The sequence below is a fragment of the Tursiops truncatus genome, chromosome 4 (genome assembly GCF_011762595.2).
Source record: "Tursiops truncatus isolate mTurTru1 chromosome 4, mTurTru1.mat.Y, whole genome shotgun sequence".
Taxonomy (NCBI): domain Eukaryota; kingdom Metazoa; phylum Chordata; class Mammalia; order Artiodactyla; family Delphinidae; genus Tursiops; species Tursiops truncatus.
Window position 1 is genome coordinate 90,163,494 of NC_047037.1, and position 1,153,433 is coordinate 91,316,926.

Below are 1,153,433 nucleotides of genomic sequence, written 5' to 3' on the forward strand. Positions count from 1 at the left end.
ATTATTCACGACTTCTCTCTGCTTTGCCTGTGCCTCTTGATTGCTTGTATTCTTGAGATTATTAGCAAAACTATATCATGGATAAAACCTTTTATTCCTGTGTCTTTGAGTCTGATTTGACAATCCTATCTTTTATGTCGGCTCCATCTATAATTTTCCCTTTTTGTAATTCCATGTCAGTTATGCTTGTTTTTTTTCCTTAAATGTTTGGAAGAATTTACCAGTGAAGTCATATGGGACGGCATAGTATTTTATGGAAAGCTATGGACTTTTCCTATGGTGGAAGATATCACAGAGGCCCCTTCTTGACAAGACAGTAGGTAGGTGACCCCTTATGAGATGCCTCCATCTTCGTTCCAGTCTGCTGGGCAGATGACTAGAATTAAATCCAGCATAACCTCATTTGAGAAGTGCTGGGCCTGATAAGGGAAGAAAAAGATTATATACTGAAGGTGCTACAAGAAGTAGTATGTACCAGGTTTGGATTTTTGAGGGTGCTTTATCCAGGGGGCCAGGATATAAGACTAGAAAAATAAGAACGTGTTTATTAAGGGACACTTTATTGGGACACAGGATTTATCATCCTAGCAAGAACCCCAGGAGATGGGACAAATTCACTGATAGGCTAACCCTTAGAAGTCTGATATAGTTATGGCCAACACAGTGAAATGGAAATGCCCAATTTGTCCTGGATAATGATAGGACATTCAATGAAAAGGCTGAGGGAAGTGGTTATACTGGACTGGATATATTAGGAACCTAGAAAACCCAGCACATGATTTTGTTCCAAAGCAGAGCCCAGAAGACACATGATTCAAAAGGTTGCCAGGGATGTGCTTGTAAAAGGGTACGAGCATCATGGGTTCAGTGGGGGCTCTCCTCTTTAGAACAGGGCTGATTGCAGGTGAGGTGGTAACAGAGGTGGGCTTGTTAATGTCATTGGGGGTGAGGGGCGCTGAAGTAATAGCGGACTGGTGCTTAACTACCGAAAGTCAGGCTGCCATAATCACTGTAACAACTGGTGAAGTGGGAGGGACAGTCAAGGGGGCTTGACCCTCAGGGTGTTTGGGAGATGATTAATTGAACATAACACCCCTACAGCCAAAATAAAAGGGCAAGTGACAAGAATGCTGCTTAATATCTATAACCGGTAAGGCAAAAATGGAAAAGGATGAGGCCGAGGACATTGTTCCCAGTGAAACCTCATGCTCCCTTGTTCACTCCCTAGATCTGAGGCAATTTTCAGATTCGGAACCCACAGATGGAAGAGGGGGCTGGGTCCCTAGGAGGAAGAACCCTGCTATACAGTGGCATGAATATACTGTGATGAATCACCAAGTTCTTCCCTAAACGGACATGTGACCAGTTACTAGGGTGACATTGATACCTGGAAATCCAAAGCAGCATCACGGCCCCCTGTTAAAGTGCGGGCTCCTGGGGACTACTTGGTCCTGGCTGTCGTACTGGCTAAAATCTGCTTCACAAAGGACACACTGAGTCTGTGGACCCACAAGTGGTCACGCCCACAGTACCTTAATGTGTTCTTAGAAACGATTGCAACATACACATAAAGCCTTTTGGAAACCTCTGAAATTTCTCCTCATCCCAGCCAAAATAGGAAATCAAAAACATTTGGCCAGGGTGGGGATGGGGGGAGGTGGAGATCATTGGTGGGCCCCATCATTTCTCCATTTACTTTGCCAGTTTGGGCTTTGAAGAAACTGGAGAGAATGGCTGTAGACTACTGCAGGTATAACCTTGTATGAGCCCTGACTGCAGCTGCTGGGCAGATGTGGTTATCATCGGTGACAGAGATTAAGAAAAGTTCATACTAGGTACCTAGTATGTGTCATTGATCTGGTGAATGTATACTTTTCAATCCCAATCAGGAAAGAGGATCAGAAAGAGTTGGCTACATTATAGCTATGACCAGGAATGTACTTGAAGGTCAGTGAGAGGGCAACTCTTTCTAATAAGCAGAGCTGTGAGTGGTGTACCTGATCATCTGCTTTGTGTAGAGAACTGGTTCTAGGTGAGAATGTGTACTTCACTGGCCAGTGGCTAATGGCTGAGGCATCTGTTCAGGGACTTGGACGGAAAAAGTACTCGATAATTGGAGCCAAGGAAGTCTGGTGTAGAGGTATGTGGATGGGCCTATGGGAGTGGACACAGAGTGTGAAGATTTTTGTTTCACACAGTAACATCCACCAGAAAGCAACCATTATGAAAGGGGCACTTAGCAACCAAATAAACAAAATGTTTTGACAGTCAGGCCTTGTCATCAGACACCCCGAACCGGCATGATAGGCACATGAACGGAGTAGCTACAGTGGCAGAGCTGGAAGTTATGTTTGGGCTCAACACATGGACTCTCACTTACCAAGGCTGATCTAGCTACTGTGGCCTCTGAATGTCCAGCCTGTCAGCCACAGAGACCGTCAATAAGTCCTCAACATGGCACTGTTCCTCAAGGAGACTAACTGGTCACCTGGTGACAAGTTAACTATAACAGGCCTCTCCCATCTGGGAATAGCTATTAATTTGTCCTCACAGGGATAGAACCTAGTGCAGGTATGGGTTTGTCTTTCCTACCCGCAGAGCCTCAGCCAGCACCACTATAAAGGACTTACATAGTATCAGACCACTTGATGGTGATGAAGGTGCAAGAGTAGGCCCATGACCATGAGATCCCCTGGTCTTATCACATACTCCACTACCTACAGCCTGATACATGCAGCCAGCCTCGTGGAATGCTGGAACAATCTTCTAAAGGCACAGCTAAAGTATGAGCTTCGAGGCAACATTCTGAAAGGTTGGGATGTTATCCTTCAGGATACAGTGTATTCATTAAACCAGAGACCTCTATGGTGCTGCGTCCCCAGTAGGAGGATTATGAGAGTCAAATGGGATGGCAGAGGAGTGGCCTCATTTACAACACTCCCAATGACTTCTTTCTGGAAGCATGCATGCTTCCTGCCCTGCAACTCTACCCTCTCTAAGCTGAGGCCCTGGTTCCCAAAGTGGGGATACTCTTTCCAGGGGCTATGGTAAGGGTCCCATTGAGCTACAAGAAATAACTGCCATTAGGGCACTTTATACTCCTTGTGCCCAGGGGTATGCAGGTGAGGAGTCACCATATTCACGTGATGAGCAGGTCGGGCTGCTTGTACAAAATGGCACAGGGAGGCATGTGTGTGGATTCCAGGTGAGGCACTTGGTGCCTCCTGTTCCTGCCTTGCGCTACTGTAACTGTGAACAGACACACGTGGCAAACCCAACCTAAGAAGGGCGTGGTCACTAAAAGTTCAGACCCTTAGATGTGATGAAAATTCGCATCACATCATCAGGTAAACTGCCAAGAACTGCTGAGACGATTGGTAAATGTGATGGGAACCCAAAATGGATAGTGGAGGAAGGAGAGGATGAGGACCACTTGAAGCTCTGAGATCAACTGCCAAGAGAGGGGATGTAGTTCATCTCGCTAATGTTACTACCTCCTTCTTCTAAGTTTCCCCCAGGAAGATAGGCCCACAGGGACCACGGAGGCCTCGCTCCCTGAGCTCGGCAGCACAAGGCGTGGACTACAGAGCCATGGAAGTACATTACCCAGATCTATTGCAGACAGTAGCATACCTGAGGGCCTCAGCTGCTCTCTGGATCCATTATTTTCATGCTTAGGCTACATTTCCCATGGGTCGTTTCCATTGGAACAACCACTGAGCAGGTATCCTAACGCACGCCTATTCCTGTGAGGTAGGAACTCCTTTGGGAGGCAAGTTCTGACCTTAAACCTTCCTGGAATTATGCTGCAGTCTGGGACCCTTGCCACTCAACCCTCCTTCCTTCTCTCTTTCTTTCAAAGGGGTCAGACATGTTAGGCAGTCTGAAGACTCTACTCCTCTGGCTTCCTCTCTATTTCAACCCTTACAGGCATTTCCCCAAGTACATCTCTTGTAAATCTAATTCCATATTTGCATGTGCTTCTTGGAGGACCTGAACTAACAAATTTGGACTTGGTTCTGGCAGGTAGTTACTTGAGGATCAGCTTCATGTTACTGAGGCTTGTTTTTTGAGCAAGTCTAGATTTTATTGTCACGCTAGTTTAGCCCTACTTATGTAAGATGTAGCCTTCCTGGTGTGGAGTTCTCTGTGAGGACACCCCACTATGGCTGGATGGAAGTTAAATGTTTCCCACTCTTGTGCTTGTTTTGGGAATTGTTCAGTGTGCAGCAGTGGCACAGAGGGATCCGTATGCAAATTTCTGGAAATTTTTTCTCTGCATACCTTCTTTCTTGCTGATACTCTGCCCTGAAATTCAAGACACTTGTCCCACTCGATACTAACCCTTGTCTCCTCAAGTCAGCAGGACTGCTTTGCTCCGTTCAAGCTCCTCCTCCTGCAACGAGGTCCAGAGTGCTTAAACCCAGAAAGGCATGACAATGGTAGGGTCACCTTGTTCCACCTGCTTTGTGATCAGTCCTTTGCTGCCAGTTGTCCCATGTCTGAAAAGCTGCTTCACACAACTATTTTCCTAGCTTCTTGAAACACTGATAGCTAACCTTTTTGTAAAGTTTCTAATATATGTATTTGGAGGTATAAATTTCCCATAAGCATTTGCTTTCACAGCATGCCACGAAGTTTTGATATGTTGTATTTTCATTAGAATTCATTTAAAAATATTTTCTAAATTCCACTGTGATTTATAGGTTGACTCAGGGGTCATTAGGGGTATGTTCCTTACATTACGACCATTTGGGAAATTTTTTATCTTTATATAATTGATTTCTGATTTCATACTCTTACAGAATTTTAATCTTTTGAAATTTGTTCTGACCATTTGTGATCAATCATATGGTCAGTTTTGGTAAATGTCCTGGGTATACCTTAAAAGAGTATGTATTCTGAAATGTTTGGATGTAATGTTTTATATTATGTCTTACTCATATGCAGTGTGCCAATACATAGCAAATAGTAGGAGCTCGATCCATATATACATACTTTTTTATAAATTTATTAATTAATTTATTTTTGGCTGTGTTGGGTCTTTTTTCCGGTGCGTGGGCTTCTCATTGCGGTGGCTTCTCTTGTTGCGGAGCACAGGCTTTAGGCGCGCGGGCTTCAGTAGTTGTGGCTCGTGGGCTCTAGAGCGCAGGCTCAATAGTTGTGGCCCATGGGCTTAGTTGCTCTGCGGCATGTGGGATCTTCCCGGACCAGGGCTCGAACCCGTGTCCCCTGCATTGGCAGGTGGATTCTTAGCTACTGCATCACCAGGGAAGCCCTCGATCCATATTAAATAACTCAAAAGTTTATTCCTACTGGTGGCAGTTCCAGACCAAACAAGTGAGGATGATAATGACATCACATGGATGTAGGCAGAGAGAAAATTATTTCTGGTAAAATGTAACTTCAAAAGAGGAACCCCAAGTCAAAATGTGCAGTTTCCCCCCTGCCTCCCCGATTCCAGCCAATATTAATGCCAACCCTTTAGGTTATGGAAATTATTCCAACATTTTTCCTTCCTGTGTTTCTACCAATTTTTCCTTTGTTGGTTGTAAGCTCTGTATCACTAGTCTATGTGACAGTAGAAAACAATATCTTAGGAAAAATTAATGACACTGATTTATAAAGCTAATAGAAATATAAGAAATGATTAATTTTATTTCTCCAAACAATTCATGATTACTTCTGAGATTACATGAGTTTAGAAGATATCTAATATTGCTATCCAATGGTAAAATGTTTCAAGTAGAATAATTTAAAAATTTTCCAAGTTCTAGGGTCACTTTCTATTTCTTGTAAGTGTCACTCAAGGTTAAAACTGTTAACATACAGCTTCTAGGAAATACATTTAACCTTCCTATTTAACCCTTCTGCCAGCCTTGATCTGGACGATGAAATTTTGATGATAGAAAGAAGAGAGAATATGGATTTAGACAAGGCTAACAACACATTCTCTAGGCTTATGAGATGCCTCCTGTGCACTGTCTCCCATCTCTTCCACTTCCGATTCCAGCCGCAGCTTTGGTTAACAGCTCTGGGCAGGTTTCATCCCGCTCTGTGCTGTCAGTGCCTCATCTCAGGGTCGCGTCAAGAATCTAGCTTCCTGTCCTAAAGCTTCTCTGTTGCAGCACATGTGATGCTGTAGTACCAGTGAGGGTCTCCTCAGGGGGCAGTTAATGCCCCATGGGAGCAGCCCTCAGCACACAGGTGATAGCTGCTGAGAGAGAAATCCTTCTTCTTTTCGTCCCTCAGGCAGACTGTTCTGAGCCAAAGTTTGTTAAGAATCCTGGGAAGGCTCTGCACTAAGTAGCCATGAACGCTAGTGGACCACTCAATAACACTACCTTGTTTTGTCTGGACTTTCCCTTTTCCGCCTGTTCACTCCCCTCTGTCTCATTCCTGTTCCCTGGGATCACATTCCCAAATAGAATGTGTCTACCTTTGTTTCAGGCTCTACTTTCAAGAATAACCCAGATTAAGACCGTAGGTAAATAGGTTGTTGGTAGACTAAATAATACAGGAATATAATTTCCCTTGACTCTGCACATGCTATAAGGAAACACTTAAGGGAGCACAGTTCATGGTAAGTTCGATGATTTTCCATCCTTTTCCTTTTTGAAAGTTCATCATCGATCCTGATGCCTGAATGCCTGAAGAAAGAAGTTGGTACAAATTAGCTTGTAATTGAATAGGCAAATTTCTTTGTGATGACAGCTCTAACTGTTTTTTCTTTGTGAGGCAGCCCTCAGCTATTTGATTGGATATTTCAATCTAATAAGGAGAAACCCTCAGTCTACTTAATGAGGTAAAGCTTTTCGTTGCTTTGGAAACAACCATATCACATTTCTTATTGTCTTTGGTAAAAAGCTGGAGCTTTTACTGCTGTAATCCTTTTTGCTAAGACACTCAGACATACCTTAAACACTTAAAAATTACTGGAATACTGTCAGGACTTTCTTATTCATGAAAAACTGAAGAAGTATCTTGAAAGATTTAGAGGTTATTAGGAATAAATTAAGGTTGCCCACATGCCAGCCCTGAGAAAAATGTTATCAGTTATAATTTTTTACTCATTTAAGGTACTGAAGACACTACAGAGAACAAGATTGGTTAAATCCCCCTCCGTCTTCACCAGAACTTATATTCTACTGGTGCGGAAAGTGAGACAGTAAGGAAATTAAATAATTAAAATACATAGCATTGGGCTTCCCTGGTGGTGCAGTGGTTGAGAGTCCGCCTACCGATGCAGGGGACGCGGGTTCGTGCCCCGGTCCGGGAAGATCCCACATGCCGCGGAGCGGCTGGGCCCATGAGCCATGGCCGCTGAGCCTGCGCGTCCGGAGCCTGTGCTCCGCAACGGGAGAGGCCACGGCAGTGTGAGGCCCGCGTACCACAAAAAAACAAAAACAAAAAGAACCCCATAGCATTTCAAATAAAGGCTACATATAAAAATAAATTGGGGATGGGGGAATGAACTCGCAAGTTTTTTGTTTTGTTTAATTTCTAGGTCTCATTGAGAAAATGACGTTTGAACAAAGACTTGAGGAGGAGAAAAGAGTCAGTCATGTGGATGTCTGGGGGAGAACCATTCAGGAAGTGAGAAAAGCCATCCCAAAAGCCCTGAGATGGAAAGATGCCAGTGTGGTTTGCGAGATGTGAGCATTAGAGATGAGGTTAGAAAGGGCATGGGGCAAGGAGGAAAGGAGGCAGTGGCAGATCATGTGAGAGAGGGGTTCTCGATGGATGTAGGGCCATACTATGCACCGAGGGGATATTTTGAAAAACTGGGAGGACATTTTGGTATTACTATGATTGGGGTGGTACTATGGGCTTTAATGGGTAGGCAACATTTATGCGCAAAGTACAGTAATGTTCGGGACAGTTCCACCCAACAGAGTATTTTTCCACATTTGTGTGTCTTTAAAATGCCCTGCTGCGCATTCGTGTAGATGTATGCTAACTTCTAAATTCCATTCATGGTAAGCTAGGTTATTGGGATCCACTCCCCATTGAAAACAAGTAAACGTCCTGGATAAAATATAGTTGATCAATTTTGGAAAGCTTTTGCTAATAATTTTTCAAATATTTTTCTGCCCCAGTCTCTCTCTCCTTGCTTTTCAGGAGTTCAGTTTCATGTATGTTAGGCCATTTGATGCTGTTCCATCAGTCACTGATGCTTTATTTAAAATATTTTTTTCTCAGTGCACTTATATTCGGATGATTTCTAGCAACCTGTCTTCAAGTTTAATGATGCTTTCATGACTGTGTCCAACCTACTGATAACCTATCAAATAATTTCAGATATTATATTTTTCAGCTGTAGGATTTCCATCTCATAAAAAAATATTACCCGTATCTCTCTCGAAATTCTCTACTTCTTCACATATTACATCTTGTTTTAGTAAGATTCCTTAACATGTTTATCATGGCTAAAGACCTTGTCTATTAATTGCAGGATCTGTACTGATTTATGTTTCTATTGATTTATGAGAAAGGTGACACTGCAGGGCAGTGGGAAAAGAATAGTCTTTCAAGAAGAGCACCTGGGTCAGCGGGATAGCTATATGAAAAAAAAATTAACACTTAACTGCACACCATACTCCAAAATCAATCCTACATGGTTAGTAGATTTAAAGATTCAAAGAAAAACATTATGTTTTATTTTTAATTAATTTTTTTTTTTAATTTATGGCATGTGGGATCTTAATTACCTGACTAGGAGTCGAACCCTTGCCCTCTGCAGTGGAAGTGTGGAGTCCTAACCACTGGACCACCAGGGAAGTCCCCCAAACATTATGTTTTTAGATGGTAAAACAGGAGAAGGTCCTTGTAGGCAATGGTTTCTTAGGATAGCAAAGGTACTAACCATAAAAGAAGATTGAAAAGTTAGACTTCAATAAAAATTTAAAATTTACAGTCATTAAAATTTAACAATGAGATGGTTAAAATGCAAGTCACAGATTAGGAAAAGTGTTTGTTTGTTTGCTGTACTCATAAATGAAAATGGACTCACTTTAAATCAAACAGAAAAAGACAACCTCACCAAAAATGGAATAAAGAACCAAAAGGCATTTTACTAAAGGGCATATTCAAAGGACTAATAATTACATGAAAAGGTGCTTTTTTTCATTAGTCATCAAGAAGTGTAAACTGAAACCACACAACCACCAAATGTTGGTGAGGGTGTGGAGCAATGAAAAGTCTCACACGCTGCGGGTGGGAGTGTAAATTTGGACAATTGTTTGGCACTGTCAACTACAGCTAACCATAAACGTAACCTATGTTGGAGCTATTCTACTTTTAGGTATATATCCCAAGAGAAATATGTATCTATGTGATACATATATAGCTTTAGATACACATAATATGCTGATTAGTATAGTAATGTTCACAACAGTATTATTTGCAATAGCTGCAAACCTGGAAATAACATGAATATTCAGGATCAGTGTAAGAGACCAGCCACAAAAGACATATGACTCCATTTTTATGAACTATCTAGAATAGGCAAATCTATAGAGACAAAAAATAGATTAGTGGTTGCTTAGGGCTGGAGAGGATGCAGGGTAGGGGAGTGACAGCTAAAGAATATGGAGTTGTCCTGAGGTGATGAAAATGTTCTAAAACAGACTGTGCCTGTCAATGGTTGCACTTACCTGTGAATATACTAAAGAAACATTAAACTGTACATTTTAAATGGATGAAAATTGTATGGTATAGGAATTATACCTTAATATAGCTGAAATTTAAAAAATAACAGTATAAACGATAAACTGCAGCATATTCACACAATTAAATGCCATACAGCATATAATAAAATACAAACCTGTTACATGCAACAGTGGATGAATCTCAAATGTAATATGGAAAGAAAATACTACAGAATATTTACTGAATAATTCATTTCATGTGAAATTAAAGAAAAGACAAAACTAATCTTTTGATTATGGTTATATTTGGGGAGAAGTTGCCCTTGACTGAGCATGCTCTATTTCTTGATCTGGGTGGCAGCTGCAAGGTTATGTTTGTGTTAGTCTTTGAAAGTTTATTGAACTGTTTATTTACAGTTTCACCACATTTTTGGATTTTGTAATTCAACAAAAGTTTATTAAGAAAAATTTTTTAGAAATCCAGTTCAGTAAGTTGTCCTATTAATATGCATTGAAAAGCTGGACTAGAAGAATACAGAAACATTTTGATAGTTCATTTTTGTGGGTTGGGAGTATGCTGAATTTTAATTTTTGTCCATATGCTTTTCTGTATTTTCCAAATTACCAGAGTGGACATAAATATATTACATCTATCAGTAGAAAAAATGCTATATAAATACAATTGTCTGAGATCTTGTATTGTTTATACTCATTTAATCACAGTGTGAGGACTTTGGTTTTTGCTCCCAGATAGGAAGGGATTGTCATTTTAGAGTGAAGGAGGGTGTGGCTGCTTGTCTGGGGATATCCTGGCAGCCCTCCTGACTGCCAGGAACTCAACGGCCACTCAGCAGAGAAGAGCAGAGGTGCAGGTGTAGGGGCCCAAAAGATGGTAAACTAAGCCTCAGTAGGTGGCGCCCAGTAAGCCCGGTTGGGTCGTGGTCCTCCTGGAACCTGAGTCTTTACTGCAGAACTGTGGTTGGACCAGAGACTTAAGCTCTAGCCTCCGTGCTGGGTAAACTGAAAGACTGTAATCTAATCATAGTAATCCCCATGTTTTTGTAAAGCCCGAAGCTAAGAGCGGTTTTTTTTTCCTTACATTTTTATGAGGTTGTTAAAAAAAAAAAAAGAAAAATAAGCGACAGAGGCGACTGTTCCTGCCCTGCAAATACTAAAATATTTGCTATCTGGCTTTTTACAGAAAAAGTCTGTCAACTCCTTGATTAAGAAACTCTAGGCTGAAAAATTTTAAGGTATTTAAAAATGTTACCTGGGTAAGCTGTTGTTGGCGAGAAGGCCCGTGTGGAATGAGCCTGCCCGGGCATTTTCGGTCAGTGGTCACGAGCTGTAGTACTGCCCAGGCTCGTCAGAAAGTAAGTCAGAATCCACTAAGCAGAGTGTGAAAGCTCACCTCTGGAGAATCCAGCCTGCACGGGAATGGCCAGGCACCAGCGGCCTCACGCAACGTGCTCTTCCTGGCAGAGGGCTCCAAAGGGTAAGCGAAGCTCCGTGCAGCCCGCAGCGGATCGCAGAGGAGGGGGCGGGGTTCAACTGGGAAAGCAGCGTCGTCACTCCTGGAGAAGACAGCGGAGCCCCCTTGGGAGCTTTCTCTTCTCTCCTCTGCTCCAGGCAGCCGAAGTGACTGCGAGGTCTGCCCCACCTCTGTTAACTTTTGGAGAAGCGCCGCGTGGGCGTGGCTGCCACCTAGCGCCTGCGCAGTGGTCGCTCGCAGGGTCCTCCCACCGCGCAGGCTCGGCGGGTCCGTCCGCGCTAGGAGGAGTACGACCCTGCTTCGGTACCCGAGGGAGGAGGAAAGCAGGGCGGAAGGACATGTACAGTGTGTTTTGCTGAACAGTTTGAGAGTGAGTTGTGGACGTCATAACCCTTCACCCTTAAATGTTACCAATATTTGATCTGCGCGGCAGACCATTTCATTTAATTCAGCCTAATATCGCAGTACTGTCCCCTGAGAATAAGGGATTCTTCTACATCAAGGTTTATCAACTGTGGCGCTTTTGATTTTGGCGTGCAGTCTCTTTGTAGTGAGGGGAGTGGGGCTGTCGTGGGCATTGTACAGTGTTCAGTAGCACTCCTGGCCTTCACACGCTGCTGGATGCCAGTCGCACCCGGCCCTCCCCTCCCCAACTTGTGACAACCCAAAATGTTTTCAGACATTATCACGTGGGTGTGGGGAGGGCGGGGCAGAGCAAAATCGCCCCAACTGCGGACTACTGGCCTATAGGATCAGTGCTGTGTCTTTAGGAAATGTATCCCTAGGCTTTTCAGACCTGGGGAGGCGGAATGCAGTAAACGTTGTTACATTACTCTAAGTTAATATATAGTCCATATTAGAATTTCCTCCATTGTCCCCCCACGCCACCCCAAATCCTTGCTTACCCTGTTGTTGTCTGTAGAATAAAAATCCAGGATATAACAAGGATCACGTGTCGATTTTAGTCATAAAGTCTCTTGAGCTTCCTTCAGTTTAGACTACTTCCTCAGCCTTTTTTGCTGATTTTTTTTTTTTTTTCTGGCATTGACTTTTTTGGGAAAGTTCAGACCAGTGGTTTAACAGAATGCCCTTCAATTTGGGTACTCAAATTGGTCCTCGTTGAAAGATTGACGTTGAATTTTTTGGCTTTTCTGGCTGGAATTCCACTTAGGTGATGTTATATCCGATGTTTTCTGTTTCACAGACCTATTTAGCTGTTCTAACAACATTTAATTTTCAAAAGCCCATTTATTTCGCAGTGATTTGAGATACCACTTTTATCACATACATAAATTTCCACATTGTACGTGGCTCTACATCTATATTTACTATTTTTTTCTATTGATCTGATTGTCTACTCAAGTGCTAATATTATACTGTTTTAATTATAGAAACTGTATAATATGTTCTAGTATCTGGTAGAGCTAGGCCTGCCTTATTGCTGTTTTCTTATTTTGATTTCCTGTTTTGGGGGAAATAATCTTGCTTATTTATTTTTTCCATGTAAACTACAGAAACTAGCTGTGTAAAAAACACTTTGAAAATTGGCATTAATTTATGATTTTGCATTATTCAATTGAGGAGCAAGGTTTATTTTTCCTTTTATTCAAGTCACAGTTTTCTATCTTTCAGGAAAGCTTTAAAGTTTTTCTCATACAGGTTTTGCACAGTTCCTATAACATTTACTCCTAGGATATTTTTTCATTTTTGTTGGTAATGTAAATGGGGTCATCTCTTCTATTTTCCCCTATAATCACTTATTGCTTAAACATATGAAGACATCGATTTCTACATGTAATTTTGTATCTCGCTCTCATATTGAATTTCCTATTGCTTCTAGTTTTGCATTGATTCTATTGGCATCTCTATTTATGCTTTTATATAATTGCAGTGATTATTCATTTTAAAGCTCAAATTGCCCATCTTTGGCTTCTGTGTTCATTTGATAACTGCAAATGTCTTGATAGCTTCCTTGCTTTTGGATACTTTAAAGAGTCCCAGTCTCGTATTGGAACAGTCTCATTTACTGCTCCAGACCTAGAATCAGCCATTTCTCAAAGGAGACTTCATTGCTTTCAGTGAAAATGGTATTTGTTGACCACAGTCTGTGCATGTAGGATGTTCATGGCTAAAAGGCTTGTTGTTACTTCTCAGACATTTTAATACAGATCTAGGAAATATGTGGTTTTTCAAAGAAAAATAAATCATAACTTTGTGCTGATACTCCAATTCTAATGAAAGGTTATAGAATTTTTTACTTATTTAATTTTATAGAATCTCTTTTCTGCTGAAAAGCATGGTTCCTAATAATGTTAACATAATTGCTTATTTACTTTTCCCCATAATATATGTTAGTTTCAAAATAACAGAACCAAAGTTATAATGAATTTATAAAAGTGCTAAATGCAGTTTGATACAACTAAGTTTATTTGTTTCAGGTTGTTTTCAAATCTAGGTTGCTTAATTAAAAAGAAAATTAAGTCCAAAGTAGGGAGAAAAAAAAAAACAAGTCTTAAATATTTCTAACTTTTTGAGGATAATGTCTATCTCATTTTCTCTCATTTTTATTGATACAAATATTTAAATCTATGAATCTTTTTCTAAACACTCTTTAGCAGTATCCTGTAAACTCTGATATCATGTTTTCATTATTTGTTTCTAGAAAATTTCATTATCAGTTGTTATTTTTTCCTTGAGTCAAGCTAAGTTTAATAGAAACATTTTAAATTTCAAAGTGGGAAGATTTTCTTATGTTTTGATTGTTATGGATTCATACTTTTATCATCTTGTTGATGGAGAATATTATTTGTACTTTTCTTTATGTAATTTATTGAAGTATAGATGTCTCTGTAATTATGGAATCAATTATTATAAATGGTTTTTGGTACCATTTTTGGTCTTGGACCAAGGGAGGTATACTAAAGTCTGCTATTATTTATGTATTTCTAGTCTCTTTGAGTCTCCCGTAGTTTCTGCTAAATGAAAGAAGCTACTGTGTTATTTGCTGCATATTTTATAAATATTTTATTTTCACTGTGAATTGTAGCATTTAGCATTTGTAAAGTGCTCTTTGACTTGTTAATAGGTTTGGGCCTAAATTCTACTTAGTTGGATTTCAAAATCTCAATTCTTTCTTTGTATTTTCTTGGTATACCTTTGTGCATCCTTTCATTGTTAGCATTTCTGAATTGTTTTAGGTGTGTCTTTGTCTTTTATGTGCAGCAAAGAGTTGGGTTTTGCTTTGGAATCAACTGTTTTGTCCATTTAGTAGGGGGGTTAAGCCCTCTGTTGGTAGATACGTTTGGTTTCAGTAGCTCATCTTTATTATATGTAAGATGTAGCATATAATATTTGATGATGGTAAGTGCTATTGAGGAAGATAAAGGAGGGGGAGGAGAGTAGGAAATGCTAGGGGGGAGTTTTCTATTTTAAGTAAGGGGTCAGGGAGAGCCTCAGCGAGAAAGTGACTTTCGCACAAACTCTTGAAGTAGGTGAAGGAATGAGTCGTTTGGATAAGTGGGCTAAGACTTACCCTGACTGAGAGAACTGCAAGGCCCTGAGGCACAAGATTACTTGGTGTGTTTTCAGAGAACAGCAAGGAGGCTGGTGTGACTGGAGCGCTGTGTGCAGGAGAATAGTAGGAGACAGGCCAGAGGGGATAAAGTCGAGGGTATCAGATAGAGCCCTCAGTCTCAGGGAGGGAAAGGACTATCCCTTGACGAGGAATTTTAGTGCCACATGTTGAAATAATATTACTTCTGCCATTCCACAGTCATAAACTAATAACTCTGTGAGAATGCATTAGTAACTCTGGGAATTCCAGCCTAGGTGGGAGAAAGAAGCCAGTCTTATGGGTTTTATATTTTGGGGTGCAACTCAAATTATGCATGAAATAGTTTAATCTCTGCTGGTTTTGAAGGTTGGATTATGAAACACCTTCCAATGCAGTGGAAATGATCCTTGAATATATTCCTCAAATCTCTGATGTTACAGTTTCTACTTTATATTCTACCCCCAAACTCATCAGATATAGCTTCACAACTGCAGCTTTTTGCTGTTTAGCTGAAGGCGTGAATTTACAGGGGAAAACTTTATTGAAACATAGCAATGAAATGTATCTTGACTAATAAATGTTTAAAAAGCAGAAAAACATTAAAATTCTATACAGAGATGCTTGACCAAAGGCGAGCACACAGTTTTTTGAATTCTTTTAAAAAATATTCAGCTTAAAACAGTTTGTTCTTTTTATAAAGAAATACGTTGTTTTAACAGAAAACTGTATGACAGAGAAGGTAGAATGAAATGAGTGCATCTATGAGGGAAGGGTTAAGGGTGAATTAAGTCTGTAATCCAGGAAAACAATGTTTAAGATTCCAGTGGATGGGAACAGAGAAGGGACAAACTTTCAATACATGCAGGATTACTTCTTCCTTGTCTTTTTGTGTTTCATTTTGCTGCACTTTAATTTTCTTTCCTCTTTTTTTTCCTCCTTCACCTTTTTTTTTTTTTTCTTAAGCTAAACTGTCAGTGAAATGCTGTCTGAATAAGTCACAACTCATAGAAAACTGAACAGTGCATTGTAAAATAGGACAGAAAACAAAAGACTTCATCTGAGAGCTGAGATCATCGCGTTGGGGTACACAGACCCAGTGCAGCAATTCAACAGTGTTTCTTAGAGCCTGAGACAGTTTCCACAATTCTTGGTGTGCTATTGCCCCCTGCTGTTCTTGTGGAAGCACTGACAACAGAAATAGGTTTTCAAAACGTTTCATGTTTTAGTCTAATTTAGCGTGTCATCAGAGAAAATTAGACGAAGCAGTTCAAATATTTAAAACAATAATTTAAGGAATTGTTTTCTAAAAAGCTGAATATCAGAGAAATCCCAAAGCATCTTCCCTACTCCCCAATAGATCAAAAAGAAATGTATGATTCTGTTATTTGGCTAATGAATCTAGTTTCCTTTTTAAGTTGCTGAAGAGAGCAAAGCACAAGGCAATTGAGGTAGCTCGGAGAAAAAGTGGTGAAGTAAGCAGGGAAAATGGAGGGCAAAATGTGCAAAAGGAGGGGGTAATGAGTAATTTACATACAGCGAGGGTAAAGCAGTTCAGTCCTGAACAGATCATTCGCATTCCTCTGAGGGTGTTGGATAGAAACTGTTTTGTCTCCACAGAAGAGGGTGGGTGGGTCATTTGCGAACCTTCAGGTCTTCTGCCTCCTTGTTCTTGGGTTTGGTCATGAAAACTTCTCAGAACCATTATGATGTGAATTGGGGCCCCTGAAGCAGAGTAGAAGCATATAATCCTTGGAGCTAATTTCCTGATTTACTCTGCAATTTCTAAAGAGGTCTGGGCTGTCTACTGGATGAAAGTTAGCCCATGTGCAAATATGTGTGTTTGAGCATAGGAGTTTCATGTTATTTTTTCCAGGTTTCATAACTCTAGCAACCATGGGCTGCTAGTTCCTGCATGCCAGTTCTTCCAGTGGGATTAGGTAATTAGGTGCCAGGATCCCCTCCACTCAGTAAAAGCAATTTAAAAACTAGGGGCCTTGTTTCAGCATTTTGTTTTTGCTTAGACTCTTTCTCCATGAGGAACATGACTAGAGAAGAATCTTTTAATATTTAGAAAATCACATGCATATTTATATACGAAATTACATCCTGTTATGCTAAACCTAGAAATCCAGCCTGAACTACTGTTGAAAGATTTAGTTTTGGCTGTAAATACCACTAAGAATGTCGTTTCTAACTTCTGAAGTCCCCACCTCAAAGGCACGAATGATGAATTCTAAGATAAAAATTTGAGAAAACATTTACATCATTTATTTCAGATAACAATAAGCTGATTCCTTAATACTTGAGGTAGTTACGTTCACAGTGTTGGTTTTAGTGCTTACAGAATTTTGTTTCTCCTGTGTGATATTTTACTGTTTACTTACTCACTTAAATGTGTATTTTCCACTATGGCAGATGTTAAAGATATGGTGAAAAATATGATAGACTCTGCCTTTAAGCTTTTTATAGTAGTTTAGCAAAATGTAGACCAACAGTATGATAATCACATAAGAAGGAGCCAAGAGTAGAAAAATAATTTCCCATTCCTTTTCACTTTATCATTTTATTCCCTTTCATTCCGTTCCATGTCATTCCATTTCTTCTCTTTACTATTTTATTTTATTTGTATTCATTTTGTTTAAATTACAAATCAGGAAAGCTGATTGTCCTTTTAATTTATCTTTGCACAACCCCTAGTACTCCAGCACTTTATACAAAGTTTGCATGTATTTGTAATAAATATCTGCTGAATGAAATACGAGCACTTACTGGTTGCCTTAGTACTATCCTGTGCCTATGTAAACTAGATGCACATTTGGTTTCAACAGAGGAAAAGAGTGAAATTAAGGGGAATTTATCTAGACCTAGATGGAAGTATTAGAAATATATTTTTTGTATTCAAACTCTAAGGGGTAATAAGAAACTTTTTAAATGAGAAAAACTAAACACAAAAATTCCACCATGTAAGTACTTGAATCTTTTTTTTTTAAAACATCTTTATTGGAGTATAATTGCTTTACAATGGTGTGTTAGTTTCTGCTTTATAACAAAGTGATCAGCTATACATATACATATATCCTCATATCCCCTCCCTCTTGAGCCTCCGTCCCACCGTCCCTATTCCACCCCTCTAGGTGGTCACAAAGCACCGAGCTGATCTCCCTGTGCTATGTGGCTGCTTCCCACTAGCTATCTGTTTTACATTTGGTAGTGTATATATGTCCATGCCACTCTCTCACTTCGTCCCAGCTTACCCTTGCCCCTTCCGTGTCCTCAAGTCCATTCTCTACGTCTGCGTCTTTATTCCTGTCCTGCCACTAGGTTCATCAGAACCATTTAAAAAAAAAAATTCCATATATATGTGTGAGCATGCGGTATTTGTTTTTCTCTTTCTGACTTACTTCACTCTGTATGACACACTCTAGGTGACTACAAATAATTCAATTTCATTTCTTCTTATGGCTGAGTAATATTCCATTGTATAGATGTGCCACATCTTCTTTATTCATTCATGGACACTTAGGTTGCTTCCATGTCCTGGCTATTGTAAATAGAGCTGCAATGAACATTGTGGTACATGACTCTTTTTGAATTATGGTTTTCTCAGGGTATATGCCCAGTAGTGGGATTGCTGGGTTGTATGGTAGTTCTATTTTTAGTTTTTTAAGGAACCTCCATACTGTTCTCCATAGTGGCCGTATCAATTTAAGTTCCCACCAACAGTGCAAGAGGGTCCCCTTCTCTCCACGCCCTCTCCAGCATTTATTGTTTGTAGATTTTTTGATGATGGCCATTCTGACTGGTGTGAGGTGATACCTCATTGTAGTTTTGATTTGCATTTCTCTAGTGATTAGTGATGTTGAGCATCCTTTCATGTGTTTGTTGGCAATCTGTATATCTTCTTTTGATAAATGTCTCTTTAGGTCTTCTGCCCATTTTTGGATTGGGTTGTTTGTTTTTTTGATATTGAGCTGCATGAGCTGCTTGTAAATTTTGGAGATTAATCCTTTGTCAGTTGCTTCATTTGCAAATATTTTCTCCCATTCTGAGGGTTGTCTTTTCATCTTGTTTTCGTCTTTTCCTTTGCTGAGCAAAAGCTTTTAAGTTTCATTAGGTCCCATTTGTTTATTTTTGTTTTTATTTCCATTTCTCTAGGAGGTGGGTCAAAAAGGATCTTGCTGTGATTTATGTCATAGAGTGTTCTGCCTATGTTTTCCTCTAAGAGTTTGACAGTGTCTGGCCTTACATTTAGGTCTTTAATCCATTTTGAGTTTATTTTTGTGTATGGTGTTAGGGAGTGTTCTAATTTCATTCTTTTACATGTAGCTGTCCAGTTTTCCCAGCACCACTTACTGAAGAGGCTGTCTCTTCTCCATGGTATATTCTTGCCTCCTTTATCAAAAATAAGGTGACCATATGTGCATGGGTTTATCTCTGGGCTTCTATTCTGTTCCACTGATCTCCCACGTTCCCTTAAATAGAAAAAGGTGCTAAATGTCTCTTCATAGCCTATTTGGCCATAGTTGTCCCACCTACAGTTTTAAAAACAGACTGAACTTGATCTTCTGAAATCCTTCCTTGAACTGCAGCTCATTCTGTTAAAGAAGTCCTGGGAGAGAGGTCCTATTGGTATTGTTGATAGTCCCTAAAAGGTGAGGATGGTAACTGGGATGAAGGCAGCTGGGAGGGGTCTTCAGCAAACGGAGGGCTGTTGGGAAACTGGGCAGAGGCACATCTGGTCAACAAGATACCAGCTCCTTTGATGAGAGCTAGCAGAATGCCACCCATTGCGGCTGACCCAACCATGGCCACTGGTCCATTTCTTGCTGCCAGGATGGCTCCTGTTAAGGCACCACTCGTGATGCAGTTCCAGGGGTCTTCTTTCCCTCTGACGTGAACCATACTGCAGTCAATCATGGAAAACAGACCTCCCCAAACTGCAAAGCTACCTCCCAACTGCAGAGCCCTGGTTCTAATAGCTGTCAGATTCCCTCATAGTCTGTGGTTTACTCCCACCCGAGAATTGCGAAAACCTTTGCTTGAAAGATCCCACCACCTATGGCTCCCATCGTAAAGACCCCATCACAGTCGTCCACATTGCGCCAGGGGCAAGGCTTGTGCCGTATACTCCTCCATCTTGACTCTGCCACTCCTGAATCTCTTTTTAATGATTATCGTAAGTTGCCAAAACATATGAATTTTCAACATTTCTGCCTGTGCGATTCTTATCAGATCTGAGTACATGCAACCTACTGAAGATTTGGTAGAAACCTGAAGATAGGTAGCGAGCAATGATGATGCCTGTTTTTCAAAAGGAAGCTGAAACTTATTTTCTTTTTGAATCAAGAACTAACTTATCAGTGTTTCACTGTACAAAATTCATAGTATATTGGAACATGCTTTTTGCCACCTTAATGGTGTAACCCAAATTGTCTGCTCCTATTTAATTGTTCTACTTAAATTGTATTGAATGCCAGTATCTAAGAAAACTGTCAGCATAAATGGTTCCAGAATTTCATTGGGTTACTGAGAAGTGGATCTTCTCTGCAAGTATACTATGTTATACTATAGAGTATTCTATATATGTAGTTTTCTTATATAGTATCTATATGTAGTTGTCCTATGAAGTTATCTATATCTAGTAATGCAGTATTCCATTAATGTCTAATATTTGAGAACATTTACAATATGAATGGAACTTAATCTAAGAGACATTCAACTAACTTTTTTTTCTTTTTACATTTCAATACTGGATATTAATACTGGATTATTAATAATACTGGATATTAATAAGAAAGATAGTCAAAATAATTATGATCAATATTATGTCAAAAATAATAAATGCTTGGTGTTAGTCTACATACAATTCAGATTTTGGTGTAAAGTTCTTTGGTTGCAAGAAGGAATATTTAGTTTATTTCACTAATAGAAATATCTTCTAACGCTAGATGGCCTCTTGGTATTTCTTCTGCTGTTGATTTTTAGCATCGTTATCTGTGATTACATGAATGGAGTTGAGTGGGGAGGTACTCATCATGTTTATTCCAAATAAGACTATGTAACGGATTGCTATAGTAGTAATGAGGTAGACAGGCAATGCAACTGCCTGATATTTTTGAGGCCAATAGGTTAAGCCTAAGGTGTTCAACCAAGATTCAGGAATAAAAGGCCACATGAGATATAGTGTGCACCAAAATTGGGAGCTTAACAGCAAAGCAAGCCATAGATCGCTCTTTCTGGAAATGGCAAGGGTGACTTTTCCACCACTTTTTCTGTGGCTGTAGACAATCTTGGGCCTGTCTTGCTGGCAGCTCGGCCTCCTGAGTGCCGAGTGCCCTGCAGGAGGAGAAATTGAGGGAAAGGCCAGGGCGTCCCCCGCTGGGGTGCAGGCGCACCACCTTCGTACCGGGCCGGAGGGTGCAAGCTGTAGAGTAGGTTTATGTTCTTCTTTCTTTCCCGTCTCAAGTCCCATGGACTCCACCTAGAAAGTTTGGAACTGTTTTCTGGTAAGTGGTCGTGTGGAAATTAGTATGGAAGAAGCTCACAGGGTTCAACAAATAGTTGACAGGAACTGTAGTTTAAATAGCGTAAAGGCTTCTTTTAATTTTAGTATTTTGTGACTCTTCTTCACATCAGGCATTGCCTAAAAGCATGTTTAAAAAAAAGCGCCAGCTTCTGAGTTTCATATGTGCGGTGGCTTCATGTCTAGTCAATCGTCACAAGGCATTTTATAAGTGCTTCATTGCATATGGTGCTGGGCTAGGTGCTGATGAGGGAGAACAGCACAGACTGTGTTCCATCCTCGAGTTATTTATAATAGAATGTGAGAGGAATAAAAAGAAGTCCGAAAGCACAGAATTAGAAGAAAAAGTAAGGTAGATAGCGTCTTGCTTCTATTTCAGTGAAGTGTCTTTGGGGAGGCTTGGTTAGTATAGGGTGGAGTGGTTGAAACTGTTGAAGGTACAGACCTTCTCAAATTATCCACCAAAAAGTTGGAATTCATGAATATAGATCCCCCTCTGTACAGGAAGCAATCTGCCTGTCTCTGTCCCTATCTCTGTGTTGCTTTGAAACCCAGATCTCTGTCTGGATGGCTGAAAACAATGGAAATTATTAGAGCTCCTCATAATTGATCACTCTTGCCAAAGCCATATTGATAGATATGGTTGGGATTTAGGACAAAAACAATAGCCCACATGACTTGGAAAATGAAAATAAATGTGCTGCTGAGATGCTGAAAATATATCATTAAATAGCCTAAGAGGTATAGGAAATAATTTATGTATGTTTTAGGCTGGTCAGTATGAGGTTTGTATTTTAGATGGTCTCTTCTCTCAATTCAAATTGCCTTAGGCTTCTGGCTTTTTAAAAATATTTTGTATTCATGAACACTTCTTTTATAATTGATGGGGATGTTTGCTTATGGCCCAACTCTAATTTGTAAGCTGGAAAGTTCATTTATTTATTCATTCCACATCTATTATGTATTTACTGTGTGCCAGATATGATGATAGTGATTGGGCTTTACGTTAATTATAAAGCATACTTAAAACTTTGTGAGCTCTATTTACCTAAATTCCAAGAAATCATGTTCAGAGAACAAATCAAGGCAAGAACAAGTGGGTCTGTTACATTTTGTCTAGATCTCTATTGTAGCGGTTGTCACACTTTCCTTTTTTACATTAATTTTGCCTGCTGGAATGAGAGCAGAGCATGGTCTGGATTTGATCATCATTGTGTTCTCAGCCTCTGACACAAAACGTGAAACATAATAGAGACCCAACAAGGGAGGTTTGGATGAATTTAAAGCACCACATACACAAACATAACATTGTTCTTTCTGAAGACATTTTTATTTTCACTGGGTGTCAAGGCCGTTTCACACTGGAATATCTTCCTCTAGGAAGAAGCAACATCTTTTCGTAAAAACCCTTGTTATCTAAATATCTTTCTTCCAGAATTAGACTGAACATTGATCTGAAGCACTTTGGCTTGACTTTGATCTGAAGCACTAAGATTCCCTCTTAGTGGAATCTGATTAAAATCATTTTTGTTATAATTAAGGTCTTCAGGTTCCAAGTGAGTATTTGCTCGACATTTATGAGAACAGTTACTTTATATTAATCAATAATATTTTTCAATTTGCCTGGTAGGTAAAAATCAGGCTTTAGAGAAGCAGTTCTTATTTGGGAGATGCTGACGATGAGCTTTCTGAGGAACCCTTCTCGTTCATCTAGCATTTGTTGCTTTCTGTGTTTTCAGTGGGTTTATGTCCACCTAAATACATTTCAGAAGTGCTTTGAGTATGAAACAGTGCAGAAAGGAGACAGCAATCATATGCCGCCAGAGGATTATGTAATTCACACGAAATTCTTGATGATTCCCATTTAGGGTGGGAGTTAATGGTAGTACTTCGGAGTAAAATCCCTGATGCTACGTTTCTTAGATCTCATATGGGTCTGATGGGATTGTCACTTACCATTGAGTAAATTGTGCACTGTACAAAGAAACTGATCTAAGGTGCACACTGTTTATATCATAGACTTATCAATTTGAATATTTATTGAGACAATTTTATGGCAGAGGGCAGTCAAGTTTCTTGTTCAGATAAAATTAGTATATTATGATACATTTTCTGGCAAATGGAAGTAAAATGTCTTGAGGAAGAGGTACCTTGTTTTTTTTGTTTGCACAAATGCTCTGTATGGGCTAGTGGTGGCCTGAACTTGGACAAGTTACATAACTCCTTTGGCCTTCAAGTGAAGATGTTAATGCCTACCTCACTAAATTGGTTGACAGTGTTAGACATGTCTGGCATATGGTCAGCATTCAAGAAATGCTTTTGAATGAATATGAAAGCACTGAGCTTAATGTATGTGGTAAAGGTTTGATAAGTTGCAGCTCACTTTTGCCTTGAATAAGGGGAATTTTAGAGGGATTAAGTATATGTGTAAATATATGTATTTGAACTTTTGAACTTAAGTGTTTCACATTTTACACTTATTACTATGTGGTATTACCTTGGATATCCATACTGAGATGTTTGGGGTCCTTCTTTATTTTCCTGAGGGGTATGCATCCAGCATAAAGAAAATTATGATAATGTGACCCATTGAAAGGAAAATAGTGTCTCGTAGTTGAGTTTCTTTTGGAATCCCAAAATACTGGTATCCTAGGTTTAGAAGGGTCTGTTTGAATTTCCCTTGATTTATCAAATACGTATTAGTCAGTTATTACATGGGAGTATCTCTGCTATGCACTAGGGCTGTAAAGATAACCAAGATACTCTTGTCAAGTAGTTGCAAGTCTTTGCATGAACATTTCCAGGGACAATTCACAATTACTAACTTGATTTTTAGGAATCTCTTTTAAGACAAATCAAAATTTGTCTTCCTGTAACTTTCATTTATTGGTGTTAGCTTTACTCTTTGGGGCACAAAAAATAAGTCTGATTCTGTGATAGAAAGGTCCTTCTTACTTATTAAGGTAATTAAGGTTTTTCAGAAACTTCTGTTCTTCAAGTTAAACATCACTGTATAAATCTGCTGTTTCTCAAGCCTCTTCTCTCTCTTGCTCCCATTAGTGCCTTCCAGGTCATCTACTTACCTCTAAAGGTGTGGTAGCCACTGGGTATTCAGGGCTCCAGATGTATACCGACCACGGCAGGATACAGTAGTATGATCACTTCCAGCATTCCAGATTCTGTCCCTCAAATCTCTCTGAGTGTTCATTTTGTACTGTATTAAAAAGTATTATATTTATTTTGCACAAGTTACCATGTAAAGTATTTTTGGGAAAAGGATAAGTGACCTCCTTAATTTCTTGAGGAGCTCTTCATATACTGTATCCGACATTCCAAATGGAAACTATAATGAGGCTACCTTGCTAGAGTTCTGGGTTATTGAATTACGATTTGGAAGTCATTTTTGGTCCAGTTGGTTAAAGCCACTGTAATTCATACATTTTCTGACAGCTAAGAGGTGACTGACTAGCAGAGGAAGGACTTCTATAGTTTTGCACAATCCATTTCTAGAAATTATTATCTCATTTAAACATTATGTTTCTTTTTGATGAACAAAGAATATGACAGGGAAAGAATTGTTCTACTTATAACTCTAAGCACTTACTAAAAAAACTTAATATCTTCTTAACATTTTTATTTAAGTTAACAAATGTGTGGAACTCTCTTTATACCAGGTGTACTCTGACTCAGTGTTTGGGACAAGTAGCCCTGCCTAGCAGAGTGCCAGAAGATGACAGTTATAACTTAGCCACAATTTATAGGTGTGTGCACTGCTTTGCTTTGTTCCTTTTAGTAGAAGGAAAGGACAAAGAGATGCAGTAATTAATTGGAAGATGGGAACAGGGAAGAGAACTATGCTTAAATAAATGCGGAGTGTTTGGCAGTAGTGTGGGTTAGAATTAGATGGGTAGAGTGTTAGTTTCTTAGGGCTGCCATGACAAATTACCACAAACTTTGTGGCTTAAAACAACAGAAATTTGTTCTCTCTTAGGAGCTCAGAAGTCCAAAATCAAAGTGTTGGTGAGGCCATGCTCCCTCTGAAGGCTCCACAGAAGAATCCTTCCTTGCTCCCTCCGAGCTTTGGTGGCTCCCGGCAATCCTTGGCATTCCTTGGCACGTAGATGCATCACTTCAGTCTGTCTGTGTTTTCACATGACTTTCTTTCCTGTGTCTCCTCTTGTCTCTTTGTCCAGATCTCTTTCTCTTATAAAGGCACCAGTCATTGCATTAGGGCCCAACCTAATCCAGCAGAACCTCATCTTAACTTGATGACCTGTAAAGATGCTATTTCCAAATAAAGTCATATTTACAGGTACTGGGGGTTTGGATTTGAACATATCTTTCTGGGGAACACAATTTAACCAACAACAGGTGAGACGGTACTAAATCATGGAACACTTTAAATGACAGGTAGAATAGTTGGGGTTTTATTTATAAGCCAGTGGAATCACTGGACAATTTAAGCAAGGGTGCTGATAAGATACTTATGACAGGAAGGTCTGGCAGCAGGCATTATGCTTCAGTATACTGAACTGAAGATGACGTTTAGAGGCTAGGTTATTAATGAGGAGTATGTTGCAATGTTCCAGGAATAACATGAACAAAAATTTATAGAGGAAGATGAGGAAGAGTGTATTTTCCAAAGGTGGCTCCAACAGTGTCTGTCATACCACTTGCTCTTCTGCAACGAGACCTCCTTACACCTTCATCAATAGTTGGTGTCTGTTTCTCTATCCGTGAACTTGGGCAGAGCCAGTGACTACTTTGACCAATAGAATAGGGTGAAAGTGACACCACGTACCAGTTATATGCAAAGACTTTTCTTGGCCCAGCAGCTTTAACTCCCTTACCTCTTGGAAGATAGTCATGATGTAGGAGGTGTGACTCCCCTGAGACCACTGTGCTGTGGTGTGTCTCAATTTGGTGCTTCTAAGCCATATGGAGAGGCCCTAGAGGTAGGGCCAGGGCTGGGGTGAGGCAAGTGGGTTTTCTAGGGTGCAAAATTTAAGGAGACATTCGCTCTCAGGTGTACTTGCATAATTCTGAGAGTGAGCACCTCCTTAAATTTTGCACTCTGGGAGATTCACTCTTAAGAAGGCACTCATTCTCAGGGGTCAGTAAGTACTGGGGCAGCACTTGAGAATTAGTGCCCCCTTAAATTTTGTGGCCAAGGCACCTCTTCTTGCCTTACCCTAGTCCTCGCCCTTCCTGGAGGATGACATACAAAATGGAGAGAGAGAGGAGAGAGGAGAGAGGGGAGAGAGAGGAGAGAGAGGGGAGAGAGAGGAGAGAGAGGAGGGAAGAATGGGCCAGTAAGGAGCTTGAGAGGGAGAGAGAGAAAGAATAAAGCAAGAGTGGTGCAAGACATTTAAGTGAGGAGACCATCTTGAATATTGATCTTCTGGCCTTAGCTACCAGCTGGATCAGGTAGATGAGATGAACCACTCAGCTGAGTCCTCCTTAATTCCTGATCCACAGAATCGTGAGTGAGTTTTTTATACAGCAATATATTACCCAAAGCACTCTTGCCAATATTATGTAGGACTGAGAGTTGACTGAGAAATACCAGGTAGCTGTATATTTACTCAATTCTGATGGAGCAAAATATGTTTGATTGCTGCTTAGGGAGAAGGGATGAAGAAGGTGATGTAGAGAGATTATAGTCACTGGCAGCCTAGGAAATAGAATTTAAAGCTTTGCTTCTTCAACGCTCTGCTTAAACTACATACCCGTACAACTTTTAATGTTTGAAGTTGGCCAGAACAAAAAGATATACACACTCACAGTTTGAGTCTTTATAGAAACAAAGTCTGTTTTGATCTGACATGTAGAGGGTTGTGAAATTCTCATTTTTAAAGCAGATGGTCTGGATTCTTATGCTAAATGAATACAATTGTCCTTGGATCTCATTAACCCTCATATGGGATGGAGGGAACTCTGTATAGTTATTTCTTCTTGGCTTTGTCTGAACAAATCAAACTTTGAAATGAAAGGTTTAGTTTTTACAAAGGCTGAATTTACTAATTCTTTTATTGAGTACCTCTGTTTCATGGTAATTTACACATTCTTTCAAATGGTTGTTGGCACATTTATTTATTTTCCTTTGAAGTATTTTCTAGCTACTTGTAAACAAAGCTGAGAGAAAAAGCAAATTTGGAAAAAAAATTAAGGGACTGTTTGGCAGAGGAGTTGTATTACACATAAAATTAAATATGATGGATATATATTTTAATATTTATTTATTTATTTATTTTTGGCTGTGTTGGGTTGTTGGGTCTTTGTTGCTGCGCACGGCTTTCTCTAGTTGCGGCGAGCAGTGTCTACTCTGTTGCGGTGCGCGGGCTTCTCATTGTGGTGGCTTCTCTTGTTGTGGAGCACGTGCTCTAGGGCGCGCGGGCTTCAGTAGTTGTGGCACATGGGCACAGTAGTTGTGGCTCATGGGCTCAGTAGCTGTGGCTCGCGGGCTCTAGAGTGCAGGCTCAGTAGTTGTGGTGCACGGGCTCTGCGGCATGTGGGATCTTCCTGGACCAGGGACTGAACCCGTGTCCCCTGCCTTGGCAGGCGGACTCTTAAGGACTGTGCCACCAGGGAAGTCCCTGATGGATATTTTTAGAATCCTTCAGTTCATTTTATAGGTTTCTCTGCTTGCTCCTACAAGTGGGCAGTGAGTAAAGATTTCCTGACCCATTATTCATTTCAACAAGGTGTTAGACATTTTTATGACCTCCTAGAGTACTTTATAGTCTGTACTACACAATTTGGCACCTAATTATATTCTGTGTTGTATTGTTCATTATTATATCATTGTATGATTCTTGTTCCCTCAAGTAGATTATATGATCTTAAAAGGCAGGGACCATATCTTATACTGCTATATTTGTATTACATCTAGTATAGTGCTGGTCATGGTATCCACTTGGGAGAATTTAATTGATAGAAGTATATTAAGTAATTTTAGTCCCTCAAAGCTCAGTGAATGTGTCTGTGGAGCATTTGTCATGGCTCTGGACTTAAGGGCAGAGATAGGCAAGTTACTTTTCCTTTCTCCAGGGAATTTGTCATCAAGTGGAAGTACCAAGGTGAAGGATTGCTTTGACTGATGAAGTGACTTCTCCTTTTTTCCTTTAGTGTCAGACCAGGGCAGTTGAAAAGCAGAGAGGCATGCGCCATTGTGCTACCATTATCATTTTGATATAGATGATGGTTGACGTTTTTTCCTCTTCATTTCTTCGTTGGACAAGCCAGCTAATGGTGTCTGACCTGGGGAGGGATGGGTATCTTTTTTGGCTGAGCAACTATAGGCTAAGTGGGTTGGCAGCCTTTACCTTTCTCTTGTTTTGAGTGAGCATGCTGTTTCTCCGGGCATTAGATCTACATTATTATTTTTTTTTATTGTGGTAAAATGTAGGTAACCCCAAATTTACCATGTTAATCATTCTTTTTTAAAATTTTTATTGAAATATAGTTGATTTACAATGTGTTAGTTTCAGGTGATTCAGTTTTTACATATTTATGTATATGTATACACATATATATGTATCCTTTTTTAGATTCTTTTCCATTATAGGTTGAGTATATTGAGTATAGTTCCCTATACTTCAAGGTAGGTCCTTGTTGATTATCTATTTCATATATATTAGTGTGTATATTTTAATCCCAAACTCCTAATTTATCCCTCCCCGGTCTTCCCCTTCGGTAACCATAAATTTGCTTTCTATGTCTGTGAGTCTATTTCTGTTTTATAAATAAGTTCATTTGTATCATTTTTTTTAGATTCCACTTGTAAGCAGTGTCACATGATATTTGTCTTTCTCTGTCTGACTTCGCTTAGTATGATCATCTCTAGGTCCATCCATGTTGCTGCAAATGGCATTATTTCATTCTTTTTTATGGCTGAGTAATACTCATTTTAAACATTTTAACCATTCTTAAGTAGACAGTTAAGTAGCAGTAAATATATTCACATTGTTATGCAGCCATCGCCAATATCTATCTCCAGAACTTTATCATCTAAAATTGAAACTCTGTACCCACTAAACAGTTACTGCCCATTTTCCTTTTCCCAAGCCCCTGGCAACTACCATTCTACTTTCTGTCTCTATGAATTTGATAACTAGGTACCTCTTACAGGTGGAATCATAATGTTATTTGTCCTTTTGTGTTTGGCTTATTTCACTTAACATAATCTTTAAGGTTCATCCATATTGTAGCATGAATCAGAATTCCATTCCTTTTTAGGGGTGAATAATATTCTATTGTATGTATATATAACATTTGTTTGTCCATTCATCCATTGGTGGACATTTGGTTGCTTCCACCTTCTGGCTAGTGTGAATAATGCTCCTATGAACATGGGTGTACAAATATAGATCATTATTATGAGCACCAATACTGATTTAACGCTCATGGTGAGCAAAATATCCTTATCACCCATTAAACTATCTGGAAGAATCAACATGTCTCTGGAATTTCATAACTTGAATTCAGAGACTTAAGTACTCATAGGAAAATGTGGCTTGACAATATTTTTTAGATTAGGACTGTGACCAGTACTTGCATTCAGTGAGTATGTCTTGTTTATTTATCCTTCAAAATGCTTTTTGTCTCCATCTTTCTACTTGTCACTGCTCCAAGGTATGTCTTCATTGCCATGAAGTAGGTGTACTGCAGTCACATCCTAACCAGTTTGTCTAACTTTTCTCCCCTTTCCAGTTTTTCTTATAAAGTACTGCTTTGGTCATTTTACTTTATTGAACAAAAACTTTCAGTCCCCGTCATTGTACAGGACAAAGCTTGAACTTGTTTGAAGGACTTTTGTAACCTGCTACCAGCTTACCTTTCAAGTCTTACTTCTTTTTCCTTATACAAACTCTACTCAGAGTCAAAATTGTCTTCTCATTCCCCCCTGGAAAAATCATCATTATTTTGACTTTTGCTGTTGATTCCACCATGTAGAAACTTTTTCATGCTGCCTTCAAGTGTTAAGTCAAACCTCAGTGTCACTGCTAATTCTTTTTAAAATAGACACATTTGAAAATGATTGCTTGCTCTTTTGAATATTTGTACACTCACCATAAGATTAATCATATTAATGTTTTTGTGGTAGCTAAATTTTTTGAGTTCTCCGGCTTGGCCTAGGGCTTTAGTTGCATTATTTCATTTCACCTTTATAGCAACATGTGAAGTATATACTATTATTATCCATTACGCAGATGATAAACTTGAGGCTTTGAGACACTCACTTGTCCCAAATCACACAAATAGTAAGTGGCAAATCTAGGGCTTGATCACAGGTTTTCTGCTGCTAAAGCATCATTTTAAACATACTGTCTTAATTAGATTATAGACCTGTAGGTGAATAGGGTATTTGCTGCTAATGGTGTCTTCCATAGGGACTGCCTGTGGAGGTCAAAGTCAAAAAAAGACTGCCCATTGAGTGGAAACTTTTTTTTCTTTTTAACTAGCTCACTGTGGATGAGCTTAGCATGATTTTTCAACTGGTTACTTTCTACTGTTTCTTTAAGACCAGGAAGGCTTCCTGACTGCTCACCTCTGATTAGGTATCCTTCTGAGGCACTTCCTTCTATCAGAGTACATGCCACACTGTATTTATCTGCTACATGTTTGTCTCCTCAACAGCATCTTTGCTTGAATTCCTAGTACCTAGAACAATATCCAGCACGTATGCGCAGTAAATGCTTATTAAATGAATTAACTGCATTTGTGACCATGATCCATACAAGGAGTTGGTTTCTAAATGCGTTGCTGTTGTAGAGTTGAGTAATACCCAAGTCCAATGAAGGGTATATCCTCAAGGAGGCATAATGGGAATATAAATGAAAACTGTAATTTATTTTTATTTTTATTTATTTATTTTTTTGCGGTACGCGGGCCTCTCACTGTTGTGGCCTCTCCCGTTGCGGAGCACAGGCTCCGGACGCGCAGGCTCAGCGGCCATGGCTCACGGGCCCAGCCGCTCCGCGGCATGTGGGATCTTCCCGGACCGGGGCACGAACGCGTGTACCCTGCATCGGCAGGCGGACTCTCAACCACTGCGCCACCAGGGAAGCCCTGTAATTTATTTAATTGTACTGCAACTTACATTACGTGGTATAATGGTATTTGTGGTCACTTATAACAAAGGCTGATTGATTGGAAGGAGTTGACATCTATATTAAAAGAAGAGAGATCCTGAGTTTTAAAGGCATGGGTGTATTTGGTCTGTAGGTAATTTGGGAGCAGATATAGTTTAATGTTTTGTATAATATTCTTTAAAATTAGCCAGTTATTTCTGGATATATGCTGTACACATAACCTTCTGATTAATAATTGGATTTCTCAAATACCTTGATACTCAAAACCAAATCCATAGAGAGTAGATATTAATATTTTGGTCACTGAGAAAAAGTATATTCCCCACAAAAATAGCAGATGATTTTTTATATTTAATTATTTACGAGTCTACTAACGGTGTCTTAAAAAAATTGAAGCAGAAAAGCATAAGACGTTAGACAATGGTGATGTTACTAAAAAAATTTCCCCGGAGTTCTTGCCTGAGAAGCCAACAAAACTCTTCATTTCTCTCTACAGATAGGTACAGCGGCATCTGGCACAATGCTTTGCACACAGTAGACCTGCAACAAATACTTTTTAATTTTTCAGTTCAGTAGACTACAGTAATCTAAAGCAACATTTGTCTATCATTTTTCCTTCATGACACACATGATACATGTTGCTTCAGCCTTCTAATGCATCTCTATATGTCTACTGAAGTTTGTTTCATGTATACCAGCTGTAACTGCACTTTCTCTCTCGTGAAGCATATGGAATGTGCATGAGAATACATTATTGTAGAGGTAATAACAGTAATAGTGATGATGATGATGATACAAGTAGAATATTTCAAGCATCAATCTGATCACTGTTTTGTTTATAACCTTGCAGTAGCTTCTCGTTGCCCAGTGTCAGCCCCTAAACTTTTGTTTGGGACACAGGGCTTAGCATGGTGGTGGTATCAGCTGCAGCTGAGTGCTTGTGCCCCTGTAGGATGCAGATTCACTTTGGCAAAGGCCACCAGGCCCCAACCACATTCCAGACCATAGAACTATCTGAAAAATAACTGAAGAGAAGCAGGAATAACAACTTGGTATTCAGTGTGAGCTCAGCTTGTTTCCTAGTCAGACAGCGGGTATATATAGATTCTTGGGTGCTCAGGGATTGTGAACTACTCTCGGGAAATCTCAAAGAGGCAATTTGATATGAAGCAGCTTCCACCTCGGGACCTTACTGAGGATTTGCTAAAAATGGAACGACAGAATGTCCTGCTGTGAGGTTAGAGGGACCTCACAACAAGGATAGAGTTATCTGACTTTGATGGGTTTTTGAGTACCACGCTACCACTTCCCAGTTCTTTGGCAACTTAATTCTGAGAAAAACTCAGCTTTTCTATGTAACAGAATTTTAATTTTCATTGGATTTGAGGCATTAAAAAATTTTTTTTTGTCCCTTATAAACTAGTTTATGGTACTTCCTGAAGGATTCCCAAGGCAATTTAGAGCAACTGAGTCATTGATGGACTATCCTTTAATATCCTAAGGGTAAAGTAGTAAATAATTAATTGATTTTTTTTTTTTTTACTCACATTATGGTATAATGGAAAGAGAGACTAGTTTCAAATCCTGGTTTTACAGTTTACATGCTATAGGACATTGGGCAATGCAGTTCATTCGTTCATTTTTTTATACAGGAGATTATGGATTTCTTACTTTGTGTCAGACACAGTATTAAAGCCCTGAAGAGAGAAGTCAAATATAGAAATGATCTCTGTATTTACAGAGATTTTAGTCTACTGGGGGAGACTGGCAAGTAAACCAGCGATTTCATGAGTGTACCATGGAAGTATGTAGAATTGTAGTGTTGTGTGGAACTGAAACCAAGGCGAGTGTGAACTGAGAATGGGGGAGGGCATTAGGGAAGGCTTCTCAGGGAAAGCCATACTTAAGCTGAGTCTTAAAGCCAAGTACAATTTAGTTGAATACAGATATAGAAAGAACATTCTAGCAGCCTGAGCAAAGCTAACAGGGAAGCACGAAATAAGATATATTTACAGATCAGTATTAACTGTTCAGTATTACTGATATGAAAGTTTCATCTTGAGGAGACAAAGGAGATAAATTTAGACAAATGTTTACATTTCCTTTTCTCTAAAATGAAAATAACTATGTCTACCTCGTGGAGTTGTTGTAAGCACTCAGTAAAGCAGCATACGTAGAGTACCTAGCACGTAGGTGCTCAAAAATCTTAGCTCCTTTTTTCTCCACCATATACCCTCCCCTGCCCTTCCTCACTTACGATGTTGCTAAGTGGAAAAAAACCCCTAATGATGGTTAGGTTATCAGTTTGGAAATTATGGCTGCATTTGGAAAGTGGAGGAAGAGTCAAGAGCTTTAGAACTCTGTTCTTTTTCTGACCTGGACTGCAGAATGTTGAATTGAATGGGGGCAGTCCTTGGCAGCAACAGTACTTTATTCTGACACTGCACAGTTTCCTGTGTCATCACAATTGGTATGTGAGGAGGGCACTGGTTCCTAAAGGGCACTGTATTCTTGGTCTGTCTGTTTGATTTGCTGAGTTCAGCACTGAGCACCGGTCATGTGCGCTGGAGTGCCTGGAACAAACCTGGGAATGATGTTGCCTATGTTCTCTTTTCTTTCACCATTTTGAAGTTTCTGGATGTGTTGCAGGGAGCTCAGTTTTTAAGTATGCATTTTTTTCTGGGTAACAGGTCCATAATTTCTGTGATCCAGTAAATGTTAAGGATCACTGCTTTTGAGGATTTTTGGTCTACAGTTTGATATTTCTTTCAAGGAGCTTTGCCTCAAGTACTGGGTTGGATTCTGATAAGAGTTACCTAGTCTGGAGAGATTTTATTCATTCTACCATTTACTGTTAATAAGAAATTGTTGTTTATACTCAAATGTAGTTTTCCCAAATGTTTGTCATTTGCGAATATCTTTCATGATTTTTGTCATACCCAGATACCTTCTGTTCTATATATTTACTCAATATTTTCTTTAAATTTCCAACCTTTAAAAAACTTACATGAATTTAGCCTCATTCTAAGCAATAATACTTATGAATTCATGGACTTGGTATGCTAGTTACAGTTTTCCAATACATATTCAGACAAATGTTAAAATAAAAAATGATCTAATCTACCATCTAATACAGGAATCAACAAACACAGTCAAGTCTATTCATTTATGAATCGTCTATGGCTGCTTTTGACCTATAACAGCAGAGCAGTTGAGACAGAGACAGAATGGCCCGCAATGACTAGCATATTTATTATTTAGCTCTTTAAGAAAACTTTGCCAACCTCTGACCTAAAATTGTCTGCATACCATCAATACAACACAAAGCACACTCTGTAAAACATTACTGTAGTGCAGTTTTGCCGAGAGAGTGTGCGTTAAATCTTTAATCACATTTTTTTCCAGAACCAGCAAATACTTTACCTTTTTATTCTGGAACTGAAATATTTAATTATAAATAACTTATGTTCTGAGACTCCTGGTGACAAGTCTGTTTGAGACCCAAAGAAAAACATAGACATTAAGGATAATTTGTATATTTTTAAAAGGGAATATTTGCCTATAAAAATACCTGATAGTACAAAAATGCATAAAGTGAGAAGTAAAAATTTCCCTGCAAGGAAACTCTAATCTTACCCACTAAAAACAACATTCGTTATATTTCCTCCTAGTCATTTTCTTTGCATATTCAAGATTAAAGACTTTTTTTTTGCGGTACGCGGGCCTCTCGCTGTTGTGGCCTCTCCCGTTGCGGAGCACAGGCTCCGGACGCGCAGGCTCAGCGGCCATGGCTCACGGGCCCAGCCGCTCCGCGGCATGTGGACCGGGGCACGAACGCGTGTCCCCTGCATCGGCAGGCGGACTCTCAACCACTGCGCCACCAGGGAAGCCCCTAAAGACTTTTTTTCTTTCTTTAAAATATAGCTTCTTTTTTTTAATGAAAAAATATGATATCGATATTGCAGGCTTTTTATAACTTAGATATATTTCTGTTTAGAAATTTAAGTAATATGGCTAAAATTATAAATTGTTTAATATTACTTCAGAGTGTTTCTTAAGAGCTTTGTTGATATATAATTTACATATTGTGAAATTCACTCATTTTAAGTGCACCATTCAATGATTTTTAATAAATTTGCAGAGTTGTGCAGCCATCAGCACAGTCCAATTTTAGAACATTTTCATCATCCCCAAAAGATTCTTCACGCCCATTTGCAGTCAGTCTGTTCCTACCCCCAGCCCCAGGCAACCACTAATCTACTTTCTGTTTGTATAGATATGTCTTTTCTGGATATTTTACATAAATGGAATCATATATTATATGATCTTTTGTGTCTGGCTTCTTTCACTTAGCATTTCAAAGTGATTTTAAGGTAAAAGATGAAGGAATTGTTCAAATAGCCCCAGGAATCTTCATTCTTTTGTATAGGATGCTTTAGCTGCAGTCAGTATTTTGCTTTCTTTTCTTTGGAAATTAGTCTTTGAGACATGCAGTGATACAAGTACCAGGTAACTTCTGCAGTTCCTAAAATCCACAGCTTCCCAAACTTCTGTGTACACTTGGAACAGTGGTTATTTGTGCAGCACTCTGGAGTGATAGAAGAGGCCGCTCATTGCTGGTGGCAGCAGGTCCTTGCCTGGCCACTTAGAGGGGAACAAGATCTTGGCACAGCTGTATCAAATGTACACCATCCCAGTGTGCTGTGCCAGGTGGACCAGGAAGTTCTCCTGCAAGTCTTCCAGCTTTGATGTAACAAAAACTTCGAAGTATTCTTATGAATGTGCTATGTGGATCCAGCCCCAAGAGTCCTTTTCTCAGCCTCCGTCCTATGCCCTTTCCTATGTAATGACGATGGCTTAAAGCCAGTTAACAGACAGTCAAAATCAGTGAGAAACTGATTTATTTTTCTTTATCATATCAGCAGGTACAGATTTACCTATTTCTTTTTAACAGAATTTCAATGCTTTGATGTCACACTTTATTTATTCAGTTTATTATTTAGTCTCTTCTTTTTTATTATTGCAAGCAGTGGTAAATGTCACATTGTGATTTGCATATTTTTGCCTTCTCCTCAAGTGTCAGTTGGATAAATTTCTACAAGTAGACTCGCTGGATCACGGGCTGTGCACATGCCTGTGGCACATGCCGCGGGACAGCTAAGCCTGGGCGCCACAACTACTGAGCTCACGTGCCTCAACGAGAGAGCCCGTGTGCTGCAAACTACAGAGCCCACGCGCTCTGGAGCCTGCATGCCACAACTAGAGAGAGAAAAACCTGCACGTCACAACTAGAGAGAAGCCTGTGTACCGCAACGAAAGATGCCACAACTAAGACCCGACACAGCCAAAAAAATAAAGAAAATAGATACAGAAAATAAATAACAAGTGGTCGCCTACTGGATCTCTGGAAATCTACTTTTGCACTATAATAAAATAATCCCAGGGTATAGTTTCAAGTTATAAGACAATGATACTCTGAGTTTCAAGGAGGGAAAAAAAAATGAAAAAGGATATTTCTAAGTGGGTGTAGAAACATTTCCAAAATTAAATAGTAATGAATTAAACTCTTCAAGTCACAGTGTACTGTGGGATCAGGAAGCAGTTGTGGGTCAACTTCAGAATTCTGGTATTTTCGTTGGAATTTCTTGGCAGTGACTCCCACTTAAAGGTTTATAGTGAATATAATATACTATTTCTACTGATCAAAGAAAGTTACTTGGTGTCAGACAGCAACTTGGGAGCCAGAGTGTTTACTATTTCTTAATGAGCTCTGGCTCATGGTTCTCATCTTTTTAAGAGGGAGGAATGTAACTCGGAATGCACAGAGTCAAACCATGAGCATTTTGGCAGATGTGGAGATGCAGCACAGCTGGAGAAGAACTCCCTTCTTTGAAATCTCATATCTCAAGTGCTACATCAATTTTTAAGCTTTTTCCGCTGCCAGTTCAGATTTTAATATGAGCAGGAACTGGGGGATGTTTATTGATACAGTCAAGGAAACATCAGTATCTGTTCACTGGTTGCCCTCTTCTGTCTGTACAAGTAATTTGTGAGGACAGTGGGTGAGGGGCAATGAGGGAGGAGAATGAGGTGCTCTGTTGTTGCTGGATTGGCAGGAAGCGTGGCAGCAGGGACAGCTGGGATAGTAATTTATCCTATGGCATGATCTTCACCTCCTGAATCAGAAGCCCTGTGGTTAATCAGGGGGACACAAGGCACTGATAATTATTCTTTTAAAAATGCTTTTTATTTTTCGTTATAAAGTTGTACATGTTCAGTACATAAAATACAGGAAGTAAAGGAAAAATTGGTGAAGATGTTGCTTTGTGCAGCTGCCAGCTTTCTATCTTTAATATATCATTTTTCTTCTGGTCCAATATGACTTGAATAAAGACCTCAATTCCCCCAGGCAACAAAATATAGTTCTTCAATAGCAGTCAGCAAACATATATCACATTGCAACCACCAAATCAGGAACTGGACTACTGCTGAAAATACAAAGGCAACAGAGATTTGGTTCCTTACACACAGATCCTAATGAGTAGTGTAAATGATGAACAATTAAACTAACTGATGAAGCTTGAGAAATGACAATATAACCGGAGGCTCAATGAGTCTGTATAAATAAGAGAAGAAGAGTACAAGTGGCATGGGTCACTAACTGGTTGACTTGATGTGTTCTCCGCGCCTTGGCTTCTTTCCCTGTGAAATGAAGGGTCTGGACCAGGTGATATGTAGAGTGAGCAACTTGTTCTGATCTGCCTGGGACTTTTTCCAGACTGAAAGTCCCAGGTCCCAGGAACTCCTTAGTCCCAATTTTAAAACTCAAAGTCCCTTGTCTTAGTAGCCTCAAAGTCCTGGGCAAACAGAGAGTCGGTCAATCTATTTATAGGGTTCCTTCTAATTTTCATGTTTATGATTTGTTAAAAAAACAAAATTCAACTGAGTAAATTTTAAAGATCTTATTGGTTTTATTCAGTGATTCATGAATTGGGCAGCATCCCAATTCTAGCAGATAGAAAGGAGCTCTGAGAAGCTGTACAAAAGGAAAGACGTTTATAGACAGAAGGGAGCAGGAACAAGGAAGTTATACTAGGCACAAAAGTAGGTTGGTTATCCCAAGGATACGTTTCTTGAGGGGATGGTAGGGGTCTCTCAGGCAGCTGACCTAGCTAGGGCTGATCAGGTGATTCCTGATTGACTGGTTTAAGATTCCATTTCTGGGAGAGCCAAAGCTGTAGTTAAGTCCTGGTTTGGTGACGTGGGGCTTAACATAAGCAACTCTATATTGGGCCTGTTGTCTTGATTTTAACAGATGGTATATTGAGAAAGAATATTTGGCAAAGTGAGAAAGAATATTTGCCAAAGTTTATGATATGACCAAGTGTTAAGATGCTTAGGTTGAAATGCTGTATGTACATTAACAATACTACTGTTTATGGGAAAATGGGTTTTATGATATTTATGGGGAGATGGGTTTTATTCTTCTGAGAAAATATCTCACAAATAAGTATCTGCAAACACTTTGTAGAGTCAAGAGTTTTCTGCAAGCCGCTGCCTTGGTTGTGATTCTCAGTTGAGTCCTCTAGGGGTCTGGTGTATACAAACAGCACTGGCTTTGTAGTCAGGCAATTTTTGCTCTTTTATTTACTAGCCATGAGAGCTGATGAAAACTCTTTTGTGATGTAGTTTCTTCATTTTTAATATATGAATAATAATAGCTACCTTGCAAAGTTGTTAGGAGAATCACAGAGTATATTAGTAAGTAGTAAGTGCTCAGCAGATGTTTGTTTTGTTTTCCTGAACAGTTTGCTTTCTATTGTTTTTAAATTAATGGGAACTGGATCCAAATTAGGACAAAAAAAAAAAATCTGAGAAAGATGCTTTTTACAGGAGCTTACCCTAAAATAATTGCGTATATAAATACATACGTGTGTGTATACATATGAATACATATATGTATACTTAAATATATAGATGTGTGTATACATATGAATACATACACAGAAGTATACTTAAATATATATTTTCCATTAATGTTGCCCAAGAAAGCCAAAGCATGTTCTAAGTGTTATTACTGAAAATTAGGATCCAGCTTAGGTCATAGAGTCTTACAAACCCCATTTAACTGTTGAAACTAACTGTTTTAATGCAGTGATTTTACTTGTTCAATATCCATTAAGTTTAATTATTTATTTGAATTTTAATAGCAAAAAAGAAAGCTACAATTCTACAGGCAATACCTTGTTGAATGCTGATGCATAGGTTACTCTCACAAGGATAATTTTAAATTTAAAAGAAATATTTAAAGTCAAAATTCTTAAATATATACCATAAATGATGACTAATAAGTGATAATAGCTTTTAATTTATTCTAGTATGCATATATTAGAAAAACTACTGTGGGGAGTAATGGTCTAAAGAAAAAATAAGGCACACATAAAGGAAAAAAAAGCCTGATGTCATAATGCATCTGAAAAAAAAAAAAACTGTAAAAACTCAAAGGTTTGTTATACATGTTTACTGGTGACTTTAAGGGCAAGTGGGCCCAGCTCCTTGAGATGTATAACTATTCAGTAACAAGTCAGAGTGTTATTAGCCTGTTCTAGATAGTGAATAATATAATTCCTCCCCTCAGCTCTACATTTATACATTTCTTAGCTAAGAGACAAGTGTCAGTGTGTATTTCATAAGCCCAGGCTATTTTAAGTGTCTCCATTTTCATTTTTCTGTATAGACAAAAATGTTGGCTTCCAAAAACATAGCCTTAAATATTGAATTACCTAGTTCTAGTTCAGTTACCAAAATGCGGTTGTATACCCACCGTGTGCATGGGAACCATGCTAGGTTCTGGGAGGAGTGATGATAAGTCAACTCACTAGCAAACAAACAAACAGTAGGCATATTTCTTGCCTTCTAAGAGTTAACAGTTTTGCTGGGGAGGCACAATTTCACAAAATAAAATAAGCAGTTTAGTTAGGATTGTTTAAATATGAGTTTTTGAAATGTTTTCCCCCAAAGTTAAAAAAATAGGATCAGTGCCAGAGTGGCCAGTTCCAAAGTGATGTTCTAAAACTTCAGAAGTTTCCTTGGAGTGGCAGAAACTTTCCAGGAAGTGAAGCAGTTTATAAATAGTTTCAGATCTTTGGGGAAATATACAGAGAAACTGACAGAAAATGAATCCATGGAGATTTGACACCTAACAAGACCCACCTAAGCAAGATCTAAAAATAAAACTGAATGGAGTTGTCCAAGGATTATGTACCTCTTATCAGAGACATTCATGCAAAACTTTAGGTTAGGCGGTGACAGGATTACAACCACAACAAGAAAGTGAGATACAGTTAGTGAAATTCTAAAGTGCTCTCTTAGGCTGAGTCAACCTTAAGAAAGAACACCCCCGTTTTTGATAACAGATGAAGAAAGGCTATGGAGGAGACATTCTGGTAAGGCAGAGATTTCTGTAACAAACACAATAAAGATGACATTTCTAATGTATGGGCATGGGCTTTATTTGCAGTGTTACAACTGTTTTTTGATCAAATGTGTTGTGCAGGATTTGTGGCATAATAGGCATCAAGGGAAAAGGTTTGGATATTTTTAGAGAACTGTACCTTCAGTATGTCTCAACAGTGTGATTGAGGGCTTTCAGGGAAAGCTTCCCATCTCCAATTAACTCTCACACTTAGGAATAAAAAGTTCCATTATTAGCAGTTTCTCTATGGTGAACATCATCCTTTCCTTGTCTCTTTTTGAAGGTGGAAGAATTGCCGAGAATGGCAGCACTTTCTTTCCTTCACACTTCAGATCAATACGTGTTAGGTCACTTTCCTGTTTGATGAGAGAGATGGGAAAGCTTGAGAATGAAAGGAAGTGGGTATGGAAGGGGGCGGGGAGAGCAGAGGCCACGGAATCAGAGTCAGAGTCCTGAAAGACAATCGTGTTGGTTTACCAATGGTTTCTGGGCTCTACTGAATGAAACATGGATTTGTGTACAATGACTTGAGAGTTAAGGGATCTTTATGTAGGAAATAACCTTCTGTCCTATCTCACTGGTATATTGTTAGGATAGAAGTAATAATGAAATAATAATAAACAACTTTTAAAATTCTCTGAGCATTGCTGAAGAATATGATTATAATATTGTGATAGTGGATAAGTTATCAGTAGTCAACTTCCATGCAAATCTGGGTCAAAGAAAATTTAACCACAGGGGGAAGAAAATAAATCCATGAGACTGCCTTTAGCAAGGTCACAGAGCAAGATACTTTCCAGCCCTGAGAACCCGCGATTTCCTTCCTGTTTCTTTTCATCTTTATCTGTTCTGTATTCCACTATTTTATGTCCCTTCTCCCACCCTTTGCCTTTCTCAGTAAGGATATTTTCTTTTCGAGACCTGAGGATATTGCCACTGTTTTGGTTATTGCTTTTGCACTTGTGTAGCAGCTTTTAAATTCCCATCTTCTTTAGCAGCTGCAGCCAGACAAACATATGAGTCAGTGGGAGGGGTTTAGAGGAGCTGGCTCAGTTCTCCAGGGAGCAGTAACCTTTTGGCAGTCCAACAGACACACATTTAAAGTCCAATGACTGCAAAAGCTCTCTCTGTACATGTGATAGCAACTGCAGCTTTCCCAAGCTCTACCAAGAGTTTTTTCAGAGGGAATCAGGTTTCTGCCTATAGAGAGAGACATTCCTGAAGGCTTAACTCTGACCTCAGCTAAAATCTGAAGACAGCTGGGAAGTGATAGGGCTGTGGGGGGGGGGGGGGGGGGATGAAATTTGGGGATATGAATGTGAAAAGGTCTTATTAAATGTTCTCATTAGGTTTTGTTGCCGTGTACCCTATACTCCAAATAGCGAATCAAAACTAATCTTTCCTTTTTCAGTAGTTCAGAGTACCAAGATATTTCTCTTTACAGTGTTCACATAAGTGATTCTCAAAGTGTGGTTTCCGATCTGGTTATCCTTGAGGGCCTCCTGGAGGGGTGTGCATTTTCAGCTCAATCTTTTTCACCTGTTTATCCTCTGACAATGACAGTGGTCCACAGACTAAGATGTTCCTGTGAGTGAAGCTTCTACTTTGCTAATTGCTTATATTTGATTAAAAACAAAACTGCCAGTTTGATCCACTTAATATTAAGAAGAAAATAAAGATAGGAGTGGGTTGTTGATTCCTACAAGAAACCAGTAAATGATTTCTTTCTCTCTTTCCTTACATTGTACTTCCTGTATCTTTTGCTTTCTTCTTCATTGTTTATCATAAAATGAAAACAATAAGAGGATCTTGTGTAAAAGGGATGAATCATGGAAGATTTTTTCTTTGTGGCGAGTAGGAACAATTGGTTCTTTTGCTAACTGAAAATTCAGACAGTACTTTCCTTGATATGCATTTTGCTAAGATGAAGTTTCACAATAAAGTCTGTTTACACTGAAAAAGGCAACAGAATAGTATCTTAGTTAACATAGAAGAAAGTGATGATTAGAGGCCAGTTGGAAAGCCAAAGCCACAGTCTCAATGAGGCTGGAAAGTTTTACTTGATGACCCAAGGTACCAGTTGGGGTTCTTGGTTTCAAATAACAGAGAACCTCTGTCTAACATAGGCAGAAAAATAATTTGTTGGAAGGATATTGGGTTTCTCACAAATTGGCTAGAGGGCTAGAGATCGAATTCAGAAAGAGACTGGGAACCAAGGGAGGATGAACAGCTGAGGACATAGCTGAGATCCCTCCACTGCTTAGAATCTGTCACTATTCCTGTTACTATTGACATTGATGCCCCTTGGCATTTACCACCACACCACTGGCCACTGCCCTCTGCTCTGGGGGTCAGGAATATTTCCTGGCAACTCGAGCAACTTGACATCTCTCTCTCAAGAATCAAAGAGCCAGGTGGCGCAGTGGTTGGGAATCCGCCTGCCAATACAGGGGACACGGGTTCAAGCCCTGGTCCGGGAAGATACCACATGCTGCGGAGCAGCTAAGCCCGTGCACCATGGCTACTGAGCCTGCGCTTTAGAGCCCGCGAGCCACAACTACTGAAGCCCATGCACCTAGAGCCGGTGCTCAGCAACAAGAGAAGCCACCACGATGAGAAGCCTGCACACCTCAATGAAGAGTAGCCCCCGCTCTCCTCAACTAAAGCCCGTGCACAGCAACGAAGACCCAATGCAGACAAAAATAAATAAATTTTAAAAAATAAAATAAAATATAATAATAATAAAAAGAATCAAAGGGCCAGTCAAGAGCACCTAATTGGCTGAGTTCAGGTCATGTGTGTTTGTCCAAACACCTAGGGATGGTGCCTGATGCAGGGGTGTGTGTGTGGGGGCGAGCAGGAGATGAGGAGGTGGACCTTTTCATTTTCAACTCAATTTTATCTATCTATTCATCTCCCAACAATGACAAGAAGCCCCCTCCCCTTGCTTACCCTGTTGGAGGTGAAGATATCCACCTTTCTTGCAGTACTTCGTATATCGGCTTTACTGCATTGTTTTATTTATAATTGACACGTCTGCTTTCCCTTACTAGACCTAATTTATGGAGAAGGATTGAGTTATGTGTTTAGCCTCATCATCTAGAGTGCCTAACAAGTATTAGGAACTTAAAACATATTAGTTGAATAAATTATGTTTAGTTATATCACAGGGAAGGCTAATACAATGAAAACATATGAAATAATAATAGCAAACAAGTACTAATGAAGCACTTGTTATATACTGACCGTTCTCTCATTTCATCCTTATAACAGTCCTGTGAAATAGTTTCTATTCTTTTCTTCATTTTATGCATGAGAGACCAAGGCTCAGGTTAACTAACTTGTTCTAGTTTATATAACTGAAACTGACAGAGCAGGGATTTCAGATTCAGGGCAGTCCGACTTCATTAGAACTGTACTGCCCCCTGGAGGTAAATCAGAGAGAAGAGGAAAAGGGGTCCAAGTCTCAGAGAAGAGAGATCTCTAGTTTGCTATTCTCTGTTCTTAGATGTTCACCTAGGATGGATGGCATTTATTTGATGGTAGACGAGTCAGGCAAGAGAGTTTTATGTTTACTGATATAAATGAGGTCCTTTTTTGAATTTGATATTGTCCTAAAGAAACTGGTGTTTCATCATAACTTGATTAATAAAGCATTCCTTATTTATGGAATTCTTAGCTCTGTGTTTCCCTCATAATATAAGCAAATAAAATAAGTATAAAATCCACATAAATGTAGATTATTCAAATCAGAATTTACAAATTTTGTATCTCACATCAAAATCTTTGTTTTATTTAGTTAACAAAAGCCATATTTTACCCTAAAACAAGAATTTTGAGTATTTTTTCTTCTTATCTTTAGAAGTACATCTTTAGGAAATGTACTAAAATCACGACTGTCTGCTTTTGAAAAGAATTCTTGCCTAAATATGAGTAAGAAAATAGCAGTAATCCAGATATTTTTATTGGCATAAATGTATATATTTTTATTTTTATGGTGAGTTGTATCTGAGAGAGAGCATATACCTTCTTTTATCAGAAATGATGAAAACATGGGATTGCTCCTTGGGAAACATTAAAAGCAGATTTTCTTCATGATAGTTAAGAAGACAGAATAGAGTGAATTTAAATGTGATTGCTTTGTATTTGGATAACCAGTTGCTAAAGCAAGGATATATTCTGTTATATCGTCATTTTATTCCTGGTACTTGAGGCATTATAGAAACGTGCAGAACTCATACTTGTAATTGCATTCTTATACATGTCTTCTTGTATAGATAGCTCTGTTACTCCGGAAGGCTAATTACTAGTGTGGATTTACTCAACTTGTAAGTTTCAAGTAAATGGACAAGTAGTAAATGCAGACATAGAGGAATAATTTGAATTTAAGTAGGCTTGTGGGAAAGACTTTGTAGGCTATGGAAGATTGAGTATATTTGTGTTAGAGGGAAGAGAGAGGAGAGGGAAGGAAGGAGTAAAGGTAGGAAAGAGGCAGGAGATTGTTTATGAAGATGTTAACTAAAGAGTGGAAGGAAAAAGATCAGATTCAGTAATGGAGAGATTGGCGGTGGAAGGAAGAGTAATATAGCCAGAGAAAGGAAATGCAAAGATCATAACCTTGAAGGGGGGTGGTTCTAAAAGATGATAGGATGCAGAGTGGCTGAAGTGGATCACAGTTGTAGTTGTTTGACATTGAGAAGGTCATGGAAGATGGGATGACAGATGTGGGGCTGTAGAAGATTTTCTCTTGGGTGCTAAAGTTTTTAAATAACTTGGGAATGCCCTGGAGGTCACCAGATGATAGTGGTAAAGATAAAGGAAAGTACACAAATGCTCAAGTATGCCTCAGAAACTGTGCTGAGAGCTGGTGATGGGCAATTGTGGGGAAGCCGCAGTGGAGATTATGTAATGCTAGCTCCTCCAGCCCACTGAATCCAGAGGCGCGGAAGAGAGCAACATCTACTGGAGAGAAACCTGGGGGTGAGCATCAGACAGAAAAATTGAGATTTCCAATCAGGTTAGGAGAAAGTACATCTGTTTTTGGCTTTGGCTTTAATTATTAACACACTCTTAATGAGATACAACCATGTGGTAGACATCATGCTGGATGTTGGGAATTCAGAGGTTTAAAACAGTGTGTCATCATGAAGAGGGTGGATTTTGAAGCTAGCCTCAGTTGGCTTTCAAATCTGACACCATCACCACTATCTCTGTGGCCCTGTGGAGTTCTTAGCTTACCTGAGACTTTGATTCCTCTTCTGTAAAATAAAGATATTGATAACTTATCTTGCAGCATTGTTGTGAGGATAAAATAAATTGTAAATAAAAGTTCTATCATTGCGTGGCCTTGCAGTTGCTATCATCATTATTATTGTTGTTGTTGTTATTATTTTGGTGTCTAATCTGATTGGTTGGGGCAGATGACATGCACATAACCATCAGCTGGTAGGAAGACTGAGGCTAACTAACCCCTGACAGTCTTATTTGGGAACTCTGGCAGTGGGTTAAAGTTTAATGAGCCCTAGGCCAGGCAATTTTGATGAGATAAGATAAGGAGGTAGAACACACGAGGACCACATTAACAGCACTGCCATATGTGTAGTGATCATGGATGCAGACCCAGAAGAAACAACACTTGCCTCAGAAATCAGAGAAACCATCTGTCTGGGTTTCAGTTTCTTCATTTACTGAGAATATAGACTTCCCTTCTTTCTGTTTGGTTGTTGTGAAGATGACGAGATAAGTGCGTTGACAGCTGTGAGTGGTGTGTATCTGAAAGGTTTTGTTGTTTATGAATTTTTGTGGACAGAATTTCCAGTGGCTGCTGTCCCCACCATCCTTACAAGACCTAGAGAAAATGGAGAAAATACCCTCCACAGGAGATTAAACCAAGAGTAAAAAAAAAAAATTTCTCCTCAGTGCAATTGAAACATTTGTGAATCATATGATAGGGAAAAGACAGAAAAATGTTGTAGCATGTAAATGTTGAAAAATGTAGGCGTGATCATTCTTGGTAGCTTCTAGAGTTGTCGTCAGTCATTAGAAAATGTTTTGCTTAGTAATCAATACTGTAATACGATGAAATGTGACATTTCTCCAAGCCATTCTTGGATCCTTAAAAGGAAAAAAAAAAACTTCCATTGTTTATGTGGAAGACTATCAGAAAGTGAGGATTTCTCGCCCACTGATATTTCTATCCAGACTTGTGTGACCCTTCCCTTTAACTGATCAGCCATCTCTATCACATATTCTTCCTCCCCCCTGCCTGTCTGTTGTCTGGATGGAGCAGGTTCTGCTCATCGGACTCAGCTTTGTGTTTCATTTGGCGTCCAAATGATTGGTTGGATCTAAAATATTTAAGAGCTAGCCAGTTTAAACTATGGTAACAATAGGTAAAAGTGAGTAAGTATAAGGGATTGATTCCTCAGCAAATGCCACCCATTTAAGACCAGATGAAAGAGGTTAACGTTCATAATAATAATGGCTAATATGTTGTGAATGCATCTTTTAACCAGTTTAAAATCCTCATCGCGACACGCTGAGCTTGTTATTACTACCCGATTTTAAAGGTGAGGGCATTGAAGGAGGAGAATAAAGTCACCTGCCCAAGGACTCCATTTAATCAGTGGCAGAGTTGGGACTGGAAACCTGATAGTATAGCTTTAAGCACTAGGATGCATCATCTTTTCAGGTTTGAAAGACTTAGAGAAGAAGTGTTAAAATGGAAAAAAATCAGTCAATCAATCCATCCATCAAAGGCCTGGAAAGGATTATAGTTGGTTATCAAATTTTAGAATGTGAGGAATAAGAGCACTTTTTGAAATGTGAGAGGTAAATTTAGCACAATAATTGGAAATGTGTTTCATAAATTTATGCAATTTAGTAACCCAAGAAACGATTTATACTGAAAACCTCCTCTCTTTAAAAAACCTCTGATGAAATAGATGTACATTTGAGTATCTTTTAGGGCATACATCCTCTAATCTTTAGGCTTATTTCAGGGAAAACATTAGGCTCTTTGCCTTTTATTCTCATGGTGCTGTTTACAGAACCGTAGTACTGGGCTGTGGGAAACGTTTTGTGTTCTGACTTATGAGAACTAACTTCCTTCTGTGGGTTTGACTTTATTCTCATGTCTTTGTCTCCACGGGGAACTGTCTTACAGTTTTTCAACATCAGCCTGACAACAATGAATGGAACAGTGACATGGTGGCTGGCAAGAGGCAAGAGGCTCAGGTTTCCAATAGTTTGTATAATAACTGAATTTATGTAATTTATGAAATACTCTAAAGAGGAACTTTTTATTATGAAATTAACAAGGTAGATTTTCAGATTCTTAAATCTGTCTTTGAAAAAATTATCCTGTTCTAATTTGTTGAAATGTAGCCCTTGAATCTTTCTTTCAAAAATATGTGTACTGTCTTGAGTGTTATTTGCACTTGTGAATTTTTATGAGATTTTCATTTCAAATTGTTAAATGGAGTGATTACTTCTATTTTTTTAACTTTTAGTTTTTAAAAGTTATTTCAATTTATTTTCTCTATATTTTTTTTTAATATTTATTTATTTGTCTGCACCGGGTCTCAGTTGCGGCATGAGGGGTGTTTTTGTTTTTTAATTGTGGCACGAGGGATCTTCATTGCAGCATGCAGGATCTTTAGTTGCGGCATGTGGGATCTTTTAGTTGCAGCATGCGGGATCTTTTATTTGCAGTGTGCAAGCTCTTTTAGTTGCAGCGTGAGGGATCTAGTTCTCTGACCAGGGATTGAACCTCGGCCCCCTGCATTGGGAGCACGGAGTCTTAACCATTGGACCACCAGGGAAGTCCCTAAATGTTTTAAAGAAACTTAAGATTTAAAAATATATTTGCAGAGCCAGAGCTATGGTGTATTATTATTTTGTAAAATATTTTAGCAAAAAATTGCTAAATTTTTGCAAAGAAGGAATGAGATCATTCAGTAGACTTGTAGAGACATGGTTAACTCTCAATGCAGTTACTCCTGTGTCTTTCCTGCTCTATTTGCCAATAACAAGAATTGAGTTTTTTGGATCCTGTGGTTTGGAAATAACAAATTACGCATTCCACATACTCTTTATTGAGGTATACTATGTGAGACAAATGGTGTGATGTTCTGTTTGGAGACCAGAAAGCTGAGATGTTCTAGGGGCAGTGGGCATTCCTAGGCGGCGTGTGGGGAAGTAGGATAGTGTGGTGATAAGTAGGATAGTGTGGTGATAAGGTGATGGTTCCCAGAGGCCACGGGAGTTGGACTGGTGGCCTGGCCCAAGGGAGATACCCTGGCCTCTGGGTCACGGCTCTCTAACCCTCTGGGTTTATATGCTGCATTCGCTCAGGCACATTTCATGCTCACGTGAGAGGAAAACACCCTCACTGGTGCATTAAGGCACAAAGAGGCTTTCACAAATGCTGTCTCTGTTAGTTTCTGAAGGGGCTTTTCAGCTGTCACCATGACCCCTGCTGGACTAAACATATGTTTAAAACATGTGGAGGAATGGTCAGGTTGAGAGGCTCTGTTGCCACTTGGTATTATTCCTGGCTCTCTTTTCCAGTCGACTTGCCAACATTCTAATTGTGTGGGGCTTGCAGCTGCCACAGTCATACTAGTCTCAGTTTGGTGTTTCCAAGCTCCTGAAGGTTCCCCCACTTCTGCCAGAAGTCCTTCCAGTTGTTACCACCCTGATTGCTTTCAAGTTCAGAGGCAAAGCAGGGGGGTGGGGGTCAGTCTGTCTGTCTCTCTCTGTCCTCTTGTGCTCTAGATCATGTTCTGGCTTCTTCTTATTTACATGCCATATATTCATGGAGAGCAGCTCTGTTACCTTGCTTGTATGCAGCCTCCACAGGGCTCTGTGAAGAACACTTCATGAATGGCTTAAATATCACTCACCAATGTCTTTCTAGTCCCCTCTGTTGTTTCTTGCTAAAAGGGTATCTGGGTTAACTTAAATGCTTCTATAGCAGGATCTCTTTCCTCTGTGTCAATGCAGTTATTAACGGATCATAAGTAGATCAGTTGTGATATTTAATTGTGGCAGCTTTTCATAAAAGATTTACCCTGTTTATTCAAATGATCCCCTCCATTTCCTGCTGGCTCTGCTACCTAAATGTAGTGGTCCAGATTGGTCAGGTACTATTTACTTTAGTAAAACAATGGATGTGACAAATATTTCAGTTGGTCCAAATGAAATCTCATTAAAGAGTCTGTAATGTAATTGATTCTGATGTTTTTGAATAGCAGCACTGAAGGAAAGGAGAGAAAGGGGGATTGGAAGACAATTGACATTTGTCTCCCCCAGGAGCCATGTTTAGATCTTTATAAGCATTTTCCCATTTAATCCTGGCAAAAGCCCTTTCATCTAGTTAGTTTACTCCTATTTGAAAAATGGGGAAACTGAGGCTCAGAGGGTTGAATATCATATTCTAGGATACATACGTATCTAGTAAGTGGTAGAAATAATTTCAAATCCTGGTGGGTTTGATGCCAAAGTCAGTGTTCTTTCACTTGAGTATACTGCACCCAAGGTTGCTTCACACTTACTTTGGTAAGTGTATAAATGTATATGTGGAAGTCTCCTTACCTGTCCTGTTACCATCTGTGAAGACTGCCTGCCAAAATTATTACCTGCTTTATGAGATGTAAATATAAATTAATGAGGCTCATTTAAATAATGTCCTTCCCCTATTTGTGCCAAACGAGAGCTGTCCCCACATATCACGTACCTCAGGAGGTTATGAAATCATACCAAAGCCAGTCCTGGTTAGTGGCATTTTAGCAATCTCTCTTTGGGAATCGTGCAGTGCAATTAGCTTTGAACAGTGTAAGGGCCAGCTTTCTCTCAGAGATTTGTAGAAAGGAGCTGAGATGGGCCAGACCTCTGAGGGACTTCATGTTTGCCACCCTCAGTGTCCCTGTGCAGTCGCAGAAAATGTTTTCTTTTGAGAGCAGGGTGGGTTACAGTGAGATGGGGTCTTGAAGAGATGTTTGGAATGTCTGCTGTGGGGAATTAACCAGTGTCACAGGGCAGTAGTGCTGAGGGTCTAGCCTGTAATTCAGAGACAACATGTTTGGTTTATTCTAGGAGCGCTAGATGGTTAGACTGATAAATATGTAGAGGGAGTATGGAAAAAGGAGCCACGGCAGTGAGGATGATGGCAGGGTGTGGAGGATATGAAGCACTCTGGGCTCTGGTTCTAGGGAGGAAACTGAAACCATAGGAGGGGTGTTGTTAAACAAGAGGATGGGATAAACATCCCAAGTGAGAAATGATGTGAGTATAAAGCAGACACTTAACAGGCACAGGGCTGGAAGAATGCCTGCCTTTCATCTGCTGCTGTGAGTATATGTGGTGGGGAGGGGACAGAGGTCACCTGACCAAGCTGAGAGACTTCAAAATAGTATTTTTAAAGGGTTGTAGCTATTCTTTGTTTATAATTTCAGACTAATGTAGAATGCCACTTTGACTATAATTTAAAAAATTCTACTAATTCTAGTGATATCTTTTGCATGATAAAAGCAAATAAAATCAATTTGTAGCTAATTGCAAAATTTATTTTCAGTTTCAAATGTACAGTGGTAAATCAAAGTTGATAAGAAACCCGTGATCTGAGGTCTTCCAGATTTTTTTATTCCATAGGTTCCAGGCCCAGGCTTCCAGTTTTTAAGTTGAGAACAGAAATTGGTTTCCATATTCTGAGATAGAACACATGAAAGTCTTTAGTTCAAGGAAGTTCAGCTTGTAATCAAGTTTATAATGACTATATACAGTCTTGGTAGGTGAAATGAGCCATAGATTTGTCTTTTAGAAAACAACTGCATTTACATTAGAGAGAATTTCAAAGATAAACTAGCATGAAATTTCATGAATATTGTCTTTCTTTATATAAACTGAACCCTACATACAATAGTGAAATCTTCTGGTATAAATTTACAATCTGTATATTCTGATAAGTTGAAGATTTTCTAAATGTCACAAAATTGTCATAAGAAATATCATCGAAATTGCATTTCACAAAAGCTCTCGTTTGTTAGTTCTACTGAATAATTTATATGTTTTGGAAATGGCGTGTGTTAATTTTTATGAAAAGTAATAATGTGATTTATTTGAAAGTTCTGTTTTTTCTGAGAATAAATCAATGCTTCTTAATCAGTCGTCTAATCTGCAAGCATTGTAGGTATAAATCAGGTTACAAATTAAGTCAGAAATCTAAGTTTAGACACAGATTGATTTTGATTTTGATTCCACTTGCCTTCAAGTGAAATAACCTGGACCCAATAAAATTCTCTCCATTGATTTCCAGAAGTGGCATTTGGGGTAGCCTCATGGTATTAATGTGCTTGTTATGGCCCGGTATTTGTACTCAGCTGTGGTAGTAGAGTAAGTTTAAATTGATAAGATTGGGTAAATAGCATTCTTCAGATGTTCTGGATGACAGCATATCTAATGTAATTGCATTTGTCTGCCAGTTTCTATGTGTTAGAGCACAAAAGATTTTGATCCATGAATAATTTCAATAAAGAAATTCAACTCACTTCCTTCTATAGTATACTACAAATTATAAATTTTCATTACAACTATTCAATCACTTGAGAAAAGAATGCATTTTAAATCAGGTTCCATGCCAAATATCTCATTTATGGAACTGTGCTGCTTAACACTGGTCAAATTGATTACTTCGATGAATGTTGAAAATCTCAGTTGGAAACATTAAAACCATCTTTATTAGTTCTAGGATCTAGTAATACATCTACTTGTGTAATGTTAGGAGCTACTAATAGACCAGCTTGTAAGTGAGAGAATATCTATTTGCTTAATTGTGGTGAATTATCGGGATATGATTACGTAGGCCTGGGTGCTGAAATATGACTAAAACATTCATGAATGCTATCAGCTCCTTTAGGAAGCTAATAAATATGCCCATTAGATAGTCTTATGAGATATTGTGGGCTTTAAGGCCTGATCATAATGGTTGATTTATGCCTGTGTAGCTACTTTTATTACAAGATCATGAAAGGCTATGCAGTCATTCGCTAACTGATCACCACAATCCCTTTATGAGTGAAATGGCTGGTATTTATTGTTCCTGCAGTATCTGGTCACTTTTCAAGAGGCTAACATTTTAATCAATCTCTTTTGGTTCCAGTAACTTCATAATTTGAATATATGATACTGAATTGAACTATTATGTTTAGAAACTCATTTATGTTTCACTTTAAAAGATAGCTAATTTTTTCAAAAGTTTTATTCCTACCTCCATGCAGTCTCTCCTTACTTTTTTATATTAAATTTAACTCTGTAGCTTTGATAAGGTTTTCTGGATTCTGTCATGAAGAATCAGAATTGTGATTGGAACTGACCTTTAAAGTTTCAGGTTCTGACTCCAAGCCTCAATCCACTCTGGGCGTCTCTGAAAGATGGGCGTTGGGCCAGGATCATAAGTGTTTTCCCTGGAGTTTGTAGCAAGAAAGCCCTGATTTGAGTCTCTACCTAGTGAACCTGGTGGGGTTATTGCAAATTTTTTGAGATCAGCTTTTCAATTAAGAGACAGCTTGAGTGATTATGGTTTTATTTTTATACCGAGGTAGAACTTCTTTTGCAGTGACCTTAGGAATTAATAGAGTATGTAGCTTCTACTATTTTGACACTTTTAATGACTGATCTGTTCTTTACTTTTCCATATTCTGTGGTAAATATTTCTATTTCTAATTTCTTCAATCCCAAAATAATGACATGGTTTCCGGAGGTCTTGCAGATCACTCTCATCCGTATTTTCTCCTGATATCCACAGTTGTCTTAAATTGTTGTTGCCAGAATTGCACATGCTGGTGAAAAACTGTCATAGCTAACCTTTTTTTTTTTTCCTAAAGTAGGCATTGTACTAAGTAGTTTATATGCATTATGTATCTTAAAAAGTTAAGCATTTTATTTTAAGGTAATTATAGATTTTATCACAAATAGTTGTAAAAAATGATGCAGAGAGATCACATGTATCCTTTACTCCGTTTTTCCCAGTGGTAATATATTCCAAAATTATAATATGTTATCATAACCAGGAAGTTGACATTGATGCGATTAATCTGTCTTTTCAGATTTCCCCAGTTTTATTTATCCTTTGTGTTGGTGTATTGAGCTCTATACAGTTGTATCAATGGCGTATGTCCACCAGTCCAGAGATGGGATATCCATCACCTGAAAGATCCCTTGTGTTGTCCCTTATGCAGACACATCCCCTTCCTTCCTGCTTCCCCTCCCCAACCCCATCCTTAACTCCTGGCAACCACTAATCTGTTCTCCGTTTCTCTAATTTTGTCATTTCATGAACGTTGTATAAATGTAATCCTAACAGGTATGCAAACTTTTGGAGACTGGCTCTTTTTGTTGTTTTTTTTTACCAAGTAAAGTTATCTGGATAAACATTCAAACTATTGTATGTATATAGGGTTTGTTCTTTTTTATTGCTAAGGAGTATTATATAGTACGGATGTACCACAATTTGTTTATCCATTAACCTGTTAAAAGACATCTGGATAGCTTCCAGTTTTAGGCTATTAGAACATGAACAATCGTGTACAGGTTTTTTTGTGTGAGCATGCATTTTCTCTGCGATAAATGCCCAAGAATGCAATTGCTATTGTGTAGTAATTGTATGTTTAGTTTTCGAAGAAACTGCCAAACAGTTTTTTCAGAGTTTCGTACCAGCAATGTATGAGTGATCTAGTTTCTCCATATCCTTGCCTGTATTTGGTGTTGAGGTACTTTTTAAAACATTTTAGCTATTCTGATAGGTGTGTACTATCTCACTGCCAAGATGACAGAGTAAGAAGACTCCCGAGTTCATCGCCTACAGGCACACCAGAATTACAACTCTTTACAGAGCAATTATTGATGAGAAGTATTAACATGCATTTTTTTTAAATGGCTAATGATTTGAATATTTTTTCTTGAGTTCTTTGTGATTTGTGTATCCTTTTCAGTGAAACGTCTGTACATGTCTTTTGCCTATTTTCTAAATGGATTGTTTGTTGTTTTGTTTGAGAATTCTTTATATATTCTACTAGTCCTTTGTTGGTTTGGAAAATTTCCTCTCAGTCTCTATTTTGTCTTTTCAGTCTTTTAACAGGGTCTTTTGCAGAGCAAGAATTCTTAATTTTGATGAAGTTCAATTTTCAATTTTTCCTTTTATAGGTTATGCTTTTGGTGCTCAGTCTAAGAACTCTTTGCCTGGCTGTAGTTCCAGATGATTTTTCTCTGTTTTTTTCCCCTGGAAAGTTTTATAGCTTTCTATTTTATGTTTAAATACATGATATATTTTAGTTGATTTTGGATAAGGTGTGTGGTTTAGGTTGAGATTCAGGTTTTTTTTTTTCCACCTAGGGACGTCCAGTTGCTCCAGACCATTTGTTTAAAAGGCTATTTATTCTTCCTTCACTGAGTTGCTTTTGCACCATTGGAAAAATCAATTGAATGTATTTATGTGGGTCTATTTGTGGGGTCTCTGTTCATTCCATATATCTATTTTCTGTCACTTCACCAGTACCACACTCTCTTGATTATGTAGACGTACTGTATATAATTAGGTAGAGTGATTATTCTCACTTTATTTTTCTATTCAAAATTGTTTTAGTTAGACAAGAGTGGCCAAGATGACAGAGTAAGAAGACTCCGAGTTCATCTTGGAATTACAACTCTTTACAGAACAATTATTGATGAGAATGACCTGAAGACTAGCAGAAAAAAATTTCAGAACTAAAGATATAAAGAATGAGCCACAGTGAGATGGGCAGGAGGGGCGGAGACGTGGTACAGTCGAGACCCATACCGCAGGGTAGGTGACCCACAAGTGGGAGGATAATCACAATTTCTGAGGTTCTTTCCAAGGATCAAGGGGTCCAAACCCCACACTGGGCTCCCCAGTCCAGGGGTCCTGCATCAGGAAGATGAGCCCCAAGAATTTCTGGCTTTGAATGGCATTGGGGCTTGTGTATGTGAGACCCAGAGGGCTGTGGGGTTCAGAGACTCCACTCTTAAAGGTCACATGCAAAAGCTCACATCCTTTGGCACCCTGCGCCAACAGAGTACTTTGAAAGTAGCCTGGGTCAGACTCACTTGCTTATCTTGGAGAAGCCTCCCAGAAGTGAGAAGGCCATGTAACCAGCAGAAGGCCACTGGGATTCCCTCCAGAGACAAAGATACTACTGGCAGCAGCCATTTTGGGGAGCTCGTTCTACCACGAGAACACTAGTGCTGGCAAATGCCATTTTGGAGTCCTCCCTCTAGAATGTTAGTGCTGGGACACAGCCGTGGCCACCAGACAGTGGGCACCAATCCACCACATCCTGAGCAGCCAGTTGTACCGGGACGTGACCCCTCCCACCAGCAGCTGGCACCAGCCCCAGGTCCCCTGGCCTCACAACCAGCCACCATGGGACCCAGCTTCAGCCACCAGTGGACTGGCACCAGCTCTGGAATCCCCCAGCCCCACAGCCAGCTGCTTTGGGACCCTGGGCCCATAGCCAGCCCACTGGGACCTGGCCCTGCCTGAGAGTGGGCCAGCACCAGCCCTGGGAAGCCCTGGTCCAGGCATCCAGCTGCCCCAGGACCCCATAGGCCTGAAGTTAGAAGGCTGGCACCAGTCCCAGGATGTTCAAGGCTCTGGCCCTGCCCACCAGTGGGCCAGCACCAGCCTCAGGACTCACCGGATCCCACAGCCAGCTGCCAAGGGGCACTGGCCCTGGGACCCCCCCAAGGCGCCTCAGCCAGTCATGCCAGGACCCATCCCCATCCACCAGTGGGCTAGCATCAATCCTGGGAGTCCTGAGGCCATGTAGCCAGCCGCTCCAGGACTCAGCCTTGCCCTAGAAACAAAAGTCCAGGACTCAATGGCTTTGCAGGTGAGTTCTACCAATCATTTAGAGAAGAGTTAACACCAGTCTTTCTCAAACTATTCCAAAAAATTTGCAGGGGAAGGAATGCTTCTGAACTCATTCTGTGAGGCCGGCATCACCTTGATACCAAAACCAGACAAAGATATTACAAAAAAAGAAAATTAATGAGATGATGGATGTTCACTAAACTTATTGTGTTAATCATTTCATGATGCATGTAATTCATATCATGCAGTACACCTTAAGCTTACACAGTGCTGTATGTCAGTTGTATCTCAATAACACTGGAAAAGTTGTTCTAGTTATTCTAGGTCCTGTATCTTTCCATAAAATATAAAAATAAGCTTGTCTATGTATGTACAACACCTCTATGAGATTTTGATAGGAATGTTTTAAATCTATAAATTGTTTTAGTTTTTCTTCATCAGAGAGTTTCTTTATTTTTTCCATATACCTGAAGGATAGTTTCACTGGTCATAGAATCTATAGTTGACCATTCTTTTCTTTCAGCATTTGAAAAAAGTTGTGCCACTTTCTTCTGGTCTCCAAAGCTTCATATAAAAAATCTGCTGTTATTCAAATTAGTTTTCCTTGTACATGTGTTGTTTCTCTCTGGCTGATTTTAAGATTTTCTGTTTGTCTTTAGTTTTCAGAAGTTTAATTATGGTGTATCTTGGATTAAATTTCTTTGGATTTATTTTATTTGGGGTTTGCTCAACCTCTTGAATCTGTCGCTTTATGTCCTTTGCCAAATTTGGGAAGTTTTTTGTCATTATTTCTTCAAGCACTTTTTTAGCCCTACTCTCTCCTAGTCTTCTGAGACTTTAATGATACAAGGTGTTGGGTTTTTTGCTGTTTATCCCTCAGATCCCTCTCGCTCCCTCCCTCCCCTCTCCCTCCTTCTCTTTCTCTCTCTCTCTCTCTCTCTCTCTGTTGTTCAGGATGGTATAAATTCCATTGATCACTGAGCTTATCCTCTGTTGTCTCCACTATACCGTTGAGCCCATTCATGAGAGTCCATTCTCCACACCACCACCCCCCATTGTATTTCTCAGTTCTGTTTTTTTGGTTTGGTCATTATTATTATTATTTTACAAATTCTGTTATTTGCTGCAACTTTTACATTTTTCATTTGTTTTAAGAGAATTTGTAATTGCTTGTTGAAGTATTTTTTTCAGTCATTTTTGGGCATTTTTATGTTTTTTATATTCAGTTTCTCTATATTTTTATCTTTTTTTTTAAATTGTAGTTTGTTGAAGTATTTTTATGATGGTTTCTTTAAAATTATTGTCAGATAATTCTAACATCTAATTTACTTTGTTGTTTATATCAGTTGATTGTTTTTTTCTCCTTCAAGTTGTCATTTTCCTAGTTCTTTGTATGAGAAGTGATTTTCCTTCTTTCCTTCCTTCCTTCTTTTCTTCTTTTTTTTCTGTATTCTGACAATCTTGGTTATTATGTCATGAGACTCTGGGTCTCAATTAAATCTTTATTTTAGTAAGCAGTCATCCTGTTTAGATTTAGCTTGCAGGTCCTGGCCTACTTTCTGGGTTGTGATTCCAGTGGAGGTTTAACTTTAAGACCTTTGTGGTGCTATTTTCATCTGTTTATTGTCTGGTGCTGCCTGAACTTATAATGGTGCTTCCTGAAGCTGCAGGGAGCTTCCCCAGTCCAGACTTGATGGTTCCTCTAGATGGCAATAGGGAGTCACATGGTTCATGGGGGTGACAAGCACTTCTTAGGCCAGGCACTTGTGGTTGCCCCTGTTGGTACTGTCTGGAGAAAGAGATTCTCTAGCCTGTGGAGACTAAGAGGCTTCCTGAGCTGGGCCACTTGATGTGGTGGGATTCCACCTTGCCAGTGGTGTCTGGTGACTCTCGGTGGGGGAGGGTAGTCTCAGGCCCAGCAGAGGAGAGTGCTTTGTCTGGCCTTTTATTTTCAGTGGGGTTTCTGACCAGTCTCCACTGCCAGTTATTGCTGAGCTCACTTAGTGTTGTCATTGGGATCCTATTTGATCTGGGGGGAAAAAATCACCTTCTGTTGATACGTTGGAAATGCCAGGTCTGGGTTGCCTTCTTTTGTTGAGTTGGATGTCATGTCATAGGTTCTGTAATCAGTCTATCTTCCTCTTTCCACATTTCAGGTTTCTCTTTCTCTTGCATCATTTCTAGAGTTATGTTTCTTCTTAGTGGGGAGAAGCAAACAGAAATGAGCCCATGCCATCTTATTTAGTATGTACTATTTATTTTAATTCTAGTGACTGCCCAGTGCCACAGGAATAATTGCCTCCCTGCTGCTGCCTGCCCAATAAGGTGTTTTTTCAGTAATTGCCGTTTTAGCTGTCAACATGTTTTGAAATCTTAAGAGAATTTTATTTTTATATTAATTTATAGTCTAGTAAAAATTAAAATCATACATTTGGGAAGACTGTAGTTAATGTTGTTTTCAGGGACTATCTTCTTTTTTTTTTCTTGTCTTCCTCAATGATACAATAGCCACTCTTGAAATTTTCTCTAAGATAAAGCCAAACCTCATAGTTTCTGGAATTATTATACCTCTTTAAGAAATTTGCTTGTATTCCATCATTTGAGATCCTTAAAAACTATATGAATTCTGTATCTTTTGCTTTGGGGTATAATATTAATATAGGGACTTGCATCATTTAGATATACTCTTATTTCATTACCTATCTCTCTTTCTTTAATCGTTCCAGACTATTCCCCCATCTGATTGTGTTTTACAAGGGTTTCAATATTATCATTCATTTCATTGGTGAAAATGGAAGAAGCACAGGAGTTGAATAGATCTGTGGTCTTTATCTGTTAATATTGCACCATTTTCTCCAGAAAGGAGCCTATCCATTCTTAGGCCTTCATTTGTTCTGAATACATGTTTTGTTCTTTATCACATTCTCTATCAATTTTCTTTGATCTTCACTCTGAACTTTCTTTTTTTCTGGGTCCTACAAGTCTTAACAGTTCTTCTAAATAAAGAAAATTGGTCACTGTCATTACATAAGAAATATGGTTAAATTTTTCTCAACTGTCAAAGTAATACTATTATATGTAGACAGTACATTTCATTATGTGCTGTCCATCATATGCAATGATAAAAATGATGTATTATTATCCCATGAGAATGGAGTCCCTTTCTTTGGATAGCTCTGTGTGTGTGTGTTTGTGTATGTGTTAAAGGAATTTGCTTTTATCCATTTATATGATTTTAACATATAAATGATGTGTGTATGTGTCAAAGGATTTTGCTTTTATCCATTTATATGATTTTATCCTTTTTTTCCTTTGAAATCATGGCCATGTTTTTGATATAGCTGTCAGGTGTAGGGGTACAATTAGACTAGGGAACTAGTCATATGAAATTTGAACTCATGACATGAGCCTCAAAGCAGTGCCTGGATTGAGCTAGCTGGATACTAAATTATAGTATGCAGAATTTTTGTCAACTGAGTGGGCTTTACAGTCGGGTTAAGAAGTTCCTTTTGCCATGCATAGGAGATTATTTCAGTTTTTGAGTACTATACTCAGTATTTTGTTCTACCTATTCATACATGGTCATGAAAGAGCTATTCATTATCCATGACTAACTTACTAGATGAAACTTATTTTGCTGATCATTCTTATTTTTAGACAAATCCTATAGCCCAAGATTATTTCTCCTCCTTATTTTCCATGTAAATAAACATACCTCCCCTATTTTTAATATTATTTTATATCTCCTTCCATTTCTCTGGATAGTAACTGTCCTGTCTAATGTGAGGAATTATCTTACCCTCAGACCAGAGAAGGCAGCAAGTAGATGCTGTAGTTAAGTGTATGGCTTTGTAATCAGACTGCATCCTAACTTCACAACTGAGTAGCTTAGCTTTGTGACTTTGGACAAGTCAATTAAAGTTCTTAAAACCTCAGAACAAACTGAAAAGGCGATGGTTTATTTTTTACAGTTCCAACAGTTAAATTGCTCTAATTATAGATGAGTCTTTTATCTGTTCTGAGGTCTACCCATAGGCCTCATCCAGTGGTGTTTCTCTCTCCTTTCTTCCTTCCACCCCTCCCTTCCTCCCTTCTTCCCTTCCTTCTTCCCTTCCTTCCTTATTGTTTTTAATTGATATATAATTTAGATACCACAAAATTAACCTGCTTAAAAGTGAACAGTTAATGGTTTTTGGTACATTCAGAAGGTTGTACAACCATCACCATTATCTAATTCCAGAACGTTTTCATCACCCCAGAAGAAATCCTGTGTTCATTAACATTAACTCTCTGTCTCCCCTCCCCCGGCAACCACTAATCTACTTTCTGTTTCTATGGATTTGCCTATTCTGGATAGTTCATATAATGGAATCATAACATATATGGCCTTTTGTGTCTGGCTTCTTTCACTTAGCATGATGTTTTCAAGGTTTATCCATATTCTAGCATGTATCATACTTCATTCCTTTTTGTATTCCATTGTATGGAATAGATGTACCATATTTTTTTTTTTTTGCGGTATGCGGGCCTCTCACTGTTGTGGCCTCTCCCGTTGCGGAGCACAGGCTCCAGATGCACAGGCTCAGCGGCCATGGCTCACAGGCCCAGCCGCTCCGCGGCTCGTGGGATCTTCCCGGAATGGGGCACGAACCCGTGTTCCCTGCATCGGCAGGCGGACTCTCAACCACTGCGCCACCAGGGAAGCCCCCATATTTTATTTATCCATTCATCAGCTGGATATTTGGGTGGTTTCCACTTTTTGGCTTTTTGCTGCTATAAACATTCATGTATAGGTTTTTGTATGCATATATGTGTTCGTATATGTTTTAAGTCTCTCAATTATGTATCTGGTGGAATTACTGAGTCATCTGATAAATCTATGCTTAGCTTTTTAAGGAACTAACAAACTGTTTTCCAAAGCGGTTGCACTATTTTACACTCCCAGCAGTGTATAAGGTTCTGATTTTTCTCTACATCCTCACCAACACTTACAATTTTTTTATAGTCATCTTTGTGAGTGAAGTGGTGTCTCATTGTGGTTTTGATTTGCATTTCCCTAATGACTTCAAGCTCATCTCCCACCTTTTCTAAATATATTACACTGTTAACTCAGTAAAAACTTGTCTACCTGTGTCTTTTTTTAATCTCTTTTGTTTCCTATACCTAGAATGCCCTTATCTGTACTTCTTTTGATATCACTTGTCATCCTCAAAGACTCATGGTTAAATCAACACTTTATCCATGAAATAACTACTCCATATAAAAGTGACCTTGCAGGGCTTCCCTGGTGGCGCAGTGGTTGAGAGTCTGCCTGCCGATGCAGGGGACGTGGGTTCGTGCCCCGGTCCAGGAGGATCCTGCATGCTGTGGAGTGGCTGGGCCCGTGAGCCATGGCCGCTGAGCCTGCGCATCCGGAGCCTGTGCTCCGCAATGGGAAAGGCCACAACAGTGAGAGGCCCGCGTACTGCAAAAAACAAAAACAAAAACAAAAACAAACAAACAAAAAAAAGTGACCTTGCAATTATTTAAACCTCCATAACACTCAATGCTTCCTTTATTATAATTATTTTACCATTTATCATAATTTTATAGTGGTATTGTACCTCTGCATAACAGATTTTAATTTATTTAAGATAAAGGATAGTGTCTACAATTTTGGTTTTCTCTAAAGTGACAATATGTATTTTCTATATCATAGACAATCATATATTAGTGAATTGAACTGATAATCCTGCAACTCTCTCCTTTCCTTTTGTGTTCCACAGTAGTTTGGGCTCTTAATAGTTCCTGTCTGCCTTAATTTGATAAAATTCTAACCAATTTGCCTGACTCTGTTTTCAGTCTGAATCAGTCTATATATTGTGTGATGATAATTTTACAACCCAGGACAAATCATGTCTTTTTGTTCCAAACACACTGTTGCCTTCTACATAAGATCCAGTTGTTTGGTTAATACGGCACCCAAGACCCTCCTGCCTCTTCTCCTATCTACTCAGTGCCTAAACTTTATGCATTCATCTTGATTCCCTAAATAAGCTCTTTGGTGTCACGGTACACATAGGAATAACATTAGTAAGTCACCCTGGGGTAGCTGCGCACAACTACTTCTGACAGTGGTAATTGGCCTGTGGTCTCTGGCTACTCAGTGTTCACCCAATTGTCTTGAGAGTTGAGGGGAATTTATTTAAACACTGCCAAACCCATTTATGACACATCTTGGCAGAAGCTTTGTACCACGCTTTTGTACACTTTGACTTTTGCTCATGTTGTCTCCTTTCCTGGGAAACTTTGTCCTTCACCAATTCCATGTGCCCTCCATCCCCTCCTCCCAACGTGGCTTCTGTTGTCAAAATGTATGCCTGTCTTTCAAGGCCTGACTCTGATGTTGCCTCAAAACTTTTTTTTTTGATGTCTTCTTCTAAAACCAATTTGTTTTGTTTTCCCCATAACATTTTATTTTGCATTTTCTGTAAAACTACAAATAATCTTTCTGATATCAGTTAATTTTTGATAGCTTTCCTTCTTTCAGCCTCATATGGTTGAAAATTTTTTATTTGCACTCCAATCACTATTTAATCCACTCAACTTTTTAAATCTTCCTTAGCAGATAAGGCGTAGCCTACACATATAAAACATGGAACAAACATTTTTGAGTTGAATTGTTGGGTATCTAATAAGAGTAATATGTTATGTTATATGTACAACAATTACATTGGCAGTGTTTCTAGTCGTTTCTTTTTAAAAAGAAATTAATCTTGATTTTGCTATATCATTTTTTTCAAAATCATTAGGTCAGTGGTTCTCTAACTTTAGTGTACGTAGAATAACCTGGAAGGCTTGTTAAAACCCAGACCGCTAGGCTCCAATCCCACGGTTTCTGATTTAATAGGTGTGGGGTAGTATCCAACATTAGCATTTCTAACAAGTTTGCTTGTGATGCTGATGCTGTTGATCAAGGGGTTACATTTGAAAAATTGTGCTTTAGGCTACAGATATACTTTTTTATGCTTCAGGAGGCCTTGTAAAAATATATCATTTTAGAAGGATTTTTTTTTTTTTTTTTTTTTTTTGCATAGGTGTGACAAGACAGAAGTGTTGCGGGATACATTAAAACCAGAGGTTAGGCTTTCTAACCTCAACCGTGTTTGGTTGGGCTTATAAATAGGAAATAATAATGTTCCTTTGGGATTTACTCTCTTGCAGATATATTGGATCTCTCAAACTATAGATGGACAGTGCTGTGTCAGAGATTGTTCTCTTTGTGGGCCAGGGATCAAGAAACATTCTTGGAGCCTCTGTATTTTGCTTAGTATCTCCTAGAAGCCAGAGGTCACCAAGTCTACACTATTTGTGTTCAAATTCTAGAGGAGAGAGAGGAGAAGGGCCAGGTTCATTGCTGGACCTTGTTGCCGTCTTGAAAACGGGTGATTCTAGCAAATGTGTGGCATAGAGAAGAGTAGAACTATGAGTGAGAGAGAGATGCATGTTCCTGGCGCCACATGGTGTCCATGTTAGGCCCTATGAAGGGTATTTTTCCCAATAAAGAATAGTCCGTTATTAAAGGCAGTGGCATTTTAATTACGTTGTGAGTTTACCAGGGCTTGTGGGCAATACTGTGAAGCTGGCCATCATTTATAACACTGTTTATGGGATAATTCTGAGCTCCAAGTAGCCAATTTGCAAATCAACTTAGAGAACACAACCTATCTCCAAACTGGGAACTGCTTGTATTGCAATTTCTAGAGCGTATTTGTTCTACTCATTTCCCCAAATGGTTCATCTGTATATGGCAGGGCAATAATACGAGCAGGTGCTTAGTCTGTACAGAGGAATTGACAATTTCTTATACCTAGACATTGTTTCTTCACATAGAGTGGAGACAAGGATATAACATCCTTCTTAAGGTAGTTGCAAATTTTAGCTCTGAATCAAAGAAAGGCTAAAGGCTAGTTCTGGATCAAAGAAAGGCTAAAGGCTACATCTGTATAGTTGCCAACACTCCAGTGTGGTAAGTATCCTAAAGCCATTGTGTCAGTAGTGGCCACTCTGGGCATGTTTGGCTGGTGGGCAGGCTGAGGAAGACCCTGAGGAAGGAAGGACCAGGACTAAAAGATAGCACTGGCTTTGACACGTAGCACTTGTCCAAAAATAGTGGCCAAGAGGGTTGTGCATGTTTATTTTACCAAATTGTGTGTTAAGTTGATTGTACGGTGTCAATAATAATAGCTAGGTGAGCGGTTTCGAGCAAGGGATTGTGGTAATCTCTTGTCACCAGATGGGTTCTCCAAGAGGCCAACTCTGAGCCAGAGATGGACACGTAGAATGTTTATGAGGGTGGGCTCTTAGGATCAGTATCTATAGGAAAAATGTAGGGAAGCAGGGCTGGACTGAGGGAAAAGTTGGGCTGTAGTGCAGTCACCACAAAGCCTCCCTTGGCCACCCCTGCTCTGAGGGTGGGAGAATTTCCCTGGCTTGGGCCAGTGGCACTGGTTTCTATCCTCTTGCATCCACCAGTCTTTGGATACAAACCGCCCTTTCAGGAAGAGGGTGTGACTTTGGCTCAGGAAATTCCCAGAGAGGGCTGACCGTGTCTGTCATCAGTGGGGGAAATGCATCCTTTGGTCCTGAAGGGGGGGTCTGGGTGGCAAAGCAGGGCATCCATGACATCTATTTGGGAGGAAGGAAAAGGAGCTGGTAATACAAGGAATAAGAGGTCCATGGTCTCAATTGAATAGGCTGTTACAGGGCTGTGTGCACAGTGGAAGGAACTGGAATACTATAATATGACCCTGATTTATTGATTTATTGTTATTTCTTATAATAGCCCTAAATGTAGATATTAATAACTCTACTTTACGGAAGGACACTCACAAGAAAAGGTCGCTTCCCCACAGCCAGATGGATGATAAGCGCCTGAAGCGGAATCCAACTCAGTTTCTTCCCAAAGCTCCTGCTCCTTTGATTCTGTTTCCTGAACACACTCAGGAAGTTGTCACACAGATTTTCAGAGCCAGGGCAAATCCTGGACTGGCCTCAGACTGGATGAACACAGGCTGGGGGATCACTCCCGAGTGCTAGGCTTAGGGCAAGAGGGTTCCTGACAATTAGCAGCAGAGGCCTTGGTTGGAGTTTAGCTCACAGAGGAACAGAGCTGGGGGAGGAGCGATGACAAATCAGAGACCCAAACTCAGTGTTTCCACCTCAGAATGAGGGAGTCCACTGACTGAAATGCGATGGTTTATTACTGTTGAAGCAGGCTTTCAAATTAAACTCACACTACACTGAGCTGTGTGAAGGAATGATAGCTTTATTTTCTGTAGATTTGATCTTCTTTAAGAACCTCCTATCTAGTTAGTGAGGAGGGTGGAAGTAAAACACCCAGATCTAGTCATTCTAATCCAATGATTTATACAGGCTCTTAAGGTAACTCAGAATCTTTTAGATCAAACCCTAATCTTTAAGATTTTTACCCACCACCACCCTCATATTTTCTTTTCAGACGATATATACATAGAGGTGGACGTGACTTGGCCCAGTGGTGCCAGGGAGGAATGGTGGGGACCCAGGAACCATGAGCAGGTCCCAGTACTGCTTCCTCTCCTTTGGAAGCAGTTTCCCTTATCTGCCCCTGAGGTCAGCTCAGGTCAAGTTGAGGTCTCTTCCCTCTGGCTCAGTCACATTCCCAAGGACTTCCCTGAAGACTCAGCCTCCCCTTGCCTTTGACAGCCCTGTGGGCCTGCCTGAAATCTGCTTGCAACTGATTTGATTCCCAACTGTGGTCTTTCCTGCTGCTTCCAACCTCGGCCATCTGACCTTTCTTGCCAGTCATGGTATCAGCTACCTTCTGCATCCCTCCACGCTGCATGTGGAAACCTCTACCTACTGTTCATGTCCTCAGGAACAGGAAGCCTCCAGACAGTTAGGTGCAGACCTGTCTCTGACCAACAACGACACCCTACCTCTTCACATTGGAATGGCCACCCAATGCTAATCTGAGCATGGCTGGTTAAATCATTACCTCACCATCTCAGATAGACATAGGGTCAAAGCATGCTGACTTTTGGCTTGACCCTTTCTTAACCATGCCTCCTGCACTGGCTGAAAAGGAGGGCAGGGCAGACAGTTGCTCTGTTCCTTTCTTCCTCTCACCAACTCCCCAGTGCGGCAGTGACAAGCTCTCATATTCCTTCTCCTGATTCCTAAAAACTTCTTTCAATGTTCTCGTTTTTGGAGCAATGATGGTGGAATTGCTGTTGGGGAACAGGGAGAAGATCAAAAGCACATTGGTTTAATATTGCCAAATAGTTTTTTCTATCGGCTATGACACATGCAATGAATCGTCTTTGTACTCTTTCTTAGCACCCAATTGTCTGTGCAATGCATCCCCACTGGTATTTGCCTTAACTTCTACTGACTTATCGTGCCTCAGAATTAAATATTTCGCCAAAGTGGAGGAAAGAGCCTTTCTAAAACTTTGCATTTAGTTAAACTGCTGAATTCAATAATTTAAAAAATCCTTTGGTTGCTTGACTGTGTGGTCAAAATAATAATAAAAAAAAGCTGCAGTTAAATTTCTCAGAAATTGAAATAGTCATACACTAAGCCATTTCTTATATGATAATAATGGGTACTTTTAAGCCCATGGCATATGATCAGAAGTCTAAGAGGTCAAAAGAGCAATTTTAAATCATTAATATTAAAGACTTCTTCAGTCATTCAATTTCCTTTAAAAATCTCATCAGTATGTAGTTGACTTTCATTCCCTGCTGATAGACCATTTCTTACATTTGACAGCTTCACAGTGCTTTTACCAGTCTCACATTCTGAAGTGCTGTGTAGTTGGCAGTTTTGGTACTCAGTGTCATCCGTGGACCAGCAGACCTGGCATCACCTGGAGCTGGTTAGAAATGCAGAATCCCAGCACAACCCAGACCTACTGAATCTGAAGTTTAACAAAGTCCCTAGTTGACTTGTGTGCACATTACTGTCTGAGACGCACTGGGCAGCAACACTGGTGAAAACCCTCTAAAGAGACATCATAATTCACTCAGTGTGTTTTTGTAAACCATTTATAAAAAATAATAAAGTGGAACCAAACCATCTCTTTGCACTCTGGCTCATAGAATGTTATTTTTCAAATCTGTGCCCACTTTTTCCCCTAATCTAAGTAGAGACAGCTGTTCACTTGGTGCACCTGGGTTACGCCTGTTCCAGGTTCAGTTAGGTTTCTGCATCAGTCAAGCCAGCTGAGAGCAGCTGTGGCTTCAAGTCAGCAGTTCTTCAGGCCACCTGTTGCAACAAATGACATTAGAACACTCCCAGGCAATCCTGTCTCTAGGTCTTTCCTCCTCCATCCCCCAGTAACAGTCCATAGTAATTGAAAGCAACATAAATTACTAGTCAAAAGTAAATCTCTCTGAAGAAAAGCAGCTGTGTTTTATGGAAGGGACCTAATTTTACTGAGTAGTTTTCTTCCTCCCCATCAGTTAAAACCACAGGAGAGAGAGGAGTGGGAGGATGGGTTATAAAATTCCCTCATAATCCCACCAGGAAAGGCCTCTACAGCCAAAGAAAAATGAAGATCTAAACAAAGATCCTGCTAATATAGGCCAAACCCAGAAGTGTCAGGGTAATTGAGGATAAGAGTTTCTTTGTTCTCCCTTCCCACTCTCTGCTATTTTCTCCTGTTTCATTCCTCCATTTAGCTTTATCCTCAACAATTGCCCTACCTTTTTAGCATTCCAAGAATACCTCTAAGTATCTGTCTCTTCCTGTATACACCCACCCCTTCCTGCTCAATATTCTTTTGTAACTTGGTTAACTCAGCAGATAGACTGATGTAGAGTCATGCCCATAGCTCCGTTCTTTGGTAACAGGGGAGCAGAGCCCATAAACAGGCACAGTCTGGCATGGAGCAGAGTTTAGGGAGGAAAGAGGACAGTAAGGGCACGGAATCCAGCGTGCCTGGTGATAGGTGTAAGCTATTGGCCTTTGTTAGGAAGGTCCAGCAATGGTTATAAATAAAGATGATAATAATGGCTGCATTTAACACCCATGTCATGTTCATTTACTTATTACAGAGCTTTGAGGCAGATATTGTTACTATCACCATCGTCACTGCTTTAGGAAACCAAGGCTCTAAGAAATTAAAAAGAAATCCACAGTTAGTAAACTGTGGTATCAGGATTCACACCCAGGTTTGATTCCCAAGTCACTGCTCTTGCTACAAGGGCCTGCTTCCCTTATGGGTGTCTTAGCAGATGGGCACGGCATGAACACAGACATGTCTGACAACAAGACAATACATGGATATGCAGCCAGGTAGCCATATGGTGGGCATAAGGAAAGTCTGGTTGGAAGTAACAGAACATCTGCTATGGGCCTGGGGTTCGTGGGCAGGATCTAAATGCTGAAAATATGGTTAAAAACCTAGTAGGATCTAGTCTTAGGAGAATGAAGCTTCTTGGCAGTTATCAATTGTAGGCTCTCTATCTGAGTAGAAGTAATTATCTGGAATAGAACGTGGGGGCTGAGTCCTAGCAGCCACTTACTAAGGAGAACTAGGGACAAGGATAAAGTGGGAAAACAAGGACATGAAAAAAGTATGTTTCATTTTCACTTGAGATGTGGATCTGTGAATTGTGGAATTCCCTCTGAGTACAGAACTGGTGCTAGAACAGGATTATAGTGGAATCTGAAGGTGGGGATTTAGAAAAAGAGGGGACGTTTTCTGGGGCTTCCCTTTGTGGTAGTAGGAATTTCAGTGGAAATTATAAAAATAAAACTCAGGGACGCTATGGTGGAACAGAATGTTGTATGAAGGTGTTATGCTCCCGGTCTCTGAGACTTTGGCAAGCATTCCCCTGCTTACAGGGCATTTAATGGCTTCTGTCGGCAGTTCTTCTCTCTTACTGTGGCCCCAAGGTCCTCTGTAATGTGCCCTCTGTCTGGTTCTCTGACCTCCTCTTTAACAATTTCTCATTCACTCACTGTTCTCTGTCAGGGTTGCTCAAAGGAAGTGCTGGTATTTTGGGTGGAAACTTTCTTTCTGGAGCAGTCTCCTTCAGGTTGTGCTCGATATTGAGTGTCCTTGGCCCCTGTTCATGAAATAGCAGCAACACCCCCATACTATCATGTGACAATCAAAAGTGCTCGCACACATTTGTGGCACTCCAGTGAAGACTCGCTCTGTGGTTTTCTGGCATGCTCTCATTTTAACATGCCAAGCTTGTTCTCATCTCAGGGCTGTCATGTTTGCCTTGGATCTTCCTCCCATGACGTTTCATATTACTTCTCATTTTTCAGTTTCCATATCACTATCTCCAAGAGCATTTCCCAGCCCTCATTCTGAGCATTTAACATGGTATGAAATTACTTTCTTTTCTTTGCTTCTTTCTCTTTTCCCTTCCTCTCACTAGAATGTAATCTTTGTGAGAACGGGACCTTGTACTTCACATTCACTAGGTACATTGGCACACTGAGGAGTGCCTGGGGCATAATAGGTCCTCAAGTATTTTTTTATTTTATGAATTAAAAAAAAATTTGAGCATTATGAATGAAGGGACAGATGATCACTTTCCAACATCCTGTATAAGAGATTTTTGCATTGCATAGAAAATTGGGTTCCTTATCAACTGTAAGATTCTATTGCATTCTTTTCTATAGCTTCTGGAGTATTCGAAGGAGAAGAAATTCTTCTTGGTGAGCGTCTAATCTCCTGTTTGCATTATTTACCTGAAGATAAATATGACTGTATAGTTAACAGCATAATTAAATCCCCCTCTTGGAAAAGACATTTTATATGATAGAAGGGATCTTCACCTCATCAAGATTAAACTGCAGAACATAGATTCATAAATATGACCTCCAAATACTGAACATACCCTAGTCTTTCCAAGATGACTGGGAAGATAATGGAATTAGTAGAGAGTCCTGAGCAAGCTTCTTGATATCAAAAAAAAAAAAAAGAAAACTCAAGAAGCCATTCATCCATTTTTTTTTAACATCTTTATTGGAGTATAATTGCTTTACAATGGTGTGTTAGTTTCTGCTTTATAACAAAGTGAATCAGTTATACATATACATATATCTCCATATCTCTTCCCTCTTGCGTCTCCCTCCTTCCCACCCTCCCTATCCCACCCCTCTAGGTGGTCACAAAGCACGGAGCTGATCTCCCTGTGCTATGCGGCTGCTTCCCACTAGCTATCTATTTTACGTTTGGTAGTGTATATATGTCCATGCCACTCTCTCACTTTGTCCCAGCTTACCCTTCCCCTTTTCATCCATTTTTGTTGCATATTCCCTCGATTCTCGGCATTCTCATGGGCACTGGGGGAATGGTAATTTGGGGGATCATTTCATCCAGCTGTCAGCGAAATCAAGAATGGCCCCAGAGGAGGTTTATTTGGTTTAAAACACTTTCGTCCTCTTACAACCCAGGCATAGAGGGAACTGGAGTCTGGTTGGTACACTAGTACCATTGTTTCCAGGTATCGCACAGCCTGTTTCCAACCCAGACCCCAGGAGTTCTTTGAAGGTAGATAGCTCCAGTCTTCTGAGAAGAGCATGGCTGAGGTTGCTTTATATTTGTTCACTATTTTCAGTTCATATACACAGTTCATATCCTCTTCCTGGGTCAAACTGGACCTCGTTTCAGAAATCTAACACTTCGTGGTCCTAGAACTTATACCCCTACTGTGCTGGTCTTTCCAGATACTTTTAGATCCACCCCTACCCTTCCCTGTTGTCTTCTGTACCAAAGGGTTGACTCTTACTGACATCTCCCAGATCTCTTGCCAACTAGCTTCAGTTAGATTAGGCCAATGTGAAGCACTGGAGCAGACTCTGGAGGGCAGGAAGAGGGAGCAACTGGAGTGTTTCCCTTTTCTCCCTGCCTCAGTGCCCAGCACTGGCTGTGTCTCCTCTGTGGTTCTAGCTCTTACTGATGACCTCTACCCTGAGCTCCATTTATACCATCTGTGATGGTCAACTTTATGTCCACTTGCCTAAGCTATGATATCAAATGCTAGATGTTGCAGTGAAGGTTTCTGTGGATGTGATTATCAAATGCTAGATGTTGCAGTGAATGTTTCTGTGGATGTGATTAACATTTACCGTCAGTTGACTTCGGGTAAAGCAGATTACCCTCCAAAATGTGAATGGGCCTCATCCAATCAGTTGAAGGCCGTAAGAGCAAAACCTGAGGTTTCCCAAAGGAGAAGCAATGCTGCCTCGAGGTTGCAACATCATATCTTACCTCAGTTTCTGGCTGTCAGCCATCCTTACAAATTTCTGACTTGCCAGCCCCTGCAATCACAGGAACTGATTCCTTAAATCTTTCTCTCTCTCTCTCCCCCTCTCACTCCTCTCTCTCCCTTTTCCTCCCCATCCTCCCCTGCCCCCATTGGTTCTGTTTCTCAGGAGAACCCTGACTAATACACCACTTCTTCCCATTGTCTTTCCAGCCTTGAGGGTGACAGTGACTTCCTATAATTTTTTATCTCTGGAACTGCCTCACTAGCTCCTAAAAGCTCTTTAGTGCTTCCAGCTCCTTTGTGAACCAGTTCCCTGCATTTAGTTCTCTCTATTGAACTACAATATGGGTGTTGTCTTCCTAACTGAATTCAGCTTTATCCCAAGGCAGATTTTTAAGTCACTCAAAACCTAATCTGCCCTTCTCTTAGGAGGACAGGTAGGAGGCCTGTTCCTTTAGCACTTAAATAAAAAGGGATAGCACTCAAGAAAACCTTATGAAAAGGAGGAGACTATATTACTGTGCCATTCTCTGTTCCTGTCTAGTTAAGAAGTAACAGTTGTAAAATAACAAAATAATGTCATTTGCAGCAACATGGATGAACCTAGAGATTGTCATACTGAGTGAAGTAAGTCAGACAGAGAAGGACAAATATGATACCGCTTACATGCGGAATCTAAAACAATGGTACAAATGAACTTATTTACAAAACAGAAATAGAGTCACAGATGTAGAAAACAAACTTATGGTTATGGGGGGGAAGCAGGGGGAGGGATAAATTGGGAGATTGGGATTGACATATACACACTACTATATATAAAATAAATAATTAATAAGGACCTACTGTATATCATCGGGAACTCTACTCAATACTCTGTAATGGCCTATATGGGAAAAGAATCTAAAAAAAGAGTGGATATATGTATATGTATAACTGATTCACTTTGCTGTACACCTGAAACTAACACAACATTGTAAATCAACTATACTTCAATAAAAATTAAAAAAGAAAAAGAAGTAACAGTTGTGGAAGAGAAAACAATTGTTGGGTGGAGCACCCCTGTGTGGCTTTGGGTATGGACGTCAGCTAGGGTGGGGAGAGGGAGGTTAGGTGAGTGGAGCTGTGACAGAGTGAGAGAGGGGGAGGGTAGAACTGAGTAGATGGGATCTGTGTGAAGGAGTGGCACTGGGTGTCTGTGTGAGTGTGAGTGAGTAGGACTCAGTTTGTGAGCTTGTATGGAAGTGGGACTTTGCGTGCGTGCGTGTGCGTGTGTAACCGGGTGTGTGTGCCCATGTGTGTGGGACTGTAAGGAGTGTGGGTGAGTGCATGTGACTGGGGTTGGGTATTACTGTAGAGGAGTGCATGGGACTGAGTGTGAGTGTACTTGTGCTATGGACTGAATGTCTGTGTCCCCCGAAAACTCATATGTTGAAACCTAACCCCCAGTGTGACAGTATTAGGAGGTGGGGCCTTTGGAAGGTGCTTATCTTCCATGAAATGAGTGAGATTAGTGTCCTTATAAATAATAATATTAGCACCCTTATAATCTCATGAATGGGATTAGTGCCCTTATAAAGAGACTCCAGAGAGCTCCCTTGTCCTTTCACCATGTGAGGATACAGCAAACATACACCATCTGTGAACCAGGAAGAGGGCCCTCACCAGACACCAGATCTGCTGGCGTCTTGATCTCGGACTTGCAGCATATAGAACTGTGAGAAAGAAATGTTTGTTGTTATTGTCACCTAGCTTATGGTATTTTGATATAGGAGTCCGAACAGACTAAGGCAACTTATATGTGGGATGGGGAAGGTCTGTGTGAGAATATAATTATTGTAGAGTAAATCAAGGAGAGGAATAATAAAAGAATCATGAGAACAGGAGGGCAGGGTGAGAGAACTGGTCAGCCTCTACCCAGCAGCATAAACACGTGGACTCTATCAGGCTAGAAACCAGACACCTGGGGAGCAGACGTGACATGCAAGCTAGAGGGAGAGACCTTCTCAGATGCTTCTTGATAGAGCGTGGACTAAATGCAAGGTGTAGACCCCTCAGTGCTCATGTGGAGACAAGGTAGATGATTGAAGGCCCAGTGAGGTGAGAGGCAAAGTCTTGACAAAAGAATTAAATTTAGTTAATTGAGATTTTAATTTTATCTCTCGTCACCTCTGGTATCCATCAAAACTTGAAAACGTTTATTCATCACAGAGATCCCAACACACACATCAAAGAGGTTTAATGAGGCAGACTGGTGTTGGCAGTCTCCTCTTTCCTTCCATCTCTGAGCAGTGTACATCCTATTATTTTCTGTGCCACCCCCGCCCTGTTCTCTTTCTTTCAGCCTCACTTATGTTATAGAATTAATTTCTTACAGTTAAAAATGAGAGATCATTGCTCTTAGATAAGTAAACAAATGAAGAGATTAAATCGCAAGTGTGGATCATACCTACATGTCAGGATTGTTTGCAGTAAGTTATAAAAAGGTTACTTAGAGGGAAGGTTTGTCTTTCCTATGCAATAAATAACCAAAATATTGGTATGGCTGCTAGATAATGTTTCCATTGGAAACAAGGAATATAATATATAATAATCTCTAGATGATAAATCAAAAGTTTATTAGCTAAGTTCCATGAACTAACTATTCTAAGAACCCCCTGAAATCCTATTCAAAATCTGAATTTGCATTTTTCTGGATGGAGCATCCACAGTGTGCATTAAAGTCTCAGAGGGAGACTCTGACCTCCCGAGGTCATGCACTACTGTTTCAGAGATTACCTCCCCCACAGACTTTGAGTTCCTGCGGGACTTCTTAGTGATTGCACTAAAGCTGCTCCTGCTTCTTTGGCTAGAGCTGGTTCTGCCGGGGCCTTGACCTTCAGTGGGTTGCTGTTATAGAATCTTTTGCAATCCCTAGAGTCAACATCAAAGGGAGAGAAAAGGAGAGGGAGTTCGCCATTTATTCACATTAAAAGCAGTATAAATAAATTCAGTTTATCTGTATATATAATAATTTTTTTGTTGTATCAGTTTCCATGGCAACTAGTTCTTTAAAATATTCTCCTCATTTAGAACTTAGGTTTTTTCATTCAATACCTTGTTCCAGGTATTGGCATACCGATAATTTTGCTCATATTAGATAATATTCTTTCAATATTCTTCTCTTTCTCTTTGACTATTTCTTTTTTTTTTTTTCCCTGTGTTGCAATTTACGAAGAGGGAGTTGCATCTATTTTAGTAGTATATGTAGGGGTAAATCCCGATTTGTGGGACCTCAAGTTTATACAGTTTTGGGCCCTTCTTTAAGAAAAAGAATAAATATTATGCATACAGCAATGCTAGGGACTTTCTCTGGGCTTTGGGCAGGTGAGGGGCCCTGAAGCTTAGGCATCACCTAAGGCATCATTGGCATCACCCCATGCGAATGCGTGCATGTGAGGAACAAACCTGTTTAACTTTTTAATGTTGGGGTAAGGGGTTAACTTTGGCCATTTTGTTTAAGTACACCATTAAGAAGAGCTACCTGGCCAAATCATTTATTCAACGTTAGCTTGAGGGACTTATACAAATTTAGACTATGCATGAAATCTATAAGACTCCAAGTACCATAAGCACTCTAGTACCAAATGGGCAGTTCAAGGGAGAGTTGGTTCAGTTTACAAGTTCAAAATAAGAGGGAAAACTAACTCTGGAAACTTGTTCCCTTGAGATGCTCAGAGAAGTGTCCTGGTTTAGAAAGCAAAAAAAAAACACAGAAAGGAAGCTTTATTCTAAAAGCTGGGTTTGTCTTTAGGAGGAGGGTTGCTTCATACTCCTTGGCTCTGAATAAATTAGTAATGAATGCTATCATGAAACTATCAGTGGGGCTTAGTTGTTTCAGAAATAATTGTGAATGGGATGACAAAGAGAAAACGAGTGAATGAGAGAGATTGGAATGAATTACATAGACATAAAATTTTATATACAGACAAATGCTGGTGTGAGCATACAAACAAAATTTCCAAATGTGCCATTAATAATTTCATTTTCTAATTAATTTGTAGGCTGCTAAGGATTCTGAATTTATTGAAGAAATATCTGATTGCAGCAAAATAAAAAAGCTTGCTTGGCTTTGGGAAGCAGCAGGCTTAGGAGAAAAAATTGTACAGGAATTCTTACTATAAGGTCAAGGTGAAAACATCGCATTTTTTCTACTGCTTCACTGCATAATCTAAAGATGTCTGGAAAGGAGCCAATCAATTAAAAATATAGCTGGAGGGAACTGTTCAGGGAGAAGGCTTGTGGCAGTAGCAGTCCATGAAAACATTCCCTTTCTCTTTCTCTCTTTGCAATTGAAAAATAAACTTTGATTATCCCTTTATCAAAGAAGGGTATTCAATTGCCAGTGAAATGTGGAAATTGCATCTCCTGAACAGCATAGTACCCAATTATTCTTACAGAAAATAATTTTATTTTTCTGTTACATACTTTAAAAAACCATAATGTCTCCTTGGGTGTGATTATTATTTTTGTGTGTACAAATAACCCTGTTTAGAATAATATTTAAAACTGCCGTGGATTTTTTGAGGGTTTCTGGATTAAGACATTGAGTAGATAATTAAAGTAAAATGTTAATAGAAATAATTCTCAAAGGTGGTCCTCACCCAGGAGTCTTTTAAAACTTAAAACGTATCATACGTTTCTTGTTGCTCTGCATACATACGTGTGTGTGTGTGTGTGTGTGTGTGTGTGTGTGTGTGTGTGTGTGTGTGTGTGTATGTTTATATACCTTGTGGGAAGACGTGGGTTTAATCAGTATAATTTCTGTGGTAGTCATTAACAAAATTCTATCAGTATATCTGTCTCTTCACCTTTTGGGTTCACAGTAGGATTGAATTCCATAATTCCATGGTCCTCTTACACCTGGGTTTGGATCATGTGACCAGTTCTAGCTAAATATTTACGAGCAAAGGTGACATTTGTTACTCTGGCCGATTGCAAGTCTCACTAGATCTCTCTTTTGCTCTGTGACGTTTGAAATGATGGCTGTTCTATGAGTCTGGGTTTCTGAATGACTAAGGTCAGCAGCACCCCTGGTTGACCTATTATGGACATATTCCATGAATAAGAAGGAAAGCTTTCCTGTTTAAGTCATCAAAACTTGGGGTTATTTGATATTGCAGCATACACTAGACTATTCAGACTTCTACAGGCTGACAATAGGGCACATCTGGGGACAGTTTACCCAAAGTATTATTCTGGTGACTCAGGTTGGAGAAAACAAATCCCTGGAGCTGCCATCTCTAGAAATAAAGGGCAATTGCTTCAATTTTTACAGATTCCAGTTTGTTTTCTGACTAGGACTCCAAAGGGTTTGTTGCACTATACAGTTTTTTAGAAATTTAAAGCTAAAACTTGGAAAATCCATTTTTTCCTCTAGAGCTGTTTCATGGACTGTTTTCAGTAGTAGAGACCAGATCCCACTGTCTTGGATACACCATAAGCATTGCTAGTTTTTCTTTGCAAAGGTGAAGCTTCCAGTAACTATAATCTTGATTTATAATATACATTAATACAATGCAAAAATTGATACTTTGTGGGGGGTCTCTCATTAAGCACATTTTATTGATTGCAGAGTTTTACAGCCAAAGGTGTTATAGAGAATGTTGGGGGATGCCTAAAAATGCTGAATTTGTTGGCAGAATCTAGATTAATCTTAATTTCCAACAGAATGTTACTTTTCTGGGGGCAGGAGCCAAATGTTGTATTGTTTTAGCCAACCTTCTTGAAAGATTAGCCTATAATTTCTTTCGCTGTTTTCTGACATTTTTACTCACTGTCGTAAAGTTTTAGTCACCATCTCCACACCAGGCCTGCTCTGGAAAAGGTCTGTACTTTACTCCAAATCACCAAGATCCTTGGACACACTGCACACTTATTATTTTGATCTCTCTGCAGCCTTCAAAACTGACCAATCACTTCCTTCTTGAACCTCTTCCCTCCCTTCCTTCCTTGACTCCACTCTAGCTTGGAGGTTTTATTTGTCTCCATCTTAAAGTTCTGTTGAGGGCACAGGAGCTATATTGAAAATATTCACCTGCTGATGCTTTGATTAAGATCCTCTACGGGGCTCCTACATTCAGCAAATCAAACAGAATCCATAATCTTCCCCTTTCCAAGCATCTCCACCTCAGAGTCTGTTCTTTCTTTTGTGTTTCTGTTCTTGATGAATGAAACTTCCATCTGTTGAGCTATTAAACCAGGAACATGGGATTCATTATTGGTCATCCATATATGTGTTAAAACCCCATTGTTTCGACTGCCTACATATGTCTTGAATTTATGTTTCCTGCTATATCCTTGTTAAAGCTGTCATATTTCTCTTTGTCTTTTTTTTATGAATTAATATAGTAGCTTCCTAATCAGTTCACTTTCCTCTTGTCTAAGCTTTCTGATTTATCTTCCACAGGCAAGTCAGAATGATCTCTCTAAAGACAAATCAGAACATTTCATTCCTTTGAGCAAAACCAATCAGTGGTTCTCCACTGATTTAAAATTATACTGTAAACTCTTTTGTACAGCACATAATGACCCTTAGAATGGTTAGCTCCCTGAATTTTTATTTATTGCTCGTCTCTCTTTTTTTTTTTTTTTTTTTTTTTTTTTTGTGGTACACGGGCCTTTCACTGTTGTGGCCTCTGCCGTTGTGGAGCACAGGCTCCGGACGCGCAGGCTCAGTAGCCATGGCTCACGGGCCCAGCCGCTGCGCGGCATGTGGGATCTTCCCGGACTGGGGCATGAACCCGTGTCCCCTGCATCGGCAGGCGGACTCTCAACCACTGCGCCACCAGGGAAGCCCTGCTTGTCTCTTTTATGTGTGCTCTAGAACGATGGAATTTTTTAGGTCTCCAAATACCTATATCTTATTTTACCTTTCAACCAGTTTGTTCCTTCTGCTTAGAATAGAATGACCAGTTGTCCCGGTGTGCCTGAAATTTACCTGGTTTTAGCCCTGAAAGTCTCCCCTATCCCAGGCAACCCCTCATTCCCAGGCGAACAGGGTTGGTTTATCACTCTAGCTCAGAATGTCTCTCTCCCTTTAGTTTTCCTGCCTTGTTCTTCAAGAGTCTGATTAAGTTGACTTTTTCTAAAATCCTATTCCAATCCCATTTTCCCTCCAGGCTGAAATGTATCTGTTTATGCCGCAGGGAAAGGAATTGCCATATTCTGCTTTAATCTGGTCCTGCTATACTTTGTACTCTTTGAAGGGAGTTGCTCTGTTTTGTTCATTTCTACATCTCCTCGTGTCATACACATCTAGCATAGTGTTTAGCACGTGGAAAGCTGCTGACAACTATTAGTTGTATGGTATTAGGAAAACCCAGGGCTTCTATCTTAATGTTATTCAACAAGTATCATAAATACTTTGCTGATTAAATTAGTCTGGTATTTCCAAATGTTTCTGTTGTTTTCACCTTGAAATAAAATGTTTCATTTTTACTCATCTAATTTACTGTCATTATTTAACTCAAAAGTAATGATGATTTTTCTTGTTCTTTTAGTAAGTCTCCTCACACGTTTAACACGCATTTGAATATCTCCCCACTGTTGCTTCTGTCCTAGAATATTTAGAGATGTTTGGAATACTTAAGATTGTTTTCAAAAAGGATTTCTTACATCACCCAATGATGTCCAGAAATTTACCAGATGCTGTGAAATGCTAGGTATAAACCCAGGAAGTTAGACTTCTGTTCTCCAGAAGTTTACAATCCACATGGTAAAGCAAGCATGTAGAATTGAGTAGAGAATATTTTCTTAAAGATTTATTTTAGCACATGGGCCTGAGAACTAGAGTTCCAATTACAGATGTACAATCTAATGACCTGAGCATCCCTTCCTATAATGTATAAAATGTGCAGTTGGTAGAGATAGTTTGAGAGGGGGTATTGCTTAGGGAAAAAAACCCGTCTACCTCCTGTGTTTCTCCTTTACCCCCACCCTACTGTTACACTCAGGACACTCTGGTCACAAAATGTGTGGCTTTTTCCCCCACCAGGAAGTTGTCTGTGATACCAGCTGGGTGTCCTACAGTTTATTCAATTCTGACACTATCTACCTGGAGATAGCATCAGATCCCACAGGTTAAGAGCTCTGTCCCACAAGACCACTCCCACCTCACTTCGGTTACCAATTGCAAGTACAGGTTGTCACCTGTGCTTCTGATCCCTAGGCTATATATCTGAGGCTCCCATGACTTTCTTTTTGGGTTTGATTAATTTTAACTGAGCAGTTCTCAGAACTTAGGAAAGCAGTTACTTATGCTTACCAGTTTATTAAAGGATATGATCAAAGACACAGATGAACTGGGAGGATCCCAAGCACAGAAGCTTCTTTCCCATGGAGTTGGGGTGCATCACCCTCCAGGTCTGTGTTCACCAACCTGGAAGCTCCCTGATTCCCATACTACCGGATTTTATGGAGGCTTCCTCATGTAGACCTGATTAGTTATTAACTCCATTTCCAGCTCTTCTCCCCTCCTAGAGACTGAGGGGCGGGGCCGAAGATTCCAAGTTTCTAATCATGGTTTGGTCTTTCCAGTGACGGTCCACATCCAGGAGCCATTCAGGAGCCCATACAGTCTCCTCATTAGAACAAAAGACACTCCTTTCACCCAGGAAATTATGAGTTTCAGGAGTCCCATGTCAGGGTCACAGACCAAATATTAGAACAAGAGATGTTCCTAGAGCTCTTATTACTTAGGAAGTTACAAAGGGTTTTTAGGAGCTCTGTGCAGGAACTGGGGACAGACACCAATGTATGTATTTTCTATTATCTCACAGGTATTTGACTTGTTAGTTGCCAAATAAAACCACAAAAAGGGCATAGTATTATTTGAAACACAAAACAGAATCTTTCCCTTTTACTTTTATTGATTTGTTTTCAATTTTAGCTATCCTGTTTTTAATTTTAAAGAGTTTTTTTGTCTCCCATTGTTCCTTTTCAATAGCACTCTGTTCTTTGTTATTGATGTAAACTGATTTCTCAGAGTATGTTAGTGATAGGTTTTTTTTTTTTTAATGCTTTATTATACCCTGTATTGCCTTTATTCCTTCTGTATTCCTATTTTGTCCTGTTCATTTTTCCCATTAGGGGATTCTTTCAAACACTGGTGATAACTTGGCTGTCCATTCATATTAAGAGTGAGGCGATAGAAAGTTAATTGGAAGCCTTGGGTCGGAGGGATTTATCTGCTGATGATTTACTGTAGGGTAATCTGAGGGCTCAGCCTTTTCATTAGGGGCCCTTAAACTTGTGGTCTTTTCTTTGGGACTGTTTGATTTTTTTTTCCTGGGGGATGAAACCTTTTATATCTTGCCCTGGGGTCGGGATTTAAGCCCAGCTTCTGGCATTCTAGAATCAGGGAGGAGGAAACTCTACTTCTTCGGTCCTGTCGTCAGCTCCATATTCCTACCTCCCTCCTCCCCCACAGTTGTGTCTGGTGTCTTAAGTCTGGGGCCTTCAGCTTCAATTTCTCCAGAGAATAAACCTCTCACCTTTAGGGAGGTGGTAGTGGTAGGGGCTTGGTAGGGAGAGGAGTAACCACAAATCCGTGAAGGGAGGTTAGGAGAAGACTATGGATCTAACCTCTTTACACATAGATTTTCCTTTTAGTTTGTCTCTTCAGTCACTATAAGTATGATAGAGTGTGTTGTTGGTGACATAAGGCACTACTTCTATAGAACACAGCCCATGGATGAACTGGAAACTAGCCTTCTTTAGGCATTCTAGAAAAATCACATTGCAAAATTACCTAATCACTTAAAAAATATTCTGTGCAGGAAATTTCTTTTTTTTTTACTACTTTTTGAAGGGTGGGTTTCATGTAAAATAAAGATACAACAATAAAAGCCTTAACATTTTCAAAGGACCAGTTTTCTACTTAATCCACCCCCTCTTTTTTTGATGTCAGCTATTACTAAGAAGTGAAGTCTTTTTTTTTTTTCTTTCCATATAGATATAAAAAACAAACCTTTCAATCTCCAGGTTTTGTTGATTTTGTTTCTTCATTTTCTCACTTTCTATTGCTTGTACTCTGATCAAACCACCCTCACTGTTCCCTGATTCTGATGAAAATGGCAAATACTTTCCACTCCTTCACTGCAGCCTTTCTTGGCTTATTCCAACCCATTCTCCACATTGCCACCATAATGGTATAAAAACAAGCATTATCATAATCCTACAGCAGAGATTCTTAACCTGAAATCATCCATGGTTGATGACTTTAGAAGTCTGTGAGTCCTTTGAATTATAGGCAAAAAATTGTGTTTATGATTATTTTATTTCAGGGGAGAAGCATTGGTATTTTATCATATCCTATACCCTCAACTATTAAAAACCACTTCACAGAGAATTAAGATGATGAGTAATGATGAGAATAACTGATGATCTCAAAACACACATCCATGAAGAGTCTCCATTATTTCTCTGGAAGTGTGTTTACTAGAAATCCAAACAGCATATGTAATTGATTGCTATTCTTTTCTCCCCATACAATGGTAGCAAAAGAATGACTGTTAGTGAAGTGTCTGTCAAAGTGAGTCACAAATATGTTCATTAGAAAACAGTCTGTTAAAATGGATCAGGTATAAATATATTTTGCATACCACAAAAGAAGCCTAAATTAAGGAAAGCTGTGGAAGAGACGACAGCCGTTTTTCAATTACATATGACCAGTGTGGCATTTCTTAATACCTTAGTAATTCAAAGGTCTGGAAATGCCATACCTGACTTTGTAATTTGGAGTCATTGCTTTTTTAAATTAATTAATTAATTTATTTATTTATTTTGCGGTATGCAGGCCTCTCACTGTTGTGGCCTCTCCCGTTGCGGAGCGCAGGTTCCGGACGCGCAGGCTCAGCGGCCATGGCTCATGAGTCCAGCCGCTCCGCGGCATGTGGGATCTTCCCGGACCGGGGCACGAAGCCGTGTCCCCTGCATCGGCAGGCGGACTCTCAACCACTGCACCACCAGGGAAGCCCTGGAGTCATTGCTTTTAACACGGGCAGTGAGTCTAGAAATTCCTACCCTGCTCAGAACAATCATGCTTTGACTTTTCCCTATTTGTGCAGTTACCGAGATTGCACCTCATCGAACACTTTTTTGTTTATGCACATGAATATTTACTGGGAAATAGACGTGAGCATTAAGAAAAAAGTCATCCAGCTTCCTTGACTTCATCAGGTTGTTTGTGGAGAGGCTCTTTCACAAACATACAAGCTACAAATCAAAGGGATGTGACACCTTTTTATATTATCAGGCAACATGGTGAAGAAAAAAATGAAATGGAGTTTGTGAACTTTATTACTCAGGGTGACAAGTTAATATGTGGGTGATGGTGTGCTGCTCCCAAGTGGGATTCGTTGCATCCTCAGCGCTGCTTAAAATGTCTAGAGAGGGAAGTTTCTGCGCCGTCGACAGACTCGTTGGCTCTCCTGAGGATGTTAGATTGGAAACGTATAAGTCCACAATCGTTTGCAGGTGATAAAGTGTGTGAAGTGGAGAGCTGGGAGAGACTGTGTTTGCGTGAAGAATTTTAATGAGTTAAAGTTTCTTTTCTTATTATTAATTTTGGCATAGGGAGGCAATGAGATAAGGAAGTCATCAATCTTACAGATGTCTTTTTCCCTACAAAAGGCATGGTTGATTTTGTACAAGCACCATAAAGCAGGAAACCAAAAAACAGAATCAAATCAAACATGATTTTATAGTTATCATTCCTAAGAATGGCTGCACTCCCACTGACGTATATCTTAGATAGGAGAATGATAGTGGAAGTCCTAGTTTGTGCACCGAGGGGCTATGCATTTGGAGGGGATGTGCTTGTTGGATATGACAGGCTTGCTCCAAGAAGCATCACTGGGTCTGCTCCCAGACCTACTCATGATTCAAGGCTGTGAGTCTTCTCTTTGCACATAAGACAGGTGAGTTATATTACTTGCTGGGTTAAAAAGGAGGGCAGGAGATGAGTTACCTGAAACCATCTGACTCATTATTATCCCCTCAGTACTAACATGATGTCAGAAGAGGATCACTGAATCAACTAGAACTAAAGCATTCTTTTTAATCTCTGTGTTGGGGGCTTGTCTGTCCTGCTGTGCTAGACTGTTCAGGTGGAAACCAGATAAACTCAAATCACTTGTCTGATTAAATGGGCCCACTGTTTCAATCATAGCGCAAATAAATGGTGTTTCTGTGTCAGTTTCCACATGTATACTTTGGAGTAAACTGTTATATTGTCATCTCATGTTTTCTAGAGGCGACTTAGAAGTATTGGAAAACTGTTTTGAAATCCTAATTAGAGCCTAACATTGACGCTCACATTATTTTTCCTTTTTATGTGGGCATTCTCAGTTTAAATAGCTTTATATTTTTACTTTTTCATTTAAAAAATGTAAAATAATTTATTTTGCTCTCTTTGGGGATGCTAAAATAGGATCATTGAAAGGACACTTATAGTTGTCCGCTTGGCCCAGAATTCCTGCCTTTTTCTGAGATGGCACTAAAACAATTGATCTAAAATAACACAGTAATTCCCAGATTAGACCTTCATCCATTAAAAAAAATTACTTAGCTATGAAAGATCAGAACTTGTACTTGCTGTCTACCATTCCGTTATTAAATCAGTGAGCATAATGGCCTTAAAAGGAACATTCAGTTGAATCCAAAGAAACGTTATTTGAGGTCCTATTATATGTCAAACCTTGTGAAGCGCATTGGGGAGGAAAAGGCAAGTATTATACCATTTATGAAAGTAAGTAAAGATATTAACAAACAATTCTAACACAATGTGATAAGTACTATGAAAGGGAATTTGGTTGTGTGATTTCAGTGTCAGTAGATTTCTAATTCAGTTAGTCTCATCTGCCAAAGAAAATATTTTTGTAGTGAGGAAATGCTACTTCTGTTCACCACTGGAAATAACTGTTTATCACACTATCATTTACTTGGATAATTTTACTAGGCATTGCCTTACAGATGATATTGAGGGAGAATAAAACTGTTTTCGGCAGACCCACCTTTGGCTTATAAACTATGATACTTATACTGTTTAGTGCATGGTGCATATGTGGCTTCCTGCCCATCTGGTCTTTTGTTGAAGGACTAAATAATTGGATCTAGGACTAAAACAAGTCCTCACTGTGATTAATTTTATTACTGTCTTCCTTGGGCCATTTTTTCCAAATAAGAATATTTACTGAGCATAAACTTAATTGCTTCAGAGGTTTTCAGAAAAGTATTATGGTCATGCCCTTGATTTGCTCCTTATCCCATGGATGAATTTTAATTGACCTTTTTTCCTTAGCGAGTGTTTCAGTTTCATTTTTTATGACTTAGAAAAAAGAATCAGTTGCATATGCCAATCCAGGAAGTCCCTGAATTTAAAAACTCTGAATGAAGGGCAAGAAAGGAAGAATCAGGATGCCCTGTGATCCTCTCTGTGTGTCTAATGCCTGTCTTCTTCATGTCTGCCAACACCCAAAGCCCTGTACAAAGACTCCACATTCACCTTCCTGTCGCCCACAAGGAGTCTCCCTGGCTCTTCACCCTCTTGCTTTTACAGGTTGACTTCCCCTTGCCATTGTGTGCATCAGGGTCTGACTCCCTTAGTGCTGTCTGGAAACCCTATATGGCCTGACCTCTTATCTCTGGCACTTGCACTGGCTCAGCTCTCTCTTGGTAACTGTGGACACGAGTGCCCTGCCCCCTTGCCCAACTCCTTAATGACATAAACTGGAAACCAATGTATGTGCTATCGCTAAAATCAATCAAAGCATAGTGACCTAACCGAAAGAACATGGTCACCCCAAAGGGAGTGGCCACAGGGCAGGAGGCCTTGGATATAGAGAAGAAACTCACTTTGGGATACTGGAAGCTTTCTGTGAATGGATACAACTTGTGTCCAGGGGGCCTTGGGTGAAGGCTGGTGAATAACGTGAAATTATAGGAGTTGTATGACCTTAATAAGTAATACTATTTAACCTGAGTTTTTTATACAGATTCCAATTGCACAGTGTCCTAAGGCTGTCTAAGTTTAGCAGAATGATTTCTCCTAAGTAAATCGCCTTACTCTTCTGAGCAGAGCCCAGGTAGCCTGGTTATCTTAACTGAAAAACTGAGAGTTCTCTTGTCTCCTTGGGGGATATTTGAAAATACATAAGGCAAAATTATATCATCTTAACTACACTATGAGTTCAAAAGCATTCAGTCAGCCCCAACAGATTTTCCTTTGCCTTGGAGAACTGGAATAATCATAAGTGCAGACAAAATGAGGTTTCTCTCACAGGCAGTCTTGTGAGTCCATCCTGGATCTTTGGGAATTCTTTTCAGTTTCTCTGGGGAGCTAAATTAAATTTCTGCAGTGAGGCCAGTGGGGGGCACCAAATAATCATGATCGATAGAGTGGTTAGGCTGAGCGGTTGTGGGAGGTTCAAGCATCAGGCCTGTGAAGCCTCTGTGTCTGTTTTGAACGTTTTGGGCAGAAAGTGTATTGAAGTCTCTGTGTTACTGAATCATCGTCGAAGCAGGAGCTGACACCCCAGCTTAAGTGGCCCAAACTGTGCTCAGCTAACGAGGACGCAGAAGTTGGCAGGATCTGTGGTAGCAAACATTCTTAGAAAGCCTCTGTACTCCTTACACCCTTTTCTTCTTTCACTAATCAGAGTTAAACTGTAGGAAGAATTGAGAAGCAAAGTTTGCCATGTCCTTAAAAAGGACTGGGATGGGTCTTTCTTGATCTTTCTCTCTGAGGCAGAGAAATCACTGGCAGGTTTCCAGCTTTAATACTTCTGGATACGTTGCTGAAACGTCACTTTGGTCTTCAGGAAAGGGGGATACATTATCACATTTTAAAATTCATCTTTACCTTTGGCTATTTGAGAAAAGTCTGCTTCCTTCCCTTCGGCAGGATTTCTAAGTTGAAGACAACTTTCAGAAGTATTCCACCATAATTTTGTAATTTATCTCATATGGAAAAGTCATGCTTCCTGTTATTGGTACTTGTTACCCTTTGTGATCTGTAGTTTCCTTACATTTCCTTATTTGTAGTGGATTAATTGAGGGCAAGGGGCTAGGATGAGGGCAGAGAAGTTGGAATTTCCTCTGTTCAATTGAGGAGGATACCGGTATGCCTACTCTGTTCTTTGCCAATACTTGATGGGTTCCAGCTCTTGCAAAATACGTTTGAATGCCAAAAGTTGTTAGTTATGATCATGCGAAGTTTAACACACACTTAAGCCCTGGACTCTCATTTGTCACCTCAGTTCTCCTTTTTGACTTTCTGTATGGTTTAGGGGTATATATTTCAAAGTGGCCCTTGACTGTCTCTTTTTGTAAGGTAAAATCTGTGCTTATTTTCTTTCCCAGTATGGAGTACATGACAAGTAAACCGATGTGTGCAGAACAATTCTGACTTGGGGAGACAGACACTGTGAGGATCCTTATAGCTACAGGCCCCTTTATATGTCCACATTTTAACTTAGTGTTTAGGAACTTGGACTCTGGAGCCAGACTGCATTTAGGCTCTGCCTGTTACTACCTGTATGACCTTGGCAAGGTGCTCAGCCTCTCCGTGCTTCAGTTTCCACATTTGTAAAGTGGGGTAATGACAGTATCATAGGGTTATTACAAAAATTAAATGAGAATTAAATTACATATAAAGCAGTTAGAATAGAACCCCTTATATAGTGTTTCATAAATACATGCTAAATAAATGTTAAAAGGCAATGTAAAACCTGTTACTCTAGTCCTACAGACTTTATTTCTCCAGAGAAATTCCCCATCAGGTGATTTTTATATGGGCAGATATTGACTTGGGTGTCTCATGTACATGTACCTGGTACTCCCTGGCTGGAGGTTTAGGACTCTCCCGCTATCTCTTATGCACATAGAAACCTTTGAGAGAGAAGAAATGGAACAGCCAAAATCTTGTACAAAGATCCTGTTACAACTGACTCCTCAACATAATTTATTTAACAAACATTTATATAGCACTTACTATGTGCCACACAGTGTTTTAAACCCTGTCCAAATATTAACTTATTTAATCTTCATTATAACACAAGAATACTTGTTGAATTTCAATTAAGTGACGTGGGAAAATCCTGTATCCCAGTGTCCAACATGATAATCCTTCAGCAAATGTTTGTTGAGCGGATGAATACCTGAGAGTGACTCGATCAATCAGTCTATCTTGTTTGCTATCAAAAAGCAAACAATACACCAGGATGTTATATTAAGTGGCCTAACGTGTTCTCAGAGACTGGAAACAGTTGAGACTCTTCTTCCACAGATAAATTCAATTTGTACTGAAGGGACTAAAGTAGTCTAAATGTTCCTGTTGCTTTCTCAGTATTCACTCACTTATTATTTTAATGTTAAGTTTAGCTGTTTAGATGTCGTAGAATAGATAAAGTCTTTGGTGACTTGTAGACTCTTACACTCAACTATATTGACAGTTGAACATACCATTATAAATTTTCATTTTAATCGTTATTTTGGATTTTGAGCAGAAAGTATTATGGTTCTGTTTGAAACACTAAGATTTGCCAATTTTTCTGCACTCTTTAAATTGCATCCTTTATTTTTATTCTAATCTAGGAAAACATATTTACATCATACTTCTTAATTTGTCACTATTCTGAGAAGATAAGCAAATAAGTACTTAATATTTTATAATGCTTTATCATAGTTGAATATATCCACACATTAAGCCTGAGGAATAAATTACCTTAAAAATAAATATGTCAGATCTATTCAAACACCCATTTGGGAACACTTGAGAGGTAAATGCCAGTTTTTTATGAGGTACAGTACATATTTTTATTCAGCATGTTATTGCTCCAGTCAATTGTAGACTCTTTTTATAGTCACCAAATTTGTTGCATTTAGTCTTAAATTATACTTGTTGAAGCATGGTTAACAGGACAGAAAAGAATCAATGTAATAACAACCTAAGACTTCAATAGTGTCTTGTCCGTCTCTCTTTTCTCTTGCTCTCTCTCTTGCTCCCTTCGTCTCTAGCTACTAATTGAAATATTTATCTCTTCCTAACTATGACAAGAATCTGGTGAAATGGGATTTAAAATTTTTTATGGAGCTATTGAGATGTGGCAACTGAAGGGCATTTGGAAAAGTGGGTAAATTTGCATGAGGACTTTGGTGGTTATGAAGTGGAGAGGAAAGATCAAATCTGCAGCCTTTTATCTCTGAGATTAAATGTTATTGATACTGCTGGGGTAGACATGGGTGATTGTGGGCAAGTCCTGGATTAGGGGAAGTCAACAAGTCTAAAATCACAATGTTGGCGAAAATTACAGTTGGGGAGTGTATTGCTCTTGTACCTCCAACCATTGGTCAGAGGTAGAAGGTGGGTTGCAGTTGAAGAATTGTCAGTTGGTAAAAACTGTCCCAATCCAGCCAAGTGACGGTCAGGCTTGAAGCCAGGTGGCTGTTCAAATTACTCTAAGAATTCCAGTCCAATTTGGACACCTTTGTTTGCGTGTAGTTCTAAGATGGGGGAAGGGGGCGGTCTCCTCACTGCATGTTGAAGGTTTATTGAGGTGAGGACACAGTGAGGAAAAGAGGATATCATTGGAAAGTCTAGATTTCAGCTGTGAACTGAAGCCTCACATTTGGCAGTAGGGACTTTGCATTATGGACTTTGGTATTATTCAAAGAATATATAATTTAAATTCCGACAAGCTTTTAACACATTTTCTTCAAAGTAATGCCTACAGATTAGTCCTTTACTTCCCCTTCTTAGACTGGGGCTGTGACTGAAATATCAGATGGGAATAGGATCATAAATTTCTGTTATAGTTGGACCTAGATCAACAGGAGGACCTATGGGTAAGTAGAAGCAGAGTTACGGATGGATTCTGGAGCCTGCTTGCTGACATACGCTTGTGGCTGTGACTTTGTAAGTTTAGTTTTTAATCTGCTGTCAACTAGCACAATATCATAAATAGCGTAAGGGAATAAACATTTAATCTTATGAGGAAGGCTCCATTGACCTGAACCTTTCTCTGAATAACTTGACAAAAGATCTCATTCTCCATGATGTGAGAGAAGTCTACCAGTTGCACTGTTTTGCTGCATAAAGTATATTCGAGTTTAAATTAGTGGCATATAAAGTTATCATCTTGCTTGAACAAAAGTCATATTAAATTGAGCATGTTTTTATTCCCCCCCCAAAATTAAATTTTTAGACATTTTTTCAGTTGGAAATTTATTGAGTTAATAGAAAATAAGTTACACAGCCTTCCAAGGAATATATTACACGGTTTTGCATTTTGGTTTTCTTTGGCATTGTGTGGTTTTTAGAAAATCTTGCAAGTTAAATATATTAGGGTAGAAATTGAAAGAAAATAACCAGAGATAACAACAGTAAGTTTGCAGATAAATATTTCTGTAAATAAATGTTCACTGCAATATTATTTATATATATAGTCTGGAACTACCAAAGTCTCTAACAATAAATATATTGTTATAAAAACTGTGACCTTTCCATTAATGGACTATTAGATAGACATTAAAAATATTTTTGAAGAAGTTTTAAAAGCACATTTTTTTTTTAATGTAAGAAAAAATACAACAACAACAAACCCAGAAAACCAACTTTATATACAAGAGAATTTTGGTTTGTAAAGACCAACTCATGAATGGGCATAAGGCAAAGTATCATATTTAATCCTCTTAGGAGCACAATGAGACTGTTATGGGCAGCTCAGAAAATGCCACTGTCAAGGACTGATTCCCTGGATGAATAGTTTTTGGAGATCATTTTGAAGTTGAAAATCATAGGTCAACAGTTTGAAATTTTGTACTGGAAGAAATTAAATATGCAAATATAGTGGATGTAATTGATTTTAAGAGTATGTTTCTTTGGATGAGGTGCATTAACTGCTGTTGTTCAGACTGGTTCGTAAAGTATAAACTGGCCAAGTGGGTTTAGGCATTAAAATACCCAACAATGACTGGTTCCCTCTGTAGCCTTGGCTAGAGCTTTAACACCTTAAGGCTCCCCTGAAATGAACTGCTTTACCGTGATGAAATAGAACAGTCTCTTTGATAGAACTTACATTCCAGTCATGGTGGTTTTCCCATGAGGACTCCAAAGAGGAGGTGATCTTCTCCCAAAGCAGAACGAAGAGTCCCAACATGCTTGGAGTCCAAGGTTTCTAGGACCTGCCTTTGCCATTTTTCTTCACTTATTGCCACCCTCCCATCATCTACACTGACATCTAAAGGGTTAAAGAATGGTGTTGCTTGTTGCGCTAACAGTCTTCACTTATGATTTTAGGGACTGAGGTAAGCACCAGCAGTAAAGTGTTTGTGCTTAGATGCCAATTTTCTCCTAAGAATCATTATTATGTTATGTTGCCAATGCATGCAAATGTTTTTTAATACAGAGGAGAATTGGGCTTTGGTTCTTTACTTGAGAATGATACCTAAACATTGGTTGGTAACTTCATTTAGCGTATGAGTAAAATTAAAACATAGAGAAGACCGTAATTTGTCTAAAATCCTGTCTACTTGTGACAGACAGAGTCAGGATTTCACCCAGCTCTGTCTAGCCTTTGGTTATTTCAGTAATGGGATCACAGATAGTTTTTCTGCTTTTTATAAAAAAATTGTTTTCCTCTGTATTTTCTAAACCTTAGATGGTGGTATTGCTTTTATAATTAAGTGATAAATATTATGAAAGCAGAGATAAAACATTTTAACATAACCTGAAGAAGTGGGAAAGAAGAGATTTTTCCTATTAATTAGAAACATGTTCCTGTTTCTCTTTTCCATCCTGGACTATTTGCTGTGATTGCACCTGACATAGTCTGAAATGACCTGAAGACAGATAGAAACAATGTGTGCTCTACAAGCCTGGAAATATATACCTCAACCTAGTTTTATTAATGCCTGTGTGATCAAATTGTGCAAAAATTAGTGTATATTATTAGGTAAAGTTATTCAAGTGCTATTTCTTAATAAAAATACAGAACAATAAAAACAGTTCATAAGATATTCTTTATTAGTTACCACTTGCTTTCTTTCAGTTCCACCAGCATTCTGTTTAACTGTAGAAACTTGAATATATACAAATCTGCATGGATATAATTCTTAGTCCTTTTTGGGCTAGGTGTGCTTGCCCCCAGGAAAGAAACAGAATTTTTGGAATTCATTTTTATTCATGAAGGTGCTCTCTTTAGACTTCTGAGAGAAGAGCTGCTGGGCAGATGAGTTAAATGTTACTCCTGTCTGGCATGTCTGCCCATCAAGACTAGCTGATACAGTGTACTATAATGACCCTTCTATAGTCAGAACTGACACTGGCACTAACAAAAAGGATTTGGGACAAAGAACTGTGTTCACCTGCAAATCAGCTTCAAGTTTCACCACAAGCTTTGCTTTTTGTGTTACCTATTCTGCTTAAGCACTTATTTGTATCTCTATAAATTAAATGCTACTTTAATACTTAAGGACTTTATCCTAGGTCGAGGAGGGGACAGTTTGGATCATACTGTTTTGGCAGGTAAGCTCTTTGATAGGGAAAACTATGTGGCTCGATCATTTAAGAGCTAAAAGTCACTAAATCTGGAACTACTGAAATTTTAAAGTATCTGTTGGAATGTCTCCTATTTGAGCCATGTTTGTAAATGAACTTATTCAAAGGCATTTCAAAAGCAAGTACGTTAAAAAATTCATTTGATTCTGAGAGTTATATAAAACTTCAAGTACTTTATTAAAAACCCTAAAAATTGAATGATTGAAGATTGTTAACAGAAGACTGGGCAGTGAAAACAAATTGGGAGTTGGAGAAATGGAGTGGTATTCAGATACACAGCTAATTTAGACTATCTCCAGGGCAGGGCTTAAATAACTGAAAATTCGAATGGACTTCTGAAGGATAGCCTGTTTGTGTTTGAGTCTTACATTACAGGATGTTCAGCTTTAAAGAGTGTTTAAGAGTATGGTTCCAAGGAGCTTGAGGGCCCACAGCTGCAGTGAATCCTGGCATAAGCCAATAACAAACTTTCAGAATGACAAGAATTCTTCTGAAACTGTTAGTTCTTCTCAAGGAATAGCAAAACACTCAGCTTTGAGACTCTCTTACCAATGCCCATTAGGTTTAGAGCAATAGCTAGATGATAATTAACCTAGTAGCTCTCTCAGTAATTTTATATTTAGGTGATCAATGTCAATATATATCTGCATGGTTTCAGTTCTTTTGTGTGTACCTGCTTTGTACCAAATTGAGGCAGCCCTGGCGCTTTGGGATGATTGAATTGGACTGCTAGGGGGAGGCTCCCTTCTGACTCACCCCAAGAATACTGGTGACTCCCCCCAAGAATACTGGTGACTCCCATGGCCTCAGTATCCCAGGAAGAAGTGAATGAAACAGCTAAACAGAAAATCCGTGGTGATTACATCTAGGGATTATTTAATGCTGGTAAATAGAATATTTCATAGAGATTGCAACTGATCAAGGAGGGTAACTTTTTCCTCTGTGAATGCAACCTGAAAATTCTATCAAAGCAAGAGTGAGATAAAAATCCTCCTACTGACAGGACTTATGGTAGATAAGGAATGTAATACAGCAGAAAAGAAAAACAGGCTCACAGTGGATATTAGGCAGAGCTGAGAGAAATTTTCTCAGATAATAAACACTTGCAGTCAGGATTTTGCAGGGTGTTTGGGAAGAAAACAATGCCACAGAAATGCATTTGAGGGAGACCATGTTGAAATGTTGAATTTTGCCATTTGTAATAAAGAGAACAAAAGTTACTTTTGAATTGTATTGAAAACATTGATGTTAAAAAGTGACCACTCCAATAGATATTTGTGGAAGGAATAATCAGTGTCAAATGCAGATAAGGTCTACAGGTGAAAAGAATTAGATGACTAACAGGGACCAGAAGCCAAACCAGAATAGTGCTGAGTCATTTCCTCTGGCTTCGGGATTCCACAGGAGGGAAGAGCTGGATGCTTAGCGCAGGAAAAGGCTGCAGGTAAGTGAGCATAGGGTGCCTGTTTGAGGATGAGTGAAGCCTAGTTTTAGTATCAGTAATGAAGCATTTGTTATTAAAACAAAACAAAACAAAACAAAACTCCTGTTAAATTAATTAAGCAAAGAGGCTGTTAGACTGAGGTGTCTCCACTGCCGGGACCCATGTGATCAAACCAGAATCTAAGCCTGTAAATGCCCTGAGGTTACCAAATCAAAACATGCCTTTCCCGTGGCTCCTGTTGGTGGAGCACCCCGAACCACTTTTGTTTGGCGTTGCCCGATTCCAGTTGTGTTTCTGTGTGTTGAGATAGGACATATCAAGCCTGACTTTAGGGGAGGAAGAGGGGAAGCCCAGTGAGGTCTAGTTTATTCATTCAGTGAATGAACTGAATTTTAAATGTATACATTTTTTCTTCTCTAATCTATAGGGTGCGTTTTATCATTCTCCATTTTTGTTTATCTTTATAAAATATTTGTTTAATCTCCCCCAGATGTTATTACACATAAGTAACTGAATTAGTGAAACTTCTGCTGACAGTTGCAGTCAGGATTCTCTGCCTAGAGGGTAGAGTGGATGAATAAACATTTTTATAGAATGATTCCAGAAAAACTTTCATTTCTATTGACGTGAGTTTGCCTACAAGTTATCATTATTTGCAGATTAATAAGACAGTTTAGAAGCTTCTTATCAATTTTGTCAAGATGTAATTCTTTATCCAACTAAGGAGGGATTGTTAGCACATAAGTAACATTCCAAGAGTGTGTCTTGCCCATTATAGTAAGTCAAATACGTATTCAGTTGGTGTTACAAACAAGATCTAAATTCAAGAGGATTTTATGTCCTTCTTCAGTTGAAGGTATAACGCAAAGTAAATTAAGGTTCTGTATAATTTATTGGATTTTTAAAAGCTTTGTGCACTTTTCCTAACAATGCCTTGAGGCATTAACAATAAAATTAAGCATCTGCATCTCCTTACTACAATAATGATATATTCAAAAGGAAATTAGGAACATGCAAATGAAGCAAGATGCCTAGTTACCCTTGGAATACTGAAGGGTGCATTAAAGATATATACTGATTTTCATGCGGAAGGGTGAAAATCTTTCTTGTGTTCTCTTTTTATATTCTCTTCACTTCTCTTGATAAAGCAGCCTCTTTTTGATAAATATTCCACCTGTTCAAAGTTAAAACGCACTATCAGGGCTGCTTCTTTTCTTTCAGGTGGTACCACCTCCTTCTCTTCCTTCCCAGGAAGGCAGGTTGGTGCAGGAGGACGCTGTGTTCTCACAGTGGGGGTGGGAATTAGTGGATTGAGGATGGGAGGAGGGTCTGTTCCAGCCAGTCCTCTGGGTCAAGGTGTCTTGTCCTGCTTGTTCATGGGCCTCTGTCACTGACACGTCTGGTACTGTTCTCTCAACACCAGTAGTGCCGTGGGCTCTAAACTATCGGGCTGCTCCCGATCATTGCTTTCTTCCCCACATCTGCTTTTCTGAGCCCTAGATCCCTGAGGTTTGGCAGTGAGTCCCATTTAACCTCAGCTGGACAGCTGGCCCCTCTGCTCCCTTCCTCAGGGTTACTCCCTTTCACTGTGCTGCTCCACCAGGTCAACCCACCAGCCAGTGACACCAGCTGTTCCCTCTGGGACAGAGGGGGCTTCTGGATCACTTACATGTCACACCTAGGCCCTGGAGAATGTGGGGTACTGTCTCAGGTTCTCTATCTAAGCATGCCATCAGCCATTTTATTCCACCGTAGTCACCCCAGATTGGCATGGCTGATTTTGAGGGATTGATTGCCTCCCAGAGTTCCAGATAGCACTTGGCTTCCCCTTTAATTAATCTGGGGTAACCAATCTGTCCCTCTTGACCTGAGGCCTGATTCAGATCTGTAGGTTTCTGTAACCTCTCCTTCCCACTGCTCTTTCCCCCTTATTTTCCCCTGTGAAGAAGGAGCCATTCTTATGTGGGAAATATAAGGAGGAAAAAAATAGGTGATCAATTGCCTGTAATCTTGAGTCAAATGCATGTCTCACTCCTAGCTCTTCAGTGCTTGGTGTGTGCTGGGGAATCAAATCCCTTGACTCCTGTGAGTGCAGATGTACAGCCAGGGGCTGTGTTAGCCGGTACTTGGTAGGGAGAGGAGAAGGAACACAAGGCACGGGAGGAGGACGTGTTGCAGAAATCTCTGTTAATAACTTAGTGTCAGCGATGATCCGGGATGCAGCATGGTTGTCATCTAGGAGTATGGATTTGCTCTCACTCACTGTGTTCATCTCCTCAGCTGAAAAATGAAACTAGCTTAATAATTTTTGTTTGCTTTTTGCCTTTAACCCCTTTTAGTGAGAATAAAATAGGAACCAATAGATAAATTTCATTTTTACAGTATTCTTATACAGCAACGATATTAGTTTGCTAGGACTGCCATAACAAAATTACCACAGACTGTATGGCTTAAACAACAGAATATGTTTTCCCATAGTTCTGGAGGCTGGAAGTTCAAGATAAAGGTGTCCGTTACTTTGGTACCTTCTGAGTCCACTCTCCTTGGCTTGCAGATGGCTACCTTCTCCCTTGTGTCTTCACTGGTCTTTCCTCTGTGTACAGCATCCCCAGTGTTTCTTCATCTTCTTATAAGGACACTAGTCATATAGGATTAGGGCCCTGCTTAATGGCCTCATTTTATTTTATTTTTAAAATTTGTTTATTTTTGAAATTTATTTTATTTATTTTTTATACAGCAGGTCCTTATTAGTCATCCATTTTATACACATCAGTGTATACATGTGAATCCCAATCGCCCAATACACCACACCACAACCCCCACCTCTCGCTGCTTTCCCACTTTGGTGTCCATATGTTTTTTCTCTACTTCTGTGTCTCAATTTCTGCCCTGCAAACCAGTTCATCTGTACCATTTTTCTAGGTTCCACATACATGCGTTAATATACGATATTTGTTTTTCTCTTTCTGACTTACTTCACTCCATATGACAGTCTCTAGATGCATCCACGTCTCAACAAATGACCCAATTTCGTTCCTTTTTATGGCCGAGTAATATTCCATTGTATATCTGTGCCACATCTTCTTTATCCATTCGTCTGTCGATGGGCATTTAGGTTGCTTCCATGACCTGGCTATTGTAAATAGTGCTGCAGTGAACATTGGGGTGCATGTGTCTTTTTGAATTATGGATTTCTCTGGGTATATGCCCAGTAGTGGGATTGCTGGGTCATATGGTAATTCTATTTTTAGTTTTTTAAGGAACCTCCATACTGTTCTGCATAGTGGCTGTATCAATTTACATTCCCACCAACAGTACAAGAGGGTTCCTTTTTCTCCACACCCTCTCCAGCATTTGTTGTTTGTAGATTTTCTGATGATGCCCATTCTAACTGGTGTGAGGTGATACCTCATTGTAGTTTTGATTTGCATTTCTCTAATAATTAGGGATGTTGAGCAGCTTTTCATGTGCTTCTTGGCCATCTGTATGTCTTCTTTGGAGAAATGTCTATTTAGGTCTTCTGCCCATCTTTTGATTGGGTTTTTTTTTTTTTTTAATATTGAGCTGTATGAGCTGTTTGTGTATTTTGGAGATTACTCCTTTGTCCATTGATTCGTTTGCAAATATTTTCTCCCATTCTGAGGGTTGTCCTTTTGTCTTGTTTGTAGTTTGCTTTGCAAAAGCTTTGAAGTTTCATTAGGTCCCATTTGTTTATTTTTGTTTTTATTTCCATTGCTCAAGGAGGTGGATCAAAAAAGATCTTGCTGTGATTTATGTCAAAGAGTGTTCTTCCTATGTTTTACTCTAAGAGTTTTATAGTGTCGGGCCTTACATTTAGGTCTCTAATCCATTTTGAGTTTATTTTTGTGTATAGTGTTAGGGAGTGTTCTAATTTCATTCTTTTACATGTAGCTGTCCAGTTTTCCCAGCACCACTTATTGAAGAGGCTGTCTTTTCTCCATTGTATATCCTTGCCTCCTTTGTCATGCATTAGTAGACCATAGGTGCGTTGGTTTATCTCTGGGCTTTCTATCCTGTTGCATCAATCTATGTTTCTCTTTTTGTGCCAGTACCATTTTGTCTTGATTAATGTAACTTTGTAGTATAGTCTGAAGTCAGGGAGTCTGATTCCTCCAGCTCTGTTTTTTTCCCTCAAGACTGCTTTGGCTATCTGGGGTCTTTTGTGTCTCCATACAAATTTTAAGATTTTTTGTTCTAGTTCTGTAAAAAATGCCACTGGTAATTTGATAGGGATTACGTTGAATCTGTAGATGGCTTTGGATAGTATAGTCATTTTCGCAATACTGATTCTTCCAATCCAAGAACATGGTATATCTCTCCATCTGTTTGTGTCATCTTTGATTTCTTTCATCAGTGTCTTATAGTTTTCTGAGAACAGGTTTTTAACCTCCTTAGGTAGGTTTATTCCTAGGTATTTTATTCTTTTTTTTTTTTTTGCAATGATGAATGGGATTGTTTCCTTAATTTCTCTTTCTGATCTTTTGTTCTTAGTGTATAGGAATGCAAGAGATTTCTGTGCATTAATTTTGTATCCTGCAACTTTACCAAATTCATTGATTAGCTCTAGTAGTTTTCTGGTGGCATCTTTAGGATTCTCTATGTATAGTATCATGTCATGTGCAGACAGTGACAGTTTTACTTCTTCTTTTCCAATTTATATTCCTTTTTCTTCTCTGATTGTCGTGGCTAGGAATTCCAAAACTATGTTGAGTAATAGTGGTGAGAGTGGACATCCTTGTCTTGTTTCTGATCTTAGAGGAAATGCTTTCAGTTTTTCACCATTGAGAATGATGTTTGCTGTGGGTTTGTCATATATGGCCTTTATTATGTTGAGGTAGGTTCCCTCTGTGCCCACTTTCTGGAGAGTTTTTTTCATAAATGGGTGTTGAATTTTGTCAGAAGCTTTTTCTGCATCTATTGAGATGATCATATGGTTTTTATTCTTCAGTTTGTTACTGTGGTGTATCACATTGATTGATTTGCGTATATTGAAGAATCCTTGTATCCCTGGGATAAATCCCACTTGATCGTGGTGTATGATCCTTTTAATGTGTTGTTGGATTCTGTTTGCTAGTATTTTGTTGAGGATTTTTGCATCTTTATTTATCAGTGACATTGGTGTGTAATTTTCTTTTTTTGTAGTATCTTTGTCTGGTTTTGGTATCAGGGTGATGGTGGCCTCATAGAATGAGTTTGGGAGTGTTCCGTGTTCCTTCCTCTGCAATTTTTTGGAAGAGTTTGAGAAGGATGGCTGTTAACTCTTCTCTAAATGTTTGATAGAATTCACCTGTGAAGCCATCTGGTTCTGGACTTTTGTTTGTTGGAAGATTTTAAATCACATTTTCAATTTCATTACTTGTGATTGGTTTGTTCATATTTTCTATTTCTTCCTGGTTCAGTCTTGGAAAGTTATACCTTTCTAAGAAATTGCCCATTTCTTCCAGGTTGTCCATTTAATTGGCATAGAGTTGCTTGTAGTAGTCTCTTATGATGCTTTGTATTTCTGCAGTGTCCAATGTAAGTTCTTGTTTTTCATTTCTAATTTTATTGATTTCAGTCTTCTCCCTCTTGATGAGTCTGGCTAAAGGTTTATCAATTTTATTTATCTTCTGAAAGAACCAGCTTTTAGTTTTATTGATCTTTGCTATTGTTTTCATTGTTTCTATTTCATTTATTTCTGCTCTGATCTTATGATTTCTTTCCTTCTGCTAACTTTGGGGTTTGTTTGTTCTTCTCTCTCTAATTCCTTTAGGCGTAACGTTAGATGGTTTATATGAGATTTTTCTTGTTTCCTGAGGTAGGCTTGTATTGCTGTAAACTTCCCTCTTAGAACTGCTTTTGCTGCATCCCATAGGCTTTGGGTCGTCATGTTTTCGTAGTTATTTGTCTCTAGGTATTTTTTGATTTCCTTTTTGATTTCTTCAGTGATCTCTTGGTTATTTAGTACTGTATTGTTTATCCTCCATGTGTTTGTGATTTTTTTCCCTGTAATTGATTTCTAATCTCATAGCATTGTGGTCGGAAAAGATGCTTGATATGATTTCAGTTTTCTTAAATTTACCGAGGGTTGATTTGTGACCCAAGGTGTGATCTATCACAGAATTTTCTGTGTGCACTTGAAAAGAAGGTGTAATCTACTGTTTTTGGATGGAATGTCCTATAAATATCAATGAAATCTATCTGATCTGTTGTGTCATTTAAAGCTTGTGTTTCCTTATTAATTTTCTGTCTGGATGATCTGTCCATTGATGTAAGTGAGGTGTTAAAGTTCCCCACTATTATTGTGTTACTGTCGATTTCCTCTTTTATAGCTGTTAGCAGTTCCCTTATGTATTAAAGTGCTCCTATGTTGGGTGCATATATATTTATAATTGTTATATCTTCTTCTTGGGTTGATCCCTTGGTCATTGTGTAGTGTCCTTCTTTGTCTCTTGTAACATCTTTATTTTAAAGTCTATTTTATTTGATATGAGTATTGCTACTCCAGCTTTCTTTTGATTTCCATTTGCATGGAATATCTTTTTCCATCCCGTCACTTTCAGTCTGTATGTGTCCCTAGGTCTGAAGTGGGTCTCTTGTAGACAGCATATATATGGGTCTTGTGTTTGTAGCCATTCAGTGAGCCTGTGTCTTTTGGTTGGAGCATTTAATCCATTCACGTTTAAGGTAATTATCGATATGTATGTTCCTGTTACCATTTTCTTAATTGTTTCAGGTTTGTTTTTGTAGGTCCTTTTCTTCTCTTGTGTTTCCCACTTAGAGAAGTTCCTTTAGCATTTGTTGTAAAGCTGGTTTTGTGGTGCTGAATTCTCTTAGCTTTTGCTTGTCTGTAAAGCTTTTGATTTCTCCATCAAATCTGAATGAGATCCTTGCCAGGTAGAGTAATCTTGGTTGTAGCTTCTTGCCTTTCATCACTTTTCATCACTAACTATAGCATGCCACTCTCTTCTGGCTTGTAGAGTTTCTACTGAGAAATCAGCTGTTAACCTTATGGGAGTTCCCTTGTATGTTATTTGTCGATTTTCCCTTGTTGTTTTCCATAATTCTTCTTTCTCTTTAATTTTTGTCAGTTTGGTTACTGTGTGTCTTGTCATGTTTTTCCCAGGGTTTATCTGCCTGGGACTCTCTGTGCTTCCTGGATTTGGGTGGCTGTTTCCTTTCCCATGTTAGGGACGTTTTTGAGTGTAATCTCTTCAAATATTTTCTCTGGTCCTTTCTCTCTCTCTTTTCCTTCTGGGACCCCTATAATGCAAATGTTGTGTTTAATGTTGTCCCAGAGGTCTCTTAGGCTGTCTTCATTTCTTTTCATTCTTTTTTCTTCTGTTCCGTGGCAGTGAATTCCACCATTCTGTCTTCCAGGTCACTTATCTGTTCTTCTGCCTCAGTTATTCTGGTACTGGTTACTTCTAGTGTATTTTCCATTTCAGTTATTGTATTGTTCATCTCTCTTTGATTGTTCTTTAATTCTTCTAGGTGTTTGTGTTTAATTCTTCTAGGTCTTTGTTAAACATTTCTTGTATCTTCTCGATCTTTGCCTCCATTCTTTTTCCAAGGTCCTGGATCATCTTCACTATCATTATTCTGAATTCTTTTTCTGGAAGGTTGCCTATCTCCCCTTCATTAAGTTGTTTCTCTGGGGTTTTGTCTTGTTCCTTCATCTGATACATAGTCTCTGCTTTTTCATTTTGTCTGTCTTTCTGTGAATGTGGTTTTCCTTCCACAGGCAGCAGAATTGTAGTTCTTCTTGCTTCTGCTGTCTGCCTTCTGGTGGATGAGGCTATCTAAGAGGTTTGTGCAAGCCTCCTGATGGGAGGGACTGGTGGTGGGTAGAGCTGGGTGTTGCTCTGGTGGGCAGAGCTCTTTAAAACTTTAATCCACTTCTCTGCTGATGGGTGGGGCTGGGTTCCCTCCCTGTTGTTTGTTTGGCCTGAGGCGACCCAGTACTGGAGCCTACCTGGCTCTTTGGTGGGGCTAATGGCAGACTCTGGGAGTGCTCACACAAAGGAATACTTCCCAGGACTTCTGCTGCCAGTGTCCTTGTCCCCACGGTGAGCCGCAGCCACCCCCCGCCCCTGCAGGAGACCCTCCAACACTAGTAGGTAGGTCTGGTTCAGTCTCCACTGGGGTCACTGCTCCTTCCCCTGAGGCCTGATATGCACACTGCTTTGTGTGTGCCCTGAAAGAGTGGAGTCTCTGTTTCCCCCAGTCCTGTCGAAGTCCTGCAATCAAATCCCATTAGCCTTCAAAGTTGACTCTCCAGGAATTCCTCCTCCCGTTGCTGGACCTCCAGACTGGGAAGCCTGACATGGGGCTCAGAACCTTCACTCCAGTGGGGGGACTTCTGTGGTATAAGTGTTCTCCTGTTTGTGAGTCACCCATCAAGTGGTTATAGGATTTGATTTTATTGTGATTTCGCCCCTCCTGCCATCTTGTTGCAGCTTCTCCTTTGTCTTTGGATGTGGGGTATCTTTTTGGTGAGTTCCAGTGTGTTCCTGTCGATGATTGTTCAGCAGTTAGTTGTGATTCTGGTGTCGCAAGAGGGAATGAGCATGTGTCCTTCTACTCCACCATCTTTTTTTTTTCTATTTTTCTTTGCGGTACACGGGCCTTCCACTGCTGTGGCCTCTCCCGTCGCGGAACACAGGCTCCGGACGCGCAGGCTCAGCGGCCATGGCTCACGGGCCCAGCCGCTCCGCGGCATGTGGGATCTTCCTGGACCGGGGCATGAACCCGTGTCCCCTGCATCGGCAGGCAGCACTCTGCCATCTTGAACCAATCTCCAATGGCCTCATTTTACATTAATCACTTCTGTAAAGAGCTTGTCTCTATATACAGTTACATTCTGAAGTAATGGGAGTTGGGACTTCAGCATTTGAATTTTGGGCTGGAAACAGCTCAGCGCATAAGAGCAACTGTATTCTAGGGAATTCAAAGTACTTTTAAATCAAAATCATTACTGAAACAAATGTTTGTACTATCACTACTTTTCAGACAATAATATGCAAGAGTCGGGAGTGGTTTATCAGAGGTTCCAAAGCTCATGAGAGAAAGTGAGAACTTCATTTAATCCACTTAGAATGAATGGAATATATGCTTTTGCAATTTTATTTTGTTCTTTTAATTACGTAAATAATACCTTAAAATGTGCTAGGTGGGGAAATTTCAAACTGTACAGAGAAATGTGGAGTTGCTATCTACTTTATATTGTCTCCCTTTCCCCCAGAAGTTAAATACTGTTAATATTTTAATATCTTTTCATCCAGAAAAATGATATTTATACGCAAACACATTGTGAAGATGTTTAAATTTTGATTTTGATTTTACGAAGTGTGATAATACCCTAAGTGTTGTTGTCTGGCTTGCTTTTGTCACTTAGCATGATGACTTGGAGTTCTTTCTATGTTAGTATAAGGCAAGGTTTCTCAACCTTGGCACTATCATTTGGGACTGGATAATTCTTTGTTTGGGGGAGAGGTGTCCTGTGCATTGTAGAATGTTTAGCAATATCCCTGACCTCTACTCATTGGATGCTAGTAGCACCCCCACCCCTTCTATTTGTATCAACCAAAAATGTCCCTCGCTGTTCATTGCCAAAACTGTTCCCGGCTTGAAAAACCACTCGTGTAGAGATTTCCGTAATTTTTAGAAACTGCTATGCAGTATCCAGAGTATGGGTCACGCCATAGTTTATTTACCTCTCCTCCTGTTGTTGGACATTTAGAATATTTCCGTTTTATTACCATTAGGAGTAACACTGAACTGACCATCCTTGTGTGTGACTCTTTGTTACACGTACTAACATTACTTTAGATGAAAATACCTGGAAATTTAATTGCTGGGTCAAGGATAATGCACGTTTTGTATTTTGATAGATGCTGTCAAATTATCCTTCAAAACCTTTGTTTAGTTTACATTTCCAAAAGTGAGTGTTCTTTCCTTTACCTTGCCGACACTGAATAGTATCAAACCTTTTATTTTTCGTTAGTGTGACTAAAAATTTGTATCTTGTTATATTTCCCTAATGACTAAAAGTTGAGCATCTGTGTACTTTATTTCCAATTTTGTGATCTGTTCAATTTTCTTACACTCTACCTTTTTTTTTTTTTTTTTTTTTTGCGGTACGCGGGCCTCTCACTGCTGTGGCCTCTCCCGTTGCGGAGCACAGGCTCCAGACGTGCAGGCTCAGTGGCCATGGCTCACAGGCCCAGCCGCTCCGCAGCATGTGGGATCCTCCTGGACCAGGGCACAAACCCGTGTCCCCTGCATCAGCAGGTGGACCCTCAACCACTGCGCCAACCGGGAAGCCCTACCCTCTACCATTTTTATGGATGATTTGATATGTAGGAGTTCTTCATATGTATTCTGACTCCTAATCCTTCTACTGCTACATACATTGCAAACATTTTCTCCTAATCTGTTACCTGTTTTCTAACTTTGTTAACACAGCGTTTTATGATCATGCATTTAAATTTTTATACAGTTAAGCATTTGAATCTGATTTCAGAAAGCACTCCAAACCTCTATTGCATAATACTTTATATTTTTATTCTTCTTTATGTATTTTTATCTTGCTTCACATTTTACCATTTAGATCTTTAATTGTCTAATCTATTTTTTGTAAATATTTTTATATGGGGTATTTTCATTATTCTTTTTTTAAAGTATATTTTATTTATTTATAAATTTATGTATCTATTTATTTTTGGCTGCGTTGGGTCTTTGTTGCTGCCCACGGGCTTTCTCCAGTTGCGGCGAGCGGGGGCTACTCTTTGTTGCGGTGAGTGGGCTTAGTAGTTGTGACACGCGGGCTCTAGAGTGTGGGCTTCGGTAGTTGTGGTGCACGGGCTTAGTTGCTCTGCGGCATGTGGGATCTTCCCGGACCAGGGCTGGAACCCGTGTCCCCTGCATTGGCAGGTGGATTCTTAACCACTGATCAACCAGGGAAATCTCTTTTCATTATTCTTGAACCAAGCATTTACATAAACAAGGTTGAAGCTGTATGATCAATTTTTATTTGGGATGTTCTGTCCAATACAAATGTGATGATAGAAAACAAATGAAATTTGCATTTCTATCCATATTAAAATTATTTACAGATCTCCTATCTCTCTTTTATGTAGAGAATTCATGGCACTTAGGGCAGGTGAATTTCTGAGTGTTGTTCCCATTGCTCTCCTGTTCACTGTTTGGCTACAAGTGGATGGAGTAGAGCAGTCTCTGAGGGGGGAGCAGAGGAGCGGGACTGTGATGATTCATAACTAGTGGCTCCTTTCCGGAGAGCAGGATCACCATCTGTATGAGGCCTTTGAATTCCTTCTCCATTTTGCTCTGGGCTAGCCCCCCTGTGAAATGTATGTCACGCAACAGATAGGTCTCTTTTCATTCCCTGGGTTGGTTAATCTGGATGACTTCCAAAGGTGCAGGATCGTCACATATTGAAGAGCATATTGTTTTTGGATTGCAAACCAAGAGGATGAGGTGAGGCCTGGGAGGGCCCCGCTAGGAGGCAGGAATTTGAAAAGGTTCTTGAAAAGAAGCAGCCCGGAGCCCGAAGTTCTAGCAGAGTCAGAAGAAGTCAGTGGTTTCTTTACATCTCATTACCAATTCTGCCCTCACACTGGATGAGTTCAAACCCTTTCATATTCACTGCAGATTAATTAAACTTTGTACTCAGGGAGGAGAACAATGAAGGAAGTAAAAAAGAGTCTCAAAGAATATAACATTAGTGAGACTGTACATGAAAAAGGACAAAATAAAAATGTAAGTGGGCAGTGACATCTGTTTCCTCCTCTGACCCCATGTCCTACCAACCCCACATCTTCTCACTCAGCTCCAGCTACCAGCACCTCCTTGTTGCTCCGTGAATACACCAGAGTGAGCCACTTTGGAAGGGGCAGTCTGACCCCCAATATTCCGGGCCTGCTTACTCACTTTCTTCAGTCTCGGCACACAGGGAGCCTATTAGTGAGACCGCTGAGTCCTGTCTATAAAGTAACACCTCTCTGGTCACCTTATCTGGGTTTGTCTTTCTCTGCAGCATGTCATACCTTTGCTGGGCTGTATACTTAGTTACAATGTGCACATTCCCTTATGCACATGCATTACTGTCTGCTTCCCCCACTGGAATGTAAGTGCCTCATCTTTAGTACCTAGAACAAGTACCTGGTGCTCAATGTATTTTTCTGCTGAAGGAATGACTAGATTGAGGTTACTCAGCTAAGATGTGGGGAAGGGAAGACATCAAGTACCATCCTCTGATTCCTAATTCCATCCTTCTTAGGAGCCCTGAGATATTGCATTTAAAATGAATATGTCATTTAGGGATGAGGTAAATGTACTTTTAGTGTATATTTTGTGTGTATCTTGTACTGTGCATCTAACTTGTGGCAGTTTAAAGGGCATGCTAAATTTGCTGAAATAAATGCTGTCGTCAGTAACTTTGGAATTTTGTGAGATCAGAAAGCAGAAACTAGGGGATGCAGTGTTACTATGATAGATTTCCCTGGTCCGTGGCTAGCCTGCACCTCTCTATGAGGCCATCCGTGAAAATCTTTCTATTTCAGGCTCAGTAAGGTGCACTATTAGAGATTTATCCTTTTGTGAATAATGGAATCAATAAAAGATTAGAAGGATGTTCCTTGAAAACTAACAAATACTTTTTCTTCTGTACTACCTGTTTCCCAATAATTATGAATAGTATCTCCTCACCTTCACATATTGTTATGTGAAAAATAGAATCAACTGTACACATTGTATATCTGCAGATGGTCAAATAAAACCTCTGAATCTTGCTTTCCTGTTTTGTGTATTTTGATAGAATGTTTGAATCTTTTTACCATATAAAGGAAGAAAAATGAAGTAAATAGAGAGTATTATATTGAAATCAAATTCATTTCCAAATCCTGTCTTAAAATTGTTGTTCTCAGTGAGCTTATCCTGAGCCTGTCAACCAGTGGAGCTTTCCTACCTTGGAACAAGGAAGTACTTTGGACTTTCCTGAAAACACTTGCTGGCTTTATATTTTAATAAATTATATACATGTCCCATTTGCTCAGTGCAGTTGTGATTTTAAAATTTATAGCTGCTTGGGATAGGCCTTTTAAAAATTTAAAATAAATGTTGAAAATGTCAGTTTCATAATAAGATAAAGTAGGATTTTTTTTCATTTGGTTATATTTAGGGCACCATGAATGTTTATCTAGAATAAGGAATATAATTTAACATTCATCAAACTATATTACTAAATTCTGAGAAATGAGATTGCCCTTTGCCCTCAAATGATTCTGGTGAAAAAAACATTAAAATAAATATCTGGAATACATGTGAGAAATCACAAAAAGAAAAATAATGAGCAAAATTACATTCTTAATTCCCATACTTAAGCATTGTGCTTTTTCTAAGAGTTCTCACTGCAGAACTATGGCACAAAAGGAGGGCAAACATATGCAGAAAGACAAATTAATAGAAATTTTCTATTAATTTTTCTGCCCGTTCTCTCAGGCAGGAGAGAAGTGGAAATATCTCTAAAGAAACGCAATGAGAAAAGAGAATGCAATTACCAAATTTACCAAGCTGAATATTTAAGCTTTATGAAAAATCTAATGTTTCCAGCTTATATATGCACTGGAAACATGATAGCTAGAACTGTCCCATTCCATAATATCTACTCTTATTAAATGGTATAAAGAGTAAAGTAAGAATTAACTTGGATTATTTAATAAATAGTCTCATCTCTAATAGTGAGTTGTTTGCATTTTTTCTTGAAATCTTTTGCCTATTTTTGAACAATTCATCGTTTGCTTTATTATCAGTTATGACAGGATCATCAGCTACAGGCTTCCTTCTGCAGGGATGTTACTCAGGAATAGGTTAACTGATGCTTTCTTGGAAACTTTATTCCAGGCAGGATTTGTAATGCTGTGGCTCTTTGGTTCAGCCTAAATCTCATCTGTTTAATAGTTTTACTGACCAAATGAGATACTTCTGGAGATTCATTGAGAGCCTGTCCGTTCAGTGGGAATCCTTAGATATAACAGCATTGCTTACATGGCGGATCCAGAAGACACCACTCATTTGTTGATGACTGTGAAATGAAGTAGAAATGGTTTCCAGTGAATGTAAGATGAGAGCTAGGGCTAGAGATGATATTTGCAGAAAACAGTGCCCGTAAAACTGTCAGAAAAATAAAATTTCCTTTGAAGAAAAGCAAACAAAAAAAGCAAACAAAAAAGCAAACAAAAAAAACCAACTTTCTACCTAAGCCCAACTTACATGACTTATGTGGTGGTGGTCATTTTCAAGGCAGTATTCCCTCCCTCCTCCCCCATAGGTAGCAACTAGGTATTTGGATAGGCAGTAGAGCATAAGTATTTATTTCTGAAAGATATATAGGAAAGAATGACTTTGAAACTAGAATGATTTTCTCTTTCTCTTTCCTTTCTAAATATTCATACACTTGCTCTTCCCTCTGCCAGGCACACGGTGTTGGATATCACCCTATTAACAAGGATAATACCAGGATTGCACACTTCTTTCTGTGTGTCATTCTTTTATAGGGCATTGACTCTGGAAATCATCTCCAACAATTACTACTGTTAGTTATATAGTATGACAGAGACCCTTAGACTATTATCCTTCCATGGCATTTTCATTACAAGTCCCATTAAAATGTGATTTATTGTTTCAAGTACCCCATACTTTATGCGGAATCGCTGTTCAAGGCTGATATAAGCCACTCCATAGCTTTCTTTTTTGATCTATTAAACAAAACAAAGGCTCTACTGTCCAAAATCTGTGTATATGTCATAGTAAAATAATGCCTATTGAGTCTTTAAAAGAAACTAAACTTCTACATGAGACTGCCTTTAATGGGAGCTGCTGCTGACTTATTGTATTACTGTTGGCATTAACCAACACAGCTACATGCTCTCAGGCCTTTCCCCCCCAGGTCTAAGTGCTTCTGTAGAATGTAAGTTGTTTCAGGACAGGAGCTACATCTTTTGAAGGTGCCATTTAAATTTATCGTATTTAATATCCATGGATGCAAAGTATTAAGTGATGATGAATGTGATGAAGATGAGTCTAGGTTTTCTTTAACTCTAATTTATTGTAAGAATCATAACACCAGTGCTTTTAGTCTCAAAGGTCCCCCTGCCTCGTAGATAATTTTATAAACTGTCTCAGAACTTCTTCCTTTGCCCTGATTAGTTTCTGCATGTGTATGCAGTGGACCACCAGGCTCAGTGTCTTGAGACAGGACAGAGCTTGGCAGGGACTTAATGTAGAAAAGAAGTTCTCAAAGTGCTGGATTTCCTCCAGCCCCTTTCAGGAGACCAGGCTCTCAGGCTGTGTAACTGAGTGGGCCTGTGGAGTCTCTAGGTTTCCACCTACCTCGGTTCCTGCTTGTTGCTGGTGGATGATGAGGAACCCAGCTCCTGGCCCAAAACCTCTGTGTGATTTGTTTTAAGCCTGACCGTAGGAAATAACAAAGCCCGCCAAGCGAAGCTGCCTTCCTCACACCAGGCTTGGTGCAAAGCTGATGTATTTGCAGTGTCTGGAGGGAATAGCAGCTGAGGACTCCAGCCCCCTGGCTGGCCATGCTCTCGAGTATTTCTGCATTCCTAGACCAGGCACCTCCATTTGGAGGTCTCTTTATTGGGGGCCTTTGGCAGAAGCCTTTCTCAGGTGCCTCTGCAGAGACCTCCTTGTCTAGGGAAGGGCGGAAGCTTGAAGACACTTTTTCTCCATCTGACCCTGTACTTAGTACTTTTTCATTCCTAACCCTTCCCTCTCCCCTCTTTCTGGCCCTCAGGTCCATAAAAACCTCAAGAGTCTTTTATTTTGAACTCTCTTGGCAGTGAGCTGATTCCCATCTGGGCTTATTCACCAGACCCTGACCTAGGGCTGATCCACGGGGAAAAGTGGTCCAGTGAGGGAGCTGCCACTTCCCCTATTTGACCTCTTGCTTATGCTGTCACAGTAAATTATTAAAGGCTTGACTGTTTCATTTTGGCTTGTTATCTTAATTGACCACTCTAACACCACTCAGCTCAACTCAGCTCAGCCCTTGACAGTCGATATTACTTTCATGTAGCATTGTCTCACCTTACCCAATTTCACATCTGAATTTTAAACATCAGAATTTGAACCAGAAGTCTAACCATTGAACCATATCTTGGAGTAGTGTACAGAGGGGGGAATCCACTCTTGACCATTACTAGGACAACTGGTTTTATAGGTGAAGCCAGTCATTAAGACTCACTCAGGAACTGTCTTCCTTCATCTGTCTGCCATGGTTTACCTTATCTGCAATGTAGATAGAAATTTTAACCAGTAATATCTTTAATTAAATAATAATGAACATTTATTGAATGAACACTTTGTGGCATACACTGTGCTGGGCATATAGTGATAAAAAAATCTCACAAGTTCTATATAAAATATTGGAGCAAAATGTGGGTGGGTAATGCTTAAAAGCAGATGAGTAGAGCTTCGTGTTTGCGGATCATTTTTTACAATAGCAAGGTGCTGACTAGTTGTTGGTGGATGTGGAGATGAGTAGGTGGCTAGCAAAGATGGGGTGGCTAGCAAAATTCAGGTATCGCTATCCTGGCCATGTAGGATGGAGAGCAGGGCATGGTACTAATTTCACCATGTCACTGAAATGTCAGATGGGAAACAAATCAGATTAGACATATAAATGGAAACAATATTGTAGGTATCAGGGAAGGTCCTTGTAGTTGAAGAGCTGTGTATAGTAATATCCAGTCATCCTGCCTAATCCCATAAACAGACTCTAACCCTAAAGCATCCACCTCAACCCTGTACATACAACCAGAGGCTGGTAGGCAAGGCAGTGAGGTTGCTAATTTATCTATTGATCTGATGAAAATTGGCATATAAACTGGGCCAGGAGGAGGGCATCAATCACTCTAGTTGTACAAGCTAGTAAGTGGAAGAGAAATTTGAGCAGATATTGAAAGATCATTTATCACTGGCCCATCTGTTGAGTGAAAAGGTTATGGACCTTAAATATATTGAAATACAAGGACTTCTGCTTCCTGTTTTGAGGTAGAAAGTTGAAAAAGACCATCGATTCCACTGTGAATGAGAACAATCCGATAAACTTGAATAGCAAAGAGCTAAAGAATTACAAGTGAATTAAAGTCAAGAAAGGAATCATGATCCTTCCTAGCAGCAAAGGACCCATGACTGCTTTTTTCCCTGGGGAACAGCAGAAAGCGGCACCAACTCACCTCAAATTGGACAGGAAGAAACCAGATGAACTTCTAATAAACATTTAACAATGCCTGTTGGATTAGACCCCAAGGAGCCCTGGTCAGAGAGCAAAGCCATGTCTACCTCCCAGTTCTTGCCACTGAGAGTAGAGGCAGCATGCTGAAGGATGGGAGCAAAGTAGGAGAGCTAAGAAATTCCCCTGAGGCACACAGTGTCTTTTAGCATATAGGGCAGGTGCATGGCCTAGAGGCTGGAGGCAGGGCCAGAGAGCTGAGAGAAGCCCCTTTGGCATACCAGGAATTTACTGATTACAACATGGTGGCACACTGAAGTCTAGGGGACTAGATAGGGGAAGGATAGTAGGGCGAAGGGAAAGGATAGTAGGGCGGAGAAAGATTTTCATGGTTTGGGATGGGAGAGCAGAGGGACTCCACAGAGGTCTTAAAAGCTGTTGGATAGATTATAAAGCATAGAGGGACCTTTGAAGCATTGCTTGTGTTCAGATCACAATCCGTGATCTTGCCTGATACAGGAAGAAGCAATATCTGAATAGCCTCATGTCAATGAAAGAAATTTAATTTGTAATCAATCACCAGAAAACGCCAGGACCATATATTTTCAATGATGAATCTTATCAAACATCTAAGGAAGAGAACTATTGATCTTACATAAACTTCTTCAAAATAAAGAGGAAGAGAAAACACTTCCTAACTTGTGTTTTGAGCATTTCCCTGATACCAAAACCTGAGAAGGACATTTCAGGATAAGGAGACTACAGATGAGTATCCCTCATGAGCACAGACACAGAAATCTTCAGTACAATATTAGCAAATAAGTCTAATAATATATAAAATGTATTCCACTAAAATATGCTGTGGCCATTTATTTAAACCAAGGTAAATATTACTGTGTTACTGTAAACTAGTTTCAAAATGATTACCATAACAAAAACTCTTCATGATAATAGAAATGCCTTTCAGGTAGAACTACAAAACCAGTTGCTGAATGAGATTTTTAACATGTTAAAGTTAGGCTGCTGCCTTAATGCTGGCAAATGTTTGAATAGTTTGAATTAGTGTCACTTTAGAACCAACCTTCCTCCCTTCCTTCCTTCCTTCCTTCCTTCCTTCCTTCCCCCCATCCCCCTTTCCTTCCTTCCCCCATCCCCCCTTCCTTCCTCCCTCCCTCTCACCCTCCCTCCCTCCCTCCCTTCCTTCCTTCCTCCCTCCCACCCTATCTGTCTATCTACATCTATCATCTATCTAGTGAGCATTATTCAGTTTTCTTGAATCATGTTCTTGTTATCTACTGACAAGTTTTAGTAGGCTTTGTCTTCCTACATTAGTGCTTCCTAGAATGTGTTGATCCTTAATTCTATGACCTTACAGGGAGGCCTTGCAGAGCCTTATTGGTCCAGGTATGTGTGATGCTAGTATAGTGGACTACTTTGGAGCCTGCCTCAGTTGGTATGTTCCCCAAACTTACTGCTTTGATTTCAGACACTTTAAGAATGTGGATCTTAACTACAGGTATTCTTGAAGAGATAAACATAGATTACGTAGTGTGTTATAAAGCAAACATCCATCATTAAAGCAGCTGCTCAAAAATATTTTCTCTGTGCCATTTTCTCCTTTTCTCTTCTTCCTTTTCCCCACTTACCTGTTTGTCTTTCTGCTTTTCTGTCAGTCTGCCTCTCTACCCATTTACCACTCCATTCATTCTCACTTTCTTTCCGTGCATTCATGTTTATTTACCCTACACATTTTCTTTTCCCTCTCCTTTTCTTTAGTTGAGATATCTATAACTATGTTAGACCTGCGCGGTCTCCTAGGAGTTTCGACTCGCCCAGGAAACAACAAGAGTCGGAAGTCGATGCAAAACGCAAGAGGTTTATTGAAGGCCGGTGCACCGGGGTTCCTTGGTCCTCACGCAGGAGGTCGAAGAAGGAACCCTTTTGGGCGCGAATATGTCAGTTTTATAGGTTCCCACTTCCCCGTATGTAAATTATAGATTTGGTTGTGTTCTCCTGCTGATTGGTCCCGGCTTAGGCTCGGACCAGAGAGGGAACTTGTCCCCAGCTGCCTGATTGGTCTTTGACAGACACCTTTTTTACATTTTGTTATCTCCCTCCTTCTCGGAAGGGGGCCGGACATCCTGGAAATTCACCCATTGTCTAAGAAGCCCCTATTGTCTGGAGAGTTCTTAATCATTAGCTGGAACAATGTCCCTCGAGTCCCACAACTATATATCTCCCTATAGAGAGAGTGTGTATATCTCTCTCTACACACACACACACACACACACACACACACACACACACACAAGCAGCCCTCTGTATCTGCTGGTTCTGCATCTGTGGATTCAACCAACTGCTAAAAAGCTAAAAAGCAAAATTTGAATTTATCTGCCAGCAACTATTTACATATCATTTACATTAAATTTACAACTAGTTACATAACATTTACACTGTATTAGGTATTATAAGTAATCCAGAGATAACTTTAAGTATATGGGAAGATGTGCATAGGTTATCTGCAAACCGTATGCCATTTCATATAAGGGACTTGAGCATCCTGGGACTTGGGTATCTGTGGAGGTCCTGGAACCCACCCCCCAGAGATACCAAAGGATGCCCCCCCACCTCTCTCTATATATGAAAACATTCCCAATATGAAAACTTCTATGTCTTTTGCAGCACCCTTGGAAGTTTAATATAGTTTATGCTGTATTTTCTTTTTGACTTTTCCTTTCCTCCTTTCTTTTCCTCTTTTCCCTTCTTCTCCCTACCTTCTCTCTTTGCCTCTTCTTTTTGCGGGGATAAACATCCTGGAATTCTGGTAAGCAAAAATTTCCAGCTAATTACATTTCATTTCTCTAAGAGAGGTATTTATTATATGGTGTGTGCTGTTTCATCAGCTTATTTAACCATCGATTTTTTTTTGAGGGGACATTTTGTGGAAATAATTTTATATGGAAAAAAATTGGGACACTCTGCTCTATTTTAATAAATTCATTCTCTTTTTTTGCTTTTAAGGTATTTTTCAATAATAAAAGCAAAGTAAGTGCTCATTATAAATGACAATTTTACAAATGTATAAAGTTAAAGAGTTACAGTTCTCTTACATTTCAACTAAAGGGGTGCTCCATGAGGGGAGGGACCATGTCTGTCTGATTCACTGTTTTATCCTTTCATCCAGCACATTGCTGGGTACTGAGTAGGCCCTGAATAAATATGTGTTGCATTTTATAAATTTGTACACACATATAATGCATATCTGTTAATCAGAAGCTAAAATATATTTGCAACTATTCTGCATTTAAATGTCATATAGTTCTTATTCAGTGACTCACAATGAATTCATAGTCAGTCTATGTAATGTGAAAGTCCCTGCCTAACAGCAGATGTAATCCAAGGCTTTAGACTGCATAAATTATTGCAAGAATTTATGAATATATTCTCAGAAGCAATGGGCTGCTCAGAATCCCCCTCCCCATAAAATAGATTCCCTAATGTAGGGACCCAGGATTCTATTTTCTGCAACAGTCTTAAGTGCACCTATTTCTCTGCATCATTCATGCCACAGGCAGTGAAGAATATTAGAGACTTTGAAATCACAGACCTGAATAATTGCTCTTCTGTCTATAGGGGGAATCAGTGTTGGCAGCTGCCTTCTAATTTAAAACCACATTACCCTGTATACTGTCTGTGACAGGTCATAATTTACATTTATTTTGATAACTAGTTCTTTAAATTTGAAAATAAATTCATGGAAGCTATTAAATGTTCGAATAGCATGGAAGAGAATACAATAAAAACAAGTCTAGAGACCCCTACCCACCTAGCCCACCCTTTCCAGAGGCAAATGCTCTAACAGTTTCCTTCCAAAATTTTTTTGATCACAGATTTAGCTTCCAAGATTGTTTTCTGGGAGAGAGTTAAACAGAGACATACAGAGAAAACACATAACAGGAGATCATTAAAAAAAAGAAGAAAAAAGAAAATGGAGCCCTCTAGTTTCCATATATCAAGTTGGGAAATAGAGATTAAAATACATACACTCATTTGTACTCCAGGCCTCCTGCTTTCTGTATTCTCCATGGGGATGTTGAGAATCCCAGCCTATCTTTTGTGAATGAGAACTCATGGGATGGGTGGTTTCTTGTCTGTTGCCCTGGTGGTCTGTCATTTGATCACCCCTCCAGAGACTGAGTCATGTTAAAAAAAATTCCGGGCTTCCCTGGTGGCGCAGTGGTTGGGAGTCCGCCTGCCGATTCAGGGGACGCGGGTTCGTGCCCCGGTCCGGGAGGATCCCGCGTGCCGCGGAGTGGCTGGTTCCGTGAGCCATGGTCGCTGAGCCTGCGCGTCCGGAGCCTGTGCTCTGCAACGGGAGAGGCCACAATGGTGAGAGGCCCGCGTACCGCAAAAAAAAAAAAAAAAAAAAATTCCCTACCTCACTGGTAACTGTCTTGTTTCATATGGATAAAGGATGTTCTCAGTATGATAATGGCAGGTGGGGTGATACAGATTTGGAACTGGACAAGTGTGTGTGTGTGCTTTCTTTAAACGAGTGGTTCACAATGGAAGCAATTTTGTCTCTCCAGGGGCATTTGGCAATGTGTCTGGAAACATTGTTGATTGTCATGACGGGGTGGGTGAGTACTGCTGGCACCCAGTGGGTAGAGGCCAGGGATGCTGCAACATCCTACGAGGCATAGGACAGCCTCTCACAGCACAGAATTATCTGGTCCAGAATGCAATACTGCTAAGGTTGAGGAACTCTAAATTAGCTGTTTTGCCATTTGTTCTTTTGGGGACAATGATTTTCATTCGGAGAAACAACTCAAAATAAGCAATAACGTCAACAGCAATAAAATCCTATGCAGTTTTCCACTGGGTTTACAGTTCAGGTTCTTGAACCTTGGAACATAATGGAAGAATTTGGGGTCTTACTAGTTCATCCAGAAAATACTTTTTTCATAGCATTATCTACCCTTAGCCTTTTCTCTTTCTCTCTTTCTAAATAACCTTTCTGATTATATTGCCAATGGGAAAAAAGCAACATATTGCAGGGAGATGAAACTTGAATAGCAGGGAATAATATCAAATAAATATTCTATATCTGTTTGAAAAATACTAAAAAAATAGATAGCAAGCCCCATGTTCATTTTCCTTTGCTGAGTTTTATTACCAGCTATTCTTTATCTGGTTGTGACCAGAATCTTTACACAGATACCCTCTTTCAGTTAAGTGGTGCTATATAAATCCCTTTCAGGGGGTGAAGCCTGACAACTGTGTTCTGGTGGGTTAATTATATTTAATCTGCTCATTTCTGAATGTCATCACAGATTAAAGCATGTGAAAAATTAAATAATGTGAGATTGCATTGACTCTGGGTTAGAAGATTCTTGACCCATAGTAAATCCTGCCTTTGCTTCATTTTGGAGCATTTTGTTGGCATAGAGGAAAATGTGAAATATTGAACACTTAAAGTTGTCTTAATGAAGGGAATTAGATTGTTGGATCTGCAGTAAGGTGGTTTAGAGGGTGTGGAATACATCCCCTTGAGTTGTTGATGAGGAAGTGGAGACTCCAACAGGTAAGTGGCTTGGCCTGGGTCACAGGTCATGGTGATCCTGAGGCTAGAGTCCAGCCCCGCCCTCCCCCCCCCCCCCCAATCTGAGTCCACTGCTCTTTTGGCACTATTTCTGTGCAGGAGTTCATAATTATCACCCTGTGACCAGAGCTGCCCAAAGTGAAATATGCCAAGGTCAGACCATAATATCTTGTATGTGTTCATCACTTTAGATTATTCAGGCTACTTTCACATATATTATCTCATGTCAGAAACAACCTTATTACATAAATAGAACAAGAACTATCTCAGTTGATCAGAAGAAATAGAGATGTTAAGTAACTTATGTGAAGTTAAATAACAATAAGAAATAGACGCAGATGTCCCAGTTCAGGACTCTCCTCTCCAGTTCCCTGCAGGTTTACTGTAGAGGTAAACAGTTCTGCACTGGTGTAAAAATAGCTGCTCTCTATTGGTTGCTTACTGTGTGTCTGGTACTGTGCGAAGTGTATGCATCAGCCCATTTATCCCACACAATAGCTCTAAGAGGTTGGTATGATTTTTAATATTATTTGTGTGATGAATAAACTGAGGTTTAGTGAGGTTTTGTAACCTGCTTAAGTTTGCACTATCAGTAAGTTTAGACTAAGATCTGTTCCAATCCAGAGTCCATACGTTAACAATTATACTGTTCTACCAGCATTGTTCAGTATGGTTTTTCTATGGCTATTTTGTGACCAGTACAATTTCTTGATTGGAATAGCTATTGCACATCTAATTTTATGCATTGATATTCTGATTTTTAAAAAAAAATAGACTTTTTCACCCTTATTTGTAGCTGATGTTGGGGAGAATGGAGACAATAGGTTAAGGTAATTTTCTCTCTTTCTCCTCCGTATTTACCCAATAGCTCCTATCCGATTTTCCTCCCTCAGCATACCTGCATTTACACATTCGATCTAACCTACCCACTGCAGATAGAGCAGGCTTTCTAGGAAAGAAATCTGGTTGTGTCACTACTTAGGAGCCTTTAATGGATCACCCATAACGTAAAACACAAGATATTCTAAGATCTGTTCCCTGCTTTATAATGCAATTTTATCTCTTGCCAATCTACCACAGACTCTGCTCTAGCCATCCTGAAGTTTGGTAGTTTCCCAGTGACACATGCTGCTTCATGTGTGTGCATTTTCCTGTTCTTCAGATGACATCTCCACACTGCTACCTGCTTCCTTCCCAGCCCCAATCTGGCCCTTATTTAATTCTTTTTGTTTAAAACTCCCTTCAAGAATATTGCTTCTGAGCTCCCAAAACAGTCAAAACATGGTTCTATCATGGCCCCTATCACTGTCATTGATAACTGACTTTCCTTCTCGACTATTTTATGAGCTATTTGGTAGAAGGCACCATTTTTTATGTGTCTTTATTTCCCCAATGCTTAGCTCAGTTCCTGGCATATAATGGCAAGCCAATAAAGTTGAATGAGCATGGTAATATCACAAGAATTTGGGGATTGAGTAGATATGGAAAGTAAAGGAGAGAGAAGAGTGAAAGATGATTCCAAGATATCTCCTTTGGGTAACTGGGAAGATCTTTATGATATTAACTGGAACAGGAGACTTAAGAGAACGATAATGAATCTGGTTGTGAGAAGGGAAGTTGGTAAACTTGGGTTTGCTCATGACCAAAGAATAGCAATCTTCAACCAACTAAATAATATGTAACTAGCAGAGTAGTTAGAAATTTAGGTTTTGGGACAAAAAGCTTGAAAAGGCTCTGTTATCCTTTGTAACTGTAAAATAAATAGACCTTAAGTTCCTCTTCAATGCATGTGTTTATGCAAATGAAAGAGTGGGCTGACTTCCTTGCTCAGACTGCAGGTTTTCTTCTATTACCTTTTTGATATTGCTCATGCAGAAGTAGAAATTGACTCTACACTTATGAGCAACTGTTCTGCAGCAAGTGAGTACACTTTATGAGTTTGGCTGAAATGGAATGCTGTGTACAAATGGAATGTTTTTTGGTAGCTAAATGGCTCTTAATAACATTGTGTAAATATCATTCATTGAATTAGCGAACTAGGAGTAGTTTGCTTTAAGATGCTTATGCCTTTAGTTTATAAGCCTTATTATTTAAGCAGAAAATTTGTTTATGCAACTGGACTTTCTATTCTCAAAGTCTGAGTTGGGGACCCAGTGTAGACTGGAAACGAAGAACAGAGAATAGAGTCCTGTGGTGAATAAACTCGCTTTGTAAGAATTATACAGATAAAGCAGAAGGGCAGATAGTATACAGTTAGTGATTTTGCTTTTTCTGGAATGGACCTGCCTAGTTACTTCACTACTATTTTATCTCCGACATGCATGCATACCTTTTGGCAAAGTGTAGCCATTATGATTTTTAGTTCCACAAGGATTTTGAAAATACAGAATGCCTCTCTGGCAGAGGGGCTAGTTAGCAGAACTTAGAATTCTCTTAACAGAGAACTTACTGTGCATGCAGTTTAAATAGAAGAAAGGTAAGCTCATTGCTGGGAAGTAGAACTCTGTCAGGCAAGTGCTGGACAGCAACAATATTTTTGCTTTCCCAGGTCTTCCTGGGAGCACTTCACTGAGAAATCACATATGAGTATTCTGAAGTAGGGCATGTGTCTGTTGTGGGCTGAATCATGTCCTTGCCACAAGTTATCTGTTGAAGTCCTGACTTTCAAAATGTGACTGTGTTTGGAGATAGGGTGGTTACAGAGGGAATTAGGTTAAAATAAGGTCCTTAGGGTGGGCTTTAATCCGATAGAAGAGGACATTTGGACACAGACACACATAGAAGGAAGATTGTGTAAAGATACAGGGTGGAGCCAAGGAGAGAGGCCTGGAACAGATCCCTCCCTCACAGCCCTCACAAGGGTTCAAACTGAAGACAGTTTCACCTTGAACTCCTAGTCTCCAGAACTGTGAGAAGATAAGTTTGTCTTGTTGAAGCCACCCAGTGGTACCTTGTTGTGGTAGCCCTAGCACACTAAAACAGGGTCTTCTCATCTTTGTATCCTCAGGCCTTAGTGTGTGGCCCGGGATATAGGAAGTTCTCAATAAGCATATTTGTATCAAAGGAGTAGAAAAAGGTCATTCTGGTCTTTGTAAAAGGATTAGCACAACTTGGAGGAATGTGCATAATCCACAAGCTATTATCCATTTAAAAAAATTCACCAATCAGCCAACAGATACCACAGCTTTAGGTGTTTGGTCTTATAGTGGGTCCTGTGTGTTGGTTGTGCTCAGAAGAGTGGGCATCAGCCCTGCTTTCAAAGAGCTCATTGCCTGGGTTTCTTCATCCTGGAAAAGACTTAATGAACAGTCTCATGGTAGCCTCATCTGCAAAGGTGGTCCTCCCTCTTTACTCCCTAGCTCTGTCTGTATCAATAATGGTACTTTTTTTTGGTGGTGTGGGGGTCATCAGTCATTTAAATTATAGCCCCATAAACACATACATTCAAATTTTCCTGCCAGTAGGTAGAGAAGTAGGCTGGCATAATTGGGGATTGTTTTTGGCCTGGGTTCCAGGCCAATGATCAAATGATCATTAGTGTCCACTGGGATGTAAGTATCCACTATACATTTGTCAGTATCATTTTAGTGTTCTTTATTTAGACTTGCAGCAAAAGAGAATATTTACCCTGTGCATGAACTTTAACTGAATTTTCTATGGAGTTGAATCGAGCATGAAATACACAAGGCTGAGTTTAAGTTGGACCGAAAATCTTTTCTCACTTTGAGAGCTGGTAAATTCTCTCTAGCCATCCCTGGATACATCGACATTTCAGTCCTGCTTTCTGGGAATGAGAATTATTCTTCAGTGCAACATTCTCTATGTAGCACATATTTTGGTGACCCTTTATAGCTGCTGCAACAACCCAAGGCAGTGAATGTAATTGTGCTGAGGCATACTACCTCCTTGTTTTCATCAGTGTTCCTCTTTTGATCCACTTTCTCCTGTTCTTTTCTTACGAATGTTGTGTGTAGAGTGGGTAGATGTTGAGAGGGCTTGGAACTTCTTAATGGCTTTACAATTTCCCAACTTACCTGTTTCTTAACTCTGTTCTTTCTTTGTGTCTCTGTGACTCTTATCCTAAGCATATTCACTGAAGGATGTTCTCTGCTCCGTGCCCTGCTGCTGTGTGTCCTGGCACTGCCACTTCTCCACACTGCCATTCCAGCCCCCCGTTTTGGGAGTTTAGCCTTGTCTGCTTCATCATCAGCCGTTTCCTTTCCTTGTATGCTCTGCATTTCCTTTCTTTGTGTTGCCTGATACCACACTCTGTTTACATTCTCTGGACTTGCCTGCCCTCTAACATATGATTTCGCTCACTCTAGAGGCCTGGGCATTGGATAACTGGTTTCACATACTCTGTGGTCCCACTTATTTACTTGTTTCTTTTATAAGTAAAACAGAAGCTTATCTTTTGCTTAGGCAACTTCACTCTTGAAATGGGAAAAGATCTACTTTGTGGCAGCACCTGCCAGGAAAATTATCTTCTCAACCCACAAAAAAAAAAAAACCTTTTATGGTGTTCCCACATTTTCAAGAATACCTATGGTTGATAGATATCAAATCACACAGAAGATTAATCTAACATGTTTCTAGACCTGCATTTTCCAATGTGTGTTCCCAGAAGCATTAGTTCTGTAATTTTTTTCCTTAAAAATTATAATCACAGATAATCTCATGTCATTTTCCTCTCTCATTCACCTCACTCCTGATCCATGAACACAGAGACTATGCCCATCTTGTTCTGATGAATGCATAGTACCTAACACAGAGCCTGGTGAGTAATAAATATGCAATAAAAGCTCATTACATGAGAATTCATACATAAAGAAATGAACAATAGCCCTGTGAAGTACACAGGCTTTTCAAAGAGGCCAAGATTATTTGCTAATATCACACACCTGTTAAATGATGAGCAAACTAGAGTTTAAGCCTTTGTGATTGAAAGTTTAGGGTCCAATCATGTTCATTGATTGGCTGTCTCCCTCTCCTGCCACGTACTTCTGTTGAGAAAATTACTAAATAATGGGGAAAAAGCTGAGAATAGTCATGGAGCATGAACTGCACAAATAATAGATAAATTTGTTATTTTTTGTACATGAGAAATGAGCAGACCAAATATAATGTCTGTGAAGTATGTAAAAAACAGATTGGAGAAGGCCTTGAATGTTAGGGTAAAAAAATCCAAACTTTATTTGGGAGGTAATGATCTGCCTTTGAAGGTTTCGGAACAGAGAAATGGTATTTATAAAACAGAACTTTGCAGTGAAGAATGTGAGGATGTTGTTTCAAAGGGGAATGGAAGGGATGTCCACTGAGGGATATACTGCTGTTTGATTATGTGGTTGGTCACATCATATCCTTCTTGTTCTTGGTGTTAAAATGATGAAAGAAGGAGAGTCCAGAACAAGAAGAGCATGATCCCTATTCTTCTAGTCCTCTTGTGACTTCCTAAGGTTGTCTCATAACCTCTCTGGGTTTTTCCAGCCAGTCAGGTAAACAGTTCATACTGGATAATCTCTTAGCTTCTCGTTCTAGCACTGGTGAAAGTGCTAAGCACATAGCATGCACTAAAGAAATATTTATTTGTTAAATGAATTAGTGAAGAAGTGAATGAATCTGACTATGACTATGTGATACATTTTCCACCTTTTAATATTTATAGTTCCTTGCAGAAGTCATGAAATTTCAGAAAAGTACGAAGAAGGAAACAAAAGTCACACATAACCCCATCATCCTGAGACAACCATGATGAACATTCTCATGCATCTCCCTTCCATCCTTCTTTCTCTGTCTTATTTCTTCCACCGTACCTTTGTAAAAATGTTTGTTATGAATTTCTTGGGGGTGATTAATATATTCTCTATGTGAAACATTTGGAAACTCCAAGAAGAAGAAAATATTTCTTTAGAATAAAAAAATGTATATAATCACAGTAATATGTCCCTTTTGCCCCCACCAGGATGCTGCGGGTGGTGGGAGCTAGTCACAGAGCTCTCACCGCTGCCCCTCACTGCTGACCACATGCCCCGTCTCTCCATCACAATGTGCCTGAGAGGCCCATTGAAGGAGGCGACAAGTACACCTAACCATCTGCCTTTCCCTAAGATGTCACCAAACCCTGCATCTTCTTTTTTCTCAATCACTTCAAGCCTCCCAAGCCTGCCAGTCCATCTTGCAGCCCAAGACCCTTATTCTCATGGATTAAATGTGACTACATTCGCTGATAAGCCACAGTCTCCCTCCCTTCCCAGCTCTTCCATTGCACGTTCTGCAATCATGGAGTGTGTACAAATCAGGAGAGACTAGGTTTTACTGTGGTGACAAATCAAACACACATACACGCAGACACACACACTCACACCCAGAAACACCACTGGCCCTCACAAAACAAAAGCTCATTTCTCACTTAATCTTTATGGTCAACATTGGTTGGCAAGGAGTCCATTCTACATAGTCACCCAGAGAAGCAGCTGACAGAGGCTCCAGTCTCTTATCAAAAACATCTGGCAATAAAGCCTTCTTGGCGGCCTCAGAAGAGTAAGAGTGAAATGAGAGAATTGCACATGGGCTTTTCACTGCCTCAGCCCAAAAGTAACATGGGTCATGTCTCACATTTCTTTGCCAGAAATATTCAGATGTCCCTGCTTAAGTAGAATGGGGTTGAGAAGTCCTGTCTTCCAAGTGGCTGAAAGGGGAGGTGAATGATATTTTTGATCACCAGTAAAAACTATCTCAGTCTGTAATTTAAAAAAAAATACCCCATCTTCAATCTCTTCTCTTAAATTTCTCTTCAACTTCTTGTACTAAGAGAATCTGGCTTTTCCTAAAGCTTTTTCTCCTGTACCCCATATACTCCTGGACTTGCAGGCAAAGTAATGTATTCTTTGCTCACTGTTTATTCTTCCAGAATGTGGCTCTCCCTTGCTTTCCTTGCTTCTTCCCACAAATCTCAGTTCCTTTAAAACACATGCCGTCTGACCGGACCATCTGATACCCTTCCTTGTTGCAGCCATCCGCTGTCCTCTGGTCACCTTGCCTCCCGTTCTCCCTCCCACCTGTCCCACTCTCCCTCCCCACACCTCCCACACACAAACACAGGTTCATGGAAGATTTTAGCACTTTCTCTACTTTGGTTTACTGTATTTTTCTCCTTTATGGATTCTGTCATCAAGCTTGGTGATTTCAGTATCCACAAGGATAATTCATTCTGTGCCTTATTCTTGACTGCTTCATCCCCAACTGTTTTGTCTTTTCCTCACCTCTGACATCTATTTTCTTTTCTTTTCTTTTCTTTTTTTTTTGTGGTATGCGGGCCTCTCACTGTTGTGGCCTCTCCCGTTGCGGAGCACAGGCTCTGGACGCACAGGCTCAGCGGCCATGGCTCACGGGCCCAGCCACTCCGCGGCATGTGGGATCTTCCTGGACCGGGGCACGAACCCATGTCCCCCACATCAGCAGGCGGACTGTCAGCCACTGCGCCACCAGGGAAGCCCTGACATCTATTTTCTTGATCACACTCTAGGCCTTTGCTTCCCAAACCTCAATTTTGTGCATCTTATTTCCTGGACGTCGCTTTGTTTTTCCATTTCAATCCCCTTGTTATGGGCTGAATTGTGTTCCTCTAAAGTGCTGACTCTGAAGTCCCAATCCCCAGTACTCAGAATCTGACAGTATTTGGAGATAGGTCTACAAAGGTGATTACAGAGGTGATTAAGTGTAAATGAGGTCATTAAGGTGGGACTAATTCAATAGACTGGTGTTCTTATAAGAAGAGGAAATTTGGACACAAACACACAGAGGGAAGACCCTGAGAAGATACAGGGAGAGAGGATGGTGATCTATAAGTTAAAGAGAGGAGACTTCGTAGAAACCTTGATCTTGTACTTTCAGCCTCCAGAATTGTGAGAAAATAAATTTCTCTTGTTTTAGTTACTCAGTCTGTGGTATTTAGTTATGGTAGCCCATGTTGACTAACATAGCTCGCTGATAGCACCGTGCTCTCACATCTTTCCTCAGATCAGATTTCATGGCCCCACGTCATAATCATGGCCTCTCTACACCTTTGTTTTTGTGGTGCCTCATCTTTTTGTTATATTTTATAAGTTCTGCTTGGACTTATAATTGGACTCTGATTAGATCCCGCTCTCCACTTGGATAAAGCCCGTGGCCAAACAGCTGAGCACGGCTAAAGGAAAACAACACTCATTCAGTACCTGTGGGAGCATCTCACATTCAACATTTACTCTCTTCTTCCCAAGAAGACTGTTTTTTTTGTTTTTTTGTTTTTGTTTTTTTTGCGGTACACGGGCCTCTCACTGTTGTGGCCTCTCCCATTGCGGAGCACAGGCTCCGGACGCACAGGCTCAGCGGCCATGGCTCACGGGCCCAGCCTCTCTGCAGCATGTGGGATCTTCCTGGACCGGGGCACGAACCCGCGTCCCCTGCATCGACAGGCGGACTCTCAACCACTGCGCCACCAGGGAAGCCCCGAGAAGACTGTTTTACAGCATCAGGTTAGTCCTCATACTTGCACTCCCCTTTACAGTCTCAGCCAATGATCTGCCTCGTGATTTAGGGCCAGAATAGTGGTAACCAAAACAGTACCGCCGATCCTCCCTCAGCAAGTATACCAGCTTCACATACTCTGTAGTCTTATCTGTGAAAATGGGTTCCTGCAACTGTCCCCTTTCTCTCCTGCATCAATGCCCTTCCCTCCTTTCTGCAGGATCATTCCTATCAGCATGTCTGTATGCCCTAATACTTTATTACAGTAGGCTTTGCTGGTTTGTGGTTACAAGCCCTGAAATCTTAATGTACAGAACAGTGATTTATTTCTTGCTTATACAGCATTAAGCAGGTACTGGATGACTCTTTAGAGCAGCTCTCCCCTATGAGAGTGACACAGGGATTCTGGTTCCTTCAACTTGTGAGGTCAATACATGGCCCTAGGGTCCCCATGGCCAGGAAAAGAGAGTGGAAGGTGGCATAAACAGAGTTGGAAAAAGAAGCTTTGAAGAACAACATATAAATTTTTTTTTAAGGGAAAGCTGTTTTAGAGATAAACATTTAAAAATCCAAGATATTTTAAATTTAACTGTTTACTATCCACTATGTGAGATTTCACCTACCACTGATAAATAAAATAAGGATGATGATCTCCTTTGCATGCAGTAGACACATGAATGGGATTTTCTCTTTCATTGTGCGTGTGTGTGTGTGTGTGTGTGTGTGTGTGTGTGTGTGTGTGTTCTCCATAGAATCTATAGCAGTATACTCATCTTATTCTTGGGAGAGCAAAGGTGATTTCATTCAGTAAATATGCAATTGAGAGGGAGGGATTATTCATCTGGGTTAAATTTTCTTTTCAGACTCTGCAGAATCAGGCATAAAAATCATCTGAATTCATGTATGAAAGGAAACTATTTGCTGTCCATATTGTCAGAGTGAGGGCAATGTATTTGTTTATGCTTGTGCATACCTGCTTGGGGTTTTTAATAGGCATTCATGTCACTCCAGACTAACCTTTGGTTTTAAGAACCCAGCTGCATGTTTATAAATATGTCCTTCAAAATTGACAGAACTAACAAAGAAGCATATGGTATATGATTTCCTTTTGTTACATAATAAACCACTCCAGAACTTACTGGCTTAAGACACTTGTTTATTTTGTTCATGATTCTGTGGGTTCGTTTGTTCTTTTGGTCTCACTGGACTAAGTTACGTGTCTGCAAGCAGTTGTCTTTCAGCTAGGTAGCTCTGCTTCTGAGGGTTGGCTGGCTGTAGACTGGGTGGCAGTGGAGATGGCTAAGCCAGCGTCTCTCATCTGCCTGCAGTACAGCCCAGGTGTGTTCACACAGAAGTAGGCAGGATCCCAAGAAAGAGTGGAAGAATGTAGGGCGCTTCGACTCAAGGCATGGAACTGATACACTCTCAGCTCTGCCACATTCTATTGGCCAGACAAAGCACAATGTCAGGCCGTATTCAAGGAGTGACGGAATAGATTCCAACTTTTTTGTGGCAAGAGCTGCAAAGTCAAATGCAAACGGATATAGGAAAAGGAAGAGAAATGATTTATGGCCACTTAGTAACCTACCGCATCGGACAGGCACTTGAGAAGTGCAGCACGAGATCTTTGAAATCTGTTCCTTCACCTAGTACTAGCCAGCGAGGAAAACAAAGGTCAGAAATAAGTGTTTGAAAACAAGGCTTCCTAAATATTTCTCCATTGCTTGCCCAGTTCTGCTGTCACTATTAAATACAGAACTTTAAGAAAATAGTCATTCTTTTAAAACTAAAAGCTTCAGTTTTTGAGCTCATTTATTTTCCTGTGGAAATAGTTTTTCTGAACGAGGAAGTGTGTTGACTGCACTGAGAAGGACCAACATCTTGTCCCCATGGTAACAAAATTTTGAATTCTCCAAGTGTTCGCCACGTGGTGTTTTGAAACCCAATAGCCACATAGTACTGCATTATATAACGTGACGACGGAATCTACACACACTGCACGTACAGGGACAGTGAGTGGGCTCATAGGTGCAATTTGGTATCAGATCAGAATTATGGCCTATGAAATAATAAGAATATGGTTATATTGCTGAAAATAATAATAATAAAAGTAATCTTTCTTGTAGGAGATACTTGGATAACTCTGTTATCTTAGAAAAGTACTCCTTTCAGCAACATAGGAATAGACTGCATTTTAACGCTTTTAAGTACATTGTAGGCATCAAGCTTACATGCTCATGTGCAAATACACAGGAACATACACACACATGTGCATGTGCATAACTGTTGAGCTCTGAATTTAAACAAAAGTGCAGCAACTGTAACAGGCCTGCTATTAGTTACTGGAGTATTTGAAATGATGACTCTTGTCCTGACTTACTATATTCTTTTAAAGAAGATGTTTAAGAAGTATAATGTCTGAGTCATAAGATATTTGTGTGGGTGGTTGCTTTTCCATGGTAATTGTTCACTCTCCTAAACCCCTATCTTAGTAAGTGTCACTAGGGCTTTTAAAAATTAGAATTTAGATTCAAATCAAGCTATATCTCTATGTAGTGATTTGGGGTATATAAATGATAGATTTAATATCTGTGTCTATGACTTTTGTTAAGCTGCATAGGAACCATGAAAGAACAGATTTCTGCTCACTGTGGTAGCTGAATGGCTGCTGTTGCTGCTAGGACTGTAAAGCAATTTTCTATTGTAAAACCCATGGTAATAGAATGCAGGAAAGGTGGATTCCTAGGGGGATTGAGGAGGGGATGCATGTGGGATGTTTTTGAATGAGTCACTGGACAGGATTGGAAGCATTCTTCAGATTAGAGATAAGAACTAGTGCTTGGAAAAGCAGACATGGGCTTTGAACTGAGAAGAGAGAGGTCTTCGGGACCCTAGGAGGGATCCTGGGATGATGTCTTCCATCTGAAGGGGATACAGAAAGTTTGGAACCTAGATCCTGATACTAACTGCAAATAGTAGGTTAATAAGACAGGCCTGTCATCAGCTGGTGTAATGATTAAAGAACTCAATGGAAGCAACATGTTTTAAAAACTGTAAAGCAATGCACGAAGCTCTTTCCTCTTCACTGGGGGCCCACAGAGGGAGAAGTGAGTTAGAAGGTAGGTGGAGTGTTAAAAAAGAAAACACTGTTGATATGCACTTTCCTTCCCCAAACTGCAGAAGGGCCGGCTCCCATAGGGCTTGGAAATACAGGTCTGAAGAGGGAATACTGAGTGGAAGAAGGGGGATCTATGTACCTTCTCAGTGTGCCTCTCAGGTCACTTGGCAACTGGATGTTGGTTATCTTAGGAGAGGGAGTTTATGCTCAGGAAAGATCTCCCTTGTACTTGCATTCCTTGGGTCCTCATTTGTAATCCATCCTACATAATCTTCTGAGTTTCTATCCACCATATGTCATTTATTTGTCTATCCACCATATGTCATTTATCCACCATTTATTCCTCACAATCACTCTAGGATGAATATATTTATGGGTTGCCCTCCCCAAATTCAAAAATCCAGAAAGCTCTAAATTGGAAAGTTCTTTTTGTAATTTTGGTGACAACACCTAACTTGAACTGCCAGAAAACTGTTAATAAATTTTATTTTTCTCATCTAGTAGATTACTGATACTTCATTTTTCTGAAGGAATATCAATATGTTTGCTTACTAATTGCTGTCCCAAACATTGTGAGTCTGGGACATTATAAAAAATCCTGAAATCTGATCCCAAGGATATCAGGTAAGAGACTGCGGACATGTATTATCTCTAGACTAAAGATTGAAACTGAGGTCCAATGAGGCTAACTGCTTGGTTTAAGGTCACATAACCAGGAAACAATGGATTTCAACTCAGGTATATTGGAATGGTGGTTTCTTTTTCAACCAAACTGTAACCAGTTTCAGTGAATTCTTTGTTTTTGAGTCAGAGAGTTATTTTGATGCACCACTTTTAAAAGAATAATGAAAAATGTCTTTGAGAGCTGCAGCCTTAGGCAAGCACTCACCATCGATCCATCACTCACATTGTAAAGACGGAGAAACCTTCCATTGTTCTTTTAGCTTGCAGAAGCCTGTTCATTCCATACGCCTTTCTCTCTAGCATTAGTCCCTGGATGACGTACTGGCTTCCTGTCATCTTAAGCTGAATATCTTCTTAGCAACACAAATAAAACATGGTGAGGACAAAGCAAGTTCCAAACACAATCCCTGGGCCCTCAGTATGTGAAATCTAAACCTTGTGATCATTGTCAGTCTTTCCAGACCTCGTTCTTCATCTCAGTCTGTTTCTATGTTCTCTTTTCTTCGTTTTACACACTCCATGAAAGAGGGTTATACGATGCCATCTCTACTCTTTACCTGCTTCCTTTTAAAGGGCTGAGTTTTCCTTTTCTCCCAATCATTTGCCAATTTTGGTAGATCAGGTGATTTAGTTGATTTAGTGGTGCATAGTCAGGATTCCATGATTATGGTTGTATTTATTTTAGAAATGGAAAAGTGTGTGAGGCAGATGTCATCTGTCTTAGTCAGCTTGGGCCGCTGTAACAAAATACAATAGACTGGATGGTTTAAACCACAGACATTTTTCACAGTTCTGGCTGCTGGGAAGACCGGTATCAAGGTGCCCGAAGATTTGGCTCTTGGTGAGGATCTTCTTCCTGGTTTGCCTTAGTCCCAGGGCCATCTTCTCGCTGTGCTCATGTGGTGGAGAGACAGAGAGAGCTCTGGTCTCTCTCTTTTTCTTATAAGGACACTAATCCTGTCATGGGGCCCCCACCCTCATGACCTCATCTCCAAAGGTCCCACCTCCAAATACCATTACACTGGACTTAACGGCTTCAACATATGAATTTGGGGGGACACAATTCAGTTCATAAAATCATCTATTTACTATAACACATTCTTTTAATATTTAAAAATTCTACATAAATGTATACATAGCATTGGATTGGTAAGCAAAATGTTAGATTCTGGTTCCTGCTTTGCTATTGGAAGAAAAAAAAAACACCTTAATACAATATACCCCAGTTAAAATAATTTTGTCAAGTCTGAACACTATGTTACATGTATAACAGAGCAACACAAAAGTAATAATATCTCTAAAGTATACTACAAAGACTTTTTTGTAACTTCACTTTTTCTTACTAGTTAGTGATTTATCCATCTTTTCTGAATTGCTACAAGTAAACATTTTCCTAGTTTCACAGATTTTGGAGTCATTTTTTCAGCTTCTGCTCAATGGATATTTCTATGGTAGATAATAATTGCCTTTTGATCTCCCCCTCTCTATCTCTCTCTCTCTTTTTTTTTTTGGCCACGCTGTGTGGCTTGCAGGATCTTAGTTCCCTGACTTGAACCTGGGCCTCAGCAAAGCTCCAAGTCCTAACCCCTGGACCACCAGGGAATTCTCTGCTCTCGTTTTCTTTTGCTCCCTTTTTAGGTAGCTCTGACTTTGCTCTTTTGGGGGAGAATTGATAGTGATAGCGCAGTGGCTATAAGTGTTTAAAAACAAGTGAGATGAAAGTCCTATATTTTCAGAATATAATTTCTATACAATTTGCAGTTTCAAAATTGAACATTGACATGATCCCCTTTCTAAAACAAAAAAAGGTATAAAATTCCCAGTGCATGTGTTTAAAAAAATTCTTTCATTTCATAGCTGGCAAAAATCATGCCAGATATTTAATTTTTTTTTTTTTGCTAAAAGACTGTTCTAAAGTAGCCCTGACTAAAAAAAAAAAAAAAAAAAAGTGGTTCTGAAGAACCTAGGGGCAGGACAGGAATAAAGACAAGAATGGACTTGAGGACATGGGGAGGGGGAAGGGTAAGCTGGGACGAAGTGAGAGAGTGGCATGGACTTATATATACTACCAAATGTAAAATAGATAGCTTGTGGGAAGCAGCTGCTTCCCAGGGAGATCAGCTGGGTGCTTTGTGACCACCTAGAGGGGTGGGATAGGGAGGGTGGGAGGGAGACGCAAGAGGGAGGGGATATGGGGATATATGTATACATATAGCTTTGTCGTACAGCAGAAACTAACACAACATTGTAAAGCAGTTATACTCCAATAAAGATGTTAAAAAAATAAATAAATAAAGTAGCCCTGAATATGTCTTTTCAAAGTGTATAAAGAAATAAAACTGTCATCTATTGGGGTTCGGTGTGACTTTGTCCTTTGTCTTTTCTGTCACACTAGCCTGCAATCGTTTGCTTTAGCTTGGCCCACTTTTCAGAGATGTGATTGTGTGGGTTTCAGGGCACTGTCAGCTCTCCTTTCCCCAGATGCTGTGGGCCAGCTCGAGGCCTCCGGACACCTCTGACAGAGGCAAGTCCCAAAGTCGATAACTCTGAAGAGGCTGCTGATCCCAGGACGGATGACAAGATGTGCTGAGCCTTTGGGACAGACATGGCAGGACGTTACTATTAAAAGACATACCTGCTGCTGAAGGAGGGGAGGGAAGCAGATGTGAGGGCAAGATTCAGGTGACAACCTGGGCACTGCAGAGATACAGGAGGTTATGGAGGAGGGAGAAACGTAAGTTGGCATCTGGCAGTATGTGCAGAGGCGAGACCTGAGTGTGGGCAGTGGAAATGGCAGCTTTCAAAGATTTCTGACCTTCTGCCTGCCAACTTGGAATTAGATTTCTTGATGGAGGGGGAGGAGGAGGGAAGGGGTGAAAAAGGCAGATGCCAAGAGAGATTATTGACCTGGCAACCAGACAAAAGGCTACTGTGGCTGGCACCCAAGGCAGAGAAGGGCAGAGTGGTGTAGCTCATAGGTGTAATCCAAAGGGCTGAGTGCCAGAGTTTCAGCTGCTAGAGAGTAGCCTGAGGTGGCCTCTTCTGTTGACAGGAGAAAATAATCAGTACAGCAATAAAAGAAAGAAAAGTGAAATTTAATATCTTTGGATAATTTTTAGGGTTGGCATTCAGAAGTGTATTCAGCTACCTTTATCCTATCTGAGAAGCATAACCTCTTGCAGCCAGATTGATAATGCTTAAAAAAAACAAAAATCCCAGTAATACTGCTGCCACCTTTCCAATTCCAAGACCGAGGTGGTATGATTTGACTACCGGCTTCTCATTCCCCAGCAGTGAATATTAAGTGACTTTTCCAAATGTTGACCCAGAAAAATATTTTCTTGGAGACAGGACTCACTGATTCCATTGGAATACAGTTTTGTTGCCACATAAATCAGGAAACTTTAAATGTAGCTTCATAGTTCCCAGGTTTTGCTCTCAGCTCTCACTGAGCATTTCTGTCTCACCCTCCTATATCACTGTGTGCCACTAGATGTCACTGTTACCCGTGCCTTTGGGTGACAGAAACAGAGCAATCCGTCTGCCGTTTTGTGCAGGGGGAAGAATCTTCAGAAGTGGAGGATAATGCTATGTGGATTTCAATACAAAGACCTCTTTACTTGGCATTTTTCATTGAAAAACAGACACTCTGTATATTGTGTTATTTGGTTGCTATTTCCCTTTGTGCTTTTGAAAAGGAGAAAATGAATTAAGTGCAGTTCTTCCCACAAATGCACCTTCCCCTATATCCTTACTAATTCTTAATTCTCCCTTAATATATAGTTTTCAGCTTTATAATATGAGGACTATTCGTTAGCAGATTTGGAAAATTGCTGTTATTCTGTCTAACCTTGTTTTTTCCCTTTAGAACACTTCCACAGTAGTGACACTATACTGGTTCACTTGTCCTTTGTCTATCACCCCAAGTTGACTGTTAGCTCCCCAAGAAAAAGTGCTGTATCTTTTTTACTCATTGATATACTCCCTAGCATCTAGCACAGTAACTTGCATGTAATAATGCTAAAATAAATGATGGTTTGATGAATGAATACTTGAGAAGAAACAGGTGCTATATAATGTCATTGTGAAGAGAGAGAACTGTCTAGGGCCTGACTTCCCTGAGTGCAGATCCTTTCCCAGGTGTGTGACTTGCCTAAGTCATTATTCATTCTGTGCTCAAGTCCTTCACTTGTAAAATGAGGGTGATAATAGTAACAACCACATAAGGTGGTTTTGAGGATGAAGTATTTTTTAATGTTTTAATATATGTCAACATTCCTGGCACAGAGCAAGGACGAGGTATTAGCTAGAGGAGGTAGAAGCAGATCATTGTCATGCGGACCTACAGAAAGAGAGCTGGGTGAGGGAGGGATCCTGTCTGTGGAGTTGACAACCTCAGGCCAGAGGGCTGCACCCAGGGCAGGGGAGGGGACAGGGAGCAGTTGCTCAATCAGAGAGAAAGCCTGGAGCAGGAGGCAATCTGCATTCTGTACGAAAGATAGCTCCAGGAAGGGTGCTGTCAAGTGGAGGTGCCATGAAAGGCAACGCAGCCATTGCCAGATTTTGCCTGCCGCCTGCAGGAACTGTCTGTCGTTGGCAGGGACCAAACTGCTCCTGATTTTGGCAGGGATTCATGAAGCTGATAATTTGGAGTTTGTTTTTCTCAATGAAAAAAAAAAACTTGAATTAACGATCTTAAAAGAGGAGAAATGTGCATGCTTGCTGACCTGTGGTTTGCAAATTGCTTATAATTCTATTACTGTCTGCCACCAAAATATCTCAGCCTGACAAGATCAGAACTACTGTCATCCTTTTACATTTAATTTTAATGTACACGAAATAATGTTCTTCTGCTCCATTTCTTCCAGTTCTTTTCTTCTCCTCCCGTTCATTTTTCCTTATCATTTCAAAGTTACTTCTCTCAGCAATGTCATCTTCTTCTGCTGTAATGTGCTTCACCTTTATACATCTAATAAACGCATTATTTTCAAGTTTATGTCCTCTGTGGTCACACTTATAGGCTGTAGAATTGAACTTAGAAAAAAATAATAAGCTGACTTTGTAACAGAGATGATTTCGCTCTTGTTAACAATCATTTTGGCTGGCATTTCTTTATTTTGGAAACCTTTATTTTGAATTTAATTTAGAAATTCAGGGGGCACTAGAGTGCACATGAATGACTCTTTCTTCCTCCCCTCCTTTCTGCCTCTCTTTCCCCACATCTCTTTCCTTCTTTCCTTTTCCATGCCTTTACAATACACCTATAACATGAAGAAAATTTTTAAAATTTTATGGCTATTGGTTTGTATCTTTTCTAGACCTTAGATTTATTACTAACAGATTTTTAAACAGTTTTCTATACAAAAATGTTTGCTTTGACACAAGACCTTGCACTGGGGAATAACTTTACTATAAATATGCAATGTACAGCTTTAGGGATAGGCGTTTGGTTTCTTTTTCAGCTCAACAAGTAAGCATTTACTAGCCACCACATTTAGAGACCTAACACTATCCTGGATGAATCATAAACCTGCTCTAATTTGGTAATTCTTTATGTACTTGCACGGGAGCTACAGATATTTTATCATAATACATTGCCTTCATAATTATTCTGCTTTGGAATACAGAAACACCCAGTGCTCTGATTTCTTCTTTCTGGTAAATTTGTCTCCCATTTCAACTCTAACCTCTTCCCAAAGAGGTTGCCTCTTAATTCCATTACTAATATCACATGTTGAAAGTTCGAACAGACTTTTGCTAATTCACTTTTTCCCCAAGAGATGATGGCTACTATTCTTTTGAATTATTGCATCCATTTTAGAAAAGGAACTAATTATTCTTTATTTAACGAAGACTATCCTGTGACTGATATAGTTAGATTCATGTGAAAATGCATAAGTGGTAGTGAGGATATCATTTTCTCCAACAAAATGTAATTTCAAAAGTAATTTAAATGGAACATAAAGAAGTACTCATGACTTTGGTTGCTTTTATAGCTAATGCAGATATCTTACTTCTACCACTGATATTCCTGAGTGCCTTCTACTTAGCAGGTTCTCAGTAAATATTTCTTGATATTAACAGTTTTCCAATCCTGAATTTTGTGATAGCTCTTGAAAGCTTTACATAGTGTTTAGAAAATATGAGATCCATAAATGTGGATATGGGTATAGGTATCCATATCTATGGATCTCATATTATCTAGGTGATATTATAGCTGGTGACCTGGATAATTGTGTGTTGATATGACCCCAAAAGACTCTAGTGCCATGTACACTCCTCTTCCTACTGCATAAGTATCCCTTTATGTGCCCTGGCTTGCATTCCTTCCTTCAATTACAGACAAAACTTTGCCTCTTTCAAGGCACATGCTTGGCTATAGGAAGTTTTGTGACAGTTAAGAATTTACTTCTGAATTTTCTGCATTACAGATTCCACTTCAGTGCACTAAAACTGGCTGCAATTAAAACAATGTGTATCATACATTCTGTGTATGCTACCCATTTGAGCGTGATGCTTGGAAGATAACAATTTTTCCCCGTCATTGACTTTGGTGAGCCTCATTGCTGCTGTGAAAGCAAAATACCCTACACATGAAAGCAGAAAAGAGGACTCTAGATAGAAACCTGGCATGGGAGTAGTGATGGCCACTGCCTCCATTGTTGTTTCATTGATTTTCCTTCATTCACGATCTTTAAACAAGCGTTTATTAATTACGTAATATCAATCAAGGCTTCTTCCTGGGGCTTTGTTTTCCCTTCACATCTGCTTTTTCGTTTTTGTTTTTGGCCATGCGGCTTGTGGGATCTTTGTTCCCTGACCAGGGACCGAACCGGGGGCCCCTGGCAGTGAGAGTGCCAAGTCCTAACCACTGGGCCACTAGGGAATTCCCATATCTGCTTTTTCTTTAAATAACTTTTATTTTACAATTTAAGCAGGATTTTGTTTGATGTGGGCCATGTTGTTTACATGATGAGCAGTTATAGTTAGAGTGGATTTCACTGGTTGCTAAGAAAATGGGTTAAGCTGCCAGGTGGGATACCATTCAGGGTCTAGTTATCATAGTTGTGGGAAGTTAACTGCAACACCCCTCCTTTTGGATCTTCCAGTTAGTTGGTGTTCATTTGACACCAGATTTGATCAGTTCCTAAAGGTGCGCTGGACCTGGACTTGATGCTCCACCTGGTTATTCGCAACTTCATTGTAATGTGAGATGTCTGCTTTGCTCCTAACTCTATGCTCTTATGATTCGGAGAGAAATCTCCAGAATTACTGTCAACTTCTAGTTGTATATGATAGAAACTTTTGAAACCTGATGCAGGCTCCTGACGTATTTGTTTTCCTTAGGCAAATTACCATTTCAGAATAATATGCATCATCTAGAAAGTGTATCATAATTAGATGTAAAGTATATATTGAAGCTTCCAGATGACTCATGGAATATGTTTTGTTGATGCTTACAGACTAGCTTATGCTACTCTTCAGGACTGTATAAGACTGGGACCAACAGGTAGTACTTCAGTCCTTTGGTAATAAGGGCATTCATTAATCAAGAAACCATTATTTCTGAACAAAGATACTTCTAATATATTAAAACACTCTGCCAATTCTCTTATGCTCTCTCTTCAATATTCTGTTGCAGAAAATGTCAAGTCACCTAGCTTCAGCTCTGCTTTTCTTTTGTTTGCTCTGGCTGACCACTGTGTTCTCCTTATTCCTTTGAGAGGGAAACATGCTGACACACGTGTGAGTATAAAGTGAGATGCTGACTCTAGAGTTACATCTAATCACCATAGTATTAGGAGAGTTTTGGCCCGCAGTCCCAAGCTTCTGACAGTGGCAGGACGCTGAATCTACTGGAATATAAATTCCAGTGAGATTTACACCAGAGCTATGCTTCTCAAACTTTAATGTGCATATGGACCACCTGGAACCTTTCGAAAATGTGGATTCTAATTTAATAGGCTCGGGATGAGGCCCAGGATTCTGCTTTGTTACAAGTTCAGCACTTGAACCAGGCCTAGAGGAGCAGAACCCTTTTGATTTTCAGTATAGGCCCTAAGTGTTATGGGCCAGATAAAATTGATATTCTTAGATTTCCATGCAGAGGAATTGAACTCAAAGAGAAGGCCTTATCACTGACATTCTCATGCTGAATGGACCCACTCAGAATTCTCAATCCAGAATTCTGGGAGTACTGAACTATTCATTCTAAAGACTACTGAACTTGTACCGTGCCTGAAATTAGTTTACAGTTTCTAACGTCTTATAGAGTTGTTGTACAGAGACAACAGAATGGGTGAATGGGACAAGTAGATTATCCGGAGTCAGAAATTCTGAGTTTGAACCCAGTTTTGCCTCTACTTGGTTCCTTGAGTTTGAACAAGTCATACATCCTCTTTCAGTTTCCATTTTCTTGTGCCTAAATTGGCAATAGCAAAGTATAACTTTATAGGTTTGCTTTGATATCAAGTTGAGAATATATATAAAGGTGTTTTGTAAATATCAGGTACTATGCAAACATTATTTGAGGAGCTTGTAACCTAGCGATGATGATTTACATTCACATCAGAACACTTGTGTTTCCTGAGATCCTTTTTTTTTTTTTTTTTTGCGGTACACGGGCCTCTCACTGTTGTGGCCCCTCCCGCTGCGGAGCACAGGCTCCGGACGCGCAGGCTCAGCAGCCATGGCTCACGGGCCCAGCCGCTCCGCGGCATGTGGGATCTTCCTGGACCGGGGCACGAACCTGTGTCCCCTGTATCGGCAGGCGGACTCCCAACCACTGCACCACCAGGGAAGCCCCTGAGATCCTTTTGTTGTTTGTTTATTAGCAGCGAACATTCTGACTGAGAACACAGGTATTTCATTGTTTCCTCTGGGTGTCATTTGTATACAGTCATTGGTCATAATTCTGTAGTAAAAAATCCTTTATTTTGTCCCTTAAAATGCCAGTGTTGTCATTAACACCCCATTATGTTTTGGGGAAGGAGAAGTGATGGGTAGCATGTATAAAAGTTGGTATAGAATTCTGCTTGGAAGAACTAATTAGTGTTCTGTGGCAGTCATGGATGGTGTACTGGGTTACCCACAACTTTTGAGAATTGCTTAATCATCACAGAGATATGCTTGCTCTGAGGAGAATATACCGTGCTCATCACCTAGGGAAGAAGTCGGCCTGCAGGCAGCTTGCATTTTAATTGATTTCTTTTTTTTTTTTTTTTTTTTTTTTTGGTACGCGGGCCTCTCACTGTTGTGGCCTCTCCCATTGCGGAGCACAGGCTCCGGACGTGCAGGCTCAACGGCCATGGCTCACGGGCCTAGCCGCTCCGCGGCATGTGGGATCTTCCCGGACCAGGGCACGAACCCGCGTCCCCTGCATCAGCAGGCGGACTCTCAACCACTGCACCACCAGGGAAGCCCTTAATTGATTTCTTGATGAGCATTGACTTTATTAAATTTTAGACAAAATGCCCTATGGCATCTGTCAGTGATAAGTGACAGGAAAGACATTAAAAGTTCAGTGAACACTTAGGAATTCTTTATCAGCAGGAATGTATTGAATGCCCCTGGATGAGAATAATAATGCTTGCATTTATAACTTACAAGTCATTTCCACAAATTTTATTTATGACACAATTTTCATTGGGTCTATTCCCTTTTCTGATATAAAAATCAACTTTGTGGTGCTTTCATTCATCATTATGTTACAGACGCAGCACAGTTTCCATTTCAGGGAGATATAATGTATCTTTGAGGGAGGAAGGGAGAAGTGGAAGGAGGAAGGATGGATGGAAGGAAGGAAGGAAGGAGGCAGGGAAGGAGGGAAGGAAGGGAAGGGAGGGAAAGGAGGGAGGGAGGGAGGAAAGGGAATGGTAAACACAAAAGTGTTATTTTTTGTTTTGCTTTGACTTTCCAGAAAACCTGCTCTGAGTTAATGCCCAAGAAAAGAAGAAATGGCTTTGGACAATTAAATATGTGAGACATGGTGTCAGGTTTTTTGGAGTTGATATCTCAGTTTGTCAAAACGTGCATCTTTGCAGGAACTAAAGAGTTCAGTAGCTGCTTTGGTGTGTGTTTTAGCTTGATTTAGTCCCACTTTCCGCTTTTCTTTCTAGACTCTCTCTGATTTTTGTTTTCATCCTTAGCCATGTCTTTTCATTCCTGTCGTTCTCTTCTATAATTAGAATACTCTAAGGATTTGTCATTAAAGTTTAAGGTATACTAAACATCCAAAGTCTTTCTTTTAAGATAGTGCTGTGAATAAGGTAGATGACACTTCCCAAGGACATCTTATTTAGAGGGTCCTTCTGTTGCTGAGGAGGCCTCATCCAGGACTACCAGACTCATCATTTCGACACACAGACCTGTTGTTGAGTAGGTGGTACCTGGGTGAGGCTCCATTCATTGCAGCCTGCTTCTGCAGAGCCTGCTTTGGCTCAGACCCCTGTAGGTGTTGCATTCATTGGAAGACTAGTTCAGAATAAGTAGAGAACGGCCAGTAAGAATTTCTGAAAGTTTTGAATTAAGGGATGTTTAGAGAAGATTGAACTTTAGATTTTCAGAAGTATAAATGACATCGTATCTGATCTGACTAGTAAATATGCGTCTTTACACGCAGAAGTTAGAAATAATGAAATGAAACGATCTTCTATTAACTGGTAAATAAACAGAACTTTTCTAAATGTTTGTTGCTTGTATTCAACCATTTATATATAATATAATTTATGTTTAATCACATCCAAAGCCTTGCCAAGTAGTAGTCCCACAGGAATTACTCTAATGAATACACGAGCATCTCTTGTATTGAGCATATTAATTGCTTATATGCAAATGATTTTAAGTACTTGAAAAGTTTACCTTAAGAAGGATAAACATTATCTTTGTAATCTTGTATATGATATTCATTTGCTTAGCAAGCCCTTTTCTGATGGATTAAATAAAAGCAAACTTTACAATCAGCTGGATACAAATTATCCTGAGTTTGGAAAAACAAATTAGTGAGGTTTTATGATCTTAAGTTCCAGACCTCTCTGCCACCTGATTCAATATAGGACAATAATATACCATAAATTGATATGAATGACTCGTAATTTTACAATGACTTCCAGTCTTTATTTTTCTCTACTAATTTTTAGATGAATCCCTAGGTAATTCTGAGAGATAGAATTTGCATTAGTATTTGGGAATTAGACATCGGGCAACTCAGTTTGCCTATATGAGTGGCAGCACCTTCATTCTCTTGGCATTTACATGAATGAATCTTCCAGTACCTTTGTTGTCCAAAGACATCCTTGATAATATTTCTCTAGGGTCTTAATATATCATGCATCTATTTGAGGTGTTAGTTCTTAAGTACAAAAAGTAGAATCGTATCTCAGAGTTGGCAGGACCTTTAAGATTAGCTTGTAAAAAGTACTCTGATGCACAAATCATAATTTCCAGAAAATCTTTTATTTGGAAAGTTCCCCTAGTGCAATGAGAGGAGTTTTCCATATGTAGATCCAGGCAAATAGTCACATGCACCCTAATTAATCATAATCATACACATATACATTCATAGCAGTCAGATGATAAAATAATTTATTGTTAGAGCCAAGTAAACGTATCATAATTAATTCGAACCACACACATATCGGTCCCTATACCTGAGAAATAGGACTTTGATCATAGGATCATTAGTTGATGTAAGAGAAAGAGGGTAGGAGATCCTTTTAGAATCCATCTGAAAAATTTCAAGAATCTGTATAAAATTCTCCTAATCCGATTCTGATTTCTGTTTTTCAAATCTGCAGATATGTGACCTTCTTCCTATGGATTTACTTGCCAGGACATATCTTTATCCCAGGGAAGTTTAGATAATTGGCATGTTTCCTGAAGTGTGCTCTGGATAATACTGGTTAAGCAAAATATTTATAAGTAGGCCTTGTAATCTTTTTACAAGTAAATTAAAGGAATTCTGGGTACATTTATTTATTTATTGAACAAATGTCTATTACTTATTATGTGGTGAACACAGTGCAAGATGCTGTCAATATAATGTTGAGCAAAATGGACATGATTGCTGCCTCATGTTGTTTATGATCTAGAAGGAAAACAGACATTGATTGCCATGGTCTGAATGTTAGTATCCCCCCCCCCCCCCCAATTCATAAGTTGAAATCCTGATGTCCAATGTGATAGTATTAGAAGGTGAAGCCTTTAGGAAGTGATTTAGGTCATGAGAGTAGAGCCCTTATAAATGAGGTTGGTGCTCTTATAAAAGAGACCTCATAGAGCTTCCTGTCCCCTTCTACCATGTGAGGACACAGCAAGAAGACACCAGCTCTGAACTAGAAAGGGGTCCTCATCTGACCGTGTTGGCACCTTGATCTTAGACTTCCACCCTCCAGAACTGTGGGAAATAAATTTCTGTTGTTTATAAGCCACCCAGTCTGTATTGTTAAAGCAGCCCAAATGGAGTAGGACATTAATCAACTAATTACACAAATATATCTAACTGAGATAATTCTAATGAATAAAAAGTATAGGACATTATAGCAGACTATTTTAGGAGGTCTTGTTTAGTTCTGGAGTATCTGGGGGCCAGAGAAGGCTTCTCAGGAGAAGAGGGAAGTCAGCAATGCAGAAATGGAGCAGCATGCACAAAGGACTTGGGATAAACAGAAACATGATGTTTGAGAAATTTAAAGACGGTCTTTGTAACAGAAGCACACACAGGGAGGTTACAAGGTAAACAGAAGCCAGAATGAGCAAAGCATCAATGATTTTTTTTTTTAAAGACCATTTTTGAGGGAGAGTGGCATGATCAGATTTTCATTTTTAAAGTAACACTTTGATTACAGTTGGACATTAGAGTAAAAGGGGGTGGTATGAACTGAATTGTGACCCTCCAAATTTATATGTTTGAAGCCCTAACTTCTAATGTGACTGTATGTGGAGATAGGGCCTATAAGGAAATAATAAAGGTTAAGTACTTGAAGTCATAAGTATGGGGCCTTAATCTTATAGAACTGGGGTCTCTATAAGAAGAGGAAGAAGCAACAGAGCTCTTTCTTCCTCTCAGCCTGTGCACAGAGAAGAGGCCATGTGAGGAGTAAGAAGTGGCCCTACAGTAAGAGGGTGGCCATTTGCAAGCCAGGAAGAGGCGCCTTGATCATGAACTTCCAACCTCCATAACTGTGAGAAAAAAAGTTTCTGTTGTTTAAGTCACACAGTCTATGGCATTTTGTTATGGCAGCCCAGGCAGACTGATACTAACAGGTGGCAAGAATGGACATGAAGTACTGGGTAGGGAACCACAGCAGTAGTTCCGATAAGAGATAATGTAGTACGTACTACAATGGGAACGGCAGACATTGAGAAAAGTGTACAGAAGTGAGAGCCTTTTTGTAAGTAGAGGTGATGGGATTTGGTGTTGGGTTGTGTGTATAGGATGAGAGAAAGTGGTATTGAGCTTGCTGATTTGCACCACTAGATGAATGACTTGCACACTTTAGGCATCACCTGAGAAGATCAGGTTTGGGGATATAACCCATATGTTCAGTTTTTGACACATGAGGGCTTAGATGCCTTTGGATATGTCGAAGGGGCAGATGAGTGGAGCTTAGAGAGAAATTAAACAATGTTCAACAGGTTCTGTTACTACATGACTTCTCAGAACTTTTAGTGTGTTTAACTATGTATGTATGTGAATTGTGACTCTCCAGGACAGGGTGATGGGTTCTTGCACTTTTCCAAACTTGGACCTCTTTTCTGAATGGAGAAGATCACAGGACTTCTGTAGACTCTATCTGGTAATTGCTGGTCTATCAGCACCTTTTTAATCATTCTCCTTCCTCTGATTTTATTTAATAGAACATGCTTTGGACACATGATGGCCAGTGTACTTGCAAGTTGTGAGAATAGGTGGAGAAGGACTCAAGACAGGAAATTCATAGTCTCTCACAGTTCCTCAGTGAACATTGCCAGTGTCTTTTAGAGCACCTGTCAGGAGCTGAGCTGAATGCCACACATGCAGTGGGGGGAACAGCCTCTGCTTTCAGGTCATTCCTGGATACGGTATTCAGGTAGAGTGAATGAGCAACGCCTCGCTCAGGAGGTCCTTGCCTTCCTGACTCTCTCTCAGGGTAATACCGCTCCTGGGCTTGAATCCTATCTTGTAAACTTAGGAACTTAGGATATGTCTCCCTTGGGTTGGCCTATACCAAGTTTTCAAAGTTATTGCCTAGAGGTTCAAGTCAATTGAGCATTAGGGTCTTAGAATTTAGATAAAGATAATTATGTAAATTATAATGAATCCTCCTTAGTGTTTTGGCATATATAATATGATACAGTATACAGCATTCAACAACTGGCTTTTCCATTCAACATATATTGTGGAAGTTTATTCGTCTAACTATGTGTAAAAATGTTTTTTAAGCTACTGTGTACTATTCTGTAGTATGAATGTATCAAAATATATCATTTAGCCATTCAGTTATATTCAGCTAGATTAAAAAACAAAAACAAAAAAACACTGTGCACCAGGTAGTATTAGTGGGAGATATAGGAAGAGGAAGATTAAATACATGAATTGAATGATTCTGCCTGTTCTTTGCCGAAAGATTACATGGACTACTAAAAGTTTAATTTATTCATATGAATTACCTTCTCTTCATGCTCATTTTGAGAAATAAATTACCAGCTAAACAAATCTCTAGAAAAACCCTTTGTGCCAGGTTTTTTTTTTTTTTTTTTTTTGCGGTACGCGGGCCTCTCACTGTTGTGGCCTCTCCCGTTGCAGAGTACAGGCTCCAGACGCGCAGGCTCAGTGGCCATGGCTCACGGGCCCAGCCGCTCCATGGCATGTGGGATCTTCCTGGACCGGGGCATGAACCCGTGTCCCCTGCATCGGCAGGCGGACTCTCAGCCACTGCGCCACCAGGGAAGCCCTGTGCCAGGTTTTATTCCCACTGTCAAATCCTCCATAACACTTTTCTTGTGGTTGCAAAAAGTATGATCTCTCACTTTTTTAATGCTTCCTCTGCACTCCAGTTAAATGGCTTGGGACCTTGTATTCCAGTTATTTGTGATAGCTTATTAAGGCACACAGCCTCCTTTGTGTTCCCCAGAATGCCTTGCTCTTAGGGCTTCTGTAGAGGTGTTTTGGTTTGAATTTTGAATTAAACTCGATTACTTATTCAGTTCTGGTTATTAAGTGACCAATGTGTTCTTGAGCTTCATTTGCACCATTATATTCCAGAGGGACAGTTTTTAAGAAATTATGAGTTGGAATGTTAATAGTGATTTAAACACTTCCCAAAGTAGACCTATTAGTTATCTGTGCTTCTAATGCCCCTTTCCACCTTACTATGCCATTGTCTACATGAAGTACAGCAGCAGAATAATTGCTAACTAGCTGAAGATCTTGAACTCAATTTACCAATTGCTGCAAAGTAGAAAAAAAATTACATGAGCCATACTTTCCATTATGAAATATTCATAGAAATGAGTTTCAACCTGTGTTACAATAAAATGTTCATAAGACTTTTAAGAAGACAAAGACACACGTTTACTGTTGGGATAACTAGATTCAAATCTTTTATTCCTCAATTTGGTAAAAAAAAAGGGGTAGTTTGGGATAATTTAAGTGTAGTGTTGTCAGGTAGATGGATACTTGCTTATTTCCAGGAAAACTTTCCATTGCTATGAAGTTTTCATGGATAATTATAATTTTCAGCATCTCCCTGTGGCAAAATAAAACAGTTGGAGGTATATCTAAGTATGTGCTCATACCTTACTACCATAATATATTTAATAGCAACTTAAATCACCTTCATTTGGGGGGAGCTCAAAAATACTATCTAAGATTGTTTGCTGTCCAAGTGAAGATCATAGTCAAGGAATAATAACATTGCTCAGAGTTTAGGAATTTCTCCGCAGAGATAGAAGTGGGAAGTCAGAGTATCTGCTAAGAATTAATAAGCTCTAATAGGATGAGAAGAGTCTCTCCCATTTTTTTTCATACTGCTTCACTTACTGACTCTAAGCAGCTGTGGAGAGAATGTCAGTCCCCTGTCACTTTAGGTGGCAAGTGTAGCATCAGCCTAGTGTATTGACCTACAGACTCTTTGCCTCTATCAATTTTTCTGTTGGCATTGTGGAACTGACCGTTCTGGGCAGGACTACTACTGAGCTGCTCTTCTGAAATGTCAAAGATATTATTGACTGGAACTCTTGCATTTTTTGACAATAATAAGTTCCTTGACAGGACATCTGGACTCTAGCTTGTCTATTTACACTATAGGGAGAAGGAAATTATCTATGTTGTGTCTGCAGAATTCTGGAATCAGCAGCCATTTTTTTGGAATTCCTAATGTGATAGCCTCGAATTATACAACATGCACTGATAATACGGTGGTCACCATGACTTGGAGTATAAATCGTCAGTAGGAAGCAATGTTAGTATTATGCTGAAGCCAGAGGAAAGAGGAGAAGTTTGCAGCATATACAGAGCTGGCTTGAGGTTATAAGAACCCAAGTTCTTCTAAGTTTTAATCTGACATATTCTGACCTTCTTCAATTCAGTCTTTTATTGTTAAAGCATTCTTTTATAAATAACAGGCAATGGGTGGCAGGCTGTGTCTTCTTACTCTTTTGCATATAACTACTGGTACTGAGTTGTGGGTGTTTTGGTCACACCGTATGTATTCAGGGCTACTGCTTTTGCTGGTGATTGCAGCAACTGTTCAGATAATTGCAGTTATCTCTATATGATCCCTTCTATGATTAAAAACATTAATATGTGAATGTAATTCTAGAGAGAACTGTCCTTATAGCTTATTATCAATTTTCAGCACACGGTTATGCAAATCTAGGACTTCATAAATGTCACTTTCTGCTAATGATTTGCAGTTTGGTGAGAAGTTTTAGCTTTTTAGATGGACTAAAAGAATATATAGAATTTTAAATTTGTGAGAAATACAGTGTCAGTGAAGTACCTAATTGAGAGGCTGATCTTTTCTGAGAGAGAGAAAAAAATGTTACCTTTTTGTTTCTGTCTACTTAAAAACGAGGTTAACATCCCCTCATTTCTTTCTCAAGCCTTTCTCAGGATGGAGACGCCATCTGTGTCACATGCCTCGAAGTGAGAAAGCATTGTAGAAGAGTTGCAGCTTTTTGTTATCCCAGTGGTATAAAACACCAATTTTCTGGGATAAAGTATAAGTTCAAAGAAAATAGAATTTACTAGCATGTCAGTTTTGGACATTCTGTGAGTGTCCAGCAAGGAAGGCTGTGAATTGCTTCTGTCATTATGACTGACATAAGCTCTTCAAGCTGTTGACAGCCTGCAGTTCTTCTTACTGACTTTCAAAGAATTATTGACATTATTATGCACCAACTCTCCTGTTAATGCAACAGTAAATGATAAAATATAAATTTGATTTCAAATAAAATCTCACACTTAAAAATTAAACCTCTGAAGATCTATATTTATTGTCATTCAGTGGCCATTTGATTGTATCAGGGTGTTGCACTTGAATTCAGTTTCAAACAAGTTTTAAAATCTGAGGTAACTTCCTGGGATGTCCACATGCTTGAACTGGATTGGGCCAACATTGTGTTGTTAATTAATCCCTCTGGAAAAATTGCATCTGGCTTATGCTTTTACTCTGCAAAAGCAATTATATTTTGAATTATGCTGTAAACTAGCCTTACCAAATTCTTTCTATGCCTTAGCTAGTTGTATTCTGATATGCTGCAAAATCGTTTGTATTCTAATAAAGGTACCCTGATTTATCATTCTTTTATAAGCCAAGATCTCAGATAGTGACACTTATTTATTATAGTGTTTAATGCTGAATTCCACCTTTTGATTAAAGGCTTAGTCTACTAAAATGGGGTTTGGTTTAAATTCCAGTTAACCTTTTGCTTCCTCTGTGCTATTTAGGTGCATAGTATTATTTCACCTTGATAAGAGAGTGCAATTTTATCCTTTAGTTTTTCACTGAAACCAACTATATTTATTAAGCTAGTTTGAATCTCCTAACTCCAGCTATACTGCTGGGATGAGTAAACTGATCATTGTAAAATAAAATAAATGATTCCATTTACAAATTTTAAAAAAAATATTTCCTTATAATATTTTTAGAACTATGAGTAAAATATTTTTTGATAAAAGTGAATATGAGTCACATTTTTATAAACTTGGATGAACTTCATATGACTCTAGCTTTGGTTAACACCACCTATTCTGAAATATTTAATAGTAAATTATATTCAATTTAATTCAACAAGGCACTTGAGGCCTTTGTAGTATAAAGTTGAATAGCATCTCCTGACTTTGAAGAACTCAGTAACCAGCAGGGAAGACAAGCACATGAAGAGTTAGCATGTTGTGTGATATGCTCTGAGGGAGTAGTGTGTATGAAGTAGTGCACAACACTGATAATGGGGCATCTGATGTGGGACCACAAGGGAAGGCTTCCCAGGAGAGGTAGAGCATTTGAACTAGGTCAGAGTAAGAGTACGTCAGGCATATGAAAGGATGGGGATGCAATATCCAGGATGAGAGGGTAGCATAAGCAAAGGCCCAAATCAGTGAAAGTGTATCGTGGATTTAGAAAGTTTGAGTTGTGCAAAATGAAAGGTTCCTGGTAAGTGTATATGGAGCAGGGGAGATGGAATAGAAAGGTGGGAATAGGAGGGGTAGGAGATTAGGATATAAAGGGTTAGATAGCCACAGGATATTTTTATGCAGGCTAAAATGTTAAAATGTTTTACTTTAAATTGTTTTTAGAAGTATCAGATAATGTGCATAAAGACAAAGACGCTCTTTCTCCACCTCTGACACTTGTGCTGTCAGCCATTCCCGTTAGGATGAAGGCCAGAGTTGTAAGGTGCTGTGAGAGATAGGATGGAAGTCCAGATTCAGTACAATTTAGGAATAATTATTTTTCATAGTAGCTGGCTTCTTTAGACATCTTGGACTACAAAATTAGTTGAAGATGAATCAGCACAACTGCTGTAAGTTTGCCCCTTTTCTAATAGGGCTCAAAGGTAAAACCGTACACTAAGACCATGCCTCACCAAAGACTTTTTCCTACCCAGTCCCAGGACTAAGGTCCCATTCTAGAGACTTCTTGACTCCATGACGAGGGGTTAAGAGAAAGTTCCAAACATCCAACCCTCCCCACCTCTGAACTCAGATCATCACCAACACAATTGACCCTGAATCCACCAGGACAAATCTTACGGCTTCTATCTCTTCCTGATCTGTCAGACAATAAGAGGGCCCCTAGACTATCAGTCATCCTTTAGCTCCAGTGTTCTCCATAAGGCTTTGTAGAATCTTATGCTCCCTTTTCCCACCTATCTCCAACTCCTGAAATATTTTTGTTGTGCTTTCTAAAAATCATTATCTAGCATCACCAAATAGTATATCAATATATGTGACTACTCTCTTATTGAGACATTCAGATTACCTTTTTTGAGCTAATGGAAGCCTGTTCTTTCACATGCGTACCCCCCTGGCCCTTAAGACACTACTTCCCCTTTAGCTCTTTCAGCTATTGATAGTTTTTCTCTCACAGATATCATACTCTTGAACCTGAAGAGGAATTTTATGTCACCTGATTATATCACCCACTTTCTATTATTTTTCTGTCATCTCAATCTCTGGATTGTTCCTGTTCCTTTTTCATAGATTTTAGCACCTGGTTACTTGATGCTTTTGCCAACACCATTCCTACCTTAATTCTGCTTGGGTTCAGCTTCACTGATGATCCTTTCAACATTCTATCCTCCAGTGATTTTGTCCTTTACCCTGTTTCAGCTCTCACTCATATGGTGTTTCTCTAGACCCTATCATTATCAGTGATTACAGCCCTTCTAATATGTTAATTTCATTCATTCCACTCTCTTACCAGGCTTGAATTCTGTGAGCAATCATTATAGATGCTTCTTGCACACATGCTCAATTCTTTTCTTCCTTTCTCACTTCATTGAACTTACTTGGAAAGAGCACAACTCTAGTTAAAAGAGCTCTTTGACTACTCAGTGCTTGCCCCTGTCCACTGATTGGAGAAAAATACCTAAACATGCTGATTGGTCCTACTTTAAATTCATGGCCATGAGCATCAATTTTTTTATTTTAATGCTGCCTGGCAATCGTGATGAATTTTTGTAGACTACCATGGGCTCTCCTAAACTACTATTTCATATTCTCCCCTCTTTCCTCAAACCTCCCAAACCTTGCCCTCCATCTCCTATCTCAGTTAATGACATTGGTTCCTACTTCACTGAGAAAATTGAAATGCCAAAATAAAAACTTCTAAGGACTCCCACAGCTGCATCCAGTCACCTGTCAGCTTTTGCATTCATATTCTTATGCCTTTGTGCTTAAATCTGGGCTCCTATCTAACACTATCCTAACAGATTTCATTCTTGCTCCCCTATTTGATTATCTTTCCACTTAGTTTCTCAAAGATAGCACTTCAGCAGTAATCCACTGTTAACATCTAAGTTGACATCTTAAAAATATTGGCTTTTCTGACTCAAGAATATGGTTTATCTATTTATTTGGGTTTTCTTTAATTTCTCTTAGCAACATTTTCTAGTTTTCAGTGTATAGGTACTGTATATATTTTTTTGTCATTTATTCCTAAGTATTTCTTTTATATATTTTGTATTATAAATGGCATTATTTTCAATTACCAACTGTTTATTGCTAATATACAGAGATAAAATTGACTTTTGCATATCGATCTTGAATCCTATGTGACCTTGCTAAATTCACTTGTTAGTTTTAGTGGTTTTTTTTTTTTAAGATTTCATCGAATTTTCCGAGAACATGATCATGTCATCTGTGAATAGTCAGTTTTACTTCTTTTAAAAAAATACGGATGCATTTTATTTAATTTTCTTGAAGAATTACGTGGAGTAGAACCTCCAGTGTAATGTCGAACAGAAGAGATGGGGGCAGACATCCTGGTCTTACTCATGATCTTAGTTTGAGAAAAGCAAGCTGTCTTTCATTATTTGGTATGTTGTTATGTATGTGGTATATTGTTAGATATAGATGTTTTGTAGATGCTCTTTATGAAGTTGAAAAAGTTCCCTTCTATTCCTAGTTTTGTGAGAATTTTTGTCAAGAATGGATATTTTGTCAAATGCTTTCTTGTCTATTGAATTGATCATATGATTTTTCCATTTTGGTTTGTTGCTGTGATGAATTACATTGACTTTTGAATGATTAAATCAACATTGCATTACTGTGATAAATCTCTTTTGGTTATGATATTACTCTTTTTATAGATTGCTGGATTTAATTTACTAAAATTGTGTTAAGAATTATTTCTGTTTGTATAAGGGACATTGATTTGCCATTTTCTTTTCTGGTAATGTCTTTGTCTGCTTTGGTGTCAATATAAGGCTGGCCTCGTAGAATGAGTTGGGAAGTATTGCCTGTCCTTCAATTTTATGAAACATTGAAAAAAAGTGGTATTATTTCTTTCTTAAATATTTGGAAGAATTCATCAGTGAAGCCATCTGGTCCTGTAGTATTCTTTGGGGAAAGGTTTTTGACAAATTCAATTTCTTTAAGAGATATAGTACTATTCAGAATATTTATTTCTTAAGTGAGATTTAGTGGTTAGTCTTTTAAGGAACTTTCATTTAATCCAAGTTGATGAGTTTATTGGCATAAAATTTTTCATAATATTACCATATTGTGCTTGTAACAATAAAATTTGTAGTTTGTTACTTCATTTATTCCTGATATTGGTACTTTGTTTCTTCTCTCTTTTCCTTGGTCAGTATAGCTAGGTCTATTAATTTTATTGATCTCAAAGAATCAGTTTTTGTTTCATTGATATTCTCTATTGTTTTTCTGTTTTATACTTTATTGATTTATGCTCTGGTTTTTATTATATCCTTTCTTTCGGTTGCTTTATGTTCATTTTGCTCCTTATTTTCTAGATTCTTAGGTGAAGCTGAGGTCACTGATTTGACATCTTTCTTCTTTTCTAATTTGGGCATTTAGGGCTATAAGTTTCTAAATACTGTTTTAGTGGCATCTCACAAATTTTTATATGTTGTGTTTTCACTCATTCTAGAATACTTTCTAATTTTCCTTTTGATTTCTTCTTTCACCTTTGAGTCATTTAGAAGTGTTATTCAATTTCCAAGTGTTTAGGATATTTCCAGATATATTTTTGCTATTAATCTCTAATTTAATTCCATTGTGATCAGAGAACATGCCTTGTATAAATAAAATTCTTTTAAGTTTATTGAGACTCAATTTATTTACTCTGGTAAATAGGCCATATACACTTGAAAAGATTGTGTATTCTGCAGCTGTAAGGTGGTGTGTTCTCTAAATGTAAATTTGGTCCAATTGATTGATACTGTTATTCAAACCTACTATATCTTTACTGATTTTGAGTCTCGTTGTTCCATCAGTCATTGGCAGGGCATTGGATTCTCTGACTGTAATTGTGGATTTATCTAGTTTTCCTCAGAGTTCTATCAGTATTTGCTTTAGCATTTTAAAGCTTTTTTTTTCATTATGGCACAAAACTTAGGATTTTTAGGTCCTATTGATGAATGGACCCATTTATCATTATGAAATGACCTTCTTTAACTCAGGCAATATTCTGTGCTTTGAAATCCAGTTTGTCTGATAACAATATAGCTAGTCCTGTTTTCTTTTGATTTAGTGTTTGCAACAATTTTTTTCTATCCTTTCACTTTTAAGCTTTTTGTTTCTTTATATCTCTTGTAGGCACCATGTAATTGGGTCTTTTTTCTTGTCAAATCTGAAAATATCTGCTTTTTTATTAGGGTATTTAGATCATTTATATTTAATATGAGACCCACACCCACAATTTGCTACACCTGCAGTCTTCTCTTACGTTTAATAACTCCATTTTCCTTTCTCCAGGCCAAAAAAAAAAAAAAAAGGAAAGAAAACATAGGCTTAGAATTATACCTGACTCTTCTTTTTCTCTCATAATCCCCATCCAATCTGTTAGGACATGCTATTAGTTCTACCTTAAAACTATATTCATTATCTAACATCATTTTCACTAATGCCACCTCGTTCTGAGCCAACATCATCTTTCACTTGGATTAATGCAGAAGCTATTCACTTTGTTCTCTGCTTCTTCCCTTTTCTCCTCCTCAAGACAGCAGCTAGAGTGTTGCCTTGAAAGTGTAAATTAGATCATGCCATGCTGCTCAAAACCCTGCAATCATTTCCTACTTCACTCAGAATAAAGGCTAATATCCTTCTAATATCAACCAAGGTCTCAAATAATCTGTCCCCTCATACTCTCTGCCCTCATCTTATACTGTTCTTTTATTCACTTCCTCTATGTCAGCTATACTAGTCTCCTTGTTATTCCTTGAGCATGCTGTGCCCTTTCTTCCCTTAGAACCTTTAAACTGGCAGTTTCTTTTGCTGGGAACACCCTTTCTCTGATATCCCCCTTAGCTCCTTTAACTCTTTGCTCATATCTTATATTCTCATTGAAGTCAATCCTAATAACATATTAAAAATTTCAAACTGCCCCACTTCCCAAACCCAGCATACTTGATTCTTTAACCTCTTCAACTTCTTTATTATGCTTGTCATATTGTAACATATTAATTTCATTTCTTATTAGTTTATTTTTATTATCTCTCTCACCTTACTAGGATTTAAACTCCACAAGGCAGGGATCTTTGTCTGTTTTGTCCACTGATATATTCTAAGCATCTGTAAGAGCACATGCACCTAAGAATGATTAGTTGAACTAAATAAATAAAAATGTTTTTGTATTTTGATGTTACCACTTTGTTATGGGAATGTTAGAATAATCCTGTTAAAAGAGCTGATTCAAAATCCACTTACTGCCACCACTGCTAATAGGTTATGTCTCTTGTCCTGTTTCAAGCATGAGCTATGTATACTTGGCTACAGAGTTTGTGTCTTATGCTACAGGTAGTAGGGATGCATACATTTTTTTTTTTTTTAGCAGTTGTACTATAAGACATGACCTGTTTTAGAAAAATGAAAAGTAGCCATGTGAAAAAGGGGTTTTGATGAGAAAGTACTGCTAGCAGAAAAATCACTTAAAAGAGACTATTGTGTAAATCTGTTTCAGGGATATTGAGGTACGTGAGTATCTCTCAGTGTGCCTTGCTCTCTAGTATCTCACATGCTATTCCCTCTCCTTGACATACTCTTCAAAACCATGTATCTGCATCTGACTCCTTCAAGAAAAATCAGTTTTTTCTTCTCCAAGTTTCTAAAGTATTTAACATGCTGTATCTAATTGATTACGCATCTGTTTTCACAACTATACTTTGATATCTGCTTTTTCAAATTTAATTTTTGTGAGCCCAGTAACAAGCATGTTGTTTGGTGCAATGTATATAGTAAAGTGTTCAATAAATTATTTTGAGATGATTGAACACGGTGATGAGAAAGTGAGTGGCAGTGACAATGAGCATGGAGAAGTGTGCATGTATGTGTGGCAGAGGGAGTTAATCAGTTATAAGTGAGCCGTGAAGGAGATAGAGAATCTAGGATATCATTTAGATTTATGCCTTGTCCTTTGGATAAATATTTGATTCACCAAGGACACTAGGTGCTATGGTAGAAAAAAATACTGTATGTAGTCTTCTTTTGGAGACATTTGGAAAATATCCCTGAAATGTATTATGTGCTTTCTAACTTATAAAAGAAAATATGATGGGGTCCAAGTCCGATTCAAATAATTGTTGGAAAAAAGTGCTTTTTCCAGTATTGGGTTACCCTTAATTGAGCACAATATTGTACATTCACTGACAATGTAGCCACATTTACAGTCATTAATATCTTTTGAAAATGTCTGGCTACAATATTGGTAAGCATTTGTATAAAAGAATTCTAAAGCAGCAGTGTGATAGCTTGGGTGCTAGCATATATTTGAATGAGTCACACGTGGTTCTAAAGATGCTGACTGAGAATAATTGATCTGGTGGAAATCTAGATATCAGTTCAATTTGGTGGGTGCTAGTCTGGGACATGGAGAGTCCAATACAGAGTAATAATGTAAAATTAAGAAAGAGTGGGCATTCTCCTCGATGGTAATCTGGTTCATTGTAGGATGGATAAAAAGGGTAGCCTCCAAACACAAAGTTTCTGCCTTGAGTTGAATCAGTCAAATTCCACATCCACAGTGAAATTCTAGAAGAACATCCTCAAATGAGAAATAAGGGACGAATATATTCAGATTCATTCATTTTATTTGTTGTCATTAGGTGTCTTGAATGTGTCAATGAGAGAAGTATTTGAATTGAAACAGGTTCTTATAAATCTCTGTTGATTTAAATACATAGCATATATGAATTAATATTAGATCAGTCTCAGGAATTATGGGTAGAGTGTGTGCTGGTTTCTGTAAAAAGGAATACATTAGAAAAAGGTATTTGGAGATATTTTCCACAATTGTGTTCTATGGAAATGGGGTTAAGCATCTCCTTATACTGCTGTTATGAAGATGAAAGAAAATAAAGGAAATATCTTTGAAGAAGAAAGAGTACTGTCCCTATATATGTGGGTGTAGGAACATTTCTGTTCTTCTCTGTGTACCAGGAAGCTTCCATTTCTGCTTGTTTCTTCCTGTATCCACCTCCATGAGAGAAAACTATTCAGTGAGTTATGTTTACAAGTGGGCAGATGACTGCGTTAAAAATTAGGTAGTTATGTTCTATTCTCTCCTATATAGCTGGGCAGACTGGTGGATTCAGTCATTCTTGCTATTTCTTGTCTTTTACTTTCTTTTATTCTCACCACCTCTGTGAATACTGAGGAGGGGGTAAGTGAGCCAGGGCTCATGCTGTAAATCCAGCTGACTCTTTTGATTCCATTTCTGCACAAGCATGTAGATCCATGTAGACTGTCATCTTTCTAGGCAGTGTGTCATACAGGCTGCTAGCCAAGAATAGGGACGTTGTTGTTTCAATGCCCTGAGATTTCCTTCCCTAGGAAACTGGAGGAGGCAGACAGCACTGTTGTCATTGGTTTTAACAAGTACAGCATACCTTTCCTATTCCCATACCTTTCCTATTCAGGGTTCCTAGGCAACCCTGAAAATAGGGCTATTTGCTTGGAGCAGGAGGGCCAACTCCAAAAGCATTACTTCCTACCCAGACAAAGATTTAGTTTCATAGAGTGGACATCAAGGGCAAGCTATTTAGTTCAGCTCTTACAAGGAAATTCTGGATTGAATTATTGGGCCCTTATCTTGTTACAGAAGGCAGTCTGGGGGAATGTTTAGAACATAGGCTCTGGATTCAAATCCTGCATTCAGATCTGAGATTTGCCGCATATTAGCTGTTTGAGTCAGTTTATCTTTGACTCTCTTGGACTCAGTTTTCTTTTATGAAAAATGGAGATAAGAGTAGAACCTTTCTTATAATAAGGTTTGCTTTGAAGGTCGTATAAGTTAATGCACATAAAATGCTTAGAGTGAGTCCTGACACACAGTAGATGATTAAAAATTTTAGTCATTATCATCATTTCTGATTTATTACAACAACTATACTTTGGTTCTTATTTGTTACTCCTTGTATGTGTAATTCCCTTGGGGATGCCTTGGAAAGAATGGGTGATTGACAAGAATTTCTGGTGCTCTGGAAGTATTATCTATCTCAATTGAATAACTTCTAACTCAGTTCCTAAAAGAATAAGTCATTTCTATTAGTCAGCAGACTGAAGGCTACATTTCTGAAGTTTAGCACAATGCCTGGCAAATGGTCAGTGTACAATAAATACCTGGGATAAAGGAGTGACCTAGAACCCTCTCTGTTTATGGGGGAGCGAGTCATGACACAGAGAAGTGAGAGATTAGTTGAAGGCCACACAGCTAGGTACCAACAGGCCAAGATACGAAGCTACCTGTTCTGATGAATCTCAGTCTATTACTTTTAAAATTGTTTCCATTGCTGCTTCTTTTTTTTTTTTTTAACATCTTTATTGGGGTATAACTGCTTTACAATGGTGTATTAGTTTCTGCTTTATAACGAAGTAAATCAGTTATACATATACATATATTCCCATATCTCTTCCCCCTTGCGTCTCCCTCCCTCCCACCCTCCCTATCCCATCCCTCCAGGCGGTCACAAAGCACCGAACCGACATCCCTGTGCCATGCGGCTGCTTCCCACTAGCTGTCTACCTTACGTTTGGTAGTGTATATATGTCCATGCCTCTCTCTGGCCCTATCACAGCTCACCCTTCCCCCTCCCCGTATCCTCAAGTCCGTTCTCCAGTAGGTCTGTGTCTTTATTCCTGTGTTACCCCTAGGTTCTTCATGACATTTTTTTCCCCTTAAATTCCATATATATATGTTAGCATACGGTATTTGTCTTTCTCTTTCTGACTTACTTCACTCTGTATGACAGACTCTAGGTCTATCCACCTCATTACAAATAGCTCAATTTCGTTTCTTTTTATGGCTGAGTAATATTCCATTGTATATATGTGCCACATCTTCTTTATCCATTCATCCCATGATGGGCACTTAGGTTGTTTCCGTCTCCAGGCTATTGTAAATAGAGCTGCAATGAAAATTTTGGTACATAACTCTTTTTGAATTTTGGTTTTCTTAGGGTATATGCCCAGTAGTGGGATTGCTGGGTCATATGGTAGTTCTATTTGTAGTTTTTTAAGGAACCTCCATACTGTTCTCCATAGTGGCTGAACCAATTCACATTCCCACCAGCAGTACAAGAGTGTTCCCTTTCCTCCACACCCTCTCCAGCATTTATTGTTTCTAGATTTTTTGATGATGGCCATTCTGACCCGTGTGAGATGATATCTCATTGTAGTTTTGATTAGCATTTCTCTAATGATTAATGATGTTGAGCATTCTTTCATGTGTTTGTTGGCAATCTGTATATCTTCTTTTGATAAATGTCTCTTTAGGTCTTCTGCCCATTTTTGGATTGGGTTGTTTGTTTTTCTGTTACTGAGCTGCTTGTAAATTTTGGAAATTAATCCTTTGTCAGTTGCTTCATTTGCATATATTTTCTCCCATTGTGAGGGTTGTCTTTTGGTCTTGTTTATGGTTTCCTTTGCTGTACAAAAGCTTTTAAGTTTCATTAGGTCCCATTTGTTTATTTTTGTTTTTATTTCCATTTCTCTAGGAGGTGGATCAAAAACGATCATGCTGTGATTTATGTCATAGAGTGTTCTTCCTATGTTTTCCTCTAAGAGTTTTATAGTGCCTGGCCTTACATTTAGGTCTTTAATCCATTTTGAGTTTATTTTTGTGTATGGTGTTAGGGAGTGTTCTAATTTCATTCTTTTACATGTAGCTGTCCAGTTTTCCCAGCACCACTTATTGAAGAGGCTGTCTTTTATCCATTGTATATTCTTGCCTCCTTTATCAAAAATAAGGTGACCATAGGTGCGTGGGTTTATCTCTGGGCTTCCTATCCTGTTGCATTGATCTATATTTCTTTTTTTGTGCCAGTACTGTACTGTCTTGATTACTGTAGCTTTGTAGTATAGTCTGAAGTCAGGGAGTCTGATTCCTCCAGCTCCGTTTTTCTTTCCAGGATTGCTTTGGCTATTTGGGGTCTTTTGTGTTTCCATGCAAATTGTGAAATTTTTGTTCTAGTTTTGTGAAAAATGCCATTGGTAGTTTGATAGGGATTGCATTAAATCTGTAGATTGCTTTGGGTAGTATAGCCATTTTCACAATGTTGATTCTTCCAGTCAAAGATCATGGTATATCTCTCCATCTGTTTGTATGATCTTTAATTTCTTTCATCAGTGTCTGATAGTTTTCTACATACAGGTCTTTTGTCTCCTTAGGTAGGTTTATTCCTAGGTATTTTATTTTTTTGTTGCAATGGTAAATGAGAGTGTTTCCTTAATTTATCTTTCAGATTTTTCATCCTCAGTGTATAGGAATGCAAGAGATGTCTGTGCATTAATTTTGTATCCTGCTACTTTACCAAATTCATTGATTAGCTCTAGTAGTTTTCTGGTAGCATCTTTAGGATTCTCTTTGTATAGTATCATGTCATCTGCAAACAGTGACAGTTTTACTTCTTCTTTTGCAATTTGGATTTCTTTTATTTCTTTTTCTTCTCTGACTACCATGTCTAAAACTTCCAAAACTGTTGAATAATAGTGATGAGAGTGGGCAACCTTGTCTTGTTCCTGATCTTAGTGGAAATGGTTTCAGGTTTTCACCATTGAGAACAATGTTGACTGTGGGTTTGTCATATATGGCCTTTATTTTATATATATATATATATATATATATATATTTATGTATTTACATCTTTATTGGAGTGTAATTGCTTTACAATGGTGTGTTAGTTTCTGCTTTATAACAAAGTGAATCAGTTATACACATACATATGTTGCTGTATCTCTTCCCTCTTGCGTCTCCCTCCCTCCCACCCTCCCTATCCCACCCCTCCAGGCGGTCACAAAGCACCGAGCTGATCTCCCTGTGCTATGTGGCTGCTTCCCACTAGCTATCTACCTTATGTTTGGTAGTGTATATATGTCCATACGTCTCTCTTGCTTTGTCACAGCTTACCCTTCCCCCTCCCCATATCCTCAAGTCCATTCTCTACTAGGTCTGTGTCTTTATTCCCGTCTTACCCCTAGGTTCTTCATGACCTTTTTTTTTTTTCTTAAATTCCATATATATATGTGTTAGCATACAGTATTTGTCTTTCTCTTTCTGACTTACTTCACTCTGTATGACAGACTCTAGGTCTATCCACCTCATTACAAATAGCTCAGTTTCGTTTCTTTTTATGGTTGAGTAATATTCCATTGTATATATGTGCCACATCTTCTTTATCCATTCATCCAATGATGGACACTTAGGTTGTTTCCATCTCCGGGCTATTGTAAATAGAGCTGCAATGAACATTTTGGTACAGTCCTTTATTATATTGAGGCACGTTCCCTCTATGTCTACTTTCTGGAGAGTTTTTATCATAGATGGTGTTGAATTTTGTCAAAAGCTTTTTCTGCATCTATTGAGATGATCATATGTTTTTTATCCTTCAATTTGTTAATATGGTGTATCACACTGATTGATTTGCATATGTTGAAGAATCCTTGCCTCCTGGGATAAACCCCACTTGATCATGGTGTATGATCCTTTTAATGTGCTGTTGGATTCTGTTTGCTAGTATTTTGTTGAGGATTTTTGCATCTATGTTCATCAGTGATATTGGTTTGTAATTTTCTTTTTTTGTAGTATCTTTGTCTGGTTTTGGTATCAGGATGATGGTGGCCTCATAGAATGAGTTTGGGAGTGTTCCTTCCTCTGAAATTTTTTGGAAGAGTTTGAAAAGCATGGTTGTTAGCTCTTCTCTAAATGTGTGATAGAATTCACCTGTGAAGCCATCTGGTGCTGGACTTTTGTTTGTTGGAAGATTTTTAAACACAGTTTCAATTTCATTACTTGTAATTGGTCTGTTCATATTTTCTATTTCTTCCTCGTTCAGTCTTGGAAGTTTATACCTTTCTAAGAAGTTGTCCACTTCTTCCAGGTTGTCCATTTTATTGGCATAGGGTTGCTTGTAGTAGTCTCTTATGATGCTTTGTATTTCTGCAGTGCCCGTTGTAACTTTTCCTTTTTCATTTCTAATTCTATTGATTTGAGTGTTCTCCCTTTTTTTCTCGATGAGTCTGGCTAAAGGTTTATCAATTTTGTTTATCTTCTCAAAGAACCAGCTTTTGGTTTTATTGATCTTTGCTATTGTTTTCTTTGCTTCTATTTCATTTATTTCTGCTCTGATTTCAACTTCTGCCCTCTCAATATGGTGAGTTAAGCAAGGGAATTAGATCAATAAATCTAAGACAGTATGATTAGCATAATAGTGGAGCTAAGTTCAAGGTACTGTGGAAGCATAAAGATTCTGAAGAGGAAATGATTCTTGGACCACAGATAATGGACTACAGCACTGTGTAGAAACGTTGCTGAGTTGGATATACTGTAGTGTCTTCTGGGGTGATTATCTTAAGTACCTTGAAGCTAATACTGTATCTTTAAATATTTGCATGCAAATGATTCAAGTATCTGCATAGGGCAGATTTAATACCATCTTTTAAAAGTACTCAAAGTGAGTTTAGAAGAGGGAGATCGAGTTTGGAAAGGCCTGAATTTCGATCTTTGGTTCTTTACGTGGAGGCCACCTAGCACAGGTGGCAGAGGGCAGGGTGAAAAGCTTGGTATTTGGAGCCAGTCTTCCTGGGATCAAGGGTCAGCTCTGATATTTACTGACTTTGTGCCCTTAGACAAATTAATCCATAAATCTTACTTCCTTTTCTTCATTTGAACAAATGTGGATGAAAATAGTATATACGTTTATAGGGTTGTGATAAAAGTTAAATGAATTTATTCTTATAATTTAGGCCAGTTTAGAGCAGTTTCTGACACATAAGGGCTCAATAAGTGATAACAGTTACTATTATTATTACTATATAACAATTATTATAATTACTATATTATTGTTATTATTATTATGCATTATAACAAAAACAAATATTAAGATTTTTAACCCAACATTCTTCATGGCCATTTGAAAACAAACAAACAAAACAAGTAAATGCTATATTACCTGACTACATTTCTTCACCTTCTAGACCACTGGTGAAGGGCTGGTTAGAATGGAGTTGGGTCACTCGAAGGGGTGTGTCTCATTGGATGCTCGTGTTGTAGGAGAGGACTGGGTTGCACTATTACAATACATTTTTCATGACAATAACAAATGGATAAAGATTCCAGAAGTAGCTGGCAAGAGTTGAGCTTAAATACACAGGTCACTGGATATATTTCTGATGACTCTGTTGATTGGAGTCAACTGTGAAAGGGCCTGCCTACTCCTTTGAAGTGAATTTGGATTTTAATAAAAAAAAAAATCCAACTAGTATTGCTACCGACCCTCCTGGGTTGGGCCCCAACAAGGGTGCTTCTGCCGGGTGTGTTGTTTGAGTCAATAGGAGATGCAGTTCGGTTCAGAAGCAAAGGATGGAGAGGTGCCTGCGAGCCCTTCTCTAGAGCCCACTGTTCCCTCTGCCTCCCGCAAACCAGGCCATGGGCGGAGCTGCTTTGTAGGAATCTTTCAGCAGGGAGGGGGTAGAGTTGTGGGTCAGTTGCACCTGCGCCGCTCATGCTCTGGATCGCAGTAGAGGCACAGTGCCTCTGCGCATGCCCCGCCGACGCTATCTTGAATTGAGGTGTCGTGGTGTCCCGATTTCCATGAGGAACTCCGGTCTGAAGCGCTGGGTTCGAGGCCTCTCTGCCCGCAGCATCCTGCGAGCAAGTGAAACTAGACTAAGCATAAAGGGGAAAACAAAAAAAAAAAGCTATACTTTACTTTATTACCCAGATTCTATTTTTATTTCCTGGGAATTGTTAATGGGCTCTGCCAGTGATGTTATGGGATAGATTTGTTATGACTTGGATGAAGAGAAGGGAGTAAGAGAATTACAAACTGGATCTTTATGGAGCAGATATCAATAATCTACATGTAGTGAATTTCATCTGGATATAAGTCTGTGAGGAAAAAATAAGGGTGCAGGTTGCTGCTGAAGATTGGAGAAACCCAGTGAAGAAAATATTATGTGCTTTAGTGTTTTACAGAGATTGAATCTATCAATTACCAGCAACATATTTTACCTAATTTCCTTGATATGCAGTTTCCTCATCTGTAAAATGGGTGCAGTATTTCCTGCTTTCAAGGTTGTTATGAGGAATAAATGTACTAAAGCATGCAATATAGGACAAGAGAAATTCCTATTAAGTATCAGATCTTTTCCACAATCTGGGAATTCTAGATAATTTTTTACTGACATCTGGAAGGAAAGCTGCTCTAGGAAAGTAGGAACGGATTACTACTGGAAGATGCTCCTTCCTTCTGACCTTCCCCTGTGCTTTCTGTAATTCCACATCTGGTAAGCTAGGCTTCCCATCTCTCTAGATAATAAAGTTCTCCTTTTCTTGCCTAATGCATCCTTCTAGAAAATATTAGGGTAGAGAGTGTGTAGTACTAGAATTCCCAAAGCGGTTTAACTTATCTCTTTTTATATGTAGCTTTTAAAAAGGGTAAATATTAAATCACTGAATTTGATTTTCAATGAGGAGGAGGAAAAAAAGAAACAAATAGAAGCACACAGAGAGGAGGAGAAGAACTTAATAGTCTCTGAATTGCAGCCTCTGCTGATGCAGGCAAATGGTGGCTGCCGATGTGCCGTGTGTTTTGCGGAGTCCTGCAGCGCTACCAGCCATTATCGACCTCAATATTTAATAGGCATTTGTACAGAAACACCACATGAGTATGAGAGATGTTAATTGTTCATAACACTTTAATTTTTTTTTTTTAATTTAGCAGGCTGTTAGTCATTAAATAAAGAATGCTGTTTGGCTAAGTTGAGATTTTAATGTTCAGCTCTTAATTTTTCTGAGATAGTTTTTCTGTGAACAGTTTGTAATAAATACTTTGTATTTGCACCATGCCTCACTCCAAAGAGATCAAAGTCCTGATCAGAAACTTCTTGAGACCTGGGAAGGATTCCAGGCTCTTATGTACTTTGCTCAGCTCTCATGGAAATGCTGCTCCTAGCAGTGGGTCTGACCTGTGGGGAAACCGTCTCTTTTATGTACCATCAGCTTCTTGAAGTTCTTCTCAGTTACTTATCCCTTCTGGCAAACATCTCAAATCCTGAGGTTCACTGCCCATCTAGTTCTAGTACAATCATTGAATGATTGTTTTTTTTCATGTTTTTGTTACAATTTCACTTAAAAATCAGTTTTAGTTTAAAGAGAGTTATGCAAAATATCTGTACAAAAGCACTAAATAAAACAATTTCTAGTAACCTGTTAGGGTTACAGCAGGAGAAGTGATACCTGAAGGTAAACAGTGACAGAATGTATTTTAATAGAGAAATCTTACATAATCTGAGACTTTTCTGATCATTCATAGTATATATAGTCATGTTCTATACTTCTGTGTTCTTTTAATGAGACATGCTATCCTGCATGCTTTTAATGTGTTTCGAACCATTCTTTTCACTGCTGTGAAGGCTTATTCTTTTTTTGTCTGTTCAAAAGTTACTTCCTCTGAGAAGTTTTTCCATACCTGACCATAGGCTCAATTTGTTATTATTTACTCCAGCCTAAATGTTTCCTCAAGTCTAGTAGCCTAAATGTTTCCTCAAGTCTAGTATCCATGGCACTGTAAATATCTGTATACATGTTTATCTCTCTCTCTGTGCTATGAACCCTTTGGAGAGAGATCATCTGTCTTACTGTTTTCTGAATGTTTACTGTCTAACACAGTGCTGCACACATATAAAGTGTTCAGAAATATTTTTAGAATGAATGATTTCTGTAAATTACCAAAAAATTTTACAAAATTTAAAACTACAACAGATGTTCCATTTCAAATAGGCTCCTCTCTGCTTACACCAAATTAGCGTCACTTCAGGAGACTTTCTATTGTTGGTGCGTTAAAAACAATTAAATCATTTCCTTTATTGACCTTAAGTGAGTATTTGAGAAAGAAATAGGAAAAAGGAAATAACCTGTAGTCTTAAATGAAGATTAGATAAAAAAAAATTATGGAATTAACTTTCTAAAATGAATTTGCTTTGTTAAGTGAAAAACTCTGTGTATTTAAACAGAAAGGAAAATGCCTGCCTATGAAAGGCAACAAGGTGGTGCAATTTCTGGAAACTTCCACAGATATATTAAATGTAATTATTTGCAGTTTCATCCCTAAAGCAATATAGTCACTTGTTTGCTCTTGTGTGTTAAATTCAGCTCTTCATTTTTTATCTCATTTGTCTGCTTGAATTTCATAGCACAGTCTAATCTTCAAGAGAATGTGGGTGTAACTTTCTCATTCTTTCTTACTCTGTAGAAGCTTGAGTCAGTTTTTCAACAAAATAGTTCAGTGAATTGCTGTAGGCCACAGAGCAAGTAAATTGTAATGAAGGGAAGCAACTTCAGGTCTCTCACTTTCCTGGATTCCCATTCTACTCTATGAAGATTAAAATGTTCTATCCTTAGACCACATATTTCATAATGATCTGTAAAGGAGTATAGAGTTTCTAAGGTAGTATGACCCTCCATAAAGAAATAAAGATCTATATAAATAATAGGGCCTTAATACAACAAATCTGGAATGAAGAGCTTTTTTTTTTTTTTTTTTTTTGCTGTACGCGGGCCTCTCACTGTTGTGGCCTCTCCTGCCGCGGAGCACAGGCTCCGCGCAGGCTCAGCGGCCATGGCTCACGGGCCTAGCCGCTCCGCGGCATGTGGGATCTTCCTGGACCGGGGCACGAACCCGTGTCCCCTGCATCGGCAGGTGGACTCTCAACCACTGTGCCACCAGGGAAGCCCAAGAATAACTATATTTTTTTCATTTTTTCAGTATCCTATAATGAGCATATATTGCTGCAGAATTTTTTCAAAAAGGAATCTTGAAAGATACCAACTTATAGGTTAATAATTTTCTATTCAGATTTTACTGCAGAAAGTTACTTTTCAGGGTAGATTCAATACATGATAGAGTGTTGTTATAAATGATATCTTGCTGCATAGTGTCCTAGAAAATGCAAATGGATCTCATTTGATGATCACGGGCTGTTCATCAGAGTAACTTTAGTAACTAGAGAGAAGCTTTTAAAGAATATTCCTGCCTGGGACTCATCTCGGTCCTGTTGCATAGGTACATCTGGGAATGTGGATGTAGAATCCAGTATAAATATATTTTGTAACCCTTTCTCCAGGTAATTCAGATACATATCACTGATTATGCTTTGCTACTTTGGTTATAAATAAAGAGACTAAATCTTGAATCAAGCTTAAAGAGGAGAGGTGAGGTTGGATGAGTAGGGAACATTTAGCTTCTGGTGGAAAGGATAAGTGAGGTGCTCAGAGCTCTCTGAATAGGGAGATAATCATCGAAACATCTTTAAAAACCTGCCAGTTACAACAGATATAGAATAATAGTTGGTGACTTACTACTTTCTTAAACTCCAGAACTGAGGGTGGGCAGAAGAGGAATAAATAGATATTTTTTTAAATTGGAATTATGACTTGAGATATTTAAATCATTTATAAGCCTATGCATATCTAAATTGGCAGCCTGATTTAATCAATATTTCTATTCTTTAGCAGTACCATACACCCAGCTCAGGAAATTCCTATTACCCTCTCCCATTTTATATAATACTATTTCCACTATTCTTATCTAGTTTTTATATCACAGAAATTTTTGTTACTTTTTAGAATCAGTGTTTGTTCAAATTGACCATAAAATCTGGCAATTTATTTGCTCATCTTGGTTTCTTTCAAACCATTTTTTCCTTTATTCAAATTATTTCTTATGAAAATATAGTGGCTCATTGTGAGAATGCGAGTGGGATTCTGAATTTTCTCAGACTTTGACTTTTAAAATGTGTGAATTTTACCCTCATTCTTGAATATACAAAACAAAATATGAGCAGATATCAGCAAGATGGAAGAATAGGTCTATGCTCTCATTCCCCCATAGAAACACTGATTTAACAATGAGATACAAACCAGAATACCTTTATGAGACTTCCAGAGTCCAGTTAAGAAGTTGTAGAACCCCAGGTGAGCCCGAAGCTGAGAACTGCTCCATTGAAACAGATAAGAGCAATTTCACTTTACACACATCAACCTCTCCTTCAGGCCAGCACAGCTCAATGTCAGCAGGGAATGCTCTGGCTCACCACTTCTACTTTGGGGGAAAGAGGAGCATGGAACATGTGTACCAATGTTCCAGGATTTTGGAGGGCTGCACAAAGGACTGGTGTCTGTCTTACCTCACTTAGAGAGTTAAGAGGACCAGGATAGTTTGAATGCTAGGGTTGACTGAAAGGTTGGTTCAGTGGGGAAAAGCATACAACTTGAGGATTCTTTCTCAGAGGGAAGAAGAAGAGTGCAGTGTGTTTCTGGCAGTCCAGCTTTTCAGAGATACCTCAAGAGACTGGTATCTGTCTTTACTGACTCAGGGTGCTGATAAGGAGTTGGCATACTCTGGATGTCTGGTGGCTTTATCTTGCTGCTCAAGATCCAGAGAACATGCAGTTCCACAGACAGATACCAGAGGGAGCAAGAGATTACAAGCACCTGAAAAAGAAACTGGCAAACCTCACTAATTGAGAAATTTTATGCACAGGCCCAGAGAAACTGCTTCCCAAAATGGTTCAGAGGCCCCCACAATCTGTAGATGGATAGACTGGTGAGGGTCTCTCCCTGCACAAAGTCAGTCTATAAAGACAAAGAGAAGGCTGTTTTTCAAATGTGTGGATGTTAACATAAAGCTACAAGACACATAAACAAACAGGGAAACATGGCCCAATTAAAGAAACAAAGTATATCTCTAGAAGCCAACCCTAATGAAATGGAGATAAATGAGTTATCTGACAAAGGATTAAAAATAATCCTAATAAAGATGCTCTATGAACTCAAGAAAACAGTGCATGAACAAAATGAGAATATCAACAATGAGATGGAACTTATAAAAAAGAACCAAACAGAAATTTTGGAGCTGAAGAATACAATAACCGAGCTGACAAATGCACTAGAGGGGTTCTACAGCAGACTTATCATGAAGAAGAAAAATCAGCAAACTTGAAAATAGGTCATTTGAAATTATCTAGTCAGAGGAAGAAAAAGAAAAAAAAAGTGAAAATGAGTGAAGAAGGCCCAAGGGACATATGAGGTACCACCAAATGGACCAATATATGCATTATGGGAGATGCAAAAAGAGAAGAGAGAGAGAGAAAGGGGCAGAAGGCTTATGTAAAGAAATAATGGGCAAAAGCTTCTCAAATCTGAGGAAGAAGATGGACATACAGATTCAAGAAGCCCAGCAGAACCCAACTAGTATGAACTCAAAGAAATCCACAGTGAAACACCTTATAATTAAAGTGTCAAAAATTAAAGACAATTTTGAAAGCAGCAAGGGAAAAGCTACTTAGCATATACAAGGTAGCTCTTAGAAGAAAATTTCTCAGCAGAAACTTTGCAGGCCAAAAGGGAGTGGGATGATATATCCAATCAGTGGATTTTTTGGCAGATATCTTGTAGGTCATAAGGCAGTGGGATACCATGTTCAAAGGGATGAAAAAAACCCCTACCAAACAAGAATAGTATAGCCAGCAAAAGTATCTTTCAAAAATTAAGTATAAATAAAGACTTCCCTAGATAAACAAAAGCTGAGAGTTCATCAGCAGTAGGCCTGACTTAAAAAATTGCTAAAGAAGTCCTTCAGGTTGAAACAAAAGGACACTAAACAGCAATGCTAATCATATGAAAGTTTGAGGCTTTCTGGTAAAGGTAAATATATAGACAAATACAGAATACTGTAATACTGTAATGATGGTGTGTAAATCACTTTTAAATATGGTATGGAAGTTAGAAGACAAAAACTATAAAAAAGTAACTAGCTATAAAATATGCAATACTTTGTTATTCATTTCATAAATTACATATTTTATATTGTATATCTAAATGAGTAACAAAGTGTGGGAGAGAGAAGTGAAAGTGTAGAATTTTTGTATGCATTTGAAGTTAAGTTATTATTAGCCTAAAATAGATCATTATAACTATAAGGTGTTTTATGTAACCCTTATGGCAACCACACATAAAATATCTATATAAGATATAAAAGAAATTGAAAAAGGAATCAAAACATGTCACTACAAAAAAAAAATCAATGAAATACAAAGGAAGGCAGCAAGAGAAGTAAAGAGGGACCAAAAATGCTACAAGATAGAAAGAAATTGACAAAATGGCAATGAGTTTTCACCTATCAGTAACTACTTTAAACATGAATGGATTAAATGCCCCAATCAAAAGACATAGAATGGCTAAATGGATTTAAAAAAAAAAACAAGATTCAACTATATACTGTCTACAAGAGACTCACTTTAGACTTATGAACACACATAGGCTGCAAGTAAAAGGATGGATTTTTCCATGCATGTGATAACTAAAAGACAGCTGAGATGGATATACTTACATCAGACAAAATAGACTTAATATAAGAAACACTGTCAAAAGAGACAAAGAAGTACATTACATAATGATAAAAAAATCAATTCACCAGGAAGATATAGCAATTATAAAAGTATATGTACTCAACATCAGAGAACCCAAATATATAAACAATGGCTAAACTGAAGGGAAAAATAGACAGCAACACAATAATAGTGGGGATTTCAATATCTCACTTTAAAAATAGATAGGACAGGGCTTCCCTGGTGGCGCAGTGGTTGAGAGTCCGCCTGCCGATGCAGGGGACACGGGTTCGTGCCCCGGTCCGGGAAGATCCCACATGCCGCGGAGCGGCTGGACCCGTGAGCCATGCCCGCTGAGCCTGCGCGTCGGAGCCTGTGCTCCACAACGGGAGAGGCCACCACAACAGTGAGAGGCCCGCGTCAGTAAAAATACAGAGGACTTGAACAACATTCTAGACCAAATAGACCTGAAAGACATGTATAAAACATTCCAACAGCATCAGAATACCCATTCTCTTCAACTGCACATGGAACATTCTCCAGGATAGATCACATGTTGAGTCATAAAAGGAGACTAAACAGATTTAAGATGGAAATCATACAAAGTATAATTTCTGACCACAATGGAATAAAATTAGAAATTAATGGCAGAAGGAAAATTTTAAATTATATGAAATTAAATAACACAGTCTTTTTTTCAATATTTTTTAATTGACGTATAGTTGATTTACAATGTTTTGTTAATTCCTGCTGTATAGCAAAGTGATAGTTTTATATATATATATATATGTATACATACACATTCATTTTTTAAAATTCTTTTCCATTGTGGTTTATCATAGGATATTAAATATAGTTCTCTGTGCTATACAGTAGGGCCTTGTTGTTTATATTCCATTCTATATATAAAAGCTTACATCTGCTAACCCCAATCTCCCATGCCATCCCTCTCCCAACCCCCTCCCTGTTGACAGCCACCAGTCTGTTCTCTATGTCCATGATTTTGTTTCTGTTTCATAGATAGGTTCATTTGAAACAACACAATCTTGAACAACCAATGAATCAAAGAAGAAATCAAAAGGGAAATTAGAAAATATCTGTAGACAAATGAAAATGAAAACATAACATACTAAAACTAAAGGGAGGCAGCAAAAGCAGAACTAAGAGGGAAGCTTATAGTGATACTTGCCTACATGAAAAAGAAGAAAGATAAAAAATAAACAAAATAGCTTTATACCTCAAAGAGCTAGAAAGAGAAGAACAAACTAAAATTATAAAAAGGAAGAAAATATTAAGATTAAAGTAAAAATAAATGAAATATAAGAGAGAAATACAATAGGAAAAAGTGAAGAAACTAAGGAAGACAGTTCAAGATGGTGACATAGGAAGATCATGAACTCACCTCCTCCCATAGACACATTGAATCTACAGCTACATATAGAACAAATCCCTCTGAAAAAGACGTAAAAACTATCTAAACAGCTCCTTCACGTCAAAGAAAAGGGTCATATTGAGGCAAGTAGGAGTGGCAAAGACACAATCTCACCTTAAACCCTGGTGCGGCAACCCACAATTGGGAGGGAACTCACAAATTTGGAGTATCTCCCTAAAGAGTGCAGTGTTCACACCCCACATCAGGCACCCCTACTCTTCAGGTTTGCCACACATCTAAAGGCCTGTGGAGGTCCTTCCAGGGAATGTAGGCTGGGGACTCCATCTTTGTGCTCTGTCTCTGCCTTGTGGCAGCTTGCTAATACCTCCCAGAAAGGAGCTTATCCACTCCTCTGGAGCCCTGAGTTTTGTAACTGTTGCCCAAGGGACACTTCCAGATTGTCTGGTCTGGAGACCAGTGGGGTTTATGGCTGTGGTACCATGGGATTGTGTATGTTTGCATACTTTACAAGCCGTTGCCTGAGGGTCTGGTTTCCAGTCACCTGAAACTAGGTGCTGACTGAGATCCCTTTCTTTGGAGCACTAACAGGTCTTGGCACATCTTCAACAACTAGGAGCTAATAAAAATAAAATGGGCTGCTTGGATAATCACAAAGGTTTGAGACACAACCAAGAACTGAGACAAAGTTGAACAATATGGTTTATTCTCTATATGAGGGCACACGTCAACTCTGCAAGAGGTAGTTGTTTCACCTAATACGTAGAAATAAACAAAGAAGAGTCAAGCAAAATGAGGAAGTAGAGGAATATGTTCCAAATGAAAGAACAAGATAAAACCTCAGGAAAATACCTTAATGAAATGGGAATAAGTATTATTTACCTAATAAACAGTTCAAACTAATGTTTATAGAGATGTTCACCAAACTTGGGAGAAGAATGTATAACTGCAGCGAGAACTTCAACAAAAAGATAGAAAATATAAGAAAATACCAAACAGAAGCCACAGGGCTGAAGAATAAAGGAACTACTTTCAGCTGAAAAGAAAGGGCACTAATTAGTAATAAGAAAACACATGAAAGTGTAAAGCTCACTGGTAAAAATAAATATATAGTAAAGGTAGATTAATCACTTACAACGCTAGTATGAAGGTTAAGAGACAAAAGAAGTAAAAATAATTTTACTTACAATAATTAGTTAAGGGATACATGAGATAAAGAGATGTAAAATGTGACATCAAAAACATAAAACCTGAGGAGGAACCAAGATTTTGGAGTAGAAGGACGTGCTGTCACTCCCTCTTGTGAGAACACCAGAATCACAACTAGCTGCTGGACAGTCATTGACAGGAAGGCACTGGAACTCACCAAAAAAGATACCCCACATCCAAAGACAAAGGACAAGCCACAGTGAGATGGTAGGAGGGGCGCAATAACAGTAAAATCAAATCCCATAACTGCTGGGTGGGTGACTCAGACTGGAGAACACTTATACCACAGAAGTCCACCCACTGGAGTGAAGGTTCTGAGCCCCACATCAGGCTTCCCAACCAGGGGGTCCGGCAACGGGAGGACGAATTCCTAGAGAATCAGACTTTGAAGCCTAGTGGGAATTGATTACAGGACTTTGACAGGACTGGAGGAAACAGAGACTCCACTCTTGGAGGGCACACACAAAGTAGTGCGTGCATCGGGACCCAGGGGAAGGAGCAGTGACCCCAGGGGAGACTGAACTAGACCTACCTGCTAGTGTTGGAGGGTCTCCTGTAGAGGCGGGGGATGGCTGTGGCTCACCGTGGGGACAAGGACACTGGCAGCAGAAGTTCTGGGAAGTACTCCTTGGCGTGAGTCATCCCAGAGTCTGTCATTACCCACCAAAGCACCAAGGTAGGCTCCAGTGTTGGGTTGCCTCAGGCCAAACAACCAACAGGGAGGGAACCCAGCCCCATCCATCAACAGTCAAGTGGATTAAAGTTTTACTGAGCTCTGCCCACCAGAGCAACACCCAGCTCTACCCACCACCAGTCCCTCCCATCAGGAAACTTCCACAGGCCTCTTAGATAGCCTCATCCACCAGAAGGCAGACAGCAGAAGCAAGAAGAACTACAATCCTGCAGCCTGTGGAACAAAAACCACATTCCCAGAAAGGTAGACAAGATGAAAAGGCAGAGGACTATGTACCAGATGAAGCAACAAGATAAAACCCCAGAAAAACAATTAAATGAAGTGGAGATAGGCAACCTTCCAGAAAAAGAAATCAGAGTAATGATAGTGAAGATGATCCAGGACCTTGGAAAAAGAATGGAGGCAAAGATCAAGAAGATGCAAGAAATGTTTAACAAAGACCTAGAGGAATTAAAGAACAAACAGAGATGAACAATACAATAACTGAAATGAAAAATACACTGGAAGGAATCAATAGCAGAATAACTGAGGCAAGAAGAATGGATAAGTGACCTGGAAGACAGAATGGTGGAATTCACAGCTGCAGAACAGAATGAAGAAAAAAGAATGAAAAGAAATGAAGACAGCCTAAGAGACCTCTGGGACAACATTAAACGCAACAACATTCACATTATAGGGGTCCCAGAAGTAGGAACATGGATACAAAACACTGACAAAACACAATGATCCAAAACCTATGGGATGCAGCAAAAGCAGTTCTAAGAGGGAAGTTTATAGCTATACAAGCCTACCTCAAGAAACAAGAAAAATCTCAAACAATCTAACCTTACACCTAAAGAAACTAGAGAAAGAAGAACAAACAAAACCCAAAGTTAGCAGAAGGAAAGAAATCATAAAAATCAGAGCAGAAATAAATGAAATAGAAACAAAGAAAACAATAGCAAAGATCAATAAAACTAAAAGCTGGTTCTTTGAGAAGATAAACAAAATTGATAAAGCATTAGCCAGACTCATCAAGAAAAAGGGGGAGAGGGAGAGGACTCAAATCAATAAAATTAGAAATGAAAAAGGAAAGTTACAACAGACACCACAGAAATAAAGAGCATCCTAAGAGACTACTACAAGCAACTCTATGCCAATAAAATGGACAACCTGGAAGAAAAGGACAAATTCTTAGAAAGATATAACTTTCCAAGACTGAACCAGGAAGAATTAGAAAATATGAACAGACCAACCCCAACTAATGAAATTGAAACTATGTTTAAAAATCTTCCAACAAGCAAAAGTCCAGAACCAGATGGCTTCACAGGTGAATTCTATCAAACATTTAGAGAAGAGCTAACACCCATCTTTCTCAAACTCTTCCAAAAAATTTTGCGGAGGAAGGAACACTCCCAAACTTATTCTATGAGGTCACCATCACCCTGATACCAAAACCATACAAAGATACTACAAAAAAAGAGAATTACAGACCAATATCACTGATGAATATAGATGCAAAAATCCTCAACAAAATACTAGCAAACAGAATCCAATGACACATTAAAAGTATCATACACCATGATCAAGTGGGATTTATCCCAGGGATGCAAGGATTCTTCAATATACATAAATCAATCAATGTGATACACCATATTACCAAAATGAAGAGTAAAAACCATATGATCATCTCAATAGATGGAGAAAAAGCTTTTGACAGAATTCAACACCTGTGTATGATAAAAAACTCACCAGAAAGTGGGCATAGAGGGAACCTACCTCAACATAATAAAGGCCATATATGACAAACCCACAGCAAACATTATTCTCAATGGTGAAAAACTGAAAGCATTTCCTCTAAGATCAGGAACAAGGTAAGGATGTCCACTCTTACCAGTATTATTCAACATAGTTTTGGAAGTCCTGGCCATGGCAATCAGAGAAGAACAGGAAATAAAAGGAATACAAATTGGAAAAGAAGAGGTAAAACTGTCACTGTTTGCAGAGGACATGACACTATATATAGAGAACCCTAAAGATGCCACCAGAAAACTACTCGAGATAATCAATGAATTTGGTAAAGTTACAGGATACAAAATTAATGCATAGAAATCTCTTGTATTCCTATACACTAATGATGAAAAATCTGAAGGATAAATTAAGGAAACACTCCCATTTACCACTGCAACAAAAAGAATAAAGTACCTAGGAATAAACCTACCTAGGGAGACAAAAGACCTGTATGCAGAACACTATAAGACACTGAAGAAAGAAATTAAAGATGATACCAACAGATGGAGAGATATACCATGTTCTTGGATTGTAAGAATTGACATTGTGAAAATGACTATACTACCCAAAGCAATCTACAGATTCAATGCAATCCCTATCAAATTACCAACAGCATTTTTTATGGAACTTGAACAAAAAATCTTAAAATTTGTATGGAGACACAAAATACCCTGAATAGCCAAAGCAGTCTTGAGGGAAAAAAACGGAGCTGGAGGAATCAGACTCCCTGACTTCAGACTACACTACAAAGCTACAGTAATCAAGACAATATGGTACTGGCACAAAAACAGAAACATAGATCAATGGAACAAGATAGAAAGCCCAGATATGAACCCACGCACCTATGGTCAAGTAATCTATGACAAAGGAGGCAAGGATATACAATGGAGAAAAGACAGTCTCTTCAGTAAGTGGTGCTGGGAAAACTGGACAGCTACATGTAAAAGAATGAAATGAGGACACTCCCTAACACCATACACAAAATTAAACTCAAAATGGATTAGAGACCTAAATGTAAGACCGGACACTATAAAACTCTTAGAGGAAAACATAGGAAGAACACTCTTTGACATAAATCACAGCAAGATCTTTTTTGATCCACCTCCTAGAGTAATGGAAATAAAAACAAAAATAAACAAATGGGACCTAATGAAACTTCAAAGGTTTTGCACAGCAAAGGACACCATAAACAAGACAAAAAGAGAGCCCTCAGAATGGGAGAAAATATTTGCAAACGAATCAACGGACAAAGGATTAATGTCCAAAATATATAAACAGCTCATGCAGCTCAATATTAAAGAAACAAACAACCTAATCCAAAAATGGGCAGAAGACCTAAACAGACATTTTTCCAAAGAAGACATATAGATGGCCAAGAAGGACATGAAAAGCTGTTCAACATCACTAATTATTAGAGAAATGCAAATCAAAAGTACAGTGAGGTATCACCTCACACCAGTTAGATTGGGCATCATCAGAAAATCTAGAAACAACAAATGCTGGAGAGGGTGTGGAGAAAAGGGAACTCTCTTGCACTGTTGGTGGGAATGTAAATTGTTACAGCCAGTATGGAGAACAGTATGGAGGTTCCTTAAAAAACTACAAATAGAATTACCGTATGACCCAGCAATGCCACTACTGGATATATACCCAGAGGAAAACCATAATTCAAAAAGACACATGCACCCCAATGTTTATTGCAGCACTATTTACAATAGCCAGGACATGGAAGCAACCTAAATGCCCATCAGCAGATGAATGGATAAAGAAAATGTGGTACATATATACAATGGAATATTACTCAGCCATAAAAAGGAATGAAATTGAGTCATTTGTTGAGACGTGGATGGATCTAGAGACTGTCATACAGAGTGAAGTAAGTCAGAAAGAGAAAAACAAATATTGTATATTAATGCATGTATGTGGAACCTAGAAAAATGGTACAGATGAACCGCTTTGCAGGGCAGAAGTTGAGACACAGATGTAGAGAACAAATGTATGGGCACCAAGGGGAGAAAACCACGGTGGGGTAGGGATGGTGGTGTGCTGAATTGGGCGATTGGGATTGACATGTATACAGTGATGTGTATAAAATTGATGACAAATAAGAACCTGCTGTATAAAAAATAAATAAAAGAAAATTTAAAAATTAAAAAAAAATAAATTTCCCCTCTTAATAAAAGAAAAACATAAAACTTGGGAAGGGTGGTGGGAGTAAAAACATAGAATTTTAGAATGTGTTCAAACTTATGTTGTTATCAGCTTAAAATAGGCTATTATATATATGTGTTCTATGTAAAGCTCATCGTAACCACAAAGCAAAAACCTATTGTAGATACACAAAAGATATAATGGAACAGGATAGAATGCCCAGAGATAAACCCACGACAAAGGAGGCAACAGTATACAATGGAGAAAAGACAGCCTCTTCAATAAGTGGTGCTGGGAAAACTGGACAGCTACATGTAAAAGAATGAAATTAGAACACTACCTAATACTATACACAAAAATAAACTCCAAATGGATTAGAGACCTAAATGTAAGACCAGACACTATAAAACTGTTAAAGGAAAACATAGGAAAAACACTCTTTGACATAAAGCACAGCAAGATCTTTTTTGATTCACCTCCTAGAGAAATGGAAATAAATAAAAAGTAAACAAATGGGACTTAATTAAAAACTTTCCCACAGTAAAGGAAACCATAAACAAGATAAAAAGACAGCCCTCAGAATGGGAGAAAATATTTGCAAATGAAACAACCGACAAAGGATTAATCTCCAAAATATACAAACAGCTCGTGGAGCTCAATATCAAAAAAACCAACAATCCAGTTAAAAAATGGGTGGATGGGGCTTCCCTTGTGGTGCAGTGGTTGAGAGTCTGCCTGCCGATGCAGGGCACACGGGTGCGTGCCCCGGTCTGGGAAGATCCCACATGCCGCGGAGTGGCTGGGCCTGTGAGCCATGGCCGCTGAGCCTGTGTGTCTGGAGCCTGTGGTCCGTAACGGGAGTGGCCACAACAATGAGAGGCCTGCGTACCGCAAAAAGAAAAAAAAAAAAAGGGTGGACAACCTAAATAGACTTTTCACCAAGGAAGACATACAGATGACCAAGAGGCACATGAAAAGATGCTCAACATCACTAATTATTAGAGAAATGCAAATCAAAACTACAATGAGATATTACCTCATGCCGGTCAGAATGGCCATTATCAAAAAATCTAGAAACAATAAATGCTGGAAAGTGTGTGGTGAAAAGGGAACTCTCCTGCATTGTTGGTGGGAATGTAAATTGATACAACCACTATGAAAAACAGTATGGAGGTTCCTTAAAAAACTAAAAGTAGAACTACCATATGACCCAGCAGTCCTATGGACCTAGAGTCTGTCATACAGAGTGAAGCAAGTCAGAAAGAGGAAAACAAATACCGTATGCTAACGCATATATACAGAATCTTAAAAAAAGAAAAAAATGGCACTGAAAAAACCTAATTGCAGGGCAGGAATGGAATAAAGATGTAGACATAGAGAATGGACTTGAGGACACGGGGTGGGAGGGGGAAGCTAGGGTGTAGTGAGAGTAGCAGCGACATATATACACTACTGAATGTAAAATAGTTGGCTGGTGGGAAGCAGCAGCATAGCACAGGGAGACGGGCTTGGTGCTTTGCGATGACCTAGAGGGGTGGGATAGGGAGGATGGGAGGGAGACGCAAGAGGGAGGGGATATGGAGACATGTGTATGCATATGGCTGATTCACTTTGTTGTACAACAGAAACTAACACAGTATTGTGAAGCAATTATACTCCAATAAAAATCTATTTTAAAATAAAGGTGATGAGAAAGGAATCTAAGCATAACACTAAAGAAAGACATCAAACCACAATTGAAGAGAGCAAGAAAAGAAGAAAGTAACAGAGAGGAACTACTAAACAGCCAAAAAACAATTAACAAAATGACAATACGTACATACCTATCAATAATTACTTTAAATGTAAATGAAATAAATTGTCCAATCAAAAGACAGAATGGCTGAATGGCTGAAAAAACAAGACCCATCCATGTACGCCTACCAGAGACTCACTTCATATGTAAGGACACACACAGACTAAAGGTGAAGGGATGGAAAAAGATATTCCATATAAATGGAAATCAAAGGAACGCTGGGGTAGCTATTTTATATCAGACAAAACAGTTTTTAAAATAAAGACTGTATCAAAAGATAAAGTTCTAGAAGTGGAACTATTATGTGATCCAGGTATCCCACTTCTGGGTATTTATCCAAAATAATTGAAATCAGGATTTTGAAGATATTTGCACTTCCATGTTCATTGCCTCATTACTCCCAATAGCTGAGAGGTGGAAATGACCTGAATGTTCATTGATACCTGAATAAATAAATAAAGTGTGATATATACATATAATGGAATATTTTTTAGCCATAAAAAAGAAATAAATTCTGTCATGCCAAAATATTGATGAACCTTGAGGACATTATGCTAAGTGAAATAAGTCAGTAACACAAGGACAACTACTGTATGATTCCACTTATTTGATGTTCTCTAAAGCATCTTAGTAGAAGCAGAGAGTAGAATGGTGGTTGCCAGGGATGTGGGGGAGGAGGGAATGGAGAGCTGCTGTTCAGTGGGCTTTGAGTTCCAGTCGTGCAAGATATAGAAGTTCTGGAGATCTGCTATATAACATTGTGTTTATAGTTAGCAATACTGCGCTGTACAACTAAATTTTTCAGAACAGAATAGATCTCATGTTGTGTAGGGCTTTTTTGGCTGCAATTTTAAAAAAAGAGAAAATTGAATTCAGTAATACATAAACTATGTTAACATGTATAAGAAGTATGGTTTATTCTGAGGTAGCAATGTTGATTTAACATTTGAAAACCTCAGTCACTGCATTGACCAAATTAACCTAATCAAGGAGAAAAGCCCTGATTATCTCATTAGAAAACCAAAAAGTTTGATAAAATTAAACACATATTCATGGAACAAAATTTCAGTAAGCCAGAAATGGAAGGGAACTTTCTCAATCTGAAAAGAATATCTATAAACATTTAAATAGAATATTTAATAGATTTAATAGAGTACTTAACAGTTAATATTGAATGCTTTGCTTCTTAAAGTATGAAATGAGACAAGAATATTATCACTTCATTATACTGGTGGTCCTAATCTGTACAATAGTGCAAAATGAACTTTATTATTCACGTATCTATATAATATTAATATTTCATGAATATTGAAAATATAGATTAAAACAGCTATTATCTGCAAATGACATGGTGTGTGTATATAGAAAATTCCAAAAGAATTCACTAAGAACATTAGAATTAATAAGTGAATTTGGCAGTTTTCCTGAATAGAAAAGTAGATATAAAAACTGTTTCTGTATACTAGGAACAATATTTAAAATAGTATGAAGTATTAAATACCTAAAAACAAGTACAATAAAAGATGTACTAGACCTTTCCTCTGAACATACAAATGCATTTTAGAAAAAAAATTTAAAGACCATAATAAATGGAACAATATAAAGTGTTTATGGACCAGAAGACTCACCATTGTTAAGATGTCAATTTCCCCTAAACTAATCTGTAAATTCAAAGCAGTATTGACCAAAATCCCAATAGTTTTTTCTGAAATTTTCATGCTGTTACAAAGAACATAAAATAGCAAGAGCCAACATGATCTTGAAAGAGAAGAAAATAGTTTGAAGGACTTCTATTGCCACACAGCAGTATTTAACACAAAACTACAATTATCAAGGTAGTGCAGTATTGGTGTAAGGATAGAAAATAAATTTGAAAAATTTTGATAAATTTATACATTCGTGTAATCTAGACTCTGATCTCCTGATCAAAATATAAAATTTTTTTATCTTCCCAGAAAGTTTTGCCTTGTTGCTTTCCAATAAATCCTCACCCCTTCCTCAGAGTAAATCACTGTTATGATTTTTATGACCATAGATTATTTTTTCTGTCCTTGAACATTATAAAAATGAAACAGTGAGTACTCTTTTGTGTCTGACTTCTTTCACTCAAAACAGTATGAGAGTTTCATTCATGCTGTTGAGTTTCTGTTTTGTTTTTTATTGCTGAGAACTATGAATATAGCATAATTTGTTTTTTTCATTATCCTTTAGATGGGTATTTGGGCTCTTTCCAGTTTTGGCCGATACGAATAAAACTGCTATGTAAATTTATGTATAAGTCATTTCATGGGCATATGTTTTAATTTTTCTTGGACTTGCCTAGGAATTTCTAGGGCATGGGTAAAGCATGTGTTTAAGTTTATAAGAAATTGCCAAATGGTGTAGTTTTTTTTTTTTTTTTCCTGCAAGGTGGTTATACCATTTTGCCTTCCCATCCACAAATTTTGAGAGTTTTATTTATCCCACGTCCTTGCCAATGTTTGGTTTTCTCAGTCTTTTAAATAATTGTTTTGAGTATGCAATTCTTTATCTGATGACTGATAATGATTAGTACATTTTTATGTGCTTTTTTGGCCTGGAAATGGCTGATATATATATATATATATATATATATATATATATACTTTTGTGAAAAATATTTTCAAGTTAATTGCCTTTTTATTTTTCATTTGGTTGGTGTTTTTCTTATTGATTTTTAGAAGTGCTTTATATATTCTACATATGAGTCCTTTGATATCTATGTTACAAATATTTCTTCCAACCTTTGTATTGCCTATATATTTTAAAACATTTTAAAGTAAACATATGTCAAGGATTATTATTCAACATATGAATGAAGTAACCAGTAAGAATTTTTAACTGGTTCATATGAGAATTTGAGTTATAAAGATTCATAATCTCTACTAAAGAAAATTAACTTACATTGTTATGAATAGGGATTATTTTGTTGCTAGTAATCCTTTGCATGGCTATCAGTTTTCTACAACTTAATCACTACAATGTAGAGTTATAAAATTTCCCAGTCAATAGAAAGTTAATGAAAGGTGCATGCTCCTATAGAATCAGATAATTAGAGGGTTCTCTAGGCAATGCCTAGCACTCCACTGAAAGGATACCAAGTACACTCTTTTAACTATTTCCAAGTTGTGGGGTATTTTTTTCCCCAAAATATTCCTTCCTCTAATCACCTGTGACTATGAATAATCTCTAAAGCTTATTCTTGATCACAAAAATGTCTAGTTCATTAGATCTTGTTTGATTCCTTACTAAGATGCATCAATAGTGTTAATCAATTATATATGTCTTCTTGCATTTTCTTGGCAAATCTTGAGGCATACAGTATAGACCAGCAACTAAGTCTAAAGAATTTACTTTAGCCTAAAATATTTATAAGGATTTTTGGATTGGAATTTTTATATCCTTTCTGATTACTTCACTTAATATGATAATCTCTAGGTCCATTCATGTTGCTGCAAATGGCATTATTTCATTCTTTTTCATGGCTGAGTAATACTCCATTGTATATATATTCCACATCTTTTTTATCCATTCATCTGTCAGTGGACGTTTAGGTTGCTTCCATGTCTTGGCTATTCTAAATAGTGCTGCTGTGAACATTGGGGTGCATATATCTTTTCAAATTAGAGTTTTCTCTGGATATATGCCCAGGAGTGGGATTGTCGGATCATATGGTAAGTCTATTTTCAGTTTTTTTAAGGAACCTCCATACTGTTCTCCATAGTGGCTGCACCAATTTACCTTCCCACATATAGTGTAGGAGGGTTTCCTTTGTTCCACACTCTTTCCAGCATTTGTTATTTGTAGACTTTTTGATGACGGCCATTCTGACTGGTGTGAGGTGATATCTTGTAATTTTGAGTTGCATTTCTCTAATAATTAGCAATATTGAGCATCTTTTCATGTGCTTTTTGGCCATCTGTTTGTTTCCTTTGGAGAAATGTCTATTTAGGTCTTCTGCCCATTTTTTGATTGGGTTGTTTGTTTGTTTTGATATTAAGCTGTATGAGCTGTTCGACACATGTAAAAATTTTTTATTTTATGTATTTAATATTTTTGATGCTAACTTCTATTTCTCAGAGAAAACTAAATGGTAGATAATTGAGAACTTTCTGTAACATAGAAGAAGTTTTAACAGTACCAAAGTGCATGAATAAAGGAAAAAACCTTATATTCCTTTACACCTTCTTATGCCAAGTGATCAATCTTCCAGTAATCAGTCCTTCATAGAAATCATCTCCCATAGAAATCAATGGGTAATTACCTATTTATTAACTCAAGATGATATTAGTATAAGTTATTATGGTACCTAAAGATCTTGAAAATTAAGGTCTAGCTGACACACTCGAAAACCTAGTTACTATTGGTATAAAAATGATCAAACTTATGATTCGATTTAATTGAACAAAATTTTATATAAACATTATTTTAAAGATTAAGCATTAATCTGAGTCATCTGAGAAACAGAAGACAAGATGGCATTGGTCATTCATGAGCTTCATTGGGAGATTTCCCTATGTGAGGGAAAATGAGAAGGGAGCTGGAGGAGGCTGGGCGAGCATCTGATTGTGATCTGTCTGACCCCTGTGAAGGAGAAAAGGAAAGAAGGAAGGAAGAAAGAAAGCCTTAGATTGCAGTGCCGTTTTATGAATGTTTTGGCAAGGCCAGTGTAGAGTCTCTGTGCCAAAATAGTCTGTCAGAGGAGTCCCAAGTCACTGGAGTGTGCTTGCCATAACATCCTTTTGCACTAAGTCACTGGTTGGGAGCAGCTCAGTGGAAGCATGCCCTTGGCCAGGATACAGTGATGTATTCAAAGCATAGCAGCTGGGGGTGTCAGTCAGTTGTAGTCACTACAGTTGGAAATTTGAGTGGTACTTTTTTTTATGACTGTCATAGTCTATCCCTTACATCACACAGATCTGCTTCTCCATACAAGTTCAGGGATCAGCTTCTCCATGATTCCTACGGGCTTATCTTTCTTTCTTTTTTTTTTTTTTTTTTTTTTTTTTTTGGCGGTATGCGGGCCTCTCACTGTTGTGGCCTCTCCCGTTGCGGAGCACAGGCTCCGGACGCACAGGCTCAGCGGCCATGGCTCACGGGCCCAGCCGCTCCGCGGCATGTGGGATCCTCCCGGACCGGGGCACGAACCCATGTCCCCTGCATTGGCAGGCGGACTCTCAACCACTGCGCCACCAGGGAAGCCCCGGGCTTATCTTTCTGAGAGGAAACTTAGCAGATTAGTGAGATAAGCTACAGCTTTAATAATTGCAGTTGATATTGGGGCTAAAACCATTCTCATCTTTTACCATTTCCACTCTCCATTCCAAATTCCTCTCACCCTCTGCTAATGCCGTGTTGGGTCTTAGTAGCTTACCTGGTGGTGTGACCCAAATCTTCCTTTCAGAGGGCTCTGAAACTCTGGGAATTATTTCCAGGCCAGAGTTGCTGCTTATGTTCATTTCTTGCTACAGTGGACAAAAGAGTACCAGTTGCCATCCAAGTGGATCACCTGGGTTCTACATGTATTCTTCCCTTTCCGTATTGTGCAAAACCATCTCTACTCCTCCTGTCGATCATGGTTAATTACCCTGGACAATATGGTAGTAACTCCTTGACTGCTGATCCCTGGACACAACAATTCCAAAGTGCCTAGCAGCAGCTCTAACTTATAGTTCCTTGGAACCTTTGCTCTGTCCACTGGCAAGATTATGTCCCTGTGCTCTCAGTTGTTAGCTTCATATATTTTGAAGTTGTATTATTAGATGTATATATCATTAGAATTTTTTTTTCTCGATAAATTGACCTTTATCCCTACAAAATGAGCTTTTTTTCTCTGGCAACACTTCTTGTTTTAAAGTCTACTTTGTATATTCATATGGCTACTTCCATTTTCTTATGATTATTTTATCTTTTCTCTACCTTTTAATCTATTTGTATCTTTAAATTTAAAGTATGTCTCTTGCAAACATCATTCAGTTGGTTCTTGACTTTTTAATCCAGTGTGACAATGTGTGACTAATACTTGGAATATTTTGTCTATTTACATTTAACATAGATATCAGTATGATTTTGGTGTAAGTCTATCATCATATTATTTATTTTCTGTTTAAACCATCCGTTCTTTGTTACTTAGACTGAATTTCCTGCTTGAAATTTTTAAGAATTTTATTCCAGATATTGTGCATAAAAAGTAGAGATTGAAGTGTCATATTGTTCGTTATGTAGTTTAGAGAGCTGAATTCCTTTCTTGTGTTGAGCTGAGGCTAGGTCACAGCTTTTATTAGATTGAGTTCATTCCCTTTAAATCTCATAAATATGTGAGCTGGGAGTCCGTTGGCTGCAGCTTCAAATATGTTGGTTAGTCTTTGGATTCTATACCTGTATGACTCAGCAGTCCGGTCACCGTGAGAATGCATGGATTATGTTTCTATTCCTTTCTCCACTGAAGCTGTCTTTGCAGAATTTTAAGGATAGAGTTGGTGGAGAGAATTGTCAGGCTCAGCGATTTGCTCTTGTACTTGGGACTTTTCTATACTCCAGTTCAGTCTACACTATCATTCAGGGCTTGTCTGACCTCTCCCGTTCCCACGTAATTGTTTCATCTTTAGCATCTCTCTCCTTAGTCAGCTGTACCTAGACCATATACCCACCTCCAGGTATGGAGGCTGTCAGCTTATCAAGACTCCTTTGTCACATTGAAAATATGACTTTTATTTTGTTAGGTTTTTTTCTGGTTGTTACCACTAGGATCAAGGTCTTTTTCATCCCATACATTTTATCCAGAAGCAGAAGTCTTTTGCTCTCTCTTGAAAGGTCAGCTGTGTATTATATTCTATCTGATGTTTGAGCTGGAGATTTTTTAGGCCATCTTATTTCTCCATCTTGTTGAAATACGAACAGAAACCATAAGTTTAGCTTTACATTATGACTATTAGAGGGATGATGTATTAGTGGTTTAAAACACTGATGTGCGTTAGAATTTTTTGAAGCCTATAAAAATATAGATACCTTGATCTTAAAATAGATGATTCAGATTCACTCACTTCATGGGGAAAACCCAAAGGAATATATGTTTTCCAAAGGCTCCTCAAACTTACTTTGATGCAAACAGAAGTTTGAAAAGAAAATGATAAATGAATGGTGCCCTGAAAGTCTGTGATATTTATCTATATTTTATCCCTAGTGCCCAGCACAGAGCTAGTGAGTGCTCGGTTTATGTTTGTTGAATGGGTGAATGCATTCATTATGGCATCTTGGTTTTCTACCTAAATCAGTTGTGAGATGATTTAGACATTTTAGACATTATTTCAGTAAGTAAAACTATAGCCATATGAGCAAAGACTGAATCAATTTACTGCTTTTGAGAAGGTTACCAATGTCCTCCTTGTTGCTTAATATATTGGACACTTTTCCTTATATATTGTATTTGAGCTCACTTTAGAGTTTGACACTATTTTCTTCCTGAAATAAAAATATTTCCTTGCCTTTATTTTTTTAATTAATTAATTTTTTAACATCTTTATTGGAGTATAATTGCTTTACAATGGTGTGTTAGTTTCTGCTTTATAACAAAGTGAATCAGTTATACATATACATATGTTCCCATATCTCTTCTCTCTTGCGTCTCCCTCCCTCCCACCCTCCCTATCCCACCCCTCCAGGTGGTCACAAAGCACTGAGCTGATCTCCCTGTGTCCTTGTCTTTATATTTTCTGGTTTCTCCCTACCTGTTGGTCTCTTCATTAGAATTTATAATTCTGGTTTCCTCCTACTAAATCTAGGGCTTCTAACATGATTTTTTTTTTTTTTTTTTAGGGCTTCTAACATGCTTTTTGAAACTTACCATAGTTGCCTCAGTTATCTCAAGATGGGTACAACAAAATTCTTATAGATGAGGAATTCGCTATCAATGCATGAGTCTGTGTGTGTGTGTGTGTGTGTGCGTGTGTGTGTGTGTGTGTGTGTGTGTGTGCGCGCGTGCACATACACACGCATGTATTCCCTATCAAGGATAAATATTTATTAAGTTTTCTTTACTGTGCTAGATACTGGGAATACAAAGAACCTTAAGATACCACCTCTGTACTTAAGGAGCTTGTAAATCAAATAAGTAATGATATTATTGTAATTCTGAAAGAGTTCTGAGAACACTGCCCCAAGATATGAAACACAGGTTGGTTCCTCCTCGAAGACTTTAAATGTCCTTCTCTTCACCTTCTCTTTTTATTTTCTTGGAAATTTCTTTTAAGGACTTCACTGTCTTCAAGTATATGTACATGAGAATTTGTGATAGGAGGAGATGGGGGAGAGCAGTGAGGAGGAAAGGTAAGAGGGAAGGAAGGATGGTCTCTAGGCATGTGGCTTTCTGCTTCCTTATTATAAACAAGCATGAACGGAATAAAGACACACTATAGTATTTTAACTTTCTAAAGTGTCCTTAAAACTTCCTCCAATTTTATTTTCACAACATTACATTTTACTGAAGGGGAAACTGGATCAGGGGATGTCCATATGCCTAGACACCTCCATCCTTCAGCCCTCAAAGCACATTTCATCTACAGTATCAATTTGATCCTAAACACAGTCCTCTGAGTTTGTTGCTCATAAAACAGGGAGCAGCAGTAGAATGAACCATGTTTGAAAGGGAAAATAACCCAACCCAGCTGAATTTAAATCTCTGCTCATCCATTTGCTAGCTGTGTGACTTCCAGTTAACCTCCATGAGCCTATTTATCTATTAAATATGAATAAAAATTCCTACCAATAGAGTTTTGTGGCTGACCTCATGCTTTCTAAATGTTGGTTAATTTTCCCTTTTGTCTGAATTTACTTTTGTTCCTGGAGATCAGTTCTTCCAAAGACAGGTTTTTTTGTTTTGTTTTGTTTTTTTCTTTTCACCGCAAAAGACAGTAATCTGTCTGTAATCTGCATTTGAGAAGGTAAACACGAACTGCATCTGGCTGTTACTAGTCTGGTAGAGCCCGTATCCCTTTCTCTCACATGAAACAAAGTCTCAGTGAACACTTTATCCTATGCAAGGTTTACTTTTTAATAGCACAGCAACACCCTAGATGGAATAATCTCTTGTAAATAGAAAAAAAAGAAAAGAAAAAGAGGACCTGGAAGTTGTTATGTGCCATGTGTGTAGCTGCACAATTTCTAATCTAGTAAGAATTCAAATGTAACAATTAATGTCACATCTCACTTCATTCAGATTAGTCTAAAGCTTATCTGCCTCAGGCAGTAATAATTGGGACTCAGTAAAAGATGCTAGAGCAGATGGATGTATACAGTTCCCAATTAAACTCTTCTTTGTTAAACTTTGTATTCTTTCATGATTTATTGAACTGACTTCAGCTCTCCATCACCTACACAACTGCTGTGTGTGTTTAGCACAACCGGACGACTTTGGTTACTTTCTTAGGTAAGGAAGGGCTTTGTTTAAATAGAGAGTCCCATTTTACCTTAATGAGATAGTTGTAGAAAAGATGGCATTTCCTTTTGTAGCTGGAATAAAACGAGAAGGAGAAAAAAGGCAGCTGATGTTTACTGAGCATTGGGAATGCCCTATAGGCATTTTGAATAAATGTACTCTGGGGCAATGCTTTGTATGTATTGTTGCATTTAATCCTCATAACCATACTGTGAGGAAGAGGTTGTTTCTTGTTCACTCACCATTTTGTTGATGAGAAAACGGAAACTGGCATGAGTCCGAATCAGCAAGCTTATAAGATCATATCATCAAGGGAAAGAAAGGTAAGAGAGATTTTACAAATGAGAATGTTGAGAATGTTAAGAATAAAAACATCTGGTTTTATTAAAAGAGGAACATAGAGCATATACATGTATATATGAATCAAAATTAATCTTTTGAAAATTCGAGGAGTCTCTTCTGCATGTGAATAGCATCACTGTGTGAAGCATGTAACAAACGTGTGTAGATGTCACACAGCCAGACACTGTACTAGGCATTGGCAGTTTAGTGGTGGAAAAGACCGCCTCTATTTTTGCTTTCATAGAAAAAATGAACACAGATATTCATGTAATTCCAGTTAATGCTTACCCATTGTTCACTAAGAAGATGAGAGCTTTGTCTCCTTGAGTAGTCTGAGGTGATTAACAAGGCAGTAAGGATGCACTACTGTGGGAAGTGCAAAAGAACTCTAAAAAGAAGGTGGGAAAAAGGCAGGTGCTATCTCACCTCATAAGTCCTAGTTCCTGAGAAGGACTATGGAATAGAGTGAGAGATGGGTCAGGTGTTTCAGTATCTTGTTAAAAACAGCAGGGTCTAAAAGAGTTTAGGATTCCTCAGAAAGTGGAATGTCTTTCTGTGCAACTGTATTTGCTCCCAAGAAATTACTGTTCTTCTTGGCACTTTAATAAGGCAGTTTAGCTAGTCAAAAGCAAGTAACACTTGCTAACCATGTATTTCTTGTATCTCATGACGAGGAGACACTTAACTTTCTTAAAAACAGTGCATTTGATATGTCATTCTACATACACAGATTCAAAAATTTTGTGTTGCAACACGAATTCTCCAAATACCATAATTTGAGTTAAGCCAAAAATAAGTTAATCATTGATAGCTTAAGTGTAATGTTAATGGCGTATCTTTTGTTTCCAGAATTTAAAAATAGTTGGTTATATTTTCAAGATACAGTGAAAGATGTAAATTCAGGAGTAAACATAGGATGTGAGATGTGAGTTTATGATAAAGTTTGGTGTAGAAATTAATGGACAGTCCAACAAAAGCATCTCAAAAACAAGCAGGAAAAGAGTAATAAAGGAAAAATAAAATCAGGGATTAGTCCGCATATTTGGGCAAAATATGAAGCAATATTCAAAACATTATTAGACTGTCGGGTTTATCTAATTAATAGGAATGTTGGAAAGGCTCAGATATCACAAAAATGATCAAAGGGTCAGAAAAAAGGAGCTATAGAGAAAACTTTAATTAGAAATATAACGAGAACAAACCCCTCATTACCACACCTCATATCACAAATTTGAATATAACACAGTCACATGACTCCCCAAAGAAAACTTCACAATAAAATTATAAAATTTTTAGCGTATAAAGTAATAGTTCTATCCCCTACATTAGCACTGAAATTGGGCTTGGAAAGAGAAAGATAAGAGCAGACTTAATAACTCTTTATAATAGTTCTTTATGTGGTGAACCAACAAATTGTGGAAGCAATGTAAGAAGATGCATGATTTGTGATAATGGCGGTGAACTCTTCTAAAACTTCGGAAACTATTCTAATTCCAGTTCTTTGTAGCACATGGATATATCATAAAACATGTGTGTGATTCCTCATTTATACATGGGGATTATACTTGGTTTATTCATTTAATAAAGCATTAGTGGGTTAAATTAACATGCTTTCAGAAAAGGGATTTGAAAAATTAAAGTTACAGAGTAAAGTTTCTACCTATAAAATAGTCAAATGATAGAGTGGATCAGAGAAGATGGTTGTTGTGATGCCAAGAGTAGGAGGAAATTATTTTAGTTTTGACTCTAGAAAGTTAAGAGGTTCTTACCACAAGAAGTTAAGACCTCGTGCCCCTCAGAGACCTGAAATTTTGCCTTTTAGGTTTTATGGAAGTGCCATGTGTTAATTCAGTGGCTTGAATTCTAATCTAGGTTCTCAGGTGTGGGAATTCTAATAAAGGCCGCAAATGAACTTCTTATTATGCTGCCCGGGCTTACATAATAGTTTCTAGACACACCCTTCCTCTTATCTGCAAAAGTCTCTCTTATTTGCAGAAGTCTATGGAATGAGGACTAGGGTACAAATACAGTCTACTGAAAACGTGAAAATGTGCAGTTCTCTATTATTGCTGTTAAAAGAATCCATAAATTTTCAAACGTTGTACTCTCTCTGAAGTACAGCTTTCCATTTGGAAATAAATACAGGTTTATTTCTTCGGGTATTCAGGAAGCACACAACTTTCATTGAACAATGAAAAATGTTTTAGGAATATGGAAACTTAATATTATACTGTAATGGTATATAATAGAATTTATATTTTTTAAATGTGTGTGTGTGTGTGATATCCACATTCAATTTCCTAGCCAATTTTAGAAGTGTATCTATCTCAGGTAGGGATTAAGAATGCCAGAAGAGGAAATCAAAGAGAGTGAATTAATATTCAGTTTCTGACACTATACAGATAGAAGTTTACAGAAGACAATAGACTTAAAAGCCTGGCTTTGGTAAAACAGAGGATTTTCTACATTCTTTTATTTCTTCATGAAGCATAACATGAGTGAGGCTGATGAAACTGGACTGCAGTTCCATTTTCAGGTGGTCCTTATCAAGCAGGGGCAGAGAGAGAGAGGGAGAGAAAAACTGCTGCTTGTCTTGGTAGTTTGTGGGGAGAGGAAGGCAGAGGAGAGGACAGAGAGGAGAGTGAGTAGATGAGGAATAAGGGCTCTTACTATCTGCCTAAATTGAAAAAAAAAAAAAAAAAAGAGTTGACTTGATATATTCACATGGGTATGCGGGGCCTGAGTCCATTCAGGCTGGTCATGCTTCCCTGGCAAGACTGAATGGAAGCCTTTGAGCCTCTATCCCTCAGATACTTCCAGCTTGGCATGGAGTGGTTATGCATATCTTTGCTGTAAGGCAGCTAGGTAGATGGTCTGCACGGCGTTCTGGGATCCCAGAATTTCTCCAATGAAGTGATGAAGAGATGTTGAAATTGCTGGCAGGTAGCAGAGACCAGGGATCAAGACAGAGTGGCCACCATAGGTAAGGACTTTGAGACTGGGTGAAAAGTCCTTATGGGTCCTAGCAGTGGTGCCAGCATGTCACCCCAAAAGCCTGGTCCAGCCACCTGCCCATCAGCAGTCACCAATCTGGGGAGGAGACTACTCCATATATGCTGTATAAGAGAATATAGAGATCCAGGTGATACCTCATGGATCTGAGGAATGAATCTCTCCACCATCCTTTCATGTGTCCTTCACCTACTTCTATGAGGACAAGGTCAAACCCCCTCACACACTCATATAAACTTGAGAGGACTAAGGGGGTAAATCTGAAAGACTGGACATTTACCTTAAAAGACTAAATTCTGTGAAAGAGGCAAATTTTAAAAAGCCCTAATAGGAAGTTGAACTTTGGAAAGACTGAATAAGGGTTGTTGAAACAAGAAGAGGCAGAAATACTTTAACTGACCAGTTGAAAAAAAAAAAAAAATCTTCCTACCCATGGTTAGAGGTTGTGAAAAAAATAAATGCAGATTTAAAGAATTTAAGAAGCTATTTTCTTTGTGCAGCTCAATCACAGTGAGTAAATATTAAAATATTCACAGAGTTTAGAAAAATAATGGAGTTTGAGGATTAAAATGTTGGTGTTTCTCTTGGGAAAATGATAATTTCAACCGATACAAATATTTTGAATTAAGGAAAATGACTTTACTATTACCTCAGTGGAATTACCTCCAGAGTAGCCAACTTTGATGCAACAGAATCTGACTTGAAATAGGAAGTCCTGGTTTGAAAAATTCATTAGCATTATTACCTGTGTCACTTCAGGTAATAAGTCGATTAATTTCTCTGAGCCTCAGTTTCTTCACCCATGAAATACATAACGCTAACCTCGCAGAGTTGTGATAAATCTCTCATATATGATCATGCATATGACTTGTAGTGCAGACCTGAGCCAAAGCCAAAGCCTGCGTGCTGCCTGTTTGGTGTATGAAGTTATAGTGGGAAATGGCCTTGCCCATTTCTTTACCTGCCCTATCCATGGCTGTTTCACACTACAAAGTTAGAGTTGAGTAGCTGTGACAGAGACTGTACTCTGAGCAGGTGCTGTTGTTTTTATCATGTTAACCCCTTTGCTCTGAGTCCAAGCTCATATAATTGCATTTTGGTAAATATATATATTTTTAAAGCCTTCATTCTGGAGAAAACTATTCTTTCATTCAAAAGTATGTTTCTCATTGTAAGTTAACCAATTGGCAACAGGTTTATAAAGCAGCCTATTCAGAATTTGGTTACATTTTCTCTCTTTGCCAAGGCCTGATCTCCCCAACTGAGCTGATACAATTAAACTTCTGAGTCTAAAAATCTAAGGACCACCTGTTCCTCTGCAGCCACAATGAGCCATTCCCTGCCCAGCATCATCACTGAGATCAGGAGCCTGCTACTTTACCACACTTATCACAGGATAGCCATAAATTTTTGCCTCCTTATGTGAACATGAAATCAAAAGATAAATTACTTTCAAAAAAGACACAGTATATCCGCTTTGATATTTTTCCTTTTTCTTTTCTCCAGTGTTTATCCTCACATGGACCATCTGTCACCTGCTGCAGGGCAAAACCTACTGAGAACAACAGGCGGCTATTCTGTGAAAGGTAACCTTGGGTAGATTTGCCATGATGCTAATAATAATTTCAAATGCTAGTTTATTATTAAATGAAGCCTGATTTCTAAAAAATAAAATTAGTGATACAACATCCAGTGATGGGAACGTAACATGCTTGGGTTAATTATGTCACTCTTTAGGTAAAAAGTTAGTTGTTAACAGCTAAGCACCTGCCATGTGTTAAAACATAAGAGGCTTTAGATTCCTTTCTGGAAATAAAACGTTTTTGAAATTGAGATGCTGTAATTTTGCCAAATGCTGATGAAACCCCAAAAGGTAATTATGTCAGCCTGAGAAGACTATGATGGTGAAAATAAGATTAAAAAAAGAATTGTGGGTTTTCAGCCATAACCAGCAGACAATTTTAATTTTGGAAGTGAACGTCACTGTGCTTGGACATAGTTTAAATTTTTTCCTCCCTACCAACTGTTCCCCTCATTTGCCTGAAAACCTTCCAGTTCCCTCTCACCTTCTTTTCTCTCTTTTCCTTCTTTTCTTCCTCTCTGGACTCTTCTCTGCTTCTCACCCCTCCCATGGCCACAAATGCTCTTAACAAAACTTAGAATAATATAGAAACCTGTGCTCTTTCAACAGTGATGGGAAAGCAAAGGGTTTTCTTAGTGCATCACCTTTGCTTCTTCTTTACACATTAAAAAAGTATCGAGCATTCCCCACAAGTCCAATTCAAGGAATCTGTTCTACAGATAGACTTTCACCAGGGTGCAAAGTTCTATTATGAAAATGTTCATTGCAGCCTGAGGATGGAAAGAAAAAGAGAAGCTGAGCCCAGCAGAGAGCTGGAACGACAGGAGCAGTGGGAACAGGAGAGCCCAGGAGCTGGGAGCAGCACTAATAATGGAGCAAGGTTCAGGAACAGCGTGGGAGAGAAGAGCCAGCAGTGCGGGCTCCCCGCTTCTTCTTGGTCCCCAGTGGGCTTTGTGCCAGGCAGGTATCCCTGCAGGCTGCATGGCAGTGGTGACAGACGCAGCTGAGCAGTGCCAGCTGCCTTACAGGAGCCTCCCCACTGCGTGGATTCTAAAATGCTTCCACATCCAAGATTAGCCAGTGCCCTAACTGGAAGGATTGAATTGAGGGATGGGAAACTTTGGCATTTCCAAGTGGCATAGCCAGTGGGGAGAAAACTCAATCCTTAAAAACCACAGAATGAAAATGGGTCTTTACATAGAATTTGTTTTTGAATAGTGACCATTTTCTGATCATTTTTTCAGTAAAAAAAAAGTGAGCCTTTTTTCCTCAGATCTTGTCAAATTTTATACCAGTGGTAGTTGTTAGTGAACACACTGCTACTGGGAGCCATCTTCTGTTTGTCCATACTCCAGGCTAGCATGACATAAAACATCTGGCAATTTGAAATGTGCATTAAAACATTTAAAGGAATATAATTGACTGTAGTGTAAACAAAACATACTAGTACATGGATAGACCAAGATATTTCTTTCTGAAGCATCATTTAAAGACAACTTAGAGACTAGAGGTTTATCAGGTACAGTAACTATTTTCACTGTTGTCCAGCCCATTTCAGAAAGTCAGATTTGATGGTAAAATTTTACTCATTTTGCCTGTGAGTATTATCTCACAGGTTCCTAGTGAGGTCAAGATTAAAAGTTTGAAATAGTTTTTCAGCCACTTAATAACCTCTAAAAGAGGTCTACTATGGGTGACTCATTCTTCAAAGCAGTATACTAAGACCTTGTGAAGAGGATATTATTTCATGTGTTTTGGGTTAAATTGTCCCACCTTCCCTCTGAAATTCATATGTTGAGGCCCTAACCACCAGTACCTCAGAATGCGACTGTATTGAGAGACAGGGCCTTTAATGAGGCTATTGATTTTATTTATTTATTTTTTTTTTAAATTGAAGTTTAGTTGATTTATAATGTGTTAGTTTCAGGTGTACAGCAAAGTGATTCACATATATATGTATATATATACATATATATATATTCTTTTTTCAGATTTTTTTTTTGCATTATAAGTTAGTACAAGATATTGAATATAGTTCCCTGTGCTACATAGTAGGTCCTTGTTGTTGAGGCAGCTAATTTAAAATAAGACCATTAGGGTGAGCCTTAATCCAATCTGGCTGGTATCCTTTATAAGAGGAAATTTGGACACATGAGAGAGACATCAGGGATGCACTTGCACAAAGAAAAGGACATGTTGGGATACAGCAAGAGAGCAGCCATCTGCAAGCCAAGGAGAGAGGCCTCAGGAGAAACCAAACCTGCCAACACTTTGATTTTGAACTTCCAGCCTCTAGAACTGTGAGAAAGTACCTCTCTGTTGCTTAAGCCACCTACCCAGTATGTGGTATTTTATTATGGTAGGTGGAGTAAACTAATACAGTGTGTCACAAACAGACTTTATACAGCGTAAACTGTACAAATTTCATTGTTTTAACTCAGTATCATAGCTGTAGAGAATCTCTTTTTATTTTGTTGGTGAGGCATTAGTAATGAGCCCAAAGTATCCTAGAAAAGTACTGGGTACATCTGAGGGTACTTTTCATTGACAGCGTATTAATGAAAGATGCCAGAGAGAAGGAGAGCATTAGGCTGCCAAAGGTATTTATTGTAATAAACTTTGTAGGATGGGTCATGTGGCATGATGAATCCTCAATTGTTTGGCCTGGAGCAAGAGAAAAACAACTTAGGAACAGGCAGTGCCAGGACTAGGGAAACCTTCTCAGCAGAGGGTTTGCCTGTGAGGATGGTGGCAGGAATCCGATTTGGGATCCAAGTTGATGCAGCAAATTTGTTCTCCATCTGGACTTGAATTGATATCCTGAGATTCAAATCAGGTGGTGGGGGCCCCTCAGCCTGAGTTTCCCTGCAGTAGTGCCATGGAGACAGGTGGATGGGGATTGTGTGGTTTCCGGAGTGTGGGAGTCCATCTGGGTTGAAGCAGGATTCCAGCCAGCTGTTGGCAGGAGGGACAGAGGGTCCAACTCCTAGGGAAAGTAGGCTTGTTTTAGAACCCTGTTAGGATTGTTGAAACTGAGAAGACAGATCCAATCCTAGTCAGAAAACTGGCATATAAGTCAGCGCTTGAAACAGTTTTCCATTCGGGTGGAGAAAGCAATAGCTCTGTAGGCACAAAAGCATCTTGGAACTCACACCTGTTACAGGGCTGACAGTTATTGCAGACCCTAATCCAAAATTATACAGTCAAGTTTGTTCATTTGGTTTGGGCGTGGAGAGGACAGTATGAGAAACAACACAGGCGATCTGAAATGACATGCATGGTGGAATCTTAAGAAATGTTTTGAATGGTGCTGACAACTCAAAAGATACTGGAAGCACAAGCAAAGAAGATAATTATCAAAGAAGATAATTTTTACTGGCAGGCAAGTAAAGCAGTTCAGGGATGATTACTTCACTCTTTAATTTATTAATCTATTCTTCAAAGAGTTCATGGTGTTCTGTTGCCCTGAAGGACAAACAGCTCAACATATTCAATTTCATAAGAATAGTGCAGATGAGCAAAAAGCAAGCTAATCATCTACTTTATATAGAAAGCAAGTGTTTGAGAATGTCTTTAAATCCATACTCCTTACTCCCTATATCCCACATCAGGAGCAGCTATGGCATGTATAATTAATATAATGATAATTCTAAGTAATTGATAAAATGTGAAATTTGGTTATATTGTACATAAGAAGGCAGAGAAAAAATTTGCTATTTAATGAGTTGCTTTAAGAGTCTATACTGGGACTTCCCTGGTGGCTCAGTGGTTAAGAATCTGCCTGCCAAGGCAGGGGACATGGGTTTGAGCCGTGGTCCAGGAAGATCCCACCTGCTGCTGCGGAGCAACTAAACTAAGCCTGCGCGCCACAACTACTGAAGCCTGTGCACCTAGAGCCCGTGCTCCGCAGCAAGAGAGGCCACCACAAGGAGAGGCCTACACAACGAAGAGTAGCCCCAGCTCACCACTAGAGAGGGCCCACGCGCAGCAACATAGACTCAATGCAGCCAAAGATAAATAAATAAAATAAATAAATTTATTTAAAAAAGAGGCTATACTAACATTGTAAATATCTTTTGAAATTCTGTTTTTACAAATTTTTTTTTTTTTGCGGTACGCGGGCCTCTCACTGTCGCGGCCTCTCGCGCAGGCCCAGCGGCCATGGCTCATGGGCCCAGCAGCTCCACGGCATGTGGGATCTTCCTGGATCGGGGCACGAACCCATGTCCCTTGCATCAGCAGGCGGACTCTCAACCACTGCGCCACCAGGGAAGCCCCGTTTTTACAAATTTTAATCTTTAATTTGTGTTATATAATATCAGATCCCATTCATGCTTTGCAAATGTGAATTCTCTGTGGTAACTCAATTACAAACATTTCCATACAGGTACAAATATAAGTGATTTAGCAGATGTAACAAGTTTTCATTCATAATGTATATGTGGGTATGAATATTTATATGCAGGTATATCCATTGTGTGATTACAGTGTACTGAGAGGAATGGATTTCTGCACATCATGATAATTATCATTAGTGTGTGCTTACTAGTTGTCAGACATTGTATTAAATGATTTTACAAACGTTAACTCTTTTAATACTCAGAAAACTTCTTTGTAGCAAATGCTCTTATCCTGATTTTACAGATAAGGAAACGGAGAGCTAACAAGTGGTTAAACTGCCTAGGGCCCTAGACTTGGAGGGTGGTGAAACTGGAATTCGGGCCAAAGTCTTATCTGGTAGGCATTGATGCTCTGAACCTCTCTGCTACATTACTGTACAAATTAACTTAAGTATTCACGGATGAAGCCACAGTTGTACAGTCAGTTTATACAGAAGCCAGTTGGCTTTGGGTAGAGGAAAGACCGCTGCTTCACTGTCACCATCCTTGACACTGCTCGAAACATCTGTGCCTCTTATTTCCACATGGTTGGGCAAGACTGAGGAGTTATTTTATATTTTATAAAACTTGCAGATGAATAACTCTTTCAATTCCATATTTTGATGCCGTGGTATCTAATATGTGGGAAAGTAAGTTATGACATTTCTTAATACTTTCTAATTATATCTAATTCAACAGCAGATAGTATGATGGAAAGAAGAGCATTTCACTATAGGCAATGCTATTCACTTAACCTCTATCTCATTTTGCCCCATCTGCAAAATAAAGGGATGGATTCAGGTTCCTTTTATCCTTAAAACTTTTATTCTAAGCATCTAATTCATTTCTAGTCAAATTATATTTTTTAGAAATAATACAAAACACGAAATTAATATTCACTGAGCTGTTTTTGTACTCCAAGGAGTGCAAACACATATATACACTCACAAATTTATTCACTTGTTTAGTTACCTAAGGTACTTTGTATAGTACTTTGTATAGTAAAACTGCATAGCATGTGATATTCTATGCATTTTATAGAAAAAGCATATTAGGACTTAGAAGTCATTTAACTTTCTAAAGATTTCAATCATAAGATGTAAACTAGGTATTTAAAACCAAGTTTATCAGACTCCAAAGCCAATGTACTTCTGTTTAATAACTAATCTTCAGTTTAATTGGGAAAGTAACTTGTTTAGAACACACTGTGTATTAGGTTAGGCAAGGATATGCAGTGTAACAAATTAGAACATGCAGTAACAGTGATGTAATATGGAATTTTTTTTTTTTTTTTGGCCGCATGGCATGGCTTGTGGGATCTTAGTTCCTGGACCAGGGATAGGGATTGAACCCAGGCTCTCCACAGTGAAAGTGCTGAGTCCTGACCACTGGACCACTGGGGAATTCCCTGTTTCTTATTCATGTGAAATTTAGCAGCAGGTCTCAAATGGTTTCAGAAGAGAGTGGGCAGAGGATATATACCCACCCTTAACTTCTGACTAGAATTTACGTGTATGAATTCCATTTACATACTGCTAGACGGACTAATCATACAGCCCTGACCTAATAGCAAGGGCAATTTGGAAATGTGGTTTTCTTGCATTTTCAGAAGAAAAATGAAATGAGATTTCATGAACCCACAGCATTGGTTCTGCCTGTGCTGTATCTCCACCACTGGTCATGGTGCAAATAACTGAAGGACTGCTACATTATCTTTTATTATTATGCTTATAGACAGAAAGAGGGTAACACAGAGCTTATGTCTTCCTGATAGTAGTATTCTTTATTTAGAAATTTCCAGAAAACTGTAATACAGTGGGACATCAAAGCCTTCCTCTTGATATAGGAGTTCCACAATTGCTTTATCATGTTTCCCATCTTCATCATTTCCCTCCAGTGTCTCTCACAGGGTCCAGGCATCTGTACTTGTGGCAGGGATGTTGAAATGTGGCTGTAGTGATTATGGATGATTAATGGGTGAAGATACTAATATTTTATCACCTGCTTGAGAAGCCTCTCAATGGAGGTAAATATTTAGAAAGACACCACTGAAATTTTGAAACATTGTAACAGTGTGAGTTTTATGGTCTACTACCTTCTCTCAGTCTCAACTTAACTATATTAAAAAAGAAGGCATGTTTCATCCACGACGGTTTAAGCTATTTCTGAGCAAAGGCCTGACCTTTCTGCTGAAACAGAATTCACAAATGTAGACAATCTCAGGCAATGATGCCTAGAGCAGTTTAGATGAGAAGGCTGAACAGGAGCACTTCTAGTCTGTGTATTCCTTGACTCAAGTGCCCTTTGCTGCTTGCCGGGGAGCTTGGGGAGGGCAAGATGACATTTTGGTGGTGCAGCATGACCTAGACCTGTGATTCTCAACCTTTCCACGTTTAAGATTCCCATTTAAATGTCAAACTTTTCAGAATCCCCAAAGACACTAGTTGTATTTTTTTGAATCAATTGCCAAAGAATTTTAAGATAATGAAGGAACTACAAAACAATGAGGAACTACCAAACAATGCTAATTCCGTTGAACTCAGTAGTAGTTTTAAATGCATTCATATTTTATTAATTACAATGCATATATCTGAAAGATAGTCAAAGAAATGCAAGACAGATTTATGTAGTCAATCAACTATTCTTCGTGCACTGTGGACTTGAAGATGCTTTGCAGTAACTCTGAGGACCACTGGTTGGGAAGCCTTGAATTTGGCTGAAGCATGGGTCCTTGTGGTGCCAAATGCAGTTCTGAGCTTCACAGTAACACTGCATGTTACTTGTATATATTTGACATATACAGGTACTTTGAACAGTTTTAATTATTTAAAAGTAAACACCTGATTATGAATATTCCACATTTCAGTAGAAAGTTAGGATGTGCAGAATGTATATGTGTACATGTGTGTTTGAATATTTATCCATTCATTTGCTGTTCTAGGCATTGAGGAAAGTGGTGAACATAAACAATAAAAGCCAAGACTTATATAGTGGTTAATATCTATAAAATATATATTTGTTATTGTATATTTTAAAGTGTATCAGTCCTGTTATTAACTGTATTTTCCAGGTGAGGAAACCAAGACATGGAGACATTAAGCAATGTGCCCAGGACTCTAATTCTAGTGTTTAGTCCTCAAATCTGTGCTCTTAATCTTTATACTGTGTGGCCTTTCAAAATCGTTACTATCCTATGTCTCATGGACCTTATATTCCATTGGGTGAAAAAGAAAATAACCAAGTAAAAAATTAAGAAGCGTAATTAATGCATATACAAGCTCTGTGATAGAGTGAGTGCTGGGCATCTGTTTTCTATAGGAGTGTATAGGGAAAGCCTCATTGAAGAGATGACATTGTAATATTTAAATAAGGATATGTTCAACTTCTCCCTTCTCAACCAGACCATCACCATCAAAACCTCTCTTTTCTTCTTAGGGAACCAATTGCAAATACAGTGCTTGTGAAGTCATAATTTGTAGCATCTACAGAATGATTAGATTACTGGCTTAGACATATCTTTCCAACATAATTTCATTATATATTTAGCTCTTTGTATGCATAGGTAATCTGTGGGTTGATCAACTCTGCCAACAGAGGTCCTATATTAAAAATTCTAAGGAATTGCTTTTTGCTTGTGATTTTTTTTTTTTTTTTTTTTTGGCCACCGCCACGCGGCATGCAGGATCCTTAGTTCCCAGACCAGGGACCGAACCCGTGCCCCCTGCAGTGGAAGCATGGAATCTTAACCACTAGGACTGCCAGGGAAGTCCCTTGTTTGGGATTTTATTGCAAAATTGTATTATACTGACTCATTTGCCATTCTTCTGTTTCTATACACCACTTCTTACAAGAACTCTGAGCATAAGTTATGCTAAGAAGTTGACTTAAAAGAAAATAGCATCTAATAAATTTAAGCCAGCAGCACATCAGGGTGACCTGCTACCTCAGCCATGCTGCCAAGCTCCTTATATTTTGAATTTCTTTCACCTTGTTCCATTAACTGGAACTTTGAAAAGTAAGGTCATGAGTGTTAGGAGCACCTCAGAGGCAGGCTCCATCTCATCTGCACTGTTCCTCTGTATTCTTATGTCCTTGTTTTGACCCACGAGGTCTGCTTCCCACATTTGTGGTACCCACTGGTGGCTTGTTATCTATATGCATCCATTGCTCTATGCTGTCGGCTCACTTTTGCTCTGAAATACATAGGAGACACACACACACACGCCTCTAACCTTTGTGGAGAATGTGAAACCTCTCTCCTCTAAGTAACTGTCCCCAGTATTTGTCTCCCCACAGAAAATCTCTGTCTCTGCTTCTATATATGTTTTGAAACACTCAAGACTCTATTCTCTTTGAAGAGTTCCCTTCCTGGTTCATCTGTTCAGCTTTCCTGACTCCTGTTAAATTTCACATGCGATTCTGCATCTTTTTGGGGAGACCTAGAATGATGAAGCTGTCAGTTTGCTCTTGTGTATGATTTCAGAAAATTTTCCGACATTTCCTTGGAACACATTGTGGATATTCGTTCAGTGCATTTCTCTAAGTTCTGAGGGGGTCAAAGTAGTTGATGCAGTCTTGTTACCCTCATGAATTTTTTCTATTAGCTTAATAATCAATATCCAATATTAGCCTATCTCTCCCTTTCCATATTTTTTTTTCTTTAGGAAATATCTATTGTATGCCTGTTCTGTGACTTGTACCTTGCAAACTGCTGTGGGATGTAGTTTTGAAAAATTCATAATCCTTTATCCTCAAGTTAATAATTTTTACACCATGAGAGAATTAATATAAAAAATTGTGTGTGTGAATATGCAACATATACATGTAATTCCCAATAATAATAATGGCATTGTTTTATTGACTGCTTATGATGTACCTGCTCTACTCCAAGCTTTTAACCTGTATTAATCCATTTAATTTTCATAATAACCCAATGAGCTAGGTATTTTATTATACCAAAATTTTAGATGAGAAAACTGCTGCCCAAGGATTTCAGCAGCAGTTCTGGGTACCTCAGTAAGTAGAGTTGCTGGGAGTCCAGTCAAGACACACTCAATCTGGAGCTCGTTTCCGGTATGTTGTATGCATTAAAGTGTTCAATGCAATCATTAATTTCTTAATACCCTACTTTACCACTGCTTCCTGATGAATCTTCTAAGACAAAAGCTTACAGGTTGTATTTTCCTACTTCAATCCTTTTGGTGGCTGTCCCTACAGGTTCACATGTGCCATTTAACACTCTCCATTAACCAGGTACTATGATAAACATCTCATTGATGAATCAATCACATTGGTTAACCTCTGTCTTCTACATGCTCATTCTCATTTTGTACCATTTTCCAAGTGGTCTCCTTTCCACATGAGATATCTTCTTGCCTCTCCACCAATCAGTTCAACACATATATTTCCTTCAATGACAGTTTGAGACCAAGCTCTTCCATTCCTTGCTAAATTCCCAAAGCAAGTATAGTTTGAAAACGTTCTAGTGTGTTGTAATACACACTACACTTTATTTTCTAGTAACTTTTGTATGTCTTTTTTTAAAACAACCAGATATGATTCTTCACCGGTAGAGGTCACATATTTTGCTCTTTTTTTTTTTTACTCTTTTTTTTAAACCTCCACAGTGACTAGAATATATTTGATGATGACTAGCTCCTTCTTGATTGACAACTTTTTGAAGAATAAGAAATTATAATGTGATTTAAGGCACTTCCTCAATGTGGAAAGTATGTTTCCAGAAAAGAGTTAAAGATTCAGGTCAATGCTGTTCATGTAAGTGATAATTGTAGCACATGCAATATTATATAAATTATTCCCCAGAATTTTAAGACTCTCTGCCCTTTGACTACAACACAGTGTAAACCAAAGTGCTCGCCTGACTTATTGGTATTACTTAAATGCTGTTTAAACACATGCATGGTTTGATCTTGTCACCCGTGGAACAGGCAGAATAGAGATAGCAGGGAGAAGAGGCAAGTGGAAGCTGCATAGGATGTTGTTTCCCCAGTAATCTTCCTGTTTCTTTTGTCCTTGATTCTGTGGAAAGGACTGCTAGAGCAGGTGGTAGGACATGCTTTTATTACTATTCAGAATTTGAAATGGGTGAGCAGGCTTTTGATATGGTGCTTTGGGTATTCCTGCTTTTTCTCAATGGATGAACTATCTCTGTTTCAAATTCTACTTTCTTTATAAATTACAGTTTAAAATGTCTACCAAGAATCACAGAGTTAGTAGGTGTACACAAGCCCCTAATAAATAATTATAGTGTATGGTATGTCACTGAGTTAGGGAAGGCTGTCTTACTTTCTGATGTAACTCATAATGAACTAGTCACTGAATATAACAATATAATAAAAGATTGGATTGTATGGAATTGAACAATACTTTTAATTGTAGTCCCTAGGCATTCATACCAATTGTTGCTCATATATTTTTTGAAAATATAGTGGCAAATAGCAATCATCGTATTTCATAGGAGAAGTTGCACATCAACTGCATACTTCAATTTGTAATATTTCATTCATATGGACTACAGAGAAGTTGACATTTCTATTATAGACAGTGTTTTAGAGCATTAACAGAACCATAATAATTGGCCACCAGACAAAATCTTCAATGCCAAGCCTAACCTTGGGGCAGTTTTTAAGCAATTATTGTTGTGAAGTCAAACCACTTTGTAGTATTTATTTTACAAAGTACTGTATGCTGAAATAGACCAGGGAAATATGACTTCATTTTCAATATGTTTTAAAAAGATTTCTAGCTTTGGGGCTTGAAAACACATTTTCTTTTAAATGTAGAGGATTCATAACTCCCCATCAAAATAAAAGCAATCAGAACCTACCAGCTTTAATACATAAATATCCTTTACATATTTTAGGCTTATATACTTAAGGATAATTACTCTTATCTGAATACAACTTTAGTGAATTCATAAAGAAGACTTGGGGTTTATGCTGTTGTATAGAAGATTAAAAAGTATTATTATGAAGGCTCTAGTAAGTAGCTTTTGGGGCAATATGAATATTCAAAATTGTGCTAAATATGCAACAAAATGTATCTGAAATATCCTGTTGCATATACAATAGGGACTTACTCTGCAAGAAAGGAAATCCCTTTGAATATTTTACAGCAATATATATTTTTGCAAATTATTTTACAATCATATGTTTTTCTTCAGACACGCTGGCTAGAAATGGTGCTGTTTTAAATTGGAAGGAATAGAAAGAGGAAAAGAAAGGCATATATACAGATGGAGTCACAACCTCTCAGATGAAGATAGCTCCACACAAGGAAACCTTCTCCCCTTGCTCATTTACTGTTAGTTTACTTAGAGGAGCTCAAGAATTTTGTCAGAATTCCTATCTTCTTGGACAGTATTTGATCTCCTTGGGCCTCCGTGGAGTTGAAACTATAAGGCTGATTACCATCAGAGAGCTGAATGTACCCCGGGGAACAGAGAGAACTGGGGGATATGGTGTAGTTGGAGCTCTCAAATGAGTGGCAGTCTGATTTGAATAACATGTTAGTGCATGGCGAGACTAAGGTTGTCAAACTAGCTAGAGCCAGGGTTATTTGAGTACTTGTGTCTCCTACTTAGTACTGCCACTTGCTTGGCTGACTCACAACACAGACCCATTTCATCAGTGTGGTGTATATAAGAGCTTGACTGGAAATGGTGGTTATGCCCCCTCAGAGGGTATCATCACCTGTGACTGAGGATATCCAGGTAGTCATGTTGCAGTGGTGTGTGCCTGATTCCTGAGCAGCACTAGATAGACATAGTCCTAGAGTTTTATTATTATTATTACTGTTTATTACAGTTAGCTTGTCAAATCAAGTGCATTTATTTTTATGTCTTCTTGATTACAAAGGCTGTATTTTTAGATGATGTACATTTGCAGGTCTAAAAGAAGGAATTTCTAAATTTAATGTTAAATGTAGCATTAACTTTGAATTTAACGTTTGAAAGCCTAAACAAAGGAATTTATAAAAGCAGTACAAAAACTCCATACCTGGGTTCTAAAATTAAAATATTTCTTAAAGACTGGCCTCAGCTCACTGATGTCTGCTTTCTGTTTCAATTAGCCATTATGAGCCATTATGAAAAATACTAACACTAACATTCATATATTCCTATTTCAAACATGTGCTGTTAATGGTTGATATAAGTTACAGGGGCACTGACTTTTGTGAATTATTCCATTGTTAATGTACCAGACAGTAGTTTAAGAACGTGGGTTTTGGGGACGTGTTGCCTAGGTTCACATTCCAGCTATAATACGTACAAACTAGATGACCATGGGCAATTTACTTAACCTCCTGTGCTAGTTTCCTCATCTGTAAAATGGGAATAATAATATAATAATAGTACCTTTATCATAGGGTTGTTGTGAAGACTACATTACATATGTACTTCTTAGAACAGTAAAACAGTGTCTGGCACAAAGTAAGTCCTATATATAGGCATTAGCCACTAGTATTATTGCATGCCTTCAGATATCTAATGAAACATTTCTCTCAAAGTTTCCATGTGCTCAAATTTTTATAATAGCAGAAATTCTTCTCAACTTTGACATTTATTTTGTATTGGGTTTCATGACTGAAACAGGAATCCTCCTATACTGCTGCTAGGACTGGACTATAAATTAGTGTGATCACTTTGGAAAAATACTTAATAGTATCTCTTAAAGCTGATCTTTTGCATAACTTATGACCCAGCAATTTCACTCCTTAGTGAAATTGGATAGGGGTATCCAGCAGAAAAGTGTGTGTGTGTGTGTGTGTGTGTGTGTGTGTGCGCGCATGCACACACACACACCAATGGACATACAAATGAATATTCATAGCATCATTATTCATTATGATCCTAAACTGGAAAAACATAAATGTCCACTGAACAGTAGTATAGATAAATAAGGGTGTTATAGTCATACAATGAAATACTGTTTAAAAATGGAAATGAAGGAACTACCATCACAGCCAACAACAGGGATGAATTTCACAATTATAATATTGCTGGGAAGGTCAGAAACAAAAATGTCTATACTATGTAATTTCGTTGATAAAAAATTGTATCAAATAGTGAAAACTAAGTTGTAGTGTTAGAAGTCAGGATAGTGGTTTCCTCTGAGGAGATGGGAAAGCATGTGGTTGGGAGTGGCCATGAAGGGAGGGCTTTTGCAGGGTTAGCAATATTCTTTGTTGACCTAGTGATAGTTACACAGGAACTGGTTTTGTGATAACTCACTGATCTGTACATTTGTATGTTTTTGCACTTTTCATTATGTATTTTATATATCGTAATACAAAACAGTTTTGGTGTTTTTTTCAACATCTTTATTAGAGTATAATTGCTTTACAATGGTGTGTTAGTTTCTGCTTTGTAACAAAGTGAATCAGTTATATATATACATATATCCCCATATCCCCTCCCTCTTGCGTCTCCCTCCCACCCTCCCTATCCCACCCCTCTAGGTGGTCACAAAGCACCCAGCTGATCTCCCTGTGCTACGCGGCTGCTTCCTACTAGCTGTTTTACATTTGGTAGTGTATATATGTCCGTGCCACTCTCTCACTTCGTCCCACCTTACCCTTCCCCCTCCCCGTGTCCTCAAGTCCATTTTCTACATCTGTGTCTTTATTCCTGTCCTGCCCCTAGGTTCTTCAGACTTTTTTTTTTTAGATTCCATATATATGTGTTAGCATACAATATTTGTTTTTCTCTTTCTGACTTACTTCACTCTGTATGACAGATTCTAGGTTCATCCACCTCACTACAATTAACTCAACTTTGTTTCTTTTATGGCTGAGGAATATTCCATTGTATTTCTGTGCCACATCTTCTTTATCCATTCATCTGTCAATGGACACTTAGGTTGCTTCCATGTCCTGGCTATTGTAAATAGAGCTGCAATGAACACTGTGGTACATGACTCTTTTTGAATTATGGTTTCCTCAGGGTATATGCCCAGTAGTGGGATTGCTGGGTCGTATGGTAGTTCTATTTTTAGTTTCTTAAGGAACCTCCATACTGTTCTCCATAGTGGCTGTATCAATTTACATTCCCAGCAACAGTGCAAGAGGGTTCCCTTTTCTCCACACCCTCTCCAGCATTTACTGGTTGTAAACTTTTTTTTTTTTTTTGGTGGTACACGGGCCTCTCACTGTTGTGGCCTCTGCCGTTGTGGAGCACCGGTTCTGGATGCCCAGGCTCAGCAGCCATGGCTCACGGGCCCAGCCGCTCTGCAGCATGTGGGATCTTCCCGGACCGGGGCACGAACCCACGTCCCCTGCATCGGCAGTCGGACTCTCAACCACTGCACCACCAGGGAAGCCCTGGTTGTAAACTTTTTGATGATGGCCATTCTGACTAGCGTGAGGTGAAACCTCATTGCAGTTTTGATTTGCATTTCTCTAATGGCTAGTGATGTTGAGGATCCTTTCTTGTGTTTGTTGCCCATCTGTATATCGTCTTTGCAGAAATGTCTGTTTAGGTCTTCTGCCCATTTTTGGATTGGGTTGTTTGTGTTTTTTGATATTGAGCTGCATGAGCTGCTTGTAAATTTTGGAGGTTCATCCTTTGTCAGTTGCTTCGTTTGCAAATACTTTCTCCCATTCTGAGGGTTGTCTTTTCATCTTATTTATGGTTTCCTTTTCTGTTCAAAAGCTTTTAAGTTTCATTAGGTCCCATTTGTTTGTTTTTGTTTTTATTTCCATTTCTCTAGGAGGTGCATCAAACAGGATCTTGGTGTGATTTATGTCACAGAGTGTTCTGCCTATGTTTTCCTCTAAGAGTTTTATAGTGTCTGGCCTTCCATTTAGATCTTTAATCCATTTTGAGTTTACTTTTGTGTCTGGTTTTAGGGAGTGTTCTAATTTCATTCTTTTACATGTAGCTGTCCAGTTTTCCCAGCACCACTTATTGAAGAAGCTGTCTTTTCTCCATTGTATATTCTTGCCTCCTTTATCAAAAATAAGGTGACCATATGTGCGTGGGTTTATCTCTGGGCTTTCTATCCTTTCCCATTGATCTATGTTTCTGTTTTTGTTCCAGTCAAAACAGTTTTAAAAAGTGAATAGCTATACTGGCCACAAGCATGGATCTTTCGGTGTGTGTATGGCGAGTTTACATACTTAACTGTATAAGAGATTTGCAACTAAAAGACCAAAAGTGCAGTAACCAAAATCATGAACTGAAATTTTATGTGTGCATACCCATGAATACTTTAAATTTTAATGTTGCCTCCTGTTCCATAAGTCTCAATGCCAAATCAGTCTACTTTTCTCTTTTCATCATTCTAAGATTTAAACAGGCATTCTTAGAATGGCTGGTTCACACCAAGCTGTTGAAGAGGCTGCTATTGAGAAAGGAGCTGAATACAATTGCCTAGGCTTTTTAGCAGACAAGAGCACAATCAAGGCAGTTTTTCTCCTGTGCTGGCACGACTGGCACCATGTCAGGGGCCCTAGCCCTCTAAAAAGAGCCTTCAGAGCAAATTTAGTCACGGTTGTTTGTCACTAGCCTATCTGAAAACTGCTGAACCTTAAAGATGTTCTGCATATTCATTAGTGATCACTGTGGCAATCAGGACTTCTAAGACAATCATGCAGATGAATGAATACCTTCCACTGATGTTTTTTGGCACAATGCACTGTCCATGAAATTACAAATAAAAGCATTCCAGAAACAGTTGCACAATTTTTTCTAGACCCCAGCTATTCTGTTATCCTAAAGGTCTGAGCATGATGCATTCATGCTAATCATTTGTCTCTTGGAAAACATACCCTTCCTCCCCCCCCCCCCCCCCACCGCCGCCTCTTGTATTACTGACAGCACATTCACAGAGGTGTTTAGGTGGATGCAGGTTATAGGTTTTTTCTTTTTCTGTTCTTTGATCTCTTTGGCTTCTCTTAGTGAGAAATTAGCTTCTGGATGATGAAGAGTAGTTTTTAATTTGGGGGACATTTTGTAAGCTTAGTAAGGTTTGAGATATAAGTCTTTGCATTCCAGTAGCAATGCTAATCTACTAACAATGAATTTATATACATTAAATATTTAAGCCCGATTTAAAAAAATGAGCTTTGGGACAGTTGAAAAAATATTTGAATGGGCTGTCACAAAGGAGGGAAATGTTTTTTACCTGGAAGTCTTAGGAAATAGGATTTATTCTCATCTACCTGGGATAATATAAGTGGAACACAGACTAGACGACCTGAAAATGGTTTCTTCTAAGCAGTTTAACTTATTTTTCATTAGGGTGAGAGCATACGGAGGACTTTCGACACATTTGGGGCGGTTTATTTCTGGATTATAATGTTTCGCCATTTGTCATTAGCACTAGATGAAGATGAATTGTGACTCTTAGAAAACCATTACAGCTCATTACTTTAAGCCAGTGTTTTCCAGATATTCCTGATGACAAATTTTAATTTGGGTGTTTGTGAAATAACATTTGTCTGGGCCCCTCCTGAATCTGAATCTCCAGAGGAAGCCCTAGAACTTATTATTCATGTAACAAGCAACTCAAGAGATTCTTCCGTTCGAACATGAAGGGGAAACATGATTTATAATTGAATCTTCAGATTGGGATATTAAGGACATCAAGGGAATATTATTTAACTATTCATCTATATATGAAAAAGGGATAGGATAAGAAGAGATATTACACAAAAAAAGCAAAAGTAAATTTCAAAATTTTATTTTATTACAAATTGGCTTAATAATAATGAATAACGTGTAGTTTCTTTTATAGTGAGGGCCTGCATATGTGGCAAATGACTTTTTAGAAGATTTTACCATTTATAAAATATAAAGTCAGATATATTCATCCGTTTAGTCCTCTCAAAACCTTGTGATATGTGTGTTACTATGATCAATCTCAGTTTCTAAATGTCAGTGGAAGATCACAGAGGTTAAATGACTTGATCTTGTATCTCTTGCAAAGTTAAATCTCATCTAATTTTAGAACAATTCATATTGAAATTGCTTTTCTACTCATGACTTTGCAAGCAGCTAAGATTCTGAATGCCCTGGGTTACATTTTTCCTACCAAACTTCTTTTCATGGAGTAGCCTAAAGAAAACAACCTCTTGAAATAAAAATCTTCTATCTGAAGTGAAATATCCCACCATGATTTTTCCTTTTATAGCAGAATTTTTTTGGAGCTGCTATTTTTGTACTAGAATCTGTTGGTGATATTATTCTACCCAAAGTTCTCTAAGAAATTATTTGTTTTTGTCTTCCAGGTAGAATAAATATTCTTTTCTATCTTATTATTTCATTTAAAGGCCAAAAGTATACGCAACTTCTCTTTAGAAAGCTAAAGTTGACAGCACGTGAATCACACAATAAAGCTAATCTTTCTATTAGCTGTTCTGTAAGTTAGCAGTAAACTCATTGCTAGTGCAGGAGCAGGATTTTGGTATAGCAAAGAAAAACAGTGAAGTGCTACAGCAGACATCCTAACAGAGAATCTTCCCTTTTAAAAGGAGCACAGAATTAAAAAATCACCAAGTACTCAGGGAAATTCATTGCCATGAAAGAGAGACAACAAAGGTGATAAACAGAAGAACTTAAACCCAAAGAAACAGAGCTGTTAGAATAAGGATTTCCTATTAGAGCAAATTATATTTTAGCAACAGGGAGTTGCAAGAGGATATTGATACCTAAAAAGTAATCAATTATTTTACATGGAAAATAAAAATTGGTTAGTCAAACAACAGCAAAATAGATGAACTAAGTATAACAGAATGAGCCCTGAAGCTGATAAGTGAATTTACATACTAAAAAAAATATATATGAACTGAGGAATTCTTACAGAATCCAGAACAAAAAAAAGAGATGAAACGTATTAAAGGTAAGGTAATCTCCTGTCTCAAACTTCACATTCTAAAAGATTCAGAAGAAGAGAGTGGAGTGGAGGTAATTAATAACATTAAATGAAAGAACTGTCAAAAATTTCTTAGAATTGGGAAAAGTTCTGTCTTCAGGTTGAAGAAAGCTATCAGAGCACCACCCATCCTAATGAAATTTAGAAGGACAAAGACAAAACCCGAAAAGCTTCCAGAGAAGGAAAGTAGAAGAGATTGTTTACTAGGAAATAATGGTCAAATTGAAATTAGATTCACCTCAAAGTTCACTAGGTTAAATAGATGCAAGAAGATAATGGGAAAGTACATTTGAGGTAAATAACTTTGTATAATTCTTTATCTGATCATTCAGTTGTGTGAGAGAAAGAGGGTTGGTTTGTACATAGAATGGTTCAGAGAATGTATCACTTATAGACAAGGTTGAATTACTGTTGGATGTTCTCCTGCAAGAAGACAAATATGGATCCAAGAGGAAGAATAAGGATACTAAAGCACTGATAAGCAACTAAATTAGTCAAAACTATTATAAATCCTAAATAAATATTGACTGTAACTATTTTTTCTAAAATTATTTATAATTAAAAATTTCCAGGTTATATCAACAAGGCAAATGGGATGGTGAAGAAAAGCATAAACATGCTACAGTTCTTAACTTTTAGTGAGAAAATTTGTTTATGCCATTTTTAGAAACAGTAGAATTACAATTCATTATAAAGGAGTAGTTTAAAAATTAAAGTTACTACTAGAAGAAGAGAAAATAGATGTTTTACCCATTAGTAAAAATAAAAGATACAAACAAAAGTTGATTGATTCAATAAAAGGCAAGAAAGGGGGAGTACAAATATTTAAAAACCTGGTAAAGAGAAAACAATACATAGGTTCACAGAAAAAACATATAAACATAGATGCAAAATTTTTAAATAAAATATTTATAAATATCAAGCAGTGCATTGAAATTAAAATATATCATGAACATCCAGTGTTTACCCCAGAAATATAACAAATGTTTCAGCAACACAGAGTCTGTCAATGCAATACACAATAGTGACATACTAGAGGGTACGAAAAACTTTTTAAATAAAACTTAAATTCATTCTTTAACAAACAAGGACTAGAAAGGTTGTTATCATTATCTTGAAGGTGTTTTACAAAAATCTATAAAAATACATATCCCATTAAATGGTACTTTCAGGATTCCCATTGAAAAGAGGGACAATAAAGAAGGTCCGTTATTACTGTATCTATTTAACAGGGCGCCAGAGGCCTGGTCAATGAAACAATAACAACAACAATGTAACCGGATAACCTACAGAAGATGATTGTCACATAGACAATCCAAGAGAATCAGCTGACAAACTATCAGAACCCAAGCTTGTTCAACAAGGTGGCTAGATAAAATATCAACATACAAAAGTAATTACTTTCATATATGTGAACTTAACAAACTAGGGAATACAGAGTTAATAATCCAAATAAAAATAGCTAATAGCAACAACAAATACACAAACCATAAAGCACTTAAGAAGAAAGCCAGCAAGTCTGTCCACGGAACTCAGGATTAAAATTTTAAAATATCTAAAATGTTATTTAAGGAGTTTTATTAGAAGAGCTGCAAAAATGGAGAGAGAGAAAATTTTATGGGTGAGGAAATTTATCATTTTAAATATTTCAGTTGCCATAAGGCAAATCTGTAATCTAGATCTGTAATTTAAATTCACACCATTCAAAATCAATAGATTTTTTCCAATGAACTTGAGAAGCTGATGGCAATTTATAAGTAAAAGTAAATGTGAAAAAATAGCCAAGACGATATTGAAAGAAAAGCAATGGTGGAAGCTTGCCCTAATAAAGTGTTAAAAATTATAGTAATTAAGTAGGAATTAAGTAATTATTAATTGAAAAAGATATTAGCAAATAGGTAAATGGAGTAAAGAGCCCAGAAGTGTTTACTTCTCTCTTCCTTTCTTCGAATTTGACATAAATTGTAAAGGAGACATTTTAAGTCAGTATGGAGAATGGGTTATTCAGTAAATAAGATAAAAGTTGGTGTGTGTTCTACAAAATTTTTAAGATATGATTTCTTACTCATACAACTCATAAGATAAATGAAAAATAGATTAAATATATTCATGTGAAAGTAAATTATAAAACTATTAGAAGACAATATAGAAGAATGTATATTTGATCTTTAGGTTGGAGAAACCTTTCTAAAATAAGTAGCCAAACTTATGAAGGAAAAATTGAAGAAATTGACATTACAATTAAAATTTAAATACAGCAAGAGACACGTTAATATTTAGAATACACAGAAAGCTACACAAATCAATAAGGAAAAGATAAATAGCCTTATAGGAAAAATGGAGGAAATACTTGTATAAGTAATTCATAGAAGATGAGAAAAAAAGCTCATTTTCAGTGGTAATAGGTATATTCCTACATTGCTATTGGAATTTTTATGGATTTGTGTTTGTATGTGTAGTGTATATAAAATACTATGTACTTTTACATACACATTAAAGTATATGGTATTTTACATATATATTATTATATATTATGTTTAATAGTTATACATAAATGTGATAAAAGGAGGAGGAAGGATGCACACTCAACTGATAATGTTGGGTACCTCTGGGGATGAGACTGAAATTTAAGTTAGTTATCAACATTTTCTTTAATCTCACATCTTAATTTTGCACAGGGAGAATATGTGTTATGTGTGTTTGAAATTATTTTAATCAATTTATATATAAGGTATTAAAAAAGGTAAAATGAGAAGTTCACATAAATATTTTTTCTAAATTCTAAGCTCTAGATATTAGTAACTGAAGCCAGTTCATATAACAACCAAGCACTCTAACCAATGTTCATTTTGGAAAAACAATTACAACCATTTAACTAAGTTATCACTAATAAGGCACCAAAGTTTTTATACTTTACATGGGTGTCCAACAGCACCTAAGTCTCATCTACTAGCTAACCCTCTCTTTTTTGTCCCTTGCAGAATTTGACAAGATTAATGTTAAACTTCCAGGCCACATTGACATTTTCTAGAGTTTGTATTTCAAAGCATGTACATATTCATAGGGATAAATCTATAACTTCCTAAAACATTATTGTCATTTGTTGAGAGCAATACAAGCAGATATTTAATTCCACTTTGGGAAGATTTTTTAAAAGCATTTTTGAAAGTGAATTCATAGCTTTACTTTAGAAGTCAGGGAAATGTTATTACAATATTTGTAGCACAGAGATGCAAGAATATTCAAAATGTGCTGTAATTTAGAAGTGATCAAATTATGATAGAAAAAAAGCCTCATTTTGGTATCAGACAATGATGATAACACAGTCTGAAAACGATTTCCTAAAGATTCATTTCCAGAAGAGAATTGATGGAAATGGAGCCTTGATATCCATAATTTATCACCTTGTACAGAAAACAGACCCACAGCACAACCAGGAAGGTGATGAAATATAGCCACCCCATTCTTCTATGTTTCAATGGCTCACTTATTTATTTGGTAGAAAGCTTTTTACACAGAGAGAGAAGACTTGTTCAAGGATTAATATAAAGAATAGAATTTCTTAAAAGAGAAAGCTGCCACAGAGTAATGGTATGCGTAGACAAATAATATAATCAGAAGCACTTCAGCTGTTAATCCTATTGACAAGCCCTGCATTCATGCAATTAGCTTAATTTTTCTTGCAGAGAAAATGGTTTTCCTGGCTTCTCTTTCTAGTCACCCTCATAACCTTTATACTTAAAAACCCAGGATTTATCTAGAGTCCAAAATTTAAGGTAAAAAACATTGATTAAATTTAGTTTTACTTTTAAACCTTCATTAATTTGAAAACTTCTGTCCCTAATTAACTATGCAAATTTTTTCATCATCATGCAATTCTTTTAAGTTGTTTTCACATATTCTACATTATACACATTTAAGAAAAAGTATGGCAGCATCTGCCATAACAGATCTATCGTAAGACATGTTAAAAAGCTGTAGATGTAAGTGAAAATGGCAGTTGACTAGGCAGGTAGATGACTGTTAGGAAAATAGAATAACATGATTGTTTTTCTCAGAAGGACACTTGACCCTGCACTTCCTGGTAGACAAGGATGAAAGGAAAACAAGCAGGTGTATAATCATCAGAGTCTTTTAAAAAGAATGACTCGGATTTTCCGTATTAAAAAAAAAATCCTTGTACAGAATTTTAAGAGAAAAATCAGTGAATCATTATATGAAAGAAAATGAATAGAAGTTTTCAACCAAGATTTAAACATTATTTTTACCTGTTGTTATACTAATGATTGCCAGAAGCTAATATTTTCTTTTTAAATTTTTCCCTCTTAAATGATTAAACATTTTCTCTCTTTTTACCTTTTTCTAATAGTAAGTGATACAGACTTGTTTTTGAAACATGGAAAGCAAAAACAAATTAAATCTCTCATAGTACTTCCGTAAAGCCAGAGTCACTCCCAACTTTTTGGAATATTGTATTCCAGGCTTCTTTGATATACATTTTATGTAATGGGAAATATAATGAATATTTTTGTACCCTTTCTTATTAATATTATATCATATGCAGTTCACAATATGTAAAAACCTTTGTAAAATCTTTATATAAGTATATAGGGATTGGATTTAATCATTTCCTAAAGCTGAATATTTATGTTGTGTCCACCATTTTACTAGTAATAAACAATGCAATAATATGTGGTGTTGACATAAATTTTCTTTTAAATTTAATTTCATAAAACAGACCTTCAAAAGTAGAATCACTTAGTCATAGGTTTTGGATGCTTTTCAAGCAACTAATAACTGGGTTGTTCTTCATAAAAATTGTATCAGTTTAGACTATTATCAGTTGTGGTTGGGAGTGCCTAGCTTCGATGCACCATTTCCAGAACTGGATGTTCTTATTTTTTAATCATTGTTTATTTTATCAATTAAAATTGGATTCTATTGATTTAATTTGCATGTAAATGATTCTTAGTGATGTTAAACATTTATTCAGATGTTTATTATACATTTATTTTTGCTATTTCTTCAACTACTTACTCAACTGTTATTTTTCCAAAACAGATAGGAGGGTCTTTCATTTTTACTTATTTATTAATTTGCATCAGTTCTTTACATAAGAATAATGATTTGTCATATTATAAAATTTTTATGTTGTGATTTTAATCTCCATATTATTGTAGATATATTGTTTAAACTTCTGTATTTGACCTTTACAGTACTTTTTTTCCAGAGTAATCAACTCAGTTACTGTATGATTTCTTCATTTTTAAGTACGTTAAACCTTTCTTTGTGATTTATATCAATTTTTGTGAGTAGTTCATAGATACAGATAAGATGGTTTTTTCTCCATGAAGTAAATGATTTTTCTTAATTTGGTTTAGGGTCTAAAAAATTATCTGATGTGGATATTGGATGACTAATTTAATTACATTAAAATTGTGTTATGTAACAGTGTAGACTGGTATTTTTTCTGGCATCTGTTTTATTTTTAAAGCAAAAATATAAATAAAATATATTTTTAATAAAATATTTTTAATAATGTTTTCTAAAAATAGGTTAATAGTTCAATGTTTATGGGTAAGCAGCAATATATATGAAGTTATAACTGTCAGCTGGTTTACTTTTATTTATTTTTGTCAAATTTTAAATAAAAACTGTTTTTCTTTGTAGTTCACAGTCTGACCTCAGGTCTGTTAAAGGCACAGTTCTGAGTGAGAAGTAGCATGTTGCTTTCTAAAGACTGAAGGCTGTATTACATGTTAATGGGTTTTATCTGCATTTAATTTTCATATATCAGTGTTTTCAGAAATTAGAATTTTAAAAATATTCTGTTGACAAATGAACACCTTTAAAATGAGACTCCAACACTGCTATCCAAAATATATGAAACATTCCAGAAAAAAGTACCTTAAGTATAATTATGCTATCTTTGACAGCAGCTGAGTGGAAATTTGTCGGCATTTGAGTTATGAAGTGTCGGTGATTAGTTTTGGATGAGAACAACATTATAGGCTCTGAACTCTTAAGGTCAATAAATGTTTAAAAACAAATTTGGAGTAATTATGTTTTTGCCTTGCATGCCCCTGTTACTTTAAGTGGAGTTGTAAGCTTAACACACCTGAGGGTCTTGCTCGAGTTGAATGCTTATTGTAATATTTAAAGGTTCCTGCAATTTTCACAAGGGCTTAAAGAAATTACTTTATAAAAAAAGGAATCCTGTATTTCTTTCTTTTTCACAGTAGGTATGTTTTTATTTATTTTTATTATTTTCGAGAATGAATAATTCAATTCTAGATTATTGATGGTAGTAGTCCACAAAGAAAAATCAACTAATTGTGTGTTTTTAAAAAGATTTTGCTCAGGAATCAGTTAGGCAACACTGGCCCCACCCATGCTTTCTCCAATTAAAACATCTCAGCGGTACTACCAGAGGGAAAAATGCCTATATAGTCCTAAAAGCAGACAGTAAAATGAAACACATGTACCCAGAGTTTGCACTGAGGAAAGAGAAAGAAAGATGAGTGAAATGTTTATATTCCTTTCTGTTCAAAGCAAGTTTTATTTGTTAACCTGCAGCTTGTTCAGAGATACTAGTTAAGTTCTAGCTTTTTGCATACAGGAAATGTGACTTTGTATTGTATTCTTATTACAAAGTTATAAGGTGATAAAACTTTTAAAATTAAATTTTATTGAGGTAAAATAAATACATAACATTATATAAGTTTCAGGTGTACAACATTATGATTTGATATCTGTATTCACTACAACTTTGTTGTAGTGATCATCACCAAAAGTCTAGTTACCATCTATCACCATATGCTTGACCTCCTTCATCCATTTCACCCACTTCGTAACCCCCTTCCTTTCTGGTAACCACCAACCTGTACTCTGTGTCTATGAGTTTGTTTTTGTTTTGTTTCATTTGTTGTTGTTGTTCTCCTTTTTTTTAGATTCTACATATGAGTGAAATTATATAGTTTTTGTTTTTCATCTTTTGACTTATTTCACTTAACATAATACCTTCAAGGTCCATCTATGTCATCGCAAATGGCAAGATTTCATTCTTTTTTATGGCTGAGTAGTTTATTATGTATATATAGCTCATCTTCTTTATTCATTCATCTGTCAGTGGACACTTAGATTGTTTTCATATCTTGGCTATTGTAAATAATGTTGCTATGAACATCGGGGTATATATATCTTTTCAAATTAAGTGTTTTTGTTTCTTTGCATAAATACCCAGACATAGAATAGCTCCATACTGTTTTCCATTAGTGGCTGCACCAATTTACATTCCTACCAACGTTGTATGAGGGTTTCCTTTTCTCCGTATCCTCGCCAACATTTGTTATTTGTTGTCTTTTTGATAATAGCCATTCTGACAGGTGTGAGGTGATATCACTGTGGTTTTGATTTGCATCTCCATAAAACTTATGTTGAACATCTTTTAGTGTCTGTTGGCCACCTGTATGTCTTCTTTGGAAAAATGTCTATTCAGATCTTCTCCTCATTTTTTAATCAGAGTTTTTTTTTTGTTGTTGTTAAATTGTATGAGGGTTTTTTTTTTTTTGTATGAGTTCTTTATATATTTTGGATATTAACCCTTTTGTTGGATGTGTGATTTGCAAAAACCTATATTCAGTAGGTAGCCATTTCGTTTTGATGATGGTTTATCCTTTGCTGTGTTTTTTAGTTTGATGTAGTCCCATTTGTTTATTTTTGCTCCTGCTTCCCTTGCCTTTGGAATCAGATCCACAAAAACATCGCTAAGATCTATGTCAGTGAGGTTACCGCCTATGTTTTCCTCTAGGAGTTTTATAGTTTCAGGTCTTACACTCAAGTCTTTAATTCATTTTGAGTTAATTTTTGTTTATGGTGTAACGGTGGTCTAATTTCATTCTTTTGCATGTGACTGTCCAGTTTTCCCAACACCATTTATTGAAGAGACTCTTCTTTCTCCATTGTATGTTCTTGGCTCCTTTGTTGTAAATTAATTGTTCATATATGTATGGGTTTTGCCATCACCTGTATTTCTAAAACTTTTCATAAAGACTTGCAGTATTGTTGATGATTTGGGTATTATAGATACCATGTTAGATGAGAGAGGGAGAGAGCATTTTAAGCATTTTAATGTAACAAGATATACGACGGGAAGATAATTCTATTGGAAGTTAAAAGACTATTAATTGGTTCAGTGACCTAGACAAGTTATTTTAACTCTCTGTGCCTTACTATATTTATGCGTAAACTTGGGGTATTTTGTAGAGGAGCACTAAATCCTCTTTATAGCATTAAAATCAGAAAAAAATGTATAGATTTCAAATACATATTCTTAAGATACAAGACTTAAGATATCATTACACTTTGAATTTTGGAGGCATGTAAGCATAGACATCTCAGTCTTCTTTTAATAGTATGTGTGGCAGATCATATTTACCAAAATGGTTGCAATAAGTTCTCTTATTCTACCTACACTTCTTATGATATATTATAGGCATTTCTCCCACTGAAATGTTGGGGCAAAGGAGGAAGGTTGTCTGTGTTACCTTTCCTTGAATTTGGGCATGCCTTTGACTAAGGCAAGAGTCATACTATGTGACTTCCAAAGATAGGCCATAAAAGGCAATACAGCTTGTTCTTTGAACACAATCACCATGCTGTGAGGAGATGAAGAGACCATATGGATTGGCCATATGTAGGTGTTCTGACTGATAACCCTAGCCAAGGGCCCAGCTAATAGCCAACATTAACCTCAAGGCACCTGAGTGACCAAAGCATCATATGATTTCATCCCCCAGCCTTTGAGTCTTCCCAGCTGAGACTCCGGACATTGTGGAGCAGAGGCAAGCCGTCACTTCTGTGCCCTGTCCAAATTTCTGATGCACAGAAATTGTGAGATATAATAAATATCCATAAGGTGTTGGAGTAATTTTTGCTCAGCAACAAAAAGCCAGAACAGATTTGGGTGCTGGAAATGAGCAGCTAAACAATTAAAACAGGTGGCTTTGGCTTTCGATGGCAGATGGAAGCTGGAAGGACTTTGAGAAGACTGTCAAGGGCAGCCTAAAGGACCCTAAAGAATGAGTTAGTGGACACCTAAAAGCCACAGGGAGGCTACTGGTGAAGCCTTAAAGGAAAGTAAGAAAAATGTTATTAGAGACTAGCGGTAAAGGAACCATGGTTATATAGTGGCAAAAAGTTTGGTGACATTGACACTTACAGTATATGGAAAATAGTATATGTATCTAATGAATTCCATGATCTAGTTAAAGAACTTTCCAGGGAGAATGTTGAAAGTGTCACTGAACTTCTTGGCACCCATGATAAAATATGAAAACAGGGAGATAAGCTAAAAAACAAACTGTTAAAAATAAAGGAGCCAGGAAACACATGTAAAAACAAAACTGTTTTTCATTCCCACCTCTCCAAATGGAAAATTATTCTAAAATTAAGAAAAGGCTTCCTAATATATGTCAAATCCACGTCATTGTCAGGAAAACATGGTCTAAAGAAAAAGCCAGGAATATGACTGTATAATCTTTTTTTTGAGACCTCAGAAAGATTTAAGGTGGTGCTTCGTCGACTCTTTTAGACAGACTAAAGCCTCTCTAAGGACCTTATGGGTGTACCTTATAGATCTCTGTTAAGTAATAAGGCTTCAAGATTCTTACATTTGTTGAACCATAGCAGTGTTTCAAGGAAGACTAGGTAGAGGAGCTCATCCAGAAGAGATTTGTGGTTAATGACTTTTGCCTAATGAAGTGAATGAACACCAAAAAATGTCGTAGAACATCTCAAGGAATTTTTAATTTCATGGAGGCACCACCAGCTTGGACTGAAAGGGACAGAGCGTACAAGTAAAAGAGACTTCCAGTCCCTTTCCCCACAAGTTTTACTAACAAGGCACATCTTGAGAAAATTACTCAGCTGCAAACATGAGCTGATTTATACATAAAAGGAAAGATAATTCATAAGGCAGAACAAAGAGTCACGGAGAATCGTTCCTAGGGGCAGTAATTAAGGAACTGGCGATATATGTTAGGATGGATTTCAGAATTGCTGTCAACTTGTGACTGCTATGTGCCTCCTGCTTTTCCCCTTTTTGAATGTTTGTCCTGTCCACTGTCGCTGCCTGAGTCATTTGTAGGAAAGACGCTGCTCTGATAATCTGTTAATGCCTAACTTGTCTCCTAATGTCATAAGTCTCCAGCTGGAAAGGAAGGGTGCTTAAGGAGCTGTAGTCGAAGAATCTCAGCTAAGGAGCCCCATCTGCTTGATTTAGATGATTCTCATGGACTTTGAGCTGTTGCTGTAATGTAATGAGACTTTGTAGTCTTGATGGTGAGAATGGAGGTGGTTTGTATGTTTGAGAGAGAGTCGACTGTAGCAGATTGTATTTTCCATGTTGGCAGCAACAATAATATCACCTGCCCTTTATGCTTTTCTTATAATGTGATGTTGACACTCTTCCTTAGAGTCTGGGTGGACCTATGACTATGGTAGAAGTGAAGCTATATGACTTCTGAATCTAAACAGCAAATGGTGATAGAGCTTCTGCCTGCTCTTCCTGGGATACTTACTCTTAGAACCCTCTCACTATGCTCTAAGGAAACAGAAAAACCGTGAGAGATTACTGCTAAGTATTTTGGCAGATAACCCTAATAAACCCACAGCTGAGGTCCAAGTCAGTAGTTAGCAACAACCTTCAGAAATGTGAATGAATGAGCTATTAGATGATTTTGTCCTCCAGCCATTCAGTTACTTCAGCCTTCAAGTCTTCTCAGCTGAGACCTCGAACGTCATAAAAAAGACACAAGTTGTTCCCCCTGTGCCCTGGTCAAATACCTGACCCAAAGAAACCATAAGAGGTAATGGAATGATTATTATAGTTTTAAGCCACAAGTTTGGGGGGATTTGTTGTACAGTTGTAGATAACTGGAACACTATCATTTATTTAAATGATTCTTGGAAACAAATTATATCTTTGTACTCATACTCCTTATACACATGAGCTACATCATGGAGTTTACAATCCAGTACCTTTAAAGGTAACAATTACACAATCAAAATGTATCTTTTGAGTGAATTTCAATACTTATTAGAGCATATATTCTGAACAATGTTCATATAACACTGAAATAGAGTTTAGTACATTTTTTTCTTGGGAAGTATCTTAATCTATTCATTCACCAAACTCTTTTTGAGCACCTACTATATTACAGACACTGCATTAAGTTCTGGGGATACAGAGATGGATTAGACTCCAGTCTTATCCTTAGGGAACTCATAAAGCTTTCTCAAACTGGAAAATTTCTCTCTAGTTATCAGAATACTGTGACTTTTTGATCCAGAGTTTATTTTTCTGATGAATCAAATTTATATTTTCTTACTAGTTATAACCTGTTCTTATCCATTTTTCTGAGGAGAGCTTTTCTCGGATTGCCCAGTATGTGAAGATTTGGAAATGTTGGTTCTTCATTTTTTGTTTCATCTCAGTTAGGATAGCACAATTTATTCATTTTTTGATTTGGTCATTCAAAATATGTTAATTGAACACCTACTATACATTATGTCAGATTACTAAGGATAAAGTAGTAAACCAAATTAATAGTCTCTCTGTCCCAGAACTCAGTCTAGTGGGGGATGTAGACACGTAAGTAATTACAGTACGGTGCTATGGTAGGACAGGATACAGTGATCTCATGGATGCGGGCACCTCATTCATTTGGGGGTGAAGGAATCCTTTCTGGAGAATGCTACTCCCATGATCTTAAAGCGTTTTCTGATTGCCAGGTTTTATAGAGTTGCCTCCATCTCTTCCATTCTTAACTATCCTGTTTCCCAGGATCTTAAAGATACACAGTTGTAACATTTTTATACTGGCACTTTCTTCGGAACCAGCTCCTCTGACTCATAATTAGCAAATAATTATAGACATTTACTCTTACTACACACAGATTTAGCCTAGGCTTTAACTCTAATAGTTACAAGATCTCAGCAAGAAATATAGAGATGGAGGCCCATTTGCCATAGGTCTAAATATTTAGAAGTTATAAATCAAGCCAACAGACTGGTAGATAAAATATATTCTATCCTCCTTCTTTGACAAATATACTTTTATAATTGCCTGGAAGGCCAGCTTCAAATTTGAATTATTGGACTGCCCCATCCACATCTTCTGCAAAAAGCCATCCTTGACTATACCTAAGCTCATATCAGTTGATATAACCTTAGGAGTATAGACCCTTGGAAGTGCTTGTGCAGGCCCTGAAAGAAGGCTGGGTCAATTGGAGAGGACATAGTAGGATCCTAGGTATAAAGAGAGTGGCCCAAAATTGGGGGCATGTATCTGGTTGGGCCTAGTCCCATGGCCCCATAGACTCCTCCCCTTGTATGCTGGGAGCGAGTGGGGGAGGGCAAGAGCAATGTCCTCTTTCCCTGCTCTAGGGTGGTATGCATTACCTAAAAGGCCATACCTAAGTTATATTCCAATGGTGATGAGACTGAGCTTTATATTCGTCAACTTTTATAAAAGGAAACTGAACTGACTACACCTCACATTGGTCTAGGAGGCAAGTACATGACCAGAGAAAGAAGTGTTGATGGGAAAATGTTCCCAGCAATTAGTTCTGAGTGAGTGATAGTTAAGGATAGCCTGATAGTCTACTTCTCTTTTCCTGGGACTCCATGTCCACTGAGGAGTGAGGAGATTTCTTGAGGTATGTTGCTTTGCCTTAGTTTTCTACCAGACCTGCTGAGTCTTTAAAAAGTTAAGTCTGCAGTTGAGGACTTAGCAGTAAGAGGGTATCAGCTCCTTACACATTCTCACAGTTGCTCAGGGAACAAAGGGCTCAGGAAATCATCTCAGGAGAGGAGCAAAGACAGAGTAGATAATACTTACAGATATGAAAGATAGTTCTAGATGTTTGCATCTAAACTGCATAAAATCACATCTGCAGGCATATAGTGTACCAGTAATAAATTGTCTTGACAAGCAGTTGTTTATTATAAATTTAGCAACTTTTTATTCAGATGCCTTTGGTTTCATTAAATTAAACATTAAGATAGGAATCCATAGCTGAAGATAAATATTCCAGTGTGAATCTTATGGGTGTAAAATAAATTTAATGTTTTTACATTTCTATTAGCATATTTTAAGACCTGCCTCGGGAAAGTGCTTGCTTGGCAGCGAGCTGAGCTCAGTGTAACTTTTGATTTTAAGATCATTTTAGGGGCATGCCAGAGTCGAGCACGAAACTGTTCAAAAGACTATGAGTGAAGGGAGATTTCTTCCTTGAGTTTTGGGGACTTTCTGGTAGCTCAGGATTTTCTAATGTGACCCTCGTGGATGCCCTGAGAAACAGGAAACAGTGTCAGTAGAGGCCAGGATGGGAGCGACAACAATAACGCAGTATGTTTTCAACTAGAGAGTTGTCACCGTTGTCCTGCTCGGGGGATGGAGTTTCAACCACTGCTCCACAGTACCAGTTAGCTCCCACCTTGGGTATATATGAAGGCTGAGTGAGGAACCTGGGCATCTGCCTCCACCTGGCTGTAAAAGTCAGCTCCTCTCCTTGCCCTGCCGAGTGGTTTCAGAAACCCAGCTAATGCAGGAGACAAATAAGATAAAGTGTTTCATAACGTAACATCTACAATGTCCAGGTTTCAATAAAAAATGACGCCTTATTTGAAGAACAGGGAGGATCTCAAACTGAAATGAAAAAGATAACCAATAGATGCCAACACCAGGCAAAGAGAGATATAATAATTATCTGAAAAAGGGTTTAAGCAACCATCATGAAAATACCTCAATGAACAGTTATTAACTTGCTCGAAGAAAAAAAGTTTCAGCAAAGAAATCAAAAAGTCTCAGGAAGAAATAGAAGATATAAAGAAGAATCCAGTGGAAATTTTAGAACTAAAAAATATAGTAACCAAAATTTTAAAAAAGCTAATGAATTGGCTCAACAGCAGAATGGTGGGAAAAGACAAAGGAATCAGTGAACTTGATGACAGAACGATAGAAATTGCCCAATGTGGAAAAAGACGAGAAAAGAGACTGAAAAAAAATTAGCACAGCCTCAGAGATCTGTAGAACTAAAACAAAAACTCGAATATTTGTGTTATCAGAGTCCTTGCTGTGTGGTATTGATGGAGAGATAGACACAGAGATCAATGCAGCAGAATAGAGAACCCAGAAATATGCCCACAAATGTATACCCAACTGATTTTTGACAAAAGTGCAAAAGAAATTCAGTGGAGGAAGGGTAGCTGGAGCAGCTGGATATCCATTAAAAAAAAAAAAAAGAACCTTGATTTATGTCTCATACCTTCACATCTTACACAAACGTCAACTCAAAGTGGATCACAGACTTAAATTGAAAATGTAAAATTATAACATTCTTAGAAAAAATATAGAAAAATTTTAAGCTCTACAGTTAGTCAAAGAGTTCTTAAAATTGACATTAAAAGTACCATCCATAAAAGGAAAAATTGATAACTTGAACCTCATCAAAATGAAAACCTTTATTCTGCCAAAAAAAAAAAAAAACTGTTGATAGGATGAAAAGATAAGCTACAGACTGGGAGAAAATATTTACCAACCATATATCCATCAGAGAATTAGTATGTAGAATATATAAAGCACCCTCAAAACTCAATAGTAAAACAAACACTCAATTAGATAATGGGCAAGAGACAAACATTTCTCTGAAGAGGATATACAGATGGCATATAATCACATAAAAAGGATGTTCATCATCATTAGCTATTAGTGAAATGGATATTAACATCATGAGATATCACTGTGCACCTATCAGAATGTCTAAAAATGACTAAAATAAAGACAGTGACAACACATAGTACAGACAAGAATGTAGAAAAATTCGCTCATACACTGCTGGTGGGAATGTAAAATGGTACAGCTACTCCAGAGAAGAGTTTGGCAGTTTCTTAAAAAAAACTAAACATGCAACTACCATACAACCCAGAAGTTGTTCTTTTGGGCATTCATCCTGAAGAACTGAAAACTTGTATTCACACAAAAACCTGTACATGGATTATACAGGGATTTAATTCTCTTAATTCTTTTTTTTTCTCTAATTTTTCTAATAACTTAAAAAAATTTTTTTATTGGCATATGGTTGCTTTACAATGTTGTGTTAGCCTCCACTGCACAACAAAATGAATCAGCCATACACATACAGATATCCCCTTCCTTTTGGACTTCCCTCCCATTTAGGTTACCACAGTGCATTAGGTAGAGCTCCCTGTGCTATACAGTATGTTCCATTCAGTTGTCTATTTTATACATAGTATCAATAATGTATATGTGTCAATCCCTGTCTCCCAATTCCTCCCTCCCCACCCCTTTCCCCCTTGGTATCTATACATTTGTTCTCTACATCTATGTCTCTATTTTTGCTTTGAAAATAAGATTATCTATACCGTTTTTCTAGATTCCACATATATGTGTTATTGTACGATATTTGCTTTTCTCTTTCTGACTTACTTCATTCTGTATGGCACTCTCTAGGTCCATCCACATCTCTACAAATGACCCAATTTTAGTTCTCTTAATTCTTAAGAGGGGAGTGGTTAAACTCTAGTACCATAGATTACGACTCAGCAATAAAAAGAAACAAACTATTAATATACTCAACAACTTATATGAATCTCCAGAGAACTGTACTGAGTGAAAAAAGGCAATCCAAAAATGTTACATACTATATGATTCCATTTCTGTAATATTCTTGAAATGTCAACATTATAAAAATGGAGCCCAGATTAATGGTTGCCAGGTCAAAAGGAGGGGATATGTGGCTCTAAAAGGCAGCATGAAGGATCCTTGTGGTGATGGAAATATTTTATATCTTGACTGTATCAATGTCCATATCCTGGTTGTAATTCTGTACTATAGTTATGCAAGACGTTACCATTGGAGAAAGTTGGGTAAATGGTACATGGGATCTCGCCGTATTATTTCTTACAACAGTATATAAATCCATAATTATTTTAAAATAAAAAGTGTAACTAAAGAAAACCAAAATGTAAATCGTGTCCTTTCCTTGCTCAGATCCTCCAATTGTTTCCTGTAACTCTTAGAATAAAATGTATACTCCTTTCCATGGCTACAAAGTCCCAAAATACATAGTTACTGCTTACGTCTCCCCTCTCCTTGCTCTTCTTCTAACATACCAAGTTGTCCTCAGGGCCATTGTGTTTGCTGTTCCTTCTGCCTAACACACACTTCTCCCTGTTTTCCCAATAGTCAACTTCCTTACTTAATTCAGAGCTCTGCTCAAAAGTTAATTCTTCAGAGATGCCTCATCTAGCACCCTCTTTAAAGAAGAACCCTTCCGCCATCCTCACTAAGTCTCTTTCTCTGTCGGTCTGTCTCTCTCTTTCTCTCTCATTCTCTTTTCTCTACATACTATCTATAATTGCTCAAAGTTCAATATGTTATAAACTAATTTATAATCTGTTTCAGACCAAATCTTTGCATGGTTATGTTTTCCTTATAGAAGTAAAATATTGTAGAAAATGCTGAGGTCCTCTTTGACCATGAAAACTAAATGTGTGTCTTTTCCCTACTCCTCTGTTAGATGTGTTTATTGTCAGATGTTTTTCTATGGACTAATATATACAAGCTCCATGTAGATTGTAAGTGTTGTGTTTTATTGATATCCTCATATACTACACATTATTTTGCAAGTTGCTTTTTTCAGTGATACATTTTGGAAATGGGTCCATGGTAGTATCTACAGATATAATTGGTATTCCATGGTATGTGTCCCATGTTTTATTCAGCAATTTTATTTATCCTATTAAAGAACAGACTTTTCCCTAAAATTTTATTTGTTGTTTAAAACAACAATTAACTAAACATCTTTTACATGTCTCCTTGGGCATATTTGTGATAACTAGTTTGTTATTTAATTTCCTACATAGTACAATGACTGGTAATGTGAATTTCAATTTTAAGATATATGAATGTTTCTTGCTATTTTTGTTGTTGATTTCTAATTTTTTCTAATAGGATCAGTGAATAAGCCTTGTGAGACTTATACCAATTTTTTGAAACTTGTCATCTTTATAGCCTGATAGAAAATCATTTTTTTTGTTGTGTAAGTGTGCTTAAAAAAGAATCTGTTCTTTTTCATGCAACTCCTCATGGGGTGTGTGTGTGTGTGTGTGTGTGTGTGTGTGTGTGTGTGTGTAGTAGATCAAACTTTTAAAGTGTGGCATTAAAATCCTCTGTACTAATATGCTTTTCTATTTTATCTGTTGATTTCTGAGATGTGTTATATTCTCCTACTGTGAACTATGGATTTATCCATTTTCCTTGGAAGTATCAGTTCTTCCTTTATAAGTTTTGTACTTCTGTTGTTAGATGCTTAAAATTTATGATTAGATTGTTGTGTTATCAGTATGTCATGAACTGCTTGAAAACTCTTTCAAAGCTTTTGCTTTGAATTCTCTTTTGTGTGCTATTGCCAATGCAGATTTATTTTGCTAGCATTTACCTTTATTTTCAACTTTCTTGTGTCCTTTTTATAAAATGTGCATCATTTAAAAATAGAATATGGTTAATTAGTTTGTTTTAACAAATTTGAAAATGTCTTCCAAAAGATGAGCTAATTGAAACACAGTTATATTTACTGTGTCCACTGAAACCTGATGTCTTGCTTTGTGTTTTCTCTTCACCATGGTATCTCTTTCTAAATTGAAAATGCTACTGCTATTTCTATGCTTTTAATGTTTCCATTGTGACTTTAGCAGGTGTTAGAACTTATACTTTCAAAAACAAAGATTTAAATTATTGAACATCTATATATACCCTAAAAGACGTAAACAAAGATGTGTTTGCATCATTTAATTTCCACTTCTGTGCTCCACCCTCACCTCAGGCACCTCTTCCCTTCCCCCACATACACATATGTGTTAAATGTTTTAATAATCAGTACCTATTTAAACTTTACAGTAACGCTGAGTAATTAATTTACTGTTACTTTCTGAATTCCAATAATTCCTCCTGGCTTCATCTTTCTACTTTCTGTGGTACCTTCTTTGGTAATTCTTTTACAAAATACCTCTCCGGGACACATATTGTGAGCCCTTATAGATCTGAAATCTCCTTATGTTAGTCCCACTTTTGAATAATAGTTTGTCTGTTATAGAATTCTAGGGTATGAGGTGACTTGGAAGCTGGTCTCTGGGCACAGGTTGCTATGGGCCCTGCCAGGGCTCTGGAGCATATGCTCTCGCCTAGACTTTCCACCCAAGGGGGACACTCTCCTTTCTCTCTGTGTAGAGGTGTGTGCCTGTGGAGGGTGTGTATAGTGCATGGGTGGTGTATGCTTGAGGATCTGTCTCTCCTGGCTGATTGAACATTGAATACACTTAAAGTGTTCGGTGTTGCTGCAGTGAAAAATGGGAGGAACAGAGCTGCTCAACCATCACCCTAAAGCTGTTGGACGTTACTTTCCTATGTGCTTTCCAGTCGAGGATGACAGTGCTACCTCACCCATAGATGCCGTGGTTATTTTGCTATAGTGCATATGTAATTGAGCTTCATACTCTTCCAGCTGATCACCTATAAGACAGCTTTTCAGTATGAACTCTTGAAGACAGGGGTGTGTCTTAGTCCCTTTCAGGCTGCTACAACAAAAGTACATAAACTAGGTGGCTTATGAACAGCATTCACTTCTCGCAGTTATAGAGAAGCTGAGAAGTACGAGATCATGGTGAGAAGTACTTCCTGGACTGCTGTCTTTTCACTGTAACCTCATGAGACCCAAGAGGTGAGGGATCTCTCTGGGGTCTCTTTTATAAGGTCACTAATCCCATTCATGAGGGCTCCGCGTTCATGACCTAATCACCTCTCAAATTATCTAACTCTTAATACCATCATTTTGGGGGCTAGTGTTTCAACATATGAATTTGGGGTAGTGCAAACACCCAGACCATAGCAGGGTGTCATCAGTAGCTGTGAGTCACCAGGCCCTAATGGGTCCTGAACCTCATTAGGTGAATGATTTAATGCCCTAACCTAACTCATTCTCTTTGTATCTTATGCTTCCCTAGTTTATCTTTTCTTCAGGCTACTGCATTATCATTTGACACCACTTAGCCCTTTGCTCCTCTTGTCACTGAACCCTACTACCTTCTTCTGCCTTACATTGGAGGATTGGTGGAAGAGGAAGAATCTATAGAAAGATGATATTTATCGAAATCATCAAGAGGAGATACTTATCGAAATCATCAAGAGGAGAATGGGGAATGTAATTACCACTGGTGTGTAGTGATTGTGGATACTTTTTTTGCTTCTTTGTCTGTTCATGCATTTAGTAAGTATTTACTGAGGATTTGCTGTTGCCAACCACAGTTTCAGGTGCTGCAGATAAATTATGGACAAAGTGCAGGTGATGAATGTGGTCTTGGAGTTTTGTATGCTATTGGTAAAGACAGAGGTAGTTGTTTGAATCAGACACTTTTTGTGATAGTCTACCAAATCACAGTTACAGTTTCTGGATTCAGATTTATCGGTGCATATTTGTTTTTCATTAACTTTTTGCATTCATTTTCCTTTGATTCACTATTGCTGTGTGATGTGGGGAATCCATAAATCTTTGAGAAATAGCTGCTCTATTAGTAGTAATTCATCCATTCTCCAAAGTGACCAATTAAAAACATAAGAGTGATTGTGTCAATGTATTGCTCAACACCTTTTAACGGTTTCTTATCGTTATCAGGGTAAAGTAAAATCTTTGATGCGGCTTCCAAATCTGGCGTGATCTGACATCTGCCTACTTCTCCCTCTGCCTCATGCCATGCTTTTACCTCCTCTTGGCTGTCTCCATTCTGGTTTTCTCTCAGTTCTCAAACTTTCAACACATCAATCCACTCTGGGGCCTGTTAGCCTGAATAGTTTTCCTTCTCCCACAACTAGTTCCCAGCTGCTTTCCCTATTAATTCTCTTCATCTTTCAAAATTAGCTCATATATCCAATGAATCATTCTATAAAGCTCCAATTAGTCAAATCTATTAAACGCTCCCATAATACCCTGTTCTGCTTCACAATGCTTATCACACTAAAATGAATAATTAGTTGCTTTTTTTTTTTTCCTACATGTAAACTGTAAATTCTGTGCAGGCAGGGACTATACCCATCTGGATCATTGTTTTATTTTTAGAACTTAGCATAGGTAACAATACATTATAGATACTCAGAAATATTTTTTGGTAAACTAATTCAATTTTTAAGTTGACCTGGTGTATGCAAAACACACTTTGTGTATTAAAGTCATGAAATAAAGCTTCTGTAGATGGTGGATTCAGTAATGTTTTCTCTTGGATGGGAACACAAGAGGAGTATAACTTCAGAGAACTGATGAAATGCACATTAGGGTATGCTCTTGGATGAGAGATGAAATGAATTTTGAGGAGGAGAAGTTCTTTTGTATTTCTTTTTTTTTTTTTTTTTTTTTTTTTTGCGGTACGCGGGCCTCTCACTGTTGTGGTGGCCTCTCCCGTTGCGGAGCACAGGCTCCGGACGCGCAGGCTCAGCGGCCATGGCTCACGGGCCCAGCCGCTCCGCGGCATGTGGGATCCTCCCAGACCGGGGCACGAACCCGTGTCCCCTGCATCGGCAGACGGACTCTCAACCACTGCGCCACCAGGGAAGCCCTCTTTTGTATTTCTTGAGTTTTCTGATATTGACTTGCCTAAATTGAACTACAATATAAACCAAGGGTCCACTCAGCTTTTGTTCTTTTTTCATTTTGTTTTTCTTTCAAAAAGCCCTCTGGACATCTATCAAAACTACAAAGTGGAAATTGGTTAACTTCATTTAACACCATATCCTGCTGCAAAGGCCTCACATCAAGGCACTTGCCATTTTACGTTCTTCTTATTTTAATAGTTTTCCCAACTTGAAAAACTTAAGAGTTGTAGATAGCTAAAGGCTCCCGTTGTAAATCCCTCGAAGATTCAATTCTATGAAGATATTAAAACCCCAGCGTTTCAGCAGCCAAAGGAATACAAACTTTCTCTGATTCCTCATCGCGAGACTGATGAAATCACACTGATGAAATTAGGAGGGCTTTGGCAACACACATTGAAAGCAACATCTCTGGTGCTTTAACAGTAGAATTCCTTTGCCTTGGCTGACAGTATATATGTGTCTCTAGTCTCTAGCTGTAATTTTAAATTTAAAAGGCATTAAAAGTTTTCTGCTTTTCACTCAAATTTCACAAGAAAAAGACAGGAAACCGTAAGGTAATTTCCTCATAGGAAACAATATTATTAAAGGACACATTATTGTTGCTTTGATATACTTATATTTTGTTCATGAATATGAAAGCTTGTGGAGTTTGCAATTTATATAACTAGTTAATGAAAGCATAAACTTTACAAGTGGGATTTTTAAGAGATTTTAAAATAAAATATACACATTTTGATACATGCCACAGATACTGCACCAGGAAACTATTCTTGTTTTATTGATGACGTCCCCTTCTTTGGTGTTTGATAGATTTCCTACTAGAAGCAAGCTTGTTTTGTTGAATTGTTTGTCCAAAAGTGTGACACTAGACATTTTGACAATAAAAATAAGAGTAGTTTTTATAAACAACTGTAAATACTTTTTTCTATTCTATATTTGTTTGCAATTAGTGTTGCTTTAGATTTCTGTAGGGAATGTATTATCTGCTCAATATTTAGCACTCGATTTTTAAAAAGATATGTTCTGTATATCCTAGCATAAATGAGGCTTGATATAACTTGTCATGGTCAGCTAGCTCAGAAACCTTTTCATTTCAAATGCTGACTTGGGGAGGTAGTGTCAGGAACTACTTAATGACCTAAAGAAATTACAGAAAGAGGTTAGCAATTATATTCACAATGTAAGATCTATATAGCTCTTTATTTTTTAAACTGACCTCTAACTCAAGGCAGAAACTTAAGTCCTCTGTGATAGCCTGCAGACAGTACTTCCGTCTGTTGGTGCTCCTTCAGCTGAATTAGCATTCCAGTGTTGTCTGTTTTCAGTTTTGTGACTGTGGCATTTGGAACTTTGTGTAATTTAATTGTCAAAACTTGACCATTTCTTTAATTTGTTATTGGGCAGTTCATCAGGGAGTTTTATAAAGTATTATCATGAAAGAAGTTATAGCTCTGCAGGAATTCTTCTGAAGCTGGATTCCATTCAGGAATACAAATGTTGTACATTTAACCAAATAATGGAAAACATCCTTGCATAGGGTAAATAGTAAATAGTTGCTAGGTAAATAGTAACTCCCCTGGACCAAGCTCTGTGATAGGTACTTAAGGGGCATGGTCTTCAATTCTCCCGACCACCCTAAAACATGGCTATAATACAGAAACAGTCTCCATTTTACATGTGAGAAACTGAGGCATTGATTTCTTCGGTAGCTTACCTACAGTCACCTAGCTAGTAAGCAGAAGAGCCTAGAATTCAGCTGGCGGGTCATTCAGTGGTGATATAGATGACCCCACCCGCTCCACACACACCCCGCTCATATCTTTCGGCCTCCAATTTTATACTTATTTTTACCATACAGTAGTAGAATTTCTTCTCCCCTCATCACAGATGTTTGGTTTATTGCATTATGTAGCCCACATGTGAACCATTTCTTAGATGTCACATTGAAGAGTTTTGTTCCTTGGAATCATACTAAGAACTTTAACTGACATTTAAAAGTACTTTCATCATCATTTTTTATACAAAAGAGGCCAAAGAATCTTTTGTTATAAACTCTTTTAAGTCTTTGTTTCCAGATCAGTGAGTATAAATTCCAGACAAATATGCCGTGGTAGGCATAATAATGGCCCTCCAAAGATGTCCGTGTCCTGTGAATGAATGTTAGGTTATATGGGAAAAGGGACTTTGTAGATGTTATTAAGCTAAGGAACTTCAGACTGGGAGATTATTCGTGGATTATCTGAGTGGGCACAACATAACCACAAAGATCTTTAAAAGAAGAAAAGGCAGTTGGAAGTGGTGGTCAGAGGCAGAGAGAGAGATTGGATGATGATGCTATCCAGCTGGCTTTGAAGGTGGAAGAAGGAACCATGAGTCAGGGTTTGCAGGTGGCCTTTAGAAGCTGGAAAAGGCAAGGAAATTGGTTCTTCTTTAGAGCCTTGAAAAGAAATGCAGCCTATTGCCCCTTTGATTTTACATTCAGTAAGGCCCATTTTGGACTTTTGACCTTCAGAACTGTAGCATAATGAATTTGTGTTGCTTTAAGTAATTTGTTATAGCAGTAATAGGAAACTAACACAGATGCTATTGATTTAACTTTAATTTTAGATGTGAAATCAAACGTAGATTGCCTTTTCTCCTCAGTGGGAGCCCAGAAATTCTACGTAGAAGGTGGTTAAGGCCAGTAATGTGACTGAAATGGGGAGCTGGGAGACTTGTATCGACAACAAGTCTTCACATGACAAATCATTTTTCTTTGTAAAAAATAAAGGTACTATTTCTTTTTCTTATTTATTTCTTTATTCATTTATTTTTACTTTGATTTTACTTTACTAGCTTTTTGATTTGGAGGAAACTAAAATCACACTTGGGTTTCCCCTTGTCTAAAGGGTGTTTTGAAGATAAACTTTGGCAATGTATCATCCCCCACTAGAGTAGTGTAAAGAAAAGAACGTTGCCTGCTGTTCCAGTTCTTCAAGGATCAAGCCCTTCGTCACTGCAGTTACCCACCAACATTATACCCTGAGGGGAATTCAGGATGGAGAAAACCAGGAGGCATTCTGTGCTTTGGATACTGGCCCTAGACAGTTCAGACGTATATTTAGATACAGTAAGTCCCCTACATACGAATGACTTCCGTTCCGAGAGCAAATTCAAAAGTTCAGTCTGCTCGTGAATCCAACAAACTTAGCCTAGGTACCCAACTAACACAATCGGCTATATAGTACTGTACTGTAATAGGTTTATAATACTTTTCACACAAATAATACATTCAAAAAACACAAAAACTAAAGAAAACCTTTTTAATCTTACAGTACAGTATCTTGAAAAGTACCATAATCCAGTACAACAGCTGGCATACAGGGGCTGGCATGGAGTGAACAGGCAAGAAGAGTTACTGACTGGAAGAGGGAGAGGAGGTGGGAGATAGTACTGTACTCCTGTACTCTATACAGTACTGTACAGTGAAGTACACAAAAGCACAACCACTTGCAGAGGATGCACGCATGTGACACTGTACACCAGACACGTGAACTAACTTACTTGACTGGACATGCGAATTCATGTTTGCATCTTTGAAAGTTCACAACTTGAAGGTTCGTGTGTAGGAGACTTACTGTATAGATAATTTCAATGACCCCAGATTTTTGCATCTTCCCACGCATAGATAGAAAAGCACTAAAACCATTAACTTGAGATGTCTGTTCTTTTGGATTAGAAGTAATCATTTGATGTTCGACTACATGTCTTTTCCCAGCAAAAAAAGTTCGTATATATCCTGGCTCCTACCTTACCTCTTCAGAGCAGTTCCTTGGATCTACTGAGAGGCTGTCTCCTGGGCTGTAGTCCTCAGTTAAGGTCCCTGAATAAAACTTAACTTGAAACTTTTAGGTTGTGCATTTTTCTTTCAATTGACAGTAGTTAGTACATGGTAGGTTCTCAAAAATTGATAGTACTTTTGAAAAGCGTGTCCTGTTTCCAGCCAGACTCCAGGACTGTTGGGAGTGTGTGGAGAGGCAGTCCTTGATTAAACACTTTGTGAACTTTGAAGTACTCTGCCTGGAGCTCTCCCTTGTTTACACTGTCAATAAAATGGATGCAAGATGTTGAAATGCACATGCGTGGGAAAAATGACGCCTATTTTCGTGATCAAAAGGTCACTTTCAGTTGTTCTCTGCCCCTTCAGCAATTCTGTCCTCAATAGCTAGACCTGGGAAGGTTTTCTCTGACTTTCTTGCCAATCTCACTGTGCCCTCAGCCAGGCCCTGGGCACTGCTTCCCTGTCATCCGGGAAAGCAGGTGAGAGGCTTTTCAGTTGCAGTCCTTCCACGAGAGTCCCAACCACCCCATAGTTAAAAAAAAAAAGCTACCCCTCACTGAATCTCAACTGAAACTCATTTTTATACAGAGCAGTAGAAAGAACATCAGCTGTGGATTCTGATAGACCAAAGTTTGCATCCGAGCTTTCTCACGAATTCGCAGTATAGCCTTGGGTAGACTGTCAACATCTCTGAATATTAGTATCTAATCCATAACATGTGAATAATAATGCCTACCTTGCAGGGTCTCTGCAGTATTGAATTGAGATAATGTATATATAATGGGTCTAGGACAGGGCCTTGACTTTAGTGGGCATCCAAAAATGGCCAATAATTTGCAGTAGTGTTGAGGGCATTTGAGGCACTAGAGACAGTTGAGTTAGTTTTCAGCTTTTAAAAATATTTCTCTAGAGCCTCCTTTTACTAATTCCATGTAAGTTTGAAGGGTGAAAGTGAAAAATAATTTAGAATTAGCAATGTATTCTTTCAACCTTAAAATATACATTTTTACTTTTTTTTTTTTTTTTTTTTAATGGCGTGATGGAGATAAAAGAGGCAAGAGTTTGTAGGACTGGTCTGCATTGCCTGAAAGGCTAAGACTGTCTTGTCAAGCACATCTGCATTGTTAATGACTGTTTCAATTTGCCTTGTTCACATAATGGTTTTCTTTAATGTGAGATTAACTTCAATAAAAGCCTTTTGTGGCTATGTTCATTCTTCGACTTTCCCTTTAATTGTTCTCTGTGCATTTCTTTTGCATTAGCAGCAATTTATTTGTGCCTACTACTGCAGTTAGAACTAAGCTGAACTAATGCAACTTCTTACGCTGAATTTTAGCTATGAGTCTTTTTTCTGGATAGTTTAAAAATTTAATCCATTATTAAGCTAGTGAAAGTAAAACCCTGTAAAAATTCTTACGATGATTATAACTGACATGGCTCCTTTCCTAGACTTGAAAGGATTAAACTCAGCATCTGTGGTATTGATTGTATAAGATTCTTCATTTTCTCTCTCTCGTAAGAAAGGAAAATTTCCCAGGCAAGAGAAAATGCACTACAGTGTTGTCCAAGCCTCTCTTACTGATTGTGGTTCAGAATTGTGCAGTATTGACTACATTGATTTAAAGTCTTATGGACAATGAATACTCATAATTCTGTGTCTGAATGAGAGAGGGAGAGAAAGTGGGTCACTGAAGATTGCTGAAGCTGCCGATTAGTGACACTGTTCATTACTTTCTGTAAAGAAAGGCAGGTAAGACCTTCAGGGCTCTGATGATGGAATTCACAAGGCTTTGGGGTAGCTCTAAACAAAGTAATTACTTATATGTAGCTGCTGCTTTATTCCAGAAAGACAGTAGATGCTTAGGGACCATGAGGAGGGGAAACTAAAATACAAAATATAAAATCAGGAGAGCAGAATGTTCTCAAGTTTGGAGGAAGAAGAAGTGGTGTCATTATGAAGAGATGGACCCGCCAAAGCCTGCAGCATCTGTCTTCAGCTTCTGGAGTATGTAGTAGGCCCTCCAAGTGGGCACACAATTATGGAAATATGTGGACCTGTGCTTATAACATTGCAATGGGGGTGGGTAACATCTAGAAGGTATTTTTAGTTTGCTGGCATAAATAAGTCCATACACCATGTCTGTTTTAATTTATATCATCTATGCTTCTTCAGTTAAGGAGTAATTCCCTTATGCTTTATGACAGGAGATGTATAGACTTTTCCAACTTGTTGAGCTGTCGTATTTCTTGAGGTCCTGTTTAAACAAAATAAGATATAGAGGAAAGAAACAAGGTGAGATTTCTCAGTTGGAAAGAACCTAATTCAGAACCCTTGTTTTGCATTTGGGGAAGTCTGTGTCCTGCAGTAGTGAAGTGATTTATCAGAGAGGAAATAAGGTGAGTGGCAGAGCCACATTAGAGCTCAGGCTTATGCATCTAATATCCAATCCTTTTCACTGCACTCATTGGAAAAACTTCAAAGTAATCATTATAGAAATTCCTATGATGTGTTGAAAAACAAAAGGTGGTTATTGAATAGTTACTGTGTTTCAGACACTGTTCTCAGTGAATATAATAAAGATCCCTGCCTTCCTGGAGCTTATCCTAGTGGGAAGAGATACACGATGAACAAATAAGCACAGAAGTACAGTGGATGTCAGATCGTGATAAGTGCTGCGGAGAATAATAAATCAGGAAAGCAATGAAGGGAAGTGATATTTGAGCAAAATCTGAGCAAAGTGAAGAGGCGCCTTTTAAGCCTTTGGGGAAGAATATTTCAGAGGGAACAACAATGTTCCTGAAGAAAGAATGTACTTGATGAGCTTGAGAACTTGCAAGGAGACCAGAGTGGCTGGGCAGAGTGAATGAGAGAGAGAGTGGAAAGAGGTGAGGTCAGAGCTAACACAGGGATGGAATACACAGGGCTTTTAAGGCAATCTTAAGGATTTTTGGCTTGGAGGAATAAGATTATCAGTTTCATGTGTCAACTTGGCTAGGCTATAGTACCTAGGTATTTAAGCAAACACTAATTTAGATGTTGTAGAAGTATTTTGTAGATGTATTAGCACCTATAATCTTGATTTTAAAGCAGTTTGTCCTCAATGTGGTAGACTTCATCCAATCAAATGAAAGTCCATAAGAACAAAACCTGAGGTTTCCTAGAGAAGAAGAAATTCAGCCTCATGACTTCAACATCAACTCCTGCCTGAGTTTCTAGCCTGCTAGACTGCCCTCTCTAGACTTCAGACTTGCCAGCCTGCACAATCACCTGAGCCAATTGCTTAAAGAAATCTCTTTATTTTGTTCCAGTTCTCTGTACAATTTGTCCTGTTTTATTGATTCAGTTTCTCTGGAGAACCCTGACAGATACAAGTGAGATGGGAAACTATTTTAGGGTTTTGACCAGAGAAGAAATATGATCTTTCTTAGGTTGAGAATAAGCTGCAGAGGTTCAAGAGTGGATGCAGGGTGACCAGTTAAGTCTATTGCAATAACTCAAGTGAGAGATGATGGTAGCTTTGCACTAAGATAGTAGCAATTGAAGTGGTAAAAAATGGCAGATTCTGAATATATTTTGAAGGTAGAGTCAACAGAATTTGCTGATGGGTTAATGGGGAGTATGAAAGAAGGAAGAATCAAAGTTACTCCAGGTTTTTTGGCCACAAGTAGAACAATGAGGTTGCCATGCACTAAACTGGGGAAGATTTAGGGAAGATCAATTTTCGTGAAGGGAGGAGATCAGAATTCAGTTTATACCTGGTACATTTGAGATTCCCATTAGACATCTAAGTGTGGGTGGGGAGTAAGCAGTTGGACATAACAGTCTAGAGTTTAGTGAGAGAGATCTGGACAGGAGGTATAGGTTTTTTGTTTGTTTTGTTTTGTTTTTTGGCTGTGCCACGCAGCATGCGGGATCTTAGTTCTCTGACCAGGGATCAAACCTGTGCTCCTTGCATTGGAAGCGTGGAGTCTTAACCACTGGACTTCCAGGGAAGTCCCAGGAAGTATAATTTATAGCATCAAAAATAGTTGATATTTTAAGAAATGTGTATAGATAGAAAAGGAGAGAATATTTAGGGCCTTGAGCCCTGGGTACTCGAACATTAGAAACATGGGAGATGGAGATGAAATGGCGAAGAGACTGAGACAAGGCAGCTAGTGTGATGGGAGGAGAACAAGAAAGAGGAAAAGAAGTGAAAAGAAGTGAAGTGGCTGAGAAAATGTCAACTATGACAAATGCTGTTTATAGAATAATTGAAAATTGATTATTTGATTTAACAATGCTGACCTTCACCAGAGCCATTTTGGTGTAGTGGAAACAAAAGTCTGATTGGAAAGGAAGAAAGGAGAGAAGGTAGACAGGGAGGATAGCTGTATGCTTTTAGGAGTTTTCCTATTGGAAAGAGTGTTTTCCAGAAGGGGTTGTGAGGTCTAGATGCCTTAAAAAAAGATGCAAATAAAACGTTGAATTTCTATGCTCATGTGAATGATGTAGTGAAGAAAGAAATTGGTCACAGGGAAAAGGGGAGCATTGTGGAACTATGTCCCTGAGGATACGAGTGGGGAAGGGAGCTAGTGCATCCGTGGAAGCTCCTCATAGAGGAGCTAAGTAAGGCAGTTCCTCTATAGCAATGGGAGAGAAGGCAGTGTGTACAAGGGTTCAATTGCAGGCATGTTGATAGCTGTGGAAATGGCAGCATGCAAAAAACCACTTCTGATGGCCTTGCTCTTCTGAATAACAGAAAATAAGACCATGAGCTGAAAATGAGCACACATAAGGAGGAGCTAGGATTTGAGGAATGAGAAGACTGATACGGTCATCCAGGGGTGGAAAGGAAAAAGATTAAGAAAATGTGGTGCATAAAAGGGTAGTTTAGGCTTCTTGTCAGGGACACACAGCTCTGGGCTTCTGTCTTTACTATTGATTATGCATATGGAAAAGAGTTAGATTTTTCTTTAAATTGACGTTTTAATTTTTTGTGTGTGTTTTTGGCTGATTAGTAAGAAAGTAGCAAATTGAAGTCAGAATTAGAATGAATTCTGGTAAATGAGACTAAAGGTGGATTTTCCTTAGACTTGTTATACCTCTAAAAATTGCGTTAATCTAACAAATGCCACTAAAACTTTATGGTCATATCTTTGAATCGAATATGATACAATTAAACCTCAATATGGCAATTAGGATATGTTCCAATCCCCAAGCCAGAAGCTGGGTGAGGAGAAAACCAATATCACTAAGGATATGAGAAGATATTAAGTCTCATCCAGGCTTACGGTTGGGAAAATGCTATTTGATATAATTACATCTAAAACTATATTTCTGAGAACAGTTGTATTGAGAATTTTTATACTCATATACATAAACAAGAATGTAGAAGGTTTGGGAAAAATGTATCCTTAACCGTCGTATTTCCCCTGATGTGATATTGATACTCTCAAACATGAGAGTCATCAAAAAACATGATTTGACAGCTGCCTTTGAAGATAACTCTTCCTTTAGTACCTTGCCAGACTTCCTCTCCTCTAAAATATTCAGTCCTCTTAAAAAAAAAAAAAAAGGGTAATGTCTAGTTCTTTTTGACACTTGGGAAATGATAATAGAAGCTTTGCATAGTTTTACTTAGAATTCATGCCTATGCAATTCCAAATAAAAGCTGTTGAAACAAATAAGAAAAACAGTCTAAGAACAAAGATATATGAATTCAGACAGAATAATCTAAGAAAATAGAGTTTTCTCTTTAAAAATCTCATTTTAACAATGCTAAGAAAACTAAACTCCTTTAAAAGTTATCATTGGTGTTTATTTAAACAATTTTCTCTGAGCTGAAGATACACCCTTGAGGTGAAAATATTTTTCTTTGCCAAAACCTTGAGGAAGTTATAATTGACTAATAATTCTCTGCTTTGAGAAAAACACAACCATCAATATCAGGAGCATGTGTAATCTTTTTTTTTGGAGTATAGTTGCTTTACAATGTTGTGTTAGTTTCTACTGTACAGCAAAGTGAATCAGCTATATGTATACATATATCCCCTCTTTTCTGGATTTCCTTCCCATGTAGGTCACTGCAGAGCATTGAGTTCCCTGTGCTTTACAGTAGGTTCTCATTAGTTATCTATTTTATACATAGTATCAATAGTGTATATATGTCAATCCCCATCTCCCAATTCATCCCACCTCCTCCTTCCCCCTTGGTATCCGTACGTTTGTTCTCTACGTTTGTGTCTCTATTTATGCTTTGCAAATAAGATCATCTATGCCATTTTTTAGATTCCACATATATGCGTTAGTGTACGATATTTTTCTCTTTCTGACTTACTTCACTCTGTATGACAGTCTCTAAGTCCAACCACTTCTCTACAGATGACCCAATTTTGTTCCTTTTAATGGCTGAGTAATATTCCATTGTATATATGTACCACATCTTCTTTATCCATTCCTCTGTTGATGGACATTTAGGTTGCTTCCATGTTCTGGCTATTGTAAATAGAGCTGCAATGATGAACATTGGGGTGCATGTGTCTTTTTGAATTATGGTTTTCTCTGGGTATATGCCCAGGAGTGGGATTGCTGGGTGGTATGGTATTTCTATTTTTAGTTTTTTAAGGACCCTCCATACTGTTCTCCATAGTGGTTATATCAATTTACATTCCCACCAACAGTGCAAGAGGGTCCCCTTCTCTCCATGCCCTCTCCAGCATTTATTGTTTGTAGATTTTTTGATGATGGCCATTCTGACTGGTGTGAGGTGATACCTCATTGTAGTTTTGATTTGCATTTCTCTAGTGATTAGTGATGTTGAGCATCCTTTCATGTGTTTGTTGGCAGTCTGTATGTCTTCTTTGTAGAAATGTCTATTTAGGTCTTCTGCCCATTATTTGATTGGGTTGTTTGTTTTTTCGATATTGAGCTGCATGAGCTTTTTGTGAATTTTGGAGATTAATCCCTTGTCAGTTGCTTCGTTTGCAAATATTTTCTCCCATTCTGAGGGTTGTCTTTTCATCTTGTTTATGGTTTCCTTATATTACAACTTTCATTGTAAAATAGTGGATTGACTTTTAACTAAATTTTAGGACACTATTATTTTGGAGTCCTTTCTTTATTGCATTCTTTCTGGAAGAAAAACTCATAGTTCCACTTTGATGAGTAGGGCTTATGTTATGTTTTGCTTCAGAGAGAGTGATCTTTCATAGAGTATGGTGGCTGTGGAGAGATGTTGTTTAGATCTTTCTTCCGGTAAGAACTTACTATTCATCTGAAAGAAGTACAGTTAACTGACAGCTTCTAGTTTTGCCACCATCAGGATACACCTCAGCTTTCAGGCCAAGGTAGTGGTTTCCCTAGGCAGTCCCTGATCCACGAGTGTGCAGGTTGGAGGTACTGGGCCTGTTCATTTCTGCCCAACATGGGACTCCACTTAAGGGTACTTATTGGTCTGAAGCTCCAGATTCATTGCTCTGGGTTGGCTATGACTTTTTCAGATATGCATTGAAGTCTGAAATCTTTCCATGACCAGTTCAGCTTCCCTGTCTTTTAGCTTTACAGGCCTGAATCCCTCTATACCTCCACAAATTCCTCACACTCCTAACTCTCAGTGTTTGCTTCTCATTGGACTCAACTGACATAGTAACATCCCCCTAAGATATTCAATATATGCTTGTTGAACATCTCCCATCCCATATGTCAAGTAATGTGCTAGATGCTGGGAATACAAACATCGTTTAAACATAACTTTTCATCCGAAGCAGCTCACAAGCTGACTGAGGAGAGAGCACCATAAATAAGAAATGCAAGGGAGCCAGCATAAGCATGGATCGATAACTATGGAGTTTTGTTTTTCAATTGCTGCAAAACAAATCTCCACAGACTTAGCAAACTTAAAACAGCATCCGGTTCTATCAGTTAGATATCTGGGCAGGCATATTTGGATTCTCTGCTTAGGGTCTCACAAGGCCAAAAATCAAGGTGTCAGCCAGTCTGGGCTCTTATATGGAGGGTCTAGGGAATAATCCACTTTCAGGTCCATTCAAGTTTCTGGCAGAATCTAGTTCCTTATGGTTGTAGTACTGAAGTTCCTGTTTCCTTGTTGGCTGTCAGTCACGGGCCTCTCCTGTATTCCTCATCATGTGGCCCCTTCCATCTTCAGGTCAGCGATGGTCTATTGAATCCTTCTCAGTCTTGGAATCTTTCTAACTTCCTCTTCTGCTACCAGGCAGAGAAAACTCTGCCTTTAAAGGGCTCATATATCCTACCTGGATAATCTCCCCTTTGATTAACTCATGGTCAACTAATTAGTAATCTTAATTACATCTGTAAAATCCCTTTTATTAATTGACACAATTAGAACTTGAATGAATTCTCATCACATTCATGGTCCTGGGAATTGGACAGAAAAATCTTGGGGGACTATTTTAGGGTTCTACTACCACAGGAGTGTAGAGGAAGGGTTCATCATAGTGAAGCGAGGAATAGAAAACTTCCAGGGTGAGATGATGGCTGAGCTGAATTTTTAAAGAGTAATAATAAGGTCAAATGGGGCAATTTTAGCCAAGAATTGAAGATTTGAAGTAGTATATTATGAGCCAGCATACATAAGTAGGACTGTTGCTTAAGAACACTGGTCCAAAGTTCCAAGAAACTAAGCTTCGGAATTAGGTTTTATTGTTGGAAAACCATCGTAGGGTGTTAAGCAGGTGTTTGGCATGTGTGTTAAAGAATGACTTGGCAGCATTATAGACAGGAAATATTAAAGTGTAATACTGGAGCCAGAGTGATCAACTAGAAGCTGTGAAAATTGTCCATCTGAGACAGTGATTGTCTGAATCAGAACATTGGTAGTGAGATGGGGAAGAGAAGGACTTTCATAATTTAGGAGGTAAATTTTGTAGCACTCAGTGATGGACTGCATGTAGAAAATGCCAGAGGCAAAGCAGTCTAGGATGACTTTTGGTTTAGGTTACAGTAAGTGGAGCTTGTCTAAATTGATTAGCATAAGAGCAGGGCATGCTGACTGAAGGGAGGCGGGAGCGGTGGGATGATGAATTCAGTATTTGAAATGTTGAATCTGAAAGAGTTGTGGAGCATCCACATCATCACCTTTTCTCTCTCTCCTGGATCAGTACAAAACATGCTCTTCTAATTCCCATTAAAAATAAAACAAGAAGTCCTCCCTGAATCTCTCATAGCCCTCTTGCTACCAGCTTATACTTTTTCCTGCTCTTCCAGTAGCTAAACTTATTTCACATATCTCCTTGCATTCACTTTCTTTTTACTTTTCAGCTCTTCTCCAGTTTTGCTTCCCACCCAACCGCTCTATCAAAACTGCTTTTTCGGGGCTTCCCTGGTGGCGCAGTGGTTGAGAGTCCGCCTGCCGATGTAGATGTAGGGGACATGGGTTCGTGCCCCGGTCCGGGAAGATCCCACATGCCGCAGAGCGGCTAGGCCCGTGAGCCATGGCTGCTGAGCCTGCGCGTCCGGAGCCTGTGCTCCGCAACGGGAGAGGCCACAACATGAGAGGCCTGCGTACCGCAAAAAAAAACCCAACAAAAACCAAAAAACTGCTTTTTCAAGGTCAGAGGTGGCTTTCGCGTTGCCAAACCAAATGGACATTTTTGTCTCCTCAGTTTACTCAATGCCCCAGCAGTATTTGATGTAGTTGACCTGCTACTTAAATCCACAAATTGACTTAGCAGTACCAACTGCAGGCCTAGAGAGTGAGAAATAGTAATCACACATGAAGTTCATCACAGCAAAATGAAAATAATACTGAAATGAATAATGCAAGCCATTTATTTAAGACATGTTCTCATTGTGTTTTCTATTCAGCAAGTTAAAATAGTAGACTGGGCAGTTCAAAATTGCATGTTTCAAAATTGTTTTTTTCTTCCTTAAAGAATATCTTCTTACATCAAAAGCTAAAGCCTTTGCCTATGCTTTGATCTTGTCCCCTCACAGGTCTTCTTACATAGGCCTGAAGAGGTAAAAAACTTTACCAAGATTTAAAAACAAGCAGGTAACAAAAAATGTTAACAAGATTTCAGAGGCAAAGGGAGAGGTGAGATTGAAACTGGTTTTGAGGCTAAGCCATCCACTTTTTTCATTATTCCACAGCTTTCATTTTCACTTTTCATTTCACCTTAAACTTCACGTAAAATACCAAATTTCTATTCATTTATTTAAGTTATTATGAAATATTATAGACATGTAGAATTTTATAAAAGATATGTGCATGGAACATGCATGTTCTCACTATCTATTTAAGAAATAAATAATTTAAAAAATAATTAAATCATGTTTACTTCCCAGTAAAGGAAACCATTAATTCAGTTTTAATGTTTATCAATTTACTCAATGATAAATTGAGTAAATCATCTATTTCTTTATATTTTTGCCCAATATATATATATCCCTATATAGTATGTAGTTTCGTTTTGCATATTTTCATTTCTGTATAAATGGAGTCATTGAGTATGTAGGTTTTTGTCCCAAATATTTGTGATTTATCCGTATTGAATATTCACTTGCTGTGAATTCATTTTCATTGTTGTTTAATATTTTAATGTATGATTATGTCAGAATTCATTAGCCTGTTCTTTTGATAGACATTAAGTTGTTAATTAATTTGCTGTTATTTTTTGACATATCTACTTATGAATATGTGTGATCGTTTATCTGGTTATATACTTATAAGTATGCCTTCTGAGTAGTAGGTATAATCTCTTCAGAATTGCTAGATAATGCTAATTGCTCTAAAAGTAGTTGCCTTTATTGGTGGAATGTAAAATTCTCATTTATTATTCTTGCCAAAGCAGTATTTTCAGAGATGTGAAGTAATATCTAAAGTTGGTTTTCATTTTTACCTCCTTCTTTCCTAACTTGGTTGAACATCTATTTGTATTTAAAATTTATTAGTTGATTTTTCTTTTCTTTCAATGGCCTGTTTGTATCTTGTGACATTTTACATTGGATTTGTGTTCTTTTTCCTTATTGGTTTTCATGAGTCCTTCATATATTTGGGCAAATAAATGTGGTAGGCATTATTACATCCTTACTTAATATCCATGTACTCTTTTTTGTTACTAACAACTGATTTTGTCTGTGGCAGTAATGAGCCCAACTGAAAATATTCCATTTCCCAATCACCATTGCAGTGACAGGTAGCCGTTTGATACAGTTCTCATAGATGAGGTGTCAGTGGAAATGTAAGAGAAGGGCTTTCCCATTCAGAAGAAAACGCAAAGCCTCCGAACCTGAAAGCAATATGCTCTCTGCCTTTTGCCTTTTTCTTCCAAATGGATGTGAGGCCTTTAACGATACAGATGTCTTGAAGCCATGAGACCACAGCATGAGGATATATGTCCTGATAATGGTGAGAAGAAAGGTGGAAATGCCTAGATCTCTGATGGTATCTTTGAGTCAATCGCAAACGCTTCTACCTTCAAACTTCTTGTTGCACAAGACTAATGTGTTTAAGCAACTGGTATAGTGTTGTATTTTGGCTTTGTTTTTTGTTTTAATTCACCATATGTTTTGCAAATATTTCCTTTCTGTGAATTTCTTCTTTTTTTTTTTTTTAACAAGATAGATGTTGGGGGTAGGGGTTTATTAATTAATTATTTATTTTTGCTGTGTTGCGTCTTCATTTCTGTGCGAGGGCTTTCTCTAGTTGTGGCGAGCGGGGGCCACTCTTCATTGCAGTGCGTGGGCCTCTCACTATCGCGGCCTCTCTTCTTGCGGAGCACAGGCTCCAGACGCCCAGGCTCAGTAGTTGTGGCTCATGGGCCTAGTTGCTCTGCGGCATGTGGGATCCTCCCAGACCAGGGCTCGAACCCGTGTCCCCTGCATTAGCAGGCAGATACTCAACCACTGTGCCACCAGGGAAGCCCCTCTGTGAATTTCTTTTGACACTTCATGTCTCTTAAAAAGTGTTTTAAACTTTAGCATGGTAGGTTTTTTGTTAGATATTCTTTACCACATTGAGGAAGTTTCCCTCTGTTTCTAGTTTACTGAGAGTTTTTGTCATGAATGGTTGTTGAGTTCTGTCAAATGCTTTTTCTGCATCTATTGATATGATCATGTGATTTCTTTTTCTGTTTATGTGATGGATTACATTAATTGATTTTCTCATGTTGAACCAGCCTTATATACCTGAGATAAATTTTACTTGGCTGTGGTATATAATTTTTTTGTACTTTTTTGGATTTGACTTGCTAATATTTTGTTGAGGATTTTTACATCTGTATTCATGAGAGGAATTGGCCAGTAGTTTTCTTTTCTTGGAATGACTGTGTCTGGTTTTGGTATTCGGGTAATTCTGGCCTCATAAAATGAGTTAGAAAATATTCTCTCTGCTTCTATCCTCTGAAAGACATTGTAGAGAATTGTATTTATTTCCTTAGATGTTTGCTAGAATTCACCAGTGAATCCATCTGGGCCTGGTGCTTTCTACTTTGGAATATTATTAATTGTTGATTCAATTTCTAAAATAGATTTTCTAGAGTTTTTAATCACAAATGAATGATGGGGTTTTTGCCAGAGTCATCTTCTGCATTTATCGAGATGTAGTTTTCTTATCTATTATTTTGTTAATTACATTAATATATTTTTTAATGTTAAACATTCTGCTTCTCTGTGCTTAATGAGTTGACTTGATAATATTTTACTTAGAATGTCTGTATCCATCTCCGTCAAAAATATTGGGCTAAAATTTAATCTTGTGTTGGCGTCTATGTCTAATTTTTTTTTTTTTTTTGTGGTACGTGGGCCTCTCACTGTTGTGGCCTCTCCCATTGCAGAGCACAGGCTCCGGACGCACAGGCTCAGTGGCCATGGCTCATGGGCCCAGCTGCTCCACAGCATGTGGGATCTTCCCGGACCGGGGCACGAACCCATGTCCCCTGCATCAGCAGGTGGACTGTCAACCACTGCGCCACCAGGGAAGCCCTGTGTCTAATTTTTTAATCAAAATTTTCTCACCACATAAAATATATTGTAGAGTAGCGTATCTATTTTTCTTCCATGGGAGAGTGCACTTTGGTAGAGTGGACCACTGTTCTTTTCTATGAGAATATTATTTACACTCTTGCCTGTTATCATTTGATTAGCACTGTCTCCTCATGGGAGTATTCTTTGTTCATTAGCATAGTGATTGGACATATGATTTATATAAGAAATAATTATGCTTTTACTTGATAATCCAAGTGTCTGAAAAACTCTTAGCTTTAAATCTTGCTTCTTCCTTTTTTTTCTTTTAACATCTTTATTGGAGTATAATTGCTTTACAATGGTGTGTAAGTTTCTGCTTTATAACAAAGTGAATCAGCTATACATATACATATATCCCCATATCTCCTCCCTCTTGCGTCTCCCTCCCATCCTCCCTATCCCACCCCTCTAGGTGGTCACAAAGCACTGAGCTGATCTCACTGTGCTGTGTAGCTGCTTTCCACTAGCTATCTGTTTTACATTTGGTAGTGTATATGTTCATGCCACTATCTCACTTCGTCTCAGCTTACCCTTCCCCATCCCTGTGTCCTCAAGTCCATTCTCTATGTCTGCGTCTTTATTCCTGTCTTGTTCCTAGGTTCTTCAGAACCATTTTCTTTTCTTTTTTTTAGATTCCATATATATGTGTTAGCATACGGTATTTGTTTTTCTCTTTCTGACTTACTTCACTCTGCATGACAGACTCTAGGTCCATCTACCTCACTACAAATAGTTCAATTTCATTTCTTTTTATGATTGAGTAATATTCCATTGTATATATGTGCTACATCTTCTTTATCCATTCATCTGTCAGTGGACACTTAGGTTGCTTCCATGTCCTGGCTATTGTAAATAGACCTACAATGAACATTGTGGTACATGACTCTTTTTGAATTATGGTTTTCTCAGGGTATATGCCCATTAGTGGGATTGCTGGGTCGTATGGTAGTTCTATTTTTAGTTTTTTAAGGAACCTCCCTACTGTTCTCCATAGTGGCTATATCAATTTACCTTTCCACCAACAGTGCAAGAGGGTTTCCTTTTCTCCATACCCTCTCCAGCATTTATTGTTTGTTGATTTTTTTGATGATGGCCATTCTGACTGGTGTGAGGTGATACCTCATTGTAGTTTTGATTTGCATTTTTCTAATGATTAGTGATGTTGAGCATCCTTTCATGTGTTTGTTGGCAATCTGTGTATCTTCTTTGGAGAAATGTCTATTTGGGTCTTCTGCCCATTTTTGGATTGGGTGGTTTGTTTTTTTGATATTGAGCTGCATGAGCTGCTTGTATATTTTGGAGATTAATCCTTTGTCAGTTGCTTTGCTTGCATATATTTTCTCCCATTCTGAGGGTTGTCTTTTGGTCTTGTTTATGGTTTCTTTTGCTGTGCAAAAGCTTTTAAGTTTCATTAGGTCCCATTTGTTTATTTTTGTTTTTATTTCCATTTCTCTAGGAGGTGGGTCAAACAGGATCTTGCTGTGATTTATGTCATAGAGTGTTCTGCCTGTGTTTTCCTCTAAGAGTTTAACAGTGTCTGGCCTTACATTTAGGTCTTAAATCCATTCTGAGTTTATTTTTGTGTATGGTGTTAGGGAGTGTTCTAATTTCATTCTTTTACATGTAGCTGTCCAGTTTTCCCAGCACCACTTATTGAAGAGGCTGTCCTTTCTCCATTGTATATTCTTGCCTCCTTTATCAAAAATAAGGTGGCCATAGGTGCGTGGGTTTATCTCTGGGCTTTCTATCCTGTTCCATTGATCTATATTTCTTTTTTTGTGCCAGTACCATATTGTCTTGATTACTGTAGCTTTGTAATATAGTCTGAAGTCAGGGAGCCAGATTCCTCCAGCTCCGTTTTTCTTTCTCAAGATTGGTTTGGCTATTTGGGGTCTTTTGTGTTTCCATACAAGTTGTGAAATTTTTTGTTCTAATTCTGTGAAAAATGCCATTGGTAGTTTGATAGGGATTGCATTGAGTCTGTACATTGCTTTGGGGGTAGTAGAGTCATTTTCACAATGTTGATTCTTCCAATCCAAAATCTTGCTTCTTCTTCATGTACTCTTCCTTCTTTTAGTGCTGTAAGTTGGTGTTTTTACACTTGATCACTCAATGCTTTTAAAAATGCATAACCTAAAAGCTGAGAGTTATGTTTTATTTGGTGGGACTTTCTGAGGACTTCAAGCAGGTCTGAGGGACTGCTCTGAAGATGTAAGGGAGGAGCCAGGATATAAAGGAGTTTTTGCAACAAAGACCAGGTAGTCGGAACATCTAAAGATTACTGTTGAAGAAAACCAGACATCTCAAGTTATTGAATTTAGTGCTTCTCTATGTATGGGAACATGCAAAAATACGGGCTCATTGAAATCATTCCTTTGATATGCACCTCAGATACCTGGGGCCAGTATCCTGTGCTTTCTCATCCTGAGTCTCGTCAGGGGTGGCTGTAATATGGTAGCTTGATGGCTGCAACACCCTTGGTTTGTTTACTGATATGACAGGTAACATTTTTTCCTTCACACTTTTAAACTATCTCTAATATTTGCCATAACTTTGTCTTTCTATACTGTACTTTAGGAAATTACATTAGATCATTCTTTAGTTCAGTTAACTAATTCTTTCTTTTCCTGTGTCTGATCTGCCCTTTTTCCTATACTTTATGTTTCTAATTGCAATGAAATATATTATATTTAATTTCTAAACTAGTGTTTGGTTCCTGTTCTAAATATGTCTGTTCTCTTTTTATACTATATTATTATTATTATTTTTTATTTTTTTAACATCTTTATTGGAGTATAATTGCTTTACAATGGTATGTTAGTTTCAGCTTCACAACAAAATGAATCAGTTATATATATACATATATTCCCATATCTCTTCCCGCTTGCGTCTCCCTCCCTCCCACCCTCCCTATCCCACCCCTCCAGGCGGTCACAAAGCACCGAGCTGATCTCCCTGTGCTATGCGGCTGCTTCCCACTAGCTAACTACCTTACTTTTGGTAGTGTATATATGTCCATGCCTCTTTATCGCTTTGTCACCGTTTACACTTCCCCCTCCCCATAGCCTCAAGTCCATTCTCTAGTAAGTCTGTGTCTTTATTCCTGTTTCACCCCTAGGTTTTTCATGACATTTTTTTTTTTTTAAATTCCATATATATGTGTTAGCATACGGTATTTGTCTCTCTCTTTCTGACTTACTTCACTCTGTATGACAGACTCTAGGTCTATCCACCTCATTACAAATAGCTCAATTTCGTCTCTTTTTATGGCTGAGTAATATTCCATTGTATATATGTGCCACATCTTCTTTATCCATTCATCCGATGATGGACACTTAGGTTGTTTCCATCTCTGGGCTATTGTAAATAGAGCTGCAATGAACATTTTGGTACATGACTCTTTTTGAATTATGGTTTTCTCAGGGTATATGCCCAGTAGTGGGATTGCTGGGTCATATGGTAGTTCTATTTGTAGCTTTTTAAGGAACCTCCATGCTGTTCTCCACAGTGGCTGTATCAATTTACATTCCCACCAACAGTGTAAGAGGGTTCCCTTTTCTCCACACCCTCTCCAGCATTTATTGTTTCTAGATCTTTTGATGATAGCCATTCTGACTGGTGTGAGATGATATCTCATTGTAGTTTTGATTTGCATTTCTCTCATGATTAGTGATGTTGAGCATTCTTTCATGTGTTTGTTGGCACTCTGTATATCTTCTTTGGAGAAATGTCTATTTAGGTCTTCTGCCCATTTTTGGATTGGGTTGTTTGTTTTTTTGTTATTAAGCTGCATGAGCTGCTTATAAATTTTGGAGATCAATCCTTTGTCAGTTGCTTCATTTGCAAATATTTTCTCCCATTCTGAGGGTTGTCTTTTGGTCTTCTTTATGGTTTCCTTTGCTGCGCAAAAGCTTTTAAGTTTCATTAGGTCCCATTTGTTTACTCTTGTTTTTATTTCCATTACTCTAGGAGGTGGGTCAGAAAGAATCTTGCTGTGATTTATGTCATAGAGTGTTCTGCCTATGTTTTCCTCTAAGAGTTTGATAGTTTCTGGCCTTACATTTAGGTCTTTAATCCATTTTGAGCTTATTTTTGTGTATGGTGTTAGGGAGTGATCTAACTTCATACTTTTACATGTAGCTGTCCAGTTTTCCCAGCACCACTTATTGAATAGGCTGTCCTTTCTCCACGGTACATTTCTGCCTCCTTTGTCAAAGATAAGGTGACCATATGTGCGTGGGTTTATCTTTGGGCTTTCTATCCTGTTCCATTGATCTATCTTTCTGTTTTTGTGCCAGTACCATACCGTTTTGATAACTGTAGCTTTGTAGTATAGTCTGAAGTCTGGGAGCCTGATTCCTCCAGTTCCTTCTTTCGTTCTCAAGATTGCTTTGGCTATTCAGGGTCTTTTGTGTTTCCATACAAATTGCAAAATTTTTTGTTCTAGTTCTGTGAAAAATGCCAGTGGTAGTTTGATAGGGATTGCATTGAATCTGTAGATTGCTTTCGGTAGTAGAGTCATTTTCACAATGTTGATTCTTCCAATCCAAGAACATGGTATCTCTCTCCATCTATTTGTATCATCTTTAATTTCTTTCATCAGTGTCTTATAATTTTCTGCATACAGATCTTTTGTCTCCTTAGGTAGGTTTATTCCTAGATATTTTATTCTTTTTGTTGCAATGGTAAATGGGAGTGTTTTCTTGATTTCACTTTCAGATTTTTCCTCATTAGTATATAGGAATGCCAGAGATTTCTGTGCATTAATTTTGTATCCTGCCACTTTACCAAATTCATTGATTAGCTCTAGTAGTTTTCTGGTAGCATCTTTAGGGTTCTCTATGTATAGGATCATGTCATCTGCAAACAGTGACAGCTTTACTTCTTCTTTTCCGATTTGGATTCCTTTTATTTCCTTTTCTTCTCTGATTGCTGTGGCTAAAACTTCCAAAACTATGTTGAATAAGAGTGGTGAGAGTGGGCAACCTTGTCTTGTTCCTGATCTTAGTGGAAATGCTTTCAATTTTTCACCATTGAGGATGATGTTTGCTGTGGGTTTGTCATATATGGCCTTTATTATGTTGAGGAAAGTTCCCTCTATGCCTACTTTCTGCAGGGTTTTTATCATAAATGGGTGTTGAATTTTGTCGAAAGCTTTCTCTGCATCTATTGAGATGATCATATGGTTTTTCTCCTTCAGTTTGTTAATATGGTTTATCACATTGATAGATTTGCGTATATTGAAGAATCCTTGCATTCCTGGAATAAACCCCACTTGATCATGGTGTATGATCCTTTTAATGTGCTGTTGGATTCTATTTGCTAGTATTTTGTTGAGGATTTTTGCATCTATGTTCATCAGTGATATTGGCCTGTAGTTTTCTTTCTTTGTGACATCCTTGTCTGGTTTTGGTATCAAGGTGATGGTGGCCTCGTAGAAGGAGTTTGGGAGTGTTCCTCCCTCTGCTATATTTTGGAAGAGTTTGAGAAGGATAGGTGTTAGCTCTTCTCTAAATGTTTGATAGAATTCGCCTGTGAAGCCATCTGGTCCTGGGCTTTTCTTTCTTGGAAGATTTTTAATCACAGTTTCAATTTCAGTGCTTGTGATTGGTCTGTTCATATTTTCTATTTCTTCCTGATTCAGTCTTGGCAGGTTGTGCATTTCTAAGAATTTGTCCATTTCTTCCAGATTGTCCATTTTATTGGCATAGAGTTGCTTGTAGTAATCTCTCATGATCTCTTTTATTTCTGCAGTGTCAGTTGTTACCTCTCCTTTTTCATTTCTAATTCTATTGATTTGAGTCTTCTCCCTTTTTTTCTTAATGAGTCTGGCTAGTGGTTTATCTATTTTGTTTATCTTCTGAAAGAACCAGCTTTTAGTTTTATTGATCTTTGCTATTGTTTCCTTCATTTCTTTTTCATTTATTTCTGATCTGATTTTTATGATTTCTTTCCTTCTGCTAGCTTTGGGGTTTTCTTGTTCTTCTTTCTCTAATTGCTTGAGGTGCAAGGTTAGGTTGTTTATTCGAGATGTTTCCTGCTTCTTAAGGTGGGCTTGTATTGCTATAAACTTCCCCCTTAGAACTGCTTTTGCTGCATCCCACAGGTTTTGGGTCATTGTGTCTCCATTGTCATTTGTTTCTAGGTACTTTTTGATTTCCTCTTTGATTTCTTCAGTGATCACTTCATTATTAAGTAGTGTATTGTTTAGCCTCCATGTGTTTGTATTTTTTACAGATCTTTTCCTGTAATTGATATCTAGTCTCATGGCGTTGTGGTCAGAAAAGATACTTGATACAATTTCAATTTTCTTAAATTTACCAAGGCTTGATTTGTGACCCAAGATATGATCTATCCTGGAGAATGTTCCATGAGCACTTGAGAAAAATGTGTATTCTGTTGTTTTTGGATGGAATGTCCTATAAATATCAATTAACTCCATCTCGTTTAATGTATCATTTAAAGCTTGTGTTTCCTTATTTATTTTCATTTTGGATGATCTGTCCATTGGTGAAAGTGGGGTGTTAAAGTCCCCTACTATGAATGTGTTACTGTCGATTTCCCCTTTTATGGTTGTCAGTATTTGCCTTATGTATTGAGGTGCACCTATGTTGGGTGCATAAATATTTACAATTGTTATATCTTCCTCTTGGATCGATCCCTTGATCATTATGTAGTGTCCTTCTTTGTCTCTTCTAATAGTCTTTGTTTTAAAGTCTATTTTGTCTGATATGAGAATTGCTACTCCAGCTTTCTTTTGGTTTCCATTTGCATGAAATACCTTTTTCCATCCCCTTACTTTCAGTCTGTATGTGTCTCTAGGTCTGAAGTGGGTCTCTTGTAGACAGCAAATATATGGGTCTTGTTTTTGTATCCATTCAGCCAATCTGTGTCTTTTGGTGGGAGCATTTAGTCCATTTACATTTAAGGTAATTATCGATATGTGTGTTCCTATTCCCATTTTCTTAATTGTTTTGGGTTCGTTATTGTAGGTCCTTTCCTTCTTTTGTGTTTCTTGCCTAGAGAAGTTCCTTTAGCAGTTGTTGTAGAGCTGGTTTGGTGGTGCTGAATTCTCTCAGCTTTTGCTTGTCTGTAAAGGTTTTAATTTCTCCATCAAATCTGAATGAGATCCTTGCTGGGTAGAGTAATCTTGGTTGCAGGTTTTTCTCCTTCAACACTTTCAATATGTCCTGCCACTCCCTTCTGGCTTGCAGAGTTTCTGCTGAAAGATCAGCTGTTAACCTTATGGGGATTCCCTTGTGTGTTATTTGTTGTTTTTCCCTTGCTGCTTTTAATATGTTTTCTTTGTATTTAATTTTTGACAATTTGATTAATATGTGTCTTGGCGTATTTCTCCTTGGATTTATCCTGTATGGGACTCTCTGTGCTTCCTGGACTTGATTAACAATTTCTTTTCCCATATTAGGGAAGTTTTCAACTATAATCTCTTCAAATATTTTCTCAGTCCCTTTCTTTTTCTCTTCTTCTTCTGGAACCCCTATAATTCGAATGTTGGTGCGTTTAATGTTGTCCCAGAGGTCTCTGAGACTGTCCTCAGTTCTTTTCATTCTTTTTTCTTTATTCTGCTCTGCAGTAGTTATTTCCACTATTTTATCTTCCAGGTCACTTATCCGTTCTTCTGCCTCAGTTATTCTGCTATTGATCCCATCTAGAGTACTTTTAATTTCATTTATTGTGTTGTTCATCATTGCTTGCTTCATCTTTAGTTCTTCTAGGTCCTTGTTAACTGATTCTTGCAATTTGTCCATTCTATTGTCCATTCTATCTCCAAGATTTCGGATCAACCTTACTATCATTATTCTGAATTCTTTTTCAGGTAGACTGCCTATTTCCTCTTCATTTGTTAGGTCTGGTGGGTTTTTATCTTGCTCCTTCATCTGCTGTGTGTTTTTCTGTCTTTTCATTTTGCTTATCTTACTGTGTTTGGGGTCTCCTTTTTTGCAGGCTGAAGGTTCGTAGTTCCTGTTGTTTTTTGTGTCTGTCCCCAGTGGCTAAGGTTGGTTCAGTGGGTTGTGTAGGCTTCCTGGTGGAGGGTACTAGTGCCTGTGTTCTGGTGTATGAGCCTGGATCTTGTCTTTCTGGTGGGCAGGTCCACGTCTGGTGGTGTGTTTTGGGGTGCCTGTAGACTTATTATGATTTTGGGCAGCCTCTCTGCTAATGGGTGGGGTTGTGTTCCTGTCTTGCTAGTTGTTTGGCATAGGATGTCCAGCACTGTAGCTTGCTGGTCGTTGAGTGAAGCTGGTGCTGGCGTTGAGATGGAGATCTCTCGGAGATTTTTGCTGTTTGATATTATGTGCAGCTGGGAGGCCTCTTGTGGACCAGTGTCCTGAAGTTGGCTCTCCCACCTCAGAGGCACAGCACTGACTCCTGGCTGCAGCCCCAAGAGCCTTTCATCCACAGGGCTCCTTAATTTGGGATGATTCGTTGTCTATTCAGGTATTCCACAGATGCAGGGTATATCAGGTTGATTGTGGAGCTTTAATCCGCTGCTTCTGAGGCTGCTGGGAGAGATTTCCTTTTCTCTTCTTTGTTCTCACAGTTCCCAGGGGCTCAGCTTTGGATTTGGCCCCGCCTGTGCGTGTAGGTCTCCGGAGGGCGTCTGTTCTTTGCTCAGAAAGGACGGGGTTACAGGAGCCGCTGATTCGGAGGCTCTGGCTCACCCAGGCCGGGGGGTAGGGAGGGTCTCGGAGTGCGGGGCGGGCCTGCAGCGGCAGAGGCCGGCGTGACGCTGCAGCCTGAGGCGCGCCGTGCGCTCTCCCGGGGGAGCTGTCCCTGGATCCCGGGACCCTGGCAGTGGCGGGCTGCACAGGCTCCCCGGAAGGGCGTGTGGCTAGTGACCTGTGTTCGCACACAGGCCTCCTGGCGGCGGCAGCAGCGGCCTTAGCATCCCATGTCCGTCTCTGGGCTCCGCACTCTTAGCCGCGGCTCGCGCCCGTCCCTGGAGCTCTCTCAAGCAGCGTTCTTAATCCCCTCTCCTCGTGCACCAGGAAACAAAGAGGGACGTAAAAGTCTCTTGCCTCTCCGGGAGGTCCAGACCCCTCCCCGGACTCTCTCCCGGCCAGCCGCAGCGCACCAACGCCCTGCAGGCTGTGTTCACGCCGCCAACCTCAGTCCTCTCCCGGCGCTCCGACAAAAGCCGGAGCCTCAGCTCCCAGTCCCGCCCGCCCTGGTGGGCGAGCAGACAAGCCTCTCGGCTGGTGAGTGCCGGTCGGCCCGATCCTCTGCGCTGGAATCTGTCCGCTTTGCCCTCCGCACCCCTGTTGCTGTGCTCTCCTCCGCGGCTCCCAAGCTCCCCCACTCCACCTCCCGAAGTCTCCACCCGCGAAGGGGCTTCCTAGTGTGTGGACACTTTTCCTCCTTCACAGCTCTCTCCCGCTGGTGCAGGACCCGTCCCTATCCTTTTGTCTCTGTTTAGTTTTTTCTTTTGCCCTAACCAGGTACGTGGGGGGTTCCTTGCCTTTTGGGAGGTCTGAGGTCTTCTGCCAGCGTTCAGTAGGTGTTCTGTAGGAGTTGTTCCACGCGTAGATGTATTTCTGGTGTATCTGTGGAGAGGAAGGTGATCTCCGCGTCTTACTCTTCTGCCATCTTCCCGGAAGTCCCCTATACTATATTATTATAATTCATGTTTTCAACTATCTTTTATGTCTATCATTTTAAGCATAATTATTTTATGATAATTTTTATGATAGCTTAAATATTTGACACCCTTGAGTTCTAAACCTGTTATGATTGTTTCTGCTTACTCATGGTTGTTAATTTCCTCATGTGTTTTGAAACCGTGGGTTGTGAGCAAATGTTTGAAGAGTTGCTGTTATCCAGGATAATCCTATACCACCTGTTTTTTAGATTGCCTTTCCTTTCTTTAAATAAACTCCTAGGGTGCTTAAACACAGGGGCAATTTTAACTGAATTTCTCAGCTTAGTTTTCCTGGATCATGTGGACAGAGTAAATTCACACACAAACTCACATAAAATCAGGCTCTTGGTTATAATTACAAGGAAAGGTTTTTTTTTTGTTTTGGTTTGGTTTTTTTTGTGGTATGTGGGCCTCTCCCTGTTGTGGCCTCTCCTGTTTCGGAGCACAGGCTCCGGACGCACAGGCTCAACAGCCATGGCTCACAGGCCTAGCCGCTCCGCAGCATGTGGGATCTTCCTGGACCGGGGCACGAACCCGTGTCCCCTGCATCGGCAGGAGGACTCTCAACCACTGCGCCACCAGGAAGCCCAAGGAAAGGTTTTTTTAGTCCGCAATTAGAGTGAAGACCAACCCAAATATATTTTGTTAGCTTCCTTCTTTTTTAGTCAAACTGTCTACTGAGAATGTAGTCCTTTGTGTTTTGTGCTACAGTCTAAATCAGCAATATTTACTTTGTGGGTTCAAGACAGAATGTCTTGTCCTCTGGGTGGCTATTAGAATGCAAGGCAATAAGTAACACAGAATGTAAATGCCCCATGGTAGCCACAGGTTAAGTGCCCACTTCCAACACAGGTTTTCAACATATTTTTCTTTTTAAGCTTATGGAGTTTCCATTATTTTCTGGCAGAGTGAAATATGCATTGAAAACTATTGTTAAAATTTATTCATTATGTTTCCTTTCTTTATGGGGGACGTTTTTGAGGTTGTCTCATATAAATTATCCCAGAAATAATAGTTTTCTTTCATTCTTAAACTCTTTGCATTCTGAATTCCTGCCCTCACCTCAGTTCTTGTAAATTTTCTTAAAACTCTCATAAATATCAATGTAATGACCTTCTCTGAATACTCACCAGCTCATGATTTCTCCTTGACTTTTCCCTTGCATTTCTGACCTCTTTTCTTATGCACTTCTTGTAATAGTACTACTCTTTCCTAAATTGCCTACAATCTAAACTTCAAAATTATATAACATTGTGATATCACCATTTTTGTCTCATAAAGAACAATAATCAAAATTAAGTTTTGCAATTTAATATGAAAAGGATGCCTTATACACATTAAATTCTCATTACTTTCTGCATTGGCCTAGGATTGCATAACTAGTGAGTGGTGGGAACAGAACTTATAAATAAATATATAGCTCTTCTAAAATCTAAGTCCTTTGTACTTTAAACATGCTTATTCCATTATATTATACTTCTATTGGCTTTGAAATTTTCTCTCTGAGACTGTCTTCTAACAGAACGTCAAAGACAGTGTTCAGCTCCCTTCCAGGGTGTGTTTACATATAGCTGTACTAAACTCCATCATGCTCACTCTGCATATATGGGAAAGTTCTTTTCAGACGCAGAGTTACAGAGTTATAGTTAGAGTACTAAATTACACTCAGAACCCCATTGGAACTGATACACTGTGTTAAATATAGAATATGAATTATATCATGATTAGAGAAACTCTGGTATTTTTTACTTCTAAAGAAGATGTCGTAAGTACTGAGAGTTATATCCATGTGGATGTTTAAAGTTGCTATTACTACATGATTTTAATTAATTTTGCAGAATATGCATATCAGTGAATTACTATTTTTTTATTTCAGCACAATTGGAAATTAAAAAATAACTGATAAAAACTAAGTCAGAAAAAGTGACATTCTCACATCTGTGGAGACATTGTTTCCAACTGTTGGCATGTATCTCCAAGTAATTCATTGACTTTAGACTCTAAGATCTTTTCCTCATTTTAGGTGGCTCCTAAAAATTTGCTTTGTTTAATCTGATGTTTCTCAAATAAAATTGCATATATCCATTGCCAGGGAATGTTTGATAATTCACATATCCTAAAATATTGGAAACATTGAAATTTGGCTTTTTATTTCAATATGGCTTTGTCAATTTAAGAATATTCTGGATTACCCAAAGATCAGATTAAAACTGAGTATTCCCAAATGATTTTAGTTGTTAATTTAGTATTATTTTTGTGATTTTATTCAGCATAAGTGGTTACCATAATTGATAATGTATTAAGCATATCCGCAATTATCTTTTAATGTATTGAGCATATCCACAGTTATCTTAGCTTCTCTTAATGTTAAAATGATTACTATCTGTCACTATATTCACATTTGAATTTTTGTCATAAGGATCTACTTTGGATCCTTATATCAAAAGTGTGATATCTGACACAATTTTCATGTTTGACTTTTTAACAGTTACAGATGAATTTATAGTTATACATTTCTATTGAAAACATTTTCATACATTGAAACTTTAAATTATTAAGCTACATAAAAACTGGGATCTGATATTATGAAAGAACTTTGAGGTAGAGTAATGTACCACTTGTAGTGGACTGAGAAGAGGAAAACAGAGGTTGACTTAAAATGCAAATGTAATGTTTGCACCTAGTAAAGGTAAAGTGATATCACAAAGGAACACAAGCCATATGATAGTTTAAATAGACAAAAGTGGCAAGGAGTTTGTGCCATCACACCACCACTAGATTGCTGAAACTCAGCTAACTTCCACTACAGCATTCAGTACCATATTTATATTGTGAATTTTAATATAGCTTCAACAAAATATCATTCATCCCGTTAATGCTGTCACTCTGAATTTTTATTTTCTTAAATTTTTTAGTATTTGATATAAATGCTTGGTTTTATGATTGGGAGAGTATTAAGCACATGAGAGATTTATACTGTTGTATGTTTGTATGTATTTAAGCAAGTTAAAAATAATTTATTAATTCACTGCTGGTCCATAATATATCTTTTCTTTTATATGGATCTCTCCTTTTCTCTCGGTGGAGGCATTGGCTTTAACCCTAATCATTCACACGACAGTTTTAAAGGAAAAAACAAACACATTCTAAAGACCTACTATGATCTATTTTTGAAATGCTATGATAGGTTTCCCAGTTTCAGAATTTAGAGCAATTCATCATCACAGATAGTTGATCAAAGTTTGGAGCAATGATCTGCTGGAAAATGTTAGGAAAAATATAAAGCTAACCCTTGAACTCTGAAACTGTTTTGAAATACTTAATTATCAGTCCACTCTATGTAGGTAACACATTTCCTCATTGATGTACAATTGAGAGCAAATTGAAACAAGCTTGAAAATAGCTAGAAATTAAGTAGATTGATCTAATATAGATAATTTAACCATCTCCTCAAGGAGAGTAAAAAGCAATACAAATTTTGGGGTCTCTACTTATCAACATTTAGTTGTTTTATTTATTCTTTGTTTCATGGAGTTCTGGTAATTTACCACTGATCTTTAGGCCAGTGATCCACTTTTGCCATGAGATAATAGGAAGTGATAGAGGTTAAGAAGATCCCCAACTACGCAGCTTTCTCCCTTAGTGGATTTGGGACGCTCGAGTTTCTTCCCATGATTTTTCAATTACACTTTCACAACTGCTTAAATTCTTGTACTGGAAATAGAAATGAGTAATGTAGCTCTCTAGTTAGACTATTCATCTGATGCCAGGTTTTCACTAACGATAACTCAGTGACTCTTGGCAGAAGTTTCACAGTGGGCCTAAGATGCTCCATTTGGTGCACAAATCCATATAGTTAGTATTTATAACATTAGTGTCACCTGCTCTTAAACAGTACTTCCCTTTTCTTCCCTACCATCCCTCTCATTCCCTGCTCCTCCCAACGCGTACCACAAATCCACTCTCCAGCTCTAGGTTCGAAAGGTACTGAATATTTAGTTCAAATGGTGAAATTAAGTTACCATTATCTCTCTTTTTCCCTATACCTCACTGATGAGGACTACTGGAGCTTGAGAGGCAGGTACTTGTCAGAGATATGGAAAGTATTTATGAACTTAGAGATGTGTCCGTGGAATTCTTCGCCTGCAGTTACAAAGGAGATATTTAGAAAGGCTCCTATCACAACAATTATGCAGAAAAAAGTCTAGTCAAGTGTCTTGTGTATTCAGAGGAATTTTCTAGTATTTGATTGTGCTGTCCTCTGAATAACTTAAATGCTCTGGTTGAATAAGTAAATTGGCTAGTGTTTGATTCTTAAGGTTGGATTTTTAGATATATTCCTTTTTTTTGGTTTAACTGAAAACAGTCACTCGAGAACAGTGGCGTCTCACTTTGAAAGAAGGTTGGATCCTTGCTTCTTCAGACACAAAACATTTTATGGGATTTTTGCAATTTTTCAAAATGTTTGAAAGATCTCTACCTGCAATATCTTAAAAGGCCACAAGTTGACAATATTGTTCCATGGAGGTCAGTTTCCATTACTGATGTTCCTTTTTTCACTGTTTCTGTCAGTCCAAATTTCTTTCTCTGCCTCTTTTCCTCTATCTGCCTGGGCCTGTCTTTCTTTCACTTTCTTTGCATTTTTTTCTCTGTGTTTCTCCCCGCAAAACTCCTGTTTCTTTATTGTTTTTTACTTTCTCACATTCCTTTTTTTAAAAATATTTATTTATTTTTTATTTTATTTATTTATTTATTTTCACCACTCCATGCAGCATGCTGGATCTTAGTTCCCTGACCAGGGATTGAACCCGTGTCCCCTGCAGCGGAAGTGTGGAGTCTTAACCACTGGACTGCCAAGGAAGTCTCACTTTCTCATACTCCTTTAACTGTCTATAATGTAGAACTATATTTTAATATAAATATATGTGTACATATTTATTTAACACATGCACATAGAAGTTTGAACAATTTAAAATAGCACCACATGTCAAGTAAAAAATTATTGCTAGTTTTTTTTCTATTGAGACAATATCTTGGGACTGCACATTCTATTCACATTTTCATTTGATGAGGAATTAACTCATGTCTACTAACATTGATCTCTCATCACCTCCTGAGTTTTGCTACCAATATTATTGTTTTCAATTATTCTGTTTACTAAAATACTTAAATCTTTATTTTTTTGTTTCATCAACTTCAGAACTATTTCAAAATACATCACTATGAAATAGGACAAAATTAAGACTCCCTTATCACTATCTACCCCTCACAACCCTCACTATTCACTTTTGTATACCATATCATTTCTTATATATTTTTCAGTTTGTAACATTTATGTTCTATTAAGTGAGTAATTAATAGAATTCAGTTAAAATTTAATTTAAAATGCTTTGCTTATAGGTTGGTTTTAAAAATGGCAAATGAATAAAGGGCTCCTATAATTTAATGATTTTATATATATATATATATATATATATATATATATATATATATATATATATATATAATCTACTACAGGATTAAATATTCTGAATAGATCTACAGAGAATGTGTGTAATCCTATATCATTTCAAAGAGAATGAGAATCTTGCAAGAGACAGGTCAGTGGATATTCAAATACATGTTCAAAATCAAGTCATAATGAAAGATAAGCTCCAGAATGAGAGAATATACTTGCAAATCACAAATCTGGTAAAGCACTTATGTCTGAAATATATGGAGCTCACTCAAAGCTCAATAGTAATAAGCCAAACAACCCAGTTTTAAAAATGAGCAAATAAGTAGTCAATTCACAAAAGAGCATACTGCGATGGAAATGAGCATATGAAAAATTGCTCCATGTTACTGGCCATTAGGAAAATGCAAATTAAAACCACAAGGAGATGCCACTACATACACAGTAAAATGACTGAAAAACAAAACAAAACGAAATAAAGCAAACATGGTAATCTAAAGTGCTGACAAGAATGTGGGGTAGCTGCAGTGTTCACACTTCATTAGTAGGAAAGCAAAATAGCACAGCTACTTTGGAAAACAGTCTGGCAGTTTCTTATAAATCACATATACAGTTATTATGACCCAACAGTCCCATTCTTAGGTATTTGCCCTAGAGAAACAAAAGTACCAATATGTTCATTGCAGCTCTATTTACAATAGCCCAGAGATGGAAACAACCTAAGTGTCCATCATCGGATGAATGGATAAAGAAGATGTGGCACATATATACAATGGAATATTACTCAGCCATAAAAAGAGACGAAATTGAGCTATTTGTAATGAGGTGGATAGACCTAGAGTCTGTCATACAGAGTGAAGTAAGTCAGAAAGAGAGAGACAAATACCATATGCTAACACATATATATGGAATTTAAGAAAAAAAAATGTCATGAAAAACCTAGGGGTGAAACAGGAATAAAGACACAGACTTACTAGAGAATGGACTTGAGGCTATGGGGAGGGGGAAGGGTAAACGGTGACAAAGTGATAAAGAGGCATGGACATATATACACTACCAAACGTAAGGTAGATAGCTAGTGGGAAGCAGCCGCATAGCACAGGGAGATCAGCTCGGTGCTTTGTGACCGCCTGGAGGGGTGGGATAGGGAGGGTGGGAGGGAGGGAGACGCAAGCGGGAAGAGATATGGGAACATATGTATATATATAACTGATTCATTTTGTTGTGAAGCTGAAACTAACATACCATTGTAAAGCAATTATACTCCAATAAAGATGTTTAAAAAAAAAAAAAAAACTTATGTGCACACAAAACCTGTTGACAAACGTTTATAGCAGCTCTTTTCTTTTGCCCAAACCTAGAAATAATCCAGAGTTTTTCAATGAGTGAATAGATGAGCTATGGCACATTGAAATACTGGAATACTCCTCAGCAGTGAAAAGGAATGAACTGTTGATACACACATCAACACAGATGGATCTTGAAGGCATTATGCTGTGTTAAAGAAGCCAGTTTCAAAAGTTACATACATACTGTATGATTGCATTTATATGACATCCTGGAAAAGGCAAAACTATCTAATGATCAAAAGATCAGTTGTTGCCAAAGGTTAGGCATAGGGAGATAGTGCAACTACAGAGGGGCAGCATTATAGAGATTTGGGGGTTGAGAGAACTGTTTTGTATCCTGATGGTAGTGGTATTAACATGTGTTAATACTCAAAGAACTGTACGTGGACAAGAAGCCAATTTTACTCTGTTAAAAAATAAAGTAAAGTAAAATAAATCGTACCATATATTAGTTTCTTCAGATCTGGAGCACAACTTTCTTTTCCAACATTTTCCCATAATTTTCTATTGCCTTTTAAATTTTTACCTTAAAGTAAAGTTAAAATAAAATATAACTATATAATACTGCAAATATCTTCCAGTTTCTTAATAATATTATGTGTTATGTGGGATTTATTTTTTTCTTGAAAGCAGTTGTTGGGTCCTTGGCTTTAAAAATGTCTAATTTTGACTGAATACTTGATATGTGTCTGTATTATGGTCCAGAATCTCTTTACTTTTACACTCCTGAGTCAGTTGTGTTGTTTGCTGGATTTCAAGTCTTCTTTCTCAGAATACTTTTTAAAATTCCTAGGTTACCTCTTTAATTTTTTTTTTTTTTTGAGAAAAGGTGCATAAGAGGTAAGAAATATATTTCTTACCTCTTACATTTCTTTCCATGTCTGAAAATATATTTTGCTTTCATGCTTGATAATAGTTAGGCTAGGTATAGAAATCAACATTCCTTGTAGATAGTGTTGCTGATAACAAGTCTGTTATCAATCTGATTGTCTTAATTTGAGTTCCTCATCAAAGCAGAATGTAAGAGAAAGGCTTGGGTACAGGTAGTTTATTTCAGTGTCAATCCAAAGTATGAGAAGTGAGAGAAGGGGGAGAGTGAGATTGGTAAGGAAGAGAATTCAATACAAGGGTACTTTCTCAAGGGAGCTACTGAGGGCAACAGGGCTCAATTCCTGTAGTATCTCCTGAAAAATGTACATAATATTGCCCCGATTTTTCCACCTGCAGAACAGGAGGCTGGAGACTTAATATGCAGGCTATCACTCCTCATTGGTTGTTTCTTTCTAGGTGCATTAAGTTTCCCCTTACCACTGCCACTTGTTCTGTCAATTCTTCCAATTTCTTACAATGTTAGAGAAGATTTTGAGGCAGCATACAAAAGGATGCACTCTTGATGTGCGATGCTGTCGGCATTAGATAACTTTGATCCCACATAGAACTGTCTACTGCAGCTGAGAATGAAATCGCATGTGGATTGATGGGATGTGACCAGTGCACCAGAGTTCTCTGGTCCACTCCTTGCACTATAAAGATTTCCTTATGTTCCACATTAAGTCCACTCTGTTTCTGATGCTTCAAGGTGATGAGCAGCTGGAATCTTTATAAGATTTCATATTTAGTGTCTTTTTGAAACAAACTATAGTCCCCAGTGCAACCACTGCTTCCAAGACTGTGATGGATATTCATTATCTCTTTCCTCTAGGACTCATTCTAGATTTTTCTCATCTTTGGCCAGCACTTCAGCTGGTCTAAACTGCTTGCTTGGTGATATAACCAAAAGCTTAATCTCTGAAAAGTCAGTGTGATTACCCAGAACTTCTTCCCTAATTGCCGATTATCTAATGCTGGATAATAAGCCACTGCAAAATTTAGTGGCTTCAAATAACAATGCCTTATTATCTCTATGGTTCTTTGTGTTGACCAGGCTTAGCTGGGTGGTTCTTCCTTGGGATCTCACCTATGGCTTCAGTCAGATAGAGGCTGGTGCTAGCATCATCAGAAGACTCAACTGACCTGGATGTTCAAGATGGCTAAAACACATGGCTAGTAGTTACTGATTGTTGTCTGGATGTTCAGGTGGGGTTGTTGATTGGAGCATCTACATATTGCCTTTCCATATGTCTTAAGCATCTCATATATGGCAGCTGAGTTTCAAAAGTAAGTTTTCCAAGAGACGGGAAGTGGAAACTGCCAATTTCCTGAGGCCATGACCTGGAACCCCCGGCATTGTGTAGCTTGCACTATATTTTATTAGTCAAAGCAATCACAGAGCCTACCCAAATCTTAAGGGGTTGGCCATAAACCCTACTCTTGGTGAGAGGACTGTCTTTTTCATAGAAATAACCCATGTTTGCAACTAAGTAATTTTCTTAGGCTGATTCTTGTGTAGATGTCCAAAGACAGATTTTCATTTCATTTTGTCCTGTTTCTCTCCCTTTCAGTCCAAGCTGATAGCATTCTTTTAAAATCTTTGTGGACTTCCTGTGTATCAAATTATAGTCCAGTGCTTTAGATCAGTGGTTCTGAGATGAAGATGATCTCCTCTCCGCCAGGTGTCATTTAGAAGGTCTGGAAACAATTTTTATTGTCAAGAATGCAAGGAGGTATAAAACAGATAACTAATAAGAACCTGCTGTAAAAACAAAATAAAATTCAAAAAGAATACAAGGATGGATACTACTGGCAACTACGTGGTAGAGGCCAGGGATGCTGCTATACATCGCACAGTGCCTGGACAAGAGAACAACCTCCTCCTGCCCCCTTAAACAAAGAACTATCTGGCATAAAATGTTAGTAGTGCCAACGTACAGATACTTGCTTTAGACAACAGCCACACTCATAACTCTTTTGGGGACAGGTCTTCTCTACCTTTGGTCCCCTGTGGGACAATGTCTTTAAGATTATTAGAAGCCTTTATGTTTTACCACAGAGGGTCTACAAGGCCCTTTGTCTGAAATTGTCTTTCAGTTACCGTCTTAGCTCTTTCTGAGGTTTATCAAGGAACTTACACTCGGACATGATTTGATCTTTGCTTTTAAGAAATTCACACCATAAGAATCTTTTCTGGAGGGACTGGAGATAAAAAAAAAGTCTTATTTTTGATCCCCCAAAGCTTGACCCTTTATGTTTAAGTTCTGCTAAAAAAAACACTTAAAGATTTTCTCCTTTATTTTATTTCTCTCTTCTTCTATTTTATCACAGGCAGCTGAAAGAAGCCAGTTGAGGTTTGGAAGTTTGCCTTCAAATCTCCCCAGGCATCCACAATTCCACTGGGGACTCTTTCTAGTTTCCTCATTAATGCAGGTGACAGTGTTGCCAAATTGTCTACCACTACATAAAAAATGCCCTTTTTCTTTGGCCTCCAATAACATTTTCCTCACTGTATTCAAACCTTCACTAACAACTTCCTCGCGGTCCTTTCAGGTTTCCCTAACAGTCTTCTGAAGACTTTTCCAGCTTCTGCCGATTGAGTAGTCAGCAGGAAGCTAATGCCAGGAAGGTTTAGGGTTTACTTCTTCTTAGTAGTAAAGGTTACCTTGCTCCTGTCAGGCTCTGGTTGCCGAAACTGCTCACTCATTGTTGTCACCAGGCATGTGAGCACCAAAATTTTAGTTCATGTTTCTCCAAACTAAGTCTGAGTAAAGGACTTGGGTGCAGGCCAGTTTATTTGCAGTGAGATCCCAGGAAACAGGGTTGAGGAAGGAGAGAAGTGAGACAAAGATGAAGGAAAAAGTAATCTTAAGGTGCATTAATGAGGTCACTACTGTGGTACACAGGGGCTTGAGTCTGCTAAGATCTTTTGAGAGTCACATATAATGCCACCAGAATTAGCCTCTGGAAATACAGGGAGCTGGATCATTTATTTACCAGCTCCTCTGCTGGTAAGGTTGCTCCTGGGTATAACTCTCTTATACTCTGGAATGTGCTTGTGCCTGAGCACAGGAGCTCCTGTGGGCTTGGAGAAGGCTTGGGGGCAGAAAGAGAAAAGACACACAATGTGTGTTTCAGTTGGGATGCTGTCTCTGTGAGATGTGTCCCAGTTCCCATGGAATATACTCTCCAGATGCAACTGAAATCAGACTCAGGCAGTGGGCTGTGATGTAACTGGGGGGCGGGGGCACTGGAAACATCTGCTGCCCTGAAACTTGTTACTTGCGAGCACATCTTATTTTTCTTTCTGGAAGCTTTTAGCATTTTGTCTTCATCCTAGGTATTTTAGAATTTCATAATTATGTGTCTAGGTGTAGCTCTTTTAAAATTCATTATGTTTGGCACTGGTGACCCCTTTAAGTAGGAAGCCTCATATCTATTTTTAACTCTGGGATTTTGAATTCCTACATAATTTTCTTTCCTCCATTTTATTCTTTCTTTCTGAAACTTTTATTTGTTAGCAATTGGATCTTTTGTATTTTCCCTCTTTGTCTTTTTGCTATATGTTGTAGGAAGTTTCTTTAACTTTATCAGCCAGCCTTTCCACTGAACTTTCAATTTCAGTAATAATATGTTTAATTTCCCATTCTTTCCCTATTATCTGTGTTTTCTCCAGGATCCAGGATCAGTGATTTGGCTTGTTCTTCTTTTTTTTTTTTTTTTTTTTTTTTTTGGTACGCGGGCCTCTCACTGTTGTGGCCTCTCCCGTTGCGGAGCGCAGGCTCAGCGGCCATGGTTCACGGGCCCAGCCGCTCTGTGGCATGTGGGATCTTCCCGGACCGGGGCACGAACCCGCGTCCCCTGCATCAGCAGGCGGACTGTCAACCACTGCGCCACCAGGGAAGCCCAGGCTTGTTCTTCTTGATACTTTTCTTTGTACTGATGATTTTTCCCAACTGTCTCATGATAATTAGGTTTCCATTCATCTTTGTGAATAAAATACAATATTGATTAACTTAAGTTGCTAGAATAAGTTCCTTCTGCTGTAGATTTGTTTTTTATCAAACCATCATTTTCCTTATCCTGGAGGGCAGGGCTCAATGTGTGTGTGTGTGTGTGTGTGTGTGTGTGTGTGTGTGTGTGTGTGTGTGTGTGGTATTATTGGCAATGCACAAGTTTCATTTTAAGGTATGGAGATGAGAAGATGAGAAGCAGGCAGGTATACTGCCCTCAGGATACCCCCAGAGAAAGTAAGGACAGCTTTAATCTGGGCACAAAATCCCACACATGGAACACTTGCTGTTTCCAAGCAACTGATTCAATTTCTTTAGAAAACAGTCCTCTGGTTTATACTCATTGAACATTCAAGACCTATCATTCACCATTCACGCGGGAATGGGGGTTTGCTGGGGGGAGCCAAGTTGCAGTGCTGTGGACAGCTTTTTAATTATTTCCTTTGATTGCTTCTCCATAGTTCTTTCTTACTCTCTAGGCCTGCCAATTTTTAGCTTCAGCCTTCTCAGTTTCTCTAAAAGAACAGTTTCTACAATTGCTGACACTTGTTCCTCTCTTCACATTCTGAACCCTGGCTTCAGCTGTCCTGCATAGTTTATCTGCCATCACATCTGCTCTATGGATGACCTCTCCACTCCAAACCTTACTGTGGTTATGGATGCCCTTTATAACACTTTGAGAGCTTGGAAAGGAAAGTACATGTTCTCAGTCTGTCATTTTATCCTGGAGTCTAGAAATCTTTCTCTTTTCCATTTTATTTATTTAATAAAGCTTTATTTTTTCTAGTAACAATTTAAAAGTCAATGCAGGAAATATTTTATATATATATATATATTTCCTTCTAAAAAATAAAAATTTTCTTTTATGTAGAATTTGACAGTATCAGTAGAGGAGGGCAGCCAACCCAATAGCTGCACATTCCAGATGCAAAATGTCTTCCCAAATGGTTATTAGCTCTTTTAAAGAAAGGGGTACAGCCTTCTTGTTGATTGCTTCTCAGCCACTCTTTCCTGAGTGCTGCCCCTTTCACCACTGCCCCACTCACTAAAGGTGCTGCCCTAAGCAGCAGTGCTTTTCCTGCATTTGACCTTGGCGGCTTATCCCGGTGACCTCTCTTTGACACAAGGTGGGAACTGCGGCATCAGTAACCCTTCTCTGGGTATTCAGTATTGGATGGTCCTTGATAGCCACATTTTCCACTGTGTCTACAAAAGTGATAGCTAGTTGGGATGGTGGGGTGGATGGGAAACTGAGAGTCAGCAAGTATGAGAGAAAGAAATAAAACAAACTGGCAGAAAGAAGAGGTTAAAAGAATCCTGTTCGGTTCAGAGGCTTGCTGAGCTCTCTGCCCTTGTGTTGTATATTACGTCCTTGTAGCCTAGGTTTCTTATTTGGCTAGAGTGGGTTTCTACAGCTTGAGACACACGCATGCAAAATTTGAATCAATACACCTTCCTTCCAGTGAACTGCAAAGGACATCAAGTGATCAGTTGTTTCTAGTGAATGCTATTCCAAGTTTCTTCCAATGACATTTGACACTTCATGAAGCCAAGCATTAAAAGGGTTCCACAATCTTAATGATTTTAAACTATCCACAACAGTTTAAAAATGATTACTCTAAGATAATCTTCATAGATGCCTTTCAGGAGAAATACATGGATGCCTGAGGCCTTGAGGCAGAGGAAGTTGACAGGCTTGGGGTAATGAACTTTGGGTACAGCTGGGCCAAGTCTTATAGTTGTGACTGGGAGAGTTAGGGGAGAATGGAGTCAAAAGAAATGTCAGGAGTGCCAGGAGCTAAAGGCAAATTGGAGACTGTTCTAACTCTGAAAATAAATGAAATATTGGTAGGAATTGGGAGTGGGAGAATTCACAAATAGAAACCTCCACGAAGTTTGCATTATATTATTTCTCATTTAGGATCAAACTCTGCCCTCTGGTCCCTTTAATAGGGGAAACTTCTAAAAGTGTCAGTGTGACTAACCATTTTCTGAAGACTGAGCAAGCTTTAGGGCCAACTGTGAATTAAGAACAACAGTAACACATAGTCTGAACATTACAAAAGCAATATGATACAAGTTATACTGAAGGCTTTGAAGACTCTAAAATATTTCAAGAGAGATCACTTCAGGTTACGGAGAATATAGATGTGCAAAATATCAACTCCTGAGGGAATTTTCATGTGTTTGTGTTCTCAGAAATGTATACTCCCCTGAGAATTGTTATAAACATACATATAAATATTAGGCACCAAATGAAACAGCTCCTCTTTTTGTCTGAATACTTTAAAACTACACTTAAAATAAAGGAAAACGAGGGCCAAGGCCCCAGCTAAGCTTTCCTTTCTGCAGGCTCTCCGTTCTCCATTTCCTACACCATATTTCAGACCAATATCATTTTCCCTTAGACTGTTTATACTAAAAATGATGGAAAGCACCTATTATATGTCAGTTGTTCTCTCAACAATGCTATCATATATATATAGATGGATATTATTATTCCCACTTAGAACTGAGGAAATAGGTCAGAGAAGTTAAGCATTGCCCAAGGTCACCCAGCTAGTAAGTGGTAGAAACCTTTGGCCCCTGAGTCTGTCCCCCTAACTACTACATGTTCATAATCCATAGTCTCCAAGTGCTATTTCAGGCAACACCTGTCCTCGGCTGCCTGGTTGGTAAATTTTCCCAACCCACAGACCAAGCTGAAAGGGTGGGTGCTCAGGTTTGTATCAAGTAACCTCCTTCCACTGCACATAAGAGGTTCAACCAGGAATGTATATCTCACAAACAATGCTGATCAACTCATATCCAGAAAATTTGGAATTAGAACAATAGAAGAGCCAGTTAGCCAAAGGGAGCTACAGTTAGAGATCTTAAGATGGGGTAGGTTTACTGCACTGCTGTGCCAAAGCCATGTGCAAAATGCAGTTGTGGAAGGGCAGAAACTGAGGGTAAACAGAGGAATGCACTCTGCACCACAAGGAATCTCTTGACTTTAGGAATTTTGCTCATCTTTCAAAAAGATTGTAGCTATTTACACTTTCTGCAACTGTCTGAGAGTTCCCTTACCTTCATAAAAACCAGGCTGTCCATCATTTTTGTTGTTGTTGTTTATGCTAATTGTTTGGTCAAAATGGTGTTGTTTTTATTTCCGTGTTTGAGATTAATGGTGAGTTGAATATCTTCTACTATATTTTCCTATTTTCTTAACCATTCCTATTTCTTATTTTGTGAATTTTCTATTTACATTTTTTGCCAGTGTTTCTATTGTTTTTTCTATTGATTTTTCTCCCCCCCAGTTTTGAGAAACAGTCGATGTATAACTTTGTATTCATTTAAAGTGTACAACATAATGATTTGATTTATGTATACATTGAAAAATGATTACCACAGTAAGTTTAGTTAACATCCCTCACCTTACCTAGTTACAGGTTTCTTTTTTCCTTATGATGCGAACTTTTAAGATCTACTCTCAGCAACTTTCTTTTTTTCCCCCACATCTTTATTGGAGTATAATTGCTTTATAATGTTGTGTTAGTTTCTGCTGTACAACACAGTGAATCTGCTATATGTATACATATATCCCCATATCCCCTCCCTCTTGAGCCTCCCTCCCACCCCCCCTATCCCACCCCTCTAGGTGGTCACAAAGCACGAGCTGATCTCCCTGTGCTATGCAGCTGCTTCCCACTAGCTGTCTATTTTACATTTGGTAGTGTATATATGTCAATGCTAGTCTCTCACGTCAGAAACTTTCAAATATACAAATCAGTATGTTAACTATGGTCACCATGCTGTATATTATACCCCCAGAACTTATTTATCTTATAACTGGGAATCTGTACACTTTCATCCATTTCCTCCAGTGATACATAAGAGTTCCTGGTTTATTAACAACATTGTAATTTTTTTATGTCATGTTTTACATATGTTTTTTCCTAGCTTGTTTACACTTAGTTGATTCCTTTGCCTCTTGTTTTGTCCCTTCTGGTATCACTACTGGAGTGCTCTTTCCAAAATCCAAATATAACCATGAGTCTCTCCTGTTCTAAAAATGTTCAGTAGCTCTCCATCACTTACCAATTAAATTGTAAAGGCAGTGGATTGGCATACAAAGCTCTTCACTGCCTGATTGCTACCTCTCTGATGGCTTCCTTCTCTATGTAACTCCAATAATACTTATTTTTAACATTTAGTGTTATAAAACTTATACATGTTGAGTTAAATCATTCTATATATCTTACTACTAAATGAGTCTTCTGTCTTTCCTTCCTACTCCTTGTTTCTACTCCCTAGGAACAATTTTTTTAATGCTTTTCATTGTTCCTTTCTATGTTTCCTCGAATGTTTATAAATACATTCTTATCCTTCCTTTTTTTAAAAAAAATATTTTTACATATAGCATATTTACTTTCAACTCTGAAAGATGAGAATTGTGCTTTGTTATATATCCCCTGTGCCACTGTGCACTTCCCCTCCCTCCAATACAGTTAAGTGGTAATTTTGTTCTGATCAGTATTGCTTGTTCTTGCATTACTATGGACGTGTACATATTATTTACAGCTGAGCCATTTTGTTTTCATGAAGTTAAGTAGTCTCAATTTTTATTTGCTTAATTTTCTGAATATTCGTCACAAGTTCATTTACAAACACTTTGTTAGAAATCTCAGTCTCTTTTCAGTATGTTTAAACATCTCAGTATATCTCTTGATCTCATTTCTTTTTCCTTAGAGGTATCCCTTTGGAGCTTTCTGACTCCCTGCTCCAGTATGTACTGATTGTTCTGCAGGCCTACGGCACATCTGTTCTCCTGGGATTGTTACTGAACACAGGTTCATGTGCACCATGCACAGTGAGGCCACACAAACAGAAATGTTGGAGTTTGGAGCAGAGAAAGGTTTACTGCAGGGCCATTCAGGATGACGGGTGGCTCATGCCCCCAAAACTGCCAGACTCCTGGAGGGGTTTCAGCTAAGCACTTTTAAAGGCAAGGTGAGGGAGGGGTGTGGTTAGTTGTTGCAAACTTCTTGAGGTCAGAATCCTTTGTTCTTGTAACTTTCTACTGAAGGTCAGCTCATGATGTTCTTGTAAACCTCCAACAAGACAAATGTTATTCTCTGTTCTGCAACTTTTTATCTCTATATAAATGGATTCTTTTAAAGGTCAGAGCCCTGAGAATAGGCTATCCTATATATTTCAGGCTGTAGGCAACATTCTTTTACAAAAGGTGCAGAGCCGGCATGACTAAGCACAGGCAACAAAGTACAAGGGTTAAAGTAAAAGGAACAGATCTAATATGGAGTCAGATTTGTTTTTCCCTATTATAGGATCTACCTTTACCATCATCATTTGGATTCCCTCTCCTGTGTTGAATCCCTTGCTTTCTTGATCCTGCATCTTCTCTCTTGGTTTATTTTTCTTTAGTCAGTGAAGTGGATTTGCAGTTGTTTCCCAGGATATGGTGCAAGATGGCTAAACTTTTCCACATCTTATATATCTGAAATATCTTAATCCTATCATCATGGTTGATATTGTGGCTAAGTATAGAATACTAAGTTGGAAATTATTTTCCTTCAAATAGTTTTCTAGATTCCTAAAACATTTTGAAAGCTGGGTGTCATTTTTATTTCCTTTCTTTTGTATGTGACCTGTTTCTTTCTCTCTGGGTACATCAGTGTCTTTTCTTTGTTGCCAGTTTCCTGAGACATTGTGATATGTGTCTTGATGTGAACTCTTTTCAAACCATATTGTATGGGAGTTCTCTGTGAGTACTTTTAACCTGGACTCTCTTGTTCTTTTATTCTAGTGAATCAGTTGGAATCATGAATAGACATTTTCTTGAAACTCCCCTCTCTACATAAAAAACTCCTATTTACATTGCAAATTGAAATTTAAAAATTGCATTCATTGGGATATCTGACAACCCTCCCACCTCAAAAACAAATACAAAGCAAAGCAAAACACCACCACCAACAACCCAGGGCTATTATTCTCCCTTGTGCATGTACCTATTACTCCCTTTTGTTGTAATGTTTTTTATTGTTTATTTTTCTGCTCAGACAATAAGCAGTTTGAGGGTAGAGACTGTATTTTAAAAATAAATAATTAAAAAGTGTATCCCTAATTCTTTTACATATTTGTCTTATTGAAAGAAATTCAATATTTTTGAGAAAAAGGAAATGCCTATTATACAACAGTAAGTACTACAAAAAAGAAAAGCAGAGACTGTTCTACTTCTTAGTGGAGTGGGTAAGCAGCACTGATGCTGAGGGCAGCCAAGTGGGCTGTTTGTAAGCAGCTGCTGGGGTCCTGCTGCTGGATTAAAAGAGCAGAGGTTTACTGGCTTCTATTTGCATTAAGTTGAGTGCAACGGAGATGGAAATCTGATTTCCTGAGGAGAATGTCTTTCTGGTGACACTAGCAGGAAGCCAGCCCTTTCCATCAAAGTGGCTAGGTTATCAAAGGACATAAATAGCTCCTTATATAAGCTGTGAGTGAAAGAAAAGCAAAGTGAAACTTGGAGACTAAAGGCAGGCTATCTAGAGGAATTAGCAAAAAAGCTAGTGAGTTCGTACAATAAATGCTTTGTTTCAGGAGTAATTGCTTATTAGTAGTGTCGGAATTCTACTATATATGTTTAAGGGGCTTAATCCATACCTGTTATTCTCCCACAAGCAATGCATGTATATTACCTCCAAAGAAATCTTCAGTTTTTTGAATTATATAACTTATTTACAAAACCTAGAAAGGAATTGTGCCTCATTCCAAGTGATACCTACATATTAAGTGATGACTAAACTAGTATTCAGGCTGGGATTCACAGTACTTGAGTCAGCATGTTTGTTCTCCTTAACAGTAAGAAAAAAAAAGGGGGAGGGGGATGTGAAAAAATAGTGACATCAGTAATTAAATAATACATTTATATTTTATCAAGCAACTCAAGAATAAGCTCAATGAGTGATTAAAAATAAAAGGTTTACAAATAAATTAATTGAATCATTTTATTGAAAAACACGCAACAATGCATAAGAATGGCCACAAACAAGTATCTTTAGAATATCACAGTTTATAAAGCACTTACACATATATTGTCTCACTCAACCCTTATTGTTTAAATAATGTCTCAGTGATATAGATTGTATTATTATCCCCCTTTCACTGATTATAAACTAAACTCAGAGACATTAAGTGTTTTTCCATGTTCATGCAACCAGTAAATTGTAACACTGGATCCAATTACTTTTCTAAGTCTTTTCTACTAAATCATTGCCAAGGTATAATTTGTGATGGTTTAGTTAATTCTAATATGCTGTCTCTGATTGAATAGTAAAAACAGTTTATATTGCAGAGAGCTGTAACCCACATAGATTCCCTCCTCTAACTCCTCCTGTTTTTACCTTTCCTTTTCTGAATCAACCACTTCTGAGTAAACCTGGCATTGGAACTCCCCATAGCAGTTCCTTCCCCACAAAGATCTTTAAGCTTGGGTGTGGGAAGTGCATTCTAGGAACTAGAGACGTAGGTTATACCACTGAAGTTAGTGGCACAGTATTTCTGGGCTATGTGTTTGTGCATCAGTGTGTAGATTAGTTCCTCCTGTGGATTGTAAGGGGGAAGAAACAAGATTTTCTAAACCAGCAACGGAAGAAAAAGAAAGGGGGAGAAGTAAAAATATAGAACTATATTTATTAGGAAGTTGGATCCATTCAAATTTCTGAACACTTTGGAGCATGCAAAAATCATGTTTTTTCTTTTTTCCCTTTCTTTTCTTCTCTCTTTTCCCCTTCCTTCCTTCCTTCCTTCCTTCCTTTTTTCCTTCTTTTACAATAAGAACATATTCCAGTTTTAATCTGGTAACTTTTATATTTAATGAATTTACAAAATAGAGATTAATCATTAAACTATAACAGGAAATAGATCTAAAGTGGAGAGAAACCTCCCCTTTAATTTTCTTCTCCGTTTTCTGGTCTCTGCTGCGTCTTCATTGATTAGTTTGCTTTGCTTGTGATAAGTGAGTTGTTTCCTTTAAAATTAAATTGACTGTCAATACTGGAGATAGATATAAGTTACAAGATATTTTAAGATAAAAATCAAATTGATTGTTAAAAAAAGAGAATGTGTCTTAGAAATTTGCTTGGGGAGAGGGCATGGAGGTGGGTGAGCCAGGTGTTCCTACTGTGAATCTTGTCGTCACTTGTGCCACGTGTGAGAGGGGAACACATGCTGACTTTTTTTTAATGTCAATGTCATTATTAGATAAAATAACAGTTTTATTTTGGCCTTTTACATAAATACTTCCATGTAACACAAATTAAATGACTCCTTTAATTTTCTCCAAATCTAATAGCATATGGCACATTAATATATGTCAGCTGATACGTTATTCAGATGATTTGCAGTGTATAGTATATGGTGTATGTATGCGTGCATGCGTGTGTGTGTTTCTGAATGTCCCCACAGTCTGCCTCCTTGTTTTTTATACATGCTGCGCTTGGTTTATTCTTCCCTGCAGGGAATAATGAGTGAGAAAATTACAGGAGAGACATTAAACAGCTGTTTGGGTTAAATTTTCTTAGCCTAATTGGCAGAATATGACCAGTCTCACAACATGCAGAAGACGAGGTGTTGAGCGAAGAAAAGTCTGGAGGAATGTGTGGATATTTTGCATTTCTAGTTTGTAAATACAGTGGGTCACATATTATTACAGTTGGTCTGCTTACAGCAGCTTCCAGGTGTGGCTGTAGAAGGATGTGCTTATTAGAGACCAATTAGAGTAGAGAAGAGATCTTAACCCCTCCTGTTATTGCTCCTGGGTTCTTAGGTTGCAGTACTGATAAATTAGTCGACAAACCTAAGATTCTTAGAGGCATACCCCACAGAATATCTACAGGCTTTGAGACTCCTAGAGTGACTGTATCATTTCCCTAGCATTGCCTCTATTTTCACATAAGAAAAGACAAAGGCCTCCCCAAATTACTTGCCTAAGGTCCAAATTTAACCCACGTCTTATAACACCAAGCATCAAAGTTTTCTTATTGAATTATTTGAAACATAGCTGTGAAGAATTCAAGACTGTGTGCTCTCTTACAGAAGGGTGAGGTTTTTATTGTGATATTTTAATACTCATCGTAAGAGTGAAAAAGAATGGTCTGCTGATGTCTTATGTGTGTGCAACCTCCTGAAAACTCCAGTTTCCAAGGGCTCCTGAAATATTTCAGGGTAGAGTATGGAATGGAGGTTAAGAACACAGACTTTACAGTCAGACTGCCCGAGTTTATGACCTTAGAAAAATGCATTTTCTCCCTCTCTCTATCTTCTCATTTGTAAAATGTGGAGAATAATAATTCATTCTTCATAGTTGAAAAACATTGCTTTGTACACACCTCATAGTTGAAAGGCAGTCTGAGTAGTACTTAGAAATATGGACTTTGGAACCATCTACTGGGATTAAATCCAGGCTTCTCCACTTGTTACCTCTGTGACCTTGGGCAAGTCACTCAACATTTCAGTGCCTCAGTTTTTTCACGTGTGAAATGAGAATAAAAATAGTATCTATTTCATGAGTGGTTGAGCATAAGAAGTGAGGCGTGAGTCAAATCTTTTTTCCCCCACTTTTATTAAGATATAATAATTGACGTATAATACTGTATTAGTTTAAGGTATATAACATGATGATTTGATATATGTATATATTGCAAAATGATTAATACAAGATTAATTCATATCCATCATCTCACATAGTTACAGTTTTTTTTCCTTGTGATGAGAACTTTTAAGGTCTACTCTCTTAGCTATATTCAAATATATAATACACTATTGCTAACTATAGTCACCACATGTACATTGCATCCCCTGACTTTAGTTATCTTGCAACTGGTGACTTGTACCTTTTGACCACCTTCATCTTATTCCCCCAACTCCAACGCCCTCCTCTGGCAACCACAAATCTGATCTGTTTCTATGAGGTTTTTTTTTTTTAGATTCCACATATAAGTGAAATCATACAGCATTTGTCTTTCTCTGTTTGAATATTTCAGTTAGCGTAATACCCTCAGGGTCCATCCGAGTTGTTGCAAATGGTAGGATTTTCTCCTTTTATATGGCCAAATAGTATTTCATTGTATGCAGGTATACCTTGTTTTATTGGGCTTCGAAGATACTGTGTTTTTCACAAATTGGAGGTTTGTGGCAACCCTGCATTGAGCTAGTCTACTGGCACCATTTTCCCAACAGCATTTGCTCATTTCATGTCTCTGTGTCACATATTGGTAATTTTCAAAACATTTCAAACTTTTCACTATTATTATAAAGGCATACGTCATTTTATTGCACTTCACTTTATTGTGCTTTACAGATACTGCATTTTTTACAAAATCAAGGTTTGGGGCAACTCAGCATTGTCAGATGATAGTTAGCATTTTTAAGCAATAAAGTATTCTTAATTAAGGTATGTATATTGCTTTTTAAAAACAGAATGCTAGGGCTTCCCTGGTGGCGCAGTGGTTGAGAGTCCGCCTGCCGATGCAGGGGACGCGGGTTCGTGCCCCGGTCCGGGAAGATCCCACATGCCACGGAGCGGCTGGGCCTGTGAGCCATGGCCGCTGAGCCTGTGCTTCCGGAGCCTGTGCTCCGCAACGGGAGAGGCCACAACAGTGAGAGGCCCGCGTACCGCAAAAAAAAAAAAAAAAACAGAATGCTATTGCTCAGTTAATAGACTACAATGTAAACATAACTTTTATATGCACTAGTAAACCAAGAAAAAAAAAATTCATGTGACTCACTTTATTGCGATATTTCCCTTATTGTGGATCTGGAACCAAACCTGCAATATCTCCATGGTATGCCTGTATATACACCAGTATTTCTTTATCCATTCGTCTATCAGTGGACACTTAAGTTTTTTCTATATCTTGGTTATTGTAAATAATGCTGTAATGAACATGTAATGAACATAAGTGATTGAGCCAAAACTCTTATAATAGCCCCTGGCACATTGATGCTCAATGATTATTAGCTGTTTCTGTTAAGTATTTATTCATAGAATGACCATATAATTTATCATCCACTTTGGGACACTTTTGGTGGTTGAAAGGGAATACTATGAATAATTATGCAGGAACAATAGAAATTAACAAGACCTGTCCCATAGTAAACAGAAATGTACCCTTTTTACTGAGCCGTAAGTAAAGAGCCCTGGTGTCATCTTGGGATTCTTAGACTATTTCTAAGTAGCAAGTGTATCCTGTTTGCCTTTCTCCAGGTCTTCGGCTCACTAAGAAGGAAGCTGCTCTTTGAGATGGATTCTGGCATCCTTTCAGCTTCCTTACTTTTCAGCAGCTTGGTGTCTATTGCCATTTATGGTCTTCTCTTCCATGTGGCTTCAATAATTGACCATGTGCTCCACATTTTCTTTATAATAAAACCATTTTTTACATAGTAGTGTATATATATGTCAATCCTAATCTCCCAATTTGTCCTACATATATATATATATACACACTACTACGTATAAAAGAAAATTCATCCCATATATATACACTACTATGTATAAATAGGTAACTAATGAGAACCTGCTGTATAGCACAGGGGACTCCACTCAATGCTCTGTGATGACCTAAATGGGAAAGAAATCTAAAAGAGTGGATATACGTATACGTATAACTGATTCACTTTGCTGTACAGACGAAACTAACAAACATTGTAAAGCAACCATACTCCAATAAAAATTAATTAAAAAAAAAAACCCAATGAACTTAGAAAAAAAACTCACAGCCAAATCCTAAATCAGTTTATTCTTCCATATTTCTCTTCCTCCTTCAAAAATATAATAACTTTCAAGGATATCAGAAGTGAGGGCAAAATAATACAACTTGCATTTGTGGTGTCCCCCTCCATCTGCCATCGCCAGGACAGTCCTCAGACGGATCACCAGTGGAGGAGTGGGAGAGCATAAAGTGAAGACAGCACGCGTGCACAAGCTCCACACGGAGCTCTGAGTCCCGTTAGACTGTTTCACCATTTTAAGGGTAGAAGAGTCAGTGGGGGGTGTGGGTCTTATACACAGGGAAAAGGTCACAGATTTGATAGTGCATCTGGAGGTTCATTTTACTCTCCCCTGGATGTTGGCAGTATCAAAAGTTATATCAAATTAATTTTGATCAGATTAACCACTTAAAAATACTCATGTGTTTGACTTCAGAAAAGAGAGAAAAACAAGGCAGCACAAGTAATAGACAACTCTTTTGTGAGCCGATAATCGAAATGAAGTTTTATTTTAGTTTTTACATATTTTAAATAAATTGGAAAGTTATGCTCCATCCTGCTAAGTTCTAGGGGAGTGGTACTTGTCCAGAGGTGCTTCCAGATTTTACCGTCACAGGGTGATGAGCTTAGTCAGAGGGCTGAGTTAAGTACTGAGGATTCTAAAGTGGGCCTAGCACCCAGCTGTTTCTCATTTTGGGGTTTTTGTCACATGCAGGTCTTTGCATTGGGTGTCCTGTACCCCATGAGCCCTTATTATGCTTTTCTTTTTCTTCTAGTTTAGGAGATAAAAGTTCCCATTTATCTTATGAATCTTGTTCAAGATTTACCTTCTCTGTGAAATCTTCTTAACTCTAAAAAGCTGGAATTAGACATGTCCCAATTGATCTTCAGCTTTACATCTATGATAACATCTATTATGATTGATGACTGATGCTGGCTTACCTGCCTATCTTCTGTTACGAGTCTTTGAAATTTTTGGAAAAGGGGCTGAGTCATCAGTGTCCAGTGCATTACAAGGTTCTAGTAGAGACACCTCAGAACTTTCTCCAAATTGAACAGAACTTCGATCATAATGTGATGAGTTAGAGATGCCTAGGGCCTGGTTCACATGATTAGATTAGTAAGTGTATAAGGTTACCCAGAAATTCTTGGTTAACTGGTTGGTGTATGCTTTGGTCCTCCTATATGTTTTTCAAAGTATTGACTGAGGACCATATGAAATAATTGTCGGGGTAGGTTTTTTCTCCCTTATCCCAGAACAGAGGAATCAGAATAACCAGAGATGAGTCCTGGAATTCTGCATTTTATCAAGACCCTCAGGAAATTCTTATGATAAACAATATTGGGAACCAACACAATATAGATAGTAACTTTCTCATACTTAAAAAAATACACTGAATGACATCATTATTAATAATAATAATGGCTAAGTTTTATTGAGTATTTATTAGGTACTTAATAATAGTAGTAAGATCTGTTACTATACTGTAATTTCACAGGTGTAATATTATGAGGATTATGAATTAATAGACATGTCTGAAAGACACTGCACAGCCATGAAGTACAATTATCCCTTTATGTCCATGAGATCATAGAGTGATTTAGTAGCAGAATTGAAAATTGAATCCAGGAAACTCATTTTTCTTTCACCAATGCTTAATAGAGTGACTTCCATGAATAAAGAGAAAATGTAATATTTAATACCCAGCCCCAATATTATCTCATTTTTTATTGCTTTTCCCTTATTCTATGAGTCCTCCTTATATAAGTGACCAGCTACTCATGGCTTCTCATCCTTCTATATTTACTGTGAAGAAGAAATGTATTTTCATGGTTTCAAAAAATCAGAATTCTTTGTCATTAACATACTCTCATCACAGGCACTTGCATTGCCTGATTGACTTATTCATTAATGAGTGAACCTACCAATGGTAATGAACCAACCAATTCATGATGGTGAAACTGTCAAACCACTGAAGAGCTAGAACATTGACAATAGCTTTCATTTACTTATGTGCTCCTCCCTTTATTGTATTTCCATATCTTAATTTTGTCTTTCTCTTAATTTTTTTCAATAGTTTTATCCTAATGTATATGCCTAAATAAGAAATTATTTAATTTTAATTATTTAAAAATCCAACAAAATTATAACAGTCTCATAAAGCATCTTATTTAATTAATATTAATGTACTGTATTTTATCCCTATTATTGTGGGTGCTATAGTTCTTTTATTTTTGCTGCAGGATTACATTGTGTTATTTGAGTATACCAAAATTTTAATTCCATTCTCCCTGCAATAGGCATTTTTAATGTTTATAGTTTTGTTTTATTACATACACTGTTTCCATGAATATACATGTATTTATCTCCTGGTGCATAAGTACACCAGAGTTTCTTGTACATACTTAGGAGCAGAAGTGTTTGGTCATAGGATATACATATTTTCAAATTTACCTAATAATACCACACCACTTTCTGCCAGCAACACATAAGAGACCTTGTTTGTTTTACCTGTTTATCTTAGTAATGTCTAATTTTAATCAGGATCTCTAATCTTTCCCAAAATTGTACAAGAAAATTGAAAAACTTTAACTCCAATCATTCTTCTCCATATTACATTTTATTATTATTTATATTTTTTGTAATTTTCTCAGGTATCTCTTCTATGTTACTAATTCATAGTGGCAGTACAGGGTACTAATGAAGAGCATAGACTCCCCAGGTTCAAATTCTGGGTCTCCTATTTGCCAGCTGTGATTTCTTAGGCAAGTTGCTTAGTCTACTTTGGCCTGGTTTCTCCATCTGTTAGGGAGGATATTATACGAACTATCCCATAGATTTGTTATGAGAATTAAACTAATTGATATATATAAAAACACTTTTAAAGAATTTCTGGTACATAGAAATACATTAGCTATCACTTCTTCATATTTTATTTGCTCCTAAATTTTTATCCTCAGATTAGTAATTATTGTTAGTTTTTTAACAATTAATGCTTGATTAGATTTATTCATGCTTGCTCATTTCTTTGCCTACCACTGCTTCTTGCATCCTACTCCTGCCTTTATTAACATAAATTTCTAACCTTCTTCTTGAATTATGTCTTCTAATCATTTCTTTAATAAATACATGTGAGTGGTAAGTTTTTAAAATCTGAAAATGTTTTTCTTTTTTGAATTGTAGTTTAGCTAAGCATAGAATTTTAGTTTGAATATTTTAACTCAGCAGTAGGAAGAGTCATTGTCTCCTTCCTCTATTACTACTAATGAGCAGTATTCTAACAGTCTTTTTGTTTGCTTGCAGATGACCTGTCTTTTTTCTTTGGGTGCTCTTAAGATGTTTTCTTTGTTTTAGTGTCTGGTTATTTCAAAATATTATGTTTTATATGTATTCTTAAATATGACTCTATGTTTTCCATTAACTGTGGTTTATCTTCAGCCATTATGTTTTTTCCCCCACAAACTAGTTTATTATATATTTCCTGTAACATAACAAAGCATAGAGTTGAATGATATTAGTAGTTGAGGAAACTGAAGCCCAGAGATTAAATGCTTTTTCTAACAGCAGAACTAATTTAAAAACATTGTGTCTAACATTAATCAATAGATGAGTAACTTAGTAATCATGATAATAATAATTATTATCACAGAAATGAACTCACTTTTTCTGAGCAAAAAAAAGCCTATGGTTTATCTTTATGTTACAAAATGCCAAGCCAGACAGAAGGGGTATTTGAAAAGTGAGATTATCCTGAAAAAACAGATCTATTTTACTATTTTAAAATAGCAAAAAACAGAGCTATTTTACTACTAATGGCAGCAGCATGCTGGAGTTATCTGGGGGAGAGATTGGTTCCAGTGGCAGATTGTGGAGAGGATTTGGGAGGTCCTAGGAGGGAAGTCTAGCAGCTCTCTCTAAGTTTTGTGTCTGAAGACTGGCTAGAGTTCTGTTGATGTTAGTTAATGATTCTACTTTAGGCATTCAAATGATTGCCCTCTGCAGTAGGCTGAATGATGGTTCCCAAAAAGATATGTGCATACCCTAATCCCCAGAACCTATCAACATTACCTGTTACATCAAAAGACATGATTAAGTTAAGAATTTTGAAAGGAGGAGCGAAGCCTGGATGATCCAGGTGAGTTCTAAATGCAATCACATGTATTAGTATAAGTGAGAGGCAGAGGGAGTTTTGAGACAAGAGGGTAGGGCTGGGTGACTACAGAGTGATGTGGCCACAAGGCAAGGAATGCCTGGATCCACCAGAAACTGAAAGAAGCAAGGAATGGATTCTCCCTTGGAGTCTTCAAAGGGAGAATGGCCCTGGTGGACATCTTGATATCAGACTTCTGAACTTCAGAACCGTGAAATAATACATTTCTATCATTTGAAGCCACCAAGTTTGAGGCAATTTGTTATGGCAGCCATAGGAAACTAATACAACCCCTATCAGAGACATTATGTATTAAATACTTTTGGGGCCAGGGTTTTGCTTATAGGTGGAATGTTTGTGTTTCCCCCCCCACCCTATCATATGTCGCAACCCTAACTCCCAGTGTGGAGATGGAACCTTTGGGAGGTGATTAGGTTATGAGAGTACACTCCTCATGAGTGGGATTCTTACCCTTATGAAACCCCAGAGAGTTCCCTTGTCTCTTCTGCCATGTGAGGTTACAGAGAGACGACAGCCATGTATGAACCGGAAAGTGGCCCTCATCAGAAACCAGATCTGCTGGCACCTTCACCTTAGACTTCTCAGCCTCCAGAACCATGAGAAATAAATGTTTGCTTAAGCCATCCAGTCTGATATTTTTGTTGTAGTAGCCTGAATGGAATAAGTTCCTATTTCTTCTGTAATTTTCCAATGTTTCACCATTACTGTTGGTATTACTGCTGCAGTCTGGCACTGCTGAACTTAGAGAATGGGATAGAATATCGAATGGGGAGAATCCACAACCAGGGAGCTTGACAGTAGGTCTGATATACGGAGACTAGGTTGGCGTAGACAGAGGCGTCTCTCACCCACATACACACAAGGACAAAAAGGGCTATTCTATTGAGCAGCTATAAGTTGTGTTTAAAAGATGAGCTGATTTTGGAAATAGGGTAGGGTCATAGGTAAGAGGAATGGAACACAGGTCAGCACAGATACATTTGTTCTGTATTTTACACAAGGTCTTGGCCACTTTTAATTGACTCAGTCTTGTGTTCGGAGACTCATATATCAGAGCCATCCTACAAGGCACTTCTCAGACTCTCACAGTTATATTAGGAGAAGAAAATGTCAGCTTAAACTGGGGAGGTGGGTACATGAGTGTTATTGAATGATTTTTTGTGTCATATAGATTTTATAAATAATCGTATGTGTCTCCCGATTATATAATTTTTAAATGTTCTCTACTAGCCAAGGAGTTATAATCGAAATTGACAGTATTCCTTTCAGAAAAATAGCCCATGCCCTTCACTAGATTGCTGTGTATGCAGCATCTGTTTGTATGGTGTTTGCCAGCAAGTTTAAACAAATAATGTTGAATGATAGTATCCTCCATCCTCCATCACTGCAGACCCCAGATGTGGATTGGCACTTTCACTTCAGTCTCTGATGTTGGAAGATCTCCCTGGCCCAGTTCTGCAGTTATTAGGACAAGATCCCAGATTGACTTAAAGTGATCATCATGCGGAACTGTTCGCAAACCACGAGCATGATTTACCTACCTATGCAGGATGGTTTCATGGGGATGTTGCACTGATTTTCTAGAAGGGTAGTATTGTATCTTGGTCATGATACATGCAGTAAGCCACTCTGGAGTAAATACGCATGATTAAATGTGACTTTACTCATCACACTTTAAGTATGAAATAAAACTAACAAACACTATGGCACATAGTAGGTGTTCCATACATGGCCATTCATTTTGACAGCATTGGCGAAAGTCTATGTCAGGGGCCCAGACTATTTTCAGAGTGGAAAGGCCATAAACAACCTGTAGAACACTGGCATTTTTCTCTGAGGTGTGACTAAGAAAGCGTAGTATGAATATATATGGGTTCCGCATACCTTCCATAGGGAAGCTTCTGGATTGAGGCATAGATGTGGTGAGACATATCAAAGTGTCACTGGAGGCATCAATTCACCCCACTTTTAATGTTCAAATCTTTTCCAGCATCCCCACTGAGTGGTTATCCACTCTATATATGAACAACTTCACAATAGGGATCTCACCATCCATATTTCCACTGGTGGAGAGTTCAGTCTTTAAGGTCCAGCTAAAAACAGTCCCTCTTGTGAAGCTTTACCTGACTGCTGTTCTATTCTGTACTCACATAACACATATAAAGAACATTTTTTACATTGTATATTAGGTATTGAATATTTGTCTATTTCTTCCACTAAACTGCAACACCAACATGTCTTATTTACTTTATTCACCTCTGTATCTCAACTTTTCCCATTTAGTACCTAGTACATAGTAGGTACTCCATGAGTATCTTTAAAGTTTCTATGCATTTTTTTAATAGATTTTTATTGGAGTATAATTGCTTCACAGTACTGTGCTAGTTTCTGTTGTACACCAAAGTGAATCAGCCATATGCATACATATGTCCCCATATCCCGTCCCTCTTGAACCTCCCTCCCACCCTCCCTATCCCACCCCTCTAGGTCATCGCAAAGCACCGAGCTGGTCTCCCTGTGCTATGCTGCGGCTTCCCACTAGCTATTTTATATCAGTAGTGTATATATGTCGATACTACTCTCACTTCACCCCAGCTTCCCCCTCCCACCCCGTGTCCTCAAGTCCATTCTCTATGTCTACATCTTTATTCCTGCCCTGCAACTAGGTTCATCAGTACCAATTTTTTTTTTTTTTAGATTCCACATATATGCATTAGCATATGGTATTTGTTTTTGTCTTTCTGACTTACTTCACTCTGTATGACATCTACCTCACTACAAATAACTCAATTTTGTTTCTTTTTATGGCTGAGTAATATTCCATTGTATATATGTGCCACATCTTCTTTATCCATTCATCTATAGATGGACATTTAGGTTGCTTCCATGCCCTGGCTATTGTAAATAGTGCTGCAATGAACATTGTGGTACATGTCTTTTTTGAATTATGGTTTTCTCAGGGTATACACCCAGTAGTGGGACTGCTGGGTCATATGGTAGTTCTATTTTTAGTTTTTTAAGGAACCTCCATACTGTTTTCCATAGTGGTTGTTCTTTTTATTAGATGAAAAATGATAACATTTAAATTAGCCTGTCCTACTAAATATAGAGTACAATTAAATAGTTAATTGTATTCTGTACTCTGACACATTTCACAGAGGTAAATCTCTTGAGGAAAAGTGTCTGTAAATGAAATTGGGAATTGAACCATAACTGCATATTTTCCAAGTTGCTAGATCTCTACTTTTAATAAATTGTCAGTGATTCTTATTAGAGTTTTATCTGATCCATGACAAAATAGGAAACAATCTTTAAGCAAATATTTAATGCACTGTGGGGTATGCTATATTTAAAATAACCCTGCTATGAATCCTTTCATAAACTTGAAATAATGTAATATAAATAATTACTGCAAATTGTAGCTTCAGAACTTTTTCGGCTGTGGGATATAATAGCAAAATGAACAGCATTTACTCTTTTTTTTGTCAGAACTAACTTGAAACATTTTCTTGCAATGATTGATATATTGAGGACACTGAAACTCTATTCAATATTTTAGAAATTTCTAACTTTATATCATAGAGCCTTCACTTATTGAAAATAGTTTTTTTGTGTTTCCCTGTTTTTCTTCTTGAGGGCAACATATCAAATTGGATGATTCAAAGCTCAGGTTGAAAAGTTCTGTACTTATCAAACATCTCTTGTCTCTCGGTTATTTTCTTTCCTTTTTTTTTCCTCTTTTAAATTCTCTTCCAGATTCAATACCAAATGTGATGCCATTAAAGGGATATTCTCTAAATAATTTTTAGAGAATCAAAGCAGGCAATTCTGTTGAAGTATTAGCTTCTCCTGATACTTAAAATGTGAAATATCAATGTGTCTTACATTGTCCTTTGAAGAAAGAAATACTTGAATATCAAATAAAGAATGATTTAGTAAATTCTACATGAATACAATCAATGTTAATTAGCAGATAATACTTAAAATGACTTAAAAATATGAACACTAACGTTAGCTCTTGGAGCAACAGTAAAAGATGACTCATTAAAATTAATCCTCAGAAAAGCTGTTTTTGTGCAAGCTGTTCCTCTACACGTATGAAATATAGGAAACATTGCTTCCTAGCTAAAATTTAATAAAATGGTCAAAGAAACGTCTTTCTGTGAAAGGGTAAGCTCTTAGGCTGTTTAGGTTAAAAAAAACCAAGGAGATGAACTCACTGCTGCTGCCGCTTCTCGTCAAAATTTCATTGAAATGAGTATAGGTCTCTTATCAAAATAAACATGAGATGAATTGCAGGGTTCACGGTCAATTTCCTTGCTGTTGGAGGTGCTGTTGGTTTTTCCTGTAGCTGTAAATGATGCTGAAAGAATGCAGACCAGAAGCTAATGAATTCTATGTCGAGTAGTCACAGAAGCAAGCAAGCTTTCACTGTCACCCTATTCACGGAGAGATTTTTTTTTTTTTTAAAGCTATTGATACAGAAGAGTCTATAGAATTCATAATGTTCAAGTCTGGAAGGCAAAATCTATGTTTTTGAGTATTACAGGCTCTAGTTTCTGTATCTGTGTTTCATTTGAAGATGTTAGAAATTATAAAGAGGGGGTGCCTTTTAGGTAAGCTAACACTAGTGCTACGTTACATTTAGGTGTATTTGCTTAAGCACAGATCCACTGGTGGAAGCTCAAGTGATTTATCACTCAGTAAAAGTATGCAGTAACAGCTTTTATTCTGAATGTACTGCTGCAAGATGTGAAACAAAGGAAACAAAACTTAATTTATCTTTTTAAGGGGGGGAGGACATCCTTATTTGCCACAAAGAATGAAACCTAAAATATTAAGCAACCTGTCTCAAAAAGGACTCAAAGCTCCAAACAGCCTTTAGTCAAGTAATTGTTCAATATGTAACCATGCCTCTGTGACTCTTTTGTAAAGGGTCACAATAACTCAAACGATTTGATCAAATTTCTTTGTGCACTCATCTTAGAAACAGAAACTAAAAATTGCTTCAAATATTTTTTTTTTTTTTAAGATTTAATTTTATTTATTTTCGTCTGCGTTGGGTCTTCGTTGCTGCACGCGGGCTTTCTCTAGTTGTGGTGAGTGGCGGCTACTCTTCGTTGCGGTGCGCGGGCTTCTCATTGCGGTGGCTTCTCTTGCTGTGGAGCATGGGCTCTAGGCGTGTGGGCTTCAGTAGTTGTGGCGCGTGGGCTTCAGTAGTTGTGGCTTGCGGGCTCTAGAGCGCAGGCTCAGTAGTTGTGGCGCGCAGGCTTAGTTGCTCTGTGGCATGGGGGATCATCCCGGACCAGGGCTCAAACCCATGTCCCCTGCATTGGCAGGCGGATTCTTAACCACTGCACCACCAGCGAAGTCCCCAAATATGTTATTTTTGGATACTTTAAACAAAGCCACAGACATATTTCATTTGGTGGTCATAACATGCCTAAGAGAATAGCTATTTGTATTTGGCAGGGGGCGGGGGGGGGGGGGTGCTTCTTTAAATGCATTGAATTTAGTGTATTTGCATATGGAAAAATTGAAGAGGAAGGGAGAAAAGAGAGTTCCACACAAATGTCAGTACTATGTACTGTATTAAGTCGCAATTCAACTTTAATTTCTATTTTAGTTTTCTTTTTCCAGTTAATTATATGTAGAGCCAACTGGGTACAAGGTACTGCAGGGGACGTAAAATAGGAAGAAGATGGTCCTGCCTTTGAGAACTTTGTGATCTAATTGGGAAGAGAAGAGTCATGCAGAATTTACTTTTTTGCTTGGTGTAAAAACATAAAGCTGGGCAGATGGTTTATAGGAATACTGGTGGGTGTTGTAATGACCACCAATTCACCAACCCCATTCGTTTTTTTGTTTTTTTAAATATTTATTTATTTGGTTGCACCAGGTCTTAGTTGTGGCAGGCAGGCTCCTTAGTTGTGGCATGGGAGCTCTTAGTTGCAGCATGTATGTGGGATTTAGTTCCCTTACCAGGGATCGAGCCCGGGCCCCCTGCATTGGGAGTGTGGAGTCTTAACCACTGCACCTCCAAACATTAAAAACCAAATGGGGAAGTGTCCCCATTTGGTTTTTAATGTTTGGAAAATCATTAGGCAAAGTGCACATGAGATTAATATAATAACCAGCATTTTGAAATATTAGTTGTGTGAATCTTAATTTACTCTTTTTTAAAAAAAATTGAAGTATGGTTGATTTACAATATTGTGTTAGTTTCAGGTGTACAGCATAGTGATTCAGTATTTTGCAGATTATATTCCATTATAGGTTGTTAAAAGATAATGGGTATAATTATCAGTGCTATACACTAAATCCTTGTTGCTTATCTATTTTATATATAGCAGTTTGTATCTGTCAACCCCATACCCCTAATTTGTATCCCCCTTCCCTCTCCCCTTTGGTAACCACAAGTTTGTGGGTTTGTTTCTGTTTTGCATATACATTCATTTGTATTATTTTTTAGATTCCACATATAAGTGATATCATATAGTATTTGTCTTTCTCTGTCTGACTTATTTCACTAAGCATAGTATTCTCTAGGTGCATCCACATTGCTGCAAATGGCAGTAAAGTACTTGTCAACACCGCTGGAAGAAAGATGAATGCTGTCTCTATATTTTTAGATTGATTTTGGTATAAGTAATGAGATGGCAAAATTTTAAACAAACATAAGTTACTAAAATGCATTACAGCTGAGAATATTATTTCTAAAAACTAATTTTTGAGTTAAGCACACTCGTTGGTATGTGTTCTTCTTTTTTAATTAATAGGTTGAAAACAAATATCCATAAGGTCATTTATTTGAGCATTTATTGACCATCTGCTGCTTTCGGAAGACTGTTAAAAAAGCAGAAAACAAATAAGATAGGTTGCAATTGCGTATGTATACATTCTACAAATGCTTACAAAACTAATTAGATGTCTAATGATAATGACTCATGAGTTTGCAACAAGAGATAATCTATTTCCAACACGTTTCCTCTGATTACTTGTAAGGAATAGTCAGTGTAACATTAAGGACAGCAGCAGCAACTTATGTATACATATACTACCTAGGTTTATTTCTAGGGACTGGATGTCAAGTTATCCAGCACTAATGATTGTGGTCGGTGAGGTTTGAATAACCCAGGAAAGTTCTAAAAAACTAAGGGAATTCATTTACCTTAACCAACACGATGGCTAAATGCACAGGCAAAATTTCCAGGACTTGTATGAAAGAAGATTCAAGTCTCATAGTAATAATAGTTGATAATGTAGAAAAATGCTTTGACTACAATGGAAGAAGTAGGTAGGTATCATTGGTTTCCTATTATATTCTTGCTTAGATTTTTGGCTTGTTTGCAAGAGTAGTTTTTGGGTTGAGGTGGATTTTATTTACAGAGTTGGAGTTTTTTGAGATGAAAAAATTGGTCTGAAAGGAAAGTACATATTTGATGCCAGGAGAACAAAAATAAAAAAATAAAAAGAAAGAAAAATATCAGTTCTAGTTCACGCTAGTCCTTTTTCTATTATTTTATGCACATGCCACTAAAATAAATTTAATTTCTTTTTCTTTAGACATAATTATTGAATATTCATAGATACTTTATTTGTTGAGTTTATTTGCCCTGTAAGATTATTTATTATTGAAAATGTTTTGAAATCAGCTCATTGTGGTCTATGAACTGCCTGCTTTGTAATGTAAAAAGCCACCATATTGGTCAAACCATATTGGTTTTAGTGTATGTATACATTTGAATGACTCATGAAATAATGTGGAATTTTAATTCTTTTACAGTTAATATCATAATGCCTCAAAAATTATCTTTGAATTATAGGACATAAATATATTCTTTTATATTTTCTTACAAAACTGCTGAAGTTTTGCTTTTCACATTTAAGTCATGAATTCACGTGATTTGATTTGTGTGTAGAAAACCATCACCATAAATTAAAGACAACATTTCCTCAGTGATCTGAAATGCCACCTCTCTCATTTGTTGTTTCCATTTATATATGGATCTGCTTCTGGACTCTCTAGTTCCTTCCATCAAGCAATTTGGTTTTCCTTTAACGTACATCATATTGTCTTAATTCATCTGGCATTATACTAAGCTCTGTTTTTGCTGAGGGCAAGTCTGCCCGCCTTTTTCTTTTTAAGTGTTTTGGGTATACTTGGCTCTTTGCTCTTCTGTGAACATTTTAGAATCAGCTTATCAAAATTTACAGCAAATCCTGTGGTGATTTTGACTGAGATTGCACTTAATCTTTGGGTCAGTTGGGAGAGAATTGATATTTTAAAAAATGCCTCTTCATCACACATATGACATATGTTTTCGTCACTTTATCATCTGGGATTTTTTTATATTTGTATAATTTTCTCTGTCTGGGTTGTGAAACAATGTTTGTTAGATATATTCTAGGAAACTTACAGTATTTTTGGCCATTGTAAATGTTATTTTTACAAGGCTTTTCCCAGTTTGTTGATGGGATATAAAAATGTACATAATTATTGTATATTAATCTTATAACCAACCACTTGACTGTTTTCTCATCAATTCCTACAAACTTTGGATTTTTTTTCATTTTCTTGATTGTACAATATTATCTATGAGTAATGAGTTTTGTCTCTTCCTTTCAAATCGTTAATCCCTTATTCTTTGTCAAGCCTGATGCTACTAGTTAGACATTCTCACTAAATGTTGAATTGAAGCAGTTGAATCTTTGTCAAATTTGACTTCGAAAGAGATGCCTCTTAAATTTCACCCTTAACAGTAACATTTGCAATATGTTTTTATTAGACTTATCAGGTTAAGTAAGTTCATTTCTCTTGCTATTTTGCTTAGAGTTTTTATCCTAAAGGAGTGTCTATCTTTCCTGTTTTAACTATCTTTATTGAATCTATATATCACGGTTAAAACTTTAAGACCAGTGTACCATTCTCATTGATTCGGGCAATATGCACCTGTCCTTATTTTCCATTATTTGGAAGACTTTGTATAAATTAGAAAGATTTTATCATTGAAAGTATATTAGAAATTGCATGGTAAATCACCCAAACCTGGAATATTGGTCTTTTTATTTATTGATTAATTTTTATAATAATTCTAGGACTCTTCAGACTTTGTACTTTGTCTTGAGTTTTCAGTTCTGTTTTTTTATGAATTTGTCAATTTTAGCTGAGTTTATAAGTTTATTGACAAGCCTCTCTTTTATTCTCTCTTCTCTCTCTTTCTAGTGCTAGCAAACTAAATTTGGATCCTCTTACCTGTGCACAGTAAAGCCAATCTGCTGACACCAAGTTGTAAAAAAAAAAGGGGGGGCAACATTTATTGTGAGCCCAAACAAGGAGTATGGGTGGCTAATGCCCAAAAAACCCAAAGTCTCCTATGGCTTTCAGTGAAGGATTTTTAAAGACAAGGTGAGGGAGAGGGTCACAGGATGCTTGATCAGCTCATGGACATCCTTCTCATTGGTGGTGAAGTAACTTGGTGATGTTTCAGGAATCTCAATCATCAACCTTCTGTTTCCAATTTGCCTGAGATCTACATGCTGGTGGTCAGCAGTTAACTTCTTCCACCTGATGGGAATTCTAGTATCTGCAAAACAAAACAAGGATATGGCTCAGGATATTATCTGTAGCCTTTGAGGGGGAACTAAAGTTTCTTGACTTGTTTTGTGGCTAAACTATTATTATTTTGTCTTGCTTCACTGTTTTCCTTTATTTCTACATTTTCTCATTTCTCTGGTTAAATTACTTGCTCTTTAGAACTTGGAAAAGGCCTAGGAAGCTAAAACTTTTCTACAAAGAAGCGTGGAGGACACAGGAGGGTTGTGTCCTTGGGAAGATCCCCACAAGGTCCTGCTCAGTTTAACTATGACTCCAACTAGAATTTATTAGATCCATATTGCAATAAGTGAGTCACATGAATTTTTTGGTTTCCCAATGCATATAAAAGTTATGTTTACACTGTAATCTATTAGATGTGTAAAGCATAATATCTTAAAAAAAATGTACATACCTTAACTGAAAAAATACTTTATTGTTAAAAAAATGCTAACCGTTATCTGAGCCTTCAGCAAGTTGTAATCTTTTTGCAATAGTAACATCAAAGATCACTGACCACAGATGACTATGATGAATATAATAATAATGAAAAAGTTTGAAATATTGCAAGAATTACCAAAATGTGACACAGAGATATGAAGTGAGCAAATGCTGTTGGAAAAATGATGCCCATAGACTTGTTCAATGCAGGGTTGCCACAAACCTTAAATTTGTAAAAAATGCAATATCTGTGAAGCACAGTAAAGCAAAGCACAATAAAACAAGGTATGCCTGTATATATTTCATTTTTTATATTTTCTATCCCATTCTATTGCACTTCTTTCATTTCAACAATTACATTTTTCATATCTAGAAATTCCATTTAATTGCTTTTCTAGAATTGCCTGATCATTTCTGAAAATCTCTTGAGGCTTGTTCCATTTCTGAATTTATCATTTTTTAAAATACATTTTCCATTTTATTTTTTGCACTTGACATTTCCACTCTCTTAAGGTTTTTGGTATATTAAACCTTTTTTGTTTGTTTGTTTCTGCTGCCTCACTCAGGAAGCATCTGCTTAATGATATTAGAAACTTACACTTGATTGATCTTAATCTGAGAATACCACGGGCTTAAATTGTGAATGCTTTCCTTCACCTTTTGTTTCTGAAGAGAGCCCTGGGGGACCATAGATTTAGGACTCCATTAGTCTCTTAAGTGTCAGCTTTAAATTCTTCATTTGGTTGCTGGCCCAATGTTTAATGTAGTACAATTACAGTCATATTATGGGTACCTGCTCTTAAGGGGTATGTTTCTCCCACTTGATTGCCTCTCACTGCTTGCACATTCAACTCGTAGTTTGTTCCTTCTGAGGGAGGGATGACAGACTTCCCTGCTCCTTGCAAGCACTGCATGCATTGAGAACTATGTTATCCATTATCTAGTTGATTTATTGTAGGAGAATCTCTCAGAGAATTCAGTCTGCCGCACTGCCAGATGGAGAACCCTCACACTTACTCTTGGAGGATGGTTGAACTAGTACAGAATTCCTTCAGCTCTTTGACGATGTCATGTCATTATTTCCTAGCATTTATTTTTTGCTAATGAAAATTTTTCTGCCAATGTGATTATTATTTTTTGGTAAGTAACCAACTTTTCTTTCTGGTAACTTTTAAAATTTATATTTTATTATGCCATTTCAAATGTAGACTTAAATTCCAGCTTGGTAATTGGAAGTCCTTTGGATTTGAGGTCTCTTTTCCTTCTTTACTTTGGGAAAAAACAGTCAGCCATAATATCTTCTAATATTGCTTCTCTTCCACTTTTTTTTGAGGGGGTGGATAAATTCCTATTCAAGCTGTCTTGGAGACTTTCAGTTATTCTCCATGTCTAGAAACTCTCTCTCCTTCTCCCTCCCTTCCTCTCTCCCTTCCTCCCTTTGTTTTTCTTTCTTTTTAAATATTTTTTACCCTCTGCCCGTGTTCATAGTGAATATCACTCTCTTCAAATTTAATAATTCATTAACTCAAAAGTATTATATCTGACCTATTGTTTTAATTTCAGTAAACATATTGTCAATTTCAAAAAAAAAAGTGTTGATTGGTTTACTTTCATTTCTACCAGTTCATGTTTTATAATATCTGTTTTAAAAGTGTTTGGTTTTTTTTGGTTTGTTTGTTATTTGTAGCATTATTTATCTTCATGTATTTTGGAGTTTTACTTTGCACAGTGTCTTCAATGAGATATTGTATTTTCTCTCTTGCTCTTGTCCTTGGCTAGTAGTTTTATGGCTGCCACCACATGGCTTCTGGATCGTCTTCCCCTAAGGGGGTCTCACTTCAGCAATTACGAGTTTTTTTGCTGTGAGGGCTCTTGGAGAGTTTCATAGACAGTGCGACCTGTCCAGTGCGTGGCTTGGTTTAGGATCCAGTTTTAAAGCTGTGACCTTCCTTCTTAAGTTGGTAGCTTTATGTAAGCTATTCCCACATTCAGTTTTTGTTACTGAACACAAGTTTGTGTGCTTGATGCACAGTGAGACCAGACAGTAGCAAAACGTTGGAGTTTGGAGCAGAGAAATGTTTATTGCAGGTCAAAGCAAGGAGAAGGGAGGCGGGTGGGCTCATGCTCCCCAAACCCCTGAATTCCGCGAAGAGTTTCAGCAAAGCATTTTTAAAGGCCAGGTGAGGGAAGTGGGTATTGCAGGGTATGTGATCATCTTGTACACAGTTCTCTGATTTGTTGATGTTGAAGTAACAGGGCAGTTAACATTATCAGTCCTTGGGTGCCAGTAAGTCCGGGGAACTACATACTCATCATCATCAAGTATAGTAAGTCCCCTACATACAAACGAGTTCCGTTCCGAAAGTGCGTTCGTAAGTCCAATTTGTTCATTAAGTCCAACAAAGTTAGCCTAGGTGCCCAACTAACACAATCGGCTATATAGTACTGTACTGTAATAGGTTTATAATACTTTTCACACAAATAATACGTAAAAAGCAAACAAACACAAAAAATAAACATTTTTAATCTTATAGTACAGTACCTTGAAAAGTACAGTAGTACTGTACAACAGCTGGCATACAGGGTCTGGCATCTAGTGAACAGTCAAGAAGAGTTATTGACTGGCGGAAGGAGAGGAGGTGGGAGATGGTAGAGCTGAAGGATCGTGAGCAATAGGAGACGGAGGGCAAGCTGCAGTTTCACTCACACCTGACGTTGATGACACAGGTTCTGGTTCCTTGCTGGATTCAATTCTATCTACCCTCTTGAAAAACCGATGCAGTGATGTCTGGGTAGTAGCTCTTTTTTTCTCATGATAGTTGACACGGTAGCCCTGGATTGCATTTGGAACGGCTGCTGCACCCTTCCTGTACCTCTCCACATTCGGGTCCTGTGCCTCAAAAACTAACAGTGCCTCCTCAAATAAAAAAAATTTCCTTGGGGCTTCCCTGGTGGCGCAGTGGTTGAGAGTCCGCCTGCCGATGCAGGGGACACGGGTTCGTGCCCCGGTCTGGGAGGATCCCACATGCCGTGGAGCGGCTGGGCCCGTGAGCCATGGCCGCTGAGCCTGCGCGTCCCTAGCCTGTGCTCCACAAAGGGAGAGGCCACGACAGTGAGAGGCCCACATACCGAAAAAAAAAAAAAATTCCTTGCCATTTCCTGCATTGTGAATCTTTTCGGTTCTTCAGTTACTTCTTCTTCCTCTTGTCTCTCTTTATCCTGTCTCTGGGCCTCCAATTCCATCAGATCTTCATTAGGAAGCTCTTCGTGTTGCACAGCAACAGTACTGTACAGTAAAGTACACAAAAGAACAACCACTTGTAGAGGATGCATGGACATCCTCTTCAAGTTCACAACTTGAAGGTTTGTATGTAGGGGACTTACTGTAGATAATTTCTTCCATTTGGTGGTGGTTTTTAGCCTCTGAAAAACTCAGGAAATATGCATGAGATATTATCCGCGTACTTCACAGAGGAACTAAAGCAGAGGATTTGGGGGAGGGATCTGTCCCAGGAAGGCACTAGAGGGTCCTGCTGAGTTACATTTTCTGGAGCAGTTTATCAGCCTCCTTTTAGGCACCAAGAAGGCCAGTCCTGGCTCATTTCTAAGCGATAAACCTGGTTAAGGTTTCCCCTCTTACCTTGGCCACCTTATGCCCTGGTGCTTCTTCCTGCTACTGGACTCAGAGCAAGGAGACCAGCAGCTTGAGGACTACTTGCCTCTTGATGTTCGTCTTCCATTTCCTGTTCACAAAAATATTTTCTTAATATCTGTGAAGGCATTTGGATTTAGTTATAGTTGATTTAAACATGTATATCCTAGGCCATGTATAAACCATTTTTATAGGAATCTTTAATGCTTATTTTTATGATACATAATAAAATTATTTTGAAAGTGATGAAAATTAATTGACTGTACTTGCTGTTCAGTAAAAGTTTAAATTGCGTACTACTTTTTAAAAAAATATTTCAAATTCTCTTTTTTCAATGTAATATCCCCTAGAGATATCTCATTATATGTCCTTGGATAACTTTATTTCGTGTGTTATCTAAATACTGCAATATGATATAGTGAAAGCAAAAAAGATTTTATTGTCAGGCAGAAGTAGGTTCCTATCTGAATTTCAATAGCCAAGGGATTGAGGAAGTTTCTAAACTGTGTTTTCTTTCTAAAAACAAAACATCATTTCAAATATGAAAGAGGAATTAGATCAACATGCAATATAATTCTTATTCAGCCTTATTTCATAAAAAGACACAAAATACTGTACTTGGCATGCAGGTCTTCATTTATTTATTCATCTTGTGGTCATGGCAGGAATCACTAGTTAAACTTTGTAATTTCCATCTGAGCCAAGATCCAGCTGCAAAATTCTCCACAAAGAGCACCTACCAGTTGATAAGGGATGACACTGTAGAAAACTGATAGGTGATTTTAGCTCTAAACCTATACCTTTCACCTTTTTCCTAATATGCTGCTTTTATTTATTGCTGATATGCATCTAGCAAATAAATGTATTCAAAAGTCCAGGGAAATGTTAATATCTCACATGGTTTAATTTCAGATGTGTCACTTTTCTTAAACAGATTAGGCTACAGAATAAGCCATTTTACAGAACGTATTCTATTCTAGTGGCAATAATTATCAAGTGGTAGAAAAGGATATGGATAAGAAATGGCTCATAAGAATAGTAGTTTAGCATAAAAGCACTTGACAGAGCATATTCTACAGGCTGTGAATAGGTGTTGCCAGAAAAAAGTTTTTCATGAGAAAATAATTTTATGATAAAAGTTTGCATTTAATGATGTTGAGGATATTTTTTTTTCCCTGACAAGAACTCCCAAGAAGAGGAAATAGTATTATTTTCCCAAAGTACTTGGCCATGGAACACTTTTTCCTAGGGTTTTAAAGGCTGATATGCCCCCTATGTTGTTCTAGACAGTCCTTTCTGACTTCTGGGCAGTCATTCTTACTAGGTTCTGCCTGGTCCATACCAGTTGCTCAGTATTTTTAAATCACATTATGCAGAATATATTTTAGAAAATGCTATTTGAAAGGTTGTGTCACTGATGAGTTAAATGTTATATAGGATTTTAATATATTATTATATTAAAATCATATTATAATGGAGACATTTATTTGTCTATTTTAAATTGTTTCAGATTTGTTATTTTTTTGCAAAATAAATTTAACTTTGTATATTGATTGCTATGTGACATATAAAGTGCTGTTCTAGGCATTATATTTGTAAAACACATTTATATGAAACACAAGTAATTCATATCCAGTAAAAAATTTTGGAAAACACAGATAAAGAAGAACTTAAAAATTAAAATATCATTTGGGATACTTCCCCCTATTCCTTTTGATAAGTACAGCTAAAACCCTGGACATTAAATGTTAAACAAACATAAGAAAACTCTGAAAGGTGGAAAGAGGAAGGCAGATGACCCAGGAATTTTGAGACCCAAGAAACAATATAGTGATGAACTCCTTGGGTGTTCTTCTTGCCTCATATATCCCAGACTTGGAGCTGAAGAAGCAAGCAACCTGAAACATCAAGGGCAGAGACATAATTAAGGATCCAAAAAAAGCAATCTCACGACTTTTCCTCTAAAGAATACCCCTCTTTCAAAAGTCATCAGTGAATTCTGTATTGCAAAATTCAACTCTTACATAGTGCATTAGTTTCCCATTGCTGTTGTAACAAATTACCAGAAAATTAGTGGCTTATAACAACATAAATTTATTATCTTACAGTCCTAGAGGCCAGAAGTCTGAAATGAATCTGCAGGGCCACATTCCTTCTCTCTAGGGGAGGATCCAATTGCTGGTGTCTTCCAGCTTCTACAGGTCATTGGTATTCCTTGGTTTATCTCTGTTTATCACCTCTTCCTCTTCACATCTCCTTCCCCAACTCTGACCCTTCTGCCTCCCTTTTGTAAGGACCCTTGTGATTGCATTGGCTTTGCCCAGATAATAATACAGTAAAATTTCCCATCTCAGGATCCTTAACTTAATCACACCTGCAAAGTCACTTTTGCCCTTTGTGAAGGTATCATATTCACAGTTTCTGAGGATTAATGCCCAAACATTTTTTGGGGGGGCATTATTTTACCTACCAAATATGGCTTTCCTTGAATTCCCTGGCTCTATACTGCCCTGATTTATATTTCTTAAATAAGTGGCCATTTTTTCTCAATTTCCTTTCCAGGATTTTATTCTCTACTCTTTCCTTAATTATTGGGTCTTTTCAGGTTCTCTTCTTAGCCCTATCTCCTCCTGGGCAATTTAGATCATCCTCTATGTGAATCCTAAAGATCTCTATATTTCTGACTCTGTTATTGAAATTTCATACAAATGACACAACACCTCAGATATAGCCTATCTCAAACTGAAATCAGTTTTGTACCATCAAAGGTGAACCATTTTGCACCCTTAGTGACTGCCACCTCTATGCACTCTTTGCCTAAATCAAAGAGGAATTATCCTTGATTCCTCTATCTGCCTCATATCCCCAAATCAATTAGTCCACAAACCACATAGGTTTGATTCCTCTATAAATATCCACATGCACAGCCACTCCCCAATTTAGGTTCCTTCGTCTTTTTTTCATATTTTGGCAACAGGTTCCCAAACGGTCTTCTATCCAAGTTTGTTTCCTTCTAATTTGTTCTCCACATTGCAGCCTATGATATTCCTGTTTAAAACCGTCCAACGACTTCTCAGTGATGTTAGGATAGAGGTGAGACCACGTGCTCAACTTGGTGTCAAAACTCCTATATAGTGAGTTCACTGGCTTTCTCTCTAGTCTCATCTCTCATTGTATTATTTTACTTCTTTACAGGCACTAATAATATCTCTTTCTCTCTCCTTTGGCCTCTACCAGCTGTCTTTCCTCCTGAGCCTCCTATATGCTGTTTATGCTATTTCTTCTGTCTGAAAGATATTTTTCTCTCCTGTCACCTAGCTAACTGTTACTTTCTTTTCAGTTTTCCAACTCTTCCTGGAAGCATTTTCTGGCCCTGACTTCAGGTCAAATGTATTTTTTTAAAGGCTCCTGTAACACTAGTACTCCTTTGACGTGCATTGTAACAAAATAGCTTCAACCGAGGAGGTCAACGGAAGACCTGGACCAGTTATCTCCATCCCACAATAGTAAGCAAAGAATTGCAAACTACCACTTGAGGCTTAAGCACAAAGCAAAGTTTATTTAAGCATAGATACACTCTCAGAGAGGGGGAGAGAGAGCGAGAGAGAGAGTGGGCTGTTTCTGAGAGCAGGCAGTTTCAGCGTAGTGAAGCAAGCCCAAAGCAAAATTTATCGAAGCAAAGGTACACTCAGAGAGAGAGAGAGAGAGAGCGCGAGCGGGCGGCTCTTTTCGCGAAATGAAAACAACCTTCCTGTACAGGCTTAAGGGCTCTATTAAGGAGCATTTTGCAGGGAAGCAGGGGTGCGTGACAGGGGATCGTTATTTCATTGACCGTCTGGAGCTATGGCACAAGTTTACTGCTGCACATGCTCTCACCTTTGAATCGCTAAGAAACGCCCACGGGGGCGGGGAGGGCAAAACCACATGTAGATTTTATTATAATGATGGTATAATGAGTTTGGGTTTACTATAGGTTCTACGCCTGTCTGGTCTGGGCATGCGCAGCCCGGGGACGTTCCCTTGTGTTACTGTGCCCCTCTTTATCAGGATAAGCTGCCCACTACACAACCATAGTTTCGCCTGTTGTGAGTGGGGTCAGGGGAGAGTCCCCAGATGGTTGGGTGTGACTTGATTGCTTGCTCTTGTCTTTCTCGCCACTGTCACCTTCTTGCTGCAGATATCTAACTACCTAACACTTGTACATTGTTTCAGGTTACCCTCATGCCCTTTCATAACTGCCCATCATCAGCAGTAGACTGTACACACTGTGAGGGCAGACATACAGAGTTTGTATTAGGCATTCATTAATTATCTGATGAAAGAAGAAGTAAAAAATTACAATATTTTATGAAATACTAATTGTGTGTGAGGGATTGTAAATCTTCTTTGGAAAATAGAAACGTGCTTGAGTGTAAAATCTCATGTTTTCTTAAAAAGAGAGGAAGAGAGAAAAAGAACGAAGATAATCTTTAATATCTCTTGAGATAAAGTATTAATGCAAATGTTTCATTGATGGATTGACATTTTTGATATTTTTAACATTGAGAGCTTTAACTGTTTACTGTCTTTATCAAGGAACTTTACTGTGATAAGATATAAACAAAATCCCATGTTGTTTTTAGAACTGACAAACCTAATTTGGAATTGCCAACTATGTAATTGTGACTACCTGTAAAATGGGGATGAAACACTTGCTGAATTTAATTTTAGAAGGCTTCAAAAAGAAACTAGGGCTTCCCTGGTGGCGCAGTGGTTGAGAGTCCGCCTGCCGATGCAGGGTACGCGGGTTCGTGCCCCGGTCCGGGAAGATCCCACATGCCGCGGAGTGGCTGGGCCCGTGAGCCATGGCCGCTGAGCCTGCGCGTCCGGAACCTGTGCTCCGCAACGGGAGAGGCCACAGCAGTGAGAGGCCCGCGTACCGCAAAAAAAAAAAAAAAAAGAAACTAGTTTATTTGGGGTCCTAAGGATTGCAACTTGGGGAAAAAAATGAGAGCATGTTCCTGGAAAGAGAAAGAGTCAGGGGCCAATAAAGACAAAAAGCCACAAGGTTGTTAAAGTTGCCTGGATAATTGTGGTCAACTCTGACACAAGTTGGGAAATATTTGGCCTTAAGGAATTATGAGTTATTTTGGGATAAGGGCCCGATAACTATGAGTTTCTGGCAGATATTCTGGATGCCTTTGTTAGGACAGTAGTGGTCAAAAGGTCCAATTCTATCCAGGCATAAAGGACTTGTATGATAGTCACACTTCCTGAGTGGCCTCCCTGCTCCATTTTCGAGAGCTCTATTAGCAATACTCCATTTTGAGAGTCCTTTCATAAGACAAAATACCATTGGTTCTTACAATAATTAGAAAAAGTTAAGGTTCAGAATTTGCATCTTCATTTCAATAGTATCCTTTTCTGTAAGTCTTAAACACATCTTAAATTGGACTTTTAAATTTTATGAGATAAATAGAGTTCTAAATTGTATGAAAGCACTCTGTATGTTAAAACTGCTAAGGTCTGAACATCTGTGTTCTTTGGTGCCCTATTTCCTTTGATTTGAAGTTTGAAATGAAAGATATTAAGTTCAAATGCAAAACAAAAAGCTACAAAAAATATGCTCCAACATAAAAACTGTTCCAAAAGAGTAATCATTCTTGAAACTCTGTAACTGTTTTGCAGATGATTTATTCACTTCCCTTCTCTAATCACAGGTTTTTCTGTACAGTCACAGAGTTAAGATTGTTTCCTTGAGGCGAGAAAGAAATGCAGAGGTCCTGACAAATAAGAGGTTGCCTTGGGGAAAGGAACTACAGTAAACACTCAGAAGTTCTTTCCTTAACAAGAAAACCTTTCAAAGTAAACATAAAAAGTGGTGTGGGTTACTGACTTTTAACCACATAACTTAACATTTAATCTTTTATAATCTGGTCGTTTACAAAATGCTTCATATATGTTAAATATGTGGACTAAGAATGCCACCCACCATATCAGCAAACAAAGGATGTTGTGGCCCTCAAGTCATCAGCCACTGCAGCTTCCCCCCACGGTGAGCCCTGAGGGGACTCAGGATGGGAAAGAAGAGGATACTGGCCCTAGATAGCTGAGGTGCACATCAAGGGAATGATTTCATTGAGCCCAGACTCTTGCATCTTCCCATACATAGAAAAGGGCTAAATTCATTAACTTAACGTGTCTTTTTTTTTTTTTTTAAGTTAACAGTGATCTTTCGATGTTCTAACTACCTGGTTTTTGTTGTAAAAACTCCTATATATCCAGGGCCCTCCCTTACTTCTGCGGAGCAGTCCCTCAGAGCTACCTGAGGGGCTGTCTTCTGGACTTAAGTCCTCAGAGTCCATTGAATAAAACATAATTCTCAACTTATAGGTTGTGCATTTTTTTCCAGTTGACAAATAATTGTTCCTAATAATACTACTCCACTGTAGATGAAGATTATTCAATATTAAAATTTTATTTATAAATACACAGAGTCATTCAGGTTTGAGAAAGTCACTAAGTAAATGTAACAAAGAGCTATAGAAAGGAATCCAGGATACTAAGGCATCTTTAAAATAAAAGAAATAATAAAGACCAGCTTAGTGGAGGAAAAGGCATTTTAGTTTTAATTAAAATCTGTATTACCAATGTTGGGCAAGTAATTTACGTTTCTAAAAGTCAGTTTACTTATCTGTAAAAGAGGTTTCTTCCTGGGGAAGCAGCGAGGATGCCTCTTTCAGTTTGTAGAGTAGTCCCTCATTATCCAGAGGGGATCGTTTCCAGGACCCTCACAGATACCAATGTCTGAGGATGCTCATGTCCCTTATGTAAAATGGTGCAGTATTTGCACCTACACACATCCTCCAGTATACTTTAAATCAGCTCTAGATTACTTATAATTTCCAATGCAGTGTAAATGCTCTGTAAATAGTCATAAATACAATGTAAATGCTATGTAAGTAGTTGCTGGTATGCAGCAAATCCAAGTTCTTTTTGGAACGTTCTGGAATTTTTTTTTAAATATTTTCCATCCCCGGTTTGTTGAATCCATGGATGTGGAACTGGTGGATACGGAAAGATGACTGTATTCCATTTTTCTGACATATTTTGAGTTAAAATATCAGGGGGAGAAGAAATGGGGGTAGGGTTTCTCTGTGAGAGGCAGTAAACATTTGCTAGATTCCAATGGTAATAATCAATTACATCAGTTCCCACATGTTTGTTTTTAACAGTTGTTAAAACAACAAAGTTAGTTAACCCATATTAACAATTGTGTATACCCTCAAGTCTATCTACAGCTCATCTTCAAAATCTGGAATAACTGGATCTGTGTTTATTGTGCATGTAAACAGGTGCTGGAAGGGGAAAAAATAATTACTGCTATGGAGGGATACTAAATAGAAAATAAATGCTTAGAGAGATCTGAGACGTTTTAAAAAATAACAGAAATTAAAGCAAGTTCCATTTGATGATATTTGAGTTAAATATCAAAGTTTTTTCATAGTTTGAAATCCTCAGGACAAATCTCTTTAAAATGTCATGGATGACAGGTTTGTAAAACTGTGTGAACCCATCATCCTCTCGAAATGTTAAACAGTGATGGTTCTAAAGAAAGTAAATGCAATTCTCTTGAATTTAATAGGAAATTTTGGCGGTGGTTTTTTTAACTTAATGTACCACCACATAGAGGTCGAAAATTCTTAAAGTGAAAGGAAATAAAGAATTATGCCAGTTTATCTCTTAAAAGAGAATTAACTGGTATATGAAGAAAGATGTAAAAGATGGATGAATGAAGAATTAGATACTTAACTGTGGTCAGAAATATTGAGAAAAAGAACTGAAGATTGAACCAAGCGTGAATAGCTGTAGATATTCACAGTTTCTCAGGCTGTGTATTGCTGTTGTAAAACATGAATAATTATGTGATCACTTATTTGGCAGCTATGAAACCAGTGCATTCTTTAACCTAAGATCATAGAAAAAGAATAAGAAAAAACATTTTCAGATTTTTATCATAATCAGACCTCTCTAGTTCCATATTTCTCTGAGGTTTTCCTTCTTTTCTAATTGTGTTCGGAACTTTTGATTTTGGACTGTGGAACACATTGAAAATTTTAACATATGTTTTCTCTTACTCTTTTCTTCAAGAATAGTCTTAGAGATGTTTTCAAACCACATAAATCAAAGACCTTGAATAAAATCTATCTCACACCTTCTCTTTGATCCTATTTCCTTTGCCCTCAAATGCTCTGTCCATTTCAGAAAGTAAATGGGGTTTCAACTTTGCATTGTTCTTTTCCAATATGACTTTCAAAGACATTAAAATAATCCTTTCCACTTCACTAAAAGTGATTGTGCCCTGGGTTTTTTTTCCCCCTTTCTCAGTTATTAAACACCCCGAATCATTACATTTTTTGTGTGTTGATCTTAATTTGGGATATAGCCTCACTTATGAAATTAGTGAAAATCCTAAACTTTTTAGGGAATAAGGAATAAAGATTCCAGCCTTGAAGGGCATTGAGGTTTTCAGCATCATAACAATTTCTAACTTCTTAATTTACTGTAGTTAATTAAATCATCAACTAGACATATCCTGTTTATTGCTCTTTTGGATTAAATTAAAGCAGAAAGGAAATACAACCTAATTGGCCCTAGATAAGTTGTTACTGTTACTACAACAGTTCTCTTGGAATTCAGTAATCATAATTATGTGACTCTTAATTAGATAATTATTGTTGTGCAGTTTTTCTTGACTTAAGGGGGGAAATTCATTGGCATAATCAGCCATATCATGCTGTGTCAGAAACTTTAAATCAGAAAAAATGTTAGAGTAAGTTGTAGAGTGCTTTATTATTTATAGGAGTATAATCCCCTAGGCAACTAACAGAGGAAAAGTCTGAAAATACTCCTTGCTTGAATATTTGTTCTTTTGCGTAGTTGCCAAAGTATTGCTCTGATTTGTCAGAGTAAGACTAATGGAGGAAAGACAAGTCATCGTGCATGGGTGATTTTTCATCAAAGTAGACACCTGATAAAAGAGGCTCATGGATTTTTGGTTCTTTCAAGAATACATTTTGAATAAAATTTGAATAAATTTTTGTGTTAGCCCATCAGAGATTGAGTTTAGCCATTTCGTTTCTACTTTTCATATACAAACAAATCAAAGAAGGAGGAGAAATGAAGTGTTTCTACCATAACACATTATATGCATTCCTAGAAATTTACATATTCTGCAAAAGAGAAGAATGTGAATTTTGAGAAAAGTAGAGTTAATTAAAATAAAAATTTCTAACCAAAATGCTAACAAAAACAATGATAGGTATTTTAAGAGATAACTTGAACAAACCAGAAAGGCAGTTCAACATGGATAGAGGATACCGCAGTTACAGAGTAGAATGACTTATGGCATCAATAGAGTAGATAGAAGTGGATCTCTTAGCCAATATAGCTTTCATTGAGATGGTCACAGAGGAAGAGCAACCTGCTCTGATGTTGGATCTGGCAAAGCTGAAATACTGCCTCTTGGGAGATCTGGGTTTAGGCGGCATTTGATTTTTTTACCGATAGAATTAATGAACCAGCTTTACAGTCCTCCTGGTTTTTTCATCAATGAATTAAACACATTTTTTCTCAACTTTATTCTAACTCAGCTTTTTAAATTTTGAAAATTGTAGCTTGATTGCTTTGGAGGTTACACCAGAGATTTCCAAGTAAATACATTCCAGAGCCATTTTTTTTTTTTTTTTGCGGTATGCGGGCCTCTCACTGCTGTGGCCTCTCCCGTTGCGGAGCACAGGCTCCGGACGCGCAGGCTCAGTGGCCATGGCTCACGGGCCCAGCCGTGCTGCGGCATGTGGGATCTTCCCGAACAGGGGCACAAACCTGCGTCCCCGCATCGGCAGGCGGGCTCTCAACCACTGCGCCACCAGGGAAGCCCTGGAAGTTATTCTTAATTTGCCACCAATGTATGTGAATTTGGTTTTATGGCCTATTTGATGGTCTTTATCAGGCAGAGACCTATCCTGTTGGGTGAGAGATGACAGAAAATTTTGTTTGTTGGTTTCCTTGTTTATTCAAGAATACATCAGCCTTCCACTGAAAAGGTTAAGAACATTTCGACATGCAGTTTTGTGAGCTTTTGTTCTCCATGTTTATTTTAAGTTATGACTAATGGTATAGAACTAAAGCTACAAGCTGTGTGTCTGTGTCTGTAATTGCAAAAAAGTCTTTATCTCTCATTTTGTGTTAGAAATATTCTCTTACTTCTGGAAAAATAAGTAAATTAATTAGATATAAAATCTTGTAAATTAAGGAGTTCTATATTGATTGGTTTATAAATAAGGTTTATAAAAGTCTAATATAAAGGAACATACAATTTCCTAGAGAATTAAAGACACTAAATATCTAATGCTTTAAATATGGAACCCTTAAAAAACAAAAAATACCAAAAGAACACTTTTCACTGAAAATGCCAGTTTAAAAGCATTTAAAAAAAATACACAAGAATCCCGACTTCCATAATTAAAACAAATTTTTAGACAATTCTGACTAGTTTGAAAATGTTTTTTCACCTACCTCAGTTACTTTATTTTTTTAATTGAAATATAGTTGATTTACAATATTAAATTAGTTTCAGATGTACAACATAGTGATTCAACATTTTTATATATTCTGTTCCACTTAAAGCTATAAAATAATGGCTATATTTCTCTGTGCTGTACAATATACCCTTGTTATTTATTTATTTCATACATAATAGTTTGAATCTCTTAATCCTTACCCTATCTTGCCCCTCCCCCTTCTTTCTCCCCACTGGTAACCACCAGTTTGATCTCTATATCTGTGAGTCTGTTTCTGTTTTGTTATATTCATTCATTTTATTTTTTAGATTGCACATATAAAGGATTACATAGAGTATTTGTCGTTCTCTGTCTGACTTATTTTATGAAGGATAATGCCCTCCAGGTCCATCCACATTGTTGCAAATGGCAGAATTTCATTATTTTTTATGGTTGAGTAATATTCCTCTGTGTGTGTGTGTGTGTGTGTGTGTGTGTGTGTGTGTGTGTGCGTGCATGTGTGTGTACACCACATCTTCCTTAGCCATCTGCTGATACAAGTTTAGATTGCTTTCATATTTTGGCTATTGTAAATAATGCTACTGTGAACACTGGGGTACATGTGTCTTCACGAATTAGTGTTTTTGGTTTTTTTTGGATTTATAAACAGGAGTGGAATTGCTGGAACATATGGTGATTCTAAGCTTAGTTCTTTGAGGAAGCTCCATACTGTTTTCTAAAGGGGCTGCACCAATTTACATTTCCACCAACAGTGTATTAGTGTTCTCTTTTCTCCATATCTTTGCCAACATTTGTTATTTGCAGTCCTTTTGATGATAGCCATTCAGAAAGGTGCGAGGTGATATATCATTGTGGTTTTGATTGGCATTTCTCTGAATAGCAATGTTGAACATCCTTGCATGTGCCTGTTGGCCATCTGTATGTCTTCTTTGGGAAAATGTCTATTCAGGTATTCTGCCCATTTTTTTAATCAGGCTGTTTTTTTTTTTTTTTTAATATTGAGTTGCATGAGCTATTTATAAATTTTGGATATTAACTCCTGGTTAGTTATATCATTTACAATCATTTTCTACCATTCAGTAAGTCTTTTCATTTTGTCAGTGGTTTCCTTTGCTGTGCAAAAGCTTTTAAGCTTAATTAGGTCTCATTTGTTTATTTTGTCTTTTGCTTCTTTTGCCTTAGGAGACAGATCCAAAAACATATTGCTATGATTTATGTCAAAGAGTGTTCTGCCTATGTTCTCCTCTAGCAGTTTTATGTTTTCTGCTCTTACATTTAGGTCTTTACTCCATTTTGAGTTTATTTTTGTAGATGGTATGAGAAAATGTACTAATTTCATTTTTTAACACGTAGCTGTCCAGTTTTCCTAGCACCATGCATTGAAGATACTGTCTTCTCTCCATTGTATATTCTTCCATACAAATTGTGAAAATTTTTGTTCTAATTCTGTGAAATATGCCACTGGTATAAAGAATAAAATATAAAGAATATTTTATTTTATTTTATTTTATTCTTTTATTAAGAATAAAATATCTAGGAATAAACCTACCTAAGGAGGTAAAAGACCTATACTCGGAAAACTGTAAGACATTGATGAAAGAAATCAAAGATGACATAAACAGATGGAGAGATGTACTATGTTCTTGGATGGGAAGAATCAATATTCTGAAAATGACTATACTACCCAAAGCAATCTACAGATTCAATGCAATCCCAATCAAATTACCAATGGCATTTTTCACAGAATTAGAACAAAAAATTTTACAATTTGTATGGAAACACAAAAGACCCCAAATAACCAAAGCAATCTTGAGAAAGAAAAACGGAGCTGGAGGAATCAGGCTCCCTGACTTCAGACTATACTACAAAGCTACAGTGATCAGACAGTGTGGTACTGGCACAAAAACAGAAATATAGATCAACGGAACAGGATAGAAAGCCCAGAGATAAACCCACACACATCTGGCCACCTAATCTATGACAAAGTAGACAAGAATATACAATGGAGAAAAGACAGTCTCTTCAATAAGTGGTGCTGGGAAAACTGGACAGCTACATGTAAAAGAATGAAATTAGAACACTCCCTAACACCATACACAAAAATAAACTCAAAATGGATTAAAGACCTAAATGTAGGACTGGGCACTATAAAACTCTTAGAGGAAAACATAGGAAGAGCACTCTTTGACATAAATCACAGCAAGATCTTTTTGGACCCACCTCCAACAGTAATGAAAATAAAAAGAAAAATAAACAAATGGGACATAATGAAACTTAAAAGCTTTTGCATAGCAAAGAAAACCATAAATGAGACAAAAAGACAACCCTCAGAATGGGAGAAAATATTTGCAAATGAAAAAACTGACAAGGGATTAATCTCCAAAATATACAAACATCTCATGAAGCTCAATATCAAAAAAACAAACATGGGCTTCCCTGGTGGCGCAGTGGTTTGAGAGTCCGCCTGCCGATGCAGGGGACACGGGTTCGTGCCCTGGTCCGGGAAGATCCCACATGCCACGGAGCGGCTGGGCCCGTGAGCCATGGCTGCTGAGCCTGCACGTCCGGAGCCTGTGCTCTGCAACGGGAGAGGCCACAACAGTGAGAGGCCCGCGTACCACAAAAAAATAAATAAAAAATAAAAATAAATAAATAAAGTCTATTTTGTCTGATATGAGTACAGTATGTCCCCTACATACACCTTCAGAGATGCAAACATGTGTTTGCATGTCCAGTCATGTAAATTAGTTCACGTGTCTGGTGTACGTTGTCACGTGCGTGCGTTCTCTACAAGTGGTTGTGATTTTGTGTACTTTGCTGTATAGTACTGTATAGAGTACAGTAGTATAGCATCTTTATTTCAAGCTCAGGATGTCCAGGAGCAAGCGTAAAAGCAGCAGTATATACTGATTATGTTAGTTGGGTACCTAGGCTACCTTTGTTGGACTTACGAACAAATTGGGCTTCTGAACACTCTCTCAGAACTGAACTCGTTCGTATGTAGGGGACTTACTGTATTGCTACTCCACTTTCTTGTCGTTTGCATTTGCATGAAATATTTTTTCATCTTCGAACACTTTCATTTTTTGTGTGTCTTTAGCTCTGAAGTGAGTGTCTTGTAAGCAGCATATAGATAGGTCTTGATTATTTTATCCGATCAGCCAACCAATGTCTTTTGATTGGAGCATTTAGTCCATTGACATTTAATGTAATTATTGATTGGTATGTGCTTATTGCCATTTTATTACTTGTTTTCTGGTTGTTTTCTGTTCTTTCCTTCTTTCTGTTTCTTTCTTTGTGATTTGATGGTTTTCTTTAGTAGTATGCTTGTGATTCTTTCTTTCTAGTTTTTGTGTATCTATTGTAGGTTTTTGATTTGTGTTTACTGTGGGGTTCGTGTATGCAGATCTATAACTATATCTATTTGTTTTAAACTGGCAGTCATTTACATTCAAGCAGATTCTAAAAGAGCTACATTTTCTACTCCCCTTGAGGTAAAATTTTGATGTCATATTTTACATCTTCACGTTTATAACTTTACTGATTATTATAGTTATACTTGATCTTATAGTTTTTTCTCTTTTAATATTTACACTAGCTTATTTAAGTGGTTGATCCTCAGCCTTACTATATATTTGCCTTTAATAGTGGGAATTTTCCTTTACTACAGATACTTACTGTTATATCCCCTTCCTTTCCAGTTAGAAAAGACCATTGAGGGTTGGTTTAGTATTTATGAACTAATTTAGTTTTTGCTTGTCTAAGTAGTTCTTTATCTCTCCTTCAATTCTAAAAGATAATCTTTCAGGGTAGAGTATCCTAGGTTGCAGGTTTTTTTCCAGGACTTTGAATATATCTTGCCACTCCCTCCTGGCCTGCAAAGTTTTTGCAGAAAAATCAGTGTATAGCCTTATGGGGGTTCCTGGGTATATGACTCTTTGTTTTTCCCTTGCTGTCCTTAGAATACTCTCTTTATCTTTAACTTTTGCCATTTTAATTATGATATGTCCTGGTTTGGGTCTGTTTGGGTTCATCTTGTTAGGGACCTTCTGTGCTTCCTGGACCTGGTTATTAGTTTCCATCTTCAGATTCAGGATGTTTTCAGCCATAATTTTATCAAATACATTTTCTACTCCTTTCTTCCTCTCTTCTTCTGAGACCCCTATAATGCGAATGTTGGTATGCTTGATGTTGCCTCTTAGGTCCCTTAAACTGTTATCTTTTTAAAATTTGTTTTTCCTTTTGCTGTTCTGGTTTGGTGATTTCCAGTATTCTGTCTTCCAGATCACTATTCATTCTTCTGAATCACCTAGCCTGCTATTATTTCCTTCTAGTGTGTTTTTCATTTCAGTTATTTTATTCTTCAGTTCCGACTGGCTCTTTTTTAAAAAATATTTTTTAGTTCTTTGTTAAAATTCTTACTGTGTTCATCTATTCTTGTCCCAAGTCAGTTAGCATTCTCACTACTAATGCTTTGAACCCTTTATCTGGAAAATTGTTTATTTATGTTCATTAGTTGTTTTTTCAGGGCCTTTGTTTTGTTCTTTCAATTGAAACAAATTTCCTCTGTCTTCTCATTTTGCTTAACTTTCGCTGTCTCTATGAAATTAGGTGAAACAGTTTCCTATTCCAGTCTTGAAGGGGTGTCCTCGTATGGGAGCATCCTTATATAGTCTGTGTGTACCCAGTGGCTTTGGTGCGAGAGCTGGATCTGATGTGAGCATGCGTCATATCTTTCCCCAGGGTTTGCTGGCAGGTATCACCTTGGTAGGAGGTGGGGCTGAGGATGGAGAGGATAGGACCAGAGTCAAGTGTAAGCCAGGCCTTCTCCTCTACTCAGTGTGCCCAGTGGCCAGCACCACCCTATTGGGGGTGGGCTCTAAGTTGCTGGAGCAGAAGCCATGAGGGTCAGCCCTGAGGTGGCTGTGTTCCCTTTAAAATTTGTGTTCTTCCCACTCCCAGCACTGGCTGCCTTGTCCCAGAGGGGAGCAGTGCTGGATCAATAAGGGCTGTTGCAGGTGCTTGGGGTGGGTCTGGGGATGAGCTCTGGTGGCCCCAGCTACAGTCAGAGCCCAGAACTGCTTTTGATGGCTGCCTCCTTAGGCGCTGTAATGGCTGCCCCTACACTGTTCAGAAACTGATCCGTGTCTGTGCTGGTCCCGCCCCTCACAGTGGAGCTCTCTCCTTGACGGTGGCAGTGCTTACTCCAGTGTGGAGCTGCATCGTGAAACAAGCAGGGCCAGAGTAGGCCCTTGGCTGAGGCCGGGGCGCCCATTGGGCGGTCATGGGAAACTGGCCAGCATCCCACGCAGTTTCAGTCTACCTCTGCTCTATTTTAGGAGTAAGCAAGCATATGTGTTCCTCCTGAGTGGAGTCCAGGCTTCCCCCAGCCCTTCTGTTAGTCCTACCAGCTCTAACCAGCCAAGGGGACTTGTCTTCATGGTGTTGGACCCCAGGGCCATGTGCGCAATCTGTTGCTCAAACCGTTCACTCTGTAGGGAGGTTCTCTGCCCATGTAATCCCCCTCCTCTTTTGAGTACCCTCCCTGTGGTGCAGGTCCCAACCTGATCACTTCTCTTACCTTTCCCCATTCTTTGTGGTTCTTTCTTATAGCCTTGATTGTGTAAGAGTCTTTCTGCCAGTCTCCAGTTAGTTTTTACTGAAAATTGCTCCATGTACAGATGCATTTTTGTTGTGTTCCTGGGGAGAGGTTAATTCCGTGTCCTCCTACTCCACCATCTTGATCTATCTCCTTTGGGTTTGACAGTTTTGGTTTTAAAACAGCTATATGCATTTACCTTGTCTTATCTGTGTGATTTTTATTTAAACTTCCTAAACATATTATATACATTCTATACTTCTGGTATATCAATCAGATAAATAACATCATTCCCACAAAATGTTTAAGAATTTTAGGGGACAGAGATCAAGATGGCAAAATTGGAGGACGTGGACTCACCTCTTCCCACAAATGCATAAAAAAAGTATATCTACATGAGGAACAGTTCTCACAGAATACCTGCTGAAAGCTGGCAAAAACACTCACATAACCAAAATTGCAACAAAGATCATCACATAACTGAGCAGAACAAAAGAAAAGAAAAGGAAAGAAAAAGGAATCAGTACATGGCCTGCACCTCTGTGAGGGAGCTGTGAAAGAGAAAATGTTCCCTCACCCTCGGAACTCCCTTCATTGGCTAGAGGATTGGCCAAGACAGAAAGGGAGCTTCAGAGGCTCAGAGGAGAGTGCAGCACCTGGATTGCGGCAGGCAGAACAGAGAGAGACCAGTGCAGAGGGTCTTGGCCACCTGCCTGCAGTCCCCAGCCTGAGATGTGCGTCTGCTGGTGTGTACGGGGGCTGGGAGCTGAAACTCGGGCTTCAGAGCACAGACTCAGGGAGGGGACTGGGGTTGGCTGCATGGAGACAACCTGAAGGGGCTGGAGTGTGGTCTGAGCTGCAATGGGGGCGTCCGCAGGACTGAGCCTAGGTCTGCTATAGGAGCCCGATTTTTAACACAAGTGCTGAAGGGAGGCGTGGACCCCAGACATAGCGGCCTCATTCTCGGTGTACTCACAGGAGGCATGGCTCCACCTCTGCGAGACCTCTACGGGAGCACACAGGCACCGGCGGGTTGCCCACACATGGAGAGGCTGAAATCTGAGCCATCTCCTAGTGGCTGTGCTGCCCCCGGATTTACGTGCTGCCAGCAGCTTTGTAAGCTCAGTGCCTGTGGGACATCTGAGCAGATTACTGGTGCCCCCGTGGCAGGGGCAGAGCCGGGGTTAGCAGCTGTGGGCTTTGCGGGAGTACGCATGTGGAGGCAGGGCTGGGGTGTGGTCTGATTCTGTAGCTCCTGGCAGGGGGTCCAGGTGCATGACTGTGGCGGTCCTGGTACCTGACTTCAGCAGATCTGTGCCAACAAATCTGCACTGGTGGCTGTGTGAGCACAGTGCCTGAAGGACACCTGGGCTGATTGCCTGCATTCCCATGGTTGAAGTGGGGCCAGGGGCAGTGCCAACAACAGTGTACTTTGTGAGCCCACACAACTGGGGGTAGGCGACACCATAGAGTGCACTTCCTGGTGGACAGCTCCTGTGGAGGAATACCCAATGGTTCCTCTCCCAGCAGAAGTGTTCCAGTCCTGCCTGCCTCACACCACAGCTCAGAAATGGCTCTGGGGGCTTCTGCTCCAACAATCAGGGAGCAGACCCTGCACTCGACGGGGCTGTGACAGCCACAGAGCAAAGAGGAGGCCCCACTCAACATCCAGTGCAAGCTCTGGTCATCACAACACTGGTCACACCCCTTATCAAAGGGGTGATGGCCAGCACACACTGAGGAAAGACATGACGGGCATCCATACTGAAAACAACCCTTATACCAACAATATTAATTTGAACAGACTGATCGCTAGAAGTGAAATAGAATCTGTAATTTAAAAAACTCCCTGCAAAGAAAAGTCTCAAGATCAGATGTCTTCACTGGGGAATTCTATCAAACATACAAAGAAGAACTTATACCAATTCTTCTCAAACTCTTCCAAAAGATTGAAAAGGGATGAACACTTCCAAAGTCATTCTATGAAGCTGCCATCACCCTGATATCAAAACAAGACAGGCAGTACCAAAAAAGAAAATTGTGGGCCGATATTGATGAATATAGATGCAAAAATTCTCAACAAAATATTAGCAAACTGAATCCAGCAACGCATAAAAAAGATCATACACTACGACCAAGTTGGATTCATCCCAGGGTCACAAGGATATTTCAACATACGCAAATCAATCGATGTGATATACCACATCGACTAAAGAAAAGACAGAAAACACATGATCATCTCGATAGGTGCAGAAAAAACACTTGATAAATTCAACATCCATTCATGATAAAAACTTCAAAGTGGTTATGGAGGGAACTTATCTCATCATAATAAAAGCTATTTATGACAAACCCACAGCCAACATAATACTCAATGGTGAAAATGAAAGCCTTCCCACTAAAATCTGGAACAAGACAAGGATGCCCACTCACACTAGTTCTATTCAACATAGTATTGGAAGTCCTAGCTACAGCAGACAAACAAGGAAAAGAAATAAAAAGTATCCAAATTGGAAGGGAAGAGGTAAAATTGTCCTTATACACAGATAACATGATACTATATATAGAAAACCCTAAAGGTGCCACACAAAACTACTAGAACTGATAAATGAATTCAGCAAGGTAGCAGGATACAAGATTAACATACAGAAATCTGTTGCATTCCATTACACTAGCAATGAAATATCAGAAAAAGAAAGTTAAAAAAAAGTCCAGTTTAAAATCGCATCAAAAAATACTTAGGGGACTTCCCTGGTGGCACAGTGGTTAAGAATCCACCTGCCAATGCAGGCAACACAGGTTTGATCCCTGCTCCAGGAAGGTCCCACATGCCGTGGAGCAACTACTAAGCCTGTGCACCACAACTACTGAGCCCATGTGCTACAGCTACTGAAGCTGCACGCCTAGAGCCCATGCTCCACAACAAGAGAAGCCACAGCAATGAGAGGCCTGCACACCACAATGAAGAGTAGCCCCCTCACCGCAACTGGAGAAAGCCCGCATGCAGCAACAAATACCCAATGCAGCCAAAAATAAATAAATAAAATATATAAATGTATAAAAAAATACTTAGGAATAAACCTGACCAAGGAGGTGAAAGACTATAATGCTGAGAAGTATTAAACATTAATAAAGGAAATTGAAAATGATTCAAAGAAATAGGACGATATCCCATGCTCTTGGATTGGAAGAATTAATATAGTTAAAATGGCCATACTGACCAAAGCAATCTACAGATTTAATGTGAGTCCTATCAAAGTAACTGTGACATTTTTCACAGAACTAGAACAAATTATTCTAAAATTTATATGGAGCCACGAAAGACCCAGAATTGCCAAAGCAATCCTGAGTAAAAAGAACAAAGCTGGAAGCATAACCCTTTCAGACTTCAGACAATACTACAAAGCTACAGTAGTCAAAAGAGCATAGTACTGGCACAAAAACAGACATATAGATCAATAGAACATAATAGAGAGCCCAGAAATGAACCCACATACCTAAGGTCAATTAATCTTTGACGAAGGAGGCAAGCATATCCAGTGGAGAAAAGACAGTCTCTTCAGCAAGTGGCATTGGCAAAGCTGGACAGCTGCATGTTAATCAGTGAAGTTAGAACATTCCCTCACATCCTACACAAAAATAAATTCAAAATGGCTTAAAGACATGACATCATAAAACTCCTAGAGAGAACATAGGCAAAACATTCTCTGACATAAATCATAGCAATGTTTTCTTAGGTTAGTCCCCCAAGGCAATAGAAATAAAAGCAAAGATAAACAAATGGGACCTAATCAAACTTATAAGCTTTTGCACAGCAAAGAAAACCATAAACAAAATGAAAAGACAACCTACAGACTGGGAAGGAATATTTGCAAACGATGCAACCAACAGGGCTTAATTTCCAGAATATACAAACAGCTCATACAAGTCAACAACAAAAAACAAACAACCCAATCAATAAATAGGCAGAAAACCTAAACAGATATTTCTTCAAAGAAGACATACAGATGGCCAATAGGCACATGAAAAAATGTTCAACATGGCTAATTATTAGAGAAGTTCAAATCAAGATCACAATGAGGTTTAACTTCACACCAGTCAGAATGGCTATTATTAAAAGTCTACAGTTATGCTGGAGAGGGTGTGGAGAAAAAGGAACCCTCCTACACTGTTGGTGGGAATGTAAATTGGTGCAACCACTATGGAAAACAGTATGGAGGTTCCTTAAAAACTAAAAATAGAGTTGCTGTATGATCCTGCAATACCACTCCTGGGTACATATCCAGAGAAAATTCTAATTCTAAAAGATACATGCACCCCAGTGTTCATAGCAGCATTATTTACAATAGCCAAGACATGGAAGTAACCTAAATGTCCATTGACAGATGAATGGATAAGGAAGATGTGGTATATATACACGATGGAATGCTACTCAGCTATAAAAAAAATGAAATAATGCCATTTGTAGCAACATGGATGGACCTACAGATTATCATATTAAGTGAAGTAAGTCAAACGGAGAAAGACAAATATCCTATGATATCACTTATTTGTGGAATCTAAAATATGATACAAATAAACTTACTTACAAAATGGAAACAGACTCACAGACACAGAAAAATTTATGTTTACCAAAGGGTAACAGGGGAGGAATAAATTAGAAGTTTGAGATTAGCTGATACAAACTACTCTGTATAAAATAAACTGTATAGTACCAGGAACTGTACTTAATATCCTGTAATAAAGCATAATGGAAAAGAATAGGAGAAAGAAATACATATGTATAACTGAATCTCTTTGCTGTACACCAGAAACTAATACAACATTGTAAGTCAACTATACTTCAATAAAAAAGAATTTTAGAAAAATATATTCTTTAAATTAAATACTAATTTCAATACTAATTTCAAATACTAATTTTTATATCAATAGTAATTATCTTCTGGATGCAACAGCTGAAAATATAATTTTTCAGGATTTTAGTTATTTTTAAAATATCAGATTTATATTTTCTTGTCATTAATTGATAGTTCTTCAGACTTGAATAATTTCTAAGCAAGATAAAATACTGAAAAATTGGTCATCATGCATGGTTTTACTATATATATATACATTGTTTTAATATATAATGCATATTTAATATAATATATGTGTATTTTACATATATAATATATATTCCTGTGTTTTTTAATTTGATATGTTATAGAGTTGCTGTACCTTTGTGTGAGAATACTGTGATATGCCATTCAGATCTTCTTTTAGGAATAAAATGTTTATTCATCTAGGAGCAGAGAGTGCTAATAAAAGAAGACCCTTATCCCATTTGGAGGAGTGCCCCAGTTAAAGAAACCTGACTTGCCCTTGGTCACATCTTCCAGAGGCAGCTTATATTCAATGACTAATCAAACATGGGCGTAAGAAGGTCCCTTTTATCAATTTGGATATCTCTCAATGGCTATCCCAGTCCTGAGATGTGTGGTCACCTGTGGCCTTCGTAATACTTGCATCCCAGCTCTACTTCTCCCCCTGCTCAGTACTGCTTCCTTCCCCCTATTTCCACAGGTCTTGATCCTAAAAGCACTCCTTGATAATTGTTGTGCATGCTCATCTCCATTTCACATTCTCATATTCTTTTCCTTTATGCATTGTTACAGGTTATTGAATATAGTTCCCTGTACTATACAGTAAGACCTTGTTGTTTATTTTACATAGAGTAGTTTGTATCTGCTAACCTCCAGCTTCTAATCTATTCCTCCCCCACCCCCTTTCCCCTTTGGTCACCATAAATTTGTTTTCTATGTCTGCTTCTGGGGAATCCAGACTAGGGCACTTCGGGTCTATCTATATACCTACCTACTTGTTATCTTTATCTTCATTATCTATCGATCTATCGATCTAGCTATCCATCCATCCACTCTAAGAAAGTGTAAAAAGGATGTGTGCACCTACAAAATTTTTGATATACCAAATGCTTGTAACAGTTCTCATTACCTATTCTCTAGTTCTCTGAAATAAAAATCAGTTATTTCCTTCCAAGTTGTAATGTGCATGAGTGATTACGGGTCTGTGAGCAATAGTGCCAAATTTTTTGACTGTATATTTAAGATTATGAGATGTGTTTTTGTTTATCAAGAAAAAATATGAGCTAATTGGTCTTATAGAAACATGTGCTGATGTAGAACAGGCTGTACCTCGGTAAATCTTGAGAATGTAACAGAGAATTTTACCGAGGAAACTGCAGTCAGTGATGTGAGGATGATACTTGGCAGAAACTTCTGAAAACAGTGTAGACAGAATTCTTTGGCACCTAAGCAACAATTCAGGAAGGATGACCAATGTTAATTACAACTAAACAAACCTTTCTTATTTACCAGTCTCTGTCAAAGGAGGGCTATTGAGCAGTATTTATTTTTCAAAAGACAGAAAATAGATGCAGTTGGCCGAGGCTCCAACTCTGATTTATTTATTACCCTTTTGCACATATCATATAAATTCAGAACTTTATGACTATCACCATTTTTATTGGAATCACTAGCAGTAGCTTTATAATTTCTATTAACCCAAGTTTCTTCATGACATGATCTCTGTTTATCACTGCTGCTTCATCTCTTGTGCTCTTCTTTCTGTCACACCCTGCCACCAACCCCACAAACCACCAATGTCACTTCTGTTGGTAAAATACTCTGTGCTCTTGCTTCAATACAGTCAAGTGGTTAAGAGGGTAGACCCTGCATTCGGTCCAGCCCTACATGTTTTCTGCCACTTCCAAACTGTGTGTCTACAGTAAGTTACTTTCCCACCTTGTGCCTCAGTTTCCTCAACTGAGAACAATGTTAGTACCTCACTTGGATGTGGAAAGGTTAAGTGGAGAGTGCTTGGTTCATAGGAGCTTACATACTGTTTGGTGCTGTGCTATTTGGTAGAAATTACATATTCTTGTTTAGGGGCTGTTCTGTTCCGTTTTGCTCTCCAAACCTATTACTGTGATTGGGAGTATAGTAAATGTGTGTGCTTAAACATCTCAAGTTCTACTTTATGAATATGTATGATATGTATGAATATGTATGATAAAAGGAATTCATTTTGATAGAGTACTTGCACATGTAGATTACTGCGTAACTGTTGAGAAATTAATGAAAATTTTATTTAAAATGTTCCTGTTGCCTGGAGACAACACAGATGCTTGAAAGTATCTCTACAAATTTTGCATTGAACAACTGAGGTTTATGTGTGGATTTGTTTCTTCCTATAAAAAAAATTAGATGTGTAGAAGGCCCCAAGAAAAGTCTCTTTCCTTTTACCTTGACTGGTTCACTACAGGGAGAACATTCTGGAATTCTCTGGTAATCAGGCTTAGGTGTGATTCAAGAAGAGGGGCTGACCTGTGTGAGGAGACTGAAATGCTAGTTCACATTCAGTTCCTCACTCTGGCTGTTATTACCACTAACGGAATTGCTGTGTGCCCAGCCCAGCTGCTGTGTCCGTATCTCTCACAAACTGCAGAAAGGCTGCAGGAAGTCTTTAGAAAAGTAGATATTTGTTTTTCCAGGGATTAATGGCACCCTTCTTTGTCTAAGTAATGGATCTTACATGGTATATTTTAAACTTACTGAGCATTACTTAATTCCTATGATGCATGCCAACAATGTGATTAAAGCTGATTTGCACTAGATCATTTGTCAGATTACTTGGTTACCAGTTAGCCTCCCCAGGTACAAATTTCCACTTCTAAGCACTAAAAATAGCATCTTTACAGAATCCTCAAAAATGCACACTGTAAACCAGTTGCCACATCCAAAAATGAAATTATTCAAGTATTTTATTTGCAACTGAATGTTTGACCGTTGTGGGAAATAGCAACGTAACAAATATGGGGAAATGTTTCGGACGTAATTTTTGCTCTTTTGACACTTAATTTGCTGTCATACATTGACTTCAAAACCCTCAGAATCCCAAAGTATTCCCTTCATTTGTTTGTTTTCCTTGATTCCATGTTAGCTTTCCCTGACTTCCCACAGACACTGCATTCTATTCACTTTTCTTCACATCTAAATTTTTATTTTCCTAATTCCTGTGGGAAAAAGTGAACAAACCAACATAGCATGCATCAGTTAACCAAAAGACCACCCAAATGTGATTATATATACCTATAAATATATAAAGCCCAAGACTAGCGTTTGTTTTTTTCTGCTCACTCAGCAAATCAGTCAATATATCCTCATATTGATTATTTTCTTGTCATTCTTTCTCTACTGTCTTGGTCTGGGCCTCATCGTTCCCTGCCCATGTTATTGCAATAGCTTTGTAACAGGTCCCTCCGTCTCTGGTTTATCCCCTCACTAGGTTCTTCTATTCAGCATGGCCAGTATAATTCTCCACTTTCATCATGTCATTTTTTTGCTTAAAACCTGACTATGCCTATTATTTATTTATCATAATGAAACTTTTCAACCCTTCTAACTTAAAGTCAGATACTGAGTTCTGGCCAGCAGAGTGTGGCCAGAGTGCCCATCTCCATGCCTGGACCACAAGACCTTCCACACTACATGCTTCCTCTCTTCCATCATCTGTTGACTGAATGTAGGCAATCCAGTGGAGAACTTGGAGGTGATAGGGGACGGAAGAACCAATAAAAGAGTAGGGTCTTTGAATAACTTCATGGTGCAGAGCTTCTTGCCCCCAAATCCCACTCTTGCCATTGGACTCTTATGTAAACCAGAAAGAAAATTCCATTGTGTGAAGACAGTGAAGTTGTTTGGGGTATTTGTTGAAGCAGGTTATCCTAATATGTATCAATTTTGCAATAACAGTGTTATCAGTGCAAATCAAGATTAATGAACTTGCTGGGAGGTTATTATTTGGATTTGGGACTTTTTGTGCACAGTTTTTTCATTAGTTCTTTCTATATGGCTTTTGAATATAATTGTCTTTTAACTTTTATAATTCTTTAAGCAAGTAATTTTTAATACTGTTTTAGAGCATTCGAAAATGTCTGTTCATTTGTTCATTCGTTCATGGATGCAACAAACATTTATTTAGCATCTATTTTGTCCTAGGAACAAAGAAGAAGAGAAAAAAAGTTATCTTCAATATACTTTTAAAAAGTTAATGGTATATTACAGTCTTATCCTGAGCCCATTTACTACTTAATTTTTACACTCAGTGTAAAACCTCAACATTACCACTCTTCTCAGGGTTCCAAGGGATTAGAATCATTTTCAGTTCTTATCTGAGACACTCAGAATTGTTCTGTTGCCTGATTCTTCCTAGGGTTTGATGGTAATGGAAGAGTTTTTGTTTGTTTGTTTTTCATTATTCCTTCTGAAGGAAAAATTCTCTTTTACTGAATTCCCACCCTTGTACAAAATCAGTATAGGTTTTCTTTTGCAAGCACCCATTACTTTAGGCATTCCTTTTCATGGCTTGAGAACTTTGATGGCAATACCTTAGTAAAGAAATCACCTCCCATCACTCCTAGAAGCTGAGTTTTTGTTGGGTAACTAGATCTAGGGACAGAAGAAGGAAATCACATCTTCTGACATGGTCCAGGACTGAAAGAGTGTGTCATTCTTGGCCAATTCTTTTTCAACCATTCTTCTCTCTGCCATCTGATAAAGTCTATCTTGTATCTGAGGGCTTAAAAATGACATTTACTAGCTCCCCACTATGGAATTCACATTTTGGACAAGTACAGGGATGTCAAGAGGGTCTTGACACTTTATTTCAAAATCTTGTTTTGCTTCCCAATAGCACCAGTGGCTTATTCTTTGCATTTCCTGCTATAGGAAAATATATATGCCAAGAGCTTTAGATTTGACTCCTGGGTTACTTAAAATGCCGAATTAACAGGTGAGCTTGGTCAATGTCATTCTCAGGTGTGTGTAAGAGCGTTAAACAATCCCTGATAATATCTTTCATAACCTTTCTGAGTGAGTAGAGGTTGAGGCATGTCAAGAAAGGTCAAGAAAGGGGAGAGGGAGGTTAAAAAGAAGCCTGATATTTGGTTTCTGAGCCTGGCTCTGGAACCAGATCTAACATATATACACTACCAAACATAAAATAGATAGCTAGTGGGAAGCAGCCACATAGCACAGGGAGATCAGCTCGGTGCTTTGTGACCACCTAGAGGGGTGGCATAGGGAGGGAGGGAGGGAGGGAGATGCCAGAGGGAAGAGATATGGGAACATATGTATGTGTATAACTGATTCACTTTGTTATAAAGCAGAAACTAACACACCATTGTAAAGCAATTATACTCCAATAAAGATGTTAAAAAACAGAACAAAAACAAAAATAAAAGCTCTAGGGACCAGTGCCAGCAACCGTAGAGACCATGCTGCTAACCTTCTTTGTTTTTCCTATACATTAGTGGGCTCAATAAAATGATGACACTTCACGTTGTATTGTCATTGCCTGTCATTGTCATTTGTTTGTCTTCCATGTTTGAAGGAAAGGACCATGTGTTACCTTTGAATCTTGAAACAAACACATTCAATAAAGTTTTGGTGGCTAAGGGAGTGAATAAGTGAAGTGACCTCTACATTTGACCATCATTGTAGTATAATAGGATGATGTAATTGAACTATAGACTTGATCACGTATGAATCCTGTGCTCCCATTTAGGCTTTTTACAGAATAAGGGTGGAAAAGGAAGAAATTAGTAGCAAGAAAGAGGAATGAAGGGCAGGGTAGTGTAGATGGGGAGGAATGGGTGAAAGTTAATCATTAGAGAACAGAAGAGATTGAAAGGTGAGAGGAAATAAGATTTATAGATGGAGATAGAGAGAGAGCTATGGAAGAGATGAACATGTTGGTGGAATCAGCCAGTAAGCATCCAGGATTATAGTCAAGTAGTTCTCTGACCCACCAAACAGCATGTTGGGAAGATGGAGTACAGTAAACCATGGAGTTTCTCAGAGGGAAGCTGTTGCATAGATAAGAGAGTCCGATTATTCCATATTATTATTTTCCTTTCATGTTGGGAGGATGTACCAGTAACAGTTGGAGTCTCCTTTCAGCCAAATAGCTCCCATATGCTACATAATTCTGCTGCTGATTAAAATCCTATGGAAGATTCAGGCTGTATCTGGAACAATAGCAGGCTGAATTCGATTTATCAGCCTTCAGGGGAAGAAAAGATAATCAAATTTCCCCCTTCAGCAACTTTGGGACCATGCCATTTGCAGAGATGACAATGGATGTGAGTTGTACACTTTCTGTTTGTACACCTGCTTCCTGTTAATCACAAGTTCCTGGCATTTTGTGATATATTTTTCCCTATTGATATCTTATGGGCTTTGTCATTTAAAGGCAAGGGCATTTCTGTAAAAACTGTTACTGAAACATGTATGAAAAATTAGGGAGACCAGTAGGGAGACAGAGTTGTGGATGATGTGAAGAAAAACAGTCTTTAGTCAGAGAAATCTGGGTTTCAGTATGCTTTTTAACGTTTTAGTATGTGACCTGGACAAGTGATTTAAGTCCTCTGAACTTTGATTCCCTTATCTGTAAAATGGGGATAATGACATTTACATCAGATGATTATTTTATGGATTAAATTACATAATTTATGTTTGGCTGTGCATTCTGGAAAAATCTAGGTAGTGAGAATTGCAAAGAACTCTCGGCTCGAAAACACCATTCAAACCCCGGCCCTCAGAGACTTGGCCAAACTTTAACATGGCTTCTAGCAGCCTAAGACCTCGTGTCCCTGGGACAACGAGCCCCCTTTGGAGTTCTTGTTTTGAAAAGCTCAGGGATGTCAGAAGAATTTACTGTTTGTTCTAGCCAACACCAGGTCTCTTCTTAGAGCATCTACTAAGAAAGTCTTGCAATTGTGAATCCTTCCTCTGAACCTTTAAGATGTAGATGTATCTTCCATAACTCAGAAGTGTCTTTCTCAAGGACCTGAAAAACATTCCTTTGAAATGTAATAATCAGGAAGGCCAGGGGCTCTATCTCCTACACTCTGGGAAGATAGGATCCTAACTTTAAGAATTGCCAGGTAGCAGAGTCAGCTGGCTGGCCTAATCATGTTTACACCAATCAGCCCTTGGTAATTTTGAGTCCCTGCTCGCTTCCCTTTTCTACACCGTCATTCTGCCTTTAAAATCCCAGTCACCACTGTGCAAATCAGAATGGAGCTCAGCTCTTTCCCCTACTGTCAGTATTTACTGAATAAAATCTGTTATCACTCTAACTAATGTCTGGCTTTGTTTCTCTTTGGAAGTAAAAGCTGGCTTTGTGGTAACACCTACCAAACCTCTGCCCCCAGGTCTCTTTTAATGGGATGTGTGTGTGTGTGTGTGTGTGTGTGTGTGTTTTCCGAAGGAGAGAGTGAAGTTCAGTCTTGTCAGGAAAGGTCATGGGAAGAAATTGGGAAAATGTGAGAAGGCTGTTGTGTGTTTCCTGACTGTCTCTGGGGAATAGGCTTGAGGGTTAGTTTCTTCTCATACATTTTTCAAAGGCCAGAAATATAACTTAAACAGCTTTCATTATTTTAGCTTAAACCAAAATGGAATTTAAGGTGGATCCAGCTTAGGGCGAGGTGGGATGCAGATATTTAAAGGATGAAATTAGGGCTCTATTTCTTCCTCTAGATTATGCTGTTCAGTAAAATGCTCTGTGTTTACAGAAATGTTTTATATCTAAACTGTCCAATATGATAGCCTCTGTGACTATTAAGCACTTGAAGTGTGGCTAATAGCAACTGAGGAAATGAATGTGTTAACTTAATTTTAATGACTTCAAGTGTAAAGCCACATGTGGCCGGTGGCTGCTCTGGTGTAGGGCACAGCTCTAAATCATGCTCTGCTTGCCTCTTCTTGGCTTTATTCTCAGGCTGTCTCCATGTGGTGTCAGTGGCTCCTGGAAACTGCAGAATTAGTTGGTCCTCAAATAATACGACCTCACAGAAGGAGAGAAAACCATCTCTTCTTCAGCAGCCTTATCCATCCCTGAGAAGGATTCGAATTGGCCTTGTTGAGGTAAGTCATGATGTGCAGGAGGGTGGACACTCATGGTCCACCCTGAGTCACATCCTGTTGTGGGCCATTCAGTTCACTGTCTTCCAGAATTGCTTCGAGTTTGAGAGAAATAGTTATCAAGTAGTGGTTAAAGGCAAAGTAGACCAACTTTTTGAGACAGGGCAAAAGTAGTGGTACCTTGTGGCCTTGGTGACAGAGTGCTGCACGTTGTTGAGGAATGGAGCATTTCTTCTTCATCACAGAGAGGATTTGGCACCTGAAGTCCTGGTCAGACAGCAGCAGAAACCGTACAATTTATAAAGCAGTGTCGTCAAAACAACGACAGCAGCATCCAATACGCATTCAAGGAATCTTATGTACAGAGAGCAATAAAAAGGTAGGAGAGTAAAACACAGTAAGAGCATGACAGGTGTTATGTGGCCCCTGCTTCATGAGCACATGACAAACACTCTTCAGGAATGCTCAGAACACTAGAGGGGATCTGATAGGCATCCGGAATACCTGTGAGTAAAGGTGGGAGTTAAATACAGGAAATAAGGCTTTACTATTAATGTGACAATAGCTGTGTTCAAGGGCTGGTAATGCTGAAGTATTTGAATTACATATTTAAGCACTTGGAACTATTAGGTGCTCAAATTTTACCTGCCAGTACCAGTGTATGCACGTACACAAACACAGCCTACATTCATTCCTCCTTGAATAAGTACACAGTTTTTCTGTGCTTTATCGAAGTTGGTGGTATGAAGAGACATGCTAGAGTTAACTTCAGGATTTAGCATATCCTTTAGAACTCTGAGGGTTCATTTTCTGAAACCATAAGAGTTAGAAAAATCCAGTGTTGAGAATGTTGGAAGCAAATCTATAGACCAGGACTAACATTCAGCATTGTACAACATATAGCCATATCTTCTATTAAAATATAAAATGATTTTGGATGGACCTGTTATATATAGCAACTTTCCTGAGTCTCTCAAGTTTCCTCCTACCCCTTATTGCTTAAGGCATTTCTGCCTCTTGCCACAATCCAGCAATGGAAGGGTTGAGTCTCAACACGGGCAGGGGCCTCCGGGACCAAGGCACTCTAAACCAGCTTATGTTCACATTTGTTAGTGGTCTTGCCATTCATTTTCTCTAAAATCCCAATTGCTAAGCACCATCTTTGGCTCCACAGGAAAACCCACAATGACCATTCATGTTCCACTAGCGTTTTATTTTGCTTGTGTTTATTCATCCACCTAAGTTGTTACTGATTTGCTGATTACATAACTTTTACATCCTCTTGTGATCAAACAGTAATGGAAATTTTAAGATATGTTGCCTCGTTTTAGGGAAGCTATAAAGTCTTTGCTTTATATCAGATGAATATATTAAGAAAAAGGTGTTAAAATTTGATTTTGTAATGATAGAATGCACAGAATCTGAAAAGAAATGTTGCAAGTATGCCAGGAGACTAAGTCTTTTCTAAAGAAAACTGCCATTGGTAGCTGTAAGTTAGATAGTCATGATTAAAGATTTATGAGTGCATAGGGGGCACAAGCAACTGGGACGAAAACTGTGATCCATAGGCGCCATCACTTCCAATATAATCGCCTCAAGTCCTTGCCTTACAGGTGAACACGTGGTTCACCGGTAGAGAAATCTGTGTCCTGACTGGCTGAGGGTGCTCATTTTCTGTCAGGAATTCATATGCCAATGGTTTGGGCTTTCCTTCAGGAAATGAATATTCACCTTCTTTACCACAAAACCAATTTCTCTCCATGGTTTTATCTTTATGATATATAAATCGGTATCTTGTCAAATACACACACACACACACACTTTGCATTCTAGTTATTGGCATACATAGGTTGATTTAGTTAGGTTATGATAAAATTGTTTATGGAGATTTCTGTGGAGGCTAAGTGATTGAAAAGTTGGGAAAAAGCTGTGGCCTTAATTCAAGGCAGTTTGGATCAATAATTCTGAAGGCAAAACTGTAGCTATTAATAAGCCTAAAACCTTGAGGGAAACAGAATTTTTCAGCTTTAGGCCATAGGGAATAAGAACACATTGTTCTGCAGTGTTTTTATGGTTTAAATTTTTGAGAGCTTCTGCAGTATAAGTCTCAACTCTTTTGCCGGGTGATAAACTCATCATGCTAGAGATGAAGCAATGAGTTCAGATAGGATTTGACTTCTTTAAACCATTTTCCCTTTTTGCTCAAATATGGATCAAAACCTAGAGAGGTGACTCTTGTTTCCTCTGCCTCATTACCCTAAAACTGTGAAGAAACTTCTGAGTTTGTAAATTCCAAATGTGAATATCTCAGAGGTCAAATTTCTCTAACTCAAAATCATGTCACAGAACAATAATACATGAGCCAGCAACTCAGATCTATGTTTCTTTAGTTAGATTTGTTTACTGAGGAACATTATGGCAACGGCTATGACTTCTGAAAGTCCAACCTCAGCATTTGAGAGCATTTAATATTTAATCAAGTGGCAGAGCAGCAAACTCATTTTGAGTAAGATATTAAAAAGAAGAAAGAAATGTCATATGTCATCAGCTGGAATAATTTAACTTGCAAATCAGATGTTGGCAAGAGCTGGTTGACAGCAGATGGCTCAACTCTTCTGTGTTTGACTCCAAACCTATCCTTTCCCATTTTGCATTGGAAATCTAATTAAAAGCCTTTTTATCACCATCAGATTAATTATAAACATGCCTTTTTATCTGGTAGGAAATTGACCTGTGCTTAACAAATTTCCCCCAAAACCCTCTATTTTCCAAGATTTTCAAGAAGAATTTTTTTCCAAGCTTATTTATTCAGACTAAATGCACCTAATCTTTATAGGTTAAATCCCATGAGCTACTACTTAGGCCAAATATGAGTTACTTATTTACTATTTAGGACATAAACTGATATTAACTTAAGAGTACTTGCTAATTTAATTTCTTTACTTCTAGTTAATTTGATGAAATTCATTGAAAGACAACTTTCTTCCAAGTAAATAATTTGCCATGGCAAACAGAATCTTATAAAGCTTAATTTTAAAGTCTTTTATCATATGGTGGTGCAATTAATATCAGAAAAAAGGACGTGTTTCATTAACTTGTCTGTCACTCCATGAGTTTATGATGTGAGAACTGACACTTCTGTGCCATCTGTTTGTATATGACCATAATAGAAGCCGTACATGCCAGCGGACTGAAGTATTTTCATAGAGTAAATCCACAGGTATGGGCTCAACATTTCAATAAGTGTTAGATTATTCCCCACACATAATTTTGTCATTATTAGACTAATTCTTGTAGTAATGCATAAATTTTGAAAAAGCTAGTGCTATAAAAATGGGCAGGAATGAGTATATTTCCTCAATATACAAAGGAACTGTGTATTTCAGTGGTTAAAATAAAAGAGAGAAAGTGATGATCTGGCTTTTACTTAGGATGTAGAAAGCTGGAAAGAGCATCATTACTACCCTTACAATGAAAAAGAGAGATAATCTGCAAATTAATAGTTGTCCTTGAATTTATCAGAGAGCTGAGGTTGTAGAGCAGTCAACTAACTCAAAATCTAAAGAAAAACATTCTTCTGGAAGGAGAAGCAAAATATGAGCAATTTCTTTCCTGGGGTAAATGCTAAACCCCACGCAAGCTGTTCATGAGAATTCAGCTAAAATTTCTGACGAGTTACTTCAGACTGTGGACCGGCATGAGTGTATAGACTCTCTTGGGAGCTGCAGTCACAAGGAGAAATTGCCCATATGTACACGATCTTCTCCACAGACTATGTATGTACTTATAAGAGAGATTAGGGGCTGGGTTGGAGACCTGAGAAAGCCTCTATTTTGGTGAAGGTATGGGAGAGGAGAACAACAGCTCTTGTGGAAAAGGTGTAAAGCCTCACCTAGAACCTTCTCTCTTACCTTCTTTATGGGGTAAAAGCTTAAGCTGATGTGGGAAGGACAGCAGATATTGTCACCCTCAGGCCAGAAGTGAACATGCATTGCAATTAGGTGAAGGAAATAACAAAACACCATCTGCCCTTAGGGGAGGGACAGAAAAACACCCTGAGCCTAGACCACTTAGAGCTCTACCTTTGGGGGAGGAGTATGACCACAAAAAAGGCCTCATATCCAAGATCTGGACACACAGTGCCTTCCTCAGATTGAGGTTGAACCAGAACAACAGAAAATGATTCCCTGTTCCCCCTCTTCCATTCTTCTTTATCAGGCTGGCAAGTGACCCATAGCAGTTGTCATATGTATAATGCTGGGAGAAGGGCAAAGTGAAGAGAGAGATCTTTTCTCAGGCACAAAGGAAAAACCTAAAACTGAGAGGCGAGCAGCCCTTGAGAAAAAATCTTCTGAAAAAGTATTCCTCACTCTAAGTACAAGTTAAAACAAGAGAATTTTGTGGTGCCCTGAGGGTAACCATAGAAGCCAAAATAACAACAACAACAAAAAAAGACTCAGCTCAATTCCTGACTAGACTGACACAAACTCTTATAATCCAAAGAGAAAAAGCATGCCTATTTCCAGGCATAAATACTATTTACAGTCATCTCTACTCTTCCACACAAGATATTCAGCTTTCAGCTAAAATGCAGAGCATACAAAGAAGCAAGGGGGAAAAAAAGCAACAATACACTGTCAAGAGACAAAACAATCAACAGAACCAGATCAAATATGATTCATATTTTAGATTTAAAATAGCTGAATAATGTGACAAAGATTCTGGAGGAAAAAGTGGACAATATGCATGAATAGATATGGAATCTCAGCTGAGAGATGGAAACTATGATAAAGAACCAAATGGAAATGGAAGAAATTAAAAGCATGGTTATCGAAGAGATGAATGCCTTTGATGAATTTATCAGTACAATCAATACAGTAAAAAAAAAAAAAAAAAAACAGTAAAGTTGGAGATAGGTCAAGGGAAGTTTTCCAAACTGACAAGCATGAAACAAAAAACCATAACGGTTCTTCTAAGACCTAAGGGACAATAGTAAATGGTATAAAATAAATGGAATTGGAATCATAGAGAAGAGAGACTGAGCAGAAGAAATGTTTGAATAGATAATGACCAAGAATTTTTCAAAAGCAGTAAATTATAAGAACTATAGATCTATGAAGCTCAGAGAATACCATACTTCCAAACACACCTAGAAACATAACTGTTCAAACTTCTGGAACCTGAAGATAAAGAGAAAATCTTGAAGGCTGCCAGATAAAAAGTGTACATTGTATACAAAGAAACAAAAATAAGGATTGGAACAGACTTCTTATCATGAACTATGAAATCTAGAGACAAGGGAGTAACATCTTAAAGTGCTGGAACAACAACAACAAAACCCGTCAGCCCAGATTTCATACTCAAAAGAAAATATTTTATAGACTTGAAGGAGAAATAAATACTTGCAGAAAAAAACAAGAACTAAGAGAATTCCTTACAAGCATATCTATTATTTATTCCTTAAAGGAAGTTCTTCAAAAATAAGGACTAAGATACCAGACAATAACTAGGATCTACACAAAGAAAGAGTGCTGGAAATGGCATTCATGAAGGAAAATTTAAAATTTAGTTTTCTTATTTTGAATTTCTGTAAAGATAGCTATGAAAAGCAAACATTATATCAAAGTATTACATGTTTATGGTATATATAAAGTAAAATGCATGCCAATAATAGCACAAAGGATAGGAAAGGAATTTAAATTACAATGTTATAAGTTCCTTATAGTGCATGATTAATTAAATGTGAATATTGTAAACTCTACGGCAGTCATTAGGATGTGTAAAACTTTTAAATAATAACCCCAAATTGGAGATGTTAGTAGATTTAAAACCAATCATTTAAATAATTACATTAAATTTAAACTGTGAAAATATACCAAATAAAAATTAGAGATTTTCAGATTGGATAAAAAAGTAGCACCCAACTGTGTCCTGACAACAAGATCTATTTTAAATATAATGAAATAGATTAAAGTAAAAATATGAAAATAATATAGTGTGGAACCATTAATCAAAAGAAAACTAAAGTGTCTATATTAATGTCAGACAAAGTGGACTTCAGAATAAGGAATAGTACTAGGACAGTATTCATAGTGATAAAAGGGACAATTCAATAAAAGAATAGTAATCTTAAATATGTATGCACCTAACAACAGAGCTTAAAGTATATGAAATAAAACAGACAGAACTGATAAGAAAAATAAATCTACAAGTAGAGTTAGAGACTTCAACTTTAAGTGTTAGATTAAACAAATAGAAAGTTGGTAAGGAAACAGAGGATTTCAACAACACTATTTACCAAATGGATCTGTTAGATACATAAAAAACACTTCAAATCACAGCAGTAGAATATATGTTTTTCGCAAGAGCATATGGAACTTTCACCAAGATAGATATTATTCAAGATAGACCAATAAAGAATCAAAATCATTTAAGGTTTGGTCTCAAATCAAATGGGATTTAAACTAGAAACCAGCAACAGTAAGATATCTGAAAGATTTCCAAATATTTGAAAATAAACACTTCAAAATAGCCCACGGTTCAAAGAGAATGTCACAAGGGAAATTCAAGCATGTTTTGAATCAAATGAAAATAAAAGTTCTATGTGTCAAAATTTGTGGGATGTAGCTAAAGAAGTTTAGAGTTAAATTTATAGCTTTTAATGCTTTTTATTTGAAAAGCAAAATTTTATTTTTTTTAATTTATTTTTAAAATTAATTAATATTTATTGGAGTACAGTTGCTTTACAAGGATTTTTTTCCTATTATAGATTGTTTATTATTTGTCGACAACATTTATGAAGACCATTATAAAATTTTGTTGAAATACAGTAAGGAAGATCTAAATACATGGTGAGCTATAACTTGTTCATGGATAGGAAGAGTTAGTATCATTAAGATGTTAATTCCTCCAAAATGGTCCTATGGATTACATGTAATTTCATCCAGACTCCCTATGGGGATTTTCATGGAATTGGACAAGTGAATTCTACATTTATATGGAAATGCAAAGAGCTAAGATGATCCTGAACAAAAGCAAAACAGAACTTTCCCTACCAGACATCATGATGTAGTCACAAAATGGAATAGTATACAGCAAAGAAAATGAACAAACCACAGATAATATGCATCAATATGCATGAATCTCAAAAAATATTAACATTGAGCCAAAACAAAAAAAGCCACAGATACGTAAAATATTCCAGTTTACACATTTAGAAAACAGGCAAGTGGAGCTATATTTCTTAGGGATACATACACATGAGATGAAACAATGAGGAAAAGCACAGGGATTATTAATAAAATCCAGAGAAATAGCTACAAGGGACTGATAATAATTAATTAAGTTAGGTGGTGAATACACAGGTGTTCATTTTATTATTCAAAGTGTCTTCTTAGACATTATTCTCTTTGAGTATATTTTATAATAAAACAGTTTAAAAGATGGAATGCTCAGAAAATAGTGAGTCATGTTGAAACCCTAAACAAAGAATGTATTAAATTTTGCCATGCTTTTTTAGAATAGTTTAACAAAACAACCATAACTGAAAGGGAACAGGAGGGGTCCCTCAAAAGTAATGTGGTCCAAAGTTTAAACCTCCAATTTTTTTAACATCTTTATTGGAGTATAATTGCTTTACAATGTTGTGTTAGTTTCTGCTGTATAACAGTGAGTCAGCTATATGTATACATATATCCCCATATTCCCTCCCTCTTGCGCCTCCCTCCCACCCTCCCTATCCCACCCCTCTAGGTGGTCACAAAGCACCCAGCTGATCTCCCTGTGCTACGCGGCTGCTTCCTACTAGCTGTTTTACATTTGGTAGTGTATATATGTCCGTGCCACTCTCTCACTTCGTCCCACCTTACCCTTCCCCCTCCCCGTGTCCTCAAATCCATTCTCTACATCTGCATCTTTATTACTGCCCTGCAACTAGGTTGATCAGAACTATTTTTTTTTTTTTTAGATTCCATGTATATGTTTAGCATACGGTATTTGTTTTTCTCTTTCTGACTGACTTCACTCTGTACGACAGACTCTAGGTCCATCCACCTCACTACAAATAACTCAATTTTGTTTCTTTTTATGTCTGAGTAATATTCCATTGTATATATGGGCCACATCTTTATCCATTCATCTGTCAATGGACACTTAGGTTGCTGAAAAGCGAAGTTTTAAATCAACAATTTAAGATTCCACTTCAGGAGACTAGAAAAAAAAAAAAAGAGAAAATTAAGCCCAAAGCAAATATCATAGAAGAAATAATAACAGAGCAGAAGGCAATGAAATTAAAAACAGAAACATATGAGAGAAAAGCATAGTAAGCAAAAGCCAGTTTCTTGAAAATGACAGTAAAATTGATGAACCTTTAGTCAGATTAACCAAGTAAAATGAGAGACAACACAAATTGTAAATATTGGAATGAAAAGGGGTACGTTACCCCAAACCTTGTAGACATTAAAAGAATAAGCAGAGACTACTGTAAAGAATTCAGTGCACGTGAGTTCAACAATTTATATAAAATGGACAAATTTCTTGAATGATAAAAACTGCCAACGATCACTCAAGAAGAATAACCTGAATGGATCTATAGATCTCTGTAGATTTCTATCCATATTTAGAATACATCCACAACGTTTAAACAACCTACCCTTTGCTCCAGAGAAAGACACTGTCTCTCTCCTCCATGGCTGTTCACTATAAAAACATTCTTGAAAGATAGTATGGAACAAAGACAGTAAGTTCCTCTGCTTATAAGATGTGAATAAATGCAAGAGACCCATGGAGAATTGTCTCCTAACTGGATTGAGATGACTTAGGGATCGTTGAAATTCTGTAGACTCTGGTTCTCCTTATATCTTATGTGTAGCTCTTCAGAAGTTCCAAATGAGAAACTGAGAGCCTGGGAATTTTCTAGGTCCCCTGTTTTTTCGATGGTCTTGAACAACAATTTCTCTCTCCTTAGCAGTGGAAGATTACAGAAAAATTCATCCTGCATTTCACTGGTTTTGTATCTTTTGTCCCATGAGATTATTCAAAGCTCTTTTGACTTCTCTGCCCCTTAACAGAAGTCATGAGACTCCTGGGTCAGAGTCAAAGGACAGTTTCTTTTAGCAGTGTGTCATAGCACAATTTTCTAGTTTTAGTTTTCCACACCCTATCACTCAGATGTGGACACAACGAGCGTCAGTTGACACCTGCACACACAGAGGGGTGTGTAGTCCCTTGACTTAATTCTTGACATTTAGTCTCACTCCAAGAATTGCCTGAGAGAAGAAATGGCCAACAGATTGTCTGCTCACCTCTCTGTGGTTCCAGTGTCTCTGTGATTTTGGCTCCTCGAATTCTGGAAGCTTCAGCCAGTCTCTAATGCCTTAAATCAAAAGCTTCTTTATTTTCCTTTTACCTGGCTCTTCTACTTTTTCCTGAGAGGACTACTGGTTTCTGCAAGTAATTCCACCTTAGCTGCTTGCAAGATTCTTCAATTTAGTCACACTTCAAATTATATTACATATTAGTTTCTTGTTTGTTTTCCGTCTTTCTTAGGACTATAAGCTCTGTGAAATCAGTTTACTTTGGTTAATTCTTCAGTGAATCCCCAGTGCCTTGAAAAGCACATGGCAACTGGTAAGCATTCAGTAATATTAAGTAAGTAGACAGCTGGACTCATTTAGGTGAAAAATGATAAAATCACAATTTAAAAAGTTTCTAGCTGGATGTCTGCTGACATATCTAATCATTTCTACTTCTACATATATCTCTGTTAGTACATATTTTCTCAGTGAAAATAGCTCACATTTTAGCATATAAATTTATTAATGCACAGATATGTCTTTAGCTCTAACCAGGGGGAGATACATAAATGTTCTGTGAGTTTAGACATAGTTACCTTTTTCTCTGTGACCTAAAAGAAGGTGTACATAGAGATTATTTTGTGCACACATCCTGTTTCTTCTCCTTGTAGAGTTTTTCAACTCTCTGCAGCTTCATGCCTGCTGTCTTCTTCCTTTGATCAAAATTACACTCATTTTGGATCCAGTTAAAAAGTCACCTTTTATAAAAAGTCTTCTGAGACTTTTTCATGGTAACTCAATTATTCTCATCTCCATGCTCCCACAGCTCTGCATGCATTTATCTGTTACAGCCCTTATTATACCATCTTTTAGTTAATTGCTTACATGGCCCGGGTTCCTACCTGATTACTGAACTCCTTTCGTAAATGTCTTTGTGTCCTTAGTACCTAGCACATGGTCCGGCACATAGAAGTGTTTTAGAAAATGTTGCTTGGATGCTTTAGTAAATTTAAAATGCTATCTTAGGAATATGCACATTTAAAAAAGACAACAAAATGAAACTAATTTTGGAATTTTGACTAGCAATCAGCTGTGTATGGAAGCCACTGAAGGAAGGGGAGGCCTTCCCAGAGCCACTTGACTCTATTATTCTGTTTATTCATGAACTTACACACTTTAAATCCTTTTTCCACAAGTTATATTTTTGGAATCAGCTTTGATTTGCGGGGAGGGGAGGCTATAGGGTGTCATCTATACGGTATAATTTTAAGAGAACCAGCAAGATTTTCCTCTCTCTATTTGTGTTAGGAATTCCACATATAGTAATCTACTGCCTTGTTTTAGCTCTGCAATCATGCTGTAGACTCATCTTTAAAAATACTTTTACGTAGGGACATATATCAACTTATTAAGTAGATAGTTTCTCTTTGTGATAGAAGAAATCTGGTCTGGTGATACCATGCACATCTGGAGAGGGGTATGAATAACAGAAAGGGTAGAACACAGATAGCAAGGTTGACAAATGGGGAAACCAAAGACCACTGGTGAATTATTGGCACCTTTGTAAAAAATTTAATCTTCCCTCGAGTTGCTATTTTTATATTGTATTTTCCTACTCTACCAAAATAATGCAAATAGTGCTCTGTCTCCTTAAGTGTTTATTTAGTAGACTGTTATATGTCTCAGATGTTGAAAAAAGTTTGGGTTTGTTTTGAAAAGCATATGAAGGCCATTTAGTATGAGAACAAATGTACAGAGACATGAAAATATCCCAATATTTTCTGTTTCTGACTTAACTATTCAAATCACATGTGAAAATAGGTATTTTATCCTATTTTTGCTCTTTACCACCAAACGTTAAGAATTATAATAGCTTTAATGCAAATCTATTTTGGTTTGCTTTTTATAGGTTAATGGCAGTTTAAGTATCTTGGACCATGAGTACTTCTGTTTGGCATGACGTTGCTCTATACTTGCAAAAGAATTTGCTTTTGTAAATAGACTGCTGTGTCTCTCACCGGCAATATTTAGAGGCTGTAGATACAGGTAAAAGGATGGTGATGGTAGGCTTATTTAAGTTGGCCACGACCAAAATCAATATCTGTAAACCTTTTATCGACATGTGCTTACAATATAGAACCATGTGTTGCATGTATATGATATGATTAAAGAATCCTTAGCTTCTGTGAAAAAACATACCTATATTTTTGCGTTGAAGAGTTTATCTACATAATGAGATGTCACCTCACACCTGTTAAGATGCCTATTACAACAACAACAAAAAAGGTAACAAGTGTTGAGAAATTGGAACCCTTGTGCACTGTTGGTGGGAATATAAAATGATGTAGCCACTATGGAAAATAGTATGGAGGGTTCTCAAAAAATCACAAATAGACTACCATCTGAACCAGCAACCCCTTTTCTGGGTATATAGCCAAAAGAATGGAAATTAAATCTGGAAGAGATATCTGCACTCCCATGTTCATTGCAGCATTATTCACAATAGCTAAGACATGGAAACAACCCAAATGGCCAAACTGATAAAGAAAATGTGGTAAGCACACAAAATTTTTTGAAGAGTGTAGATGTCGTATTAAGTGTTCTTAACAAACACACATACACACACACATACACAAAAGCAGAAGGACACAAAACTTTTGGAGGTGATGGATATGTTTATTACCTTAATTGTTGTGATGGTATCACAGGTTCTGCCTATGTTCAAACTCATCAAATTATGTACATTAAATACATGCAGTTTTTTTGTATATTAATTATACCTCATTAAAGCTGTGGGGAAAAGAAGAAAGAACATGCTTAAAAAAGTTTAACAGTGGAACGGTAGAACTAACCATGCAGAGGATGTAGGTTACAGCTAAGCCGAGGGCCTTTGTTAGTTCCCCTGTCCTCCTGGTGATATATGGGACTTGAGCTCACCTCATTCCTTATCCAGTCTCTTTACTTTCTCTTTTTTCTTCGGAGTACTTAGGAGCTCACAGCCCTCACTTGCAGGAGGCAGAAGGGTGTAGGGGTTGAAGCACAAACTCCAGACTTTGGCTCTTCATAACTATGTAACGTTGGGCAGGGAACCAATCCTCAGATTCTGTGTAGTTATGTGTGAACATGAGGTTTAAAAACAATGCCTACCTATGAGGTTGTGGTGAGGGTTTAATTAGATAATACACAAAGCACAGTGCTGGAAGACAACAAATATTTAATAAATAATAGTTGCCATTATTATTATGGTTAATGTAATAATATTTCCCCCCTCCTCATACTTCCAAAAAGGATGGAAAATTAGCACTTCAGTCACCTAGAGGAAAAGTTATGGTGGATTAGGGGAAGAGCCTCTTTTCACTCTCTGTTCACTCCTACCCATGGATGAAAGACTAGGAAAGTTTATGTTAGGAACATTCAATTCCTAATGTGCCCAGTCCAACTCCTTCTTACTTTTTAGAGCCTGTTTGCCCACAGGGCCTTAAATTCTGGTACTTTCTCCACCAAGTCTGCCTCTTGCTTGCTGTTGTCCAGCTATGCCAGTGTCTAATTTAGGATGAAGTGTAAACAAGCTCATTTAACTGCAGATCTTGAGCCACATTCTGCAGTCAGCTTTATCAGTAGTAAGTGTGATAATTTTATCTCCTTCTGTCTGACTTTCCTCCCTCTGTTATGAAGTTGAACATGGAAAGTGAAAGGGTTATTTACTTGCTCCCTTACTCCCCCAGGTTTTCATTTTCTAAATTATTGCTGTGTCTTTGGTGCTATTAACTGGAGTTATCATTGTGGAATTTCTTTACAATTTGAGCCTTAGGCATTATTCCCCCACCTGCTGGCTGCCCCCTTGCCAGGCAATAGCCATTGCCCCTGTTGGACTGCTTCCACAAATGCCTTTGGCCCTGGTCCCATCACAGCTGCAGGCTGATGTGGGAGATGGTGCTGCCTTAGACACTTTCTCAGTGTTTGCCACCGCCCCTTCCACTGTTGCCATCACAGAGATATGGCCGCCTGATGTGGCCAGCATCCGGAAGGCACATTCCACACAGTTTAGGAAACAGTATCTTTTAGTGCCAGGCCCCATGGACTGGCCCTGGGAGCTCTCTTCTGCAAACGAAGTAAGACACTTCTCCAAATATTCAGGATATGTGCCGTGTTTAATCTGCCTACACTGTGAGGATGGTTGCTTTTCCATTCCCATGTAGATTGCCTCCTTGTTGAATATACAGATTTCCTCCTTAGAAGCACTCCCATTATTGTGTATCAACACTTAATCCTTCTCTTTTAGGGATCTTCTCCTCTATAGTGAGAAAAACTCTCCTCTCAAGGTTTGGCTGACAGCTGCTGAAATGAATACCTGGTCAGAGATTGTGTGGCCAGAAGCAAAAGCATATTGTCAGTCATGCAGGAATTTCCTGGCCTATGTTCTATGCAAACAGCTGCTGCATTTTCAGTTTTTAACTTGGCAGGCCTTATTTTAAATATGCATTGCCAAAAATTATGGCTCATTTACTGTACTTTCCTTCTCCCAATTGGAAAAGAAGGGTCAAATAGAGAGCTAAAGTGGGGTCGATATGGAGTTGAGCCTCTAGTAAATGACAATATTTACTTATCAGCATCAGATGTTTTGGGGGTATTCGTGTGGTCTGTTCCATTTATGTATGTATATATGTGTGTGTGTGTGTATATATATATATATACACACACACACATAATATATATATCTTATGTATATAGTATATATATATATATATAAAATGTGTGTATGTATGTATGTATTTATGAAGCAAATCAGCCGTAGGTTTTTACAGAGTAGACAACCATGAAATTAACGGTTTGTGATGGTTTCCTAATGCCTACGGAGATTTCTGGTCTAGTAAAACATGATCTTTTACAACCCTGAAATAGTGTTTATTTCCGTTACTAAAATTTCTTATATCAGGTCTTACTCTTACAACTATTCCCCACCAGTTGATTTTCATGTCTTGTTAAAAAAATAAGGGAGAGAATTTGTGATACTTGGGACTCAAAAGTCCCCATCCTTTTTTATTGTCTCATTTTTGATAACTGTAACTGCTGTGGACATAGTTCTGGTGGTCTGCATTACTGAACCTCTTTTCTATGCCACAGCCTCTCCCTTCCAGTGCACTTTCCATATTACTGTTGGTGATACAGATCAAAATGTAAATCTGACCATGTCACGCTCCCCTGTGTTCAAACTCTTGCCAGTTTCTAATTTCCTACTGAATAAATCTCCTACTCTTTATCTTAGCATAAAGGGAAGACCCTTCAATATCTAATGTGAAACTCTTTCCAGACTTCTACCTTGGAGCTCTTCTTTCTAGCTTCTTCCCTACTTCTTCCTCTTCCATTCCTTCCCTGGTAACCATAATTCTAATTAAGTACTCTTTTGGAACATATCATGCACTGCCATGCCTCTGAGAATTTCTTCATGATATTCACATCGAATGTTACCTCTAGATTCCTTTGTCTCCCTTGTCTGCTTGGAGAATTTATACCCATCCTTCAGGACCCAACACAACCAATACCTTGTTATGAACTCCTCATGTTAATTGTACAGTATTTCTTTGTTTGCACGTTTGTCTAACCAACTAGTTGTAAGCTCTTCAAGTGTGGAGATAGTACTTTATTAAGTTTCTTCCTGAGATTTATGCCCATTGTATTGGAGCAGGAGGAAGAGAAAAACAGATGTCTACCTCCTTGTACAAGTGCCTGCAAAGACATCATTTCCTCTTTCTGTTTGTCATCACAGCAGGTCTAAATTATTGTCTAAGGGCCCAACATGTGTGGGTGTTGGTAGCCTCAACTGGCCCTACTGTTGCGGCATTCAGACCTAAGCAGCTCCCTCAGGTATCGTTAGCTCTTGAGAGATGCTGCCTCATCTTCTGGCTGGTGGTGTCTTGCTCATGTTCTTTTCCTCTGAGGCTAAGCTCTGCCCTGCATTAGTTGGTCCATGACTAGCCTGGAGGCTCCAATCTTATCTTCCCCCTATGGCTCAATTGTGTGGACTAAAGGCAATGTCTGCTTTACTCTGAAGAGCTGGTACTCCATGCAGCTTCCTGGCCTCCTTTCACCTTGGCTGATTTCCCAGGCCCTTTCTCCTCAGTACAAATAAATGAACTCAGTTTACCCTCATAACAATCCTATGCAGTATATACTATTATTAACCCAGTTTTACAGAAGAGGAAACTGGAACAGAGACACAAAGTCAAAAGAACCAGGATTCAAACCCAAGCAGACACCAGAGTCGTGGCGCCAGACTCCATGCTCTTAACCAGTGTACTGCAGTCTTTATATTAAACATTGTGCTTAAAACGGGAGATAATTAATATATGCTTATTGCCTATAACATGACAGTTAATTATATATATGATGTATATGAAATGTATATATTCAATGAATCATTGAATCCTCCCACCAAATGTGAGAAAATGGTGGAACCATGATTGAAATTCTGGTTTTATCACTCTAAAGTAAATGATTTTTTCACTTAATACAATTTTTTTTATAGTTTGTATGCCAAAAGTAGTTTTTGAAGATCTTTTTTAAAAGTAAATTTATTTTATTTATTTATTTTTGGCTGCGTTGGGTCTTCGTTGCTGCATGTGGGCTTTCTCTGGTTGTGGTGAGTGGGGGCTACTCTTCGTTGCAGTGCGCAGGCTTCTCATTGCGGTGGCTCCTTTTGTTGCAGAACATGGGCTCTAGGCGCACGGGCTTCAGTAGTTGAGGCTTGCAGGCTCTAGAGCACAGGTTCAGTAGTTGTGGTGCATGGGCTTAGTTGCTCCGCGTCATGTGGGATCTTCCCGGACTAGGGCTCGAACCCATGTCCCCTGCACTGGCGGGCGGATTCTTAACCACTGGACCACCAGGGAAGCCCTGAAGATTTATTTTTAAAGGAGCGGTAACTTCCCCATTTTATAGAAGTATTCATAACAAAGGTAGCTATAGTAAGGATAGTGAACAATCTTAGGACCTGAAAGGTTTTCGTGTGCATTGACATTTTGTCTTTTTTTTCAGCCCATAGTATCAAATAGCCTGGCTTTTTTCTTTTTTTTTTTAAAGGTAGACTGAATGAAAGCATCAGTTTTTATTCCAGTGACTCAGTCCCCATTGTTTGAAGTAGATTAGAATGGATAAGTTGAGCTCTGTATGTTGTGCACCTCAATTATCCACAGAGACAGGCTGTCAAGTTTACTGTGGAAGTTCTTGGTGTTGCAGGTATGAATGTTTATCTGTTTGTGCCATGTCATCATAACTAGGTTTTTGCCTTTTAAATAGACCATCAGATTAACACATTAAAGCAACATCCCTGATTCTCATGGAACATTTGAATTATGTACAGCAGTATGTGTTTTAATCATTTATTTTAATCATGTTCCTCACCCTGCAGCTTAAAATGAAATATATTGAAATCAAAATATGTAGCATCAAATCACTCTAATTATTTCAGATAGATTACACTTGTTAGTACCTAAATGGAGAGGTGCTTTTGTAAATTTTTGCATTTCTGTTTGTTTGTGAGGCCCTCTCCTTTAAAAAATTTTTTTTCTACTAAAAATTTGTTAGGTTGCAACGTCAGTTGACACTATAATGTTTCTTTTTTCTTTTATGTTTGGATACTGGTTTTCCAGACTAACTGGCTTTCCTGGGAACTGTGACTCTGGCTACAACATGAAGACTGAAAGCTTTCCTTTCTGTACTTCTAGAGGAGACTTCAGTGCACTCATGGAGAGAGAGACAAGGACCAGACTTTTGACATAACTGGCTTTGGCCCTGTGAATGAATGTTTCCTGAGCATTGGAAAGCTGGTGGCAAGATACGAGAACCACAAATGGGCTATGGGGAAATGCATTCAATGAAGCAAAAATCTCTAAAAAGATGATTTTGCATATCCAATGCATTTCCAACACATGGCAGATAATCTTAGCTTCTGCTATGACTTATAAGCCCAAATAAGGCAGTTCTTTGAGTTCTCTGGCACATTTGCAAGCGATGGCTTTCCTTGAATGAATATTGTGGCGGTGGATTCATTGGCTGTGTAAAAACAAACTGCTCATTCCTTATCTATGCTGAAAGGTCATCTGGCTTGTGTATCAGGTGCCACCTCAGGGATGTCAGCCAGTATCCTGTGGTGCATTCAGCCCAGTCATTGTGCCCTGTCAGAGAGGCAGTCATAGAGTTCCATTTGTACAGAGGTACAAAGATAGAGACAAGCTGTATTGGCTTTTTCTTCTTTTTTTTAAAATTAATTTTTATTGGAGTATAGTTGATTTACAATATTGTGTTAGTTTCAGCTGTACAGCAAAGTGAGTCAGTTATACATATATACACTCATTTTTAGAATCTTTTCCCACAGAGGTCATTACAGAGTATTGAGTAGAGTTCCCTGTGCTATACAGTAAGTTCTTATTAGTTATCTATTAATATTTTATATATAGTAGTGTGTATATGTCAATCCCAATCTCCCAATTTATCCCTCCCCCTTCCCCCTTGCTAATACATAAGTGTCTTTTCTACACCTGTGACTCTATTTCTGTTTTGCAAATAGGTTCATTTGTACCATTTTTTTAGATTCAACATATAAGTGATATCGTATGATATTTGTCTTTCTCTGTCTGACTTACTTCACTTGGTATTACAATCTCTAGGTCCATCCATGTCTCTGCAAATGGCAGTATTTTGTTCTTTTTCATGGCTGAGTAATATTTCATTGTATATATGTCCTACATCTTCTTTCTCCATTCATCCGTGGATGGACATTTAGGTTGCTTCCGTGTCCTGGTTATTGTAAATAGTGCTGCAATGAACATTGGGGTGCATGTATCTTTTCGAATTATGATTTCCTCTGGATACATGCCCAGGAGTAGGATTGCTGGACCATATGGGAGCTCTATTTTTAGTTTCTAAAGGAACCTCTGTAGCGGCTGTACCAATTACATTCCCACCAATAGTGTAGAAGGGTAACCTTTTCTCCACAACCTCTCCAGCATTTACTGTTTGTAGATTTTTTTTTAACATCTTTATTGGAGTATAATAGCTTTACAATGATGTGTTAGTTTCTGCTTTATAACAAAGTGAATCAGTTATACATATACATATATCCCCATATCTCCTCCCTCTTGCATCTCCCTCCCCCGCTGCCTATCCCACCCTTCTAGGTGGTCACAAAGCACCGGGCTGATCTCCCTGTGCTATGCAGCTGCTTCCCACTAGCTATCGGTTTTACATTTGGTAGTGTATATATGTCCATGCCACTCTCTCACTTTGTCCCAGCTTACCCTTCCCCCTCCCCATGTCCTCAAGACCATTCTCTAGTAGGTCTGCATCTTTATTCCCGGCCTGCCCCTAGGTTCTTCATGACCATTTTTATCTTTTTAAGATTCCATATATATGTGTTAGCATACGGTATTTGTTTTTCTCTTTCTGACTTACTTCACTTTGTATGACAGACTCTAGGTCCATCCACCTCACTACAAATAACTCAATATTGTTTCCTTTTATGGCTGAGTAATATTCCATTGTATATATGTGCCACATCTTCTTTATCCATTCATCCGATCATGGGCACTTAGGTTGTTTCCATGTCCTGGCTATTGTAAATAGAGCTACAATGAACATTGTGGTACATGACCCTTTTTGAATTATGGTCTTCTTGGGGTATATGCCCAGTAGTGGGATTGCTGGGTCATATGGTAGTTCTATTTTTAGTTTTTAAAGGAACCTCCATACTGTTCTCCATAGTGGCTGTATCAATTTACACTCCCACCAACAGTGCAAGAGGGTTCCCTTTTCTCCACACCCTCTCCAGCATTTATTGTTTGTGGATTTTTTGATGATGGCCATTCTGACCGGTGTGAGATGATACCTCATTGTAGTTTTGATTTGCATTTCTATAATGATTAGTGATGTTGAGCATCCTTTCATGTGTTTGTTGGCAATCTGTATATCTTCTTTGGAGAAATGCCTGTTTAGGTCTTCTGCCCATTTTTGTATTGGGTTTTTTTTTTTTTTTTTTTTTTTGATGTTGAGCTGCATGAGCTGCTTGTAAATTTTGGAGATTAATCCTTTGTCAGTTGCTTCATTTGCAAATATTTTCTCCCATGCTAAGGGTTGTCTTTTGGTCTTGTTTATGGTTTCCTTTGCTGTGCAAAAGCTTTTAAGTTTCATTAGGTCCCATTTGTTTATTTTGGTTTTTAATTCCATTTCTCTAGTAGTTGGGTAAAACAGGATCTTGCTGTGATTTATGTCATAGAGTGTTCTGCCTATATTTTCTTCTAAGAGTGTGATAGTGTGTGGCCTTACATTTAGGTCTTTAATCCATTTTGAGTTTGTTTTTGTGTATGGTGTTAGTGAGTGTTCTAATTTCATTCTTTTACATGTAGCTGTCCAGTTTTTCCAGCACCACTTACTGAAGAGGCTGTCTTTTGTCCATTATATATTCTTGCCTCTTTTATCAAAGATAAGGTGACCATATGTGTGTGGGTTTATCTCTGGGCTTTCTATCCTGTTCCATTGGTCTATATTTCTGTTTTTGTGCCACTACCATACTATCTAGATTACTGTAGCTTTGTGGTATAGTCTGAAGTCTGGGAGCCTGATTTCTCTAGCTCCATATTTCTTTCTCAAGATTGCTTTGGCTATTCAGGGTCTTTTGTGTTTCCATACAAATTGTGAAAATTTTTGTTCTAATTCTGTGAAAAATGCCATTAGTGGTTTGATAGGGATTGCACTGAATCTATAGATTGCTTTGGGTAGTATAGTCATTTTCACAATATTGATTCTTCCAATCCAAGAACATGGTATATCTCTCCATCTATTTGTATCATTTTTAATTTATTTCATCAGTGTCTTATAATTTTCTGCATACAGATCTTTTGTCCCCTTAGGTAGGTTTATTCCTAGGTATTTTATTCTTTTTGTTGCAGTGGTAAATGGGAGTGTTTTCTTAATTTCTCATTCAGATTTTTCATCATTAGTGTATAGAAATGCAAGAGATTTCTGTACATTAATTTTGTATCCTGCTTCTTTATCAAATCCATTGATTAGCTCTAATAGTTTTCTGGTAGCATCTTTAGGATTCTCTATGTATAATATCATGTCATCTGCAAACAGTGACAGCTTTACTTCTTCTTTTCCAGTTTGGATTCCTTTTATTTCTTTTTCTTCTCTGATTGCTGTGGCTAAAACTTGCAAAACAATGTTGAATAATAGTGGTGAGAGCGGGCAACTGTCTTGTTCCTGATCTTAGTGGAAATGGTTTCAGGTTTCATCATTGAGGATGATGTTGGCTGTGGGTTTGTCATATATGGCCTTTATTATGTTGAAGTAGGTTCCCTCTAAGCCTACTTTCTGGAGGGTTTTTATCATAAATTGGTGTTGAATTTTGTCAAAAGCTTTCTCTGCATCTATTGAGATGATCATATGGTTTTTCTCATTCAGTTAGTTAATATGGTGTATCACGTTGATTGATTTGTGATTATTGAAGAATCCTTGCATCCCTGGGATAAACCCCACTTGATCATAGTGTGTGATGCTTTTAATGTGCTGTTGGATTCTGTTTGCTAGTATTTTGTTGAGAATTTTTGCATCTATGTTCATCAGTGGTACTGGCCTGTAGTTTTCTTTCTTTGTGACATCCTTGTCTGGTTTTGGTATCAGGGTGATGGTGGCCTCGTAGCATGAGTTTTGGAGTGTTCCTCCCTCTGCTATATTTTGGAAGAGTTTGAGAAGGTTAGGTGTTAGCTCTTCTCTAATGTTTGATAGAATTCACCTGTGAAGCCATCCGGTCCTGGGCTTTTGTTTGTTGGAAGATTTTTAATCACAGTTTCAATTTCAGTGCTTGGGATTGGTCTGTTTATATTTTCTATTTCTTCCTGGTTCATCTTGGAAGGTTGTGCTTTTCTAAGAGTTTGTCCATTTCTTCCAGGTTGTCCATTTTATTGGCATATAGTTGCATGTAGTAATCTCTCAGGATCCTTTGTATTTTTGCAGTGTCAGTTGTTACTTCTCCTTTTTCATTTCTAATCGTATTGATTTAAGTCTTCTCCTTTTTTCTTTATGAGTCTGGCTACTGGCTTATCAACTTTGTTTATCTTCTCAAAGAAGCAGCTTTTAGTTTTATTGATCTTTGCTATTGTTTCCTTCATTCCTTTTTCATTTATTTCTGATCTGATCTTTATGATTTCTATGATTGCTAACTTTGGGGGTTTTTTGTTCTTCTTTCTCTAATTGCTTTAGGTATAAGGTTAGGTTGTTTGTTTGAGATGTTTCTTGTTTCTTAAGGCAGGATTGTATTGCTATGGACTTCCCTCTTAGAACTGCTTTTGCTGCATCCCATAGGTTTTGGGTCGTTGTGTTTTCATTGTCGTTTGTTTCTAGGTAGTTTTTTATTTCTCCTTTGATTTCTTCAGTGATCTCTTGGTTATTAAGTAGTATATTATGTAGCCTCCATGTTTTTGTATTTTTTACATGTTTTTTTCCTGTAATTGACATCTAGTCTCATAGCATTGTGGTCAGAAAATATACTTGATATGATTTCAGTTTTCTTAAATTTATTGAGGCTTGTTTTGTAACCCAAGATATGATCTATCATGGAGAGTGTTACATGAGCACTTGAGAAGAAAGTGTGTTCTGTTGTTTTGGGATGGAATGTCCTATAAATATCAATTAAGTCCATCTTGTTTAATGTGTCATTTAAAGCTTGTGTTTCCTTATTTATTTTCATTTTGGATGATATGTCCATTGGTGCAATTGGGGTGTTAAAGTCCCCTACTATGATTGTGTTACTGTTGATTTCCCCTTTTATGGCTGTTAGCATTTGCCTTATGTATTGAGGTGCTCCTATGTTGGGTGCATAAATATTTACAATTGTTATATCTTCTTCTTAGATTGATCCCTTGATCATTATGTAATGTCCTTCTTTGTCTCTTGAAGTAGTCTATTTTAAAGTCTACTTTGTCTGATATGAGAATTGCTACTCCAGCTTTCTTTTGATTTCCCTTTGCATGGAATACCTTTTCCATCCCCTCACTTACAGTCTGTATGTGTCCCTAGGTCTGAAGTGGGTCTCTTTTAGACAGCATATATACGGGTCTTGTGTTTGTATCCATTCAGCCAGTCTGTGTCTTTTGGTTGGATCATTTAATCCATTTACATTTAAGGTAATTATCGATATGTTTGTTCCTATGACCATTTTCTTAATCGTTTTAGGTTTGTTATTGTAGGTCTTTTCCTTCTCTTGTGTTTCCTGCCTAGAGCAGTTCCTTTAGCATTTGTTGTAAAGCTGGTTTAGTGGTGCTGAATTCTCTTAGCTTTTGCTTGTCTGTAAAGCTTTTAATTACTCCATCAAATCTGAATGAGATCCTTGCTGGGTAGTGTAATCTTGGTTGCAGGTTTTTCCCTTTCATCACTTTAAATATGTCCTGCCACTCCCTTCAGGCCTGCAGAGTTTCTGCTGACAGATCAGCTGTTATCCTTATGGGGATTCCCTTGTATGTTATTTGTTGTTTTTCCCTTGCTGGTTTTAATATTTTTTCTTTGTATTTAATTTCTGATAGTTTGATTAATATGTGTCTTGGTGTGTTTCTTCATGGATTTATCCTGTATGGGACTCTATGTGCTTCCTGGACTTGTTTGACTATTTCCTTTCCCATATTAGGGAAGTTTTCAACTATAATTTCTTCAAATATTTTCTCAGTCCCTTTCTTTCTCTCTTCTTCTTCTGGGCCCCATATAATTCGAATGTTGGTGCGTTTAATGTTGTCCCAGAGGTCTCTGAGACTGTCCTCAGTTCTTTTCATTCTTTTTTCTTTATCCTGCTCTGTGGTAGTTATTTCCACTATTTTATCTTCCAGGTCACTTATACGTTCTGCCTCAGTTATTCTGCTATTGATTCTTTCTAGAGAATTTTTAATTTCATTTATTGTGTTGTTCATCATTGTTTGTTTGCTCTTTAGTTCTTCTAGGTTCTTGTTAAACGTGTCTTGTATTTTCTCCATTCTATTTCCAAGATTTTGGATCATCTTTACTCTCATTATTCTGAATTCTTTTTCAGGTAGACTGCCTCTTTCCTCTTCGCTTGCTTGGTCTGATGGGTTTTTACCTTGCTTCTTCATCTGCTCTCTGTTTCTCTGCCTTCTCATTTTGCTTAACCTACTGTGTTTGGGGTTTCCTTTTTGCAGGCTGCAGGTTCATAGTCCCTGTTGTTTTTGGTGTCTGTCCCCAGTGGCTAAGGTTGGTTCAGTGGGTTGTGTAGGCTTCCTGGTGTAGGGGACTAGTGCCTGTGTTCTGGTGGATGAGGCTAGATCTTGTCTTTCTGGTGGGCAGGTCCGGTGGTGTGTTTTGGGGTGTCTGTGACCTTATGATTTTAGGCAGCCTCTGTGCTAATGGGTGGGTTTGTGCTCCTGTCTTGGTAGTTGTTTGGCACAGCGTGTCCAGCACTGGAGCTTGCTGGTCACTGAGTGGAGCTGGGTCTTGGCGTTGAGATGGAGATCTCTGGGAGATTTTTGCCATTTGATATTACATGGAGCTGGGAGGTCTCTGGTGGACCAGTGTCCTGAACTTGGCCTTCCCACTTCAGTGGCACAGCCCTGACGCCTGGCCGGAGCACCAAGACGCTGTCAACCACCAAGATGCTGTCATCCACTCGGAAAAAGAGAAAAAGGGAAAAGTATATGTATATCGTTGCTCCCAAAGTCCACCGCCTCAATTTGGGATGATTCGTTGTCTATTCAGGTATTCCACAGTTGCAGGGTGCATCAAGTTGATTGTGGAGATTTAATCCGCGGCTCCTGAGGCTCCTGAGGCTCCTGAGGCTCCTGAGGCTCCTGGGAGAGATTTCCCTTTGCCTTCTTTGTTAGCACAGCTCCCGGAGTTCAGCTTTGGATTTGGCCCCGCCTTTGTGTGTAGGTCGCCTGAGGGCATTTGTTCCTGCTCAGAAAGGACGGGGTTACAGTAGGGTCTGATTTGGGTGTTCTGGCTCACTCAGGCTGGGGAGAGGGAGGCGTACAGATGCGGGGCGAGCCTGCGGCGGGAGAGGCTGGCGTGACGTTCGTTGCACCAGCCTGAGGTGCCATGTGTTCTCCCAGGGAAGTTGTCCCTGGATCACGGGACCCTGGCAGTGGCGGGCTGCACAGGCTCTGGGGAGGGGAGGTGTGGATAGTGACCTGTGCTCGCACACAGGCTTCTTGGTGGCGGCAGTAGCAGCCTTAGCGTCTCATGCCCGTCTCTGGGGTCCGCGCTTTTAGCCGCGGCTCGCGCTCGTCTCTGGAGCTCCTTTAAGCAGCGCTCTTAATCCCCTCTCCTCGCGCATCAGGAAACAAAGAGGGAAGAAAAAGTCTCTTGCCTCCTCAGCAGCTCCAGACTTTTTCCTGGACTCCCTCCCGGCTAGCCGTGGTGCACTAACCCCCTGCAGGCTGTGTTCACGCCTCCAACCCCAGTCCTCTCCCTGCGATCCGACCTCGGAAGACCTGAGCCTCAGCTCCCAGCCTCCGCCCGCCCCGGAGGGTGAGCAGACAAGCCTCTCGGCCTGGTGAGTGTCGGTCGGCACCGATCCTCTGTGCGGGAATCTCCCCGCTTTGCCCTCCGCACCCCTGTTGCTGTGCTCTCCTCCGCGGCTTCAAAGCTCCCCCCTCCGCCATCCACAGTCTCCGCCCGCGAAGGGGCTTCCTAGTGTGTGGAAACCTTTCCTCCTTCACAGCTCCCTCCCACTGGTGCCGGTCCCATCCCTATTCTTTTGTCTCTGTTTTCCCTTTTTTCTTTTGCCCTACCCAGGTACGTGGGGAGTTTCTTGCCTTTTGGGAAGTCTGAGGTCTTCTGCCACCGTTCAGTAGGTGTTCTGTATGGGTTGTTCCACATGTAGATGTATTTCTGGTGTATCTGTGGGGAGAAAGGTGATCTCCGCATCTTACTCTTCCACCATCTTGAAGCTCCTCACATTTGTAGATTTTTTGATGATGGCCATTCTGACCGGTGTGAGCTGATACCTACCTCATTGTAGTTTTAATTGGCATTTCTCTAAGAATTAGTGATGTTGAGCAGCTTTTCATGTGCCTCTTGACCATCTGTATGTCTTCTTTGGAGAAATGTCTATTTAGGTCTTTCGTCCATTTTTTGACTGGGTTGGTTGTTTATTTGTTACTGAGCTGCATGATCTGTTTGTATATTTTGGAGATTAATGCCTTGTCAGTTGCTTCATTTGCAAATATTTTCTCCCATACTTTATTGGCTTTTAAGAGACGCATCTGGTGTCCCTTGGGCTGGAGGCCAGATATTTCTACTCTTGAATTTTTATATTATTGTGCAAGTTTCAGTATTTTAGAATAATTATGCACTTGATAATCATGACTTTTCTAAAGTTTTGGGGAGAATATTTTGTTTAGGTGCTATCCAGTACTACAGTTGACATACTGACTGTAAGAGAAGGTTGCACAGCTAATTCTTGGTAGATTTGTGGTAGTATTGAATACTAACATCCTTTGGCCTTTTGTCAGTTACTCTTTCCTTTATACCAGACTTTTAAAGGATGTTTAATGCCTTTTAAAATTAAATTATATTGGGTATAAGACAGGCTACAAGGATGTATTTTAATCTTAAACCAGAGACAACTAATTGTTCTTAGTATTCTTTATCCTTTTCTTACCTAATAGTAGAACTCCTAATTTTAACTTGGCATGTGTTCACCCAGAATAAAGACTACATGTCCCAGACTCCCTTTCAGTTTTGGGTAACTGTGTGATTAAATAAGCTCCAGTGGGGTTAGGGGAAGAAATGATGTGTTCAACTGCCTGGTCACACCTTTATAGGAAAGGTATAACCTTACATTTTCCTTTCCTCTTTCCTACTCATGAGAGTAGTGGTGTGGTCATGCTTCATTTTGGAACACACTGATAAGGGCAAAATCCTAAAGATAGAAAAGAAATTAATAAGAACTTGGGTCCCTGTTACTAGAAAGTGTCTTGCCAACTTTGGTTTGCTTATGCCTAGACTTTTATGCAAGAGAGAGATACATATTTATCTTGCTCTCCTCACTGATACTTAGGTCTCAGTTACAGAAACTGAACATATAGTGCAATTTAATAATTTGCAAATTTAATGCTGCAAGTTAATATTTTATAACCACCAAATTTGAGTGCCTTGTATGGACATTATGCTTGTGTATATGTCTAGCAGTCTTGGAATTAAGCTGCTATCATCACTTGTTACAGGAGATGGCTTTCCATTTCACTCAGACTTCTTATAGTAACCTTCACAGTGTGATCCCATGTGTGGCCTCTTTAACATTCCCTACAGCTCTGTCCTCTCAGTGGGCTCCAGCCATACTTACCTCTTTGCTGTTCCTAAACATTCTAGGCATGCTTCATGTTCCATCCTCAGGGTATATGTTGTTTTTGTTGTTCCTAGTTTTTTTTTTTTTTTTAATCTCTCTTCTGCAGATCTCTTTGCCTAGCAATCTGCATATATCTCTGCTTCCACAATTTTAGAATTTTGCTCAATTGTGACTTTTTCACTAAATCCTCCCCTGACCACTTCAATAAATGTTCTTCTCCTTTGCTTGATACTTACATCCTCTTTGTACACTTACTTTTTCTCCATTTATTTCCATTTTTTTCTCCTCACTGAAATACTAGCTCTATGAGAGCAGGGACTTTGCCTGTTTAGTCCATTGGTGTGTTCCCAGCATACTGTCTGACACCTAGAAATCAGTGGATAAATATTTATTGAATGGGTGTATGAATCAACCACTTAGTGTGTGTATAGATATAAATGATGTTATATCTATTTAAGGGGATAATATTATTCTGATAACTCATGTTGTTTTCTGAAATATCTATAAAAGAAACATGTTGGCTTTTCTAGAAATATGTTCTCTTTCAGTGAAGCTATGAATGATGGAAATTTCGTAGACTGGTAGGAAAAGCTCATTTATTCACATCCATTATTAAATTTTCTTAACAGACTAATAATCTCTGATCTTGAAATAATTAGAAAAAAATCCTAAAATTGCAAGGTTTTTAGGGAACAGTTTATTATACATATTCTGCAATATAATTGTGTTTTAATATTATATTTCCTATCTTTATTTTCCCAAAGTAAGAAATCTGTGCTAAATCAGCCTTGAAAGTAAAAGTAACCACAGAACAAATAATCCTTTCTTGTAATGCCACTAACCAAAAGCTTAATACTATAGTGAGAATGGATTTATTATACTATATTTGAGTTTCAAAAATGTCACATTACTCTACTTTTTAAGTCAAATGAAGCCAGCTGTGAGTCCTGAGTCCTGGGGTTAGAATAGAAATTTAGGTTTTTAAGATACCTTCCTCTAGTCAAGAACTCTGGGCTTACATGGATCCGGAAAGCTAGGAGTAGGGCTCATTCCTAGTCTGTGGGAGTTGCAGTCCATACCACTGCATCAGATAGAACATGCAACTCCATGTTGGGCTCAGCTGCTCTGCATGAGTTAGTGCTGTCCCTCACAGCTGTGCTGCCTGCTGACACAGACCCAGCCATACCTCTTTGGTCTCTGCTTTCATAACTTTTCCACTCCATCAACACTCATTACCTTTTCCCCTAAGGACACTTGTTTCTTTGTGGAAACTCCCCAAGTCTTATTCTCTCTCTCACATATAGGAAACTACTTCCTTTTTCCAATATACTCTATAAATTCTGTGTGAGACATAAAATGCCATCCTATCACTACCTATAGTCTTGAAAACTAAAGCTATTTATTTCAGCTTTAATTAGAACACAACTTTAAGGAGCTTAATAAGACTTTTAAGGAGACTTTTAAGGACATTTTAGTGTCAGAAAAAAATATTGAAGGACTTTGAAATGGTCAAACAAATTAGTAATTCTTCTACTTAGTGCAACCCTCTCGGCTTTCCTTACCTTTCGTTTTCTTTGAGCTATTTTACATAGCTATTTTCAGAAAACTGATAATAATACAAGTAATTTTTGCCCACAGAAATACAAATGAAATGTGTCAGGTTGAATGTAATTGATTATTGCCCTATAGGTAGTGACCAGTTTTGCATCTATTTGTAAATTCATTTCAGAATTCCTGATTGCCTATATATGACAATTTTAAGAGTTTTAATATGTTACTAGTTCCCTCACTAAGGAGTTAAATATAGCATTTGACAAGCATTAGTTTTGTATTTGTATGAGAGCCATGATTTCATCTTTAAAAACTTATTTTACTTTAGAGGCACAGTGATGACCTCTCCTACTTAAGAAGGGGCCATGGAAAGGAAGTGCATGAATATTATTCTTTCTTAGAGCACCTAGTGTAGACTAAAACAAACTAGAACAAAAAACATTAACCACAAAGAAGGACAGAAGTTGGTCAAATTTTTCTGTTTAACTCACCATTATATAGTCTTTTTATGTCTGCCAACTAAAGGATGTCACTCACCATCTGACTCTACAAGGATTGAGTCCTTAGCCTTTGCAGCCACTTACCTTCAGCACACCCTGAAAGGAGTTCAGGGCAGAGATCAGGAATGAGGCACTCTGTACTCTGAGAAAAACTGGCAGAACAGGCCCTCAGATCATTAGATATTTTCAGGAGAAAAATTTTATAAACCTGGATTCTTCTATCTTCCCATACTTAGAAAAATTCTAAAACCATTAACCAAGATATCTGTTCCTTGTGACGAGTAGCAACCTTCTACTGATATGTGTGCTTGGTTACGTGTACTCCCTTTGCCAAAATCACGTATGTGCTGCCCTCTCCCCTTACCTCTTTGGAACAGTTCCTCAGAGCTCTCTGAGAGGCTGTCTCCCAGGCTAGAGTCCTCAGTAAGACAGTGAATAAACTCGACTCACAGCTTTTACATTGTGTTTTCTTTTCTTTCGGTCGATAATGTAAGAATTCTGAGCTTTAATAATACTCATAAAAACAGTTGAATTAAGGTATTTTATAAAAAGAACAGCTTTGTCTTGCTGATCCTTTTCCACATACTAAGAAAAGTTTAGTATCTATCTCTCTATCTATCTACATATGGAAGAAAAAGACTAGCAATGATGAATGAAACCTTAAAGAAATCTGTAATTAATTTGAGTTATATTAAAATGGAATGTGTAGAATTTCATTCCAGGTCTGAGCTAAATTTTACATTTGCCTATAAAAATTAACATATTTCAAACATTTTTTTAAAAAGAAAATTCTTAAGTATTTAATGTAAAAATGATTCTAGGGGGTATAATCACACTGTTAAGTAACAAAAATTCAACTAAGTGAGTTTCAAAGACCTAATTGGCTTTATTGAATGAGCCATGACTCAACATCCCATCTAGCAAGTAGAGAGGAGCTCCAAGGAGGTGTACAGTATAGAAGGTTGTTAAAGGCAGGTGGCGGAGGGAAAGGAGAGAGCAGATGACCTCATTTTCCTTTGGTTGATGGAAAAGGGCCTGTGTGGCAGATTACCTCATTGGTGCTGACCGGAAAATTCCAGACTGACAGGTTAAGTCTCCATTCATGGGGGAGGTTGTAACTGCAATTAAGTTAGGTATTAAGCCTTGGTCTGGTGATGTGGGCTTAGCATGAGGACTCCATTTTGCGATTGTTGTCTCTTTTTTTCAAGACTGTTAGGAATAAAATGGTGATTGGTGTCCCAAGAAATCTCTCTTTATTAATATGTTTGTATGAATTATATCATACCTTATCCTTATCTGCTCATGAAATATGTTTCTAAACCCTAAAGTTAGTTGGTTTAATTTTAATGGAAAGTAGTCTTGAGGAATTATATGTGGTTTTTGACAGATCTTTCCATAATTTCTTTATTTTCTACCTACTTTTCTCAAATTATTCTATGATAGAGAAGACAAGATAGTTTTAATTTTTTTCACTGTTGCTATTTAAGAGGTCTGTGGATGAGCAGTAAAAGTGATAACTGATTTTTAATATTTCCACTTGAGAAAGAATCATCCACACTTGACTCTTCCCTGACCCCTGGTTTGAAAAGGCTCTGTTGATTATTGAAATAGATCAATATTGAAGAGGGTTTTTTATTTGTTAAATAAAAAACCCAATTACTAAAAAATGCAAATGCTAATAATTCAGAGCATATAAATTTTTTTTTTTTCTGGTACACGGGCCTGTCACTGTTGTGGCCTCTCCCATTGCGGATCACAGGCTCAGCGGCCATGGCTCACGGGCCCAGCTGCTCTGTGGCAATGTGAGATCTTCCCAGACTGGTGCATGAACCCATGTCCCCTGCATCATCGGCAGGCGGACTCTCAACCACTGCGCCACCAGGGAAGCCCACAAATTTATTTTATAAATGATCATAAGTTGGCCAAAAATAGAATAGAAAACTATGTTTAATTATTTTGAGGGGGAAATAAAAGGAATTATGTCAAAATCACATACTCAAAATAACTTATGATAAGCAGCATGATTAAGAGGAGAATTTCTGAACAGACTGAATTATATACTAAGTCCTTCAGTAGCTATTCAGTATAACTATTTCACAAAGTTTTCAGTGGTTTAAAAATTCAATAGCTAATCGAAACTGGCTGAGATCTGAACAGTGTCATGAACCTTTAGAACTAAACAAAGGATAAGAGATTGCAGAAGCAACAGGGATGATTAAAATGCTTTGATTGGGGGGAAAAGTAAAATGGAATAACTATAGATGAGTAACTATTAAAGTAAACATCTTTCACTCAGATATATGGATTTATATCAAAGGCTAAATTTTTAAGGCCACCACATAAGTAAGTTTTATAATCTGCTCCAAATGCATCCTGTGAAAACATGAATACCAGCTAATTGGGATGAACTATTAGGGAATAGTTTATTTATTTATTTATTTATTATAAATTTATTTATCTATTTTTGGCTGCGTTGGGTCTTCTTTGTGGTGCACGGGCTTCTCATTGTGGTGGCTTCTCTTGTTATGAAGCACGGGCTCTAGGCGCGCGGGCTTCAGAGGTAATACTTTATATGGTATATTTCCTGAATAAAATAAAGCTTTTATAAAAAGCTCTGTTATGTTTATCAGTATCTGTGTTTTGGAAAAAGTTAAGTATGAATACAAATAAATTCATTTTGAATACTTATTGAGGATTTACTCAATCCAGACACCAGCCAAGTAATTTTTCATGTCTCACCTCATTTAATCCTCACAATATCCCTAAGAAATGTCACTGAATCCCTCAGTCTCCTTCGATTATGCTAATATTAGCATTTTGCCTTAATTGCAGCAGCTTCTCCAATCCGTTTTTCTTTTATCCTTCATCCATCTCTCTCTCTCTTCACTTGTGGATATCATGCAGTAGAAGACAATTAGAAGACAATTCGGTCTAAGGGAGAAACCACTATTTCCCTTTTAAAAAAAAATCTGCATCTTAATCATAACAATTTTTACTACTCTTGAGCACATATTATATGCTAGTCACTGTTCTAAACGCTTCCATACATTATATTATTTAATCTTCAGGATAACTCTGTGTGATGGATATTGTGATCACTCCAGTTTTCTGCCTGGAGAGCACAGGGCCAGACAAGTTTATGTAGATCATCCAGTGCTACAAAATGGGAGGTGGCAGACCTGGGATTACAGTTCTCTTTGTCTGATTTCAAGCTAATTCTCATAATTTTTGTAGTATACAAAAATTGGTATTATATGTCACTCCCTGGAAATTGGTATTATATGTCACTCCAGTTTTACACACACACACAATTGAAGTAAAATTTACATATAGTGAATGAACAGATCCTAAGTGTATAATTCACTGAGTTTTGATAAATGAATATCTGTCTAACCACCACACAGTCAAGATACAGAACATATACTTCACTTCAGAAAGCTCCCTCATCTTCCTTCAAGAGAATCCAGAGTCAAATAGGTAAACATGGTTCTGGTCTTTATTACTATGGAGTAGTTTTTCCTCCTCTTGAACTTCATATAAATAGAATAATAAAGTATATACTCTTTTATGTCTGGCTTCTTCCACTCACCATAATGTTTTTAAGATTCATCCATGTTGTGTGTATGAGCAGTTCATTTTTTTCAGTATCATATTGCATATCTTTAGTTAATTTTTACATACATATTTTCTGGTTTTAATGCTGTTATAAATGAAATTTTTGTCTTTTTAAAAAAATTTTATTTTCTATTTGTTTTTGCTGCCAATGTATTAAAATATCATTGATCATACCCTTCAAAATTGGTAAATTCACTTATTAGTTCTGATTATCTCCTGAATTATGTTCTCTCAAAATTATGTTGAAGCATAACCCTCAGTACCTCAGAATGAGTGTATTTGGAGATAAGGTCTTGAAAAGGGTGACTAAGTTAAAATGAGGCCCTTACAGTAGGCCCTAATCCAATTTGACTTGTGTCCTTGTAATAATAGGAAATTTGGATACACAAAGAGACACTAGGTATGCACACACATTGTGAGATGTTCGCCATCTACAAGCCAAGGAGAGAGGCCTTAGAGGAAACCAAACCTTCCCACACCTTGTGTTTGACTTCTAGCCTCCAGAACTTTAAGAAAATAAATTTCTGTTGTATATGCAACTGAGACTGTGATAGTTTGTTAGGGCAGCCCTAGAAAACCAATACAGTTCCTTTGTGTTTAGGGGTAGATTCCTTAGGACTTTGGGGGCATAAGTGTTTATGCCCTCATCAAATATAGAAACTTTTATTTCTTCATTTACAATCTTCATATCTTTTTTTTTTTTTTTTTTTTCGGGCCTCTCACTGTTGTGGCCTCTCCCGTTGCGGAGCACAGGCTCCGGACGCGCAGGCTCAGCGGCCATGGCTCACAGGCCCAGCCGCTCCGCGGCATGTGGGATCTTCCCAGACTGGGGCACGAACCCGCGTCCCCTGCATCGGCAGGCGGACTCTCAACCACTGCGCCACCAGGGAAGCCCCATACAATCTTCATGTTTTTTAAAATTGTATTTGTATTAGCTAGGTGTATCATAATAATGATGAAAGGAAATAGAAACCATATGTTCCTTGCTCCCAATCTTAGAAAGTGTTCAATATTTCATATTAAAATTATGTATGATATTAGCTGTAGGTTTTTTATGTATCTCGTATATCAGTAATGAATGCTCCCTTCTCTTCTTAGATTTCTGAGTTTCTTTTTAATAAAATCAGGTGCTTTATTTGAAGTGGGAATGATTATGTGATTTTCCTCTCTGTATTTTATTAATATGGTGAATTAATTTTATCTTCAAATGTAAAGGCAACCATTTATTCCTGGGATAAACCTTGATGTATTTTTTTATGTATTGATAAATTCTATTTTTTAATAATTTGTTAAGGAATTTGTTTCCCTATTTTTGAGAGATTTTGGTCTGTGATTTTCTTTTGTGGCAATATTTTTGCCAGGTTTTGGCATCAGAGTTATGCTGGTCTCAGAAAATAAGTTGGGGAGTGTACTTTCTGTTTTCTGAAGAATTTTCTATAAGATTGACATAATTTCTTCCTGAAATATTTGATAGAATTGGTCATTGAAATCTTCTGGATTGAGGTTTTAGATAAAAAATTCATTGTCTTTAATAGATACAGGACTATTCATATTTTCAATTTCCATGTGTTAGTTTTGGTGAGTTGTGTTTTTTTCCTTCCATTTTTCGCATTTAATCCATGACATTGTCATACAATTGGTTTGTCATCATTTCTATATCTTTAGTATCTGAAGTGGCATCTTTTAATTCCTTACTTGTTAATTTGTTTTTTCTCTCTTAATTTCTAGACCAGTCTAGCTATTTTTGTTTTCTGTTTCTTTAATTTCTGTCCTTATTTTTGCCCATTTACTTTATGTATAATTTGCTCTTCTTTTTCTAGTTTCCTAAAGTGATAATTTGTCATTAATTTCAGACTTTTCATCCTTTTTAGTATAAATTTATAGAACTATGAATTTCCTTGTAAGCACTTCATTTTATGAATTTTGATATACTGTATTTTTATTATTAATTATCATTAAATCATAAATAATTCTAGTGCCTTTGTGGTTTCTTCTTAGATCCATGTAATTTAAAATATAGTTTAGATTGTTTAATTTTCTTATATTTGGAGCTTTTTTAGATATCTAGGTTATTATTAATTTTTAAACTTAACTTTATTATTGATTTCTAATTGAATTTTGATGTGAACTAAATGTGAATATCTTGCCATTTAAAATTTATCTTGTTGGCCAGATATGGTCAATCTTGCTGAACATCTCATGTGCATTTTTAAAGATGATGTTTTCTGCCTTTGTGGGATGAAATGTTTGTTCTATGAATGTCAGTTACAACAAGTGGTTTGATGTTGTGAATTCTATAAATTTTCTATTTCTTTGTCTAGCTTTCTTTTTTATCAATTTCTGAGAAAGATGTGTTTAAACTTCCAGCTATGACTGTTGATTTATCTCTCTTAATTTTTGTTTTTTTGTTTCTTGTGTTTTGAACCTTTGTTATTAATGTTATTAATGTACATACACATTTAAGATTGTTATGTCTCCTTGATTAATTTACTCATTTATCATTATAAAATGTTCCTCTTAATTTCTAGCAATATTCCTTGTCTTGAACTCACAGTTTGCTTATGAATATATCCACTTTAGTTTTCTTATTATTAGTGTTTGAAAGACACACATTTTTCTTTTAACCTATTTCTTCATATTTAAAATGCTTTTTTTATGGGCAGCATTTAGTTGGATTTTGCTTCCCCTATCAAATCTAAGAATCTCTTCCTTTTAATTGGAGTGTTTAGTAATTTACATTTAGCCTAATTATTAATTCAGTTTGAATAAAGCCTATCACTATGCCATTTGTTTTCTATTTGTCCCATCTCATTTTTATTTCTCTGTTCCTTCTTTCCTGCCCTTTTAAAATATGAGTTTAATATTCCAGTTTAATATTCTAGTTTGATTCTTCCATTAACTTTAATTATATACCTCTGTGTTATTTTTACTGGTGTCTCTAGGCATTATATATGTATCCTTAATTTATCAGTCTACTTAGAATTAATATTGTACCTTATTATCCTCCTGTCTTTTGTGTTATTGTTTTAATACATTTTATATTTACATACATCATAAATCCAACAATATAATGCTATACTTTTTGCTTTTAACAGGCATAGGTCCTTTAAAGAAATTAAGAGAGAATTTTGATTTTATATTTACTCACATATTTATCATTTCCAGTGCTGTTTCTTTCTGTAGATTTATGTTTCATCTTGTATATTTACTTTTAGCCTGTACACTCCCTTTTCCATTTTTTAATAATACAGATCTGATGTTTCATGGTGATACATTCTCTCAACTTTCACATATCTGAAAATGACTTTATTTCTCCTTAATTTTTGAATTATATTTTTTATGGAAAAGAGAATTCAGAGTTGACTTATATTTTATAGGACATCAAAGATATAGTTCCCTTGTCTTCTGGCTTTTATTGCTTCAGGTGAGAGCCAGCTCTCCTACATATAGTTATTCCTTTGTGTGTTATTTAACTCTTTATGTCTGTCTGCTTTCAAGATTTTGTTTTTCAACAGTATGACAATAATATACCCAAGTGTGATTTTCTTTGTATTAACCCAGTTTGGATTTAATTTAGGTTTATGAATTTGCAGGTTGATACTGTAACAAAACTTAGTAAATGTTTGACCATTTCTTTGAATATATTTTTAAAAATCTACTTCTCTCCTTTCCTTCCTTCTAAGACTGTACTTCATATATGTTAGACTGATGCGTATTGCCAGACAGGTCACTTAGAACCTGATGTTTATTGTTCAGTCTTTTGCTTGTCAGTTCTTTAGATTAAGTCATTTCTATTAATCTGTCTTTAATTTTACTGTTCAATTCTCGTTTCTCTCCAATCTGCTTGTATGTCCATCAAGGAAAAGTTTCATATTATATATTGTAATTTTCCATTTTAGAATTTTTATTTAGTCCTTTTAAAGATAGTTTCCATTTTCTATGTTAAGATTTCCTATTTTGTAATTCATTGTAAGGATAGTTTTTGCTTTACTACACTGAGACTAATTCTAATAGCTACTTTAAATTCCTTGTCTGCTAATTCCAATATTTTAGTCATATTGTGTCTTTTTCTATTGACTGCGTTTGTGTGTGTATGTGACAATTGGTTATATTTTTCTGCTTATTTAATTATCTGCTATTTTTTTTTTCCTGGAAATTCTGATTTATTGTAGATTGTTGATTCTGTTATGGTCCTCTGAAGAGTGTTGCTTTTTGTTCTATCAGACAGACTAGTTGCCTGATCACTTTGAATTCATGGAGGCTTGTTTTTATGTAAACACCTTGCCGTAAGGCAAAGACCTGAGGTGTTTACCAAGTCCCTCTGACGTGGAAGGATTTGTACTCCACACTTTTATGCAGTGGGAAGTCCCTGAGATCTCTGCTCAGTTCTTTCAGCCTTCTAACTCTTGTTTTCCTCTAAGGTTTTTCAAGTCTTCCTTATGTGTTTGCCATTCAGGGATCAGCCAAGAGTATATGGGAAGTATGTATGATAATTTTGGGTCTTCCTCCATTGTGAATCCCTTCTTTATGGGATTTCTTCCCATAATTTTTCACCATTTTGGTAGGCACAATTACTTCATTTGACACCTTAAGCAACAAAACAAAACAAAGTAAAATAAAATAAAGTGGAAAAAAAATGCTGTAACTTTTTGCTTGAGTTCTATTTGCCAGCTCTATACAGACTTGAGAATGTCCTCAGGGGAAAAGCAATATAAATGTGAGTTCTATCTCATGCATTTTTTTTTCTTCAAGAATCAAATCCCTTCTAGTTTTTGCCTTTTTTGGTCGTTCTCCAATGTGTTATTATTATTATTTTTTTTACATTTTGTTCAGATATTATAATTATTATCTGTAAGAAGGATAGTCTGCTAACAGGAAGGCACATTTAATCCATTTAGACTAAATGGCTTAAGATTTGTAGGATTCAATGGTCTATACTAGTTTGCCGTCTTTTTTCAATCTCTCTCTTTGGTCACCTACCCTAAAGTTTAATCCTTAGACCCACTGCTCTGCTAAGGAACCCTATCTTTAAATGCCTGATCATATGGCATTTAAAGTGTTTCCAGGTCTTGTTCATCACAGTCCAAAAAGGACCAAATGAAAACCTGGCCAATAATGCATGATTCTGGCCTTAAACATCTCTCAGAGGTTCTCCTTCCCTTTCTTTTTCTCTTTCTCTCTTTACACAACCCAAACCCCTGAGCTATTACTGAACTATTTTTCTTACTACAATGATTTTAAGCACAAGTGCCACAAATGAGACTCTCATCTACAAACAAAAGTCACCTTCCTATTTCTATCTTTAAACATTTTTCTTTTTTCAATTGAAAAGTAATGGGCAAAACAGTCATGCATGCTATGAAGAAGAGATGGTTTGCAGTCAAATTATTTCTGTGCCAATAGGAAAAAAAAAGCAAGCCAAACAAAATCTGTCAGTATTTCTATTTTTCATTCCTATTCATTACAGAGAAGGCTGGTTTTGGTTGAAATTGTTTTTAAAACTCATTTACTATGCAGCTGCATGTAAAAGTAAAGGATAAAGGAGGACCAGCTCCCAAAATAGTATGTTTTCACCCTCATCACAATGAAAGTGAGGGCTAATCTAGGCATCTAAAAAATTTTCAGGCAGCAGTTTGACCTTGGTTCTAGGGTAGTATTTTACATGGGAAAAATCATTCCATATATTCCTATTATGCAATATTACCAGGAAAAAAGTTAAACAAATAATTACAAGATAGAATTTGAGACAATTTAAATTAAGTATTAATATCATATTGGAACTACTATTATAATAAGTATGAGACAAAATGATACTACATTTCAGAATTTAAAAAAATGACTAAAATCAATAAAATTTATTTTCAGATACTTTTATCTTTGGTATTATCTAAATTTTAGTGCATTTTAGTTCTTCATAGAACAGAATTTTTACCTGTGTGAAAGTGATGTATCTACACTATAAAAATGAATCAGAAAATATAAAAAAGAAAAATGTGCCCTATTTGCCCACTCTAATACATCTCCTTTTGGATTTACTTGTTCTAATTCTATGAATTATTTATTATATTTTCATTGAATTTCTGTCCTTTTTCGTACATAAATTTCTAAAGATTTGAAATAAGAGCTTGCATATACTTTCATGTATTGTTTTTAATAATAATATGCTCAAATATTTTTTATTGTGCTCCACTTTTTTCATAGTCATCACTATAGGTGGGCTTACCACAGTTGACTCATTTTTTTAAGTATGAAAACATTTTTCAAATGTTTAATGTTATATACAGTGAATTCTGTCATCTGTATAACTGTGGGGTTCATTTTTCTTGTTTTTAAAAGGAAATGATACCTATCTTGTAGATTGTGGTGAGAATATTCTATATTAAATGTTTAGTATACTACCTGAAACATCTTTGACTAAAAGAAATTGTTAGTCCCTCTTATCTTTTGAGACAAATCCTTAGGTCACAGATGCCATTGCCATACTACAGATGAGTGGATACATATGGTAGAAAAATGAAAAAGCACCTGATGGTGAATATTTGTAGCACTTGAAGCAGATCATACACTAAGGAAGAGCTTGGGACAGATATGTTGTGAATATTAAACTGTAATGTACATAAGAAGTATATCTTTCAGGCATCAGATATTTGCTAATATATGGGTTTTGGGAAGATAGTTTATTTTCTTTATGTCTCATCTTCCCATCTCTACAAATGGTATTTTTTCTGTTACAATCCCATGTCAGAAGTTTGGAGTTGGAGGTTGACTGTGACCTTTTGCTCCATGATGAAACATCCTATTTTAAAAACTCAAATTCTCACTTAAAGTAAATGTCTAAATTGACAGGCATCCATAGGAGATTTCAGAAAAAAAAAAGAAAAAAGAAGGGCATATTAAAGAACTCTGGATCAGGAATGAGAAGCCCAGTATCTACGTTTAACGCCATCACTAACATTCTCAGAGATTAAGCCTAGTTAGTTAGGTTCTGTTTCCTCATTTATAACATAAAATGTGTGATGGTTAATTCTGTGTATCTACTTGACTGGCCATGGGGTGCCTGGATTAAATATTATTTCTGGGTATACTGGTGAGGGTGTTTCCAGATGAGATTGGCATTTGAATTGGTGGACTCAGTAGATTATGCTCCCCAAATTTTGCGGGCATCATCTAATCCATTGAGGGTCTGAATAGAACAAAATGCAGAAAAGAAGGAATCTGCTCCTTTTTTTCCTGTCTGTGTTGAGCTGGGATATCTCATCTCATCTTCTCTTGCCCTCAGACTGGGATTTGTATCATTGGTTCCCCTGTTTCTCAGGTGTTTGGACCCAGACCAAATTACACCACCAGCTTTCCTGGGTCTCCACCTTGCACATGGTAGACTGTGAGGCTACTCAGCCTCCATAATTGCATGAGCCAATTCCCCATAGTAAATCTCTGCTTTGAGAGACTTACTTACTAATAAGAATGGAGAATGCTTACTAATACAGATGTATTTTATTATTTTATCTTTGAGATTCCATGACCAGAAGTATACACAGGAAACAAACATTTTAAACATCTCATTTTAATTTGAATGTGTAGTTGAGCAAATATCAACACATTTAGAAATAGTGTGGGGAATATCTAATGGCTACATCTTTGATACAGAAAGACTGATAAATTAAAATTTTTAAATTTAATTATTTTTTCAAAATGAATGTGAGTGGAAAATGAAATAATTTCATTATATCTCCTAATGGCCTAGATCCATGTTTCTATTCTGTTGTGGCCCTATGACCTCCAGAGAACATATGTTTATTTTGCTATTAAAAAAAAAAGTATTATTGAGTCTAACTTTCATTGAAAACTAAGAATCTTGACACATCAGGTATCATCATTAGAGTCACCTCAGTTGGGGTAATTCTAATCAAGTGATTCTATCAGGGCTAAAATTATCATAGTTTTTGCCAGATTAATTAGTAATGATATACATATTTCTTTAAAAATTATCTACTGCTAAATTAATATAACAATAACAATATGAGTTTGATTCTAATTTTTCTGGGAAAATTTACAATTACAATTCTGGAAATCCAGTTTTAATATTCTCAAAGTGAACCTCCATTATATGGAATACAAGTACATTTCACTGACGCATCCTCTAACACTAATGGCAGAACTAAAAGCTGGGGAAGATGGAGCCAAATTCACTTAGCTGAGAAGGCCTCAAGAAATAAGTACACTTTCTTCTTTCAAAGCTACACGAGTGGAAAACTAAATGTACTGTTCCGTAGCAAATGTCTGTGCTCCCTAAAAGGAAACCTGTAGCAATTGAAAACCCAATTGCTGAGGTCACGAGATATAAGTAGAGATTGGGATGTTGGTTGTGTTAAAATTTGTGGTGGGAAAGAACAGGCAGATAAGAATGTAAGAAATGTCTTGCTATGCTGGACGGTTCACTGTGAATTCCATAAGAAATGGAAGTTGACATAGTCCCTTACCTAGAAATAAAACACATTTTTAGATCAAGCAGCCATTTTTCAAAAGGTCACAAAAGCTCAGCCAGCAAGAAAACCAAACAGGCATGGAACGAATGGGCGCACTCAGGCCATTTTAGGCTGATTAGCCATTCGTATCATTTTCAGGTCATAGACTAGTTAGTGGGCAAATTGTGAGACCTTAATATTATGTATCTGCATCAGTGAAAGAAATGATACAAGCAGGAAGAACGTGTGCATCAGTTCCGTTACCCTGGCCTATGTCATAAGGTAAAAATGGAATGTGAACAGTGCTAGTCATGGTGGCTAGTACTTGTGTGGAAAACTCTTATAGCTGGCTTGGTAGCAACACTTGTTCTACAGTGTGAAACATGCATTATGGCAATATAATGCAAGTGTCTATATGCCTGGGATGTGATTAAAATCATGTCCTGAATACTCTAAGTCAAAATTCAAAACCACCATATTTTTTCATTTATTGTAGGAGAATCTTTACTCTTGTTTTCACACATGCAATTGTTTTCCCATTAATTGTGGTATAATCTTTACCATATTTCTGAAAAATAGGAAGGAGATATAGCAAGTAGAAATAAAAAAACTCAACAGAATAAGAAAATTGTCCCAGCTATTTTTTGCCCTGGAAAAGGTTTGTCTTCCAAGAATTCTCAAATATATTGAAAGTAATAGTATACGTTATAGTTGTGTAATTATAATAAGGAGTGAGTTTCATCACTGCCCTATCCCTCATGTAACTATACTGTGATTTTAACTGTTCTAGTGGGATATACAAATGCTAAATGATCCAAGACAGTTGAAAGCATCTGTGGGCAAAAGGCCTTTACTCCACATCTGTTGGATAGATGCCTTACAGTGGATGAGACACAATTCTCACCTCAGTGGTGACCCGTGGTATATAGGCATTGGCTCAAGCTTCCATGTGGACCTCTACCCTGGTGTTTAATCTGCCCTACCTCTGCTTCTCCCTTTGCTCTCTGTTTTGGAAGCTCACTCTTTCATATTTTTCTTCCTGTTCCCAGCCAAGATGATCTTCCCTCATTCTCCAGAGATAACCAGAGAATAGCTCCCACTGGCTATTCCTGGAGAATTCCATCTCTGGTCATTATTGTAGATGAAGAAGAGGCTCACTGAATATGATAAATTGTGCTAGGCCCACAGTTTCCAGACTTCCGAGGGTAAAAACCTCATTTTGAAGGCCAAAGCAATTTCAAGAAACTACAACATAAAAGTAGTAATACTGATGGTACTGTTGCTGAACCAGGTTCCTTTGCCTGATATGCAGCAAGCCAAATGCCAAGATGCCAAGGTTTGCAGCAGAGAAGATTTATTCATGAGGCAGCCAAGTGAGCAGACCAGAGAACAAATCTCACATCCACCTCCCTGAAGATAGGGTTTAGGGACATTTATGGAATGAAGAGGCAGGGTGATCTGAGGTGTGGGGAAGGATATCGGAGGTAAGAAAAGAGAGGTAATTGATGGTCTGAGCAAGCATAGTCAGGCTTCATGGCTCTTCACACAATGTGTGTTCAGAAAATGGAAGCCTTAGCGTGTCCTGAGGATGGAGTTTTTGGCCCTCTGAAGTCAAAATGTCATTCATGGGACACTCATGAGGACCCAGTTGAATGGTCAGTGGTCTCAACTGGTCTAAACTGGTCAAGAACTAGCTCCATGTTCCTGAAAAAAAGCTTAAGCAACCATTACTGTAGTGACCCAAAAGTCAGATGTGTTGCCTTTAAGGAAACTAGTGGGAGTTTAGTTTAATATCTACTAAAAGCAAGAGACTAAAAGCAAGCAAGGCAGGTTAGGTTTGGAGGGCCTCATCAGATCAGCCCTCAGTTTCAATATCTATTGGCTTCTAAGAATCAGTGCCTACTTTTCTACTATTTATACTTTATTAATCATAGCAGCATCAACATACATTGGGAACATATTTGTTACTATAAGAAAGGCAGTCTAACATTATGCATGCAAGCCGTGGGACTGGTCTGCCTGGGTTTAAACATGAACAGGGCTCTGCCACTTATTAGTTGTGTGACCTTGGGCAAGGTACCCAAGATTTCCATGCTTCAGTTTCCTTATCTGCAAAGTGAGCCTAAAAATAGTAGCTATCTTGTAAGGTTGCGGTAAGCATTAAATGAATTAATACATATAAAGTGCTTAGAATAGAGTACTCAACAAATTTTAGGTATTACTATTAGATGTGAGGCATATTGTTTACTGAGCCTGTTCATAGCACAGCTTGTTCATAACACAGCTTCTCTAAGATTTTCAGGGACAACAGTGTTTTTTGAGATTCTGTTAAATAACATAACTGATTTAATAGCACATGGTCTACATATCTACTAGGATGTGTTTGGTCTTGTACGTTTAATGTGGGAGAATTAATAAATTGGACCTTGTCAGTATTAAAAGACAGAATATTTTAAGCCTAGCTGATTAGGAGGCAAGATATAATTTAGAGGATCATGAAAGGTGAACGTTAACCTGCGGATCTACATGTAAGAAATCCCCATTGCCTTTAGTCATGTTAATCATGTCTCCCTGGACTCCACTTCTATCCATTAACAAATTACCTCATTGTCCCTTCTGGGGCTGACAGGCAATTTTAGTGATAAATAAAGTTGAAGACTTTAAAAGTAAAGTTTGAATTACTTTGCATATATTTACACACATAAACAAAACAACATTTGGCAATTTAGGATTTGTCAGGCTAAAAGGCATTTAATAAATTTATCACCACCTAGATGTTCCAGAGGCAAACACTAATTTTGATGCAATTAATCTAAGCATTCAAAGAGTGAATTAATGAATTTCTAAGTAACTTACTATGGCTTACTTCTGCCTTTGCAGATCTTACATCCACTCGTGTTGAAATCTCTTTCTCTCATTTAATTTCTCTCACCTCTTCTAAATTTGGGGGGATCAAAACAAACAAATAGTTAAAGACAAATGGGAAAAGGAATTTCTCACTCTTCCAAATGCAAATATACATGGAAAAGAAGAACACAATGTTTTGATGGTGACGTATTTTTTATTATTTACCTGATGCCTAATACATAATAATAAATCACTTTCATGAGTCAAGAGACTGAGAAGTTTACCTCTACTTTGTAGAGCACTATATACTTCAGAGTATTCAATAGGAAGGGTGGGTAAAAACATTTGGAATAAGAGAGTTATAGGGAGGGGGCGGTAGTATAGCACAGCTTCTTTTACAGATTGAATTGGGCAATGTTCCTGTGCATAGGTTGCCAGTAAGTGAATAAATGTTACCAGTGATCAATAGAGGGTGTTAGAAAAGGCTAAGTTATCAAAACAGAGAACAGTTTAGTTTGTTCCGGGAGACCAAGCATCAGACTGTCATTGAAGTAGTGATAACCTCAGGCAACTTTAGATATTTATTTAGCCAGCCACTTACCTTGGGGGCTCACCCTCTATAGTTTGTAGTTCCTTAAGTTGGTTTGAAAAATGTGAGGTCAAACAGTAGGTGGTTATTCCTAAAGCAGTGGTAGGGGAGAAAAAATAATTTCCCAACTACCTTTCTAGGTTCTCCAGCTGGGGCCCTGAAAATTTGACTTCCAAACGACATAGATAATAAGAGAAAAACAAAGTTTGTTAGCAGGTGCATTGTGCTTACACATGGGAGTATCCAGAGATAAGTAGCCCAAAGGGGTAGTTAGACCTTGGGTGTATAGATAGAGCATCTTAGCAAAGGAACAATACATTTTCAGATAAGTGAAAAGACAGACTGATTTTCTAGGAGTGATAAATTGTAGAAAAGCAAATATGTGGGGAACTAATGGAAGACAAGGCTAATTAGTAAAGTTTGTTGTGGAGATTCCTCTGATGCCAATGGGCTGATAAAGGTTGAAAGTTGTCTCTGGTGATTAACTTTTGTCCTTCCAGGTAGAGGGGGGAAAGGGGACACTTTGGCAAATTTATGTCCTGCTTTTAGGCAGATAGAGGGAGGGCAGAGAGCTTTTCTTGTATCTGCTTCTTTTCTATTGCCTTTAGCTAAAAATAATCTTGTTGCCAAAGTGGCATATTTGGGGGTGGCATATTCTGCTACCATACACAGTTAAATTTTCACTCTCATCTCTAAAACTGAAAACTCCAAACTGCTTAGGATGAAACTTGAGTGGACGTAGATAGCAAGCTACCCCAAATCAAATGCCTGATAAAAAACTTGGAGAACATTAACTATTTTCTTGAGTCTAGAAAAGAAAAGCTAGACTGATCAATAATATAATGTTTTAATTTAGTAGGAGGTTTTAAATTCACGCACATCTTGTTATATTTCTCTAAAATTCTCCCTATTCACATCTTATGTTATATAAATCTTAGAATACTAAAAATTATTTTGATAATAAGTTTGAAATATATAAGTCAGAATAAAATATTTACAGTTCCTTTCTTGTAGCTTTCCATGTCCAAGTGGAGATCACTTTTTGCCTATATATCAGTTAAAAGGCACTACTCTTTACGTAGCAACAACTAACAGAGATTCATTCAAACTCTCCTCCTGTTTGAGAGGTTTACATCAACATAACTAATAGTAGTGTTTTAATATTTTGTTTTAAATTTATGCCCCAAATCATGATACTACCACCACCATCATAGTTAACAATAAAAATATATTAAACATCTACTATTTACCAGATTCTACGCTACAATTTTATAAAATTTCTCTACTGTATGTCTCAGTATCTACTATGATCCAATGACTACCCTAGGTGCAAGGAAAATAGCAATGAATAAAAGAGACAAAACCTAGAGAATGGACTTGAGGACACGGGGAGGGGGAAGGGTAAGCTGGAACGAAGTGAGAGAGTGGCATGGACATATATACACTACCAAATGTAAAATAGCTAGCTAGTGGGAAGCAGCCACATAGCACAGGGAGATGAGCTCAGTGCTTTGTGACCGCCTAGAGGGGTGGGATAGGGAGGGTGGGAGGGAGGGAGATGCCAGAGGGAAAAGATATGGGGATATATGTATATGTATAATTGATTCACTTTTGTTATAAAGCAGAAACTAACACACCATTGTAAAGCAATTATATTCCAATAAAAACAAACAAAAAAACCTCTGCCTCAATGGAGCTTATATTTTAGGGGTGAAAAACCTGAGCTTAGACAGATTAAGTAAATTCTTCAAGATCACAACAAGCAATGACAGTCTGTGAGGAAACTAAGATTCCATGTCAAGTCTTGTGATTGCATAGACAATCAAATAGTCTATTCACATTAAACAACTGTTCTGTTCTTATGAATCCAAAATATTTTCTCCTAAAAATATTATCTACAGTATGATAGTTGGTTTGCTGTTTTAAATCATTTGTCCACAGAACTGGTCTTCTTTTAAAAGAATAAAGTATAGTTGATTTACACATTATATTAGTTTTAGGTGTACAACATAGTGATTCAATATTTTTACAGATTATACTCCATTTAAAGTTATTATAAAATATTAGCTGTATTCCTTGTGCTATGCAATATATCCTTATATCTTATCTATTTTACATATAGTAGTTTGTACCACTTAATCCCCTACCTCTATCTTGCCCTCCCCCAACCTGTCCCCCCACCAGTAACCACTAGTTTGTTATCTATTATCTGTGAGTCTGTTTCTGTTTTGTTACATTCATCTGTTGGTCTTTTTCTTAGATTCCACATATAAGTGATAACATAAATATTTGCAAATGATATGTCTGTTAAGGAGTTAATATCCAAAATATATACACAACTCGTACAACTCAATATCAAACAGGTTTTTTAACCAGTTTAAAAATGGGCAGAGGACCTGGATGAATATTTTTTCCAAAGAAGCCATACAGATGGCCAACAGGCACGTGAAAAGATGCTCAACATCCCTAATCATTAGGGAAATGCAAGTCAAAACCACAATAAGTTATCACCTCACAATGGTCAGAATGGCTGCCATTAAAAAGGCCGTAAATAACAATGTTGGCGAGCATGTGAAAAAAAAGAAACCCTAGTAAACTGTTGGTGGGAATGTAAGTTGGTGCAGCCACCTTGGAAAACTGTATGGTGGTTCCTCAAAAAGCTAAAAATACAATTACCATATGATCCGGCAATATCCACTATATATCCGAAGAAAATGAAAAGGCCAATTTGAAACGATATTGATATCTGCACCCCAATGTTCACAGCAGCATTATTTATAATAGCCAAGATATGAAAGCAACCTAATTGTCCATCTACAGGTAAATGAATAAAGAAGATGTGGTATATATGTGTGTGTGTGTGTGTGTGTGTATATATATATATATATATATATATATATATATATATATATATATGCGCAAAGGAATATTACTCAGCCATAAAAAAGAATGAAATGTTGTCATTTGCAACAATGTGGGTGAACCTGGAGGATGTTATGCCTGGTGAAATAAGTCAGAGAAAGGCAAATACTGTGTATTATTACAGAGCTATTCTTATCACAACACAAGGATTTGCCATTCTAACTCTTGTCCAGATGTAAGGAAATTAAATCTTCCTTTGGTTTTTGATCTGTTTTCTCCCCTATAGTTCATCTATATGGACTGTAATTTTACCCAAAGTGAAAATTACTAAGTAAACAACTCATGTTTAAACTATGTGAGGTTTTTCTTCAGAATGAACCTTATTAAAACAGTAATACTATATACATTTGAGCAAAAAGTAAGTCTCAAGTAGCAGCTCAGTTAACAGCTTAACCTCCCTGAACACAGTCTTGCCCAGTCACTCTGGGACCAGTATCCAGCCTCTAGAGTGGTCCAGAAAGAGAGAGCTGAGGCCAGAGCTGGCTTGTGAGGTGACATAGAATCTACAATAGAATCTACAGACCCTGACTTGATGAACAGTTTCTTCTTGTTAGCTGTTTTTTGTTTGTTTGTTTTTTAATTGTTTCTCATGTGGCAATGAAGAGGATGTTAGGAAAAAATGGCTGACACTCAAAATGGCCCCTAGCCATTTATTTGTCATTCCAAGTGTGTGATTAAATTTCTTCTTTTTGCACTTTTGTCAGTGCCGTTCCGCCAAGACCATCAGGAACACACCTGCAGTTCAACAAAGTTGGGTTTATTGACTCGTTGCAATGAGGGAGAACATGTGCCATGGGGAACCATGGAATATCTCAGTAAGAAGGTTTTAGAGGGGACTCCCTGCAGAATTTCAGCTTCTGTTAGTTGCTTTTTAGAAGGATTCAAGGAAGCAGGGCTTTGCTGTGTATTGGATGCCATTAGAAAGTAGAGGTAACTCTGTTTCTTAACAATTCTTATCTAAAAAACAAAAGGAATGAAGCAAGGCTAAAGCTATGTTTGGTAAAGAAGTAGCATTCACTCATATTAGCCAGGACGGAGAGATGTTTGGTCATTTTTATTGTTGGAAATGTATATGATACTGTCTGTGATCAGACATGATTTTCAGTAGTCTTGATTTTTGCCTGGCATAATCACTGATTCAGAGTGGCCTTCTCCCATGTTGGTGTTCTGTGAGACTGTTGATGTTCCACAAGAGAAGAACATGAACTAGCCGGGAATGCTAGTCCAGCTCGTGGTAACACTGAAGCCCAGCGAATAGTGCTGTACCAAGACCTGGCTGTCACTGTCAGGGGTTGCCTTTCTCTCTCACTATTAACAACTTGCTTCAGAAATTTCAAGATCAGTTGTTGTTGTTAAAATATTGGTTGGTTTGAGCACAGGAAATATTGGGAACTTAAGATTTCATGAAGTGGGATTGTGGAGGAACAACACATTTCTTCCTCAGACACAACTTTTTGTTCGCTAGGACAAGGAGCAAGGTGCATACATATATGAGGGGGAGGCTCTTAAGCATTCCTGTGGGTATGTCTCTGTATAGCTGTATATATGTGTGTATGTGTTACATGTTTAAATCATGCATTGATTACCACTGCAGTCAGGTGAAGATAATCACAATTACATTATACATTGGTATCATACTTGAGCATTTCATTACCCAGTTGACCCTGGAACACTTTAAAGTTTAAGGAGATCTCTCCAAAAAGTTTTAGTTACTACTTTTGGAGGGACTTAGTTAGGATACAAGCTGTAGAAAAAGAAATAGTGCATTAGAATTTAAGAGGTCTGGATTCTAGACTTTATCATTAAAACACTGTATGACCTTGGGCAGGTCACTTCACATCCTTCCCTCTCGTTTTTTTCAAAAAACAAAAAACTAAAAAGGTTGACATACAGAAGTGGTTTAAAATTTTTCTTTTAGCCTTAGAATTCTTTATTTTAAAAAGTTTCTGTAGAGTCCCATTAGACAAAACAAAAGAAACTTAAGTGTTATCTGGTTGCAGTGGTTGAAAAGGGGAGGAGACTAGGGTTTCAGGGAGTTGAGTAACACTCACGTGACCTCCTTTTCTCTGAGGCAGTTGTCAAACATCTTAGACAATGTTCAAACTCAGACAGTTGATAACTTCTGAATCAAATAACCTCTCTGAGGTTTCCTATATTTCAAGCACTCTATGAATCCATGATTCTTTTCAGGAATGGAGTCATGGACTAGACCTTGAGAGTAATGATTTGAGAAGGGTTGATTGTGCCTTGTGCTATATATATATATATATATATATATATATATATATATATATATATATATATATATCAACTGGCCAATACTCTGCTAATGCTGAGATTAAAACAATAGTGATAAACTACTACAGTTGATTTCTCTGATTGCTTTTAGGAACGTAAAGCAGAAAATGTGTTCTAATTCTAAAATCTTATGAGAAGAGGAGTTAGATGGCATTTAATCCAAATCACATTAGATTTTTAGATTTTATTTTATAAAATCAATGCAGTGTTTCTGTGTCTATTGGTTTTCTGCTAGCCTCATGGCAACTTGAACACATAAACATAGTCCCTTCAGTGCAGCAGGTACTTTCATTAGATTTCTAAAACCATTTATCTTTGAATAACTTAGACTTACAGAAGGGTTGCAAAGATAGCACATAGAGTTCCTGTACATCCTTCACAGTTTCTTTGTTTCCATAATATTAACATCTTACATAACCATGGTGAAATAATCAAAACTAGCAAATTAACATTGGTACAATACTGATTACTAATCTACAGACTTTACTTGGCTTTTACCATTTATCTACTAATGTCTCTATTTCGTTGTAGGGTCCAGTCCAGGATCCAGTATTGCCTTTAATTGTGATGTCTCCTTAGGCTCCTCCAATCTATGACAGTTTCTCTGATTTTTCTTGCCTTTCACTATCTCAGTACTTTTAAGGGTATTGATCACTATTTTGTTCCTTAATTTGGATTAGTCTTATGTTTTCTCATGATTAGATTGATGTTATAAATTTTTAGTAAGGCCATCACTTCTCAGCAAATTATTATCAAGGATTACTGGTGATGTTACTCTTGATCAGTTGGTTAAATGCTGTCTGTCAGTTTTCTTTATCACACTTTTTGAACGATTCTGGTTTTTGGCAAATGCATAGAGCTGTATTTCTACCACCACAATAATGGATAGTATCATTTCATCACTCAAAAATTTTTCTCATGCCTCTCCTTTGTCCCTACCCCTCTTTCTACCTCTAATCTCTAGCAAACACTAACCTGTTTTCCATCCTTATAGTCTTGCCTTTTCCAGAATGTCATATGAAGAGAATCATGTACTATGTAGCCTTTTGTGTCTGACTTCTTTCACTTAAAAATGCATTAAAACAAATACACTTTAGACCCATCCATGCTGTTGTATGAATCAGTTGTTTGTTCATTTTTTATTTCTGAATAATATTCCATTGCGTGGGTCTACAATTATTTATTTATTAGATTTTGTCTTATAAACACAAGTGAATGAGAAGGAAGTAAAAACAAGTAAGGAGGTGATTTTTTATGTATTATCTTGTACATATATTTCTTTATTACTGTTATTGTTTGGCATTTTAATGATGTAATTTTTTTTCTTGGAGTAACTGTGAATTGGAGATAGTCTGAACTTAATTCCATGGAGAATTTAAAATACTCCACATGCAAATCAAATAGAATCTTTGCTTTTCTTATAAAAAGGAGGGTTCTCAGTAACCTATGTTAATAGTTTTAATATGCCAGCAGAAACTCTTGACTAAATGTAATGTAGTAGGTCTTGCCATTGCCTGGGGGAGGGAGGTGGGCACCAAACTCAGTTTACCACCTTGGGTTATCTTGGAGTTGTCTAATTTACTGAATATTCCACTTCCTAGTTATTCAGCCCCAAATTCGTAGCTTTTTTACTCTTAAAAAGGTCAAAGAAAATTACCCATGTAAGTGTCCAGAAAAAGCAGAAGAGCTGAATATATCTTTTAACAATATAGAGTTTAGGAAAAATTCAATGTAAAAATGATCATGTAAGCATAGAGTGAAATTGGAGAAATCTTATGTTTTGTAAAGATTTTTTCTAAAATGTCTTAGCAACTAGTTCTGGTTTTTTGTTAATTCTCCTACTGATAATGTTAAGGGTTTGTTAGCAATTTCTTATAAAGTAGAGGCTGTATTAGTGTTCTGTGATAATATGCATTAACTTGGTAGACAAGGGACCATTACAGTCTGTCACTGCAGTGATCCATACAGTGAAGACTCCCTCAGTACATGCTGACACAATATTACAGCAGTGATCCATGAATTAAATATGCTTTGGATCCGAGTCATTACAAGTTTAATGGGAGAAATGCGCCAATCCCACTGGAAAGTGCCAGTAACGACTCTGTGATCGATTCTTCCATAAACACATTTCCATTGTTTCTCAGTAATGAATATTCTTCCTAAACCATCCATGCTTACTGTTTAGTGACTTCATCAACATTTAAAGTCCCATTTTATATTTACTACATTTGAAACTCCTGAGTGTCACAGAAGAGATCTATGGAATAATTGCACAATAGTATCCATACAAATGTAATTCTTTCGTGAATAATGGAAAGCATTATTTTATCCTTTTTAAGGACCAGGCATAATAAGTACTCAATAAGCTTAAAATGAAAGAAAATTAAAGTTTTATTTGGGCCATTATTCAGTCCATCCTTCATCATAAAGTGTTCCTGAAGTTGTTGTCATGGCAGAGTGAGCACAAGAAATGTGACAATGTTCCCTGGTACTTAGCATTTATTCCTTTTATTCCATCATTTTTCTTTTACATGTATTAAATTTTTCATAGTACATGTTATGCAAGGTAATAGTAGTAGTTTCTCAAATATTTATAATAGAGTTATTATATGTATTAGACTTACAAACATTCTTTACTCTGCTGAACATACTGGGCATTACTTCTGAAGAAACAGGATGCTAATTATGGAAAGAGGAATCGAAGAAAAGGGAAAGGAATGAAGGGTGAAGAAAGTTTGAAGGAATAGTCCCCCAAGTATTTGAGTCAGATGTTCATCTGAAATGGGAGACAAGTTAAAAAGAACAGATAGAAGGACAGAAAACAGTGAGAAGGAATTTAGACAAGATAAAAATATTTTCAATGGCTTCACTTGAATCAATACACCAAGGAATGAATTATTTTGCCTTGAGGCTGGGTGTAGAAGCAGCGGCCCGAAGACAATGAAAATTCAGGTGTCTCATTGAGAGGTGCTTCATAGTCTTTTCCCACCAGAATGTCCATTCTCTGATCCTTCCCCAGGACAACTGTCACCCAATACTGTCTTCTCTGCTCTCCTTTTAGGATGGGACTTTCCAATCCTTGAGTCCTTGAAAGCAAAACAAAACAAAAAACTGCTACCTTTATTTTTAAACTAATTCTCATTCTATTTCTTGCTTTTCTTTGTACCTTTTCTGACTCTGTCATTTTTTTCTCTCGTTTTTTCTGTCCTTCTTTGACTTTTCTTCTCTTCACTTTTTCAGAATCATAACATCTGGGACGTTTCTGTGGGGCTTTGTTCAGGTGTAGGATGCGCCAGGGATCGGGCTGCCCCTCTAACAACCTGTGAATTCCAGGGATGATTCCGCTCTTCTATCTGGTCTGCCTTGCCTTTCTCAATGCTGAGTTGTAGAGAGCTGTAGAAGAGAACCAGAACTGGGAGGTGTGTGTGTATGAGAGAGGCAGTGGGTCAAGGAGCAGACTTGGAGGGTGAAGGCATTGCTACTGCTGAGGCCATGGACCCGAGATGGGCATGGAGTTGTCAGCAGGTGTGGCACATTCTCACAAAGGTGAGAGAAAAGGAGGCTGAAGACTAAAACAAGAAAGGGAAAGAGAGCAGGTGGCAGGGGTAGTAAGAAGAGGTGAAATAATGCATAAGGGATTGACTCACTTAGAAAGTATTTCTTAACCGCTATTTTCAAGGGACTGTGCAATGTGCTTTCACATACATTATCTCACTCATTTCTCACAACAGCCTTGTAAGGTGTATGCTGAGTGTCTTGGGTATGAAATTGTCAATTTAGGTAGCTTGAGCAACTGAAGCTCCAAATCTCTGTGGCTACCTGAGACTAAATGTGAGCAGGGATGATTGAGCATGGTCCCACAAAATCTCAGCAGTGACAGAAGGAGGAGGAAATCACTAGGGAAGAGGAGAGGACAGATACAGAGAAAGGTGGGATAACGCCACATGTGCAAAATACTGCATTATCATTGAAATAAATGCTTTAAATATATTAAAACATATCGTTAAAAAGACTAAGCGGTCTCCTTCTATGGATCTAAATATACAGTGAAATTATGTAGCTTTATCTACTTATAGATTAGCTACTGACCAAGATGGCCTAATGCTTTCCTCAGTTTGACTATACGTTAGACAAGTTTTGTCCTAACTATAGGCCCCTGACCTTCTTTTACGTAGAGCATTTACTTTAGAAAATTTGTAATTATAAGTTCTTTCTCTGTCCCTTTGAGATATAAATCTTGTCCAAGGCTCTTGCCAGTTTTACAGTCCAGGAATGTTTTTCTCAAGGACCTGGGAACCATCCTTTGAAATGTCATCTTCAAGAAAGATAGCACCTGTATCTCCCAGTCTCAGTGGGAGGGTAGGAGCCTAATTTCAATGAGTGCCAATTAGCAAACACAAGTGGTCTAATCAGATTGACCACAGCCCAGTAATGTCCTCCAGAACTTTTCACTAGCTCTCGCCAGCACTTAAAACCTCTCCTGCCTTTTGTTCCAGAGGAGGTGAGTTCCTCTCTCCCTTATTGCTGTCCTCTTGAACCCTATTGCAATAATCTCTAATAAAATTTTCCTTTCATGTTTAACTCCATCAGGTGCAATTTTCCTCTGATAGTTCTAACCCTAGGTGAGTGTCCATTTGTAAGACTAAGTACACAGTATTCTGCATCTATCAAAACAAACTTCAATAAAATAAATGACCATAAATCTGTAATAATTCAGGTGTTGTCCCCTCTAGAGATAAAGGGTGGTTCAGATCATCTTTGAGGTCAGGACATCTTTTGACCTTTGAAATTTAACCTCACAGGTGGTGGAAAGGAAGTGTTCATTCAATGGGCAAAAAGCACAATTTCAGACAGGTGTAGTATATATTTTAAGAAAAAAAAATGTGATGAAGGAAAATACCATAAGGTGAAATTTAATACTACACACACACCCCCCCCCCACACACATTGTGTAATCTAGTAGGCAATATAATTAACTGAACGCTGAACTGAATACAAATGAAATATACTTTGTAAGGTTATTTTATGTCTCTTATTTTAAAATTAATTAATTCATTTATTTATTTTTTGGCTGCGTTGGGTCTTTGTTGCTGCGCGTGGGCTTTCTTTTTTAGTTGCGATGAGCAGGGGCTGCTCTTCATTGCCGTGCGCGGGCCTCTCATTGCGGTGGCCTCTCTCATCGCGGAGCACCGGCTCTAGGCGCGCGGGCTGTAGAGCTCAGGCTCAGTAGTTGTGGCGCACGGGCCTAGCTGCTCTGCAGCATGTGGGATCTTCCTGAACCAGGGCTTGAACCCGTGTCCCCTGCATTGGCAGGTGGATTCCTAACCACTGCGCCACCAGGGAAGCCCTCTTATGTCTCTTGATATAAAGTTGGTAAAAAATTTCCAAAGTTAATTTCTATAAAAGTTATCATATAGGGGCCAAGATACCTAGCACCTGGTTCTCTGAGAGTCTTGTCTAGTCTGTAATTTAAACTATGTAGAAAAATTAATGAAACACAAATTCTTAAAAATATGAGATTCCACAAGTTGAGGGTTTTGTAACAATTGGGCAAATTTCTATGACTGCTAGATTTAAGGCAAAGATGTTCTAGGCAAGATGAAAAGAAACTGTTATTTTGACCTTAAATTATTGTTATTGCAAAGAAAAAATACTTTTTCTCTAATGATTAATTTTTAAAACTTGAAAAATAAAGCACAAAATAAACATTATCCACAATTCTATTTATCTTAGAAGAGATGGAAATACAGAGATTAAAAATAGTATTACAATTTTGGCTATGTGCATCCTATATAAAACTCTCATACTATTTTGAGAGATAGGATAGTACAGTACTTAGAGGTTAGAGTTCCAGAGTTCAAATGCTGAATCTGTCCTTTACGTCTTGTAGGACCTTGAGTAAATATTCCAACTCTTGGATCTGCCTTAGTTTGTTTTCAGTTTAGCTTAGTTTTTTTTCCCCATATGTCTCATTCTTGCCTTATGATTTTAATCCTTTCTTTTTCTGTCTCTGATTATTTTAACATACTTGTTTCAGTGTCCTTAATTTTATTCCATTATTGCATTTCTTAAAATTTGGGTTCTCCAGGTGGTTGTTTCCATCAAGTCTCAAAGTGATTTGTTTCCTTGTGTTATGACATTTCCTGTGAATATGGATTTAGCATGCCTTCCTCCAGGGTTGTTCAACCTGCTCTGGGTTGTAGAGACACACCTACGAAGAAGTTTTATTTTCCTCTGCTGGGAAATATGCATTTTACCCATTTTATGTCATGGGGTTTCCATCTGAGTACTGTTAAGTTCAGATCCAATATCCACAGATGGTGTAGGTTTGGGCTTGATTTCTTGTACAAGATTCTTTCTTCCAACCATGGCTACTGGTGAACAGCTTAGCCTCTTTGCCATTTTCTATAGCCAGTGAGTGGAGTTGCCTCATTCCTATTTCATGGACTGACAGCCCACTGTGGTTCCTGGGTTTATGCAGAAAGCTTGCATCCAACTCTCCTCTGTGTACAGGCCTGAGGGTTCATCTCCTGACATAGTGAAGCATTAATATCCAGTCCTACAAAGGGTGTCTCATCTTCAGTAATCCCAGGTTTCTTTCAGTTTCAGTTCTACTCACCTCTGTAACTTTGAGTTCTCTCTTTTTTTTCTTACGTATGGAAATTTTCCTTTCTTTTATATGGTTATACTTTGTCCAGCATCTTCATTTGCTTGGTGGAATTGGCCAGGGTGAAGGTGAGATGGGGAGTGGACTTTATACTATAACCTAATACACTATTTCGGCTAAAAACCAATTTAGCCTATCTAAAACTCCATTTTCCCATTATATCTTTATCAGAAAAGTTTTGCTTTTGATAACTCAATGAGATAATACATGCAAAGTTCTGGTACCTGGTACATGGAAAGTGCCTAATAAATATTAACTAGTATTATCACTAGCTAACCTACATTAAAATTTTTATATAGAGGGCTTCCCTGGTGGCACAGTGGTTGAGAGTCCGTCTGCCGTTGCAGGGGACACAGGTTTGTGCCCCGGTCCGGGAAGATCCCACATGCCGCGGAGCAGCTGGGCCCATGAGCCATGGCCGCTGAGCCTGCACGTCCGGAGCCTGTGCTCTGCAACGGGAGAGGCCACAGCAGTGAGAGGCCTGCGTACTGCAAAAAAAAAAAAAAAAAAAAAAAAAAAAAAAAATTATATAGAAATATAATGTATTGATAGATTATTATATACTAATAATAGATTATTATATATCAATATATTATCAATAACATAAATTTATATAAGAATAAAGTATATACAAGCACATATTTAAACACTGGGACTTACTATGTGCCAGAAAGTTTTCTAAGAACTTTATAAATGCTAACTTATTTATTTCTTACAACGACCCTGTGAGGTACAATTATTATCCCTATCTTACAGGCGAGGAGACTGAGGCACTGCGATCTTAAGCAAATTACCCAAAGTCACACAACTAGTCAGTGGAGAAGCTGTATTTTAACATATGTGATCGGGCTCCAAAGTCAGTTCTGTCGCCTGTGCCATGCTGCCTTTTTAATGTTTATCTGTATTAGTTTTTATCCATAATATTGAGTCATCTCCAACAATATTTTTACAGTAAGCAATGTTTTCTGATAGAGATTAGATATCAGGGTTTCTTGTAGCAATTTTATGTTTGGAAGAATCAAAACCACATAAAAGAATGCAGAAGAGCTCATGTGATGGCGTCTTTCTCTGTTGTGGCTTTTTAATGAATCCAGGTAAAGCTGAAGCAACATCAAGGTGCTTAGAATGGTTTTCTTAAAAAAAAAAGAAAGAAAGAAAAACAAAAAGTTAGAATAGATACTTCACAAAGGACGATATATAACATCACATAAAAAGTGTGCACGATCGTTGTTCATTGTATCAGTTATCAGTATATTGTCACTCAGCTCGAAATTCTCCCTTCAGTCTGTGCCCTGTGATAATAGGGTTCCTTTAAGCCCTTCTTCTTTAAAGTAAGCACAATGTTAAGCTTTCTCAGTAGAAGGTGCTAGATGAGCATCACAGGAAGAAAGGGCTCTCTTGCAGTTTCCAGGTACTACGAGGAGGGTGGGCAGCGTGGCTGGGAGGATGTGCAGCGGCTCTGCTGCAGACAGAGACACCAGCACCCCAAAAACCTCCTACTGCCACAAGCAACCTGATTTCCCTTGCAGGCAGCAGCGTAGCCCCTCTGAGACCCAGAGGATCCCACCTGGCTGATGCTGTCTCAGCATGTATAGCCTGGGACCTGGAGGATTCCTACCCCATCTGAATAACAGCATTCCAGTTGCTAATGAACTAGTCCCCAGCAGCATACCAGAGGACTGCTTTGTGCTGGCCCAGTTTTGCAGATAAGCTTTAGCCTGGAAAAACCAGGGAATTTTTCACCATCCAGTGCGCTAAACTGTAACTTCTCCAACAAGGTCTGAACCTCAGCCTTGAGGAGGAAGTCCCCTTCTAAGTATGTCCTTCCTTGGGTATGCTCTCTCAGTCCTAGGGTATGTACAGCATTTTCTTATCTGTTATAGTTATTCTTTTATCATAGCTTGATAATTCTTTATATTAAACTTCTGTTTGATCCACTGTGTGGTTTCTGTTCCGTGTTTGGACCCAGATTAGTTCAGTCACTGGACCGTGCAAATTAAAACCACAAAGATACAATTACATATACACTTGAATGGATAAATTTCTTTTTAAAAAATTGAACAATGTCAAATGCTGGTGAGGATGTAGGGTGCCTGGAACTCTCATGCATTGTTCGTGGGAGTATAAAATATTACTAGCACTTTGGAAAAAAGCCTTGAAGGTTCTTATAACACTAAACCGACACCTATCCTATGATTTGTCAGTTTCACTCCAAGAACAATAAAAATGTACATCCACAGAAAGGCTTGTGTAGGAATGTTCTGAGAAACTGTATTCATAATGGCGCAAATCTGAAAGCAAACCAAATGTCCAGCAAATAGGTACATGAATAAATAGACTATGGTATATTCATACGATGGAATACTACTCAGTGATAAAAGGAAAGAATAAAAACTACTTATATGCAACAACATGAATGAATCTCAAGAGTATGCTGAGTGAAAGAAGCCTTCAATAAAATGTTCATACTATGTAGTTCCATTTTTATGATGTTCTAGAGCCTAATGTTTGGTGGAAAAAGTAAAAGACAGTGATAGTCTCTGGGAGGAGTGGGGATTAATTGGGGAGGAGCATGAGGTAAATTTCTGGGGTGATGGTAATATTCTACCTCTTGATACTCTATATCAAAGTACTAAGAGTGTATCTTTTAAAAAATGGGGGTTTAGGTTAATACAGGTTGTGTATTTGTCAAAACTCATTTAATGGTACTGTTAAGATTTGTGCATTTAATAGCACCACACTTAACCTGAAAAATTTTAAACAAATAATAATATATATGCTGAAGTATTTAGATGGGAAGTATACTGGTATCTGCAATTTATTTTGACATGCATTCAAAATATAGATGAATTGATGGACGCAAAGAGGGATGGATAGGTGAATAGATAGACAATAAAGCAAATCTAGAAAAATGTTAATTGTGGACTCTTTGGTGATTGGGATACAGGTGTTCACTTAATTTAATTTTTCAATTTTACTGTGTTTTTGAAAAATTTTACACAAAAGTAATTGGAAATAAAACTGGAGGTAGTTAGATTTTGTCTCTTAAAACTGCTCAAACGATTCCCTGGCTTGCTGTGACAGCAAAGTGCTAGTTTTGAACGTGTATTGAGAGCTGAGGGTCTGTGTTGAGTTTGTGCAGCCTCACTCATGATATAGGTATTTCTCCAGTGCTAAAGACTGAGGAAAACTGACTGGCTTGAATTTACTATTATAGCACCTCTCCTTTCTTGCAATTTATCATGGTCTGTGTAATGGCCTAGAGTGTCTTTGTTTTATGTGATGAAGGCGTGTGTGCTTTTATGAAGGTATATATTTGTATTCTATAACTGTTAAAGACTTAGCCTGACTTTAAACCATACCACCTGGAACTAATGTATAAAGGTTTTTTTTTTTTTATCTATTGGCTTTTCATTTCATCCATATACATCTTGATTAAATTGTAAATTCCTCAATGTAGGATCAATCTTCTATTTATTTTGCCCTCTATACCCAGATAATATTGTATACTGCCATAGACACAGGGGATACTTAAATGATGATGGTGTCAATTATGTAGATCTTTAAAACATTTTTGAAATATCCAGGTAAGGCCAGGACTCTCACCAAATAATACTTATTTCACACAGGGTCAGTAGTACAACTAAAAATATGTAGTTCACTCAAATACACAATCTTTGATCTTTAAGAAAAAATTCTGTATTGTAGAAAGTGCCGAATAGCTTTCACATTAGGAACTGATTTTATTTTTATGCAGGAGAAAAAAGAATTAGAAGCTACTATGTCCATTTTGGACATAAGGTCCCCCTACACTCCCAATATATCTACCATAAGCATGCCAATGAAGGGTAATAACCTCTGGGGAAACAAGCATCTATTTACCTATAAGCCATGGACAACAGAAGTCAGATGAGATTGCAGGTCTTAAGTGGTCATAGAAGAGAGAAAATTATCAACTTTCCAAGTAACAGTAATACTGTCTATCTTCTATGTAAACTGTTAAAATGAAAAGAAGTTGTTTTAACAATAGGTAAAAATGACAATTAAATGTCACACATTTCTTCAAAAGTCAGTAGGCTGTGGATATACTTGAAGACCCCAAAGCATGCCAAAAGTATGAATCAAAAAAACACCAGGGCACTTACCAAGAGCCATCATGTTATTGTTGCAAGTAACAAGAATCGAAAAGGGTGAGGTTAGCTATCTTCAGGAAGTTTTCTGAGAAGGAGTCAGTTCTGTACCAAGATTTATAGACATTTATAGACATTATCTTTGAGATTAATGAAGCTGGCTATTAGGCAACTGGAAATGACCAACAGAAAAGACAGTCACTGAAAAAATCCTATAATGTGTGACACATGATGAAAATATGCTGAAATGACAGAGATATATGAAATCTAGAAAATGATACTGGAGGCAGCTGGAGGAAATAAAAACTTGTTAATATTTTACCAAATATTAATATATTATCTAAAATATATAAAAAGAGGTAAGCAGTCTGGTCTCTAGAAACTCAAAATTACCCATCTATTTTAACTTAACTCAAATTAAATAGAATATTCATTAGGACTGCAAGCATCTTTTTCTCTCATGACATATTGACCAGAAAACATTGTAACTATTAACCTGACTTTTCAGGTATGATGTTACTGAGGAGGTAAACTTGGTAGGAAATATGAACATTCCAGTCCACTATAAGGTTTACCTTTAGTTTCAAATTAATCAAATTTCTAGTCCCAAGCAGTCTAAGTTTGTACATTCCATGGCTATAATTTAAAATTTACATAACCCCTGAATCAAAAGACATTAAATTTTCAGACTTGTGGAGTGTTGTAACTGAGTTATAGCTGGCATTTACACAAGTGTCTTGTGTTTATTTCTGAGCTTCCCAAACAAATCAGTAACACAAATGCCTATTTGTTGGGTTTAATTTAATATTTATGCCAATTCCAATCATCCCATAAAACACATATTTTCACCTAAACCCTTTTATGAGTATGAACACACCCATATAATTTTAATTTCCTAGGAAATAAACATCTCCCTACCAGTTATCAAATCATTTTCTACCATTGCATAAACCCTGTAGTAAAATTTTTGCTGCGAGTGTAACCATAAGTTTTTACTAAAAATACTCATCACACTAAGAGTGATGGGATATTCTTCCCCCAAAGCCTTCTTCTCTACAATTTAAGGTACAATGGGGTTTGTTAGTCTTCCTCTCTTGTAAGTTTTCAGTACTTCTTCAGCAATGAGAAGAATATAATGTCTAGTATCTATTGATGGTTACACATTTGACTACTTGCTTTGAACATGTCAATCGTAAGCCAGCGTCCAGAATTAAGTAGATTTTTATTTTTAGGCTCTGGCCTTGATCTACCTATGACATGTCTGCTAGTTAAGAGACAGTAATGAAGGCTATTTAGCCCACATTGCTTCAGGAAACAAGTTTAGCACTCTATAAATCCTACGTTTTACCTTATTTATACCAGTCACACATGCATCCTTTATTCTGTTCATCTACTTGGAGTCTAATTTAATCTACTGAAGAGTGTGCATTATTCACTCAACCTTAACATAGATTTGATTCAGCTGTAACTACCGTAAGCTAATTGTGCTGTGTTGGATTTGAAGCAGATAATGATGTACGGTGACAGGTTTAACAGATTTTTGATGACCACATTCAGTTATTTTGGTGCACCCTACTTATCAGTGAGCCAGACACTTAATTCATTTAAGGTTTTGACAAAGAATATGGGATGCGATGATTCATTCGGGAGATTCCCAGGACAGGTCTTCCTCAATAGATGTCATTAAACAACTCCCTCTATGTAGTTTCAGAGGTTGATTTTAGAGTCTAGTTGTGTTGTAGGAAATGTACTGCTTATTTGCCACATGTTCCTGTCTGGAAATAGATTATTCAGCATGCTGAGATTTGCATTAATGTGTATGTCAGCAAAGTAATGTTTGTGGCTTATGAATTCATAAGTAAAAATGAAGTTATTTTCATTTTTGATCAGTGATAATATGAGTAATTTATTATCGGTGATAAGATGAATGATAATATGAATAAATTATTTTTTTATAATTGACTCATTTCTGAGTCTACTTTTATCAATACTATCCTGTTAAAAAGAACAAGGGTTTTAAAAATAAAGTGAAGATCACCTATTTCAATTATAAATCTGTAATTCTGCATAGATGAGGTTAGCTACCAGGAAAATTTACTTAGAAAATTTCACCCTTTGAGCCAATAGAAAACAAAAAAATATTTAGTAAAAGATCATTTTAAGCCCTGTCTATAGAAGAAATAAAGTTCATCTTATTCTTATCAACCTAAAGGTGGATGAGAATCTGGAAGAAGATTCTTAAGGTAGAAAAACAAAAACTGGATGGTGACAGTTTGTTTGAAGCAAATTAATCCATATATCAAATAGAGGATCATTACCCCTTACAAAACAAGCTATAATGATATCTGCACTGGTTAGGGTCTCTTCTTTCTTTTAACCTTCTTTATCAAGAAGAAGGTATTTGAGTCATACTGACATTCATTACTACGTTTATTTTGGTTTTTATATTGCTCAATAATCAGATGTGGTATTGAAGGGCTACTCAGGTTTTGTGTGGGAAACCTGGTTCATTATTGGATATGTGTATCCAGCAAGACAGTGATTAAAAGTAGTGCATAATAGGTACAGAAGTCTCTTTGTATACGTATTTGCTAAAGGCAATTTTATTTCTTTATTTAACTGAAGTATCAGAGTTGATTCACAATGTTGTGTTAAAAGGTGAGGACATGGGGTGGGAGGGCGAGGCTGGGGCGTAGTGAGAGTAGCATCAACATATATAAACTACCGAATGTAAAATAGTTGGCCGGTGGGAAGCAGCGGCATAGCACAGGGAGATCAACTCGGTGCTTTGCGATGATCTAGAGGGGTGGGATAGGGAGGGTTGGAGGGAGGCTCAAGAGGGAGGGGATATGGGGACATGTGTATGCATATGGCTGATTCACTTTGTTGTGCAACAGAAACTAACACAGTATTATGAAACAATTATACTCCAATAAAGATCGATTAAAAAAATTAGAAAAAAATATCAACCCCACATTGCCCAGAGTGTAATGATGCGGTATGAGGGCCTCTCACCGCTGTGGCCTCTCCCGTTGCGGAGCACAGGCTCCAGATGCTCAGGCTCAGCGGCCATGGCTCACGGGCCCAGCTGCTCCGCGACATTCCACCAGCAGGTGAGCCTGGAAGATCCTGAGCCCCAGATGAGATTGCAGCCCTAGCTAATACCTTGACTTCCTCTGGGGAGACCCTGAGCCAGAGGACCCCTTTCACCTGAGTCCAGACTGCTGCTGCATGGAACCCGTGAGATAATAAATTTGCATTAAGCCACTAAGTTTGTTGTGATTTGTTATACAGCAATAAAAAACTAATGCAATATCCAGTATTTATTTAACTCTTTTAATGTACCAGCACATCTATGGAATACCCATCTCTGTGCAATGGATAATACATAGATAATTTTATTTAATACAACAGGCTTGTGAAGCAAGATCTATTTTTTAAATTTTACAGATGAGAAAATTAAGTGTTAGAGAAGTCAAAACACTTGGTGCAGGTCACAGAGCTGGTTGATGAAGGAACTGGGATTTGTACTTGAGCTTTAATCACTTTTCTAGACTATGTTCTTTAATGTGAAACATTCCATAGAATAATGCAAGTCAATATTGTCCTGATCACCACCTTTTCAACTACTCTTTATCTTGTACATATCCAACAAAATATGATAAATACCATAGAATAAGCAGCCTTTGATGAAATCCATTTTTTTAGATGATTTCATGTGAAGATCTTTTTACGAATACTTCACCAATTATAGAAGAAAGTCTTCTGAAAATAAATCCTTTTTAAAAGGTTACTTAATTGCTATTTTACCTAGAAGAAGAACAATCTATTTCCATCTATCAGGTGGTAATGAGAAGTCATTATCTTGCACTCTTCTTTAATTAACATCAATCCTGATTAGTCAGAGTAAATTAGGCTCTTTGTCTTTGTCCACAGTTGTAATTCTTCTGGTACAGGAGCCATTCAATTATGTGTTATCATGTGTTATCACTCACAAAAGATGTCAGTATAATTATATTACTGTATTTCAAATTTTACTTTTAAACATACTTCACTGTTAAGATGTAAGTTTTTTGTTTCCTTTTTTCCCCTTAAGATATGGGCAAGTAATGCTCTATAAATTTTTTCATATTAAAAACAAACTACTCAAAGTTTAATAAGGCTCAGTGATTTTAATAGCTATTATTCATCATAATATGCATTGGACACAATAGTAAAAATATCAGAGGTATTAATTGACTGTTACTACAAATTGGAGGGGGTTGTAGTGAAGGACAGAATTATTCTGACTATAATTTAGAACAGATATTGAAAATTCAAATTGATAGTTTGGCATATCTACATGGAAACTATGGCCATCGTTTAAAACATCATTCTCCATTCCTTTTTTAGGGTTTTACGTATGCATTGATTTAGCCACTGTTTTATTGGCTTTAGGATTAAAATGACACCTCTTCCCACTGATCACTAAAAACTAAGTGATGTAAATACAACTTTAATTTGTTTTGGATGGGATGGAAGTAGGTATACAGGTCCTGCATTACCTAAGATGGAAATAATTATTGGCTGCCACCCAGATAAGCTAGAATGAGAACAAACATCAGGCCCCTCCAACCTCATCATAGAAGTACAATTTTCTGGCTTAGGAATCTATCAGTTTGAATTGATTAGCTAGCTACTCTATCAGTTTGAACAAAAATCAAATTGTACCATATCTAACAATGCCTTAAAGAGAAAACTTTATTCTCTAGACATATCTAGAAAACCCTTTTGAGATCAGAACTGGAACAGGAGGAATTTCCAGACCTGTACAGCGGACATCAGGGTAAAGGCAATGCTGATTTGCTGCTCTGGCAGCGTCTATAAATCATACTTCTCAGTGTGGCTGCACCTTTCTTTCTACACTTCCTTTGCTTTCACATTCTCATCAGTTCAGCATCTCTACAGTGCTTTATCAACCCAAGCATCCCATCTTCCTTTCTTTTTTTAACTACAGAAATATACCTGAAGTTATTTTTTCTCTAAGAATTTTAGGTTGTGCTCTTTTCTGTGGCATTTATTTGGTATTTTTAAGGTTAACCGATCATGCTGAAACATAAATGAAAGCAAAACAGTCTTCGTCTTTCTTGAGCCAACAATGTTACAGATCATAGACTTTGCCCAGGAGAAACTAGGTTCTTTATTTGCAAGTAAAATGGTTTTTATTGGGATCATTTTCTGTTTCCATTATTTGACATGGCCATCTGACAAAAAGAAACTTATTGTTTGGGCATAGCAACATTATTAAAGATAAAGCAATTTTAAATATTGTCTTCTCTGTTTTAATAGAGCTGATTTAGAAATAAAATCAGAGAGGGGAAGGGAAGAATGCCTTTGTGGATTTTGCATCCTTCTACTAATAAATTGTTAAGTCTTCTATTAACATAGAGAAAAAATATCAGTGCTATTGTAGAAATTTGGACATCAGGAGTAAAAAAGACCATGTATTTAAAAACAAGACTTACATTACAGTATAAAGCTTGAATCAGTAATTTATTATCTTTGATAAGCAATTCAGTATAATGACCATTTGAAATTTAGAAATTCAGTTCTTTTAAATAAAACCAAGGTTTGGTGGGCACATGCTTTGTACTTTGTGAACTGAGTGATTACAGTTCAAATGGGCAAAATGGGTTATATATGACAAACATATTTTTAAAATTTCAAAATAATTTTGGAAGTAATCATAGGAGACCCCAAAGGAAATTTCACTTGTTTATGTAATAGTTTCTAAACAAATGAGCCTACTTTCTGCGAGCCTGAGGGTCTCACTCAGCATTCAGTCCATATTTGCTCAGTTGAAACAGGCATATTTAAAAGGGTATGGATTTATTTTTCACAATCCTGTAACCCTAGTCCCTAGTAGAACACCTGAGACATTAATAATAAATTCTGACAATATTTTTTCCAAACAAATAAATGTGGCTGTGTCTTCTGAATTCCATTTTAACTTTGAGCACAATGTGTTATTTTTCAGCCTGATTTTGAGTCTTCCTAAAATTACAAGGTGTGCTAAAAACAATGTCCAGATGGCAGGAATTAGAAAACATGTGTTAATCTTGGAGACTTCTAATGAAGAAATCTTTATAAACTCATCAATCAGTGCTTTATAAAAGTGTTGTCTGAGTACCATCTGCATTGAAATCACTTGCATTACTGGACCATGCTGGGACTGTTGTCTCAGAATATCTAGCTGTAGGGCTTAAGAACCAATAGTTTTTCCCAAGGTCACCAGGTGAAAGTTTTGTACCCTAAGGCTTTGCTACTCAAAGTGTGGTCTGTGGATAAGCGGCGTCTAAGCACCTGGGAGCTCGATGCAAATGTGTAAGTCTCAGACCCCTACGCCAGAGCTGCTGCCTCAGAATCTGCATCTTAACAAGGTCCCCAGGGAATTTAATCACGCTTGAGAACTCGGGAATCTGAAGTTTCAGAATCACCATTGCCATCTTAAATTATAAGTTGACTTACATGCTCAAGGATCCATTTATCAGTTTCTACTATCAGAACATACTCTCACTATTTCCTGCTGTAACTGGAAAAAAAAATCACCTATTGTTCAACCTTGCACCCATGAACATGTGAGATGATGTTATAATTGTCTTTCTCACTGGGCTGTGGGTTCCAAGCGGACAACAATAGTATCTTGTCATGTTTTACCTCCAACATCTAATGCTTACACAGAGTAAGTACTTGAATGTTTAGTGAATAAATGGAAACTATCCCCAGATTGGGGGAGGTATGCATTTCAAAAGAGAGAGGAAACTATTTTTATTAAGGTACTGACTACAATTCTGATTTTTACCTTGTTCCCTGTTGATGCATAAATTGGCTTTAATGGGAAAGTTACACCTATTTTTGTGAACTTCATGATAAAATGGTCTAACCACATCACTATCCACCAAGTCTCCCAGGCTCAGACACCACAAATTCGCTCCAATTGGTTTTCCACCTCTCCCTGCAGAGCTAACGCACCATTACATTGATCCAGTTCTTGATTTTCTGTGACTTTCAAGTCACCACCCCGAACCCTTCAATTCAATAGCCATAATTCTAATGTCCTAGTAAGATCCTAGTAACCAAGAATATAGGGGCGGGAGAGACCAGAGTGACAATAAGTGGCCACAGGCTGGGAGAAGCAGGGAGTCAACAAAACTCTGCTACTTAGAGGCCTTTTCTCATTTTCAGTGTGAAGGTCATGGTCCAGGTAACTGTACAAGAAATCTGAGCTTTGGATAATTGATGTGTATTATTTTGCAACTATATCTATCAGTCAATCTTTCTGATGCTCTTATTTATATTGCCTTACAATATATCACCACAGGTAAACCATGCCTTTCTAAAAATCAAATCCAGTCAGTTCTCATTATTTATGATAGTTAAACGTTTTGTAAAATTACCACAAATATTGAATTAGGAGATACTGAACAATTGCTCACAGGAAATGCAGGATTAGGTTCCTGGGAACTTTTGTTCACAACATTTTCATCACAACATCAATATATAACCTTGTTTTATGTGCTTTTTCTGCTTGAAAACTCCTTATTTAATATATACTGTTGATTCATTAAGATTGATTTTGGGGCCAATAATGCTATAACTCATGCTTGAATGAAGCTTACCCAACACAGGTGCTTTTTCCATAAGGCACATCACAGCCTTCTTGCACTTAGAAACACTAGACAGCATTTCAGCACTACACTTGGGGGCCATTATAAACAGCAAAATCACCTACAAAAAGCATAAAAATGTGAAAAACATGGCAAAATAAACCTTCTAAAGGACACTCAATTACACTGCAAGACCTGTAATAATAAGGCAGAGGTTGCCTTTTAGTGGGATGTGCATGTCAAGTGGCTCAAAATTTTCACTGCTTTGCATATCCAGGAATAAATTTTAGCAAGTAAACCAACTAGAATCTATGGAATTTGCAAATAATGTGAATCAACTATACCATGTTTTGGTGTTCAGGGACTTTCCTTACTGTTAAATACAATCTATAGAGAGGTACATATTGCATTAATGAAGTGAATCTATCTTTTTCATGGATGGAAAAGTCTTTAAAATAAGTCTATGATTGACAAGTGAGGATTAGGCACTGAGAGTTTATGTATATAAATATAAAGCATTGTGTAAATACACAAAACATATCAGTCCGTGCTCCAAGCAAATATAAATAAAATTTGTTGGACCCTAAATTTGTGCTAGAATTCTGCTGAGAACATCACATATACAGTCTTCTTTATGGAGGCTTAGGGTGGTGAAGTCCTATATTCAAATTCATACCTCTAATAAGTGTCATTATTTTCTTGACTAGAATGAATTAAATTGTATTGCTTCTTTGTTTAAAATAACTGCTGAGCTTATTTATTGTGATACTAGCATAATTTAGTGATGATGAGAGCACTGGTTAAATATATGTATGAGAGAGTGAGTGTTTTGTTTGGCTTATAAAGTCACGTTATTCAATCACTGGTTTCCATATCTATTTTTCACTATATTTTCGTGTTCTGTAGAATCCATGTCTGCTCTATATTTTCTGACATATAAATTGTTAATGTATGTCTATATTTCTACATATGCACAGATTCTGAATTTAATAATTTTTGCATGTTTTTCTAGTGCATACAGCCTAAAGTACTTTTTGTGTCTTTGAACAATTGCTTAAATGTTAAAGATAACAATGAGGCTTATAATTGCAGTCATTGTCTCATTTCTGTAATTGTGCTTTCACAAATTCGCCTCTAGACGAATTTGTTGTTTGAAGCATACTCTCCACTTTCATCTTTCCCAGCTCTCCCTTTCCCCTTCCTCCTCGCCTTCCCCTACTTCCCTGTCCCTGTTCCTTTCTCTCTCTGTCTCTCTCTCTCTCTCTCTCTCTCCACACACACACACACACACACACACACACATTTAGGTTTGACTTTTCAATTTTGGGCCTTTGAATTAGGTATCCTATTTACAGCAAATCACTGAGTTACTGTGATCCTCTTATTTTAACCCTTTATGACCATTTGCCTGCCTCACTGAACTAAAATAAAATAAAATGTGACAGTGTTCGGAATTATTAGCAGCCTTGCTTTTGGAGAAACCCCAAACTGGAACTCCAAAAGAGTTTCAGGTCAGGATAAACACATAGAGTAGATATGAACGGAGAATCAGATTAGTAATCTATTTGAAAATCAGTGATTTGTCTTATTCCCATGCTACATGTGGAGTCCTCTTAGTTCTATGCCCATAAAGTCTTAATTTTCTCTGGCATCTGTCATCATGTTTCACCATATCATGCTAATTCATCCTGTTATAAAAGTTATAAAATGCAGGAAGCTTACATAAGTCTAGAAAGTGCTATTCATCACTTTTTAAAAAATGAAACAATATATTTGCCTTATTTTGCTTTACTTACAGTATTGGCATCATGCAAATCAAATTTATGTGAAGTATTATTGCATCAATAGGGTATAATGTATATTTCTTGCATGGTACTAAATTTATCATTAGGAAGCTAAGACAAGTGAGATGACAGTAGTCTGTAGTCTCAACTTGCTAGATAATCTCTGGCATTGTACTAGTACTTTTGTGAGTTAAAAGTTATGCTTTTGATCCTAATTATTTATACTATCAATTCCAGTATTGCACACATGTCCATAGTCTATTAATTTTCAAAAAGTTTCATTTTATTAATCAGCATACAGTAGGGCAAAGGGCATTACTATATCTATAAATGAGACATTTATTGTCTAAACTGGTTGGTGAAAACCTGGCCTAACTACATCCTAGGGGCAGTGGTTGAGGCAGTGTTGTGGACCCAGCAGCCTGGGTTCAAATCCTGCCCTCTCCTAAATTAGTGAGTAAGGCCAAGGTACCATGGATACTGCTAATCATAGAGGGAGCCATAAAGAGGTGTTAAGACCCAACTCTTGCCCTGACAAATCTTTCAGGCAAGATCTTTGATCAGTAGATATTGAGAATGTGAAAGTGAAACTTTTTCCACTCTACCTAGAGCAATACTTAGGCAAGTTAGAATGGATTATGCTATAGGATGTATAATCTGGGTTTTTACTTTAAGAGAACCATTTAATTAGCTAAGCATTCATACATACTGAGTTCAGTTGAAAATTTGTGATATTGCAAAGTGAAACACCTCAGAGTGGGAGCAGAGGAAAAAATACTCAGAAAAGAAATAAAGATGTCAAGGTGTAACCAAGCACAACTTCTTTGGCCTCAAATATCAATAATATCAGAAAGAATACACTTTTAAAGATGGAAGGCATTTTGGAGTCACTAAATCAATTTCTTTGTTTTGTAAAGTACAGGAGGTCAAGGTCTTAGGAAGCTATGTGGTATACTGAGTATTCAATATATGTTGTTTGAATGAAGCCTAGAAAATTGAATATCTTGCCCAATGTTCACAAATTCAAAATCAACATTAACCTTGGTGTACTAAGTTGTTATTCAATACCTCACCTATGTTGCTTCTTTGTAGAAATATGTGAATGTCAATGACACCCAAAGGGACTGTTTTAGGTGCAGGTCAAGATAATGACTAAAATTTATGATAATCAAATTCAGATTTTAAGTTGTTGAGTTAACTTCCAGGGATACTAAGAACTTATCTTTGTGGTTTTGAAATTTCCCTATTTGTTTTATTCTCTATTTCTCCATCTTCCCTCCCAACCCCCATTCCTGTAGGTAAAATTCATGTGAAACCTATAATAGTATTATTTTAGTATAAGGAAGAGTAGCAGAAAAGTTCAATATGGAGAAGTGCATCTGGTTCATCCACAGATAAGTGAGAAGAGCCCAGGACCTAAGAGGTTGTACTTCAAGAGAACACCAAAAAGGACATCAGTCAGACTCTCCCCAAAGATTTAGAAATAGGTACCAGGGACCACTCTATTTGGTTCAGGATTACAAGGATTAGAAGTGAAAGGCTGAGGCCTCATGAGTCCCCATCCATTATGTAATGAAAATGATTAGTTTTCTGACTTGCTGAATAAAATGGTATTCCTAATAGAGTCAAAAACTTTCCTGAAGGTCAGACATGCTATATTTATTGCTTCCTCCTTGTCTGTAAGCCAGAACATTCTGTCACTGTTGTAATACAAGCCAACAAGGGCCAAATAAATCTTTGATTCTTTTGGCTTGCTCTGCCATTAAACATAAGCCGTTGTAAAGTCATGAAAATTACCTGAGAAGGATGTGGAGAAATTGGTTGGTTCAGAAAAGACCGACCACAGTGATTACAGGTATGAAAAATGTGACCTGTCTAGACTCTTCTGAAACTAGTCATATTTAGTTGAAAGAAGAGGAGGCTGAATGGTAACTTAATAACCATCTTCAAATTTCAAGAGGATTACTACCTCTGTTTTTATCCATCTCTACAGAGTTCGAACCACCAAGAAATTTTCCTGTAACCAGCACATTTGACTGATTTTATATTAATTATTATAATGTTTTTTCATTAAAAATATCTGACCTTGTATTTATCATTCTTTCATTTGAAAGAGTAAGTGGTGAGAAGAGACAATAAGTGAAGGGTATCGTTTTCTTCTCCTGCTTCTCACATCTGAGGGAGAGCATTTATTTTTCTTTGTATAAACAAGTTTTGACAGGTTCTTGCCATTTATCAAACTCAAATACCTATGGATTAAACTCTTCTGTTACTTGGCTCCCACTATACTTGGAGTTATTATTGTCAAGTCTTAATGATAATGACAAAAAGGAGGAAATAAACCTGTTAGAAGTTAAATTGCACTCCTTGTCACTTTATAAAGTGAAATAACAAGACTTGGAATCATTACCTTGTGTATTTCTGGATAAAGATTAATTTATAGAGTCTCAAAGTTGTTTTGAATCAGTCAGTGAGCATTTACTAAGTGTCAAATATTGTTTAGTGCTAGGTGTTTGGATGAAAGAGAAGAGAGAGAGAGTTAAGACAGGACCTCAGAGCTCAAGATGCTTATAATCTGGAGGTAAAGATAAGGTAATGAATTAAAGGTTGGTGAGCAGTACTTATTCACATAAATGTGCAAGCCCTCAAGGGAAGCACAAATCCAGAGCCAGGACACACAGAGCTAGGAGTCTTATTAGAAGCCTTTCTTGGCTGTTAACTCCAGTGATCTACATTCACATCACTCTGTTCCTTTTAGCGCCCCTATACTTGAGTATATTTCCACCAGACTATTCCTTCTCCCTGTTTGTTTGAGTTTTGTTTTGTTTGTTCTTTGCAGCTGAGCTTCTCCTTGCTTATACTTTCTTCATAAGTTTTTGCCTGTAAAAGCCTCAATCTTTTGCTTCTGAGATTTACATTCTTTAATTTCCAGCTTCTATGAGCCACCTACTTCTGTTTTTTAATTCTAATTCCGGAGAATGAACTTCTGATTATCCCCGTTTATTTGCACATCAGGTCATGTCATAGGTCACTAGCCAACCCCTGGGTCAGGAGCCATGGTACATCAAATTCGCACTCTCCCTAGGGCTCTCCCCGTAACAGGCACTGTCGTCTGGGCAGTTTCTGTTGGAATGAGATAAGAGCATAGCCAGCATCATAATTTGCATTTAAATTTTTAAGAAAATATGTAATTTAGAAAGTTGAAAAGAAAAAGATCAGTTTGAAGGGACATCTGCAGAAGATCCAGATATGCAGATGAACACAATGATGATAGGGCTCAGAGAAATGACCTACTTACTGGGGGAGAAAACAATAGTGTAAATAAATATATCTGGTTAGGTAGGGTGAGGAATGGAAGCAGAAGCTGCCTAAAGCAGGATGAGATTTTAGTCTGTGTTCTTGAGTCAAGAATTTAACAGTTAAACAATAGTTAAAGGGATATGGTTGTGCCATGTTCAAATTAAATGCCTGAGGTGGAGTTCTAAAATCAATGAGGAAAAAAAACCTTTTTATTTTGATTAGTAAGGGACTCTTTTAGAGAGGGACTTGGGCATGTTGCACTACAGCAAGAGATTGTATTCTTTTTTCTTGGAGAAATATATAACACTAGAGGAGCTAGAATGTAATAAGTTGGGAAATAAAGTATCACTGTTAAGTGTGGACAGAGGAAATTCACATTTCAGCCTGACCCATTCCCCAACCCAAACACTAACCCTAATTCTAATCTTTAGAGAGATCATCTTTGCAATGGTCTTTAATCCTGGAGAACACAGAGAGCTAAACTTTTCTAAGTTTTAGTTTTAAAGAGACATGCTATTTAGGATTAAATAAAAAATTATATATATACACAGACAGACAGACACAGATATACATATTGTGACTGTTTTGAACTTTTTCCCTTTTAAATAGATATGAGACTACATTATTTTCCCTCTATTTAGAGAGACATATGTCATTGATCATTATTTTATCACATGGTAACCCTGGTTTAATTTTTAGTCTATGTTCACATTAAAGGAGAAAAGGACAAATGACAATGTAATAAAGAAAATTAAGAAAATTAAATATAAGCTTGATGTTCTTCTAATTACAGAGTTTAGTGCTTATGAGTTCCAATCTATTACTAGATAGCTGTTTTGTATCCATCAACAAATCAATTTACAATATTGAAAATCTTCTGTTCCCAGTACTATGCTGTTTATCAAATGATACATGAAAATATAAGATATGACTGCTGCCCACAGTAAGCTCATGATTTATTTGAGGACACAAAACTCATACACATCAAACAGTTCATGAATGAGACATATTCGTGTATCATATGTAGGCAGACCCTGCTTTCGCTGTGTTTGCAGAGATCCAATTTTAAAATACATTATTGCAGGATAAATTTTCAATTGGGGGTGTGCCATATTCTGATAGTATTATCTTTGTCTTTTGGAACATATTTGATTTACCTACTAGTTAAAGAATAACAGTTAAAAATTTTGTTAAATTCACATTTACCTAACATATATTATTTCTTATATATAATGCATCCTTTTAATAGGTATTTAATCAGCAAAAAATTTCAGTTCAGTACATGTTCCTTATTTTCAGATAAGAAATGGCTCAGAGAAGTTAAGTTGCGTGGCCAAAGTTACATATTTACTAAATGTCGACACTGAGATTTGAAAATTGATTTTTCTCATTCCAACTTCAGTAGTCTTTTTGCTATCTATCCCATGGACTTCATCCCATGATTGTGTGGGTTAGGGATTGAGAATTGGTTATAGCTATTTACTAGGCACTGCTAATGATTAAAGCTCTAAAATGAAAAACACAGAGAGTTAGATACTATTTGCCCAGATATGATAAATTCTATTGTCCAGATTATTTGAATCAAGAACTATTATACTTAAGGTGCTAATTGAGGGATACACACACCAATTTTTAAAAAGGTTAAAGAAAACATGGCCAATGTGGACTAGCATCACTAGGAAAACTTCATGGGGAATTTGACTAAGTTCTGGAAAGTTTAATAACAACCGTCCGAATAAATATGTTTCACTTCTTTCTTTCCTCCTCTGTCCTTTCCTTCCTTTCTTTTTTCCTATTTGCTGTGTAACTGCTGTGTGTAGCTTTGGGGATTTTCTATTGTAAGTGACTTTCAAATATGATATATCATGTTATTCTCAAGAATCTTTTGTGTTAGGCATAGCAGGTGTCACCTTCTCTTTCTGATGAGGAAATATGTAAACCTTGTTTCCCTAGTTCTTGCCTTGCATATTAATATAGGTCCCAACACCATACAAGTCCCATCAAGAATTGCCAAGTCCCCAGGGACTGTCTTATATGTATTCGTGGGCCAGTCTGCAGCTAGCTCATTTTCGAGGTTCTGGTAGGGTTTCTTCCAGGTGGTGCTTCATCTGTCGTGTCATGTTCACTGGGTGCTACCACCCAAAAATGTCACTGCTGCCACTTATACTGTCTCACCACTAGTGCAATATGCCCTCAGGGAGCCAAAACTAGACAGAGCTCTCTGGCACAGTTGAGAGATTGCTTTTACTCTCATTCTGTGTATTATGCTTTTTAAAGATTCCAAATAGCTCACAATTCTTTTTAAGGAATCAGCTTTTAGTCACAGCCCATTTTCAAAATCCAAGATGTAAGTTCACAGGGAGCTCAGGTAAGAACTAACACTAGCACTTAGTCTCGCCTCTTAGCATATAGCCATCAAGACTATTATTCAACAAACTTCTGCTAAAAATGTCTCTTTTCTTTAGGAATAGTTTCTTCAGTCCCTCTTGCAAACAGGTGGCAGACTTACTTCTTTTTTTTTTTTTTTACATCTTTATTGGAATATAATTGCTTTACAATGGTATGTTAGTTTCTGCTTCATAACAAAGTGAATCAGTTATACATATACATATGTTCCCATATCTCTTCCCTCTTGCGTCTCCCACCCTCCCACCCTCCCTATCCCACCCCTCCAGGCGGTCACAAAGCACTGAGGTGATCTCCCTGGCTGTGCAGCTTGGCAGGCTTACTTCTTCCTCTGGCCAGGCATGCCTTGCTTTTTTCTGACTCCTACTGATGGTAGATCAGGGTGGAACCTAAGAATAATAGGCAGGTCAGAACTGAACTTTCTTGTTGTAGAACTAAAAATCTTTAATTTTTCAAAAAATTAATTAAAAATAAATTTTGTAATTAAAATTTAAATATTTTATCTGTTAAAATTAATACATTTTAACTACTGCATTCCAGGGTAGAATACAGATATGTAGACAGTGGAAACTCAGACAGAAACAACTTTGACAAAGGTACAGACACGTGTATGAGCTTTTTTTGTAATGGGAAAAGCAAGGGGTCCCGTATGACATAAAAGGTTGCTGCTGGGTAAGAAAATGTGTAGAGAAATTTAAGTGCTAGACAGAGAAATTTGCAAATCTCCTTTTAACATCCTATTAAACTTTTTCATGCCATGGTTTATTGTATACTCCTATGATATAAAACTTACAGTTTTCTCTAATTTCCCATGATTTCAGTCACTTCATGGTTATAAATACAAATAGAATTTCTGTATTAAATCTCATATTTTAGTAAGATGAATTCCATTGATTAATACTCTTTAAGAATATAGAAAACACACCTTAAATTCAGTTTTTATAATAGAACAAATTGATTTACTCATAACACATTCATATCTTCCAGCAACCATCTGCTGCATTAGGAACCTCAACATTGTCTTCTTCTGCAAAGAAAATAACGTAAAGAAAATATTTTAGAGCTACTTTCAGATCCAAATTCAAAATCTTGGCTTGGACTAAGGACTCAGTGGGGCTTCATTAGAATTGCTACAGAGGATTTGATTGAAAATTCAAAAGAGTTTCTGCATTCCTTCTGCGGAGAGAATTTTTAGGGCAATGAAAATACTTTATAGGATATCATAATGATGAATAAATCTCATTATGTATTTGTCCAAACCCATAGATTGTTCTCTGCAGATTCATACCTCACCACCACCTCCAACCCCTGGTAACCACAGGTCTACAGAATTTAGAATAACACCCCTGAGAAGCATTAAGCAACAAGTCATGATTTCTCACTTTCTGGTCTCATTTGTTTGAGAAAGTCGTTTTTCTTTCATGAGAGAGGGTAAGAATGAGGCCATTAGTTTCAGTTTTCACTGTTCTCTAGTTTTGTGCCAAGCTTAGGTCTCAAGTTAAATTTTCAGCTGTTTCTCTACATGGGTGGATAAAGTGTGTCTTTTATAAATAAGATTAGTATTGAGAATTAACATATTAACAGATAGCATTGTAAATTGATAGATTTCCAAGTTAACCTGTGATCCACAAATCAAGTTCTATTACTGTTTCCTCATATCACATCAGTGATGAGGAACCTCCACACCAAATGCAGAGTAGCACGGGCTACCATTGAACTTGCCTTTCCCTTTGATGGATTCACTACATCATGCAAAGCTTTTTGTTCTTCTCCTTTAATATTGTGTTGGCTATTCTGAGTCTTTTGCCTCACTACATAAACTTTAGAATCAGTTTGTTGGTACCATGAACGTGTTTCTTAGATAATCTAAAACATATTATTTATTTGAATACTGATGTAGCACTGTTTTTTAAGATATTGATAGAATGAGCTATAATATTACTTTAAAAATAAGACAGAAAATAGTAGTGGCTAATGGTTACTTTTTTCCCTTTCCAACAATTTTATGATTCCAATAATTTTCTGCTGTAATCAGAGACATTCATAGAGGTAAAACAGAAGGTTACTTGGAGTCTGTGATTCGAGGGGCAGGAACCAAGACCATCTTTGAAATAACAGCCTCCAGCTTATCCGTGAGAACTCCTGGTATTCTCTCCTTAGAGGTCCAATTCTTTTGGGAGTTAAGGAGGGAATGCTACAAAAGTAGAGACAGCAGCATTATTCCCTCAAAGGGGTGAGAGGGTTGCTCTCCAGATTCTTTGAAATCTTTTAAATTATTATTTTAAATAATATTTGACATCCTTAAAAATTATTATTATTCAGTGTTATTTTTAAGAGCAGTATTTGGGTCACAGCAAAAGTGAGGAGAAGAAACAGAGATTTCTCATATGTGCCCTGCCCTCACACATGTATAGCCTCCCCCATTGTCAACATCCCTCACCAGAGTGGTACATTTGTTACAGTTGACGAACCTACATTGACACATTATATTCACCCAAAGTCCATATTTACATTGTAATCACTCTTGGTGTTGTACAATCTATGGGTTTGGACAAATACATAATGAGATTTATCCATCATTATGATATCCTATAAAGTATTTTCATTGCCCTAAAAATTCTCTGTTCTCTGCAGATTCATACCTCACCACCATCTCCAACCCCTGGTAACCACTGATATTTTTACTGTCTCGATAGTTTTGGCTTTTCCAGAATGCCTTATAGTTGGAATTATACAGTATATACCCTTCTCAGTTTGGCTTCCTTCTTAGTAATGTGAATTCAAATTTCCTCCATGTCTTTTCATGCCTTCATAGCTCTTTTTTTTTAGCACTAAATAGTATTTCATGGTCTGTATGTACCACAGTTTATTTATCCATTTACTTACTGAAGGACATCTTGGTTGCATCCAAGTTTTGGCAGTTATGACTACAGCTGCTATAAATACCCTTGTGCAGGTTTCTGTGGGGACATAAGTTTTCAACTCCTTTGGGTTAATACCAAAAAGCTTGATTGCTGGATCCCATGCTAAGAGTATGTTTAGTTTTATAAGAAGACACCAAGCTATCTTTCAAACTGACTGTACCAATTTGCATTCCTATTAGCAATGTATGAGAGTTCCTGTTGCTCTGTACCCTTGCCAGCGTTTGGTGTTGTCTGTGTTTCAGATTTTGGCCATTCTAATAGGTGTGCAGTGGTATCTCATTGTTTCGATTTGCATTTCCCTGATGGCACACATATGATGCAGAGCATCTTTTCATATGCTTATTTGCCATCTGATGTATCTTCTTTGGTGTGGTGTATAAAAAGGCATTGGCATCTCCAAGGTCATCTAGGTTTCCTCCTATGTTATCTTCTAGGAATTTTATAGTTTTGCATTTTACATTTAGGTCTGTGATCCATTTTGAATTAATTCTTGTGAGGAGTGTGAGGTCTGTGTCTAGATTTTTTTTTTTTTTTTGCATGCGTATGTCCCAGCATCATTTGTTGAAGAGACTATCTTTGCTCCATTCTATTGCCTTTGCTCCTTTGTCTAACATCAGCTGACTATATTTATGTGGGTCTATTTCTGGGTCCTCTTTTCTCTTCCACTAATCTATTTGTTCTTTCACCAACACCATACTGTCTTGATTACTGTAGCATTATAGTAAGTATAGAAGTCAGGTAGTGTTAGTCTTCCAACTTTATTTTTCTCCTTCAATATTGTATTGGCTACTCTGAGTCTTTTGCCTCTCTATATAAACTTTAGAATCAGTTTGTCAATATCCGTAAAGTAAAGTGCTGAGATTTTGTTTGGGATTGCATTCAATTTATAGATCAATTTGAGAAGAACTGACCTCTTGACAACATTGAGTCTTCCTGTCTATGAACATGGAATATCTCTCCACTTATGTAGTTCTTCTTTTATTTTACTCATCAGTTTTGTAGTTTTCTTCATATAAATTTAGTATATAATTCATTATATTTATGACTAAGTAGTTCATTTTGGGGGATGTGAATATAAATGGCATTGTGTTTTTTTAATTTAAAATTCCACTTGTTCACTGCTGGTTTATAGGACAGCAGTTGACTTTTTCATATTAACCTTGTATTCTGCAACCTTGCTATAATTGCTATCAGTTCTGTGAGGTTTTTGTTGATTCTTTTTAATTTTCTTCACAGACGATCAAGTCATCTGCAAAGACAGTTTTATGTCTTCCTTCCCAGTCTGTATACCTTTTATTTCATTTTCTTATTGCATTAGGTAGAACTTCTAGTGTGATGTTGAGAGTAATGGTGAGAGTGGACATCCTTACCTTATATCTGAACTTTGTGGTGAAGCTTCAAGTTTCTCACCATTTAGTATGACGTTAGCTATAGGTTTTTTGTATAGTCTTTATCAAGTTGAGAAAGTTTCCCTCTTTTTCTAGCTTACTGAGAGTTTTTATCATGAATGGGTGTTATATTTCAGCAGCCCTTTTTAGGCATCTATTGATATGATCATGTGATTTTTCTTTTTTTGTCTATTGAAGTGATGGATTACATTGTTTAATTTTCACATATTGAGCCAGACTTGCTTGCCAAGAATAAATCCTACTTGGTTGTGCTGTGAAATTATTTTTATGCTTATTGGATTAAATTTGCTAATATTTTGTTGAGGATTTCTGCGTCTATTTTCATGAGATATATTGGTCTGTAGTTTTCTTTTATTGTACTACCTTTGTCTGGTTTTGGTATAAAGGTAATGATGGCCATAGAATTGTTAAACTCATGAATGAGTTAAGAAGTATTCCTTCTGTTCTAATTTCTGAATGAGATTATAGATAATTAGTATAATTTCTTCCTTAAATGTTTGGTAGATTTTACCAGTGAACACATCTGGACCTGGTGCTTTCTATTTTGGAAGGCTGTTAACTATAGATTCAATTTATTTATTAGTTATAGGCCTATTCTTATTTTCCTTAATATCTTTATATTGTTATATATCACAGGTCTTGTTCTGCACTTCATTGTTCAGTATTACATGAAGTCATTTAGTTTCCACATCAAGATGTTAGCTGCTTCAGCCAGGGAATGAGGATATCATTTGTATAAGGAGATGAAAGGTACAATGAAGGGAGATTAAGAAAACTAAATGGCCCTTAAATTTCAGGAAGGATGATGATATCACAAAACAAAGTTAATATTATGTACAAAGACATTTAGTGGATTAGATTGAGAAGGTAGAGTAACTAAGAGACAACCATGTCTAGTGCCACCATTAACACAAGCAAATAGGCCCCTGGACTAGTCCCCCTGATTTAGAAGTCCCCACTCTAATTCTTCTCTGACTGTGTCCCTCATCTCAGTATGAAGATTTTCTGGGTCTAAGGGTATGTGTCCATCTTGAACCCATGGCCCCCCATTCTAAACCATGTCCAGCAACCTCAGAATTCATCAGCTTATATCCAGTGCCTACATAGACTTCTTCCCTATATCCATCTTCCAAGCTAGACACATGTGTGTTTCCCTTGATCCAAGCAGGACATCTATTTGTGCTCTTGCCTAAGTTCAGAACATGTTAGGGGCAATCTGACTATGTTTGCTCATAATAAGATTTAGACTGGAGATGTGTGTGTGTGTGTGTGTGTGTGTGTGTGTGTGTGTGTGTGTGTGTGTCTGGAGTTTATTACAGAGTTAAGGGGAGAAAATATAATCAACTCTTTGGTTATGTTTCTAGGGCTTTGGCAGCTTAGGCCTGGATTTGCTCCCATCTGTCAGCAAATTAACACAGAAAAGATCAATGGTGTGTGCATGAAAATCTGAAAAAAATCAGTTTTACAACTTTGGAATCAGTTTATCCTGTTACGGGATATATGGGAGGAAGGTGGAAAGAAGACCATTGCTGCAGATAGAAGCCCTAGTAATGGAGAAATAATAGTTAAAGTTGATATCAGGGTTGGTAGAGGGTTTGAATTGGAAAGGGGATGTCAGAACATGCTTATATGCAGAGAGATATAAACCAGTTGAAAGGGAAAGAAAAAATTGCTTTATTATATATTGACATTACTAAAACATATCCTTTGAGTTTACTGGGTAGTAAAAATTCCTTTTTATATTGCAAATACTTTATCTTTACTTTTTTTAGTGTACAGAGTTTTCCTATAATGTATTTCTATAAATAAAATATGTATATATACATAAAAACTATAATATTTATAAGTTTATATATACATATAAACTATAATTTACTGACACTTAAATGTAGGCCTGGTAACACTAATTCATCTAGTGTTGATGATTCAGGATTGTTCGTAGGCATGACAGTTGCTATAATGTCCCATGGAGGCACCCACAGATTTGCAGATTGCTATGGATTGAATTGTGTCCTGTCAAAACTCATATGTTGAAGTATAATCTCCAGTGTGATGGTGTTTGGAAATGGAACCTTTGAGAGATACAATCATCCTTTGGTATCCATGGGGGATTGGTTACAGAACCCCTTGCAAATACCAAAATCCAAGGATGCTCAAGTCATTTATATAAAATGGTATAGTATTTGCATATAGCCCATGCACATCCTCCTGTTTACTTTAAATCATCACTAGATTACTTATAATACCTAATACCATGTCAATGCTATGTAAATAGTTGCTGGTGCAAATTCAAGTTTTGATTTTTGGAACTTTCTGGAGTTTTTTTTTTTTTTTTTAATATTTTTGATTTGTGGTTGGTTGAATCTGCAGATGTGGAACCTGTGAGTACAGAGGGCTGACTGTAACTAGGTTCAGAGGAGGTCATGAGGCTGGGTCCTTCATGATGGGATTAGTGCTCTTATAAGAAGAGACATGAGAGATAAGAGCTTGCTCTCTATCTCTCTCTGCTATGTGAAGACACAGTGAGAATGTGGCTGTATACAAGATAGGAAGAATCTTCACCAGAAACCAATCATGCTGGCACTCTGATTTTAGACTTCCAGCTTCCAGACTGTGAGAATATAAATGTCTATTGTTTAATCCACCCTGTCTGTGGTATTTTGTTATGGCAGCCAGAGCTGCCTAAGACACAGATAGAGACTTAATGTTGACGATGTGGGGCATAGAGCTCAACAGATGCTGAATTTTGTAGTGCCTGTCCCTCCAACTTGCTTTTTTAAAAAATCTCTAGGAGTCATCTTTCTTTCTTGGATTCCTAAAGGAAGCATATACAGCTGCATGCCAGGATACAATAACATAGCTGCCTTTCAGTACAATTAATTATAGACCCTACGGATATAGCATTTTTCTTCCTGGTCCCCAGCAAACCATTTCCTCTGCTATTGTCATCAGTATTCTCCAACTGGATACCATTCAGAGCCCTGACTCTGATTTATATATCAGTGACCCAACAGACCACAGACTTCCATATTCACTTTGCCACATTTACTTATCTTGCATGCATAGTTGATAGAGGGTAGGGAAGTATACCTATTTCAAGAATATGTACATGTACAACTTGGAGTAGCTTATTGCAAAGCGTATGTATTGGTATCAATCAGAATAAATGTTGACCATTCATCAGATGTAGTATTAGATCCATTGATTTATTCCCTATTTGAGTAGAGCTGCAAGCACAAACAATAGCAAAAATTGTGTTTTTTGGGGGGGGTAAGATTAAAAACTATAATAAGTGGCTGGATAATAATTCAATCTGGATTAACATTTATTATAATGACTCACATTTTGATCCATGTATTGAATCAATGATGTCATATTAAGGAGAGAGAAAAAATGGTTTTAAAATAATTCCCAGCCTCTGTTGTTGACTGGAAGTAGATTTCCATTTTTTCATAGATTATTTAGAATGGACCATGTGTTCTAGAAAAGAGGTAAGGAGGAGCTACTGTGAGCAGTTTCTTGATGCTTCACTCCCCTGGGGAAGCTGAGCTGTAAGGTAGCCTTCTATCGAGTAGAGAGTATATGAACTGGGAAGGATCCTGCTAGCTGGCTGGGCATAGTTCCTCTCTGAGAAAGCAGATGCTCTCATTCAGAGCTATATTCCAGCCTTTGCCTGCACCACACTGTGGATGAATTTTTCAAAATATAATTGTGTCATTACTTCTAGTTGGGACAAAATAGTATAGACCCATTTTCCTTGCTCCTCCCTGCAAAGCACAAGTATAAAGCACAGGAAACAATCAAAACATAACTCTAAAAAATGCTAAGAAGGCGAGTTGTCTTGAGACCTCAGGAGAGAGAAATGGTACAGCAGCAGAATATCTTGCATCCTTCCACCCAAAAGAGGAAGCCTGCTCAGACCTGACATTTCTAGACCCCCAATATAGCATGTGAAGGCAGCCTAAGTAGGCTCATTTACCCCCGATTCAATGGGAGTCCCTCTGATGACACTAGCGGAGCATGACACCACCAGAAAGGAGAATCAACTGGGACTCCTGCCAGAAAAAACCATCCAGGAGAGTCTCCTTCCCTGCTGGCTCTAAGACTTATCTTTCCACCAAAAGATACTGAAGCTGGTAGGCAGAACCAGTAAGAGAGACTCAGCTACAGCAGGTAGTCTCGTCTGGGAAGCTTCTTTCTCTTCTGGGATGATACTTTCCTCCCTGACCCAGAGACATCAGGGTAGGTGGGTAGAACCAGAAAAAGAGACCCAGTCACAGCAAGTGACATGGTATGGGAAGCCTCTTTGTCCCCACAGATCAAGATGTTAGAGCAGACAAGCACAGGTAGGAGGATCCTACTGGACTCCTCCACCATGGGGAGACACCCAGAAATACTCAAACACCGACAGCAGGGACCAGTGGGAGCCCCAGAAAAGTTAACTATACAGAAGAAAACCAAAATAATACCACTAAGGTCCTGAAAATTAAACTGCTATAGAACCACAGCCTATAAAATTAAACTAAAATACAAGTGCTAAAACTAAACAAGGTGAATACCTGCTAAAATAAAAGATTTAAATAGGATGCAGAGTCTCCTAAATAACAGATGAATGTTCAGGATACAATAAAAATCCATTCATCATACCAAAGACCAAGAAAATCACAACTTGAATGAGGAAAGACAATCAACTGATGTCAACGTTAAGATGAATGAGATGTTGGCATTATTTGACACGTATTGTATGCAACATTATAAAAATGCTTTAATAACCAATTGCAAATTCTCCTGAAGCAAAAAATATAAAATATTACTAAAGAAATAGAAATTATAAAAAGGACCCAAATGGAACCTTAACAAAAATATGGTAAGAGAAATTAAAAACTCACTGGATGGGTTTAATAGTAGGGTGGAGATAAAAGAAGGTAAGTTAGTAAATTTGAAGACAGAATAATAGAACTTATCAATTCTAAACAACAGAGAGAAAATAGACTGAGAAAAAAAAAAAAAAAAAGACAGAGGCAGGGTCCTGTGGCATGAGAGCAAATGATCCAGCATTCATATTGTCAGGGTCCCAGAAGGAGGCGAGAGAAAGTGGGGCTGAAAGAGAATTCAAAGAAATAATGGCTAAAACTCCCCAAATTTGGTGAAAGACATAAACCTACAGATATGATAAGCTGAGTGAACCCCAAACAGATAAACCTGAGGAAGCACATGGCAAGAAATATCTTAATTAAAATTTTAAAACTAAAGATAAATTTTCAAAAAACTTAAAAGGAATCAGGGAGAAATAGCATTACCTGTAGGGAATCCTAAATCAATTGGCAGCAGATTTCGTATCTGAAACCATGGAGACGAGAAGGAAGTGGCATAATATTCTACAAATGCTAAAAGGAAAGAACTGTTAACCACTAATTCTATATCCATCAAGTCTATACTCATGGGGAATAAATAATAAAGGGGAAATAAAAACATTCTCAGGTGAAAGAAAATTAAAGATCTCTTACTAGAGTATTTTCCCTTAAAGATTGCCTAAAGGAAGTTATTTTACAGAAAGGAAATGATAAAAAGAAGGAACCTTGTAGCATCTGGATGGAAGAAGGAACAACAGAAAGAGCAGAAATAGAGGTACAAACATAAGGCTATCTTTTTCCTCCTGAGCTTTGTCAATTATATTTATCATTAAAACAAAAGTTATGTGATCATCTGATACTCAAGACAATTATATTTAAAACTGGGGGAAGGAAAAGAGACCTAAATGGAGGTGAGGTTTCCACACTTCATCTGATGTCGTAAATGTTGATCTCAGTAGACTATAAGTTACACAGCTATTTATCTATATTTCTATTTCTATATCTATCATTGATATCTATATCTATATCATCTATTTCTATATGTAAAATATACAGAGCAGCGTCTCTAAAAATTATGCAAAAATATACTCAAACACTATAAATAAATCAAGATGGGCTCCCAAAATTGTTTAATTGCCAGAAGGCAGGCAAGAACAAAGGAACAGAATAAAAAGAAGAACCAAATAGAAAATATATAATAAGATGGCAGATGTAAGTATTAACATATAACAATTACCTTATATAAATATCTTAAACCTACCAATAAAAATGCAGAAATTGCAGAGAAAATAATAAAAACATTACCTACATATTATTGCTTACAGGAAAGTCACTTTTGACTTAAAGGCAAAATAGATGAAGGTAAAAGGATGCCTAAAGATACACCATACAAACATTAATAAAAAATTAGGAATAGCTATATTAATACCTGAAAAAGTAGATTTCACAGAGAATAAAATTACTAGAGACAAAAAGATAGATATTGCATAATGATGAAATGATTAATCCACAAGAATTAATGATTCTAAATTTTTATATATTAAGAAACAGAGTCTCAATAGACAGGAAATAAAATCTCGTAGAGCTGAAAGGAGAAGTAGATAAATATGCAATTATAACTAGAGACTTCAACACCCCCTCTCAGCAACTGATAGAAACACTAGACAGAAAAGTCAGCAATGATATAGAGTATTTTATTAATACCGTCAACCAATGGGATCTAAATGGCATATGAAGAAGACTCCACCCAACAACAGTAGAGTACAGAATTTTTTCAAGTATCCGTGGAACATTCACTGAGATAAACTATGTCCTGTGCTAGAAAACAAACCTCAAAAATTTAACAGAGTTGAAATCATACAGAATATGTCTTCTTTCCATAATGAAATCAAATTAAATAGCAATAACATAATGACAACAAGAAAATCTGTAAACACATGGAAATTAAACAGCATACTTCTAAAGAATCCATGGGTCGAAAAGGAAGTCAAAAAGGAAATAAGAAAATATACAGGTATGGATATAAACAAAAAAGCAGCATATTAAAATTTGTGGAATTCAGCTAAAGCAATGATGAATAGAAAGTCATACCACTGAATACATATTAGTAGGGAATAAAAGTCTAAAATCAATATCCTAAGTTTCTATCTCAAGAAACTAGAAAAAGAAGAGCAAAGTAAACCTAAAACAAGATGAAAGAAGGAAATAATAAAGAGCATATTTCAATGGAATTGAAAATAGGAACACAGTAGAGAAAAATAAATGAAACAAAACCTGCTTCTTAAGAAAATCAGTAAGGTTGATAAATGCTTAGCAAGACTGACATTAATAAAAAGAAAGAAAACATGCTAACAAATATAAAGAATAAAATAGGGAATAATTGTTACAGATTGTGCAGCCCTTAAGAAGATAATCAGGGAATACTATGGACAACTTTACTCATAAATTTGATGACTTAGAACAAATGAACCAATTTCTCAAAAATCTCAAATTGACAAAACTCAATGAAGATGAAATTGATAATTTAAATAGACTTATAACCATAAAATAAATTGAATTCATAGTTTAAAAGCTTCTGTAAAAGAAATCTTCAGGCCCATATGGATTAACTGGAGAATTCTACTAAACATGTAAAGAATTACACCAGTTTTATACAAGTTGTTTCAGAAAATGGAAGAGGGGGGTACACTTCCCAGCTTATTTTTTATGAGGCCAATACTATCTGGATACCAAAACCAGACAATGGCAGGACAAAAATATGAACCTACTGACCAATATCTCTTATGAACTTAGACACAAAAATCTTCAACAGAATGTTAGTAGGCAGAATTCAACAATGTATACAGATAATTATACACCATGACCAAGTGGGATTTTTTTCCAGGTATATAATGCTGGTTCAACTTTGGAAAAGTCAATCCATCTAGTTCACCATATCAACAAGCTAAAGGGAAAAAAAATCACATGATCATGTTATCACAGAAAAAAGCTTGACAATACCTGACCTCCATTCATGATTAAAAAAATAGTGAATTAGGAATAAAGGAGAACTACCTAAGCTTGATTAAGAACTCCTACCAAAAAACACCCCAAAAAACAAAACAAGCAAACGAAAAAACCAAAAACAGAACCCTATAGTTAACATACTTAATGTACTTAATGGTAAAAGACTGAAGGCTTCCTTCTTTAACTTTAGAAACAAAGCAAGGCTGTTCCCTCTCACCACTCTTATTCAATGTAGTACTGGAAGTCCTAGAAATTGTAATATGGTAAGAAAAAGAAATTAAAAGCATGCAGATTAGAAATAAATACATAAAGCTATATCTATTCACAGATGACATAATTGTCTACATAGAAAATCCTGAGGACTCTACCAAAAAATATCTTAGAATAAGTGAGTTCAGCATGGTCACAGGATACAAGATAAGCATGCCAAATTAATTGTATTTATATATAGTAGTGATGAACACATAGATACCAAAATTAGAAATACGATACCATTTATATTATATCCAAAATATATGAAATTCTGAGATCTAAATCTAATGAAACATGTGCAAGACTTGTATGCTGAAATCTACAAAATGCTGATGAAAGAAATCAAAGAAGACCTAAATAAATTAAGAGATGTACCATGTTTGTGGATTAGAAGACTCAACACAGTAAAAATAGCAATTCTCCAAATTGATATTTGGGTTTAACACAATTCCTATAAAAATCCCCCAGTTTTTTGTTTTTTGTTTTTGTTTTTTTTTTTTTTAGATGTAGATAAACTCACTTAAAATTTTACATGGAAAGGCACTGGACCTAGTATAGCTAAAGGCATATTGAAAAGAAGAATAAAGTGGGAAGAATTACTCTACTAAATGTTAAGGGTTATACAGTGTGATATTGGTAGAAGGGTAGAAACAGAGATCAATGAAACAGAATACAGGATTCAAAAATAGGCCCATACAAATATGTTCAAGTGATTTTTGACAAAGTGCAAATGCAACTCAAAGGGAAAATATAGCCTTTTCAACAAATGGTACTGGAGCAATTGGGTATTCAGAAGCAAAAAATTAACTTTGACCTTAACCTATATGATATAAAAATTAATTCAAGATGGATCATAGACTTAAATGAAAATGTAAAACTATACAATTTTACAAAAAGAAACTTAGAAAAATCTTCAGGATCTTGGACTATGGAAGAGTTCTTAGATATCACACAGAAGCACAATCCATTAAAGGAAAAATTGATAAGTTGAATCTCATCAAAATTTAAAACTGTTCTGGAAAGCCCACCTGAAGAGGATAGAAGACAAGCTTCAGACTGAAAGAAAATACTTGCAAACCGTATATCTGTTGAAAGACTTGTGTCTATATTATATAAAGAAATCTCAAATTCATCACTAAAAGGTATAAATAATTCAATTAGAAAATGGACAAAAGATATGAACAGTTATTACACTAAAGCAAATATACAGATAGCAAATAACCATATGAAAATATATTTGACATTATTAGCCATTAGGGAAATGCAAATTCAAACTACAAAGTTATATCACTACATACTTATCAGAATGGCTAAAATTAAAAAAACAAAACAAAACACTAACAACACCAAATGCTAGTGAGGATATGGAGAAATTGGAGCACCCTATGTTGTTGGTGGGAGTGTAAAATGGTAAATCCACCCTGAAAAACAGTTTGACAGTTTCATAAAAAACTAAATATCTAGCAACCACATGACCCAGCATTTGCACTACTATTTATTCCAGAGAGATTAAAATTTATGTTCACACAACAACTTGTATATAATTATTCATAACAGCGTTATTAGTAATGCCCAAACCTGGAAACAGCCCAGATGTCTTTCAATGGGTGAATGGTCCAACTGTGGTATATCCATACCATGGAATACTGGTGAGCAATGAAAAGGAACACACTGGTGATACATGTGTAACAAATCAAATGAATCTTCAGGGAATTATGCTGAGTGAAAAAACGCCAATCCCAAGATTACATGTTGTGATTCCATTTCTACAACGTTTGAATGACAGATTTTTAGAAATGGAGAATAGTCTGGTAGATGCCCGGGATTTGGGAGGGAAGGAGATGGGCTGGGCACGGTTATAAAATGGCAACACAGGGATTCTCCTTGTGGTGTGGGAACTGTTCAGTATCTTGACTGTGGTGGTAGATACATCAACCTACACAGATGATAAAATTGTATATAACTTAATACATGCACTGCACATGATTACAAATTCACCTGGGGAAATCTGAGTAAGATTAGTGGATTGTATCAATGTCAACATCCTGGTTGTGGTATTATACTAAGGTTTTGCAAAATGTTATGATTGGAGGAAGCTGGGAAAAACATGCATGAGAACACTGCATTATTTCTTACAACTGCATGTGAATCTGTAATTAATGAATAAATATGTCCATTAAAAATAATTTAGAAACAATGAACTTCCTCAGGAAAAAGCCTAAAACTCTCCAGCAGTAGACTTACTTCCTTTTCCTTGGCTTGTACCAAGTAATGTGATAATAGTATTTCACTTCCTATATAAGACAAAGAAACTAAACCAAACTGAACAAAATGTTCTCCATCCAGTTATTGACTTGCTTCTTTTAAGCCACAGGTAAATTCTTAACATTTTTTAAAGCTTGCATGGATGACACTTTCAAACAACCTAACGTGTTCATTACAGTAGTTTCTCATATCTTAAATATAACTCAATTTATACTTTTTAATTTTCATAATTCAATTTGTTAACACCAATCAGTGAAATTTGGCAAAAATTGGCAATTGTAAATAATTAATATAACTAACTGATTTAAATTAATTATATACAGTTTTTTAATGCCATATCATTTAAAATTTTGAGTCAGTCTTTTTAAAAAATGTTCTCAAATGCAGTCAACTGCCTATGCAAACTAATGTCTTCTTTATTTACATTCAGTTAGAAATAGGGGCATTGCTGTCTTTTTATTGTAAACAAGCATTAAAAAGCAGATCAGTATATGTACAATACAGGGGTAATATAGTGTCACACTTAAGGTCAGGATTTGAGTCCAAGATTTGCCACTTCATAGCTGTTATACATTTTACCAAGGTACTTCAGCTTCCTCATCTCTGAAAAAGAAGAAATATCCAGAACTTCCTCCAAAAGTTTCCTGCTTAACACAGTACCCGGCACATAGAAATTTCTCCATGAATTTTAACTACCATTATAGCTCCAGGTGCACCAATTTAGACAGCTTTCTAGAGTTTTGGATAACTTTTAGTCTGCAAAGATTTTTGAACTTTTGTTCAGCTCATTCAGCATTCTGATCTCAGTGTTGATAAACTAATTTTGTAATAAAGCATGAATGTTCATCTGTGCTCAAACTTTTCAAGTAATGGAGACTTACTCTATCTTTTAACAATGCAGCATTTTCAGATTTCTACCTTTTGTTTTTCTCTAAATGTAGTTTGGAATTCGTATTGTATAATGCATTTTGGGATTCACGTAACCCTTAGATGTTACAATAGAAACACTGTATTTTATTTATGGCTTAGCTAGTCGTATTTTCTTACACGGTTTTACATAAAGTAAATATTCCTTTCTCTCAGATTGCTGAATTACTCTGGCTAGCATGCTTTTATTTATTTATTTATTTATTTATTTATTTATTTATTTAGGCATGCTGTGTAGGCATATGGGATCTCAGTTCTCCCACCAGGGATGAACCCATGCCCACTGCAGTGGAAGCTTGGATTCTTAACCACTGGACCGCCGGGGAAGTCCCCTAGCATGCTTTAGGAAAGTATATTATTGCTACATTATTAGGAAGTATTATTCTGCTATTGAAAAAAGTCTCCCTCAACCCCTTCCCATTAAAAAGAAATTTTTATGTGAGTATTTATTTCTCCATCTAAAGCTGTTCTAGAAGACAGTGAAGGCTGATTTCAGACAGAAAAGCTTTTAATTGTATTCTACTAAATGTAATAATTGTAACCCTTTTCTCTTTTAACACATAATTTCTCTATGGTAACTAAATATATATCCTTCCATGTTAAACAGATTGTTGTGACCTGCCAATGATCATCAGAAATACGTAATAACATTTCTGAGTCATTTTGATCTACATCATTATTGATGTTGGTTTTAAAAAAACCACATCACTGTAATTACTACCCAAAATAGAAACATGCTTTCGATAATTATAGTGACTTAGTGAATATATAACAAAACATTTTAAAATAAATTTTTATTCCTCAAATGTAAATGCTTCCAGAGGCAATTTATATGAAATATCACATGAAAAATTATTTATATATTTCTGTAATTATGCATCGGTCCATTCATTGTTTGAATGCAAACTGTTTCTAGAGCACCATTTGAAACTTTGTCTTTTAAGTGCTGATATTTACCTTTTTAAAATATGAATTTGTTTACATTTGCCAAACAGTATTGTTTAGAAGGAGCTTTCAATCAACCATTTTCTGATGGCTCAATATGTACCATTCTCTAGGGTTAATGAAGATAATGGATTTCTTGCACAAAAATGTTTAGGTAACCCAAATTCGCACATCCAGAAAGTGTTAGAGTTAGGATTAAACGTTAGGGTTCCTATTCATTCCACTATTATTTCTAACATACTGCACTATTCATCAGAGCTTTTCTTAACATTATTTCAAAAGTAAACTCAAATTGTTTCAGATTCTCAAATTCCAATTTAATGCCTGAGTTAAAATTTTTCCTATTTGTCCACATAAAAGTCATGGTTACTTTTGCTTTGACACTAGTAATTGTTTTGGTAGAAATTTTTATGGAAGTCATACTCACAAATGATAATGTCTTTTGTCCAGCTATAAAAAAGGAAGGGACATATATAGGTCATGGACAGTTTATATTTACGTTTTCCCTTTACATGCACATTACTTGTAGACTTCTCCAGAACACTAATTTTTAGAGCCTAGCGCATTAGCTGTAAAAATCCTGGGTTTGTTCATGTTTTAAACTGAGGGAGAGCTAGCTGGGTTCTGCCTTTTTTTCTGTGCCCCTCCCAACCTGCTCACAAATACACAGGGTGACCATAATGCTGGTCTGAGGCAATGGTGCTTTTGAACATAGCTTCACTGCTTTTAGCTGAAGGTTTGGCAGAGGACTAAATGCAGAATCTGGTATCTTGGCTGCCTTTACTCATAACTTGAATTTAAAAGAAAGAAAAAAGCTTTTTGAGTTAAGTACAAATTTTACCTTACTTTCCATCATCTAATTTCACCTGCCACCAGTCAGTGGGTTTACCTGGGGCAACTCATATTTGCTACATTGAATTTTACCAGTCAGCATTATTGAATTAATATTTAATTCTTAATGAACACATTGGACTTACAAGATAAGCAACTTGAGAAATCATAAATAACTGCCTTTTGTTTTTCTGTGGCATATATTGTACCCTTGCCAGTCAGCTATTGGTTAGACTTTTTTTCTCTTATATTGCAAATCTTCTGTGTTTTAGGATATGTGTCATAAATTATATTATCCATTCTCCACTTTGCTGGTTTTAACTTTACTCTGTGGGTACTTAGTCTTTTAAATGTTCCAGAAAGTCATCATTCTTCATTTTGATTTGTTGGAGGTGAAATCCATTTACTGAAAGAAAAACCATTCTCAAATCATAATGATTTTCTTTGTTCTGCTTTTTCAATTTTGATGCAATAGACAGAAGCAAGAGGTTAGAATTTTCTGTAAGCCAAATAATAAGATTAAGGAAAAATGCCAATAAGAAAAATAATTTGAAGTTTAATAATTTGAAGTTTTTCATCAAGATATAAACGTTAAAGTATGAAAAAGGATTGTTTCCAAAGAAGAAAAAAGAGGATTGTTTCAATCATGCTCAGAAACTCTCATGACTTACATATTGTTTGGTGGGCCCAAATGTAAGCTTTCAAATTAATATGAAAATGGATTCCTTTACCTGGTATTTTTTCTTACTTAGAAAGTTAGTTAATGTGCCTTTTATTTTCTTCAGAAAGTATTAGAAGTGCAAAGAAAAAGATTTTGAAGAAATTATGCTAAAAATATCTTTGTGATTTTCTGCATGGCAGTGTTTTCAGTAAACATCAAACATCACAAAGTTATATCTAAACAAATATACTTCTAAAGAGATCATTTTGTTTCTATGCACAAACATAAGTATTCTTGACCTGTAAACTCTTTGTTAATGTGCATTCTAAAAAATGGCAGCATCCCTTTCAGCTTATTCAGTATCCAATATGCCCCTTCAGCCGCTAACAAGCATCATTTAGCATTAGACTGACTTAAACTAAATTATACCAAGAAAAATTTAGTATGAAGGGTATTACCAGTTCAGTGAAGAATAAATTGATTTAGTAAAGAAATACTATAAAATAATTAATGTGAACGTAATATATCAGTTTGAAATATTTTTATTAATTTTTTTATTTTCATTAAGGAAAAATTATGGGGTAATTTAACAAGTAATATTTCAATTACCTCCTGTAATAAGAAGAGTAATTTCTAAAAATGGATAATGTAAGGTTTTAGATTTACTTTCCCGAAAAACCATTTATTTAGCTATGTCACAACCGGATGTTTACATGGCACAAGTTTACCCATAGTTTAATAAACCACATAACCTCTTTTCATGTAGAAAATTATATTTTTACAGCTAATCCAGATTTCTCATATTTGGCAGTTTTGGATCTTGGTTGATCTTTATATGTATACCGTTGAAATGTGACTTTCACAAAATCCATTTAGTTCCTAGAATCCTTTTGAGCACTTTCAGCTCCCTGAATGTTCCATGCTTTCTTCCCTTTCTGTAGGTATTTATACTGTCTTTTCTCTCCAACTTGACGGTCTCTGACCCCAACCCTCTTCTGAGACTATTTTAAAGTGGGCATAATCCCTTTCCTATCTCTGTTAATGTCCACAATACCACATTGCAATGCCTCATTTAATTGTCTAGGCTGAGCCATATAGACTGCACCAATGTAATAAGAACTGGCACATAATAACAATTCCATAATTATTTGTAGAATGAATGAGAATTTGAAATAAATGCTGCAGAATGTTGCTGAACCACTTCCTTTTAAAACAAAGCCCAATGAAATCTTTCAACCCTATAAATACACATGAAGGTAGAAATAAAAGGAATTAACAGTCATTGATATCATGCTGCTATGGGTTAGACAAGAAACCAGGTTCTTTGCATACAATATCAGAGAGCAAAGCATCAATAATTCTAAACCCCACCTGTATTAAATGAATTGATTAATGGGTAATAATCTCAGTGTAATTAATTATTAATCTTGCTCCCTCCCTAACCCTATTCTTACACACTAATCGCTAAAAACCACACTCAAACCTATAACGTTGAAGGCAAAAATAAAACCATCATGATGTCAAAAACATGCAAATGAAAAGTTCTTGGGATAATCTATATGTTGAAAATAATTTCCTGTCCTGTGGTAATATATGAAACCACATATATGAAAGGTAATATATCCTTCTCATATGTGCTGAATCATGATTGTAATAGGAAATATATGTATTTGTGATGGATAAAGTTCTGAGATGTAGTCACCAATGAATGTAGAGGAGAGTAAGAGCAGTCTAGAGAATAATGGCTTTTCTTGTCCCCACTCACATAATCTCTGTACAAGAGAGCCAGTGTTGCCTCTGTATTTTATATTGCTGTTATTTTGTTTGTATATAGTTTTGTGATTAACCAACCTCCGTACATTTCTCATCCTGTGTCAGATTTTAAATTGTTATACAGACCATATTTTTTCTTTCGTCAATTTCAATAATTTTTTTTCTGTGTGCAAAAATGAAGCTGCTGGGCCATAATTAGTAGTTAAAGTTGACTTTTCTATTTCTAGTGATGGATTTTTATTGATCCAGCTAAACGTTCTCAGCTGTTTTGATCAGCAACACATTAACACACGCAAACATACACATGCAGTGGCTTTCCATGTAGATCATGAGACCCTAGAATGAAGCAACATGTGTAACTCATGGGCTATAGAAGTATAATCTGGATCGAGCTTAGTTAGCAGAGCATGCTAAACCGGGAAACTAACTAACTAGCTACAACTCTGGTCATAGCTATTTCTCGAGAAAAACTGATGAATCACTTACTAATTCCTATATATTTATCCTGAGTTTAAGACTACAAAGAGTATAGGACAATATTGTAGAGTTGTGGCATTAATAAAGGTTTAGAATTACACAGTTACGGGGACTTTCAAGTTGGTGGAGGAATAAGACGTGGAGATCACCTTCCTCCCCACAAATACATCAAAAATACATCTACATGTGGAGCAGCTCCTATAGAACACCTATTGAATGCTGGCAGAGGACCTCAGACTTCCCAAAAGGCAAGAAAATCCCCATGTACCTGGGTAGGGCAAAAGAAAAAAGAAAAAAAACAGAGGCAAAAGAATAGGGACAGGACCTGCACCTCTGGGAGGGAGCTGTGAAGGAGAAAAGTTTCCACACACTAGGAAGCCCCTTCACTGGCAGAGATGGGGGACGGGCAGGAGGGAAGCTTCGGGGCCATGGAGCAGAGCACAGCAACAGGGGTACAAAGGGCAAAGCGGAGAGATTCCCGTACAGAGGATCGGTGCCGACCAGCACTCATCAGCCTGAGAGGTTTGTCTGCTCACCTGCCAGGGCAAGTGGGGGCAGGTAGCTGAGTCTCGAGATTTGGAGGTCAGACCCCAGGGAGAGGACGGGGGTTGTCTGCATGAACACAGCCTGAAGAGGGCTAGAGCTCCAGAGCTAGCTGGAAGAGAGTCCGGGGAAAAGTCTGGAGCTGCCTGAAAGGCAAGAGACCATTGTTTTAGGGTGCGTGAGGATAGGGGATTCTTTCCCTGTCTGCCCACAGAAGGCAGAACAGCACCTAAACAAGCTCCAGAGATGGTGCAAGCCACGGCTATCAGCTTGGACACCAGAGATTGCATGAAATGCTAACACTGCTGCAACCACCAAGAATCCTGTGTGAAGCACAGGTCACTGTCCACACCCCCCTTGGAACCTGTGAAACATGCCTCTGCCAGGGACTTGTGATCCAGGGACAAGTTCCCTGGGGGAACACACAGAGCGCCTCAGGCTGTTGCAACATCATTTGAGTACCTGCTGCCCGCAGGCAGGCTTGCCTCGCATTCCAATTATAACTACCTTACCCCTCCCTTGCCCCCAGCATGAGTGAGCCAGAGCCCCCTAATCAGCTGCTGCTTTAACTCTGTCCTGTCTGGGTGGGAACAGATGCCTGAGGGCAACCTACATGCAGAGGTGGTCCCAAAACCAAAGCTGAACCCCAAAAGCTGTGCAAACGAAGAGAAAGGGACATTTCTCTGTACAGCCTCAGGAGCAGCAGATTAAATCGCCACAATCAACTTGAAGTACGCTGCATCTGTGGAATACCTGAAATAACAACGAATCATCCCAAAATTGAGGTGGTGGACGTTGGGAGCAACTGTAGACTGGGGGTTTACTGTCTGCAACTGATTTTGTTTCTGATTTTTATGTTTACCTTAGGATAGTTTTTAGCACTTGTTATCAGTGGTGGATTTGTTTACTGGTTTGGTTGCTCTCTTCTTTTTTTTATTAAAAAAATTTTTTTCTTTCTTTTTTTCTGCCTTTTCTTCTGAGCCCTGTGTCTGAGAGGGGCTTGGTGCTCTGGCCGGGTGTCAGGCCTGAGTCTTTGAGGTGGGAGAGACGAGTTCAGGATATTGGACCACCAGAGACCTCCTGGCCCCACGTAATGTCAATCGGTGAGACCTCTTCCAGAGATCTCTGTCTCAGTGCTAAGACCCAGCTCCACCCAACAGCCAGCAACCTCCCGTCCTGGATGCCCCATGCCAGTCAACTAGCAAGACAGGAGCAAAACCCCACCCACTAGCAGAGAGGCTGCCTAAAATCATACTAAGTTCACAGACATGCAAATACACACCACTGGACATGGCCCTGCCCACCAGAACACAGGCACCAGTCCCCTCCACCAGGAAGCCTACACAACCCACTGAGCCAACCTCACTCACTGGGGACAGACACCAAAAACCATGGGAACTACGAACTGGCATCCTGAGAAAAGGAGACCCCAAACACAGTAAGTTAAACAAAATGAGAAGACAGAGAAATATTCAGCAGAGGAAGGAGCAAGGTAAAAACCCACCAGACCAAACAAATGAAGAGGAAATAGGCAGTCTCCTTTAAAAGAATTCAGAGTAATGACAGCAAAGATGATCCAAAATCTTGGAAATAGAATGGGGAAAATACAAGAAATGTTTAATAAGGACCTACAAGAACTAATGAGCAAACAAACGATGAACAACATAATAAATGAAATTTAAAATTCTCTAGAAGGAATCAATAGCAGACTAACTGAGGCAGAAGAACGGATAAGTGACCTGGAAGGTGAAATAGTGGAAATAACTACCACAGAGCAGAATAAAGAAAAAAATAATGAAAAGAATTGAGGAGAGTCTCAGAGACCCCTGGGACAACATTAAATGCACCAATATTTGAATTATAGGGGTCCCAGAAGAAGAAGAGTAAAAGAAAGCATCTGAGAAAATATTTGAAGAGATTATAGTTGAAAACTTCCCTAACATGGGAAAGGAAATAGTTAATCAAGTCCAGCAAAATCAGAGAGTCCCATACAGGATAAATCCAAGGAGAAACACACCAAGACACATATTAATCAAACTATCAAAAATTAAATACAAAGAAAAAATATTAAAAGCAGCAAGGGAAAAGCAACAAATATCAGATAAGGGAATCCCCATAAGGTTAACAACTGTTCTTTCAGCAGAAACTCTGCAAGCCAGAAGGGAGTGGCAGGACGTATTTTAAGTGATGAAGGGGAAAAACCTACAAACAAGATTACCCTAACCAGCAAGGATCTCATTCAGATTTGACAGGCAAATAAGAACCTTTTTAGACAAGCAAAAGTTAACAGAATTCAGCACCAGAAAATCAACTTTACAACAAATGCTAAAGGAACTTCCCTAGGCAGGAAACACAAGAGAAGGAAAAGACCTACAAAAACAAACCCAAACCAGTAAAGAAAATGGCAGTAGGAACATACATATCGATAACTACCTTAAATGTAAATGGATTAAATACTCCAAGCAAAAGACATAGACTGGCTAAATGGATACAAAAACAAGACCCGTATATATGCTGTGTACAAGAGACCCACTTAAGATGTAGAGACACATACAGACCAAGAGTGAGAGGATGGAAAAAGATCATCCATGCAAATGGAAATCAAAAGAAAGCTGGAGTAGCAAAACTCATATCAGACAAAATAGACTTTAAAATAAAGACTATTACAAGAGACAAAGAAGGACACTACCTAATGGTCAAGGGATCAATCCAAGAAGATATAACAATTGTAAATACTTATGCACCCAACATAGGACCACCTTAATACATAAGGCAAATGCTAACAACCATAAAAGGGGAAATCAATAGTAACACAATAATAGTAGGGGACTGTACCCCACTTTCACCAATGGACAGATCATCCAAAATGAAAATAATTAAGGAAACACAAGCTTTAAATGACACATTAAACAAGATGGACTTAATTGATATTTACAGGACATTCCATGCAAAAACAACAGAATATACTTTCTTCTCAAGTGCTCATGGAACATTCTCCAGGATAGATCATATCTTGGGCCACAAATCAAGCCTTGGTGAATTTAAGAAAATTGAAATCATATCAAGTATCTTTTTGGACCACAATTCTATGAGACTAGATATCAGTTACAGGAAAAAAATCTGTAAATAATATAAACACATGGAAGCTAAACAATACACTACTTAATAACCAAGAGATCACTGAAGAAATCAAAGAGAAATCAAAAAATACCTAGAAACAAATGACAATGGAGACACAACGACCCAAAACCTGTGGGATGCAGCAAAAGCAGTTCTAAGGGGGAAGTTTATAGCAATACAAGCCCACCTTAAGAAGCAGGAAACATCTCGAATAAACAACCTAACCTTGCACCTCAAGCAATTAGAGAAAGAAGAACAAAAAAACCCCCAAAGTTAGCAGAGGAAAGAAATCATAAAGATCAGATCAGAAATAAATGAAAAAGAGATTAAGGAAATGATACCAAAGATCAATAAAACTAAAACCTAGTTCTCTAAGAAGATAAACAAAATTGATAAACCATTAGCCAGACTCATCAAGAAAAAAAGGGAGAAGACTCAAATCAACAGAATTACAAATGAAAAAGGAGAAATGACAACTGACACTGCAGCAATACAAAGGATCATGAGAGATTACTACAAGCAACTCTATGCCAATAAAATGGACAACCAGGAAGAAATGGACAAATTCTTAGAAGAGCACAACCTTTCGAGAGTGTACCAGGAAGAAATAGAAAATATAAGCAGACCAATCATAAGCACAGAAATTGAAACTGTGATTAAAAATCTTCCAACAACAAAAGCCCAGGACCAGATGGTCTCACAGGTGAATTCCTTGAAACATTTAGAGAAGAGTTAACACCTATACTTCTCAAACTCTTCCAAAATATAGCAGAGGTAGGGACACTCTCAAACTCATTTTACAAGGCCACCATCACCCTGATACCAATACCAGACAAAGACATCACACAAAAAGAAAACTATAGGCCAATATCACTGATGAACATAGATGTGAAAATCCTTAACAAAATACTAGCAAACAGAATCCAGCAGCACATTAAAGGGATCATACACCATGATCAAGTGGGCTTTATTCCAGGATTGCAAGGTTACAATATATGCAAATCAATCAATGTCATACACCATATTAACAAACTGAAGGAGAAAAACCATATGATCAACTCAATAGATACCGAAAAAGCATTCAACAATATTCAACACCCATTTGTGATAAAAACTCTCCAGAAAGTAGGCATACAGGGAACCTACCTCAACATAATAAAGACCATATATGACAAACTCCCAGCAGACATCATTCTGAATGGTGAAAAAGTAAAACCACTTCCTCTAGGATCAGGAAGAAGACAAGATGGTCCACTCTCACAACTATTATTCAACATAGTTTTGGAAGTGTTAGCCACAGCAATCAGAGAAGAAAAAGAAATAAAAAGAATCCAAATCAGAAAAGAAGAAGTAAAGCTGTCACTGTTTGCAAGTGACATGATGCTATACATAAAGAATCCTAAAGAAAACTACTAGAGTGAATCAATGGATTTGGTAAAGAAGCAGGATACAAAATTAATGCACAGAAATCTCTTGCATTACTATAAACAAATGATGAAAAATCAGAAAGAGAAATTAAGGAAACACTCCCATTTACCATTGCCACAGAAAGAATAAAATACCTAGAATAAACCTACCTAAGGAGGCAAAAGACCTGTATGCAGAAACTATAAGACACTGATGAAATAAATTAAAGATGATACAATGAGATGGAGAGATATACCATGTACTTGGATTGGAAGAATCAACATTGTGGCAATGACTGTACTACCCAAAGCAATCTACAGATTGAGTGCAATCCCTATCAAACTACCAATGGCATTTTCCACAGAATTAGAACAAAAAAAATCACAATTTATATGGAAACACAAAAGACCCTGAATAGCCAAAGCAATCTTGAGAAAAAAAATGGAGCTGGAGGAATCAGGCTCCTGGACTTCAGACTATACTACAAAGCTACAGTAATCAAGACAGTATGGTAATGGCACAAAAATAGAAATATAGATCAGTGGAACAGGATAGAAAGCCCAGAGATGAACCCATACACATATGGTCCCCTCATCTTTGATAAAGGCGGCAAGAATATACAACAAAGACAGCCTCTTCAATAAGTGGTGCTGGGAAAACTGGACAGCTACATGTAAAAGAATGAAATTAGAACACTCCCTAACACCATACTGAAAAATAAACTCAAAGTGGATTAAAGACATAAATGTAAGGCCAGACACTGTAAAACTCTTAGAGGAAAACATAGGCAGAACACTCTATGACATAAATCACAGCAAGATCCTTTTTGACCCACCTCCTAGAGAAATGGAAATAAAAGCAAAAATTAACAAATGAGACCTAGTGAAACCTAAAAGCTTTTTCACAGTAAGGGAAACCATAAATGAGATGAAAAGACAACCTCCAGAATGGGAGAAATATTTGCCAACAAAGCAACGGGCAAAGGATTAATCTCCAAAATATACAAGCAGCTCATGCAGCTCAATATCAAAAAAACAAACAACCCAATCCAAAAATGGGCAGAAGATCCAAATAGACATTTCTCCAAGAAAGATATACAGATTGCCAACAAACACATGAAAGGATGCTCAACATCACTAATCATTAGAGAAATGCAGATCAAAACTACAATGAGGTATCAACTAACACTGGTCAGAATGGCCATCAGCAGAAAATCTACAAACAATAAATGCTGGAGAGGGTGTGGAGAAAAGGGAATCCTCTTGCAGTGTTGGTGGGAATATAAATTGATACAGCCAGTGTGGAGAACAGTATGGAGGGTCCTTAAAAAACTAAAAATAGTAATACCATATGACCCAGCAATCCCACTACTGGGCATATACCCTGAGAAAACCATAATTCAAAAAGAGTCATGTACCAAAATGTTCATTGCAGCTCTATTTACAATAGCCAGGACATGGAAGCAACTTAAGTGTCCATTGACAGATGAATGGATAAAGAAGATGTGGCACCTATATACAATGGAGTATTACTCAGCCATAAAAAGGAATGAAATTGGGTCATTTGTAGAGATGTGGATGGACCTAGAGTCTGTCATAGCGAGTGAAGTAAGTCAGAAAGAGAAAAAGAAGTACAGTATGCTAACACATATATGTGGAATCTAAAAAAAAAAAAACATGGTTCTGATGAACCTAGGGGCAGGACAGGAATAAGGACTCAGACGTAGAGTATGTAGACTTGAAGACACGGGGAGGGGAAATGGTATGCTGGGACGAAGTGAGAGAGTAGCGTTGACATATATACACTACCAAATGTAAAATAGATAGCTAGTGGGAAGCAGCCACATAGCACAGGGAGATCAGCTAGGTGCTTTGTGACCACCTAGAGGGGTGGGATATGGAGGGTGGGAGGGAGATGCAAGAGGGAGGGGATATGGGGATATATGTATACATATAGCTTATTCACTTTGTTATGCAGCAGAAACTAACACAACATTTTAAAGCAATTATACTTCAATAAAGATGTTAAAAAAACCCAAAAGAAACATGGAATATTTCTAAGTATAAATTAGATAAAACATAGAAAAAGTACATGCCTGGGTATAAAATATCATTGAAGAGTAGTAAATTTTAGCATCATTTTCAAGATCATCATCATCACCATCATTAATCTCTCATATTATTCACTTCAATTGCAGGATGATAAAATTTCAAATTGTTTTCATATACTATGTGCATTTGATTCTCACGAAATCTCTGGAAGTTTTTTTTCTGGTGTTATTAGTCTTTTACTGAAAACTTATTGATGTGTACAGGAAATTAAAAAATAAAGTGCATAAATTTAAAAAGAATTATACAATTAATAAAAATGGAACAAAAGCATTCTCATTTTCCTTCAGTCTTGCTTAAAGGAAAAATAACCTCCCTGTTGGTTGATATATATATATATATATATATATATATATTTCACTCAAAATTTATTATGTCTCGGTTAAAGAACAATTAAAACAGCATATTAGCCTGACCAAAGCTTAAAATACACTCCTAGCATTTAGCATATTTCTTATTCAATGCATACATGAATATCCTTTGAAAGGATTACAGAGAAACCCAGCTCTTTAAATGAGGTCTCTTCCATACAGAAGCGCATCCTCTAACCTCCAATACATTCTTGAAATATATTCTTTAGGTCCCTGTGCAAAACATAAAGTTATGAAAGTCTGAATGATGATTGCAAATCACATATCCTAGTAACTTCAGTCTGATGGCACGTTTTTGCCCCTCCTTGAAATATGAAATAGGCAGCAGTTGATGAAAAATGGAAAAATGTAAGGATGTAAGTATAAATGTGCTATTTGTAACAAATGTCATACATGGTTTCCAAATGGATTTTTCATAGAGCATGAAATTATATGAAAACTGCTTCCAAATTGTTTGAAATTATTATTTGGGCTCAGATGCTAGCTCATCAGATTATACTCTGAAGAAATAATTATTTGTATCTTAATTCCTCTCCTTTTTGGAACTGATAATTCTGATTCAGGATTTCAACAAATGGGGCTTTAGAAGAAAATAGAGTCTAATTTGTAAACTATAAATGAACATCTATAAAAAACAAATCAAACTTTTAAAGTAATTCTCCTTCTAACATACTGTTGCTTAATCTGAAAAAGCCCAAATTTCTCTGTTTATCAGTTCCCAAGTTCTGCAGTTAATCACAATGGTAATTGTTGTCATTTGCAAGAATTCAAAGTAAATAAAAATATCTGTAATTATTTTATTTATGAAATCATCAAAATGATATTTATTGATTTGAGACTCTTCTTAGAACTGAAAGCAAGATAGAGACAGTAGACTTCTTGAACAGTGAAAAATATAATTTCTAATGACAGCATTATGAAAATTTTTGAGAGAAAGGGTTGGTAAATTATATTAGTGATAAAAATTTTCTCTTATATTTTCCCAGTTATCTTCGTGGAAGATTGTTTACCATTATATTATCTATTCTTTTAACTGTGTGTGTGCAGGTAGGGTGAAACTAAAGGAGAGAAAGGTGGATTTAATGGCTCAGGACAGCTCTTCATGGCCATCTAATAGAATCTTCAAACCGTGCTGATACGTGCCTCCATTGATTTCTCTTTTGGAAGGTAGAGTAGACAGGTCAAAGGTAGAGAGGTGAGCAGCAAGTCACAAATTTGGCCTTTTCAATTCAAAATTAAGGTCACTTGTAAAGGAAGTTTGTGTGCCTATTCAAAGGAAATGTGTATCCAGAGGGAGTGTTCCTCTTGTAGGATTCTGTTTTTTTCTGTTTTGCTTTTAAATTTAATATTCAAAATAACATTTCAGCCAATATCACAAATGGGGCATAGAATATATGTTTACCAGAAATCTCTATAAGTATATTAACTTACTATTTTATGGATGAATTGTGGTTTTTAGGTTTCAGAATGCATTAAAGTCACTTAGAAGAGGATTTCATTTTCTTTTTCTTTATGTTTTCTTTTTCTGCCTGCAGTTTACCTGTTATCCTCTTCCTAACCTCCATTCCAATCTATAGCTTATTCTTATGTATATTCTTGCTTAAGCACTCTACCCAAAGACCATTCTAGAAGAAAAGTAATATAAGCATTTTAAACAAATCTCTAGTCTTGCCCTGTGTAGAACAGTTGGGGAGGAAGGATGGGCTAATGAAGGGAGTCTGTTAGGAGTGGGTCACTTGCATTTAAATGTCTTTCTTTCATTTGTATAGCATTTATAGTATTATCTTACAGTGCTATTACTTTTACTTAGGAATTCATGGTTTTTGTTTTCAAAATAGCATTAAATTTTAAGCACCACTGCATAACATTTTTATCTTTGGTTAGCATTTCAAGAAAGCTGAGAAAGCATTATTTGTACTTGTCCATCTCTAACTCACCGAGTTAAGAACTGCACCATCAGAAAGAAAAGGGAAAATGTTAAAATGACCTTTCCTCCTCTGTTCTTCCAGAGATCCAAGGCTTGAAGCATTTTAAACAACACAAATACCATGCACTAGACAGTCTCAGGGTGTGTCTCCTCCTGTTCATCAGGGACCAGGTTCTATAGCCTGCATACTAAACAGTATGACAACAGCTCACTGAATCCTTTCCTGAGTCTCCATAATGGGTGATGAGAGTTGTGATGCGAGGTGCAGGACTTGGGGAACTAGGAAAATAGTCTGGATTCCTCTGATGCTCTTTTCATTCTGGTTTCATAATTTTCTCAAGTTAACAAGAGAGCAGGGATACTATTTGGAATTAGAGTTAAGGAAATGAATAGAGCTCACAGAGTTCCCTGGTAAACTTCCCTTCTCACCAAGGTGGATTTGACCAGGTCTCAAAGCACTATGACATTTGACTGATTTCATATTGCTGATCAAACAAAATTTTAATTTTGTTTGATAAGTGAAAGCTCTACCTTGGGCCAGTACAAATGTAGCAATTAAAATAGACTCTGCTTAAATAAACATTTTTTTTTAAATGGCCTGCTTGTATCTAAGATCCTCTGGGGATCTTACTTTAGTCTTTGGTTGACAGTAAGATCAGCTGTACTGATGAACTCAGCCTTATCTTTTTCTTTCATGTGTTCTCCATAAAAATATTTTCCAAGTGAATTGATTGCTTTATGATGCCTTTATTATCAAGTTATCTTAAAATACATTTAATTTGCATTATAGATGCTACTTTTTGTATGCCTTTATTAATACTGATTCACCGTCACATTGACATGAGTTTGATTTATTTTTCCCATAATGGAAGTTGATTGTGCTGACCTATCCACACGTTTTTGCCAGTATTTGATGAATCCACCTATTTTCTGGAATGGTGAGGTCTACATAGTGTGATTTTAGAAGAAATTCTACAGGGATAAATGCCCCAAATAATTTTATCCAACCTGGTGCTAGCAATTCCACCAGCAGAGAAACATTCTTTTGGTTCTTAGGAGTTTTAAGAATTCTTATTTAAAATAATGTATCTCTGGGTGGCATAACATCTTAAGTTACCATAAATAATATTTTAAAAAAGAGATTGGATGATAGTCTTCTATGGAAAGGTCCTCGTAGTCCCAAAAAGGTAGACCTCAAGGGAGAAATCAGCTGTCTGTTATAGGAGAAAGGATTGAAGAGAAGAAATATGAAACCACCAAAGGCATATTTCCTATGAATAATTCTACCCTGCACACGTTCTCTCCTGGTGCTGTTGCAGTAAAATGAAAATATTCGTTTGAGAATGCTCTAAGTGAATCAGAATCTATGTGTGTATGAGTGTACGTGTGAATGTGTGTGTGTGTGTGTGTGTGTGTGTGTGTGTGTGTGTGTGTGTGTGTATGTAGTGAATCTGTTTCTATACATGCCCCAACATCCTCCTTAACCCCTGGCAACTGCTAACCTGTTCTTTTCTATGACTTGTCATTTTGAGAATATTATAGAAATAGAATCCTACAGTATGCAAATGTGGGGGGATTGGATTTTTTTTACTAAAGCATAATTCTCTGGAGATGCATCCAAGTTTTGTGTATCTATAGTTTGTTTTTACTCCTATTCCATGGTATGGATTTACCATGGTTTGTTTAACCACTCACCTGTTGAAGGTCTTCTGAGTTGTTTCCAGGTTTTGGCTAATATGAATAAAACTGCTGTAAACATTCATTTACAGGTTTGTGTGTGAAAGTAAGTCTTTATTTCACTGAGATATGTGACAGAGGGCAATTACTGGTCATATGGTAATTGCATGTTCAGTGTTTAAGAAGCTATAAAGCTGTTTCCTAGAGTGGCTATTTGTACTGCCTCAAGCAACGTATGAGGGATTCAATTTCTCCACATTTTTGCCAGTATTTGATGTTGCCACAGTATTTATTTCTATTTTTTTTAACATCTTTATTGGGGTATAATTGCTTTACACTGGTGTGTTAGTTTCTGCTTTATAACAAAGTGAATCAGTTATATATATACATATGTTCCCATATGTCTTCCCTCTTGCGTCTCCCTCCCTCCCACCCTCCCTATCCCACCCCTCCAGGCTGTCACAATGCACCGAGCCAATATCCCTGTGCCATGCGGCTGCTTCACACTAGCTATCTACCTTACTACGTTTGTTAGTGTGTATATGTCCATGACTCTCTCCCGCCCTGTCACAGCTCACCCTTCCCCCTCCCCATATCCTCAAGTCCGTTCTCCAGTAGGTCTGTGTCTTTATTCCTGTCTTACCCCTAGGTTATTCATGACATTTTTTTTCTTAAATTCCATATATATGTGTTAGCATACGATATTTGTCTTTTTCTTTCTGACTTACTTCACTCTGTATGACAGACTCTAGGTCTATCCATCTCATTACAAATAGCTCAATTTCATTTCTTTTTAAGGCTGAGTAATATTCCATTGTATATATGTGCCACATCTTCTTTATCCATTCATCCGATGATGGGCACTTAGGTTGTTTCCATCTCTGGGCTATTGTAAATAGAGCTGCAGTGAACATTTTGGTACATGACTCTTTTTGAATTGTGGTCTTCTCGGGGTATATGCCCAGTAGTGGGATTGCTGGGTCATATGGTAGTTCTATTTTTAGTTTTTAAAGGAACCTCCATACTGTTCTCCATAGTGGCTGAACCAATTCACATTTCCACCAGCAGTGCAAGAGTGTTCCCTTTTCTCCACAACCTCTCCAGCATTTATTGTTTGTGGATTTTTTGATGATGGCCATTCTGACTGGTGTGAGATGATATCTCATTGTAGTTTTGATTTGCATTTCTCTAATGATTAATGATGTTGAGCATTCTTTCATGTGTTTGTTGGCATTCTGTATATCTCCTTTGGAGAAATGTCTATTTAGGTCTTCTGCCCATTTTTGGATTGGGTTGTTTGTTTTTTTGTTATTGAGCCGCATGAGCTGCTTGTAAATGTTGGAGATTCATCCTTTGTCAGTTGCTTCATTTGCAAATATTTTCTCCCATTCTGAGGGTTTCTTTTGGTCTTGTTTATGGTTTCCTTTGCTGTGCAAAAGCTTTGAAGTTTCATTAGGTCCCATTTATTTTTGTTTTTATTTCCATTACTCTAGGAGGTGGGTCAGAAAGGGTCTTGCTGTGATTTATGTCATAGAGTGTTCTGCCTATGTTTTCCTCTAAGAGTTTGATAGTTTCTGGCCTTACATTTAGGTCTTTAATCCATTTTGAGCTTATTTTTGTGTATGATGTTAGGGAGTGATCTAATCTCATACTTTTACATGTACCTGTCCAGTTTTCCCAGCACCATTTATTGAAGAGGCTGTCCTTTCTCCACTGTACATTCCTGCCTCCTTTATCAAAGATAAGGTGTCCACATGTGCGTCGGTTTATCTCTGGGCTTTCTATCCTGTTCCATTGATCTATCTTTCTGTTTTTGTGCCAGTACCATACTGTCTTGATTACTGTAGCTTTGTAGTATAGTCTGAAGTCAGGGAGCCTGATACCTCCAGCTCTTTTTTCGTTCTCAAGATTGCTTTGGCTATTCGGGGTCTTCTGTGTTTCCATCCAAATTGTGAAATTTTTTGTTCTAGTTCTGTGAAAAATGCCAGTGGTAGTTTGATAGGGATTGCATTGAATCTATAGATTGCTTTGGGTAGTAGAGTCATTTTCACAATGTTGATTCTTCCTACCCAAGAACATGGTATATCTCTCCATCTATTTGTATCATCTTTAATTTCTTTCATCAGTGTCTTATAATTTTCTGCATACAGATCTTTTGTCTCCTTAGGTAGGTTTATTCCTAGATATTTTATTCTTTTTGTTGCAATGGTAAATGGGAGTGTTTTCTTGATTTCAGTTTCAGATTTTTCATCATTAGTGTATAGGAATGCCAGAGATTTCTGTGCATTAGTTTTGTATCCTGCTGCTTTACCAAATTCATTGATTAGCTCTAGTAGTTTTCTGGTAGCATCTTTAGGATTCTCTATGTATAGTATCATATCATCTGCAAACAGTGACAGCTTAACTTCTTCTTTTCCGATTTGGATTCCTTTTATTTCCTTTTCCTCTCTGATTGCTGTGGCTAAAACTTCCAAAACTATGTTGAATAAGAGTGGTGAGAGTGGGCAACCTTGTCTTGTTCCTGATCTTAGTGGAAATGCTTTCAGTTTTTCACCATTGAGGATGATGTTGGCTGTGGGCTTGTCATATATGGCCTTTATTATGTTGAGGAAAGTTCCCTCTGTGCCTACTTTCTGCAGGGTTTTTATCATAAATGGGTGTCGAATTTTGTCAAAAGCTTTTTCTGCATCTATTGAGATGATCATATGGTTTTTATCCTTCAATTTGTTAATATGGTTTATCACATTGATAGATTTGCGTATATTGAAGAATCCTTGCATTCCTGGAATAAACCCCACTTGATCATGGTGTATGATCCTTTTAATGTGTTGTTGGATTCTGTTTGCTAGTATTTTGTTGAGGATTTTTGCATCTATGTTCATCAGTGATATTGGCCTGTAGTTTTCTTTCTTTGTGACATCCTTGTCTGGTTTTGGTATCAAGGTGATGGTGGCCTCGTAGAAGGAATTTGGGAGTGTTCCTCCCTCTGCTATATTTTGGAAGACTTTGAGAAGGATGGGTGTTAGCTTTTCTCTAAATGTTTGATAGAATTCACCTGTGAAGCCATCTGGTCCTGGGCTTTTGTTTGTTGGAAGATTTTTAATCACAGTTTCAATTTCAGTGCTTCTGATGGGTCTGTTCATATTTTCTATTTCTTCCTGATTCAGTCTTGGCAGGTTGTGCATTTCTAAGAATTTGTCCATTTCTTCCAGATTGTCCATTTTATTGGCATAGAGTTGCTTGTAGTAATCTCTCATGATCTTTTTTATTTCTGCAATGTCACTTGTTACTTCTCCTTTTTCATTTCTAATTCTATTGATTTGAGTCTTCTCCCTTTTTTTCTTGATGAGTCTGGCCAGTGGTTTATCTATTTTGTTTATCTTCTCAAAGAACCAGCTTTTAGTTTTATTGATCTTTGCTATCATTTCCTTCATTTCTTTTTCATTTATTTCTGATCTTATTTTTATGATTTCTTTCCTTCTGCTAGCTTTGGGGTTTTTTTCTTCTTCTTTCTCTAATTGCTTGAGGTGCAAGGTTAGGTTGTTTATTCGAGATGTTTCCTGCTTCTGAAGGTGGGCTTATATTGCTATAAACTTCCCCCTTAGAACTGCTTTTGCTGCATCCCATAGGTTTTGGGTCGTTGTGTCTCCATTGTCATTTTTTTCTAGGTATTTTTTAATTTCCTCTTTGATTTCTTCAGTGATCACTTGGTTATTAAGTAGTGTATTGTTTAGCCTCCATGTGTTTGTATTTTTACAGATCTTTTCCTGTAATTGATATCTAGTCTCATGGCGTTGTGGTCAGAAAAGATACTTGATACAATTTCAATTTTCTTAAATTTACCAAGGCTTGATTTGTGACCCAAGATATGATCTATTCTGGAGAATATTCCATGAGCACTTGAGAAAAATGTGTATTCTGTTGTTTTCGGATGGAGTGTCCTATAAATATCAATTAAGTCCATCTTGTTAAATGTATCAATTAAAGCTTGTGTATCCTTATTTATTTTCATTTTGGATGATCTGTCCATGGGTGAAAGTGGGGTGTTAAAGTCCCCTACTATGAATGTGTTACTGTTGATTTCCCCTTTTATGGCTGTTAGTATTTGCCTTATGTATTGAGGTGCTCCTATGTTGGATGCATAAATATTTACAATTGTTATATCTTCTTCTTGGATCGATCCCTTGATCATTATGTAGTGTCCTTCTTTGTCTCTTCTAATAGTCCTTATTTTAAAGTCTGTTTTGTCTGATATGAGAATTGCTACTCCAGCTTGCTTTTCGTTTCCATTTACATGGAATATCTTTTTCCATCCCCTTACTTTCAGTCTGTATGTGTCTCTAGGTCTGAAGTGGGTCTCTTGTAGACAGCATATATAAGGGTCTTGTGTTTGTATCCATTCAGCCAATCTGTGTCTTTTGGTGGGAGCATTTAGTCCATTTACATTTAAGGTAATTATCGATATGTATGTTCCTATTCCCATTTTCTAAATTGTTTTGGGTTCGTTATTATAGGTCTTTTCCTTCTCTTGTGTTTCTTGCCTAGAGAAGATCCTTTAGCATTTGTTGTAAAGCTTGTTTGGTGGTGCTGAACTCTCTCAGCTTTTGCTTGTCTGTAAAGGTTTTAATTTCCCCATCAAATCTGAATGAGATCCTTGCTGGGTAGAGTAGTCTTGGTTGCAGGTTTTTCTCCTTCATCACTTTCAGTATGTCCTGCCACTCCCTTCTGGCTTGTAGGGTTTCTGCTGAGAGATCAGCTGTTAACCTTATGGGGATTCCCTTATGTGTTATTTGTTGTTTTTCCCTTGCTGCTTTTAATATGCTTTCTTTGTATTTAATTTTTGGCAGTTTGATTAATATGTGTCTTTCTCCTTGTATTTATCCTGTATGGGACTCTCTGTGTTTCCTGGACTTGATTAACTATTTCCTTTCACATATTAGGGAAGTTTTCAACTATAATCTCTTCAAATATTTTCTCGGTCCCTTTCTTTTTCTCTTCTTCTTCTGGAACCCCTATAATTCGAATGTTGGTGCATTTAATGTTGTCCCAGAGGTCTCTGAGACTGTCCTCAGTTCTTTTCATTGTTTTTTATTTATTCTGCTCTGCAATAGTTATATCCACTATTTTATCTTCCGGGTCACTTATCCGTTCTTCTGCCTCAGTTATTCTGCTATTGATCCCATCTAGAGTACTTTTAATTTCATTTATTGTGTTGTTCATCGTTGCTTGTTTCATCTTTATTTCTTTTAGGTCCTTGTTAACTGTTTCTTGCATTTTGTCCATTCTATTTCCAAGATTTCGGATCATCCTTACTATCATTATTCTGAATTCTTTTTCAGGTAGACTGCCTATTTCCTCTTCATTTGTTATGTCTGGTGCATTTTTATCTTGCTCCTTTATCTGCTGTGTGTTTTTCTGTCTTCTCATTTTGCTTATCTTACTGTGTTTGGGATCTCCTTTTTGCAGGCTGCAGGTTCGTAGTTCCCGCTGTTTTTGGTGTCTGTCTCCAGTGGCTAAGGTTGGTTCAGTGGGCTGTGTAGGGTTCCTGGTGGAGGGGACTAGTGCCTGTGTTGTGGTGGATGAGGCTGGATCTTGTGTCTCTAGTGGGCAGGTTCACGTCTGGTGGTGTGTTTTGGGGTGTCTGTGGCCTTATTATGATTTTAGGCAGCCTCTCTGCTAATGGGTGGCGTTGTGTTCCTGTTTTGCTAGTTGTTTGGCATAGGTTGTCCAGCACTGTGGCTTGCTGGTCGTTGAGTGAAGCTGGGTGCTGGTGTTAAGATGGAGGTCTCTGGGAGATTTTCGCCGTTTAATATTATGTGGAGCTGGGAGGTCTCTTGTTGACCAGTGTCCTGAAGTTGGCTCTCCTACCTCAGAGGCAGAGCCCTGACTCCTGGCTGGAGCACCAAGAGCTTTTCATCCACACGGCTCAGAATAAAAGGGAGAAAAAGTAGAGAGAATTAGTAGAAGTATGAGGAAAGAAAGAAGGAAAGGAGGGAAGGAAGGAAGGAAGAAAGAAGCAAAGAAGGAAAGAAGGCAAGAAGGAAAGAGTGGGAGGGAGGGAGGGAGGAAGGACGGAAGGAAGGAAGGAGGGAAAGAAGGGAAAAAGACAAAAAAAGAAGATACAGTAAAAATAAAATAAAGTATAATAAAGTTATTGAATTAAAAAATATTTAGGAAAAAAAGGGACGGATAGAACCTTAGGACAAATGTTGGAAGCAAAGCTATACAGAGAAAATCTTACACAGAAGCATACACATACACCCTCACAAAAAGAGGTAATGGGGGAAAAATCATAAATCTTGCTGTCAGAGACCACCTCCTCAATTTGGGATCATTCCTTGTCTATTCAGGTATTCCACAGATGCAGGGTATATCAAGTTGATTGTGGAGCTTTAATCCGCTGCTTCTGAGGCTGCTGCGAGAGATTTCCCTTTCTCTTCTTTGTTCTCACAGCTCACAGGAGCTCAGCTTTGGATTTGGCCCTGCGTCTGCGTGTAGGTCGCTGGAGGGCGTCTGTTTTTTGCTCAGACAGGACGGGGTTAAAGGAGCCGCTGATTCGGGCGCTCTGGCTCACTCCTGACGGGGCGGGGGAGGGAGGGGCACTGCGTGCAGGGCGGGCCTGCGGCGGCAGAGGCCGGCGTGACGTTGCTCACGCCTGAGGCCTGTTCCCTGGGAAGTTGTCCCTGGATCCCGGGAACCTGGCAGTGGCAGGCTGCACAGGCTCCGCGGAAGAGGGGTGTGGAGAGTGACCTGTGCTCGCACACAGGCCCCTTGGTGGCGGCAGCAGCAGCCTTAGCGTCTCCCGCCCGTCTCTGGGGTCCGCGCTTTTAGCCGCGGCTCGCGCCCGTCTCTGGAGCTCCTTTAAGCAGCGCTCTTAAACCCCTCTCCTCGTGCACCAGGAAACAAAGAGGGAAGAAAAAGTCTCTTGCCTCTTCGGCAGGTGCAGACTTTTCCCCGGACTCCCTCCCGGCTAGCCGTGGTGCACTAACCCCTTCAGGCTATGTTTAAGGCGCCAACCTCAGTCCTCTCCCTGCGCTCCGTCCGAAACCGAAACCGAGCCTCAGCTCGCAGCCCCGCCCGCCCCGGCGGGTGAGCAGACAAGCCTCTCGGGCTGGTGAGTACTGGTTGGCACCGATCCTCTGTGCGGGAATCTCCCCGCTTTGCCCTCCGCACCCGTTGCTGTGCACTCCTCCGCGGCTTCGAAGCTCCCCCCTCCGCCTCCCGCAGTCTCCGCCCGCGAAGGGGCTTCCTAGTGTGTGGAAACTTTTCCTCCTTCACAGCTCCCTCCCACTGGTGCAGGTGCAGTCCCTATTCTTTTGTCTCTGTTTTTTCTTTTTTTTCTTTTGCCCTACCCAGGTACGTGAGGAGTTTCTTGCCTTTTGGGAGGTCTGAGGTCTTCTGCCAGCCTTCAGTAGGTGTTCTGTAGGAGTTGTTCCACGTGTAGATGTATTTCTGGTGTATCTGTGGGGAGGAAGGTGATCTGCGCGTCTTACTCTTCCGCCATCTTCAAGGTCTCCCCACAGTATTTCATTTTAGCCATTCTGATAGCTGTGTATTGATAGCTCATTGTAGTTTTAATCACATTTTCCTAATCTCTAAATTGTTTAACATTTTTCCATGTGCTTATTTTCCATCTAATATCAGCCTTGGTGAAATTTTTTGTGTGTCTTTAGCCCATTTTCTAACTATATTGTTTATGTTTTTACTTGGTATTGATGTATAATTCTTTATATATTGCTAAATTCTAGTTGCTAATATTGTATTTTGTTAAGATATTTACATTTATATTCATGAGGGATATTGGTCTCTAATTTTCTTTGGTTGTATTGTCTTTATCTGCTTTTGGTATGACAGTAATACCAGCTTCATAAAATCAATTGAGAAAGTCTTCTTTCTATTTTCTGGAAGCGAGGACTCTTCTAGTCCTTTTGCAATAAATCAAAACATTCATGTGTGAATTTCTGAATGTTCATCCCTGAGTGAATCGGGGTGTGTGTGTGTCTGTGTGTATGTGTTTATGTGTGTGTATATATAGTGAGCCTGTTTCTGAACATGACCTTATAGGGTTATACAATAAGCTGCTAATAGCTTGAGCTACTCTAAAAGTATCTCTTAAGAACAGGAAATTATCTTATGTGAATTCCTACTACAGGACTAAGAAGAAAGGTAGGTGAAAATTTTATTACTAATTTTCAGTAATAGAGAACTATTCCACAACAAGTTCTGTAATATACCTCTTGTTAATCAGGACACTTCACAGAAATATCCAGATTCTTTGAAATTGTCTCCGCAGACAGGTATAGGCCAGGATAAGGCAGTATTCCATAGGGATGATGTTGCCTGATTTTGTATACAATTGGTGCTGGGATTTTGACTGCAATAGTCTAGTAGGGTCCACTTAAGCCAGATGATCTTATGTAACATCTGGATGGGTTTTTATAGTTTAGAACTTCATGAAGAAGACAATGAAATGATTAGTTGATAGAGAGTGAAGCAACACTCTGAAATGTGAACAGTGAACACTGTGATTCTCAATATAGTTCCTTAAAAGTTATCACAAGAAAAAATTAATACAAATATACCTATGGTCCTTATAATAATGTCCATTTTTTTCCTAGTTAAGAAATTGATGAAAACCTTAAGACTGCTGTGGACCTGTGTTCTAGGCTGGATTTATCATCCCTGCATTATTCAGATTCTGCTCATACTTTTATAATATCCCATATTAATGTTCCTTCTTGTTATTCTGATTTCTTTTTGTTTGGTTGTATTAGAACTTTTTGTTATTTTTCGTGGACCGATTCATATATTCAGAGATGCTTGTTAATATGATTTGATATGTACTAAATCTTTATCCCATATTATATTCTAAAGATGTTTTGTATTCTTCTAACATATTCTGAACAAACTTTCCTAGACATTATTCCATGGAACACTATTCTTATAAAATATTCCACATCCATTACAAGAAAAAATATTTTTAAAATTTGAATAATAAACTTAGCACTGAGCTGGGCATTGTGGATACAAGGGAAAAAGGTGGCTTTCTTGTCTGGATAAAATTAAAGTTCCTAAGGTTATTCCTAGATTATAATTCCCAGACATTTTTTTTTTTCTGGTGATAAGACTCAAAGGTTTGATTTTTAAAACATTTTTTTTCCTCAAATCCATATGGAATCTTGGGAACCTAATGTGAGATTGTGAGATTAAAATTTATATTACATAGTTAAGATAAAAATGAGAAAACCATTGAAGATATATTCTTGCTGCGCTTGGTCAATTACCAAGGGTTCTACCTCAGTGGGCTTAAAAAAATAAGAGGAGGAAGGTTAAAGTACTCAAAAAGAGCTGGTTGGCAAGCAGACAAATACTACTTGTACAAAAATGGTTACTATGAAAATTTTCTTCTAAATTCATTGTTTGACACAAGATAGGTGTCTTTTCAACATAATCTATTACAAATCAAGTTGAGGAGATTACTAAATTGATTCTCAAGAAATTGAGTCTCCAAGCCTAGCAATTGCAAGTAGCTAAATACTTAAAAAAAAAAAAAAATCATGATCGAGGGGGTGGAAAAAAGCAGATTTGGTAAATTGACATACTCATTTATTTTCAATCACTTTCACTTCCTAAGATTCCTTTGAGTAAGTTTGCAACTTTCCACAAAGACAAACATATAGGGATATCTGAAGAGTAATGGTAAGAGTTTCCTACTAAGTGACTGGTGAGCCGAGATCTAAAGGATGAGGAGGAGTTTACTGGGCTAAAGAATGGTGGATGGGGAGGAAGCCCTGCAAAGACCTTGTGGGAGTTGGAGCATGGAGTCCAAGGACCTGAAATTAACAGAGACTTGAGGTGGGGTCCTGATGTGGGAAGAGACTAGAGAGGTGAGTTAGACCAAGACCATACAAACTTGAAGGCAAGTTGAAATTTTATTCTAATCCTAAGAACAATGGGAAGGCTTTTCTAACTTTTAAAAGATGGTGGGGCTGGTATTCATTCACATTTTGAAAAGATAACTGTAGCATCAGCAGGAAGAGCTCCTCGGGGAAAGCAAGAAGGCAAGGTGGGCAGTTAGGATGTGAATTGCTTTAGTAAGGGTAAGATATTTAGTGGCTTGTACTTTGGTGATGATAGTTTGAAATGGAGAGGAATGGGTAGCTCTTAGGGCTACTGAGTAAAACTGACAGGAGACTAGTGGTGCTATTCATAAAATAGAGACACCAGAAGAGGATCAGCTGTTAATAGAGCTGTAATCATAGTTGGGATCGTTTAGGAAGAGCAGAGAGAAAAGAAAGCATGTTGTGAACAAGTTTTAAGAAATTCTAACGTGTAGTCTCTAGACAGTAGAGGATAAGCCTGCAGAAGAGACTCCAAAGTAGTAGCCAAAGTTGGAGGCAGCAACTTGGGGGAATGAAGCGTATCAGAAGCTCAGGAGAGAAGTGTGCTCAACCTCGTGCTGATGGAAGGTTCTTTGGTGTCATAACACGAGACTATCTATGGATTTATTAGCAAAAGGCCTTTCATTAGAGAAGAGAAAATCCAGACTAAAGTGGAATGAGGAGTGAATGCTAAGTGAAAAAACTGGGAACTGAAACAGAAATTTAGAGAACTCCTTTGAGATGCTGAGCATTGAAAAGAAGGCAAAAACTAGGATGGTATTTAGGGACTGGGATTCAGACTTGCCCTTTGTCATGAATCTGTTCCTAGTTATCTGATGTAGTAAGTTTTGCAAACTATTAAGGTACTTATCTTGTAGATTCTTTTTCTTTTGAATACTATCACTTTTTTTAACCTCTTTATTAGAGTACAATTGCTTTACAATGGTGTGTTAGCTTCTGCTTTATAACAAAGTGAATCAGTTATACATATACATATGTCCCCATATCTCTTCTCTCTTTCATCCCTCTCCCTCCCACCCTCCCTATCCCACCCCTCTAGGTGGTCACAAAGCACCGAGCTGATCTTCCTGTGCTATGTGGCTGCTTACCACTGGCTATCTACTTTACGTTTGGTAGTGTATATATGTCCATGCCACTCTCTCACTTTGTCCCAGCTAACCCTTCCCTCTCCCCGTATCCTCAAGTCCATTCTCTAGTAGGTTTGCATCTTTATTCCCGTCTTGCCACTAGGTTCTTCTGACCATTTTTCTTCTTTTTTTACATTCCATATATATGTGTTAGCATATGGTATTTGTTTTTCCCTTTCAGACTTACTTCACTCTGTATGACAGTCTCTAGGTCCATCCACCTCACTACAAATAACTCAGTTTCGTTCCTTTTTATGGCTGAGTAATATTCCATTGTATATATGTGCCACATCCTCTTTATCCATTCATCTGTTGATGGACACTTAGGTTGCTTCCATGTCCTGGCTATTGTAAATAGTGCTGCAGTGAACATTGTGGTACATGACTCTTTTTGAATTATGGTTTTCTCAGGGTATATGCCCAGTAGTGGGATTGCTGGGTTGTATTGTAGTTCTATTTTTAGTTTTTTAAGGAACCTCCATACTGTTCTCCATAGTGGCTGTATCAATTTACATTCCCACCAGCAGTGCAAGAGGTTTCCCTTTTCTCCACATCCTCTCCAGCATTTATTGTTTCTAGATGTTTTGATGATGGCCATTCTGACCGGTGTGAGGTGATACCTCATTGTAGTTTTGATTTGCATTTCTCTAGTGACTACTGATGTTGAGCATCCTTTCATATGTTTGTTGGCAATCTGTATATCTTCTTTCAAGAAATGTCTATTTAGGTCTTCTGCCCATTTTTGGATTGGGCTGTTTGTTTTTTTGATATTGAGCTGCATGAGCTGCTTGTATATTTTGGAGATTAATCCTTTGTCAGTTGCTTCATTTGCAAATATTATCTCCCATTCTGAGGGTTGTCTTTTCGTCTTGGTTATGGTTTCCTTTGCTGTGCAAAAGCTTTTAAGTTCCATTAGGTCCCATTTTTTTATTTTTGTTTTAATTCCATTTCTCTAGGAGTTGGGTCCAAAAGGATCTTGCTGTGATTTATGTCATAGAGTGTTCTGCCTTATGTTTTCTTCTAAGAGTGTGATAGTGTCTGGCCTTACATTTAGGTCTTTAATGCATTTTCAGTTTATTTTTGTGTATGGTGTTAGGGAGTGTTCTAATTTCATTCTTTTACATGTAGCTGTCCAGTTTTCCCGGCACCATTTACTGAAGTGGCTGTCTATTCTCCATTGTATATCCTGCATCTTTTATCAAAGATAAGGTGACCATAGGTGCGTGCGTTTATCTCTGGGCTTTCTATTCTGTTCTATATTTCTGTTTTTGTGCCACTACCATACTGTCTAGATTACTGTAGCTTTGTAGTATAGTCTGAAGTCAGGGAGCCTGATTTCTCTAGCTCCGTATTTCTTTCTCAAGATTGCTTTGGCTATTTGGGGTCTTTTGTGTTCCCATACAAATTGTGAAAATTTTTGTTCTAGATCTGTGAAAAATGCCAGTAGTAGTTTGATAGGGATTGCATTGAATCTGTAGATTGCTTTGGGTAGTAGAGTCATTTTCACAATGTTGATTCTTCCAATCCAAGAACATGGTATATCTCTCCATCTCATTGTATCAACCTTAATTTCTTTCATCAGTGTCTTATAGTTTTCTGCATACAGATCTTTTGTCTCCTTAGGTAGGTTTATTCCTTTGTATTTTATTCTTTTTGTTGCAGTGGTAAATGGGAGTGTTTTCTTGATTTCAGTTTCAGATTTTTCATCATTAGTATATAGGAATTCCAGAGATTTCTGTGCATTAATTTTATATCCTGCTGCTTTACCAAATTCATTGATTAGCTCTAGTAGTTTTCTGGTAGCATCTTTAGGATTCTCTATGTATAGTATCATGTCATCTGCAAACAGTGACAGCTTTACTCCTTCTTTTCTGATTTGGATTCTTTTTATTTCTTTTTCTTCTCTGATTGCTGTGGCTAACACTTCCAAAAGTATTTTGAATAATAGCGGTGAGAGCGGGCAACCGTGTCTTGTTTCTGATCTTAGTGGAAATGGTTTCAGATTTTTACCATTGAGGATGAAGTTGGCTGTGGGTTTGTCATATATGGCCTTTATTATGTTGAGGTAAGTTCCCTCTCTGCCTACTTTCTGGAGGGTGTTTATCATAAATGGGTGTTGAATTTTGTAAAAAGCTTTTTCTGCATCTATTGAGATGATCATGTGGTTTTTCTCCTTCAATTTGTTAATATGGTGTATAATGTTGATTGATTTGCGTATATTGAAAAATCCTTGCATTCTTGGGGTAAACCCCACTTGATCATAGTGTATGTTCCTTTTAATGTGCTGTTGGATTCTGTTTTCTAGTATTTTGTTGAGGAGTTTTGCGTCTATGTTCATCAGTGATATTGGCCTATAGTTTTCTTTCTTTGTGACATCTTTGTCTGGTTTTGGTGTCAGAGTGATGGTGGCCTCGTAGAATGAGTTTGGGAGTGTTCTTTCCTCTGCTATATTTTGGAAGAGTTTGAGAAGGACAGGTGTTAGCTGTTCTCTAAATGTTTGATAGAATTCGCCTGTGAAGCCATCTGGTCCTGGGCTTTTGTTTGTTGGAAGATTTTTAAACATAGTTTCAATTTCAGTGCTTGTAATTGGTCTGTTCATATTTTCTATTTATGCCTGGTTCAGTCTTGGAAGGTTGTTCATTTTAAGAATTTGTCCATTTCTTCCAGGTTGTTCATTTTATTGGCTTATAGTTGCTTGTAGTAATCTCTCATGATCCTTTGTATTTCTGCAGTGTCAGTTGTTACTTCTCCTTTTTCATTTCTAATTCTTTGATTTGAGTCTTCTCCATTTTTTTCTTGATGAGTCCGGCTAATGGTTTATCAATTTTGTTTATCTTCTCAAAGAACCAGCTTTTAGTTTTATTGATCTTTGCTATGGTTTCCTTCATTACTTTTTCATTTATTTCTGATCAGATCTTTATGATTTCTTTCCTTCTGCTAACTTTGGGATTTTTTGTTCTTCTTTCTCTCATAGCTTTAGTTGTAATGTTAGGTTGTTTATTTGAGTTGTTTCTAGTTTCTTAAGGTAGGCTTGTATAGCTAATAACTTCCCTATTAGAACTGCTTTTGCTGCATCCCGTAGGTTTTGGGTCGTTGTGTTTTCATTGTCATTTTTTTGTAGGTATTTTTTGATTTCCTCTTTGATTTCTTCAGTGATCCTTGATTATTAAGTAGTGTGTTGTTTAGCCTCCATGTGTTTGTATTTCTTACAGATTTTTTCCAATAATTGATATCTAGTTTCATAGTGTTGAGGTCGGAAAAGATACTTGATATGATTTTCAATTTTCTTAAATTTACCAAGGCTTGATTGTGACCCAAGATATGATCTATCCTGGAGAATGTTCCATGATCACTTGAGAAGAATGTGTATTCTGTTGTTTTTGGATGGAATGTCCTATAAGTATCAATTAAGTCCCTCTTGTTTAATGTGTCATTTAAAACTTGTGTTTCCTTATTTATTTTCATTTTGGATGATCTGTCCATTGTTGGGTGTGGGGTGTTAAAATCCCCTACTATGATTGTGTTATTGTCAATTTCCCCTTTTATGGATGTTAGTATTTGCCTTATGTATTGAGGTGCTCCTATGTTGTGTTTATAAATATTTACAATTGTTACAGCTTCTTCTTGGATCAATCCCTTGATCATTATGTAGTGTCCTTCTTTGTCTCTTCTAATAGTCTTTGTTTTAAAGTCTGTTTTGTCTGATATGAGAATTGCTACTCCAGCTTTCTTTTGATTTCCATTTGCATGGAATATCTTTTTCCATCCCCTCACTTTCAGTCTGTATGTGTCCCTAGGTCTGAAGTGGGTCTCTTGTAGACAGCATATATATGGGTCTTGTTTTTGTATCCATTCAGCCAGTGTATGTCTTTTGGTTGGAACATTTAATCCATTTACACTTAAGGTAATTATCAATATGTATGTTTCTATTACCATTTTCTTAATTGTTTTGGGTTTATTATTGTAGGTCTTTTCCTTCTCTTGTGTTTCCTGCCTAGAGAAGTTCCTTTAGCATTTGTTGTAAAGCTGGTCTGGTGGTTCTGAATTCTCTTAGCTTTTGCTTGTCTGTAAGGCTTTTAATTTCTCCATCAAATCTGAATGAGTTCCTTGCTGGGTAGAGTAATCTTGGTTGTAGGTTTTTCTCCTTCATCACTTAAAATACACCCTGCCACTCCCTTCTGGCTTACAGAGTTTCTGCTGAAAGATAAGCTGATAACCTTATGGGGATTCCCTTATCTGTTATTTGTTGTGTTTCCCTTGCTACTTTTAAAATTTGTTCTTTGTATTTAATTTTTGATAGTTTGATTAATATGTATCTTGGTGTGTTTCTCCTTGGATTTATCCTGTATGGGACTCTCTGTGCTTCGTGGACTTGATTAACTATTTCCTTTCCCATATTAAGGAAGTTTTCAACTATAATCTCTTCAAATATTTTCTGTCCCTTCTTTTTCTCTTCTTCTTCTGGGACCCCTGTAATTCGAATGTTGGTGCATTTAATATTTTCCCAGAGATCTCTGAGACTGTCCTGAATTGTTTTCATTCTTTTTTCTTTATTCTGCTCTGCAGTAGTTATATCCACTATTTTATCTTCCAGGTCACTTATCTGTTCTTCTGTCTCAGTTAGTCTGCTATTGATCCCTTCTAGAGAATTTTTAATTTCATTTATTGTGTTGTTCATTACTATTTGTTTGCTCTTTAGTTCTTCTACATCCTTGTTAAACATTTCTTGTATTTTCTCCATTCTATTTCCAAGATTCTGGATCATCTTTACTATCATTACTCTGAATTCTTTTTCAGGTAGACTGACTATTTCCTCTTCATTTGGTAGGTCTGGTAGGTTTTTGCCTTGCTCCTTCATCTGCTGTGTGTTTCTCTGTCTTCTCATTTTGCTTAACTTTCTGTTTTCGGTCTCCTTTTTGCAGGCTGCACGTTCGTATTTTCCGTTGTTTTTGGTGTCTGTCCCCAGTGGCTAAGTCTGGTTCAGTGGGTTGTGTAGGCTTCCTGGTGGAGGGGACTAGTTCCTGTGTTCTGGTGGATGTGGCTAGATCTTATCTTTTTGGTGGGCAGGTCCACATCTGGTGGTGTGTTTTGGGGTGTCTGTGGACTTTTTATGATTTTAGGCTCCCTCTCTGCTAATGGGTGGGGTTGTGTTCCTGTCTTGCTAGTTGTTTGGCATAGGGTGTCCTGCACTGTAGCTTGCTGACCGTTGAGTTGCGCTGGGTCTTTGCGTTGAGATGGAGATCTCTGGGAGATTTTCGCCATTTGATATTACTGGAGCTGGGAAGTCTCTTGTGGACCAGTGTCCTGAACTTGGCTCTCCCACCTCAGTGGCAGAGCCCTGACGCCTGGCTGGAGCACCAAGAGGCTCTCCTCCACGTAGCTCAGAATAAAAGGGAGAAAAAAAAAAGAAAGAAAGAAAGAAGAAGATAAAATTAAAAAATAAACTTAAAAGTTATTAAAATAAAAATTTATTAAGAAAAAAAATTTTTAAGTAAAAAAAAAAAACGGATACACTGAACTCTAGGACAAATAATAAAAGCAAAGCTTTAAAGACAAAATCACACACCGAAGCATACACATACATACTCATAAAAAGAAAAAATGGAAAAAATATATATATATCATTGCTCCCAAAGTCTGCCTCCTCAATTTGGGATGATTTGTCGTCTGTTCAGGTATTCCATAGATGCAAGGTACATGAAGTTGATTGTGGAGATTTAACCGCTGCTCCTGAGGCTGCTGGGAAAAATTTCCCTTTCTCTTCTTTGTTCGCGCAGCTCCTGGCGTTCAGCTTTGGATTTGGACCCGCCTCTGCCTGTAGGTCGCCTGAGGGCGTCTGTTCTTCGCTCAGACAGGACGGGGTTAAAGGAGCCGCTGCTTCAGGGGCTCCGGCTCACTCAGGCTGGGGGGAGGGAGGGTTACGTACACTTGGCAAGCCTGCGGGCGACAGAGGCCGGCGTGACGTTGCACCAGCCTGAGGCGCGCCGTGCGTTTTCCCGGGGATGTTGTCCCTGGATCACAGGACCCTGGCAGTGGCGGGCTGCACAGGCTCCCAGGAGGGAAGGTGTGGATAGTGACCTGTGCTCGCACACAGGCTTCTTGGTCGCGGCAGCAGCAGCCTTAAAGCCTCATGCCCGTCTCTGGGGTCCGCACTCATAGCCACGGCTCACGCCCTTTTCTGGAGCTCCTTTAAGCGGCGCTCTTAATCCCCTCTTCTCACGCACCAGGAAACAAAGAGGGAAGAAAAAGTCTCTTGCCTCTTCGGCAGCTCCAGACCTTTTCCCGGACTCCCTCCCGGCTAGCTGTGGTGCACTAGCACCCTTCAGGCTGTGTTCACGCAGCCAACCCCAGTCCTCTCCCTGGGATCCGACCGAAGCCAGAGCCTTGACTCCCAACCCCCGCCCGTACTGACCGGTGAGCACACAAGCCTCTTGGGCTGGTGAGTGCTGGTCGGCACCCATCCTCTGTGCGGGAATCTCCCCGTTTTGCCCTCTGCTCCCCTGTTGCTGCGCTCTCCTCCGTGGCTCCCTCTGCCACCACGCAGTCTCCTCCCGCGAAGGGTCTTCTAGTGTGTGGAAACCTTTCCTCCTTCACAGCTCCCTCCCACTGGTGCAGGTCCCGTCCCTATTCTTTTGTCTATGTTTTTTCTTTTTTCTTTTGCCCTACCCAGGTACGTGGGGAGTTTCTTTCCTTTGGGAGGTCTGAGGTCTTCTGCCAGCGTTCAGTAGTTGTTCTATAGGGGTTGTTCCCCATGCAGATGTATTTCTGATGTATTTGTGCAGAGGAAGGTGATTTCCGTGTCTTACTCTTCTGCCATCTTGAAGCCCCTAACTTCTAATCTAATTTCTAAAGAGGAAAAAATTATCTTCTAAGTTTTCTGCGTCAGTCTGGGCATTTGCTGATGAACCCAGTAGTGCGTAACTTTAATTAACATTATCATTTTTCTTAAGTGATTCAATTTCAGAGTGTATTAATGCCATTTATATGATGTATTTTAATTTAATTCTATGCCATTAACTGGGAAATGTACCAATTTGCCAGTAACTTATTTGCCCTGTAAGAGGACCAAGATACTGATTGTGTTTACCTACAAAATAACTTGGTTCATTATGACTCAAGAGTCACAGAATAATTGAGAATCTACATTAGAAAGGTTTAAATGGTTCTGAAAGTCTTTTCTATATTATTGACCTGAGAGTTAGTGAATAATCTTTAGTAGAATTATTTGTATTGTTACATGAATTCTGTGTTGTAGTACTATAACAATTTTTTTTCTCTATTTTCAGAGAAAGTACATTTATATTTTCTCTGATTAAAATATTATTTCACTTGGAATATAAATAAAATATATTAAAATTAAAGGAAGGGGAACATGAAATGTTTTGGCTGGAAATTTATAACAATTAGAGATAGTACTTCAATAATTAATGTGTTTTGAAATAAGATCACAAGGTTCATTACAATTGTTATTTGATTTCTCAAGGAGTATAAAAAGAGACACATAATTAAGAGGGAAAAAGTTAATTGCTAATTTTTTCCCACTATGAAAATTTACCTAAAAGCAAGTTACAAGATGTTTTAATAAGGCTGAATTTATTAGTAGAATTTTAAGTTTAGGAGAAACATAAGAGGACGTAAAACTCTATTGATGACATTTTTTACTTTGGGAAGAAGTGATCAAAATGTGAAGGAATAATTAATCCAAAGACATTTCGTGTACATTTATGCCAGCCACTAAACAAATTAGTTTGAACTTAAAACTTAATCCACTTTTTGTTTCTTTATAAAAATGTCTTTCTCTCTAGCACTGTACTTTATAACTTTTACCTTAGGAATCTATTAGGTGACTAGAAATCCTAACCCATTCCCAGTACTTTTTCTAGTCTGATTAATTGTCTTTTATGAAAACTATGGCTGTCACCTTTACTGAATTAGTTATTATGTCCTCTTATGTGTCAAACATTTATTCAGTATGTATTGCACATTCCATGTGCCAGGCAGTGTTACAAAGTCACATAAGTGTATTTGAAAAGTTTAGTTTCTAATGAAGTAAAATAGACATTGGAGTACCTTGATTCAATGAAGGTTACATGGGCTCTGATAGGCAAATTTTCAGGTTATAAGGTGGGGGGGCGGTCAGAGAAGACAGATCATAGAAAGTGCTAGACAGATGATAGGAAAAGTAATCCACAAGCCTTCAGAGAAAAGATGACCCTTGAGGTGAATTTTGACAGATGACCATGAGTTCCATAAAACTAAGAAGACTAAGGAGAAGAGGGAATGGGCATTACCAACAACAAGAATTGTGTAAATGAAGATGAGAGGCTGGCAACATCTTGTTTCAGTCTAACAATTGTCCGTTGTGTGATGTAGCTGGAGATTGTGATTGGAGTACAAGTGTCACAATACACAGGGGCCCAAGCATGCAGAGCGGGTGGAAGATCTTTCTTGGATGAGTTTATTCTGTATCCTATGGAATGGCATGCTTATGAGGAGTTTTAATCTGTGAAGTATCATGATAAGATTTGGATTTTAGAGATACTGTCTGGGCAAATATGTAGTGGAAGATGTGACAGCCAGAAACCAATTAGGAGTCTACTATAGTACCTCATAGGGGAGTTAATGTAGTTTGAACAAAAAAGTGGCCCTGAGTAAGCATAGATAGGACAGGTCAGAGATCGATAAGGAAATAAGTCTTCAGGATTAGCTAATTGATTAGATATATTGGGAGAAAGAGACTTCCAGGTTTCCGAAAATTCACCTTTCTCCAAAGGGAATACAGGGAAAGAAGCAGGTTCATTTTGAAAAGATAGAGAGGGCTTGTACCTAATGCATTCACTTTTTTGTGCCATCGAGTTTAAGCTAGGTGTCAAGTAGTCAGCTGCATACTTAAGTCTGGCATTCAGTGGTCTACTCCAGATGGAGATAAAATTTAACGAGTGGATGTATTAATACTTATGATATGCCAAGCATTGTTTAAAGTGTATTAATCCATTTATTCCGCGTGTGAATCATATAATATAGACAGTATTATTATTATCTTCATTTTACAAGTGAGGGAACAGAGGTACATACTGTTAAGCAACGGCTCGGCGCCCAGCTAGTAAGGGGTGGGAACAGAATTCAAATCCAGGTAGCCTGATTCCAGAGCCCAGACCCTTAACCACCATGCTGCATTGCTTCTCTGATGTCTGAATCCCTGTTACATGGAAGGAAGCATCCTGGGAATTAAAAATTTAGTGGCAACATACAATATTCTATCATTTCAATCCAGGTACTTCAAAATGATTATCTTTTTTCATGATAATCATTTATCATAAAGAGATATTTAACCTTAAATTTATCTTTTTTAAATACTGTATTTCTATTAAAAGAGTCAGTCTCAGAGACACACTGATTAACCTGGGGCATATTTGATTTATTCCATTTTCTGCTCACCCGATCTCAATAAATACTTAGCCCAATCAATCCTCTCACATCTGGCTTCTAACTATGCATTCTGTGACAATTACCTAAATTCATAACCTCATTATTTCTTGCCTGGACTATTCTGATAGCCTCTAAACTGTCTTTTTACCTTCAGTATTTCCTTGCTACAAATTTATCACACATACTATTACCTATAGTACAACTCAAAAGCCACCAGTTCCAAAAAATTATTTATAATATTATGCATAGATTGTAAAGGCCTTAAAGACAAGGACTATTTTTTATCTCTTCATCTCCAATGCCTATCACAATTATTCACACATAGTAAATTCTTGATAATATGCTATTGAATAGGTAGGTGATCTCTCTCTGTCCTCCACACTGGTGATGTTTTCTACTGTTACATATCACATTTTTAAGTTCTGTGAGAAAGATATGTTACTTACCTTTAAATTTACTAAAAATTATGTAGCATGATGTGTTTCCTATACCAGGGTTCAATACATAATTGATGAATGGATGGATTATTAAGTCAATCAGTCAATTAAACAACTATGGATAATAATAGAATGCTAGTAAGAAGAAACTGTAAATTCACATCAACTAGTAAATAATGGGGACTAAAATTTAATAAAAATTATATATGGGTACATTAAAAAATGATTTATAAAATATATTTGTCTACATTTATTATGCAACAGTTCGGAAGCAGTTGAGTTACTATTTCTTTCCCATTTTATGGTCAAATTCACGTTTCTACATTAATTATACCTCAGAACATACCTTCTGTAGGCAGACCATATTTGTTTGACTTTAGAATTGGAAAAACAAAGGCATAATAGCATTCTAATTTTTGTGTGCTTCTAATTCAATGTTCAGGTCAGAACCGATGTTCAATAAATGTTTCCTTAATGTTTAATAGTAATCTTTTTTTGACAAGGTATGTTGAGATGATTCCTTTGTTTGGTTGGAAAAGTGTTGTAGAAATAATTTATCTGAATTGTATGAGTATTTAAAAGTTATTGTAGCTAAAATATGGAAATGTCTGTTGGGAAATAATACAATCAAGTACATTGGTAACTGGCTGAGTGCTACTTCTTGAATTAATGTCAGCATAGAGGCCAGAGTGCTGTTCTCCATGGTATTATTTGAGTTCACATTTTAGTTAATGGCGTATGTGAGTAAGTGGGAGATGTAAATTGAATATGACATGCACACAATGGGCTATGAGGATGTAGGGGAAGAAAAATCCTCCTCTGCTCTCTTAGGGTCTCTGGCTGAGCCTAAGAATTAAACTGACATAAAACAGATTAGGAGAAAAGCATACAAGATTTATTAAAATTTTACATGTACATGGGGGGCTTCATGGGAGATTGGAGACCAAAAAAAGTGGCCAGGGAAAAAAGCTTTATGCCTTTCAGACAAAGAAACAATAAGTTTGTGCAGGATTGATAAGTCAAATGGTTTGGGCTAGGGGTAGTAAATTGTGGAGAAGTGACTAGAAAGATGGAGTTAGTTTAACAAGGTTGGTTTGAATAGATTTCTTGGCCTGAATTCTCTGTCTCTGTGATAGGAATATCTTCCTTCCTCCAGGTACAGGAAAGGTACCTTTCACCTGGGAGTTTTAACTCTTGCTTTCAGGAAGAAAAAGAGGGTCAGAGTGCTCTTCTTGCACCTAATGTTTCTGAAGTCTTTCAACTCAAATAGTCAATATGCGAAAGCAGCATATTTGGCAATGACATCCTCTGGATTCCTTTAAGGAGAAAGGAAAGAAAGATAAGGTGTACAAATGATGCATTCAGTGACCACATTCAGGATCTCAAGAAATATTAAAGGATCTGGATGAAAGGCTAAATCTAATGATGAAATCTAATAAGAATCAATATACTTTGTATCTAAAAATATCTACCTTGAGGAGCCATAATTCAGAATAGCACATGTAAAAAAAAAGTTAAGGTAAACTAAACTAGATTATAGGCACAGTGAGTTAACCTTTTTATATGACTTCTAAAGATGTTATTGCTTCATAGAGGTATGGAGTTCCAGTCCAAGTAATGATAACCCTATTATACTTTTCACAAACAAAACAACCACAACAATATTGCAGAAATCGTCCAGAGAATTGTGTCCAGTTGTAGGCACTAAAATTAAAGTAAATTAAAGTGTCCAAGAAAATGTTAAGAGGGTATTAATGGTGATTGAAAACCATGCTTTGATGAAAGATTTATGACATTAGAGACATGTGGTCTAGAGAAGAAAAAACTCAAAGATGGAAAATATCATGATTTCAAATATTTGAAATAGAGATTATCCTTGTTCTTTCTGACTCCAAATGCCAAGATGTGAATTAGAGCTGCAAAAATGGACTTTTTAGCTAGATAAGCAAAAGTGTTTTTTTGAAAATGTGAGTTTTCATATATCTATCAAACTATCATACATTGTGCAAAGATTGGAGTGAGTTCCTGGTATAAGTACCAAACTAAGTAAAACATGCATGTTGCCTTTGAGGAGTTCATAGTTAAGAAAAGAGCTAGTCTTGTGTTTATTAAAATATGGCATGAGCTGATTGTGGAAGTAATAAAGTGACTGTTAACGAAATGTTCAAATATATGTGTGGCAGGCAGAATTCTAAGATGGCCCTCAGTATCTCCAGTTGCTAACATTAGATATTAATTTTAACTGTACATCAGTTATTTAATCAAGCACTAATTTAGGAGCTGTTTCGAAGGTGTTTTGCAGATATAATTAAGGTCCTAATCAGTTGACTTTATAAAAGGAAATAGAGTAATTTATCCTGGGGGCACCTAACCTAATCAGGTGAGCTCTTAAAAGGGACTGGGCTCCCTCAGGAGGGAGAGATTCAAAGCAGTAGGATTTTTTTTTTAATTTTATTTTATTTATTTTTTTATACAGCAGGTTCTTATTAGTCATCCATTTTATACACATCAGTGTATACATGTCAATCCCAATCGCCAAATTCATCACACCACCCCCCCAACCCCCCACCGCTTTCCCCCCTTAGTGTCCATACGTTTGTTGTCTACATCTGTGTCTCAATTTCTGCCCTGCAAACCGGTTCATCTGTACCATTTTTCTTGGTTCCACATATATGCATTAATATATGATATTTGTTTTTCTCTTTCTGACTTATGTCACTCTGTATGACAGACTCTGTATCCGTCCACATCTCAACAAATGACTCAATTTCATTCCTTTTTATGGCTGAGTAATATTCCATTGTATATATATACCACATCTTCTTTATCCATCATCTGTCAATGGGCATTTAGTTTGCTTCCATGACCTGTATATTGTAAATAGTGCTGCAGTGAACATTGGGGTGCATGTGTCTTTTTGAATTATGGTTTTCTCTGGGTATATGCCCAGTAGTGGGATTGCTGGATCATATGGTAATTCTATTTTTAGTTTTTTAAGAAACCTCTGTATTGTTCTCCATAGTGGCTGTATCAATTTACATTCCCACCAGCAGTGCAAGAGGGTTCCCTTTTCTCCACACCCTCTCCAGCATTTGTTGTTTGTAGATTTTCTGATGATGCACATTCTAACTGGTGTGAGGTGATACCTCATTGTAGTTTTGATTTGCATTTCTCTAATAATTAGGGATGTTGAGCAGCTTTTCATGTGCTTCTTGGCCATCTGTATGTCTTCTTTGGAGAAATATCTATTTAGGTCTTCTGCCCATTTCTGGATTGGGTTGTTTGTTTTTTTTAATATTGAGCTGCATGAGCTATTTATATATTTTGGAGATTAATCCTTTGTTGGTTGATTCGTTTGCAAAAATCTCCCATTCTGAGGGTTGTCTTTTGATCTTGTTTATGTTTTCCTTTGCTGTGCAAACGCTTTGAAGTTTCATTAGATCCCATTTGTTATTTTTGTTTTCATTTCCATTACTCTAGGAGGTGGATCAAAAAAGATCTTGCTGTGATTTATGTCAAAGAGTGTTCTCCCTATGTTTTTCTCTAAGACTTTTATAGTGTTCAGTCTAACATTTAGGTCTCTAATTCATTTTGAGTTTATTTTTGTGTATGGTGTGAGGGAGTGTTCTCATTTCATTCTTTTACATGTAGCTGTCCAGATTTCCCAGCACCACTTATTGAAGAGACTGTCTTTTCTTCATTGTATATCCTTGCCTCCTTTGTCATAGATTAGTGGACCATAGGTGCATACGTTTATCTCTGGGCTTTCTATCTTGCTCCATTGATCTATGTTTCTGTTTTTGTGCCAGTACCATATTGTCTTGATTACTGTAGCTTTGTAGTATAGCCTGAAATCAGAGAGTCTGATTCCTCCAGCTCCGTTTTTTTCCCCTCAAGACTGCTTTGGCTATTCGGGGTCTTTTGTGTCTCCATATAAATTTTAAGATTTTTTCTTCTACCAAAATGCCATTGGTAATTTGATAGGGATTGCATCGAATCTGTAGATTGCTTTGGGTAGTAGAGTCATTTTCACAATATTGATTCCTCCAATCCAAGAACATGGTATATCTCTCCACCTGTTTGTATCATCATTAATTTCTTTCATCAGTGCCTTATAGTTTTCTGCATGCAGGTCTTTTGTCTCCCTAGGTAGGTTTATTCCTAGGTATTTTATTATTTTTGTTGCAATGGTAAATGGGAGTGTTTCCTTAATTTCTCTTCCAGAGTTTTCATCATTAGTGTATAGGAATGCAAGAGATTTCTGTGCATTAATTTTGTATCCTGCAACTTTACCAAATTCATTGATTAGCTCTAGTAGTTTTCTGGTGGCATCTTTCGGATTCTCTATGTATAGCATCATGTTATCTGCAAACAGTGACAGTTTTACTTCTTCTTTTCCAATTTGTATTCCTTTTGTTTCTTTTTCTTCTCTGATTGCCATGGCTAGGACTTCCAAAACTATGTTGAATAATAGTGGTGAGAGTGGACATCCTTGTCTTGTTCCTGATCTTAGAGGAAATGCTTTCAGCTTTTCACCATTGAGAAAGATGTTTGCTGTGGGTTTGTCATATATGCCCTTTATTATGTTGAGGTAGATTCCCTCTATGCCCACTTTCTGGAGAGTTTTTTATCATAAACCGGTGTTGAATTTTGTCAAAAGCTTTTTCTGCATCTATTGAGATGATCATATGGTTTTTATTCTTCAATTTGTTAATATGGTGTATCACATTTATTGATTTGTGTATATTGAAGAATCCTTACATCCCTGGGATAAATCCCTCTTGATCATGGTGTATGATACTTTTAATGTGTTGTTGGATTCTGTTTGCTAATACTTTGTTGAGGATTTTCGCATCTATATTCATCAGTGATATTGATCTGTAATTTTCTTTTTTTGTGGTATCTTTGTCTGGTTTTGGTATCAGGGTGATGGTGGCCTCATAGAATGAGTTTGGAGTGTCCCTTCCTCCACAGTTTTTTGGAAGAGTTTGAGAAGGATATGGTGTTAGCTCTTCTCTAAATGATAGAATTCACCTGTGAAGCTATCTGGTCCTGGGCTTTTCTTTGTTGGAAGATTTTTAATCACAGTTTCAGTTTCATTACTTGTGATTGGTCTGTTTATATTTTCTATTTCTTCCTGGTTCAGTCTTAGAAGGTTATACCTTTCTAAGAATTTGTCCATTTCTTCCAGGTTGTCCATTTTATTGGCATAGAGTTGCCTGTAGTAGTCTCTTAGGATGCTTTGTATTTCGGTGATGTCTGTTGTAACTTCTCCTTTTTCATTTCTAACTTTATTGATTTGAGTCCTCTCCCTCTGTTTCTTGATGAGTCTGGATAATGGTTTATCAATTTTGTTTATCTTCTCAAAGAACTAGCTTTTAGTTTTATTGATCTTTGCTATTGTTTTCTTTGTTTTTATTTCATTTATTTCTGCTCTGATCTTTATGATTTATTTCCTTCTGCTAACTTTGGGATTTGTTTATTCTTCTTTCTCTAGTTCCTTTGGGTGTAAGGTTAGATTTTTTATTTGAGATTTTTCTTGTTTCTTGAGGTAGGCTTGTATAGCTATGAACTTCCCTCTTAGAACTGCTTTTGCTGCATCCCATAGGTTTTGGATCCTCGTGTTTTCATTGTCATTTGTGTCTAGGTATTTTTTGATTTCCTCTTTGGTTTCTTTAGTTGTCTCTTGGTTGTTTAGTAATGTATTGTTTATCCTCCATGTGTTTGTGTTTTTACGTTTTTTTCCTGGCAATTTATGTCTAATCTCATAGTGTTGTGGTCAGAAAAGATGCTTGATACAATTTTGGTTTTCTTAAATTTACTTAGGCTTGATTTGTGACCCAAGATGTGATCTGTTCTGGAGAATATTCTGTGCACACTTGAGAAGAAAGTGTAATCTGCTGTTTTTGGATGGAATGTCCTATAAATATCAATTAAATCTATCTGGTCTATTGTGTCATTTAAAGCTTCTCTTTCCTTATTTATTTTCATTTGGGATGATCTGTCCATTGGTGTAAGTGAGGTGTTAAAGTCTCCCACTATTATTGTGTTACTGTCAATTTCCTCTTTTATAGCTGTTAGCAGTTGCCTTATGTATTGACGTGCTCCTATGTTGGGTGCATATATATTTATACTTGTTATATCTTCTTCTTGGATTGATCCTTTGATCATTATGTATTGTCCTTCCTTGTCTCTTGTAACATTCTTTATTTTAAAGTCTGTTTTATCTGATATGAGTATTGCTACTCCAGCTTTCTTTTGATTTCAATTTGCATGGAATATCTTTTTCCATCCCCTCACTTTCAGTCTGTATGTGTCCCTAAGTCTGAAGTGGGTCTCTTGTAGATAGCATATATATGGGTCTTGTTTTTGTATCCATTCAGCAAGACTGTGTCTTTTGGTTGGAGCATTTAATCCATTCACATTTAAGGTAATTATTGATATGTATGTTCCTATGACCATTTTCTTAATTGTTTGGGGTTTGTTTTTGTAGGTCCTTTTCAGCTCTTGTGTTTCCCACTTAGAGAAGTTCCTTTAGCATTTGTTATAGAGCTGGTTTTGTGTTGCTGAATTGTCTTAGCTTTTGCCTGTCTATAAAGCTTTTGATTTCTCCATCGAATCTGAATGAGATCCTTTAGTAATCTTGCTTGTAGGTTCTTCCCTTTCATCACTTTAATTATATGATGCCACTCCCTTCTGGCTTGTAGAGTTTCTGCTGAGAAATCAGCTGTTAACCTTATGGGAGTTCCCTTATATGTTATTTGTCATTTTTTCCTGCTGCTTTCAATAATTTTTCTTTGTCTTTAATTTTTGCCAATTTGATTACTATGTGTCTTGGCATATTTCTCCTTGGGTTTATCCTGTATGGGACTCTCTGCACTTCCTGGACTTGGGTGGCTATTTCCTTTCCCATGTTAGGGAAGTTTTCAATTTTAATCTATTCAAATATTTTCTCTGGTCCTTTCTCTCTCTCTTCTCCTTCTGGGACCCCTATAATTTGAACGTTGTTGCCTTTAATGTTGTCCCAGGTGTCTCTTAGGCTGTCTTCATTTCTTTTCATTCTTTTTTCTTTATTCTGTTCCACAGCAGTGAATTCCACCATTCTGTCTTCCAGGTCACTTATCCATTCTTCTGCCTCAGTTATTTTGCTATTGATTCCTTCTAGTGTAGTTTTCATTTCAGTTATTTTATTGTTCATCTCTGTTTGATTGTTCTTCATTTCTTCTAGGTCTTTGTTAAACATTTTTTGCATCTTCTCCATCTTTGCCTCCATTCTTTTTCCAAGGTCCTGGATCATCTGCACTATCATTATTCTGAATTCTCTTTCTGGAAGGTTGCCTATCTCCACTTCATTTAGTTGTTTTTCTGGGGTTTTATCTTGTTCCTTCATCTGGTACATAGCCCTCTGCCTTTTCATCTTGTGTATCTTTCTGTGAATGTAGTTTTTGTTCCATAGGCTGCAGGATTGTAGTTCTTCTTCAAAGCAGTAGGATTTGATGCACCGTACTGACATGAAGTTGGAGATGGCCAAATGCCAAGGAATGGTGTCTTGGAACTAAAAGCAGTGCCTGCTGACACATAGCAAGGAAATGAGGGGCTCAGTCCTCCAACTGCAAAGAACTGAATTATGCCTACAAGAAGAATGAACTTAACAGCAGATTTTCCCCCAGAGCCTCCAAATGGGGGTTCAAACTGGCTGATACCATGATTTGTGTTGTGATTTCTTGAGATGAGAACCCAGTTTTGCCACGCCAGATTTCTGAACTGTGAGTGAGGATGTGGAGGAAACTAAACCTTTGTGCACTGCTATTGGGAATGTAAATTGGTACTGTGGAAAGCAGTATGAAGAGTTCTCAAAAAATTAAAAAAAGAATTACCATATGATCTCATAATCCTACTTCTGGGTATATATCTGAAGGAAATGAAATCACTGTCTCTAAGAGATACCTGCACCCCCATGTTTCAGCATTATTTATAATAGCCAAGACAGGGAAACATCCAAAGTGTCCATTGATGGATGTATGGAATATTATTCAGCCTTAAAAAAGAAGAAAATCCTGCAATTTTCACAACATGGATTAACCTTGAGTCATTGTGCTAAGCGAAGTAAGTCAGAGAGAGAAAGGCAAATATTGTGTGATCTCACTTATAAGTGGAATCTAAAAAAAACAAACTTGTAGAAAAAGAGAGTAGATTGATGGTTGCCAGGAGCAGGGACTGTGGGTAGGTGGGGGAAATGGGTGAAGGTGGTCAAAGGGTACCAGCTATAGGATAAGGAAGTTCCAGGGACATAATGTACAGCATTAACTATAGTTAACAATACTGTGTTTTATATTTGAAAGTTGCTGAAACAGTAGATCTTAAAAGTTCTCAACATACCCTCAAACACACAAATTGTAACAATGTAAGTGGTGACTATTGTTAACAATACTGTGTTTTATATTTGAAAGTTGCTAAAAGAGTAGATCTTAAAAGTTCTCAATACAATAAAAAAATAGTTCTCAATACACACAAACATAAAGATAGTAACAATGTAAGGTGATGGATATGTTAACTAATGTGATAATCACTTCACAGTATGTATATATATGAAATCACCATATTATATACCTTAAACTTACACAATGTTGTATGGCAATTATATCTCAATAAAGCTAGGAAGAACATCCTGTAAAACTTAAAAAAGCTAATACAATATGCTGATCAGCAATTATCAGGTATCTCCAGACATCAATTGAGGAGCTGCCAAGTCAGGCTTCAAGGATAAAAATATGCTCCTCTCCTTTGTTTCTGAGTTGTCAAATGGAAGTCAGAGTCACAGAACAAAAAAAAATGAATTCAATTTGTTACAAAAGAACAGTAGGTCTATCAGAGCCCCAAGCCAGATGTGCACATACAAAGCTATAAACAACATATAATGCCTAGAGGCACTTAAATATCAGATTCATCTCAGGTAGCCACCAGAAACAATAATACATACATTAATGAAATAAATAGCTGGTAGCTTTTCAGATTAAACTTCTCTATGACTATAAAGAAAGTAATTCTGAAACAGACACTGTCTTATAGGACACTTTCATAGGACAAAAGGAAAAAATATATATATCCATAGAAAATTTGCCCTTTAACTATGATTTCTACCTTTTTTACATTCATTTATGGAACATATCATGATTGCCCAGAAATGAATGAGTTTTAAAGATCTTACTATTCCAAAGATATTATTGACCTTCATATGTGACTTTATCTCTTCATTTAAATATTTTTTTGTTTTAATATAAAACTACTAAAAATATTGGTGCTGGCTCTTTCAAAAAGGAGATATCAGAAAGAAGCCAGAAGGATTTTTTAAACCCAGTGCTTCTGCGATTCTTGCGTGATGGATAATTGAGTTGCAAACCATTTAGCTGTGCTGTTGTCATTCCAGTGAATTCAGTCTGAATTGTGATCATAGAAGAGCCTATGTCAGATATACTTTCAAAGACCTCAGACCAAATATGCGTAATTATTTCTATTCTCTGGAACATTTTTTTCTTAGAAGGAAGTAATAATCAAATGCCTGACTAAAAGAAGATCCAAGAAAAAAAAAAAATCCCTGTTTCCTGTCCCAGTTATCCAAGTTGTAGAAGAAAGAGTAACCTTTAAATTTCAAATGATGTAGAAATAATTCTATTATGAGAAGAGAAACATCAACTATAATAAGGGCTTTAATTAATCAAAAATAGAAAAGATGGTTTATTCCTTATTAACTTGAAAAACATGTATATATCTATATTAAATATATATGAATACATATACAAATATATATGGTTATATACATATATGTACACACATGTACGAGAGGTTTTTTGTAGCATGTGAGGTTGTAAACCAGTGTTCCAGAAGACTATTTTTATCAATTTCTGTGTTGATTCAAACTTTTAGGGTGCATTACAATATAATAATATGCTTCCCATTGTCAGGCCTGCATTTTGCATAGTATTCCACAGCATGAATTCTTTTTCCATGTTGGGCGTAAGTTGTGAGTTACTAACTCTGTTTACAAAGTGGTGTTAAGCAAGTGTCTCTTTTACAAGCACACTCTAGTCGTAAGCAAGCATTCATCATTCGTCTTCTCAGTTGTGTGCTTATCCAAAGATGAATTTCCATTCAGCTTGAAATGTTTTGCTGTTTCTCACTTCACTCATTAGCGTGTAGAGATTGGCAAGTTACCCTCCAGACAGGGCACCATCTTCTATGTGTCGGTTTAGGAACAAGAATCCAATAAAACATAGACAAAAGGGAATATATAAATCTGTTTCAAAATTCAATGAATTCATAAGCCATGCTACTCACCAAGGCCTGTGGGAGCATATACATCATAAAACACCACTGTAAAACTATAAATATTTCAAGCAGTTAGTAACGGCTGAGAGCCTACAGCTGAAAGCCTGGTTAAAGATGGGCAATGCACGATGCCCTAGTAAGAGCCAGTGCAAGGTCTTTGGTGGAGCAGTTGGTTTGTTTTTCCAAGTAAATGCAAAAAGCACAGTCCCAGCTGGCATCTAGTACTCCTTTATTTCAGGTCGCAGAGGCACTGGAAATCATCTTAAGCCCAACTCCCAGTTCTGTTTGTTCTCTCCTTCTTTCCTTCTGTCACCCATTCTGTGGGTCCTGTTTCTCACCAGCTCAGATATGAGGAAGCAGTGACCCATACAGGTGTGGAAGGTAAGCTAGGGTTGGCACACAGCAGGATCGGCCTCAGCACTTTCTTGGGTTATTGGGTCTCCGCCATCAGCTTTCAGTCCAGAGCAACCACATTCAACCCCTCATTTTAGTCTTGCATACCACTGTGTTTAATTTCACGAATATTTGCTCTTTGTTTTTCTTCCTGCTGCCATATTTGGATATAGTCTGATTCTTTTTCCAACTTCTTAAGGTGAATGCTTAAGTCATTTACTTTCAGCCTTTTTTCTTTCCTAATATGAGCATTTTAGGTTTAGCTCCTTTCTATGAGTATATAGTTTTTAACACATCAAATCTTTTATTATGACTGAAAAAATCCAGTTTGTGGTCAATTTTGTAAATTTTGGCCATTTTCCCATTATTGATTTGGAAGCTGTACGCACTTTTTTAGTATATTATTCTAGTATTGTTCTAGTATCATTTAGTCTATTAATAATCTTTTAGTGGTTATTCTAGAAATTTTGATATACATTAAATATTAAATACAATAAAATCTAAAATTAATTATTATTGTTACATTCTTCCTAAACTAAACAAACATCTAAGAGTATTTTAACTTCATTTAATTCATCCCAATTCACATGCTATTTTAGTCAAATGTTCTTTGCTGACTTTTTTTTTTAACATCTTTGAGTATAATTGCTTTACAGTGGTGTGTCAGTTACTGCTTTATAACAAAGTGAATCAGTTATACATATACATATGTCCCCATATCTCTTCCCTCTTGCATCTCCCTCCCTCCCACCCCTCCCTATCCCGCCCCTCTAGGTGGTCACAAAGCACCGAGCTGATCTCCCTGTGCTATGTGGCTGCTTCCCACTAGCTATCTATCTTACGTTTGGTAGTGTATATGTGTCCATGCCACTCTCTCACTTTGTCCCAGCTTACCCTTCCCCGTCCCTGCTGACTTTGTTTTGCCCCACAAATTATATTTTATTGTTTTATACTGTTAATGTTTAAGATTTAACCAAACAAATATTGTGGTTTTTGTTCATCATTAATCATTCTTGAATCTTATACTTTCCTTCTGAAATCTTTTTCCTAAAGTACTTCCTATAGAAATGTCTCTTAGTGAAGGTTTTCTGGTGGTAAAAACTCCAATTTTGCCTAAAAAAGTTATAAAAATAATATAACTTCTCTTCATTCTTCACGTTGAGATACCATTTCTCATTTTTGCTGCTATTTTTGCTATTAAAAAGTTAAGTGACTGTCCAACTGCAATTTCCTCTGATTGCTTCTGAATCTTGACCTTGCTTTTGGTCTTGTGCATTTTCACCACATTGTCTGGTGGAAATCTTGAATCTGATTATTGGTGTTTTTCATCACTTTTGAAATATTCTTAGCCACTATTTCTTCTAATATGGCTTCTTTCTCCTTAGATCTGTGTTGGATCTTCTAATCTTTTCTTCACCTCATTTTCATATATTTTATTTTTTCTTTTTGCTTCTGTGCTACTTTCATCTTTAGATGTTTCTTTCAATATTTTGGTGTCATGTTCACCTGTGTTTTAATATGTCATGAGACATATTTGTGATGATACTAGTATTTCTATTTGGTAAATAATAGTATTTCTCTTTGGGTGGAATTATGGGGTCAGAGGTAAGGTAATTATTTAAGTGTATGAGAAATTTTCTTGTGTTTATACTATTTCACATTTCCATAAATAATCTCTAGAGTTTCAGTATCGCTATCATACTATGATGCTTATATTGTCACTACTTTTTATTTTAGATAGTCTAGTAATTTAATATTTTATTTCATTGTGATTTTAATTTATGGTTCTCTGAAATCTAATAACATTAAATACCTTTTTTATGCATTTACCATTGTTTTATTTGATAAGTGCCTGTTGAAATCATTTACCTATTTTTATTGCATCGCTTGTCCTTTCATCGTTGTATTATCAGTGTTCTTTTCATGTCCTGATATTACTCTTCTCTTAGATGTATGTATTACATATTTTTAAACAGTATTTTTGCTTGTCTTTTCATTTATTAACATTGTCTTTTGAAAAGCAGAGTATTCTTTATTTTATAAAGACCAGTTTATCAATGATTAATGTATTTTGTGCCCTTAGAAGTCTTTCAATTTTATTCTTCTTTTATAATTCTGTTGTGGTTATTCTAGGTCTTTTATATTTTTATCTACATTTTTAAAAACAATTTTGTCATTTTCCACCAAAAAAGCTTGCTTGAATTTAGACTTGAATGGGCATGAAATCTATAAATCAGCTTATTGATGATTAACCTATTTTGAATCTTCTAATCCATGAACATTGAATCTCTCTTCATTTATTTAAGTATTCTCCCTGGCTATGCTGATAAATATTTAATAACCTGCTCTCTAGAATATACAGCTCTCATGTGTAGCATTTGCCAATTTCTGTGAGATAAATAATCCTATGACTCATTTCTAGTAGTTACTGGTATGATATGACTGAGCAAGAAGCTGGGAAAGCCAGTAAATGGGCTTCAATATACCGTAAGGGCTTCACTAATCTAGTGGAGTGATCTTGTACATTGTTTATTAAATTTATTTTTCTAATAATTTTATGTTTTGTGGTTATCAGAAGTGGTACATGTAATTTAATTTTATTTTGCAAATGTTTATCTCTAACATAATAGGAATATTATTTATTTTTATATTATCCTGTATTCTGTTACTTTGCTTTATTCACTTATTAATTCTAGCAAGTTTTTCTGTAGTAAGAATTCTTTAGGTATGAAAGGAATTATATAATCTATTAATAGAGACATCTTTGTACCTTTATGTCATTTTCAGCTTTATGTTTTTGGTTTTTCTTGTGAAAATAAATACTTACACATAGAATTTGCAATATTCATCTGTCTAAGAATAAGTCAAATACTACCCCCATTATGTAAATTAAAGTTTTATCTCTTTTTTGGGGGGTGAGATACAGGTAGTATAATTTCTAACCCCAAACACATGAAATTTTATTATTAGAAATTTCGAAGAAGACATGTACTTGTTATTAATATGTCAGTGATTTTAGTATACTCATTATATTATGCACTCATCATCACTGTCTATTCTCAGAGCATTTCTATCACCCCAAAAAGAAACTCTGTCCTTATTAGCAGTTAGTCCCAATTTTTGCCTCCTCCCATCCCCTGGCAACCACTAATCAACTTTCTGTCTCTATTGATTTGCCTATTCTAGATATTTAATATAAATGGAACCGTACACTATGTGGCCGTTTATCTCCACCTTCTTTAATTTACAGTAGTATTTTCAATGTTCATCTATGTTGTAGCACATAACAGTACTTCATTCTTTTTATGAAATATCATTCTACTGCATGGAAATACCACATTTGTTTATCCATTAATCAGTTGATGGACCTTTGAGTTATTTCCACTATTTGAGTACTGTGAATTAATGCTGCTGTGAACATACATGTACAACTTCTTTTGAATATATGTTTTCAATTCTCTTGGTATAAAACTAGGAGTGGAATTGCTGGGTCATATGGTTATTTTCCATTCAACTTTCTGAAGAACTGCCAAATGATTTTCCACAATGGCTGCACCATTATACCTTTCCACCAGCAATGTATGAGAGTTCCAATTTGTCCAAATCATCACTACTATTTGTTATTTTTTGATTTGTTTTTTCCTTAATAGCCATCCTAGTGGGTATGAAGTTGTATCTCATTGTGGTTTTGATTTGTTTTTTTCCTAGTTACTAATAATGTTAAGCATCTTTTCATGTGCTTTTTGGTTATTTGTATTATATCTTCTTTGGGGAAATGTCTATTTAAGTCCTTTGATCAGTTTTTAGTTATCTGTCTCTTTGGTGTGGATTGTAAGACTTATTTATACATTTTGGATATTAGACCTTTATCAGATAGTTTGCAGATTCTTTCATTCTGTGTCTTTTCACTTCCTCGATTGTGCCCTTTGACACACAAAAGATTTTAATTTTGATGAAGTCTAATTTATCTATTTTTTCTTCCGTTATTTGTGCTTTTTGTGTTATAAGACTATCATCTAATCCAAGATAAGGCAGGTTTTCGCCTATATTTCCTTCTAAGAGTTTATAGTTTTAACTATTACATCTAGGCCTTTGATCCATTTTCAGTTAATTTTTATATATAGTATGAAGTAGGATTCCAAATTCATTCTTTAGTGTGTTGATATTCACTTGTCCCAGCACCATTTGTTGAAAAGACTATTCATTCCCCGTCGAATGGTCTTGACATCCTTGTGGAAAACGAATTGAACGTAAATGTGTGACTTTATTTCTGGCCTCTCAATTCTAATCCTTGTGCCATTGTTCTGTGTGTCAATCCTAGTGTCAGCGCTCAATCCTAGTGTCAGCACCACCTTGTTTTGATTACTGTAGCTTTGTACTAAGTTTTGAAATCAAGAATGTAAATCCTCCAACTTTGTGTTTTTCAAGATTGTTTTGTCTATTCTGTGTTGGAGGAGACATATGCTTTTAAAAATTCTTTCTGTTTTTCTGGAACTGAGATCAAGACTGGAATATGCTGCCATTAACTTTCTGCAGGTTGTATTTTTGTCCTGGCTGATTCATCTGAGCATGCCCTTCTGTGCCATATCTCTGACCCCAATTGGGCCCAAGACTTTTTTGCCTCTTCTCGGGCATATTGCCTTTTAAAATCCAGGCCCTACATTTATGAAGACTCAATAGCACACATAATACTTAATGGTGAAAGACAAAATGGTTCCATCCTGCATTCATTTCCTAAGGCTGCTGTAATATATTAGTGTAAACTTGGTGGCTTACAGCAATAGAAATCTATTCTCTCATAGTTCTGAAAGTCAGAGGCTGTAATCAACATGTCAGCAAGGCCTTGCTCCCTCTGACGTTTCTAGGAAGAAACCTTTCTTGCCTCTTTCAGCTTCTGGTAGCCCTTGATATTCCTTGGATTGTGGTATCCTAACTCCTATCTCTGCCTCCATCTTTACATGCTTAGTTCCTGTGTGTGTGTCTTTGTGTGTAATTTTCCGTTTCCTGTAAGGATACTGTCATTGGATTCAGGGTCCACCTTAATTCACTCTATCTCATCTTGATTCTTACTTTATTACATAAGCAAAGATCCTATTTCTAAGTGATGTCATAATCTGAGGTCCCAGATGGATATGAATTTTGGAGGAACACTATTTCATCTACCACCCTTGATTTTTCTAAAATCAAGAAAAAGTCAAGGTAGATGTTCAGCATTATACTGGGGAGGTGGGGTCCTAGCCAGTGCAATAAGGCAAGAATAAGAGGCAAACAAATTTAAAAAGACAAATAAAATTGCTTTTATTTTGCTTTTATTATGAATTGATTGTATATGTGAAAAACATAAGGAATTTATGAAAAAGCTCATAGAACTAGTAAGTGTTAAGGAATGTTACACAATACAAATCAATATTTTAAAAAATGTATTTCTGTAGTTAGACAATGAACAATTGAAAATTGAAAGTAAAATTAACATTTACAGTACTGTAAAGACATGACAAAAGTTAACATTATATTTATCAAAAAGCATATAAGGCCCATATACTGAAAATTACATTTCTTATATTTAGGACTAAACATTATGCAAAATATTCAGCATTCAGAGATTGGTAAGTAAGTGTTGGTGATGCCAATCTTGACACATTTATTAAATATTTTGGTTTGTTAGCTTTAATCATTTTTTTAGGTTTCTTTTTCTTCAATCTCTATTGATTCCTGGTAACTACCAAGGCATTACAGAAGCAGGTGGCATTATTATTTTTCACTAAAATCATATCTTGCCTTACTCTAAATATGAACAGGGTATAAATAAATGTATTAAAATATTGTAAGGAACATAGGATTTTCATTAAAAATGTGCCACTTGAAATTTTTTTCCAGCTTTATTGAGGTATAATTAACAAAGAAGATATTTAATTGGTGCAATGTGATGATTTCATATATGTATACATTGTGAAAGATTCCCCTCCATCGAGTTAAACATATCCATCACCTCACTTATGTGTCTATCTATCAATTTATTTTAAGAACATTTAAATTCTACTCCCTTAGGAAATTTTAGTTATTCAATAACGTGTTATCAACTATAGTCACCATGTTATACCTTAGGTGCTTGGACCTTATTCATTTTATAACTGAAGGTGTGTACCCTTTTACCAACCTCTCCCTACTTCCCCAACACCCACCCCGCCCAGCTTCTGGCACTTTTCTACTCTCTGTTTATATAAGTTCAAAAATGGTTCACATTGTTTTAGTAAGGAATGGTATTTTTTTGATTGTATATGACCAAAGAAAGAACATAATTCTCAGAAGTTCATGAATTCAATATATAGCTATTGCAGACTGTAGGAAATTATAGCTGAAAAATTCAGTATATAAAAGTAATAAAATAAGTTTTATTTTTATGAGAATACATACACTTAATACACAAAGAGAATGATGAGGCAGGCTGTACGGTGAAAAATATAATTCTTCCTAAGCAAGCTTGCAAACAAAAGTATTCACTTTAGTCCTCTGTTTTAGTCCATATGTTTGATAACAAATAAGTTGAAATGAAATTCTCTTTACAAATAAGTAGCTATCATCTTACCTTGAAATAAAAGAGTTCTTAGAGAAAAGAAAAGAAAATAGATCCAAACCATCTATTAAAATACCAAGAAAAACTGGGAAAATAATTCAGAGAGATGCTTCTCTATTAACTGAAAATTTTCATGTTACTGGACATTTTTCTTGAGGAATATGGATAAACTGCCCATTTTAGTGTTATCCCAACTCAGCAATGTCGATCTGGCCTCCAAAGCTTAGTGTGAGAACAGAAAAGACATTTCCTGAGCCTGAGCTATGACTTCCTACAATTCCTCCGGTATCCAACTGCCTCATAAAATATTCTTAAGATGACAAGTTGTTTGTTATGACACTTTTAAGAGCTTTAGTGTATCAACTTAGAGATATGTTGGTCATTTGGATGCCCTGGTCTTTCAGAGATTTTAATTGCTCCCAGTGCTTAAAATATGAACTCCTCTTTGAATCGACTAAGAAAATCTTTTTTTTTTTTTTTTCTTTTTGTGCTGTTTCACATAGTCTAGTGATTAATGGCTGGTTGGTCTTTGACTAAATTGATTCTAAGTTTCATCTTAGTGTCTTGAAGTGTGACACGTAGGAGCAATTGTACTACCTAAAATATTGCAGAAAGATTTTTCTAAATGTGCCATTGATTTAGCTGGAATCTAGAAATTAGATAATTTTGATAAAATAATCAAATGTACAATGATTTTAAAATGACTATTTTTTGTTGGTCACCTATTAATAATACCCAGTTGTTTCCAATCCTCACCTAACCCTTTGCCATTAGCTACTTGTAAGCAGAAGCTAAGTAACATGACATAATTTGATAGTTCTTGATTTGTGACTTCTTTCATCAACCTTCAGTTTTGATAAATCTCTCCCATCTCGGTTCCTTTTCAACCAGATTGTTAACAGCATTTTAGGCTTTTCGTGGAACATTTTGCACATCTGTAAATTGTTCCATACTTCGCATGATGTCAGATGTACAAATATGTGAAGCACGTAAATCATTTTTGTAAATCATTTTCAGGAGGGAATGCAAGCTGAATTGTATTCCCAGTGAGATTGATGGATTAAGGCTGAAATACGCATTTAAAAATTTGCATCCTTGTTAACTGACGCATACATTTACTGCGTGGCAAGTTGAAATCAGAGCAGCCTTCCATGGCAAAAGGTCAAAGAGAAGTGAGGCCTTATCAGTCTCTTCTGCTGCAAACAAAGGAAATGCAGCTTCTCACTAGTGCCACTGCAAGCTGGGAGCTGAATATATGTAAAAATGGGAAATCTGTCAAACTCACCAGACTCCTTGATTTCAAGAAACAAACAATTACTGACCTGAAACTATTCTACTGCAAGCTCACGTGGGTTAACACGTTATCTTTTCCTACATGTCAGTGACAGTCATGGATCCTTATTTCTAATATTCATTTCTGTGTGCTTCATGAAACAGAATATTAAGAAGCACACAACTAGAAGTAATGGATGCATACGAAGACATTCTGTTTAGCTGGTACTTGTTTAGCCTTTTTCTCATCTCCAGACGGTGTCAGACAGGATTAATATTTAAGTTTTACAAAGAGAACTGGTTATATTGACTGTCAAGGGTATCACTACTTTTTATTTCTGTAGGCATATCTACACTAAGCAGTTTCCAAATCAATTTCTCTGGAAAATCTTTATTAGCAGCAATTACCCCCCAACCAAATGAGTTAGATAGGAATATTAAATTGTTGGCACAGGAAACATTAGTTATAAAAAATTATATAACTTTAGAAATGTTATAAAACATGATTGAGGACTGAAGGCAATTACAGACACCTAGCTATGTGTCTCCCAATAATAATACCAAAAAATACAAGAAGAGGAAAAAAAAGCTAAGAAAAATCATCCCCGCAGAATAACTTGAAGACAGAGAATGCTGAAACTTCAAAGCAACTATGAATAAAGAGGAAAAAATCACCAATCCTATTGTATGACCTAGCACACTCTGACACATCCCTGCCCTGCTCTAGGCTTTTTGGTGAGCAAAGGTAAACCATGAAAAACTGCAAGGAAGACAGAAAAAATGAGAGAAGGGACCTAAAGTTGATCTAAAATTATTGTATGAAAGACTAGACCGTTCTAAGTCTGAAATTACTGAAAAAGCTCTGGGCAGTTAGGAGCATGAATCATAGGGAAGGGACCACAAAATATTTACAAATTAGAGGGGTATCTTTAAAAGGTATAGCTCTGGGGCAGAAGAAGGAATCCAAAAAGGGAGAAATACATTTTAGCCATTGGGTGGTGAAGGGGAAAAAAAGCAGAAGTGGGAAATGCAGGGTACTATGAATAAAAGGGAACTCACCAGCCCTTTCCCCACTACCAGACAAACAAAATCTGCTAAAATATCTGGACGTTGGTGAAATAGGAAACTTTAACAAACAACCCAATACCATAAAAATTAGGAAAGGTAAACAAATCCATATAGAGTCCCCTGGTTCCCATGGGAGGATGTGATTGGCTTGTTTGAATAATTCCTCCGCCTGGCAGGGAACTGAAACCTCAGGGATAAGCAGGAACTGCACCTGCTCCCGTGATAAGGAGGTCACTGGGTTAGGGCACAGAGTGAGGAGGGAAACTTGTCATTAGGCTATTTGAGCCATCCTGATTTTACCAGATGTCAAGGCAGCACATAGTAGTGAGCCTTAATTTTAGGTCATCCACGACATACAACCACACCAAAGAGAATTGGGAAGGGATGAACTAATCTAGAAGAAATTGGAAAGAAGTATTTTGACTCAAGACTAAAGAAAAATAAACCATTTCAGTACTGTACTCTAGTTATTAATATTTTCTTTGCAAGGGTATGGGTTATCAATTCTGAAAATATTTTTATATAGTAGGATTGAACAAATAAGCAAATTTATTGTAGGTAATGAAAACCAGGTAACTCACTGGTGGAGAAAGATGATATAGATAAATGATTGATAGATGATAGATAAGGAAAATGGGAAGGCTTGAAAAAACTCTGATGGGTTGGAATATGAGGTAGGAGTGTCAACTCACAGGATACATACATAGATTGATAGGTACATAGATACACATGTAGAAAATTAAATGTAGATGTGTATACATGGGTTAGTGTTTATAAATATATTTTCTGACTTTCTATGTGGAGTGCCTAGAAGAAATGCAATGAAATCTCTGTAGTAAAGAGCACACCTAGTGCTGAGATTATGGTTTCTAAAAGTCATTCTCTAATAATGGAAGCCAGTGCTCCTTGGAGAAATAGTTGCTTCCAGGACTAGGGAAAAAAAAATATGAGAAGCTTGGAATATCTTGCGGTGCCAGAAAATAAGGAAGTGTTGAAAGTGGTTGAAGATGTTTTGAAAGGAACTCTCAGTTGCCAAAGCTGGAACATTTTGAGCAAAAGAAAAACAATAATGATAGAATTTATAACATAATTATAATGTATAATGTAACTTTACAGTGGAGACATGGTAGAAATCACCTTAACCAAGTGACAAAGTTTAACCTGTATCAGCATCATCTATATCATATATCTCCTGATAGAATGCACTGAGAAGGCTTCACCACTTTTGTGGTATTTTTGCCAACATACATAACCTCAATCTAATCATGAGAAAACAGACAAGTCCAAGTTAAATAAAATAACAAGGCAATACTCTTCCAAAGTGTCAAGGTCATGTGAGACTTGGGGACACTAGGGAGACACAAGTAAATACAATGTGGAATCCTGGGTTAAATACTGGAATGGAAAAAAGGAGTTTAATGACAAATTAGTGAAATTTGAATAAGATGTGTGTTTAATTAATAGTATTGCATCAGTGTTAATTTCCTGATTTGATAATTGTACTATGGTTTATAAAAGATATTAACATTAGGGGAAGCTGAGTTAAAACTATAAGCTAACATAAAAGCCAGTAGGGAAAGGAAAATCAAGAATCATCTTTGAGTCTGAAAACGGGCCCTTAAGCTGTGATAAATCCAAATGCATATTAGAATGATAGAAGGAGCCCTATCACTTGCAGAGAACAGTTTAATAATTTTATGTCTGTGGCATTGCCTCTTAGGTTATATGCTTTCCAAAACAGCTTATGATAGAGGTGTGTCATCTGTCTTTGTCATACTCAACTTATCAACCTCATAAAGATAGTGAGTCAGGGCTAAATTTAAGAAATATACAATGTTGTCACTTTCTATATGGGGCCAAATTAGAAGGGAGTGTAGGTTTTAAATTACCCATTCATTCTATCATCTATCTATCATCATCTATCTAGGTTAATAGAATCTAGATAGATACTTAGACAGATATGTAGATACATGATAGATAGGATGTATGGGATAGATGGAATATAGATATAGATAGATTGATGTATAGACGTATATAGATATCTATATCTATGATGTTATAGTATAGTACAGTCTAATAACTCTTCATTAGCAAATATCTTTCTGAATCTCAATTAATTCTTCAATTTTTCCCCAAGGCTTTTCAGGAAAGTCATTATCACCTTGCCTGTCCTTTCTAACAATGCAGTTAGCTCTTTATTGTAAGTCAGGAAATCCTTGAAACTATTGTCCCAATCCTTCAAAAGGTTTCACCAACCAGCATTGAATATTTCAGGTTTTTCTGTATCCACTGCTTGGGATATACTTGTACTGATACTGAGTGAAAGAGCAGGTGCAATTTCAAGAGAATTCAAATTGGTCTTCTTTTTTCTCTATGCTCCTCTCTTCTTTTTCATTCTGTATTTCATGATCCCAAGTTATGCAGCAACATTAATGACACTAAGGCAGACTGCTGAGGATTACTCTTATCTTTATTAAAATGCAGAGTACCCATTACCTCTGCATGGTAACAGTCATTGCAAGTTTATGAAGCACAGTTAATCAGGGGTTACAGCCTTCTGTCACTAGACCAGTCCAAAGATGTAGATCTCATCGTCCTGTGAGCCCAATATGGTGTTGGAACGTGGAGGTCTGTCAGTTCCACTAGGCCTCTCCTCTCTGTAAAATGCACGGAGTCAGAATTCTTTTCAGTGGCCTTGGTAGAGAAAAGGTTGGAAATCTCATATATTCATTATGTGCTGGGCAGATAAATGCTCAATCAATGTAAACAATACTGATAAGCATCATTATAGCTAATAGAGGATCACAACCCTTGTATAATAGTCTGCAAAATTTTACAAGTGATATTAAATTCTTTTAAATGTGTTGGATGGTAAATACGGCAATGCTAATTGCCCAATTTACCTTCTCTATAGATACGTCATTTTATAGTTTGATCATCCTTGCTGTGATGGCCAGTAATACAGAGGATCCTGTACTTTTCTGTAGATCCATATCCTGACCCTTAAGTAAGGTATCATTCTATTTCTTTTTGTCTGCAATTTTAAGTATCTGGTTCCATGGTAATGACATTTTTAGGGTATCTGCTGTAATGATAAAAACTGAGAATCTTATGGAAATCTTTCTGTGAAAAATCTCTCATTTTTTGGAGTAATATAATAATAAATATCATTCCTCTATCAAGGCCATCAAAATGTGTCAAGGGAAGGAGTATCCAATATTTCATAATTTAACTTCTGGTAAGGTAAAAATGATAAGAACCTAAAATAAATTCTGTGAAGTAAAATTTGAAAAATTCATGTTTCTAAAGCAGGTCCTTGAATTCTTTTTTTTTTCTTGAATTCTTTTTTAATGTTTCTTCATTAGATTGATAGGATCTAGACTTCTTTGCTAACAGGCTTTATTATAGGCACATGTAATTCATCATTGCTCTTGCATGTAATTCATCATTGTTCTTGCTCTCATTAATCTTTTTTTCCCTTTTCTCTGAAATAATACCTCCTGCTTTAGCTCATACATTTTGAAAACAATGAAATGGTTCCATCAAGTTGATCTATGTGTCCCAAATGTGTTTAAGGTACTTTAAAGACTTTGGCACTTACCCATCTTTTGAATACTTTTTTTCTAAGAGGATAGAAGAATATATATTCTGTGCTACTTTTCCTTTTCAAGGGATGTTTATGACCTGATTTATAAAATGAAAGACAAAAAATGAAGAAAAAAAAAGAAACTGAAATTTAAATAGAATTTTAAATTATTGTTCTATTTATTTAAAATAGAATAATACTTAAAAGAAGAAAGAAAAGGAAAGAGGAAGTGAGTGAGAGAAGGAAGGAAGGAAGAATGGGGAGGGAGGGAGTGATAAAACTTGAATTGAAATTGAGCATTAAAATAGAATAATAATCGGAAAGGAAAGGAAAGTACCCTTTTTTGAATATCCTTCTGATTGAATAGCTATGGAAGATAAACTACCTGAAGATGAATCATTCATTAATTTTTTTCTTAGATATGGTGTTAGTACTGCAGAACTATTTTTAACATGCTACATTTGCACATTAAGAAAAAAAAATCAAATTTTTGTTCAAACTTCTGTTATAAACTTGCACATGTGCATAGTACATAATAAGATCCTCATAATTTATACGTGGTGAGATGATGAGTAGTAAGACTTATATGAATGCTTATTTGCATACAAAGATGATCTTCAATAAAAGTAAGGAAAAATATCAGGACAGTGAATTACAAGTAAAGATAAAGAAAGCTTTATTGTTTAGAGTTTCTAAAAAATCAGTTTTTTTTAAATATCAAAAATTCTTTATTTTGAAAAACAATGAAATCAATTTGACATAATTTATATATTGAACCTGTGGTACGCACACACAATAAAATTAATTTAAAATTTTTTTTGCATTTAAAAAATATTTTCAAGTGTAGTTGATTTACAATGTTGTGTTTTTTTTTTCTTTTTACATCTTTATTGGAGTATAATTGCTTTACAATGGTGTGTTAGTTTCTGCTTTATAACAAAGTGAATCAGTTATACATATACATATGTTCCCATATGTCTTCCCTCTTGCGTCTCCCTGCCTCCCACCCTCCCTATCCCACCCCTCCAGGCGGTCACAAAGCACCGAGCCAATATCCCTGTGCCATGCGGCTGCTTCCCACTAGCTATCTACCTTACTACGTTTGTTAGTGTGTATATGTCCATGACTCTCTCTCGCCCTGTCACAGCTCACCCTTCCCCCTCCCCACATCCTCAAGTCCGTTCTCCAGTAGGTCTGCGTCTTTATTCCTGTCTTACCGCTAGGTTCTTCATGACATTTTTTTTTCTTAAATTCCATATATTTGTGTTAGCATACGGTATTTGTCTTTTTCTTTCTGACTTACTTCACTCTGTATGACAGACTCTAGGTCTATCCATCTCATTACAAATAGCTCAATTTCGTTTCTTTTTAAGGCTGAGTAATATTCCATTGTATATATGTGCCACATCTTCTTTATCCATTCTTCCGATGATGGACACTTAGGTTGTTTCCATCTCCTGGCTATTGTAAATAGAGCTGCAGTGAACATTTTGGTACATGACTCTTTTTGAATTATGGTCTTCTCGGGGTATATGCCCAGTAGTGGGATTGCTGGGTCATATGGTAGTTCTATTTTTAGTTTTTAAATGAACCTCCATAGTGTTCTCCATAGTGGCTGTATCAATTTACATTCCCACCAGCAGTGCAAGAGGGTTCCCTTTTCTCCACACCCTCTCCAGCATTTATTGTTTCTAGATTTTTTGATGATGGCCATTCTGACTGGTGTGAGATGATACCTCATTGTAGTTTTGATTTGCATTTCTCTAATGATTAATGATGTTGAGCATTCTCTCATGTGTTTGTAGGCAGTCTGTATATCTTCTTTGGAGAAATGTCTATTTACGTCTTCTGCCCATTTTTGGATTGGGTTGTTTGTTTTTTTGTTATTGAGCTGCATGAGCTGCTTATAAATTTTGGAAATTAATCCTTTGTCAGCTGCTTCATTTACAAATATTTTCGCCCATTCTGAGGGTTGTCTTTTGGTCTTGTTTATGGTTTCCTTGGCTGTGCAAAAGCTTTGAAGTTTCATTAGGTCCCATTTGTTTATTTTTGTTTCTATTTCCATTTCTTTAGGAGGGAGGTCAAAAAGGATCTTGCTGCGATTTATGTCATAGAGTGTTCTGCCTATGTTTTCCTCTAAGAGTTTGATAGTTTCTGGCTTTACATTTAGGTCTTTAATCCATTTTGAACTTATTTTTGTGTATGGTGTTAGGGAGTGACCTAGTCTCATACTTTTACATGTACCTGTCCAGTTTCCCAGCACCACTTATTGAAGACACTGTCCTTTCTCCACTGTACATTCCTGCCTCCTTTATCAAAGATAAGGTGACCATATGTATGTGGGTTTATCTCTGGGCTTTCTATCCTGTTCCATTGATCTATCTTTCTGTTTTTGTGCCAGTACCATACTGTCTTGATTACTGTAGCTTTGTAGTATAGTCTGAAGTCAGGGAACCTGATTCCTCCAGCTCCCTTTTCCGTTCTGAAGATTGCTTTGGCTATTTAGGGTCTTTTGTGTTTCCATACAAATTGTGAAATTTTTTGTTCTAGATCTGTGAAGAATGCCAGTAGTAGTTTGATAGGGATTGCATTGAATCTGTAGATTGCTTTGGGTAGTAGACTCATTTTCACAATGTTGGTTCTTCCAATCCAAGAACATGATATATCTCTCCATCTATTTGTATCATCTTTAATTTCTTTCATCAGTGTCCTATAATTTTCTACATACAGGTCTTTTGTCTCCTTAGGTAGGTTTATTCCTAGATATTTTATTCTTTTAGTTGCAATGGTAAATGGGAGTGTTTTCTTGATTTCACTTTCTTATTTTTCATCATTAGTGTATAGGAATGCCAGTGATTTCTGTGCATTAATTTTGTGTCCTGCTTCTTTACCAAATTCATTGATTATCTCTAGTAGTTTTCTGGTAGCTTCTTTAGGAATCTCTATGTATAGTATCATGACATCTGCAAACAGTGACAGCTTTACTTCTTCTTTTCTGATTTGGATTCCTTTTATTTCCTTTTCTTCTCTGATTGCTGTGGCTAAAACTTCCAAAACTATGTTGAATAAGAGTATTGCGAGTGGGCAGCCTTGTCTTGTTCCTGATCTTACTGGAAATGCTTTCAGTTTTTCACCATTGAGGACAATGTTGTCTGTGGGTTTGTCATATATGGCCTTTATTATGTTGAGGAAAGTTCCCTCTATGCCTACTTTCTGCAGGGTTTTTATCATAAATGGGTGTGAAATTTTGTCAAAAGCTTTTTCTGCATCTGTTGAGATGATCATATGGTTTTTCTCCTTCAATTTGTTAATATGGTGTATCACGTTGATTGATTGCGTATATTGAAGAATCCCTGCATTCCTGGAATAAAACCCACTTGATCATGGTGCATGATCCGTTTAATGTGCTGTTGGGTTCTGTTTGCTAGTATTTTGTTGAGGATTTTTGCATCTATGTTCATCAGTGATATTGGCCTGTAGTTTTCTTTCTTTGTGACATCCTTGTCTGGTTTTGGTATCAGGGTGATGGTGGCCTCGTAGAATGAGTTTGGGAGTGTTCCTCCCTCTGCTATATTTTGGAAGAGTTTGAGAAGGATAGGCATTAGCTCTTCTCTAAATATTTGATAGAATTCGCCTGTGAAGCCATCTGTTCCTGGGCTTTTGTTTGTTTGAAGATTTTTAATCACAGTTTCAATTTCAGTGCTTGTGATGGGTCTGTTCATATTTTCTATTTCTTCCTGATTCAGTCTTGGCAGGTTGTGCATTTCTAAGAATTTGTCCATTTCTTCCTGGTTGTCCATTTTGTTGGCATAGAGTTGCTTGTAGTAATCTCTCATGATCTTTTTTATTTCTGCAGTGTCAGTTGTTACTTCTCCTTTTTCATTTCTAATTCTATTGATTTCAGTCTTCTCCCTTTTTTTCTTGACGAGTCTGGCTAATGGTTTGTCAATTTTGTTTATCTTCTCAAAGAACCAGCTTTTAGTTTTATTGAAGTTTGCTATTGTTTCCTTCATTTCTTTTTCATTTATTTCTGATCTGATATTTATGTTTTCTTTCCTTCTGCTAACTTTGGGTTTTTTTTGTTCTTCTTTCTCTAATTGCTCTAGGTGCAAGGTTAGGTTGTTTATTCGAGATGTTTCCTGTTTCTTAAGGTAGGATTGTATTGCTATAAACTTCCCTCTTAGAACTGCTTTTGCTGCATCCCATAGATTTTGGGTCATCGTATCTCCATTGTCATTTGTTACTGGGTATTTTTTTTATTTCCTCTTTGATTTCTTCAGTGATCACTTCGTTATTAAATAGTGTATTGTTTACCCTCCATGTGTTTGTATTTTTACAGATCTTTTCCTGTAATTTATATGTAGTCTCATAGCGTTGCGGTCAGAAAAGTTACCTGATACAATTTCAATTTCTTAAATTTACCAAGGCCTCATTTGTGACCCAAGATATTATCTATTCTGGAGAATGTTCCATGAGCACTTGAAAAAAATGTGTATTTTTTTGTTTTTGGATGGAATGTCCTATAAATATCAATTAAGTCCATCTTGTTTAATGTATAATTTAAAGCTTGTGTTTCCTTATTTATTTTCATTTTGGATGATGTGTCCATTGGTGAAAGTGGGATGTTAAAGTCCCCTACTATGAATGTGTTACTGTTGATTTCCCCTTTTATGGCTGTTAGTATTTGCCTTATGTATTGAGGTGCTCCTTTGTTGGGTGCATAAATATTTACAATTGTTATATCTCTTCTTGGATCGATCCCTTGATCATTATGTAGTGTCCTTCTTTGTCTCTTCTAATAGTCTTTATTTTAAAGTCTATTTTGTCTGATATGAGAATTGCTACTCCAGATTTCTTTTGGTTTCCATTTGCATGAAATATCTTTTTCCATCCCCTTACTTTCAGTCTGTATGTGTCTCTAGGTCTTAAGTGGGTCTCTTGTAGACAGCAAATATATGGGTCTTATTTTTGTATCCAGTCAGCCAATCTGTATCTTTTGGTGGGAGCATTTAGTCCATTTACATTTAAGGTAATTATCGATATGTATGTTCCTATTCCCATTTTCTTAATTGTTTTGGGTTCATTATTGTAGGTCTTTTCCTTCTCTTGTGTTTCTTGCCTGGGGATGTTCCTTTACCATTTTTTGCAAAGCTGGTTTTGTGGTGCTGAACTCTCTCATCTTTTGCTTGTCTGTAAAGGTTTTAATTTCTCCATCAAATCTGAATGAGATCCTTGCTGGGTAGAGTAATCTTGGTTGCAGATTTTTCTCCTTCATCACTTTAAATATGTCCTGCCAGTCCCTTCTGGCTTGCAGAGTTTCTGCTGAGAGATCAGCTGTTAACCTTATGGGGATTCCCTTGTGTGTTATTTGTTGTTTTTCCCTTGCTGCTTTTAATATATTTTCTTTGTATTTAATTTTTGACAATTTGATTAATATGTGCCTTGGCGTATTTCTCCTTGGATTTATCCTGTATGGGACTCTCTGTGCTTCCTGGACTTGATTAACTATTTCCTTTCCCATATTAGGGAAGTTTTCAACTATAATCTCTTCAAATATTTTCTCAGTCCCTTTCTTTTTCTCTTCTTTTTCTGGAACCCCTATAATTCGAATGTTGGTGCATTTAATGTTGTCCCAGAGGTCTCTGAGACTGTCCTCAGTTCTTTTCATTCTTTTCTCTTTATTCTGCTCTGCAGTAGTTATTTCCACTATTTTATCTTCCAGGTCACTTATCCGTTCTTCTGCCTCAGTTATTCTGCTATTGATCCCATCTAGAGTATTTTTCATTCCATTTATTGTGTTGTTTATTATTGTTTGTTTCATCTTTAATTCTTCTAGGTCCTTGTTAAATGTTTCTTGCATTTTGTCTATTCTATTTCCAAGATTTTGGATCATCTTTACTATCATTATTCTAAATTCTTTTTCAGGTAGACTGCCTATTTCCTCTTCATTTGTTAGGTCTGCTGGGTTTTTATCTTGCTCCTTCATCTGCTGTGTGTTTTTCTGTCTTCTTATTTTTCTTATCTTACTGTGTTTGGGGTCTCCTTTTTGCAGGCTGCAGGTTCGTAGTTCCTGTTGTTTTTGGCGTCTGTCCCCAGTGGCTAAGGTTGGTTCAGTGGGTTGTGTAGGCTTCCTGGTGGAGGGGACTAGTGCCTGTGTTGTGGTGGATGAGGCTGGATCTTGTCTTTCTTGTGTGCAGGTCCATGTCTGGTGATGTGTTTTGGGGTGTCTGTGGCCTTATTATGATTTTAGGCAGCCTCTTTGCTAATGGGTGCAGTTGTGTCCCTGTCTTGCTAGTTTTTTGGCATAGGATTTCCAGCACTGTAGCTTGCTGGTCGTTGAGTGAAGCTGGGTGCTCGTGTTGAGATGGAGATCTCTGGGAAATTTTCGCCATTTCATATTATGTGGAGCTGCACAGTCTTTTGTGGACCAGTGTCCTGAAGTTGGCTCTTCCACCTCAGAGGCACAGCAGTGACTTCTGGCTGCAGCTCCAAGAGCCTTTCATCCACACGGCTCAGAATAAAAGGGAGGAAAAGTAGAAAGAAAGAATTAGGAGAAGTAGAAAGAAACAAAGAAAGAAACAAAGAAAGAAAGAAAGAAAGGGAGGAAGGAAGGAAGGAAGGAGGGAAGGAAGGAAAAAAGAAAATAAAGTAAGATATAATATAATAAAGTTATTAAAATAAAAAATAATTATTGAAGAAAAAAAATTTAAAAAACAAAAAACAAAAAAACAGACGGATAGAACCCTAGGACAAATGGTGGAAGCAAAGCTATACAGACAAAATCTCACACAGAAGCCTACACATACACCCTCACAAAAAGAGGAAAAGGGGAAAAAAAAATCATAAAACTTGCTCTCAAAGTCCCCCTCCTTAATTTGGGATGATTCGTTGTCTATTCATGTATTCCACAGATGCAGGGTACATCAAGTTGATTGTGGAGCTTTAATCAGCTGCTTCTGAGGCTGCTGGGAGAGCTTTCCCTTTCTCTTGTTTGTTCTCACAACTCCCAGGGGCTCAGCTTTGGATTTGGCCCCGCCTCTGTGTGTAGGCCGCCGGAGGGCGTCTGTTGTTCTTCGCTCACACAGGACGGGGTTAAAGGAGCCGCTGCTTCGGGTGCTCTGGCTCACTCAGGCTGGGGGGAGGGAGGGGTACGGAGTGCGAGGCGAGCCCGCGGTGGCAGAGGCCAGCCTGACGTTGCATCAGCCTGAGGCGCGCCGTGCGTTCTCCCGGGGGAGTTGTCCCTGGATCCTGGGACCCTGGCAGTGGCGGGCTGCACAGGCTCCCCGGAAGGCGGCTGCGGATAGTGACCTGTGCTCGCACATAGGTTTCTTGGTGGCGGCATCAGCAGCCTTAGTGTCTCAAGCCCGTCTTTGGGGTCCGCGCTTTTAGCCGCGACTCGCGCCCGTCTCTGTAGCTCCTTTAAGCAGCGCGCTTAATCCCCTCTCCTCGCGCAGACTTTTCCCAGGACTCCCTCCTGGCTAGCTGTGGCATACTAACCCCCTGCAGGCTGTGTTCACGCCTTCAACCCCAGTCCTCTCCCGGCGCTGCAACTGAAGCCCAAGCCTCAACTCCCAGCCCCGCCCGCCCCGGCGGGTGAGCAGACAAGCCTGCCGGGCTGGTGAGTGCCGGTTGGCCGTGATCTTCTTGCTGGAATCTCTCCACTTTGCCCTCCGCACCCCTGTTGCTGTGCTCTCCTCCGGGGCTCTGAAGCTTCCCCTGTCCACCACCCACAGTCTCCACCCTTGAAGGGGCTTCCTAGTGTGTGGAAACCTTTCCTCCTTCACAGCTCCCTCCCACTGGTGCAGGTCCCGTCCCTATCCTTTTGTCTCTGTTTATTCTTTTTTCTTTTGCCCTACCCACGTAGTGGGGGGTTTCTTGCATTTTAGGAGGTTTGAGGTCTTCTGCCAGCGTTCAGTAGGTGTTCTGTAGGAATTGTTCCACGTGTAGATGTATTTCTGGTGTATCTGCGGGGAGGAAGGTGATCTCCGCATCTTACTCTTCCGCCATCCTCCCGGAAGCCTCAAAATAAGTTCTTAAAATAAGTGTGTGTAATTAATTTAGGCAAATGGGAAGTATAGTCAATATAGTCATCCCTTGTTATTCACTGGCTTTTGGTTCCAAAACCCCCTCAGATACCAAAATTTGCAGATGGCCAAGTCTCTTATTTCTGTATTCTTTAAATCAATTCTAAATTACTTATAATACCTAATACATGGTATTATATAAATAATATGTAAATATTTGTAAATACAATGTAAATCCTTTATCAGTAGTTGCCAGTGTGTGGCAAATTCAAGTTTTGCTTTTTGGAACTTTGTGGATTTTTTTTTTTTTTGGAATATTTTAATCCATGGTTGGTTGAAACCATGGATACAGAACATGGGGTAAAGAAGGCCAGCTGTATATTAAAAATTATCACAAATTAGAAAAGAATAAGCTACTTAACATAAAAATGAGAACAACAGGTAATCCAGAGAAAATTGAATGCAAATGACTAATTAAAATCACAAGTAGGCAACAGTGCTGTTGCCATGTCACTTTTAAGGTAAACAAAAACTAGGAAAAATCATTGCATCCATTGCTGGAGGATGCAGGAAAATGGCTCCTCTCGTGTAATACCAGTGAGACTGCAAGTCAGCATACATTTTTTTGGAAAGAATTCTATCAGCATTTAAATTAAAGTTTAAACTATCATACTCTGTAACCCAGCAACACCACCTTTGGGACTCTAAACCATAAAACTAAAAATAAGATATATAAGGATATAGGATATATGTAAAAAGATATTTCTTTTAAGTGGTTTTTTATGTCAAAAAAGCTGCAAAAGTCTGAATATTAAGTAGGGAATGGTTTACCAAATAATATATTTCATACTTTCTCTTTTTCTGTTTTTCTTCTCTTTCTCTACCACTCTGTCTCTAGCTCTGTATCTTAGTCTCTATCTAACTATATATAAATCTGAAAATAAAGTCATGATATTTGTAATCACACAAAAAAGTTGAAGTAAATATATTGGGATATTATCCTATTTTTGTCAAAACCAAATCTATATATTTGTACATATAGAGAATGATCTGGTCTATACATCCCACATCAAAATATTTCTTGCAGTGACTAGCCTGAAGAGAAGTATGTGGGAGGGTACCAAGTTTTTCTTTACACATTGCTGTCTTGCTTGATTTGTTAAATCAAGCATTATTAACTTTGTAATAAATTTAAAAAACTGACAAAAATCAGTTTAAAAATCAAAGTCTGTCTCATCCACATTCTCCTTTCTTTGGTTAATTATTATATTAGTCTTCTGCTGTACCAGATGCTATGTAATGACTTTGAGAAGGCACATTCAGGCTGTACCCTGGAGTAGATTTAGTTCTAATTCTGCCAGTCAGGGACTGTTCTGGCCACTTGAAAGTTCTTTCTTTTTGGTATTTTTCCTAGCCTATATATTTCTTTAGGTAAATTCAATCTATAATAGTGATTCTGAACATGGTGTGAGAAGGACATATCAGAATTAGCTGAGGAGTATTCATCCACATATATCCCCCTCTGCATTTGATACCCAACTGTCCCAACCCACAAGTGGTCAACACTATGGTGAGGACTGTTACTAACCGGGATGTGCTTCCTGACTTAGTATGTTGGATTGGGAGAAGTTTGGGAGCCACTGATCCATAAAGTGCTCATGCAGAGCATACGAAGTCAGAGATGCTCAGTTCTCTTCAGCAGAATAGATCCATTCACTCCAAGTATAAAAACATCAAATTGAAAGCAAGAATAACTTAATTCTTACTGCCATTTTAAAGCTATCGTCACAGACTTTTGGACTGAAAGAGAATTCTTCATTATATAAAAGGGCAACTATAAGTCAAGGGTGTGAAGTGACTTGATCATTTTCTCATAAGTTGATGGTTAACTGGGATGCGCTTAGATTCTAGAAGTTCCTAGGACTTCCATGAAGGAGATATGAGGGAGATTCTTTTTGTCTGAAGAGGAGGCTCAATCCAAGCCTGAAGAAGAAGGAGGGCCCATTAGGCACCCAGAGTGCTCTTCCTTAGCTGTATCCTTAATTCTGCCTTTTTTTAAATGGGAATTTTAGTACACTTTTAGCTGGGCTGAGCTGAGTTCTCCATTACTTTCCTCCCTGATGCTGTTGGAATTTAAGACCCCAGGCAGTGTGACACAGACAGTGTCGCTGTGATCCAAGCATTCTGTCATTAGGGTGGTCAGTACCATTTCTAGTACGTGAGCTACTTTTCAAGAACCAGTAAACCTGTGCCTTTGTGCACATACCTTAAGGTCTAGGATTTGAGTCCCATGAGAAATATATTCCCAGTGCTGTGTTCTGTGTAGCTCAGAGTCCTGAGACCTGGAATGTTTCAGACTGTGGCAGGAAAGGGAGATAAACTGGCTGGCCAGCTGCTGTTGAAAGAATACAGTGTTATATCAGGCATATATTCAACTCAGACAGCTCTTCACTGTGGAGACCACAGCACTGATACTGGATTCTTGGCAGCCAGCACCCCCCATTTAACCCCATGGATGTAGAGAGAGAGCAATTTTTGGTTTAGTTTCCGTAACCCCTTCCCTGGCCAGTGGGGTGGGGTTGTGCTAGTGGTTGCTTGTTGGCAGCCAGAGTACTGTCCAGGGGCTGGAGCCAGCAGAGTAACCTTGTGGTTGGAGTCAAAGGTCAACCTGTGCACAGTCTCCTATGGGAGTGCTGGGTCTGAGTCTTGCAGAGGACCATGTGATGTCTGCTATTGAATGAGACAGGAACATGTCTCAAAAGACGTGGCAGTCAAGGCACAAAGTCAAGTAAGACTAGACATAAGGGCACATACTGAGAAAGGGTTAAACAAAGGAGGATGGAAGAAAGCCTGGAACAAGACAGAAGCCAATTATAAACGTCTGTAGCCACTGGGTGAATGTGTCCATTGCATGTCAAGGAGTATTGATGTTAGGAGTCCATATCATCTCATTTTGTTCTCTCAGAAATCTTTCAAGACAGTGAAGGAGCTAAAGTGCAGAGAGGTTGGGTGACTTATCCAAGATAAGTCATCCAGTTGACAAACAGAAAACACAAACTTAAAGCCTAGATCTTCTGATTTCAGATAAACTCCTTAGGCTGTAGTTTCCATTTGGTAGCATTCTTCTTCTTCTCTTCCTCTAAAAGTTATCTTTAATTTATGATTAAGAAAAAACTTTATGTATAATTTTAAAATTTTTGCTTTTTTTCCCGATTTTTGGATGGAAAGAGTAAGGAACAGACACTGAATATGCTCCAGGTCTGTCATCTTCCTGATGATGGCTAGTTATACAGTAGGTTGGACAGTGTGATTATAAATATCTTTGAGCGTTTTGGAGAAGATATCACACTGCTTATAGTCTCCTTATAATAACACATTTTAAGAATATATGTAACAAATCAGTTTTCTTCCTTTAAAGATTATACCTGTGCATCTCTTTCCTTTAAACTATTTTGACCAGTATTATCCCATGTCTGTATCCTAATGTCTCTGGTTTATCAATTTGAGGTCCAAACATACATGTTCAGAGTTTTGTAATGGGGACTTTGAGTAAATTTGAACCTCAATATTCTCTCAGTTCTATCAGCACAGCTCCTTAAGGAACTGCAGGCAGCTCAAATCCTGTGTGAACTTGCATAGGCATTACTACATGTGCTTCCTCTACCCAATAATAATAGCTATGAATCTTCCTTAATACTTATTGAACACTTTATCTGTGCCAGACACCATATAAAGAAGCATTCATATTTTCCTCATTTAATCCTCACAACTGTACTATAAAGTATTATATTCAATTTATATATAAAGAAACAGGCTCAGAGAGGTGAGGTGACTCTCACAAGATAAGACAGTAATTTGGCCAGACAGGTTTCAAATCAGGTCTACTTAACTCTGTAGCCCATACTCCATCATGCTTTGTGGAAAGAAAGAAAAAAAAAAGGATATTTAGTATTGTGAAAACTTGCATAATATATAGAAAGCTACTTTAAAAATGTGGGAGGATATCTTGAAAAGCAAGTCTCATCTTATTCTGTTTTAATGAACAGAATAAAACAAAAGTACATGTGCATTGCTTCCTTGGAATGTTTTCCTGTAGTGATCTCTAATGATTTCTCCCTGCCTTATGTAGAGAATTAATCTGGTCTCCCAGACTGTGGAGATGTGGTTTTGTATTATATGGGTTTTTTTGCTGAAAAATAATTTTTATCCTCTAGTTGAACTGAAGTGATTTGTAAAATAGCAAAGGGCTGTGCAACATTCTAGAACAGCAAGGGAATTCATGTGGGAAGTTAGTGGCTATGAGTGAAAATAAAATAGCGGCTAAATCAGCTGTTGATGTGTGAAATTGTAAGAAGATGATTGGATCTGAAAATTCCTACTCATGCTTTCAGTTTTGGGTTTTTTTTTTTTTTTTTTGAATATTGAAGAAAGAAAGAAACTAATATTTACTGAAGGCTGTCTGGGCCTGGTATTATACTAGGTAATTTTCACAAAAGTTTCTAATTTACTGCACTCAAAAACCTTTTGTGAAATGCCATATTATTCCTATTTTACCGAAGAATGCAAGATTTTGCAGTTAGAATATGACAAACCCAGGAATCAAATGTATGTCTTTATGACTTCAAAATTTGAAATTAGGGCTTCCCTGGTGGCGCAGTGGTTGAGAGTCTGCCTGCCAGTGCAGGGGACGCGGTTTCGTGCCCCATTCCAGGAGGATCCCACGTGCCGCGGAGCGGCTGGGCCCGTGAGCCATGGCCTCGGAGCCTGCGTGTCCGGAGCCTGTGCTCCGCAACGGGAGAGGCCACGACAGTGAGAGGCTCGCGTACCGCAAAAAAAAAAAAAAAAAAAAAAAAAAAATTTGAATTATTAGCCATGTGGAAATTTCACAGATGCATAACCTGACTCTCCTAAAAATTATTTCAACTTCAAACTTCTAATACAAGTTGCCATTCTGAGGATCTGAACAAGCCCAGTGAAAAGAAGTTATGAAACATTTCTCCAATTTCTCCAGAGTTATTTGGCTGGAATATTACACACAGAAGACTACACATATGGCTATTGATTTTGTTATTACATTGATACAACCCAGTTTCAATAGTGGCTCTCTTCATGTTTTAGACTGCCAGTAAGATACCCAGCCACGTAGTAGGTAAGGTATTAGTGTTTATTAAACTGAACAAAAATCTCTATCTTCTAAGAACTAGTAGTCTCTCTGTTTGATATAGGAACCAGTTAAGAATCCATATGTGATCTGGATTACAACTTCGACTTCCTTTCTGAAATCCCAGCCCATCTGACAGATTTCTGCTGCTCTGAATTTCCTTTAGTCCCACAATTACTCTTACTAGTTCTTTATTTAGAAACCTACAAAGGTGGTCTTTTGCCTAACTACTTAAACACCTTTTCTTAGATTTCAGTCTTTAATAATCTATCCTACCATAACCAGCCAACTTGAGGATAGAAGGATGTAAAGGAACATTTGGGTGAGAAAAGAAGGAAAGAGAAGCAGAACACTACTATTATGAAAGTTTTTTGGCTTTAAAACTGTTGGTGTGAGACTTGTGTGACTATTTTTAACTCTCTGAGTGATATGTCTGTGCCTTGTTAGTCTGTAAGAAAAATTTACTGCTTTTCTCATTTACTCTTCCCTACTTTCTCCATCTCCATTCACATACTTGGTCACTCTCTGTGAACATCCTGCCTGGTCTCCTGCCCACCAGTGGAAAGATCCCTGTCTATCCCCAAATTTGTCCTTAGGCTCTCCTCCCAACCCATTTCTCCAGTGTCCTTTAGTCAACACCCTTGGTCTATCTGGACCCTGAATACAGGATGTAAAGAATGGAACTTTTATAAACTCAAGTGCAATATAATTAACAAAAATGAGATGGAGAGATATCATTGCAGTGAGAATGGGGTGCTGTATACTCATGAAAATATAAAGCCAAAATTTGATCCAGAGTTAATTTTTAACTCCCAAAATTTCTTTAAGAACATTAGTTCTGAAACAAGATTATTGGATCCAAGTGAGCATTTCCAGATACGGATCAGAAAAAAGATAGATGAGGCTGGAGACTGATTCTTTTTTCTGGTATTTTTGTTGTTTTAACTGTTACTGTCAGACATTAGTATAGTATACCCAATAAGTCTACACTGGTGGTGCAGTAACTTCCCATACGATTGCAATTTGGAATTCATGCAGTAAAATACTGCATGGAGGCAAACAAAAGAAGGCTACTGCATGGATCGACAGATCCACTGGTTGTCAGCATGGAGTAAACTAGCAAAATGGCTTCTAACTCATTATCATCTTAATCCATGACCCATCCACTGTGGCTCTTTGTGCTATGGATTCTAGAGTGTTCTCACACCAAGTGGGCTCCTCTTCTTTTCTGATTTCCTTCGAAGACCTTAGTTATATGTGGAAGTCATCTATTAAAATACTCATGTTTGGTGAGCTTTAGGCTTTACCATCTGTTTCCTACCCCATGTGGCCACCAGAATGGTGTCTCAAAGTCTCCAAGAATCAATAGAAATGTCCTTGGTGAAAACTGGTTTCGTGGATCATTTATCTTCTGTTATTTCTGCTTTCACATAAGTCTTGACCTATGCAGAGTCCTTCCTTTTGTGACAAACTTACCTGTGTGTTTTTCATTCCAGCATTTTAGGATTTTAGTTAGAGGAGTCTTCCAGAATTCTTATACTACCCCCTTGTCCCTGCTGCAAATGGAGTCTGGCCTCCCTTGATGCTTCAGTTACTGAGGAGGGATTATTTTGGACCAAACTCTATCTTAGAACATTTCAGTGAAGTGATAAATAGCTGGTTTTTCTGCTTAGAACACCTAGATTTTAATCATGGCTTCACAAGCTCTTGGCTCTTGAACTTGTAGAATTATTTATCGCTGAGCCTCAGTTTCCTCGTTTATGAAGTCAAAATAATGATATTACCTTCCTCATAGGATTATTGTAAAGGCTAGATATGTGTAATGGGAAATGGGAGTGGTAAAAGAAGCAGACTAAAAGACGATAGAGGGTGTTGTGTTTTATTTCTCAAATGGCAGAACTACCATCTTCCCTCTGGAAAGGAAGCAACAGACAAACGTCCTTAAGCATAAGGGGTCTTATTTTACTGCTTCATTTACCATATACCGGAATGGCTCTAGCTTTACTTAAAAAGAGACAGAAGTTAAAAAAAAAAAAAAAAGAGAGAGAGAGGAAAAAATCCAACACCTAACATTTACTAAACATTAGTCATATGTCAAATTCGAAATGCTTAATATTAAGTATTATTAAGTTGTCAAGACAATCCTCAGATGTATATTCTATTCTTTCCCCATTATAGAGGTGAGGAAACTGAGGCTCAAGTTAAGTGACTTGTCCAAAGTCACACAGTTAGAAATGAATAGAGATAATTCGACTTTTTAGCCTATACTCCCGATTAACATGCTGTTACTGCAGTGTTTATGTATGAAGTCAAGGGTCACAAATAATTTGTGTGAATATTCATATTTGAATATTCCTACTTCCTGATATTCATCCCTCCTCCACCAATAGTGTGGTTGACAGCATTTCACATTTCTATTGAAATATCCGTGTCTCTCTGAAGACTTTCCAAAGACTAGCAGAATTAAATATTCCCTGTTCTCTGCTCTCAGAGCATTGCACACAAGCTGATAAAACACACATCACCCTCTTTAGTTATTTCTCCCCTGCCCTCCATCCTGTGACTTCCTGAGTATGGAAGTGTTGCCTGATTTCCTAACACCCCTTTATGATCATCATTGTTTTTATTATTGTTGCCGATATTGCTATTACTTTAATTATCAGAGATGAGCACAATATCTGGTATATTGGAAGGTCTCGATATTTGTTTTTTAAATGGACAGTCTATTAAAATTATTTTTCGTACAATTAATAGTTTATTGAAAACCTGAGACCTTCTTACCTACTAATTTTTCATTACTGACTGTGGATTTTTAAAATTTATTTATTTACTTTTGGCTGTGTTGGGTCTTCGTTTCTGTGCATGGGCTTTCTGTACTTGCGGCGAGCGGGGGCCACTCTTCATCGCGGTGTGCGGGTCTCTCACTGTCACAGCCTCTCTTGTTGCGGAGCACAGGCTCCAGACGCGCAGGCTCAGTAGTTGTGGCTCACGGGCCCAGCCGCTCCGCGGCATGTGGGACCTTCCCAGACCGGGGCACGAACCCGTGTCCCCTGCATCGGCAGGCAGATTCTCAACTACTGCGCCACCAGGGAAGCCCCTGACTGTGGATTTTTGAAATGTGTTTGCTTCTGGTCCATGCAGTTCTGCTTCCTCTTGGCAGCCTTTCAAGGTGCAGGAACCATGCCTCGGCTATTTGTGTTACACTGGTCCCCAGATCACCATAGGTTCCTAATGAATCTTCTTTCTAATCAGCTTTTGAAAATGGAGCATCGTGCTTTTCTGCAGTCAGTTATGAAGATGGCTGTCTCTAGAGCCTTCTCTTTAGCTACAACCACCTTCCCAGAATTACTTTTCTTTCCTCAGCTCCATTTATGAGACTGCAGCTCTCCAGAACCATATGTTGCAGCTGAACTGTGCTTTCCCCTAGTAGCAGGATATCATTTTTTTAATACCATGTTATTTGTTGGTCCCTTGATTATTCAAGAAAACTAGGAATCTCACACATGTTAGCAATTGTAGCTCCAGGAGCTAAAGATTTATACTACAGGCAAGCATACGTTTATAAGCCAGTTTTCAGATCTCATATCTTAACTTCCTGGCGATATAGCAGAAGTATAACTAAGCCTGAAACTCGTGCATGCTCCAGAACTGACAGACATTTGTGTGTGTGTGTGTGTGTGTGTGTGTGTGTGTGTGTGTTGATCCAAATGAGTGCATAATGGGAGAGAATGATGCTTCTAAATTTAGTTGTGTCTTTAATATTGTTACCAGTGTTACATGTCTGTGATCATTTTTCCCCTGGCAAATGTAGTCTTCATTACAAAATCCAGTCATGCAATTTGCATGCTTTGGAGATAAGGCTGAGGCTCTGTCAGAGCACTTAACCACAGGTGTAAAAATGTTGTGATTAAAAAGAGACTGCACATTTAAGTAGGAGTAATTAGAAGTGAATTCTTAATTGCAAAATTACACAAGCATTTATGCTTTGCTTTGTGATCCTCAGCCTTCGAAAGGTGCTATATAAATGCAAATTGCTTGTCACATCATTCATGCCATGTATTCATGACATTGAAAAATGTGCATTTATACTGAACTAAGCTTAATAATAAAATACTAAATATAAAGTATGTATTAAATAGACCTACATTTCCATCAACCAAGAAAGTACATTTCTGTATTTTCCTTTTGAACATGTACCTGGGCTGATGAGTTACAAGTTCTGTCTTATTACATCTGATTAAGGGAATGAAGTATAAAAATAGAACTCTTCAGACTGATTAAACTACAAAACTGTAAACAGTTTTTTTTTAAATATTATTATTGTAGCTTAACAGCATTAAAATTTTCTGAATGTGAACTCACATGTTGGTTGTAGTACCTTTATTGCCTGTTGGTAATCTAAAGAAGGCCTTCTTTCAAGACTTACAGATATGGTAATTTATCAGTTATTGGAATATCCCATTGCTATAAATATTTCATCCTTCTTTATGACCTCTTGATATAATTCCCACATCAGGAGTTTGGGTTGTGAATTAAGAAATGTAATTTTTATGAATATCAAGGTTTAAAACCACTTGGGAGAGAGTGAGAATCTCATCCTCACAAGATGGATGCCAGAAAATGATAAACATCTGGTCCCCCTACACCCCATGTTTCATGTGTTTGTCAACAGAAAGAAATTATTTCAGGGAGGTGCTTCTCAGTCACTGATGTGTCATTATGTCATTTGGAGATCTCATTAAAGTATAGATTCTGATTCAGTAGATTTGATGTGGGGCCTGAGATTTTGCATTTCTATCGATAAAAATGTTTCTTGTGATGCAGATGCTACTGGTCTACAGACCACATGTGGAATAGTGAGGATTAAGGCAGGGCTCTGCAAACTTTTTCTGTAAAGAACCAGAAGATAGATAGTTTAGCCTTTGCAGGCCATAGGCTCTCTGTCACAGCTAGTCAGTTCTGCTGCTGAAGCACAAAAGAGTCATGGTTAATACATAAATAAGTAAGCATGGTGGTCTTTCAGTGAAACTTCATTTACAGGACACGAGGCAAGAGGATTTGGCTCCGGGGCTGTAGTTTGCCCAGGGAATTATGAGTGTTTTTTTTTTTTTTGTAATATATCTTTTTTTTTTTTTTTAAGATTTATTATTTATTTATTTAATTTATTTTTGGCCGCATCGGGTCTTAGTTGCGGCATGCAGGATCTTCGTTGAGGCATGTGGGATCTTTCGTTGTGGTGCACAGGCTCTTCATTGTGGTGTGCGGGCTTCTCTCTAGTTGTGGCACTAGAGAGGGCGCATAGGCTCTGTAGTTGTGGCAGGTGGGCTTAGTTGCCCTGCCGCATGTGGGATCTTAGTCCCCTGACCAGGGATCGAACCCACGTCCCCTGCATTGTAAGGCAGATTCTTTACCACTGGACCACCAAGGAAGTCCCACTATGAGTGTTCTAAGAAATTCATTTTTATTCCAAAATTGCCCCTCTTCAGAGTTAACACGGCAGAGGCTAACTTAAATTCTCGAATAGTCTTCAGTGACAATCTGTCCCTGAAAGTTACTAATAGAAATCTATATAGGCCCCATTTGCATTTATCCATCTTCCATTTTCTTCCCCTCCTGGTATCTTTATCTTCTTTCCTCATTCTCCCAGTTGAAGAGCTCCAAGGCAACATTCAGTTCCCCATAACCAAAATCCACGGATGCTCAAGTTCCTTATAACAGGGGTCCCCAACCCCTGGGCCACGGACTGGTAACAGTCCGTGGCCTGTTAGGAACTAGGCCACACAGCAGGAGGTGAGTGGCAGGTGAGCGAGAGAAGCTTCATCTGTATTTACAGCCACTCCCCATCGCTTGCATTACCGCCTGAGCTCTGCCTCCTGCCAGCACCATAACTAGACGAACTGATGAAATAGCAGAGGATATTGAGGCACAATTGTTAGAGAGGATTAATGAGTCACCGTGGTATGCAGTCCAGGGTGACGAGTCTACTGATGTTGAGAACAAGGCACCAATGCTTGTTTTTGTGTGATATATTTTTCAGGAGGATGTGCATGAGGATATGTTATGTGCACTTTTGTTGCCAACCAACACCACAGCTGCAGAACTATTCAAGTCCTTGAATGATTACATATCAGGAAAACTGAACTGGTCATTTTCTGTCGGTATATGCACAGACAGAGTGGCTGCCATGACTGGACGGCTTTCTGGTTTCACTACTCGGGTCAAAGAGGTCGCTTCTGAACGTGAGTCTACACACTGTGTCATCCATAGAGAAATGCTGGCTAGCCGAAAAATGTCACCTGAACTTAACAACGTTTTGCAGGTTGTGATTAAAATTGTCAACCACATTAAAGTACATGCCCTTAACTCACGTCTGTTCGTGCAGCTCTGTGAGGAGATGGACACAAAGCACACACGTCTTCTCTTATACATAGAAGTGAGATGGCTTTCTAAAGGTAGATCACTGGCCAAAGTTTTTGAGTTACGTGAGCTGCTCCAGAGATTTCTTTTAGAGAAACAGTCACCACTGGCAGCACATTCCAGTGACACAGAATGCGTCACAAAACTTGCTTACTTGTGTGACATATTCAACCTGCTCAGCAAACTCCGTCTGTCATCACTTCGGGGGAGAATGGTAGCTGTGTTCAAGTTGGCACATAAAGTGGCTTCATTCAAAGCCAAACTGGAATTATGGGGGCAACAAGTGAACATTGGGACTTTTGTCATGTTTCAAGCATTAGCAGAGATTTTGAAAGAGACTGAGCCAGGGCCTACTTTCTCCCTGCTGGTGCATGTTCACCAATCTCAGCTTTCAAAAGAGTTTGAGCATTACTTCCCAACCACAAAAGACCCCCGAACTGGGAAGGAATGGATCCACAACCCATTTGTGAATAAGCCAGTTGAATCGACTTTATCCGTGCTAGAAGAGGATCAACTGCTTGAGATCGCAAATGATGGTGGCCTTAAAAGTTTGTTTGAGGGCTTCCTGGTGGCGCAGTGGTTGAGAGTCCGCTTGCCGATGCTAGGGGACGTGGGTTCGTGCCCCGGTCCGGGAAGATCCCACATGCCGTGGGGCGGCTGGGCCCGTGAGCCATGGCTGCTGAGCCTGCGCGTCTGGAGCCTGTGCTCCGCAACTGGAGAGGCCACAGCAGTGAGAGGCCCGCGTACAGAAAAAAAAAAAAAAAAAAAATTTGTTTGAGACAACTTCAAATCTCCATACGTTCTGGATGAAAGTCAAGGCGGAGTATCCTGAGATTGCCACAAAAGCACTGAAAAGCCTGCTTCCGTTTCCAACATCCTATCTTTGTGAAGCAGGGTTTTCTGCAGTGACAGCAACCAAAACGAGATCACGGAGTAAACTGGACATAAGCACCACACCTCGGGTGTCACTGTCTCCCATCACCCCCAGATGGGACCATCCAGTTGCAGGAAAACAAGCTCAGGGCTCCCACTGATTCTGCATTATGGTGAGTTGTTTAATTATTTCATTACATATTACAATGTGATAATAATAGAAATAAAGTGCACAATAAATGTAACGCACTTGAATCATCCCGAAGTCATCCCATCCCCGCCCCCGGTCCGTGGAAAAATTGTCTTCCATGAAACCGGTCCCTAGTGCCAAAAAGGTTGGGGACTGCTGCCTTATAAGTATAAAATGGCATAGTAGAGCCGGCCCTCCAGTCCTCCAGTTCTGCACCCACGAATTCAACCAGCCTTGGATTGAATTTGGTCCGGAATTGGTTGAATCCAATACTAGGTTGGTTGAATCTGTGGATGTGGAAGCCGCATAGCTAGAGTTCCGGTTGTAAATATCAGATGTTATTTAATATACTCAGAATCCTCAAGAGTCTCCTCAAAGAGCAGAGCAGTAGACCAATAGAGTTTTATATTTATTGGATGATCTCTCCCTTGTTCTTTTTTCCACGTTCTTTTTTCTTTTTATTCTCAAATAAAGCCACACAAACAACCAGTGTTGTTTACCAAAGGTGAACTGTCCAATCAGATGATCTACATCCAATCCTTTTTTTAAATCTCAATCAAGATCAGAGTCCTTCTTCTAGACAAACCTTTTTATCTTTCCAATTATCTAGCCTCCCTCAGTTCTTCCAATGGCTATGTCATTTGACAACTCCAGAGCTGACATTTCATTACAGTGATCAGGTAGGCAGGTTTACTCTTCCCCAGAATGACCAGCCTCAGTACTAATGTCTAAAGTACCCTTTACCTTATTTTTACATTTCAGAGGAAATAAAATTAAGGAATGTGCCAAATTGTGTTAGAAATTTTTAGCATTAACTACTAGGACTGTTAATATCACAGTAAAATACTAGGCTATTGATAGGGCATATTCATTAATTTCACCAGTAAATAGTCAAGAACGTTGAAAGAATTTATATATAATTTATCTTTAAATACAAGCTATAACGATTAAACAGTTTTAGTAGAAATAATGGATTAGGAGTTCAATAAACTATAGCCTAAGGGCCAAATACCACTCACTTCTAGTTTGTGTGTGGCCCGCAAGCTAAGATTGTTTTTGTTTTACTTTTTAAAAAGGTTGAAAAGAAAATCAAAATATGAATAATAGTTTGTGCCACTTGAAAATTGCATGAAATTCAAATTTCAGTTTCCATAAATTAAGTTTTATTGGGCCACAGCGACACCTGTTGATTTGCGTATTGTCTGTATTATCTATGGCTACGTTGGCACTACAGCGGCAGAATTGACGGCAGCAGAGGCTATGGCTCTCAATATTTACTGTCTGTCTATTTACAGAAAAAAGTTCGGCAACCCCTAAGTTAGGTGAAAACATGTCTTATGACTTATATCTATGTGCTTCACTAAAACTTGATTACTTTAACATCAATTAGTTAAAACAAAACTAAGAAGGTTGAGCACAATGCATGTGGTATTTGGAAGAATGGAAAAAATTGTTTAAAATATCTGGATCTTGTCTAGTTCACAATATAATAACAGATTTATAAAAATTAACACTGAACACATCCTTACTGTTTATGTCAGGCATATGCTAAGAACTTGTGGGTCTTATATTTTATATTACAGCTAGTCAACTGGCATTATCTCACAACCCACAATTACCATTTGAAATAGGCACCACTGTGATCCTTATTTTGGCAACGAGGAGGTGAGACTTAAGTTAAATGACTTGCCCCATGTCACCCAGCCAGCAAATGGCAAAGTCAGATTTGAACAGAGACAGTTTAACTCTTGAGATCAATATTTTAACCCTATAATATAGTTCATCAACATTTTACAAAGATAGTACAGTTGTCCCTTGGTGTCTGTGGGGGATTGGTTCCAGGACATTCCCCCCTCCGCAACAATACAAAAACCTGAGGGTGCTCAAGTTCCTTATATAAAATGGCATAGTACAGTTGACCCTTGAACAACTCAGAGGTTAGGAGTGCTGACCCTCCTCACATTTGAAAATCTGTGAATAAATTAGAGTTGGCCCTCTATATCAATTCTTCTGTGTCCAAGGATTCAACCTTGGATCGTGTAGTACTGTAGTATTTACAATTGAAAAAAATCTGCGTATAAATGGACCCGAGCAGTTCAAATCCTTGATGTTCAAGAGTCAGCTGTAGTTGCATATAACCTATTCACATCTTCCCATATACTTTAAATCATCTAATCATCTTTATATCTTCCACATACTTTAAATCATCTTTATACAATGTAAATGTTGTGTAAATAGTTGTAAACACAATGTAAGTACTACGTAAATAGATGCCAGTGTGCATCAAATTCAAGTTTTGCTCTTTGGAACTTTCTGGATTTTTTTAAAAAATATTTTTGATCTGTAGTTGGTTGAATCTGTGGCTGTAGGACCCACCAATATGGAGGGCCAACTGTACCAATTTTCTTATACACATACTGAGCAATTCAGTAACATGTATGTGGGAAGTATCCATTTGCTCACTACCTTGTGATCTTCTGGCCTGAATGTGGTCTTGTTCAATTCGAGAGGAAATGGAACTCTTGTAGATTATTATTAAAGTCACTGAGGTATACACTTCTTTTAAAATTGCTTCTCCTATTTCCCTTAGTGTTTGAGTGACTGTGAAGTAAAATGACAACAGGCAGGTTGAAGTTTAATCCAGGTAAGATGGAAGCTTTTGGAGAAGCTGAAGAGTATTTTCTTTACACTGAATTAAAGTCTTCACAGAGCAGAAGTGATTTAGATGGTGCCTCAGGAAAGAGAAACTTTGCATTATGCTTTGCATAGCGCACAAGTTGTGACCTTTTTTTTTTTTTTACCTGGTGGCCTCATTACAATTCTTAAAGGCTGATAACCTTTACTTAAATACCTTTTTTACAATGCCATGTTTATGCATGTATGCCTACGTAAACTCAGATGAGCGAGGGAGCACAGTCAGGGCTCTCAAAGCTGAAATTAGATGCATCACCAGCTTTTTCCTCCACCAAAAATTTAGCTAGCACAGAAAACAATAGGCCACGTGCATAAAGCAATTAGTGATATCAAGGCCTGGACAATCACCTAATTCTGTAGCAAGCTACTCTAGACTGGATTATTTATTTACCCTTGCCTTATTTTACTGTGCTAGTGGGATTTCTTAGGGCTTAAGGAGAGTTAATTCTGCTGGTAGGCATGATCTTTATGCAATTCCAGTGTTGGAATTATATGTATTGAGATAAATGTGGGATTCATTGTAGATTAAAAAGGTTCTTTTGTTTGGAGTTGAGGAAATAACAAGGAGAGTGTTTTGAATTCTCTGTTTGTTTGGTTTTTTTCCCCTCTTATTGCATCACACATTTCCACTGCTGACCTTCAGGCAGGCCTCTTTGTAGAGGTTTTTGCCCAAATGATTTGTGAGGGTCTTTTGAGTGGGTAATTGGACATTCAGTTGGAAGCTTTATTTTGACAGTGGGCTAATAGGTTAATTCTGTATTCAAAAACAGATGTGTTTGTTTGTTTGTTTTAAATAATGAGGTGTCAAGCCAATTCCCATTTTCCGGGCATTTTGCTTTCTTTTGATGGCAGGTAATTTGGTAAACAGATCACGTTACTTAACTGTATTCACTTCTTCATCCACAGCAGAAATCTTGTTTCTCCTCTAAAGAGAAACTTAAATATGATATTTATAATTCATGTGAAGGCTGTAGGAGCTAGCATCAAGTGCTTATGATTATATTCAGATGATAAGAAAATGTAATGAAAGTCTAGTAGAGCTTGCTTATTACCGTTGACCTCAAGTGCAACATCATTTAAATTGAAACAGCTCTGCCCTCTACTATGAAAAATTGTCCAAAGGGCAAAGAGTTGTCTCTAGGGCTATTCATTGATGTACATTAAACCTTCGTAGAGAATACATTTCCATTGATAGTATGAAAGGGAAAACCAGAGTGTTTTTTGGAAAACTACTTATTTCAGTAAATAATTTCCAAATGATTTCATTAGATGATTGAGGCTTTTCAAATATGAATATACAGAGAATTAGGACAGAAAGACAAATAGTGACATTTAGTAATGCCGCACCATGAAAACAGTCTTGGCTACCACTCTAAAAGCGAACAAATAATTATTAAAACCCCATCATCTTATTTTATTATTTTATTAGGGGCCATGGTCTATTAAGTTTCCTATATCCTGATAAAAATGTGAATTTTTCCTTAGCAGTACTGTGAATAATACAAATCTAATATCGTATTTCATTTTATTAACCAAAGGAAGACAGCAAACACACACACACCACATCAGACTGCTCTAAGGGAAAAAAAAAATCAGCAAACAAAACAAAACAACTGAACAAGTATATAAAAAAAGCAGAAAATATTAGGAGGGGAAAAAATCAACTAATTTCTCTGGACAATCACCTAAATCTGTAGCAAGCTACTTTATAGTGGGTTATTTATTTACCCTTGCCTTATTTTACTGTGCTAGTGAGATATTTAGAGAAAAGAAAACAGAAGCCTAAAAATATTTAAGAATATTATTTCTTAAATATTGATGAATATATGTATCAAATAATATCTGACTTCTTAGGCAAAAAGTATACACACATTTCTTAGAGAATGTTAGGAAATAGTTTTGAAAATATTGGTGGAATGGTAAAATAACAACTTCTTTAATTTTTTTCCATTTTTAAAAATATTAAAGTAAAATTTTTGTCACTGATTTGATAAATAATCATGAACATTTATCATTACGTTAATTTATCATAGTTTTGCTTTAATTATCTTTAAAATGAAATGTGGACAAAATAGTATTTACCCTGTTTACCTCATGGGATACTGACAGTGTCAAAGGAAAGATCTTATTAAATATATCGACTTTATTTCAATTTGTTTCCAAGCTACCCCAAAATATTTTAAATAAACTAAGTATTGTATTTTCTTTAAGAAAACACGCAGAACTTTATTTTTTAGTGGAAGGAGAAAGTAAGTAATGTTGACCAAATTCAGATCAATTCAGTTAAGCAGTTATTTCTGACTCTCTCTCAAAGAAAGTAATGCAGTGGCAAGAAAACATATTCACAATTATATGTGATTTAAGAAAAATGAGTAAATTTTCCCAAGTGTTGAGACACTGCTCATCAGCTCCCGACCTGTTGTCCCCATATCCCTGTGTGCCACTGAGTTCTAGTATCATCCAACAAAACCAAATTTGCTCTCTGTCTTCCTTTAGTGTTTTGCCCCGATGCATTTTATTCCATTAGACCATTCTACTTAGATAATTCCTTATTTAATACTACCCAAGTTTTGATTTTCCTTCTTAGTCTGATCCTTGGTTTTTCTGATTAGATCATCAAGCTTCTCTCTCTCCCTCCTCTTTATTTTCTGAAGAACTAACCCATCCTTACCTAATAAGGCCATCTTCTCCGTCAGTAGCTCAAATGTGGAGCACGTATGAATGCCGCCAAATAGGCATCATAGATAAGCTCAGTTACTTCTTCCACTTGACAAAGCGGATCTTCCATTTTGAAATCCAGTGCACTGCAAATAACTGAGAAATAACATGATGAAAGGTAAAATGAGATAGCACAAGCACAATGTTTTGATCCACAAACAAAATCTGATTTTTGGTCTGTTGAAACCTTTACAGTCTCTTTTTTGTTTGTTTGTTTGTTTATTTTTTAACATCTTTATTGGAGTATAATTGCTTTACTAATGTTGTGTTAGTTTCTGCTGTATAACAAAGTGAATCAGCTATATGTGTACATATATCCCCATATCCCCTCCCTCTAAATTTTCATATGGAACAACAACTAAAAATATGATTAGTCATTTTGGTTTAATAATTTGTTCTCATTTTCCTTAAAAGTAGATTTGACATTTATCCTCTCTAAACCACATCATTACTTCAGCATAGCAAATTCCTTCTTCCCTTCCTCCTTTTTTCCTTCCTTTCTTGATAGTTTCTGCATTCTCTCTCTCTCTCTGAAATAAAACTTCTCCTGAACAACAAGAATACAAATAGCCATGAAGATAACATACATCTAGAGACTACAAACAGAAATGATGTGAGAAAACCATCATCCCATTTTTAATAACTTAATAATTAGAGATGTCTTTGCATCAGTCTAAAATTGACTTCTTTCCTATCCCTGGAAATGACAATCATGTTGCCGGAAATAGATGGTGGACATATCTGGTAGATTATTTTTTCATGGTGGTCAAGCACAGGTTTTTCATGTAGAGCACTTTTCTGATACATTTTAATGTTTCTTACAGGCATATATATGTATCACAGGTGATAATTGTTAGAATTGTTTAAATGAAGGCCTTGCACCCTGCTTTATGATCAAGATTTGTACATTTACTGCCGCCAGTGACCTACACTTCATTTTACAATAACAACAGTTGAAAACAGCCTCTGCCAAGTATTTGCTTTATTCATCATTCTTTGCTATTTTCCTTGTCCATTAGATTATAAGCTTTCTGCCAGTATAGCTCCTGTTGGTACTACTCAAAGATATATGTCCATAGAACTGCACTGTCCAATATGGTAACCACTAGCCACCTGTAGCTATGTAAATTTATATTTAAATTAATCAAAATTAAATTTAAAAAGTTTAGTTTCTCAGTCATGCTGACCACACACCAAGTCCTCAATAGCTGCATGTGGTTAGTGACTACCATATTGGATGGTGAGGATTTAGAACTAGTAGACTAGCTAACCTAGCCAGCGATATTTTAGAGCCTAGCACTGTTCATAGAGAAACAAAATAAATATTATCTGAATAAGCTTACTAATTAATCTTTAGGGAGCAGCAATTCCATTTAATTTCTCTTCATGATGGAGTGGTAGATTTGGGATGCTGATATAGGAATATGCACATTTAAAAATTTTTTTTACATCTTTATTGGAGTATAATTGCTTTACAAGGTTGTGTTAGTTTCTGCTGTATAACAAAGTGAATCAGCTATATGTATACATATATCCTCATATCCCCTCTCTCATGCCTCTCCCTCCCACCCTCCCTATCCCATCCCTCTAGGTGGTTCCAGAGCACCAAGTTGATCTCCCTGTGCTATGCAGCTGCTTCCTACTACCTATCTATTTTACATTTGGTAGAGTGTATATGTCAGTGCTACTTTCTCACTTCATACCACATACCCTTCCCCCAACCCTGTATCCTCAAGTCCATTCTCTACGTCTGCATCTTTATTCATGTCCTGCCCCTAGGTTCATCAGAACCATTTTTTTTTTTAGATTCCTTATCTATGTGTTACCATACTGTTTTTGTTTTTCTCTTTATAACTTACGACACTTTGTTTGACAGACTCTAGGTCCAACCACCTCACTACAAATAATTTCGTTTCTTTTTATGGCTGAGTAATATTCCATTGTATATATGTACCACATCTTCTTTATCCATTCATCTGTCAATGGACATTTAGGTTGCTTCCATGTCCTACAATGAACACTGTGGTACATGTCTCTTTTTGAATTATGATTTTCTCCAGGTATATGCCCAGGAGTGGGATTATTGGCTCATATGGTAGTTCTATTTTTAGTTTTTAAAGGAACCTTCATATAGTTCTCCATAGTGGTTGTATCAATTTACAAAGTGCCAGAGGGTTCCCTTTTCTCCACACCCTCTCCAGCATTTAATGTTTGTAGATTTTTTGATGATGGCCATTCTGACTGGTGTGAGGTGATACCTCATTGTAGTTTTGATTTGCATTTCTATAATGATTAGTGATGTTGAGCATCCTTTCATGTGTTTGTTGGCAATCTGTCTATCTTCTTTAAAGAAATGTCTATTTAGGTCTTCTGACCATTTTTGGATTGGGTTGTTTGTTTTTTTGTTATTGAGCTGCATGAGCTGCTTATAAATTTTGGAGATTCATCCTTTGTCAGTTGCTTCGCTTGCGAATATTTTTTCCCATTCTGAACGTTGTCTTTTCATCTTGTTTATGGTTTCCTTTGCAGTGCAAAAGCTTTTAAGTTTCATTAGGTCCCATTGTTTATTTTTGATTTATTTCCGTTTCTCTAGGAGATGGGTCAAAAAGGATCTTGCTATGATTTATGTCATGTCTATGTTTTCTATTTATGTCATGCCTATGTTTTCCTCTAAGAGTTTGATAGTGTCTGGCCTTACATTTAGGTCTTTAATCCATTTTGAGTTTAGTTTTGGGTATGGTGTTAGGAAGTATTCTAAGTTCATTCTTTTACATGTAGCTGTCCACTTTTCCCAGCACCACTTCTTGAAGAGGCTGTCTTTTCTCCATTTTATATTTTTGCTTCCTTTGTCAAAGACAAGGTGACCATATGTGTGTGGGTTTATCTCTGGACTTTCTATCCTGTTCCATTGATCTATATTTCTGTTTTTGTGCTAGTACCATACTGTCTTGATTCCTGTAGCATTGTAGTATAGTCTGAAGTCACAGAGCCTGATTCCTCCAGCTCTGTTTTTCTTTCAAAGATTTCTTTGGCTCTTTGGGGTCTTTTGTGTTTCCATACAAATTATAAAATTTTTTGTTCTAATTGTGTGAAAAATGCCGTTGGTAGTTTGATAGAGATTGCACTGAATCTGTAGATTGCTTTGGGTAGTATAGTCATTATCACAAGGTTGATCATTCCAATCCAAGAACATGGTACATCTCTCCATCTGTTTGTATCGTCTTTGATTTCTTTCATAGGTGCCTTATAGTTTTCTGCATACATGATTTTGTCTCCTTGGGTAGGTTTATTCCTAGGTATTTTATTCTTTTTGTTGCAGTGGTAAATGGGAGTGTTTCCTTAATTTCTCTTTCTGATTTTTCATCGTTAGTGTATAGGAATGCAAGAGATTTCTGTGCATTAAGTTTGTATCTTGCTACTTTACCAAATCCGTCGATTAGCTCTAGTAGTTTTCTGGTAGCATCCTTAGGATTATTTATGTATAATATCATGTCATCTGAAAGCAGTGATAGTATTAATTCTTCTCTTGTGATTTGGATTCCTTTTATTTCTTTTTCTTCTCTGACTGCCATGGCTAAATCTTCCAAAACTGTGTTGAATAATAGTGGTGAGACTGGGCAACCTTGTCTTGTTCCTGATCTTAGAGGATATGCTTTCAGATTTTCACCATTGAAAAAGATGTTTGCTGTGGGTTTGTTGTATATGGCCTTTATTATGTTGAGGTAGGTTCACTCTATGCCCACTTTCTGGAGGGTTTTTATCATAAATGGGTGGTGAACTTTGTCGAAAGCTTTTTCTGCATCTGTTGAGATGATCATATGGTTTTTTCCTTCAGTTTGTTAATATGGTGTATCACAGTGATATATTTGCATATATTGAAGAATCCTTGCATCCCTGGGATAAACCCCACTTGATCATGGTGTATGATCCTTTTCATGTGCTGCTGGATTCTGTTTGCTAGTACTTTGTTGAGGAATTTTGCATCTATGTTCATCAGTGATATTAGCTTGTTGTTTTCTTTATTTCTGACATCTTTGTCTGGTTTTGGTATCAGGTTGATTGTGGCCTTGTAGAATGAGTTTGGGAGTGTTCTCCCTCTGCAATATTTTGGAAAAGTTTGAGAAGGTTAGGTGTTAGCTCTTCTCTAAATGTTTGACAGAAATCGGCTGTGAAGCCTGGGCTTTTGTTTGTTGGAAGATTTTTAAACACAGTTTCAATTTCAGTGCTTGTGATTGGTCTGTTCATATTTTCTATTTCTTCCTGGTTCAGTCTTGAAATGTTGTACTTTTCTGAGAATCTGTCCATTTCTTCCAGGTAGTCCATTTTATTGGCATATAGTTGCTTGTAGTGGTGTCTCATGATCCTTTGTATTTCTGCAGTGTCAGTTGTTACTTCTCCTTTTTCATTTCTAATTCTGTTGATTTGAGTCTTTTCCCATTTTTTTCTTGATGAGTCTGGCTAATGGTTTATCATTTTTTTTTATCTTCTCAAAGAACCAGCTTTTAGTTTTATTGAACTTTGCTATTGTTTCCTTCCTTTCTTTTTCATTTATTTCTGATCTGATCTTTATGATTTCTTTTCTTCTGCTAACTTTGGGTTTTCTTCTTTTTTTCCTTCTTTCTCTAACTGCTTTAGGTGTAAGGTTAGGTTGTTTATTTGAGATGTTTCTTGTTTCTTGAGGTAGGATTATATTGCTATAAACTTCCCTCTTAGAACTGCTTTTGCTGCATCCCATAGGTTTTGGATCATCGTGCTTTCATTGTCATTTTTTTCTAGCTATTTTTGGATTTCCTCTGATTTCTTCAGTGATATCTTGGTTATTTAGTAGTGTATTGTTTAGCCTCTATGTGTTTGTATTTTTTACTGTTTTTATCCTGTAATTGATATCTAGTCTCATTGCATTGTGGTTGGAAAAGATACTTGATATGATTTCAATTTTCTTAAATTTATTGAGGCTTGGTTTGTCACCCAAGATATGATCTATCCTGGAGAATGTTCCATGAGCACTTGAGAAGAAAGCGTGTTCTGTTGTTTTTGGATGGAATGTCCTATAAATATCCATTAAGTCCATCTTGTTTAATGTGTCATTTAAAGCTTGTGTTTCCTTATATATTTTCATTTTGGATGATCTGTCCATTGGTAAAAGTGTGGTATTAAAGTCCCCTACTATTACTGTGTTACTGTCATTTCCACTTTTATGGCTGTTAAAATTTGCCTTATGTATTGAGGTGCTCCTATGTTGGGTGCATAAATATTTACAATTGTTATATCTTCTTCTTGGATTGATCCCTTGATCTTTATGTAGAGTCCTCTTTTGTCTCTTGTAATAGTCATCATTTTAAAGTCTATATTTTCTGATGAGTATTGCTACTCCAGCTTTCTTTTGTTTACCACTTGCATGGAATATCTTTTTCCATCCCCTCACTTTCAGTCTGTATGTGTCCCTAGGTCTGAAGTTGGTCTCTTGTAGATAGCATATATATGGGTCTTATTTTTGTATCCATTCAGCAAGCCTGTGTCTTTTGGATGGGGCATTTAATCCATTTACATTTAAGGTAATTATCAATATGTATGTTCCTATTACCATTTTCTTAATTGTTTTGGGTTTGTTTCCGTAGGTGTTTTCCTTCTCTTGTGTTTCCTGCCTAGAGAAGTTCTTTTAGCATTTGTTGTAAAGCTTATTTGGTGATGCTGAATTCTCTTAACTTTTGCTTGCCTATAAAGGTTTTTATTTGTCTGATGAATCTAGATCATTGCTGGGTAGAATAATCTTGGTTGTAGGTTTTTCCCCTTCATCACTTTAAATATGTCCTGCCCCTCCCTTCTGGCTTGCAGAGTTTCTGCTGAAAGATCAACTGTCAACTTTATGGGGATTCCCTTGTGTGTTATTTGTTGCTTTTCCCTTGCTGCTTTTAATATTTTTTCTTTGTATTTAATTTCTGACAGTTTGATTAATATGTGTCTTGGCATGTTTCTCCTTGGATTTATCCTGTATGGGACTCTCTGCTCTTCCTTGATTTGATTGACTACTTCCTTTCCCATGTTAGGGAAGTTTTCAACTATAATCTCCTCAAATATTTTCTCAGTCCCTTTCTTCTTCTCTTCTTCTTCTGGGACCCTTATAATTCTAATGTTGATGCATTTCATGTTGTTCCAGAGGTCTCTGATACTGTCCTCAATTCTTTTCATTCTTTTTTCTTTATTCTGCTCTGTGGTAGTTATTTCCATTATTTTATCTTCCAGGTCACTTATCCGTTCTTCTGCCTCAGTTATTCTGCTATTGATTCCTTCTAGAGAATTTTTAATTTCATTTTTTGTGTTGTTCATCATTGTTTATTAGCTGTTTAGTTCTTCTAGGTCCTTGTTGTTTCTTGTATTTTCTCCATTCTATTTCTGAGATTTTGGATCATCTTTCCTATCATTACTCTGAATTCTTTGTCAGGTAGACTGTTTCCTCTTCATTTGTTTGGTCTGGTGGGTTTTTACCTCGCTTCTTCTGCTGCATATTTCTCTGTCTTCTCATTTTGTTTAACTTACTGTATTTGGGGTCTCCTTTTCACAGGCTGCATGTTCGTACTTCCTCTTATTTTTGGTGGCTGCCCCCACTGGGTGAGGTTGATTCAGTGGCTTGTGTTGGCTTCCTGGTGAGGGGGACTGGTGCCTATGTTCTGGTGGGTGGGGTTGGGTCTTGTCCCTCTGGTGGGCAGGGCTACGTCTGGTGGTGTGTTTTGGAGTGTCTGTGAACTTAGTTTGACTTTAGGCAGCCTGTCTGCTAATGGGTGGGGTTGTGTTCCTGTCTTGCTAGTTGTTTGGCATGGGGCATCCAGCACTGTAGCTTGCTTGCCGTTGGGTGGAGCTGGGTCTTTGTGTTGAGATGGAGATCTCTGGGATAGCTCTCACTGATTAATATACGTGGGGCTGGGAGGGCTCTGGTGGTCCAATGTCCTGGATGCGGTTCTCCCATGTTGGAGGCTCAGGCCTGACACCCAGCTGGAGCACCAAGACCCTGCCAGGCACGTGGCATGGAAGAAAAGGAAGAAAAAAACCCAAAAACGAACAGACAGAACCCCAAAACAAATGGTAAAAACAAAACTAAAGAGACAAAATCACACAAGGAAATATACACACACACACTCATAAAAGGAAGAAAACCAACAAAAAAACCTGAACAGACTGAACCCTAAGTCCAATGGTAAAGCAAACCTAACCAGACAAAATCACACCAAGAAACTTACATACACACACTCACAAAAAGAGAAAAAAAAAAAAATGGAAGAGAGTAGGCAAACCAATAAACAAACCCACCAATGAAAACAAACACTAAAACCTTAACTAAGATAAACATACAAGCAAAAACAAATCAGATGCAGAAAGCAAACCCCAAGTCTACAGTTGTTCCCAAAGTCCAGCGCCTCAGTTTTGGGAACATTCATTGTCTATTCAGGTATTCCGCAGATGCAGGGTTTATCAAGTTGATTGTGGGGATTTAATCTGCTGCTCCTGAGGCTGCTGGGAGAGATTTCCCTTTTTCTTCTTTGTTCCACAGCTCCTAGGGTTCATCTTTGGTTTTGGCCCTGCCTCTACGTGTAGGCCACCCTCAGGAGTCTGTTCCCCACCCAGACAGGAGGGGATTAAAGCAGCCACTGACTGATTAGGATTCTATTGCTCACTCAGGCCAGGGAGAGGGAGGGGTATGGTAGTCATAAGTGGAATGCAGGGTGTGCCTGCGGTGGCAGAGGCCAGCATGACATTGCAGGAGCCTGAGGCACGCCATGTGTTCTCCCCGGGAAGTTCGCCCTGGATCACGGGACCCTGGCAGTGGTGGGCTGCACAGGCTTCCAGGGGGGTGTGGGTAATGACCTGCGCTTGCATACAGTATTCTTGGTGGCAGCGTTAGCGGTCCTTGCCCACCTCTGGGGTCCGAAATGATAGCTGTGGCTCGCGCCCATTTCTGGAGCTTGCTTAAGCAGTGCTCTGCCATCTCTGGGCACACGGAGCAGGAAGCCCCTCTCCTTGCTCACCCTGAAACAATGGTCTCTTGCCTCTCTGGAAGGTCCAGACTTTTTCCCAGACTCCCTCCCTGCTACACACTAGCCCCCTTCAGGCTGTCTTCACACAGCCAATCCCAGTCCTCTCCCTGGGGTCTGACCTCCAAAGCCCGAGCCTCAGCTCCCAGCCCCGGCCACCCTGACCGCCCCGGCGGGTGAGGAGACAAACCTCTCGGGCTGGTGAGTGCTGGTCGGCACTGATCCTCTGTGCGGGAATCTCTCTGCTTTGCCCTCTGCACCCCTGTTGCTGTGCTCTCCTCTGTGGCTCTGAAGCTTCCCCCCACACCCCCACTTGTCCCCACCAGTGAGGGGACTTCCTACTGTGTGGAAACCTTTCCTCCTTCACAGCTCCCTCCCACTGGTGTGGTCCCGTCCCTATTCTTTTGTCTCTGTTTTTTCTTTTTTCTTTTGCCCTACCCAGGTATGTGGGGAATTTCTTGCCTTTGGGAAGTCTGAGGTCTTCTGACAGCATTCAGTACATGTTGTGTAGGAGTTGTTCCGCATGTAGATGTATTTTTGATGTATTTGTGAGGAGGAAGGTGATCTCCACGTCTTACTCCTCTGCCATCTTGGAGGTCTCCCCAGTACGTGTACCTCTAAGGGTTTTGCTATTGTTTTTGTTTCTTTGTTTTTGTGGAAGAAGTCTTAATGCAATTCCTAGCTCATATAATCTACTTCCTAGACCAGAAAGGCAGTCAAGAATGATCACATTCTAAGAATTCAATCTTATCAATCCTTATGAACATTGATAGACATTAAGGAAATGGTGGTAGTAGTGGGGACCTGTCTTAGTCTGTTTGGGCTGCTATAACAAAATACCACAGACTGAGTAGCTTATAAACAACAGAAATTTATTTCTCACAGTTTTGGAGGCTGGACATCTAATATCAGGGTGCCTGCACAGTCAGGTAAAAGTCAGATTGCAGACTTCTCATTATATATATATCCTCACATGGCTGAAGGGGCTAAGGAGCTATGTTGTGCTTCTTTTATAAGGGCACTAGTCTCATTCATGGGGGCTCCACCCTCATGACCTAATCACATCTCAAAGGCCCTACCACCTAATGCCAAAACTTGGAGGTTCTGTTTCAACATATTAATTTCAGGGAGACATAAACATTCAGACCATTGCAAGACCTTTTAGAATTGTGATGAAAGATTTCAGCAGTGAGAATCTGAAGTTTCAATTGTATCATGATAACTTCGTCGACTCCATAAGATTGAGGGAAAAGCTTTGAATCAAATATGTGAGTTTAAGATGATAGCAAAGGGACTATAGAAAAATAATTGTTAAAGAAATTTGTTTTTTAATTAAATGTTTTTTCTTTAACTTTCTGTCATTCTAGATTTTTTTTCATTAAATTCCCCAAAGCTAGATCCAATTTAAGTCCTGTCACTCCATCTTTGGTTCACACTGCTAAGATACAGTACCACACTGTAGTACACAATATTGTGCACTGACCACAGACCCAGAAAGAATAGAATTTATTGTTTTCTCATCATTGATGAAATTTAGCCAGGCATTAATATCTATTCACTGTATAGAACTGTTTCCTTTTGGGGCTATAATATTAAAACACAGAGAAGAAAGTGATGAGATTCTTTCAACATGCTATTTGTAGATTTAACTGAAGTGAAAAGAACATCTTAAGGCACAGATTAGGGAGGACCATAATGAAAGCATGACAATTTGAAGAAAAAAATACTCATTAGCCTTTCTCCCAGTGTTCTTTTATCTAAGGAATTCGCTAATCTAGCAGAATAGTTAAAATAAGTGTAAATCAATAGAATGTGAGCTCTGAAGTTATTTAACCAAAATTCCTTTTGGGTAGAGAGGACATGGAACCACCAGAGATCTCCTAAGTGTCAGCAGCTAAAATTAAAAATCCTTGACACTATGCTAGAGAAAAGGGAGTTTTGAAATGCATTCTTATACCAGCAAATATTTATTGAGCATTTATAAATGTCAAGGTATTGAGAGGTTTTATTCAAACATGAGACAGACATAATTTCAAAGATCACATAGTTTAGATAATTGCGTTGATTTTCCCTGTCTCAGAGACATACTCTTTAGCATCTACTCTCATCAAAGATAATAGGATTGTATATGACTTAAAAGAGTGTCTGCCTCATTCTGTTTAATTGACATTTTATAAAGTAACACTCATCAGACTTTAACAGTAAAGCACAGTATTTAAATAGCAATTGCTCTAAACACTTAGCAAACATATGCCCTGGAAGAATTATATTCATTTATGTTTCCCTGGTGAAGGATTGGCCAACTAAAATATTTATTGACCCTTTACCCTGCAGCTCTGAAACACAAGATGGCTATTTAGAGACCAATTTTGGTGGGAGAATGTGAAGATGCTTTCATTCATCCACTCTTTCATTCAACAAATATTAGTTCAGTATCTACTATTTAGGAACTGAACTAGATGCTTGGGATTCAACAGTGTTTGTTTTGTTAAACAAACATTCCTGCTCTCCAGGAGCTTACCTTTTAGGCAAAATGGTTATAAAATTTAAAAAGTATATGTATTATATATAGGTTTTCTTGTGTGTTAGAAGATGATAACTGGCAAAGCATATGTAAGAGGAGCAAGATGAGGAGTATCAGTGGAGGGAACATATTTAAATAGGATGGTCAGGATTGGCATTATTCATGTCTTCTAGCAAATGCTTGCAGAACAAGAGGGCATCAACCATGTTGACATTTTGAAGAAGATTCTAAAAAGAAGGACCAGCCAGTAAATGCCTTACCTTAGGATGGTACCTAGTTTGTTTGAGAAGTAGCCAAGAGGCCAGAGGGGACTGGAGCAGAGTGACTGAGAGGGAGAGCAGCAAGAGAGAGATCAGAGAGGTAGCAGGTGCCAGTTCATATAAGATCATTGTGAGGACTTTGACCTTACTCAGAGTGTAATGCAAGGCCATTTCAGGGTCTTACGCAGAGGAGTGGCACGATCATGACTCATATTTCTACTTAACTTTTGTTGGACAAAATTACCTTTAGCTGATTATCCGAAGTAAATCTTATGTAGGTTACACCGTAAAACAGCTATGGAAAAGAGTTGGACCCGCATTCAAGTTACAGTCACATTGCTCATTCAATAGTAAATCGTTATCAAACACACTTTGTATGCCCTAGTCGTGACTTCCTGGTAGAAAAATTTTATGCCAGATTTAATGCTTTTTAAATATTTAATTCAAGCTTAGATATTCATATTTCTAATTAGGTATTATTTGTGCAAAGTTATTTAATAAGCATATCTCTAAAGAAGATAGGTAAGATCTAACAAAAATCAGGGAATGAACTCATTGTTATTCTTACTTTTTCATAAGAATCTGTTTTGGATGAAACTTTGCAAGAATTTACTGTGAGCAGATTTTTAATGCTTTCCTACTTTCCTATGTCTTCCTAACGCTTTCCTTTAATGCTTTCCTTACTCCAAAAGAAACTGAAGAAGAATAATCAGATAGAAAGATGCCTTTAGGAAACATAGGTAAGGACAAAGCTAATTTTTCCTTAAGAGACCTGTCTGCAAAGCTGGTTTGTATCATTTCTACTGAATACATATTGGGGGAAAATCATTCACACAAAACCAAACCATCACCAGCAGAGCAATCTGACAAAATGAGTCTATTCTGAGACATCTGCAAATTGTTTGCATCTAGAATTTTCTTTCAAACCAGTCTAGGATAACTGACTATCATTAGCATGACCACATGATTCAGGAAAAGGTAGAAGCAAATTTCTGCAAAGAAAATGTGGATAATACTAATACATTCTTACTCAAAAATTTTGTTCCTTAAATGTGTTGCGTTTTCACAGCACTGTTTGATCTGATCTGATTTCCTTCACATTTTCTTTAGCACCCTTTCATTCCTCTTTATTTTCACTCTAGCTTCACAGTAGAGCAACTTATCACAAAAGACCAGTTTTAATTACTTGCCTGCAGGAGTCTAGCTTAAAGACTTACTGCCCACATTAAGTTCTGGCTCATTCATGGGTCAGCTTGGGGATCTGGGGAAATTCTTGAACCTGTCTTAACCTTATCTTCTCCCCTGGAAATAGGAATTACTATAACATCAGTCTCTAAGTACATTTAAGATGACACAATCCATGTTGGTCACCTAGCACAATGCCTATTACACAGGAAGTGCTGAGTAAATTTTAGCTATTAGTATTATCATCCATCCATGTTATTTCTTATATCTAGATTAACTTTTATAAAGCATTGCCACATCAGATAAAAGATTTTTAAGAATTTCTCTCTTCCCATAGGATAAAATGCTTTTTCCTTAGACTTGTATTAGAAGTCCCTATGTACTAGCATGTCCCTATGGTCTAGTATGACCTAGATTCCAGCTAGTTTTCAATGGATGTATCCTACAGTTTTGTTTTTTTTTTTCTTAAAGTCTATTCTGACCAGATAGATATGTACCTTCTTCCTAAACCAGTCCCCTACCATGTGCTTTAATATAAGTTCACACAATTATCAATGCCTAAAATGGATTTTTCATTTTCCACTGTAAGTCTGAATTCCTTTCACCATCAAGTGATGCTTCCAGTTAAATTTCTTCTATGAAGTAGTGACTACAGACATTTTCCTTAAAAATCTACAGTACCTTATTGCCTTTCTACTCATTTCTCATGTATCGTATGTTGTTGCTATTCGACTTCTTTGTTGTTTGTAGATCGTTGATCCCTAGATAGTTCAAAAGCTCCTAGAAATGAAGGACCATATTTCTCTGTATAAACTATAGATCCTGGCACAATGTTAGACTCAGAATCAAACCCAAATTTTGATCAATGTATTGTTCCTAATACAATGATCTACATAGTGTATACATTAAATTTAATGGTGGTGAAATGATGAGTGAATTTTTCTGAGACCAGTGCAGTAGGTGTCATAATAAAAACAAGGGCAGTAAATTGTTCAGGCATTTGATGATTGAAGTCCTAGATGTTTTATTAAAGAGTACTAATTTTTTTTTTATGGATACATTTTTAGGTACTATTGCTACAACTGTATTTAGAACCAGGCAGATACTGATAATCTAAGCTGACTGTGATCTCTAGAATAAATTCAATCATTATGAAGATTGATGAATGTGTGTGGGGGGTCAGGGGGGAGAGGGAGAGATCTAAACATTTCTTCCTTCATGATGTTCTGTGATAATAAATACATATAAAGCAACATACACTATATTTAATACTTGATTATTGGAAGAGCATTTTGAAATTAAACCCACGTTCTCAAAAAAGTTACATAAGAAGGCCTCAAGGAATATCTTTTAGAACATGTATTTTAAGGACAAAATCTTGAAAAAAAAACTAGATTATTATGTATTTTCTCATTTTCAGAGAACTTGAACACAGCTGCGCTTCCTGTATATACCCGTGGTCCAAAGTTTTCCATTTCTCAAATTGCTTGCTAGAAACTGGAGATCTAATAAATTTGTTGACCCTGGTTATAAAAACTTTGTCTACTACACAGTGATCAGCCTAGTACTGTTTACTCTAGATCTTAAATTCTTCCAAATAAAAAGACATTTTAAATTTCTCTATCTAAATAGAATAATTAAGGATAAATTTTCAAATATCTAAGTCTCCCTCCCTCCCAGTGAAAGATCAAATGAAAAAATAGAGTATGTCATTGAACCGTATGTTTGTTCTATACCAGCAGAAATGGTTAGGAGTTAGGAGGCATATATTCACTTTGTTCCATAATAACTACCATTTTCAGGGAATTGTGTGATTTTAATGGCTTTAAATGTGAAATCATTCAAATATTGGACTAATTACTTTCTGCATTGATGACAAATATGTTATCTTATTTGGCATTAATAATTTTGTTTGCTTTTTTGATGCTGCATATTCAAGAAATAATGACATTCATTATTAATATGCCCTAACAATTTATTAACCTAATATAACTAAAATTATAGTTTTATTTTTATTTTAAATCTTACAAACTAGTAATTGCTATCATCATTTTGTTGTGCTCTTCAAAATTTAATTCCAGTGTTGGCCATCAACTATTTTTCCCAAGGTATTTTCTCTAAGTTTTTAGTTATTTATTCATTTATTATCGAAGTATAGTTGATTTACAATATTGTGTTAGTTTTAGGTATACATATACAAATATATATATATATACACATATATATATATGTTCTTTTTCAGATTTTTTTCCCTTATAGGTTATTAAAAAATATTGAGTATAGTTTCCTGTGCTATACAGTAGGTCCTCATTGATTATTTTATATGTAGTAGTGTGTAATTGTTAATCCCAAACTCCTAATTTATCCCCACTCCCCCACCCCCACCTTGTTTTCTTCTTTGGTAACCATAAGTTTGTTTTCTATGTTTGTGGGTCTATTTCTGTTTTGTATATAAATTCATTTGTATCATTTTTTTAAGATTCCACATATAAGTGGTATCATATGATATTTGTTTTTCTCTGTCTGGCTTACTTCACTTAGTATGATAATTTCTAGGTCAGTCCATGTTGCTGCAAATGCCATTATTTTATTTTATTTTTTTATGGCTGAGTACAATTCCATTGTATATTTGTACCACATCTTCTTTATCCATTCATCTGCCGATGGACATTTAGGTTGCTTTCGTGTCTTGGCTATTGTAAACAGTGCTGCAATGAACATTGGGGTGCATATGTCTTTTTGAGTTATGTTTTTCTCCAGATATATGCCTGGGAATGGGATTGCAGGATCACATGGTAGCTCTATTTTCGGCTTTTTAAGGAACCTCCACACTATTCTCCACAGAGGCTGTACCAATCTACATTCCCAACAACAGTAAAAGATGGTTCCTTTTTCTCAGCACCCTCTCCAGCATTTATTATTTGTGGTCTTTTTGATGATGGTCATTCTGACTGGTGTGAGATGATACCTCATTGTAGTTTTTATTTGCTTTTTTCTGATAATTAGTGATTTTGAGCATCTTTTCACGTGCCTCACATTTATATGTCTTCTTTGTAGAAATGTCTATTTAGATCTTCTGACCATTTTTTGATTGGGTTGTTTGCTTTTTTGATATTGAGCTGCATGAGCTGTTTGTATATTTTGGAGATTACTCCCTTGTCAGTCACATAGGTTGCAAATATTTTCTCCCATTCTGTAGGTTGTCTTTTCATTTTGTTTATGGTTTCCTTTGCTGTGCAAAAGCTTTTAAGTTTAATCAAGTCCCATTTGTTTATTTTTGTTTTTATTTCCATTACTCTAGGAGACAGATCCAAAAAGATATTGCTGCAATTTATGTTGAAGAGTGTTCTGCCTATGTTATCCTCTAGGAGTTTTACAGTATCCGGTCTTACATTTAGGTCTTTAATCCATTTTGAGTTTATTTTTGTATATGGTGTTAGAGAATGTTCTAATTTCATTCTTTTACATGTAGCTTTCCAGTTTTCTCAGCACCACGTATTGAAAAGACTGTCTTTTCTTCATTGTTTAGTCTTGCCTCCTTTGTTGTAGATTAATTGACCATAGGTACATGGGTTTATTTCTGGGCTTTCTATCCTGTTCCACTGATCCATATTTTTGTTCCTGTGCCAGTACTGTACTGTTTTGATGACTGCAGCTTTTTTAGTATAGTGTGAAGTCAGGGAGACTGATTCCTCTAGCTCTGTTTTTCTTTCTCAAGATTGCTTTGGCTATTTGGGTTCTTTTGTGTTTACATACAAATTTGAAAATCTTTGTTCTAGTTCTGTAAAAATATTTATGTTTTGTTTTGAGTTGTTTTTACAAAATTATCATTTATCTTGTCCATTGTTGATTAACTTTACTCTTAAAAATGGATTATATCTGCACTGTATTAAAAATATGTCATAGTTAGCTGATATAATTTAATATTAACTAAATTATAGTATATATATATATTTACATACATGCTTAGACATAGAAATTTCCCTACTAAGAATTTATCCTACAGTTACATTCACAGATGTGTGCGGTATATATAAATATGTAATTATATTATTTATCTAAAAGATAATATATATAAATGTATCCATAACAATCTATCAATTCGCAGAATATGTATAGAATGATCTGCCAAAAGTCATCAATAATGAATTTCTCCATTTTAATATGACTATCCAAATGACCTTTGAGGATAGGAATTAGGCAGCCAAGGCTTGGGAATGAAGTCTATTTTAATCTATAATTTCTCCTATATTATTAAATATTTTATTATGAGTATAAGTTTTTTATAATTAAACAAAATTGACCTAATTTAATTTATGCTTTTCACTATTTTTCTAGATATAAATGATTTTTGATACATATGAAATAAACTTCCTAACCTCAAGAAATAAAAGGATAGGAATTAAACTCCAAAATTTTTATCATTGTTTGTAAGAATAAAAGGTGAATGCATTAAGGATGTGTATTTGTTGTATTCACCAGTCAGAGAAAAGGTTATGGTTGGCACCTTTTGTCATTTTCTAAGAGGACTATAAAACTATGCAATTTCATAAATTTAGAATGGCGTTTTAAAGTATATCCTTCTGTGTAATTGTGTGGCTTTGTTGTCCTACTGTCAGTTTTGATTGACACTTAATAATTAGGTATGGAGGTATAACGGATGGTGAGTTTTTTTGGTTTTTTTTTTTGCGGTACGCGGGCCTCTCACTGTTGTGGCCTCTCTCGTTGCGGAGCACAGGCTCCAGACGCGCAGGCTCAGCGGCCATGGCTCATGCGCCTAGCCGCTCCGCGGCATGTGGGATCTTCCCGGACCGGGGCACGAACCCGTGTACCCTGCAGTGGCAGGTGGACTCTCAACCACTGCGCCACCAGGGAAGCCCTAGTTTTGTGTTTTTTTAACATAGCTTGGATACGGGTGGAAATTGTCAAATCTTTTCTCAGAATGCCTGAGTAGAACGTCAAGATCACAAACTATTTTTTTTTTTTCAATTTCTCCGGGTAAAAGAAGAGGTCTCTTTGTTACAAAGGCAATTTATTAAAAAGTAAGAACACCAAATCCCTTTGAGTATAAATTGAAGGGCATGCCGACTGAAACATTGGTTTACTCTCCTAATAGCATTTAGAAGCAAAATTTCTCCATTTTAATAAGACTATCCATATGAACCTATTCAACTTTCATAAATACCTTACTCATGCTGAATATATTATTTAACAGTGTTAAACAGTGTCCATATTATATAGAAAATCGGCATTTCTGTTTCTTCATGAATCTAAAGAGGAAGAAATCAGAATGCAACCTTGAATGTAAGTGTAGAAAACAACCAATTTCTTTTTAAAACATGTACTTAAGCACATTAAGCACATTAATGATCCCTAAAATTCTGAAGCATAAGCCAAAAATATATTTTATATATTTTTAGACAGCTCTATGATGTGATTATGTGGATAATTCTATTGATGGATTCCATTTTTTTAATCCGAAGAAAAACTAATGTTTTTTCCCATTTGTACTGCTGAAAAAATTTTTTATTGAAGAGACCATCTCTAGAAGTTCCCCTACCTTATTATTTTAAGATCTTTGTTAACTCGATTTTCTTCAGTTCTTTGGTAAAAGAACTTCAGTAAAATTACCTTTTTTTGCTCATTCTCAATACCTTGCCATTTTTTGTTGGCTTTCAAAAGCCATAGGAAATACCTTTGATTTGTGCTGTTGTGACAACCTCATATTTGTACATTTCAGGTTTCTTTATTATTTCATTAAGCAGATATGCCTTCATGTTACTATTTTCATCTGTTCTTGATATCTTCCCTACTATTTCCTAAAAGTCTGTCTACATAATCACTAGGAAAATAATTTTTAGCAATTGCTTAATTGTTTAAGAATCAAATATGCCTAGTAGCATTTTGAAATCTTTTATGCATAACATAAAACTGTGATGATTCCTTTTCTGTTACATTTAGATCAGACTTTAGACATATGTTTTTCTAATCATTCTACTTGGAAATTGAAAGAGATAAATTATATTTCATATAATATAAATTTATGTATTTCATATAATACAAGGTACATTGAATACATATTTCATATGAGAAAGCTAAGGTTGGATGAATTGGGGAGAAGAGAGAAAAATGAATCATGTGTCTTTTGTTGGGTACTGGTTGGAAAACAGAATGGTATCTAAAGGTAGAAACAATGTGAAGTTCAATTAAGTGCTGCCAAAAAATGTTGATAGCTTTATTTTAAAAATTAATTTTTTCTTAACTCCCTTATATCAAAATGATTGTTGAGAGTTTTTCTTCTACCATATTCCAGATTTGAAAATTAGATTCGTAAACCTTAATTTGAGTTTGAATTGAAAAAAATCCCTTCAAGATATTGTGTTAGAAAACATTTTACTTCTTTTTTTCCACTATATTTTACTTCTATAGGGAGCCAGAATAATAGAAAAATGACATATAGAATGGTGCAAAAGAAAGAATGCTAACCTGGTTGTTGAGAGTTTTGGATTCTGACGCAGTTATGCAGCTAGTTAGACCTGATTTCAAACATGTCACTATTCATATCTGTACCTTGGTTAAATCATGTATCAAAGACATGGCTAAATTGGATGAGAGTTAAGGCCCCTTCCAGCCCTAAGATATTATGGTTCTATAATACCAAGTCTCATTGGGAGTCAATATGGTAAATTAGTAATTCTCATGTAGGTCTTATATAGATAGCATGACTTAATATCTGTGGATTGATTACTGATACTCTTTGTAGAGTTTCTTATTCATCAACAACTATTTAATGAGACTAAGCTGTAGTCTCTGAGCTGTGGGGAGCTGTTGAATGAAGCAGTGTGTTCGTTTAATTCTGTTGTCATCTCAATTATAATGAAGGATAAAACTTACATGCCACTTTACAGTTAGAAGGATATATAATAAATCAGGTATAATAATTTTGATTTAACACAGATTACTAAATAATGTTATGTTCGTATACTAATCTGTACCTTACAAAAGCACTTTTACGTATTGAAATATTTCGGTCTTCACAATAACCCTTGAAGCATTCATAAAACACACACACACACACACACACACACACACACACACACAAAAGAAACATACAGAGCTTGCCCTACATTGTGTCATTAGAAGGCACCCTAACTGCATGCCCTAGGTCACATAAAAGACAGTAGAAATAGAATTTGAACCCAGGTCTTCTCACTTCCAGACCAGTGCTCTTTCCAAGATGTAATATTTTAGTTGCTTCTCTGAATACTGGGAAGGAGAAAAATGTCCCTAGTATTGATTTCTCTGGCTATCCCATGGAATTTTTTTAAGAATTGAGAGTATTTGCTTTTTTATAAAGTTAATTTTTTGCTATACAATTTAGTGATTTTATTTTATTTTATTTTGTTTTTTAAGTCGTAAATTATTTTAAATGACTTTGAAAATAACACACATATCAATCCTTTGTTGATACAATACGTACTGTAAGTATGGTTGTGTATAGTGTACACTAGAACATTGGAAAACATGATGTTAATTGAATTCAACTCCTATGGAGAGACTTAAAAATTGCACTGAACTTCTTTTCAGTTTACTAGTGAACTTTTTATGACATAATATACCAAGTGGGGGTGTAGTGACATTGTGACCCCTTCTTTAGGAATAAAGGGCTTCCCCCCAACCTGCCCTGCCAACTGCTGTTAGAGATGTAAACTGAAAGTCCTCAATTATTAGTTCCATTCAGATTGCCTCGGCTAAAAGAGCCTCCTCACCCAAGATCACATCCCCTTCCCTGGGCAGCCTGTATCCACCAACTGGTCGACACAGAGGTATAGCTATAGTTCTGGCTATTTTGCCACAACTTAGAATAAGTTGCCACAACTTAGAATAATTCTGAAGGGTTATCAAAGCTTCAGTGCTCCCTGTGAGGCCAGCTGAGATCTCTTCTGAGAGAGCATCACAGTTCAATTTTCCTTCCATCCAATCCTGTATCCTTTACTTTTCTGTAGATGTTGATTTTGAGAGCACTCCCCAATAAACTTCCTGCTTAGAAATTGCTATATAAAATCTGCTTCTGGAATAACCATTTACTCAGGAAAGGGAATACCCAACCATTTGGAGTGTTAGACACAGGGTCTGAGTTGACATTGATACCAAGGCACCTTCATACCCCCCATCTCTGAAGAGACTTGAATTATCTGGACATCATCATAATTATCTCACTAGTACAGTATATTGATGACATCATGTGAATCAGATTGGAAAAGCAAGAAGTAACAAGTATGTTAGGGGTGTTTGCAAGACACAAGCATTACAGAGATGGGAAGATTCAGGGGCTTGTCATATTAGTGCTCAGAGATTCAATGGTCAGGGACAAGTCAGTATACATCCCCTAAAGTAAAGGACACATGATTACCTCTGATATCTCTCGCCATGAAGAAGGAAACACAACAAACACTGCGTAGACCTCTTAAGGTTTTGGAATCAGCATATTCTACACCTGGAAAAACTGCTCTGTCCATATAAAGTGTGACATGAAAAGCTGCCAGCTTTGACCGGATAACAGAAAAACAAAGGTTTCTGTAGCAGGTCCAGGCTGTAGGACAAGCAGCTCTGCTTCTTGAGCCTTATACTGTATCGGAGAGGTCTGTAATGGAAGAAAATGTCTGGTGGAGTATTGGGTAAGTTTCAGTGGGACATACACAATACAGTTTATTCTGGAGCAAGGCTCTGCTGAGAATTTTATGCCTTTTGGAAAATATCTTTTTTTCTGCCACTGGGCACTGGTAGAGATGGAATGTCTCACCATGGGGTCATCAAATGACCATGTGGTCAGAGCTTCCTTCATGAGTAGATCTGTGATTAAAATTAGTAGCCCTATAAGGATTTCATTGTAATATAGAAGTAGTGCATCTGAGATCTGGTATAAGCAATGCCCAAAGACTCAAGTTAAGCTTGTATCTTAAGCAGATGGCTGAGCCCACCCCCCTTATCATCACTACAACCATAGCATTCACTCTACCATCACTACCCCACCTCCCCTCACGCCCCACCAGATCATTCACTTTTGCACCAGAACCTCTCACTCTACTTACATTTATAGATAAATGGGGATTTGGAGGAGGAAACGAGTCAGAGCTTGGTTCATAAATATGTTAGTTTAGTACGTTGGTTCAGCAAAAAAACATTCTATCCTCGGGGAGTAGACAAAAAATGTGAATTTTTTTTCATTGCAAGCTGATGCCACCAGAAAACACCCATCATGGAAGAGGCACTAAACAACCAAGTAGACAAAATGAATAATCCAATTGATGTCAGCCAGACTCTGTCATGGTCCACTCCAGTGCTTACAGAATGGGCACGTGAATGTAGCAGACATGATGGCAGGGATGGAGGCTATGCATGGACTCAAGACCATGGGCTCACACCCACCAAGGCTGGTCTAGCTATCCCCCTACTGAACTGTCAACGTCTCAGCAATAGAAACAAACACTGAGTCTAATACAGCACCATCCCTCAAGAAAACCAAGAAGACACTTGGTGGCAAGTTGACTATACTGGACCCCGTTACCCTTCAGTGGCAATGATTCATTTTAAGAAGAATAGGTATATTTTCTGAGCATGAGTTTCCCTTTCCTGACTGCAGGATGTCAAACAGCACCACTATCCAAGGGCCTAAAGAAAGATCCACCAGATCAGGATCTCACTTAATATCATGTCAGATTGAGACACTGAGACACTCATTTTACAGCAAAAGAGGAGTGGGAGTGAACACATGACCATGAGATCAACAGGCCACATTGCACTGCCCAGAAGCTGTCAGCCCAATAGAACAAAAAATGGAATTGTGAAGGCAAAGGTGCCAGCGTGAAGATGATTCCTTGCAAGGATAGGGCACTGTCCTCCAGGATGCAATATATGTGTGCGATCAAGAGTTGGCAAACTTTTCTGTAAAGAGACAGATAATAAATATTTCAGGTTTTGCAAGCCATGTGGTCTCTGATGCAACCACTTAACTCTGTCACTCTAGTGTGAAAGCAGCCTTAAATAATATGTAAATGAGAGTGTATGGCTGAGATCCAATAAAATTTTATTTACATAAATAGGCAAACAGGATGGATTTGGCCTGAGAGCCGTAGTTCACCAACCTCTATACTGAATCTATGGCCTTTATATGTATATGAATTCAAGAATCAAGGGGTTAAAGGACACGTGACCCCATTTACTATCATTCCTAGTAATCTTCTTGAGAAATTCGTGCTTTCTGTCTGCACAACTCAGTCCTTCTCCTGGGAAATATCTTCTGTGTTGAATGGCTAGGATCCATCATGGCTGAAGACTCTGGGGCCTTTTCCACAGGTCTGAGTGTCTTCCAATTATCATTTGAGGAGACTCAGGGGCCCTCTTCTGCAAGAAACCTATCTCTAGATCATGCTTCTGGAACCTCCATATATGTCCATAAGGTATTGGATATTATGCAATTAAGTAAGACTTTATGAAGGTGGTTACATTCACCCATTTAAAATTTTTTCTCACATCAATATTCTACTTAATAGTTTGTATGAATGAGACCTACTTGGAAACATATGCTGCTTTTGAGTGTCATGCTTGTTTAAGACATTGCATCGAATCTTCTTAGACTGACTTTCTTGAGGCTGTGTTTTAGAAAACGCGAATGATAATACTGAATGAAAATGGATGAAAAACAAGCTTATGAAGAATATACTCACGATCTAATACATTAGGCTGTAAATTACAAAGTGGTAAACAATCCTTGTGGATACATATCAGGTTTGAGCCACCTAACTCTTAAAGTGTATTTTCTGGCAGGAAACCGTAGGGTCGGTCAATGTATTGGGGAGATAATCTAAGCATAATGTAACTCAGTGTTCATGCAGAGCTCATTGCAGGTACCTGAGTGCAGGGGAAAGCTTTGAAACAGATTGGTATCACTGCCTCCTCAGAAGAGCATTTCTTTTGAAGAACTGGTGCACTGTTTGCCCCAAGATATTTAACACCCCTCTCAGGCTCAATACTTGAGGTTTATTGTCTGCATTTAAAATCTGGTTAAATCACTGGAGCTATGGTTGCTAGGACGCCAGCGTTATTTGGAGGCTACTTTACCACCTCCCTTCTAGTCACGCCCTTAATTAGAAGAGCCATCAGGCTGCAAAGTTTTGACTCAATGTATATTCCCCTTTGAAAGGTCATTGAAAATAAAGACCACATTTCCAGCATTTCCACTTCTCTATATTCAAAAACTGTTTGTGTAATACATTCCTTTGTGGACTTGATTAAATTATCCTTATTAAATAGATTCCTATGTCTCCCATTGTATTAATACTTAGCATTTAAAAAATTCTCCTGATGTGGATTTCCATTGTGAAAAAAGCAGTGTTCATTTATAAGAACAACTAAAGGGTTAACACTTACAGTTGGCAATTTAAATACCAGAGACCTTTAAAGGACAGCTAATTAGTTAAATAAATCACAGTAATGTGCTTTTACTGCTTTCTTCACATTGACGGCATTTTGGGTGCATTGGATAAATATTCACCATTTCCAGTCTGATGTTTAGGATTGTGTCTTTGTTGCCATTTCCTCTTTTTACCTCCCCTATAAAATAATGTTATTTTCTCAAGTTGTTGGGCTGTGACTCTACCAATTTCCTGAATGAAATGGTGGGAACATGATCTTCCAATTCAATATTCTTAAAAGGTTGGACAGAGCTTACTAGCCTAAGAAAATAATATCAGCAAATTATGCATGCTGTCATCTATACCAGTCATGCAGATTACAGAATCTCAGATTAGCATTTACCCAAAGCATAGAAAAGAGAGATTATAAAGACATTTAATACACTTTACATCTGCTTATTATAAACTTGCTGAATTTTCAAGAAAAGATATGGGAGAATGTGTTCTGAGGCCACATCTTTACACGGCAAGTGACAGCAGAGCTAGGCAGTCTGCTAGTGTTTCAGGGGATCAGAGAATAGTTCATTTATTCAATAAGTATTTGTTGGCACCTAACAGCAGCTTTGCTAATGGCCAAGGGTAAAATGAAAAAGCAATTATGCTTCCTTTGCTAAAGGAACTTTTATTCCAGTTAAAGGAGAAAAAAGACATGTGCACAAGAAGCATAAAAAAAACCCAGGAATATATTTACTGAGGGAAAGGACTGATTATTTGCACCCCCAAGCTAAAGAGGATGGCTTGCGAATGCCTTGTTTATCCTGGACTGCCATGTATACAATCACAGCCTAATATAATCCCTTGGGTACGCAAAGAATGAAAACTATCTTAACAAGCATTTATTTCCCTCAAATATTCACCTTAAGAGATTATATGACTCTTTCTTTGATATCAACGTTGCTCAAAATATTTCTGAACACATCTTTGCAAATGACCTTTTTTTTTTCTTTTTTTTTCTTTTTGCGGTACGCGGGCCTCTCACTGTTGTGGCCTCTTCCGTTGCAGAGCACAGGCTCCGGATGCACAGGCTCCGGATGCGCAGGCTCAGCGGCCATGGCTCACGGGCCTAGCCGCTCCGCGGCATGTGGGATATTCCCGGACCGGGTCACGAACCCGTGTCCCCTGCATCGGCAGGCAGACTCTCAACCACTGCGCCACCAGGGAAGCCCTGCAAATAACCTTTGAAGTCTGTCACTTTTTGCAGACCCTTATAGTCTATTTATAGAATTTGAAATTGGACTTGGGTGTTGGAAATGAATGAATATCATTTAAAGATGAGTCTGGTATATATTATTGGTCATCCTTGAGTATGGTTTTATTATGAAACTAATATATGATTTAAAGTAATGAGACGCCAAAGAATTTTCTTCTATTTCATGGAAAGCAATCCCTCCTACCGAAAAGAATTAAAAAATTTTGCCAGTTGGCAACATGGTTTTAATAAATACATGACCTCCAAAGAGTCAACACTTTTATGCACGTATCAACTGTGCTTTTCCTGACCAACTATATTTAACCTCCTTATAGACTCTGAATTAAAAATGATAGTATTTCTCATTTTGTTTTGTCTATTAGGAAGCTCACAGCAAAATCAATGACTTATATTTAAAGAAATTTTGGTATGCATTTTTTGGGTAACCTTACCTTGAATCTCATTTTCTGTTTATCTTATTTTTCCTTTTTTCTTGTTCTTGTTATCTATTTCTGTGCCATTGCAGTGTATATGTTTTATAAATTATTTCAAATCTCTTCGAAAAAAATTGAGTATAAATATTTATATTCTTCTTCAATGCTTTTTCTTTATAGATATATCTCATAATTTATGGATAGTTATACATTTTTCTTTTAAGCAAATAATTTAGGGAAGTGAGAATATGTAATTAGGAGATTATTCAGTAAAAAATCAGTAGAAAGTTCAATGAGGTTATGCATTTAATTAAGTCTAGCTTAAATAGTAAATAACTCTTTTGGAATTTATAACAGATTTATTAAAAAGTTAGCATAACATTAAATAATAACAGCACATTGATTTGCTAGATTGTAGAGATTAACAGTGAACAAGCTAGATACATTTCTAATTTCCAGGACATGAATATGTTCTGGAAGTCATAAACAATACTTCATTTACTTTATGAGTAAAGACATGATTTAAAAGGATCCGTTTTCAAAATAAGAGGGAAAAAATACCTCTATGTACACTTTGTTTCATACACATATATGTTTAATTAGGAATGCAAGGTTTCGTTAACCAATTTGGGCAGAAAGGGATAGGGCTTAGTCTCTTTAAACTTTTATGAATTATTGGAATTTACACTTGAATCAGTGAAGTGAGGTGGTGTCCACGGCAGTGTGTGATGATGATGCAGTATTTACAGATGATGTCTTTCCATAAGTTGCTTTGGGATTTGGAAAGTAGATCCAAATTCAAATCAATATTCAAGATCTGTTTTCATCTCATTTAAGAAGATAGTGTCATACGTTGGTAGTATTAAACATTTGAATCCTCATATGTTAAGTTTTGTGTAAAACACTTTCATCAACTGACAGACCTACCCTAGGACCTTAGGTATTAAGATAGCTGATTACACATGGCAGCATGAGGATACATACTCTCTTACTTTCTGTATTCTCCATAATGGTTAAGAGCATGGACTTTAAAGTCAGATAGATCTGGATTCATTATTTAACAGGTTATATAGTTTCTTTGTTACTCAATTTCTTTACTGTAAAATGGGAATAATTATACTTAGGTTTGTTTCAAAAATTATACATATATAAATTGCTTAGCGTAGTAGGTCATCAGTAAATAATATTAACTAATAGTAATAGGAGTTTTAGTACTAGAAGTAGTAATAAAAGTAGCAGTGATAATAGTAGAGTAATTATTCAAGAAACATATGAGGAATATAGATTACATATGAAAATGCCAATATTAAATAATATTGGGTTGGTCAAAAAGTTCATTCAGGGTTTTCCTTAACATCTTATGCAAAACCTGAATGAACTTTTTGGCCAACCAATATTTCTCATATGCAAATGCTATCAGTCTTGTGGTTCTATGAAACATAGTTAATAGTTTGCCTTATACGGTCAGAGTACAAAACACATGTGCACAGGGAAGTGAAATGGCAACAGAAATGAGGTCTTAAAACCCCTCATCTCTAAATGTTTTTAATAAGTATGTGGCAGAGGAGACTGTGTAATTGGCAAAATGAGGTGGAAGACGGATATGCATGACAAAGAGCTATTTGCAGTGATAAAGTAACAGATCTTTTGTGTGTATACGAGTATATGTGTGTGCACATGTGTACGTGTGTCTGCTCTGTAATCCTCAGTTGATGATTTATCCCTGAGATTGTTCATGTTCCTAAGAATACAGTGCAGGAATGAAGGATGCCTAAATTGACATATACAAAAAACAAAATCCAACTAAAGTAATTGCCTTTAAGGTGGAAAATTGTTTAATGGCCATGTCATATTTCACGCAGCTAGGGCAGGTGGTGTCTTGAGGGGAAGTGATGCTGAAGGTGTGCAAAAGGAGCAAATAAGCAAAATCATACTGGCACAGTGTGGGAGGGGATGCGGGGGTAGGAGTCATCAAGATTGCAAGTGTTTGCCCAGAATACTACCTTTTATGATCTCCATGTACTGCTTTCATAGGTTCTTTTTTTTTTTTTTTTGCGGTACGCGGGTCTCTCACTGCTGTGGCCTCTCCCGTTGCGGAGCACAGGCCCCCGACGCGCAGGCTCAGCGGCCATGGCTCACGGGCCCAGCCGCTCCCGGGAAGCGGCATGCGGGATCTTCCCGAACCGGGGCACGAACCCGTGTCCCCTGCTTCAGCAGGCAGACTCTCAACCACTGCGCCACTAGGGAAGCCCACTTTCATAGGTTCTTTGTCCTCTGTTTCTGCAGTGAGTTTTGAAAGATCTAGACAGGATAAAGCCTTGGAGATTCTTAAGAAAGAAGCTTTCATAAAAAGTAGCCTCTGGAGTTGAACCCAGCAGTCCTGCTACACATTCCATCTTGCTGTTAAGAATACCTTCTTTCATTGAAACTGGTAATAAGCTTGGCTGGCAAATATGGGGGTAGGTCTTCTGAGCAGATTTTAAGAAAGGACTGTGACATTTCTCCCAATGTCTCCGCTTGCATTAGGAGAGAAATTGGATAGAGTCGCTTTTCCTTTATCCCCTCCCCTCACCAGTGAAAAAGCTTTGATAGTATGGAACCCTATCTGATTCCTCTATCTCCATGGCTGTGACTGTCCTTACCCTCCCAGCCCCACTTATTCAGCTACTATAAATATATCCATGTTTATCAAGGCTTCCTGATTTTATAGGAAACCTCTAAGCTATGCATTTTTTTGTATGGGATAGTGGCAGCTTGCTCTCATTACTTGTTGGGATAATTTGCTGACATCTCTCCAATTGTAGTGCTAGGAATCAAGATAGGAAGCCAATGGCCTCCCCATTTCATGAGGTATCTGTCTTGATACAATCTGTTTTAAACTGTCCGTTGGACTCAACTTTATGGTCATTGACCCCTAGAGTCCTGGTGCCTAGGTAAGTGCATTGACCTAAGATAAGCCCAGAGACTCCAGTTCACTTTTATTTCTGCTGATCAAACCTCCTGACCTCAACCCAGGATGTGCATGTCTCCCAGTGCTTGATTTTCTCTCTAAATGGCCATGGATCTGACATACAGATCTACACTCTATTGAAAGTTCATATGTTTACTTAAAAAATACTAGAGTGTTGCTGCTAGTTTCTTATATACAGAATAAGTTCAGAATCCCTAGTAGGTGCTCAACACAAATTTATGAAATAAATTATTGATGGACTTTTAAGTTAGTGTCCCGGTGTTGCATGCTTTAGTGATATTCCTGGTAAATGATGGGTATCTGTTGACAACAGTTTAGGGGTACAGCCCAAGGCCGAGGAACTGACATACAAAAACTGAATCCATGACCTTGCCCTCATGACTACAAAATCTCAGTTAACAAGATAAGATCCTGGCAAAAAAATGTATTTTTTGCTGGTACCAGTGTCAAACTCACCCAAAGTGTTCTCATCCCTGAGACCCCCTTGAGATTTCTTCAACATGACCTCCTTAGGTTCCCAAACTCTAGTTTTCGTAAACTCCCTGCCACGGAGTTAAATGTTCACAGAAACTGGTATAATCACAGAACGTCAAAGTGTTCTATTTTGTAGCTGAATTTCAAAGTGAGCTGGATAATCCTATGACAAGCAGTAAAAGTAGTAGTTATGAGAGCTAAATTAAAAAAGCTAATCAGATCTCATGTTTCAGGATATAAACTTGTCACCATGAGCATTAACAAGATTTTTCCCCCTTAGATGTTATAGAGGATTTTCACGTTTTAGTCATCTGAGCCATATGTTTGTTCCTGGGAAAATTTAATTCAGCTGCATTTATTAGGTGCCTACTGTGCATAAAGCACCATCCTAGGCAAGATTTCGTAAGATTGAGAGGCTTGAAAAATAGAATTAGGCATAATCTCGTTGCAGAGGGAGAGGTATGCAGCCAGAGCCTACATCAATGACTCCAAGAGTCATAGAATTTCTAGGAATTCTCATTCCAAAAAGGACCTAAAATGCTTTTGGGGCAACTGGAAATGGAGTATTATGATCAGAAGTTAGTTCTTTTCAATTAAAATCTTTATCAAACACCTTTCAAGAGGAAGGGTGTCCACCCAACCCTGGAGAGGGTTCCATGTGACAACCCTAAATGTCAGAGAATATTTAAGGGACCAGATGTGAGAGTAGAAGAATGTTAGGAAAAGCCTAGTTTACCATAACCTGGTCTGAATTTCTTATCTAAGGGAGCTTTAAATCTAAAAAAACAAATATCTCTTTAGGAGATTTTTAAAAATGCATAATTTCTTAGAGGTGAGTCCATCTCTGTGAAAACTTTGTCATGTTTGGAAGAAAGTTTTCTTCTATGGCAGAAAGAACCATGATTCTACATGGGAATTCATCAGGAATACCAGAGAGTGGAGAAGAAAGGTAATGGCCAGGAAGCTCAGATCGTTAGGGAGGAGAGGAGAAATAAAGCACAGGCAAGGTCAAATTCTAGGTGCTAAAGGGGTACCTGATAGTGAGAAATACCACTGGGAACATCCAGTATCAAGTTACCCTTGATACTTGGAGGGAGACAGGAAATTACGGGCAACTGTATTTTCACTGTGGCAATAAAGCAGCTAAGGAGGAAGAAAGCTTTCTAGACTGGAGTGTGGACTAGGAATTCTAAAGCAGTGGGGCAGGGGCTTCCAAGTTGCTAGTATAGCCTAAACTTCAGCTACAAACAAAGATCTACTATAGAAAGCAGAATAAAATAGGTGCTATATGATAGAGGAACAATGAATGGGCTGCAGAATTTTTTTAAAAGCAGCTAATTCTGAATGGAAGGGCAAGGGAAACTTCCCAGAAAACAATATTTTAACAGATATTTCAAGGATAAGTAGGATTTCATGGGATGTTAAGAAGGCATTACAGTGTGGGGCATTCCAGTATAAGCAGATAGCACAAACAACAACAACAAAAAGTTTAACTGTTCCTGTTTTTCAGCAAAGGACTAATACTCTTCGCTGGACTAATACTCTTTTGCCCTTTGTTGGAGAAGATGAGACTGGAAACAATCTCAAGTTTGTAATTTCTTTAGTAGACAATAGGGAATCTATAAACAGAGGATGGCCATGATCTGAAGTATTTTTAAGGATATAAATCTGTAATCATTGTGAAGCTTGGCACTGAGAGTCAAGAGACAAGAAACAGATCATTCCCCTTGCCTGGAAAAATGTTCCTTCTTTTATTTTGCTTAATTAGAGAAGGGGCTCACCACTGGGTTTTGGCTTAGACATTCACCTGTTCCGGGAGCCTTCATGATCCTCAGCTCTGGATTAGTACTAAATTTAACTATTGATTTATTTGTCATTATCTACCTTAGACTATCAACACCATTAAAACAGGTATCTTGTCTGCCTTATTCCCCACTCACAATTTTCTTTTTTGTGCCTGGCCTCAGTGGATACTTAATCCATATTTATTGAATAAGTAAATGAAAAATGTGTGAATACATTGAACAAGTCAGTTGGGGGAGAAGGACATCAGAAGAATAGTGATGATGGAAATGAAGAACATGGGAAATATACTGTAAAATTCTATCCAAAGGATTGGAGACATGTGAGATGTGGAAAGACAGATTTAAACATGTCTCCAGTGTATCTGTCCTGATTGGGATAGTGATGCTACTACAATGATGCAGTTAGAGTCTTGTATCCTCCCAGAGATAATCTCCTCCCTGTACAAAAATTTTCATCCAGGTGTTTGGAGATCCCTTATTAATTTTAGAAATGTGGCCATGGTCTCCCCATATATGTACCCTCCAGGCTGGTTCCTAGGATGAGAAGATATGAATAAGATCCTGGCACCAACTAAATAGGGTCTGATACTCCTCTCGGGTGTGATTTCTTATCATCCTACAATCGTGATGGGAAGAGAATCCAGAAGTTGGGATGCTTAGATTTGATGCTATTGACATCTGAAGCCCCCAAAATTGTTTCTGGACCCCTTCTCTATATTCAAATAATATATCTGAGAAACGTAAGCATATTTATTGAATAATTTCCTAGAATAAAAGGGTCTAAGTCTGTGAAAGTCTGTAACGTTGGCACCGTAGCAATAGAATAATCAAATAGATCACAAAGATTCTCGTTCTACAAAACATGAAAGTGACTAACCTGTACCCAGTTTCATGGAGTAGTCATGGTGCCTGGGCTGGAAGTTAAATCTTCCATTTAAGTTACCTGTTTTGAAGCAGAATAACTGAATAGGATTACTATATAATGTAATATATTTTAATACATTTATTGTAATCAAAATTCATTGTTTCAAGAAAGAAGAAAAAAATTCTATTATTTTAAAAAGAAAGTTAATTTTTATTGAAAAAACATCTGCCTAATTTGCTAGCCAAATATCAGAATGAAAAAGTAAAATTCTCAAAGCCACAATTCAAAATCTGAAATAATTAAATTCTTAATTTATATTGGAAGCATTGTAACTGGTCATATTTTTCTGCACATTAATCTAAAAGAGTTTTGTATTTGGATTATTTCCATCTTGTGTACCCAGCCACTTGGCGATTTATCCATTGAATATGCACCTGCTTCTCATATTGGCAAAGCAACAGTTTACTGTGAAGAATCAGTTGTTTTGAATGACTAATTGGTTACAGGTGCAATGAATTAACCATCTGCCTTAGAGACTGACTCAACTACGGAAAGGAAAATCCCTTTCCTTTTTGTCACTTTGGGAGCACATCAGGGAGATGTGATTCTAACTTGGAATTTGTAGATCCTATGGTGGTGGGTGGGGTGAGGTGAGTGGGAGGAAAAGAAAGCAAGTTCAGAGGTTAATCAGAAGAATATTACAGAGTCATATGTGAGACTAGTTTATTAGCTTTTATCAGTAATCTAATTATCTTTTGAATTAAACAAACCCACAAACATCTCAAAGTATAAAATATTTGGACTGTATCTGGAAGAGAGCATGTAAACCCATAGATGGATTTATACCAGAACATTTGACATTGTCTTCGTTTATGTTTTTATTTTCTAGCTGTTCTTTCTTGGTTCAAATCTAATTTTCAAAATATTCTGAACATTTATGACATTAATCTATTGACGTGTTACAATATTTAAAAGCAAATCTTTAATTTACTCAGGTGACTGTCTGATTGGTCCGCTGAGGTGAATCATAACATTTTTAAATGGGCAACAATCCCTTTTTTTTCTGGATGGTCACAATCTCCTGACTCCAAGATGATAAAATGAAGTTCTTGTTAACTAGGAAATGGCAATCTGCATTGGGTGACTAGGTGGGGAATGATAGTAGATAATTTGGTCTGACGCTACCTCTTTGCCTTCAGGTAAACACTTCATTCTTCTTCCCCATAACTGAATTCATGTTTTATATGTCATTTAGTTTACTATGCCTAACTTTTAATAAATATGTAAGTGTTCCATTTGGCTTAACATGCTTCCATGTTAACACGTTTCCGCAGTTAATTGTCAGAGAATCACAGAGTCCTGTAACCTGTTCTGATTAGGGATTTTTCTGCAAGCCTCTCTGCCTACCCACATTTATCTTGGGGAATTGGTAAGATGAAAATTAGCATTTCCTCACAAAGTGATGAGGAATCTTTCAAGGTGCATGGACCCAGAAGTACTATTTCCCTTCCAGCTAGTCTTATAATACATCCTGATGTTTGATTGACTTGGTCAAACAATTAATACTTTTTCCTTAATTATTTTCAGCAAAGCACAATCATTTGCGTGTATGTTGCCCTTATAAAACCACATGACCTCTTGACATCACTGAGAAGAGCAATCTATGTAGCCAAGTAGAAAGGACTTTTCTACATCATTTTAGTTATTAAGAGTATATGAGAGTGAATGGGAATTTTAGGCATGATTTATTCTTTTCCAAAAGTGCTTCATTTCTCTTATAAAATATACTCTAATACAAACAGAATATTTTGGGAGAATCCTATTTTCAAGATTCTTTTTAAGGAGTTAACTCTAGTTGGGTTGTTTTAAAAAATATTTCCCATCAAATAATAGTAGGATATTGAATAGATGAGGTACATTATAATTCCAGTTTTCTGTACCTAGTCAAAATGTCATAAAATGAGATATCTTTTAACAGATTGCCATTTTAATTTCCTTTATTCATTTAGAAAAATACATTTCTGAATTTTCCATTCTCTTCGAATACAAATAAAATTTTATTGTGATGAAATCTTTGTACAACAATGAAATATTTCTGACAAAAGCTCACTCTTTTCACATGCTATTCAGTACAACATTTTATCTGATCAAAAAATTTAGTTCAAGAGTTTCTTAAGATCATTGTAAACATCCATGGTTAATGTATACCTAATAAATTGCTCTAGAAATAATTTGAGTTATTAATTAGCACTACAGAAGTTATGTTCTTTCACTTTCTTTTTTTTAATTTCATAATTTCATTTACTTTTGTAGCCCATTCAATGGAAAACTACCAAATAGTAGCATTCTTTTCTACTTATTTCTGAATGAATACAAATGCTCATATTGACTTTCTCTTTTAACAAAGTGAAGGCCCTTCACTGTCTATCTCCACTATATTCCCTTCCTTTATTAGTGTTTTAGTGATGCCCATTCTCTGATGTAAATTTGTGTTGACGAAAATCCTGTCACAGGAGCTGTGTGCACAGAGGTTACTTAGGGTAGAGTTGAGAATTATACACCTTGTCTACAATACCTTTGCCATCATGAGAGCTGGAAGTCACTTTAGAAACCCTCTTCTAGACTACGAATTTGTCAAGCATTTTATGGCAACAGGACTCCTTTAAATGAAAATGTAAAATGCAATAGAAAAATGCAATACTACTGCTCCAGTTGATGCAAGGATAAAATGCTCAGATGCATTTTTAGTTACTGTCCCTGTTGTGTCCTATAGTCCTTAATGTTCCGGGTGAAATAGTCCTTTTCTAACCATATTTTTTCCTACTGGGAAACGGAGGCATGGAAAAATCATTTGGTTTGTCTAAAGGCAACCAATGAGTTATTAACAAAATCAGAGGGAAAACTAAGTACACTTGAATTCTGATCTAGAGTTTCTCTACTGTTAAACTATTAATTTTAGTATGTGAATTATCCATGTGGTTTCTTTTTATTGGTTAAAATGCCTTTGGTCACTTACCACTCTATTTGACCTAACCTCTGTATATGAAGTTACTGTGCGAACCCCTTCCTAGATCCTCCCTTCTCTGAGCTCATGCTAACCTTAAATCCCAGCGCCTAGGACTTTCAATCTCTTAGACAGTTGATTGCATGAAATGCTTAGCGCAGGACCAATAGCTAGCTCCAGGCTACAGATGATTTCATTACATTTTCCCCAATCTATTTGTTTACACAATTTCAGCTGGAAAAAAAAATGCATTGAAATCAAACATCTCATTTCCAGTACTGTCCCGAGGCAAAAAGAGACAATGATACATGCCCCCAATTTAGACTAGATGAAGCTAGCCACATTTCAAATAGACTTAAGTCACATTGCGAGTTAAAACCAAGTTAACCTGAAAGGAGCCATTTTCTCCCAGCATATCTGTGCACAGCTTCAATTGATGGCACTGTGAACTGTAAAACGGAACCAAAGACCAACATTTTTTCTAAAGAAACTTTAAAACTAGGAAAGTTGCTCAAAGATTGCCTTAGAGTTGCCTCCTCTATTGTCTTTCCTGCGGTGATGGTCTCTGTGGCATTCACTGGTGGCAAATAGATGAAAGTTTCTTACTGAATTGTCTTGATTGCCATATTGATCAGTTTTTGTGCTTTTGTTCTTAAGACAACAGTAAAAGAAAGTAGTCAAGAAAAGTTTCACTTTGACCAAAAAAAAAAAAAAAAAAACATTTCAGGAGAAGCAGTTGGTTCCAGTTAAGAATCAGTTAAGAACTTTCTTTCGACTTGGAAGGATTGCTTTTGTTTTGTAACGAAGACTGCCAATTGGTCACAAATGAACTTGAGCACGTTTTCTTGATAATCATGCAGCTGATGACTGGATGGATGAGCCACACATGCGTTATAGTTAGTCTCACTGTACTGCCTTTACCTACTGTGTTCCAAGTAGTAGCAAATATTAAGCCGTTAATAACCGATCAACATTTTAAAAGAAGGTTTCACAAGAAATGTAATTAGATTTTATAATTGAGTTTAAGCTAATGTGTGTTTCTGCAGAAGATCAGGTGCTTAGATTATATTTCAATTTATGCTTGCCATCTGCTAAAGTTTTTTTTTTTTTTCCCCCCTTCTCTCACTATATATATTCAACATCCTGATCAGGTCTCCATATTTCCAAATCAACTTTGATTATTCAAGACTCACTGTAAATTTCAAATACCAGATTGATTTCTTAGTCTACATGTTCTCCCTGTATGCTTACAGTTTTATATAAGAAAAGCCATTTCTTAAGTATTAAGCACAGTGTATTAATATTTCTTCACTATGCAGTATTCTTGTAGTTCTTGAATACTATGAAGTATTCAAAACATCTCATTGGAAATATTTATGCTCTGAAACATAATGTTTTGAATTGTTGAATGTAAGTCATTTATACTGTAGTACTTTATGGGAGAAGCATATGTTGACTTTTAATGTTGTTTAATTTGCAGTCCAAAATTGGGAATGCATGTATACAAAACCATGAAGTGGCTAGTGAAGTATTGTAAGCTGGCTACATAAGATTCTACTGTCTGTCTATCTATCTATCATCTATCTATCTATCTATGTTATGTATATCTAATGATATAAAACTTTAAAGAAAAGATTCTTTAATTATCAAGTAAATAATGTTGTAACTCCCCAAATGGTATTCCTGTAGATGGTACAGAGATTGAGATTTTGAGAACAACTATTCTAGTTGCTAGACAACTGACTTCAGTAAGCACCAGCATTAGAATCAGTTAGAGAGCAGCTTGACCCCACCTGAACCTCCAGACTCAATCTCCAGGAATGGGTACTGACCTTTTGCATTAGGAATGAGCCGTCCAGGTAACTCTGACACTAAAGTTGGTCTAGAGAGATTTTTCTCTAAGAAAGGATAAAGGGCTATGCTGTGCTTGCTGTTTGCTTCTGCATACTTCCATGTTTTTGTGCTTTAAAAATCGTGTCTGGTAAAAGATTTTTGGAACAAGATTTTAGGGTTTGGAGGAAGATAGCCGAATTGACTTTATTTTTGCTTGCTTATATTTTAGCATAGGCCATTAATAGTGTTGGCAGCATTTCCTACAGAAAGACCCTCTAGCACTCTTCAGAAGATGGACCTGAAGGGTAGATAGTGTGAAACCAGGATGTCTATGCTGAAGTGTGTAAGATATCAGTATAATACTAGCCTCTGAGATGCCTCACATGATATTTTGAATTTAGACTACAGATAAAGGTGACACATTGCATTATACTTTATTATCTCTCTACTTTAATGTATACTTTCTTAATTTTGCAAAATATAATTTATTTAATAGAATTACCAAATAGGAATGAGCTTAAGGAATGAACATCTTCCTTATACTTGTATTTTCAGTGTTAGATAGGAATTTACCTAAAATATAAAAAGGTAAAAGTCTGGGAAATCAACCAAACAAAACTTGAGAATTTCTCCTGACTTTTAATCCATATTCTTATGTACTTTGTCCTCTCGAGCATTTTCTTTTCCCTTTGTTTTAAGTAGAAAATGAAGAAAAGTGTGTCCTTCGTGTGCTGTCTCTGTCACAATTCTTTTCTGTACTTTGTATCATGTAACTTGGTGCCTTCAAGAACATCAGCTTCAGAGCTGGTTCTTCCATCAGGAGGTTCTGGATCTTCAAATTGTGTAGATATGAGGAAAGGTAATGAATGGGTTTCCATCAGATGGATCACCTTGGAAAATTTTAAGGATAGTTTACAGTTCCTGTTGTTATTCTCATGTGCTATTTTGCTACATATAAACAAAATGCAGCCCCAAAGATGTTTATTTGTTTAATGGCAATAATGGTATTGCTAGAGACCAAAAGCTTTCTAACAAATTAACAGCATCATATAATGTAACAAACACAGAATCTAAGTTTTCTTGTTCTTAATGTAAGTTAATAGTGGTGTGGAATTGAGTCTCAGTCTCCTCCTTTCAGAGGAGAATTTCGGCTAAGAGTACAGACTCCATTGCCAGACTGTCTATGTTTAAATCCTGAGCTTGCCACTTAGACGTTATGTGACTTTGTGAACATTACTTTTCTGTACTTCTGTTTTCCTGTATGTAAAATGGATTCTTACCTCAATGGGTGCTGTGAACAATACATTTTTAAATATGAGTAACGCTTCTAGAGTAGCCCTTGACATAGTACACATTAAATAAAAGTTATCGGTATTCAGTTCAGCCTCCAAAGAAGAACTTTACAGTTTACCCCTTGGGACATCAAATAGCAAAGGAAATGGCCAGATTAGCAGAAGGTAATCTTGGCATCATTCTCAAGCCTAAGAGTGTCTGACTACCTGAATGTTCTGATGATGGATCAAGGAGACATGCTTTCATTGGGAAAAAGCTGCTTTCCCGAAGATTTTTCAGGGCAAAGGCTGCATGGATCATGCCCATCCTGTGGTCTTATGGGGACTCAGCCCTGTGAGAGTCACTTGGTGGGGAGTTGGCTCAATACAGCTTCTCTGGAGTAAACTGCTCAAAGCCAGGGTGATGAGAGAATATTTATGAAAGATTAGATGGAGGAGATATGATCTGAATTTAGGAAACTAGACCTTATCCCAAGTCAGGGGCAGGAATGGGGGATGGTGAGGGGAGACTAAGTTTGAGCCATTTTCCAAGGCTAGGGGGTCAGATATAAATACCTACCACACTCAAAGACCAAAGTCAGAGTTCATTAATGCTGTTCAAGTATCATCTCTCCTTTCCCTCACATCTCCTTCCTTCTCCCTCATCTTTTTTTACCCCTAAGAACCCAGCAGCAGCCTCATTAATGGAGTGGAGTCGTAAATGAGACAGGCAGGAAAAGGAAGTCAACTACACCCCACTTATGCCACTGAAGCATTTCCAAAGCTAACTTCGGTCAGAAGCGGGAGTTTTTTCATCATACACAGAATGACATTTTAATGACTGAAACAGTACCTTTTTACAACTAAAGTGATTGGAGAACTTTTTCTCTGCTTCCTTTTACAGCAAAACTCAAAAGGGCTGTCAATATCTGCCAGCCCTATCAGTCAGGCTTTTGCCCACACCATTCATCAAAAAATGCTCTTGTTAAGGTCACAGATGACTTGCAAACGTTCACAAGTCCAGTGCTCTCCTCTCAGTCCTCATCTTGTTTGATCCAAAGCCATCATAAGACACACCACCACCTTTCTCCTTTGTCCACTTTCTTCATTGGCTCCAGAACATAATTCCTTTGTTTTGTTTTGTTTTTCTTACAACATTTTCTTAGTCTCTGCAGCTTTCCCAAATTCCTTACCTCTAAATTATGCAGTGCACCAGGGTTTGATCCTTGCAGCTATCTTCCCAACTATAATCACTCCTTAGGTGAGTTTATCCAGTCCCACAGCTTTTAAAAACTATTTTTTAATATGTAGTTGACTTACAATATTATATTTATTTCAGGTGTACAAAATAGTGATTCAAAATTTTTATAGTTTATACTCCATTTAAAGATATTATACAATATTGACTATATTCCCTGTTATACAATATATCCTTGTAGCTTATTTATTTTATCCGTAGTAGTTAGTACCTCTTAATTCCCTAATCCTATCTTGCTGCCCCCCCTTCCTTCTCCCCAGTGGTAACCACTAGTTTGCCTTCTATATCTATGAGTCTGTTTCTTTTTTGTTATATTCACTGGTTTGTTTTATTTTTCAGATTCCACATATAAGTGAAAATATACAGTATTTTTCTTTTATTGTCTGACTTACTTCACTAAGCATAATTCCCTCCAGGTCCATCCATGTTGTTGCAAATGGCAAAGTGTCATTATTTTTTATGGCTGAATAGTATTCCATATATAATACATCTTTTTATCCATTTATCTGTTGACGGACAGTTAGGCTGCTTCCGTATCTTGGCTATTGTAAATAATGCTCTATGAACATTAAGGTGTATGTATATTTTTGAATTAGTGTTTTCATTTTCTTCAGATATATACCCAGCAGTGGAATTCCTGGATCTTATGGTAGTTCTATTTTTAGTTTTCTGAGGAAACTTCATACTGTTTTACACAGTGGTTGCACCAATTTACATTCCCACCAGCAGGGCACAGGGGTTTCCTTTTCTCCACATCCTCACCAATATTTGTTATTTGTGTTCTTTTTGATGATATCCATTCTGATAGGTGTAAGGTGATATCTCATTATGGTTTTGATTTGCATTTCCCTGATATTAGCAATGTTGAGCATCTTTTCATGTTTCTGTTGGCCATCTGTATGTCTTCTTTAGATAAATGTCTCTTTAGGCCTTCTGTCCATTTTTAAACTAGGTTGTTTGGGTTTTTTTGATATTGAATTGTATGAGCTGTTTATATATTTAGGATATTAACCCCTTATTGGTCATATCATTGCAAATACTTTCTCTCATTCAGGAGGTTGTCTTTTTATTTTGTTGATGGTTTCCTTTCCTGTGAAAAATCTTTTGTTTAATTAGGTCCCATGTATTTATTTTTGCTTTTGTTTCCTTTGCCTTAGGAGACAGATCAAAAAAAATATATTGCTACAATTTATGTCAAGGGTGTCTGCCTCTGTTTTTTTCTAGGAATTTTACGGTTTTCAGTCTTACATTTAGACCTTTAATCTATATGGTGTGAGAAAATGTACTAATTTTATTCTTTTACATGCAGTTGTCCAGTTTTAAATATAATTTATAACTTCTTATTGACTCCTATACAATGCTAGACCACTCATATGAACTCCACATGTACTTTACTGTGTATTCAGCTTATTCATTTGGATGTTCACTGGCTTCTCAAACTTGACATGATTAGAACTTCCCTTTTTTTAATATTTATTTGTTTGTTTGTTTGTTTACTTATTTATTGTCCATGCTGCGTAGCATGCAGGATCTTAGTTCCCCGACCAGGGACCAAGGGTCGAACCTGTGCCCCCTGCAGTGGAAGCACAGAGTCCTAGCCACCAGTGCCAGGGAATTCCCAGAACTTAACTCTTGATTTAAATCTGCCCATTAAACCTGTTTCTATCTTGGTCTTCTTCCATCTCAGTATATAGCAACTACAATCCTCCAGTTGTTCATCAGAAAACTGTAAAGTCATTTTTGATTTCTTTTCTCTGACATCTTATATCCAATTCATTAAGAAATCATGTTGGCTGTACTTGTAAATGATATTGAGAAACTTACTACTTCTCAGTATATCCCAGTGTACCACTGACATGCTCATATAAGTCACCATCATTTCTCACCTTTGCTCATTTAAAAGCTGGCTAATGGTAGTCTCCTTATTTTGATGTATGCCATGTACTGTTTACTTTTCAACACAGTAGCCAGGGTGATCCTATTAAAATAAAATTCAGAATATGTCATCTGTCTATTTATAACCATCCAAATGCATTCCTTTTGTTCCATAGAAAAGTCCATAATTTTTAACCTGACCTACAAGGCCCTACACGATCGGGGCCCTGTTGCCTCTTTGATGTCATTTTCCTCTGCTCTCCCCTTTGCTAAGTCACGTACTGTCTCCCCAACTTCTTCTCTGCTCCAAGAACACAGGGAGCCTGCTCTTTCCGTAGAAGTTTGCCTTTGCAGTTCCCTCTATCCAGAATGTTTTTGCCCACCCACATGGACTCCTGGCTTATTTATTCTGTTGGGTTTCAGATATATAACCTTTCAGAGGTACCTTCCCAGACCAGCCCATGTAAAATTGCACCCACATACAAGTCATTCTTTATCCCCAGTTCTCTAGATCACTTGTTTTCACCATATTATAAAGTTTTAAAAAACTTTTTATGCTTCGAGTTTTGTTACCTTCTGCTTCGCACACACCTGGCAAATAAGAGATGATCTTATTTGAGAGTGATTGGGACAATCATGGGACCTGTCAGAGAGTTAAAGGAGAGGAAAGGAAGAACATGTTCCGCAGAGCTGGTTTGAAAGGACACAAAATGGGGAGTGGGGGAAAATAAAGTTGTTTTCTGGTACATCCTTTGGACTAACATTTTTTAACTTAGTGTATTCATATATATTAAATAAGCAGTTATAATTAGAACATTGTACATTGCTGTTAATTGGTGATTAAAGTTCATTTATTTGCTTTCACTCCTAAATAGTATAAATATTAACTTTATTTATACTGATATTTGTTTCTTTATCTGTGTTTTAAATGTGCTCCCCCAACCCTTTGTGGTTTTAGCTGTTGCTATTTTTTCTTGGATCTTACTGTAATTGTTGGCATACTGTCTCCCCTCTCAGACTATATATGGTCGGCAAAGGTAGGTTTTTTTTTTTTTAATTTTTAAAAAAATTTTAAATAACCTTGGGGACTTCCCTGGCAGTCCAGTGGTTAAGACTCTGCGCATCCAATACAGGGAGCACGGGTTCGAACCCTGTTTGGGGAACTAAGATCCCACATGCCACATGGCGTGGCCAAAAAATAAAATTAAACAAAAGTGATGTAAAAAATAACGTTGACACCTTGGTCAAGGTGTATGTACTTGAAACATAACAGGAACTAAAAAAGCGCTTGTGAAATTTATTTTTAATAAGTATTTGACTCAGTTATCTCTTTTAACATAAATATTGTATACTGAAGGAGTCTCAGAATATGTGAGCCAGGGATTTTACATCTAAGCAAGTTGTTCTTCAAACATAAAGTCTACAAATACTGAATTTTTACACAAGAACCCTGAGAATATTGTTTTCTTAAGTCCTCCTTGAGAAAAATCCTTGAGTCCTCCAACAAATCAAGGGTACTTTAGCAAAAGAACTGGCAATAGGGCTTTCCTGGTGGTGCAGTGGTTGGGATTCCGCCTGCCGATGCAGGGGACGTGGGTTCGTGCCCCAGTCCGGGAAGATCCCACATGCCGCAGAGCAGCTGGGCCCGTGAGCCATGGCCACTGGGCCTGCGCGTCCGGAGCCTGTGCTCCGCAACGGGAGAGGCCACAACAGTGAGAGGCCCACGTACCGCAAAAAAAAAAAAAAAAAAGAACTGGCAATAAGCACTGAATAGATTTAATTGCAAATCTAAGCCAAAAAAAGTGAATATAAGGCTAAAAAAATGGAATGTAAATTTAAAATTTTCTTAGACATAGAAATGATATATGAATAATAAAAATTGGGAGAAAGAGGAATAAATACTGGAAGTAGAATAAACTCATGGATTACTCATTTGTGAGCGTTGGGGATCAAGGAATATCATTTAAACTGACTATTCTAGTAGTGAAAGTGTTAGCAAATTTAAGGGAACAAAAGCAATCATTCAGTAAAAAGATAATTGTATGACAAAGGAGCAGGGAAGGATGGAAGGGAAGAGGATTAGAGCTGACGTTATTGGTTTTCATAAAAGATAACATTTGTTTTCTAAAGGGGGGAGGTCTAAGGGTATTGTATCACAGGATAAGTATAAAGTTAACCACTAGAACAAAAATACAAGAATTCCAAAATTTCAGAGGAACTTCAAAAAGAGGCAAAGAAAACAAATCATGCAGACACATGCAGACACATGCACACACATGCATATATGCACGTATGTAATTTATACCTGTTTATATACACATTCACGTGTATTTAAGTTACATAATGTTCATGTATATTATGCAGCACATGTTGTTTTGCATGCTAGCTGTTATATAAGATAAAATTTGAAAGACTGTCATATGTCTTTTTCAGTAAGTATAAATGGGCTTAACTATTAAAAGATAAAAGATTTTTAGCATGCATGGCAACTCTTTGCTGTCAAAAAGTAATATATCTAAAAACAAATTGATTTGGAATGGTTAAATATAAAAAATGGAGTAGGTATGTCAGGCAAATACAAAGTAAATAAAATAACAGGTAGTGATCTTAATCTCAGTGTAGAATCTAGGCCGAAAGCATTGTAATGCTAAAGCTACAAGATCCAGTAAGATCTAATACTTAGGAATATATACGTACAAATACTGTAGCAGCAAATTTTATAAAGCAAAAGTTATAGATGATATGGAAAGGGGGCTAAAAAGTAACTTCACAGTGTAGAAACAGAATAGTCATTGCCACAGCTGTGTGGGAAAGCTTACCTTCCATCAGTGATTAAGTCATGTCCTTGATACGATGTGATGAGAATGGCAGCTTTCCCTCTGTGGTTTTCCTCCCCAAGACCCGTAACTGCAGTCTAATCATTAGAAACATAATGGACAAACTCAAATTGAGGGGCATCCTTCAAAATGCTCACTAGCACTCCTCAGAACTGCCAAGGTCATCAAAAACGAGTAAAGTGGGAGAAACTTGTCACAGCCAAGAGGTGCCTGAGGAGACATGACAACTAAATGTAGTGTGGTATCCTGGATGGGATTCTGAAACAGAAAATGGACATTAGGTAAAATCGAAGGAAATCTTAAAAATATATGGACTTTACATATATATATAATTTATATATTTACATATACTTTATATATTACTACTTTACAGTAGTAATTGACTCAGAAATCTCTTATTAAAATGGCTTAAATTTAAGTCTACCATGTTAGAGTCATGCAAATTCAGAAAATATTGATTCCCAAAATATATTTTTTAGTTGTCTAAATTCGGTTAATATGTCTGGACAACAGTTTGGCAAAGATAGAGTAATTAAGCATATAGTAATGCACTGTATTATAACACTAGTCTTTAAATTGTGTAAAGTACTTTCACATATATTATCTCTTTTATTTATTTGCCTTTTAAAATAAAGAATAATAAGTAGATTTTCTCTCCTCCCTCCCTCCCCCTTCTTTCTCTCTCCTTCCTTGCTTCCTTCCTTCTTTCTCTCTCCCTCTCCCTCTCCCTCTCCTCTCCCTCTCCCTCTTTCCCTCCCTCCCTCCCTCCCTCCCTTCCTTCCTTCCTTCCTTTCTTCCTTCCTTCCTTCCTTCCTTTCTTCCTTCCTTCTCTCCTTCCTTCCTTCCCAATGTGGAGTGTCAGAGGAAATAGGACATAAGAGAATCAAATTTATTCTAGTTCCTAATTCAGTGCTTTCCACCATATTTTGCTGTCTATGTGAAATTATCCTACTGGACATAAATTCTGCAGTTAATTGTTCTCTTGAAAGAGAAGATTGCAGTGTAGTTACCTTCAGTCTCAAAATAGGTTGAGTAACATCCCTGTGTGCTGTGAGCAGATAACAGTGAATGAGTAATAGTTTTTAGATAGGATGGGCCAGATTTGAACCAAAAACATGACCAGGAGTAGATCGATAATACATTTACCAGCCTAAGAACTGTCAGGAACTTAATAATAAGGTCTGAGCATTCCCTCTGCTGATTTTCTTCAATTGTGAATGACTTCCAGATAAACTTACAAATAAACCATGACTGGTGTATTTCCACTGCTAGCTTCCCTAGGGAGTGTGTGAATGAAGATCACCACTTCAAGGATAGGAAATCATAGTATCATGTAATGCAGATTCTTATATTCAAGCCTTGCTCCCTTTCTTGAATATATTAAGTGAGCACTATTTTATGTTTTCAAGTTGTATGTTAAAGTCACTAGATGTATTTTCTTTAATTTTTTTTTTTTTTTTTACAGTTCCCTCCCCGAAGTGCAAGTCCCATCCCTATTCTTTTGTCTCTGTTTATTCTTTTTTCTTTTGCCCTACCCAGGTACGTGGGGAGTTTCTTGCCTTTTGGGAGGTCTGAGGTCTTCTGCCAGGGTTCAGTAGGTGTTCTGTAGGAGTTGTTCCACGTGTAGATGTATTTCTGATGTATCTGTGGGGAGGAGGGTGATCTCCGTGTCTTACTCCTCCATCTTGAACGTCCTCTCTGTAAGATCTCTTTTTTTTGGATTTTTGAATTCTATTTTATTTACCCCAATCTCCCAATTGATCTCACCACCACCAAACCCCCCCTAAAAAAATTTTTTATTGAAGTATAGTTGATATACAATATTATATGTTACAGGTATACAATATAGTGATTCATAATTTTTGAAGTTTAGACTCCATTTATAGCTATTATAAAATATTGGGTGTATTCCCTGTGCTGTACAGTATATTCTTGTAACTTATTTATTTTATGCATAATAATTTGTACCTCTTAATATACTACCCCTATGTTGCCCCTCCCCTTTCCATCTCCCCACTGGTAACCACTAGCTTAGTCTCTATATCTGTGAGTCTGCTTCTTTTGTTTTATTCACTAGTTCATTGTATTTTTTAGATTCCACATATAAGTGATATCATACAGTATTTTTCTTTCTCTGTCTGACTTATTTCACTTAGCATAATACCATTCAAGTCCATCCATGTTGCTGCAAATGGCAAAATTCCATTCTTTTTTATGGCTGAGTAGTATTCCACATATATATACTATATATATGTGTGTGTATATATATATATATATATATATATATATATATAGTGTGTGTGTGCATATATATACACTACATCTTCTTTATCTATTCATCTGTTGATGGACACAGGTTGCTTCCATATTTTGGCAATTATAAATAATGCTGCTATGAACATTGGGGTGCATGTATATTTTTGAATTAGTGTTTTGGGTTTTTCTTAGATATGTATCCAAGAGTGGAATTGCTGGTTCATATGGTAGTTCTATTTTTAGTTTTTTGGGAAACCGCCATACTCTTTTCCATGGAGACCGTACCAATTTACATTCCCACCAACATTGTACAAGGGTTGCCTTTCCTTCACATCCTCTCTAACATTTGTTATCTGTGGTCTTTTTGATGATAGCCATTCAGATAGGTGTGAGGTGATGTCTCAGTGTGGTTTTGATTTGCATTTCCCCGATGATTAACAATGTTGAGCATCTTTTCATGTGCTTGTTGCCCATCTGCATTTCCTCTTTGGAAAAATGTCTATTCAGTTCTGCCTATTTTTTAATAACGTTGTTTGTTTTTTTGCTGTTGAGTTGTTTGAGCTATTTAAGTAAGTTGGATATTAATCCCTTATTGGTCATAACATTTGCAAATATTTTCTCCCATTCAGTAGGTTATTTTTTCATTGTGTTGATGGTTTCCTTTGCTGTGCAAAACCTTGTAAGTTTATTTTCCATTTAATTTTTAACTATCCATATTGAAATAATGTATCTCTTTTATTTAGATTTCAATATTTTAACACATTTAATGTCTCTTTTCCTCCCCTTTAGATATTTTGTCAGTCATTCCATTCCTTGGTCTAACCACTAGAGAAATAAAAAGTCATTCAAGCTCATCTTTCAGATATTATTTAAATTAATACCTTTGGTATTAATTTAAATAAAGGCTATACCTCTAAGAAGCTTCCAGTCTTTTAGAAGAAAAATAAAGCAGACATATGGATAAATATGTATATGTAGTTTCAAATTGTGACAAGTGATATGAAGGAAAATAATCTTATAGGACAAAATTAATATCTGAGATGGAATTGGAGCTGAATCCTGGTAGATAATTAAGCATAAGCCAGACCATGAGGGACAAGAGACAAAGGTCCAGGCAGAGCTTCACCTTTCACTAGAGGCCTAACACGTAAAGAGTTCTGCATAGTTAAGGAAACAAAATAAACATGACCATTTCCTATGTTTGAAATTGAGTGCTTCCTTTCTAAAATGTATCCCTGTTAATAGATCTTCAGGACCTTATAGAGGTAGATTATATTCCAGTACAATAGGTGGTTCTTAGAAGGGTTGTGGCATGATTGAATTTATATTTCTAAAACACCCACTCTGACTGCTCTGTGCAGATCACTGCAGAGGACTGCTGGGAAGTGGCTATTGCAACATTAGACCAGATGAGAGACAGAGCACTGGACTAGGGTGGTTTGTTAGATGAGTATTTTGCTGCAGTAATGCCGTGTAACAATAACCTCAGAAATCACAAGCATTTATTTTTATCAATCATGGTTCTGCAGGTAGACTGAGGGCTCAGGGGCTTGCCTCAAACATCGGGTGCAAGTCTGTTCTACATATCTTCTCTTTCTCATGGGACGAGAAGCTTCCCCAGGTATGTTCTTTTCAAAGCAAATAGGCAGAAGTGCAAAAGTCTAATAAGCCAAAGTATCCAAGTACATTAAAGCCCCTCTGTCAGATGGGGCATATATTATATTTGCCTACATTTTATTAGCTAAAGCAAATCATATGAACAAGCAAAACATTGGGTGGGGATTAAAGTCTGACTGCTCCAGTGGGAGGTACTACAAAATTGTATTGCAAGAATATATATATGTATAAAATTCTGTAACAGTGAGTGAAGAATATAATCTAATGGATTATTATAATAGGTTGGATGTATAATGTATTTTGCAGGCAGCATTAAATTAGATATGAGGGATGAGAGAGGGAGTTATAAATGACGATTCCCTCAGTTCAGGCATAAACAACTGTGTAGATGCAAGTGCCATTTACTGATAAAAGGAAACTAGTGTAAAAAAAAATCAAGGCTGAGAAGACCACCAGTATTTCAGTTTGGAATATATCAATGAAATAGACAAGTGATAGAGGTGGGTAACTGCATATTCTTGATAGTGAAAAGTGTGGTTAGGGCTAGAGTTGTTGGCATATCAAGAGTATCTCTCTCTCTCTTTCTTTCTTTCTTTCTTTCATTTTTTTGTTGCTTCTTTTACAAGAATAAGCAGAAGTAAATTGTAGAAGCAGCAATGGGGAAGACCATGGGCTCCACCTCTGTACGCTGAGGTATGACACATGTGGGAGAATAAATGCCTATAATAAAGAGAGACTTCAGGGGAGGAAGAGTGGTCAGGACCAGGTAGTCAAGTCAAAGCAGGGGAGTCAGGGGAAGGATTTAGGAGGACTGAGATTTGGGTCTGACAAAGGGATATATGGAGCACTATGGAAATGAGATATTGATAAACAAATGACCGAAGAGATTTAGAAATCCAGTTTTGATGAACTTAAAGAAAAATGTAAGACATCATTCTTTTGTTTATGTTCCCAACTTTTAAAATATGTACTGTAGAAATGCATGACGTTTCAAGATACTTGTAAAAGAATAGTCACCATTTTAATTTTTTAGCACCTTTTATTTTATTCATATGCATATATCCCCCTCCGTTAATTTATTATAAGTCAAATGATATGGAAATTTATAAGAGGAAAATTAATATTTTTCAAACCCTGGCAAATTCTACTCTTTTTCATAACTAACGATAACAGTTTGAGAATTCTTTTATACGTTTCTGTATGCTTGTGGGTATGTGTATACTTATTTATATGGCTTTTTATATTGTTCCAGTTTTTCTCATATAAACTTGCCTTATTCACTTGACAATATGTCTTGAAACATCCCTCTAAGTCAATAATGTAGATATATCTTTTTATATGGGATAGCTGTTATGCTATCAGATGTGATAATGTGATGCTGCATTATTTGTACAATATTAATTCAACCTGTGTCTTAATGATGAACATACATGTTTCAAGAGTTAATATTTTTGTTATTGTTTTTATTCTTTACTTTATTGGCCACTATAAACAATGCTTTCATAAATGCTTTATGCATAGGTCCTTATGTACTGAAGCTTTTATTTCTGCCTGATACATTTCCAAAACTACCAAGATTACTGCTCCAAGGAAAGTGGAGACTTTTTTTTTTAATTTTAGTACATGTTGTCGGTTACTTAATCTGAAAGTTTGTGGCAATTCACATTTCCACCAAAACTATATGTGTATCCATTTAGTGGTACCATTTTCAGCATTGTTTGTGATTGCTTTTTTTGTTGTTGATCTTATCTCTCTTTTTTAAAACTAATATTTTTGGTGACCACATTATTCATTTATTCTAAAAACATTTCCTGTGTTCTTAGGGTACTAGGCACTAAGAAATACATTGACAGGCAAGATAGGAATAATACCAGCCTTCCTGGACTCTAGTAGTCCTGGAAGTTAGTTTATTATTAATTAACAAATTTATTTATTGTTACAAATGCTATAAGAGAAAAAATACATGGTGCTAAGGAATATTGTCTGCTAGGGCTTCCCAGAGAAAGTAACACCTAAGCCAAAATATAATAGATGAGTAGGATCAGCCAGGTGAAGGCGAGACGGGGTGTGGAGAACCCTTCTAAGCGGGGGAAGTAAATCAAAGGTAAAGGTCCAGAACTAGAGAACCTGGTTAGCACATAGCATGGGAAGTAAAGGAGAGCCCTGCAGTGAACAACAGTTTGCCTTTTAAGCCTAGTGGAGGAGCGATATACAGTAACAGTAAGAAAACACTAGAAAAACTTATGAAGGAGAGTGACATGACAAGATTTGTATTTTACAAGGATCTGTTGGTTTGTGGTATGCAAAACCTATTGGCCAAGAGAGGAGGCGATTGAAACAATTCAGGTGAGGGACCCCTGGAGTGAGGTAGTAGAAGAGGAGCTAGTAGAGTAGAGAAGGCTTTGTGTTTAATTGGATGAGTCAGTTAAGTAGAGAGGAGGGATTCCCAGGTTTCTCATTGTAACAATTGAGTGGAGGGTGGTTCTGTTAACTAAGATTCTGGCTTATAACCAAGTTTAACGGGTTTAATTTCAAAGCTGCCAATTGCCCTAGTCGGACTGTCTAATTGGCATCTGGGTAGATGTGTCTGGAGCTCAGGGTTGAGCCTGAGATGAAAGTTTTTCCTTCCTTTAGCTCCTTTCTTGAGGATAACTTCCCAAAGTACGCCAAATGAATATTTTATGCTTCTCGGTGCTCATTACTATAATTTTTATAAAATCAGTTTCTTATTTACATTCCTACTAGTAATATATGACTATACCATTTTCATCTCATAACTGCTCTCATTGAATAATGCCATTAATATAATTTTTCTTTGAGTAAGTGACTGAAGACAGATTTGTCTTAATTTCTACTTCTTTGATTTGCGTGGTAAACAAGGCATGTTTAATTGATTTTATTTCCTCTTGGGTGAATTGTCTATTCCTCTCCTTTTCCTCGTCACCACTTGTGCTGTCATCTATGCATGTGAGCTCATTCATGAAGTAATCATTTGTTGTGTACTTATCACCATGCATTAGGCAGTTACATAACAGTTTGGAGCTCAGAAAAAATAATGTATGAGACATTTTCTTTGCCTTCTGGTTCTGAGAAACAGAAACACACACGGTAACTAGAAGATTAAAATAGCATGTACTGGCTTCCCTGGTGGCACAGTGGTTGAAAGTCCGCCTGCCGATGCAGGGGACACGGGTTTGTGCCCCGGTCCGGGAAGATCCCACATGCTGCGGAGTGGCTGGGCCCGTGAGCCATGGCCACTGGGCCTGCGCGTCCGGAGCCTGTGCTCCGCAACGGGAGAGGCCACAACAGTGAGAGGCCCACGTACCGCAAAAAATACAATAAAATAAAATAGCATGTACTTAGTGCCATGAGAGAGATATTTCTAGGTTGGCATGGAGGTATCTGGAGGGGTGTCTGACCCAGACTGGGCAGTGAGTGGGACAGAAAAGGAAACAACATCTGAGCTAAAAGCAGGGGTAACTGGGCCAGGAAAAGTTGGGTTATGGGGATGATTGGGGTGTGCTGAGAGTGCAGTGGGTCAGGTAGAAGTAACTGCTTGTAGGAAGGCAGAGAGAGGAACATAGAAGTTCAGGTACAAAAATTAGTTCAATAAGATTAAGGCATTGAGTGGGAAAGCAGAGAAAGGCAAAAATCATACTAGAAAGATGAGCGGAGGTCAGATTACAAGGTTAGCTGTGTGGTAAATCTGTGTTTCCTTGATATGTCCACTTCAGAAACTATTCTATTTATACACAGACACCATACTTATGTCCTACTTCCATAGGATGGAATTTGGCACAAGGTATTACACTTTCTGCTCATTTTGACCCACGTGGATGGAGAAATCAATGAAATAAAGATTTTATTGTTCATAGCAGAAATACAAACAAAAAAATTGAAGCTGGATTGTATTCTATTCCATTTATGTCCCAAACTTCTTTCAAGTCTCAAGACCATCTCCTTCATGTGAGTGTTCAGTGATTTTTTAATGTTTCAAGGTTGATTGCATCCATAATTGTTAGTTTCACAGATTTTGATAAGCTAATACTAATTTAGAAAAATGGGATTAATTACATAGACTATTAAAGATGCTATTCATGAAGTCAGAACTTACAAAAATGAAAAATATAGAATTTGAAATAATAAATGAACTGATAGTTTCTGAATCTCATACTTTCAGATATTCTTTTTTATTTTGTTCTTGGAAGTAATAAACACATGTTTTTAGATCATTATTATTCACCAGGTAGTTTGTTTGTGAGATGCCAGATAGGCTGCCAGTGAATGAAAAAAAATAAAACCAAACACAAAACCAGAAAAATACAATTCTACCCTCTTGTCAGCACAGGAGGATTAGTTGTTATTTCCTGTTTAATTAGCACATTTGCTTACATTGTGCTTAATTTGTTAAACTTCATAAATAGTAGCAAAGTCATCAATTTTAACTGGAACATACAGTTTATAAAGTTAAAAGAGCAATCAAATACCCAACATTTAAATAAAAAACTGTCTTTTAGGATCTTTGATGGCATTGTATTTTTTAAATTTCTAATATAAAACCAGGTACTTTAAATATATAAAAGTATGTTTCTGCATACTGCAAACCATATTTCTTTGTGGGAATATGTTTGGCAACATTTGTTTAGTTCATAATCTCTATCATCATATGTATTCAAATAGAAATGAATTTGCCAGCAAATTTCTCTTAATTTATTTGTCATGCAGTCTTCATGTATGGTCTTAATGTAGAAAATAAAATATGGAAATAAAAACAAAAATAAACAAATGGGACTTAATTAAACTCAAAAGCTTTTGCACAGAAAAGGAAACCATAAGCAAAATGAAAAGACAACCCACAGAATGGAATATATTTGCAAACGATGTGACCGACAATTAGTCTCCAAAATTTACAAATAGATCATGGGGCTCAATATCAAAAAAACAAATAACTCAATCAAAAAATGGTCAGAAGACCTAAATAGACATTTCTCCAAAGAAAACATACAGATGGCCAAGAGACAAATGAAAAGATGCTCAACATCACTAATTATTAGAGAAATGCAAATCAAAACTCCAGTGAGTACCACCTCACACCAGTCAGAATGGCCATCAACAAAAAATCTACAAATAATAAATGCTGGAGAGGGTGTGGAGAAAAGGGAACCCTCCTACACTGTTGGTAGGAAAGTAAATTAGTACAGCCACTATGGAGAACAGTATGGAGGTTCCTAAATAAACTAAAAATAGAGCTACCATATGATCCAGCAATCCCACTCCTGGGCATATATCTGGAGAAAGACATGGTTCGAAAGGGTACATGCATACCAGTGTTCATTGCAGCACTGTTTACAGTAGCCAAGAGATGGAAGAAACCTAAATGTCCATCAACGGATGAATGGATAAAGAAGATGCGGTACATATATACAATGGAATATTACTCAGCCATTAAAAAGAATGAAATAATGCCATGTGCAGCAACATGGATAGACCTGGAGATTATCATACTAAGTGAAGTAAGTCAGACAGAGAAAGACAAATATCATATGATATTGCTTATATGCAGAATCTAAAAAAAAGGTACAAATGAACAAAACAGAAGCAGACTCACAGACTTAGAGAATGATTTTATGGTTACCGGGGGGGAAGGGGAGGGATGAATAGACTGGGAGTTTGGGATTGACATGTACACGCTACTATATTTAAAATAGATAACCAACAAGGACCTGTTGTATATAGCACAGGGTACTCTGCTTAATATTCTGTAATAACCTAAATGGGAAAAGAATTTGAAAAAGAATAGATACATGTATACATATAACTGAATTGCTTTGCTGTACACCTGAGTATAACACGACATAGTTAATCAACTATACTCCAATATAAAATAAATTTTCAAAAAGTGTTTGCAGAAGTTAATTTTCACCTCAGTCACCTTGACTGATATTCAATCCAATCCCATTCAAACTCTTAGTTTGAAACATATAAATGAAAAAGAATTACTTTCACTGTAAAATAGAGGCTAAAAATTTACAAAATATAATTACCTAGGCAAATAAACCAAAGCAATGTAGCCTAAATAAATATCAAGAAACAGTGTAAAAACCATCTATACTTTGCTTAAAAATAACCCATGCTACCCACATGTGGAAAGACAGAAGTTAGTAACCAATGACATATTACTGATAAATGCTGCAATGTTATACATACAGGTGAGTTGTAACCTTAGGTTATTTCAGATATATTATAAATGTTCCAGTGTAATGAATCAATAGAACTCTGACTAGAATAGATGAATTGATGAATACTAGAATTCAACTCATGAATGTGTTATCTAAGTGTCCTTGAACAAGTATTTCTGAGTTCCTTCCATATGTTGAGTACTATCCTAGGTGCTAGGGATACAGAAGCAAACATGATGGACAAAAACCTTGCCATCAAGGAGACTGTATTCCATTAAGGGAACAGGACAGTAAGCAAATAAAGAAAATAAATAAATAAATAAACTAATTTCAAACTGTGGTATGCACCTTTTAGTAAATAAAATAGGGTGATAGTATAGAAAGAATTTTAGATAGACTGACTTCTCTAAGAAGTGAATATTTGCAATGAACCTTGAAGATAAGCGAGAGCCAACAATGCCTATTAGAAATCACAGCAGAAAGGTCAGACAGACAAATGAATGTATTAATGTGGTGCTGAGGGGAACAAAGCAGAGGTATAAAGTTTGGAGTCATAGTATTCAGTGCTATTTAAATCCATGGAAGTATACTCACCCAGGAAGATAATATTGCTAGAGAAGAGAATAGGGTACAAAACCAATCCCTGGAGTGCTCCCGTATTTTGTGTAAGGGTATTTTATACAGTAAAAAGCTAAAGGGTCACAAGGAAAAGTTAGAAGGTTATGAAGTCTTAAGCCTAACGATAGGGAACTACATCAACTGTGTTGCCTTTGACAGAAATGAAAAATGATAACATGTTTCCATTGGATTGGACAATAAGGAAGTATTTAGTGATCATTAAAGTAATTTCAGTGGGGAAGTGAGGAAGAAAGCCAAATCAGAGTAGTTCGAAGAGTAAATGGTAGATATAGATGGATTTACTACTTAGTGTATGGAAAATATTTTCAAAAATAGGCCTTTGAAACAAAGAAAAACATGTTGGGGTGATAACTGAAGGAGGGTATAAGCTCAAAGAGTACATTGATAATTCAGGAGAGGAGACAAGTTCCTTGAGCAAATGAGAGGTGATAGGATCTAGTGTCCAAGTGGAGGAATTAATATTATAAAGGAGTAGGAACAATTCTTTTATGAAATAGAAGGAAAAAAATTATATGAATACAGAAAAAGATGGAAAATGAGATTGTATGTATCTAATTGTTTTTTCTCAGTGAGTAAGGATTGGAGTCATAGGCTGAAAAAGAAAGAAAACTCTTTTGGAGGTTTGATATTACATTGTTATGTTGAAGACCGAGAAAACAAATTTACTGGTGAAATGTAGAATAATGGCTTGGTAGTGCTAAGTGCCCACTTGAAATCTGGGTTCAAGAATATAAAGTGAGGGGTTCCCTGCTGGCACAGTGGTTGAGAGTCCGCCTGCCGATGCAGGGGACACGGGTTCGTGCCCCGGTCCGGGAAGATCCCACATGCCGCGGAGCGGCTGGGCCCGTGAGCCATGGCCGCTGAGCCTGCGCGTCCGGGGCCTGTGCTCCGCAACGGGAGAGGCCACAGCAGTGTGAGGCCCGCATACCGGAAAAAAAAAAAAAAAAAGAATATAAAATGAGTCTAGGCAATAAGATTCTGTTTTCTCCATTTGTATTCATATGATGGGGTCCTGTCATGGAATAGATTGTTCTTGGGGTTTAACTTGTTTTTTCAGGTATATTCAAAGAAGATAGAGGGAACTGGGGGGCGTGATAAGTAAATTCAAAAGTATGATTATCATGATAGATCACTGGCCAGTAGCTGAGTAACGAAGAAAATAAGAACATTGAGGGGAGCAAGAGAGCAGAAATAGTTGGACCAGTAGTTTGTAGATATTGGTGAAATTGAAGTTGGAGGACAAATATTAAGGACCTGGAAAAATAGATGACAGTTGGCAGAGAGAATGGAAATAAGAATGAAATAGCAAAGAAAATGTAGTTAATTTGTTACAGAACAACAGTTTTGTCTATCAGAACCCCAAGCCCAGAGATGCACATATAAGACAATAAAGAATATGCAATCCTGAATACTTTAAAATACTACTTCCAACTAAGAAGCTAACAGATTGAAATAACACACATCTTAAACAAACAGCTGGTAGTTTTACAAATTAAACTTTTATTGCTCTGTGATGATAAAGTAAGTCATTCTCAAACACAATTTTATAGAGTAGACTGTCTTACAGCAAAACTGTAGAATGACAAAGGAAAATTATATTTATAAGAGTTTAAATTCATAAGAATATTTTGCCCTTAAACACTGAAATACTTCCTTCATAAATTTAGAAAACATAAGTCATGACTCCCCAGACATGAATAAGTTATAATTTTTCTTCTTTTTCCAAAGATAAAACTGTCTTTATAGGTAATTCAACCGATCCACTTGTTAAAATGTTTGTTTAAATTTAAAAATATGGATTCTATTTGTAAACGGGGAGGTCTGAAATAAATGAATATTTTCTCCCACTGTCTCTGAGATTCCTGGCTAATTGGTAATTGAGTTATAAATTCCTTTGATATGCTGTTGTGAATTTAGTGAATTCAGTTTGCAATTGTGAATAAAAGAAAATCTAAGTAAGATATGCTTAAAAGCCTGAGACTAAATGTATGATTATATTTCTATTATCTGCTACATTTTTTTAGAAGGAAGTAATAACAGAATCCCTAACTGAAATACTAAAATCCATTTCCCTGTACCTATCACACAAGAAGTAGAAGAAAATAGGGCTTTCCGATTGCAAGTGATAAAGAAATATTCTAATATGAGACAAGAAACATCAACCATGATAAGGACTTTCATTATTAAACATAACAACAGCAAAAATGATTTTATTCCTTGTTACATTGTAAAATGTATGTGAGTGTGTTTGCGTGTGTGCACACATGTAAGATTATGTGTGCATGGTATGGAGGAAAAGAAAGGAATGGGTGCAGATGAGTGGTCCTATAACTTCTTGGATCAATTTCTATGTTGCCTCAATCCTGTAGGATTTTTTGAGTATGACTGTCAGGAGAGAGTTATGCTTGAAAGTGAGATTTCTCTATGAAGAGACTAGGAATCTAAGGACTCTGGATTCAGTTAGAGAGGGTTTATCATGGAGAGTATTATTGAAGCAGGAGGAAAATTTGTTGAACATGTTTACAAGATAGTAATTATAATAATGGATTTTGGTTTAAACTTTTCTTCTTATATTAGTATTTAACAGTGTAACTTTAAATATCTGTACTGGTTTAATTACATCCTACATACCTTGATATTTTATTTTAACTGCATTTCATTCAAAATACTTTCTAATTTATCTTGGTATTTCTTTTTTAACCTATGGCTATTTAGAGTATGTTGTTTAATTTCTAAATATTTGGAGCTTTTCCAGATAACTTATGGTTATTGACTTCTGATTTAATTCACTTGCTGTCACAATACATACTCTGTAAAGTTTATTCTTTTGAGCTGCATTAAGACATATAGTTCAGCATTTTGTCTGTTTTGACACCCGTTCCATCCATACATGAAAAGAATACGTATTCTGCAGATGTTGGGTACAATGTTCTCTAAATATAAACTAGATCAAGACAGTTGATGGCATTATTCAAATATTCTATATTCTTATTGATATTTTAAAATAGTTATTTTGTCAGTTACTAAGAAAGTGTTAAAATATCTCATTAGATTGTAGGTGTTTTTTTTTTTTTTTCTCCTTTTAGTTCTACCAGTTTTTGTTATAGATATCTTGAAGCTCTTTGATTAAGTGCATACCCATTTAGGATTGTTATGGTTTTCTGATGGGATTGACCCTTTGTTATTAGAAAGTACCATTTATCTCTGACAATATTCCTTGTCTTCAAATAGAAATTTACCCAGAAGTGAAATCCATAGCAGCTTGCTTTCATTTGTGGGTGTATTTTGATTGATTTAGTTTTCCATGGACTATGGATCACATTTTCCTGTTTCTTTCTATGTCTAGAAATATTTCATTGTATATTAGGCAATGTGGATAATATAATATATATACTGTATGTCCTATTATCTTCCTCTGAAGAGTGTTGATTTTGCTGTAGCAGGCAGTTAAGTTAAAGGTCTATTATCCTGAACATGTGAGGGATTGGTTTCATATGAATAATTTCATATGGAAGAATGGCTTGTCCTGATTTTGCTCTTAATCTTAAGGTTATGTTTAGCCCTGGCCTGATATCTTTTCTCTTAAGGCTTAACTGTCCTGGGTTTTTTTTGTTTTTGTTTTTTAATTAATTAATTTATTTTTGGCTTCGTTTGGTCTTTGTTGCTGTGTGTGGGCTTTCTCTAGCTGTGGCGAGTCGGGGCTACTCTTCATTGCGGTGGCTTCTCTTGTTGCAGAGCACAGGCTCTAGGCATGCAGGCTTCAGTATTTGTGACATGCAGGCTCTAGAGCATAGGCTCAGTAGTTGTGGCACACGGGTTAGTTGCTCCGTGGCATGTAGGATCTTCCCGGAAGAGGGATCGAACCAGTGTCCCCTGCATTGGCAGGTGGATTCTTAGCCACTGCGCCACCAGGGAAGTCCCTGTCCCAGGGCTTTAATGGAATGCGCAAGCTGCTCGTCAAGGCCTTCTAACACAACAAAATTAAAACTTCAAACTCTGTCTCCTTTGTTACGGATATTAGCTGAAATATCTGCTCATTTTTTTCAGCTTTACAAATATCCCCTGCTGCTGGATTTTGGGAGTCTGTCCTATATTTATGTAATTTAGAAGTTAAGCCAGTGCTGGAGATTTCAGAGTTTTTCTCTCTGTGCCTACCTCCTTTCTGGCAGTTTTCCCTTCAAATTTCCAGCTGTACTAGCAGCCCTAAATGTCATCCTCTGAGATTTCAAACCAATAAGACTTTGGCTTTTTGCTTGAGTTCAAACTGCACCAGCCATACAGACAGGGAAATGCCCCGGGTCGGGGGTGGGGGGGGCATGTAAACATAGATCTTTACTCAGTGTAATTTCCTTCTTTCTTGATGGAATCACTTCCAATTCTAGCCTGCCTTTGGGCATTCCCTAGTGCTTTCAACTAGTTGTTGTCTTTCAAAAGTTTGGTTCAGAGTTTATAGTTATTCTTAGTGGGAGGATTAGTCTGATACAAGCTACTTCTCCATTACTGGGGCCAAAACTAGTGTGATAATGAACTTTAGAATTACACAATTTGGTTAATTTACTTTCACTAACTAAATGCTTACTTACTACCCAGTGTGCTAGTAAACAATGCAAGTATTGTAAATGATAAAGTTCTTGCTTTACAATCTACAGATTCAGTGCAATCCCTATCAAACTACCACTGGCATTTTTCACAGAACTAGAACAAAATATTTCATAATTTGTATGGAAACACAAAAGACCCCGAATAGCCAAAGCAGTCTTGAGAAAGAAAAACAGCTGGAGGAATCAGGCTCCCTGACTTCAGACTATACTATAAAGCTGCAATAATCAAGACAGTATGGTACTGGCACAAAAACAGAATAGAACAATGGAACAAGATAGAAAGCCCAGAGATAAATCCACACACATATGGTCACCTTATCGTTGATAAAGGAGGCAAGAATATACAATGGAGAAAAGACATCCTGTTCAATAAGTGGTGCTGGGAAAACTGGACAGCTACATGTAAAAGAATGAAATTAGAACACTCCCTAACACTGTATGCAAAAATAAACTCAAAATGGATTCAAGACCTAAATGTAAGGCCAGACACTATCAAACTCTTAGAGGAAAACATAGGCAGAACACTCTACGACATGAATCACAGCAAGATCCTTTTCGATCCACCTCCTAGAGAAATGGAAATAAAAACAAAAATAAACAAATGGGACCTAATGAAACTTCAAAGGTTTTGCAGCAAAGGAAACCATAAACAAGACAAAAAGATAACCCTCAGAATGGGAGAAAATATTTGCAAATGAAGGAACTGACAAGGGATTAACCTCCAAATTATACAAGCAGCTCATGCAGCTCAATATCAAAAAAACAAACAACCCAATCCAAAAATGGGCAGAAGATCTAAATAGACATTTCTCCAAAGAAGATATACAGACTGCCAACAAACACATGAAAGGATGCGCAATATCATTAACCATTAGAGAAATGCAAATCAAAACTACAATGAGATATCATCTCATACCGGTCAGAATGACCATCAGCAAAAAATCTACAGACAATAAATGCTGGAGAGGGTGTGGAGAAAAGGGAACCCTCTTGCACTGTTGGTGGGAATGTAAATTGATACAGCCACTATGGAGAACAGTATGGAGGTTCCTTAAAAAACTACAAATAGAACTACCATATGACCCAGCAATCCCACTACTGGGCATATACCCTGAGAAAACCATAATTCAAAAAGAATCATGTACCACAATGTTCATTGCAGCTCTTTTTACAATAGCCAGGACATGGAAGCAACCTAAGTGTCCATCAAGAGATGAATGGATAAAGAAGATGTGGCACATATATACAATGGAATATTACTCAGCCATAAAAAGAAATGAAACAGTTATTTGTAGTGAGGTGGATGGACCTATAGTCAGTCATACAGAGTGAAGTAAGTCAGAAAGAGAAAAACAAATACCGTATGCTAACACATGTATATGGAATGTAAAAAAAAAAAAAAAGGTCATGAAGGACCTAGGGGCAGGACGGGAATAAAGATGCAGACCTACTAGAGAATAGACTTGAGGACACGGGGTGGGGGAAGGGTAAGCTGGTACAAAGTGAGATAGTGGCATGGACATATATACACTACCAAATGTAAAACCGATAGCTAGTGGGAAGCAGCTGCATAGCACAGGGAGATCAGTTCAGTGCTTTGTGATCACCTAGAGGGGTGGGATAGGGAGGGTGGGAGGGAGGGAGACGCAAGAGCAAAGAGATATGGGAACATATATATATGTTTAGCTGATTCACTTTGTTATAAAGCAGAAACTAACACACCATTGTAAAGCAATTATACTCCAATAACGATGTTAAAAAAATGTTCTTGCTTTAGTTTGGCAGGAAGGACAGACTATAATATTGGGAAGGACAGACTCCACTACATGTCTATGATACAGCATGAGAAGTGCTGAGAGAGGAATACTTCCAAGGGCTATGCTAGCACAGTTCTGGGAGACTGGAACTCTACTTAGTCAAGTTTTCCTAGAAGAGGTGATAGCTGGATTGGATCCTTGAAAAATATGTCAGGGGTTTACCTAAAGAAAGGTGTGAAAGTTGTGAGGAAGGAAATTTTAGACAAAGGCAACATACAAACCAAAGAAGTGGGAAGCTGTTTTGAAAATGGCAGATGAACATGAGTAATAAGTTTAGTTGTAAAGATGTTATGATCAAGATTGTAAAGGATGTGTAATAGTAATAACAGTAGTTAAAAATTACCACCACTTAAGGAGAACTGATTATGCAGGTGCTTAGGCTAAGCAGTTAACATGTTTTCTCTGTTGATTACAACTACAGCCCTTTTCAGGAGGTACTATTAGGATTCTCCCATTTTTCAGATGAAGATATTGAGGTTTAAAGGGATTGAATCTGTTGGTAAGTGCAGCGTTGTGATTCAAACTTACTGTTTTTGATTTCAGATTCTACATACTTAGCTACTCCCCTAAAGAGTTTGAAAGTAAATAGGAAAACCTGAATAGTTTAAAAGAGGCCAGTGTCTTTATTAGATCTGAATTTTAGGAAATTTAGCTTTATATTATATATGGAAGTTCACAGAGGAAAGAGATAAGAAGAAAATGTACTGAATTCTACACATAACACTTTATAAAGGCATTTAAATTACCCAACAGTTCATTGCTGTTTGTGGGTTTTACGGTATATAAAGAGACAAATAATGGAGTGTAGAAGGTGGAAAAAAGATCAGGCCAGACAATTCTTATGTCCTTAAATTTAACACCATCATACAATAGTTTAGAGTCTTATAACTCCAGTTGCCATTATCCTCCCCTCTTTCCCCATCCCATTTTGTAAAATGCCACCTGATATACATTAGGGAACATTCTGATTAACCTCGATGACCAAAGATAGATTCTACATTCTTAGCCAGTTTTGGATTAACGTTTTTTCTGATAACTGCTGCTTTTTTTCTTTTTTAATTGAAGTGTAGTTGATTTACAATGTGTTAGTTTCTGGTGCACAGTGAAGTGATTCAGTTATATATATATATATATTTTTTTTTTTTTTCAGATTCTTTTCCATTATAGGTTATTACAAGATATTGAATATAGTTCTCTGTGCTATACAGTAGGTCCTTGTTGTTTATCTATTTTATGTATAGTAGTGTGTAGCTGTTAATCCCAAATTCCTAATTTATCCCTCCCGTCATCCTTCCCCTTTGGTAACCATAGGTTTGTTTTCTATGTCTGTGAGTCGTTTTCTGTTTTGTAAATAAGTTCATTTGTATCATTTTTTTTAGATATCACATGATATTTGTCTTTCTCTGTCTGACTTACTTCACTTAGTATGATACTCTCTAGGTCCATTCATGTTGCTGCAAATGCCATTATGTCATTTTTTTTATGGCTGAGAGCTTTTACTAATTTGAAATACCAACTCAAAAAGAGAGAAGTCGGTTTAGATCCACCTTTGAAATAAATTGGGGTGGATAGCTCAAATAAATGTATTTTTCTGTCTTAAAGGGAAATGTTCATCTGCCTGTATTCATGTCCTAGGGCTGCCATAACATATTATCACAGACTTGGTGGCTTATTTTCTCACAGTTCTGGAGGCCAGAAGTCTGAAATCAAGGTGTCACCAGAGTTGGTTCCTTCTGGAGTCTCTTGAGTCTGTTCCACGCCTGTCTCCTTGCTTCTGTTGGTTGCTCACAATCCTTGGGATTCCTTGGCCTATAGAAAAATAATCCCAATATTTGTCTACACCTTCACATCATCTTCTCTCTGTAACGAATTTTCCTTTTCTTTCTTTAATAAAGATACCAGTCATTAGACTGAGGGCCAACTCTAAATCTACGATGATCTTATCTCAAGATCTTTAACTTAATTGCAACTGCGAAGACACTATTTCCAAAAAAAGTCACATTCACAGGTACTAGGGTTAGAGCTTTGACAAATCTTTTTGGCACCACTATTCAACCCACTACACTGCCAAATGCTAGATTAGGGGAATTGTTATAAAAATATTAATATTCCGATGACAGCATAATAACTGACAAGGCACTAAAGATACATGAATTAAATATAAGTTGTCACAAGCGCAATTGAGATGTAGAGAAAATAAACTTTATACATGAAATGATTGTTTATTCAATAGAGCATTTAATAGAATTCTAAATTATCTAGACCAAGGAATTATACAATGGGATAGGTAATATGTTCCACTCAGGAGTCAAAATAGAAACATTCAAATGGAATTTACAAATAACATTTATTTCAACCTAATTTTTTTTTTTTTTTGCGGTATGCGGGCCTCTCACTGTTGTGGCCTCTCCCGTTGCGGAGCAACAGGCTCTGGACGCACAGGCTCAGTGGCCATGGCTCACGGGCCCAGCCGCTCCCTGGAATGTGGGACCTTCCCGGACCAGGGCACGAACCTGTATCCCCTGCATCGGCAGGCGGACTCTCAACCACTGTGCCACCAGGGAAGCCCTCAACCTAATTCTTAATCTTATCATGGGAGCTTGTGTAAGAGAAAAAAATCTCTATATTATGTACTTCACTTTGAATTCTCTTAAGTCAGTTTGCATACTTGTTTGATGGACAGAATGTGGACCTTGCAATTCAGCAGAATTGGGTTTAAATGTCATATCACTACTGTTAGCTATGTGATCCCAGGAAAGTAAATTAACCTGTTGGTGTCCGAGTTACCTCATCTGCAAAACAAGTGTGTTAATCCCAACTTCCCAGGTGTTTAACTAGCTATTTGCACAAAATTTGAGAAATTGTATAAAGGGGTCCTGATACAGAAGTGCTCAGTAATGTGGAGTTCTTTCCTGCACTTGGCTGTTCAAGTGATGCCCAATCTGATCAGGCACTAAACTAAACTAAACTAATGAAACACAAAAGGCATTTTTAATTGATATTTTTCATATTATCTCTCTCCATGCAAGTTGGAATAGTTGATGAATGACTTTTTATTAATCTTACCAACATCTGTTTATCTATTTGTGTTAGATAAGGGATGAAGCAAAACCCCTCTCTGTCTCTGTCTCTCACACACACACAAAGGCACACACACACACACACACACACACACACACACACACGCACCTTAATTTTTCATGGCTTGAGTCATACCACAGATCCAATCACTACTCTCTTATTGTAAAAAGTGAAGTCCGGGGCTTCCCTGGTGGCGCAGTGGTTGAGAGTCCGCCTGCCGATGCAGGGGACACGGGTTCGTGCCGCGGTCCGGGAAGATCCCACGTGCTGCGGAGAGGCTGGGCCCGTGAGCCATGGCCGCTGAGCCTGCGTATCCGGAGCCTGTGCTCCGCAACGGGAAAGGCCGCGACAGTGAGAGGCCCGCGTACTGCAAAAAAAAAAAAAAAAAAAAAAAAAAAAAGTGAAGTCCAATCCAGTTGCTGTGCTTATGAAAATTGACTCCTACTGACATTTGTTTTGTTTGTTTTTATAAATGGGAAAGTGAGGCATGATCAGAGTAATCATACCCTGACAATCTTAAGGTCTTGTAAGAACTCTTGCCAAGTTGGTAGAAACGTTTATGTATGTTCTCTTTCAATCCAGACTGTTGGTGCCTTGTGACAGTTTAAGTTCCCAGGAGTGTGTGGAAAGTGGCTAGCTATATCAGGAAGACTTGCAAGGAGGCTTTTATGTTGGTGATTTGCAGAAACTCAGGGTGTGATTCTTAATCTTCCAGGTGCAAAAACTCGATCATGTTGGTGAAATCAGACTTAGGGATCATGAGTCATACTTGTTAACTCAAGAGAGACTGAGGTACATGAACAAAAAAAATAATTTATTGAGTAAATAGGCCATATTGCTTTCTGATGAGAAGTTTAGTAATATTTATTAAGAAACTTAACTATATTGATATGCATTTATTTATATCTAGGTGTAATAAGGAAACCAGAGACCCACACTTTCCACATAATCATGTTTCTTTATAATTGTCTGTGTATTTAATTAAGAATATTCATGCTTATCAAACATTTTTATAACAGAAAAAAATTAAAACTGCTAAATATTCAAACATAAGACTAGAACAGTGCTTTTCAAACTGTGAGCCCTAATCCATAATGGGTCATGGAAACAATTTACTGTATTGCAAAAAGCATAGTTTTATAAATTACCCCAATTTATCAGTGAGAAAATCGAGGCACAGAAACACTAAATAAAATGTCTAAAGCCACAGAGTTAGCCAGGGGAAGCTGAGCTTCCTGACTCAAAAATCTCATGTTCTTTTATTAGAGTTGGGTCCTTCCAGAAACTGATATGCTATTTGTCTGGTGATGTAACACTGGTCTTAAACAGGGAAAATGGGGACCATGTGCATATGAAGGTGGTTTGGAATGGGTGAGGGGAGTTGGCTCTCAAGGGAAGAAATGGGCAGAGTTGTCATCATTTTTATTCCTAATATTTCTTAAGAGCTTTATTTTTATCTTTGGAGTATCATGACTAATTACAGGCAAATCTCATCTGGCTAGTCTGAATTTTTCAGGTATTGGCCTTAAGAAACTGACAAGTTTCTAACATATAACCCAAGTCTTTCATCCTGTGGAAAGCTAGGACATAAGAGTTACACATACTTTATTAACTGTCCTAAAAGTTCTCATCTTATTTCTATTTCTAATAAAATATTTCAGGCATATAGGAAAGTAAATGTACAGGGTAATGTGAAAAATTTCATGGACCCAACATCAAGCTTTGCCTACCCTTCCTTCCTTCCTTCCTTCCTTCCTTCCTCCCTCCCTCCCTCCCTCTTTCATTCATTCTTTCTTTCTTTTTCTTTCTTTCTTTCTTTCTTTCTTTCTTTCTTTCTTTCTACCTTTCTTTCAGAAAAACTTGCAGATTAGCTTTTGATTTCAGTACAAAGAAAACTTGTCTTCAGTGTTCTTTATAGTCAGTATGTGTATGTGTGTGAATATATGTGAATGCTTATATAGGGAGTATGGCTTGACTTATAGATATACTCCTTTAGAGCTAAGCCTCACTTTTCAAAGTTTTTTAATATACATATAAATATGTATTTTTGCCATGAATAGGTATGACCTAAATTACCCATATTCTTCTTATATAATCACAATTTAATGAAACAATAAAAATATTACAGCTGCTTCTAAGGCTTGAAAGAATGACAGGAGAAAAATACTTCATTAGGATGACTCTATAGATTTTTTTTCCCAATTAAACTTATGTAGGTAAGGGATATTGATTCATCCCCACAATCTGATAACTTTGTGAGCTTCAGCATCTTTTAGCTCAATGAATTTGCTGATTATTTTACTATAATTATTATAACATTCTTAATATAGTCTAGGTACCATTTTATATAGCAGTAAATAAGAAACATGTCTCCCCATCATGGAACTTGCATTAACAGGAGCATTAAGGCCAAATATAATATATCCCAATATATTATTTGCTGGTTTGTTTTTTTAAAGCAAACAGTTTGTATCATTTCTGGAGTTAATTGTTGTGTCAAATTAAAGGTTTGGGAAGTGAAGGGGAAATCTTAGATAGAATGGTCAGGAAGGCCTCCCTGAATAAATGACATTTAAACAGAAACTTTATTTGAAGGAACAAACCATGGTAGATCTGGAATGAACTTTCTAGAAAGAATAGGTAGTTTAAAGGTCTAAGCTACTTTGTTTAGGACAGAGCAAGATAACACCAAACAACAGGGAGGAGCCAGATCACATGAGGCCTTATAAGAAGTGTAAGTAAGCAGTCTGGATTTAATTCTAAGTGTAATCAAAATCAGTGGATAATTTTGAGCATGAAAGTCATATTCTGATTTACATTTTAAAGAGGTCATTCTTTGTGCCCCAAACAGATTAAATAAAAGGTAATTGTTGGCTAGTTCAGTTGTTCTGGCAAGTATATGTTAGTTTGCAGAGAACAGTGGAGGTGGTAAGAAGTTGTAGGATTTTGCATATGTTATCAAGATAGACTATTTAGGACTTGCTCTGATTAAGATAACATTTCTAATAAGTGGTGAAAGAATAGACTATGGAGGGAAGAAAACCAGATACCTTTCTCACTGATAAAAATAAATGTCGAATGAAAGAGCTAGTTGTTAAAAAAAACTCTAGGAGCAAGAGTCAGCTCTACCCACCACAAGTCAGTCCCATGAGGAACCTTACACAAGCCTCTTAGATAGCCTCATCCACCAGAGGGCAGACAGCAGAAGCAAGAGGAGCTACAATCCTGCAGCCTGTGGAACAAAAACCACATTCACAGAAAGATAGACAAGATGAAAAGGCAGAGGGCTATGTACCAGATGAAGGAACAAGATAAAACCCCAGAAAAACAACTAAATGAAGTGGAGATAGGCAACCTTCCAGAAAGAGAATTCAGAATAATGATAGTGAAGATGATCCAGGACCTCGGAAAAAGAATGGAGGCAAAGATCGACAAGATGCAAAAAATGTTTAACAAAGACCTAGAAGAAATAAAGAAAAAACAAACAGAGATGAACAATACAATAAATGAAAACTACACTGGAAGGAATCAATAGCAGAATAACTGAGGCAGAAGAATGGATAAGTGACCTGGAAGACAGAATGGTGGAATTCACTGCTGTGGAACAAAATAAAGAAAAAAGAATGAAAAGAAATGAAGACAGCCTAAGAGACCTCTGGGACAACATTAAATGCAACAACATTCGCATTATAGGGGTCCCAGAAGGAGAAGAGAGAGAGAAAGGACCAGAGAAAATATTTGAAGAGATTATAGTCGAAAACTTCCCTAACGGAAGGGAAATAGCCACCCAAGTCCAGGAAGCACAGCAACTCCCATACAGGATAAGCCCAAGGAGAAAAACACTGACACACGTAGTAATCAAATTGGCAAAATTTAAAGACAAAGAAAAATTATTGAAAGCAGCAAGGGAAAAACAACAAATAACATACAAGGGAACTCCCATAAGGTTAACAGCTGATTTCTCAGCAGAAACTCTACAAGCCAGAAGGGAGTGGCATGATATACTTAAAGTGATGAAAGGGAAGAACCTACAAACAAGATTACTCTACCCGGCAAGGATCTCATTCAGATTTGACAGAGAAATCAAAAGCTTTACAAACAAGCAAAAGCTAAGAGAATTCTCAAGCTAAGCTAAGAGCCCACCAAACCAGCTCTACAACAAATCCTAAAGGAACTTCTCTAAGTGGGAAAAACAAGAGAAGAAAAGGACCTACAAAAACAAACACAAAACAATTAGGAAAATGGTAACAGGAACATACATATTGATAATTACCTTAAACGCGAATGGATTAAATGCTCCAACGGAAAGACACAGTTTCGCTGAATGGATACAAAAACAAGACCCATATATATGCTGATGACAAGAGACCCACTTCAGACCTAGGGACACATACAGACTGAAAGTGAGGTGGTGGAAAGAGATATTCCATGCAAATGGAAATCAAAAGAAAGCTGGAGTAGCAATACTCATATCAGATGAAATAGACTTTAAAATAACGAATGTTACAAGAGATAAGGAAGGACACTACATAATCATCAAGGGATCCATCCAAGTAGAAGGTAAAACAATTACAAATATATATACACCCAACAGAGGAACACCTCAATACATAAGGCAACTGCTAACAGCTACAAAAGAGAAAATTGACAGTAACACAGTAATACTGGGGAACTTTAACACCTCACTTACACCAATGGACAGATCATCCAAACAGAAAATTAATAAGGAAACATAAGCTTTAAATGACACAGTAGACCAGATAGATTTAATTGATATTTATAGGACATTCAATCCAAAAACATCAGATTACACTTTCTTCTCAAGTGCGCATGGAACATTCTCTAGGATAGATCTCATCTTGGGTCACAAATCAAGCCTCAGTAAATTTAAGAAAATTGAAATCATATCAAGCATCTTTTCTGACCACAACACTATGAGATTAGACATGAATTACAGGGAAAAAAACGTAAAAAACACAAACACATGGAGGCTAAACAATACATTACTAAATAACCAAGAGATCACTGAAGAAATCAAAGAGGAAATCAAAAAATACCTAGAGACAAATGACAATGAAAACACAATGATCCAAAACCTATGGGATGCAGCAAAAGCAGTTCTAAGAGGGAGGTTTATAGCCATACAAGCCTACTTTAAGAAACAAGAAATATCTCAAATAAACAATCTAACCTTACACCTAAAGGAACTAGAGAAATAAGAACAAACAAAACCCAAAGTTAGCAGAAGGAAAGAAATCATTAAGATCAGAGCAGAAATAAATAAAATAGAAACAAAGAAAACAATAGCAAAGATCAATAAAACTAAAAGCTGGTTCTTTGAGAATATAATCAAAATTGATACACCATTAGCTAGACTGATCAAGAAAAAGAGGGAGAGGACTCTAATCAATAAAATTAGAAATGAAAAAGGAAAAGTTACAACAGATACCACAGAAATACAAAGCATCCTAAGAGACTACTACAAGCAACTCTATGGCAATAAAGTGGACAACCTGGAAGAAATGGACAAATTCTTAGAAAGGTATGACCTTCCAAGACTGAACCAGGAAGAAATAGAAGATATGAACAGAACAATCACAAGTAATGAAATTGAAACTGTGATTAAAAATCTTCCAACAAACAAAAGTCCAGGAACAGATGGCTTCACAGGTGAATTCTATCAAACATTTAGAGAAGAGCTAACACCCATCCTTCTCAAACTCTTCCAAAAATATTGCAGAGGAAGGAACACTCCCAAACTCATTCTATGAGGCCACCATCACCCTGATACCAAAACCAGACAAAGATACCACAAAAAAAGAAAATTACAGAACCAATATCACTGATGAATATAGATGCAAAAATCCTCAACAAAGTACTAGCAAACAGAATCCAACAACACATTAAAAGGACCATACTCCATGATCAAGTGGGATTTATCCCAGTGACGCAAGGATTCTTCAATATATGCAAATCAATCAATGTGATACACCATATTAACAAATTGAAGAATAAAAACCATATGATCATCTCAATAGATGCAGAAAAACCTTTTGACAAAATTCAACACCCGTTTATGATAAAAAACTCTCTAGAAAGTGTGCATAGAGGGAACCTATCTCAACATAATAAAGGCCACAAATGACAAACCCACAGCAAACATCATTCTCAGTGGTGAAAAACTGAAAGCATTTCCTCTAAGATCAGGAACAAGACAAGGATATCCACTCTCCTCACTATTATTCAACACAGTCTTGGAAGTCCTAGCCACGGCAATCAGAGAAGGAAAAGAAATAAAAGGAATACAAATTGAAAAAGAAGAAGTAAAACTGTCACTGTTTGAAGATGACATGATACTATACATAGAGAATCCTAAAAATGCCACCAGAAAAGTACTAGAGCTAATGAATGAATTTGGTAAAGTTGCCGGATACAAAAATAATGCACAGAAATCTCTTGCATTCCTATACACTAATGATGAAAAATCTGAAAGAGAAATTAAGGAAACACTCCCATTTACCATTGCAACAAAAAGAATAAAATACCTAGGAATAAACCTACCTATGGAGACAAAAGAACTGTATGCAGAAAACTATAAGACACTGATGAAAGAAATTAAAGATGATACCAACAGATGGAGAGATATACCATGCTCTTGGGTTGGAAGAATCAATATTGTGAAAATGACTATACTACCCAAAGCATTCTACAGATTCAATGGAATCCCTATCAAATTACCAATGGCATTTTTTTACAGAACTAGAACAAATAATCTTAAAATTTGTATGGAGAAACAAAAGACCCCGAATAGCCAAAGCAGTATTGAGGGAAAAAAACGAAGCTGGAGGAATCAGACTCCCTGATTTCAGACTGTACTACAAAGCTACAGTAATCAAGACAATATGGTACTGGCACAAAAACAGAAACATAGATCAATGGAACAAGATAGAAAGCCCAGAGATAAACCCATGCACCTCTGGTCAACTAATTTATGACAAAGGAGGCAAAGATATACAATGGAGAAAAGACAGTCTCTTCAATAAGTGGTGCTGGGAAAACTGGACAGCTACGTGTAAAAGAATGAAATGAGAACACTCCCTAACACCATACACAAAAATAAACTCAAAATGGATTCGAGACCTAAATGTAAGACCAGACACTATAAAACTCTTAGAGGAAAACATAGGAAGAACACTCTGACGTAAATCACAATAATGTCTTTTTTGACCCACCTCCTAGAAAATGGAAATAAAAACAAAAATAAACAAATGGGACCTAATGAAACTTAAAAGCTTTTGCACAGCAAAGGAAACCATGAACAAGACGAAAAGACAGGCCTCAGAATGGGAGAAAATATTTGCAAACGGAGCGACTGACAGAGGATTAATCTCTAAAATATACAAGCAGCTCGTGCAGGTCAATATCAAAAAAACAAACAACCCAATCCAAAAGTGGGAAGAAGACCTAAATAGACATTTCTCCAAAGAAGATATACAGATTGCCAACAAACACATGAAAGGATGCTCAACATCACTAATCATTAGAGAATGCAAATCAAAACTACAATGAGGTATCACCTCGTACCAGTCAGAATGACCATCGTAAAAAATCTAGAAACAATAAATGCTGGAGAGGGTGTGGAGAAAAGGGAACCCTCTTGCACTGCTGGTGGGAATGTAAATTGATACAGCCACTATGGAGAACAGTATGGAGGTTCCTTAAAAAACTAAAAATAGAACTACCATATGACCCAGCAATCCCACTACTGTGCATATACCCTGAGAAAACCATAATTCAAAAAAGTCATGTACCACAATGTTCATTGCAGCATTATTTACAATAGCCAGGACATGGAAGCAACTTAAGTGTCCATTGACAGATGAATGCATAAAAATAACGTGGCACATATATACAATGGAATATTACTCAGCCATAAAAAGAAATGAAATTGAGTTATTTGTAGTGAGGTGGATGGACCTAGAATCTGTCATCAGAGTAAATTAAGTCAGAAAGAGAAAAACAAATACCGTGTACTAACGCATATATATGGAATCTAAAAAAAAAAAAAGTTCTGAAGAACCTAAGGGCAGGACAGGAATAAAGATGCAGATGTAGAGAATGGACTTGAGGACACGGGGAGGGTGAGGGGTAAGCTGGGACAAAGTGAGAGTGTGGCATTGACATATACACACTGCCAAATGTAAAATAGATAGCTGGTGGGAAGCAGCCGCATAGCACAGGGAGATCAGCTCAGTGCTTTGTAACCACCTAGAGGGGTGGGATAGGGAGGGTGGGAGGCAGACGCAAGAGGGAGGGGATATGGGGATATATGTATACGTATAGCTGATTCATTTTGTTATACAGCAGAAAGTAACACTACAATGTAAAGCATCTATACTTAAAGATGTGAAGAAAAGAAAGTCATGGTAAAGCTTAAAATCAGCCTAACAGAGATCTTTAACCTGAAACACTTTGAAGACAGAAATATTTCATACAGAAAAAAGAGGAGCAGTGAAAAAATATGCATGTGGGACATCAGACGTGCCATTGCTCATTCAAACTGAGTATACCTTTATGAGAAATTTAATGTGAGAAAGCTTATCAAGTCATCGTAAAAACTGGTCTAGAAATTCCATATATCAGATGTGATGATGTAATGTATTTTATTTGTTTTGAGAGTTAGAGGAAAAATGGCTCTATATAAATTCTTCATCTCTAGTTAAAGATGTTAAAGTACTAGTAACTGGGTGGCAAGCAATTTGGCAAGAGGGTAGAATAATCATGCTAGAGTATTTTCCATATGTGTTAGGTACAAAAGGTAAGAAGATAAGCATCTGAATTAAAACAGCCAAAACTTTGAAATCCTTCATAAGAAACAGACAATTTGACTCATTTGGGGAACAAAATAGGAAATGTGTTTTAGGTCACTAACAGGAAAATTGGGTCTCATCAGACAATTTATAGCCTGCTGTGGCAGTGACCAAATAGCTATATTAGGGTGCAGAAGTAGATGTAATTTAATAGGAGTTCAGATGGGACTTTTGACAGTCTATCAGAGAAGAAGTTAATGAGCAAAATGCTAGACTTCAGTCTAAGTGCTAGCTTAGCTAGCTAAAAACTAGCAATCTAGCTAAAAGACTGATTGCAGCCTAAAATATATAGGATAGCAGTAAATCGTAGCAAATCCTCGTGGAGAGGTGACAAATGGAGTCCTTCAGCACGGATTGCCAGACCCATTACTTTTTAACACACTGTATAAGTTATGGTGTCTGAATTAGCTGATAATATTAAAAATCCAACTTTATCTTTTGGAGAAGTTATTAGATAGAACACTTCAGTTGCTTTGAATTTGTTTCTTTTAAGCTATGACTTCTTAGACTAATTTCATGAACTCTCACATTGTTTAGGCTTGTCTGAGAGAGAGAATTTCAAATTCATACCTAGAAAATATGTACCCCTTCATTATTGCAGGTAATTATGTATGAATTTCCAATTGTTGGAAATATTGGTTAATAAATATTTATTGAACACTTATTATGTGTAGGACTGCCAATAATTTTTGGTAAGAATGCATAATACAAGGATTATGTGAACACAGATGAGGGAAGCCTGCCTAATCTAGAGTTCAGGGTCATCCTAATAGAAGGAATATTGGCCTAATCTTGATGTATAATTGAAAGTCATTAGAGAAAAGGAAGAGTGAAGATGCAAAAGAGGGCACTGCCTATGTAAAGGCTTGGAGGTAAGAGAGAGAATCTGACTCTCTCAGACTGCTACAAGCATATAACCTAGAATCTTGGTTGGATAGTAGATTGTAAAAATGGCTGCGGTTATTACCCTCCCTGGATCCTTCACATGAACAGTATGACGTTTCAGCTCCTCCCATAAAGAAATTGAGTCTATTTATTCACCCCTTGAGTCAGGGGTGGCTTTGTGACTTACTTTGGCCAGTAGAATGCAGCAGAAGTAATGGGCCAGTTCTGAGCAGAGACTCAAGAAGCCTTGACACTTCTTACTCTCCTGGAAGCTTGTCCAGCCACTATGTGAACAAGCACAAGCTGAGCTACCAGAGAATAAGAGACCCTGAGGAGTGAAGCCAACCATTCCAGCTGAGGCCTGCTGCAGCCGAGCTGGCTGCTCATTACAGACGTGCGGGTGAACCCAGCTGAGACAGGAGAACTGGCCAGCTAAACCTGACCTAAGTCACCAGACTGAGTAATACAAATGATTGGTGCTTAAGTCACAAATATAGGATCATATGTTACTCAGCAAAAGTGAATTAATACAGTAAAATGTGAGGCGGAGATAAGAGGGTAACAAGATTATGCTGTCTCTGGGGCTCTGTACTGAAGGCTCTAGTAGTCCCCCGAATTTCTGGCTTTGATTCTTCCTAAATTGCTAGTTTCTGAGAAGTGTAATTATATCCTGCAAGGACACTGAGGTGGAACCATCTTCAATCACCTATTTATGGGTACCGGAAGAAGTGACCATATCTAAGTTATCTGAAGGTTGAATCAAATAGCTTTATATATATCTAATTCTACATATCTAAGTCCCAAGATGGGTTCAACTGTGCCAGAAAAACTTAATTCTATCCCATGTAAATACACTCAGCAAAGTGTATTCTGGGGAAAGCAGGATAGCTCACTTGAAATGGTGTTCTGGAGTCTCTCTTATAGTTTATGGATGGTATTGCTACCCAGAATTCGTTCCCCTACCTTATTTTTGCCAACACATTTTTTTTTTCTTCTATTATTTATTTATTTATTTTGGCTGCATTGGGTCTTTGTTGCTGTGTGCAGGCTTTCTCTAGTTGCGGCGAGCTGGGGCTACTCTTCATTGCAGTGCGTGGGCTTCTCATTGCGGTGGCTTCTGTTGTTGCAGAGCACGGGCTCTAGGCTCACAGGCTTCAGTAGTTGCAGCACACAGGCTTCAGTAGTTGCAGCACACAGGCTCAGTAGTTGCAGCTTGAGGGCTCAGTAGTTGAGGCACGCGGGCCCTAAAGTGTGCAGGCTTCAGTAGTTTCAGCATGCAGGCTCAGTAGTTGTGGCTCGCAGGCTCTAGAGCGCAGGCTCAGTAGTTGTGGTGCATGGGCTTAGTTGCTCCACAGCATGTGGGATCTTCCCAGACCAGGGATCGAACTCATTGGCAGCCGGATTCTTAACCACTGCACCACCAGGGAAGTCCCTGCCAACACATCCTTATCCTGCTTCTTCATCCTGATCTGCATGTTCCTAGTAACACCGTATTCAGTCTGAAAATTATAAGTTGTCATAGAGAAGCTAACTGTTCTGGCTGATGTGTGGTGATGCATGACCTTTAAAGGATATGCAGCAGCTACTTTTGACTGAAGCATGGGACAGTCACCCAGAAGCTTTGGGTATATAAGGCTGAACAAGCAATCCCTGATTTATAAAGCAAATATTATGCCAGGTTAGCATATGCATTCCTGGGGAAATGCTCTTCTGCTAAGTCAAAACTAGAATGATTGAATGTGGCATTGTTTGAAGGTAGGATCAAGGTGGGGCTTGGGGAGAAGAAATGCTGCTTTTAATTTTTTTTTCTTTTTCTGCATGAATAGGGAGGATCACAAGATGTTTGTCACATTTCCTCAGGGGCCAGTTCTATATTTGAGGGGTGTGTGTGTGTCCTGGTGTGTATATATGTGTATTTAAAGATGTTGTTGGGTCACATGTACCTGCAGTAGTCATCGATCTTGATCCTTGGCATCAGTGGTAACGGTTAAATAATCACCAGCTATTGACTAACAATTTATTCTCTTCTCAGCATGATACTAGTTTGGAGATGGACTCGAAAGAAAAATAGAATCCCTGACTTCAAGGTGCACATTCCCTAGATAGCAAGGCTAACCCATGTGAAAAGAATTAAAGAACAGCACACTTCAAACATTCTATTTTATGAAAATTATAGTGAACTAAGTTTGAACACAGCCTTGCCCAGTTGCATGTGCTGGAATTTTTTTTTTTTTTTTTTCAATACGAGGGCCTCTCACCGCTGTGGCCTCTCCAGTTGCAGAGCACAGGCTCCGGACGCGCAGGCTCAGCAGCCATGGCTCACGGGCCCAGCCGCTCCGCGGCATGTGGGATCTTCCCGGACCGGGGCACGAACTCACGTCCCCTGCATCGGCAGGTGAACTCCCGACTACTGCGCCACCAGGGAAGCCCCATGTGCTGGAATTTTCAAAAGCTTATTTCAGTGAACTCTTTGGTCATATTTCGTACTTGACCTATTGTGTCTTGTGAAATTCTTATAAGGCAATACTATTATTGTTGAGAAATTATTCCCCTTCGAAGCTATCTTTTTACAAAGGGAGTAGGAAGCAGGAAACCATTAGAAGCCTGTTCACTCAGCAACCTTATTTCATATCTAGTTTCTGAATCCCAGTCTTCCGTCCCTTCTCTGGTAAAGAACTGTGACAAAGTTCATCAGCGGCAAAGTTAATTGGGTTCTCTTGCTCTCTTAAAAAGTCTCCTCTCCTCAGGGATTTCTCAAGCCCCTGTCAAGAGGCCCCTTAGGGAAGAAGCCTTCTTCAGAAGTTTCCTTCCTCAGGGGAGATAATATGTGTTCAGGGAGATAAAAGTGGTGTTCACACATCAGGGGGCAGTGAGCAAGATTATAAAGCAGGTGAGGCTTGTAGTCCTCACCTCCCCAGTCTGAAGCCTCGTCCCTCCACGTGGGTCCCCCGCTTGTATTCCAGCGGTCCTCTCTCCGTGCAAGCTTCTTCCTCAGGCACCCATCCAGATCCACCTGCTGTGGGAATAGTTCTCGACCTTTGCTTTTCTTCTCCTCCCTAGCCAAGCTTATCTAACCTTCAGCCCATTTGCTTCGGGCCTCTTTTCTGTTAGAGAATGATCATCCCCCGTGTGTTAAGGTAGCAGTAGGTTTTAATGAGACCCTTCGCTCTCTTCCCACCCACCGTATAACACATTACGTTTTAATAGGGGCCTTGGGGGACAGCGGTTTAACCTAAGAGAACAATTTCAGCCACAATGTGTGATAACTTGGTACCTTTAAGCAGTCACCAAACACTTTTGGCTTCTCCTTGTTACAGTGAAAATGTATTACCTTTCTCAGAGTTGTAGGGAGTCAAGTACATTTGATTCTATCTGAAGAAAATGGAAAAGTGCTGGAGTCCCAGCTAATTGCCTCACCTCTTTCCTATTCCCCTGTCAAAGCCAGCAGCAAAATTTTGAACATACTTTCTTTTAAGCTTTTATCCTAGTAAAATAAAACGACAGTGTATTTTAAAATTTTATATTTTTTGTGCTTTAAAGGAGAAAAAAATGTGTGTATGAGTGCGGGCAATTGTGTGTGTGTGTGTGTGTGTGTGTGTGTTGTTATGTTACTAGGGGCTTGTTAACTTTCTATTACTGCACAACAATTGTATTATGCACTTAGCAGCTGAAAGCAACACCCATTTATTATCTCACTTTTCTGTGGGTCAGAAGTCCAGGCATAATTCAACTGGGTTCTCTGCTCAGGGTCCTCTAAGGCTAATATCAAGGTGCTGGCCATGTCCAGGTTCTCATTTGAGGGTTAGAGTTTGCTTCCAAGACCATTCAGGTTATTGGCAGAATTCATTTCCTTTTGATTGTAGGACCCAAGTCCCTGTTTTCTTGCTGGCTGTTGACTGGGGCTGCTCTCAGTTCTTAGAATGTAGTTGTTTATTCCCTTCCACATGGCTCTCTCTAAAACATTGCTGTTTGCTTGCTCAAGACCAGCAGGAGAATGTCTCTGTTGCCTTGAATCTCTGACTTCTTTTTCTTATTTCTAAATCCTCTTTTAAAGGCTCTCACCTGATTAGGTAAGGCCCACCCACGGTCAAGGTGGGGAATTGTACTGGATGCATATACCAGTAGTGGAAATTTTGGAGACTTTCTTAGAATTCTGCTTACCACAGAGCTTTTCTTGGTTTTCTTCTAAATATTCAGTGAAAAGGTGGAAATATAAGAGGGGAAAATAAATGAATAGATGTAATAGGAGGAGAAAGTAGAGACTCCCCCTTGAGGCTGAAACCACACACCCAAATATATGTAGCACCCTGCCTTTCTCTGGAGACAGCACTGTCCAACAGAACTTTCTGCAGCAATGCAAATGTTCTATATCTTCTCTGTCCAATGTGGTAACCGTTAGGTGTATGTGACTACTGAGAATTTGAAATGTGGCTCGTAAACACTGGATTTTTTATTTTATCTATTTTTAGATATATCCTATTAGTTCTCATCCCAAGGAAAAAATTTGTTTCTATTTCTTTAATGTTGTATCTAAATGAGACAATCGATGTTCACTAAACCTATCGTAGTAATCATTTCATAACGTATGTTAGTCAAATCACTATGCTGTACACCTTAAACTTATATAGTGCTGTATGCCAATTATATCACAATAAAACTAGGGAAAAAATTGAGAAAGTAAAAAAAAAAGTTTAAAATTCCATAGCCATATGCCCATGGTGGCTGTCATAGTGGGCAACACAGCTTGAGAGCAATATATACCTCCCAGTTCCTCTTCACCTTCCTGAGTTATAGAATCATCTCCCACATGCTGAAATATTGTCTGGTGTCTATATTCTGTTTTTATTTTCCACCTGTACCTGGGCTTTTAGTTTAAATTCCAGTTGCTATCTTTATATCAACATGTTATATCTGCCTCTGGCTTCCTGACAAACTTGCAATTTTGGATATTGAGTCATTTCCTATATAAATACATAATTATAAGATGTTCTAATGTAATCTAGACTAATCTCCTAATCAAAGTAGAAATCCTTTCTCCTCACTGCCTTTGTTACTCCATGCACACCAAAATCTACTTGTTACCTTCATTGAGTGTTTACTTTCTATGCAAGGCACTGAGCGAGGTGCTTCAGCCATGGTCTCAATCAATCTTCACAATAACCCGTGTGGTATTATTACGATTCCTATTTTACAGATGAGGGAACCTATATTTGGAGAAGTTAAGTGACTTCCTAAAGTCTCACAGTTATTTAGTGCTGAAATAGAAGTCAACCTCAAGTTCACTGTCTGCAATCACCCCTGATTTTAGTCTCTAAACAACATCACCATTTCCTACAAACATTCTTGTACCTATGTGCAATTATGTGCACATAATTATGTGCAATTATGTCTTGTTCTAATATTATTACTGGCAGTGAGCCCATAAACTTGAAAGACAATGCATTCCATTTACAGCTTTAAGAGAGCTTTGGTCCTTCTGTGGTCTTTTAGTGGTTTCTCAAGCGAAAAATGACTATGTCATCTACTTCTCTGGGTTTTCTCCTGTAGGTTTGATCCAGGTTTTAAATGTTGATTCCCAAGCATGAGCTTTAAACATGAGTCATTCTCTGGTCTTGAGTGCAAATCTTTCTCCCAACAGTTCCTACTCATTGTTCTTAATTTAGCTTCTTGAGCTCTTCTAAACAAATGGGTACCCTTAGACTATGGGGTAGAGATTAGGAGCTAGGGTTTGGGATTCAGGCAGCTCTAAGTTTAATAACTGGCTCCAGATTTTATGAGTTGTGTGACCGTCTACTTCTCCATGCCTCTCTCTCATCTATAAAATGGGATTAAAAAACCTATCTCAGGGCTTCCCTGATGGTGCAGTGGTTGAGAGTCCGCCTGCCGATGCAGGGGACACGGGTTCGTGCCCCGGTCCGGGAAGATCCCACATGCCGTGGAGTGGCTGGGCCTGTGAGCCATGGCCGCTGAGCCTGCGCGTCTGGAGCATGTGCTCCGCAGCGGGAGAGGCCACAGCAGTGAGACGCCTGCGTACTGCAAAAAAAAAAAAAAAAAAAAAAAAAAACTATCTCAAAACAATTGTTTCAAGGAAGAAATGAAATGCAGTTGATGAAGCACCTGGAAGAAAGTCTAGCATACAGCAAGCACTTGGCGGTAGGTAGCTACTCTTATTTTGGTCTTGTTATAATAGAAGATAGCTTTCATGTTCCCCACCCCCAGTTTTCCCTGTCACAAAATAAGTCACAAAATAAGATATAATAATAACAAATGGTTATGTTTCTAACTTTCCTTGGTTTTCTCTCTTAGATTTGATACAGGTTTTAAGTGTTGCTCCACAAATTGTAAGTTCTAAAAATGAACATATTCCATGAGCTCTTATAAATGCTCTGCTTATACCAAAGACAAATAACTTTGTGCCATGTTTCAAGCTAAACGAGTAAGGTCGAATAAGGTTGCCCCTGCAGTCCGAGCAGTGAGAGCTGCATAGGCTTTTATTGGAAAATATAAAGAAGCTGCAGTCTGATTGAGAAGCAAGATGGAGATTCTGACATAATGCAACAGACATCACTTCTACTGGGTAGGCTTTGAGTAGGCAAACTTACAGGTCTGGTGCAAAATGAAAACATGAGGCCACTTTTTCAAAAAGCAAAAAAAAAATTGCTGTTAGTATTAAAATTAAATTTATAAAAGCTGTTTCTCCTGCAGTTTTTCTTTTGGTTTGTCAGGGTTTGTTATATATTTCCTGTTTAATGCTGTTCTAAGTTAAGAAAAATTAACATTTTTAATTTTAGTGTAACTTTTTAAAATAAATTAAGTTATTTATGTTTGCCTGCGTTGGGTCTTCGTTGCTGCACGGGGGCTTTCTCTAGTTGCGGCGAGCGAGGGCTACTCGTGGTGAAGTAGCGAGGGCTACTTCATTGCGGTGCGCGGGCTTCTCATCGCGGTGGCTTCTCTTGTTGCGGAGCACCGGCTCTAGGCGCGCGGACTTCAGTAGTTGTGGCACGTGGGCTCAGTAGTTGTGGGCTCTAGAACGCAGGCTCAGTAGTTGGGGTGCACAGGCTTTGTTGCTCCGCGGCATGTAGGATCTTCCCAGATCAGGGATCGAACTCGTGTCCCCTTCATTGGCAGGCGGATTCTTAACCACTGTACCACCAGGGAAGTCCCAAATTTTATTGCAACTTTTTATGTTTATCCTCTATTTATCTTGTGTGATGCTAGTCTTAAATGCAAAAGTAAGAACAATTAACTCATATCCAGAGTCACCAAAATCACATAATTTGCATTTAGCAGCTCACATGGGCATATGTATTTTGTTCTGAATAGAACAATAGAAATGCTGCACAAACTGAACTCGACTTTTATTTCACTTCTTAATAACATTCTATCTTCAGCTTGGTGAGAAAGGAAGGACAGAAGGGAAAAGGATCTGTAGGTTGCCCTATTTTTCCTTTTCCTTCTGTGTTATCATTTTCAACATTAGTGGTTGGTTAATACAGAGAAATAACACGTAAAAGAAAGGATGTAATAGGATTCCTTGATGGATTGTGTTTCTTGGAATGTCATCACTGTGGTCAGTGATTAAATTGCTTACTCTGCTCCTTCTGATTAGCTGCATGGGTCTCTCTCTCTCTTTCTCTCTCTCTCTGTTCTTTTCAGCATGTTTTATGTATATATATATATATATATTTATATATTTATATATAAATATATATATATATATATATGGTCTCCACCTCAATCGCCATCTAGAATATATATTTAAAATTTCTTAGTAATCCATTTAGAACCCTGTACTTACAAAACCCACACTATTTTATTTCCTGTGGCCATTTTGTCCTATTTATCTTTATTTTCTATTTCTTTAAAAAAACTCTCCAAATATGAAAAAGCTTCTTAATATCTATGCTTTTGATCCAAGATTTCCTACATGACACTGGCACCCACATCTTTTAATTCTTTGTTTTTTCACCCCACAATTTGTTTTAAGATGAATTAAGGAATTTTCAGTTTTCTTTTTTGTTTGCATTAATATCTAGGAACACCATCTTTGAATTCATCTTTCCTTCCTTCAGCCATAACTATAGCTTTTTAAAAGTGTGTTTGTGATATAAGTCCATTGTGATATTGAGTTTGAAAAAACTGAACTATTTGTGGAATACCTACCATGTGCTATACACTGTGCTAAACATTTATTTCTAATCCTTGATATATTCTTATCAAATGTGTATGGTATTTAAGAATTGGTATGGATGCCAGTGACTGACTGGGGTATAAGAAATTACTGTACATGAAATTTAAAACTATTGTTATATCCAGAAATAGAGCCATAAAATCAGAATTGAGTTGTTTGCATATCTTTTTCTTAAAGAAAATAAAATCAAACAAAAACAAACAAACAAACGATACTGGTGACAATATCCCCAGATTATAGAGGATTTGTTATCATCCCATTAAATGAAGGCCCTGAAAGGAAGAGACAATATCTAATGTTTTGGGCTTTTTTTTTTTTTTTTTTTTTTTCCTAGCTCCAGCTGCTAATGTTGTACCTGGCACATAGCTGAAGCTCTAAATGTGTTTGGAGATTAAATTCAGAAAATTTAATGAGAATAAAATAAGTTGCTCTTGAGGTTTTCTGTGTTAAAGAAATGTATTTTAAGGTATAGTTTTTCATTAGGTTTTCTCACCAAAGAACACATACCATTGTACCATTAGAACAATCAAGTTTTAGTTTGAGTACTTTTGAAATTTATCAACTTGTCTCCTTCGTGCAAAAAGGAGGCAAAGGTCCTAGAACTACTGCATAGTTGCAATGCCACAGACTTCTTTATGTTCGTAAACCTATTTCCCTCTGCTCTCCATCTTCGTACCCTAACAGTCTTGACCAGAAACTGAAGTGCTGCAGCAAGAACAATTGTATAATTAGAAGACAATCATTTACTTTGGCAGCATCTAGAAAGCATGCGTTTTAAAGAACAATTAAAACTTCCGTGTGTTTGATTGGAATGTGTTTATCCTGATGACCAGCTTGCAAACATTTCTTTCTCTAAACCTTTGCTGAGAAAATCTCAAAAAACTTTTAGCCTCCATAGGCTTTTAATTCCAGAATAATCAAAGGCTTATACTGAACTTAATAACTCATTCCATTTATTTCCCCCATGACAGCAGAATTGCTTTAAATAAAGCATTCAATCTATCTGTAGTTCTACAGAGAGATGCTAAAAGTCAAAATAATCAAATAAGAAGACCAAAGTTCCAAATGTGGCATAAATTAAATCATCCTCACTTGCCAAACTTGAGAATAATTTTCAAATCATGTCATTAATATAAAAGAAAAAGGCCCATATTTCCTCTTTGGAAAGACAACTGCAGAGGTTAATAACACCCAGTTGCCTGCCATTGAGAGCATCTGCATCACTAGGACAGTTTGATAATGAGATTTTATACAAAAGAAATAGACATTTTTTGAGAGAAGTCACGATGTAAAATGAATTCTTAGCAAGACAAGTAAGAGAAGCTGAAATAAAATCCTTGTAGATTGCAGTGGTGAGAATATTTCTAGAATCAGAGCTCTCTGGTTGATGATTTTTTGGAACTTGTTTTAATTGCAGTACTTATATGTCAACTCATAGTTTTACTGGGACCTATTATTTGCAAAGTGCTTTTAAATTTACAGAAAATGTTCCTATATGATAAACAACTAATTTCTTCATTTTAGACGTTAAGAATTAGAGTTTAAGAATGTTGCTTAAAATCCTATGAAACTTTTGCAAAAATAAGAGAATATGTGCCCATTTTCTCAGTTTTTTACTCTTACATTATTTCCTTGGCCTCAAATCCAGAACTTCATGATCACATTCCAGTGCACTTTTACCGTAGAGCAAACTAGTTAACTTCTTCCTAATCCCTCTTCATGAGAAATTTACAAATCCCTTACAATGAATTCAGACTAAATGCTGTATCTGGAGATCTTGAATCCAGGGATCTATCTGAACAGACATGAGGCAGGTTGAAAACAAAATGTTGGGGTTACTTTAAAAGTTGTGCCTTTCATAAGTATGCTTTTAAAAAAGGTTGTAATTAATGCAAGATTAGTGTTGAAAGAAATTTCCCTTCTTTTAGGTTATTTCCATGATGATACATCTGGTGATAATGAGTTTGATTTTCTATACATAGGCGTTCATGACTATTTGTATTATCTGTATTTATGAATGAAAATTTGAGTCAGGTCTTTTTCTTCACAGTCGTTCTAAATCAGATCAGATGCCTATTAATCAAATCACACATATATATTCTATTATATTCTGCCTCCCACTGCTGTATTCAGAAGTAACTTTTAAAATTCTTCCTAATATTGTTCTAATAGAACTGGGGTTGCTGGTTTAACAAATAAAAATATAGGGTACCTAGTTAAATTTGAATTTCAGATAAATGATGAATAATTTTTTATATTAGTATGTCCCTAACACTGCATGGGACATAATTATCCTAAAATAATTATTCATTGTTTATCTGAAATTCAAATTTAACTGGGCTTTCTGTATTTTATCTGGCAACTCTAAATGGAATGAAAGGGAAATTAAAATGGTTTTATCATTGGTTCCATGTGTGATGAGCAATAGCCAGAAATAAGGGCAGAGTCACTGAGACAAGAATAAATTGTCCATGAATCTGATTAAAAATACCCTGATGAGTGAGGGATTATATTTTTTTCCATATAACTGAAAAATCAGAATAAGAAGAAATCAGTCCCCAGGTACAGTATGATCAACAGTTCAATAATGACCTCAAGGACATGGTTCCCTGATAGCTTTCATCTCTCTGCTAGGGAGCCCTCGGGCATCCCTTCCTGTGTGCATATAGCTACAGTAGTTCCTGGGTCACATCAGGAAGTGGCAATGTCCAGAGGCAGAAAAGAACACTTCTGTGTTGTTTTCTTAAGAGCAAGGAAACTTTTCTCAGAAGCCCTGTGAAGACCTGACTTCATGACCACATGCCCCCTCTCCCCAAAACCAGTCATAGTCAGGAGTAATGGGATCATGAGTTTTATTCAAAGAGCTGAGCTCATCAGTGAACAACCATTGTATGGAAAGGATATGTTTTAGTGAAGAGGAAGAAAGGAAACCAATACTTTCCTCCTGTTTCAAGTCTTACAGAATCTTTCATGTTCCTCTAGAGTGGACCTGGGTTTGTTGTTTAAGATCGTATTTCAGACACCCACACAGAAATACGGGGAACTCAATTTATCTCAGTTGCAGCAGGAGAACTGTGAGTCACCTCCAGTGACATTTAGTTGGTTTGCTGAGAATCTGTGTTTTGAGATTAAAAAAAGGAACCAAACAAGAAGATATTCTTTCTCCTCTTCTCCTCTCCCTCCTCCTCCTTCTTCTTCTCTTTCTTCCTCTTCTTCTTATTATTTTATTTACAGCTATTCTTAATCATAAACAAGACTGTAACTTAAACTTTGATGGTATAGTTTGGAAAAATTGTATTCTTGTACAGTGGAAATTTCTACTCTATTTGAGCTGAATGAATATTCTTGGGATTTGGAATAAGCAAAGTAACTATAATTAGTTTGACATAGGAATGAACTGTCATGTTTTTCTTTCTGGCTTTAGCTTAATATTGAATTTCCTTATGCTACAAGTATGCAGGACTCCCATACTGTGTTAGTAGCCTAATGGTGCTAAAGTGATTAGAAGCACAGAACGCAGAAAGTGAGTAGACACACACACTGTTTTTAACTTAATTTTTATTGGTGTATGGGTGCTTTATAATGTTGTGTTAGGCTCCACTGCACAGCAAAATGAATCAGCCATACACATATAGATATCCCCTCCCTTTTGGACTTCCCTCCCATTTAGGTTACCACAGTGCATTAGGTACAGTTCCCTGTGCTATATAGTATGTTCCCATCAGTTGTCTATTTTATACATAGTATCAATAATGTATATGTGTCAATCCCAGTCTCCCAATTCCTCCCTCTCCACCCCTTTCCCTCTTGGTATCCACAAATTTGCTCTCTACATCTGTGTCTCTATTTCTGCTTTGCAAATAAGATCATCTATACCATTTTTCTAGATTCCACATATATGCATTATTATACGATATTTGCTTTTCTCTTTCTGACTTACTGCATTCACTCTGTATGACACTCTCTAGGTCCATCCACATCTTTACAAATGACCCAATTTTGTTCCTTTTTATGGCTGAGTAATATTCCATTGTATATATGTACCACATCTTCCATCCCTTTGTCCATTTATCCATTCCTCTATCAATGGACATTTAGGTTGCTTCCATGTCCTGGCTATTGTAAATAGTGCTGCTATGAACATTGGGGTGCATGTATTTTTTTGAATTATGGTTTTCTCTGGGTATATGCCCAGTAGTGGGATTGTTGGGTCATATGGTAATTCTATTTTTAGTTTTTTAAGGAACCTTCATGCTGTTTTCCATAGTGGCTGTATCAATTTACATTCCCACCAACAGTGTATGAGGGTTCCCTTTTCTCCACACCCTCTCCAGCATTTATTGTTTGTAGATTTTTTGATGGTGGCCATTCTGACCAGTGTGAGGTGATACCTCATTGTAGTTTTGATCTGCATTTCTCTAATAATTAGTGATGTTGAGCATCTTTTCATGTATTTGTTGGCCATCTGTATTAGACACACACACCTTTAGGAACTCTTTAATCTACCTACCAAAGCATTAGCCCTTACTACTGGGAATAAGTCCTCTCATCACCAATGAAAACAAGGTCTCTGGTTCTGATTCCTCACAATAAATTCCTATAGTTGCTACTCTAGAGGTAGGGGTGAGACACAGATGTTTTCCTGTGAACCATAAGGAAGCTGGTAGCTTCACTAAATAGAATATAAGTAGAAGCAACAACCTTGAGAAATGTATCAAGTTATAAAAGTGGGGAATTGAGTGATAGGAATATTACAATGACACATATCAAGAGAATCACATTCCAGAAGAGTCTTTGAAATGAACAAGGCTCTTAGGCTCTACCCTACACCATCCAAAAAAACCACAGATTAATACATATATCTAGTGAGCTCAGCAAAGAGAATATTGAACGACTACTATGGCTTAATGGTAATGTTCCAGAACAACCTTCATGTCTCTTTTTCTCTGGATCTATATCTAGTAATTTTAAATTTTGAATGTTTTAAAATAGTTTCTTCTTCTAGTATGGACTAAATATCAGGAATGCCTGTTAGTTATATTTCTTGGTACAAATTAGTAGATTAATTTGGCTTTTGTTGAGTTCTGACAGTATTCTAGACACTAGGGACACAAAGACAAAAAGGATGGGGTAGAAGCACAGGTATGAGAATGACAGTACATTGTCACGGCTCTTCTGGAAGAATGATTGTTACCTTCAGGGAGCTTACATTCTTGTAAACAGAAAATGATTGCCTATTAATTAATACTTGCAGTAAAGGAGACACACGTTCTTGTAAAACAAATACAAATAGAGAAAGCACCACAGTGTTACTAAATATAACACGGACTGGAGAATATGTGGGGCTTTCTGGGAAGCCTTCGTGAGGGATGTAAGATTTGAGATGGCTGTGGAGGGATGAAGGGACTGTTTTCAGGGAGAGAAGGTAACAGGGAGAAATGTGAGAAAAAGCATGAGGGGTGAAATAAAGTATATGCTGGTCTGTAAGTAATTCAGTGTGACTGGAATACAAGTATGGGTTTTTGGGCTGAGTGCAAAGGCCTTTCTGTAATCCAGCTGAAGGATGATGAGACTACAGACCAAGTCAACAAGTGAATGGAAAGTAGAAACTGAAACGAGTTGTCAGCGAGCAGGTCTTGGTCATCAAGTGAATGTGAAAGATGAGGAAAATGGTGGTCCTCCTCAGGGTTGTTTACTAAATAGCTCCCTTTTTTTTTCTAAACAGTGTTAGTCTTGCACTTTCTTTCCCCGTCCCGTGAAGTGAGGTGGGGCCCTGTGGCTTGCTTTGGCCGATAAACATGAGCAGAAGTGGTATAGGTTGCTTCTAGGTGTTACTCCTTAAACAGTTTGACATGCTTTCCTCCCTTGGCTGTGGTAATCATGAGGTGTGTGTTGAGACAGATCGTGTTAGCTCAGGTCCGCAAACAACTATGGTGAGCAGAGACCCCTGCCAGCTCATGTGAAACATGTTTTGTGAGTAAGAAATAAATGTGTTGTGTGAAGCCATGGAGATCTGGCAACTGTTGTTGACATAATCTACCCCCACCAGCATACATACCATCCAGCATTCCAGAACACACTCTTAATTCAAAAGTACCTGTTTGACCTGAGTGAACTCTTAAATTCATTATTTAGACTTGATTCCATGCCAAGATTTAGATTTTGAACAAGTTCTATACATCAAGTCATGCAGGTTAGCTGCTTATTAGGGTCATTGTTAGATGACCTTGTTGGAAGATGAAGACCCCTTTTTTCAGTTTTAAATCAGAATGTAGCACAATAGTCACCAGCAAGAGCATATCTGAAGAACACAGTAGTATTTAGTTCACCAGACAAACCTTAAGGACATATGGATTCCTACCTTAAAATCACATGTTGTAGAGTCTGCAATACTGGACAAAGGAGATATGTAACACTTTCCAGGAAAGGGCAGAAAAATGCTCCATTCTGATTGGAAAATGATAGTTGTTGAGGTATGTACAGTCAGAGAAGAATAGCATATACGGAATTAGATTATCTTTTGTCTCTGCAGTGCAAGGGTCAATGAAAATACAGAGAGCTGTGGAAAAGCATGCTTTGTAGTTAACTCCTGTTCACGTGTGAGTTGTTTCCTCAGCTCTTTCCCTTCTCGTCTGGAGCTTTGTGAACCTGAGGCTGAGTCTGTGACAGCAGAACACTTTTCCAGGGCTGCAGACTACCTCAGCCTTTTCAGAGGACCATGTCTCCAAGAGCAAGCCCTCTCTGAACTCCAGGAAACCTAAAATCTGTCCCACAAGTTTCTGCAGGGCACCAACTAGCTGCATTCACCATGACTAAGTTTTGTTCTTTATTATTATTATTATTATTACATTGATACTTTCCAGTTTAGTTCCATGCACACCTCCACTGCTTTACAATATTATTGCTTAATCTTTATTTTTTTAATAAATTTTGAAAAAGCAAGAGAAATCAATGGGGAAAGAAAAAGACAGTTTAGTTACTAACTGAAGTTAACCCTTAAGTGGCTCTCTTCGATCCACCCGTAGAATTGTCAGATCATCTGAAACAGTATTTTTCAAAATTATTTGATGAGGTTCCACATAAGAAATAATTCCATATCACCCACACAAATATAAACATATACTTAAAACAAAAATATACATTAAGCAATACTTATCCTTACTGTATGTTACACACACATACATAGTCATGGGGATTGTTCAGTTGGTAGTTGTACTTATTTGGAGGGAAGAGGGGAAGGAAGCCACTACCTCACTTCTCAGCATCTACTATGTGCCTCTAAGTCATCTAACTCTGCTCAGAACTGCTGAAGTCCTAGAGCCACAAGCTTGTTTCTCATTCTAACATAATCTTTTACAGGATACTAGAAATTTCTGACATTTGATTATCTTAGGACATGGAAACTCTGGCAAGGTGACAGTTTTATTGTTGGCTGCTGTTGTAGTAGTAGCTGTTGTTACTGTCTTTAGTTTAAAAAAAATTCTGTGTTCACAAGAAGAGTGGACTACAGAGTGGACTTGGAGAGTTAAAAAGAAATCCCAGAGCTGTGAGAATTGTCAGAAATTCCAAAAATAATGTCTGGGCACCCTATTTCCCTCTTATATCCTGGAACCTTTATAGCCTAAAAATTATATCGCAAGACTCGCTTTTCAAACTGTAAGTCAAAAAACAATAATGAGACTTAAGAATTATTTAGTGGGTCATGATCACACTTTTTTTTCAAGGAAATATATAAAATATAGAAGAATAAAATAGAATGCATTGCACATCATAAGGTAATTATTATATGATGGAATTTTTGTTTATACACACGTGTAAAGTGTGTTCTTATTGTAGTAAAAGTAGCTCAAAAAATTGTTTATATTTTAACAGTGATTCTTACATGCCAGAATTTATCCTGAGTGGCTATATGTTAACTCCTTTTATCCTCACATCTGATCTCATAATTTTTCCCATTTTACACTGAAGCACGGGGAGGTTGAGTGATTTGCCTGACTTTACAGAACTATTCAAATCTAAGCAGTTTTGCTCGGAAGGCATCTTAGCTCAGGCTGCCATAACATATTACCATAGATTGGGTGGTTTAAACAACAATCATTTATTTCTCACAGTTCTGGAGGCTGGCAGTTCAAGATCAGGGTGCCAGCATGATCGGGACCATGGTAAGTGCCCTCTTTCTGGTTTACAGAGGACCATCTTGCTGTGTCCTCACATGTCAGTGAGAGCTCTCTCTGGCCTCTTGTTATAAGGGTACTAATCCCATTCATGAGGGCTCCAGCTTTATGACCTAATTATCTCCCCAAGGCCCCAACATGACCCAGTGTGATGAAATACCAACACACTGGGATTAAATTTTCAACATATAAATTTGAGGAGGACACAAACATTCAGTCCATTGCAACAGGCTACAGTCATAACCCGTAAGCTATCTATATTGTTCTCTGTGGACATTGAAAACATTGTCCTAGGAGACCACTGGCATAGGGCAAGAAGGAAAATTTATTTGGAAAACAATGAGTATAGAGAATGAATCATATGGACCAAAACAGGGAATTCCAGGCATAGGTAAAATATGTATGGAGAAAGAGGTGGTAGAAAAGGAAAAAATAGTAGGGAGAAATTCCAGTGCAAAGGCAAAGATTTATGTAAAAATTGGTGGGGATCACTTGCTTAATTTAGCTCTTAGGAGAGGTCAACCCATTCTAGACGATGACATTGCATACTCCATAACTTCCAGTACACCTTTGATCATCCTTGTTTCTATTTGACTTGGAATTTAGATCCTAGAATTTAAACTTCCCTTTTTCTTTGGAAATACTTTCATAATTGCCTAAATTTTAGGTTCGGAAATATTTCCAGAAAGTCACTCTACCCTTATCAATTCAATTTCCTCTCCATCCTTTATTTATACCATTTAAAACAACTTCTCTGCAAGTCACATATTTGCTGACCATTATCATCCTCTCTCTGGCCAAACTAAACAAATTTCAATGTTTTCATGTGAGTTTATGAGTCATCCCCCTCCTGACATTTCTGTGGTACACAGCACCCCAAGGACCACTGCTCTCACCACAGTGGTCCAGGTGTGGTTCAGACTCTCACAGACTCTGCTCAGCCCCTCCAGGCTCAGAGCCAGGTGTGTGGGTGAGAGAGAGGCCAGTGGCTGCATGATAGGAAGGAGGGACATTCATGCTTCCAGTCTCTAGGGACCTCTGGGAAGCTGTATCACCTTTTAAAAGTTTCCATACTTTAGCTACGTCCCTTGAGACCAAGAATTACCAGCTTGTGTAATAGAGAGATTTCAAACAGATGGTTTTGCCTGTGGACTTTCTTGAAAATGTCTTATTTATTTGCCCTCCAGGACAAGAAGGATAACTTGTTTCCTTTTCTGTAGATTTTAAAAAATCGAATGAATTATCCTATTAGTAAAAACAGGTCACATTCACATCTATTTAGAGATCAATTTAAAACACACACACACACACACACACACACACACACACACACACACACAAAATTCCAGACATAGATAGTGGGTCTGTGTCAATTTCTTGGTATTGCCTTTTCTTAAATATAAGAAAAACTTGCTGAAACTGTTTCTTTTATTTAAAAAAAGTTTCTGTTCTCAGTCCCTTCAAGAATGATATAATTGCATTTCATTGTATTTTTAGAGATAACTGTGAAATAAATATGGCCTGACCTGAAAAATGCAGCATTTCTGTTTCCAGAGAATTTATGGGAAAAGCTGAAGCTCTTTGGTTACCAAATATAATGGAAACAAACCACACTTCTTCCTAACAAAAAAGACTAGCAGCTGCATTAGCAAAGCCACTGCAGCTGAGGCTGTGGTTTCCAAGGTGTTCCTTATTCTGAACGCTAGAGAGCACTGATGATTTACTCAACTTTTCTCGGTTTCAGGGCTTTTAAAAATTCAGTGTGTTGCCAGCAACTTCTCAACTTTCAGTGGGCAGGAATGGAGTGGAAAATAACCGTTCAAAAGTCTATATTTTGAGAGAAAGAGAGAGAGGTTAAAAATGTTCTCTGCAGAACCTATCAGGGGAAAGAAGAAAAGTGGCCAATCTCTCTTATATGCTGGTTAACGGTCCTCATCCAGTTGTCCTGGGTTCAGACTTCATCACTTGTTAAAACAAATGCCAGAAATGAAGTGTAAAATAAGAGGTGGCTGGTTCCAATCCTATGTTTGAACATACTGTTTTCCTTTTGACTCTTATTTTTGCTGTCACGTAATGAAATGGTTTTGTATGTATTGGAAAGACATTCTGGGCCACAAACACTGATGAAACGGAATATGTTCATTTGGACATAATGAGGCGAGACAAAAAAAAGGATTAAATAAACAAGGGCATGAGAGTATAAGATACCTTCACAAACAGAGTTTAAAATAAAACAGCAGAAACCCTAGTTATCTGTATGATCCATGCTCCCAGTGCTTTGAGGCACAGGGGAAAAACAGATGACAGTGCAAAAACGACTGAAAAAAATTTAAAGAGACACCAATATTTGATGTGAAACATTGAAAGAAGCTACCAATTAAAAGCATTGACAATAAATCCGTTACGTGTGACCAGGAGTCAAAGCAACAGCAAGCAGAGGCCACTATACAATTTACTTGGTCTGTAATTATTTTCCTATCCCAGGTTATTTTTTAAAACTCATTTCATATTTCCCCGAAGCTTATAGCTAGAGAATTTAGAAAGGGATGGCTATTTTCTTTTCAGAATCTCCTCTTGCCCAAATATGTCAGTTCTTACCACGGGCATGGAGGGAAGCGTGAGAGAGAAGGTACTGCATGTTCTTAGCAGGAAACACATACTAATAGTGGCCAGAGTTAGCTGTCTTCCTACTTCAGTGTTACCCCCTGAAGAACTGGGTCACTCCAGCCCTGAAAGACTGCTTGATTCCCACTCCGTTCTCTCATGTATCACTGCTGAGAGTAAGTCAACTGCAACAGGGTTGTCTTCTTGTACACTGTACGCTGTGCGCTGTGGCAGTACATAATGGTGACGTCTATTGGGCAGAGTCACATAGAATCCTGTTAGGAAGAGTGTTTGCCCAGGATAATAACTACCAACTCAGAGCCTCCTCTGGAACTCAGGTGTCACCTTACTCTCTAATAAGTTAGTTTCTCCTAATCGCAATAAGCTTCCTTTGACCTAAAGACTTATTTTGCTAACTGGTTTCTACTTCCCGTCCAGATGACTACATTGTTTGGTGACTTCAAAAGTCCTTTTGTGTCAGCTGAGGAGATAATGGTTGTTTACTGACAATGATCTTTAAAACAGTTTAACCACCCAGAAACTCTCATAGTTTACAGAGACGGATGGAGCAACTTACTCCACATGATGTTGTTAACAGGAAGATTTACCTTTCCTCTCATTGCACTTAATCCTCTGAAGAGCAGGTTGATAAAGAATCCATATTATTAAAATGCACAGAGAAGTAAAACTGTAATATATATTTGCTTAGTTTATAGAACAGTTTTCTCTTGGTGGGTTTAGGTATTGAAGGGGCATGCACATACATATTAAAACCTTGGAAACAATGTTATTGAGGATGCACAGATCAATGGTATGGAGGTAGTGAGGTAGTGAGATAGTTATGTTTTGACTTATACTGTTTGCATTTCTTTTATGAAGTGGCTATACATGTCTATTATAAAATGAAAAACCTCATAACTGTTTTATAAGCCTCTGTATATTCTTGTACATTCTATGTTCAATCACACACACACACACACACACACACACACACACACACACACACTCTCTCTCTCGTTTATGACCAAGAGTCAATTTCTAATTTATTTTTCTGGGAAAGAGCTAATAAATTTTGAGTCATTTTTTTTGTTTCAAAAATGACTGACTTTAGTTTGTTACAATAAAAAGTGGAATGGGACGTAGAAGTAGTAGACTTCTTTCTTAAAATTCTCCTCTCTTCAAATAACATTAACTCTATTTTAACTATGTGTGTGTGTGTGTATTATCACACACTATTACATACACATATATGCACACACACATTTTTAACTTTTACAATTTCTAATTTAAAGTACTTTAGCTCTATTTAAAGACTTCTTCACTTTTGTTTAAAGGTAAAATTCTTGATCGAGACATTGTTTTTCCTGGTGGTAACTAGTTTAGAAATTCGGGACATTTTGACTTTATTCTGTTTACTATCACAGACTTTGTAGGAAACATTTAGGACATGACTCTTCTTTGGTGACGGCTGCTCAAGCTACATACCTCAGGGTCAGAAGGTGGTTCCTACTCATTGCTCCCAAGGGCTATTTTAAGATCATTATTCTCTTGTAAAAAAAACAAAACAAAGCAAACAAATGAACTCTGTTCTCTCCAGATGTGCACTATTGGCACCATCAGTTTTCGCCTTGTCTTTTTCAAGGTCACCCATTAATGTTCTGGTACCTGGCTCATAGTTTACCTCTCCTCTCCAAGTCCTCCCATGAGGTCAGGTGACTGAAATTTTCATGTGGGCTCAATTTCTTGAATGCTGTGTATGCAGTGACTCCTTTCACCCTTCTGTTGGGCCATCCACTCCATTATGCTTTGGACTTTGCATCACCTTGAAAGAACTGATTTAAGATTGTGTTTCTTGACCATGACCTTCTATCTTTCTCAAAGATTCTGGCTCCGTCTTTCCTTTATGAAATTTTCAACTTTTTCTCTAGCATCAACCTCCTCCTGTTTTGACTTTGCTGGGTTATGGAACCAAATCAGTAACCCAGAGAAGTTACTTTTGTTGTTGATATTCTAACCTCCTCTGTTGTTTTGTCCTTTGGAAGCCCATCTTCAGTCCATTTTCTCTGCCTTTCCATCTTCCTAAAAGACTCCCAACCCTCCCACTGTCCCTCTCTGATACATTCTCAGTCTGGAGAACATGTGCTCCACCTTCAATCGATGGCTTAGATGTAGTATGGAACCTTCTGTACTGTAATAGCCTATTAGCTTTATCTCATACAGTCCTCCAAATGAGTTTCATTTCCCCTTGTCCACTACTCACTTTGGTAACCACATGTTCATTGTCTTATCTTCTCAAGTGTTGCCTAAAAGCAACCCCAACTGAAGGAACTACAAAATCTTAGTACCTGCCTCTGTGTATAGCAGTCTACAATAGCTAATGAAGAAATACCTGTTGAATGAATGATACATGACTTTGGGAATCTAATCAAATGATTTTAATGTTTCTCGGGAAAAGCTTAATTCCTCTAACTCCTTGATGTCTCTGTCACTCCCTGTTATCTTCACCAATTCTATTGTCTTTCTGGTTTTAATAAAACACTTAATATTTGCTGAGTGCTTAATAAATGCCAGTCACTGTGACAGGTGTTCTTTATACAATATTACATAACCTTCCCAATCATCTCTTGAGATAGCCCCATGTTTTTTCCAATCTTAGGGATGAAGATCTGTAGATTAAGTTGCCTGCCCAAGATCAAGGACTAATATGGAAAACTGAAGACAGGAACCAAAGTCATTCTGGCTACAAGCCCATGGTTATATTAATAGGGTCTCCAAGAGTGTGTTTAAGCTTGGATGAAAATAATATTTTTAAGTGGGGTCTTTTCCATTTCTAGCAAAGGTGGATTGGTTAAAATTCTACATAATATTTGTATTTCATCCCTGGGTTGCCTTTAAGATCTTGGACTCTGATATTTTGTACTGGCTTCCTCTTCCCATTCCACACACTCTTGTCAGCCTTATAGTTAAGTGGTGACAACTAATAAGAAGATTCTACCACATGCGAATGACAGTTTGTTCACAGAGTGCATCTGAGGATGACTCTATGCTCATCAATCTCCTTTTCTTCCAGTGCACAAAAAAGTCTTAATTTTTCACCTTCATTTGTAGTTGACTGAATCCACGTGACTGGACTTTGGTTAATGGTACGGGGGTTGAAGGGAATGCTGCTCTCAGGATCAGTCTCTAAAATCCCTCCATTTTGTTTGTCTGTTGCTGCAAAAAATTACTCTAAAACTTAGTGGTTTAAAAAATAAATACATATTATCTCAAATTCTTTGTTGATGAGCAATCTCTAAGTGGCTTAGCTGGGTGGTTCTTGCTTAAGACCACTCATGAAGTTACAATCAAGTTGTTAGCTTGACTGTAGTTATCTGAAGGCTTGTCTAGGGCAGGAGGATTCAGTGCCAAGATAATCTACTCACATGGCTGTTAGTAGGAATCTTCAGTTCTTCACTGGTCATTGGTAGGTCCATTATCACATGGCCCTCTGCATAAATCTGCTTGAATAGCCTCACATGGAGCTGGCTACATAATCTGTGGAGCTCTGTGCAGCATGAAAATGTGAGACCTCGTGTTGAAAATTATTTTAAGACTTTTTTGGTATGGAACATTTTTTAAAAGTCTATTGAATTTTCCACAATATTGCCTCTATTTTTATGTTTTGGCCCTTTGGCTGCGAGGCGTGTGGGATCCTAGCTCCCTGACCAGGGATCTGACCTGCACCCCCTGCATTGGAAGGTGAAGTCCTAACCATTGGACTTCCAGGGAAGTCCCTGAAAAATTATTAATAATTGTAATATGACAACCACTGTGCATTTAAACAAGTATGGGACCTTTCTAAGTATTGGGCCTATGAGATTACACAGGACATACACTTGTGAAGCTAGCCCTGTGCTCAGAACCTGGTATCTGGATTTTTCCGAGAATGTTGTCAAAGAAAGAAAGAGAGAAGCAAGGAGGAAGCTGAATGTGTTTTGTGACGTAGTTTCAAAATTTACTCACCATCACTCCTGTCCCATTCAGTTAGTTTACAGCAAGTCACCAATTCCAGACTACACTCACAGGAAAGAGAATTAGCCTCCACCCTTTGATATGAGGATTGCAAAAGAATTTGTAGACACATTTTAAAATCACTGTGTGGTGTCTACATCCAATATGTTTTCTTTTCTTCCTCGTCAGGTAGACAGGTGGAGGGAAACCACTGGAGAGCCTCAAGGAGTCCCTAGGGAGTGGCAGAAACATAGGATAGAAAATTCTAGATCCCTGAGTCACTATTTAGAAAACAGCTACCCAGGAGAGCAACCCAATCCTACCTTAGACTGTGATTTAAGGTAGAAATAAACTTTGTGCTAAGTCACTGAAATTTCAGGGTGGTTATAACATTAGTTACCCTTTCTAATTCATAGGCCTAATTCAGAATTTACTAACACAGTTTCAAAAAGAACAATCTCAAGATGTATAGAAAAAAGCAATCTCTATAGAGAAAAATCTCCATGCCCAAGTAAGTTAGAAAAAATACTAGATACTATATTTCTCTTTTAAAGACCCACAATGTATACTACCAATTAAAGCTCTGAGAATTCCCTCAGTAAAAAATCTGTTTAACTCCATTTAACTCAATATTTGCCCAATGTATATAACTACGCTAACAGGTAAACAGGACTGATATTCACAACGATGCAATTATATTGGTTGTTCAAAACATTGAAATGCTTTCATTTTGGTTGGTAAATACCATTGCCCAAGCCATCCAAATGTCCCTGTCCCCACTGCCCTGCCCCAAGGTCACCTAAGTGGATACTTTTGATGAGTTGTTCTGGTACCCACCAGCCAAAGCACTAGCCCATGAACCTGCCATGACACCTGTGAGATGGCTTCAATCACCAGATGTAACCCTTTGTTCTGAGCAGCCTCCAACTCTGTCAGGGGAGAGAGACAAATGTTCAGTGCCTTTTTGGTCCCCTGTAAAATATCACGACAGGCCAATATTTCCTCATATGATCTTTTGTTGCATGTGGCAATTTTAGGAAATTGCATCTTCTAAAATATTGCCTACCAGTGGTTAAACATTTTTAATCTCACTTCTTCATGGAACCACCAGTATTTTAGTCAATTTCTGTTTCCAGGAAGACATTTTTAAAAACCTTGACTTACTGCCTTACCAATGTACAGTCAAGGTGAAATAAACCTATTATTTACTTTTTTATTTTATTTAGTTTTGGCTGCCTTGAGTCGTCGTTCCCGTGCGCGGGCTTTCTCTTGTTACAGAGAGCAGGGGCTACTCTTCGTTGCGGTGCACAGGCTTCTCATTGCGGTGGCTTCTCCCATTGCGGAGCGTGGGCTCTAGAGTGCAGGCTCAGTAGTTGTGGCACACGGGCTTAGTTGCTCCGTGGCATGTGGATCTTCCCAGACCAGGGCTTGAACCCATGTACCCTGCATTGGCAGACGGATAATTAACCCCTGCGCCACCAGGGAAGTCCTGCAAAATCAATTTTATATCTATATACTGGAAATTTGGAAAAGAAATTTTAAAATACCATTTATAATATCAATGAACATGAAGTACTTGGAAATAGACGCCATAACATATGTGCAGGACTGAAAACTACAACATATTGTTGATAGCAGTTATGGAAGGGCTAAATTAATAGTCATGCTATTATGGATTGAAAGACTCTATATTGTTAAGATGGCAATTGTCCCCAAATTGATTTGTAAATTTAACACAATCCAAATCAATTTTTCACCAGGGTGCATATGTGTGTGTTTGTATGTATGTGTGTTTTATAGAAACTGACAAGTTGAGTCTAAAATTTATATGAAATTGCAAAGAACTTAGAGTAGCCAAAACAATACAAAGTAAAATAAAGTTGGCATACTCACACTACCTGACTATAAGACTTAATAAAATGTGATAATACTCAAGAAGGTGTGGTAATGGCATAAGGAGAAACGTAGATTACTCTAACAGAATAGAATGTCTATAAATAGACCACACACATGTGGTCAATTGATGTTTAACTACATTCCTGTGCGTATACAAACAGACAAATAAACCCAAACAACTCTAGGACTTTCATACAACAGTATGAATCTTAAAAAACATCATGCTAACAGAAAGAAGTCATACACAAAAAGGGTACATACTGCACGATTTCATTTATACAACATTCCAGAAATGGCAAAAGTCATAAGAATGGCAATCAGATCAGTGCTTGTCTTGAGCCAGGGGGTAAGGGCAGAGGATTTACGACAGAGCGTCACAAGGGAATTTTTAACTTTATATAACTTTATATCTTGCTCCAACTATATAGAGAAATACAAAAGCAAACAGACAAAAATTCAGTCTTTAATTATTGTCTCTTCCACTAGCATGACTTGGCAATGGGCAAGATAATTGAGATAAAAGTTGTAACATTTTGAACTGAGTCCAGTCCTTATAATGTTGACCTACTTTACTCATGTCTAGACCATCCCTTGAGAAAAACAATTTCTGTCAACTGTTGTGAGATAGCCTGAAAATCTTTAGTTAGTACTTTTTTATTTGACAAATCTTGAGCTTCTGTCATGTGCCAGGTACTTTTTAAATGCTAGAGATAACAGTGATCAAAACAGAAAGATATGACTTCCCCTTGGAGCTCATGTTCTATTGTAAAGATATAGACAGTATAAACAAGATAAATATGACGTACACTTTGTTAGGTGGTGTAAAGTTTTAAGGATAAAATGAAGGCAGGGAATGGGGGCTAGGGTGTGTGAGGTGTTGCATTTTTGATAGGGTGTCAGGGAAGGCTCCAACTGAGAAGGTGACATTTGAGTAAAGCCTGAAACGAAGTGATAGGGACTTGGCCATGTAAATATCCAGAAGAAGCACATTCTAAGAAGAGAGAGTGTAAAACATATGAAGAAAGAGAGACCTAGGCTGTAAGAGGAAAAGAAGCAGCTAACAGACTGTTGTAACTGGAGCCAATAGCGTACTTGGGCAGAGCGGTAATGGTGAACCAGAATATATAGGACATTGTAAGCCATTGGGAGGCCTTGATTTTTACTCTGACTGCTATGGGAGCCTTTGGAGATCTTTGAACAAAGTGGTGTCATGATCTGACTTTTGTTTTTAAAGAACCACTCTTCCTGCTGTGTTGACAATAGACTGGAAGGGAGCAAGGATCAAAATAGGGAAAATGATTAGTAGGTCATTGCAATAAACCTGGAAAGAAATGATAATAGCTTGGATAAGAGTAGTAGCACTGGATGGGGTGATAAGTGTTTAGATTCTGGATGTATTTAGATGGTATAGATGACAGGATTTACAATCAAATTTTTTTTAACATCTTTATTAGAGTATAATTGCTTTACAATGTTGTGTTAGTTGCTGCTGTATAACAAAGTGAATCAGCTATATGTATACATATGTTCCCATATCCTTTCCCTCTTGTGTGTCCACCCCACCCTCCCTGTCTCACCCCTCTCGGTGGTCACAAAGCACCGAGCTGACCTCCCTGTGCTATGCGGCTGCTTCCCACTAGCTATCTATTTTACATTTGGTAGTGTATATATGTCAATGCTACTCTCTCACTTCGTCCCAGCTTACCCTTCCCCCTCCCCACATCCTCAAGTCTACTCTCTATGTCTGCATCTTTATTCCTGTCCTGCCCCTAGGTTCATCAGAACCTTTTTTTTTTTTTTAGATTCCATATATATGTGTTAGCATATGGTATTTGTTTTTCTCTTTCTGACTTATTTCACTCTCTATGACAGACTCTAGGTCCATCCACCTCACTACAAATAACTCATTTTCATTTCTTTTTATGGCTGAGTGGTATTCCATTGTATATATGTGCCACATCTTCTTTATCCATTCATCTGTCAATGGACACTTAGGTTGCTTCCATGTCCGGGCTATTGTAAATAGAGCCGCAATGCACATTGTGGTACATGTCTCTTTTTGAATTATGGTTTTCTCAGGGTATATGCCCAGTAGTGGGTACAATCATATTTAGGATGTAAAATATAATAGATTTAAGAAAGCAATGAAGATGATTGCTGAAATTTGGACCTGAGCAATTGGGAGGCCAGAGAAGCTTGTTTGGCATATGGTACGTATAATGTGGTACATTGAAGATGAGAAGCTCAGTTTTTAGCATGTTAAGTTTGAGATGGCTATTAGACATCCAGATGGAGACAGTGGTTAGGCAATTGAATATTCTAAACCTACAGCTCAGGAAAGAAGTGTAGGCTGGAGATTGAGACTTGAGCGTCACTGGCATATAGACAGTATTTAAAGCCTTGGGAGAAGATGAGAGTGAAATAAGAATGAGGGATTAAGTGTGGAGAGAGAAGAGAAGCTGTCCAAGGACTGTGTCCTGAGACACAGATGGTGGGAGATGAGAATAATCCACAAAGGAAACGAAGAAAGACAGAGACAAAGAAAAAGCAGGGAGAATGTGGTATCTTGGTTAAAGAACTAAAGTTTGCAAAATTTACAGTTTTATAAATGAAAGTGGATCCAAAGTTATTTCTGTGATAATATCACTCCCACTACTTGCATCCTGATATGGTTTTTTTTTTTTGAGTAAGAAAGAAAATGATAGAACCTCAAAGCTAGCAGGCCAGAAGCTGTGCAAAAGCAGCCTGTCTTGCCCACACCACTGTCTAGACCAGGGGATCATTACTGGCAGATGATTAATTAATGTAGCAGTTAAAACAAAAGAAACAAGCAACTAAACTGCAATGTCAGTTTCTGTTTGCTTTTCCATTTACTCCACCCTATACCCCAGTCCTTTTCAAATACTGCAGGCAATATCCAAATCTGGGTATATCCATGCAATAAATCAATTCATGAACAATATGTTCCACATGCTAAAAGGAAAAACACTGAGAATCTCAGGTAAAACTTATTAGAGGTACCTCACTGGCCACATCTGTGTTAGTTTTTTGGTCAGAGCCACATGTACTTCTTAGTGTAACAGTATATCAGTAATAAGCTTTGTGCTTTAATAGGTTTTTCAAACAGCAAAGGGCAAAGTGTCTATAGATTAGATTTTGTGGCTCTGTAATGAAATTCGGGCCCTGTGCATTTCATAGCAAGTGCTTTTCTATGGTGACTGGCTCATAACTAAAGCCAATGTTAATCCACATATTAATCCACAAATAATGGGTAACCAGTGATATGCAATCTCAGCAGTATCATTCTTCTTGTTGGTGTAAACCACAGGAGCCAAAGGAACCAATTCTCCCAATTACATTTTAGCTTAGCTTCCATGCGTATTTTTCATAATATATTACTGAACGTGTTACTTAACTATAATTAGCTTATGCTTACTCAAAACACAGATTAGGGCTTCCCTAGTGGCGCAGTGGTTGAGAGTCCGCCTGCCAATGCAGGGAACACGGGTTTGTGCCCCGGTCCAGGAAGATCCCACATGCCGCGGAGCGGCTGGGCCCGTGAGCCATGGCCGCTGAGCCTGCGCGTCCGGAGCCTGTGCTGCGCAACGGAAGAGGCCACAACAGTGAAAGGCCCGCGTACCGCAAAAAAAAAATAAAAAACACAGATTAATCTAATATATATTGGCCCTAACTGCGTGGACCATAGGATATTAGAGTAATTTAATATTAGGGTAGAAATTCTTATTATATGGCATATATCTAAATTTGTTATCTCTCTCATTGTTCTAAAACATAATGATACCCTAGTTTTAAAAAATGTACAATGTGATAAAATGGAGATGCTACCCATGAGACTTAACCTAGATCTCGAGGTATTACCATGCAAATAATGAATTAAGATTAGTGAACTGTTTTGAGTTTCTCAAAATATAGTATATAGTTATCCAGAAAAAAAAAAAAAAGTACGATGTGTTAATGAAATTACCTCCAAAGGCAAAATAAACAGTTTTGCTTGATGTTGCTTGGTTTCCTCATTTAATTTAGATCTTTATCAGAGCTATACCTATGTAAATTATTTTCTTATTTAAATATAATTTTCAAAAACTAGGTTATAGATTTTAACAGTGTTTGCTGCCACTTGGGTTTTGTTGTTGCTGCTGTTTTGCTGTGATGCCTACATCTGGGTTGCCTTGCAGTGTGTTATGCCTGATGGAATGAAGGCATAACTCATGGTTTTGGAGGTGGTCAGCCTTCAGTTCCTACGCCTTCTCTGTCACTTCACTGGTAAAGTTGCACTAGCTATTTTGACTTAGTCTCACGTGTGTAAAGGAAGTGAAAATATATATCGCCACACTAAAGTATATACATACGTAGACAGACACATACACACGATCTTTAAAGAGCATGGTGTACTGGCTGATTTAAGCCCTTCTTGCCTTCATACCTTCCTGCCTGCCTTCTACATCAGACTTTATTTCTCTACCTTAAGTATATTAGTCTCCACTCATCAGGATGTTTATCTGTCTGAATTGTTGTCTGTCCATCTGTTCTCCCTACTGTCCTTCCCTCTGTCTAGCCATCCATTAGTGTGCCTGTTGATTCATTTGTCCTCCCATCTTCTCAGTTCATTTGTCTATCTGTCCATGGGATCGCCTATCCATTCACCTTTCTATTTTTATCTAGAGAAATACCCATCTATTTCCACTAGATCCATGATACTACAAAAATAGGCTTTCAGTTTCACCTAGTAAAACACCTTGAACACGTAAAATCCAAGATACTTAAATGTAGAAAAGGCCTTAATTTTTGTTTCTAGTTCAAACTTCTCTATTCACAGATTACGGAAGTAAAGTGAACTGACATCTATTATTACTATCTAGTAAACATCATAGGTACTACATAAACTAGTATCAGGGATTCTCGACTCTCTTTAAATTTCTTTCCTTAGACAAAGTTTTTCCCAAAATATTTTGTGTAATTTGAACTTTTGTTAATTTTTCCTAAATATTTTGGGATAATTAGGTTGATTTTAGCTGCAAATTTCAGAAAATGGAATCCAGCTGGCTTACCAAACAATTGGGGTTGGCGTGTATTTCCACTTCTTCCATCTCTAGTCCTTCAATTCTGTCTGTCCTCTTTGGTGTCTTACTTTTGTCTTTCAGATGTTTTTTTTTTACTCAGGGTATGTCAATGGCTGGCAGCAGCAACTGGGACAACATGCATTCTTGTTCACCTACTTTTGCCCATTACCAAACTCTACCAATTATGACATATTCATGTTTTCTCCTCTGTTCTAATTCAGTCAGCTGAAGTCGTATAGCTACTGCTGGGTCAAAAACACTCACCAGAGTGATGCTGTGCTTGACTTGGGGGATGGAATTATAAACTATTGGTTTTAGACCATCAGAATCTGCTCTTAAACCCTAAATGGGTTCCCCTTTTTGCTCACTTGTGCTACGTAGACAGCTGTGTATACCTCAACAAACTTGGAATTATATATTTTGAAGAATATATAACATAAGAATATATAGTTTATAACAAAGGCAGTTAGCAGTGTCAATTGCAGGCACTTATCATAAAGGTCTCTTTTGTTCTCATCTGAATTTTTTATTGCTTTTATTTCTAGATTTTTCTTTTTAATAAAATTTATTTTTCTGCTATAAAAACTGTTATCCATTTACTCATCCACTGAATTTTCATGGTACAAAAGCTGTTATCCATTCATTCATTCGATTTTACCTTGTCTAAGCCACTTGAAACACATAAATTTCTTTTGCATTTGTTTGTTTTCATGGTTTTGTCTTGTACTACACTTAAACTCTCATAAGCAAGAATTGTTTCTTTCAACTTTGCATTTCAGTGTATTTAGTATATCATAGGTACTCAATAGATATTTATTAGATCAACAAATAAAGAAAAAGACTATCCAGTAAAACAATTCAGCTATAAGACAGCCTAGGTTTTTTTTTTAAGATTTATTTATTTATTTTATTTTTGGCTACATCGAGTCTCAGTTGCAGCACATGGGATCTTCCTTGAGGCATGCGGGATCTTTCGTTGGGATGTGCAGTCTTCTCTAGTTGTGGTGTGAGGGTTTTCTCTTCTCTAGTTGTGGTACATGGGTTCCAGAGTGCGTGGGCTCTGTAGTTTGCGGCATGAGGGCTCTCTGGTTGAGGCGTGTGAGCTCAATAGTTGTGGCACATGGGCTTAGTTGCCCCGTGGCATGTGGGATCTTAGCTCCCTGACCAGGGATCAAACCTGCATCCCCTGCATTGTAAGGCGGATTCTTTACCACTGGACCACCAGGGAAGTCCCAACAGCCTAGTTTTTATTATACTTTTTTTGTATGTGGAAATATATAAAAGGAATTTAGTAGTTAAAAATGGGAAAATGGTTGGGAAGAGTATGGTATATCAACAAGAGAGAAAAAAGTATGCATGAGAGAAAACCTTAAAATATTGAATAAAAAAATTAGTATACTAAATTATATACATTTAATATAAAATATGTAATTTATAAATAAAGAAAATATTAATAGTGCTTATGAGAAATATTTTCATCTTTAGATTTCTCTGTGCATGCTCAAATTCGTATAATAAACTTTTTTTAAAATTGAGGTATAGTTGATGAACAATATTATGTAAGTTGCTGGTGTACAGTATAGTGATTCACAGTTTTTAAAGGTGAATTTTATATTCCATTTATAGTTATTATAAAATATTGGCTATATTCCCTGTGTTGTGCTATATATTCTTGTAGCTTATTTATTTTATACATAGTAGTTTTTACCTCTTAGTCTCCTACACTTACCTTGCCCCTCCCCCCTTCCCTCTCGCCACTGGTAACCACTAGTTTGTTCTCTATATCTGTGTATCTGTTTCTTTTTTGTTATATTCACTAGTTTGTTTTATTTTTTAGATTTCACATGTAAGTGATAAGCATACAGTATTTGTCTTTCTCTGTCTGACTTATTTCACTTAGCATAATACCGTCCAAGTCCATCCATGTTGCTGCAAATGGCAAAATTTCATTCTTTTTTATGGCTGAGTAGTATATACACACCACATCTTCTTTATTCATTTGTTGATGGACACTTAGGTGGCTTCCATGTCTTGGCAATTATAAATAATGCTGCTATGAACGTTAGGGTGCATGTATCCTTTTGAATTAGTGTTTTCTTTCTTTCTCTCTTTTTGGATAGATACCCAGGAGTGGAATTGCTGGATCATATAGTAGTGCTATTTTCAATTTTTTATAATGAAATTGTGTTTCAGGATGCTGTGAGCAATAAATAAGTCAATTAGTTTATTAAGGAATACAAAAGTTTACACATAACAAAATACCCTGAGACAGAACAGTTCTAGGGTGACTTAATTCAGCAGCTCAGTGACATTGATAAAAACCTAGGTTCTTTCTTCTTTCCGCCTTGTCATCTTTAGCACATCAGCTTAACTCCACCAGCAGTTGCAAAAGAATGCCAATTTCCAGGATCAAGGAAGACATGACAAGCTCCAGCAGAGAGAGTGCCTTTTCTTCCCATATGTCTCTTTTTAAGAGCACAGAAAGTCAAACTAGGGGTCTTCCAACAGGTCTTCTCTCATATATCATTGGACATACCTGAACCATATGCCCAATTCTAAATAGATTATTGGAACACATAGAAGTATCACGCCCAGCTGAGTCACTTGATACACTTCTGAACAAAATCAACAAGAGAGCTCAGCTCTAAAAGGGGGAGAAACAACAGGCTGCTCAGGGGCCAACTAACACTGTCTGCAACAGCATGGAAGCAATATCAATTGCTGAGGTACTTTACTCCTTTCTGTATTTTATTCCATTGGCAAATTAAATCACACAGCTATCAGTTGATTTGTAAAATTTTTTTCCATTGTTTCTGACTATTACTTAGAACAAACTTGGGTCTGTACTGGGCCATTTTTAAATTCTGAAAGAATGTGCTAGATTTTTCACCTAAGGTAAATTTATTTCCTTCATCTTATTATTCATACTAACATAAGTTTTTAATATTTTCTCCACCTTCGAGTGGTGTTTTAATCAACTCTTTAATTGCTCTGTGCTTTATATCTCTCAAAAGTGGAAAGGCTAGATATAACTATTATTGATTCTATTATACAGGATTCAAAAATATATGGATTTCTTAAGAAGAACATCACACATAAATGAAACCAGTAAAGATTGGGACTACAGATGGTCAGCTATAAAATAAAATGTAATATATGTATTTTTAAAGATTATACATTTGCTTCTACCTACCTAGCTATTCTATCTTCATCTTGGAACAAAAATACTAGTAAGAGATTATTTTTGATTTTCCTGTACTTTAAAAAATTACCTCTGGTAAATCTTTTTTTTTTAATTTTTATTTTATATTGGACTATAGTTGATTTACAGTGTTGTGTTAGTTTCAGGTGTACAGCAAAGTGATTCAATTATACATATACATATATCTATTCTTTTTCAAATTCTTTTCCCATTTATGTTATTGCAGAATATTGAGCAGAGTTCCCTGTACTATATCCAGGGCTAAGGATAAGACCTAAATATATTTCCCTCTTAATGGTGGGGTATTTGAAACTATTACTCAAAGCAAAGAAGGAAGAAAGGAAGAGGGAGAGGAAGGAAGGAACAAAGAAGAGAAGGACTGATTAACTCATGGTAAATGCCATGTTGTACAACAGCAATTGATGATTATTATTATGATTAGTTTAGATAGGGTAGCAGAGGGAATAGCAGTAAAATAGAAGTGTTTTTGTTCCTTTTCAGTCGTGCCATCTAGGTTGCTCTCTACTCAGAATACTCCTGACATTGGTCCTATTTGAATCTTCCAGGCGAAATATTTTTGTTTTCCAAGGCTCATACAGCCATCTACCCTCACTAAGTTTTTAAAGCACAGTATTTATTTTTCCTTGGGTGGAAATGATTTTCAAGTAAATTCCCAGAAGTATACATAGTTTAACAACACAAAACCTACTGGAATAGATTACCAAAAATTATTTGATGAAGAAGATGACATAGAATTTATTGAGCACCTACTTTGATTCAGACACTATATCTAGCACGTTCTAATTTATGGTCTTATTTAAATTTTTATAGAAATGATCTTACTAATAAGGAAGCTGATTTAAGCAAGTCAGATCACTCAAATAAGGTAGTATATGTAACGCCCTTAGGGTAAGGCCTATCTAACACATGCTCAGTAAATTCCATTATTGCCAATATATCTTTGCCCGGAGTCACACTACTGGTGTGAGATGAAGCCTTATTTCGAATCTAGGGCTCTTAGCCTGTGAAACATTTTTTTAATTCCCATATTCTATTATGCAATATTTTTTCTGCAATGTGCACCTCAATAGCAATTATTTCCTCTCCCTTTGGCATTCTACTCACCAAGTAGACTCACAATGACTACAAACTGAAGTCAAAGTAAAATATCTGCATAACAGCTCTTCAGTGTTAGTGTGACAAAGCCTGCAAACCCTGCTGGACTATATCAAAATGTGCTGAGACCAGTGGTTTCTCCAGCAGTAAAAGGAGTCAGTGTTCTCTAAGGGTTATACTGTTTCTTCCTGCACTTTTGTGTATCGGAGACTTCCCTGTAAATACCAAGTGAATATAAGACAACCTCAAAGTAATATTTAAGCCACTAAACTGTTTCTACTGTTTAGCCAAAATCTTAGAAAATGATCGGCTGTTTACTTAAGCTGGTTTTGGATCATTATCTGTTCTGTTGAAGTGACTTTAATGGAAATACACAAGGACTCTGTCTCATTAATTTTCTAGGGCTCATCACTGATGCAATATTATTTCTTTAGAAACAAAACTTAACAATAACAACTGCAATTATAATAAAAATCCTATCCTAGCTTTTATGTTTGTTAAATCTCTAGGACACCAAGTCGCACCATCAGCTAGTATCTATACACTTGAAAGCTTATGACCTAAGAGTTAAAAAAAGAAAGTAGTAGAATCCATGCTCTCAAAGAGATTGTAATTTATCGGGAAAGCAATTCAATCCAACCAATATGCAAATGCTATAGACACAGTCATTGCTAAGGTCATGATCCAGACTTGCGAAATTTTGGACTTTTGAGGATTGCAGTGTCCTGTGTATCATATTGACGAAGAAGGTGTGGTTTCTCTAACGAGAGATGCACCTATACTTTTGGAAAGGGCAGTCATGAATAAAAGGAGAACAAAGTTAGAGCACGGATATGTCTGAAATGTAATTCCTATGAAGAGCTTAGCAGTTTTGTGGGCTTTTCTCTTGAATTTTGGGGACAGTCAAGTGAAGTGAATTTCTTTCCTTCTATGTTTTATTAACCATTATTTACCACTAACTCTTTGGAAAATCTAATAGATCAGCCTTCAGATGGGTGATGTTGAGGATAAAGGGATGGAGCAATACAGGGAAATGTGGTTTGGCCCACATTCACCTCTCTGTTGTTGCCTCTGTGTACAAAAGCAGCCAGCAACCTGTCTATGAGACCATCTAGAAGTAGCAGTTTTAGCTATTGTCCAGAATTAAGTGATTTGAGACCCAGGTGGCAACTGGGGGCCAAAGAAGAAGCATATGACATTGAGGTACAAGAGGGCAGCCTAGTAACGGAAAAGACCCACCTTCCCTTTGCCCAATATATGCTTGAGTGGCATTTCTCAAAATATGGTCACCAGGCTTCCCATGTCATGATAACCTGAGGATACTTTCTAATGAAGAATCCTAAACTTTGGCGCATATTTGTTGGATCAGAATCTCTGGTGATGGCACTAGGAATGCACACTTGAACTCACAAATTGATTTTTATGCACACTAAAATTTGAGAAACACCAGGTTAGAGGATAGTGACCCTTGAGGGAGAGAGAAGGTGTTGCTCCTGGTTTTACTGCTTTAACATGTGTTGGCAGGGTGCTGCGTAGACACTTGACTGGGCCACATTTCCATATGATCAACACAGTGACAATCTTTGGTTTGGTTTCTGGCTGCATTAAAAAAATTTTCAGTGTTATCATGCTTCTTTGCTCCCCAGCCTTAGGTTTAACTAAAGCAGACCATCTTTAATTTTAGCACCATAGTTTAATCTGTACTTCCCTCTGTTTGTTAGAAGCACATACATAATTTTTTAAAACATATCTGCTTCATAGTATCTAATCACATCTTTTGCATACACTATGATTCCATCTTTAAAATTTTTCTCACACTCAAAAATATATGTGCATGTATATAGGGTGTTGCCTTTCAGCCTTTCTTCAGTTTAACTGAGTTGTTTAGTAATGAGCATTGCTCTAGGAATAGTTGACTGGTTATAATCTAGGACTTTAATGATCCTGTCCTGCCATCTGACATCAAATGGGACTTGGGAGTAATGCCGTTCAGGAGCTGGAAGTGATATCTGTGACAACACACAGTCAGATACGACTGACATCTGTGGCAGGGTTGCTGTCATACCTGATCACCCATAGCTGACTTCACAGGTTCATAGAATTTTAGAACTCTAATGGGATCTAAGAGTTCATACAGCAGACAGAAATATTGTCACTTGATTAATTAGGACTAGAACCCAATTATGCAGGTTTTTAATTTGAGTTCAGTTTTTTAAAAACCGGTCAGTGCATTTGAGGACAGTGTGCTTCATAAGGAGCAGTGTTATTGCAAAATTTAGGTTCAAATTCCTAGGAAAATATGGAGCTACCAATTTGATTTCCAGGTCCAGGATGATCTAAAACCTTAATCTTCTACAATATTTGTCAAAACTAAAAAGCTGTGATAATTCTTGAAAAGCAGTTAATATTCTGCAAGTGTGTCTGAAGAATAATCTGCATGTGCAGTCATGTAAATTTTATCTTAAGTTGTTTTGAAAATGCATTAGCCTTTTCATCAAAAGTATTACTAGATTAGTAAAATGACTCTGTACATGTTAAGCATGCCTCTCAGAAGTCTAATCTCAAATAGAGTAACTGAGATTTATCTCATGTGATCCTATTTTATTTATGAGAAGTGGGTTCAGACAATAAATCATTAATTCATTTGAAAAACCCTTGAGTACCTACTATGTGTAAAATGTGGTACCAGACATTATGGTGGATCTAGTGATTTTTTTTTTTTTTTAATAAAAGACATGGTTCTGTAGGGGAAACTAGCCTCTCCATCATTAACAGAACTTGTTCTAAGTGCTAAAAATTCAATTGACAAAAATGTAAATGGCAACTTCTTACTCACTTCAAAGTACCTCATACCCTTTTTATAAATCTTCAGTGTCCATATCCTTTGAACAAAGAGTATTCCTCAACTTTAGAAACATATGTTGGGCAAAAGGAGGTTGGGCCGTTTTCTGTTACTAGGCTGCCCTCCTGTACCTCGATGTCATATGCTTCTTCTTTGGCCCCCAGTTGCCAGCTGGGTCTCAAATCACTTAATTCTGGAAAGTAGCTAAAACTGCTACTTCTGGATAGTCCCATAGACAGGTCGCTGGCTGCTTGCATATACAGAGGCAAAAACAGAGAGGTGAATGTGGGCCAAACCACATTTCCCTGTATGTATATATATACTCACAGACAGGTATGTATGTGTATATGCATGAATTTACAACTCTGACCAAAGCAGAGTATGTTAAATATCATAAAAGATAGTATGTTATGAATGTAAGGGGAAAAGATTACTGCTTACTTGGGAGAATATGAATATTCTAGATTTTTAGCATAAGTTTTAGGGCACTGAAATTAGTTTCAAACTGTTAGAATTCAACTATATTAATGGTGTTGATAAAGATTAGGTCTAGAAAAGGCTGTGAATTATTGCACTGTTGCTTTTCTATCTACCTCAGGGACCCAGTGCTTTCATGTTGCTTCTTCATTTCACTTGCAAAACCTTTTCCTGCACATGTATTTTTGTGTCAGTTGCTGTGCTGGGTCATAGGGAGAGACAAGAGACTGATGATGACAGTGTGGTGGCAGGGTTGGATAGGGATACCACAGGGCAACATGGGAACCAGAGGAGAGGCATCTAGAGAGGATTGGCCTCTTAGGAGCACACAGCAATAGATTTTTTTGTGCCATGGACTTCTTTGGCAATCTGGGGAACTGGTAACTCTGGCAATATATTAGCCCCTTCATAGAAGAATACATTTAGATTTGTATAATAAAATACGTGGGAATTTGAGGGAATCAAGAATAATAAAATACAATTGTCAAAATATTTTTAAAAACACATTTGTGCTGCTTTATTAAAACATTAAATAACAAGATCTAGCAGCAGACATGACAACTACTATAATTTTGAAGTGTAATGTGCATAAATAATATTTAGAGATAGGCAACTGTGATGTGATATAAAAATATCTGTCAGTTCTTTGGTTGGAAAATTAAAGGTACCGCTGATGCAACTGCTGTTGTTGCCAACATTTGTCACTAAAGAAATGTTAAATTTCAATGAGATTTTCATGAAAGTAGAGGTGAAAATTTTTGCTCATCCAAGTTAATAAATTTCCTGAATTTTCTCTACTCAGTAATGCTTTTGGGGGGCCATAGGCCCCAGGTTAACAACCCTGCATTGAAGCTCAGAGTTAATGCAGTTTAGGAAGAAAAAGGAGCAAACGTTCGTTATACAGATGCCATAGATACCTAAGAGAGTGACTCACCATCCCTGAACACTCTAAAGGACCTTACTTCTTACTGCCGCCTTTATATTTAACAGCCTTGTTTCCTTTCAGTCAGAGGTCTGCTCTGTGTTAGGCTAGGAGCAGTAATCCCTGTTAGCTACTTATGTGTTATCAGAACTGATACAAATATTTTCATTCTAAACATTCCTTGTCATTCTTATTGAAATCCTGTTTCTATTTGGAAATTTCACCTGTAACAAGCTTGGGGGTTAGGAATTCTCATCAGATGAGCTAGAGAAAATTTTCTGTACCTTCTTGTATGATGATTAATAAGTCCATCTTTGGTTATCTCATTCTATATTCTTGAATTTGTCTATCACTTTTCTTTTTAAAAATTACTTAAGTATTCCAGTCTTGTTTAAAAAACATTATTCATATATAATATGAAACATGAAGCATAAAATAAAATTAGTTATGCTACCAGAAGGAAAACTCTTCTTCCCTATGTCCCTACCACATGGAATAGCCAATATTTGTTAGTTTTTTTGTGTATCCTTTCACAGTAGATACACAGGTTTTGTTTGTTTGTTTGTTTTTTCAGATTCTATAAGTACACATTTTACAACATCTTTATTGAGATATAATTTCTATGCCATGAAATTCAACATGAAATTCATTACAAAATATACAATTCAGTGGTTTTTGTATATTCACAAAGTTGTGCAACCATCACCACAATTTGTTTTGAACATTTTTGTCACTCCAGGAAGAAACCCTATATCAACAGTCACTCCCCATTCCTCCGCACCCCCTCCCCTAGGCAACCCCTAATTAATCTATTTTCTGTCTCTATAGATTTGCCTATCCTTGGATTTTCATATAAATGCAGTCATGTAGTACGTAGTCTTTTGTGACTGTCTTCCTTCACTTAGCATAATGTTTTCAAGGTTCACCCATGTTGTAGCATGTATCAATACTTTATTCCTTTTTATTGTCCAATAATATTCCATGGTATGAATAAAATTGATGTATGGATATTATTAATATCCATTTTGTTTATCCATTTATGGACATTTGGGTTGCTTCCATTTTTTTTTTTTTTTTTACATCTTTATTGGAGTATAATTGCTTTACAATGGTATGTCAGTTTCTGCTTTATAACAAAGTGAATCAGTTATACATATACATATGTTCCCATATCTCTTCCCTCTTGTGTCTCCCTCCCTCCCACCTTCCCTATCACACCCCTCTAGGTGGTCACAAAGCACTGAGCTGATCTCCCTGTGCTATGCGGCTGCTTCCCACTAGCTATCTATTTTATGTTTGATAGTGTATATATGTCCATGCCACTCTCTCACTTTGTCACAGCTTACCCTCCCCCCCCCATATCCTCAGGTCCATTCTCTAGTAGGTCTGTGTCTTTATTCCTGTCTTACCCCTAGGCTCTTTATGACATTTTTTTCCCTTAAATTCCATATATATATATGTCAGCATACAGTATTTGTCTTTCTCTTTCTGACTTACTTCACTCTGTATGACAGACTCTAGGTCCATCCACCTCATTACAAATAGCTCAATTTCGTTTCTTTTTATGGCTGAGTAATATTCCGTTGTATATATGTGCCACATCTTCTTTATCCATTCATCCGATGATGGACACTTAGGTTGTTTCCATCTCCTGGCTATTGTAAATAGAGCTGCAATGAAAATTTTGGTACATAACTCTTTTTCAATTATGGTTTTCTCAGGGTATATGCCCAGTAGTGGGATTGCTGGGTCATATGGTAGTTCTATTTGCAGGTTTTTAAGGAACCTCCATACTGTTCTCCATAGTGGCTATATCAATTCACATTCCCAGCAGCAGTACAAGAGTGTTCCCTTTTCTCCACACCCTCTCCAGCATTTATTGTTTCTAGATTTTTTGATGATGGCCATTCTGACTGGTGTGAGATGATATCTCATTGTAGTTTTGATTTGCATTTCTCTAATGATTAATGATGTTGAGCATTCTTTCATGTGTTTGTTGGCAGTCTGTATATCTTCTTTGGAGAAATGTCTATTTAGGTCTTCTGCCCATTTTTGGATTGGGTTGTTTGTTATTTTGTTATTGAGCTGCATGAGCTGCTTGTAAATTTTGGAGATTAATCCTTTGTCAGTTGCTTCATTTGCAAATATTTTCTCCCATTCTGAGGGTTGTCTTTTGGTCTTGTTTATGGTTTCCTTTGCTGTGCAAAAGCTTTGAAGTTTTATTAGGTCCCATATGTTTATTTTTGTTTTCATTTCCATTTCTCTAGGAGGTGGGTCAAAAAGGATCTTGCTGTGATTTATGTCATAGAGTGTTCTGCCTGTGTTTTCCTCTAAGAGTTTGATAGTTTCTGGCCTTACATTTAGGTCTTTAATCCATTTTGAGTTTATTTTTGTGTATGCTGTTAGGGAGTGATCTAATCTCATACTTTTACATGTAGCTGTCCAGTTTTCCCAGCACCACTTATTGAAGAGGCTGTCCTTTCTCCACTGTACATTCCTGCCTCCTTTATCAAAGCTAAGGTGACCATATGTGCGTGGGTTTATCTCTGGGCTTTCTATCCTGTTCCATTGATCTATATTTCTGTCTTTGTGCCAGTAACATACTGTCTTGATTACTGTAGCTTTGTAGTATAGTCTGAAGTCAGGGAGCCTGATTCCTCCAGCTACCTTTTTCGTTCTCAAGATTGCTTTGACTGTTCGGGGTCTTTTGTGTTTCCATACGAATTGTGAAAATTTTTGTTCTACTTCTGTGAAAAATGCCAGTAGTAGTTTGATAGGGATTGCATTCAATCTGTAGATTGCTTTGGGTAGTAGAGTCATTATCACAATGTTGATTCTTCCAATCCAAAAACGTGGTATATCTCTCCATCTATTTGTATCATCTTTAATTTCTTTCATCAGTGTCTTATAATTTTCTGCATACAGGTCTTTTGTCTCCTTAGGTAGGATTATTCCTAGGTATTTTACTCTTTTTGTTGCAATGGTAAATGTGAGCGTTTTCTTGATTTCATTTTCAGATTTTTCATCATTAGTGTATAGGAATGCCAGAGATTTCTGTGCATTAATTTTGTATCCTGCTACTTTACCAAATTCATTGATTAGCTTTAGTAGTTTTCTGGTAGCATCTTTAGGATTCTCTGTGTATAGTATCATTTCATCTGCAAACAGTGACAGCTTTATTTCTTCTTTTCCGATTTGGATTCCTTTTATTTCCTTTTCTTCTCTGATTGCTGTGGCTAAAACTTCCAAAACTATGTCGAATAAGAGTGGTGAGAGTGGGCAACCTTGTCTTGTTCCTGATCTTAGTGGAAATGCTTTCAGTTTTTCACCATTGAGGACGATGTTGGCTGTGGGTTTGTCATATATGACCTTTATTATGTTGAGGAAAGTTCCCTCTATGGCTACTTTCTGGAGGGTTTTTGTCATAAATGGGTGTTGAATTTTGTCAAAAGCTTTTCCTGCATCTATTGAGATGGCCATATGGTTTTTCTCCTTCAATTTGTTAATATGGTGTATCACATTAATTGATTTGCATATATTGAAGAATCCTTGCATTCCTGGAATAAATCCCACTTGATCATGGTGTATGATCCTTTTAATGTGCTGTTGGATTCTGTTTGCTAGTATTTTGTTGAGGATTTTTGCATCTGTGTTCATCAGTGATATTGGCCTGTAGTTTTCTTTCTTTGTGACATCCTTGTCTGGTTTGGGTATCAGGGTGATGGTGGCCTCGTAGAATGAGTTTGGGAGTATTCCTCCCTCTGCTATATTTTGGAAGAGTTTGAGAAGGATGGGTGTTAGCTCTTCTCTAAATGTTTGAAAGAATTCGCCTGTGAAGCCATCTGGTCCTGGGCTTTTGTTTGTTGGAAGATTTTTAATCACAGTTTCAATTTCAGTGCTTGTGATTGGTCTGTTCATATTTTCTATTTCTTCCTGCTTCAGTCTTCACAGGTTGTGCATGTCCAAGAATTTGTCCATTTCTTCCAGATTGTCCATTTTATTGGCATAGAGTTGCTTGTAGTAATCTCTCATGATCTTTTGTATTTCTGCAGTGTCAGTTGTTACTTCTCCTTTTTCATTTCTAATTCTATTGATTTGAGTCTTCTCCCTTTTTTTCTTGATGAGTCTGGCTAATGGTTTATCAATTTTGTTTATCTTCTCAAAGAACCAGCTTTTAGTTTTATTGATCTTTGCTATCATTTCCTTCATTTCTTTTTAATTTATTTCTGATCTGATGATCTTTATGATTTCTTTCCTTCTGCAAACTTTGGCTTTTTTATGTTCTTCTTTCTCTAATTGCTTTAGGTGCAAGGTTAGGTTGTTTATTCTAGATGTTTCCTGTTTCTTAAGGTAGGATTGTGTTGCTATAAACTTCCCCCTTAGAACTGCTTTTGCTGCATCCCATAGGTTTTGGGTCGTTGTGTCTCCATTGTCATTTGTTTCTAGGTATTTTTTTATTTCCTCTTTGATTTCTTCAGTGATCACTTCGTTATTAAGTAGTGTATTGTTTAGCCTCCATGTGTTTGTATTTTTTACAGATCTTTTCCTGTAATTGATATCTAGTTTCATAGTGTTGTGGTCGGAAAAGATACTTCATACAATTTCAATTTTCTTAAATTTACCAAGGCTTGATTTGTGACCCAAGATATGATCTATCCTGGAGAATGTTCCATGAGCACTTCAGAAAAATGTGTATTCTGTTGTTTTTGGATGGAATGTCCTATAAATATCAATTAAGTCCATCTTGTTGAATGTATCTTTAAAGCTTGTGTTTCCTGATTTATTTTCATTTTGGATGATCTGTCCATTGGTGAAAGTGGGGTGTTAAAGTCCCCTACTATGAATGTGTTACTGTTGATTCCCCCTTTTATGGCTGTTAGTATTTGCTTTATGTATTGTGGTGCTCCTCTGTTGGGTGCATAAATATTTACAATTGTTATATCTTCTTCTTGGATCGATCCCTTGATCATTATGTAGTGTCCTTCTTTGTCTCTTCTAATAGTCTTTATTTTTAAGTCTATTTTGTGATATGAGAATCGCTACTCCAGCTTTCTTTTGGTTTCCATTTGCGTGGAATATCTTTTTCCATCCCCTCACTTTCAAGTATGTATGTGTCTCTAGGTCTGCAGTGTGTCTCTTGTAGACAGCATATATATGGGTCTTGTTTTTGTATCCATTCAGCCTGTCTGTGTCTTTTGGTGGGAGCATTTAGTCCATTTACATTTAAGGTAATTATTGATATGTATGTTCCTATTCCCATTTTCTTAATTGTTTTGGGTTCGTTATTATAGGTCTTTTCCTTCTCTTGTGTTTTTTGCCTAGAGAAGATCCTTTAGCATTTGTTGTAAAGCTGGTTTCATGCTGCTGAACACTCTCAGCTTTTGTTTGTCTGTAAAGGTTTTAATTTCTCCATCAAATCTGAATGAGATCCTTGCTGGGTAGAGTAATCTTGGCTGTAGTTTTTTTCTCCTTCATCACTTTAAATATGTCCTGCCACTCCCTTCTGGCTTGCAGAGTTTCTGCTGAAAGATCAGCTGTTAATGTTATGGTGATTCCCTTGTGTGTTATTTGTTGTTTTTCCCTTGCTGCTTTTAATATGTTTTCTTTGTATTTAACTTTTGACAGTTTGATGAATATGTGTCTTGGCGTGTTTCTCCTTGGATTTATCCTGTATGGGACGCTCTGTGCTTCCTGGACTTGATTAACTATTTCCTTTCCCATATTAGGGCAGTTTTCAACTATAATCTCTTCAAATGTTTTCTCAGTCCCTTTCTTTTCCTCTTCTTCTTCTGGAACCCCTATAATTCGAATGTTGGTGCATTTAATGTTGTCCCAGAGGTCTCTGAGACTGTCCTCAGTTCTTTTCATTCTTTTTTCTTTATTCTGCTCTGCAGTAGTTATTTCCACTATTTTATCTTCCAGGTCACTTATCCGTTCCTCTGCCTCAGTTATTCTGTTATTGATTCCTTCTAGAGAATTTTTAATTTCATTTATTGTGTTGTTCATCGTTGTTTGTTTCATCTTTAGTTCTTCTAGGTCCTTGTTAAATGTTTCTTGCATTTTCTCTATTCTATTTCCAAGATTTTGGATCATGTTTACTATCATTATTCTGAATTCTTTTTCAGGTAGACTGCCTATTTCCTCTTCATTTGTTAGGTCTGGTGGGTTTTTATCTTGCTCCTCCATCTGCAGTGTGTTTTTCTGTCTTCTCATTTTGCTTATCTTATTGTGTTTGGGGTCCCCTTTTTGCAGGCTGCAGGTTCATAGCTCCCATTGTTTTTGATGTCTGTCCCCGCTGGTAAGGTTGGTTCAGTGGGTTGTGTAGGTTTCCTGGTGTAAGGGACTAGTGCCTGTGTTTTGGTGGATGAGGCTGGATCTTGTCTTTCTGGTGGGCAGGTCCACGTCTGGTGGTCTGTGGACTTATTATGATTTTAGGCAGCCTCTCTGCTACTGGATGGGGCTGTGTTCTTGTCTTGTTAGTTGTTTGGCATAGGGTGTCCAGCACTGTAGTTTGCTCGTCGTTGAGTGAAGCTGGGTGCTGGTGTTGAGATGGAAATCTTTGGGAGATTTTTGCCATTTGATATTACGTGGAGCTGGGAGGTCTCTTATGGACCAATGTCCTGAAGTTGGCTCTCCCACCTCAGAGGCACAGCACCGACTCCTGGCTGGAGCACCAAGAGCCTTTCATCCACACGGCTCAGAATAAAAGGGAGAAAAAGTAGAAAGAAAGAAAGGAAGGAAGGAAGGAAGGAAGGAAGGAAGGAAGAGAGAGAGAGAAAGAAAGAAAGAAAGAAAGAAAGAGAAAAAGGAAGGAAGGGAGAGAGAGAGAAAGAAAGAGAAAGAAAGAGAGAAAGAAAGAGAAAGAAAGAAAGAAAGGGGATAAAGGAAAATAAAATAAAGTAAGGTAAATAAAATAAAGTTATTAAAATAAAAAATAATTATTAAGAAAAAAAAATTTTTAAGTAAAAAAAGGACAGATTGAACCCTAGGACAAATGGCGAAAGCAAAGGTATACAGACAAAAATCTCACACAGAAGCATACACATACACACTCACAAAAAGAGGAAAAGGGGAAAAAATCATAAATCTTGCTCTCAAAGTCCACCTCCTCAATTTTGGATGATTCGTTGTCTATTCAGCTATTGCACAGATGCAGGGTACAAGTTGATTGTGGAGATTTAATCTGCTGCTCCTGAGGCTGCTGGGAGAGATTTCCCTTTCTCTTCTTTATTCGCGCAGCTCCTGGGGTTCAACTTTGGATTTGGCCCCGCCTCCGCATTTAGGTTGCTGGAGGGCATCTGTTCTTCGCTCAGACAGGACGGGGTTAAAGGAGCCGCTGATTTGGGGGCTCTGGCTCACTCAGGCCGGGGGGAGGGAGGGGTACGGAGTGCAGGGCGAGCCTGCGGCGGCAGAGGCCAGCGTGACGTTGCAGCAGTCTGAGGCGTGCCGTGCGTTCTCCCGGGGATGTTGTCCCTGGATCCCAGGACGCTGGCAGTGGCGGGCTGCACAGGCTCCCCAGAAGAGGGGTGTGGAGAGTGACCTGTGCTCGCACACAGGCTTCTTGGTGGTGGCGGCAGCGGCCTTAGCGTCTCATGCCCGTCCCTGGTGTCCACGCTGTTAGCCGCAGCTCACGCCCATCTCTGGAGCTCCTTTAAGCAATGCTCCTAATCCCCTCTCCTCGCGCACCAGGAAACAAAGAGGGAAGAAAAAGGCTCTTGCCTCTTCGGCAGCTCCAGACCTTTTCCCGGACTCCCTCCTGGCTAGCTGTGGTGCACTAACCCCTTCAGGCTGTGTTCATGCTGGCAACGCCAGTCTTCTCCCGGCGCTCCGACCGAAGCCCAAGCCTCAGATCCCAGCCCCGCTGCCCCGGTGGGTGAGCAGACAAGCCTCAGGCTGGTGAGTGCCAGTCGGCCCTGATCCTCTGTGGGGGAATCTCTCTGCTTCGCTCTCCGCACCCTTGTTGCTGCACTCTCCTCCGCAGCTTTGAAGCTCCCCACCTCCGCCACCCGCAGTCTCTGCCCACGAAGGGGCTTCTAGTGTGTGGAAACCTTTCCCCCTTCACGGCTCCCTCCCACTGGTGCAGGTCCCGTCCCTATTCTTTTGTCTCTGTTTTCCCTTTTTTCTTTTGCCCTACCCACATACGTGGAGAGTTTCTTGGCTTTTGGGAGGTCTGAGGTCTTCTGCCAGCATTCAGTAGGTGTTCTGTAGGAGTTGTTCCACGTGTAGATGTATTTCTGATGTATCTGTGGGGAGGAAGGTGATCTCCGCGTCTTACTCTTCTGCCATCTTCCCCCTCTCCCACAGTTTTTTTTTTTTTTAAATTAAGTGTAATGTAGGTCTTTTTTAAAGTTTTTACATTCTTTTTTAAAATATTTATTTAATTATTTTTTTTTTTGCTGCGTCGAGTCTTAGTTGTGGCACTTGGGGTCTTCATTGCGGCGCCAGGCTTCTCTCTAGCTGTGGCATGAGCGTTTTCTCTCTAGTTGTGTTACGTGGGCTCCAGGACCCGTGGGCTCTGTAGTTGTGGTGCCAGGGGTCAAGAGCACATGGGCATTGTAGTTTGCGGCATGCGGGCTCTCTTGTTGAGGCATGCGAGCTCAGTAGTTGTGGCGCACAGGCTTAGTTGCCCTGTGACATGTGGGATGTTAGTTCCCCAACAAGGGATCGAAGCTGTGTCCCCTGCGTTGGAAGGCAGATTCTTTGCCATTGGACTACCAGGGAAGTTCCTAGATACATAGTTTTTTTGTGTAAAATATATGATCATAATATATAGTCTGACAATTTAATAGACTAATTGCATTGTTCATTCATTGCATCCTAAATTAAATGTCTTGACATTTGTTTATTTTTTCAGAGTAAAGCCTTATGAAATTTTTGATTGATGTTTGAATTTGGAAAGTTCTTACATGATCATTGTTTGGCATACTTGAACATTTTCATCAAGACAAAATTGAGCCTGAGGCAAGGAAAAGAACTTTTGAGGATCATGTGGATTTAGAGATGTGACTTTCAGTAGAGGGGGAAGGGGTGATGAAATAGTTTGGAAGACAAGTTATTAATTTTCAAGAAGATAAAACTAAGGGAGTGGGGGCAAAGCAGCTGCTTCTGTACTTCAGCCACTGCTCTGAAATTTTGCACAGCAAAATGTCAGTGGAAAAAGGACAGTAGGTTGTCATTGGTTAGACAGGTTAGATTTTTTTTTTTTTTTCCGGTACGCAGGCCTCTCACTGTTGTGGCCTCTCCCGTTGCAGAACACAGGCTCCAGATGTGCAGGCTTAGCGGCCATGGCTCACGGGCCCAGCCGCTATGCGGCATGTGGTATCCTCCCGAACCGGGGCACGAACCCGTGTCCCCTGCATCGGCAGGCGGACTCTCAACCACTGCGCCACCAGGGAAGCCCGACAGGTTAGATTTTTAATACCTCATCAGCCACAATATATTATCTCCTAGGTGCTTAGGTGTCTTCCTGATTTCCTTCACATGTTGCAGTTCTGCTCCAGTCAAAAAGTACCTAGAAAATAAAGACAGTCACACACACATACAGAGTCACGTTTCCCCTACTTACATTTAGCTATACCTCTGTTACTGATGTCCTTCAGCGAGCTATGAAGGTTAGTGAACAGCCCTGACTACTTCATTACTGCTCAACCTTTATTTCAAGTGAAGCTAAAAAGATAATTTTAGAAAGCAAGAATGCATACTTTCAAGAATAGGTAGATGACCAAGCTGAAGTAAAAAGGACTGTGAAAAATGTTTAGTGAGTAATGTTATGCTCCCATGCTTTTGGAATTTAAACCACAATCACTTAGTAGGAGGCATTTAGCCCAACTGATACCAGAAGCCTTAAAAACATGGCTCTCACTCAGAAAGCCACATACATGGGGCCGTGTTATTGTAGATCCCATTGACATCTCTAGGCTTGGCAGCCATGGGAAATTTACTTGTCTTTCTTGTCACTAAGTGATTTCAACATACATTCTTTGGAAAGTAGAGAATGACCATCTATTGTGGGTAGGTAATGTCTGTTGTGTTTTTTGTTTTTTAACCTTCTGCTGCACTGGTTTGAATTTGCCACTAAATTACTTATATTGAAAAAAAAAGCTACATTTTGACTTAACCAATTATCTACTTAGAAGCTTAATATGCAAATGTGTGCTAGGAAAGAAAGAGAATAAATTTTAAAATATAGGGTGAAGGACTTCCCTAGTGACACAGTGAGAATCCACCTGCCAACGCGGGGGACACTGGTTCAATCCTTGGTCCGGGAAGATCCCACATGCTGCAGAGCAACTAGACCCGTGTACCACAACTACTGAGCCTGCGCTCTGGAGCCTGCAAGCCAAAACTACTGAGCCCACGTGCCACAACTACTGAAGCCCACATGCCTAGAGCCCGTGCTCCACAACAAGAGAAGCCAACACAATGAGATGCCCACGCACAGCAACGAAGACCCCAAACAGCCAAAAATAATAAATAAATAAATAAATTTTAAAAAATATATAGGGTGAAAATTATGAAATTGAGGAAGGAAGAAAATTAGGTAAAGTTCTAGCTTGATTTTAGCATTAGTGTTATACTCGGTAGTAAGTGAACTTTGTTGCCAATTCCTCTGTGTATCAGAGGAGTTGGAGGGGATGGCTTAGCCCTGTTTACTTTCCTACTGTGTTCCTTTATTATGCATGCATCCACTGCCTTTGTAGATTCACCTGTCTGATGACTAACATTACACTGTGACCTTCTGGAGTGAGGATGTTCTTTGGCTTTTCCATCAATACTGCCTTTACCATGCCTGGCACTTCTTTTTAAAAGAAATATGAAGGTAAAACAAATTCCTAAAGTGTAATAGTTTTTCTTTGTGAGTTTTACACTTAAAGAGGCCAAAATGACTATATTTGAGAATCATTAACTACTCTTAATATGTGTTAAGAATCATAGGCTTATGAGGAGGATGAGAGTGTTAGCAGTGGGGACTTGATCCTTCAAGTTTACCTCTGAGTACTCTGAAGTATTCCATCAAAATGCTCTTACTTTGGGATTAGTTGTATTTGCTAAAAGACAAACATGTTCTCAATAAATATGATAAATATGTTTTAAAATTAGAGATTCTATGTTATTTGCATTTTATGGCCAGGAAGCAGTGATGCTCCAGTGCTGTGTGATCAATAATGAAATAATGTAGAAAAGGAACAATATAGCACTGCTCTGTCTTGCTGTCTTTTCTTTCTCTCTCTCTCTCCCTTTCCCTTCTTATCCTTACAAAGGTAACCACAGCCATGGGAACAAAAACATACATTTGACAATGACTAGGAATAGATGGAATAAATATAATGGAATTTAGACTTCCGTTCCAGACTTTTCTTACTGTACAACCTTAGGCAATTCACATAATCTCTCTTAGCCTTACCATCCTCATTTGTAAGATGGAGATACTAAGCAATTCTGTTTTGATTACTTACGAGATTGTTGTGAGATTCAAACAGTGGGATATTTATAAGGGCTCAATAAGCTGGAAATCACTAAATAAATATTGCTTTAAAATGGTTTCATGAATTTTGTTAGTCCCTTTTGTAAGAGATGTTTTTGATTTGTTTTGTTTTGTTTTTTAAATTTATTTATCTTTGTAGACATCAGTTTCTTATTAGTTATCCATTTTATACATATGAGTGTATATATGTCAATCCCAATCTCCCAATTCATCACCCCACCACCACCCCCGCCAGAGATTTTTTTAAATGAATAAATATTATCAGTGATGTCAGATTCCTGTTGTATATAAGAACCATGGTGGGGATATTTTAGAAACTCTTCCAGAAATAGCATGTATTCATTCTAAGTATCTAAATTACTCTTGAGGAATGATTCATATGGAGTAAGAACTCAAATTAACAGACCTCAGTGTCTATAAAATGTAGTATCCTAGGAAACCCTATATTTACCATACTACGGAATTCAAAGTAAGAAAATTCTTAAACTCAGTTATGGTTTGAATTATATAGGCAGAATATTGAAATTTAGTTTTTGAGTCCTTTAAAAATTTGCTTATAAAGTTTATATAAATTTTTTTATAGAATGCTATTGAAATATAGACAATTAAACTTCTCAGAAACCCAAGAAGGTAGGATAGAAGAGCAATGGAGCAGAAACATTGAAGGTATTTCTGAATATGTGAGACATGTTAAAATAATGGCAAGAAAATTTAAGCTGAGGAAAGAAAAGAAAATGATAATACTAATAAGCACTACTACTACTAGTTCTTATTTTATGCTAAGCACTAAGTACTTGACATATATTAGTGCCTTTTTCTGCTCACAACTCTATGAGGTAGGTATCATTATTATTACCCTTTTTTATGGATGAAGAAACCGAGGCATTAAGAGGTTAAGTTGTCTGATGCCACGCAAGTAGAAAGAGGTGAAGCTGGCATTCAAACTCAGGCAGCTTGGCTCCAAACCCCATTTGTTGTGTGCCTCTTGATAAGAAGGGAGGACATTTGAATTAATTTACACCCCTAGCACTAGCTTTTGACAATCTACTTTAATCTTTTTCCAGTTGATAGCCAATAAATGCTATTTTATTGTTGCATTTATTAATATTTCCTTTATTACTAGGGATTCTTAATACATTTCATATATTCATTATCCTTTTATATCTTGTCTTTTGTGGGTAGCATACTCACATTTCCACATATTTTTCTAAGGAAGCATTTAACTACTACATTTAAAAAAATTTTTTTTAGAGTCTTGTGTACAGGAGGGATAGTATTCCTTTTCTATATATTGTATTGCAAGTTTTTCCCCATATTTTGTTTATCTACGTTTTATGACATTTTTTCTATGGAAAAGTTTTAAGCTTGTAGGTCACCTATATGTATCAATATTTCCCTTATAATTTCTAGCCTTCATGTCATGCTTAGAATGACTTTCTCCGTCCCAACACTGTATCGCTCTATCATTTATATCACTTTAAAGTATTTTTACAACTTTACTTTGTAATTATTTACATTTCTGGTATACTTAGAAACTTTACTGGTATAAAGAAAGGAGAAAAGGTCATTTCCTATATATATGTTTCTATACAACTTGTTCTTGACCTAGTACCATTTACTAAATAATCTATCTCTTTGCCACTAATTTAAAACGTTGCTTTGTGTGTGTGTGTGTGTGTGTGTGTGTGTGTGTGTGTGTGTGTTTGTTTCTGCTTTATAACAAAGTGAATCAGTTATACATATACATATGTTCCCATATCTCTTCCCTTTTGCGTCTCCCTCCCTCCCACCTTCCCTATCCCACTCCTCCAGGTGGTCACAAAGCACCGAGCTGATCACCCTGTGCTATGCGGCTGCTTCCCACTAGCTATCTATTTTACGTTTGGTAGTGTGTATATGTCCATGCCACTCTCTCATTTTGTCACAGCTTACCCTTCTCCCTCCCCATATCCTCAAGTCCATTCTCTAGTAGGTCTGTGTCTTTATTCCTGTCTTACCCCTAGGTTCTTCATGACACTTTTTTTCTTATATTCCATATATATGTGTTAGCATACGGTATTTGTCTTTCTCTTTCTGACTTACTTCACTCTGTATGACAGACTCTAGGTCCATCCACCTCATTACAAATAGCTCAATTTCATTTCGTTTTATGGCTAATATTCCGTTGTATATATGTGCCACATCTTCTTTATCCATTCATCAGATGATGGACACTTAGGCTGTTTCCATCTCCTGGCTATTGTAAATAGAGCTGCAATGAACATTTTAGTACATGACTCTTTTTCAATTATGGTTTTCTCAGCATATATGCCCAGTAGTGGGATTGCTGGGTCATATGGTAGTTCTATTTGCAGTTTTTTAAGGAACCTCCATACTGTTCTCCATAGTGGCTGTACCAATTCACATTCTCACCAGCAGTGCAAGAGGGTTCCCTTTTCTCCACACCCTCTGCAGCATTTATTGTTTATAGATTTTTTGATGATGGCTATTCTGACTGGTGTGAGATGATATCTCATTGTAGTTTTGATTTGCATTTCTCTAATGATTAATGATATTGAGCATTCTTTCATGTGTTTGTTGGCAGTCTGTATATCTTCTTTGGAGAAATGTCTATTTAGGTCTTCTGCCTATTTTTGGATTGGGTTGTTTGTTTTTTTGTTATTGAGCTGCATGAGCTGCTTGTAAATTTTGGAGATTAATCCTTTGTCAGTTGCTTCATTTGCAAATATTTTCTCCCATTCTGAGGGTTGTCTTTTGGTCTTGTTTATGGTTTCCTTTGTTCTGCAAAAGCTTTGAAGTTTCATTAGGTCCCATTTGTTTATTTTTGTTTTCATTTCCATTTCTCTAGGAGGTGGGTCAAAAAGGATCTTGCTGTGATTTATGTCATAGAGTGTTCTGCCTGTGTTTTCCTCTAAGAGTTTGATAGTTTCTGGCCTTACATTTAGGTCTTTAATCCATTTTGAGTTTATTTTTGTGTATGCTGTTAGGGAGTGATCTAATCTCATACTTTTACATGTACCTGTCCAGTTTTCCCAGCACCACTTATTGAAGAGGCTGTCCTTTCTCCATTGTACATTCCTGCCTTCTTTATCAAAGCTAAGGTGACCATATGTGCATGGGTTTATCTCTGGGCTTTCTATCCTGTTCCATTGATGTATATTTCTGTTTTTGTGCCAGTACCATACTGTCTTGATTACTGTAGCTTTGTAGTATAGTCTGAAGTCAGGGAGCCTGATTCCTCCAGCTACCTTTTTCGTTCTCAAGATTGCTTTGACTGTTCGGGGTCTTTTGTGTTTCCATACGAATTGTGAAAATTTTTGTTCTAGTTCTGTGAAAAATGCCAGTAGTAGTTTGATAGGGATTGCATTCAATCTGTAGATTGCTTTGGGTAGTAGAGTCATTATCACAATGTTGATTCTTCCAATCCAAAAACGTGGTATATCTCTCCATCTATTTGTATCATCTTTAATTTCTTTCATCAGTGTCTTATAATTTTCTGCATACAGGTCTTTTGTCTCCTTAGGTAGGATTATTCCTAGATATTTTACTCTTTTTGTTGCAATGGTAAATGGGAGTGTTTTCTTGATTTCATTTTCAGATTTTTCATCATTAGTGTATAGGAATGCCAGAGATTTCTGTGCATTAATTTTGTATCCTGCTACTTTACCAAATTCATTGATTAGCTTTAGTAGTTTTCTGGTAGCATCTTTAGGATTCTCTGTGTATAGTATCATTTCATCTGCAAACAGTGACAGCTTTACTTCTTCTTTTCCGATTTGGATTCCTTTTATTTCCTTTTCTTCTCTGATTGCTGTGACTAAAACTTCCAAAACTATGTTGAATAAGAGTGGTGAGAGTGGGCAACCTTGTCTTGTTCCTGATCTTAGTGGAAATGCTTTCAGTTTTTCACCATTGAGGACGATGTTGGCTGTGGGTTTGTCATATATGACCTTTATTATGTTGAGGAAAGTTCCCTCTATGGCTACTTTCTGGAGGGTTTTTATAATAAATGGGTGTTGAATTTTGTTAAATCTTTCTCTGCATCTATTGAGTTAAACATTGCTTTTATCATAGAATGCAGTCTCACATATATTTAGGCATTTTAGCCTAGTAATTTCCATTGATCTACCTATTCTTATGCCTGAACTGCATTGTTTTAATCACTACAACTGAGTATTGATTTTCTTCATGAAATGCTATCTCCACTTGACATCCATGGCATTGCACACTCCTCGTTCTTTCTCCACTCTGGCTTCTGCTTTGCTGTCTCTGGTGTAAGTTACGCTTACTTTGCCTGCCCCTTAAATCCTGTTGTTTCTTAGAACTCAGTCAATCACTTTCTTTTCAGTCTGCACATTTTTCATGGGCACTCTTGTCTATTCCCAAAGCTTCAACATTATCAAAAATGCATTGACAACTCTGAAATGCAAGTCTCTGGCTCAAAATTCTTTGCTGAGCATTAGACATATTCCCCAAGTGTCTGTCTACATGGATGTTTCAGAATCATCTTAAATTCAAAATGTCAAGTATTCATTATCTCTTTTATGTCATTCACCCCAAACTTTCTTTTGTTGCCATATCCCTGATGCTATCTCATGACCAGTACTGCCGTCTACCCACTAGGCCCTAGTCACGTCCTCTTCATCACTGTTTTTTAGTTAATAAGCTTGTTATGCCAATAAGTACCACGTCCTCACTTTTACCTTTTGATAATGTCCCAATCCTTACTGTCAAGCCCTGTTTTGAGCTGCCATCATCTTTTTCATGGATCATTTCAGTAACCTTGACCCTTTTCAGTATATCTTCCACATTGCTTCCAATCAGATCTTCCTAAAATGCAAATCTGATCATTTCAGTTCATCTGCATAAACTCCTCACTGTTTTTCTCTATATTAAGATAGTCCAATTTCTAAATAGCCTTTAGAATGTCCTTCATGGTCTGGCCCTTGCATACTGCATCTCTTGCCAGTGTTCCCCTTCTATTAATAATCTGGGAATACTGAACTTCTTTCTGATCTTCAAACATGTCCTGTTCTCTGTTGCCCAGGTCTCTGCATCCGCCTCTCCTTCTGCTTGGAATACCCCTGGTCTTCTTCTCTTCCTAACTGCTGCTGTTCTTCCATCTGTCCTCAGCTGAGACCTAACTCCTCCAGGAAGCCCTCCTCAAACTCTCCAGCGTATGCTTAGTACCAGCGGATGTGCTTCCATGACAGTCTGCGCTGCTCCATTTTAACACAATGTTTTGGAAATGCCAGGCTATTTTGTATAATAAACCAAATTGTAAAACACATAAAAGGAGGAATTTTATCTGATATATTCACCACTGTGTCCCTAGTACCCAGGAGAGTGCCTGGGCATTCAGTGTTCCCAAATATGTGTGGAAGACAGAAACGAAAGAGAGAGGGAGGAGAGGGCGGGAGAAATATAATATTCACACAATGTCTTTCTCTTTCTCTCATGTACACACAATAAATACACAGGCATAATTCTACACAAACATATAAATATCGCCCACAAATTTCATACACAAAATATTGAAAGCAAATGCCACAAAGTGTTACTGGTTACTTGTGGTATTGTAAACAGATTTATTTTCTTCTTTAAAAGTTTCTGTATTATCTAATAGAAAAAATAAGAAAATCTATCATTAGAAAAAGTTTTTCAAATAAGATGTACAATTATCTTGATTTTTAACTCCTAAAGTGCATTAACGTTCTTCAGTAAAAGTATCTTGGTTTGCGTAGTACTCATTCATAGGATTGCTGTAACAAAATGCCACAAATTGGGTGAGGTAAATCTACAGATATTTATTCTCTTATGATTTTGGAGTCTAGAAGTCCAAAATCCAGGTGTTGGCAGGGCCATGCTCCCTCTGATTATTCAAAATCCTCCCTTCTTCTTCCTAGCTTCTCATGGTGGACAGCCATCCCTGATGTTCTTTAGCTTTTGCAATTACAGCACTCCAATCTCTGCTTCCATTGTCACATGGCATTCTCCTCCTGTGTGTCTCTCTTGCCACTTCTTAAAAGGACACCAGTCACTTGGCTGCAGAATGACCTCATCTTAATTTAACTAATTATATGTTCAATGATTGTGATTCCAAATAAGGTCACATCACGAGGTACTGGAAGTTAGAACTTCAACATATCTTTTGGGGGAACACAGTTCAACTCATAACATGTTATACATGCTTTTTTGTCTACTATTATATACGTAATGACGAATAATGAGGTTATCCACGTTCTACTTTTAAATTCCCAAGGAAACAGGCTGACTTATTACGATACATATGTAGTGGTTCATCAGTCACTAAGATGTAGAGTAGTATGTTCTTCCTATTACCATGTTCTTCTATTCTGTTACTGAGGAAAGAGTATTTCTTCCTTTTTCTATTTATTATATTTGCATAAGTTACGAATTGAGTTTTGTTGCCAGTAGCAGATCTGGCCATAGTGTTTTGTTTTTTCCATGGGGAAAAAGGGGGCAGCTAAGAAAGCCCCTGCTTTAAAGAGTGTTTTGCTCAAGCCTCACCACCAATTTCTACAGTAGCTCATTGGTCAGAATGGTGTCACCTAGCCACCACTGTCTGCAAGGGAACTTGATTAATGAAGGAGGTTTAGCTGCGCACATTGCCAACTTCAACAGAATCAGAGTTCTGTTCCTAAGGAGGAATGGGAAAAGATATTGGGAAGAAGCTAGCTGTCTCTGCCATTACTCCCTTCACTCCCTCCACAAACTTGTTGACAGAGGATGGATGGATGGAAAAGGGATTTGGAAGGGAAGACATTCAACCTGTCTCTTTCCTTCCCCCCAATCAACCCATCAAACACAGAAACTTATAAGCACTTGGTTAATCCCAGTGCTGGAGGTTTGTGTGATAGTTTGAGGAACAAAGTCATCTAATTAGGTCAGGTTTACTTTTGCAGATACTATAATTTAAATACGTGACAGTAAAGCTTAGGCACTGAAACAAGAACTTTAAACTTTAAGTGGAGTCTACACAAATGGTTTTCAAATGCTGATCTAGGTCTTTGGTTCAGGGACACTTTTATAGTCTATGGAAAAATAAGAATAATAAGAGTAATCTGGTGAGTTTTTCATTAGGTTACATTGATTCAGTTTAAAGAGCTGTCATTCATTCTGAAATTTTGTCCTTCTTACCCTTTCTGAGGAGAATTAAATGTCCTTTCTTACATAAAATGTTGGTAATAATAATAAATTGCAACTTTTTTCTTTTGCTGTTTGTTTGCTTACTCAGGGAAAAAAAAGTTCTGTGTTTTTTTTAAATTTTATATTTAAAATTTTCTGCCTCATGAAATCCAGAAATCTGAGAACCATAGGCAATTATTTACCTTGGTATATATATTTGGTATATATTTTATATAAATGTCTGTAAGCATTTATATTTTAGTATTTATATTATCCTTTGTATGGACATATATACACTACCAAATGTAAAATAGATAGCTAGTGGGAAGCAGCCACATAGCACAGGGAGATCAGCTCAGTGCTTTGTGACCACCTAGAGGGGTGGGATAGGGAGGGTGGGGGGGAGATGCAAGAGGGAGGGGATATGGGGACATATATATACGTATAGCTGATTCACTTTGCTGTACAGCAGAAACTAACACACCATTGTAAAGCAATTATACTCCAATAAAGATGTTAAAAATATATACCCTTTGTCTTTAGATGAAAAGGTTTGAACACATAACCGTGGCTTTCTTGCATTCCATCTTTATCTTGTTGTCAGCTTACACGCCTTCTAAAGAGCATGGGGTTAAAGAATTGATGATGTGGTGAAGATTAAAACACATAGGGCAGCCTGTTTTGGCTGGATAAAAGACTAACCACTTTATGTATATTACCATTTCTTCCTTATTGCCCCTCATGGTGGTGCCTATAGTCCTTTCATCCCACAGTTAAAAGATCTGATATTCACAGACTTGCCAATGATTCACAGAAGATAAAGAAAAAGTCAGAATTCAAACGCAGTTCTGTCTCCTTTAACAGACGAAGCTTTGAATCTATTGAGAGAAAACATTCTACTCCTTTAACTCCTATTAAAGGTGAGGATATTCCTTTATTCAACATAACTCTGACTTTGTAATTCCAGAAAAACTATTCCTGTGCCTAGTAATGAGAATATTTTCCCCTGCAGGGGTAGTCTTCTACAGAGGCCAAGCTATCCCACATATTTTTTTCTAAATTGCTTGCTTATGAAGACTACAATGAATATATAACTAATATTTACTGTTGAGTTGTGGTTGCCTTTTTACACTTGATCTTAGCCAAAAGGCCGAGAAGCGATATGTGGTTGCCTTTTTAAAATAAAGAAGTATACTAGCTTCACTGAAATTTTTAGAACATGAACAGACATTTAGATCTTTCAATTCTCAAGCAGTCAAAATAACTAAAAGAATATAGACTTCTGATGAAAAAAGGAACAGGTTCTGGTTTAGTTTGGAACAGCAACAGGGAGGGTTGAGGATTTGGGCAGCTAGAGGCTTCATGACCCACCTAAAAAAGGAAGGTGCTAGTAGTCCAAGAAGATTATTGTCCAGATGATTATTTTTCCCCAGATCCTTAGATTTTCAAGAGAAGTTTGGAATGTCACATTTCATGTGCAAGTTCTCCATTTTCAAAGGCTGGCTAATAGCTGAAATTTAAATATCTTACTGGTCAACACTAGATGGACCAGACACAAATCTCGGGGGAGAGTCAGTCCATGAGCTAATAGGCTGCAATGTCGGTCGGATTCAGGGGTTTTTTTCACATGCATGTGTAATCAGTATGATTATACACAAAATGATTAACCAATCACATCCTAAGCTATTATTCCAAAGGAAAAGGATGAAAGACAGCTTTGCAAGTGTAAAATTTCAGTTTGACTAAAACCAAATGAAACTCTTCCCCAGGAAAGAATTTTAAAACTAGTCTCAATGAGAAAGCATACAGATAAAGCAGACAAGATCCTTCAGTGAGAGAAACTGAGTTATAACTCCACTGTTTTCAGACTTTAAGAAGACTTAATAAACATGATAAAAATATCACTTTAGAATTAGTTGGAACCTGGGGCAGGAAAAGGGCATTCAGAACCCACTAGAATAACTAGAATATGCAGAGGCAATAGGAAGTGCTAGACACAGATGATTCCCATGTGACAAACACAGACTGTTTACTTAGCAAAATGGTTAAGGCTCATGAAGAGTTTCTTATTGAGGAGTTAGAGGAGACAACATCACAATCCATTCTACAGGCTTTAGAAATCATTCTGACTTTCACATCAAATACCTTGTTAGTGCTTCCAAAGTGCCAGAAACTGTTCTGATAATCTGGGGGTAGAATGAAAAGAAAGCTCCAACTCTCAGCTTACATTCTCCAATAGAGTCAATCAATCAATCAGTCCATCATATTGTTTTGGATTGTGTTAGACACTCCACAGAGGATAGAAGAAATCAGATAGGATGATAAGGTGGGAGCGTGGGCGCATGGCCCGTGTGGTTGGGGAAAGCCTCCTGAGCTCAGACCTCAATGGTGAGAGAGGTGAGCTCTGAGATGTGCAGCAAAATGATTCAGCAGGAAGCAGGAGCAACTGCAGAAGCTTTGAAGCAGGGATGGGCTTCACGGACTATCACTTGAGTGTGGATCTCTTTACAGAGTGTGGTTGCAATCACTTCCAACAGCACATTTTGTCCTTATTTAAAGATGCTGTGAATATGAACACCTACACTGTTAGAATTATGGTTTAGTTGCTCAGAGTGAGCAGAAGCAGTTAGGCAACCTCCTCGAGAAACATACACACACGCTCACACACACACACATACACTACACTCCCCAGTACTTGCACCTAAAATGCTATTAATTTCTGTAAATGCATTTTTTAACATCTATCAAATCTCAACTCATTTAAGAAAGAATTGTATAGGATGCAAAACTCACTTCTCTCTCTTTCCTTTCTTTTTCTGTTTCTTGAATAAAAAGTCAGTTAGGTTGAAAATCAGTTTATCCATAATAAAAATGGAGTGGCTAAAAAAGGGGACATAAAGACATAGATTCAGTTCACTGTGTTCAGTGTTTCCTCTAATAAACCCTTCATGACTCTCCTTTTAATGCTGGCTAGCCTGAAACAAACTTTGAAACAGGATCTGGCTACTGCAGATGCATTTACAAGAAAACCCAGAGGCCTCAGAGGAGGCTGCACTTCATGGGGAAGGCAGGAAACATCTGTGAGTAGGGGAGAACTGTGGAGCTATGGTCAGATGGTCCTGCCAACTTTCCATGTTGTCTCATGCACCCCAGTCTGAGGAATATTCTTGAACACATAGCAGGAGTAGAATATGGCCTGCAGTCAGCCCTCATAGCTGGTCCATGCCTAGAGTGAGCCTGTGTCCCATATCCCCTGTCCCACGTGGTTAAGTACCATGTATGACTGGCATTTCCTCTACCAATCTCTAAACCCCTTTGGAAACAAGATCCCCTTTGTATCTCCATATAGGAGTTTTTCTGGTTGTATTTCAGAAGACGAGATATTGTGTGAAGCACACAATTTGATTTCCCTGATCTCTTAGCCTCTTAGTTCTGGATAATTTTTTTCCTTTATGGCTACCTGTCTTAGAGTCCCCATATCCCCATATTTTTTCCTCCTTCTCCTGAAAGAAAAAATGTGTCCCTGGGAAAAGTCCTGATAAATTCATTTACACTAGGAAATAAACTTCCCTTTAAAATGTTCCTCTTGTTCTCCTCTCATGAAATTTTGCATTTTAGCTAGTCCAAGAAAGACTTTGGTGGAAGGAAGAAAAAAACAGTGCCTAGGACATTTCAATCTATATCTCTCAGGTACTTATGTATGCATGGAAAGTAAGTTTTATAGATGTGTTTGCATAACACCAGTTAAGCAAATGCAAATTCAATACACACATTATTAGAATTTAAGTATTTCCAGGGAATTCCCTGGCGGTCCAGTGGTTAAGACTCTGCACTCCCACTGCCAAGGGCCCGGGTTCCATCTCTGGTTGGGGAACTAAAATCCCACAGGCTGCATGGTGCCGCCAAATAATAATAAAATAAAATAAAATATTTCCAATTCAATCTCAGGTGCTTGAGTTTCAGGAAATATTATATACATTCACCCCAAACACTTCTTCTGTTTAGCTTTTTTTTTTTTAAACATCTTTATTGGAGTATAACTGCTTTACAATGGTGTGTTAGTTTCTGCTTTACAACAAAGTGAATCAGCTATACATATATCCCCATATCTCTTCCCTCTTGCATCTCCCTCCCTCCCACCCTCCCTATCCCCCCACCCCAGGTGGTCACAAGGCACCCAGCTGATCTCCCTGTTTAGCTTTTCTGCTCCTCAGTGGAACTCCCTCAGTCTATCTTCCTTCCTCTTCCCTTGCTCTCCCCACTTCCTTTCCTTCTTTCCTCCCTTCCTTCTTTTCTTCCTTCCTTCCTTCCTCCCTCTCATATTTCTTGAGCATCTGCTATGTTCTAACACTACCCTAGATGCTGACAGTATAGATATGAATAAGGTGCAGGTGCAGGCTAGAGAAGGGTGCTGAAAAGTAATCAAATAAAATGAATTTAATAAGAATAGATTTGTCTTAGAAGTATGAAGAAAAGAACTCTGAGGATAAAGTAGATGACTCTGTTTAGGAGAGGCAACAATATTCTACAAAGAAAGGACTATTAGGTACAGCTCTTGAAAGATGACTAGAAAGTGCTACCTAGGAAACAGTGGAATAGCATTTCAGATAATAGGGAGAATGTGTGTAAAGGAATAGCAGCTTCGATAGCAATGGTAATGCCTGTGGAAAAGCATCTGGCCCCTGTGGTCAGAGGTAGAGTATTTGACATTGCGGTAGGAGACAAAGCTGGAAAATTAAAGTTAATTCATGTACTTAACTTGTCAGCAACAATCTTTGCACCCCTCCGATGTGCTGATTCCAAATAACTCATTTCAGTCCTGAGACAGACTGCATGGCCTCCTGGCTTTCTGCCCATTTCATTGGTTGGTCTTGCCCCGTTGTCCATTGGACCTCTAACTGTCGGTGCATCCAAGGCTCAGCCCTTCAACCCTTCTCCCCTGGTGTTTTCTGTTCTCTATTGCAAGAGGCTCCTTTGCAAAGTACCCAAGAGCTCTCTCACAGGCACCAAACTGCCAGGTTTCAATTCCCAAACTCTTCACCTGTTAGCTGACAGAGCTTTCTCCTCCTGTTGCCTCATCTGTGAAACAAAGATAGTAATAGGACTTATCTCAGAAGGTGGTTGGAGTCAAATAATTTAAGACTTGTGCAGAAAAGAGTCAACAGAGCAGTGTTGGCTGCTTATCTTTAGAAAGGCTTCTGATGAGGTTGGCCTTGGGCTGGCCTTTGGGGACTTGGATTTCAGGAGGGTTCCTAACCACCTAACTGATAAGGGTGCCCTCACTGCACCTAAGCTGCTCATGAAAACAATATGGTTTCTGCTGAACACCAGCTTTCCCTCTTGGAGTCTGGAATTTTGGCAAGTGCCAGGCATAGGCTGCCTACGTGATCTGCCCCTAATAAAAATCCCGGGCACTGAGCCTTTCATAACCTTCGCTGTTTGACGATATTTCACAGGGGTTACCACACTCATGGCTGGAGTAAGGAAGCACGTCCTGTGTGACTCCACAGAGAGGACCTGGTTTCCCTTAGACTTCACCCCAGGTGCCTTTTCCTTTTCCTGATCTTGCTTTGTATCCTTCTGATGTAACAAATCACGGCTGTGATTATGACCATATGCTGAGCTCTGTGAGTCCTCCTAGCAAATCATAAAAGCTGGGGTGGCCTTGGGGACTGCCCAGCATAGCATGTAAAAACAACTTAGCTGAGTCTTAGACATACGGTAAGCATGTAATGAACACTAGCTATTTTTATTATGTACCCTTTTTCCTAAGGTGAGCCCCTCCTGGCTTTAAGGACCACCTGTATGCTGATGATTACTAAGTTTATATCAGCAGTTTAACCCGGTCCCTAACTCAAGATTCATATATCAAACTTCCTGTGTAGTATCTTCATTTGAGTTCTTAATGGACATCTCAGACTGATCGTGCACAAAAAAGACTCTGGGTTTCTGCTCCAAAAACATCTGTGACCCCAATCAAGATGGTTAAAATCACTACTATTCATCCCATTGCTTGGAGTCCCCACTGTTTTGTCTTCACTTTCTACATCTAACCTATGAGTAAGCCTTGTTTGATTTACTTCCAAAAGGATGTCTCAAACCTTAAACAATGGTCACCAACTCATCATTTTCTCTCCCTGACCCTTGGCAGGAACATCCTAGCCAGTCCCCCTGCCTTACCAGGGGGTAAGTCCATGCTTACCCCCTGTTGTCTACTTCTAGCAGAGCAGCTACTACTGTCTCTCTAAATCTGAAGTAGAGCCTATCTCTCCACTACTTAAACCCCTTTGACAGCTTCCCATGTTAATTAGAATGTGACCCAAACTTCATGCCATGAGCCATAAGGTCTGCACCATCTGGCTGCTGCACACCTCCCTGTTCCCTAGCGTGGTGCTTCCCTTGGCTCACTAAGGCCTCCTGTCTCTTCCTCCAACATGCCAAGCTCACTCCCCCTGAGCACCTCTGGATAGGGAGCTCTGTCTGCCTGGAGCACATTTACTCCAGATTTTCTCTTGGCTACCCCCTCTCATAAGTCACTCTCAGACCACCCTATTTAAAGTGACCACCACTCACTTATTTTCTAGTGACTCTTTTATTTTAATCAACTAGCACTACCACAGTTTTGCTTTATTTACTTTTTATTTTTAAAATGGTACCACAATCATTAAAATTAGCCTCTGATCTACCCCTCGGTCCTCCTTTTATTCCCCAGAAGCAACCCATTTGGAACCAGTTCTGCTTTGCTTTCTTCTCATAGTAAGCTTTTTATTTCTAAATGATATATATTTCATCATTTATCAAATTTAGTCATATCTGTTTACTTCTCATGTTGAAAGATAGAACTTCCGTTTATTTGCATCACTCTTAATTTTCCCTCATCCCTAACTCCCAAAGTCGATAATTTTATTATCATTTACTTCTTCTTTTTGCTTTTAAACTTTGAATAATACACAAAATTTTCAATGCCCTCTTCCATCAACCTTAGACAGTATCTCCTTAGTCCCCACCATGAGAAATATTTGTGTTCCTGCTCTCCTCTCTATATCTACTAACCACCTCCCAATTTCTGTTATGTGAACAATTTTTCTTTTACATTATGAGGATTTATAACATTGAGATTCTATTCAGAAGTCATATTTTATTTTTTCTGTGTTGATGTATTTCTGTTTTAAAAACCAACTATGGAGGAAGTAAAAAAAAAAAAGACTTCAGATTCTTCTTTTTTTCCCCCTCTTCTTATCAAAATATGCTCCCTAAAAAGTATTTGATTACTCATTCAGACTAAAATGGAAATGACTGATTAAATCCATTATAAACATGAGGAATAAAGACTTATTGGCCGAATTTCAGGCTCAAATCATGTTTTGAGTTTACAATCACTTATCTAAAGTTCTTGTATTCAGATTATTTTACAATTAAGACTTTTTGAACTTTAGAAGTTTTGCACACAGCATATATTCTAAATCACATAGCACTTTCAGCAGGGACTGAGGCAAAACCACATAGTCAAAAAATTTCTTCAGTAAAATGTATGAATAATCATACTACGAAATATAAACAGAGACTATAAATATTTTTACATCACTTCAGTCTAGATTTTCTTGCTCAATGAGTATACACTCACTGTATACAAATTGTATACACTCATTGTATGTTATCAAGTTTTTTTTTTCAATTTTTAGAATGTTTTGGTTGATGAAACTATAGATGTAGGATTGTGCAACAACATAAGTGACAGCTTATTAATTTGTAAACGTAACTTTGCGCTTAGTTTCTCTGCTGCTTGTTTTTACTCTTACATGACATGAATTTGCACCTTGCACTTTCATGTGATGCCACTGTAAACCCATTAGCTTTGGAAGAGCAAGTTAGTAAGATTGATTGTTCTATCCACCAACATTTTGTCTTCACTTGAATTTATGTATATTACAGTGACATAACAACAGTGGGTTAAACAGGTGGGTTGCTAACTTATTGAGTTGATTGAGAACTAGTAAATTTCTTTAGGTTGCAATATAGGAACATGAACTTTACCTGCTTTTTCACATTTAATTTCTCCAGCTGAATTTGGTTGAATGGGAAACGCTTTGAAATCATATCAAAGGCTGTCCCTTCTTTACATTTCTGGAACATTGTAGACAACATACTTTATGGTTAATCACTCAGGATTTAGAGTCAGAGATTGTTCATTTAATCTCATTTCTACGCCTTGGGTAGACTTTGGGAAAATTATTTAAATTCTCCAAGACTCAATTCTCTTATTTGAAGAAAAAAACCCACACAGCGATGGTATTCATTTTATCTTGTGGGAGGCTATAAGGTAAAATTGAGACACAGCTTATAAAGTGTTTAGTGTAGTCTCTAGCAGGGGCTACATTTTATTTTTACTGTTTTAAACAGAACATCCTCTAAAGCTATCTGATGTATGTGTCTTCATGAAAAAGCAAGCAAGCAGCATAGATATTTATTTATTTATTTATTTATTTATTTGCGGTATGCGGGCCTCTCACTGTTGTGGCCTCTCCCGTTGCGGAGCACAGGCTCCGGACGCGCAGGCTCAGCAGCCATGGCTCACAAGCCCAGCCGCTCCGCGGCATGTGGGATCTTACCGGACCGGGGCACGAATCCGTGTCCCCTGAATCGGCAGGCGGACTCTCAACCACTGTGCCACCAGGAAGCCCAGCATAGATATTTATGATACCACCCAGGAATTTATGTATAGTTGCCTACATTTGTTCCAAAATATTAATGTATTTTTGGCCGTCCAAATCAGAATGTGAGTTCTAATGTGAATGAATATCATTGTGAGGGAGAATCTGAATTCTAACAGATAAAATGGTGAAAGTATAGGATAAATGTATCAGTTAGCTCTTGCTGCATACCAAACCACCCCAAAACTTAGTGGCTTAAAAGAAAAGCTATTCATTTAGCTTATATTCTGTTTGCCAGCAATTTGAGCTGTGCTCAGCCTTCTGGTTCTTCTGATCTCAGCGGGGCTCACTCATGTGACTGCAGTCAACTCTCAAGTTGGCTGGAGGCGAGCTGGTCTACGATGGCTTCGCTGGGATGGCACATCTTCGCTCCACTTTCTCTCCCATCACAGAACACACAAGCCTGGGCTTGTTGAAATGGCAGTTGAAAAAGAGTAAAAGTGAACAAGACCTCCAGAGGCTTTGACTCAGAACTGGCATAATGACATGTTACTGTCCAAAGCGCATCAAAATTTCAATCTAGACTCAGTGGCAGAGAAATGAACTCTTCCTGTTAATGGGAAATGTTACAAAGTCACATTACAAAAAAATATGGATATAGGGACAGGGAAGATCTGAGGTTATTTTTGTTATCGATGTGAATATGTAAAATTTTGCTAAAATCCTTAAACACTGAATATTAACATCAGGAAAATTAAAATGATTCATGTGGTGCAAGGAAGAAAAATCAATGGTAAGAAAAATAATGATTGGTATGTGAAAAATATGAGAGTGAAAAACTGGAAATTAAAAATGACTGCATGTAATCTATAGTTCCACTGTGTATTATTAAGAAGAAAGATTGAACAAAGACAATGATTTATCTAACCTGACTCGGCAGAAATGCAGTCCTCTGCATGTGTATGGGTAAAATTTCTGAACAGGAAAATGTTGTACCCAATTTAGTGGAATATGGAAAATCCAGATATTTTTACAAAAGGAATTCCTATTAATTTTCACTTTTGTAATTATATAGACTAATGCATCCTAGTAAAGACATTAGAGGTTAACTAACATTTATCTTACATTATAAGTGTTTTAAAATTAAAATATTTTAATCTCATGTTTGAAATTTGAAAATTTCTAAACAACAGCACAGCCTACCTAGTGATTGAGAGTGAAATTAAAATATAACAAAAGAAAATATCCTTCTTTACTGTTGATTTAGCTGCATCTCTGAGCCTAGTTTCCCTATGATAACTTATTTTTGATACCAGACATGTTGGCATTTCCTAAATGAACAAGAAAATCTGTCTCTGATATGGGATTAATCCTTCTTAGAGATTCATAGAGGTAGACCCATCTGGGAAGGGAGTTTGCAAACTATTGAATACATTCCTGGTATATTTTCTGCTGTAGGTAAACCAAATTTAGTGCTGAAAATTGATCTTGAATAGTGCTCGTGACTCTAGACCTGATATATATATTTAAGGCGGTGCAAAGGTCCAGAGAAAAAGCTTTATATGCTGGTTGCATTTCCTACTCAATTGTAGCTCCTTTCCTAATTTTAGTAAGATAGTTTGTTGTTTTAACTTTCCTTGGACAAACTCTAGAAAAAAACTCACGTAAAGAAACTTAAATTTTCATCTTCTCCTGCTATAAACTTGCTGCTTATAATTCTTCTTGGTTACATAGGCCAACTCTTCTCAGATATGCCCAGTTTAGTTTTTTCTTACCAGTCACCTCATTCATTCATTCGTTCATTCATTCATCTATTCTCTTTAGGTTCATTATTTCTCAAATATTTTTAACTATTGTGCTCCTTTAAAATATAAATATAAATGTTTAAAATGTTAAAATATAAATTATATAATATATAATATAAATTATATATAATATATATATAATATATATAAATGTTTAAAATGTTTAAATATATATAAATATATATAAACATTTATATAAATATAAATGTTTAAAATGTTAAAATATAAATTATATAATATATAATATAATATATATATATAATATATATATGTAGATAAGATCACATAAGGAAGGACAATTTAGAAGGGGCCCCCTCCCCAAAGCCAGGGTTCAGACCTCATTGGAATAACAGTGGTTATAATCTACTGGATGGCAGGCAAGTTTGCTGAGTTGTCCAGGCCAGAACTGGTCCAGAGTTACCAGGAAAGCAGGAAACAGCCGTCTGGGTACAGGCAGACAGATCTGCACATCTGTGGGTAGGCAGGCATGGAGAAAGTTTTAGCTGTTAGGAGCCTGACTGCTGGCAGTGGCATGTGGCCTGCGAGCAATGTGGTTGTATTGGGAGGGCTGGAGGAAACAACCCTCCCAGCCCAGGAGAGCTGAGGCTGATGCGCAGGGGCTCAGAGGGAGACACTGGCATGCTGTTGCCAGCAACAGGCCTGACTCTGGCAGTGGTCACTGTGACCCAGCTGGGTTGCAAGATGGCTGAGGGACTGTACACTCTGAATGTGCAGTTGGCGCAGAATGACACTGGATGTGAACACACACACACACACACACACACACACACACACACACACACTGATGGATTGTTACAGCAGGAGCAAAAAGGCAGCATTCCAGAACAGGAAGAGAGGCCCCTTTCAATGTCCCTCAGCACCCTATACTGACAAAGCTGGACATCATGCTCATAGTAGAGGAGAAATGCTTGGAGTCCAGGTCATTATGGTGGAGCAGCTAGGAGGGAGTGAATGTGGAGCTGAGAGGCTGAGAATAAACTGAGAACTGGCCCAGGCTGTTCCTTTCGCTACTCAGCTACCACCTACACTCTCACATGCACACTTCAACCCCTGTAAAACAATAAGACAAGGCTAAATGTGCAACGAGACCATGCTGCAATAAGAAATAAACCCCTCTAATTCAGTGGTTTGTCAAAAATAAGATTTATTTCTTACTCATATTTATCCGACTTTATGCAACACAACTCTCCTTCAAGTGGTGAATCAGGGACTTGGGTTGCTTCCTCTTAGAACTCCAAGACCCATGTGTTTTTTAATTTCTGATTATGGAGAGACACAGAGAAGGGTGGAGGGAGAAACATTCATTCTTAACCATTTTAGTGGAAGTGACCCAGCCCTACATCCCTCCATTTGATATTCCATTGCAAGAATTTACCACATGACCACACCTAGAAGCCTTGGGGCAGGGGAGATGTAGGAAATATCTCCATGTTTGGTGAGAACCAATGGTCTGTATCACAACTTGTCAGATATATAAACATAAATTATTTTTAATGCTTCATAATACAAAATAAATTGATCAAATAAATGAGTTAAGGACTGAGAGCCATGAACATAAACACCAGTTCTGGTGTTTTCACAACATGCAAATTTTGTTGTTTAGCACAAGACAACAGAGTTGTTTTCTGAATTCTACTTGGGGCTTTTTAGTTCCTCTGAGCTGTTATTTATTGCAAATCATTTCTCAGGGGTGTGTCATTAAGTGAGGCTTACTCACTTGTATCCAAGAAAAAAGAAATAGGATTTGGCCTTTTCTACTTAAATAAGATGACAACAGGAAATAGTTTGTGTAATTTGCAAAAATAAAAAAGAATGAATTTAAAATTTATTTATTTCAAACTGTTTTCTAATAAAGCCATTTGTAAGCAAAGAGATGCTAATAAGAGCCAAATTAAAATAAAATATAGAAAAATGCTTGCATGTTCTGAATTTGCTGTCCAGTTATCCCCAGAGTGAGCTTCACTACTGACTTTTGCCCCACAGAATCATCAGTTCATACTTTATAAACAAGGCTGAACATATTCAACAGACTTAGTGCTCAGTTGCAAAATACACAGACCCATGTTTTTACATCTCTGAAGTACCCAAGTTATAGTAGGAGAGCATCTAACAATATAAAAGTCAACAACATAAGTGAATCTAGAAAAATAACTAGGAATATATGCACTGAATGGCAATACTGCTTATAGAGATGGTAAAATTATGGGTGATATTTTTTCCCTTCTTGTAATTTTCTGTATTTTCAAAATGTATTTTTTTATCATTTTATATATTACAATAAACATGCATAGCTTTATAGTTGGGAAAAAAAGATGATAAGGAGATCAGCCAAGATGGCAGAGAAGAAACCCTAAGTTCACCAACTCTCATGAGAACTCCAAAACTCCTAACTATTTGCAGAACAACCATCAATGAAAAAGAGCAGAACATACCAGAAAAGATATACACTAACAACGAACTATCAGAAAGAGAAATTAAGGAAACAGTCCCATTTACCACTGCACCCAAAAGAATAAAATACCTAGGAATAAACTTACATAAGGAGGTGAAAACCGGTACTCAGAAAACTGGTGTTCACTGATGTTTTATCAGTGAAGACACCGATGAAAGAAATTGAAGCGACACAAACAGATGGAAAGATATACCATGTTCTTGGATGGGAAGAATTAATTATTGTGAAAATGACTATGCTACCCAAGGCAATCTACACATTCAATGCAATCCCTATCAAAATACCAATGGTATTTTTCACAGAACTAGATCAAATAATTTCAAAATTTGTATGGAAACACGAAAGATCCTGATTAGCCAAAACAACCTTGAGAAAGAAGAATAGAGCTGGAGGAATCATGCTCTGTGACTTCAGACTATATTACAAAGCTAAAGTTATCAAAACAATATGGTGCCAGCATAAAAACAGACACATGTATCAATGGAACAGAAATCCCAGAAATAAACCTATGCACTTATGGTCAATTAATCTATGACAAAGAAGGCAAGAATATACAATGGAGAAAAGACTACTTCATTAAGTAGTGCTGGGAAAACTGGACAGCTACATGTAAAAGAATGAAGTTAGAACATTCTCTAACACCATATACAAAAATAAACTCAAAATGGATTAAAGACCTTCATGTAAGATGGGAAGCCATAAAACTCCTAGAGGAAAACACAGGCAGAACACTCTTTGACATAAGTTGTAGCAATATTTTTTGGTTCCATCTCCTAAAGCAAAGGAAATAAAAGCAAATGAACAAATGGGACCAAATTAAACTTAAAAGCTCTTGCATAGCAATGGGAAGCCATCAACAAAACGAAAAGACAACCTACTGAATCGGAGAAAATATTTGCAAATATTATGACCAATAAGGGGTGAATATAAAACATATATAAACAACTCATACAATCAACATCAAAACAAACAAACAACCCAATTTTAAAAATGGGTAGAAGACCTGAATAGACATTTTTCCAAAAAGGATGTGCAGATGGCCAACAGAAAAGATTCTCAACATTGTTAATCATCAGGGAAATGCAAAACAAACCACAATGAGATATCACCTCACACCTGTCAGAATGGCTATCATCACAAAGAACACAAATAACAAATGTTGGTAAGGATGTGGAGAAAAGGGAACCCTCCTACACTGTTGGTGGAAATGTAAATTGATGCAGCCACTGGAAAACAATATGGAGCTTTCTCAAAAAACTAAAAATAGAACTACCATATGACCCAACAACTCCACTCCTGGGTATATGCAGTAAATCCCCTACATACCAACCTTCAAGTTATGAACTTTCAAAGATGAGAGCATGCATGCCAGCTGTTGTACTGTACTACTGTACTTTTCAGGGTACTGCACTGTAAGATTAAAATGTCTTCTTTATTTTTTGTTTGTTTTTTATGTACATATTATTTATGTGAAAAGTATTATAAACCTATTACAGTACAGTACTATATAGCCGATTGTGTTAGTTGGGTACCTAGGCTAACTTTGTTGGACTTACGAACAAATTGAACTTACAAGCGCTCTCAGAACAGAATTTGTTCGTAATTTAATGTTCGAGTTAAATTACTCGTTCGTAATTTAACCCTCTGAACCCTAGATTTTTTCTCTATCTTATAATAATTACCACCACTACCCAGTGGGGCTGTTTTAACTATAACATGATGTGTTTTACCTCTAGCTTGGATCAAGAGACAAATGAAACTGATTCATTAAGTTAAATACAAGAACAAAAGTAAGAGTTTTTCCCTTCCTTGTTTTCAATCATCCTCTAGAAGTCCAGAATCCAATCCTCCATGGAAGGGAGTAATGTAGATGCAGAAGTATACTTTGCTGGTGAAAAGTGGTAGGTAAATTAGGCTGGGATCTTTGGGGCAAAGTATAGAAAAACCTAAGGGCATCAGCTCTTCTGGACAGTCAGCTAGTACCATGTTGATGCAATCAAAGGGAAATCCTCAGTGGAAGCCACTAGAGAGGACGATTAATGTATTTCCTAGGTGCCAGTGGTATATGTACTCACACAGATGGAGTCTGGACAGTTTTGAACATGAATTCTGCTCCTACAGAGCTCCTTGTCACTGGCAATAGGTGGTGTGCCTTGGAGCAGAGGTTAGAGGTTCTTGAACGGTGGCTCATTTCCTTTCCACAAGCTTCTTCTGTATCTGGACCCCTTATCCTCATCTTGACCAACCTCCATTTCTCTCTTTATACCTTAACATCTCTTCTATCTCTTTCCCTCTTTTTTTTTTTTTTTTTTTTTTTGTGGCAGTACGCGGGCCTCTCAATGTTGTGGCCTCTCCCGTTGCAGAGCACAGGCTCCGGACGCGCAGGCTTAGCGGCCATGGCTCACGGGCCCAGCCGCTCCGTGGCATGTGGGATCTTCCCGGACCGGGGCACGAACCTGTGTCCCCTGCATCGGCAGGTGGACTCTCAACCACTGCGCCACCAGGGAAGCCCTCCCTCTTTTATAGTCCCTGGATGGATAAATTCTCTCTTATTCATCAATTTTACTTATTTATATAGTATGAGTTTCTCACATTGTCTTGAGAGTTAGATGTTTAAAATCCAATAATCCTTGTCTATTTATTTCTGTGATCCCTCATGTCATACTTTTCATGAGTAGGGAACATGAAATGACTGACTCAGTGAGAAAGTGGCCAGAAAGTAGAAGGAACTATGGAGAATAGAAATCCTATCAATTAATATTTCAGAAGTATCTTACATTGTAATAATATGAGGAGGCAGTGAATGTGCAATGTTCAGCACACTGCTCACCACGTAGAAAGTCTCAATGTAATATCAGTTTCCTACTTTAAAAGATGATGTTTTGCAGAGTCTCTTCTAGTATCAAGACATTTGACTACATTCTGCCTGATGTCTTTGACCTCATACCTTGTATCTTTACTTAAGGATTTGCTTATTACCCCTTACCTAACCTACATGATTTTTTTTTTTTTTTTTTTTTTTGTGGTACGCGGGCCTCTCACTGTTGTGGCCTCTCCCGTTGCAGAGCACAGGCTCTGGACGCGCAGGCTCAGCGGCCATGGCTCACGGGCCCAGCCGCTCCGCGGCATGTGGGATCCTCCCGGACCGGGGCACGAACCCGTGTCCCCTGTATCGGCAGGCGGACTCTCAACCACTGTGCCACCAGGGAAGCCCTTTACATGATTTTTTTAATAACAATTCTGAAATTGTATTCAATAGTCTATTGATTTTTTATATATATATACATTTTTAATTTTATTTTTGGCTGCATTGGGTCTTCGTTGCTGCATGCAGGCTTTCTCTAGTTGCGGTGAGCAGGGGATACTCTTCGTTGTGGTTCGTGGGCTTCTCATTGTAGTGGCTTCTCTTGTTGCAGAGCACAGGCTCTAGGTGCGCAGGCTTCAGTAGTTGTGGCTCGTGGGCTCTAGAGTACAGGCTCAGTAGTTGTGGCTCATGGGCTTCATTGTTCCGCAGCATGTGGGATCTTCCCAGACCAGGGCTCGAACCCATGTCCCCTGCATTGGCAGGCAGATTCTTAACCACTGCACCACCAGGGAAACCCACCCACATGATTTTTAACTAAATTTCACTTGCTAGCTTATCTTTAGTTTTCAAGTCAAAGAAGATAAATGCATTAATGCATGAGCAGAATGTGGTGAGAAAATATGGACACTAATTGTTCTTACTAGTTTAGGTGGAGGATTATTTTGAGTTTATTGTCTGTGATGATACTGATCAGTAAGGCCACAATTATTTGAGAAATTCATTCAGTGTGGGAAGATTGATTCTAGAAAATAATGGACTGTGTAAATAGCAAATTTAGAGTTAGAGATTTGGCAACATAATATTAAAATTATCACAAATAAATAAACCAATAAGGTTTTTTGTTTCCCATAGGGTGTGCATTTATCAGTGTGAAGAACTATGTACTGTGGATGTGATAAAAATTATGACAGGATCATTGAAACTGATCAGGAGTGTTATCTCCCAGAGGAAGGAGGGTTATTCTGATTTTTAGGGTCTGGAGTTGCTGGTTACCTCTAACTGAAAGCAAAATTATATAATTTCACTGAACATCTGTAAAATGAGATTAGAGCATCAATCTCCTCATAGTTTTTTTTTTTTTTTTTTGAGAATCAAATGAGATAATCCGCTAAAGAACTTGGGCACAACAGTTGGCACATTTATTTGTGGTGTTTAGACCACTTATCTTTAATGTGGTTATTGACATGGTTGTTTACGTCTATCATCTTTCTTTTGTTTTCTGTTTGTTTCATCTCTTATTTGTCCCATTATTCTCTTATTCTGCCTTCTTATTGATTAGTTCAGTATTTTTCATGACTTTTTTTCTTTTATGTAGGTTTATTAGCTGTAACTTTTTGTTTCACTATTTTAGTGGTTGCTTTAGCATTTATAGTATACATCTTTAACTTATCAGTTTACTTCAAGTGGTCTTTTACCACTTATCATGTGGAATAAGAGCCTTACTACAGTATACTTGTATGTCTTCTAGACTCTGTTCCAGTGCTTTGTTCCATTTCGTTTTTACATATAACTCTACAATATGTTGTGTCTTTGTTTTTAACAGTTATCTTTTAAACCGATTTAAATAATGAGGAAAACTTCGTTATATTTACTCATTTAATTATTTTCAGTACTCTTAATTCCTTTATGTAGATTTGAATTTTTGTCTATTATAATTTTCCTTCAGCTTGAGGACTTCCTTTAACATTTCTTGTAGGTGTCATCTGCTTGTGATAAATACTTCCCATTTTTTATGTATGAAAAAGTCTTTAGGGCTTCCCTGGTGGCGCAGTGGTTGAGAGTCCGCCTGCCGATGCAGGGGACACGGGTTCGTGCCCCGGTCCGGGAAGATCCCACATGCCACGGAGCGGCTGGGCCCGTGAGCCATGGCCACTGAGCCTGCGCATCTGGAGCCTGTGCTCTGCAGCGGGAGAGGCCACAACAGTGAGAGGCCTGCGTACAGCAAAAAACAAAACAAAACAAAAAGTCTTTAGTTCTTCTTCAAGTATGAAAAATATTTTTATTCAATCTAGGTTTTACTTTACATGCTTTAAATATGTTATTCCATTGTCTTCTTGTTTGTATTGTTTCTGCTGAGAAATGTACAATTATACTTATGTTTTTCCTCTGTACATAATGTTTCTTTTTCTCTAATTGCTTTTAAGATTTTCTGTGATTCGTTTTGAGAAATTGACTATGATGTGCTACAGTGTAATTATCTTGATGTTTCTTTTTTTGGAGTTTATTGAGCTTCTTGTGTCTGTGGATTTGTAGTTTTCCTCAAATTTGGAAAATATTTAGCTATTCTTCTTTAAATACTTTTCTGATCACCTTCTCTCTTTCCTCCTCATGGACTCCAATTGCACATATGTTAGGCTGTTGCAGTTATCCCACAGCTCATTTCTTTCAGTTCTTTTTTTCTCTGTGTTTCATTTTGGATAGTTGCTATGTCTTCTATTTCACCATTCTTTTCTTCTACGATGTCTAATCTTCCAGTAATTCTACTCATTGTATTTTTTGACTCAGACATAATTTTAATCTCTAAATTTTTGATTTTGGTCTTATTTTGTATCTTACTTGTGTCTACTTTTCAACATGTGAAATTTAGAGTGAATCACTGTCTCAATGTGCTTGTTTTTAATTTTAGCATCTCTATTGGTTCTGGCTCACTTCAATTGTTTGATTTTTCTCCTTATTATGGGTTACATTTTCTTGCTTCTTTTCATGCCTGATAACTTTTAATTGGATGCCAATTATTGTGAATTTCATCTTTTTGGGTTCTGAATATTTCTATCTTTCTATGTATGCTTCAGTTTTGTCTGGACTTTAAGTAACTTGTAAAGACTTTAATCCTTTTTGGTTGTGCCCTTAAGATTTGGTAGGCAAGACCAAAGTCATGTGTAGTGGAAGTCTGATTTGTGCCCAATGCCAATGAATTATGGCGTTTTCTAGTCTGGCTTGTGGGAATGGGCATTATTTCCAGCTCACTGTCAGTGCTGGGTACGGCTCCCTCAAAACCTTTTGGGTGATTCTTTCTTGAGCGTCAGGTAGTTTAATCACCTACAAGCACTAATAATATCTCTGCTGAACACTCAAGGGGGTCCTTCTGCCTGTCTCTAGAGTTCTTCCTGTGCGGTTCTCTCCTTTTCAGTACTCTCTTATGAGAACCCAGGCTCCCTCAGTCACCTGAGACTTTCCGCTCTGACTCCTCAACTCATGCTATATGCTGGGCCCTGCCTCAGTTTCCCTCCCCTGTGTTGCAGCCTGGAAACTCTCTAGGTGCAGTAAGGAGGGACAGTGGTAGAGCTGAACTCATTTGTTGGTCATCTCTCAGGCAATACTGTCTCATGAGGCCTGATGTCCAATATCTTGGAAACCATTGTTTCATAAATATCTGTGTATTTTTATTGTTTCAGGTGGAAGGGTTACTCTATCTTGGCCAAAGTAGAAATTATTATGTGGCATTTCTGATTTTAAATAGCAATATTTCATAGTGAAATTCAATTGTGTCTATTTTTATTATTTTACAACTTTCATTCTTACTAAAAGTAGATGATTTTATTCTAATGTATGTGAGAGAACAATCACATATATGCATTTGTAGAAATGCTATCAACCTCTATCTATCTATCTATCTATCATCTATCCATCTATCATTATAGCTAACTTCAGCATACGGCTGTAGGTAAGGAAACATTGGTCATTAACAATCAAACATTAAGTATTAGAGCAACTTTATTAAATCATGTTAAAGAAATGAGAAGGAAAAAATTTTAAATAACATTTAAAATATTTTTAGAGTCAGTAAGCATGACCCTCTTATTCTTTTATGATGCATTTTAGTTACAGTGATAAAATTTGTATGTAGGTCTTCCTTGCTTTTGTAAAAACATACAATGTAATCTAATGTAAAGAGTATCATAATCAGATTTTTCATCTGGTTTCTTCTTTTAATTTGTTAAAACAATATTAATTTTATGCTGTTTTAAATTTTATTTTTGAACATATAGGCAAAATTAAGGAAAAGGCTGTTATAAGTTGATGTTGGAGAAATAGATGTAACTACTACTTATTGCCTGGTCATATTTCAGTGAGGAGAACAGATGTTAATTTGCATTTGAGGAATACAGACAGTATTGACTATGGCATTCAGCCTCTGCAGGATCTGAGCACTAACTAAAGAAAGAAGTGCCATAAGGTCAATGGAGAAGACATTGTAGTTGGAAACAGATATTAGTGAGCATGAAGCTTTGTTTATGCTCCTACCCCAGCTCCTTAAATTATGGTCTGACCCAAGAATAACCAGAATTACGGTGCTCAAAGTGTCTTTATAATAGATTTTACTGAATAGATATTTCTCAATTTATAAATGGGCTAAACATACAAAAAAGTTAATTTGTAAGGAGTTGCTTTTCAGATTAGAAAACAATTTTTATATAAACAAATATTTTAAACACAGGCATCCCTCATAGATATTGAAGGTTCCGTTCCAGACCACCACAATAAAGCAAGTGTTGCAGTAAATCAGGTGAATTTTTTGGTTCCCCAGTGCATATAAACATTATGTTTACACTATACTGTAGTTTATTAAGTGTGCAATATCATTATATCTAAGAAAAACCAAAGTACATACCTTAATTTAAAAATACTTTATTGCTAAAAAATGCTAATCATCTCCTGAGCTTTCAGTGAGTTGTAGCAACATCAAAGATCACTGATCACAGATCACCATGACAAATATAATAATAATAAAAAGTTTGAAATATTGCCAGAATTACCAAAATGTGATACAGAGACAGAAAGTGAACAAATACTGTTGGAAATATGGCATCAATAGACTTTTTATATCCAGGGTTGCCTCAAGCCTTCAATTTGTAAAAAACACAATATCTGCAAAGCTTAATAAGGCAAAAAACAATAAAACAAGGTGTGCTTATAATAATTTCCTCAATATTAACCTCAAAAAGATAACAATCATATATATATTTAATACATACAGTCGATGGAAATATTTTAAATACATGTAGCCACAATTCCTAATGCCATTTATACAAAAAAATGCACTTCAATAACAACTTAGGATACCAGGATTTTATCTTTCTTCATAATTCTATTAGAACATTAAGAACTACTGTAGTTCTTAGGTTAGGGGGACATTACATGGGAGATAGCCACTTTGGGGGAATTACTTATTAAATGGATGAATATTCTAAAGAAATATGTATTTGCATAAGATAAAGTATCTTTATTAGTTACCTACTCCCCAAAAGTTCCGAATTGAATAAAACAGACATAAATCAGGGATGCCCAGCAAGAAACTTTCCCTTCTCCTTCTTAGGCTAAATTTTCTTAAATGGGATCTTTGTTTATAAGTTGTTTAATGTGAACAGATGGATTGAAAAAGTGTCTTTGATTAGTTCGTGAAAAAAATAGGGATAACGATGATGATGAATATTACTGACTTGTAAATCCAATGTGAATAGATCAATATTTTATTCTCTTTTCAAAGGTCTTACGTCATTTGACATAGCTAATAAGACCTATGTTGTTGCATTTGTTAGTTTTTAAGTCACTTTCCTATACAGGTGTCTCATTTGATCTTCAAAGCCCAATGCTTAAGAAATGGAAAGTTGATTATCATATGTATTCTATTATATCCTATGTATTCTATTATTTATAAATAGCACAAAATATATCCACTGGAAATTCACTTAGTTACTAAGTGTTCAAGGTATCAGCAATATGAAATTGTAGCAATTCCAGTTTATTTTGTCACAGACATCCAATTACTTAATATATTAAAGTGCACTGAGCCTTAAAGACCTATCTAACTCTTTAGAGCTTGCGCAATACATTATTGTCTGTGGTTTATTTATTCTGCCATATTTATTTAACAAAATGCACAGCAGTGAAGCTTTTTAAGGCCTCCTTTAAAATGAAATAGTTTCACAAGTCCCAAATATAAAATAAGATTATGGATTATAATGGCAATAATAGCTTCTGCTTCTTCCTCTCTGCTTTCTTTAGTAACTGAAAACTTGAGCTTTCAAGGCAGCTTAAGAATAGATTTACTATTCTATTTTTAATATATTTTTTCATACAGTGTTTCTTAGAACTCATTTTGCAATGCATTTGTTCCATTTTTTTCTTTTTTAACCCTTTTTTCTTTATGCTTGCATGCAATTTCAGTGGATATTATTTATCACCATTTCAGTACTCTTTATAAAGGATTTGTCACCCAGATGCCTGCTCCTTTCAACAACAAAACAACCTCAGTAAACCTCAGTGCATATCCTGACCTAACAGCTGAAAAATCACGCTGGAATTAAGGCCATAGTTCTGGTTCTTTAATCGGATGTCTAGTTTATATATAAATTCTGAATAAATAAAATCGACCTGCAAACAGACAAGCTTAAAGATATTAAACCCAAGCCTTCTAACTGATAGACAAGCTGGAGAGAAATGCTACGGTGTGTAAGTTCCTCTCTTTTGTGTAAAAAGGTTATCTGTCCAGGCAAGCCTCTTAGGCTAAGTGTAATTAAAATCAATGGATGGAAAAGCATAAGCATTTTAAAAATGCAACTTTAAAAAATGGCAGTGGGGAAAACTTTGACTGTTTGTACTTCCGGAGGTGAAGCAAAACGGTTGGGAGATTCTGCAATTTCCTCAAGCAAGCAAGAGGTAAAACTGCACACCCCTAGTTAAATTCTACGGTGACTCGCCAAAGCAAGGCTTGATAATTGCTCCACTGAGAACAGCGCAGGGTTGAATGTGCTCGTGATGTGTTTTATTGTGATTTGCATTTTTCTGCATAGTAATTCATTGGCTTTAATAAAACATTGATTTACATGCTGTTACAAAGTACATCATCTTTCAGGCTTTAAATTAAGCATTTCAGCAGTGCGTGTGTTGGTGGGAGCGGGGATGGGGTATACATTAGCTTGATTCTCTGCGCTAGGGAAAAAGTCATTTCTCCCCCATCTGGCCTCTTTATTTTATTTATTTATTATTATTATTTTTTTTTTTTGCGGTGCGCGGGCTGTGGCCTCTCCGGTTGCGGAGCACAGGCTCCAGACGCGCAGGCTCAGCGGCCATGGCTCACGGGCACAGCCGCAAGCGGCCTGTGGGATCCTCCCGGACCGGGGCACGAACCCGTGTCCCCTGCTTCGGCAGGCAGACTCTCAACCACTGCGCCACCAGGGAAGCCCTGGGCTCTTTAAATGCAAAGCCTTAGTTGCGCATTTTTTTGTTTATGAGTAGTTTGTCACTCTAATTTCTGTTAAATTTCTTAAGACCTGACACATTTGCATTTGCATGGCTGTTAGATAATGTTTAGCACTTTTCATCTTCAAAGTGCTTTATAAATATTAAATAATCAAAGCTGCCAGCACACCCATGAGGCAGAGAAATATTGGGTTGTTTTATCTTACTTGGTTTACCTTACGGGGAATTTGTCATATGGCTGAATGTTAATTTTTTTTAACCAGTTTTAGGTAGCTTCTCTCTACTAATAGTAAAGAATTGCACCCTTTCTGGGGTCTGAACATGGAAGCCTGTGATTCATTATTTACCACATGTAGCCTTGAAAAGTTATTTGAATTTGTACACCTGTCTATTTTTTTTTCCTTAGATGTAAACCTCATTGCAATAAAAACCATCATTTATACTTTTTTTCTTTTACACGGTGGCTAATCTAATACCGTTTTCACTTACTCATTCGTGCATTCCAAAAACATTTAATGAGTGCCCACTCTCTTCTAGGCATTGTATTAAACACTGAGAACATAAAGTTAATGAACACCTAAATTCTACTCTTTGGGATGATATGGTAAGATTGAAGTAAGAAAAGTACTGCACACTCAGAAGAGTTGAGAACATTAGATGAAGGAACTATTTAGCAAACACTTAAGACACAGGGTTAAGAGACCTAAGCAGCACTGGTGAAGGCCCAGGGACTAACAGCAGTGGGAAGATACTGCCTACCCTAAGGAGAGGAAGGATAAGAGCTGAAGCTATGGAATAGGATCCATCTAACAAGGGATGTGATGTTAGAGAATGAAACCATTCCCAGGACTATGGACAAGTAAGGAGGGAGTCAGGGAAAGAAGTACACCTAACTCTCCATCTTGCCACCTTCCTGTGTCCTACCAAAACCTGGTGAAAGCTAACTGGAAACAAGAGGTAAAGGGAGCCTGGGTAGCATGGTTCATGGAGGTGACAACATACATCGCAGGACATAGAAGGGATGGAAGGTGTACAGAGGTTAACAGACAGTATCCAACACAAGAATCTTATGAGATAAGGATTGAGCTAGGCAAACATATATGATTTTACATATGTATATGTACATATATATATATATATGGAAAAAAGCACAAATACATTTCTGTGTGTGTCAGAAGTGGAGAACAGTGTTCTGTCTGCAGACATTAGGAAAGCATTTAAGAGAATGTGAGCTTTTATCTAAGCCTAAAGGCTGATACTTTGATTGAATTACTAGGACTGTGAAACCTTAACATTGTTTTGCTGGTTTGAAAAGGTACAAATGATAGAACAACTGCCCTTGTACTCTGTGGTATGCATTAGATTTTATTTGACTAGTCTTTCAGATGTTTAACATCATTGAAGATTGGCAGTTGATCCAGATAACTTCTATTCTGACCACTTATTAAGCTGTTGATTTAAAAACAAATCAATACAGTCAATTAAAATCACTCGGAATGTTCTCTTTTTTAAAAACCATTTATTTTTTTCTCTTCCTTTAATATTCTAGCATAACACAGAGGAAATTTAGCATGGCAGTGAATGTGCTATGACTGCTTCCCCAGGAGTATCATCTAAGGTCCAACATCTACACTTGGTGCGTTCCTATCTCATTTTCATTTCTGTCAATTAAAAGCCCAATAAATAGATAAAAGATGGCGAGTTTTATTTAAATAATAAGTTTCTATAAAAAGCACTGATTTCTGTATATTTCTCAATCAATCAGATAACCCTTTGAAATCCATCCAGATCTTGATTATCACAAACATCTTTTTTCTTTATGTAAATTGGTTTTAATTTCTTTATTTTCTCCAGAAGCAGAAATAAGAAAGAAATTGATTTCTCAGATTTTCTCCCTTATTATCATCCCTGAATTCATTTTCTCAGTATATTGGTACAACTGATTCTTTTTAGCGAGTGTGTTATGGTGAATAAATATGTACAAAGGGAAACAAATTCAGGCAGATCTATGGTTCCAAGCACTCCCTCAGCTGTGTGTGTGAATCTGCCTCACTCCTTCCCCACATTTGTTTCCAAGAGCTTTACTTCATATTGGAACTTGGTTTTCTGTTGGGTAGCAAGGAAGTGTCTCCAAAATAGTGATTACAGTTTGAACTACTGACCTTCCTACACACTTTTTTCCCCCTCAGTTCTGGTGAGATGTTCTTTTTCAGGGTTTCATGGGGGAGAATCTGTGTAACAATTTCCTGTGCAAGGCATGAAGGCAAAGACAAAAAGCAAGTGGAGATGTAGTTCTAGCAATTATCTTATCTTGCATCATGTCTAGATTGAACATTGCTGGGTGTCATGGGAGTATTATTGGAGGCAATCATATTTATGGTGTTTGTTTGACGGTATATTTGAAGGTATATTTTGAATGACTCAGATACCTATTTTACTATTACACTCAGCCGCTGCTTCTAACCATTTTGTGCTTAGGATTGTTAAATGCAAAGATGAGTTTCCCAGTCAAAAGAGTGAATTTATTAGTCCCATCAGATGGCATAGTCCATAAATCTTGAAAAATGCAAATATTCAAGATACAATTTAACATGGTGTGGACTATCTTTTTACTGCTCAATGGTAGATCATGGAATCTGAGGCAAACTTAAAGATTCATTATGAAAAGCATTGTTGCAAGTAAATGACACTAGCTAGGGAGTAATAAATGCACATAATTACCATTCATCACTATACAAAAGGGACACCATATGAGAAGTAAGCCTCTCTCCCACACTCCCCTGATCCCTCTCCCCAAGTGTAAGCATTATTCTCAGTTTCCTTCATAACGTTTAAGAAAAAAATGCAAATACCTACATAATTTTTATAGTAAATGGGATTTTATTAAACTTGTGCATATTTTTATTGTACTTTTTCCTTTTATTTATTTTGGAGATACATCAGTATATGCATATATCATCATTCATTTAACCATTCTTCAAATGATGGCCATGTCCCCTTATTCCCAAAGTTATGGCTAATAAAGCAATGTAAAAATAAACATATATTGTGTGTATGTATATACAGGTGTGTATTTATGTGTGTGTATATATATGTATATATGTATGTATAGTATGTATATATGTAAACTTTTACCATTATACACACATAAAGTAAATCATTAGAGTGAAAATGCTGAGTCAAATGAAATATCCATTTTACATTTTGACGGCTATTGCTAAATTGCCCTGCAAAAATATTATAATTTATTCTACCACAAACAATGCATACAAATACTTATTCCCTCCATAAAGTCTTGTTATTATCAAACTTACAAATTGCCAATCAAGAAAGTGAAAATAGTATCTTGCATTTATTTCAGTTTGCATTTGCTTAATTTCAGTGACTTGATATTATTCATTCACAAGGAAATATGAATGATGTGTCTTATCATAAATCTCAGAGTTAAAATTTTGATTTGATATTACTAAACCTTAGATGAGGAGAAAATACTCTCTGGCTGTTTTCAGAAACTACAGAAAAAAAAATTACTTTTCTAAGCCATTCCAGTGGAAATATGTGCAGTTGTGTAAAACACAGTGATAAAGAACAAGAATAATGTAGAATTGAGAATCCAGAGTTCAGATCCCACTTACTAGCTATGTGACCCTAGGCAAGTCACTAAATTTTCCTTATTTGTAAATGACGTGAGGATGAACTTAGAGTGTTGTTATGAGTAACAAATGAAATGATGGGCGAGAAAGATATTTGTATGCTACAGTGCTCTTCAGTTCGTTATTATTACAAAGAAATAAATTATTAAATGGGAAACTAGTACTTTAGAAAAAAATACAGTTGGCAGGGTGGGGTGTCTACCCCTGGGTGATGGTGGTCAGGATAGCTCTTTTTAAAATTTTTATTTATCTTCATTTTATCTTTTAATTTAATTTTTATTTTATATTGGAATATGGTTGATTTACAATGTTGTGTTAGTTTCGGGTGTACAGCAAAGTGATTCAGTTGTACATATACATATATCCATTCTTTTTCAGGTTCTTTTCCTATATAGATTATTACAGAATACTGAGTAGAGTTCCCTGTGCTATACAGTAGGTCCTTGTTGATTATCTATTTTATATATAGTAGTGTGTATATTTTAATACCAAACTCCTAATCTATCCCTCCCTGCCACATTTCCCCTTTGGTAACCATAAGTTTGTTTTAGAAGTCTGTGAGTCTGTTTCTGTTTTGTAAATAAGTTCATTTGTATCTTTTTTTTTTTTTTTTAGATTCCACATATATGTGATAGCATATGATATTTGTCTTTCTCTGTCTGACTTACTTCACTTCGTATGATAATCTCTAGGTCCATGCATGTTGCTGCAAATGGCATTATTTCATTCTTTTTTATGACTGAGTAATATCTCATTGTATATATGTACTACATCTTCTCTATCCATTCATCTGTTGATGGACATTTAAGTCGCTTCCATGTCTTGGCTATTGTAAATAGTGCTGCAGTGAACACTGGGGTGAGTGTATCTTTTTGAATTATGTTTTCTCTGGATATATGCCCAGTAGTGGGATTGCAGGATCATATGGTAGCTCTATTTTTAGTTTTTTAAGGAACCTCCATACTGTTCTCCATAGTGGTTCTATCAACTTACAGTACCACCAGCAGTGCAAGAGGGTTCCCTTTCCTCCACACTCTCCAGCATTTATTGTTTGTAGACTTTGATGATGGCCAGGAATAGCTCTTGCCTAGTAAATCTCAAGGGGTACCCAGTCTGACTGAACTGGCGAGGTGCATCAGTAGGTCTTCCCTTGCTCTTTCATGGTCCTGCATACAGAAAGTTACTCTACAGGATGGGTTTGTTTGAAACACTGAAAGGTTAAAACAACCGCTAGCAGCCTAGAATGGTAACCTCCACTTGCAAAGAGAGTAATAGTTTATTTTGTAGAATGCCCTGTCCCTTTTCAGGTTTTCCTTTTGGAAACAGTTCTTTTTACTCATAGGGGAAATTAAACATTTCTCTAGTCACATAATCAAGTTTACATATACCCAGTCAAACTTCTCTTTCCTAAACCTGACACTTAGTGACTTTTATCCTAACTCTTACTCCTCGTTCCTTACTCTTTAATATTTTAAAATCAAAAAACAAGGTTGAAAACATTTTTATTGATTTGGATTTTCTGAGTATTATTATTACTATTTAATTTTGGGAATCTAGACAACTACTAGACTCTTCTATTGTCAATTATTACTCATCATTTTGTTGGTTTAGTTTTGTTCCAAGTTTAGTTGCCAAAGGAACATCTAGCACTGGTGCATTTACCTTCAGACAATAAACTTAGTTTCAAACCTTATAACCTTAGCTGAAGTGATTGTATTTCTTAAATTACATTAGGCTCCCCTGAAGCAGGTTAATTGAACTGCTGTTTACTGTTTTGTCAAGATTTATCCCCTTGTATAAATCTACTTGTGTCAGCTCTGTAGCACATTGATCTGAAAGAAAACTACCTGCTCCTAGAAAAACCCTGAACAAGGCTCAGTAATTAAATAGAATGTGGAGACCGACTCATCCCAGCGCTGATTTGAGAGGAAAAGTGTCCTCCTGTGGTTAGAAAGTTTCTGAATTGTGTTTTTTGTTTGGGAGATTGGTTGTTAGATAGAGACAAAGGTCCTTGAGAAATCTTTCTTTCATCTGGTAGAGAGCAATGAGTTTGAGAGGAGTGAGCACTATAATTGTAATAAATGGTTTGTATATGGAGGCTCAAAATCTAGGCTGCCTTTTGTTGTGAGGGTGACATTTGCTTTTGTGCTATTATTCGACCAGTTCTAAGAACAAGTTAATACATATATATGTGATAATTTATTATATGACTTACTACTTGTACATAATTATAAAATTATATAGTTTGTAAAATTTTAGCAACTGAAGCTAGAGTTTGTCTTAAACACTGGTTTAAAATAAAATCTTAATAGTTATTTGGGGATAAGATAGAGTTCTTAGGCTGGTTTGATAGAGGGAAAACTTAAAAAAAATAAAGCTGGTGCACAAATTGAACAGTATTTTGTGGATAAAAGATATAAAATGGAGGGTAGAAGAGAGTGAACAGAATTGCAGGAGGTTTGGGCCTGGGAAACAAAGGTGGGTATTAAGAAATTCCCACTCAATAAAAGTTAGCCACTGTTTTATGACTACAAAGGAATTCATGATCTTGTTATTCCCATCACCAAATTGTATAGCTCATTGCAATTTTGGAGTTTGGAGGAGAGAGAGGTCATTTAGAGTTGGAGTAGACCAAAAAGATTTTGTGGAGAAATTTTCACTGGATGTATGGGGAAATTAGGTGGGACTTAACTAGGAAGAAAGGTGAGTTAAATTAATCATGGAAGCAAGGAACAATAAAATTGGTGTCAGAGACAGAAGGACAGGAGCACTGGGATGGGAAATTGCAAGGATATGTTAGAGTTTGACTGTGGAGGCCTGGCTTCCAGGTCAAAGTAGATTGAGCTTAATCCTACCAACCATATGTGTCTTCCAAATCTTATTAACAGGGATCTGAACAACTACTGGCTTTTCTAATCACCTTAGTAACGAATGTTTAGAACACAACTAGGAAGTCTTCACTTACCTTTCAAGATACAGGGTTGAGTTCATTTTCCTTAGAGATTTTATGACCCTGTTGGGAGCTCTGGGAGCTCTCACATTTTATAATTAATTGGTTACTATGGTCTCTCCACTACTAGTCTGGGAGACCCTGGGGAGGGGGCAGATCTGTGTCCTACGAAACTGTTGTAGTTCCAACACCTAACAGAGCGAGAGGCAAACAGTAAGCACTTATTGAATATAAATTAGATGAATGGATAAATCAATGGTGAGATGTTGAGTACTTCTCATTTTTAAGGCATCATGTAAGATTTATGGGGAAATATGTAATTATTATTTTTGATATCTGCCTATAAGGAATTTAAACTTTAGTTTGACAGCTAGAACTTGGATACAAAAGTAATTAGTCATTTTTGATAGTTTGTACTTTCTGCTTCCCTTTTCTCTGATTGATCACCTACCTTTAATCTTTATATGCCTCTATCACTGTGTCTTCTAAGGTTACTAAATGACCTCCTATTTGTCAAATCCAGTGTTTGAATTTTCTTAATCTGCTTGATCTCTATCTAGCACTGAGCACTAAAGAATCCAATCTTTTGAAATTCTCTTTTCCATTTTGGTACCAAGACACTGAACTGGATTCTGACATCTCCTTCCCTCTACCACTATGCTAGTCATGCAGCCTCCATCATCAGCATGTTCAGTGTTCCTACCTGATGTGTCATGTGCTTCCCTGTCTCTTCTTTTCTACACTGTATGTCCTTTAGAGTGTTTCCTAGGCTAATACATGTGTTCATGATATAACTTGTATGTGTAAACTCTATTTCTGTCACTGAGTATCATCACTTGAATACCACATCATCCTCTCAAATTCAGTGTTTTCAAGACTAAACATTGTGTTTCCCCTTAATCCCCTATCTCTTATTCTGACACGGTACCAGGAGTTTCCTTGTCATCCAACCTTGAAACTTGGTACACATTTTCTCCTTTTCCTTACTTTTTCTATTCAACCTTTGGCTCTTATGGCAAAGATACATAGATTCTTTTTCATTGCCACAGTAACTGCCAAGGCACTGGTTTCCCTGCAACCAGGTTTTGCCTTCTTGAGTCCATGTTCTATGTTGAATTGAGCCTCATAAACTATCCACATTAGCCCAACTTCAGAATCCTTCTATGATGGTTATTGCTTGCAGTCTGCCTCGCCAAGCCTAGAGTTTGAGGCCCTGTGTACAATGTGAATGACAGAGTTCTCCAGCTATTTCACCCCCTCACAAACCCAATGATTTAGTGACAATGTGCTGGTCAACCTGCCTGATTTGGTGCATTTGCTTGCACCGTTCCCTTTTCTAGAATGAGTTGAAGCTCAACAATTACCTGAACTCTGGCCTCATACTGAAGTCCAGTTAAAGTCTAAGGATCTCCCTAAAGCTTCCTGCACAGTAGTGTTTTCCAAAGTGTGGGGGACATAATTTTAAGTGGTGCATTAAAAGAAAGGCATCAAAAGAACATGAATTATTTAGTTAAAAAAGTTATTCCCTTTTCTGTTTCCTTCACTCTTTCTGACTTTATCAAGGAGAAGACCTCAATTTGGTTAAACAAATTTTGGTTTTTAACATCACTCTAACATTTAATAATTTTTCTTTTAATCAGTGAAAAAGCAGGGAGATAACTCAGTGCATTTGGCAGTCACCATTATCTAGTTAGAAATAAATAACGTTATTTTGTTTAGGTTTGTTTGTTACCTTTCATTTATGGTAAAAATTCTGGTGTTTCTTTAGGATGATAATATTAATTTAAATAATATTTAAATGTAACATTAATTAATAGTTAAACAATCACCCGATTTTAATATTTAAATATGATTTAAATATTTAAATCATGTTTCACTTACATACACAGAAAAATATCAGGTAAATAATAATATATGTAGCAATTATTAAGAGGGAAATTAAAGAAGGTGGGACATAGGAGTGCCCAGAAATTATAAAAACTGCACATGAATGACTGCAATCTGGGGAACTCTCAATTACCATTTTAGCCTATAAATTTTTTTTTCATTTTTAAACTGTGAAATTTTAGTCACTCTTCTAAGTTTTTCTGTATTAACTAATGGAATTCTTTCAAGAATCCTATGTAAGATACTATTGTTTTCTCTATTTTACAGACAAGGAAATGGAAGACATAATTTGCCCAGCTTCTCTCAAGTGGCAAAGCTGTAGAGACAGGTTTTGAACCCAAGTCTTTAGCCGCCAGAACCTGTTCTTTTAGCTACAGAGCAACTCTGCCTCAGGAGAAGCACATCAATCTTTGATTTGATAATAACAAGTAAGATCTTTTGTGTTTACTATCGTTCATCTGTCTCTTTCACCCAGAGGGTAAATTTTTATTCAGACCTGAAGTCCAGCTCTGTAGAAACCTCCTATAAGTAATTGTATTTAGAATTGATTTCCATCTCTACAAATGACTTGAAAAACTTTTTTTTCCAACAGTTTAGTTCTTAAAACTCAGGGAGTACTCAGTACTACAGGTTTAATAACAAGTAGGAAAACACGTCTCTGCATGAATAACTTTTATAGTTTGTTCATTAGAAAGTCCAGGAGCATGATGACCATGCACAATTTGCATCTGCTTCCTCAGCAGACTGCCCGGTAGATGAACAGCCCTGGGCAGTTCAAGTGAAATATTTAGTAACTAAACAGGGAGTAGTATGAAAGCAAATTATATACACTGGAGAAATGCATCACAGAAAATGTTATGGTTAGACTTGATATTAGAAAGGATCACCCTTACATTTGCCTTTTCAATTCTCGAAAAAAAAAACTGAAAGGGCACTTTTCTGAAGAACTGCAATACCCTAATTTTATAATTATTGGAAATCATCTTTTGATGTAAGGATTTTATAATAACCAGATATATTTCCAGCATCTAGGTATTTAAAATATAACACAGAAATTTGCTCGTAAACACTCAATATTTGCTTTTTAAACCCACTTAATATAACTAAAGTTGCTGTATTTCTTTCATAATTCTACTATCTACTAATTATTGGTCTAACACAGGAGTAGGCAAACTATGACCTGCATTTCGAACCTGGATATGGCCTCTTTTTATGTGGCTCACAAGCTAAGAATGATTTTCACATTTTTAGGGGTTAAAAAGAAAAGAAGAAAAGAATTATATGACAATGACTGTATGTAGCCCATAAATCCTAAAATATTTACTATATAGCCTTTTACAGAAAAGTTTGCCAACCACTGATCTATCTTCTTTGTTCTTCTATAATGTGCCTCCAGCTTTTATTTTGCTATGAATTTATTTCCTTTTTCTTAAATATCTCTTATTGAATTCTGGTCTGGTAGTACTTCATCTTTCAGTTTACAATATGTGATTCTGGTGCTGTAGTATAGTCAGTCAGTTAAAGTCATCTCATATTTTACCTAACCTAGTGTTTGTTATGCTGGAAACCTGCACTTTAGGAAATGCACTTGAGCAACCATCTCCAAGGATGTCTATTTAAACCAGGATATCAGAACTTAGCCTGATACTGATTGGGGCGGGGCGATGGTCATTGGGGCATAGTGTATTGCCTGTGGGAGGAATGTAAGTCACTGAAGCCAGGGGGCAGACAGTGTTATATCTAGATTCTAAAGGTGGCCTGCCTACAAACCATGCCTCCTGGTATTTATACACCTGTAGAGTCCCCTTCCACACTGAATTTGAGTTTGCCTTTGGTACTTAACAGAATGCAGCACAAGTGACACCATATTACTTCCAAGCCAAGTCATAAGTCTTGTAGCTTCTGGCTTGTTCTCTTGGAATGCTTGCTCTTTGAATGCTTCCTCTCAAAATCCAAAAAAATTAGCTAAGAATCTCAGGCCACGTAGAAAAGACACATGTAGACATTCAGCCCCAGCTGAGCTCCTACGCAAAAGCCAGCATCAATCACCAATCATTTGAGTAAGCTATGCTGAATACCTAATCTCAGACTATCAGGTGATTCCAGAACCAGCTGCCATTTGTTTGCAATCATTTGAGAGATCCCAAGCAACAAGCACCCAACTGAGCTTCTACCACCATGAAGGGTAATAATAAATTATTTCAAACCATTAAGTTTTGAAGTGATGTGTCCTGCAGCAATAGATAAATGGAAAAACATGTTCCAGTAATTCTTTGAGTATGTCCTTATTTACAGGCTTATCTTGTTCTTTCCTGTGGCATGCCTGGGATCAACCATTTCTCCAAGAAACCCTAATTTCTATTAGTGGAGAATGATATTTAAAACTAAGATATGGATGTTAGATGATCTCCTTGTTATAATAGGTCTCTACTTTGAGGTCCTCTCAGGGGCCAGTACTAAAATATACAATATACGTTATTTATTTTATCTATTATCTAACCATGTATTCACAATGAAAATTTTCAGTTCTAAAACAACCACACAGATTATTGTAACCATTCCCTTTAACATATTTGCACCTCTTATTGCTGTCAATATACTTACTTATTTGATCAATCTCTCTTACTTCATACCAACTTTATAATGAGGGAGCCCTTTCTTCCCTCAGTGTAGATGCCCTCCTTACCCTACTCAAGTTTTAACTCCAAACCCAGCAAAGACACTAATGCTACACCCATCTACTATATGAGCTCCAACCTTTATTGCCCATCTAATGACTTTTGACTAAATGAGAAAGGGAAGAAGGGAGGAAGGAAGGGAAGGAGGGAGGGAGGAAGGAGGGAAAGAAGGAGAGAAAAAGGATATGTTTTAATAGTGATTTTTGAGGAGAAAATCTGGCACATGTTCACTTATTTTGAGATTGGAGTATGAAGAGAGCAGTGTAAAATTGGCCAAGAGGATATCTCAAAAATCAGGCAGAGCTGATGTGAGAAAATGGAGAAAAAACATTTTGAAGAGAAATTTGAGCTTAAGAGCTGAATAGGTACAGGAATTTATACAGAAAAATAAGTAAAAGTTGATTTCTAAGTACAAGACTTTTATTTTGTTGGCATGTAGAGAGTAGGGCAAAGAAGATATGTTCATGTGAGTGTTCTTGGGGCTAAATAACCTATTAAACATATTGCTGCATAACTTTGCAACTGTAGATTTGTAATGCAAATATGGAAAATTAAGTCAAATTTTCATGTGGTTATAGTCAACAAGAAGAACCAATGGAATAATGTCTAATTTAATAATACATTGCAAACTCAGGTATAGTAACTATGCTCAACCCTTAAATATAACACTATGGCTTAGTGTTTTACATGTAAAACAGGCTCAGAAAAAAGATGAATTCAGCACTGGCCACATCACAAGTTCATGCAGTAACTAAAAGCAAAGCATTTCTCAAATGATTTTTTTAGCTTGCAAACAGATTGCACTCTCTTGTTAGAAATCTGTGTTATGAAGCTCTAATAGGTTATGCCATAGTAAATTCTTATTCTTCTGTCAGTCAGTGATAGAAAAAGAAGCCTGATTTGAAGAATTGAAATTGATTTACAATGAAAAAGAAATTCTTATTTTTTCCCTTTGAGCTACAATTTCTCTTTTCTCTCTCAGTGAACTGTAAGTAAAAGTAAGACCTTGTCATCCATCAGTCACTCACACCCTCTGAAAGTCTACTGTTTCAGTCCCAGCCCTGTGACGACTTGGAAACTGGTCATTAACTTATTTAGTACTAGTCAGCTGAGCCCACATTCCACACTCTCATTTTCTCTAGAATAGAAACAATTACTGTTCTCGATCTTATTCATCCACATCTTCCATATATGATCTGTCTCAATTTTTCAGAAACCAGTTATTTTATCTATTATTCACAATATGGTTTTCAACATCCACTATTCTCACTAACCATGGACAAATAGTTTTCTGCATTTCCAGATTTTAACAGGTAAATATTTTCTTCATGGAGAAAAAATCTATCTTTTAATCTGCTCTATAATTTATGGACATACACTATTTTTTAAAAATACAAAACAAAACCAAACAAACCAAAACAGACATTCAGCAGGCTGGATGCTCAAAAGTTATCTAATTTATTCAAAGGCAGCTTGTTGCATATTTCTTTAAAAACAAATATTAGCATTATTAAAGAAGTAATTATTTATAAGAAGTAATTAGATTGTAATAAGTCAAGGATGCTTGTTGTAATATTTAGGGAACCCAGGAAAAGAATGCATAGCTAACAACTTAATAGAAAGTTTAAAAAATGGAATTTTTGATAATAGTAATATGTGATCAATCTAAAAGATGAACAAGAAGAGAGAAAAGAGAACATAAAATATAATAGGTCAAATAGAAAATATCATTTAGATGATGGAGAGAAAAATGGCTAACGATTTGGGAAACTGTAAATATATATACAGTTTATACACACAAATATATAATTGAAATAAAAGTGAATTCTATAAAACCTATAATTTTCAATGAAGAAATTAACTCATGAAATATGAAGAAATTATGAGTGGATATTTATATAACCTAAGAGGTAGGGATAACTTTTTTCATTTGTAAGATTAATGACTGAATCTCTAATGAGAAAGTGTTAGAAATGACCATGTGTTTAAAACATCTTCACAACAAATTGAAGTACATAAACAAACAAAAATAAAATAGACAAATAGGAAAATGATGCAATATATACCAAAAGATTATATTTCTTGATACATAGAATGTTCTTAGACAATAGTAAAAAACATTCATATAATGTTTCTTTGCAGTAACTGTAGCTTTGTACCATCAGATTTAGAAAATCATAGAGCTGAGAGAAATTAAATATAAATCTTCATTTTATAAAAAAAAAACAAAACATGCAAGCACTCCAGTAGAAAAATGGGAAAGATCATCAACAGGCAATTCAAATGAATACCATTAGATAAATTATAAAATATGTTACCTCAAGAGAAATCAAAGAAATATTACTTTAAAACTCATTTTAAATTATTATACTGGAAAATGTTAATGCAATAATGTGTCGGAGAATGGACATTTTCATATGCAACTATCACACTGTAAGTTTGTATAACTCTAGAGGATATGATGGAGCCAAAAGTTTAATGCATTTCTTTATACTTCAAAATTCCATTTTTAGGAATATTCCCTCCTAGGCAAGTCACTCGATAAGTGTAAAAATTATAAGTATATAACAACATGACTTTAACAATTTTGTAAGTAATAAGAAAAAAGATACTTTAAAAAAATTTTATTGCAGTATAGTTGATTTACGATGTTGTGTTACTTTCTGCTGTACAGCAAAGTGAATGAGTTACACATACACATATATCAACTCTTTTTTAGATTCTTTTCCCATATAGGTCATTACAGAGTACTGACTAGAGTTCCCTGTGCTATACAGTAGGTCCTTATTAGTTATCTATTTTATATGTAGTAGTGTGTATATGCCAATCCAAATCTCCCAATTTATCCCCCCCTCCTTTCCGCCCCAGTAACCATAGATTGTTTTCTACACCTGTGACTCTATTTCTATTTTGCAGGTAAGTTCATTTGTACCATAGAAAAAAGATACTTACAATAAAAAATTATTGTTAACTTTATTTCACCTCATGCAGTCATAGGTCCTTCAAGAACATGTGAAAAGGTAGTCTTCGTACATATACTTTCGATAATGGAAATTTCTTAGGGTCAAAAAATATCCTCAGATAATATTTTATTAATTTTTATTGGAGTATGGTTGCTTTACAATGTTGTGTTAGCCTCCACTGCACAACAAAATGAACCAGCCATACACATACAGATATCCCCTCCATTTTGGACTGCCCTCCCATTTAGGTTACCACACTGCATTAGGTACAGTTCCCTGTGGTATTCAGTATGTTCCCATCAGTTGTCTATTTTATACATAGTATCAATAATGTATATGTGTCGGGCTTCCCTGGAGGCGCAGTGGTTGAGAGTCCGCCTGCCAATGCAGGGGACACGGGTTCGTGCCCTGGTCCGGGAAGATCCCACATGCCGCGGAGCGGCTGGGCCCGTGAGCCATGGCCGCTGAACCTGCGCGTCCAAAGCCTGTGCTCCGCAACGGGAGAGGGCACAGCAGTGAGAGGCCCACGTACCACAAAAAATAAAATAAAATAAAATAAAAATAATGTATATGTGCCAATCCCAGTCTCCCAATTCCTCCCACCCCACCCCTTTCCTCCTTGGTATCCGTTAAGTTTGTTCTCTATGTCTGTGTCTCTATTTTTGCTTTGCATATAAGATCATCTATACCATTTTTCTAGATGCCACATATATGCGTTATTATATGATAGTTGCTTTTTCCTTTTTGACTTACTTCACTATGTATGACACTCTCTAGGTCCATCCACGTTTCTACAAATGACCCCATTTCATTCCTTTTTATGGCTGAGTAATATTCCATTGTATCTATATACCACATCTTTTTTATCCATTCCTCTGTCAGTTGACATTTAGGTTGCTTCCATGTCCTGGCTATTGTAAATAGTGCTGCTATGAACATTGGGGGGGGTGTGTTCTTTGAATTATGGTTTTCCCTGGGTATGTGCCTAGTAATGGGATTGTTGGGTCATATGGTAGTTCTATTTTTAGTTTCTTAAGGAACCTTCATACTGTTTTCCATAGTGGCTATATCAATTTATATCACCAGAAGTGTATGATGGTTCCCTTTTCTCCACACTCCCCAGCAGTTATTGTTTGTAGATTTTTTGATGATGGCCATTCTGACCAGTGTGAGGTGATACCTCATTGTAGTTTTGATTTGCTTTTTTCTAATAATTAGTGATGTTGAGAATCTTTTCATGTGTTTGTTGGCCACCTGTTTGTCTTCACTGGAGAAATGTCTATTTAGGTCTTCCGCCCATTTTTTGATTGAGTTGTTTGTTTTTTTGATATTGAGCTGCATGAGCTGCTTGTAAATTTTGGAGATGAATCCTTTGTCAGTTGCTTCGTTTACAAATATTTTCTCCCATTCTGAGGGTTGTCTTTTTGTCTTGTTTATGGTTTCCTTTGCTGTGCAAAAACTTTTAAATTTCATCAGGTCCCATTTGTTTATTTTTGTTTTAATTTTCATTACTCTAGGAAGTGAGCCAAAAAATGGTGCTGTGATGTGTGTCAAAGAGTGTTCTGCCTATGTTTTCATCTAAGAGTTTTATAGTGTCTATTCTTACATTTAGGTCTTTAATCTATTTTGAGTTTATTTTTGTGTATGGTATTAAGAAGTATTCTAATTTCATTCTTTTACATGTAGCTGTCCAGTTTTACAAGCACCACTTATTGAAGAGGCTTTCTTTTCTCCATTGTGTATTTTTGCCTCCTTTATGAAAGATAAGGTGACCATAGGTGTGTGGGTTTATATCTGGGCTTTCTATCCTGTTCCATTGATCTATATTTCTGTTTTTGGGCCAGTACCATATTGTCTTAATTACTGTGGCTTTGCAGTATATTCTGAAGTCAGGGAGCCTGGTTCCTCCAGCTCCATTTTCAGAAAATTTTTTATCCAAATTTTTATGTACTCCTCTAGCTGCCAACATTCCCATACGGACTTGCTGTCAATATACACTAAAAGGTATGAACAGTGCAATGTGAAAAGCCCCTGACGTAATTTCAAATATATGAACTTCATTAAATTGTTCTGGTTCTTTATTGAATTTTTCTTTCAGCCTTAGTGTCTGAGATTGATTTCAAGCAAATGCAGCAACAAATCAAATGTTCTTCCTTGGGAATATATGAATGTTTTGCTGCTTGTCAATCTCTAAGTTCCATTACCATTTCTTTCTCTTTGTGTGGAGTTTTGATTGTCTGTTTGTTTGTTTTAGACATTTTATGTCTATCATTTACAGTTCTGGTACCCTGAGTATTCCAAAATAATTTAATACTGAAGATGGACTCTGAATTTGGGGATGCCAGTTTCCCCACAATCAATAAGGCAGCATACCTGATTAGAAGCACCATCATATATCACAATCCTACCAGATAGTCTGATCTGCTACAAAGGTTGTCTGAGGTTGCTGGTGGTAGAACTTGGGATAAGTCACTTGAAGATTCTCCCTGGTCTTCACTGTCTTATTGTAAGATGATGAATTTGTTTGCAGTAGATGGCTTTTGTAAATGATCTCTTTCAGTTCAAAATTAGTGCAGTGCTCTTAATCCCATACCTCTGCCTTGCCCCTTCCCCCTCCCTATCCCCACTGGTAAACCACTAGTTTGTTTTCTATATCTGTGAGTCTGCTTCTGTTTTGCTATATACATTTGTTTTATTTTTTAGATTCCACATATAATTGATATCATACAGTATCTTGTTTGTCTATATTTGAGAAATGTCCTATTTTGTTATTCTTAGACTACTTCCCACCACAGAAGCCAGCTACTGGTTTTCCTCATCTCCCTTGCAGCTATGAACAGGCATGTGTACTGGATGTTGCTAATCACATCACTGAAGCTAGAGGCTTATAAAATAAAGGTCTACGTCGAACTTATTAGGTAAGGGTTATGGTAAAGGTAGAAGCTACATTTAATTTCCAGTGGTAATTAAGGAAGCTTCACTGTGACTTCCTGCAACATTCCTGAATGTTTTATCTTCAAGAATTTTTTGATCCTTCCATAGATTATTTTATTTTTATTAAATAATCTTTTCCACTTAAATTAGCCAGCTTTTTTCTACTGCTTACAACCAAGAACTTTCACTGAAACATTAGCACCTAGTAGTAGTCTTCAAATGGTGGTGGTGGTAGTTAATAATAGTTATAGTAGAAACTGTCATATTATATTAAAATATGAATGGCTAAATGTTGATCATTGTTGGAGCTGGACGATGAGTATACAGAAGTTTATTACACTATTCTCTCTTCTTTTATGTATATTTGAAATTTTCTGTGATAACTTAAAAAACACAAATATATGCATGACAGACACATGTGATGACAGTTGGAAATTGATTCTTAACAGATGCTTTACAGTTTATTTTTAAAACTGTATGAAAGATATCTGCAAGAATTGGCAGTTCCAAATATGAGGCTATATTCAGCTTTATTTTTTGTTTAATATTGTGAATATCTACTTGGCCCACCTGGAGGATGCAATCACAAATGATATGAGGGGTTGATGAGAGACTTGAATTCATTATCCCATCTTAATATATTAACCAGCGATAAGTTTTGTGTTTCAAATTTTGATCATGTAGTTTCTTCAAAGAATCATATTTTATATTAAAATGTGGTGAAGCAGGGTGCAAAATAAAATTACAAGTAATTTTTAAAAAATTGTCTTAGTAATAGATACTGCTAATAAAATTATGTTTTTGTCAAATGATCTGCTTTGAAGTATAATGCTATGTCAATCAATGTCTTTTTTAACTTTTAAAGGTTGCATTTAATTATTGTAAAATATTAAAATAACCAATGTCAGGGATATTCTTGGTAATTGACATTAGACATATATGCATATCTAGAGATATTATTAATGCAAATAAGATGTTTTCTTTAACTTACTAAAATGCATAGCCAGAAAAAATAATATTTTTTCATGGTTAATACTTTATTTTCTTTTAAAATTTTATGCCATTGTACCTTATTATAATTACATTTCAATGTTATATTCTAAATTCTATCTCTTAGCACACTAACATGAGTATTTACTCAGTGTTATCAAAATCTTTGCAGTGACTGCCTCATCACTCTTGTGTCATCATAACCTAGTTCAATTAAGGATTCTTGCATGAGAAAAAATAATATTTTTTAATATTTCAAGGTACAATTTGTCTATATAATCATGAAGTGGAAGAGAATAAATCTAAATCAATAACCGAATAGAAAAACAATTTTGTATTGCACTGTAAAGTGTTATTATCATATTTCATGAGTGTATTGTTCTAAAACAAGACTCCTTAAGCCCTTTGTAGATAGTAGCATAGCCCGAAGCTGAGGCCCAATATCAACGTCTAATTAACAAATGGAAATCAACTGGGTGAGAGTTACTCCTTTTGCATACCCTAATAATACCCTAATATTGACAACAGATTCACCTGAATCTATACATCTACAAATTTGTTGAGAACTGTGAAATCATAAAAATTTCTTCAAATTTATGATTATGAGCTTCAGTCTTTATATACATAGAGATTTGTAAATTTGTGTTATTCGGTATAAAATAACCTTTAATAGCCTCTAGAACCTTTAATATAAATTGTATCAAGAGAGTATCTTTGTTTAGGATTTTATTATTTTAACTCCATACTAGTTTTGCTTCCTAAATGCAACTGGAATTCTGTCTCACATATCTAGTGTTAATGTTTTAGTATAGGTTCTTATCTTTTTCCTTGACCAACACAGATTCCATGTAGCCAGTTTTCCTAATTATTATCTATCCTCTTTCAATTCCTCTTCAGTCACCATAGTTTATTGATTCTAAGTACACAATTTTTCATATTTAAATTTCTTTGAAATTAGAATACTTCTTACAATCACTGTCAGCCAGATGGCAGTCATGATGAGGTTATTAGTGTCTTCACCCAAACATCAAGTGTCCCAGTATTATAACCTGCATGAATGTCAGCGACTTAAAAACAAACAAACCTAGAATAATGGTAGAACAACATTCCTAAAGAGAAAGTCAAAAGTAGTCTAGCTTTATATGACTGCACACCTAACTTTCAAGCACTAATGGCTTTCAGTTCTTCATCAGTTCTTTAAGAAATGTTGTATTACCAACATTCTTGATGGAACAGAGGAAGATTTAGAATGTAAAATCACAGATATGGACCACTCTGAGTTGAAAATGACTCAGTATTTCATATGAATACATTCTAGTTATGAAGAAGTTTTGAAAATACCTTAGCCATTTTATTTCCATTGTAATATCCTTTCTAAACATACGCACGAAAGTTATAACTAATAAAAATCAATGTTTAATTCTAAAAATAGCTCTTTCAGCAACTATAAAATAATAAAGTGATCAGTAAGCATTGTTTCATAGTTTAATTAGTGGTTTTTTATTTTCAGTGTACCTTAAAACCTTTGTCATCTTTGTTCAGTAATTCAGTAATTACCTTGTGTCACCTTTCTAATTAAAAAAATAGCCATCAACATCTCCCTGTTGCCTATGAAATACAGTCACAACTCATTAGCATGATGGGGCCTGCTTTAGGTTGGGTTATCTAGAAATAGAGACCAAAACAGAGTTCTCGCACAATTGATTTGCTGAAGCGATGCTTCCAGGTGAAACCTGTGATTGTCTGGGAAACAGAATGGGCAGAAGAAACATCAAGGTAAGAATGTGTGCTCAGCTGAAGTCTATGTGAGGTCTCTGTAAAAATATGTGTTCAGCTGACCCTATGAAGAGCCTGTGGTGGTGGTTCTGTGCTGTGTCAATGTAGTTAAGTTGGAACTATATTCCTAGAATCTCTTTCTCATTATGGTTTTGGGTTTATGGTTGGCCACAAGAGAAATATGCATGAGATCTGTAGGGCAGAAGTGAAGCAATAGCCATTGTACTCTGAAGGTCGGTGAAGGGCACCGGGTGCTGCTGCAGATTGCTCCCGCTGTTGATGAGCTGGCTCTCCTGCTTGGCCAGAGGCAGCAGCTGGGGGTTCACAGCCGCTCCAGCTCCCGTTTGATCTCCTACAGTTTCTCTAAGTCCTGGGCCAGCTGAGTATGCAGCTCCATGGTGTGGGTCTCCAGCTTCACCTACAGGTCAGCTATACCATCATGGTTGGAGGCTGTGGGAAACAGACATGCATTTCAGTTTGTGCCTGTTGGTTCTAGTCTGCCTTCGTGAGTTCTACTTTGCTCTTTTTCTGTTCCACTGTATGTCCATCTTTTCTTCCTAACTGCCCTTCTGACTTTTGGCAACTTCACCTATACCATGAGATGCAGAGGCCACAGTCTTCTACAGACTCTTTCACCATTGCTCATATTTGCATAGGTTTACACTGTCCTACAATTTACCATCTATGTAATTCGTCTCCTCATTTCCTGATACTTCATATGGGCCCTGATTCTGACCATAGTTAGTCTTTTGTCTATTTTCCTAACAACCATCCCTTTCTTTTCAGGTTCTAAGGTTTGTTTGTTTCTTTGTTTTAATTTTACTGGAGGATAGTTGCTTTACAATGTTATGTTAGTTTCTTGCTGTATAGCGAAGTGAATCAGTCATATGTATACATATATCCCCTCTTTTTAAAATTTCCTTCCCATTTAGATCACCGCAGAGCACTGAGTAGAGTTCCCTGTGCTAGGCAGTAGGTTCTCATTAGTTATCTATTTTACACATAGTAGTGTATATATGTCAGTCCCAATATCCCAATTCTTCCCACCTCCCCTTCCCGCCTTGGTAATCGTAAGTTTTGTGCTCTACATCAGTGATTCTATTTCTGCTTGGCAAATAGGTCCATCTGTACCATTTTTCTAGATTCCACATATAAGTGATATTTTACAATATTTGTTTTTCTCTTTTTGACTTACTTCACTCTGTGACAGACTCTAGGTCCATCCACCTCACTACAGATAACTCAATTTCATTTCTTTTTATGGCTGGGTAATATTGCATTGCATGTATGTGCCACATCTTCTTTATCCATTCATCTGCTGATGGACACTTAGGTTGCTTCCATGCCCTGGCTATTGTATTATAAATAGTGCTGCAATGAACATTGGGGTGCATGCATCCTTTCGAATTATGGTTTTCTCCAGATATATGCCTAGGAGTGGGATTGCTGGGTCATATGCACAGCAAAGGAAACCATAAAAAACGTGAAAAGACAACCCTCAGAATAGGAGAAAATATTTGCAAATGAAGCAACTGACAAAGGATTAATTTCCAAAATTTACAAACAGCTCATGCAGTTCAATATCAAAAAAACGAACAACCCAATCAAAAAATGGGCAGAAGACCTAAATAGACATTTCTCCACAGAAGACATACAGATGGCCAACAAAACACATGAAATCACTAATTATTAGAGAAGTGCAAATCAAAACTACAATGAGGTATCACCTCACGCCAGTCAGAATGGCCATCATCAAAACTTCTACAAACAGTAAATGCTGGAGAGAGTATGGAGAAAAGGGAAGCCTCCTACACTGTTGGTGGGAATGTAAATTGATACAGCCACTATGGAGAACAGTATGGAGGTTCCTTAGAAACTAAAAATAGAGGTACCATATGACCCAGCAATCCCATTCCTAGGCATATATCCAGAGAAAACCATTCCTTTTTATACTCCAGACTAGACAGATTTTCTTCTCTTTCTGTCTGGAAAGCTACTGTGCAACCTAATAGATTATCCTCCAATGTGCCTTCCTCTGAGCTATCACATCACTCTGGACATGCCTTCAGTATAGCAACTATCAATATTTTATTTTCATTACAGCTACATCTTTGGTTTTTAGGTTATTTAGTAACTTGAGGTTTGCTGTTATTCAAAGTAGATGGAGTTTGGGACTTCCCTGGTGGTCCAGTGGGTAAGACTGAGTGCTCCCAGTGCAGGGGGCTGGGGTTCTAATCCTGGTCAGGGAACTAGAACCCACATGCATGCTGCAACTAAAGATCACACATGCTGCAACTAAGCATTCCGCAACAACGATCCCAAGTGCTGCAACTAAGACCTGGCACAGCCAAAATAAATAAACATATTTTTTTAAAGTAGATGGAGTTATCACTGAAAGCTTAAATTGCTTTGTACTGTACCTTGGGTAATTGAAATTAGAATGCTAGCAGTATTACATTTTTAAATCTTAATATTTATAATGTATGTGTACATTAAGAGGATTCTAATTCAGCTTTGCATGAGTTACCATATTCTTATGGACAAAGACAGGGCAAATGAGAATTAGGGACATGTGGACCAAAGTTCCTGTAAGATTTCTTTTTTGTTTTGTTTCTCAGTTTTTGTTTTTGTTTAATTTTTATCACCCCTCCAAATGAATAGCTCAACAGAAAAACTGCTTGAATTTATGTGTGCTCACAAAAAAATCCCATGTGAGGTTCATTTTCTCTCCTATACTCTTCTGACAAGCACTACTACTTTCACTACTATTTTCACATACTGTATTATTAAAGCTAGTAAAAGAAAGATAAGTAGAAAAAAAAAGTAAAAACATATTTTAAAACTAAAATTCTTCTGATAATTATGAAGAGTTTGCAAATTTCAAGAAATTGTGAGAGTTTTAAGACCAGACTGGAATTACATGTACTATAATTTATAAAACCCAAATTTGGAACTGGGGAGATGCTTGGGATATGGAAGGCCTATGTAATTCAAACAGGACAGTGGTTAATGAACAAAATAGATTGAAGCACACATGTGTAGAACCTGAAGATTTTTCCCCAGAGAATATTGTCAGGAGAGAAAAAAAAAAAAAAAACAATGAAAGATATGAACAAGGAAAGGACTGAAAAAATAACCCAAAGGAAGAAAGACCTCAGAAAGCTACACATAACATGATGAAGATTAAAGAACTCAAATTTTAAGTTGTTCTCATTTGATATAGTGAATATTTTTAAGTAATTAATGCTAGCTGTTGTAACAAAAAATTCAAAATTACCATTGATTAACACAGTACAGTTTTATTTCTTGCTCTCCTCACAGGCTAATCAGATGTTTGGCATGTGGCCCTCTTCATAATTCCTAGAACTCAGTCAAATAACTGAATTGCAAGGGAGGTGGGACTTGTAGGCTAGATGTGTGTCTGGAAAAGTAAGAACATTGGTTTAGGTAAGCAGCTAGCATTCTCTGCCACACCTACTTTAAAGTGTATCTCAGAGGACACCCCTTTTATAAAACATTTCCTGATTCCCCTTAGTTCTACTGAATTTCCTTAAACAGATCTGTCACCTGTCTCATTTGACTTCAAGTCTGGGCTTCTGTTTATTTTGTACTGGGTTTGTCCTTCCCATTAGAATGGATCTTAGCTCTTCTGAGGGCAAAAACTGAGTGTTAATCATCTTTGTGTCTCCTGTAATAATCAGTGTAGTACCTTTTGCATTTAGAGACAATTGTATTTGAATTTGAATTTTATTTGGTTTAGTGGAAAGAAATAAATTCTCAAAAAAAATTAAACTCACTAAAATTACAACTGGCAGCTTTATATAGTTATCTGTTTAGCTTTATTTGGGAGATTATTTTAAAGCTTAGCCTATATTCTAATAAAGTCATACTTCAGAAAATGCATTTCAGGCAGGAAAGAGTGATGGCATATGTGTTGCAGATGGAAAAGAACAAAAGATGCCACTTACACTTCCAACATACTGAAAATAATATAATGAAGGCTCTCATAAATGACTGTGCTTCTCTCATAATGAATTAAACAATTCACAAGAACAAAAGGACAATTTTAGAATAGAGTGGTAAATGTAATAGAGCTACTTAGTGAGGAAGGGAGTCATTATTGAGAGATGAAAGAGAAAGAAACAAATTGAAACAATGAGACTATATTCCATGATTGTTTTCCCATTTTTACTTTAGGAAGGTAGATGAGTTACAGAACTCATCTTGATTCTGTTAAGTGTTTAAAGTAAAACTAGGAATAAAATTTTGAAAGTGTTCTTTAAAAAATGTGAATGCCAATATTGACCGCAGCTGCACACTAATTAAGGAATCTCTTAATAATGATAAGAAAACTGGCTCATTCCCAATTCAGATTGATTATCACCAGGACAGACAGTGTAAGTGATGGCCACACAATACCATTAAGATATATATCAAAGAGTCTGAGAGGGAAACTTTAAGATCTACAGTAAGATTGTCAATCCATGGCAAAATATAGTCAAATCAGATCAATTTTCAATTTTTTTCTTTCGTAAATACATGTGTAGAATGAATGATCAGTTCATGGTATACCACAAGTGAAAGAGTGGTTCAGTGACATTGTATACTCTGTTAAAAAATTAAGAGCCACCTAGCCAGAGCATTGGTCATGCTGATCCCATGTTTACATCTTAAAATGTGGATGTAATTCAGATGCATGAGATAAAACCTATACTCTTAAAGTGCTGAGTTTTATTTCAAATCCAACCATTGTATTGAGGGACTTAATTCAGTTGTATTGGGTTGGCCAAAGAGTTCTTTCGGGTTTTAAGTAAAAATATAAAAGACACATTTTTCAGTTTCACCAAGAACTTTATTGAACAACATATTTACCGTTTTGTTCCACTACATTCTGCCATTTTTCAGGCAACTTCATAATTCCATCTTACCAAAAATTTTTAATCTTTTTGAGCAAAGAATTGTTCCAGGTGCCTTTTACAGTCTTCCAGGGAATTGAAATTTTTTCCATTAAGAGAATTTTGTAAAGACCAGAATAAATGGAAATCCAAAGGTGCAATGTCTGGAGAATATGGCAAATGAATCAGAACTTCCCTGCCAAGCTGTAACAGTTTTTGTCTGGTCATCAAAGAAACATGAGGTCTTGTGTTATACTGATGAAAGATTATGCATTTTCTGTTGACTAATTCCGGACGCTTTTCACTGACTGCTGCTTTCAGTTGGTCTAATCGGGAGCAGTACTTGTTGGAATTAATCGTTGAGTTTTCCGGAAGGAGCTCATAATAGAGGACTCCCTTCCAATCCCACCATATACACAATATCACCTTCTTTGGATGAAGACCGGCTTTTGGTGTGGTTGGTGGTGGTTCATTTCACTTGCCCCACGATCTCTTGCATTCCACATTATTGTACAATATCCACTTTTCATTGCCCATCACAACTTGTTTTAAGAATTGAACATTTTCGTTACATTTAAGTAGAGAATCGCATGCAGAAATACGGTCAAGAAGGTTTTTTTCGCTTAACTTACGTGGAACCCAAACATCAAAGCGATTCACATAACCAAGCTGGTGCAAATAATTTTCAACACTTGATTTGGATATTCTGAGTATGTCAGCTATCTCCTGCGTGGTATAACATTGATTGTACTCAGTTAGTGTCTATTTGATCACTATCAACTTCAACTGGTCTACCTAACCGTGGAACATCATCCAGCAAGAAATCTCCAGCACGAAACTTCTCAAACCACTTTTGACATGTTTGATCAGTCACAGCACCTTCTCCATACACTGCAAAAAAAATCTTTTTTTTTGCGTTTCAGTTGTGTTTTTACCTTTCTTGAAATAATAAAGCATAATATGCTGAAAATGTTGCTTTTTTTCTTCCATCTTCAATATTAAAATGGCCACGCAAAAATTCACCAATTTTGATTTTTTTTTTTTTTTTTAGTGCACGCTGATATGACAGCTGTCACAATAGAATCTAACAAAATTGTTTCAAATGAAGTTAAAGACAACTAAGCACTGCTAGAGTGAGCGTATGGAAAAATACGAACGAACTTTTTGGCCAACCATATTTAATAAGTACACTTTTCTTTTTTTTCTTTTTTTTCTTTTTTTGCGGTACGCTGGCATCTCACTGTTGCGGCCTGTCCCGTTGCGGAGCACAGGCTCCGGACGCGCAGGCTCAGCGGCCATGGCTGAGGGGCCCAGCCTCTCCGCGGCATGTGGGATCCTCCCGGACCGGGGCACGAACCCGTGTCCGCTGCATTGGCAGGCGGACTCTCAACCACTGCACCACCAGGGAAGCCCAATAAGTACACTTTTGAAAGTTTCATGTGATAGCATTTGGCTGTAATGGAATTTGTTGTTCTGTTTTAAGAATAGAACATAATTTAAGTTTTAAGGATAGAATACTCACGTACATTGTCAAGCATACTATTACCTAGATTTGGATAAATTACAGATCAGAATATGTCTCTGCCTGAAATGTTAAAAACCTTACCCACTAACTCAGTTGTCTTATACCTGGTTTAGTCAGATCCCACAACAGTAGCATTCTAAATATTCTATCTTACTTGGTGTGAACACAAGGTACGAGGACTGTTTGGGATTAAAGGTTAGTATTATTTCTGACAAAATATCAGGTTTATTGTTTCTGGCAATAATTGATATAGTTGGGCAGACTCTGTCTCCACCCAGAAAATATGTATTTTACTTGCCAAGAGAATATTAAATTTGCAAATGAATCGAAGATTTAATTTAATAATATTTTGAGATGATAACAGAGTTTTAAATTTTCTTACAGAGATCAAAAATTTTCTCATTGTCCTGAGGCCATTTGCCCAGTGACTCAGTGGCATTTATTTATTCTGGGAAAGAGTTGACACAGAATAAAACAAAGGAGTCTATTGAATTTCTGAACACATTTTTAAAATATAGAACTGTCTTGGGATAGAATTGAGTCTCTACAGCAAATACTAGAATTTTTGTAGACAAAAGGATTTGGGTTCTATTATGTTAAAAAACTAGTGAGCTCAGAACAGAAAGATTATACCTATACCACATCACGAATGAAATCTATGAATTATATAAGAGCACATTTTCCTGCTATAGTAAATGGAGAAAACAGTAGAACTAATCAGATGGAGAGAGAGGTAGAGATTTAGAAAAGATATGGCTAGAACTTTAGATGCTTCTTGAGTCCTTTGGAAAGGATCTAACATCTTCTGTAGGGCAGATTGCAAAAGGTGGGTGTGAGAGTAAGTTTAGTGGGGTCTAAGACAGACATGTCTCCCTTCCTAGGTGATAGTGTGAGATATTAGATTCTCTTAGAGTGATCCCATGTCCAGACTGAATCCTGAGTGGTTATCGTAGCAATGGACATGGGTGGAGCCAAAGGGAATGGGCTTCAAGTCAGATTTGTAGGGTCCTTGCATTCCATCACTATCTGGGAGTGTCTATGAAAGTTCCCTAGGTCCAGTTAGAGAGTATGGTTCTGGCTGAGAACAAGTGAGCCTAACCAAAGATATACATGGAAGCACAATGAGTCCTAGACCTGGATACCAGAGGTCATGGGCCGATCATGGACATTAGCGATAGACGCCAGCATACAATGCCGCAGACAAAGAAGAATGAGTTACTCTCAGTGTAGGCCAAAGCAGATGAAGAATAATGGTAGAAAAAAATTCCCCATGATGCCAGGGCAATAAATAAGCCACCCTAACCCTGCTCGTCAAACTTAGATCACTTCAAAGAGAAGGAAAAAGGAAAAGAGAAGACTACTGAGGAAGATCCATAATTGACTGACTAGTTACATAAGTACCTAACATAAAAACTGAACTGATTACCTAAAAATAAGATAAGAGGTATTGAGCAAAATGAGAAGTTCTAAAATAAGCTGAGTTCAATTATATAGATAAAAGTCATCTAACCATAAGCCTACTGTGTGGCTAAATTCTTGTGCTTACTATCTAGCTATTATTATTTTACAAGTCATAATTTTAACATATTTAATTATATTTACCTAACAAAATGAAACACCAAATTAGAACTTTAACAAAAGTATATTTTAATCAAAGTACTAGCTCTAAACTTTGGAAGATCAAACTCCAACTGACTAGTAGTTAAAGAAGAAATAGGAGGAGGTATAATTGGGAAAAACACACATATCTCCCTGGAACTCAAAACTGGAACTTTTCTTACCTTGGCAAATCTTCTCCAAAATTTAGTTGCATTTTGAAATCCCCCATTTCAAAGCCCCATCCAGTAAAAAATACTTCTGATATGCTCAGTAAAAGAAACCTAATCCCATATTTGTCCTGTGATAGGGGATTTAAGCTCCATTTCACTTACAAAATACCCCCTTGTACTTATTCAGGTCTACCCTGAGTTACTAAATATATCCTTTTAATATCTTTGCTTTGCTCCAGTATAAATAATAGGATAGACATAAATCACACTTTAAAGATGTTGTAAGAAATATTTAATAAGGCATGAAAATAAAACATTTCTGATTATTAGTACTTTAAGAGCTAATTAGAAAATAAGCTAATCTGTTTTCTCTTCCATAATTAATTTTAGGTACAAATAATGCTAAGACATTTGTAATAAATAGCTGGGTATAAAATAGTCAGTAATTAGACCAATAATTTTTATTGGTCATCCATTTTATCACAGTTGGAAACTAGAGAGGAGCAGTAGAAAGACCCCTGGATTATGGTACCAGATTACTGGGTCACATTGGGCACATCACTTATCTGAGTCTTTGTTTACTTATAAAATGAGAATGTAGACATTATTGCTAAAACTTCTTTTTGTTTTTTCATCATGTAGATCTTTTTATATTCTGAAAGAGGTAATGCCTGAGATGAATCTTTGAAAGATAAGTTAGTAAGAACAGCAAGGATTTTGGAGAAGGGCATGTGAGATTGAAAAAACAAAATGGCAGGCACAAAGATATGGCAAGAGAGTTCATGGAGTATACTGGGTACTGCCAGTATGCCTAGGATATTAAGGGATAAGTTTGGAAAGGAAGAAAAGCCATGTCATACAGGCTGGTGGGTGGCATTCTGAGTAGATTGAGGTTTAGATGTCAAGACACTTGAGTTTTAGACCGACCTGCACTTAAGAAGCTTTGGGGAGCTGGGCCGGTAAATTAACTCCTGGTGTCTTTTAATCTATGAAAAAGGGGACATTTAGAGTTGATAAATTTTATATCTTCTGTTCATATTTTTCCTTTACATTTTTGTGATTATACAACCTTATCAATCAAAAATAATTACTCCTCATGCTATATATCTACACATGTAAAGTTATTTTCATGTTTATTAGAAATAAAGAAAATATTAATAAGGATAAAAACAACTAAATGCTATTTCAAAAATACTTTTAAATTTTATTTATTAAAGTAACAAAAGACCCCTATGTTTTTACTAAATAATACAATTAGCAGTGGAATACTTTTCAATAATTTTGAAAATTTTGGTTTAACATTTTGTGATGCAGCAATATGTTCCTTTATCTTAAAGGCACAAATTAAGTATGTTTTTAATAGATTCCTACCCATAGCTGCTTGCTATGGTAAAGGTTAAAAATTTGAAATTTTCATCTTTTTGTAAAAGAAAAAAAATTATTTAATGTCTAAATTTAACAACTATTTTATGGTCTTTGCTGTGAGTTAGCTTATGAAAATTCATGAGCTACAGAATATTTTCATAATCACACTTGATAACATTACAAAGTTTTGTAAAGATTTTACTACTTAAAGGTCTTGTTTCTATAAAATTAACTACATTAGTGTTATCCCCATGTTTCCCTCAGAATTATGCATATATCATTGTGACGACCAAGTGGAGTGAGTACCAATATGTATATTAAGAATAAATTAAATATTTTTTAAAAATAAATAAGTAGAAAGAGAAGCTCTATTGTTTTCATCCTACATCCCAATACACCACTTTGGAACCCATTTCTTTTTTTTTTTTTTTTTTTTTTTAACATCTTTATTGGTGTATAATTGCTTTACAATGGTGTGTTAGTTTCTGCTTTATAACAAAGTGAATCAGTTATACATATACATATGTTCCCATATCTCTTCCCTCTTCGTCTCCCTCCCTCCCACCCTCCCTATCCCACCCCTCCAGGCTGTCACAAAGCACCAAGCCAATCTCCCTGTGCCATGCGGCTGCTTCCAACTAGCTATCTACCTTACTACGTTTGTTAGTGTGTATATGTCCATGACTCTCTCTCGCCCTGTCACAGCTCACCCTTCCCCCTCCCCATAACCTCAAGTCCGTTCTCTAGGAGGTCTGCGTCTTTATTCCTGCCTTACCTCTAGGTTCTTCATGACATTTTTTTTTCTTAAATTCCATATATATGTGTTAGCATACGGTATTTCTCTTTTTCTTTCTGACTTACTTCACTCTGTATGACAGACTCTAGGTCTATCCACCTCATTACAAATAGCTCAATTTCGTTTCTTTTTATGGCTGAGTAATATTCCATTGTATATATGTGCCACATCTTCTTTATCCATTCGTCTGATGATGGGCACTTAGGTTGTTTCCATCTCCGGGCTATTGTAAAAAGAGCTGCAATGAACATTTTGGTACATGACTCTTTTTGAATTTCGGTTTTCTCAGGGTATACGCCCAGTAGTGGGATTGCTGGGTCATATGGTAGTTCTATTTGTAGCTTTTTAAGGAACCTCCATACTGTTCTCCATAGTGGCTGAACCAATTCACATTCCCACCAGCAGTGCAAGAGTGTTCCCTTTTCTCCACACCCTCTCCAGCATTTATTGTTTCTAGATTTTTTGATGATGGCCATTCTGACTGGTGTGAGATGATATCTCATTGTAGTTTTGATTTGCATTTCTCTAATGATTAATGATGTTGAGCATTCTTTCATGTGTTTGTTGGCAGTCTGTATATCTTCTTTGGAGAAATGTCTATTTAGGTCTTCTGCCCATTTTTGGATTGGGTTGTTTGTTTTTTTGTTATTGAGCTGCATGAGCTGCTTGTAAATTTTGGAGATTAATCCTTTGTCGGTTGCTTCATTTGCAAATATTTTTTCCCATTCTGAGGGTTGTCTTTTGGTCTTGTTTATGGTTTCCTTTGCTGTGCAAAAACTTTGAAGTTTCATTAGGTCCCATTTGTTTATTTTTGTTTTTATTTCCATTACTCTAGGAGGTGGGTCAAAAAGGATCTTGCTGTGATTTATGTCATAGAGTGTTCTGCCTGTGTTTTCCTCTAAGAGTTTGATAGTTTCTGGCCTTATATTTAGGTCTTTAATCCATTTTGAGCTTATTTTTGTGTATGGTGATAGGGAGTGATCTAATCTCATACTTTTACATGTACCTGTCCAGTTTTCCCAGCACCACTTATTGAAGAGGCTGTCCTTTCTCCACTATACATTCCTGCCACCTTTATCAAAGATAAGGTGTCCATATGTGCATGGGTTTATCTCTGGGCTTTCTATCCTGTTCCATTGATCTATCTTTCTGTTTTTGTGCCAGTACCATACCGTCTTGATAACTGTAGCTTTGTAGTATAGTCTGAAGTCAGGGAGCCTGATTCCTCCAGTTCCTTTTTTCGTTCTCAAGATTGCTTTGGCTATTCGGGGTCTTTTGTGTTTCCATACAAATTGCAAAATTTTTTGTTCTAGTTCTGTGAAAAATGCCAGTGGTAGTTTGATAGGGATTGCATTCAATCTGTAGATTGCTTTGGGTAGTAGAGTCATTTTCACAATGTTGATTCTTTCAATCCAAGAACATGGTATATCTCTCCATCTATTTGTATCATCTTTAATTTCTTTCATCAGTGTCTTATAATTTTCTGCATACAGGTCTTTTGTCTCCTTAGGTAGGTTTATTCCTAGATATTTTATTCTTTTTGTTACAATGGTAAATGGGAGTGTTTTCTTGATTTCACTTTCAGATTTTTCATCATTAGTATATAGGAATGCCAGAGATTTCTGTGCATTAATTTTGTATCCTGCCACTTTACCAAATTCATTGATTAGCTCTAGTAGTTTTCTGGTAGCATCTTTAGGATTCTCTATGTATAGGATCATGTCATCTGCAAACAGTGACAGCTTTACTTCTTCTTTTCCGATTTGGATTCCTTTTATTTCCTTTTCTTCTCTGATTGCTGTGGCTAAAACTTCCAAAACTATGTTGAATAAGAGTGGTGAGAGTGGGCAACCTTGTCTTGTTCCTGATCTTAGTGGAAATGCTTTCAGTTTTTCACCATTGAGGATGATGTTTGCTATGGGCTTGTCATATATGGCCTTTATTATGTTGAGGAAAGTTCCCTCTATGCCTACTTTCTGCAGGGTTTTTATCATAGATGGGTGTTGAATTTTGTCAAAAGCTTTCTCTGCATCTATTGAGATGATCATGTGGTTTTTCTTCTTCAATTTGTTAATATGGTTTATCACATTGATAGATTTGCGTATATTGAAGAATCCTTGCATTCCTGGAATAAACCCCACTTGATCATGGTGTATGATCCTTTTAATGTGCTGTTGGATTCTGTTTGCTAGTATTTTGTTGAGGATTTTTGCATCTGTGTTCATCAGTGATATTGGCCTGTAGTTTTCTTTCTTTGTGACATCCTTGTCTGGTTTTGGTATCAAGGTGATGGTGGCCTCGTAGAAGCAGTTTGGGAGTGTTCCTCCCTCTGCTATATTTTGGAAGAGTTTGAGAAGGATAGGTGTTAGCTCTTCTCTAAATGTTTGATAGAATTCATCTGTGAAGCCATCTGGTCCAGGGCTTTTCTTTGTTGGAAGATTTTTAATCACAGTTTCAATTTCAGTGCTTGTGATTGGTCTGTTCATATTTTCTATTTCTTCCTGATTCAGTCTTGGCAGGTTGTGCATTTCTAAGAATTTGTCCATTTCTTCCAGATTGTCCATTTTATTGGCATAGAGTTGCTTGTAGTAATCTCTCATGGTCTCTTTTATTTCTGCAGTGTCAGTTGTTATCTCTCCTTTTTCATTTCTAATTCTATTGATTTGAGTCTTCTCCCTTTTTTTCTTGATGAGTCTGGCTAGTGGTTTATCTATTTTGTTTATCTTCTCAAAGAACCAGCTTTTAGTTTTATTGATCTTTGCTATTGTTTCCTTCATTTCTTTTTCATTTATTTCTGATCTGATTTTTATGATTTCTTTCCTTCTGCTAGCTTTGGGGTTTTTTTGTTCTTCTTTCTCTAATTGCTTGAGGTGCAAGGTTAGGTTGTTTATTCTAGATGTTTCCTGCATCTTAAGGTGGGCTTGTATTGCTATAAACTTCCCCCTTAGAACTGCTTTTGCTGCATCCCACAAGTTTTGGGTCGTTGTGTCTCCATTGTCATTTGTTTCTAGGTATTTTTTGATTTCCTCTTTGATTTCTTCAGTGATCACGTCATTATTAAGTAGTGTATTGTTTAGCCTCCATGTGTTTGTATTTTTTACAGATCTTTTCCTGTAATTGATATCTAGTCTCATGGCATTGTGGTCAGAAAAGATACTTGATACAATTTCAATTTTCTTAAATTTACCAAGGCTTGATTTGTGACCCAAGATATGATCTATCCTGGAGAATGTTCCATGAGCACTTGAGAAAAATGTGTATTCTGTTGTTTTTGGATGGAGTGTCCTATAAATATCAATTAAGTCCATCTTGTTTAATGTATCATTTAAAGCTTGTGTTTCCTTATTTATTTTCATTTTGGATGATCTGTCCATAGGTGAAAGTGGAGTGTTTAAGTCCCCTACTATGTATGTGTTACTGTCGATTTCCCCTTTTATGTCTGTTAGTATTTGCCTTATGTATTGAGGTGCTCCTCTGTTGGGTGCATAAATATTTACAATTGTTATATCTTCTTCTTGGATCGATCCCTTGATCATTATGTAGTGTCCTTCTTTGTCTCTTTTAATAGTCCTTATTTTAAAGTCTATTTTGTCTGATATGAGAATTGCTACTCCAGCTTTCTTTTGGTTTCCATTTGCATGGAATATCTTTTTCCATCCCCTTACTTTCAGTCTGTATGTGTCTCTAGGTCTGAAGTGGGTCTCTTGTAGACAGCATATATATGGGTCTTGTTTTTGTATCCATTCAGCTAATCTGTGTCTTTTGGTGGGAGCATTTAGTCCATTTACATTTAAGGTAATTATCGATATGTATGTTCCTATTCCCATTTTCTAAATTGTTTTGGGTTCGTTATTATAGGTCTTTTCCTTCTCTTGTGTTTCTTGCCTAGAGAAGATCCTTTAGCATTTGTTGTAAAGCTTGTTTGGTGGTGCTGAACTCTCTCAGCTTTTGCTTGTCTGTAAAGGTTTTAATTTCCCCATCAAATCTGAATGAGATCCTTGCTGGGTAGAGTAGTCTTGGTTGCAGGTTTTTCTCCTTCATCACTTTCAGTATGTCCTGCCACTCCCTTCTGGCTTGTAGGGTTTCTGCTGAGAGATCAGCTGTTAACCTTATGGGGATTCCCTTATGTGTTATTTGTTGTTTTTCCCTTGCTGCTTTTAATATGCTTTCTTTTTATTTAATTTTTGACAGTTTGATTAATATGTGTCTTGGCGTATTTCTCCTTGTATTTATCCTGTATGGGACTCTCTGTGCTTCCTGGACTTGATTAACTATTTCCTTTCCCATATTAGGGAAGTTTTCAACTATAATCTCTTCAAATATCTTCTCAGTCCCTTTCTTTTTCTCTTCTTCTTCTGGAACCCCTATAATTCGAATGTTGGTGCCTTTAATGTTGTCCCAGAGGTCTCTGAGACTGTCCTCAGTTCTTCCCATTCTTTTTTCTTTATTCTGCTCTGCAGTAGTTATTTCCACTATTTTATCTTCCAGGTCACTTATCCGTTCTTCTGCCTCAGTTATTCTGCTATTGATCCCATCTAGAGTACTTTTAATTTCATTTATTGTGTTGTTCATCATTGCTTGTTTCATCTTTAGTTCTTCTAGGTCCTTGTTAACTGATTCTTGCATTTTGTCCATTGTATTGTCCATTCTATCTCCAAGATTTCGGATCATCCTTACTATCATTATTCTGAATTCTTTTTCAGGTAAGCTGCCTATTTCCTCTTCATTTGTTAGGTCTGGTGCATTTTTATCTTGCTCCTTTATCTGCTGTGTGTTTTTCTGTCTTCTCATTTTGCTTATCTTACTGTGTTTGGGGTCTCCTTTTTGCAGGCTGCAGGTTCGTAGTTCCTGCTGTTTTTGATGTCTGTCCCCAGTGGCTAAGGTTGGTTCAGTGGGTTGTGTAGGTTTCCTGGTGGAGGGGACTAGTGCCTGTGTTGTGGTGGATGAGGCTGGATCTTGTCTCTCTAGTGGGCAGGTTCACGTCTGGTGGTGTGTTTGGGGTGTCTGTGGCCTTATTATTATTTTAGGCAGCCTCTCTGCTAATGGGTGGGGTTGTGTTCCTGTCTTTCTAGTTGTTTGGCATAGGTTGTCCAGCACTGTGGCTTGCTGGTCGTTGAGTGAAGCTGGGTGCTGGTGTTAAAATGGAGGTCTCTGGGAGATTTTCGCCGTTTGATATTATGTGGAGCTGGGAGGTCTCTTGTTGACCAGTGTCCTGAAGTTGGCTCTCCTACCTCAGAGGCAGAGCCCTGACTCCTGGCTGGAGCACCAAGAGCTTTTCATCCACACGGCTCAGAATAAAAGGGAGAAAAAGTAGAGGGAATTAGTAGAAGTATGAGGAAAGGAAGAAGGAAAGGAGGGAAGGAAGGAAGGAAGAAAGAAAGAAAGAAGCAAAGAAGGAAAGAAAGGAGGGAGGGAGGGAGCAAGGAAGGAAGGAGGGAAAGAAGGAAAAAAGACAGAAAGAAAGAGGATACAGTAAAAATAAAATAAAGTATAATAAAATTATTGAATTAAAAAATTCTTATTTAGGGAAAAAAAAAAAGGGACGGATAGAACCTTAGGACAAATGTTGGAAGCAAAGCTATACAGACAAAATCTTACACAGAAGCATACACATACACCCTCACTAAAAGAGGTAAAGGGGGAAAAATCATAAATCTTGCTCTCAGAGACCACCTCCTCAATTTGGGATGATTCGTTGTCTAAAGGAGGGAAGGAAGGAAGGAAAGAAAGAAAGAAAGAACAAAGGTAAAGTATAATAACGTTATTAAAATTAAAATTGATTATTAAGAAAAAAATTTAAAAAAAAAAACCATGGACGGATAGAACCCTAGGACAAATGGTGGAAGCAAGACTATACAGACAAGATCTCACACAGAAGCATACACATATACATTCACAAAAAGAGGAAAAGGGAAAAAAATCATAGATCTTGCTCCTAAAGTCCACTTCCTTAATTTGGGATGATTGGTTGTCTATTCAGGTATTCCACAGATGCAGGGTATATCAAGTTGATTGTGGAGCTTTAATCCGCTGCTTCTGAGGCTGCTGGGAGAGATTTCCCTTTCTCTTCTTTGTTCTCACAGCTTCCAGGGGCTCAGCTTTGCATTTGGCCCTGCCACTGCGTGTTGGTCGCTGGAGGGCGTCTGTTTTTTGCTCAGACAGGGCGGGGTTAAAAGAGCCGCTGATTCGGGGGCTCTGGCGCACTCAGGCCAGCGGGGCGGGAGGGGCACGGCGTGCGGGGCGGGCGGCAAAGGCCGGCGTGACTTTGCACCAGCCTGAGGTCCGCTGTGCGTTCTCCCGGGGAAGTTGTCCCTGGATCCCGGGAACCTGGCAGTGGCGGGCTGCACAGGCTCCGCGGAAGAGGGGTGTGGATAGTGACCTGTGCTCGCACACAGGCCCCTCGGTGGCGGCAGCAGCAGCCTTATCGTCTCCCGCCCGTCTCTGAGGTCCGCGCTTTCAGCCGCGGCTCGCGCCCGTCTCTGGGGTCCGCGCTTTCAGCCGCGGCTCGCGCCCGTCTCTGGGGTCGGCACTTTCAGCCGCGGCTCGCGCCCGTCTCTGGGGTTCGCGCTATTAGCCGCGGCTCGCGCCCGTCTCTGGAGCTCCTTTAAGCAGCGTTCTTAAACCCCTCTCCTCACGCACCAGGAAACAAAGAGGGAAGAAAAAGTCTCTTGCCTCTTCGGCAGGTGCAGACTTTTCCCCGGACTCCCTCCCAGCTAGCCGTGGTGCATTAACCCCTTCAGGCTATGTTCAAGCCGCCAACCCCAGTCCTCTCCCTGCGCTCCGGCCTCAGCTCGCAGCCCCGCCCGCCCCGGCGGGTGAGCAGACAAGCCTCTCGGGCTGGTGAGTGCCGCTCGGCACCGATCCTCTGTGCGGGAATCTCCCCGCTTTGCCCTCCGCACCCATTGCTGTGCACTCCTCCGCGGCTCCAAAGCTCCCCCCTCCGCCCCCCGCAGTCTCCGCCCGCGAAGGGGCTTCCTAGTGTGTGGAAACTTTTCCTCCTTCACAGCTCCCTCCCACTGGTGCAGGTGCCGTCCCTATTCTTTTGTCTCTGTTTTTTCTTTTTTTTTCTTTTGCCCTACCCAGGTATGTGGGGAGTTTCTTGCCTTTTAGGAGGTCTGAGGTCTTCTGCCAGCGTTCAGTAGGTGTTCTGTAGGAGTTGTTCCACGTGTAGATGTATTTCTGGTGTATCTGTGGGGAGGAAGGTGATCTCCACGTCTTACTCTTCCGCCATCTTCCCAGACTCCTGGAACCCATTTCTTTATGTAATTAATTTAGAAAAAAGTTATATGAACAGGTTTTTAACTCAGTCACATTGGTAATGCAACAAGATCTCTATTTAAGGACTTAATTTAACATTAAGATATTGTTTTTTTGAAAATATGAAATTCTAAAAGAAACGATGCCAATGCCTTTTTTCCTTTGGACAATTATGAAGGTTCTTTTCTGTAAAGCATAATTTGAAGTTTTATCTTTTAGGCTATAGTTAATTAGCATAAGTTGCTTAGAGGATGTTTTGGGAAAGGACAAGAAACAGGAAAGGCCACCTGCAGAGCACAGTAATCAGAAGGTCTTACTGGAGATTTTAGCATTAACAGTTTTACAAAGAAAAGGCACATACTCTAGTGATTATTGATTGCCTCTTGGGGAAGGGCAGGAGGGGGTGCAAAAGAGAGCGGGGAGCTTGAGAGAATTTAAGGGTTTGAACATCTGATTAAGAAGCACAATTAAAGGATCCAGTAAAGGAAATACAATTTGTGCAGATGGCTGTGAAAGAAAAATGATTGTCTTTGCTGTCATGGGTCATAAATTCACTCTTTTTCTCACAAAAGAGATAATTGATGCTTCAAACATTATGGACCAAAAGTACAGCAGTGAACCCACAGTTAGTATTGAGTTCATATTGTTTTTTCTTAAATGTTACTGGAAGAATGGCTTTTAGGACAAAACGAAATTCCATTACTGATGATAAAAAAAACTATTTCAAAAGAGGGAACCAGGGTGATTGCTTCCTCCTTATGAACTGATCTGTTTTTTGCCTTCATGCAGTGTTCGTTTTCATCAAACCTTGTAGTTTTTTCAGAAAATGACAGGGATAAAATTAGAGAAAAAATGATCTGCTCTTTTAATTTATTTTAAAATTTTTATTTAAAAAATTTATTTTTTTAATAAAAAGGAAGAAGGAAGGAGAAGAAATCCTAGAACAATAGCATATATGAGGGTAATGCTGCGATTTCAGTTTCTCCCAAAAGGTCATTATTTCCTTCCCTGTGCTCTCTTTATGCTCTTCCACGTGCTCTCTTTATGCTCTTCCACATCCCCTTCCTTGCTCAGCAAAGCACATTTTCCTTCTCTTGTTAAAGCAAAACCCATCCTTCTAGTTTCCAGAGGAGTTTTGTAGTTGAATGTTCTTTGTTATTATTATCTTTATGTGAGATTGAGCAACATAATCTCCCAGAGCTTCAATTATTTTTGTAAAATGGGAGTTAATAATTTGTCCTTTTCACTATAAATCCTTGAAAGGTTGAAATAGGTAGCTTCTCTCTTTCTATTTGTGGTATATATCATGATACATCACACATAATGGTAGCTCAATAAATATTGTCCTTTTCTGAATAACAGACTGGCAGTTGTTCCCCCAAATGGTCATTATTTCTTGAGCTAATATGTGTGAAATGACAATATATAAATATATTTTTATAAATTAAATCACAAAGGAATTTAATTATTCCCATTTTATATAAATCATATCTAGACACAAAGAAGATTCAAGACAAAACTGTATAATAACCATCAAAGCAGGAATGACTCATATTATGGATGAGGCACTTTGACTCTTACGTATTTTAACTCATTTATTCCTTAACACAAGGCTTCACCTTAAGTTTGTCCACATTGGACAACAGAACTTTATTTCCAATTATCATATATGTACAACCCTTTTAGAACACCTACGTACAACATATATAATAACAGGACATTTTTAATTTGTCTTTAATGCAAGCTTTCGTGGAGTTGCCAAAAGAGTTTGTTGATACTGATGTCTAAATTTACACTTGTAAGAAAGATTAAAATCAGCTCAATTCTACAGATACAAAAACTATTATGAGTTTACACATCATTCCCCAGATCTCTTCCACCAGGAACTGATGGTAACTTTCAGTGTAACTAAGGGATGTAGCCCAGTTAGATCCAGTTCTGCAGGTTTTATATTGTTCTTGTCCCATGCTGAGATGTCCACTTTTTGCTTGTAGATTTTTTTTTTTTTTTGAGTTAATTTTCTGATTAACCTGGGAAGTTACCATGGAAAGTTTTTACTCTGACCTGAGTTGTTGCATCCAGTGTTCTTGTGAAATGGAAGAGGGGTCACAAAAAAATCATTCAAACATTTTTGTCAGTGAGACTCTCTTCTTGTTTGGATCTTGAATTCAAAATGGCTTCCCCATGTAATAAGAGGCATCAAAGCCATAACACACTCTTGTTCTGTACCATAAAATGACAGCCTGTCCTCAAGTCTTATGGGACAGATAATCAGTGAAATCATGCTGTTTTGACTGCTGAAGACCAGTTTCTGACGGCTGCCAATGCCGTGAGATCCTGTGTTCTGTGTCTGAATTATTCTGCAATAGATCTTTCCAGAAATATCGTTCCCTCTTCTCTACCTTCCTACCACACTTATTCACTTGCCACTTATTCCCCTGCTAGTCTTGCCTCAATATGCTCTCTTAGAGCATTATTAGATTTTATACACTTAGAACATTATTAAGTTAGTGTTTAATTATATTTTGTACCATGATCTTTCGTTTCAGATATACTAGAACATATACGCAAGCCATTTCATAAAGAGAATTCTTGCCTAAAGACTGCTAAATATCAAAGCTCCAAGAGAAGAGGTCACTTAGAAAACGGTTGGCCATGTGTTTCTTTGCATTGCTGGCAAAATAAGTTCCCTTTGAAATATTATGAATAAGTCATCATCTAGGCTACAGGCCAGCTTTAATATTTCTGTTCTCTGGAATGCCCCAGTGGAATGTTATGCAAGCCCAGCAGATAGCAGGTGAGGCTTTCAGGGACAATGCCCCAAATAGCTTTCAGTGCTGCAGACTTCAACTTTGCTTCAAGTTGAACTGGCATCATGCCCAAGAAAAGCAAAGAGTTCATGGTTTAGGGGAGCAGCCCTGATCCAGATACCTAATATCAGACAATGTCTTCACTGAGACATGAGCTCAAAATATGCTTTTGACATTGAGTATGCCACAATGTCTCTCTCTTTTTCTTTGCATCTATAATATCTATCAGTTATAAGAATGACAATGATAAATGACAATGAAAAAAGAATGACTAAGCAGTTGAGTGTATTAAACATTCATCTCCTGGAGCCACTAAGCTAATTATTTAGTCTCAGGTCATTCGTGTTAGGTTCACTCTCCCTCACAGCGTATTTTCATCCCCAAGATATATTACTTCCTATTTGTCAAAATCAGTATAAGAAACAGTAGCATCAAGTTCCCAAGAATAATGTTCTTTAAAAAAGGGAAACCCACTGTCCTTGCAAACTAATATATTATTCAGCCATCAATATATCTACCTATACATCCATTCATTCACTTGTTCATTCACCCACTTATTTAACAGGAAGATTTTTTAACGCCAAATTAATTTCTAAGCACTCTGCTGGGTATTACGAGATATGGAGGTGAACAAGCCAGAGCCCTTTTCTGAGGGAGGGATTACAATCTTTTGGCTTAATAAGATTAAAAAAATCAAAGAATTACAGTAGGCAGCCCTACGGTAGGATTTTGCTCAAGACTATTTTAACATAGCAGAAGAACACCTGATTGAATTAAGAAAATCAGGAAGTTTTCTTGAGGAAGTAGCACTTGAATTATGTCTTGAAGGATAAAATGAATAATCCAAGTAGATAGAGGGAAGTAGCAGTGCTCTATGCATATGCAGCGCCCTACAAGCATAAAGTGAACATGACATATTCTGAGCTACATATGAATAGGGAGGTGGTGGTGGGATGATGTGTAGGTTGCATAAGCCAACTGTTGTATGACATTTTAAGAAACTTCTATTTGATTCTGAAGCCAGTGTTTATTCACTGAAGTATTTTAAGCTGTAGGCTTATGGATTTATTAGGGTCTGGTATGGGAAATTGATTAGAAGATTTGGGACAGTAGACAAGGAAATGAATCAGGAGGGCTTGGCACTAATGACCCCTTTACCTAATTAAGTCCTCTTCTTCCTATTAACCTATTTACTTTCTTCTCATCATAAATGATCTTATCTTTTGCTAATCTACCTGAGATATTTTAGAGTAAATTTAATTAAAATATTTATTTAAGATAATGTGTGCACAGCACTATGAGGAAGTAGAGGAATAAAAGATAAACATGGATATTTTCTCCTCTCAAGAAGTTTTTTATTAAATTGGAAACATTCAGGACCCAAGTATCTATACAGATAGGATGGAAGAAGAATGTTTATGAGAGAGATTGAAAAGAAGGAGAGATAATATCTATCTGAGACAGAGAGGGATTGTGAAAGGCTTCAAGAAGAAAATTATCAGAAGAAAATGACTAGAATTTCAATCAGTGAAACTAAGCAAGAGGAGAAGGAGAAATTTTAAAGAAAGAGATGTTATGCAGATCTTCTGGCATGCATCATGTAGTGGTTTTTTCCTTCTTTCTTTAGGGAACAGAGGGAATTAATGGATTGTGACCAGTTCTTTAGAATCTAACCAAGGTGGAGATGTCCTTCTGTAAGTTATTTGTATATTGTATAGTGACAAAATGAACAACATATACTAAGACCCTGCTTTAATGTATTTGAGCAAATATTTATTTTTCTCCTTCTATGTCGCAGGTACTGTTTAAGGTCCTAGAAATATAATGGTGAAAAATACAAGCAAAATGTATGTCCTAAATATCTTACATTCTATATGGGGAAGACATATAATAAATGTAAACATTTAAAGAGATTAGGTTATTTCTGTAAATGTTAAATTCTATAAAGGAAATAAATCTGAGTAATGAGATAGACTCAGGTAGATAGGGCTTGGGCAGGCTGTTTGGATAGGTGATCATGAGGAACTTCTGAATAGTTTAACTTTTTAAAACTTTTTAATGAGGTATAAATATACACAAAAAAAGTATAAAAAATCACTAACCTTTTAGGCATTGCTTTATATTTTGGGAGGGATATATTTTTACATGTTCACCATGTAGATCAAGATATGGACCATGTTTAGCACCACACAATTTTCCCTTTGGCCCCTTCGCTAACAATACCCTGTTGTCAACTTCCTGTTGAGTATTTTACATTTGAAATAAGAATAATGAAAAGAGATCAACCCTCTGAAAATCTGCAAGCAGTGTATTCCAGGCAAATTGAACAGCAAGTACAAATACTCTGAGGCAAAAATAAAAGCTTGATTGTTTAAGACACAAAATTAATGTCAAAGTAGCTATAAAATAGTGAAACATAGAAAAATGGTGGAAGATTATATCAGAGAGTTATGCAGCAGGAAGGTTATGTAAGGCTTTTGCTTCCACAAAAGAATCTAGATTTTTCAGCTTCCAATGTAGAACCTGTTGAAGAGATATAAAAATGTGAAATATCATTGATTGTTGTAAACATTCATTCCAAAAATGTTCATACAGAAGGTATGTGGAGATTGAACTATGACAGTGGGCATGGAAGCTGGGAGCCCAATAATGAGTTTGTACTCAAGAAAATAGATGATGGAGTCATGAATTTTGGTAGTAACAGTGGAAATGGATAAGGTTTGCTAGATTCAATAAAAATGTAAGGAAATGAAGCAAAGTAATGGGACAGATTAACTGGATGTGGCATATTCAAAACAGAAATAAATTGAGGATGATTCTTAGGCCTAAGCAACTAAGTGACTAATGGAAATATTCATCAAGATGGAGAATACTTGGCAAGAGTTAGGGATGTATGTAAAGACATGAGTCTAGTTTGACCATTTATGTTTGAGATGTCCAAGGGAGATGTTAGACAGATTTCAGATTCAATTTGGGGATTCTGTGTTAGATACTATATTTCAAAACATGAGACAGAATGAAATTACCCCAGGAGGGAGTACAGATAGAGAAACAAAGAGAACTGAGGCATAGCAGCAGAGAAGTACAAACTAGCAAGGGAGACTTGGAAGGAGTAGAGAAAGATAAGAGAAAAATAAGAGAATGAGATACAATAAATGCCAACTGACACAATCTCTTTCAGACTCAATGTCACAGAGACTTGGATAAGACAAAAGGTTGAGAGTTGGCCGTAGGATTTGGCAAGTTAAAGAACTTTGGGGAACAAAGAGGTTCTATTTCTTATTAATCTAGTATTCTTTTACCTGTTGATTTAGTCATTATTCAAGAAAAATTTACACAAAAGCCATGGTCTTCTTTTTCTTTTTTTCTTAAAAAAATTTTTTTATTGATGTATAGTTGATTTACAATATTATAAAAGTTCTAGGTGTACAGCATAGTGATTTACAATTTTTAAAAACTATACTCCATTTATAGTGATTTTAAAATATTGGCTATATTCCCCATGCTGTACAATATATCCTTTTAGCTTATTTATTTCATCCATAATAGTTTGTACCTCTTAATCCTCTGCCCCTATGGTGCCCCTCCCTCCTTCCCCTTCCCCACTGATAACCACTAGTTGGTTCTCTATATCTGTGAGTCTGTTTCTTTTTTGTTATATTCCCTAGTTTGTTTTATTTTTTAGATTCCACGTATAAATGATATCATACAGTATTTGTCTTTCTCTGACTTATTTCACTAAGCATAATACCCTCCAAGTCCATCCACCTTGTTGCAAATGGTAAAATTTATATTTAATTCATGGTCTTTAAAAGGGAATATTTACAAACTTTAGGCTTTCTTGGTGCTTGAACGATACTCAGTGTCAGCAAGGCCACATCCTCACTGAGAAAAACAAGTAACAAAAAAGATAATGTTAAGGTGACCCTGAGTAGTATTTATATCTCTACTTCCAGCTTTTCAGCATTTAAAAAATCCCATTACTCAGTCCACCAGTGTTTCTGATTTAATATTCTTTTATATATATGGTTCTGAATTTAGACAGAGAGTCATAATCACTAGTCAATTTTCCCAAAGCGGTTCACCTCTTACTGTATCATAGCTGGCCACTGCCATCTTTATAACTGAAGAGAAACAGGATCTACTTCTACTTTTCACCAAATGTGGTTAAGATATATAATTTAACACAGTTTTTAATGAAGACAGTATTTTTTAGAGAAGTTTAAGTTTCACAGCAAAATTGAGAGGAAGGTACAGAGATTTTCCATATATCCTCTGCCACCACACCTGCATAACCTCTCCACGGTTCAACAAAATTGTAATAAATGTGGTGCTATAACACAAGAGATTAAAAAAAAAATACAGTGACAAAATGTGTACACAGAATTTCTCCTTTTCAAAAGAGAGTATTTGTTGAAACTAAATACATGTGAGCACGCGCACACACACACACACACACATACTTTTTTCTCCTTCCCCTAAAACAAAAGAGAAGCGTCTCTCCAAAGTATATAAATTCTCTCACTTGAAAGGCAAAAACTCTGTGTGAGGGGATATACACTTCTGGCATTGTGACTAGGAAATGTGGGCCAATCTTCCCAGCATGAACAGATAGAAAAGCTAATCAAAATATATTATTAAAAAACTACTTGAAGGTATCATAAAGGCAACAAGCCACTAAAAAATTAGTAACCAAGGTCTTAAAGAAGAAAAAACCTAGATAGAGAAGCCTGGTATATGGAAAATGCCAAAAGGCAAGTGAGAAGCTGAACAGAGCTTTCTTATGGGGCTCAGAGTGACACAGCTGAAGTCCAGAGCCTGCCAAGGAAGCAATGCCTATAAGCACACATGATAAGGACTGTACTCTAGGAGTTAGGGTGATCTAGAAATGGTCTGGTTCTCACAGGGTAAGGAAGTCCAACTTCATATCACCTAGCGTCCTACAATTAGAGTAAATTCATAGAAGGTTATTAGTTCCCTAGACATACATCCCTTTTGAGGAAGAAAAGACATAACACTAGGCTTAATTATATACAATTTATACAATTTATGTTACCCAAACTAAAATCATCAGGCATATGAGAAAAAAGAACATTCTTTTTTTAAAAAAGAAAATATGGGTAATAGAGCCAGACATATAAATGATCCAGGTAATGAAGTTATACAATATCTTTAAAATAATATCCTGAATATGTGTGATAATGGCATTGCACAGTGACTTTAGCATAAGTATCCTGAATATTTTCAAAGAAATAGATATAATTGAGAGGTTCTGAAAAGAAATAGTGTTTAAGAAAATGAAAATCTGGGCACTGAAAACCACAGTAACTGAAATTAAGAATATGATGGAAAGGGGGCTTCCCTGGTGGTGCAGTGGTTGGGCGTTCGCCTGCCTATGCAGAGGACATGGGTTCGTGCCCCGGTCTGGGAGGATCCTGCATGCCGCGGAGCGGCTGGGCCTGTGGGCCATGGCTGCTGGGCCTGCGTGTCCGGAGCCTGTGCTCCGCGGCAGGAGAGGCCGCGGCAGTGAGAGGCCCACGTACCACAAAAAAAAAAAAAGGAATATGATGGAAGGGTTTCACAACAGATTACAAACACCTGAAAATATCATTAGTAAAATGGAAGATAAGTCAGAACACTGTGTGAAGAAGTATAGTGAATAAAAATGATGGAAAAAGCACAAAACAACATGATATACCTAGGAATTACAGTGAGGAGGGCTACCATATGTGTGACTGGAGTCCCAGAAAGAGAAGAAAGAATGGAATAGAAGCAATGTGTGGAAAGACATGGCTGCAGTTTTCTAAATTATTAGAGTTTTGAAAATAATAACTCAAGAATAACGATGAACCTCTGAAAAGAAGTGAAATTGAGTTATTTGTAGTGAGGTGGATGGACGTAGAGTCTGTCATACAGAGTGAAGTAAGTCAAAGAGAAAAACAAATACCGAATACTAACACATATATATGGAATCTAAAAAAAAAAAGTGGTTCTGAAGAACCTAGGGGCAGGACAGGGATAAAGATGCAGACGTAGAGAATGGACTTGAGGACACAGGAAGAGGGAAGGGTAAGCTGGGACGAAGTGAGAGAGTAGCATGGACATATATACACTAGCAAATGTAAAATAGATAGCTAGTGGGAAGCAGCGGCATAGCACAGGGAGATCAGTTCCGTGCTTTGTGACCACCTAGAGGGGTGGGATAAGTAGGGTGGGAGGGAGATGCAAGAGGGAGGGGATATGGGGATATATGTATGCGTAGAGCTGATTCACTTTGTTATACAGCAGCAACTAACACAACATTGTAAAGCAATTATACTCCAATAAAGATGTTAAATAAAATAATGATGAACCTCAAGCAGGATAAAAACAAAGAAAGTTGTACCTGACATAGCACAGTAAAGTTGCTGATAAGGGATAAAGATAAAAATCTTAAACGCAAACATAGAAAAAGATAGGTTAAAGTAAAAGGAGCAAGAATTAAACAAAAACAGGCCTTTCCACATCTAAGAAGAGGATTGTATTAGTTATCTATTGGTGCATAACAAATCATCCCTAACTTAGTTGCTTAAAACAATTAGCATTTATTGTTTTATAGATTTTGTGGTAGTAATCTGGAAGCAGCATAGCTGGATGGTTCGGGCTCAAGGTCTCTCAAGAGATTGCATCCAAGCTGTCCACTGAGGTGTGGCTCTCTCAAAGCTCAAGCTGGGGAGGGTCTATTTCCAAGCTCACTCAGGTGACTGTTGGCAGGCCTCGGAAGATCTTCCAGGCTTATTCACACGGCTGCCTGTTTGCCTGATTTCCTTACTCTGTGGCTTATTCACACTCAGGCTGCCTGAGTGTTATCATGGCACTCTTTCCAGGGCAGCCTCCCCACATGGCAGCTGGCTTCCCTCAGAGAGAGCGAATGAGGGTGAGAGAACATACCGACATGGAAGTCAATGTCTTTTTTATAACCTAATGTCCAAAGTGGCATCCCATCACTGCTACTGTGTTTTATTTACTAGAATAAAGTCACCTAGTTGGCCTTGTGCTTTCTTGATAGAGCAGCATTGAAGTGTCATGTGGAATTGCTATTTAACAAGTTACCACAGACTTAGTATATTAAAACAAGCTTTTTATTTGATTCATTTTTGGATCAGGAAATAGAGAGATGGGCTGAAGTAGGTGGTACCTACCGCACTGGGTTGTCCAAGGTAGGTTCTTCATTCACATGACTGGTGCCTCAGTTGTTCTTGGTCTGACTGTCTCTCTGTCCACATGATGTGCCATCCTGTAGAACCTCTCCATATAGCTTGTATTTCTTATGGCATGGTGATCTCAGGGTAATCACATTTCTTACATTGTATATGGCTTCCAAGAGTCAGGAAAAGAAAGCTCCCTCGCCAGTCAAGGGCCACACCCAGGACCAGTGCTGCATCGCTTCTCCTGTATTCATATTGTCATGGTAGTCGCACAGTCAGCCTAGATATCAGGGGGTGGGGATGTAAATGTCACTTCTTAATTAGGAATTAAGAAGGTCACATTGCAGAAGAAAATTGTTTTAGAGATAATGTTGTCATCTTTGGGACAGTGTAATATTTCACATTCTGCTCTCTGGCCACAACAACCTACATCCCATTTACATGCAAAATACACTTACCCTCTCCCTGAAGATTTCATCCCATTATGGCACTGAGGTCACATTTTACTGGTAGGGGGCTGAATTTGATCCTTGTTTTGAGGCTGCTCCTTAAATTGAGGATCTTTTGTTATCTGAAGCTAGAAGCTAGCCCTGGCTCCTTTATATATCCTCAAAATCCATATTGAAAAGTGATCAATTCCCTCTTTATTTCAACTTTCTGTAGCCATATTTCATTATAAATAACTAAAAAACCAGTTGGCATTTCCAACATTCTACTAAACATCTGTTAAACCAGATCCTCGAGTTCATAGGCACATTTTTACTTTATATTTCCTTCTATATTATTTATTGCTTTATAAAATAAATACCCCAAAACTTAGCATCTTAAGACAATATGAAGCAAAATTAATATTCTCACATATTTTCTGAGTATCAGGAATCTGGAAGTGCTTTAGATGGATGGTTCTGGCCCAGGATCTCCCATAAGGCTGCAGTTAAGATGTCAGCAAAGGTTGCAACTGTCCGATAGCATGGCTGGAGCTGGAGAATCAGCATTCAAGATAGCTCACTTAGAGGGTATTGGCAGAACACTTCAACTGACTGCTGGCAGAAGGCCGCAGCATCACAGGACAGCCTGGGAGTCTTCCCAGCATCACAGATGTTTCCTCAAGAGTAAATGCTCCAAGATAGAGGGCAAGAAAGAAGCTGCAGTTCTTTTTATGACCTAATTTCTGAAGTCATACATTTCCATTTCATTCTAGTAGAAGCAAATCACTAAGGTCAGACATACTCAAAGAGGGAAATTAAGCTTCACCTCTTAAAAGGGGGGGTATCTAAGAATTTGTGGACATATTCTATAAGTGCCACATCTACTTTACCTCAGTCAATAGGTTTGCTAAATTTTCTATTACTATGTAACACAATTTATCTTTTCTCCAGCCTTCAATAACACTTTTCTCAGTTTTGTTCCACTGCCACAAATCGTTTACTTGAGGTCCTTCACACTGCCATGCAACATGTGGTCCTAAATCCAAAGCCATGTGTTTTACATTTCTGTTATAACAAAAAAAAACCTACTTCCAGCACCAAATTTAGGTTCTGGAATATATTTATGAATAACAAACCCTCCCAAACTATCAGTGGATTAAAACAGCAACCATTTACTATGTGTGGTCACCCTGTGGGTCAGGTGTTTTGTCAAGACATAATGGTGGGGGGCGACCTTCAAGATGGCAGAGGAGTAAGACGTGGAGACCACCTTCTACCCTACAAATACATCAAAAATACATCTACATGTGGAATAACTCCTACAGAACACCTACTGAATGCTAGCAGAAGACCTCAGACTTCCCAAAAGGCAAGAAAATCCCCACGTACCTGGGTAGGGCAAAAGAAAAAAGAAAAAACAGAGACAAAAGAATAAGGATGGGACCTGCACTTCTGAGAGGGAGCTGTGAAGGAGAAGAGGTTTCCACACACTAGGAAGCCCCTTCACTGGTGGAGATGGAGGGGGGCGGGGGAAAAGCTTCGGAGTCACAGAGGAGAGCACAGCAACAGGGGTGCAGAGGGCAAAGTGGAGAGATTCCCACACAGAGGATCAGTGCCAACCAGCACTCACCAGCTTGAGAGGCTTGTCTGCTCACCCACTGGGCCAGGTAGGGGCTGGGAGCTGAGGCTTGGGCTTCAGAGGTCAGATCCCAAGGAGAGGACTGGGGTTTGGCTGTGTGAACACAGCCTGAAAGGGGCCATAGGTCCAGAGCTATGTGGGAGGGAGTCCAAGAAAAAGTCTGGACGTGACTGAAAGGCAAGAAACCATTGTTTTGGGGTGTGCGAGGAGACGGGATTCCTTCCCTGTCTGCCCACAGACGGCTGAGCACCCCCTAAATGAGCTCCAGAGATGGGTGCAAGCCACAGCTCTCAGCTCAGACCCCGGAGATGGTCATGAGACGCTAATGCTGCTGCTGCTGCCACCAAGAAGCCTGTGTGTGAGCACAGGTCACTATCCACACCTCCCCTCCTGGGAGCCTGTGCAGCCCGCCACTTCCAGGGTCCCGTGATCCAGGAACAACTTCCCTGAGAGAACACACGGTGCACCTCAGGCTGTTGAAATGTCATGCCAGCCTCTGCTGCTGCAGGCTCTCCCCACATTCCAATTATAACTACTGTACCCCTCCCTCCCCATGGCATGAGTGAGCCAGAGCCCCCTAATCAGCCGCTGTTTTAACCCCATCCTGTCTGAACGGGAACACATGCCTGAGGACGACCTACATGCAGAGGCAGGGCCAAAACCAAAGCTGAATCCCAGGAGCTGTGGAACAAAGAAGAGAAAGGGAAATTTCTCCATGCAGCCTGTAAAAAGGAGACAGCCAACACAGTAAGTTAAACAAAATGAGAAGACAAGGAATTATGCAGCAGATGAAGGAGCAAGGTAAAAACCCACCAGACCAAACAAGTGAGGAAATAGGCAGTCTACCTGAAGAAGAATTCAGAGTAATGATAGGAAAGGTGATCCAAAATCTTGGCAGTAGAATGGAGAAAATACAAGAAACATTTAACAAGGACCTAGAAGAACTAAAGAGCAAACAGACAACCATGAACAACACAATAAATGAAATTAAAAATTCTCTAGAAGGGGTCAATAGCAGAATAACTGAGGCAGAAGAACGGATAAGTGACCTGGAAGATAAAATAGTGGAAATAACTACTGCAGAACAGAATAAAGAAAAAAGAATGAAAAGAATTGAGGACAGTCTCAGAGACCTCTGGGACAACATGAAATGCACCAATATTTAAATTATAAGGGTCCCAGAAAAGAAGAGAAAAAGAAAAAGTCTGAGAAAATATTTGAAGAGATTATAGTTGAAAACTTCCTTAACATGGGAAAGGAAATAATCAAGTCCAGGAAGTTCAGAGAGTCCCATACAGGATAAATCCAAGGAGAAATACACCAAGAAACATATTAATCAAACTATCAAAAATTAAATACAAAGAAAAAATATTAAAAGCAGCAAGGGAAAAGCAACAAATAACATACAAGGGAATGCCATACGGTTAACAGCTGATCTTTCAGCAGAAACTCTGCAAGCCAGAAGGGAGTGGCAAGACATATTTAAAGTGATGAAAGGGAAAATCCTACAACCAAGATTACTATACCCAGCAGGTATCTCATTCAGATTTGACAGAGAAATTAAAACCTTTACAGACAAACAAAGGTTAAGAGAATTCAGCACCACCAAACCAGCTTTACAACAAATGCTAAAGGAAGTTCTCTAGGCAGGAAACACAAGAGAAGGAAAAGACCTACCAAAACAAACCCAAAACAATTAAGAAAATGGTAATAGGAACATACATATCAATAACCACCTTAAATGTAAATGGACTAAATGCTCCAACCAAAAGACATAGACTGGCTGAATGGATACAAAAGCAAGACCTGTACATATGCCGTCTACGAGACCCACTTCAGACCTAGGGACACATACAGACTGAAAGTGAGGGGATGGAAAATGATATTCCATGCAAATGGAGATCAGAAGAAAGCTGGAGTAGCAATTCTCATATCAGACAAAATAGACTTTAAAATAAAGACTATTACAAGAGACAAAGAAGGACACTACATAATGATCAAGGGATCGATCCAAGAAGAAGATAGAACAATTGTAAATATTTATGCACCCAACATAGGAACACCTCAATGCATAAGGCAAATGCTAACAGCCATAAAAGGGGAAATTGAAAGTAACACAATCATCGTAGGGGACTTTTAACACCCCACTTTCACCCATGGACAGATCATCCAAAATGAAAATAAATAAGGAAACACAAGCTTTAAATGACACATTAGACCAGATGGACTTAATTGATATTTATAGGACATTCCATCCAAAAACAACAGAACACACTTTCTTCTCAAGTGTTCATGCAGTAGTCTCCAGGATAGATCATATCTTGGGTCACAAATCAAGCCTTGGTAGATTTAAGAAAATTGAAATCGTATCAAGTCTCTTTTCCGACCACAATGCTCTATCAATTATCAGATATCAATTACAGGAAAAAAAACTGTAAAAAATAGAAACATATGGAGGCTAAACAATATGCTACTAAACCAAGAGTTCACTGAAGAAATAAAAAAATACCTGGAAACAAATGACAATGAAAACACGACGACTCAAAACCTATGTGATGCAGCAAAAGCAGTTCTAAGAGGGAAGTTTATAGCAATACAATCCTACCTCAACAAACAAGAAAAATCTCGAATAAACAACCTAACCTTACACCTAAAGCAATTAGAGAAAGAAGAACACAACAAAAAAAAAACCCAAAAGTCAGCAGAAGGAAAGAAATTATAAAGATCAGATCAGAAATAAATGAAAAAGAAATGAAGGAAACAATAGCAAAGATCAATAAAACTAAAAGCTAGTTCTTTGAGAAGATAAACAAAATTGATAAACCATTAGACAGACTCATCAAGAAAAAAAGGGAGAAGACTCAAATCAATAGAATTAGAAATGAAAAAGGAGAAGTAACAACTGTCACTGCAGAAATACAAAGTATCATGAGAGATTACTACAGGCAACCGTATGCCAATAAAATGGACAATCTGGAAGAAATGGACAAATTCTTAGAAAAGCACAACCTTCTGAGACTGAACCAGGAAGAAATAGAAAATATAAGCAGACCAATCACAAGCACTGTAATTGAGACTGTAATTAAAAATCTTCCAACAAACAAAAGCCCAGGACCAGATGGCTTCACAGGCGAATTCTATCAAACATTTAGAGAAGAGCTAACACCCATCCTTCTCAAACTCTTCCAAAATATAGCAGAGGGAAGAACACTCCGAAACTCATTCTATGAGGCCACCATCACCCTGATACCAAAACCAGACAAAGATGTCACAAAAAAAGAAAACTACAGGCCAATATCACTGATGAACATACATGTGAACATCCTCAACAAAATACTAGCAAACAGAATCCAGCAGCACATTAAAAGGATCATACACCATGATCAAGTGGGGTTTATCCCAGGGATGCAAGGATTCTTCAATATATGCAACAAATAGTAGTAGGAACTATGTTCTAACTGTTGGTATATATCTGTAATAATTGCTTTCACAGAAATGAAAGCCAAATAATGAAGCTAGCAAAGATAAGGTAAAAAATACAAAAGAAGAGAAAAAATGCCTTTATAATTATACAGTACCAAATTACTAGTGAACAGGAAGGAAAATGCACAATTCTAGTCAGACAATGATAATTATTCAAATGTACATTATATGGGTAATTTGTGAAAATGAGCTAAATCTCTTATTAATTATATATTCAATGGGCTAATTTTCTAATTTTTAGAAGAAAGTATATATTTAGTCTTTATGAAACCCTAAAAAGTATTTATAGTCTTTAGTAATAACTTGAAAGTGAAAGTTACTTTTATGGCTTTTTATTCAAGATTTTCAAAATTTCATCTTTGTTGACAGATCATATTGATCCAATGGATGGTCATTGGAATTTTTCCTATGCCATGAATGGAGGAAAATTAGAATAACATTTCAGTCTTAGAAGATGATGAAAGTTATCTTTGGAAGATATATGCAGAATAGAAATATTTATATATTCATATATGAAAACTTCATTTCTATATGTGGAAATACATATTTTACTTGATGACAACTTTCCAAGTTACAGAATTTTCTCTCCCTGAGCAAGGAGTGCTAGTTTACTGTGTGGAGGGATTAAAAACAGTGCATTAAGAGGTGTTAGATTGTAGAGTATGCTCAGAGAAAAGACAGGCGCAGATTATTTTGTTTTCTTTTAAGAGCGTTCCATCCACATTTCTCAAGTTTACCTTTGGCACGGCATATCTATGTTGATTACCATGAGGAGGCAGGTGAAGTGTTTGGAATAATTCCCTGCTGGATTTTTTTATTTGTGGTAAGAACATGGTTTAATCCCACTGTGAATCCCTTTATAGAGCCTCTAGAAATTTTAGAAAGTATAGAATTGGCCCTAGAGTCAGTTTACAGATCTATTGGTGTACTCTCTGAGAAGAATGGGTGACTGAGCCTTTTCCCAGTCTGTAGCAGATGAAGCTGGTGTCTGCCGTATCCCGTCGGCACTCCCTGGAGCTCACCTTCAGCTTCAGTGGAAGGTCCCCATATACACCTATTGCTTTGCCTTGAGCACTTGTGACTCTGCTTCTGAGAGCTTAATCTGACCCCATGAGTGGAGCAGGACAAAGGTGCTGGGGAAGTAATGTCCCAGGAGCAACTCTTTACCAATGAGGGTTTGAGGCCTATGGATAGAACACCCAGCTTCGGGCCCTTGTGGGTCCTGGAGTGCTGAGGTGTGCTCGATTTGGTTTCTCAGAGCCCCCTTGAGACTCAGGCTCAGTTGCTCATAGTGGTAACCCTGTCGTTAACGCACACTTTCTGGCTTTCCTCCCTCCCTTCTCTGACTTACTTCCCCACTCCCTCATTGTGCTTTCTGGGATCATCTCCCAAATAAGCTACTGGCACTTGTCTCAGGGTCTGCTTTTTTGTATGCCTCATGTAAATGTTTGCCTGATCTTATTTTTTAAACGCCAACAGTGTCACTATTCTGGAGGCACAAGATTGAGGAAAGAGGAAAGAGTCTCTGCTCCCTGATTGCATTTGTGAAGAGCTAAAACCATCTATTTGTCTCTGTATTTTTACCATGGGGGCCATGGCCTGCTGTGGTGACTGCTTCTTTCTTTTACCTTTACATCTGCCATGATTTGAGGCCCTCTCTCCCAGCATGGGCACAAAGGAATATATGAATGAAAATTATTATTAACAAGAAGGAATGGCTTCACTGAGATATTTATTCTGATGGATTTCAATACTTGCTTCCTGCTCACTGTACATTTCTTGAACGTTTTCTTTATGACTATTTAAAATAACTGCCTGAGGAAATGGGACTTAAAATATTGAAATTCTGTGGTCCACGAAGCCCGTTATCCTTTGCCCTTATTTTTCCTGTGCCCAGTCCACCCCAACATTCCAGCTTCCATGAAAGCAGGGGCTTTGTTTGTTTTGTTTATTGCTCTATCACTGATATAGTAACAACGAAAGTGCCTGGAAAACAGTAAATTCTTCGTAAATATTTGCTGAATGAATCAGTTGAGTCAATTCAATTTCTTGATAGCCTTATAAACTTGGGCAAATTGATTAACCTCTCTGTGCTTCACTTTTCTCATAAATAAAACGGGGGGATGATGAAAGTCCCTTCCTTAAATGATTATTGTGAGGTTTGAATGAGATTTTGTATGTAATACACACAATGTAATCCCTGACACATAATAAATGCTAAAAAAGCATAGTTTATATTATTATTATTACAGTTAATATATATTTATTGAGGGATGATTATATGACAGGTACTATTAGTTGTTGGGATTACAACAATGAAACATACATACAAGGTCACTATGCTCATGTAACTGTACTATAATGAGTGTGATGTATGAAAAATAGACAATCCCTATATAAATATTTTAGCTTAAGGAAATTCAGTTTTTTCCTGTAGATATTGAAGAACTACAAATTATAAAATGGGGGAATGACATTTTTAAAAAGCATATCTTAAAATATAAAGATAGATTAATTGGGGAAAACATTGAAGGCATGAATTCTTAAGAAGTTATTGGACTGGCCAAAAAGTTCGTTCAGGGTTTTCTGTAACATCGTGAGGAAAATCCAAACGAACTTTTTGGCCAACCCAATACTTCAGTGTTTCAGGCAAAAGATAATAATAGTAGTAAAATGAATGCATCTGAGAGACTTTTCTGGATGAGCAAAGGTAGAGCTGGTGGATGGGCACTCAGTTAACTGACAGGAGAATAAAAAAAGAACAGGTAGAGAAAGATTTAAGATAACTGTGTGTTCCCTAAGATCCATTGGAGAAAAGCATTGCAAAGGAATTGGGAGCAAACAGGAGTTGGGGAAGATGAAATGGCTCTTAAAGCTTTGCAGAAAGTAGTAGGAGCACAAGATCTGTCTTGTTACCTGGAATGGTGAGTTGGGAAAATAGAGAAGTTGGGGGTGAGGATGAGAGGAAGAATGAGAGCTTGTGATGTATCTGGGGAGAGGGAGATTGCTCATAGAAGAAGTGAAAGAAAAGAACAGGAACATTATTGAAGTATTTTCACAAGGTGCTGTCTCTTCTTGTTTCAAGGTTGTTTCTGTCATCACTTCTGTGTTCAGAGTGAGTCAATTTCTAATTCAACCCAGAATGCTTCTCTCCAGCTCCCAAAGGGGAACCAAGAATCTTAGTGTCTCTATTTAGTTATAGAAGGATTACCTTACTCTGAATAAGATATTCTCATTCCATCAAATCAAAGCATGCTTTCCAACCTTTCTGTTTTCTTTTTAATCTCTAAAAGATAAAGATTCTTGCCTTTAACATAAACATAATACTATCAACACCGGTAAAAATAATAATTCTTTAATGTCATCATACGTAGCCAGTTCAACTTTGTGTGTGTGTGTGTGTGCTTTTGTGACTCATCGATTCCTTATTTTGGCAATATATCAGCCCTAAATTTTTATTATTTCCAGACTTGGTTTTCTTCCTCCTGCCAAAGTTAAAAAACAAATAAAAAATTGGATTCTCATAAAGGTTCTCCCACTCCTTTGGGGATTTAAACAAAATACCACTAACTAAAATCATCTGAAACAACAGTTTCTAAGATCCTGAAAATTTAAACATGTCAGCAGAATCAACTGTGGCTCATATATATGTAGCTCAAAGGTATTAAGGCCTAAAGTAAACGCTGGAGTGTGCCTGCTTTCTAAGAGAAGAAAGGGCATTGCAAGTTCATGACTAAATGAAAGACTTCAGTAATTTGAATATGTTTCCCAAGAGCCAGAGGACTAAAAAAGGTGACTACACAAGACTTGAGCAAGCCTCCAGATTATGAAAATTAAATATTTTAAAAGATAGAAGTGGTTGTCCTTCCACTAAGATAAAACATCCTATGAAAAATATCTAGTTTGTGGCAGTTGCTCTGTTAGGAATTTTCATATGTGAACCCAATCCTCACAGTAAATGCATAAAGCAGGGATTATCAAGCCCACACTACAGACTTGTAAAGCAAGGTTGTCTAATGCGCCCAAGATCGCATAGCTAGTGTGTGGATTTGGTCCCAGGATTGTTAGACTTTAAAATGCGTGGTGTTTCCATGACTATAACAGGCTGCCTCCTCTGGGCTTCATGAAGGTATAATATTATCAGCTTAAGGTAAGGGTGAGGAAAATCAAATTCAATATATACTTATGTAAACACAATGCTGAACTGTCCTCTATGGAGAGAATCTGCCCTGTGCACCCCAATGGCCAATGAGGTGAAGCATGCAATCTTAGAGCAGCTTTAAGATTCTAAATTCTGCTTGCTGGAATTTGGTCATAGCTAACTTTCTTATGCATGTGCATGTAATTAACATTTTCTCTTTAAATTAACCCTCTGTATCAATCAGAGTTCAGTCAGGAAAACATAGCCACCATAAAAATTATGTGAATAAAGGGTTTACAATATTTATTAGAATAACTAATTATATTAATTAGACCTTACGCTAATGTGCAATAACCTGGGGAAGTGAAGATCTAAAAGTGGGAGTGATAGGCACCAGTCATTCCATCAGACACACAGGTATGAGTATCCAGTCAGAACTATAGGATAAGGTTGTCAGATTTAGCAACTAAAAAATAATATGTAACACCCAGTTAAATTTGAATTTCAGATAAATAACATTTTTTAGTATTAGATGTCCCGTGCAATATACGAGATTGTATTTATGCTAAAAATTTTTCATTGTTTATCTTAAGTGTAAATTTAACTGGGTGTCCTGTAATTTATCTGTCAACTTCATAGTGGGAATATTTGAGAAGCCAGATACGTTGGCCTCTGAAGTGGTACTGTGGAGAGGAAGTGTGTGGAGACTCTATGGAAATAGGTACCAGCTCTGTGGCTATACAACTAAGTGTGTGGTGGTGAGCCAGGGGGTGCTGTTGGCCAACAGGGTCAGTGGTCAAGTAGAGGGGCTGGATATGGAGCAGCAAGAGCAAGCCAGAATAACCTGGGACCTGCCGGGCACCTCTGTGCCCAGAATGATGACTTCACATCTACCTTCCGAATTGCACAGGGACCTTTCTTGGCCACACAGGGAAGGAGGTTCTGGGAAAGGCAGTCTCTGGTGTTAGTCAAATCAGTGTAACTCAGTGTAATATATCTATCCTTTTTGCCCAAAATAAACTTTCTCTCTCCCTCTCTCTCTTTGCTAAGTTAAAATGTATCTAAAAATGCATGGGGGGCTTCCCTGGTGGCGCAGTGGTTGAGAGTCCGCCTGCCGATGCAGGGGACGCGGGTTCGTGCCCCGGTCCGGGAAGATCCCACATGCCGCGGAGCGGCTGCGCCCGTGAGCCATGGCTGCTGAGCCTGCGCGTCTGGAGCCTGTGCTCCGCAATGGGAGAGGCCACAACAGTGAGAGGCCCGCATACCGAAAAAAAAAAAAAAAGCATGGATTTTAAATATAGCAGTTATATGAATTTTGACTAATGTACACACCTGTTTAAGCACTACCAAATCAAGATGCAGAACATTTCTGTCTCCCTAGAAAGTTCTCTCAAGCCCCTTTCCAGTCAGTCCTCTCTCTCCAATAGGTAAACAAGATTGATTTTTTTGATCATAGTTTTGCCACGTGTGGAGTTTTCTATAAATGGAAGCATACAGTATTTTTCTTTTGAATCTCACTTCTTTCACACAATATCATGTGCTCATCAATGTTGCCACACGTATCAGTAGTTTACTTCTTTTTATTATTGGATAGTAGTCCATTGTACAAATATATCCATATTGAAAATAAGATAAATTTATTGAAAAGGTAACTTTATTCCAACACTGGAACTATTGTCATATGTAGAAGATATGCATGCAAAATATTACCATAAAATGTAATTTAATACTAGTAAGTTGTACTTGTTCGTCAAGTGCTCTAAACCCCTCTCATTTCCTATTGTTATTTAGAGTGGTATCAAATACATATAGGCACTGACAAGAGACTTCTTTTTGAGTGATCAAAAGTATTGATGGATAAAAGAAGATAATTTATTTTGATGCCCTGACTTCAAACAATCTAAAATTATTTTGCTCACAATCAGAGTTTACTGCCACCACCTCAACTCCCACACATTCTGAGAAATATTACACTAGAACATGATGTAGGAATCCTTGGAAACCGGGGAATTGGGGTACCGTGCGGTTCCCAGTGTTCCATACTCCAAACACAACCCTGGAAATCAACTCGTTCCAATACTGAGCCTGTTGCAAGCCTAGAAAAGATTTTAACAGAGCCTAGAATACTACTCTTGGCCATAAGCTAGAACCAATTTAATGAGCTGGAAAGGACTAGACTTGGACATGACTTGGGAAGAGCCAATGGGCATGAGGATGGTGGCGATTTTTATCAAACAAATGACACTCTAACTGGATGCTTAAAATTTTGCATATACTTCTCTGTACTGCTTTTAATGCCTGCTTCTGTGATCTGTCTTCTTGAGGATAGAAGCCATGTCTTTTAATCTGTGCATCTCCATTGCCTAATTGTGCATCTCCATTGCATAACATTTGCATGACACTTGAATAAACAGCAGTGGCAATACCAGGACACATCATAGAAATAGAGTGTCACACACAACCTGTGATGAAGTTGGTGGAGCAGAGTAATGGAATGGGGATGATGGAAACTCAGGCTCTCAGGTGAATTCTGGTTTGTGGTGAGACGGCTAGACTTCAAGATGCTCCACTCTATTCCAATTGTCTAAGGAACAAATGTTTCCTAGGGTGAAATTTTTCACACCTTGCTGGAATATTTCATCTACCAGTTAGCTCTACCTGAATGGAATTGTCAAAAAGAGAGTCAGTAGTGACAGGTGTCCTGGGAGAGGAGTTTATGATACCTGAAGAAGAAGAGCCTTTTATTTGGGGGATAGATGGAGAATATTGTTTCAAGACAGTGCCCTCAGTAACTGGACCAATCACCTAGTTAAGAGATGCTAATATGACCTAACCATGGCCTGAAGGAGACAGGTTTTCTAACAGTAAATAGAGTTGTTTTATAAATTGGCTAAGGACTCAAAAAGACAATAATGAGCATGGAATATGAGTATCCTTGCTCTCAATTGGATGGATGGAGAGATAGAGATAGATGATAGATATTATATATTAAAATAATAATAATAAAAGCTTAAAACATAACTTTAAGTACATTTCATGGGACTGATGCAATGAAAAGGATTTTTTTAAAGTACTTGTTAGATACAAGAATAGTACCCTCCATGCTTTCTTTCCTGATTCCATGTTGAACAAGGAAAGTGAGAACTAATAACAAATTCAGAGACTATACCATATTCTGTTTGTGCTAATATTAGAACAATATTTTCAAAGATAGGAAAACATAAAGTATGTTGTGAAATAATCTATAAAAGCTCCCAGCACGATGTCTGGCTCAATAATCAGTCGATAAGTGTTAGTGTCTTTTCAGCTATTAAAATCCCAGGATTAGGAACTCTTGTACAGCCTAGAAAATGGAATTGATAACTATCACTGATAAAATAGTTTTTAAAAATGCTTAAGATGAATAGAGAAGATACTAAAACTCTTTTGAACTTTAACCTAGATTAGTTCTATAATAATGAATGAATAGCAGAAATGGTTTCAGTGTAAAGTAAACAGTCCTGTTGTTGTGAATGAAAGCTGAACTTACCTCATAGGTTCTCCAGAGAAATCACTTTATTCATGCCATGTGTACCCAAAAGAAGTTTTTCAACCATATTTTGCTATTTGGCATGAAAATTGTTTTCTGACTCTCTATCTTTGTTTATAAAGCCTGCATGTTTTGACTTGCCTATAGCAGCGCCTAATAAATATTTGCAGGATAAATGAAAGGAAAATTAGGCAACATGGGAAACTAAGTGGGCAGGGAGGGCTCTCTTTACATGAAGCTCTCTTTACAACATCAGAAAGAAATTGTGCTGGAAATTTGTCCTCAATATATTGAGAGAAAGAAGTGCATAATACTTTGAAGAATCATTTTTACAACGTGTAAAACCAGTTTCAGCAAAACTATGTTGTCACTGGGTTGCTTTCCCGAGCTTTAAGTGAACTTTCCCCTTCCTCCTGGGCCCCTTATCATTGTTGGTCCCACTCTTTCTGGTCTCAATCCTGTGCCCTGGTCAGTGTAATCGAAACAATGGCTGATGTGGACTAACCGGTCTGCCAGGCCACGCCCCTCTCCCTCAGGCTGCCTTTCTCACCAGATCAGGTCCCCAGGGCCTGGTGCACCTACAGTCTTTACTATACCAAATTGAACTTGGGTTTTTTTTTCTCTCCATCCTGTGCTGGCTTCATGCTCAGAAAGCTTCTCTCCTTGTGATTAAGAGATGGTTACAGTAGGTCCAGCCTCACATTTTCTCAGGTTCAACAGAAATATATGTTTCCTTGTAGTTCACGTTAACTCCCTCTGCTGAGTTGAGTGTTCAGCCCATCCCTGAACCAATCACTCTACTTCTACCTAGGTAGTTAGATTAGGAAGTGGGGAGAGAGAGAGACAGAGACAGAGACAAAGAGATAGAGACAAGTGGCGGGGGGAAGAAGGAATCTCTCTAAGGCAGATTGGTGTCTCTTATTCACCAGTTTTTTCCAGTTTATTCCAAGAGTTTGGTACAATGCTAGGCCCATAGTACATATTCAATAATATAAATTGAACTGATGTTAAATTCAGTTCCCACATTATCGATTTTTCAGTTTACTATTTTGCTAGATTATTTTAATTCTGCCAAGACAATTTTAAAATTCCTCCAACTTTTACTTATCTAATTTCATTTAATTCCTTTCCTTTGCATGTTGTTCTGTTATCTTTGAATCACAGCTTCTTATAGGTTCATGCTTCTCTTTTAGAGTGGCTACGTCTGTTAGTATCACATGAAATATCTTAAGAAGCTTCCTAATTTGTTGTCTTGTTGAGACTAAAGGGGTGAGGGAGGGGGACAGTGGAGCAGGGGAAGAGTGCATTGAGAGTTTATGATGGCTCCACATACTCCACGTGTATTAGCACCTTCAATCCTAAGAGCAAATGCTTCAGGTAGAAAAATTATCCCCATTTTATGGGTGAGAAAACTGAGGTATAGAATGGTAAGTTACTTGCCCAAGTTTTCAAAGTAGGAGTAGATGAGCCAATTCAGGAAAAAATTCGTATCAGTAAATTGTTGATTGGTTGGTTGGTTTTGAACTTGAAGGGGTAATATACCCTGTCTTTCATGGTGCAGTTTTCCTTTAGAACTTCCATTTTATTCATTGGTGGTGTTGAATATTGACTTTTTCCTCTAATAAGGGAAAATATATTCAAACCTGTGTTTGCAAAGCAGACTTTGGAGGTGGATATTTGAGTAGTGGTTAAAGAGGGTGGGAGGGAGATGCAAGAGGGAGGGGATATGGGGATATATGTATATGTATCGCTGACTCACTTTGTTATACAGCAGAAACAAACACACCATTGTAAAGCAATTATACTCCAATAAAGACGTTAAAAAAAAAAAAAACCCTTCTCAAACAGACAGCTTGAGAACAGGTTAGTATGTATGTTTCCTGACTGCATTTTTAAACTTAGTAGCTATTTCATCTAGCAAGACTCATGTTTCAGTGGGATTTTTTTCCTTATCCTACTAGATATTCTTCTGACATGCTATATAGGGGAGTATATGAAAAATTATAATCACTGCCATTTGGCAGTAAATGACTATGAAGTTTTCTGCTGGAGTAGACCCTGGCTCCCTAAGCAAGAGGCTGTGCGTCAGTGGGAAGCGTGCTATGGGTCCTCATGTTCTTTCAACTGGAGGATATCATGTTTCATGGAGCAAAACATGAAGTAAAATCATTTCCCACCCTTCATCTAGTCCCTTCTAACTTATATTTACTAGAAATTCCTCTTACATACCACTGATACATTATATGATCATCTTGATATTTAGGTCTTGTGAATTTACATCTTTGCATCATTACATAGATAATTCTATGGAAATTTATAAGGCTGTTAGCCAGAAACCATATTAAACCAGACAACTCATTCATTAGGTTCATTGATTTTTCTAATTTAACTATCAGAGGGTAATCTGTATTTCCTTACTTACAAGTTATTGGTGGGGGAAATGAAACTCATTTTTCTCTCTTGAGCTCTAACATTATTATTTTATAAACAACTCAACAACATAAAGATTAAGTAAATAAGAGGAAAAGAAAGTTTAAAAAAAAGTAGCTAAGTACAAGCTATGATGTTTTTATTTAAAATCAACCAGTGCCACTCACTACTTTAATATCGTTTCTACCTTAAACGTTTGTTTATATATTTATTTATGTAATGATTTACTTTGCTTCCAGAAATTGAAAAATGCAAGGGCCTTAAAGGAGTTGTTAAATTCATGAATTCAGCAAATGTAGGTACTGACTGAAAAACAGGTGTAGTGTTCTGGAATTCTGAGGTCAGAGTACTAGGGACTGAGGTCATAGTGTTCTATTGTGTTCCTCCTTATACTGTTTTCCTGCAAATAAATCACTTGTTTTGTTGAGCCTCAATTTTCTCTTCTTTAAAATGGGAATAATAAAATATATCTTGTAATAAGATATGTAAGATTATATATAAGAGATTATAGATATTAATAAGATTATAGGTATAGATAAGTTGTGAATCTTGATGAATAATATTTAGGGAAATGATTTGAAGAAACAAATACTTCAAATGTAGGAAATGTAGGAATTATCCTTGATAATTATGAAAACGCTTATTTTGGGTTTTTTTGCAAAGTATTTGTAATGATATTGTTTGGAGATAGCTCTGGTCCTCAATTAACAACTATTCTAAAAGAAAATGTCACCCCTAGGTTTAAGAATGTCACTTACCTCATCTTATTTTTTGAAATTTCACATGCAGATTAAAAATAGAAATAGCTCAAAGTATGTCACTTTGTATCTCTTTTTCCATTTGAATAAAGTCAGGCTCTAACCTTGTTATTTTTGTTTTCCATTGAGAAATGTCTACTTACATGGCCAAATTACAAACTAATTTGAGCACTCTCATCTCTTCTTAATCAAAGACAAATATACACAAGCAAGTCTTGTTCATTTTTTCTCCATTTTTTAATAGCCTTTCTTTTAAAATGATGTTTTAAAAAAGATCTTAACCTATTTGAATAACCCAGCACTCTATTACAAAAAATCTAAGATTTAAAATATTCTCTGGAGAACCTTGTCCATTTAACTCTCTCATCTCTCGTTAACGTCATCATCCTTGTCAGCCAGGATGGCTTGCTTGTAAACAAGCTTCATACATTCAAGCTTTTAAATCAGCCCACGTATCAGTTCTTATGTCCAAATGCCCTCTCTCCCCTTTCTCACCTAATCTTATTCCTCTGCTAAAGAACTGTCTGCTCTATAAAGCTCTCCAAGCATGATGACATCTAACTCCAGGCACCCCATAGTGCCATTTCTACCACCTTTTCCAAGATAGTGTATTTGAATTTTGAATTTTATATTTCACTCCAATATTAACCATTACTTTTACATACTGACATATATGCATAATTGGTCAAATCTCAACTATATTTTTTTAAAGAAGACTAAGAGTAAAATCACTGGTCTATTAATTTTACTAAGTCATCTTTTGCTTTGCCACCTTCGAGTCTATTATTTCATAAATAGAACAGATACTTAGTAAATATTTGTCTTTTCTCCCATTACTCCCCCTGCCCCTTTCATAAGTGAAGGGATGAAGTTTATTCTTCATCCATTACAGCAATTTAAAAAATTCTTATTTTCCTTACTATATAGTCATGCTCTGATTTTACAAATGGCTGTTATGTTTATGGCCCCATCCAATGCCCACAAACAACTCTTTGATGAGGGTATTAGGCATCTTTTTAGAGATGTGGAAACAGAGCCTTAATTAGTTCATAGGACTTGACTGAAATCACACAACTAGTAAGTAGTGGAACCAGATATTTGACCTGGTTCTTGAACGATTGAGAGGCAGAATAGATTAATGATTTCAGAGCCTAGTCTGGAATTAGGCTGCCTGGGTTAGACTTCTGGCTCCTACACTTACTAGCTGTATCACCTTGAACTGACTGGCTTAGTTTTCCTCATCTCTGAAAAGATGATCCTAGTAGTGTTCACTTCCTAGGACTGTTGTTCTGATTCAATCTGTTAGTGTATGTAAGGCACTTAGAACACAGGGGTGGCCCCTACTAAGTGCTCAGTAAGTATAAGCTGCTGATCTGAATAGAAGGGAGAGATAAGTGAAGACTGAAGGAATAAGTTCTTCACTCTAATTTGGCAGAGCTTATCTCATTTAACACGAAAACTATTGAAAAATGGCAAGGAAGAGAATATAAAATACAGGAACCTACTAGCAAGCAGAAGAACAATATTATAGGAGTAGGTTAGATTAGCCTACTCGTATTACGTATACGATTCCCACTTGCATGTCACAAGGCATTAAAAATTATACAATGAATTGTGGGAGCAAGAGATGCCAACACAGCACCCTCTGAGGATAATATCATTGCCCTGCTGGGAATGAGAAATGGCACATAACGATCTGATGGCCTCTCTGAATAAGGATAAAATAGAAAAGTCCAATTCAAGTCCTTTTAAGTACATTTCCTGAGATGTTGTCAAGCTCAACTGAACCGTGATGCCTGCTAAGTTAAGAGTTGTTGACTCCTTCCTTGGGAATAAAGCAGCAACTAGCATGATCTGTAAAATTCATTGACAACTGAAACTTTGTGTACCACTGACCAGCTGAAGGGCTGGTTATTCTAAAGGACACAAGCAAAGAGAAGCAGAATCTCAGACCCTTCACAATGTGGTAAAAATCTGCTATATTTCCTGCCCACTTTACTGAAAATTCTTATCGTTTTTGTACAAAGAATTTTATTTTAATTAGACTCATACCAGATACCTAAAAAAATTTATATGACTGACAAAATGCATATCATCATCTATTAGAACTCCTAAAATAAAACTGAAGGATTGGTGTATGATAAAAATCTTCCCCAAATTATTGAGAAAATATTTTCTCCAACAGAGAAGATACTTTAGCTGGCAAAATTTACATAGTGGCTTTATTTTCAAGAAAGCCTGGCATTGTACAAAAAAATTTTAAACATTTAATGGATTTAAATTTAATAGTTTTAAGTCACTATGAGATAAGCAGATAATTCTATGTTTCTATTGTAGGGAAGACTGTCATAATCATGCGGTGATAATAATTTATCCATATTTGGCAAGGTGCTCATCAATAATATATAAGAAAGAATTTACAAATTAAATATAAGATACTAGATAAATGCACTAGGGACTATTATCCATTCATTTCTCTTACTTTATTTTCCAAGTCCTATCCCTGTATCATTTTAGATAACCAGAAGATATATCTAGACCTTCCTGGCTGAGCTAACAGTCCACTGTCCTTATACATTTTCTTGGCTTTTAGTAAGACATAGTAAGAGTTAAAAGATGGACAAGTTTTAATCTTGTGAAAAAATAGTCACATTTTCCTTAGTTTTGTTCCAAGAAAACATGTCTATTCCATAGAACTTTGCATTTATTTTTATCTTACAGTGAGAAACATGTAAATCCCTATGGTTTCATTTTTGCTTTGACTCCCACCATGTTCAAAACAAAATTGAGTGTTCAAATATAGTAATCATTGCATCCAAATTCCTGGAAGAATTATCTCTCTCCTTTCCTGCCTACCTAACCTATATAATTATATAAGCACAGTGGCCTGAGTGCCATGATATTTAAAAAAGGTTTGTTTTAAAAAGCAATAGAAAAATAAATGATAATTATGTAATGTGATCGAGGTGTTAGCTAATGCTCTGGTGATAATCATATTGGAATATATAAATGTGTCAAATCAACATGCTGTACATCTTAAACTTACACAATATTCTATGTCAATTATATCTCAATAAAAAAATGAAAATCAATAAATATGTAAGTCACCTAAAGTCATTTGTATAGTAGACATGGTGAAAATTCCACTCTTATCACTATTATTCCACATAGTATTGGAAGTCCTAGCCCCGGCAATCAGAGAAGAAAAAGAAATAAGAGGAATACAAATTAGAAAAGAAGATGTAAAACTGAAACTGTTTGCAGATGACATGATACAATACATAGAAAATCCTAAAGATCCACCAGAAAACTACTAGAGCTAATCAATGAATTTGGTAAGGTGGCATGATACAAAATTAATGCACAGAAATCTCTTGTTTTCCTATACACTAACAATGAAAGATCGGAAAGGGAAAGTGAGGAAACAATCCCATTTACCACTGCAACAAAAAGAATAAAATACCTAGGAGTAAACCTACCTAAGGAGGCAAAAGACCTGTACTCGGAAAACTATAAAACACTGATGAAAGAAATCAAACGTGACACAAACAGATGGAGAGATATACCATGCTCCTGGATTGGAAGAATCAATATTGTGAAAATGACTATACTATCCAAAGCAATCTACAGACTCAGTGCAATCCCTATCAAATTACCAATGGCATATTTTTAAAGAATTAGAACAAAAAATTTTACAGTTTTTATGGAAACGCAAAAGACCCCGAATAGCCAAAGCAATCTTGAGAAAGAAAAACAGAGCTGGAGGAATCAGGCTCCTGGACTTCAGACTATACAACAAAGCTACAGTAATCAAGACAGTATGGAACTGGCACAAAAAAAGAAATATAGATCAATGGAACAGGATAGAAAGCCCAGAGATAAACCCACACACCTATAGTCACCTAATCTATGAGAAAGGAGGCAAGAATATACAATGGAGAAAAGACAGCCTCTTCAATAAGTGGTGCTGAGAAAACTGGACAGCTACATGTAAAAGAATGGAATTAGAACACTCCCTAACACCATACACAAAAATAAACTCCAAATGGATTAAAGACCTAAATGAAAGACCAGACACTATAAAACTCTTAGAGGAACACATAGGCATAACACTCTTTGACATGAATCACAGCAAGTTCTTTTATGACCCACCTCCTAGAGTAATGGATATAAAAACAAAAATAAGCAAATGGAAAAAAAGAGAAAAAACAAAACAAAAACAAATAAAAATAAGCAAATGGGACCTAATTAAAATTAAAAGCTTTTGCGCAGAAAAGGAAACCATAAACAAAACAAAAAGACAACCCTCAGAATGGGAGAAAATATTTGCAAACAAAGAAATGGACAAAGGATTCATCTCCAAAATATACAAACAGCTCATGCAACTCAATATCAAAAAAACAAACAACACAATCAAAAAATAGGTGGAAGACCTAAGTAGACATTTCATCAAAGAAGACATACAGATGGCCAAGAGAAACATGAAAAGATGCTCAACATCACTAATTATTAGAGAAATGCAAATCAAAACCACAATGAGGTATCACCTCACACAAGTCAGAATGGCCATCATCAAAATATCTATAAACAATAAATGCTGGAGAGGGTTCAGAGAAAAAGGAACACTCTTGCTTTGTTGGTGGGAATGTAAATTGGTACAGCCACTGTGGAGAACAGTATGAGGTTCCTTAAAAAAACTAAAAATAGAACAACCACATGACCCAGCAATCCCACTACTGGGCATATACCCTGAGAATACCATAACTCAGAAAAGTCACATGTACCCCAATGCTCATTGCAGCACTATTTACAATAGCCAGGACATGGAAACAACCTAAATGTCCGTCGACAGAGGAATGGATAAAGAAGATGTGGTACACATATATAATGGAATATTACTCAGCCATAAAAAGAAATGAAACTGGGTCACTTGTAGTGAGGTGGATGGACCTAGAGTCTGTCATACAGAGTGAAGTAAGTCAGAAAGAGAAAAACAAATACCATATGCTAACACATATATATGGAATCTAAAAAAAAAAAAAATGTTCTGAAGGACCTAGGGGCAGGGCAGGAATAAAGATACAGTCATAGAGAATGGACGTGAGGACACGGGGAGGGGGAAGGGTAAGCTGGGACGGAGTGAGACAATGGCATGGACTTTTATATACTACCAAATGTTAAATCGATAGCTAGTGGGAAGCAGCCGCATAGCACAGGGAGATCAGCTCCGTGCTTTGTGACCACCTAGAGGGGTGGGTTAGAGAGGTTGGGAGGCAGATGCAAGAGGGAGGAGATATGGGGATATATGTATATGTATAGCTGATTCACTTTGTTATAAAGCAGAAACTAACACACCATTGTAAAGCAATTAAACTCAATAAAGATGTTAAAAAAATAGTGTTAAAAAAATCTAAGACCACAGGTCTCAAATACCAAAAGAAACCCAAAAAACAAAAACCAGAGAATATACGTGATCTATGATAAATATAATCAGGAAAGTTGAATAAGAGTTGCCGAGCAAGGGATATTTAGAGATTGAATGCAAATGTAAGTGAACTAATAAGACAACTTTTCAGAAAAGTTAACTTTTCTATACATGGAAAATGTATAGAAATGGTTGTAATGCTATGATCGATTTTTATTTTCTCCAAACACATGTTTGTAGATTTTCAATATTTCCTGAGTGATTTTCCCTCTCTAAATCTACACTCAAAACTTGCCATGAAGAAGGACTAGGCAGTAAAAATAATTCTTTGCCCGAAAGATGCTTCTTAGTAAAGTGGAAGAGTAAACTTCTTACTAGATGGTTCCATTAATATATGTCTTACGATGGCCTATGTTATCACAGCTTTAAAATCACTGTTAATTTAGAGCATCCAAAATATATTACTGCTGTTTTTTATGGAGCCAAATTATAGCTGTACCCAACTATTGTAACATTAATAACACAGTCTAATGCACCTTCATACTTATAAAGTCACATTGTGTTCAACTTCAAAATAATAAATCGCATCAGAATATGAATATCATTTACTCCTTACAAATGAAAATATGTGATTTATATTGCCATGCTTTGAATATATGGGCAGGAATCTTCTATCAATCATCAATAAGCTATATTATTTAAGAGCTTTCTTATGGCAAATAATCTGAAAACGATTTGCTATTTTGGTTTTCCTATACAATGAAAACTTTGTATAGGAAATACAACCTATATTACACCAATGTATCCATATTCTGGTATAACAGGCTTTATCTGTTGATTGCTTGATATTTGGAGTGTATATGCCTCATAATAATTGTCATTTCAATAGTATACTGAAAACTTCAGAAAAAATAAAATAGAAGACTAGTGAACCTAGGAGTAAATCATACTAACTGGTTAAGTTCTTTATAAGCTTCCCAGGCTTTCACATGCTAGGTCATTTGTTCATTTACATTTGGAAACAGTGAACTATATGGCTTCTGGGCCAAATCTGATGCATCACCTGTTTTTGTAAATAAAGTTTTGTTGGAACATCGCTGTGCCCATTTGGTGACATTTTTATGTATGGCTGCTTTCTCACTACAATGGTAGAGTTGAGTAGTTGTGACAGAGACATATGGCCTTCAGAGTCTAAATTATTTACTCTCCACCCTTTTATAGAAAGTATTTGCTGACTCCCTATATAGAGGTTCTTGGGAATAAAGTCTACATTTTTTTCAGTGATAATTTTTTTAGGAATTTTTTTCTTAATTCTGGGAACAGAAGAAAGCAGTCATTGCCTTTCTATTTAATAAACATATTTTGGACAAGAAGACATTATTCCTCTCCTAGATAGTAGGGTGATAACTGGTTCTTTACCAGTTTTTATTATGTATCTGACATTATACCAAGATATTTGCATGGATTAATTCTCACATTTTTGATTAGAGATTGACATTATTAGGTAAAATTATTGTATTGATGGACCCAAGTATTGCCTCCTTTTCTGCTTTAACTTTGTAGTTTCCATCTATTTTGACTCTGGGCTAACCCTGTGAATTGCTTTAGCGAAGTAACATTTGGCTAATTATGTCCTCATGCTCTTAAAACCTTGCCATTAGCATGAGGACTAATCCAGGCTGAGAGACCATGTGCAGCAGAGCTGAATAACCCAACTAAAGCTCTCCTATACCAGCCAATCCTCAGCTAACCTGCCAGCTGAGAGTACATCCTGAATAAGTCATGTTGAGATCAGTCAAGTCCAGCACAGAACATCAGACCAGCCCAGACAACACACAGAGTCATGAGAAATAATAAATGATTATTGTTTTATGCTGCTAAGTTTTCGGGTTTTGTTACACAGCAAGAACTAACTGATGCGGTATTGTTTTATATCCCACTTTCCAGACAAGTAAACTGAGGCAGCATTAGGTTACCTAATTTGATTAAGAATGTACAGATAGTTAGTGGAGAAGGCAGGATTAGTAACCAGTAATCAAATTCCAGAGGCTTTAAGAACCATTAAGATCCAGGTAAGCAGGGCTATATCTGAAATGGCCGGGTGTGAGGACTCCTTCCTATTTCTTACTGGCAAAATGTGTTTGGAGAAGATTAGACAGCATCCTATTACCCCCTCATCTGTGAGAGGCAGTAGTGCAGGGACTAGACAAGTAATAGCATTGTCTGACTGAGAGGCTGACTGACAAAGCAGTATGTTCCATCTTTGAAGTAGTAATAAACTTCCTGAAACAGTCCGTAAAGCTCAGTAGCCAAAGGGGACAAGTAGATGAGCCGCCTGGAGATGCAGCAGATGTCCAAGAGAGGTGCTGGAGCTAATAAATCAGAAGTAGACACTTGGTGCTGAGAAACTTACACAGATAGTTTTCTGAACAGAAATTCGCCAACAAATTTCACAAATATTTCGAGTAAAAACACATACCTTAATACATGCAATATGAAATAATAGGCAGGAGACAGAGTACAGAAAGATTTCCTTACTATTTTCTTTATGATTGCCAGGGCATGTTTTCATTGCTTATGTGAAGTAAAGTTTTCTTTGTGTTTTTGTTTTTGGTATATTGGAAATTCTGTGGAAAGTGGGTACAATGGTGGGGAATGAGAAGAGAGGTTCAAACTGCAGAAACAGAGGGGAGAAAACAATAAACAAAGCTAAAGAAACATCCGTGGCCTACTTCCTAAGTAGAATCAAACAATGAACCTTGCACAGTGTAGTTACTTCTTTGTGGATCTAACAGGAAGTTAAAACCTAGATTTTGTTTACATTTAACAATATCTGATGAAAATAAGTAATTTATTTTTTTTAATATTTATTTACTTAATTTATTTATTCGGCTGTGCCGGGTCTTAGATGCAGCACGCAGGATCTTTTAGTTGTGGTATGCGAGATCTAGTTCCCTGACCAGGGATTGAACCCAGGCCTCCTGCATTGGGAGTGTGGAGTCTTAGCCACTAGACCGCCAGGGGAGTCCCAGAACTAATTTATTTTTAGGAGTGAAAAATAAAAGAAAATTTTAAAATGGAGGCACTTCAAATGTCCACTGACTAAAAACTGAATAAATAAAAAAGTGTGATATTTGTACAATGGAATAATATTCAGCAGTGAAAATAAAGTTAACTCTATCATCTAGATGAATGTCACAAGTTATATTAAGTAAACATAGTAGACAGCAAAATGAATGAATTTATAAAATTCATTTATAAAAAAGTTAATAAACAAAATTAAATTTTGTTGATTAGGGATACAGACATAGGTGATAAAGCTATCAAAAAAAAAAAAGGAATGGGCTACCTCTGGATGTGGAATAAAGGAGTTGCTATTTGGGAGAGGCACTGGTGGCTTTCAAAAGCAGTGATGATTAATTTCTATTGGGGGAAAAATGTACCCATGTTTATGTTTAAGTACTATGTATACCTTACATATAAGCTACATATGGTGGAGAATCCACATATAATAACTCTATGATAGTGTTCCCTCAACAGATTGATTAGTACATTTATTTCCATAATAAACTGAAATTTTCCTTAGTTCATATAAAATGGTGTCACTGACCTTCTTATGTGAGTGACAATGGAAGTAGGGCACTTCATACATTTTAAGAAATTACCTATAAAAACAATCTTTGGTCCACAAATACTAAACTGAAGGTATGTTAGGATATTAGTCCATTTTGATTCTTGCATATCAAGCACATCATAATAATTTAGTTTTCTTTGAGACATCTTGAAAATGAAAGTGACAGAATATTGAATTAAAAAGAGCAAAGAACATGAGACAGTCCATTAGCAGATTCAGTATGCATAAAAAATGGAAATGCTTCCAGTAAAATAGCTGGGTTTTACATCCTAATAAACTTATGACCAGGGTCCTTCAAAAACTGCAAAACTCTGTCTCCCTGGGCAGTGGAGGGTCCAGCTCTGAGGATCACTGGGAGGTGACAGAAATAGCTGCACAAATAATGGAGTTTGTACTTGCTCCCAAACTGCTAAAAACACTGGACATGGATTAAATTTTCATGATAAATTTTCCTCCCCTTTTTTCCTGTGTCTTTTTGGTCTTTATTGTTCTTCTTTCAAAAGCATAAAGAAAAGATCACATATACATACTCCCATACTCCCACATGTGAGGAAACTGTGCAAAAGTACTGGCACATTCAGAGATGAGCACAGGTCTTGTCAGGCACTGGAAGTTGAACCAGACTGCTTGACAAATCTGATAGAAACGCGTCCTTGCCCGCAATGCAATTTCTGTGGAATTTGTGACTGCTTTCTGGAAAAGTCCAGTGTCTTTTGAGAGGAGAGGAGATCTCTCTAATAAGAAAGACTCAGTTGGGATAGGCTGAGGACCAAAAGGCTGGGGCCAGGATTCTGAGAGCCCCAAGCATTCCACACTGTCTTAAAATTCCTTCCAGCTTCAATTTTGAAATCAGAAGGTGGAGGAGAAAAGGGTACTTTGGAAGGCAGAAGGGTAGTTTATGATGTTTCTCTTTTGATGGATTACCTGTTCTCTGCTACAGCAACTGAGAGAGACAGCAAGGTTACAAGGAACATAAAGCGAAGGAGAGCACTGGCATTTCCTGAATTCTACACAGGTCCTGCAGCTTTGATACATGACTGCCCTGCCTGCACAAGGCCATCAGTTCTCTGTGCAGCACCACGGGGAGTGGAATATGCAATTTGTATGATTATAGTTATCATTATTACCTCAAGCTGAACAACATTTTCAGCTCTGTGAACTAGAGGGAGGAGAAACACCAGAGGGGTTGGATTCAGGCTGACAAAGGAGTGGAGAGGGAGAGGTTTGGAAATTCCTTTTATTCTCTTTTCTGCTGGTTTCCAATTCTTGACAATGGAGTGCATATCTGGGCCGTAATCTAATAGATTCTGATTCAGTGTCAAGCGGGCCAAGGAATCTACTTTTTATAAGCCCCCCCAGGTGATGCTGAGGACATTTTTTAAATGGTACAAGACTGGATATATCATGAGATTAAATCCCCCGAAAACATCTATCTGTTTACTCTGAGAAGCCTGATGTATATTGGTTAAACCTTCAGCTTTTGTGAGATGATTGGTTATAAGCTCCTTGAGTGACAGGACTTTGCTTGGTTCCCCTGCCCCTAGAAGAGTGTTTAACATAAGGTAGGCATCAATCAATAAACATAAGATTTAATGAATGAGGATATGCATACTCTGAGTCAACATTATGGTTACACTTTAGATGCTCTTGGACATTAGCTTCTCCACGTGGCACCTATTTGGGAAGCTGGAGGAACAATGTATTCCTGTAACGTCATGATAAATGTTTAAAGGAGGCTCAAGCCTTAACCTAAATTTCTCACTCATTTGCTCGATGGTCTTAGATTGTGGTTTAAGAAAACGCAGTATAGATTTATTTAACGGTGCATTTCCTAGTAGTAAAATAAAGCCCCTGCTTCTCTCTTTAGAGCACAGATCCTATTGACAGTGGCTTTATGACATATCTTCCCCAGTAACTGGGGCTAAATTTTAGTGTAGGACATGAGTTTTAGATCAAAACAATCTGTCCTCTGTGCATTGCTGAGTTTTCCTGTTCTATAAGAAGAATGAATATTATTAGTAAAATGGAGATTGCAATTAAATTTTGGAAAATAACAATCTCTGAATTGGTAAAAGACAAAGAACACTATAAATATTTAAACTTTTGGACATGGGCTGAGTCAGTTTAAGCTGACTACCCTCAGTATGGGAATAGTCTTTCCTAAGCCACTGACTTGCATGTCAGCATGTCATGTCTTTTTTTTGTTTTTCCCAGTAACATTTTAAGCAGTCCTATTGAGGACTCCAGAGGGAGTATTAAGATATATGTATAATGGGGAATGTCAACAACAACAACAAAAATATGTCATTTGAAAACATCTGCCATATGATTTTGAAAATTCAAATGAAACAAACCTCTAAAAACATTAAAACCTTAGGTAACTTGAAAATACATAATTTGAACTTGTTTTGCCAGATAAATGAATGGAGATGAATTAATTTCAAAATTGAATTTTCTTATTTAGGTAGACGAATTCAAAGGACAAAATTTAACTAGAATATTGACATTATGGAAATGCTAATGATATGTGCTACAAGCTTAGAAGAACATCCAAACAGTCATAGCACAGTCAATTATGTAAAAGTCGAACGCTGCAGCCACAGTGCCAGAAGAGATTTAACGTAAATTTTATTTAAAAATTTTTTTGTACATAATATATATATATATATATATAAAATATCAAATTGTAATTGATTCATGGATAATAATTCAAAGAAAGGATGTAGGGCCTTGAGCTTCTTACAGAGGGACATTTTAATTGCTAATAACATAGAGGCATTAGGGAGGGTAAATATAGTTTTGCTCCACTTATAACTGTATTTGAATGAAATGCTAGAGGAAGTTCACTGACATTTTTAATTGTTTGGTTTTTGCCTTTTGATGTTTTGTTGATTTGTTTGTTTTCTTTGTCTACTTCCTAGAAAACTGCTAAAGCTGGTATTTGTTCTAGTATGGGGAGACCAGGCTTCTCCCAGTTGGGACAATCTGAAATGTGTGTTCTTTGTGAATAATCAAGCCTAACATTGTGCTGAATAGTGAGTGAGTCTTTGATGGTGCCTTGCTCAGTTTCTTAGCAAAAACTGAAAATGTTTCAATCCATGGAATGAAATGTTAATTTAAATTGTTTCCCAGGAAATGAAAATACCTTCTTCCTATATAGTTTGTAACAGTGGTTGTCCTTTGATAGATGGAATTGTAGCTACATTGTTTTCCTTCCTTTACATTTTTCCACACATATGTACACATGCACATACATATTTCTCTGTAATTAATATATATTTCCCTTTTAAAAAGAAATAGCTTTTAAATTTTTATTGGAGTAGAGTTGATTTACAATGTTGTGTTAGTTTCAGGTATACAGCAAAGTGAATTATATATATATATTCTTTATTAGATTCTTTTTCCATATAGATTATTACAGAATGTTGAATATAGTTCCCTGTGCTATACGGTAGGTCCTTGCAGTTTATCTATTTTATATATAGTAGTGCATATATATTAATCCCAATCTCCTAATTTATCACCTCCCCCACCACGTTTCCCCTTTGGTAACTATAAGTTTTTTTTCGAGATCTGTGAGTCTGTTTCTGTTTTGTAAATAAGTTCATTTGTATCATTTTTTTAGAGTCCACATATAAGTGATATCATATGATATTTGTCTTTGACTTACTTCACTTAGTATGATAATCTCTAGGTCCATCCATGTTGCTGCAAATGGCATTATTTCATTCTTTTTATGACTGAATAATATTCCATTGCATATATGTACCACATCTTCTTTATCCATTCCTCTGTTGATGAATATTTAGATTGTTTCCAAGGAAATAACTTTTTTTTAAAAGCAAAAGAATGAGAAATAATCTCATTATACAGAATGATATGATAAAATGGCTTTCATTAAAACAGTATTCTATCTAGATATGTTGTGAATATTCTTGGCAACTTTTATTGAAATAAAAGTTTATTCATGTATTTAAGAAATACTTATTTAGCTTCAACCAAGTGCCAGGTACTGGTTCGAAGTGCTGGGATAAAGCAATGAACAAAGGGAAGTTCCTGATGTCATGGAGCTCATGTTGTCATGGATGATAGACAATAAATTATGTAATATGTTCAGGGATGACAAATGCTATGAAAAAAATCTAAGAAAATAGGGTGAGGAGATGGAGAGTGATATAGAAGGTGCTATTTTGTATAGGTTGGGCAGGGAGTAATGAAAGTATCTGAATAGATACAGGGACATTTCAGCAGAAACCTACTTAAAGTGGGTGAGCTAAGGAAATATCTCTGAGAAGAACTTCATAGGCAGAGGACGTGTAAGTCCAGAGGCACTGAGTGGAAGCGTGCTTGGCATTTTTAAGATCAAGGAGGCCAAGGTGGATGGGGTGGACTTTGAGAAGGAAAGTAGCACAGAATACAAAGTCAAACAGGGTGGTAGAAGGTCAGATTATACGGAGGTCTGATGGCCATCGTGTTCTGAGTGAGATGAAAAGTTGTTGGAGGTTTTGAGCAGAGATGATGTTCTGTTTCATAATTAACAGGATCATGCTGGCTACTGTGTGGACAGTAGGTGATAGCACGAAAGAAGTGGAAGCCAAGAAGCCAATATGGAGCCAATGAGCAGTTCAGGTGAGGGATGATCTCACTTTCTGGGTTTCTGGCTGAGTAGTTCTTGGGTACATAGAAGTCCTCAGCTTTTCTGAATGTTTTATGTCTCATGAGATTTCTTCTGTGGCCTGAATGGAAGTCTCATTTGGTTACTATCCAAAGCAACTATGAACAAAGCTGCCTACCCTGGCTTGAAATTATCTCCAACTTATTGCCTATGATGGGAAAAAACATTATAAAATTTGACAAAAAATAATTTTTCAATTTTATTTCCATCATTTTGCATATAATTCAGCTTTATCAAAGAATCATTTAGAGAGAAAGAATATTAGCATTTAAATGATTTACGTTAAAGTCTATTATACCTATTTAGGTCTAAGATTGATTTTTATTCTTATGATGTGGGAGAGAAGAGAACAAAAGGTCTTAGGTTATGAATTTGGAATTGTTGAATCTTTTCTCTGCAGGAGGTGGTGTTACTTATATGCAAGGGTCAGGTGAGTCCAGAAAACTAATGCAGAAAGAAGGACTTAGCCTCCAGAAAAATTTATATCTAATTTTGAATCTCTCATGGCAGCATTAAAAAAGAGAAATGAAAACAAAGAGTGGAAAAGGGGAAATTAGATAGCAGAGTAGATTGTTTACTTTCCTTTGCCTCCTGGATTTTCATTCTTTTCTTTTATCTCTGCAGCCTTTAGGATTTATTGGCACCCATTTCACTTGTCTTTCTCCAGGTTTAAAATTGAGGTGATAAGATGGAATATTACCTGTGTGCTTCAGAACATCCATGAGTGACATGTGATAGTTGCCTGGGAAACTAGAGATGAAATTTTATAGGCCTTTGAAATGCTTTACATTTGAGAATTAAGCCCAGCTGAAGTTTAAACAGCATACTGACAGTGAGTATTGATCTCTCACATTATCTGTTAGGATATTTGAGGTGCAGATAACAGAAAAACCCCAACTCCAAGGGGTTTAACCAACAAAGAAATGTATTATCTAATATAACTGGAAGTACAGAGGTAGAATGAGCTCCAAGTGTGTTGTAATGAGAAGCCTAATCTAATTGAGGATCCAGCTCCTTTTCGTCTTTCTCCTCTGTTGTACTCAGCTACCTCCTAGGGCTGGTTGTCCTTATGGTTTTAAGATGGCTGCCAGTGACATCCTGAGCAACATTAATTCTTATTAACTGCCAGCAGGAGAGGAGAGGGGAGCTTTCTCCCTTAAACCTAGAAAATAGTCCTTTTCTTCAATCTGATTGGGAAAACTTAATTCACATGTCTACCTCTAGACTAAGGAAGGCCATGATCTAACTGGCACAAACAAATCAAAATCCTCCTTGAGGACTAGATGTATTGTGAATCTCTGGATTAAAAGGGCTTCTACTAGGAAGAAAAAAGGGGGGAATTGGGAATTAGGCATTGTATATATCATACAATGGAGAGGCAAGAGTTAACAACACATTCTACACTGGAAAAAACTTTCAAGGAATGGAATCTGCCCCAAATTTTGTTATTCTGTCCCTTGTCATCAACACCGTGGACATGTATCTCCCTCACTAAGGATGAAAAGAGAAGGGGAGGGAGTTCTGGTGAGTCCAAAGTTTCTCCTTTCTACAGTATTTTGAAGCACTTCATTAAAGAACTTAGCAATAGTTATTTTAAAACATAAGTGGTTCTAAGGCCTTTGTTCAGCGTCCAAAACTTAAAATCAGTGAATACTTGTGATGTTATAATAGTGGTTTGTTGCTTATAATTTCCTGTATTCTGAATTCTTTAAGATACCGGTAATAATTTCTTTCAGCATCTTTATTAGCTGTATCTATAGATATAAATATTAGTAAGCAATTAAACAAGGCTTTTGAGACATTTTCCCTTTTATTTTGGAATCATGAAATTTTCTTTGTTAAAAATAATTTTAGCATATTAGAACCCAACCATGCAACAGCAGATATATGACAAACTTGCTTTTTTGCAATTTATTTATGTATTAATTTTCTATTGCTGTGTAAAAATTACTGTAAACTTAGTGGCTTAAAGAAATGCAAATTTATTATCTTACAGTTCCTGTACGTCAAAAGTCTGGGCACAGTGTAGCTAAGGTTCTCTGCTCAGGGTTTCACACAGTTATAATCAAGGCTGCCACCAAGTGTTGGTCACACTGTCATCCTTGTCTGAGGCTCCATGTCCTCTTTCAAGCTCATTAAGCCTGTTGGCAGAATTCAGTTCCTTGTAGTTGTAGGAATGTCCCCATTTTAAAATAATGTTGCCAGGGATCCCTCTTGGCTCCTAGAGGTCACTCACAGTCCTTTATTAGTGTTTCCTTTTTTCCAGACCAACAGGAACATGTCCGACTTTGAGTCTCTGATTTCCTATGTCTCTAGACACAGATCTAAGGGTGCATGTGATTAGGTCAGGCCCACCTGATAATCTATCTTAAAGTCAGTTGACTGGGGATTGTAATTTGATGTGCAAAATCCCTTCAGAGTAGCACCTAGAATTGACGACCTGGGAGAAAGTATGTGCACACCAGGGAGCTTCCAAACGTAAAGGCTGGGCTTCCATCTCTCAGTGGAAGATCCGAATATTGTTTGCTGGGGTCTCATGTGTTGGACACTAAATACTTCAGAAGAACTATTCTTCTCTCTCTATCCTCTCCTTTCCCTCTAGCTAGATACAAATCAGTTGAATTTCTCCCCTACAGGAAGAAATATATAAAGAATTACCTCTGTAGGTTGCAAGGGCAGGATGAGAAGGAAGATGAAGATAATGAAAAACTAGTATTATGTCTGAAGAAAATAGGGGAAAATATAATTGAGGAGAAGATGTGAGAAGGAACAAAGAACAACCCAAAAAGCAGGCATCCGTGAGAGAGAGTTGGTGTCAGGGTTCTATGGGTTTGAGATAAAGTTAGAACAAAAGAAATCATTATATGAGTATGAAAAGATGGAAAAAACAAGGCAGAGACATTAGAGTGCAAAGTAATAATAATGATGGCATTTGCGGCCATGGATTTGCTTTGAACAAGGCACTCTGCTTCTTTTTCCTAAATAATTTCCTGTGGTGAAGGAAGGCTGATGGCAGCAAATATTTGTGTATATATCTTGATCTTGTTAACAGTATTTCTCAACACTCACTTTGTTATGGTCTGGCTGCTGCTTTGAGGAGCCAGACAAAACAGATAATATTACACCTAATAAACACATATGAAGGCCAAAAACATAGCTACAAATGAAAGAAGTTTAAAATAACCCAAGGTGGTCTTGTAGTCTCCTTGCAACAAACTGTTTGGACAAGAAAATGAGAATATATATAACCCAGTGTGTTGTTTTCTCCTTTTTCTTTTTCAAAATACTAACAAGGATGAATATAATTTGAAAACAACTTCATAAATCCATTTTCCCCAGAGCACCGTAAAGAAATATTCCATGTGAGTACCAACTGATTCCTAGTTACTAAATCAGAAGTGATCAAATAAAGTTAATGATAGAGGGTTGGCTAAGCTGAGACTTTCAGTAGCATGTTTGTGTGTGAGTGTGTGTGTGTGTGTGTGTGTGTGTGTAAAATCCAGTACAGATGTATTGCAAATATCTATCCTTTAAGCATGCCGTATGCATCTCTTTTAAAATAAATCGTGAACTATTGCAGAATTAGTTTCATTTTAAGAAGAAGCAACATATATCACAAATGCAGGAGACTTCGTTTTGGCTTCTGACTTTTTGATGCTCCTGAATCTTCAGGTTCTTAGCTCCATAAAAGAAGGGCCTAGGCAGAGGTTGAGAGTTCCTATGACACCATCAGTCAGTAGCAAACAAGTGAGTATGCCAGGCTGCTCCTAATGTCCTCTATGAAGATTCACTTTTCTCTTTGACTGGACATTGTTGCCATGGGGTTATGCAGTTGACTCATTTTCATTTTACTGGGGGAATTGTGAGAGTGCTATAAAGAAGGGAGATGAATTGGAGGAAACAGCTCTCTCTTTCCTTCTCTGCCAACAAGCTTTAGAGCATAGCAGAGGGATGGTTCAGAATCCAACATACTTGTGACTCTGATGCCCATTCTAATTAGATGACTACTTGTTTGGGCTTTGTAAGACATCTCCCACAAGAATGAAGAGGAGTTTTTCTGAGAATAGAGGCAGAGATATATTTGCAGGGTTGTTAATAACAGCTGCCAAAGACAGCAATGATGCCAAGATTATTAGCCTAAAAGGAAGACACAGTTTAGGATAATTTTTTGGAATTAATTTACTAACCAAATCACCAACATTGACCTCAGGTATGTGCACCTACTTTTCCCCCTGGCTTCTAGATCTGACGCCTTGTGTATGAGTTACCGTTCATGGATTACCAGGCATCATTTTTCTCATCAAGTATTTAGATTAAAGAAATGCCAGTGTTCCATTCCCCATATTTCTCAGGTTTAAGTGTTTGTTACTAAAGTACCAGAAAGCAATGACACTTTGTGGCTTTTGGGATACATATGGCTTTTCAAAATGCAGTTCATGAAAGCTTCCAATTTCTGAAGGAGTGATATTTTTCATCACAGGGGATCAGTAGTCCTATGATTCTTTTGTTCAGGAAAGCTTGCCATATCATTTTGCAAATTATGACTACAAAATACTGAAGGCAATCTTGTCAAGAGGATGTGTTCTTTCTGTTACTTGAACTTTATTTTGGTTGGGTCTCAGCTCTAATGAAGACTGGCCTGGGTGATTCTGGTTTGAAAAGGTCACAGGTATACCAAAGTCTATATAAGTATTTTCATCTTATTATGTCTCTACCACACAGCTGCTATTGAATTTTCCTGGGAGAATATACTAGGAGGGCCAAGATCCTTGTACCAGATTATTGATAGCAGCTCTTAATATATGTAGCTCTTGGGGAAAGAAAGTGATTTAATTCATAGTAGTATTCACTAATGCATAAGTAGAATCAAAATTAGCTGCTTATAATTTGTTAAGAAATCAGAATTTCACTTGGGAGTAAAAATTACTTCAAATATAAAATAATAATGCTATCATTATGCATTCTTTTTTGAAAATTTGTGAACATTAATGACTTGATGTTTCTGGAGAAAGTTCTTATGAGTGACATTTTTGTTTGTTGCTTTGTCTTCATTTGACAAACCAAGTTGCTAAGTCCATATTAATGGGTTAAACTGATTTCTTTAATTACATTTGGAATGCAAGAGTAAATTAAGAATTTATTAAATTAATTGGGTTATTTTATTCAAATGCTTCCAGGGTGATTATCATGATACCTAAGTAATCAGACTCAATCTAAATAAATTAATTGAATAAAATATTAGCCTAGTTTGTGCCTTAATGGAATCATTTCATTAATACTGTCAGGAATGAGGAGAAAAGTTTCCAGGCATTTTAAAGAGCACAGCAGCATAAATGTGGTCAATACATTATAGCTGGCAGTGGAGTTTACCAAGTTAAGGAAACTATATTACTGATTAGAAAAGGCCTGATGATATTACTCCTCCATTTTACTGAGAAATTTAAGTCTCCCCACAAGCCTCCCCACAAGCCTCCCCATACTCATCATCCAACTTTTTCATTTCTAAAACCACTCGATAGCTTCTCCCTCTTTTCCATTTTACAGTCTCTGAGAAAGAAAGAATCTTTTTTAACCAAGGCTGATCCTTCCGCTTGTGCTCTAATCCTACTCATTGTTCTGTCTTCTCTAGGGCTTTGATTTATCAAATATGTCCTGTAAAATTATTTATCTATCTACATATATTTCTTTAATTTTTCATTTACAACTACTTTCTTTCCCTCTGCCTGAAAATATACTTGGGGTAAGCAACACACAACCCCCTGAGAAAAATAAACAAAAATACAAACACACTTCTCTGATTATTGCTGCCCCCAAACTTCTTACTGTTTTGTCACTTTCTTCCCATTTTCTTTCAGCAATCTTAGAAAATGAATTTACCCTTGGTGCCTTATCTTCCATATAGTTGACTTATTTTATATACTTAGGATTCTGTACCTAATGAAACTGGGGTCTCAAAGATCACTAAACAATTTTAACTAACACATTTATTTCATTCCTCTTCTATTCTGATTTCCAAGGTTGAAGTTTTTCTTGAAATATTTTCCTGGCCAGTGTTCATCATTTGCCTCCTAAATTTCTTTTTTTTTCCTCTCTCTTCTCATTTTTTATTTTTTAAGAAAGATTTAGGATTTTGTAAGAAATTACTGTTACATTTTTAAAAAATCTGTCAAGTACTGCAGTAATGGAATAAATAAATAAGATTTTTAAAGTTCAGTGTTTATAGACATATGTATAAAATAATGACTGAGTTAGAAGACATTAAATAATGTTGATACACACCAGGAAGGGATTAGGCAAGGAAAGGCACATCATTTCATCACAAGGAATAAAGACCATAGTTGGAAGTTAATGACCAGCCAAAGCTTTAGGTCTTGTGGTAGTTTTCATAGCTCCAGGGGGTCATTATGGTGGAACCTTCTTTATGGTACTTAGCTGAAATAAATAGATGGCAGTTGGAGAATTTTACTCTGGGACCCCAATGTGGTGTTAAAAAGAAAGCACTGTTTTAATAAGCCTGGTGTATGAGGAGGGAAGGAAAAAAAATCCAAAATGGTTTGGTGATACTGAAAGTCCTATTGACATATTAAGGAGAGTTAAAAAAAAAAAGTAAAATAAGGTTAATCCTCTTGTCTCGCTGAACTGGAATTCGTGCAGTTACAAAGTTAAAATTCCATGTAAACACTTCCTTTCTTGTAAACAGACACAGTATAGGTAAACAACCGTGATATTTCACCTCAGATGAAGCTATATGCCAATATTTTGGGAAAAAGATCTTAGGTAATTTCCTTATTTTTAGATAGCCTAAGTCCTTGAAAATAGCACTAATACCTCTGGCTGACAGGCTATCTACAACAGCAAAGTGAATAGAAGTTTTGACGATGATAAGAGGTTTCCCAAAGAAACTAGAGTTTCCAGTTAAACACATACAGTTACTACACTGAGAAGTCCAACAGACATCAGAAGAACTTGCTTTGGGTCAACCCCTTACTACCAATTTTCTTTGACAAATTTGTGCCAAGAGTCTACCCATTTTTTTCTGTCTGGACTCTGAACCTAGATTAGTTTGTCTGATAAATGGACTCACTCAGGTTCCATATAAATTTTAGCAGTATTAAGAAACCATCTGTGTGAATAAATAAAATGAATTTTCAGGATGAAATGATACACACACACACACACACACACACACACACACACACCACAAAGTTAAAAACAATTGGGCGGGGAGATAAGGGAAAATATTAATGTAAAAAAATCATAAAAGTGACAATTGTAAAGCAAGCAGATTCCCACTCATGCCACACGATATGCCTTCATTAAGGTGTACTCTTTCCAGTTGGTATGAGGGGCCCAGACGAAGAGAGCAGAAGCCATGAACTGTAAGGGAGCTGAGACGCAAGCCAGGCAAAAGGACCATCTGAATTTGCCAGACACATTCTCAGGCAGCTCTAATTTCTGGTGGAGTAGTTCAGTTCCAGGAATGTAGAAACTCACTGAGCCCAGGGTACACAGACCCACAAGGAGATGGAGAATGCCTGTGGCAATGGTGGGGGTACAAGCTTCAGCGGATACAAGCACAAAGTCCAGTCAAAGCCTCAGAGCACATCAAACCTAGACTAACAAAAGGTGAAAGGAACTGGCAGCGCCAAAGAGGTCCGAAGAAGATCAATCCCACCGTTCTAGTTTCCAGGATCAACAAATTTCTCCATGAACTGCTCATTTAGCATGAAACTCATGCATTTTGTGACCATATCAAATGACTCTGTCATTTCAGGTGGGCTGTACTAGTATGTATTTTGGGGTATAGTGATACACCGTCTCCACAATCCCACTGTGCCATTATATCGGAAAAGTGCATCATTATGTCTTTTCATCTGCCTCATCACTAGCAAAATCATTTCAGATGCTTTTGTTCAAATCACTGGAATTTTCTTGAACTGGACTTCGATACTCATACCAGAAGTCTGTGCCAATTGCGGCTGCCGTATAGATGGTAGAAGTGGGGCTAAGCATACAAGCAATTACAAATGCTGTAGCAAAATGGTTATCCATTGTGGCATTCAGACTGCTGGCCCATCCTCCTGCTTCACAAACTTCACCCTCAAGCTCAAACCGCAGCACCCTGCTCTCCCCATGCCCCCTCTGGCACACTTTCCTGCAGAGCCCACCCCCTGCACTCCAGCACCTCTGCCTTGGCCCTCACCCTGGCTGGGCCTGACCCAGGCCTGCCTCCTAAATTTCTTTATTTTATTTTATTTTATTTTATTTTATTCTATTCTGTTCTATTTTTTTAAAACATCTTTATTGATGTAAAATTGCTTTACAATGTTGTGTTAGTTTCTGCTGTATAACAAAGTGAATCAGTTATACATATACATATGTCCCCATATCTCTTCCCTCTTGCGACTCCCTCCCTCCCACTCTCCCTATCCCACCCCTCTAGGTGGTCGCAAAGCACTGAGCTGCCTCCCTGAACTATGCAGCTGCTTCCCACTAGCTATTTTACATTTGGTAGTGTATATATGTCCATGCCACTCTCTCACTTCATCCCAGCTTACCCTTCCCCCTCCCCATGCCCTCAAGTCCATTCTCTACGTTTGTATCTTTATTCCTGTCCTACCTCTAGGTTCATCAGAACCTTTTTTTTTTTTTCAGATTTCATATATATGTGTTAGCATACGGTATTTAAATGTTGGAGAGGGTGTGGAGAAAAGGGAACCCTCTTGCACTGTTGGTGGGAATGTAATTGACACAGACACTATGGAGAATAGTATGGAGGTTCCTTAAAAAACTAAAAATAGAACTACCATACGACCCAGCAATCCCACTACTGGGCATATAGCCTGCGAAAACCATAATTCAAAAAGAGACATGTACCACAATGTTCATTGCAGCACTATTTACTATTCCAGGACATGGAAGCAACTTAAGTGTCCATCGACAGATGAATGGATAAAGATGTAGCACATATATACAATGGAACATTACTCAGCCATAAAAAGAAACAAAATTGACCACCTAAATTTCTGAATTCACTATTTCTTCCCTCTTACTTTCCTTTTCCACTCACTTTTACTAACTTTTAAAGCCCTGGCTTTACCTGCTAGCCAAATTCAGGAATTAAATGAAAGTCCTGACTTTGTTTCGCTTCACTATTCTCTACATTTATTTTCTTGGTGACCATATGTGTTTTCTTAATCACAAGATCATTTCTATTCTATTGAGTCCCAAGTCTATTTACTGATGATCTAACTTATTCCTAGGATGCTAACCTTCATTTTTAGATAGGAATAACTGGCTAACACCACAATTTCAAAAATCTAAAATTTAAATCGATTGACAATATCTAAACTTAAACTTTTTAATTTTTTTTTTTTTTTTGCAGTACTCGGGCCTCTCACTGCTGTGGCCTCTCCCATTGCGGAGCACAGACTCCGGACGCGCAGGCTCAGCGGCCACGGCTCACGGACCCAGCCGCTCCGTGGCATGTGGGATCCTCCCGGACTGGGGCACAAACCCGTGTCCCCTGCATCGGCAGGCGGACTCTCAACCACTGTGCTACCAGGGAAGCCCAAGCTTTTTAATTTTTTTAAACCTTCTTTTTTTTTTTACCCCCAATCAACATTCCCAAGATACAAACTTGAAATCTTGGTGACAAAGTTTGCTTCTTCTTTCCTCTAACCTTACACATCTACTTAGATATCCTGTCCATAGATGAATTCTCCTAAGTGTTTCATTTATATTGTCCTTTCTTTCCATGATTATAGCCAACCTTTGAGTTCAGGATTTTGTTACCTCCTAATATATTGCCTTATTTAATATGACAGTTTTCCCATAGGGTACCCTCATTCAATGTCTTGTTTACAAGATTGGTATATACTAATAGCCTCTCCTTCCCACTGCTTTATGTCTAAATCCCATGAGATGATGGTGCCTTTCCCTACTGTTCTTCTGACACTTCTCTCTCAATAAATGCTTTTTCATTCCTATAGTACAGTTTGAAAATATCACGTTTTTGCCAAGAAGACTTTATACATTTTTGATTTGTAACCCAATTGAAGAAAAATTCTTACCCTTACATTTATTTGCCATAATCATCAAAGCCACCAACATCATATCTGAAACCAAAACAACTTCTAAACTATAATTTTTTTCTACTTTATAGATACCTGCTCATTTAATTGTCAACAAATCTATGAAATAAATATTTATATTTCCCCTTGTTAAATGGTGGAGCTGTAACTCAGAAAGTTAGCTACTCAAGACACAAAAATGTATCCTTCAGGGTAGGGAGCATAACAGACCATGGCTCCAGCTGCTGGGCTCTGAAATCCATCACCATTGTGCACCAAAGTCACAGTTCCTAAGGGCTACTCCTAGTCAGTGACTGGGAGATACAGGACTCTTCTAACAAACAACTTTGGCTCATAGACTCCCTACCAATTTTGTAGAAATTTCCTGAGCTACACTGCAGTCCTTCCTTCCTTCTCTTTCTCTTTAAAAGGTGGCAGACCTAAATCATAGTCTGACAACTTTCTTGATCTTCTCTGGCTATCTCCCATTTTCCCTCATAGGCATTTACTTCAATCAGCTGTTGTATGGCTAAATCTGTCTTGGTATGTGCTTCTCAGAAGACCCAGACTAACACAGTCACACTACTACTTAGAAGGTGAGCTAAAATTTGTACTCTAGCTAGGTATCTAGTTCCAAACCCAGTATACTTAGGCACTAATATATGGTCTCCATCCACATTTACAGATTTTTACCCATCTTTAGTCCACCACTCTCCATCCAAACCAGGCTACTATCCATTTCCATTTCATTGCTTTCCATTTTGAATGCCTTCCAGTCTCCCTCTCAACATATAAGTTACTTTTCAAGGTCTATTTCAAATATAACCTATCCTTTGAAGCTTTTTTTAAAAAATCATTTGCCCTAAATTGAATTCTCTTTTCAGTATCATCACTACCTGTGCTTCTTTTATTAGTTTAGGGAATATTTTAACATTTTGTGTAAAATAGGGCCAAAATATGTGTTAGCTACATTCTCATTTCTGCAGTTGACTTCCTATGTGACTTTAATTATGGGTCCGTGGGACATGGTGCCTTATATGCCTCACTTTCTTCTACCTTACAGTAAGCAGATATAAATAGAAACAATTTCCAAGCTACAAAAATAATCTTCATAGTGCTGAGATCTCATGAGACTCGAAAATATCTATTATAACATTTGTTTTAAAATAATGGCTTTTATTCATTAGGATTTCTATAGCAACAATGAAATAACTTGCATGATATTACCAGTCAATTATAAGATTCCTAAGAGTAGCTATTTTTTTTCCATTGATGATCTCTCTCTCTCTCTTTCTTTCTAGAAGAAGAAATACCATATGCATCCATTTTTCTTTTCCTATATTCAGTTGGCAGGAATATGAAGAACACAATATTTCCTTCAAACATAGTTACAAAGATAAGTTGATTCTTCGAAAAGTAATTTAGATCTAGACATTAAGCATCTATAGCTGTTAACATCACAAAAAGAAAGATGACTAGATGTTATCTCTCTTGACAGAGAGATCTAAATACATACAGCTATGGAATAATCTTTTCAAAAAATAAAATGTAGGAGAAACTTAATTTAGAAGACATCTTTAGATCCAAATGCAAATTTAATTATATGACTAATGAACATGTCAAGTGACACTACAGGGATGCAATCAGCACCTATGTTCTTTTTTCCAACATTTAAATTGTGAGTGAGAAAAATAAAATTGAAGGGGATCCTTATAGATTAAAGAAGATTTAAACAACATATCAACTATTTGCAATGTGTGGTCCTTATTTTGATCCTGATTCAAACAAGTGTTAATAAAAATAACATATATGAGACAATTGGAACTTTGAACATTTAAGCAGGTATTCAAGGCTGTTAAGGAGCTATTGTAAGTATTTAGGTAATAACGGTTTTTAGGTTTTTATTTTTTTAAAGAGACATTCTTTAGAGATACATACTAATATATTTATTGTTGATGGACTATGGATACATAGGGCTTTATTGTGGATTCTGGCTATTTTCTATGTTTGAATATCTATAATAAACAGCCTACTACAATTAATATAAGATAAAGAGAGTGGCTGATTGGATAAGCAACAAAGGCTAACTGCCCTTTTTGCTGACTCTCTCATAGTCAATTTTTGATCCTCTGTATTAGTCTGCAATACAGGTTGGTCTGTGTTAGTTCCTACCACAGTGATGAGGCCTCAGAGAATAGTCGTAAGCATTAAATCACAAGTTCCTGCTTGATCAGACATAAAGTAATATTATTAAGTGAAAATGAGGATTAGAACAGCCACGAGGTTCAGAATACACCTGTATTTTGCCAAAACTTTTTTTTTTTTTTTTTTTGCGGTACGCGGGCCTCTCACTGTTGTGGCCTCTCCCGTTGCGGAGCACAGGCTCCGGACGCGCAGTCTCCGGACGCGCAGGCTCAGCGGCCATGGCTCACGGGCCAAGTCGCTCTGCGGCATGTGGGATCTTCCTGGACTGGGGCATGAACCCGCGTCCCCTGCATCGGCAGGTGAACTCCCAACCACTGCGCCACCAGGGAAGCCCTGTCAAAACATTTTATTCCTAGATGGAATAGTGAAATTACTGTCATAAAGATTTTTTTTAACGAACAAAGAATCAATATAAATATACTAGATGATTTTACGAAATAGTATCAAGACTGATATATGCCCACCTTTACCACAGGGATAAAACTGCTAAACAGACCAGGATACCTGTGATAACAGCCAAGACAGCCCATTTCTATTAAATAAGGCCAGGATTATACTGAGCAATTTTTGCTGTTTGTCTCTTGTATTTCAGACTTGAGGCAGACCATTTTTGTTATTATATTGTCAAGTGTTTGGATGCACAGGGCATAGCTTGTTTATCATTGCATCTCTCCACCAGCACAATTTTGTAACATATAATTGGCACTTAATAAATATTTATTAAATAAATAAATAGATAAATAAATTCATGTGACTTTTACCTTATATTACATTCATTACATTTTATGTTAGCGTCCTTTTGAGGGATTCGGGATTCTAAATAGTGAGCCATTAATTAAATGCAATAGTTTCATCAGTTTTATATTGATAATCATTAGCTTCGGTGTCAAGGGTACATTTTCTAAGTAGATCTGCATACTCCAAGGCTGTAGCCTATCAGGAGTGTATAGCATCACATAGTGTAGAAAACAGAGTGTGGGTTTAAATCCCAGCTCAAGATAATCTTTACCACACTGACCTATTTGCTCGTTCCCAATGGTCACAGCTTTTTGTCTTCCATGTCTTTACCTATACTGTTCCCTCTGCCCTGAATGCTCTTTTTCCTTGTTTGGCTAACTGTTACTTTTCCTTGAAGACTCAACTCAGACCATGCCTCCTGGCCTGGATGAGATAATGCCTTTTTTCTGTACTAAGAGACACATCAGGTTTGCCACCATAGAGCTTATAGCCCTGCAACATAATCATCCATTTATTTGTTTCTCCCCCAGCCCTGGTTGCTACTCGACTCCATCTCACCCCAGAACACACACACCGACACACACACACACACACACACACTCTCTCTAAAAAAAAATCTAAGGATAAGGACTATGCCTACCTCTTTGTATCTTCAGTGCCTAGAATAATGGATGACACTCAACTGATGCTCAGTATATCTTCACAGTTGTTGACATGACTTAAAATTAAATAATTGTATGAAGTTGTCGTTAAACTTTTGTCTCCCATTTAAGTGGAAAATTTTTCTTTGTCCTGAGATAAAACAAACATATACCTCAAAGTGATATGACTTCTATTGGTAATAAAAGGAGAGTCACCTTCTCAACCAATATGACATCACAATTACCTGGTATGATTTAGGGAGCATCAAAAGGACCTAGCCTTCCTACTCATAAATAATATTATGGCTGTGACACAATGCCTGAAATAACCATAATCATTCACTCCTATAGTTTAAGTAATAAGTGCTGCTGTTACAGTAAAAAAGTTAACTTACAGAGGAAACTTCTTTGATAGTTCGCCGGGCAGTATGGCATTTAAGTAATGAACATAAGTCAGATAAATTTGAAAAGAGGAAATGAATTCCAAATACATAGAGAATGGTTCTATGGTAACCCAAGAGCATCATGAGGACACAACTCTAATAAGTTGTTCCTGGATTATAGTAGGTACTAAATATAAACTCACCAATTTCCCCTAGTACCAGTTCTGAATAGAACCCTCTTAGTGATGCTACTGACTGGAGATGGACAGTAGGTCATTCAAGAACTTCCTAAAATTCCATCAATCACATACAACTTTACTAATTTTGCCATATCCGATAAAGCAATATGGACACTTCTTTGGCACCAAGAGAGTGATACACTGAAGTGCAGAGTAACTTCAGGAAGCCTCAGGTAGGAGAAGGGAATGAACCAATGTACTCTAGCAATTTAAAAAGTCGTTTTTTTAAATTTTAAATAATCAGTTTTGTTATTTGTATGAGCTTGCATCTAATATCATCACTGTTACAAAAAGAAACATATTCAAGAGCATAATCTCAAATTAGAGCTGGACAAATGGGAGCTACTATTCTAAAGCTTAAAGCTCTCTTAAATCATAATATCAGAGCCTCCAAATTTGAAATCTCCATGGTTTGTTGAGTCTGGTCTATCGAGCTCAGTTTTGGCCCGGTTCCCACACATCACAGCTTCCTTTAGCGTTTCAATTTTGCAACATGTGGTTCATGCTTCTTTTCACCTCTGCATAAAATGAGCTGGCCTATCATTTTAACTGTTTATCCCTCAGGGTATTTTTGTCACTCAGTAAATATTATTTAAAGCTAAAGATGATAGTTTTCAAACATCTATCTGTAGAATATAACATACATTGGTCATTTGGATAAATGTCAAAGCTGATTTTTTTAATATTCTTTTTGAGTTTCTCTTAAAGTGGAAAGGAAAATTGAGTTCAGCCATCTTTCCATATTCAACTCTTGTTCTTTCTCACCTTTCTCATGCCTCTTGTAATAATCTGTCCTGTTTTGTCTTTAGGTTTTTTCTTTTATCTTTTTCCCTCACCTTGTACTTTCCTGGGTGTCTCCTGTTTACACATTTTCTCAACTGAATCCATCACTACCGCAGAAAGTAAATTCTTTTTAAAATACTAGAATTTTGCAAGGAATTTTTTTTACAATTTTTTATGAAAACATCATGATATTTGTGGGAAAAATTTAATACAGTAAATTGGGTAGAGCAAGTCTACTGAATAAGAACAAATAAAACATTAGACTACTTCAGCTTGGAAACACAGAGTTTAAACAGTGACCTGTATTCATTTCATAAATATTGATTGAGTACCTTTTATATTTCAGATCCTGTATAGATTTTGATATAGGACAGTGAACAAAAGAAATACAATTCCTGCTCTCATGGAGCTTGTATTCAAGTATCATTAAAAAGTATGATGATATTTCTGGTCATAGGTTTAGAGGGTGTGAAATGTATATAATTGGGAATAGGGGTATTTGAGAAGAAAACAATACAAAATTCGAAATACAAAGTTGGATATATAAATATTTATTTAAAACTAGAAAAAATTCACAAAATTAAAAAAATTTAAAGTTGATACATGCCACAGGCATTATAAAATTCAGGAAAATAATAACACTTCTACTAATAAACTGACATACAACTATGACACTTTTTTTCCCTAAAATTTTGGCTGTATACTTTTTATAGCCTCTTCATACATTAATGATTTTATACCATTTTCTGTAGAGCGTATAGAAGAAAACTCAGGCTCTTGTCTAGAATGACAGAAATAAGTTTGTTTTATTATTGATAGTTTAGAAAAGTTTCAGTTTTACAACTCACTGAGAAATGTAATGCTAAGGTGCAGTTTATTACAAAAGGATGAAAAATACACGATTCTTTACACACTGACATACTCCATGGTACAACTACAGGTTTGTTCTCTAAAAATTTAGGAATTCTAATCACTTCTATGTAATCAAATGAAAAGAGCTATTTATTGTGCATTTATAGTAATAGATATTGTATTATTGGGTATATGTGCAGTAATAAAAAGAAGTTTTTCACTGAATAAGCATGAGGGAGAACTGAGTCTTCTACTTAAATGTTTACATATCTGATGATTGGGAGAAGTTCTCACATACCACATCCAAAACCTATTTCTCTTCCATAGCCCACATATTTCTAGTGCTTGGTACTGTAGGACTCATTCATCTCACAGCCTGACTCCTAACCATGCACCACGCATGACCACTGCATAACCATGCATGACTCATGTGCTTTAGCACCATGGGAGGCTAACACTAACTCAACCCTTCATGGAAGGGAATGTGAACCACATACATAAATCTCATTAAGCCCAAATTAAATGTATCTCCAGTGAAATTTCCACTTAGTTGAATTTACCCTTAATTGGATTCCGGGACATGAGGGGAAGTGTGCTCAAAGGAAAGTCAGAGTGGAAAGAGGCAGTTGTCTTATACAATTGTGGCTAGAATCTACTTCTGCATATTTTACAAAAGCATTGCTAGAGCTGAGCTTTGGAAGAAGCTTGAGCAAGTGAGAGGCTCTGGAGTTTCAGCTACATTAGATGTACTGTAAATCTGTTTCTGTGGTCACGAATGAATTGAACAAAGCTGTTTTATTTTTCCAGAGCTGACATTTCCAGAGATACAGCATTAATCTTACCTATCCAAGGTAAACTCAGTCATATCAAGTTTAACACTTAGTAGCATTCAGTTAACTTAGCATTTTCCTGGGTGGAGCTCTCTGGAAGTGATTATATATGACTCTTGCATTAGAGGAACATGGATCCAGAATTGTCCTCTATCCACACTACCCTCCACTGACGGTACCATCCCACTTGGTTCCCATTGTCATATATTTGCACCCATTGTTGCTACATGTGGTGTCCAAGTTTGTTCTACATCCACTCTCTGAATCTGCTCTGAACCTGGTGGCTCTCTTTCAGCCACTTTCAAGGTTCTCTCAAATGTTATAGATACAATTCAGGTGTTTCCCTTCCCCACAATGGGTGCTGCTGACAATAACATGTTGCCTGTGACCCCACTCACCATTCCCATCTCTCAGCACTTGCAATTCCACTACTTTATCAACTCAGTTGAAGAGGAATATGTCTAAGGAGCTAGTAGTCTTTCCGGTCTTTGCTCTGAGATGCTTTCTGTGCTCTTGGATTCCCTTTAACCTCTTAGAGTTTCTAATACATTTGCTCCTCTAAGTCTTGGCCTGGAAATTTGGACACTGGGTCCCCATCTCAGCTTAGTTTTACTATTCAAATCAACCTTCTTTCATAGGCAAGTCAAACTTTTATCTCCTTCTAGGATAGATCTAATTCTTAGGATGCATCCTACGTTCTTTCCGATTCTGTCTATGTCTAATAGTCAAGATTTAAGAAATTAAAAATCAGGTTTTTTCTGTGAAGCATCTACTTTTGCAGTGGAAAGTCCTGATTTCAGAATATGTTTCTCTGCCATTAATTAAAAAGTATCTGTGGGAGAGTTCAATGGATTTTTTCCTGGACATTAAATACTTTTCCTATTAGGCAGCGGATGACATTGGAGTAATTAGTGGGGTGTCTTGGAACCATAAAACAGTGTGGCCATAAAAATGTCTCTGTTTAAAATTTCCAAGCCTTATCCTGCTATGAGTAAAAGTGATGAAAATGAACAATTTTAACAAATGCTAATATATTAAATATTGTACAAGAAGATACCTTTAAAAATATTGCAACAAGAAAAAAACATGGAGATACATTTAAAATGTATAACATGAAATACTACTTCAACTAGATAATAACACTGAAAAGCCTTGTTTAAATTAAAATAGCTTTGTTCTGATTGTAAAATCACTTCATATTTATTTTAAAAATATCATATAATACTTTATATAATTGCCCATAATTCCACTACTGAAAGATAATGCTAATATTTAATGCTCTTATTCAAAACTTGAAGACTTTCTTATTCCAAGAGCTAGGATAGGCAGAAAATGAAAATAAATGTACAAGTTCTTACAGCCATTTACAGATGAAAGTAATGGGTCTATAAATGGAAAATGGAATGTGTTTTACCATAAGTAATAACTATTATGACTTTCCTTCAGCTTATATTGACAATGTAGTCTTGGGCTGACCCACAGTCAGCATTAAATGGTTAATCAACAAAGCTCTGAGGAATATGGTGAAAGACATTACTTGAAGGTATCAGAGAGATGTTTGTTCACAAAAAGAGGGGGGATTCTTTTTATAACTTGAGCTGGAAATTGCCCCAAACTCCAGGGTAGTTTTTATAACTCTTCCACTGGCTCAGGCAAAGATAAAATGAAGAAAGGAAATATGGGGGCAGTACAATAAGATGGGAAAGAAAAAAATCCTGGGAAATCTGGCAGCTGTCTTGGGCCACTTTGGAAAATATATTTTGGAGGACAAACATTTTCATGCATCAGTGTGACACAGATCTCTAGAGAAGTAGCAAGTTAGGAAAGGCAGTAAATTGCACTTCAGCGAGAAAGTTGATGACAACTCTGAACTCAAAAGTCTGGCTTTTGAACAGTTGTAAAAAACAATATTGAAAAAATATCTCTCACATATTCATATAAAAGCCCAGAAACTCAAATATGCCTGCTCCAAAATAGTCTGGAATGACATGTGGAATAACAAACCAAGTCTTGTCGTGATGATGGTGAGACGGTCTCATCAAGGCAGGACAGCAATAATCCTTTTAGCTTCAGCCAGCTTGGGGTGTTAAAAGTTCCTTATGTAAAATTAAAATCAGTATCACACACTACGAAACATTTATAGGACGTACAATGTATGATATAATTTTATGATAAATGAAAAATGTAGAAAGTAAACCTCAGAGAAAGTTAAGCATAGAAAGGTATGTATGACCTGAAGTTTTTGTGGAAAATATCTTAAAGCAAATGTTATTTGAATAGGACCTGAGAGTCGGAGAGAACTGATAACTAAAATAGCTTTAGAAGGCTTTCAAAGCAAACACAATTAAATTGTACAGATGAACATATTGTGATGTGAAGCAAGGGATACATGACAGATAGTGAGAAAGAAAATAGGTAGGTAAGGTGAGTCAAGCAATTTTTGTATAGTAAAAAAAAAAAATTAGTGTTGGGTCAGGATTTTACTCTTAGACCTAATCCTAACTTTCTGGTTGATTTTAGGCAAATCTCTTATCTGCATCTCATTTTCTTTCTCTGTAAAATGATGTTAGACATGGCAGTTCTAAAATTTGATGTACATGATAATAAAAACTAAAATGTATTAAATGCTTACTGTGTGAGCAGAGCGTGCTTTTAGCATCCATTTCATACTTGCTACTTTATGAGACAGACTATGTTATTATTCCCATTTTAGATGTAGCAAAATTGATTATTGAAAAAATTATTCAAGCTTATTTTATAGCTAGCTGACTAGGAAAAAATATGATGAAAGTAGAAAATTTTAAGGAAAATGAGTCAAGGTATTGTGTATAACAATCAGTATATAATGCTGGAAATTTTGTAGGGAAGCAATTAGTTAAGAGCATATTCTAGAAATAAACACATGGATTGATGAGAGATTAGAATTAGGAGGTAAAAGTGGGAACACAGAAGAAAGATTTAGTCTAGGAGATATTTCAATGAGTCTCATTGAAAAATTGTATGGATGCGAAAAAGAAGACCGGCAGAATGTGGCTTTGAAGTCAGGAATGCCTGAACTCTGACACTTTCTCTCTGGATCTTGAATATGTGCTTAACCTCCTTGAAACTTAGTTTCCTCACCTATAAAATAAGAGTCAGGATACCTACCATGTCGGTTGTTTGAAGGATGAAATTAAATACCATACAATGTGCCAATGCTATCCCTGGAATTCCTTAATTGCTAGCTATTAACATCATGCGGATGGCAGGTTTGGAATTTTCATCAAAGCATATTATTAACTGAGATACTAATGATATCACTTATTATGTATAGTATCAACAATAAACATCTACTGAGCATTTCTTGTAAAATACAAAGAAGCATGCGATGCTGACCCTTTATATTAATGTTTCACAATTTTCCAGCAAAGATAAGAAAAGTACATAAAGAGGAAACAAAAAGTCAAACCACCATATGATAATGCAATAAGAGAATTACAGAGTACAATGAGAATTGAGAAATGAAAGAGCTTATTTTTGGCTAAGGGATGAAGAGCATAAAACCATGATCTAACTCTTAGAAAACGAGTAGAATTTCAACATACAGAGATGGGATCATACCAGATTTTTGGACTAGAGTGAAAAAAGACACATTATTAGGAAAATGACAAGAATACTCTGGTTAAGGTGGCTAGTGTATATTGGGAGAATAATAGAGGGAAAGTTATACATAGTTTGCAGGTGGTTTTGAGTGATAGGCCAGCACTGAATTTTATCCTTCAAGAAGCAGGGAGGGAGGTGACATTTTTTAAAACAGAATGACACTATAAAATTGGTAATGTAAGAGATTAACAGACTAAAAAAAATGAAATTGTGGTGCTGGGGCAAGGTAATATAATTGGTGAATTCAAGATAAAAAATATAACTATTTTTAGCCATATACTTTAAAACAAGGATCCTTTATTTGAGGAAAAATTCACCCTTCGTAGTTGTGTTCCCTCTAAAGATTGATCTGTTGTCTCCTTTATAACCAATTGTTTCTAAGGGTAAACCCAGAGTCCCAGATATATAACTGATATCAAAATTCTAAGGAAGGGCTGAGAAGGCTACAAAGAAAACCAGGAGTCCAGTGAGATAGGTGCATATGAATTTGTGTGGATAGTATTTTGTTAAGCTGGGATTCTTCTTCTTTTTTTTTTCTGGAGGCTTTTAAGCCAGGAATGTCCTCTATTGTTCTAAAATCATGTTATTCAGAGGAGAGCAGACAAAGAAGGAAAGTAGATGCATTATAGCATAGTTGTTCCTTCTCAGAAATCCTGGGTTCAAGTCCCAGCTTGCAATAGTTCTATAATAATGGACAAGCTGCATAATTTCTCTGTACTCCAATGTTATCACCTTTAAAATAGGGATAATAATACTTCATAGGGATATTGTTAAGGTTGAATGACAATATTCATTGAATCAACTAGAAGGATATCTACCACATGGTAAATATGACATGATATTTAGCTTCTGTTGTCTTTAGTGTCAATCCTTTTTAGGTAGAATCCATTGTAATAGTTCAAGGATATGTTAATTATAGTTCAGACCAAAATGTTTAGCAGTAGAACTGAAAAAGTTGAGAATAAAGAATATTTTGGTAACAATAGCCCTTGAACTCATAGAACTGAAAAAAAACAAAACAAAACTGTGGAGCCAGTCCTAAAAATCTACTAGTCCTAAAATCCGCTAAAATAAAAACTTGTGATTGGGGTTAGTGCTTGGAAATTGAGCCACAATAGGGAGTTACTGTGGAATGCAGCATAGTCAGTTTGCTGTGGAAAATGAAATAGAAATAACCTAGAGGATGGAATAGAGTCTTGAATAACACCCAGATGAACAGAATGCATTAAGAAAAAAGGGACAAGATGGGACCAGAGGATTAAATGGAAATCAAAAATATGCTCTTTCAAAAGCCCAAATAAAAAAAGTAAAATCTCATAAAATAAAATATGGTGATTTACATGGATTTAGTGTTCATTGCTTCAAGTTCAGGGAAGTGGAGACTGAAGATAGAAAATAACTGGGGTTGGAAATTACCAGGCAAATGATGTCCCTTAAACACACAATATTATTAGAATCATGTGAAACAAAGTCAAATATGGAGGAATATGTGGCTAACAGATAATAAGAAATAGAGGTCCAGGTCATCTTTGCAAAAGTGAAGTAGGCAGAATCTGGATTTAATGGTAGCATTTAAAAATTTTTTGTGGAATATCCTGAAAAAAAAAAAGAAAAAAATAAACCCACTGGGCTAGAGCTTGTTTGATACTGGATACCATGAATTTGCAGTAGGCAAGATCCACATGACTTTCTGTTCTGCAGCCCTGGCCAATAAAGGAGAAAGCAGACCAGGGGGTAATCCAAGGTTCAGAATGGGTGCCTTCTGAGTTAAAAACCATGAGACAGTCTTAGGGAGTAGCAAATATGGCATGAAAATAGATGTTCACAGAAGCAAATTAGCACCCAAATAAGCTCTAGAACTGGTCTTACTTCTTTTGAAATAGAACCAAGCAATGTCCTGGCAGCGTACATTATAGTGGTGGGTGCCTGTTGTTTTATACGCAACTTGATTGTTTCTTAAAGTTGGCTTTAAGCCTTAAAAGAATATGCATTTGGAGTCTAAGAGGGAACCAGTAGCAGAAGAACTATAGCAATTAAATCCATGTTTAGCCCTCTGCTAACCCTTTTAGCTGTCTCAGCCTGACAGTCTGCATTTGGCAAGGGCGCTGCTCAGTCTGCTTTGCCCTCTTGGCAAGGCAGCCATCTGGCCAGTTGCACCTGCTTCCAACAGTCCTACTACTCCCATGAGCCCTATGTTGGTTTAAATGAAGTGAGAGCTAATGGGACTTGAATTACATGTGGAATGGGATGGAAATGTGTGAAAAGGAGGGCTAAGCAAAGCCAATTAGCTAACCTGGAATGGATAAACTAAACTGAGTAATTGGAAAGAATGGCAGAACAAGGTTAGACAAAACAGCAACCAGGATGATGAATGTTCTTCGAAAAAAGAAGCTGACAAGTTCATGGTCTGGGGGGGAAAACAAAACTCCATCTGCCTATTCAAGTGGCTCCAGCTTCTCATTCATATTAAAGATAATTCTGAGCTGTGCTCTAGCAGCATTGCTGAAAGAAATTGCTTCAGGGAACAGGCTTCCTCTCTCCTAACCTCTGCTTGATGACTTGAGGAACATAATGAGCGCGGTGGTGCTGTCAGAGGAGCAAAATCGGTACCTAGAAGAGATTAAATTGAATGTAGGGGAAGCCTCCAAAATAACATACCTTTCCTCCTTGCAGAAACAATGATATTTTAACGTAAAAATGGCTGAAATGGTCTAGATGTGAATTTTGCTTCATTTTATATATCGTTTTGGACTTTTTCAATCTCTTCGCATTACTGTTTTAGCCATACCTACTGCCCCACCCCCTCTTTGTACTAGTTCACACTAGCAAAATATATGTCACAGGATTAGAATTCCCATTGTTTTCTATACTGGAATACTGAGGATTGTATTACATGGTTATGTACCATACATGATATATACACTACTATAATAGTTTGTGAAATTTCACAACTTTATAATAGCTCTGTCTATGAAATAATTAACCTTAGATGCCCAGAATATTAAGACAGAAACCTTTTGAAATTACTTGCCTCAGAAGTTAATCAGCAAAAAACATAGTATACTGAAATTCAGTGCACGTGTGCACATGTATATATGTTCAACTATCTAATTCGTTGTTAATTTTTCCTCAAAACTAACAAGTTACCAAAAAATATCTACATGTCTTAAATTTAGATTATTTATGTTAATCGGCACGTCTCTGAGCTAAATATTTCAGAAAAAATGGAAAACTATTTTCTATGATTCCAAAGTTATATAACAAATCCACATGTGCCCCTACATTTACTGAGTTTTGCTTCTCCATGAATGGCCCGGGAAAGAGTGAATAAATTCTTTTAGAAAAGCTCAGTTGTGACAACATATAGACATTTTTCCTATTTTCAAACATTTTCTGTTTACTCTATAACTCATATAAACATTTGGGCACTTATCAAAATTAATCATTTTGGTACAAGGGAAAAGTTTTAGAATTTGAAAAGGCCAACTTTCAGTGGATGTGGATGTATGTGTATGTGTTTAATGCCAGACACTGCAGATAGTAGGGTATGAAGTTGGTGATTTTATGTCTATCTCCACATTCTATTTCTGTACTTCAAGTCTCCACCTCTAAAGATTTTCATGTGGGTATCATGGTAGCATATGATAAAACTCAGAGAGATTAACAAAAAGTCATACAGTGGTCTTCTTTGGGGTAGTTTGAGCTATACAGGTTTTGCTTTGTGTTTATCCTTCATATGAACTCCTGAAATACATTTAATAAATAATGAAAAAGAGTACTATTAAAGTTTATAGAAACCACTATAATAAAGAAAAATTATTTTGACTTCAGGAATCTTCCACCCAGAGATTATCTTCTCTTTATCTTATCTGGCCCATCATTCATACACACACACACACACACACACACACACACACACAATTGCTAAATTGACATTGCTTTTAAATTGGCATAATGTGTTTCTTTTATCAATGACATAAAAAGAAGGCTTTGATTTAGAAGTGATAGCAGCCACTTAAGAAAAATTTCATTTATTCACTGTAAAGATCTCAAAATAACCCTACTCTATCTGGGATACTCTGTAGAAGGAAATAAAATGAGATTAACGGAGCCAAATGCCAAGAGCAAGCAGTAATTAGACAAGCCCAGAAGAGGTGCCAAACCTTCTACACTACCATAAAAAAATGAAGAGAGACACTGACATGGCACTGTGAACACTGCATTTGAATTTCACATGTTTTACAAGATTCAAAGATTTCATTAACGTTAGGGAGAATTTAGGATAAGCCATGTAATGAAATACTTGTTTAGAGGCTTAAATTCAGGTTTGAAAGAATTTAATGTAGTTGTGTAGATTAATCAGGATACTTAAACTCAGAACTATATGAATTTTCTTTGTAAATTCTCGCTTACTTTCTGCAACTCACCTCTTCTCTGTATTTGTAGATTTGAAACTCTCTCCCTTTAGCTATTATAAGAGATGAATTCTGTGATGTTAATGAAAGAACTTGTAGAATTTGAACTTCACAAAAGCATATTATGATTATCATCATCTTCATATTTCAAAAACTTCTTCCAGACACAAATGGGGCCTCAAAATAGAAGCAAAATGAGACAAAGGATTAGTTGACTTGCAAATGAATTGGGAATTGTTTTAGAGAGACAGCTGTATATCTATCAGTAGATCATGTTATTTCAAGCATGGGATTGGCTTGAAGACAGTATACAGAATTTAGAAATTAACTGCAGTAGTGCCAATCCTACTTTTGCCTGTGGGGAAGGAGGGCAAGATGGATATATTTAGCAGTGTTGCATAGAAAACTTCATTGCTTCCATGCCTCCTGGTAATTGTGCATCTCTTTCCTTCTCATTCTTCAAGAAAATGGAGACTTTACAAACATATCTTCCTCTATCGTTCCACCAAAATTAGTAGTAATAATAGTGAAGGTGATGATGTTGATACCACAAAGAGAACAAAGCCACCACTAGACAGGGATGGAGCGCACAGGTTAATAGAGAGCTGCTACATCACAGACCCAGGGCCAACATTGTGCAAAGCATATGTGAGGGTACCAAAACCAATGACTTGAAAAACTACAGTCATACAAAAACCTTTATAACAAGGGCCTAGAAATATAAGAAGCTGACATCCCAACATAAATGATGTGGAACAAGGCAATGTTCTAATAAGAACTGCTTCATGAAGTGCAGTGGTTAAGGGTTGTTGTCAGTTGCTCAGAAGAGAGGAACTCAAGGCTGAAATCCAAATCTGGTATACTAACTCTTTATCTTTACTTCATTCTGTGTGAGTATTTCGTAATCTCCCTCAACAAAATATTGTCATCTCCACACGTCTTAATTTAAATACCTTTAATCTCCGTTACTAAACATATCTTATCTAGTAAAACCAATGCAACTATTATAGTTAAGTTTCTAGTTTCCAATGTAGGAAAAAACCAGTAAGGAGTACCCCTTTTCAAGTTGTCTTTCAAAGCTTCTATTCATTAGATATGGGGCATAAAAAAGAAATCCGGAAGACTCTTCTAACCTGAAGATATAAAACATTATAGTCAAGATGGTGGTGATAGAGCATATTTTAGAAGCAAAGCTATTAGATGGTATCAGTTCCCACCTTTGGCATATCTAGACATATTTGAGAGCCACAAAAATGTTAAGTCCAGAGGTACCATTTTTTCACTCTGATTTGCCATTAAGCAATTTCTTAGTGAGGCTCTCTAGCCAGAGATTTCTCTGATGTCACAGGATGAAAAGCAGAATTACCAATAAACCGATCATTGGTTAATACCATCAACTCATATTGCTTTTAACCACTGAAGACAATTTCTTCATTAAATCCCAATCCTCTTTTTGAACTAGATCTTTTTCATAACCAATCAACTGATAAATGAAGCCTCACATTGTTTAGAAAACTATGCTTGTCACGGAGCCTACCTTTGTCAGACCATCTCCCCAGAGAGTCCCATTCATCAGGCCTTGTCAAGTTGCATTACTCAGCCTCATTAATGCCACCTCACAGGATGCAGCACTACATCCCTCCCGGAACTGCCTGATAGACAGCTTCTCCCTGCACAGACTTCTCAGGGGCCCTTTGAGAAGTGCTTTATTGAGGGCTCTGGTGAAGGGAATAGCACCTTAATGAAAGACATGTACCAGGGCATAATTAACTCCTACTGCAGCCCATGGCTGTCATCATCAGTACTTTCATCGATTTGTCACCTATGAGGATGACAACTAACTTTTCTTAACTGAAAGCACAGGTGATAAGAGAAACTAAGTAAAAGTAGAGGAGGAGTGATTTCAAAAGCTGTTTTAATAGAAATGTTTTATATTCTGTTGGCTGAAAGAAGAACCAGTCCTTGATCTCTCAGCTGGTGTAGTTAGATTAAGGAAAACAGCCTCAGGAGAACAAAGTCAGAACAAAGGCCAGAGATTATCAAGAAAATCATTTAGCACAAGAGGTAAATGTTTATTTGAATTGTGACAGACACTGTTAGTAGTAGATCAAGATGTCATAGATTTAAGCTTTTTGTCATTGCAAATACTCTGAACACAGAGTTTGAATGGAGGATCACTTAAGACATGACAATGTATCCTGGAATTAAAGGTGACAGGAATGAAAAGCAGAGATTGATGACAACTGTTCTCCTTTACAAAGCTCTCTACTGTTCTTTTCTTATTTTCCTAGTGTCAGCTTCTTTGAAAGAATTAAAATAAATGAAAAGATTATTTATTTACACCTGCTTTAAAATGCTACACAGGCACGTGCACACACAAACACACACACACTCCCCATTCAGCATTGTTCCAGAGTTATATGCAGCTTCCGCTCTTGTCTAATTGCCTTTGCAGAGCAACAAAAGAAGTAAATGACTTTTTTTTTTTTCTTACTAAGCTGTAAATCAGATTCCTGTCAGCCATGGTGGCATCTGTGGGTGTAGGGCCCCTTTAGAATGACAGTGTCCAATTACGAACAAACATTGCTGTTATCCCCAAGGAAAACAGAATTCAGAGGATCTGTGAGATAGCATATGGCCAAAGAATCTGATGGTTTGGTTGCTTTTTGACGGTACAATATCTATTTAGTATTAATAGTGGTAGGCTATATTTCTATCCAGGTGGAATTCACAATTTAAAAGGGCAGGTTTAAAACACCAAGTGCTAAGCCTGTGTAAAACTAGTATGTCTAGTCAAGGGCTCTCAAAAAATCTATAATTATCTGGAAAGCCCTGTTGTGGAGATTTTCTTTATTATTTATGGAAGAATATTATTTTTATCCCAATTTTTAGCATCCCTTTTTTCACTCCTAAAAACACTTTCCACTGAATATTTATACCCACACACAGTCCCTTATTAAAATTCCAAAATCTAAGAGCTCCCAAATCTTAGAATTTATTTTAATTTGTTTGGTGGTAAACTCTGCCCTAACATGAACCAAATAGCAGTGAAACTTCACGTGAACTTATATGAAGTTCTTCATTTTTCCACTTAGTGTGAATATTGATATACTGCATCCCAGTGTCTTTGATCATAGGACACTGACCCAGGCTTAGAAGGGATATTATGTAATATATAGTAAATGCCCTGCCTTACCTTTGTCACATTGAAAAAGTGCTAAATTCTGAAATATTTGTCTCCAAGGAATCCGGTGATTGTAAAACTGTATTCTAGTCTCATTCTACCACCTGATCCTGGTTTTTCTCATAATTATAATTATATGTTTACGTTGGAAGTTTTGAGAAAGAAACTTATCTTTTTTTTTCCTTTGGCTGTAAGAAAAACTACTTCTGCATTTTCAATTCTTTCTAGATCCATTCCTTATCTAAAGGAGCCTCAGACTAGCCCTTAAAAGTATTGTATGAAAGAGATTTTTTAAAGATTAATTGTAGAAATTCTGAAATAGGTAAGTGGACCTGGACCTGAGATCGTTCATAAAGCCAAGAGCTGCCTGCTTCATAAAAACAGAATTAGTCATGTTTCATCCACCACTGACTAAAGAAACTACAAGAAAGAATGCAGCCTGCCAGAGACTAAGGGTGCAAATAGTCACACACCAGAAATTTAAACTCAAGCCTGGTCATTCATAAGTAGATGAAGTTCACATTACACTATCCATGGTATGGAATGCTAACCTAAGTAATCAAAACAAATACTGGTCCAAAACACTACTATTGGTTTTTTATTGCTGTGTAACAAATTACCACCAACCTAGTGGCTTAAAACAATACCTGTTTATTAACTCACAGTGCTCTAGGCTAAAAGACCTGGCAGACCGAGCTGGGTTCTCTGCTTACAGTCATATAAGGCCAGAATCAAGGTGTCAGCTGGGCTGAGCTCTTATCTGGACATCCTGAGGAAGAATCTGCTTTGAGGCTCATTCAGGTTTTTGGCAGAATTAAGTTCCTTGTACATGTAGAGTTGGGGTACTTGTTCCTTTTCTTCAATTACATCTGAAAAAATTCTTTGCCAATATGTCAGTGTTCAACCCGAGAAACAGAAGAGATGTATATTAAGGGATTTATTGCTAGGAACTGGCATATATGAGTGTGGGGATTGGCTAGGAAAGTCTGAAATCCATTGGACAGTTTGGCAGGAAGGGCAGGCTGGAACGGTTGTCCACAGGCAGAATTTCTTTTGAGAAGTCTCAGTTCTGCTCTTAAGACCTTTAGCCTGATTAAATCAGTCCCACCCAGACTACCTAGGATAATCTTGCTAATTTAAAGTCAGCTAATTATGGACTTAATCACATCTACAAATACCTTCAGAGCAACTCCTAGATTACTCTTTCACTGAATAACTGGGGACTAAATCTTAGCAAAGTTGGCATATACATTGAGCATCACATGTAATATAATCATAAGGTAACATCAGGAGAAAAAGGTCATGGGGGTCATCTAGAATTCTGGCTACTGCACCACTGAAACTCCTATAGCCACAAAGGAAATAAATGACTCTACATGTCAGAGCACTTCAGATTCCCCAGAGGCCAAAGAGTCTTACTAAAAATGAACTCCCTTTCAAAAAAGTGCGTAACAGATGAGGAAACTATCACCTTAGGGGCTACTTGGTAGATGCAACAAAGAGAGGAACTAACACCAAGAAATGGAAACAATATTACAATCTAAAATGAAATATGAATACTCAAATGGTAAATGATTAAGACAATTTAAAAAAATATAGAAATCACAATGAAAGTACTAAGCTGTGGGAAAGAAGAGCCAAGTTTAAGGTAGGAACAAATTCAACATTCAGAAAGGAAATATATAGCCCCTCAATTTAGAAGTAACAAAGAAAAAAACTACATTTTAAAGACTGTTAGTTGATATGTTCCACTGAAAAAATAGACCAAGAGAAGGTGGGCTTGAAAAAAATTCATAGAAAATATAGCTCAAAGAGATAAAGTTATAGGTCACACAAAAAAGTAGTTTTGAATCATAGAGGATAGATCCAGTGTGTCCAACGTGTGTCTGATAAAATTCTGTAAGAGAAAACGTGAGAGGCAGTATTGAAAACAAAAAGGCCCAGATTTTCTTGAGTTTAAGAAATATAGAACATCAACAATATAGAAATCTTTTTTAAAAAAATATTTATTTATTTATTTGGTTGTGCTGGGTCTTAGTTGCAGAAAGCAGGCTCCTTAGTTGCGGCTCGCCAGCTGCTTAGTTGCGGCATGTGGGCTCCTTAGCTGTGGCATGAGAACTCTTAGTTGCAGCATGCATGTGGGATCTAGTTCCCTGACCTAGGATTAAACCCTGGCCCCCTGCATTAGGAGTGTGGAGTCTTAACCACTGTGCCACCGGGGAAGTCCCAACAATATAGAAATCTTGAAAATATCTCAGAAAAAAATCATAAGATACATAAAAAAATAATAATTAGGGTAAAAGTAAAAATTTTCCCAGAGAACAATGAAATAATATCCTGTGCTGAGTAAAATGATTGCCATAAACTCAGTTAAGAGAGAGGTAGAATAATACTTTCAGTCAAAGACTCTGACAGTTTATTACTTTCAAAATGTACTTTACTAACCAGGAAACTGACACCAAAACAAAGAGTGGGTTGTAGGAGAAATGTGCAAAAGAATTGATGAAGATGTTTGTAAATTTACATAATCATTGACCATTACTACTACTGCTACTACTATTACTAGTAATATTAATAATAACCAACTGGGAAGAGGCAATGGTTAATAACAAACTGAAAATAAAATACTGAAAATAAATAATCAGGAAGATGGGAAAATGGAATAAATACTACACAGTATTTCAAATAAACCATATCAACAGAAACACATCTTACAGTGTTGAATGAAAAAAGTTGAAGTAATGTAAAGTAACACTGAGTAAAGAAAGTAAGATGCAGAAGAATATGCATGGTGTTACACCATGTAGCTTTATTTAAAAAATACGCAGAACTATACAGAACATTGCTTTGGATGTGTACATACATGATACAATATTTTAAACCATTTTTAACTGAAGTATAGTTAATTTACAATGTTGTGTTAGCTTCAGGTGTACAGCAAAGTGATTCAGTTATACATACATGTATTCTTTTTCAGATTCTTTTCCATTATGAGTTATTATAGGCCACTGAATATAGTTCCCTGTACTATACAGTAGGTCTTTGTTGTTTATCTATTTTATATACAGTAGTGTGTATATATTAATCCCAAACTCCTAATTTATCTCTTCCCCCTCCCTCCTGCTATCCCCTTTGGTAACCATAAGTTTGTTTTCCATGTCTGTGAGTCTACTTCCATTCTGTAAATAAGTTCATTTATATCATTTTTTTAGATTCCACAAATAAGTGATATCATATGGTATTTGTCTTTCTCTGTCTGACTTCATTCACTTAATAGGATAATCTCTGTGTCTATCCATGTTGCTGCAAATGGCATTATTTCATTCTTTTTTATGCCTGAGTAATATTTTGTTAAAAAGTGGGTGGGAAGGAAGCACACCAACTTCAGGGTACTGTGTTTGTTTGGGAAGGGTGGGAAGGAAATGAAAACAGAGAGGGGTAAAAAAAGAGTCTTTGGTTTATCAACAGCATTTTATTTCTTAAAAAATAAAAACTTCTGGGGCTTCCCTGGTGGCGCAATGGTTAAGAATCCGCCTGCCAATGCAGGAGACATGGGTTTGAGCCCTGGTCCAGGAAGATCCCACATGCTGCAGAGCAACTCAGCCTGTGCGCCACAACTACTGAGCCTGCACTCTACAGCCCGTGAGCCACAACTACTGAGCCCATGTGCCACAACTACTGAAGCCCGTGTGCCTAGAGCCCATGCCCCGTAACAAGAGGAGCCACCACAATGAGAAGCCCACGCACCACAACGAAGAGTAGTCCCCGCTCGCCACAGCTAGAGAAAGCCCGTGTGCAGCAACGAAGACCCAGCGCAATCATAAATAAATAAATACATACATACATACATAAATACATAAATTTATTTATTTAAAAAAAACTGTTACAATTCTATTTCAGTAATCCACGCAAGAGATGGCCTATGACAGTGGCTCAAAAAAAAAAAAAAAAGAATTAATGAGACCTTTCAAATGTAAAATCAGAATGACTTGATAATCAATTTTGTACGAGTGGCAAAGGAAAATGTTGAATCAAAAATGACTCTGGGGCTTCCCTGGTGGCGCAGTGGTTGAGAGTCCGCCTGCCGATGCAGGGGACACGGGTTCGTGCCCCAGTCCGGGAAGATCCCACATGCCGCGGAGCGACTGGGCCCATGAGCCATGGCCGCTGAGCCTGTGCGTCCCGCAATGGGAGAGGCCACAACAGTGAGAGGCCCGCGTACCACCAAAAAAAAAAAAAAAAAAAAAAAAAGACTCTGAGTTTGTTGTCTTGAGAAATTAAATGAATGTTGATGAAAGGGTATCTGGAAATATGAATCTGAAAATATGAATCTGGATTGTAGACAGAGTTTGGGGTCAAATGAATGCATAGATAAATGGATGGATGAGTGGATGGATAGACAGATGAATAAAAACCTCTATATCAGTTTATCCATTCTTCCTTTAATCCTTCAAGCTATCTGTTTGTCTTTACTTTCTAAGGATCCTAATGGCCCATACTATTGCATTCTAAATTGTTTTCTTTTATATTAAATTATTTATTGGCATTTTATTTTTCTTTTGAATTTAGGTTTTGTACTTACAATCTGCTTGTATTTTCTTGAAGCTTTTAAAAGATAAAGAAGGAGCTATGAAAGGAGCTATAGATGATTATGAAGAGCATGAACATGGATTGTATAATATAAACATGGATTCATAAAAGAAACCTCAAACCACAAATAGCTGAATTTTCACAATTTGACTCAATTAGATATCCTTATAGTTAGAATTTCAACTTGAAGTTATTAATTTTTCCCTTTCTACTCTCTTTAATTATAGAAAACTTCCACCAGCTTGTAATTTAGCGAAATTTGCTCTAACAAGGAAAGCTTATTTACCATATGGGTATTCTCCAGATTATAGTTTGTATAGATAGAAATTGATATAAAAGATTGGAGAATAGAGTTCCTTGGAAAAAGTTAACATTGAAATTCATTACAAACCACGTTAAAACGCTCACATTCTCTAGAGTTGTAGGAGTCCTTAAAAATCAAACTCTACTTTCCTCTGCATGTAATTTTATTAATTTTCCTCCTTCTCTTTAGAATATTTCCCACATTTTTGCCTATTTGACATCTTTAGATCCTCCAAGTCTTTGTGAGTACTTACATTGCTCTGTGATGCCTTTCCCAACTTTCCAGGCAGGACTGGAAAGTCTCCCACAATGCTGAATAGTAAATAGTAAATAACCACACACTTTTGGAAATGAACTTGATACTTGTCATCACTGTTTCTGTTAGCTCTTTGGGTAGGAATTGGAGTAATGCAATTCCTCTATAGCAATGGTAAGATGCTTAAAAGATGCTAATGAACCAACAGTGAAACTTCCTAAATAACTAGAAACATAATTAAGATATTTATTTTATATTGATACAGTTTTTTCAGGTAAAGAATGAAGTCAGGAGAATCTAATTTTTATTTTTTTTTTCTTATAGGCATTGATGAAAGGACAGTAAGAGAGAAATGACTGAAAAGGAAAAAGATATTCATTCTGCCTAGAAATGTAGGCAAAGTTGCTAAATATAAGCATGGAATTTTTTCTCATTGTAATAATCGTTCATTCATTCAACACATTGATTGAGTACTTACTGTAAGTTAGGCCCTATGCCAGACCCAATAGTTTGATAGCAGAAAACTCAGACCAGCGATCTTGCCATAGATAGTAGGCTATGTTGAGTACACTCATCTTCTCTGCTCCCTCAAAATATTCGTCCAGTGTCTCACAGGCTTATCATCGAGTTTATACACTTCAAGAGGAAATGTAGTCCTCCCTGCTGCCCTTTGAGGTGGTACAAGCTTTATACGCTGATTGTGTTACTGACCCAGCAGAGTGGGAGCCACTCACAGCAATAGAACAAGACCAAGTTCAGTTCAGAAGCAAAGGAAAGTTTTATTCTATTTTCAGAGAACGGAGAGGTGTGAGCGCACGCTCTCCCTAACAGCCTGCAGCTGTGGATGGGCTGCTTTATGGGGACTTAGTGGGAGGGGGCGGAGTTCTCATGGGTCGGGCTCAGCTGTGCTGCTCTCACTCCAGAACGCAGTGCGCATGCAGCGTCTCTGCGCGCAGCCTGCCTCCGCCATTTTGAATCTTCACTCGGCCGTGGAGCCGAGGTGTCCGGAGCAAATATTTCGCTGGAGGAACTCTGGTCTGAAGGGCCAGGAGGGTGCAACGCCTCTGCGTGCGGCATCCTGCCAGCAAGTGAAACTAGAGGAAGCACGAAGAAAAAGAGAGGAAAAAAAAAAAGGTTAGAGTTTATCTTATTACCAAGATTCTATTCTTATTTCCCGGGAATTAGTAATGGGCTTTGCTGGTGACACTCCAGTTTTTAATAGCATTGGTGAAAAGTAATCTCATTTTTCTCTATTGAACACTATGTTATTAGAAGTTCCTCACCATCAGTCGGCCTGAAGCAATTGCCCCGGGTATGACTCTCCTAACCATACCCCTCCTCCCTGGTCCCAGGGGTATGGAGACCTTGCTGTTTCAGGCCACATTCCACTGACTTCCAGAATGTGTCCCAGTAGCACCTCTGCCTCAACTTCCTTTGCTCCTTTTCTGTGGGCTCCCAGGGAGTGTTGGGGTGAAGGATGGAGAAAGGATGGTAGTGGACACCTTGAATATTTTAGTCAAAGGCAGGACACGTCTTCCAGTGCCATGATGTGTCTTTAGGGCTGAGCAGCAGCATTAAGGGCTTAGGCCTTGTCTACTTCCAACTGTAGCCTTCAAGTCCACTAAATTACCATCACCACCACACCCCACCACCAAATCTTGAACAGATGCCTCTTTTACGTAAATATTCAAATATGCTGGATTTGCCTCAGAATGTTAATCACAGTTGAAAGCTAAATATTTCTGTGGCTATCTGATTAATGCATTTTTTCCCCATAATCTATAAGCTCAATGAGTCCAGGAAGTGTATCTATTTGATCACCACTACATCAAATAGCTGGAAAAAATGTTCTCATTTAGGTTCTTTTGAATAAACTCTGATGATTAAAACATTACAGACTATTAACTAGACTGAAAATTTAACAAAGAGGTAATATCACACTTATTTTTCAGTCTCTTACTATCTCTAGTCTAGTATTTTATATAAAATAGGCCCTTAATATATTCAGAATTGAAACAAAGGGACCATGATTAAGTCTCCTGCTTGAGAATTTTTTCAGGGTCTTCTCTGTATGACAGAATCATGGTCACCAGCAGCTCTGGGATCACATTTTTTTTTTATAGGTCATGATTCAAAGGGAAAGATAAAGGTTTTCCTTATAAAGACTTTAATTTGCCCAACCTGTGTCATATGATCTCCCCTGAGCCAATTTCTATGGTGAGAAGTGTGAGGTTTTGTGTGTGATAGTTAAATGTACACCCAACAGACTGATGGCAGATGTGCTCTGATTGGGAGCCCAAAGAGAGTCATATGGAATGAGGAACAGGTAATTCCCAAGGATGTAGAGTTGCTGTTGTTTTAACAGAAAGGAAAAAAATGCAGAACTTCTACCACACACACCACCACCACTACCATCATCAACAACAACAACAACCAATATTTACTGCAGTGGGTATAGATGTACAGTAAATGGGGAAGATGAGAGTGTGGTATAGAGAGGTGGAATAGTTCATCAGTGATTTATAATCAGATAGGCTCTGCTTTATTAGTAAATGAATTAATGTTCTTAATTTACTAGGGAGAAATTCTTTAGGCAAAATTAGTTTCAGTCAAACTTTACAGTTAATGTTTAAAATAAAGACTGCAAAACTGTTGTCAGGGCCTGAAGTTGAGAGTTCTCCATTATGAGTGGTGATAAGAAGCTTATCTCTGCTTTGATTTCAAAAAGTCATTTCACTTTGGAGTCTCAAGAAATATTGAGCTCCCCTAAAAACTTTCCCCTTAAGTGAAACTATTGTGGATTTCTTAAAGGCACTTAAATAAAAGTAGTGGTTTTTTTCCTTTGCTAAATGGAATCCTTACATTATGCATGGTAGTGAATCTAGGTTTAAAGTGATTCTTTTTGGTAGGACTACCCAGGGAATCAGATAAATAAAAACTGAAAGGTTAGTGTTTTGCAAAAACGAAATGAAAGACCAAGCATCAAAGTTTGGAATTATGTTTGAAATGATTTTTGAATAGATTCAATATTTGCTTAATTGAGGTTCTCCCTCAGTGAACATGAGACTCCTTATCTTTTCCCTATTTGCTTCACCTATGTTTTTAAACAAAATTTAGCTTTCTCTGATCCTCAAAAATCAAGATTTGCTAATCGTTCCAACTACCATTCTATTCCCCACTGCACATGAAAGCTTTTGCTGAAAAGTGAAGTACACGCTTGTCTCCATTTTAATTCATTCAGCTCCCTTCTCAAAACTTCGTTTTTTTCTTTTTCTCTTTTTCCCCATCTAATCTATCCATAGCTCCTTGAATAGCTATGTTATGTCTTGGCACTTTTTCAATCATTCGTTTTAGAGCTGCTGTACTGTCTAATATTTATCACCAACTTACCCATAACTCTAGCCACTTCGGACATTCCGTTATGCTGTTATACCTCAGTTTCCAAAGAGATGTGCCCCCAGGTAGCCAGAGTTTATTCTTCATTTATGCTTATTATTGACAGCCTCCTTCAGAGAAAATTCAGTGTCTGTTTTTCTGTACTTTCATTTCCTTTCAGATTCTACATGGCGTCATATTCACATCTAATTACCTGTAGCTCAGTGTTTGCATTTTGACACACTAATTAATTCTCTTCTTGCCCCAGAGTTAGCATTGTTCAAAGGATATCATCACGTGCTTGATTTATGGTGTCAAATTCTGAAATAAAAGGGAATGTATTTGTAGAATGTCTTTATTTTAAAAGTCTTTGCCATTTCTACTGGCTTTTTCAAGCAAAGAACTATAAAGTGAATTTTGGACTATAGCCTCAGTTATGCTAACGGGTTGTGTGATTTGCAGCAAGTTCTTACTCTCTCTCATCTCTGTCTCTCTCTTTCATTATGAAATAAGGGTAGTAGGTAACTTAAGTAATCTATGAGTTTTCTTGAAGTCCCCAAAGTCAGGATATTTATTCAGGGCAATTAACACCAAGTGTCATAACAAATAACCCCCAAGTTTTAATAGCTTAAGACAATAAAAGTTTATTTCTTGCTCATATCACAGCTTAGTGCAACTCAGGTAGCTCTTCTGGGTGAATCTATTCCAAGTAACAACTCAGGGATCCAGGAATCTTCTATCTTGTGTCTTCGTTATCCTGTAGGTTCAACTTGGAGGTCTCTGCTGTCATTTAGTCAGCCAATGAGCAGAGAGACTGTAGAATCTCATGGGATGTTTTGGAGCCAGATCCCAAAATAGCATACATTAATTTGACCACATTCCACAGTCCATTGACCAGAACTCAGTTATATGGTCTTAGACTTAAACTTATTTTAGGGGGAACTAGGAGAAGTGGTCTGTGTGTCCAGGAAGAAAAAACAAGCTTGGTGAGCTTTTAGCCAGTTTCTGCCACAGCCTTCGATATGATGAGACTATTAATTTCCTTCTGTTTTTCTACCATCCAGTTTCCCATTCTTTCTATCTCTATTTGGTTGATTAATGGTTTTGATCCACATCATTTTCCTCCCTGAGTTAGTTTTTTTTTTTACTTAACACTCTGACCCTGAACTCTGGTGTCACTGCCAAGTTTTGCAGGAGACCTCGTTTTATCCCTTTTTTCTATAGAAGAGCCTGCAGATCAGTGTGCAAGGATCCCAGTTTTCCCATTTGCTAGCAACTTGCATGACTCTTCAGAACCTCAGTTTCTTTATCTGTAATAGGCTTACCTGAGAAAAACTTAAGTTGTCAGAGACGTAGTATGTGCTCAAAACACTTTTATTTTTTGGTTCCATTTCCTGTTGTCCTTGTATATTAGAAAGATTATCTCATCCATTAAACCTCTGCCCTATTATCTCTGTAAGAAAAATAAAGCTATTATCTTAAATTCTGAAGCCTGTCCTATATACATAAATCAATTTACTCTCCCTTTCTGACCTTCCATTATATAAAAACCTTCCTACTATATGGTCTCTATGTCTGCAATGGTCTAACTTCTCTACTCAGATAGCTATATTTCAAAAATATTTTAATATGAACTTTCTAGATATATAACCAGGGTTATCTGATTTGTTGGTAAAGTTAGTTAATATTCTTTCTGCCTCAATGTTTACTATGTCATTATCTCTACCATTATCCATTACCATCTCTACCGGTCAGAGGAAGTTTTTTCTATGGCTTTGACTAAACCATTACTTGAATAACAGCAACTCTTAGCTAAAGTGAGATTCGGGTTTGTGTCTGAACAGATGAAGATTTCCCTGCATAACCATTAAGCATTGTAAAAGGCACCCTAATAGTGAACCATTTCAAGTATGTATTTCCAAAAAGATAATTATACCTAAAATTCAGGGCTCTCTATTGAACTGTATGAGATTGGACAAATAACCTCTCTGTGCTCAGTTTTCTCAACTATCAAATATTCAGGTTACTTCCTGTCTCTTCTTTACCTAAAATTGTTGCTTCATATTATTTGTGAGAGACTCCTCATATTTTATAAATATCTTTCCAATTATAGCAAAAGATTTTTTTTCTTTCTACAAATCATACGTACACCTGTGGTAGGCTGACTAGTGTCTTCCGAAAACTTATGTCAACTCAGAATCTCAGAAACTAGGAAGAGGTAGGGAAGGATTTTTCTCTGGAATCTTCAGAGGGAGCATGGCCTTTCTGACAACTCGATCTCAAACTGCTAGCCCCCAAAACTGTGAGAGAATTAATTTCTTTTTTGTTAAGCCACCAGTTTGTAGTACTCTGTTAGGGCAGTCCTAGGAAAATAATACAACCCCTTTCAATTATTTTTAACTGTTGTAATTACTCATTTAACTTGTTCATTTTCACCATAACTGTAAGTTCTCCAAGTGATGTCTTGTTCAGTAGTATTACTCATAACCTTGTAGGCATAAGTCCATTAATAGTTATTAAAATGAATGAACGAATAACTCAGTTCATACTGTCCTGGTACCACTATGCTATGAATAACTAAAGTTTTCTAATATAGCAGGGAAAAAGCCTATTAATTTCCCCAAACACTTCTCAACTTTCACCCTTATGAATCATTTTTTCCAAAGTCTTATTTATGCATGAGACAGGAATGAGAGCTTTTTTTTTTTTCTGGTAGTGAAGCTGAACACCAAGGCTTTATTTCTGTTTGTATTACTGCTACTGTCTTTTTAATTTAATTTAATTTAATTTTTTATACAGCAGGTTCTTATTAGTTATCTATTTTATACATATTAGTGAATGTATGTCAATCCCAATTCCTTGGTTCATCCCACGCCCCCGCCACCCCCTGCTTCCCTCCTTGGTGTCCATACATTTGTTCTCTGCATCTGTGTCTCTATTTCTGCCTTGCAGACTGGTTCATCTGGTTCTTGAGCATCACATTTTCTTGAATATGAATGCTTGCGTTGCTCTTTTGGTGTCTCCCTCTCTTGTTAAGTCTTCACTGGATTCAGTGCATATGGGAATTCTATAAGAGACATATGAAATGGCATCTTGAGAGTCAGATTTTATAAACAACATGGACAGCAGCAGCAAGGAGCATCCGTGCCTACATTTGTTCTGTTTTCAAGGTTTTGCTTTACCTCTGATGACAGAACGTATCCCATCACAATGTTTGTTCCATCCCAGTACAAATCCTCATATATTGCCAAAGAAGATATTATGCAATATGAAGATTCCAAAACTGTATCATTGCAAGGACAGCTATAGAAAACACTCTGAAATAAATTCCAAATACTATATTGTGTGAGATTGAGGAGTAGTTATGTCCGTCTTATTTCCAACAGCTATGTGGTTTCATTGATGAGTATTAAGAATTTAAGTTCTTTGTGGGCTGAGATTTTCTTCTGTTCACTGCTATATCCCTAGAACTTGGAAGATTGCCTGAAACATTTTATATAACCAATGAATGTTTTGAACGAAATGTCCCTTTCTTAATTTACCTTGCTGCTGCTAACTCAGTGATCAGATGCTGCTTTAAGTACATTCTATTAGATGACTAAAGCAGAGTTTTGCAACTTGTAGAAGTCACGTCAGAGAGTTTCACTGCCAGGGAGGTTTACCATATTCCCTACACTCCTCAAATTTGGCAATTAACACTCCAGCTAGAGCGCTTCTTTTTCTCACTGACTCCAGCGTTTACCTGATCATTATCCCTTCATGCTGAGCGTGTCCTATTACAGAGGTTTGGCCATAGCGACATTTTTCAAGAATAGCTGATTCAAGGACTAGGGTCATCTGTACCGTGATTACAAAAGCTAATTAGGTATAGATAAGTACAATTTTAAGAAGTTGTGCATTTTCGTGTATTATTGTGAAGTATTATTTTCAAGTATTTTTCTTTTGAAAAGAAAAGATATAGAATATATTAATTTTAATCTCCTTTGTCTTTCTCTCTCTCTATTGCTTTCAGAACTATTATCATGACCCACAAACTTAAAGATTTAGCACACAACTATTGCCTGAGGGCTCCATGAAATAAAACTCTTCTTTCCTCAACTTGAGATTAAAAGGTTTAAGAATAAAAAAAGTTGGAAGGGTTAACACTGTTGTGATTTAGTTCAAATCAAAGTCCAATGTTGACTTCAGCTCTTTTCCTGTTTGGCCTTCATTTATCTTTATCTGGGCTGAAATATAAAGAGAAGTTTCCACTGCCACCCAGTATGTCAGAATAACTGCACATCCAGACACCTGAACGGAAACCCTGGCTGGGAATCCTTCCAAATCTGGGAGCTGGTTAAGCTTGCTTAAAGAAGAAGCAGAGGAGCAAAAAATTCTAAGCCAAGAGTAATCAGTGGGTTCAGAACTTATCTTTCAGGCTTAAGCCAGGGAGCTGCATTCCCAGCAGGCTCCGGTCTTTACTGTTTCATTCCTGCCCGTGCCTGTCACTTGCTTGTTATGTGAGTTTGAACAAGTTTTGTACACTCTGTGTGCCTCAGTTTCCATATGCATAAGGTAGAGAACACAGATTGTTGAAAGGAGTAAATGTGTGAATATATGTAAAGTATTTATACAGTAAATGCCTGACAGTAAGCACTAATTAAGTGGTAGCTGTTATTGCAGAGGTGGATGTATTAGGCCATCTTAGCCTGAACTCTAAAACATATTTATATCCTATAAATAACTCCCCTTTTCTGAGTCTGTGTTCACCAAGCCACCTTCTGATAACTTGGCTTTCCTAGAGGATATAGCATCCATAGAGAGAAGATATTTTAGCTGGCCATAAACATCCATTCCTCTTGAGAGTTTTATTTATCTCTTAAAAAAATATATGTACCAGACACTTCCCTAATTTTGTATATTATTAAAATCCTATGAATTAACCTTCTCTTAATAGATTAGAAAATTGAGGGTAATATGGGTAATATAATTCGCTCTAGGTCACTTAAATGTAGGTGACAGAGACTTTGTTGAAACCCAGAATTCTTCCCTTTTTTCCCTACACAGGTGCTCCCTGTGCTGTAGCAAAAGGGCGTCTTGTGTGGTGGTCACCAAGTTCTCGTCTACTCTCAGTTGGACTAAAAGTCTAATTGAGGGTAGAAATCTAGGTAAATTAATCCCCTGTATTTTAGTTAGAATAAAGACCCCTCAGCAAAAGTGGATCTAGGTTGAGTCCTCCTTGAGGAATGGAAAATAAATCCATATAAAATTATTCACTTTGAGGAGTCCATAGAGAACACTTTGCTCTTTTGTTTGTTTTGTTTTGCTTGTTTCTCCTATAGTAGTTCGCAAACCTCATTGTGCATCCAGGTCACCTGGAGGGCTGCAATCGAACACTCATTGCTGGGCTCATCCACTGAGTTCTCGATTCAGGAAACCTGGGCTTCAGCCTGAGGCTTTGCATTTCTAACAAGTTCTCTTGTGGTGATGATGTCGCTAGCACTGGCACCACACTTTGACTCTGTCTTAAAATCAGTGGAGTCAGTGCTCTTAAACTGTTTATGTGTGAACTCAGTAAAGCTTAGTTGATCTGATATTAATCTTTAACTAAAATCCCTTTTTTCCCTTTGTTAAGTACTTCAGGTCTTATTCATTAACCAAAAAATCCTGATACAAACCAAATAGACCTTGAGTTACCCAAAGCAGAATTGAAGTCATCTGTGTAATGGCTCACTAGTCTCCGGGGGTGTAACACATACAACATTTATATACTTTTGGTCTTTCAGATTACATTTTATACAAGATGCCATATTATTATGACATGTCTGATTAAACAAAGAATGCAAGACAGAAATTGCATACAGGGATTGTTGCATTTTGTTTGCTTGTTTTAGCATTTGATGGAATTCACTTTAAGGGCTTGTCCTGAGTTGCTAATTCTGAAGGGAGTTCTAAGAACAAGTAAAACAATCATGGAATAAAGTAAGCATTTGGATTTAAAGGGTTGGCGGTACTGTAAAATGCTAATCAGCAAATTTTCCTTGGTAAGTCACTATTCCTGTGGCATTTTACTTACATGCAGAATTTGCTGCTCATCATATCGTACCTTACCACTTCATCCCTCCCCACAAGCAATCACAAAGTATTCACAGAAAATGTTGAATGAAAAAAATGAATGAGTTCAGATTATTAATAACAGTAATAATGAGAGAAGCAACCATGTACCTGCTTCCCATAGACCAGGCCTGTTCAATGTCCTCATAAGGAGTATCCCACTTAATCATCACAAAATCCCTATAAATCAGAGTTTCTCAACATCAGCACTAGTGACATTTTAGGCTGGATAATTCCTTGTTGTGTGTTCTGTCCTATGCCTTGTACAATGTCTTGTAGGATCCCTGGCCTCTACTGACTAGATGCCAGTAAAAACCTCCCAGTTGTAACAACAAAAATTGGCCCAGTTGAGAACCACTGATATATATCATTATATAGGATTATAATCTCTCTTTCATAAATGTGGCCTTGGAAATTTAATTTGTCCAACTTTCCACAGTTCATTTTTATCAGAACAGGAATTCAAGTCCAGACCCTCAGATTTGTCCATTCTTAATAAGTTGACTAAAATGGGAGACACAAACTTCTGTAGACCAGGCTAGGACAGATCAGCTGTGATTAATTTCCTCTAAATGCAACTTTTCTAAATAAATTTTGCCATATTTAGGCTTTAAATTGTATAGTCTATGTTTTGTCTTAATTTTTATTAGACATATTGTAAGTCCTTGAATACAATCCAGCATCCGTTCTTTTGTTATGGAAACAGATGCCTTTGGCTTGTGAGTTAAAATAGCTCCTAGTACAAAGCAGGGTTCTAACTGGCCTGGCTGTATGGGTCCCCAGTCTCTGGTCACCACCTAGGCTGAGGTGGGATTTATGTCTTGGATATGCATTTACTTTGCTGTGTATTTCCTTAGTTGAATCTTAGAATGTTGTTCATAACCTTCTCTCTCCCCTGCTTTTTTATAGCAAGGTCCAAACTTCTGTTTTCTGAAGTGTTTCATCGGACAAATAATATATGTATAAACTTCAGTGGAAATTGGGAAATTGTATTTTAAATCAACCACATGAGAATGGATAGATGATAGATAGATAGATAGGCAGACAGGCGGACAGATAGAAGTTGGCTGTGTAAAGCATGGAATCTCTGTCACTTCTAAGAGTCAGTCAGGGGCTCATATTCTGGTCCTGAATGAAAAGAACTGGTGATTGTAGTAACTCTTTTGGGAAAGAGGACTATATACTAGAAAGGAAATTGAGAGTATATAGAGATGGATAATATAGGGTCATTTACTACAGAATAGAACAGTTTGAAGAGATATGGAGTTATAAACTAATTAAGGCAATTGTAGATAGGAGAGAGGAAGGTCCCATAATTTATATTTAGACTATAGTATAAAGAAAGTGGATATGTGCGATCAGCACAATACACACACACACACACACAAAATCACATGTTTGACTTATTGTAATAGATCCCATAAGATTTGCTGGGATTAAGTAACTGTCATAAAGTGTACTCATATGCTTCTATGTACTTAGGAAAATATTGTTAAAGGTTTAGTACCTACATGAGGAAAAATTAAAATCTCCTTAAAGGATATAAAACAAATATCTCAACAAATGGAAAGACAAATCAGGTTTTTGGGATACACTATAACAGAAAATGTTTATGCTTCTAAAACAAATGTGGACTTAATTTAATATCAATCAGAATCCCAACTGGGAATTTTTGAAAGTGTTAAAAAATAAAAGCCTTAAAGTTTATATAACAGAGTGGGTTTTATAGATCTCTCTCTCTCTCAATCTCTCTCTCTCACCCACACATACGTAAGAATAGTAAGAGACAGCGTAACTGTAGAAAAACCTGTAAAACAGATATTCAGTTATTATTTTATCAGCATGACATAGAAGAAAAAGGGAGTCTAGAAATTGATTGTAGTATATAACAGAAGATTTTATATTTGACAAAGGTAGTATTTCATTTCACAGGGAAAAGATGGATCATTAATAATTAGCCCTGGCACAATCAGCCATCCATTTGCATCTTACACCATGTACAAAAAACAAATTTCAGATGGAATGAAGATTAATTTGTAAAAAGTTTAAAAAAAAAAGTTTTGCAAACATCTAGGAGACTAGTAGTACGTGTACATGTACAATAGCTAGTAGCAAGTATAACTTTCTTAAATAAGACTGAAAACCCAGCTGTAAGAGATAAGGTATATAAATTTGTAGCAAAAGATAACACAGACAAAATATCAATCAAAAGATACATAATAGGTTTTGAAAGAAAAATATACTGGAGAATACTGACAGAGTGTTGTTTCTGTAGTATACATAGGACCCTGAAAATTTGTCAGGATGAGAATAGTAGCTCAATAATAAGAGTCAATTCACAGAGATCATCTTCAAGTGATCAAGTATATGAAAATAATGCTCAAACTGATTGTTAACTTTCTATGCAAAAATAATGAAGAGATGTCATGTTATAGCTGTGAGCCTGACAGTAATTTGAAAGGGTGATAACTTGACTGGCAAGTGTAAAACCTAAAGTATTAAAGACATTTTGGAATGCAGTGTCTATTAAAATTAAAAATGCATTTACCTTCTGACACAGAAACCCCTCTTCTTGCTAGTTCAGCCATAAAACAAAGCAGCAGTAGGAGGCATATTTATTGCAGTGTGTTGAGTAGCCAAATACTACATAGAAAGCAATGGCTCTTCAGTAGGGGAATGACTGAAAATATGGTAAATACATATCACAATTTTGCAGCTGTTAAAAAAGAATGAATTAAAGCTGTACCAACGGATAATTGATTTGGAGTGATTTCTGTGGTTTTTTTGTTTAGTAAGAATAGAAAGATACAGAAAAGTGGATATTGAACGATCTTTCTGAGTAAACAATTACACGATAACTAAATTCTTCATTTGTATATGTGTGTGAGTCTTTGCATGGGTGTATACATATACATGCTTACCTATTGTCATAAATATATGGAAAAAACATACATTCAATACTGAAAATTTGGTTTAACAGGGTAGAGAGGAAGGTAGGAAAGTGGGAGTGAGGAGGGCTGAACATTAAAATAAAAGAAAATAAACAAGTGAAAAATGTAAAAATCCAATAAAAATGAATGTACGTTTGATTCCCATTTCAATTTATACAGTATTTTAAATGTGAATTAAAGTTAAGTACATTGAAATTATTTGGGATTACTCTAATTTGATTCTTAGGTTTTTTTCCAGACTTTAACAAGAAACTGTTTCCTAAGATTTCAAAAAATATATATAATTCATATTTCCTGTGGAAAAAAATAAAAATTACAGTTAAGCAAAAAGAAAAAAATATCCTAGTCCTTCCAGTTTGAGGCTCTGTCTGTTGACTCTCTTCCCATCCCTTATCCAGAGTTCTGCTCACTGGCTTCTGTCTTCTCTCCCCAGTCTAGCTTAGGTACCACCTCCGAGTAACTGTCTTGTATTGGCCTGCCTCTGTCAAATTCTACATCTCTGTCCTTTGGACAAGTTGCATACCCAGCCTCAAATAGACATATCCCAGCCCCAAACTTGAACACTTCACAAAAACAGCATCTGATCCTGGAGAATTCTACAAATTCCAAGACCTGGCCTTTAACAACATATCCTCAGTGAATGTTCTGATAGAGGTTATGACAGAAATAAAAGCATAAGAAACATAGTTCCTTCCCAAAAGAAGCTTAGAAATTCATGGAGGAGCTGAACTTTACATTTATTAAAATTAAATAGGTTTGTTTCAGCCCTTAACCCGATATGATTGTTTAAATTAATTGTAGGTTGGAGAGTTAAGGAGAAAGTTTATTCAAAAGAGCCCATTACACCAGGTAGAGGGAGGACAAAGATATGAAGATAAAGTACACAAGGACCTAGCACTTATAGCATTTGCCTCATTTCTGGTGCTTGGGCCTGTCTCAGTCCTATATAACTCAACAGGAAAGAAGGACCAAGGCTGAGCTAGTAAAGTAATAAAAATGGACGTTTCTAATCATGATCTAAAATGATACACAACTGAGGCTTCATGGCTAGAGGCATAGTTTACCTTTAGCTAATTAAAAGGAGACTCCTTCCTGTAGAAGAAGCCAACCTATTGTCTCCAAACAACCAATTTTTGATCTGGACATGTTTCTACAATAAACCACATGTTTGGGTCTTTTTCAAAAAGTACACCTACTTCTTACTGGGTTGGGATGGGAGTCTTAAACAGAAGTTTTATCCAGATACCCAGGCCAACTCATGGTTGATAGAGATGCCTGAGGAGGCCTGGGCCTTGGAGACCCAACTGGAACGTGAAGGTCATACTTGCAAAGGTGAACACTCTGATGCCCAACTGACAGGGTAAAAACACTTAAATAAAAGAGAGTAGGAGCATGTGAGAATTATCAGAAAATCTTTGGAGAGCTCTGGGCTCTGCTCTGGCTCCTGAGTAACCTTAGCTGTCACTGCCTGTGTCACTGTAGTAGCTATTGAGTGGAGAGGGCTGCTTCTAAAAGCATGACTGAAAAGTTTTAAGTCAGGGATACACACACAAGCCTGTATGCTGTCTTTGTCTTTTGCTCATAGGTCTGTTCTTTGTTTTCCTATTATTGCCCTTCTAACATTTTTCTCAAGGTAAGTTGTGCTCCGAACTATTCTTTTGTCCTTAGCAGTCACCCAAAACTCTCTTTTTTAGTCTTTCTGTATCTCAACCTGTCTTTTAACTAAGCCTGTCCAATAGAACAGGCCACAAGGTTGCCACTGGATAAACCACAGTGATTTTTAACTTCAAGAATTTTATCATAAATCAGAGCAGAAAAACAGATAGAAGATTATAAAAAGAACTAGCATAGAGGAATTGCAAAGATCTCAGAATCTTACTATGTTCTTATAGTCATCATCTTTTTCTCACAGTTCCAAACTTCCTTATATAGTGCTAACTGGAAATCCCTTGGTACTTGGAGTCTTTAATGTTATTTCTGAACTGGAATCACAAATCACCTCTTTTCATCATCCTAACTCCCATCCTATCCCCACCACTAGGCTAGATGCCTGTGTGGTTCTCTTTCTTCACATAGGCCCCTGTTACCAGCAAGTAGGTTCAAGTCCAATCTCAACAGAACAGAGGTAGAAACTCTCATTTCCTTTTCCCTCCAGGTTATCCTACTCTGTACCGCCCCCCCCCCCATGCTGTAAATGAGATAACTGCACTTCTGTAGATTTCCGGTCAGTATATATCACCTCTCACCACACTTCTACTCAGACCTTTGTGTTTGTGGTTGATAGTAAATATTTCCATTTCAATCAATTAAGAAAAGTTAGGTGCTAAACAGTATATACTTAAGAAGAATGTTATATAATCTTTATCATTGTAGAATTAAAAACCTTCAAAGACCAGATAATGGGTAGAAAATCATTGCAAACAGTAAACCCATTCATTCATTTATTCATTCACCTAGTTTAAGACTGTCAAGTACACAGGATATAAGTAAGGCTTTGGAAATTTTTAGGACGAAGTATTAGTGTTAAATCAGGAACTATTTTGTTAATTATACACACCAAGTTGTGTTCAACTGAAATGTGGAAGGGTCACAGATGAACAAATTCTAAGAAATCTTGAGGAGAGCATCTAAGGTTTCTGCTTGAAGTAAGCCCATTATAATTTATTAAAGTGCTCTGCCAAGCCTGTAGCTTTATCCTAGGATTCTTATTTATGTACAGAGACATAATAATTTTTAAGAGTTTTTGAAATATTATTTGATTATGCTGGACATTATAGCCTGAATTTCTATAGCATGAAACAGTAAGGGCCTTGAGCAGATGGCCATTTGCTTAATAATTGCACCCCTCCACCCCACTTCCAGAACTGGGCTGTGCATTTCCTTAATTTGGAGGTATTTTGATAGAGCATTTGTTCTTATTCTACACAAGAAAGGTACACAGGGACGGGGAGGAGGCTCTGCTGTCCTAGAGAAGGTGGAGTAGCAGTATTTGAGCCTAACGATTTTAACAACGTTCAGTTGAGATAGAAAGTAATGGGTTACAGGATTAGTTAAAACCTGTGGTGGTTTAAAACATGTCCACAAATTATTTGACCCTCTTCCCACTGAGAGGTGGGAACTATGTCCCCTCCCCTTGACTCTGACAGGATGTGTCTCTGTTTGGACCTGTAGAGTAAGGTAGAATTAGTGCAGTGTGTCTTCTGCAGCTAGGTAAGAGCAGGCCACACAGCTTCCATCTGGTTTTCTTGAAATACTCTGTGTTGGAAATCTGAGCTGCTATGTGAGAAATTCTCCAACCCTGTGGCTGCCATGCTGTAAGGAAAGGAAACTCAGGCCACATGAAGATGCCCTGTGTAGGTATGTCAGTCACCAGCCCCCAATGAGGTCCCAGCCGACAGCTGGCGTCAGCCACTGTGAAATTGTCTCCAATGATTCCAGACCCTTTCCAACTACTAACTCATCTCCATGGAGCCATGGAGTCCTCCCAGCCGAGGTCCCAGACCACACAGAGGATAGATAAGCCAAATCCCTCACCCACAGATGCTGTGAAGAAAATAAAATGATTGCTTTGAACCCCTAAGTGTAGGGTAGTTTGTTTGCAGCAGCAGTAATTGGGGCAGTCCTTTAGAGCCCTCTCTTCCTAGAGATTTCTTCTAGTGATGGGTAGTGAAAATAGAGATTTGGTGGAAACATGACTCTTGGAAAAATGTTTTGAGTATAGGTGGTTAGAGGTAATGATTCTCAGGAAGAAAATGAGGTGGAAGATGGAAATCCATGCTTTTTCCTCTTTAGCACTATCCACTCTCTTCTTTTATGCTTCTCCTCACATTACTAAGAGTCTGTTTCTCTATGTACTTTTTCTTTCTGACTGTGGCAGCCAAGATTGAATGAGGGAAAACAGGGGCTACTAAAAACATGGATGGGGGATCATTTTTACAAATCAGAAATAACCTTAACAAATCAGAAAAGAGCCTGTTTTGTTCCAAAAAAGAAATCTAAAGTTTGAGTTTACATTAAAAACAAAAAGCAAAGGGAGATCGGGTGGTACAGTAAATTGATGCCAGCAGGATGAGGTAGAAGTTTCCAGAGGCAGAGACATCCTATCCATTTGGTTGAGTAGACAGATTGCCTAGGATTCACAGTACTTTTAGAAACGCATGAAATGTTTTCATTTCCTTTAAAATCAGAAGAAAAGAAGTGTAGTTTTAGATAGAAGAAAATATTGTAACATATAATATTCATATCTTTGTCTTTTCATCCTCAGTCAAAAATAGAACCTTTAATTATTTTTTAATGGTGTGTTTCATGATACATAGGGACCATAAATGTAATAATGTGACCCTGACTGGAGAACCATGTGGGACAGGACCAGAAGGAATGGGTATATCGGATCGGTTGCTTCTGTGCTTACCTGAAGCGCTACGTTTTGTATGTCTGAACTTAAACTCTGTGTTTGGAGTTTCAGCACAGCACTAATGATGCTTTATATAACCAACTAGTGCAATTCCATAGCATGCAGACTTTATTACCATACTCCTTCAGACCAGTTATCTAAATTATAATAGGGTAAGGAGTTTAGAAGGAAGAAAGATACAAAACTGTGACCCTTCTTCAGTTGCTGCAATGCCTGGGCTTCAGTGGGCGCCAGAGCAGTCCCTGGGCTCATAGGAGAACAGGAGGCCCTCACTGCCTGGTGAAAGAATACCGTTGGGTGATCCTTGTCAAAGACAGCCTCTCTTAACTCACTTTTTCCAGATATGTTCAAAATGATGGCGTCATTTGGTCAAATATTTTGATAGGTTATTCAAAAAGGAGTCTGGGCTTTTTATCAGTCATGTCCAGCTGCCCATTACCAAGAGGGAAACCAGTGGGAACTGTACAATTCAAGAACAAACTTAAAATCAATAAAATTTAAGTGTCAAATGTTAATACTGGCTACACCTGTGCAAATATAAATTCAGAGCAAACATAAAAGTTTAAATATTATGCATTATTACTCATAAAAATAAATAAAGCAAACCCAAAAAACTAGCTGAGGGACCGAGCCTCCCCAAAGCTAGCAGAAGGGGAAGAATTGTTGCAGTCTCCTTAGAGACATTTTCCATTGGCCATTCTCTGTGACAGTACATGGTGTAGAATAGAGAAGGAAAGCTATTTAGAAGGTCCATTTTGTTCATCTGCACTTCCTCAGAATCCAGTGTAGTTCCTGGTGTATACTAGGCATGCAGTAAATATTTGTTGAATAAAGAATGAAAATATGAGTAAATATAGGGCTCATTCTGGTATACTCATTGTTCAGTTCTGCCTATTTGCTTGTTCCGCCCAGCAGCACACTAGCTTCCTCAAAAGGAGCACCTCAGAAGAGCCTTGGGTCCCTTTTACTCATTCATGCCTCCTTTCTATAACTTCACCTTCTTCTTACTGACCCTCCCTTTTCTCTTTCTTCTGACTACTGCCTATCTCCTGCTCCAGTGATCCCAGCCCCTCATTCCGATTGCTCAGTTTCCTGATTTCAATTCTGCCTTCCTGTCTTTTTTTTTTTAATTTATTTATTTTATTTATTTATTTTTGGCTGTGTTGGGTCTTTGTTGCTGTGCGCAGGCTTTCTCTAGTTGCGGCGAGCGGGGGCTCCTCTTTGTTGCGGTGCGCGGGCTTCGCACTGCGGTGGTTTCTCTTGTTGCAGAGCATGGGCTCTAGGCGCCCGGGCTTCAGGAGTTGTGGCTCGTGGGCTCTGGAGCGCAGGCTTAGTAGTTGTGGCGCACAGGCTTAGTTGCTCCGCAGCATGTGGGATCTTCCCGGACCAGGGCTTGAACCCGTGTCCCCTGCATTGGCAGGCGGATTCTTAACCACTGTGCCACCAGGGAAGCCCTGCCTTCCTGTCTTGATATACTCATAGATCTACTTGTAATGACTTCTTTTGATTGATGATTCTTGGTCCATCCTCTCCTCCTGTCCTACCTTTTAAGTAAACTTCAATCCACCAGGACAGTAGAACCCAGTCAGCTATAACTTCATAATGACCTCAGGGTTTAAATAGGTGGTTTCTCCTATGTTTCTTACCTTCCTCAACATGCTGCCTCTAGAAGCCTTCTCCAAAAGGTTATAATATAGTTCAGTTGACTCTCAGTTACTGGCCCTTCATCTAAAATTTCAATTCTTATCCAATCAAAGCTTTGACACTTCATATTAACTCTCTATGACCTTACCATTTTACATTAAGGAAATAATTCCTGTTACCTCCCAAACTTGAAAGATCTTAGAAAGTTACCCACAGTGATAATATGCAATGTAAAACTTCAGAGAGAGAGGATGAATGCTTTTGACTTTCTGCAATACTTTTTGGATATTGTCTGATAGTGAGGAGAGAGGAAAATTAGAATCAAGTAAAATTTTTATGAATTCTTGACAGAGGAACACTCATAACCATGTTAGCAATGTTATAGTGTGAATAGTGTCAAACAAAGCAGATAAATGTGCTATTTACACACTTCCAGTGTAAATCTTAGCAACTTTTTAAGTGTTTTGTTTACATATTTCTGTTTTCTATGTCATTGTCAAATCCATAAACCTTTCAAACATGCACATACACACACACACAAATAATCAATAAATATATCCGAGGAGTAGTAGATTTAGTGAAATTCCACTTGTTTTCACTTACCTGTACACGTTCCAGTTGCATTTATTTCTCTCTATTCTTAGAAACTAAATGTCAAAGTGAAATAGATGGGGTTGGTTCTCGGTAGGATTCTTATTTGTTTCAGCCAGTCACAGAGAAAAAGAGCCAGACCTTCTGCTGGGTCTTTGGAACGTGGCTTCACATTTGAAAAACCTGAATGAGCTTAAGAACAATACTGATCCCCAACTCTACCCAGAACAACAACAACAAAACAGACAAAGAAAACCCCTGGGTTGTGGGGGAAGCAGTGTATTTGTTAACACCTCCATGGTGATTCCAATGTACAGCCAAAGTTAAGAACTGCTGATTTAGAATGTGTTGTTGTGCTATTATTTTCTTTGCTTTAGTTGAAGAAAGGCAATTTAGATTATTTTTATATGGTCCTGGGAAAAATGAAACAAAAGTATGCAAAGCAAGAAAGTACTTCAGTAGGGCCAAGTAAGTGAGGCAAAGGGTTTCTATTTTATAACTTGATAGGCTATTGTCAAAATATAAACAGGTCTAGGTTAGAATCCACTTTGAGATCCATAGAATTTGTAGCAAGCTCCCGTAGCTGGAAGATAAACAAACAGGCTTTCTCCTGGCAACACACTTTTCCCAGACTCTCAACTACATTCTGCACTTGCTGTTTCCTGAAGATAATGCTGTTTTTATTATTTGCTGTTTAATGTTAATTACTTTTGCTCTTTAGAATTACTCACAATACATTTTGGAATCCAGTGAATACATTAGTGTCCTAGAGTATCAACATTTGTCCCAACTCATCCTTCATTATTACAAAGCTGAAAACCAGTTATAAAATAAACGCTGCTAAATGATTTATTTCTCATCCATTGAAATATACTTTTCTCATGAACAGGAAGAAATTATTTGAAGAATTTAATGCAGTCAAGCAGGAGATTCCAAAATCTATACATAGAATTTCAAGTCCTTGTAAATAGGTCAACAACATTTGTAAAGGATGCATAGATGCTTAGCACTATAATAGGAACCTAAAGTGTATAGCTGAGATTAGACATGACTTATGCCCTCAGAATTTTATAATCTTTCAAAAAAGACGAGATAGGTTGGTATTCAATGAATACGAATACATACAAAGAAATACTCTGACAGAAAGAGATAAGGAAGGGATTGTGCAGAGCCACAGTTAATTGAGGGAAATTTCCCTTGAGATGTTTTTGTGAAATGGGCTCTGAACTTCAATTTAAAGTGAGGGATATGGTTTGTAGGACAGGAATGTTGAGACTATTCCTTGTATATGTGATAAATTAAATGAAAGCTCTAAGAAGCGAATAAAATGGAGTGAACTGGCTGAAAAAGAAAAGGAAGAAGAAAGCTCCTAGATGTCTGTAATGTCTGTGAAAAGAGACATTGCATCTTTCTCAGCATTTTAAAATTAGCAGATTACTGACAGTTTTCTGAATTAAGTGATTTATATGAACATTTATGGATGGAAAAACATGTTTCTCTGATGATAAAAATGCTATAATTTCTCCTATTTTAAAAGTTAAGTGCCTTTATATATGAAATATTTTTTAATAGATCTTTATTGGAGTATAATTGCTTCACAGTACTGTTAGTTTCTGTTGTACAACAGAGTGAATTAGTCGTATGCATACATATATCCCCACATCCCCTCCCTCCCACCTTCCCTATCCCACCCCTCTAGGTCATCGCAAAACACCGAGCTGGTCTCCTTGTGCTATGCTGCTGCTTCCCACTAGCAGAAATTTTACATTTGATATGTTGATGCTACTCTCACTTCGCCCCAGCTTCTCCTTCCTCTCCCCTGTGTCCTCGAGTCCATTCTCTATGTCTAAATCTTTATTCCTGCCTGCCACTAGGTTCATCAGCACCTTTTTTTTTTAGATTCCATATATATGCATTAGCACATCGTATTTGTTTTTCTCTTTCTGACTTACTTCACTCTGTATGACAGACTCTAGGTCCATCCACCTCACTACAAATAGTTCAATTTCGTTTCCTTTTATGGCTGAGTAATATTCCATTGTATATATGTGCCACATCTTCTTTATCCATTCATCTGTTGATGGACATTTAGGTTGCTTCCATGTCCTGGCTATTGTAAATAGAGCTGCAATGAACATGTTGGTACATGACTCTTTTTGAATTATGGTTTTCTCAGGGTATATGCCCAGTAGTGGGACTGCTGGGTCATATGGTAATTCTATTTTTAGGTTTTTAAGGAGCCTCCATACTGTTCTCCGTAGTGGTTTTATCGATTTACATTCCCACCAACAGTACAGGAGGGTTCCCTTTTCACCACACCCTTTCCAGCATTTATTGTTTGTAGATATTTTGATGATGGCCATTCTGACTGGTGTGAGGTGATACCTCATTTTAGATTTGATTTGCATTTCTCTAATGATTAGTGACGTGGAGCATCTTTTCATGTGCCTCTTGGCCATCTGTATTTCTTTTTTGGTGAAATGTCTATTTAGGTCTTCCACCCATTTTTTAATTGGATTGCTTGTTTTTTTGATATTGAGTTCCATGAGCTGTTTGTATATTTTGGAGATTAATCCTTTGTCCATTGTTTCATTTGCAAATATTTTCTCCCATTATGAGTGTTGTCTTTTCATCTTGTTTACGGTTTCCTTTGCTGTGCAAAAGCTTTGAAGTTTCATTAAGTCCTATTTGTTTATTTTTGTTTTTATTTTCATTACTCTAGGAGGTGGGTCAAAAAAGATCTTACTGTGAGTTATGTCAAAGAGTGTTTTTCCTATGTTTTCCTGTGAGAGTTTTATAGTGTCTGGTCTTACATTTAGGTCTTTAATCCATTTGGAGTTTATTTTTGTTTTCAGTGTTAGTGTTCTAATTTCATTCTTTTACATGTAGCTGTCCAGTTTTCCCAGCACCACTTACTGAAGAGGCTGTCTTTTCTCCATTGTATGTTCTTGCCTCCTTTGTCATGAATCAGGTGACCATATGTGCATCGGTTTATCTCTGGGCTTTCTATCCTACCACTGATCTATCTTTCTGTTTTTGTGCCAGTACCATACTGTCTTGATTACTGTAATAGTTTGAAGTCGGGGAGCCTGTTCCTCCAGCTCCATTTTTCTTTTTCAAGATTGCTTTGGCTATTCAGGGTCTTTTATGTTTCCATACAAATTGTAAAATCTTTTGTTCTAATTCTGTGAAGAAAGCCAGTAGTAGTTTGATAGGGATTGCATTGAATCTGTAGATTGCTTTAGGTAGTATAGTCATTTTCACAATATTGATTCTTCCAATCCAAGATCATGGTATATTTCTCCATCTGTTTATGTCATCTTTGATTTCTTTCATCAGTGTTTTATAGTTTTCTGAGTACAAGTCTTTAGCCTCCTTAGGTAGGTTTATTCCTAGATATTTTATTATTTTTGTTGCAATGGTAAATGGGATTGTTTCCTTGATTTCTCTTTCTGATTTTTTGTTGTTAGTGTATAGGAATGCCAGAGATTTCTGTGCATTAATTTTGAATCCTGCAACCCTACCAAATTCATTGATTAGTTTAGTAATTTTCTGGTGGCATCTTTAGGATTTTATATGTATAGTATCATGTTATCTGCAAACAGTGACAGTTTTACTTCTTCTTTTCCTATTTGTATTCCTCTTATTTCTTTTTTTTCTCTGACTGCCGTGGCTAAGACTTCCAAAACTATGCAGAATAAGAATGGCGAGAGTGGACATCCTTGTCTTGTTCCTGACCTTAGTGGAAATGCTTTCAGTTTTTCACCATTGAGTATGATATTTGCTGTGGGTTTGTCATATACGGCCTTTATTACATTGAGGTAGTTTCCCTCTATGCCCATTTTCTGGAGAGTTTTTATCATAAATGGGTGTTGAATTTTGTCAAAAGCTTTTTCTGCATCTATCGAGATTAGAAAATATAAACAGACCTATCACAAGTAATGAAATTGAAACTGTAATTAAAAATCTTCCAACAAACAAAAGTCCAGGACCAGTTCGCTTCACAGGCGAATTCTGTCAAACATTTAGAGAAGAGCTAACACTGATCCTTCTCAAACTCTTCCAAAAAATTGCAGAGGGAGGAACACTCCCAAACTCATTTTATGAAGACACCATCACCCTGCTACCAAAACCAGAAAAAGATGTCATAGAAAAACAAAATTATAGACCAATATCACTGATGAACATAGATACAAAAATCCTGAACAAAATACTAGCAAACAGAATCCAACAACATACTAAAAGGATCATACACCATGATCAAGTGGGATTTATCCCAGAGATGTGAGGATTCTTCAATATATGCAAATCAATCGATGTGAACACCATATTAACAAATTAAGGAATGAAATATTCTTATTATACCTCTTATGTTATAAATATTGTTACTTCTTGTAGAATTATTCTAAAGCTGACTCCCTTGTGGCAGACACATTTATCCTCATGAAATAGCCATGATCTGTTCCATATTTTTCAGCCCCCTTGAAGATAAGTGGGACCATTTAACTAGTTTTTGGTATGTAGGCTGTGTGCAGAATTGATGTATGTAACTTTCTTGCCAAGGCATTTAAGAGTTGGTGTGTTCCCTCAAGTTCTCTCTTCCCCAACTCATCATCTGGAAGCTGACGCAAACAAAAGATTCAAGCAGAATGAATCTCTGGGTCACTATTTGGATAGGAACCACCGAGAAATGTCATCGCACTGTAGTAAACTTTCTTAGGTTATACTCCTGAGATCTTGGTTTCTTTCCCTGGTATAGGCTAGGCTAACCTCACTGTACCCTCCAAGCTTTTTGCATGCATAATCTTTTGTTTTAGAAGAGATGAATTTCAGGAAAGTGGTGGCAACAGGGGAGATGGGAAACACAATGTATCATTACAATTAAAGACTCATGTTCTAGGCACAAATCCTTTCTCCCTTGAAATAAACTTTTACAAACTATGTCAGGTTAAACTGCCTTTATTTTTCCACAGTTTAGCTAGAATAAGGCAATATCTTTCTTTTGGGTTGCTAAAGAGGATTTTATTTATTCATAGAATTGTACTTTGACAACAGAGTCAACTTACCTCAATTGCAGGTTCGCTGAATTGCTCTCAATTCTCCTATTTATTATCTTCTAATAAATTAAGACTAAGACCATGTCTGTTCATTGAACTTCAGCTAAGAGTTATATCTAGCCAGAGAACTCAAATATGTTTTGGAACTTGTCTTATTCACCCTAGCAATTGTTAAGACATTTGTGAGGAAAATGACTTTCACCAGGAATGAGGGCAGGATACATTTTTATAGGGGCTAATCAGAGTCTAATGAAATTGAAACAAATGAATTATTCTTAAGTGAAATCAGTTTCATTAAGCCTCTGCCATTTCAAGCCTTCACCTTGTATGTCCATCCTTAGCCCACAGTAGAAAAGTGAATCTGGTGCTGTCATGGTGCCTCAAATGGCTTGCTGCAAGCTCTAAGAGCTGTTGTTCAGTAGGTAGTAGCTAAAAGTCTTCTTTGCATTAATAGCATTTTGTTTCTTAATTAAGAAAAAAGCAAGGCCCTTAACTTTCACTCCATTCTTTAATGATGATAACGGTATATGCAAAATAGAGCCAGGCAGAATTCCACAGTGATAGTCCTTATGTAAAAACAACAAACTTCAGGCTGCATTAAAAGAGCTTTTGAAATTTTTAAGAATGGCAGCACATGTGGCTACCATTTTCCTTTTTTTTTTTTTCTTTCCCTGCCCGCACCGTGCAGCATGCGGGATCTTAGTTCCCTGATGAGGGATCGAACCAGCGCCCCCTGCATTAGGAGCGCAGAGTCTTAACCACTGGACCACCAGGGAAGTACCACTATTTTTTTAATATATCAACCTTATCATCAAAAATGTTTCAGAAATAAAAATATAATATGTATGTATTTATAATAAGGGACATTGTTTTTAAAGACCATTCCTATGAGCAACATAGTTGATACTTGTCTGTGTGTAGAAACACGTATCTGAAAATACTGAGTACAAATCAAACTTTACAAACCAAAACAAATGTAAAGGGAAATGGTAAACAATAATAAAAATATTTTCATTTTAACAGAGATTTTGAGATTCCCTAAAGCAGCCATATTTGTATTTTTTTAATATCTTAATTGGAGTGTATTTTTGCATGATCTTCAAATACTATTCATATGTTAGACATAGAATGAATTTTATCAGTGTAAATATGGTTTGGGCCATACCTGAAGAATGGTAAAATATATATTTTTTATATATAATATAAATATATTTATAAATTCCTACTATCTGGAATATAGCTGAGAACTAGAAGATAAAGTATAAAATGATGTTATGTATTCATGTTTTCAGAGGTTGTCTGTTTTCTCAGACATAGCAGATGAGGCAAATTTAAATGGAAGGGAAGACAAGGTTGTAGGACTATGGAACCAGCAGATACACAGCAGTGACTTTAGATCCAAATAGACCCCAGTTCAAATCTCAACTTTACCCCTTGCTAACTGGGGAAGGCAGTGAGTCACTTAATCTCCATGACATTCAATTTCCTACTTTGGAAAATGAAAATAATCACACCTGTCTCACAGGATGTTGTAGCAATTAACTTCAATAATGTGCATATATGTCATATATAATATCAGACTCATACTGTACTCTAAAAATGCTAGGGTCATCTTTTATATATTTATTCTAGAAATGTTTAGTAAGAACTTACTATATGCCAAAGACCATGCTCATTCACAGACATGCTCATTCACTAGTTTAAAGTCTAGTAATTGAGGCTGACCCCACTGAAGCATCACATAGCCAATACTGACTTCTGTAGGTATACAATTTAATAACAAGAAGGTACAGTAGAGAGAGAGGGAGAAAATAAGCAAACACAAAGAAATCCAAGAAAAATGGTCTAATTTAGTGAAGGGAAAAGTATCCTAATATATCTCAGCATTCATGAGAGTATGGCTGTATTTGACAGCCAGTATAATGATTTTTTTTTTTTTTTTTTTTTGCTGTACACGGGCCTCTCACTGTTGTGGCCTCTCCCGTTGCGGAGCACAGGCTCTGGACACGCAGGCTCAGCAGCCATGGCTCACGGGCCCAGCCGCTCCATGGCATGTGGGATCTTCCCAGACTGGGGCACGAACCCATGTTCCCTGCATCAGCAGGCAGACACTCAACCACTGCACCACCAGGGAAGCCCAGTGTAATGATCTTGAGTCACTGAGTGGTTAGTAACATAGAGATATTAGTAAAGTATTTAATTGTTTTTAAAAACTATATCCTACAATTTTATAATATAAAGTGACTAATAAGTGGTAAAAGTTCACTAATGTGTAATACTAAATGTGGAATACCTCATCCGTTGTTGATAGCACAGTATGCATTTATATATTCAGCAACAGTAAGAATGACTCTGTAGCTAAGGCACTGTAGGTACCATAGGAGAGAAAGAGAGGTAATGGAGACACTATTATATATTTATTTGCTTTTAGCAAGTTTTCTCTCTGACATGCCATGTACCATCACAGGAGTCTTTGCATCTCCCTACAATACTGCCCACCCCCATCCATTTGCTATATGTCAAGCTAACAAAAATGTCCTGATAAGGAAAAGCTACCTGCTTTTCCTTCCCTTATCAGTACTTCAAGTTCCTTTTAGTCAATAAGAATAATACCGCTGAATCTTGACAAGGTATAAATTCAGACTTGTCTGCCACAGAGGGACAACACCTTGAGGCAGTCACAAACTCAGCTTTGTTCTTTTGCTTTTGGGAAAATATATCGAGTCTAAGTTTGACTGTCATTTCTCCCTTAGAAGCTAATGATATCTTGAATAAAAAAGTCACCAGAGGAACGTATTATCAACCAAAATTTTCAAATGATTCTAAATTAACTGCTGCTGATGTGTTAATAGTCTTGCTGTACTTGAGAGGGTGGGGCACAACCTGAGTATGCTTTTTAAACTTTTTATAATTTCAAATAGTACTTCTGTTCCTGTTGAAGTTTGCCACATGCTGATAGAAAAAACAATAGATGAAAAATCAAGAGCACATATGTAACTTTAGTATATTTTTTTTATCTCAGTAATCCCAGATGGTAGGACAGACAAATAATTTTCTTCTTTTAAAGGAAAGAGAATTCTCTTCAAGTTTTCTTCACTTTGTGAATCATGGCTGAGACAAGTTCAGAGGCTTAAAGGATGTATTTCTTTAAATATTTACTGAGGAAAAAGATGTATGTCAGGTTCCCTTCCCATCATCCAAGTCCCCTGAGGATTCCTATATGGGAAGCTTTTCCACAGAAAGAATTTCATCCCACCATTAGCTTTTGTAGATATAAACACATCATGGAAATTTCTGAATGAGAAGGAATACTGCATCACAGGAAGATTGGTTAGACATAAGGGCTAATCCTTAATGCCAAGCATATCAGGACATATTATATGAAAACAGTTTGACATGACCTTATAGCAGGTGGTTTATTATATATTCCATTTCTTTTAAAGCAATAAACAATGTCTGTGTTCAAAGTAAGAGGGCAAAAGTAAACCAGCTTTTCTAGACTATCAATATTCCCAAATAGTGTTTAGAGTTTCTCTGCACTGGAAAAGAATTTACATAATCATTTGACATTGGTCTTTTAAAATAGCATGTCTATGTCTATATGGTCCCACCACACCTATATCATAGCTTATGACTGCTCAGGCAATGTCATTATTATTATCTTTCAACACTGTGTCAAATTCCTATTCAAATAAATGAATATGGCTAATTAAGTTCTTTTAACTAGATGGCTACTCCTAAGCAGCTAAGAAATAATTCACAAATATTGGATTGAGAAAGTTTTGAGTAGAGGAGTAATAAAGGAACTACTAGCCTACTTATCTTTTTAATCCAAGACTCTATTATCAAATGTATGAAGAAAAGTCAATAGGGAAATAAAGTACACACACACACACACACACACACACACACACACACACACACACACACACACACACACACACCCCTATTTGGAATATCCTTAAGATGTACGTTCTCTCTTTTGTTTTCTCTTATCCCCAACTAAATTTGTATTAAAGGAAAATTATTCTACTTTTGCTTTTATCCTTTCCTACTTTTCTCACTTGGGAGAAATCAGAAGTTAACTTGATTAATAGCTACATTAGTAATGCTTGTGATGCACATCTGCGTTGGGTAGTCATGTCTCTAAGGATGGAAGTTACTCGCTGCCTGGCATTTTCTACTCATATCTCTAAATTTTCTTATTCCCATTCTTTGGCTGTGATAAATATTGCTTACAGTTTTTCAAATCAACAAATTAGGTGACAGCGATGCACTTGTTGATTTATAAAAAATTTTCTGTATCCTAGCAGTTACCGGAGTTCTAGTGTATATCAGAAGCTCAATAGGCTGTAAAAAAAAATAAAGGAATGGATAACGGAGTATTTAGGTACCTTATAAAGTGTACAGTTCAATTTAGCATTGAAACAAGTATGTGACTGCTCCTTCATGAACGTCGTACAGAGCACAGCGTCTGCTCATCTTAGGACTGGTTGCTGGACTAGAAGCAGGCCCTACTAGACACTAAGTGGTGCCTGCCATCACTACCTTCCATGTTCCTTTTAGACTTTACCCTACTTTGTCTCTAGAATTCTCAATGTCCTTATGATTCAGATCCCTTCTGGGAAGAGTGAGAATATGCCAAAATTGTTAAAGCCAAAGTGTCTCCAACTGAGAAGTGGGTGCTTTAATTTTAAAATAAAAGTTTCAATGTTATAGGTGTGCTAAATCATATAACAACAGGAACAAAAAATCTTCCCATTTTTTCCATGAAACTTCAATGACATTAATATCAAAGCTTGACAAAGAGAGCCAGAAAGAAAAGAAGAGAAAAGAAATAAAGAACAAAAGAAAACAGCAGAACTCACAAATACAAATACAAATACCAAGCAGAAATTTCCAGCTGAAAATCAGCAAACAGAATCCAGAAGCAAAGTGAAGAATAACACCGTGATGGTGAAGTATGTTGAATTGTGATTCAATATTAAAATCCATTAACATAATTCAAAATACTAATAAAATCAGGGAAGTTGACTCCACAGATGATGAAAAGTTATTCAATAAAATTTGACATCCATTCTTTATTTAAAACATTAGAAAATTTCCAAATATGATCAGTAGCAAAGTAGCATGAATTTTATCACTACTACCATTTTAACGTTATTTCCTAATTGCTAATGGATGAAATTAAGCAAAAAGGGGAAAAAAGTAGTTATGAAAATGGGAAAAGTAGAGATAAAATTACATATTTTAGATGATTGGAAGAAAAAAGAATCAACTGAATAATTGTTAGTAATGGTAAAATAATTAAAGTGAGAAGAAAATCAATAACAGGATCACATTGTTGTCCTATATACTGCAACAACCACTTCTTTGTAGAAAGAAAAGGTTCATGTACAATAGCAGCAAAAAGGTAAATATCTGTGAATAAACTTGGGAAGAAATGCACAGAATCTATGAAGACAATGTTAAAATAAAAGTTAAGGACATATAATAGTTTAAAATATAGAAATTGATAACAATGTTCTATAATAGGAAGCTTAAACAGCATAAAAATATGAATATCCCCTGAGTTAATTTATATATGCCATGCCAGTCTTCTTCCAGTCAAGGCCTTGTATTTTAAAATGTCTGGAAGGGCCCATTTCCCCTAATACAAATGAAAACAAAATGTTTTTTAAGGTACACAGTTGATTCTACAGTTTACTTAATACATAAGTAGGAGTAGCCAATTAAGTTACAAAAAGAAGAAAACTAAATCGTGCTATAAAGCTGTTAGAATTAAAGCAGAATAGTACTTGGTATGCAAATAAACAGATCAGTAGAAAAAAATAGAATATACAGAAATAGATTTCAATATATATGAGACTTTAGTAGATGATAAAAGTGGCCCTTAATACATTGTGTTGTTAGGACAACTAAGTAGCCATCTAGAAAAAAAAAATACATAAAATAAATTCCAGACATATCAAAAATGTAAACATTCAAAAATTGAAATATAAAAGTAATATAATGAATATTGAAAGATTTTAGATAATGCCTGCCTTAGTATAAAACAAAATCTAGGAATAATTTTTAAAGTAATAAATTTAATTAAATACTTAAACTTATTTTTCTGAAAAAGGAAAACCACAAATTAAATCAGAGACAGATAAAAACCAGGAAAACTATAACTTTGTCATAGAAAAAATAGCTGAATTCTTTAATGTATAACAAGCCCCTACAAATAAGTAAAACTATGTAAACAATTCAGTAAAAAGGAGCAAAAGGTGACTACAGTCCACAGAAAAGAAGGCATAGCTTCTAAACGCAGGAAAGTATCCTCAAGCCCACTCATAAGAGAAATGCAAATTAAAAGCCACATAAAAATAACATTTTTCACCTAGGAGACAGGTAAAGATAAAAAGTTTTAATAACACTCTTTTATTAAGAACTTAGGAAAAGAAGTTCTCTTACATTACTGGTGGGAGTGTAATTTTTATATCTCTATGGAAACAAACAGCACAAGCTATAAAAATTTAATATGTATATTTCCCTTTGCCCCCAAAATTCCATGTTTAGAAATTCATTCCACTGATAAACCCATGAAAATAGCAGATATAGAGGTAAATTTATCGTGGCACAACATGTAATAACAAAAGATTGGCAGTAATTTAAGTGTCCTTTAATAGGGAATTGGTTAAATAAACAATGGTGATACATACATTGGAAGTCTGTATAGCCTTTTAAAAAAAGCTGAGGGCTTCCCTGGTGGCGCAGTGGTTGAGAGTCCGCCTGCCGATGCAGGGGACACGGGTTTGTGCCCCGGTCCGGGAGGATCCCACATGCCGCGGAGCGGCTAGTTCCGTGAGCCATGGCCACTGAGCCTGCGCGTCCGGAGCCTGTGCTCTGCAACGGGAGAGGCCACAACAGTGAGAGGCCTGCATACCGCAAAAAATAAATAAATAAAATTTAAAAAGCTGAGACAGAACTATATGTACTTGTGAGGACTATCTCCAAGATATATGATTTAATATATTTTTTAAAAAGCCAAGTTCAAGTCAAAGCATTGTGTCAAGAGGCCCAAGTTTAAGACTGTATGTTTATTTATATCTCAGAAATTGGAAAGAACTTTGGCAAAAAAGTATGGCATGATGAGGGGAAACTTTAAAGAAATCTAACGTGACATTGGCATACTGATCATATTTATTGGTGACATATTTCAGAGGCAACTTTGCTCCACAAACTGATTGGAGGAGAATATTGAGTCAGAAGAAGAAAAACTGTCTCTCTTTAGCGCTGCCCATTCTTGCTCTTCAACCCACCACTACCCACCCCTTAAAAAGAACAGCTGTTTGCTTATCATAAGTAATACCTCCCGCCCATGTTTCCAAGCCTGGATGCTGTTTACACTGGTTAGACCTTTCTGGTTATTTAGCTAATGAAAAATAGAAGGCTGAAGAAAGAATGACAAAAATATAGACTCATTTACAATTTCAGCCTGGAACTGCTAATATCAGGACTTAATTGCAGGCAACAGCCCCTGTATCGACATTTGAATGTGGACCAGCTATGTTTCGAGAAGCAGAACATGTACCCAAACCATAAGTGCTTGGTGAGGAAGGCAAAAGAGTGGCCAGTGGTACTTACTGAATAAACATAAGAGGAGTGTTTTAGAAGGTACAGGTAAGTCCTGTGCTTGAGAAAAAGAACATGCAGATTAGCGTTATTATTTAGTCCACACAGGAAGAAACTCAACTCGTTTTTTTTTTTTTTTTTTGCGGTACGCGGGCCTCTCACTGCTGTGGCCTCTCCCATTGCGGAGCACAGGCTCCAGATGCGCAGGCTCAGCGGCCATGGCTCACGGGCCCAGCCGCTCCGCAGCATGTGGGATCTTTCCCGGACCGGGGCACGAATCCGTGTCCCCTGCATCGGCAGGTGGACTCTCAACCACTGCGCCACCAGGGAAGCCCTCTTTTCTTGATTTATAAATAAGTGAATTCAGAATCTATTTAGTGACATATAAAAAGAAAACATAATCTCTAAAGAAATTTAACAAGCTGGAGTGGTAAATACTGTGCAGCAGGAAACATAGTGTTTATTGATTTTCTAGTGTCTGACACAAATGCTGCAGTTGCTGACTTTGAAATGGCTAGGGGAGTTTAACAATTAATGGCTTGTGAGCTTTCTCAAAGTCAAAATCAGTGTTTCTCTCTCCCTGCCCCCTGTCCCCCCGACTGTAACAACCTGTCCTTAAATCCTCATGCTGAGTTTCTACTCCATATGTGTGTTTGGATATGCTCTGGACAGGGAACTGGCTTTTCCAGACCTTTTAAGTAGAAGGACTTGACTGGAAGAAGACTGGCAGCAATTCAGCTTTACCACCTTTTATTTTCTGAGTTAGTGCAGATAAGGGAGCTATCAGCTTGGGCACCAGGCTGCAGCAGCAGATCTGATTGAAGCAGAGATTACAGTAAATTAAGAATTTGTTATCATTTACAACAGGCTATCCTTCTTGCAGGGCTTGTGGGCAATGTCACGAACTGATTGAAGGGCTTCCTTGTTCTAATAATACTGAATATTTACATTTCTGAGGCTAAAAGGACAACTTAAAGATAAAATGTGTTGGTTCTCAAACTTGGGAGCTTCCTGGGGTGAAATTTGAAACTGGCCCACATACAAGGAGAGCAAGGAGAGACCAAAGATAGAGAAGCAGGCCACTCCAGATGGGTAGGTGGCAGGTTTAATAAGCAACAGAACTTACATTCAAGGCTGGTCTTGGGCGGCCACAAGATAAGTATTGATATATCTCTGAACCCACCCACCAGAATCTTAAGTTTATACTGAAGCCTTACCTGAGTTCAGTCATATATTCAGTCCAGGTGATCTCAACTACACCTTGCCTTCTCAAGGCTGTGTCCTTGAAAATGGCTCCAGCTATGTGAAGGGTGGGCAGAAGCTACATTCCAAGTACAGGGGACGGGAGGAGGAGCCTCTGATTCCCCGGATCCAGCTCACAGGTCAATCACAGTCACATTCTCTCCATGACCTCCTCCAACCCTCCACCCTTTGTGCTGGTTCTTACAATTTCATAAGCCCCCCTCTTCTATCATGTTCCCTGAGTCAGCCAGGGGTTCCACTAGCTTGGAGGTGGGTCATTAGGTGGTTATCGGGCGGCCCTGGAGGCAGATACCACAGCAGCAACAGAGGCACGTGCAAGAGAAAACACACATCAGAATAATGATTCCCAAAATAAGTAACGATTTTTTCCTGCAAGATCCCTATGATCCTAACCATGAACCACTGATTTATTAAGTCCCCTGTGCTGGGAGTGGGATCACTCAGGACATTCACTTGTGTCTTCATGTGACTTAATAAAAATGTTTCATTAGCAAACTCATCAGGTATGAACACATAGCACTCTGTTTGGATAATGGCACAGGTACCTCCTTGTGAGGCAGTAATAATATCCAAGGCCATCGTATCTTGGAGGACAGCTTTTCTCATTAGATACATTTTAGTGTTCAGTAAAGACAGGCTTTGCCAGCTATCATTTAAGGTTTGCTGGGTGAATTTAGTAAAGGCTTCTATGTGTGGTATAATGCCCTTCAGGCCAGTGGAAGGGACAAAGATGGTGGCCAATTGATTGTACCAGTAGAAAACAGAGCATGTCCATCTTGCCTTTAGGGGAAGGAGGCTGGCACATACCCATTAGCTGGGGTTTGAGTAGTTATATCTCTTGTTGCCGTGGGGTAGATTCTCCCCTGTGCCCAGGGAAAACCCAGGGTGCAGTGGCCGAACCATCCAGGTGGAAGCCATGTCAAAGATTCATGCCACACAACCGCTGGGTCCCATTTGGGGCTACCCATTAAATTCCTGGGCAGTATAACTAGTCAGTGCCAAACCAGTCACTATCTTTTAATGTGTCTGAATGACTATACCGTTCTGGTGATATCCACCCCATATCCCTGGAGCAATTGAGTTGGCTCCATTTAGAGTGACTTTTCTGTTACCAACATAGACGTACCTGGGTTCAAATGTCCATAACCCCAGGTGCTACATGAACCTACTCCAAATCAGTGTAGCCACCCATGGCTCTCTTGGTGGTATTTTAGGACCTTTCCCATCAGCAGTTTGATGAGCTGCCTGTGTAGTTTGACAGAAAAAGAATACCTGTGCCCAGTGTTATGGATAGTTTATGCCACAGGCCAGGCTTTTGGGTCAGTATTGGTAATATCAGGTGAATTAAGATTACTAGTCCTAGCTTGTTCTCCCTCAATATACTGCTTTAGGGCCTTCCAACCCCCTCCCTGGAGGGGTGATGCCCACTGTGGCAATCCTGATATGCTAGACAGGGGGCAGCAGCCCACATAGCCATCAGCTGGATTGGTTCCTTTGTGCGGCATACAAGTAGGTCCACTGTAGAAAGGTATTTCCATCAAGTGTCCATCTCATGACCAGATACTTCAGGAGTAGCAGGAGTCTAAGGTCAAGAAGACCAATATTGAGTAGGAACTTTGTGTGGGATAGTCTTCTTTTTCTGCAAGAATTGCACTTGTGGCCTGATCCTTAGATGTTAATATGGTAGCAGCTTTGGGAATCTGACCTGGTTGTGTATACCACACACATTGGCCAGGGGAGGCAGCCCTGAGAGACGTGAGAAGATGGACTGGGGTGGGATATGCCAGATCAGGACCCCCACCTTCTCCCTCTTTCAGTGTTGCATTCCAGGTATGGTGCATTTCAACAGCTCTGGCTTGCAGCAGAACAGTGGGATCCCAGTGGAGTTTGAGTAGTTATATCTCACCCAGGGATTCAGAGTAACTCACAAATCCCAGTGGGACATCCCATTGCAAATTTCAGTAGATAATGCTTTTCCCAGGTGCAGTGGAGCTTGGTGTTCTCAGCAGCCGTAGAACATTAATTCACACTGAGAGTCGAGGCAATGGCTGTCTCCTGAGACTTCAGTATCTTTAAGATGTTGGGTATCTAGGCAGGGGTTGCCAGTACGGCATATGGGGCAATAGCCCTAATGATTGATCATTCAAATGTATTAAAGCCTGGGACAGTACTTTAGTCTTTCCAGCCAAGGTGGTTTTACTTGTTAGTAATTTAATCTACTGCTTTTAATATTTCATTTTTTTCTTTCTACCAACCCTGCTATAGGGGAGATGGAACCTCCATTCAGTATTAGGTCCTTTTGTCCATTCTTGACCTTTGAAATGTGATCCTTAATCACAGTCTAATTGACGAGGGTATTTGTACATGGTACTCCTCTTCTCTCATCGCTAATAGTGGAAGCCTGGTTTGCACGGCAGCAGGGGAAAGCTTGGGTTAGGCCAGATGCAGTAACCATGCAAACAAAGACATATTTAGAACCCTTACTCAGAGGGAGGGGGCCAATATAATCAATTTCCCAGTCCCTCACTTGTTGGGAGCTCTAGTGGATGGCCCAAGACTCCTTTGACATTCACCTTGGGCATTGTTTAGAGCAAACAGGAAATGCTGTTATTGTGTCAACCAAGTCACTCTATTTCAAGGGCAGTCCATCATCCCTGGCAATATAGTTGCTAGGGCTTGTACCCAAGCTAGAGCATCAGCTTCCTGATTGCCAGGAGGTGTCAGCATCCTATAAGCTGGGACATGGAAGACAGTGAGGACTGCCTCAGGCTTTTGCAGAGCAACCCAAATGTCTTCCCACATATGCTGACCCTGCAATGGTTTATTCATGATCAGTCACCCCTTGGCTTCCCATTGTCTAAGCCATAGGGTTAATGCCTTTAGAACAGTCCAACTGTCAATGCAAAGAGTTAATGGCCAGGGGTCAAGCGTGATCTTTAGCCAAACCCCTCTAAGTTGAGCCCACTGACTGCTGTGGTTTGTTCCTTTTTCCATCCAGATGGTGTCAGTGTTGGGCTGAATGGCAACTGCAGTCCATATGGATGGGTTGCCTCAAACAGACCTAAGTGTGTAGGGGGTGTCAGTGGGAATTTCCCCCATTCCATCTTTACAGGCTGCAGGGGCCTCTGTAGGAACAGGGGTGGAGGCATTTGAAGGATCTATATGTTCCACAGGGCCCAGTAGCACCCACTATTCTAGAGACAGGGCCCAGTAGCACGGCAATTCTAGGACAGGGTGCTCCTCTGCTGCCAGTAGGCCACTCAGTCAACCTGGGAGTGTGAGCTATGGCAGAGGTGGGTGGATGGAATGTATTCTCAACCCAGCCCTTCATAGGAAAGAAGTTCTTACCATAATACGCAGTTCCTTCATGAGAGGCTCTTTCTGGAGGAGCTCTGTGTACACTGCTAGGAGCTGTTGCTCTATGGGGTATATGGGGTATCTGCCCCCTTCCAGAGCTGAGACCAAAATCCTAGGGGTACTCTCTCCTTCTGTTGTCTCTACCACAATGCCCAGCCCATCCCTTCCAGAGTCACAGACACATCTACCCAGATGGTACCCTGCTTGGGAGATGCCCAGAACTTTAGTCTGCTTCACTAGTACTTTTGCCTTCTGGAAGGTGGCTTGATGCTCTGATCCCCGGTACCACACATACGCTTTTTTAACCAGGTGGTATAAGGGATGGAGGCACTGTGACAGGTAAGGAAGAAAAGTTCTCCAAAACCCCTAAATCTCCACAAAAGCTGACACCTCTCTCATGTTCTTGGGGGTTGGATAGGCTTGTACCTTATCAGTCACAGCTTCTGAGACAATGTGCATCTTACTTGACAAAATGACACCATAAAACTTTATGGTGGTGCATGAGCCATGAATTTTCTGTGGTTTATCATCCGTCCTCTGGAGACCTCATAGGTATTCCAGCAAAGTCTGCAGAGTGTCCTACAGCTTAGGCAAATCTTCACATGTTAACATTATATCATCAATGCAGTGAGCCCATTTTACTAGTTGGGGAATTAGGGAAGGGACAGATCTCAGGCTACCATCCCATATAACATATGGTGGGGCTGGGCACGTAGCCTTGGGGAAACACTTGAAAGGTCTATTGTTGTCCCTCCCATGTGAAGGCAAATTGATCTTGTGACTCAGTGACAAGGGATATACTGAAAAAAGCATTTGCTAAGTCCAGTACAGTAGGATACACTCCTAGGACCAGGGCCAAGGCATCTAAGATGGTGGCCATGTTGGGCACAGCCACATGGATGGGGCCACTACCTTGTTCAGTTCTCTGTAATTCATAGTCATCCACCATGAGCCATCTGGCTTTTTTACCAGCCACACTGAGCTTGTTGAAGGCACTATGGGCAGGATGTGCAATGCCCACTCAGTGCAGTTCTTGCATAGTTTCTCCTATTTCTTTATGCCCCCAGGCAATTTATGTTGTTCAACAGTTACCGCTCTTCATGGGGTTGGTACACTTACTTGTTCCCAGTTGGTGTTTCCCCTCAATGCTGGTTTGATTACTCACCAGAGGCAGAATTTACTGACAGAGCTTTGCAGAGTTTGACCTTGTAGGATGTCAATACCCAGTATGTTCTCTGGTATTGAAGAGATAAAAACCTGATATTCTTATGGGGGAGAACATCCAATCTGCAGTGTCAAAGGGACCTTTCTGACTATAGCCATTTGTTGTTCGTAATTATTGATGGTGCTGAGGGGACCAGAAAACTTCTGTGGGTGACCAGGTATTAGAGTACATTCAGCTCCAGTATCAACAGAGCTGTTGCCTTTTGCTTAGTTCTGGGGGACCAGTGAATAGTGGTCTCAGCATGAAGCCTCCTGTCACCTCCAACAGCCCTCACCTGGAGGCTGTCTTGGCCTGCATCCTATGCCTGGGCTGTGCAGGCATCCACCCTGAGTAGGACTGTATCCCTGAGGCTTCTGTTGGAGCAAGTGGGGCATCAGAAATGGTAGAGACAGGGGGGGCAGGTCTGAACTGCTGTTCAGTTTTTAAGGCTTTCCACAGGCTGACCAACAGTGCTAGGTTGCTAGTCTGTCTTTTCAGGTAGGGTCCCAGCAGCAATGAGGTCAAACCACATTTGTTTTGGGGTTAGTTTTGCCAGATCCAGTACAGACTATTGGGAAAGCATTTTGGATTTTCCACTCCCATCTCTGTCTTGGGCCTTTCCCACAACTCATACCTGTTCCCAGGATTTGTCAGTTTGTGTTTTCCCCCAGATCAGCAGTGGATTGTCCAACATCATAAATGTCTTCTCCCACAACTGGGCTCAGCACAGATATCAGTGTCCCACACCAGCTGTTGGGGGCAGACTAGAGTATCTTTGCTTTCATTCCTGAAGTGAATGGGACTGGATCAGAGCCTTCAAAGGCAAAGGCTTGTCTCATTCCCAACTCCCTAACAATTTGTTACACCTCCTGTATGGATTTCCAGGGTCCCACATGCCCAGGGAGATCCCCCTCATTGCATCAAGCCTCCCTGCAGTTAGAATAGTCCAATCTACAAAGGAGTGAACTCCTTGAACCGCCCAAACACCATACAGGCACTGCCAGAGGGCAGGGTGTGTGGTGATATTGTTCCTTTTCTCTGCTTCCTGTCAGAGAAATGCCATCACACCCCATATCCCATAGCTGCACTAACCAGGCCTGGATACTTTCCCTGGCCTTTCCCTGGAACTTGGCAGCTCTATCAATAAGCTCAGTGGGATTATATTCTCTCATCATGAACATTTCCTGAATGTGGGGCTGCTCTGCTGCCTGGGGTTGTGGTTACTGTGCTTTACCTTTTCTGTGTATTAGGAGTTGGATGGCAGCAGGTGTTTCATCCATTTCTGTCAATCACCATAACCTCCTCTGGCTCTCCTCACTTTCCCAGGAATTCCTCCTCCTAGCATCCCAATTAGGCTTTGTCAAAAGCACTGGGACTTTAGTCCATGGCCATCTGCACCCTCCTAGCTTTGTAGAATGGCGCCCTAAGTTCTTCAACTTCTTATCCTGCTCTCCCACCTTGTCTGCCAGCCCCAAGCTAGCAGAACAGTAGACACTGCATGTCCTTCTGTAACCTCAGCTCTTCTTCCAACTTTCTAACTCAAGCTTCAGTGTCTAGTTGGGCATCAGAGGCTAGCCTACCATGGTGGCTGTTCATTTTTCTTCTTTGCCACAGTGTACTCTGCACAGTTCCTTACACAAGTGTATTAAACCAGCCAGCTTTTTAGGGCATTCCCCATATTCACGTGGTAGTCCCCAAGCACCTAACATATAGGTCACCTCTCCCACACAGAAGTCGATGGCCAACCCAGGATTTCCTCTTGGATGACTCTTTCCCAAGACCCATTTCTTCAGTCTCCTGGCTGGCTTGCCAATTTCTGGAGCTTCCCCGCATGAAATCTGGAACTGGTCCGCATACAAGGAAGGCAAGGAGAGACCAAAGAAAGAGGCAGGCCACTCCAGATGGGTAAGTTCCCTTTTTGATAAGAAAGGGAACTTAAATTTGAGGCTGGTATTGTGTGGCCACAAGATAAGTAGATCTCTGCACCCACCCATCAGAATCTTAAAAGTCTATATAAAGGCCTTAACTGGGTTCAGTCATGTATTCAGTACAGATGGTCTCAACACCACCTTGTCCTCTCAAGGCTGTGTTCTTGAAAATGACTCCAGCTGTGGGAACATGATTGCAAAATCATGAGAGGAGTGAGGAGCCTTTGATTGCCTGGGTTCAGCTCTCAGATCAACTGGAGATCATGTCCTCTTGATGACTTCCTTCACCCACATCGAGAGTCATGATAGATCCAGCTACATGTCAAGTAAGCAGACTTGGTAAGTGACCATGCATACTGCAGTAATGTTAAGAGCCTAGGAATTTTGTGGTCCACACAGAGGCTAGCCAGTGCCTAAAATTTAGTTGACTCTTTCCAATAAATTAGAGCTTTGATCTGTAAACTGTGGATTCTTTTCCTGCTATTGGGACAATCTTTAAATTATTAGTAGACATTTTCTCATTAGAGTAAGTGTGTTTCGGATTTTCTAGGGAATAGGTTTTTAAATGTTTGAGGCTCTTTCTTAAGTATTTTTGATCATCCCTCTTTACCTTATCACACTTCATTGTAAAGTACATGTTTAATTATTTGTTTCTTCTATTAGTCTATAAGCTCTGTGAAAGCAGGGGCCTTGCTTATATTCAAAAGGAGTTTATCTTACCACAGTGTCTGGCACTTAATAAAATCTCAGTATTTGTTGTATAGAACTGAATTTCATTAGACAGAATTGAATGAGAGGTTGTTCCTTGAAGAGAATAAATTCCTTTCTTCCTTTAATGAAGAAAAATGGGACAGCTAACATTACTAGAGACAGACTTCACTTACTGAAAACCATTAAAAGCTTGACTGACTTTGAGCCTTATTTAATGGTCCATCTATTTTACAGATGAGGTACCTGATTCAGTGACTTGTCCAGAGGCATACAGATATTAATTGGTAGAAACAGAATAAGGGCCCAAGTCTCCAGACCAATAGTCAGGCATTTATTGCACCACAATTTGTCTTTCTTCTGTCTTAACATATTGCTGTTTGGGAGAATATGGAGACACAGACAGCATGGCTGTGGAGGGCATTCAGCAGCAGGCTCTGGCATGCACATCCGTCCAATCTGATAAACGTCAGCTTGCTTGTCATTTACTTTTAGGAAGTCTTACCAAAAAGTGCCTCTAAACTGTAGATGCCCTCTGTTTACTTGAACAACTGATTCCAGTGGCTAGAAAGAAGGATGCTGTACTCTCCTGTCTGGAGAACAGTGTCTGATAAAATGAGAAAACTTTCTTGGAGAATCTCCTTGAAGGATTCTGATACCCTTTACTTGGTGGAATTCTTATTTCTTGACTTTCTTCTCCATCTTTCTGCCTCCTTTTTGTTGCTGACAGCTACATGGCATGGTGGGTAGACATCTGGGGATGACCCCACTAATGTGGTAAATTTGTTTAATAAACTACCTTTAACTTGGTTAAAATGTATTTATTAGTGCCATACCCCCTTTCCTACAAAGAATAATGTTGTGTTCATAAATAAATGGGCAGGAGAACTTCTGCAAAGTTTAAATTTTAGCAAGGAAGCAATGTACTATAACCACGGCAATCTGTCACGACTGAATGTCAGATAAGAGCAATTGAAAAATATCAACTAAGTTTTTAAAACCCTGTTTATTCAAAGCAATTATATCTGCAAATCTAAATGCATAACTGCACATAAACACTATACTGTAGTTGATAAATTTGTTTTCCATGGGATAAAGGTTAATAATTATGATCCTGCTTTGCATGTATACTGGAACTGAATATTTATGTAAGTGGATGGTGGATGATGGTAGCCATATTTCTCACTGTTGAAGTGGCAGTTTACAGATGGGCAGGGGCAGAAGGCTGGAATGATTCATGCGGTGGCGGATTAGAGTTGGAGAAATCATTATGAACTCATGTTTAGCTTAATATAGACACATATGGTTACATATAAAATATTTATAGATACGTGTATATACATAGGGCAGTATTCACACATATATTTCCCTGCTCTGTCATCTGAGAGGGCCTAAAATAAACAATATCCCAGTAGAAACAAGCACACTTAGCACCCAGATCTTGGTTTCTAATTCCATTCTCTGACTTAGAAACAAAAAACAGACTCCTTGGAGTCTGAAATGTCTGATTTTAGGACTGGGAGATTAAATATAATCTGGAGCATTTTATAGTCCAAAAATGTAAGGAGGTGCTCAAAAAACAAACAAACAACAACCCATAAACCAATCTACATTGATGAGGGTACCTAACAGAGACATAAGAGCCAACTGAAAGTGTTTACAATGGCCGAAACCAGAACAGTTTGAGTTACAAAATTAATAAAGTAGTATTGAATTATAACCCAAAATATAAAATAATTATTCATGATCCATACTGATATAAACATATCATTGAATAAATGGTGGAGAAGAGACAAATCTCTTATTCAAAAGAATTCCAAATAAATGATGTAGATAGTCCACCCTAAAGGAGGGGAATCATACCTATCCACTTTTTAAGTACAGACTGCACACAGTGACTTCCTTCCAAAGAGTACAGTATGGAAAGAGGGGGGAAATAAATGGCTTTACAAAAGTAGAGAAACCTGACAAATACTACCTTGGCTAGATGATCAAGGTTAACAACATCAGTTGATATCAAATTGATAGTATGTACCTTTATTTTGATGTGATGAAAATGGTACTTCAGTTATGTTTCTCCCCAAAACCTATAACCCCAGTCAAACCGTGAGATAAACAGACAGATCCCAGTAGAGAGGCATTCTGTAAAATATCTGACCAGTGCCCCTCAAAGCTATCAAGGACATCAAAATCAAGGAAATTAAAAAACGCTCCAGTCAAGAGGAGTTAAATGTAATGTGGTATCCTGGATGAGATTCTAGAAGAGAAATAATATTTAGGTAAACACTGAGGAAATCTAAATAAAGTATAGACTTTAATTAATAATAATGTATCAGTATTGTTCATTAATACTAATGTAAGATGTTAATAATAGGGGAATCTGGGTGTGTAATACATGGGGGTATATAGGAATACTCTGTACTATCTACTCAGTTATTCCATAAATCTAAAACTGCTCTAAAAATTAAAGTCTGTTTTTCAAAAAAGCAAATATAGCCTCTGTTTACACTTAATGTAGACATGTTTGTGCCAGCATTTACTCTGTTTCTCAAGACTTTTCATTTCTGTTAATTAAAATTTAACCATGGTGTTATTGCCATCAAATATTTGAAAGTCTATGATGTAAAAAGAGAAGTAAACTTTTTCTACTTTAGATGGCAGTAGTAGGACCATATCAAAACCAAGAGCAAGGCCAATCAATACCAGCTCCCTAATATGCAATCCTTTTCTAATTCCAACAATGGAAAATGCTAACCCATGGAGTAGTAGACTTGCTGTCCGCCCAAGCAGAGACTGACTGATACCATCCATCAAGTATGCTTTAGTATAGATTTTTTTCATTGAGTAGACAGATTAGGAAACCTCAAGGATTCTTCCAACTCTGTTCTAAATATCTGTGGACAGTTGCCCAGCTGTCTGTGTAGTTGAAGTTTAGACAATTTATTCCAATGTGAATCTGGACTCACAGCCAAGGCTTTAAGCACAGTATGTCTGTCTGTTGACCACAATTCTAAGTTTAGCTGATTGTTCAAAACCTACCAGCTGCACTAGTCATCCAGTGAAGGGAAAGTAAATTAGCCTAGTAAGCTATGCCCTTTTTGAGCCATGACATTTGGTATGTTACCTCCTTGAAGTCTTAAAAAGTCATATGATCCAGTTCAGTGCATTAGCAGTGTTATGATTACCTTACGACACAAATCCTTGAGTCTTGCAAATCTAAATGCCACAATCCCACAGCTTGGCTGAAATACTCTGTAGTTAGGATTTCAGTGATTGCTAGTGAGGTGAGAGACTTTGCAAATGAAACTGAGGTTAGATGGGTGGGTGGATGTGTAGAGAAAACATTTTATATTTCAATCTCACTTTATGAGCCCAGCTCTCCCTTTTAATGATAGGAGCTGGAAAATGCTTTTGAGAACAGGGTAAACCGATCTTTTTGGTGTCACAGATTCCTTGAGAAAGGGAATTCCTAAATTTGAGCCACTTTCCAGAATTAATACTAAGAAGTCTGCTGTTTTCCAAACCACCCCTAACCCCTTGCAAGAAAAAAAAAAAAAAAACTATGAAACTGTCTCCTTGATCTACCAGTGTTTACCAAACTTTTTTAGTTTACAACATACTTAGAAAATGATCATTTTTCTGTATCCACACTAAATAGAGAAGGAGCTGGAGAACAAAAGCACAATCCTGGCTTCTAGCTATTGCAGCCAATACAAGTGTTGGGAGATCAGTGTCTCAGCCTGTGTGTTGAGAAGATCATTTCTTTAACAAACAAACCAACATAATTTTTATTAGGAAAGAAATCATATTAATTATATAAGCTTGAACCTTACAAAATGGCCATTTGCAGATCAGACACAGTTAAATAAAGGCAACTTCTTATGGCCCATCCTAATAGAAAATACGGAATCTCTAGAAAAGCACAGCAAAGTAAAAAATTATGCTCTAATCTCTATACTTAAGGAATCAAATATTACATATTGATGTATAGGCATCAATATGTTGGGTTTTTTCCATATACATATATATGCTTTACATAATTTAAATCACATCCCAGCACATAAGTTTTTGCAACCTGCTTTTTTCCCCTTAATACTTAATAATGAGTATCTTCCCATGTCATTAAGTATTCTACAGCCTGATTTTCAATGACTCCTGGTATTCATTCCCTCATTAGGATAAACAAATTAATTTAAGCAATCTTCTATGGTCAAATATTTAATTGCCCAAATATTCCCTTTTTATAACTTATGCTGCTATAAGTATATTTATAAGGGAAATTTTTGCATACATTCCCAATTATACTCCAAATATTACTGGGTCAAAGCATGTGCACATTTTCAGACTTTTGATATTTTGCCAAATCACCTCCCAGAAGGCCGTATCCACCAGGAGCACGCAAGCATGCATCTTCTCATTAACCTTCTGTATTATCATTGTTTTAAATCTCTGCTACTCATTTATTTCTTATCTGAATTTCTCAGGAGAACTTCAGGGTCATTAAAGTCCTGTTATGTTTGGCGTTGATGGTGAACTTTCCACTAGAATTTTAGGAACAATTCAGGAGCCTGATTGGTGCTCTGCCTTCCTTTCAGAGATCTCAGCCAGTTGCAGAGATAGATTGCTGTGGGCTACAAGCAGAGTGTCAAATGCCACAGACAACAACCTGGGTCTTTATCCTAAAAGGAACTCTGTGCTTGAAATGCATCTCCAGCTCCTAATCTGATATTCTACCTCCCATCTAATAATGAAGTGGGGCAGAGGTCCTACCAAGAGAATGATAGTCCATTAATTGTTAGAGGCAAATCCATTGCCTCCTACCAGCTGCTACCATCTTAGCTAGATACTTGCTATATTAGATCAGATGCTGGGTGGTCCATGGCTTCTAACAGGACAGGCAGTAGTTAAAAATAGACAAGGGGATGGCCTGTTTAAATGTTTAGAAAATAGGCAATTCTTAAAAAAAAAAAAAAACCTCTCTACTCACCTAAAACATCTGGGAATTGGGACTTTTTTCTACTCCAGGGGTCAGTACTTGACAAATATGTAAAACACATGGAAAAACAGTCTTCAGCTCAACAAGAGGATAAACTTTTAAAATATTAATGCTACCTCAATGAAAGAGACTGATTCTGATTCAATGGAAAATAATGATTTTTGCAGAGAACCAAACTGATCACTCCCTTTTAAATAGTCACATTGTACATCCCACATTATTAGTGGTAGTCATAGAAATTTATAATTGGTTTTACACATTTGCTTCTACTACTAGACCATGAGCTCTTTGTAGCTAACTAATATTCTTTAATATTATAGGAATGAATAATTGGATTTTAGAACTTCTGAGTTGGCTTCTTATCTACAAAATACTCTTAGTTAGAAGTAGATTCCTTTGATTTAAGATTATAATAGCTCTGAATAGTAATAGATAAGGTCTTATTTATAATTTTAAGTGAGTGAGTTATGAAATCTTTTCCTGGGGGAGGAGGGTGAAATGAAGGAAATGGGTACCTTTGTGCAAGGAACATAGGGAAGTATAAAAAAAGAAAACAAGTTGAAGCATGGAGTACTGAAGGCAAAATTTGCTAACTGTATCTGTTGCTCTTGTTTTTGTTATTGTTGTTGTTTTTTTAAGGGTCCCTTTTGGATGTAACTGACTTCCTGCATGATTTAAAGCTGCTCTTTATTTTAAAAAATCTTACCTTAGGGCAGTGATATTGTGGGAAAAAGTAAGTTTTCTTGCCCTAGAGTCAATATGGTATGAAAGGTCATTCATTAGCTCTGCCAAACTTCCCCACTTGCAAAAAGTTCAAATAAACCCTTTTTATTAAAACAGTGGAAGTAAGAGCAAGTAGGAGGTAGGGATGGAACACAGGGTGTGGTTGAGATCCAAATGTTCCTGGCACTGGTGGGGTGAGCTTCTTTGAAACCAAGTATTTAGGCTTGCCATCTGATCTCAGTACAGTGGCATCCTCTCCTTCACTTGAGACTATGTCTCATGCATTCATTCAACCATTCACTTAATAAATACAAAATGAGTGCCTACTTATGTGCCAGACCCTGCTGTGGGCTGTGGGGATACAGCAGTGAACCAAATAGACGAAACTTCCTGACTTCATGGAGTTTACATTAGGGTGGGTTCTCCTTTGATAAAAGAGCATTAAACTCCAAATGAGTATAATTATGTCAACAAAAGGAGAGGTTTTGTGTTTAATCCTAAAGCAACCTGAATTTAATAAATCTAATAAAGTTTTAATTCGCAATGCAAGTGCTAGTCTGCTCCAGAATTAAACTTCAGTTTTGAGATACGTGAGTGAAAGACACTCTTTGCTAAAGCTCCCTCCCCGACAAAAGAAGGCTTCCAGCATCCAAGTGGAAAAGCGTGAACTGCGGCTAAATTTAGCCAAAATTAGCATCAGTGTAGACTGAGAAGTTTTTCAGCCAAGCGAATTGCATAATCTAAGCGCAACCACTTTTTCTTGTACCCTTTCCTGAGAAAATTTCCACCATGCATGCTGCCAGTGCTTATGCTGCCCACATTGTCAATGCCCTTTGCTATAAGAGATTGAAGGTTGGCTACAAATAATTTCCAATGAATGCCTCTAATTAGCCACTAAAGTTGGCATATTTCCTGCTATCTGAAATTAGATCACAGAGTTGGGTTGAGATGAAAAAGTCCTATTAGCTCTCTAGACTTCCATTTCCTATTTGCTGGGGGAAATGACTGTTTTGAAGTTCATCTGCTACTATCTGAAGAAGTCCAGAGTCGACGGTAGTGAAAAGATAGGTGGAAGTCTGGACTTTCAGTTCTCTTCCACTCTACAACTGGGACTTTCCGAAATAAACTCATAAGAGGAATGGCCCTGGGAGATATGTCAGTGGATTTGTGAAAATAAAAGAAGGAGACTCTATTTAAAAGATGTCAAAACACAACATTTTGTAGTTGTCCATATACATAATCCTCTCTAACAAATAAATGGTTTTAAAACAATCTAGTACTATTCATCAATGGGTGTCTGAATTTTTCTTGGAGCCAGTTCTGAATGCTTTCCATTAGAGGTTTATTTCCTAGTGTGCCTCTGCCCCTCAGTCAGGAAAGTAGTGCACATTCCACTGTTATGTCTTTGGGAGGAGCTACTTGTATCAGCCCCAAACTGAACCTTTTCAAGGCAGCTTGTGTGCCTCTAGTCTCGCATTATAAATAACCAACTGAGACGGATGCTATTGTTTTGGAGTCCTGTCTGCTGTCATCAGCTGCTGCGTGGCTGATCTGCTGATAGTTAACACACCAGATGCCTGGTACAGCCAGGTACACTCTGGAGCTTCTTCTGGATATGATTAATCATCCAGTTCCACTGACTCCAATGCAACAATCAAAAAGAAATTTAGAAGAGGATGGAGCCTGGAAAATCAGTGCAAGAGTTTTGAAAGAGCGAATACATTGCATTAGAGTAATAAAGTGGCTTCTTTTTAACTGTTGGAATGAATCTGTATTTTACTAAAAGTTAAATATTCCCTTGACAAAAGTACTTTCAATAATCCATAAATACCTTTCTGTCCCTTCTTCGGAAAGTGTCTGATAATAAATCTTTCCAGAGGGAACATAATAACTTCGAAAGTGTACCCAACAAGACTGGTGCCTGGCCAGTGGCTGGCTTTTTTAAATTAAATTAAAAAGTGTTATACTTTTTATAATTGATATCTCATGAAGTTTCCTTTAAAATATAGAACCTAAAGTGTAATAAAATTTATTTTATAAATAATGGAGGCTTGTGGCTTTAATTTCTTAACAAATTATTAATTACAACAATGCTAAAATAATTAACAGTATTTGCCTTTTGTGTGTGTGTATACCAGACTTTTAAAAAGAATTAGTAAATATTTGAACCGAAATAGTGCTGTTTCTGTCTAGGTATGGCTTTACTCTAAATAGTTGAATATTTTAAAATATGTATTCATCTAAGGCAGAAAGTTGGCAAGTTTTATTCCTATTACACAGAGGAAAAAATTGAGGTACCAAATGGAGAGAAGGTAATCCTGCTTTATAATTTAGTGATACATATTGGTTCTCTTTACTTTCTAAATGAAAATATTAATGAACAGATTGAATATTTCAAAACTGTCAGCACAGATTGCAATGAAGAATTGAGTGTCAGGCCTGTGATATAGTCTCTTTTTTGTTCCAGACTTTGCCAGAGGGTTTCATTATTAAAAATTTTTAAAGTAAAAAAACAAATAAAATAAAAAATTTAAAATATATATGCATAACGTAGAACTTTTCAAGCTGAATTTTCTAACAAATATACACAGAAGACTTTCTAATATATTCCTTAAGAGTGTTTAGAAAAAATTAAATATTTTATTTTATAACCAGGCAGGAGTGTGTATCAGCCTAGGGTTCTCCAGAAAAACAAAGGCACTAATATATATACATACTCATATAAACATTTATTTTGAGGAATTGGCTTATGCAATTGTCATAGCTGCCAAGTCTAAAATCTGCAGGGCAGTCTGGTAGGCTGGAAACTCTTGGGCAGGAGCTAATGTTGCAGGCTTGAAGAATAATTCCTTCTTCAGGGAAGCTTCAGTTTTGCTCTCAAGGCCTCTCAACCAATTGGAAGTGTCCCACCCATGTTATTGAAAGTAATCTCCTTTACTTAAAGTCAATTGATTGTAGACGTTAACTATAATACATCTACAAAATACCTCCACACCAACACCTAGATCAGTGTTTGATTAAATCACTGGGTACTATAGTCTAGCCAAATTGACACACAGAAGGCAAGAAATGTGCCTCTTCTCCAGTATCCAGATGGGTGTTACACTCCCACAGCACATGAACATACATGGAGTAGGAAACTGACTGCATCTGATTTTAATGACTTTAGTTCATCAACAGAATTTGAGTAAATCCTTCATTTTAGAAAACTACTCACTATTGTAATGTCATCCTTTTCATTAAGAAGCACACTAGTCACGTTTTTCGTTAGAACGAATATATTGTGTAGAAATCAGCGAATATTAGACTTCTCATTTGAAGAAAAGAAACCTGCCTCAAAATGGTGGGGGCCATGTCCTCACCCTCTGGTATAGCTCATAATCAGAACTGGACTCTGGGTTTATATCTCAGTTCTGACACTTCTAGCTGTGTGATCTCAATATCTTTGTCTGTGAAATGGAGACTGGAGCACTCCTATCTCAGAACTTGTGTAGGGTACCTGTCTCATAGCAGGAGTTATGGAATTCTTAGACAATATTATTTCTGGGGGTGCAGGTTACAGCCCTTGAAATTCTTCAGTTTATCATCTGTATACCACTGAAATAAGGCCAGGTACTGTGATTTACATTCCTGAGTCTGGTAAACTAAGTCAGTGGTACTCAAATTTGGATCTGTGGGCTAGTGCTGGTCAGAAAACTCTTAGTTGCAGATACTGATGAGATAAGCACTTAAATTATTTCTGTGACATTTTTATTGTATTTTACAAAAGTGGCAGCACATAGTGGATCTGGATGAACAAAACAGATAAACAGAAAGATGGGTCCTTCACCACATGGTATATAATTGGGAAAAAACTGTCTTAGAAACCCCTATGTATAGGAATTCACTGCCAGATAAAAATTTAAGCATTAATTTCAACAAAATTCAGTACGTTACCTCCCATGGAAAAACTGTAGTTGTGGTGCCTGTCGTTGGTCTGTGTGTGCCTCCACATTACCTTTGTAATTGTTTGTGTGTCTGTCTCCTTAGCTCAAGTGTGAGACCCTGGCATGCAGGGCTTCATCTTGTTTGGGCTCCCAGGGACTGGAACAGTGACCCACACATATCTGGTGCCTGGTAATCATGTTTTTGATGAATGAAAGCAGGATAAGTGACAGAAATGAAACTAGTTAAGGATAGAAAACGAAATAAGCTTATTATGTTTGTCTTGTGATAGGTTGAATGGGAAAGTGCTGGAGATGTCAATAGATCTAAATAGATATTGGATATTAATAGATATTAATTGATTATGGAAAAAATTTACATTATATCCTTTGAAATGTTATGTATACTATAAAGACCGTACTGCCCTTAAATCTGAGTATAGGTATATATTGACAGTTTTAATAAGTGAACCATGCTGTGGGTGTAGCCTGGAAAAAGAAGAAAATAATATTTTTCTTCAGCAGAAACCCTTTGCAAAACTAAGTGGTTGAAAAGGTGCTCTTTATCCATGAAGAAGTGATGGTTTCTTCCAGAACACACTAGGAGTCATATTTGTTGACATTCCCAGTAAAACTTTAGGAGAGTTTATGTGAATAACTGTATCAGCACTGTAATTTGGGGGGGTTTATTTAGGTCCTTTTTCCTGAAACTAAAAGGACAAGGAACATTTTATTAGATCTATGTATGAGGCTTTGAAGTGACATCTATGGCTCAATAATGCTTTGTTAGGGTGACCTCCTTTCAAGAAAACATGATGTTCTCTTCTGGCGTATAAGGTGACATCTCTTTTCCTAACTTCTAGAAAACAATTTTTTTCCGTAATTGGCTAGTTACCTGGCCATCAGTCATGAGTCCCTGATGCCATTTCACATCATTTTCATTGTACTGTGCTAACACATCAAATAAGCTCATCATAAAACACAGACCGGGGGAACACAAAGAAAGCCAATACTTACTGATCTTTCAAGATGAGTGATTTGTATTAATCCTGGAAAGATCAAAATAAGTGTGTTCAACTAAGACTTACTTAGACTCCAAAGAGCAGCCAAGAATTCTTTGAGGTTTCTGGAGTGGAAAGACTATTATATCCAGTAGACATGGGAAAAATTAAAACAAACAAAAATCTCTATTGGTTATCTTACTAAAATGATAATAAATTGCCATGTACGAGTTCTGTAGCATGAAGGAACTCATATATATTTATTGGGGTCTACCTGTATGCTCCTCTGTCATGATGCCATGATATGTACCAAAGGCCATCAGCTTTGCAGCCCTACAGACCTGGATTTGAATTCGAGCTCCACGGTTGCCTAGCTATGTGACTTTGGGCAGATCATTTACAACCTCTGATTTTCCTCTTCTCAAACAGACATTATAAAACATACCTTGTCAAATTATTGGACTGTTAAATGTCATTTAAATATAAAGTGGCTAACACTGTTTCCAGCATATGGTAGGTCCTCAACAAATGTTGATTTCCCTTCTTTGTGCTCTCCTGCTGGATCCTCCTTTGAAGCAACCTCAGTTTGCTTCCACATTTCTAGCTTACTTATCTGTTTGTTTGCAGCTCAATAGATAAAATGAATTCAAATAACAGAGCGGAATGTATTTTAAGTTTGATATACTCCTTTTTCCCCCTCTGGTTCTTCTTTTCAAAGCTGCTGAATGATGATACCAGTCACTCGTTAAATCCACAGCTCAAGGATAGCTGTGCCAATATCCATAATCCCACTTCTTGTCCACTCCAGGTTGGCATACCCAAATTTAATCCCACTTTAAAAAAAGAATTTTTTTGTTTGTTTTATTTTTCCAAATACATTCTTAAAAGCAGTGAAGAGAAAGTTTGTTCTTTCAATTTTGCTTAATTTCCCTCCACCCACATACACAAAAAGAAAAGGTGAGGTCTGCATGAAATGCTATGCATGATAATGGTGTATTAGGAAATTTTCTTCTAGCTCTCCTACTAAATGTCCATCTATATCATTTCAGCATATGTTTGTTGGTTTGCTTTTCATCTATTCTCTCTTTTCCTAAAGGACTGTGAGCTCATAGGGCAGTCTCCTGTGGGTATAGAGGGTTGAAAAATATGTCCTAAGTTCATATAGATTCTTTTTGTTTCTAAATGAACAGAAACATTCAGGAGTTTCTTTTATATAAACTAGAAGAAGCTTTTCATGGCGGGTAAGATGAGAGTTTTGCTATAAGGCTCAGTCCTTTGCACTTGAAGATGGCAACAGTGATGGAAAGCTCTGAACCATCTACACTTCTTGCTTTGCCAACAAGCCTTTTCCATATAGACTGGAAGGAGGCTAAAGTATAATCTTTTGGGACACAGAATTTTTACCCACACAAAGCTACCTTTCATATATATATATATGTATATATATATATATATATATATATAAAAGTGAAATCGGTATTTCTTTCTCCCTCTCCTTCTCCCTGGCTCAGCTTCCCTGGTATCATGCTCCAAACAGCTAAACAAATTCTCCTAAAAATCTGTAAAATTGTGTGAAAACAGTAATAGTTTAGACAATAAGAATTATTCCCTACCAAGCACCTTAGATGCAAGTGAATATTCAAGATTAACATTTGCTTACAAATGTGCCTTTCAGCTGACCATGCATATATCCTTGGAGCTCCTTCCTACAGATATTTAAGACATTATGAGCAACAGATAACCCTGAAATCTATCTGACAGGGAAGTTTAATTTTAAAAACTCATCATAATCATCCTCAGGGCTATGCCATTTTCCAGGCGTTTTTTGTTCAAACATACCTTTCAGCTGAGACTTTTTCTCATCCAGTTCCAAAATTCCCAAGCAAAATAAGCACATGCCAAAAATACATAGTATTTACCCTGAGCATGAGTGACCTTACGGCTCATGAATACAGAATGACTTGATTGGTAGAATTCAGACTGTAGCATGAGTCATTTGTTTAAAATAAATGTGGGGGCCTGCTTAGTGACCAGAAAAATCACTAAAACATGAGCAGTGGCTGACAAAAATTCTTAGATCACCCCTCAGATATCAATGAAAAAATACGTTTGTAGTGTAGCTAAGTACCACACGCAACATGTGATATACCTGAGTCATAGGCCTTGTAGGAGTCACAGAGCAGATGAAGAAGGCAAGAGATCAAAGTCCAATTTACTGAAACAAATATCTTGAAATCTCTAGAAAAGAGGAGATTGTTCCTTTACAAAACTCATGAAATATTTAATACCCTGTAGTTAAGTAAGACCCATTTTAGAATTCTATTTTCTTTAAAAACATTTTTTTGTGACCTGGGACCTCTCCTGTATGTTTCTTTTTGTCATTGTTGTCTAATAGAAAAGTTATTTTTTTAAAAATTAATATTTCAAAGCTTTCTGTAAGCACCTCAGGTAAGTAGTAATACTACATGGTTATCTATTATTTTGAAATATATGTAGCTGTTAAAGTTATAAGCCTAAAATTGGACTAAATAGGGAAAAATAGAAGATTTCAATGCTAAAGAGTATGGGTTGGTGAAAGCAAACAACTAATCATTTAATAATTATTGAGCATGGTGGACAATTATCTCTTTTTGCTGTCCCAAGGAATTTGCAATCCTTTTGGAAAGATAAGCCATAATTTAAAACAATAATTTGTAGCAAGAATCGGCAATCTTTTTACATTTCTCTGTAAAATGTTAAATAGTATATAAGGCTTTACGGGTCTAGAAGCTAGTATATAAGCAGTATTTAAAAAGAGAAAATACTCCTCCCACACACACGCTCCGCCCACCCAGCCCTGCCCTCTTGCATTTGCTTGGGGTGGACTTGCTTTGTTGGTGGGACACCTTTGGGTCAGCTGCAGTCAGTTGGACGTGTTCTCCAGACCAAGAGAATCCAGCCTGAGGGGAGGTGCCTATTTGGGGGCGTCAGGAGGCAGCTGCCTCAGTTATAGTCACCCTCTGTCCCAGGTCTCAGTACACTCTTCCCTCTTCCCAGTGACCTCAGCCATCTCAACTTAGGCAGGTGGCCAGAAGCAAGGTGGTTCATGAAATTGCCAATTCCCCAACTGAGAGATTCTACCATTTGGTAGATTCTGCCACTGGCAGTAGCTAACAGCTGAGGTCCCGTAATGTAGGTGGTGATCCTAGACAGCATGAGGCCCAGCCACAGTCTAGGGAGTCAAGTATGAGACACAGGGGAGGACAGGAGCAGAGGGAGATGCCCAGGCTTGCTGTCTGTAGTTCACAGTGCTGTTTTGTTCAGTGTAGGTGCCCACAGGCCACAGTGATCTGTAGGTAAGGACCAGGTACCAGGCACCCTGCTAGATCAAGAAAAATTTCATTAACAGGATATGCATTGAGCCCAGTGCTAAAGGATAAATAGCAATTGAAGAAACAGGAAGAAACCAATTCAGGTGGGTGAAGTGAAATTGTTAAAGAATAACTTCTTAAAAGGTCAAATTATGATTCATAAAATATAAAATAGATACATGTCAAAGATTTTATTTAACCAATTGTTATTCATTATTAAGAAATCCATGTGATGTAAAAAATGGTTCAAAACACTATCAAAGAATAGGTACATATATGGACATTAAGGGATGCTGAGATAAATTTGTTAATGGATACAAAACTTGTGTCTTCAACAAGCTAGAATTCAGTTTCATCTCTATCATCCAAAATTCATTTGCTCTTCTATGAACAGGAATCATTTGCATTGACCATCATCTCTCCACAAACTATCTTGAGCATTGCAACATAGTCAAAGACAATGAAAGGCACATATCCTTATAGAACCAGATAAACTCAGAAGGGTCCTTTAGATAATGTCCCACATTCCATTGTAAAGTACCCAGTGATCACTTTTCCCATTTCAGATTCTTTTACATGATAACAGGAATGAAAGTAAAAAGAAAGTGCAATATTTTTGTTTCAGAGACATCTATCCAAACGCCCAGCTGAATGCCCAGCTCTTCATTTGAATTTTTTAGAATTGCTATGTGTGATAAACTATTTTTGCCATATTAAACCTAAAAGTGTTAACACAATATTCTAATGTTATAATTTCTGGCCCTTTGGTAGGTGTGTAAGGAAACTATTGAGGAATCAAATTTGGTGGAGAGTAATAGGCTTTTCAGCGCTTTTTAAATTACACAATACACGTAGTAACCCTCTTGGTTCTACATCCTACTCACTACTTTAGTCAAAGGATAGTCCTATTCACTACTTTAGTCTAAGAAGTACAAAAGAGGAAACCAATAAAAAAACAAACAAAAACAAAACACCTGGGAAAGCAAGAAAATATCACAAAACCCAGGCACATTAAAAAGACAAATGGGGTTCTAGCATATAATAAATTAAGAAAGTCAGATTCTCTTGGCAAATATTGTCTTTCCTCTGCTAAAATGGACATAAGACTAAAAACAGAAAATACACTAACAGCACGAGGGCAAAGAAGTAGATAGAAAAAAAATACCAACTTGAATTGAAAAAATTTGATGTAATGACTATAGTGCTAGTAGGGTCCTATGGGGCTCTAGAGTAATAAAGTAGCACCTTGTTAGAGTGAAGCACAATACGTGATGCTCATGGCAATGACTTGACATCATGATTAAAGGCTCAAACCATGTGCAGAGCATTTTCATTGTGAACACAATTAAATACAGTATATATTTTTGGAAGACTTTTGACTTATGCTTTAAAAATGTAAGTGCTCAGAGAGGATATAAGACTCTTTAAACCTATTAAAACATTGAGGTTTTTTTTGTAATTGGAAGAATGCAAGTATGGGTAGAGACAGTAATTACAGGCAGAGTGGAATAAGAATAATCAGGGAAAATACTTGTAAACTAAGAAAACCTTTGCAAATTCTAAATATTCCACTAAGGAGTAAGACGAAAGGTAAATTTTTACTGTTCAAATAGTTAAGAACAGTTTCAAGGAAGAGAGATCTAGCTGATCTGACTGCCCATTTTGTGATGTTCAACTTTCACAGTAGATATTAGTAGCTAATATTGTTTCACAACATATAAGTCACAGTATTAAATGATGTTATTTATGTATATATATAGTTATTTAATTTTCAAAATAAGCATATGAGAAAGGCATTATTTTCTCTATTTTACAGAAGAGGAAATATAAGCTAAGAGAGGTTAAATTAAGATTATGAAACTGCTACATGGCAGAGAAAATTTTGAACCCCGATTGTGTGAGTCTATTAGTTGGACTCTAAAGCATTCTATTTTATTTTTTCTGTTTAATTCCCAAAATAGTCATTTGGGGTAAGTAGTAGTATCCTCATTTTTTATGTAAGGAAACAGGCACAGGACAGCAAAGTAGCTAACCTAAGCATGCATTAATTGTAAGAGTCAGTGTGCATCCACTAGGTGCTCTTTCCACTGTGAGAGGGCACAGCGGGCCTGTCTACGTGTGTCTGCTCTGCTCAAATCCTCTCCCCACCCCTCAGCTAAAGGGGCAGCTGTGAGCAGCTTGCCGCAAACTAGAAAATGCAAATATTGCCTGGAAGACATTCAAATTCAATTTTAAAAAAAACAAACAAAAACAATCACATACTGTCGTAACAAAGAATTGTCTCCTGGGCTTATTCTGCTATAGTCTGCCAATTTGTGACCCTGGGAGTGAAGGGTAAAAGACAAGTGGGGAGAGAATTGAAGAGACAGAAGCTGACTCACAAAGCGTAGCCGGGTTGCTCTAATGGCAGGCAATTAGAGTAAATATCCATTAATTCCCATGACTCTGGGCCTTGGAGCTGTCTTGAATTCTAAAGAATCTTCTGTTTCCAATCACCATTAAAAAGGTATGACTTAGTTGTTCAGTTTTTTTAAGATTATATGTGTACGTATCCCATAATAAACCCTCATTACATCGGGTAGCATGCAGTCCCATTCCTTGCTACCCAGTGAGCCTAACAGAAACCATCACACTATCATTTGCCTTGAATTTCCCAAATGTATTTTTCTAACTTTTCACTCCAAATTGTGCTTTGGCTACATTACTCTATGCTCTGGTCATGAATGAAACATGAAAGCTTCTAATGTAGAAGTAAAAAAATGAATAAGTCATGGTTGCTCTTTCTACAAACAAATTTGAATAAGATATTCAGTATGAAAATAAATTTGCAAGTGTCATATTGATTCAATCTATTAAACTACTGCTTTTACAGAGAATTCTACTGACCAATGTTTCAGAGTGTTTTATATCCTTTGAGCACTGGTAATTATGATGGTATAAACCAATGATACTGACTTTTTAAAAAGTAAGATTCCATGATGACACCCTTTTTAGAGATACTTTTATAAATAATACATTGGTGTCACTCTAGAGGTAAAGATAGTTACCTTTAGAATCTTATAACTATGAGTGGAAATAAGGGAGAAGATCATTTTTTTTTAGCCTGGCTATGCTTGGGAAACTAAAAGATGTAATGATTCTGCTTTAAATATGAGGAGTAACAAGTCTGGGAACCTGGGAAGACACGACAGGGCCTGAGAGGCCCCAACACGAGTGACTAGCTCTAATCAAAAACTCAGTGTCATGAATAAACTATGAGAAAGCCCAGAATAGACATGACTCTTTTTTTTTTTAATTTATTTATTTTTGGCTGTGTTGGGTCTTCGCTGCTGTGCGCGGGCTTTCTTCAGTTGCGGGGAGAGAGGGCTGCTCTTCTTTGCGGTGCGCAGGCTTCTCATTGCGGTGGCCTCTCGTTGCGGAACATGGGCTCTAGGTGCATGGGCTTCAGTAGTTGTGGCACGCAGACTCAGTAGTAGTGGCTCATGGGCTCTAGAGTGCAGGCTCAGTAGTTGTGGCACACGGGCTTAGTTGCTCCGCGGCATGTGGGATCTTCTTGGACCAGGGCTCGAACCCATGTCCCCTGCATTGGCAGGTGGATTCTTAACCACTGCACCACCAGGGAAGCCCAGACATGACTCTTGACATTCAATCTTTATCTGCAGCATTAACATCACAGTATTCCCAGGAGATGTATAGGATTCGTGATATATCTGACATGGATGGGGAAATATGTCTTCTTAATTTTTCAGATTAATCTCTCAAGTTCTCATCTATTCTTTGGCAAGGACATCTTCTGAAGCTTCTTGTCACTGCCATCACCACCACTCCCAAATTTTCCAAAGACTGAGAACTGAGATAGTACAAATTTTAGTCCTTTTCCAATTCTCTGTGACATTGGAGATGGCTTGTCTTTCACTGCAGGGCCAGAATAGTGTGAAGTAAGTGAAGTGCCTAGGGTACAGCATGTAAGGAGGCACTGCTCTCAGTATGCTACAAGTATGGGCTGAATACTTGTACAGCTGACAGTGAGCATCTCATAAATTTTGTGACCTAATCTCTTCACTCTTAAGGAGGCTTTCACTCTCAGGCAGGACCTGCTACACAAGTTGTAGAACCCAGTGCAAAATGAAAATGTGGGGCACTTGTTGAAAAATTATTAAGAATTCTAAGGCAGTGATAACATTACACTGAACCAGGTATAGGTCCCTTTGGAGGTTGTGCACTGCTTCCAGGATCCCACAGGTGTGGGTTCAGCTCTTGCGCTAATCTGGGAGTGAGTGCCTCCTGAAACCTTGCACCCTAAGGGCCTCATTTCCCTCGTCCTAGGCCCAGCCCTGCTCCATAATTTCATTTACTCATGGAAATGGTAATTTTGTCTGTCAACTTGACTGGACTAAGGGATGTCTAGATAGCTGGTAAAACATTATTTCTGCGTGTGTCTGTGAGTTTCTTTCTGGACTAGGTTAAAACTTGAATTGCTAAAATGAGTAAAGATCACCCTTACCGATACAAGTAGGCATCACCCAATCTGTTGAAGGCCTGATTAGAACAAAAAGGCAGAGAAAGAGTGACTATGCTCTCTGAGTTGGCACATCCATCTTTTCCTGCCCTCACACACGGGAGCTCCTGGTTCTCCAACCTTTGGACTTAGACCAAGACTTACACCCTTGTGTAAGTAAGAACCACTCTTTGGTTCTCAGGCCTTCAGACTTATACTGGAACTATACTATCAGCTTTCCTGGGCCTCCAGTTTGTGGATAGCACATTGTGGGACTTCTCACCCTCCATAATCATAATATCATAATAATCTCTTTCTATATATCCTATTGGTTCTGATTAATGGAAGAGCCCTGAATAACACGTTCATCAACTTCTATTTTAACAATATTCCAGACACTATTCTACATGTTGAAGATAGAGCCAGGGCAGCTTCAAGTGCAGTCACACAAGACCTCACACTCAGAAGGACCTAAGGTTAGTGTAGTGCTCTGCTGTCACCATCTTGAAAGTCTTAATAATATTTTAACAAGGGATCTTGTATTTTCTTTTTGCATTGGGCTCCACACATTAGATATCTGGTCCTGAATACAGTAGAGAAGGAAACAAAACAGTCCTGTTCTTATGGAGCTTGTGGTTTACCTGTGCTTACCTACTGCTCTTAGAAGATGTCCTAGACAGATCTTGGTTCTGCTTCAGTCTCAAGCTTATGTCCCAAAGCTCGGCACTCACGTTGTCAAGCACCGTTTTCAAGGGTATAAACTTTGTGACAGCATGGCCATGTCCAGGATATTTTTGAGCCTCAGTCAAAGGCTAATGAGATTTTGGGCCCCTTCCAGAGCCAGGGTCACCATTTAGCCAGTTTCACTGCAGAGTAATTTTATTTAACAAGGCCTTATTGCTCTTTGAGTCTTGCTAAGACTAACCTATGAGAGAACTACAGGAGGAAACTGCAGAATGAATGGCTTAGGACTTCATGCATTCTCAGAGGGGGAGATATTGCCCCCAGGAGGACAGAAATTGGTTCTTGAGAGATGAAAACAATCTCACTTTCTTTTTGTATAAATCACAGACATACATAAAGTACAGAAACAGATATATCTCATCTCTATCCTAACATCATTGAGAAGTCATTGGAGGGTTTTAAATAGGAATGTCATAGGCTGCAATGTGGAGAACAAATTAGAAGGAAACAAACTTGGATAGAAGACCATTTGGGAATCTTTTGCCAAAATCTGAGAAAAAGACCAAGGGACCTAGATTGGGGAGTGACTGTGATCTTTATAGAGGAATTAAACTTTATGTGGTTTGTGGATTAATTGATTTTGGGAAGTGAGGCAGATGGAGGAATCAAGGATAACCTCTCTTTGACTTAGGCAAAGAGTGCATAGAGGTGGCATTCACCAAGGGTGCAAAATGGTTCAAGAGAACTGTTGTAGTAACAGTAAAACAACTTATCGAAGGCCAATTAAGTTGTGTTTCCTTTCTGCTTTAATCTCCTTTAATCTAAAAGAACAACAAACAGGATATGTCTAGTTGATGATTTAATTAACTACAGTATGTTTAGAAGTTAGAAATTGTTATGATGCTGAAAACCTCAAGACCCTTCAAGGCTGGAATCTTTATTCCTTATTCCCTAAAAAGTTTAGGATTTTCACTATTTTCACAAGTGAGGCTATATCTGAAATTAAGATCAACCCACAAAAAAATGTAATAATTCAGAATGTTTAGTAACTGAGAAAGGGAAAAAAACCAGGGCACAATCACTTTTAGTGAAATGGACAGGGTTATTTAAATGGCTTTGAAAGTCATACTGGAAAAGTGCAATGCAAAGTTGAAACCCCATTTATTTTCTGAAATGGACAGAGCATTTGAGGGCACAGGAAATAGGATCAAAGAGAAGTTGTGAGGTAGATTTTATTCAGGGTCTTCGATTTATGTGGTTTGAAAACATCTCTAAGACTATTCTTGAAGAAAAGAGTAAGAGAAAAAGGATGTTAAAATTTTCAGTGTGTTGCACAGTCCAAAATCAAAGTTCCGACACAATTAGAAAAGAAGGAAAACCCCAGAGAAATATGGAACTAGAGAGGTCTGATTATGATAAAAATCTAAAAATGTTTTCTTATTATTTTTCTATAATCTTAGGTTAAATAATGAATTGGTTTCACAGCTGCCAAATAAGTGATCACATTATCATTCATGTTTTATAATAGCAATACACAGTCTAAGAAACTGTCAATATCTACCACTATTCACTCTTGATTCAATCCTCGGTTCTTTTTCTCAATATTTCTGACCACAATTAAGTATCTAATTCTTCATTCATCCATCTTTTACATCTTTCTTCATATACCAGTTAATTCTCTTTTAAGAGATAAATTGACATAATTCTTTAGGCACATTTTTGTATCTCTTCCCCACTGACCAGTTTTGCATAACAAGTTGTAGATCAGCTTTTATTAAACAAATGGGAAAAAAGAAAACAGGAAAAAGGTGTTAACACTAATTGCAAGACAGAGTTTAAATATCTGGGCTACTCAAATCACTGTTCATAGAACAATAAATATCAGTTTCTCTTGGTTATTTAAATAAATTTTCAGAAACAGGTAAATTGTCAGGATTTATAACTATTACTGATGAGAAAGATATGAGGAACAGAAATAAGAAGTATCACCCAACAGCAGAATAAGCAGAGATAAAAGTTTGTGAGAAAGTCTAAGTGAAGTAAGATGATAAAAGTGTAAATAGAAAAATGTTTTTTTCTGAGCCCAGGAGAAAAATAAAACGTAAAAGTCTTATGAAGATTATAAATATGAAAATGGAATTATACTTTATTTTTATACGTATAAATATTTCCTTAAATTGGCCACACATAGTTGTACACAGAACCTAGATGTCAGCTCAGTTGAATATTTTATAATATTCATTCATTCACTTATTCTTTCAAAATATATTACTTTTTTGTTTGTTTTTTGTTTTTTTGCGGTACGCGGGCCTCTCACTGTTGTGGCCTCTCCCGTTGCGGAGCACAGGCTCCAGACGCGCAGGCTCAGCAGCCATGGCTTACGGGCCCAGCCACTCCGCGGCATGTGGGAGCTTCCCCGACCGGGGCACAAACCCTTGTCCCCTGCATCGGCAGGCGGACTCTCAACCACTGCACCACCAGGGAAGCCCCAAAATATATTACTGAATAGCTATTATATGCCAGGCATTATTATAGGTATTGATGATAAGCAAAATTCCTGCTGTCAAAGTATATATGTATTTAAGCAGAATAGGCTCAATAAATAAATGAAATAAAAAGAAGATAAATAGGAGAAAATACAGAAATTAAAATGAACTGACGTGCTGATATATGGTCAAAGAGGATATCTTTGAGTAGATGATGTTTAAGATAGTATCTAAAGTCAGGGTGGAGCTATCCAAAAGCACAGCTCTATGTTGTGTCATATCGTAGTCTAGAAGGCATTAACGTTCCTGTATGATGATTAAGGAAAGAGCGTTCCAGACAGAGGCTTCACTGATTGCAAAGACAAGCACCAGTTGGAATGACTGAGAGACTGAATATAGAAACAGACAATGGCCAGATCATATATGGCAATATAACTCTAACCCATGTCTGCAGCAACAGTCCCAGAAGCCAAACCAGGTTCCCTACTTTTGCCTCTGTTTCCAGTTCAAGACCAAGAGGTAGCCAAATGTGTTCACCAGTTACATAAGAGACTCTGCTTCTATTTAGCCCCTTTACAGCTTCCCCATGCCAGCAACTTTCAATGAGAGCACACCTGAAGCTTTGCCTTTTGTTCACTATAAAGCTTTCCCACTGCCCTGACTGCCTTTGAGTTTCTGCCAAATGCAATTAATGGTGACTGACTCCCTTTTTAGCTATGAATGCACAGACTCTCTTTTCACTCCAGTGGTCTTCATTGATTTCCACATGACTTTGGCTTGAGCCATAAAGAAAATTAAGGCAATATGACTGGAGTCCCTGAAAGAAGGGGAGAATTAAGCATAGGTTAAATCACGTGGGGTCCTGCAAACCAGAAAAATTTAGATTTTATTTTCAGTGCAATGGGAATGCTTTCTGAGGCCTGGGGAGTAGGTGGTAAGGAGGAGTTCAAAGAAGGGAGTAACATGATTTGATTTATTTTTTCCTTATTTGTTTAGTTTTACTATTTTGGTTTTCAAATTATTATTTTATTTTCCCTAATTTTTTTCTTATACATTTTATTTTACTAGTTTATCTTATTTTAATTAAAAAAATTTTTGTAATTAAAAACATTTATCTTTGCTGTTTTTAAAATAATTGACTTCATTTTTTAGAGCAGTTTTACATTCACAGCAAAATTGAGTGTAAAGTACAGAGTTCCCATATATCCCCTCCCCTCATACATGCACAGCCTCCCCAACTACCAATATCCCTCACCAGAGTGATGCATTTGTTAAAATCAGTGAACCTACGTTGACACATTATTATCACCCAGAGTCTATAGTTTACATTAGGGTTCACTCCTGATGTTATAGATTCTATGGATTTTGTCAAATGTATAATGACATGTATCCACCATTATAGTATCATACAGAATAGTTTCACTGCCCTAAAAATCCTCTGTGCCCCATCAGTTCATCCCTTCTTCCCCTCCAGTTCCTGACAATCAGTAATCTTCTACTGTCTCCATAGTTTTGCCTGTTTCAGAATGTCATATAGTTATAATCATACAGTATATTGCCTTAGCAGATTGGCTTCTTTCGCTTAATAGTATGTCTTTTAAGTTTCTTTCATGTCTTGTCTTGGTTTGATAGCTCACTTTTAGCAATGAATAATATTACATTGTCTGGATTTCCCTTAGTTTATTCGTCCATTCACCTACCGAAGGACATCTCATTTGCTTCCAAGTTATGACAGTTATGAAAAAGCTGCTAAAAAAATTTGTGTACGGGCCTCTGTGTGGACATATGTTTTCAGTTTATTTGGGCAAATATCAAGGAGCAATAATTGCTAGATTTTGTGGTAAGAATTATGCTTGGTTCGTAAGAAACTGCCAAACTGTCTTCCAAAGTATCTGTACCATTTTGCATTCCCACCAGCAATGAATGAGAGTTCCTCTTGCTCCGCATTTTCTCTAGCCTTTGGTGTTGTCAGTGTTTTGGATTTTGGTCATTCAAATAGTTGTGCAGTAGCATCTGATTTTTGTTTTAATTTGCAGTTCCCTAGTGACATAAGATGTGGAACATCTTTTCATATGCTTGTTTGCCATCTGTATATCTTCTTTGGTGAGGTATCCATTCTGATCTTTGCCCATTTTTTATTTTTATTTATTTATTTTTTTTTTTGCGGTACGCCTCTCTGTGTTGTGGAGCACAGGCTCCGGACGCGCAGGCTCAGCAGCCATGGCTCACGGGACTAGCCTCACCGCGGCATGTGGGATCTTCCCGGACCGGGGCACGAACCCGCGTCCCCTGCATCAACAGGCGGACTCTCAACCACTGTGCCACCAGGGAAGCCCTGCCCATTTTTTAATCAGGCTTTTTATTTTCTTATTGTTGAATTTTAGGAAGTTTGTGTATATTTTCAAAAAAGTCCTTCTCGGATATTTCTTTGCAAATGTTTATTGCCCGTCTGTGGCTTGTATTCTCATTTTCTTGAAGTGGCTTTTGCAGAGCAGAAATTTTTAATTTTAATGAAGTCCAGTTTATCAGTGATTTCTTTCATGTGTCATGGTTTTGGTATTGTATCTAAAAAGTCATCATCATATCTAAGGTCATCTAGATTTTCTCTTATGTTATTTTCTGGGAGTTTTACAGTTTTGTGCTTGACTTGCTTTTTTTAAAGCTTAATCAGGTACTATGTATCCAGAATGGCTTATAAAAAGGCAAACATAGAAGGAGGGTGACCAGTAAGAGGCTATTGCAGTAATCCATGTCAGGAATAATGATGATTTCACAAGAAAATTAACAGTAGGGGACTTCCTTCGTGGCACAGTGGATAAGACTCCACGCTCCCAATGCTGGGGGCCTGGGTTCGATCCCTGGTTAGGGAACTAGATCCCACATACATGCTGCAACTAAGACCCGGCGCAACCAAATAAATAAATATTTAAAAAAAGAAAAAAGAAATCACGGAGTATTAAGGAAAAAAAAAGAAAAGTAACAGTAGAAACGGAGAAAAATAGATGGACTCAGGATCTCAGTAAGATTTAGAAATAGAATGTTGACAGTTTGGGTGGGGGAATAAAATCAAGAATAATTCCTAGCTGGCCCCCTTCTGATTTTCATGGCAGGTTGCTTCAGAGGCAGTAGCAACCCAACTTCTGGGGTTCTTTGATTTGTATCAGTCACCAGCAACTTAGTGGGAGGGGCATTCCAGCTGCTTCTGGTAGTGTAAAGAAACTTAGATATGAGGACCTGAAAGTGAACCAATTTATTTGTAAAGCTCCAAAAAGTAAATGATTCTCTGCAAGACCAGTTAACCATGCGCACTCCACAGATCATATTTCCAGCATCCAATATAACTCATGAGTTTCAGTGACAGTGAAATAAATTTTACTGGAAATAGAGTTCATGTTTTCAAGCTCATATGTTTCCAAAATATAAAATATGGTACTTGCACTCTCTCTTTGGATGTATGGGAACAGATCTATTTTATCTTGAATATTTGCCTTTAGTTTGTTAAAGTTTTTCTGTAGAGTTTTTCAGAATTAGCAGGCTAATTGACTTTATTTTTATTTCAATGCACATTGTTGTACCTTCACATTGAAGTATTTACATTATAAATTATTATAGAAAAACTTTTAAAAAACTGAGCATTGCTATCAAAACTTAGTAAAAACTGATATATACATTAAAAACAAAAATGTTTGAGTCTCCCTGATTTTAATAGAGAATTCACCAAAGTGTGAATTTTCCGACTTTTTCCTCTTTCTTCAGGTGCTAAATTATTGGTGGATTTTTGTGGGCAGGCTTTCATGTAGTTTTAGTTAAAATATGTGCAGTAGATGGAGTAATGACCCCAAAGATGTTCATGTTCTTATCCCCAGAGCCTGTGAATATGTTACTTTACATGACAAATGAGACTTTGCAGATGTGATTAAATTAAGGATACTGAGATGAAGAGATTATGCTGGATTATCTGGGTTGGACCAATGTAATCACAAGGTCCTTATAAGAGAGATACAAGAGAGTCAAAGAGAGACATGACGTGACAACCAAATCAGAGGTAGAGAGAGAACTGAAGATGCTGTAAGATGCTTTGAAGATGGAAGAAGGAAACATAAGCCAAGTGGGCTCTAGAAGATGGAAAAAACAGGGAAACCAAGTCTACCCTAAAGCCTTCAGAAAGACTGCAGCCCTGTTAAGCCCTTGATTTTAGACCAGTAAGATCCATTTTGGACTTTTGACCTCAGAACTATAAAATACTAAATTTGTGGTGTTCTGAGATACTAAGTTTGTGGTAATTTGTTACAGCAGCAATAGGAAACAAATATAGTATATTATTCGGAAAATAGGACTTTCCATAAGAGCTGTATGATAAAAGAATATTACTGTAGCTACTGTCTTCATGAGATGGATGGTTTGCCGATCCTCGGTTCTTTAATGTCTCTCCAAAGGCATGCTACTTCTTGTAATTTTGGCTTTAAAAAGAAGAAAAAAAAAACCCTATAATTTTCATGTTAACAATTTTCAACTGGGTGGGTGATGATACTACTTAATAAATGGGGAAGATAGAGATAAAAGTTACTGTGGTTTGGTAAATCATGAGTTCCTTTTTGGCTATATTAACTTTGAGGTATGAATTACATCAAAACTGGCCCATGAATTATTTATCAGTTAGTGACAGGATAAGTACAGAAATTAGGAGTAAGAATTTAGAAATGTTTATAGCAACTTGATAGAGCTGTGATATCCAAGCTTGTGGTAATTAAAGTTGTCATATTTAACTGTGTTGACTGGTTTTTCTGCTGTCAAATTCACATGGTGAGTTGCATGGATCACCAGCTACACACTAGTTATACACTGTAAGAACACATTACAACACGTGATAATTTAAAGTTAGTTTGTTCATTGTAACCTAGAAATGTACAAATTTGAAATCCATTTTTTTCCAGAAGAATTTAAATATTGTTATAACTTTATAGGATAAATTATTGTAATTGTCTACTGACTGAAGATGAATTTTGAAACTATATCATCACTAGCATTATTTTTAATAAAAATTAAAAGTAAATATCCTCTAAGAAGCAAGCTTATTTGTCAAGATAAAAATTTTAAATATTGATATACTTGTTGCTTGTTCAAAGCCTACTAGTAGAAAATTTAATATGGGGAATCACTATTTCACTCTTAATTTTTTATTATGATGATTTCAGAATAAAAAAAATTGTGTTGAAGCAGTTATCTATTAATAATATATATGCACACATTTGCTAAATACCATATGCAGTTTTTGCAATTCTTTTTTCCTATGCTTTTCTTGTTCTAATTATACTTATTGAAATGTAACTTTAGGTCATTATATCAATGAAAAAAGGGGAGCTTATATATATATATATATATATATATATATATATATATTTTTTTTTTTTTTTTTTTTTTTTTTTTTTTTTTTTGCGGTACGCAGGCCTCTCACTGTTGTGGCCCCTCCCGTTGCGGAGCACAGGCTCCAGACGCGCAGGCTCAGCGGCCATGGCTCACGGGCCCAGCCGCTCCACGGCATGTGGGATCTTCCCGGACCGGGGCACGGACCCGTGTCCCCTGCATCGGCAGGCGGACTCTCAACCACTGTGCCACCAGGGAAGCCCCGGAGCTTATATTTTTTAATGTGCTTTTTCTTTATTATTCTAATAATTATTTTTATTGACCTCTACAAAATTATTAGTCTATGATGAACTGGAAATTTTTTTAAATACCTTTTTAAATTTATTTATTTTTGCCACAGAAAGTTGGAGATGCACTGAATTGGATGACAATTTCAAGATTTTAAGTAGGCAGCTGGATATTTTAATCTGGCATTCTCAGGAAAGATTAGTGTTAGAAATACTATATTGACATTATCAAGAATATAAATTGTATTTAAGGTCATAGGACTTGATAAGCTTTAGAAATAGATTGGCCAAAGAAGAGAAGGGTGTACATCATGGAACCTTGGCCACTTCACAAACCGAAGTCAGACAGAGGGGGTATAAGCTCCAGCAAAGGACCCTGGGAAGAAGTGATTAGAGAGATTAGAGAAGGAAAAGCAGGAATAAGATGTCACTGAAGCCAGGTATTGAAAGAGTCTAAAATAGAAAAAAGAGGGTCAAATCTATAAAATTTTGACAAGAGATTGGTTAAGATGAAGACAGAAATGTGACCATTAGATTTGGCAACATGGAAGTCTTGGGGGATTTTCTCAAGTGTTGGAAGTAGAAACTTTAATGTAGTGAGTTGGGGATATGGTGAGATATAAAACTGGGAGGTGAAGTAAGTTTTGCTGTAACAGTGTATAGAAAAATGGAACAACAATTGGATGAAGCCAAGGGCGTGTGAGTGTCTGTGTGTGTGCATGCATGTGTGCGTGCACGCGTGCATGTTTTAATAGAAGAGTAACCAGGAAATATGTGTATGCTCATGGGAACAATCCCCACAGTGAGAGATAAATTGATAACTGAAAAAGATAGAGTTGTTAGAGAAGGGAAAAGGGAATAAAGTCTAGCACACAATTGGTTGTCTTGCCCTTTGATAGGAGACATGGTACTGTAATCCTAGCAATAGAAATGAAGTAGAGAGTATGGCATAGGTACAAATAACTAACAATTACAGATACATATAAACAGTTTGACAGGGAATTTTTTCGGGTGAAAAAATAAGAAAACAAAATAATTTGAGTAGTATTGTAGATAATTCTACCAGAAACAAAAAGTAAAATGCTTTCCATTTCCCTGATGTTAAGCAGGATAATATCCTGTCTCTACCACCCATTCCCAAATATGATATTGTCAACAAAGCATTTTCCATAATAATTCTTTCTGTTTTCATAGTTAATCTATGGGAAAAAATCAATATTCACATGAAATGGAAGAATAGTACTATTAATATTGTTTTTGCCTGAATCAATTCATTTGAGAGTTTCTACCAGGTCACATTTCCAAGAAAACTAAATTCAAATATGAAAAGAGACTTTGTTCATGTTACCGTTCATGGTATAACTGCTCTAATGTTTCCTTTGACTCATTTTCCACCTCCAAAAATATAAGATAATGTGCCTCTGTCTCTACCTGTAGCTTCCAATGAGAGGTTTTCTCCTTTCTGAATACAATTTCATAAACCTTTTCCTGACTCTTCCTTCACAAATGAAAAGAGAACACTAAAATAAAGTGAAAGAATACTTTTTAGAGGTTTTCTTAGCTTTATTGTTTTATTGTGTTTATTTTACTGCTAGGAAAAAATGCAAAACATACAAACAGTAAAAAGGCCTCCTGTGTGACTCTTAACTCTTCTCTATTTTTCACGTAGATCTCATACCTACAGTACACAAAGAAACAAAGTAAAATTCTTCTTCTCAGAGAAAAAAGGTATTTAGACCCTTGGAACGTTTTCATAAAGAAAAACAAGTCAGAGTGAAGGTGATAAGGAAATGGGATGAAGAAAATGGGTGAGCTTCAAGTGCTGCCTAGAAGTCCTGTGTCTGTGGAGCAAAGTGGTGGAGGGGTGAAGAGCTGGAAAGCGGAGGGATACTGGGACATTAACCTCCCTTCCCCTTTCCTTTCCCACTTGCCATCAGATCTCCCTGGGGACATAGCCCAGGGTGATAATAAGATGTGGGCTTCAGGTAAGAGTAGCGCAATTGCAGCCAGTTGTGGAGGAGGTTGGGAGACATCTTGTCCAGGATTTTGGTAGTGGCTGCATTAAAGGAATGCCCTTAGCCAAAAAGCAGTTAAGGCACCCTCAAAAAGTACTTTATATTTGGGAAATAAGGAGAGTATAATAAAAGCTGAATACTCTTGAACACTAATTTTTTTTTGGTTTCTTCAAAATTAAGTAAATCAGTTCTTTTGTTGTTGTTGTTCATATATTTGGATTTAAGCACTTTCAAGTGAATTTCTCATATTCCCAAATAGTCTCCAAGTTATTGGAAGATACAGGCAAGTATAGGGACAGGCCCCAAACCAATAATATAAATATTTGTTAATAGTTCAGGCATTTGGAATGAAATGAAGCATGCTTTAGTCATAATGTGTAATAAAAAGGGGTATACAGAGATCTGTCACCTTCCATTTTCCATGTGTCAATTATTCTTACATTCCACCATAGGAAAATAATTATTTTGAAAAATGAAATGGTTACATTGGTGTATTCCTTTAGTTTAACAATAATATTTGGAATACGATAGGGCAAGCTCCCCTCTTTATTTTTTCAGAATTAGCTATTTTTGGACATTTATTCATCAATATGAATTGCAATGGAGTTTGTCATGTTTCATGAAAAATATAGTTGTGATACTAGTTGTAAGCATATTGACCTTGTAGATTAATTTTGAGAGAATTTCATGTTTTCCCCTTATGAGCTTTTCCATTCACTTGCTCCATTTATTAAGGTCTTTTTTTGACCTTTGGTAATTTACCCCTTTTTCAAAAAATGAGTGCTTTGTGTTTATATCACTAAATAAAATGTTCAGGTACAACCAGATGATTTTGACTAATACAAACTGATGACAGGTATGTATTATAATACATTTTCAGTTGTTTTTCATTGTATTTATATTAAAAGTTTTCCTAAAATATGTGCACATTTTCTTTTGTGCTAGAATATCTTTGTTAAATGAGTTCTTTGGGATTAAAATACTTTAATGAGGGAAATATTAATTATCTGACCTAGTCAATTCCTAGATATTTCAGTTAAACACTTATATAAGTTGTATTTAAAGAAAAGGTAGAAACAATTACACTGTACGTATTCTTTCTGAAACTTACAATTTTCCCTTAGCAATACATTATGAACTTTTTTCATTGCCATTAAATCTTCTATAACATTATTTTAAAGATTGCATAATATTCCATTATGAGTCTTTTGATACTTGAAAGATTTTTGGTCTTTAAAGTTCTACATTCAAATACAAACATCAGTAAGAGTGGAAACATCTTAAATCATTATCAGTACACATCTTAGCTAAAATTAAGTTATCCAGTTCTTTCCAACCATGACAGCTAATTCCTGGGGAACGCTCCTCAAGGCTGGTGTCTGGGGGAAGGTAGAGCAGGAATAGAGCACAGACAGAGGAGGTGAGGGGAGGATGTCAAACAACAAAAGGATCCACTTCAGGATTTCTACAAGGACCATACTTGGATGGAGATCATAGGTGTGAAGCTAATTAGAAGTTAACTAATGGAGCTGAATGATATCTAGGGTAGAGAGAACATGACCATTTCTGTTTCTGAATCTCTATCCTAGGACTTGTGAAAACTTAGACATTATTGAGAATCTGAAGTGTTCTGAAACTCTACCCTGGCTTCTCAGCTAAACAGTATAGACTGGTTTCCGGAGACAGATACACTCCTCTAATTCATTGCCCTCTTCCTTACACTCCTGTCTGTGTGCCCTATATTTCTGGGAGGAAGAAGGGGGAGGGGGTGGAGAGAGTCATAGAAGGCATTGAAAAGGTCATGACTGATGGCTGTTAATGAGCACTAATATGTGCACTTATATGTATTAACTCAATTCTTGTGATGCTCACAACAATGCAATGAGGTAGGTACAGTTATTAACTCCAGTGTGCAGAAGTGAAGCACAAAGAGGTCAAATAACTTACCTAAAGTCACATGTTGTTAAGTGGCAGAGCCAGACTGAAATTTATGAAGATTGATTAATTTATTCAACAAATATTTGTGAGTCACCTATTACTGTGTCCCAGGCAGTATTCTAGACATTGAGCTTAGATTAATGAACAAATTAAATCTTCTGCCTTCATGGATTAAAAATTCTGGTGGGAGAGGTAAACAATAAACAAATAAAACTACACATGTGTCCTAGAATATCACATAGTGGTAAATACCAAGAGGAAAATAAAGTGTGGTGTCCCAAAAGGCAAGAGAAGAAGAGACCAAATGTGTCAAATGCTATGGAGTCTTAAAGAGAGAGTACAGTTTAGCCTCCAAAGGGAGCAATGTGTGAAAGAGCACAGAAGTGTAGGAGAATGCTATGTTTTTCTCTATAAGTTACTATAATGTGACAGGAGTATTCCTGAGGGAGGGCCTGGTGAAGGATGAGACTGGATCATAGTCATGGGGCACATCAAGATGGGCTGTAGATGTTGGCTACAAATGTAGGGCTTACCTTGAAGGCCCTTCAAGAAATACTGAGCATTTTTAAGAAAATGAGTGACATGAGAAGATTGCACTTTGGAAACAGTCCTTTAGTGTCTGAGAGGAGACTTGACTGGAGAGTCCTGGGGATGAGACCAGTGATGACAAGTAATGGTAACCAGGGCCAGAAATGATGAAGGTCCAGATCAATTCAGGGGCAGTGCAAACAGAGAGGAGAAGATGAATCTGGGTGCTATTTAAGGGTAAGAATCAATAGGCCTTGGTGATTGGGGTGATCCAGGTGATAAGGCAGAGGAACCAGAGATATCTTTCTGGGTCTGTAGCTTGGTAAACTACATAGATAGGAGTGCCTTTCACGGAAAGAGAGACCACAGGATCAAGAGGAGATAACATTCAACTTCAAGGCTTTTTAATTTGTAGTCATGTATGGAATATTTGTATGAATGTGTTTAGTGTGAGTATGAATTATAGGGATTTTAAACTCAAGAGAGAGCTACAGATATTGGAAATTTCAATGATATAGGAGTAGTTAAAACCCATGGAAGTGAGAGAGATCATCTTACAAAATCGTTTTCAGGCAAAAAGAGATGAGGGCCTAGGAAAGCACATTTAGTAACAATGACAGAAAATGCTGAAGAGTTGCCCATGAAAATAACCAAGTAAGAATGGCCTGACCAGAGGCACAACAATAAAGATTCAGAGACAGGGTCCTGGGTCCCTATTACCCAATCATAATGTGCCTTGCATGATATCATGTTCTCTACATTGTAGCATCATCACAATTAAACATCCAGAAGACGTAGAAAAAATGAAAGTCTGAAATTTGATCAAATGGGAAACATAATCATATAGGAAATTAGCTTTGTTAACTGCAAAAGTGTTTAATTTTGTCTTTGATACTATAAACATTCCAAGTTTTATATCAGCATAAACTAAAAAAAGAGATACGTTATGAGTATATTCACTAGGAGACATCTCTAACCTGTCAGATTGTATCCTTAACCCTCATTATTTGTTTTGTTGGATGCCTCTCCAGAGTGGAAAGAAGAAAGTCAGTAGCAAGCTCTATCCTAGAAGCTATAGAAAAGAGCATTTCAGAAAGCAAGGAATAATCAATATTTTCAAGTGCCATAGAGAAGTCTTACATGAATGTATTGAAGGGCAGCCATTAGCTGTGGTACTAAAAGGGCATTAACAGCTTTATAAAGAACTGTTTCACTGTGTGAAAGGTCCTGGGTGCAGGTAAAATGATCCAGGCAGCAGTGAAATTATAGTAGAATAAGCAATAAAGGGACTTCCTGGTGGCACAGTGGTTAAGAGTCCACCTGCCAGTGCAGGGGACACGGGTTTGATCCCTGGTCCGGGAAGATCCCACGTGCCGCGGAGCAACTAAGCCCGTGCGCCATAACTACTGAGCCTGCGCGCCTAGAGCCCGTGCTCCGCAGCAAGAGAAGCCACCGCAATGAGAAGCTCGTGTACCTCAACAAAGAGTAGCCTCCGCTCGTCACAACTAGAGAAAGCCCACGTGCAGCAACAAAGACCCAACACAGCCAAAAAATAATTAATTAATTAATGTTAAAAGAGAGTAAGCAATAATTTATTTGGGTAGTAATGTAGACATTGAAATGGAGAATGTAGACAAAGGAGGGAGAGAAAACGAACAATAGCTGGAGAGGGGTGAAGAAATAAAGAGGATATGTTTTGTTTTATATTTGTCTTTATATATATGAGAGAAACTTGCATATGTTTATACATAGAAAGGAAATAAAGGAAAAAACTCATAAAGAAGAGGTGGTATATGCTGAAAGATACAACATTTAATTGAGAGATAGCTTAGAGGTAGAGTGTTGGAACTCAGTGAGAAAATGAAGGGATAAAACTTTGGTTGGTTGAGGGCCAGGATATTTTGAATCCTGAAAAAATAATTTATGTATTTTTCTAGGACCAAGTACTGGGCCAGAATTTTGATGGGAGTCTTTTCAGTTATTGCATTCTAATTTCTCTGTACAGAAAAAGGAGAAGTGAAGGGTTAGTTCTGAGAGTAAGGAAAAGCAGTGGTAGAATAGGGGTCTTGAGAAGGTTGGAAGAGCTGTCTGGGAGCGTAGCAGATCGAGCTAACTGGAGCCATGGTGGTAGGCTGAATTCCAAATATGGTCCCTCAAGGCATAGTAAGTGTGCCCTGGTCACTCAGTCCAGCACTAATTTAGGTACTACTGTCAAGGAATGTTGCAGATGTAATTAAAAGCCTGTCAGTTGATTTTAAGATACAGAGATTATCTGGATGGGCCTTAAAAGGTGAGCCTTTTTAAACTGGAGTATTTACTAGTCTGGTGCGGAAGAATCACAAAGATTTGAAATATGAGAAGAATTCAACAAGCCATGGCTGGCTTTGCAGATAGAGGGAGCCATATAATGAGAAATGCAGGTGGCTTCTAATAGCTGCCAGCAGCCCTGAGCTAACAGCCCGCGAGTAAATGGGGACCTCAGTCCTACAACTGTGAGGAGTGGGGTTCATCCAACAGTCTGAATGAACTTGGAAGAAAATTCTTCCTCCAGAGCCTCCAGATCAGAGCCCATCCTAGTCATCACCTTAATTTCACCTTTATGAGACTTTATGTAGAGAACTCAACAAAGCCTGCCTGAACTTTTTCTTTTTTTTTTTTCTTTTTTTGCGTTACGTGGGCCTCTTACTGTTGTGGCCTCTCCCTTTGTGGAGCACAGGCTCCGGATGCACAGGCTCAGCGGCCATGGCTCACGGGCCTTTCTGCTCCGCGGCATGTGGGATCCTCCCGGACCGGGGCACGAACCCGTGTCCCCTGCATCGGCAGGTGGACTCTCAACCACTGCGCCACCAGGGAAGCCCTGAACTTTTCTTACCTTCAGAACTTTGAGATAATAAATGGATATTGTTTTTAGCTGTAGTACCTTATAGTACTTTGTTACACAGCAATAGAAAACTGAAACAGCCATGTTAAAGTGTTCCTAGGCTGAAGTTGAGGTCCCGGGATCTTTGCTTATCTCAAACAAATGGATTTTCTCCAGGATCACTAAGGCACAAACCAGAAACAGTGGACAAATGGATTGGTTCGGAGTTTAGGAAGTATGGAGTTTGGGGTAGTTAGAGAAAGAATAGGAGTTAAAAGTGGGATTATAGAGAGGCAAGAAAAAAATGATATTCTGAAGTACTGAAGAATTTCTGAAGTCAGTACATGGGCAGAGGGAGATACGGAAGTGAGGACACTGGGAAAAAGGAAGAGTGCTCTTTAAGGTTTAGAGATGAAACAATTTCAAATGTGACTATAGATATGAAAACCTGGTGCAGAGTAGGGGGAAGGGGCCTTAGGTTTATGAAGGTAAAGACATCCAGGCTCATAAACTCTGTGACAGAGACCCTGAAGTCTCCTGACAAGTTGAAAGGAAGAAAGTAGTAAAAATGCTGAAGTGGCTAAGGATGTTGTCAACTTCAGGAAAGAAGGGGATGTGACATAGCCTGATGATGTGACTTTGAAACAAAAAATTTTATTGGAAATTGGCGGAGCAGTGGTTTAGATGTGGCAAAACTCTGTGCTCTACATATGAATCAAAATTATACATATATCCCCAATAACATGATACAGGTAGTAATTAAGCCTTATTAAAATTTATCAATGGAAATGCTTATTTTTATTTGGCAAATATAACTCAATTTCGCCCTAAAAAACCCAAATTGTTTTTCCACTGCTATTAACATTTATATAAATGCCTATGCCTGCATTATAGTATGTTGTGAATGTCTGATACTGCAGAGCACACATTTTAATGGTGATTTTCCTATTCTGTTAACTGTCTATGTTAAGTGAAAAGCAGAAAATGATTTGACATTTAAAAATATGAATTGTTAGTTTGAAGCAATGTTCTGAAGTCAAAATTTTTAGACTATATTTTATATGCTTTCATTTTTGAAAGCTGAAAATCCATTTGAAATTGGCCCTTTTATTCTGTCAGCTTAGTGGTGAAGAGGGCAGGGTCTACAAGTTAAATTTGTCCTTGACACTAGGAAGAAAGTAAAGTAGTGGTGTTTGAGATGCAGCACATGCCTGTTCTATGCTAGCACACAGCTGTCATGAGTCTTCCCCTGCAGAAAAAAAAGACCAAGATTATGATCATAACCTTGAGTTATCATCACCTGTGGTGTTGGTGTCTTATCTACCTGTAAGAACACTTATGAATTTTAGGTGGAAATAATTCTTGCATTTATCTAGAGTCAGGAGAAAGCATAGTTTTACTTTCTTCTATCAAAGAAGGCTAACATATTCTTTTTTTTTTTAACATAATCTTCAAGCATGGGATACATTTAATCTTCGTATCATGATGATATTTCCATTTCACAGGTTTAGCTACAACAGTGTAATTTAATAATCTATGAGTTTATTATTTTATTTTATATAAATTATAGGCTATATGATTAATGTAAAAGAATTTTGTACAATGATTCTGGTTTTAATTGCTATATTTTTTCTTTGTACTCAATTCTTCTTCCTTGTTATTTTTTTTAACCTGTCCTTTTATAGTCTTGAGCCTCATTTTTGTGTTCTAATATTCTTCAAAGTGTTCTACAAATTCTATAATTGTAAAACCACTGTGTGTGTGTTTTTGTATACACATACATATATGTCTCTGTGTGTATAGCACTTTTCATCGCTATGATTTTATTTCTCCTGATATATCCTTTCATTTCACAAATATTTAATGAGTGTCCTCTATTTGCCTATCAATGGTACTGGGTGATTGGTTATCCAAAGGTGAGCAATACTTGATTTCATAGAGCTCACCTGATATCATAGAGCTTACCATCTAGAGAGGGAGACAGTCATTAAAAGCTAGTTATGCGAATGTATGTAAATGAGTTGTACAGTGTTCTGATTGCATCTCTAGGAAGGATTTGATTTGATTTAACCAGAGAGATCAGAGAAGAGCTTTCCTAAGGACTATGTGAGCTAAGATATCTGAAGAAAGGGAAAGAGCATTTCAGAAAGCTGGAACAATATGTGCAAAGGCCCTGTGGCAGCACCCAGCAAGGTACTCTGGAGCTGCTGAAAGAAGGCCACTCTGACTGGAGTACAGAGAATGGAAATGAGAATCTCAATGTGGGTTAACACTGGAGAGGTCAGCTGGGGCCAGACCAGGCAGGAGACTAGACCATATTAAGAAACTCAGTCTTTATCTTAAGAGCAATAGTGAACTATTTAATAGTTTTAAGAAAGAGAGTGGTATGATCAGGATTCCATTAGAAATAAACTGTTTCTGAGGAGGTCTAGAGAAGGGAACAGATGGAAAGGTGCCATCTCCCTGCTCCAAATCACTGCTCATCTTCTGAAGTAGGCTGTAATCACCTCACAGATGCAAATAAAAATCTTTACTGGGCTCTCTCCTATGTTATCTTCCAGGCATCTCGTAAATGAAAACCTAACTTGTTATCAGGCGCCCAGCTGCTATCTGAGTAATAGGGAACCGTCTGGAGTCCACAGGGAGCAGCACATCCCAATGAATTGGAGAATGGTGAGTTTCCCCGCGAGAGTTGTGGATCGCTGACTGAAAGTTAATGTTAAGCTGCCCTCATGCTTAGAAGCAGCTGCATTAGCAGGACCTCTTTCCTTTCTTTGGCTGTTTCAGACTCTGCTGAACTGATGGAAATGAAGTCCATAATTTCAGCTCCGGTCATTAACCCCCTGCTTTGTGTTTTTACTAATCATTAACTTGTCATTTGTGTTAAAGAGAGGCTTTGAGCTCAGGGGGCTAGGACTTCAGTGCAGTGGGGACCAAGTACTGAAAGCAGAAAATGCATGACAAATTGCAGTGACAAAGCTATCTTGGTCACCTTGTACAAAGGAAAATCTCTTTCTAAATAATGCAGATGGTGCTGGGATTTGAAACCCTTTGTGCTGTGGAGAAGAAAAGCAAGAACATGCACTGTTACTAGAAGGAAACTTGGTTGTGATAGCTGAGAATTGTTATATCCTGTAGCCATTGAATAATTTAGCCCCACTAAGAAGGAAAAACATGAAAAATGTTTAGATCTCTAGATCCATTTTCTATTTGTGTACAAAATGCAGGTTTAAGGTGAAATAATCATCAGTTGAGTTCATCAAGCCTTTAGTGATCAGGCATTGAACTAACCCAATCTCATTCCTGCCCAAATGATCTTTTAAACCGTATCTCCCTCATTCTTCTCTAATTACTGTCACCAAATGGCTAGAATCAAAGCTACTTCATATTCCACTAACCCAGTTTGTTCCCTTTGAGCTCTCCTACCCTTTCTTTCTACTCCAGGCTTTCCTATCTTGAAGTCTCTGGTTAAGTCTACCATGTCTCCAGACTCCCCAGATGATGAGCTGCCCAAGAGAGTATACTCTCCATGAACTCAGTAACTTGTATTTAGTACTTGTTGCAACATTTTTATTAGTAGTATTAACTCCTGTATATTATTTAGTAGTAAATTTCAACTACCCAACTCAATGTAATCTCCTTGGTGTCAGAGAGCTAATGGAATATTATATTCAGTGTGGTTTAATGAACAAAATTTAAGCTGTCTGGTTCAAACAGGAATCAAAATAACCTTTGCTTTCATTGGTTTCAGGAGTGAGAAAAAGTCTTGGAATGTTCATTTTTACCTTTTTTTTCTTGAGTTGTATATTTGGGCACTAAATCTAATTCTCTTTAATTAAGGTCGCTAGTAGCCTAAATCCACCATGCCTGTGTTCTGGCATTTGTGCAATTAAGTATGTTCCTAGTTATATACACCTTCATGTATTATTTCAATTTTATAAGATTTGTTTTATTATAGTAATTACATAGGAAGAATGTGGAAGAATAATCTTTGGTTAATAAAGGATCTCACATATTTATCCTGTTAATTAGGCTTTACTGGGTATAAAATAATATGAGTTTTTGAAAATTATATGGGTATTAATTGTATATTATATAAGCCGTCTGAAATGAATAGACATAAATACATATCTACAAGAGGATAAGGAATGAAGTAAAGGAATAAAAAAGAAATATTATGATTATAACCTTTTATTATATTGATTATATTGTTAATTATATTGTTATTATATTGTTAATACTAGGAGCTATTTTTATGTTGACCGTGTATGTCTTTTTTTCTCATAACACATAAAACAAGCTCTACTATCTCAAAGCCTTTCATGTGAAGAATTTATTATGAATATTATTTAATTTTACTTAAAAAATGTAACAGTGCGACAAATCAAACATCATTCACTGCTGATTTAGCAAAATGAGTTTTCTTTAGGCATAAAGTAAAATCCAGACCATAATGCTTATCCTTCACTACCAAAAAGTTCTTGTGTAAACTTTCATGTCAGAAAATACGCTTGATGGTTGATCACTTTCATTTTTGAAATATATTTCTTTTTCTGCAGTGTGCTAAAAATAGCTTTAAATCTAAACAGCATGACGAATCACATCTATTTCTTATTTGGAAAAAGGCTCTTGTATTATTGCATTTTTACACAATTATCATCATTCAGAACTACTTTTCCTCCTAGTGAACACTTGTCTTTATCCATGTATTGGCTGCTGGCAGAGCTGACATTTTATTTGTTGGCTGATTTCCCATATGCAGTACCTTTGTGTATTGTTCCTTCTTTGAGTGTTTAATAATCCACTGTATATTTTATTTGTGACCTTACTAAGAGCAGGTCTTTATAGCATGCATCATGATACAGAAAATTCCACTGAAAGTAATATAAAATAATACCCTGGGAAACCTATTTTCATCCATGGAATTTAAGTCACTTGATATAATAACCTTGTTATTTTGACACAGAAGATGGTAAAATCTGAATTTTGTTTTTATTTTTTGATATTAAGAAATGGGTTGGGCTTTCCTTGTGGCGCAGTGGTTGAGAGTCCGCCTGCCGATGCAGGGGACACGGGTTCGTGCCCCTTTCCGGGAAGATCCCACATGCCGCGGAGCGGCTGAGCCTGTGAGCCATGGCCGCTGAGCCTGTGCGTCCGGAGCCTGTGCTCCACAACGGGAGAGGCCACAACAGTGAGAGGCCCACGTACCGAAAAAAAAAAAAAAAAAAGAAAAAAAGAAATGGATTGTATACGTAAAATAGAAACCTAAATTAGCATAATCCTGAGGATGTGGATTTAAAAACAGTTTGACTGGTTTTCTGAGAAATAGGGTTAAGGTTGAGGAATAAGTGTAATTAAAATGAAAGACTCTGCCTCACAACATTCACACATCAGATTGTGCTCCATGCCTTCAGATGTTTTATCAGTCCAATAATGCACACTAGAGGAGGGAATATTTAGCAGCCTGTTAACTACTCTTTCTGCAAAGGTGGCATTGGATGTGAGATTGTACTTTGCAGGGAAGCTTGTTTTTTTTTTTAATGAGCAACCTGTGTTGTAAAAACTGATTTGCATTCTATGTTAGTAAATCAGGGTGGTATTCTACCATAATCTCAAACTTCTTTGGTGCAAAATAATATTTCTTGGCCTCAGTTTGTGTTTCTGTAAAATGGAAAACATAGTTTATATTATTCTAAGGTCTTCTTAGGTCTTAGGTCTTTCCTTTCATTCTGTGGTTGATTATATTTAGAAACAGTCATGCTTACTATCTGTGATTACAGATTATCAACCAAAATATTCTATCAGTGTTGAGCAGATTTCTTGACTTGTATACGGCTATTTTTGTTGAAGCCTAAGGTGTTTATAGAAAGTACAAAGATCAGGGATATCTCAAACAAATGTAAACTGGGACTTTGGAATTAAGCTGTAAAAATCCATCCAGATAGCAGACACTCCTCTTGCTATAGGAGCAATCACACCAACGTGGAACTTTGACTCAGGCCTTCTAATAACCGTTTTTTGACATGTTTGTTCACAAGTGGGAAAGAAAGAGCAAACAAAGTTTAGAACCGACATACTCATGAATGCATATCTATATGTGATAAACTTTTAAAATAAAAACTATTATCCTTAACGTTCTAATATGAAAAGGGCTTGATAAAGTAACTTCAAATCTCTAGGCCTCAACATTTTCACATATAAAATATTGAATTAGACAAGTTAAAAATAATACACTAAAATCCCCTCCAGCTTTGATACTTTCATTGACTGGATCACAGACTCTTCTCTGACAAAGATTAGTGGCTACTGGGCCTGGGTTCCCACAGGGTATGGCACCACACAGAATAGAAGAAGGAAGGCAGAGCTTGAGGGAAGAATCAAGGTATCATGGTAATAAAGACCACAACTACAGCAATGTGTATTGTTTCAGACTTATAAGTTTGAAAGTGCTTTCATATCTGATCTTTCATTTGGTCATCCTCTAAACTTTTTGGTGTAGTTGCTACAGATAATACTTTCCTTTACTTGCAAAACAGGAGATTGAAATTCAGAAAAGTGACTTACTCAGAAAATAATGGCACGTTAGAATCAATTCTCTCACCTGATTTCTGCAGTGGTCCTCACATTGAGCATTCATGAAAAACATCTAAATAGCATGTTAAGTTTGCAGATTTGTGGTCTCCACCTCCAAATAATCTCATTTAATAAGACTGGATAAGGCTCAATATTCACTACCTTTACCTAACCTCTCATGATTCTGATGCACGCTATGAGGAATTCTGCCCTACACCTAATCGTGTGTCCCAAATACTATTTTCTTTTTCTTCTCTGTCAGCCTTGAAAGTAGGCTACATTTTTTTTCTTTTGGTTTGGTTTTTTTGTTTTTGCGGTACGCAGGCCTCTCACTGCTGTGGCCTCTCCCGTTGCGGAGCACAGGCTCCGGACGCGCAGGCTCAGCGGCCATGGCTCACGGGCGCAGCCGCTCCGCGGCATGTGGGATCCTCCCGGACCAGGGCACGAACCCGTGTCCCCTGCATCGGCAGGCGGTCTCTCAACCACTGCGCCACCAGGGAAGCCCGAAAATAGGCTACATTTTACGTGTCGGCATTTTATATATGTAAATACTGTTTCTGAAAGACAGCTTATCAAAGGTAGGGTAGTTTCACCTCTTATTATAATTCTTTTTCAGTTTTCGTTATTAGAATACCAAATAGTTTTCCCTCTGGTAAGTAATCTCATAGAAATATATTACAACATCTTACTGCATGGCAAAAAATAAATGTCTTGGCTTGGCATTCAAAGCAATTCATCAGCGCTTTTTCTGACTGTTTCTGTATTAGACCCCTGGGATATGGTCATGTCTATTTCAGTGGTCCTCCACTGCATGCTAATGATGGCATGATAACACACTTGCTCAGACTGTGATAATGCACGATAGGATTTTAAGAAAGGGTTAATCAAGTGGATCACAGAGTCAGGTAGGCCTCTTGGGTTGTCCAAAACCATTTAAATTCTCCAGACTGAATCAGAAGACAGTCCATTTCACCTTAACAATAAGTCTCAATTTTTCATGGGAAAGGCTTGGACATTGTAAATGAGCAGTTGGCTCTGTTGTTCATCAGTATCAAAAAAAAAAGACTGGTTGCAACTCTGGAAAGATTGAAATACCCAGAGAATGAACTGGCCTTCCTTCTGAGCATAGGTTGTAGGGTGGATGATATTCACATGTGACCTAATACAAATCGAACTCTCATGCTCTAGAGGGTAAATGAAAGAAAGAACAACTGAACAAAAACAAAAGGTATTTGTTCGGAGGATACATATGTATGATAACTTAAAATTCTCTACACAAATACTCTTATTTTTACATTACTAATGTTTGCATCATTTACACATAAATATTTTAGTATAGGGTTGAGCATACTGTATTGGAAATTAAATGGATTTTTCAAGGGTAGTTTTAACCATATTTAATTTCTAGTATGTGCATTGTCAGAAATTAACCCAAGCTAAAATATGGAATATAATTGTATGCTGAGTTTCCCTGCTTTATACTCTTTTCCCCATCAGTTTGTGCTAGTTGTATTTACTGAAGACGCAAGAAATGGAGTTTTCACTCCTAAAAAGAATCTGCCCTGTCATTGCCTCAAAAAAGGTTTGTAAAGGAAAGCCGAAACCATTTCAAGGCAACATGTTTCATGGTTTTTCTTCTCTGTGACCCTGAGAGCCTGACCATGTTGTGACATCAGAGGGAAAGGCAAGACCACACCCTAGTGCATGGCATTGGAGTAAAGCTGCTTGATGCCATGGAGGAGTATGTCCATTGTGCACATATGGAGGCTGGAGTCCAGGCCCTGGGGCTTCAAAACACTTCAGAGTGTCTGTACCCCCAGCATAGCAGAGAAGCAAAGCTAGTAGATATTAACAGACTGATTAGGAGACTCAGAACATAAGCTCCTCAGAAGAACCAGGGAAAAGAGAAGGCTAGAGAAATCTCCTCAGCTAAGCTGTGTGTAAAACCTGGGACATAGGTTTTATGTCCCATGAGCAGGGAATCCCAGTCATGACCAAGGTAAAATTCCCCCCTGACCCAGCAGGACTGAGTCATCGAATCCATTTAAACTAAGTACACAAACAAAGATGGCGAATATGATGTTTCTTGCATATCGGAGTTCACTTGTCAATTAAGAGTCACTTGTTTTTCAACATAACGTTTCTTGTGCTTTCTCTTTGATTCATGATCCATTTTAAATTTATATTATATGTTTATGACAAAAGCAATTTTAGGCTTTGTAACAGTCAAAATCATCAGAGTGGCCAGTGTTCAGCTGAAGGATAAGCCATTAAGTGAATGAATTGTAATCGTGCTTAGCTGATCTCTAATAATCACTGTACATGCTCATTCAGTATGAACTGGAAGGCTTGTAAATAGATTAATTTTAAAATGAAAACTATATTAATGTTATTTTATTTATTTTTCAGAGTAGAAATTAAAATTGCAGCCATTTCTGAGAGCTCCTGAACTTTCCACAGTCTCTGCTGAATTCTTAATTTTAGAATTCACGTCATTTAATGTAGCATTGGACCTTGTACTTTAGTTATTGTTTTACACTATGCCATCATAGGTGTTTCTTTTCTCTACAGCAAATGTGCTAGTGCCTTGAGGACAAATATGATATCTTCTACCACTGAATCCTTCACAACACCCCATCCAATAACATTTATTAAATATTTTATAGCTTCATCTTTGAACTATACTTATGTTTGCAATTAAAACCTCCAAAATTTAATTAACAGATAATTAACATGTCACTTTATCTCATTGGAAAGTCCATTTTAGGAATGCAGAATGATTTCTCAAATTAAGATAAGGTAATATAAAGGAGAATTTGTTTCTCTGAACCAAAATGTCTTATTTATGTTCCATCTTTCTCAGATATAAGCAGTGTTGAAGTTCCAAGCTACTAAAAATGTGTTGTATCTGTTCATTCTCTGAAAGTTTACCATCCCTTAAAGAAAAAGTGACCTTCATCTTTAAAAACTATGTCGTGTAAATGTCCTAACAACTATGTATTCTCCTTCATTTTCCTTGGGTACTTACGTAAATGTTCATTCTCTTTCTCTTTTTTCTAACTCTCTAGGAAATTTGTTTTCAAATGATAACTCACAGAATAAAACATATGCCTTCCCACAGTATTAAGTGGTAAAAATTGCCAGTGGTGTAGAGGATTAGCCAGATCCTTTTGATGTTTTGACTTCCTTGTGAGGCTATCCACGCTGGTACAGCTTTAAGTGGTAGCAAGTTTTATTTTGTGTTCCTTTCTTATTACCACTAATGGACACCTTGGATGTTTGACCTGACTTCAGTACTTATAGAGAGCTCTGATAGAAAGCTTATTATATGGTGCTACTTTCTTGGCTTTGATGTTCTTTAAACCATGTGTATGATTGCTTTTAGGGGAAAAATTCAAACTCTCTGTACTTTAGACATAAGTGAATTCTCTCTGAGACTCAGACTTGGGTCCTGAATTATGAAGTGCATAAGGGATATATAACAACTAAAGATTATTTCTAGATGCTGAAAATGGAGGCAATGTTTATAACTCACATTTAGCAGTACATTTTGAGAATTGATGCTGTTAGAATTTCTATGAGAGTGTCTCATTCCTCTGCCCTAGGGTTTTTTCCCTTATTCTTTGGATCCCTTTCAATACTTGAAGAGAAAAAGTTTCATTGGTAAATAGCATGATGATATCATCCATTTCAATATATTCTGTCCTCAGATTATGGCAGAATTTCATTGGGTCACTGGAAGTACAAGTTAACTCTCTTAAAAAGGAATTTTAAGAAATAAAATCATGTCCTTAATAATGCATTTTTAAGTCAGTAGTTTGGAGTGAAGAATGTATTTTTCTTTAAAAATACAACAGACTCCCTTCTTTCTGTTGAAAGAAAGATCCTTGGATATAGAAGAAGCAGGCTGGGTTCCAAACACCCCACTTGTCTCCATTCCTGGGGTACACAGGTCCATGCTATTTTTATTGATTTTTTAATCTAGTTTATAAAAGTTAGCTTCAATAATTATAGTGTATCAAAAAGAAGCTTATGCAACACATTTATCGTAAGAAATAGATTTTCCTTTCTGGGGATGGTGAAGAAGAGAAATAATAGAATGTGTACCTTTTTATTGGGTACCAGGCCAACTTTAGGACACATTTTTTTAGGAGACAAATTTTGATTTTTCCTCAGCCATCTCTCACCTAGATGGCAGTACCTAGCATACACGTCACTACTGCCGTCTTGTACAAATGGCAGCCACTGTTAATCAATCCCAGAGCTTTTTCATGATGAACTCATATTTGCCTTCAGAATCCTCAATACAGTGACCCAAGATTTGATAATGCATTCATTTGGCAGACTATTAAATTGAATCTCACAAAGGGGTAGTATGGCCTAGTAGTAATATTTGTGTTGAAAATACAACACAAGGAATAAGAAAGTGAGAACCTAGTGAAGAATCAATGAAAATCAATGACCGTAGCAGCTAGATAGCTCCGAGGGGGTTAACCCTCTGGGAGTGGATCAGTAGTCTCATACTTATATATGAGGGATGATGCTATGCAGTTCACTAATTCTCTTTAAGGCAGATAAATCCATCAGTAACAACGTCACTTAGTTATTTTTAAATATCTCTAAGAATTGTGGGCTGTATCCAAGAGAAATAGTCTATTTGAATTTCTATGACTAAAAATGTAATGGAACAATAGAATGTCCCTGCCTAAATAGTGGGTTTTTTCTTGCTACAGAGCACATGAGATGCCTAGCATAGTGTCTGACACAGAATAGGTAGGTGATCGATGTATGTTTGTTGTTTTTTGCTTGCCTTTCATTCAAAGAATCTAATTCAAGTTCACTGTGATTTTTTTTCTTAAAAGATTGATTAAGAATATTATGTAGGATGTTTCTGTTCATAAAATTAAAATGCATGGCAGATAAAAGTAATAGTAAAATTATGTGTATTTTTTAAGTATGCACTTATAAAGGAGATGGGTTTCCTGCCCATCTGGCGTCCAGAGCAACAGCCAAACCAATACTGTCTTTATTTAAGAGGGTCATGGAGAGTTCAGGTATTCAGAGAGCCAAAGTCCAAGCCATAAGAACAGAGTGGGTTATTCTCAGCAAAGCCTTTCCTAGAAGATCTTAGCTTATAGCCACAGATAAGAAGGAGTTTTATTTTAAGAGGATTAAGCCTAGAATTATTTGTTCGTGATGATTGCCAGGATAGCAAAAACTTTCTTCCGGAGCCTGGTAGATGAATCAGGAAACAGATCAAAAGAGCTGACTGCTAGGGTAACGACCTCAGAGAGATGCTATCACAGACTCAATGCTTGTTGGAAAAAAACAGTTCAAAAGATTGGGAGGAGTCATTTAAAAAGGCGGTCAGTGCAGCATTGATTACTGATAAGCAACTATTAATAAGTGGATCTATTCTGTAAGTAGTTGCACATTTCATTACTATGTTGTGATGAGCCCAAGGTTACATAGGCAATCACCTGGAAATCCTTTTAGGACCCAGGAGTGACCCCCAAATGTCTGGATCAAGAAAACAGAAGGCTCTGGAGACCTGTGTACCCCAGGAATGGAGACAAGTGGGGTGTTTGGAACCCAGCCTGCTTCTTCTATATCCAAGGATCTTTCTTTCAACAGAAAGAAGGGAGTCTGTTTCAACCATTCATTTGTTGATTTATCCATTTTATATGAATGTTTTCAGGGTACTTGCTACATGCCAGGCATGATGGTATGTGCTGTGGATGAATGATAAATAAAATAGACATGCTCTTTGCCCTTATGACTGTTACAAAACAGTGAAATAGAAAGACGTTAATTAAATAATTACAAAATTTGTAATTGCTAACTGTGAAAACTGAGGTAAAGGGAAAACTAAATGAATTTTATTTCATCACTGTTAAGAAAGTTTTCAGTTGGAGGAAATTTAAAATATTAAGCGTTCGTGTTATTTACTTTGGAACATAAAATATGGAATATTAGAGCTGAAGAAGGTCTTAGGGCTCATATAACCAAACCTCATTATTTTTTCTTAAATCTGAGGCTAAAGAAAGTAAAATGAGTGGTCAGGGCTTCAGTTTTATTTTATTTTTTTTTTAATTTTTATTTTATATCGGAGTAGAGTTAACAATGTGGTGTTAGTTTCAGGTGTACAGCAAAGTGATTCAGTTACACATATACCTGTATCTATTCTTTTTCAAATTCTTTTCCCATTTAGGTTATTATAGAGTATGGGGCAGAGTTCCCTGTGGTACACAGGATGTCTTTGTTGTGTACCTATTTTAAATATAGCAGTGTGTACATGTCAATCCCAAACTCGCAATCTGTCCCTCCTCCCACCTTTCCCCCTTGGTAACCATAAATTTGTTCTCTAAGCCTGTGAGTCTGTTTCTGTTTTGTAAATAAGTTCGTTTGTATTTTTTTTCTTAGATTTCACATATAAGCGATATCATATGCTATTTGTCTTTCTCTGTCTGACTTACTTCACTTAGTATGATAATCCCCAAGTCCAACCATGTTGCTGCAAAAGGCATTATTTCATTCTTTTTAATGGCTGAGTAATATTCCATTGTATATATGTGCCACATCTTCTTTATCCATTCCTCTGTCAGTGGACATTTAGGTTGCTTCCATGTCTTGGCTATTGTAAACAGTGCGGCAATGAACATTGAGGTGCATGTTTCAAACCATGTTTTCTCTGGGTATACGCCCAGGAGTGAGATTGCTGGATCATGTGGTAGCTCTGTTTTTAGTTTCTTAAGGAACCTCCATACTGTTCTCCATAGTGGCTGCACCAATTTACATCCCACCAACGGTGTAGGAGTGTTCCCTTTTCTCCACACTCTCTCCAGCATTTATTGTTTGTATACTTTTTTGTGTGTGTGTGGTACACGAGCCTCTCACTGCTGTGGCCCCTCCCACCACGGAGCACAGGCTCTGGACGTGCAGGCTCAGTGGCCGTGGCTCATGGGCCCAGCCGCTTCACGGCATGTGGGATCCTCCTGGACCAAGGCACGAACCCGCGTCCCCTGCATCAGCAAGCAGACTCTCAACCACTGAGACCAGGGAAGCCCCTGTTTGTATACTTTTTGATGATGGCCATTCTGACTGGTGTGAGGTGATATCTCATTGTAGTTTTCTCTAATAATTAACAACGTTGAGCATCTTTTCATGTGCCTCTTGGCCAACTGTATGTCTTCTTTGGAGAAATGTCTATTTAGATCATCTGCCCATTTTTTGATTGGGTTGTTTGATTTTTTTAATATTGACCTGCATGAGCTGTTTGTAAATTTTGAAGATTAAGCTCATGTCGGTCACATTGTTTGCAAATATTTTCTCCCATCCTGTGGGTTGTCTTTTCTTTTTGTTTATGGTTTCCTTTGCTGTGCAAAAGCCTTTGAGTTTGAGTAGGTCCCATTTGTTTGTTTTTATTTCCCTTACTCTAGGAGATGGATCAAAAAAAGATATTGTTGTGACTTATGTCAAAGAATGTTCTACCTATCTTTTTCTCTAAGAGTTTTATAGTATCTTGTCTTACAGTTAGTTCTCTAATCCATTTTGAGTTTATTTTTCTGTGTGGTGTTCTAGAGAATGTTCTAATTTCATTTTTTTTACGTGTAGCTGTCCAGTTTTCCCAGCACCACTTATTGAAGAGACTGTCTTTTCTCCATTGTATTTTCTTGCCTCCTTTGTTGTAGATTAATTGACCATAGGTGCATGGGTTTATTTCTGGGCTTTCTATCCTGTTCCATTGATCTATATTTCTGTTTTTGTGCCAGTGCCATACTGTTTTGATGACTGTAGCTTTGTAGTATAGTCTGAAGTCAGGGAGCCTGATTCCTCCACCTCCGTTTTTCTTTCTCAGGATTGCTTTGGCTATTTGGGGTCTTCTGTGTCTCCATACAGAGTTTAAGATTTTTTTGTTCTAGTTATGTGCAAAATGCCATTGATAATTTGATGGGGATTGCATTGAATCTGCAGATTGCCTTGGGCAGTATAGTCATTTTGACAATATTGATTGTTCCAATCCAAGAACATGGTATATCTTTCCATCTGTCTGTGTCATTTTCGATTTCTTTCATCAGCGTCTTATAGTTTTTGGAGTACAGGTCTTTTGCCTCCTTAGGTAGGTTTATTCCTATGTATTTTACTCTTTTTGATGCAATGGTAAATGGCATTGTTTCTTTAATTTCTCTTTCTGATCTCTTGTTGTTAGTGTATAGAAATGCAACAGATTTCTGTATATTAATTTTGTATCCTGCAACTTTAACAACTTCATTGAGCAGCTCTAGTAATTTTCTGGTAGCATCTTTAGAATTTTCTATGTATAGTATCATGTCATCTGCCAACAGTGACAATTTTACTTCTTTCCAATTTGGATTCCCTTTATTTCTTTTTCGTCTCTGATTGCCGTGGCTAGGACTACCAAAACTATGTTGAATAAGAGCGGTGAGAGTGGACATTGTTGTTTTTTCCTGATCTGAGAGGAAATGCTTTCACCTTTTCACCATTGAGTATGATGTTAGCTGTAGGTTTGTCATATATGGCCTTTATTATGTTGAGGTATGTTCCTCTATTCCCACTTTCTGGAGAGTTTTTATCATAAATGTGTGTTGAATTTTGTCAAAAGCTTTTTCTGCATCTTTTGAGATGATCATATGGTTTTTAATTATTCAGTTTGCTGATGTGGTGTATCATACTGATTGATTTGCAGATACTGAAAGATCCTTGCATCCCTGGGATAATTCCCACTTGCTCAGTTTTATGATCCTTTTAATGTATTGTTGGATTCAGTTTGCTAGTATTTTGTTGAGGATGTTTGCGTCTATGTTCATCAATGATATCGGCCTGTGATTTTTCTGTGTGTGTTATATCTTTCTCTGCTTTTGGTATCAGGGTGATGGTAGCCTCATAGAATAAGTTTAGGAGTGTTCCTTCCTCTGATATTTTTTTGGGAATAGTTTCAGAAGTGTAGGTGTTAACTCTTCTCTAAACGTTTGACAGAATTTGCCTGTGAAGCCTTCTGGTGCTGGACTTCTGTTTGTTGGAAGTTTTTTTAATCACATGGAAAAATGTATTTCATGCAAATAGATCAAAAGAAAGCTGAAATAGCAATATTCATATCAGACAAAAGAGAATTTAAAGTAGACTGTTAACAAGAGACAAAGAAGGACACTACATAATGATCAATGGATCAATCCAAGAAGAAGATATAACAATTGTCAATATATATGCACCCAAAATAGGAGTATCTCAATTTATAAGGCAAATACTATCAAGCATAAAAGGAGAAATCAACAGTAACACACTAATAGTGGGGGGACTTTAACACCTCACTTTCATCAATGGACAGATCATCCAGACAGAAAATCAATAAGAAACACAGGCCTTAAATGACACCTTAGATCAGATGGACTTAATTTATATTTATACAGCATTCCATTGAAAAGCAGCACAATACACATTCTTCTCAAGTGCACGTGGTGCATTCTCCAGGATTGATCACATGCTGGGCCACAACGTGAGACTCGGTAAATTTAAGAAAACTGAAATCATTTCGAGCATCTTTTCCAACCGTAATGCTATGAGATTAGAAATCAACTACAAGAAAAAAAACTAAAAAACACAAACACATGGAGGCTAAACAATATGCTAGTGAACAACAAGTGGATCACTGAAGAAATCAAAGAGGAAATCAAAAAATACATAGAGATAATTGAAAATGAAAGCTTGACGATCTAAAACCTATGGAACACAGCAAAAGCAGTTCTAAGTGGGAAGTTTATAGACTACAGTCTTACCTCAGGAAAAATCTCAAATAAACAACCTAACCTTGCACATAAAGCAACTAGAGAAAGAAGAATGAACAAAACCCAAAGTTAGTAGAAGGAGGAAATTATAAAGATCAGAGCAGAAATAAATGAAATAGAAATGAAGGAAACAGTAGAAAAGATCAATGCAACTAAAAGCTGGTTCTTTGCGAAGATAAACAAAATTGGTAAACCTTTAGCCAGAGTCATCAAGAAAAAGAGGGAGAGTGCTCAAATCAATAAAATTAGAAACAAAAAAGGAGAAGTATAACAGACAACACAGAAATACAAAGGAGTATAGGAGACTACTACAGGCAACTATATGCCAATAAAATGGACAACCTGGAAGAAATGGACAAATTCTTAGAAAGGTACAATCTCCCAAGACTGAACCAGGAAGAAATAGAAAATATAAACAGACAAGTCCCAAGTATTGAAATTGAAACTGTGATTTAAAAACTTCCAACAAAAGTTCAGGCTTCATTTTAAATTTTAGTTGGTATTTAATTTTCAATGATGGAATAAGTTTGGCAATTATAATACACAACTCTGGGAAGCAGATACTTCCAAATGTTGGTGATCAGCTTCTGTACACTGTTTAAACCACATACCATAGATTTATATAAGTATATGAATAGTTTGTATGTGATATCCAAGTATATTACTACATAGAAAATTTCGTCTCACAATCTCTGTAATGTATTGAATATATGAATTAAACTGAACCAACAGAATTGTATGATTATGTATGAATTTTTGTATTTATGGAAACATTTTGAAAAATGTTAAAATCTACTTATATTGCTTAAATATCATACATATCCAGTAGCTCTTATATGAAATATCCTACTAGGATAACTCCTGAATAAAGATGTGTTAGAATAAGTTTGTTCAAGTAGGACCGGGCTTCCCTGGTGGTGCAGTGGTTGAGAGTCTGCCTGCCAATGCAGGGGACGCGGGTTCATCTGGGAGGATCCCACATGCCACGGAGCGGCTGCACCCGTGAGCCATGGCCGCTGAGCCTGCGCACCCGGAGCCTGTTGCTCCGCAATGGGAGAGGCCACAGCAGTGAGAGGCCCGTGTACCACAAAAACAAACCAAAAAACAACTAGGGCCGAAGAAAAAGAGATAGAGATCAAAGTGTGAGAACATGTTGAAAACATTTTGTCATGCTGTTTATTAATGCATCTATTAGCATTAAACTATTGTTGGCAAATATTTTCAAATTAAATGAAACCAATAAATGTGTTTAGAAAATTCTTTATGGATACTGTACTTTATCCCTAATCTGATAATATTTTAATCTTTGCTTAATGATTCAAAATCTCCAAATTTAAAGAAGATAGATTTTGCCCAAATATTCAGAGTTGGTTTGTCTGAGGGAGAGGGTATATACATATGCAAATGCCTCTGGGTACTGTAGATTGATTGGTGAAAACAAGACAACCTAATAAGCCCAGCATCAGGGGACAGTTCACCTTCCGCCCCAAGCTGCTTAAGGCTCATCTGTTCACTTCCCAAGCAAGGGATATATTCTGTAAATACTAGATGCTTTAAAAAAAAAAAAAAAAATCCAGACAAAGAATTACCCTAAAGGGCAAAAAACTTGGTCTTTCTCTTAAAGTTTTAGTAGCCTTAGGTTCTATATTTTTGTTTGTATATTTGTTTGTTTTTAGAAATAATTATAAAGAAGATATTAACTCCTTATTGATCATATCATTTGCAAATATTTTCTCCCATTCAATAGGTTGTCTTTTTCTTTTGTATATGGTCTCCTTTGCTGTGAAAAGCTTTTAAATTTAATTAAGTCCCATTTGTTTATTTTTGCTTTTGTTTCTTTTGCCTTAGGAGACAGATCCAAAACAATGTTGCTATAATTTATGTCAGAGTGTTCTGTTTATGTTTTCTTCTAGGAGTTTTATGGTTTCTGGTCTTACATTTAGGTCTTTAATGCATTTTGAGTTTATCTCTGTGAATGGTGTGAAACGTTAACTGAAATGTTCTAATTTCATTCTTTTACGTGTAGCTGTCCAGTTTTCCCAACACCACTCATTGAAGAGATTGTCTTTTCTCCATTGTATATTCTTGCCTCCTTTGCATAGATTAATTGACCATAAGTGTGTGGGATTATTTCTGTGTTCTCTTTTCTGTTCCATTGATCTATGTATCTGTTTTTGTGCCAGTTTTTGACACAAAACTGTTTTTGTGCTTGTTTTGGCACAAAAATCATACTGTTTTGATTACTGTAGCTTTATAGTATAGGCTGAAGTCAGGGCACATGATACTCCTGCTCTGTTCTTTCTCAAGATTGTTTTGACTATTTAGGGTCTTTTGTGTTTCCATACAAATTTAATTTTTTTTTTCTAGTTGTGTGAAAAATGTTCTTGGTATTTTGTAGATACCAGGAATCTGTAGATTGCATTGAATCTGTAGATTATCTTGGGTAGTATGGTCATTTTAACAATATTAATTCTTCCAGTCCAAGAATATAGTATATCTTTTCATCTGTTAGAGTCATCTCCAGTGTCTTTCATCATGTAGTAGATTTCTGAGTACAAGTCTTCTACCTCCTTAGTTAGATTTATTCCTAGGTATTTTATTCTTTGTGATGCAATGGTAAATGGGATTATTTCCTTAATTTCTCTTTCCACTATTTTGTTGTTAGTGTATGTAAATGCAACAGATTTCTGTATATTAATTTTGTATCCTGCAACTTTACCAAATTCATTGATGAGCCCTAATATTTTCTTTGGTGGCATTTTTAGGATATGTAGAATATCATGCCATCTGCAAACAGAGAGTTTTACCTCTTCCTTTCCAGTTTGGTTTCCTTTTATTTACTTTTCTCTGATTTCTGTGGCTAGGACTTCCAATACTATGTTGAGTAAAAGTGGGTAGAGTGGGCATTCTTATCTTGTACCTGGTCTTAGAGGAAATGCTTTCAACTTTTCACTGTTGAATATGATGTTATCTGTGGGCTTATCATATATGGCCTATATTACGTTGAGGTATGTTCCCTCCATACCCACACTCTGGAGAGTTTTTGTCATAAATTGGTGTCGAATTTTGTCAAAAGTTTTTTCTGTATCTATTGAGATGAACATATGGCTTTTATTCTTCGCATGTTTCGTAGAATTAACCTCTGAAACCACCTGGGCCTGGAATTTTGTTTGTTGGGGTTTTTTTTCATTACTGATTCAATTTCATTACTAGTAATTATTCTATTTGTATTTTCTATTCCTTCCTGCTTTTGTCTTGAGAGATTCTACATTTCTAGGAATTTGTCCATTTCTTCTAGGTTGTCCATTTTATTGGTGTATAGCTTTTTGTAGTAATCTCTTACGATCCTTTGTATTTCTGTGGTGTCAGTTATAACTTCTCCTTTTTAATTTCTGATTTTATTGATTTGGGTCTTATTTTTTCTTGATGACTCTGGCTAGAGGTCTATCAATTTTATCTTTTCAATGAACCAGCCCTTAGTTTCATTGATTATTCCTGTTGATTTTTAGTCTCTATTTCATTTATTTCTGCTCTGAACTTTATTATTTCTTTCCTTATACTAAGGGGTTTTGTTTGATCCTTTAGGTGTAAGCTTAGGTTGTTTATTTGAGATTTTTTTTGTTTTCTATAAACTTCCCTCCTAGAACTGCTTTTGCTGCCTCCCATAGATTTTGGATAGGTGTGTTTTTGTTTTCATTTGTCTCCAGGTACTTAAAAAAATTTTTTTATTGAAGTATAGTTGATTTACAATTTTATGTTTATTTCTGGTATACAGTAAAGTAATTCAGTTGTATTTTCCATATTCTTTTCTATTATGGATTATTATAGGATATTGAATATAGTTCCCTGTGCTATATATAGGACCTTGTTGTTTACCTATTATATATATAGTACCCTGTATCTGCTAATTCCATACTCCTAATTTGTCCCTCACCTAACCCCTTTCCCCTTTTGTAACAATAAATTTTCTATATGTGTGAGTCTTTTTCTAATTTATAAATAAGTTCATTTGTATCATATTTTATATTCCACATATAAGTGATATCATATGATATTTATCTTTCTCTTTCCAACTTACTTCACTTAGTATGATAGTATCTAGGTCCATCCATGTTGCTGCAGATGGCATTATTTCATTGTTTTCTATGGCTGAGTAGTACTCCATTGTATATATGTACCTTATCCATTCATCTGTTGATGGACATGTAGGTTGCTTCCATGTCTTGGCTATTGTTAATAATGTTGCTATGAACATTGGGGTGCATGTATTTTCTCAAATTACATTTTTCTCCAGATATATGCCCAGGAGTGGATTTGCTGGATAATATGGCAAGTCTATTTTTCATTTTTTAAAAACCTCCATACTGCTTTCCATAGTGGCTGCACCAATTTATATTCTCACCAACAGTGTAGGAGGGTTCCCTTTTTTCCACACCCTCTCCAGCATTTGTTATTTGTAGACTCTTTAATGGTGGCCTTTCCAGGTACTTTTTAAATTCTTCTTTGATTTCTTCGGTGATCCATTGGTTGTTCAGTAACATATTGTTCAGCATCCATGTGTTTGTGTTTTTTGCAGTTTTTTCCTTGTAGTTGATTTCTAGTCTCATAGTGTTGTGGTTGGAAAAAATACTTGCTATGATTTCAGTTTTCCTAAATTTACCAAGACTTCCTTTGTGACATATCATGTAATCTATCCTGGGGAATGTTTCAGGAGCACTTGAAAAGAATGTGAATTATGCTTTTAGGTGGAATGTTCTCTATATATCTGTTAAGTCCATCTGCTCTAACATGTCATTTAAAGCCAGTGTTTTCGTATTGATTTTCCATCTGGATGATCCGTCTGTTAATGTAAGTGGGGTGTTAAAGTCCACCACTAGCATTGTGCTACTGTCAATTTCTCCCTTTATGTCTGCTAATATTTGCTTTATGTATTTAGGTGCTCCTATGTTGGATACATACATATTTACAATTGTTGTATCTTCTTCTTGGAATGATCACTTGATCATTATGTAATGCTCTTGTTTGTCTGTTACAGTCCTTGTTTTCAATTCTATTTTGTCTGATATAAGTATTGCTATCCCAGCTTTCTTTTGATTTTCATTTACATGGAATACATTTTCCCATCCCCTCAATTTCATTCTGTGTGTATCTTTAGATTTGAAGTGAGTCTCTTATAGGCAGCATATATATGGGTCTTGCTTTTGTGTCCATTAAGCCACTCTGTGTCTTTTGGTTGGAGCATTTAGTCCATTTACATTTAAAGTAATTATTGATAGGTACATATTCCATTTTGTTAATTATTTGGGGATTGTTTTTGTAGTTCTTTTTTGTTCCTTATTCTTTTATAATCGTCCTTTGTGATTTGATGATTATCTTTAATGTTATGTTTGGATTCCTTTCTCTTTTTTTTGTGTGCATATTTATCCAAAATGTATAAACAGCTCATACAATTCATGATCAAAAAACAAACAACCCCATTAAAAATGTGCAGAAGACCTGAATAGACATTCTTCCAAAGAATAGAAGCAGATGGTCAACAAGTACATGGAGACACTCAAAATTGGTAATCATCAGAGAAATGCAAATCAAAACCACAGTGAGATATCATCTCACACCTATCAGAATGCCTATCATCAAAAAGACCACAAATAATAAATGTGGGCAAGAATGTGGAGAAAAGGGAACACTTGTACACTGTTGTGGGAATGTAAATTGGTGCAGCCACTGTGAAAAACAGTATGAAAATTCCTCATAAAACTAAAAATAGAACCATCATATCATTGAGCAATTTCACTCCTAAGTATGTATCCAAAGAAAACAGAAACACTAATTCGAAAAGATACATGCACCCTAATGTTCATAGCAGTGCTATTTACAATTGCCAAGATATGGAATCAACCTAAGTGTCCATCAACAGATGAATGGATAAAGAAGATTTTGGAGGTGTGTGTGTGTGTGTGTGTATGTGTGTGTGTGTGTGTGTGTGTGTGTGTGTGTGTGTGTATTTGAAGTATATATGGAAAACTACTCGGCCATAAAAGAAGATGAAATTTTGTTATTTGCAACAACATGGATGGACCTGGATGGTATTATGCTTAGTGAAATAAGTCAGATGCATGAATACAAATACTGTATGTTATCACTTGTATGTGTAATCTCCAAAATAAAACAAATGAATATAATAAAACAGAAACAGACTCACAGATATTGAGAAAAAACTTGTGGTTACCAGTGAGGAGAGGGAGGAAGGAGGTGCATGATAGGAGTAGGAGATTAAGAGTTATAGACTACTTGTATAAAATTAATAAGCTACAATGATATTGTATAAACCAGGAAATATAGCCAATATTTTATAATAATTATAAATGAAGTATAACCTTTAAAATTGTGAATCACTATGTAGTTCACCTGTAATTTATATAATATTGTAAATCAACTATACCTAAAAAGAAAAGTTAGGAACTGCATAAAAATACCAAAGCTATTTGAGAGTTTGCCACAGTAGATTGTGAATGTTCCACTATAAGAAACTTTTAAACAAGCTGAATATCCAGTGTTCAAGGAGGACATAGAAAATATTACTTCCTGAGGTGATGAGCTGGATTACATGCCTTCCAAAGACCTTTGTCTGCAAGGCGTTTACATCCTTCTATCCTTCCTCTGGACATCCCAATGCCAAGAATCAAGAGCATGATGAGAGACACACTGCTAATTTGTTTATTAGGGAGGGAGGGAGAATTACAGAGAAGAGAGGAACTTGCGTTGAGAAACCTGAGAAATACAAATTGAAATTAAGATAACTACACTTTCTTTTTACTAGAATAGTGCACATACACATGAATATATTAGAAATATTAAAAATAGTCCCGGGTCTACTCTAAACTCCTATACAGACTGCCCCAAAACCAATTTTATCAGGTTATCTTGTGGGTGATCCTGCCCTCTAAAATGGTTACCCTACTTCTACCCTCCTCCCAGAGAACATAAACAGTGAGCTTGACATGTTCCTTCCCACTTAGGATGACTTGCAGAGGTGAAGGTTATTGGCCTTCACACCAAGAAATCACCCTTAGTCAGTTGAAGGATTCTTCTAGTGATACCCCAATGTTGGTTCAACAAAGCTCTTCTTGATCTCCCGACCACCCTATGTTAATAGCATTTATGGGAAAGTTTTTTCATTCTCTGTTACATACAACAGACTGTGACACACACACTCCCAATTTCTGACTAGGTCTGAACTACTAGACTCTCATATCCTTTGCAATTGCTCCAGTTTTATCTAAATTTCATGCCACTGCCTTTAGTGTTGTTTGTATGGTTATGCCCTCACTTTACTCCTCAAGTCTACCTTTATTCTCTTTTCCTCAGGAACTAATTTGGCTAGTTTCTTTTTCTTTTCTTTTTTTTTTTTTTTTTTTGGCTAGTTTCTTGAATGAAGATTTGTGTCTTTCTCTTGGCAACAAGACCATAGATGGCTTTGAGTAGTGACAAGATTGGCTTCCATATTCTCTACCAGTGTGTTTCTGTTTTTCTACCCTCTCCCTGTCTCCATCCATTTCTACCCCTCTCTGCCTTACTGGTGCCCTTAGCATCTTCCAAGCTCCCTTGATCTCTGGATTCTGATTAGTTGACCAGTAGGATGCACTAGTAAGATATTGGAGTGTTCAAAAGTGAGAGGTAGAGGAATCAAAGGAATCAGCTCTGTGGTTTGAGCAGAGGCTACATCTTTTTAACACAACTCCTTTAGGATGCTGTCCTCCCATGGCTGTGATTCCCACTAGGTCCTGGTAATTTCTTTTCCTCCCTTTCCCCCTGCAGGTGGTTAGTTTCCTTTTGTTTTGCTAGTTCCTGGGTACCTCACATTCCTTTTCTGATTACCTTAATTGTGCCCACATCTCTGTAAGCAGTTGCTTCATTAAATTGTCTTCAAGAGTACCTTCTACTTCTTGTTGGCATCCTAACTGAAACTACTCTTCAGAGCCCCTATTGCCATTATCCTTTTGCTTGTTTCAGAAAAAGAAGTGCCTTAGTTTCTAGTAGTTAGCATATAGGTCAAATACTAAGGTACTGATATATCTTTCTCCTCAAAAATGAAAGAAAAAGATCATCATGTATATTATAATGATAGGAAAACTCTGATGGAGTTTATGTGAAAGTGGCTGTAAAAGCAGGCAGGTATAAAAATGGAAGCGTATAAAGGAAGTGAGCCCAAAACAATCCTTTCTCTATCCTGTAGCTTGCTGAAGGATATCACTTATCTTCCATTTATAGAGATAACAAGTGGTGTTGAAATTTGCCAGCTTTTATTGCCATCCCCACCACTAGACAGTGAATTCCTTCATGGTGGGAACCATGTCTCATTCATCATTTTATACCTGGGGTCTAACAGAGATTCTAGCACATAATTAGAATCTTAAAAGTATATGGTGAGTGAGTAAATGAATGAAAAATGATGATTAAATCTAAGAAATACATGCACATGCCTGTTCATAGCAGCATAGTTCACAATAGTCAAAAGGTGAAAACAGCCCAAATGTCCATCAAAAGATGAAGGGATAAACAAATTGTGGTACTGTATGTACATACAACAAAATAGTATTCAGCCATAAAGAGGAATGAAATACGGCTACAACATTGCTGGATCTAGAAAACATATGCTAAGTGAAAGAAGCCAGACACAAAAGGTCACATATTTCATGATACCATTTATAAGAAATATCCAGAATTGGAAAATCCATAGAGAAATCGGTGGTTGCCAGGTGCTGGGGAAAGGAGAAGTGGGGAACTGCCTAATGATGTGGGGTTTCTTTTAGGGGTGATAAAAATGTTTTGGAACTAGATAAAGTTGTGGAACATTATGCATGTACTAAATGCCACTGAATTGTTCATGGTAAAATGGTTAATTTTATGTTATGTGAGTTTTACTTTAATTAAGAGAAAAAAGGAACCTAAGAGAGATAGAACTCTCATTGTGGGAATGTGGAAACTCTTCCTGCCCATTAAAAAAAAAAAAAAAAGTGGAAGAGAATGCTTGCTTCAATCCTAACTCTCTGAGCACCCATGGACCTTCCCCCATGAATGCAGAGGCCATATCCATCCCATCCTTTAATGCTAACACTGCTGTTAGGCATTTGTCTTCACCCTCCTTTATCCTGTTTACTGTCCTATTTACACTCACCTTTACGCTATTTACTTTTGACCTGCACATTCTGAAACAGCTCTACTTAAGTTTATTTTCTAATATATCTCAGTTCTAACTTTGTATTCAATGACTATTCCAGGAGGAAATTAATATGTTCATTTTTTTCTTTGAAAATCCATTGTAATCTAATCCTTCCCAGGCAGTTATTATTGGGTTGGTAAGAGTAGATCCACAACTGCTTGTGGGAAATTTATTACGCAGGTTAGCCTGCCAAAACTAGACCTCTCATCAAAAGCATGCAAATGTATTTAAAAATAAGCCACATCCTTTAGGTTTCTTATTATTTCAGAATAAGAATATTTTGACTTTACAGAAAATGAAGTTGAAAACCTTATAGGCATTATTCCCTGGAGGCATTCTATAATTTGATTCAAACATTAGTAAAAAGTTAATGTCTACAGTTTCCTATTTTTCAGAACTGTTTATTCTTTTTGTTAGATTTTTCTTTCTTTTTTTTTTTTATTAAGATTTATCAATAGGCATTGTGCTCTTTTTCTCATGTTGGACACTGAACTTTCTTGAATTAAAACCATTGTCCTCTTTGGCATAATCATACAATGGAAGAGATAATTTATTCGACATACTTTTTAAGCACATTCTAAGTGCCAGGCATAGCCCTTCATATTTTTGGTACCAAAATAAATGTCTTGATCTTGCTTTCAAAAAACTCATAGCCTAGTAAAGGAAACAGATGAGTAAAGAAATGTACATTATAGAGGGCTTTACAGAGAGGCTCTAATAGAGGCAAAGACAGGGTGCAATAGAAACGCCTAACTCTATGAAACGAGCAAAGAGGGAGAGAGGAGGTTATGAAATTAATGGATAAAAGAGAGAGAGTACAAAAATGCTTCAAAAAGGTAATAATGTTTAATTGAGCCTTGAATTCTGAATAGTTTTCCAGAAATGTAAGAAGGAGAAAGGCACTCCAAACTTAAGGAACTTCATGCACAGAAATTCAATGGCATGACATAATATGTCATGTTTCAGAGCTGGACATAGTTCACTACTCAAGCATAAAGTAAGTGGAAGAAGCATAAATAATGAAGCAGAAAAATTCTTAATGGTTTGGTTATTAGGAGTTTAGAAGCCATAACAAAGGGTTTGGACCATGTCATTAGGTAAAGGAAAGCCATCAAAAGATCTTAAACCCAAGAGTAAACAGTTTAAATTTGTAAAATATGGACAATAGATGGAAGGAAACAAATGCACGCCATTAAACAAACAAGGAGGCTCTTACAATGGTGCAGGTGAGTAATGATGAAGGCTGGATCTGAGGCACTGGTTGTGGGGACAGATAAGAGAAAGCTAAGTAATAAATGCAAAGGTCATTGACCTTTGCAAGGAATGGTGAGTGATGGGAAATGAGAGACAAGCTTGTAGAAGGAATCATAGAAGCTCCCAGATTTCTTACTTGGTTAATGGCATCACTGTCCATGAGGTTGCTCAAGATAATGATGTCAAAGATGAAGCATATTTGTGTCAAAAGCAATGACAAGTTCATTTTTAGAGCTAGAGAGTTTGGTGCAGGGGAATATTTAGGTAAAACAATCCAATAGTTTATTATATATACAGGGCTTTAGTTCAGGACAGAGTTTGGAGTTTGTTTTAGTCTTCTTCTCCACCCCCATTCCAAACATGAGTATGTCTGAGCTCTCAATCCTGGCTGGGGTCTTAGGGATTCAGGATATGTATGGGGTGAGAGAAACTGGACCACTGATTTTGGAGTATGAAGCTCAGGGCTATTAAAAGGATTGTGCCTAGGAATGAAAAAGAGGAATAAAAATATCAAAATATAATGCAGTCCAACCAAGACATTAATCCAAAGGGGTTCAACAGAGAAGCTGAATCTAAGTACAAGTACAGTATGTCAAAGCAGTGGGATTCAGATTGGAGGAACAAGTCAGAGAGCTGCCCTGAGCCACTGAAGTATTTCCCCAGGTTATTTTAAAACCAAGTTAGCAGATGGAAACAGAGACAGAATTAGCTACCAAGGATCTTAAGCAGTAGGTTTGGGATTCCTTAATATAAAATAATGGTAAAGTACTGAAAGAATAGAGTGAAAAATGTAGAGAACCCATGACAAAATGCTAGAGAATATGAATATATGTGACTATTATTTTGGATCCTCTGAGAAGCAGACACGGATATGGAATTAGACATGCAATAAACGTATTAAGGCAAATGCCTTTGAAGGGTAATGGGTGAAAGCAGGATCGGGTAGGCAGAGTTTCAGACTAGAAACTGAGAAAGTTGGTCCAGATGATGGAAAGTCCCTGAGACAAAGCATTCTGCTAGAATAATGGGTCATATTTAATAAGGGGGTGGGGGAGGGAATCAGTCAGGGCAGAGATGGAGGTGGGGTGGGTTGAGAGTGTGCAGAGGGAGCAGCTGGGGCCGTCAGCCAAAAGCCTACCCCCCAGCAGGGAATCTGATAAGTGCATTTTTGTGGCTGCCACAATGACAGGCCAGGGAATCAAAGACTGAGAAGAAAAAGTCACAGTTAAAAAGAGACTCGAGAGAAAGTGATGCAGCTGAAAATTTGGGGAGAAAAAGATTTAGGGAGGAAGATGTAGTCATGTAATGCAGGATTTGAAATTCTGAAATGCGTTTGATAAATCTTTTCACCCTTTCACCACATATTATATCAGAAGGGCTTCCTAATCTGTAATATATATTTTTATTTTGGTGACAAAATGTATTTTTATATAGTTCTGTTGTCTGTAAAAATCTGTAAAAATAGTAAAAATCTGACTAGTGAATCTTCTTATATGTTATTCTAAATAGAAATAACACAATTTACTCTTCTCTACACCAGATGCTCAAGTCGCAGAACACTGGTTTTATAAGGGCTATGCTGCCAAACAAAAATTTGGAAAGAGCTTTCTATAAACCTCTCTTTAAATTCATAACTTATTCACATATTATTAGCATATGTGGTGGTCACGGAAATGTGGCCACTCAGATCTCCTTTCAAAAGAACCTGCAATAGCAGAGACAATGGACTGACAGCCCGCAGCTACCACACCTTCAGATCCATTGCAGCATTCACTTGAAGTCAAACCTGGCCCAGGGCTGGGCCCCGCCAATGGTTGAACATGGCAAGAGTACTAGAGATGGGCCATTGTGACCCAATGTAGGATTCCGTTGATGGACAGTCTTGTTCTAGGACCTCTTTATTGTCTGGTCAAGACTTTCTCTGAACTGTACTACAGTCTGACACTCTTCCTACCCAATCCTACTTCCTTCCCTCCCACCTTTCATAGGTGACATGAAGGCTCCTCCCACTTTTATCCTGCTCCATCACTTTTAGCCTTTATAGCTTTTTATTTAATTTTTTAACCAAAATTATCTCTTTTGTACATTTGATCCCTTTTTGGTATATACTTCTCAAAAACCTCAGACTAACACAGTGCATTAAAATCTTTCAGTCTGAGAAATCTTTACAGTCAAGAAAATCACTTTAATTTTATTTTAATCAGTTTATTTTAAAGTTTCCTAGCCACAGGACTCTTTTCTTACAGGACAAACAATTGTCATATCACAGAACTAGTAAAACATGTTAAGTTTATCATCCTAATTTACTTAACCTTCTCAATTTTCTGGGCTGTAATCAACTTTCTCTTCCTAGCTTTTGTCTTCTTAATCTTGTGATAGGCTCTTCAATTATATTTCAGGTCTATACTCCACACCCTGCTGTTTGTTGAACTTAGTGCTAATAGAATTATTAAGTAGTTTCTACATATCATTAAAAACTCAAATTCAATTTTAGCTGATTGTTGTGCCATAAAATTGACACTAATTCTACAGTTCAAGCTTTTAGTTAGTGTGTAATCTCCTTAAGCCTCAGGAATTTTTTTCAGATTTTTCTTTGGCCAAATTGAACACTGATCATGTTTCTATACTGAGATACTATTCTCAAGCTATGCACTCATTGCAAGTTATCATTTATGTAGAGGATGTACTGATCTATCTGGGACCAGCACGCTGACTGGGTATAGCCAAAAATTGAATTCCTAAAGCATATATATCAGTTGTCCGCATATTCAACAGCAAGTCATTGAGAAAATGCAATATACCAGCCATACCATGCAGTACTGTTTGGACTCTACTAATTCTTAGGGAAACTGAAATAGAAGGTATTACAGATCCCTGTTCAAGATCGAAGAATTCATTCCTCCAGTTGCTTAGAATGCAGTCAGCAGAAAGCTCTCAAACATAAGTCTTCTCCGTTGCCTTAGAGTCACCCAAGGTCGTGTTCTCCTCCGGGAGAAGTCCAGTGATTGGCTAACATAGGGGCATAAGGCCTGGCTTCCTTATGCTAGCTTGTGATACACACAGTGCTGTTCTAGATTCAAAACTCCCTGTGGGGTTAACTAAGGCCTCTGCGACTGCATGAAGCCTAACTTCTCCCTCAGTCCAAGCCTGCTTCTTTCTCTTTCCTTTTATAGGTGGTGATTCCAAAAGCACTCCCTGATAATGCTCTTGCATGCTCATTTTCAACTCCGCCTGCTTCCAAGGGACCCCCTCCCATAACCTCCACCCCCTAACAGTTGGCATTGGACATGGTCTGAGAAAACAGAAATGATGGTGGGATTTTGGAACCAAATCATCTACCACCTTACTGGTAATGAGGATCCCATCCTGCTAAGTGGAGCTCAGATAGCCCTTGACACGGGTGACAACATGATTATTGAATTTTTTATTAAGAGTAAAATGAGATTGTAGACCAGTGGACATTAATTCAGTAGCTACATAATATGTCAGGTATTTGAAAATATGGAGAAAATAGAAAATAAGGGATGTCAAATTTAGTGGCTGTTGCTAAGCTCAACCTTTGGGAAAGATAACAAAAGACTGGGAGTTAAGTGTGAAAGCTACAATGCCTCCTATGTGGCATATAAAAAGGTTCACATCTGCTATAACTGATGGGTAGAGGTAGCTAGGATGAGCCCAAGAGCTTAAACATAAAAATACCAGAACTCCAAGGCAAGTCAAACTTGTGACAAGTTTGCAGGCAAGTCTACAATAATGGTTGAAAAAGATGGGAACTTGACACATGGAATGGATACACCTGGGTTGGTGCATCTGAAAATATGGAAACCTCAATTTTCCTTGTAAGACAACAAACACCCTCTCTCCCTTAGAATGTGCCCTCAACCTGTTCCATATAGGCCAACATAACCTGACTAGAGAAGTGTTGGTCTATGTGATGGTCAATCTTACATGTCAGCTTGTCTGGATCACAGGCAAGACATTTGCCCAGATATTTGGCTAAACATTATTTCTGGATAAGATTCACTTCTGAATCAGTAGACTGAGTAAAGCAGATTGCTCTTTCCAATATTAGTGGGCACCAGACAACTGGTTGGGGGCCTGAACAGAACAAAAAGGCAAAGAAAAGGAGAATTCACTCTCTCTTTCTACCTGATTGATTGAGCTATCAGTCTTCTTCTGTCCTCAGACTAGAGCTTACACCATCATTTCTCCTGGTTCTCAGGCCTTCAGACTTGGGTTGCAATACAACACCAGCTTTCCTCGGTCTCCAGCTTGCAGATGGCAGATAGTAGGACTTCTCAGATTCCATAATCACATGATCCAATCCCCTATAATAACTCTGTTTATAACATTATATATCTATATCTATCTATATGTGTATCTATCTATAGGAATAATATATATCTATCTATAGATATATATATCTGTCTATAGGTGTAATATCTATCTAAAGGTGTTATATAATATATATAATAGTATATAATGCACATATAGAACCAATGCATATTGGTTCTGTTTCTCGGGAAAACTCTGACTAATGCAGTCCAATATGAGAAGAAAGGAAGTATAACTCCAAATGAGCTACAAGAGCTAGCCCACATGTACCAGCAGGGCCAGAAGAGTATGCAAGGCATTGGATTTTGCCCTCATAGAACTTACATTCCAATGAAGGGTGGCAGATAGGAGAAAATTAAAATGACAATTAGGTAAATTATATAGTTAGATGGTAACAAGTTTTAAGGAGCAGAAAATAAAGGAGGGTAGGTAGATTGAGAATTCATTTGGTACAAGGGATCACTTTTTAAAAAGGTAGTTTACCTTCACTGAGATAAGATCTAGACTAAGAGTCCACGGAGTTGAGGGCTTCAGTGCTGTGTGAATATCTGAGGCAAGATCAATCTGATTAGGTGGGAAGACACTGAAAAAATCCTAATATGAGACAGTGCCTGGCATGTTAAAGAAAAGCAAAGATGACTGAGAATGTCCAAGGAGGAAGAAAGAGAGATTGAGAAGGTGGTATACTGGAAGCCAAGAGAAAAAAGCATCTGAAAGAAGTGATCAGCTGTGTCAAATCCTACTGCCTGGTCAAGTGAAATAAAGACTGAGAATTGACTAATAAATTTAGCATTACATAAATTCTTGGTGATCTTGCAAGAGCAAAGAGTTATGGAGGCAAAAATTAAATAGGAGTGGATTTAAGAGAGAATGGGAGAAAAGTAATTAAAAACGGCAGAGACAACAAATTCAAGGAATTTTGCTGCAAGTAGGAACTGAGAATTAAATTAACACAGCACTTGGGGGAGGATGGGGGGATGTAAGCACAAGAGAATTTTAAATTTTGTTTTGTTTGTTTGTTTGTTTGGTTTTTTAAGCTGGTTTCTTAACTCAAAGAATAATCCAATGGAGAAGGGAGAAAATTAATAACGTAAGAGAGAAAGGGAGAATTGTTGGAGTAATGTTTTTTAGGTTAGAGGAGAATAGACTTAACCCACAAGTGGAGGGATTGTCTTTAGATAAGAACATGGGATATGATTCAGCTGAATAGGAATAACCTTGTTTATGACAGAATTTTGTAAAGATAATTATTTAACAGTAGTAATTGTAATTAGAAATACTAAATCCACACCACAAGGTAGAAATGTAATAGTGTTTATTAATTTATTAGTTAATAGTATTAATTTCTATGTGGTAAAGTGTGAAACCTTTTCCAAGTAGACCTCCCTAAGAAACCAATGAAGAATTCCTTAAAGAGACATGGTAAGAGAAGTTCTTTAGTGTGATAGAATTCTTTAGTGTGATAGATCATAGTGTGATATGATGTATAACATCATTATTCTTGAAATCTCAGATTCATCTGATCCTCTTCTATGTGTTTCATGTTATTATTAATCTTAAACTTTTAGTACAGTGATAGACTTTTTTTTTTCTGAAAGAACCTTAGTATGGTCACAGAAATTCCTCATTCTGTGCTTATTAATCTCACCTGATTAAAAATTTTACTTTATGAACAGGATCTGTCGAAATGATATTTTAAAAGTTGGCTTCTACCCAGTATTTTTTGGAATCTCTTCATGCATGGCTGTACTCTATCTTGCTGTCCTCTGCAGGTTGTGATCTGCCCCACTGCAGCTAGTTTAATAACTTAAGATTAATGATTAAATGATTTAATCATTTTAATTAATGATTAAACTCAGTCATGTAAGAAATGAAAAAAAATTATTCTTCATTTACATTAAATCTAAAATCTAACTCCAAGCTTCCATCTCAGTGAACTAGGAGGGCATTCAATTGCAATCCTAAAAGGGATCTTTTCCTTCCTGGAGACTTATATGGTATGCTTTCCCTTTGCTCCTCCTGTCTTATCCCTTCCCCATCAAAAGAGGAAAAAAGAAACAATATGGACTCCAATTTTTCATCTACTAATACTGGCATTGTTATGCTCATTGGCCAATTACACAGGGATCTGTTCTAGCCCAATTTGTCTTTGCACAAGGGTATTTGCTGGTATGGGAATGCCTCATGCATGAGGTACACCTATGCATACCACACAGCAGTATTCTGTGAGATCTTGTTTCCTCCTCAGGGCATTGCCACAGAGTACCATCAACCAAAGGTTGATGAATTTGGCTGTTTTCCAGGGCCCGGGAATCTCCTGTCCTCCAGTGCCCATTTCCCCAGGCCTCTGATTTATTCTTCCTTCTTTTCTCCTCAGGTTTTCACTTTTACAGAATATGGCAACAAGCCTGGCTTTTTCGTCAAGTATTTTCTGCTTATGCCTGTAAACGATCCTTGAGTAAAGAGGCAAAACAGGTTCTAGTCAGCTTCTTTAGAGGAGATACGGAAGAAAAACAAAGAGAGCATAACATAAAACAGTATTTCAAAAAACTATCCTGCCACAAATTATGGTTTTCTCCATGTAAGTATTAACTTTTATAATGAATTTGAACTGAAAATAAATTCACTGTCTTTAGACAGAAATATGGACAGTATTATACTTCCTAACTAACATTATGACATTTCCCCATTCCTAGGATTTTTACTGCGCAAGCCTTTTCATATCTACTTCCCTCCCTGGTGAAAGAGATGGGGTTTGCTGTTATTATCCTTTATTCAGTGATTTCACTACTTTATTATAATTCACCCTCCAAAATAGACCCATCTACTCTTCTTAAGAGTTTTTCATAAACATGCTTTCCCTCAACTAATAAAATATAAGCGATATTATTTATTTATATCTATGTATATATTTTTAAATTTGTCTAATTATTAAATAATCTATGACAACATCCCCACAGACAAAACCTTTAAGGATCTAAACATCCTGCTCAACACAATTTTATCATTAATTCAATAAGAATATTCTTTTGATCTCCTCATCCATATTGACAGCTTTATTATTGACTGCAAAAAATACAACACATTGAGGTACTGATGATGATTATTTTATCATAGCCTTCCATCCAATCAAAAATTTATGAATTTAGTCTTAATCATATCTATGTGCCAAAAATTTTACTGTTATACTTTTGCCTCTTATTTTTCTAGTCAGTTCTTAACTTCAGTTTGGAAAGGACATATACTTGTCTAAATAGATTTGGCTCAATAAAATTACACTCATGTTCAGAATAATTTGGAATTTAAGAAATAAAAATGTTAAAATATTAAAATTAAATAAGCATTAAAATAATCTTCCTTATTACTGGTGAAACCAAGGGTAATCACAAGTTAGAGTCATTAAACTATAACTTTATTAATAAATAATAAACTGTAACCTACCTAAATTACTCAAGCTCGCTTTAACTGTTTTTTTTTACAAAAACTTGCATGTCCTCCAAGCATCATGTAGCCTAAGCAGTAAGATGTTTGCCCAGGTTGTTTTTCAGGAAGTTGGAGTCAGCTGTGTCCAGTTTAAGCTTAAACTAGTTAAGACTGGTTAGGACCACCGACTCTCTAACTGGGCACATGCAAGTGTCCAACTGATGACCTTTTCATGTCAAGGGGGCAAAAACTCCACCCTTAGAACATGCTAATGACACCATTTCCAACCATGCCCCCCAGGAAGAAGTTTAGTTGTTCCTGAGCAGAACAAAGATTACTTCATCTTTTTCTTATCTATTACCACCTGTCCCCAAGTTCCCCACACCTCAGCCTTATCTCATAGATACCTGGAGCCTCTTGGGGAGGTGGATTTGAGATTTGTTCTCCCATGTCCTCGACTGGCTGCCTTGTGAATAAACCTCTTCTCTGTCACAAACCTTGGCATCTCAGCATTTGGTTTGCTGGGTGTCAGGGAAATGAACCTGGTTCAGTAACCCTGGGAAAGAGCAGAACTACCTCTCTAGTACTCAGTTTCTCCAGCTTAGTTGTAGTAGTAGTACTGATTGTTGTGGTTGTAGCAGCAGTAGCAGTAGTAGCAGCAGCAGTATATTTCAGGTCTGGGAGGGGAAGAGCGGGAAGACGAGTCAGACCACCCACAGAACATTAGACTCCTAATGAAAGTTTTTGTTTAGGATGACAGTTATATCGAATATAAATAATGATTGATGATGTTCACAAAAGAGTTTTGTATGTGCATACGAGCCCTTACAAATTTAAGGGATTCCAAAATCTATAAAATCTAGCCTGGTGTTTATTATTAATGAATGGTGATGTGTAGTGAAATAGAAGCCCCCCCTGCCATATGTACAACTTCATGCCTTTGACAAGTCTTTATTGTGCTTGTTTTGTTATGTATTATACTAAAGAAGATAGATGAGGGTGGGGGTAGAGGAGAGTATGGGTGTGTATAGATAAGGTGATATAAGCGATTGGATAGATTAGAGCAAAGGAAATACTTTCCAAAGCAAGCGAGAGAAAATCATGGTGATTCTATACATATGTAAATATATAAAAGTCAAATCTCATGCAAATATTTTAAAGTGTACTGGATTGTTAATCATAGTGTGCCAATAAAATATAACACAACAGATGTGTTTCTGGTAGATGCTAAAAAAATCCGTTACTTTGTAGAACCACATCCTCCATAGTTATTGGTTAATTATATCCATGCCTATTGATGGAAATCACAGACTCCAGCTTCCCTAGAGCTTCAACTATGGTAATTAGTTCAATCTATAGACAAGCTGAGTTCACTGCACATGTGTGTACCCTCAACACACATGGGTATACACATATTATTATATAATTTGAGACCTTTCCTTTATGCGTTGGATTACAAATTTATCAAATTTGTAGGAAATTATGAAAATATACAGTTACCTTCCCATTAATTTAAAAAACTTTTTCTTCTATTTTTTGCCTTTCTGTTTCTTTATGTCCTTCCAGTATACTTTTAAATTATTCTTAGAATCTTTGTATTATAAAGCTTAGGGAGAAGGATAAGAATCAGGCATAGAGGGCTGAATAATATTACCACTCGGATTTATAAGGATTCCAACAAGATTCTAACAATAGTTTTGTACAGATCTATGAATATTTTTAAAATTTAAAAGAACTGTTGTCTTATCTTATTCTTTCTTTTTCCTTTGATGTGCCAATACAAGTGTGTATACTCTGAAATTTTTTTATATCCTTTTATGCTTCAGTTTTGCATATTGCTTTTTTTGGGTGTGAAGTTAAAAAATGACATTTTATAGCATGAGTGAACAAAATATCCTTGATCTGGAATTGAAGTAAATTGAGATGAAATGACTGGACAGGCAGCTATATTGGGGGAATATACTTGCAGCTTAAAGTGTTTCATAACTGTCTCTGGCATCTGCACCAAAAATGATGTCATTTAAAAGAGATTTATGGAAATACCACTTCCCTCCACATTCAGCTTCATGTCATTATATATTCATAACAGACTTGTTATTAAAAACGGTCTGAGGCCATATGAGTACCAATCATGATTAAGATAGTTTACCAAGTCATTTCTTTTTTGAATCGAAGTTTAACTAAAACCTAGTTTTAAACTTAGGATGACTGTATCTCTATCTACAATAGAAGACATGTTTGACGCTTGTAAGAAGCAAATTTTATACTCATCATGATGTTTAGTAACAATAAATTATGTCAAGTCTATGGGTGACTTCATAGCCTTTATGTATATCTATTATACATTTAGATACATAAGAAGGGTCTGGAGAGATAGTAGGTTAAAAATATTATACCAGCATATTGATACCCTTCGGTCAGAATACCCATAGTCAGAATGTGAATAATTTAATATATTGATTAAATTTTTCCTGAGAAGTATTTAAATAATAGAGGATCTCACAGAATAGATAAAAGTGAGAGACCCAGAAGATAACGTGGTCTCAATGACCTAGAATAACTATTATAAGCACTGATGACAACAGAATATGTTCCTAAAGGTAGGCAGAGTATATGCTGTTCAATGTATGTTGTTTTAAGAGACCCCAGCATTCTCACCTCCAGAAAAGTAGCTATCCTATCCTACTGTCACTTTAAACTCCAGTATTTGATTTACTGCTTTTAGTTAGGGTCATGATATGGCATGAACTCTAATATATGAAACATATCAAATTGAGGAGAGTAGGCCCAGACCCATCCTTTCTTATGCTTATTTGCAGATCATCCACACCAACTCCTACTTCACCCCAACTGCCCAGTGGGTCCTTTTGTAAACCACAGGATTCTAAAGAACTGCATTAGGGCATTGTTTCCAAAAGACCATGCCATTGTATCTGTGTATTTGATGACAAGAGAAATGCTCCAAACCAAGCCTACCCTTTATTATACTGCTACAGATGTGATAGCCACACTGAAAGACCTCTAGGAAATGAAATGCAAGGAAAGAGAAACCTTTGATGAATACTAGGAGAGAGATGAAGAGTGAAAAAAGTAGAACATTTTAAGATCTACAGACAATGAGAACATCTGCCTAAAATGAGGCTTTGGCTGAAGACTGCAATGTCTAGGGAGAAGCTTGTTATAGGCATTTACTGGATAACACACAAATCTCACCATTCTCTCCCATCCCCCCATGTATGTCCTTTTTTTTTTTTTCCAAATAAAAGGCTCATTAAGTTATGCATTTTTATTAAAAAAAAAAAGGTAAACAGCAACAATTAACATTTATCAAGTGCTTACTATGTCTCTGAAATTGTACCAACTGCTTTACTTGAATTATTTAGAGCTTATAACCGTCTATGTGGTATGGGTACTGTTATTGTCTTCTTTTTGGTGAAGAGAAAATTGAGAAAAAACATAATAAAGGATTCTATTTAGACTTTCTTTAAAAATTTTAGACCCGTTCTTCATGACCCAAAGATCCAAGACAATTATTTTGCTTCTAGAATTTCTTCTCCTATTGAATACTCTCAACTAATGTAGGGATATCTTTGTTGATATGTTTCTGATTCATTTTTATTTAACTATGAAACATTTTTAAAGTACTCATCAGTTACATTCTCTTAGAGATGTGAACTATCAATCTCGTTTTTAAAGAAGGGAATTTTTTCAGTTGTTTACTTATTTTTTGTTTCTTTTGTTCATTTATTTTTGTTTCTGTTGTTCCTTACTCCCTTTTAAGAGAAAATGGGATTTAAACAGTAATAGATTGATTTTAGGTTTAATTCTCACACTACATAGGTTTGAGTTATATTCAATTAGCAAAAACCTTCCCCAAAACCTAAAGTGTTAATGAAAGATAGCCTAAAAGCTATCTAAATGTAAGAGCTGGAGGAGTTATCCAATATATTATTTAGAGATAAAAATAAATTAATAGAGATATAAGTATATTTAAGTATATACAAAGTTAAACAATGCACTGACTAAAACCAAATGGTGGGAGAAAGAGTGGGAGAAGAGAAGAAAAGGAAATATGCTAATTTTGTTTTTGTCTGTAGAGGAGAATTAATAGATAAATTCTCAAGAAAGAGGAGCGTAAAGTGTTTATAAAAAGATAACCACAGGGCTTCCCTGGTGGCGCAGTGGTTGAGAGTCCGTCCGCCTGCCAATGCAGGGGACACGGGTTCGTGCCCCGGTCCGGGAAGATCCCACATGCTGCAGAGCGGCTAGGCCCATAAGCCATGGCCGCTGAGCCAGTGCGTCCAGAGCCTGTGCTCCGCAACGAGAGAGGCCACAACAGTGAGAGGCCCGCATAACGCAAAAAAAAAAAAAAAAGATAACCACATAACAGAAAATGCAAATCTTTTTTATTAGAAATGCCCCTGAATGTCTGGCATGCATGCACACATGTTCTGGTACATGTACAAGAAGCAAGACAAATAGACCACAGGTGAAGGAGTTTTGTGGACTTAAAACAGGAAGGCACAAAAAATAATATGGTAGAACTGAGAGCAAACATTTCTATTATATCAATAACAGAAGATGAACTAAAATGCTATATTAAAATAAGTAATCTCAGATTTGATCTCAAAGCAAATTCCAACTCTAAATACTACACAGTTTATTTGGAGACTCCTCCAAATAAAATGACTCAGAGTGGCCAAAAATAAAAAAGTGTCACAATTTTATCAGACAAAAAACACAGAAGTTACAGTTTGCGTTTCTGACAAGGTTGAAGTTAAGCAAAGAAAACATTAAATGAAAAAATAATAATGGTACTGTAAAGGGTGTTAAAGGAGGCAATCACTGATGGCAACCTGAGAGCCTCCCATGTACTCTACCAGAGGGGAACAGAGTTGCTCTCTTTTAAAATTCCTAAAAAATTCTCAAGAATAGTTCTCAATGGCCCAGCTTTACGCAGGTGCCCATTTCTGTGCCAGCCTACCGTAGCCCACACCAGCATGGGTTTCCTATCTAAAATAATCACTATGAACAGAGAAGTGAGGAGTATCAAAAGATGGCTGTCTCCATTTGTCCAGCTGATTGTGGTAGTTAGAGCAAGAAGACGATTTCCTAAAGAAGGTGTGCACTATTTGGGACAAACAACAGGTGTATTGTGACTCTTTAAAGGATTTATCTATGGTAGTATTTATCAGAGCTAAAGGCTGAAAGTGTCAGTGACTCAAATAATGCTTACAGAGAGCTTATAGGTAACAGGAGTAAGCACTATAACTTAAAATTAGTGAAAAAAATTATTATAACTAAAATTTACTGAATTTGAAAAATGGGAAAAAGGCAACAAAAATGCATTAAAAAGTCATACTCTGTATGAATTTTTTACTTCTTTTATAACTCAATATTTTCCATACTAAATATATAATACTTTTATGACAGAATAAATTATAAGCTTTTTTATGAAAAAGAATCCTTACCTTTGCCAATTCTTCCTTCCCTCACATATTTGGGAGGAGCCTTGGTGGGGTCATAATTAAAACTTAGACAAAGGTTTTCTCATAAGAGTAATCTAATTTAAGGGTCATGTTGTCACAGCAACTATGGAAGGTATGCAGATTAAGGGACATCCTGTTTCCCAATTCATATTTCTATGATATTCTTTGTTATGTATTATAACTGCAAACTACTTTGTTGAAGAATCTAAAAGGTCAGAGGAGTAGAGAAGGGCACACAAACCCTGAAAGTTGTGAGAAGGGTGGAGATTCCTTAAGTCCTAAAAGGAAAGGGTCCCGGTTAATCTGAATAGTTTAAATAAGGATATAAGACAGAAATCATGATAAATTTAGAAAATGGCAATTTAAGTACATAAATAGTGTGCAAGTGCCATGAATTTAAACACTTTTCCTAGTGTGAAATCTTCTTGTTAAGTGATCCCCTGCTGTGACTTGTTTCTTTTACCTTTCTTGCTGCTTATTTAATGAGGAGTCTTGGAAGAGTTGTGTGACACCTTTCTAGAATGAACGTCTAAATGCAAAAGCATTTTGTCTGGGTACTTAGTGTGCTTATTGTAGATTTATTGCTAATTCTTGTAATTTTCTGGCATCATTAGGCATGTAACTCTGCAGCTGGCAATCTGCAATTTACTTCTGCACTGTTTTTTTTAACCTAAGGTAGTCTTGACTTGACAGCAGATCGGGAGGCAGGGAGGTATCCATGAGATCTCAGGGGTTCCAAGGGCAATGATAACTTGGAGGAAGGAAACTCCCAAGACTGCTCCCAAGACTGGTTTATTGGGTAAAGAGTGAAGCAAGAATTTCTTAAACTATTCTAATTTATTCTAGCTAGAACTCCAGCAACCTAAGTCAAAGGGAAAAAAACTGTAATAAAGGAGAACGTAATAGAACAATATCTGACCCAGAAAGATTGCTGAAAAATATTTCAGTTATCCTTTTCTGTATTTTTCTATTAGTAAAATATATAATACTAACATAATAAACACAGCATCTATACACATACCCACATATTTGCCCACACATAATCATATCTGTATGCACATTGTTCATTTATGTGTGTATATATATATATATTCCTTAATAATGACAAAATGGCTTTTTAAGTGCAAGGATATATCATTTTATATACAAAGAAAAGTGGAAACATTTTTCTATTTTCTTATTCTCAAATACAAAAGCAAACACTAATATGGAAATAAGCCTTCCACTCCTACTTCTCTGTGTTTATATAACAATAAAAATTAGTCTTCTATATGGCTCTTTGATGAATGTCTTTGGCTGTTCAGTAAGCAAGGATCAATACCCATTTCTGGAGGTATTTACTTAAAGATTTGAGTAAGAGCAATTAAAAAAGCCATAGAGGGCAACTTTTCATCTACTTTATTCGTCCACTGCCCACATCCTCACTATAAAAATCTGTCTTCATTTTTCTCAAAAAATAACCTGCACAGTAACTCTCTTGTGAATTCAAGCCCCTGCATTTCCATTTTATTTATTCTACTAAGATTTATGAGACCACTAAACTTAAACTAAATGTTCCACAGGCCTATGAACTAGACACACCTAATTACAGAATGGAGGAACTCAGAATCCAAAGAATTGTAGCTTAGCCTCAAGGTCATCTAAGTTCCTTATGGTATTTTATTTTGTGGTCCTCAGTACTATGTGGGAAACACACACACAAACCACTTAATTATTCAACAAACAAAATGCATTTGTTTTCTTTCAGGATAACCTGCAAAGGAGGAACGATTCTCCTTCTTAGATCCCTGCCACCGTGAAATATACAAACTTAACAGAAAATTTAAATATATGTATATAGATAATAGGTATTACGGCTTTACTGGTATAAGTCAATCTGAAGGAAATATTCTTATGGCCTCAAGATCTACAAGTCAGGATGAGTCTATCCTAGGAACACTGGGAACTCCAGAGGTGTGGATGGGGATAGAAAGCTGAGAGTTTCCACCTTATTTTTGAGCTTTTAATAAATTGCAATTTATTAATTATTATTACTAGGTGCTATATGACATTTAATCTTTCATTTAATATTTGCAATAGCCATATAGACATTACTATCCCAATTTTTCATATACATCAAAAGATATAAAGAAACATATCCAAAGTCACAGAGCCACAGAGCTATGGGCACTGCCAGTAAATTTCATGACCTTTTATTTTTTGTGGTTCTAAATGTAGAGAAAAATGCAAACAGGTTAGTATCCTCATGTAGACTTTTCATGTGATCTCTTGCCTTCCATTTGAATATTACCTTTATACATTTTATGAATATATTTAAATCATCAATTAGTCAATTTATTAATCACAACCAATGATGCTGAAAGAAAATAGACATCCTTCTTGATCTAAAAATATTTAGAATTAAGATGTGGAAACAAAATAATTACTTGAAAAGTTAAATAATGTTATAGAAATAATTCAAAACATTTTAAAATGCCAGAAGACATTGTGCTTGTCATTAATTACCAAAGCAATTATATAGGCAACCAGTGTTGCAGGAATTCAGTATCAAAAGCAAAAGACAGAGTTAACATTTAATTTTTCCCCTATTTTTATGGAAAACCAACTCATTCATTCAATAAATACTTTTGAGCACCACTATGTGCCAGGCACATAATTGGTAATTTGGAAACAACTGTTAACACAGGACAGGCTGCCTACAAGGAATTTACAGTCTATTAATTTGTCTCTGTGATTTTTACAGCATAATATAAAAACTGCTATAACTGCAGTAAGTAACCAATCAAGTCATAGAGAATTAACAGAAAAATAGCTATCAATTTTTCACATGAATCCAGATTCCATTACCAGTTAAAGCCCTTTACATGCATCAGATAGCTTGCCTTTCACTGAATATTCCTGCATTGCCATATTTCAGTGTCTTTGTTCATGTTACTCATTAAGAATAAAGTGCTTTTTCTTCCATTTATAATGGTCTAAATCCTATCTGCCGTAAGACAAATTGTCAAACATCTCATGTAAATGTAAATTGTTATAATCTTTCTGCACACCTGTTGGCCGACATACACTATTTAAGATCCTAAAGAATATTTCAAAACTCTCACCCACTTTCAGGAATGGTAAAGGTATAAAGAGAAATGTGTACAAAATTGTAAGTCACAACATAATATACGACAGTGAAAAATTGACAATAACTTAAATACAGCATGAAAATAAATCATCTTAGTTTCAAATACCACTGTATGTACATTTATTTAGACTTAAATCAGTTTTTATTTTAATACAGAAAGAGAAATTATTTAAGAAGTGATGTTCATGTAACTCAACACGTAGCCCTCCCTCAGAAGTTTAGGTCCCAGAGAAAATATTATTTGGGAGAGAATTCTGCCCCCCATCCCCCCACTTCAGCACTTGGTGGGGTCATCTTGTATGGTGAATATGGCTTATGAACATTCTGAACTTAACCCAACTACCTTTGGTATTCATTCAAAGAAATAGTGATCAGGAGTAAATTTGACCCTTGGTAATTTTTGACTTACTTTCTAAGAATTGTTGATTTTATAAATTAAACCCCATGTGTGATGCAACTCCATAGTACATAAACATGACAAAATAGGATACAGCCATTAAAGCAGTATCGTAGAAAAAATGAATAAAAATACTTCTAAGTGTTTATATATTATTGGGTAAGAAAAATATTTTCTATACATGGCATTAAAACAAAAGGAAATATTTATTTGACTACATAAAATTAAAAATAAAATTGTTACATCAAATAGAATAAAATGTAAAGGCATGCAACTAATTGTGAAAAAGTTAAATATATAGGATGAAATTGTTATTGCTCTTAAAATATAAGTTGTTTGAAAGTTAATAAGAAAAATCATACATACTGTTTTAAAAACATGGAAAGAACAGGAATAGGTCATTCACAAAATGACACTCATGTACAAAAATAGGAAACATGGAAAAATAATATTAATAAGACAAATATTTTTAAAATAAGGTTTTTTTAAAAAATGATAGTACTGGCAAGGATGTGGCATGAGGCTCATTACCAGCCCTGCTGTAGAGATATAATTTTTTAGATCAATTTCCCAAGGATTAGGAAAGCTTTTAAAGTTTTTAAAATTTTAAATGTACAAAAACCATTGACCTAATAATTGTATTATTATGAGGATTTGTTCTAAGGAAGTAACACAGATATGCACAAAGATTTGGCTATTTACATTTCTGTGCCATTGTTGTAATACCCAGAATTTGAGGAGGAGGGGGAAACTCTAATGTCCAAAATATTTATGCAAGAAATGAAGATTTATCCAAAAAATGAATAAAAGAGTAAAAGATTTATCCAAAAAATGAATGACAGTATGAACTTTCAAATTAAATTGGAGAAGAAGGTTAATTTTTTTATGGCTAACATTTTATTGTGTGTATATATATATATATATATATATATATATATACCACATCTCCTTTATTCATTCTTCTGTCAATGGACATTCATGTTGCTTCCATGTCTTGGCTATTGTAAACACTGCTGCAATGAACATTGGGGTGCATGTGTCTTTTTGAATTATGCTTTTTTCCAGATATATGCCCAGGAGTGGGATTGCAGGGTCATATGGTAGCTCTATTTTTAGTTTTTTAAGGAACCTCCAAACTTCTCCATAGTAGCTGTACCAATTTACATTCCCACCAACAGTTTAGGAGGGTTCCCTTTTCTCCACACCCTCTCTAGCATTTATTATTTGTAGACTTTTTAATGATGGACATTCTGACTGATGTGAGGTGATACCTCATTGTATGTAGTTTTGATTTGCATTTCTCTGATAATTAGTGATGTTGAGCATCTTTTCATGTGCCTTTTGGCCATCTGTATGTCTTCTTTGTGGAAATGTCTATTTAGATCTTCTGACCATTTTTTGATTAGGTTGTTTGCTTTTTTGGACGGGTGGGTATTGAGCTGTATGAGCTGTTTATACATTTTGGAAATTAATCCCTTGTTGGTCGCATCATTTGCAAATACTTTGTCCCATTTTGTAGGTTGTCTTTCTGTTTTGTTTATGGTTTCCTTTGCTATGCAGAAGCTTTTCAGTTTAATTAGGTCCCATTTGTTTATTTTTCTTTTTATTTACATTACTAGGAGACAGATCCAAAAAGATATTACTATAATTTATGTCAAAGAGTGTTCTGCCTATGTTTTCCGCTAAGAGTTTTATAGTGTCCAGTCTTACATTTAGGTCTCTAATCCATTTTGAGTTTATTTTTGTGTATGCTGTTAGGGAGTGTTCTCATTTAATTCTTTTACATGTAGCTGTCCAGTTTTCCCAGCACCACTTATTGAAGAGACTGTCTTTTCTCCATTGTATATCCTTGCCACCTTTGTCATAGCTTAGTTGACCATAGGTGCGTGGGTATATCTCTGGCCTTTCTATCCTGTTCCATTGATCTGCATTTCTGTTTTTGTGCCAGTACCATACTGTCTTGATTACTGTAGCTTTGTATTACAGGCTGAAGTCAGGGAGTCTGATTCCTCCAGCTCTGTTTTTTTCCCTCAAGACTGCTTTGGCTATTCGGAGTCTTTTGTGTCTCCATACAAATTTTAAGACATTTTGTTCTAGTTCCATAAAAAATGCCATTGGTAATTTGATAGGGATTGCATTGAATCTGTAGCTTGCTTTGGGTGGTATAGTCATTTTCACAATATTGATTCTTCCAATCCAAGAACATGGTATATCTCTCCATCTGTTGGTATCATTTTTAATTTCTTTCAACAGTGTCTTATGCTTTTCTTCATTCAGGTCTTTTGTCTCCCTAGGTAGATTTATTCCTAGGTATTTTATTCTTTTTGTTGCAATGGTAAATGGGAGTGTTTCCTTAATTTCTCTTTCAGATTTTTCATCATTAGTGTACAGGAATGCAAGAGATTTCTGTGCATTAATTTTGTATCCTGCAACTTTACCAAATTCATTGATTAGCTCTAGTAGTTTTCTGCTGGCATCTTTAGGATCCTCTATGTGTAGTATCATGTCATCTGCAAAGAGTAACTGTTTTACTTCTTCTTTTCCAATTTGTATTCCTTTTATTTCTTTTTCTTCTCTAATTGCTGTGGCTAGGACTTCCAAAACTATGTTGAATAACAGTGTCAAGACTGGACATCCTTGTCTTGTTCCTGATCTTAGAGGAAATGCTTTCAGTTTTTCACCAGTGAGAATGATGTTTGCTGTGGGTTTGTCGAATATGGCCTTTATTATGTTGAGGTAGGTTCCCTCTATGCCCTCTTTCTGGAGGGTTTTTAATCATAAATGGTGTTGAATTTTTTCCTAAGCTTTTTCTCCATGTATTGAGATAATCATATGGTTTTTCTTCTTCAATTTGTTAATATGGTATATCACATTGATTGATTTGCGTATATTGAAGAATCCCTGCATCCCTGGGATGAATCTCACTTGATCATGGTGTATGATCCTTTCAATGTGTTGTTGGATTGTGCTTGTAATATTTTGTTGAGGATTTTTGCATCTATATTCATCAGTGATATTGGTCTGTAATTTTCGTTTTGGGGGATATCTTTGTCTGGTTTTGGTATCAGGGTGATGGTGGCCTCATAGAATGAGTTTGGGAGTGTTCCTTCCTCTGCAATTTTTTGGAAGAGTTTGAGAAGGATGGGTGTTAGTGCTTCACTAAATGTTTGATAGAATCCTCCTGTGAAGCCATCTGGTCCTGGACTTCTGTTTGTTGGAAGATTTTTAATCACAGTTTCAATTTCATTACTTGTGATTGGTCTGTTCATATTTTCTATTTCTTCCTGGTTCAGTTTTGGAAGGTTATACCTTCCTAAGAATTTGTCCATTTCTTCCAGGTTGTCCATTTTATTGGCATAGAGTTGCTTGTAGTAGTCTCTTAGGATGCGTTGTGTTTCTGTGGTGTCTGTTGTAACTTCTCCTTTTTCATTTCTAATTTTATTGGTTTGAGTCCTCTCCCTCTTGATGAGTCTGGTTAATGGCTTATCAATTTTGTTTATCTTCTCAAAGAACCAGCTTTTAGTTTTATTGATCTTTGCAATTGTTTTCTTTGTTTCTATTTCATTTATTTCTACTCTGATCTTTATGATTTCTTTCCTTCTGCTAACTTTGGGTTTTGTTTGTTCTTCTTTCTCTAGTTCCTTTAGGTGTAAGGTTATATTGTTTATTTGAGATTTCTCTTATTTCCTGAGGTAGGCTTGTATAACTATAAACTTCCCTCTTAGAACTGCTTTTGCTGCATCCCATACGTTTTGGGTCATCGTATTTTCATTGTCATTTGTTTATAGGTATTTTTTAATTTCCTCTTTGATTTCAATGTGTTTCTGTTTTTTACGTTTTTTTCCTGTAAATGATTTCAAATCTCATAGCATTGTGGTCATAAAAGATGCTTGATATGATTTCAATTGTCTTAACTTTTCCAAGGCTTGATTTGTGACCCAAGATATGATCTATCCTGGAGAATGTTCCATGAGCACTTGAGAAGAAAGTGTATTCTGTTGTTTTTGGATGGAATGTCCTATTAATATCAATTAAGTCCATCTTGTTTAATGTGTCATTTAAAGCTTGTGTTCCCTTATTTATTTTCATTTTGGATGATCTGTCCATTGGTGAAAGTGGGGTGTTAAGGTCCCTTACTGTTATTGTGTTACTGTTGATTTCCCCTTTTATGGTTGTTAGCATTTACCTTACATACTGAGGTGCTCCTATGTTTGGTGCATAAACAGTTACAATTGTTATATCTTCTTCTTGAACTGATCCCTTGATCATTATGTAGTGTCCTTCTTTGTATCTTGTAATAGTCTTTATCTTAAAGTCTATTTTGTCTGATATCAGAATTGCTACTCCAGCGTTCTTTTGATTTCCATTTGCATGGAATATCATTTTCCATCCTCTCGCTTTCAGTCTGTATGTGTCCCTAGGTCTGAAGTGGGTCTCTTGTAGATAGCATATATATGGGTCTTTTTTTTGTATCCATTCAGCCAGTCTTTGTCTTTTGGTTGGAGCATTTAATCCATTTACATTTACGGTAATTATAGATATGTATGTTCTTATTACCATTTTATTAATTGTTTTGGGTTTGTTATTTTATGTCTTTTCCTACTCTTGTGTTTCCTGCCTAGAGAAGTTCCTTTAGCATTTGTTGTAAAGCTGGTTTTGTGGCGCTGAATTCTCTTCACTTTTGCTTGTCTGTAAGGATTTTATTTTCTCCATCAAATCTAAATGAGATCCTTGCTGGGTAATCTTGGTTGTAGGCTTTTCCCTTTCATCAGTTTAAATATGTCCTGCTGCTCCCTTCTGGCTTGCAGAGTTTCTGCTGAAAGATCAGCTGTTAACCTTATGGGGTTTCCCTTGTTATGTGTCGCTTTTCCCTTGCTGCTTTTAACATTCTTTCTCTGAACTTAATTTTGGATAACTTGATTAATATGTGTCTTGGCATGTTTCTCTTTGGATTTTCCCTGTATGGGTCTCTCTGCGCTTCCTGGAGTTGACTGACTATTTCCTTTCCCATGTTAGGGAAATTTTCAGCTATAATTTCTTCAAATATTTTCTCAGACCCTTTCTTTTTCTTTCTCCTTCTGGGACCCCTGTCATTCTAATGTTGGTGGGTTTAATGTTGTCCCAGATGTCTCTGAGACTGTCCTCAATTCTTTTCATTCTTTTTTCTTTTTTCTGCTCTGCAGTAGTTATTTCCACTATTTTATCTTCCAGATCACTTATCTGTTCTTCTGCCTCAGTTATTATGCTACTGATTCCTTCTAGATATTTTTAATTTCATTTATTGTGTTGTTCATCCTTGTTTTTTTGCTGTTTAGTTCTTTTAGGTCCTTGTTAAAACGTTTCGTGTATTTTCTCCATTCTATTTCCGAGGTTTTCGATCTTCTTTACTATCATTACTCTGAATTCTTTTTCAGATAAACTGCGTATTTCCTCTTCTTTTGTTTGGTCTGGTGGGTTTTTACCTTGCCCCTTCATCTGCTGTATATTTCTCTATCTTCTCATTTTGTTTAACTTACTGTGTTTCTGGTCTCCTTTTTTGCAGGCTGCAGGTTTGTATTTCCCATTGTTTTTAGTGTCTGTCCCCAGTGGGTGAGGTTGGTTCAGTGGCTTGTGTAGGCTTCCTGGTGGGGAGGACTGGTCCCCGTGTTCTGGTAGGTGGGGCTGTAGCTTGTCCTTCTGGTGGGCAGGGCTGTGTCTGATGGTGTATTTTGGAGTGTCTGTGAACTTAGTATGACTTTAGGCAGCATCTCTGCAAATGGGTTGGATTGTGTTCCTGTCTTGCTAGTTGTTTGGCATGGGGCCTCCAGTTCTGGAGCTTGCTGATCTTGGGTGGAGCTGGGTCTTAGTGTTGAGACGAAGATTTCTGGAGAGCTCTCGCTGATTGACATTACATTGTGCTGGGAGGTTTCTGATGGTCCAATGTCCTGGACTTGGCCCTCCCACCTCGAAGGCTCAGGCCTGGCACCTGGCCAGAGCACCAAGAACCTGCCAGTCACACAGCTTAGAAGAAAACGAAGAGAGAAAACAGAACTAAAACAAGAACAAGAAAATGAACAGACAGAACCCTAGGACAAATGGTAAAAGCAAACCTATACAGAGAATCACAGAAAGAAGCATACACACACACTGACAAAAAGAGAAAAAGGAAAAAAAAAATATATATATATATATATGGAAGATAGCAACCAAACCAATAACCAAATCCACAAATGATAATAAGCACTAAATACTATACTAAGACAACATAAAACCAGAAACAAATTAGATACGGAAGGCAAACCCGAAGTCTACAGTTGCTTACAGAGTCCACCACCTCAATTTTGGGAACGTTCATTGTCTATTCAGGTATTCTTCAGATGTAGGGTTTATCAAGTTGATTGTGGGGATTTAATCTGCTGCTCCTGAGGCTGCTGGGAGAAATTTCCCTTTCTCTTCTTTGTTCTCACAGCTCCTGGGGTTCAGCTTTGGTTTTGGCCACACCTCTGCACGTTGGTCACCCTCAGGCATCTGTTCCCCGCCCAGAAAGGAGGGAGTTAAAGCAGGGGCTGATTTTGGCTCTCTTGATCACTCAGGCCTGGCGGATGAAGGGGTATGGTAGTCATAATGGGAATACAGGGCGAGCCTGAGGCACCAGAGGCTGGCATGACATTTCAACAGCCTGAGGTGCACTGTGTCTTCTCCCAGGGAAGTTGTCCGTGGATCTCGGGACCCTGGCAGTCGCATGCTGCACAGTCTCCCAGGGGGTGTGGATAGTGACCTGCACTTGCACACAGGGATCTTGGTGGCAGCAGCAGCCTTATCACTTCATGCCTGTTTCTGGGGTCTGAGCTGATAGCCAGGGCTCGTGCCTATCTTTGGAGCTCACTTAGGCAGTGTGCTGCATTCTGTGGGTTCACTGGGAATGAATCCCCTCTTCTCATGCACCCTGAAACAAAGGTCTCTTTCCTTTCCGGCAGGTCCAGACTTTTGCCCAGACTCTATCCCGGCTAGCTGTGGCACACTAGCTCCCTTCAGTCTGTGTTCACCTAGCCAACCCCAGTTCGCTCCCTGGGGTCTGACCTCTGAAGCCTGAGCCTCAGCTCCCGGCTCCCACCCGCCCCAGTGGGTGAGCACATGAGCCTCTTAGGCTGGTGAGTGCCGGTTGACACCAATCCTCTGTGTGGGAATCTCTCCACTTTACCCTGTGCACCCCTGTTGCTGCCCTCTTCTTCGTGGCTCCAAAGCTTCCCCCCGCCCCATCTCCACCAGTGAAGGGGCTCCCTAGTGTGTGGAAACATTTCCTCCTTCACAGCTCCATCCAAGAGGTTTGGGTGCCATCCCTATTCTTTTGTCTCTGTTTTTTCTTTTACCCTGCCTAGGTACGTGGGGATTTTCTTGTCTTTTGGGAAGTCTGAGGTGTTCTGCTAGTGTTCAGTAGGTGTTCTGTAGACAGGAGTTGTTCCACATGTAGATGTATTTTTGATGTATTTATGGGGAAGAAGGTGATCACATCTCACTCCTCTGCCACCTTGAAGGTACAGCCTACTTTCTTCTTACGTTCATTCCAAACAATTTATTTTATGGTTTTACTACATTTTAATGGGATGTTTTTTGTTATAGTTTTGTAATTTATATTTGGCATATGTAAAGCTACTGGATTAAAAACTAATTTGGTAAATTAACTGTCTTCCAGAATTGTCTATTTCTCTTCTTTTCCACTAGAGATTTTAGGATTTCCATGTAGACTATCTAATGGAAAATAATAATTTTGTTAGCTTTTTTCTAATGTTTATGGTTCTTGCCTTCCTTATCTTGTCAATTGCCCTATCTCAAAGTTTTAGGAATATGATAAAAGATAGTAGTGATATCATATGCTCTACTCATTTTTCTTACTTGGGTGAATTCTTCCAGCATTCAACACTGAAATGTGATACTGGTTATTTTAAAATGTATATTTGTGTTATTAAAGGATGCTCTTTCCCCCATTTTATTAAGAGTATAAAACCAGAAATACATATTGAATTTTATCCAGAGCTTTATGGCAGTTATTGTGAAATCTTTTCATTTTCTTCTTTTGCTGAATTACTATGTTATATTATTTTAATTGACTGTTTACTTATCTATGTCTACATTCCTGAATAAATGGCATAAAAACAGGAATATAGATCAATGGAACAGGATAGAAAGCCCAGAGATAAACCCACGCACATATGGTCACCCTATCTTTGATAAAGGAGGCAAAAATATACAATGGAGAAATGACAGCCTCTTCAATAAGTGGTGCTGGGAAAACTGAACAGCTACATGTAAAAGAATGAAATTAGAACACTCACTAACACCATACACAAAAATAAACTCAAAATGGATTAAACACCTAAATGTAAGGCAAGATACTATAAACTCTTAGAGGGAAACATAGGCAGAACACTCTATGACATATATCACAGCAAGATCCTTTTTGACCTACCTCCTAGAGAAATGGAAATAAAAACAAAAATAAACAAATGGGAGCTAATGAAACTTAAAAACTTTTGCACAGCAAAAGGAAACTATAAACAAGATGAAAAGACCACCCTCAGAATGGGAGAAAATATTTGCAAATAAAGCAACTGACAAAGGACTAATCTCCAAAATATACAAGCAGCTCATGTAGCTCAATATCAAAAATCAAACAACCCAATCCAAAAACAGGCAGAAGACCTAAATAGACATTACTCCAAAGAAGATATACAGATTGCCAACAAACACATGAAAGGATGCTCAACATCACTAATTATTAGAGAAGTGCAAATCAAAACTACAATGAGGCTATCACCTCACACCAGTCAGAATGGCTGTCATCAAAAAATCTACAAACAATAAATGCTGGAGAGAGTGTGGAGAAAAGGGAACCCTCTTGCACTGTTGGTGGGAATGTAAATTGATACAGTCACTATGGAGAACAGTATGGAGGTTCCTTAAAAAACTAAAAATAGAACTACCACATGACCCAGCAATCCCACTACTGGGCATATACCCTGGGAAAACCATAATTCAAAAACAGACATATACCACAATGTTCATTGCAGCACTATTTACAATAGCCAGGACATGGAAGCAACCTAAGTGTCCATCAATAGATGAATGGATAAAGAAGATTTGGCACATATATACACTGGAATATTACTCAGACATAAAAAGGAACGAAATTGAGTTATTTGTAGTGAGGTGGATGGACGTAGAGTCTGTCATACAGAGTGAAGTAAGTCAGAAAGAGAAAAACAAATATTGTATGCTAACACATATATATGAAATCTAAAAAAAAAAAAAGGTTCTGAAAAACCTAGGGGCAGGACAGGAATAAAGACGCAGATGTAGAAAATGGACTTGAGGACACAGGGAGGGGGAAGGGTAAGCTGGGATGAAGTGAGAGAGTGGCATTGACATATACACACTACCAAATGTAAAATAGATAGCTATTGGGAAGCAGCTGCATAGCACAGGGAGATCAGCTCAGTGCTTTGTGACCACCTAGCGGGGTGGGATAGGGAGGGTGGGAGGGAAATGCAAGAGGGTGGGGATATGGGGATATATATATACATATAGCTGATTCACTTTGTTATCCAGCAGAAACTAACACAACATTGTAAAGCAATTATACTCCAATAAAGATGTTAAAAAGAAAGAAACCAAGTGTGCTGAATTAACTGGGTAGTCCCCTTCCCTAGACCAGTTGAGAGAGGTTGAATGGTAGATCTTTTACATAATCTTCTTTTTTGATTTATCTCTTTCCATCCTATTCACATATCTTCCTCATTAACAGTTTTTTTTTTTTCAGTCATATGACTTCAAAGGACCCTTTCTCTCAAGCCAAGGGCACAACAGAACCTGGGTCATCACCACAAGGGTAGTCCATACACATGATCCTTGAAGAGAAACCAAAGATCTCTCGGTAGCAAATGCTTCACCATCAAGGAGGATACAACCCCAAACCATGGGATTTAGCCGTAGATGACCAAGGAAAGAGCTTGCCTGGGTTCCAAGGTTAAAGGTGTGTTGGAGCAGATGGGAGATAGGAAAATCAGAATAGATCTACAACACAGGTCCAACAGAAAAAAGAAAATGCAGAGACCAACAAAGTTCCATTCAGGCCATATCTTACAAATATGAAGTTCTGTTAATTGAGTTTATATTTGCCTCATGATAGGTCAAATTCTGGGCCTTAGTACAGAATTCTGCACATAATACCAATGTAAAATAGTAGTTACAAAATGCAAATTCTGGAAAGCATTCAAGGACATGTATTACTAATCACGAACACACTTAGAATCCAAAGATTGGATTCAGAGAATCCAGAAAATGCCTTTTTTTACTTTTTCTTTGTATTGATTTTCTGTCTATTCAGTATTGTCTTGAATGGAAAACCAGAAGCTCTTTCTTACTTGGGCTCCCTCCCTCCTTCCCATTCTACCTACTTTCTGTGCAGCTTCCAGTCTTCATCCTGGCTCAGCCCCTAATATCCCATGCCGTGGAATCTCCTAAACCTGTTTGATTGAGCCTTGGGACAATCAGACTCTCACTCTATTTTAGAAGGGTTCCAGTCTTCAATGCTGAGCACATACAAGATAAATCTCAATGTTTCTAAAACTGATTGCCTTCATTAAAAGATAAATTGAGGCATATGAAAAATTTTAAGAGTTTATTTGAGCATTTATCCATTAAAATCAGGCAGCACCAAACCCAAAGTGGTGAGAATCCAGGGAAAAGACAGAAAAAGTGCAAAGCAAAGAAAGGAAGTTATTTGGCTATAGCTTAAAGCTTAGTTGGCTGTTCGTGATTGGTTTTCCTTTGTGTTTTTGATTTTGTAACCTTAAGATGTTTACAGGCTTGGATTTCAGTTTGCTTACATAGACCATCTTGGTATTAGAGTCCCCTTAGTCTAATGACCTCCTTGCTTCATTAATTTAACACCTTTCATAGCATAATCTTATTGTCTTCCTATCCAAAAAGACCTCCCCTTCACCAGGGATGAAGATGGACAGATAGGAAGACTGCCTTTTTCTGCAGCAATAGCATTTTAATTCCTCACCCTGCTCTAAACTCTTCCACCTTCCTTTTCTGAAGCCTTGCTACTTTGAATTCTTTCACACATAGTGACTATGATGCAAATTCATTAAATTGAATGACAAAGCAAAGGAGATTTTTTAAAAAAGAATATGTTGGTGCACGCACATATATCTAGCTAGAGCTCACCTTAAAGTTACTATGTCACCAACAAGTTTAAGTGCAATGAAAAAAGTGCAATCACTATTTTCACTCATCCCCATGACAGTTGCTAAAAATAAGCATAAAACAAAAGAGCAGGCATATTAGCCATAGCAATGGCATGTTTCCTCAGCTTTTATTATGCAATAATTGGGAAATCTATAGATTAATCTTTTGCAGATTTTAGAATAGCATTAATGAATAGCATTGCTGATCTGAGTATGTATTAAATTTAAAACCATTTTTATCTTCTCATTAACCCTCCTTAACACCTTCCCCAACTAAATTCCGATTTTGTTTAGAGTTTAATAAATATTATTTTGTTATTTGCTCTGTGAAGTTCCTCCCTTAAATGGATAAGAAGTAAATCAGAAACTAAATATTTTGTACATAGAAATAGTTTGAGAGCAATACCACATACTACTAAGAAACTCTCTTTTTTAGGATCATTACTTTGGTAATGTGAGAGAAATATAAAACAAACTATTGCTATAATTTCTGTTTCAGTCCCAAGCATTACATGCGTCTTACACAGAGACACTTCCCCATCTGTCCAATCATTGATTAAAAAGATAAAATCCACTAAAAACAGTAAAATTTAAGGTTAAAAACTGGTCAAGAAGTATGATGGCCTCTCACTTGTAAATTATTTTTCTGAGTGCCTCAGGCTTAATACTGTGTATTAACATGAAGGTAGAGAAGAATCAAATTCAAATTCATTTTATGGCAGGACTACTAGTACGATAAAATTTAATGGATACCCTTAAAGGTTTTGGTATGAGTCATTCTTGAAAAAATATTTCAATTTATTAGTCAAGCTTCTGTCTAAAAGACAGAAGGAAAACCCACTCTGTCCTCAAAAATCAAAGAAAATAGTTTAATAGGCAGAGTACTTGTTATTTGACCAAAAAACCCCTCAGATTTCTACCAGAGTCAAGCTAGAAAAGATCAATTCATCCTTTTAAAGAAGTAATGACTCAGAAAACCAATCACATCAGAACAGGGCCTGCTGTTTAAACTGCTTAGATTTTACAAGGTGCTATTAGGTATACTTAAAGTTGATTGGCCTATAAATTGAAAAAAAAATCCCTTTGGTATCTCAACAAAGGGAGATATTTCTGTGAGTTCTAGAAGGCTCTCTCCTGGACCGGGTAACAAGGAAATTGTAATTCAGTTCTATTTCTTCATCTCCTTTTCTACCCCTGGGCTTGGTTCTTTCTTAAGTTTTCTTCTTCACCTGGGAAAAGATAATTGGATTTATCACTACCACTTCTAATTCTTAAAAGACATATAAAGCAGTGTTTAATAGATCTTTTCTATATTTGGGCAGTTCCATTTTGCTGAAGAGAATATGAAATATTTCTTCTACCTGAGTTTAATGTTCTACCCTCCAGAATAAATGCAGGGATGAAAGACAGAAATTAGGCATTAACCTTGAGTGTTTGAGGTATAAATAAAGTGAGAATGTCTATGTATCCCAAATACCAACTCAAAACAAAGAGAATTTTAATTAGAGAAACAGTACAATTGACCCTTGAACAATGCAGGGGCTAGGGGCGACAGCCCCACTCAGTCAAAAATCCACATACAACTTTATAGACCATATCCACCTACCCTCCAGTCTCAATTTTGATAGGCAAAGATATGCAATATTGTTCATTTTCTTTCCTCCACACAGCTTTAAAATATATATTGAAATGATACTACTCAGAATGTCATATATCATGTAGAAAATTGTAAATTTGTCATTATAAATAGCACACTAAACTCAAAGCAAAACAATTATGTCTATGTTGTTTTTCCTTTGTGAAAGTAGTTTATTTTTCAAAATATTCGATATACAAGAATCAAATATTTACCTTCAACAACTAGATATTGTAACACGAGTCATTCTTGGAGATTGAATAAGGTATTTGGATTGTGATTTGTGTTTGCTTGCTTGCTTGTTTATTTTAAAAGTAAAACTAATTTTTAGCTTTTATTTCTAGAATCAAAGTTAGAAATATCCTTAAAAGTTCAACTAAAACGGCTGTTGTGTTCCAAAGTGGTGACAAGATGGTCTTCAAAATGGAAGATCTGTACCAGTAGCAGTCGCCTCTTTTCCCCAAAAATCTTTCAGTAAAAGACTACAAAGAATGTTAGTAGAAAGGAAAATACCTAATTTCCACCCTCTGATATAATCTTAATCTTCATTCAGCACAAAGATGACTCTGTATCACCACAAGGGAGTTCTCATCGTATCTTTCATGGGAAGATAAATGTCAGTTGTACTCACCCCTGAATTATATATTTTAGCTCCCTTCATTAATCAACACTGAAATTCTTACTGATGTGGTGCTGTAGAAGAAAATGATTAAACTAGGGAAAATATTAGCAGATTGGAAAGTCCCAACATATTGCAATATGTTTAAATTTCTCGCCAGAGACTTATCTGAAATCCATGTTACTATAATTTGCTTTTATGTTTTTGTTTCTATTCATCCCCTATTGACCAGTTGACATTTCTAAGTCACTGAAAGGCCTTGCTCCTGCTCACGCTCAAAGCATGAGAAGAAAACAAAGAGCAATTCTTCTTGCCTTCCTACCCAACAGAAGGTACTCACTTTTTTTTTAGAGATCTGGTTCCTACTTGCTGACTTTCTAACTAAATGCCATGCAGTCTTCGGTCACTGTATAACAAGACTTACATAAGGGTTAATACTCAGGAGGATAAAGAATTGAACACTCACAATTGTATTCTAAGGACATGAACTCAGGAATATTATTAGTGTTGTTAAATTTGCCATATCCCCAGTTTCTTTGTTCCATGTACAAATCTTTGACTATCTTCAATGATCTCTTAAATCTGTCCTAATACAGCACATTCATTATATAATATGTTTATTTCAATACATTTGGTTTGCTTTATGGCTATTGAAATATTGCATGTTTTCAAATCCAAGAAAATTCAAAGGTGTGATTTTTCTTATCTAAAACTAGTAAAACAACTACCTTTACAATTCTAATTGCTTATTGTTATAAATTACGTGTTCTACATTCTACTTAGGCAGCTAACCCTTGACAGGAGATATTAGAGTCTCCATAATAATAAATTCTTAACTTTTAATATATATGAGCAGTAATAAACTAGTGGAAACACATACAAGGACAACTCTTGGCTATTTTTCTGCACTGTTCACATCTTCCTATAGCACCTAAGAAAGTAAGGTAACCTATCTGAACTTAGTCCCTCTTAAATAATGCATGAAGAAAAATTCTATATCAATCTCAAAAGAATGAAACCAAGGTTTAGTGAATATATATAAATGTGTCTTCAATACCTAGAAATAACTGAGTAAAATTTTCTTACTTTTTTTCTCCTTTAGTTCAGATTTATTTGAAAGAAAATGAGTTGACCAAACTAAGAATTATATAGTTAAAAACAATTATGTAAAATATATTCTTCTTTATGATGTTAGCTACTGTTAATTCATCATGTATTACCTCTCATATGTATGTATAATTATTGCACTGACATTCCCACCAGATGGCAATGTTAAGATTTAAGTTGTCATTTGATCGATTATAGATATGCATATATATTGGAAAAATGATTTCTGAATAAATTTGAATATTTCTTACTAAAACTCATTTCAATCTCCCTTACTCTTTGTTGAATTCACACATGTTTATATCATTTTAAAAATTAAGTTTAACATTAACTTCAAAGAAAGTGATGGTTGTCATGCTAAGGAAATCACTGTTACTGGTAGTCAGAAAAGCCTGTTGAACTAACTCTTGAAAGCATTATGAAGTGCTGAATATAAAATAGGATTTACCTACTTTCTTATAACACTTAAAAGAATTGAAACAGGTGCTATTTAGAGATTGCTTATGAAGAATATCAGAAATAGGGAAATAAGAAAAAATTCTCTGTGATATTTATATTCAGAAGTCTTGAATATCATTGAGAAAGTGGAATGTAAGGAAAAAAGAGGATTACTTATATTGCACAAAATGAAAACGAAGAAAAAACCAAAAGGAAGAGCAGAGAGAATCAGCTGTTCAAGTCTTTGCACTGGCATGCTACCCAAGGTCTATTTCTCTGGCCAGTAGGAAAGTTCCCCAACTAAAAATAATGTAGTTCTTGTTTCTTTGTTGTTTTGGGATTTTTTAAATTGCTTGTATTTAGTAAGCAACTTGATCTTTAGATAGGATTAAGATTTATACCAGTCCTTCTCCAGGTGTGGGTCTGCAGACTGCGGTTGGTTCACAAACTATGTATGATTAATCACTGACAGTCATTTAGGCATTTAAAGTAAACATTTATGGCAATTTGGCATGGTAATTTTTGTTTGCTGAATCTGAGAGTAAAAAAATGGGACATATTTTGTATTCCTCTTTTTTAGTAATTCATTTTTTTGCTAATTCATTTTTTATGCATTTTACAAAATTATTAATCTAGAATAGATTGGCAGGGTGATGGGGTGAGACTAGCTTTTCACTACAAATGGTTTGAGAGACACTGGTTTATACCTTACATTGGTATCTTTAGAGTGATTGTAGATCTTTCTTCTTTACAGTTATGACTATGACACAGAATTTCTTTCTTTTCTGTACCACGACCTTTCCTTTTCATTGGTCTAATAACATTGGACAGGTAAGCAGAGAGATTATATTTTACACTGAAGTCATATAGCCAACAATGAGGTTTTATATTTATATTAGCCTGTATGCCTGTTTTATTTCCTGTTCACTGAAAATCAAACTTCCTTGATCTTAAGATTAGACCGAAGTCACATTGCATTAGGTGATAAACCTAAGATGTAACCATCTAGAAGCATTTATTAAGCATCTACTCAATATTCTACAATGTCTCTGTCTTCAAAAGACTTGAAAACCCTGTTTGGGTTTAAGATAAATCTATTGGAAACAATGATTAAACAATGCAGATGCCACAGGTAAGTGCCAACATTTTTGCTGCCAACTCTAAGTGGTGGAGGAATTCAGGGGACAAGAAAATAGTTTCTTCATCTGCATAACCAGGTAATGCCTCTACTTCACATGAATGTGAGTTCATGTGTATGACCTCCAGTCCAATGGTTAGCACATGGTAGATGCTCACCCCTTTTTTTGTTTTATTGTTTTTAAAAAGGAACCTGATCAGGGCACTTTTTAAAGGGATAAATAGAGTTAAATTCATACAGGCAAAAAAAAAAGGAAAATTCTGTATGAAAGATTTTGCATTTGTAAAGATATTCTTCATTGATACTGTTAAAATTCATTCAGGAGAACAGAGATGAATAAAACCTGGCATGAAGATAGAGTTCCAGGGATGATATTTTGTTTACTGTGGTCTGTAACCTCTGATCTCTAGTGCTAAATTTACAACCACCTCTGTGATCGAACTACGGTATACACCAATGCAGATTTCAGTATTTCCCTATCTTTGTAACAAAAACGTTTCGCTTGAGACATGAGAATAAGATTGGGCAATTACTCTCATTCTCCTTGAATAAGAAAGGTTAATGTCTTTTTCAAAACTAAAACTACTTCACCACCACACACATAGCTATTTCAGTAAACCCCTTTATCTGAGAAATATGGTTAAGTGGTTACGGTCTTAAGATAATAGTAATGAATATCTGCTATTTTTTTCTACCCAGAATCTACCCTATTCAACTTGCAACAGTATCTGAAATTTTCCTGGGGGAAATGAATCCTTTATAAATCGGCAGTGTGGTTACTGTGGGACGTGACCCTGCCCAGGTTTGATGTATCACACTTTCCCTGCCCAGAGAGACTGGTACTGAGGTTGGTACATGAACCGGATCAGGCCAATTAGTCAATGTACTGGAACCCTTTAGAAAGAGAAGCTATTTGTCTCAGAGTACTGCTGATAGGATTTAAACTTAGAGCTGCTGAATGCCACTTTTATTACCACATGTTTGGAGAGTCTGCGTGAAAGTGAATCCCAGTGAGAAGGGAGCCAGACCGAGGGGTGGAGGGAAGCAGAATCCTGTTAACATCATCTGAGTCTTGGAATCTAGCCATGCTTGGGCTTTTCAGTTATGTGTATCAGTCAGTAATAATCCTTTTTCTCAATACCTTATTAGTTCTTGATTATTATTTTCATTATTATATATTATATCATTATTAATTCTTAATAAAAGCTGTTCTTTGGCCCATTTTTTTAGGGATATTTTGAGTTTTTTAATTGAAGTGTAGTTGATTTACAATGTTGTGTTGGTTTCAGGTGTACAGCAAAGTGATATATATATATAGGTTATTACAAAATATTGAGTATAGTTCCCTGTGCTACACTGTAGGTCCTTGTTAGTTATCTATTTTATGTATAGTAGTGTGTATATGTTCCAGCCTATTTGAATTGAGTTGTAATTAATGACTGAAGAAGTCTGACTAGAACTTGTTTGCAGAGCAGAGGTAGAGCCACAGATGTGGAGGGCAAACTTGTGGTTGTGCGGTGGGGGGAGTGGGAGATTGGGATTAACATATACATACTACTATATGTAAGGGTAGATAGCTAGTAGGGACCTGCCGTGTAGCTCAGGGAGCTCTTCTCAATACTCTAGAATGACCCGTATGGGAGGGGAATGTAAAGAAGAGTGGATATATGTGTACATGTGGCCAATTCACTTTGCTGTACAGTAGAAACTAACACAACATTGTAGATGAGCTATACTCCAATAAAAATTATGAAAAAAGAAAAAAAAAAGAAGCCTCACTAATACAATGGCATATAAAATCATCAATTGTAGAACTTGGAATTTCAGATCATTCTGATCTTAACCTGGTGTCTTTCCAAACTGAATATTGGCTAAGACTGGGCCATACTAATGAATAACACTTCCTCCTTATGTAGAAGTGAGTTGTAAGAAACAGTGCAATTGTTCTGTTCCATCCACATGCATGCTTATCCCACAGTTCCTGCACAATATTTTTTTTTCCAAAGACATGGAGAATGTTGTAGTGTAATAGAGGAAATAAACAGAGCATTCTCAAGTGACCAGTTTATTCATTTTAGGAGAGAGTATGTATAACGAATTGCATTTTTGCTCAGAAATGAAAAGGGTCCTCTCTGCTATTGTCAAACTTGTTTTAATAAACTCCTACTCTATATTTTATTTTGGTATATCAATCTTGAGTACTTCATTGTCAGGTTTTCATTGGTAAACCCCTTCCCTATAACAGTACAGTGTGTACTCAATTTTGGAGCATGGAAAATACATGTACTTGTTTTGTACCTGTAGTTTGGATATATAATTGACATCTTTGTGCTTTGGTGTTTCAAAAATTTTAAGGCTGTAATGAGGAGTCACATTTACAATCATTAGTATATTCACTACAATGAATATGCTCCCTTAATTAAATCTTGATGCTGGTAAAACAAAAAAACAAAAACAAAAAATAACAAAAAAATAAACCTACTGATGTAAGTGATGACACAAGTAACCTAATCACTTGTTTCCTTCCAGTTAGTTTAACCAAAGTGGAAACTATGAAATAGAGCATAAATAGTAATCATTATTTCCTGTCTTTCAGCCTTTCCCCGGCCTTCTGCCTGTTAAGTCAGCAAAGTTCTAAGGCTTTCTAAACTTTCATCTTTTTCCTCGCTTGTAACTTGAGCTTGACTGCTCCCTCTCTGCTGGGGAAGAAAACCGTATTCTGTAATCTTTAAAAACAGAAGTTATAAAAGAAGTTTAAAACAAAATCTTATTTTATTTTAAAATGATTTGAATAATGAAAAAAATTGCAAGGTCTAATTTGTTTTCATTTCTCCTTCCTTTTCATTTTTTCTCTGATAGAGAGCCTATCTTTGTGCCTGAGTTTATTTCCCATAGGTAATGGGGCCAGGCCTTGGCCCCATAGATGACTTTCCTTTAAAACCTGACAGGAGTTTCCCCTACAAATAGATGCTTGTAATTGGATCTCTTTGCTTTACTAATAGTGATTCCAGATGGCTGCTTCTAGAGGAAGCGAGAATTTCTGACTCCAAAATTGTGTGGTAGCAGAGACCTCCCCCCAACTGCTCTTAAGTGGGAGAACGATATGCTTTGAACTTCCTGATCAGGAATTGTGAGAAGACATCTGGTGTTAGGTAGGTTTCTTTGTGGGAGAACTGTAGCTGGGCTCTTGCTGCAGCAAAGACCTCCATGAGGAAAATACTGTATTTTTTCCCTCAGCACCATAAATGACTGTTAACAGTCAGTCTTTGTGCATCCATAGCTGAATAAATAACATGAAGTTCAAGTCCTGAAGTCAACACATAGAACTCTGAAGAAAGTTAGGCAAAGTTACCAAGTACATAAACGCACAACAGCAAAGGAAGTGTGAGGTGGAGATCAAAGCTAAATTTGTTACCAGTTCCTGTTATCTCCTAAACTATTGCACAGAAAACACTCTGCCACAACTCATTTAAGGCTTGTAAAAAGCCTGTGAGGTTGGAAAAGCAGGTATTTTACCCCTATTTTATAGATGAAGAAATTGTGGCTCCGAGAGGTTAGATTACTGACTAGTGGTGGAGCCAAGGCATGAGTATATTTCTGCCTGTGTCTCCTCTCAGGCTCTTTCCCGAACACCAGGCTGCCTCACTACAACAGAACCAGAGGAGGGATGAACAGTGAAAAAAAGTCCTGGTGAAAAACACAGCTGTGATGAAACAATAATAAAGCTACATATAGTTTTCTTTTTGCATTAAATTTGGTGGTATAAAACTTCCAATTCTCTCTGAAGGCCTATTTTGGAAACCCACTGTCTATCTTCTGTTGTTTATGACCATAATAATTTGGTTTCTGCAAAAAACAGACTCCAAGACATGATTTTGAATTCAAGTGGTTTATTTGAGAGGGAAGTACAGTGAGGAGGTACAGAGTGAGCAGACGAGGGAGGAGGAGCAATAAAGAGAGCATTAAGGAATGGGATTACTCACTGTGCCACAGTGGATAGGGAAGCTCCAGAGAAATGAGGAAATATGGACAGGGTACCAACAGCATCTGCTAAAATGACCTGGGAGGAAATTGACACTAAAGAGTGATTAGATGACTGCACAACAGACTGAGCACAGTAGTGAGGCAAAGAAGGTGATTTTTCCCCTTGCCTCAATATTGGTCATTGGAATACACACGCATATTTTGTGTGTGCACGTGTGTGTGTATATATATACACACACATACATGCACGTGCACACACACACACACACACACACACACACACGTCTGGAAGTGATTGCCCCTGAAAGTCGGCTGTTTTAATTTTTCTTTCTTCTCTATTCATTTCCCATATTTTCTGCATTGCTTACAATGATAATGTGCTATTTTTATACTTAGGGAAAAAATTCTTCAATCAAAATTAGTAATACATTTCATATGTATAAACATCATATAACATTTAGATCATCTAACAACGTCTCTGAACATTTTACTTTCCAGGAAATTACTAAAACCTTTCTTGAACTTACATATATTTGTATCCTGCATCTCTTATTTGAGTAACGTCATTCGAGCAAGTTCTACAGCTGTAATTTGTCAAATAAGTCCATATTCATTACGTTTGCCCTGCCTTATTCTTATGAACTTAACCTTTACTTTTCCAGGCCAAAAAAAAATGTATTATTCAGTATTTCTCCTGTAGAAGCTTGTTTTCTTTGTTCTTGGACTTTTTTAGAAACCATTAAATCATTTTTGCAGATTTGTAACCATAGGTAAGTATAGAGTTACAAGTATGGGCTCACTAAACCTTCATAAAATAATTGTGTTTTGTTTAAGTGTTCACTTGTTTTCCATTTTCCCTCAATATGTAAATGAACTACCACAATATAATTATTATCTCTTCCACCAACCACAAATTGTCTTAACTTATTAATTCCATATTTAAATAAAATGGTCAAAGGCAGTGTAGTATGATGTCAAGTGCAATGAACTCAATCAGGAACTCAGTTTCCAGTGAAAGCTGCATTAACTCATATAAATGGGATCAGTAGATATGTAATAGCTTACCTCTTAGGGTAATGCTGTACAATGTACTCAACCTAGTGTTTTCCTAAGTGCTTTTAACTTCAAGGACACGTAGGAGACAAAGCAGGATTTTTCATAAATTATGTAGTTTACATACCATGGTCACATGAACTTGTAAAATGTTTAGAACTCATGAAGTATAAAAAGTGCTACCATATTAAACAGGCCATAGCATAGGCGCTAACCATACCTTCAGATTCATTCATTAAAATAACTGCAGACCATTCTTCACACAAAGGTCTCTGTGTCTTAGACCATGTAATACAGTCACCATGGTCTCAACTAAATGGAGTTGAGAACAGTGCCTGACTACAGGCAGCTATTTTTAGGTGCCAGTGCAAGTCCTATGAAGATAATGATTAATTGATAAAACCATTTCTTCTCTTACAGTTTTGTAAATTACACACACACTTGCACACATACATGCACACACACACGGAAGCTTACAGGTATCGTAGAAACTGAAAAATACTCAAGACAGAGAGGGTACGCAGATGCCACAAGGCAATAAAAGCCATGATTAAACAGAAGCCACAAGATGGAAAATAGATACAAATGCAGAGAGAAGCAGAGACAGAGAAAAGTTAAGTGTCCAGAATCGCAGGATTCTACAGAGACTGTTGGACTACTACAGCTGTTATCGTGTCCAGAATAAGACTCCACTTTTCTCTGGAACCGGATGACTTAAGTGCTGAGATAAGAAGTGTCCCTGAGTAATTGATAAACCAGCTCATCACCTTAAGAAGCAGCTGTTCCTTGAAATCCAAGAGCATTTAATTAATTTAACCATAGTGTTATACAACTAATGAGGATAATAGAGAGTCAGAAAATAAGCCACATAAGTTCCCTAATATGGATAAAGAAACACATGAGTATATCTGATTTCATTTTATTTAAAATAAATACATCCCTATGCTAAAATTCAACAAAAGTCCATATTTAATACTGATGCTTAAATGTAAGACTGCACTTACTTGTAGACTTGAGTTGGAAATGTGGGGACTTACAAGGTGGATTTGACCCTGAGTAAACTTTTTTTTTTTTGCAGTACACGAGCCTCTCACTGTCGTGGCCTCTCCCGTTGCGGAGCACAGGCTCCAGACGCACAGGCTCAGTGGCCATGGCTCACAAGCCCAGCCGCTCCGTGGCATGTGGGATCTTCCCGGACCGGGGCACGAACCTGTGTCCCCTGCATCGGCAGGCAGACTCTCAACCACTGCGCCACCAGGGAAGCCCCTGAGTAAATTCTTTTGACATCAGAACAAATATGTACAACAGAAGGTGTGCTATCTGTAGAATTGCAATTTAAAAATATGAATTTTGTTCTAAAAGTTCACAAGATCAAATTGTCCCTAGTTAGATACAAAGGTATGTTCCTAAACTTTTGTTTCGTTTTTTAATAAAAGTTCTTTTTTCAGTATACATATGAAGTCTGTGCTACGTTTTTTTGTGCATGTGTTTTGATTTCTGTTTGCATGCCTCTTGAGATTTTGTCTCTTTCTATCTTTGCAATTCTTTTCATTCTCATTATTGCCAAATCACATTCTAACCATGTATCTCAATCTCTGGTTTAACATATTTTTAAAAATTTTTCTCTTCTTTCTTTTTCTTATCTTTATCTTTTTGATAACCTTTTTTTTTTTTTTTTTACAGGTAAAACACAGAATCAGAGAAAGATGCTAAACGGAATGTTACGTTTCATTCTTAACTTTGAAATTCACATAGTAAAAAGTAATAGCACTGATATTGACTTATATTGAGAGAGAAGTTTAGAACTCACTTTCACATGTACAGAATGATGCACATGCATATTCAACTTGAGGACTTAAAGCAAAGGGTAACAGAGGACTTCGTATAACAATGATTGCTTTTGAAATATAATAAGCAGGAGAATGTAATGATGGTCTTTTTTATTTTCAGAACATCTTTAATACTGTAGAAATATTTATGTTTCCTTTTTCACCTCACAAATGTTATGAAATACAGGATATCACTGTCAATATTAGGAAATAAGGTCACTGAGAAAAGGAGTGGATGAGCAAGGAATAAAATCGCATAACACCTCATATCTCTTTCCTTCCTTCCTTCCTTCCTTTATGCCTACTGATACAATTTTTTTTCTTAATCTCCAGGAGAACCACTGGTTTTGCTTCAAGAAAAATGAATCCAGACTGAGAGATGATTTCTCTAATTTAGTTCTTTATTATGCTTTAACAAAAAGTAGCATTTCTCTTTGTGTAACAGGAATTAATTGATACAATGATAACAATACTTTGTATATATTTATTTGGGAAATGTCACTTGGTTGATTTCTATTAAGTGTTGCTTTTAATTCTGACTCATAATCATTCATGAAAGAAGCTGTTATCCTCATTCTAACAGTCATCTCTGAGACTAATACTAAAAAAGAAAGAAACGAATTTTTATTGAATTCCTAATGCATGCCAGATATTTTCTCAAAGTGATTTTATTTAATCTGCTCATGCATGCTATGATACATGTACTCTTTTTCTCACTTTTCCAGTTCACAAGTTAGAGATTAAATTCTCACCAATCAGGGGGATCTGCCTCGCCAGTGTCCAAAGGAGTGTGAACTACAATACAATGTCTTCTCAAAAGGAGAAGGTTTGTTTTTGTTTTTAGTAAATTAAGACCGTTTTGTTTTAGTAAATTAAGGCAAATTAAAGTGCTATTAATTTTTTCCACTTCAACTACAATTTATACATTTTCTTAAATCACTGGCTGGATATTCTAAGCTAATATGAACATCTTTGCATTAGATTATTAAACTTAGGCCAATCCACTTGACATGGCCTCCTTTACCATTCACTCAAGTCAGAGCTCATGAATTGATAACATTTGTAGCATTTGACAGCAAATGTAAAAAAAAGGCAGACTGGTCATAAACTTTATTTTAAATCAAAGTAGATATTTTCATGTCCTTGGACAAAAATAAGCCACACATGCTTTTACAAGAACTTTGTAGAGCTGAGTCAAATTCTTGTAAATTTTTTTCTTTAACCAACTTAGTCTGGATAAGCAAGCACTATGTTTCCAAAGATTTATTTTTTATTTTTATTTATGTATTGTTTGCTTGTTATGATTTTACACAACTATTTATAGAACAATTTGGAGCCATCAAATCAAAACCAGTGGAGGTGAAGTTTCAGATGACTTTAATTTCCCTCTGATTCCCAACTGAAACATGATGTTTTGAGGAAGCAGCCAAGAAAGGCACATGTTCTTTTGAGTAGCTGACTTGGAAACTGATCTTAAGAATAGACTAAGAATTTGGTAAGAGAGAAAAGAAAGTAGGACATGTATAATCCTAAGAGATGAGATTCTCATTTTCCTGCCTTCTCTATGGCCATTTTTTTTTTTTTTTTTTTTTTTTTTTGCGGTACGTGGGCCTCTCACTGTTGTGGCCTCTCCCGTTGCGGAGCACAGGCTCTGGATGCACAGGCTCAGCGACCATGGCTCACGGGCCCAGCAGCTCCACGGCTTGTGGGATCCTCCCGGACCGGGGCACAAACCCGTGTCCCCTGCATTGGCGGGCGGATTCTCACCCACTGCGCCACCAGGGAAGCCCCCATTGTTTTTTTAAGTATCTCTTGGACGTGGACAATCCTTGTGAATAATTCATCCATGTCACCTGAATCTATAGTCAGGTGTACACATTAATTTAATCTGTCATCTTGAAATACTCAAGGAACAAACTGTTTAAGCAGCATAGCATTGTCAAAGGTTGATTCTTTCAACAACATTTAAATTGTTATTTAGCACATACTTTGTGCTACTTACTGTCAAAAGACACTGGGAGGTAATGGTGTCTTAGTAGTCTATTTAAGCTGCTTATGACAAAACGCCATAGACTTGGTGGCTTATAAACAACAGAAATTTATTTCTCACAGTCTTGAAAGCTGGAAAGTCCAAGATTATGGTGCTGGAGGATTCAGTGTCTGGTGAAGACCCTCTTCTGAGCTGTAGACTGCTGACTTCTCTCTGTGCCCTCTCTGTGAAAGGGTGAGCTAGCTCTCTGGAGCCTTTGTAAAAGGGCATTCATTTCATTCATGAAGATTCTACCCTCATGACCTAATCACCTCCCAAAGGCTTCAGTTCCTAACACTATCACATTGGGCAACAGAATTTCAACATATAAATTTTCAACATATATACACATTCAGACTACATCAAATGGCGAGTAAAAACAGAGAGTGTTCCTCTGTTATAGATTTTACAGTATAGAGGGGATGACAAACATGTAAAATAATAATACAAATAAATGTAAAAATTCAAATAGGACAAGTGAAACAAAGGAGGGGTATATGGTATTACACATTTCTATAAAAGAGGAATTTGGCCTTTTTAGAAAGATCAAGGAACACTTCCATGAAGAAAAGGTTATTGTGCTGAAGAAACTGAAAAAGGAAAAGAGTCAACTAGATAAAGAAAGAAGATAGATTCTTGCCACACTGAAGGAAAAGAATATGCTGTGGTGACAGAGAGCAAGATAAAGAAAAGGTACAGAAAGTCCCACATGCCTGGAGAACAAAGATAGAGGAAGAGTGTGATATGAGTTAAGACTAGAGAAGTAGACAGATCAACACTATGCAGGGCCTGGTAAGCTGTGAGGACAAGTTTTGTCTTTATCCTAAGAGCAATAGAAAGCTCTGCTTCTTCAGAGATGTGACATGATTAAATGTGCTTTAAAAAAATAAAAAAATCACTCTGGTAAAATCTTCAAGAGTTAATTAAAGAGTATCTAGAGTACTAAAAGGTATACTAGTTTAAAGGTGATTGTAACTGAGCAAGGAATTTATTATGGTAGATTAAATGACTGGTGATGGTGGAGATGGAGAGAATATGTTAAGGAGGTGATATTTCATGTAACTTGGTGGTAGGTTGAATGAGAAATCTAAGGAAGAGGGACCTGTCAGGACTGTCAGACTGACTCCCGGTCTCCAGGCTTCTGTAACAGGGTGGATGACGAAGCCAGTCACTGAGGTAAGGAACACTAGAAGAGGGATGAAGAGATGATAAGTTTGGTTTGGGACATATTGAGTTTGAGATGTCTTAAAGAGACTCAAGCGGTCTCAATAGGCATTAGATATATGAATCTAGAGTTTAGAGGAGCAGTTTTTTATAGAAATATAAATGTGTAAGTTATCTGGATAAAGATGTTCACTGAGTTTATAGTTGCGAGAGAAACTTACTCAGGGAGTGAGAAGAGGAACAAGGATAGGCATAGAAGGTAAGCATAACTTCAAAACTTACCATAGATTTTTTTTTTTTTTTTTTTTGCGGTACGTGGGCCTCTCGGTGTTGTGGCCTCTCCTGTTGTGGAGCACAGGCTCCGGACGCGCAGGCTCAGCGGCCATGGCTCACAGGCCCAGCCGCTCCGCGGCATGTGGGATCTTCCCGGACCGGGGCACGAACCTGCGTCCCTTACATCGGCAGGCGGACTCTCAACCACTGCGCCACCAGGGAAGCCCACTTTCATAGGTCCTTTGTCCTCTGTTTCTGCAGTGAGTTTTGAAAGATCTAGATAGGATAAAGCCTTGGAGATTCTTAAGAAAGAAACTTTCATAAAACGTAGCCTCTGGAGTTGAACCCTGCAGTCCTGCTACACATTCCATCTTGCTGTTAAGAATACCTTCTTTCAAAATATAAACAGACCAATCACAAACAGTGAAATTGAAACTGTGATTAAAAATCTTCCAACAAACAAAAGCCAGGACCTGATGGCTTCACAGTAAAATTCTATCAAACATTTAGAGAAGAGCTAACACCTATCCTTCTCAAACTCTTCCAAACTATAGCAAAGGGAGGAATCCTCCCAAACTCATTCTATGAGGCCACCATCACCCTGATACCAAAAACAGACAAAGATGTCACAAAAAAAGAAAACCACAGGCCAGTATCACTGGTGAACATAGATGCAAAAATCCTCAGCCAAATACTAGCAAACAGAATCCAACAGCACATTAAAAGGATCATACACTGTGATCAAGTGGGGTTTATTCCAGGAATGCAAGGATTCTTCAATATATGCAAATCAATCAATGTGATACACCATATTAACAAATTGAAGGATAAAAACCATATGATAATCTCAATAGATGCAGAAAAAGCTTTTGACAAAATCAACAGCCATTTATGATAAAAACTCTCCAGAAAGTAGGCATAGTGGGAACTTACCTCAACATGATAAAGACCATATATGACAAACCCCCAGCCAACATCATTCTCAATGGTGAAAACCTGAAACCATTTCTTCTACGATCAGGAACAAGACAAGGTTGCCCACTGTCACCACTATTATTCAACATAGTTTTGGAATTTTTAGCCACAGCAATCAGAGAAGAAAAGGAAATAAAAGGAATCCAAATCAGAAAAGAAGTAAAACTGTCACTGTTTGCAGATGACATGATGCTATACATAGGAAATCCTAAAGATGCTACCAGAAAACTACTAGAGGTAATCAATGAATTTGGTAGAGTAGCCACATACAAAATTAATGCACAGAAATCTCTTACATTACTATACACTAATGATTAAGCATCTGAAAGAGAAATTAAGGAAACACTCCCATTGACCATTGCAACAAAGAAATAAAATACCTAGGAATAAACCTACCTAAGGAGACAAAAGACCTGTATGCAGAAAACTATAAGACACTGGTGAAAGAAATTAAAGATGATACAAAGAGATAGAGAGATATACCATGTTCTTAGATTGGAAGAATCAACATTGTGAAAATGACTATACTACCCAAAGCAATCTATAGATTCAATGCAATCCCTATCAAACTACCAATGGCATTTTTCACAGAACTAGAACAAAAAAATTCACAATTTGTATGGAAACACAAAATACCCTGAATAGCTAAAGTAATCTTGAGAAAGAAAAATGGAGCTGGAGGAACTCCCGGACTTCAGATTATACTACAAAGCTACAGTAATCAGGATAGTGTGGTACTGGCACGGAAACTGAAATATAGATCAATGGAACAGGATAGAAAGCCCAGAGATAAACCCACACACATATGGTCAACTTATCTTTTATAAAGGAGGCAAGAGTGTACAATGGAGAAACTACAGCCTCTTCAATAAGTGGTGCTGGGAAAACTGGGCAGCTACATGTAAAAGAATGAAATTAGAGCACTTCCTAACACCATACACAAAAATACACTCAAAAAGGATTAAAGACCTAAATGTAAGGCCAGACACTATCAAACTCTTAGAGGAAAACATAGGCAGAACACTCTGACATAAATCACAGGAAGATCCTTTTTGACCTACCTCCTAGAGAAATGGACATAAAAACAAAAATAAACAATTTGGACCTAATGAAACTTAAAGGTTTTTCATAGCAAAGGAAACCATAAGCAAGATGAAAACACAACCCTCAGAATGGGAGGAAATATTTGCAAATGAAGCAACTGATAAAGAATTAATCTCCATAATACATAAGCAGCTCATGGAGCTCAGTAACATAAAAACAACCCAATCCAAAAATGGGCAGAAGACCTAAATAGACATTTCTCCAAACAAGATATACAGATTGCCAGCAAACACATGAAAAGATGCTCAACATCACTAATCATTAGAGAAATGCAAATCAAAACTACAATGAGGTATCACCTCACACCGGTCAGAATGGCCATCATCAAAAAATCTACAAACAATAAATGCTGGAGAGGGTGTGGAGAAAAGGGAACCCTCCTACACTGTTGGTGGAAATGTAAATTGGTACAGCCACTATTGAGAACAATGTGGAGGTTCCTTAAAAAACTATAAATAAAACTACCATATGACCCAGCAATCCCACTACTGGGCATATGCCCTGAGAAAACCATAGTTCAAAAAGACACATGCACCCCACTGTTCACTTCAGCACTAATTACAGTGGCCAGGACATGGAAGCAACCTAAAGGTCCATCAACAGAGGAATGGTTAAAGAAGATATGGTATATATATACAATGGAATGTTAGTCGTAAAAAGGAACGAAATTGGGTCATTTGTAGAGACATGGATGGACCTAGAGACTGTCATACAGAGTGAAGTAAGTCATAAAGAGAAAAACATATATCGTATATTAGCACATATATGTAGAATCTAGAAAAATTGTATATGTGATCTTATTTTCAAAACAGAAATAGAGACACAGAAGTAGAGAACTAACATATGGATACCAAGGGGGAAAGGAGAGGAGGTGGGCTTAATTGGGAGATTGGGATTGACATATATACAGTATTGATACCATTTATAAAATAGATAACTAATGAGAACCTACAGTATATCTCAGGGAACTCTACTCAGTGCTCTGTGGTAACCTAAATGGGACAGAAATCCAAACAGAAGGGGGATATATATATATATGTATAGCTGATTCACTTTGCTGTACAGTAGAAACTAACACAACATTATAAAGCAACTATACTCCAATAAGAATTAATTTAAAAAGTAAAAAATTAAAAAAAAAATACTATTGTAAATCACATCCGTTCTCTTTTATGCTTTGTCTATAGGCTGATGCAAATACAGAAATCAATGAAAAATGCTGAAGTTGTTATAGCTATGTATTAGTTATCTGTTGCTTCATAACAAATTATCACAAACTTAGTGGCTTAAAATAATACACATTGTTATCTCACAGTTTCTGTGGGTCAGGCATTTGTGCACAGATTAATTGGGTTCTCTGCTTCATCATCTTACATGGATGCCATCAAGTTATTGGCCAAGACTGTGGAAGAATCTGCCTCAAGCTCACATGGTTGTTGGTAGAATTCTGTTCCTTGCATGTTTTAGCCCTGAGAGTCTCAGTTTCTTGCTAGGATTTGGCCAATTACTACCCTTAGTTGCTCACAGTAGGGGCCGCTCCATAGAGCAGCTCATATCATGGCAGTATACATCATCAAAGCCAGGATGGGAGAGAGTACGTTAGCAAGACATACATTACAGTGTTCTATAATGTATTCGTGGAACTGATATCCTATTACTTTTGCCATTTGTTTATTAGTTAGTAGTAAGTCACAGTTCTTTATTCAAGGGGATAGGTTTACACAAGACCATGAGTACCAGGAGGCAAGAATAATTGTGGAGCCTCTTCAAGTTTTCCCACCACAAGCTATATAAATTTTTTCTTTGCTGCACCTACTGATTTGATTATGTCCCTTTCTTTTGTAATTTTTTCCAAAGTTTATAATTCTTCTTTTACGTGTACTATCTTTATTCTTCTCCCCAAAATGTGATATCCAGTCAAATTTTGTGTTGAGTTTTGTTTTCCAGAGATCTTCTTCTTGGGGATCTCTACCTCCTACTTCTATTTGGACTAGGCAATCACTAGGTTTGTTACAACAAACTAGGGCTTGTATTCACTATTTTTCTGTCAGTTCCATCTTTTACTTTTGCTGCAGCACCTCTTCAATCTAGACATGTTCAGCCTATAGGTATTTATTGGGTGGCTACCATGTGGCAGGTACTGTCCTAGGCTCTTGGTATCCAGTAGTGAAAAAGAAAAGTAAAGATTCCTGTACTTGTGGAACTTATATTCTATTAGAGAGAGACAGGCAATATACAAAGTAAATGAGAAGACTGTATAGTTTGTCTGATGTCGATAGGTATTTAGAAGGAAAATAAAGAAGTGGAAGAAGGATAAGAAGGATAAGGTTTGCCTGTGCATGGGAAAGTGTTAGAAAGGTAACCAGTTAAATTTTAAACAGGGTGGGCAGGGAAGATCTCTCTGAGAAGAGGATATTTGAGCATTGACCTGAAGGAGGTGAGGGAATGAGCTATGTATGGGTATCTAGGAGAGCTCTCTAAGCAAAGTGAATCATGATACAAAGTGTCCTTACATTGAGGTAATGGTGCTGTATACCACGTCACACTGCCATCTCAATCAAACTGATGGGATCAGGAATCATTGCCTGAACCAAAGTATCCAATAAATGTCTTTGCAGAAAAACTCTGCAGAATGGAAATGTTCTATGCTAGGATGGGACTGACTCACCCAATCAGATCTTCTAAGGGAGAATCTGACCATGCACACACAGAGAAGGATTGAAGAGAGTACGGTGTTGGAGAGGGAACCATCAGAGGCTAAGAGGCAACAGCACTAATGATAAAGCAGGAGCGGAGCAGTGGAGAAGCAAAAAGTTGAAAAATAAGCAGAACAGGAGGCAAGCAGAGACAATAGAAGTCTGAAACTAGAAAATGCTTAACTCCCGAGTCGCTGATAGTAGAGTAGCGTGAACAGTGTCCATGTCTCCCCAACTTCTGACAGATTTGTTTCCTCTATTTCTTCTGGTTTTTACCATAAAACTCTGTTTTCTGAGGTAACTGAAGCTGTCTATGTCTTGCAACAAAAAGAACCACTAACAACAAAGCAATTCTTTCTGCTTTCCTTAATTAGCTGAATTCTTTATTTAATTATTACTTTAATTCAACTTAAAATAAAAACAAAAAATTCAAGACAGGTTTGGTGTATGTACATTTTCAACAGCACGAAAAGCTGCTAACTTGTAAGCATCCACTTGCTTTTTCTCTCTTGGGGACGTCTAAGAGGTGTCTTACCCCCACCCCACCAAAGGTGTCCCTATATCAAAGTGAATTTTAGTGGGGTTTTTTGTTTGTTTGTTTTTTTGCGGTACGCAGGCCTCTCACTGTTGTGGCCTCTCCCGTTGCAGAGCACAGGCTCCAGACGCGCAGGCTCAGCGGCCATGGCTCACGGGCCCAGCCACTCCACAGCATGTGGGATCCTCCCGGACTGGGGCACGAACCCGTGTCCCCTGCATCGGCAGGTGGACTCTCAACCACTGCGCCACCAGGGAAGCCCAATTTTAGTGTTTTTCAGACTGATTTTTCAGGTTCTTGTCTATTCCTGTGCCTATGCTTGTGATTGAGACTGTAGATGTATGGCCCCTGTATATTTCTACTAGACTATTAGCAAACATGTTTCCCACACTCTTTCACATCATTACTGCCTTGAATCTGAATCCATTAGAGCAACTGTGGGAGATGAGTGTGCACTCCCACCTTGGGCAGTTGTCACTCTAACCTCTCTCTCTCTCTTTCTCCATTAGAACCTCAAGGCATACTGATCGTGAATTTTCTACTCTAAGAGATTAATGTATTTATAATATCTTGCAGCACAAATTAGACCAGTGAGTGCATGACTGTTGCACTTTAAATAGTCCGTTACTTAAAGACAGGAGCAATTGCTGATCACTAGCTGTGAAGCAGTGCTTTACATTTGTACATTTAAATTGCTCCCTGTTCCAGCGGGATAAGTAAAATAAAACATCATTCCTTTTCCTGTTTTCTTTCTGGTAAATTTTTACCTTTCATGTTACAACAGTTGTGGAATAACTGCCCCTAATAAAACGTGCTTAAGTGTGGTAATTTAGCAGAAACATGCATGTTAGTCACAGGAGTCGACTTTTAGCAGTCCACATTTTTCCTCATGAAAAGAACTAAGTAAAATTATGATAACAGAATGTAACACATGCTGCAATTATTTTGCTAAGCTCAGCCTCTGAAGTGCCAAAAAAGTCTATGAAATTTTAAAAATCATACTTAAGCAGTTTTTTACTCATTTAGGAGGATTCTCTCATCCACGGTTTCTTGTTTTTTAAATCTGGCTGATTATAAAGCAGTTTTTGCACTCATAAATTCCTTGATCTGTTAGTATTATATTGTTAAACTCTTGCTGTTGCAACTTTATGCACTGAATTTTAGGTAATGATGAAATGACTTTCCTATTTATTAATCCAAAATCTTGAATTCTCCAGAGCATTGACTTAAATCATCATTTCCATAGTTGCAGAATTTCTATCGTAGACAATGTCCTTGAAATTATATCAACTCACTAGGAGAGAATTACTGGTTCACAAGGGAGAAATTCTGTCAGGACCAAAGCCAAGATCCCGAGGGGTATAAACCCTATTTTTATGTAAACATATTTGAAGAGGCAAATAGGCAGAGGAATAAGAGAATAGGAGGTAGATGGTCTAAATGAAGCTGAGGGCTTTACAGTGATAGATTAATATGTAAAACTATCTGTGCTAGTTAAATCAGTTGATTAGATCCCCCTGGTAATGCACCGAAGGTTTCTGGTTAGATATTTGCATGGGTCACTGAGTTTTGCACAGTGGATAAAAGCCGTTTCACAGACACTCCTCTAACTTCAACACACCATCTTGTAAGTATGAGGTGATGGGGCAAAAATATCTGATGGTCCCACACAATCTCAGTCACAACCATGGATGACAACCCCAAGTGCTGGTCCCACTGAGACTGGCCAGTAGCCTTTTGTTCCTATGGAAACACGTAGTTAATATGGTCAGAATATCCAAGTTCCACTGTATACTCACACCTAGCAGGCACTTAACAACTATTTGTTGAATAAAGAATGTCTGATTCTACGAGCTCTCATAAAGCAGTCAATTACATGGGTACCTGCTGAAATAGAGAAGGTAGTCAAAAAGGAAGGACAGGAACAGAGGTAAGGGATGGGGGTAGAAGAAGAAGCCTGAGAAAGCCTTCCAGAATTTTGCCTGAATAGCCTTTTACTTGCTCTATATAAGCAATGTTGAGGGAGAGGTGAGATGAAGTGTTCGGGATGGTGGCGACCACATAAGCAAAGGCCCAGGGTAAAAAGAGCTCTCATATTTTAGGACTGGATAATCTTGTCATTAAAGATAATAACGTCCCTAGCTATTGTACCTTTCATACTATCTTAAGTTAACTTCAAGTTATTTTCAGGGAATCAGGAAACATACAGAGAAAAATACATCCATTTGAAGCTAAAATTACAGATAATTCTGCCTTAAAAAAATCCTTTGACATATACACACTACAATATATAAAATAGATAACTAATAAGGACCTACTGGGAACTCTTCTCAATACTCTGTAATGGCCTATATAGGAAAATAAAAAGAATGGATATATGTATATATAGCTGATTCACTTTGCTATACATCTGAAAGTAACACAATATTGTAAATCAACTATACTCCAATGAAAATTTTTTAAAATATATGCACGTACAGGGAACTATATTCAATATCCTGTGATAAACCATAATGGAAAAGAATATGAAAAGGAATGTATATATATGTATTACTGAATCACTTTGCTGTACAGTAGAAATTAATACAACATTGTAAATCAACTATAATTCAATAAAATAATTTTTTTTAATGTGAAAAAAAAATCCTTTGGTCTATATCTATATAGATTTACCATGGATTTTCTTATATTTGCCATGGAAATTACCATGGAAATTTACCATGGAAATTTACCAAATTACCAGGCAAATTACCATGGAAGTTACCAAATTTACCATGGATTTTCTTATATTTGCTTTGTTCCCACCCTTCCCCACCTTTTAAACTAGCACCAATATAACAAATTAGAATAATAGTATGATAAGAATAAGCACCTGATTGACTGTTCTCCCTTCTTTACTAATTATATTGTGTTTTATTAAGATATAATTGATACATAATATTGTGTTATTTTAAGGTGTACAACATAATGATTTGATATATGCAAATATTGGGAAATGACTATCACAATAACTTTGGATAATATCCATCACTGGACACAGTTACAAATTTTTGTGTGTGATGAGAACTTTTAAGATCTACTTTCTTAGCAACTTTCAAATATACAATACGGTATTGTTAACTAGAGTGACCATGCTGTACATTATTACATCCCCAGAACTTATTCATCTTATAAGTGGAAGTTTGTACCTTTTGACCACTTTACGCTCATCCACACAAACACACACAGCCCCCACCTAGCAACCAACAATCTCTTCTCTGTTTCTATGAGTTTGGATTTTTAAGATTCTGCATATGTGTCATCTAGTAATTGTCTTTCTCTGTCTGACTTATTTCACTCAGCATAATGCCCTTGAGGTCCATTCATGTTGACACAAATGGCAAGATTTCCATCTTTGTATGGCTGAATAATATTCCATTGTAAGTGTATATATATATATACATATATACACACACACACCACATTTTCTTTATTCATTCATCAGTCAGTAGACACTTAACATTGTATATTTCTATACCTTGGCTATTGTACATAATGCTGTGATAAACATGGGAGTGCAGATATCTGTTCAAGATAGTGATTTGGTTTCCTTGGGACATATATAGCCAGAAGTAGAATTGCTGAATCATATGGTAGTTCTATTTTTAAGATTTTGAGGAATTTCCATACTGTTTTCCATACTGGCTGCAGCAATTTACATTCCCACCAACAGTGCACAAGGGTTCTGTTTTTTCTACATCCTTGCCAACACTTGTTATTTCTTATCTTTTTGATGACAGCCATTTAACAGGTATGAGGTGATATCTCATAGTTTTGATTAGCACTTCCCTGATGGTAAGTGACGTTGAGCACTTTTTCTAGTGCCTGTGGGCCATTTGTATGAGTTCCTCTGCCCATTTTTAGATCAGATTGTTTTTTTGCTATTGAGTTGTATGGGGTCCATATAAATATTTTGGATATTAACCTCTTATCAGATATATAATTTGCAAATGTGTTCTCTCTTTCTGTAAGTTGCCTTTTCCTTTTGTTAATAGTTTCCTTTGCTGTGCAAAAGCTTTTTATATCAATGTAGTCCCACTTGTTTAGTTTGCTTTTGTTGCCTTTGCTTTTGGAGTCAAATGTAAAACAAACAAAAACCAAAAAACCAAAAAATATCATTGCCAAGGAGTTTACCCTCTATGTTTTATTCTAGGATTTTTATGGTTTTAGATCTTACATTCAAGTCTTCAGTTCACTTTGAGTTGATTTTTGTGTATGGTGTAAGATAGTGGTCCAGTATCATTCTTTTGCCTGTAACTTTCCAGTTTTCCAACCACAATTTACTGAAGGGACTATCCTTTCCCCATTGTATATTCTTGGCAACTTTGTCATAAATTAGTTGACCATATATGCATGGGTATATTTCTGAGATCTCTATTCTGTTTCCTTGATCTCTTTGTCTATTTTTATGCCAAATACTTACTGTTTTGATTACTCTAGCTTTGTAATATAGTTTGAAATCAGGGAGCATGGTGCCTCCAGCTTTGTTCTCTTTCTCATAGTTATATCATTGCATTGTGTAATTAATTAAATAGTAGAATTAATGAGAATAAATTTTACTTTATGACTTTTCCCTTTAGATAAATAATAGTCAGGCCACCTGAGATTGTCAATTTTCTCTTTAGGAAGTAACAGACTGGTGGAAGGAGAGGCTCTTGGTTTTGTCAGCATTTCCTATGTGGCAGATTCAATGGAAAAATAAATTAACACCTAGGATATTCTTGAGCAAATGACTGCTGTAGTCCTGTATCGTGACTCCAATTTTTAATATTTAATTTTTGGATATGTTTATTTTAAGATATTACAATTTATTTAAAATCATAATGAATTCTAGAAATGAAAAGTTATATTCTTCCTATATTAATTGCCTTACAAATTTGATTTTATCATATATTGTACACATTAATCTTATTTAATTACAATAACCCTAGGATTTAAGACCTTATATTAGTTTTTTTTTTTCTTTTTAAATCAAGAAGAAATTGAAAAAGTTGTTAAAGAACATTCAACAGGTTAGTGATGGATCGAAGATTCACAACCAGCTTTACTTGGAAAAAGATCTAAGTCTTGTTCATTACATTACCACATGTTTTAAAAATGAAAAGTATGATGTATGTATGTTTGGGAATCATTTATCTTGATGTGACTTTGGTTGGAAAGAATTTGTGTAAAATTAGTGTTTGGAGACACAAAATGTTTTTAGTTCCTCAGATTAACAAAAAAACAGTAGATGGAAAATAAAGCTATGGAAGGAACATGCAGACAACCAAGACACTAGAAGTTTCAGTATGTGGCAAAATCAAGGTGTTTCATGGTTGTCTCCTAGAGATTTGTCCTTTGTCCTGTAGCGATTGCTCCTTGCCCTAAGTCCTCACATTCCAATAGTGAAAGAGGTTTTTCATAGGTATTGTCTTTGATTCTGCTATATTTGTGTATTATTTACAAGTATATATATTGGAGGAAAAACTTTTCCTCTACTCTCTTAAGTTCTGAACCAAATTAAACTGACAAATGATAGTTTAACAGGAGAAAAGAAACACCCATTTTATTTTTAATATTATGTGTAAAGGAACTGCACAGGAAAAAAAAAATGAAAGCCCCAAAACACAGTTAGATTTAGAGGCTCACATACCATTTTATTTAACAAAGGGCAGTAAATTGTGGAAAAGTGACCAGACAAAGGAAAAAAGGCTTGGGGCTTCTCGGAGTGGTAAATTGTAGGAAAGTAAATCTAGTGGGGAAGCTAATGGTAGATAAGGGTTATTCAGTAAAGTTTATTTATTCAAACTCATCTTGGTTCCATCTCCATCTCTGATGATGTGTTGTTTTCCTCTTTTTGTACAGTTTTTTTTTGGGGGGGTGGCGGAGGGGCGACACCTTCACAAGGGCAATTTATTCTCTGCTTCTAGGTAGGTAGGGGAAGGAGAGAGAGCTCTTCCTGTGTCTGTTCTCAATTGCCTATAGCTCAAAATAATCCTTATGACAAAATTGCATATTTTAGGATAGCATATTCTGATCCCCTTCATACACAAGCTTCCACATGAAGTTCAGAAACAGTAATATTTTCTTACAGATCTACTCTGTCCCCAAATATTAAACTCAGGTGACATTCCTTTTCCAGCTTGACTTTGCAACATTCACTTCAAGAAACTTTATTATGTTGTTAGTTGAGAAGTCCATTTTACTCCTGGATTGAAGGGAACAGTTTGCATGATAATGAATATATATTCTAAAAGTAAAAGGATTATAATAGAAGGCCTCGGTTCACAAAGCCTAAAATATTTATATCTGTTCCTTTGTAGAAGAGTTTTGCCAGCCCCTTGTCTAGAGGTTGGATTCATTCAAAAGAGATTTTCTGTTTGGACTTAAGAAAATACTTCAGAATGTTTAAAAACAGTAACAACCAGAAAAACTTATATTAATCTTTCTCTTTCCTGAACTTAAGTAGCAACTTACAATTTGGCATGCTTTTTAGGCATTGGGATATTCGTGTGTTATAGTGTGTGTATGCGTGTGTGCGTGTGTCTATAGAATTTAACTTCATCTTAGCTCTTCAACAGATTTCAGGCTTAGAGAAGGCAGAGAATCATTTCATAAACTTATTTCATTTACCAGGAATGATAATGCTTTGATATTAATCAAAATGTTGCTTAATGAGCACTATATAAATAAATGATTAAAGGAAATGAAAAATTTAAATCAATCTTAAGTCTTATGCAAAATACGTATGTTTAATGATCATGCATATTTACATCAAAATGAAAATTCTTATCTTCAGCTCCCTGAAGACTCAAGAATTCTCAGTGAGACGAAAACAACTATAAGTGGACAGAACTAGAACTGCAGTAAAAAGCCCCTATTGAGACCTGACTCAGTCCTCACCTCCTATGTGACCAAGGCAAATTACTACATCCTTCTGAGTCTTTTTTCCCAGGTAGCTTGAAGTGGATGATCTCTAAGTTTCCATCAGATTCTGAAAATCTGTGACTAGTAATGGTAAGCTGTCCTACCAGCAAGTTGTGTTTCTGGTCATAGGCATTATTATTTAAAGGGATACTACTTAGATACCTTTTCTGCAAAATATCAGTTAACTGATGAAACTGAAATCATTCTGTTTTAATTCCCAATGAAGTGATATGAACAAGTGTTTTTAGTGTGTAGGGAGAGGGTAGAAAGGGGGTGGGATGGAGGCCAGACCCAATGTGATGTACTTTTAGTAAGGAAACAAAGCGTCTTGCAGTGAGGCCTCTGTACCACAGAAATGCATACATGGATTTATTTTTATGCAAATGTAGCTATCAGCTTACACACTATAATACACTTGGTAAAGAATAAGTCAATGAAAAAATATTCCCTCCTAAAATTTGTTAGATCATCACACAAACCAAGAAAAACTTTTTTTGTTGTTTTTTGGTTCTGTTTTTGGGTTTTTTGTAGAGCCTTTGGGTTAATGAAACGTAGCCAGTTACAGTGATCTTGCTGTTTTTCTTCTCTCCACTGAGCACAGTTTACTTGCTGTCTTATCCAAGGCAGAGTTTGCCAAGACAACTGAGCAAGTCTGATGTAGAGAACTTTAATATGGCTAGAAAATACTCCGCATTGAACAAGGGTCTGTGTCAGGCTCTAAGACTAGCCATATTTCCTTTCTCAGATGTTTTTTCTTTCTTCCTGGAGTCACCGAGTCTTTGCTTCCTTGAGTCTTCAGGTTATCAGGAATTTTCAGAGAAGGTAAGTGGTTCCTCTGGTTGGGTAGTATGCCTCAGTGCTGATCCTCAGCCAGTCTTGGATTCAGTGTGTCCTATGGAAAGACTTTTCACTTGCCTGACTGTTTCCTTCTGTGAAACCTGTGGTTTTTCTAATTCTGTGCCAGCTGACAAGTTGACTGATGATTGGTGAGATCAGTTATCCTTGTGTGTAAGGAACTCTGCAGATGCCAAATTGCATGCACGAAAGCGTTGAATAATATAAAGCTGCCAAATCAAGAGTTAAAGGAAGCAAAGCTGCCTAATGCATTTGTTGCATATTTTCAGAGCCTGAATCAACGCATGGAACCAGAAGTCAGATAAATTAAATAATAATAAGTCCTTACTATTTTCCATTCACTGTGCTAAAGTGAGTTATACGTATTAGTTTATCTAGACCTCACACCAACATCTGAGGTAGGTATGCTATTATCCTCAGTTAACAAATGAGGTAGTTAACTGGCCCAAGGACACTAATTGATGAATGGTGGCAGGAGAAATGGAACCCAGGACTTCCTGGTTTTAAAACAATTAAATCATACCGCTTGTAATGTAATCATTCCATTGGACTTCCAATAATAACAGAATTTCATGCCAGGATCATTTAGAAGTTCAGAATGAGCTCTGAAGTAACAGTACCAGTTGCTAGCTTTGCACACCTGGACAAGTTATATTATCTCACCTGTAAAATGGGGTCAATACCTGCTCCTTCCCAAAGGGTTACTGTGAGATAATCTACATGGAACATGTAACTGGTGCTCAGTACTTAGCGAGAATTCAAAACATTTTAGGTTCTTTTATCACTTGCTTAATGGCACTATCATTTCTAATAATCACAACATTACCACTTTCAGCTAGAAAGCATGTGTACAAATACACATTAATTCACAGGTCTTCCATGACCTGTTGTTTCAACTGGCTGATACAATCAAAATAAGACACGTAATAAGGCAGTATAGCCTCTTATACAGATAGTTTTCTGGCTTGGTTGTGAGATTTAAACATCGGTTGCTATTTCTATCCCAAGCTGTTTTGAATGAGCTAATAGTTTATTTGTGTGCATTTTAGGAGAAATTGTAAAGTAGAGTGAAGTAATGGCTCCATTATGCACATTAAGTATTTGGATTCTGCATGGTCGGTGAGAAGGAAAAACCTGGAATTATTTCAAACCCTCCTTGTAACTGTATCTCTCTGCCTTCTGTGTAAGCAGATAAGAACTACCAAAATCTCTAATTAACAAAGGAATAGACATAAGAAACCATGTGTATTCACATTTGTTTCCAAATAGCCTATGGAAGCTACAGGCAGTTATGTGACCTTAGAGAAAATATTGCAAATTTATGTGACCTTAGAGAAAATATTGCAAATTTCCTGGGCTGGCGTGTTCAGTGCTAACTCCCCTAAATTCAGGGCCACTGGAGCTCCAGATTCAGATAGCTGTGAGTTTGAATTCCAGCCCTGCCATTTAACTAGATACGTGACCCTGGACATGTCTCTTTAAGCTTCCATTTCCTCCTTGGATATGTGTAAATGATAGTTGTACCTACCTCATGAATCATCAGGGCCTTTAAGAAAATCCGTGTATAGATGGATTACATACTACGGCATTTTATGTTCTCAGTAAGTTTTAGCAATTGTGATGCTGTGAATATTGTTTCTTATTGCACTTGGAATTGAATATGACTGTAATTTTAGCCTGTCTTTAGATTCTGCATAGCTTTAAAAAGGAAACAAACCATTTTCTGTGAAATTTAAAACACTTAAGGAGAGTAAGAAGATATGCCTTTTATTTGTAAAATCTAATATTTCTCCTAAATTCCAGGCAATAAAAGTCAATTTTTGTGCTAAGGTTTTTAATCATATAAAATCATCAAAACTTCTACTAACATTTATGAAGTACCTGTGTGGGCATGGCATCATGCTAGGTGCTGTGATACAACAATCAATGATATAATGCATAAGCAGCATTTTTCAAGGTTTTAAATGTGGTTATGAACTAATTAGTCTCAATCTTTGAATCTTATAATATAATAGGACGGACTTGAGGCTTAGTTTTAATGGACAGGTTCACAAGTCAGAAGGTAACTGATTTCTTCTGATACCCAACTCCAAGTCCAGACTTTAGTCCATATGTGAGAATATCACATATTTTATGTGCCTCCTATTTAAGTTGATAAGTTTATGTGTTGAATAAAAGAAACCACATGGAAGAAGCCTTCAGATACAGCTCTTCTTGAAGTTTCTCATAAATGTTCTTTTCTTATATGAAGACTATCCTTTGACTTTATAGAAGAAAATTGCAGTTGCCCTCTCTCCCTTGGCATTCACAAAGAAAAATTGCTTTGAAAATGTAAAACACTATACAAATATGTCAGTATCTGAATCCTCCCAATCTATTTTTCTCTTGATTTTTATTTCTTTTTTCTCTAGAAGAGTGCTGTTATTTTGAGACAAGAGCAGACAACATAACCTTTTAGGAAAGCTTGCAGGTCTGGCCTTCAGCAACAGGGAGATTGGGTTTAGTCCCAAACCTACCACTTTCGAGGTATGTGACTCTGGAAATTAGACAGGCTCTTTTGCCTTATCTCTATTCTTTATCCTTTGCCTGTTACCTCTAGAATAGGTATAATACTAATACCAATGTCATAGGTTTATTTTTAAGGTTATTATAATAGTTGCAATTAAAAACAAAAACACTTTCTTGTCAAATCCATTTTCAAATACGCTATTTTCATCAAAACAAAGAATCTATATAGCCCACTATGTCCAGGAAGCTTTAGTAATAGACTGATGACCATACAGAGATGTTTGATTCATTTTACACAGTTTATAACTAGTGTAACTGTCTCTCACATAGGTGATTCTCCAGCTAGACTACATATCACAGTTGCCTGAGAGCATTAAAAATACTGATTACCAGGCCCCATCCTTAAATAACCAAACCGTGATCTCTGGGAATGGGGCCCTTGGCAGTCATTGGCACTTTTTTAAAGGGGAAAGAAAATCCTGCTTCCATGTTATCATCTCAACTTTATAGACTTTTAAAATCTTATCAACCATACCATTTTAAGGCTGAAAGTGTTGCTTTTATTTATTGCATTATTAATGATGCATCTTTTAAAAGCTGGATACATTTGAATATATTATAAAGAAATGTAGATGTGACTACATTTGTAGAGTTCAAGGAAATGAAACATGAAATCTAACAAGTCTTCACAAAATCTCAAATTTTATCTATACCATGCTTCAAACTTTCCTCCTGAACATGAAAGTCTATTTTTTTCTTTTCTTTCAATCTTGGATAAACAGTAATTTTACTCATCCTTCCATTTGCAGCCTAAATATTCCTCATTCCTAAACTTTTATTTTCCTTCTGCAAAGTAGAATAACTTGTAATACCTTCAGGATTGCCTAAATGCAGTTAGATACCCCTGGCTTCATCTAAACAAATGTACATCAATTTTGTTTTGTAGAGTAGTTTGTGATTACTTGAGATTTCCCACAGGTGTGGTTTTAGCTATTATTTATTCTTATTTCTGTAATTTTCTACCATGGTTCATAGGTAGGAGGACCAGGCTAATTCACTGAGACACCTCCAGACACATGGGGAGGAAACACCAACTATGAGCCTTAAAATCAGGGGAGGAAGATGCATACAGGCGCTAAGGCTCAGAAAAGATGAAGCTTCTTTTAACTATTCAAGATAAAAGAAGGAGAGATGGTTAAGCCTCTCTGCCTCTGCTACACCCAGTGGCAAGTGACTGCTCATTGAATAGAGTTCACAATGACAAAATTCATTTCGCTTTGAGTCGTTGCCTTTACTTAATGAAAAGGAAGCAAAACCTACAGGAGTAAGAGTGCTAGGGAATTGTGTTACAGTTTCGTTGTTTCCCATAAAAGGTACATAGAGGAGAAATACTTAAGGGAAACAGATACATGAATTTGAAGTGACTTCCCCTCATCACAATACAGACACATCCTAATTCAAGGGAATCTGTGATTTGTTTTCTAATTAACATTCCAAAGTTTCATAGCTTTGAGAACTCGGAACAGGTTGCTTTATCTCTGTCACCTCCAATCTGTATTTTTTAATAATTCAGTTTACTGATTTTCTTATGTTAAATAGTTTTTCGGGAAGCATTTAAGAAATAGTGCTTTCAGCTGGGAAGTATAAGGTTTAAGCCACCCAAACTAAAGACATAGCTATTTTGCTAAGTTAATTAGGAATATAATTACATAGTATGCATAATATAAAGTATTTGATAAAATACAAATTCAGTTGCAAAAAGAAACAGCTTACACCAACCTGTAAGGTACCTCCATCTCAGCATGTACAAAACTGGGTTCAGCATCTTTCTTTACTCTCATCCTAGTTTGGTCCATTTTGAATGAATGGGGAGCATAGAGACTGAGAAACCCAAGTCCTTTTAAACAAGTCCTCTTCTTCGCCACCTATCATACTATACCTAACTCATCACCAGCATCTGTTCATAGATAATCTAGACACATCTGTTCTCTGTCTGTACCTCCATCATCACTACCACACCCCCAGACTGGACTGCTGCGGACACCTCTTAAGTGGTCTACTAACATCCATTCTTATCCCCTTTCATGCATTTCCCCATTGCATCTAAAGAGACCTCTGCAAACATTTCAACACAAATCTCATTGTGTTACTCCTTCCTGAATCCCCTCTCCTCTCAGCCTTGAAACCCCCTCATCTGCCCCTCAGCCTCTCATGATTGCCCTCACCCTCCCTCCCTATCTCCCTGCCTTGCTTACCCTTGCTTAATGAGCCCCAGCCCCTTGGTTTGTTCCCTCAACACCACCCCACCCCCAATCAGGATTCAAAGGATAGAACTCTTCTTCCTCCTCTCAGTCCTAATTTACTTCTATGTGTCCTTCAGATTTCAGATTAATCGTCACTCCTCTAGGGAAATTTTCCCAATCTCTCTGCATAGGTTAATTTCCCTACTGTTCCATCTCAGAGCACCATATGTCTTAGCACGTATCACAATTGCAATTTTACAATCGCTGCTGATTATTTGATTAATATCTCCTCCACTAGACTGTGTTTATTCACCATTATATCTTTGGTGCCTTGGACAAAACTAGATGTCTACAAAGTACTCAATAAAGTAAATATTACCTGAATGAATTAATGAATCAAAAGGCTCAGTTCCCACATATAAGAAGCATTAAAAAGAAATCCCATAATTAGGGCACACCTAAGCCTTCTGTATTGTAGTAAATGCTACTGAAAAAAATGTCACGCTGACAGGCAGTTACTGCATGGATTACAGTAACCTATCACTTCCTGCTTAATAGGAAACTGTGGTTCTTATGAAGGAAAAAACCCACAATTATGAAAGATGGCATAATGCCAAAGGGGTTACAATCCAGAAGGCTTTGGAGTTAATATAATACCTAAGTTCCAGGGTCAACCAAACTAATTTCTAAACATACATCTTATATTGGAAACAAAATGCTTAACATGTGACCCTAAGTATGTGTGAAATTTTTCAGGAATCTCATGTATCAAAGGTCAGTTATGTATTTTCCCAGTTAAATTTGTCTTTTATGGATGCCAAGCTACTATTGGAACATTAACTTTGAAAATATTTTTAGAAGTTAATTTTTTATTTCAATTTTCTAGAGGTTTTGGGGAATTTCTACTTCTTTAGCCACTTTCAGAGTGTTTAGCACCCAACACTAGGCCTGAATCCCTAAGAGTGAAATCATGGAAGCATCACAGATCCTGCGTTCTTATTTTAATTTTGAATCCTGGTTACGGTACTTATATTACATACATAATTTGGGACAAGTTATTTTTATGTCTCCACATATCACATGCCTCAGTAAAATGGAGTAAGACTAAATTTAATGCGGTGTGAAAAATACCTACCATGGTATGAGGGGTACACTGAGTTCCCAAATAATGATAACTCTTGTCCTCTTATTTTTCTTTCTCATTTTTCTCATCATCTTGACCATTTAAGACCTTTGAAAAGTGTGGAAATCTGTATGCCAAGTTGTGTATGTTCAGTTTCAAATCAAATTTCATCTCCCCTCTCTGGGAGATGGATATAAAAGATCTCTCAGCTGAGGATTGGAATGACTTTTTCATTCTAAGTACATTTATTTATAGAAAGATACCAATCAAGAGCACACATGAAAACTGAAAGACATAAAAACCTTTTAAAAAAGTAAAGGAAGAAGCACATGTAACGTGTCATTTTCAGATTGAGGTTCTTGCCTGAGGGAAATAATAAGTGATACCAGAGAATTTAACATTACCTCTTCTACATCTAAAGTCTTCTCTCAGGGACCACCTTGGTGTGGAAATCTGAGTCACACACCCTACTTCTCTGGAAAGAGTGATTTTTGAAACCAACAGCTAACTTCCTCCAGTCAGTTAAGGGAGTTGCCCCTTTGGCCATGTAATATACAATAGAAAGAGCAATTCTTTTCTTTCTTTTCAATAGCATAGTATTTTTTAAAACGCGGTTAAAAAATCACTTAAAATTTCTTATTCAATAACTTCTCTTTTGCGATTAAAGTGAGAATCTGAGGGTTTAAATCTACAAATACAGAAAGCTTTTTGAGGATGTTTTATCTCAGCCTTCCAAATCAAGTTTCCGTGTTTAGTCTTAAATAAGATTTTAACACTGAAGTATCTACTATGTTGTAACAACAGCAAAAAAAAGAAATTTAGGTAGCTTGCAAGTAGAAAACAAATCCAAAATAATGTCTGAATAAAACCTCAGTTTGGAATGTAATTGAATCGCTGACATTTGGCAAAGGTATCCAGCTAACTCTTAGCCCGAGGTGATGAATAGTGTCTCTCAAAATGAAATTCTCTGGCTTAGATCCCATTACAAATAAAGATACAACTCTGTCTAAAATGACTTCATTGCATGGAAGTGATACTTGCACCAGGAAATGGTTTCATTACTACCATGTATTACTCTAATGTTACCCAGCAGCATTACTTAGGAGTTAAGAATATGGACTCTAAGTTCAGTTTGCCTGAGTTAAAATGCTGGCTCCATCAATTACTAACTGTGTGATCTTGGTGAGGTTATATAACCTCTCTGCTTCTATTTTCTCATCTGTAAAATGGAGGTAATAGTGATATCTTACGGGATTGTCATAAGTTTAATAACAAAGCATATATTATGTATATTAGTAATAAATGCCAGCTACAGTTTGGTCATAAAGTTGGGAAACATAAATAAATGTTGACCATACAAAACCAACCCATTTAGTGATCAATTAATGAACTAATGCTACGCTTTACAAGCTAAGGGAAGGGCACTTAGAAGAGTTCCCATAGGATTGTGTACCACCCCATTATGCCAGAGTGGTGAGGGACTAATTGGATGATAATTTCCAAATCTGCATTGGCCCATGTGGCCATGTGGAATGGGTTACCCACTCAGCAGATTTCAACTCCCTTGAGTACTTTTTCTGGGGTATGCTAAACGTACAGATGTGTTCAGAATAAATCTGAACTACAGTGTATTGCAGAGTGCCTGACTATCAACGTAAGGCTGGAACTGCTGTGTAAAAGCTCTAGCTTTGTTGCAGTTTCACACAGCGTGTAGATCTATGCATTGCTAATAAGGGACAACCTATGGAATGTGCTGTGCAAAGTCATTGACCAAGTCATAAATAAATGTTATTATGTAAATTTCCTCCGTGTTCAGATTTCTGCCACCCAGCCCAGCATAATGTACATGGTAGGCATGTTAGTATTAATGGTAGTTTATCAAGTTCTTGCCCATCAGTAGCCGTGCTCCAGGGGATTTTCCCTTGCCCACACATTAGAAAAAGGCAGGTGTTGTGGAGATGAGCCTTCTCCTAGGTGTCTATCTAGGGCAACAGGTATAGTAGATAATAAGCTATCAAAAAAAGGTGAGAATTAAAAGCCCTTCCTTTCTAAGAGTTTAAATACAGGAATCTTAGGGTCTCCTGTTATAACATAAATGTGCTCATTTCCAAAGGAAGACCAGTTGAGAGCAGAGTAATATTGATGGTGACGAGAAAGTAGGGATTCAGAGCACATGGCACTGCCTTGGGAAGGTCAGAATAAGATCTTATGAAAATCTTTTCCAAAATAAAATCCTGGTAGAAGCAGAATTTGAATCCAGATTTATCTGCAAAAGTCTTTGCTCTTTCTGCCACAACTTTCTGCTTCTGGAGTTATTTTACAGCGCCTTTGATATGCCACAAATCATGCTAGGAGGGGAGTTGCCAGATTTAGCAAACAAAAGTACAGAATGCCCAGTTAAATTTGAATTTCAGGTAAATAATGAATAATTGTTTAGGGTAGGTATGTCCCATGCAATAATTAGGACATATTTGTACAAAATAAATGTGTGTACCGTATTTCATCTGACAACTCTGTTAGAATATATGTTTATGTGTTGAGGAAAATCTAAGACGGTCATTCAGCCCATAACTCCAATTCCTTTATGAGCACACAATACAGTGTGTTCCTTCATTTGGTTGTATGGTGCTGCAGTCATCCCCCCATATCCACGGTGTCACATCCATAGCTATTTGTTGTACTGTGCCATTTTATGTATGGAAATTGAGCCCCTGTGGGTACCAAAATCCACGGATGCTGAGGGATGACTGTACTTTCCTTATACTAATACCACTCACTGGTATTATCTGTTTATGTTTAGTGTTTTGCATCTTCTACCCATCAGTATCAGGATCCCTAGATTAGATCAAAAGTGTCTCTAGGGCTTCCCTGGTGACGCAGTGGTTGAGAGTCCGCCTGCCGAGGCAGGGGACACGGGTTCGTGCCCCGGTCCGGGAGGATCCCACATGCCGCGGAACGGCTGGGCCCGTGAGCCATGGCTGCTGAGCCTGCGCGTCCGGAGCCTGTGCTCCTCAACGGGAGAGGCCACAACAGTGAGAGGCCCGCGTACCCCCCCAAAAAAAAAAAGTGTCTCTAAAGAGAACTTTACAAAATATCTGAGAATCCTTGATAATAATAAAGCACCTTCAGTTTTAAATCATTTCAAATACATTTTTATTAGTTACTACAAAATAAATCAGAAAATTTTTCATAAAGCACTGGAGTTTAAGGGAACTCTAAGCTAGAGCCTCATATGTTGGCTTTTCTTTTGGTGTAATGAACCAAACCAGAATACATGCACTTTGAGGTTTTGGGGTGTTTGTCTGTTTGTGTTTCCTAAGTGGAGGTAATCTTTTATGCATAACCATCACTCTCTCACCTGATACCTTTCATAACGAATGACCTCCCTTGGTGAGATGTTGAGTCTGGGTTGCTGCAGGAAATATGATCATACTAATTGATACAATCCAACCTCAGTAAGAAATGTATATCTAGTTATATGACTTGAATAATATAGATACCAAAGTACTATCTAAAATGGATCCTGAATCATAAATGTCTGTTTATTAAAAAATTTAAAAATAAAACAAAAGTTCATTTCTGATACCATTGCATTTAGTGTTGACATATAAAAGTAACTACTACTAAAGAGGTTGGGGTTTTTGTTGTTTTTGTTTAAAAGTACAGATCATGAGTCATTAGCACCTTGAGAAAGCCATTTAGAATAGAAAATATCAGCATGTATTTCACATAAAATGGCTAGGTATTATTGTATGTCCTTTAAATACATGAGTCAGAGTCAAAAACATTTGAAAGCCATAGTACTAGGGTGCTTGGCAAAAAAGTATTCTCTGACAAAGATGTCCACTTACAGTCTTATCTAAAGGGAAAATTTATCCTTACTGATCTGAAAATCAGAGTTAGGATATTTTAAAGAGTTAAATGTCACTTTTATTCCCGTTTTTGCTTATCATTTTTGTGGAAGATAGTTTTGTTTTTTGCGGTACGCAGGCCTCTCACTGTTGTGGCCTCTCCCGTTGCGGAGCACAGGCTCCAGACGCGCAGGCTCAGCGGCCACGGCTCACAGGCCCAGCCGCTCCGCGGCATGTGGGATCCTCCCGGACCGGGGCACGAACCCGTGTCCCCTGCCTCGGCAGGCGGACTCTCAACCACTGCGCCACCAGGGAAGCCCTGTGGAAGATAGTTTTGGACAAGACACGTATATCCCAGCTGTGGCTATCTCAGTCTCAAAGACTGTGATATCCTTTCACATGTGAAATTCATCCCCCTAATGCTACTATCTCATCTATTTCTGAAGCTGCAGAATTGGCAATTTTTTTCTCTATTCAGTATTTGCTATTAAGCTATCTTCCAGCTCAGGCCTCTCTGTAGTCTTTCAATATAACCTCCCAATAAGAGGCATCTCTTTCTCAGTCTCAATCTCTGTCCCTCCCTCATCTCTCTCTCCCTCTCATTTATTGCATACGAATGCGTAAGGTACTACATAGCAGCTTATGTCATTCGATTGTTCCAAAAGACCCCTAAGGTAGAAGAGAATGTTGGAAAGAACTCCAGCTGATTCCACTGAATGCCTACCATATGCTAAGCACATATACAGATGCTATGGAGTATAATCCTCGAAACAGGTTTAGGAAGAAAGATACAATTGCCTGCCTATCATAAATTATCACACTGAAGCCCAGGGTAGCAAACTGGGCTGGAGAGATACTGTCCTCACCTCTTACACAGAGACCAGCTGAGATGCATAGAATGAAGGTCACTTGCACAAGTCACAAGAGAAAAGCAGTAAAAGAAGACCTGAATTCTAGTTTAGTGCTTGCTCCCTTCGCCTGGACTAGAGGGTTGTAGTACTTTTTTGAAGAAATGGCATGAGAGTCAGGCAAAGTGACTATATTATGAATATTTCCTTCTAATGCGGTGGCTTTACTGCATATTTGAAGTTTTAGCAGCTTAAGAATACAAGAGTGATATGTATTGTTTTCTTAATCCAACAACAACAATAATAATAGATTTTCCGGGATTTTTTGTTTTTGTTTTTTACTTTTGTTTTTTCATTTTGACCAACACAGAAGGCTGGATGATAGAGCTCTGGGCATTTAAGCTGCTTCTGTAACAACAAAAATTGATTTGTCCTATCATTAGCCCAGAAGTACTAAGTTTTGAGATTATGTATTATTCCATTCTTGACAGTCTTCAACCTCTAATCAACTTTGAAATGGATGAGTGGTGTGGTGTGGTGAGGTGAGGTGTGGTGAGGCGAGTACAGAGCACATACAATAAATGATCTGCCTAAGGGATTCGCATTTATGTTTGCTTATGGATCTCTTGAAAGGCTTTCTACAGTAGAAAAGATTCTGCAACCTTAATCTAGAACACGATCTAAACATCTTTACATACAACCTTAACATTGTAACATTACTTTAAAGACTTGTTTAGGAAGAAGACCCTAACTTCTTAACACCTGGTGCCTCTTCCTCATTTTAGGTGACCTGCCTGCTGCACTTGACATTGTTGACAACCTGTTCTTCAAATTCTGTCTTTTCCGGGTTTCTATTTTTCTGGTACATCTACTTGCCTTTTTGACACGTTCTTCTTAATTGGGTCTTCTTCCTTCTAACTCTGGATACATCAAAGACCTAGTCTTTGTTCCTCTCTTCATTTTACTTTATTTTCACACTCTCAGAAAATTAACTTCCTTCTGTAGCAGCTTTCTCACAATTTTTTCTCTAAATTACCCCTGGAAGGAACAGTGAATTAATGCAGATTCTTTCTGTCCTATGTTTTACCTTTAAAATGTTATATTGTTTTCTATTTCAAAACTTTTCATTGCAAGTGTGCATTACAATTTTTTTGGAATTACAGTTTTTTAAAACATTTTCCCTATATTTTGGAATATGCTCCCCAAAGCTATCTTATTATATCCTGTGGCTTATGTAATAACTCCCTGGCCTCTTGCCATGTAATCTTAGAACTAAAAAGCTTTGTCTTAAACTATCTTTATCTCTATTCCTGACCTGCAACCCAAATCCAGGCAAAACTCTGTCTAGTCAGGATTTTACTTAGCAATTCTGGCAAATACCTGACATGCAACATGTTTAAAGGCAAACATATCACCTTTCCTTCTAAACTCACTCGCTTCTCTCTGGAAATGGTATCATGTGACACGAGACTAAGATTCCAGTGTTATTTTCAATTCTTCCTTTAATTTGCATATACAGTGATTAAATCTTATTTATTATGTTCCACTTCTCTTCTGTAGTCCTTCATAGTCTAGCATCTTCTATAACACATGCAAGGATCTTTAACCTTTTGGGGAATCATGGACTGTTTTGATAATCAGAAGCCCCTGTATCCTTTCTCCAGAGGATCTGTATTATATATACATTTTTAAGTAGGTTCAAGCTCCCACCCCAATAAAATGGCTTAACAGCTAGCATCCTTTCCTCCGAGACTTCTGGCAAATTGCTGTCAGATTTACCTTCCTTAAATACTGTCTTTATCAAGTCATTAGCCAACTCAGAATCTTTTCTAGCACTCAACTACACCGACTATAAAATGGAAGAGTTGGATGATGTTTTAGTGTATATTAAGGGTTTATATGACTCAGCCACTTTGTACATATTATTAAGTGAAAACTCCTAATAAATTTATACAGTAATATTATTATCTTCTTTTCATAAGGAGGAAAAAGGGACTCACATATTTAGGAGAGCAAGGATTCAAATCCAAGCCTCTCTTACTTCACAGCTTATGATTTTTCTCTTGCTCCCAGTTGTCTTCATCATGCCATTTTGTCTAAAATCCAAACATCTTCCTTTGCCTTGCATAAATGGTTTTTTCTCAAAACTTTTTCCAACTTTGTCTTCCATGACTCTCTTTTTATAGTCACTGCTCCAGATGGAGTTATCTTTTTATTCTCCCCCCAAACTTACCTCCTTACCTAAGAAAAAGAAAGAACAATTAATGGCCTTTGTTCTTCTTACCCAGCCCCTTGCCATCTTCCAAGGCTCACTTTAATTTGTGATTTCCTTCTCCATAAACTTCACCTGTTAATATCCGGTTGGTACTTTTAAATATACACTTTGTCATTCCCTCTTAGTATTTTTTCTACACACATTTGTACTGTTGCTAGCTTAGTGCTGTGTGTATCCTCCCACCCCATTAAACTATAAGCCGTTGGGGGAGCCATGCAAACAGCAGGGCTTCCCTATAATTGTAGAAGGAATGATTGTGCATGTGTGCATAAGTGACCCATTTTCCTGGCATACAACCCAGCCACAATTATTTAATCTTTATTTTCTCTAAGTTGATCCCTTTGTGTATTCTTTATGAAGTAGAATAAGAGTGTTGATTTTTCCTTTTAAATGTTATGAAAATATTTACTTTAACCACACTGGAAACATGTTTTGAACCCTAAAGGGAGTCCTTCATTTAAAATAGGGGAAAGGGAAATTTCACTCAACTCTGTGGTTCTCAAACAGACCATTAGACTTTCCTTCTGTCAGTAATTATGTTCCTCAGTCAAAATAAGAGACTGTTCTGCCTTGCCTTAAGAAACAATAGAAATAGAACCTGTTCACTCTTAAAAATCTAAATCACGCGTTTAGTGTTGACTGGTTAGGACATTGACTTGGACTGTTGAGAATAATACACGACATGCTCACAGGTTCACCGTCTGCATGATCCTAAATAGAATATTCCCATTAGCTGAGCTCTGTGTAGCTATAGGACAGGAAATATATCTAGTGCTCTTTTCAGAGAAGCAGGGGAAACATTTTCCCTAAAAACACAGAGTAAATCAAAGACAGGGCCTAATATGGAAAGATTATTTCTTTTCCTCTAGTTTAAATACAGTATAATGTTTCTATCCCTGTATGTAAAACAAAGGGGCACCCTAAAGAGATCTGAAAAATAAATGTTTATGTTACTTTATTCATCCTGTTTTCGTACCTTCTTTTTCAGTAGGAGGAATAAATAGGCAGTTCACTTGTTCTTTTTTTTTTTTTTTTTTTTGAGGTACGTGGGCCTCTCACCGCTGTGGCCTCTCCCGTTGCGGAGCACAGGCTCCGGACACGCAGGCTTAGCGGCCACGGCTCACGGGCCCAGCCGCTCCGTGGCATGTGGGATCTTCCCGGACTGGGGCACGAACCCGTGTCCCCTGCATCGGCAGGCGGACTTTCAACCACTGTGCCACCAGGGAAGCCCCACCAGGTACTTTTAATTTTATTGTTGTTGTTGTTCATTTGTTTGTTTTGGTTTGTTTTACTCAATATTTCTTCTTAGTAATTTTGTATAGCATTTGCATTATTTCAAGAACTGCCCTTCTCCCACTCATGTGGTTTTGGTAGGTGTATTAATTCCCTAGGGCTGCCATAACAAAGTACCACAGACGGGCTAAAAAAAATTTTTTTTTCCTGTCACAGTTCAGGAGGCCAGAAATCAAGAATTAAGGGGTCACGGTGTTGGTTCATTCCTGGGGGCTCAGAGAAAGAACCTATTCCATGCCTTTCTCCTAAAGCCCAGTAGTTGCTGACAGTCCTTGGCTTGTGGATACATCACAGTCTCTGCCTCCATCATCACATGGTGTCCTCCCTGTGTGTCTTCACATTGTCTTTCCTTTACGCATGTCTGTCTCTTTGTCTCGTCTCTTCTCTTCTCATAAAGACACCGATCACATTGTATTAAGGGCCTACCCTACTTCAGAATGGCCTTATCTTAATTAATTACATCTGGAATGATCCTATTTCCAAATAAGGTCACATTCTGAGGCTCCAGGAAGACATGAATTCTTGGGAGCCACCATTCAATCCAGTATGGTGGGATGATCAACCACATTATTCAACCTTTTGATTACAGAATTAGCCAGTCAGACTCTTTGGGGATTTTATATATGAAAACTGGTAGAGAGGATTTCTCTCGTTCTTCTTGGATCACCACAGAGAGACGATGTAAGCCTGAAACCTTTTTCAACAGTGTTTTTAAGAGGCTAATATAAAGAGAAAAACAGAACTGAAAGATGTGAGGAAGGGAGAGTACGGGGATGGGGAGGGGAAAGAAAGATCTGGAATTCCAGATACTCAGAGCAGAAAAAATAAATCCTTTTATTTGTTTATCTATGAGGATGTTTCTGCTACTGAAAATTGTTGTTTATTTGTCTATTTTAATGGAGAGAATTTTCCATAGAGCCAAGCACACTCTATTATATGGCAATTTTGAATCTTAGAGAGAAGGCAAGTGAGAGAGGGAGAAATGTGTGTGAGTTGAAAAATATATTAAATGTACCTATTGTTTATATAATACAAACTTTATAAAGTTAAGATTGACAGTTTTAATCATGGTGGCTATTTCCAGTTTTTTATTCTTCAAACAGCCTAAATGTGTACCAATGATGGAATAATTAAATAAATTAATGTGATTTATATTCTGAATATTATGCTGCAATTAAAATTGTGGGGCAGGGCTTCCCTCGTGGCGCAGTGGTTGAGAGTCCGCCTGCCGATGCAGGGGACACGGGTTCGTGCCCCGGTCCGGGAAGATCCCACATGCCATGGAGCGGCTGGGCCCGTGAGCCATGGCCGCTGAGCCTGCGCGCCCGGAGCCTGTGCTCCGCAACAGGAGAGGCCACAACAGTGAGAGGCCCGCGTACCGCAAAAAAAAAAAAAAAAAAAAAAAAAAAATTGTGGGGCAGATCTCTATGTACTTATATGGAAAGGGCTCTATCATTATGTTAAAAAATAAGTCATGGAACAAGATGTATATTTTGCTCTCATTTATGAGAACTGTGCATGCATGCACTTGCACACCTACAAATGCACACTTGAAAATGTGTACTGGAAAGATAGTTATAAAACTGTTAATACTTACAGCTGGGAAATGTGGGGATGGAGAATTGGGGGCAAAGATAAAAGAGGATTTCTAATTTTATCATTCTATGTATTTATTCTCTCTTCATATTTCTACATATATTCATTTAATACTTCCTTTATTAAAATCAAACAGGTCAATGACACAAAAGGAAATACTCTTCTTATATAGGTTGTGTTTTCCTTCACTTCCATATGCTCCTATAGTTGTAGAGACGTTGCCCTTTCAAAAGCATATATGGGTGTCACACGCATAAGTACCTTTAAGGAACAAGAAGGTATCAGCAGTGAATAAAGAGTGCTGAGCTGAGACTCTTTGAAGTGGACAGGACTCCTGAAGTGGACAGGAGAGCGTGTTCTCTATCTAAAGTGGGTAAGTGTTCCTTAGCTGCAGGCTGTTGCTGACATGGCGCCACTGTAACCGAGCATTGTGAATCTTTATACGTATTTCTTGATGCACATTTGCCAGTCTGTAGGATAAATTCCTAGAAGTTGTACTGCTGGGTCAAAATAAATGCACATTTTGGAATCTGATTGATAACAGCTAAACAGAAGTCAATCGTTATTACTGTTTTAACATTACTAAATGCTAAAGGCTTTCCTCTGATATCTGGGTAAAGTGTAGATCTGGTTAGATCTTGGTGAGGGCTCCCTAAATATGATGTGGCATTTTTATGTAATAAGACAATTGGCTTTGGTTATGTTCTCCCTAAGTGCAAATATAAACTGTTTAGTGTCAAAAAATAAAGAAGAATGGCACCCGCTGCTCCCTTCATGTCCCCCGCACACATCAAAGGGAGTAGAGCTGTCTGTGAAAAGTAGATCAGACATCTTTCACTTATGATGAAGACAACAGTAGAGAAGACAAAGCGGATCTTCATAGCAACAAATCAGATGCCTCGAGGAGAGCCAAGTGGAACAGAAACGGCCCTGTGCCAAAAATCTGAAGAGGCAGGAAGTGCCTTGGGATGTGCTCCAGCTGCAGCGGAAATGTGAGGAGCCTCAAATGGTTAAAAGCAAATAGTCTGCCAAGAAGAGACTTGTGTATTGCAGGATGTGTCGCTACAAAGAATTTCTCCAGCTCTTTGTTGTTAAGTTATTTAATACTGTGCATATCAATTTTCTTTTTACTGAATTTTACTGCATGAGATGGGGGAAAGGCTGTGGTAGACAGATATTGATTTCACCTGTTCTGCTGATGCTGCATCATCTCGTCTTGCCTGTAACATCCCCATGAAAACACCATTGAAGGGTCAATGAGCTGTAAAATGATTACTTTTATCCTACAAAATAATATTTCACTAATGACTATAGTTAGAAATTCATACAGTATTTCAAGGGCATAGATTTATTATGAGACATGATCTTTGCACTTAGGCAAGGCCTATACTTTTATTAAAGACAAATTTCATCCAAAGGGCAAATATAAACAGAGATTAATGGATTCGTCAGTTTAAAATTTATACACTGAGGAAAGGGGCAAATAACATTACTCTCACTGAAGAGTCTATATTCGATAAAGTGAGTATCGGTATATTGTGACCTTAACTGAAAATGATCAGTGGTGAAATCTAGAATAGTCATAACAATAGCTTTTATTTGTGAAGTATCTGCAATTCAAAAAGCACTTTCACAAACCCTTACTTGCAATTTATGCCGATTAGCAACCTTGTGAGTTTTCCAAAATAGGTGTTAAATTTGATTCATCAATGTTACCTCAAGTCCCTTTGTAAAAAGGTCAGAGTATAAAATTCAATAAGCAATTCTGAGATTAGAAAACTGAGAGGTTAAGTATATTACCCAAGGTCATACGAGTTCGTAATAGAGCAAGGCTTAAACTTCTGCAGAGCTCAAGGGCAGAACTACTGACGTCCTACTTGCTTTTATCTTCTGTCTTCAGAGAGTGTGTTCTTTATTGTGAGCGTTTTCTCCTGCTCACTCTGTCAATAATGGGTATCATGAGTTCAGAGCCACTTTTTACAATAAGAAATGTTTCCTCATACAGAACTACTTACTATACTCAGTGTCATTTGCCATTAGCTGTGCTGTTTGGCTCCATTGAAGGAAAATTATTTTCAAGTTGAAAAGGTAAAATATATATGAAAAGGTACAATAGAGCCCAAATACAGGTGAAGAGAGAAAATAAAAGAATAGCTATTGGCTTTTAATGAGCTGATACCGGTTAAGGCCAGGGAAATTTGGTGTGGTGAAAAGAGCATAGGTTGTTTATCCAGCTTGGGTTTGAAATCTGGCTTTTCCATTTCTTGCTGTGTGAAATATGATCAAGATAGTTCTTAGCTACTTTGAGCCTCAGTATCTTCAATGATAAAGTGGGAGTGGTAATAGCTATGTCATGGGATATTTCTTAAGACCTAAAATAATGCATGTAAAGTGATTGTACTTCATGGGTATTTCATATATTATAGCTATATAACTAATATAGTATGATATCAACTTGCTGAATTGACTTAGATACCATGTGATTTGCAGAATACATTCTAATTAATAAATGATTTATCAGAACTTTGGGGGAAATAAGTGAGTATTAAGGCTTAGTATTCACTAAAATCAAATCTTAATGTATTAATCTCACTTCCTTTATAAAGGGTGATACTAGATCAGGGATCAGCCATGTAAAGCCTACAGGCCAAACCTGGCCTGCAGCCCGTTGTTGTATGCCCTGAGAACCAAGGTTTTTACATTTTTAAATGGTTGAAAGAAAATCGAAAAAGTATATTTCATACCCTGTGAAAATTATATGAAATTCAAATTTCAATGTCCATAAATAAAAGTTAATTAAAATAGGGTTACATTTATTTATTTGCATTATGTCTAAGGTAGCTTTCCCATCCGGTGATAGGGTTAACTAGTTGCAATAGAGATCACATGACCTGCAAAGCCTGAAATATTTACTATCAGGCTCTTCACAGAAAATGTCTAGACCCCTGCACCAGAATATTAGGTCAGAGAAATACCCCAGACACAGTATAACTGTACTTCAGAAAATGTTTAACAAAGCTACCTGAGAAAGGCAGCTAACACTTAATAAATAAACATAAGTACTTTCCCTCTATATTCTGGACATATCCCTGGGAGGTAGCTGCCTGTTATGATTATATTTCCCATGTTCCTTTCTTCTTGGTGTGGCCATGTGACAAGTTTTTGCCAATGAAATGTGACTGAAAATAACATGTACCCTTTCCAGGAGAGAGGTTTTAGGAAGCAGGAGTTCTTTCTCTTATGCATTTTACCCAGCTGACCCTAGGGGATGGCAGAGCCACAAAATGTAAGGAGCCTGGGTCCCTTGATTGGATGTGGAATGGAGTCACCCGCCTACCAGAAATACCGGTTTTAGATTTTTTTGAGTAAGAAAAAAGAAGTTCTCTTGTATTATCACTGAAATTTGGGGAGTTTGTTTTATTAGTGTTTCTCTAACTCACTCTTAAGGTGTCCTTTTGAAAAAGATAAAGCAGTGTTGTATGAATAACATACTTAAATGGATTTAGAGATGAACAACTGGGCTCAAACAGGATTAATCAATTGAGGCCATCATGGGTGGAAGAGGCATAGTACCACAGAGGTCTTCTGTCCTTGATCTCATCCTAGTAATTAGTTTCATGAGACAAAACTAGCAATTTTAAATGTTTTAAGGCTGCCTTTAGAAGAGTTCTTTTGGATTTTTTTTTTTTTTTTTCTGAAAAGTTCCAGTGGATAGGGTGATTGGGACAAATAATAGTGAGACAGATTTTAGCTCAGCATAAAGAAGAATTAAAAATAAAATAGAGATAGCTGCCCAAACAGTTACCTTGCAATGTACTGTGCTCTCTACAAAGTGTTGAAGTAACTGATAAAGAGTCATCACTAAATCTGGCAAAGAAAATTCTGTAATAATACAGGAATTTAATTACTCTATAAGATTAATAATTACTCTAATTCCTCCTAACTTTCAATTCTTTAATTTCATCATTAAATGTTTTCTTGTTTTAATCATGCACTTACCATTTAGTTTCAAGAAATTTAAAGTCAAGGAAATGAAAATGCAATTCGGCCACTTCGGTTTTCCATAAATTGACTATATGCACAGGTTTTAAATATACAATTTAAGGACTCTTGATTGTTATTCATTTTGTCGTTCAGTAGATAAAGTACACTTAGGAATAGGAAGATAAGTAGGAAGATTGATGTATTTGTTAGGATGTATCCATCTGCAAGTAAGATAATATCAACTAACAGGGGCTTCAATAATATAAGTATTTAATCATTTCACATAAAGGAAGTTTATACCTATCTGAGACCATGTGAACTAAGAGATCAAAGTCACCATAATATGCATTAAGATATATTAGTAATTAGGTAATAAAACATATTAACATCATGTACCTTCTGATACACTGAGAAGGGCTCATCACTTCTTTGTTTTTCTGGCCCAAAATGTATAGTCTAATCATATGAAAACATCAGATAAACCCAAATTGTGGGACATTCTACAAGTTAACTAGTAGTCTTCCAAAGTGTGAAGGTTATAAAAAACAAGGCAAGACTGAGAAGTTGCCACAGACTGAAAGAAGCTAAGAGACATAATAACTAAATTCAGTGTGACAACTTGCAATGGATCCTGAAACAGAAAAAACGAACAATTGCAGAAAAACTGGAAAAACCCAGATAAAAGCTACAGTATAGTTAATAGTATTATACCAATATTAATTCTTAGTTTGGGTAACTTTATTATGGGTATTCAAGATGTTTACATGGGGGGAGCTGGGTGAAAGTTATATGGGAACTCTTTGCTATTTTTGTAACTTTTCTCTAAGTTTAAAATTATTTCAAAAGAAAAAATTGCTGGAGTTGGTAGTTCCAGATGCAGTGTGGTAACTCAAGAACATCATCGGGTACTTAAGATTTGTTTCTACTTTTCTATCTGTGATCTTCTGTGTTCCCTTCTTTTCTCTAGGCTTATCTGAATGCTAGATATTCTCCCCTGCACCTCAGGTCAACATAGTTCCTTCCTGTTCTGTTCCTGGGCAAGATGCCTTCTATGGATGATACCAACTGGACTTCCCTGCCCTCTGGCTTCTGGTTGACTAATGCCAGCAGCTGATCTAAGTACAAGAAGACTGGGAGGTCAGAGTTTTTATTCCCCTGGGTCTTTCCATTTTAGGCTAAGGTTTGTAAGACCTGAGTTCCTCCACCTGTGTTCCTGATGACAGCTCCCGTAGGGCACCTCTCCCCTAAGGCTATAGTTACAACCTTCTACAACACTCCCTCCCCTTGCATCTTCAAGTCCACTAATGATAATGGCTACCCTCCCCTTCTCTTTCACATACATATATAGTGTGACCTCCACAATAGCCAGAGAGATCTTTGCAAATGTAACAGATCATGAACTCTCCCACTAAGAACTCTCCCAGTTCAGTCAGAGGAAAAACCCTGGTGTCCACAATGGCCTATACTGTCCTATGAGATCTTCCTTCCACTTCTTTCCTCTCCTAACTTCTCTCTTCCTTAGGCACTGTCAGCCACACTGGGTTCCCTGCTGCTGCTGAAACATACCAAGTGTGCTCTCCTCTCAGGGTCTTTGTTTTTCTTTCCTCTATCTGGAACTTTCTTCCACCAGATACCTTCCTGACATGTTTCCTCACTTCCTTCCTTCCTCACTTCCTTCCTAGTATCCTTCAGCTCAAATGCCAGCCTTCCTTAATCACCCTAAATAAAACAAAATAAAATTCCTTCCTTATCATACCATCAGCACTCCTTATTCCATTTTTTTCTTTATTCTTTTTCCATAGAACTTACTACTTAGGAATATATGTGTTTTTCTCTACATATACTGCATATGCCTATATACATGTGTGTATATACACACATACATCCTGTTTCTCTCATTAGAATATGTCCTCTTTAATGCCATAGATTTTATTCAGTATTATATCCCCAGTGCCTAGAATGGTGCCTGGTACATAGGAGGTATTCCATAAGTGTTTCTGAAATAAATGAATGTATGAATATGAATTGAATGTAAATCTGGACAAATGCTTTTTAAAGGTTATTTTCAGGCTTCCCTGGTGGTTCAGTGGTTAAGAATCCGCCTACCAATTCAGGGGACATGGGTTAGAGCCCTGCTCCCAGAAGATCCCACATGCCGCCGAGCAAGTGAGCTCGTGTGCCACAACTACTGAGCCTGCACTCTAGTCTGTGAGCCACAACTGCTGAGCCCGTGTGCCACAACTACTGAGGCCCGTGCACCCTGGAGCCCGTGCTCCGCAACAAAAGCCACCACAACGAGAGAGCTCTGGACTGCAACAAAGAGTAGCCACAACTAGAGAAAGCCCACGTGCAGCAACGGAGACCCAACATGGCCAAAAGTAAGTAAATAAAATAAATAAATTTATTTTTAAAATAAATAAAAAATAAAGGTTATTTTCCTCCTGGGATTTGGGGAGGTGTCTTCATGTGAAGGAAGCAGAGAGAATTTGAACAAAATGACTTCACTGCCCACTGAAGAAGCTCTCCAGAAAAAGTAAAGGCACTGCTTACCGAGTATTTTCTCAGCATTCCTCTCACAGAGCCAACCTGAATGGAGACTTCCATAGGCAGTCAGAGACAGTTTTATGGATACAGTAAATAAATTTGTATTGCTAAGTAAGCCAAACTGTAAGCAGGAATGCTTCATGATGCTCTTCTAGATACACCAGGAGTGAAATTTCCCCATACTTCATGTCAACCACAGGACTTCACACTTGACTGAGGACCTATTAAAACAATTATCAGGTCATTAACAAGGGCCTTTACGACTAGTTTTGAAACCATATTAGTGAGAAAAATTTGCTTTGATGGGTGTATTAGCCCAGAGGGTGGCCTGGATTGGGACAATTTCTAGCTTTAAGGCCCTGTTCTGTGGCTTCTTATCTCTATTCCTCTGATTCCTGAGGACACTCACACAGGTAAGTAGAAGGACTGTTTCAAATTTCATTAAAACCCCATACAGTTTTGCCTGAACAAGTGGAAGACTGTGCTAGAATGCCTTGGGTTCTGAGTATCCACATTCTGACCATTCAGGGAGGCCACGGGAATAGGAGGAACTGAAAGAAGTACAGTCCCTTTCTTGTACTCTAGAAGATCCAAGGACAAGATTCAATTGGAATTCCTGCCCCATCCTTTAAAAACTTTTTATGGCAATTACCACCACCTGAATCTTGGGCACAGTTTTCAGGTTGGTGCAATTTACCTTTCCTTAACTAACTTCGTTCTGCTTACTTCTCTCACAGCTTGGGGCTTTCTCTTCTCTCACCTCCAATACCCCAATGTTCATTCTCCATGTGGTCTGTGGCTGTCCTAAAGCTCCACAGAGACAGCGCACACTCCCCTGTCCTCCCACGATGCCACACAGTGCTTCTAAATCTCCCCTGGAGGCAAAACTTCTATCCCTTCTCTTCTAACTTGGTATAGAGGACATACATTCATATTCTGGTCATAATCATTTATACAGACTGTAAGTTATTAATAAACCTAACCAATGAAATAAGTATTTGTGCTTTTAAGAGAAGCCTAGGGACTTCCCTAGCAGTCCAGTGGTTAAGACCCCATGCTTCCACTGCAGGGGATGCAGGTTGGATTCCTGGTGGAGAACTAAGATCCTGCCTGCTGCCCTGCTGGAATGGCAAAAAAAAAAAAAAAAAAGAGAAGCCTAACACAAATGAGTTAAATGTTGTGTAACTTGTTAGCTCTGAGGAAAAGAGTACTGTTTTTTATTTCACTGAGGAAGAAATTAACACAATAATACAGAGACTGGTTAGGAAGGTCTTGATTCTCTCTAAATTTATGACTAAATGAAAATCTTAGCAAAACCATTATTACCAGATGTGCATCTCCCTGCCTCCCCTCCCCACAAGGTGGGATTTTTTATAAATAGGCCTAACATGTAGAGATACAGAGATGAATGTGCATGCCAAAGGGGTTGACTATGATGTAGCTGAGATCTGACAGCTAGACCAGGTGGCCATTCTAAGTGGGTGTTCTAACCCTTTACCACTTTCCACAGGACATTCTGTGACAACTTTATTACTCATCTGAGACACTGAGGCGGAGTATCTTCTTACTCATTTATGGAAACATTAAACACTTAGCCAATGTGATTTCTAAACAAAGAGATTTTTAAGCAGAGGGTGCATAGATATTACATATTTTCTCTTATTGCAGACACCAAGCCTATCTCAGAAAAGAGAAAGCAATTACATAGAACTTCACTTAATAAGCAATAGTCGAAGTCTGTTGCTGATATGGAGACTCAGGCCCCATTTGGGGATTCTTCATCGTCTCTTACAAAATAAGTAACAAGTATATGTTTGATTAGGAAAGTCTCCCTCTTTTTTTCACATCAGTTTTACTGCTAACCCATCCCCTCCCACAGAAAATAATTGAGTAGAAAGCAGATCTTGATATTCTACTCATAGAGTCTGGCTGTAATCAATTGCAACTCTTATGGGAAGTAATATTGCTGTCGTGTTTTGTTCCATTTCTTTTTTAGACTACCTAAGAGATGTATTTCAATACTTTGAAAAATACTGTTTATTTAAGGCTGTTTAAAGTCTTAATACCGTTCAAAGCAAATTATTAATGATAGCAAAACAACCATTGAACTCTTAACTTTGATAATTGTTTACAGTAACCAAACAATGAAATTCTATTATTTTCTGTTAAGAATGTTGCAAAGTTTGAGAATCTAATTTTTTTCCCCAGATATAGACACAAGGTGATGTGCTAAGTTCCTTCTAGTACATATTTTTCTTTGTTGTCTTTCAAAAAATATAATTATTTAACAGATTAATTTTTTTCTCATGTGATAAAATAGGCTGTGTTAATTATCTGGTGCTGTGTAAAAAATTAGCTCATAATTTAATGGCTTAAAACAAGAATAAACATTTCTTCTCTCATAGTTTTTGTGGGTCAGGAATTTGGGAGCAGCTTAGATAGGTGATTCTGTTTGGGGGTCTCTCTTACTAAAGCTGCAATCAAAGTGTTGGCTTGGACTGTAGTCATCTGAATGCTTAACTGGGCAATGGGCAAGGAAGACTTCAATCCAAGATACCTGACTCTCATAGCTGGCAAGTCAGTGCTGGTTGTTTACAGGAAGACTTAATTCTTCCTGCATGGACCTGTCCATTGGATGCCTTGAGAAACCTCCTTATTGCCCTTACTCAGAACAAATGGCCCAAGAGAGAATAAGGCAGAAGTGACCCTGTATTTCATGACTTAAACTTGGAAGTCACACCCTTGCTCTGCCATAGTCTCTTGGTCACAAAGTCTGACACAATGTGGGAAGGACTACACTAGGGAATGAATACTAGGAAGCAAAGAGCATTGGGAACTAACCTGGAGGCTGGTTGCCATATAGCAATAAACTGGAACAGTGGCTAGCACAGAGTAGACACCCAAAAAATATTATTTGATGATTTTTTTTTAATAAAGTGAGAAAATGAGAGGCAGAAATTGGAATGTCCAAAAGGACTGACAGTGCTTGAATAAGCACTAGCTTGTCTACCATGTTCTGTAAACAAAAAAGAAAATTTTATTCTAAATTACTCATATAGGACATTATTTTTTCTTTGTAATAAATATTCTTAAAATGAACAGTTGTGAATGGAATAATAATTCAAATAAGTCTCTTAGGATGTTCAAATGTTACAATTTTGTAGTTTCCTCATCTAAAAATGTTTGACAATATTTAAGCAGAGGATGGCTGAAATTAAAATAGTTTTTAAATGGTTATCATAAATTCTTTTGAAAATTATCTACAAATTAGGCTCTACGTTGTTTTAATACCTTTCTATAAGGAGTACAGGGAAAATAATGTGCATAAAATTAACAATCCTGATTATTCCACTGTAGTATATATACATCTCCCTAATTTCATCTTTTTAAAATAAAAATGAATAATATTTTTAAAATCTTAAATGTGACTAAACCTTTTAAATCAAAGATATATGTCTTTCTTCACTTAATCACTCCCTTCCCAAAAGATCAATGGACTTCTCTACTAGAAAAGGGGAAATGATTTTTGAAACCAACTCTCTTCATTGTTTCCCCTTCAAGTCCTTTTATCCTTGGAATTAAGAAAGGTAAAAGTTCTTGTTAGAATTCATTGATTCAAATAAGACATTGGCTTGAAATTTTTGAAAATTTTCTGAGAAGTAAACAGTTCTCAAGACACTAAGAACTTGGGACTTCCCTGGTGGCACAGTGGTTAAGAATCTGCCTGTCAATGCAGGACACATGGGTCCGAGCCCTGGTCCGGGACGATCCCACATGCCGCAGAGCAACAAGCCGGTGCGCCACAACTACTGAGCCTGCACTCTAGAGCCTGTGAGCCACAACTACTGAAGCCCGTGCACCTACAGCCCGTGCTCCACAACAAGAGAGGCCACCACAATGAGAAGCCCACACACCGCAACGAAGAGTAGACCTCACTTGCCACAAATAAAGACCTCACGCAGCAACAAAGACCCAACACAGCCAAAAATAAAAATAAATTAATTAATTTTTTAAAAAAAAGACAATAAGAACCAACTTTCTTCTTTTGAAAATTAAGCATAATTACTTCACTTAGAGGATTATTTCACAATTCAGTAGATTCACTTCCAGGAAAATTGTCTTGGTGTTAAGCCTAGTTTGGTTTTCTTTTTCTTCTTTACATTAGACTTACTTACAGTAGCTCTCTTTTACTATGTGAGGCACCCTACAGGGAATGGGGATGCTTTGCAAATTAAACACTATTTGAAAATTCAACATGGAAATAAAGGCCTTTATACTGGAAATTATGTTTAGCCTCTGTTACTTTCGTTTCTGTCAATGGTGGTGGTCAATTTCAGCATATTCATGTTGACTATGAATTTGGCGCTAAGAAGCCTCTAATATTGCAAGGGTTTTGTGAGAGTGTTTATATATATGGATTAGTAGTGTTGTACTGTTCTATTTCATGTTACACTGGGTAATTTTTTTCTGTTCCTCTCTGTGTTTTGTCAGCATTCTGAGATAGTCATCTAGTAACTAGACTCTTCTCTGCTCTTCTGATTCTTTTGATCTCTCTTCATAAATCATTCTCTCCAGCCCCGTAAGGCTCTTATTTCTCACCTGAACTCATTCCAGATTTGTTTGTTTCTTTTAAAATTGTTTTGTTTTAACTAAGTGGTGGCCAGCCTTGAATGTACTCTTTCAGAGCTTCATTGGAAAGGAAATGTGTATATTTTTGGCTGCTTGCCTGGTCAATAGAGACACAAATACATAAACATAGATATTGATCTACATATAGATAGATATAGATATCCAAAGGAGAAGCAGTATATAATATAGTAGAATGAGCAAAGGACTACAAACTAGGAAGCCTGGTTCTAGGTCTAGCTGTTATACTGGCTTGCTATGTATAATTGAGGAAATCAGCTCATCACTCTCGTCTCCCTGTCTTCATTTATTCATCCCAAAAGCACACATTATGTATACACATCATGTATACACAGCATGTATAGGATAAGCTAGGTCTCTGCCTTCTTGGAACTTAAATTCTAGTGAGGACTGACAATTATAAACAAGTCAGCAAAAATTTTAGAATCTTTAGATTTGAAAATTGATTTTAATGAATAAATATAGTAATTTGTTGGGAAATGACAGGGTTAAGAAAGGGGACTGTATTTAAATAGATGGGCAGGAAAACCCTCTCTGAGAAGGAATTATTTGGGCAAGAAGGACCCAGGTATGGGAAGAATCAGGGAAGAGCAGGAAAAACAGACAAAAATTTGTAATTTTAGGTGTTTTTATTGTTTCAGATTATAATTTTATTTATATAACTACATCGCTGGCAAGGTCATAGTTTACAAAAAATTTTGTAGGCAAATTTTCTAATTTTCTTATCCCTACATCTCTGTGGGAAAGATATAGATGTTATCCACATCCTTAGGCCTAAAAATATGACCTAAAAAATTAAGAGAATATTCTGGAATTAAAAAATTGCTGCCCTTAACTCAAAATAATGATTTTGATAATGACATTTGTTAAGAAGTATTCAAATGTGTATAGAGTGTGATTTGGATAATAAAGCCTCAAGATTATTCTGGGTCCCAGTTCAGTCTGGAGGCTTAACCCCTTACCCCTAAACAAAGCCAAAACCTCAGAAGAACCACAGGATAAATCTTCCTTCATGTCTTTCCATAGAGAGATACCTGGTCTAATCAGATTTCTCAGACTCACCCTCCATGTTAAAGACCTCAGCGTAATTCTAAACACAATCCTAGGGAAACAAACTTGGGCAGTTTCTGCAAGAAAGTGAGCATAGACACTCTTAGCCATACTCCAGTTATCCTAGGGAACTGGTTCTGGTTCATCTGACTGCATTGTGTTTTAAAGGTGCCCAGTTTAGCAACACACCTTCTGGAAACTTGGTAAGATTGTTTCTTAGTTATATCTTCAAAATGAGGATATTGAACTAAATAAATTCTAAAATCTACTTGAGCTCAAAATTCTAAATTCTTAAATCCTTCCAGAACAGCACCTATAATGATAAAATATTAGAGGTGCAAAGGGTCTTGGAGACTATATGGCCCAGTATTTTTCAAATTATAATCCAAAGAAATCCCTCAGAAGTCACAGTAATTAGGGAAGTGAAAGATTAAAAAAAAAAGAAAACCTGCATTTCATACCTCCCAACTCATGGAATCCTCCCAATGATGAAACTCCTGATTTGGTCAGTTGTATACTGTATACTCTGCTTCCTTCCCTGAAGATACAAAGTTTTAATCAACATTGTGAAAATGACTATACTACCCAAAGCAATCTACAGATTCAATGCAATCCCTATCAAACTACCACTGGCATTTTTCACAGAACTAGAACAAAAAATTTCACAATGTGTATGGAAACACAAAAGACCCTGAATAGTCAAAGCAATCTTGAGAAAGAAAAATGGAGCTGGAGGAATCAGGCTCCTGGACTTCAGACTATACTACAGTAATCAAGAGAGTATGGTACTGGTACAAAGACAGAAATATAGATCAATGGAACAGGATAGAAAGACCAGAGGTAAACACACACATGGTCACCTTATTTTTGATAAAGGAGGCAAGAATATACAATGGAGAAAAGACAGCCTCTGCGATAAGTGGTGCTGGGAAAACTGGACAGCTACATGTAAAAGAATGAAATTAGAACACTCCCTAGCACCATACACAAAAATAAACTCAAAATGGATTAAAGACCTAAATGTAAGGCCAGACACTATCAAACTCTTAGAGGAAAACATAGGCAGAACACTCTATGACATAAATCACAGCAAGATCCTTTTTGACCCACCTCCTAGAGAAATAGAAATAAAAATAAACAAATGGGACCTAATGAAACTGAAAAGCTTTTGCACAGCAAAGGAAACCATAAACAAGACCAAAAGACAACCCTTAGAATGGGAGAAAATATTTGCAAATGAAGCAACTGACAAAGGATTAATCTCCAAAATTCACAAGCAGCTCATGTAGCTCAATATCAAAAAAACAAATAACCAAATCCAAAAATGGGCAGAAAATCTAAATAAACATTTCTCCAAAGAAGATATACAGATTGCCAACAAAGACATGAAAGGATGCTCAACATCACTAATCATTAGAGAAATGCAAATCAAAACTACAATGAGATATCATCTCACACCGGTCAGAATGGCTATCATCAAAAAATCTACAAACAATAAATGCTGGAGAGGTTGTGGAGAAAAGGAAGCCCTCTTGCACTGCTGGTGGTAATATGAATTGATACAGCCACTATGGAGAACAGTATGAAGGTTCCTTAAAAAGCTAAAAATAGAACTGCCTTACAACCCAGCAATCCCACTACTGGGCATATACCCTGAGAAAACCATAATTCAAAAAGAGTCATGTACCACAATGTTTATTGCAGCTTTATTTACAATAGCCAGGATGTGGAAGCAACCTAAGTGTCCGTTTACAGATGAATGGATAAAGAAGATGTGGCACGTATATACAATGGAATATTACTCAGCCATAAAAAAACGAAATTGCGTTATTTGTAGTGAGGTGGATGGACCTAGAGTCTGTCATACAGAGTGAAGTAAGAAAGAGAAAAACAAATACCATATGCTAACACATATATATGGAATCTAAAAAAAAAAGGTCCTGAAGAACCTAGGGGCAGGACAGGAATAAAGATGCAGATGTAGAGAATGGACTTGAGGACACGGGGAGGGAGAAGGGTAAGCTGGGGCGAAGTGAGAAAGTGGCATGGACATATATACAGTACCAAATGTAAAATAGCTAGCTAGTGGGAAGCAGCCACATAGCACAGGGAGATCAGCTCGGTGCTTTGTGACCACCTAGAGGGGTGGGATAGGGAGGGTGGGACAGAGACGCAAGAAGGAGGAGACATGGGGATATATGTATACATATAGCTTATTCACTTTGTTATAGAGCAGAAACTAACACAACAATGTAAAAAATTATACTCCAATAAAGATGTTAAAATAAATAAATCAATCAAACAAGTAATTTAGTCCAACACCTTACTCACAGATGAAGAAACTAAGTCCCAGAAATCTAAGTAGCTTGCCCAAGATGACACAGCTACTGGCTGGCAGAATATGAACAGTAGTTCAAAACTGATAACTTATTTTTCTCAGAATTGTGTTTAAAGCAATTTTAACCTCACTGGGTTTAGTTTGCTAAACGTACAAGCTATTTTTCCTTCCCAGTATGTTATTTTCTAGTGCTGGAAAATCCTGAGAAGAAAAGGATGAGAAAGAGATCTGTATGTTTAAGAGTGTACTCTAGCTATTAAGAGATGAAGTAAAGGATTTGTTATTCTAAATTCTAAGAATTAATTTTAAAACTGCTTCTCAACTGTTCATTTCATTTTACTGTATAATGAACAAGTGGTTAACATATACTACCAGAGTGGTTCAGAGTTCAGATCTACTGCAAATCTGTACTCTAAAGAACAAATTGGGAAAACAAAATAAAACATAATATACAAAACACTACACTAAAGCCATAAAATACACACTACATTGATTATTCTTTTCCTTCCAGTTTAGGAGGCCTTGTGAAGATTGTACCTGACTTTCAGGATGAGAAATATTACACCCCCAAAATTTTACCACTTGGTTAAGGGTCAAGGGAAAAAGCAAAACTTAACTTTGATATTTTGTTTGTGAGTGGAAAAAATATATACTAGTTTTCTTCACAGAAAACTGTAATTTAACATTCAAAAAAGACAAACATTATTTCTACTTTACTTAGGAAGATTCTTAAACTTTGTTTCAAAATATTCACATACAAGCACACAGAGCAGGCTTTGAAATCTTCTGAAGCCTTGGGCAGATGAAACTAATATTTTATACAAATACCAGTTGCCTTCATTGTTCTTTTCTTCTTTGTAATTTTTTTCCCATTTTTAAGCAAATATTGGGACATCTGGAACACTAGTGTTTTTATTAGAATTCTGACAGTATACCAGAAAAAGCCTGAAAATTCATAAAATGTCTCTAGAAAATACATAAAATATGTCACTGGTTTAAGAACAGATTCTTTTGCCAGGCTGAAAACTTATTTTTTATGTTGAAAAAGTAATTATAAAATCATTTGAATTCACAAATTCACAGAAAATATTTTTAAACTATTTTTTTTTTTTTTTTGGTAAAGAATTTAGGTTTATGATACCCAATGCTGCCAAATAAGCTTTTGTTCTTGGGCTTAGCTTTGGCAGATTCCCTTGGTACTACTCATGTTCCCTAGACAACTAGATAATGAAAAAATGTATATTGAAGTTCATATGACACAGAAGAGGCTAGCCTGGGAAATGAACTTTTTCTCACTTGTTCAGCAGTTATTCCTCTGAGATGGAAGCATCTGGCCTAACTGATTAAAGCTGCCTCACCTGCCTGGAGGCCATTTATAATCCACTTTCTAATCTAAATCCAGGAATTTCCCTGCTGTGGATAATCATAGACTCTCTCGTGTGAAGACTCAGTGTGCCTCTGCTTGAGAAGAGAGCGAACTCTGAGTTTTACAAAATCCCACTGTTTGCCTTAGAAATCTCAATAAGGGCCCTCCATGCTCCAGGCACTGTGACCGAGGATGGAACTGGGGCTATGCCTTGAGGCCTGACACTCTACAGAGTGTACGGAACAAGCCATGTAAGAAAATACATTGCCATAAATCCAAATGAAGGTGTTCCTTAAAAGTCTCACGTATATCAGGCTGCTGTTCCTCTTACTTACAGTAAGTACATAAAAAGTTATGCTCCTCAGCTTGGTATCAGGTACTGGGCTGAAAGTGGATAAACTTGTCTTAAACAAACTGTTGAGAATGTGAGACCACAGGAGAAAATGGGCCTGCATTAGGGTCAGTCTGGCTACAGCAGGCACTTCCCAAGAATTCTTGGCAGTATCTGAGAATGAAGGGGGGAAAAAAACCACACTTTCCAAGAAGCTATGAGTAATTTTCTTAACATTCTAAGCTGATGAATATTTAAAGAATAAAAAAATCTACCCTGGGGCAGACTAACAAATGAGAAGGACAAGGGCCTGACATTTCCTGGAAATCTTTTAAATTAAAAAGAAAACCATGAAAAACAAAACCAAAAAAGTTATCAGTCTCTCACTTATATGAAAATTGCCATCAGAATTTAATAGAAAATTTTAAGCACGAAGTTTTAGTTCAAATATTTGTTGAAAAGTATCCGTAAAGAGAGAAATTGCCCTGTTGTATCTGAATGCTAAACGTGACCTTTAAATTTTTTTTTTAATACAAAATTCTGCCTGAGTCATCAAAGTGTAGGAAGCAAATAAAAGACATTCTTCTTTCTTGAATTTTGAAATGCTTTTTTCTAGTTCCTGTGTAACTATAAGTGTTTGGATTAAAATCTCAGAATTGGCTTCAATTCTCTGTTAAAGGAGAACAGGAGGATTTTGGAGGGAAACAAAAAATCCCAACTTAAAGGAAAACGAACAAGTTCTGGGCATTCTGTCTCACGTGTCCTTATTATGTCAGTCCTAATCCGAGTTCATTGTATGAACTCATCAAATTCTCAACTTTTTCAGAAAATATCCTGAAAAGTGTTGATTTTAAGAAAAAAGAAAAAGTAAAATGAAAATACTCAAAATTCCTTAGAAGATCTACCATCTTAGCCAAGATCCTTACTGCTTTTAAAAATGTTTCCTATCTGACTTAATTTTTTATCACTCTCATTATGTAGGGGGTAAAGAAACATTCCTTTTTAGTGCTTCTCTACATGCTTTCATGAGAGTATTTACTACACATTAGGGCAATGCCTGCTGTGGTATCAGTGAATTGTGGTAGATAATGTATGTTAGAATAGAGACAAATAAACTCCCTTTTCTGCCTTGTGACTTATGAAGTTGAAAGAAATTAAAGCTGAAGACAGATAATAGTGAACTACCAAGTGAAAAGGTAAACAGATTAAAAAAGAAACCCAGCTGTAGAAATAAATAATATTGCAGTTCAGCGAATAGAGTGAAATAATCTCCCGTAAACTCTTCACCATCTTAGTAATAAGTTTTTGTGTAAATATATTTGTGCACTTTGCACTTTTTACATGCATATTTTCTAAAGTTGTAATCACAGTACGTGTGTATGTATGTGTGTGTGTATTTAAAGTATTTATTTTTCGTTTTATGCCATCAAATAAATGTGCCACAATGTACTTAACCAGTTCCCTATTTTTGGATATTTGGACTGTTTGCAAATTTTAATTTTGTGAAATAAAATTCTGCTGTGAACTTCTTGCTTATAAGGATGCTTATAAGTAGGATTATTGAGCCTGTGAATGTGATTATTTGAACATTTCTTAATACCTACTGCCAAAGTACTTTCCAAGAGTTGTGCTGCTCTGCTGATGATGATGTAAGAGAGTACTAATTTAGAGGTACTCAAAGCCTTTTTTTTTTTTTTTAAACCTTACAGGTAATCAAGCAATACAATGGACGTGATTCTGTTACACTAGTTATTCACACTCAGGAATAAGTAAAAGACTGTGTTTTGAAACTCTCAGCCTGTCATTTTTCAGGCATCATGAGGAAAATTTTACTCATTCAGGCATTCATTTATACGTTCATCTACCAATTCAAAAGTCATTTAATGAGACCTTCTGTAATAAGCTATGATGCTAGATATGAAAATAGAGTATTGAATATACAGTAGAGATATAGAGAGATATAGAATTTGAGATATAGGAGATCAAATTCTTAGGGCAGGTTCCAGTGTGGGAGACAGAAATTAAGTTACTATGCTATTAATTATTTCAATATAATTGTTATATAAGCAATTACGCTAACTACTAAGACATACTGAAAAAATAAAACAAGATACCCTTAAATTGGTGTGGTTGGACGGTGCAGTTTCCCTGAGGAAGTTATCTTTAAAATTAACTCTAAAGAGTGAGGAGGAATTTGTCATGTTACAGGCAAATAGGTGGAAGCAGAGGGTTAAACATAAGCCATTGCCTTAATGCAAGAAGAACCCAGAGATTCAAACAATCAAAAATTGATCCCCAAGGGTGAAGCACTAGTGAGAAAGCAGGAGATTTTTCAGGATATGAGGGCTGCAAGGTAAACTAGGAAGAAGTCACTCAGGGCTTTAGAACTACAATAAGGATTGTTAGGTTTATACCAAATCCAATAGAACTGTCATCTAAGAGCCAGGAGGAGACATAGACTTTTAAGTGGCAGACTAATAAGATTAGATTTATCTTTTTAAAAAAGCTTTCTAATGACCATCTGGAGAAGAGACTGGAAGCAGAAAAAAAAAAAAAAGAAAAGGTTACGTTTTACCATTTAAGAGATTCTTAAAGAAAATCAGCATAAGAAATGTTAACTTGGGTTAGGGAAGCAGCATCAGCTATAGAGAAAAAATTGACAGATTCAAGGTCTATATTGGAAGATTCTTAACAGGCCTTGGTGATTGGGTAAATATGGAGAAGAGGTCACAAAGCCAACACCCAGGTGTCTGGCATGAGTAAGCAGTTAAATGCTGATGCCATTTCCTAGGTGGGAATCAAAGTAAAAATCCTGAGAATGTTGTTAGACCATTTAATTAGAGTAGATATGTTGATAGTTGAATACATGTATTAGAGACTCAGAAGAGGGGTCTGGATGGACGATGTAAATTTGTAATCATAAATGAAGCCACGGCAGTGGCTGGAGATCATCTGGGAGGAATCCTAGAGAGAGATGAGAAAGATGGTAATACAAAGTCCTGAAGAATTCAAATACTTATCCATCGCGTTTAAAAGGAAGATCCCCCAAAAGATACTGAGAAGAAGCCAAGAGACAATTTATTCACAAATTGGTCAAGACAGAACAAGTCTTAAATCTGCCTACCAGAAGGCAAGGGGGTTGGGCTATTTATGGGATAAGTAGAGTGGTCTTAGGAACTGGGAAAGGTGATTGGAGGCAAGGAAAACGGTGAGGTAATCGGTGTCCTGCACAGGTGCATCTCGGTTAGTGTTCCGCACATTCAAAATGGAGGCGAGTAGCGTGATCCGACTTGGGAGTCTTCCGTTCCAACTCCGGTCCTCTGACAGAGACAGGCCATCCTGGGACACCTGAACAGGACCAGTTTTAGGGTCGGTGGTTCCAACCAGCCTTAGCCGCTCGCACTGGGCAGGAGCTGACTCCACGTTCTTGTAAAACAACTGAGCTTCGTGAAGCTGGAAGGTATGCCATTAAAGAGAGGAAAAAAGAATAACTAAAGCAAACTTAATCAATGACGTCAGTTTACATGCAAAGGGGTTTTAACAAGCTGTTCCTTTATCTGTTCCTAAGACAAGCTTAAGAATTTTAATTGGTTATAAGCTTCTGTTAACTCTATGGGGCACAGTTTCATAAATAGTATTTTTAAGTATCTTCTTTATCATTTGCAAGATCAAGGAAATGTGACACCCATAAATTTCGGTTGGTGAAGAAGGTAGAAGGGTTGGAATATTAGGCAATGCCAAGAGCTATTTATAAGATTTTCTCAGGTATCCTGCTACAAGACGAAGGCTTTGTATTCTCAGGCACGTTGAATACTAGTTACTTATTTGTAAAAATCTCAGGTTCAAAGTACATTCAAGTATTCATTTGTTTAAAATGTTAATCAGTTATTTAGATTAATTCCAGTTTAACATTTCAGGTACATCTTTGATCCAAATAGAATAGTCTGTTTTATTTCCAGGGCTCACCAAGAGACCAGACACTGCTGTTTTTCCCGTGAGTGTCCTTTTAGGATATGGATTGTAACGAGCAAGCCTGTGTTCTCACCTACAGAAATGCTCTTTTACCCAACTTTCCCTTTCCTGGGCTCCTTTTTGCCTGAACAAATTCCTTTCAGTAGCTTGTTTTCAAGGATTTTCTGGCTCAACTACTTCTGAGCAACCAAGGTTTGTCTTTCAAGATACCCCAGCAGCCCTTCCATATTTATCAACTCCATCTGTTTTCTATTCCAGTTCCTCTAAGCTCCTTTTTACTTGTCAACCTTAATCACTCCCCAGCCACTGTCCCCGCCCTAATCTTAGTTTATCTGGGCTTCCCAAGAGACAACTGCCATGTTAAGTCATTTGGCAGGATTGTTCCCTTCTCTGTGAAATGGTCACAGCAGTATTTGTAAGCCTGTTTTACAATGGATAATTTTTTATTTTTTATGTGAAGTGAAAAATCCAAAATACATATCTAAATATAGCACTTTTCACCATAGTGGGCAACTGAATTTCCTAAGATCACAGCCAACACAAATTACAGATACCTTACTTGTACTTTGGCTTTTTGCTTTCTAATTACAGATTATGAAAGTAAAGAAATCATTTTTATATCTCATCAATCTCTTCTTAGAGAAAATGACAGATGCAGAGTATATTCAGCATTGAAATGTAAATGTTAAGACATTATGTCACAGTTAAAACTATTTACCAGATGAGTAAAAATAACACATTTTTATGTGGTGAACCACTTAACTAGAACTGTATAATTCTACATTATTTGCTCTTTTTTCTTTTTTGAAAGAAGCCAAACATCTCTAGAACAAACATTTTCCTGTGTCGATTGGATTTAGAGTGCCAACAAAGTTTTGTTTCTTTTCTTTAAAGCATGTTTATTTTTAAACCTTTCAATCCACTATTGCAAACAGATGTGCTTTTTTCTTCACATGGAAGAAAATAAATAACCAAAGTTGCAATTCCCTTTCAATACTTAAAAAAAAAAAAAAAAAGAAAGAAAAAGAAAGAAAGAAGGAAAAACAATAGGAGTTTTATTTCAGAATTCTGCTCTGTGCCAAACATCCAATCTGTAAAACATTTTACTCTGTTGATTTGGGGATGGGAAAGACATCTGTGTGAGGCATCAATCTGTTCTTGTGAAACACAATTTCAGTTCACAGAGCTTTGATCTGCTGAGTGATAAACACAATTTTCTGAGGCTTTTTTTTTAAAAGGCAGAAATGTTGACAGCCTAAATTCTAACACCTTAAAAACTTTTACCCAAATAAAAACAATAATAATAGCTACTATTTATGGAACCTTACAATGTCCCAGATTCTGTGCAAACTAATACATGTATATTACCTCAGTTATTATTTACTTTTGAAGATTGATGCCAATATTATCTGCATTTTACAGATGAGAAAGTAGAGAAGCAAATGGTTCTACCTTTTGCACAAATCACTTGGTTTATTAGAGTTACAACCAAGTGTAAGATCCACTTCTGTCTCTTAGTCCAGGCATCTTTCTTCTAAAATGAGCTACTTCCCTCAGTTAAAGTACACACTGGAATAAAAGGATGAACCTAATGTGAATCAGATTCGATTGCAGCAATAAACTTTCTTTTAGGGTCAGCTGGGGAATCAGAGAAAGAGAAAGATTGGGTTCTGTCTACTGTATCTGCAGGGGTCCAGGCAGTACCTTATATACTTACCTAGAAAAGCTTTTTTATTGAACAGAAATGATGATAAAGCAGACATCTCCTTGGCTTGCATTCAGTACTCATTATATATAAAGAGAGGTCTTATCATCTGATTTCAAAAGCATTAAATGGTCTATAGTTCCAACAGTCCCCTTCTTCAGGTTTGGCTTAAAGCTGTAAAAGGTGGTTCTTTAATACTCAAGCAGTAAGTATTTTCTCACATTGAAACCAGTCCTCTCTCTTTAAGAGCTCTAAGCACTTTTACAGGCATTATCTCACTTATCTTCTCAACAACTTCATGTAGAGGAAATGAACTTCACCTTTTCTGGCCTCACTCAGTGTGAGTCAGTAGGTTTGCATATTCACATTCCTACTTAATTGTCCACGCACCTTCCTAGAAACTAAAATAAGAATTCCAGAATCCCAGTTCTGGCTTCCCCATCAACCTTGGTCACCATGGGCAGCCTCTTAGCTGCCCTTGGCTGGAGTTCCCTCTGGTATACAATGAGGGTATCAGGCTACGTAAGCGGGAAGTTCCCTTCCAGCCCTACCGTTCTACAACTCTAAGCTATTGGAATGTTTGTGGTATTTGGTGGAAGAATTATCTTCAAATCTAAAGAAACTTTGGGCTCAATTTGCTTCTTCAGCTACTACAATTGCCTTTGTATTTCTCCAGTAGCCGGGCTATCACAGAGCAAGGTTCGCCAAGGGCATTGGCAGGACTGCAGCTTAGGTAGTAAAAAATGGAAAAGAGGAGAGGAAAAATAGGTGGAACGAAGCAAAGAGAGGAAAAGTTGTTACAGAGAGAAAGAAAAGAAAGAGTGTGAGGGGCTTCCCCGGTGGCGCAGTGGTTGGGAGTCCGCCTGCCGATGCAGGGGACACAGGTTCATGCCCCGGTCCGGGAGGATCCCACATGCCGCGGAGCGGCTGGGCCCGTGAGCCATGGCCGCTGAGCCTGCGCGTCTGGAGCCTGTGCTCCGCAACGGGAGAGGCCGCAACAGTGAGAGTTACGGCCTGCGTACCGAAAAAAAAAAAAAAAAAAAAAAAAAGAGTGTGAGGAAGGGGGTGACAACAGGGAAAGGGAGGAAGGAAGAGATGAGAGATGGAGGAAGGCAGGAAAGACAGGAAGTTAGTAAGGCCGCTAAAACTCTTTTTTTTCCCCTACATTATAATAATGCCGTTGTTACATTATAGAGGAGGTGGCATTGGTTTGCTAGAAGGAGATGGGTTTTGAAGTTAGACTACACTTGGGTTCACGTTCTGACTCTTCCACTGACAAGCATTATGATGTCCCTGGGCAACTCTCTCAAACTTAGTTTATTTTTAATTATAAAACAAAGATAACAGCTCCCCTCCAAAGTTTCTGTAATTTATAGTATAAATTACCTAGCACAGAGTAAGTACACAACATATGCTAGTTATAAGAGATATATGGCAATCATCCTTCATCTACCAGCATCAGTATTAGTTGCACCTAATAAAGAACACGCAAAGCGTGCTTTACATGTCTTAGAATACCACTAGTTCCTGTATCCCTGTCAGTCTCATATACCAGACATTCATCTCTGTTGCAACATGTATGAGTGTTAATGGCCATGGACCTTACATTTTGGGGACATCTCTCCCTGTTCACTGTATCACTCCCTACAAGCAGATAAAGTAATAAATGGAAGCAGCACAAAGACATCATGAAGATTCTGCTGGTTTTATCGTCTCTATTAGGACTTTCTTTGTCTCTGTACACACAAAACATTGAATGCTTTTTTAAGGCCATGATCTTCAGATAATTTGAAAACTCCATGGCCTGTGTGTATCTACTAACTTACTCACCTGTGCCCAAGTGATTCCCACTTTAATTAACCCCCATGACTGCTCTGTGTGTTCTAAAAGAAGATATGTGTTAGAAAAATAAGCATTTCCAGCCTAGATCTCTAGAGACCTATTGGAAGATAAATTGCACTGTAAGACTGCATTCTTAAACGAAGAATATAAATGACTGCTAAGAAGAATGATACACAGGCGTCCTGTTCAGAATTAATATGTACGATCTCTTCATGTACTGAATTGTTCCACTTGCAGTATTTCTTTTTCCTAGATTTCCTTATAACTCATTCAACTGGTAAAAAATAATTGAGCTAAATGGGGGACTGATCTTGTCGCTAGGGAAAAGAAAAGGATATGACAATACATGACCTTTGCTTTCAAGAAACCTGTGGTCCATTTACAGGCCTTCCACTGGTTTAATTCTTTCATCTAGTGTGTGACAGTTGACACCATTTGGTTTATAGCTACTGGGTCAGCCCTAAGATTCCTTATAGGCCCACTCCATTCATGTCATTAAGGTAGATGACAAGGAGTAGTCTAGCACAGCACTGTCAGATGGAAATAGTATACACAAAAATCACAGAGGTAATCTTTAAATTTTCTAGTAGCCATGAAAACAAGGTTAAACAAGTAAAATTATTTTTAAAAACTGTATTGTATTTAATACAAGTTATCCAAAATATTATCATTTCAACATGTATTCAATATAAAATGTATTGATGAGTATTTACATTTTGCTTTACACTCAGTTTTCAAAATCCAGTGTGTATTTTTCATATGTAGAGCATGTCACAGCTTGGAGTAGCCACACTTCAAGTACTTCACAGCCATATGTGTGGCTCCATATTGACAGCACAGCTCAGGCATTTCCTCTGAGTTGCCAAGTAGTTTATTCATTTCCATTATCTGTCTATACTCAACTGTTCCCCCTCTGCATTTACCCTTACACTTAAACCTCCATTATTTTAAGGAACAGAAAAGTGTGTCCACATCTGATGATGCCAGGGACAACAAGGTAGGGCTCAGTTTTCTTGAATTTAAGTTTAGTGTTTTAATGGTAAGCCACCATGCTTTGATATGTCTTACTAGCTGTATTTAGAAAAGTTTAACATTCAGGGTAGAAGAACCATAATGGCAACATAAAATTATAGTCCTGGTCAGGAAATGTCAATGAGTGCTGTAAGCCACTGAAAGAACACCCAGAGTTTGGGAAAGAAGAGGATATAATTGTTGTGCTCATGGCAGCACTTAGCTGGGTGATGCCCCTCTCATTACCTTCCAAGACCACCAACAGTGGCGCTCTCACATTTATACACTGCTTTGATGAGAATATGGGACAGTGTCTTCAGTTAAAATATATTACCATAATTGACTAGGAAGTAGACCATTCGCATAATTTTTAATCCCATGTCTCTGGCTAGTCATGGTCTTCCTTAGGATTCCTTACAGAGCCACTCAGTTTGAATCACTAACATAGACGTCATAGCTAAGAATGGCAGAAATGTAATATGAACGTTGACAACGTCACCTTTTGTCAAGAACAGTGATTGAGTCTGAGATTTTACTTTGCTTCCAAGCTATTAAGTTAGTTTGCCATAGTTACTAGCAGATGACATGAGACTCCTGGGTCAGAGACAAAGGACTTTATTACATTGATTGAACATTCTCTTCAGTTCCCCTTTCCCCCCAAGTTCCATCGGGAGTTGCCCAAGGGGATGCTGTGCTCACTGTGAGTACACATTACATCTTAAGAATATCAGGTTATGGAACTCTCAGTTTTCCAAAAAGTCTGTTGGTAAATCTACCCAACCTTAGCCCTGGAGGGAAACTGTCTTTATTATCCTGGACAGCAAACAAATCTTTCCTCTGCCCTGAAAGGAGATACTTTCTCCATATTCCAAGACTGTTTAACATACAAACGCCCTTGAAAAGGTACTTGGGGGACAAAAGCTATCAACGGCTTTGCTCAGAACATGTACAGAAGCGAGAGCAACCCATGGAGAAATGTCTCACAACACCTTGTATTAAAACCCCTCACTGGCTCTTTATTATCTATTGGATAAACTCCTTTTCTCACATTAATCAATATTAATTTGTTGCTTTTTATTAGACTTGAATGATTATCAGATATTTTCAAAATCTAAGATCTAATAGATATAAAAGATTTTAAAATAAGGAAGGTAAAAATTAAGAGGATAATTTTGGTCATTCCCATAAATAAGGATTTTGAGGAATTAATGGATCTTGTTATGAGATCTTAGTTTCCTCAAGTCTCTGACATTTCTAAAATCTGTATCTTTGAGAGTTCAGGTTTTACTTATTACATTTCTTTACTATGTGCCCTGATTTAAGGTTCAGAAAATATAATTATTAGAATAATATTTAATCTCTTGCATTCCCATGACATTATTTCACATTCCTCTTTATTTTTTTCTAACAGAAAATAACAAACAATAATCTAAAGTGTCTTTTAATATCAAATATATTTCATAAAATATATCTAGGTTATACAAACTCATATTGAAACCTTCATATGTATAAGTTATATTTAAATGCATAAGCAGCTATTGTGTGAACTACTAGTACTCATTACCCCGTATAGAATCTCCAGCTTTTTAAACAGCTGTTCAGAGAGCTATGCAGTTTAGGATAGCACAGGAAGTTGGAAACCACATCCATTTTAAGCTTTCAGGAGAATATAGGTCAGCTAGAGGTCATTCTTTAAAATGGAATCAGAAAGCAACTCTAGAACTTTTGCCCAACTAGGACCTACTTTGGAAGACAAGTCAACTTATGCTATACTCTGTGATTTGTGGAGACCTCAGAGAGGCCTAGGTTTGGCTCACTTTTCAGCTGACAATACAGAAGACTTGGGAGTAGACCATCACAAGGAACAGTGCTACCCACTGAATGAATCACTGCCTATTTCTTGCAGCTCCTTGGTGTTTTTGAATGATTTAGTCATCAGAATCCTGACTCTTAAGGGAATCAGTTCTCAAAGTTCACATAGATTGTACTTCTATGGTAGATTGATAATTTTCTGCTCTAATGCAAAATAATCAACCAGCATTTTAAAAGTCATTATTGGTGACCATATGGTGTGTATAAAAGAATACTGGATGAAAGTCAGCTGTCAAAGCATGTCTTAGTTTTGCCACTAGTTAGCTTGGGCCACTATTACTTATAGAATGGCCGGAGGGGGAAGGGGGCTGTGATTCAGTGACCTCTCAAGTCTTTTTAGTCTTACCTTTGTAGAATTCTATCTCATTTAAGATCTAGCCTTGTAAATTGTGTACTGGAAAGAGCATATCTAGGCACATTTCAATTTCTGCTGCTGTTGCTACATTATGAAATAAGATGCTTGTTGTCCCATTCAGAAAGCATCATGTGCAGAGCTGGAGAAATGTGTGCGGCCATTGGTCAGCATCAGTATCTCCTCTGTGACACTTGGATCACACAACTAGTTTTTCTTTTTCTGGGTGAATCAAGCTCTCAGGGTCATCCTCCTGGGTGACATGTCATATGGTAATATGAAGCAGATACTGTCAGTTTAACCAGAAGGTAAAGGAAAAATACAATCACCTTCCAATCCACTCATTTTGAATCTTCTCACAGCATCAAAGGGAAGCTCAGAGATAGATTCTTGCAATTTTCCCCCTTGACAGTGTGGGATACCTCAGTCAGATGAATAATACATGCACTTGCAAGCAACACAATTTTAAAAGAATCTGGCATTTACAAAGCAGCTTTACTGGTGGAAAGAGTAAAGGCTTTGAATATTCTGTCAGTTTGAAAAGAGGTTCTGTGTCACCCTATCAGGTCACACAAACCATCTGATCAACTGCCAATTGATGAAAGCATTTATTAAAGTCAGAATAGGGAAATATCAGTTTGAGGAATGGAAAAAGGCTAAAGGATTTATTGTTAAACCTCTGGGAATAGAAAGAAGTGAGAATTCTGTTTCTAGAGTGAAATACAATATGAAATTTGGTTTTGATTGAATAGTGGAAACGTAAGTCCTGAAACTGAATTTTTTTTTAAGTCTTAAGAATTGTGCTTCCAGGAAAATGGAATGTACTTTTCCCTATTCCTCCAACTAAAAACAACTAAAAACTCTAGGCATTATGTATGAAACAAATATAAAAAGACTCTGAAAAGTAGAGAAAAGAAAGCTAACCAACTGACTTCACGACCCAAGGAATGACATGGTGGTGAGTTCCTTGAGTTTTCTTTTTTCGCCCTTATATTCAAGACTTGAAGCTGAAGAAGCTGGCAACCCAGAAACACCAGTAGGTGTTGACCCCAAGAGACCCCCAAAACCTACTCTCTCAAGCCAAAGGACCATAAGGCAGATAAGCAAAATGGAAAACTATTTGACAATAACTGCTCTACAATAGCCAAAGAACACAGAAAAAACTGCGGCGCCACCTCTACCTATTCCCGCAAAGGCTGAGTGGGGAACCTAGACTCCATTCTGTCTTGGCTATAATGAAGTATTCCCCATGCCCACACCAGGGTCATGTCAGAGAAGATCAAGTTGGGACCTGGGACTTCCATGATCCTCACAAGTGATAGTGAGGCCAGCCCCCATCCCAGTGTCATGGAGACCACGTAGTGAGCCTGGACTTCACCTAAGCCAGCAGTAGTGAGATGTTCCTCATTCCTCACCTGGGTGAATCAGAGGAAGCCTAGTGGAGATTCAACACTTTGACTATCACCAGCAATAACGAAGCCACTCACACTGTGGTGTTAGTGGGAAGAAATGAGGGGCTGGAACTCCTATACCTATCTATCAGTAACGAAGTTCCCCCTATATCAGGTGGCAATGAAGATTGACTAGGAAGCCTGTACTTCTGCCTTTGCCTGGCAGTAAAGAGGCAGACACTGGATCAGTGTCAGAGAAATCCACCTAAAACAGAAGGTTAAAATAAGATCCAGAGTCTTATAACAGGAAATTAATATGATCCACAGTCTTATAACTTAAATTATAAGACCAGAGTCTGATAATTTAAAAGTTTCAATGAAATTTCCACATTTCAGTAAAAAAATCATTTCAAAAACCAGAAAGTTCTGAAACTGACTGAAAAAAGATAATCAATGCATGCCAACACAAAGATAACATGTTAGAATTATCTGACAAAGATTTCAATATCAGCCACAATAAAAGTGCTTTAATCAGCAATTATGAGCATGCTTGAAACAAATCAAAAGATGGCAAATAGCAGAGTAATAGAAAGTTTTAATGAAGACATAAGAAATCAAAATAACAAAATGGAAATTTTAGGACTGAAAAGACAAAATACACAGTAGAAGGGCTCAATGGCAGGTTGGAGGGGCAGACGAAAGAATCAGTGAATTAGAATATAGAGCAATAGAAATTACGCAGTCTGAAATCTGAACAGCAGAAAGAAAATAAAGTGGACAGGGGGAAGCTTCTAAGTGAACTGTGGGATCATAATAAATGATTGAACATTTGTGTTATTAGAGTCCTGAAAACAGGAGAAAAAAGGTGGAGCTGAAAAAGTACTCGAAGATATAATGGCTAAAAACTTGACAAGAGATATAAACATACAGATTTAACATGCTGAGTAAACACCAAATAGGAAAATCTCAAGGAAATTCATACTAAGACATGTTATATTTTTTTTATTTTCAGCAAATAGCGTTTTTATTTCCCCAAAGGTTTTCTTTTTCTTTTTTTTTTAACATCTTTATTGGAGTATAACTGCTTTACATTGTTGTGTTAGTTTCTGCTCTATAACAAAGTGAATCAGCTATATGTATACATATATCCCCATATCTCCTCCTTCTTGTGTCCCTGTCCCACCCTCCCTATCCCACCCCTCTAGGTGGTCATAAAGCACCAAGCTGATCTCCCTGTGCTATGTGGCTGCTTCTCACTAGCTAGCTATTTTACATTTGGTAGTGTATATATGTCCATGCCACTTTCTCACTTCGCCTCAGCTTACCCTTCCCCCTCCCCGTGTCCTCAAGTCCATTCTCTACATCTGCATCTTTATTCCTGTCCTGCCCCTAGGTTCTTCAGGACCATTTTTTTCCCCTAGATTCCATATATATGTGTTAGCATACGGTATTTGTTTTTCTCTTTCTGACTTACTTCACTCTGTATGACAGACTCTAGGTTCATCCACCTCACTACAAATAACTCAGTTTCATTTTTTTATGGCTGAGTAATATTCCATTGTATATATGGGCCACATCTTCTTTATCCATTCATCCAATAATGGACACTTAGGTTGCTTCCATCTCCTGGCTCTTGTAAATAGAGCTGCAGTGAACATTGGGGTGCATGACTCTTTTTGAATTATGGTTTTCTCAGGGTATATGTCCAGTAGTGGGATTGCTGTGTCGTATGGTAGTTCTATTTTTAGCTTTTTAAGGAACCTCCATACAGTTCTCCATAGTGGCTGTATCAATTTACATTCCCACCAACAGTGCTAGGAGGGTCCCCTTTTCTCCACACCTTCTCCAGCATTTGTTGTTTGTAGATTTTCTGATGATGCCCATTCTAATGGGTGTGAGGTGATACCTCATTGTAGTTTTGATTTGCATTTCTCTAATAATTAGTGATGTTGAGCAGCTTTTCATATGCTTCTGGGCCATCTGTATGTCTTCTTTGGAGAAATGTCTATTTAGGTTTCTCCCCATTTTTGGATTGGGTTGTTTGCTTCCTTAATATTGAGCTGCATGTGCTGTTTATATATTTTGGAAATTAATCCTTTGTCCATTGATTCGTTTGCAAATATTTTCCCCCATTCTGAGGGTTGTCTTTTTGTCTTGTTTATGGTTTCCTTTGCTGTGCAAAAGCTTTGAAGTTTCATTAGGTTCCATTTGTTTATTTATTTTTTTATTTCCATTACTCTAGGAGGTGTATCAAAAAAGATCTTGCTGTGATTGATGTCAAGCAGTGTTCTTCCTATGTTTTCCTCTAAGAGTTTTATAGTGTCTGGTCTTACATTTAGGTCTCTAATCCATTTTGAGTTTATTTTTGTGTATGGTGTTAGGGAGTGTTCTAATTTCATTCTTTTACAAGTAGCTGTCCAGTTTTCCCAGCACCACTTATTGAAGAGACTGTCTTTACTCCATTGTATATCTTTGCCTCCTTTGTCATAGATTACTTGACCATAGGTGTGTGGATTTATCTCTGGGCTTTCTGTCTTTTTCCATTGATTTACATTTCTGTTTTTGTGACAGTACCATACTGTCTTGATAACTGTAGATTTGTAGTATGGTCTGAAGTCAGGAACTATGATTCCTCCAGCTCCATTATTTTACCTCAAGACTGCTTTGGCTATTCGGGGTCTTTTGTGTCTCCATACAAATTTTAAGATTTTTTTGTTCTAATTCTGTAAAAAATGCCATTGGTAGTTTGACAGGGATTGCATTGAATCTGTAGATTGCTTTGGGTAGTAGAGTCACTTTCACAATATTGATTCTTCCAATCCAAGAAAATGATATATCTCTCCATCTGTTGGTATCATCTTTAATTTCTTTCAACAGTGTCTTATACTTTTCTGCATACAGGTCTTTTGTCTCCCTAGGTAGGATTATTCCTAGGTATTTTATTCTTTTTGTTGCAGTGGTAAATGGGAGTGTTTCCTTAATTTCTCTTTCAGATTTTTCATCATTAGTGTATAGGAATGCAAGAGATTTCTGTGCATTAATTTTGTATCCTACAACTTTACCAAATTCACTGATTAGCTCTAGTACTTTTCTGGTGGCATTTTTAGGATTCTCTGTGTATATTATCATGTCATCTGCAAATAGTGACAGTTTTACTTCTTCTTTTCCAATTTGCATTCCTTTTATTTCCTTTTTTTCTCTGATTGCCATGGCTAGGCCTTCCAAAACTATGTTGGATAATAGTAGTGAGAGTGACATCCTTGTCTTTTTCCTGATCTTAGAGGAATCGCTTTCAGTTTTTCACCATGGCGAATGCTGTTTGCTGTTGCTTTGTCATATATGGCCTTTATTATATTGCAGTAGGTTCCCTCTGTGCCCACTTACTGGAGAGTTTTTATCATAAATGGGTGTTGAATTTTCTCTGAAGCTTTTTCTGCATCTATTGAGATGATCATATGGTTTTTTTTTGTTTTGTTTTGTTTTTTTGTGTTTTTTTTTGCAGTATGCGGGCCTCTCACTGTTGTGGCCTCTCCCGTTGTGGAGCATAGGCTCTGGACGCGCAGGCTCAGCAGCCATGGCTCACGGGCCCAGCCGCTCCGCGGCATGTGGGATCCTCCTGGACCGGGGCACGAACCCGTGTCCCCTGCATCAGCAGGTGGACTCTCAACCACTGCGCCACCAGGGAAGCCCTGATCATATGGTTTTTATCCTTCAATTTGTTAATATGGTGTATTACATTGATTGATTTGCATTTACTGAAGAATCCTTGCATCCCTGGGATACATCCCACTTGATCGTGGTGTTTGATCCTTTTAATGTGTTGCTGGATTCTGCTTGTATTTTGTTGAGGATTTTTGCATCTATATTCATCAGTGATATTGGTGTGTAATTTTCTTTTTTTGTAGTATCCTTGTCTGGTTTTGGTATCAGGGTGATGGTGGCCTCATAGAATGAGTTTGGGAGTGTTCCTTCCTCTGCAATTTTTTGGAAGAGTTTGAGAAGGATGGGTGTTAGCTCTTCTCTAAATGTTTGATAGAATTCACCTGTGAAGCCATCTGGTCCTAGACTTTTGTTTGTTGGAAGATTTTTTTTTTTTTTTTTCTGTACGCGGGCTTCTCACTGTTGTGTTCTCTCCCATTGCGGAGCACAGGAAGATGTGGGATCTTCCTGGACTGGGGCAGGAACCCATGTCCCCTGCATCAGCAGGCAGACTCTCAACCACTGTGCCACCAGGGAAGCCCTGTTGGAAGATTTTTAATCACAGTTTTAATTTCATTACTTCTGATTGGTCTGTTCATATTTTCTACTTCTTCCTAGTTCAGTCTTGGAAGGTTATACCTTTCTAAAATTTGTCCATTTCTTCCAGGTTGTCCATTTTATTGGCATAGAGTTGCTTGTAGTAGTCTCTTAGGATGTTTTGTATTTCTGTGGTGTCTGTTGTAACTTCTCCTTTTTCATTCCTAATTTTATTGATTTGAGTCCTCTCCCTCTTTTTCTTGATGAGTCTGGCTAATGGTTTATCAATTTTGTTTATCTTCTCAAAGAACCAGCTTTTAGTTTTGTTGATCTTTGCTATTGTTTTCTTTGTTTCTATTTCATTTATTTCTGCTCTGATCTTTATGATTTCTTACCTTCTGCTAACTTTGGGTTTTGTTTGTTCTTCTTTCTGTAGTTCCCTTATGTATAAGGTTAGATTGTTTATTTGAGATTTTTCTTGTTTCTTGACATAGGCTTGTATAGCTATAAACTTCGCTCTTAGAACTGCTTTTGCTGCATCCCATAGGTTTTGGATCATCGTGTTTTTGTTGTCATTTGTCTCTAGGTGTTTTTTGATTTCATCTTAGATTTCTTCAGTGATCTCTTGGTTATTTAGTAATGTATTGTTTAGCCTCCATGTGTTTGTGTTTTTTACGTTTTTTCCCTGTAATTCACTTCTAATCTCAGTGTGGTGGTCAGAAAAGTTGCTTGATATGATTTCAGTTTTCTTAAATTTACTGAGGCTTGATATGTGACCCAAGATGTGATCTATCCTGGAGAATGTTCTGTGCGCACTTGAGAAGAAAGTGTAATCTGCTGTTTTTGGATGGAATGTCCTATAAATATCAATTAAATCTATCTGGTCTATTGTGTCATTTAAACCTTCTCTTTCTTTCTTTATTTTCATGTTGGATGATCTGTCCATTGATGTAAGTGAGGTGTTAAAGTCCCCCACTGTTATTGTGTTACTGTTGATTTGCTCTTTTAGAGCTGTTAGCAGTTGCCTTATGTATTGAGGTGCTCCTATGCTGGGTGCATATATATTTATAATTGTTATATCTTCTTCTTGGATTGATCCCTTGATCACTATGTAGTGTCCTTCCTTGTCTCTTGTAACGTTCTTTATTTTAAAGTCTACTTTATCTGATATGAGTATTGCTACTCCAGCTTTCTTTTGATTTCCACTTGCATGGAATATCTTTTTCCATCCTCTCACTTTCAGTCTGTATGTGTCCCTAGGTCTAAAGTGGGTCTCTTGTAGGCAGCATATATATGGGTCTTGTTTTTGTATCCACTCAGTGAGCCTGTGTCTTTTGGTTGGAGCATTTAATCCATTCACGTTTAAGGTAATTATCAATATGTATGTTCCTATGACCATTTTCTCAATTGCTTTCGGTTTGTTTTTGTAGGTCCTTTTCTTCTTTTGTGTTTCCCACTTAGAGAAGTTCCTTTAGCTTTTGTTGTAGAGCTGGTTTTGTGGTGCTGAATTCTCTTAGCTTTTGCTTGTCCCTAAAGCTTTTGATTTTTCCATTGAATCTGAATGACATCCTTGCCCGGTAGAGTAATCTTGGTTGTACGTTCTTCCCTTTCATCACTTTAAGTATATGATGCCACTCCCTTCTGGCTTGTAGAGTTTCTGCTGAGAAGTCAGCTGTTAACCTTATGGGAGTTCCCTTGTATGTTATTTGTCGTTTTTCCCTTGCTGCTTTCAATAATTTCTCTTTGTCTTTAATTTTTGCCAGTTTGATGACTATGGGTCTCGGCATGTTTCTCGTTTGGTTTATCCTGTATGGGATTCTCTGCACTTCCTGGACTTGGGTGGCTATTTCCTTTCCCATGTTAGGGAAGTTTCTGGCTGTAATCTCTTCAAATATTTTCTCGAGTCCTTTTTCTCTCTCTTTTCCTTCTGGGACCCCTATAATGTGAATGTTGTTGGGTTTAATGTTGTCCCAGAGGTCTCTTAGGCTGTCTTCATTTCTTTTCAGTCATTTTTTTTTATTCTGTTCTGCAGCAGTGAATTCCACCATTCTGTCTTCCAGGTCAATTATCCATTCTTCTGCCTCAGTTATTCTGCTATTGATTCCTTCTAGTGTAGTCTTCATTTCATTTATTGTATTGTTCATCTTTGTTTGTTTGTTCTTTAATTCTTCTAGGTCTTTGTTAAACATTTCTTGCATCTTCTCGATCTTTGCTTCCATTGTTTATCCGAGGTCTTGGATCATCTTCACTATCATTATTCTGAATTCTTTTTCTGGAAGGTTGCCTATCTCCACTTCATTTAGTTGTTTTTCTGCGATTTTATCTTGTTCCTTCACCTTGTACATAGCCCTCTGCCTTTCCATCTTGTCTATCTTTCTATGAATTTGTTTTTTGTTCCACAGGCTGCCTGATTGTAGTTCTTGCTTCTGCTGTCTTCACTCTGGTGGATGAGGCTATCTAAGAAGCTTGTGTAAGTTTCTTCCTCATTGTAGTTTTGATTTGCATTTCTCTAATGATTACTGATGTTGAGCATACTTTCATGCATTTGTTGGCAATCTGTATATCTACTTTGAAGAAATGTCTATTTAGATTTTCTGCCCATTTTTGGATTGGGTTGTTTGCTTTTTTGATATTGAGCTGCTTGAGCTGCTTGTATATTTTGGAGATTAATCCTATGTCAGTTGCCTCATTTGTAAATATTTTCTCCCATTCTGAGGATTGTCTTTTCATCTTGTTTATGGTTTCCTTTGCTGTGCAAAAGCTTTTAAGTTTCATTAGCTCCCATTTGTTTATTTTTGTTTTTCTTTCCATTTCTCTAGGAGGTGGGTCAAAAAGGATCTTGCTGTGATTTATGTCATAGAGTGTTTTGCCTCTGTTTTCCTCTAACAGTTTAATAGTGTCTGGCCTTACATTTAGGTCTCTAATCCAGTTTGTTTATTTTTGCATATGATGTTTAGGAGTGTTCTAATTTCATTCTTTTACATGTAGCTGTTCAGTTTTCCCAGCACCACTTATTGAAGAGGCTGTCTTTTCTGCATTGTATATTGTTGCTTCATTTATCATAGATAAGGTGACCATATGTGCATTGGTTTATCTCTGGGCTTTCTGTCTTGTTCCATTGATCTATATTTCTGTTTTTGTGCCAGTACCATACTGTCTTGATTACTGTAGCATTGTATTATAGTCTGAAGTCAGTGGGTCTGATTCCTCCAGCTCTGTTTTTTTACCTCAAGACTGCTTTGGCTATTCAGGATCTTTTGTGTCTTCATACAAATTTTAAATTTTTTTCTTCTAGTTCTGTAAAATATACCTTTGGTAATTTTATACAGATTGCATTGAAGCTGTAGATTGCTTTGGGTAGTATAATCATTTTCACAATATTGATTCTTCCAATCCAAGAACATGGTATATCGCTCCATCTGTTGGTATCATCGTTAATTCCTTTCAACAGTGTCTTATACTTTTCTGCATACAGGTCTTTTGTCTCCCTAGGTAGGTTTATTCCTAGGAATTTTATTCTTTTTGTTGCAATGGTAAATGGGAGTGTTTCCTTAATTCCTCTTTCAGATTTTTCATCATTAGTGTATAGGAATGCCAGAGATTTCTGTGCATTAATTTTGTATCCTGCAACTTTACCAAATTCATTGATTAGCTCTAGTAGTTTTCTGGTAACATCTTTAGGATTCTCTCTGTGTACTATCGTGTCATCTGCAAACAGTGATACTTTTACTTTTTTTCCAATTTGTATTCCTTTTATTTCTATTTCTTCTCTGATTGCTGTGACTAAAACTTTCAAAATTATGGTGAACAATAGTGGTGAGAGTGGGCAACCTTGTCTTGTTCCTGATCTTAGTCGAAATTGTCATTTTTGCACCTTTGAGAATGATGTTAGCTGTGGGTTTGTCATATGTGGCACTTATTATTTGAGGTAAGTTCCCTCTCTGCCTACTTTCTGGAGGGTTTTTTATCATAAATGGCTGTTGAATTTTGTCAGAAGCTTTTTCTGAATCTATTAAGATGATCATATGGTTTTTATCCTTCAGTTTGTTAATATGGTGTATCACATTGATTGATTTGCATATATTGAAGAATCCTTGCATTCCTGGGATAAACCCCACTTGATCATGGCATATGATCCTTTTAATGTGCTTTGGATTATGTTTACTAGTATTTTGTTGAGGATTTTCACATGTATGTTCAGCAGTGATATTGGCCTATAGTTTTCTCTTTTTTTTGATATCTTTGTCTGGTTTTGGTATCAGGGTGATGGTGGCCTTTTAGAATGATTTTGGGAGTATTCCTCCCTCTGCTGTATTTTGGAAGAATTTGAGAAGGATAGGTGTTAGCTCTTCTCTAAATATTTGATAGAATTCGCCTGTGAAGCCATCTGGTCCTGGGCTTTCGTTTGTTGGAAGATATTAAATTACAGTTTTAATTTCATTACTTTTGATTGGTCTGTGTATATTTTCTATTTCTTCCTGGTTCAGTCTTGTAAGTTTGTACTTTTCTAAGAATTTGTCCATTTCTTCCATGTTTCCATTTTATTGGCATATAATTGTTTATAGTAATCTCTCATGATCCTTTGTATTTCTGCAGTGTCAGTTGTTACTTCTCCTTTTTCATTTCTAATTCTATTGATTTGAGTCTTCTCCCTTTTTTTCTTGATGAGTCTGGCTAATGGTTTATCAATTTTGTTTATCTTCTCAAAGAACCAGCTTTTCATTTTACTGATCTTTGGTATGGTTTCCTTCATTTCTTTTTCATTTATTTCTGATCTGATCTTTATGATTTCTTTCTTTCTACTAACTTTGGAGTTTTTTTGTTCTTCTTTCTCTAATTGCTTTAGGTGTAAGTTTAGGTTGTTTATTTAAGATTTTTCTTGTTTTTGAGGTAGGATTATATTGCTATAAACTTCCCTCTTAGAACTGCTTTCGCTGTGTCCCATAGGTTTGGGGTCATCGTGTTTTCATTGTCATTTGTTTCCAGGTATTTTTTTTTTCCTCTTTGATCGCTTCAGTGATCTCTTGGTTATTTACTAATGTATTGTTTAGTCTCCGTTTATTTGTGTTTTTTACATATTTTTTTCCTGTAATTGGTATCTAGTCTCATAGTGTTGTGGTCGGAAAAGAAACTTAATCTGATTTCATTTTCTTAATTTTACCAAGGCTTGATTTGTGACCCAAGATATGATCTATCCTGGATAATTTTCTGTGAGCACTTGAGAAGAAAGTGTATTTTGTTGTTTTTGCATGAAGTGTCCTATAAATATCATTTAAGTTCATCTTGTTTAACATGTCATTTAAAGCTTGTGTTTCCTTATTTGTTTTCATTTTGATTGATATGTCCATTGGTGAAAGTAGAGTGTTAAAGTTCCCTAGTATTATTGTGTTACTGTCAATTTCCTCTTTTATAGCTGTTAGCATTTGCCTTATGTATTGAGGTGCTTCTATGTTGGCAGCATAAGTACTTAACAATTGTTATATATTCTGGATTGATCCCTTGATCATTATGTAGTATCCTTCTTTGTCTCTTGTAATAGTCTTTATTTTAAAATCTATTTGTCTGATATGAGAATTGCTACTCCAGCTTTCCTTTGATTTCCATTTGCATATAATACCTTTTTCCATCCCCTCACTTTCAATCTATATGTGTCCCTAGGTCTGAAATGAGTCTCTTGTAGAGAGCATATATACAGGTCTTGTTTTTGTGTCCATTCATCCTGTCTGTGTCTTTTGGTTGGAGCATTTAATCCATTTATATTTAAGGTAATTATCGATATGTGTTTTCCTATTACCATTTTCTTACTTGTTTTGGATTTGTTATTGTAGGTCTTTTCCTTCTCTCGTATTTCCTGACTAGAACAGTTCCTTTAGCTTTTTTGTAAAGCTGGTTTGGTGGTGCTGAATTCTCTTAGCTTTTGCTTGTCTGTAAAGCTTTTAATTTCTCTGTTGAATCTGAATGGGATCCTTGCTGGGTAGAGTAATCTTGTTTGTAGTTTTTTCCCTTTCATCACTTTAAATATGTCCTGCCACTCCCTTCTTGCTTGTAGAGTTTCTGCTGAAAGATCAGCTGTTAACCCTATTGGGATTCCCTTGTATGTTATTTGTTGCTTTTCCCTTGCTGCTTTTAATATTTTTTCTTTGTATTAAATTTTTGATAGTTTGATTAATACATGTCTTGTCTTGTTTCTCCTTGCATTTATCCTGTATCAGACTCTCTGCACTTCCTGGACTTGACTATTTCCTTTGCCATATTAGGGAAGTTTTTAACTATAATTTAGATCTGTAATAGCATGACCTCGCATAAGGCCCAACATACAAAGGATAGCCACCACTGACCTCCATGATCCAGATATCTCTACACACACACACACACACAGTGTCTTTCTTACTATCTTGTTAAATATAGTGTCCTATGGGCCATCCCAATGAAAGTTATCAGGAGAAACCTATGAGGAAGTAATTAGGATATGGCAGGAGAAAAAGCTAAATTAATATGCGATTTTAGCACTTGATTCCATGTGTAACTCTGGAGCACAAATGGCATCACAAAGTTCTTCCATCTTGATGCATAAGAGCTGAGTATTTTTTTACCCTTATCAGTCAGTTCTGGCTGAGAACCTCTACTGGGAAGGGTGACATAACCTCCGAGGAGTCCCAGGGTTAGATGGCTCCTGTTGGCCAAAGATAATTCTCCAGAGAAATATGTAGATGAGTCATTACCAGTCAACACGCATAGTAGCTGCTCAATATGGGTGCACCAACCCAGTAGTTCTAGGCAGGGCACCACCTTTACTATAATTTAGAAGACTACACTGGTAAGACAAAGCTGCATAATGTAATGGAATTGAGCTTGGACATAAAAAAATGATTAGAGCTAATTAGCAGCTTCAATGGAAAGGTTAAACAAAGGGAAAGAGACCGGGTTAATTATAGTATAGAATTATTGGAGCAATTAGGATTCCAGAATCCAGATATGACCTATTCAACTACTGCATCCTCTTTTTCATTATTTACTATTTTATTTTTCCTTTGAATATATAATACATTCACAAACATTCAAAATTAAAAATGTACAAAAGAGGATGCAATTTTTAAAAAAGCCTTCCAAACTTATTCATCTGTCATTCATCCAGTTTTCCTAAACAGAGTCAAGTCATATCTCCTTTCAGAGATAGTCTGTTTTCCTTTTGCCTTCTTAATTACATAACTGTAAATATACACGTGAGATCAGACCATCTTATTAATAAAAATTTCCTCATCCTTTTTTTCAGCTGCATAGTAGTTTTGTATGATTGCATAATATTTTATTTAGACATTTCGCTGTTGATGAATATTTAGGTTCTTAATCATCTATTAGCATAATAACAGCAACAGATTATCTACCTACCTACCTATCATTTTATACACTCATGAGTATAGGTATAGAATAAATACCAAGAAGTAGAACCACTGAGTAAAATACTGTATCAGTTAGTTCAGACTAAATTATGTCATAATAGCAAATGGTGTCAAATCCTTAGTAGCTTACAAAACTAAAAGCTAATCTCTCACTTATGTTACATCTCTATTGCAAGATTCTTTGTCTCTTTTCTACATCATCCTCATTCTAGGACCTAGGCTAAAGGAGCAATCCCTTTCCAGAGCAAACTAGGTTTTTGGTAGAAGGAAAAGAGGACATGGTTAACTATATGATAGTTCTCAAAGCTTCTGCTTGAAAATAGTACCTGTCACTTCTACTTACAGTTCAGTGGCCAGAGAAGGTCATGTGGCCAAGCCAGACATCAGTAGGATATGGATGTACATTTCTTTCCTCATAGGAAGGACAAGCAAATAATTAGAATACCAGCACAGTTCACCACAATGTGTGGATATATTTTATAAATTTGAAAGATGCCAAATTATTCTCTCTAAAAGTATTACAAATTTAAACTCATAAAAAATATATGAGTGTCTCCACCATTCCCTCACTGATACATTATGATATCAGACTCTTTGATCTTGGTCATCTGAAAGGTGAAATATATTTTGAAGTAAGCTTAATTTGAATTTTTCTTATCCTGAATGAAGTTCAGACTATATTCATATTCAAATATGTCTTAGCATGGAAATGTTTGAGTGCTTCTTTCATTAACAGTCTTATTCCTTTTATTTAGACACTATATTTCTGTTAATTCGACCTGTGGTCAGTAGTTTTCTGTTGTTATCAAGTTAGCTTGTACCGCTTTAAGATCCAGATTTTTTCCCACATACTGACAGCTGGTAAGTCTGTTCTTTACAGCTGACAAGCTATGTCTCCACCATTTTGTAGTTTTATAATATATTTTTAAAAATAAAACACAAATGTAGTACTTTTTATATCTTCCTTTTGAATATCATCTTGTGTTTAGCTCAATATTCAAACCTGTCTGACCCTTTTTGCATATTTTAAAATATTTTTTCTTATTAAAAATAATACATACAGAAAATATTAAAAATCCAGGCAAGGAAATAAAAATAACCCCTATACCTATTCTTCGTAGACAGCCATTTATTTTGAATGTATGTCACCTTTCATGTTACATCATCTGGAATAGAGTCATTGGGGAATTTTATAAATAAGCTTCCCAAGGCTTTATTCATACCATCAAAATAATTAATAGTACCAGACAGATTTCCAGCTTTCCCTCTTGGCTTCTTCTCACTTGGCAATTATCAAGCAAATGGGTAATGATTAAAATCCAACGTGCTCCCGACAAACTTTTCTTTCTATGGTAGGGTGTCTCTTTACTTGGGTTTTTAGGGGTAATTAAGAATTGTAAATGTAGGCTTAAAGTGGCAAAAAAAGAAGAGGTGGGGAAGACTGAATTATTTGGGCTGGCTCTGGAGCAGAAACTTTTTTTCTAGAGGCAAAAGAGAAAACCAAACAACAATCCACTGTATAAAGTCAACGTCCCCAAACAGGAAAGATCATCTACCAATACAAAGTCTAGAAGGTCCAGAGATGAGAATCAAGGTTGGCAGTGGAGAATTCTTGGGTTTAGAGCCTTGTCAAGGAAAGATCAAACCAGCTATTGTTTGGGGACAGGGAAAATTCAAATTGTGGTCAACTGCCTTGAATATTTAACTTGCTCTTATAGGCTAGGGAGGAGGTATCTGGGGCACACAGGATGTCTGGACTGTTTTAAAAGTTCATTGTATCAGAGTCACTTGTCAGCCTCCTGTGTCTTTTAGTCCTTAGATCTAACAGGTGCTCATAAGGAGGTTTACATTTATGGTTCCAAACAAAAAATTGAAAAGTAATAATGTGATGTTCTAGAATGGACCTGGAAAAGTTGCTGGTTGCCCATTAATTAATATCTAATAATATTTACTAATTTTGGTGAAGCTCATAAAATCTCAGTGGCAGAAACTTCAGAAGTTATATCCTGGTGCCTGAATATCAAATGTCTGATATTCAGAATCCAATCAAAGACTTTCACATAAAGAAATTCATGAAGTTAAGTCTAAAAAAGAAGAGAGAGATGATTAAAGGATTCTTCCTGATCCCTGAAGTTAGTCATTTTTTGCCTGCCATCTTTTTTTTTTTTTTTTTTTTTTTTTTTTTTTTTTTGCAGTACGTGGGCCTCCCACTGTCACGGCCCCTCCCGCTGCGGAGCACAGGCTCCGGACGCGCATTGCCTGCCATCTTGATCTTCTCTTTTTCAATTGCTCAGTTGCAAATTCTGTGAATAAGTGGTTCGGGTTAAATGCAACCTAGCCATGCAATTTGTTTTCTGTCATGACCTATGGCACTGAAAACTATTTTCTTTGTATTTATTTCTAGGCTAGTTATCTTATAATTTTGACAAATGCCCTGTGCCTGTCCTTGTAAGTAAAAAAACATGGGGCAGTTTTTCTAGTGAGACTCCCTATTTGTATCATCTTTACAGTTCAGAGGATTATGGTGACAGGTGATTGACAGAAGAGAAATAGAGTATATAAAGTGTTTTTTTTCACAAAATATAACCATTGATGAGGTCCTGAACTAGGCTGAGAATGGGGAAAGAAAAGAAGACATATCAAACTGGAAAAAAAGAAAAGCTGACAAGATTTGGGAATTGATTGGCTTTGAGGGATGAGGGAGACGCAAGGAGAGGGAGGAGTCAATTATGATTAAGGTTTTGAGTAAGGTGAAAGAATTGAAATAATAATGGCTTATTCGTTTGTTTTCTGAAACCAGTCAGAACTTTGAAAGCTGAGTAAAATGTTCTGATAAACATTGTCGTGACTTGAAAACCATATACCTGAGCAAACTGGATTTCAAAATTACCATGCTACTCTTATGGAAAATGGTGTGAAAAGAAATCCAACAGAAACTTCTAATAAAAATATCTTGTATTTGCTGTAAGGCTGTGCTGACAACTAGAGGAAATTACTCATCTGATTTTCTCTCTGTTTTTAAACAAAGAACCATCCCTTAGTAAAGAGGTGGCAAACTAGTCTGTTTAGCAAATCTGGCCAGCCTCCTGCTTTTGAACAGTTTGTGAGCTAAAAATGATTTTTAAATTTTTAAATTATTGAAAACATTAAAAGAAGAATAATATTTTATGGCAAGTGAAAATTATATAAACTTTGAATTTTAGTGTTTACAATTAAAGTTTTATTGGTACACAGCCATGTCCTTTCCGTGGCTGCTTTCATTTACAATGGCAGAGTTTAGTAGCTTTAACAGAGACCATATGACCTACAAAGCTTAAAATATTTATCATCTGATCCTTTAAAGGAGACATTTGTCACCCCTACCTTAATATAAGCTATATATCTAAAGATAAGTTAGGAAAGAATGATAATGTAACTTGAAAGCATAACTAGAAAAAACAGTAGGTTAATTTTAGCAATATTTTTGTTCACCCATTCACTCAATAAATATTTGTGGAGAGCATACTGTCTGTCAAGCACTATCTGAAATGCTACAGACACACATCAATTTAAACACACAGATTTAAACATTAGTCCACTTCTTACTAATGAAGCACTCTGAAAATGAGTGCTTCTTTTGGTTATTCCTGGCAAGAAGATGGCAAGGAAATACACTGCAGTTAGAATAGAGGGCTTCTCCTTAAGACTCAGTATATCTTGCCAGAATTAGAGTCTTGGCAAAACAAGAGGGAAGACAGTGAATAAAGTAAATGTATACATGTTTTTGAATTTGCACATGTTAACAACAGGTAGAAGTTTTCCTGTTCCTAGTGCTTTCCTGGTATATATTTAGTTTTTATTTCTAATCCTTTAAACAATTCAGTGGGGGTATCATCCTCATTTTACATATGAGGAAACAGACTGGGGATAAACTGACATATTTTTCAAAATAGTGCACTATGGCTATAATTGGTATGTTCTAGCATTGAATATAATTCCTCTCATTGCTTGAGTAAAAATATTAAATCTAACCCATAAATATGTTTGGATGATGTAGATTTTGTTGGAAATGGGAAAGCATATTACATCATACAGACTTCTTAAATATTTCTTTTAAACATCTCTTTTCCCCTAAAGATCCTCACAAGTTCTCACTTTTAAAAAAATTTGTCAATACATAGGAAGCCACTGATGGGCCTGTTTATCAATTTCTTACTATAGACTATTTTATAAATCAAGTATAGATGTATGTGTGTTTCTTATACAAAAATGTTATAATTTCTATACTCTGTTTTATAGAACCTGAAGTTTCAATAGTGGTAATTTAAGTTTTACAAATATTACATATAACTATATATATATAATATTATATAAAATTATTATAAAATTATAATATAGTTATATATATATAATATATTGAAATAAAAATATAATGCTCCATCTTCCAGTTAAACAGGATGGACTGTCCATATATATTTACTTCTGTTCTTTCCAAAATTAGAAAATAACAGTAAAGAGATTCTAAAATGTAAACTCAAAAAGATAAAACGGATAAAACAAGGCAGATTAGGAATAGCTTTTTGCAATGCAGAATGTACAAGTATAAATAGTAACTGACTTAGAAGGCCCAAATATGCTGAAACCTAACCAAACAGTGGGGAAATCCAAGAAATGATCTAATTGTACATCAGAATTCATAACATAAAAGGCTAAGAAATGACAATGGCATGAATATCTGAAGGTGAGGGTACAGGCATGGCTAAAACAAATGGGAACTTGATACATTTCTTGTTAGAAGTCCAGATCCCATCCAGCACCTCAGTGGAAGACTGGAGGCTTATTCTCTGGTGGCAGTAAAATGGAAGTTCCTGATTGCCTCAGGAGGCCAAGTACTGAGGTGTGAAGGGTACTGTTCCCAAAATAGTGGCAGCCCAGGAGTATATATGCAACATTGAAACTGACCATATGTCTTTTCCCATTCAATTTCCAGAAGACTGGCAGCCAGACTTAGAACTTTAGACAAAACTATTCTCTAAGTAATGACCAGAGCTAAAGAAAAGATACTACTATTTTCCAGTGAAAGATTACAACCAAATCAGTACAGTGAAGGCTAAATTCAACAAACCTGTAGCTTCTAAACAATATTTTGTAATCCACTTAATACATGAATAGACAATAAAGGATCAATAGACGCTTCATTCAAGTGTGTAACATGAATGATAGAATCAAAAGACACAAGTATACAAACAGAAAAAAAAGCACTAAAAGGAAACAGATTATGTAAGGAGAGGAAAAATTCAAATATATATGTACTAATAATAATAGAAAAATAAAAAGACATTGCATTCATGACACAAAAATAGAAATATATATATGTATATGTGTTGAATATATATACATATGTTTCCTGTACATATCTTGTATACATTTATATATGAATATATTTATATATAATAATTTATATATAATATGTTTGTTCAGAGAATAAGAAAAACATTTAAAAATTAAAATTATAATAGCAAAAAAAGAAAATCTCATTACAACAGTTAGAAAATAAAATCAAGGAAATCTCCCAGAGAGTAGAGTAAAGCAACAAAAAGATGAGAGTTAAATGAAAAAAAAAAAAAGAAAATTAATGAACCAATCCAAAAGGAAGAACAGTTGAATGATAGAAGTTCCAATGAAGAAAGAACAGACGAATCAGACTCAGGGAATCAGTAAATAAACAATCAAGAAAATTTCTTGTAAGTGCCCACTGAGTAGATATAATGGATCTACTCCAGAGCACTTCAGAGTGGAAATTCAGACTACAGGTTAAATAGAAGATTCTAAAGCTTCCAGAAAGATAAAATAGGTCACAAACAAAGAATCAGAAAACTGGATGGTTTGGGACTTCTCGAGCAGTGCTGGAAACTGAGAGATAATGAAGATATAACTTTGGACCTCTGAAGTAAAAAGATACTGACTCTGGTTTTCTATTTGTAGACAGACTAACAAATCAAGGGTAAGGGTAGACATTTTCAGATATTCAAGGGCTTAAAAAAGTTTACCTCCCATGTGTCCTTCCTTAGGAAACTTTTGCAGGAATGCTGTACTAAAATGAGGGAGTAACGAAGCAAAAGAAAGACAGGGAATCCAGAAAATGGGATTTTCTTTCCTTTAAGAAAGAGGCAAAGAATATCTCCAGGATGGAGATGATGGAATATAACAGGAATGTAGCAAATCATTGGCCGGCAAGAGCAAGAATAGAGCAGCTCAGAAGGTTCCAGGAAGATTATCTCTAACAAAGTAAAAATGATAGAATATCTGATGTAACTGGGAGAGTTTGGGCATTTTTCAGTGATTAGTACATAGAAAATAAAGCCAACAACATAAAACAATTATTAGCTACAGAGGAAACAAAAAGTCACTTAAAGAAGTAAAAGTAGTCACGGCTTATACATAGCTTCTCTGTGAACAGTTCTTGTGTAAACATAATAAAGTTCCCTAAAAATTTTTAATAAAAATTATGCAGTGATTTTAGTGGGAAACTAAAGGACATGGGAAGTATGTGTATTTACTTCTGGGGCCTAGTTGAAGAGAGCTAAATCCTTATTTTCCATTGTAGGAAGTAAATAGATACAATCTAAAAGTGAAAGATCAAGAAAGAGCAATATTGTTATTTTACTTACACAAATGGAGGGAAGTTATCAAAAATAACAGCTAACTAAGAAGCTAAAACAGTTGAAAAAATTTACCTCTGAGAAAATGGAAGTGGCAGGAAGGGTTGGGGCATTGCTATTTTTCTTGGTAAGAATTTCAGAACCACTTGACACTTAAATGTGTGAAAAATAACTTTGGCAATCATAAAAATCAAATGGAGGAAAATGTTAACACTGAAATGTGTTAATTTTTAACAATTAGAAACAGATTCATTGACTTATGCAGCCAGGGTAATTCATTTTTATAGAAATCTCATAACACAGCTACTCTTAAAATATCTATTCGTAGACAACTTATTGTAGCTGGGCTGTTAATTAAAAGTGTGTAGCTTGGTGCTGTTATTACTATCATTATTATTAAGTTATAATCATTAAATTCAGGATTGCATATGTCCATTCACCTGAAATTGTGTGGTCACCTATTAGCTATTTTGGTGGGTGAAATGGGCTCTCCCTCCCCCAATAGCAAATGTTAAATTGATATAAAATTGAACAAAAATTTGCACGCAGAGTGATATAAGGATGCCAGTCTCATCCGTAATCTGTAATTACAGATGTTTGTATTTATTGAAATAACCTTGTTGAAATTACTGAATTACAGAATCATAAAATGCTAGAACTCATTTGAAAACATGGACATTGAGGCCCAAGAGGAAAAATGGCCTGCCCGTGATCTCACATCTAGGGGAAATAGAAAGTAGGAGAAATAGCTGCTTCCCTCTCAGCAGTGCTAATACACTAGGTTGAGCTATGCTGGACTAGATATCACAAGAGGCTGCGTGTTAGCTCATTTCTAAGACCACTGCAATTTCAATGGAAATCTACAGGTTAATTTTCTGTCCCAAGCAGAACACAAATAACCACTAATGAAGATCTCAATAAGTGAATGAGATACTGCATCATTAAAGAAGTAGAGAAAAATTAGGCCCAGCCTAAGAAAAAAAGTGATGTACTTCCAGTCCTGTTCTTTCTGCCCATGAAAAAGATTGTATCGCTACCTTCTCCTTCTGAAGATTAACATCAGCATAACGTTTTTTTTTTTTTTGCAGGAACATGTGATAACAAAGGGTAGTTTTCACAATACGAAATAGTACATGTTAACTGTATTTTCCTAGATTCCTTGAAAAATGTCTTTTGTATCACTTAGGAGTTTTTGACTGTAAAAACAGAAACTGGTGCCAGCTAACCTAAGCAAAAGAGGGTTTAAGATAGTTAGGATGCATAGTGGAGACAGGGAGACCACAGAATAGGACTAGAACGAGCCTGGAAGAGCCAAGAAAGCTTCAGAGGCCTAAGAAACCAAATGTAGGTCTGGGCTGGACAGGGAACAGGCTGATCAGGCCACCGCCTCTGTGAAGAGGAAACTCCAACCCATTCTTCTCTTTTTGCATCACTTGCTGAAGATTCAAAGTGTATCTTGATACAGTTCAATTGGCTGAGCTTTGGCCATTTGCTCTCCTAAAACAGTGAGAGGAAGCAGGTGGCACTTCTTTGGTAGATTACCAGCAATCGGACTTCTCTGCCACCAAACTGCATGCTGGGAAAAGCCAGTAGGAAGTGAGGGCAGTATTAGAAATGCCAAAAAGTAGCAAATCCCTACTGTATCAAATCCCTACTGTAACAAATCCCTTTTTGTTAAACATGCCTGAGCTATTGAGTTGACTCAGTGGTCTGCGGAAAGAGCATGCTTCCTTGTTAAGATAGTAACTGGTTTACAGTGTTACATTTTTGGCAAACTGATAGTGAAAAGCTTATTAAGGGGACATAGGTCCTGCCAAGACCTACTTGCTTTCTTTCCGTATATTGGAATTCAAATGCAACACAGGTAAAACTTTTAGCTCAGATCAAAGGTAATACATCTACATGGATGTAGAAAAATGTGGCATTTACCCAGTGGTCTATGTGGTGATGCTTAAAGATATGTCTTTGTGTATGGCACTGCATGTGTGTGTGTTAGAGGAATAGAAAAGGCCAGAACGGCCTGCAAAGTACTTCAGTATATTGATATCAGGATAATAAGCTTGACCTCTTTCAACAGGCTGTCATTTCCTGTCGGTCTCTTAAATTCATTGATTTTTTTTAGAGTTTTGTTTTATTGTTTCTCATTTCACGGTAAAATAACAGGAGCAGTAAGTCATTTCCTTAATCAGAAAAAAAATGATGATTTTTGGAATTTTATGAGTTGCAATACCCAGGAAAGACCAGGAAGATATATGCTAGAGAGGGTGGGGGAAAGGGAAGCAACAAGGGGAGCGGGCAAGGCTTTTGCTTCAACTTTTCTATACCAATAGCTTGTACAACATTATCTTTTAACAGTTCTGTGATTTTTTTTCTGTACTCTAAATTCCAGCAAGGAATTTACTGAAACAGCAAATCATCTCTCCTACAAACTAAGTGTCAAAAAGCTCAGTGAAGTGTTTAGAAATAATAAAGCAAGTGAAGGAAAAAAAAAAGAAACCGATAATAAGGTGAGGAGAAAATATTTTCAAATGAGATTTAAAATCAAGAGAGAAACATGTGAACTAGAGCTTCAAATAAACAAGGAGCAATGGAAGTCATTTAGGAAACCTGCAGATAAAGATTTTATGTGTTTTATAGAAGTGAGCAAAGTGTCAGCAAGTCTCAAGTCTGGTAAACATTGTTTGAAGTTAAATTTTCTGGTGAGGTGAGAAAATATAATTACATAGTCACTTATCGCTCATTTCTCTGTACTGGAAGTGAGGGTGGCTGACTTTTTCTCTATTGCATGCAACATCAGCACATTCTGAGGTTGCCTACAAAGTTACGGATGCCTCAAATTTATCTTAGCCTTTGATATGATGAGAGTTTAGTCATGTAAAGGGCTTTTAAAATGCAGTGCATTCCTATGCTGGCTAGGCCGTAAGTAACTTTTGAAAATAATTACATTGACCATATATTTTATAAAGGCTAAAGCATCTAAATGTAAATAAAACACAACATTCCTCAAATGTAGGTAGCAAATACCAAGATTAATTTACTTTTAGGGTTTGCAACAGTAAGACAATGTAACTCAGGTGAACTCAAGTGAAAATACCATTATAAAATATAACCATTGTTAGCTGTTCCTAAATTTGTAATTAAGTTTTTATGTTCAACAGAAATATATATACAAATGGTTTAATGGGCCAAACATTTCCATAAGAATTATCAAAATGTTCTGTCCTCCCTGTCTCCTGCATTTCCCACACCTCAGTGTTCGCTTTCAGCACTCACTTGTGTTTATTTCCCTTCATTTAACAATAAACATTGTTATATTGGTAGCTTTAAAGCAATTTTTAAGCATCAATTTATTAATTTCCCACTAGGGGAAATGTGGATTTAGCATTCTTTTTTTCCATCCTCTAACCTTCCTTACTGTACAAATTTCCCCATACTTGAGAGTTATAACATTACTTAGATCAGTACTCAGGGTTCACATCATTATATTTTTGTAAATGTTGACTGTGCTATATTTTATACTAGGATTATGTTTGCCTTCTTGAACAACCTTCTGTATACCTTCTTGCTGTTAAGTGTACTACTTTTTTACTGACTTGGTTTTCTATGCCCTTACTCTCCCTGAGTTTTTCCAAATTCATTAGGATTATATCAAGTTCTTGCAGACAACTCTTCAGAGGCTGCTGATCTGCTCCAACTGGATTGGTTATGCTGTATGCCTTAGAAATGCCATCATCCTAAGATCTACCTTCAATTTAAACCTAGAGAAATCCTATCCTCTCTCCTGAGCTGAAGCTCCCATTCTCTGCACCTCATGCTTTCCTCTTTCTTGATTTACTCTTCCATTAGGGTGAAGCAACTTTTCCAAGGGCTTTGTGAGAAAGACAGCATGGGAAACAAATTGTTAGGGAGGTTGCATATCTGAAAATATCTGTAGACTACCCTCATACTTGACTGGTAGTTTCAGTGGCATGGTGTTAATTGATTCAAAATAATTTTCCTCCACATTTCAAAGGCATTTCTCCATTGTCCTGTATCTTAAGTGTAACTTTGAGACATCAAAATCCTTTCTAATTCCTGATCATGGAAGCTTTTACAATCTTTTCCTTATCACTGAAGTCCTGAAATTTTACAGTTAAATGCCTTTGCGTCTACTGATTTTCAGCTGCTGTGCTTGCCATAATCTAGAAATTCATATCCTTCATTTCTGGGAATTTTTCTTGAATTATTAATGATTTTCTACTTTCTAGTTTTTCCATTCTTTCTGTCTGGGTTTCCTATTAGTCAGATATTGAATCTCCTAAAATGGTCCTCTAATTCATTTCATTTATTTAAAAGTTTTTTCAATGGGTTAGGGTTTTGAAAAAAAATGCATGTTTTCTTTTGCTCTACTTTCTGTGAGAATTTCTTTTATCTTTCAAAACATTTTCTGAAGTTTCTATTTCTGTTGTTTATAATTTTTAAGAACAGTTATTCTATTTTATATAGCATTTTATTATTTTTTCATGAATGCAATATTTTTCCTAACTCTGAGCATTGTAATAAAACTTATATTAAAGTTTCCTTCAATCTGTATACTATCTGCTTCTTGTTCATTTTATTCTTTATTCATATTATAAGAGATAGATTAAAAGATTTTGGGGAAGCACACAGGGTAGTTTTTTCTATTGCAGACTGTGCTGTGTGAAGATCTGGCTGTACTGTTTTTTGGGAGACTCTGAATTTTAGTATTTTAGATCTTTCTCTTGGTCTGGTAAAAATTTACAGGAGAGAATATTCCAGATATATGTCTGCCTGCCAACATTCTGGAAACTGAGTGAGGAAAGAGGGCTAAGGGGTCCTCTACATTCCTTATATATATTCCTTATATAAACATTGACGACTCCTAACCATAACCTGCTCTCAACTATAGCTGCTCATCTATACAAAGACCTTTTGTTTTACCCTTCTCAGAGAATAAACCTTCAATCTTCTGTCTTGGTCAGTGTAGTTAGCTCACACTGCCGTGACAGTACCACAGACTGGGTGTCCTGAACAACAGAAATTTATTTTCTTCCAACTTAGGAAGCTGGAAGTTCAAGCTCAAGGTGCCAGTAAAGTTGGTTTTTCCTGAGGCCTCTCTCCCTGACTTTCAGACAGCTGGCTGTTCACTGTGTCCTTGTCTCAGACTTTTGTCCGAGAATACACTCCTGATCTCTCCTCCTCTTTTTGTAAGGACACTAGTACTAGCCCATAACCTCACTTAACCTTAATTACCTCTTTAAAGGCCCTATCTCCATATCTAGTCACATTGGGGTTAGGACTTCAACATATGAATTTGTGGGGGGCACAGTTCAGTCTGTAACATTTGGAGAGAGGCAGTTGTTCAGCCATATAGAGTGTGATTGAGGATCTGTGGGTCTCCCTACTTCTTAAGCTCACTCCACAAATCCTCTTTTCATCCCACATTCATCCCTACCCCAGAGTTAGCAGGTGATGCCAGTTCCTGAACCTATTAGAGGTTCTATGATATAAATCATGTTGCTTCTTTTTCTCCCTCACTGCCAGCTTAGAATTAAGCTTTTTCAGAGTGACTCAATTAGAACTCCTCTTTCAGCTTCCCCAGTTCCAAAATTTTATATCATTCCTACCCCCGGAATGATATAATGTTTAATTATGATAAAATGTTTAATAATGGGTATGTTATGGGAGTCAACCAATCAGAAAAGATGCTGGACTGATCAGGGTAAGCCCCAGCTAGATACCATGCAGGTACCTAGCAGCTGAACACTGGTGTTCTGCTTTCTACTTCTTTTACTCTTTGTGGCTATATGCCATATGAAATAAAATAAAATTCCTTTACCTGTCATTTTATGTTAGTTTCTAGAGGAAGCACAGTTAAATGTGTCTGTTTAATCTATTGTCTTTTGCCAGAAAAACATGTTGTTGTAAAAGTCAAAATTAAATGTGAAGCATTACTTTAATTCTCCTTATTCCTGGCTAAATGTGACTTATGAAATGTTTAAACATTGTAAGTGGACCATTCTCACTGGATAACATTCAGAAAGAGTTTAAGAAAAGATAAATTAAACTTTTAAGTTGCTCCAGGTGTTATAGTTATCTGGCTAATCCTCCAAATCAGGAAATATAAGAATTTTAAAAATCTTTTACTGTCATATTTTCAATATTTTTATCAATGCATGAATCCCTTTTAACCTTCTCTGGTGATCTTCCCTGAAATCTGTCTAGTACAATATTGATAAATTTCCCCATTTGATTTCATATATACTTCTATCACTTAACTTACTACTTTTTAATGTGGCACGTATTGTTAATTTCCTACTCAATTATTATTCCTAATTCTTCCTTGATTTGGACTTAGATTTGATGTGTAAAATATTACTTTTCCAGGATCTCTCAAGGTATGTATGGCCATGTGACACAGTTCCAGCCAATGAGATAAAATCAGAAATGTGTTGAAATTCCTGTACACACTCAATGTTTTTAGAATAAATGAGTGAATGAATAAATAACCCCAACAAATGGTCAGATACTGTAGAAAATTTCTTGAGTTGGAAGTTTACAATTTTAACTCTTGTTAAATGACTCATTATTTTTGTAGAACTGAAGATTCTGAATCTTACAGCTCTGCTCTACCATGTTATATATATGTGGTTAAATCCCTGAGTCAGGGGTTCACAAACCACAGAGAGCCTGGGGCCCATTTTTATAAATAAAATTTCACTGGAACATAGCCACACCTGTTTATTTATGTATTGTCTATTGCTGCTTTCACACAACAATGACAGCTGAGTATTGAAACTGAGACCATATGACCCAAAAAGTCTAAAACACCAGCAATTTGGCCCTTTAGAGAAAAAGTTTGTGGATCTCTGTTTCTAAATCATTTAGCCTCTCTGAGGCTTCTTTTCTTTACCTTTAAACATTATAACTTCTGAGCATTTTAAAAAACATTTTTGGATGTATTTTTTATGACTAGAATTTATTAGAAAAGTAGTGAATAACCAGTAAAGATGTCTTTCACATTGTATCCCTTCAAATATTTGAAGACAACAAAGCATGATCTAAATCACCTTGTCTTGAAGCTAAATCACAGCAGTTCATCTAGCTGTTTCTCATATGACAAAGGGCACTATATTTTGTAAAATATTTTATTTTGGTTTGCAATGTTACCGTTAAAACTTAGAGCCCAGAACAAAATACAATCCCACAGTGTGATACAACAAGCACAGAGAATGACTTCCAAAATGGACAACTTTCTTGTAAACCAAATTCTGATTAACTCATTCCAAGATTATGTTTACTTCCTAACCACTTCATCTCGATATTGACTTTTGGAGAATTAAAACTTTTAGGTCTTTTTGACAGCCCCATCAATCATTTAAATTGACATATAAACCTTTTCATTTATTCCTGTCAAAATACGTCTCACTGATTTTAACCCATCTTCTAAATATAGTGAACTAATTTCAAATATTGACTCTGCCATTCATTATTTTAACTATTCCTCTAAATTTTGAAACTTTTAAAAAATTTAATGCAAGTGAATAACAACTCGTTGAAATAAGATATTGCCCTAGGGCAGAGTTGTGTCATCATTATCATCAAATTCATTTACCTGTATATATTTAACATATAAATAAAATCAGTTTTGCTGATTTTTTTACTATGTTTCAGGTCTGTGTTAAATCTTTTTATACATTATCTTATTACATCTTCATGATAACGAGGATACTCCTAATATCCCCATTTTACGCATGAAGAGTCTGAGGCCCAAAGAAGCTAAATTAAAACTTGGGTAGTCTTACTCCATAATCGGTACTTTTCTACTAAGATGAATTGCTTCTTCCTAAGGGAATGCTAAAAAATATTTCCAAAGGAAGATCTTTTTTTTTTTTTTTTCTCCATTTAATTTCAAGAGAAGGGATTAGGGCACAGTGAGAAGAGGTACAGCCATAAATTGTGAGAATTTGACTTGAACTTTTAAAGCATTTCAACTTTGAGAAGTATATGTATGCACTGGTAGTGAACATGACCTTAAGTGTAAGGTATTTGGACTATGGAAAGGCTAAAGGAACACAGGAGACAGCTATAGATTAGTGTAACTGAGGAAGGAAAACTGCTTAACCTCTGAAGTCATTTTGTCTAATATACTGGCATTTAGTGTTGGAGTATTGTAGGAAGGAAAAAGTGTTTTCCCTCTACCCATCTTAAGTTCATTGGCTGAGGCCCTGGAAATTAGACTAACAAAAGACAGGTTAACGAGAGAAAAACAGACAAGTTTATTAACATGTGCATCCCGCGTACACATGGGAACACTCAGATGAGTAACGGGAAGCATGGTTAGAACTTGGGCTTATATAGCATCTTCACAAAAGTACAATAAATTTTTAAAGAAGTGACAAGGCAAAAGAAAACGACTTTGAGCTTCTAATGACTGGCAAACTGTGGGAGGGCAAATATATGGGGAAATTAATGGTAGATTAGGGCTAGTTTTCACAAGGTTTGTTAGGTAGATTTCTCTGGTGCCCTCTCTGAGCTGTAGGGGTCTAGAGTTTTCTCTTGGGATTAAATTGTGTCCTTCCTGTTTGCGGGGTTGGGGGTGGGACACCTTTACAAATCGATGTCCTGCTTTTAGGAAATAGGAGAGCAGAGAACTTTTCTTGTATCTGCTTCTTCTCAGTTGCCTTCACCTCAAAATACTCCTTATGACAAAATGGCATGTTTTGGACTGGCATATTCTGCTACCCTTCATTATAAATGGATGTTAGGTTCAGGAAAGCATAATTGACTTTAGTTTTATTTACCATATAGACTCCTAAAAGTGTGTGTGTAAAGGAGCTGGTCAGATAAAACACTCAGAATGTACAAAACCTGGTGGGAAGTGGGGAACTTAATGCTAAGAGCTCTTAGAAAAGGATACTTAACAAAAATCAGTGGCCTTGGGTTCTTTCACCTGCCCTCAGGGCATCTAAAAGGGCCTCTAGAGAAGAGAGAATAGAGGGAGATGGGGAGCCCTATTGTCTTTGACTGTCAACAATAAGTGGAAAAGTTACTGGCAATTAATATGGGTGCCAAATGTTGGTCAGTGAACAAGAACAGTCCTGTCTACAACTGTCTACAACTCTCCTGTCTACCATTATTTACTTTAACCTTAAGAAAGTAAGGTTAAGAGGTGGGAAACCGTTCCTTAAGGAGTAGGTTTAGCTTTAAAGGCTATATTCCCACATGTTGTGAAAGGGAAAACAACCAGCAATAATTTGTTTTAAAGAGATTCCTTTCCTTTTCTACCATCATGATTGAAGCAATGGGGAAAATTGCCTAAACTCTAAAATAAAAGCTAAGAACTCTGGCTCTTACTCATAACTATCTAGTAATACGGAGTATGACCTTGGGCTAGTTATTAACTCTGTCCATGTGTAAAACTGAGGATAATGCTAACGTCATTGGAAGAACATCTGAATTCATTAACAATGGTGAAGTATATTTGAAAATGTAATGTCATATTTCAGTATATAACTTTAAATAACCCATGTGCCACCCCATTGCACCAATCACTAAGGTTGCATAACAATTAATGAATCAGTTATGTATCAAACATCATGGGCTCTCCCACCTTATGAGAGTTTTTCTGATTTATAAGCATGAAAGTTATGCCTATGGAGGGAGCAAGTCAGTAAATTAAGAATAAATGATATAGGGCTTCCCTGGTGGCACAGTGGTTGAGAGTCCGCCTGCCGATGCAGGGGACACGGGTTCATGCCCTGGTCTGGAAAGATCCCACATGCCGTGGAGCGGCTGGGCCCATGAGCCATGGCCGCTGGGCCTGCGTGTCCGGAGCCTGTGCTCCGCAACGGGAGAGGCCACAACGGTGAGAGGCCCGCGTACCGCAAAAAAAACCAAAACAAAACAAAAAAAAAACAGGAATAAATGATATAATTGCCTGATATGTGTTCCACAGTCCTCATTTTTAGCCTGAGGGAGGAATGAGCTTTTCAACTTTTTCCATAACAATGGTCTTTTTCAGAGCATTAATGATCTACAGATATATTTGGCCATAAAAACAAGACCAATTGGTTTCAAAACAACTCTAACCTCAATTAATAGGATGCAGGCTCCCCTGAGACTTTGTCAAGGTCTCCATTTTATTAAAGCATACCAGGACTATCAAAATTCAGGGAGCAAATGCTCAAATTGAAACAGATGTGTATATTTGATAGTGATTCACACAGAAGACCACCCTCCGGTAAGTCAGGGTCTTGGGTTCTTGTCCCAAATTTAGCTCCAATTAGTTCTGTGATTTGGAGCAAGTACTTTGTTGGATCTTAGCTTCCATAAATGTATAGTTAAAAGTCATTGAATGAGTAATATAATAATAGTATATTGATAGTTAACAAATATCCAGCTCTGAGTATCTATAGGCACTGAGCTAAGTGGTCCTCTTGCTATATTATCACATTTAATTCTCTCAACAACTGTATGAGATGGGAATTATTATTCTGGTTTTTTGGTGTAAAAAATAGCTGAGTAATCCTCGAGCCAGGGTTCTTAATCACCACTCTAATCATTCCGGGATGTATCTGCTTGTCCTGCACAGGATAAATTTAGTCTAATATACGAATATGCTTAAGAGTAAAAAACTTCTACAGATGTAGTCATTATTTGAGGTACTAAGGCAGTAAGTAGTCTGCTAAATAGAATCTGCTAGTCCAAAAGGGTTAATGTATTTGATGTGTCCAATGAAGCTGCTGGGTAAAGATGAATTATTTGTTGGTTATTCAGTGGTAGAGAGATGAGATAGGGACAAGTGAAGAGGACGGCTAGAGAACTTCTACCAATTAGTGAACAGAAGAGTCTTTCCTTCAGCTCCAGGATTAAGTTTTTCTGAGGTCTAGAAAACCATGTGACTTGCCTTTTCTCTGTGGGCACCTACAAGCATTTCATCCCACTTGTGATCCAAATTTCTCTTAACAGCCTCACCACATCTGTAAACATAAGCCCTCTGGTATCCCACACCCCTAGGGATTATCTATCATGAAAAGCACTCTGGACAAAAAGGACAAGGATGGGAGATGGTACACTAAGGGCCAAAAGATTGGCACAGGGCAACCATTCACCACCCACAAAACACTTGTGCAAACCACCAATTCCTAAACCAAGATTTGGTTTTCTTGATATTCAAATTTAACTCTAAATTAAAATATATAGATTTTCAGCTCTAAACATTTGCATAAAAAATTCTTATGCCAAGAACTTTCTGAGCCTCCAATCTTTGTAAAGTGGACCTACGCCTGAAAGGCCTGACTCCCCAAGTTCCTTATAGAGTCTCAGAGGCTGTCTTCCTCAGGCATTTCTTTCATGGCTGAGCAGCCTTTATGTGTGATCAGATAAAAAAGTTTCCATGATCTTTCTTCCTTGAGTTCCCAATTGACCATTCAAGCTCCGTCTCCCACCAAACCCAAAGCCACATCCTTGGTAGGCATTGTCAGACAAAAGCCAAGTTCCTACTCAGCTGAAGCTCTGTATATAGTACCACAGTCCTAGGCCTCACACTTACATCACAGAGCAGTAATTTTTAATTGAGTCATGGACAGTTTTGAAAATCTACTGGAAATTCCGGACCAAACCTCCAGAAAAATGCACACATGTAGAGAAAAAAAAAAAAGAAAAAAAAACACACATGTACATATATACATAATATACTCTTTCATTTCATGGTGTTCGGGACTCACTGAAGTTAACCCATGAACCTAAGTCAAGAAAACATGTCTCAGAAACTTTCAGGTCTCCCCTATCCTAATGCTCTATTTGGGACCTAGAGCCCATTATGGACATAAATAACATTCCCCCCAAAATAGTAATTAAATGTCTCTAATATTCCCTCACTTCTCCAATATATACCATTGATTCTCATTATTCATAGTTGTTTCTCTCTAAAAGTCACCATGAACACTGAATTAGCAAATACTGAAACACTGCTCCTAGGGGAAATACAGAGTTAGGTTCCCATGAGCTTCTGGTCACAGTAGTCTTATCAACCAATCAATACATAACTTTGTTTCTGTTTAAAGACAACTTATTTAATATATACTGTTTATTCACTTACACTGAAATTGAACTCACAGTCAACTGTGCTCTAGCTCACTTCTAAACAAAGCTTATCTATCACATATCTTTTCTCCATAAGGCACATCACAGCCTTCTTGCACATAGGAACACTAGACCGCACTTCTGCACTACACACGGGGGCTATTTTAAACAGTAAAGTTAAAAAAAAAAACAGAAAAATGGGCACTAAATAGACCATGGAAAGGACACTTGTTTACGTATGAGAGCTGAAACAAGGATGCAGAGCATCGCCTAGTGACCTGAGCTGGGAACGGGAGCAGCAAACTACTCTGCTCTGCACGTGAACACACATGACTGTGAAAGCACCATGACTATTGATTTTGAGGCTGCAAAAAGTTTGTAGCAAGTAGGCAGATTCACAAATACAGAATCCACAGTTAATTAGGATCGACTGTATATCTCCCCTCCAACTTCTTACTCCCCATTTCTAAGGCCATCTAAACAGCCCACCTCCTAATGTCAGTATCCTTGATTTCCAAGTTTTGAACCCTACAGTGTACAGTGTACAAATTCGAAGCTTGTATTTTACAAATGGTCATGTAATAGGCCACCAAATTTGGCTCAATTTGACCCCTACCTTAGTGAGCTCTATAACCTAGAGGACTCCAGTCCTATTCCCTTCAGTTCCTAATACTTATCACCACCATTCATATAATTTCTTTGTCAGTGTATAAATCAGATTTCATTTCTGTAGTACCAAGGCTTTTGTATACTTTTATGGAAAAAAGAAAATATCAATTATACAGAAATTCTTTAAAGGAATTTGAAAAGTAATGCAAGTCAAACTGAGTGGAAGGCTAATACAGAAGACATATAAATGCAAATTTCATTATTCAGTTTTAACTATGTCACCTCATTTATTGGCGGCACATTTTAATGCTTAATATCGTTAACCTTCTAACATGACTGCAATTGTAAAGGATCTAGGTTTTTCAGGGGAGAAGTAAAATTTGGTTTTTTTAACAGTTTTTACAGTGGTGTGATGGTGAGGATCCTGGTGCCCAACGTGCAATTCCAAGTGACTAGAAGGAAGTTTTGAAATAGAGTTATACATTGCTTCTTTTTCTTTTTCAAAATAGCAGCTTATATTTCCACTCAAATTTAGGTTAAATGTATGGTCATAATAGAAACCAATGTTCCTTCGTTTCTTTTGAGCCACCAAAACAAATCTCATAAGATATCTTGCAATAGACACTTTGTACTAAAATGCTGTTAGAAATTCATATATAACAAAGGGTCTGAGCCTTAGGAGAGATGGAAAAACCATTGTGACATATATAGTGACAGTGTGGCAAGAAAGAACTCAGAATTCCAAGTGAAACATTAATAAAGAATCCATAGAACTTGATTCTGGCTCTGCATTTGGCCTCATGCCCTGAAAAGTTGATGGTAAACCACAGCCTACAGCTCTCAAGGAGAAAACCTTATGGTCTTCTTTATCAACTTTGCAATGAGTTAAAAATACCTTATGCTATGTTAGTGGATATGACTGGAATATATTCTATTTTCCTATGCAATTAAAGTAAGAACTATTTAAATTTACAGTGACTTATTCTAGTTGGCTATCCACTTATTTCTTTTTTTTATTTTCTTTTTATTTTTACAGTTTTATTTTTGTGTACAGATTTGCTTAACCATCACTGAATTTCTAGGTCAGGTTCAGGTAACTGAAGAGCCTTTATAAGTAGTTTATATTGTCTAGACCCAAGGTATGCTGCAAACCCAGTCTGAAGCAAAATGGGAAATTACATCTTTCTAAAGACAGGCTTAGAAATCCTAATCCAGTAATTTAAGATGTTTCCTTTCTTGGGTAGCAGGGCTGAGCTATACCTGGCTGCTAGGTCACCATTCACAGGGATAGCCAAGAAAACAGGGTACAGGCCACCAAAAACAAGACCAACCAGTCCACCTCGTGTTATGGTACAGGTTTCACAATGTAAATCACCTGTAGTCAAAGGTAAACTTACTAAACCTTTGTAAGATACGTGTACCGTCAAAAACGGGATCACTGCCATTGGTAAGCCAGCAGCTACACGAGCCTGTGTCACATGTAGGATGCATCGAAAGAGACTATTTGCTATTAGGCCACAGAGGGCAGCGTTAAGTCCAATATATGTTGATCCATTTTCAAGCAGATTCCTTTCTGCTTTTGGAAGTTGGTTAATTTTTCTGGTTATGATTTCAATTAAGTTCTTCTTGACAGTACCATCTGGTTTATGATTTTCCATCTTGAGCCTTAAATTAAAATGTCATTTTTCAATAATGTGTATCTTTTACTGCACCCCTTTACCCGGAATGCCGGTACCTTACGCTCTCCTCCCAGCAGTCACTGCCTCCTCCGGCCTCCATCATCCACGCGAGTGCTCACTCCTACACTTATTTCTGTTGTTATGATTACTGAATCTTTCCAGGGTTACTTAGCAGCTAATGAGTATTTATCATGAGGTCCACCTTGCGCAGGGCTCAGTGAGTGATGAAGTCATTTACAAAGGCCCGGCCTTCAAAGTATTTAAAATGTAAAGTTGTGCTGTCCAGTACAGTAGCCACTACCCATAGGTGGCTATTTAAGTTTAAATCTAAAGAGATTAAAAATTCAGCTCCTCAGTTAAACTAATCACATTTCAAAAGCTCAGTAGGCATAAGCACACGTGGCTAATTGCTGCCGTATTGGACAGTGAGGATTTCCATCCTCACAGATATTTCTACTGGGCTGTGCTTATCTACAGTAATACTCATTTAAGACCGATTTAAAAAAATGGTAAATTTAGAGTTTAATTCAATAGTTGAATTTCTTTTTTTTTAAAGATATTAAGTTATAGTTGGTAATCCCAAATACAGCAATAACTTTCTCTATAGCTGGTGGTAGAATGTGGGAAAGGCATGACTTTCAGCCAAACTGGACCCCTCCTCCCTCCTTCCTTCCCTTCCCTTTCCCTTTCCCATCCCCTTTCCCTTTCCTTCCCTCCCTCCCTCACTTCCTTCCTTCCTTCCTTCTTCAGGTTCCAAAGAATATTCTGGGTTATTTGCATATATGTGTGGGGAACGGAGAGGGGAGTTTGGGATCTCTCTGTTGGAGGAAATGAAGCAATGAGTGTGAATTCTCTGATTCTAAGCACTTTCTGTTACTCATATGAGGTGTTCTTGGATTCACCTCTTTGCATACTGTCTGAATGACCCCTTCTGTGTTTACCTAGCCTAACGTAATTGTCCTTTGTTTTTTTGAAATGACTTTTCACCAAGAGCTCATAATATCCTCTTCAGTTGCTAATTATTCCATTTCTTTCTTTATAACTTCTTTTCTCATATGAGCCTTCAGTTTGTATCTGTGCCATTTCAGGCCTCCCTATATATATATATATATATATATATGAAGCTATTAATTGTGCACCTAATATATGTTCACCAAAATATTTTACCATAGCACCTAGCACAGTACTCAACACATGGTAGGTTATTAGGAAATGCTGCTGATGGTTTAGAAGCAGACCCTTACAAAGTGAAATGATAACTGACCTACCTCAAAGTGTGAGAAAAATGTTTTAACATTACAAGATCTGTTGAAAATACAAAATGCAACCCAATTCCCTATTATTCAAAGGTAGTCTTTCCAAATCATTTTCAAAATGTCATGGTGAATTTTATGCTGTAATTTCTGACCATACAAAATTGGCTTTAACAAAATGACATAAAAAAAGCACTCATTTTCTGCTTGATAATTATCTCATCTCTCTTCACAGCCACATACTCATCCACAGTGTATACCACTGTCAGGCATTTTCTGTCCTTGGGTGTATTACGGTCACTCCAGTATATTAAAACTCAACTGTAGCTTAACAAAGTTGTACCAGTTCATATGTATTCTTATTAAATATTTGTATTTGCTACTCTTTTGTTCTCTCTAATATTTATACATTTTTATCAGTGTTAAATTTTCTTGGACCTCTAAGTCATTAATGAATATATTGAATAATATTAATCTTAGTAACAATTCTTTGTGTAGTTTTCTCCACAATTCAGACAAAAGTATGAATTCACAGAGTGTAACTGCCCGTGTATTTAGTACAGTCGTCCTCCAGATTCAGGGATTCAGTTATTTACAGTTCTAGACATTTGCTGTGCTGTGAACTAACACACAACTTTCTTTTATTGTTCACTGTTACTCTGGCAGCTCCTGCCATCTGTAGCTTATTCTGCCTTCCTTGTTAAAAGTAAATTTATAAAGCATTAAAGATGGATAAGCACCCAGTGGAGTCTTCTAGGAAATAAGAGAAAAATTTTCAAAATAGAGGTACTTTCATACACTGTTGGTGGGATTATAACTTGCTACATTTTTTCCAAATGCAATTTGACAGTGTACATCAAGAAGCCCTTTTTAAAAAGTGTTTGGGGGCTTCCCTGGTGGCGCAGTGGTTGAGAGTCCACCTGCCGATGCAGGGGACACGGGTTCGTGCCCGGGTCCGGGAGGATCCCACGTGCCGCGGAGCGGCTGAGCCCGTGAGCCATGGCCGCTGAGCCTGCGCGTCCAGAGCCTGTGCTCCGCAACGGGAGAGGCCCGCATACCGCAAAAAAAAAAAAAAAAAAAAGTGTTTGGGGTTTTGTTTTTACTTTTTTTCCTAACAAAGGAGTAGATACTTGAAAAGCCATTGAAGAAAGACTGCATAGACTGAATAAATCAAGGATTTTCCTACTTGATGGGACTTGCAGATAGTAATTCCAGGTCTAAGAAGCAGAATCTATTGGATCATTCATTCTTACCTTTCTTGTGTCCCCAAGGTGGTTAATTCTGTTGAGTAGAGGATTTGTTTACATTTAATATCCATTCCCAAAGAATTTGTCCCTCTCAGAAACTTCGTTTTTCACTGTTGAGAATGGGGGAATGAATGGAGAAACACAAGTTTATTTGGAAAAGTCTGCACAAATATCTGTCGACTGTAATTTAGTTAGAATTTCATTGCATATCTGTATTAGTTACCCACAGTTTGAAAGTGGCTGCTGAAATTGTGGCAATTCTTACCTGTCCTACCTGAGAAGCTTAGTAGCACTGTAGGTCAAGGTTAACCAACTAATTTTGTGGATCCCAGACTGATCTTATTGAATACTGGAAGCAGTTCTTCATAGTGATCAAAACTTGAATAAAGCATTCAGGAAGGTATCTTACTGGTAGATCTATTCAAGGACCGCTTATAATGATGGGCTTTCAACATTGCTCATTTGTTTACCTGTATCATTCCTACAAGCATAGTACTTTGTGATTAGTGCCATAATTTTTTAAAGAAACCCCCTTTTAAAAGTCTCCCAAATGACAGTAGATTCATGTATTAAAATATTTGCCCAATAATTGTTTCATGTTTCATTAAATACCAAAAAGGACTTACCAGACCATTCTTTCACATGTAAATTAAATAGGCTTTAGGTTTAGGTATTCCACTGTATATTACAAACTTGCAGCAAAACCTGACCATAATGAAATAATTGTTTGAAGGTTATGTTGACCTTCTCTCAGGCTTTGAGTTTAACTGGTTAGCAAAGTTGCATGAACTCAACATAGACATCCAATCATTACTGCTGCATAACAACCTTCACTTAGCAGTGGCATTGTTTGTGTGTGTTCACCTACCTTTTAATTTTTTTCCTTAAATACTTGATATACTGTTAAAATGAGATAAATACACATTTCCGGCTATAAAGAAAGACTGTTATTCTTTTATACCCATATGTTATATTTTCATCATTCAACTTACTGTGAATATTATTTTGGGTGCTAAAAAAGAGAAGGTAGGCTTGGTTATTACATTTAATGGGCTGTGTTCCTAATTATGGTTTCAAATTAATAATATAAAGTTAAATTTATTGTTGTGATAAACAACCCTCAAGTATAACTGTTTATAAACAATGATCTCCCTCCTGTCTCATTCAGAAACAGCAGTGTATGCTTTGCCAAAAGTTTATTTAATATAGTTGAGTACCTTTTTGTTTGTTTATTGACCGTTGGAAACTTCCAACTATATTCTTTTAAATTATTGCATCTTTCTGTATTTTATGACTTAGTATAAGCTGCCTTAAATTATTATTTGGACAAAACAAGATATTAAGAAAAAACATAATTTCATTTTTACTTCCATATGTCTATAAGTCATCTTCTTTAGCTGGAGGATGATAAAACTTGATTTCAAGAAGATTATAAGCATCAATATTGTACTCAACTATTTTTATTAAAACTTAATTTCTTTAACTTCAGCGTTCCAGTACAATAGCAAGGGTGATCATTTATACATCTATAGAGTGAAAACCAAAAATTGCTAAAAATTACAAACCGAGAATGGCACAAATGCTATGAGCCCCAAGTTAGATAGAAAATTGTAAACAGCAAAATCTTGGAGACCACTATGATGTATTTTAATTTAAATTTGTCTACATGTGAAAATATGTGCAAATATTATTTTCACCTATATTTAATAATGTAGTACAAACAACTTTGGGTTCATCTTACTGCTGCAGTAAAAGCTGCATGTTGGAAATATAAGAAGTCTAGGGAAGATGCGCTGCTTTGGAGATGTTACAGCTCTTCAAATAACTGCCCTCATGTGTGAAGGTTAGGACTATACATTGGCATAAAACCAATCATTGAAACATTTCCAGCTTTCTGCAAGGTAAACAGTAATTTATCCAGACAGCTGTGTGCTTATAGATAGCAATATAAATACAAGCTCACTGTGTATATAAAGAAAGGGAGGAAGTCTGTGTGTGTGTGCGTGTGTGTGTGTGTGTGTGCATGTGTGTGAGCTTATATGTGTGTGCATTGTCTAGTTTTTGGAGAAGCAGATCGCTAACACAGAAAAAGCACTGGACAAGGAGCTTGTGCTTTTGCATGTGTTCTGTTTTTGACTCTCACTTGCTGGATATATAACCTTGGGTAAATGATTAAATACCCTTTTCTAAGCCTTAATTTCCTTCCATATCGACTCATCCACATTAAGGGATATTTTGTAAGTATAAAGTAATGTGTGGAAAGATTTATACAAATGAAAATTTTTTAATCATTTCTTTTCATTTCAGGATTAAAAATGGAAATAAGAATATTAAAGTTACAGAAAGCTTTGGAACCTACTCATCCAGCCTGATTTTACATTTGAGAGGAGAGACTCAGAGAAGATAAATAACTTGACCAAGGTAACAATATTCAAATATAGGTCTCATTATTTTGGGATCCAAAGCTGTTTTATTTTTTAATAGAAGCATAGTTGACATACAATATTAGTTTCTGGTGTACAACATAGTGATTTGACATATACATTATGAATTGATCACCATGATAAGTCTGGTAACCATCTGCCAGCACACAAAGTTATTGCAATATTATTAACTATACTTCCTAGGCTGTACATTTATTCCCATGACTTATTTATTTTATAACTAGAAGTTTGTATCTCTTAATCCTCTTCACCTATTTTGCCCAGCCTTTCACACCTCCTGCCCCTGGTGACAACCAGTTTGTTCTCTGTATCTATGAGTCTGTTTCTGGTTTATTTAGTTTGTTAATTTGTTTTTAAAATTCCACATATAAGTTAAATCATACAGTATTTGTCTTTTTTTAACTTATTTCACTTAGCTTAATACCCTCTAGATTTATCCATGTTGTCATAAATGGCAAGATTTCATTCTTTTTTTATGTCTGAGTAGTATTCCACTGTGTGTGTGTGTGTGTGTGTGTGTGTGTGTGTGTGTGTATCACATCTTCTTTATCCATTCATCTATCAATGGGCACTTAATTCACTTCCAAATCTTAGCTACTGTAGATAATGCTGCAGCAAACATAGGGGTCCATATATCTTTTCAAATTAGTGGTTTTGTTTTCTTCTAATAAATACCCAGAAGTAGAATTGCTGGATTATATGGTAATTCTATTTTTAGTTCTTTAAAGAACCTCCATACTGTTTTCTGTAGGGCTGCACCAATTTACATTCCACCAACAGTGGACAGGTGTTCCCTTTCCTCTGCATCCTCCCTAGCACTTGTTATTTGTTGTCTTTTTGATAATAGCCATCTGACAGCTGTGAGGTGATCTCATTGCAGTTTTGATTTACATTTCTCTGATGGTTAGTGATTTTGAGCATCTTTTCATGTGTCCGTTGACCATCTGTATGTCTTCTTTGGAAAAATGTCTATTCAGGTCCTCTGCTCATTTTTTAAAAAATTTGTTTTGGAGTATACTTGATTTACAATGTTGTGTTTGTTTCTGCTGTATACCAAAGTGAATTAGTTATACATATACATATATCCACTCTTTTTTAGATTCTTCTCCCATATAGGTCATTACAGAGTATTGAGTAAAGTCCCCTGTACTCTATGGTAGGTCTGTATCAGTTATCTATTTTATATATAGTAGTGTGTATATGTCAATTCCAATCTCCCAGTTTATCTCTCCCCTCACTTACCCGCCTTGGTAACTGTAAGTTTGTCTTCTACATCTGTGATTCTATTTCTGTTTTGTAAATAAGTCCATTTGTACCATTATTTTAGATTCCACATATAAGCAATATCATTTGATATTTGTCTTCATCTGATTTACTTCACTCAGTATGGCAATTTCTTATACATGTCAATCTTTCATATCAATAGTAGGTATATTCCTTATTTTAGTATATAATGACATTTTAAGGTAATTGTCTTATTAAAATAATAATATAATCCTTTGTGAAATAAATCAGAAGAATCTAAACTGCAGCCTAGAACACATCCATCCATTCATTAATGTAGCCAAATTCACCTGAGCTTCTACTTGGTTACATGCTTCTATGGATGCGAAGGTGAACCAGAGAGATATCCTGTCCTCAGAGAACTCATAGCTTATTGTGAGAGAGAGAACAAAAAGAACATAAGGATACATAACATAATGTAAAAAGTATTAAATACTTAAGAAAGTATTGAACTAGTTCTTGAAGCCTAGATTGGATTTGTACATATAATTGGTACCATAACAAAGGTACAGTGGCAGGAAAGCAAGTAAGTTTGGATGGAAGACAGGGTATATAAAAGCAACCAGTAGGAAATAACTGTTTTCCAGTTGCTTCCTTGTGTAACCCCCATACTTACCTTGTTTGAATTTTGCTGCCCAGTTTCATTCTTTACCATGAGAGCAGCATGGATGGTTAAATTGGCAAGTTAAGAAATTCAATATCATTTGATTATATACCCCAAAGTGCAGACAATCCTTTTAAAATTCATTAAAATATGTAATTTTAAACACAGCAGCCAATATTAACAGAGCATTTGATTGCTTTAACCAAAAAAGCAATTTTACACCCCGTGGTCAAAATAAGAAATCCTCAAAGGATAAACTGAGCTTTCAACAGCAATATGCAGTTTTAATCTTACTTTCTCTGTTAGTAGCGTGCACCTCACAATAGAGATTAAAGCGATGTGGAAAAGAAGAAGAGGTAAAAAAGTGACTATACAAGTTGCTACAGTTGAAGAAAAAAATCAAAAATGTTACAACCATGTGAATATTTTTAATCTACTTTCTATCATTATTATTTTGGATCTAGCAAGGATCTATAAGATCTCCCAACCCAGGTATAGCATAGTTTTCTTGTTTCTGGGAAAGAAGTCTATTTTGCAGGACAGTCAGTTGAAGACACATGAAGGAAAGAGAGAACTGGATACAATACTGCAGTTCTCTTTCTCATTTGGTATTTGTGCTGGAAAACTTGGAAGGCTAGATCTGTTACCTTTTGTAGTGAAGTAACATTTTTCTGCATTTTAAATAATAAAAATAACTAGCAGTTTTTTGAATTAAATAATTTTTTTTTTGCCTGGCTACATTGAAACACTAAAAACACTTGGAGAGTGAGCACCAAAATATATATCAATACACACATCACCTATGGAGATGCCAGATCTACTTGGTGCACAGGACTTGTTGAAGTAAAGAGGAAATGTACCCAGACCAACCTCTATACGAAGGGCAGACACCACTGTAAATGAGAATGTGCCCTTTAACACATAATACACTCTGACCAGGTTTGGTAAGAGAGGCACCAGAATTTGTCAATAGTAATGGTGTAGAGGCCACCATATTTAGGTACCTCTAGGTAGCTATCCATGAAGTGTTTTTTCTTATGACTTCATGTTTTATGAAGGTGATACAAAGATTGATTGAGAATGATCTTTAACAAACTATAAAATGGGTGTAGTGTGTTCTTATATCAGTCGTAGTTCCTCTTCACAAAGCTCCTTGAAGTGAGAGACTCTACCTTGTTGACAGTTATATTCCTAAGCCCTATCACTGCACTGTGGAACATAGTTAACCACTCAGATATTGTTGAATGACTATATGCATGACTGAGCAAATAAATGATCGGGTGAAATTAAGAAGGTATAATAATCTGTTAATAATGAAGCCATGTAATTGTTCTCTCTAGTGTCCAGTTCTCTTTGGGTCCCACATTTTAGGGTTTGTTGTCAATATGTCCAGCCCTCCCTTTTGGTCTTATTACCAAAAACAGAACATATATTTAACCTGTCTTTTAAACCTGAGAACAACAATGTAATGATACAGCTCTGTCTCTCATTCCTGTTCTTGAAGGTCTAAGAAATTCTCAGGGAAGATGCCTCTTTAACTTTCCAGTGATGCCTTCGTTTGTAGGAAGGGGTTAGTATTCTTTAGCTCTAGCAGGAGCATTTTCCCCTGCAGTCCAAGACAGCTGAGAGGACAGGGGTGCTGAGGAGAAATGCAGAAAGCAGAATGCTTTTTAGAAGAAAAAGTCTCTGTTTGGAGTCTTTACTGAAAATTAATCTACTATTTCACTACTATATACTCTACTAATCTAATGTGATCTACTACTGTGTCACGAAACTTTCTATGTGGTCAAGAATCAAGGATGTCCAGTCAAATAGTTGATAAGAATTTAATAAAAGATGACTGGCAAAGGCAAGGTTTAAGGAATAGAGCAGTACTTGGGCGAGTAGCAGTACAGAGTTGTTACCACCTAGGATGGGAGGGGCATCCCCACCTGGGTGGGTGTAAGGGAGTGTTGCCTGACAGGAACTGGGACCTGTGGTAGAGGTCATACACAGACAAAACACAGCAACCTGAAAGGGAGGGACCTGGTAAAATAAACACTCACCCTCTTCTCCTACCGACTGCTCTTCTATCAGCACCAACAAGAAGCCAAAGGGTAGGGAAGCCATTGATAAGTTCATGGGGCCAGCTTTCTATGCAGACCAGGGTATGGAAGTACACATCATAGATCTGGATGGGCAAAGGTTAGCTGCCTCATTAAACCCTACTTTCTACCAGTCTAGGTCTGCTCCCAAACTAGATCCCCTCCCAGTACTAGCTAAGAGAGATCTTCAGAGAAATGTTGCTCTTTTATAATGTGGGTAATTCCCTGATTTAAGAATATATGACCTACCAAATTCTGACTTCCAGAACTGATCAGTGAAGAGGTGATTACTCGTACTGTGAACAAATTTACACAGGACTCCCTTTACAAAGAGCTCTCTTAATGAAGTTATGAAACTGACTTATACAAATGGTTTTAGGTATAATAGTTACAAAGCGCTGATAGGTGAAATCTACTGTTCATGCATGACTCTATCACTATTACCTATTTTAGATTCCCTGCTCCCCCACAAAGTATAAAAAGTCTTCCTGCTGGGCTTCCCTGGTGGCGCGGTAGTTGAGAGTCTGCCTGCCGATGCAGGGGACACGGGTTCGTGCCCTGGTCCGGGAAGATCCCACATGCTGCGGAGCGACTGGGCCCGTGAGCCATGGCTGCTGAGCCTGCGTGTCTGGAGCCTGTGCTCCGCAATGGGAGAGGCCGCAACAGTGAGAGGCCGCGTACCGCAAAAAAAAAAAAAAAAAAAAAAAAAAAAAAAAAAAAAAGTCTTCCTGCTTACTTTGCTTTTCCTAGCACTAGTCAAGAGCCTCATTTATGGAAATAAGTATCTGACAGTCATCGTTTCTTTTTTTTCTCTTTTGTGTTGAATTATATTGAGATGACAAAGGGGGCTGTCATGACTTCAGAAATAAGAGATTTGAATACTTGTCTTCTTTAACTTCTTGATGGTTGAGTTGTAGGCTAACTCCCCATGGTCTTCTCTATAATGTTGAAAAGAAGAGTAACTAGTTTGAAAAGTGAAGGGAATATGACTAATGTAAGCCACCTCCAGTGGTTCAGTGACATCCCTTTACCAAGAAGAGAGAAAGGGAATAAAGGTCCAAGGTGAGAGAGAGATAGCATCACTCCTTATGAATTTCAACACTAGAGGTTTATAGATTTTTAATGGTAAAAACACTATTTTTTCCTGGCCCTTTGTCATGCCTCCCCTTACAGTAGTCCCATTTTGCTCTTAATAATACACATTATTTTTGGCTATTATGCAATTTCTCTTTTGTTTTCTTCAGAAAATAGGAGATTACTTCTTAAAAGAGAAGCAGACAGAAAGATGCTAAAAATGAGAGTGGGGAATAGACTAGAATTAGTCTCACTAATTACTAATTAGTCTTACTAATTACTAATAAACTAGAATTAGTACTCACAAATTCCTAATGATGCTGTAATTCCCAGGGGGAAATATTTATTTATGTAAAGACATTTGGTTAATTATTTATAGAAGTAAAACTCGGGAAAATTCCACTCCCACTGTTTTGATCTACATATACTGTCCCTAGAGGCCTTGTCTCCTGCCATATGGGTTTCCATTCTCAGAAGCAGAAAGTCCCTGTTTGCTCCTGACCTTGATAGTGCCTTTTTAAAAAATGAAATTTGTAATAGTCACAACGACACTGATTTTGTGTGTTTTTAAGGTCCATTATTTTATAGTCTGATTGCCCTTTAAAAAAAACAAACAAACTTTTTTTCCATAAATACTGGAAAGACATACATTTGGATGTCTTGATGTAGTTCAAAAGCCAGAATCAACTTATGTCCTTGCTTGACCAGCATCATCAGCTGGGGTGACACCATTCAGTACCTAAGGCTTAATGCCCTGCCACACGTGTCTGATAATGCCAGGCATAACTTCATGCTCCAGAAGAGGCCAAAGAAAGACCCAGATAATATCAAGCTTGGCAAATAGTAGGAGAAGAAGAGGGTGAAGGCAATCATTTATTTAAAACACATGAAGCTTGGATTTTTGCTTTTGCAATAAAAGAAGAGAGAGGAGGTACTAAAATGCAGCAGGTTTTTCATGGTGAAAGTATTCTAAAAATATGAAGTGTTTTATGACAACATTTCTCAGGAAATTATAGAGTTCCCCAGGCAAGAAAAGTACTTCCTGCATGAGTAGTTTCCACCTTTGTACACCCCATTTCTTTTTCTTGTGATTTTTAAATATCCATTTGAAAAATTATAATTTTATAATAGGCACTCTAATGAAAAGTATTAAGAGGAATCATCTAATGCTAATGACAGTAATAGTCAAAAGTAAAATCACTCCCACTCATTCTCACATTTTAATGCAAGGGCGTTTAGGGATCATACTGATAATTTATTATAAAAGAGCATGATTGGTAGTCATTACCTATTCAGAAGCAAATGTGAAAACATAATGGTCCAAACACTCTATTAAAAAAAGATTTAGGTTTGTAATGGAGACACACAACTTTATTGTGCCCTTCATATAACCAGTAATCCCCAGTTCAATCAGCTGAAATAATATTTTATTTAAAAGGTTTAGGCTTATATCAAAGACACACACTCTGTAGTGTCCTTCATAATACCAAAGATCCATAGTTCAGTCTGCTTAGTTAAAGAATTTTCCCTTTGGTGAAAATAACAAAACAAGTTTTCTTTTTTCTGACATCAGATAAGAAAGCCATTGCCATCCTTTAGTGCTTACATCTTTCTCCAGTGGAGGTTGCATGCAAAACTCAAACACAAGCTGGATTGTGATTAAAAATCCTTAAAGCATGTTGGACAGGGTCCTATACGGATGATGATCATTTTCATATTTTCTGTAACAACCCAAAGATTGCATAATTCTGATGGAAAGTAATAGGGAAAGCAAGCCAAAATTGTGGGCTGAATATGGCTTTTTGTCCTTTAAAACACTGCTTTCTATGTGTTGCAATTGAGCGACTGGAGATGTTAGAAGGGAAGTGAAGGATGCTTGCCAATGTTGTGAAACCGGTGGCTTACGAGAGAATAACATGAGGTGTTAGCCTCATAATAGATGACATTCTTGAAGAATTACTTATAGGTATATTGTCCAAAGCTTCACCAATCTTACCATCAGCTATGCTTCCTTCTTTTGAAACTTTACCAAAACATACTTCTAAACTCTAAAATGGTGGGCAGTTAGATGGATTTATAACTAAATTCTAAAATTTTCTGTTGAAAGACTGATTTCCTCTCTCTCAGAGAAAAGAATATGAGATTACCAGAAAGATGACAGCAATTGCCGTTAAAAGGAGTTAAGGCCCACTCTATCTGCTGATTTAGAGAGGACTTTTGTAGACAAAATGTTGCAGATGTAAAATTGGCATAGATAGTCAGGAGTAATGTGTGACCTTTGGCAAAGGAAGGGATGCAATCCAAAAACACAATATTCTGGGGCCAGTGGCAAAAGAGGAAAGAACTGGAGCAACTAGGTGAATTCAAAAGAATATTCCTGGGTTTACTGTTTTCATGCAGTAAAATTTTAGGAAATGCTGAGAGACTGAATAAAGAGGCAAATGTATATATATCAACCCTCACTAAATTGCATGAGAAAAAAGCATAAACCATTGGCTTCAGTAAACTTATTGACTTGCAGATAGAGTTTTTTCCGGAATTCTGAGTTTATGTGTAGATGGTGTGTTAATTTTTGATAATTTAGATGGTGTTTTCCTTTAATTAAGTACTTTAGTTGTGTGGCTAATAGTAGATATTCCTAAGAATACAGGGAATGGGGGTGGAGGAAATGTGCTAGTCAGCAATATCCATAAAATTAATTATCTTAGAGAGTTTAAGGGAAAAAAATGTGCACATAGGTATAGTATATGTCATAAACAGATGTTTGAATCCAAGATTTGTGGTTGTCACCACCAATGCTTTCATATTCATCATCCTCACAGACCAAGGTCCCAAGAATATAAGGCATTTAACTAGGATCACAAACATTCTAGGTGACTCCCATCAAATTTAAACTCCTGTTTTAAGATTCAAGCCTCATGCAACCTATGCTAAATTATATTTCAGGGTATGGAAAGGAATGTGCATACATCATTGTAGAAAGGTCATTTAATGATAGTTTTGATGAAGGTTATATTTTTATTTATTTTGTTGGCCTCAAAAATGATAAAATTATTATTCTTTTAAATTATTATATTATTTTACAAATTATTATTAATAAAATATTAATTATCTTAATGATAAATTTGAATTCTAGCTACAGATTCAAAAAGTATGACATATACACCTAAAAGTATTTAGGTAGAATTTAAGTCCATAACTTGTTAATATTTAACAGAGGAACCTGGTGCTTATCAGGAAGCAGAATGGATTCACTAAAGATATGACAGTCTTTTCAATAGGCATTTGGAGAATTCTTCCCTGAAGATAAGCTAGAACAACATATGCAGTTACATAGGTTCATAGCCAAATAATCTTACAAAAAATTTTTTAACAACTTATAGGTCATTTTTTAATGGGACAGAAGAAGATTCACCACTTCACACTGTTTTATTCCCATATAAATATATAGATAATATACAGTCATCTAGAATCATAAGAATCAAGATCAAAGTCAAAACAATCAAGGTAAAAATTCAAAATTCTACATTATTTTTCAAGTAAAGCAATTAAACAGCTCACTTGGAAAAAATAGTAAGCACTTAAGTTAACTGAAACTTAATATATGCCACCATGTGTAGTGAGTTGCCAAAAATACTCATGAAAATTTAATTTATACTAAGAGAAGAAGAAAGAACATACTTAGACCACTGTACTCGTCTTGGTCATATCCCATATAATATATTTATATCTGGTTACCATGTTTTAAAATGTACTGTGATAAAGCTGTAGAAAGTTTTGAGCATGGTGGCTAGACTACAAAAGGGACCTTGCCATATTATGTAAGAAGTATCTAAAGTATCCAGGATGTTAATTCTGGAACTAGAAATCCTTAGCTGGGGATGTGAACGCTATCATAAAATGTAACAAGTAAGCTCTTGTAAAAATACTAACAGAATTGCTTTATAATTGGTAATCTTAAAGCATAGACCAGTGAATAGAAGTTCAGAAGGAAATCTCATTTCAATATTAGGGAAGACATTCTTATGTTTAGTAAATACTTGAAATTGAGATTTGTTTCATTTCAAGTCCATGAGCTCCCCATCACTGGATGATCAAGTGGCATATGTCCTATAAAGAAAAGCTGACAATGTGATCTGTAAGGTCCCTTCCAAAACTAAAAGTGTGCAATAAATGCCTACATTAAGAAAAAAGAAAGATCTTAGACAGCCTAACTTTACACCGCGGGAACTAGAAAAAGAAGAACAAACATAAGCCCAAAGTTAGTAGTGGGAAGATCAGATAGGAGGTAAATGAAATAAAGACTGAAAGGTCAATAGGAAAGATCAAGAAAACTAAGAGCAGTTTTTATTTTTTGAAAAGGTAAAATAGCAAACCTTTAGCTAAACTAACCAGGAAAAAAAGAGAGAGGATTCAAATAAATAAAATTATAAATGATAGATATCACACAAAGGATTGTAAGAGACTACTATAAATAATTATATGCCAACAAACTGGACAATCTAGAAGGAATGGATAAATTCCTAGATATATACAACATATCAAAGCAGAATCTTGAAGAAAGAGAAAATGAGAATAGACCAATTGCTAGTATGGAGGTTGAATCAGTAATCAAAAACCTTCCAACAAAGAAAAGTCTCAGACCAGATGGTTTCACTGGTAAATTCTTCCAAACATTTTGGGAAGGATTTGCATTAAATATGGATCTGTATTAATTCTTCTAAAAAATAGAAGAGGTGGGAAGACATCCACATGTATATTATGAGAATGGCATTACCATGATACCAAAACCAGACAAGGAAACAAGAAAAGAAAACTACAGGCCAATACTTCTAGATGCACGTAGACACAAAACTCCTCAACAAGATATCAGCAAACGAAATTCAACAGTACATCAAAGGATCATACACCATGATCAAATGGAATTTATTCCAGGGAGGCAGGGATGGATCAACATCTGCAAATTAATCAATGTGATACACCACATTAACAAAATGAAGGATAAAGTCATATAATCATCTCAATATATGTAGAAAAAGCATTTGACAAACTTCAACACCCATTCATGATTAAAAAAGAACTCTCAACAAACTGTGTGTAGAGGGAACCTACCTAACACAAAAAAAGGCCGTACATGACAAGGCCATAGCTAAAATATTCAACAGTGTAATGCTAAAAGTTTTTCCTCTAAGGTCAGGAACAAGACAAGGATGCCTACTCTTGTAATCTTTACTCAGCATAGTACTGGAAGTCCCAGACAGAATAATTGTGGGGTGGGGGGGGAGAAAGAAAAGGCATCCAAATTCAAAAGGAAGAAGTAAAATCATCTCTATCTGCAGATGACATGAAATTATATATAGGAGGCCCTAAGGTCTCCTAAAAACTCTACCAAAAAGCTGTTAGAAATAATAAACAAATTCAGTAAAGTCGCAGGATAAAAATCAATATAAAAAAATCAGTTGTGGCATGGGGGAGAGGCTTCCTGGATGATTTAACCTGGGAGTGCCGCTCGTATGAGGCGCAGTTGGGCGCCGGTGTGCGTGTGGGCCCTTGCTCACCTGCCAGCCTCCAACTGCCCAGTGACCATGATAGCCGTCTGGCTGACAGAGTCTTGGTGCTCCGGCCGGGTGTCAGTCCTGTGCCTCTGAGGTGGGAGAGCCGAGTTCAGGACATTGGACCACCAGAAACCTCCCAGCTCCATGTAATATTTAACAGCGAAAGCTCTCCTAGAGATCTCCATCTCAACACTAAGACCCAGCTCCACTCAACAACCAGTAAGCTACAGCACTGGACACCCTATTCCAAACAACTAATAAGACAGGAACACAACCCTACCCATTAGCAGAGAGCCTGCCTAAAATCACAATAAGGTCACAGACACCCCGAAACGCACTGCCAGAAGTGGTCCTGCCCACCAGAAAGACAAGATCCAGCCTAATCCTCCAGAACACGGGCACCAGTCCCTTCCACCAGGAAGCCTAACAACACACTGAACCAACCTTAGCCACTGGGGGCAGACACCAAAAACAAGGGGAACTACGAACCTGCAGCCTGCAAAAAGGAGACCCCAAATACAGTAAGTTAAGCAAAGTGAGAAGACTGAGAAACACACAGCAGATGAAGGAGCAAGGTAAAAACCCACCAGACCAAACAAATGAAGAGGAAATAGGTAGATTACCTGAAAAAGAATTCAGAGTATGATAATAAAGATGATCCAAAATCTTGGAAATAGAATGGGGAAAATACAAGAAACATTTAACAAGGACCTAGAAGAACTAAAGAGCAAACAATGATGAACAACACAATAAATGAAATTTTAAATTCTCCAGAAGGAATCAATAGCAGAATAACTGAGGCAGAAGAACGGATAAGTGACCTGGAAGATAAAATAGTGGAAATAACTATTGCAGAGCAGAATAAAGAAAAAAGAATGAAAAGAATTGAGGACAGCCTCAGAGACCTCTGGGACAACATGAAACATACCAACATTTGAATGCTAGGGGTCCCAGAAGAACAATAGAAAAAGAAAGGGACTGAGAAAATATTTGAAGAGATTAGAGCTGAAAATTTCCCTAATATGCGAAAGGAAATAGTTAATCAAATCCAGGAAGCACAGAACATCCCATATGGGATAAATCCAAGGAGAAACACGCCAAGACACACATTAATCAAACAATCAAAAATTAACTACAAAGAAAAAATATAAAAAGCAGCAAGGGAAAAACAACAAATAACATACAAAGGAATCCCCATAAGGTTAACAGCTGATCTTTCAGCAGAAACTCTGCAAGCCTGAAGAGAGTGGCAGGACATATTTAAAGAGATGAAAGGGAAAAACCTACAACCAAGATTACTCTACCCAGCAAGGATCTCATTCAGATTCAACAGAGAAATTAAAACCTCTACAGAGAAGCAAAAGCTAAGAGAATTCAGCACCACGCAACCAGTTCTACAACAAATGCTAAAGGAACTTCTCTACGCAGGAAACACAAGAGAAGGAAAAGACAACAATTACAAACCCAAAACATTAAGAAAATGGTAATAGGAACATACATATCAATAATTACCTTAAATGTAAATGGATTAAATGCTCCAACCAAAAGACATAGACTGGCTGAATGGATACAAAAACAAGACACGTATATATGTTGTCTACAAGAGACCCACTTCAGACCTAGGGACACATACAGACTGATAGTGAGGGGACGGAAAAAGATATTCCATGCAAATGGAAATCCAAAGAAAGCTGGAGTAGCAGTTCTCATATCAGACAAATAGACTTTAAAATAAAGACTATTATAAGAGACAAAGAAGGACACTACATAATGATCAAGGGATTGATCCAAGAAGAAGATATAACAATTGTAAATATTTATGCACCCAACGTAGGAGCACCTCAATACATAAGGCAAATGCTAACAGCCATAAAAGGGGAAACTAAAAGTAACACAGTCATAGTAGGGGACTTTAACACCCCACTTTCACCAGTGGACAGATCATCCAAAATGAAAACAAATAAGGAAACACAAGCTTTAAATGACACATTCAACAAGATGGACTTAATTGATATTTATAGGACATTCCATCCAAAAACAACAGAATACATTTTCTTCTCAAGTGCTCATGGAACATTCTCCAGAATAGACCATATCTTCGGTCACAAATCAAGCCTTGGTAAATTTAAGAGAATTGAAATCATATCAAGTATATTTTCCAACCCAAATGCTATGAGACTAGAAATCAATTACAGGAAAAACTCTGTAAAAAATACAAATACATAGAGACTAAACAATACACTACTTAATAACCAAGACATCACTGAAGAAATCAAAGAGGGAATCAAAAAATACCTAGATACAAATGACAATGAAAACACAACAACCCAAAACCTATGGGATGCAGCAAAAGCAGTTCTAAGAGTGAAATTTATAGCAATAAAATCCTACCTCAAGAAACAGGAAACATCTCAAATAAACAACCTAACCTTACACCTAAAGCAATTAGAGAAAGAAGAACAAAAATCTCCAAAGTTAGCAGAAGGAAAGAAATCATAAAGATCAGATCAGAAATAAATGCAAAAGAAATGAAGGAAACAATAGCAAAGATCAATAAAACTAAAAGCTGGTTCTTTGACAAGATAAACAAAATTGATAAACCATTAGCCTATCTCATCAAGAAAAGGGAGAAGACTCAAATCAATAGAATTAGAAATGGAAAAGGATAAGTGACAACTGACACTGCAGAAATACAAAAGATCATGAGAGATTACTACAAGCAACTCTATGCCAATAAAACGGACAACCTGGAACAAATGGACACATTCTTAGAAAAACACAACCTTCCAAACCAGGAAGAAACAGAAAATACAAACAGACCAATCACAAGCAGTGAAATTGGGACTGTAATTAAAAATCTTCCAAAAAACAAAAGCCCAGGACCAGATGGCTTCACAGGCGAATTCTATCAAACATTTAGAGAAGAGCTAACACCTATCCTTCTCAAACTCTTCCAAAATGTAGCAGAGGGAGGAACACTCCCAAACTCATTCTACGAGGCCACCATCACCCTGATACCAAAACCAAAGATGTCACAAAGAAAGAACACTACAGGCCAATATCACTGATGAACATAGAGGGAAAAATCCTCAACAAAATACTAGCAAACAGAATCCAACAGCACATTAAAAGGATCATACACCATGATCAAGTGGGGTTTATCCCAGGAATGCAAGGATTCTTCAATATACACAAATCAATCAATGTGATACACCAAATTAACAAATTGAAGGATAAAAACCATATGATCATCACAATAGATGCAGAAAATGCTTTTGACAATATTCAACACCATTTATGATAAAAACCCTCCAGAAAGTAGGCATAGAGGCAACTTACCTCAACATAATAAAGGCCATACACGACAAACCCACAGCCAACATCGTTCTCAGTGGTGAAAAACTGAAACCATTTCCACTAAGATCAGGCACAGGATAAGGTTGTCCACTCTCACCACTATTATTCAACATAGTTTTGGAAGTTTTAGCCACAGCAATCAGAGAAGAAAAAGAAATAAAAGGAATCCAAATTGGAAAAGAAGTAAAGCTGTCACTGTTTGCAGATGACATGATACTATACATAGAGAATTCTCAAGATGCTACCAGAAAACTACTAGAGTTAATCAATGAATTTGGTAAAGTAGCAGGATGCAAAATTAATGCATAGAAATCTATTGCATTCCTATACACTAGTGATGAAAAATTTGAAACAAAACACTCCCATTTACCATTGCAACAAAAAGAATAAAATACCTAGGGCTAAACCTACCTAAGGAGACAAAAGATCTGTATGCAGAAAACTATAAGACACTGATGAAAGAAATCAAAGATGATACAAACAGATGGAGAGATCTACTATGTTCTTGGGTTGAAAGAATCAACATTGTGGAAATGACTATACTACCCAAAGTAATCTACAGGTTCAATGCAATCCCTATCAAACTACCAACAGCATTTTTCACAGAACTATACAAAAAATTTCACAATTTGTATCAAAACACAAAAGACCCTGAATAGCTAAAGCAATCTTGAGAAAGAAAAATGGAGCTGGAGGAATCAGGTTCCCGGACTTCAGACTATACTACAAAGCTACAGTAATCAAGACAATATGGTACTGGCACAAAAACAGAGATATAGATCAATGAAACAGGATAGAAAGCCCAGAGATAAACCCACACATACAGTCACCTTATTTTTGATAAAGGAGGCCAGAATATACAATGGAGAAAAGACAGCCTCTTCAATTATTTGTGCTGGGAAAACTGGACAGCTACATGTAAAAGAATGAAATTAGAACACTCACTAACACCATACACAAAAATAAACTCAAAATGGATTAACGATCTAAATGCAAGGCCAGACACTATCAAACTCTTAGAGGAAAACATAGGCAGAACACTCTATGACATAAATCACAGCAAGATCCTTTTGACCCACCTCCTAGAGAAATGGAAATAAAAACAAAAATAAACAAATGGGACCTAATGAAACTTAAAACTTTTACACAGCAAAGGAAATCATAAACGAGATGAAAAGACAACCCTCAGAATGGGAGAAAATATTTGCAAATGAAACAACTGACAAAGGATTAATCTTCAGAATTTACAAGCAGCTCAACATCAAAAAAACAAACAACTCAATCCAGAAACGGGCAGAAGACTTAAATACACATCTCTCCAAAGAACATATAGAGATTGCCAACAAATGCATGAAAGAATGCTCAACATCACTAATCATTAGAGAAATGCAAATCCAAACTGCAATGAGGTATCACCTCACACCAGTCAGAATGGCTATCGTGAAAAAATCTAGAAACAATAAATGCTGGAGAGGGTTTGGAGAAAAGGGAGCCCTCTTGCACTGTTGGTGGGAATGTAAATTGATATGGCCACTATGGAGAACAGTATGGAGGTTCCTTAAAAAACTAAAAATAGAACTACCATATGACCCAGCAATCCCACTACTGGGCATATACCCTGAGAAAACCATAATTCAAAAAGAGTCATGTACCACAGTTTTCACTGCAGCTCTATTTATAATATCCAGGATATGGAAGCAACGTAAGCATCCATAGACAGAGGAATGTATAAAGGAGATGTGGCACATATATACAATGGAATATTACTCAGCCATAAAAAGAAATGAAACTGAGTTATTTGTAGTGAGGTGGATGGACCTAGAGTCTGTCCTACAGAGTGAAGTAAGTCAGAAAGAGAAAAACAAATACCGTATGCTAACACATATACATGGAATCTAAAAAAAAAATGGTTATGAAGAACCTAGAGGCAGGACAGGAATAAAGACACAGATGTAGAGAATGGACTTGAGGACACAGGGAGGGGGAAGGGTAAGGTGGGACGAAGTGAGAGAGTGGCATGGACTAATATATACCACCAAATGTAAAATAGATAGCTAGTGGGAAGCAGCTGCATAGCACAGGGAGATCAGGTCAGTGCTTTGTGACCATCTAGAGAGGTGGTATCGGGAGGGTGAGACAGAGATGCAAGAGGCAGGAGATATGGGGATATATGTATATGTATAGCTGATTCACTTTGTTATAAAGCAGAAACTAACATACCGTTGTAAAGCAGTTATACTCCAATAAAGATGTTTAAAAAAAATCAGTTGTATTTCTATACACTAACAACAAACTATCAGAAAGAGAATTAAGAAAACAATCCCTTTAAAATAGCAAAAAGAATAAAATAGGATTAAATTTAACCAAAAAGGTTACAGATCTGTACACTGAAATCTATGACACTGATGAAAGAAATTCAAGAAGACACAAATAAATAGATATTCCCTGCTCATGGATTAGAAGAATAAGTATTGTAAAAGTGTCCACACTACCCAAAGCTATCTATAGATTCAATGCAACCCCTATCAATGTTCAAATGGCATTTATCACAGAAATAGAAAAATCAACCCCAAAATTTGAATGAAACCACAGAAGATCCCAAATAGCCAAAGCAATCTTGAGAAAGAAGAACAAAGCTGGAGACATTATGTTTCCTGATTTCAAACTATACTGCAAAGCAATAGTAATCACAAGAAATACGCTATTGGTGTAAAAACAGACACATAGATCAATGGAACAGAATAAAGAGCCAAGAAATAAACCCATGCATATTTGGTTAATTAATTTATCATAAAGTAGTGAAGAACATACAATGGGGAAAGGATGGTCTCTTCAATAAATGGTGTTTAGAAAACTGGACAGGTACATTCAGAAAAAAAGAAAAAGAAAAGAAATTGAACTCTATCTTACACCACTCACAAACATCAACTCAAAATGAATTAAAGATGTGAATGTAAGCCCTGAAACCATAAAACTCCTAGAATAAAACACAATGGGTAACCTCCTTGACAATGCCCTTGGAAATGATTTTTGTGGATTTTATTATAAAAGCAAAAATAAACAAGTGGGACTACATCAGTCTAAAAAGCTTCTGCAAAGCAAATGAAACCATCATCACAATGAAAAGGCTACCTATGGAATGGGAGAAAATATTTGTAAATCATAAGTCTGATAAGGCGTTAATATCCAAAATATTAAAGAACTTGTACAACTCAATAGCAACAAACCAAGAATCTGATTAAAAAGTTGACAGAGGAACTGAATAGTCGTTTTTCCAAAGAAGATACACATGGCCAACAGATAAATGAAAAGGTGTTCAACATCACTAATCATCAGGGAAATGCAAATCAAAATTACAATAAGATATCACTGTTAGAATGGGTGTCATCACAAAGACAAGAGGTAGCAAGTGTTGGCAAGGATGTGGAGAAAGGGGAACTCTTGTGCACTGTTGGTGGGAATACACGTGGGTGTAGCCACTATGGAAAACAGTGTGGGAGACCTCAAAAAAATTTTAAAAAGAACCACCCTATGGTCCAGCCATCCCACTTCTGAGTATATATGCAAAGGAAATGAAAACAAGATATCAAAAAGATATTTACACTCCCATGTTTACTGAAGCGTTATTCACAAGAGCCAAGTTATGGAGACAACCTAAATGTTCATCAATGGATGACTGGATAAAGATAATGCAGTGTACATATACAGTGGAATGTTATTCAGCCTTGAGAAAGACATCCTGCTATTGGTAATAGTGTGGATGGACCTTGAGGGCTTTATGCTAAGTGAAATAAGTCAGACAGGAAAGATAAATACTATGTGATGTTACTTCTGTGTGGAATCTAAAAAAGCCAAATTCACAGAAACAGAGACAAGAATAGTGGTTACTAGCGGCTGGTTGGTGAGGGGAATGGGGAGATGTTGATCACAGAGTATAAACCTTCAGCTATAAGATGAATAGGTTCTGGGGATCTAACGTACAGCATGGTGGTTATAGTTAACAATACTGTTTTATATTCTTGAGAGTTGGTAAGAGAGTAAATCTTAAATGTTTTCACTTCAAAAAAGGCACAAGATAACTATGTGACATGATGGAGGCATTAGCTAATGCTGTGATGGTCAACATTTTACAATATATATGTGGCTCAAGTTAACACCTTGTATACATTAAACTTACAAGGTGTTATATGTCAATTATATCTCAATAAAGCTGGGGGGAAAAGATAGATGTGTTTTTTATATGCATTTTTATTCTGACTTTTTGAATGAGGAGATTGTTCTTCTAGAGAGTCTGCTTTTCCATCGTTCCGTACCACTTAAGGGCTGTGTGTGGCAACCAGCAGGAACAGAGGATACTAATATTGATGCCAGGGAAGTCAGTCTGGGAGCAAATGATCTGAGGAGTCCCAGAGGTTTGAAGGCAAGTCTTTGAAGAGCCCCTCTGTATGGCAAGCCTCAGATCTGACGTGGCTGGTTTGCTGCACCCCTGATTAGATGAGATTCCTGCAACCTAACTCTTCCTGGTGACTTTACCCTCAGACAAAAGCCTATTTTATCTCTGTGTGGCAATAAAGATAAAACCCAGTTTAGTTTGTTTTAAAAAAATCATAACACCACAATCCTCTCTATTTCCTCATACACAAAAATCAACACAGCCTTTCTAAATGATGCATCTCTGGGCCACTTGAGATAAAACTTTTCTCTTTCCATCCAATGCTCTGGTTTTTTTGTAATAATTAAATATTGCAGGAAGAAAATGAAATTTTCAGATGAGCCAGTGATATTCCTCTCTTATGACCCCTTTGAATTTCAGTGATCCAGCAGACTATCTTGGCTAGGAAGACTTTGTATTTTAATATTTAGAGAGCATCAAAATAGAAACCAATTTATTAAAAACAAGCCCAAGAATACAGCATCTGATACTACTATTAACTTGATAGAGAGGTATTAGTACAGATAGTGGGGTATTTTTAGCCAACTGTTCTTGGGGGAAAATTTTTACCAAAATTTCAAGGTAGATACATTAAAATTCAAAACCATACCTTCCTTTGCAGGTTAGGGAGAAGAAAGCATCTAAGACTAATATTCAAATATTTGTCTCTTTTAAAAGAGCTGTTCAAAATGAAGCCCAGAAAATGACTATAGCACTGTACCTTTGGGTGATTATCATGTAGGGGAATTATTGCTGGTTTAACATTGTCAAAATGACTTCTCCAAAACAATGAAGACTGCCCTCCACACCCTCAGCCTCTTCATCTTTCAGGTGGAAGGGATGGGCTTCCAAAGAGGAGATAAGGTTGAGGAGCTTTATTAGTATAGTAGGTAGAATGGATAACCCTCCCCCCTTATCCTAGGAGACTGTAGACTGGGTTCCTTTGATATGATCTGGGGCAATGTCAACTGAGAGGGAGGCACCAGGGGCCAACCAGGTGAGACTCTGCTAATCTCTAAGAAGCTTTAGGCCTGTTGATGTATTAAATGTCCCACTTCCAAAGCTGAAAGATAAATCAAGTCACTGTGTGACAAAAAATACTTACATATACCTGATGGAAAGTTACAAAACCAATTCTAACCCTCATGGTGTTCATTTTAACTGCTTGTTTCAATTCAGTTCAGTAGATGTTGGATAATTTTCTAGTACCCGTTTTCTTCTTTTGCTTGTTTTCTTTTCTGGGACTGTGCTGTATCTTCTGAGCCTTCCCCTAAGAATTAGGATGGGTCCTCTGAACCCTCTAGCTCGTCTCCCTCTGCAGGTTTCCCAGGTACCTATTGTCTCCTTTTGCTGCTCTCCATACGCAGATACTGTCCACTTTTCTCTTCTCATTCCTTGAGCTACAGCTACTGCCACAAAGTGGGGAGATCATTTTTCCCCCTTTCAACCCTCACAGCTCTTTAGGTTTCCAAATTGCCACCTGAAGTTTCAGTTTTATAGTCTTGCTTATTAAGGAGAAAAAGAGTTCTCTAGAAATAAGTTCAAGGAGAATTAAAGGCTATAACCCAAAGCTGCATATTTTCACTATTGATTACAAGCCTAGTATGTCAGGCCAAAAACAGGCTAAAAAAATCCCTGTACCATTCCCAGCCTCAGGACGTGCTTTTACATAACTGCCTCACAGCCATTTCCTCTTTCTCTGATATCCTGAGAGGCCTGACTCTTTGTCACCAAATCTCCTTTTCTTGCTCCCTGGAAGTCAATGAGGTACTCACGCATGTAGGGCTCCAGATAACCTGCCATCATCACAGAATTGCTAAGTGGACATATTATACAACCACTGTGGCCTCCATCTCAGTTTCCAGAACTCTTCGGGAGTCATAAATATGATTACCTATAAATAGACAAACCAAGAACCAATGGAGCACTGTCTTCTCTGATTTCATGTACATTGCCTTTTGTTTGAACCATAATCCTAATATTACATACGCTTCAAACCAAAATTGACAGTCACTTTTTATTCCTGTGATATGTTTTCTCAAATACAATCCCATATTTCTGATTCTCCTTTTCATCTTTTCACTGATTTTTCTTATTTCAGATTATGTGCAAACAACAGGGGGATTTTGTTAAACTCTAAAATTATCCCGATTTCCCAGACTTAAAATCTACAAGTAAAAATAACCAACAATCTGACGTAACTTTGATAATGTGTGATGTTAAACTAATTAAACAAGGACACTATTAGACTGAGGTGGCACAAAGAAGCAAACCAAAATCTTAGCCTGTAAATGCCTCAAGATTGCAAAATTGAAACCTAAGGACAACCAATCACAAACAACCAACTAGACTTTAAGCTACAGCCAATCCACAATTTCCTTCTACTTTTTCTCTTTAAAAATCTCTCCTCCTGTTGGTGGAGCTCTCCTAACCACTTCCTATTTGGTTATGCCTGACTCTAATCGATTTTTGCCCGAGTAAACTCTTAAAATTTTTAATATGGCCCAGTTTATCTTTTAAGAGTAAAAACCAAAGTTAAATAGCTTTTATTCCACCAAAACAGTATAATCAGGCCATTAAGTACTTGTCACCCAAACCTATAACTCTCCTCACCTCAAGCTCCTTAGAAAGACCTTGTTCATCCTCTTGTCATGAAGTCAATTTATTTTAATTAAAATAAGCAGTTATTTCTGAAAATAAAATAGAAACAAAGTTCGTGTGGAAATGCACATTGATATAAATACCATGTCATATCTATAGGATGTTTAAATATCATAAAAACATATTCCAAATGATTGTTCATTACTCACTGATTCTGAGGATGAAAGTAATTTGAAATTGAACAATTGAAAGTGAAAAAAAAATCCAGTATTTTTAGTATTTAGCATAGTATTAGAACAGATAGAACTGTATATGTATTTTAAGTGTTGGCACTGGTCACGTTTCAAATTAAACAAGAATAGTTGGATGTAATTAAAGCAGACATCTGCCTTGAAGATAAAGGCTACAACCATTTAGCTGGCTAAAATGCTTCTGATTCTTGGTTCTGCCAGAGATATTCAGAATCCATAAAGAAGAACCTGGGATGTCAGGGATTCCAAAACTATTGCTGAAAGGAGGCTGAAAACACAATGTAAAGATCAGTGAGCTGTTTCTCTATTGACGCCTTTTTCTAGTAGCACTATTTCCAAGTTGGAAGCATCAGTTTTCTAAACCTCAGAAATATTTCATAAAAACTCCATTTGTTTTTCATCTAGAGCAACTATATAATTATCACTAGCACAGGATCATCTCATTTTTTAGCAAATTTTAAATGAAATCTAGTTGCATTGATATTTTTATGCCATGAATTTCTTTTTTATTTGTTATCCAGGTGTTTACTGATTTGCCAAATATTACAATTACCTTGAATATAGCAACATAATAATTTATATTTGTATTGACCTTACATTTTTTAATGTGCACAATCACTTGTATGGGCAAATAAGCATTATTACTCCCAATTTATAATTATAATTATAAATTATATTAAATTATAATTATAATTTATAATTAATAAGCTTCATTTCTTCAAGCAGTTTTAGCTTCACAGCAAATTTGAGCGGAAAGAACAGAGCAGAGAGTTTCCCTTTACCCCCTGTTCTCACACATGCACAGCCTCCCCCATTATAAAAATTCCTTAGCAAAATGGTACATTTATTACAATAAATGAACCTACATAGACACATCATTATCACCCAAAGTCTGCAGTTTTCACTAGGGTTCATTCATTCTTTGTGTTGTATGCTCTATGGGTTTTGACAAATGTATAATGACATATATCCATCATTACAGTATCAAACAGTATTTTCACTGCTCTAAAAATCCTCTATGCACAGAGGATTTTTAGGACAGTGAAACTTCTGTACAATACTACATACAGTGGAGGATACATATCATTATCCCTTTGTCCAAACTCATAGAATGTACAACACCAAGAGTGAACCCTAGTCTACTGTAGTCTCTGGGTGATTATGATGTGTCATTGTAGGTTCATCAGTGGTAACAAATGTACCACTCTGCTGGGGATGTTGATAATGCAGGAGGCTGTGCATGTGTGGGGGCAGGGAGTATATGGGAAATCTCTGAACCTTCCTGTTAATTTTTCTGTGATCCTAAAACGACTTTGAAAAATAGTTTTTTTAAAAATCCTCTATGCTTTGCCTATTCACCCCCACCCCACAACCCTTGGCAAATACTGAAATTTCTACTGTCTCCATAGCTTTGCCTTTTTCTAGAATGTTATATATTTGGAAACATACGGTATATAGCTTTTTCAGATTGACTTCTTTCACTTAGTAATATGCATTTATGTTTCCTCTGTGTCTTTTCATGGCTTCACATTTCATTCATTTTTGGTGCTAAATAATATTCCATTGTCTGGATATACCACAGTTTATCCATTCACCTACTAAAAAACATTGTGTTTGCTTCCAAGTTTTGGCACCCATGTGCAGGTTTTTGTGTGGACATATGTTTTCAACTCCTTTAGGTTGTTTGATTGCTAGATAATGGGGTAAGAGTATGTTTAGTTTTGTAAGAAACAGCCAAATTGTCTTCCAAAGCGGCTGTACCATTATGCATTCCCACCATCAATGAATGAGAGTGCCTATCTTTATATTTAAAGAGGGTTTCTTGTAGACAGCATATGGTTGGGTCTTGTTTTTTGATCCAGTCTGTCAGTTTCTACCTTTTAACTGGTAAATTTAGCCCATTGATGTTCAAAGTTATTATTGACATAGTGGATTAATATCTAACATATTTGTGTCTGTTTTCTATTTGCTGCCTTTGTTCTTTGTTCCTTTTTACTCTTTTTCTGTCTTTTGTAGTTTTAACTGAGCATTTTATATGATTCCATATTTTCTCCTTTCTTAGCATATCAGTTGTATTTCTTTTTTTACTTTTGTTAGTGATTGCCATAGATTTGCAATATATACCTACAGTCAATACAAGTCTGCTTTCAAATAACAGTATATCAATTCACAGGTATTGCAAATACCTTATAATAACAAAATATTTGTAATTCTTCCCTCCCATCCCTTGTATAATTGCTGTCATTTATTTCACTTATACATAAAAGGACGTAATCTAAGATTTGTTGCTATTATTATTTTGAACAAACTGAAATCTGTTAAATCAATTAAGAATAAGAAATATGTTAAATCAAGTAAGAATAAGAAATATTTCATCTTCACTTATTAATTCTCTAATGTTCTTCCTTTTTTATGTAAATCCAAGTTTCTGACATATATCATTTCCTTCACTCTGAAGAATTTTTTTAAAATGTTTCTTGCAAGGCAGGTCTACTGGAAACAAATTCCCTTAATTTTTATGTGTCTGAGGAAGTCTTTATTTCTCCTTCACTTTTTTTTTTTTTTTTTTTTTTCGGTACGCGGGCCTCTCACTGTTGTGGCCTCCCCCACTGCGGAGCACAGGCTCCGGACGCGCAGGCTCAGCGGCCATGGCTCACGGGCCTAGCTGCTCGGCGGCATGTGGGATCTTCCCAGACCGGGGCACGAACCCGCGTCCCCTGCATCGGCAGGCAGACTCTCAACCACTGCGCCACCAGGGAAGCCCTCTCCTTCACTTTTAATGGACAGTTTTGCAGGGTACCAAATCCTAGGTTGGTAGGGTTCTTTTCTCTCAATACTTGAAATATTTCACTTCATTCTCCTCTTGCTTGTATTATTATTTTTTTTTTTAGGAGAAGAAAGATGTAATTATTATCCATGCTCTTCTATAGGTAAGGTGGGTTTTTCCTCTGGCTTCTTTCATGATTTTTCTTTATCTTTAATTTTTTTAAGGTTATTTATTTATTTATTTAATTTTGGCTGTGTTGGGTCTTCATTGCTGAGCATGGGCTTTCTCTAGTTGCCGCAAGCAGGGGCTACTCTTCATTGTGGTGTGCGGGCTTCTCATTGTGGTGGCTTCTCTTGTTGTGGAGCATGGGCTCCAGGTGCATGGGCTTCAGTAGTCGTGATGATATGCCTATGTGTAGGGTTTTTTCTTGGTGTTATCTGCTTAGTGTTCTCTGAGATTCCTGGATGTACATTTTGGTGCCTGGCATTAATTTGGGGGAAATTCTCAGTTATTATAGCTTCAAAGACTACTTCCGTTCCTTTCTCTCTTTAGCTTCTCCTTCTGGTATTACCATTGCACATATGTTACAAATTTTGTGGTTATACCACAGTTCTTGGGCATGCTGTTCTATTGGGGATTTTGTGAGTATGTCTTTTTTCTCCTTGCTTTTCACTTTTGGAATTTTCTATTGTAATATTCTTGAGTGCAAAGATTCTTTCCTAGGCTGTTTCCTGTTTACTGATGAGCTTATTAAAGGCATTCTTCATTTCTACTACAGTGTTTTTGATCTCTAGAATTTCTGTTTGATTCTTTATTAGAATTTCCATCTCTTTGCTTACATTATTCATCTGTTCTTGTACATTAGAGTTCTTAGCATACTAATCATACTTGTTAAAAACTCCGTCTGATAACTCTGGCATTCCTGCTGACTCTGGTTCTAATGCTTGTTCAGTCTCCCAAAACTGTTTTTTGCCTTCTAGTATGCCTTATAATTTTGTGTTGAAAGGGAGACATGATGTACTGGGTAAAAAGAATGATAGTAAATAGGCCTTCAGTAATGTAGTGGTAAGGTGTAGGGGAGGGGAAGCATTCTGTAGTCCTCTGATTAAGTCTCAGTCTCCTGGTGAGCCTATGCTCCTGGATTTTAAACTTCACCAGTGATTCTCAGGTTTTCTCCCCATTAGTCAGCACAGAATGACTAGAGGAGACTGGAGTTGTGTGTTTCCCTTCCCCTATGTGGAAAGCTAGAGGGAAATAGAGTTGAGTATTTCCCTCCCAGGTAAGTTAGGCTATTATAAATCACCAGAAACTTAGGCTCTGGTAAAACAGTTTCTCCTGAAGGCAGGCCTTGTTAAGAACAGAATGTTTCTTTTTATGGCTGAGTAATATTCCATTATGTATATGTGCCACATCTTCTTTATCCATTCATCTGTTGATGGACACTTAGGTTGCTTCCATGCCCTGGCTATTGTAAATAGAGCTGCAATGAACATTTTGGTACATGACTCTTTTTGAATTATGGTTTTCTCAGGGTAGTGAAGTGGATGGACCTAGAGTCTGTCATACAAAGTGAAGAAAGTCAGAAAGAGAAAAACAAATACTGTATGCTAACATATATATGGAATCTAAAAAAAAAAAAAGGTCATGAAGAACCTAGGGGCAAGACGGGAATAAAGACACAGACCTACTAGAGAATGGACTTGAGGACACTGGGAGGGGGAAGGGTAAGTTGGGACAAAGCGAGAGAGTGGCATGGACATATATACTAACAAATGTAAAATAGATAGCTAGTGGGAAGCAGCCGCATAGCACAGGGAGATCAGCTCGGTGCTTTGTGACTGCCTGGAGGGGTGGGATAGGGAGGGTGGGAGGGAGATGCAAGAGGGAAGAGATATGGGAACATATGTATATGTATAACTGATTCACTTTGTTATAAAGCAGAAACTAACACACCATTGTAAAGCAATTATACTCCAATAAACATGTTTTAAAAAAAAAAGAACAATGTTCTTGTACCTTTCAAATTGGCTTTTTTCCCCTTTCTTCTTGCCGGAAGCTTGAGGGGATTTTTCTCTGATATTCACCTCATGGACCTGGTTGAGCTCCTGTGCTCTTCTCCAACAACGACGGGAGTCTCCCTTGAGTTTAACACTCAGCGCTGTCCGTGCTGAGCTTCCAGTAATTCATCAATTACAGTTCAGGTTTCCTTACCCTGGCACTGGTTCCCACAGTGCTTGTGGGTTTCTGCTTTGGTAAGTTGGGATTCTCTGTGTCCTCTTGTCTGATGCTCCAATTTTGGGGGCAGCAGTTACCCTGTGTGACATCACATTTCTGATGATTCAAGGATTTGTTGATTTTTCCATTTCTTCAGCTTTTTACTTGTTATTAGGATGGGGTAGTGACTTCTAAGCTCCTTACATGCTGAACTGGAAACCAGAGGTCACTATTCCCATTTTAAGATGAGAAAAATAAGAACTGTAAGAGGTAAGTCACTTCCCAAAGATCGTACAGGTATTAGAGATAGAATTGAGACCTAGACCTACTAACCCCAAGTCTGAGTTATCAACCTGTTTTATAATTGTGTAAAAGGAGGCTTGGATTCTTACTTATCTATTCTGAAAGGAAGTGACTAAATTGGATTACTGATTCAATTTCTTATATTCAGGAAAGAATGTCATTAAAAGACCATTCTATTTCTCAGAATTCATCTTATTTAAATTATAAAAACTTATATACACAAATAGGTTTATTACAGTGTGATTTACAATGGGAAAAATGTAAATAGCTGGAATGATTATGGTAAGTATGTACGTACTTGCAATAGGATATTAAGAAAAGGAGGTAACAGCAGAGTAAAATGTTTATGATACTGTATTAAGTGAAGAAAGCTGACTATAAAATTGCCCATGTAAAATAGATGGTGAAGGAAAATAGAAAAAAGTGCTAGCTGTGAGTATTGAGCTTTTTAAAAAATTGTATTCATTGTAATAAATATGTAAAAAGTAACTTTTAAAAAAATATGCGTCAATGATACTTTTATATGTCGGAAACACTGTACTAGTCTTTGGATAAAAGGACAACTTATTTCTCACAAGTTTAGTTTAAATTTTAGAGTCATAAATATCAGCTTTTGACAGAAATATATCATTATTTTACATGGAGGAGTATGCTAGTATACTGGGTCCTAGGTTGTTCCCCTTGCTATTACATGTATTTAAATGAATGGCTCTCCAGGGGCTTATTAAATGGCATTGCATGTTAGTTTAAACTAGGTATTTATGGTACAACAATGTAGAGAATAAAAGGAATGCAACACTGGGCAATTTATATAGAAAAGGATTTTCTATATAAATCCTTTTGTGGTTTTTCTATATTTAGAAAAAATATATTTTATATATTTTAAATTTTTTAAATTTATATTTTTTAAATTTAAATTTATATTTTTATATATATTTATATTTTGTGGTTTTTCTATATTTTCTATATTTTTCTATATTTCTATATTTAGATTTATATTTTCTATATAAATCCTAATGTGGTTGGGTGCAAGGCACCATCAACACAGGCTTGTATTCACGCTCATTCATTCAGCTCACAGTAAAAAATGTGTGCGCCTAAATCCAAGAGAGTAGATAAGTCTGACTTGAAATGTGTTTCTCTCTTTGGTATAATGCTTTTTTTTTCTTTTTTTTTACTTCTTTTTCAGTAATTCCTTGCAGCTCCAGCTTACACACAATGAATTGTTGGTTCCTTTATTGAAGGGGAGGGAGAGGGGAGGAACACCACTTTTTAAAGCCAATACCAAAGAAAATAACTCCTTTTGTGTAAAGAGGGATCAATAGTAGTCTCTGTGTTCTTTCTATTTCTTGTTTGTATTTTCTGTTGATGTGTACAAAACCTAGACATTTGACTTTAAGTGTTGATTAAAACTTTTTTTTACAGAAAGAATAGAAAAGAAAGAGTAATTTTAACCACCATTGCACTACTTTTAAAAATTCCATTCTGTTCTTAATTCACATACCCTGGCAAAAGAAAGAATCTTGAAGTATATCTACATGCCAAAACACTTCCTAACTTAAGTTTCATTATTTTTTTCTAGGGTAATGAATGCAATTATGAAAGAGGTCCAACTGGAATTATTTTAAAATCACAAATTTTCAACCATGATAATTATTTGCCTCTAGCCATCTCTGCCTTTAATTATTATGCGGAGATGATTGTCTCACTTTGAACAAGCGGCTGAGTAGAATGCAAGGAGGAGCATTTCCCTTCCATGTGATGGTCCTTTTCCATTCTAGGGCCCTGATTGCCTTTATACCAAACCAGGAATGGAGATGCCCAAATCCATTGGGATGTCCAGTTTTTTCAGGAATTACATGTATCAAAAGGCCATTTTCTTTTTTTTTTTTAACATCTTTATTGGGGTATAATTGCTTTACAATGGTGTGTTACTTTCTGCTTTATAACAAGGTGAATCAGTTATACATATACATGTGTTCCCATATCTCTTCCCTCTTGCATCTCCCTCCCTCCCACCCTCCCTATCCCACCCCTCCAGGCAGTCACAAAGCACTGAGCTGATATCCCTGTGCTATGCAGCTGCTTCCCACTAGCTATCTACCTTACGTTTGGTAGTGTATATATGTCCATGCCTCTCGCTTTGTCACAGCTCACCCTTCCCCCTCCCCATATCCTCAAGTCCATTCTCCAGTAGGTCTGTGTCTTTATTCCCGTCTTACCCCTAGGTTCTTCATGACATTTTTTTTCTTAAATTCCATATATATGTGTTAGCATATGGTATTTGTCTTTCTCTTTCTGACTTACTTCACTCTGTATGACAGACTCTAGGTCTATCCACCTCATTACAAATAGCTCAATTTCGTTTCTTTTTGTGGCTGAGTAATATTCCATTGTATATATGTGTCACATCTTCTTTATCCATTCATCCGATGATGGGCACTTAGGTTGTTTCCATCTCCGGGCTATTGTAAATAGAGCTGCAGTGAACATTTTGGTATATGACTCTTTTTGAATTTTGGTTTTCTCAGGGTATATGCCCAGTAGTGGGATTGCTGGGTCATATGGTAGTTCTATTTGTAGTTTTTTTAAGGAACCTCCATACTGTTCTCCACAGTGGCTGAACCAATTCACATTCCCACCAGCAGTGCAAGAGTGTTCCCTTTCCTCCACACCCTCTCCAGCATTTATTGTTTCTAGATTTTTTGATGATGGCCATTTTGACTGGTGTGAGGTGATATCTCATTGTAGTTTTGATTTGCATTTCTCTAATGATTAATGATGTTGAGCATTCCTTCATGTGCTTGTTGGCAGTATGTATATCTTCTTTGGAGAAAAGGCCATTTTCTTTTAGAAATTTATAAGCTGAATAGAAATTTAAAAACTCAAAATAATGATTGACCAAATGCCTAGGCACCCCATGGCCCAGCCAAATTGACACAGAAAATTAACCATCACAGTGGGTTAGGTCAAGAAGGTTGTCTTGAGGAAGAGAAACCTGAACACTGAAGGACAGTATGTCATAAATAGAATATTAAATTACTACTTTCTCATAAGTAAATAATACCACTAAATATGTAATATATGTGTGTCTTCAGAAATGCAGTGTTTTCTCCCATTTTTAGGGGAAATAATTGGTTCTTCATTAAGTTAGATTAAACTCCTAGAGAAGCCAGTATTAGAATTGAATTTATAAAATGAAAGTATCGCATGGAATATTTCTATTATATCAATAGAATATATACTGATTATATTTTCAGGACTGTACAGTTTACAAAATGTTCTCACCTACATTATCTTATTTTAGGCTACTCATTTATGATGAGATGTTTAATCTCATCATAAATGAGTAGCCTAAAATTAAAGACATTTACATTTTAAAAATCTTTTATTAGAGGTAAATTTTTCAACTGGACACAAAAATAGTGAGAATACAGAGCTCTTGATTTGGTATGTGTGGATGGTGTTTGGGTGCTCTTTCTAATTTATGTATATAGAGAGATCCTAATTGGCATAGCCTTTAGAAAGTCAAAGTTTTATTTGAGAGATTATAGCTAAAAAGACAAAAATTCTCAGGCAATATTTTTTAAAAAAGCATTTAGAAAACATTAAAGTGTTTATTGGTTTCAATATTTGATATAGAGAAATAAATCTATGTGCACAAAATTACCCAGTTTGGGGAGTTCCCTGGCAGTCCAATGGTTAGAACTCTGGGCTTTCACTGCCGAGGGCCTGGGTTCAATCCCTGGTCAGGGAAGTAAGATTTCACAAGCCGCATGGCACAGCTAGAAAAAAAAAAATTACCCAGTTTCTTGTACAGTACATTGCTACCCCATCCCCTCATGTCTTACGCCTTTAGCTTTCTTCACTACAGAGTTTTTGGTGCTAAAAAGTGCATTGTTCTTCAGGAACCACAATAAACCCTACTCTAATTGAAAAGAAGACAGTAATAGCTATTATCCGTACTGACCCATGAGTTATTGCTTTCCTCATTTCCCCCTTTATTCATTTCTGTTAGGAATAATCTGTACAGATGTTTTAAAAATGTATTGAGTCTGTTTTATGAGACCAGAATATGGTCTATCCTACTAAAAGTATCATTGCACTTGAAAAGAATGTGTATTTTGCAGTTGTTTGACGTAGTGATTGATTAAATATCAGTTAAATCAAGGTAGTTGATAGCACTGTTCAGTTCTTCTTTATCTATATTGATTTTTTTTTGTCTAGTTCTGGCAAATGCTGAGAGACATTAAAATCCCCAATAGTGATTGTGTAATTGTTTATTTATTATGTAAATTTTGCTTCATGTAATTTGAAGCTCTGTTTACAATTACTATGTCTTCCTGATGAATTGACCATTTTATCTTCATGAAGGATTTCTCTTTATCTCTGGTGATATTTTTGTTTTGGAATCTATTTTGTCTGACATTAATATAGCCACTCTAGCCATCTTATTCTTAATGTTTACATGGTGTATCTTTCTCATCCCTTTACTTTCAAAATGTCTGTGGTTTCATATTTAACATGTGTCTCATGGAGTCAGTATATATTTGGGTTTTGTTTTATGTTCATTCAAAAGTCTTTGTCTTTTAATTGGAGTGTTTTGGTCTTTCATGATTAATGTAATTATTGAAATGTTTAATGTAGTAGGCAGAAAAATAGTCCTCAAGGATATTCACTCCCCAACCCCTTAGAACCTGTGAATATGATACCTTGCATAGCAAAAGACTTTGAAGATGTGATTATGATTAAGGACATGGAAATCAAGAGATTATCCTTGATTATTTGGGTGGGCCCATTATAACCTCATAAATCCTTTAAAGCAGAGAATCTTTCTCAAATGTGGTCAGGGAAAGATGTAACCACAGTGGAAGAAGGTTCAGAGAGATGTGACATGGGAAGGACTTAACCTACTGTTGTTAGGTTTGAAGATGAAGGAAAGGAACCAAGAGCTGGTAGCTTCTAGTTCTGGGAACAGCCCTCTGTTTACAGCTAGGAGGAAAACAAGGACCTGAATCTTACAACCTGAAGGAACTGATTTCTACCACAAACCCAAATGATCAGAACAGATTCCCTTCTAGAGACTTCAGAAAGGAATGCAGCCTGTTGATGACTTGATTTTAGTTCACTGAACTCCATGCCCTATTTCTTTGTTTTTAATTGAAGTATATTTGATTAATAATGTTGTTTTAGTTTCAAGTGTACAGCAAAGTGATTCATTTATACATATATATATAATTTTTCAGATTCTTTTCCATTATAGGTTATAACAGGATATTGAATATAGTTCCCTGTGCTATACAATAGGTCATGTTTATCTACTTTATATATAGTGTGTACATGTTGATCCCAAACTCCTAATTTATCCCCCCCCCCTTTCTTCTTTGGTAACAGTAAGTTTGTTTTCTATGTCTATGAGTCTGTTTCTGTTTTGTAAATAAGTTCGTTTGTATCATTTTTTTAAGATTCCACATATAAGTGATATCATATATGATATTTGTCTTTCTCTAACTTACTTTATTTAGTATGATAATATCTAGATCCATCCATGTTATTGCAATAATGCAGCCGTTATTTCATATTTTATGGCTGAGTAATATTGCATTGTACGTACACATGTATATCTATATCTTTATACCACATCTTCTTTATCTGTTCAGCTGTCAGTGGCCAATTAGATTGCTTCCATGTCTTGGCTGTTGTAAGTAATGCTGCTATGAACATAAGGGTGCATGTATCCTTTTGAATTAGAGTTTTTGTTTTTTCCAGACATAATGCCCAAGAGTGCGGTGGCTGGATTATATGGTAACTCTATTTTTATTTTTTTAAGGAAACTCCATACTGTTTTCTATGTACTAGTTTACATTTTCACCAACAGTGTAGGAGGGTTCCCTTTACTCCACACCCTCTCCAGCACTTATTATTTGTAGACTTTTTGATGATGGCCATTCTGACTGGTGTGAGGTGATACCTCACTGTAGAGAGATTTGCATTTCTCTAATAATTATCAATGTGGATCATCTTTTCATGTACCTATTGGCTATGTGTATGTTTCTTTGGAGAAATGTCTATTTAGGTCTTCTGCCCATTTTTTGATTGGGTTGTTTGCTTTTTTGATATTGAGCTGTTTGCATATATTGGAAACCTTGTCGGTCATATCTTTTGCAAATATTTCCTCCCATTCTGTAGGTTGTCTTTTCATTTTATGATGGTTTCCTTTGCTCTGCAAAACCTTTTAAGTTTAATTAGGTCCCATTTGTTTATTTTTGCTTTTATTTCCATTACTCTAGGAGACAGGTCCAAAAAAATATTGCTGTGATTTATGGCAAAGAATGTTCTGCCTCTAGGAGTTTTATAGTATCTGGTCATACATTTAGTTCTTTAAGCCATTTGGGGTTTATTTTTGTATATGGTGTTAGAGAATGTTCTAATTTCATTCTTTCACATGTAGCTGTCCAGTTTTCCCAGCACCACTTATTGAAGAGACTGTATTTTCTCCATTGTATATTCTTGTCTCCTTTGTTGAAGATTAATTGACCATGGGGGTATGGGTTTATTTCTGGGTTCTTTATTCCATTGATCCATATATCTGTTTTTGTGCCAGTACCACACTGTTTTGATTACTATAGCTTTATAGTATTGTCTCAAGTCTGAGAGGGTTATGCCTCCACCTTTGTTTTTTTTTCCTCAGGATTGCTTTGGCAATTCTGGGTCTTTTGTGGTTCCATATAAATTTTAGGATTATTTGTTCTAGTTCTGTGAAAAATGTTATGTTGATAGGGATCATGTTAAATTCATAGACTGCTTTGGGTAGTATGGGCATTTTAACTGTATTAATTATTCCAATCCAAGAGCATGGGATATCTTTCCATTTCTTTGAATCATCTTCAGTTTCCTTTATCAGTGTCTTACAGTTCTCAACATGTAAGTCTTTCAGCTCCTTGATCAGGTTTATCCCTAGTTATTTTAATTTATTTTGATGCAATTTTAAAGGGATTTTTTTTTTTTTTTACTTTCTCTTTCTGACGTTTCGTTGCTAGTGTAAAGAAATGCAACAGATTTCTGTATGTTAATCTTGTATCCTGCTACCTAGCTGAATTTGTATATCAGTTCTAATAGTTATTGTGTGGAGTCTTTGGGGTTTTCTATATAGAGTGCCATGTTATCTGCATATAATGATAGTTTTACCTCTTCCCTTCCAATTTGGATACCTTTAATTTCTTTTTATTGTCTGATTGCTGTGGCTAGGACTTCCAATACTATATTGAAGAGAAGTGGTGAAAGTTGGCATCTTTGTCTTGTTCCAGATTTTAGCAGGAAGGCTTTCAGCTTTTCATTACTGAGTATAATGCTGGTCTTGGGTTTGTGATAAACAGCTTTTATTATGTTGAGGTATGTTCCCTCTATACCCACTTTGAAGTTTTTATCATGAATGGATGTTGAATTTTATCAAGTGCTTTTTCTGCATCTATTGAGATGATCATGTGGTTTTTGTCTTTTCTTTTGTTGATGTGGTGTATCACATTCATTGATTCCCATATGTTGAACCATCCTTGTGATCCTGGGATGAATCCAACTTGATCATGGTGTATGATCCTTTTTGTGTTATTGGGCTCAGTTTGCTAATATTTTATTAAGGATTTTTGCATCTATATTCATCAAAGATATTGACCTATAATTTTCTTTTTTGGTAGTGTGTTTTGTTCTGGTATCAGGGTGATGGTGGCTTCATAGAATGACTTTGGGTGTGTTCCCTACTCTTCAGTCTTTTGGAAGAGTTTGAGAAGGTTTGATATAAGTTCTTCTATGTATGTTTGGTAGAATTCCCCGGTGAAGCCTTCTGGTCCTGGACTTTTGTTTGCAGGGAATTTTTTTATTACAGATTCTATTTCACTTCTCATGATTAGTCTGTTCAAGTTATCTGTTTCTTCTTGGTTCAGTTTTGGTGGGCTGTGTGTTTGTAGAAACTTTTCCATTTCTTCCAGTTGTCCAATTTGTTGGCATATAGTTGTTCATAGTATTCCCTTATTATTTTTTTGTACATCTATGGTATCGGCTGTTATTTATCCTCTTTCATTTCTTATTTTGTTTATTTGGGTCCTCTCTTCTTTTTGGTGAACCTGGCCAGAGGTTTGTCAATTTTGTTTACCCTTTCAAAGAACCAGCTCTTGGTTTTATTGATTTCTTTTCAATTTTTTAAATCTCTATTTTATTTATTTCCTCTCTGATCTTTATTATTTCCTTCCTTCTGCTGACTTTAGGTTTTGTTTCTTTTTCTTTTCCTAATTGTTTTAGGTGGTTGGTTAGGTTGTTAATTTGAGTTTTTTCTTACTTTCTGAGGAAGGCCCATATCACTATGAACTTCCCTCTTAGGACTGCTTTTGCTGCATCCCATAGATATGTATGGTTGTGTTTTCATTGTCATTTGTCTTGAGCTATTTTTAAATTTCCTATTTGATTTCACTGTTGATCTATTGTTTTTTTAGTAGTATATCATTTAGTCTCCATGTAATTGTTTTTTTCTCTTTTTTTCCCCCTGTGGTTGATTTCTAGTTTCATGCCATTGTGGTCAGAAAAGATGCTTGAAATAATTCCTATCCTCTTAAATTTGTTGAGGCTTGTTTTGTGTTCTTGTATGGTGTCTATCCTAGAGAACATTCCATGTGCGGTTGAAAAGCATGTGTATTCTCGTTTTTTGGATGTAGTGTTCTATAGATATCAATTAAGTCTAACTGTTCTATTGTGTCATTTAGGGTCTCTGTTGCCTTATTGATTTTCTTTCTGGAAGATCTGCCCATTGGTGTCATTGGGGTGTTAAGGTCTCCTACTATTATTGTATTCCTATTGCTTTCTCTCTTTATGTCTGTTAGTATTTGTTTTATTTATTTAGGTCCTCCTCTATTGGGCGCATATATATTAACAAGTGTAATATCCACTCCTTGTATTGATCCTTTCATCATTACATAGTGTCTTTAACTTTCTTTAAGGCCTTTGATTTGAAGTCTATTTTGTCTGATATGAGTATTGCTACTCCTGCTTTCTTATTATTTCCATTTGTATTAAATATCTTTTTCCGTCCCCTCACTTTCAATCTATATGTGTCCTTCACCCTAAAGTGGGTTTCTTATAGACAGCTTATTGTAGATTCTTGTTTTATTATGCAGTCTTCCACTCTGTATCTTTTGATCAGAGCATTTAATCCATTGACATTTAAAGTAATTATTGGTAAGTATGTATTGCCATTTTAAACCTTGTTTTCCAGTTGATTTTGTATTTCTTCTTTATTCCTTTCTTCTTTTTGTTTTTTCTCTTGTGGTTTGATGGTTTTCTTTTGTAGTATGCTTAACTACCTTTCTTTTGGGTTTTTATGACTCCATTGTATGTTTTTGATTTGTGGTTACCCTGTTTTTCAAGTATGTTAACCCACCACTGTATCAACTTGCTTTAGACTGGTAGGCATATGAGCTCAAATACATTCTAAAAGATCTACATTTTCTTACTCCCCTCCCCCACATCTTGTGATTATTATATCCTATTTTACATCTTCATGTTTATCCTCTTACTATTCATTGTAGTTATAATCACTTTCACAGAATTTTTTAATTGTTTTTTAACCTATGTAGTGGTCTGTTTAAGTGAGCTTCAATCCTTTTATATATTTACCTTTCCTATTGTGATTTTCCCTTTCCTATAGATTCTTGCTGCTTCTGTATTTAGAGAAGACCTTTCAATATTTCCTTCAAGATAGGTTTTGTATTGCTGTATTCTGTTAGTTTTTGCTTGTCTGAGAAATTCTTGCTCTCTCCTTCTATTCTAAATGATAATCTTGCTGTGTATAATATCCAAGATTGTAGATCCCTTTAAGGACTTTGAATATATCTTGCCACTCCTGTCTAGCCTGAAAACTTCTGTAGAGAAATCAGGTGATAGCCTTATTGGGGGTTCCCTTGTAACTAACTCTTTGATTTTCTCTTGCTGCCTTTAGAGTCCTCTCTTTGTCTTTATGTTTTGTCATTTTAATTATGATATATCTTGGTGTAGATCTGTTTGAGTTCATCTTGTTTGGGACACTCTGTGCTTCCTGTATCTGGCTATTTCCTTCTTTAGGTTTGGGAAATTTTCAGCCATAATTTCTTCAAATACATTTTTGATCCCCTTTTCCTTTTCTTCTCCTTTTGGGATTCCTATTATGCATAGATCCAATAGATCTCATATGTTGCTTTCTTTTTTGTTTTTTCATTTGTCTTTCTGTTTGCTGTTCTGATTGGGTGATTTTTGTTATTTTATTTTCTAGATCACTTATTTGTTTTTTTGCATTATTTATTTTGCTGTTCATTGCCTTTAGCTCAGTTTTCATCTTGGCAGTTGAGTTGTCTAATTTTGATTGTGGGTAAATTATAGTTTGTGCCCACTCCTCTTCATAGTTTCTAGTTACAACAATCCACATTTCTATTGATAGCTTTTCTTAATTCCTTCAGCATTTTTATTTCTTCCTATTTGAATCAGAGTCTTGTAGACTGGAGCAGTTTGTTTCATTCTTCTTTCAGAGGACTTCTCGTTTTTTTTTTTTTTTTTTTTTTGCAGTACGCGGGCCTCTCACTGTTGTGGCCTCTCCCATTGCGGAGCACAGGCTCCGGACGCGCAGGCTCAGCGGCCATGGCTCACGGGCCCAGCCGCTCCACGGCATGTGGGATCTTCCCAGACCGGGGCACGAACCCATGTCCCCTGCATTGGCAGGCAGACTCTCAACCACTGCACCATCAGGGAAGCCCCTGTTCTTTTAATTGGGAGTAATTCCTTTGCTTTTTCATTTTTGTTATATTTCTCTGACTCTGTGAATTTAGGAGAAACAGTTATCTACTATGGTCTTGAAGTGTTGTTTTTATGTGGGAGTGCCTCTGTGTAGCCTGCTTGAGTCCAATATTTTTGGTGAGAGGGCTGTTTTTGGTATGGATGCTTGCCATGTCTTTCCTCAGGGTGTGCTGGCCCCTGTCCTTTTAACAGGGGGTGTGTTTATTGTCGTGGTAAAGAGAGCCCATACTGCATGTTGGGTAGGGCCTCCTCTTTGCTCTGTGGGTTTCACAGCCCTGTCAGGTAGGGTCTGCTCCCAGTTGTTGTAATAGAAGTCCTCAGATCTGATTCTAAGTTGTGCTGTGAAGTAGGTGGGACTGGAGCACTCCCCCTGAGAAAGGAGCCACAGTGTGTTCCTCCCTAAAGATGCCCACCCACCCATATGATACTGTGATGCCACCTGCCACCCAGTGTATGTGCCCACAAAGATCACTGTTGATGACACTGCCTTTGGCAGCTGCCTCCTCTTGGGGGCTCCAGTAATCAGCTTGGAAGTCCCTTAAGCATGCATGCATGCTCACAAAGCTTCCAGCATGCAAATCCACTGGATCTGAGTCCCCTGAGCCCACAGACCATCAGCCCAGATGGTGCTCAGAGGCAGGTGCAGTACTGGTCCCAAATTCGACTGGAGCAAGAATACATTGGAGCTGCTTCTCCATGCCTGCAGTGGGATTGCTGGTAATCAGCTGAGATTTCAGCCCTGCCTCCACATGTGCATGCCCACAAAGTTTGCAGAACCCATGGTGGCCCAGAGCCATGCTCCATTGTGAACACATTGACAATGAGGTGACTTGGTGGACCCACATCCCTCCCTTCCCCTTGTGTTGACAATGGGGCTCCTATGGCAGACTGACGCTCTGTCCTACATGTGCCCTCAGCTGCTGCCTGGCCACTCTCCAGGCCCTTTGGGCTGTCTCCATGCAGCCAAACCAAGTCTCTCCACTGAAGCCCGAGTTGCACCATCCAGTCACTGCACACACCAGCAACCATGCTCCTTGGGGTGGAAATTGTGGCAACATGTCCAAGATTGCCTGTGTTGGTCTCTTTCTACCCTGCAGTACTGCAGGCCAGCTCCCACACTCTCCTCTCCAGCCTCTAAAACTCCCTACCTGTCCCAGAAGACCTACCACTCAGTGAAAAATGTTCCCAGGGTGAGGAAAGCTTTCCTCTTTCACAGCTCCCTCCCAGAGGAGCTGTTCCTATTCCTCTTCTTCTCCTTTTTCCCTTTGTCCTGTCTGGTTACTGGGGGATCTTTCTTGTAGCTTTGGTTGTATGAGATTTTCTGCAAGCTTTCAGTAGGTATTCTCTGGGAATTGTTCCACATGTAGATGTATTTTTTATGTATTCGTGGGAGGAGGTGAGCTTCTCACCTGCCAAGTCCTTCTCCTCTGCCATCTTGGACCAGTCCCCCATGCCATATTTGTGTTGTTTTAAGCCACAAAGATTGCAGTAATTTGTTATTACTGCAATAGAAAATTAATGCAGATTTTCGTAGCTGAAAGCAGGATGCTTTTGTAATAAATATTAAAATGTGAAAATAGATTGGCTTTGGAACTGAGCATTGAGCAGAGGCTGGAGAAGTTTGAGGAGCATGATAGAAAAGGTCGAAATTCAGTGTGTTTGCTTAAGTGAAAGCAACAGAAGATAGCATTCCACAATCTTGTGTTCTTTGTCAGTGCTTATTAGTCTCATAGAATTTGCTTCAAAAAACTCAGCACAGATGTTTTCAGTATGTATCATTTTGAAAATGTATGTATCATACTGAAAATGTATGAAGAAAAAGGGGACCATCTCTTTTTGTTTTAAAATTCTGATAAATTGGGATTTGTAAACTAACATAGCTTTGAGAATAAAAACGATTTTTGTTTGTATTTAGCTGAGATTCATGTTTGATAGATAAAATACATTAAAAACTATGCTATAAAAAAAAGAGAGAAAGCCTAGACTATCTTGAAAATACTGTAAGGAGAAATATGGATTTTAAAGGTGCTGCCAGTGAAGGCTCAGAAGGAAATAAGGAACATATTATTTGAAACTGAAGAAAAAATCTTTATTATATTGTGACAGAAAACTTAGTATAACTGTGTCCTAGAGTTATGTGGAAAGCAGAATTTGTAAAAAATGAAATTGGAATTTAGCTGTGATTTCCAAGCTAAATGTTGAATGTATGGTTTGGTCTTTTCTTTCTGCCTAGAGTAAAATGTAAAAAAAAACTGAGAGAAGAACGTTAAACAAGATGGAACTATAACTTGATGATATTGGAAGTTCTCAGCCTATCTAGATTTTAGAAAATGCCAAAATTAAGAGATTCATTGTCAGAAAAAGCCAAGGTTGTAACCCACAGCCATGTGCTAATATCTCAGAAAGATCAAAAGTTCAAATATTTAATTATATCAAAGGTTCTGTGAAGACATTAAGGATGTAACTCACAAATTTCATTAAAAAAGAGAGCAACTTAGAAGCTTAAGGGTCTTGTCCCCCACCATCTCAGCAAAAGCCAAAAACAAAGAAGAGATTGTGTAGGGAAATCTGTGCACAAGCCTCTTTTCTAGTAGATTGAATCCCTGTGACATACACAGGAGACCTATAAGGTTCCTGAGAATTTTATACCAGCAGAAACACTGCCAGGTTGAACTGAAAGGGAAAGTGCAAAATGCAAGAAGTCTGTCTGATCCTGAAATTCCATAGTCAGGAAACAGACTGATAAAACTACTCAGTTATAAACATGTGCTACTTTGCCTTGAAAGGGAAGGATGGCTCTGAGGATTAGAACCTCAAATCCAGAGGGTGGGAAGCCTAGTGACAAAGAGGATTATTCCCAGGTATAGACCAAGACCAAATGGAGTTTGCCTGGTTGAATTTCTGTATTTCTTGGGACAAGTGACTTTTTTTTCTTCCCACTTCCAATATGCTTTTGGACTGGAATTCTAGAGCTATTATCCTATGCTTGTACTATCATCATATTTTGGGAGCAGATAATTCTTCTTTAACTTCAAAGGTCCAAAGAAAAAGAGGAATTGTATACTAGGGTGAATTATACACAGAGCCTCACTGATATGTAATTTAGATGATTTAGGTGATAGGATTAGGTGGTTTCGAGATGATGAGATTTAGATGAGAATTTAGACTTAGTTGATGCTGTAATGGGCTCAGAGTTTGGGGGATCTTGGGATGAGGTGAGTGTATTTTGCCTACCAAGTGAACATGAATATTTGGAGGCTAGAGGGCACTATGATAGGCAGAATAATGACCACCAAAGATGTCTATGTTCTAATCCCCAGAACCTGTGAATACGGCATTTTGCATGGTAAAGGGGACTTTGTAGATGTCATTAAGGTTAAGGACCTTGAAATCAGAAAATTATCCTGGATTATCTGGCTGGCTTAATCTAATCACATTTGTCCTAAAAAGTGAGAAACTTTCTCAGCTAGAGTGAGAAAGGTGATTGTAAAAGAAGGAAGAGAATAATTTTCTCTTTTGTTTTTTTCGCTTTATATTTTTTACTCCTAAAAATATTTGAATAATTTTTTTAAATTCCATGTTAATTTTCTTGTTTGTTTTTTAGTTACACTTCTTTCCTTTTTTTTTTTTCGGTTGCTCCAGGTCTTAAAATATACATCCTTAACTTTTCTGAGTCCATGCTTAGTACTACAATGTACTATTTTATGTAAAATATGAAAATCTAACAACTGTGTAGGGCCATGTCCTCCCTGTCCCTTATTTTATAATTGTTATATGCAGTACATCTACACACATTACAAACTCTGTAATGTTATGTTTTCAAACAGGTATATAGTTTATAAAGAAATAGAAGAAAATGACAAAAAGAAACATAAGAATAGACTTTTGCATTTACCCAGATATGTACCATTTCCAATGTTCATCATTCTTTTCTGAATTTCAAGTTTTCCATCCAGTCTTTTTGCTTTTCTTGAATAGCTTCCTCTTTCTTTACTAGTCCTTCTAGTACAGATCTACTGCTTCTAGTTTTTTTTTTAATCTGAAAATGCTTTTATTTCATCTTCATTTTAAAATGATAATTTGGATATAGAATTCTTCATTGACTGTTTTGTTTCTTTCAGCATTTTAAAGTTGTTGATCTGATCTCTTGTTCTGGTCTCCATGGTTTCTGATTCAGAAAATTTATTTCTTGCCCTTATGCAATTTTTGTCTTGCTACTTGTTGGATTTTCTCTTTATCTTTGGCTCTCAGCAGTTTGCTGTGTAAGTAATATATGTCTTAGCTGAGCTTCTTTGTGTTTATCCTGTTTGGTTTTCCTCTAGCATCTTGTAGCTTCAAATTTTGTTTTTTTTAATCAAATTTGGAAATTTTTAATCATTATTTCCTCAAATATTCTTCTCCCTCTTCTTTTTTTCTCTCCTTCTGGAACCAAATTAATGTATTTGATCATCAAAGGTCAGCAAACTTTATCTGTAAAGAGCCAGACAATACATAACATAGACTTTGCTGGCCATATATGATCTCTGTTACATATTTTTCTATTTCTTTTTAAAAATGTTTAATTGTGATAAAATACACATAAAATTGACCATCTTAACCATTTTAATATGTACACTTCAGTGGTATTAAGTACATTACATTGCTGTGCAACCATCACCACCATTTAACTCCAGAAATCTCTTTATCTTGAAAAACTGGAACTCTGTACCCATTAAACAATAACCATCCACCCCACCCTCTCCCTAGCAACCACCATTCTACTCTTTGTCTCTATAAATTTCACTATTCTAGGCACATCATATAAATGAAATAATATAGTGTTTGTCTTTTCTTTTAGTATGATGTCCTCAGGCTTCATCCATGTTGTAGTATGTGTCAGAATTTCCTTCCTTTCTAAGACTGAATAATATTTCATTGTATGCATGTTTTGAATTTTGTTTATCCATTCATTCCTTGATGGATTCTTGGGTTGCTTCCACCTTTTGGCTATTGTGAATAATGCTGCTAGGAACATGAGTGTTCATGAGTGTTTTTTCTTTTTTAAAAAATAATACTTTAAAAATGTAAAAACCGGGCTTCCCTGGTGGCGCAGTGGTTGAGAGTCTGCCTGCCGATGCAGGGGACACGGGTTCGTGCCCCGGTCCGGGAGGATCCCACATGCTGCGGAGCGGCTGGGCCCGTGAGCCATGGCCGCTGAGCCTGCACGTCCGGAGCCTGTGCTCCACAAAGGGAGAGGCCACAACGGTGAGAGAGGCCCGCGTACCGCAAAAAAAAAAAAAAAAAGTAAAAACCATTCTTAGCTTGCAGGTTGATTTGGCCCATGGGCCATAGTTTGCTGACTTCTGAAACAGGTTTTTAAGACTCTATTCACTTTTTTTCAATCTTTGTTCTATTTTTTACCTTGGATGATTTCTATTTCTATTTTTTTCAAGTTCATTTACTTTTTCATGCAGCATGTTCATTTGGCTATTATGTCCATCCAGAGATTTTTTTTTAATTTAATAAAACATATTTTTACTTCTAAAATTTCCATTTCAGGTATTTTCATTCATTGTTAACATATTTAGCTTTTACTTTATTGATCATAGTTATAATAGCCATAGACTGTTACTTCATTTTTATTAAGAAAACAACAAATAATAAAATGTAATCTCAGGTGAAAAATCAAAGAACACCCACTAGTAAAGGAAACAGAAAAAAGATGTTATCTGTGGCTCATTAAACTCAGCATCATTTTTCTTAAGCACATTGTCAAAAATGAAGGGTCCACTGAAATAGAATATGATATCTTCTTAATTTCACCTTGAAATTTTCTCATCGATTTCCCTCTGGCCTCCACAAAATATATAGTCATGGATATTAACTATTTGTCTTTGCCCCAGGCTTCCAGAAAATAAAGTCTGAGAAAGGGATTAAAATATTTATACTTTATCAGTAGGTGAAAGTCCAGGGCATTGAAGATGAAGAAATTGAGAGAGATGAGGCAAGGAAAGGTGGACCTGATGTAATGAGAAGTAGTGCTAAGAAGTACGCTTTATAAAGAGATGAGGTAGGTCATCAAGCAGGTGTTTTACTCAGTGTGTGAGGCTTCTCTGGAAAGTTTGCAAGGGGAAAACATACACTGCAGCAGTCTGAAAGGGAGAGATGAAGAGATACTTATGTGCCCTGCTCTCTTTCATCTCCCTTTCCCATTGGTCAGAGTTCATATCAGGAGATGCTGACCCCCACAGTTCCAAGCTGTGTTATCAAACAGAGTAACAATCCATCCAAGTCTGAAGGTGAAGGTGGTAGGGTATAGAGAGATCTAAATGTATACAGTCTGTGAAGTATGCAGGCCCTAGGGTTCAACTTGGACTCCAGCCAGATTGGGGAACTCAGCAAGGGCACCAGCAAAAGAGACAGAAGTGTGCATTAATATTAGAGTGAGAACAATTGAGATTGTAATTCAGGTAGTTAAATCTTCAAGAGTGGACGATGGCTATAATAAGGAGGAATGACATTGCTTGATATCATAACCTTCAAAGATTCTGGGGATTTTTAGGAAAAATGGGCAGAGAGGGGAGAAGATTCTGGAAAGGGCATGAAGAAGAAGAAAGAAAAAAAATAGGAGAGGAAACAAGCATGACGTGAAGGAGTCAAAGGGAAAGCAGGGTTGCCAGGGGTGAGACATATTATGTGTTAAGATAAATAAGGGAATGAAGACTTCAGAAGGGGCAGAACATAAAGGGTAAATTGATGATGACTGACTCAAGTTTTAGGGAACCAAATAGAAGGGTTTGTTGGGTCAGTAGGGTATAAGACTGGGTTAGAGTGGGAGATGTACAGAGCTTCCTGGGAAAGCATGTTTAGACACCACATAGGGAGGATCTGGGAGTGAGAAACTGGATGGGTCTTCCAGTCCCATGCAGAGCCTTCCTCAGCCTTGTTCATAGCCTGGCCTGTGTGGGCAGGCAGACAAGTGCTAGCACTGAAAGAACAAGGGTCTCCAAGCTCACACTCTTCCCAACACAATGCTCTTCAGATAGCATTACTGAGGCATCAGAGGGGCAATGTTACCAGGAGACTTTGGAAGGACAATGGGGTAGATGAGGATACACGAAATGTTCATGTTTCTCACCATCAACATTATCATTTGCGTGTGTCATAGTTGAAAACTATTTACCACTGGCTTAGTCCTACTATAAATGTCTTCAGGCTGATCATCTAAATTGTGTGGCAAAGAGGCAGGGAGGGATAAACTGGGAGACTGGGATTGACATATACACACTACTATATATAAAACAGATAACTAATGAGAACCTGCTGTATAGCACAAGGAACTCTGCTCAATTCTCTGTAATGCCTATATGGGAAAAGAATCTTAAAAAAAAAAGAGTGGCTATATATGTATATGTATAACAGATTCACTTTGTTGTACAACTGAAACTAACACAACATTATAAATCAACTATACTCCAATAAAAATCTTAAAATAAAGGAAAGTACCGAACATGATTTTAAAAATAAATAAATAAATAGTGTGGCAAAGGACTCTGCTTAACTAGTCACCCTTGTATGAATGAGAGTTGGCAGTTATAGACTTTATCTTTGTTTGGGGGCAGGGAGTGGAACTAATACAGAAATCTCCAAATGGTGTTATTCTAGGAGCAGAGTTTTTAAATAGAAAGAAAGATATGTTTGTTCTTCTGGAGTACTGTTTTTAAAATAACTCCATTGCTTTTGACATTTCTTACATTACCATAAACAGACAAAAAATGGCAAAAATCTTGTGCATTCATTAGAATGTCTCTGAATATCGTATCAAAATTTGGCACACCAAAATATTTAGATCAAATCTAGTTACTGGAAACTATTCTAAGATTTGCTACTTTTTGACTTTTTAAAAGAATGCTTACAAAGTAAAAATGCATTATTTAGAGAAAGTCATTATCTAATACGTAGGGTGTTATTATTACATAAGTCTTGAATGTTTCCATTTGTGCTCATCAAAATGCATAGGAACATGAGTTACTGCAGTCCTCAAAAAAACTGCTAAGAGCTTGCAACATGTATAGATATTAATACTCTTTACAGACCTGGGAGAAAATTATTTTTAGCCCACATAACCTTACATCCATTCCTAGGTGCATTAAGACTCTTTTTAGAACTGAATACAAATTATTTTCAGCATAAGTATCTTTATATCTCTTCCTAAATGTGTGGCTATTTTCTTCATTCTGTGTGCAACACTCAGGTTCTATTTAGGCCACCAACATGCCTATTGTCTGAGAATTTAAAAAAAAGAAACATAAAATCAAATTGCCATTGTGCTACCATTTTGCCTTGTTAATATAAAATTTCAGATCATAGGCCTGAAAGGAAATATTCCTACATAGCATCCAAATTTTTAAAAAAAAAAATTATTGGAGTATAGTTGATTTACAATGTTGTGTTAGTTTCAGGTATACAGCAAAGTGATTCAGTTATATATATACATATATCCACTCCTTTTTAGATTGTTTTCCCATATAGGCCATTATGGAGTATTGAGTAGAGTCTCCTATACTCTGCTATATTATACAGCTATAGTAGAGTGTATAGTGCTGTACGGTATAGTGCTACTACTGTATAGTACTACTGTATAGTGCGATACAGTAGGTCTTTGTTAGTTATCTATTTTATATATAGTAGTGTGTATATGTCAATGCCATTCTCCCAGTTTATCCCTCCCCCACTTAACCCCTGGTAACCATAAGTTTGTTTTCTGCATCTGCAACTCTGTTTCTGTTTTGTAGATAAGTTCATTTGTAGCCCTTTTTAGATTCCACATATAAGTGATATCATATGATATTTGTCTTTCTATGTCTGACTTCACTCAGTATGACAATCTCTAAGTCCATCCATGTTGCTGCAATGGCATTATTTTCTTTTTTGTGGCTGAGTAGTATTCCATTGTATATATGTACCACATCTTCTTTATCCATTCCTCTGTTGATGGACATTTAGGTTGCTTCCATGTCCTGGCCATTGTAAATAGTGTTGCAATGAACATTGAGGTGTGTGTATCTTTTCGAATTATGCATGTTTTCTCTGGGTATATGCCCAGGATTGGGATTGCTGGATCATATGGTAGCTCTTTTTTTAGTTTTTTAAGGAAGCTCCATACTGTTCTCCATAGTGGCTGTACCAATTTACATTCCCACCAACGGTGTAGGAGGGTTCCCTTTTCTCCACACCCTCTCCAGCATTTATTGTTTGTAGATTTTTTGATGATGGCCATTCTGACCAGTGTGAGGTGATACCTCATTGTAGTTTTGATTTGCAATTCTCTAATAATTAGTGGTGTTGAGCATCTTTTCATGTGCTTTTTAGCCATCTGTATGTCTTCTTTGGAGAAATGTCTATTTAGATCTTCCACCCATTTTTTGATTGGCTTGTTTTTTTGATATTGAGCTGCATAAGCTGTTTGTGTATTTTGGAGATTAATCCCTTGTCGGTTGCATCATTTGCAAATACTTTCTCCCATTCTGAGGGTTGTGTTTTCTTTTCGTTGATGGTTTCCTTTGCTGTGCAAAAGCTTTTAAAACTCTTAGAGGAAAACATAGGCAGAACACTCTTTGACGTAAATCGCAGCAAGATCTTTTTCAATCCACCTGGGCTACCTGAGGTTGAGCCTATATGTTCTAAACTTTAGGTTTTTCTAACAAATTTAAAGTAATTTAGCATCTCTTTCCTCCTCTCAAACAAGACCTCATATATTATTTCTATCTAGAGTTTTAGTTTCTTCTTTTTAAAAAGAAACAATAAAAAGTCAACAAAAATTACTTATTTTTAATCAAATGTACAAACACATATTATCTTTTTTCCCCTCACGATTGCTTTTTGCATCCCACTCCTTCCATCCAGGTACACTTTTCTGTTTGCTAAAGTAAATGCTTCAGACTTTCTTCAGCCAAAGTGTATGGGTGAAAAATTCCATTAGTTGCTTATGTGTTAAAAATGTTTTCCTAGCGTCCTTACTCTTGAGTGATGGTTTAGGGTGCACATAATATTGGGTTGGCCAAAAAGTTCGTTCAGTTTTAAATAAAAATAAAAGACACATTTTTCCGTTACACCAAGAACTTTACTGAACAACGTATTCATTAACAGAACAAACTTTTCGGCCAACCCAGTAGTAAGTTTGGTGTCTTTTTCTCCAGCACTTTGAAGCTATTGCTTCATTGTCTTCTGGGCCCTATTGCCTCTCAAAACAATGTCTGCTCTCACTCTAATTATCAGATAATTTGCTTTTCTCCCAGGGAAGTGTTAAGATTTTTCTCTTTAGCCGCGATATTTTACAGGTTCACTATGATTGTCAAGGTACAGATTGTTCACTTTTATCTTTAACTGTCTGCATTTTCTAAGTGAGGATTTGGTACTTCTGTCTGGAGATTTCTAAGCTATTATCTCTTTAAATATTGTTATTTTCTCTTACGAAAATTTTATGGGAAAAAAATTTTAAGTTGAACCACTCTCCAAGTCTGTTGTAACGTTGACATCATAGTTTCCCTTCCCTTATCTTTCTTTTACATGCTCTAGGTCACATCCTCAGTGCTCTTTATTAATATTCTCTTCAGCTCTTCCAACCTGATTGTTCATCCAGTTTACTCAGGTTTTTTGGCTATTGTTACATAATTTCAAAGGCTACATTTTTCATTTCTAAGATTTTTCCTCAGTACTTTTTTATAGCCACATGTTTTTTATGCTTAACCCTCTTTTCAGTATTACAATCATTTGTTCTTTCCTTCATTCATGCATTTCAAGACCTTAAATATATTTAAGTTCTTAAATGTACATACTTAAGTCTTTTTTGAATTACTAAACATGTTACCAGATTAACGTTTGTTTGATGGCTATCTTTCATGATTAATTTTTTTCTCTTTGTATGCTTTGAAATTTTAGTGTGCTTTCTTCAATATGCATTTCCTGATTTCCTTCTTTCTTTGGTTTTGTTTAATCTCATCTTTCTCACCTTGCCATGTGTGACCGTTTTACAGTTGTCTCTACCTGCCTTGCCCTTTTATTGGCAACCATAATGCAAGGATATTATGGATACATTACTAACTTAGTTGGGTCTTGGCCCAGCTTTGGTGAAGCAACTATTTATGCTTCCTCCTAACCCTCTAGGCAAAAACTTGATGTTTGCCTCTGACCATGGATGCCCTGGCCTAACTTTCTATTTCACTCACTGAAACCAGCTGTGTTCTCCTACCCATTTTGACCCTCAGGAGATAAATCCATGGCCACTTCTGCTCGTTTCTCATCCTGGAACTCAGTAGGCCTGTGAATTAAACCACACTTACTGTTTTGTGTTTTTATTTTGTTTCTGGTCTTCAGAGATGTGTATCTTACTTTTGGTTGTAGCCATGTTTTTAAAAACTATATGTGATATATCATCTATCTTTGTTGTGGTTTTTGGAGGAGGAGCAGGGGAAATATTTTACATAAACTGCCAGTGTCAACTTGACAGCAGGCTCATTGCAAGTGACTTTATATGAGCAAAGGCCATAAGAAGCAGTTACAAATCTAACTACAAGCTTTTCATGAAAGTAGTAAAGCATCAGTCCATCTGTCACAGTTGCAGTTCTGGGTACCACTTATTTAATTGGGGAGGATCACTTATGCAACATGATTTCAGAGTATTGATTAGTTTCTTTAACCCACTTGCATCTTGATGTCTAAAATTTTGGGAAGTGTTTCAAGCATATGACATAATATTACAATTAGTCTTTTCCCCTGGTAAAATATACATCTCCTTGTGCTAGATATGAATTTAAGCCTTTCAGGTCATTTATGTCCTACCGCCTTATTGTGAATCAGTTTGTCAAATTCTTTCCTGAGATCAAGTTTTGACTAGAAGGACAGAAAAAATATGAGGACACTCGACGTCTAGAGTGTAGATCTGAGTGATAAACTGTGTTGTTTTTGAAAGAACGCCGGTCTTGGAGTCTGTAAGTAGGAAGTCCTGTCGCTGATAGCTGTGTCATCTTGAAGAAATTTTTACATTTTATGAAGTTCAGTTTCCTTCGTCTTAAAATGGAATCTTTATGAAGATTACATGAAATGATATATGTAGTAGCACTGGGTACATAGTAGGTACTCAATAAAGTTAGTTGAAAGATAGTAATAAACAGAAAAGTGAAACCTGAAGCTCCAAAGAGGTTTCCAAAGTCATCTGCATAGTTTTGTCTTTGTCAGTCACAAATTCTAAGAAGCTAATTTGCATAAATAATTTAGGTCCTATCTGCAAAATTGCACATCTGGTTATTAATTTTAGGGATGTACTTTAGGTGTGAATAGAAAGAGGAAATGAGTACAATTGGCATTGTGTTGCTTTTTGGTCACCTTAACACACCCTAGGAAAGTGACGTCCATGTACCAGCAGTGTTTGGTCAGGGATGACTTCTGTGAGGTAAAACAGCTTCACAAAGCAATTCAAATGCTTAATGCACCACTCTCCCCTTTAATACATATTCAAGGCATTTAATGAATACAGTCTGTGTCTTCATAGAATATTCAGTCTCTCTTCCTTTTACTTTTAGTTCAACAAATGTCTTCAGTTCAGTTTCTAGCCCCGGGACTTCCCTGGTGGTGCAGTGGTTAAGAATCTGCCTGCCAATGCAGGGGACACAGGTTCGATCCCTGGTCTGGGAAGATCCCACATGCTGAGGAGCAACTAAGCCCATGAGCCACAGCTACTGAGCCTGCGTACCACAACTACTGAAGCCCGCGCACCTAGAGCTCGTGCTCCACAACAAGAGAAGCCATTGCAATGAGAAGCCTGCGCACCACGACGAAGAGTAGCCCCTGCTCGCCGCAACTAGAGAAAGCCTGCACGCAGCAATGAAGACCCAACGCAGCCAAAAATAAATAAATAGGCCATTAAAAAAGAATCCTAGCCCCTATAGTAGGCACAAATAATGTAAATATGAGAATGACATGCCAGAAAAAAGAATCTTCTTAATAAACAAAAACACTTTCTCCTTAATGAAAAAATAGACTTCTTGCATTATTTTGACTAAGGGGTCACATCAGATCTCAAGTCTGTTGTGGACTCAAGTCCACAACCCTTTAGCTCCAGGCAGCTGCTATTCAGCTAAAAATAATGAGTATTAAAAGGATTGCATATTACTTGCCAACATGAAAAGAGAGGATAACCCAAGTGGGCAGATTGGCAAGCATGGTGGATGAAGACCTGTCACCAGCTAATGGCCTGAATTTTACTCTAACTGTTTAGACTAGATGATGACCCTCCCAGCTGCATCAAAAAGAAGCACTGCAGGCAGCCTTGATACCTAACGTGCAGTCAACTATGCCTAAACGTCTGTTCTTACTCAGAATAAGTTTGTTGCTGTAATTCGTATGCACTGTTTCTCTTAGTGGATGTTACCATGCGTAAGGGGTTTTTAGCAATGTCAATTAACTTTGAGGGGGCGAAAATGAATTGGTCAACCAGTTGTCCTTTTGCTAAGGTTCAATGTATAAATCTTAGACATATTTAAGGAGAACAGTGATAAAGTCAGATTGTATTCATTAAATGCCTTGAATATGTATTAAAGGGGAGAGTGGTGCATTAAGCATTTGAATTGCTTTGTGAAGCTGTTTTACCTCACAGAAGTCGTCCCTGACCAAACACTGCTGGTACATGGACGTCACTTTCCTAGGGTGTGTTAAGGTGACCAAAAAGCAACACAATGCCAATTGTACTCATTTCCTCTTTCTATTCATGCCCATGCAGCCAGGGGCATCCTGTCTCTGAAGCAAAAGGGAATTCTGTAACAGACTCTTCTCATCTAGGAAAGGAAGTCCTAAGTTAAAATAAAAAGAACTGTGTAAAGGCAACTATAGTATTCTACACTAGAAATAACGAAGTATTGTCTGGGTTCTAAAGAATTATTTCCTCTCCAAGCCATGTGTAGAATTTCTTCCATGATCAGACTTATTTTAAGACTTTCCAGCTATAAATTAGAGTAAAACTTAATAGGGAATGGACTGGAAAAATTAGAATATGAGGAGACTGCGGTGGTTTTCCAAACTGTAAATCCCTGTGTGCTAAAGTATTTGATTGTAGTTTGAGGCCTGGGATAGAAGAACCTGTGGTTTACACTGGTAGACCAGTCTCATCCAAATGCTGGGGCTACTGCCCAATATCTTCTAGAAAAGTAGGCAGCCTCAAAGGCCACTTTCAAAAGTACCCTCAGTACAGGATCTGCTTTCTGACCAGTCTTGCCATTTCCTTTAGTAATTGATAATTGAGATTCAATCATCTTGATCATTCTGGTTTCTTACCTTACCTGGCTGGCTATAAAAGCTCATGTTTTATAATACATAAGTTTATTGAAATCAACTGGACTCTGGACAAAACCATACTACAAGTGCTACTAGATATGTAGATGTTTACCAAGGTAAGTAGATATTTGAATATGGATGTGTGAGTGGTGGTAAATTTTTAGCCATCATCTACGCTGTGTGTTCTATGTGTAAGACACCGTGCTATTAGTTTATCTACAATCTTCAGATTGTTGCTTAAGTTCACACAGCAAGAAAGTGGCTGAGCTAGGCCAACTGTTACTACAAAAAAGAAGATTGAGAAGAAAACTGGATTCGATAAAGTGTGAAGCACAAATCAGGGCAAAAGAACAAAAACAACAGGAAAGAAAGAAAACCAGAAAAATTACGTAAGGAATAAAATGATGTAAATTAGTATCAAGGAGATAGCCTATTTCAAAAGAATTCTTAATCCAAGGAAGTCACCAGACTCCCTTCCCTCTGGTTCCTCCTTTTGACTTATGTCCCCAACTTCCTCTGTCCTACCCAATATTTTAGGGACTGATCAGAAATCCCTTGACTCTCCAAAACGTTTTTGGTCAGAATTCAGCTTTCCCTCCTCTGTTCTCATGTTGCACTTGTGGCTTGCTTGTGACACAGTGATTCGTGTATGCTTTTCTTTCTCCAACTAAATGGAAGTGAAAGGGTCCAGAATATGCCACTATGGCAAAAAAAATTATTATTTTTTTGTTTTGTTTTGTTTTGTTTCTAGTACGCAAGCGTCTCACTGTTGTGGCCTCTCCCGTTGGGGATCACAGGCTGCGGACGCGCAGGCCTAGCAGCCATGGCTCACGGGCCCAGCCGCTCCGCGGCATGTGGGATCTTCCCGGACTGGGGCATGAACCCGTGTCCCCTGCATCGGCAGGCAGACTCTCAACCACTGCACCACCAGGGAAGCCAAAAAAAAAAAATTATTTTGAGCACAAAAATTATTTTGAGTTCCTCAAATTTCTTATCAATCTAAAGGTAGAGCCTCCCAAAAGAACTCAATGGGGACAGATCTCCTGCTTGGGAGCTACCAAGAAACTTGACTCATCGCTGGAGATGAGAAGTCCCCACATCACACCTAAAAAAACATTGTCACAAAATTATAGCTCCCATCTATTCTCCTGAGGGCCCATTTATCTTTCCTTAAAGTCATTTATTTTCCCATATGTATTTTTCTCCCTCTCCTCTTCTGTTAAGATTCATGCCCAAATTCTAAATACCTCCTCGAGTCACATTTTTCTGTGAACTCTCATTTGTCTTTTCTCTTGCTAATCTGTCTTTTGTCAGTTTAATTTCCAAGCACTTAAGACGTGAACATAAGAGGATAGAAGAAATGATTTTCCTCCCTGACAGAAGGCAATGAGGCTCAGTCATCTCTGTTGCCCCTTAGTGCCAAGGTCATGGTAGATACCCAATACAGTTTTGCTGAAGTGAAATCAACTTAAATGAACTGAATTGAAATATAAACTAAATTAGTGACCAAGTGTTCAGAAGCATATGAGAAGAAAAGATGCAACCTGTAGTTAAGAGAGAAGTGAACCAAATGATTAAAAAACAAAGACTTTATACCAGACTTATGAGAGCTTCATAAGGGCTGAGGCTGAAGTGAACATGAATTAAAAAGAGTTATAGCATAATAAATCAAGAGTCTAATTTATAGGTTAACATTTGCCAAACGAGAGTAAAATTTGGACTGGCCTTGTTGTCATTCTGTATTTGTATATTCTTTGTATTTTTTATGTTCGTGCAGTGTGGTAGTTTTATATGGTGACCAACTAGGTAAGGCTACTTTGCTGAGAGGATGGTGGGCTAGGATCCCAGAGTCACAGTCTTTTGAGGAGAAATCATTAATATACTAGGAAAAATCAGAAATTTATCACTGAGAAAATCATAATGGACTCAGCAGGGGAGTCTTCAGTCAGGGAGCTTTTTTTTCTCATTGTTCAGGCTTGGATTCTAATGTTGATTTTGTTAACTCTTTGAAAACAGTTTCAGATCTTGACCACAAACTCTTGATTTACTGCAATATGAGTTTTACCCTTCCCTGTACTTCCTGGGTCTGATGCCTAAAGATTAAAAGTTCTAAAGACCATCCACACTGAGCTTAACTCAGATGTGGAACCATCCCCAAGGCTCAGGGAAGATATCTGGAGAGGTTTCCAGGATGAGAGACAGCTACAGAACAAACCCGGATAAAATGCCGCTCAGGTCTGCGTTCGTCACAGGAGGTCTGAGCCGAAAGATATTAAAAGTGTGAAAGCCGTTTGATCTGGTGCTTATGTACCTTTCATCGCTACAGATGTTAATCTTGCTAATTTCATCACAGCATCTAGCACTTTTTATGGTGAGATGATAAAGAGCACACATAATGGGAGAAAAAATGCTTCTTCCCCCAGTGGAGCAAGCTAATGACAGTGAGCAGCATATTGATTCTAACGGGAATGGAACATGGTGTTTGGGACAAATCCACTTCGAAATAGCAGACAAGCAAATGATTTTAACTATGTCAACAAAATATGCTCCTGCTTTCTCTTGTACATTTCTCCTCTTTGCATCCCTGGGGTTGCTCCAGGAGAACCCCATGGCTAGAAAGGCCTGCCCTCCATCTCACCCAGCCAGATGGATTCAAGTCTCACACCCTCCATCCTCCTCTGTCTTCCTCCACGAGGCCATTCTTGGTCCTTTTCACCTAGATAACTCTTTCCTCATTACTTTATCAGATATTTTAGCGTGTGAATAATTCTGCTTTATCCCATTTTCTAATTACTCCTTGTGTGTGTGTGTGTGTGTGTGTGTGTGTGTGTGTGTCTTTTTTTTCCCAATAAAATAGTTCCTTAATAGCAGGAAGTGTATATATAAGAGGTCCAAGTAGTCCTATGTGTATCTTGATTTGAGTAGAAATAAAAAATTATCTGTCAGTATAAAATCCAGTCTAGTCTAACTCTCCTAATTTTTAAAGATTTACATATTTACATATGAATTCTTATGTACTGTCATGGTTTTTTTTCTTATAATAATAGTTAACCACCTTAGGAAGGCCCCTCCCCCCAACACACACACCATTTACTACTTTCTGTGCCTGAAATACTTCCCCTGCGTGACCTTTCTCTATTAGTACTATCACTACTACTGCAACTACTACTACTATTACTATTACTGTAACTATTACAACCATCACCACCACCAAGGCCACCACTACTGTTACTGCTAAGACTTGTCCTTCAGGTGTCAGCCTTATCCGATGTCCCAGACAAGGTGAGTCCTCAAAACCAGCACTTTCCTACCAGCTACTGCAGCCTAACTTGAGCTGCTAATAAGCTGAGATACTAATCTCCTCCACTCTCTGTTGATCTCATCTGCTAATTACTTACCATCATATACTATCACATCGAATCGTGTGCCTTGACAGGAAAAACGTTGTGAACCCTGCTCTAACCACCACAATCACTCTCTCTTTCCTTCCTGGTACAGATCATGATTATCTCTACGATTCTTTAATGCCAGGCAAGAAACAACATGAAGGCAGGGATTTACCTCCTTGCACAGTGCACATCACCCATGCTTAACAGCGTCTGGCACCCAACCTGTCATCAATGCATATTTGTTGAATGGCTACATAAATTGGCATGTGTATATTTCATAGCCGCTATAAAGACAAAGGGAGTTATTTGGGGTTCCATCCACCTTTTCTGGAGAATTTGAATGACAGAATCAAAAAAGTAGGTCTCCGGCTGGTTCTCAGGGGACGGGGGGTTTCAGAAACAGCCGGGTTGTCAAGAAAGAGAATGGGTAATAAGAGATAACTGTGGAGACTGAAAACATGTCAGCAAGCATTAAATTAAGCACTGGTCAATAACAGTGTTCTGCTTAGTTTGTCATAATAGGTGGGAGAGTAAGATTGCTGGTTTGGGGGTGTAGGTGGGAGAGAGGAGGTGAATTTTAAACAAAGGAAACCAAAAGAGACACAGGAAATGTACACTAAGTTTCTCAATACTGCAGTGGAGCTCTAATTTTTTAAAGATATATATATATAGAGAGAGAGAGAGAAAGAGAAAGAGAATTTACACACTGTAAAAATTCACACTTCATAGCATACAGTTCTATGATTTTGACAAGCACAAAGAAGTGTAAACACTATATAATCATAATAGACATTTCCATCACCTCCAAAATTTCCCTCAGTCCCCTTCTCAGTCTCCCTCCATCCCCACTGATCTGCTTTCTGTCACTATTGTTTTGTCTTTTCCAGAGTGTCATATAAATGGAATCAAACAATATGTAGACTTTCGAGCCTGGCTCACTTCACTCAGCATGATGCATTTGAGATTCACCCATGTTGTTGCATGTATCAGTAGTTCATTTTATTTTATTTTATATTTTATTTTACTGAGCACTTGTCCGTTGTGTGGATATATGACAGTTAACCAATTGATGAACGTTTGAGTTAGTTTCAGTTTTGACTATTATGATTAAAACTACTATAAACATCTGTGCATAGGATTTTTAGTGAACAAATTCATTTGTCTTGGATAAATATCTAGGAATGGGATCGCTGGGTCATAGGGTGAGTGTTATGTTTACCTTTATAAGAAACTGCCACTCTGTTTTCTGAAATTCTACCTAAATTTTAGATTCTTAAATTGGTAATATCCTATCTTCATGGATAACCACTGGTCAAGCTAAGGTCTTGAAGATGGCATATGACTGTTGTAAGGAAAAAATAGGATGCACAGATGTGATGAGAAGGCAAAAGAGATCACATGTGAAAGTATACGTATGAGGTATCTTCTGATCTGGCCTTACAGTCTGTACTTTGAAGATATAAGTCAGGATGAAATCAAGGTGGGACGATGCTGCCTGTCAGCTACCATTTGCAAACACCTATTTCCCTACTCCTGGCTCTAAAGCTCAGCACCTCTCATATTACATACACACCTCCTACCACATACACCAGTCTGACTCTGGGTTCTATCCAAGGGACTGAGAGTGTATCAGTAATTCTAAAAACTTGATGTGTGCCAAGAAAAAGCAATCATGCCTCACTGTTTGACACTATTAACAGTGTCCTGGAGGCTCTTTAAGAGGAAAAAAAAAAAAGCTAAGAAAGAAAACCTTACTCAAAATACATTTTTTTTTCCTTCTGGCACATTTCCTGAATCCAGCTGTAACTGGAAAAGCACGTGCCAAAATGCAGTTTGGAAAAGTGTTCATTTTTGTGGGTGTTTCAGCTCTGACTGGAACCAGGAAGCAGCCAAAGTCTGAAATGTGAATGAGTTCCCCCCGAGCCTTCCAAACCAGTTTTACAGTATTATTTTGCCCAGCATTATTGCCGTCCAAAGCTCTAACTCCAGGTCTCCTAATATACAATTTCAGGAAGGTGGGGTCTATTTATATTAACTCTAAGATTAATGAAGATTGGGGTGGAGAATGGGAAATGCTTCTTTCTCTGCTTCTGGTTGCTGACACTGTCAGAACTTTGTGTGAAATTTATAAGGCAAATGCCTTCAGGAAGAGGGGAAAAGGATTTAAGGAACTGATGAACCCTGTCCCTGAGGATCTGGGAGCACTGAATGGTTTACAGATCTTCCTGTGTCTTGAGGGAGTAAATGGGTCCCTGACCATGTGTCATTTTTTAAAATGGCAGGGGCTATATAGGGCTCAGATAACTCAGTGTTGATAGAGTTCTTTAAAATAACTTTTCACATAGTGAAAATAGCACTCTTGACGAGTAGCTCTTCACAATCACTGATTCAGAGTCATACTTTAGTCACCACACATGACCTGTCATTTACAGCTTGCAGAGCACAGCTGTTTGTGGGTGATCTATGATGAGTTGTCTTAATAGGAGAAGTTGAGCAAGAAACGTACAGGCTTGTTGCTCATTAATTCCTTCTTCAAACTCTGTGAGAGATACAAGAAGCTGCCCAGAATTTAATACTCATAGACTAGTAGTCATAGACCTTATGAAAAAGGGATAAGCACAGAGAAATGAAGCCATTTAGAGTCTGTCAGAGAACAGTAAATTTCAAAAACAACCCTTCTGTTTCATTAAAAATTTATTTATTCAAGTTTAATGTACTTTGAAATGAATTTGCATTTTATAAAGAATAGAATATATTTTCATAATACTTTACCAAGGAAACACTACCCCAGAAAGGTTACTTATATGCTGTGACAATGTCAAGTGTGTTATGCCCTAAATTTGACATGCTTGAGTATTAAATTCGTGTTCCATAAATTAGTCATAACGTCTTAACTTTTTAATATAACATGGCTCTTGATCAAAGCCTTCTTGAAATACACCTTGCACTTCAAGCTCATTTAATCTGAATATACCCATTCTTAATTCCTATCAAAGAAATATGTGTAATATATTTCCTGAAAGTGCACATAGTGAGAGAGATAACAAATTGAATTTTTTGCTTCTAAAATAATCTTAAATGGTAAAGGGTCTGTCATGCAAAATCTTGGCTTATAGACTTGTAGTTCCAGTTTTCTGACAAGGAACTTTTGTTATCAAACCACATAGTATTTTTCTAAAATATTTTATAGTTCATTAAAGTAGAGTTATAACATGTTAGACTACTGGGGGAATTTAAATAGTATTTAATTCAGTGGTCTATAAACTATGGCCCATGATCCAACCACCTGTTTTTGTAAATAAAGTTTTATTGGAACCCAGATGCTTCCATTTATTTAAGTAGTGTATATGGCTGCTTTCCTGCTGTTGTGACAGAGTTGAGTCCTTGCAACAGACACCATATGGCCCACAAGCTTAAACCACTTATTATTTGACCTTCAAGAAAGTTTGCCAAGACGTGATTGTCTATGCCCTACATTTTATAAAAGACAAAACAAAATAGTTAACATTTTCCATTACTGTTTGAGACAGGGGACTTGATTACCATATCATGAAATCTTAAAATTCCAAAAATATGTTCTGGTTTGCTTTACATTGATATATATGTGAGAAAATCTCCTTCATCCCTTTGTACTAAAATGAGATTGAACTAGTATGTGTGATGGGAAAGGGACATTGACTCTGTGTTCTTTCTCAGAGACCCAGATATAAAAGGCTCAGGGAACCTACAGCTACTTAGTATTTAATGAATTTAAACATTACATACAGAATTGAGTTATTGATCAGAATAGAGTAAAGGACTTCAAAACAAACTAGGCACGTGCAGTGAAGAGACATCTCTCCTTCCTTATAGTAAAAATATTCAATAAGGAGCTATGAAATAAATCAACTACACAACTCTTCTTGTAATCCCTCCCTTTTTTTTCAGTTTAGTAATGACAAAAAAGAAGCATCAGACATCGAAAGAACAACTGGAATGTTCCTCAGTCAAGTTGTAAGCTGACAGCTTTCTTGAAAGGAGATTAGGGACATAGTGTAAGAAAGTCCATAGAAGCATTTGACTCTAAGGTGTCCTGAAGTCAGAAAATATCAGGGAGTCTTTATCTTAAGGATGCTTGGAAAGGACTTTTAATGCCAGGTAAAACTGGTAAAATCATCTGCAGTGTCCAAGAATGGTACCCCCTGGAGTTATACAGCATATAACCTATGCAAACTTATGTGGCAGTACTGTATTTGAAGTACGAGCACTTACATTTTTAATGTAAATCAATTTTTAGTAGGAAAAACATAAATTTACAAAGTAGAAGTAATTATATAAAAGTGCTATTTGCATCACTAAACATTCTGGGTCCTTAAGTATGTGTTTCAATTCATTGACATTCAGTTGCTAGAGACCTGCCTCCCTATTTTCATCATAGATATCACAGTTCTGTCCAGCACCCACCTCAGAATCTTCACTTGCACAATACAAAATATATTTCTAACTCCAAATATATAACATTTTAAATAAAGGCAGTTAAAATCATTAATTTTTTATAATCATAGTTTTTCTTTTAAATAATGTTATTGAGGTATAACTTATGCACAATGAAATGCATCTATTCCAAGTATCTAGTTTGATGAGTTTTGACAAACTTGTGTACCCTAGTGACCACCATCACAATCAACTTATAGAATATTTGCATTACCCCAGAAAGTCCCCTCTTGTCCCTTTACAATTACCACCCGACATCTGCAGATAATTCTTGGCCTGCCTTCAGTCATCATAGATTAGTTCTGCCTGTTCTAAAAATTCACATGAATGGAATAGTACTATGCGTGTGTGTGTGTGTGTGAATATATATTTATATGTAAAATTGTTTTTCTTCCACTCGGTTTTTGAGATTTATCCATGTTGTTGCATGTATCAGTGTTTCATTTTGCTTTGTTGCTGATGCCACTCCGTTGTATGAACATACCACAGTTTGTTTACCTGTTCACCTGTTGACAGGTATCTGTTTGTTTCTAATTTGGGGCTAATATGATAATGCACCTATGAACATTCATGTAAAGTCCTTATGAGGAAATATGTTTTATTTCTCTTTGGTAAATAACAAAGAATGAAATTTCAGTTTTAAGTTCAGCTTAAGTTTTTAATGCTTATTCTACTTTTTTTCTGCCAGAGAACTCTGTTCTCAGTATTCCTTCACATCTATGTTTCAATTTGTATTAATACTTATTAAAATAAAATGAGATTGGTTAGCAGACATTTGGTGCTGTCCAAAATATCCATAATACATTTGGTCCAGAAGACATTTGGTCCACACCAAAAGGTCCTTGAAATTTGGTCCTATCTAAAATGTCCACAAGCATATTTGGTTCATGCCAAGTGGTTTTGGACAGGACCAAATATCAAGGATTTTGCATGAATTCTTTTTTTATTTGGGAAGAATCACAAAACAAAGATGAAACTCAGGGGCTTGTGCAAGACCTGAACAGGAAAGGTCTGCCCCAGGGTAAGAGAAATGAAACTCTTCGAGCATTCTAGAGTCTTGGTGACATACTTTCATGACCTATGTGGTGTGAAACCTTACTTGTTACAATTCTTGGCCGGGAGAGGAAGGAATATAACCAAGAGATAAAAATCTCTAGTATCAAGTTGACATGAGCTTAAAAGTCTCGTACCCTAAAAGATGGCCCAGTTGATCATGAGTGCCTCTTAAAAACCACAGAGATCCCTAAAACTTAGAACATACATTATGAGTCAACAACAAAATAATATACTTAGGAATAAACAAAAATGATCACTTAGATGTCAAGGCTGTCAAAATTGTGAAGGAAATGAGATTTTATTCTACATGAAAGCTAAAAAGTTGTCCTGCCACAATTTCATGGGTTCTGATAGAATGCTGTCTGGGTAAGAGACAGGGGATGTTATTACTCACAGCATTGTCAGTAGCCAGAGTATCACCATTTATCCTGGCTGCCTAAACCCCAATTCCCATGGCGAAAGGTGAAGAAGGCCAGGTCACATCCAATGCTTAGTGGTGCAACTCTGTTACCCTGCTGGCTAGTGGTATGGCATGATTTGCCTGGGGTTCTAGCAGTGCAGCTCTCTTTACGTCCCAGTTCTCTAGCTTTCCAAGTGATTATCAGGATCTCTCAAAATTGTTTAGATCAATTGTTTTTACTGCTTTAACAGGGCTGAATCAATTTCTGATAGTTGCCTTAGGACCCTGATGAACATACCAACTTTTTATTCAAAAGATTTTTTCCCAGGGCTTCCCTGATGGCACAGTGGTTAAGAATCCACCAGCCAACGTAGGGGACACGGGTTCGAGCCCTGGACTGGGAAGATCCCACATGCCACAGAGCAACTAAACCCGTGTGCCACAACTACTGAGCCTGAGTTCTAGAGCCCGCGAGCCACAACTACTGAGCCCACAGGCCTAGAGCCCGTGCTACTCAACAAGAGAAGCCACTGCAATGAGAAACCTGCACACCACAGTGTGCTACACAGTGAAGAGTAGCCCCTGCTCACCACAACTAGAGAAAGGCTGTGCGCAGCAACAAAGACCCAATGCAGCCAAAAATTAATTAATTATTTTTTTTAAAAAAGATTTTTTCTCAGACGTTCTGTTATAAAAATGAAATCACAAAAGAAGCTATTGTATTTGGGTTATTTTCTACTCTTCTAGTGTAGGCTCTTATTTTCTGCCCAGCTGTACTGATGTACTCAATGTAACATTTCTATTCAAGGTCCGTTTTGCTTCACAGTAAAATTCTTCAAAGAGGAAGGGATTAATATAGTTCAACTTAGCTTCTCTGTGTCACAAACAAGAAATGTAAATTGTGAAGTCAAATAATTTACTTAGTATATCTGATAAAACATAAATCCACTGAAGTAAAAGTAATTATCAAATTATATTTGCCCCCCCCAAAAAAGAAGAAAACATAGTCCAGAACAAAAATAGTGCCTCTGCTCTAATATGCAACATTCGAGAGACCCTTGGAAACTCGCTTCTCAACAATATGTCACTTGATTTTCCTTGGTCAAATCATCTGTCTCTACCAGGGTTCTATAAACATAAACATGTGGATAACATGGAGAGCTCCAGAATCCCAGGAGCAGTATCATGCCCCTCCCACTGGAGTTTACCATAATTTCTGTGATGAATCTTCCAACACCATAAAGTCTGCAGGATTGTATAGCCCAAGCAATAGGATGGTTGCACTGCAGTCTAGACCAACTTGGAGCCCCAGACAAAGCGAACAGCTTTCCATGCCACCCAGTATATGGGTTGATAATATTGCTAGGCATGGAATATGTTGCCTCCAGAGCCCAAAGAAGCCTACCAGGCTCTTTTGTAGTAGGGGATGCAAGACACAACAATTTGTCTTTTACTTTAGAAGGGATATTCTAGCATAGCCCTGACCACTAGACCCCTTAAACCTTCACTGAAGTGGCTCTTCCCTGAATCTATGTAGGATTTATCTCCCACCCTCTGGCATGTCTTACCAAGGCCACCAGCATATCAGCCACCTTTTACTTTTCCTGTCAGTCATCATGATATCAATGTAGTGCAGTGGTTCTCAAAAATAATATGGTATCCCAGGGTGAGAGAGGGGCTGTGGCAGAAATTTGTATCACCATTAATAACAAAATGAGGTAGGAGTGGTAGTCCCTTTCATATCTTCATTTAATTTTCCAGTCTGGCCCCTAGAGAAAATAGATGGATCCTGGGAAGTGACTGCAGACTCCCTCTTACTTAAACATGAAATAGCTATGATCAGCTATGCCTTCCACACTGTGTGCAGAATTTACCCCAGAGACCAGGGACTTAATGTTGGTGCTACTCCAACTGCCAAATGTAGAAATTCCAGTCATACACTCAGGAACTAGGGAGATAACTGCAGGGGACCCACTGTGAGCTGGACTTGTCAGAACTCTGCTTACTACCTGGCTCCCATAGGTCCCCACTCTGAAGGGGTACAGTGATGGTGCTTTTAATCTCTGGGTATCAAAGTCAACTCCGTGTCCAATAATCCTCCCCAGAGCAGACATGGACCCAGGTAAATGGCCATAGGCTCTGTTGGGGAAGGATTGAGGGAATTGTGCTCGTATGTATTTGCCATGGTCCAGCAGGGTCCTTCCTCCTAGAGACCCAGCCAGTGGGTTCTGGATCTGAACACTGGCTTAGGTGTAGAACGAAGTGAAGAATCGTGACTCTTAATTAAGGAGACCACCACTGACCTCATGTTCTTCTGTTCTTGACTTTGATTTATTCGGTTTTGGTTTTGGTTATAGATGGTAAGCAACACCCTACACACGTACAGATTAGAATTCAGGCAAAGATTCAAGATGTTTCCTATGCAGATTTCCAGAATTCTTTCTCTAACTCCTTCCTGTCTTGTAATGTGGCCTGCAAATTCAGGTCACCTGTCCCACTGCCTGCAGTCTGTGTCTCTTCAATTCCCCAGGACCACTGAGCTTTGCTTGAGATCTAGAAAGAGCCTTCTGACAGGAAGTTCACCTCAGGTGCAGTTTCCTTCTCACAGTGGCCACAGATCTGTTCTCCCTGGTGTCCAGTGTCTGAAATCAGATGTTTCATATCGTTTGTACAGTCTTCTCATTGTTCATGATGAGAAGTTAAGTGCAAGCATGGCTATTCTATGGTGGGAAGAGGAAAGTTCTGTCTTTAAACATTGACACTTATTTTAACCATAGAAGTGAATTGCTTTTATAATTCAAATGATTTAAAAAGCTAACATTTATACAATGAGTTTATGACAAGGACATTATAAAATGTGTATTTTTAAAATAGTCTGTGGTAAACATCTGCCCTAACTCACCTACCTTCTCTAGCTTCTCAGCCAATTCATAGGTAAACAAGTAGCCCACATTCACAAATTTCATGAAATAGATTATAGTGTCTCTCCCAAGTCTTTTCCTTTCAACAGTGTTTATTTAATAAAGTGTCACTGAGTCAATTTTATTCCGGGCACAGTACTTGGTCCTCTTCACCACAGGACAGAGTGATCTTCTGAATGCACTCTGACACCCACGTGCTTCTCTAGCCTGCCTCCAATTTCCCACATCTTGGATAGCAGCCTGCAGTTCTTTTCCTTAGTTCCGATAGGTTATCTTGAGCACAATTCAAGCTCTTCACCACCACCCCCCAAAAAGAATTAGCCTCCACCTTCAATAGCAGTACACTTTGCTGAAATTCTGATATTCTGAAATTCTCACATTATTATTGCTTTCAACCTCTCTTTTCTGGGTCTGAGGCCAACTTCCTAACTTCTCTGTTCTTAGGAGAGGTAGTAGAGAGCAGGGTGCATTGAATTCCTGGCTCTTTCGCTTTCTCTTTGTTTGAACTTGGGTAGGATATGTAACATATTTGGGTCTCTGTCCCTCTCTGAAAAAGGTGTTGTTAGTGTCTGCGTCAAATGATTGTTGTGATGATTGAGTTTATATATGTAAAGCCCTTAGAACAGTATCTGGAATACAATAAGCACTCAATAAATATTAGCCACTATTATTATTTCTCAGAATCATCAACACCTGGCTTCCAATCATTTGATCACCATATGAATTCTAAGTTGCTATATACCCTGTGCCTTAGTCATGAGTTTAGATGTCTTCAGGTCCAAGAATTTTGGAAGCAAAATTCAGACCGAGGTGCTTTTAAACTCTTGACCCCGACCCCTGGTGCCCTCTTCAAGGTGAGTGTCTGCAGCAAGGTCACTTTCCTCTGTCCCCGACCCATCCATTTTCAGCTTGCTCTGCACTAGTTGCCGGTCATGTGTCTCCCCGGGACTGGTACCACTCCCCTCATGAGACAAGCTATCATGAATCAGTAGCATTCACAAGGCCACCATGAAGCCAGCCTTTGGCTCCTGAAGGGGCAGCTAAGGCCCCAAAGTGCCAGCTGTGATTCTAAGTATATTTGAAAACTGACGAGAACAGAGAATAAGTGATGACAGGCAAAACAAGTAAAGACTTGTGTATTTGGCTCTAAAAGCAAAAAGAAATAGGCAAAGAATACATCTTGGTCAGAGAAAGAATGTAGTTCTGAAAGAATGTAGCGCAGCATGCAATAGATGTTTCCATAAACCGAATTGTAATTACACAATCTGTATTTTAGAGAAGAGACCCGTTATAGAATCAAAGGGATTTAGAGCAAGACTATAGCTAAAATTTAAAGTCTGTGTACACAAATAAGTAAAATCAATCTAATTAATAAAACAGATATTTATATCCCAGGTATAAAACACTGACTTGGGCTTCCCTGGTGGCGCAGTGGTTGAGAATCTGCCTGCCAATGCAGGGGACACGGGTTCGAACCCTGGTCTGGGAAGATCCCACATGCCGCAGAGCAACTAGGCCCATGAGCCACAACTACTGGGCCTGCACGTCTGGAGCCTATGCTCTGCAACAAGAGAGGCTGCGATAGTGAGAGGCCCACGCACCGCGATGAAGAGGGGCCCCCGCTTGCCACAACTAGAGAAAGCCCTCGCACAGAAACGAAGACCCAACACAGCAAAAATAAATTAATTAATTAATAAACTCCTACCCCCAACATCTTAAAAAAAAAAACAAAAAAAATCACTGACTTCTACTTCAGCTGGAGGATTTGTAAGTCAGTAGTGCATCTTATAAATCAAGTGCATGAACCAGTCACCATTTCCTGAGAATATAAATCAGTCATGGTCTCAAAGCAGTTGCATGACTTGGAAAAAACTCCTTGGATGAATAAATCAGTCACTTCCAGATATATGAATAAGTGACATGCCCCATAAATCACATGACTGCATACTCATGCTTCATCAATCAGAAACTTTTATTTATAATTGAAAATTTTAAAACACGTATTGCGAACAATTTACTAAACACCAGTCCCACATTCCCATAGTACTGTAAGATGCTGTGTATAAGAAATGCAAAAGTTTACCTGTGCCAGATAGTGTTTTTCACCGAACAGCAAACTGATATGTTGGGCAGAGTTTGCTGGTACTTGTGCTTATAGTAACACCTCATTATCCTGTATGGAAAATGTAGGTGAGTACGACTAACTCATACACAAGCATATCTTTCAAACCATATCTTTCGAATTATGTGGCTATAAATGCATCAACTATTGGAAAACTGTTTCTTTTGGAGAATGTTTTCAAAAATAGGTAAAGCAATGTAATTGTAATTAAAAATAAATAAAAATAAACATTTACCTAGATAATCATAAGACTACATGCTAATGTTCCATTAGCATATGTAAATTTTACTAATATAATCACGTTTTGTGTTTGCTTAGCATTTTATACATTTATAACTTTCACTTACAATTGTTATACTCATTATCATCATTTTACAGATGAGGAAAATGTGGATGATAATTAAAATCCAAGGTCAAGTGTCCAGCCCAGCTAGAATTCAGGTTTCCTGTCTTCTATTTTGTATTCTTTCTGTTTCACCATGTCACCTTTCATATGTTTTTCTGCCATTAGAATGGCATGGATAATTTTTAATCTTTTTATGAATATGTGAAATTCCTAGTTTTAAGCTTAAAGTTTACTAATTTAAACTTACTTCTACAGCCTTAGTAAGGTCACCCATATTCTGAAACATCAACTGCTAGTTTTTAATGGCATAGTCATCATAAAATATTTATTTGTACACCATTATACATCTGACATGAGCTGAAGCTTGGATTTACATTTGTAATAACAAATGCCTTATTGCCGTATAGATTCCTTATAATCCATTACAAGTTTAATGATTTTTGTCACTGAACAAAGACCATCATTGAATGGTGGAATTTCATACATTTTCTAACTATAATTCGCGTGACTGCATAATCACACTACTCTTATCTTAAAACCTATTCAAATGCGTCCACACATATTATCTGATTATCAGGCACTCTCCAGGAAATGTCAGGCCACTCACTGAGTTCATTCCTGTGACTTAATATGGATGAAGTTTCAAATACTACTATTTCTCGTTATCAAACAGGTAGCTTTTGATAAAAGCAATTCAGAGCCTAGCAAGGGAATCTGACCTACTTTCATAAAGAGAACCATGTTCAGTGTACACTATAAAAAACACTAATTAGAAGTCATTTTTCCTTATTGGCTTAAGTGTTAGTTTGACTTTAAAAGTCAATTTTAATTTCAGACTGTTTTGCATTAGAATTGTTGTTGTACTCAGCTTACAGACTGTTCTGGCAGCTAGTTTCCTCCTCACGTCAGTTAGCTGTTGGGAAGGAGAAAGTGAAAATTGTAATACAGAATTCACAATATCAATTCCACAGTATGGCATTTAGAGTTATACTCTTTTTGAGTTGCTGCTTAGTAATTTGCTAATGAATGATAATAACACATCTGTCCCATCTCTTGAGGGACAGGTATCACACAGACATTAAATCTTGCTTGGATAGCATAATTATATGGGATTCAGCATTATTCCAGTTTATCAACAATGTGAGACACTTGAGAACTGCATGGACAGTGTGATCTAGAGAAACAGTGCTGGTTGGGAAGAAGACAAGTAAATTCTACTTCAAGTTCAGGTGGTAGTTACATGACCTTGGGCATGTCACTAATTCTAACCTAGTTTTAGTTTGTCTGTCTTTAACTTGAAGATTAGATTTCCCCCTTTGTGATTTTTTTTTGAATTTTATTTTATTTTTTCATACAGCAGGTTCTTCTTAGTTATCCATTTCATAAACATCAGTGTATACATGACAATCCCAATTGCCCAATTCATCACACCACCACCACCCCATCCCCACTTTCCCCGCTTGGTGTCCATATGTTTGTTCTCTACATCTGTGTCTCAATTTCTGCCCTGCAAACTGGTTCATCTGTACCATTTTTCTAGGTTCCACATATATGCGTTAATATATGATATTTGTTTTTCTCTTTCTGACTTACTTTACTCTGTATGACAGTCTCTAGATCCATCCATGTCTCAACAAATGACCCAATTTCATTCCTTTTTATGTCTGAGTAATATTCCATTGTATATATGTACCACATCTTCTTTATCCATTTGTCTGTAGATGGGCATTTAGGTTGCTTCCATGACCTGGCTACTGTAAATACTGCTGCAATGAACATTTGGGGTGCATGTGTCTTTTTGAATTATGGTTTTCTCAGGGTATATGCCCAGTAGTGGGATTGCTGGATCATATGGTAATTCTATTTTTAGTTTTTTAAGGAATGTCCATACTGTTCTCCATAGTGGCTGTATCAATTTACATTCCCACCAAGAGTGCAAGAGGGTTCCCTTGTCTCCACACCCACTCCAGCATTTGTCGTTTGTAGATTCTCTGATGATGCCCATTCTAACTGGTGTGAGGTGATACCTCATTGTAGTTTTGATTTGCATTTCTCTAATAATTAGTGATATTGAGCAGCTTTTCACGTGCTTCTTGGCCATCTGTATGTCTGCTTTGGAGAAATGTCTATTTACGTCTTCTGCCCATTTTTGGACTGGGTTGTTTGTTTTTTTAATATTGAGCTGCATGAGCTGTTTATATATTTGGAGGTTAATCCTTTGTCCGTTGATTCGTTTGCAAATATTTTCTCCCATTCTGAGGGTTGTCTTTTTGTCTTGTTTATGGTTACCTTTGCTATGTAAAAACTTTGAAGATTGAGGTCCCATTTGTTTATTTTTGTTTTTATTTTCATTACTCTAGGAGGTGGATCAAAAAAGATCTTGCTGTGATTTATGTCAAAGAGTGTTCCTTCTATGTTTTCCTTTAAGAGTTTTATAGTGTCTGGTCTTACATTTAGATCTCTAATCCATTTTGAGTTTATTTTTGTGTATGGTGTTAGGAAGTGTTCTAATTTCATTCTTTTCCATGTAGCTGTCCAGTTTTCCCAGCACCACTTATTGAAGAGACTGTCTTTTCTCCGTTGTATATCCTTGCCTCCTTTGTCATAGATTAATTGACCATAGGTGAGTGGGTTTATCTCTGGGCTTTGTATCCTATTCCATTGATCTATGTTTCTGTTTTTGTGCCAGTACCATATTGTCTTGATTACTATAACTTTATAGTATAGTCTGAAGTCAGGGAGTCTGATTCCTCCAGCTCCGTTTTTTACCTTCAAGACTGCTTTGGCTATTTGGGGTCTTTTGTGTCTCCACACACATTTTAAGAATTTTTGTTCTAGTTCCATAAAAAATGCCACTGGTAATTTGATAGGGATTGCATTCAATCTGTAGATTGTCTTGGGTAGCATAGTCATTTTCACAGTATTGATTCTTCCAATCCAAGAACATGGTATATCTCTCCATCTGTTGGTATCATCTTTAATTCCTTTCAACAGTGTCTTATAGTTTTCTGCATACAGGTCTTTTGTCTCCCTAGGTAGGTTTATTCCTAGGTATTTTATTCTTTTTGTTGCAATGGTAAATGGGAGTGTTTCCTTAATTTCTCTTTCAGATTTTCATCATTAGTGTATAGGAATGCAAGAGATTTCTATGCATTAATTTTGTATCCTGCAACTTTACCAAATTCATTGATTAGCTCTAGTAGTTTTCTGGTGGCATTTTTAGGATTCTCTATGTATAGTATCATGTCATCTGCAAACAGTGACAGTTTTACTTCTTCTTTTCCAATTTGTATTCCTTTTATTTCTTTTTCTTCTCTGATTGCTGTGGCTAGGACTTCCAAAACTATGTTGAATAACAGTGGCAAGAGTGGACATCCTTGTTTCGTTCCTGATCTTAGAGGAAATGCTTTCAGTTTTTAACCATTGAGAATGATGTTTGCTGTGGGTTTGTCATATATGACCTTTATTATGTTGAGGTAGGTTCCCTCTGGGCCCTTTATGGAGAGTTTTTGTCATAAATTGGTGTTGAATTTTCTCCAAAGCTTTTTCTGCATCTATTGAGAATATCATATGCTTTTTATTCTTCAATTTGTTACTATGGTGCATCACATTGATTGATTTGTGTATATTGAAGAATCCTTGCATCCCTGGGATAAATCCCACTTGATCATGGTGTATGATCCTTTTAATGTGTTTTTGGATTCTGTTTGCTAGTATTTTGTTGAGGATTTTTGCATCTATATTCATTAGTGATATAGGTCTGTAACTTTCTATTTTTGTAGTATCTTTGTCTGGTTTTGGTATCAGGGTGATGGTGGCCTCATAGAATGAGTTTGGGAGTGTTCCTTCCTCTGAAGTTTTTTGGAAGAGTTTGAGAAGGATGGGTGTTAGCTCTTCTCTAAATGTTTGATAGAATTCACCTGTGAAGCCATCTGGTCCTGGATTTTGTTTGTTGGAAGATTTTTAATCACAGTTTCAATTTCATTACTTGTGATTGGTCTGTTCATATTTTCTATTTCTTCCTGGTTCAGTCTTGGAAGGTTATACCTTTCTAAGAATTTGTCCATTTCTTCCAGGTTGTCCATTTTATTGGCATAGAGTTGCTTGTAGTAGTCTCTTAGGATGCTTTGTATTTCTGTGTTGTCTGTTGTAACTTCTCCTTTTTCATTTCTAATTTTATTGATTTGAGTCCTCTCCCTCTTTTTCTTGATGAGTCTGGCTAATGGTTTATCAATTTTGTTTATCTTCTCAAAGAACCAGCTTTTAGTTTTGTTGATCTTTGCTATTGTTTTCTTTGTTTCTATGTCATTTATTTCTGCTCTGATCTTTATGATTTCTTACCTTCTGCTAACTTTGGGTTTTGTTTGTTCTTCTTTCTGTAGTTCCCTTATGTATAAGGTTAGATTGTTTATTTGAGATTTTTCTTGTTTCTTGACATAGGCTTGTATAGTTATAAACTTTGCTCTTAGAACTGCTTTTGCTGCATCCCATAGGTTTTGGATCATTTTCTTTTCATTGTCATTTGTCTCTAGGTGTTTTTTGATTTCGTCTTAGATTTCTTCAGTGATCTCTTTGTTATTTAGTAATGTATTGTTTAGCCTCCATGTGTTTGTGTTTTTTACGTTTTTTCCCTGTAATTCACTTCAAATCTCATAGTGTGGTCGTCAGAAAAGATGCTTGATATGATTTCAGTTTTCTTAAATTTACTGAGGCTTGATATGTGACCCAAGATGTGATCTATCCTGGAGAATGTTCTGTGCGCACTTGAGAAGAAAGTGTAATCTGCTGTTTTTGGATGGAATGTCCTATAAATATCAATTAAATCTATCTGGTCTATTGTGTCATTTAAAGCTTCTCTTTCCTTATTTATTTTCATTTTGGACGATCTGTCCATTGGTTTAAGTGAGGTGTTAAAGTCCCCCACTATTATTGTGTTACTGTCGATTTCCTCTTTTATAGCTGTTAGCAGGTGTCTTATGTATTGAGGTGCTCCTATGCTGGGTGCATATGTATTTATAATTGTTATGTCTTCTTCTTGGATTGATTCCTTGATCATTATGTAGCGTTCTTCCTTGTCTCTTTTAACATTCTTTATTTTAAAGTCTATTTTATCTGATATGAGTATTGCTACTCCAGCTTTCTTTTGATTTCCATTTGCATGGAATATCTTTTTCCATCCCATCACTTTCAGTCTGTATGTGTCCCTAGGTCTGAAGTGGGTCTCTTCTAGACAGCATGTAGATGGGTCTTGTTTTTGTATCCATTCAGCGAACCTGTTTCTTTTGGTTGGAGCATTTAATCCATTCACGTTTAAAGGTAATTATCAATATGTATGTTCCTATGACCATTTTCTTAATTGTTTTGGGTTTGTTTTTGTAGATCCTTTTCTTCTCTTGTGTTTCCCACTTAGAGAAGTTCCTTTAGCATTTGTTGTAGAGCTGTTTGGGTGGTGCTGAATTCTCTTAGCTTTTGCTTGTCTGTAAAGCTTTTGATTTCTCCATCGAATCCGAATGAGATCCTTGCCGTGTAGAGTAATCTTGATTGTACGTTCTTCCCTTTCATCACTTTAAGTATATCATGCCACTCCCTTCTGGCTTGTAGAGTTTCTGCTGAGATCAGCTGTTAACCTTATGGGAGTTCCCTTGTATGTTATTTGTCGTTTTTCCCCTGCTGCTTTCAATAATTTTTCTTTGTCTTTAATTTTTGCCGATTTGATTACTATGTGTCTCAGCATGTTTCTCCTTGGGTTTATGCTGCCTGGGACTCTCTGTGCTTCCTGGACTTGGGTGGTATTTCCTTTCCCATGTTAGGGAAGTTTTCAACTATAATCTCTTCAAATATTTTCTCGGGTACTTTCTCTCTCTCTTCTCCTTCTGGGACCCCTGTAAGGCAAATGTTTTTGCATTTAATGTTGTCCCAGAGGTCTCTTAGGTTGTCTTCATTTCTTTTCATTCTTTTTTCTTGATTCTGTTCTGCAGCAGTGAATTCCACCATTCTGTCTTCCAGGTCACTTGTCCGGTCTTCTGCCTCAGTTATTCTGCTATCGATTCCTTCTAGTGTAGTTTTCATTTCAGTTATTGTATTGTTCATCTCTGTTTGTTCTTTATTTCTTCTAGGTCTCTGTTGAACATTTCTTGCATCTTCTCGATCTTTGCCTCCATTCTTTTTCCGAGGTCCTGGATCATCCTCACTATCATTATTCTGAATTCTTTCTCTGGAAGATCACTTCTCTTCACTTCATTTAGTTGTTTTTCTGGGGTTTTATGTTCTTCCTTCATTTGGTACATAGCCCTCTGTCTTTTCATCTTGTTTATCTTTCTGTGAATGTGGTTTTTGTTCCACAGGCTGCAGGATTGTAGTTCTTCTTGTTTCTGCTGTCTGCCCTCTCTAGAATGTTCTTCTTTTGGATCTTTCCATGGTTGGCTCTCCCCCTTTGTGATTCTTGTGAATATTGTGAACAAACATTAATAAAATAGATGTGCTCTGAGTTCATCAGATGAGAATACTATGTAAGTCAAAAAGTGTGTGATTGAGTCACAACAGGGTCTGGGGATTCATGATCCATTCAGTGTACTCATTCAGGGGGAAATAACCCATTTTAACCATGTAGAATTCATTGCTTTTAAGATCTTTTGGAAAATCATGTTCACTTCAAATCTGCCCCGTGTATAGCTTTGCATTCCTCTTTTAATTCCCATTGTTCTTTTCTTAGAAGTGAAAGCATGTATCTGGTCTTTATCTTTGTTAAATTTATTCAGTAAATGCAATTCTCCAACATGGTGATCACTTTTGTGGCACTTCTCTGTAGTTCTTAGAGTTGATGAAGTTCATGGAGAACTTCCACCTGAAGCTAAAATGTGTTTGACCATTGCATTGTGCTATGCATGTAACAAACACCAGTTAAGTCATCAATTAAATATAATGTTAAGTTGAAGTCTTTTTAAACAATAATATTAATTGGAACCTTAATATTAGTGAATTTATGTTTATGTAAAATGTGATCAATCTATCTTGCTTCAGTGTATCTAGATATTCTGGCATCTATGGCAGGATTGTATCCTTAGGTGTCTGTCCCCTTCTTCACTTCCACAAGAAACAGACTATAAAATAATCCTTATTTACCACCCTATCTGCACAGCCCTTCCTGTCCATCTGGATGTCAGATGGAAGCAAAGAGATCCATGGCACTTTGAAATAACTGAGGTGGCCCAGGTACCATTTCATAATGCAATTTGCAAAGCCAAGGTCTAATATCCACATCTCTGTTTGAACTATCACTAAGTGGATAATGGAGGCCACATTTTCCTCCAGAGTCACACTATTTCCACATCTTCTAATTCATTATTCTTGAAGCACTTTGAGTTACCTAGACTCAAATTAGAGTTTAGGCAATGCTATTCATAGGCCAACAGAGTACATTGCAGAATCGTCTTCTTTAAGCCCTTGACCTTTTCCCAACAAACATTTCCTTTACCTATACTGAGCCAGCCTATGTTTTCACACACAATTTGTTATTCTTGTAATGCCCACTCAAGACAAAGGAGAAAAGGGGAAATGGAGAAAAAGGAAAAATACGGAAAATCAAGTAAGGCAGCATAGCTCCAATAAAATCCTTAGAAGAATATAAGAGAAATGAATTGGCCAGTCTTCAGAATTCGAAAGCTATCTGTTATATACCTTCCCAGAATAGTATTAATGCCTTAAGAAAAGTTTGACAGAATTCTTGAACAGACACTTTGGTAGTCAGCAGCACTGTTCCAGTCCTCCTTGCCCCAGGTTTATTGTAGGATTGCACTTCCTAACTGTTTATGGTTGTCTGGGGCTATGTAACTAGTCTGGCAAATGAAGAGTGAGCAGAAGTGAAGTATTACTTCTGGGCTACAGTGAGACTCTTCAGAGTGGTTTTTTCCCTCTGACACAACAGGCGAGATTCAAAATGTTGACTGTTAGACTGTCTACCTTAGTATCCGTGATAAGCACCTGGCCACGTACCACTGTCAAGTAGCATGGGCAAGAAATAAACCTTTATTATTTTAAGACACTGAGATACAATGTTGTGTTTTATGGTAGCACAACCAACACTATTCTATTACAGATACCAACTTTGTTAAGAATGAAAGGATAGTCCTCAGCAAGAATTTCCAATGCTTCAAGCAACTTTTAACCTGTATTTAGGCCTTGGTTTGATAATAAGGTAATGGCATAGATGCATGTAATATGATATGAATTATTCTCATGTAGTAATTTATTGAATGCTTTTTAGTTTTCAATAGATCTATTTAGTAGTTCCAGCCATTTGCATAATATGAGTCAGTTCCAGGATGAAAAAAGTCTACCCTTTATATAATGAACAGGTTCACCTGCCCCCGGGTGGCTGGTTGGTTCCCTTCAATATACTGCTATATCAGGGGCTCACCACTGTTCTCTCTTAATGCTATACTTAGTACAGCACAATCTCAGTAGTCAGATAAAAATTTCAGTGGGAGGAAATATTGAGTCCCTAATATTATGTCCACTGTGTTCATGAGTCCAGTGGGCATGAACTGGAATGGTTGAAGAAAGACAGTGACACCACAGTGTGGATCATATGGTCAACCTGAATGACAGTGCTTAGAAGAGGGGGCCATTAATGATAATTTATATGGAAAACAAATAATCTTCCATTCTGGTCCCATTTCAATAGATCCATTCACATATCTCCTCCCCATAGCGCCTTGTCACCAAATTTATAACCTTCTCTCTATGTCCCTGCCCATCTGACCAAAGAAATTCTTCTCTGTTCATACACCACCATAGACCTGTATTTCTGACAATCTCTCCAGTTGCAAAGCTTTCCACTTTGACCTTCCTAACATAGATAAATTTTGCTCCCCTCTGGTAAAGCAGATCAAGTGGGGAATGAATGGACTACTCTGTTTCAGTTCTAGAAATGCCATGTACAATTAGTTACCACCAAAGATAACTTCAGATCAAAGCACTTTTATTACCACCTTGGCTCTGCTGTCAATTACCTTGGCTCTGCTGCCTAACAGAATAACTATTACAATCTTATCCCTTTTCATTAGGTGCTGCTTCTTTGCCTCTGTCACCCAGGGATTTCATAACCCCACTGATATCAGAGAGTCTGTTTCAGTGTCACCATTTCCCATTTTCATACATGGCCTACAGAGAACAGACACTACAGGTCTTTGGCTAATGTACTTTTCTACACTGACATAATTCTCAATTCTGTGGTGAAGACAGAATTAAGGGGTGATTGAGCCAGTTGCCTATAAAAAAAATAATCCATTTCAGCAGTCTTATTTCCCTAAGACTTTGGATTTTTTTCCTACATTATACTAAGGAAATTCTGACATCCCAAATTCATTAATGATAGACCAATATTGAATCCAGGTTTTAATCAACTCACTGAGAAACCATTTAAAAGCACTCCCAGGTGCTCAGACTGGAACTCTAAATCAAGAAATAGTTTAAAAATCTCTAGTCATATAAACCCATATTAACAATGTCAAGCCTATCTTAAAATGATATCTTTGCCATCCTTGTCTAGAATCTGAGAGTCCATTCCTCAGATTTTTCTTTTACACGTTAACACAATATTGCAATTATTTTGATGTGAAAACCTTATTTTTCCTGGTTTACTTTTTAATTGGCTCCCAGGGGAATTTTGCAACCTGACTCCATTTATAGGCCTTGAGGCAAAGAATGGAAGTAGACATATTTTTTAAAAATAGATCTTTATTAGAGTATAATTGCTTCACAATACTGTGTTAGTTTTCTGTTGTACACCAAAGTGAGTCAGCCATATGCATACCTTTGTCCCCATATCCCCTCCCTCTTAAGCCTCCCTCCCACCCTCCCTATCCCACTCCTCTAGGTCATCGCAAAACACCGAGCTGATCTCCCTGTGCTTCGCTGCTACTTCCCACAAGCTAACTATTTTACATTTGATATTGTATATATGCCGATGCTACTCTCACTTCGCCCCAGCTTTTCCCTCCCAACCCATGTCCTCAAGTCCCTTCTCTATGTCTGCATCTTTATTCCTGCCCTGCAACTACGTTCATCAGTACCATTTTTTTTTTTTTTAGATTCCATATATATGTGTTAGCATACAGTATTTGTTTTTCTCTTTCTGACTTACTACACTCTGTATGACAGACTCTAGGTCCATCTACCTCACTACAACTGGACAGCTACATGTAAAAGAATGAAATGAGATCACTACCTAACACCATACACAAAAATAAACTCCAAATTGATTAAAGACCTAGATGTAAGACCAGACACTATAAAACTCTTAGAGGAAAAACACTCTTTGACATAAACCACAGCAAGATCTTTTTTGACCCACCTCCTAGAGTAATGGAAATAAAACCAAAAATAAACAAATGGGACTTAATTAAACTTAAAAGCTTTTGCACAGCAAAGGAAACCATAAACAAGACAAAAAGGCAACCCTCAGAATGGGAGAAAATATTTGCAAATGAAACAACAGACAAAGGATTAATCTCTAAAATATACAAACAGCTCATGGAACTCAGTATCAAAAAAACAAACAATCCAATTAAAAAATGGGGCAGAAGACCTAAATAGACATTTCACCAAGGAAGACATACAAATGGCCAAGAGGCACATGAAAAGCTGCTCAAAATCACTAGTTATTAGAGAAATGCAAATCAAAACTACAAAACACTCCCACCAACAGTGCAGGAGGGTTCCCTTTTCACCACACCTTTTCAAGCATTTATTGTTTTTAGATTTTTTGATAATGGCCAGATGTGAATGTAGGAGTCCCTCACTGCATTAAATCATACAAAGGCTATGACCCAGGGACCACTACTCAGAAGTAGGAGGGTAATTATTATGCTGTTGATGGGAATGTAAAATACAGCCACTATGGAGAATAGTATGGAGGGTCCTTAAAAAACTAAAAATAGAACTACCATATGATCCAGCAATCCCACTACTGGGCATATACCCTGAGAAAACCATAATTCAAAAAGAGACATGTACCACAATGTTCACTGCAGCTCTATTTACAATAGCCAGGACATGGAAGCAACCTAACTGTCCATCAACAGATGAATGGATAAAGAAGATGTAGCACATATATACAATGGAATATTACTCAGCCATAAAAAGAAACAAAATTGAGTTATTTGTAGTGAGGTGGATGGACCTAGAGTCTGTCACACAGAGTGAAGTAAGTTAGAAAGAGAAAAACAAATACTGTATGCTAACACATATATATGGAATCTAAAAAAAAAAAATGGTTCTGACGAACCTAGGGGCAGGACAGGAATAAAGATGCAGACTTAGAGAATGGACTTGAGGACATGTAGAGGGGGAAGGGTAAGTTGGGACAAAGTGAGAGAGTAGCATTGACATATATATACTACCAAATGTAAAATAGATAGCTAGTGGGAAGCAGCTGCATAGTACAGGGAGGCAGCTCAGTGCTTTGCGACTGCCTAGAGGGGTGGGATAGGGAAGGTGGGAGGGAGATGCAAGAGGGAGGTGATATGAAGATATATGTATGCATATAGCTGATTTACTTTGTTATACAGCAGAAACTAACACAACATTGTAAAGCAATTATACTCCAATAAAGGTGTTTAAAAAGAAAAAAAAAAGATACATTCATCGCAGTGTTCACTGCAGCACTATTTACAATAGCCAGGACATGGAAGCAACCTAAATGTCCATCAACAGAGGAATAGATAAAGAAGATGTGGTACATATATACAATGGAATATTACTCAGCCATAAAAAGGAATGAAATTGTGTCATTTGCAGAGACGTGAATGGACCTAGAGACTGTTATACAGAGTTAAGTCAGAAAGAGAAAAACAAATATCGTATATTAACGCATATATGTGGAATCTAGAAAAATGATATGTATGATCTTATTTGCAAAGCAGAAATAGAGACACAGAGGTAGAGAACAAACGTATGGATACCAAGGGGGAAAGGGGGGCGGTGGGATGAACTGGGAGATTGAGATTGACATACACATACACTACGGATACTATGTATAAAATAGATAACTAATGAGAACCTACTGTACAGTACAGGGAACTCAGTGCTCCGTGCTCTGACTAATTCACTTTGCTGTACAGCAGAAACTGACCAGCTATACTCCAATAAAAAAAAATAGAGTTACAAGATAGAAGTGGAGGCCCTTGATGTCTTCAAGCAGAACTACCAGCTTGGACATTATAAATAAATTTGTCTAATCTAAACCATCATCATTTTGGGATTACTAATGCAGCAGCTGGACTGATATCCTAACACATAATTTGTACCTAAATGTGAGGTGCTACTGAAATAAAACCAGTAATGGAAGGCATTGGCAGTCAGGCAACAGTTGTGAGGATACTGCAGACTGGAACACTGGTGACTCATGCTATGGCAAAACATTTGATAAAACTATCACCAATGATACTTAAATTGCAGACCACATGCTTATAGAGCCTATAGCTCTATGGCAGTGTTTCTCAACATATGTCCTATTGGCATTTGGGATAGAATAACTTTTTTGTTGTTCAAGAATACCCTATATGGGAAAAGAATCTAAAAAAAGAGTGGATATATGTATATGTATAACTGATTCACTTTGCTGTATACCTGAAACTAACACAACATTATAAACAACTATGTTCCAGTAAAAATTTTTAAAAAATAAAAATAAAAGCAATAGGAGAGTAAGAGAACTCCAAGGGGAGAGAGAGATCAGATGGGGGGGCTTGTGTGTTTAGGTAATGTCATTCAACAGCCCAACACGGAGTCTGGGTCAGAGAGTTTTGAAAGGCCGCAGTAGCTTGGCATCTTTTATACTGACGGATCTTATCTATGGTTAGCCGATGTGGGTGTAGTTTCGTGCGTGTGGAAAGCAGGGAGGCTCTCAGTAGCTTAAAATATGCTTATTTGGGCTATGATTAAAACAAATGGATATCTAAAAATTTTATATTAGTGCTGATTGCCTTTTGAGCTAATAGGAGTCAGTCTGCTATAAACAAATAAACAACATACAGCTAATATACAGAGGCCATCTTTGGCTCATTTATAAAACACTGGGAAATCAGAAGACTTGACTTTTTTATTACCTCAACTCTGCTGATATAAGAGAGAAGATATTATCTTAGATCAATCATAGGAATTCCTTGGTTCTCTAATGATATTTTGAGACATTCAAAGCTCTACAGCATAGTTAAAATTAGCCATTCCACCCACACAGTACTTTTATGTTTGAACCAGTATTAACAGACTGTCCAGTCATTCAATCTGGATAGCTTGTCTTCAGTAGGACTTCATTCTAGGATCAACACAAGAGGTAATTTAAATAACTGTTATACCACTGGCTGACATAGGAACATATCTGATTTTCTACTGGTAACTGGACCCTGGCCACAGAGCCAACTAAAGATTTGCATTTCTTTAAACATTGATTACCTGTAACCACTTCATGAAGCAGTTACTGTAACACTCAAACTTCACCTACAAATAGACAACAGAATTCATTCTAGTTAGTTCAGGCAGAAGGGGTTTAATAGAGGAAATTATGTGAATGCAAAATTGTAGATTAGCAGGCTCTAAACTAAATTGTGATTAACAACTCTCACTCTCTAGAATCCTCTATCACAAGGACACTGATACAAAAGATCAAAGACTCTGAATGCTGTTGCTGCTCCTGAGTATAAAACCACATCACCTCTGCCATGATCCAGGTCAGAAAAAAAGAAAAAGTGGGGGGGGGAGATGCTTCAATCCCTCCTTCTCTTAACATGGCACATTTCCTAATTAAAGATTTTGGAAATTGAATTGCATTCATTCTATTATTCATTCATGCATTTATTCCTAAAACGTCTACCATATACTTAGTTACTGTTCAAGGTGCTAAGGATGCGGCAGTGAACAATACAAGCAAATCTCTTTCTTATAGAGGCAAGGTAATAAACAAATAGAAATTTCTTTATATACTATGCCATATGGTAATAAATGATTTTGAGAAAATTAAAGTAGGATAAAAGGAAAGGATAATGTTTTTTTTTTTAAAAAAAGGAGGGGTTACTATTCTATGTTTCTCAATCAAGGAAAGCTTTAATGATGTATGGCAATGATAGTAACATTTGAGCAGAGACCTGAAAGAATTGAGGGAATAAGCCATAAAGATATCTGGGAAAAGAGGAGACTGTGTTCAAAGGCTCTGAGGCAAGAGCCTGGTATGTTTAAGAAATAGCAAAGAAGTTCAGTTAGGGAGGGTCAGGGTGAGAAAAAGAGTGAGTGGAAGAGCATGAGGTTAGAGTTGGTGTGAGTCCTCTGATTAGGTAGTGCCTTTTAAATTGTGCTAAGAACTTTAGCTATTCTTCTGCATGAAATAGTAGGATATTGGAAGGCTCTATGTAAAAGAGTGACATGATTTGACAGAGTCTTGAATAATTTCATTGTGGCCACTCTGTGGAGAATAGAGTAGTAGTCTAATTCTAACTGCACTAGAGCTTTGGATCCCTCTACTGCTCAAGTGAAAAGTCTAGAGTAGTCCACTTAAGAAGTTATAATGCATTGGACCAGTATAGTGGTGATGAAAGCAGTAAGGTACCAGTTTCTGGATGTATTTTGAAGGTAGAATCTATAGGATTTGCTGTCAAATGTAAGAGAAAGAGATGAGTCAAGGATGGCACCAACATTTTTAACCTGATAAACTAAAATTGCCATTAATTGAGATGATGTTGAGTTAGTGGTTGGATGTACATTTGGAGTTCAAGAGAGAAAGCAAGATATAAAAAGTATATCAACATATAGAAAGTATTTAAAGCTGTGAACTAGATACTGTTACCTAAGTGTACATGTACATAGAGAAGAGACCCAAGGTTTGAACTCTAAGATACCGTGAGGTTTAGTAATACAGAAATGGAGGATAATCTAGCCAATGAGACCAAGAATGAGACCAAGAGTGAGTAATTTCCTGAACATTAAGTAAAGAACATGTTTCAAAAAGAAACAGCATGCTGTATCAAATACTGTTGACAAGTCAAACAAGAACAGGGAGTTGACCATTAGATACAGCTATGTTGAAACATTGGTGATCTCGACAGCTGTTCAGGAGAATTACAAAAATGAAAGCTTGATTAGAGTAGGTTCAAGGGAGAATGGAGGAAAGGAAATAGGGACAATAAATATAGACAACTCTTTCAAGGGACTATAGCTGAAAATCATATGGGTCAAATGAGTTTTAAAAATAGGAGATATTATAGCAGGTTTATATTCTGATGTAATGATTCAGTAGAGAGTGAAAATTTGATGATGCCAGAGATAAAGGAGGACAAAAATAAAAGGATATCGTTGAGAAGTCAAAGGTCATAGAATGCAATGAAATTCATTCAAACTAATAGGAGACAAGAAGAGTGTATGGTGGTGGTGTTTGAAAATCTTATTTGATTGCTTATATTTTCTCAGTGAACTAAGTAAGAGTGAGGATGGGAGGGGGCAGAAGTAGAGTTATTTTGAGACCTGAGAAAAAAAGTTACATAATATCCCATCTAGGATAAGAGGAGAGTGCATAAGTTGGTGAAATGTAGAATTGCAAAGCAACACAATGAGTACAGTTGAGGTTAATGGTCATAAGTTAAAATAAGACTAATCAGCATGGTTGTATGATTTTCTGCACCCATTTTTACTGCTCAGGTGCTGGCAGAGTATGAAGAGAGTTGAATTTAACCAGCTCTAGTACTTTTCCAAGTGAGTGTGAAAGAGAAAGAGAGAAGCAAGACAGTTGAAGTCATAAGCAAGGATGTGCTCACAAAGATGAACCATGTAATAGTAATAGTAAATTAATAGAATCATTGAATTGTATGTCCTAGTCATATAACATTCTTGCAATTGGGATAATAGAAGCAGCATGCTAGAAATATAGGAGGTAGTGGACATAGTGAAGGGTTTGAAACTAAGAACACAGTTAGTGCAGTTTTGGGTAGTGAAACAATCTGGCATGTGACCTTAAAAATAGGGGACTGAGGTAAGGCCAAGGAGATCACTGGAGGACAGAAGGCCAAGAAACAGCGAAACCAAGCACATGAAAAGAGTATCTTACACAGATATTGAAATCACTATGAGTTATGAAATTTGTGGTGTTAGAAGGAATGACAAGAAAGCCAGAAGGTCAAACCTTTAAGCAATGCCAGTAGCGTATGAGGACAGCTAATAAGGAAGAAGAGTGGGTATTTTATTTTGAAAAAAAATGGAATCCTGAAACTGGAGGTGAAAATCTTCAACGGAACCTGCAAAAAATAATTTTAAGTTTTCCATCCTCTGTAGACTGGAATGGGGTTGGAACAAATGTTGAGTGTGCCAGTCCAAATGTTCACCATAAATCTCATTAAATTATATGCAAAATTTTGTGTATGTGTCTATGTATCTCTTTTAGAGAATATAAATTTATAGCCTTACTGAGAATTTCAGTGGGTCCATGATCCAAGAAAGTTTTACAGGCATTTATAAACATTAAATTTAATTAAATATTTATTGGGCATCTATTTGACAAGTACTGTTCTTGGAATTGAGACCTAAAGATGTGTAAGACAGAATCTTTATCATAAAATTTCTTAGACTCTGGTTCTCGTGGGGTAGGAATGAGGATATTTGTGAAGGGAAAATCTGTATTACAAGGTTTATTTGAATGAGTGCTACGGGGAGCAAAAGGGACATTCTATAGGATTGTAAGTGAAGAAGTTATTCCTTGTGACTGGATGGTTCAGAGAAGCCATAAAGGAGGGAGTAAACTTGAATTAGACTTTAAAGAGTAAAGGTGTTTCTATAAATAAAGGGAAGAACCAGGCTCAAGAAATGATGTTTAAAAAGTCATAGTCTTAGAATTTCAGTATCTCCTCTGGGATGACAATAAATATTATTGAATTCTAGAGTTCAGGAAAGGACAGGATGCAATAGAAGATGTTTCCTTTGGGGCCATTTCAGGAAAAGTTTGGAACATGACATGAGAGTGTGCAGACTTCTGCAGACAGCAGGAAGCTAATGAATATTACTTGAGACTACAAGTGACATGTGACATGATCCAACTTGTGATTTAGGAAAAAAATATTTCAACAGTAATGCAAAGAATGAATTAGAAAGTCAGGAGATTAGAAGAAGGGAGAGATTTTTAGATGACTAATACCATGATCTAGACAAAAAATTGTGAAGTTTAAATTAGGATGATAGCTGTGAGGAGTGGACAAAAGGACATACTCATTAAAAAAAATAAAATAGAGTAGAATCTCTAGCACTTGGGTACTGATACATTTGCTTGGGTGAGAAGGGGTATAGAAGGTTGAAAAAAAAGGAAGAATGAAAAAATTATTAGTATTTATAGCTTTTGAAACTGGGTCCCTGGTAGTCCCATTACCAGAGAAGAGACCCAACATGGAGAGATTTTCAGTGGATGCTAAGAGGGGAGAGTAGAATAGAGATGAAATCAGTATGGCGTGTGCAGGAGGTTTCAACTCTATCTGTAATATTGATTTTCCTTTTTGAAAAATTTGAAGCAAGTATGGCATTCATACAGCTGACTGTGGGAACAGGTGTCCTTTCTATTTTTCTCCTTGTATGTTTGCAACATTTCATTAAATTGTTTTTAAACTTAGTGCAGTGCTTTAAAAAAAAAAAAAAGAGTTACTGTGTTCAATCTCAGTCTTTGTGTTCATAGGAAATTCAGGTTTGGAGTTCAGGAGGAATCGGGGTTCAAAATACAGATTTAGAAGTCCTTAGCTTTGAAGTGACATTAAAATCACTTATTTCATTGGATAATTTAGATGAGGAAGAGAATGTGAATCACAGAGGACTAATAGAGTAACTTGAAGATTAATACTACTAGCGATAATAAAAATATCAATAGCTCCCACCCAGTCTGATAGCCAGACAGCAATACCCAGTAACGTCATTCCCATTGTTTACCGGCCAGTAGCTGTTCTTGCTGGTTGGTGCATCTGCTCCGTTTCACAGTTGGTTAGGTACTTATCTTCAGCTACCCTGGACTAAAAATCATTATATTTAAGAAGGATCCAGTGATGTAGTCTGAGGATGAACAATCAGTGAAATAATAGGAGGAGAGCATTTTAAGAAGGTGTCAAACATATGTGTGATTGGGGGATTCTTAGTAACAAATAAAAGCAGTTTCAGTAGAGAGGTGAGGGGATCGATGCCAGATGGCTCAGTCACGTGCAAGAGTATGTTTGTAGTGAAATGGGGGGTAGCAAATACATATTACTTTTTTCCCAAGCTGGTTAGGGGAAGCAAAGAAAGAGATGATATATCAGTCAGGATTCTCTTGGTTACAAGTGAAAGAAAACATGAATTCAAAACACCTTAAATGACCACAATAAAAGAAAAAAATTGGAGGTTGGGGTAAGGAATGATAATTAACCATATCTGGCTGGTAAACACACTTCAGGCAAGGCTAGATCCAGAGACTTTTAATGATGTGGTCAGGTTCTAGCTTTTCTTTTTCCATACAGTTCTTGGGGCTCTATCTTACCTGGATTTGACACAGAACAAAAAATAGAATCAGTTTCTCAGAATTTCCAGCAATCAGGTGCCTAAGGTTGAGTGCATTACTTTTTTCAGTTCATAACACATCAACTTGCAACTGGCCCTTACAAAACATTATGCTTTAAATATATGTTTATGTATTTATCTATGTATTTCTATCACTATGTGCTGATCCCACTCTGCTTTCCCTATGAAAACAATTTAATTTGTTTATTGTTTGTCTTTTAATTTATTGTGTTTTTGTAAAATGTGTACTATTTTGTGTAATTGTGTTTGAACTTAATGAGATGGATGTTATATATACTACTGTTTCACTAAGCACTGTTTTTAGGTTCCAGTTATGTTACTACTGTACATGGAATCCATTGATTCTATTTGCTATGTAAAACACCCCACAGTGTGCAACTACCATATTTCCCTTGTTTTTCTCAGTGATAGACATTCAGGCTGCCCCCAACTCCCTATTCTACAAACAGTGTATTTATTCACAAATATGATGGGCCTCTACAATGTGCCAGGCACTGTTTCAGGCACATGAGACACATCAGTGAATAAAACAGACACTGCTGCAATGAACATCCTTATCCATGGCCCCTTGTGGATCTGTGAGAAAACTTCCCTAGTATATATTTAGGAGCACAATCCAGCAAAATTCTTTATGCTTTGGATTTTATTTGGCCATGTGCCCCATCCAGGAACCAATCACTGTGTTAGGAGAATATGATGGACTAATTAGCTTAGGCTAGATAAAGGCTTACCCCTAAACCAGTGGGCAGGGGCAGTTGTGGAATGTAGCTCACTCAAAGCAAATGAGGAGAGGAGTATCACACAGAAAGAAATTGAGGAAAGTAGATGATGAATGAATGCTGAGTAGAAAATATAACAGACGTCCTCTTATATGAGAAGGCAACTTGGTGGGGAGACTCCCACCCCTGTGCCCAAGAGATCTGAATGCCTCATGATGAGAAAAGGTATTTTAAAATCAAAACACACAAACCGGGGGCTTCCCTGGTGGCGCAGTGGTTGAGAGTCCGCCTGCCGATACAGGGAACACGGGTTCGTGCCCCGGTCCGGGAGGATCCCACATGCCGCGGAGCGGCTGGGCCTGTGAGCCATGGCCGCTGAGCCTGCGCGTTCGGAGCCTGTGCTCCGCAACGGGAGAGGCTGCAACAGTGAGAGGCCCGCGTACCGCAAAAAAAACCCAAAAAAACAAAAAAACCCACAAAAACCAAAACAGTTTCTCATTCAGCCCATCTGGATGGCAACAAAGGTCTGCATTTCTGTCAAGCTCCCAAATGATGTTGATGCTGCTCAAACAGGCTCCACATTCTAAGAACCGCTGCTCTCGTCTAAAGGGTAACAGTAATTAAATGTGGTCTTCTACCAGTGCTGTGAGGATTAAAGCAAATCCTGTATATTAAAGTGCTTGATAATCTTAAACATGCAACTTCTTAAATGTTGGTTGTTACTATTTCATTTGTTATGTGACTCTTAAGGTGAATAATTATATTGATCTTTGATGAGATTTCAAGAAAAAACATAAAGGACGGAATGTAAGTCTGATTAGTCTAAATATTAACTTCACTGACTTCCCAAATTTTCTAATGATCATCTAGGTTTTTGCTAATGACTGTTGTTGATTCTTACTAGAGTTTGCAGAAAGACTGTTTAACCATATATTTAACTCAGTGACAAGGTCAGGTCAGAAAGCTCACTCTTTGAAATATAACCTAATAAAATCAATATAAAATGGATAGGTTCAGCCATCTATAAGATGGTATCTGAGAGGGATATTAATGAGACACTCAGCAAGCCTTTTGCAAAACCAGCAAGTCATCTCTTGTGTCTAATAAAAACTGGAGTGCCTCAGTCTAATTAAGGTGATCAGAATGTATTCTCAGGGCTACAGTTTAACCATGGGAGAAGGAAGCTGTGTTGTTACCTGCTTAATATGATGATGAGTTAAAGTAGGGAGGTGACCTGCCTAAATAACACAAAAAATAAATAATTGAACAGTAATAATGTTTTGATGTATACCCAGCACTGTCCAGAGAAGGGGGTTAATAGATCTGGTAGACATAAGACAATAGAGGGGAACAGTTTAATAAATAACAGGGAGAATTCACTGGGCTTAACTTTTCTTTTTAGCAAATAGCTGGTAAAACCATGAAAAAAATTTTTGTTTGAATTAAGTTATATTCTGGTTATTTTTTGGGCCCCTGGGTGCCCTCCGAGAGAAAGGCAGTACCCTGGACCCTAGCCATTGAGGTTTTCTAACATTGCAAAAATCTAAATATATTTTCCTCTTTCCCTTTCTGCCATTCAGCTAGAAGCTGGATCTTTATTACATTGGCTCAGAGGAGGTACTTGGTGACATTTAGGTCCTTAAAAAATGCTTTAAATGTTGAGAAGTAAAGAGGAAAAAGGAGGTTCTTGGGAATAGAAAGTGTATCTTGGGGAAGCAAGGGGTGAAGGGGGGCTTAACCTCTCCCATCATCCCTAGAAAGCAATTCTCCTGGCCTGTAGTCTCTGATATCATCACACATATTGAGTTTGGTGAATGAAAGTCCCTATCCAAGAGCTATTCAATTTTGAATTAACTCACAAGTTTGTGTTTCTGGGATAGCAAAGTTAAGGGCCACATCCCACACCCTGTGCCCTGATGACCACACCAGGTGTATCAAAACCTTAAGAGTCCCTGACTTAGCAGTTCAGTCACCCCTTCTTTTGACATTTTTTTTTTTTTTTTGCATCAGGAGCAGTTTAGTACATTTTCTCTTTAAAAAAAAATTTTTTTTTGTTAAAACTTTTTTATTAAGATCAAATCATGTCATGAAATATTTATTCTAATTATAGTCATTCCTCATTTTATTTTCTCCTGTTTCATATTTTCTTCTATTTACAAAGCAAGTTGTTTCTATTTTTTTTTTTAACTTTTAATATATTAAAGTCTCTGTATCTCCCAGTTTGGTGACCAAAATATGCTTGGGTTTTAAAGAACATAAATATTACAAATATGATGGTGAATCTCTGGCTACAAATAAAGCTGTTTCATGAAATGTAAATATGTTAATGATATTAATTCAGAACATCCTTCATAATGCATTTTATATTGATGTAGTAATATGCAAAAAAGAATAATAAACCACATTCAACTTCCTAAATATTAATTATGAGGCATTACTAGGCAAATCATCATGATAAATCTCTGCATTTGGGGATTATCTAGTTAAGCACCTAATTTTTGAGAAATATATTAGTGTCAAACATAACTCCATAATTAATTATAAGACTTCTACAGTGTCAGAGTGATTAGACTTATTTTGTTTGACTCCAAAGGGCAGAGTAAGGGCCAGTGAGTAGAATTATAAGGAGCATAGTTTTTTTTTTTAATTAGAATGACATTTCTAAGAAATAGATCTGTTGAAAAAATGGAATGGACTTACTCCAAACTGAAAATCTTCATGCAATGATTATGATCACTTACGGGTGATATTGAGGGCATTTGGATACCACATAAGGAGTAGACCAAGTGATCTCTGAGACCCAATCCCCTTTGGAATTATGGTCTGAGGGGTTTCTAATAGTTTGACTGCATTCAGTCCTAAAATTCTAAAATCTAAATGAGACTACAAACACTATACTCTGAATATAAATTCATTCCCTGGTAATGGTCCTTTTTCTTCTTTATATTCTCCCACAAGACTATGAGAAACCCCAGGGCATGACAGATGCCTTGCTTATCTCTGAATTCACAGTACAGTACATGGCACATTGTTAGAATTCAATTATTGCTGTTAAATGGGGACTGGACAATATTTGGAGGTATTGGCATACTCTTTTTAAAGCAATATATTTCTTCCTTTCCTTTCCTGCCATTCAACTAGAATGGATCTCCATTTTATTGATTCTGAGAAGGTATATGATACATCTAAACGCTTAGAAAAATATTTGAATGATTGTGAAGGAAGTAAGTGTAAATGCAGGATTCTTGGGAATACAAAATATGTCTTGGAGAAGCAAGGGGTAGATAGGGCTTAACATCTCCCATCACTCCTAGAAACAAATTGTTTTGTGCTGTGATTCTTTGAAACTCTGAACCAAGTTCTGTCCCCTAGCTGGGTAACCTGCAGACAGAATCAGCAAGGTGGGTAAAGCAGACAGGCCCAGGGGTAGATCGATCAGTTATTCTGTCCCTTCCTCCTTCATCTCTGAGCTCTAGCCATCTTGACCTTCTTTCAGTTTCTCAGCAGGGCTGTCATCTTCCTATCTCAGGGACTTCACACTTGGATTGGGATCCTCGCTCTCTCTCTCTTTGTTTTCTCTCTCCTCTCAGAGGTGGAAGTAGCCAAGAATCTCTTGACTCCAAAGAGTCAGGCAGACAGGAACACCAAGAGTCAGGCAGACAGGAACAACAACACATGCAGACAGAACAACTGACACTGAGTAACCCTCAATGTGAACTGATGACCAAGAAGCAGAAGCAGTGCTTATAGCCTCAAACACTGGGTTGTGGCTCAATCCTGGGGAAGAGAAAGAGCCCCAAGAGGAATTGAGGTCAACATTTTCCAATAGCCCATCGAAATTTAAAATCAGAACTTAACTGGTTAGGGAAAATAAAGGAATCCCTCTTTTATATCCAAGTTACATACTGAGACTCATGCCAACCACTAAGGAATGAAAAGAACCTATCACATTATATGAGCAGTTATTGAAAACTGTAAGACTTAATATTCATTCAGTTTTTAATGTTTCCACTGAGCATTTGTGCTATTTTTTTCGTTACTCACTAAAGCTCCACAGTATCACAGTCTCTGCTTCTGAATTCTATTTTAATTAGTGACAGCACAATCTAAATCGTATCGTGAGAAAGCTCCTAAGAATGTGGTTTATATAGTATGTGGCCCCCACCATCCCATTGATCATAAAATATAGTCAAAGAAGTGTTTTTCTGTTTTTTGTTTTGCTTTGTTTTGTTTTGTTATTTAAAGACACTCAGAATCCGCTTAGCATGGAATGGATTATTTAAGCTTTCTTAAAGAAGGAATGCCAAGTTCCTGTCTTGAAAATCCAGTATAACAATGGCCTCTCAATCCTCCAACGAAATCTTGTTTAAATGTTCTTTAAGTTGAAATTTTCTCTGTGTTTCACCTAAATATTCCTTACTTCAGCTCATGACCATTATATCCTATTCCTTTCCCCTTGTTGGGAAGAAATAATGGCTCCCTGGCCTCCTTTAATATCCCTTTATGTCATCATACACCATAGTTTTATCTTCCCTCTCTCACTGTGAGTAGGTCGACAATGCTCACATCCCTCAACCTTGACTTCTTGCTCTCACTTCCCAGCCTTTTCTACTGTGTAACCTGTGAGTTCTCTCACCGTCATTCATTTTCACCTCAAGTGTACATCTATTTCAGCATGCAGAGGCTGCTGGGATCATACTAGAGATTAAAACTGAAGGAGCACTGTTAATCCCAAGGCACTTCTGAATTTTAAAATCAATTTGAAATGATCAGCCAGATTCTCAGGGCCTTTCAGGAGGTTTCCAGAGCCATTTGAATTAAAAGCATCTTGCTTCACAGCATGATGTAATAGAAAGTCACTGTTGAACTCGAAGATTGCTGAGGGCTGTGGAATACTTGACTGCTTTGATCATGTTACTCCCTTGTCCAAAGTACTCTCCCTTCCCTAAGGATTAAAGCCAAAATCCATACCCTGGGGCTGAAGGCCCGGCTCCAATACTTCTCTTCAGTTTTACAACAAACTGCTTCTTGTAAAGCCTTCGCTTCAGTCTTGCTGGGCTTCTCAGTATATACTCCTTCGAAGTTATATTTATACATTCATATTTAGTACATAACCTACTCAACACATTATTTAATCTTATTTAGTGTCATATAGTTTCACATGCTAAATTGGTATATTTGTTACCCCCTTAGTAAAATCGCAGTCCTTGGGATAGGTGCACCTACCTCCCTTGTCGAACTCTTTAAAAGTGGTCATTCTGGGGGCTTCCCTGGTGGCGCAGTGGTTGAGAGTCCACCTGCCGATGCAGGGGACGCGGGTTCGTGCCCCGGTCTGGGAAGATCCCACATGCCGCGGAGCGGCTGGGCCCGTGAGCCATGGCCGCTGAGCCTGCGTGTCCAGAGCCTGTGCTCCGCAACGGGAGAGGCCACAGCAGTGAGAGGCCCGCGTACTGCAAAAAAAAAAAAGGTGATCATTCTGAAGGTATTTTAGATAATTTTAAAATTGGTACAAAGAAAGGTTAAAACACCTGATGTGAATATGCGTCTTCTCAGCCTAAATGAATAACTCTATTCCACAAAATTCTCTCTTACTCTTCTGATTATAGCCTTAATGGTCAGTATATTGCAGATGGATTTCCAGAAGGTACTCCATCTCTGGGCCTACTGGGTACATCCACATAAGGAAAATAAAAGATGAAAGTGAGGGCAACCAAAAGGAGAGAAAGGAACACGCTGTTCTCATCCTACCTAACCATTTACATTTCTAGTCTTGTGAGGTCTTCCTTAAGGATCACCCGAGACCTATAAGTGAGGTGGACTCTACATTAAAATGCCATTACTAATATCAAGTAGCTAGGCCCACTTATTCTCAGCTCCCCTAGCAAATAAAAAAGGGAATATATTTCAATGAACCAATATATTTCACAATAATTTGGGCCAATTGCGCTCATTCAGGAGATATTCCAAATGTTCAGAGGCCAGAAAATTCAGCTTTATGAAATAACAGCATGGACCATCTGGGACATGCAGTCAATTTGGATTTTTGTATGAGGTAGGAAACAAGAGAGGAGTGACCTCTGTACTTGGGGGATTTTATTTTTCAGTTGGATAAGATCAGAGGCCTCAATGGAAAATCCCTGATAATGCCTAGAAAGGTTCCAAACAATTTATATTGGTGCCAAATGGGATCATATTTGGTTTTTAGTTGTGGAGAGAGTTGACAGAGTTTTTTAATGTTTAGTGTTTTTAATGTTTTCATTTTTTAACATTTAAAATATTTTTAAGTACTTTTATATACAAACTCAGTAGATTTAAAATTTCTCATTTAAGAAATAAGCTATACTTCACGTTTTAAATGAATTGTCGTTCTTTAAATATTAAAAACGTATTAAATGTGATTATAGCTGAATGACTAATTATAAAACTATAAAACAGCAGTTTTAGATAATGGCCCTACTGAAATCTATCAATCTCAGTGGTTTATAATTTTAAAAGCAATTAATTTTCATGTTTGCTATAGAGTTACATGTCTGGTCGAACATCTAAGGACTTGAAGTTGTATTATCAACAACTTTTATTTTTCTTTTCTTTTTTTTTGAATATTATTTATTTATTTTTTACACACCAGGTTCTTATTAGTTATCCATTTTATACATATTACTGTATACATGTCAATCCCAATCTCTCAATTCATCCCACCACCACCACCACCACCACCACCACTCCCGCTTTCCCCCCTTAGTGTCCATACGTTTGTTCTCTACATCTGTGTCTCTATTTCTGCCTTGCAAACCAGTTCATCGTACCATTTTTCTAGATTCCACGTATATGCGTTAATATGCAATATTTGATTTTCTCTTTCTGACTTACTTCACTCTGTATGACAGTCTCTGGGTCCATCCACGTCTCTGCAAATGGCACAATTTCGTTCCTTTTTATGGCTGAGTAATATTCCATTGTATATATGTACCACATCTTCGATATCCATTCCACTGTTAATGGGCATTTAGGTTGCTTCCATGACCTGGCTATTGTAAACAGTGCTGCAATGAACATTGGGGTGCATGTGTCTTTTTGAATTATGGTTTTATCTGGATATATGCCCAGTAGTGGGATTGCTGGGTCATATGGTGATTCTATTTTTACTTTTTTAAGGAACCTTCATACTCTTCTCCATAGTGGCTGTATCATTTTACATTCCCACCAGCAATGCAAGAGGGGGGTTCCCTTTTCTCCCTTTTCACCCTCTCTAGCATTTGTTGTTTGTAGATTTTCTGATGATGCCCATTCTAAGTGGTATGAGGTGATACCTCATTGTAGTTTTGATGTGCATTTCTCTAATAATTAGTGATGTTGAGCAGCTTTTCATGTGCCTCTTGTCCATCTATATGTCTTCTTTGGAGAAATGTCTATTTAGGTCTTCTGCCCATTTTTGGATTGGGTTGTTTCTTTTTTTAATATTGAGCTGCATGAGTTGTTTATATATTTTGTAGATTAATCCTTTGTCCGTTGATTCATTTGCAAATATTTTCTCCCATTCTGAGGGTTGTCTTTTCATCTTGTTTATAGTTTCCTTTCTTTGAAGTTTCATTAGGTCCCATTTATTTTTGTTTTTATTTCCATTTCTCTAGGAGGTGGGTCAAAAAAGCTCTTACTGTGATTTATGTCAAAGTATTCTTCCTATGTTTTCCTCTAAGAGTTTTACAGTGTCCAGTCTTACATTTAGGTCTTTAATCCATTTTGAGTTTATTTTTGTGTATGGTGTTAGAGAGTATTCTAATTTCATTCTTTTACATGCAGCTGTACAGTTTTCCCAGCACCACTTATTGAAGAGACTGTCTTTTCTCCATTGTATATCCTTGCCTCCTTTGTCATAGATTACATGACCATAGGTGCATGGGTTTATCTCTGGGCTTTCTCTCCTGTTCCATTGATCTATATTTCTCTTTTTGTGCCAGTACCATATTGTCTTGATTACTGTAGCTTTGTAGTATAGTCTCAAGTCATGGACTCTGATTCCTCAAGCTCCGTTTTTGCCCTCAATATTGCTTTGGCCATTCAGGGTCTTTTGTGTCTCCATACAAACTTTAAGATTTATTTGTTCTAGTTCTGTAAAAAATTCCATTGGTAGTGATAGGGATTGCATTAAATCTGTACATTGCTTTTGGTAGTATAGTCATTTTCACAATATTGATTCTTCCAATCCAGGAACATGGTATATCTCTCCATCTGTCTGTGTCAGTTTTGATTTCTTTCATCAGTGTCTTATAGTTTTCTGAGTTCAGGTCTTTTACCTCCTTAGGTAGGTTTATTCCTAGGTATTTTATTCTTTTTGTTGCAATGGTGAATGAGATTGTTTCCTTAATTTCTCTTTCTGATCTTTCGTTGTTAGTGTATAGGAATGCAAGAGAGTTCTATGTATTAATTTTGGACCCTGTGACTTTACCAAATACATTGATTAGCTCTAGCAGTTTTCTGGTGGCATCTTTAGGATTCTCTGTGTATAGTATCATGTCATCTGCAAACAGTGACAGTTTTACTTCTTCTTTTCCAATTTGGATTCCTTTTATTTCTTTTCCTTCTCTGATTGCTATGGTTAGGACTTCCAAAACTATGTTGAATAATAGTGGTGAGAGTGGACATCCTTGTCTCATTCCTGATCTTAGAGGAAATGTTTTCAGTTTTTCACAATTGAGAATGATGTTTGCTGTGAGTTTGTTGTATATGGGCTTTATTATGTTGAGGTAGGTTCCCTCTATGCCCACATTCTGGAGAGTTTTTATCATAAATGGGTGTTGAATTTTGTCCAAAGCCTTTTCTGCATCTATTGAGATGATCATATGGTTTTTATTCTTCAATTTGTTCATATGGTATATCACAATGATTGATTTGCATATATTGAAGAACCTTGCATCCCTGGGATAAATCCCACTTGATCATGGTGTATGAGCCTTTTAATGTGTTGTTGGATTCTGTTTGCTAGTATTTTGTTGAGTTTTTTTTGTTTTGTTTTGTTTTTTTGTGGTATGCGGGCCTCTCACTGTTGTGGCCTCTCCCATTGTGGAGCACAGGCTCCAGATGCGCAGGCTTAGCGGCCGTGGCTCACGGACCCAGCCGCTCCATGCCATGTGGGATCCTTCCAGACCAGGGCACGAACCTGTGTCCCCTGCATCGGCAGGCGGACTCTCAACCACTGAGCCACCAGGGAAGCCCTGTTGAGGATTTTTGCATCTATATTCATCAGTGATATTGGTCTGTAATTTTCTGTTTTTGTAGTATCTTTGTCTGGTTTTGGTATCAGGGTGATGGTGGCCTCATAGAATGAGTTTGGGAGTGTTCCTTCCTCTGCAGTTTTTTGGAAGAGTTTGCGAAGGATGGGTGTTAGCTCTTCTCTAAATGTTTGATAGAATTCACCTGTGAACCCATCTGGTCCTGGATTTTGTTTGTTGGAAGATTTTAAATCACAGTTTCAATTTCATTACTTGTGATTGGTCTGTTCATATTTTCTATTTCTTCCTGGTTCAGTCTTGGAAAGTTATACCTTTCTAAGAATTTGTCTATTTCTTCCAGGTTGTCCATTTTATTGGCATAGAGCTGCTTGTAGTAGTCTTGTAGGATGCTTTGTATTTCTGTGGTGTCCACTGTAACTTCTCCTTTTTCATTTCTAGTTTTATTAATTTGAGTCCTCTCCCTCTTTTTCTTGATGAGTCTGGTTAAAGGTTTATCAATTTTGTTTATCTTCTCAAAGAACCAGCTTTATTTTTTTGCAATTGTTTTCTTTGTTTCTATTTCATTTATTTCTGCTCTGATATTTATGATTTCTTTCCTTCTACTAACTTTGGGTTTTGTTGGTTCTTCTTTCTCTAGTTCCTTAGGTGTAAGGTTAGATTGTTTATTTGAGATTTTTCTGGTTTCTTAAAGTAGGATTGTACTGCCATAAACTTCCCTCTTAGAACTGCTTTTGCTGCATCCCATAGGTTTTGGATCATCGTGTTTTTGTTGTCATTTGTCTCTAGGTATTTTTTGATTTCATCTTAGATTTCTTCAGTGATCTCTTGGTTATTTAGTAACGTATTGTTTAGCCTCCATGTGTTTGTGTTTTTTACGTTTTTTCCCTATAATTTATTTGTAGTCTCATAACATTGTGGTGGGAAAAGTTGCTTGATATGATTTTAATTTTCTTAAATTTACTGAGGCTTGATTTGTGACCCAAGATGTGATCTATCCTGGAGAATGTTCCATGTGCACCTGAGAAAAAAATGTAACCTGCTGTTCTCAGATGGAATATCCTATAAATATCAGTTAAGTCTATCTGGTCCATTGTGTCATTTAAAGCTTGTGTTTCCTTATTAATTTTCTGTTTGAATGATCTGTCCATTGGTGTAAATGAGGTGTTAAAGTCCTTCACTATTACTGTGTTACTGTCAATTTCCACTTTTATAGCTGTTAGTATTTGCTTTATGTAGTGAGATGCTCCTATGTTGGGTGCATATATATTTATAATTGTTATATCTTCTTCTTGCCTTGATCCCTTGATCATTAGGTAGTGTCCTTCTTTGTCTCTTGTAATAGTCTTTATTTAAAGTCTATTTTGTCTGATATGGGTGTTGCTACTCCAGCTTTCTTTTGATTTCCATTGGCATGGAATATCTTTTTCCATCCCCTCACTTTCAGTCTGTATGTGCCCCTAGGTCTGAAGTGGGTCTCTTGTAGACAGCATATATATGGGTCTTGTTTTTGTATCCATGCAGCAAGCCTGTTTCTTTTGATTGGAGCACTTAATCCATTCACATTTAAGGTAATTATCGATATACATGTTCCTATTACCATTTTCCTAATTGTTTTGGGTTTGTTTTTGTAGATCCTTTTCTTCTCCTGTGTTTCCCACTTAGAGAAGTTCCTTTAGCATTTGTTGTAGAGAAGCTGGTTTGGTGGTGCTGAATTCTCTTAGCTTTTGCTTGTCTGTAAAGCTTTTGATTTCTCTGTTGAATCTGAATGAGATTCTTGCTGGGTAGAATAATCTTGGTTGTAGGTTTTTGCCTTTCATTACTTTAAATATATCGAGCCACTCCCTTCTGGCTTGGAGAGTTTCTGCTGAGAAATCAGCTTCTAACCTATGGGAGTTCCTTTGTATGTTATTTGTCGTTTTTCCCTTGTTGATTTTAATAATTTTTCTTTGTCTTTAATTTTTGTCAATTTGATTACTATGTGTCTCAACCTTTTTCTCCTTGGGTTTATCCTGCCTGGGACTCTCTGCACTTCCTAGACTTGGGTGGCTGTTTCCTTTTCCATGTTATGGAAGTTTTCTACTATAATCTCTTCAAATATTTTCTTGGGTTCTTTCTCTCTTTCTCCTTCTGGGACCCCTATAATGTGAATGTTGGTACATTTAATGTTGTCCCAGAGGTCTCTTAGGCTGTCTTCATTTCTTTCATTCTTTTTTCTCTATTGTGTTCCATGGCAGTGAATTCCACCATTCTGTCTTCCAGGTCACTTATCTGTTCTTCTGCCTCAGTTATTCTGCTATTGACTCCTTGTAGTGTATTTTTCATTTAAGTTATTGTATCGTTCATCTCTGTTTGTTTGTTCTTTAATTCTTCTATGTTTGTTATACATTTCATGCATCTTTTCCATCTTTGCCTCCATTCTTTTTCTGAGACCCTGGATCATCTTCACTGTCATTATTCTGAAATCTTTTTCTGGAAGGTTGCCTATCTTCACTTCATTTAGTTGTTTTTCTGGGGTTTTATCTTGTTCCTTCATCTGGTACATAGTCCTCTGCCTTTTCATTTTGTCTGTTTTTCTGTGAATGTGCTTTTTGTTCCACAGGCTGCAGGATTGTAGTTCTTCTTGCTTCTGCTGCCTGCCCTCTGGTGGATGAGGCAATCTAAGAGGCTTGTGCAAGCTTCCTGATGGGAGGGACTGGTGGTGGGTAGAGCTGGGTGTTGCTCTGATGGGCAGAACTCAGTAAAATTTAAATCTGCTTGTCTGTTGATGGGTGGGGCTGAATTCCCTCCCTGTTGGTTTTTTGGCCTGAGGCGACCCAGCACTGGTGCCCACAGGCTCCTTGGTGGGGCTAACGGCAGACTCTGGGAGGGCTCACCCCAAGGAGTGCTTCCCAGAACTTCTGCTCTCAGTCCTTGTCCCCACGGTGAGCCACAGCCACCCACTGCCTCTGTAGGAGACCCTCCAACACTAGCAGGTAGGTCTGGTTCAGTCTCCTATGGGATGACTGCTACTCTCCCCTAGTCCTGATGCTCACACTAATTTGTGTGTGCCCTCCAAGAGTGGAGTCTCTGTTTCACCGAGTCCTGTCAAAGTCCTGCAATCAAATCCCTCTAGCCTTCAAAGTCTGATTGTCTGGGAATTCCTCCTCCCATTTCCAGACCCCCAGGTTGGGAAGCCTGACGTGGGGCTCAGAACCTTCACTCCAGTGGGTGGACTTCTGTGGTATAATTGTTCTGCAGTTTGTGAATCCCCCACCCAGTGGTTATGAGATTTGATTTTATTGTGATTGTGCCCCTCCTACCATCTCATTGCACCTTCTCCTTTGGCTTCGGATGTGGGATATCTTTTTTGCTGAGTTCCAGTGTCTTCGTGTCGATGATTGCTCAGCAGTTATTTGTGACTCTGGTGCTCTGGGGAGAGGGAGTGAGCACACATCCTTTTACTCTACCATCCTGAACCAATCTCAACAAGTTTGATTTTAAACAGTGAATGCCAGATCTCCCTAGTCATCATGGATGGTCACTAAAGTTACACAAATTACTAGAGGCAAGCACAGAAGAGAGTATTGGGCCATTTTTCAGAAGATTTTTGGAACTTTTTAAAACCTTATTGGTAAAATTAAAGAAGATAATATATATATGGAGATATATTCAAAAACTAACCTAAACAATATGTAGTAGTACTATATCACAAGAGAAGAAATATTGGTTTACAAATATGTGTTTTTTCAAAATCTATTTTCTACAGATCTCAAATATTCTATCAAAAAGATCTATAACATATAGTATCTGGAGTTTCAAGTGACTTTTAAAATTTATAAATGTATATAAGTCACATATACATAATTGATATAGTTAAAATGCAAGCAGTAAATTTATAGATGGAACCTCACAACCCAGGTGTATTATTATTATTTTTCAAATGGAAAGGGAGAAAAAAATGGAGACTAATATAGAGAACAAAGATTTTCCATGAAAATTCATATGGACATGAATATAATATACATTTCTAGCAGTTTGTATTTAAATTACTGACTTGTATGAAACATTTATCAGATAAAAATGGTACATTTTCAGGTAGAATGAGGTGTATAAATGCACCTTAAATGTCTGCCTTGCTTTAATATTTCATTGAGCCTTTTTAAAGAGAAAAATTGTTAAGGACATAAATCTCTAGAACACTAGTACTTCCATTTTTTTATTCTTGTCACTTCTCTTCCTGCAAAATCTTTTTCTTGCATAAAGAGCTCTATAATGTATAGGGACAATACAAAAGAGAAAGGTACAGAGAATAAGGAATAGAATGAGAAGCTGTTCACAGGTATTAAATGAAATAAATGGATAATTAGCCATCTAGTATTAACTGAATATCTCTTATTTATAACTGCACCAAACCCTGTGGTAGATGTTAAAGATGTCAAATACATTGTCCCAGCTATCAAGGAGTTGTTTATTCAAAAAACAGTGATTATTATAATTATGGATTGGTCATTGTCTAAGTGCCAGGCACAGTGTTAGCCTCTGAAGAGTCATGTCTAAAAGGCACTTATCCAAACTCTAGAAGTTTAAAGCTCAGGAAAGAAATAAAGCACAGGTAACCAGAAACAAAAGAGTGAAAGTGTCTAGAGCAGAAGTTAGCATTGTGGTGCTCTGGTGGCAGAGTCATATCAGAATGTGAATGCTGTGGGGTGAAGGGAGTGCAGGACCCAGTAGGTGAACAGTCATTGAAAGCCTCCTGATGGGATGGAGACTTGGGCTAGTGCTGAATCAGCCAATGAAGGTAGCAGGAGCAGGTAGGCACAGAGAATAGTGTGTGCAAAGGTGCCAAAATTTCAGGAAACATGATATAGTTTAGAACTGGCAAATTTATATGTATGGCTGGCTTGAAAGTGAGAGATGAGATTTATGCATCAATGTATTTATTTCATTCAAGAAGTGTATATTGAGAAGTGACTACAGGCCAGCTCCCTCACTAGTGCTGAGGATACAGTGGTGAACTAGACAATCTCTGACTATGAAATTTAAAATACATCAGGTCAAATAAGATTACCATAAGTAATTTCAGAAATCAGTAATTGTTTATAATAATAACAAATGCAACAAAGGAGAAGTAAAAGATATTTTAAATGTATCTAATTAGGAGAGGTGGCTAAACCAGTCTGGAATTTCAGAGGGTGATTGATTAACTTAGAATGAGCAGGGGTTAGCTAAGAGGAGAGGAAGAAAGGAGGAGGGACTCAACATTCCATGCAAAGTATTATAGGCTATATTAAGGGTTTGACATAATTCTAAGAGCAACTTGGAAGTCACAGAAGGATTTTTAACTAAATAAGTGACATGATGCAATTTGCAGTTTCTGAAAGATCCCTTGGCCAGAGTGTAGTGAATAGATTGTAGCTGAGCAAAAGTGGACATGGGATGCCACAGAAGGCTATGTCAGTATGTCAGGCAATACCTCATACTAGGAAGGTGGCCATAGAGTTGGAAATAAGTAGGCAGACTTTTAAAAATATTTAGAAGGATGCATCAATAATTCTTAGTGGTTGATTAGATCTGAAGAATGAGAAAGACAGAAGTGTGTAATATTTATTCTCAGGTTTGCCTTCATTAAACAGGTTCATCATTTACTGAAATGGGGAACACAGAGATAGAGAGGACTGGGAGGAAAAGCAATGATTTAATGTTGGACATATGAAGTTGGGCTGCCTGTAAGATGTTCATGTAAGGTGGTTTTTGTTTGTTTTTAATAAAGTTATTTATTTATTTTTGGCTGTGTCAGGTCTTCATTGCTGCACGTGGGCTGTCTCTAGTTGTGGCAAGCGAGGGCTACTCTTCATTGCAGTGTGTGACCTCACTGCGGTGTCTTCTCTTAGCTGCAGAGCATGGGCTCTAGGCAGGCGGGCTTCAGTAGTTGCGGCAGGCAGGCTCAGTAGTTGTGGCTCTTGGGCTCTAGAGTGCAGGCTCAGTAGTTGTGGCACGTGGGCTTAGTTGCTCCGTGGCATGTGGGATCTTCCCGGACCAGGGCTTGAACCTGTATCCCCTGCATTGTTAGGTGGATTCTTAACCACTGTGCCACCAGGGAAGTCCCTCAAGTAAAATGTTGAGTAGGCTGTTTGGATGTGTGTGTCAGGAACTCAAGATTATATCTTGAAGAAATAAATCTTGGTGTCATTAAAGGATAAATGATAGTAAGTTTAGAAAAAGGAATGAATTAAATCTCCTAAGAGGAAAAAAACATGTTGGATGAAAAGAGGAGCGAGCCTTGAAAAGAGCCTTGAGAATCTTCACCACATCAAGTAAGAGAAGGTGAGTTGAAAGAAGATGTAGACAAGGGACAAGTAGCGAGGTATAAGGAAATCCAGGGTAAAGTATTCTCATGGAGGTCAGTCAGATAATGTTTCAGAAAGGGTGCAGTGATTTATTGAATCTGGTAAGAGAGCAAATAAGATTAGAAATAAAAAGTAACTGCTAGACTTACTAAGATGGCAATTATATTTTGTCAATTATATCCAGTTGTGTCTTGGATATGGAAATCAGTTTGCAATATAAAGATGTGTGAGAGATGAGAAAGTGAAGATAAGGAGAAAGAAGAATATTTTGAGAAGTTTGATCCTCAAGAGCTGAACGGTGGCACAGTAGTACAATAGGCAGAGAAAATATGGAGTCAAGAAAAATTTGTGGAGAGAAACAGAGGTCATTTCGTAAAGAGTTTTGCATGCCATGCTAAAAAATATCGACTTTTATCCTGAAATGGAGAGGTAAAATTCATGGTGATATTAAGCATTTCTCTGAGGTTTCTTGGCCTGCAAAACTAGCTGGACATGTGTACTAGTCACTGAGGGAATAAAGAAGAAAAATAGATTTGGGGACTTTATATGCTCTTATTGAGTTTAAAGTGTCCACAGGACTTCCGAGTGGTGTTTTCCAGTAGCTAATACATTTGTAAGCTTCTCAGAAGGATCGTCTGATTAACCTAGTTGGGGAGAGAAAAAAATAAGTAAATAAATACTATGTGCAAAACTGAGTTTGCCTGGAGGCTAAGCCTATAAGCAGTTCAAAGAAGGGAAAGCTTTACATTAACCAGAAATATAAAAACCATCTTCACTAAAGAGGCAGGATTTCAATCAGTTTTGTAGAATAGGTAGAATGGGTATAAGGGGAGAAGAAAAGTAGGAAGAGTAGAGAGTGTTACAAAAAGTGAAAACAACATGTATAAAGGCATGGAGAAAGAAATATGCATGACTAACAGGAAAGAAAGGAGGTCGAGTTGAAAAGATTTTTTTCCAGAGTCAACTTGAATTAAAGTCTACCATCAATCCATCAATACATCCTTTGATTTATATAAAAACACGCATACATACACACACACACACACACACACACACACACACACACACACACTAAATTAGGGCTGAAGAATGGAAAATTTGTTTGCGGAGGTGAATGGGACACCTGGTAGTGAGTCATATTTTTACCATATAATTGCTATAACTGAAGTGAGAAAAAAGGTGATTTCTAACAAAACGCCTTTCCCTTCTGTCATGATTAATGGTTTTCAAAGTGCCGTCATATCTGTTACTTTTCATTTTATCCTCTTATCAACCTTGAGGTTCAAAGATGCTTAGTGATTGCCTAGGATTATAAACCGGTAAGTGACCAACAACTCTCAGTATGAACCATTTTCACAACATAACTATATTTTGACCAGTGTGGGCCCTTTACATGGCACAAGCGTGTAGTTTGTTCAGTATGAGTATTTGCTCGTTTTGTTGTGTTTTTGTTCTCTGTTTTTCCTAAGACTAAATGCTTCGATTAGTCTAATGGAGAGAAAGACACATATTTTTCCAGGTCCTTAGTAACTTCCACAAAGGAATCAATGATGGCCATAATATCCAGCTTATCTGTAGTCTCCTCATTGCCTTAAATAAGAGTGATGTCCTTGGAGAGGTAATGCTAATTTTAAATGCTTTCCACCTCTATGAACATGTACAAATCCACGTGTGACTGCGGATGGTAGCCTGCGCCCAGATGTACTTGTTGTTGGGGGTTTCTATGGAAATAGAGAAGCTTACTGTGTTTTTTTTTAAATGCAGCTACAGAGGTATATAGAAATAAAAGAATGAGAGAATTTTTAATATGTGTGTGTTTTCCCCTTGGTAAAGCAGAAGTTGTGTTCACACTTTGGTGAATAGCAACAGTGGTAAGGACCTTTTGAAATAAATTCTCAAGTCTGTCAGATAAAAATTATATCTGAATTTAAGAAATATTCTTAATATTTACATAACAAACTGATTTGTTACCGCTATTTTTGCAGCCAGTGTGTATTTGATAGCTCATCATTTTTAATGAATTTCTCACATACTAGTCTTCTTCAGGAAAAGTTTTGGATAGTTTGTTCCATTTTATAAGAACTTATATAAAATCTTTCTAGTATTTATGTGTATTCATCAGACCCTTAAGAGAGTCATAAAATGACACGAACTCCCAGCAAACACCTATCGCTTTTTTATTAATCACATTCAACCTTTAATCAAGGCTGGTCTTAAAATGAGAAGATTGGGAGGAAGAATACAGTATGTTGACATATATATTTACACAGAGGACAATAATAAACTCCAATAGCCAATTTTTGGGAGGGATCAAAACCACAGAAAGGTGACCTGAGAAACATTAGTGGAACTCTAAGCCCCTTTGCTCTGGTGGTGGTTGTCAGTATAATGTAGTGGATATGAGAGACTTAGCTTCCAGTCTCAATCTGCTACTTAAAATCTATATATCAGATAGACATTAGAAGTTTCCAGCCAAGACAGAGTAACAGGGACTGTTCCTGTTACTATCCTACCTGAAACAACCTTTAAACCTGACAAAACATTTGAAATAAATGGTTTTCATGACACTGGACATCAGGTGACCCTGGTATAGATAATAAGACAGTAAGGGGATAAAATTAAATCATAAAATATACTAAACTATTCTAAAAGAAGTCAGAAAAAGAAGGGGAAGCAATAAAGTTCAGATGAGACAAATATAAAACAAATAGCAAGTTCATAGACTTAAACCTGACCATATCAATAATCACATTAAGTATAAATGGCCTAAACACTCCAATTAAACACAGAAATGGTCAGATCAGTTAAAAAAGTAAGACCCAACTATAAAATGCCTACCTTATGACCCAGTCATTCCACTTCTAGGTGTTTTCTCTAGAGAAGTGAAACCATATGTCCATACAAAGACTTGCATTAAAAAATGTTTATACCAGCTTTATTTATAACAACCAAAAACTGGAAACAACACAAATGTCCATTAACAAGTAAGTGGATAAACAAACCATGGTGTATCCATAAAATGGAATGCTATGGTGCAATAAAAAGGAATAAATCATTCATATACAGTACAATATAATATGAATGAATTTCAAAATATTCCATTGAGTGTAAGAAGCCAAATAATATACAAAATAGTACACGCTGTATGATTCCACTTGAAAGAAATTCTAGGAAATGTGTACTAAGGTATGGTGACAGCATAGATCAGTGGTTGCCTCGGGATATGCTGAGGGGTTTCTGGTTCCAGGAAAATAAAGGAGGGAGGGATTAGAAAGGAACGTGAGGGAACTGTCAGGGTAATAGGTATGTTCAGCAGCTTGATTATGATAGTGGTTTACTCAGATGTATACACATGTCAAAGTATATTAGATTGTACATTTTGGATACATATAGTTTATTGTATGTCATTATACTTTAATGAAGCTTAACACATTACCTAGCACATGAGAAAGCCTCAGTGAGTCTTCAGGCTTCTTTGCAGAGGACCCAATGGTATATATACTCTTTCCTTCCCCCACTGACAGTGGGTAGGCTGGAGTACATGACCAAGAACTTTGATCATGCCCCGTAAGACAAGTCATCATGATAGCATCTCTCTGAGTTTATTGGCAAGAAATTAATCTTCTAGCATCGCTGGGCTGTCTAGTGCTTGGCTGCAGTAAGTTAACTCTTGTATGCTATCCTGGCCCTGAAATCTGTCTGTGGGAGCCAGACTGCCTTTATACTAAGATTTCTGATGGACAAAATGACAGGAGTAGGATGCAGTGGGAGAAAACTGCAACCGGAATAATTTTGATAGGTATTTTGATTTTCAAAACTGAAGTGTCAGAATTCATCAGAGACCCTAGTTTCATGACTAGTTTTACATAAGTAGAGCATACTTTGATGATTCTAAAAGATACACCTTTGTGACAGACTGTTGTGGTCTGAATTGTGTCCCTTCCAAAATTCATATGTTGAAATCCTAACATCTGTATCTCAGAATGCAACCAGATTTGGAGACATGGTCTTCAAAGAAATAATTATATTAAAATGAGATCATTAGGGTATCCTTATAAGAAGAGGAGATTGGGACACAGACACACCGAGAGTCAACACTCTGAAGACACAGGAGAAGATGGTCATCTATAAGCCAGAGAGAGAAGACTCAGGCAAAACTAACTCTGCTCACACCTTGATCATGGACTTCTAGCTCCAGAACTAGAGCAAATAAATATCTGTTGTTTAAGCCACTCCATTTGTGATATGTCATTACAGCAGCCCTAGCAAACTAATACACAGACCATTTTTACTGCTCTTACAAACTAACACTTTCTCTCTCCTATTAGTACCCACCATATAGTAAAGTAATAATTTTGCTTGGGAGTACTCATCATACCTATATATTTTTTTATATAGGCATGCAAACCGTCCTCAAAATTCCTCAGTCTGCTGTATGTGTCTCTATTTGTGATTTTTCCTTTTCTAATGCCTTTCTGACTTTGCCTGCTGCTAATTGTTTTTCTTGGAAGTGTTATTCATTCTTTGGCCTTGTACCACACTCATATTAGGAGCACAGAGTTTTCAGGAATCTTCCTCCTCTTTTCCGACGTGATCATTCTGGCTTACACGCTGGAATATTTTCCTCCCACTCATTAAGCTTAAGAATGTTAAATTTGTGCCATAGTGATCTACAAACCTCCCTTGCAAACCATCAAGCAAGTTGAAAATGAAACGTATGAGATGCTGGGTTTTTTTTTTTAATTGGGAATTTTACCTGTCCCTTTACTTAATTAATAATTCAAAGATATGTTTTGGTGTCAACTTTGGTTAAATATTCATTGGCACCAAAACGAATAATTGAACTGAAAATTGAAAATAATTGAAACTGTGGCATCTTCTTCGACCACTGAATTAAGGCTTCCCAAACAGCTGTAACTTTGGGAGGTTCAGAAAGAAAAAAGAGAGGAGGAGAGTCTTAGAAGAGGCCGGAAGAAGCCAAAAGAGTGAATTTAGTGGTTAAAATCAATTGTTTTCCCCTTTGCAGTCATTTTCTGTATTTACTTGTTTATACCAGAGCCTTTAATGTTTTTTTGGCTACCTCACTTTATTAGTATTTTAGAAACTGGGACTATTGGTTATGTTAGAGACTCAAAGCATGATTCACCATCCTCCTATATTAGAATTACTTGGTGTGATTGGTGAAAATGCAAAATCCCTGGGCCCATACCGGACCTACTGAATCAATCTTGGAGAGGATATGGCTCAGGAATCTATTTTTATCATGCTTCCATTTCTCTTTTTCAGTCTGGGAACCACTCTCTTAAGTTCTGTGGTGGCAGAGGAAGAGTGATGGTGATAACATGCCCTATTTGAGAGGAAGGTGACAAAATAGGTGGAGCCCAAGGAAATGAGCAGCAAATAGAACAGGTGAGTCTGCTGGTATTCTGTTGATGTTACTGTGAACCCAGAAAGCATTGTGAGGCTGGAAATAACCTCTTGTTACAAATAAAAGGACTACTTCAGAACATGTTAATAGTTCAGAGTTCTCAAGAGATCAATATCTTTATGACTCGAGTTCAATATACCTATTTATAATTGAGTTTTATGATATTTAACAGTGATCCATGCGAATATTTTAGGCTACCGTACAGAGGCTGATCTTTTCCTTTAAAATCAAGAATTAGAATACATTAACTGCATAAAGTACTTTGAGCAAATAAAAATTTGGGTTTTCTGGTGTTTTCCAAAAAAAGAGGAGCTTTATCGGCAGAGATTTTAGAAATTACAAAGACATTTTCAGTGAAGAACAACGGGAAGTTAGCCACTAATTATTGTCTCATCTGAAAAACAATGTTACGACTCCCACTGATAAATCATCATATACTAGGTCAGCATTTGTTAATTCAGCTCTGTGATTCTCTGACTCCTGTGTCCACTCTGTAAGTCACTATTAGGATTATTGCTTAGCAATTCTTATAAAAGTTATGACATACACAGTATTATATAATTTTAAAAATTTCTTTCACTCAGTACCTACGTTGTTCTTCATAGACCCAAGCCTCAATCTAGCATGCATTTCCTGATCCGAGTTACTACCTTGACAAGTCTTTAGGACCATAGCTTATTTGCCATCTTTACCCATGAAAGAGTGTTGGGGGTATTCCTACCTGCCGAAAGACTACTCTGATATCAATTAACTGCCTGGATTTCTAAAAGCCTCCTGTTTCTGAAATCCTTATGAATGTATCCCACCAGCTTCTCAATAGAACTTCATCCTTCAGTCAGTATTAGGCCCTTTGATACTTTCTGCCAGCTTTGATTACCAACTTTTTTTAGATGCCTGTATTAGGGCTCTCCAGAGAAGCAGAACCAATAGGATACACACAGACAGACAGACGGACTCACACACACACTCACACACACACATTCAGAGACAGAGACAGAGATTTATTGTAATCACTCATGCAGTGATGGAGGCTAGTGAGTCCAAAATCTGCAGTGGGGGCTGGTAGGCTGGAGACCCAGGAGAGCAAATGGTGCAGATAAAGTCCAAAGGCCAACAGCCTAGAGCTCCAGGACAGCTGACAGTGCAGTTCCATTCTGAAGGCAGTTTGCTGGAAAATTCCCTCCTACTTGAGGTGGCCAGTCTTTTTGTTCTATTTGGACCTTCAACTGGTTGGAGAAGACCCACCCACATTATGGAGGGCAATCTGTTTACTCAAACTTCACCAATTTAAAGGTTAATCATCCAAAAACACATAAGTTTTATGACCAACACATAAACACATATAACACATAAAATTAACCATGACAGGGGCTTCCCTGGTGGCGCAGTGGTTGAGAGTCTGCCTGCCGATGCAGGGGACACGGGTTCGTGCCCCGGTCCGGGAAGACCCCACATGCCGTGGAGCGGCTGGGCCCGTGAGCCATGGCCGCTGGGCCTGAGCGTCCAGAGCCTGTGCTCCGCAACGGGAGAGGCCACAACAGTGAGAGGCCCGCATACTGCAAAAAATAAAATAAAAATAAAAAATTAACCATGACAATGCCCCATACCCCAGCCACAATACTCTGCCCACTTGACTGGATTTTATCTCTCAAATATATGATGGGTTCATTCCCACTCCCAGTAGCATCAGTCTCATACTAAAAGAAGGCTGAGTAACAGTTCCTAACTACTTCCAGTCTATCCAGTCTGCTCTAGGGAACCTAATTATGCCACATTATATGGCAGAGTGTAAGTGTGCAGTATTTTAATGAGTGAATTAACGACATAAAGTAACATCACAAAAGATCATGTCCATTTCTTACATATTCATGCCATTTTACAGTTTATAGAAGACTTTCATGTATACAATCTCATTTTTAATTCATATATATATAGATAAAACTTTCTGATTCTGATTTAGCAAAATATAAGAGCCTAATTTCTCTAGGAGCACAAAGAGAATGGAGAGACTTAGTCTGGCTTTGGGATATGGGGTAAATGATAGAATGACAGGGTATTCCACCGGTTCTCGACATTTTTCCCCTGGTCCACATTTGACAACGTCTGGATACATTTCTGATTGTCACAACTGGGGATACTACTGGCATCCAGTGTGTAGAGGCCATGGATGCTACAAACACCCTAGAATGCACAGGATAACCCCCACAGCAATGAATTATCTCCAGCCCCAGATGCCAACAGTACAGAAGTTGAAAACTCATGGGGAAAGACTATAGCATTTGAACCGGAACTTAGAGAATTGATAACGTCCAAATAGCACAGATGGAAAAATTTTATTCCAGTCAAAGGAACTGCCATAAACAGACAAAGGGATAACAAAATTTGGAGGTCATTTAAAGAACGTGAATAGTCAAATTTGTAAGTGGAGAAGTGAGATATGGTAAGTTCAGAAAGGTGGGTTGTTAGGGTTTAGAGCAGTGCTTCTGAAATTTTAGCACATTGGAATCACCTGGAACTTTACAGCATTCACTGGAACCCATCCCCAGAGTTTCTGATTCTGTATCATTGAAATGAGGTCTGGAATTTGAATTTCTGGCTAGGTGATGCAGATGCTCCTTATCTTTTAAGATCACTTTTAAGAACCAGTCTTTAGAGAGTCGGAGATGCCTGAAAAGATGTCAGGAATTCAATTTCTAGGCAAGAAGAAGGCCATGAATTGGAACAATTCTTTAGGAAGATTACTCAAATAGCAACATATAGGACACATGGGATTAGGGAGAGAGTCAGTACAGAGAAACAAACCAATTGAAAGTCACTGAAAGGCTTGAATCCCCCTGCATCAGTGACTTGGGAAGCCTGGGAGACCTGGGGCAACGTGCCTCTCTATACATACTTCTCTCTTGACCCCAGCTGTGTAATTATGGTTTGCCTGGAGTTTAGTCTTAGCCCATTATGCACGATCCTTGGTTCTTTGAAATGAATCTCCTGGGATAAACTGTAAGCTGATAGTGTTCAGACAGGCTGCCTGGGCTGTACTTTATGAGTGGGATTGAGGTCACAGAAGCTAGGTGACAGGGCAAGTAGAAGCTCACTTAGATAACCAAATCACTTAAAATTGCATTTCTTTCTGGGTCAAAAAAAAAGAGCAGAGATATTTCCTCTGCTCTTGCCTCATCCCATTTTCCAAATTACGCTTAAGAGGTTTGGATAAAATTCATACGTCAAAAAGCCTTTTTGCAATAATGCAAAATTTAAAGGCCCTGTCAAACAGATGATCTGTTTCTAAATCACACATGATACCTCGGAATTCCAGCAATCAGAGGAGCTCAGTGTGCACTGATTAGAATGCTTTTCCAAACCCAGTTTTCTCTTGTTGGCTGGAAAGTGTTACTTGCTTTATGTATGATGCTTGGTACTATCAGCCCTAGGGGAAAGGAAAAAAAATGTTCCTTCTAAGCAACTGATCTGACCCTCCTGAGGCTAAGGAGCGCTTATCAAGAAGCAGAAATCCTGCACACAAGCCAGCTGGAGGCTCTTCCCTCTCCTGAGGGTCCCTGCTGCCTAAGGGCTTCTAAACACAAACAGAAACTGGAAAATAACTGGACAAATGGGACACACATCAGACATATGTGTTCCATCATTCATTTCCAAGCTTTTTACCCTCATTCCAATAAAGGAACTACCTATTTTTTAACTAGTGGTGAGACTAGCATCTTCTAACCAGAAATCCCGCCCCACTCTTGATCACCTTTTTTTTCCCCTTCAGAGATTTTATGATCTGTAACCCCTCTTTTTTTTTTTTTTGCGGTACGCGGGCCTCTCACTCTTGTGGCCTCTCCCGTTGCGGAGCACAGGCTCTGGACGCGCAGGCTCAGCGGCCATGGCGCATGGGCCTAGCCGCTCCGCGGCATGTGGGATCTTCCCGGACCGGGCCATGAACCCGTGTCCCCTGCATCGGCAGGCGGACCCTCAACCACTGCGCCACCAGGGGAGCCCTGTAACCCCTCTTTTAAAGCATGTTTTTCCTTCCTTTTGCCAGCTGCTCAGCATCACCCCACACTGCTGCAGGATATTCACTTTCTTATACTCGACAGTTACTGTGGATATGTTAATAAACGGAATACTAACTTGTTTTTTAGTAAAATATAAAGTCTTGGCCTGGAGCTTCAAGTGGGAAAAAAACAAAAGAAGGAACAAAGGAAGCAATGTGGGCAGGAAGAAAGAAAGAAAGGGAGGCAAGGAGAAAGACAATTAAAACTGCAATGTACAAATATCACAATTTGTCCAAAACTCTTCATTGACACTAGGGGTACTTATTACTAACTGTACGGCCCCAGCCCTAGGAATTCAGATGCAGTAGGTCTGAACTGCGTCTCTGGGATGCACATTTGTAATGTTTTCCCCAGGCAGCTCTGATGTTGCTAGCCTGGGGAACCGTCACCTTGAGCAGCTTTGCAGGTTTAGATTGTCCCTAACAAACACTGTAAACAGCCTGTGCTTGTTGTCAGGATTTGCCAGCTGAAGGGAGGGAGGGATGATAAACAGCAGCTGTTTAGATTTGAAATGTCTGGGGGAATCAACACAGGTGGTGGGATATTTACCAGACTTCTGCTGACGCTCCGAACACAAGATGCCCGTCTACTGCAGGCACCCAGGCAGGCCATTTCCCTGTCCCCTGCTTTCTCAGACCCCTCCCCACTTTCTTGTGCAAAAGCCTTTTGTTATAGACTGAATGGTATCCCCCCCCACCAAAATTCATAAATTGAAGCCCTAATCCCCTATATTTGAAAATAGGATGTATAAGGAAGTAATAAAAGGTTCAGTGAGGTCATAAGAGTGGAGACTCGTTCCTATAGGATTGGTGTCCTTACCAGAAACAGAAGAGACACCAGAGATCTTTCTCTCTCTGCAAGAGCACAGAGGAAAAGGCATGTGAGGACGCAGTGACACGGTGGCCATCTGCAACTCAAGGAGAGAGGCATCACCAGATACCAGCCCTTGCTGGCATCTTCATCTTGGACCTCCAGCCTCCAGAACTATAAGAAAATTAATTTTTGTTGTGTAAGCCCCTCAGTCTATGGTATTTTGTTGTGGCAGCCCAACTAGCCTAATATACCTTTCTTCATGGTTCGTTTAGGTATTCCTCAGTCAAGAGACCCTCCTTCTAGGCCGTAAAGCCCTAACACTACTTCACTGCTCAAGTTTCAAGGGAATTCAGGTCCCAGAAAAACTGCGGGATATGACTCAAGAACGCTATGGAACTTGGGGCTGGGGATAGAGAGGTGATCCGAACTACCACACTCTTTCAGTTATAACACGAGTTATAAACAGGAACTTGCTGTCTTGGCTTCTAACCTGATTGCCTTTTTACATTGTTTATACAAGAAAATACATTCCTTAATCCAGGAAGCTAAGTTTTAGCTAACTTTTCTAAGTCTTAGATTGGTTCTTTTCCTGGTGATGGCACTCCCAGGAGTTCTGGGACAGTTCTGATTAAAACATTACATTGCTTTTTCCTTATAAATATATTTATACTTATCAAAGCCAGGATATATAGTCATTGTATCTATGATAGCTCAGTTTACTCAGATAATTGCTGAGTCCCATATATGTGCCAGACAGTGTTCCAGACACAGAAAAGCAAAAGTGAATATGACAAAGTGAAGAGACGAACAAAAACAAGGAAATACATATCAATCAGATATTGATAAATGCTACAAAGCGCATGGGAAGGAGAATGAGGGGAAGGGCCCTAGTTTATGCAGGGTGATCCAAGAAAGCCTCTCTGATACAGGACATTGCAACAGAGACAGGAAGGAAGTGAGGTGTCCAGCCATTTGTGCCTCTGAGCAAAGGTCACTTCACAGAGAGGGAGCAGCCCAAGAAAAGCTGCCTCAGCAGGACCATACATGGTATTTTTTAATAACAAGGAAGGCTATGCAATTAGAATGGAGTGAAGAGAAGATAGATCTATCTGAAGTCCTGGAAATGGCTAAGAGTTCATGCAAGCTCTTCTAGGACATTGTAATGTTGTCTTTACTCTGAGTTAGGTGAAAAGTCATTGGAGGGAGGAAAGCAGAAGAGCCATGTGTGTTTCAATGATTTATTTCTTGTTATGTGGAGAACAGTCTGCAAGGGTGAAGAATGAGAGAGATTAGCTAGAAGGCTATTGTATTATTGATAGATGACAGTGATTTAGACTAGGATAGTGGGGATTGGTCAGGTATTAGATATGTTTAACAGGTAGAAGCAACAATCTTTGCTAACAATTAGATATATTATGTCAGATAAAGGGGAAGAATAAAAAAGTGGGAATTTGGTAAATCTAGTAGACATCTAGATTCAACCACTTAAATAAGTGGATGCATCTATCTGTCTATAACAATTTACAAAAATTACAAAACATTAACAATAATCATCTTTAATGATGTAATTATAGAAAATATTTATTTGCTGTATCTTGCCTAGTTATAATGAAACTGTACCACCTGTATAATTTTTAAAAGTTGCAGATACATGAAAATTTTTTCCCTGGTCATTTTAATTTTATGGGATTTAAGATAACATTTCTATTGCAAGGGGACCTTTCTAATTTGTGAGATTAAAGAGAGCAACCTAAAGTAATTGAAGCTATCCCTTTATTTTTTTAATTTGGAGATAAAAGACACTAAAAGTGTAGTATGTGTTCAAAGGCCTTAGTGATATTAGTTTTCAAATGCGGTAGAAAGTTTTGGCTGGTGAATGAAATAAAACCATGAGAAAAGAAAAATAGGAATAGGGTACGTAAAGCTTTTTGAAAAAAGTTTCTTCTTTTCTTATAGAGCATTTCCTCCAGCAAATCTTTAGATCCTAGAGATAAAATCAAAAGCATGACTCAGTTTCAAAAGTGAATGCAGCACCCTTTAAACTTTGAATCTTGTCTTTGTGTTTTTATAAGTAATATATATTCACACACATCTATAGTACTTGTATTCATGCCCACCTGGTTTGTGGTAGTTTTATTAGCATTGATGCAGGAGAAAAGACTCATGAATATCAGATATCAAAGATATGGGATGCTTGATAGACAATGAAGAAGAATAATAGGCTTATCTTAGATGAATATAAAAGCTTTATTTTGAATACTGTGTAATATTTGCAGAATTTTTTTTTTTTTTCCAAATCTTTATGTATATAGCTTCATCAGCAAAAGAACTTCACTTGAATGGCAGGGCTATTCTTGTTTTAAGAACTTCTTAGTAAGTTATATTTTTAGTATTAAAAACTAATACAGGCCAAAAAAAAACCCTATAAAAATATTCCTTAAAATAGTCCTAATATGACATCTAAAAGTCCACTTAATTACATTTCTCTTGAAGAAATAAAATTATATTAATCTTGGGAAATGTATATATCAGTGAAGCAATGGATACATGAAGGTAAAACTTTTAAAAAATAATGGTTGGAAAACAACATCAGGTTGATATTTTTAACTAAATGTGTTTCTTACAGAATTGAAGGGACTATTAACTGAATCAACACCATACCTGAATTACAGATCATGTAGCACTGAGGACGCAACACAAAACTGTATAAAAATAGGTGTGGCGTCAAGCTTCAAACAGAACTCAAATAGCCAAATTTTAAGGGAGACAAGATACATTAACTCAAAAATATTATCGAGTATCGTGAGGATAGTATAATCCGAAATAAGGTTTTAGAAAGGAAAAAAAAATCATATTACAACAAAGTGACTTTTTAATAAGTAAAATAAATAAATAAATAAATAATAAAAAGCGATCTAAATATTTTCCTTATTTTTTTGTGGGAACAGAAAAAGAAGAAAACAAAGACAAAACACTAATTGCAGTAATTCACAATATTCTGCTTGCAAAATGAATTTACCAACATACACCATATATTGGACCATCACACAAATTTCAATAAATTTAAACAGACTTAAGACATATAAATTATGATCTATGATATGATTATAATAGAATTAAATTAGAAATTGACAGCAGAAAGATCTGGGAAATCCCCAAATATTTGAAAATGAAGTAACACATTTCTAAATAAACAATAGGTTTAAGAATAAATGAAAAGGGAAATAAAGTATTTTTAACTAAATAAAAACATGACAAATAAAAATTTGAGGATGCAGACAAGTGAGTGGTTATAGAGAAATACATATCACAAACTCCCCATATTGGAAAAGAGAAAGGTCACAAATAAATGGCCTTAACTTCCACCTTAAGAAATTAGAGAAAGAAGAATAAACTAAACCCAAAGTAAGCAGAAAAGAAGGAAACAATCAACATGAAACTGGAAATCAAAAAACAAAACCCAGAAAAACAATAAAGAAAATGAGATCAATAAAATGTATAAATCTCTGCCCAGAATGATGAAAAATAAAAGGGAGAAAACCAAATTACTGGTATCAGGAATCAGAGAGGTGACATCACAATTGATTCTGTAGGTATTAAAATAATATTTTAAAATATTACAAACTACTTTAGGTTAATAAATTTAAAAATTTAAACTAAAGTGGACAATTTCTTTGAAAGATACAAATTACCAAAGCTCAATCAAGAAGAACAATATAAACAAATAGTTTTGTATCTATTAAAGAAATTTAATTTGTTCTTCAAAACATTTCCACAAATTAAACTTCCAAATTGCTTCATGGAGAAATTCTACCAATCAGTTAAAGAAAAAATAATATCAGTTCTACACATGTCTCCAGACACTTGAAGAGGACAGAGTACTTGCCAAATTATGCATTGAGATCAGTGTTAACTCCAACAACAAACCTAGACAAAGACATTAAAAGGAAAGAAAACTGCAAATTAATACCCCCGATGAACATAGATATAAAAATTAACAAGTTTTAACCAATCAAATTAAACAATATATAAAAATGATAATAAATCATGACCAAGTTTATTCCAAGCATGTAAGGTTGGTTTAACACTCAAAGATTAGTCAATATTTTAAGACATCTGTTCTCGCCAACTTGATCTATAGATTCAGTGCCATCCCACCAAGTTATTTTGTGGATATCAACAAACTAATTCTAAAGTTTATATAGAGAGGCAAAAGACCCAGAATAGCCAACACAATACTAAAGGAGAGGAACAAAGTTGGAAGATTGATAGTACCTGACCTCAAGACTTACTGTAAAATTACAGTAATCAAGACAATGTGGTATTGGCAAAATAATATGCAAATAGATAATTGGAAGAGAATAGAGAGTCCAGAAATAGATCCACATAAATATAGTCAGCTGATCTTTGACAAAGGAACAAAGGTAATGGAGCAAATATAGTCTTTTCAACAAATAATGCTGGAACAACTGGACATCCACATGCAAATAATAATAATAAATCTAGGTTCAGACCTTACAACCTTCACAAAAATTAACTTAAAATGGATCATAGACTTAAATATAAAAAACAAAACTCCTAGGAGAAAACCTAAATGACCTTAGATATGGCAATGAATTTTTAGATACAACACCAAAGGTAAGATCCGTGAAGGAAATTGATAAGTGAGATACTAAAATTTTTAATTTCTGCTGTGTGAAAGACAATGTCAAGAGAATGTAAAGACAAGCCACAGACTGGGAGAAAATATCTGCAAAACATTCATCTAATAAATGTTATCCAAAGAACAGTTAAAACTCAACAATTAGAAAACAAAGAGCCCAAATAAAAAGTGGGTCAAGGGCTTCCCTGGCAGCTCAGTGGTTGAGAGTCCGCCTGCCGATGCAGGGGACACGGGTTCGTGCCCCAGTCCGGGAAGATCCCACATGCCGCGGAGCGGCTGGGCCCGTGAGCCAGGGCCGCTGAGCCTGCGCATCCGGAGCCTGTGCTCCGCAATAGGAGAGGCCGCAACAGTGAGAGGCCCGTGTACCACAAAAAAAAAAAAAGAAAAAAGTGGGTCAAAAACCTCGACAGACACCTCAACAAATAATATATACAGATGGCAAATAAGCATATGAAAGGGTGCTCCATGTCATATTTCACTGGGGAAATGCAAATTAAAACAATGATATACCACTATACATGTATTAGAATGGCCAAAATCCAGAATGTTGGCAAGGAAATGGAGCATTCATTGCTGATAGAAATGAAAAATGGTACAGCCACTTTGGAAGAAAGTTGGGTGGTTTCTTGCAAAGCTAAACATGCTCTTGCCATTTAATACAGCAATCATGCTCCTTGGTATTTACCCAAAGGAGATGAAAACTTACGTCCACACAAAAATCTGCACTTGGAAATTTTAAGAGCTCTGTTCAGAATTGCCAAAGCTTGGAAGCAACCAAGATGTCCTTCAGTAGGTGAATGAATAAATAAACTGTGGTACATCCAGGCAATGTAATATTATTCAGCACTAAAAAATGAGTTATCAAGCCATGAAAAGACAGGGTGAAATCCTGAATACATATTACTAAATGAAAGCAGCCAATCTGAGAAGGTTACATACTATATGATTCTAACTATATGGCGTTCTGAAAACACAAAAATATGGAGACAGCAAAAAGATCAGTGGTTTCCAGGGATCGGGGGCAGTGAGAGATGAATAGGTAGAACACAGAGGATTTCTGAAAATATTTTGAAAATATTTTATATGAGACTACAATGCTGCATACATGTCATTATACATTTGTCCAAACCCATAAAATGTACAACACCAAGAGTGAACCCTAATATGAACTATTGATTTTGGGTGGTTATGGTGTGTCGATGTAGATTCATCAAGTGTACCACTCTAGTGGGGGATGTTACTTAGGGGGGAAGGTATGCATGTTTGGGATCAGAGGGTATGTGGAAAATCTTTGTCCTTTCACCTCAGTTTTGCTGTGAACTTAAAACTATAGCAAAAAATTGTTTTTATGAAAAGAAATCACTCTAGTTTTCAATATTAACAGGCAAAAAAAGGAAACATATGACCATCTCAATACATGTGGAAAAAGCTTTGTCAAAGTACAGTATCTATTTGATTAAAAAAAACACCTGGGCTTCCCTGGTGGTGCAGTGGTTGACAGTCTGTCCGCCTGCCGATGCAGGGGACACGGGTTCGTGCCCCGGTCCGGGAAGATCCCACATGCTGCGGAGCGGCTGGGCCCGTGAGCCATGGCTGCTGAGCCTGCGCGTCTGGAGCCTGTGCTCCGCAACGAGAGAGGCCACAACAGTGAGAGGCCCGTGTACCGTAAAAAAAAAAAAAAAAAAAAAAAAAAAAAACAACCTTAGCAAACTACGTATAGAAGTAAATTGCCTCACCTTGATAAAGGGAAACTACAAAAACTTAAAGCTAGCATCAATACAATACTTCATGCTCTAAAACCAAATCATTTCTCCCCTAAGATCAAGAATAAGGCAAGAGTAACCAGTCTCACGACTTATATTCAACATCATACTGGATAGTCATCTTAATAGGCAAGAAAAAGAAATAAAAGTTATCTGGATTGGAAAGGAAGAAATAAAACCATTATTTTACATAAAATTGTGTGTGTGTAGGAAATAATATACAAAAAAGCTACAAGAACTCATAAGTAAGTTTAGCAAATTGCAGGATACAAAAGCAACATACAAAAATCAATTATATTTCCATACACTAGCAAAGAACAACTGGGAACTGAAATTTCTTAAACTACCATTAATAGCAGCATCTAAAAATATGAAATAATTGGAAATAAATCTAACAAAATCCATGCAAGTCCTATACATTAAAATCTACAAAACATTGCTGAAAAATTAAAGAAGATCTAAATAAATGGAGAGATATGTTCATAGATTAGAAGACTTGATACTGTTAAGATGATAGTTTTACCCCCAATTGATCTATAATTACAATGAAATCCCAATCAAAATTGCAGCATTTTTTAATAGAAATTGGCAAGCTGATTCTAAAATCCATATGGGGGCATCCCTGGTGGTGCAGTGGTTAAGAATCCACCTGCCAATGCAAGGGACACAGGTTCGAGCCCTGGTCCAGGAAGATCCCACATGCTGTGGAGCCTGTGCGCCACAACTACTGAGCCCGCACTCTAGCGCCCGCGAGCCACAACCGCTGAAGCCCACGCACCTAGAGCCCGTGCTCCACAGCAAGAGAAGCCACCGCAATGAGAAGCCCATGCACCACAATGAAGGGTAGCCCTCACTCACCGCAACTAGAGAAAGCCCGTGCACAGCAACAAAGACCCAACGCAGCCAAAAATAAATAAATAAATTTTTATAAAAATTTAAAAAATAAAATCCATATGGAAATGCAAAGAACCTAGTCTAGCCAAAACAAGTTCGAAATAAAACACAGAGGAATTACAAAACTTACTTCAGAGACTTATTACCAAAAAGCTACAATAATCAAGACATTATGGTATCAGCCTGAAGATACATAATCAGATTAATGCAGCAGAATAAAGATTAATGCAACACAGTAAAGATTACAGAAATAATGCAACACAATAAAGATATCCAAATATATGTGGACAACTGATTTTTTAAAAAGATATAAAAGCCATTTAGTGAAAAAAGAATGATCTTTTCATCAAGTGATGCTGGAACAATTTGATGTCCACATGTCAAAAAATGACCATCGGGGCTTCCCTGGTGGCGCAGTGGTTGAGAGTCCGCCTGCCGATGCAGGGGACACGGGTTCGTGCCCCGGTCCGGGAAGATCCCACATGCCGCGGAGCGGCTGGGCCCGTGAGGCATGGCCGCTGAGCCTGCGCGTCTGGAGCCTGTGCTCCGCAACGGGAGAGGCCACAACAGTGAGAGGCCCACGTACCGAAAAAAAAAAAAAAAAAAAAAAAAAAAGACCATCAATCCATAACTCTCACCATATTCAAAAATTAACTCCAATGTACCATAGACTTAAATGTAAAACCTAAAATTATAAATGGTCTAGAACAAACATAGAAGAAATATTTTTGAACTTGGGTTCGACAAGTTTCATTAGATATGTCACCAAAAACACAATCCGTAAGAGGAAAAAATAATGTATATTTATAACTCCTTATAATATTAATAACTCCTTTTTGGAATTTACTGTAGGGAATAAAAAGTCAAGTCATAGACTGGGAGAAAATATTGGTAAATCACGTATCTGGGCTTCCCAGGTGGTGCAGTGGTTAAGAATCCTCCTGCCAGTGCAGGAGACATGGGTTCAAGCCCTGGTCTGGGAAGATCCCGCATGCCGCAGAGCAACTAAGTCCATGCACCACAACTACTGACCCTGCGCTCTAGAGCCTGCAAGCCTCAACTACTGAAGCCCACATGCCTAGAGCCTGTGCTCCGCAACAAGAGAAGCCGCTGCAATGAGAAGCCCACGCACTGCAACGAAGAGTAGCCCCCGCTCACCGCAACTAGAGAAAACTGATGCACAGCAACAAAGACCCAACTCAGCCAAAACTTAATAAATAATTAATTAATTAATTAAAAAAATTTAAAATCACGTATCTGATAATAAGAATGATGTCCAAAACTTAGCAATAAAAACAAACAATCCAATAAAATGAATGGGCAAACTATTTGAACAGACCCTTCACCAAAGATGAAGGCAAGTAAGCACATGAAAAATGTTCAACATCATTAGTCATTAGGGAAACAAAAATTTAAACCAAAATGAGATAACACGTTAGAATGTCTATCATTAAAAATAGTGGCCATCTCAGGTTTTGGTAGGGAAGTGCAGAACTCTGTACACTGCCAGTGGGAGTGTAAAATGGTAAAAGCGCTTTGGAAAGCAGTTTAGCATTTTTTAAAGTTAAGCAGACTTCCAATTTGAGCTCCAACATGTAATGAGCTTAAAAGTCATCACTCCCATCTTTACAGCAAAGAAAAGCTGACTAAACAGAAAAATAAATGACTTTTCTTGGACCCATTCGAGAACTGAGGTTGGAGGTTAAACTTAAAATCTAAAGAGACAGGTGAATACAGAAAATCACAGCTTAGATCTACATACCTGAAGCAGAAGGCACTAAAGCCATAAACTTGTAGGAACACATAAATTGTTAATTGTGAGGAATTGCTAGAGGCTAAGTGTGGTAGACTAACATGAAAGGGAGAAACTTCTGGAGGCCTCAGTCCTTAGGGGGTCCCAGCACTTTCATGGACTTTTCCCCCAGAATCCCACCAGGTTTTTTTTTAACATCTTTATTGGAGTATAATTGCTTTACAATGGTGTGTTAGTTTCTGCTTTATAACAAAGTGAATCAGTTACACATATACATATGTTCACATATCTCTTCCCTCTTGTGTCTCCCTCCCTCCCACCCTCCCTATCCCACCCCTCTAGGTGGTCACAAAGCACCGAGCTGATCTCCCTGTCCTATGCGGCTGCTTCCCACTTAGCTATCTATTTTACGTTTGGTAGTGTATATATGTCCATGCCACTCTCTCACTTTATCTTACCCTTCCCCCTCCCCATATCCTCAAGTCCATTCTCTAGTAGGTCTGTGTCTTTATTCCCGTCTTGCCCCTAGGTTCTTCATGACTTTTTTTTTTCTTAGATTCCATATATATGCGTTAGCATACGGTATTTGTTTTTCTCTTTCTGACTTACTTCACTCTGTATGACAGACTCTAGGTTCATCCACCTCACTACAAATAACTCAATTTCGTTTCTTTTTATGGCTGAGTAATATTCCACTGTATATATGTGCCACATCTTCTTTATCCATTCATCTGATGATGGACACTTAGGTTGCTTCCATGTCCTGGCTATTGTAAATAGAGCTGCAATGAACATTTTGGTATATGACTCTTTTTGAATTATGGTTTTCTCAGGGTATATGCCCAGTAGTGGGATTGCTGGGTGGTATGGTAGTTCTATTTTTAGTCCCACCAGGTTTTCATGGTGAAGATATGAGAAAGATCCCTTCTTGTCACTGGTCAGGGGAAGGACAGAGTGACCACTGAGAAACACTTCCAGAGTCTTCTCTGCAGTAAAGGCCCACTCTTCAGGGAAGATCATGCTACTATACCAGATACAATTCTGAAAATTTATCTGGCTAGGGAAAGGGAATTCCTCTCCACTCCAGCCCCCATCAGCCTTTTGATCTCACCTAAAAGGAGGAAAAAATGTCAGCAGGAGACAGGGCTTCAAAGAAATAGCTCAGGAATAGAAATTGATATATCAAGAAAGTGCCTATCTTTTAGAAATATTAACTGAAACTGAGGTTCTGACACAATTACATTTTAATGGAACTGCTCAAGATTTAACATCAAACTCCATGCAAAGTCAGAGAGAAAGATGAGAGCTCTCTGTTAAACAGAAATATAATATGTTAAGGCTATTTTTTTTTCTACATTAGTTTAATGTAGCCCTGGCACAATCCTGAATGGAGAATGAAGACATTACATTAAGGAGAAGTAGAGGACTTTTTTATGACAAAAAATAAAAGAGGACTTATCCAGTATGTGATAAGAGAAAAGATAATTACAATTAAAACTTATGGTCCCAGTCAGCTGAATGGTGAAGCAAAGGAAGGAGTAATAAACAAATAAAAGTCCAGCTTCTAACTCTAGGACACTAAGTATCCAGACACTACGTCTCTCTAGAACTTGAAGAGATGACACTCATGACAAGAACACAGCAATGAGAGAGGTTTTTCTGCTCAACAGGAACAGGGCTGCTGCAGATAGAGGTAAGGGACTTCATCTTCTGGAAAAACATCGCTCTAATGTGGCTAAAATCCACATCTGATAGATTCCTGAAGTGTCTTGTAGGAAGTTTTGTTCAAGATCGATGTTTTGAGTGACAAAATATACTCTAGACTTAATTCAGACAAACCATTAGAAATTGTTTTGTATCCTGGAGGAGATAGAAACATTGGGCAAATAGGAAGATGTTAACTTAGAAATAAGGGAGATACGGGGCATGTAATCAGGGCCTAATTAGGAAAGCACGTTTCCCAAAGTTAGAGGCTGATATCATGATCCGATTCAAGAAGAAAAGTTGCATTAAATAAAATTATGACTATTAACTGCAAATGTTCCTTTATGAGAGAAGAGATATATATAAAGAGAACAACATGATAAACTGCAATGTCTATAAATACACACGAGATGGATAGAGGGTCCCATCTGAATAAGCAAGACAGTGTAAGAAAGATAGTGCTGGGAATGAGCTGCAGCTAGTGAAAAATATTTGCTTAGTGCAAGAAGAATAAGAAAACACAGAGCTATTACTTAAAGCAGTTATCTTAGTTATAACAGCTAGAATGTATTAGCCCATATCCCTTCCTTTGTCTTCTCTGTAATAATCACACTTTACTGAGTTGATGTCCAGGAACTAGGTATCAGAAGAGGGGCTTTAGGCAGGTTATCTCATTTAAATCTAAACACAACACCATGATGTGGATATTATCATACCTTTTCTCACAAATAGAGAAATTGAAATTTAAAGAGGTTCTGTAAATTGCCTACAGGCACACAGTTAGCAGGTGGCAGAACCAGGTTTTGAACTCAGGCAGCCTGACGCCAGATCTCATGTTTTGAATCACTGTACTCTATTATCTGCTGCATCAAAAGAGATCATTCCAAATGGAAGTGATAGAACGAGCATGAGTATGAAGGCATTGAAGTCCAAGATACATGAGAGGCATCTAGATCCTCTATATGAGTTTTAGCCCCCTAGCCAACATCAGTTACCCTTCAGGGAACTAATACTATATACCAACGAGATCACTGTACCTCTTGCAATGATCTATGATGAATACTGACATAGTCATCTGGTATCTAGAGTCAAATAAATAATTTCTCAAGCTTTTAGAATAATGAGAAATTTGAATTTGCATTAAAAATAGACTATATTTTGTCCATCTTAGAAAAAAATATGGCTGGTCTATCAAAAACGTTTAAGAATAATTATTTGGTCAGTAAAGATCAGCCTGTATTCGTTAAGAATGAACCATGGCAGGTGAAAATATTTATATTTAAAATTTTTAAATGTACTAAAATAAAATCGAATGCTTAAAAATTTTTTTTGATCAAAGGAAAGCAATAGATAGTGTTTTGGGGATGTAGGAAAGACCATGGACTGAATAGTATACTCAAGATTTTTAAGTGGCTATGCAAGTTTATGAAAAGAGTTTACTGGTAAAGCAATGTCAATCAGAAGAAAGTTGTTTAATGGCTTGATCATAAATTTCCTGTCAACCCTTTTTAGAGTAAAGTTTTTATCAACAAAGATACAGAGGACCTCTTTCACATATTTAAGAATGATTAAAAGGGGGAGAGAGAGCAAATGCATAGTTTTCCAGGAAGGATTTCCATAGTATCTCAACAGAATAGGATGATGGACATAATTTAACCACATATAATTTAATGAAGATAAATTTTTTACATTTTAAAAAATTTTTATTTATTTTCGGCTGCATTGGGTCTTTGTTGCTGTGCATGGGCTTTCTCTGGTTGGGGCGAGTGGGAGCTACTCTTCATTGCAGTGCACAGGCTTCTCATTGCGGTGGCTTCTCTTGTTGCAGGGCATGGGCTCTAGGCACACAGGCTTCAGTTGCGGCATGTAGGCCCTAGAGCACGCTGGCTTCAGTAGTTGCAGCGCATGGGTTCAGTAGTTGCAGCACATGGGTTCTGTAGTTGCGGCACACGGGCTCTAGGGCACGCAGGCTTCAGTAGTTGTGGTGCACAGGCTCAGTAGTTGTGGCTCGCAGGCTCTTGAGCGCAGGCTCAGTAGTTGTGGTGCACGGGCTTAGTTGTTCCGTGGTGTGTGGGACCTTCCCGGATCAGGGATCAAATCCACATCCCCTGCATTGGCAGGCAGATTCTTAACCACTGCACCACCAGGGAAGTCTCATAAAGATAATTTTTAAAACGTGTGCACAAACAATTGCACTGTTACAGCGTGAAGGAGATGCAGTGTCCCAAAAGCAAGCACAAAAATGTCTTGAGACTTTGTGTCGACATAAGTTCCACATGAGTCAGCAGAGTGCTCTGAACTGGACATCCCATAGGAAACTATTGCATTTAAACTTGGGCTCCAACAAGTTTAAAAGCATTCATAAAAGAGTGACCAGAATAATCTAAGCTTGGGAAAAAAGCATATGAAGAAAGTCTTAAAGAAAAAAACACTGAGGCTACTTCATCTGTATAATGCCCTTGGGTGCAAGCAACAGCTCCGACTCAAATTGGTGTTAAAAATAAGAAATTGTATTTTCTCTTGTAACAAGAGGTCCAGAATTAAAGTCGCTTTCACATGGTAATGACAGGTTGAGGCATCAAACTCAGAGAATACATCTAACAGGAATACCTCTTCTTATGGCTCACTACAAAGAGGAAAGAGACAAAAGTTTTTCAGAAGACTTCTCTTATGACTGCATTCGTTAGAATTGTGTCTCATTACCATTCCTTTACACATCACTTTCAAAGAAATGGGATTAGTACCACACTAACCAGGACTCCCCAGAACTAGGAAAGATCGTGTTCTTCTGAGACATGATGATGTATGAGGAAGTGAATAGGGATTTGAGCAAAATTGAGAGTTCTGTTAGAAATAAAAAGGACACCAAACAGGTCTACCACAAAATGTCCTAGGGAAAATTTAATAGTAGCTTTCAATTATTTAAAACTTACCATATGGAAATGTATCCTATGGCTCAAGAGAAGGGAATCTAAGATTAATGTTTGGAAGTTAAGGGTGGATCTACAGCAAGCCAGTAATAAATGGAATTTGCTGCATAAGGAATGATTCCCTTACTCTACATGTATCCTCCAGAGGGAGAGCACTAGACTAGCTCCCCTCCAGGAAGTCTTCCAACCAAAGCCCAGCTTACAATTCTGCAAGTTTTGTCTTGCACAAAAGCATAACCAATGAGGTAGGTAGAGACTGAAATTTGGGCCATTGTCAACCTGCAAAATAATGCAAAGCTCTGTGGGACTGAGGCACCTAGTTCAGACAAATATGCCGTATATTTGCGAGCTACTCCTCCACAGTGTTAACACCTACTGAGTGGAGAATTGTACAAGGATGCCATGTGTACTCGTTAGCATGACAGTGATTCTAGGTTTCTCTGATTGAATTTAGTAGCTTACTAAAGAAAGTTGGAAAGAATAGAAGAGCAGTTTCAAAATAATAACTATTTTAATACTATTTATAGTTTGCAAAGCAGTTTTTCATCTTTAAAACAGACGTTATGATTATTCTCATTTTTTAGATGAAGATACTGAGGACCAAGTTTAAATATCATCAATGAGTAAATGCCGGATTTGGGTTTTCTAACCCAGGCAGGTCTGACTGATTCCAGTGAAAATAGAAATTCTTCTTCCTCCTCTTTCTCCTTTTCCTGCCTATCTATCCTTTTTCTTCTTCTACTGAGTATGCAAATCTTTCTCGGGTAGAGATAATAAAATGTTTTTATAATAATCTTGCTTATTTCTTAAACCCATATACCCTTTAGGAGCAAAATTATGTCCTTCCCATATTATTTTGTTCACTGAGTATTTTTATTCTTTTCCATGTACCCAGACCTTATTTAAATATCACAATAATGGTCTCTTTCCATCATTTGATTCACATATATGTTCTAATTATGGTTGTGCTTCGAGGAAAAGAATGGATAGATATCAGCTCTAGTTTTAGTTGGATTGAATGGATTTTGGTATCAGCTTTGCTTTTACTCTTAGACAGTCCCTTCTATGATGACCCAATGTTGAAATAACATATAAAGAATAACTTTTTATATTAAAATTCTTGTCAAGTATTCAGTATAATTTAAATTTATTACTAATATATCTGCTGTCACATACACAATGAATCCTTCCAATTTCCTTTTCTTTATGGAAATATTACAATATATCCTAGTAAATCTTAGTGCCACTTTACTAAAAATAATGTTGAAAGGCAGAGAAGTAAAGTCTTTTCATATGCCAAAGTTGGTAGTCAGGTTTATATTAAGAAATAAAGGGGAAAATAATAAAAAGTGCAGAATGACAGCAGGGGCTGGGGACTATTGGATGGGGAACAGAAGTGTAAGGGAGACTTTTCACTGCACCCCTTTTTATCTTTTAAAATTTATTTAAACATTAAAATTTATATATTTAAAAGGATAAGTAAATGAATAGATGTTTGGTTAAAATTTACACCAAATAATAGCTAGATAAATAAGAAGAAAAAAAAAAAGAAGGAAGGAAAGGAAGGGACGGAGGAAAGATGTTTGTTGATACATATTTTACTTAAGTACTAAGTGATGTTCACAAAATTATCCAGGATTCTTGAAAAGCTATCATAAGCTTCTTGAGAATTCTTAGAACATATTTGTAGATGATCCAGGTCTTTATGGGTTTAAAAGGAAAGTAGAGAAAGGAAGTCATTTTTGGAGAGAGGAGGGGAAATAAAGTTGGGATTTGTAAGGACTGCTAATCCCTTTTTAGTGCCTTAGGCAGAAGACTCCACATTTTCGTACTTTTGAGGGACAAGAAAAGAAAATGGAGAAATAATTGGCTGGATGTGAATCAACTGATGCTTAGAAAAGAGTGAAACCCTCAATTTGCAAATGCAAAGATGTATAATAGATTTACTGGGGCTCAGTGGCAAGCTCCCCAGACTGAAAAGAAGCATGACTCTGGGCTGAGTGTAGATGGTACCACCACAAAGTGACTCTGTCTGAAAATGGGACACAGATGCATAGCTTCTGTGCTTGTTACAAGGACATACACTAAAGTGCTTTGTCAGCATCCACCTTCAATTCACCTACAGTGTTAGGACACCTCAACAAGACTTCATATAGGATTTTCAGTCCCTTCCAGGCTAAAGTTTGCAGTAAAATTGGTTATAAAGGGAATTTCTGTAAAATTTCTTCTATGACAAAATTAGAACTAGGCTTCCAAGTAAAAATTCAGAATAATAGGGTCACTGCAAGTATTCTTCTAGGTCACTTCTATATTTTGCATTTCCCCACCATAATTCTAGACTTTGAGATATCCTCTTTGTTAGCATTCTTCAATCTGGAAATTCTATTTTCTTCCTTTCTTCCATTTTAAGGATTTATTTATGTAGTTATTATGTTTACTTAAGATATTTAAGGTGCTTAATAGAGAGGATAGAAATACTATATTCCCCATTAGGTGTGTCAACATAGGATAATAAAATCTGAAATTTCTTTAATATTGAGGATCCAAATTCTATAAATAATTTTGCAAGCTAAAAATTCTGTAATATTGCATTAAAAATGAGGAAATCTTATGAACAAGAACCTATTTCATGCCCGTCAGAGGCCATATGACATTTAAGATATACCTACAGAATCAGTTCAGTTTAGTTTACAAAGGCCTACTTGAGATGCCAGATTCCAAAAATACACAGATTAATAAAGATAACACTCCTGGCTTCTGTGGAATTTTCAGTCCAGTGGAAGAGACAGATCTGTAAGTACCTAATGTCAATGCAGAGAGCAGCAGCAATCTCTGCACACATACCCTCTCCCATTAAACCAGTCAAGGCAGGAAGGGATCCAAATTCAAATGGGCCTTATTCAGTGACTATTCCAGACTCCCGAAACATCTGTTCCCAGGACACTGCATTATAGTTGGGCCCCAAATGAGAAATATCTTAGCAGACCACAAGCATTTGGAGCCCGTGCTCTGGATCTTCTCACTGCAGACTAATGTCTACTCCTCCTTATTTTAGCCTTCTGTTGACCCTCCCCTTTGGTCTGATACATTGATTTATCACTACCTCAGTTTCCAAACCCACTCTGGTTACGGATATTTTCTCTCCACCTCAGATGGAGGGTTCTCCAGGCTTTGAACGAGCGTGCTGATTCCACCAATGGCAGAGACTTTTTTCTCTTCCTCGGGTGCATGCAGCTACACTAGTTTTACCGCCTTTTTTTCAGTTATGTATGGTCATCCAATTGAGTTCTAGTCAACGAATGTGACCGCAAATGATGTGGAACACCTCCAGGCCTGACCCATTAAAAAAGTCTCATGTACAGTCCTCCGTGCTCCTTCCTCTTCTGCAGATTGATGTAAAATAAGGGGGAGAAATGGTAGGCAGACTGGAGGGGAGTAAATTAGTTTTGAATCTAATAAACTTTACCTTATTAGACAAAAGAACAATTTTAAGTTATTGCAACAAATGTTAACAGGTAAAGAAAGTGTTGGTTGTTTGTTTGAGAGGGTTAGGAAAGTTTGCATTTGCATCATGGAGCTGCCATCAGGTTTTAAAGCCAAATTATAAACTCTTATTTAAAATGACTAGTAAATGGTCAGAAAATTAATTTAAGTGCAGTATTTCTCGTTTCTTTTCTTAGTTCCTTGAGGAATGAAAAATACAAATTTAACTGCCTTCAGAATTTTTATCACCTTGTAATTTAATTTAAATTTTTGTGGCCACAAGGCATTCTTTGTAATAAAACTAAAATGATATGAAGGGGAGCAGCTTCTGGTAATTGATGATTTTTGTCAGGAATTTTAGGTTGCATTTCTAATTCTGCAACCGACTCATTAGATTACATTATGTTCGGTAAGTTACCATTTCTTTGTCAGACAGTTCTGTGGGTGGTGTATTAATATTCTTCTAAAATCTTTTTTTTACCATGACAGGGGCACTCCTCTCGGTACTTATAGGATCCGGAATATATTCATGTATCCTTTATTGTATCTTTATAGTTGTTTTCTTTCACTCTTTCTGATTCTTCTAGCTGATCCTTTGTCCCAGATTTTTTCCTCTCTATAAAAGAATGATAATGCTACCCATCTGGCAGTTGCTTGCCATGAATTGAAGAGGTTTGGGAAAATTCCCTGGCAGAGTGGCACTTACATTTGTATCATCTACGACAGAAATATGATTCCTATGTTAACATAAATATATCCCTTCTGAAATGTCAAAATGTTTTCAGCCTTCACCAATTATTTTAGTTATTATAAATGGTGGTGATTCTTCTCTCAAGGAAGCTATCATTTTCCAGCTTCCATAAGAGTTAGATACAGTCCATATTAGCATTTAAATATTTCAAATAATATGTGTAGAGGAACTAGCTTTATAAGTTTTTAACATAAATCTAAGGAGTTAACAAAAAATAAGCTTGTGCCAGAATAGTGTCAGACCCTGCCTTTGTCAAAGACAGTGATACGAAGCTTCCTCTTCTCAACTGTTCCTTTTCTCAACCACAGCTTCCATTGACTTGTTAATTAGTTGAGATTTAAGTATTTAATTTTAATGATTTACTACATTTTTCTCAATTACATTTTACTTTATCATTACTCACATACTACAGCACAATTTCCTTTGAAAAGATCTATAAAAGTAATTAAAGACAAAATACTCAGAGTACATATTTTTCATAACTGTACTAAATGATGGGCGAGATCATAAGTAGAGGAAATTGATGAATTGAAGAAGCAAAACAGATGGTAAAGCTGTGTACACGTGCCAACACACTCCAGCTTGCAGGCTGTTCCAGATTCTGCTAAGGCCAGAAACATAGTGAAAGAAATAGCAAGAGCTTGATCCAGCAGGAACAGCCCATAGTCCCCTTGAGTCCATAAAAGCAGGCTTCCTGGCTGTAACACAAGTAGCCCTATGCAAAGCAGTACTCCATGGAAATGCTGTGTTTTCTGACCTTCTGGAAGTTTCTGTGTTAAAGCATATGGTTTTTCTCAAGGGAAGAAGAGTCCTCTCTAAATATCTGTCAAGGCAATAGATGATGTAGATAAATGCATATACAGAGACAAAATGATTCTCTCTTTTCTTATGTATGGCCATCCATTTTTTTTTCTATTTGCAATTCATCTTTCCTTTGTTTTGTGCTCATAGGTAGCAGATACCCTACTAATCTCTAGGAGTTACACAGATGATTAAAACGATAGTTCTGCTCATAGGTTGGTTCATCACTACTTCAATTCACTAAGAAAAGCTTTGAAACCACCCTATTAGGACAATAAAAATACTGGTAAAGTGAACTGAAAATATTAAATAAATCAAGACAATTTTCTTTTGGCTTCAGAATGTCTTCTCAGTTGCCAAAATGGTGACAAATCCATAATTGAACAAGTGTATCCCCAGCTCCTACCCAAGGTCAATTAGTGTACCAACTAGTACCTTGCAAGTAAACTACATTTAAGTCATCAATAAAAAAGCATGGAAAAAGTCAGGTAATAGAGGGTTTTAATATTTAAATTTTTGCTGAACATTTGTTGTAACAGTGAACATTTAGAAAGAAACTAAATATCCAACACTATGAGATTGGTAAAATAAAGCATACTATTTTATACTATGGAATATTAGGCAGCCAAGGGAGTCATTTTACAGGACTATAAAATAAGATAGGAAAATACATGTGATATAATGTTAGGTGGAAGAGACCCAAGTCAATTCAGTATAAATTGTTCTGATATTTGTCTGTCTTCCTCAGAACAAATAGTAGATTCCAGTAATGATTTTGGACAACCATTTCTTAAAATGGATCTTAGGAGGAAATGGAGCAACAATCCCTGGGGCAGTGGATTAAGGGGGAAAAATTTACTTTTGATGGAGAAGTTTTTGAGGATGGCTGAAGCACAGCGGGCATTATAGGGGCACTCACGGAGGAGGAGGGGACGCCACTGTAGGGCTGAGAGGCAAGCTGGTTTGGTCAGATAGTATGACAGTCATCCCAGGCTTCATGACTTCATGGAACAGTAACCAACTATTTGGAGATCCAGCAGCCGTAAGTTATGACAATCGCACAGGGATGATTGAACCAATGACTTTCACAGTGCAGAGGATAACCAGTTCATGGGTGTATCCCTGCATTGAAACCTAAGACCAAAATTCAAATATGGGTGATGTATGACTTTTCTATCTTTTTACTTGTCTATCTACAACACCTTAATAAAACACCTATTTGTTTTCCCTTTTCTACGTTCCTGGGGGAAAGTATACTTCATGAATTGGCCAAAATAAACAAGAGACTAGGGAGGTAAATTAGTCTTTAAAATTCTCAACTTAATCCAGAAGATACTTTGTAACCCATGCAGACTACTCTAGTGAAACTTATAAATTATTTATGAAACAAGATTATTCAAAAAATAAATAGAGGTTATTAGGATATGTAAACATACCAAGGATGTGAGATAGAATATAAACAGTGCCAAATACAGGCAACACCAATCTTTAAATTAGTCATCTCTGGTCCCCTTGTCTAGCCAAATCCCAGAGAGCATTTTCTTCCCCCTTCAGGAAATTGAATGTAAAAGAGATGAGAGTCTCATCTAAGGGGTTTATTACCCTATCCTGGAAACAAAAATAGAAGATTTAGGTAGATAGGCTTTTGTTTAGTAGTTCACGGTCAAATTGAACAGTATCTCCCTGTAAGCCCACACATTCTCTTATTTGAAGGTCTTCTACTGATACCCCATAAGGCATCAATAATTTATACCTCACTGTGTAATATACGTTACTTTGTTTAGATAATCAGAACAATACCCAGCATAAACATTTACTGTACAATAGGAAGTCTTCACTGGGAAGAGTTGGAATTAGAAGAAAAGAAAGAAAATGGAGGGACATGAGGCTTTTCTGGGAAGGGCAGACCTAGTCTAGGTATCTCATGTGAAGACTCTGAATCCCTAAAGTGAACATAAAGATTCTGGGAATCTGAGGAGTGCAAGAAAGATATAGAACGGGAAGCAGAGGGAAACAAAATCCATTTCACGTCTTAATTTTTTCCTAGACTCCAAAGCTGGTTTTCCACTGAGAATAATCTTTCATCTTTGGCAAGCTATTAATACCAGGTATCAAGAACGACATTTATTAGGGGTCTGATCATACTGGAAACTCCCAAGCAGGGTAAATGCTTTATTCATCTTCTTTAGCTCTGGTTTATAGTAGTGAGATAAGTCAAAGGTAAACAGAGGAACAGGATGGTGACTTCTTTCCTGAGACTTACTGCCAAAAAAGGAATCAATTAAACCTAGTCGTTAAAGTTTATAACAGGCGTGTGTGCTGGGTCCAGAGGCAATGGAGACAAAAGGGTAGGTGAAAGTGGTCAATTTGCTTGGGAGAGGCAAAGTCAAGAGACGCTTTATAGAGCAGGTGATGTTCATGCTGATGTCTGATATTCATGCTTGGAAGAAAAAGCACAGAGCGTATTCCAGACAAAAGGAGAAGCAGTGTAAACCAAAGTCATGGGTTCCACCAGGGTCCAATTGTACCTCCAGTGCTATTTCATTCAATTTCAACCCATAACTAGTATAGTAATTTATGAAACTGCCTCACTCCAAATCTAATCATTAGACACCCATTAACATATCCATAATGCTTTCTTTAGCTCTGTATTCACAAAGTATCTATCTATCAGATCAGGGCTTATCCCACTAATTCACAAATATAATGACTATTTTGAAGTCCAAGACATGTGTCTGATATTATTATTTCTCTTTCTTAAGATAGAAAACACTAGAAATAAAACTTCCTTCTCCTAGATTGTAAAATGAGTCTGTGACGCCTTGTAGTTCTCAGTTTAAGTCATGTTTCAACTCAGAAAATTTCTTTACATAAATCACAGGTGAGCTCAGTAACAGATTTTTCTATCAGACTTGCACCTGTGAACCTTAGTTGAAGGCCTATTATTTCCTGGCTATGAACTGAACTTTATCAACAGTGGTTACATAAACATGCCAAACCACCTGGTAGGTACTCTACAACACTGATACTTTGAGAAAGGGTGGCCCAGTCCTTCAGCAGAATAGTACTTTGAGAGTCAAAAGAGTTCATTTTAGCAGTAACAAACACATTGGGTAAGCATGCATTCATATATTGCAGATTTTTTCCTCTTACAGTATGTGAGCACAGGCTAAAAAAAGAAAGAAGTCCAAAATAGCCTATAAAATACTTCCTTAAGGTAGCGACATATGAAATTAGAGCAGCTGAATGTTTGACTTTCTGAAATTGCTTCTTGTAAAGCAGAAATGTCTTATTCAGTATGCACACGTGATAGTGAAGGCAGCCGCCGTGTAGAGTTCTGTGATTCCGTGCCAAACCTAGATGCTGAAGCGCTAAGGGTGCCTAGAAAGTCAGATGGTTGCTTTCTTTGAGGGCTTGCCCATACATGTTTCTAATCTCTGCACGGAGAGATAAGATATGCTCTTTAGGTGAAATGAATGGCGGAAAAGTGAGTACGGAGACCTGGGTCCTTAACTTTCAGACACCATGCCAGCAACTTGACACAGCAAGAGACTGTTAAGCATTAAAATCCTTAGTGCCTCATTGGAATTTTTTCTAAAATTCGTGCATGAGGATGTGATTTTCTTTTATACAGAAACACAAAGGCCATCCAGTTCAACCACTCATTTAACACTTTGGGAAACTGAGGCCCAAAGAAGTAAAGGGACAGGACCACAAAGCCAAGACTGGACCCAGCTTTTCTGGACTCCTAAGGCGACAAATGTGGCTAGGACAGTTGGAGGTCATCCAGCTCAGGCATTTACCACCATGGACTGTACTTATTAAATTTCCCTCTAGAGACCTTAAGTTCAAAATAATGTTTTGACTCTAAAATCCTGCCTGTATTATGTAATAATTAATTACCCATATTCTTCAAGGTCATTCATAATTAGCCTTTATTCACTCTTTTAACAAACATTTATCCAGTATTTCTTATAAATCATGCATTATATTGTAAATGAAAAACAACATGGTCCCTGTTTTTATGGAGCTTTTGGTACTCTAGGTAATTTATAATATAATTGCATTACATACTGTCATACAATTCCAATTTGAACAAGTGCTATAAGGAAAAACAAAGGACAGTGTTCCATGACAGAAAATAATGAGGGACTGACTATTTTAGAGTTGATGGTTAGAAGAACCATCAAGGGAGGGACATTTGAAATCAAATTGCAAAGATGAATGAAGTTAGTCAGATGGAGGGTGGTGGGTGTGGGAGTGGGAAATCCTGGCAAAGGGAAGAGCACAAGCAGAAGCCTTGGCCTCTGTGTTTGAGGCACTAAAGGGAGGTGAATGCACATGGAGAATGGAGAGTCAGGGGTGAGTGACTGAGAGTGAAATTGGGGAAGTAGTCAGGGACCAGATCACATAAGGCCTAATAGGTGATGCTAAGGAGGATGAATTTTATTCCAGGTGCAATGGGAAGTTTTTAAAGCATTTTTTAGCTGGAATGTTAATATGCTTCAATTTACATTGTTAAAATGACCAACATTTCTGATCAGCATTTAGTAATTACTAGGGTTAACATACAAAGTAGATACGTGACAGCTAGAATCACAGAAACTTTCACTTAAACTGTCTTGGTGCAGGATATTGTACAACTTCCACAAGTATGGAAGCCCAGCAACTACAGTAGGCAAGACATCAAAAGTGCAAACAGACAGGTGATGATTTTTTTATGGAGGAAGGTCCAGTACTCACCATTCCACCCGTTTGTTCTTTGGGTTTCAACCTTGTACCCCTGACACTCAGTTTCTTCCCTTCTCTTTATTTACTTACTTACTTATTTATGGCTGCGTTGGGTCTTCGTTGCTGCGCGCAGGCTTTCTTTAGTTGCGGCGAGCGGTGGCTACTGTTCGTCGTTGTGCAGGGGCTTCTCATTGCGGTGGCTTCTCTTTGTTGCGGAGTGCAGGCTCTAGGCACTCGGGCTTCAGTAGTTGTGGCGCACGGGCTTAGTTGCTCCGTGGCATGTGAGATCTTCCCGGACCAGGGCTCGAACCCGTGGCCCCACATTGACAGGCGTCTTCCCTTCTCCTGACCTACACATTGCCTCCTTCTCCAGGTACTAAACTTTCCATTTCTTTTCTGGCTTTCCATCTCATCTCTCCTATCTTCTGGTATTTTTTAAATTTTAATATTTATTTATGTATTTGACTGCTCAGGTCTTACTTGTGGCATGCAGCATCTTTTAGTTGCAGCACGTGGGCCCTGACCAGGAATTGAACCCAGGCCCCCTGCCTTGGGAGCGTAGAGTCTTAGCCACTGGACCACCAGGGAAGTTCCTCTTCTGGTATTTTTTCACTCTAGTGATTTTGACAGTCCTTAGCATATAGTAGAGCTAAGTTTTTTATGCTCATTGAAGGAATAAGTGGATGAATGAATTATAAATAGGAACTCGGATTTTTCGGTCAACAGAGAAAACCAATGACTATATTGCTAGTGGTAAGAAAATAAAAATAAAAACCAGGGCTTCCCTGGTGGCGCAGTGGTTGAGAGTCCGCCTGCCAATGCAGGGGACACGGGTGCATGCCCCGGCCCGGGAAGATCCCACATGCCGCGGAGCGGCTGGGCCCGTGAGCTATGGCCGCTGAGCCTGCGCGTCTGGAGCCTTTGCTCCGCAACGGAAGAGGCAACAACAGTGAGAGGCCCGCGTACCGCAAAAAGAAAAAATAAAAAGAATAAAAAAATAAATAAAAACCATAATTTAATTGTTCTTCTTTGTTTTGCTGCCCCCCAATTAACTAATTGCTTGGAGCAAATCTTTCTAGTTTTGTCTTTGTTTTTGAAAAATCTTCATTGTCCTCACTGAATTGAAATTATTGATGCTTAGTAGCTGATTGTATAATACTTTAAAATCAAATATGAGTCACTGTAACATGTCTACACATTGGATACACTGTCCATCTTTTTAAAGAGTACTTCTGGGAGTTGATTTCTCCTTTGAGATTTTGATTTCGCTTATGACCTCCCTGACTCTTGTTCAACTTTTTTTTCCCCAGAATGAAAGAGCTGTCAAGTAGTCATGCCATTAGAAGAAGTGTCATGCAACCTAGCCAAAAGAGTCTCCTGCTGTCTTGGAGTGCTTACAATTGATTAATATTCACTTTTCTGTTCTCCAGAGGTCATTTATAATGCTGTGTATTTGTGGTCTCCCTGCTGGGATTCGTTTGACCTTGAGATAACACACGTTACCAGAAGAGAACACATCTGACACATCTGAAGCAGGTATGCTTTATTTGGGGAAAAAAAAAAAAAAAAATCAAATTAAGACATCGTAGGGTACTACATTTACTTTCTTAAATGATTTTTTTTTTTTTTAACATCTTTATTGGGGTATAATTGCTTTACAATGGTGTGTTAGTTTCTGCTTTATAACAAAGTGAATCAGTTATACATACACATATGTTCCCATATCTCTTCCCTCTTGCGTCTCCCTCCCTCTCACCCTCCCTATCCCACCCCTCCAGGCTGTCACAGAGCACCGAGCCAATATCCCTGTGCCATGCGGCTGCTTCCCACTAGCTATCTACCTTACTACGTTTGTTAGTGTGTATATGTCCATGACTCTCTCTCGCCCCGTCACAGCTCACTCTTCCCCCTCCCCATAACCTCAAGTCCGTTCTCTAGGAGGTCTGCGTCTTTATTCCTGCCTTACCCCTAGGTTCTTCATGACATTTTTTTTTTTCTTAAATTCCATATATATGTGTTAGCATACTGTATTTGTCTTTTTCTTTCTGACTTACTTCACTGTGTATGACAGACTCTAGGTCTATCCACCTCATTACAAATAGCTCAATTTCGTTTCTTTTTATGGCTGAGTAATATTCCATTGTATATATGTGCCACATCTTCTTTATCCATTCATCCGATGATGGGCACTTAGGTTGTTTCCATCTCCGGGCTATTGTAAATAGAGCTGCGATGAACATTTTGGTACATGACTCTTTTTGAATTTCGGTTTTCTCAGGGTATATGCCCAGTAGTGGGATTGCTGGGTCATATGGTAGTTCTATTTGTAGTTTTTTAAGGAACCTCCATACTGTTCTCCATAGTGGCTGAACCAATTCACATTCCCACCAGCAGTGCAAGAGGGTTCCCTTTTCTCCACACCCTCTCCAGCATTTATTGTTTCTAGATTTATTGATGATGGCCATTCTGACTGGTGTGAGATGATATCTCATTGTAGTTTTGATTTGCATTTCTCTAATGATTAATGATGTTGAGCATTCTTTCATGTGTTTGTTGGCAGTCTGTATATCTTCTTTGGAGAAATGTCTATTTAGGTCTTCTGCCCATTTTTGGATTGGGTTGTTTGTTTTTTTGTTGTTGAGCTGCATGAGCTGCTTGTAAATTTTGGAGATTAATCCTTTGTCAGTTGCTTCATTTGCAAATATTTTCTCCCATTCTGAGGGTTGTCTTTTGGTCTTGTTTATGGTTTCCTTTGCTGTGCAAAAGCTTTGAAGTTTCATTAGGTCCCATTTGTTTATTTTTGTTTTTATTTCCATTACTCTAGGGGGTGGGTCAGAAAGAATCTTGCTGTGATTTATGTCATAGAGTGTTCTGCCTATGTTTTCCTCTAATAGTTAAATGATTTTTATACCAAATTGAAAATATCATATCAAAACCTAATATTTTTCTAAAGGTCAGAACTGATGCCTTTCCATGTACTGAGCAGAGAAAATTTAAGAAAACTGTAAATAAGTGCAGCTTATTATTTGCTGCCTCACGTCTGTTCTATGGCCTTCTCAGTATTACCTGTTGCTTCCCTTCCCGGGGAAAACCTATATGTTGTCCTTTGTCTTAATTCTTGGGGACTGTGTTCTCTGTTATCTGTCACCACTGGAAATGGTTTGGATCAACAAATTCCCTGAAGTTTTATTGATATTGAAGCCTTTCAGATGGGGATTTGTATAGAGATAGTCTGGGTCTGAGTAAGCCTTCCTTCCCAGAACCCCTCAAATCACACTGGCTAAGCCTACCTAGCCATGCCAGCCCTGGGGAAGAGAATCAAGGCAGGTTGTCTCTTTCTTATAACACTATCATTATTAAAATGGGGAAAGTATGAGACCTGGAATCAGATACGTTCATTTCCAAGTTCTGAACAGTTGGCTTAGTCTTCAAAGTGTGTGTGTGTGTGTGTGTGTGTGTGTGTGTGTGTGTGTGTGTGTAGGCTTTATTTAATATCATTATTTAATTATAATTCTTCCACATACTATCTATGTAATCTCCACCAGGTTACTTACTTCTGTGATATTAATTGTCCTCAGATCTAAAATAGAAATACTAACCCCATCCTTAATTTAACTTGAATTAATTTCAATAGAATATGTACAGCAACATGTACAGTGCCTGACACGTAGTAGGTAGTCAATAAACATTAGAGCCTGTCACAGAATAGAAAGCAACTTCGTTAATATATCCTGTCTCTCTGAAACTAGCATGAAAAAAATTTTATTTTTATAAATAAAATGCATGAATAGGATTCCGTTACCAACTGAGAACAAATACATTTGGTAGGTTTGTATGATATTGTTAAATTGATTTATCGACTTTCTTACTTTAAACAATGCTCACCAAAAAAAGAAAGACATTAACTTCAAAATATCAGGAATATCTTGTATATATTAACAAAAAAAGTCAATTCAAGCTGTAGTAGTAACAAAAATCATTGATATCCAACTTAAAATTAGTATATAAAAATCTCCATAGGTATATACAATTTTCCTATAGGTATATACAATTCTTTGTCTTGAGCTTGTCTTGCCTTGGACTTTCACAAACCAAATCTTGAACCAGATTAAGAAAAGACAAAGAGCTTTCAATGGATAACACCCTGTTTCTGGTCATTCAGGACTGAGGCCAGGGACTACATCGCCAGATGCACAAAGTAAATTGTCAGAGAACTCTGTCAAGTGTGTTCTTTCTACCCCCTTTAGGGTAGAGATCTACCATTTAATGCAGGTTCTACAACCTCCTTATCAGTGACCTTCTCACCTCAAACACTTACAAGGCAGATTTCCTCTCATCTAGAGATAGTGAGAGGCTCTGATAATAAGAAATTTCTCGCTTACTGTGGTCAGCACGGCCTGGCCTCCTGTGGGTCTAGTATCACATTGGAAATAGAACAGAAAGGTAAGTGATTGGGGCATAGTGAGGAACCACCCATCCCCCACCCCCCGCCCAAGCCTGATGGTTCAAAGTATGGCCTGGATCCTCTGACCTGGTGTATTCCTCATTCTATATTGCCTGTAGTGACCACCAAACTTAGGATTTGGCTCCACAAAGAAATAGGGAGATATTAGGGAGAAGTTCCCACACTTATCCATAGTCTGAGTATATTATTTCCACTGCTTTTTGCTGACTTTGCAGTAAACTTAGTAAAATCAACCTGGAACTAAATCTAAACCTACAATTCTCCAAATTGATTAAGGAATCTAATAGATGTTAAGACCTAAGTGTATTTTCAACCTATTTTTAAGCATCAGGTGAAAATTATAAAAGTCAATAAGAGCAGTCATACATTTTTTCCAACCAGTTACAAAAACCACTTCATGGTGCGGAAGAGTGATGGTGTTTGGCCACTGCATATTCCCAACTATTGATATCCTCTATGAGTCATGAGGATGGAAATAGGAAGATAATTTTATTCTTTTTTGTTTGTTTTTTGTTTATTTCTGTATTCGCAGAAACTAGAACAGTGTTCCTAGCACCTAGTAGTAGCTCAATAAATATTTGTTAATTGGCTGAATGGGTGAAGGAATGAATGAATGGTAAAAGCAGAATGTATATACTACTTCAAAAGAAGAGATATGTGTGAGGGTGTAGGGGATTCTGGTTTTAGAAGCAGTGATAGAACAGGGAGTACTATGAGAGAGTATAGAAGAGTGAAAAACAACAGGGCTCTAATGGAAATATGGGAATGATACTTACTGATGGAGATGGCATCTCATAAATGAGGACAAAGTGCATAATTTGAGTAAAGGTAAAAGAACGGGTGTTCACATAGAAAACAGTAGAAGGGCCTAATGGAGAAAAAGGGCTGAATTATATACAAATGTGGAAATGGAAAGGAATCCTAGAGTCACTTTTTGTCCTTCAAGAAAAAGTTGCTAATAACCAAGAAAAAGATACTGGTAGTTAGAAGTTAAACTGGAGACTTAGTGCTGGGAAGAAGGGAAGGAAAATATAAGAGTTTAACAGGCCACAGTGTCCCATGAGCCATGTTCATGTTTCTTAGCTTCTAGAGGCTGCAAATTGAAATGCTTACAGGGAACAGCTAATGAGTGACTAGTGTCTAACAGAAAAATAGAAAGCATATGCTCCTTCTTAAGGCAGCAGTCAATAAAGTTCCTGTGATTGTTTGCCATGCAGAAATAGACTCAAAGAGAAACCAACAATCTGCATTTGTATGTAAAAATCTTCTAATTTGTAAATGTTGGGAACTGATTCAACTTTTATAAAAATGGTTTGTGGCGCATAGCACATGGATTTATAAAACACAGCACTGAGAAAAAAAGAAATTGAATGAGATTTCCAGCATAATATCATTTATATAAATTTAAAATGTTTACATAAAAAACAACCCAAAATATTTTATAAGATTTCAGGTACATTGAATGACATAAATCAAACACATTAGAATCCTGCCTTGGTTATGCGAGACAAGACTGATATGAGAAATGAGAGAGGAATACCAAATTAAAAAAAAAAAAGTATTACGTGGACATATGATAATAACATGCTATGGACTAAGGAGTGCAATTATCCAGCTTTCTATACCTAAGATCCAAAAGTAAATGAATAAATATAATTAAAATAAAACACACAGTAAATATCCAAACAAACATACCACAAAACTCATGCTACTAGTCGGTCTGTGAGCCACTGGTTTGAAAATCCTTATTTACATCTTGTCCTCCAAAAGCTCCCATGAATATGGTCAGAAAATTGGCTGGAGAAGAGTCAGAGGCCATGACGTATGAGCATAACGTTGCTTTGGCTGCTGCCAGTGTGTCTTCCTCTGATGCTCCTTCTGAGGGTTTTGTGCAAGGGGTAACCAAGAAAATGAGGAGCAAAAGGCAAGAAAGTATATCAGAATAGAAGAAATCTGCCTCTAATGACTGTCATCCAGTCATAAATACCCTGGTTTCATGCAAAGTATTTTTATGAGTTCTCTGATTTATCTCTTTAGACAGTTATTGTAAACTCTTCCTCAAGCACATACCTGGAGGTTATGGGTGATAGTATTTGGGCCAACACTTATTTCTAACTACTGATACCTTCTTCCATGCGACGGTATATCAGTTAACATGACACCCTTGGCTTCTCTCCACCCTCTCATTCACTCCTCCCCAGCGGATAAGAAGTGCTATATCTTTGGGAGGAGAAATAGGCTGACCCTTCCTTCCTCCGTTCTCTTTAAAGGGAAGCCCTGCAGATTCCCAGTACTTTCTATATCTTGTTTGATTAATTCTGAAGAGCTGTATGCACAAAATCTACCTGCCTAACAGTAACAGACCTAAAAACTACATTATCTGAAGTTATTAGTGGTATTATTATTAGTTATTATTCATCTGCTTTACTCTTTAACTCAATTAGTTCAGAACACAAGCGCAGAAGAGATGTCCTATATTTAAGGGAAACTGTCAAAAGCAACAATAAATGTAAGTATTTATAAAAGTGCTTTGTTTCAGGGAGATCAGCTCCGTGCTTTGTAACAACCTAGAGGGGTGAGATGGGAGGGTGGGAGGGAGGCTCAAGAGGGAGGGGATAGGTATACATATAGCTGATTCACTTTGTTGTACAGTAGAAACTAACACAACATTGTAAAGCAATTATAATCCAATAAAGGGGCTTCCCTGGTGACGCAGTGGTTGAGAGTCTGCCTGCCGATGCAGGGGACACGGGTTCGTGCCCCGGTCCGGGAGGATCCCACATGCCGCGGAGCGGCTGGGCCCGTGCGCCATGGCCGCCGGGCCTGCGCGTCCGGGGCCTGTGCTCCACAGCGGGAGAGGCCACAGCAGTGAGAGGCCCACGTACTGCAAAAAAAAAAAAAAAAAAAAAAAAAAAAAAATCCAATAAAGATGTAAGAAAAAAGGACAACTGTGACCAAAAAAAAGTGCTTTGTTTGAGATCAAGTGTCTTAACATTTAATATTATGCCTTATCAACTCATATCAATCAAAATTATATAAGAATGAGATTAATAAAACAGAATTTATCTTATTTCATGACATGACTTTAAAGAGAATATACAAACTCAGTAAATTTTCAAGAAATTTCATGTAGAATCATTATGCTAAATATTTGAAGCTTTGTATTTATTTTTTTAAAGTTTTAAGATTCTGAAACTGTGTAAATCCTTATTATATGCTTTTTAAGTTTTCATTCACAAATAATTCTTCCAGGAAACTCCTTGGTCATTATTGAGATAATTAATTTCTGTATTTATTTTGTTGTTCATTGGGTCCAAAAATCATCTACATTTAAAGAAGCAACTGAGTCCTTATTTTGTAGATGATTTAGTTATTGTTCAGGAACACTTCATGTCTATAGAAAGGCCAAGGAGAGAGCTAGTGGGAGAGCCAAGACAAGAATCCATGATTCCTGATCCTGACCCAGGTTTTTCTCCTTTATGACATTTCCTCTGAGAATGACCTGAAGGTGATGGCTTGGATTTTTTAATTATTTTTATTCCAAAGGAAATATCTCTAATAATTCATTCAACAAGGATAAATTGAGATACTGCTTTGTCTCAGGATAAATTGAGATACTGCTTTGTCTCATATGTTCTGCTTGGGACTTATTGACAAAGATAACATAGTTTTGACATCAGAGAATTCACAATGAACTAGATGAGATGTGTATGTGTGTGTGTGTGTGTGTGTGTGTGTGTGTGTGTGTGTGTGTGTGTGTACACATACATATATATATGAAAAAAATAATAATAATGACATAGACTGCTTATAAAACTGGCTCAAGAGATAAAAAGACCCACTCTGCTTAAACAACTTAAGGCAAATTTTAAGAAAAGGAGCCTCTTAAACCAGATCTTGAACCAGGATTTTACCAGCAGTTTATGAAAGGTATAGACTTTCCATGAAACACATTATAGGTACCAGGAATACTTACTGGAGTTTATTATTCCTGCATAGGGGAAGTAGCTGTGGAGCAGACAGGTAAGGTTTGTAGAAAAGGCCCAGCTTCAGGTATAGTAGGAAGTTAAGAGTTTATCCTGTAGACATTGAGGAACCAGCTTCTTCATTAAAATACTGAACCTGTAAGATTGCTTCCTCTCTTTTTGTATTCTCTACCTCTTTAATAGCCTACAATCAGTTTTAAAACATTTAGCAACTAATATAAGCATGCTACTGTGCCTATTCATGAAATAAAGTCAAAGATAGTATACACAAATCCTACTTCATATGAAAGAATTTGTATATGTAGTATAATTTTCCAAGCCCAGCTTTACATATTCAACACATGCTACTCATCAGGGTTCCTCTGTAAATTTAAGCCCTCTAAAAGATTGTGGTTTAGAAAAGAAAAAAAAAGAAAAAGAAAAACTTGCACGTACGGTTTTATTCTATTATGTATTAAATAGACCAATATATTTCCATAAATCAGTTTGTTCCCTGGCTCATGATGAAACCAATTTCTCAAAACTTTTAACCAAATTAATAATCATGAACAACGGTCATTTTATTTTTCCCTTAAAGCCTAATTTAACCTTTTAAGTTAAGAGTGTGTTGTGATTAGTGTTCAAGGCTAGTACTGTTTGAAACAGTAAATTTCTGTTTTTATATAACAGTAAATTATATTCTACTTTTTTCAAAGTTAGGTTTTTAAGTGGCAAATTTTCTCTAAGAGTGCTTCTGAAAATTAACTTCTATTGAATGGTAAATGCAAATGATAAAATCCTGGATTGCAAATATAATTACATTAAGTACACAGAAACACCAACTATGAATTTAAAAAAAATTTTTTGAGTTAAATTATTAAAAGTTTATTCTAGTCCTTGGTAAAGTAAGATTTAATTCATGTGTTATTTTAAAAAATCTAGATAATGGACTATGTTTAGTATTTTGGGGAGGTAATATAGAGTTGGTTGGGTTTCATTCAGTACACTATTTACTGTATATATGATTTTACTCAACCCTCCATCAATTTCTTTATCCATAAAGTGATAAAAATAGAGCCCACCTCTCTGGTTGTTGTATGAAGTTAATTACTACATGAAAAGATCTTAGAATATTTCCATAAAATAAATGTCAGCTACTATTTTTAGTCACATCTAAAAATCAACTTATCATTTGAAAGGGTGCAGTACATTTGTTACAAGTATTCTAAAGATATTACATATATTTGCAGTTATGTTCATAATCATCTGCTAACAACTCTTAATCACTCATATCATTTTAGTTTATAACTAGCAACTTTACAGTGTAAAAGTATTATCTTCACAATTATCATTAATCCTTCTATATTATGAACCCTATAGTC

At 37.3% G+C, this 1,153,433-nt stretch overlaps 1 protein-coding gene, 2 long non-coding RNA genes and 5 pseudogenes across 8 annotated transcripts; 2 read left to right on the top strand and 6 right to left on the bottom strand.

Annotated features, from left to right (window-relative positions):
- Positions 1-5,638: 5,638 nt before the first annotated feature.
- Positions 5,639-11,300, bottom strand: LOC109547937 (uncharacterized). The gene is made up of 2 exons (XR_002173944.3): positions 10,921-11,300; positions 5,639-6,650 (listed from the first exon to the last, which is right to left on the bottom strand). It is a non-coding gene; the product is annotated as an uncharacterized lncRNA (long non-coding RNA).
- Positions 11,301-11,392: 92 nt separating this feature from the next.
- On the top strand, positions 11,393-846,349 carry LOC109547760 (zinc finger MYM-type protein 6-like). Of its 2 annotated transcripts, XM_073804272.1 has the most exons (9): positions 11,393-11,512; positions 191,527-191,606; positions 327,376-327,521; positions 497,685-499,110; positions 666,874-667,034; positions 735,560-735,647; positions 736,361-736,525; positions 738,988-739,055; positions 745,079-755,042. In XM_073804272.1, exons 2-4 carry the CDS (start codon positions 191,540-191,542, stop codon positions 498,840-498,842), a joined length of 1,371 nt encoding a protein of 456 aa, XP_073660373.1. In that variant the 5' UTR covers positions 11,393-11,512; positions 191,527-191,539; the 3' UTR covers positions 498,843-499,110; positions 666,874-667,034; positions 735,560-735,647; positions 736,361-736,525; positions 738,988-739,055; positions 745,079-755,042. The 2 variants fall into 2 exon arrangements, with proteins under 2 accessions (XP_073660373.1, XP_073660374.1); XM_073804273.1 differs by lacking the exons at positions 736,361-736,525; positions 738,988-739,055; positions 745,079-755,042 and adding an exon at positions 846,244-846,349.
- On the bottom strand, positions 19,319-20,078 carry LOC101323857 (mitochondrial import inner membrane translocase subunit Tim17-A pseudogene; annotated as a pseudogene).
- On the bottom strand, positions 20,563-21,167 carry LOC101324152 (phosphatidylinositol N-acetylglucosaminyltransferase subunit P pseudogene; annotated as a pseudogene).
- Positions 635,896-636,061, bottom strand: LOC117312266 (U2 spliceosomal RNA; annotated as a pseudogene).
- LOC109547825 (claudin domain-containing protein 1 pseudogene) lies at positions 742,987-743,799 on the bottom strand (annotated as a pseudogene).
- A 94,290-nt stretch (positions 846,350-940,639) lies between the features above and the next one.
- On the top strand, positions 940,640-1,088,792 carry LOC141278593 (uncharacterized). 5 transcript variants are annotated; one of them, XR_012331539.1, is made up of 5 exons: positions 940,640-949,019; positions 949,714-949,867; positions 1,008,522-1,008,635; positions 1,083,106-1,083,204; positions 1,088,643-1,088,792. It is a non-coding gene; the product is annotated as an uncharacterized lncRNA (long non-coding RNA). The 5 variants fall into 5 exon arrangements; XR_012331537.1 differs by lacking the exon at positions 949,714-949,867 and having other exon boundaries at positions 940,657-943,030; positions 947,609-949,019; XR_012331540.1 differs by lacking the exon at positions 949,714-949,867 and having other exon boundaries at positions 941,848-947,778; positions 948,700-949,019.
- On the bottom strand, positions 1,003,063-1,003,792 carry LOC101317903 (transmembrane protein 126A pseudogene; annotated as a pseudogene).
- Positions 1,088,793-1,153,433: the final 64,641 nt, after the last annotated feature.

Excerpts from the sequence above, each read along its gene's own strand:
- LOC109547760 (XM_073804273.1), top strand. The coding sequence starts at position 191,540 with ATGGACCATCTGTCACCTGCTGCAGGGCAAAACCTACTGAGAACAACA. Across the intron at positions 191,607-327,375 it reads AGGCGGCTATTCTGTGAAAG|GCTGTCTCCATGTGGTGTCA; the intron begins GTAACCTTGGGT and ends CTTTATTCTCAG. Across the intron at positions 327,522-497,684 it reads TTCGAATTGGCCTTGTTGAG|GAGGATGTGCATGAGGATAT; the intron begins GTAAGTCATGAT and ends TATATTTTTCAG.